Below are 1,153,433 nucleotides of genomic sequence, written 5' to 3'. Positions count from 1 at the left end.
GGCGAGAAGTTTTGTAGCGTTGGTTAGTTTCTTGTCTTTTCTAGTCTAGTATGGGGATTCCATGTCAACCGTTTGTCTAGGTGCAGTCCAAGGTAGCGTACTTTGTCCACAATTGGTATAGGAGTCTGGTTCAAGATGATGGTAGGTAGCATTTTCCGTTAATATTAGAGTTAATTTCCTGTTATTTTTCAGAGACAATATTTCCATCCATTGTTGCAGTATTTTTAACTTACTATGCAGAGGAGATAAAATGACTTATTACAATTGGAACATCATAATAAAGAAAGGAGATTGCCTCCGATAGAATGCGTTGCGGAGGCCAAATACAGAACTACTGAGTTAAAATAACGAAATCAAAAAATCTTTTTTTCTGCAACCATGTAGGGAAGTTCTCATTACTCAATTAAAATCAGCTGTATAATGCCCAACTTCCCACACTAGTGGGGAAAAATTCCCATTAGTGTCACTTTCCTCACTAGTGAGTGGAATAACTTTATTGTGCTTCCTTGATATAAGAAGTTTTGTTATTAACATAAATATTTTTTATAAAACTTTAATAAGCTTATTTAACGTAATTAAATAATTAAAAAACGAATATTAAAAAATAAAATAAAAATTGAAAGGAATTTAGAAATAAAAATAATATTTTAATAAATAATTAGATATTTTTAATTATAACAGTTAAAAAGGTTATAGTGTTACCTTATAGAAATTTAAAATGGATTCTAGTGATTCCTGTTTAGAAAACACTCCTCCATCAATAAAAGAAACAGCAGAAAATGTAATAAGTAATGTAAATACGTAAGTAATGTAAATAATTGTAATATAACAATAAATGTTTATAATAAATAAATTACTTTTTGTAGACTGTAAAAATGGAATTTTTAATTTTTTTAGTTAATAAATCTAATGGTTGCAGAAAAAATATAATATTTAACTCGAGTGTCAAGTATTTTCCTCACACTCGGCAATTTGCACTTGCACTCGCCTCGCTTCGCTCGCTCGTGCGTACAAACCCTGCCTCGCGTGAGGAAAAGTACTACTTTCCACACTTGTTAAATAAATAACTATTTTTTCACATAAATGTTACCAATTGGTAATTACTTCTTAACATGTAAGTACAGAATTCCCTTTTTAGAAAGAATGGGGCTTTTGGTTTGCGGATAAACTCGAGTCTTGACATCCTCATGCTATTCTATGCTGACGATCTTGTCGTTTTTGGAGATAGCCACTGCGATTTAAGGAAGAAATTAAAACTGTTGGAAATGTATTGCCTAGAAAATTGTTTAGAGGTAAATCTCGAAAAAACCAATATTGTTAAGTTTTATAAAGGAAGACCCAAAAAAGAAAGACACTTTTTATATAATGGCCGTCCTCTAGAAGTTAAACCAGAATATAATTATTTGGTGGTAAGATTTTCTTCCTCTGGGAGTTTCCATAAAGCGCTTGAGCAAGCTTTATCAAGAGGTAATGCAACTACGGGTGCAGTTTTAAGTACTTGCTCCAAAGCGAGGCTCATGGACTGGAACTCGAGAGAGAAATTATATCAAGCAGTCGTTATACCATCTATTCTATACGGAGCCCAGATTTGGGGACTTGCTCACATAGAAGCTTTAGAAAAATGTCACTTGAACTATTATTGAAAAGCCTTCTGCGTCTGCACACAAATACCTCGAATTATATTGTTCGTCTCGAGACCGGCTCAGTCCACATTAGTTGGTACGTGTTAAAGTATAGTTTACTATGGTACCTCAAATTACTTAATACTAGTAGCAATAGATACCCTAGAGCATGCCTAGATAAAATGTTGTCCTGCACGCAGGGAAGTGAAAATATTTGTTCCCGAAAGTCTGCTAAGTACAATTGGGTTGTACGATTGAAGGATTTATTAGATCAGTTTGATGAGTCTAGCCTGCTGGGAATATCTGACCCTGAAGTTTTCTCACGAATGATTTCTCCAACTTTGGAAAAATATAGACACTTTCTTGTGAATCAGGATTTGGATAGACTACATAGCTCCACTTGTAGTATTTTATACCCTCAAGTATTCAACCATAGCTCGATCCCGCAACAATATCTCCTTACTCAATTACCTATTTCATACACACGTTTATTTGCTCAACTTAGGACAATTAATAAATACACATTTTCATTAAAATTAAAAAATAGCGCTTACAGGATAGATTCAAACAGTAATTGCCTTTTATGTGGTAATGTTCTAAAAGAGGATTTGTACCACATTTTCATGGTTTGCCCAGCATATTTTAGTATCCGTGAAAAGTATCAGGACAGAGCTTCTTTCAGTTTACCTTTTGTGTTAACTCAATGCAGTAGAGATGTAATGAAAACTGTATTTTGTTATCTGTGTGAATGTTTCTCTTTAAGAGAGGAGTTAATAAGTTGAAAAATTGATTTATGTTTTTTACTTTATTTCTTTTTTAATTACTTTGGCTTTATTTATCTTTTTACTTATTTCCAAGGTCTTAAAAAATACCATGAAATACCACAAAGGAGCTACTCCTTAGACCTATTTCAATGACATATTCAAAGTGTTTCTTTCATTTTTTATTGTCCTTATGTTTGTATATATTTATATTAATTTATGCTGTACCCAACTGTTTTTGAGACAGGACGTGAGTCCTATAAATCAAATAAATAAATATTACTAATATTACATGTAAGTACAGCAGGTTTTTCAATGTACGAGTAAATACAAGTTTTTAGTTACCCCAAGTGTTTTTAGAATTGATCTTTCTGTGTTGAACGATCAACTTTACATTTTAAGGGAGTACATAACCCAATAACATCTGGGAAGATGTTTGGTGTTAGTGAAAGGAAGTGGGTACTCCAATAAGAAATAGAACCAGATGTTTCATTCACTTTTCAAAAATAAAATCTAAAGTATTGTCGTATATAGATTAAAATCCCAGATATGCCATATTGTTTTATTAGATTTTATAATGCGATAATATTTGCGGACAAAAACTATTCACTTTACCATTTCTGCACACAGAATAAAAAACCTTTCCAATTAAAGTCATTCCCCTTGTAAAACAATGCTTCTTGTTTCGTCATATTCCCATGTGGTTAAAATAAAAAACCCTTTTTTCCAATTACCTTCCAGTAAGTTCTTCTTAATAATGAAGTACTTAAAAGTACAAAGTAAAGTTAACTAACAAAGTAAAAACGAATTTACACGCTTGTCAGAACAAATACAAACTACAACGTTAAAGACATAAGAGGATATTGAAAGAATGGTTGTGAGGTAGTTTTGCGATTGGTGAGGCGACTAGCTGTACTTACAAAACCAACTTATGTACTTTTCAGGGACTTTAAAAAGCTTTCAGCTAATTGTAGGTGTACTTTCTTAGGAATACTGGGTATTATACGGCGAGGAGTGATAGATTTGTGTCTAGTCATGTTACTGAAATTTTTGCCTCTATTATTGTGGCATCTTACTTTATTTATTATAGTAAAGATATATTCTTAATAATGGCGAGTAGATATGCAAGAATGTAATACGAGGTGTGGCTATTAAATAACGAGACTATTGCTGTAATACATTTTATTTTAAATTTATACATATTTAGTTATCATCAACTTCAATATACACCCCTCCTCTATCCATACAACGCTCGTTGCGAATTTACCATTGTTCGAAACCGTGCTGGAAGTCTTTTTCTATGAGATCCTGCATGACGCGTGCCGCTTTTTCTTTCACAGCTTCAACGGACTGAAATCGTGTTCCTTTTAATGCAGATTTGACTTTGGGGGGACAGATAAAAGTCACGTGGGGCCAGGTCAGGCGAATAAGGCGGATGGCCAAAAACTGGGATGTTGTACTTGGCCAGAAACGTCGTCTTGACAGACAATGCAGTGTGAGCTGGCGCGTTGTCTTGATGGAGAACCCATGATTTGTTCTTCCACAAATCGAGTCGTTTTTTCCTTACTCTTTCACGGAGTTGAGCAAGCACGAATTATAATCGATATCATCTCCGACGTCTTCTCGGCCATCTTGGAAATCGGCTTGAACCACTCAAAAACTCGCGTACGTGATTAGTATTCATCGCCATAAACTTCTTTTAATAAAAGATAAGTTTCAGTAGCGGTTTCACCAAGTTTTGATGTGAAATTTCACGAAAATTCGTTGCTCTACTACATGTGTAGTATCATGTTTTCGGCAAAACGAAACTAACACCTCTTACACAAACGGTTTCGGTCAGACAGATTTCTCTACAAACACGTGAGACCGCTGCAATCGAAAGAGAAGGCTTTACGCTGCACAGCTGTCGGTCGTTACGATTTGGAGCATGCACAGTTCTTCTGTAGCAGCATCAGTCTCGTTATTTAATAGCCACACCTCGTATGAACAGTTCACTGGCAGCATTGCATTTGCCATTTTAACAAGGCTCTTCTCAGTAAGTTCAGGCTTTCAGCATTACAAAATTAGATATCCTTCCCATTAAATTTCAGCTACAAACAGTCGCAACAGTCGGAGCTAAAGTTTTATAATTTGTTTAAGGTAATCACAGCTATTGGTGTAAATAAGGAAAACAGATTTAGGGTGCACACCGCCACAAAACAAAGCAACCTGTCTAGGTTTTTTTTTTATTAGAAACACACATTCTTGTGGCATAAGATAGCACACAAAATAGTAAGTAAAGAATGCAATTCCAACATGTCAGATTATAATGTACAGCTTTCACTTGGTGCAAAACAGTTTCTTACCACGCGCGTGCTTCTCTCTGCTTCCAGGTGTGGAACTGGGTACCAGAAGATGAAATTCTTTTATATATCACCCGTTTGGTTGACAAGAGGTTAAACAAAATGCACTTGGAGAATTGCGGTATTTCTTCAGTTTTATTATACTAGTGACCACAGATTCTTTACAATAACATTGAAAAGTGTTGTTTATTTCACATTGTAAACAATATTTTACGTTTCTTACATTTTCTTTTATTGAAAGATAAAATTAAAGGGTACATTAAAAGCCAAAAAATGTTATTTATTTCACTGTTCTGTTCTCTAACTTTATTTATTTTCTAAAAATAAGCCTTTTGCCCTTTATTTTGTCAAGTCCACGAATGAAAAAACCCTAGTTAAAGGTAAGCGCATCAGAAGTAAGTACGAGGGTCGTTTGAAAAGTCCGTGCAAAGTCAGAGAGATAGCACTACTGGCGCGTATCGAGGTTATGTTTAGTTAGTAGCATCTCTTGGAAGAACACACACCAAGTTTCAGACAGATCGGTCTATTTCTTTGTGTTTGGCATTCGTTTGAATCGAGGAAGTCGAGTGATTTTCAAAAAATGGACGAAAAAGAATTTCGTGTGTTGATTAAACACTACTTTATGAAAGGCAAAACGCCTCAGGAGACTAAAGAGAAGCTTGATAAACATTATGGTGACTCTGCACCTTCGATTAGAACAGTTTATAAGTGGTTTCAAAATTTTCGGAGTCGCCATATGGGCACAAGTGACGCTGAACGTTCTGGACGCCCTGTTGAGGTTACTACTCCAGAAATCATTGATAAAATCCATGATATGGTGATGGATGACAGAAGAGTGAAGGTGCGTGAGATTGCTAGTGCTGTGGGCATCTCGAATGAACGGGTACATAATATTTTGCATCAACATTTAGACATGACAAAGCTATCCGCAAGATGGGTGCCGCGATTGCTCACGCTTGACCAAAAACGAAATCGTGTGAAGTGTTGCAAGGACGGTTTGCAGCTGTTCCAGAAGAATCCGCAGGACTTTAAGCGTCGTTTCGTCACTGTGGATGAAACATGGATACATCACTACCGAGCTGCAAGAAAAACGCCCACGATTGGCCCACAAAAAAGTCCTTTCCCATCACGACAACGCACCAGCTCACACCTCAGCAGTTGTGGTCGCAAAATTAATGGAAATAGGGTTCCAACTCGTTTCACATCCCCCCAATTCTCCAGACTTGGCTCCCTCGGACTACTATTTGTTCCCCAATATGAAGAAATGGCTGGCGGGAAAAAGATTTTATTCAAACGAGGAGGTAATTGCAGAAACGAATGGCTATTTTTCAGACTTGGACGAATCCTATTATTCGGAAGGGATCAACAAACTAGAGCAGCGTTGGACGAAGTGTATAAGCCTAAAAGGAGACTATGTTGAAAAATAAAAAAGGTTTACCCCCAAAAATTAAGTAGTTTTTATTTTTGCACGGACTTTTCAAACGACCCTCATATTTCCGTCAAATACAACTTTTTATGTGGAATTTTATGACTTTTTAAAGCGTGAACCGGCGCTATTTAAAAGAAATTAATTCCACTGAAAAGTATCAAAATTAATGTTATTTAAATTTTCAACTATGAGTAGAGGAGAAGGTGGTAATATGGGACAGTCTTTTTTTTACCTTGCATATTTTGAACATTACTGAATTTAAAATCTACTCTGAAGTAAAATCATAGACATAAGTTTATTTGTCTTTGTAAATTTGAAGTCCTGAGTGGATTACAGCAAGGAGTCTGGAGTTACACTGAAAAAGTCTGTGGTGGTGCCATATTGGGTTTTCAGAAAGTGTGGTCGTAATATGGAACACACATAATAATTATAGTTAGTGTTCTCGTTTCTCCATGAATTGTAAAAATAAGCCTTAAATATGCCACAAAACTATATTTTACACAATTTTCGTACATTAAGGATAAAAATTAGGGTGTAATCAGTTTTCTTAGAGAAATGTCAAGAAATCTTTGAAATGAAATTAGGCCCTTTGTAGTAGTACCCCGTAGAAAAAAAATAAAAAAATTATAAGAATCTAGTTTCGTCCTCAGTGCCACTTTTCACACAATTCGGCAGACGATTAACGAGGTTGTTATATACGAGGGTCGTTTGAAAAGTCCGTGCCAAGTCAGAGAGATAGCACTACTGGCGCGTATCGAGGTTATGTTTAGTTAGTAGCATCTCAGATTAGAACAGTTTATAAGTGGTTTGAAAATTTTCGGAGTGGCCATATGGGCACAAGTGACGCTGAACGTTCTGGACGCCCTGTTGAGGTTACTACTCCAGAAATCATTGATAAAATCCATGATATGGTGATGGATGACAGAAGAGTGAAGGTGCGTGAGATTGCTAGTGCTGTGGGCATCTCGAATGAACGGGTACATAATATTTTGCATCAACATTTGGACATGACAAAGCTATACGCAAGATGGGTGCCGCGATTGCTCACGCTTGACCAAAAACGAAATCGTGTGAAGTGTTGCAAGGACGGTTTGCAGCTGTTCCAGAACCAAAAGCAGAGGAAAATCAACCTTAAGAAAACTTTTTAGCATTGACAAAATCAACACGGTCCTCTCTTGGACAAAGCTGCCACTCGATTGACGGCGCTGCCTTCTGCAGCAGACAAAGCCTATCCCAAAGAGTAGTAAGGCACCAAAAACTAAGTAGATAGCACTAGTGGTTTCACAAAAACAGGGGTGTCCCAAATTCCAACCCCGTCCTGTATGTGCAATATCATTTTCTCCTGTATGTCATCTCCTGTATGTGCAATAATTAAGATTGTTAAAAATGTTAATGTATGCATTGTTGTATTGCACTATTTTCGTATAGTGAATATTATAAACTTGTGAATTTTATAAGGTAATTTTATATTTTCTTCGATATGTCCTTTAGTTTCCCCCAAAAAATATGGTCACCATATGCAGCTGATTGTCTGGTGATGGCCAGTGCCATCAGTATCTGGAGAACTTGTCTGTAGTGACAATGAGCTCAATTTTTGGCCCACCTTAATGTAGAAAAAAGTAAATATCGAACTTAAAAAGGGAGTAAAAAAATATACTTATGTAAATAAAAAGATACAACTTGTTTAACTGGATCAAGTAGATCTGTTAAAAACATATGTAAAAAAATTTTTAACACATGACTAAAATTTTACTCCATTTTTATAATTTAGAACTGGAACAGCGCTTTTCATGTTGTATATCACTCCAAGTTGGCATCAGCAAGCTTTACGCTAGACGAAGCTCGCCTACACAACTGTAGTTGACACTTGTAACTTCTTGGTACTGTCAACATTCTGTACCATATCGTCACCATAATTTACTGCTCATGCACATTGTTCATGTTGAGTGTCAGCCAGAATTCTCTTACTTGAATATTAGGAGATAATAATTAAATCTTAATTGTTTATGTATTATATATTTACATTGTGAAATGCTATCATTTTTGTCAGTGATTGACTACCATTAATTTTAGAACTTAGTTTTCAAAGGATAAATTTCTAGTTTTTACTTAACAATTTAAATGCTGTAAATTTAAAATAAGTTTGAAGAGAAGATTGTCCAATTAACAGGTTCTAGAATTATTGGATACATTCTGCAGCAATTACTACCCCTAGTAACTCTAGCCTAAAAAACCAGTTTTAATATTCAGGAACTATCCAAGTATAATAAATGACGCTTATCTGAACTTGAATGAATACTGAAAATGCTATAACATCTTTACAAAATGTAGGGGCTCCCTTTTTATTGGCGGGCATGTCAATAATTCGTTATTATTGTTTAGGCTTGGCTAGAGATTTTTTCTGCCCTACAAAAAGGCCTTTGTAGGCAACAAAAATTCCGTACATGCTCAATTCTTAAAGTTTTAATCAAAAGCAAATACGTTCTTAGAACATTCCATAGATCAGTGATGGTGAACCTATGACCCGCGAGTCATACACTGACCCGCGCAAGCTTTTTCACTGACCCACAATGGCTAGGCAACCATTTGTTTTTTTAATTTTTTATAACTCATATTTTGTTTATTAAAAAAAAAATCGACAACCCAAAGCAAATAACCATATTTAGATTTTTCTTTAGATAAAACAAACTTTTGTAAGGTTTTGTTCAGTTATGTTTGTAAAAAGAGACTTCCATAGCAACTTGTATCGTCCCGTTTTACCCGTTAAGTCAACTGAATTTTAAAGATGTTTAGTTTTGAAAATATTCAGATTAAAATTTTTAAACTTAACTCTAGTGCAAATGGGCATTAGTGACCCAAGAGCTAGTACTGAAAAAAAAAATGAACAAAATTTGACCCACGTCTCAAAAAGGTTCGCCATCCCTGCCGTAGATGAACCCTCCTAGCCATAAAGATGTAATTCTTTTGAGCAAATAAAGTGATTGTTTGATTGATTGATACTGAATGAAACTAAGATCGAATGGTTCGATTTAATAGAATATGAAATAGAGTTAAGCTTAGATGAAAGTTATCTGGATTTTACAGAAATAATTCAGACCAGGTTCTGTAGATCTTTAATGCTAACAGAAGTCTAAAAATTGTGACTCGGTTTCAGCAATCTCTTTTAATCTTTTACCCACTGTTGTGACCAGCACGGAACTCCATCATTGTTTTTGCACTGCATCTTTTCTCGTGATCCCACCGAAGAATTTCTTTCTCTAAGTTATTCCTCCTGAAAATTTCCAATCATTGCTTGGAAAAAAAAGAGTCTACTCTAGTATACTTATCCCAGAAAGTGAGCAGAATTCATTAGAGAAGTGGTTTCTGATGGCAGAGCGTTTACACGCGAATGTTATTTATTTATCTAGAAGCTCCTGGTTATTTTCAAAAGGATTCTTTTCAATGAAACAATAAATTCTTAAGTAAACAACAATTTGAATCATCCAATTTGCATACCAGTTTAGCGCTCCATCGTTTAATAAAAATTTACGTAATATGTATTATAAAATTTTATAAAAGCCGTATATAAATAGTAGTTCTAGTTTACTGTAAATAACTGTTTAAAAGTACAATGATAAACACTGAGATAAAATGTTATAAGCGCTCCATTTCGGCTGGCATTGTATAAGCCCCGAACACTACAGAAAGTAACGCCACTACATTATAGTACACCAAGTGGCCCTTCTAAGGAAATTACGGTATTACATAAGGACTTTGCTTTACTTTTAGTACTTAATACTGTTCGCATCCTAGGTAAATGGTCTGCCTATAATATTTCACCATCCAAACATTACATTAAGTGGGGCTTGCATACACTCTTGTTTTCCATAGAATATAACCTAACTTCCTGACCAGCTCCAGTTCTGCCACCACACTACCTAAACATTTCATTTTATTAATTAATTCCTTAACGTAATTAGTACGGTTAAGGTAACTTAATTATCTCTTTACCTTTGTGAACGTGGCAGCCTGAAGTTTAAAGGTTTTAATTTTTTAATGGGCTTCCCCGTCTCCTATAATTCCCATCAACTTAGAATAACGTATTTCTCTTTATCAAGTAGAAAGAAAAATGGACGAATAAGATAATTAATGAAATTAAGTACATTAAAATTGAAATAGTAATAAACAAGAAAAAGCCTTTACCACATACTTTTTTACCATTTTATTGATCTTCGCTGTGGGTTAGCTTTTGTTAGAAAGTTAAGACGCTGATCTTCCACTGCAATATCCAATATAGTGAGATAGTTTCAACTTTGGGGCTATAAGGATAATTGAAGGCCTACTAACCGGGCCACTGCAGGCTCAGAAAACGCATGCATCCCGTGGGCCTGGCAAATGATAGCCTTTGTAGGTTCTGTCAGGAAGAGGAGGACACGGCACTGCACGTGTTGTGTCAGTGTGAGGGGCTTATCTGGCTAAGGATGTTACTTCTCGGGGAGGAAAAACCAAGGCCTTGTGAGCTTTACCCAAGAGTCGCTCTCCAGAATTATCTGATTAAACGGACAGGTCTGGAGGGCGAGCTCTAAAGTTAGGGAGCCACAATAGATCCAAAGGGGTCGCAGTGGCGTAGGCCTTAAGGGCCGCCCTATTAAAATCTTATCTTATTTTAGTTTCAACATTTTTTCTTTGATAATATAACAATTTGTAATTCTGTGTGTATTTCACCTCACGATTAAAAAATGACACCTCATTCCTCGAAATGAGGTTCATCATATTCAATAACTTAAACCCAAATCTGGACATACTGAACTTTAAGGATCATCCAATGCTTCCAATATCTACAAATTCCAATCTTTTCAATCAAAAAATATTCCGTCGAATCGCTTTGCACCAAGATCTTCTTGTTTCTCTGTGTTTCTGAAGCTGCTGAATCCAGCCACGCTAAGTTCCTAGCCTCAGTTTCCTCACATCCTAACTTTCCAATGGAACTACAGCGTTAGAGAAAATATTCAGGGTAAGCTAACAAGAAATTGGCAAAAATTATAGCAGAATTTCAGTGAAATGTAGCAATCAGGACTAAGAAATGTAGGAAACCGTTTATTCCAGAATGGTTTACAAATTGATAAAAGACCAGGGACGTTGAAGAAGAGCAAGGATTACTTGAACGGAAGGTAAGGCGCCACGATAGCCGAGCGATTAGACGCGAGGCTCGCAAAGTACAAGAAATATTATGGTACTGGGTTCGATTCCCGGTCTAGGCCTTAGATTTTATTTACTGGTTAATTTACAGTAAAGTATGTTTGCTAGTCCCCTCCGTCCACGACACCTAATTTGTTAGTTTTAAAGTCCGCCAGAAAAATATAAGCATTACTCTACTTTTACTAGAGTAGAAGATCTGATTCGCAAAATATTTCGCAAGAATGACAAGAACTGGCATTAGTTAAACTAATCGCTGCTAGAATTAAATTGTTTCTGACGTTTTAAAATTTTCGTGGAAATTTCATTTTTTTCTTTAAACTTAACTGCACCACGTGTTAACTGCATAATCCTATCTCTATCATATGAAATATTACACCGAAATTGTTATTTCACCCTTACAGGTAACTAACTACCTGCTAATTATTTATTTGCTTCACAAATTAATCAAATGTAAATCTCTAAAAATAATTTACTATCACACTGAAGTTTCTTTAAATTAATCAGTAAATTTAACGTTTAGCTATATTATGAATTACCTTTATTCTGCTTCGTTTGTAATTAATTTGAAAATCATTGTATAATACAATATTAATCATTAATAATATTATTCAATAATTATTTCATTATTTCTAACATTATTTATATTCAGAAAATACTTTTAATTTAGTTAATTGCTACACCAGGTTTAATAAAGTATCTTGTTTCATTTATTTGAACAAAGTTTAAGATGCATTAAGACAAGAATAACTAAACTAATAAAACATAATATTCAAATTTAAAAAATTCAAATATGTACGAGGGTCGTTTGAAAAGTCCGTGCAAAGTCAGAGAGATAGCACTACTGGCGCGTATCGAGGTTATGTTTAGTTAGTGGCATCTCTTGGAAGAACACACACCAAGTTTCAGCCAGATCGGTCTATTTCTTTGTGTTTGGCATTCGTTTGAATCGAGGAAGTCGAGTGATTTTCAAAAAATGGACGAAAAAGAATTTCGTGTGTTGATTAAACACTACTTTATGAAAGGCAAAACGCCTCAGGAGACTAAAGAGAAGCTTGATAAACATTATGGTGACTCTGCACCTTCGATTAGAACAGTTTATAAGTGGTTTCAAAATTTTCGGAGTGGCCATATGGGCACAAGTGACGCTGAACGTTCTGGACGTCCTGTTGAGGTTACTACTCCAGAAATCATTGATAAAATCCATGATATGGTGATGGATGACAGAAGAGTGAAGGTGCGTGAGATTGCTAGTGCTGTGGGCATCTCGAATGAACGGGTACATAATATTTTGCATCAACATTTGGACAGGACAAAGCTATCCGCAAGATGGGTGCCGCGATTGCCCACGCTTGACCAAAAACGAAATCGTGTGAAGTGTTGCAAGGACGGTTTGCAGCTGTTCCAGAAGAATCCAGGACTTTAAGCGTCGTTTCGTCACTGTGGATGAAACATGGATACATCACTACACTCCTGAGACCAAAGAACAATCTAAACAATGGGTTACCAAGGGGGAATCTGCGCCAAAAAAGGCGAAGACCGTTCCTTCGGCCGGAAAGATTATGGCGACTGTCTTTTGGGATTCGCAAAGGAATAATCCTCATTGACTATCTGGAAAAGGGTAAAACTATTACAGGTGCATATTATTCATCGTTATTAGACCGTTTGAAAACCGAGCTGCAAGAAAAACGCCTACGATTGGCCCACAAAAAAGTCCTTTTCCATCACGACAACGCACCAGCTCACACCTCAGCAGTTGTGGTCGCAAAATTAATGGAAATAGGGTTTCAACTCGTTTCGCATCCCCCCTATTCTCCAGACTTGGCTCCCTCGGACTACTATTTGTTCCCCAATATGAAGAAATGGCTGGCGGGAAAAAGATTTTATTCAAACGAGGAGGTGATTGCAGAAACGAATGGCTATTTTTCAGACTTGGACAAATCCTATTATTCGGAAGGGATCAACAAACTAGAGCAGCGTTGGACGAAGTGTATAAGCCTAAAAGGAGACTATGTTGAAAAATAAAAAAGGTTTACCCCAAAAAATTAAGTAGTTTTTATTTTTGCACGGACTTTTTAAACGACCCTCGTATTTATTTGTTAATAGAAGCAATGTTTTAATGAATAAATACAAAATAACAAAACCTTTTTTCTAGCTTACAGTTTGAAGTAATCAATTGGTAAGACTGTATTATAAATGTTGAATTGTAAAAGGTTTATAGTAATTGTTGAATTGAGGGCTCACAGTAATTAACATTGTTTAAAACATTCATTAATGTTTTCCGATTCAAAATATAATTAAGAAAGTAACTCTTGAAATCATGCTGTCTCAACGAAGACAAAACAATTACTAATTGGATTATTAAAGTTCAAAAGTTTACCAAACTCACTTTATTCTGCCCTAGTTTCGCTCATTGCCGCAAGAGGAAGGGTTTTATCACGGCTTTATTTTAACTCCTCCATCTTTGTATTAAATTCTGTTCGTTGCAGAATAAAATACGCCAAGAAAATAAATGAATTTCTTAGGGATATTACCACACAGTCAACTTAAACGACAAGAAATGAGCGTACAATGCAGATAGCTGAAGTGGCTGTTAGATAATAAAGTACGACTATAACTTGCAGAACAAACGGCAATTTTATAATAGTTTATTTAGACCAGGGGTGAGCAACCTTTTTAATCAATGGGCCAATTTAAATTTAAATTTTTTTTGGCGGGCCGCACATAGATTAACTCTTATTAATAATTTACGAAACTTCGTAAGAAACGCATCGCGTCCGTATTGCATGTTTGAACAAGTCACCGACAAGTGTGTATCTCGTCACAAAAAAAATCGCGCAGACGCGGCGCGTTCGTATTGCATGTTTAAAAACCTCGTCGACAAGTAACCCGCCATAAAAAAAATATTTCGGTTTAGTATGTACTACCATTTTATTATAATTTATTTTATAACAATATATTGATGGGAGAAAGTCGATAAAATAAATTCAATTTCAGAAATGCTTGGTGGGCCGCGTGTTGCTCATCCTTGATTTAGACTATTATCGAGCTCAAGCATCGAACTATAGGATTCTGCTAAGCGGCGTAAGCTCCTAAGAATTCCAAAGCTTACATTCGAAAATTCTCCGCACAATTGTCAATGCTTCCTTTTTTGTATCCAACCTAAGCTCAAAGATGGTCTAAATATTCCTTTCCTGACGAAGAGCTTGTTGGTTTAGTGCAGTGATGGTGAACCTATGACCCGCGGGTCAGATACTGACCCGCGCAAGCTTTTTCACTGACCCACAATTGCTAGGCAACCAATTGTTTTGTTTGTTTACGCTGGTTGATTTAGATTTTCTAATTGTGTGGATAATTTATATTCTATCTGTATTTTTTCTATCACTCATTGACACTAAAGCAATTTAAATGATATCTATAACCTTTAGTTTGATCATTACAGTTCTAAAACGCAAATGACGACAAATGCTTTTGCAGTATTTGAAATAAAGCAAAAGTGTTAAAATCAAATAAAATGTATAATTTTACTCATATTTTGTTTGTTCAAAAAAATCGACAACCCAAAGCAAATAACCATATTTAGATTTTTCTTCAGATAAAACAAACTTTTGTAAGGTTTTGTTCTGTTATGTTTGTAAAAAAAAGAGACTTCCATAGCACTTGTTTCGTCCCGTTTTACCCGTTAAGCCAACTGAATTTTAAAGATGTTTAGTTTTGAAAATATTCAGTTTAAAATTTTTAAACTTAACTCTTGTGCAAATGGGCATTAGTGACCCAAGAGTTAGTACCAAAAAAAAAATGAACAAAATTTGACCAACCTCTCAAAAAGGTTCGCCATCCCTGGTCTATTGGTTATGAAACGTAGCAGTGGTAGATCCCTAGTTCGAATCCTCCAATAACCTACTTTTTATTTGTTAGAAAAAATTGTTTACAGTAAAGTTTGAGATTCCGCCCCATTCACGATTCCTAATTGGTGGAAGTTAAGCCTCGCCTGAAAAAATGATAGACGATTACTTTACTTTTACTTTATTATATTCCTGATCGACATAACCTCAATCAGCTGTTAAAAAAAAAATCCACAACACCTTGCCTGCACATCCGAATCTTCTAGTCTGTCGTCTCTCTTCCTGAGTAACTCCTGACGATCCTCTTAGACGTCTTAAGTGCGAATTGGCCTCCTGATTTGCTCGAATAAATATATGGGACTAAAGCTATCAAATCTCTTAAGCAGGGAACTAACTGGGATTAATTATTTACTGCTGTATTACGTATGGCAAACTTTTGCAGTTGTTTTAATCAAATAAATTTGTTTAAAAAAAAACGCAATGTAGAGGAGAAGGTGGTAATTTGGGACGTGGTTGGAATTTGCTAAAACGTTTTCTTAAGGTTGATTTTCCTCTGCTTTTGGTTAATACCGAGGAAAGTTAGAATAGTTTCCCTTAGACATTAAAATTGTAGAAAGTAGAGAGTTTTAATTGCCAGTATTATGGATTTCAAATATGAATGTATATTGGAAAAAATCTGAGGTTACATTGTACGCGGTGTATGGTAGTATTATGGAACAGCCTTGTCCCATATAACAACCTCGTTAATCGTCTGCCAAAGGAGTGTGAAAAGTGGCACTGAGGACGAAACTAGTGTCTTATAATTTTTTTTTTTTTACAGGGTACTATAAAGGGCCTAAAAAGATATGCCTAGAACAAAATTAGGACCATCGCTGAAAGGCAAACGTAAAAATTGGGATGAAAAGGACATGGTTGATGCTAGAAAACTGTAAAGGAGAAAAAACTTGGTATTCGAGAAGCTGCACTTCAATTCAGGGTCCCAAAGTCAAAATTGAATCGCCTATTATCAAAACAAACAGATTCTGAAGACGATTCTGATGTTTCAGTTTCACCAGATGAATCGGATTTGTCCACTCCACCCCAAAATTCCACACCAGATAATGAAGATGCGGATTGCATTTTTTTTGCGGAGAAAACGTTCAGGAACTCAAAACCCGGAGAAATGTGGATTGAGTGAATTGTTTGTTCTCGTTGAGCTCATATGGAATGCACTGTCCACCTATCATATCTTGACCTTTCTCTAAGAAAACTGATTACCCCCTAATTTTTATCCTTTATGTACGATAATTGTGTAAAATATAGTTTTGTGGCCATATTTAAGGCTTATTTTTACAATTCATGGAGAAACAAGAACATTAACTATAATTATTATGTGTGTCCCCATATTACGACCACACTTTCTGAAAACCCAATATGGCACCACGACAGACTTTTTCAGTGTAACTCCAGACTCCATGCTGTGATCCACTCAGGACTTCAAATTTACAAAGACAAATAAACGTATGTCTATGATTTTACTTCAGAGTAGATTTTAAATTCAGTAGTGTTGAAAATATGCTAGGTAAAACAAGACTGTCCCATATTACCACCTTCTCCTCTACGTGGATACGTAATGGCTGAACAGAAATAAGTGTATCTATTATTCTAATTTAAAACGCTTCAAATTTAAAACAAAAAAATATATGAAACAAGCGGAATAAATTCAATATACAACTTGATTCGAGTTTTAATGAAAAATTTTCTTTCTTAAATGAATAACACTAACAATGTCGCTTCACTATCCAGCTTGACGAAATTGCTAGAAGATTAAACACGAAATCTTGTTAGAAAATCCGTACATGAAACTTCAATTAATGCTTTAATAGTATAAAGCGTTTACAATCAAATCACATGAAAATAGGGCAGATGTAACATATATAGGTTTGTCTATTGATCCAGCAGGCTGGGGCCAATAAAATGAGCTTGGTAAAGGGGAACAGACGCGCCATAGAATATTTGAAAATTGTCACATGTTTTCCATTCTTCAATTAACAAAATAAAAAACAGAAGCTAAACAATCAATCATTATCATTCAACTTTTTTGGCCATTGGATTTCAAATATTCTGCTTCGGTTTGGTCATTTAGGTCAGATTGAAAGTGGCAATGTGGCGTTATTCTTTCTGGCAATAATAATTAAAACTAATCCAGCTTATCAACTGATTTTTCATTCAATCATTATTATTTTTTTTCCAAATAACTTACTTTTCTTTGGCTAGAGAATAACTGGAAACATTTTTAGTTTAAATCTTTGAACTTTCACTGTTTATTCACTTTATGATTTGCTACAGATTTTGTTATATTTACGAGGGTCGTTTGAAAAGTCCGTGCAAAGTCAGAGAGATAGCACTACTGGCGCGTATCGAGGTTATGTTTAGTTAGTAGCATCTCTTGGAAGAACACACACCAAGTTTCAGACAGATCGGTCTATTTCTTTGTGTTTGGCATTCGTTTGAATCGAGGAAGTCGAGTGATTTTCAAAAAATGGACGAAAAAGAATTTCGTGTGTTGATTAAACACTACTTTATGAAAGGCAAAACGCCTCAGGAGACTAAAGAGAAGCTTGATAAACATTATGGTGACTCTGCACCTTCGATTAGAACAGTTTATAAGTGGTTTCAAAATTTTCGGAGTCGCCATATGGGCACAAGTGACGCTGAACGTTCTGGACGCCCTGTTGAGGTTACTACTCCAGAAATCATTGATAAAATCCATGATATGGTGATGGATGACAGAAGAGTGAAGGTGCGTGAGATTGCTAGTGCTGTGGGCATCTCGAATGAACGGGTACATAATATTTTGCATCAACATTTGGACATGACAAAGCTATCCGCAAGATGGGTGCCGCGATTGCTCACGCTTGACCAAAAACGAAATCGTGTGAAGTGTTGCAAGAACGGTTTGCAGCTGTTCCAGAAGAATCCGCAGGACTTTAAGCGTCGTTTCGTCACTGTGGATGAAACATGGATACATCACTACACTCCTGAGACCAAAGAACAATCTAAACAATGGGTTACCAAGGGGGAATCTGCGCCAGAAAAGGCGAAGACCGTTCCTTCGGCCGGAAAGATTATGGCGACTGTCTTTTGGGATTCGCAAGGAATAATCCTCATCGACTATCTGGAAAAGGGTAAAACTATTACAGGTGCATATTATTCATCGTTATTGGACCGTTTGAAAACCGAGCTGCAAGAAAAACGCCCACGATTGGCCCACAAAAAAGTCCTTTTCCATCACGACAACGCACCAGCTCACACCTCAGCAGTTGTGGTCGCAAAATTAATGGAAATAGAGTTCCAACTCGTTTCACATCCCCCCTATTCTCCAGACTTGGCTCCCTCGGACTACTATTTGTTCCCCAATATGAAGAAATGGCTGGCGGAAAAAAGATTTTATTCAAACGAGGAGGTGATTGCAGAAACGAATGGCTATTTTTCAGACTTGGACAAATCCTATTATTCGGAAGGGATCAACAAACTAGAGCAGTGTTGGACAAAGTTTATAAGCCTAAAAGGAGACTATGTTGAAAAATAAAAAAGGTTTACCCCAAAAAGTTAAGTAGTTTTTATTTTTGCACGGACTTTTCAAACGACCCTCGTATACTGATAATAAACAGCTGCTTTTGCCCTAATATTCCCTTTATTTACATGTTTGTTTTCACATAGAGCAGGGGGTCGGCAACCCGTAGCTCGCGAGCCGCATGCGGCACTTTTATCCAAATTTTGTGGCTCTTCAGCCCGTCCAATATAAATTGTATATTTCAATTTTATTGAAACAAATGAAAATTTCATTTATTAAAGTAAATATTTTTTTTTTCAAAAAGAATTTTAAATGTGATAGGTTTGAAATTGAATAGAATTATATTAAAACAAAGTACGTAATTATAAAATACTGCCACCATTTTCATTCATATATAGGTTTAGTTATTATTTATTCGTTAATTTACTTTGAATATGTGAAAATAAATATATAAATTTGTCAAAGCTGACGATCAACCTTTTACCACTGTCCTACCGAACAGTTTTAAAACATTTAAAAGTTATTGAATATCATAAAATAATAATTTGCGAGTACAAATGATCTACAGAGTTGTTTACACTATCATCCTTGCGGCCCTTGGTAAGATTTATTAAAATTATTTAAGGAAATATGGCTCTCTTAGCGAAAAATCCATTGACTGCGGAACAGGGAACAAAAATAAACCCGAAATTATAACTTTTTACAATGCTACCAAAAGAGGAGTAGACACTAATGACCAACTTTGTGCAAATTATTCTGTAGGAAGAAAAACAAATAGATGGCCCCTGGCCATTTTTTACCACTTACTTAATGTGTCAGCCATTAATAGCGTATATCACATGTAAAAATAATGCTCAACGTAAAAATATAAATCTCAAAATGGACCGACGCACCTTCCTCAAAAGTTAGGGGCATCAATTATTGCGAAACGTCCATTATCAGAAGGTCGCTGAGCACCGTGATCCCACGGAATTTGAAGGTGAGGATCAATATTTATCAGCAAGAAGAAGGCGCTACAATTCTTCCGATTCCAATAAATGGAGAAGACATTCCTAACCCTAAAAGACGAAGAAGATGCTACATATGCCCTAGTACAAGGGACAATAAATATCCTACTTTTTGCAGTAACTGTAAAAATTACATTTGTAAGATACACTCAGAAACTATTTGCACTAACTGTAGAAATAATTGCAATTAATTAACTGTTTTAATTTTAATTTTAAACTGTAAATATTTTCTCTGTTTTTCATTACATGCTAAGCAGCACCTCATTTAGAAATTACATCTTTATATTATAGATTTTTTTTTAAATTTGTATTTCTGTTTTATTAAAGTATAAATAAATGTTTTGTCTTCGATTTCTATTCCCTATAACATGATATTAGTTAGTTTTTCCTTTTTATTTAATAGTTTTTAATGCTGGGTCAATATGACCCGAGGTGACGGATTATAGCACTTTACGAAAGGTGACGGCTTAAGGGTTAAAATAGGTTGCCGACCCCTGACTTAGAGGAATGAAGAAGTTGAGTATAATCAACAGTGTTTATAATTAAGTAGCAATTACATATTACAGCAGTTAAAATGTTACAGCTGATTTAATAAGATACCATTAGATTGTACTGAGCACTAGTTTTACAATTGTAAGTTTAAAATGAAAAGTGGTAACTCCCTTTTTTTTGTACAATGTTAAAGTGGAGAAAGTTATTAAAAGTAGGTTGGGGGCTGTTGAATGAGGCTTATGTGTGACTCACAAAGAAAAGTATGTAATGACTATAAGTCCACGTGAGTTCAGCAATAATGGCCATGCTGTTCGTCTAACGTACGTCGTCTTCTATTATCACCCTCAATCTCTTTCATAACAACACACCACTCTGTAGCCATTCACAGGAGCCGAAGGATGGCGGAGAGACAGAGATCAACAGACCCTGAGAGACCTTGTGACAATAAATTGGCCTACTGTTGGATTACAGAACACAACTAACACGGCGCTTATTTTTCAACTAAACTACACTCTTCTCATCTAGATTGTGCCCACCATTTAAAGTAAATAAAAAAAAAATAATAGAGAACTTTAAAAAAATGAAACATTTAAGTCTTCCCCTCTAATGTGAGGGTACTTACTCCTGTTTGAGGGCAAATGTGATCAAGTTTTGACGGATTACAACTGGGGAAGCGAAAAAAGAAACATTGGTTACTAACAAATGAAACACGAATGTTAATAAATAATTTGATGTCGATCTGTGTTCTTTCGCTCATGGCAGTTATATTTTTTGCTTTATTACAAAAATAAATGCCTTTTTATTCTATTGAATATTGAATTTTGGAGGTTACAATTTTGCAAATTTTCAGTGATCAATTTTTTGCAAAACTAAATAACAATTTCATGGCAAATCAAAATCCTTCGTCGTTCTTGTGAGCAGAATTAGACTATCACAAATACGAGGTGTGGCTATTAAATAACGAGACTATTGCTATAAAACATTTTATTTTAAATTTATACATATTTAGTTATTATCACCTTCAATATACACCCCTCCCCTATCCCTACAACGCTCCATGCGAATTTACCATTCTTCGAAACAGTGCTGGAAGTCTTTTTCTGTGAGCACCTGCATGACGAGTGCCGCTTTTTCATTCACAGCTTCATAGGACTGAAATCGTGTTCCTTTTAATGCAGATTTGACTTTAGGGAACAGATAAAAGTCACATGGGGCCAGGTCAGGTGAATAAGGCGGATGGCCTAAAACTGGGATATTGTACTTGGCTAGAAACGTCGTCTTGACAGACAATGCAATGTGAGTCGGCGCGTTGTCTTGATGGAGAACCCATGACTTGTTCTTCCACAAATCGGGTCGTTTTTTCCTTACTCTTTCACGGAGTTGAGCAAGCACCTCATGGTAGTGATTAATTATAATCGATATTTTCATCGGTTTTGCGCACGTGATAAACATTCATTGCCATAAACTTCTTTTAATAAAAGATAAGTTTCAGTAGCAGTTTTACCAAGTCTTGATGTGAAATTTCACGACTATTCGTTGCTCTACTACATGGGTAGTATCATGTTTTCGGCAAAACGGAACTAACACCTCTTACTCAAACGACGGTTCCGGTCAGACAGATTTCTCTACAAACACGTGAGACGCTGCAATCGAAAGTGAAGGCTTTACGCTGCACAGCTGTCGGTCGTTAGGATTTGGCTACATAGTTCTTCTGTAGCAGCATCAGTCTTGTTATTTAATGGCCACATCTCGTATTGTTTCTGTAAAACACTAAACTTGACTCTGAACAAGAAGCTGTGACTTTTTTCTTACACTAGAGGTTACCAAAAGCAATTAAAATTCTTGGTGGTCAATTCTCTTTCTAATCTAATAAGGAGATCTATTTTTTTTATTAATCAAGGGAAAGATGGAGTTAAAACATATCTATTTTTGGTAGCGACAAAGTGAATGCGAAGTTTGTTAAAAACTATTTATTTGTGTTAAAATTTAAATTAGAAAAATTATTTAAAAAAATAGTGACTACTCAGTAAAATGTTGCAACAGAAATTGAAACTAACTCAATTTAATTATTGAAATTTTTGTTCTATAAATTCGTAGCTTGCAAAGTTTTTACCATTTAATTTACTTAATTGTGTTTGAAATTGTGCAACTTGTTCTAGTTGCGAGATATATATTCAAATTTATAGAATGTAATAATTCTCTAGAGGTTGGAAAGTTAGCTAATAAGAGCAACAAGGAGTTGTTCTAATTAACTAGAGATATATCTTATGCAAACCATTTCCATAATATTAGAACTACCTCATATGATCTCTACATATATACATATATACCGCACACTAATTCTCAAAATAGAATTCTCTCCACTAAATACCGAAGTTTTTTCAGTGTTCAGTTTAATTTATTGCATCTATTGCAGGTCTCCATTAACCTTCGGAGAAATTCTTTCGGGTAAGAGCAAGATGCTGGATATTTAACCGCTGTCTAAGAAGAAAACATTTTTTAACAACTTCTCTCTTGGTATTTTAAGTAAAATTGAAAGCAAAGACCTAGACTTAAACCTACTATATCAATTGGGTAGTGTATGCTTTGGCAATTGACCAATTGCGTCTATGATAATCGAAAAGAGAAACATTGAATAATCACTAGAAATGCCTTTAAAGAAATTCTACCTCAATCTTAAAATGTTTTCTCAGTACAATAACCCTATCGTTGAAAAAAAAAAAAAATTAAGATTTTTTGGAGAAGTTAGTAGTTAGTGCACTGGATTCCAATGCAAGATACCGGCGTTTTAATTTTTCTCTTTCTAGGAGAACCTCTAACAACTCATCGTGTTAAACGTGTTGCCCTTAACAACGTTCAGAGGGTTTGCTGAAAAAGGTTCCAGACGCATCACATGTTAGCTAGCCTTGTATTATTATTATTTTTTTTTTTTAATGTTTAAGGCGCGTTAAGATCTAAGGTTATTGGCGCCCGGAGCTTTTTTCAGTGTTCGACTGCTTCCGTACAGTGTTCTCTCGTTACAGACAACACTGTCCATCACCGGACAGTGAGCTCTAAGAAGCTCCTAGGAAGAGAAAATCTAAGGGTCAGCAGCTGGATTCGAACCCAGGACCTCCTCGTGGGAATCCAATACGCTATCCCCATAGTTAATCCCTTCCCTATTATTATTATTATTATTATTATTATTATTATTATTATTATTATTTGGCGTTTATTTTTGCTACAATCAGCGCGTTGGCGCTATAAGTAACAGTGATAACAGAACTATGAATTACAGAGGTATACGAGTGGAGAAGTTACCCAGTGGTAACACTCCAAAACACTAAACTATTAGTCACTCTCTCCACTAGAGAGGAGATCACGAGGACACTGTCTTTAAAGGTATCTTGTTGGGTTATCAGGAAGAGTTCTTGAAGAAAGATTTTGAGCTAGAGGATTTATAAGAGATTGCAGGCTGAAGTGGAGTTTTCTGAATCGTGTTTTAGCAACTTCGGTGACAAAAGGAATGTTAAGGTCAGTGTGTATAATCAGGTTGGAGACATAAAATGGAGCGTTTACAATAGTTCGAAGTATTTTAGATTGTAGAGATTGAATCCTTTGGAGATTGGAACGTTTGGTTGAACCCCACAGCTCTATTCCATACGCCCAGATGGGTTTCAAAATAGAAGTATAAATCAGTATTTTGTTGTCCAGAGAGAGTTTTGATCTGTCGTCTAAGTCTTTTAAGTAGTTGATAGCTTCTGTTCAGTTCTGTTCTTTTAAGTCTTGTGTGAATATTAAAAAAATTAATAACAATAATAAACTCCCTTAGGGAATGGATTAGGTTAGCGTTTAGCACACTAGATACTCAAGCGGAGATCGCAGGTTCGAATCCAGCTGTCAGCCTTAATATTTTCTCTTCCTAAGAGCTACTTATAGCTCACTGTCCGGTGATGATCTGTACAACAATGGCAGTAAGACAAAGTCGAAGGTTTACTTTTGAAAACTGATAATTATTGGATAAACCTTAAATTTTATTAGACATAATATATTTTTAATATACATTCTATGAATCTATTAAAAATATGAATCGTAAACAATTTGCGTTTTCCCACATTTCTTTATTGATAGGAAAGCCAAGCAGACCCTACGGAAATTTACATGAAGAATTCTTAGAATGTCTTGCATTGAGGAAGATCCCTCAATAAGAAGGAGCAAACATGCAGATGACGTTCTAATTTTACAGCCACTTTCTTCCGTTATCTTCAAGTATGCTCAGGGCGTACTTCTTCAGCAGCTCCTCTTGTAAAAAAAAAAAAGAGAGTGAAAGACCAGCACCCTCTAGTTGAATTCTTCTTTTATTTTCCTACCAATAACAGTTTGTGTTTGATTCACTTCTACTCAGAGAAGCCCAGGGCTAAATGAATTAACTTCTGGGCAGACTATTTTTTTTTTTTTTTATTCTACTGCCCTTTGAAGTAATACTGAACTAATTGAACCTTCCTATTTTCAACTCTATTGGCTGGAATTTCCAATATGAAGAGTGTTGATTCACTTTTCTAAAAACATGCACGCATTGGTTTAAATTTATTTATACTTCCCTGTTTGTTGGTATATTTTGTTAGCTGGACTACAATATAAAGCAATTGGCTCACATAGTGTTTGATGTTTTAAATAAACAAGCATTGGCTATAGAACTAATGGAATGCCCAGTGATCGGACAAACGAATAAATTAAATTCCAAGTTTTACGCTGCACTGTTTTACGCAACGGAATCTTCATTCTAAAAAAAAAAACAGTGCATTTCTAAATTAAAAATTATCTAAATTACCAAACATGTAAACCATGATTGGCAGTCTGCAGCTCAATCCTTTCTTCTTTTAATTAGAATATGAAAATCTAGGTTTCGTGACCGCAAATTATTGAACTAAGGATTCAAGATTGGCGAGGAAGCGGTCCAAATAAAAACAACGACTCGTCTTTTTGCCAACGTTTCGATAAATATATTGCCTGCTTCAGGGCCTGAGTATTACAAATACAAAAATACAAACAATTTAGAGAATCAGTAACATTGAAAATAAGATATTGGGCAATTTCTTTTAATACAAAAACAATTACCAACTTGATTTATCCAACTTCTGTACATAATTATTGCTGTTTTTTTAAATTTGCTTCTAATCATTTGGTTCTTATGATATTTAGTTCATAAGGGTTTTGGGTTTTTCCAGCTTTTTGTATTAAAAGAAATTTCCCAATATCTATTTTATTTACTCTTTTGTCAAAATTGGACATTGTAATTAGTCTATTGTATCTGCCTAATTGCTATTTCCAAAATTCCCGTGTAAGTCCCGGTACATCTGTATATGTATACCTGCTTCTCCATTTCTGGCTCTTAGTTTCTGTAACTCAACCAACCCGCATAGCCACGTAAGTTTCAATAATTATAAAGAATTGATTGTATTTTATTTTATTTATTTTTATTTTTATATTACTGATTTTTTACCGATTTTCTATGTTACTGATTCTCTAAATTGTTTGTACTTTTGTATTTATAATATCCAGACCCTGAAGGAGACAGTATATTTGTCGAAACGTTGGCAAAAAGAAGAGTTGTTGTTTTTTATTTGACCGATTCCTCTTACTTACTTACTTACTGAAGGGCTATAACGGTCCATGAAGGACCCGAGCCTCAGCCACTACAGCTCTCCACCTCTCTCAATTTCTTGCCTACGTCCTCCATCTCTGCTGAACCAAGGGCTTCCAAATCTTCCTGCACGTCGGTCAACCATCCTAGTCGAGGCCTAACCCTCGGCGTTTTTCCACCATAGGGTGTCCATATAGAGCTTTCCTGGGACCACTCGTCTTCTCCATTCGGTGCAAATGTCCCAGCCATCGTAGTCTACCAGACTTTATAGTGGCTACTATATCAGGCTCACCGAACAGTTCAACGACTTCTCGATTCATCCTGTGCGTTCTTACAGGTCCGAAAATCCTTCTTAACACTTTTCTTTCCCACCTGCATATCCTTTGTTCGTCCGCTTTGGTTAATACCCATGCTTCCGAACCGTAGGTAACGATTGGACGCAGGGTAGTCTGGTATATTCATAACTTTATGGCTCGGGACAAGCAATTTCCTTTTGAAAACTGGCTGCAGCGCCCAGAGACATCTATTACCGGCTGCGATTCTCTCATTGTTATTAGGAGGTTAAAACTGCCCCCAAGTATTTAAATTCTTTAACCCCTTCAAAAGAATATTCCCCTATCCGTAGGTTCCGGAATAACCTGCCCATAGTTGCCGGCCAAGCACATTCTGACGAGCCGAATCAATTTCTTTGGGTTTGACCAATTTCTCGCCAATCTTAAATCCTTAGTTTAATTAGAATATTAACACTCCTACTTAATTATAATTATTTCTAATACATTCTTAAATTTATAAAGAATCAAAAAATTGTATCTAACACAACATTTACATATTGAAAGCATGTACTCTTGGGGGTCGACCAATTGATAATAGAAGATGGCTTTATTATTTAACTATAAAGTGTATAATATATCCTTTTAATTATATAATTATCTGTTCTGTATTTTTAAATAAAGGTAAATATCAACATTTAGGGCTAGAGAGAATAAGTTAAAAGGAACAATAATAATAATAAACAGTCAGAAGGGGATCTTCTTATTAAGATTATCTTATTATTTGGTTAGTGCCCTGGATTCCGATTCGGAATTCCCACTTCGAATCCGGTTTTCGGCCACTTAGACTTCCCCCTTCTGGTAACATTTTACAGCTCACTTTCCGGAAACGATTATTAAGACGATCTGGTTCGACAGTTGTATAAGGGTCTGTAATAAGAAGTAGAATATCTATCAAATACACGACTTTGCTCGATTAATCTTAGTTTCACAGCATTGGTGTTGAAGCAAAGATATCTTCTACTAAGCCGCTTGAAGAGATATTTCTTGGTTATCGGTTGCTTCAGTTATTTTATGAAATGAGCATTGTGCTTTAAGTCAGCTGCAACAAGTTCTGTATATTATTTGGACATAGGACATAGTATTAAGATTTAAATCCAAAATTAATTCTGTGAATTAATTTTTCAAAATTCATTAAGAACCATGAAAAAAAAAAATGTTTCTTTAGATAAAAAAGATTTATTTTTATTTTTTTGGCGCATCAACAGCTGAGGTTATTAGCGCCCGGAGCTTTTTCCAGTGCACTGCCGTCCTCCGGACAGTGTTCTCTCGTTACAGACAACACTGTCCATCACCGGACAGTGAGCTGTAAGAAGCTCCTAGGAAGAGAAAATCTATGGGTCAGCTGCTGGATTCGAACCTGGGACCTCCGCGTGGGGTGCCTTAAAAAATATTATTAAATTTATATTTGTAATTTGTCGTGGTGAGGGTCTAATGTAGTGTTAAGTAAACATATAACTGTAGTATAACTTTTTCTATGGTACATGGGTTGTATGCTAAAAGGTTTTATATTCTGAGGCGGCAACAGATGGTACAAATATAATTAGCCGACCAAATCCTCTCTCATTTAAAATACATGTTTTTACATATTTTCACTAAGTTATAGTTTAACTTTTGTCGAGTTTTAAACTGAAATTAAATTATAAAAATAATAATTTTCAGCGATATTCATTATTATTAATATTATTATTTAAACATAATTATCCAATAATTCCATTGGCAAAGTTGAGAAAGTTTACATGAAGAAGGACCTGTAATAAGAACTCCTAGTAGAAGAATCGAAAGAATTGATAATGCCATATTTTCAGTCTTTACTATGAGGAAGTGTGGTGTAAAAATGCTTGCATCATACTTCAGCTGAAGTACCAATAGTCTTTCTGAGAAAGATCATTCAGACCAGACCCCTTGGGGTAGGAAGACCTCCTGCCAGGTTCTCTCATAGAAAATATGACAATCATAACCAGAAATTGAAATAAAACTTTTTAGAATTAAGTGATTGATGATGTTATATGTATCGATTGTAACAGATGTATCTCGATCAGGGTAAAATGAACATAATAGTCGTTGTACGAGTCAGCTTAGCTGGTGTTCTAATATTGTCATACTGGTAGCAGCAAATACTATTTGTAAAATGTCTTTAGCAAATCAACTGTTGACAATTCTGACAGTATCATTTAACTTCGGGCCACCAAATTTATTTTGTGCAAAAACTTATTATCAGATAGTGTCCAGGCAATTGATCTAATCAAAGCTCTGCAGTATATAGTGGTGCTTAATATGAAGACATTTTCTAATCGAATGATTTGGAGTATCAAACTGTGAAAAATAAAAAAAAAATTCAATCGTTGGGAAATGAATTAGTACACTTGAATAAAATGCACTTAACTATAAGACATGCAGTTCATGCCCAGCAATCATAGAGAATACGCCTCATCTTATGAATCTTAGGGGTTCGGTTTTGTTTGATTGTCGTCCAAGGTGAAGAGATGAAAGCTCTATCTGCTGATGAGTGGATTCACTCATAAATTTTAGCAGTAATCAAAACCAACAAATTTAAAGTTAAGTTTAAACACAAATTGTGACTTAAGAATTGTATTAAATCTAGTAAGGCAAAGTCGCATAAGTGTAACCAGCTGTTACATCAAAACAAGAAAGGTTCTAGAACCTTTAATTATAGAACTAGAAGAGGAGATGAATTCTGTATTAGTTACTGACAGAGAGATCGTAGGCTAACAAGAAGAAGATAAAGCTGAAGATTAATAAACATTGGATAACATCCAGAATGCATTTCAATAAGGAGACTACCAATGATTGTTAAAGGCATTGATCCCTATACTCCAAAGCATATAACACTCATGTTAGCTACTCAAAAGAAGTGCCTCCTTAATCTATAATAAAAGGACAAGCAATATTAAAGAAGGTGGACTTTGATTACTATTTTAATATAGCCCAAAGTAACTTTGAAGTCGGTGAATCATTTTATGATCAATATACTAACAAGAATTCTTTAGGATTTTTAATTAACTTATAGTTGAGCTTATTTATCATTTATATTCGCCCTCTTGTTGTAATAAGATGAAGAATTTGCTTTGTTCTCTCTTGTATTATTACTTTTTATTAAGATTAATTTAAACTTTATTAGTTTCCTTGTTTAATCAGATTATTCTTCATTTTAGCGAGGCTTAATGAGCAAAAAAAAAATCAATTGCTCTTCAATTACTTTGTTTTTGCTCGTAGACCATCTTAAATTTAGACTAAATAATAACCAAGTCTGATTTGCCTAGATGAGGTATCACTTGAGAAGGTGTTAATAGATACAGTGTAAGCACTAAAAAATAAAAACTGCTAGAATGAGAAGTCTCATTCTAGCTGATCGTCTAAATATGAAGGAAGATGGTCTGATTCTTTATTTGAAAAAAACTTATTCATCAGATCCGGTTGCAGGAGAAACTGTACGAAGAGTGGAATGCAGCTTTTAAGCCTTCTTTTTTTAAAATAAATGAGATGTGCTCACTTAGAAGAATTGAATTACTGCAGTTTTACAATAAATAAAACTCCAAAACCTTGTTGTCAACTATTTAAAAACTGTATGTGACTAATTTTAATCAATAACCTAAAGGACAGTGATGAAAACTATTCTCAAGAATAACTACATATAGTTAGCTTAACGGATGGCTTAATCTAGCGTGTATTGTGTTAGTGGGTCCCTCTCTAAGGAAATGTGAATCGGAACAGGGATGTAGAGAATGGTTGCGACATAAAGGAGCAAAAGGACATTGCAGATTGCTTACCAAATTGTGGAGCGAGAGTCTGTCTAAATGTCTAGCCGAGTGCAAGTGGTGTGTGCATGCATTGTATGAAGTATTATGATGGCACGTGACTTTCACGTGACTCATGCAGTCATGGTTTTCCAAAACTCTTTTCTTTTGTCACTTGCACTCCATTTTACGTACACTTGACTTTTTCTTCCTTTAGATCGGAACTGTTGTGGGTGCAAATTTTTAATAATCCATTTCATTACTTTAAGTCAACTAGCTCAATTATGTTGTTAGATTTCAATATTCTTGGTGTTCAAACTTGATGAATATCATTGGTGAACATTAAATAAACACTTCTCAACAATAATTGCCCTTTTTGGTGGTATTATACTTTGAATACGAGGGTCGTTTGAAAAGTCCGTGCAAAAATAAAAACTACTTAATTTTTTGGGGTAAACCTTTTTTATTTTTCAACATAGTCTCCTTTTAGGCTTATACACTTCGTCCAACGCTGCTCTAGTTTGTTGATCCCTTCCGAATAATAGGATTTATCCAAGTCTGAAAAATAGCCATTCATTTCTGCAATCACCTCCTCGTTTGAATAAAATCTTTTTCCCGCCAGCCATTTCTTCATATTGGGGAGTCCCAGGAAGCCAAGTCTGGAGAATAGGGGGGATGTGAAACGAGTTGGAACCCTATTTCCATTAACTTTGCGACCACAACTGCTGAGGTGTGAGCTGGTGCGTTGTCGTGATGGAAAAGGACTTTTTTGTGGGCCAATCGTGGGCGTTTTTCTTGCAGCTCGGTTTTCAAACGGTCCAATAACGATGAATAACATGCACCTGTAATAGTTTTACCCTTTTCCAGATAGCCGATGAGGATTATTCCTTGCGAATCCCAAAAGACAGTCGCCATAATCTTTCCGGCTGAAGGAACGGTCTTCGCCTTTTTTGGCGCAGATTCCCCCTTGGTAACCCATTGTTTAGATTGTTCTTTGGTCTCAGGAGTGTAGTGATGTATCCATGTTTCATCCACAGTGACGAAACGACGCTTAAAGTCCTGCGGATTCTTCTGGAACAGCTGCAAACCGTCCTTGCAACACTTCACACGATTTCGTTTTTGGTCAAGCGTGAGCAATCGCGGCACCCATCTTGCGGATAGCTTTGTCATGTCCAAATGTTGATGCAAAATATTATGTACCCGTTCATTCGAGATGCCCACAGCAGTAGCAATCTCACGCACCTTCACTCTTCTGTCATCCATCACCATATCATGGATTTTATCAATGATTTCTGCAGTAGTAACTTCAACAGGGCGTCCAGAATGTTCAGCGTCACTTGTGCTCATATGGCCACTCCGAAAATTTTGAAACCACTTATAAACTGTTCTAATCGAAGGTGCAGAGTCACCATAATGTTTATCAAGCTTCTCTTTAGTCTCTTGAGGCGTTTTGCCTTTCATAAAGTAGTGTTTAATCAACACACGAAATTCTTTTTCGTCCATTTTTTGAAAATCACTCGACTTCCTCGATTCAAACGAATGCCAAACACAAAGAAATAGACCGATCTGGCTGAAACTTGGTGTGTGTTCTTCCAAGAGATGCTACTACCTAAACATAACCTCGATACGCGCCAGTGGTGCTATCTCTCTGACTTTGCACGGACTTTTCAAACGACCCTCGTATGTCCAGTACAGTAAAAAAATTCCTAAAGCTTAAAGCTGGGCTTTATTTGACTCTCTGACTTACAGAGGAATCGCCTTGCAGTCTCCTGTTGATTGTACTGAATCAAACTATTGAACAACAACCTCTTTTTTAAAATTTATTTGTCGTTTTCTGGGAAGGCTTTTACCCTCATCTATCAATCAATAAAATATAGCACGCTCTAGAATTATTAAAGTTTTTGAAACTTTTAGATCAGACTTAAATATATATCATCTTGTTAAGGATGCATCTGTGCTTGTAAATCTTTTGTATTCGTTCTAAATTAACACCATTATTAAATTTGTTACAATTTCTTTAACAAGATAGTTCTTTACTGATTAAAGAATGTGTTGTTGCTGCTTACACAGCATTCAGATCAATCTTTAAATATATTGTTTATATACAAACCTTAATATAATTGAGTAGCTCGCAAGCCAGGAGGTTATCAACTGCTCTCTGTATCTGAGGAAGGCACCTTTGAAGGCACAGTACATGCTGCATAAGCTGCGTAAAGTGCATTGTTTGATAAATTAAGGAATAAGTTTGATCCTTTACATGGAAACATATTGATCACTTAAATATGTGGCAGGAGGTTTCCACTTTTTTTGGTAATTAAACCCAACTTTCCCAAAATTACCAAATAATTATTAAACCTTCTTGTTTGTAACAGATGTAAAATTAATTTTTAGCCATTTTATGTACGCTTGAGAACATCTAAAGCTCTTAACATTTGATTTTTCTTAGAAAATCACTCGGAAAACTACTTATTTCCCGATATTACGAAAAATACTAGCTTTACGGCCTTGGCAATATTTTTAGTAGAAAGGGGATGAAAAAATACATAAATTTGTATTTTGTAGCAATGAGAATACATAATGCATATCAGGTATTTACATTCCTAATCACAAATGTAGCAAAATTATAGTTTTGAAATAGGCACCAAAATTATTTTTTGGTTTGGGGTCACCGCAACATGAGGAACTGTAGTACGGGGTCACGGCTTTAGTAAGGTTTAAAATCACTGGCCTAGCACCTTTAAATTAGAAGATATCGGACTGCAGTTTCCGGTTTCTTTCATAACTTTTTTATACTCTTTAAAACTGTGTATATGAAAATGGGGGTCATCTGCAAAACGCTTACTTTTGGACGCGCGTCAGCCGCGTATGTGGGCAGGAATCTAAAATCAAGTCACATATTCTGAAACTAGTGGTGACAGGCAACAAATTTTTCCTCTACCATTTTTCGCTCAGATCAACCGTTTAAGCATGAAATGCATTTGAACCGTCTTAAAATGTACACCCTGTACATAAAAATACAATAAATACATAAATACAATATGAAATAACACCTAAAATATTAAATAATCTTAAGCAGAAAGCCTAGCAATAAATTAGGGAAACAATTCTGTTAGTAGGAAATGATTATTTAAAATCTCAATAGAATTAGAAAAGTTGGTTTTGGTTCAGAGTGCTGGTTAATATCGTTGTTCTTTTTGTATATTTCTGCTTCGACAAATAATTAACTTGTCAGCCGAAGTATAGTGTCCCGAGAACGAAACCCCAAGTCGCGAACTGTACGCGTATCTATCTCGGAAACTTATACATTTTATGCGGATACACTGCTTTTCTTCGTCAGTTATTTTTAGCCCTATCTTTAGTCGTTGTTTTCATGGAAGGGATTACATTAGTCAATATCACTACATTAATAAGTTAAAATAATAAATTGCATTTTTCCATTAAGGTACTAAATAATATTTGATTTCAGCCTTCACAAAAGATGGATATTTCTCTGCTAGAATTTCCATTAAACAACCATTCTACTTCGAGTAGCCTTGCCTTGGGCTACCTACAACGAACGTCTGGATGTTTAAAGTGAATACCTAAGGAAGTAAAAACTTTCCAAGTGATTTATTATATTAAAAGGAAGGGGTTTTTAGTGGTAGAAGTCGGAAAGATTAGGAATTGTAACCACGTTTAGGTATTATGGACGGACTAAGTGGAGGAAGAAGGAACACTTTATTGGTTTTAGAGATCCTTTATTAAAGAATCTGATGCGGTACACGTTCCAGTTCGAAATGTCTGCACTGGCTAGAGGCTTTATATTGGTGTTTGTGTAGCTGACAGTCTCTCCATTAGACAAGCCTTCCTAATCACAGGTCCAGTTACTTAGTAAAATGGTTTATTTAGGGTTTACTCCCGCAAAATCATCATCTCCAGTTATTGTACATTTGTTCATTTGTTTTCACATATTTGTTCTTGTACTTAAATAAATGGAAGTCAAATTAAATAATTAATTGGTAGCATTTCTAACTGCGTCTAGGAAACTGAAATATCGAAGTTCATTATACAAAGTCAGATTTCTTTTATTTCAAAAAAAGGATAATTTAAAATAAAAAGTGCTAATGGTTACTTAGTGTAATTCTGGCGATGTTGAAACTAAGCTGAAGCGCTTCATGAAGTGCTTCATAAAATTTATTTTCAGCATTCCCCAGAGATGCTCGCATTTCGCGTTACTAGATGAGTTGAAGTGGCTTTTCCCCTGTCTACCGCAGCCAGTAATTTTTGGGCTTCATTCCTTTTCTAAGTTATGCAATCTCAAAGTCCATCTTATATTTTCCAAATCTTCAAGTTCAAATCCTCGATCCATTCTCGTAATACAAGATCTCGTTCCACTGATCTCTATATTTTCTCACTCCGTACTTCTTCCTTTGACAAATCTTTCTTAATTCGTGCTACCTCTCTCTGGAACTCCTTACCATCATCTGTCCGTCATGCTCTTACCCTTTCCATCTTTAAATCCCTTCCGTTTAATTATCTACTTTCTACCCAGCTTCCACCAAAATAATAATTCTTCTTCTTCTTTCAAGGAGTTTCCCTATCCAGGGTTTCTTGCGCCAAGCATCCACCTTTCCATATTCTGAGCGTCGCTTTCGCATAGACCTCGCGCTATCATTCATAGGCCTTCCTCTTTTTTGTCTGCCAGCCGGTTGCCAGTAGAGAGCCTTTTTTGGGGGGCGCGTATCGCTCATACGAAGGACATGTCCAAACCACGACAGCCAGAAGGCTCGCATTTCGCGAGTCTATACCGACGGCTTCCTCTATAACCATATTTTGGACTCTGTCGAAGATAGTTTTCCTTAAACATCTCCTCCAGAATCCCATTTCTGTCGAATTAAGGGTATTGCGCTCTTTAGTTGTCAGTGTCCATGCCTCGGATCCATACAGTATTAGGCTTTCTACGAGGGAAGTATAGATTTGGTGCATAGTGGGAATGCTCAAAGCACGGTTCCAGATTACGGAATGAAGCATCCGCGTCGCAGCTCTTCCCTTTATCACCTTATCCTTCACGTCCTCGAAACACCTACCATCTTTACTCAGAATGGATCCAAGTTACCTGACACTAGATCTACCCTTAATTTTCTCGCCTACGTCTAACGCCAAACTAGGTGTATGTGGGTGGCCTATCACAAGATATTCGCATGTATTTATATTTATTTCTAGGCCCCATTTTGGACATTCTTCTATAAGCTTGCTAGCCATATAAATGGCATCCTGCTCGTCTTGCGCGACTATGACCAAGTCATCCGCGTAGTTCAATGAATAGATCGTGGTTCCTTCATCTAACGGGACTCCCATCCTTTCACATTTCCTCGTCCAGTTTTCCAAAGCCACCTGCAAATAAACATTAAAGAGCTAATGGGATTTCCAATTGTACATGTATTTATTCTAAGGGGACAATAGACCCAGGATAATGTATTTATTTTCTTCTTCTTCTTAATGGAGTGCTTCTTTAATAAAAAAAAAAGAAAACCTTTAAGGTCTCATTTTGTTCAGTCGTACACAGTTTTTCTTGGCGGCCTTTTTAACTTTTCCGCCATGCTTTTTCCCGCGCTTCTGGTTCCCGCCAAACTTCTGTAGCCTCGCATCTCATAATCTTTGCTGTGTTCTCATTTCTTTTCTTTCCAGACTACAGTGCATCTCGTTCATCGGCAGAAGAAGAAGGAGCAACAACCGCCTTCGCCTGTATCTTTTACATATTCATCACTTCAGCATCAGTTTTTTTTCCATCTTCATCTGCATCGTCATCTTCCACTTGGTGTCCAACCTTGTCGAGGTGGTGGTGGGGCTTACGCACTAAGGGCAACTAGAGATTAACCCTCTCTAAAACTCTCGTGTTTTCCGCTTCTGGGTATAGGTATCTTCGGGGCCTACACATTTTGTTTTTATTTTAGAAAACAAGTATTTCACTGTTTCCACCGACTGGGGTGTTTCCTAGATCTACAATCAGTACTGTACTACCAAAAGACCATCATTATTCATAAATTCTTAAAAAAAATAAGTACAGTCACCTTTCTTTCAGTTTTTGTGTCACTTTTATTGATAAATAAAACGATTATTTTACTTGAATTAATAAACCTCCTGGATATTCACCAAAGTGGAGGTTCCCCTGCTACTTGACTCTAATTAGTCTAAATACATTTGGCTAATTATCATTCCCCTTTTGGTTTCCCCTGGTCTAAATGGCCAACCATCTTGTCATTGATTTTTGGTACTGAAACTTGATACAAGGAGTAGGTAAGCGGGGTGAAATGTTACCAAAGTTTGTAGGATCAAAGCAGAATGTGGTAGAAAATCAGCCTCTATTATTGGCTAACGACTACATTGGGGTTAACATGCTCTCGGATGGGGTATTAATTAGTAGAGGTAATTATATATTAACACTATTTACTAATTATTTTATTCAATAATATTTAACATTTTAATTAAAATTGTTCTTCACAGATAATAGTACTGTGTGTTTTAGTAATTTTGTTAGAAATTAAAAAGTAAAGCAGGTACAAGAACGGGCGCGCGTATCTTACAGATAAACTTTGGTATTTTCAATTTTTTCTATCAATAGAAGAAATGAAATTAATTAAATAACATCTGTAATTATTAATAATGAAATAACAAATAAAAAATGCTCAGAAAACGACAGAACTTTTTATTTTTTACAAGCCAATAAGTGTAATACGAGTAATTACATGTTCAGCCACGAGACTGTCTGAAAGCTTTCGCAGATATTTCCTTCTCGTATCTGAGATATACGAGGTGTGTTCAAAAAATAAGGTGAATTTTCATTTTTCTTAAAAAATATTTATTTATTCATCGATTTTTATTTTGTCTCCTTCAAAGTAGTCCCCCTCAGATATAATACATTTGTGCCAGCGTTTTTTCCAATCCTCGGAACAGTACTGATATGCACTTTTTGTCCTTGAGCTCTCTCAGCGATTCGGTTTTTATCTCCTCAATCGTCGCAAAATGCCGTCCTTTCATGGGTCTCTTCAATCATGGGAACAGGAAAAAGTCGCAGGGCGCCAAATCTGGTGAATACGGTGGCTGAGACATGATAATGTCATTTAACAATTCCTGAGCGATGCTCATGCGACGGTTTTTTTGATCAAAATTCAGCAATTTTGGAACGAACTTCGCTGCCACACGCTTCTTGCCCAAAATTTCCGAAAAAATTGCAGGACATGTGCCAACCGATATGCCGACAACCTCAGCAACTTCTCTAATTGTGATTCGACGATTCTTCTCAACATTTTCATCGGTTGTTGATGCGCTGGGGCGTCCAGGGCGAGCGTCGTCATTCACATCTTCTCGACCTTCTGTGAAAAGCTTGTATCACTTGTAAACATTTTTTTGACTCAGAGTACTCTCACCGTACGCCACTCTCAACATTTCGAGTGTTTTTGAGCACTTAATTCCATTTTTTACACAAAATTTGATGCAAATTCGTTGATCCATTTTTTCGACAGAAGAAAATCGCCGAACTCGCAAAACACTTGCCTTATTTATGCCTCTAACATACAAACTAAACATGCTATATAGCTACAACTTTGAAAATATGTTCGAGACAAGTGTACCAACATAAAAAAAAAAACAATCGAAATTCGAATGTACGTAGCCCGCGAAATTTGAAAATTCACCTTATTTTTTGAACATACCTCGTACAATGTCTTTTTCTGTCAGTAGAAAACAATACTCTTATAAACAATGTTGAAAATAGTTCAATTTGATGGACATTTAGAAGAAAAAATATAAATAATTGATAAGTATGGAAACTTACTCGAATGGTCACGAGTAAATGTCAGGCACGGATCGACAATTGCAAAGAAATGTACAACCCCCAAACAAGATGAGATTAGCACACTGAAGGAAACTAGCCGTGAGGAAACTAGCATTGCTTAAAGGACAGCACCATCCGCCGCTCCGTCACTAAACTGCGATTATTTTAGTCTTAGTCTGTATCTGTGAGATACTCGCGCCCGCTGGAAGGTTAAATCTCTCAAATTAATTGCAATTATTTTCATTGTTATCGATATAAATTAAAAAATACTGAAGTGTATTTGCACTTGGTCAACGATCTTAGTCCTTACAAGTCAAGGAGGGTTTCCTTTCCTGAAGTAAAACTAGAGTAATGCCTACTTCTTGAGGTCTCTATTAACATTACCAATATTTCATTATTATTTTAGCCTAATTGAAAAAAAAAAACAAGAAGAACTTAACAGAAACCCAAAAAACTTTTTTTTTTTTTTTTTTTAATAATTTATTTAGTTACAATCAACGCATTTTGCGTTATAAGCAACAATGATAACAATAAATAACAATAAAAGAGTGGAGAAGTTACCCAGCGGTAACACTCCAAAAACATTTTACTTTCTACTGACTCTCTTCATCAGAGAGGAGATCGCGAGGCCACTGTCTTTTAAGACGTCTGGAAGTGTTGTCTGGAAATGTTCTTGAAGATAGATGTTGTACAAGTGGATTGTGATGAGATTGAATGTTAAGATGGAAATTTCTGTATCGTGTTTTTGCAACTTGTGTGACGAAAGGAATGTTCAAGTCTGTGTGAATGGTTTGATTGGTGACGTAGAAAGGAGCGTTTACTATAGAGCGAAGGATTTTAGACTGCAAGGACTGGATCCTTTGCAGATTTGAGCGTTTGGTTGAACCCCACAGTTCGATACCGTAAGCCCAGACTGGCTTTAGTATACTTACATATATTAGTCTTTTGTTGTCCAGAGTGAGTTTTGATCTGTTGTCGAGTAGTCTTTTCAGTTGTCGGAAGCGTCTGTTAAGTTCTGTTCTCTTAAGTCGAGTATGAGGGTTCCATGTGAGTCTTCTGTCAAGGTAAAGCCCAAGGTAGCGGACTACGTTGACAGCAGGTAAAGGAATAAGATTGTAAAAGACAGGAGGAAGAGTGATGCGTCGAAGAGTGAAGGTGATATTTTGAGATTTAGTTTCGTTCAGTTTGATAGCCCATTTTTTGAACCAATTTTCTAAGGAGGTGAGGTGAGTCTGAAGGTTTCTATGAGCTATTATTGGGTCTTTGTCAGTAGATAAGATGGCAGTATCGTCAGCATAGGTGAGAAGAGTAGTTTGAGGATGAGTAGGTATGTCTGAGGAGTAGATTGTGTACAGAATGGGGCCTAGTATGCTGCCTTGCGGAACTCCAGCGTCAGCATGGCTGAATGGAGAAAGAATAGTTCCTACCCAAAAAACTAAAAAAAGAAAATGAGCGAAAATTCGGTCACATGTTGGTAGTATCAGTGCGTAAATAATTCAAAACAAAATAATCATCAAGAAATTGGAACGAGAAGATAGAATTGAATCGCTGATCGGTTCGAATGGTATACTAGGGAGCGATGGAACAATTGTGATTGGAAATGAAGTTGTAATTTTTTTATCTCTTGCCTTAAAGTAAATTTCCGGCGGATCTTTTATTCACTCAACAATAACGGCTTCCGGAATTGTTATCTTCTAATCATTTATTTCCTTTCTTTTTCTGATTAATGTATAAAACAATAAATAGTAATAAATATTAAGAATGATTTTTCTTCGTAAAAAATTCTGTGTACAAATAATAGTATTTTTTGTTACAATAGCTTGCTTAGTTATAACAATTAAAACTAATAAATACCTCGATTACGAGGTATGGCTATTGAATAACGAGACTGATGCTGCTACAGAAGAACTATGCATGCGCCAAATCCTAACGACTGACAACTGTGCAGCGTAAATCCTTTTCTTTCGATTGCAGCGCCTCACGTGTTTGTAGAGAAATCTGTCCGACCGGAACCGTCGTTTATGTAAGAGATGTTAGTTTTGCCGAAAACATAATACTACACAAGTAGTACAGCAACGAATTGTCGTGAAATTTCACATGAAACCTGGTGAAACCGCTACTGAAACTTATCTTTTATTAAAAGAAGTTTATGGCGATGAATGTTAATCACGTGCGCGAGTTTTTGAGTGGTTCAAGCGTTTCCAAGATGGCCGAGAAGACTTCGGAGATGATGACCACCTCGGTCGCCCTTCCACGTCCAAAACGGATGAAAATATCGATTATAATTAATCCAACATTACTACCGTGAGGTGCTTGCACAACTCCTGAGAAAGAATAAGGAAAAAAACGACCCGATTTGTGGAAGAATAAGTCATAGGTTCATCCATCAAGACAACGCGCCGGCTCACACTGCATTGTCTGTCACAAGACGTTTCTAGCCAAGTACAACATCCCAGTTTATAAGGCCATCCGCCTTATTCGCCTGACCTGATCCCATATGACTTTTATCTGTTCCCCAAAGTCAAAATCTGCATTAAAAGGAACACGATTTCAGTCCGTTGAAGATGTGAAAGAAAAAGCGGCACGCGGTCATGCAGGAGCTCACAGAAAAAGACTTCCAGCACTGTTTCGAACACCGGTAAATTCGCGTGGAGCGTTGTAGGGATAGAGGAGGGGTGTATATTGAAGGTGATAATAACTAAATATGTATAAATTTAAAACAAAATGTTTTACAGCAATAGTTTCGTTATTTAATAGCCCCACCTCGTATATCTGTTCAATCTCCATTTCTTTGGTTCAATTCTCTGCTAGTTTGATGGAAGATACATTGCTTGAAATTTTTCAAAAGATCCTCATTGAACCAAACCAACAATCAGAGCTTTGAGAGTCATTAACAACAAAATTCAAGCACTTTTAAGCTAACCCCTAAAGCTAGATCATCCTTTCTGTGTACACAGCCCATATTTACCGATAAATTATTTATTTTTGGTCCTGTCAATGTTTAAGGATACTCGGTTAAAGCCGTACAGGGGATCGGAAGTAGATATTCAAGTCCTACATTCTTTGTAATTCAGTCTCTGCTAACAAGAAATTATCACTAATTAATTGTTCCTAATTATGTTTTGATTTCAACAATCTCATAAAAAATGAGTATTTTAAATTGCGATATGTACTTCCAAATAGAACGAACATTGAGCTAATAACTAATTGTGCTATTAATTGCAGCTAGAGCTAGAATTACTGGAGAATAATTTAAATTCCTTTCTCCATTTTATCTGCCTTGATTGCATGGCCACTTTGACTAAGACTTAATTCTTTTTCTTTCTTTGTTTTCCTTTTAAATTCCCACAGTTTCGCTTTTATCTTAATAAAGAGTTTTATAGTTTTAAATTTTAGAATTTATATTCAGGAGATTTCTTTTTTATTAATTATTTATTCCCACTTTGCCTTTTTATTACAAAAAGAAAAAGAAGAATAAAAAAGAGAAACGAAGAGAAAGCTATTTTGAATGTTGTAGGGAGGTTATAAAAAGGAAATTAGTTTCAAGGGAAAATAGGTTACGAGAAGTAGACGAAGAGGGATTGAGGAAGGGAAGGAAACAGAGAGACTAGGCAGAGAAAGATGATTGGTCGGGCTTGGAGTGGTCCGGCCGAACGAGGAGGCTGTGTGGAAAATAATGAAGGAATATAATTAAGAGAATTATGAATTCAAAACGGCGTGGCCATCCCACTCTATCCACTTCATTAGTTTTTAAGGTGCCCCCCTCTCGTCTTGTTTCGCTACTTTATTATTCATTCCACTGACTTAATTACTTGTACTTTTCTTATAAATATTATTTACCAGACTTGTTTTCCGCCATTTGGTTTACAATTAATTTTTTTTTGTTTTTTTTGTTGTATTTCTGTTTTCAAAAAATTTGAAGTTATTTTACTTTTAATGTTACAACAACCTGACCATGGTTACTTATTAGATAACCTGCCTCGTATAATCCGGAAATTCCGATTTTGTTTGCTAAGGTCCGTGCTGAGGAATATTAATAAAGATCACAATGCACAATCTGCTCTAAACTCTTGGAAGGTAATAACCACCCAGAAACATATCTTGCAATCAGAAAAAGAAAACACTTTTAGTACTTTTAGCGAATCTCCTTGACAAAAACTTACAGTTTAAAAAGTTAAGTATAATGGTTGATTTAACGCCAAAAGGTACACAAATCAGCAAGTACCCAACATTTCATTCATACTTCTAGTGTAATATTTTTTAAATGTATTAGATGTCACAGACCCTTATGCTGGCCTTTTATCACCCTTAAATAATTTTCTGTTAGAATAATAAAAGATGAATCTCATCATCGTAGTCAGTATTAGAAAGGCACTACATTTTAACTCTGTTCCAAATTATTCTCGTGATTTATCTTTATTCTGAATAATCATCACATTCACTCGCACATTATAAAGGAAAAGGGAAAGTTAGAGTTGGTCTTTTACTGTTGTAATTTGAATTACGGAGTTGAAACGAAATTTTAGTCTTGAATTCGTCTTACTTGTGCACAAATTACATACATATTTAATGACAAATAAATGAAACTTGTAATTATAATTCATTCATTTTCAAACTAGTGTTTTGTTTTTGTGATAGTGTTTTGTTTTTCAGATTGTGTTTTGTTTTTCAGATAGTGGTTTGTTTTCGTGATGGTGTTTTGTTTTTCAGATAGCGTTTTGTTTTTCAGATTGTGTTTTGTTTTTCAGATAGTGTTTTGTTTTTGTGATAGTGTTTTGCTTTTGTGATAGTGTTTTGTTTTTGTGATAGTGTTTTGTTTTTCAGATAGTGTTTTGTTTTTGTGATAGTGTTTTGCTTTTGTGATAGTGTTTTGTTTTTGTGATAGTGTTTTGTTTTTCAGATAGTGTTTTGTTTTTGTGATAGTGTTTTGTTTTTCAGATATTGTTTTGTTTTTCAGATTGTGTTTTGTTTTTCAGATAGTGTTTTGTTTTTGTGATAGTGTTTTGTTTTTCAGACAGTGTTTTGTTTTTAAGATAGTGTTTTGTTTTTCAGATAGTTTTTTTTTTGTGTTTTTTATTTTTACTTCCTTCTGCTGCGCCAAACTTGCACTTAAATCAGATGTCAAAAACAAAAACAAAATAAAATCTGTATGTACGTTTGTAGATGCATTTTTAATTTTTAAGGTCAAAACAATTATATTTTTCATTATCTTTTTTTTTTTTTTTTTTTGTTTAAACCTGTGCATGAATTTTATCAAAATCGGGCCAAGGTTTACAGAGTTATTAGTAATAATAATTTTGGAGGAGGCCTCATATACATGAGGCTAACTCCTCTCCTATTTGATGTTCAACATTGAGACCCCCAAAAGGCACATCTACATAAAATTTCGAATCGAATGACATCTCATTCATGAAAATCGGTTCGCGCGTTTAGACGCTACGTTGTATACAAAAAAGCAACAACAAGTAACAAAGTAACAACAACAACAAAAACATTTTCTGAAAATGACCATTTTCAGCAACGTATTTCTCGAAATCTATTTAATCTATGTTGTTGCAAAATAAAATACAGTTATAAAGGAGGATTTGCGCTACATTTTAAAGAAAATTTGGCAATTTTATCTTTTATAGAAAAAGAGAAAAAAATTGTCAAAGTTGGGTGTTTTTCAACGTTACGCATTTTCGTGCAGTTTTTGACGATCAACCCTTATACAACTGTCCTACCGGACAGTTTGAATAAAAATTCAAGAAGTAAACTTAAATAAAATAAATTTGTCCGTCCTAAATATTATACATTTCCCAAATAAAGACAAATCGTGCAATGGCTAATAGTATAATTAAATAATTAGTTTCAATTATAAATCAAACGGGTTTAAATATTAATTAGATAGTGACGACATTCAAAGAAACAATGGAGCCAGTGATGACGTTGTTACTGCGCTGAATAACGACGCAATCTGTCTTTACATTCAGTAAACAGAATGCGGTGACGCCTGGACCATAGTAGATATGCCTACCTTGGCTAATTCTGACTGCCCACATCAATTGGCCCAACCAGAGCCCTTTCAATGTTCACCTAGATAATATAGTTAACTGTTCATTCAAGGGAATCCATTATTATTTCATCGCCATTATGTCCTATTAGAAGTTCACCTCTGGATTCATTGATTCTAGCACCAATTGTTAGCCCTTATTGTACACATTCACTTATCACGTCCACGCACAAGGTTATAAAAATAATTTTAGTGGGAATATTATAGAAATATTTTTAAATCATTTTTTTTTTTCTTAAAAAAACAAAAAATGTTTTTTGACAAGTGGTCAAAAGAATTAAACTGATAATCGTAGGAGACATAAAATTATATGAAATTTATCAGTTTTTTGATATTTTTTAGATAATATGTTCTCAAACGATTTTATTAAAGCTTCTTAAACTAACTAGAAACACAAAAAAACTATCACTAGTGTAGAAAAATGGGCCAGTTTTTGAGGGATTTGAAGCCATGGGAATTCGCAACTCCCTCTGAATTCTTAATATTCCTTTGCGTCGATTTTGAGTGGTTGTACTTTCATTTCCTTGAGTGCGACCTAATTATATATTCCTTGAATCTCAAATCGTTTAAATAAATAAACCTTTCATTCTTGCGGAGCAAACACAATGTTGACTTCTCAATTCTGCACTGTTAGCCGAATATTAGGCTTACTGCAAAAGGTCGGAACTTTCTTTGTGTAGAAAGCATTCGATTGCAGCCTTTCTTTCGTGGCATGTTCCTATGCAACAAGTTGAAACAAACCGCCATGTTGCTTTTTGTTTAATGTTTCAAGTTTAAACAGGTTAACTTCCTGCTGTTGGTTTGATGCTACATCCTGTTTTACCATATCTATTCGCTACATCATTTCCTTTTTATCTCACCAAAACTTGGCATCAAAGATGGTAGACAACTTCCGCAGCCCTTCAATGTCATCATTAATGATATTCTGATTTACAATGAATGTTATAATTAAGTGAAAATTGTAGTTTTTGAGTAGCTTTTTCCACTAAAGTTGTTTAAAATATGATGCATTGCCTTGATCTCAGTTTCGAACTCGGATATTTGACTTTCCAGGACTGCTGTTCTTCGAATTTTCCAAAATAATAATTATCCGAGATAAGCACGTTATGATTAGAGGGTCTGATTACCGAATTTTCGTTGCAACCATTTTGGGAGCAACATGCTTTTCCATTACATTAGTTCCCATAGCTAGATAGATGTACCTGGGCAAAAAAGTAGACACATTTACTTATCAATCAAATCCCAAAGTGTGAAGCGGATTAGCCTCTTCTTCATGCACCTTGGGATCTCGCTGGAATTCCAGCCTAAGAACACGTAATAACAAGATTCATAACGTACTTTTTAAATGCAGCTATTTGTATTTAACGAACCCAAAGGCGAACACAGTCTAACCAATGGTGGAAGCATCAGACTCTCACTGAATAAGTAGCTTTTCCTTAAAGTCACCTGGTGTTAGAGAAGGATATTCAGGGTCGGATTTTCCTATAGGCTATCTAGGCTTCAGCCTAGGGCCTCAAGATCAAGAGGGGCCTACATTCAAATTGTTAGCAAAATTAATATTACACTATTCTAAAAACAGTAAACACAAAGTGATGTTTCAATGTAGTGATGTATTTTATTATCTCTCATGTAATTTACAAACTTAAAAATGGAAGGTGAAAGGGCCCCTCATAAGTGGAATAGCCTAGGGCCTATTTTCATCTAAATCCGGCCCTGAGGATATGCCATTCTTAAGATTTAGAAGCACAAACAATTTGGAACCACGTCTGCAAAGAGGTAACATAATCACTTTTATTGCAAACATTTATCTTGTAGAAACAACAAAATTTAACATCTAAGCACATTTTACAACTTAAAATAAAATTCATTATTCGAAGGAAATTTAACATAATTAATCCTATACTTATCGGAATAGTAATAATCGCAATACCAAATTGCCTTCACGCCTGGTTATGCTTAAAAGTATAATTAGACGAAATTTAAATTACTGGCGGCCATTAAACTGTACAATTTGCGTCGTAATCCGATTACAATTGGTAAATATTTAGCTAAAAATTCTTACAGCAAAATTAGTGGGGCTTACAGGGAGTTTTTCCAGTCATTTGAATTAATTTAAATATATTTGTTTGTAAATGTATTCTAACATTACGTTACTTAATCTCGAGAATAAACATTTTTTTAATATAAAATAATGTAATCACTGCTGTTAATTTGTTAGCGCAGCTTATTGTAGGAGTCTAATTTAAAATCTGTGCAGCTTCTGCTATCGTTAATTAGTCTAACAAATACGTATATTTTTTTTAAATAATAACTAAATTAAAGTGAGGTAAACATTCACAAATTCACCATATTGGGGTCCCATTATCAGCAATTTGATCAAACTGTAAACCCTAAACTATAGTTCTACTTAAATTATAACACAGCCTCAATCGATAGAAACCACCCAGAAAAGATGCAAGCAGGAAACTACAGTTTTTGAAACAGTTTTACTCCCTGGTTAGCCGCCATTAAGTAAGATTTTTCCGTTCATGCCGGTCCGCTAAGTTTCTTTTCCAATGACTCTGCATAAGGTCATCTTCCACTTTCGGTTGCTACGTTTGCATTGTTGTTGGTTCACTTGGTAATCTTTATCTGGATTATCTTCACATCAGTTTCTGGGTGTGCTCTATCTTCTTGCACTTTATTGGTATTGGGTTGGCACTAATAGCACTTCTTCCTTTATACTTGTTACTCTGTATGCAATCCATTGTTCGGCAAATAATGGGTAGTTCTATTTATCGCTCTAATACCCTTCTTTACCAAGTAGTCAATCTTTAGTTATCTATCGTTGTGAACGATCAGGATTCGGAATTCTGTAGTAATTGAGACAATGAGCACGATCAAGAGTTACCTTGACCTGTTAATTAATTGTGAATTCACGACAATTTTACAATAGAAGTACAGCAATTCAAGCTAGATGTTTTTGCCAGGTGTGGACGAATTACAAATTTAAATAATGAAATAATAATAATAAAGCCATTTATTTGGTTTCAGAATAATACATTTTTTTATATACAATATATAATACATGTTATAATGAAACGAATAAAATAATAACTTTTCAAAAAAAGAATACTAAATATTGAGTTATTCTTGAAACCAGGCCCACTACTGAGCATAGGCCTCTCCCATTAAACTCCACAATCCTTGATCTTTCGCCTTCCTAGTCCATGATGGTCCAGCATGTTTTAAGATATCATCCGCCCATCTCTTCTTTTGTCTACCGACCCTTCTTTTCCTGAATCCCTTGGACCAGTTAGTAATTCGAGTAGTTCAACGACCATCTTTCACTCTCATCAGCTTTCCTGCCCATTTCCACTTTGCCATCTTCACCTTTCTTATAATATCCATCAAACCAGTTTGCTCTCTCATAAATGTGCTCTTGACTTTATCCTTCCGACTAACTCCTAGCATACACCTCTCCATAGCACTTTGTGTAGTCTGAAGCCTATTTAGATTTAGTTTTGAGCAAGACCATTTTTCAGCACCATACAGAAGGCAGGGCATTACGCATCGTTCTAAAACTTGACTTCTTTGTTTAATATTAATATTTCTATTTTTTGTTAAGTATTTCAATGACCAGTATTTTTTTCCAGGCAAACGTAATTCGTCTTTCTACTTCTTTGCTGGTCCTGTCATCAAAACTAATTAGCTGCCCCAAATAAACTGCTAAATAATGAAATAAGGAATTCCTTAAATAGCGGGGCAGGATCTGTGCCCCATGGCTTCGCAGCCACAAGAGGCTTATTATGCCTTCCGTTTGGATCTAGTAGACGAAACCACGCCTGCTAAAGAGGTTGAGGGCTTTCCCTGCTAGTTCTTTTTGCGCTACAATCTCCTTTGGTCTCAAAAAGCCAAAGGTTTCATAGCGCAATCACTCGATTGCAACTCGCAATCGAACAACAAGTGAGAGGTCATTTCCTCCTCTTCCTGACACAATCTGCACCACAATTCCGAGCTAGTAAGCCCAATCTTGTACCGATGCTTCCTGAACCTACCATGCCTGAATGAATAGGCTTGTGATCAGAGTAATCTCATTTCTACCCAAGCACAGAGTCACTTTAGCTCTTTGTTGACACAGCCAAGGCATCATAGTCTTGCTGTGTTTGACCCCAGAATACTTCACCAGGTACTTTTCATGTTTTCTCCAGATCCAGTCTGTGGGATCCCCAGGCAGTAGAGGCACTGCTAAGGACCCCCGTATAAATAATGGGACTAAAATTTAGCAATTTAATATTCGTAATAATTACTGATGAGAAATTTGTGAAAAAAATGTAAGTACGCCATATTGTTTTTTCACCATTAATTCTATAAAAACTAAATGGCGATAAAAAAAATACCAGTATTTAGTATTACAAAGTATTGTAGGTCAAGTAGATCTGACAGTTTGTTGAGTATCTTGTTGTCAAAGTCTTGCTTGTGGGGTATTCATTAGGAGTCCGAGCACGCACTAACGACCTGTCCACCAATCACACCCTCCTCATACCCTCCAAATAAAAGAAGCATCACCCAGTGAAGGGCGTCCCGTTTTACAACAGCTTCCACAGCTTGTCTCTCTCTCACTCTATGTCACTACTTCACAGTGCATAATTGAAAATCGGCGTCCCGTTTAAAATTACATCAAGACCCAACGACGCAGTCAACATTCACATCTTCACCCTCTTACATGTAAAAACACCCTGAAGCACAACACTGCGCACGCACAGGAAATCATCGGCCTAGTGACTCATCCAACACTTTGAATTTATGCATCGCTAATTGCTAAGGAATAGCCATTACTAATACTGCAGATTGGCGCTATATCCGGTTTGGCATTTGCTTCCATCTCTTAATCGGCATTTTATTAAACGATCGCTGTGTGTTTAGTTGAAAATAAATTCTATTTCCGGGCGAATATCGAAAATTATCTCGTATTTTACAAATAAATTACAGGAAAACAAATAACTCAGTCGATAATAACTCAGAGCTTCATACAAGTTTCATACTCAATAATAAAATAGAATCTTGGGCGAAGAATTAAGAAATTAAAATGAATCTACAAAAAAAGTTTACACAAAAACCCATGTTTACTCTACGGCAGTGATTCTAAATCTTTTTTGTCGCGGCTCACTTTTAACTATTTCAAAATTTGGCGGTACACTAACAATAAGATAAGTTTAAAAGTATTTTACTTATTAATAATACACTGTGTAAAATAGTTTGTTTATTTCAAATATAAAATAAAATATTATGTACTACAAAAACAACACTAAAAAAATAGAAGAAAATCACGAGTGGAGAAGGCAACCAGTGGTGCCACTCCAGTAACGTGCTTTGCTACACTGCTCTCACGATAAGAGTAGATCACGAGGCCATCTTCTCTTCAAGCTCCTTAGAGGATTACCTGGTAATGTGGAGGAAGATAGGTGTTCTATGAGAGGGGTTAGGATGAGCTCAGCTGTAGAGGAATGAAATTTGAGAAAACGAGTGTTAGCAAGATCTGTAAAGAAAGGGATTTTGAGGTCATTATGGATGGTGAGGTTAGATACATAGAATGGAGCGTTAAGAAGTTTTCGTAGTATTTTTGGACTGAAAATGCCTAGAGGCGTAGTGAGTTGGAACGGTTTAGTCAATCCCCACATACTTCGATGCCGTATGACCAAATAGGTCGCAGTAACAGTAGATATGAGTCTTTTGTTATGTTTATTAAGGGATTAATTACAAATTGATAATAAGAATACTTTTAATGAGAAATTAGAGCTTGAAGTTTTTTGATAATTTAGTTTATATTTGGTCGTATAAATGCTAATCTCATATCGTCTTCTACGTTTAACAGTCTAGATCTTTTTGAATGTTGGTTAATACTGGAAATCCGAATTCGCACAAATAAGATGTAGAAAATAGTAGGTAATAATATTTTTGAAGCTTTTTTGGCTATTATGGGATACTCGCATCGATTGTTAATCCAAAATGGATTAATTGACTCTTCAGAATATTTTGAATTTAAATTAAAAAAGAGGGTTGTAATTTTTATTGTATGCATTTCTGAAATTTGGCAGCACACTTCTAAACTTTCGCGGCATCACAGTGGTTGAGAATCACTGCTCCACGATGAAGCTGTATGTCATCCTGCCTTTTACTGACTAACCTAGGGCGCTAAAATTGGGAAACTTGAAGTTGTGAAAGTGGAAGGAATCCCGTTCGCAATCAAGCAAGACCTCACCAAGTAAATACTGGATTAGAATTACAGGAATAGTAGGTTAACCTTGTCCAGTTAGCGAAAAAAACAATCAGTATAATGAAAGAAAACGTCCAAATAAAAAGAATTAAAATATTAAACTAACAAAGAGAATTACAATTACGAGTAGAAAGAACAAAGTCTTTTATAAAGAACTAGCTAAAAAACAGAACAGAAACAAAAACAAAAAAATGGCTTTAAGCTTGCATGATTATTTAAGTAAAAAGTTAGTTGCGTGTCACTCAATTTCTGGCCAGACAATATAAATCATAAATACAATATAATACTTACGTGTTCGTGCATGTTTACCTATTTTTACAAACAAAGGATTTAATCAGAAAATGAAACTTTTTAACAACTTGTCAAATAAATAAAACATTTTTTATATTTGATTAGAATTTATATTTTTATTCACTTATTGCGAGTGAAATGTATAGAGATTGATTGGTGAACAATATGCAATTTTTTTGTATTTGATTTACAATTAGTTGGAAATAACGACAAAAGTTATAAATAGGAACAGGAGTTTATATTGGTGAATAGACTAATCATGATTAATGGCCAACAGTTGGCTGCAAACTACGGACTGATTGGGATTCAAAAGTTTCCAATACTAACTACGGAATGGGCTGAATTGAAAGAGACATATTTTTCTTTCATTTCCTTTTCGTAATGGATTCGCGTAAATACAATTGCACTTGAAAACTGTGTGTGAAAGCATGTCCGTGCTTATTCAAGGATTATACCTAGTTCGGTAAAAAAGTTACAGTATTCTTCTGCACCATGTCTTAGAGAATCAGCTGTTTCCATTAAAAATCAGTGAATAAATTAGAACTTAAAATTAGCACTCCAACCTCGGAAGATAAAGGTAATCCCATTAGTATTTACTTTACGTTCGCGAAATAATGATTAAAACTGTCCGGTAGGACAGTTGTATAAGGGTTGATCGTCAAAAACTGCACGAAAAAGCGTAACGTTGAAAAACACCCAACTTTGACAATTTTTTTCTCTTTTTCTATAAAAGATAAAATTCCCAAATTTTCTTTAAAATATAGGGCAAACCCTCCTTTATAGCTGTAATTTTTTTGCAACAACCCAGATCTAATAGGTTTTGAGAAAAAAGTTGCCGAAAATGAGCAAAAACAGCAATTTCAGAAATTGTTGTTGTTCTTCTTCTTCTTGTTGTTGTTGTTGTTGTTGTTGTTGTTGTTACCTTTTTTGTAAACAGCGTAGCGCCTAAACGCGTGAACCGATTTTCATGAATGAGGTGTCATTCGATTCAGAATTTTATGTAGATGTGCTTTTTGGGGGTCTCGACGCTGTACATCGAATAGGAGAGGAGTTAGCCCCCTTTATGTAAGGCCCCTTCCAAAATTATTATTACTAATTACTCTGTAAATCTTAGCCCGATTTAGAAATAATTTGGTAGGATGATCGAGTTAGGGCTCCTCTACGTAACATTAAAGCGGCGATCAGCTCTTACACTTGTTAAGGGAAAGTATAGCAATCGTTTCAAATTATCGACACGTGAACCGATTGTCATGAATGAAGTGTCATTCGAATCGAAATTTTGTACAGATTTGCACTTTAAAAGTCTGAACGCTGTGCCTCATAAGGAGGGGAGTTTGCCCCACCCAAGTAAGGCCCTTTCTAAAACTATTATTACCAATATTTCTATAACGCTTAGTCCGATTTTGATAAAATTCAGCTCGAAGAAGTTGTTAAAGCTCCTCTACTTGGCTGTGAAGGGCCATCAAGCTCTTGCACCTACTAAGAGGAAGTACTGCATCCGTTAAAATTATCAATGGGTGAACCTATTTACATTAATGAATTATAAATCTTTGCCTTTTAGGGAGAAGTACTGTAATCGCAGTTTATTTTTCTTACTCCTCTTAAGAGGAAGTACTGAAATCGCAGTTTAATTTTGCTTTTTACGTACAAATACCTTCCTATTTTATTCAAAACGCTTTCTCAAAAAAATTGTTATTGAGGATGGCAACTATAATCATTCTTTAAAAAGATCTCTCCAATGGTAGTTACAGTTCTGACTTAACACCTTATCAGGTTATAATGATAGAATTGCTTATTCTAAATTTTAAAAAAAATCTGTGAAACAGATAAGTAACTTTGTAAAATAGACAAAAATGAAAATCTATCCAAAAGGTACAAAAATCTCTTTAACAAAAACTTACAGTTTAAAATGTTAAGTATAAGGGTTGATTAAACGCCAAAAGGTACACAAATCAGCTAGTACCCAACATTTCATTCATGCTTAGCTGATATAATTTAAGTAATTTTGCTGCATTAACTTTTTCTTCACATTTTTTTTAGAAATTATTAGATGTCACAGACCCTTATGCTGGCTAGATCATTCATAATATTATTTTGTTATAATTATGATAAAATGTATATTATATCTTCGTTTTTAAATAGGTACTTTATTTTAACTCCATTTCAAATTATTCTTTGGATTTATCTTTAATATGCCCTTTATTTTTAGTAGTCACATATACATTCATGTTAAAGTAGAGAAAAACAAAGTTAGAGTCGGCTACTGTTTAAATTTGAATCACGGATTTAACAGAATATTTCAGTCTTGAATTCGTCTTACCGAAATATTCGTGAGGACAAATAACACACAGTTAATAACAAGTAGATTATTCAACAATTATTCATTTCTCAATAAATTGTAATTTAATTTAGTCTCCCTAATTTTACTTATAGTAAAATACTGGAATAATTAGCTGCCCTAAAAATATGCATATCTTATTTATTTTATATTACATATATTCAACATTGTGAGAAGAACAGCTACATTGAGAGTTTAATTGAAGAAAACTATATTATTTGCGATAAAGCCAGGTAATTATTACCTATTATTATAAACGTTTGACTACTACATAAAATAACAATTACTTTAATCGAAGAATGAACTTAAACCGACGATTTAAAAAAATAAAATAAAATAAACAAAATCATTGATGTATGTTGATATAAGCATTTTTTAAAAAAAGGTTTTGAATTTTTTAGCCTCATAATTTTTTTTTATTATTTATAACGTTTTTCTTTTTCACCTGTAATTAATAGTTTGATTATTATAAATAACTAGATATTACAGTCAATCTACAGTGCTACTTGAACAAATATTTTGTAGATGAAAATGGCCAGCATAAGGGTCTGTGACATCTAATAATTTCTAAAAAAAATGTGAAGAAAAAGTTAATGCAGCAAAATTACTTAAATTATATCAGCTAAGCATGAATGAAATGTTGGGTACTAGCTGATTTGTGTACCTTTTGGCGTTTAATCAACCCTTATACTTAACATTTTAAACTGTAAGTTTTTGTTAAAGAGATTTTTGTACCTTTTGGATAGATTTTCATTTTTGTCTATTTTACAAAGTTACTTATCTGTTTCACAGATTTTTTTTAAAATTTAGAATAAGCAATTCTATCATTATAACCTGATAAGGTGTTAAGTCAGAACTGTAACTACCATTGGAGAGATCTTTTTAAAGAATGATTATAGTTGCCATCCTCAATAACAATTTTTTTGAGAAAGCGTTTTGAATAAAATAGGAAGGTATTTGTACGTAAAAAGCAAAATTAAACTGCGATTTCAGTACTTCCTCTTAAGAGGAGTAAGAAAAATAAACTGCGATTACAGTACTTCTCCCTAAAAGGCAAAGATTTATAATTCAGCTGGGTTCGAATCCAGCTGCTGAACCTTAGATTTCCTCTTCCTAGGAGCTTCTTACAGCTCACTGTCCGGTGATGGACAGTGTTGTCTGTAACGAGAGAACACTGTCCGGAGGCCGGCAGTGCACTGAAAAAAGCTCCGGGCGCCAATAACCTTAGATGTTGACGCGCCTTAAATCATTAAAAAAAAAAATAATAATAGGCAATAATAATAGATAATAATATTAGGTAAAAATAATAATAGGTAATAATAATACGAGGGTCGTTTGAAAAGTCCGTGCAAAAATAAAAACTACTTAATTTTTGGGGGTAAACCTTTTTTATTTTTCAACATAGTCTCCTTTTAGGCTTATACACTTCGTCCAACGCTGCTCTAGTTTGTTGATCCCTTCCGAATAATAGGATTTGTCCAAGTCTGAAAAATAGCCATTCGTTTCTGCAATCACCTCCTCGTTTGAATAAAATCTTTTTCCCGCCAGCCATTTCTTCATATTGGGGAACAAATAGTAGTCCGAGGGAGCCAAGTCTGGAGAATAGGGGGGATGTGAAACGAGTTGGAACCCTATTTCCATTAATTTTGCGACCACAACTTTTGAGGTGTGAGCTGGTGCGTTGTCGTGATGGAAAAGGACTATTTTGTGGGCCAATAGTGGGCGTTTTTCTTGCAGCTCGGTTTTCAAACGGCCCAATAACGATGAATAATATGCACGTGTAATAGTTTTACCCTTTTCCAGATAGTCGATGAGGATTATTTCTTGCGAATCCCAAAAGACAGTCGCCATAATCTTTCCGGCCGAAGGAACGGTCTTCGCCTTTTTTGGCGCAGATTCCCCCTTGGCAACCCATTGTTTAGATTGTCCTTTGGTCTCAGGAGTGTAGTGATGTATCCATGTTTCATCCACAGTGACGAAACGACGCTTAAAGTCCTGCGGATTCTTCTGGAACAGCTGCAAACCGTCCTTGCAACACTTCACACGATTTCGTTTTTGGTCAAGCGTGAGCAATCGCGGCACCCATCTTGCGGATAGCTTTGTCATGTCCAAATGTTGATGCAAAATATTATGTACCCGTTCATTCGAGATGCCCACCAGCACTAGCAATCACACGCACCTTCACTCTTCTGTCATCCATCACCATATCATGGATTTTATCAATGATTTCTGGAGTAGTAACCTCAACAGGGCGTCCAGAACGTTCAGCGTCACTTGTGCCCATATGGCCACTCCGACAATTTTAAAACCACTTATAAACTGTTCTAATCGAAGGTGCAGAGTCACCATAATGTTTATCAAGTTTCTCTTTAGTCTCCTGAGGCGTTTTGCCTTTCATAAAGTAGTGTTTAATCAACACACGAAATTCTTTTTCGTCCATTTTTTGAAAATCACTCGACTTCCTCGATTCAAACGAATGCCAAACACAAAGAAATAGACCGATCTGGCTGAAACTTGGTGTGTGTTCTTCCAAGAGATGCTACTAACTAAACATAACCTCGATACGCGCCAGTGGTGCTATCTCTCTGACTTTGCACGGACTTTTCAAACGACCCTCGTAATAGGTAATAATAATGATAATAATAATGAAAGTTTTGTCACACGTGTTGGAAGGGTGTCAGGCACTGCGAACCCAGAGAGAAACAGCAGGCCTGCCACATGACAAGCGCGCAATTCTTCAAGAGGGTTCTCCTTACATCAGGAGGCTATTTACGTATTTAAAACAAATTAATTTATATTTTAAAATTTAGGTTAGTAATTAGGTTAGTTTATAGGTTAGTTCTTTTAAAGGGGAAAGGAATATCGAGTACTTTCCCCTAGTGTGAATGCTTAGGATGAGTGTATTATATTAAGGTGAGAATGTATTTATTGGTATGAATGTATTTATTGGCATGAATGTATTTATTGGCGTGAATGTATTTATTGGCACGAATGTATTTATTGGCGTGAATGTATTTATAGGCGTGAATGTATTTATTGGCGAGAAAGTCGTATGTATGTTTAGGTTAGGTTTTTTATCCTGGGGTTGAAAGAATTTTATACAAGTATTTCAACCCCATTATTAGGTTAATTTTATTTAGTTCTAGTTTATTTTAGGATGTGCAGGAAAATTAGTTCAAAGTACTGCACATCCAACTACTAGTAGAGTAAATAGCCTCCTCGGATTAAGTATAAAATAAAGCCAAGTAAGAAGTGAATGTAGAGGTTAATAAATTAACCCAGTAATAGTTTTGGTTTTGCTGAAAATGTAATTAATAGCATACAAGTTAAATTATTAATTCAGAAATAAATATTTATTATAAAAGTTAGTTTATTTACGGGATGACACAATCATATTCCACACTCCCCCTCGTCGACAACGTCGATGAAATAAGAGGGGATGTGTGGAGACAATTTTGCAGACCCAGGCTCCACCCTACCTTGTTAAGCAAGGTGTAGTGATTGGAAGCTGTGGGTCTGCACGTGTCATCCCAGCTCGAGTAGTATTTGGAAATAAGAAGAACTATGATAGTGGGCGCTAATGACCAAGATGTCGATGCGCCGAAAAAAAAAAAAAATAATAATAATAATAATGAAAGTTAAAGAATCATTTCATCAAAGCTCTTTTAAATTGAAAAATGTCCTTTTTCTATTATCAGTGAGTTACAGTTGGTCATTTCAAGGATATAGTTATTTATGATTTAGACCCATGGTATTCGTTTCCATACTATTTAACATAACGGGCGTTGACTCATGAAGCTTAAGATTTTATCAAATCCCTTTTAATAATTTTTAAAATTAAGACTTATTGTGTAGTTAATTTAATTTTAGTTCATTTGTGAGTCCTTAAGATTGTTTGCATTTAATGGCTATGCAGTTATCCGATGTTTATCAAGACTAGCGTGACTCGCAGCACGGATTTGTGTTCAAGCTCATATTGGATTTCCTAATAATATATACGCCACAATACTTTTTCAACAACCACTTCCTTTGGCCATTAACAGATCTTGTTGCTACTTTCAGTAATTTAATCACTTTATCGATGTGAGTGACTCTACCATTCTCTAGTGAGCACTGCCTCTTCAATGAGCCACTTTCATAGTTGTGGAACTTGTGCTGTTGCTTTCCAATAACCAAGTGCAGCTTTGGTCAAAACATTTAGCCACCTCGTTTTCTGTCTTCCAATTTGATCATCTAATAACCTACTTGGCGTTTCACTTTCTCCCATTTTGGTCATGTGACCAACCCGATTCGCTTAATTTCGCATTAAGAATAATATTCCATTCGCAAAAAAGTTCAGCAAACCAAAAGTGTGATTGACAATTGGACTCTCCGCATCATCTGCAGTCACACAATTGCCGCCTACCTCCTGACTTCAGTATACACGAGATCAGCAGATTGATGGTAGCCAAAAATCTTTTTTTTGACTTCCTGTGTTCATTACATGATGAGTTGACAAGAGGAGCTAAGTAGGTAATCTTCTTCATCTTCTGGAAATTAACAACTCAATCAAAAGTAATAATCAATACGTCAGATTGCAAATAAATTGTTGCAAAATAGCTAGCAGTTTCACAAAAGATGTTACATCGCACCGTCACTTAGATCTCCATCTGTCGAAGAACATTCGTTCTTAAAACGCTTAAAATAACTCATTGTGCCAGTTTGACTAATTCAAATAACAGCGAAGTCATGCCCACTGCTAACAATAAATGTCTCGAAGTTAATCTTTTTTGACTTGTGTTAAAGCCAATTTAGCAAAATTTCGAAGTGTTAAACAACAATTTAAGTGAGTATATTTTGCTGCAATTTGAAGCTGAAAAAGAAAAATGAAAAATACATTATTTTCTGATAAATTTTGAACATTATAGAATAGTAAATAATGATGAAATTGAATATATCAAAGCTAACAATGGAGTGAACTTATGGTACAATTTTGTTCTTAACTTTATCGATTGCTTTTGTCTCCATCGCAAGATATATTCAGCACCAACCTGTAATGCATATTGAGTATCATTAGGTGTAACTCCATTAATTTATCCAGATAGTCATATTGTTATCATTTATCTGATTAGCTAGCACACATTCAAAGTAGTGAGCTGTAAAACGTTCATTAATGGTTATAAGCCGGTATATAGTTTGCTCTCTCTACATAGGTACACTTGGTGCATCGTAACAGTCACGAATATAATAGAAATTATGAGCTACCCTAGATCTCTTAATGATCCTCAGTAAATTGCTTTTGAAACTGTTGTGAGAATATTATCTGAATACTGGTGCAAAATTTAGTTTGTGAGTTTAGTTGGAATAATGGTATGTAACAATGGTACTCATAACCAGTTACAAAATAATGGCATCACACTATTAGTTCTGCAAATATTAGGTTTAGACCAGCTCAAATTAGTGTGTCTAGTATTGGGTAACAAGAGGGGGAAAAAAACACTGTTTCAGATATTTGTGGATATTCCAGCCTAAGTACCCGCATATTTAAACCGACAATTTCGACACTAACGTAATTTAAGAGTGATTTATCTTCTTGCATATGACTTGAGACATCTTTGATCGTACGTCACCGGCTAAGAAGACGTTCTTAGTCAGAGGCATACGAACAACGTCCTCGATCCGTGTGTTAATATCAAATATGTTTGTGTTTGGCATTCGTTTGAATCGAGGAAGTCGAGTGATTTTCAAAAAATGGACGAAAAAGAATTTCGTGTGTTGATTAAACACTACTTTATGAAAGGCAAAACGCCTCAGGAGACTAAAGAGAAGCTTGATAAACATTATGGTGACTCTGCACCTTCGATTAGAACAGTTTATAAGTGGTTTCAAAATTTTCGGAGTGGCCATATGGGCACAAGTGACGCTGAACGTTCTGGACTCCCTGTTGAGGTTACTACTCCAGAAATCATTGATAAAATCCATGATATGGTGATGGATGACAGAAGAGTGAAGGTGCGTGAGATTGCTAGTGCTGTGGGCATCTCGAATGAACGGTTACATAATATTTTGCATCAACAATTAGACATGACAAAGCTATCCGCAAGATGGGTGCCGCGATTGCTCACGCTTGACCAAAAACGAAATCGTGTGAAGTGTTGCAAGGACGGTTTGCAGCTGTTCCAGAAGAATCCGCAGGACTTTAAGCGTCGTTTCGTCACTGTGGATGAAACATGGATACATCACTACACTCCTGAGACCAAAGAACAATCTAAACAATGGGTTACCAAGGGGGAATCTGCGCCAAAAAAGGCGAAGACCGTTCCTTCGGCCGGAAAGATTATGGCGACTGTCTTTTGGGATTCGCAAGGAATAATCCTCATCGACTATCTGGAAAAGGGTAAAACTATTACAGGTGCATATTATTCATCGTTATTGGACCGTTTGAAAACCGAGCTGCAAGAAAAACGCCCACGATTGGCCCACAAAAAAGTCCTTTTCCATCACGACAACGCACCAGCTCACACCTCAGCAGTTGTGGTCGCAAAATTAATGGAAATAAGGTCCCAACTCGTTTCACATCCCTCCCTATTCTCCAGACTTGGCTCCCTCGGACTACTATTTGTTCTCCAATATAAAGAAATGGCTGGCGGGAAAAAGATTTTATTCAAACGAGGAGGTGATTGCAGAAACGAATGGCTATTTTTCAGACTTGGACAAATCCTATTATTCGGAAGGGATCAACAAACTAGAGCAGCGTTGGACGAAGTGTATAAGCCTAAAAGGAGACTATGTTGAAAAATGAAAAAGGTTTACCCCAAAAAATTAAGTAGTTTTTATTTTTGCACGGACTTTTCAAACGACCCTCATAGTACCTGGTGAAGAAATTAACTTAAAATGGTAGATTAAGTAAAAAAAGGGCGTAATAAGTTAGATAATAACAATATGGAGACGATTAAATACTTTTAATCTTTCACAGTATTTGTTTTTACAGATATTATTAAGACAAGTTCAGATTTTTTTTAAAAATATACAGTATTTGCGTCATTTCCGTTTGAAACTAGTTTGATAACTAAATTTCTTTGCTAACAAAACTATCGCCAAATTTTTCAGTCATGTTCTTTCTTATACCCGTTCCAAATACCTCTCTGTTACTATTTTTAGTAAAATGTTTGTAGCAAAATAATATTATTCTAACACAACTTCGATCTTCATCAGATCTCTCCGAAAGATGCAGATATCAATAACTTTTCGTATTTCGTTTTCTGTTATTTTATTAACAGGCTTTTATTAGAGTTACTTCTTTTATTTATTTTAAGGAATTATTTTTTTCTTTTCTAAATTATATTCTCATATATTTTAGATAAATAATACAATTTGAGAAAGTTGGGCCAAATAATGGAACTGTTAGATGGTTGCCGTCAAATTCTTTATCCGCGTTTGGTTAGGTTACATTATTCTTGTGTCCATAAGATCAAGATTCTCTAATGAAAGGATTAGAAGTTTAAAGATGGTTGTTTTATGCTGCTAAATGATGGTCTGTAGTTAAAAAGATTAAATTGTTGTTACAATAGACAAAAGTTGGCTATCATAATTTAGTCCTGCAAAATAGTAATGCTTCTAAGTGAGCTTTACCTTGTGTTGTGTGAAAGTTTCATTGATCTTATAGAACAAGTCCCAATATTCAGCTAGAAATTAATAATAATAATAATATGATTTTAAAATTTAGGTTAGTTTATAGGTTAGTTCTTTTAAGGGGGAAAGGAATATCGAGTACTTTCCTCTAGTGTGAATGCTTAGGATGAAAGTATTATATGTAGTTGAGAATGTATTTATTAATATGAATGTACGAGGTGTGTTCAAAAAGTAACGGGAATTTTCGTTTTTTGAAAAAAATATTTATTTATTCATCTACATTAATATTGACGCCTTCAAAGTAGTCCCCTTCGCATACAATACACTTGTGCCAGCGCTTTTTCCAATCCTCGAAACACTTCTGAAACTCGATCTTTGTGATAGCTTTCAGCTCTTTCAGCGATTCGCTTTTAATGTCATCTATGCTTGTAAAACGACGGCTTTTTAATGTTCTCTTTATGTTTGGAAATAGAAAAAAGTCACATGGAGCCATGTCTGGCGAATATGGAGGCTGGGGCATCGTTAAAGTTTTGTTTTTGGCCAAAAATTCACGAACAAGCAATGAAGTGTGAGCAGGTGCATTATCGTGGTGCAAAATCCATGAATTGTTTTGCCACAAATCCGGGCGTTTTTTTCGGATTGCTTCACGCAAACGGCGTTGAACTTGTAGGTAGTACTCCTTATTGATTGTTTGACCTTGTGGCAAGAATTCATGATGCACTATGCCATTAAAATCGAAGAACACAGTGAGCATAACCTTCACATTCGACCGCACTTGTCGAGCCTTTTTCGGTCTTGGCGATCCAGAATGCCTCCACTGGGACGATTGAGCCTTAGTTTCGACATCATATCCGTAAACCCATGTTTCGTCACCTGTTATAACACGTTTCAGTAGATCCGCATCGTTGTCGACTTCATTGAGTGACTCTTGAGCAACTTCCATTCTCCGCTGTTTTTGTTCGAAATTCAACAATTTTGGAACAAATTTTGCTGCCACACGTTTCATACCCAAAACATCCGAAAAAATTTCATGGCATGAGCCAATTGATATGGCAACATCATCAGCGACTTCTCTGATTGTGATTCGGCGATCGTTCATAACCATTTCTTTCACTTTTTTCACGTTTTCATCGGTTGTTGATGTGCTTGGACGTCCAGGTCGTTCGTCATCTTCAACATTTTCGCGGCCATCTTGGAAACGCTTATACCACTCATAAATCCTTGTTTTACTCATAGCAGACTCACCATATGCCTTTATTAACATTTCACACACTTTATTTCATTTTTTACGCAAAATTTAATTTCAAATTCTTTGATCCATTTTTTTTAACAAACAAAAATCGCCAAGCTCGAAAAACACGTCTAACCTTAACGGCTGCCACTTAAGAAGTAAACAATGAATATTACTGAAAATTTTATCGTACTTCAGGGGCATGTGTACCAACATAATAAAAAAAAAAAAATTACAATCAGACTCTCCAAACCCGCGAAATTTAAAAATTCCCGTTACTTTTTGAACACACCTCGTATTTATTGGCACGAATGTATTTATTGGCGTGAATGTATTTATTGGCGTGAATGTATTTATAGGCGTGAATGTATTTATTGGCATGAACGTATTTATTGGCGAGAAAGTCGTATGTATGTTTAGGTTAGGTTTTTTATCCCGGGGTTGAAAGAAATTTTATACGAGTATTTCAACCCCATTAGGTTAATTAAATTTGGTTCTAGTTTATTTTAGGATGTACAGGAATATTAGTTCAAAGTACTGCACATCCAACTACTACTGGAGTAAATAGCCTCCTCGGATTTAGTATTCAGTTAAAGCCCAAGCAAACAGTAAACGTAGAAATTATAACACTTTTGGTTTTGCTTACAGTGCACAATAGAAAACAATTAAAATTATTAATCCAGATTTAGACATGCATTAAAAAAGTTAGTTGATTTAAGGGATGACACAATTATATTCCACACTCCCCCTCGTCGACAAGGTCGATGAAATAAGAGGGGATGTGTGGAGACAATCTTGCAGACCCAGGCTCCACCCTACCTTGTTAAGCAAGGTGTAGTGTATGGAAGCTATGGGTCTGCACACGTGTCATCCCAGCTCGTGTAGCACTAGGAATGAGGAAGAAACAAGATAGTGGGCGCTAATAACCTCAGATGTTGATGCGCCAAAAAAAAAATAATACTAATAATAATAATAATAGTGTTTATTCAATAAGTTACAAACATACCAAAACAAAATATTTATCCAACTAATAAGCAAAATAATCTAACATTTCTTTTAGTCAAAACAAAACACATTTCGAGCATGGACTTAGTCCGCCTGCCGTGTTGACTCTAATTTATTTATTAACCATACTAAATTTACAAATATCTGAATAAATATATAATAAAACATTTGCTAAACTTCGGAACTGAACATATTTCAATATTAAATATTAAAATGATCTATTAAAAATTGTCCATAACTCCAAGCGGATATTGTGTACTTATACAGCTTCCACCAATCAAGGCCATTCAAATAAAGAATAATCTCACTTTTCTTGAGTTTTCTATTTCCCAAGTGCTGTACCCTGAACTCCTGTAAAGTCGGACATTCCCCAATAAAATGGATGATATCTTCCACCGCTCCAAGATTGCAGAGAGAACAATAAAGGCCTATTTTCATCCCTGTTTACACTAAAATTTAAGTTAAACAGTGCGTCTCTCAGCTTCATAATTACATTAATAAATTTCACACTTGCTCAGGGGCATTCTTAGACGTAAGCCAGGCTTTCGACCGTGTTTGGCATCCTGGATTACTGTTCAAACTAAAAAAGCATCTTCCCTCAACATACTACCTCATTTTGCGCTCCTATCTTTCAGATAGGTTCTTTCAAATTAAGTACTGGCTCAGCAATCTCTTCTTTCTCCACAGTGAGGGCGGGAGTGCCGCAGGGGAGTATACTTGGCCCCGTTCTCTACACAGTATACACATCAGACATACCTGTACAACCCTCTACACTACTCTGTACATATGCAGACGATACAGCCATACTAGCTACAAGTACACATCCTACATCAGCTTCATACAAATTACAGACACACTTACATAAAATAGAATTCTGGGCCAAGAAGTGGCGGATTAAAATGAACTCACAGAAATGCCAGCACGCCACGTTTACTCTCCGGCGGGGCTCCTGTCCACCTGTTCTCTTCAACAGCAATCCTCTTCCTTATACAGATCTGGTGCGCTACCTTGGGCTCTACATAGACAAGCGACTCACGTGGAACCCACACACTAGACTTAAAAGACAAGCAATGACAAAACGTGCGAAACTACTTTACAGACTTCTTGGACGACGCTCCAAATTACCTATTGAACTCAAACGATTAATATACAGTACTATCATCAAACCAATGTGGACTTACGGACTGGAGCTGTGGGGTTCAGCCAAACCTACAAACATACGGACTGTACAGACATTTCAATCAAAACTACTTCGACAGATAGCTGACGCTCCTTTCTACGTAACTAACCTCACTCTACACAACGACCTCAACATACCTTTCGTACACCAATTAGCTAAGACTAAATATCAAAAATTCCATAGTGCTCTCTCCACTTGCTCCAATCCTCTAGTACAGTCTCTCGCCTCCTCTGACATTCCTAACAATCCTCCTCGCCGACTGAATCGCCAGTGGCCCCGCGACTTCCTCGCAGTCTGAAGGCCTAAAATTAATATCCTGTAGAAAGTGCTGCCGCTAGGCAGTTTCTTTCCTCCTGCCTTTCACGCCTCTATACTTCAATCTCCCTATTTACTTATTGTATAGTGTATTATACAGATTGTAAATAACAAAATAAATTTAAAAAAAAAAAAAAATTCACACTGTTTTTCTCATGAATATATCCGTTTTCCCCTAAATCCAACTCTAATTCTTTAAAAATTTAGCGCTGTTTGCTTTCCGTATCAGACTATCTCTAAATTCTGTTTTATTTTTAACATCAATTCATTATTAGACAATTTGATTTTATTTGCTGAAATGTAATTGATCTGGGCTATGCAATGTTTCTTTCACAAATCGAGATAATCTTTATACTAGAAATTAATAAAAGTTATATGAACTCAATTCTCCTATAATGATTATAATAAATTATTCAAAAATGATTTATATTGTTGTTATAGGAATATCACATTAGGATATATCGTACATTAACAGTTTAATTTTTGTGAAAAACCTCTTTGTTTGTATGAATTCAGAGGACTTCAAATCGTATAGTATTGGTGCAAACAATATCTTAACCTGATTGCAAACACTTCTACTAACCGAGAAGAAAAATATAACAGAAAGGTAGAACGTTTTGAAACAAAACGAGATGCCCAATTAGAGTTGATGATTGTATTCAATTTCATTGGCGATTGTGAGAAAAACAAGAAAATGGTTGACATTTATCTCATCAAATCACAGATATTAATGTTACACATTTTCTTGTGTTTATGGATAAAATATTGTGATTACATTAAGTACAAATTTTAAGTGGATAACATACTGTTGATAAATGTTGTTGGATGTAGCCTCTAGTAGGTGGTATGTTACAAGTAGGCAAATCCCGAGTGGTGTCTGGCGGCTAGACCAGGAACAGTTAAAACGATGGGTACACGAAAGGTTGGCTGTTAAAGAGACCGACGATCTCCATTAACGCATCACGTCACAGGCACACTCGATGCAAATTGCCTTTATTTATGGTCCTAGCTAACTGTAGTAGGGCATGGCTTTAACCTTCTCTACCATTTAACACAATCACACACGTACATTCCGTAGTAAATACCTTCAAACCATGTACTTACTATATGAGATGCTATGTGTTAGTGTAGTAAATAGGTAGGAAAACAGCGGAAGGGTGGATAACACCTTTGCAGAGGAAATAGATGCGGGAAATCAGAGCAAAAAACGATCTTTAAAGCGATAAATTCCAACCCTACTGCAAAGTATAAGAACAGACCTGGATGCATCGCAAGTAACGTCTAGACTATTCCAGTGTTTTGCTTCATATACATACGTATATATAAATAAGTATACACAATCTCTTAGCGATAAGATGTTCCACACCTTTGTCTGTTACAGAAATACTCTGCATTTTACTGTCCATTTCTTTGTCAGTCCCATAGTTATCACAAATAACAACTAGATAGAAATTTAGCGAACTACTAGTAAGTGCAATTTATTCACAGAATGATGAATATTAAAGATGCAGAAATTAGCTTTCGGGAACTACAATTTACGTTTCTTTATGTTCAGTTATCCGTAAACCTGTACTACAACATTTCCTCTTCATTGTGATGACGCAGGTTTTGTGACCAATCTACACACGTACACTTAATGCAATCGGCGACGAGTATTTAAAAAACAGTGTGGAGGAAAATAGAATCTAAGCGAGACTGTTATCAAAGAAATAAAAAGACAAGGATTCGAATCAAGCTCTAAAATTAATAAAGCACTATTAATTAAGAGAGCTCAACAATATACGAGATGTGGCTATTAAATAACGAGATTGATGCTGCTACAGAAGAACTATGCATGCACCAAATCGTAACGACCGACAGCTGTGCAGCGTAAAGCCTTCGCTTTCGATTACAGCGTCTCACGTGCTTGTAGAGAAATCTGTCTGACCGGAACCGTCGCTTGTGTAAGAGGTGTTAGTTTCGTTTTGCCGAAAACATGATACTACACATGTAGTAGACCAAGGAATTGTTGTGGAATTTCACATGAAACTGGGTAAAACCGCTACTGAAACTTATCTTTTATTAAAAGAAGTTTATGGCGATGAATGTTAATCACGTGCGCGAGTGTTTGAGTGGTTCAAACGTTTCCAAGATGGCCGAGAAGACGTCGGTGATGATGACCGCCCGGGTCGCCCTTCCTCGCACAAAACGGATGAAAATATCGATAATAATTAATCAACATCACTACCGTGAGGTGCTTGCTCAACTCCGTGAAAGAGTAAGGAAAAAACGACCCGATTTGTGGAAGAACAAGTCATGGGTTCTCCATTAAGACAACGCGCCAGCTCACACTGCATTGTCTGTCAAGACGTTTCTAGCCAAGTACAACATCCCAGTTTTAGGCCATCCGCCTTATTCGCCTGACCTGGCCCCATGTGACTTTTATCTGTTCTCCAAAATCAAATCTGCATTAAAAGGAACACGATTTCAGTCCGTTTGAAGCTGTGAAAGCAAAAACGGCACGCGTCATGCAGGAGCTGACAGAAAAAAGACTTCCAGCACTGTTTCGAACAATGGTAAATTCGCATGGAGCGTTGTAGGGATAGGCGAGGGGTGTATATTGAAGGTGATAATAACTAAATATGTATAAATTTAAAATAAAATGTCGTGTCTAACAATTGAACCAAGTACCACAAGACATCTGCGGACTTTGAGCCAAATAAGTTTTACTTATGTTACTTAGATGTACTTGCCTAAAATTGCGAATGAATGATAATTAAAGTAGATTCTAAGATCTGTTCATTTCGCAAGATATCACTATTTCATCTTATTGTTTATGGTAGTCAGAAATTTTATTTTATCCAGAATTGCTTTTATTTGGATTTTTAGAAGCCATAATGGTATCATAATGTGAATCTAATTCCATCACCTTTAAATAATCAGTTTTGAATCACATAAGAAAGAATCGTATTGTACCAGAAAGAAATGAGATATTACTGCGGGTCCCTCATCAGTTCCTGTGGGTAGTTTTCAATGATTGTTATTGTACTAGAGCTACATATCTGTTCCTGTAGAAAGGCTAGAGGTAGTTTAAGAAGATAGTTTTCCCCTAGTAGTACTGTACTAACTATAAGGCAGTGGGGAGAATGATGACGTCAGTGGGTCAGGCGGACAGTGTGTAAGCAGGATATGGGCATGGATCATGTTTTTATCAGCGGGAGACCCTACAACAGATAAAGAGATGTCACCCTCACTTAAAATAAAAAAAAAATAAAGACATGATGAACATCCAAAGTTTGCCTCAGTGTGGCCTCCCCATTAATGGAGACAACCCTTGCGTAACTAACGAATAGTTTAAATACCATTCTCCCTTGGGCATCCTTTCGGATATCCTTGGTCCATTTTATATATACATACATATACGTTGCACGTGTTCTTCACGCATGAAATCTTATATATCGTAAAAAATGTACAATAAGTTAAAAGAAAAACTTGATAGAGCTCAGTTGAGAGCTATGATTGAGGAGGCCGTGGTCTTTTTAAGTCTGTGTCACACATTTTCAGAGCAAATGAATGAAATATAAGTTGTTTAAGTATCTTCCCTTTTTATGCAGAACATATGAGCTGTTACGTATTAAAACTCAACGACGATATTTATAGAACAGAAGATGTCTCATTTTACATAACTTTTATGTTCAATGAGAGGTGAATGTTTCCGCAGTTTCTAAAGCTGAAACTGGGCAATTCAGCAGTTAGTAAACAATGTTATTTTGCTTATCCCTTATTGGTTACTCTGTTAGTGTATCACTACTCGCTCACTTAGCCCCACCCACTTCCGCCATAAGGTAGTAGATACTCAGATCTCACAAATTATTCTATCCACAGTGCAAACATTCTCAATTCTTTATAACTTCCCAATAACTAAAAAACAATAATTGATGAATGAATCAGTCTTTATTCACCCTCTCAATATGTAGGTACATATATTTTTCCCAAAATTGTTGTACTGCTACATTCACCCTTCCATTGGGAATTATGTGAAAAAAAATCTATGCCCCAGATCATTAAAAGCGACCTCATTCGGGTTAAAAAAAAAACCCTATAGCATGAGTCAACGGTCTTCATTAAAGCTAATTGATTCCCTTATGGTTTCCAACACTGTTATTAAATACAGAAATAATGAAGCGTGTAGTATAAATATCAGTATGTACAAAGTATACTCGAAATGGTGCACTGATGTAAGCAGTAATCCTAATGATTTGAAACAAAATATTACCAACTACGCCAGCGATTCTTCTAAACAACAGTTAGGAAACTGTATTATTATAAATAAAATTTGTCTATAAATTTTGAGATTTTCTATAGAAACGGTTCTACGTAGCCATTCGTTTCTGCAATCACCTCCTCGTTAGAATAAATTTTTTTCCCGCCAGCCATTTCTTCATATTAGGGAACAAATAGTCCGAGGGAGCCAAGTCTGGTGAATAGGGGGGGATGTGAAACGAGTTGGAACCCTATTTCCATTAATTTTCCGACCACAACTGCTGAGGTGTGAGCTGGTGCGTTGTCGTGATGGAAAAGGACTTTTTTGTGGGCCAATCGTGGGCGTTTTTCTTGCAGCTCGGTTTTCAAACGGTCCAATAACGATGAATAATATGCACCTGTAATAGTTTTACCCTTTTCCAGATAGTCGATGAGGATTATTCCTTGCGAATCCCAAAAGACAGTCGCCATAATCTTTCCGGCCGAAGGAACGATCTTCGCCTTTTTTGGCGCAGATTCCCCCTTGGTCTCAGGAGTGTAGTGATGTATTCATGTTTCATCCACAGTGACGAAACGACGCTTAAAGTCCTGCGGATTCTTCTGGAACAGCTGCAAACCGTCCTTGCAACACTTCACACGATTTCGTTTTTGGTCAAGCGTGAGCAATCGCGGCACCCATCTTGCGGATAGCTTTGTCATGTCCAAATGTTGATGCAAAATATTATGTACCCGTTCATTCGAGATGCCCACAGCACTAGCAATCTCACGCACCTTCACTCTTCTGTCATCCATCACCATATCATGGATTTTATCAATGATTTCTGGAGTAGTAACCTCAACAGGGCGTCCAGAACGTTCAGCGTCACTTGTGCCCATATGGCCACTCCGAAAATTTTGAAACCACTTATAAACTGTTTTAATCGAAGGTGCAGAGTCACCATAATGTTTATCAAGCTTATCTTTAGTCTCCTGAGGCGTTTTGCCTTTCATAAAGTAATGTTTAATCAACACACGAAATTCTTTTTCGTCCATTTTTTGAAAATCACTCGACTTCCTCGATTCAAACGAATGCCAAACACAAAGAAATAGACCGATCTGGCTGAAACTTGGTGTGTGTTCTTCCAAGAGATGCTACTAACTAAACATAACCTCGATACGCGCCAGTGGTGCTATCTCTCTGACTTTGCACGGACTTTTCAAACGACCCTCGTATTTTTCAGACTTGGACAAATCCTATTTTTCGGAAGGGATCAACAAACTAGAGCAGCGTTGGACGAAGTGTATAAGCCTAAAAGGAGACTATGTTGAAAAATAAAAAAGTTTTACCCCAAAAAATTAAGTAGTTTTTATTTTTGCAAGGACATTTCAAACGACCCTCGTATAATTGACAGAGTTTCCCTTCGTTTTCATTGTTCGGTAAAGTCACAATTGAGGAGTGTTATATTTTGTAAGGTGGAAGTAAAATTTTTGTTACAGCAATGGAAGTGTATTGTGAAGATTGTAGTGGACAAGGTGTAAGTATTGTTAGTCCATATTACCTATTGGAATTCGTATTTTCAAACCTAGTATTTACAGAAGTCTATTTGCTGGCAAAACGTGTTGCATATTATATTAACTTTTATGGAAGGAGAGGTGGGTAGGACTCCGGTTTAACATCACAGTTAAAATGTGCCCTACCGACCTACAAGTTTTTTGCTTTTTTGTTTAATCGCAGAGAAGGGGAAAATGGTGCGAACCTACATTAAGACGCGCAACAAACCGAATATTTTGTTCATACTTCCTAAACCCATCACACTTCGGGTACAACATCCCGAACTGAGTCATTCTTGATTTTTGAACTAGATTTCAGTGGTTTAAAAGAGAAAGTAATGTAGTAGTGAGAGAAATAACTGATAGAAGGTAGATTCAGAGTAAAGTAATATCATTTCTTTCTATTTTATATTGTGTTCAAAGGTACCCCCACCAGTGGGGCAGATATTAACATTTGACACATTTTTAAATTAAAAAAAATATAGATATGTATGTAAAGTACCAACTGTTTATTGATATAGATCTGTTAAGAAGACTTGAAAGTTGTAGAAAACAAAATAAAAAGGTTCAATAATACGATTCTGTGCACTCTGTAACAGAAAATGGAAATTCTGTTCAAATGTGCCCCCCCTCTCCACTAGAACTGAAGGAAGAGTTGAATAAAATTTGTGGATTCCAACATTTGAAACTGCAATTACTGGATGCTTTTTGTCGAAATGCTGTAACTGTTACTACCTAACACTTGCCACATTAACTCTGGAAATAAGAAGACTAAGAGAAAAAATGTCCATATTCCCAGAAAGTCCTCCTAAACAAAACTTTGGTTAGAGCTGAATTGCAGGAAAATATGAAAAAGATATTGATTGAAAGAAAGTTTTCACTTTAGGCTTTAATTATTTATTATCTATTGGAATACATGGCTACCTGAATATAACCTTTTCTGGCTCATTTTCTGTTAGACTAACCATCTAGAACTTCTTATTTATCGAATGAATAGCTCCGTATTTTTCTAATTCCGCTCTAATCACCACTTCCTTCTTACAAAAATAATTGCATCCAGGAAGAGAAAATATGGTTCATATATGGTTTAAGCCTTTAAGGATATTTTATACGTTCAAGAGGAAATGAAATAAAGGTTGGATCAAGTTGTAGGAGAAAAAAGTTCTGAATTCAGGAAGGAAGATTATTAGAGAAGTATTATGGACTTCCTCTTTGATAAAAATGAGAATAATATAAAGACTCTTTACATCCTTATTATCAAATTAATGTGTGGAATGATTTCCAAATTTCTGGTTAAATTAAAGTTAAAATGAATGTTGATCATAGTTTCCTCCCAGATTTTTAGTATTGTTTTAGTGAGATAATTCGTTTTATAAGATGTTCATTTCATTTACATAACATTCTTTTTGGTGGTCGGCTATTTTAGCCCTGCTATGCCAATGCTCGAACTTAGTCAGTTATTGCCAATGTGGAGTCATATTGATTCCATAATTTATTTTTATCATTTTTTATGTTGATTTCAATTTTAATAATAAAATTTGCATTAAATGATGAGAAAGAATAGGAATTAAGAACGAAATAACAGAATTTTGTCCACAAATCGGCTTTAACATTTCACGCAGAAGGAATTAACTTCAACTTAGGAACGCAGTAGTTTCAGTAATTTCTAGAATCCTGATTGGCTGCCTTCTGAACAGGGACTTTTTCATTTTTTTTTAATTACATTCACTATTTTTTCAATTACTGGGCGCTATTGACACGAGTCGGAAATTACCCAATTCGCTGCAAGTTTTTGCTGCAATTCGGACAGAAAATCAATTCTAGAAAGAGGCTTTTTTTGTGCCTTGATACTTTCTATGAAAATTATGTAAATTTATCAAATAAGCATTTAGGCAATAATCTGGAGTCAAGTTAATAACAGAAAATCTACTTATATTACCAATCAGGAGTCGAAATTACTCCTACTATTCCTGTAAACTAATCTGCAAAAAGAAACTAAGAATTCCATGGTCTTCAGCTCGTGACTATCGAATGATGAGAGAGTGGGGATAGCATATCTAAGAGCATTTTGGGATAGCTATGAGATGTGGGGAAACAGAGACCATTCCTATTTTTTTGGAGTCAAATTGATTCCATATTGGCAATGCAGAGTTAATCAGAAGATAAAATAATCCCAATTCAATGGTATTGGCCGATAAATCAAAATAAGGTCATTTACACCTAGAATGTAAACAATAAATTGTCTTCTATTTCCAACTGTCCACCAAAATTAAGATTTCTTAAGTTTGTAAAAATTTCTCATTTCGTTATTTGGTCCAAAACTAACGATAAATAATGTTATTTGATTGTCACTTCTCTCGTAAACTGTTTAAGCATCTATAAGTGTTACGAGATGGCTGAGATTAATGTTGTTAATACGTGTTAAGGCCATGTGCTTGTTTGTGGTAGGTAGTAGTTTTGTCTGTGTTCATGAAATTTGAAGGTATCCAGTGTATTGTGGGTAACAATCATACATTATTCGACAAATAAGGTTTTTTTATATTTTATTTAGAAAAATATTAATGTAATAAATCGTTTAGAGAAGACACTGGGCTAATTGCTATTTTAACGGCTTTAAAATATATTTATTCGTTGTCGGAGAAAAAATATACCATTATTAGTGACAGCCAGAGTGCGTTGTGTAAATTATCACATATACACAACCAGTCTGCAGGAATGAATCATATTATCGCAGAGATTGGTAGAAATTATAGCCATTTTTAAAGAGAAGGGGGTCTGCATTAATTTTTTTGTGGGTAAGAGGTCATTGTGGTATAAAACAGAATGAAATTGTTGATAAACTTGCAAAGGAAGCCACCAATAGTGGGGAAATGGCTAACTATAAATTACCACACACCGATATCAAGTGTATACGAGTAATTGCAAAAGCAGCACTACAAAAATGGCAGACAGATTACAGTAATGGTAATAAAGGGAGATTCAATAAAACTATGGCAGATCAGTTACCTAGTCAACCATGGTTTAAGGGAACTGTCACTAATAAATGGGTTGTAACCACAATAAACAGGCTGAGAGCGAACCACGCGGTGTATGGATCGTATCTTTACAGGATCAACAAAACGTCCTCTCCTTTTTGTGTAGGATTGCAATGAGGAGTAGGATTTCAAACATATAATAATGATATGTCCACGTTATGTAGTAGAAAGGAAACGAATGTTTGACGACATTTACAGGTATTTAGACGGACCATTTCGCTATGAAGACATGATATTCTCCACCGACATCTGTGTGCTTAAATCTGTAGCAGAGCTAGCTAATGAAATATGAATGTATTTAAAAGTTATAGCCGATTAGAATTAATGCAAGAAAATGCTCAGAGAAGGATTACGTGATTTTAATTTCGGTTAAGCTATAAGGATGGCAGGAATATAGAGTACTGATCCATCCATTAGTTGTAGTATATGTAAATAGTTGAATATAGTAGAGGGATGAATGTGTGAAGCGAATGTATTTATAAGTAAGAATGGAGAGTAAGTGATATTCTAGTGATAAGCACCTAGACGATGCTGGCTGTCTGGCGGAAGCGAAAAAACAAACACCGGGCTGTATATCTGAGCGAAACAAAGAAGTTACAGTTGAACAGTTACTTAATATTGCATGCTGTGTTTTTTTGGTCAAAGAATATTATAGTTATTTTGAGTAAAAAATAATTGAGGTTATATGAGACTTGTATTACCTATCTTCAAGTTAAATAAACAGTTTATCTTATCTCCAATTGCTTATTTTTCAAGCAGCAATGATCGTTTGAGACAGAATCAAAATGGTGATTTCAAAACTCCTATCTCACAGTGAAGTTATGAAGATGACCGCCTGAAGGGACGACTAGAAGTTTGAATGAGAATAATGTGTCATTGAGAGGGTCAAACCAGACTCTCTTCACGAATCGCTGGACACCCTTTCGCTGGTCGATAAGGATAAAGGCCAATTATTGATGGATCCAGTGGAACAGTTGGAGGGAGGATATACCCACCTTTATGCTCGCATTTCACTTTGGATCCCTTATTGTTATGGTGATGCTGTGAAGATTGGCCTGATAAGTGTGCCATCCCTCCAAAAAAAAATCTAATCGATGTGGATCGTTCCCAAATGGTGTTTCAGTGCCACACCAATAGAACTAGTACTTTGCTTTTTTCCTTCTTTTAAACTCACCCTCAAAGTGACCCTTTTTTCGCCATTAAAAGGAATACTAAATTGAGTTACTTCAAACAGGAAGGGCTTGCAGTGATGACAGATTGGCTCTTTATAAATCGTACAGTTAGAGGTAACATAGTTTACTATCAACTAAGTAGATAATTCTCCTCTTTTAAAGGAACCATATGATACTCCTACTTTTATTGGAAAAATACAAGGTTGACCCAACAACCCAACTGTTGATAAATGGTTCAGAATGGGAGGAGGGAAATGGATTACATGTCAACAGCATGGACATTTTTTAATATGGATTTATCAGGATTACGTTCTGAAATAAGCATCCCAGAATACACCATCTTATCTCTGAAAGTTACTGTTTTAATGAGTGGCATGTAAGCCGAGCGGTTAGAGGCGAGACCTGCGAAGCTAATACGTATAGTGGTATTGGGTTCGATTCTCAGTCTTAGGCCTTGGATTTTTATTTAATGGTTAATAACAGAAATATGAAGGTGTTTAATGCCTGTATAATTACCCTGCCTTTTGAACGGGTCGCAGACTTGTTCTATGACTAGAAGAAATGAACAGCAGCTGAGAAGCACGCAGCGAGCTATGGAAAAAAGTGTTCTAAATATTTTTTTAAAAAAAGATAAAGTAAGGAACACAGAGATTCAAAGTAGAGCTGGCTTTCTACAAGCAGTGCAAACGGCAAAAAAAGCTCAATTGGAGACGTGTCTCGAGCTAGAAACACCTGGACAAGTAGTGTTACTGAATGTTGTCCATTGGATAAGAAGAGGAATAGAGGTAGGCAGTTCTTAAGATGGAGAGACGAGATCCAGAAATAACGTTGGATCTACCTGGAGTTTCAGGGCTAGAGACAAAGAGATATGGAGAGAACTGGGAGAGGCCTTTGCCCAGAAATGGGCCCAATTCTGAAAGCAGTTTATTTATTTATTTTTGTGTTATTTTATTCTTTGGTTTTATATTTTTGTTCTCTATTTATTTTTATTATTTTTTTCTATGTGATCAGAATTCAATTTAATTTCAGTAGGTATACAGGGTGACCAGAGTTATATGCTCCACCCACTTTTTTTTAAAACGGCGGGAAATTTCGAAAAAATAAAAAACACGTATTTAATCATTTTTAGTCTAGTTTATTTTCAGTGATTGACCCATTTTTTGAAACCCCTCTATCTCGAAATACAGCATCCAACTTTTGTTTTTCAGATGGAACGTTATATTTTTTTTTTGATATTTTTATAGCATTTGAGCTCCAAAAAAAAATAAAAAAAAAAATTTTGGAAATCGGTTAGGTTTTTCAAAAGTTATGGTAATTTAAAATATGAAAAACAAATTTCAGTTTACTGTCAAAATTACTTTATTTTTTTTAAAGAATCTGTTCAAACTGGGCACAATCAACGGATAGGCAAGCCAAAACTCTGGACTCCCACGCTCTGCTTGTAGCAGCACTTATGGTAGCGAAGTCAAGATATAGGCAGGCTAGAGTTATTCGACGTTTCAGATCATCGACTGAAGCCACGGGATTAAGGTTGCTGTACACTTCATTTTTTAGATATCCCCACAACAAATAGTCCATTGGGATTTAGTCCAGAGATCGAGGTGGCCATTGAATGGGACTATGAGTCCCTAAGCACTTTTCAAGGAAATTTCTGTCCAGGTAACCTCGAACAACTCTCGCATTATGTGCCGGGCAACCATCATAGTTGAAAATACATATCTAGCCGACGTTGTAGAAGAACATCTTCAAGAACAACTGGCAAAATGTCTCTTAAAAAAAGTATAAAGATACCTTACACCAGTTAAGTTCTCTCTGTAGGAGCATGGACCGATTAGTTGATTTCCTAAAACTCCACACCAAACGTTTGTTGAAAAAACAACCTGAACGTCGAATAACTCTAGTCTTCCTAGATCTTGACTTCGCCACCATAAGTGCTGCTACAAGCAAAGCGTGGGAGTCCACGCTTACCCTTGGCTTGCCTACCCGTTGATGGTGCCCAGTTTGAACAGATGCTTTAAAAAAACTAACGTAATTTTGGCAATAAACTGAAATTTGTTTTTCATATTTTAAATCACCATAACTTTTGAAAAACCTAACCGATTTCCAAAATTTTTTTTTTGTTTTTTTAGGAGCTTAAATACTATAAAAATATGCAAAAAAAAAGTATAACGTTCGATTTGAAAAAACAATGTTGGATACTGTATCTCGAGATACAGGGGTTTAAAAAAAAATGGGTCAATCACTGAAAATAAACTAGACTAAAAATGATTAAATACGTGTGGAAAGTAGTACTTTTCCTCACGCGAGGCAGGGTTTGCACTGCAAATTGCCGAGTGTGAGGAAAATACTTTACACTAGAGTTAAATATTATATTTTTTCTGCAACCATTTATTAACTAATAAAATTAAAAATTTCATTTTTACAGTCTACAAAAAGTAATTTATTTATTATAAACATTTATTGTTATATTACAATTATTTACATTACTTACGTATTTACATTACTTATTACATTTTCTGCTGTTTCTTTTATTGATGGAGGAGTGTTTTCTAAACAGGCATCACTAGAATCCATTTTAAATTTCTATAAGGTAACACTATAACCTTTTTAACTGTTATAATTAAAAATATCTAATTATTTATTAAAGTATTATTTTTATTTCTATATTCCTTTCAATTTTTATTTTATTTTTTAATATTCGTTTTTTAATTATTTAAATAAAATAAATTTAAATAAGCTTATTAGAGTTTTACAGAAAATATTTATGTAAATAACAAAACTTCTTATATCAAGGAAGCACAATAAAGTTTTTCCACTCACTTGTGCGGAAAGTGACACTAATGGGAATTTCCCCCCACTAGTGTGGGAAGTTGGGCATTACACAGCTGATTTTAATTGAGTAATGAGAACTTCCCTACATGGTTGCAGAAAAATGGTATTTTTATAAAGTATTTTTTATAATTTTTTATGGAATAAAGGCTTTATTTATTTATTATTATTATTAAAAGAAATTTACAATAAAGTATGTTTGTTAGTCGTCTCCGTCCAGAACATCTAATTGGGTAGTTGCTAGACGTAAAGCCCGCCTGAAAAAATAGGCATTATTTTACTTACTACGTCGTCGGCAAATAAATTTTGGCAGAATGTGAAATAAGGGTGACGCTTAAGAAAACAAATAACAGAATTTCGTTACTCCATAAAAGTCGTATTAGAGTTTTAGTAACGAAACAAACAAAGAAACTAACCAAAAAGAAGAACTCCAAAATAAAAAATGAAGTAGGTGAAAATAAGAGGAAATTAGATTCTTCAATTTCCGGAGAAAAGGTCGCAGGTTATAATGTGTGCCCGTATAAATAATAACCTTCATGCGCATGAAATGTTATACCTAAATGGAATTGGAAATTTACTTTAAATAAACAAAAAATCCACAATTTATTTATGCAGTTAGACATAAACAATTGTGGTAACTCTTATTGTTATTAGATAGATACCTACTTAAGTATAGCAGTATTTGTCGCACTATTAGAGTTGTTTCCATTAAATAAATCAAACTATAATTGTCTGTTAAATGTAGGGTTGCCAACTGCCCTTTTTTGGAAAGGACAGTCCTTTTTTTAACACCTGGTTGTCCTTGCCCTTTCTTAAATTAGGAAAGGACGCTTTTTGTCCTTTGTTCAGATATTGTTCACACAAATCTAATTTATTTTATTATATTTTTTATTTAAGTTCTGACTTCCGAGACTTCTTCATTTGGCGTGTTGTTTTTCTGTTCTAACTGAACTGAATAGGTCAACAGGTTATTGATGTAACGATGAACAAAATGCAAAAAAATGTTACTGGTTTTGATGATTCTGATCAATTATATTCTAAAGGTAGGAGAATTCCTTTCATAATGCCGACGCTGTTTTGGGGCCTACTTTTTTGAAATTAATCAGAGATTTCTGCATCAATTTTTTAAATAACCACTATTCATGATATATCTTTCGAAAGGTGTTTGTGTGTAGATGTTTTTCATGAGGAGTGGACGTTTTTAACATATATAATATTTTTGAGAAAAATGAAGTCGAAAGTTTTTGGAAAAAATGAGAAACTTGCTATTACTAATGTTTGGGCCACAAAGTGAAATACTTGATATATTATATTGAAAATATAAATTAGCTTATTTAAAAGGAAATTTAACCTTCTTTCTAATGAGCTTATTGAAATTGCTTTAGCTACAATAGTTTGAGAAATATAGACAAATGTTTGCTAAAAAATAGTAATAGCTTGAAAAAACATAAAATTAAAAATATCTATAAAATGGAGCCGAATCGTGTCATAGTTTATATGGAATTTTTTGTTGCAAATGATGCCCAGAATCGCCTCCCGAAGTAACAGTAGTCTTATGCTGAACACCCTGTATATTCCCGGGCCCCAAAATCCTGTCGACGGCCCTGAATGTACCTAATTTTTTAGGGTGTCCTTTTTTGGAACTTTATAGAGTTGGCAACCCTAGTTAAATATGACTTAATTTATCTATATATTATTATTTAATAAATGGTGCATTTTCTTGGAATACTGCAAATCTCCGAGCAACGTTCTCTCGTTACAGATTATATTAACCACCATACAATACATCTGAAGAGATTTTCAGGAAAAGCAAATTTAAGAACTGTCAGATAGTTTAAATTTTCATCAAATTATAATTGTTAATAAGGAACAGTGCATTTGACAACTGAAAGTATAGATCTAAGTATGACTGATAACAGACAGTTTTTTTTGTATTATAAGTATATCGTTCTGTTGCTGCCTACGATCATTTATCAATCGATATATGTAAGAAACAGATCACGTCAAGGGGTGCTAGACGCAGAGTTAGGGCAATGTATCACTTTCCTATCGCTTGGAGTTGAAATAAAAACACTAGAAATCACGTTCGAAGAGTCTGTTCCTTTCTTTAAAAATATAATAAAATAACTGATATAAATAAATTATTAAAAATGGGTACCTTCATGATAATCACTTTACCTTGTTGCTAGTATTTCATGTCAAATCATCTTTAAGTAATAGAATGTTACTAAACTTGCACGTAATTAGAGTCGAGTTCGCCATTCTTCCTCGAGTTTAAAATCTTACGTCTTTTTTTCATTCGATATAAACAATTAAAACTAAAAGTACTACTCTTAATCTGTATTGTAAAGCTAATATGCATTGTGGTACTGGGTTCGATTCCCGTTCTTAGGCCTTGGATTTTATTTAATGGTTAATAAAAGAAATTTACAGTAAAGTATGATTGCATTAAGTATAACAGTATTTGTCGCACTAATAGAGTTGTTTTCATTAAATAAAGCGAACTATAATTGTGTGTTAAATGTGACTTAATTAGTGCTGCACGAGAAACGAGACAAATCTCCGAGACCGAGACGAGACTTAAGCAACCGAGACCGAGACCGAGATCGAGACATGATATATATCTCGTCGAGAAATCTCGGTCTCGTCTCGGTTTTTCAAATATTAATTTTTAGCTACAAAATTATAAAATTGTGTTCTTTATTAATAAATAATCATTAATATTAAATTAATTATTAAAAGATACGATTTTATTATATATGTTCAATATTACTACTTCTATTTGACTTAGTACAAATGTACAAACAGAAAGCCAATTCGCCAAAACACTATGAATGACCAAATTAACCTATAACTCTGACACACTCTTTAAAGTCATTCCATAACACAAACACAGCTTAGTAGCAAACCTCAATCAAAACACTACAGTATAACGAACACAAAAGTGCGTGATCTGTACTAAGTAAAGTAAGCAAAGTAAAGTAATCGCCTATTTTTTCAGGCGGGGCTTTACGTCCAACTACCAGTTTGTGTCGCGGACGGAGGCGACTAGCAAACATACTTTACTGTAAATTTCTCATATTAACCATTAAATAAAATCCAAGGCCTAAGACCGGGAATCGAACCCAGTACCACTATACACATTAGCTTCGCAGGTCTCGCACCGCTCGGCTACCGTGGCGGCCCCCTTCGAATTACCTAATTTTTACATAAATTCACTAAATTTCACTATTCATATCATTCATTCATTCAATTTCATAAATTTCACTATTAATAATCTAATACTTTGAACTTTGATATTATTTGAATTATATTTTAGAATTTTGGAATTAGTGAAATTGAAAAAAAAGACTATGCACCTAAAAAATATTGCCACAAATTTTCGTTTTTAAGATACACTTTGCCCAAGCATTGATACATAAAAGAGCTTTTACTGAGTCAGAAGTTAGAGAAGATCTTCTATTGGTCATTATCATCGCAGCTTGCGAAAATAATCTTTCCGATGGCACTGAAGTTGCACAGATACTAAAAATATCTTTCGCCATTCTAGACAAATTTTTGAAGGAATTCTCAAGTGTTTACCACCATTCTAAAATGTCAACGTCTACTGGTGCTTGGTCTAATTTGGTGTAATTAATTATTTCTGTCTTCCATGCTTCGGTGATATTTGCTGATTTTTGAGCAAATGTTGCAAAAATATTGATGCAGTCGTCGTCGTCGTCAAAAGGTGAATCATCAGATTCTTTATCTTTGCCAACAGCCATAACTAATGGAGCGGGAAGTTTGTTGGGAGGTGTATTTTTTATTTCACGAATCGACTTATAGCAGGCAGATATGTTATTTGGGTCTTTCATTTGGCGCGTTTTCAACATCTTTTTGAAATTATATAAAGATATATAACAGTAATAGTAACATATGATGCATTGAAGAGTAAGTAGTTGTCTTCTTTTACACACATTTTCATTACCAATATATAAATTAAAATAATTATTAGAAAATAATAACATTTTTTGAAAAGATTATTAATAGCAAACCGCTTTTAATACTTAAACAAAAATTCAAAAAACCGAGACCGAGACCGAGACTTGAGCGACCGAGACCGAGACCGAGATCGAGACTGCATAAAGTCTCGCCTTGTCTCGGTCTCGTGCAGCACTAGACTTAATTTATCTATATATTATTACTTAATAAATCAATGGGTGAATGCAATGAATTCAAATGATTTTTAAAGTTGGAAATTTTTACGTCATTTCCAAAAGCAGATTCGCATGTACTTCGTCAAGAAATACAAAAATGTTATTCAGATTGTATAGATTTAGTCTTCTATTTTACCATTTTTACGAATTCTTCCAATATGATCCATCTTCCAATATATAATTTACGTCTTTTTTACTAGAACACAAATAACTTGGATATTGTAGAATATCTCTGATTGTAGAATACTCAAATAGAATAACAAGTCTACGTTACTCCCTTAAACCTTTGAAATTTATGAAGTATGGCATTCTAGGATGTCATCTCCAGAATCTTTGGGAAGATATTTGCACCGTGGAGATTGGACCATCGCTTTTTTCTTTAATCCTTTGTTTTCTTGAAAGAGTCTAGGTACTTACTAAGGTTATATCCTATGCAGAGGTATGATGAAGCAGTGATTTGGCTCCAGGTGAACTTCTAGATTCCTGTTCTTCCAGGAGGGGTTTTCTTAGAAAGCCCTGAGTAGTTATCAGGAGTTACAAGGGGTTTATCATTACCAAAATCATTCCAAATTTTTTAATTTGGGTGTCATCATTGGAATTTTGAAGGAGGGTAGATAGCATCTACTAATTCATTGAATTCGCTAGAGGAAAACCTTAGTGAGGTTTCATCACCTGCTGCTGAAGGTTTGAGTGGTCTCACCTGGTACTGTTGGGGGCAGTGAATAGATCTGTTGTGAAAATGTCACTCGAAATCAGTCCGTTTTGGCAGAGCGGAACTCTAATCTGTGTGCACATATAAATCCACTAAGACCATCATGCATTGCAACAATCACCCAGTAGGCACAAAGCCATACAACATCCTGTATGCTTACACTAAACTTATAAAGCATACGTACACATCCGGACCCTTGTTAACTAACCCCTGCATTCATTTCATTATTACTTGATATTGAGACTCTACAAGGATTTACTCCTGTTAAGCCTACTTAATGAACGCTATATTGCTTTCGATCTCCTCTATCTCTTTGCACGAACTAAGGTGATATAAATGGAGAGCGAGGCCTTATAACTGTTTCAGAATATTAACAAGCTATATTTAATACATAATACAGCGTCCATTTCTATGATTTATTTAGACTCTGCCTAATGTAACAATAATACGGTGTCCATTCATTACATTCAATTTGATAAATATTACCTTCCTTCTAAAAAATATACTGTATTCGGCATAATTTTGCCCATTTTTCACCTCTTCGTGCGTAGAATATAATTTTAAAAACTGAGAGTAATGCTTTATAATTTTACAGTTTAGAACAGGGTCTACCTATTAGGGGGCAATTCAATTGTTAAGAAGGGCAATTCGAAGATGGACTGGTCCAGAGTTTAAGTTAACCGTATGGCGACTCTCAGTCGCTACTAGTGCTGGATGATCGTCTAACTTCTGTCCATTATGTTCCAATCATGGTAACTAGATTGGAACTTGACTTAAAATCTCTTTGCTGGAAGAATCTCACTAAATTTAAATAATAAATGATTACTAATAAGTAAAATAATAGAAAAAAAATGTTTCATTAAAATCATTTTATACTTGGATTTCAGTTCTCCATTAATTTTTTTTGAAAATTGGCTTACTGTACTAAGGATTCAAGATTGGCCAAAAAATCGGTCAAATGAAAACAACTAGTCTTTTTGCCAACGTTTTGACAAATATATTGTCTTCTTCAGGGCGTGGCTATGCGGGTTGGTTGAGTTACAGGAAACTGAAGTTACAGTTGAGTTTCAGTTGGCAAAAAAGACGAGTTTGTTTTTTATTTGACCGATTCCTCGCCAATCATGAATCCTAAGTTTAATAATTTATGGTCACGAAACCAATATATTTATTGGCTTGCTGTGTTTGCTCAAGAATTTTCTGGTTATTTCTTCCTAAAACTTATCAATCAAGTTAGGCGCCACGGTAGCCGAGCGTTGAGAGGCGAGGCCTGTAAAGCTAATGTGTATTGTGGTACTGGGTTCGATTCCTGGTCTCTAGGCCTTGGATTTTATTTAATGATTAATAAAAGAAATTTACAGTTGAGTATGTTTGCTAGTCGCCTCCGTCCACCGACACCTAATTTGGTAGTTGGACGTAAAGCTCGCCTGAAAAAATAGGCAATTACTTTACTTTACTATTAATCAAGTTTCTTTAGTGATTATTTCAATTTTTGAATATTAAAATTTATGCATGTGCTAGGAGTGCATAAGAATTTTAGTAAGACTTTGGTGGGGCATACCACAATAATATAGGTAGGCGAAATACACTGGCCTAGAGCCTTTAATTGGGACTCCCAACCGTTTGTTGGCCGTGCTAAATCTTGAGGCAGCAACAAAATTGCAAAATTTATAATTTACTTTATTATAATTATTATAAGAGCAATGAGAAATCAAGCTTTGTATGTTTGGAATCAATGAAAGCCAAAACAAAATGTAGAGAAGCATTATTTTTTAACTTATTTCCTAAAGGCTTTAACAATGTCAACATTTAACCTAGTAAAAAAAAAATGCACAGAAGAATTACAAATTACACTTTTATGCATTCCAATAATGACAGTTCAGAAATCTGATTCATTACTTTCAACTTAGTATTCATATGAGTATATTCCCGGATCTAAACACGAATGATGCCTGACAATTATAGTTACATTAATAATGCATTATGAAGGCCTGAGTTAACAATGCCATTTACTCCATACAGCTTTACTGGACATACGTAGTATCTACATTAGCTGAATATTAATTTTCAAATAACGAATATTATTGATTTAGTAATAACTCTATTATTATCACCATTGTAATGTTACTTTTTTTTTGGAACTCACAACCACATAACCACGCCCTGAGGTAGACAATAAATTTGTAAAGACAGAGTTGTTTTTTTCATTTGACCGAATCCTCGCTAGTATAATCCTAAAAAGTAATGGGTAGTATTATAACCTAACTATGACCGTGAGGTTACTAGACAAGTGATGCAATATGGCAAATTATTCGATCTATCAATCAGTGTACCATTGAAATAGATTAAGCATGTTCTTAACTACCTAATATATTATGTATGCTAATTATATTGGAATCAATTACATTGATTGTGGCAGGGTGTAAATATATGTAGTTCTAGTCTTCTGTCACAAAACATTTGACATTACCCATCACTATAGTTAGTTATCACTTCTACTTCAGGTTGTAAGTTATGTAAGTATTTAGTTAATTTAATGTGAGATGTGTACGCGATAAGAGCGTTTATCTGTTTGAATCTTAAAATTTAATGTGTTCATTTATTCCTGATGATTCATAAAGAAAAGTAAAGTAAAGTAATCGCCTATTTTTTCAAGCGGGGCTTTACGTCCAACTACCAATTAGGTGTCGTGGACGGAGACAACTAGCAAACATACTTTACTGTAAATTTCTTTTATTAACCATTAAATAAAATCCAAGGCCTAAGACCGGGAATCGAACCCAGTACCACAATACATATTAGCTTCGCAGGTCTCGCGTTTAACCGCTCGGCTACCGTGGCACCTCATTTATTCCTGATGATTCATAGTCATTAAGCAGTATCAGTCTTTCTAAAAGGGCATCCCTTCTCAATAGGGTACTATAGAAAGAGGTGGAAACATGGAACCCTTTGTTTTTGACACTCTTATGCTAGACATTCCATAAAAATGTATTTTCTTTCCCTGGTAATTATTAACCTTATATATTAGTCTTGCACTATTGTTTTCAAATTTACTCTCCTCCAACCACCAGATGAGCAACCTTCAATTTTATGGAAAAAGTGAAAGTGGTGCCTCTGACTTGAGGTGCGGGTAATATGGAACACCTTTGCATTTTCATTGCAAGTCGCCGTAGAGGTTAGGTACAAAGATTATTTATGCAGCTTTTTTACAAAATCCCTTTGGACCAATATATAGTGCGGATAACTACCACTATTTTGATAACAAAACAAAAATAACAGTTCGAACTTACCTTCTTAAAGTTTTCAAGAATCGATTAATCAAAAAATAGAAAATTTCAAAATGAACATACAATAGCTAATCAACCAACCACCTGCTTTGCACACTACCGCTATCTAGTTACAGTTTGGAGCCAGATACTTGTTAACACAAGATCACTTGCTGCCAAAATATTATAGGGTACCATAATACCATCAGGGTTCCAGATTCATTTCCTCCACTGATTATTAGTGTTCCTCAGTTTGAAAACAACAAAAATGGGCTCCAGTTAATACCAATTTAGACTTTCTGTGATGTTGCCAAGCATTCGCATTGTTCTGGAAAAAAAGAAAAACGGCGAAGATGTTGGAAGAAAGGTTAAGAGAACTATCACAGATGTTCAAAAAGAAAATTATTTCTGTAGCAGAAAGAGTATTGTAATTCAATTAAACGCTATGTTGCTCTAATAGTACATGTGTTAAAATTAATGTATGAGTGGTAGGTATGATGTTGATCAGGTGTACTTGTTTAGTAAGGCTATGATGTGGTAAGTGTACTTTGTTAAAGTTAACTAAGTTCTCGTTAACGGGCGCGTGGGTGTTTGCGTAACGAGACTTGCCCAGTTGGCCAACTTAACTGTACAAGGATTTCCCAACTCTTAAGTACCAGACGGCCGTACTACCCTCACTTTGCCTCAATTCTCTCAACCGCAAAGTCTCCACTTCTTCCTCTTAATAACAGCATCAACAACTTGCCTCTATTTTTCCTTCTTCCAATATAGATTGAATACATTTTTCTTTTATTGTTCAACAAATATATCGATAAAAGTGTATCATTTCTGGTAAGAAAAAAAAGCTTTCGTCGCTAAGAAGGATGAATCATACAGCTAGAAAGAGAGAACATTTATTAAAATATAAGTAATAATTTTTCATTTTTGTTTTTATTGCACGCATTTTTGTTTTCTGTTTTAGGATAAATCGATTTGTACTTACTATGCCAAATTAATCCTATGAACAACACTATAAATCGGTTTTTATAATCGATTTCTATAATAACATATAATGTTATTACAAAACATGACTAACTTTCTACTCTAAATGCGTACAAGACGTATACTGCTTTATTAACCTCACTTTACCTTCCTTATAAGATGTAAACAATTCACAACAAAGCGCGCGCAAAGAAACAAATATGAAAAGGAGCACTTTACTTTTACATAATATAAATTACAATGATGGTGTCTAACTTGATTAAATTGTTGAAAACTAACTAGCGCACCGATCGATTGCAATTGATATTATATATCACAGCTTAGTGGTCATTAAAATACTAATCTACATAATTATATACTGGCAATCGTTCCCAAATCGCAGGAAATCCGCCCAAGAGAAATTAATTCTTTCAGTGAGGGTTCCTTTATCGCAAATTAAAAGTTAGCCTTCGGATTTTCCTTTTTTAGAGGGGAGACCTGGCAATTACTATTGATCCAATGAAAGTTTTTCAGACATTCCTTGTACGATGCAATTCCTTCTGTATCTTAAATTGGGCATCATAGACCTACTTAGTTTCTCACTGACAATGGGATATACTCCGAGACCACGAAACTACCTTTGGGCTTTAAACATTGCGAAGACCGTTCTAAAATAGATCTAAACATCTGTGGGTAACTACGCATATTAATGTTTCATCAAGAGTCGCAAGACAGCATTACCCAGATGGGGGATCTGAAGTAGACTTATCAACGGAAAAAAAAGTGGTTGACTATTTAACTTATGCTAGTATTTATTAGGGTGAACTTTGCTAGATTCTTATTTAACCCTCCATCGGGCGCGTTTAATCAGGGAGATGAAGAGGGCATTTTCTTATTGATCAGGTATTTCTTAGAATGAGCCATGGCCCTTAGTAGCTTCCTCTTTTACCTTCTTCTAACCAAACGGCCTGACGGTGTTATGTGGTCTTACTTAACGTTCGCGTAATCTGTCTGATTAGTTGCGCCCGATGGTCTTATTCTTTGGGTATTGAATTTTTTCAAGATTTCTTATCAAAAACTGTTACAAAATACATATTATCATTTAAAAGACAGTTTTCTACTTATTGACTATTTTTGCAACGAGTGTCTTTTGTTGAATAATATTGAATAGAAGAAAGAGAAGGGGATTCGGACACTAAACAAGCTTTTTTTTTTAATTTTTAGAAGATCATGATGCGGATGATTTTTCGAGTGAGGATGTACAGGATAAAGTAACCAAATTGTCGGATAAAAAACCTACTTCCAGTGTTAGGACGAGGGAGCCATAATATTTTATGGCGTTTGCCTGGTATAGTTGGTGACATCGTCAGACAGAAACGTTCGGAGATGGTTCATGGTCATTCTTTCGCTCTTCTGAACATAAGCGGGCATCAATGCGTAAACAATTTCTTGGATAATGCTAATAAACCATCTCACACATTCATTCATAAATGTGCACCTCCAAAATTAGGGATGACTGATTTTTCTATTCACATTAATGTTCTGTTCCACTTTACGAATTTTTTTTTTAAGAAAAACTTAAACTAAAATTTTTCATAAGTTTCCAAAACATTTTTGATGAAATTAACAGCTATTGGGTCATTAATCTCACAGATTAGTTGCGCCCTATGGTGTTACAAACCTATTGCGCTCGATAAAGGGTTAATTTACTCATGGAACTCCCATTAAACAGCAGGTTATCCTTAAAGAATCGTGTCTTCACTGCAGATCGAGACAATTTGTCCACTGCAATTGAGGGAAAGTGAAGCTTGAAGGTTTGTGTTTTTGTTCTTTATCACTCCATTTCAGAAATATGCCTATGCTTCTATTTTTTATTTTGTTTTGTTTTATTTTATTATTTTTAATTTCGAGGTTTCTGGATTGGATTTAAATGGACCAAACTCTCGTCAAGTATTATGGAAGCGATTAAGTAAAATACTTGATCCTCAATGATTGAACTAAAAGAGTATCTGTATTAAAAGAAGGTTTTTATACTGGTAACGTTTCTCTGGACCTTTTTTCTTTTTACTGGCTTTTGTCTTTCTATCTGCAAAAAGAAGGCTGACCCGAACCAGGTATTCCCTCTTAAATGATCACTTCAGAGGGCAGATTAGCAGGATATATTGCCGAATGATGTGGTGCTTTGATGAAAAATTGAGATAATTTCTATAAGGATGTAACAGACTTCCATTCGTCAATGAGTTCATGTTTAGAAATTTTGTTCTTTGGAGATTAAATAGTAAATATAAGATCTGGGTTGTTGCAAAATATTACAGTTATAAAGGAGAGTTTGCCATTTATTTTAAAGAAAATTTGGGAATTTTATCTTTTATAGAAAAAGAGAAAAAAATTGTCAAAGTTGGGTGTTTTTCAACGTTACGCTTTTTCGTGCAGTTTTTGACGATCAACCCTTATACAACTGTCCTACCGGACAGTTTTAATATGTTTCGTTAACACTAAACCTACCACGACCGGTCAATTGACTGTTTTTTGAATTTGATTTAAATTTTCTAATTACAGCGTCATCATACCGCCATTAAACTTCACGACTTTTCCTAAAATGTGTATACAATTGTTTTTATAATATTCACTTCTTTTCCTAATATTTGATTTTTGAGGAAAATTTGTAGTCCCTCTTAACTACCGCGACCGGTCATTTGACCGGCTGAATATATTCATTTTATTTACTTATTATTTAATATTTTATTTTATTTATTTATTTATTTTTGTAACAGAATTCTCTCAAAAACTCAATTTGATCATGCATTTATCGGATTATGGTTTGCATGTGGTGCATATGAGGCGAAAAATGTACGATTTTGCCCTTTTCACTGGAACAAAAATAGGGACGAGCATTCTTCTCAAACATTGTTAGCAGAAATGTATAGACGGAAATTTTTGAGGTTTATTCGAGTGGATCAAAGAAATAATCGTTTACAAACCGATAAATTTGCTTTTCTAAATTTTGGAACAAATTCGTTGAGGACAGTCAAAACTGTTCTAACCAAGAGCATATATCTCTTCCAAGGACATTTGTTCCCAACAAAGTCAAGATGCAGATTTACTCGGTACATGTCAAATAAACCGGATAAATTTGGTATCAAATCTTGGCTAGCGTTCGATGCAATAAAAGGCTTTCCATTTTTGGAAAAACGTGAAAGCAGAGAAACCTTCAGTTCCGCTTGGGGAGTTTGTCGCTCTGAAATTAGCAGAAATGAATACAGCTCGTGGAAGAAATATAACCGTAGAAAATTTCGGAGATGGCCTCAACAAATAGTTTTCAATATCCTAGACTTAGCCCCGGGATAAATGCATGGATTTTGTATCAAAAACTACCGGAAGTGAAATTTCAAGGCAAAATTTGTGTTACCATTGCAAAAGCATGACAAATACTAGTACAAGAACAAATGGTCGGAAAATAGCCAAATAAGATACTGCAAAGGCAATAAGACTAAAAAATGCTGTCTAAACTGTAAAAAGTAAGTATGCGGGAAATTTGCAATTGAGAAGCCTATAATTATAAAAAATGATGCAAAAAAGAGTAAAATCTACGAGATTTATTTTTAAACAAAAGAGACTGTGCTTTTTCATTGTTAACAAATTATTACCTTCATTCTATAATAAGAAATTTAAGTGATTTTAAAGTGCGGTCATTTGACCGGTCACGGTAGGAATAGTTATACATAAATGTCGGTAGGTTTAGTGTTAAAGATATAAAGGTAACTTAAAATAATAAATATTCATATAAAATAATCTAAACAAAGTAGCAGTCACGCTAGGACCGAAAACTTGCAAGAGCAATAGCTTTTATGAAATTTTGGCGTAACATTTTAGAAGATCCAGCAAAGAGAAAAGGGCTAATGAAGAAGTTAATGTTGATTGTTGTTGATACAGCATCTTGTATTACCGAACAGAGAGACTGTGCTTCCATCAAGCTGGAATTAAGCATTCAGTAGCAGCCGGCTAGCCGCTGGTTTGTTACATCTGGGGCCGCTTCATCTTACAACCTGACCACATCCATTATTACAGCCCACTTCTTCACGGGCAGTCCATTGGCCACAACATGGCGCTACCCTTCACAATGCTCTTCACGGTAGTGGCTATCTTTTACACGTCATATCCACCATGTTTTATATTTCTCATGTTACATACAAAAACACATAGCCATGAACCTTTAATTATCTACATAGCTTTTATCGCCTCCGCCTCTTCTTGTCACGCTATATTTCATATTGTCCGTACTCTAACTGAATTGTACAAAACGAAATCATTTTTATTCATTTCCAGATCATAAGGAAAAAGTAATCAAACTGAATCCTGCATTTTTGTATAAACACTTTTCACTCAGCAGTCATTTCATCTCTGACATGAACAGTCATACGACTGTCTCTTTCCACAATTATGAACTTTTCAGTTCAATCATTCAAAAAATATTTAACTAAAAGTGCATCTTTTATAACATACATCTAGTGCATTCCAATTTAGAGACAACCCGTAGTAGGCGTATTCGAAAAAAATCTTAGAATAATCAATCCTCCAATCAGTAAAGTAGCATTAAAACTGCCCAGTTGATCATCAAAAACTGCACGAAAAAACTTCTAATGTTGAAAAACATCTATTTTTGACAATTTTATTTCCATTTTTCTTAAAAATATTAAAATTCCCAAATTTTCTTATAACATAACGCATATCCTCGTTTAAAAACTTATTAATTTTTTTGGCGACAACACAGATCTTACAAATTTCGAGAAAAACTAACCTAAAAATGGGCACAAATGGCATTTTCAAAAATTGTTCTTGGAGCGACTTTAAATTAAAGTTCTTACTTCTTACAGATCTAAATTGTAGCAGACTAGGAGGTCGAAAAGGAAAATACTGAGTAAGATAACTCAGGCATCTGTAGTGTAGCTTTTTGTAAACAGAATTCTTATGGATACACCTTATGAAAGCAGGATTTGAACAAAGTGAAATCTTCTGGTAGAGAAACTACTGGATCTCAAGCTCAGGATCTCGAAGTAGCGGAGGAACGATAGAGATAGTTGTCCACTAATGGATAGTGAACACTATCATTGTATTTTTGCGTGGGATAACTAATAAAATGTAAATAGTGCAGTGAGAAGTGTGACTCATTGTATGAAGGGTTATTAATGTAAAGAATAAATTGCATAGTAATAAAATTAAATAAAAGAGCACCAGCCATTTTAGTGAGGATCTCCTACGCCCGAAAGCTATCCGGTAAAGTTACACTTTCATTTTAATGCTTAAAGTTTATTTAATCCGCAGGCTAACGAACAAAGAGAAATTCTTTTCGTTTCTTTCTCCACATGGGCAGAAGAACTCTTGGACTTGAAGTCACGTTTGGATTTAACTTTTAGTTAAACAACTGGGCTGTAAGTCTCAAATGAGAATTTCTTCTCTCCTCCAAACATATAATAAGAAACAAAAAAAGAAGTAAAATAAGTTAGGGTATCTTCTAGTAGGATAAAAGTACTGAAGATAATGCTTAATTCGCAGTAATCTAGAAGCGTTTAATTCAGCTCAGAATTCTAGAAGTTGCTAGTAGAAATCCGTAGAAGTCATTACTTAGTACAGCGCAAGATTAAAAAAGTCCTACAGTCTTTATTTCCCACTATAACGACTGTCAGCATTGACAGGAGCTGTTTTTTCTCTCTATTTGTGCTTTGTTTTAACAGATAGAAATCTTATCTGTCTAGGGCTTAGACAGGTCTTGTAAACAGTGAAGGAATAAAAATATATATATTTTTTTCATTTATTAACTATGAATGATATTAATTTAATTCGTTAGTGTTGGCAAAAAATTGTTTTAAAATAAGTTAAATCTTTGATTGCTCAGATTTGTTTTAACTTTTGTTTTTGTCAACATTACTGATGAATGCTAAATTTTATTAATTCTAAAGAGTTATTTGGAAAAGGAACGGCAGTTATCAAAAAATAATTGTAGCGTTGAAGAATAACTAGTGCTGAATGGACGGACGTAGATTTCAAAAATTGGCCATTGAAGACCAACTCAGAGATGTGGATTCTCTCAGTGAACCTGAGAAGGCTGAAACTAGCAATGGCAAGCATAAACTATCATCTGAATCCTAGCTGTCCCAACTCTTCACTGTAATTGCATCTTCTTAACACATAGCCGACCACTTGGGGAAATCTCCCCGTTTGACAATGCAATGCAATGGAGTACTGAATACATGGTTTTAAGTATATGCAGGCCTATGATATATAGCGACATTTATTCAAACTAATGAGAAAATATAGTTCCAACTGTCGCGACTAAGTTGTTTGAACATGAATAACAATTCATGACGATTTGTCGTCAAGAAATGTAGCTAGATTTACAGCACAAATGTTCTGCCTAAAACAGTGGATATATTTTTTATTTTCTTATTCTTCGTCATTTTAGGTTTTCGCAAGATACTGCAAAAGTAAATGTGCAAATGATCTACCAAATTATTTGAATAGTACATTCTGTTCAAATATCTGTACAAATATACATTTTTTTCGTCTGGAGTAACTGTTTACACCTTTTGCTCTTGGGGGATGATGTAAGGGTAGTGAAACCCCACCACTCATCCACTCTAGCCAGAGAGAAAGAGACAGCCCCCTCGGCACACAGAGAAGGGAGGCTCGGCGAATGTATATAAAAACGAGAGGAAAGTCAAAAAGGAGATTCTGTTCAAAGTCTTGCACTTTAATTGTACACATCGTTTTAGCCACGTCAGTCAGTCTGTTCTGTTCTTGTAGTGTAAAGTATACAGTCCTTGGCAGTCAGTCAAATACATATATAATATCTTATACCAATACAAGGTGTTATTTATCCATCAACATCTACAACCAACATCTCCTCAAACACCATTACATGCAACTATTTACAATTATAAAAGGATCAAAATCAGAGCATTAAATACAGGGAATACCCTAAGCATTGTAAGCTCACTTTGCAAGAGGGAGTTTCTCGCACTTCGATGACTATAATCAACTCCAATATTATGGTTCCCTTCAGTTACAATATATTCAGTTGCAACTCGTGCGGTCGGCAGTGTTTTAACATAGATAAAGAAAAAAAGAGAATTTAATTGCAGCAGAAACAGCTTCAGATACTGTGAAGTGTATCGAATCTACTGACTTAGTTAAATCAGTTTGCACTTCGCCAGAAGCTAAGTGAGCTAAAGTGTAAGCTCAGCCTATAAGAAGATGTGGTCAGATAAAAAAAAACGAAAAGTAGCTTTTGGTTCCTCGAGGAATTAGTATTAATGTTAATTTACCTCAGATGGCAAAACCATACTTTATAATGAATTATATCTTTGGGTCAAAATATCTGGTTGCAGGATACCAAAAGCAAATATTTTTCTAAAATAATACTGCTCCATCTCATACGACGAAATTGATCCACAAGAAAATGAAAGTATTTGGAAGGATTCAGGCGTTATTCACCCTGCAATTCAGCCCTTACTTTGCACATCATATAATTTTTTATTTAATTATTTTTTAGTTTTATTTATTTATTTTCTTATTCTGTTTCCATGAACGGCTCAGAATTTTTTGTCTCTTAATTCAGCAGTTTAGAAGAAGACAGTTACATTATTTTCTTCAGACACCATTACTACCAGCAATCAATCAAAGTACTTGTGCAAACTAGTTATTGTCTAGTAGGCAATTAAACGAATTAAGTAGCACATATATTTCATTTTTAGTGATAAGAGTTTTTAAATAAGTATAAATAAAAGATATTTATTGTTTCCATTATTAACATCAAATATAGTCAATGAATAGCAGTTTAAAGAGTGTTCATTATTTTTACGAACTAAGCAAGCTATTACAATAGATTCGTACGCCAAACAGAATTTCAAGAAACTGCAATACTTTTGAGCTGGATGAAGGCTTGCTTATCTTTAAAAGCAAACTGGATAATATTAATTCAGTTCAAGTTTTACACAGAAATCAGAAAACTTTTAACACAGGTGTGTCTACTTTACAAAATCTGAAAAACTTTTCTAAATCAAAGAAACAAAAAAAAAAAAAAAGTAAAGAAATGAAATTCCATAATATTCTTAAACATTAACAGTCGCCTCTCTGCTCAGATCTAGTTAAGTAAAAAACATAACAGTTCTTTAAAACTGGAAGTAAGAAAAGAAAAAAAACGTAGAAGAGAATTCCTAGTTGGAACATATTCCCTTTATTGGGGATGAAATGTGCAAGGCTGAAGAAAGCCTGGAAAGTACCAGGCAAGTAAAGGGCTCCAGGCTCACACATTATGTACCTCCAACGCCATCTAGCCAACAGGTTTAAAACTTTCCTTATTATCAAACTTTTTGTATTTCTTTAAATAAAAAAAAAACCCAAAAACTTTTGTTTAGACTGTTTCTTTTGTTTACAAGATTTTCTAAGCAGCTTCTTTATTCAAAAGAAAAGTAGGAAAATTTTTTAATTATTTAATTAAAAGTATAAAATAAACGAAGGCCTAAAAAGAAGCATTTTAATGCTTTAACAATATGAAGTATTGATTATAATATTTTCTATGAACTGTAGTACTATGTTATAAACAATACACATTTCATAGTATTGTTTAAATATTGTATTTAATATTTTTTGAAAGTTATGTTCTAAAGTTTCAGAACATAACTTTCATTCTTAAAATGCCTATGCTCAGATTATACAAACAGTCTGTACTTTTTTTCTATCCAACATTTTTTCTGAAACAAGAAAAGCATTTCTAATCCCAACATTTCTAATTTATGGTACAAGCATGATTAAGAAAAGCATGAATAAACTCAGAAAATAGCATTTATCAAATAATACAAACTAAAATAATATGTATTGAGAATAACTATTGATTTTATCATTTTAACAAAACGACAAGAAGATACGGCCAACCTGTGATGTTTTACTTTTTCCTTTCTTATTTAATCAAATTAATATAATCTAAAATCTTTTTGTAAAATTTTGTTCCACATCTTTGTAGATAACTACAGGTTGAAAGCTTGGCAAAAAATAAATAAATAAAATGTGACTGTATTTAGTAAAAATACTTCTACCTTTTATAAATTATTATATCAACGAATTTAAATACAATTGAAACAAAATTTACTCATTATTTCAAATTAGTTTTTTCAATTTTAAAAGTGTCTTTACTTTTATTTATGCCCAGTATCTTCACTCGATAAAGATCTTGTATCCTTATCTAAAAGTTCTTGAAACTGTTTATTTTTTAAAAAATTTGTGCATTAAATTGGGATGATCACTTTCGGCTGACAGCGTTCTTCTAAACAATACAGTGAGTCCCTGAGACTTTGCATGTAAGATAGCCCTTTCCAGATCTGAACAAAGAAGTTTAGGGCTACCTAGGAAAAGTAAACTATAGAAAGGAACGCAAAGGCACACAGAAAGGAAGGCCGTATTAATGGAATGGTTTTGATTTCTGTTCTTAAAATAAGTTAATTATTATCGTACAGTAGGGTTGCCAACTGCCCTTTTTTGGAAAGGACAGTACCTTTTTAACACTTGGTTGTCCTTGTCCTTTCTTAAATTAGGAAAGGACGCCTTTTGTCCTTTTTTCAGATATTATTCACACAAATCTAATTTATGTTATTGTATTTTTGATTTAAGTTCTGACTTCCGAGACTTCTACATTTCGCGTGTTGTTTTTCTGTTCTAACTGAACTAAATAGGTCAACAGGTTATTGATGTAACGATGAACAAAATGCAAAAAATGGTACTGGATTTGATGTTTCTGATCAATTATATTCTAAAGGTAGTTGAATTCCTTTCATAATGCCGACGCTGTTTTGAGGCCCACTTTTTTGCAGTTAATCAGAGATTTCTGCATCAAGTTTTAAAATAACCACTATTCATGGTATACCTTTCGAAAGGGGATTGTATGTAAATGTTTTTCATGAATAGTACACGTTTTAAACTTATATAATATTTTTAAGAAAATTAGAGTCAAAGTTTTTTTGGAAAAAATGAGAAACTTGCTATTTCTTATGTTTGGGCCACAAAGTAAAATAACTTGATATTATTTTTTATTTATTTTTTTAATGTTTAAGGCGCGTCAACATCTAAGGTTATTGGCGCCCGAAGCTTTTTTCAGTGCACTGCCGGCCTCCGGACAGTGTTCTCTTGTTACAGACAACTCTGTCCATCACCGGACAGTGAGCTTTTAAGAAGCACTGTCCGGAGGCCTAGGAAGAGAAAATCTAAGGGTCAGCAGCTGGATTCGAACCCGGGACCTCCGCGTGGGAGTCCAGTGCGCTAACCTCATAGCTAATCCCTTCCATACTTGATATTGTTATTTTGGGATATAAATTAGCTTATTTAAAAGGATATTTAACGTACTTTCTAATGAGCTTATTAAAATTGCTGTAGCTTTACTAGTTTAAGAAATATAGACAAATGTTTGCTAAAAATTAGTAACACCTCGAAAAAACATAAAATTAAAAATATCTATATAAAACGGAGCCGAATCGTGCCATAGTTAATATAGAATTTTTTGTTGTAAATTATGCCCAGAATCGCCTCCCGAAGTAAAGGTAGTCTTAATGCTGAACACTCTGTACATTCCCGGGCCCCAAAATCCTGTCGACGGCCCTGTATGTACCTAATTTTTTTAGGGTGTCTTTTTTTGTAACTTTATAGAGTTGGCAACCCTATCGTATAGTGAGATAACCATTTAAAGAAAGGAATAGAGAAAATATGATAAAGAAATTGCAATAGCAAACTTAAATATTTAGTTAAATCTCAGTTATAACAAAAAGTAAAATATCTGCTCAAAATGTTACGAGAAATTTTATTAAAGATGTGTAATAGAAAGAAGAGGCATTACTTTAGGAACGGATTAAGACTTGCGAGATGAAGCGTTTAAGAAACATAGCCAGCCTGTAATAAGCTAGAGTGGCACAGTAAATAAAGCACACAGTTGGCGTGCTTACTCTTACAGGAAATAGTTGAGCGTGTAGATAATCGGGCCTCTTAAATTCTCTCCATCTACGGAAAAAAAAGAGGAGAGCTACTTCTCTTTCTCTCATTTTTATTTTTACATTCTCTTCTCTTCTATGCTGCTTATATCCGTTCTAACGAGGCTGTAATGGCCCTGGATTTACGTCAGCAAGCAATATTTATTTTGTTTTTAATTAATAATTCTTTACTCATGTTCTAGTGACTCAATTATTGAACGCTTTTGATATAAACACGTTCATTATTTAATTATTAATACTTTTTTCTCACGGAGAGATTTCATTTTCAACTTTTGGAAAATTGTTACTTTACATTTTACTTCTCTTGGTAAAAAGTGTTAGATATAAATATGATTAGTTCATGTTCGGTTGCTTTACAGCCAGCATCGTCTAGGTGCTTATCACTAGAATATCACTCACTCTCCATTCTTACTTATAAATACATTCGCTTCACACATTCCTACCTCTACTTTAGACAACTATTTATATAAACATTACAACTAATGGATGGCTCAGTTCACTATATTCCTGCCATCATTATAGCTTAACCGAAATTAAAATTACGTAATCCTTCTCTAATCATTTTCTTGCATTAATTCTAATCGGCTATAACTTTTAAATACATTCATATTTCATTGCTAGCTCAGCTATAGATTTAAGCAAATAGATGTTGGTGGAGAATATTATGTCTTCGTAGCGAAATGGTGCATCTAAATACCTCGTATATGTCGTCAAACATTCGTTTCCTTTCTACTACATAACGTGGACATATCATTATTATATTGTTTGAAATCCTCCTCCTCATTGCAATCTACGCAAAGAGGAGAGGTCCTTTTGTAGGTAACTAATCTACCACCGTTTTATAGAATCTCCCTTTATTACCATAACTGTAATCTGTCTGCCATGTTCGATTGTTGAAAATATTATAGTCTACTTTATTGCGTAACTAATATACAAATTAGTGAACATTTTAAATGCCTTAATTGAAATTGTCCCTGCAATATGTAAAGCAGATGACTGGATGTGACACGAGAGGAGTTACCTCCCATCGGTGACTCTCAAATGAGTCAATTTTTGGGCTATTCCGCCGAATAAATCGCAAGTACAACGCCTTTTCAATCAAGGAAGATTAAAAGGAGAAAGCTGTTCAATGAGTGTGTTAGAATATACGGAAATAAAAGACTACTTGTATCTGGCGGAGATTAGGTCTTGAATGAAAGACACTTTCTAGATCAAAATGAAATAGTTTTGCCCCAAAGTGTCAGTGAGCTGTATGATGGTAAATTTTGTTAATTTTAGCAGGCTAGAAGACCCGAAAAGATGTCAAGAGCCTTGAATATGTGGCTAGCCTTGCTGCCATCAGTTGAAATACAATCAATCATGAACAAGAACTAATATATTATATTTTCGATTGAGACAAACTGACAATAATAAATTTAATCTACAATTTGCAGTTCAAATAAAGAAAAAAATCTTACTCATATTTTAACAATTTTTGTTGTTTTCAAATGAATTTTGTAACCAATTTATTGACAAAGAAAATTTAATTGGTACTTTAAAAATTTGAATAATGCAACTGAATAATCTAATGTTTGTTACCATGAGAGATAGTTAGACTAAGGTTTATCAATAAGATCTATTTAATATTATGCCAACATAAAGGTACAACATATAATCCTACGTAAATCATAAATAAACATGAGCCTTAGAAAAGTTATAAATAAATAATTCTTCAAAGAAATTAATAAGGAATCGTGGGCTTCCGTTGAATGCATAGTTGGCTTTGGTTATTGCCATATAAATGCAATGAAATCTTATTGGATTTCCTCTTTAGGCTATTTTAATATGCAAATCTGTATAGAGAAGAGAGAGCAGGCAGATAGATAACAAGATAGTTCCCTTCCTACTACAGTTACTTTTCTTATTTCTATTACATCCAAAACTTTATTGATTGAATGTTCCATTTCAGAGAATCTCTGGAAACAGGGAAATTGAAAAGATCTCTTTTTACTGATAGTTTGTTGGTTGAAGTTAGGATAAAGTGATGGAAATTCTGTGGAAGAGGAGGACAACCATCTGAGAACGCACATCAATCGACTAGTGGAGGAGATAAGTAATGGATCACAAGACTTTGCCATCTGGTATTATCTACACTAAGATCTACTCTGTTTTGCTGGTCAACTGGCGACCCCATATTACACTGTTAACCACCTACAGTTCTTTCTACTGCATTACACTTGCTTATTGTAAATAATCTATCAACCACTTCTTTAATTATTAACTGACAGTAATTACAGTAGCAGGATTTAAAAATTAAGTGGCGTGAAACCTTCATTTCTTTCATCAACCTCATTCAACTTAATTTAAATGGTTCGGAGGAATATAATTGGTACTCTCGAATCTCAAAACAGTTTTCTCTTATTGGAATCGATATTAGTACCCAAATTAAATGTGACACAGATCTGGTTAATTTTAGAAAAATTAAAAAATCATTTACTTATTGTTGTTCATTGTTTTTGGTGACTGATTTATAGTTTCAATAGGATGAAAAAATAAATGCCATTTCAGTCGAGTAAAATTTATTTTGCCGAGCTTTCGACCTAGGGACTAGGTCATTTTCAGGGCTAGTTTAGAAAGTAATACTATTACATTTCAGGGTGTCTTCTGTCTTGTCTGTTTATGGACTGAGTCTGTCCATGGAGAGTCCATGAACAGACAAGACAAAAGACACACCAACCCTGAAATGTAAAAGTATTACTTTCTAAACTAACCCTGAAAATGACCTAGTCCCTAGGTCGAAAGCTCGGCAAAATAAATTTTACTCGACTGAAATGGCATTTATTTTCTCATCCTATCATTGACTTAGTTTGAATATTGATAGGTGTTCTAATTCTTCTTTTAGCTCCGTTTTTCAGAAAAATTAGCACATTAGGTTTAGGTGAAAATTATATAACTTACAGAAGTTTAATTCCCAAAATTAGAACAATAGCACAGATCAGGTTAGCTGGCAATAATAATTTGTATATCTTTCATAAAGGAAATAAATATCATTTGGATTATTTAAATTTATGTACAATCTGTAATATGAAGAAAGAGGTAGATTTAAATCATTTCTATTTGTATTGTCCTATTTACAACGCACTCAGAAAACATTACATTGATAAATATGTACAGGTACCAATTGTGGTATTGCCGAGATTCTTACTACGGATAATTTGATGAAAGTATCTGTATTATTATACTACTGGAGCTTTTAAATTGAGTTCATTCATTATTAATGAATAGCTCACGTTATTACTTAATAAACAGATTGCTTTTAACTGTATTTATTGTATAAACGTGCTGAATATGTTTTGTAAAACAGCAATTACACATCTCTTAGCTCTTTTGGCCAGCAATATTTATTCAGTTATTTTATTGTCTTTATTTCAGTTATATTTATAAGTTTATTTCAATTTATTACTAGATTTGTTATCTCAGTAGTTTGGCTCTTTATTTTTATAATTTTTTAATGGTACTGCTAGTTATTTCTGTTTATTTCTTTTATCCTAAAGTTAAGAAAAAGAAGAAGAAAATAAATTTATTATCCTGGGACTATTGTCCTCTAAGAATAAGTACAAGTGCAGTTGGAGGCCCTATTTGTTTGGCCTAACTTTTAAATATTTATAAATAAAAATAAGTATTTACAAAAATGAAAAATTAAAATTAATAAAATAAAGGATACAATTATAATTTTGGAGAAAGCTGGTTGGAAAGGAGATAATTGAACAGAAGGGATTTAATGATGGGAAAGGGTAGGAGCATATTTAAGTTGATATTTAATTTACAACTATGCCTGTTTACAGAATTACGAGTATTTTCAAACGAAAACTCCTTGATAAAAAGGTCTTGCAGCTTTATAAGCAATAAATATATTTTATTGTTATTATAATTATTTTTAATGATTTAAGGCGCATCAACATCTCAGGTTATTGGCGCTCGGAACTTTTTTCAGTGCACTGTATTACTATTATTATTCTTAGGATGGATGATTTGCGAGGAATCGGCCAAATAAAACAACTCGTCTCTTTGCCAACGTTTCCACAAATATATTGTTCTTCAGGGCCTGGATATTACAAATACAAAACAATTTAAAGAGTCAGTAACATAGGAAAAAACAGTAAAAATCAGTAATACAAAAATAAACAGTAAAATACAATAAATTCTTTATAATTATTGAAACTTACGTGGTTATGCGGGTTGGTTGAGTTAGAGAAACTAAGAGCCAGAACTGGAGAAGCAGGTATATAAATAGAGATATAGCGGGACTTACACGGGAATTTTGGTACTGACAATTGAACAGATACAATAGACTAGTTACAACAAAAGAGTAAATACAATAAATATTGGGAAATTTCTTTAAACAACAAAAACCGTTAAACACAAAACACAGGAGTTTTCTAGCACCTAGAAGGAGGTACCCATGAGTGGTTCGGTTCGTGTGTGCCCAATTCTTAGCCTCGTCAATATTACTGATTCTCGCCGCGGGAGGTTCTCAGCTGGTATGCATCGTACTAGTGGTTTAATTTCTTTCAATTTTTCTAAAATGGCGTCCCACTGATGCTGCCATTTCATAATTAATCTTTCTTTAATGTGGCATCGCAGGTCAGTGGGGCGAATAGGTATACTATTATTATTATTATTTTTTTTTTTTTTTTTTTTTCGGCGCATCAACTGCAAGGTTATTAGCGCCTCACGCTCTTTTCTTTCCACTCGATCTAGAATGGCGCTTGCCCAAAGTACCCAGCATCCAAAACAACGCCTTTGGATGGTCAAAGGCGGAGGGAGCTAAGGAGGTATGGTATGATGGTCTTGACTTACTCTCTTTACCATCGCATCCGACGACGGGGAGAAGTCAGCCCAACATTTCGCGCCATTCTTTAGCTAATAGCAGGGGATTGCTTGCTAAATCAGTTTACCTAAGGACTAACTAAATAAATACTTTCACACCAGAAGATACATTCATACTAGAAAATACATTCTTATCAATAAATACATTTTTACTAATAAATACATTTATACCAGCAAGTACATTCATACCAATAAATACATTTATACCAGCAAGTACATTCATGCCAATAAATACATTTTTACTAATAAATACATTTATACCAGCAAGTACATTCATACCAATAAATACATTATTACTAATACATACACACTTTCTACATTCACTCTGGAGGAGTGTACTCGATATTCCACTCCTCGCTTAAGATATCCTAACCTAGCCTAACCTAACTGAACTAAATTTTACTATACAAATTACTACTCTTCAAAAAGTCAAACAGCTTTCCTATATAAGGGGAACCCTCTTTTAAAATTGCCTGTAAGTTACATGGTAGTCCTGTTCTTTGTCTCTTTCCTTTAAGTGCCTGACACTCTTCTAACATGTGGATCACGGTCAGTCTTTCTCTACATAGTGGGCATTTCGGCTTTCTTCCATTCACTAGCAGGTATCCGTGAGTGACTCTTGTATGCCCAATTCTAAGCCTGGTGAGCACTACCGACTCTCTACGCGGGTAGTTCTCTACTGTTTGATTGAACACTTGTGGCTTAATTTTCTTCAACTTCTCATTTAAGAGATCCCAATGTCCCTGCCACTTTCTAAACATGGAGTACTTCGCAAATGTTTTTAAGTCGGCAGGTCTGACAGGGATGGCTAGATCCGCATTTAAGCAGGCAGCCTGTTTGGCCGCTGCATCAGCTCTCTCGTTTCCAGCCACTCCTATATGACCTGGTACCCTTACAAAGATTACCTTTTTACCACATATATTCAGATTATGCAATATCTCATGGATACGGATAATAAATGGGTCGTCTGAGAATCTATCCTGAAGGGCCTTTATTGCGCTGAGAGAGTCTGTCAGCACCAGGGCTTTAGAGTACTTTCTTTCAGATATCGTTTTTAATGCTTGCCAGATGGCATACATTTCGGCTGTGTACTCTGTAGCATGCGAGTGTCCACGTGGCGGTAACTCCATGAGTGTAGATGGCACATCCTACACCGTTGTCTATCTTTGAGCCATCAGTGTAAATGGGCCGGTAATCCATATAGAAATTTAAAATTTCTAAGAGTTTCTGCCTATAGAGTACAGGAGTAGTTTCTTCCTTCTTATGTGCTGTCAGATCCAACCTAATTCGTGGAGAGTTCATTAACCAAGGAGGAAAAGAACTAAATCTCCAAGACTCCACTGGGCCAATTTCTAGCCTTTCCGCTTCTAGTACACTTTTAGCTCTGACGCCCAGAGGACGCGTCCGCGTTCTCTGTTGTTGAAATTGGTGGTCGTAAGGGCTCTCAAATAAAGTCGGATGGCACGGATGGGTTGGTTTCCCCCATATTCCAGCATAATACGTCAATGTCAGCTGCTCCCGCCTAATTTAAAGTGGGAGAACTCCCGCCTCTACATAAAGGCTTTGAAGGGGGCTAGTTCGGAAGGCACCAGTGTACAATCTAATGCCTTCGTTGTAAACTTTGTCCAATATCTTAAGCCGCGATTTGCGAGCGGAGCTATAAATTTGGGACCCATAATCTAATTTGGAGCGGGTGAGGCAAACAAATAAGCGCTTTAGAATTTCCCGTTCAGTTCCCCATTTATAGTTTCCTAGAAATTTTAAAATTTCTAGCGTTTTTTTGGCTTTGATATAAGTAGTCTCGAGATGTTCTTGCCAGTTTAATTTGGAATCGAATACGATGCCCAAATAACGAAAACTTTCTTTGTAATTTATCGGCATGTTGTTCAGATATAAGGTTGGTATTCTGTGTTCATGCCTTAGGCGACAGAAATGAAGACATACTGTTTTTTGTCTCGAGAACTTAAAACCGTTTCTGGAAGCTTCTATGGCTAGGCCGTTTATGGCTTGCTGGAGCGTAGCCCCAACATCTTCTAAGTTCTCACCAGATAGATATATAACAAGATCATCAACATATAGAGAGACTTGCAAGGGTTCTTCAACAATTTCAGCTAAACAATTAATTGCAATTAGGAACAAGGTGACACTTAAGACTGATCCCTGGGGGATCCCGTTTTCTAAACTATGAGGACTGGACAACACTGATCCTAAGCGCACACGAAACCTTCTTGATTTCAGAAATCCCTCTAGGAATCTGGGCAGTTTCCCTCTTAGGCCCCACCATTATTATTATTATTATTATTATTATTATTATTTAACATAATCTTAATTATAAAATTGTATTGATGACTCTTAGATTTGCTCTTCTAGGAGCTACAAGTAGTTTATTTTCCATTGATGGACAGCGATGTTGGGTAGACTATCTACGGAAATTGTAGATCGTCACCTTTTACAAGAAAGTATTTCAAGAAGATTGCATCATTACGCTCCAGCATTTCTAACATTTTTAATCCTAATTATGAAACTCCTAAACATAATTTTGTTCGGCTCTGTTTATATAAAAGCTAACTACATGAATTTAAATAATTTATCTGATGATTGTCGACAGCGGTTACTGTTTCCTCTATATTTTTTCTAAATCCTCCATCTTTATTTCATGCGTCATTTCAAACTCATCAATAATTCAGCTGCCAAAGAATTTGGAATATTTTATTTAATTAGCAAAGAAGGATTAATGTAATCAGAAAAGCATGTTTATCAATTACTATACTTATAAATTTAATTTAATTTAATTTTCATGGGAAACAAAATAAAAAATCAATTACGTACCCCGATTCAGTGTTGGCGAAGGGTAAGATGAATATAAAAGGTTGTCGACACAAAAGTAAAAATGTGAAGGTAGTATTTGCAGAGCTGGAAACGAAAAGAGAATGTTTGAAGGGGAGGCTGCGATCTAGCGCTGCTGAGAAGGAGACAATGTTTATAAAGGCGATATAAAGGTACTGCTGGTGGTAACATTGACGACCAGGAAAGACGAGCCTTAGGATCAAAGTACTCGCGAATAAATGGGCGACACCCATGGAATAAAGAAGGATAATGGTGAGGCCAGTAAATCTCTGGAGGACGATAAGGATGGTAGAGGATTGACAGTGCTACGTGTTTTGAATGATATCCTAGTTTATTCCCTGGTAGAAAGCCATCTCCTACAACCCCTGGGTCCGCTCATGTGTGCCAACTGTGGTCTGAGATGGTAGTGAAGTGTTAGCCTATCGTCCATTCTGTTAGAAACAGTTCTACCAATATAGCACCTGCACCATAGTAATAACCTAACTGTCCTAAATCCTTACAAAGTCCCTTATCTTCACACCAGCGCTCCTACATATCATACTTTACAACCCTTCTAATATTTTTTTTTTTTTTTCACCTTCCCAACCATTTAGAAACTTTCAAAAAAGAAAATTGGAATTTTGTGGTAATTCTAGATGGAATCTTTTTCTTTCACATATCATTTTCAATATTTCACGGAACCCGTTCGTATAAAATCTTGGTTAAGATATTCTGTTTGAAACGATCTGAAGAGGCTTGCAATGTAATATTGGAAACTGAGCGGCGTGTTTTATCAAATCCACATAGTTTGGTTTCTCGTGAAACTTATAAAAACAATTTAATACTTATTATGAGTCACTTACACCACCAGAAAAATCTAAATTCTAAATATAAATATTCTGTTCGGTTCTGTTTTTACTTCAAAATGCATCCATTGAAGAACGATTCAGAATAATGCACTTTTTTACATTTAGATTCTGGAAGGTGAACACCATTCACATCAACGTTTGCTTATCATCTCTGCATTTAAACACAAAAAAAACATTTAATTTTTGGATTTTAAAAATATTATTTAGACCACTGTTGAATGGTGCAATTAACGTTACTCGAGACTTGATATAAATGTCTAAAACAATAAATGATTTGGGAATTGGCACTGGATGAGCGGAAAGAGTATAATTTTGGTTGCCAACAACTAAAATCTGAGACAGGGCTGGATAGTAAAAACAGGGTCGCAAATAATTGATGATTTGAGAAAAATGATTAATGTTCAAAAACAAGAACACCTTGTAAATTATAAAAGAATGTGTAATTTCTGTCGTTGTCATGAATATGCACTGATAGATGGTACAAATGGAATGATAACTAACACAGTATCGAGTGCATCTCAACTAGCCCATTTATTTCAAAATTCATTTCCTTTCATGCGTGAAACCTACAACTTATTTGAACTCTACACAGTTATTTTTCTCAAATCATGTGACAAATATTTATTTTAACCAGTTAAGCACGTTTGATGTGTATGCACGTCAAACCAAATCTCTGTTACGGTGCGTTCGACGTGTTTACACGTGAAAAATATAAAATTGCCATTAACTATAAAAACTCGAAATTTTAATAAAATACAATAAGAATATTATTTGGTGGGATGTTTCCTTTATCTTCCCAATAGAACTGCCAAGTATTTTATGAGGATTGGGTGGTGGGAGTCAGCCAAATGATAAGTGGTTGGTACATGTTTGGTCTCCGCTTTAGAGATTGGGGAATTAGGCACACAAATAGAAGCTCTCAACCCTTGTGCAATACCGTTTTTACCTTAGGTAGAGATTCAGACCTCAGTACGAGCAAAGATTTCATTTTGCGCAGAATTCAAAGCTCTTTTCTTCCTTGTAAAAGCTCTTGCGTCCCCTAGTTAACTAGAAGCAATGCATACGTGAAGCGGTGCAAGATTTTTGAATGAGCACAGAATGCTCAGTAATCTCAAGCCCCTAGAGATTGCAGAAAAAGTCGCTTGCAGCGACTATTATGACGTTGTACAACTTTTAGTTGTTTTGCACTGTGTTCGACGGGTATACAAGTCATTGTCTGATTTTAATTCCGCACACTGTGAGGGGTTTTTTAAAAACTGAATTCCACGCTTAACTGGTTAAACATTTTTTTCACCTAAACACTTCGTTTTAAAAATACATTTTTTTTTAACTTAAGTTGCAAACGAAGTAAATAAATGAAATATTATTTATAAAACGAGGATAAAAAGGACAAAAAGAAAGTTTAGTATTCATCTGGGCAGCAATATGTTGGAAAAGAGGGGGTAGTATCAGAGGGAGAGAAAGATCTTGTACGACCCGGGTTAGGAACAGAGCACCCAGCAGTACAGCGGGATTAGAGCCCGAGTAAAGTATGAAAAACTGGGCTGTATCCTTTGAATTATTATATAAGACATATAGAGTGCGTACTCCAGCGACAAGGCTGTAACCATACCTTATAACCTTCTCTCTTATAACTCAACAACTTCATCCGGTCTCCCCATCGCCAAGATAACCCTGTTAGGGATTTTACTCCCCGTTTTTATTCTTTTATTTCTTCACTTTTAAATAAAATAACCGAGTCGACGTCTGTACTAATAAGCAAATACGTTACGCATATATCGATTCTGCACCAACAATTCGATTTGCATTGATAGCTCCTGTTTCCAAATCGGCCAACACTTAGCCCACTTCCTGAAAGTATTTCTATCGCTCTTGGACTGCTAGTCAAGAACTATAATACGCTAGCATCCGCTGATGTCCTTCTTTTACATCTATTTTACGGCCAAATATGTTTCATTCTGTCAGAACACTCTTCACTTATATTTGAACCTCAGATAGATTCTGCAATCTGATAGATTTATTTACTCACCCATTAGCAATTCTTCTTGGTCATGTCTGTTTGATTGACTTGGGAATCTGGTGTAGGGTTCCTGGGCGATATATGAGGGTCTTTTTTAAGTTTGAAGAACCCTTTGCAATAATACAATAGTGCAATGGCAAATACCTCTTCTTTCTGGCAAAATCTACGTGGGCTATTCCCTTGAGAATTAGGCTGGAAACATAGTGGAGCGGCGAGCAAAGCGGCGATGATAGCGAAGAGCAAAGCGGCGAAATCAAACACAAGTTAACCGTATGGGACCGCGCATACCGGGGAGCAAAGCGAAGATAGAGCAACGCTACCAAGAGAGAGAGTAGAGCAACGCGTTGTGACATGTTTGATTTCTTCGCTCTCATCGCGCTCAATTTTCAAAGGTTATGGATATTGCTGCATTTATTGGTGTAGTTTTTTTTAAATAAACCTCTGTGGGACCTAAAGGATCTTCTACATCACAACCGATTTGTGTTAGATAAGAAATGGGACAGGATTAATGGGGTTAACATTGAAATTCGTTCAATTCTTGATTAACATGCCTTCAACTCTGGTTAGTATGTAATCAAATGTTGAAACAGACATTCAAAAATACGCATGAAACTTGCCAGGATGCTCCCGAAGTTGTTGCTACAAGTGATAGAATTCACCAAGTTCATGTCTAGTCCTGTTTATTTCATGTACACTGCAGCCTCCTGCTACTAAGCTGCTGTAAATACCAAATTTTCAAGGAAGAATTTCTCATATAGAAAATAATTCCTCCATCATGTCTCGTCTAAACTCGTCACTATGTGCATGCGACTCTTTGCTCGCTGCTCGTCGATCTCTTTGATTTGAAGCAAATACGCATCGCCGCTTTGCTCGCCGCTCCACTATGTTTTCAGCCTTAAGTCAATAGCTTCTCAAAAGGCAAATCCTCTCTTGAAATGCAAATTTACATTAGCGCAAAGTTTAAACCAAACCGTTAGGGCTCTATCTTGATTTAGACGGTGTAGGACAGCTAAAAAGAAATATACTTCTTTTTTAGATTCAGAATTTTAGTATCAATTTTAATACTTCTTGAGTTTCCCCCAAAATATATGTCTAAATTGAACTATAAGCGATTTTTTGTTTTTAACATATGCTAGCCACGGTCAAACAGAATCAAGTGAGGAAACATAATATCTAAGAGCAATACCGGAATTAAATATTTCCGCATTTCTTATCCAACTTCTTCCAGAAAATATCAGCTCGTTGGCAAAGTGAGAAATTATTTCTCACAAGATTTATTACTGCTCATTTTTCTAGTTGTTAATGGTTGTAGATCGGAGTTAAAGGAGAAAAAGAAAATGAAGCTTTCCTTCCTAAGGAAAATAGAATAAAAGAACAAAACCATAAAAAAATACAAAACAGAAAGATGGGCCGAGGATAGAAAAGAACAAAGCTAAGTTTGCTAGCTGATATATTTGGTCTAAAAACTTTCCACAAAGCTATATATATATATATACTCGTATATAGTACAGAATGTATGAAGAACCGCCCCCTACATTGTATCAGTTGGGACGTGCTAAGAAGTGGAGGCTAACCATCTTTATTATGACATCAGATCTGGCCAAGTCTCTAAGATAAATGCTCAACTATCCCGTGGGACTTATGAACAGTTTAGCTGGGCTCCCTGTTCGAGGCTATCCTACAAGAGTTCCTCTTTTTTTTCATATCTCATATATATTATTATATACAGTTTTTATTTTTTGTAGGATTATATTCTAGTATCCTGGAGAATGTTTTGTTGGATGTTTAGCTGGCGCTTAACACTACAATCCTTAGTGTCATCCCGGATATAACAATTCGCAGTGCATAATTTTCATTCAAACATTTACTAGTTTAGTATTGCATCAATAAACATGGTTAGGTTATTTTACATAGGCAGGTTACAGCCTCAATTGTTTAAAAAAAAAAACTAACGAGTTTCTTAAAATCATCGTTTGACCCAAAAGATTTCAATTACTGCGACCTAATTTTTTATTTTATATTCTATATTCTATAATTTAAAATAAAAAAACATTATATTTTCTATTATTACAACATGATTGTGTATTTACTTAGTAAAAATTCCTGAATTAAAAAAAATAAGTTATTTAATTACAAATTAAAGTCAACTACGGGAAGTTACAAAGAGTCTAAAACAGATGCTTAAGACTAGTTCGGATCATATCCCCGGGTGGACACCCATAGACTACATACATGTAGCACTTGATGTTGCCAGCGTGTCTACATTTATCTATAGGGCCACGAAAAAATTTGTAACTACCCACAAAGTAAGAGGTATTGTGGACTACAACTTAAGTTCACTCAGTTATAAAAAATATAAGCATATCTTGCTTTAATTAACTGTATGTAGTAAGGTTTTTTTTGTCTTAGTATTAAGTTCAACTTATTAACCAATGTAAATATTAAAGTTGTGGAGATTATATAGGCACTGCAACCTGAAACCTCCTTTTGTATATATATTTGTACAACTGTTTTTAAATTGTAAATAAACTTTTCAATTTCAAAGTCAAATCTGCATTAAAAGGAACACGATTTCAGTCCGTTGAAGCTGTGAAAGAAAAAGCGGCACGCGTCATGCAGGAGTTCACAGAAATAGACTTCCAGCACTGTTTCGAACAATGGTAAATTCGCATGGAGCGTTGTAGGGATAGGGGAGGGGTGTATTGTATATTGAAGGAGATAATAACTAAATGTGTATATATTTAAAATAAAATGTTTTACAGCAATAGTCTCGTATTTAATAGCCACACCTCGTATTTTTGGAGTGAGCTCATTCTTAACTTATATATTCAAGGCCACTGAGTATAACTCCATCTAATATAATGTTGTCCTGTTGTATGTTGAATTTATGATATAAATATACAACGTTTCCTTTCACCAGTGATACGCTAAATTTATCATTAAACAGTTTGAGAGCTTCCACAATGTAAAACCTGCAGGAACTCCTAGATCAATAAAGTAGGATATTCACTTTCCCCACAAGAAGGTATCGGGTTTAGAACCAAGCTAGTGGAATTCTTTGGTTTGATATTTTATTTTTGACAACCAACAAGCTTTTTGTCACCAAAAGGCTGCCAGTGCAGATTTCTGGCTTTATTCAAGGTAGTAGAGTTAATACTGTTATTAGCCCCTTTAACGTAATCATCTCAGGAGCAATTTTGACTAAACAGGACAAATGTTCAGTCTAATACTAATTCCTATTGTAAATTATTTCAATTATTTTTTGGCAACTCTCAACCAATTTAACTAAAGATTTAAAAACACATAAAACAAGTAAAAAATTGATCATAATAGCCACTACCCATCAATAGAAGTCATAACTTCGAAAAGCAGCCGTCTACAGATTAGCAAGGCTTCAAGAGGATATCCTTTAATTAACCGAATTCCTTTGGGAATGCTTTAGTAACCATAGTAACAAACTAAACGTTAAACTCTTCACTATATCTTATTAAAACTGTCCGGTAGGACAGTTGTATAAGGGTTGATCGTCAAAAACTGCACGAAATAGCGTAACGTTAAAAAACACCCAACTTTGACAATTTTTTTCTCTTTTTCTATAAAAGATAAAATTCCCAAATTTTCTTTAAAATGTAGGGCAAACCCTCCTTTATGACTGTAATTTTTTGCAACAACCCAGATTTAGTAGATTTTGAGAAAAATGTTGCCGAAAATGAGCAAAAACAGCTTTTTCAGAAAATGTTCTTGTTCTTGTTCTTCTTGTTGTTGTTGTTACCTTTTTTGTAAACAACGTAGCGCCTAAACGCGTGAACCGATTTTCATGATTGAGGTGTCATTCGTTTCGAAATTTTATGTAGATGTGCCTTTTGGGGGTCTCGACGCTGTACATCAAATGGGGGAGGAGTTAGCCCCATATAAGTGTGGCCCCTTCTCAAAATTATTATTACTAATAACTCTGAAAATGTTGACCCGATTTTAATAAAATTTGGCAGGATGAAAGGTTTAGGGCACTCCTACGTAACATTTAAACGACGTTCTGCTCTTACCCTTATTAGGGGGAAGTATGGTAATCGTTTCAAATTATCGAAACGTGAACCGATTTTCATGAATGAAGTGTCATTCGAATCGAAATTTTGTACAGATTTGCACTTTAAAAGTCTCGTCGCTATGACTCATAAGGAGGGGAGTTTGCCCCACCCAAATAAGGCCTTTTCTAATACTATTATTACCAATATTTCTATTACGCTTAGTTCGATTTGGATAAAATTTACCACGAAGAAGTGGTTAAAGCTCCTCTACCTGGCTGTGAAGTGCCACCATGCTCTTACACCTACTAAGAGGAAGTACTGCAATCGTTAAAATTATCAATGAGTGAACCTATTTACATCAATGAATTCGATTCAAAATATTTGCCTTTTAGGGAGAAGTACTTTTCTTACTCCTCTTAAAAGGAAGTACTGGAATCGCTTTTTAATTTTGCTATTTACGTACAAATACCTTCCTATTTTATTCAAAACGCTTTCTCTAAAAAATTGTTATTGAGGATGGTTTGGGCACCGCAACTATAATCATTCTTTAAAAAGATCGCTCCACTGGTAGTTACGGTTCGGACTTAACACCTTTTTAGGTTATAATGGTAGAATTTATTATTCCAAATTTTAATAAAATCTGTAAAGCAGATATGTAACTTTGCAAAACAGATAAAAAGGAAAATCTATCCAAAAAGTACAAAAATCTCCTTAACAAAAACTTACAGTTTAAAATGTTAAGTATAAGGGTTGATTAAACGCCAAAAGGTACACAAATCAGCAGTACCCAACATTTCATTAATACTTCATTAATATTTAAGTAATTTTACTGCATCAAATTTCATTAATATTTTTTTGAATTTATTAGAGGTCACAGACCCTTATGCTGGCCAGTTCATTCATAATTTTTTTTTTTATTGATTTAAATCGCGTCAACATCTGAGGTTATTGGCGCCCGGAGTTTTTTTCAGTGCACTGCCGGCCTCCGGACAGTGTTCTCTCGTTACAGACAACACTGTCCATCACCGGCCAGTGAGCTGTAAGAAGCTCTTAGGAAGAGAAAATCTAAGGGTCAGCAGCTGGATTCGAACCCGGAACCTCCACGTGGGAATCCGATACGCTAACCGCATAGCTAATCCCTTCCCTTAGTTCATTCATAATATTTTATTTTTTGTTATAATTATGATAAAATGTATATTATATCTTCGTAATTAAATAGGTACTTTATTATAGCTTTATTCCAAATTATTCTTCTGATTTATCTTTATTAGGCCCTTTATTCTGAGTAGTCACCTATACATGCATGTTAAAATAGAAAAAGACAAAGTTAGAGTCGGCTACTGTTTAAATTTGAATCACGGATTTAAAACAATATTTCAGTCTAGAATTCTTCTTACCGAAATATTTGTGAGTACAAATAACGCATAGGTAATATCCAGTAAATTATTCAACAATAATTATTCATTTCTCAATTGTAATTTAATGTAGTCCCTCTAATTTTACTTATTAAAACTGTCCGGTAGGACAGTTGTATAAGGGTTGACCATCAAAAACTGCACGAAAAAGTGTAACGTTGAAAAACACCCAACTTTGACAATTTTTTTCTATTTTTCTATAAAAGATAAAATTCCCAAATTTTCTTTAAATCTTACTCCAAATTCTCCTTTATAACTATAATTTTTTTGCAACCACCCAGATCTAATAGGTTTCGAGAAAAAAGTTGCCGAAAATGAGCAAAAACGGCTTTTTCAAAAAATGTTCTTGTTCTTGTTCTTCTTCTTCTTGTTGTTCTTGTTGTTGTTCTTGTTACCTTTTTTGTAAACAACGTAGCGCCTAAACGCGTGAACCGATTTTCATGAATGAGGTGTCATTCGATTCGGAACTTTATGTAGATGTGCCTTTTGGGGGTCTCGGCCCTGTACATCGAATGGGAGAGGAGTTAGCCCCCTTTATGTAAGGCCCCCTCCAAAATTATTATTACTAATTACTCTGTAAATCTTGGCCCTATTTTGATAAAATTTGGTAGGATGATAGGGTTAGGGCTCCCCTACCTAACAATAAAGCGACGATCTGCTCTTACACTTATTAAGGGGAAGTATAGCAATCGTTTCAAATTATCGACACGTGAACCGATTTTCATGAATGAATCGAAATTTTGTACAGATTTGTACTTTAAAAGTCTCGACGCTATGCCTCATAAGGAGGGGAGTTTGCCCCACCCAAATAAGGCCCTTTCTAAAACTATTATTACCAATATTTCTACAAAGCTTAACCCGATTTTGATAAAATTTAGCACGAAGAAGTGATTAAAGCTCCTCTACGTGGCTGTGAAGTGCCATCATGCTCTTACACCTACTAAGAGGAAGTACTGCAATCGTTAAAATTATCAATGAGTGAACCGATTTACATCAATGAATTGTCGTTCGATTCAAAATCTTTGCCTTTTAGAAAGAAGTACTGTAATCGCAGTTTATTTTTCTTGCTCCTCTTAAAAGGAAGTACTGAAATCGCAGTTTAATTTTGCTATTTACGTACAAATACCTTCCTATTTTATATAAAAAGGCTTTCTCAAAAAAATTGTTATTGAGGATGGTTTGGGGACCGCAACTATAACCATTCTTTAAAAAGATCTCTCCAGTGGTAGTTACGGTTCCGATTTAACACCTTATCAGGTTATAATGATAGAATAGCTTATTCCAAATTTTAAAAAAATCCAATCTGTAAAGCAGATATGTAACTTTGCTAATAGACAAAAAGGAAAATCTGTCCAAAAGGTACAAAAATCTCCTTAACAAAAACTTACAGTTTAAAAAGTTAAGTATAAGGGTTGATTAAACGCCAAAAGGTACACAAATCAGCAAGTACCCAACATTTCATTAATACTTCATTGATATTATTTAAGTAATTTTACCGCATTAATTTTCATTAATATTTTTTAAGAATTTATTAGATGTCACATACCCTTATGCTGGCCAGTTCATTCATAATAGTTATAATTGTGATAAAATGTATATTATATCTTCGTATAAATAGGTACTTTATTTTAACTCTATTCCAAATTATTCTTCTGATTCTGAAGTTGTCACATATACATGCATGTTAAATTAGAAAAAGACAAATTTAGAGCCGGCTACTGTTTAAATTTGAATCACGGAGGATTTAAAGCAATATTTCAGTCTTGAATTCGTCTTACCGAAATATTCGTGAGGACAAATAACACACAGTTAATAACAAGTAGATTATTCAACAACAATTATTCATTTCTCAATTGTAATTTAATTTAGTTCCCCTAATTTTACTTATGGTAAAATACTGGAATAATTAGCTGTCCTAAAAATATGCATATCTTATTTCTTTTATATTACATATACACAACATTGTGGGAAGAACACCTAGATGGAGAATGTAATTGAAGAAAACTATATTATTTACGATAAAGCCAGATTGACTACTTCATAAAATAACAATTACTTTATCGAAGAATGAACTTAAACCGACGATTTTTATTTAAAAATAAAAATAAATAAAATCATTGATGTAAGTTGGTGTAAGCAATTTTTAAAAAAGTTTATGAATTTTTTAGCCTCATATTTTTTTATTTTTTATAACGTTTTCTTTTTCACCAGTGATTAATAGTTTGATTATTATAGATAAATAGATATTACAGTCAATCTAAGTTAAATGGTGTGCTACTTGAACAAATATTTTGTAGATGAAAATGGCCAGCATAAGGGTATGTGACATCTAATAAATTCTTAAAAAATATTAATGAAAATTAATGCGGTAAAATTACTTAAATAATATCAATGAAGTATTAATGAAATGTTGGGTACTTGCTGATTTGTGTACCTTTTGGCGTTTAATCAACCCTTATACTTAACTTTTTAAACTGTAAGTTTTTGTTAAGGATAGTAGGTAAAATACTGGTATAATTAGCTGTCATAAAAATATGCATATCTTATATTCCAAATATATAACACTGTGGTAAGAATACCTAGATTGAGAATTGAAGAAAACTATTATTTACTATAAAGCCAGATTAATTATTACCTATTATTAAAAAAGCTTGACTACTAAATAAAGTAACAATTGCTTTAATCGAATTACGAACTTAAACCGAAGATTTTTATTTAAAAATAAAAATAAATAAATAAAATAAACAAAATCATTGATGAATGTTGGTGCAAGCATTTTTGAAAAAAGTTTTTGAATTTTTTAGCCTCATATTTTTTTTTATAAAGTTTTTTTTTTTAACCTGTGATTAATAGTTTGTTGATTAGATATTACAGTCAATCTAAGAAATAGTGTTCTATTTGAACAAATATTTTGTAGATTAAAATGGCCAGCATAAGGGTCTGTGACCTCTAATAAATTCAAAAAAATATTAATGAAATTTAATGCAGTAAAATTACTTAAATATTAATGAAGTATTAATGAAATGTTGGGTACTGCTGATTTGTGTACCTTTTGGCGTTTAATCAACCCTTATACTTAACATTTTAAACTGTAAGTTTTTGTTAAGGTTTATTTATTTGGAATCATCACTGCTTCGCTTGAAGTAAAAGAATTAGGAAAACTGTGCTGGACAATTGGGTTTGTTAGAAATATCTCTAATGAAATATTAATGATTATGTCCTATTTTATGGGTAATCTTACTGGAACAGGATGCAAGTGTAGGATTTATAATTAATTGAGAAAAATTAACCCTTAATTTACGAAATTAGAGTTTCTTAGGCTTTTTTTTGTTAACATATATAAAACAAAAGGAAGTCTTATAATCAAATACCATAGGTAGAACACCTTAAGCGAACGTCTCTTTCTTCCCCATTTCCATATTAAAGAAGGAAGAATCTGGAAAAGGGGCGACACGCTCCAGGGAAAACAACCCTTGAGGGAAATTTCATGGTTGAGGCATTTCCTCGGCAAGCCTAGGCTAATCAAACATGCTGCATTCACACATTTGTCACCCTACAGCTGTTGGTGTTTTGAATGTTTAAGCTCTCATTTGAAATGTTCCTTCTTTTTTTTTCCACTTAAATGTCATTTCTTCTATTTCCTTCCTATCATTTTAAATGCACTTCCGGTGCCATCTTTGAAAATGCAGTTTAATGCAAGAGGAAATAGGTCTGTGCAGTAGTGGAGAGGGATGGCAGTTTTGAACGGAATTTACATTTTCTGTTACAGAGTGCACAGAATCGTATTATCGAACCTTTTTATTTAGTTTTCTACAACTTTCAAGTCTTCTTAACAGATCTATATCAATAAACAGTTGGTACTTTACATACATATCTACATTTTTTTAATTTAAATATTTTGTGTCAAATGTTAATATCTGCCCCACTGGTGGGGTTACCTTTGAACACAATATAAAATAGAAAGAAATGATATTACTTTACTCTGAATCTACCTTCTATCAGTTATTTCTCTCACTACTACATTACTTTCTCTTTTAAACCACTGAAATCCAGTTCAAAAATCAAGAATGACTCAGTTCGGGGTGTTGTACCCGAATTGTGATGGGTTTAGGAAGTTTGGACAAAATATTCGGTTTGTTGCGCTTATGTAGGTTCGAACCACTTTCCCCTTCTCTGCGCAAATTAAACCAAAAAAAAGTCACAAACTTGCAGGTCGGTAGTGCACATTTTAACTGAGATGTTGAAATGTGCCCCCTCTCCTTCCATAAAAGAAAATATAATATCCAACACTTTTTGCAAGCAAATAGACTTTTTGTAAATACTAGATTTAAAAATACGAATTCCATATGTTAATATGGACTAACAATACTTACACCTTGTCCACTGCAATCTTCACAATACACTCAGTCAATTATTCAACAGGTCTACCACAACATATGGAGAAAATTACCAATCATAAATGTTTTAAATATTTGGCGAGAAATTAAAACTGTTCAAAGGTGTTCCCTGTTCAAATGGGCCCCTATCTCCACTACAGGTTCATGTTTGCAAACAGCCTTGATAATAAAATCCATTGTCATTCTCTTACATGGAAATAGCTCATTCTAAATATAGTCTAAATTAGAAAATTAATTATAGAACAATAATGATGAACTTAGGTAGACCGGGATATATGTCCGTAGATGGAAAATAGAAAATTAGTGGTATTAAGAAACCAAATATTGAAGCGTACTCTTCAAGGAATTGCTTAATTGGAAATACGTAAGCTGTACACGTTGAGTTTCAGCAACATGGCTTTGCCAGTAATTGGAATTATAGACAGCATTAATTACGGAAAGATAAAGGCTAAAATTAAGGCGCATAACATGCGTACCCGTAGTTATTCTACTAATAATTTACCCATTCGTATAGTTGAATATTGAAATAGAACCATGGTATTTAAACTAAGTAAGAATAGTTAAGTAATAATGAGTTTTTCAGTAACTCAGGATTGTGTTTAGTAACAGAGGGTGATTAATTAAATGGATCCGTAGATCCTAAGTAAAGGTGGTTGTTTTGTGGCAAATGTCTATGAAAAGATCCTACTTCATGTTCCATGCAGAAGTGTGTTTTTTTTGTGAATGAATATGCTGTCGGTATGTCTCATCTTTTAATTACAAAGCTGAGTAGAAAAGAGAGATTGGAGGTCTGTGATGCGGTAGTGGAGTCTCCATTATGGAATACCCATTTATACACTCAGTGACACAGCCAGCACAGATAAACCTCAGAGGATCTCTTCATTTCCTGTATAGAGTAAAGAGATAACTAGCCCCCAAACACACTCCGGACACTCAGATAGCCTCAATATTTCGCTTGGCTACTTTGTATCCCATCCCATACTGGACATTAGCAGCTACTTCCGATGTTATCTTAGCTAAATGAACTCTTCCTAATAATTGATTAATCTGTAATAATTTACCCACCAAACACAGTGTTTAAACATAATATTCAATTTTACCTTAATGATATCCACAGTATTGTTTAAATAAATTCCAATCCTACGGCTAACGTCCACTGAGCCATTCAGTTACTTGTAATAAAAGCGATAACCTGGCCTTAGCTTTAGTTTTTGATTATAATATCACATCAACTCACGATATTCTTGATCAAAACACTAATCTGCGTCGAACTCGAAATATCAGCGAGAGGAATCCCAGTAATCTACACTTTGATCTAATCTCTTCCCAAATAATAAAATTTAAACCGCATTCTTGTTGCTGTTATGAATTAAAGAATATAAATTAATTATAATCTCCACCTCCCTTGAGAAGAAAGAGTGTTGTTCTGGGGTGTTCCTTGATCTGAAGCAGGCTTTCGATCGGGTGTGGCACACTGGACTTCTCTGGAAGCTCAAGACCATCCTTCCAGCCACCTATTTCCTCATCTTGAAATCGTACTTGACTGACAGAGATTTTAGAGTGAAGGTAGGTACTATTCTTTCTCCATTCAGCCATGCTGACGTTGGAGTTCCGCCAGGCAGCATACTAGGCCCCATTCTGTACACAATCTACTCCTCAGATATACCTACTCATCCTCAAACTACTCTTCTCACCTATGCTGACGATACTGTAATCTTATCTACTGACAAAGTTCCAATAATAGCTCATAGAAACTTTCTGCCAAACATCACCTCTATAGAAAAATGGTTCAAAAAATGGGCTATCAAACTGAACGAAACCAAATCTCAAAACTTTAACCTTCACTTTTCGACGCATCACTCTTCCTCCTGTCTTTTACAATCTTATTCCTTTACCAGCAGTTAACCTAGTCCGCTACCTTGGGCTTTCTCTCGATAGAAGACTTACCTGGAATCCTTACACTCGACTTAAGAGAACAGAACTCAACAGACGCTTCCGACAACTGAAAAGACTATTAGACAACAGATCAAAACTCACTCTGGACAACAAAAGACTTACTTATGTAAGTATATTAAAGCCAGTCTGAGCTTATGGCATCGAACTGTGGAGGTTCAACCAAACGCTCAAAACTGCAAAGGGATCCAGGCCTTACAGTCTAAAATTCTTCGCTCTATAGTTTGACGCTCCTTTCTACGTCACCAATCAAACCATTCACACAGACTTAAACATTCCTTTCGTTACCACAGGACACTTGCTGGAAGAAACACTTCTAGACGTCTTAAAAGATAGTGGCTTCGCGATCTCCTCTCTGTTGACGAGAGTCAGTAGAAAGTAAATGTTATTAGACTGTTATCGCTGGGTAACTTCTCAACTCTGAGTGTGATATGTTATTTATTGTTACCCTTGTTGCTTAAAACGCAATAAAATGTGTTGATTGTAACTAAATGAACGATAAAAAAAAAATTATACTGAAGCTCATTTTAGAACCTATATTTCTTTTACATGGAACAAGGATTACAAAATTAGAGTAATCCTTCGCCTTTATTTCACTTTCTTTCTTACCTCGTTGGCTAAATTCGTTAAAATTATGCATTTTCTTTGTCTTGGAAAGAAAACTCCAGGTTCTTACTAAGAAATAAACATTTACTTTTAAAGAAAAAGAAAAAATCAGAACATAAAGGGACAAAATAGTAAAAGTGGAAAATTTTGTTGTGCTAGGAGGGATATATGCACTGGATGTTCTCCACGGTGTAGTAAACGCTGGAGAAAAGAGGCTGGTTTAGAGTGTTTTGCATACGAGATGGGTAATATAGAAAGGAAGGGCGTAGGGTAGTATTAGGGAACCCCTTAATGACAACCTTTTTCTTATAAAGAGTGTATGGAAGTAGAAGATGAAGAAGCCACCCTTAGCAGCAGCCAGCAGCTACTAAAGGAGGATATCCCAAGTATGTAGAAGGTTGCACATGCTAGGGCATATGGTCTCCCTATAAGTGGCTGCTAGCTGTGGAGAACCCAAGCGTGCCCATAAGATCTGCATTACCGAACACACTCATCACATAACGGCTGACTTTGTCTCTTTTAGTTCTTCTTACTGCCATTTTACCACTCCTCCACCTCCAATACCTCCGATATTTTGGGGTTCTTAAAGAAAGTTTGCTTTCTTTGCAAAGTAAAAATTTTTTCCCACATCACTTAGAAATAAACAGGGTGAACCAGTAAGTAATGTCCATAGGCCTACTGTGTGTAGTACATCTAAAGTGGAGTTCAATGACTGTTGGCCAACTTCATATTTTCCACTGTTCTTGAGTGACATCATTTTAATTTAAAAAAAAAAAAAATCATTACTTCTTTCCAATAAAAATGTTATTACTCAGAAAGTTTTAGTCCGAATTCGATTCTGATGGTACGGTTAGAAAGACAGATAAATTTCCTAAAAATTGACACCATTTTGAAGCATAAGTTATTCTCCAAACAGCCTCAATCTTCCACCGGAACCTAGGAAAATAAAAGTAATCGAAATTTTTAAGAAAACTCATTAGGCTCTTATGTGATCATTATCAGACCTAGGTGTTGGCACTTTTTATAAAAGTTTCCTTGTTTAATGGGCTTTCAAAAGGTGTATCATTTTCCAGGATTCCTTTTATCTTCGTTTGTTTTACAAGAAAACGTGTTCCCGAGCACAAAACAGTGTTAGTTTATCAAGTTGTTTAAATCATTGAAAACTCTTTTAGATTGCTCAGTAATCAATTTTTAAAGTAGATTGTCTTAAAAGGGCTATAAATTGCCCTTTAAACATTTACTTCTGATTTCACTGAAATATTTGAGAAAATGTTAGGAAATATTTAAAACAAGTACTTAAACAAAAATTATATTATATTTCTGAGTAATAACATTGTTATTGCAAAAAAGTAATGTTTTAGAAAAAAAAAAAATTAAAGTGACGTCACTCAAGAACAGAGGAAAATATAAAGTTGGCCAATACGTCATTGAACTTCACTTTAGATGTACTACACACAGTAGGCCTATGTAGTCCATAAAACGGGTGAAGTCCCATCCAAAACACGGACAGAAAGAGGGAAGTCCTGCAGATGTGGATTTCTAAGCGTATTAATTTTTTTTGACTGCTTTTATGAAAGGTATATATTATAATTTACATAAGTTCATTCAAAATTAAAGCAGAAAATTTGTAAACAATATTATTAATTTCAGAAACTCAATTAGCCATGAACACCCTGTATGACAGACGACTAGACTCCACAGATGAATAGAATTTTGTCGTGGGAGTTGCATGGAGTTTTAGTGAAATTTGATCTCTATATTACACTATATTCTAATTTTCACAATCTGATTCGAGGGTTATACTAAGAAATTGGAAAATAGACATACAGACAAACAACCCCAATTTTTAAAAAATATTTGTTTGATACTTTTAAGGAATACTGAAGAATGGTCCATTCAATGCACTGTATAAATTAGAAAACCATATCTCAATAAACACTGAAACTGTGACGTTTCAAACTTTAAAGTTAGTTGCTCTCCTGAAAAATCTACAAATGTACTCAACCCTTTCTTCCCGTGTAGTCTTCAAATAGTTCAACTTACTAAACTAGTCACTTCAAAAATCTTAATTGCAAAAAAGATGTTCTATGCATAGTTTAAAGTATGTAAAATAAATGCTTCCAGATATTTTTGCCATTGTTTTAAAATCTACTTGTTTATTTATAACTGTTAAACAATACAGAGAAGATGACCAAAAGAGAATTATTAGCACACGAGTGATCAAAGAAAGAAAGTATAAAATCCCACGAGATGAAGTAAATAATAATAAAATAGAATACAATCAAATCCTTATCTCTTTGATAGTTGTTTTCAAGTAACTAAATGTAAGCTTAAATTTGTAAAAACAAACAAAGAGAAAGAACAATACTTCTTTACAGTGACATATTCACAAAATTATCCACGAAAAATGTGCTATTATTCAGTAACAAACTTTTTAAAAGAGTAACTGCCAGTCAATTAACTGAATAATAAGAGGGTCGTTTGAAAAGTCCGTGCAAAGTCAGAGAGAAAGCACCACTGGCGCGTATCGAGGTTATGTTTAGTTAGTAGCATCTCTTGGAAGAACACACACCAAGTTTCAGCCAGATCGGTCTATTTCTTCGTGTTTGGCATTCGTTTGAATCGAGGAAGTCGAGTGATTTTCAAAAAATGGACGAAAAAGAATTTCGTGTGCTGATTAAACACTACTTTATGAAAGGCAAAACGCCTCAGGAGACTAAAGAGAAGCTTGATAAACATTATGGTGACTCTGCACCTTCGATTAGAACAGTTTATAAGTGGTTTCAAAATTTTCGGAGTGGCCATATGGGCACAAGTGACGCTGAACGTTCTGGACGCCCTGTTGAGGTTACTACTCCAGAAATCATTGATAAAATCCATGATATGGTGATGGATGACAGAAGAGTGAAGGTGCGTGAGATTGCTAGTGTTGTGGGCATCTCGAATGAACGGGTACATAATATTTTGCATCAACATTTGGACATGACAAAGCTATCCGTAAGATGGGTGCCGCGATTGCTCACGCTTGACCAAAAACGAAATCGTGTGAAGTGTTGCAAGGACGGTTTGCAGCTGTTCCAGAAGAATCCGCAGGACTTTAAGCGTCGTTTCGTCACTGTGGATGAAACATGGATACATCACTACACTCCTGAGACCAAAGAACAATCTAAACAATGGGTTACCAAGGGGGAATCTGCGCCAAAAAAGGCGAAGACCGTTCCTTCGGCCGGAAAGATTATGGCGACTGTCTTTTGGGATTCGCAAGGAATAATCCTCATCGACTATCTGGAAAAGGGTAAAACTATTACAGGTGCATATTATTCATCGTTATTGGACCGTTTGAAAACCGAGCTGCAAGAAAAACGCCCACGATTGGCCCACAAAAAAGTCCTTTTCCATCACGACAACGCACCAGCTCACACCTCAGCAGTTGTGGTCGCAAAATTAATGGAAATATGGTTCCAACTCGTTTCACATCCCCCCTATTCTCCAGACTTGGCTCCCTCGGACTACTATTTGTTCCCCAATATGAAGAAATGGCTGGCGGGAAAAAGATTTTATTCAAACGAGGAGGTGATTGCAGAAACGAATGGCTATTTTTCAGACTTGGACAAATCCTATTATTCGGAAGGGATCAACAAACTAGAGCAGCGTTGGACGAAGTGTATAAGCCTAAAAGGAGACTATGTTGAAAAATAAAAAAGGTTTACCCCAAAAAATTAAGTAGTTTTTATTTTTGCACGGACTTTTCAAACGACCCTCGTATTTAATCCATTGTCGTTTCTTCTGATCATTTTTATACTTTATTAATTTTCTATTCTCCGCTCGCAAAAACTACTTTGTCAAATGCAATAAACAATCACAGCCTAAACCATCGCAAGTGCTGATTATTTTAAGGATTCTGTAAAAAGTAAAGCATTTTGTTTAAAATATTCAGCAAATATTTCATTCTTAGCAAATACAAATGGACAATCGATGAACAAATAAAAAATTATTTCTACTTTGTTACATAAAGGATACAATTCTACATTTTCTGTTTAGTTAGTTTTATTGTAATAGAGAAATCAATGTGTTTGTAAATTTTACTCTGTCAAATGGCAAATTTAAATTGAAATGTGATTGAACACCGCCTACAAAATAGATTTATTGGTACAAAGAATTGTGTAAAATGAATTTTCTGTATGAGTTATGCGAGAAAATTATTTTTGTATTTAGCTAATGGTATTAAACTCTCTCTCAAAAACCACTTATATTCTAATTCTATCATAATACCCTCCAGCTGTTTTGTATTCCTAATTATTACTATTTATTTACTGCCAAATAAATTCAACTTATTAAAAACCATTTCGTAGCAACCGATTGAAATACATTAACAATAATTTCAAGCCACTGGCGTAGTTATCGGCAAAAAGAAAATCTAATATTACTTCTTGCTCCTTTTGGAGGAGAATCAGAAAGCGGTATATTGCTCCGTTTACATTATATTAAGTAGTTCCTTAAAGGAGAAGTAGTTGTGTGTGCCAAGGTTGTTAGGCGAACTACTGAAAGCAAAAGATTAAGGGACTGAAGACGAGTAACTGTCATCCTCCACAAAATATCAGTATCTTTTAACCACCCTTAAACTCATTAACATTCCGGATTTGTGTTGGTCTCCAGACAGTCTTAAAGCAACTTAGTAAGTTTGTCCCAGGATTATGGAGAGGGAGGATGTAAATAAGGGCATGGGAAGGACCAAACCCATGGGTAACATGGGAAAATGAAGGGGACAGGCCTTCCTTTAGGCCATATTGGGCCGAGTATGTAACTTAAGGATTTGTAAAGCTTCCTTGTGGGCACTTTCTTAGTATAGGTTTGTGTGGTTACAGGCTGGATTTCCATGTATTGGTAAGCCGCCAGCACAGCAGCAAGTTGTGAAGGGTCACAGGTGCGTTTTAAAGGGGTACCACTGAAATATGAACGCCCTCTGCGGTCTTCGACTATCAACTACTCCAGCAGTAACTTTAGCCCTTTGTTAGCTAGTACACATATTGTTGTTAGAAATGATAGTTTGGTGCGATGAGGTTATTACTACTATTTAATTTACTAGATACTTATTCTCTTTTCTTCAACAAAATATGATTACAGTAGAACCTCGATTAACCGGGCTGACCTCCGGCTATACCCACCCCGGAAAGCTGAAATCCTGGTTAAACCGAATACACAGTATTACACAGTACACTTGTACCTATGAATGTACTTACGTATGTACGCGTAAGTGAAATAAAAATTCGACCAAAGGGCAAACGAAAGATGTTTTCTGTAGGACGAACTGATTAACACTGAAGACTAGCTTGAGATTAGGCTGCTCTCTGGGAAGATTAAAATAAATTTTCCATAAAAATATTACATACGTATAAGCGTGAAGTTGAAAATCAACCATTTACGACACTTAAATCATGGTAAATCCTAAGAAATTCAGAACTAATTGCACCATATTTTGGGTTTTTACATAAATACATAATGACCCTTCAAGAAAATCAGGTATAAAAGAGTTGCTGCCACGCCTACAATTATATTACATCGGAAGACAAAAAATTTTCCTGTCGCCACCGAAAATTAACTTTGGTTTCGGCGCCGATCCAGGTGTTCTTATGATGACTCAACATGATCCCGATTAATCCGAATCCCGGTTAACCGAGGACCGGTTAATTGAGATTGTACTGTACTTCAACTTGGAGCTTTAACCTTCCAGCGGGCGCGAGTATCTCACAGATACAGACTAAGACTAAAATAATCGCAGTTTAGTGACGGAGCGGCGGAGGGAGCTGTCCTTAAGCAATGCTACACGCTCATGACTAGTTTCCTTCAGTAAAAATCTTATCTTGTTTGGAGTTGTACATTTCTTTTCAATTGCCGATCCGTGCCTGACATATACTCGCGACCATTCGAGTAAGTTTCCTGACTTATTAATTATTTATATTTTTTCTTTTATACGTGTTCATAAAATTGAACTATTTTCAACATTGCTTATAAGAATATTGTTTTCTACTGACAGAAAAAGACATTGAATATCTCAGATACGAGAAGGAAATACCTGCGAACACTTTCAGACAGTCTAGTGGCTGAACATGGAGATGGTAAAATTACACTTATTGGATTATAAAAAATAAAAAGTACTGTCGTTTTCTGAGTCTTTTTTTATTTGTTATTTCATTATTAATAATCATAGATTTTATTTAATTAATTTCATTTCTTCTATTGATAGAAAAAATTAAAAATACCAAAGTTTATCTACGCGCCCCCGTTTTTGTAACTTTTTGGGCGCGCCCGCTGGAAGGTTAATAAGTCTTTAAATTTGGACATCAATCATGAAAGTGCTGCTTTTCCAAAACAGTATATGTCTCCTTTCATTATCCTCAGGTAAGGTCAGTTAAAAATAATTAAAGAGTTTCGCTATTTGTACAGGCACTATTTATACATTAGTAGAGAATTTTCGTATATCTTAATACATCATTCTTCAGGGAGTTCTTGAAGAGTTAAAGGCAAAAAAACAGATCCAAGATATTTCTAATTAAGAAATAATAATTCTTATATCAGATTTATCTAATTACATTTTCTATTATCCTGACCAACATCCAGTCGAAATGTGGAATAAGAGGGAATAGAAGCTCGCCGTCTGTTATATCAATCAATTGGAACAGATTGAAGTATTACCGGAGAACAATTCAATAATTCTTTGCTGTAGTTTTAGATGAAACGCTATTTCTGGGCTTGAATGGTTGATTGTAAACGCCAGGTTTACGAGGGTCGTTTGAAAAGTCCGTGCAAAAATAAAAACTACTTAATTTTTTGGGGTAAACCTTTTTTATTTTTCAACATAGTCTCCTTTTAGGCTTATACACTTCGTCCAACGCTGCTCTAGTTTGTTGATCCCTTCCGAATAATAGGAATTGTCCAAGTCTGAAAAATAGCCATTCGTTTCTGCAATCACCTCCTCGTTTGAATAAAATCTTTTTCCCGCCAGCCATTTCTTCATATTAGGGAACAAATAGTAGTCCGAGGGAGCCAAGTCTGGAGAATAGGGGGGATGTGAAACGAGTTGGAACCCTATTTCCATTAATTTTGCGACCACAACTGCTGAGGTGTGAGCTGGTGCGTTGTCGTGATGGAAAAGGACTTTTTTGTGGGCCAATCGTGGGCGTTTTTCTTGCAGCTCGGTTTTTAAACGGTCCAATAACGATGAATAATATGCACCTGTAATAGTTTTACCCTTTTCCAGATAGTCGATGAGGATTATTCCTTGCGAATCCCAAAAGACAGTCGCCATAATCTTTCCGGCCGAAGGAACGGTCTTCGCCTTTTTTGGCGCAGATTCCCCCTTGGTAACCCATTGTTTAGATTGTTCTTTGGTCTCAGGAGTGTAGTGATGTATCCATGTTTCATACACAGTGACGAAACGACGCTTAAAGTCGTGCGGATTCTTCTGGAACAGCTGCAAACCGTCCTTGCAACACTTCACACGATTTCGTTTTTGGTCAAGCGTGAGCAGTCGCGGCACCCATCTTGCGGATAGCTTTGTCATGTCCAAATGTTGATGCAAAATATTATGTACCCGTTCATTCGAGATGCCCACAGCACTAGCAATCTCACGCACCTTCACTCTTCTGTCATCCAACACCATATCATGGATTTTATCAATGATTTCTGGAGTAGTAACCTCAACAGGGCGTCCAGAACGTTCAGCGTCACTTGTGCCCATATGGCCAACCCGAAAATTTTGAAACCACTTATAAACTGTTCTAATCGAAGGTGCAGAGTCACCATAATGTTTATCAAGCTTCTCTTTAGTCTCCTCAGGCGTTTTGCCTTTCATAAAGTAGTGTTTAATCAACACACGAAATTCTTTTTCGTCCATTTTTTGAAAAATCACTCGACTTCCTCGATTCAAACGAATGCCAAACACAAAGAAATAGACCGATCTGGCTGAATCTTAGTGTGTGTTCTTCCAAGAGATGCTACTAACTAAACATAAGCTCGATACGCGCCAGTGGTGCTATGTCTCTGATTTTGCACGGACTTTTCAAACGACCCTCATATGTGATATATAGATCTGTTTCTAAGTCAAAATGTACTTGGATAGGCTAAAACATAATCCTACAAACAATAATAATTCAATAAAAATAAAGAATTGTTGTAAAACTTTTTTTCTGCACAGGAGGTGGAATAAAGAGAAATGATTGCTAAAGTGATGGTTTATATCGGGGAAAATCTAGTTGGCAGGAAGGAAAAGGGAATTTCCTGAATAGTGGTCAATTGACCCCAAACTGCTGCCTATTAAAGGAGAAAGTCCCTAACAGCGGGCAGATTGTTAGAAATAAATTGGATCATTTAAGAATCAAACTAATGCTCTCTTCACTATATACTTTTAAAAGTGTATTTATTGGGAAGGTTACCTTTCTTTTTCTTTTTTGGTAACAACTTTTCGAAATCGATTAATCGTTAGAGAAATAAGAGATTAATTAAAGTTTAGTTTATATCGATTATAACTGTTACTGGAAGTAAAAAAGATTTAATATAAAAGGAAAAGAGTTCACTTTATCGAATGGGATAATAAGAAGGAGTAGAATGAAGTTCACAGTATAAATTTACATGGAAATGTGAGACGGGAGTCTATGTGGCCTACATCACATGGTGTTCCTTGCACAAAGAGCAACATTCAAATAGACAATTATCATTGTTACTGTAGCCAAGATCAAACTGTCACTTTGTATTCAAATCTCACTCGATATAGAACACAATTCGATACAGTTCCAATAGTATCTTTTCCTCTTACTATAAACATCGATTTGTTATAGTTGGATTATTTTTTAAAACTTTTTCTTTTCTTATACTTACTAGGTGTGGCTATTAAATAACGAGACTATTGCTATACAACATTTTATTTTAAATTTATACATATTTAGTTATTATCACCTTCAATATACACCCCTCCCCTATCCCTACAACGCTCCATGCGAATTTACCATTGTTCGAAACAGTGCAGTAATTATAAATCCTACACTTGCATCCTGTTCCAGTAAGATTACCCATAAAATAGGACATAATCATTAATATTTCATTAGAGATATTTCTAACAAACCCAATTGTCCAGCACAGTTTTCCTAATTCTTTTACTTCAAGCGAAGCAGTGATGATTCCAAATAAATAAATAAGATATAGTGAAGAGTTTAACGTTTAGTTTGTTACTATGGTTACCAAAGCATTCCCAAAGGAATTCGGTTAATTAAAGGATATCCTCTTGAAGCCTTGCTAATCTAAAGACGGCTGCTTTTCGAAGTTATGACTTCTATTGATGGGTAGTGGCTTTACTCGTTTTATGTGTTTTTAAATCTTGAGTTAAATTGGTTGAGAGTTGCCAAAAATAATTGAAATAATTTACAACAGGAATTAGTATTAGACTAAACATTTGTCCTGTTTAGTCAAAATTGCTCCTGAGATGATTACGTTAAAGGGGCTAATAACAGTATTAACTCTACTACCTTGAATAAAGCCAAAAGTCTGCACTGGCAGCCTTTTGCGTATCACTGGTGAAAGGCAACGTTGTAAATATATCATACCGTCAACATGCAACAGGATAACATTAACATATATACAATATATTGGATGGAGATGTACACAGTGGCCTTGAAGATATAGTTAAGGATGAGCTCACTCCAAAAATATGAGGTGTGGCTATTAAATAACGAGACTATTGCTATAAAACATTTTATTTTAGATTTAAACATATTTAGTTATTATCACCTTCAATATACACCTCTCCCCTATCCCTACAACGCTCCATGCGAATTTACCATTGTTCGAAACAGTGCTGGAAGTCTTTTTCTGTCAGCTCCTGCATGACGCGTGCTGCTTTTTCTTTCACAGCTTCAACGGACTGGACAGGTCAGACGAATAAGGCGGATGGCCTTATAAGCTGGGATTTTGTACTTGGCTAGAAACGTCTTGACAGACAATGCAGTGTGAGCCCGGCGCGTTGTCTTGATGGAGAACCCCGTGATTTGTTCTTCCACAAATCGGGTCGGTTTTTTTCCTTACTTTTTCACGGAGTTGAGCAAGCACCTCACGGTAGTAATGTTGATTAAAATTATAATCGATATTTTCCTCCGTTTTGGACGTGGAAGGGCGACCCGGGTGGTCATCATCTCCGACGTCTTCTCGGCCATCTTGGAAACGCTTGAACCACTCAAAAAACTTGCGCACGTGATAAATATTTATCGCCATAAACATCTTTTAATAAAAGATAAGTTTCAGTAGCGGTTTTACCCAGTTTCATGAGAAATTTCACGACAATTCGTTACTCTACTACATGTGTAGAGTATCATGTTTTCGGCAAAACGAAACTAACACCACTTACACAAACGACGGTGCCGGTCAGGACAGATTTCTCTACAAACACGTGAGACGCTTCAATCGAAAGAGAAGGCTTTTGCGCTGCACAGCTGTCGGTCGTTAGGATTTGGCGCATGCATAGTTCTTCTGTAGCAGCATCAGTCTCGTTATTCAATAGCCATAACTCGTGACTGCAAAATTTCGTTCGAAGAATATCTATTCTTTAATGTTAAATAATATAAGCTGTACATTCAGCCTTATTCTAACTTGAAACTTCATTAATACAAGGTGACGAAGTAGTTCTGACGTTGCTGCTTGAAAGTTAAAGGTATTATTACAATCTTACATACTTAAGAAGAGTTTATAAATATGTCAAAATTAATAAAGCTAAACAGATAGCTCCTGTAGTAAAAAATCATGCAGAAAATTCGGCACCAGGATAATATACAGGTATAATATAACAATATTAAGATACCTACAAAATCATATAATGTTTGCCCTGAAACTATAGTTATTTTCCGAGCATTTCTATTTCACCAGATTTGTTGAAATTCTAAATACTATGCGTTGTAAATCGAAATTATCATCTTATGTTCATTTAAAATGATAATTAATATTAAAACGTCAAAATAATATTACTGAAAAGTATAGCATGGTACATTCTCCTTCTAGGAGCTTTTTACAACTCACTGACGTGAGTCTGTAACGAAAGAACGTCGTCCGTAAGCCAGCAGTGCGCTGAAAAAAAGGCTATCGATGACAATTACTTCAGATGCTAACGCTCCTTAAACAAAATGAAATAAATAGCGCCAGCTCAGTGCATTTCAAATATAATTAATTTAATTTTTGGAAAAGAAACATTTTTTCTGCAGTAAAAAAAAGGAAACAACAAAAACGTGACAATCTTATCTACACAAAAGTTGTTCGAATTATTAAAACTGTCCGGTAGGGCAGTTGTATAAGGGTTGATCGTCAAAAACTGCACGAAAAAGCGTAATGTTGAAAAACACCCAACTTTGGCAATTTTTTTTCTCTTTTTCTATAAAAGATAAAATTCCCAAATTTTCTTTATAATGTAGGGAAAATCCTCCTTTATAACTGTAATTTTTTCGTAATAACATAGATTATTTAGTTTTCGAGAAAAACGATGCGAAAAATGCATAAAACTACATTTTCAAAAATTGTTCTTGTTCTTCTTGTTGTTGTTACCTTTTTTGTAAACTGCGTAGCGCCTAAACGCACGAACCGATTTTCATGAATGAGATGTCATTCGATTCAGAATTTTATGTAGATGTGCTTTTTGGGGGTCTCGACGCTGTACATCGAATAGGAGAGGAGTTAGCCCCCTTTATGTAAGGCCCCTTCCAAAATTATTATTACTAATTACTCTGTAAATCTTAGCCCGATTTAGAAATAATTTGGTAGGATGATCGAGTTAGGGCTCCTCTACGTAACATTAAAGCGGCGATCAGCTCTTACACTTGTTAAGGGAAAGTATAGCAATCGTTTCAAATTATCGACACGAGAACCGATTGTCATGAATGAAGTGCCATTCGAATCGAAATTTTGTACAGATTTGCACTTTAAAAGTCTGAACGCTGTGCCTCATAAGGAGGGGAGTTCGCCCCACCCAAGTAAGGCCCTTTCTAAAACTATTATTACCAATATTTCTATAACTCTTAGTCCGATTTTGATAAAATTCAGCTCGAATAAGTTGTTAAAGCTCCTCTACTTGGCTGTGAAGGGCCATCAAGCTCTTGCACCTACTAAGAGGAAGTACTGCAATCGTTAAAATTATCAATGGGTTAAAATTATATCAGCTAAGCATGAATGAAATGTTGGGTGCTAGCTGATTTGTGTACCTTTTGGCGTTTAATCAACCCTTACACTTAACACTTTAAACTGTAAGTTTTTGTTAAAGAGTTATTATATCAACGGTAGCTTCCCTAAAAATGTATTGTGTCCACATTTAGAGTAAAATCTATCTACTCCTAGTCACTTTAATGATTCTTGTCCTCAATTACTTCAGATTACACTTGGATTCTCGGAGTAGGATTATTCGCAGCGAGAAATTCAATTAAAATTTGTTGATAAAGTAACTAAACAAGTGATATTGGTTTAAAGTATACAAAATGAAAACAGAAGCTTTCCCAAATATCTTAATATTAATTTAACCAATTACCTAAAGTGTCAGGACAGAAGACACAACAACCTTAGAAGTAAACATGTTAAAAACTATTATAATTATCAATAGCTAGTCCCTAGGTTGAAAGCTTGGTAAAAATAATGACTGAAATTGGCAAATTACATTTCTTCCCTTTGAATTAATGAATCAGTGACCAAAAACGATTAATATTACTACACGATACAATAGAACTTTAACTGTTATCAATTTATAATAACAATAATAAAGCAAAGGGAAGGGATTAGCTATGAGGTTAGCATACTGGACTCCCACGCGGAGGTCCCGGGTTCGAATCCAGCAGCTGACCCTTAGATTTTCTCTTCCTAGGAGCTTCTTACAGCTCACTGTCCGGTGATGGACAGTGTTGTCTGTAACGAGAGAACACTGTCCGGAGGCCGGCAGTGCACTGGAAAAAGCTCCGGGCGCTAATGACCTCAGCTGTTGATGCGCCAAAAAAAAAAAAAAAAAAAAAAAAAAAAAAAAAAAAAAAAAATAATAATAATAATAATAAAGCAATTTTTTTACTGGCTTTGGACAATAAAAGAACAAAAATAGGTATATGTAGAACGTTTATTTGAAATGAAATTTTAGTATTCAATACTATTAAGGGAAATATTTATAATAATCAGGAATTGTAGAAAATCATTAACCAGATTGGTTAGATGAGTATCCATTGAAAACGAGCAGAATACTATGGTTTTGGTTAAACGTTTACCTGTTTATTATGAATTATTTTGGTCGTTATAAATATCACTCATACACACACGAATATAGTATTAAATAACATGAATTAATAGGAATAACTTTGGGCGTAGTATTGCTGGGTTGTTATGCGCAGAAGAGAAGTATGTGGTGGTTATAGAAGGCCATTAGTTCAAGTGGTGTTCTGTTACACGCTGTTTGTTATTATTAACAGCACAAACTGTTATTATTAAACTTAACACTATATCTTTCGCCCACTATCTCTTTCTCTATATATATATTATATTATGCCTTGATTTAATACAAATTCATTACAAATAAATTAATATGCATCAAATATTCAAGAAAACAAAGAGTATTTTGTAAAGATCTACAAATACTCAATTCAATAAATCGCTTACAAATACGAAATAAAAACTCAAGAAATAAAAAAAGTAAAGTAAAGTAATCGCCTATTTTTTCAGGCGGGGCTTAACGTCCAACTACCAATTAGGTGTCGCGGACAGAGGCGAATAGCAAACGTACTTGACTATTTCTCATTTAATCATTAAATAAAATCCAAGGCTAAGGCCGGGAATCGAACCCAGTACCACAATACATATTAGCTTTGCAGGTCTCGCCTCTTAACCCGCTCGGCTACCGTGGCGCCTCAACTCAAGAAATATTAATCAGATAAAACTCCATGCTGCTCTCTCTGCTTGCTTTAATAGTTTCGAAATGTATCTCGCCTGACAGCTTATTAAGATTCTAATAGGGCGGCCCTTAAGGCCTACACCACCGCGACCCCTTTGGATCTATTGTAGCTCCCCAGCTTTAGAGTTTGCCCTCCAGACCCGTCCGTTTAATCAGACTCTTAATTGTGGAGAGCGACTCTTGGGTAAAGCTCACAAGGCCTTGGTTTTTCCTCCACGAGAAGAAACATCCTTAGCCCAGACCAGCCCCTCACACTAACACAATGCACGTGCAGTGCCGTTTCCTCCTCTTCCTGACAAAACCTACAAAGGCTATCATCTGCCAGGCCCTTGCGATGCATGGCCTACAATTATATCCTTAAAGCCCCACGGCCTTGACGGATTAAATCTGCAGTTAGCTTTGGCGAATAGCCCTTGAAATGAACTCCTTCGCCTGTCTCTGCCCTGTGGTGGTGGCAAGCCACCACTCCTGAGACCTAGTCTGCACCCATAGTTTAAAGACCGCAGAAGACACTTGGAGACCCCCAAAAAAGGGCTCCGGGCCAACGAAGTGCCCCACAAAGCCTTCCCTGGCCAATAAATCTGCCGCTTTCGTTTCCTTTATATCCTGAATGACCATACCCAAACCAAGAAAGACCTTATTGTGGTCACTGATTTCCTTCTGGGCACCCAGATCTTGAATCAGCCTTGAATTGACCTGGTAGGAACTAATAGCTCGTAGAGCAGCCTGACTGTCCGAGAAAATCACGACCTTAGAATTAATAATTCCTCGTCCAACAATCTCGGCAGCACAGAACCTGACAGCCTATTACGTCGATCAAATCGCCAGTGGCTCCTTAAGAAATCCTTCTAGCCAGTTCAACAGGCTGAATCCTCGCATTCTTTTGAACACTCCTGGAAGCCAGTGAGATTATTCTGAACCTGCTAGAATAACCTTCCAGTTTGCATCAGTTGCAATCCTATTTGATTTTGCATTTATATGAATGCAATCCGTGAAATGGGCATAGCTTTTTAGCTAGTTGAATGCACCATTATGCATTCAATACGAAGTGTTATTTCTGTAGTATGTTATTTATGTTATAACATAAGTCTATGATTATCTAATAGAAATCTTATTCAAACTGACTTCAAGTTAAAATTGACTCATTTCACATAAATCCTTCCCACTCAAAATCTCCCTTCTGATAGAAAGAAAGAAACTTCTACTGCCAAAGTAGAACTCGTTTTTTTTTGTTTTTTTTTTGTAAGAAAGGTTTGGTAAACTTTAGGCTTGGGGTGCAAAAGGTGGGTGAAGTTTTTTTAAGCAAAATTATTCCGCAAAAAAAGGTGGGAAGAATGGACTGAAACGGAAAAAGTAAAAGAAAAATAAATAAGTAAATAAAGAAAACTGTTTAAATTTAGTCAGCCCCTTGAAAGGTGCTATTCGTCTTCTAGGTCGGACTGACAACAGCTGATAATTGAATCAGATAAGAGCGTAGCTAGGAGTTTTTACAAGAGGACGATAGAACACCGGCGTCTGAGTTGGTTTTTTAGTTGGAACACAGTGGGGTTTGTGCTCGGCTATCCTTTATATTTCAGAGTGGCAGTCTTTGGAGTTAAAGGGTCATCTTGATTTAACTCAGAGACGGAGAGTTTGAAGGAGAAAGGCCTCGGAATTTCCGCACCCCCCCCATTTTAAACTGGGTCTGGGGGCTGTGTTCAGTGGGGCTACTTCTGATAACATTGGACTATCTGTTTAATTAGAAAGGCAAACCTTCGTCAGTTCTTGACCGACACTTACTGTCTGCATTAGCTACTTTCCCCTTGGCTGTGAAACAGGCTCTAATCTCACCCAGCTAAATATCTTGAGCAACAATTCATCAAACGATCAACCTCTTCTTATCTAGCGGTTCCACACTACATACGAGGGTCATTTGAAAAGTCCGTGCAAAGTCAGAGAGATAGCACCACTGACGCGTATCGAGGTTATGTTTAGTTAGTAGCATCTCTTGGAAGAACACACACCAAGTTTCAGCCAGATCGGTCTATTTCTTTGTGTTTGGCATTCGTTTGAATCGAGGAAGTCGAGTGATTTTCAAAAAATGGACGAAAAAAAATTTCGTGTGTTGATTAAACACTACTTTATGAAAGGCAAAACGCCTCAGGAGACTAAAGAGAAGCTTGATAAACATTATGGTGACTCTGCACCTTCGATTAGAACAGTTTATAAGTGGTTTCAAAATTTTCGGAGTGGCCATATGGGCACAAGTGACGCTGAACGTTCTGGACGCCCTGTTGAGGTTACTACTCCAGAAATCATTGATAAAATCCATGATATGGTGATGGATGACAGAAGAGTGAAGGTGCGTGAGATTGCTAGTGCTGTGGGCATCTCGAATGAACGGGTACATAATATTTTGCATCAACATTTGGACATGACAAAGCTATCCGCAAGATGGGTGCCGCGATTGCTCACGCTTGACCAAAAACGAAATCGTGTGAAGTGTTGCAAGGACGGTTTGCAGCTGTTCCAGAAGAATCCGCAGGACTTTAAGCGTCGTTTCGTCACTGTGGATGAAACATGGATACATCACTACACTCCTGAGACCAAAGAACAATCTAAACAATGGGTTACCAAGGGGGAATCTGCGCCAAAAAAGGCGAAGACCGTTCCTTCGGCCGGAAAGATTATGGCGACTGTCTTTTGGGATTCGCAAGGAATAATCCTCATCGACTATCTGGAAAAGGGTAAGGTGCATATTATTCATCGTTATTGGACCGTTTGAAAACCGAGCTGCAAGAAAAACGCCCACGATTGGCCCACAAAAAAGTCCTTTTCCATCACGACAACGCACCAGCTCACACCTCAGCAGTTGTGGTCGCAAATTAATGGAAATAGGGTTCCAACTCGTTTCACATCCCCCTATTCTCCAGACTTGGCTCCCTCGGACTACTATTTGTTCCCCAATATGAAGAAATGGCTGGCGGGAAAAAGATTTTATTCAAACGAGGAGGTGATTGCAGAAACGAATGGCTATTTTTCAGACTTGGACAAATCCTATTATTCGGAAGGGATCAACAAACTGGAGCAGCGTTGGACGAAGTGTATAAGCCTAAAAGGAGACTATGTTGAAAAATAAAAAAGGTTTACCCCAAAAAATTAAGTAGTTTTTATTTTTGCACGGACTTTTCAAACGACCCTCGTATATTGAAAGTTAAATCCATTTTAAAAGCCTAACGAAGATAATAAAAAACTTGAAATGGGTTTTTTTCGGCCAGCATTACCATCCAACTGAAATTTCAAGACGTCGCTATCTACATTCTTCATAATATGTTACTTTCGATTCCCTATAAAATAAAATCTAAGACCAAAACCGAAAATAGAACCCAATACCTCTTTAATTTAAAATAAACATTATACCTTTTTTGTTTTTTCTGCATTTTTACACAACTTTTAATAATTCAATAAAAAGTCAATGTCCACTTCTCCTCGCTTCCAGGCCGAGGTTTTTGCTATTAAAATATGTGCTGAGGAAAACCTGCGGATGGAACCTAGAAATAGGGAGATTCGTATATTTTCGGACAGCCAGGCTGCACTGAAAGGCTCTTGTATCCTTCAGAATGACCTCTTCCCTGGTCTGGGGAATGCAGGAAGGCCCTAGAACTACTGACGCGGCACAACAAAGTTCGGTTGGAATGGATGCCGGGTCATGTGGGTATTAAAGGGAATGAAAAAGCTGATCATCTGGCCAGGAATGGAGCTAACACTCCTTTTATCGGTCCGGAGCCTGTCCTGGGGATCACCAGGGGTTTGGTTCGTGCTGCTCTCAGTGATTGGATCTGGAGGGGAGCACGAAAAGAACTGGGTGACGTCTCCTGGGGTTAAACACAGCAACACCATGATGCCTTGGCTGTGTAAGCAAAGAACCAAAGAGATCCTGTGTTTGGATAGAAATCAGATTACTCTGATTACAAGTCTATTCACGGGGCACGGCAGGTTCAGGAAGCATCTGCACAAAGTGGGGCTTATTAGCTCGGAACCATTGTGCAGATTATGTCAGGAAGAGGAGGAAACGGCCTCTCACCTGCTGTTCGATTGCGTTGCAATCGAGCGTTTGCGCTATGAAACCTTTATTCTGGAATCTCTTCACTTAAAGGTGAATATTTCATTTTACAAAATATGAAAATATAAATTAAATTTTGATATACTCTATATTAGAAATTGCGTCTCTCAAAAGTTCATCAAACAAATTATGGCTGCAAATAGATGGTGAAACAGACTATGTCTAGACAGATTAAGTTTATGAATAGCAACTTGATCTTCAAGGAAGCCCTTAAACCAATACTATACTTGGTATTCTAAAGCCTGACGAAACAAAACTTTTTTAAATTCAAAAGAATTATTCTCTGAAAATTCCTGGGTCCAGCGAAAATGGAGAAAGAGAGCAAGATGTGAATTACTGGGCACAACTAGAACCAAACTCAGGTGGCTGGATCGGGATTTCCAACGACGTGAGACATCTTCTACGTACACGCAATTGGTGAGCAGTTGCAACTGTTTGGGGAAAACTTCTCTTTGAGAAGGCAAAGATTTACCAATAGTTGCAGATAGATTTTAGGAATTCTTTTTATTAGTTACCTAGTTAATAAAATATTTCTTAAGTAACTTATGGTTCGATTCCCTAACTAAAAATAATGGGGCAATGATCCTCTCATATAGTATATATAAGAAGGTTCAACTAACTTAAGCTCTCTTAAGACAATAATCCAATTCAATTACTAATAGAAAAGAAGCTAAGAATAATCTAGATTGGATTTCTGAACTGTCAAGCATTACTGGAAACTTACATTGATCTGGTTTCTGCTTTTTGCAGAGTTTATTAATTTTTAGGAGCTATAAACTTTAGGCTGGGCCAAAACTTCTCAAGAGTTCACTTCGTTAACCCTGACAGTATTCACTAAAGAATTTATCAATAAATATTATTCTGAATAACCCTCCTCGTATTCTGACTTTGAAAGCGCCATTTTGTTTTTTTTCCCGGCGCATCGACTTCTACGGTTATTAGCGCCCAATATCAAGGTACATCCTCATTTTCTTGTACCACTTGAGCTGGGATGACACGTATGCAGTTCCATAGCTTCCAATCACTACACCTTGCTTAACAAGGTAGGGTGGAGTCTGGGTCTGCAAGAGTGTCTCCACACATCCCCTCTTATTCCATCGACCTTATCGACGAGGGGTAGTGTGGAATATGATTGTGTCATCCCTTAAATCAACTAACTTTTATAATACATATCTAAATCTGAATTAATAATTTAATTGTTTTCTATTATACTCATTATAGGCAAAAACAAAAAGTGTTACTGGGTCCTTATAATTTCTACGTTTACTGTTTGCTTGGGCTTTATTTTTTACTTAATCCGAGGAGGCTATTTACTCTACCCAGTAGTTTCAATGCGCAGTACTTTGAACTGCAATATTCCTGCACATCCTAAAATAAACTAGAAGTTTAACTAGAAATTAATGGGGTTGAAATACTCGTATAAAAATTCTTTTAACCCCAGGATAAAAAACCTAATCTAAACATACGAGTACATACGACTTTCTCGCCAATAAATACATTCACGCTAATAAATACAATCATGCCAATAAATATATTCACGCTAATAAATACAATCATGCCAATAAATACATTCACGCCAATAAATACAATCATGCTAATAAATACATTCACGCTAATAAATACAATCATGCCAATAAATACATTCACGCTAATAAATACAATCATGCCAATAAATACATTCACGCTAATAAATACAATCATGCCAATAAATACATTCACGCCAATAAATACAATCATGCTAATAAATACATTCTCACCTGTGTATAATACCTTCATCCTAAGCAAAGCGCCATTTTTGTTTTCGATTCTCTTTACTGGAGTGAAAAAAATCATCAGTATTTAAAATTGCTGTTGAGCGATCCGTTTCTAACTACTTTTTAAGCTCTTCTGACTTGAGTTAAACTTTTTTTTAAAAAAAAAATATTACAGACTGGTGTCCATAAAATCCATTTATTCTAAAGAAATCCTGAGAGACATGATCATTTAATCAATCACGTTACGCAATATAAACAATTTTTAATCACTCGGATGGTTTACTTATCAAGCTGTATTCAGGGAGCTAAGAAATAAGTATGGTCTTTTAAACTTCACTTCAAGATGGATCCCCCGGGATTTGTGATTATTTAGGAACGTAATTTTTTTTAAAATCATTTATTTAGTTACAATCAACGCATTGCGTTTTAAGCAACAAGGGTAACAATAAGCAACATTCACACATTACCCAGCGGTAACACTCCAATATACATTCTAAATTCTACTGACTCTCTTCTTCAGAGAGGACATCGCGAGGCCACTGTCTTTTAAGACGTCTGGAAGTGTTATCTGGAAATGTTCTGGAAGATAGAAGTTGTACAAGTGGATTGTGATGTGTTTGAATGTTAAGATGGAATTTTCTGTAACGTGTTTTCAACAACTTGTGTGACGAAAGGAATGTTTAAGTCTGTGTGAATGGTTTGATTGGTGACGTAGAAAGGAGCATCAACTTTAGAGCGAAGAATTTTAGACTGCAAGGGGCTGGATCCTTTGCAGATTTGAGCGTTTGGTTGAACCCCACAGTTCGATGCCATAAGCCCAGACTGGCTTTAGTATACTTAAATATATAAGTCTTTTATTGTCCAGAGTGAGTTTTGATCTGTTGTCGAGTAGTTTTTTCAGTAGTCGGAAGCATCTGTAGAGTTCTGTTCTCTTAAGTCGAGTATGAGGGTTGGAACGTAATGTAAAAATTAAATTTAAGGAAAATATCTTTCCACTTTCGCTTAACTCAAAAAGAAAATTGAAGAATAACTCTCTGATTTTCGCTGCCAAGTTTTCCGGAGAGTTTCCATGAAAGTTTTTAAAGAGTATTTGATGAAATGAAACTCATCTTTCTGAAAACATAGATTGATTGTTGACTTATCTGAAGGTATTTTACCAAATGATACATTACATTGAATATATTTTTGATTAAATTTGTACATGATTTTTTTCTCAACAATTTAGAATGTTTCATTGCCACACGTTTTACTTTTTAGTTGTGTAATGGATCCACAAATTCTGTATTTTTTTTATTTAGAGTGAGCTGTGGTAGGTTTTATTAGCATTATCTAGAGACCAATACAAAAAATTCATTTAAAACACTTAATGCAATAACAAATCAATGTGTCTATGGGGTCTCTATTTAGGGAACTTTGAAATAAATGCCAGAGTAAATGCTTTAACAGAACCAGATGACCCACCGGAGCTTACTGTTGACAAATTCATCCCACCGGACCCAAGAATTTGTATGGATTTCTCCGTAACGGAAGGCATTTTTACAGCCACGTCGATTTACGAGCTCCCACTTGTGGAAGGGTAAGTAACAGTTATTGATACGGGTATCTGTGAGTTTATGCGAGGGCCTGTAGGCGTGATGAGGAGGCAGGAGAAGTGAAACGGACTTATAACAATACAGCACATACGACGGGGGCGTTAAATGTAAGAATGGCCCCCAGATGGTGCCTCTAATAGTGAACTTACACCTTGCCAACATACAATCTCACTCACTGAGCGTGCACTCCCTTAACGACAGTTTGACTACCGTCTATACCTCATGCCCACTATGAGTTCTAGGCTTGTAAAAGCCGTATATCCAAACTTTGCCGATTATTTATCCAAAAGAACAGTGGGTGGGGGCGAACAACGGCAGCCAAACGTAGCACGAAGTTGGTATTCTTTATAGGATATAGCTGGTTCATATTGCCATAATGTACCTCCTAATTGGAAGTAAACTGTAAGAATCAAAGTGAGATCCATATTGAAGGTGTTCTGGTACCAGATGTCTACAAGTAGGTACCTTGATAACAAATGTTCATGCAGTTGCAGGAATTCTTAATTCACCCTCAGTATATTGGGATTTGGGAATATGAAAAATCAAAGCAATAAATTTTTATTAGTTCAAGAATAATCTCACTTCCACATTTTGCTTTCTTTTCCTGCTTAAAACCGGAAGTATAGTGATGCTGTTGAAAGTTCAAAATGGAGTTTACGTAGGTTAATAAAAAGTGATGCATTTCTTAATATTTTGAGCAGAAGTAGTAGTTTTTAAACTTGAAATCACAGTCAGTTTTCTAGCGCAAATGATTGTGTAATTTTAAATGTGTACTCGTTAGACTTATCATTAAAACTGTACTATTAGACAGCTTACAGTCGATACAATTTAAGGTCAATCGTCAAAAACTGAACGAAAAAGCATGTCATGTCGAAAAACATCCAATTTTAAAAATATTTCACTTTTATGTTAAAATTCCATTATTTCCTTTTAAAATAAAAGTATTTCATTGTAGTTATATTTTTTTTTAAAGTAAATTGTTATACATGGAGAATGTAGCACTATACGTAGACTTAGAGTACATAGTCATGAAATTGCTCGGAGCAATGTTCGCGCTGCCAGCAGAATGGTGGGGGCCTGGAGAGCGGTGTGTGTGTGTAAGTGTGTGTCCATGTGGAGCTGTGTGAGATGTGGTATGAGAGAAAAGAGAAGAGAACGCTAGAAAAGTGTGTGACCGAAAAAAGTGGCTGGTGCTGATTGTGAAGAACCCTGACGGAGACTACCAAGATTTTGGCGAGGAATGGTCGAGCTGCAGGTGTTGGCGGCGGATAAGCCAAATCAGTCAATGGTCTTTGGGGTTACCGCTCTCTGGTCCCGGTAGGCAGGGTGACAGGCGGCTAGGAGCCTGGGAGGACTTTTATTTTAGTAGTTATTTTCATGATTATTAGTTAAGGGTTTGGTATGATTATCGATAGAGGTGGTATTTTCATTATTCTTTAGTTAATGGTGTATACGATTATCCATAGAAGAAGTTAATTGCATTATTATTTAGTTTAGGGATTATATGATTACCTAATAAAGTGTTCAAGTGTCGACCAGGTTTTTTCTTTTTAAATTGAAACCCCTAAAGTCTTGGAGGGCGAAGCATTTTTTATTTATTTTTTAATTTTTGCAAATTCGCAAATTTAAAGCAATATTAATTTTTGTTTCTCCAGGTATCGATTTGGCTACATCGAAAGACGTAACAAACCTTCCTGAAAAAGCTGTAATCCTTCATACCTCTGTACACAATTCTGTACTCCGAACCACCTACTTTTCTCTTTAGTGGATATTCTCGTTAATAAAATGATTCTTAAATCTAATCAATCCCGCCATCTTAAAATAACCAATTGCCCAATTAGTCTTCTTGCTCTAATGGGCCAAATTCTATAGAAACTACTTCTTAAACGACACTACCCTATTTTCCGATATTCGAAACAACTTATCTCACCATCAATTTGGATTTCGTAACTTTCCTTCTACAATTTATTAGTGTCACCGCTTAGTTCAGTGATGGCGAACCTATGACCCGCGGGTCAGACACTGGCCCACAATTGCTAGGCAACCATTTGTGTGTTTACGCGGGTTGATTTAGATTTTCTAATTGTGTGGATAATTTATATTCTATCTGTATTTTTTTTCAATCAAGCATTGACACAAAAGCAATTTCAATGCTATCTATAACCTTTAGTTTGATCATTACAGTTCTAAAACGCAAATGACGACAAATGCTTTTGTTGTATTTGAAATAAAGCAAAAAGTGTTTACAAAATATCAAATAAAATGTATAATTTTTACTCATATTTTGTTTGTTAAAAATATCGACAACCCAAAGCAAATAACCATATTTAGATTTTTCCTTCAGATAAAACACTCTTTTGTAAGGGTTTGTTCAGTTATGTTTGTAAAAAGAGACTTCCATAGCACTTGTTTCGTCCCGTTTTACCCGTTAAGCCAACTGAATATTAAAGATGTTTAGTTTTGAAAATATTCAGTTTAAAATTTTTAAACTTAACTATTGTGCAAATGGGCATTAGTGACCCACAAGCTAGTACTAAAAAAAAAAAAAAAATGAATAAAATTTGACCCACGTCTCAAAAAGGTACGCCATCCCTGGCTTAGTTGATATCATCGCCTCTTCTCTTGAACGGAAACAGTATTAGTCGAAGACCTTTCTCGACGTGGCGCAAGATTATTGGCATCCAAGCGTTCCGTGGATACTCAAAACTATTTTTTCTATGTCTTACCTTTTAACAGATACTTCTGGAACAAAGTCATAGAACAAAGAAATTCTTCATTTTACCCTAAAGGCCGACGTTCCTCAAGGAACCATTCTTGGACCCGTCTATTCATTTAATTCATTTCAGCCCATCCAATCCATTCACACATCATCATCATCATCATCTTCACTTATGCAGAAAACACAGCCATCCTCTCTTCTATTCAGGTCTTGTTCAATCGACTCGCTTCTTACAATAACGTTCAAATTCTCTAGAAGATTGGTTTAAAAAGTGGAAAATGCAATTAAAAGTACTTCCTTCGTCTGACACAGTATGTTTACCTCAGACTATATGAAGACAAACATTTGACTTAGAATCCACGCACACGACTTAAAAGACAAACAAAAACGCTACTACACACTCGACTTCTTGACTGACGATCAAATTTGTCACTTAACAACAAATAACTAATACATAACGCTCTACTGCAATTGATTTCGACTTATAGACTAAAACTATGGGGTTCAGCCAAACATCTACCGGCTCCAAACACTACAATCGAAAATTCTGCTCCGCATTACAAATGCTTCTTGGTTAGGGTTACCATACGTCCCGGTTTTGCCGGGACTGTCCCGATTTTAAGCACTTGATTTTTTACGATATACGTTTAGTTTTGTGACACTCAATAATATTAATAATTGGTAATAACAAAATATTCATAAAAGTGTAAGTTATACTTTATTAACAATGAAAAAATCTAACAAATTAAGCTATTTATTTATTTTGACCTGACTGTCCCGGTTTGGCGTAAGAAATATATGGTAACCCTATTCTTGGTTAGTTCGTCTCTAAATAGAATCATTCAGCCGATCTAAAAGTACCTTCTATTCAAGACCTAATCTCCGCCCGTTACCTTTCCGTACATCCTGAGCCTCTCATTCAACAGTTCTCTTGACAATCCCAACAGTCGATTCAAACGACACTGAACCAGCGATTTACTTGGCGATGCTGCCCAATAATTGATTCATTGAAGAGCCATCGATTGGTAATAATTCCTATCATCTCATATCCAGTCATCTGCTTTCAATCCACAATTCTTCCTGCTGTTGTAAATTTTAATAAAGTTATTTGCTTATTTATTTAACTTTTTCTTTATTGAAGGAAGTCGAAGGGAAGGAAATAACATAATTTATAATAACTATGTTTCAAGGAGAGGGGGACATTTTTTTCAAGATTTGTAACATATTGGTTTACTATCGAACTGTGTATGTGGCCCTCTCTCTACAGCAATATGTTCAGAGTGAAAGAGCAATGAAGATGGTTGTTAGTGATTTAGAGTACATCCGTGGAAGAATCCCGGCTCACGTAGGTTACAGAAACACCTCCTGGTACCCTGGGTTCGTACTCTGCTGCGAACTAACGCTGCCAATATCTCTTAGCAAAATGTCACATACAACCTGCCCCTACGTGATTCTATATATATGTATAGTTATACTTCTTTTTATAAGATTTACTACCCTACAGAGTTAAAAGTAATCTATATATATGTATATTTATATAAGTATTAGCATATTTTCTGCGACCTTTGGTTTTTGATTTAAGGTGGATACTTACATTTGCAGAGTTCAATTCGTAAAAACCCTTTTTCGGATTCTTTTAAACGAATATTCAAGTAAAAACTTAAAATCTAAAATTGGAAAGAAAACAATTTTAAAAAACGACAAATAAAACTGACAGTTCCATAAAAGTAAACGAAGAAGTGGTTTAACAAGTGATTTTAAATTAATAATTAATTTCAGATAAATATTCTGATCTTGTAAACTGCCTGCATAAAACAGGAAATGCATTTAATTTTCACCATCGTAACTTTCTGTTTTACTGGAGTTGGCATGGTTTATCTTCCAATTTTTTTTTTTTTTTAATTTGTTTATTTATTTTGCAACTGCATCTAGTACAACAGGCAAAAGTGATGAGAGATAAGGGATGGCGCAAATACACATGCACGCATCTATATGTGTATATACATACATACACGCGCACATGCATGTGCGCCAAGGGCGTGAGTGGAATGAACGTCGACCATCCAGTGATGGAAACCGTTAGTTCGCCAGATTGGCAAGCTTAAGCAGCAACCATCCTAGGAGATCGGCGTTATATGTTGAGATGATCGCCTTGGCCACCGCCGCTTCAGTATGCGCTGTGGATTTGAAGGAAGTGTTTGTAGTAGACATGTTGTAGATCCAGAGGGTTGTAGTGACTGTCTAGATTTGTGGTGGAGTTTTGTGTATCGAGATTGGGGCTATTTCAGAGACGAGAGGAATATTTAAATCAGAGTGTATTGTGTTGATTGGAGACGTAGAAGGGAGCGTTAACTATTGTTCTTAGAATTTTTGATTGTAAGGTTTGAAGTCGGTTGATGTTCCACTTTTTAGCGCTTTCGTAGAGTTGTATTCCGTACGTCCATATTGGGGCAAGTAGAGCGCTATATTTTATAGTGTTCGTTTGTTTGTCAGGGTCAGTTTTGAACGTTTGTCGAGTAGTCTTTTCAACATTTACAAATTTGAAATTCAAATCAATATTCGCTTCACTACAGTTTATAGACTGCATATTACAAAGGGAGTGGACTTTAAGATCTAAATGTGACTGCTAAAAGTATAATGCAGGAGCATAGAATGTGATGATCAGATTGCCGGTGGGTTAGCTAAACCCAGATAGTTGTAAAATATAACTAGCAGGCCCCAAAAAAAACCTTGACGTGAATGTTTTAGGGTGCCATTGTTATTATTGTTAGGCTGGGATACCTAACATTCCGTTTTCAAATCTGAAATGTTACATTCTTATTTTATCTTAAATTTTAAACTGGGAAACACAATATTTTTCCTTGACAATACTGTAAAATAACATCGAAATTTAACCGCTTAATATTCAAGGTAAACACCTTTAAGACATGGCATTTTTTTGAAAAATAACTGAATTTAACTTATTCCCAATAACAATCGTTCAAAATTAGCATGTTGTGATGGAAATTAGATGTGAAATAGAAGGTGACATTTAGTTGCAGGATCCGAGCACCTTTTTGGTGTGTATCGGTGAGTCAAAAAAGATAAACCAACTTTGGTGTACATTTCCAATGTACAGAAAAACAAGAGTGATTTGCGAAGATATTTATCAGTTTAAAAAAATAATTAAGTTCACAAATAACTGCAGAAAATAACTACCACTTCTCATGCACTTTTTTATCTCTTTGTACACCTGTTTGGGGTACTCAATTTTTGATATCAAAATCTAGTTTACATAAATCTTCTTGGACCCTGATTTTTCTTCTGTAAGGTGGAATAGTTTTAGTTCCTGATGACGCCCATGGTAAAGAACGTTTAAAGACTGAGTCCTCAAAGCAATTCTAATCCAATTACTAGGTTTGACTCCCGGTCTAGGCCTTAGATTTTATTTAATGTGTTCATCTTCAAAAACTTAAATTATGTTTGTTATCCACCTCCTTTCACAACACCGGAACTGTATGGCCTTCCAGGGAAAAAGAAATTGTCGTTATTTTCTAATTAAAGTATCACATTATAAAATAAGTAGAGAAAAATATCCTAGTATTAAAGTAAATCTAAGAAACACAGGTAAAAACAGTGGTATTTAATAAATATGGAACCGCATTGCGTAATGAGTTTGTAAATAAAATATCAGAGGGTCTTTTGCCTTTGTACGTACAACATTTTCTTCACCAATTCCTAGAAGGGACCTCATTTAGTACACTATTTAATATTTTAATACAAAGCTGGTCTGCAGGACTCTAATTCTAAACTCACCTTAACATTTTCTAAATTTATATTCATGATATTGTGTATATTATATATATTGTGTATATATTAATTCTTAAATATAGTTAAAACAATTTGATTAATAAAACCATAAATTTTCGTGACAAAGAAAACATAAAGATGCAACATAATTACCAGATACATTAATGATACAAGAAATGATTTTTTATGTCCTTTATTATATTTAGAAAGATATCAAATAGGATTTGATTTGTCGCATTAGTTATTTAAGATGAGCCTGATGTTCATGGTGAATTTTTGAATGAGAAATTTTATAGTTGAGAGTATTTCAAAGGAGTCTGGGAATGTAAATTAAGATGTAAACTAAAAATTACATCAAATCGTTGTCCTCTGAAAGAAAATTTAGAACTCCTTAGTCGACTAAATTAAAATAATTATAGTTTATGTATATTTTATTCTATTTCTATCTTTGAAATATTTCTTCAGTGTAAAATAAAAACTAATAGAGGAACCATTGTTTAATATAATATTTAGGCAACCTAAATTTTTCTGTTAATATAGCGAAATAAAAAAAGAGTATACTGTTGTAATTAATTAGCCCGTGATTATTAAATACCACTTTATAAAACTGCGAAAATGATAATGTCAGAGTCGAACCTATGCTAATATAAAATTAAAAAAAGTTGTAGAGTATTGGTCATTGTTTTTGGTAACTGATTCATTAATTCAAAAGGAATATTGCGAATTTCAGTCATAATAAAAGTAATGCCTGTTTTTTCAGGCGCTGGCTTTTCGTTTATTTAGCGATTGGATGTCATAGTCGGAGGCGATTAGCAAACATATTATAATTTACTACAAAGTTCTCATATTAAACATTAAATAAAATCCAAGCTCTAGTTACAGTGGTTCTTAACCGGTGTTCCGTGGAACACTGGTGTTCCGCGAATACGAGGGGGTACCCAAAAATAACCGGAATTGCGTTGCCGCGCATGGAGCTTATGTAGTACGCATTTCTGCCGCTAGACGTGTATAGCGCAATTCCTTGCCAGTTCAGTCCTGCCTGGCTTGTTCTGTTCATCTGCAGTGATTGTTTTTACCAGCGCTGTTTTGTTCTTTTTTCGTTTTTTATGATGGCAAGTTTAAGTGAACAACGTGCAGCTCTGAAATTTTGTTTTCTACTCGGCAAAAATGCTGCTGAAAGTGTTTTAATGTTGAAAACAGCTTACAAAGATGACGCTATGGGAAAAACTCAAGTATACGAGTGGTTTACTCGGTTTAAAAATGGCGACATGTCGATTGATGACAAACCTCGTTCTGGACGTCCATCAACTGCCCGAATCGACGAAAATGTTGAAAAAATTCGAAAGCTGGTGTTCACAGACCGTCGACAGACAATTGATCAACTGTCAGAGAGTAGTGGGTTATCTTGGAGCTCGGTTCAGCGAATTTTAACGGAAGATTTGGGGATGAAAAGGGTTGCTGCCAAGTTTGTTCCTCGAGTTCTGACTGACAATCAAAAAGAACATCGAGTTGAAACATGTCGTGCTTTGAAACAACAGCTTGAAACTGATCCAGACATTCTGTCAAAGGTCATTACTGGTGATGAGTCATGGTGCTACGGTTATGACCCAGAAACAAAGCAACAGTCGAGCCAATGGAAGACGTCATCTTCACCCCGACCAAAAAAATGTCGTCAAGTCAAACATCAAAACAATGCTGATTTGCTTTTTTGATGCCAAAGGCGTAGTCCATTCAGAGTTTGTCTCGCCAGGTCAGACCGTCAAGCAAACCTTGTATTTGGAAGTTTTGAAAAGATTGCGCAATAGTGTTCGCCAAAAAAGACCCGATTTGTGGCAAACAGGAGACTGGTTCTTCCACCACGACAATGCACCTGCACACACAGCCATCTCTGTTACACAGTTTTTGGCTAAAAATGGCATGGTTCCGCTGCCCCACGCACCTTATTCGCCTGACCTGGCTCCGTGCGACTTTTTCTTATTTCCACGCATGAAAAAGGGCATGAAAGGTCACCGATTTGACAACATTGTAGAGGTCAAGAAAAAAACGAAGAAGGAGCTGTCAGCCATTTCTAAAGATGACTACAAAAAATGTTTCGAACAGTGGAAGCACCGGTAGGACAAATGTATTAGTTGTAATGGAGAGTATTTTGAAGGGGATAAGGTTGTTCTGTAAAAAATTTGTAAATAAATAGCTTTTAAAAAATAATTCCGGTTTTTTTTGGGTACCCCCTCGTATGGTCTAAGTGATCCGCGAAATTTCAATTTTAAATGTATTGAAAATTAGAAACTTAAGAAAGATAGGAAAACAAAAAAATCGTTCCTTATTTTTAAATTTGAATTTCCTAGTACCAAAGCTGGCCTATCTTTTTAAGTCATAGTCTTTTACATTTGTTATTTGTAGCAAGTACTTTTATGTTCATTATTTGATTAATTTCATTTTCAGAATTTATTTTTTAAAACTATGTAATGTTAGTGTTCCGCGAGAAAAATACATATGTACATACGAGGGTCGTTTGAAAAGTCCGTGCAAAGTCAGAGAGATAGCACCACTGGCGCGTATCGAGGTTATGTTTAGTTAGTAGCATCTCTTGGAAGAACACACACCAAGTTTCAGCCAGATCGGTCTATTTCTTTTGTGTTTGGCAATCGTTTGAATCGAGGAAGTCGAGTGATTTTCAAAAAATGGACGAAAAAGAATTTCGTGTGTTGATTAAACACTACTTTATGAAAGGCAAAACGCCTCAGGAGACTAAAGAGAAGCTTGATAAACATTATGGTGACTCTGCACCTTCGATTAGAACAGTTTATTAGTGGTTTCAAAATTTTCGGAGTGGTCATATGGGCACAAGTGACGCTAAACGTTCTGGACGCCCTGTGGAGGTTACTACTCCAGAAATCATTGATAAAATCCATGATATGGTGATGGATGACAGAAGAGTGGAGGTGCGTGAGATTGCTAGTGCTGTGGGCATCTCGAATGAACGGGTACATAATATTTTGCATCAACATTTGGACATGACAAAGCTATCCGCAAGATGGGTGCCGCGATTGCTCACGCTTGACCAAAAACGAAATCGTGTGAAGTGTTGCAAGGACGGTTTGCAGCAGTTGTGGTCGCAAAATTAATGGAAATAGGGTTCCAACTCGTTTCACATCCCCCCTATTCTCCAGACTTGGCTCCCTCGGACTACTATTTGTTCCCCAATATGAAGAAATGGCTTGCGGGAAAAAGATTTTATTCAAACGAGGAGGTGATTGCAGAAACGAATGGCTATTTTTCAGACTTGGACAAATCCTATTATTCGGAAGGGATCAACAAACTAGAGCAGCGTTGGACGAAGTGTATAAGCCTAAAAGGAGACTATGTTGAAAAATAAAAAAGGTTTACCCCAAAAAATTAAGTAGTTTTTATTTTTGCACGGACTTTTCAAACGACCCTCGTAATTGTGTTCCGCGTCTTTGAAAAGTTTAAGAACCACTGCTCTAGACCGAGGGAATCGAACCTACTAAACCAACAGTACATCTAAGCTTTGCAGGTCTCGCCTTTAACCGTTCAACTGATTCAGTCATAATAAATTATGTTCCAATATACTTTCTTCAGTTTAAAAGAATTTGGATACTTGAGAAATGTGGCAAGTTTGTGAACAGAAGTATGAAAATTCACGAAGCAATTTTCAATTTCATCTTTTCTCAGCGGTGAATTGACCAGTAAATATAAATCCTTTGATAAATAGAAAATATATTTGGTTTCAAACAAAATGACGAATTGAACGTTTAACTATTCATTAAACAAATCAACTTTGTAGACTTTCTTTTTCTTTTCATTCATTAGGAAGGTATCTCTCTCTTATTTGAGGTGGTCTAATTCACAAGTTTGCCACTCCAAAGAGCTGAAAAGAATAAAAATTTAGTTTCTACTATACATGCAGGCTGGGAGTGTAATTTAAAGTTGGTAACACTGGATTCGTTCACTTCTCACGTATTCCTGCTTAAATCTTTAGAGTTTTACTAAGTACAGACTACTGGCCAAAGTCTTAGTTTTTATCCAGAAACTCTTCTAACATAGAAGATGTAACCATACCACAATCCTTGAATTCAAAACCATCTCGCTCGCAGTTAGATCTTCCCTACTGCCATATAACTTCTTAGCCTTAATCCTACCACGTTCATCGAACCAAACCCTTCAAATCAAATATCTTTTCCATGCTCATTTCTTACTTTCACAAACTTCTGTTAAGAAGATAAGTTAAGCAGTAAATTGTAAGTTATATAGACAGAAAATTGCTTTATATTAGACCATTTCGTTAATATATTTTCAATTGTGATACAGGTACAACATATTTTTCATGTTTAGAATTAGAAATGGAAATGCTTTCTTTCTGAGAACGGTACGATGTTCATTTATATAAAAGAATAAAAAGAGATTCTATAATTACGAGGTTAAAGGTCAAAATAAACTTTGATAAACAAATATTTTCTTGTGACACAAATAATAATAATAAAGAGTCATGCACAAATAGATCTTCTAGAACAGTATTAAAATGCTAAAGCAAATGTAAATTTCTACTTCTTTTAGATTAGCTTTACAAACTATACTCATTAGAGCTAACAAAAACAGTCATTGAAATCTCATGAAGTTCAGCTAATTTGATTTGTAAAATCGAACATATTTTTCGTAATTGTCATTGTTAGATATTGTTTACCATTATTCAGACAACAGAAATGGCTGAACCAAGGAAGAATCATCGTTTCAATGACAATTCTTAAGTTGTTCTTAGTAGATTTCTTAGTTATACTTTTGGGGAACGAAATCTAGTGGTAATGAACGTGGCTTTGCATGTAGGAGATCCCTAGTTTAAATCTCACCTATAGCTACTTTTTGTTTCTTAGATAAAAATTGTTTATAGTAAAGTATGTACTTCCGCCAGTGTCCACGATTCCTAATTGATAGTTGGTCTTTATTGTTCTGCCTGAAAAAATAGGCGATTACATTACTCTAAATACGTATTATTTGAATGCGGACGAGATATATTGGAATTGGTAATAATAGTGTGGTATATTCCGATCATGTTTATAATATATTTAAGTTTTATTTAAAGTGTAATGCACTTTATTTAAGTTTGAATTATTCATCAATATTATTGTTTAATTGTATCTGACCTAGAACAAAGCACTAATTAGTAGGTGAGAGATGCCAATAAATATCTAATCGGAGATATAAACTTAGCTACAGGCACTTTCCTTGATGTGGTGGCTCTCGATTCACATTCGTGAATTGTCCCCGTTAAATGAAAAATCTTTTCAAAATTAAAAAACTACAGTCAGATTTAAAAATAATCGATATAGAAATGAATAATTATTAGTTTACTTGAATCATAAGAGTTATTTTGACTCCAGATTGGCATTACACGCAAATATATCGGAGTCATTTCGACTCCTGATTGGCAATATAAGTAGATTTTCTGTAATTAACTTGATTCCAGATTATTGCCTAAATGCTTATTTGAAAAATTTACATAATTTTCATAGAAAGTATCAAGGCACAAAAAACCCTCTTTATGTCCGAATTGCAGCAAAAACTTGTAGCGAATTGGGTTAATTTCCTGATCCGTGTCAACAGCGCACAGTAATTGAAAAAATAGTGAATGTAATTTAAAAAAATGAAAAAGCCCCTGATCAGAAGGCAGCCAATCAGGGTTCTAGAAAATACTGAAACTACTGCGATCCTAAGTTGAAGTTAATTCCATCTGCGTGAAATATAAAAGCTGATTTGTGAACAAAATTCTGTTTTTTCGTTCTTAATTCCTATTCTTTCTCATCCTTTAATGCAAATTTTATTATTAAAATTGAAATCAATACAAAAAAAAAGATAAAAATAAATTATGGAGTCAATATGACTCCACATTGGCAATAACTGACTAAGTTCGAGCATTGGCAATGCAGTGTTAACTAAAGTTGCAAGTAATCACAATGAACTGAATCGCTTCAAAAATCAGATATCTTTAACTTTTTATTAAGTAAACTTGTTATAGAAATCACCGGATAGTTAGCTGCTATTGGTTCTTCCAATATTTCTTTGTCTGGAACTGAGTTAGAGATAACTCTTACCTTTGTCCACGGTTAGTACAGTATTTTGTGTGTATCGTCATAGAGTTTAGTCAATTTACTGAAGTCTTCTGAGTTTTTTGGCAATTACTTTTTATTTATTTCTGAACAACTGGAGTCCTAATCTGTCGATTGTCTTTTTAATTTCCTCCATTACTGTCTGATAGTTATTTTGTACCCATTCTACAAAAAAAATGGCCACTTGAGCAGCATTGAATTCATTAATAATTTATAGCTCATGAACGTAGTCGAATTTGCATTTAAAGACCAATTTGACACAAATTATGCGCCCGACATTGGACATCATTACTACTAATTCGAGTACGAGCCTGTTGAAGAGAATAACCGTAACAATTCAAGCCTAAATTATTTTGATCGATTGAATTTTATGTCTTTATAATTCTAAAACAGGTAACGAACGAATTTAGAAGCAGAAAATACGTAACGAGAGACAGAAGTTCTGTTTGGGGATACGTCAGGCTTCAGAATTTATAGGTTGCAATCACTGCCACCCCCCCATATCCGGTGGGCAAAACAAAAAAAAGAAGAGCAATGGTAAAAATTTAAATTCAGAGCTGGTTGTGTGTTTATTTATGTTTAGGGTATTAATCTTATGTTTGATGAATGGCAGCCATATTATATACAAGGTACGGCGCGCGTTTGTTAGGTCCATGTCAGCTCACCCTATAACCTGTGGGTTCGGTCAAGTTGGGGTGACTACAATCCTCCTAACCTGTCGATATGTGTTTTACTTCATTGCTTCTAACTTCAACTTTCTGGTGGAATGATTTTTACGCATAAAATATGACGAATAAAAACAAAACATAAAATAACCTGTCAACCATTATTGATAACCTGAGTTCATAGATTTTTAGTTCATTTATCATTATACTAAGAGTATATTAATTTCACATTAGTTCTAATAATAATTTATTTAAAATGAATATTTAATTTCAGAAATGATCAAATTTTTTTAACCTGTTAAATGTGTTTGACATTGTATACATGCTTTCGACGTGTATTACTCGTTGTGAAAAATATAAAATTATTATTAACTATAAAAACTCGAAATTTTAATAAAAAGCAATAAGAATACTTTTTGGTGGGATGTTTCCTTTATCTTACCAATAGAACTGCGGTGGGAGTCAGCCAAATAATAAGTAGTTGGTACATGTTTGGTCTCCGCATTAGAGATTAGGAATTACGCACACAAATAGAAGCTCTCAACCCTTGTGCAATGCCGTTTTTACCTTTTAGATAGAGGTTCAGACCTCAGTATGAGCAATGATTTCATTTTGCACAGAATTCAAAGCTCTTTTATTCCTTAAATTAATTAATTATTAAATTACACGTTGCAAAAAATCGTACTGGATTTGATGATTCTGATCAGTTATATTCTTATGGTAGGTGAATTGCTTTCTTAATGCCGACGCTGTTTTGAGGCCTACTTTTTTGCAATTAATAACAGATTTCTGCGTCAATTTTTAACATAACCCCAATTATTGTATATCGTTCGAAAGGTGATTGTATGTAGATGTTTTTCCTGAATAGTGCTCGGTTTTTTCATATGAAATGTTTTTGAGAAAAATGAAGTTAAAGTTTTTGAAAAAAAAAATAGAAACTTGCTATTTCTTATGTTTGGGCCACAAAGTAAAATACTTAATATTATTATTTTGGAATACAAATTAGCTTACTTAAAAGGAAATTTAACCTTCTTTCTAATGAGCTTATTAAAATAGCTGTAGCTTTAATAGTTTGAGAAATATAGACATCTTTTTGCTAAAAAGTAGTAACACCTTGAAAAAACATAAAATTAAAAATATCTATAAAACGGAGCCGAATCGAGCCATAGTTTATATAGAATTTTTTGTTGCAAATGATGCCCAGAATCGCCTCCCGAAGTTACCGTAGTCTTATGCTGAACACCCTGTATATAAATAAACAAAAATAAATAATCGTATTCTTTATTTTACGTATTGTAACTTTAAATTAACAGCAAAACAATCTGAATATAATGTGTCTTGTAAAGAACATATACATATGATATGTTCCTATTAAAAAAATCATTTATGAATAGGTGAACATTTCAAACCAATAACTATTGCGGGGGTCGTAAATTGAAACAGCAAAGCGTTAATAAAGGAGAAGTAAATTATATGCGGGCCATGTGTAATATTAGTCAAAACTAAAGCAGCATTTTGTCGCAATTTTTACATTTTCAAGAAATCATTTAATAATTTTTGATATACAAATATATTTACTTTAAAAAAATACTGCAGTATCGAATGTGTACTTAAATTCTTGTCAATTTATACGTTATTCAGTTTTATTATAATAATTTTGTAATTAAGTTGTAGGAATCATTTATTATATAATTTTTTTCTCATTAATAATATAAGTAAAGTAATCGCCTATTTTTTCAGGCGGGGCTTAACGTCCAACTACCAATTAGGTATCGTGGACGGAGGCGACTAGCAAACATACTTTACTGTAAATTTCTTTTATTAACCATTAAATAAAATCCAAAGCCTAAGACCGGGAATCGAACCCAGTACCACAATACATATTAGCGTCGCAGGTCTCGCCTCTAACCCGCTCGGCTACCGTGGCGCCTCATAATTAATAATAATATATCTGTATAATTTTTATATCTTCCGTCATAATAACTTTTTTTTTGCGTACCCCCAAACAATCTTTCGCGTACCCCAGGTTGGGAACCGCTGTTCTAATCAAAAAATGTGGAATATACTAAAATTTTCAACATTGAGAAATACATTGTTTGAATTAAGTTAGCTTAAATAATTAAAATAAATTTCGTTTGAATTATTATTATGAAATGATTTAAGGCACGTCAACATCTGAGGTTATTGGCACCCGAAGCTTTTTTTTTTTTAGTGCACGGCCGGCCTCCGGACAGGGTTATCTCATTACAGACAACGCTTTTCGTCACCGGACAGTGAGCCGTAAGAAGCTTCTGGGAAGAGAAAATCTAAGGGTCAGCATCTGGATTCGAACCTGAGACCTCCGCGTTGGAATACAATACGCTAAGCGCATAGCTAATCGCTTCCCTTTGAGTTATTATTGTTTATTTGAAGTTCACAATTCTCAAAAATAAAATGCAATCAGTGAATTTGATGTAAGAAGTCTTCATGACTGGATCAACTATAGTAGAGAACCTGGCAACACTCTCGCTGGATGATCACGAGGCCAACAACGTTTTAATGTGCTTGGAGCATGATCTGGAATCGCTGTGGAGTCAGGATTTTGAAAGGAAGACAGTCAAAGAATTTTCTATATTTAGATTTTGATTCTACAGTTACGAAAGAGAACTTGAGGTCGTTATTTCTGGAGGGTAGAGTTAAAGACATAAAATGGAGAATCAAATGATAAAAGTATTTTTGGATTGAAAGGTTAGGATTTTATGTGAATTTGAGTGTTTGGTTGCATCCTACAGATCTAAGTCCATAAATCCCCATCGGTTTGATTACGCTGTTGTATATTAAGCTGTTAGTGTTCTAGTGGACGCCAGAAAAATTTGTTCTATCGTTCAGAATTATTAAAATATTTATGGTTTAATTAGGAAACCATGGTTTATGCTTTCATTCAAGAAGTTTACGCCACTGTTATAGGACCGTTTTGGGCTTTTAGTTTTTATTCTACAACCTTTTTATAAATGGTTTAGGAATCTGACAGAAACAAAATGAACATCACATCTTAATTTGAAACTAATGTATACATATATGACTGAATGGTGTGGGTAAAGCAGTGTATGAGTGCAAGTATACGGTGTGGTGTGTATAGTTGTACCATTGTGGTGGTAGCTGAATGTAGGAGGAGGTTATGAAAGGGTATTCATTAATTAGTGAACTAATTGACAATTTTATAGCAGGAGAAAGAGCGAATGGACGAGTGATGGCCCGTTATTACAGAAATTAGTGCCGCTATTGGCTGGCTGGCTGGCGTTCACAGACTACCCCGTGGTAACTCCCCGGGTGGACGGACGGCCGTTCACACAGAGTCCCGGGGACCTCCGCCGCCGTTCCAGAGGATTGCGTGTTTGTATTGCGCTGCACTCTCACTCTGTATCCTTCACTTCACTAGCCAGTGCATTGTATTTGTGCAAGTCTATGTGCATGTGGTAAATCAAGACTGTTTCCCCCCCCCCTGTGCCTACTGATATACAAACATGAGCCCACACATGTACGAACTGGACTGGGCAACCTCCTGCCTGCTGTATATCATCATTCACTTTAATTATTCTGCCCACCACACGTGTATATCAGTTATACACTACGTATATGTTCCTACGACTATATTGGCCCCGAGCAAAACCCTCTAAAAAACTCTGATAATCTAGTAAATCAACTGAATTTTAAAAAAAGTAATTTTTAATTTAAATATTCTCTGAGTAAACGTCAAATATATTTACCCATTATTTTGTTATTATTAACATCAAGAAGGTAAAATCCCCGGTAACACAGACGCTGACCTAGCTGCCAATGAGGCCGCTCATATGGCGGTAACCATGGAAAGAACCATGCCAGTAGACGTGGCGAAGCAGATTAAAAGACACATGTATGAATCCTGGCAGAATGATTGGTCCTTGGTGATGTAAATAAAAACTTGTAAAATGTATATTATAACTGTATATAATTAAATTGTATATAGGTATGGATGTAATATATAGTGTGAATGAATCAGCTTTAAAAATGGGGTTCCGTAAGTGTGGTTTTGTTAGTAAAAGGTTGTGTATGAAGATGGCAAATGCACTGCCACAGAACTGCAAAAAGCATGATAACCACTAGGTTCAAAAAAAAAGAAGTAAAATGAAGGATCTAATGATTAATGTTGAGTAAAATGATTTCTCCAACTATTGATGTCTTGGAACTGCAGATGAAGGCAATTAGAGGGCAATCACTTGTTGTGGGTATTCAAGAAACAAAGGACGAATTAGTATCAGAAAGGGAAGAAATTTTGGAAGTAAATGTAGAAGGTGTAAATAAATGGTTGCATTCTAATATTTATGCACCAGGAAGATGCAGGATATGTGCGAAGTCGTCAGACTCAATTATTTATCTATTTAATTAGCTTATTTTGAAAATTATAATGTAAGAGTGCTCTTTAAATTTTGCTTTTTAATTATATTTTATTCCCAACTTTGGAACTTCTAAAGGTTGGGCAGAATGAATTTTCTCCTTATATAGAACAGATATACCTCAGCATCCAAATACCATCCTTTCCACCTTTGCTGATGATACTGCAATCTGGTTCTCTTACCGCTACAAGGGCCCTTACAACGCACTTAATCACTTACCGGATTGGCCTAATAAATGGCGAATCTAAACTAACGTTACGAAATCAAAATGTATAGAATTTACTCTAAGACGAAAAATTCTACCCCCCCCCCCCCCATCATCTTGAACCAAACTTCGATACAAACTGTGGACAAAGTACGCTACCTTGGACTGTACCTAGTCCATAGGTTGACACGGAATCCCCCAGAATAGACTGAAAGGACAAGAAACTAACCAACGCTACAAACTTCTCGCTAGACTACTTACAAACGTTCGAAACTTAACCTACAAAACAAAAGACTTTTATACCTTCTGCACCTATTTGGTCATACGACATCTAAGTATGGGAATCGACTAACCGTTCCAACGATCTGCGCATCCAGACATTACAGTCAAAAATACTTCGAAAACTACTTAACACTCCATTCTATATTTCTAACCTGACCATCCATAATGATCTCAAAATCCCTTTCGTCAAAGATCTGGCGAAAACTCGTATTCTCAAATTTCATTCCTCTAAAGCAACCCATCTTCTTCTTCCGCAATACCAGGTGATCCGCCAAAATGATTGAAGAGAAGATGGCCCTCCGTTTCTACTCTAATCGTGAGAGTAGTAAATTATATTTTCACAATAATGGTGTGACACCACTCGGTGCCTTCACAGATCCATATTCCTGATATTGTTTTATCTTACACCAATTTGCTTTTTGCAACAGTTGTTGCAGTTGTAAAATTTCAATAAAGATTTTTAAAAAACTGAAAATTCTATAATAAAAGTAAATATTTAATCAATGATAGATATTACTCATATCAGATGAGTATATATTTATAAAAAAAATGTTCATTTTAAATAAACATGTGCACTATGATAAGTAAAATGTGAGTATAATTAATTTAATTTATTTTTAATTAACGAAATTTCCAGTGCAGCAACTACAAGAAACAAAAATGGCAAACACTGTCTCTACGTGGTAGGTAATTTAATAATATTTATGACTTATTGCTAGCTAGACAGTTAAGAGACCATCAAGTTTGATGGTTTTTATTAAAATGTTTATTTAATAAAGCCCTAATAATAGCGATATTAAATTTTATAATGTGAGTTCAAAATTGGTAGCTTTCAAATCTCTTCCTACCAAAAATGAGCCCCAGTCTGAACCTCTGTACTCTCAATATGATTTAAAAAATTAAATAAAATAGACAAGAAATTACAGTGATAAAGGTAAATCTACTTTGAAGCACTTGAGCTCTTATACAACTTGTTTTGAAGCCAAAATTCATGTTATCTTGAACAATACGAAAAAAAATATATACATATTATATAATTTCAAACTTGTCTTATTGACTCTTAATAGATTTTTATTTAAATTGTTGATATACCGATTTATAAAGAACCTCTATTACCAATATCATTTATTTTCTATACTTAAAAAAAAGAAGGTTGTAGTACTGTTATAGAATTCTCCAAAGGATTTTGGATTGTAAACTTTGGATTAGGTTAAGTTTTCAATACTTAGCGGAACCTTACATCTCTAGTTAACATTTTTAATTAAAAAATTCGATCTCTGCTGTTAATTACCAAAAACAAGGTATTTTCTTTTCAAGTTATAAGCATTTCTTTTCAATATTTTTTATTTATTAAATAATTCATATTGATTTCTACCCACAGGTGTTCTGTTTTGTTTCTTATTTTTCATCGTCAAATTTCTGACTCATTAGAAACATATACTTTTCCCATCATCTTATCTAAAAACATGCATTTTCATGAGGAAAATACTCTTTGCTTTACTATTTCACTGAATCTACCTCTCAAATTCGCTTTCCGCAATTCAATTGTCGCTTCTGAAAGAATATCACGTTTTTAAGGTTTTTAATTTTGTAAAATTCGTTAATCACTTACAATTAGAAAAACATTTGAAATATTTTCGAATCCAGGGACATCAAAACATATCGTTTTGATTAAAATTTGGTTTCAAGTAACTGCGACTATTGAAAAAGAAAATTACATATCCTTTTTCCTTAAAGCAAAAAGTGTTTTTCTTGCAATACTAATTTATTGAAAATTAATTTTCGTTTACATTCAAAACAACCGATAAATTGATCAAATTTTCTAGTGAAAATCAAAAAAATGTGATTGGAAATATTGCTGTGGCTACATGCAGAATATGTTATGACGAAGTGTCCGAACAAGATTTAATAAAACCATGTAAATGTACTGGTTCTATAGCCAATGTGCATAAAGAATGTTTAGATATGTGGATTGATAGGAAATGTATACCCACTTGTGAAATCTGTCATGCCAGTTATCCGCCAACTGTAAATTACAAGTAAATAAACAAATTTCAGAATGTGTGTTGTTTTGTGTAGACATTTTTTTTAGCACAAATTGTTGTTAACTAACCTGTTGAAATTGTTTACAGATGGTGGAAAGTTTGGAATCATCCATGGATTACTTTTGCTACAACCAAAGAATCATTATATTTATATTTGTCAGCTTTTATAAATCTGGCTAGGGCAGGAATCATTTTGGGCAGTGATGTAAGTGTTATTCGAATTTTGTAGATTATTATTTTTTTGTTTTTTATTTTAAATAACATTCACCTTACTTTAACTATTAACTTACTTTAATTATTGCTTTATTTTGCCCACCATTTTCCTTACGGTCAGCATTTTGTACAAAACCTATTACACATTAATAAACCCTTTGAAGGAATAGACTCAGTTACTTCTCTGCTGAAGTCATGTCACACCAGCGGTGTGAATCCTAGACTGTCAAGACGAACTATCATTTCAGATATCTCTATCCTTCTCAATAAAAAATGGGGAACCATTTTCATTTCCCATGCCAAAGAATTGTTGATGGAATGGTGTATACTTAATAACTATTGCCGTAGAATGATTCAAGGAGATAACCTATATAAACCAAGAGGAAATCTTTGAGTTCTAGACTAGGAAAGGCTAGTGAAAATTAAGATAGATTTGAATATAATATTGAATTATACCAGTCACTTAACTGTCAAAAACCGAGATAATTATAATATGAGGGATTAACTATAATTTAACCAGTTAAGCGTGGAATTTAGGTTAAAAAAAAAAAACAGTTTGCGGAATTAAAACCACGACAATGACGTGGTGTACACTTCGAACGCAGGGCAAAACAACTAAAAGTTTAAAACGTCATAATAGTCACTGCAAGCGACTTTTTCTGCAATCTCTGGGGCTTGAGATTACAGAGCATTCTGTGCATTTAAAAATCTTGCACCGCTTCATGTATGCATTGCTCTAAGGGACGCAAGAGCTTTTACAAGGAAGAAAAGAGTTTTGAATTCTGTGCAAAATGAAATCATGCTCGTACTGAGGTCTGAATCTCTATCTAAGGTAAAAACGGCAATGCACAAGGGTTGAAAGTTTGGGTTCCGCCGTTTAAACTTCACAATTCATCTGTGTCAGTCAATGAGGCTCATTCTCCTATATATTCATGAGGAAACAGGGGGTTCCACAGAACAGTATTCATGGGTTGATACTCCAAATCACATACATTGTCGGTATGGCAAGTATAAGTGGCCTTCAGTCTTTGCTGCAAAGATCCCTCGTCAAACCAGCAATTCTTCATACTTCGCATTCAATAAAACCATTTTCATAATTACATATACGTACCATTCATCAAATACCTCATTTCAGCTCGTTACTAAAAACAAAAAATTCATCCTCATCTCTTGATCATCTAAATCCTCTAATTTGCCCCAAAGACTCTTCTTTAACCCTTAGGAATGACCCTATTCTCCCGGTTGAAGCGGTACCCATTTATCCTCTGCATAAAGAGTCATTAAATAAAGCCAACAATTGGACCATTGGGTAAGGTTTTCTCCCGTCTCTTTTGTTCAAACAACTTACTTAAGCAGAAGATTTGCTCTTGAAGATTTAAATTTCAAATAAATCAATAAATATGAGTGGCAAGGGTTGTAACGCTAGTTTTCAAGCTTAAAGTTGACCCGAATAAGTCTACATTATTTTCCTTCTTCCTTTAACACCACCAATTCTTCTAACCTTAATTTAAAGTTAAACTTAGCTTTTCAAGTTCTTCAGCAACTTCAAAAACATTTCTTATAAAAATAAAAAAATATTGTTTATTATTGAAAGAATTTTTATGAACGCAATTGACGAGCCCAAGTTTCAGAGAAACTTTTGAAGATTCTGAATTACTCAGTAGCCTACTTTGTAATGCTTTACTTCAACCGATTCCCTTCCAGCACTCTATTCTTAAGCAACTCATGTATTCGTAATAACTCAGCCTAGAATTTTGAGTAGCTAAGGTTTTGATTTATTAAGAACGCTTTCAATGCTCTTACATTCAGATTATATCTAGACCATGTTTATGCTTCTGATACCATAAAACGTAACGCCTTCCTTTAAATACTTGTCAGGATATTTGGGTTAGGCTTAACATTCTTTTAACCCATTTTGTTAGTTATGGTGGGTGCTTCAAGAAGTGTGGTCACTGGCACTTGGACAGTGAACATCAATGGGCAATTGGAAACATAAATCAGTAAAGACTAACTAAACTAGACTCGAACCTAGACCTCTGTGTACTAGCCCAACGGGCTGCCATGTGCTATTCACACTTATTTTCAATTATAAAATAATTAAATATGATAAAAATGAATAAGAATTTTAAACAATGTTTACAGGTTTGGATAATGATCTTGATGACTGCAATGTTTATGGTTATACTGATTAGTACAATGATGTTAATAATTTTAATCATAAATTTCAATCGTTTCATTGCTTGGAAACTGAGTCACCTTAATTCATTTAGAATAGGCCGTTTTCAAAACTACTGCAATTTAAATAAAAATTCATCCACACTAACAACCTGAATTTAATCCAGACAATCTGAAAATAAAATGAAATCAATCAATCAATAATACAAACTTAATTCCGATGAATAAATTTTTTTTCGTTAAAAGAAATTGAGTTTAATTTTATAAGAATGATTTTATAGACAATATGTTTAAGAATTTGCAAATGAATCTGATTTTGTTAAGATGGGAACTGATTATAATTAAATAGGGCTTTAATAAGTAATATTTTTCTTAAAGTATTAACAGGTGACATGTAAGAAACATTCATCGTTCTAGTCTAAATGTGTTGATCGCTTTTGAAATGTGGTGATAGAAGCAAAAATGATTTAAATTAAAGGATTAAACATTATTTAAGAAATGTTTGTTTTTGAAGCGGTACCGCTTCATATCCTCGGCATAAAGAGTCATTAAATAAAGCCTACAATTGGATCATTGGGTAAGGTTTTCTCTCGTCTCTTTTTCAAGTTTTCTTATTTATATTAATATTTACTCTAATAACACAGTTATTTTAGAAAACTACAAGGATTTACATTCGCCATTCTTCTGGATTTTCACAGTACTTCAATCAATTCCAGGTTACCAATTTTGCATCCTCTTGAAGTTTCATCAAATTCATATTGCATTTTTATGTTTAACACATGTATCATCATTTGAGAAATTCTGCTCCATTAAATTTTCATTATTATTTTTTAGAATTTCTTAGATGACACAGTCTCTCACGATGTCATTTTTGATTCATGACATACTTTTTAAAGAATAGAATTTTAATAAATGATAATCAATACTTACTTTACTTTAACTCTGTTTCAAATTATTCTACTATTATTATTATACAAACAAGCACATTTAATTTTTAAAAAAGAGAAGGAATTGTTCTACTACAGTTGTAATTTGAATTACGGAGTCAAAAACGAATTCTATCTTGAATTCGTCTTACAGGAATACGAGAACAAAATTACACACAGATAAAACAAATAAATAATTATTTGTAGCAATAAATTGATTCCTTAATTTGAGATACCAATTTCAGCTTAAAACTTTTTCTAATGTTACATGAAATTCATCTATAAAACCTGAATAATACAAACTGTACAAGAATGAGATGATGCTGGGGATAGAGTGCAAGTAATTTAGAGGGATACGAGTCAGTTGTATGATTCTGGCACGACTCGCCTTGCACATTCCTTCATCAGGACGTAACTTGTGGCGAAAACCCTCGCCATAGTATTTAATAACACATGAACGCCACATTGCCACAAAAATCTTATGCTTACATGCTTCGATAATTCTGAACAACCGTTCTACCATTTAGGTTGATTCGGTTAAAAAAAAATATATAAATCTAACAAATTAAAACCTAGTCATGTTCCTGACATCATGTGACTTCTGTATTTTATATAATATTATACATGGTTGGCTATACTAACACGAAAAAAATTGTATATACAATTAGTTACTAACTGAAATTTTAAACTTTTAATGGAGCCTGAATTTGTTGACATTTAGTAAACCTTCTGTGTATTTAACACTGGATTGCCAATGCTCGATCTTACGTCAGTTACTGCCAATGTGGAGTCCCATAATTTATTTTTATCTTTTTTTTATATTGATTTCAATTTTAATACTAAAATGTGCATTAAAGGATGAGAAAGAATAGGAATTATGAAAGAAAAAACAAATTTTGTCCATAAATCGGCTTTAACATTTCACGCAGATGGAATTAACTTCAACTTAGGATCGCAGTAATTTCAGAATTTTCTAGAACCCTGATTGGCTGCCTTCTGATCAGGGACATTTTCATTTTTTTAATTACATTCACTATTTTTTCAATTACTGGTCGCTGTTGACACGGATCGAAAATTACCCAATTTGCTGCAAGTTTTTGCTGCAATTCGGACATGAAGAGGCTTCTTTTTTTTGTGCCTTGATACTTTCTATGAAAATAGGCAATAACCTGGAGTCAAGTTAACAACAGAAAATCTACTTATATTTCCAATCATGGGGTCGAAATGACTCCGATATATTTTACGTGTAATGCCAATCTGGAGTCAAAAATGACTCTTATGATTCAAGTAAACTAATTTGCAAAAAGAAACTAAGAATTCCACGGTCTTCAGCTCGAGACTATCAAATGGTGAGAGAGTGGGGGATAGCATATCTAAGAGCATTTCGGGATAGCTACATATTTGATGTGGGGAAACAGAGACCATTCCTATTTTTTTTCGAATCAAATTGACTCCGGATTGGCAATGCAGTGTTAATTACTAGTTTTTATCTTTTTCAGAACCAATTTCGTAAAACATTGGATGAAAAAATAAAAGCAATTAAAATTGTGTTTATGTGGGTAAATTGTACTAGGAACTTTAAGTGCACAGTAAGAGTTTTTATCTTGAAAATTCTAAAGAATTTAATTTTCTGTTCTTTAATTTGAAGAGAAGATTAACCATCTTAATGTGGCGCCCTCTTAATAAAAGTACTTTTTTGGAAGGGAAAATTATTTCAAATAACCGGAAAAACATTATGATTTATTTCTATGAGTAGAGTATTAGTATTACTACAGAAATAAGAAAAACAAACTAATTTTTCTTTACACATAATTCTAGCTACATAATTTCTGTAGTACTTTTATTTATAATTATGATAAAGCGTCTGCCATATTTAGATTATATTCATAATAAAAACAGAAATTTTCCTACTTAATTAAATAGGTTTTTCCAGTCTTTCTTCAGGTCCAGGATACAGCTTCCACTTACAAGTAATCACTTTCCATTTTTCATTTTCACAAGTACATTCTCTTAAATTTGTGCTTGTGATAATTTATCGCTACATTATGGAATTTCTACCTTAAATAATATTCAAAACTAAGTACGTCTAGATTTATAAATGAGATGTTTTTAAGTTCATGGAGGAATAAGATTTATCTTACAGTTGACGCCCACCACTGTTTACTTATCTTTCGATACAGTTTATTCCGATATCTGATAAGTAAGGAACGGATTTTTATTTATTTAAAAATGCCAAATATTTAATTAAAATATGCATTTATTTTCGTCAATTATGTGGAAAATATGTGATTTTCTTAAAATATTTTCTGGAATATTTAAGTAAAATGGACATTTTTTTTATGAAAATGGAATTTTTTTGGGGGGGGGCAAGTTATAATTATTTATACAAGAAAAGAACATTTTTACAATTTATAATAATTTATTAGGAACAAAATACATTACAAGTTATAACGATTTATACAACAAAGAACATTTTTACTATAAAAAGATGTGTTAAATTTTCAATTTTGAAAACTTCACTCTTCGAAATTGTTTGCAACCACATGAAATTTCAAATGTTGGAACGTAAAGTGACGACGATCTGGGCGTAAGATGGACTTGTAACGACTAAAAGATCGTTCAACATCTACAGATGTTATAGGTGCCTTGCTGAAAGAAGTTATCTCGTTGGTTGTAAAGGGTACACGATGTTCTGAGGTGACTTCTGTTCCACTGATAATATCAGAAATCTGGCAGATGGTCTCCCACCCTATGTTCTTGCTCAGTACTTCTACCAGTTTTGATCTGATCAGATCTCCCTTACTCCCAGGTATTCCATTCCTTCCACCTTTTCGATGACTTTTTTAACGTTGGACACGTTTTCTGTCAGTCGAACATTTTGGGACTCAAGTTGGGTAATGGCTTGTGCAAGAAATACGCAATTGTCAGAAATGAATGCTAGGTCGTTCCTTAAATTAGGTTTCTCGAATAAAGACTTGGCTGTATTTATCGCTACTGCTTCGTCTTCGAGATGTGAAAGGACTTTCTTGATTTTATTGTAGTTTTCATAGTAATACTGAGCTGTTTACTGTTAATACTGTAATGCTGAGCAGTTGTTTGTTTGAGGCCGATGTTCGTGGCATTTCACCCAAAAAAGAATACACTAAGTGACCGAACGAAATGAATTGGACACTTCAACGAACGAGCTGAAAGAACAGACAACGTCAGACAACTTCAAAGAACTAACAAGTGCCCGTCAATGTTTAGCAGCATTCTGTGTAAATTACAATAACCATTGTACCCACTGTGATTCACAGCCCTACAGTTTCAATTTTGAAAACTTCACTCTTCGAAAATGTTTGCAACCACATGAAATTTCAAATGTTGGAACGTAAAGTGACGACGATCTGGGCGTAAGATGGACTTGTAACGACTAAAAGATCGTTCAACATCTACAGATGTTATAGGTGCCTGTCAACCACCTCCCAATTATGAAAATATGCCCAAAATGAAAAATATGAAAAAATATGTACATATTTTGATTAAATATGTAGAAATATTTATGTATTTTAATCAAATATGTATAAATATGCGATAACATCCAAATATGTGGAAATATGTGAAATAAAAGTAGACTCAAACGGCTTAAAAAGTGTCAGTATGAATACTTCTAGTTGAAAAACGTCTGTAAATTGCCTAGAAAAAAATATGTAAATACATACGAATCCGTTCCCTACTGATAAGTAACATTATGTATTTTATTATTTTCTAACATAGACTGACTGGCCATCTGTACTGAATCTAATCTAAACTTTCCTCAGTTTTTAGAATAAAGAATAATGTTTGGAATACTTGCAAAAAATGGATGCAGGTTTTCTTTGCAGATGTAGGAGAGTTGACCCATTTAATAATTTCTTATATCCGTAATTTCTTAAATATTGTGTACAGTCTACGTTACATTTCCTTCTTTTATCGTTATTATCGGAAACTTATATTGTTCCTTGTAATTTCGGGATCCCTATCCTCGGCGCACCTATGCCTAACGACCTAATTCTGAACTGGCAAAAAATTAGAGGAACAATGTCGCTTCACTTGTGGTTTCCATTAAAAAATAAAAATAAAAGACCAAAACGTAATATTTTGGGAAACATGAATGATTAAATTGAAGGACAGTGTTGAAGATAGAAGTGAAGAAGGTTATACTATTATTCCCCTTTCGAAGGTTGACCCCTCACGAAGATACATTCACCAACTCAGTTCTCCTTAACAATAAGGTTTATATTAAATTTGTAACAAATGACATTAATTATCTTGAAGATAAGAAAATATAAATGACCTGTAGAGAGACAGAATGGGATAGAGAGAGATAGAGACCATTGGGTGAATTTCTGGAGGGCGGCCGCACCCTGAAATAGTAAAGTGAAGGAAGTATAATGAAAAAGTGAAGAAGTACACCCTACTGGGTCCGGGCGTATGCCCGTCTGTATGATTAGTGGGCGAGTACATCCCTCGCCGATATTGGATATCCCAATCCCTCTCTTTACTGTAAGGAAACTATCCACCTCCTCGGATGGAAGAGATCACCCTCTGACTTCTCCACACTCACACACATAAAGATAACTTCCTTTCCCGTATTATGATCCACCCGCCGCTGCCATACCTATAATCGAGATATAATTCCATAGAAAAGCTACTAGAAATCCCCCTTCCTTTTACAGTAACCTTGAAGAACAATTCACCTTATATATTGCTTTGATTTAGCAATAAATAGTTTGCAAGATATTTGTTGTTGCGAAGGTAATACTAGGTACTAAAGCTTTGAAAGAAGCAATTACTGATTTTATAGCTTATCTGAAGAGAATAACAGCTGATACAGTTAGAACTACTTCTCTTGAAGCTAAAAAAAAGTCCCATTATTTCTCTGATAATCATTGTAGGAAGTTGTGTGGTCGAACAGAGTTTTTCAATAAAAGTTTTTTTTTAAATGCCTGACAGGAAAGAAATACTTTATTGCCGTAAAAAGGTTGTAGTGTGCTCGTTGTTTTATGACACGTGGTATACTCCAATAATTCAAGAAGTCCAATTTTCTAGAAAAGCAAACTCGTTCAAGTTTGGCTTCTGGAAAGTGCAACTTCTGTTTAATGGTAGCTTTAATTCCAAGCGCAAGATGTGCGTTGATGCCGCAAATCTACAATGTAAACATCAACCATTGACGTTAGAATGACTTACCAATCTGCACTATACATTTGTAATCACAGATATTTAGATACTTTTTGATGAAATCATTTAAAAAGCCTTAGATAATAGTATAGTTTACTAAGGCGCCTAGGTAGCCGAGCGGTTAGAGGCGAGACCTGTAAAGCTAATATGTATTGTGGTACTGGGTTCGATTCCCCGGTCTTAGGCCTTGGATTTTATTTAATGGTTAATAAAAGAAATTTACAGTAAAGCATTTTTGCTAGTCGCCTCCGTCCAAGACGCCTAATTGGTAATTGGACGTAAAGCCCGCCACAAAAGAATAGGCATTACTTCACTTTACTTACTTTTAGTATAGTAGCATTTGACTGTACTGAGCTTGCAAAATAAGATTTGTTGTTATAAACAGAATTCAAACCTATTACCAATTTTTAGTTGGCTATGCCGATAAAATCCAAGCTAGTTTGAAACTGATATGTGATCGGTCACAGCAGAAACAAGCCAAGTGCTAACAGTTCGGGCATGCCCAGTTAGGATTCACTTGCCTGCTGTTGGAAGGTTACAAAAATAAGTTTTTAAAATGTTCAATTAAAGCGTTTCTAGCAGTACTCAAATTCTAATCATATTCAAAGGGATCGCTCACTAAATTATCACTTACTAATATGCAACATAACACTAAGTGCCTGATGGAACAAACCTGTATGATAAAATACGATTCAATGAAGCTATAAGAATATTGAAGAGAATTATTTATCAAATTTTTGGATCCTCTCAACATTATTGTTGAGAAAGAAAATAGTATCAATAATTGTAAATAACAATCGTGACACTGAAAGGCCCATTGTTTGATGCTGACTAGTACGATAATTTCTAATGTGCAACATCATGAAAGTAAGACTATAGGCAATAAGTTTAGTTATGGTGGAAATGATGTTCCACAGTGAGCATGTTCTGGATTGGCTGGAAAAAGGAGAGGAAGGTTGGTAGTTAGATAAAGGTATATAGTAAAAGTGGTGCTCACGCAAGTAGTATCTGGAGACGAGGGAATAGTGGTGCTGTTGTACTAGAAGGAGTAGAAGAAGCACACAATAAGCTCCGGTGATACCCACAAGTAGGGCAATAAAGCTGCAGAAGCACGGGAAGCGGTGGTCGGCCATTCATGGCTTCTCCACCTAATAGCCTCCATGAATATCTGGATTTGGTGTCTTCTTCTCTTTTGCTTTCCACCAGAACAGACTTAGACCGCACTTATTGTGTTCTACCCATCCGGACTATTTATTTTAGTTATTGCTATACTGATCATACATCATTGCTTGCTCACTCACGTGAATATATAAAATATAAAATATTCATTATTTTACCTATAATTTAGCATCTCGATTTTATTTTTAAATGTATTTATCTGTTATGCGTAAAAAGAAAACACACTTACTGGCGTGTTGAAACAGAAAATTATTATTTTCGAAAAAAAAAAAGTGGTTCATTTCAACATCTGATCAATCAGAAAATCATTTGAACTAATAAAATGCATTTACCACCCTTGGCATAATTAAAAATTTACATACACTGTTGAGGTTTTGGTGGTACATACATCCTGTTTGGAGCTACCACCAATATTTTGATTAAGTGTAGCACAATTATTAAAACTATCGTCTATTTCAGAAAACGTACTCGTATAGAAGCACATTAAGGTGTACGGAAACATATCGGATCCTCCACAATTATTAAAAGTTACTAGAGTAGCCAAAAACGTAAATGTTTATTTATTTAAAAGCACAAAAAATACATTAATTTTATAAAAACACATATAATCAGGTCCAGAACGTTCGGCGCTGAAGCGGGGAAACTGTACAGTAACTAAGAAGGTTGATGTATGGTTATAAACCTGTAGCCACAAGGTATTTAAAGCTCCCGATTTGGGAGAACCATGCACCAACCATTAGAATCCAAAGTATTTTTTAATCAATTTACAAAGAACAATTTAAAAATAAACGAATCAAATTTGTATAAAGGTGAAAAACGCAAGACTATAATTCACGCTAGTATTTTTATTAAAATTTGAGTTTTTGAATCAAATATTTTTTAGTAACATTTGATTCTCCCTTCTACTCTGCAGATGGACTCTGCCCATGCCAATGTGTATTTTTCTTAATTTCCTCTTGATTCTTATTGCATATTTTTGTTCAAAATAATCAATATATTATTATTAATTCTCCTTGAATTGAATATTACGAGATTTTCTTCAATAATTTGATGTGTGTTAAATTCAACAGATATTAATTTATGTTTATCTTTAATTAAAAATATAAAGGATAATTGAGATTTTTCCGTTGATAAACTGGATAATCGACATTTGAGCAAGGTATGACATTTGAAACAGGCAGCCAGATATCTAATGTTTTGCTATGGAATACAAACAACCACAGCAAATAGGCAGATTTGTATACCCAGAAATAATGAGTGAAATTCCTGTCCCAAACATTCCTACCAATTTGTACTGAATTAATGACCAGCAATGCCTGTCAAATACCAGCCATTTCTAATAAACAGGAGAAATATGATACATCGCCTTCATAATTTTAGCTTGATTTACACTATATCATGTTTCTTTTTTCTTTTTCTGAACAAGAAGAACAAAATGTACTCGTACTTTCATCATTATTGATTTGATTACATCATGTATTGTAATCAAAATATTTCAGTAAATTAATACGAAAAATCTGATTCTTAAAATGTCAGCTTTTGACTCATGATTGATTAAAAAAAAAATATTGGTAATAATGATGAAAATTAACGTCTTGTCGTAATTAAACAGATTTAACTTGTAGTTATTTAATTCCAAAGAAATATTAGTTTTAGAAATGGGAGGTATTCCACCCTAAGAAGTTTACAATGTGTAGCGGTAAGGTTGTAGTTGGTGAAGCCATCTTGCTGCACGATAATAGCAATTTATAGCGCATAAAAGTGTCATCTTTATATCAGAATATAACATGATAAAAATGGATCTGAAATTGGTATTTGTGGAAAAACTTAAATGTTTAACAAGATTGCAATGACTTCAATTTCAGTGTTGTCAAATATCTCTGGATTTTTAGGAGGGGAACTTCTGAGAAAATATACAACTTTCTCGAGGCAAACTACCAACACTTGCTTGTTTATTTTCATCTTGTGAGTTGTTGACTGTCTGTTGAAAGTAATAGATACAATCATTCGAAGTATAATAAGGTAATACTAATGTTATTTATCTACTCATACACAGGGGTTAGTATAATAAAATGATTTATCAAAAATAAATAGTAATATTATGGTATTCAGTACCTACAAAACTTCTTGTTTATTGAACAACTCATTTACAGAATTATAAATTTTGTAATAAGTTATCTCATTGCGTTGAAATTAAGAATAATATTTTGAAAACTGCATTTACCTCAAAATCCTTTCCATTCTTATCAAAGAGGGTAACCTTTTGCCATTCTTTTGACATGGTCCAGCCCTCTAATAAACCATATTTGAGGACGGTTTCTAATCAATTCATGGCTTCAAACAGAATACGTCTCCGAGGATGCATTTGAAGGGAGAAATAGCGTCGATATGCTGCAAAAAACTGTCAAGATTTAGTCTCTGATCTGAATCTTCTATCTGACATTGCCACCGTATTGTGAGGTAGGCCCTATCTAGAAAGATTAACCACTCCTCTATAGATCAGAGCGTCCCTGCTGGTATCCTAGTCAAATAACATCACTTACATAGCCATCTCAACACTCAAACAGTACACTAGATAGTCTGCTGAGGTATGTACGCCGATAGTTGGTTTAAGTAAAGCCATAAAAAAACGCCAACTCAATATTTTGGACAATTGGAACACTTAGCAGACATTGGGCAAGTTCTCTCGTTGCAGGACAAACTTCTAGGAAAATGGACTTAAAAGTTAGAAGAAAACATTTTAAGACACGAGCAAACAGTGACAATCTTGCACTACTAAGTTTTAACTCTTCGTATACTAATGTATTAGTTCGATTTTAATAGCGAGAAAGAACAAGTTATAATTTTTCTAAAAATGAATAAAATTTTAATGAAAATTTCCAATAAATGCCCAGAAATCGAATGGCGAATACTTCAAGGTGTAGGAATTAAGGAACACTTCGTGCTATCTAGCGGTGAACGTCTAAACTAAGTCAATTTTCTTCAACTTTTTATAATAAACCTTTATCTTGAATAAACTCCAGTAGTATGCGGGACTTAAATTAAAATAAACCTTATCGTATGAAGAAATTTGTCAAGTATGATTAGAATTGCTTTTTAATTGCTTGCTAGGATTGCAATTTAGGTAAATGAAGGACTATTTGTTCATTTACAGTTTTCAATTCAGCTAAAATTGGTTTTCAATATTACACCAAGAGAATGTCTCTTAAATTTACTCCAATTTAAGGAGAAATCATTCAAACTACAGGAAAATGAATTACAATTTTGCTTAAATGAGGAAATTTCGAAAAGTTGAATTAATTTCTAATTTCAAGTGTGGATAACTATTACAAATTCCTTTACTCAAAACAAGCACATTTCAATTTACATTCATTTCACCCTAATGAAATAATAATAGTACTAATTGAAACTGAAATAATATATATTAAGGTAATATTTTTGGGTAGAACAGTAAGAATAAATACTTAACTGATTTATCTCTACACTGGTTTCTGCAAATTAAATTTACTTTCCAATTTATTTAATGTTCTAATTTTGCTGTGCAACTGCAATGGAAGAGGGAATTATACGTTTATATCTTCGTAGAAGTGAAAACTTTGTTGTCCTCTTTTAGTTGGATTTTAGGCAGAGAAACCAGGAAATTGTGTACGTCCCTTGGGTCTACTTTACTAGCAGAGGTGATAACCAAACTACTGTACAATTTTAGAGGCAATTCAAACACTTCAACTAGTGTATAGCAGAGTCGTAGAAACAACTACATTGAAGCCATGAAAGTCTGACTGTCTCACTTATTGTTGTGGGTGTGTATTTTATATGAGTTTACATTTATACTTAAAAATTATTTTAATGCTTGGCTGTCAAATACATATACGTTTCATACAAATTATACTGGAATATTTTGGCGAAAACAAAAAGAGTCAAACTGATGCAATGTAAGGTTATCTCGCCGTGTATTTAACAACTACCTATCAACGGAATTTATAAAATATTATCATTACAAGAAGATATTAATTTATTCTTGAGGTGTACCAAAAATAAAGAAATAAGATATAAAAACTAGTGACTTTTAAACAATCAGTACAATCTATAACAATGAAAGATCTAAAAAAAAATTATCAATCACAACAAATGTTAAATAACTAACTACAAAGGAAGGTTTAATAAACTATCGTACATAAACATGAAGCAGGTATGGAAATCAATTGCTGCCGGTCAAACTTGAACAACACCGACACCCCGGTCGATCGTTCCCCCGTGCCCATTTATTAATATGTTTTCAGTTCTTAATAATTTTGATTGCATTTCAAATAAGAAAAACACAAATTAAGCGAAAAGCAAAACGAAAATGAGCCTCTTCCTTTTCTGCGTCCCGGTTTGGCTCTTCGTAATTATGGTAAGCCAAACTAAGCACGATGAGAACAGGTTCTTGACAAGAACATGGCTGCATATTCGATTCAGTTAGTTATCTACAATAATTAACCCAAGATTTTAACTACTAGAACAGGTTTCTTTGGGACTAATTGAGTAAAAGTATACAACGATTGAGCTTTATTCGATTTAAAGCGTGATATTCGCTTGTAACAGTCATTACTGATCATCATGAGCTGCAAGAGGAGACATTAAAGAGAGCGTTAAGTATTGTTCATAGAATTTTACGCTTTTATATTTTTTCAGTATATGATTTTCGTTTTTGTTAAGGACAAAAATATTTTACTACTTAGGGTTACAATTAAGTAAAATTTGAAAAAACAAAATAACCAAATTTGTTCTAAAATATTCTATTAGACTGCAGCACTCGCAAATAAACCTTGAACACAACTTATTCTCAGCATAGATAGATGGCGACAAAGTGTAATAAATCTCTGAATATTTTTCGCATTTTACTACAATTGATAGTTATAAACTATTAAAAAATATCTCCTTAACAAAAACTTACAGTTTAAAATGTTAAGTATAAGGGTTGATTAAACGCCAAAAGGTACACAAATCAGCTAGTACCCAACATTTCATTGATATTATTTTAAGTAATTTTACTACATTAATTTTCATTAATATTTTTTTGAATTTATTAGATGTTTCACAGACCCTTATGCTGGCCATTTTAATCTACAAAATATTTGTTCAAGTAGAACACCATTTAACTTAGATTGACTGTAATAAGATAAATAAGATATGCATATTTTTATGACAGCTAACATAATTATTCCAGTATTTTACTATAAGTAAAATTAGAGGGACTACATTAAATTACAATTGAGAAATGAATAATTATTGTTGAATAATTTACTTGATATTACCTACGCGTTATTTGTGCTCACAAATACTTCGGAAAGACGAATTCTAGACTGAAATATTGTTTTAAATCCGTGATTCAAATTTAAATAGTAGCCGACTCTGCCTTTGTCTTTTTTTACTTTAACGTGCATGTACATACATACGATATATGTGACTATTCAGAATAAAGAGCATAAATCAGAAGAATAATTTGGAATAAAGCTAAAATAAAGTACCTATTTAATTACGAAAATATAATATACATTTTATCATAATTATAACAAAAAAATAAAATATTATGAATGAACAAAGGGAAGGGATTAGCTATGCGGTTAGCATATTGGATTCTCACGTGGAGGTTCCGGGTTCGAATCCAGCTGCTGACCCTTAGATTTTCTCTTTCTAAGAGCTTCTTACAGCTCACTGTCCGGGTGATGGACAGAGTTGTCTGTAACGAGAGAACACTGTCCGGAGGCCGGCAGTGCACTGAAAAAAGCTCCGGGCGCCAATAACCTTGATGTTGACGCGACTTAAATCATAAAAGAAAATGAATGAACTGGCCAGCATAAGGGTCTGTGAAACATCTAATAAATTCAAAAAAATATTAATGAAAATTAATGTAGTAAAATTACTTAAAATAATATCAATGAAATGTTGGGTACTAGCTGATTTGTGTACCTTTTGGCGTTTAATCAACCCTTATACTTAACATTTTAAACTGTAAGTTTTTGTTAAGGAGATTTTTGTACCTTTTGGATAGATTTTCTTTTTTGTCTATCTTGCAAAGTTACATATCTGCTTTTCAGATTTTATTAAAATTGGGAATAATAAATTTAATTTTATCATTATAACCTGAAAAGGTGTTAAGTCGGAGTTACTACCACTGGACAGATCTTTTTAAAGAATGATTATAGTTGCGGTCCCCAAACCATCCTCAATAACAATTTTTTTGAGAAAGCGTTTTGAATAAAATAGGAAGGTAATTTGTACGTAAATAGCAAAATTAAACTGCGATTTCAGTACTTCCCTTTAAGAGGAGTAAGAAAAATAAACTGCGATTACAGTACTTCTCCCTAAAAGGCAAAGAGGCAAAGATTTTGAATCGAACTACAATTCATTGATGAAAATCGGTTCACTCATTGAAAATTTTAACGATTGCAATACTTCCTCTTAGTAGGTGTAAGAGCATGATGGCACTTCACAGCCACGTAGAGGAGCTTTAACCACTTCTTCTTACTAAATTTTATCAAAATCGGACTAAGCGTTATAGAAATATTGGTAATAATAGTTTTAGAAAGGGCCTTACTTGGGTGGGGCAAACTCCCCTCCTTTTGAGGCACATCGTCGAGACTTTTAAAGTGCAAATCTGTACAAAATTTCGATTCGAATGACACTTTATTCATGAAAATCGGTTTACGTTTCGATAATTTGAAACGATTGCTATACTTCCCCTTAACAAGTGTAAGAGCAGATCGTCGCTTTAATGTTACGTAGGGGAGCCCTAACCCTGTCATCCTACCAAATTTTATCAAAATCGGGCTAAGATTTACAGAGTAATTAATGATAATAATTTTGGAGGGGGCCTCACATAAAAGGGGCTAACTCCTCTCCCATTCCATGTACAGCGTCGCGACCCCCAAAAGGCACATCTACATAAAATTCCGAATCGAATGACATCTCATTCATGAAAATCGGTTCACGCGTTTAGGCGCTACGTTGTTTACAAAAAAGGTAACAACAACAAGAAGAACAAGAAGAACAAGAACAAGAACATTTTTTGAAAATGCCGTTTTTGCTCATTTTGAGCATCTTTTTTCTCAATATCTATCAAATCTAGGTTGTTGCAAAAAAATTACAGTCATAAAGGAGGATTTGCCCTATATTTTAAAGAAAATTTGGGAATTTTATCTTTTATAGAAAAAGAGAAAAAAATTGTCAAAGTTGGGTGTTTTTAAACCTAACGCTTTTTCGTGCAGTTTTTGATGATCAACCCTTATACAACTGTCCTACCGGACAGTTTTAATAAATCGTTAACTTTGTCAGAAATAAAAAATGATCATATTTTTAATATCTTTCAAGCTTGCTTGGCAAATTGGATTCATTGGATAGTGCTGGTCTCAAGTGAGACATAACTAAACTTACATCTAGAGGACTGAATTGGTAGCACATTCTGAAAGCAATATATTTATAAAAGTTACAGTAACAAACTAAAATTGTTTTCAACTTAATTTTGAATTACTGTAGCTTTATTTTCTCCTAATAGAATTTTTAATGTGAATATTCTAATTACTAATTAATTGAACTTTTTCCTCTTCACTATTTCTAAGTTCTTATTGACAAAAAACAAAGCAATCTTTTCCACCACTTCAGTTAGGTGATGTACATGCTTCAAATCCAAGGGAACGAAACTAGGTTCTATGATAATGTGAAACTTGTTATAAAATAGAATGCTTCTTTCACGAAGGTTCTTTGAAGGATTGGTAGAACTTTGAATAAGTTGAACACAGTCAGCATTGTAGTCCATTTATAAGTAGTCCATGATTTAAAACTATACTGAGCTACATAATTAAGGGGCCATTCACATTGGTGTTTGATTCCTACATAAAATAGACAGAAATATGAGCCACCTTTAACTTAACGATACCATCCACATTTAAAAGCAAAATTGAAAACTTTTCGAAGGATTCGAATAACGAATAAATTTGTATTCTCTGAATATTAATCCGTACTTTAATCAAAATCGAATGTTATCCGCAGTACCACGACTGCAATTATTTTTATTTCGTTATAATGAAAATGGATAATAGAAAACAAATACAAATTTGTTAGGTAGGTATGCGTTTGTCCAATTACCATTAATTACTAAACTATTTATTAATTCCTTTTAAAAACATTTTTGGAATTTCATTTTACCTCTTGGGAACGTACTAGAAAGGATCCAATATTCCATTTAAATATTTCTGTAAAATTAATTAAATATTAATTTCTGTAATAATTAAAGCAATATTGTGAATTTAATATTGTTTAGTGTCCTTTCATTTAGGTCTTGAAAATTCATTATTATTATTTTTTTAGTGAAATGTAAAAATTTGATGACAATTTATTGTTATTAAATCAAAGTGATCCTTAAAGTTTAGTAACTATTATTTTAATTACATAACATGTAAAATAAGCATAAATGTCTAAGATTACACTAACATATTAGTAAGTTCTTTTAATCTACAAATTGGTTGTCTAGATTTGTAGTCAGCATCAATTATGAGCTGTTCATGAATCTCAGTACTACTTTTCTAATGCTTAGAAGTAAAACAAATGTTTCAGATTCTTTTAAAGATACAATAATGTCTCAAAAACAATGTGAAGATTACATAAATGCATGTAGAATGGAAAATTTAGAAGCAGCTGTAGATAAAATTTCAAACTTAATGCTTGAACCCATGATACTGTATTGAATAGAATAAAACAAGTTGAAGCTCTTCTACATTAATACATTGTAATAATATTTTTAAGCGAACAATTCCCTTGAACAAATTCCTATTCAAGCAATATTTTGAACATTTGACTCCCTTTAATACTTTTTTTTTTTTAGACTATACGAGGAAGTAAATGACAATTCTTTGTTTCTGGAAAGGCCTAAGCCCCTGGCGTACTTAGCACTAAGCAAAAAAACGAAACGAAACTAAAGAACCTAAAGTCTAAATGCCCTGGAGGAAACTTCTTTTAACTATTCTTTAATTTCCTATTTCTTTTTACCCAAAACATTTCAGTTGTAATCTCCCTAAAATAAGTTTTTTGTACAGATGAATGGAGAATGAGGAAGGCCAAAATTTAAAAAGCGGGTTTATGTATTATGTACATTAATATAAATATAAATGGAGTTGGAACAGGTACAAGTTACCTTTCTGAGAATCTTTTATCCAATTTTTCATACTACATCAGAGCCTTTGATTCTTTCTGTAGAGTGTATTTTAGGATGTATAAAAAATGTATTGTTACTTGACGAAGTAATGTTGAAAGTGACAGCAATGATAAACTTAAAACATTGCTATTTATATCATACTAAAGGCTTTTTATTATCGAGAACATTTCTATTATCTCAATAAGAATTAACAATTCATCATATATGATGAATTAATTTTGAATTTTAATTTTTATTTAATACAAAATTAAGTAAAGCCTACTTTTTTCAGGCAGGCTTTACGTCCAACTACCAAATTAGGTGTCATAGTCGGAGGCGTCTAGCAAACATACTTTACGCAAATTCTTTTTATTAACCATAAAATAAAATCCAAGGCCTAGACCGGGAATCGAACCCAGAACCACAATACTTCTTAACTTTGCATCCTACCTTTAACGCCTCTCTCCCTATATAATAAACAAATAACTGTCAGAAAAAATCTATTGTAGTTCGGTAATAAAGGCCTTGAACTCCAGTAACAAGAACTCAGGTTTTTTTTACCCAACTAACTGTTCTTTCTAGAATCCTTTTACAGTTTTAAATAGACAGTGTTGCCTGTAACGAGAGAATACTGTCCGAAAATCGGCCAGTAACGCTGATAAAGACAATGGTTTCTGTTGTGGTGTGGCCCTTCATTAATCTTTATGATCAATCTTCTCAGACAATAAAAGATTGAGCATCACTACTGTATGAATTAATAAGAAAAAAGCAAACTTAAATTAAAAGCTGTTCCTCAATATTTTTAATTAAAATATTTTTATCATCATCACAGACAAAGCCCTTCAATAGATGGAAAAAAAGAGTAGGTTATCAGGACTTTTTTTTCTTTTTAAAGAAAAACATTCAGAATGGTAATATATATAAGTGCCTCACTTGAGAAATATAAAAATGGTTACCTCTATTTTTTTCATTTAACATTTCAGCGACCAGATCTTATTATGGTGGCATAGAATTTACGTTGGGATACCAAGTTGAAAAGAGAAAATATATAAGATTTTTTTTTTTTTATTTTACTAAAACCCAGTTTGATAAACCAACTCTTGAGCTTTTGAACTTTAATTCTCTCCCCGCACCGCTTCTGGCTTTCCTTTTTTTCAACTTAATGGCATTATTTATGCCAGAGAGCCTCAGCTGCCCTTCTAGACACCCGCTTTTATGGATCAAAGGAATTACATAAGTATATATCGTATCACGACATTGCTTTAAAGACTGTTCAGAGCTCAGAGTAGATAATAAGTGATTGATATAAGTTACAAATAAAATAAATCCATCTATGAATAAGCATTACTAATTCCCAAGTCTTTTCCAAACAATGACTTTTTATCAAAGGCTATTGAAATAAAATATCTTTTAAAGAAAGCTTCTTCACCTTGAACCACACTTTAAGATCAATTTGCTTTTAAAGAATTTGAACGAAATCTAGAGGTCTTTATCTGAGTAGATTGTATACGAATGCAAAAATGAAATCACATCATTCAGGACAAACGATTTCTTTCTGGATTTTAGCAACTTAATTTAATGATAACATAAGTCCGTACAATGCAGTGGAATAGCATTTTAGATGCAATTTTACGGCAATCTTCCCCGAAGCTAAGGTAAGAAAACAAGATGCACAGATTAAACAACTTTTTAGTTAACCCTGTAACTACAGGGGGTAAATGTACTCAGGGCTGGATTTAGATGAAAAGAGGCCCTAGGCTATTCTACTTGTGAGGCCCTTTCACCTCCCATTTTTAAGTTTGTAAATTACATGAGAGATAATAAAATATATCACTACTGTGATATATATATCAATATGTTAAATGTTAATGTATAATATGTTATGTTTTTAGAATAGTGTTATTTTAATTTTGCTAGCAATTTGAATGTAAGCCCCTCTTGATCTTGAGGCTGAAGCCTAGTTAGCCTATAGGAAAATCCGGCCCTGAATGTACTAAAACTTATTTTTTTGTTTTGTTTTATGAAGCTGATGGAGGTTATAGATTGTTATAGGCCTTTATATTTTTGAGAGTGATAATGTAGTTGTTTAAAGAAGAAATGACTGAAGCTATTGGTTGGTAATAACGTCAAGAAAGTCTTCAATATTTCATGCAATTCTTTCAGAATTGTTGAGATTTATGTGTGACTTTATGACATTAAGTTGAAAGAAGAGATCTCCTTAACTTGTCACTCAAATTTAATAAGAAAAGGGTAAAAACATTTTTGATTTTATTATTGTGAATTACCCCAATACAATTTTTCCCTCTCTAAACTATTGTACACTTTTAAAATGAATTAAATTTAAACAAGTGTAAATTAATTTTCTACAGTCACCACATGAGAACATTTTGTAAGTAATTCTTGAACAATTTATTTATAAAATGAGGTAAGTGTTGTATGTACATATGAAAGGAATATGTGAGTTAGTTTACACTCTCACGCGAACCTCAATTACTGATGAAGCATCTCCCAGGTAGAACCTTCACAATACTGTATGCAATATATACCAGAAGCTTCTCTAACTTGAGTACTCTTCTCTCTCGCCAAAACGAATGAAACATTTATAAGATGGTACATGTTTCATTCGAGCCTAGCCTCTCTATCTAGCGAAAAATAAGTACTCTATTCCATACCATGTTATCTAGGATTTAATGAAATAATTAAAATTGTAAAAGTGGATTGTCTTTAATGAAAATTAAAATAAAATAAACAACTAATGTTCAAGATAATTAAGTAGTTATTTATTTATCCTATTTAATTCTAAAATGGAACACTAACACGATTTGGTCCCAAAATAAACAAAATGCGAAAATTTCATGATCAAATATTGAGCGTTTCTCGTTAAAAGTCTATTAAGATCAAACTTAGAATTCACTAGTTCAAGTTAGGGGTCTTCTTGCTGATCCACCCACATTTGCACTTTGGAAAAAACTAGTTCCTCAAAATACATTGCTTTCAAAAAAAAAAAGGTAGTAAAGATATTTTAATAAATTGATTATTATTTATGACATTTTATATATTCTCTTAGACATTTCTGAATTTATATTAAGTTCCATATTCCAGGATTTATACTCAAGGAAAAAGTATTTATTTATGTATCAAGACATTAAGAAATTTTAAATTTCACTGCCTTAAAAAACTTGTTTTTTTCTCCGTCTTTATCTACAGACTAACGTTGCATTTAAAAGAAAAATATGTTTTAGTGACCCGCAAACTTGTTTTGTGGTTAGCTTTCCTGTCTCAGATGAACGAAGTGATGACGTTTCGATTACCGAGTAAGTTTCTTGGTATCTAGAACATTTATTCCGAAAGGCCCACTTTCTAATTAAATGCGTTTTCCTTGGCCATCTCCAACTAAGTTGTGTAACGAGAGACCTGATATCATTAATTGTCCAACGAATTATTTGCTCGATCTTTAATATTATATATAAAAAAAAAAAAATCTTTTTAACTGTGCTCACAAAATGGAGTAACAAGCCAAATTAATCTCTGGTCAGATTTAATTCGGGTATAGTTAGTCCAGGGGGCCAGTGTTATATCCTCGTGGAGATAAACTTTCCTAAATCAAACGTATATTCCGTGGATCTAAAATAGCTTAGGGCAGATTACTCTCCTATAGACCAAAATTTACCCTTTTAATGTAGCAGTCAATTTGAAACAATATCTCGTTAATTAATGTAAATTACTAAAATAGTGAACTGCAACATAAAGTTATCAGTACATTATCAAATTTTCCAGGTCGTATTTTTTATAATTTACATATTTTTACTATTTATACTTTTACGTAACACTAAAAAAAGTTTCACTTAATAGTTTTGATATTTTATGAAAATGATTTATTGTAAAATTATTCAACTTTGACCAGTTGTAAAATAATTTAACGTAGACTGTCTTGCATTTTATCAGATACGAGGGTCGTTTGAAAAGTCCGTGCAAAAATAAAAACTACTTAATTTTTTGGGGTAAACCTTTTTTATTTTTCAACGTAGTCTCCTTTTAGGCTTATACACTTCGTCCAACGCTGCTCTAGTTTGTTGATCCCTTCCGAATAATAGGATTTGTCCAAGTCTGAAAAATAGCCATTCGTTTCTGCAATCACCTCCTCGTTTGAATAAAATCTTTTTCCCGCCAGCCATTTCTTCATATTGGGGAACAAATAGTAGTCCGAGGGAGCCAAGTCTGGAGAATAGGGGAGATGTGAAACGAGTTGGAACCCTATTTCCATTAATTTTACGACCACAACTTCTGAGGTGTGAGCTGGTGCGTTGTCGTGATGGAAAAGGACTATTTTGTGGGCCAATCGTGGGCGTTTTTCTTGCAGCTCGGTTTTCAAACGGCCCAATAACGATGAATAATATGCACCTGTAATAGTTTTACCCTTTTCCAGATAGTCGATGAGGATTATTCCTTTGCGAATCCCAAAAGACAGTCGCCATAATCTTTCCGGCCGAAGGAACGGTCTTCGCCTTTTTTGGCGCAGATTCCCCCTTGGTAACCCATTGTTTAGATTGTTCTTTGGTCTCAGGAGTGTAGTGATGTATCCATGTTTCATCCACAATGACGAAACGACGCTTAAAGTCCTGCGGATTCTTCAGGAACAGCTGCAAACCGTCCTTGCAACACTTCACACGATTTCGTTTTTGGTCAAGCGTGAGCGATCGCGGCACCCATCTTGCGGATAGCTTTGTCATTTCCAAATGTTGATGCAAAATATTATGTACCCGTTCATTCGTGATGCCCACAGCACTAGCAATCTCACGCACCTTCACTCTTCTGTCATCCATCACCATATCATGGATTTTATCAATGATTTCTGGAGTAGTAACCTCAACAGGGGCGTCCAGAACGTTCAGCGTCACTTGTGCCCATATGGCCACTCCGAAAATTTTGAAACCACTTATAAACTGTTCTAATCGAAGGTGCAGAGTCACCATAATGTTTATCAAGCTTCTCTTTAGTCTCCTGAGGCGTTTTGCCTTTCATAAAGTAGTGTTTAATCAACACACGAAATTCTTTTTCGTCCATTTTTTGAAAATCACTCGACTTCCTCGATTCAAACGAATGCCAAACACAAAGAAATAGACCGATCTGGCTGAAACTTGGTGGGTGTTCTTCCGAGAGATGCTACTAACTAAACATAACCTCGATACGCGCCAGTGGTGCTATCTCTCTGACTTTGCACGGACTTTTCAAACGACCCTTGTATTTAGTCTCACAGCTACTTTTTCTTAACCTCAGATATAAAACTTTTAGTTTGGATTTATCTATGAGAAGTAATCTATGGAACTCAATCATCTCCTTTTAACTGAACAATTCAGGCTACTTGCTACGTCTCAGTGACAAAGTTTCCTCTTCTGTCTATACTTGCTTGACAACAACAACAATAACAATACAATACTACTTGAAACAAAATTTGAACGATTTTCTGAACACTTTTGTAATATCTTACAAATCGGAGCAACTGATGCAAAGTTCTGCTCAATCTACAGTAAATCTGTAGATTTCAATATTGTGGCCTTCATTTAGACTACTTATCATTCTACTTATCTACTTCATTCTTCAATTTACAGAAAACACCAGAAACATTAGTTTACCTTAAAAGCAAGCATGATCATTTTTAAAGCTGTTTCAGTGTTTTGCTGTGAACATTTCAGTGACGATAACTTACTAGACTCATGAGTTAAAATTTCAGAACATTATGAAGTTTTTATAACCATATTATAGACAAACGTTATTTTTAACAATTGGATTAATGTATAAGCTTTTATTTCAATCTAATAAAAACCATTGCGAATTTTGTACATTGTGAACATCTAATATTTTTATTAATTAAAGTTTTTCTAGTTAAAGTACCAAAAGTCGAAGTGTTTATAGTTTTAAGATATTAGTTTGTTAGCTTTCTCATTTAATCACCAGACAAAGACGAACATAGAATCTTGAAAAGTCACGTTGCTTTTTGCATATCACTTAACAACAACCTCAACCAATAATGTTTATAATTCTGCCCCAATTCCCTACATATTCTGAAGTATAAACTAGTTCTTAATATACTCTAGCCTAGAACCCTTTAAACCCCAGGAACAGTCAGAAAACGGAGTCGATTACATGAGATCTTTTTCTTTTTGGCTCTGTTATCCTTCATTCAGTATTTTGTATTTTCCGCATTAACGCCTGATGAAGACATTATTAGCTGTTTAAATTGAAAATAATTTTTATATGACTTTGACCTGTGGGAAAAAAAACACACACAGAATTACTAGCGTAAAAGGGTTGATCGTCTAGAACCACGAAAAAGCGTAATAATGAAAAACTAAAGAGTACTCTGCTATGGGCGCCGCTGTGCGCTCAACTAGAAATGTCGATTCCTTTCCAATCACTATTTTAGAGTTCTTTGAAGCATCCTGAATTTAATATGAGACTCTTAGCTAATCGATAAGTCCCGTTGACCTTACTTGGAGTCATTGACATAATTAAATTTCATTTAGGGCAATTGGGAGTATAAAAACATTCAAAAAATTATTTTTTTTAGCGTCACTTAAAATACTAAGTTGAATTTATTCAATACTACAAAATGAAACAAGCTTCAACACAATTTAGAAGAAAATTAAAGCCTATATCAAGATCTATAGCGTTCAAACAATCAATTCTTTAGACGTCTTTGGGTCTCTAATCTTTTCTTGCGCCACTACTAACTAATCGTATCGACCTGAAGTAAATTCACACAGTTTACATGGGAGCTGCATCCCAAAACTCGTTTTGAAGAACAAGTGAAGGATACCAACTTTCATAAAATTAAGTTGTCATTTTACTAAAGAAATGTTATCAAAATAAATCAATAAATTCACTTTGCATTTTTATCCCACACTCTGATCTAAATATAAAAACGAAGCCCTGCTAAAGATGATTCCTATTGGTTTTTCAGTGTGAATTGCAGTTAACAGTTTGACGATATAACGACCCAAAATACAATGCCTAATTACATTGTACATTATGAGCAAAGCAGCAGTTTGTTTGAAATAACTATCGAAACTAATTAGGGCGCTTCAATCAGCCAATAATTAGATTTTAATTTAAATACATTGTTCTGCTGCATTCAAAGTCTTCAATAGTTACCGCTAACAAATAGCCAATATTTAGACATTGTTCTACCTGTGTAATTAGTTCCAAAAATATACTTCTAAAAGATATTTGTTTGTAAAATGTCTACACCAATTCCATTTTGTTTACAGTCGCTCTTTGTTTTTCTTTGACAGACAAGTCATTATTTAACTATGGCATCGTAACATCACCTGTCAATATGTCAATAATCAAATATGTTCAATAATTTCGATAACAAGTCATATACATACATTTCGGTTTGATATGTTCTGTAATTGCCAGTACACAATTATTAAACATAACTGAGTTGACAATTGAATAAAAATTCAGATATGAAACCTTTTCAAAATTATTTTTGTTTTTTTTATTATTACTGAGTGAAAGAGTAAAGTAATCGCCTTTCTTTTAAGACGGAGCTGAATGACTAACTACTAAATTAACGATAAATAATAAGAAATAATATTATGTGGCCCATTAAACCAAGCAATAAATGTCTAACAATTAGTCATTGAAGGGTATGATGTGTTAAGTTAGAAAAAAAAAAATCATTTATTTTTCACATACTTCAAGTTCTCTCCATTCCAAATAAGATCACATGCCATGGATCACGTTTATAGAACCTTCAACCTGTTGCAAATGGGCATTTTAGATTTCTTTGTGGCATTATGTGAAGGTTTTTTTGTGTTTGTAACACAGAAAAATCGCTTCCCATATATGTGCTATATTGCAGCTGCGATGTGTTTTATCCACTGTAACTACTAGATGAAGTAAAGTAACAAACAATTTAATCGAAAAATGAATAAATAAATTAAAAACAAATGAATAAATAAAATATAATCATTGATGAATGTTGGAGTTATTTTTAGGCTCAACGCTTTTTTGATTTTTTTTTAATAACGTTTTTCTTTTTAACCTGTGATTAATAGTTTTAATTATTATAGATTAAAACCCTTATACAACTGTTCAGTTTTAATAGATATTACAATCAATGTACATAATGTTAAATGGTGTGCTACTTGAACAAATATTTAGTAGATGAAAATGGCGAGCATAAGAGTCTGTGACATCTAATAAATTGTAAAAAAAAAAATATAAATGAAAAGTTAACGCAGTAAAATTACTTACAATGAAGTATTAATGAAATATTGGGTACTTGCTGATTTGTACATCTTTTTGCATTTAATCAAACCTTATACTTAACTTTTTAAAATGTAAGTTTTTGTTAAGGAGATTTTTGTACCTTTCGGATAGATTTTTGTCGTTGTCTATTCTGTAAAGTTACATATCTGCTTTACAAATTTTCTTAACATTTGAAATAAGCTATTCTTTCATTATAACCTGATATGGTGTTAAGTAACCACTGTAGAGATCTTTTTAAAAGAGTGCTTACAGTTGCGGTCCTCAAAAAATCCTTAAAAACAATTTTGCTTGGGAAAACGTTTTGTTTTGTGCTAAATTTTATCAAAATTGGACAAAGAGTTATAGAAATATTAGTTTTAGATAGGGCCTTACTTCCGTAGGGCAACTTTCCTTCTTAAGAGGCCGTTTTTATTATCGTTTCCTAAATCTAAAATTTAAAAAAAGGTTAGAATACTTGTTTTTTTAAATCTTAAAGTAAACGTTTAAGGAAATTTTCATTGAAAAATTGCCCATTTGCACAAAATAGAAAAATTAATTAATTAAAGGTTTTCACAACGATCCTTGTGCAAAGATAGTTGGTATTACCAAAGAATTTAAATTGATAAGAAAGTTATTGATCAACCACCAAACACTGATAAGCTTCGCAAAACTATTTACCGATATATTAATTTAGGACATCGTTGTTTATTCAAAAACAAGAAGACACAAAGAAGTCACAAAGTGATATCACAATTTATAGTGGTTAACCAGAGTACCCTAGTTCACATATTATCTTAATAAAATCCTTTAAGGCCACAATATCCGCTAGAAATCTAGTTTAAATAGACGGCAGGTAACAGAAGCTAATCAGTCTTCTAGTTTACGGTCGTCAACTTATTTGTAAGTAAATTATTTATTGATTTTTTTAAGCTTATTTACTGACATCTGCACATTGTATGACATCTAATTTATTCTATGGTTCTTTTAGCCTGGTTAATAATTCCTTACTTGGTTTTGGTGCTTATATAGTCAGGCCTTTCTTGCAAAATTCCCAAAATAGCCAATATCTGAGGTAATATTCATGGAGGTACATGAATCGCCTCCTCAGCTTTTCCTTGTCGGTCTATATCTTATTTAATTTCGATTTTCACTCTATTCCCTTCAAATAGCTACTTGCCAATTTCGTTTTTTTCAAACCTCCACTTCCTGAACGTTTATGCTACAAACAAATGAGAGCAAATGCAGTGAACGCTCATGAAGTGCGGCGGAAAGAGCCGATAATTTAATAAATTATTATTAAATTACAATTTTAACTTAGTTTAATAAAATCCTCACTTATCATAAAGTTTTGATTGTCGCGATAAAACTTGATTTAATAATGTAAGATGAAAATTGACCTGAGAGACTACGAAATAACCCAGATTTCATCATTTTCCTTCGCAAAAACCATGCAAACGATTGTTATCTACTCACTGCCAAAGATCAAAGTACTTCTATAGTAAATAACTTATTTGAAATCTCCTTTAGAACGTTTTGATTGCTTTGTAGTCCTATACTTGACCTAGAATAAACCAGGCAGTTTTATCTACCTTTTTATCTTTAATTTTTATTCTATCCTGAATTTTCTTGAAGAGTATAATACCTATCAATAAAATTTTTTTCCAAAAATTATGAACAAGTTCAAACTTTAAAAGAGAAGTCAATTTTTAATTATTGAAAATTATTTAAATTCAATGAGAAATGATTACAAAATAACAATCTCGAAAACTATTTTTAATTTGCGTTTTTGTATAAATAAATAAAATAAAAAAATAACAATTATAAAGGTCCCTTTTCTAATTCTATCCTATACGTTAAAGAAGATTTGGTAATTTTAATTTATTTAGGAAAAGAAGATAAAAATATCAAAGTTTTTCATTATTACGCTTTTTCGTGGTTTTTGACGATAAACCCTTTCACGCTAGTAATTCTGTGTGTTTTTTTCCTACAGGTCAAAGTCATATAAAAATTATTTTCTATTTCAACAGCTGATAATGTCTTCACCAGGCGTTAATGCGGCAAACCTTCTTCATCTTTATGACAGACCAACAGAACCTGTCTTTATGCCAAAAGGCACTAATAACGCTATATTTGAAGTGCCTGAAGATTATTTAGTAAGAAGAATATTCTTTAAAATTGTTCATGTTGTCAGTTAATTTATTTATTAATTCTGACTAAATTTATAAATGCATAACAGGTGGACAGATACAAGTCTCTTGGCGCTAGCGATTTGTTTAATCGTTTTGGAGGCGATGGAGAGAGGATTTCAGTAAAAAGGATTGATTTACCAGATCTGAGTATACCTTTGCAATTGGCTAGACGAGACAATTTCACTTTATTCTTGCCACAGCACAGAAGATGTGCATCTAGACTCATCGAAATTTTTATGGGTAAAGTACTGATTAATATGGCATTGGTATGATGAATAAGTTTAAGTTCTTTGTTGACAGTAAGATAGACAAACCAAACTATAACTAAGTCATACTTGCAAATACTGTACTTGAAACAAAAGTTATTGGTTTTACTAGGCTCGATTCCCAGTCTGGGCAAGTGCTAAGACTTACCATTGTAATACTATTTTGTCTGTTAGATTTTTTATTTTGTATTCTAGGGGCTTCAGGAATATCTTATTTCGAATAAGCGAGTATAGAACTAAATTTTTAAAAAAATTTCGCATGTATTACATTCTAATTACAGGTATGCGCAATCTGGAAGATTTCATATCAGCAACTGTTTACTGCCGTGACCGTCTGAATCCATATCTTTTCATTTATGCCTTATCTGTGGCCATTCTACACCGACCTGATACCAGAAACTTACAAATACCATCACTATGTGAAGTATTTCCAGAAAAATATATGGACGGTGCTGTTTTCTCGCAGGCCAGAGAGGAAGCCAATATTGTTCCTGATGGTCAAAGGGTATAATTTAAATTATTATATTTTAAGATAAACATTATTATTTCTTTGCCTTCACGATCTTACCTATGCTAATAGCTAACTACTCGTACATTCCATCAACTTTAAATGATCCGCAACCTATCCTGGGTTCATTAAACCCAGCCGTCGCTGTCCCTTATTCGAGGATCTTGTTTCAATAAAAACTTCTGTTCGAAGCCTTATTAGATGTTGCATTTATTAAGTGCATAACCTTCCTTTTGTGGAAGTTCAAGAGATCATACCTTTTCCTTAGCTTCTGGTCTTCCAAGAAGATTACTCTTGGTCTCAAACCATTTATATTCGTTAAGCTCCTTATCCCAGGCAAAATACTGTCTCATAACTGACATAACTTTGCTTCTGCAGATCAGTAAACCCACACATGTGATTCATCAATCAATGAAAGGGAATGGTGAAAATTAAAAATTCTTATAATTTCTTGAATTGCATTTGACCCAACTTTGTACCAACCTTACTACTTCTACGCTTAATGCTTAAGTAATACTTAATATTTGGCATTTACATTCGTAGTAGCCTAAGCCCCTAGTCAAGCATGCAAATTCCAGACGTTCCAAAATAAATGAAAATATTCGTAAGACGTGCCCTTCTTGCCAAATACTGAATAAAAAAAAAACCTCTCTATCCAACAGTAAGAAATGTTCACTTTTATTTCATGTATTTTAGAGACACTCTTGCCTTTAATTGTCTGGTTTCACAGCATATTACAGATAAATAAACCATGTAGTTTCTTACAATACGTGTTAGCTACATTAACCTAGAAATATTTAATAACATTAGTATCCATTTTTAAAGATTAGACACTTAAAAACGAAGATTGATTCAATTTTTGGCTACTTAAATTGAAATCTGCTTATTTATTCACTTTTGTTTTTATATGTGGAAGTGACACTTACGAAAGTCCTAACTAGTATTTGCTAGTACAAGTTATAGAGTATAGGGTGGGGCAAACTCCCCTCCTTATGAGGCACAGCGTCGAGGCTTTTAAAGTGCAAATCTGTACAAAATTTCGATTCGAATGACACTAGATTCATGAAAATCGGTTCACGTGTCGATAATTTGAAACGATTGCTATACTTTCCCTTAACAAGTGTAAGAGCTGATCGCCGCTTTAATGTTACGTAGGGGAGCCCTAACTCTATCATCCTACCAAATTTTATCAAAATCGGGCTAAGATTTACAGAGTAATTAGTAATAATAATTTTGGAGGGGGCTTTACATAAAGGGGGTTAACTCCTCCCCCATTCGATGTACAGCGTCGAGACCCCCAAAAGGCACATCTACATAAAATTCCAAATCGAATGACACCTCATTCATGAAAATCGGTTCGCGCGTTTAGGCGCTACGTTGTTTACAAAAAAGGTAACAAGAAGAACAACAAGAACAAGAACAACAACATTTTCTGAAAATGTTGTTTTTTCCAGTTTTTGCTAACTTTTTTCTAAAAATCTATCAGATCTATGTAATTAGGAAAAAATTACTGATATAAAGGAGGATTTGCCCTATATTATAAAGAAAATTTGGGAATTTTATCTTTTATAGAAAAAGAGAAAAAAAATGTCAAATTTGGGTGTTTTTCAACGTTACGCTTTTTCGTGCAGTTTTTGACGACCAACCCTTATACAACTGTCCTACCGGACAGTTTTAATGAAGTATCTGTTAAAATTTAGCAGCAATCCAATCTAAACTAGCATTTCATTTAATTATGATTTACTGAATTCTTCCGCAGATCTTACTACTTTCAATCAATCCAATAATCCGACACGATCCATTTATGTAAGTTGCAAATAATCCTAATTATCGATGTTATTGCTAATTGCTTTGCTTGTCCCCCAAGAGAATAAGTCAAGACACCGTGCATTTTATTTTGTTTTTTTCTTTCCTGTTAAATTTGGTTGTCTTCTAGTACCTTATAAGGTTCCTCTTAAAGGCACTGTCATTGCAGCAAAGGCTTTTTGGATCAATTGTTTGATGTTTTGTATCGTGCTCACTTCAAAATTATATGTAAATAGCAGTAGCCTGCCCATTTACTCTTTGCATTTCAGAATTACTTGTAATATTGGCCACTTTTATGCACATTTTTGTCCCTAGTCTATTACTTTTTACTTTAGCTTTTTTCAGGCTTTACCCATTGGTTGCCTTAGCAACAACCCCAAAGTATTTCCAGCAAAAGGAAGAACTAGGGAAGTTTCTGATTTACTGTTATCTTCAATGATATCAGTAGCACCATCCTTAATATGAGAGGCAGACCGGTTGAAAGCCATTTTTGTGAAGGCAGGCTCTCTATTTTTAATTTTTTGGCCCGTTCCAGTTATTTTATTATTTTGGTACCAAAAAATATGGAAAAAGAAAACTAGACTATTTATTTGTTACTCTAATACTCCAGCAATTACATGTTCCTAAATAAATAATAGTGGAAACAAAACAAGATAATGATGAAATAGTAATAAAAAATAATTCAAACTTACAGACACCAATAGAAATTCCTCGAGATTATACTGCGTCAGATCTTGATATTGAACATAGAGTAGCATATTTCCGAGAAGATTTAGGCATAAATCTACACCATTGGCACTGGCATTTGGTGTATCCTTTCGATGGACCAGAAAATATTGTCAGAAAGGATAGAAGAGGTGAACTGTTTTATTATATGCATCAACAGATCATGGCAAGGTAAAAACAAAATCTAATTATAGATTTCTTAAAAATAATAGAATATATTATCATTTATTATTAATTGAATCTAAAATTTAATCAAATTCTCAAGGTATAACTTTGAAAGACTCTGCAACAGTTTGGCTCGTACAAAAAGATTTTTAAATTGGCATGAACCTATTGAAGAAGCATATTTTCCAAAATTGGACAATTTGGTTGCAAGCAGAATTTGGCCACCTAGATTTGCCAACACCAAACTTAGTGTAAGATTAATGTATATTCTGTTCATATTTTTTTATATTATCAAGTATTAAAAAAGTGAAAATTAACTTATTTTTGTGAAATTTTCTTATTAAATAGGATATTAATCGCGAAATGGATCAGATAAGATATGATATACAAGATTTACAACGTTGGAGGGACAGATTATATGCAGCAATTCATAGTGGAATCATCATGAATGTAAGAGATATTTTATTGATTTATTAAAAATGTTTCTTTAATCGCCTAAAATTTAAGTTAGTTAATTTTATAATAGGACCAAGGACAATCTGTTGAACTATCAGAAACTCGTGGAATTGATATTCTAGGCAATATGGTAGAAGCGAGTATTATTTCACCAAATAGAAATCTTTATGGAGATATACATAATCTTGGTCATTTTGCCATTTCACTTTGTCATGATCCTGATGGAAGAAATTTGGTAAGTAATAATTTATTTAATTATTAATGATGAGTAATTAATATTTTTATTAATAACTGTTTACTGATTGGTATAGAAAGCATGTTTCTACAACAACCTTTAGGAAGGGTTTACATTTGTTATAATGTTTTTGGCCAAATGATTTGTGGCACCCTTTTAATGGATAACTTTATTACGAGGGTCGTTTGAAAAGTCCGTGCAAAAATAAAAACTACTTAATTTTTTGGGGTAAACCTTTTTTATTTTTTAACATAGTCTCCTTTTAGGCTTATACACTTCGTCCAACGCTGCTCTAGTTTGTTGATCCCTTCCGAATAATAGGATTTGTCCAAGTCTGAAAAATAGCCATTCGTTTCTGCAATCACCTCCTCGTTTGAATAAAATCTTTTTCCCGCCAGCCATTTCTTCATATTGGGGAACAAATAGTAGTCCGAGGGAGCCAAGTCTGGAGAATAGGGGGGGATGTGAAACGAGTTGGAACCCTATTTCCATTAATTTTGCGACCACAACTGCTGAGGTGTGAGCTGGTGCGTTGTCGTGATGGAAAAGGACTTTTTTTGTGGGCCAATCGTGGGCGTTTACCTTGCAGCTCGGTTTTCAAACGGTCCAATAACGATGAATAATATGCACCTGTAATAGTTTTACCCTTTTCCAGATAGTCGATGAGGATTATTCCTTGCGAATCCCAAAAGACAGTCGCCATAACCTTTTCGGCCGAAGGAACGGTCTTCGCCTTTTTTGGCGCAGATTCCCCCTTGGTAACCCATTGTTTAGATTGTTCTTTGGTCTCAGGAGTGTAGTGATGTATCCATGTTTCATCCACAGTGACGAAACGACGCTTAAAGTACTGCGGATTCTTCTGGAACAGCTGCAAACCGTCCTTGCAACACTTCACACGATTTCGTTTTTGGTCAAGCGTGAGCAATCGCGGCACCCATCTTGCGGATAGCTTTGTCATGTCCAAATGTTGATGCAAAATATTATGTACCCGTTCATTCGAGATGCCCACAGCACTAGCAATCTCACGCACCTTCACTCTTCTGTCATCCATCACCATATCATGGATTTTATCAATGATTTCTGGAGTAGTAACCTCAACAGGGCGTCCAGAACGTTCAGCGTCACTTGTGCCCATATGGCCACTCCGAAAATTTTGAAACCACTTTATAAACTGTTCTAATCGAAGGTGCAGAGTCACCATAATGTTTATCAAGCTTCTCTTTAGTCTCCTGAGGCGTTTTGCCTTTCATAAAGTAGTGTTTAATCAACACACGAAATTCTTTTTCATCCATTTTTTGAAAATCACTCGACTTCCTCGATTCAAACGAATGCCAAACACAAAGAAATAGACCGATCTGGCTGAAACTTGGTGTGTGTTCTTCCAAGAGATGCTACTAACTAAACATAACCTCGATACGCGCCAGTGGTGCTATCTCTCTGACTTTGCACGGACTTTTCAAACGACCCTCGTACTTTATATATGCGTACAATTCCAGAAATGTTTCTTCCTAAATATTTAAAAAAAAACAAATTATATTTGAATCGATGCAGAATCTCTAAATAATTATCATTGCTGTTACAAATTAAATAAAACTTTTTCTCAATATAAATAGAAGCATTTAAGGCTTTAGGGCTAAACTTTTATTTTATTTAAAACTTTTATTTCATGGTACCAATCCTTCTGAAAAATTTAGAAGCTTTTAAACAACTTTACGGAAAAATAAGATAAGTTCTGTTTTTCTTCTTTTTTTAAAAACTTTAGTAAATAATTTCTTAGAAGGGTTATTTTTTTTTTTGAAAATTTTCCTTTTTAAATGAAAGAGAAGGAAATAACTAAGGGAGTGCTACGAATTAAGGTTGTGGTATTATAAACAGTGTACTGAAAATATCTAAACAAGTATGAAAAATCTAATTTAATTAAGTGTGAGTTTTGCAAAATTATTTGCTAATAAAAGTTTCAGACTGTGTTTATGAGGAAAATAGTCGAAAAAGAAAAAATAGAGTAAGGTATCATGAAAAAGATCTCTAAAATAATTGTGAAGAATTTTTTTAATTTAATTGAAATTCTTTTTCTTTTTTGTTTTTTACATTTCTACACAAAGACTTAAACCAAATTATCAATTACTTAATATTAAACAACCTTGTCAAATATAACAAAAATAATTATTAAATTCTAATTAATTAAAACCAGGAAAGTTTCGGAGTTATGGGTGACCCTACAACAGCTATGAGAGACCCAATTTTCTATAGATGGCACGCTTTTGTTGATGATTTATTTCAAGAACACAAGAATACTTTACCAAGATACACAACCCAGCAGGTAAAAAAAAATAACAATATTAGAATATGTTTGCATAAATTATATTTTCTTAGTGAGAAAATATTTTGATAATCTTTATTTATTTATTTCAAGCTTGATTATCCGGGTGTTCGTATTACTTCTGTGGAAGTGACTACACAAGGACAACCGAAGAATCGTCTGTCAACATTTTGGCAACAAAGTGATGTTGATTTTTCTCGTGGCCTTGATTTCTCACCAAGGGGTTCTGTACTAGCTAGATTTACACATCTTCAGCATGCTCCATTTGCTTACAAGATTCAAGTAAACTATACTAAAATGATGTATAAAAAACATTTCATTATTATCATTTGACATTAATTTAGTAATCCTCCTTGTTTATGTTGATTAGGTGGAAAATACTGGAGGTAACAAAATGGGTACGGTGAGAATCTTTATAGCTCCTAAATTCGATGAACGTGGCTCGCCTTGGCTTCTCCGTGATCAGAAACATCTTTTCGTTGAATTGGATAAATTTGTTGTGAACTGTAAGTGGATTTATTATTATTATTATTTTGTTTATATAAATAGCGGTTATTGAATCAATGAAACAATACACTTTGTCCAAATCAGATTTACTATAAAAAAAGAAAGAATTATTGGTTACAAATAAAGGATGTTAGTAATGTTTAAACTATGTACAATAAACGTGCCTTAAATAAAATATATTTATAAGAGTGAAAGAAGAATTCTGTAAATTCACAGAATCTGGAGTTACACCTAAATACTAAAGAGATGCGAATCTTCTGTATTCATTAAATTCTGTGCTTCTAGTAAAAGGAAGGAACAATACCATTGACAGACTTTCAACCCAATCATCCGTTACTATTCCATTTGAACGGACTTTCCGCAGCTTGGAAAATCGACCAGCTGATAATACACCTGGGTCGGAACCGTTTAATTTCTGCGGCTGTGGTTGGCCAGATCATATGCTGATTGCCAAAGGAACACCTGATGGATTCCCTTGTACTTTGTTCGTCATGATCTCCAATTTTGATGATGACAAGGTAATGTAAATCTGTGGGAATGATGAATAATATTTAATATTTAAGATAACAATTTCTGAACCACAAAATGAACGCCAACTTCAAACAGTTTTAGGTTCTTGGGTATTCTTCACTTCACTGAGCAACTGGATCATCATACTGACAATACAACTAAATGGTAGAAAAACGATATTGTTAATCTGCTATCTTTTGAGAACGGTTTCTGTACAAAATTGTTTTGTTACTTCACATAAAAGTTCTTTAGCTTGAATCTGAGTACAAGCTTTCTGCAGCAGTTTGTTTTAATTTGACCAATTCTTTTGTGAATAGAACTGTTTCCAAGACGAAGTAATGTTCTTGTCAAAACTGATGGCTATTCACGGTGAAGGCCAATCACTCGGTCTTCTTCCAACATACCGTGAATATTTTGCTTTACTTCGATGAAGCTAGTTTTAGTTATTACTTTTTTCCGGCTGTTATAGGTCTTCTAGTGTAGTATTTTTTTATTTATGAGATTGATTTTGATTAATTTATGAGGAAAATAATTAAATGATTTGTTATTTGTACAAAAAAAAAAAGATTTTTATTTGTATATATAGTAAAATAGTGTTGTTTATCTTAAATATGAAATATATTAAACAGGTTGATCAACCTGGCGGAGCCGGACAACCAGGATGTACTGATGCAGCATCCTATTGCGGACTGAGGGATAGTTTGTTTCCAGACAGACGTTCCATGGGCTTTCCCTTTGACAGGCAACCAAGAAGTGGAGTTGATACATTGCAACAGTTTCTTACACCAAATATGTTTGTAAAAGATGTTGCAATACAATTTTCCAACAGAACTGTTAGACCGCAACAATCTGGTACGGGAACATCATCACAAGGAAATAGACCATCTGCTGGAAATCGCCCTGGCAGTGGACAAAGCAATAGACCTGGTGGAAGAAATTAATTTTAATATCTTTTACGATTTTTGGCTAATTGGAACGGATAATTAATCAAGAATGACCATTTATAACTTAGAAAATTATAATAAAAGCAATTGAATTAAAATGACATATTTGATTTTACCTTAACCTTCACCTACAACATTGAATAACGGTCAAATCATTCATTACCAAAATATGTCATCACATATTTTATAAAAAATAATTTAGAGTGGTTTTAACATTAAAAACAAGAAAGAGAGATAGATATCCATTCCAGAAATATAAATTGCCTCAAACTTATCAAAAGTAATTAAACAGAACGAATTCTGTTGGATGTTTGCCAACCAAGATATTATATACCGCTGTTGTTTAATTTAACTGTACAACATCAACTAGTCCAATGGAAAAAGAAAAACAAGATTTTCAGCAGTCATGCCTAATTGTTTACATTTCTGTATAAAAAAAAAAAAAAAGTAAAAGAAAAAACAAAGATAGAATTTGCTCTCAGACTGAGCTGAGAGCTAATTGAAGAAAATTAAAGCGGTTTTTATAATTTTTAAGAATTGAATAATGTAACAATTTAAATAATTTTTTCCACATTAGTTTATGAGTTTGTTAGGTAAAACTTCTAAAAAAATAAAATCAATTCCTTGATAGTCGGTTTAAAGAATGAGGTATATCATTTCTAAAAATTCCTTTCAACAAACCATAAAACAGTTAGATCCCCTTTATTAGAATTACAAATAAAGGTCTAAAATAAAGAGACGGACAAAGGAGATTTCTTGAATTACATTAATAATAAGCCACTAACAAGATAATAACTAATTAACTAACTATTAACTAATAAGATAATAATGAATAAATGAATGAAGATAATAATTAATTTCTTAATTTAAAACTTTCGCTATAAAATAGGTACGCATCCTTTATTTTCTCTTTAGATGTATTAATAGAAAAACTTAATAATGAAATAAATTTATCATAGTCTGACCTCACAGCCAAAAATAGAGATGTGACATTGAAGTTCACTTTAATCACGACTTTGGGATAGATTTTATACCGTCTCAGTTGGTCAACTATTCTGCGGGCCACCACGAAGAGGTAGAGACCGGGATTCTGCAATTAACAAAATACTAATTGACTGAAAACCTTCATAAAGGGAGTCAAACTAGTTTTATTGCTCTTAAAAGTATTATAAAATTGATACTATTCTTGATAATAAAAATGTTGGGGTAGACAAATAAGAAAAACTGTTCTCCAATTTCTCAAGAAATCGTTTTAAAATAAAAGAAAGAGGTTCTGCAATAACTAAACAGTTTATTAAATGTAAATGAACAGTTTGAGCCCGTTACGAAAACAAAAAAGAAGTGATAATCTAAAAATCTTTTCTGTAAAGTTGCATTTCTAATTAACCTATTTTTTTTTCTTTATTTACCAGCATTTAATTCTTATTAAAAATAGTTTGGTATAACAAGACAGTGTACATATTTACTTGAAAAAATTCAGAGCCAAGACATACTCGTAGTCAACGCGTTTCAGCTGAAATATTGAAAGAGGTCACATCGCAATATTTATTAAAACAGTAAGTGACAAAACTAAAATCTTATGCCCCTATTCGAACACAATAGATATAATATCAATTAAGCTTTAAATTTCAGGCGTAGCAGAAATTTCTGTTAAAGTAAATGAATTTTCTGGCAACTCACCTGAATCCTAAAAGATTGGATAGATTACTTCTTCATGGATAAAGCCTAGCCATGAACTCTAAAAGAAATCATTTCCATCTGTCTCTCTCAACAGCCTCGAGCACTATCACTGTGTGATTCACAGATTCTTTTAATCCAGTTATCAGTCAAGGTCTGCTTCTTTTATTTTTCTTCTTCTTGTTTCAACTGGATTAAAATTCCCAATATTACTAGAAACCTAAATATCTTTCATTATCAGCATTAAGCAGCTAATTGGGGAATCACTGATTCAGTGGTTCTCGATTATGGATTTTTCACCAAACGTCATTTACTTTTACAGCTACGTAACTTCTTCATGTGATTTTCCTTTCAAATATGCAATTTTTCCACCTGTCCTTTTTTTTCGGTATTATTCTACATTCAGAACCCTGAATAGAATCGGTCAAAGCAGGAATTCATTTAATGTCACTTTCTTACCTTTGCTGATTTCCTTAGATTTAAAATCAAGTCCTAATAACTTCCATTAGCTGTTATTATCCTTTTTCATTATCTCTTCAGAGAAGTTATTTATATCAGCATCTTAAAGGATCAGAGATATGTGAATTCCTGTACTTTTCAAATTTTTAGTTACTAATTAGGGGAAATAAAAGATAACGGTATCAACACCAACCTACTTCATACTTCTTCATAGATTTAGTGACTTAAAAGGTGTTGTGATTAAATATTTTTGGCAACTTGAGTTTACTTTCACGGATCACCCAAACCTCAACATATCACACATCACTGCCGTTTAGTTCATACCCTGAGTGTGTTCTGCAGGAATATTAGACAGGTCAGGCAATAAGAGAAGTGGAATCAAATTCTAAAGAAATCCACAACTTTCTTTTATGTGTCATAAGAACTTCGTTGCTTAGAAAGTTCTTAGTTAGATCACGTTAGAGTTTGAGAGGTTTTTTCCCTAAATTATTATTGATGGAACACCAACTTTACTTGTTTCGTTCAACCATGATATTTAGGTAATTATGTATAAATTTGTTCTTTATTTGCAATTTAATAAAAAAGAAATAAAAGCAAAGCCACCCAAGAAAAGGTATTTCTTAAAACCAGTAACGCCATGGCCATAGCATCAAAATAGGTAACAACGTTGAGGAGTCAGTCCAAGCGCCGCATGTGAACCATCATATATAGTAAATAAATATTACCAATAGTAATATTACTAAATACCAATAGTAATATTTATTATATAATACACAAAGTGAAGGAATTAAATCAGAGCATAACTGCTACTGGATTCCTAAATTGGAGTTCCAGCTGCCGAGTCTTAGATATTCTCACAGCTCACTGACTGGTTAAAAAAGTTATTAATAATAGCGTAAATGTTTATCAGTTTAAAAAGCATGCTATGACAAATGAAGTCACTATTCACATACAGCAATATTCAACCTTCAAAAAATTGTTTAAGACTATTCATGAAGTGAAACTCTGGCATGAACAAAACTTATCAGTTTTATGGCATTCAGTCTTCTAATTAAATGTTTTTAAGAGATAATTATATGACTGGATCTTTAAATAAAGTTTTAGTGGCGTCTAACGTGTAAGTTGTAAACGGTTCTTTCTCGTAATGCTTAAGAAATGTTACAAGTTCTAACAAGAATAAAAATAGAAGTGTAATTTTAATATTATAATGCAAAAAGGTAAAACACAATATTGTTGCTTTTCCGTTCGAAATTCCAATTGGGAACAGAAGGTTTTTTGCTATAAATTCTGTAATCATTCTTATCTTTTCTGTTAAGTTTTATTAAATAACTTTTAAGACTTTTTATTTTAGTTTAATTAACTTTTATTAACTGTATTAATTATAATAACTTGAACCACGAGTTGTTTTGATAGGCGCCAACCATGGACTGACCAACTGACTAGTGATGGGCTATTTGAGCGGACTCGTTCCATTGGAACGAGTCCGATGGTGGAACGAGTTGATTCAAATCCCTATTTTAAAAAAAAGTGATTCCGCCCCGCCCCAAAAAAATTAAAATGAAAATGAGACAGCAGAGGTTTTGGAACGATTAAACATAAGAACAAATGTCACGTAATTTATTAAAATATATCATTAACAGTTAGCTTTTCCAGTTAATAACAAAACTATATTTCTTTTACACACATTAAGTACTATCCCTAATTTCCAGTTGCTCTGATAAATATAAAATTAACAACGTAACACAAATATTAACCCAAAAATAGGCTAGTCAATTATAAATTAAAGCAATTTTGTCATTATCTAGCTTGACCACTGGAAGACTGGAGTTAACTTGCTTCAAGAGGATTCAATAGAGAAACGGAAATGGGTAGGAAAGTATTCCATAAAAATTCTAACCCTTCAAACAAAATTATAATTACTCACAATATTTATCTAATAAGAATTGAATATCAAGCTTTTAAAATATTATCTTATTGTTTTACAAAAAGAAAAAGCTGTGTGCTTAATCTTTAACTAAGCGCTGGACACTCTTACTCTTATCTTCATTGGCGTAAGTTTAAACGTGTACATGTCCGCATGACGGTCAAAGTAAAACTGAGCCAAAATGTAGTATTACCTAATTGGTTTACTTACTGTAGTATCCCTCCCACTCTATCACCTATTTCACAAACATTCATCAATTGGAAATATTTTGTAGTTAAATATTCGTTTCATTTGAATACAAAAAACATAATAACGCTTTCTTAAGATGATTTTAATTTTTAAATTTTGTTTTTGTCCATTACTCTTATAAAATACGAAGAATTTCAAATAAAATATAATACACAAACACAAAATGATCTAGTATGCAGGTGGAGTCAGTCGTGGTTGCCATGGTAATGGAACCGTTAAACGACTCCGGCCCAACTCTAGCATTTTCATTGGTTAAATCCACTGGAGTTGGTGGAGTCGAATCCGGAGTGATTTAAATCCTTTTGAAACCGGACTCGTTCCACTTTTTCGTTCACTGATTCTAGCCAATAGAAATTGCTGGAGCTGGAACCGGAGTCGTTTAACGGTTCCGTTACCATGGTAACGACGACTGACTCCACCTGCATACTAAATCATTCTGTGTTTGTATATTATATTTTATTTGAAATTCTTCGTATTTTATAAGAGTAATAAACAAAAATAAATTTTAAAAATTAAAATCATCTTAAGAATCTGCTTAGAATAAATAGAATAATATTTTGCTAAAAAATATTTCCAATCGCCGAATGTTTGTGAAATAGGTAATAAGAGTGGGAGGGAGTCTGTAGTAAGTACGCTCTTTAGGTAATATAATTTTTTTGTCTCTAGATATGTAGCTATAGCAATAAGGGCCATTTCAATTTCATCTTTCGTGCTGATAACAATATTTCATGTGTGTCTGTCTTCTGATGATAAGCAGATAAGGGTGTTTTCCAGTGGTAAATCTTAATTAAGTTGAAGAGCATGTGCTTTGTTGATTTCTAAAATATTTTCAAAGACTAATATTTTCCTAAATTAAATAATTATTTCATTTTTATCTTTTGTTTTTCTTTATTGAATATTTGAAAATATTTTAAAAGCAAAATATTTAATAAATTAGTTTAATTTTTTTACTTTTTTATTTATTTTATTTTATTTATTTATTTATTTTTGCCCATCAACTACGGGGTTATTATCGCCTTTTTTACTATTGTTTCTTATTTTTTAAATTTAATATTTTATTAATTTTTAGTAAATTAATTTCAGACAAATGCCAAAACGCAGTGAAATTTGGAATCACTTTAATTCTATTGATTCTGTCAAAGCTAAATGCCGGTATTGCCACGAAATCGTTAGCTTTACAAGTGGCTCTACTAGTAATTTGTTCAGACATATGAAGAGAAAACATCCTATATCATTCAATAAAAGAAAGAATACAGAGCAAAGCACTGAAGAGATCCCTGTTAAGAAATCTCATTTAACTTCTATAGACACTCAAAATTTAAGCTCGCTTCCCTCTACTAGTTTAGCTTCCATCCATTCAGAAGTTGCAGATGTCGCTCCTCTCTCTTCATCTGCCCATAAGGCTCCGGTAATTCAAAAATCCTTGACTGACTTTGTAGAAGTAATCAAACCTTTGCACCCCAGTAAGTCCAAGGAAATTGATGAACAATTGCTCAAAATGATAGTAAAAGAATATCATCCTTTTAGTATTGTTGAAGATCAAGAGTTCAGAAAATTAATTAAATTGCTTTGCCCCAGTTATAATGTACCTTCACGAAAGTATATATCCAACAGTTTACTCCCAATGATTTATAAGCGGGAAGAATCAAAATTAAAAAGTAGATTCAACGAAGTAAATGCCGTTTGTTTAACAACTGATTGTTGGACATCGGTGAATAATGAAAGCTTTATTGCTATAACTGCCCACTACATAGACCAAAACACAAATTTACAAACACATTTATTGAAGTGTACTAGTTACTCTGAACGACATACAGCGAATAACTTGGCCTCACACCTGCAATCCACGGTCCAAGAATGGGAACTCACCAATAAAGTAACTGCCGTTGTTACTGATAATGGTGCAAATATTGTTTCGGCAGTAAAGCAGTGCAATTGGAGGCATATTTCTTGTTTTGCCCATTCAATGAATTTAGTTGTCCATTCGGGAATCGCAGAAATTCGCGTAACGACCGACAAAATTAAAGCTTTAGTAGAATATTTTAAAAGAAGTTCTCATTCTCTGACCAAGCTACATAATACACAAACACAGATGGGTTTCCCAAAATTAAAATTAAAACAAGACGTCCCCACTCGTTGGAACTCCACATTTATAATGTTTGATCGCGTTTTAAAAACCAAACAGCCATTGATCGCGACCATAGCTTTATTAAATCTACAGGGTGAACATAATATAACAACAATCGATTGGGAAATATTAGAGAGCGCGGTTCAGTTATTGCAGATATTTAATGAAATTACGGACGAAGTAAGTTCGGAAAATTATATAACAATTTCTAAAATTATTATATTCTCGCGCTTTATGACCGATCACGTTTCAAAATTTTTGCACACAAATTACAGACCTGAAATACAATCAATGGCTCGAGTAATTTGCGCTAATATTTCAAATCGGTTTTCCAATTTAGAATCGGTAGAAATTATAGGTCAATCGATGATTTTAGATCCGCGATTTAAAAACGAAGGTTTTTCGAGCGACATTAAATTCCGGAAAATGTACCATTCTCTTGCCACTAAATTATCATTTATTCAAATTCCGAAAGCTTCGTTATCTACCGATGTTCCATCATCCACAACTTCTACTTCTAGTCTTTGGCGGGAATTCGATGCAAAAATTAAAACGTTAAACGCGAAACAGACCCCAGTATCTGCCAGTATAATTGAATTAGACAAATATTTGGCAGAACCTTTTTTAAATAGAGAAGCCAATCCGTTAGATTGGTGGAGAGAGAGGAAAGACTTATATCCCAGATTGTATGACGTTGTTTTGAAAAGATTATGCATTCCAGCCACTTCAGTTCCTTGCGAAAGGATTTTCTCTAAAGCTGGACAAATATTAGTTGACAGACGCAATAGATTAAAGTCGAGCAATGTTTCTATGATATTATTTCTGAATAAAAATTTACATTAATTAATTTCTTAAGTTCTAAGTAGCTTTAAACTTTAATCCTTCTCTAGTCTGTGATAATGCTGTGATAAAAATTATTCATTTTGTTTTGTATTGGGATATATATATATATATAGACGGCTTAGTTTTATTCATTATTAAATATTTAGTAATATAATTTCATTTCGTTAATCTTTCTTAGTTTATGTTCATTGTTATATTTTAATTTGTTTGCATGTACATATTTTAAGGTCCAACTAACATCATTGATACCTTTAACAACCTTATTTCCTTCCCATTTCATTTCCCCTCCTGGCAGGGTAACTTCAACCTCCCAGTGGTCCTGCTGGATATTAACAAAACTGCTTTGTTTTAAATCTTGTTCTTGTGTAAAGCTAATTTTATTTGATGTTGTCAATAACAATTAGATATTATATATCTTTTAAAACTGTTGCAAATTACATGTAGTTTTGTTATTAACTGATGAAGTTAAGTACTAATAAAATATTTAATAAATTGCATGATATTTGCACGAAAGCATAGGATAGGTACGGCAACTGGAATCGATGAACGAGTTTTTGGAATCGATTCCGACCCTGGAGTTGATTCAAATCCAATGATTCCACAGGCGGACTCGTATAGCCCATCACTACAACTGACTAGTTCTCACAGCTGTTACTAACTACTCCTATTTTCATGAATGTAGATGGCGACACTATCGTGACATTTTCTAATTAATTATTATTAATTTTAGCATCTTCTTATCGTGTTTTTTTTTTTAACTTCAAAAATTGAGCTCAAATTCATTAAAATTTTGTGAAATATTTTGTGAAGTACTAACCAGTTTTGAAAGCAAATCAAAATCTGGGCGCCTTTTGATTCTGAAGTTCTAATTCTAAACCGTAGTAAAAACCTGAAAGGGGTTCAACATAAATTTATTGCTACTACAAAGATGGTTACTTAATTATAAGAAATAAAAAAAAGCCAGTCTGTAAATAAGCTTTTATTTTGTAATGAGTTGAATAATAAATTTAAATATTTTAATTTTATAGCAATAAACTTCGCAAATGAATGCCTGATAATTTAAAAATGCCCATCAATATCCGTTTCATCAATTTCTTCCACCAGGCCTTGACTGCTGTGGAGGTCTTGACTGCAATCCACCAGGATTTCCTGAAGACGTTGGCCTGTTCTGTGCAGGTGGTGCTGGCGGAGTTACCGTACGATTAGTATGCTGAATAGCTACATCCTGAATGATCATGTTTGGAGTTAGGAACTGTTGAATTGTATCCACACCAGTTCTTGGTGGTCTATCAAATGGAAATCCCATAGGACGTTTATCAGGGAATAGGCTATCCTTTAGTCCACAATAGGATACCGCATCAGCACATGCTGTACCAGTAGTACCAGAAGGTTGTGTTACCTGTAAATTAATACCAAAATTATATTATTATTTCTGGGCTAGTTTAACATTTATTCGATCTGATTTGTTACCTTAAAATTATTTAAACTGAACTGAAATCTCGAATATACTTAATTATATAACTTTACCTTGTCATCAGTGAAGTTTGTTATCATAACAAACAGTGTACAAGGAAATCCTGCTTCTGTACCTCTTGGAATTAGCATATGATCCGGCCAACCACAACCACAATAGTTAAATTCTTCCAAATCTGGTGAACCTTCTGCAGGGCGATTTTCCAAAGAGCGAAATGTTCGTTCAAAAGGTACGGCCACGGATGACAGCGATGAATTACGTTCCACGGTGTTATTCCCTCCTTTCACTATAATTATTTTATAAAATAATTATTTTAAAAAAATTGTAATTGGAAAATTAGATGGTAAAGGAAGAAAATATTTTATTTAACTTACGATTAACGACAAATTTATCCAATTCAATGAATAGATTTCTTTGATCCCGGTAAAGCCATGGTACACCACGTTCATCCACTTTGGGAGCCAAGAAAATCCTAACAGTGCCAGTTTTATTCTTACCAGTATTGGAAATCTAATACAAGAAAACGTATCTTATCAGCCAAAAACTTTGCTTGAATTTAATGGAAAATAAGGTTTTAAATAAATAAAGGATTCAAGCAAGTAAAGTGGGAAAGCAAAGCACAAGTTTTCCTTGCAGCCATTTTACTTAAAGCTCACATCATTAATGGACACAAAAGATTCCTCTTCATCTTTTATTGCAACTTTTCAACTCCAATAACCAACGGTTATGGTTTGTACCACCAGAATTCGAATTCGTTTTTGATCATGAACATTCTATAAACATTTAAACAAGAAAATGCCAGGAACAAACTAACTGGCCTTGAATACTAAAAACTCAATGTTTTTTCAATACCGAAAGCTTAGTAGACTTTCTAAAACTTGAAGAAGAACATTTTGCCATTATTAAGTAATAGATTCTCTAGAAAGAAAGAATAGGTAGATTTTTGTTTTAATTTTTTATAACCTCGTAGAAATAACTTAAAAACTGCACTTGGACGTGTGTTTTATAGTTATATTCGTCTCTAACAATGACGTTGGAAAACAACTCCACGAGAGAGTGAATTACTCCACAAGGTTTTAGAAAAGTATTAGTTTTAGTGTACGGAATTCGCCTGTAAGAAGAGGCTTGATTTTTAAAGGATCTTTATAATCAGAATCAAAGGATAGGAGACTTCGTAGTTCATAAGAGGAATAAGTATAGGAGGCCAGCAAGCTGATAAGCAACCAAAGAGAATTATTCAACAAGAATGAAGGAAAGAAATAATATGGAAATCTCCTTAACAAAAACTTACAGTTTAAAATGTTAAGTATAAGGGTTGATTAAACGCCAAAAGGTACACAAATCAGCAAGTACCCAACATTTCATTAATACTTCATTAATATTTAAGTAATTCTACTGCATTAATTTTCATTAATAAGTTATTTTTTAGAATTTATTAGATGTCACAGACCCTTATGCTGGCCATTTTCGTCTACAAAATATATGTTCAAGTAGCACTGTAGATTGACTGTAATATCTAGTTATCTATAATAATGAAACTATTAATTACAGGTTAAAAAGAAAAACGTTAAAAAAATTAAAAAAAATTATGAGGCTAAAAAATTCAAAACTTTTTTTTAAAAGAAACTTCACCAACATACATCAATGATTTTCAAAAATCGTCGGTTTAAGTTCATTCTTCGATTAAAGTAATTGTTATTTTATGAAGTAGTCAAACGTTTATAATAATTATCTGGCTTTATCGCAAGTAACATAGTTTTCTTCAATTACATTCTCAATGTAGGTATTCATCCCACAATGTTGTATATATGTAATATAAAATAAATAAGATATGCATATTTTTAGGACAGCTAATTATTCCAGTATTTTACTATAAGTAAAATTAGGAGGTCTAAATTAAATTACAATCGAGAAATCAATAATTGTTGTTGAATAATCTACTTGTTATAACTGTGTGTTATTTGTGCTCTCGAATATTTCAGTAAGACGAATTCAAGACAGTAGCCTACTCTAACTTTGTCTATTTCTACTTTAACATGCATGTACATATATGTGATTTATCATAATTATAACAAAAAAATATTATAAATGAAGTGGCCAGCATAAGGGTCTGTGACATCTAATAAATTCTAAAAAATAACTTATTAATGAAAATTAATGCAGTAGAATTACTTAAATATTAATGAAGTATTAATGAAATGTTGGGTACTTGCTGATTTGTGTACCTTTTGGCGTTTAATCAACCCTTATACTTAACATTTTAAACTGTAAGTTTTTGTTAAGGAGATTTTTGTACCTTTTGGATAGATTTTCCTTTTTGCCTATTTTACAAAGTTACATATCTGCTTTACAGATTTTTTTAAAATTTGGAATAAGCAATTCTATAATTATAACCTGATAAGGTGTTAAGTCGGAACCGTAACTACCACTGGAGAAATCTTTTTAAACAATGATTATAGTTGCGGTCCCCCAAACCATCCCCAATAACAATGTTTTTGAAAAAGCGTTTTGAATAACATAGGAAGGTATTTGTACGTAAATAGCAAAATTAAACTGCGATTTCAGTACTTCCTTTTAAGAGGAGTAAGAAAAATAAACTACGATTGCAGTACTTCTCCCTAAAAGGCAAAGAGGCAAAGATTTTTTAATCGAACGACAATTCATTGATTTAAATCGGTTCACTCATTGATAATTTAAACGATTGCAGTACTTCCTCTTGGTAGGTGCAAGAGCATCAGCAACGTAGAGGAGCTTTAACCACTTATTCGAGCTTCATTTTATCAAGATCGTACTAAGCGTTATAGAAATATTGGTAATAATAGTTTTAGAAAGGGCCTTATTTGGGTGGGGCGAACTCCCCTCCTTATGAGGCACGGCATCGAGACTTTTAAAGTGCAAATCTGTACAAAATTTCGATTCGAATGACACTTCGGTCGGTTCACGTGTCGATAATTTGAAACGATTGCTATACTTCCCCTTAACAAGTGTAAGAGCTGATCGCCGCTTTAATGTTACGTAGAGGAGCCCTAACCCTATCATCCTACCAAATTTTATCAAAATCGGGCCAAGATTTACAGAGTAATTAGTAATAATAATTTTGGAGGGGGCCTTGCATAAAGGGGGCTAACTCCTCTCCCATTCCATGTATAGGATCGAGACCCCCAAAAGGCACATCTACATAAAATTCCGAATCGAATGACACCTCATTCATGAAAATCGGTTCACGCGTTTAGGCGCTACGTTGTTTACAAAAAAGGTAACAAGAAGAAGAAGAAGAACAAGAACAACAACAAGAAGAAGAACAAGAACAAGAACATTTTTTGAAAAAGCCGTTTTTGCTCATTTTCGGCAACTTTTTTCTCGAAACCTATTAAATCTGGGTCGTTACAAAACAAATACAGTGATAAAGGAGGGTTTGCCCTATAATTTAAAGAAAATTTGGGAATTTTATCTTTTATAGAAAAAGAGAAAAAAATTGTCAAAGTTGGGTGTTTTTCAACGTTACGCTTTTTCGTGCAGTTTTTGACGATCAACCCTTATACAACTGTCCTACCGGACAGTTTTAATTATTCCCATCAGTGCAATAATTCATCTAGTCGAATCAATTACAGTATTCACTTACTTGTATTTTATAATTAAATGGTGCATGTTGAAGATGGGTAAATCTAGCGTAAACAGGTCCACGAGGAGCAAAATCCAGACCTCGTGAAAAGTCCACATCACTTTGTTGCCAAAAAGTTGATAAACGATTCTTCGGTTGTCCTTGTGTAATTATCTCAGCAGATGTGATTCTTACACCTGGAAAATCAAGCTAAAAAAAAAAAAATTTAGAATAATGCTGCACAAATTGTTAAAACTTTATCTTTAAAAGTAAAAACAACAAAATATCCTCACTTGTTCTGTAGTATATCTTGGTAAAGTAGTTTTATGTTCTTGACAAATATCATCAACAAATGCATGCCATCTATAGAAAACTGGATCTCTCATAGTAGTTGTTGGATCAGCCATTACTCCGTAATTTTCCTTTAAATTAAAAAAAAAAAAAACAAATCACATGAATAAAATAATATTTAAACAAAATAATAATATTAGATTAAAAACTCACCAAATTTCGCCCATCTGGATCATGGCAAAGTCCAATAATGAAATGACCAAGATTATGTAAATCTCCGTAAAGATTTTTATTAAGCGATAATATACTGGATTCAATAATGTTACCAAGATGATCGATACCTTCTCTTTCGGTTAATTCAACAGTTTGTCCACTACTCTGAAAACACAAAACTCTAAATCGTTAGTTTAAATGTTACTTAACAATAAACTGTAGTTAATGTTACGTTCTATCATTTTTGTCTACACAAAAAGTGTAATTTGTGTAAACTACTCGAAGAATTTGAAAATTGTGATTATTGTAATATAACAAACAGCAATGTTTTTTGAATATTTTTATTATTTATTTATTTATTTTTATTTGTTTTGTAATTTACAATCTGTATAAATACGAGGTATGTTCAAAAAATAAGGTGAATTTTCAAATTTCGCGGGCTACGTACATTCGAATTTCGATTGTCTTTTTTTTTTATGTTGGTACACTTGTCTCGAACATATTTTCAAAGTTGTAGCTATATAGCATGTTTAGTTTGTATGTTAGAGGCATAAATAAGACAAGTGTTTTGCGAGTTCGGCGATTTTCTTCTGTCGAAAAAATGGATCAACGAATTTGAATCAAATTTTGTGTAAAAAATGGAATTAAGTGCTCAAAAACACTTGAAATGTTGAGAGTGGCGTACGGTGAGAGTACTCTGTGTCAAAAAAATGTTTACAAGTGGTACAAGCTTTTCACAGAAGGTCGAGAAGATGTGAATGACGACGCTCGCCCTGGACGCCCCAGCACATCAACAACCGATGAAAATGTTGAGAAGAATCGTCGAATCACAATTAGAGAAGTTGCTGAGGTTGTCGGCATATCGGTTGGCACATGTCCTGCAATTTTTTCGAAAATTTTGGGCATGAAGCGTGTAGTAGCGAAGTTCGTTCCAAAATTGCTGAATTTTGATCAAAAAAACCGTCGCATGAGCATCGCTCAGGAATTGTTGAATGACATTATCATGTCTCAGCCACCGTATTCACCAGATTTGGCGCCCTGCGACTTTTTCCTGTTCCCATGATTGAAGAGACCCATGAAAGGACGGAGATTTGCGACGATTGAGGAGATAAAAACCGAATCGCTGAGAGAGCTCAAGGACATACCAAAAAGTGCATATCAGAACTGTTCCGAGTATTGGAAAAAACGCTGGCACAAATGTATTATATCTGAGGGGGACTACTTTGAAGGAGACAAAATAAAAATCGATGAATAAATAAATATTTTTTAAGAAAAATGAAAATTCACCTTATTTTTTGAACACACCTCGTATATACAATAAGTAAATAGGAAGTGAATGAGATGAACTGGTGTGGGAAGAGCAGGAAGAGAGGAGCTACCCAGTGGTAGCATTCTCTATAGGAGATAGAGGAATGTGAAGAGGAGAATGTGAGGAGGAGAGAGGAGAGATTTAGTTCTTCAGACTGTAAGGAAGTCGCGGGGCCACTGGCGATTCAGTCGGCTTGGAGTATTAGGGATGTCAGAGGAGGCGAGAGACTGTACAAGAGGATTTGAGCAAGTAGAGAGAGCAGTATGGAATTTTTGATATTTAGTCTTGGCGAGTTGGTCTATGAAGGGAATGTTGAGGTCGTTGTGAAGAGTGAGGTTAGTCACCGTAGAAAGGAGCGTCAGCTATCTGTCGGCAGGAGTTTTGATTGAAATGTTTGTACAGTCCGTATGTTTGTATGTTTGGCTGAACCACACAGCTCTAGTCAGTAAGTCCACATAGGTTTGAGAATAGTGTTGTATATTAAGCGTTTGAGTTCTATGGGCAATTTAGAGCGTCGTCCAAGTAGTCTGTAAAGTAGTTTCGCACGTTTCGTCATTGCTTGTCTTTTAAGTCTAGTGTGTGGGTTCCACGTGTTTTTTTTTTTTTTTTTTTAATTTTATCTAAAGGTATCTGGCGCCAGGAGCTCTTTTCCAGCCATCAGACAGTGAGCTGTAAAAAACTGCAAAGAAAAAGAAACAGTTGACAGCTGGATTTAAACCCGGGATTTCTAAGTGGTAATCTACGAGAACGCTAACTACTAAGCTAATATTTTTGTTTTTCTGAATGAATTGGAATTTACAAAACCATGTTGGTTCACAGAACCTCTGCATTATAAGTACCTATATAATAACAAGCAAACATACATCAAGCACTGCACCGCTATGGATTGCTGCATAAATTCTGTCCCTCCATCTTTCCAAGTCCTGAATATCGAACCTAATTTGGTCCATTTCTCTATTGATATCCTATAAAAAAAAAGTGAACTATAATTAATCATTTATAAGATTTGTTTGATAAAATTAAAAACATAATTAGGAACACACATTACGCTATTCATGCTTTGGGAAAAACAAAAAGGGAATTGAGAAGAAAATTGGAAAAATGTTTACCATCTTGGGCGTTGTGGAACTTACTGAAAAAAAAGAATCGGAACTCATTGTATGCAGTTCATAAATTTGATAGATGCCATGTCCGAAAATAGCCCTGAACGTAGAAATATGTGATACACGACAAAGAATGCTACGCTGCCTAAATAAACCAAAATAATTAAGGTACGTACTAAGTAGATTTAAGTTTTTATGAAACTTCAAACGTTTGTTATAATCGAAAAATTACGAACCAAGAATTAAGTAATGACAACAACGCCTGGAAGTAGTTGAATAAAAAAAAAAAACATAACCTTTTAAATAAAAGACTAGAACGATTCAAAGAGGAATTTGCTATCACCTAACATAATTACGTCAAGAATATCTTACACTAAGTTTGGTATTAGCGAATCTTGGTGGCCATACTCTACTTGAAACCAAACTATCCAATTTTGGAAAATATGCTTCTTCAATTGGTTCCCTCCAATTGACCAATCTTTTTGTACGTGCCAAATTGTTGCAGAGTCTTTCAAAATTGTACCTGAAAAAAAATTTTGCAAATAATATCATATTTCATTTTAAATTTTTTCTCTTCCTATATTAAACCTTATGTTTTTAAATTAATTTGCTAACCTTGCCATAATTTGTTGGTGCATATAAAAGTTTATTTCACCTCTTCTATCCTTTCTGACAATGTTTTCTGGTCCATCGAAAGGATACACCAAATGCCAGTGCCAATGGTGTAGATTTATACCTAAATCTTCTCGGAAATATGCAATCCTATGTTCAATGTCAAGATCTGAAGCAGTATAATCTCGAGGAATTTCTATTGGTTGCTATAAAAATAAGTAAAAATTTTTGAAATGATTTACCTTAAATGAAATTACCTAAAAAAAGGTATTATTCAGAAAAATAAAATACCCTTTGCCCTTCCGGAACAATATTAGATTCTTCTCTAGCCTTAGAAAAGACACCACCGTCCATAAACTTCTCTGGAAATACTTCACATAATGATGGTATCTGCAAATGTTTTGTGTCCGGTCGGTGAAGGATTGCCACTGATAAGGCGTAAATGAAAAGATATGGATTTAGCCTATCCCGGCAATAGACGGATGCTGATATGAAATCTTCCAAACTACGCATACCTGGCAAATAAAATTAAAGAGAACATTAATTAATTATCTATAATTTTATGGAAGGAAATTTTTTTTTTTAATTTTTAGCTAATTAAGAAAACAATATTAGGACCCCTTCAGAGGGCAAGTATTGTGGGAGATAACCAGCTTCTATTGAGTTATCTAGCGACTGAATACTTTTAGAAGAAATAAATGGTGGTCCAACCAAGAGCGAATTTCAAAAATACATTAAAGGTAATTTGGTATGCTTAGAGCAATACAATGTCCATTGAATAGAAGTCGATTAGGTAGTACTTTAATGTTAAGGAGTTTAATAATTTATCTTAAGTATACGTGATAAGAACACCCATGAATGAATATCTTCCCCAAAATATGACAATGTTTTTAAAAAAAAATGAAAATTACAAAAAGTGTTCGAAATTAATGGAAAGAAAATATCTAAAATAAATTGTTTGTACTTTTCAAGTTACTTATAACATGAATAAGTGCATTTTGTAATAATCCTAAAAAGTAACTGCATGTTTTTTTTAGCTTGAATATTTGGTTTAAATACGATTATAATTAACCAGTTAAGCGTGTTTGACGTGTATACACGTCAAACCAAATATTTATTACAGTGCATTCGACGTGTATACTCGTCGTGAAAAATATAAAATTGCCATTAACTATAAAAACTCGAAATTTTAATAAAATACAATAAGGATATTATTTGGTGGGATGTTTCCCTTTATCTTACCAATAGAACTGCGGTGGGAGTCAGCCAAATAATAAGTGCTTGGTACATGTTTGGTCTCCGCATTAGAGATTGGGAATTACGCGCACAAATAGGAGCTCTCAACCCTTGTGCAATGCCGTTTTTTTACCTTAGATAGAGGTTCAGACCTCAGTACGAGCATGATTTTATTTTGCACAGAATTCAAAGCTCTTTTCTTCCTTGTAAAAAGCTCTTGCGTCCCTAGTTAAAACTAGACAATGCATACGTAATCTGGTGCAAGATTTTTGAATGAGCACAGAATGCTCAGTAATCTCAAGCCCCTAGAGATTGCAGAAAAAGTGCTTGCAGTGATTATTATGACGCTGTAAACTTTTGGTTGTTTTGCTCTGCGTTCGACGTGTACACACGTCATTGTCTGATTTTAATTCCTCACACTGTGGTGGGGTTTTTTAAAACTAAATTCCACGGTTAAATGGTTAAGATCAATATATTTCTTTAAAAACGAAAATTATTAGCCCATCCTTTTAAACTTTGAGGGTCCTTTTTTTTTGAATAAGCTAAATAACAATAAAACAAATTACATATAATTTAAATATCAATACTTACCCATAAATATTTCAATAAGTCTACCAGCACATCTCCTGTGTAATGGCAAGAACAAAGTGAAATGGGCTCGTCTCTCGACTTGTAAAGGTATACTCAAGTCTGGTAAAGTAATTCTTTTCACACGAATTCTATCTCCACTTCCGCCAAGTCGATTGAATAAATCATTTGTACCAAGGGGCTTATATCTGTCTACCTGTGTTAGTTAATGAATTTGTATTATCTTTTTAGTGATCATAAACTATTAATATCTAGGATTGAACTAGTGAGGATTTGGTCAAAATAAGTTATTTTCTGTAACTCAATCAGATAACCAAGTCCTAAGGAAGAAAATTTTGACTAAACAGAGTTGTTTTTTATTCTGACCGAAACCTCACTAACAAAAGTGCGTTAAGGGGTTATAGGCAGTCAGAAATTTGAAAAAATAGATTTTTATATATATTAAAGTATAGTACCTCGGGAATGTTGTCCTAAAATTTCAAGTCGATCCGAGCAAAATTATAAGAGTGAAAGTGTTTACAAGCCCCGACCGAGTTTACAACCTGAGCAAAAAGCGCAACTCGCTAAGCGGAAGGCAAGAATCCTACACAGACAGCAGAAATCGGAAAACTTGGACATTTTAGAAGACATGGAGGACTTATTTTATGGGCCTGGAATCGATGACACTGTGTAAGTTGGAAAAAAAAAATTATCCAGGTTTTATTCGCAAACCTTTAACCGCTGAAAACTTTAAACGCGTTTTTCTAAAAACTACGTCTTCAAAGTCGGTGGACACGATATCTCAAAATCTACTGCACCGATCTATTTGAAATTTTACGTATTTCTTTTACACATATTAAAGTCGTACTTGGACGAAGGATTTTTTTTTTTTCAATGAATAGAACTTGTTTTACAAACATAAAATGGTCAATTTTTTTTTAAGAGAAAATCGTGACTCAAACTTTAAAGTTGTCCCAAAAATTAAAAATTCAATTTTTTTCTAAATCCTTCGGTCAAGTACGAGATAAAGTCATCTACTAAAGAAATCTTTCCGAAATTTTGATTTCAGATGATCCAGTCTCAAGATATCATGTCCAGGAGAGGGTTGCATTTTTTTGACGTGTTGCATTAAAATATTCGCCATTAGTACAATTATTATCAATTTGTAACGAAAAAATTGCTATAAGTTCTTTAAACATGGACTGATATGACGCTAAAGTTCCCGAATAAAAAAGTAAACACGTTTTTCCCCCAAAAAAATTTGAAAAAATGACTTTTTTGGCGCCTCTGACTGCCTATAACCCCTTAATTGGTTTAGCACTGGTAGTTATAAGGTTTGAATATTAACTTTTTTATTATTAATTACTCACTAAATAATCTTCTGGAATCTCAAAAATATCAAGGTTAGAACCTTTTGGCATAAAGACAGGTTCTAATGGCCTTTCAAATAGATGAATCAAGTTTTCAGCAGTAGCAGTAGTTGATGACATGTTGAAGTTTGTTTCAGCTAAAAACAGAATAAAACCAAGATAAATTTTTCTTTTTCTTTCCATTTAAAAAAAAAGTTCATTTCGATTCCCTATGGTTTTCTGATACACAGAAGTTATGAACGTTTTTGATTCCATCTTGGTAACCTATAAAGGAGGAGGAAAATAATTGAAGGACCTAACGTGTTGCAATTCTCCTATGCAACAGATAAATTACTTAACCCTTGAGCCGTCACCTTATGTGAAGTGCCATAAGCCGTCACCTCGGGTCATATTGACCCAGCATTAAAAACTATTAAATAAAAAGGAAAAGCCAACTAATATCATGTTATAGGGAATAGAAATCAAAGACAAAACATTTATTCATACTTTAATAAAACAGAAATACAAATTTGAAAAAAAATCAGTAACATAAAGATGTAATTTCTAAATGAGGTGCTGCTTAGCATGTAATGAAAAACAGAGAAAATATTTACAGTTTACAATTAAAATTAAAACAGTTAATTAATAACAATTATTTCTACAGTTAGTGCAACTAGTTACTGAGTGTATCTTACATATGTAATTTCTTACAGTTACTGCAAAAAGTAGGATATTTATTGTCTTTTGTACTAGGGCATATGTGGCATCTTCTTCGTTTTTTTAGGGTTAGGAATGTCTTCTCCATTTGTTGTAATCGGAAGAATTGTAGCGCCTTCTTCTTGCAGATACATATTGATCCTCACCATCAAATTCCGTGGGATCACGGTGCTCAGCGACCTTCTGATAATGACGTTTCGCAATAATTGATGCCCCAAACTTTTGAGGAAGGTGCGTCGGTCCATTTTGAAGTTTATATTTTTACGTTGAGCATTATTTTTGCATGTGATATACGCATTAATGCCTGACACATTAAGTAAGTGGTAAAAAATGGCCATGGGCCATCTATTTGTTTTTCTTCCTACAGAACAATTTGCACAAAGTTGGTACCTCTCCTTTGGTAGTATTGTAAAAAGTTATAATTTCGGGTTTATTTTTGTTCCCTGTTCCGCTGTCAATGGATCTATCGTTGTGCATTGTAGATAACAAAATTACTGCTCTTGATTTTTTGGGTGCATAAGACACCATAGATAGGACTTCGGTCACTCAACTCCCAGAACAATCTCCACGGACAATACCTACATTCCCCTCGGCGGCAAAGCAACTTTGATACTTGTACAATATTATTAGTAGCAATAACAATTAAAAAAATCCTTTTATTGAATGAAAATTAAAGAATTACTTGCTTCGGAAACAGTTTTATTGGAGGAGAAAAATGTTACTCAAGGAATCACCTCGGGTCAAAACACTAAGAAATGAATGACACAAGCCGTCACCTCGGGTCAAAATTGCTGGTTCGAGCCCGTACAGCAGGCGGCGGGAAAAAATCCTATGCCATCTCAATCTAAATACATCAAAAAGAGATAAATAAAAATTTCGCGAGCCCAGCCCTTATAGATATTAAAATAGAAGTCTTGAAAGTATGAGTCGGGTCAATATGACCCGACGTGACGGCTGAAGGGTTAAGGAGTATAATTAAGGTTGTAATCTGTACATTGTTGTTGCAGCTTTTTCTGGAAATTAAAGGAATAATATTTGACTCCGTAAATAAAAAAAAATAAAAAAATAAAAAAAACGAGAAAATAAATCAAATTATTCAAGTCGCATTTGAATAATTAGTTTTTAAACAATGTAAAACAAAGATTAAGTATTATACTTTACATTAATTATAAATACTCGTATATTCTATTTGTTAGAAAGTTAAGATGGCCTACAATTATGAATTGTGACACTGCTGCATCTGAAAATAGCAGAACTAAAAACCTTATTGCAAAAAAACAAAGTGATAAAATTTACTTCAAACTTCTTCATAAAACTTAAATCCATCTTTTTCTCGCTGGACAGAATTTTATCTATTGAAAACAAAATAATTTCTTAAGAGCGATCGATTGTAGAGTACTTATCGATGGACGAATTTTTTACATCAGCATAATCAAAGATCATGATAATTATTTTCATAAAATTTAGGGAAATTAGAAAATATTTTCTCTATGTTTTAAACTAAGTATCACCGAAGCTACATATTTTAAAGAGTTTTCGTTCAGTAAAAGTAAGTTTAGAACTGTAAAGAGTTATCTTCTTATATTTTAGTAAAAGTGATGGTAAAGTGGCGACCAAAACCTTTCCAATTTAACTGAACATTTAGTCAAAATTAGTTTGAAAAAAAATTGTTAAAAAGATAGAAGAAATATTGTACTAGGCCAGGGGTCGGCAACCTATTTTAAGTAGAGAGCCATTTCTCCTAAAATAATTTTAATAAATCTTACCAAGAGCCCCAAGGGTGATAGTGTAAACAATCTCTGTAGATCATTTGTATTCACAAATTATTATTTTATGATATTCAACAACATTTAAACGTTTTATATATTTATTTTCACATATTGCAAAGTAAATAAACAAATAAATAATAACTAAACCTGTGTTTGAATGAAAATGGCGGCAGTCCTATATATTACGTACTGTATTTTAATATAATTCTATTCAATTTCAAACCTATCGCATTTAAAATTCTTTTTGAAAAAATATCTTTACTTTAATTAATGAAACTTCCATTTGTTTCAATAAAATTGAAATATACAATTAATTTTGGACAGGCTGAAGAGCCACAAAATTTGGATAAAAGAGCCGCATGCGGCTCGCGAGCCGCGGGTTGCCGACCCCTGACACTAGGCTGTCATGTTAAGATTTCTAAGGTTTTAAAAAAGAAAATGATTCTATTTAAATTCTAACATCAGGCAAAATGAATTTAAAATAAATTTCTTTGATGTTCTAGACCAGGGGTCGGCAACCTACGGCTCGCGAGCCGCATGCGGCTCTTTGGATGTGAAGCTGCGGCTCTTTAGTTCCATACGCAAATATTATTTATTTTATAAAAAAAAATAAACATTAAAAAATCGTTCTGAATCGATTAACGAAGATTAGGCACCGATTCTATCTCTCAGCCACTTGAACTCGCTTATTACCGCACCCCTCCCCCGTGACACGCGTCGTTACTGTAGTCAGTCCGTCGGAAGCTCTCGATTGGCGCCGTCGTCGGAAGTTTCTATGTACGTTTTAATTCGCTTTCGACGCAAGACAATTTGGCGTCTTCACCAGTGTTTTGGCTGTGACGTATAGTTTGTTGTTTCAGTAAAAGAGTTAGAAGAGAATTATCTTCTCAAAGTTATGTATGTACATACACATATACAGGGTGATCCAATTAAAACGCACCAATCGCTAATAACTATTTAAGAAAGCGGAATTTCGTAAAAACCCACTAACTAAACTATATGTTTTTTTTGGTCTAGTTTTCAAATTTTTTACCCCCGATGCTGTATCTTCATTTTTGGCGGAGTTATGGCCAAAAATCTGATTGGGGTTTCATAAGGACCATTGGTTTTGACAATGATTATGAAAACTGCATAAAAAACTGTGAAAAATGACGTTAATCCCGTTTTAATATCCCTAATATTTGTTGAGATATTTAAGATCAAATTCACAATTTTTTCTATTCGTGATCGGTTTTCGATATTAATTTTCCACCAGAAATACACGTTTTGGGAGGTCCTCTGACTGCAAAAAATGTTAACTGTGACGCAAACAACAAAAATAATAATAATTAAAAATTTTAAAGAATGCAGTGTAAAGTAATGGTTGTGAGTGAATCAGGATAAATTTGTTTTATCATCAAATAAACGTAACCATCACATCATTTTAATGTACCCAGTATGCAAGACTTCTTGACCTATGATTACGGTAAGAATATCTTGCCAGAGTGTTGGTCTAGTGGTCAAGAGCGTGGCTTTGTAAGTGGGAGATCCCCAGTTCGAATCCAGCGAATGCAGTCATTCTTATTACTTAAATAGTCATAATACTTTTTTAAATAAAGTCTAGTCATACGCGGGATTCGAACTAGATATCTTCCACGTACAAAGCCGCCACGCTCAAGACCACTAGACCAATACCCGCCCATCCCTGGCAAGACATTCTTACCGTAATCATAATTGAGCCATTTGGAATTGATACTGGATCACTAGAAAGGCAATTGATCGATTTAAAAAGCAAGTTGAAAGAGTTGGAAGTCCAGAAATGTATGTACGTAACGCAACAAAAGTGGACAGCTTTAAAAGAAATGCCACGAGTTGAGGCACTTATATTCGACGCATGGAAGAGTCTTTCAAATTGCTACAGTTAGGTGAAGAAGTTGGCATTTGGAGTGCTGACTATCTTCGGATCGACATATTCGTGCGAGCAAGCGTTCTTTTACATGAATATAATTAAAAGTAAAGTAAGAAGCCAACTAACAAATGAAAATTTAGAATCGTGTTTGAAACTTAAAACAACAAGTTAAGAGCCAAATTTATTCGAATTTTCTAAAACCATGCAAAGCCATCGCTCCCATTGAATTTGTTTGCTCAGTTGTTTGTTATTGAAGTGCAAGTTAGTGTTGTAAGGAAATGTTTAATTGTTTTAATTTTTTACTTAAATAATAAGTAATTATCTAATAATGTCATACGTATATTATCTAATTTATTGTGAAAAACACTACTTATATAATATGAATAAATAGATATTTTTTCTTATGAATAAATAGATAATTTTTTTTCTTTTTCTTATCAAATAACTTTATTTATGCAAGTACTATTTATTGTTAGCAAGAAAATTTTTTGTGGCTCTTTAAAAACTTTGAAATTTTGTATATTGTAATTTTGGCTCTTCCGACTCAAAAGGTTGCCGGCCCCTGTTCTAGGCGAAAAACAAATGATTTTTTATTAAAGCTTTAGCTTCAGATGTAACTTTTATATTAAAAAAAAATTAACTTTCACCAAAACACATAAACTCAGTGTGCGATAAAGCGGTAGGAATTATGTGCAGTCTCTTTCCTCTTTTGAACCGCAACTCTAACTTAGATTTTCTAAATAAAAAACTTATCTACTATCTTTATATCCGCTCCATACTACTATATGCAGCCCCTGTATGGTCCAATACTTGTTGCACCAATTACGGGAAGTTACAAAGAGTACAAAACAAATGCTTAAGGCTAGTTGGGTCATATCCCCGGTGGACACCCATAGATTACAAGCATGCAGCACTTGATGTTGCCAGCGTGTCCACATTTATCTACAACGCTACGGAAAACTTTGTAACTTCCTGTACACATAGTCCCTACCCGCATATAAAAAGTATTATGGACTATAACTTAAGTTCTCTTAATTATAGAAAATACAAGCACAAAAGGCTAAAGCATATCTTGCTTTAATTAACTCTATGTAGTAAGGTTTTTTTTTAAAAAAAATTTTTGCCTTAGCATTAAGTTCGACTTGTATCCAGTGTAAATGTTGATATGTTGTGGAGAGGATATAGGCATGCAGCCTGAAACCTCCTTTTAAATATATTTGTATAAAAAGTTTTAAATTGTAAATAAACATTTTGAAATTCAAATTACATTCAAAATTAAAATTAAACTTTATAGAAAACTGTTCCAGTGTTTAAATCATAAAGTAAATACAAAATAATTTATATGAGCAATTAGTACATCAATACGCCAAAGTACACTCAAAATATAAATATAAAGAAATTAATTAATATTTTCTGCTTACCTTTTCCGTAGACTATGATCTGAGAGAATGCAAAGTAAAACAAATTGGCCCAGTATTTAAACATATTTTACCGGATATTGTGGGTAATAATGCGGTGAATAGTTTTTGATAAAAGTGCACGTATTAAAGTAGGCCAATATCTTGTATTGGTCATTAAATGGGTTATCTATCAGATTGCTTTTTTTGCGATAATATAAAATATTTGTTTCTTCTTGATGATCAGGCTAAAAGTTGGACATTTACTTATTACTGAAGCATTTTCAGGAGAATCGACCTGTAAAAGAAAAAAAGAAGAGTAGTTGGTATGTTTATAACTTAGTTTGCTTGTAATCTTACCTAATGGTAACTGTAAATTTGTAGTTCTTAAATAAATCCTTCCAGTCTTTAATAAGAAGCAAAACGAAAACAAGTGAAATATTCTGGATTTAAACTTTGTTTCGGAGATCCTAGGAAGTAAATAATGGTTTACATTCGAAATTATAGCTATTCTTTTCTTGGTCGCATTCATTCGTAGTCAAGTTGAAAATAAAGGACAATATCCAAATAGCTGCTTGATGTTTATTATATTATTTAATTAAATAAGATATTGTAGTCTGGCATTAAAAAATACAAGCTTTGAATGAAATAAAATATGTGGCAGAGCTTGGAAGAGATGTAGAAGGTTGAAGCCCCTAAAAAGAGTTTTTTCTGTTATCTTTGTTCAAGGATGAGAGAAAACTAGGCAGGAGTTATTCAAACTTTACCCAAAGAAATGGCTAAAAGCAGTGTCACTGAGATTAGAATATGAGAAAGAAAGAAATTTAAATTTTACTTTTCTTCCTAGTATTCATTTTATTATTCAGTTAAAAAAGTTCAATTATTTTTTATTTTAAAGCGCGATAACAGGTAATTGGCACCGGAGCTATCTCAGTATAACATTGGCTTTTTGGTCAGTGTTCTATGCTAACTGATGACTTTTCTATCAAAATTGTGTAGAGGAAGAGGTTCTTAGAAAGAGAAAAGCCTGAGTCTGGTGTACTCTCGAACCCGGTTCTAGTGCATCATAAATCTAGAGCAAATACAGCTGAACTTTTTTTTCTCAAATTAAAAAAATATATATTTCATCCTACTGCTGTTAATTTTGACTTCTTAATTATTTAATAACAACCAGTTAGCAGAGGAAGTAGTTTATAAAACCTGGAAGTTAATTTTGTTAAATTCCAAAGAAATAACGCTGTCAATAAAATAAAGATTGTACTTTTTAACATGCAATAAAATGAGATCACAATGTTTTCATTTTTAATGGCTGAACTAACTTACTTTACAGGCGTTAACGGTTGCCGAACCAGTTAGAGGTTGAGGTCTACAAAGCTAAGAGGTAATTTTTGTAGTTCTGGGTTCAATTCCCGGTCTAGGACTTTTATTTAATGATTAATAAAATGAATTTATAGTTAAGTATGTTTGCTAGTCGCCTCATAATTCACGACATCTAATTTTGTAGTTGGATGTGAAGCACGCCTTAAAAATAAATAAAAATAAAGCATTAATATTATTTTTATTTAACTTACTTAATTGAAGAAGCAGCATAAAGGGGAAACTCATATTTTGTCAACGTTGTCTGCAACCATGTAGGAATGTTCTCATTACTCAATTAAAATCAGCTGGGTAATGCCCAACTTCCCTCACTAGTGGGGATAAATTCCCATTAGTGTCACCTTCCTCACTGAGTAAAAAAACTTTATCGTGCTTCCTTGATATAAGAAGTTTTTTTATTAAATATTTTCTGTAAAACCTTAATAAGCTTATTTAAATTTATTTTATTTAAATAATTAAAAAACGAATATTAAAAAATAAAATAAAAATTGAAAGGAATATAGAAATAAAAATAATGCTTTAATAAATAATTAGATATTTTTAATTATAACAGTTAAAAAGGTTATAGTGTTACCTTATAGAAATTTAAAATGGATTCTAGTGATTCCTGTTTAGAAAACACTCCTCCATCAATAAAAGAAACAGCAGAAAATGTAATAAGTAATTTATTACCAAAAAAAATCGAAAGATCGTTATACAATTCGTTACAATAATTTTAAGAAATGGTGCACTGACAAAAAAGTTAAAAACACATCAGAAAATATACTTATAGCTTTCTTTGATGAAATTTCTGAATCTTATAATTCATCTATATTGTGGTCTGTATAATCCATGTTAAAAACTACCTTAAAAATTAATGATAATTGGTCTGGTGTTATTGTTACCTAGAGTTCACTTCATGTCTTTTGTGTCCGAATGAATTTTATCAGTTTGGTGGTTTTGTAGCTCTCTGATTTGGATAAATTTTGGCTCAATTGGAGTTAATAGTGTATGTATTATTACTATAAAGTTTGAACAATTTCCATCGAGAGATTTCGGAGGAAATAATTAAAACACTTTTTATTATTAGCTGCGAGTTCGTGCATGTTCAGTTCTGTTCGCCGACGATTTTTATGTAGCAGTTGGACAGAGGGGATTTCGGTGTTGCATCACTGTGATGTCAGGTTCTTATCTTAGCTGATTTTTTTTTTTTTTTTTTGAAACTTTTATTTCAATTTATTTTAATAAATACATGCTGGTATACAACATTTAACATCAATAATCAAATAACAATTTAGAGTAGTATAGTAATAGTTGATAATACTAACAAAATAGTAATATTAAATTAAATGATATAAGAAGATAATACTTAATGATAATAAAATAAAGAATATTAAAATCATAATAATCAAAATAGAGAAAAGAAAGATAAATAATGAAATTAGAAAACGGCACTTAAAATAATCAAATGATAAAAGTAGCTAAATTAAATTGAAATAATGTAAAAATATAAGAAACTTGAAACAATTACAGAGTAACCGAAATAGAATTGAAATTAATATAATTAAATTAGTAAAATTAATTAAATAATAAAATGAAAATGTTAATTCACTTTTGGGTCGATTGACTTAATTTACAATTTATCAAAATTGATGTTATTTACAAATTTTACAAATAACGGTAGAATTTCGGTGTGCAGCAGTGACAAATGATTCAATTCCAAGTTATTTAACAGCATAGCCCGAATTAAATGGAGGCGAAAATTTTCAAGCAGCCTGCAATCAAAAATAATATGGGTGACCGTCTGACTCAATAAATCTCCCCACTGGCAGCTGGGGTCCACTAATAATGCGGAAGCGATGAAGGTATTGCCGGAACTTGCCATGGCCACTCAGCACCTGGGTTAACTTAAAGCCGGGCGGAAGCTGGCTCACTTTCAGTCGGTCATAGATGGTAGGGAAGAAGAGTTTAGTGTGCTTCCCATCTTAGATGACTGATATCTGTTGAAGTACGTTATTTTTGTTTTTGTTTACTTCTGTATTTATCTCTGTTGCTGGCCTTTAAATTAACTCGGACGTACTTAATTTTATTATTTTTGTTTTTTTCATTTGCTTTCTTACTGAATAGATATTTTTGAATATTTCCCATTTTCTTGGCTTCAAAAATTTGAAATAATGATGGCTCAACAAATTCAAGAATTATTAAACAAATTTAATGAGCTTCAAACTGATTTAAAAAAAGAGATGGAAAACCAGCGTAATCTTACTGTTTCAGAAATAAAAGATTCGCTGTGTTCAATTAGTGGTCGTGTAGAAAAGATGGACATAAAAATTAATCAATTAAAGAAAGATGCAAAAAGACGTAATGTAATTTTATTTGGCGTCGCCGAAGAATTCCGCAATTATTGGGATATGGAGAATTTTGTATGCACTTTTCTTAAAGAAAGGCTGGAATTACCTCTGAATGAGACTCATATTGATTTTGTGAGGCGCCTTGGCAAGTCTGAAAGTAATAAAGCTCGGCCAATACTGATTGCCTTCACACAGTTGCGATCGAAGTTGCTTGTTCTTAAGAACAGTCCTAAATTAAAAGGCCCCACAATGAATATTTCTGAGAATTTCCCACGATATGTGGTTGAAATAAGAAAACAATTATTGCCTAAGTTTTGGGAGGCTCGAAAAGCAGGAAAATTTGCCATACTCAGGTATGACAAACTGATCATAAAAGATAAAAACTCTTCTACTGAACTAGATAATTCCATACAATTCAAAAAACGTTTATTGTCTGTTTCGCCTCCAACGAATGTTGCCTCTGGTGAGAAAGGAAACAAAGAGCAGCGTTTGAAGAAAACTGAACCGTATCAGCACCAAATACTCTCCACATCCGATCTTCAGAAAATAAATCCTATTCAGTCAGCTAACTTGGAGGATAGACTTGATGGAGGAGCCTCAACGCATCTGACATTCCCACAGGTCAAATAGCAGCAAATATCAACTGAGACTTTAAATATCTTGGCTTATAACATCAGAGGTTTGAGGAATAAAAAAGATTATAAAGATTTTATTGCATACATAAAGAGTTTCAATATTTTCCTTTTATTTGAAACTTTCGTCGAGCAAGATGGTATATCAGAATTTGATGGCATTTTCTCAGGGTTTGAGCTTTTGTGGATTTCGGAGACAAGAACAGCAAAATTTGGCAGAGAATCTGGTGGGCGTCTCTACGGTAACAAATCTCATGGTTCCACTCATAGGATTTTGGTTTTTATCGACAATCTAATCCGAACTAGTAAACATATTTCAGTTTTCTATTATTGATTTTAGAGATCAATAAATTTCTGTGATAATAATCGAAAAAAAAACCTAAAAAGATTAACAATAATTTGCAGTACATAATTAGCAAAGCGTTGAATCTCAATAAATTCACTAATTACGCGTTAAAGGCCCAAAACTACCAAATTCCAAATGGCTTTATAGATCTCATTATTATTAGTTATAGGCCTTTATACCTACATACTCGCACTATCCTGACAAACATTCCAATTCACCAGTTTGTAATTAATGCAATAACTAAACGCTTACATTCAGGTTATGTAAACTGATCAACTAACTAAAATAGAATTATCCAATAAAATGAAGTGAAACATACTGCAGTTCATTATGCAATAAATGATTTTTTTTTTACTAAAAAGTTTGAGCAGTAAAATTTTAAAAGAGCCATCAACTGGAAATAAAAAGTAAATATAATATATATTTTAAGTTAATTTAACAATCGAACTTGTTTGGCCAAACTCAATAAATTGATGGCACAAATGTTAAAGGAATAGTTTAGTCATCAAAATTGATCTTTCCACACTCTCTCAACGTTTGTGGTACAACCTTACACTAAATTTCCATACAAATCACTAACTTGTTTGTTAAACACCTATCCATGGAGTTAGTCCAAACATTTCTGATTTCAACATTACAATTCAACATGTTGGATTAGCATTTAGATGCTGAAACTCAAGATTGAATACATATGTTCCTCAAGAGAGAGCTCTACTATACGCCAGATATCCTTCTAGATATATATAGATATATATCTCAGTTTCAACTGATATGCTAACCATGAGCTGTATAACTTCAACCAGAAATATCTACCAGTCCAAATATTATTAGCCTCTTGGGAGTAATATGGTATCTAAAGTCTTCCTTCTGGGATTATAAAACACAACCATGTCCACTCGTTGCATGCATATATTTTCAGGTAAGTGTGCCGTTTATCTTTATTTTTATTTCACTTCTATTTTTTATTTCTTTTACTTTCCTTCACTCATGGCCAGAGAAAAAAAATTGCGATCCTATCTAAGTTTTGAAATTGAAATTTTGGCTGAACAGCATTTACTTTTCTTTTTTTTTTCTGGAAATAGCTAATATTTTTTGGTGAAAGATCTAAAAATATGGGCCGTTCATTGTACAAATCGATGAACTCCACTTTTTGAATTACCCTTAAACGACCAAAAGTTTTTGGGGCATTGAATAATAAAATAATTTATTTTAGCAGGCATTTTGATTAACTCCGTATTCTAATGTAAAAATCATTGCAATAATACAACTCAAATTCAATAGCAGGAGCTGAATGTTGATGGTAAATCTATTTGAATTTATATTTATAAGCAGGAATTTTAAAATAACAATGTACATTATTTCATCGCAATTCTCCACGATTTGTTTTATGGAGGTAATCGAGTTGTGCAGTGAATATAATAACAACGGTTCATTTAATAAACTGTGGGATCACCAATTGGAGAACTTCATTTCAATGTTTATTATCAATCCAACGAATCCAATTCTTTAAACCATAATTCTAAAACCGAGGTTGTGGAAAACTGCTAAACTACTTAAAGAAGTATTAAGGAATGCACTAGGGATATTTTAACTAAGCTTTTTTTTTTAAAGAATCAAAGAGCATTTATTTCTTTTGGTTTTTACAACAACCAGAAGATTAGATTTCCATGTTTCGTTTGCGATGCACAATAATAAATTTATAGTGATCTTTCTATCAAGACAATGAAATCCAAGAATTTGATGCTTCATAAGTTTTTAAATTTGTTCAAAAAAACGTTTCTTTATAAAAATTTGCAGGTCAGTGGGAGAAATATATACCAATAATAATAATATTTTATTTGTTTACAAAACTTCACATATGAACACAAAAATGAAAGCATACAGATATGTAAATATGTTCCCTTTTAATCTATGCTAAAAATAATTTGATGAGCTTGAAACCACAATTTTGTGTACATATCTAAAGTTTTGTAAATAAATATTATTATTATTATTAAGAATACAGAAATTATTATTACGATATTTTATTATTAAAACTGTCCGGTAGGGTTGACCATCAAAAACTGCACGAAAAAGCGTAACGTTGAAAAACACCCAACATTGACAATTTTTTTCTCTTTTCTTATAAAAAAATAAATTATATCTTTTATGTTGAGAAAGTTACTAAAACAAAAATATATGAAGGTCCACTTTTTCCTTAAATCATCTCTAAAATATATTTTCGCATGAATAACTTACAAATGAAACTTATATCTAAAGTAACTCACGTATTAAAATTTTTATATTAACAGCTGAAAAACTAAAAACATTAGGAAGGCATTTTTACTTTGTGCCTATTTACAACATTTAGCACAATAATGCAAAACTTACTTTAGTAAACTGTAATAGTTTCAGACTATATACCACTAAGAAATTAAAGAATGTTTGCTAATCTACCAAGGATGTTTGTTATTCCAAAAGTGGCTAGCTTCCCCAAATCGATGAGCCATCTGAAACATAAAGTTTTGTATTTGTAAAGACCAAGTTGTGATGGTGTTGCAGACAGTTAGAGAGGTAACCCTTTACAAACTATATCTTTGTGTAGATCGTTAACTAGCAGATTGTTGCGGTTGTTTGTTCTTCTGAGTGAGTTTGGTTGGTTATTTTCTTATTCTTTTTTTGTTTTTCCTTTTTATTTTTTTAAGAAGAAAATAAAGTGTAGAAAAAAGAAGATCTACTAATAAAACGCAAATTCACTTTAAAGGTGCAGAATAACAATAAGGGTAACTAAAGATATTTCTGGATTCAAAATATGCAATTTTAGACTTCTTCTTTTTAATGTTTTATAAGGTCATCATCATCATGTATTGCGGTCGGTCAGAGCTTTCCTTGCTCATAAGCAAGACAAGAGATAAGACTCACCAAATTTAGAATAACAATGTAAAAATATTATGTTGTCAATAAACCCCGAAGATGACCTATTCCCTAGGTCGAAAGCTCGGAAAAATAAGGACTGAAATTGGCATTTTTTGTTTTCCTTCTGGATAAATGAATGAGTCACCAAAAACAATGTACAATACTTATCGAAATAATAATAATCATTAATTAATTACAATTATTAATTTAATGGGACTGTAAAATGTAATATCATTATACTGGGGATTCTAATTTGAATAATAAATCATTATTATTATTATTATTGACCGTCATTTTCCTAATTGAAATACAGCATTTGGGTAGAAACGAGTGTAGCATCTATGCCCTTGGCGCTCTGCTATAGTGGAAGCCGCAAAGAAAAAACAAAATTTTTGTATTTAATGATTTCATTTTGGGCCAGAAAAGGTTCAAAAGGTCACTATAACTTGTTGGAACAAGCACACTTCTCTAAAGTAATTATGCAAGAGTGAATTAATGTTAGTTAAAGTGAAATAAAAAAGCTCGTGGATATTCTGAAAACTAATAGATGCAACAAAAGGGGCTCTGATTGTATTGTGTGAAATAGTGACTGCAAAATTTAGGTAAACAAGTGTATTTATTATATTTTATTTTTTATTTAAATTTAAAACAATAAATTTCTTGAGTAAAGATTCAATTAAAAAATATTTTTTGATGTTAGTCTTAAAATTTTCATGTTTTTCGGTGACAAAGAATAAATAGAAGCAAAATTATAATTTTGAATGTCAGCAAAAAGTTGGTTGTCAGGATTCTCAACTAGAACGATCCTAATTACTGAACGATTAAATGACAATTATTAATTTAATGGGACTGTAAAATGTAATATCATTATACTGGGGGATTCTAATTTGAGAAGTGATAATTTCTTAGCCTTTGCAAGTGATGATTCATTTAAATGGAATTATTATATGAGAAATTCTATACATTATATGGGGTTAAATACTGATGGGACACACACTAATTTAATGATATAACTGTGCATTCATGTTTTGCTTCTTTGTAATAAATCGTTTGCTTGTATCTGTTTTAATAAGATTACTAAATTTAATTATGTGTTTCTCCTAAATTAATATTATGTAAATTATTATTTCTTTTATTTATAATATTTTATTCTTTTCTCACATTCGCATTATTATTGGTGTTATTAAGCCCTACGAACATTCGATATAAACTCTTCCAGCAATGCAATATTTTCTTCCATTTGAATTTCAGATTCACATAATTGTAACAACATCTTTCATTACCAGATATCCAGTTTCTTTTACTATCAGTAACCAAGGCGAAAACAAATGCATTACACTATTTAATGACTAAATCTTTTGGGAAAAAACAACAATTTCTGTCGCGACGAACACAGTCTGTAAGGTTCTTTTTATAATTTTTTCCTTTTACACGTGAGTTACTTAATATATAAGTTTCGTTATTCATGCGAAAATATATTTTAGAGATGATTTAAGGAAAAAATGGACCTTCATAATTTTTTTTTGTTTTAGTAACTTCCCCAACATAAGATTAGAAAATTTCAAACACAAATAAAATCAAAGCTTCTAACTCTGATAATAACTTACCGCTGAAATAGTGCATGAATTGATTTCCTCTATCTTTTAATTACAATAAAATATGTTATTCTACTTAATAACAGAATAGGTTATACTGATAAGAAATTTAATTCATTTTTAATTTCAGTCAAATCACTTAATGACCACCTTGGTACTTAATTAAGTGGAGACTTTTTTCTCAATTAGGTAGTACCTTAAAAGTGGTTATTTAGTCTAGGTATCTGGAGCCGTATTTGCTCTCTAGTCATTTAACCCAGGAGAACTGTTGTTAAAGTAAGGTAAAAGTAATCGCCTAATATTTTTACAAATCTTTTGAATTAAATCTTAACACAAACCGCATCGACACTGCTACAATTGATGGATATTTATTTTAGAAGAATCAGGTAAGGCTTTTTGAAGCAATCTTTTTATCCAATATACTTCTAAAGTTTATCTCACATGAATAATCATGTGCTTGAGGCTAGGCGAACATCAGCCTTTAGTCACAGTCTGCGAACATTCTGGTTTAATTAATTCTCAAAAGATCATAATGCAATTTTATTTTTTTAAATTATTAGTCGTTTTTATTACAACCAATTTCAATTTAATGTATTTATAGTTATATTATTGCCTTTCTCTGAGCACTTCTCTTTCTTTGAGAACAAAATTTCATTGAACAGTAGATTTCCCACTGTTTTTCTTTTATTTACATTCTATCTACAATCCTCTTTCCATCCCTCTCGTATGGATTATATATGCGGGTTTGCTAGTGAGTAGGTACAGAATGGCCTTTCTTAGATAAACAAGTTTGCTCAGGTGTTGACTTATGCAGATCAACTACAATATTATTCTGGTAAGCTAGCTTGACCACTAAGGAAGTTCGCTTGTTTCATATATTGTGGTTTATATTAACAGTGTATAAAACTATGGGTTTATTAAAGTAGTGTATTAAATGTAATTAAACAAATATTTTTCAATTAAAAAACAATTTATTTGACTCGCAACGATTTCACATTTCTTGTTCAGAATATTTACTGTTGTCCTCATCTATAAATTAAATCCTTTCTTGTTTTTACATACCATTCTCTGTTCCTGCTGCTTTACTTCTTCCTCTGATTCCTCTTCTTTACAACTTCTTATCACTATTTCAATAACTACATCTCCAACGTACAAATTTGAATCAGCAGATTTATTCAAATCTTGCCCAGATTAAAAAAATCTACCTTAATATGTGAGTTTTACGAATAAATTGAATTAGAGATGAAATGAAGGATTGAAAAAGACCCAAGCAGATTAATAATGTTTTCAAAGAGAATCAAAATTGTTTACTCTCGTTCTTGTTTATTTACTTTTATTTTTATTGATTTATTTTATTTTATGCGACTGAGATCTAGCCCCTTACAAAAGAGTCAAAACCTCAAATTAACTAATAAACATTAAGAAAAAAATTGCAGAGCAAATAAGCCTAAATAATCTCGTTCATATTTATTTATTTATTTTATTTATCAAATGAATATTCTCATAAAAAGCAGTTTAACTCAGAGTTTGCCTCTTCAATGGAAAAGAAAAGACATTTTCATCTTCATACAGGGCCCACTTATACTCCCTAGTCCAGTTAAGCAGAGGCAAGGCTGGAGTCGCGGTGACGAAGATTATCTACCCAACTCTAACAGAATATAATTTAATCCTGACTTCATTGTTCTTATAAGCCAGAGTGAAATTGAATTTATTTTATTTATCCTTTTGCGGTTGCGAATAAAAGGTGTTAAAATTATTTTCAACGTTCATAAATGTTTGCTGTAATCTTAGGTACCACTCAATAACTTCATTTTATCTTCTTTGTGAATGTGATATCTTATATACTAAGAATTTTTAGCCTCCGTTCTTGAAGCTAAGCTAAAGTAGATAAATTCCCAGGGCTAATCTATTCACTCTAAGGATCAGATTTAAATGAATGAAAAGTCAACTTCAGTGGCTCCAAAACTAAGTACCCAACAAACACAGAGTATCGAGTCAGAATTAACAATGAAAATGAGTTCTGTAAGAGAGGTTTTCAGATTACCCACAATTCCTGTTTAAGATTTAAAATTTAATTATTTGTTTTTTTCGTGTGATAGTAACTTCTATTTTGTGAAGGTTAAAAAAAAAAAAGATGAAATTTTGCAGTGAAAATGCAGCAAAAAGTAAATTCACGAAAACATTAAAGATAAGAGTTGACTTTTCTGTTAAATGAGCCTTGCATTAAGTGAATTGTGATGATTATGGAGGCGGATAGAAGGTAGAACACTTAGCTCTTGAATCCATGAAAGTTTCATGCTGTACAAATTTTCTAGTAACCATTTTGTTTGCTGACCTTTTCCTGACTAGTTAACCCTCTCACAATGTTCTTAACGGCCGCTAGTTTGTACACTCTATACCTTTATCTGTACAAATGGATGCAATTAAGCAAATTTATTTAGTTTTCTTTTGTCTTCTCAATTTAGAGTTTCGAAAGTACTTGATCTCTTAATCATATAGTTTTAGTCAAATGTTTAACAAAATCTATTGTTTCCGTTCTATATAACTATATCAAATTTGCATTTTATTACCTAACGAGTTGTGTTTTGGCTTTGTTACTGTGCACATCTTGTGCTGTTTTAGTTGATTTCTAAATGGTTTCTAGACTGATTTAATTCACGATTTTTGGCAGACGTATTTATTAGAGGATATATTCTGTGCACTTATGAAATTTAGTGAAATTCTGACGAACAGTTTTCTAGATATTAATTAAAATTAATTTTCATATTAATAATATAATCCAGGGGTGGGCAACCTTTTTCTGTAGAGGGCCTCATGAGGTTATTGGTTTATTACCGAGGGCCGCAGTATATATATTTCTCTTTTTAATGAATTAATTTATATTTATTTCTGGTTCTTTTTTATTAATTATTTTTATTTATTCATAATACAAATTATTAATTAATTATAATGAAATTTATTAACAAATCAACATAAAAACTGCATTAGTGACTTCTATGAAATTGCCTCATATCTTCCTTCATCATTTTTCCTATTAAAACTTAAAAAGCCGGACGAAATAAAAATAATTCGATAGCATTTACAGTTATACATCAACTGTTTGTTGCACCATAAAATAAACAACTAGAGAAGAAGCGAAAATCCGTAGCTTCGACGGCTAGAACACGCTTTGTCTGGTGTAAAAGTGGCGTACTAAAAGTAATGTGAAACTAATTATTATGCTGAGACAGTAATTGGTGCTATCGAAAATTACCAAACTCTAATAACATCAAATTTGACATATTTTATTACTTAATTTTTTATTATTTGCTGTTTTGTGTCGTGGGCCGCAGGAAAAGTTTAGAAGGGCCGCATGTTGCCTACCTCTGATATAATCAGTGGACTGTAGGAACTTGATGATGAGGAGGCAGTGGCAGTGTTTATTTGACTCTGCCAAACCCAACCAGCTAGGATACCTTGCTCCACTTTCTTTTTCATTGTGCACGTCTATCTACCCTCAGATCGAAATATATTTCCAAGTATATAAAACATGCAACTGGGATAGAAAATTAAATAAATCTGGTATCCTCTGTTTGTCTGGATGAAATCAATATTATGTTATACATCTTTTTGTTGTGAACAGCCTAAAATGTAAATTATACAGTAGTAAATGACTTTATATTTTGAAGTTTTTGATATGTATTTTATTCTGTAATATATTACTTATTTTATTATTGATATAAATTCATATATGTGTATTTATTTTTATGTGGATGAATTCATTATTATTTGATGTTTATGTAAAATGTTTTTTTCTTTCATTTTGTTATTATGTTTATTGAGGGTACTTATGTATTTTATTTTATTTATTTATTTTCCTTTTTACTGATTTTAGGTAGAAGCTTTATATTCTTTTAATCATTATAATTTTCAATATATTAATTTTCTTTGATACGTATTTATGAATTATTGGTTATTTTTAGTTTTGTATTCTTGTATTAATTGTAAACTTTTAAAAGCAATAAACATTATTATTATTAGTATTATTATTATTTTATTACCTAACTTGATTTATAGCTTACGATAAAATCGACTGGCTGACCCAGAGCTCGATTTAGAAGGATCAAACTTCTTGCATCTTTTTTTTGTGGGTTACGGGTAATCAACATTTTCTAGACATAATTTTTAATTACTTTTTACATGAATTGTTTACTGTTATTAGGGGGTCCTTAAACAATAGATCCTATTCATGTTCCCGCTAAGGTTCAAAAAGTACTTCTTCATCTGCTACGGTCTCTAGCGTCCACTTTCTCACATCTTGTCGAAATATCCTTTGCTTACGAAAAATCACTCCTGAAACTCCATTTACATTAAAATTTATTTTGTAAAGCAAAAAAAAAAAACAAAACAAAACAAATAGGGTTATTTATTTATATTAAATTTAATGACGCATCGACAGCTTCGGCCATTAGCGCCAAATAAGTAATGAATATTACCACTCTGTAAATGAAATTCCTAATTCGAAGCAATTAGATTAATTGGAAAGTAACTTAACAAAATATTGTTGGGGTTTTCCTGGACATTTCGCACAAATTCTAAATTAAATTTTTACGAATTTCATTATGTCAATTGCGATAAATGAAAGTCCAGATTTTTAATCAAGTGTTTTAAATAATATTATTGATTAAAGAATATAAATAGATTTTTTTTAAAAATAAAGTGAACAATTGAATTATTTATTTTTTTTAAAGGCAGTAAAATGGCAAGGATTAAATAAAATCCCCAAAACAAAATGAAATGTTTATCTACTCTCTGGAGGAATGCGGATCAAGTTGGACCTTTTTTTTTTTGTGCGTTGGGTTGAGGTGGTGAACCATGCTTTTCCACAACAGGCCACTGACAGTTTTGGTTCCATTTGTTCTAGTCTAGAAAGCTGGACTTTGACTCTGGGGATTTTGGTCTGTGAAACTCTTGCAGCTCAAGCTGTATTATTATTATTTTGTTTTAAATTTGAATAATTGCACACATCAATTGAACACCTAATATATTCTTTGTTCTCAATAACATTTATTGAAGTTATAAAATAAAAATTTTTTTAATTAATTTTTTTTTTGCGTTTATTGTGCTACAATCAGCGCGTTAGCGCTATAAGTAACAATGATACAATAGAGTAATAAACGATAAGGTAACGGGTGGAGAAGTTACCCAGTGGTAACACTCCAAAACATTATATGGTTAGCCACTCCCTTCACTTGAGAGGAAGAGTGCTAGAAGAAAGATTTTGAAGCTAGAGGATTTATATGAGATTGCAGGCTAAAGTGGAGTTTTCTGTATCGTGTTTTAGCAACTTGGGTGACAAAAGGAATGTTAAGGTCATTGTGTATAGTCAAGTTGGAGACATAAAAAGGAGCGTTTACAATAGTTCGAGGTATTTTAGATTGTAGCGATTGAATCCTTTGGAGATTGGAGCGTTTGGTTAGAACCCCACAGCTCTATTCCGTACGCCCAGATGGGTTTCAAAAGAGAAGTATAAATCAGTCTTTTGTTGTCCAGAGAGAGTTTTGATCTATCGTCTAAGAGTCTTTTAAGTAGTCGATAGCGTCTGTTTAGTTCTGTTCTTTTAAGTCTAGTGTGAGTTAATTAAATTAAAAATAATAAAGAACAACACAAGGGAAGGGATTAGCTATGAGGTTAGCATACTGAACTCCCACGCGGAGGTCCCGGGTTCGAATCCAGCAGCTGACCCTTAGATTTTCTCTTCCTAGGAGCTTCTTACAGCTCACTGTCCGGTGATGGACAGTGTTGTCTGTAACGAGAGAACACTGTCCGGAGGCCGGCAGTGCACTGGAAAAAGCTCCGAGCGCTAATGACCTCAGCTGTTGATGCGCAAAAAAAAAAAAAAATAAAAATAAAAAAAATAAAGAACAACAAGAAGTATCCTTTGCTAATACATATACACAGGATGTTCATTTTAAGACAGCTCAAATGTAAAGCTAGTATTTTCCTTAATATAGGGAAATCAGTAGTTTTCTGAGTGATTTTCTAAGAAAAATCAAATATTGAGAGCTTTAGATGTTCTCAACCAAACACAAAATGGCTAAAAAATAATCTTACATCTGTTTCAAACAAGAAGGTTTAATAATTTTTTGGTAATTTTGGGAAATTACCAAAAAAAAAATGGAAACCACCTGCCACATATTTAAGTGATCAATATCTTTCATATAAAGGATCAAACTTATTCCTTAATTTATCAAATAATGCGCTTTACGCACCTTGTGCAGCAAGTACTTTGCCTTGAAAGGTGCATCCTCTGGCTCGCAAGCTAGGTTAGCCAGGAGGTTATCATCTGCTATCTGTACCTGAGGGGCACCTTTGAAGGCTGTATATTTCAGAGAGATCTGCAACACTCGCGACAAGTATCTTTTTGCAAAACTATTCACCGCTTTCTGTCTTAAATAACATGATTTTTGTCTAAATTAAGGAGTGGCTGTACTTAATACGTGTTTCTGTACTTAATACGTGTTTTCGTACTTAATACTGTACTTAATAAGTGCTTAATACACTGTTTCTAAGAATACTGGCAGTTTGACGATTATTTAATATGTTTTGAAAAGCTTTAATAGGACTAAAAAGTTAAAAGTTTAATAACAAGTAAGAAATTTCTGAATTATGTCTAAACAAATTCCCAGCTTATTAGTGACTTTTTAATTAAATAATTCTGCTTCAAAAAAAGTATATTACGTAATTTTGTAGCAAGAAAAAATGATGTGGGTGAGATCGCCGATGATTTTTAATCTAATGACTGGTTCACACTTTATGTATGCAGCGCTATAATAATGAATACAAAATATTTATAAAGCAAACTGGAAGTTCATTTTAAATTTAGATTTTAATTATATTCTATTAAATTTTAACAAATATCAAGGCCAAAAAAAGAAAGAGAAGCCGAAAATTAGGCCACCACTTTGCAATATAATTAGCTAGCTACCCATCTCTCTTTTGACGTCTAAAACTAAAATTAGATACCAGTTAATTACTGTGCTCTCTAGGTAGACTGATAATTAGGGGTTCAATAATAAAATTTACCTTTGTTCAATAATTGTAATTTTAAAATAAAGAAGTCATTAAAATTCAAATAACGAGGCTATTGACAGGTGTCATTATACATAAATTTGCATTATTTATAAAGAACTTTTGTTGTTATAATTAAAAGGCAATGGGCTTATTTTATTTTTTATTAATTAAGTTTAAAAACTGTTGCCAGAATGGAGCAAACAATGAATCTTTATTCAATTCAATTTAATTTATTTTGACGTGAATACGTCTTTAAATTTGCTATCATATGGAGGCAATCCAAAAAACCCAATGATAACAAAATCGGGTGATACAGTTTGGCATTATAGTTTCGAATCTATCGTCTACATCCAAAATTAAATTAGACCACTGGATAGCTAAAGGAACAAAGAATTCATTACGATAAGCGAGGACTGTGACGCATCGCGCGCGGTGGAGGAGGAAGTGCCACCATTTTGAGATCATTTTGCTGCGTTTCGAAATTTGCAATTAGTATAACTTTTGACTCGGAGAAGCTACGATGTTCGTTTAGGTTTTAATCGTCAGCTGTCGTCACAATCTATCGATTGTATGTAGAACATTAATGTAAAATAGTGACAGTGAATATAATAAGGTGTTAGAATAAAAAAATATCAAAAATATATAATGTCGGCCTATACGCGTCGAAAAGCCAAAACCAAATACAGAGATCGTGTACAGTTGGAAAGGGCTTCTCAAGAACAATCGAATGGTAATAATAAAACACCATATGACGAGTCAAGCTGTGCCGGTAACGTAAAAGAATGAATGCGGCCGAGTGGATCAACGACGGTGACAGCTGGGGTGGTTGAAATTATGCAAGAGGATGATGAAATCGCTTCTACATCGACAACGGACTGTATAGGCATAGATTGTGTTCGATCGTCGATTATGAAGACACATTGGGCAGCAACTAGTGCACATTTTACTACGACGTTTGTCAACAATCCATTCGGACATAAGTGTGATGTGTGTGATCGTCTATGGTTTCTGTGCTCATTGAAGCTAACAAAAGAAAAACACTTACCGCTCCTTAAATAATGATTTCCCTGAAGAGCCAGTAGCGGACTTTAAACTGTACGGTACGTGTAAAAAATCACTGGATTCGGAGAAAGTGCCCACGTTGTCACGTTCGATCGGATTTGTGTATCCACCTTAGCAACACGGGTTGTCCGCATTAGATCCTATCAGTGCACGTCTAGTATCACCGCGACTGCCATTCACGCTGATACGTGGGTTGCGTTACGACGGCAGCTATGGTATCATCGGACAAGTCATTAATGTACCCGTGGATGTAATTATTTGTTTCCTTGATTTCATCCTAAATACATAATTAACAATATTTTACATATATAAAAAATATAACCCGTTATGTAAACGTATTCACGTACAACACACGGCCTTGTCCATGACACAGCCACAGTTTTAATTTAATTTTTTTATTTTTAAAGGTTTAATCTCACACTTACAGATAAATAATTGGTTATGTTTTTTGAAAGTTATGAGATCGAGTCAAAATTATCGATATCGGATAGATCGATAACCTCCAGAGTCCAAAAAAAGTTTTCTTTTTTGGGAAGGGGGAATGTCCTCTTTGTATTTACTCTACCTTAAAACAAACAAAAAATGAGATTGTTCAAAACTTAATATTCCCTATGGGAATATTCCCATCTGTAATGTACGTAGCAGTCAAAATCTCTTACCATAACAACACTTTAGAATGGGGAATAACCTACTTTTTTTTGAGAATATCACGGAAAATACCTCTTACAATTTTCTTAGAACTATTTACATCCTTTACCCTCGCGAAGATCTAAGTTTATTTGAAATCATTTCCAGGGAAATTTGTTTAAGGGCACTTTTCTTGAGTTTCTCGTTTAAGGGCGCTTCAAGTGTTTAAGTATGTTGGTACCACTTATCACTTAATACATGCAACTGAAGGATTGTGTATGTTTTACTGAAAGTGGTAAACTTACATATCTGCTTTTCTTAACTCTACCTGTTCCATATTAACAAGAGATTGTTTAGAAATTTATACATATACCTCCTGATTTTTTAATACTTGTAAGATTTTTTAAAGTGAGTATCCCATCTTTATTCTAAATACTATTACTCGCTATTACTAACTATTACTATTATGATTTTTTCACATTGATTAAGTGAAAAGTGGAGAAAGTTTCCCTCTAACGTGTCATGTAAGAGTCCTGTTACCTTTATTAATACTAATAAATAAATACCAAGTTTTTAAGGAAATCCCGTTGAGTGGTAAGTGCCACTTACGGTATTTAGTATAAATACTACTACTTCGTTTGGAATTTGGTCTTGCCCATATTAAGTTAAAAATTCTAAAATTAACTCTTAAATGGTTAGTAAAGCTTATTGAAATGGAGGATCATAGACTTCCCAAAATATGTCTGTTGAAATTAAGAGATTTATATTTCGAAAACAAATAATATAATAAAGCCATAAATGACAAATACAATTGGTTTGCTCATTTGGCTAATGTGGTTATTAAAATTGAAATGGTTGCTATTTTAAATCTATAAACATCCAAGGAATTAGTAAATAATATTTCTTCTGTTTTAAATAATTGTCAGTGTTATCTAAGAAACACGGACTTAAACCAATTGTTTACTTATAACTACAAAACTATATTACTTGGATTTTTTTGAAACTGATTGTAATGTTCAAAGCTATTTAACTTCTGATTTACAATTTTTATTCAAGCGCTTTATTGCACAGATTAGATTATCTGGGAAATATATATCTAAATTTACCGATCAAAGCACCTCATTAATTTTAAAGCATTTTGAAGAATGTGTGTATTGTAGGAATAACGAACTAATGGACTGTTTTCATTTTTATGTTAAATGCCCCCTTTTTGCCTCACAAAGAACACTTTTGTACCCGAGTTAGTAAATGTAAATTCCTTATTACGATTTGTTAATACAATGAAAACACTCTTAAGCAGTAAGCGTGGTAATTTGTTTTTATTTACAATTAATTCATTGAAATTTAGGAATTTTTTATTTAATTGATAACCACAGTATTAATTAAACAGATCACTAGATCAAATCTAAATCAAAATTTCTTTTAAAAATATATAATTTATAATATTTAGTTTTTTAAGATTCAATTATTAGTTCTTTATATTTTATTTACAAGTCTATTGTTAACATTAAATTAATTTTTAATTTAATTTTTGATTATGAGAACTGTTTTTAGTTAATTTTAATTTTATACTATTATTTGGAACTCTAATAATTATGTTTGCAATTGTAAATATGGGTGAATCCCACTGTCATATACATATTTGTATCAGTGTTAAATAATAAATAAAAATAGTGTCACAGAATAAATTTTAAATTATTTATTCGCACAAATTGTTTGCAGCAAGTTCCATTGAATAAAATGCGTTAGGGCATTTGATTGCTGGTAAATATTTTTTATTTTTTTTTAATCTGTAGTTTTAATTAAATTTGAGATTCTTAAGTCGCATTAACATTTTTACTTCTAATTAATAACGATAATATAAATTGATTAAATTAGTTTACATAAACACTTGTACATGTACCATTGAATAAAGTGTACAGCATGGTATTTATGGTTACAGATTCTTGTAACTGATTGCGCACAAATGCTAACGAGGGAAATTTAATTTCCCGTCAATTGCTTTCCAAGGTGCAGAACTGGTCTGTGTTTGTTTAAAAGTAAAACCTACACTTCTTGGCACACATACAGATAGTGGGGATGTATTTCTAGGTTAGTTTGGGAGGACAGTGTTGGTTGTCTAGAGATGTGAAGCTAGTTTCTAACTACAAGTTCGAGATTTGCCTGAACTCACTAAACTACCAATTCGCGCACACTCGATCTGTACAGAATAAACAGCTAAGAGTCGTCTCACATGTGTGCAGATTTGGTCTCTCGTTACGGGGAGAGGTAAGCGCTTTGATTGGGCCACCCTCTACACATCTGTTACTATTGATTTCATTTAAATTTAACATTCTCCTCCTGTACGCTCCTGCTGTTCCCATTTTATATGGCGGTGAAGAGGCACAGACTAATTAGAAGATGCGTGGCACCTGAAACCTAACCATAATTCCCATATTAATTAGTTTTAATTTTACTTCGGTCGATAATGTAGTTCTTGTTAATGTGCTTAGTCACTTATAATATTTTTCATCATTTAGATGTGATATGTAAAAACAATTTTCAGTGCTCTACAATAAGCTGGTGCACCCCTTACTATTATCCATGTATTTCCTATTTTCTATTTTATTATTAAGTTATTTACGAGGTGTGGCTATTAAATAACGAGACTATTGCTGAAAAACATTTTATTTTAAATTTATACATATTTAGTTATTATCACCTTCAATATACACCCCTCCCCTATCCCTACAACCCTCCATGCGAATTCCATTGTACGAAACAGTGCTGGAAGTCTTTTACTGTGAACTCCTGAATGACGCGTGCCGCTTTTTCTTTCACAGCTTCAACGGACTGAAATCGTGCACCTTTTAATGCAGATTTGCCTTTGGGGAACAGATAAAAGTCAAATGGGGCCAGGTCAGGCGAATAAGGCGGATGGCCTAAAACTGGGATGTTGTACTTGCCTAGAAACGTCGTCTTGACAGACAATGCAGTGTGAGCCTTGCGCATTGTCTTGATGGAGAGAACCTATGACTTGTTCTTCCACAAATCGGGTCGTTTTTTTCCTTACTCTTTCACGGGGTTGAGCAAGCAGCTCACGGTAGTAATGTTGATTAATTATAATCGATATTTTCATCCGTTTTGGACGTGGAAGGGCGACCCGGGCGGAATATCATCTACGACGTCTTCTCGGCCATCTTGGAAACGCTTGAACCACACAAAAACTAGCGCACGTGATAAACATTCATCGCCATAAACTTCTTTTAATAAAAGATAAGTTTTAGTAGCGGTTTCACCAAATTTCATGTGAAATTTCACGACAATTCATTGCTCTACTACATGTGTAGTATCATGTTTTCGGCAAAACGAAACTAACACCTCTTACACAAACGACGGTTCTGGTCAGACAGATTTCTCTACAAACAGGTGAGACGCTGCAATCGAAAGAGAAGGGTGCACAGCTGTGGGTCCTTAGGATTTAGCACATGCATAGTTCTTCGGTAGCAGCATCAGTCTCGTTATTTAATAGCTACACCTCGTACTTGCTGCTGACTCAGCTTTCAATTGATGGAACTTCATCAAGTTCAGGGATAATGACTAATCCATCAATGACTAATGGATAATGTTATTCAGCACTGTGGACCTAACAACATTTTTAAATACTTAGCAACTTAAATAGATCAGGAAGAATAAAAACCAAACGATCTTAAAAAAAGTACCATCGAAGGTAAAGGTCGCAGATTATGATTCTGTTTTCCTCCCGATTCCGAACTACTCAAGTGAGTCTCGGACTCACTAAAAAGTCATCTCTAGGCAATGAATATGAAGAATTTGTGAAAAAAAAGGTTGTTGATAAAACTAGAAGAGATACGATTATTACGCTGGCCATTCGTCCTTTATTATTCAAGAGGACAGTCATTTATTTTCACTGCTCTGCCCGCTAACTTTATTTATTTTCCTAAAATAGGCATTTTGCCCTTTATTTTGTAAAGTCGTTGTAAAGTTAAAAAAAAAAAAAAAATCAATAATATATTAAACAAGTTTAGTATCGTGTACGTCATCACGATCAGTGTTGTCTACACCTCGTATTAATTATTCTCCCTAAGTGAAATCTATAAAGAGAATTCACATACCTGTAAAGTTGATCAGACTGTTAAGATGTATTAAACCCAGCAGGTTTTAAGAAGGTAGAAAGTATTTCCGTGAAATCTGGACCAAAATATATTTTATACGTAGATAGAGGGTTGTTTTGTTAATAAATGAAAATTAGTTAATTCTACAACAAGCTCAATTATTTATTTTCAAACAGATAGACTTCAGAACACAAAACCTTTGAACCAGTCTAAAGTTCATAATCTTTTGGGAAGTTTTTTTTTTGTTATTCCATCAGGACGGGCACATTTGAATAAGAAATAAGACCAAATGTCGCAAGAAAAAATATTTTGGACGCTAGGGGAAAAAAGAAAAACAGGAAAATCATTTTCACCATCTTCAGAAGACGCTATGGCCATAAAAGTTATATTCAATCTGACAAGTTTTGCACTTTTGTCCATGTTATTCAATATCCGATAGTAATGTTTTTTACTTATCTTTTTTTTTTTAACTTTTTATAGCTTCAAGGTTGTTTGATGGTACTTTGAGAAAAGTTAACTACATAACAATCCCGAATAAATTTATGACGTATAAAAAGAGAAATGAACATGTCAGTGAAGTAAAGGTTAGTGAAGTCATCATGAAGTGAAGGTTTTCAAAAGCTCTATGTTTATTTTTATTTCGTAATTGTAGTATCGTTAATAACTTAATAAATTATGCTGTGAGAAAATAAATTTTTAAGTTGAAGTATACAAAAATTAGTGTTAAAATAAATACAAAATTGCTTGAGAAATGATTCTAGAGTTCTTTTCTACGATATTAGTGGAATTATTACAATCATTTACAAATGATACAGATAGGATCAGCGGTTCCCAAACTGGGGTACGTGAAAGATTGTTTAGGGGTACGCAAAAAAAAAAGTTATTATGGCGGAAAATGTAAAAATTCGAAAAAATGTTGCTTTAGTTTGACTAATATTACACATGGCCTGCATATAATTTACTACTCCTTTATTAACGCTTTGCTGTTTCAATTTACGACCCCTGAAATTGTTATTGGTTTGAAATGTTTACCTATTCATAAATGATTTTTTTTAATAGGAACATATCACACGTATATGTTCTTTACAAGACACATTATATTCAGATTGTTTTGCTGTTAATTTAAAGTTACTGTTAATATATATATTTTAGGGGTACACACTAAGGAAACAATCAGGTAAAGGGGTACACTAATGAAAAAAGATTGGGAAGGTAATGGAAATATCTAAATCAGAAAATCAACTAATGATAGATGATCTTGATTTGTCAAAATCTACATATGTTAATTGGTACATCTGTAAACGATATGTGTAGCACTAAATATTAACAGTAGCTCTAATCATCAAATGTAACTTGCACATCTAATTTCTTTGAACAAGGTATAATTTTTTTTATTTGGTGCCGAACCTCACAAATAATTTTAATATAATTATTATTGACCGCAGTTATTGATAAAAGATCTAATAGTAGAAGCTGAACTAAAGTGTATGCACAAATTTAGTCCTGACAAAAATAAAATAAAGTGAGACATAGAAAGTTCTTTCATTATGAGACTATGAAGTGTGTGAAAATTAAGTCAAAAAATCTCATACAGTTTTAGGTTCTCTTAAGACTTGAGTTTTTTTTTTTTTTTTGTTTCAAGGTTATCCAAGCTGTTCTGCAAAAAGTTCTTGAGCATTAATGCTTCCTGATTCCTTCTAAGTTCTGATGATAGCCTGCATATAGATCGTGAAAATTTTTAATCGAAGACAGACATTGCAACTACAGAAGGATGGATATATGGTAAGAAGCTTGCAATATTTATCAGAGAATCAGATATTGGTTCTTCTACAAGGAGAATTCTTTACCAAATCTTTGTGCACTAATGTTTTCGATTAAGGTTTAACATTGCTCCTCTAATTGTCTTCAAGAGTAAATAATTTGGATTTCAGTTTTATTATTTTTTCTAGGATGTTTTCTTTACATAATAAATCGACTTTCATTTTGCCTTTCTTAATTCTTTAATTCCCTAAGACTGCTTTAATGGGTGTATTAATTTTTTGGATCTAAACTTACATTCATGTGACTTATATAAATAATAAAGTTGAGAAAAAAAAATCTTAAAAAATAGAACTTGTAACAGTAGACTGCAATAGGTCAGTTAACAAGCTCTTCTTGTACTTTCTTGAAATTTTTGCTTTTCTTATTGATTTTAAGCAATAATAAATAGATGTTGCTCATTAATGAATCAAACGAGATGGGCTAATCCAATTTTAAAGGGAATAGAATTATCACTTTTTGCGTGATAATTCTCCTAAAATTAATAATAATAATAGAACAAAATATTAAATCTTCCTTATGAAATTATACTTTTTAATACGGTATTAATTTTGTATACACATATAAATGTATATATTCCTAAATATTACACTTTACATACATGTGAAGGGAGGCAGTAAATTAAATTAACTACACATGTCAGGGTATGAAATACGATACAAATCTTCACCTCCATAACAGACCACTGTACACGAGTGCCTAATATTACTATTGTAGGCCCGGTTTTATGCATTGTGTTTAAATTAATTAAATTAACAACAAATTCCATTCTAACTTCTCATTAAGTTAGGTCACTAACTAATCAGCTAAGAACTGTTACTTCTGCTGGAATTATGTATTAATGACGACAATATATTTTATTTATTTCCATTTTTAGTTAACCTTTGAGTGCTGTATTATTTATTACTGTTATAAGCTAACCATTGTTGACTGCAGTGTGTATGTGATGAATAAGTTTATTATTTCGAATATTTTCAAAACTTAGAAAGAGGCAAAATCCTCGCCAAAACTGTTAGTTTGTATGCAATTGTTTATGCAATAAAAACTGTTAGTTTTTTGTTTTTCTTTAGTAACTTTCTTCAATGCACTGCCGGCCTCCGGACAGTTTTCTTCTGTCCATGGACAGCACTGTCCATCGCCACACAGTGAGCTGCAAGAAGCTCCTAGAAAGAGAAAACCTAAGAGCCAGCGGCTGGATTCCAGTGTACGTTCAACCACTGAACTAATCCTTTAGTAATTAATAATAATTGTTTAAACTGTAACGATAAATATTTTTTAAATTAATTTCTAAATTCTTTCATTATCCTGAGTTGGCTGAAGTCGTGAGATGTTAAAGAGGACATTACTTCTTGTTTCTTCTACATCAACAAGGCCTCTGCTGTGAATTATAAGATTGTAGATTGTATTAGAAGGGCGGTTCCACCAAAAAGGGGAAGAAACGCAGGCAATCCAAAATGGTTCCCATTGTTCCCCGCCCACCCTTCATCTCATGAGAGATACCGCGGGGCTTCAAGGCCAATAAATCCGTCTAAGAGTTTCCGGATAGCAGTACAATGAATGTAGAAAAGACCAAAGCTATTGTTATTGGCTCCAACCCACTCCTTAAATCATTGGTTCCTCTTCCTAATCTTTTCCTTTACAATACCCCAATAAAATATTGTTCTTCTGTGAAAAACCTTGGTATCACTTTCGATCAAAACCTATCCTGGAAAAACCATGTTTCCCAAATCTCTCGTCGTTCCATCCATATCCTTAAGCAGTTTAATAGTTCCCGTCACCTTTTTCCAATTAAGACCCGGCAACTCCTAGTTTCCTCTCTTATATTCCCCCATTTCGACTATGGTTGTTTAGTGTATGGCGGTCTTTCTGGTGATATTGAAGCTAAGCTTAAGCGCCTCATGAACTGCTTCATAAGATTTATTTTCAGCATTTCCAGAGACTCTCGCATTTCGCACTGCTACGATGAGTTGAAGTGGCTTTTTCCTGTCTAACGCCGCCAATATTTTTTGGCTTCTTTCCTTTTTCAAGTCATCCAGTCTCAAAGGCCTTCCTGTATTTTTCAACTCCTTAAGTTTAAATCCTGCATCCATTCCCGTAACACTAGATCTCGCTCATCTGATCTCTATATTCCCTCTCACCGTACCTCATCCTTTGACAAGTCCTTCCTAATACGTGCTACCTCTCTCTGGAACTCCTTGCCTTCATCTGTCCGCCATGCTCCTACCCTATCCATCTTTAAATCCCGTCTATTTAGTTATCTACTTTCTATTCAGCTTCCTCCGAAATTCTAATTGTTTTAATTTATTTCCTTAATTTCTGCTGTTATTTTTATTTTCACTTTTTGTAAATACTTATTTATTTATTTATTTTCTGTATAATCACAGGCCAAACTGTTAAGGCCTCTATTTGTTCCTGTATTTATTCTTAGGGGAAAATTGTCCCAGAATAATAAATTTCTTTTCTATTCTATTCTACAATAAACTAATAAAGTAGTGACAGGACATAGGGAGCATGGCAACTCAATTGCCACAGTGCGCTGAATAAAACTAGAAAGTTCGTAAAGATTACCAGATGCCACAATCTCCGGTAGGGAAACATTTACCCTACCGAAGACGAGAAATCTAGTTTTAGATTAAATTGGACACACCTCTACAAAGTGCCGCACAGTCTCATTGGACTCACCACAGCCAGCACAATTTGGCGACTGGGTAAGGCCGCATTTGAAAAGATGGTACGCTAAATTCGCAAGTCCACTCAAGACCTGAACCAATTGGCGGATCCGGGACTTGCTAAAATCAGCCATATCCGTTTTTGACAAACCAAGAATTTCCTTAGCCTGACCTGCTTTCAGCTCGGAATCTCCACCGTTTCCGATGTTCCTTCAAAATCCACTGCTCTGTTCTACAACGTCGATGGGATACAGGGATAATGGGCTGGAGGAGTCATTGTTACACTTTCGCAGCTCCTTTCTTTGCTGTTTCATCAGCAAGTTCTTCACCCGGAATCCCGGAGTGACCAGGGAGACCAAGCAACCGAAACAGTATTCAAAGCTCCTGTGAATTATAAGAATCAAATGCATTTAGAGTTCAGTTGCTCCTATGTCGGTTTTTGAGTCTCATGTCTTAAGATCAAGTGCCACATTTCTTTTTAAATTTGTTTTAGAGCAACTTTAGGGGAAACATTGGCTAACATGCCTTATCCATGTAATTTACAATCATACTAATGTATAGATGTTGCTAAGTATTAAGTACATAAGTTGATGTAGCTTGATATTGCTTTTAAGAAACTATTCAGCTGGACTTTCAGACGAGTATGCAAGAAAATATTTGTATGTTCACACAGTTATTTTGATTTCTGTTCAGGAGGAATGAAACTATAATAAATAGTCGTAGTTTCCATGTTTTGTGTTATTAAGGTTAATTACTTATTGTTACTTTCAACTAACTCTGCTTATTTATTAACCCACAAGGTCAATTTAAGAAAATGGGAAATTTTTGCTTCCATTTTTCGACAAAGAAGGTCCTTTTCAATTAAAACTTGCTAATTAATAAACTGTGATTAGTAATTTTGTAAGAAGTAACTTTAGAGAAATTTAGAAAGGGGGGAAAAAAATAGAACTGCGCAAGGGATATGGTCTGAATTAATAGAAAAAAAAACGTAATAACACGAAGGAATTTAATTGACACAAATATTCAGCTTTTAATAGATTTGCTTATTTTTTTTTAATTATTATACATAAATATTTACAACTTTTGTTTTTATTTATTTTTTTTTACAATTAATTGTAATTTTTTTTAAAAAACATTAACATTAAGGGCAAGAAAACAATTAAATTATACAAATTTTTACATCAAAAGTTACACATTTAAACTACAAATATAATATTTACACAATAACTTACAATTATAACAAATTCATTTTTTAACTGTTATTAGTATTTTTTTTTTAATTTTCTTTGAGCGATTGTAAAACTCTTAACAATGTTTCTTAATTATTCCCTCTGATACTTGCACATTTAATTATCTTTATGTTTAATTAAACAAATGGTTTAGTTGATTTCACTTTTGTATTTTTTTTTTTTAATTCTAAAACATTAAATAACATTTATTTTTGTACTGTGGCTTTTTAAACAGTTATAATATTATTTTACATGAATCCTTTTTATTTTGTTTTGTTTTGTTTATTATTATATTAATTAAAATTTGAGAAAGTCATCGTAATCAACTTTGATGGAATCAAATGAAAAATAATTTATAAAACAGTAAATAAATGTAGCTATCTTGTCACGTAACTAACCAGTAACAATGAGATGAATAGAACATATGTCAGCGATGGTTTTCCACAGCTCGAGTCAAAATCTGGAACAGAAATTTTAAATAAACATTTATTAGTTAATATCAGTGGAAACCCAAGAGTGCTCACAGTTCACCAAAACATAAATTATAAAATTCTATTTAAAAAGAATTTGAAAAGGGGAAAAATGGGACCAAATGGAATAAATATGTTTTAGGATATCCATAAATTTGGGTAAAATATTGAAAACATTTCCATTCACTGTAGCAAATACCTTATAAGGTTATGTAACCTATCCCGTTATGGCTGGCCTAAATAAGAAAATGTAAAATTTCAGCGCATAAACGTAGAGTTCTAGCTGGCCCTTATTGTGACTTAGATAAAATGAAAACTCGTGGACAAAGAATTAGGTTATTTCCTAGTTCTTTTCAGATGGAAAATCCACGCCATCGGAAGATTAAAGTTTAACTTCACCAGGGGCTATGGCTCTCCCCAAAAAGCAGGCTGCTATCCAAGTTGAACTTCTGGTGTTATCAGCTTGAAAGATGGTCTGGAAATGCTTTAGCAAATTCAGTGACCAGGGAAGAGATAATACAGTTACACTATTTTGGGGCCTATGTATGCCGACATGAAGAGAATACTCGTATGATGAACCCCTGCTTTAGGGTAAGGCAAGGTGCTAAAATTCCTTTCAAAAGGCAAGAACCTTTTTGGGTGGTAGGTGATGGTTTTTACCGGGAGGAGTTAAAGCTGTAGAAAGATGTCTGCAGAGGCACGGTCTGAGTCAGGCTATGATGATCTGGGCTATTTTATTGGTTTTTGTTTTATTTAAGGCGCATAAACATCAGAGATTATTGGCACCCGGAGCTCAGTACAGGGAGATGTAAGAACTTCCTAGGAAGGGAACAACTCTAAGAGCCAACAGCTGGATTCGAAACCGTGATCTTCGCATTGGAATCCAGTATTCGCTAACCACTCAGCTAATCCATTCCCAATCTGGGCAGTTATAACCAAAACCATTCATTTTGAGTAAGAATAAAAATTAAAAACAAGATCAACTAGTTATGCAGGTTATGAAAGTGTTTAAAATTAACGCCATCATTTTCAACAATAACAAAACGATGATATTGATAGATAACCTCATCACAACAACAAAGATGAGAAAAGCTGTTGCAGGCATCACTCTTTGGATAGAATTATATTTTATATAATTATATTTATATATATAAATATATATATATATATATAATTATATTTATATATATAAATATATATATATTTTATATATATATATATATAAAAAAGTGCAAAAATATACGCATTATTTAAAACTGTTTATAAAATGTTATGCTAATTTATATTCGACAAAATAATACCCCATTTTTATTGAAGGGAAGAAGAGATGTGAATGTCAAGAATAGACATTACACTGATCCGTCTAATTTTGCCCTCTGCTTTGTTTTCACTTTATGAATTATTCATGAACAAGAAATTTGAAAGGGAATCGAGTTTTATTTAAAACAATGGACTGGAATTTAATTCGACCACATGTTTATGTGTTCTAAAAGTATATGTAGTGGTCTTTTTCTTTTTTATTTTAATCAATTACAGTTTGAACGTTTATGAATTTCGATAGCCTTATTGAAAAAATGGAATAATACCTTTTAGACTTAAGTTTGGCTCAGTTCAGACATTCAGTGGAAATTAGTAGTTTCATGGTGGACAATTTTTTTGAACACTTGAATGTTTTTGAATGAATCATTCTAAACGTTTATTTTTAATAGAATATTTCATTGTCCGGTTAAAACAATTCAATAAGATAACTCAAGATACATTGTTTGTAGTATTATTTAGGACAAATATTGTTTTGTAAAATTTGACTAATTCTTCACAAACCTTTCTCACAAAGCCAAAAAAAAAATTAATCTCTTCATCGAGTTACGTCATTATTCCAACGGAATGTAATATAAGCAATTATAGGGAATTTAAATGTACGTGGTTCATTTTATTCGTACATATTTGCATTGTTTATGTTTTCTTGAATCACAATCCTAAAAAATATTTTCATACTGTGTTGTTGACGCTTCATTATTTTGACTCCAGTCCTTACTATCCACAGCGATCTTAAAATTTTCAACCACAAGCGTCAGTAGTCTCATTTAAGTAAATGACAAGGAGAAAGTGCTGTCACTGGGTAGTTCCTCCATTACTTACAGGTAATATATAATTAAGTTTTATTTAAAAATCAAGCGCGACACTCTTTTCGAATCAATAAAATTTCAATACGATAATTAATGGTTCGGCGTGTCGTCTGTAAACAAGTGAGCTTAAATTTTTTAATGTTGTAGCTAAAAAAAAGAGGATAATAACCTGCCATATTCTAAAACAGTGGTTCCTAACCTGTGGTCCGCAAGAACTAAAATATGGTACGCGAAATACTTAACATTTTTAAAAATATAATATTATATTTGACATGCGGTTGCGTGTGCGGCGACGGCGCGGTGAATGGGACGTCGGGCGCCTAAAAACAAGTCCAGGAATCGACTAAAAAAAGCAAATGATGATGTGCGTGTCGCTTTGAGCAATCTCAATCCCAGGATTACCCATCTTGTTAAGAAAATGCAAGCTCAAAAAGCACATTAATATTACTGAAAACATAATCACAAAGTTAATTGAAGTTTATTTTTAAAAATCTAAAAGTAGTTTATTGTGATATTGAACCTTGTGTCTCTGCTAGAGAAACAATTCGTTGCAAGAACAACAAACGGTGCTGCCTAACTCCGTGAGGTTGCTAAAACACAGCTTACATATCAATCCACCAGATAATCTTGCATCTCGTTTTGCGGGTAACTTTTAATTTAAAAGAGTCAACTTGTAGTGCATTAAATAAATAACAATAAAATCACTATTTACATGTAGATAAAATTTACTAAATATACAACTAAAATATAAATAAATAAATAAATAAATATATATAAAAACAACGAGGGGAATGCCCAGTCAATATAAAAGACAAACATATTGACCTCGTCACTAATCCATAATTACACAGTCACCTTAGGATTTAAGCACCGTAGATATGGTGATGCAGAATTCCCAAGGAGTCCAAAATAATTGACTCAGCAAGATTGTGGAGGCCGGTAGAGTAAAAACCCATCTCTCTCGCAAAATCAACCGTAAGCCTTGGCAGGGTTCCCCGGGCTCCGAACCAAAGGCCCATTACCCTATACTCCCTCTCACCGAACTCCTCGCGGAACTTTTCTTTGAAGAAGGGAATACACTTTTCATAAATTCCCTTCTTTTCAATATCCACCTTTTCCGCTTGGTTTGGGTCGTTTGTTTCATATCTTACCGTTGGGTCTATTACGAGCGCTTTTTTGTCCTTCTTAGAAAAAGCCAAAATATCGGCGAACCTTGTCGACCCATCGGCATCGATAGAGAAAACCTCCTCAAGGCAGTCATAATCCCGCTCCCTCAGCTTCTCGGAGATCCAGTGCTTCACATTGTGATGGCGGCGGGTGATTAGAAGCATGTTGTAAGGACATTTGCCCAAAACATGGGCTACAGTTTCAGTCTCTCGGCCGCATCTGCGGAAGAGGGTCCCAACATTTCCCGTCACATTACCACCAACACCTGGTACTCCTCGCAGAGGGGCGTAGTTTATATTAAGCTTGAGGGCATTTGACCATTCAGAGCCAGTGAGCAGTTGCTTATCGTTGATGAATTTATTGGCTTTCGGCTCCTCTTTAAAATGGCGGACACCAATACCTTGCCACTTACATGCCGCCCAATCCTCAAAAGCTTTTTCACGAAGAGACATTCTTAACTTTTTGACGCTGGATAACTCTCCTGTAGGATACTTTTCTAGATTAAGCCTCTGGGCGCACTCGTCTACTTCTGCAGCATAATCGAATATTCCCTGGAACATAGCGTCATCTACCATGGCCAAGCGTTGCGCAATTGAAAGATGTTGTAGGGGAGCCTCCCACTGGCACCGTAGTAGTCCCAGGCCACGAAATCGTCGAGGGGCATAGAACATGGCAGTGTTAGAGTTAGCTGGGAGACCTAACATAGCCTTAACACTCCTTCGAATTACAGTGTCAATGCCTTCCAAGAGTGTTGCTGGCAATTTAATAAGAGGTGCACACTGAAAAGGGTAGGTTAGAGCCGGAAAGATGTACTGATTTATAACATTTAATTTCTGCTCCGGCTTCAACAGATTTGAAACAGTCAGTTTATTCAAATTCTCATTGAGTCTAGATACAGCATCCTCGTTGCAAGTTAATTGTTCCTTGAAGCTGCAACCGAGGTATTTGACTGTTTCTCCTTCACTGATCGATTCTATTACCTCCCCATTGTCTAGAACTAGACTTGTTCCATGCAGCATTCCTTTACTGATAGCTATGGAGGTGCTCTTATTTGGATTAATTGCTAAACCAATTTCTCTGAAAATCCTGTTGATGCACATGATGACCCTCTCAGCTGCTTTAGCACTGCAAGCTGTCACCGCTTGATCATCAGCAAAACCAGTCAATATTACGCTTTCCTGACTGGAGCTCAATTTGTAACCATATTGAATAGAAAAAGCAGGGTCACATATTTCATGATAAACGTGATCAATAGATAGATTAAAGAGGGTGGATGAGAGCGGACCGCCCTGAGGAACTCCCCTCCTCACGGAAATTGGTTCGGTATTTTGCAGGCCAACAGAAATGGTTATTTTATTATTGCCTAAAAGTGAAGAAATCAATTTCATCAGGTCGAAAGAAACGCCCCTAGCCTCCAAACACTTATCGATGTGCGCGTGTCCCACATTGTCGAAGGCTCCGGTGACATCGAGGAACGCCACCACACCATCACGCTTCTCCCTCTTGGCATCCTTGAGCACTGCATCGATGATTCTGGAGTTTACGTGACACCCCGGAATACCTTTTACAAACCCTCTCTGACTGGGATGAAAATTAATTTGGCGCCTCAACTCCTGATCCAAGACTTTTTCTATAAGTCGGCGTATGATGGAGTAAACAGTGATGGGTCTCCAGGCGGAAATATTGCTGGCTGCTCCTTTACCCTTGTGAATGAGTATGGTGCGTCCTCTGCGAAGGGGTTCAGGAACATACGAGGACACAAGCATAATCTGTGTAATATCCCTAATAATAGGCGCAATTAAATATTAAAATGTCGGTATAAATATAAACGTATCACTTTTCTAGAAAAAAAAGTGCAAATTTCACAATGGAGATAATGCTAAATGATTAAATTTTTGGTCTTCTTGCGTATTAATTTACAATTTTCGTACAACTCAAAATGTTCCGCTTTTCTTGGAGTAAATTGTGATTTGTTGTAGTAATACTTTTTCTACTAAAAGCAAACAAATTTTTATACCGTATTATCGTGAACACTTGCAATTTTTCAGTTATGTCACTTTTCAGATTTTATTTAGAAATGAAACATTTTTAAAAAAATAATTTATATTAATGGTGCGCTGAAGATGAACTTATTGTCAAAGCTCTAAAGTGCATTCCTGTATGTTACAAAGGTGCTATCTCAGCAGGAGATTAGTTCAGCGAGTCTCCTTTTCACTTAATCTTCCTGCGCTCTCCTGGTCCTTAGCCTTTTTAGTCCATCTTCTTTCTTTCTCATATACACATCCTCCTACAAAAGACACAACAAACTTTACACCCAGGGAGGTCTTGTTGAATTCTCGTTTTCATTTTCTCACTAACTCCAGCAGCGATGTACGCTACTGGTGAAAAGAGAGTGCTGACAGAAAAAGGTCAATGGAATTTTTCTTTTGTTCGTTTATTTTCTCCTATCTCATCACTTTTGGTACCATTGAATAGGATTCAGCAGCATGAAGAACCTTTTAATAGAAGATATTGCAACAGCTGAAGCAATCTATGTTATTCGTAAAGATATTATATGTAAATGCCTCATTTTTGTTACAGAATGAATCAATAATCTCTTTGTTGGGTTCACTTAGGCAGATTGTCCAACACTGTCTCCTCTGTAAGATCGTCTTCTTATCAGAGCAGCTTAAAACGCTTTACTCGATTCGTTAGAAACATGATCAAAAATATACAACTTATGGAAATACATTCATTATTTTCAATTAAATTGGGATGTATTTTTCGTTTTAACTCAAATAAAATCTGTAATCTTTATCCGTAACAACACATCACATTAATAAATTAAATTGGTGCAAGAAAAACCGAAATTATTAGTATGAAACGTTTAAATGCACTTATAAAATTCGTGCACACTTTTATAAATTGAAGTTTAACTATGTCTAGAAATACTTAGCAGAAAATTTTGAATGAAATTCAGGAAAGACTTAGTTTCTTTTTGTTTCATGGAATCTGTTTTCCTTATTCTAAAATTTATTTCTTGAATTGAAACACGAGTATTTTCACGCCTTTAGAGATACGTAGAACGGTGTTCAACCATTTGTTTGCCAGAAGTCTTCGATGAAATAAGGAAAACAAACAAGCGCCGTCGGATCATTCTTCATCAAGACAATGCCAGCTGTCACACATCTCGTCTAACAACCGACTATTTGAGCACTCAAAAAATCTAATTAATGGGTCATCCGCCGTACAGTCCTGATTTGGCACCAAATGACTTCTTTTTGTTTTCGAACGTCAAGAATAAATTACGTGGACAACGATTTTCGTCGGCAGAAGAAGCCGATGTTGATGCATTCAAAAACCATGTTCTGGAGGTGTCTCAAGCGGAATGGAAAAAATGCTTTGACAAGTGGCTAGAACGCATGCAGTAGTGTATAGATCATAAAGGAGAATATTTTGAAAAACAATAAAGTCATTTTCAATGACAAATTACTGTTTTTTTTTATTATTAGGCTCAAAATATAAATAGTGCCCCTCGTGCATAAGTCACTTATTTGCTTAAAACGTAGCACAGAAAATGAACGTGGTAAAAGATTAAGGTTTTTTAGAACTAATAAAAGATTAGGCAAAACAAAAATAGAAAATATTATTCCGATATCATTATAACCTTATCTTCTTCACAGTATACCGCATCATCAGTTTGTTATCAGTACATTTTTTGTTATTAATTACAGTATTTCCAAATAATCACACTACCTTTCCAACCACAAGTATGTCAATGCATTATTTAGGCCATCCTTATTGCATGATTCAAGCGGATATTATGACCATCGCTGATAATTTTTGCATTCTTTTAGTGTCATAAAGAGGTTACTTTGCATGTTCATTAAAAATGTATTAAAAATGCTTCCTTCAGATGACCATAGAATTATTTCCCTATGAACGTTATCGTGTACGATATACAACAAGTTAATGATAATTTAAACAATTATGTTTAGATTTTGATACAAAATTTACTCGGCTTTCACGTTTCGTGCAACAATAGAAGTCAATAATTGTAGTTGTGCATAAAATAGTATTCACCACTTCAAAGTAGTGATCTAATTGAAGGGGCAGCTGGAAAAACTATTTTAATGGGTCTTCATGTAATATATACGCTAACCCTAGAATGGTTGTAAAACTAATTTACAATACCTTTTAATGTCTGTTATGACGGATGTATGTTCGTAAAATCTGACAAGGTTTACAAAGCAATTGGATTAAAACAAAAAAAAAAAATGGGGGAAATGTTGAACGTTATTAAAAACGAAGAGAAACTACGCGAAATATGCGTTCTTTGCGCATAGAGCCGCGACAAACTCCGCGATTTAATTTTATTAAAACTCATTGCATTGTGTACAGCATTCTCTGATATTATTGTTCTCTTTTTTTTCAGCACAATGCGCTGTTACAAACTCTTTGCTAACGAATTTTTTCTAGTTTTGCCTTCTGTAATCTTATTTTCCATTTATTGTTACCAATTCTTTTTTCACTTCTGTTCGTTTGTTTGTTCAATTTCAAGTAAAGTGTTTTAGCTAAAAATAAAGTTGAAAATTTAATTTTTCCGACAGTTCAAAGTTTAGAAAATTGAAATCCAGTTGGAAGTAGTAATGATACGAGCTCAAAATGCAATGGGTCCCGGATATTGTAACTTATGAAAACCAGTTTTGTGTACAGGTCTAAGAAAACTAAGTAACTTCAGATTAAAAATATATTAGTTACAAGATGCGTATTGCTTAGTTTAGATCAGAAGGGAAGGTAATAAATAAAATAAACTTTCAAGTATTCACTCAATCATCAGAGTGTCCTAACACTAAACCTACCACGACCGGTCAATTGACCGTTTTTTAAATTTGGTTTAAATTTTCTAATTACAGCGATATCATACCGCCATTAAACTTCACGACTTTTCCTAGAATATGTATACAATTGTTTTTTTTAAATATTTACTTCTTTTCCTAATATTTGATTTTTGAGGAAAATATGTAGTCCGTCTTAACTACCGGCAATCGGTCATTTGACCGGCTGAATATTTTTATTTTTTTGTAACAGAATTCTCTCGAAAACTCAATTTGATAATGCATTTATCTGATAATTGTTTGCTTGTGGTGCATATGAGGCGAAAAATGTAGGATATTTCCCTTTTATATGGAACAAAAAATAGGGACGAGCATTCTTCTCAAACACTGTGAGCAGAAATTTATAGACGGAAATTGAGAAGTTTATTCGAGTGGATCAAAGAAATCGCTTACAAACGGATAAATTTGCTTTGATTTCTAAATTTTGGAACAAATTCGTAGAGAAGAGTCAAAACTGTTATAACCAAGAGAATTTGTTCCCAACAAAGCCAAGATGCAGATTTACTTACATGCCAATTAAACCGGACAAATTTGGTATCAAATCTTGGCTAGCGTTCGATGCAATAAAAGGCTTTCCATTTTTGGGAAAACGTGAAAGCAGAGAAACTTCAGTTCTGCTTGGGGAGTTGGTCGCTCTGAAATTAGCAGAAATGTATACAGCTCGTGGAAGAAATATAACCGTGGAAAATCTCGGGGATGGCCTCAACAAATAGTTTTCAATATCCTAGTCTTAGCCCCGGGATAAATGCATGGATTTTGTATAAAAAACTACCGGAAGTGAAATTTCAAGGCAAAACTTTGTATTACCATTGCAATAGCATGACAAATACTGTTACACGAACAAGTGGTCGGAAAATAGCCAAATAAGATTCTGCAAAGCCAATAAGACCAAAAAATGCTGTCTAAACTGTAAAAAAATACGCATGCGGGAAATTTGCAATTGAGAAGTCTATAATTATAAAAAAGGATGCAATAAACAGTAAAATCTACGAGATTTATTTTTAAACAAAAGAAATCATGCTTTTTCATTGATTAATAATTATTATCTTCATTCAAAATAAGAAATTTAAGTAATTTTAAAGTCCGGTCATTTGACCGGTGACGATAGGAACAGTTATGCATAAATGGCGGTAGGTTTATTGTTAATACACAATTTTTCGTGTTAGACTGACTTTCTAGATAAAAAAATTTTTGTCAAACGCCAGGAAAGTGGCCATTAAAGAAAACAAAATGTAGTTTAAACCAGAAGAAAAAAAGAAAAGTAATATAAATGACCCAAGATGAACATAAAAACACCCTTTTAATCATAAAACTACAAATAGCCCTTTAAAAAAAAGGGCAAAGAATACATGTAAAACACTAACAGTGCTGAAAACTACAGAACTTTAAATAATTAGCAGTTATTTATACCGCATACAAAACTATGATATTGAAACCTAATCTAGGCCAACTTTATAAAGCTGCAGTGCGCTTTTACAGCCATTTTGAGTTTGTGCAGTAGAGGGAAAATAGCGGTTTTGGCGCACCTAAATTGTGCCAGATCCAAGCACCTTCAAATCAGAGCGGGTAATCATCGAGTTCCACGAAGCTGTAAGCCATACGATCAGCACCATTCTACCCCCACCTATCATCGAATTTGACGAGGCTGAAATTCCACCAACACAAAAAAAGAGGAATCGTTTTAAAAGATCTAAAGATTTAAAAGATTGAAATCGGTATAGATATACTCAGATCTCAGAACTGTTAAATAATAATTTAATTCAGAATAATGTTTGAAATAAATAGGTTTATGACAGAGAAGTTTAAAATAAACAACAGACTTTTCTTCTTTTTTAAGCGTATGCTTATTTTTTCGAAAAATAAGTTTAAAAAAAGCACTCACACAAAACAAATAGAATGGAGAGACCGGTAATTTAGAGCTTAAGAAAAAATTCGAAATTCGTTTAGAATATCTTCCGTTATTTTGGCTCCAGGTGTTGGTTAGTACAATTGTGCCGCTCCATTAGATTGTATTATGTACTCAGTAAATTCGATTTTTATGTCAACCAAAAGTTATTACTTTTTTAAAGTAATTCAATGACCCGGTGATTGACATGGGGTGGGACCAGTGATTATGACCAGGAATTATGAGGTCCCCATTTCACAGCAAAACCGTGACCCAAAAAAATTTCAACTCTCAATATCTTCTGAACTAATGGACCTGTACACAAGAAAACTGTAGCATACTACTCGGTAAAACAGAGTGTGTAAGAGCACGAGATTTCATACGAATAATCTGTAGTTTACTCTGCGAGTTATAAGGGCCCCATTTCACAGCAAAACCATGACCCAAAAAAATTTCAACTCTCAATATCTTCTGAACTAATGGACCTGCACACAAGAAAACTTTAGCATACTACTCGGTAAAACAGAGTGTGTAAGAGCACGAGATTTCATACGAATAATCTGTAGTTTACTCTGGGAGTTATAAGGGCCCCATTTCACAGCAAAACCATAACCCAAAAAAATTTCAACTCTCAATATCTTCTGAACTAATGGACCTGTACTCAAGAAAACTATAGCATATTACTCAGTAAAACGGATTGTGTAAGAGTACAAGATTTCATACGAATAATCTGCAGTTTACTGTGGGAGTTATAAGGGCCCCATTTCGCAGCAAAACCATGACCCAAAAAAATTTCAACTCTCAATATCTTCTGAACTAATGGACCTGTACTCAAGAAAACTATAGCATATTACTCAGTAAAACGGAGTGTGTAAGAGTACAAGATTTCATACGAATAATCTGCAGTTTACTGTGGGAGTTATAAGGGCCCCATTTCACAGCAAATCCATGACCTAAAAAAATTTCAACTCTCAATATCTTCTGAACTATTGGACCTGTACTCAAGAAAACTATAGCATATTACTCAGTAAATCGGAGTGTGTAAGAGTACAAGATTTCATACCAATAATCTGCAGTTTACTGTGGGAGTTATAAGGGCCCCATTTCGCAGCAAAACCATGACCCAAAAAAATTTCAACTCTCAATATCTTCTGAACTAATGGACCTGTACTCAAGAAAACTATAGCATATTACTCAGTAAAACGGAGTGTGTAAGAGTACAAGATTTCATACGAATAATCTGCAGTTTACTGTGGGAGTTATAAGGGCCCCATTTCACAGCAAATCCATGACCCAAAAAAATTTCAACTCTCAATATCTTCTGAACTAATGGACCTGTACTCAAGAAAACTATAGCATATTACTCAGTAAAACGGAGTGTGTAAGAGTACAAGATTTCATACGAATAATCTGCAGTTTACTGTGGGAGTTATAAGGGCCCCATTTCACAGCAAATCCATGACCCAAAAAAATTTCAACTCTCAATATCTTCTGAACTATTGGACCTGTACTCAAGAAAACTATAGCATATTACTCAGTAAATCGGAGTGTGTAAGAGTACAAGATTTCATACCAATAATCTGCAGTTTACTGTGGGAGTTATAAGGGCCCCATTTCACAGCAAAACCATGACCCAAAAAAATTTCAACTCTCAATATCTTCTGAACTAATGGACCTGTACTCAAGAAAACTATAGCATATTACTCAGTAAAACGGAGTGTGTAAGAGTACAAGATTTCATACGAATAATCTGCAGTTTACTGTGGGAGTTATAAGGGCCCCATTTCACAGCAAAACCATGACCCAAAAAAATTTCAACTCTCAATATCTTCTGAACTATTGGACCTGTACTCAAGAAAACTATAGCATATTACTCAGTAAATCGGAGTGTGTAAGAGTACAAGATTTCATACCAATAATCTGCAGTTTACTGTGGGAGTTATAAAGGCCCCATTTCGCAGCAAAACCATGACCCAAAAAAATTTCAACTCTCAATATCTTCTGAACTAATGGACCTGTACTCAAGAAAACTATAGCATATTACTCAGTAAAACGGAGTGTGTAAGAGTACAAGATTTCATACGAATAATCTGCAGTTTACTGTGAGAGTTATAAGGGCCCCATTTCACAGCAAATCCATGACCCAAAAAAATTTCAACTCTCAATATCTTCTGAACTAATGGACCTGTACTCAAGAAAACTATAGCATATTACTCAGTAAAACGGAGTGTGTAAGAGTACAAGATTTCATACGAATAATCTGCAGTTTACTGTGGGAGTTATAAGGGCCCCATTTCACAGCAAATCCATGACCCAAAAAAACTTCAACTCTCAATATCTTCTGAACTATTGGACCTGTACTCAAGAAAACTATAGCATATTACTCAGTAAATCGGAGTGTGTAAGAGTACAAGATTTCATACCAATAATCTGCAGTTTACTGTGGGAGTTATAAGGGCCCCATTTCACAGCAAAACCATGACCCAAAAAAATTTCAACTCTCAATATCTTCTGAACTAATGGACCTGTACTCAAGAAAACTATAGCATATTACTCAGTAAAACGGAGTGTGTAAGAGTACAAGATTTCATACGAATAATCTGCAGTTTACTGTGGGAGTTATAAGGGCCCCATTTCACAGCAAATCCATGACCCAAAAAAACTTCAACTCTCAATATCTTCTGAACTATTGGACCTGTACTCAAGAAAACTATAGCATATTACTCAGTAAATCGGAGTGTGTAAGAGTACAAGATTTCATACCAATAATCTGCAGTTTACTGTGGGAGTTATAAGGGCCCCATTTCACAGCAAAACCATGACCCAAAAAAATTTCAACTCTCAATATCTTCTGAACTAATGGACCTGTACTCAAGAAAACTATAGCATATTACTCAGTAAAACGGAGTGTGTAAGAGTACAAGATTTCATACGAATAATCTGCAGTTTACTGTGGGAGTTATAAGGGCCCCATTTCACAGCAAAACCATGACCCAAAAAAATTTCAACTCTCAATATCTTCTGAACTAATGGACCTGTACTCAAGAAAACTATAGCATGTTACTCAGTAAAACGGAGTGTGTAAGAGTACAAGAATTCATACGAATAATCTGCAGTTTACTGTGGGAGTTATAAGGGCCCCATTTCACAGCAAAACCATGACCCAAAAAAATTTCAACTCTCAATATCTTCTGAACTAATGGACCTGTACTCAAGAAAACTATAGCATATTACTCAGTAAAACGGAGTGTGTAAGAGTACAAGATTTCATACGAATAATCTGCAGTTTACTGTGGGAGTTATAAGGGCCCCATTTCACAGCAAAACCATGACCCAAAAAAATTTCAACTCTCAATATCTTCTGAACTAATGGACCTGTACTCAAGAAAACTATAGCATATTACTCAGTAAAACGGAGTGTGTAAGAGTACAAGATTTCATACGAATAATCTGCAGTCTACTGTGGGAGTTATAAGGGCCCCATTTCACAGCAAAACCATGACCCAAAAAAATTTCAACTCTCAATATCTTCTGAACTAATGGACCTGTACTCAAGAAAACTATAGCATATTACTCAGTAAAACGGAGTGTGTAAGAGTACAAGATTTCATACGAATAATCTGCAGTTTACTGTGGGAGTTATAAGGGCCCCATTTCACAGCAAAACCGTGACTCAAAAAAATTTCAACTCTCAATATCTTCAGAACTAATCGACCAGTACTCAAGAAAACTATAGCATACTACTCAGTAAATCGGAGTGTATAAGAGTACAAGATTTCATACGAATAATCTGCAGTTTACTGTGGGAGTTATATGGGCCCCATTTCACAGCAAAACCATGACCCAAAAAAATTTCAACTCTCAATATCTTCTGAACTAATGGACCTTTACTCAAGAAAACTATAGCATATTACTCAGTAAAACGGAGTGTGCAAGAGCACAAGATTTCATACGAATAATCTGTAGTTTACTGTGGGAGCTATAAGGGCCCCATTTCACAGCAAAACCATGACCCAAAAAAATTTCAACTCTCAATATCTTCTGAACTAATGGACCTGTACCCAAGAAAATTATAGCATACTACTCAGTAAAACGGAGTGAGTAAGAGCACAAGATTTCATAGGAATAATCTGTAGTTTACTGTGGGAGTTATAAGGGCCCCATTTCACAGCAAAACCATGACCCAAAAAAATTTGTACTCTCAATATCTTCTGAACTAATGGACCTGTACACAAGAAAACTATAGCATACTACTCAGTAAAACAGAGTGTCTAAGAGCACAAGATTTCATACGAATAATCTGTAGTTTACTGTGGGAGTTATAAGGGACCCATTTCACAGCAAAACTATGACCCAAAAAAATTTCAACTCTCAATATCTTCTGAACTAATGGACCCTTACTCAAGAAAACTATAGCATATTACTCAGTAAAACGGAGTGTGTAAGAGCACAAGATTTCATAAGAATAATCTGTAGTATACTTTGGGAGTTATAAGGGCCCCATTTCACAGCAAAACCATGACCCAAAAAAATTTCAACTCTCAATGTCTTCTGAACTAATGGACCTGTACTCAAGAAAACTATAGCATACTACTCAGTAAAACAGAGTGTGTAAGAGCACAAGATTTCATACGAATAATCTGTAGTTTACTGTGGGAGTTATAAGGGCCCCATTTCACAGCAAAACCGTGACTCAAAAAAATTTCAACTCTCAATATCTTCAGAACTAATCGACCAGTACTCAAGAAAACTATAGCATACTACTCAGTAAAACGGAGTGTGTAAGAGTACAAGATTTCATACGAATAATCTGCAGTTTACTGTGGGAGTTATATGGGCCCCATTTCACAGCAAAACCATGACCCAAAAAAATTTCAACTCTCAATATCTTCTGAACTAATGGACCTTTACTCAAGAAAACTATAGCATATTACTCAGTAAAACGGAGTGTGCAAGAGCACAAGATTTCATACGAATAATCTGTAGTTTACTGTGGGAGCTATAAGGGCCCCATTTCACAGCAAAACCATGACCCAAAAAAATTTCAACTCTCAATATCTTCTGAACTAATGGACCTGTACCCATGAAAATTATAGCATACTACTCAGTAAAACGGAGTGAGTAAGAGCACAAGATTTCATACGAATAATCTGTAGTTTACTGTGGGAGTTATAAGGGCCCCATTTCACAGCAAAACCATGACCCAAAAAAATTTGTACTCTCAATATCTTCTGAACTAATGGACCTGTACACAAGAAAACTATAGCATACTACTCAGTAAAACAGAGTGTCTAAGAGCACAAGATTTCATACGAATAATCTGTAGTTTACTGTGGGAGTTATAAGGGACCCATTTCACAGCAAAACTATGACCCAAAAAAATTTCAAGTCTCAATATCTTCTGAACTAATGGACCTTTACTCAAGAAAACTATAGCATATTACTCAGTAAAACGGAGTGTGTAAGAGCACAAGATTTCATAAGAATAACCTGTAGTATACTTTGGGAGTTATAAGGGCCCCATTTCACAGCAAAACCATGACCCAAAAAAATTTCAACTCTCAATGTCTTCTGAACTAATGGACCTGTACTCAAGAAAACTATAGCATACTACTCAGTAAAACAGAGTGTGTAAGAGCACAAGATTTTATACGAATAATCTGTAGTTTACTGTGTGAGTTATAAGGGCCCCATTTCACAGCAAAACCATGACCCAAAAAAATTTCAACTCTCAATATCTTCTGAAATAATGGACCTTTACTCAAGAAAACTGTAGCATATTACTCAGTAAAACAGAGTGTGTAAGAGCACGAGATTTCATACGAATAATCTGTAGTTTACTCTGCGAGTTATAAGGGCCCCATTTCACAGCAAAACCATGACCCAAAAAAATTTCAACTCTCAATATCTTCTGAACTAATGGACCTGCACACAAGAAAACTTTAGCATACTACTCGGTAAAACAGAGTGTGTAAGAGCACGAGATTTCATACGAATAATCTGTAGTTTACTCTGGGAGTTATAAGGGCCCCATTTCACAGCAAAACCATGACCCAAAAAAATTTCAACTCTCAATATCTTCTGAACTAATGGACCTGTACTCAAGAAAACTATAGCATATTACTCAGTAAAACGGAGTGTGTAAGAGTACAAGATTTCATACAAATAATCTGCAGTTTACTGTGGGAGTTATAAGGGCCCGATTTCGCAGCAAAACCATAACCCAAAAAAATTTCAACTCTCAATATCTTCTGAACTAATGGACCTGTACTCAAGAAAAGTATAGCATATTACTCAGTAAATCGGAGTGTGTAAGAGTACAAGATTTCATACCAATAATCTGCAGTTTACTGTGGGAGTTATAAGGGCCCCATTTCACAGCAAAACCATGACCCAAAAAAATTTCAACTCTCAATATCTTCTGAACTAATGGACCTGTACCCATGAAAATTATAGCATACTACTCAGTAAAACGGAGTGAGTAAGAGCACAAGATTTCATACGAATAATCTGTAGTTTACTGTGGGAGTTATAAGGGCCCCATTTCACAGCAAAACCATGACCCAAAAAAATTTGTACTCTCAATATCTTCTGAACTAATGGACCTGTACACAAGAAAACTATAGCATACTACTCAGTAAAACAGAGTGTCTAAGAGCACAAGATTTCATACGAATAATCTGTAGTTTACTGTGGGAGTTATAAGGGACCCATTTCACAGCAAAACTATGACCCAAAAAAATTTCAACTCTCAATATCTTCTGAACTAATGGACCTTTACTCAAGAAAACTATAGCATATTACTCAGTAAAACGGAGTGTGTAAGAGCACAAGATTTCATAAGAATAACCTGTAGTATACTTTGGGAGTTATAAGGGCCCCATTTCACAGCAAAACCATGACCCAAAAAAATTTCAACTCTCAATGTCTTCTGAACTAATGGACCTGTACTCAAGAAAACTATAGCATACTACTCAGTAAAACAGAGTGTGTAAGAGCACAAGATTTTATACGAATAATCTGTAGTTTACTGTGTGAGTTATAAGGGCCCCATTTCACAGCAAAACCATGACCCAAAAAAATTTCAACTCTCAATATCTTCTGAAATAATGGACCTTTACTCAAGAAAACTGTAGCATATTACTCAGTAAAACGGAGTGTGTAAGAGCACAAGATTTCATACGAATAATCTGCAGTTTACTGTGGGAGTTATAAGGGCCCCATTTCACAGCAAAACCATGACCCAAAAAAATTTCAACTCTCAATATCTTCTGAACTAATGGACCTGTACACAAGAAGACTGTAGCATACTACTCGGTAAAACAGAGTGTGTAAGAGCACGAGATTTCATACGAATAATCTGTAGTTTACTCTGCGAGTTATAAGGGCCCCATTTCACAGCAAAACCATGACCCAAAAAAATTTCAACTCTCAATATCTTCTGAACTAATGGACCTGCACACAAGAAAACTTTAGCATACTACTCGGTAAAACAGAGTGTGTAAGAGCACGAGATTTCATACGAATAATCTGTAGTTTACTCTGGGAGTTATAAGGGCCCCATTTCACAGCAAAACCATGACCCAAAAAAATTTCAACTCTCAATATCTTCTGAACTAATGGACCTGTACTCAAGAAAACTATAGCATATTACTCAGTAAAACGGAGTGTGTAAGAGTACAAGATTTCATACGAATAATCTGCAGTTTACTGTGGGAGTTATAAGGGCCCCATTTCACAGCAAAACCGTGACTCAAAAAAATTTCAACTCTCAATATCTTCAGAACTAATCGACCAGTACTCAAGAAAACTATAGCATACTACTCAGTAAATCGGAGTGTATAAGAGTACAAGATTTCATACGAATAATCTGCAGTTTACTGTGGGAGTTATATGGGCCCCATTTCACAGCAAAACCATGACCCAAAAAAATTTCAACTCTCAATATCTTCTGAACTAATGGACCTGTACTCAAGAAAACTATAGCATGTTACTCAGTAAAACGGAGTGTGTAAGAGTACAAGATTTCATACGAATAATCTGCAGTTTACTGTGGGAGTTATAAGGGCCCCATTTCACAGCAAAACCATGACCCAAAAAAATTTCAACTCTCAATATCTTCTGAACTAATGGACCTGTACTCAAGAAAACTATAGCATATTACTCAGTAAAACGGAGTGTGTAAGAGTACAAGATTTCATACGAATAATCTGCAGTCTACTGTGGGAGTTATAAGGGCCCCATTTCACAGCAAAACCATGACCCAAAAAAATTTCAACTCTCAATATCTTCTGAACTAATGGACCTGTACTCAAGAAAACTATAGCATATTACTCAGTAAAACGGAGTGTGTAAGAGTACAAGATTTCATACGAATAATCTGCAGTTTACTGTGGGAGTTATAAGGGCCCCATTTCACAGCAAAACCATGACCCAAAAAAATTTCAACTCTCAATATCTTCTGAACTAATGGACCTGTACTCAAGAAAACTATAGCATATTACTCAGTAAAACGGAGTGTGTAAGAGTACAAGATTTCATACGAATAATCTGCAGTTTACTGTGGGAGTTATAAGGGCCCCATTTCACAGCAAAACCATGACCCAAAAAAATTTCAACTCTCAATGTCTTCTGAACTAATGGACCTGTACTCAAGAAAACTATAGCATATTACTCAGTAAAACGGAGTGTGTAGGAGTACAAGATTTCATACGAATAATCTGCAGTTTACTGTGGGAGTTATAAGGGCCCCATTTCACAGCAAAACCATGACCCAATAAAATTTCAACTCTCAATATCTTCTCAACTAATGGACCTGTACTCAAGAAAACTATAGCATATTACTCAGTAAAATAGAGTGTGTAAGAGCACGAGATTTCATACCAATAATCTGCAGTTTACTGTGGGAGTTATAAGGGCCCCATTTCACAGCAAAACCATGACCCAAAAAAATTTCAACTCTCAATATCTTCTGAACTAATGGACCTGTACTCAAGAAAACTATAGCATATTACTCAGTAAAACGGAGTGTGTAAGAGTACAAGATTTCATACGAATAATCTGCAGTTTACTGTGGGAGTTATAAGGGCCCCATTTCACAGCAAAACCGTGACTCAAAAAAATTTCAACTCTCAATATCTTCAGAACTAATCGACCAGTACTCAAGAAAACTATAGCATACTACTCAGTAAATCGGAGTGTATAAGAGTACAAGATTTCATACGAATAATCTGCAGTTTACTGTGGGAGTTATATGGGCCCCATTTCACAGCAAAACCATGACCCAAAAAAATTTCAACTCTCAATATCTTCTGAACTAATGGACCTTTACTCAAGAAAACTATAGCATATTACTCAGTAAAACGGAGTGTGCAAGAGCACAAGATTTCATACGAATAATCTGTAGTTTACTGTGGGAGCTATAAGGGCCCCATTTCACAGCAAAACCATGACCCAAAAAAATTTCAACTCTCAATATCTTCTGAACTAATGGACCTGTACCCAAGAAAATTATAGCATACTACTCAGTAAAACGGAGTGAGTAAGAGCACAAGATTTCATAGGAATAATCTGTAGTTTACTGTGGGAGTTATAAGGGCCCCATTTCACAGCAAAACCATGACCCAAAAAAATTTGTACTCTCAATATCTTCTGAACTAATGGACCTGTACACAAGAAAACTATAGCATACTACTCAGTAAAACAGAGTGTCTAAGAGCACAAGATTTCATACGAATAATCTGTAGTTTACTGTGGGAGTTATAAGGGACCCATTTCACAGCAAAACTATGACCCAAAAAAATTTCAACTCTCAATATCTTCTGAACTAATGGACCCTTACTCAAGAAAACTATAGCATATTACTCAGTAAAACGGAGTGTGTAAGAGCACAAGATTTCATAAGAATAATCTGTAGTATACTTTGGGAGTTATAAGGGCCCCATTTCACAGCAAAACCATGACCCAAAAAAATTTCAACTCTCAATGTCTTCTGAACTAATGGACCTGTACTCAAGAAAACTATAGCATACTACTCAGTAAAACAGAGTGTGTAAGAGCACAAGATTTCATACGAATAATCTGTAGTTTACTGTGGGAGTTATAAGGGCCCCATTTCACAGCAAAACCGTGACTCAAAAAAATTTCAACTCTCAATATCTTCAGAACTAATCGACCAGTACTCAAGAAAACTATAGCATACTACTCAGTAAAACGGAGTGTGTAAGAGTACAAGATTTCATACGAATAATCTGCAGTTTACTGTGGGAGTTATATGGGCCCCATTTCACAGCAAAACCATGACCCAAAAAAATTTCAACTCTCAATATCTTCTGAACTAATGGACCTTTACTCAAGAAAACTATTGCATATTACTCAGTAAAACGGAGTGTGCAAGAGCACAAGATTTCATACGAATAATCTGTAGTTTACTGTGGGAGCTATAAGGGCCCCATTTCACAGCAAAACCATGACCCAAAAAAATTTCAACTCTCAATATCTTCTGAACTAATGGACCTGTACCCATGAAAATTATAGCATACTACTCAGTAAAACGGAGTGAGTAAGAGCACAAGATTTCATACGAATAATCTGTAGTTTACTGTGGGAGTTATAAGGGCCCCATTTCACAGCAAAACCATGACCCAAAAAAATTTGTACTCTCAATATCTTCTGAACTAATGGACCTGTACACAAGAAAACTATAGCATACTACTCAGTAAAACAGAGTGTCTAAGAGCACAAGATTTCATACGAATAATCTGTAGTTTACTGTGGGAGTTATAAGGGACCCATTTCACAGCAAAACTATGACCCAAAAAAATTTCAACTCTCAATATCTTCTGAACTAATGGACCTTTACTCAAGAAAACTATAGCATATTACTCAGTAAAACGGAGTGTGTAAGAGCACAAGATTTCATAAGAATAACCTGTAGTATACTTTGGGAGTTATAAGGGCCCCATTTCACAGCAAAACCATGACCCAAAAAAATTTCAACTCTCAATGTCTTCTGAACTAATGGACCTGTACTCAAGAAAACTATAGCATACTACTCAGTAAAACAGAGTGTGTAAGAGCACAAGATTTTATACGAATAATCTGTAGTTTACTGTGTGAGTTATAAGGGCCCCATTTCACAGCAAAACCATGACCCAAAAAAATTTCAACTCTCAATATCTTCTGAAATAATGGACCTTTACTCAAGAAAACTGTAGCATATTACTCAGTAAAACGGAGTGTGTAAGAGCACAAGATTTCATACGAATAATCTGCAGTTTACTGTGGGAGTTATAAGGGCCCCATTTCACAGCAAAACCATGACCCAAAAAAATTTCAACTCTCAATATCTTCTGAACTAATGGACCTGTACACAAGAAGACTGTAGCATACTACTCGGTAAAACAGAGTGTGTAAGAGCACGAGATTTCATACGAATAATCTGTAGTTTACTCTGCGAGTTATAAGGGCCCCATTTCACAGCAAAACCATGACCCAAAAAAATTTCAACTCTCAATATCTTCTGAACTAATGGACCTGCACACAAGAAAACTTTAGCATACTACTCGGTAAAACAGAGTGTGTAAGAGCACGAGATTTCATACGAATAATCTGTAGTTTACTCTGGGAGTTATAAGGGCCCCATTTCACAGCAAAACCATGACCCAAAAAAATTTCAACTCTCAATATCTTCTGAACTAATGGACCTGTACTCAAGAAAACTATAGCATATTACTCAGTAAAACGGAGTGTGTAAGAGTACAAGATTTCATACAAATAATCTGCAGTTTACTGTGGGAGTTATAAGGGCCCGATTTCGCAGCAAAACCATAACCCAAAAAAATTTCAACTCTCAATATCTTCTGAACTAATGGACCTGTACTCAAGAAAAGTATAGCATATTACTCAGTAAATCGGAGTGTGTAAGAGTACAAGATTTCATACCAATAATCTGCAGTTTACTGTGGGAGTTATAAGGGCCCCATTTCACAGCAAAACCATGACCCAAAAAAATTTCAACTCTCAATATCTTCTGAACTAATGGACCTGTACTCAAGAAAACTATAGCATATTACTCAGTAAAACGGAGTGTGTAAGAGTACAAGATTTCATACGAATAATCTGCAGTTTACTGTGGGAGTTATAATGGCCCCATTTCACAGCAAATCCATGACCCAAAAAAATTTCAACTCTCAATATCTTCTGAACTATTGGACCTGTACTCAAGAAAACTATAGCATATTACTTAGTAAATCGGAGTGTGTAAGAGTACAAGATTTCATACCAATAATCTGCAGTTTACTGTGGGAGTTATAAGGGCCCCATTTCACAGCAAAACCATGACCGAAAAAAATTTCAACGCTCAATATCTTCTGAACTAATGGACCTGTACTCAAGAAAACTATAGCATATTACTCAGTAAAACGGAGTGTGTAAGAGTACAAGATTTCATACGAATAATCTGCAGTTTACTGTGGGAGTTATAAGGGCCCCATTTCACAGCAAAACCATGACCCAAAAAAATTTCAACTCTCAATATCTTCTGAACTAATGGACCTGTACTCAAGAAAACTATAGCATATTACTCAGTAAAACGGAGTGTGTAAGAGTACAAGATTTCATAGGAATAATCTGCAGTTTACTGTGGGAGTTATAAGGGCCCCATTTCACAGCAAAACCATGACCCAAAAAAATTTCAACTCTCAATATCTTCTGAACTAATGGACCTGTACTCAAGAAAACTATAGCATATTACTCAGTAAAACGGAGTGTGTAAGAGTACAAGATTTCATACCAATAATCTGCAGTTTACTGTGGGAGTTATAAGGGCCCCATTTCACAGCAAAACCATGACCCAAAAAAATTTCAACGCTCAATATCTTCTGAACTAATGGACCTGTACTCAAGAAAACTATAGCATATTACTCAGTAAAACGGAGTGTGTAAGAGTACAAGATTTCATACGAATAATCTGCAGTTTAGTGTGGGAGTTATAAGGGCCCCATTTCACAGCAAAACCATGACCCAAAAAAATTTCAACTCTCAATATCTTCTGAACTAATGGACCTGTACTCAAGAAAACTATAGCATATTACTCAGTAAAACGGAGTGTGTAAGAGTACAAGATTTCATACGAATAATCTGCAGTTTACTGTGGGAGTTATAAGGGCCCCATTTCACAGCAAAACCATGACCCAAAAAAATTTCAACTCTCAATATCTTCTCAACCAATGGACCTGTACTCAAGAAAACTATAGCATATTACTCAGTAAAATAGAGTGTGTAAGAGCACGAGATTTCATACCAATAATCTGCAGTTTACTCTGCGAGTTATAAGGGCCCCATTTCACAGCAAAACCATGACCCAAAAAAATTTCAACTCTCAATATCTTCTGAACTAATGGACCTGTACTCAAGAAAACTATAGCATATTACTCAGTAAAACAGAGTGTGTAAGAGCACGAGATTTCATACCAATAAACTGTAGTTTACTGTGGGAGTTATAAGGGCCCCATTTCACAGCAAAACCATGACCCAAAAAAATTTCAACTCTCAATATCTTCTGAACTAATGGACCTGTACTCAAGAAAACTATAGCATATTACTCAGTAAAACGGAGTGTGTAAGAGTACAAGATTTCATACGAATAATCTGCAGTTTACTGTGGGAGTTATAAGGGCCCCATTTCACAGCAAAACCATGACCCAAAAAAATTTCAACTCTCAATATCTTCTCAACCAATGGACCTGTACTCAAGAAAACTATAGCATATTACTCAGTAAAATAGAGTGTGTAAGAGCACGAGATTTCATACGAATAATCTGTAGTTTACTGTGGGAGTTATAAGGGCCCCATTTCACAGCAAAACCATGACCCAAAAAAATTTCAACTCTCAATATCTTCTGAACTAATGGACCTGTACTTAAGAAAACTATAGTATACTACTCAGTAAAACGGAGTGTGTAAGAGCTCAAGATATCATTCGAATAATCCGTAGTTTACTGTGGGAGTTATAAGGGCCCCAATTCACAGTAAAACCGTGACCCAAAATAATTTCAACTCTCAATATCTTCTGAACTAATGGACCTGTACTAGAAAACTATAGCATACTACTCAGTAAAACAGAGTCTGTAAGAGCACAAGATTTCATACGAATAATCTGTAGTTTACTGTGGGAGTTATAAGGGCCCCATTTCACAGCAAAACCGTGACCCAAAAAAATTTCAACTCTTAATATCTTCTGAACTAATGGACCTGTACTCAAGAAAACTATAGCATATTACTCAGTAAAACGGAGTGTGTAAGAGTACAAGATTTCATACGAATAATCTGCAGTTTACTGTGGGAGTTATAAGGGCCCCATTTCACAGCAAAACCATGACCCAAAAAAATTTCAACTCTCAATGTCTTCTGAACTAATGGACCTGTACTCAAGAAAACTATAGCATATTACTCAGTAAAACGGAGTGTGTAGGAGCACAAGATTTCATACGAATAATCTGCAGTTTACTGTGGGAGTTATAAGGGCCCCATTTCACAGCAAAACCATGACCCAATAAAATTTCAACTCTCAATATCTTCTCAACTAATGGACCTGTACTCAAGAAAACTATAGCATATTACTCAGTAAAATAGAGTGTGTAAGAGCACGAGATTTCATACCAATAATCTGCAGTTTACTGTGGGAGTTATAAGGGCCCCATTTCACAGCAAAACCATGACCCAAAAAAATTTCAACTCTCAATATCTTCTGAACTAATGGACCTGTACTCAAGAAAACTATAGCATATTACTCAGTAAAACGGAGTGTGTAAGAGTACAAGATTTCATACGAATAATCTGCAGTTTACTGTGGGAGTTATAAGGGCCCCATTTCACAGCAAAACCGTGACTCAAAAAAATTTCAACTCTCAATATCTTCAGAACTAATCGACCAGTACTCAAGAAAACTATAGCATACTACTCAGTAAATCGGAGTGTATAAGAGTACAAGATTTCATACGAATAATCTGCAGTTTACTGTGGGAGTTATATGGGCCCCATTTCACAGCAAAACCATGACCCAAAAAAATTTCAACTCTCAATATCTTCTGAACTAATGGACCTGTACTCAAGAAAACTATAGCATGTTACTCAGTAAAACGGAGTGTGTAAGAGTACAAGATTTCATACGAATAATCTGCAGTTTACTGTGGGAGTTATAAGGGCCCCATTTCACAGCAAAACCATGACCCAAAAAAATTTCAACTCTCAATATCTTCTGAACTAATGGACCTGTACTCAAGAAAACTATAGCATATTACTCAGTAAAACGGAGTGTGTAAGAGTACAAGATTTCATACGAATAATCTGCAGTCTACTGTGGGAGTTATAAGGGCCCCATTTCACAGCAAAACCATGACCCAAAAAAATTTCAACTCTCAATATCTTCTGAACTAATGGACCTGTACTCAAGAAAACTATAGCATATTACTCAGTAAAACGGAGTGTGTAAGAGTACAAGATTTCATACGAATAATCTGCAGTTTACTGTGGGAGTTATAAGGGCCCCATTTCACAGCAAAACCATGACCCAAAAAAATTTCAACTCTCAATATCTTCTGAACTAATGGACCTGTACTCAAGAAAACTATAGCATATTACTCAGTAAAACGGAGTGTGTAAGAGTACAAGATTTCATACGAATAATCTGCAGTTTACTGTGGGAGTTATAAGGGCCCCATTTCACAGCAAAACCATGACCCAAAAAAATTTCAACTCTCAATGTCTTCTGAACTAATGGACCTGTACTCAAGAAAAATATAGCATATTACTCAGTAAAACGGAGTGTGTAGGAGTACAAGATTTCATACGAATAATCTGCAGTTTACTGTGGGAGTTATAAGGGCCCCATTTCACAGCAAAACCATGACCCAATAAAATTTCAACTCTCAATATCTTCTCAACTAATGGACCTGTACTCAAGAAAACTATAGCATATTACTCAGTAAAATAGAGTGTGTAAGAGCACGAGATTTCATACCAATAATCTGCAGTTTACTGTGGGAGTTATAAGGGCCCCATTTCACAGCAAAACCATGACCCAAAAAAATTTCAACTCTCAATATCTTCTGAACTAATGGACCTGTACTCAAGAAAACTATAGCATATTACTCAGTAAAACGGAGTGTGTAAGAGTACAAGATTTCATACGAATAATCTGCAGTTTACTGTGGGAGTTATAAGGGCCCCATTTCACAGCAAAACCGTGACTCAAAAAAATTTCAACTCTCAATATCTTCAGAACTAATCGACCAGTACTCAAGAAAACTATAGCATACTACTCAGTAAATCGGAGTGTATAAGAGTACAAGATTTCATACGAATAATCTGCAGTTTACTGTGGGAGTTATATGGGCCCCATTTCACAGCAAAACCATGACCCAAAAAAATTTCAACTCTCAATATCTTCTGAACTAATGGACCTTTACTCAAGAAAACTATAGCATATTACTCAGTAAAACGGAGTGTGCAAGAGCACAAGATTTCATACGAATAATCTGTAGTTTACTGTGGGAGCTATAAGGGCCCCATTTCACAGCAAAACCATGACCCAAAAAAATTTCAACTCTCAATATCTTCTGAACTAATGGACCTGTACCCAAGAAAATTATAGCATACTACTCAGTAAAACGGAGTGAGTAAGAGCACAAGATTTCATAGGAATAATCTGTAGTTTACTGTGGGAGTTATAAGGGCCCCATTTCACAGCAAAACCATGACCCAAAAAAATTTGTACTCTCAATATCTTCTGAACTAATGGACCTGTACACAAGAAAACTATAGCATACTACTCAGTAAAACAGAGTGTCTAAGAGCACAAGATTTCATACGAATAATCTGTAGTTTACTGTGGGAGTTATAAGGGACCCATTTCACAGCAAAACTATGACCCAAAAAAATTTCAACTCTCAATATCTTCTGAACTAATGGACCCTTACTCAAGAAAACTATAGCATATTACTCAGTAAAACGGAGTGTGTAAGAGCACAAGATTTCATAAGAATAATCTGTAGTATACTTTGGGAGTTATAAGGGCCCCATTTCACAGCAAAACCATGACCCAAAAAAATTTCAACTCTCAATGTCTTCTGAACTAATGGACCTGTACTCAAGAAAACTATAGCATACTACTCAGTAAAACAGAGTGTGTAAGAGCACAAGATTTCATACGAATAATCTGTAGTTTACTGTGGGAGTTATAAGGGCCCCATTTCACAGCAAAACCGTGACTCAAAAAAATTTCAACTCTCAATATCTTCAGAACTAATCGACCAGTACTCAAGAAAACTATAGCATACTACTCAGTAAAACGGAGTGTGTAAGAGTACAAGATTTCATACGAATAATCTGCAGTTTACTGTGGGAGTTATATGGGCCCCATTTCACAGCAAAACCATGACCCAAAAAAATTTCAACTCTCAATATCTTCTGAACTAATGGACCTTTACTCAAGAAAACTATAGCATATTACTCAGTAAAACGGAGTGTGCAAGAGCACAAGATTTCATACGAATAATCTGTAGTTTACTGTGGGAGCTATAAGGGCCCCATTTCACAGCAAAACCATGACCCAAAAAAATTTCAACTCTCAATATCTTCTGAACTAATGGACCTGTACCCATGAAAATTATAGCATACTACTCAGTAAAACGGAGTGAGTAAGAGCACAAGATTTCATACGAATAATCTGTAGTTTACTGTGGGAGTTATAAGGGCCCCATTTCACAGCAAAACCATGACCCAAAAAAATTTGTACTCTCAATATCTTCTGAACTAATGGACCTGTACACAAGAAAACTATAGCATACTACTCAGTAAAACAGAGTGTCTAAGAGCACAAGATTTCATACGAATAATCTGTAGTTTACTGTGGGAGTTATAAGGGACCCATTTCACAGCAAAACTATGACCCAAAAAAATTTCAACTCTCAATATCTTCTGAACTAATGGACCTTTACTCAAGAAAACTATAGCATATTACTCAGTAAAACGGAGTGTGTAAGAGCACAAGATTTCATAAGAATAACCTGTAGTATACTTTGGGAGTTATAAGGGCCCCATTTCACAGCAAAACCATGACCCAAAAAAATTTCAACTCTCAATGTCTTCTGAACTAATGGACCTGTACTCAAGAAAACTATAGCATACTACTCAGTAAAACAGAGTGTGTAAGAGCACAAGATTTTATACGAATAATCTGTAGTTTACTGTGTGAGTTATAAGGGCCCCATTTCACAGCAAAACCATGACCCAAAAAAATTTCAACTCTCAATATCTTCTGAAATAATGGACCTTTACTCAAGAAAACTGTAGCATATTACTCAGTAAAACGGAGTGTGTAAGAGCACAAGATTTCATACGAATAATCTGCAGTTTACTGTGGGAGTTATAAGGGCCCCATTTCACAGCAAAACCATGACCCAAAAAAATTTCAACTCTCAATATCTTCTGAACTAATGGACCTGTACTCAAGAAAACTATAGCATACTACTCAGTAAAACAGAGTGTGTAAGAGCACAAGATTTCATACGAATAATCTGTAGTTTACTGTGGGAGTTATAAGGGCCCCATTTCACAGCAAAACCGTGACTCAAAAAAATTTCAACTCTCAATATCTTCAGAACTAATCGACCAGTACTCAAGAAAACTATAGCATACTACTCAGTAAAACGGAGTGTGTAAGAGTACAAGATTTCATACGAATAATCTGCAGTTTACTGTGGGAGTTATATGGGCCCCATTTCACAGCAAAACCATGACCCAAAAAAATTTCAACTCTCAATATCTTCTGAACTAATGGACCTTTACTCAAGAAAACTATAGCATATTACTCAGTAAAACGGAGTGTGCAAGAGCACAAGATTTCATACGAATAATCTGTAGTTTACTGTGGGAGCTATAAGGGCCCCATTTCACAGCAAAACCATGACCCAAAAAAATTTCAACTCTCAATATCTTCTGAACTAATGGACCTGTACCCATGAAAATTATAGCATACTACTCAGTAAAACGGAGTGAGTAAGAGCACAAGATTTCATACGAATAATCTGTAGTTTACTGTGGGAGTTATAAGGGCCCCATTTCACAGCAAAACCATGACCCAAAAAAATTTGTACTCTCAATATCTTCTGAACTAATGGACCTGTACACAAGAAAACTATAGCATACTACTCAGTAAAACAGAGTGTCTAAGAGCACAAGATTTCATACGAATAATCTGTAGTTTACTGTGGGAGTTATAAGGGACCCATTTCACAGCAAAACTATGACCCAAAAAAATTTCAACTCTCAATATCTTCTGAACTAATGGACCTTTACTCAAGAAAACTATAGCATATTACTCAGTAAAACGGAGTGTGTAAGAGCACAAGATTTCATAAGAATAACCTGTAGTATACTTTGGGAGTTATAAGGGCCCCATTTCACAGCAAAACCATGACCCAAAAAAATTTCAACTCTCAATGTCTTCTGAACTAATGGACCTGTACTCAAGAAAACTATAGCATACTACTCAGTAAAACAGAGTGTGTAAGAGCACAAGATTTTATACGAATAATCTGTAGTTTACTGTGTGAGTTATAAGGGCCCCATTTCACAGCAAAACCATGACCCAAAAAAATTTCAACTCTCAATATCTTCTGAAATAATGGACCTTTACTCAAGAAAACTGTAGCATATTACTCAGTAAAACGGAGTGTGTAAGAGCACAAGATTTCATACGAATAATCTGCAGTTTACTGTGGGAGTTATAAGGGCCCCATTTCACAGCAAAACCATGACCCAAAAAAATTTCAACTCTCAATATCTTCTGAACTAATGGACCTGTACACAAGAAGACTATAGCATACTACTCGGTAAAACAGAGTGTGTAAGAGCACGAGATTTCATACGAATAATCTGTAGTTTACTCTGCGAGTTATAAGGGCCCCATTTCACAGCAAAACCATGACCCAAAAAAATTTCAACTCTCAATATCTTCTGAACTAATGGACCTGTACTCAAGAAAACTATAGCATATTACTCAGTAAAACGGAGTGTGTAAGAGTACAAGATTTCATACAAATAATCTGCAGTTTACTGTGGGAGTTATAAGGGCCCGATTTCGCAGCAAAACCATAACCCAAAAAAATTTCAACTCTCAATATCTTCTGAACTAATGGACCTGTACTCAAGAAAAGTATAGCATATTACTCAGTAAATCGGAGTGTGTAAGAGTACAAGATTTCATACCAATAATCTGCAGTTTACTGTGGGAGTTATAAGGGCCCCATTTCACAGCAAAACCATGACCCAAAAAAATTTCAACTCTCAATATCTTCTGAACTAATGGACCTGTACTCAAGAAAACTATAGCATATTACTCAGTAAAACGGAGTGTGTAAGAGTACAAGATTTCATACGAATAATCTGCAGTTTACTGTGGGAGTTATAATGGCCCCATTTCACAGCAAATCCATGACCCAAAAAAATTTCAACTCTCAATATCTTCTGAACTATTGGACCTGTACTCAAGAAAACTATAGCATATTACTTAGTAAATCGGAGTGTGTAAGAGTACAAGATTTCATACCAATAATCTGCAGTTTACTGTGGGAGTTATAAGGGCCCCATTTCACAGCAAAACCATGACCGAAAAAAATTTCAACGCTCAATATCTTCTGAACTAATGGACCTGTACTCAAGAAAACTATAGCATATTACTCAGTAAAACGGAGTGTGTAAGAGTACAAGATTTCATACGAATAATCTGCAGTTTACTGTGGGAGTTATAAGGGCCCCATTTCACAGCAAAACCATGACCCAAAAAAATTTCAACTCTCAATATCTTCTGAACTAATGGACCTGTACTCAAGAAAACTATAGCATATTACTCAGTAAAACGGAGTGTGTAAGAGTACAAGATTTCATACGAATAATCTGCAGTTTACTGTGGGAGTTATAAGGGCCCCATTTCACAGCAAAACCATGACCCAAAAAAATTTCAACTCTCAATATCTTCTGAACTAATGGACCTGTACTCAAGAAAACTATAGCATATTACTCAGTAAAACGGAGTGTGTAAGAGTACAAGATTTCATACCAATAATCTGCAGTTTACTGTGGGAGTTATAAGGGCCCCATTTCACAGCAAAACCATGACCCAAAAAAATTTCAACGCTCAATATCTTCTGAACTAATGGACCTGTACTCAAGAAAACTATAGCATATTACTCAGTAAAACGGAGTGTGTAAGAGTACAAGATTTCATACGAATAATCTGCAGTTTAGTGTGGGAGTTATAAGGGCCCCATTTCACAGCAAAACCATGACCCAAAAAAATTTCAACTCTCAATATCTTCTGAACTAATGGACCTGTACTCAAGAAAACTATAGCATATTACTCAGTAAAACGGAGTGTGTAAGAGTACAAGATTTCATACGAATAATCTGCAGTTTACTGTGGGAGTTATAAGGGCCCCATTTCACAGCAAAACCATGACCCAAAAAAATTTCAACTCTCAATATCTTCTCAACCAATGGACCTGTACTCAAGAAAACTATAGCATATTACTCAGTAAAATAGAGTGTGTAAGAGCACGAGATTTCATACCAATAATCTGCAGTTTACTCTGCGAGTTATAAGGGCCCCATTTCACAGCAAAACCATGACCCAAAAAAATTTCAACTCTCAATATCTTCTGAACTAATGGACCTGTACTCAAGAAAACTATAGCATATTACTCAGTAAAACAGAGTGTGTAAGAGCACGAGATTTCATACCAATAATCTGTAGTTTACTGTGGGAGTTATAAGGGCCCCATTTCACAGCAAAACCATGACCCAAAAAAATTTCAACTCTCAATATCTTCTGAACTAATGGACCTGTACTCAAGAAAACTATAGCATATTACTCAGTAAAACGGAGTGTGTAAGAGTACAAGATTTCATACGAATAATCTGCAGTTTACTGTGGGAGTTATAAGGGCCCCATTTCACAGCAAAACCATGACCCAAAAAAATTTCAACTCTCAATATCTTCTCAACCAATGGACCTGTACTCAAGAAAACTATAGCATATTACTCAGTAAAATAGAGTGTGTAAGAGCACGAGATTTCATACGAATAATCTGTAGTTTACTGTGGGAGTTATAAGGGCCCCATTTCACAGCAAAACCATGACCCAAAAAAATTTCAACTCTCAATATCTTCTGAACTAATGGACCTGTACTTAAGAAAACTATAGTATACTACTCAGTAAAACGGAGTGTGTAAGAGCTGAAGATATCATTCGAATAATCCGTAGTTTACTGTGGGAGTTATAAGGGCCCCAATTCACAGTAAAACCGTGACCCAAAATAATTTCAACTCTCAATATCTTCTGAACTAATGGACCTGTACTAGAAAACTATAGCATACTACTCAGTAAAACAGAGTCTGTAAGAGCACAAGATTTCATACGAATAATCTGTAGTTTACTGTGGGAGTTATAAGGGCCCCATTTCACAGCAAAACCGTGACCCAAAAAAATTTCAACTCTTAATATCTTCTGAACTAATGGACCTGTACTCAAGAAAACTATAGCATATTACTCAGTAAAACGGAGTGTGTAAGAGTACAAGATTTCATACGAATAATCTGCAGTTTACTGTGGGAGTTATAAGGGCCCCATTTCACAGCAAAACCATGACCCAAAAAAATTTCAACTCTCAATGTCTTCTGAACTAATGGACCTGTACTCAAGAAAACTATAGCATATTACTCAGTAAAACGGAGTGTGTAGGAGTACAAGATTTCATACGAATAATCTGCAGTTTACTGTGGGAGTTATAAGGGCCCCATTTCACAGCAAAACCATGACCCAATAAAATTTCAACTCTCAATATCTTCTCAACTAATGGACCTGTACTCAAGAAAACTATAGCATATTACTCAGTAAAATAGAGTGTGTAAGAGCACGAGATTTCATACCAATAATCTGCAGTTTACTGTGGGAGTTATAAGGGCCCCATTTCACAGCAAAACCATTACCCAAAAAAATTTCAACTCTCAATATCTTCTGAACTAATGGACCTGTACTCAAGAAAACTATAGCATATTACTCAGTAAAACGGAGTGTGTAAGAGTACAAGATTTCATACGAATAATCTGCAGTTTACTGTGGGAGTTATAAGGGCCCCATTTCACAGCAAAACCGTGACTCAAAAAAATTTCAACTCTCAATATCTTCAGAACTAATCGACCAGTACTCAAGAAAACTATAGCATACTACTCAGTAAATCGGAGTGTATAAGAGTACAAGATTTCATACGAATAATCTGCAGTTTACTGTGGGAGTTATATGGGCCCCATTTCACAGCAAAACCAAGACCCAAAAAAATTTCAACTCTCAATATCTTCTGAACTAATGGACCTGTACTCAAGAAAACTATAGCATGTTACTCAGTAAAACGGAGTGTGTAAGAGTACAAGATTTCATACGAATAATCTGCAGTTTACTGTGGGAGTTATAAGGGCCCCATTTCACAGCAAAACCATGACCCAAAAAAATTTCAACTCTCAATATCTTCTGAACTAATGGACCTGTACTCAAGAAAACTATAGCATATTACTCAGTAAAACGGAGTGTGTAAGAGTACAAGATTTCATACGAATAATCTGCAGTCTACTGTGGGAGTTATAAGGGCCCCATTTCACAGCAAAACCATGACCCAAAAAAATTTCAACTCTCAATATCTTCTGAACTAATGGACCTGTACTCAAGAAAACTATAGCATATTACTCAGTAAAACGGAGTGTGTAAGAGTACAAGATTTCATACGAATAATCTGCAGTTTACTGTGGGAGTTATAAGGGCCCCATTTCACAGCAAAACCATGACCCAAAAAAATTTCAACTCTCAATATCTTCTGAACTAATGGACCTGTACTCAAGAAAACTATAGCATATTACTCAGTAAAACGGAGTGTGTAAGAGTACAAGATTTCATACGAATAATCTGCAGTTTACTGTGGGAGTTATAAGGGCCCCATTTCACAGCAAAACCATGACCCAAAAAAATTTCAACTCTCAATGTCTTCTGAACTAATGGACCTGTACTCAAGAAAACTATAGCATATTACTCAGTAAAACGGAGTGTGTAGGAGTACAAGATTTCATACGAATAATCTGCAGTTTACTGTGGGAGTTATAAGGGCCCCATTTCACAGCAAAACCATGACCCAATAAAATTTCAACTCTCAATATCTTCTCAACTAATGGACCTGTACTCAAGAAAACTATAGCATATTACTCAGTAAAATAGAGTGTGTAAGAGCACGAGATTTCATACCAATAATCTGCAGTTTACTGTGGGAGTTATAAGGGCCCCATTTCACAGCAAAACCATGACCCAAAAAAATTTCAACTCTCAATATCTTCTGAACTAATGGACCTGTACTCAAGAAAACTATAGCATATTACTCAGTAAAACGGAGTGTGTAAGAGTACAAGATTTCATACGAATAATCTGCAGTTTACTGTGGGAGTTATAAGGGCCCCATTTCACAGCAAAACCGTGACTCAAAAAAATTTCAACTCTCAATATCTTCAGAACTAATCGACCAGTACTCAAGAAAACTATAGCATACTACTCAGTAAATCGGAGTGTATAAGAGTACAAGATTTCATACGAATAATCTGCAGTTTACTGTGGGAGTTATATGGGCCCCATTTCACAGCAAAACCATGACCCAAAAAAATTTCAACTCTCAATATCTTCTGAACTAATGGACCTTTACTCAAGAAAACTATAGCATATTACTCAGTAAAACGGAGTGTGCAAGAGCACAAGATTTCATACGAATAATCTGTAGTTTACTGTGGGAGCTATAAGGGCCCCATTTCACAGCAAAACCATGACCCAAAAAAATTTCAACTCTCAATATCTTCTGAACTAATGGACCTGTACCCAAGAAAATTATAGCATACTACTCAGTAAAACGGAGTGAGTAAGAGCACAAGATTTCATAGGAATAATCTGTAGTTTACTGTGGGAGTTATAAGGGCCCCATTTCACAGCAAAACCATGACCCAAAAAAATTTGTACTCTCAATATCTTCTGAACTAATGGACCTGTACACAAGAAAACTATAGCATACTACTCAGTAAAACAGAGTGTCTAAGAGCACAAGATTTCATACGAATAATCTGTAGTTTACTGTGGGAGTTATAAGGGACCCATTTCACAGCAAAACTATGACCCAAAAAAATTTCAACTCTCAATATCTTCTGAACTAATGGACCCTTACTCAAGAAAACTATAGCATATTACTCAGTAAAACGGAGTGTGTAAGAGCACAAGATTTCATAAGAATAATCTGTAGTATACTTTGGGAGTTATAAGGGCCCCATTTCACAGCAAAACCATGACCCAAAAAAATTTCAACTCTCAATGTCTTCTGAACTAATGGACCTGTACTCAAGAAAACTATAGCATACTACTCAGTAAAACAGAGTGTGTAAGAGCACAAGATTTCATACGAATAATCTGTAGTTTACTGTGGGAGTTATAAGGGCCCCATTTCACAGCAAAACCGTGACTCAAAAAAATTTCAACTCTCAATATCTTCAGAACTAATCGACCAGTACTCAAGAAAACTATAGCATACTACTCAGTAAAACGGAGTGTGTAAGAGTACAAGATTTCATACGAATAATCTGCAGTTTACTGTGGGAGTTATATGGGCCCCATTTCACAGCAAAACCATGACCCAAAAAAATTTCAACTCTCAATATCTTCTGAACTAATGGACCTTTACTCAAGAAAACTATAGCATATTACTCAGTAAAACGGAGTGTGCAAGAGCACAAGATTTCATACGAATAATCTGTAGTTTACTGTGGGAGCTATAAGGGCCCCATTTCACAGCAAAACCATGACCCAAAAAAATTTCAACTCTCAATATCTTCTGAACTAATGGACCTGTACCCATGAAAATTATAGCATACTACTCAGTAAAACGGAGTGAGTAAGAGCACAAGATTTCATACGAATAATCTGTAGTTTACTGTGGGAGTTATAAGGGCCCCATTTCACAGCAAAACCATGACCCAAAAAAATTTGTACTCTCAATATCTTCTGAACTAATGGACCTGTACACAAGAAAACTATAGCATACTACTCAGTAAAACAGAGTGTCTAAGAGCACAAGATTTCATACGAATAATCTGTAGTTTACTGTGGGAGTTATAAGGGACCCATTTCACAGCAAAACTATGACCCAAAAAAATTTCAACTCTCAATATCTTCTGAACTAATGGACCTTTACTCAAGAAAACTATAGCATATTACTCAGTAAAACGGAGTGTGTAAGAGCACAAGATTTCATAAGAATAACCTGTAGTATACTTTGGGAGTTATAAGGGCCCCATTTCACAGCAAAACCATGACCCAAAAAAATTTCAACTCTCAATGTCTTCTGAACTAATGGACCTGTACTCAAGAAAACTATAGCATACTACTCAGTAAAACAGAGTGTGTAAGAGCACAAGATTTTATACGAATAATCTGTAGTTTACTGTGTGAGTTATAAGGGCCCCATTTCACAGCAAAACCATGACCCAAAAAAATTTCAACTCTCAATATCTTCTGAAATAATGGACCTTTACTCAAGAAAACTGTAGCATATTACTCAGTAAAACGGAGTGTGTAAGAGCACAAGATTTCATACGAATAATCTGCAGTTTACTGTGGGAGTTATAAGGGCACCATTTCACAGCAAAACCATGACCCAAAAAAATTTCAACTCTCAATATCTTCTGAACTAATGGACCTGTACACAAGAAGACTGTAGCATACTACTCGGTAAAACAGAGTGTGTAAGAGCACGAGATTTCATACGAATAATCTGTAGTTTACTCTGCGAGTTATAAGGGCCCCATTTCACAGCAAAACCATGACCCAAAAAAATTTCAACTCTCAATATCTTCTGAACTAATGGACCTGCACACAAGAAAACTTTAGCATACTACTCGGTAAAACAGAGTGTGTAAGAGCACGAGATTTCATACGAATAATCTGTAGTTTACTCTGGGAGTTATAAGGGCCCCATTTCACAGCAAAACCATGACCCAAAAAAATTTCAACTCTCAATATCTTCTGAACTAATGGACCTGTACTCAAGAAAACTATAGCATATTACTCAGTAAAACGGAGTGTGTAAGAGTACAAGATTTCATACAAATAATCTGCAGTTTACTGTGGGAGTTATAAGGGCCCGATTTCGCAGCAAAACCATAACCCAAAAAAATTTCAACTCTCAATATCTTCTGAACTAATGGACCTGTACTCAAGAAAAGTATAGCATATTACTCAGTAAATCGGAGTGTGTAAGAGTACAAGATTTCATACCAATAATCTGCAGTTTACTGTGGGAGTTATAAGGGCCCCATTTCACAGCAAAACCATGACCCAAAAAAATTTCAACTCTCAATATCTTCTGAACTAATGGACCTGTACTCAAGAAAACTATATTATATTACTCAGTAAAACGGAGTGTGTAAGAGTACAAGATTTCATACGAATAATCTGCAGTTTACTGTGGGAGTTATAATGGCCCCATTTCACAGCAAATCCATGACCCAAAAAAATTTCAACTCTCAATATCTTCTGAACTATTGGACCTGTACTCAAGAAAACTATAGCATATTACTTAGTAAATCGGAGTGTGTAAGAGTACAAGATTTCATACCAATAATCTGCAGTTTACTGTGGGAGTTATAAGGGCCCCATTTCACAGCAAAACCATGACCCAAAAAAATTTCAACGCTCAATATCTTCTGAACTAATGGACCTGTACTCAAGAAAACTATAGCATATTACTCAGTAAAACGGAGTGTGTAAGAGTACAAGATTTCATACGAATAATCTGCAGTTTACTGTGGGAGTTATAAGGGCCCCATTTCACAGCAAAACCATGACCCAAAAAAATTTCAACTCTCAATATCTTCTGAACTAATGGACCTGTACTCAAGAAAACTATAGCATATTACTCAGTAAAACGGAGTGTGTAAGAGTACAAGATTTCATACGAATAATCTGCAGTTTACTGTGGGAGTTATAAGGGCCCCATTTCACAGCAAAACCATGACCCAAAAAAATTTCAACTCTCAATATCTTCTGAACTAATGGACCTGTACTCAAGAAAACTATAGCATATTACTCAGTAAAACGGAGTGTGTAAGAGTACAAGATTTCATACCAATAATCTGCAGTTTACTGTGGGAGTTATAAGGGCCCCATTTCACAGCAAAACCATGACCCAAAAAAATTTCAACGCTCAATATCTTCTGAACTAATGGACCTGTACTCAAGAAAACTATAGCATATTACTCAGTAAAACGGAGTGTGTAAGAGTACAAGATTTCATACGAATAATCTGCAGTTTAGTGTGGGAGTTATAAGGGCCCCATTTCACAGCAAAACCATGACCCAAAAAAATTTCAACTCTCAATATCTTCTGAACTAATGGACCTGTACTCAAGAAAACTATAGCATATTACTCAGTAAAACGGAGTGTGTAAGAGTACAAGATTTCATACGAATAATCTGCAGTTTACTGTGGTAGTTATAAGGGCCCCATTTCACAGCAAAACCATGACCCAAAAAAATTTCAACTCTCAATATCTTCTCAACCAATGGACCTGTACTCAAGAAAACTATAGCATATTACTCAGTAAAATAGAGTGTGTAAGAGCACGAGATTTCATACCAATAATCTGCAGTTTACTCTGCGAGTTATAAGGGCCCCATTTCACAGCAAAACCATGACCCAAAAAAATTTCAACTCTCAATATCTTCTGAACTAATGGACCTGTACTCAAGAAAACTATAGCATATTACTCAGTAAAACAGAGTGTGTAAGAGCACGAGATTTCATACCAATAATCTGTAGTTTACTGTGGGAGTTATAAGGGCCCCATTTCACAGCAAAACCATGACCCAAAAAAATTTCAACTCTCAATATCTTCTGAACTAATGGACCTGTACTCAAGAAAACTATAGCATATTACTCAGTAAAACGGAGTGTGTAAGAGTACAAGATTTCATACGAATAATCTGCAGTTTACTGTGGGAGTTATAAGGGCCCCATTTCACAGCAAAACCATGACCCAAAAAAATTTCAACTCTCAATATCTTCTCAACCAATGGACCTGTACTCAAGAAAACTATAGCATATTACTCAGTAAAATAGAGTGTGTAAGAGCACGAGATTTCATACGAATAATCTGTAGTTTACTGTGGGAGTTATAAGGGCCCCATTTCACAGCAAAACCATGACCCAAAAAAATTTCAACTCTCAATATCTTCTGAACTAATGGACCTGTACTTAAGAAAACTATAGTATACTACTCAGTAAAACGGAGTGTGTAAGAGCTCAAGATATCATTCGAATAATCCGTAGTTTACTGTGGGAGTTATAAGGGCCCCAATTCACAGTAAAACCGTGACCCAAAATAATTTCAACTCTCAATATCTTCTGAACTAATGGACCTGTACTAGAAAACTATAGCATACTACTCAGTAAAACAGAGTCTGTAAGAGCACAAGATTTCATACGAATAATCTGTAGTTTACTGTGGGAGTTATAAGGGCCCCATTTCACAGCAAAACCGTGACCCAAAAAAATTTCAACTCTTAATATCTTCTGAACTAATGGACCTGTACTCAAGAAAACTATAGCATATTACTCAGTAAAACGGAGTGTGTAAGAGTACAAGATTTCATACGAATAATCTGCAGTTTACTGTGGGAGTTATAAGGGCCCCATTTCACAGCAAAACCATGACCCAAAAAAATTTCAACTCTCAATGTCTTCTGAACTAATGGACCTGTACTCAAGAAAACTATAGCATATTACTCAGTAAAACGGAGTGTGTAGGAGTACAAGATTTCATACGAATAATCTGCAGTTTACTGTGGGAGTTATAAGGGCCCCATTTCACAGCAAAACCATGACCCAATAAAATTTCAACTCTCAATATCTTCTCAACTAATGGACCTGTACTCAAGAAAACTATAGCATATTACTCAGTAAAATAGAGTGTGTAAGAGCACGAGATTTCATACCAATAATCTGCAGTTTACTGTGGGAGTTATAAGGGCCCCATTTCACAGCAAAACCATTACCCAAAAAAATTTCAACTCTCAATATCTTCTGAACTAATGGACCTGTACTCAAGAAAACTATAGCATATTACTCAGTAAAACGGAGTGTGTAAGAGTACAAGATTTCATACGAATAATCTGCAGTTTACTGTGGGAGTTATAAGGGCCCCATTTCACAGCAAAACCGTGACTCAAAAAAATTTCAACTCTCAATATCTTCAGAACTAATCGACCAGTACTCAAGAAAACTATAGCATACTACTCAGTAAATCGGAGTGTATAAGAGTACAAGATTTCATACGAATAATCTGCAGTTTACTGTGGGAGTTATATGGGCCCCATTTCACAGCAAAACCATGACCCAAAAAAATTTCAACTCTCAATATCTTCTGAACTAATGGACCTGTACTCAAGAAAACTATAGCATGTTACTCAGTAAAACGGAGTGTGTAAGAGTACAAGATTTCATACGAATAATCTGCAGTTTACTGTGGGAGTTATAAGGGCCCCATTTCACAGCAAAACCATGACCCAAAAAAATTTCAACTCTCAATATCTTCTGAACTAATGGACCTGTACTCAAGAAAACTATAGCATATTACTCAGTAAAACGGAGTGTGTAAGAGTACAAGATTTCATACGAATAATCTGCAGTCTACTGTGGGAGTTATAAGGGCCCCATTTCACAGCAAAACCATGACCCAAAAAAATTTCAACTCTAAATATCTTCTGAACTAATGGACCTGTACTCAAGAAAACTATAGCATATTACTCAGTAAAACGGAGTGTGTAAGAGTACAAGATTTCATACGAATAATCTGCAGTTTACTGTGGGAGTTATAAGGGCCCCATTTCACAGCAAAACCATGACCCAAAAAAATTTCAACTCTCAATATCTTCTGAACTAATGGACCTGTACTCAAGAAAACTATAGCATATTACTCAGTAAAACGGAGTGTGTAAGAGTACAAGATTTCATACGAATAATCTGCAGTTTACTGTGGGAGTTATAAGGGCCCCATTTCACAGCAAAACCATGACCCAAAAAAATTTCAACTCTCAATGTCTTCTGAACTAATGGACCTGTACTCAAGAAAACTATAGCATATTACTCAGTAAAACGGAGTGTGTAGGAGTACAAGATTTCATACGAATAATCTGCAGTTTACTGTGGGAGTTATAAGGGCCCCATTTCACAGCAAAACCATGACCCAATAAAATTTCAACTCTCAATATCTTCTCAACTAATGGACCTGTACTCAAGAAAACTATAGCATATTACTCAGTAAAATAGAGTGTGTAAGAGCACGAGATTTCATACCAATAATCTGCAGTTTACTGTGGGAGTTATAAGGGCCCCATTTCACAGCAAAACCATGACCCAAAAAAATTTCAACTCTCAATATCTTCTGAACTAATGGACCTGTACTCAAGAAAACTATAGCATATTACTCAGTAAAACGGAGTGTGTAAGAGTACAAGATTTCATACGAATAATCTGCAGTTTACTGTGGGAGTTATAAGGGCCCCATTTCACAGCAAAACCGTGACTCAAAAAAATTTCAACTCTCAATATCTTCAGAACTAATCGACCAGTACTCAAGAAAACTATAGCATACTACTCAGTAAATCGGAGTGTATAAGAGTACAAGATTTCATACGAATAATCTGCAGTTTACTGTGGGAGTTATATGGGCCCCATTTCACAGCAAAACCATGACCCAAAAAAATTTCAACTCTCAATATCTTCTGAACTAATGGACCTTTACTCAAGAAAACTATAGCATATTACTCAGTAAAACGGAGTGTGCAAGAGCACAAGATTTCATACGAATAATCTGTAGTTTACTGTGGGAGCTATAAGGGCCCCATTTCACAGCAAAACCATGACCCAAAAAAATTTCAACTCTCAATATCTTCTGAACTAATGGACCTGTACCCAAGAAAATTATAGCATACTACTCAGTAAAACGGAGTGAGTAAGAGCACAAGATTTCATAGGAATAATCTGTAGTTTACTGTGGGAGTTATAAGGGCCCCATTTCACAGCAAAACCATGACCCAAAAAAATTTGTACTCTCAATATCTTCTGAACTAATGGACCTGTACACAAGAAAACTATAGCATACTACTCAGTAAAACAGAGTGTCTAAGAGCACAAGATTTCATACGAATAATCTGTAGTTTACTGTGGGAGTTATAAGGGACCCATTTCACAGCAAAACTATGACCCAAAAAAATTTCAACTCTCAATATCTTCTGAACTAATGGACCCTTACTCAAGAAAACTATAGCATATTACTCAGTAAAACGGAGTGTGTAAGAGCACAAGATTTCATAAGAATAATCTGTAGTATACTTTGGGAGTTATAAGGGCCCCATTTCACAGCAAAACCATGACCCAAAAAAATTTCAACTCTCAATGTCTTCTGAACTAATGGACCTGTACTCAAGAAAACTATAGCATACTACTCAGTAAAACAGAGTGTGTAAGAGCACAAGATTTCATACGAATAATCTGTAGTTTACTGTGGGAGTTATAAGGGCCCCATTTCACAGCAAAACCGTGACTCAAAAAAATTTCAACTCTCAATATCTTCAGAACTAATCGACCAGTACTCAAGAAAACTATAGCATACTACTCAGTAAAACGGAGTGTGTAAGAGTACAAGATTTCATACGAATAATCTGCAGTTTACTGTGGGAGTTATATGGGCCCCATTTCACAGCAAAACCATGACCCAAAAAAATTTCAACTCTCAATATCTTCTGAACTAATGGACCTTTACTCAAGAAAACTATAGCATATTACTCAGTAAAACGGAGTGTGCAAGAGCACAAGATTTCATACGAATAATCTGTAGTTTACTGTGGGAGCTATAAGGGCCCCATTTCACAGCAAAACCATGACCCAAAAAAATTTCAACTCTCAATATCTTCTGAACTAATGGACCTGTACCCATGAAAATTATAGCATACTACTCAGTAAAACGGAGTGAGTAAGAGCACAAGATTTCATACGAATAATCTGTAGTTTACTGTGGGAGTTATAAGGGCCCCATTTCACAGCAAAACCATGACCCAAAAAAATTTGTACTCTCAATATCTTCTGAACTAATGGACCTGTACACAAGAAAACTATAGCATACTACTCAGTAAAACAGAGTGTCTAAGAGCACAAGATTTCATACGAATAATCTGTAGTTTACTGTGGGAGTTATAAGGGACCCATTTCACAGCAAAACTATGACCCAAAAAAATTTCAACTCTCAATATCTTCTGAACTAATGGACCTTTACTCAAGAAAACTATAGCATATTACTCAGTAAAACGGAGTGTGTAAGAGCACAAGATTTCATAAGAATAACCTGTAGTATACTTTGGGAGTTATAAGGGCCCCATTTCACAGCAAAACCATGACCCAAAAAAATTTCAACTCTCAATGTCTTCTGAACTAATGGACCTGTACTCAAGAAAACTATAGCATACTACTCAGTAAAACAGAGTGTGTAAGAGCACAAGATTTTATACGAATAATCTGTAGTTTACTGTGTGAGTTATAAGGGCCCCATTTCACAGCAAAACCATGACCCAAAAAAATTTCAACTCTCAATATCTTCTGAAATAATGGACCTTTACTCAAGAAAACTGTAGCATATTACTCAGTAAAACGGAGTGTGTAAGAGCACAAGATTTCATACGAATAATCTGCAGTTTACTGTGGGAGTTATAAGGGCCCCATTTCACAGCAAAACCATGACCCAAAAAAATTTCAACTCTCAATATCTTCTGAACTAATGGACCTGTACACAAGAAGACTATAGCATACTACTCGGTAAAACAGAGTGTGTAAGAGCACGAGATTTCATACGAATAATCTGTAGTTTACTCTGCGAGTTATAAGGGCCCCATTTCACAGCAAAACCATGACCCAAAAAAATTTCAACTCTCAATATCTTCTGAACTAATGGACCTGTACTCAAGAAAACTATAGCATATTACTCAGTAAAACGGAGTGTGTAAGAGTACAAGATTTCATACAAATAATCTGCAGTTTACTGTGGGAGTTATAAGGGCCCGATTTCGCAGCAAAACCATAACCCAAAAAAATTTCAACTCTCAATATCTTCTGAACTAATGGACCTGTACTCAAGAAAAGTATAGCATATTACTCAGTAAATCGGAGTGTGTAAGAGTACAAGATTTCATACCAATAATCTGCAGTTTACTGTGGGAGTTATAAGGGCCCCATTTCACAGCAAAACCATGACCCAAAAAAATTTCAACTCTCAATATCTTCTGAACTAATGGACCTGTACTCAAGAAAACTATAGCATATTACTCAGTAAAACGGAGTGTGTAAGAGTACAAGATTTCATACGAATAATCTGCAGTTTACTGTGGGAGTTATAATGGCCCCATTTCACAGCAAATCCATGACCCAAAAAAATTTCAACTCTCAATATCTTCTGAACTATTGGACCTGTACTCAAGAAAACTATAGCATATTACTTAGTAAATCGGAGTGTGTAAGAGTACAAGATTTCATACCAATAATCTGCAGTTTACTGTGGGAGTTATAAGGGCCCCATTTCACAGCAAAACCATGACCGAAAAAAATTTCAACGCTCAATATCTTCTGAACTAATGGACCTGTACTCAAGAAAACTATAGCATATTACTCAGTAAAACGGAGTGTGTAAGAGTACAAGATTTCATACGAATAATCTGCAGTTTACTGTGGGAGTTATAAGGGCCCCATTTCACAGCAAAACCATGACCCAAAAAAATTTCAACTCTCAATATCTTCTGAACTAATGGACCTGTACTCAAGAAAACTATAGCATATTACTCAGTAAAACGGAGTGTGTAAGAGTACAAGATTTCATACGAATAATCTGCAGTTTACTGTGGGAGTTATAAGGGCCCCATTTCACAGCAAAACCATGACCCAAAAAAATTTCAACTCTCAATATCTTCTGAACTAATGGACCTGTACTCAAGAAAACTATAGCATATTACTCAGTAAAACGGAGTGTGTAAGAGTACAAGATTTCATACCAATAATCTGCAGTTTACTGTGGGAGTTATAAGGGCCCCATTTCACAGCAAAACCATGACCCAAAAAAATTTCAACGCTCAATATCTTCTGAACTAATGGACCTGTACTCAAGAAAACTATAGCATATTACTCAGTAAAACGGAGTGTGTAAGAGTACAAGATTTCATACGAATAATCTGCAGTTTAGTGTGGGAGTTATAAGGGCCCCATTTCACAGCAAAACCATGACCCAAAAAAATTTCAACTCTCAATATCTTCTGAACTAATGGACCTGTACTCAAGAAAACTATAGCATATTACTCAGTAAAACGGAGTGTGTAAGAGTACAAGATTTCATACGAATAATCTGCAGTTTACTGTGGGAGTTATAAGGGCCCCATTTCACAGCAAAACCATGACCCAAAAAAATTTCAACTCTCAATATCTTCTCAACCAATGGACCTGTACTCAAGAAAACTATAGCATATTACTCAGTAAAATAGAGTGTGTAAGAGCACGAGATTTCATACCAATAATCTGCAGTTTACTCTGCGAGTTATAAGGGCCCCATTTCACAGCAAAACCATGACCCAAAAAAATTTCAACTCTCAATATCTTCTGAACTAATGGACCTGTACTCAAGAAAACTATAGCATATTACTCAGTAAAACAGAGTGTGTAAGAGCACGAGATTTCATACCAATAATCTGTAGTTTACTGTGGGAGTTATAAGGGCCCCATTTCACAGCAAAACCATGACCCAAAAAAATTTCAACTCTCAATATCTTCTGAACTAATGGACCTGTACTCAAGAAAACTATAGCATATTACTCAGTAAAACGGAGTGTGTAAGAGTACAAGATTTCATACGAATAATCTGCAGTTTACTGTGGGAGTTATAAGGGCCCCATTTCACAGCAAAACCATGACCCAAAAAAATTTCAACTCTCAATATCTTCTCAACCAATGGACCTGTACTCAAGAAAACTATAGCATATTACTCAGTAAAATAGAGTGTGTAAGAGCACGAGATTTCATACGAATAATCTGTAGTTTACTGTGGGAGTTATAAGGGCCCCATTTCACAGCAAAACCATGACCCAAAAAAATTTCAACTCTCAATATCTTCTGAACTAATGGACCTGTACTTAAGAAAACTATAGTATACTACTCAGTAAAACGGAGTGTGTAAGAGCTGAAGATATCATTCGAATAATCCGTAGTTTACTGTGGGAGTTATAAGGGCCCCAATTCACAGTAAAACCGTGACCCAAAATAATTTCAACTCTCAATATCTTCTGAACTAATGGACCTGTACTAGAAAACTATAGCATACTACTCAGTAAAACAGAGTCTGTAAGAGCACAAGATTTCATACGAATAATCTGTAGTTTACTGTGGGAGTTATAAGGGCCCCATTTCACAGCAAAACCGTGACCCAAAAAAATTTCAACTCTTAATATCTTCTGAACTAATGGACCTGTACTCAAGAAAACTATAGCATATTACTCAGTAAAACGGAGTGTGTAAGAGTACAAGATTTCATACGAATAATCTGCAGTTTACTGTGGGAGTTATAAGGGCCCCATTTCACAGCAAAACCATGACCCAAAAAAATTTCAACTCTCAATGTCTTCTGAACTAATGGACCTGTACTCAAGAAAACTATAGCATATTACTCAGTAAAACGGAGTGTGTAGGAGTACAAGATTTCATACGAATAATCTGCAGTTTACTGTGGGAGTTATAAGGGCCCCATTTCACAGCAAAACCATGACCCAATAAAATTTCAACTCTCAATATCTTCTCAACTAATGGACCTGTACTCAAGAAAACTATAGCATATTACTCAGTAAAATAGAGTGTGTAAGAGCACGAGATTTCATACCAATAATCTGCAGTTTACTGTGGGAGTTATAAGGGCCCCATTTCACAGCAAAACCATTACCCAAAAAAATTTCAACTCTCAATATCTTCTGAACTAATGGACCTGTACTCAAGAAAACTATAGCATATTACTCAGTAAAACGGAGTGTGTAAGAGTACAAGATTTCATACGAATAATCTGCAGTTTACTGTGGGAGTTATAAGGGCCCCATTTCACAGCAAAACCGTGACTCAAAAAAATTTCAACTCTCAATATCTTCAGAACTAATCGACCAGTACTCAAGAAAACTATAGCATACTACTCAGTAAATCGGAGTGTATAAGAGTACAAGATTTCATACGAATAATCTGCAGTTTACTGTGGGAGTTATATGGGCCCCATTTCACAGCAAAACCAAGACCCAAAAAAATTTCAACTCTCAATATCTTCTGAACTAATGGACCTGTACTCAAGAAAACTATAGCATGTTACTCAGTAAAACGGAGTGTGTAAGAGTACAAGATTTCATACGAATAATCTGCAGTTTACTGTGGGAGTTATAAGGGCCCCATTTCACAGCAAAACCATGACCCAAAAAAATTTCAACTCTCAATATCTTCTGAACTAATGGACCTGTACTCAAGAAAACTATAGCATATTACTCAGTAAAACGGAGTGTGTAAGAGTACAAGATTTCATACGAATAATCTGCAGTCTACTGTGGGAGTTATAAGGGCCCCATTTCACAGCAAAACCATGACCCAAAAAAATTTCAACTCTCAATATCTTCTGAACTAATGGACCTGTACTCAAGAAAACTATAGCATATTACTCAGTAAAACGGAGTGTGTAAGAGTACAAGATTTCATACGAATAATCTGCAGTTTACTGTGGGAGTTATAAGGGCCCCATTTCACAGCAAAACCATGACCCAAAAAAATTTCAACTCTCAATATCTTCTGAACTAATGGACCTGTACTCAAGAAAACTATAGCATATTACTCAGTAAAACGGAGTGTGTAAGAGTACAAGATTTCATACGAATAATCTGCAGTTTACTGTGGGAGTTATAAGGGCCCCATTTCACAGCAAAACCATGACCCAAAAAAATTTCAACTCTCAATGTCTTCTGAACTAATGGACCTGTACTCAAGAAAACTATAGCATATTACTCAGTAAAACGGAGTGTGTAGGAGTACAAGATTTCATACGAATAATCTGCAGTTTACTGTGGGAGTTATAAGGGCCCCATTTCACAGCAAAACCATGACCCAATAAAATTTCAACTCTCAATATCTTCTCAACTAATGGACCTGTACTCAAGAAAACTATAGCATATTACTCAGTAAAATAGAGTGTGTAAGAGCACGAGATTTCATACCAATAATCTGCAGTTTACTGTGGGAGTTATAAGGGCCCCATTTCACAGCAAAACCATGACCCAAAAAAATTTCAACTCTCAATATCTTCTGAACTAATGGACCTGTACTCAAGAAAACTATAGCATATTACTCAGTAAAACGGAGTGTGTAAGAGTACAAGATTTCATACGAATAATCTGCAGTTTACTGTGGGAGTTATAAGGGCCCCATTTCACAGCAAAACCGTGACTCAAAAAAATTTCAACTCTCAATATCTTCAGAACTAATCGACCAGTACTCAAGAAAACTATAGCATACTACTCAGTAAATCGGAGTGTATAAGAGTACAAGATTTCATACGAATAATCTGCAGTTTACTGTGGGAGTTATATGGGCCCCATTTCACAGCAAAACCATGACCCAAAAAAATTTCAACTCTCAATATCTTCTGAACTAATGGACCTTTACTCAAGAAAACTATAGCATATTACTCAGTAAAACGGAGTGTGCAAGAGCACAAGATTTCATACGAATAATCTGTAGTTTACTGTGGGAGCTATAAGGGCCCCATTTCACAGCAAAACCATGACCCAAAAAAATTTCAACTCTCAATATCTTCTGAACTAATGGACCTGTACCCAAGAAAATTATAGCATACTACTCAGTAAAACGGAGTGAGTAAGAGCACAAGATTTCATAGGAATAATCTGTAGTTTACTGTGGGAGTTATAAGGGACCCATTTCACAGCAAAACTATGACCCAAAAAAATTTCAACTCTCAATATCTTCTGAACTAATGGACCCTTACTCAAGAAAACTATAGCATATTACTCAGTAAAACGGAGTGTGTAAGAGCACAAGATTTCATAAGAATAATCTGTAGTATACTTTGGGAGTTATAAGGGCCCCATTTCACAGCAAAACCATGACCCAAAAAAATTTCAACTCTCAATGTCTTCTGAACTAATGGACCTGTACTCAAGAAAACTATAGCATACTACTCAGTAAAACAGAGTGTGTAAGAGCACAAGATTTCATACGAATAATCTGTAGTTTACTGTGGGAGTTATAAGGGCCCCATTTCTCAGCAAAACCGTGACTCAAAAAAATTTCAACTCTCAATATCTTCAGAACTAATCGACCAGTACTCAAGAAAACTATAGCATACTACTCAGTAAAACGGAGTGTGTAAGAGTACAAGATTTCATACGAATAATCTGCAGTTTACTGTGGGAGTTATATGGGCCCCATTTCACAGCAAAACCATGACCCAAAAAAATTTCAACTCTCAATATCTTCTGAACTAATGGACCTTTACTCAAGAAAACTATAGCATATTACTCAGTAAAACGGAGTGTGCAAGAGCACAAGATTTCATACGAATAATCTGTAGTTTACTGTGGGAGCTATAAGGGCCCCATTTCACAGCAAAACCATGACCCAAAAAAATTTCAACTCTCAATATCTTCTGAACTAATGGACCTGTACCCATGAAAATTATAGCATACTACTCAGTAAAACGGAGTGAGTAAGAGCACAAGATTTCATACGAATAATCTGTAGTTTACTGTGGGAGTTATAAGGGCCCCATTTCACAGCAAAACCATGACCCAAAAAAATTTGTACTCTCAATATCTTCTGAACTAATGGACCTGTACACAAGAAAACTATAGCATACTACTCAGTAAAACAGAGTGTCTAAGAGCACAAGATTTCATACGAATAATCTGTAGTTTACTGTGGGAGTTATAAGGGACCCATTTCACAGCAAAACTATGACCCAAAAAAATTTCAACTCTCAATATCTTCTGAACTAATGGACCTTTACTCAAGAAAACTATAGCATATTACTCAGTAAAACGGAGTGTGTAAGAGCACAAGATTTCATAAGAATAACCTGTAGTATACTTTGGGAGTTATAAGGGCCCCATTTCACAGCAAAACCATGACCCAAAAAAATTTCAACTCTCAATGTCTTCTGAACTAATGGACCTGTACTCAAGAAAACTATAGCATACTACTCAGTAAAACAGAGTGTGTAAGAGCACAAGATTTTATACGAATAATCTGTAGTTTACTGTGTGAGTTATAAGGGCCCCATTTCACAGCAAAACCATGACCCAAAAAAATTTCAACTCTCAATATCTTCTGAAATAATGGACCTTTACTCAAGAAAACTGTAGCATATTACTCAGTAAAACGGAGTGTGTAAGAGCACAAGATTTCATACGAATAATCTGCAGTTTACTGTGGGAGTTATAAGGGCCCCATTTCACAGCAAAACCATGACCCAAAAAAATTTCAACTCTCAATATCTTCTGAACTAATGGACCTGTACACAAGAAGACTGTAGCATACTACTCGGTAAAACAGAGTGTGTAAGAGCACGAGATTTCATACGAATAATCTGTAGTTTACTCTGCGAGTTATAAGGGCCCCATTTCACAGCAAAACCATGACCCAAAAAAATTTCAACTCTCAATATCTTCTGAACTAATGGACCTGCACACAAGAAAACTTTAGCATACTACTCGGTAAAACAGAGTGTGTAAGAGCACGAGATTTCATACGAATAATCTGTAGTTTACTCTGGGAGTTATAAGGGCCCCATTTCACAGCAAAACCATGACCCAAAAAAATTTCAACTCTCAATATCTTCTGAACTAATGGACCTGTACTCAAGAAAACTATAGCATATTACTCAGTAAAACGGAGTGTGTAAGAGTACAAGATTTCATACAAATAATCTGCAGTTTACTGTGGGAGTTATAAGGGCCCGATTTCGCAGCAAAACCATAACCCAAAAAAATTTCAACTCTCAATATCTTCTGAACTAATGGACCTGTACTCAAGAAAAGTATAGCATATTACTCAGTAAATCGGAGTGTGTAAGAGTACAAGATTTCATACCAATAATCTGCAGTTTACTGTGGGAGTTATAAGGGCCCCATTTCACAGCAAAACCATGACCCAAAAAAATTTCAACTCTCAATATCTTCTGAACTAATGGACCTGTACTCAAGAAAACTATATTATATTACTCAGTAAAACGGAGTGTGTAAGAGTACAAGATTTCATACGAATAATCTGCAGTTTACTGTGGGAGTTATAATGGCCCCATTTCACAGCAAATCCATGACCCAAAAAAATTTCAACTCTCAATATCTTCTGAACTATTGGACCTGTACTCAAGAAAACTATAGCATATTACTTAGTAAATCGGAGTGTGTAAGAGTACAAGATTTCATACCAATAATCTGCAGTTTACTGTGGGAGTTATAAGGGCCCCATTTCACAGCAAAACCATGACCCAAAAAAATTTCAACGCTCAATATCTTCTGAACTAATGGACCTGTACTCAAGAAAACTATAGCATATTACTCAGTAAAACGGAGTGTGTAAGAGTACAAGATTTCATACGAATAATCTGCAGTTTACTGTGGGAGTTATAAGGGCCCCATTTCACAGCAAAACCATGACCCAAAAAAATTTCAACTCTCAATATCTTCTGAACTAATGGACCTGTACTCAAGAAAACTATAGCATATTACTCAGTAAAACGGAGTGTGTAAGAGTACAAGATTTCATACGAATAATCTGCAGTTTACTGTGGGAGTTATAAGGGCCCCATTTCACAGCAAAACCATGACCCAAAAAAATTTCAACTCTCAATATCTTCTGAACTAATGGACCTGTACTCAAGAAAACTATAGCATATTACTCAGTAAAACGGAGTGTGTAAGAGTACAAGATTTCATACCAATAATCTGCAGTTTACTGTGGGAGTTATAAGGGCCCCATTTCACAGCAAAACCATGACCCAAAAAAATTTCAACGCTCAATATCTTCTGAACTAATGGACCTGTACTCAAGAAAACTATAGCATATTACTCAGTAAAACGGAGTGTGTAAGAGTACAAGATTTCATACGAATAATCTGCAGTTTAGTGTGGGAGTTATAAGGGCCCCATTTCACAGCAAAACCATGACCCAAAAAAATTTCAACTCTCAATATCTTCTGAACTAATGGACCTGTACTCAAGAAAACTATAGCATATTACTCAGTAAAACGGAGTGTGTAAGAGTACAAGATTTCATACGAATAATCTGCAGTTTACTGTGGTAGTTATAAGGGCCCCATTTCACAGCAAAACCATGACCCAAAAAAATTTCAACTCTCAATATCTTCTCAACCAATGGACCTGTACTCAAGAAAACTATAGCATATTACTCAGTAAAATAGAGTGTGTAAGAGCACGAGATTTCATACCAATAATCTGCAGTTTACTCTGCGAGTTATAAGGGCCCCATTTCACAGCAAAACCATGACCCAAAAAAATTTCAACTCTCAATATCTTCTGAACTAATGGACCTGTACTCAAGAAAACTATAGCATATTACTCAGTAAAACAGAGTGTGTAAGAGCACGAGATTTCATACCAATAATCTGTAGTTTACTGTGGGAGTTATAAGGGCCCCATTTCACAGCAAAACCATGACCCAAAAAAATTTCAACTCTCAATATCTTCTGAACTAATGGACCTGTACTCAAGAAAACTATAGCATATTACTCAGTAAAACGGAGTGTGTAAGAGTACAAGATTTCATACGAATAATCTGCAGTTTACTGTGGGAGTTATAAGGGCCCCATTTCACAGCAAAACCATGACCCAAAAAAATTTCAACTCTCAATATCTTCTCAACCAATGGACCTGTACTCAAGAAAACTATAGCATATTACTCAGTAAAATAGAGTGTGTAAGAGCACGAGATTTCATACGAATAATCTGTAGTTTACTGTGGGAGTTATAAGGGCCCCATTTCACAGCAAAACCATGACCCAAAAAAATTTCAACTCTCAATATCTTCTGAACTAATGGACCTGTACTTAAGAAAACTATAGTATACTACTCAGTAAAACGGAGTGTGTAAGAGCTCAAGATATCATTCGAATAATCCGTAGTTTACTGTGGGAGTTATAAGGGCCCCATTTCACAGCAAAACCATGACCCAAAAAAATTTCAACTCTCAATATCTTCTCAACCAATGGACCTGTACTCAAGAAAACTATAGCATATTACTCAGTAAAATAGAGTGTGTAAGAGCACGAGATTTCATACGAATAATCTGTAGTTTACTCTGCGAGTTATAAGGGCCCCATTTCACAGCAAAACCATGACCCAAAAAAATTTCAACTCTCAATATCTTCTGAACTAATGGACCTGCACACAAGAAAACTTTAGCATACTACTCGGTAAAACAGAGTGTGTAAGAGCACGAGATTTCATACGAATAATCTGTAGTTTACTCTGGGAGTTATAAGGGCCCCATTTCACAGCAAAACCATGACCCAAAAAAATTTCAACTCTCAATGTCTTCTGAACTAATGGACCTGTACTCAAGAAAACTATAGCATATTACTCAGTAAAACGGAGTGTGTAGGAGTACAAGATTTCATACGAATAATCTGCAGTTTACTGTGGGAGTTATAAGGGCCCCACTTCACAGCAAAACCATGACCCAATAAAATTTCAACTCTCAATATCTTCTCAACTAATGGACCTGTACTCAAGAAAACTATAGCATATTACTCAGTAAAATAGAGTGTGTAAGAGCACGAGATTTCATACCAATAATCTGCAGTTTACTGTGGGAGTTATAAGGGCCCCATTTCACAGCAAAACCATTACCCAAAAAAATTTCAACTCTCAATATCTTCTGAACTAATGGACCTGTACTCAAGAAAACTATAGCATATTACTCAGTAAAACGGAGTGTGTAAGAGTACAAGATTTCATACGAATAATCTGCAGTTTACTGTGGGAGTTATAAGGGCCCCATTTCACAGCAAAACCGTGACTCAAAAAAATTTCAACTCTCAATATCTTCAGAACTAATCGACCAGTACTCAAGAAAACTATAGCATACTACTCAGTAAATCGGAGTGTATAAGAGTACAAGATTTCATACGAATAATCTGCAGTTTACTGTGGGAGTTATATGGGCCCCATTTCACAGCAAAACCATGACCCAAAAAAATTTCAACTCTCAATATCTTCTGAACTAATGGACCTGTACTCAAGAAAACTATAGCATGTTACTCAGTAAAACGGAGTGTGTAAGAGTACAAGATTTCATACGAATAATCTGCAGTTTACTGTGGGAGTTATAAGGGCCCCATTTCACAGCAAAACCATGACCCAAAAAAATTTCAACTCTCAATATCTTCTGAACTAATGGACCTGTACTCAAGAAAACTATAGCATATTACTCAGTAAAACGGAGTGTGTAAGAGTACAAGATTTCATACGAATAATCTGCAGTCTACTGTGGGAGTTATAAGGGCCCCATTTCACAGCAAAACCATGACCCAAAAAAATTTCAACTCTAAATATCTTCTGAACTAATGGACCTGTACTCAAGAAAACTATAGCATATTACTCAGTAAAACGGAGTGTGTAAGAGTACAAGATTTCATACGAATAATCTGCAGTTTACTGTGGGAGTTATAAGGGCCCCATTTCACAGCAAAACCATGACCCAAAAAAATTTCAACTCTCAATATCTTCTGAACTAATGGACCTGTACTCAAGAAAACTATAGCATATTACTCAGTAAAACGGAGTGTGTAAGAGTACAAGATTTCATACGAATAATCTGCAGTTTACTGTGGGAGTTATAAGGGCCCCATTTCACAGCAAAACCATGACCCAAAAAAATTTCAACTCTCAATGTCTTCTGAACTAATGGACCTGTACTCAAGAAAACTATAGCATATTACTCAGTAAAACGGAGTGTGTAGGAGTACAAGATTTCATACGAATAATCTGCAGTTTACTGTGGGAGTTATAAGGGCCCCATTTCACAGCAAAACCATGACCCAATAAAATTTCAACTCTCAATATCTTCTCAACTAATGGACCTGTACTCAAGAAAACTATAGCATATTACTCAGTAAAATAGAGTGTGTAAGAGCACGAGATTTCATACCAATAATCTGCAGTTTACTGTGGGAGTTATAAGGGCCCCATTTCACAGCAAAACCATGACCCAAAAAAATTTCAACTCTCAATATCTTCTGAACTAATGGACCTGTACTCAAGAAAACTATAGCATATTACTCAGTAAAACGGAGTGTGTAAGAGTACAAGATTTCATACGAATAATCTGCAGTTTACTGTGGGAGTTATAAGGGCCCCATTTCACAGCAAAACCGTGACTCAAAAAAATTTCAACTCTCAATATCTTCAGAACTAATCGACCAGTACTCAAGAAAACTATAGCATACTACTCAGTAAATCGGAGTGTATAAGAGTACAAGATTTCATACGAATAATCTGCAGTTTACTGTGGGAGTTATATGGGCCCCATTTCACAGCAAAACCATGACCCAAAAAAATTTCAACTCTCAATATCTTCTGAACTAATGGACCTTTACTCAAGAAAACTATAGCATATTACTCAGTAAAACGGAGTGTGCAAGAGCACAAGATTTCATACGAATAATCTGTAGTTTACTGTGGGAGCTATAAGGGCCCCATTTCACAGCAAAACCATGACCCAAAAAAATTTCAACTCTCAATATCTTCTGAACTAATGGACCTGTACCCAAGAAAATTATAGCATACTACTCAGTAAAACGGAGTGAGTAAGAGCACAAGATTTCATAGGAATAATCTGTAGTTTACTGTGGGAGTTATAAGGGCCCCATTTCACAGCAAAACCATGACCCAAAAAAATTTGTACTCTCAATATCTTCTGAACTAATGGACCTGTACACAAGAAAACTATAGCATACTACTCAGTAAAACAGAGTGTCTAAGAGCACAAGATTTCATACGAATAATCTGTAGTTTACTGTGGGAGTTATAAGGGACCCATTTCACAGCAAAACTATGACCCAAAAAAATTTCAACTCTCAATATCTTCTGAACTAATGGACCCTTACTCAAGAAAACTATAGCATATTACTCAGTAAAACGGAGTGTGTAAGAGCACAAGATTTCATAAGAATAATCTGTAGTATACTTTGGGAGTTATAAGGGCCCCATTTCACAGCAAAACCATGACCCAAAAAAATTTCAACTCTCAATGTCTTCTGAACTAATGGACCTGTACTCAAGAAAACTATAGCATACTACTCAGTAAAACAGAGTGTGTAAGAGCACAAGATTTCATACGAATAATCTGTAGTTTACTGTGGGAGTTATAAGGGCCCCATTTCACAGCAAAACCGTGACTCAAAAAAATTTCAACTCTCAATATCTTCAGAACTAATCGACCAGTACTCAAGAAAACTATAGCATACTACTCAGTAAAACGGAGTGTGTAAGAGTACAAGATTTCATACGAATAATCTGCAGTTTACTGTGGGAGTTATATGGGCCCCATTTCACAGCAAAACCATGACCCAAAAAAATTTCAACTCTCAATATCTTCTGAACTAATGGACCTTTACTCAAGAAAACTATAGCATATTACTCAGTAAAACGGAGTGTGCAAGAGCACAAGATTTCATACGAATAATCTGTAGTTTACTGTGGGAGCTATAAGGGCCCCATTTCACAGCAAAACCATGACCCAAAAAAATTTCAACTCTCAATATCTTCTGAACTAATGGACCTGTACCCATGAAAATTATAGCATACTACTCAGTAAAACGGAGTGAGTAAGAGCACAAGATTTCATACGAATAATCTGTAGTTTACTGTGGGAGTTATAAGAGCCCCATTTCACAGCAAAACCATGACCCAAAAAAATTTGTACTCTCAATATCTTCTGAACTAATGGACCTGTACACAAGAAAACTATAGCATACTACTCAGTAAAACAGAGTGTCTAAGAGCACAAGATTTCATACGAATAATCTGTAGTTTACTGTGGGAGTTATAAGGGACCCATTTCACAGCAAAACTATGACCCAAAAAAATTTCAACTCTCAATATCTTCTGAACTAATGGACCTTTACTCAAGAAAACTATAGCATATTACTCAGTAAAACGGAGTGTGTAAGAGCACAAGATTTCATAAGAATAACCTGTAGTATACTTTGGGAGTTATAAGGGCCCCATTTCACAGCAAAACCATGACCCAAAAAAATTTCAACTCTCAATGTCTTCTGAACTAATGGACCTGTACTCAAGAAAACTATAGCATACTACTCAGTAAAACAGAGTGTGTAAGAGCACAAGATTTTATACGAATAATCTGTAGTTTACTGTGTGAGTTATAAGGGCCCCATTTCACAGCAAAACCATGACCCAAAAAAATTTCAACTCTCAATATCTTCTGAAATAATGGACCTTTACTCAAGAAAACTGTAGCATATTACTCAGTAAAACGGAGTGTGTAAGAGCACAAGATTTCATACGAATAATCTGCAGTTTACTGTGGGAGTTATAAGGGCCCCATTTCACAGCAAAACCATGACCCAAAAAAATTTCAACTCTCAATATCTTCTGAACTAATGGACCTGTACACAAGAAGACTGTAGCATACTACTCGGTAAAACAGAGTGTGTAAGAGCACGAGATTTCATACGAATAATCTGTAGTTTACTCTGCGAGTTATAAGGGCCCCATTTCACAGCAAAACCATGACCCAAAAAAATTTCAACTCTCAATATCTTCTGAACTAATGGACCTGCACACAAGAAAACTTTAGCATACTACTCGGTAAAACAGAGTGTGTAAGAGCACGAGATTTCATACGAATAATCTGTAGTTTACTCTGGGAGTTATAAGGGCCCCATTTCACAGCAAAACCATGACCCAAAAAAATTTCAACTCTCAATATCTTCTGAACTAATGGACCTGTACTCAAGAAAACTATAGCATATTACTCAGTAAAACGGAGTGTGTAAGAGTACAAGATTTCATACGAATAATCTGCAGTTTACTGTGGGAGTTATAAGGGCCCGATTTCGCAGCAAAACCGTGACTCAAAAAAATTTCAACTCTCAATATCTTCAGAACTAATCGACCAGTACTCAAGAAAACTATAGCATACTACTCAGTAAATCGGAGTGTATAAGAGTACAAGATTTCATACGAATAATCTGCAGTTTACTGTGGGAGTTATATGGGCCCCATTTCACAGCAAAACCATGACCCAAAAAAATTTCAACTCTCAATATCTTCAGAACTAATCGACCAGTACTCAAGAAAACTATAGCATACTACTCAGTAAATCGGAGTGTATAAGAGTACAAGATTTCATACGAATAATCTGCAGTTTACTGTGGGAGTTATAAGGGCCCCATTTCACAGCAAAACCATGACCCAAAAAAATTTCAACTCTCAATATCTTCTGAACTAATGGACCTGTACTCAAGAAAACTATAGCATATTACTCAGTAAAACGGAGTGTGTAAGAGTACAAGATTTCATACGAATAATCTGCAGTTTACTGTGGGAGTTATAAGGGCCCCATTTCACAGCAAAACCATGACCCAAAAAAATTTCAACTCTCAATGTCTTCTGAACTAATGGACCTGTACTCAAGAAAACTATAGCATATTACTCAGTAAAACGGAGTGTGTAGGAGTACAAGATTTCATACGAATAATCTGCAGTTTACTGTGGGAGTTATAAGGGCCCCATTTCACAGCAAAACCATGACCCAATAAAATTTCAACTCTCAATATCTTCTCAACTAATGGACCTGTACTCAAGAAAACTATAGCATATTACTCAGTAAAATAGAGTGTGTAAGAGCACGAGATTTCATACCAATAATCTGCAGTTTACTGTGGGAGTTATAAGGGCCCCATTTCACAGCAAAACCATGACCCAAAAAAAGTTCAACTCTCAATATCTTCTGAACTAATGGACCTGTACTCAAGAAAACTATAGCATATTACTCAGTAAAACGGAGTGTGTAAGAGTACAAGATTTCATACGAATAATCTGCAGTTTACTGTGGGAGTTATAAGGGCCCCATTTCACAGCAAAACCGTGACTCAAAAAAATTTCAACTCTCAATATCTTCAGAACTAATCGACCAGTACTCAAGAAAACTATAGCATACTACTCAGTAAATCGGAGTGTATAAGAGTACAAGATTTCATACGAATAATCTGCAGTTTACTGTGGGAGTTATATGGGCCCCATTTCACAGCAAAACCATGACCCAAAAAAATTTCAACTCTCAATATCTTCTGAACTAATGGACCTTTACTCAAGAAAACTATAGCATATTACTCAGTAAAACGGAGTGTGCAAGAGCACAAGATTTCATACGAATAATCTGTAGTTTACTGTGGGAGCTATAAGGGCCCCATTTCACAGCAAAACCATGACCCAAAAAAATTTCAACTCTCAATATCTTCTGAACTAATGGACCTGTACCCAAGAAAATTATAGCATACTACTCAGTAAAACGGAGTGAGTAAGAGCACAAGATTTCATAGGAATAATCTGTAGTTTACTGTGGGAGTTATAAGGGCCCCATTTCACAGCAAAACCATGACCCAAAAAAATTTGTACTCTCAATATCTTCTGAACTAATGGACCTGTACACAAGAAAACTATAGCATACTACTCAGTAAAACAGAGTGTCTAAGAGCACAAGATTTCATACGAATAATCTGTAGTTTACTGTGGGAGTTATAAGGGACCCATTTCACAGCAAAACTATGACCCAAAAAAATTTCAACTCTCAATATCTTCTGAACTAATGGACCCTTACTCAAGAAAACTATAGCATATTACTCAGTAAAACGGAGTGTGTAAGAGCACAAGATTTCATAAGAATAATCTGTAGTATACTTTGGGAGTTATAAGGGCCCCATTTCACAGCAAAACCATGACCCAAAAAAATTTCAACTCTCAATGTCTTCTGAACTAATGGACCTGTACTCAAGAAAACTATAGCATACTACTCAGTAAAACAGAGTGTGTAAGAGCACAAGATTTCATACGAATAATCTGTAGTTTACTGTGGGAGTTATAAGGGCCCCATTTCACAGCAAAACCGTGACTCAAAAAAATTTCAACTCTCAATATCTTCAGAACTAATCGACCAGTACTCAAGAAAACTATAGCATACTACTCAGTAAAACGGAGTGTGTAAGAGTACAAGATTTCATACGAATAATCTGCAGTTTACTGTGGGAGTTATATGGGCCCCATTTCACAGCAAAACCATGACCCAAAAAAATTTCAACTCTCAATATCTTCTGAACTAATGGACCTTTACTCAAGAAAACTATAGCATTTTACTCAGTAAAACGGAGTGTGCAAGAGCACAAGATTTCATACGAATAATCTGTAGTTTACTGTGGGAGCTATAAGGGCCCCATTTCACAGCAAAACCATGACCCAAAAAAATTTCAACTCTCAATATCTTCTGAACTAATGGACATTTACTCAAGAAAACTATAGCATATTACTCAGTAAAACGGAGTGTGCAAGAGCACAAGATTTCATACGAATAATCTGTAGTTTACTGTGGGAGTTATAAGGGCCCCATTTCACAGCAAAACCATGACCCAAAAAAATTTGTACTCTCAATATCTTCTGAACTAATGGACCTGTACACAAGAAAACTATAGCATACTACTCAGTAAAACAGAGTGTCTAAGAGCACAAGATTTCATACGAATAATCTGTAGTTTACTGTGGGAGTTATAAGGGACCCATTTCACAGCAAAACTATGACCCAAAAAAATTTCAACTCTCAATATCTTCTGAACTAATGGACCTTTACTCAAGAAAACTATAGCATACTACTCAGTAAAACAGAGTGTGTAAGAGCACAAGATTTCATAAGAATAACCTGTAGTATACTTTGGGAGTTATAAGGGCCCCATTTCACAGCAAAACCATGACCCAAAAAAATTTCAACTCTCAATATCTTCTGAACTAATGGACCTGTACTCAAGAAAACTGTAGCATATTACTCAGTAAAACGGAGTGTGTAAGAGCACAAGATTTCATACGAATAATCTGCAGTTTACTGTGGGAGTTATAAGGGCCCCATTTCACAGCAAAACCATGACCCAAAAAAATTTCAACTCTCAATATCTTCTGAACTAATGGACCTGTACACAAGAAGACTGTAGCATACTACTCGGTAAAACAGAGTGTGTAAGAGCACGAGATTTCATACGAATAATCTGTAGTTTACTCTGCGAGTTATAAGGGCCCCATTTCACAGCAAAACCATGACCCAAAAAAATTTCAACTCTCAATATCTTCTGAACTAATGGACCTGCACACAAGAAAACTTTAGCATACTACTCGGTAAAACAGAGTGTGTAAGAGCACGAGATTTCATACGAATAATCTGTAGTTTACTCTGGGAGTTATAAGGGCCCCATTTCACAGCAAAACCATGACCCAAAAAAATTTCAACTCTCAATATCTTCTGAACTAATGGACCTGTACTCAAGAAAACTATAGCATATTACTCAGTAAAACGGAGTGTGTAAGAGTACAAGATTTCATACAAATAATCTGCAGTTTACTGTGGGAGTTATAAGGGCCCGATTTCGCAGCAAAACCATAACCCAAAAAAATTTCAACTCTCAATATCTTCTGAACTAATGGACCTGTACTCAAGAAAAGTATAGCATATTACTCAGTAAATCGGAGTGTGTAAGAGTACAAGATTTCATACCAATAATCTGCAGTTTACTGTGGGAGTTATAAGTGCCCCATTTCACAGCAAAACCATGACCCAAAAAAATTTCAACTCTCAATATCTTCTGAACTAATGGACCTGTACTCAAGAAAACTATAGCATATTACTCAGTAAAACGGAGTGTGTAAGAGTACAAGATTTCATACGAATAATCTGCAGTTTACTGTGGGAGTTATAATGGCCCCATTTCACAGCAAATCCATGACCCAAAAAAATTTCAACTCTCAATATCTTCTGAACTATTGGACCTGTACTCAAGAAAACTATAGCATATTACTTAGTAAATCGGAGTGTGTAAGAGTACAAGATTTCATACCAATAATCTGCAGTTTACTGTGGGAGTTATAAGGGCCCCATTTCACAGCAAAACCATGACCGAAAAAAATTTCAACGCTCAATATCTTCTGAACTAATGGACCTGTACTCAAGAAAACTATAGCATATTACTCAGTAAAACGGAGTGTGTAAGAGTACAAGATTTCATACGAATAATCTGCAGTTTACTGTGGGAGTTATAAGGGCCCCATTTCACAGCAAAACCATGACCCAAAAAAATTTCAACTCTCAATATCTTCTGAACTAATGGACCTGTACTCAAGAAAACTATAGCATATTACTCAGTAAAACGGAGTGTGTAAGAGTACAAGATTTCATACGAATAATCTGCAGTTTACTGTGGGAGTTATAAGGGCCCCATTTCACAGCAAAACCATGACCCAAAAAAATTTCAACTCTCAATATCTTCTGAACTAATGGACCTGTACTCAAGAAAACTATAGCATATTACTCAGTAAAACGGAGTGTGTAAGAGTACAAGATTTCATACGAATAATCTGCAGTTTACTGTGGGAGTTATAATGGCCCCATTTCACAACAAATCCATGACCCATAAAAATTTCAACTCTCAATATCTTCTGAACTATTGGACCTGTACTCAAGAAAACTATAGCATATTACTCAGTAAATCGGAGTGTGTAAGAGTACAAGATTTCATACCAATAATCTGCAGTTTACTGTGGGAGTTATAAGGGCCCCATTTCACAGCAAAACCATGACACAAAAAAATTTCAACGCTCAATATCTTCTGAACTAATGGACCTGTACTCAAGAAAACTATAGCATATTACTCAGTAAAACGGAGTGTGTAAGAGTACAAGATTTCATACGAATAATCTGCAGTTTAGTGTGGGAGTTATAAGGGCCCCATTTCACAGCAAAACCATGACCCAAAAAAATTTCAACTCTCAATATCTTCTGAACTAATGGACCTGTACTCAAGAAAACTATAGCATATTACTCAGTAAAACGGAGTGTGTAAGAGTACAAGATTTCATACGAATAATCTGCAGTTTACTGTGGGAGTTATAAGTGCCCCATTTCACAGCAAAACCATGACCCAAAAAAATTTCAACTCTCAATATCTTCTCAACCAATGGACCTGTACTCAAGAAAACTATAGCATATTACTCAGTAAAATAGAGTGTGTAAGAGCACGAGATTTCATACCAATAATCTGCAGTTTACTCTGCGAGTTATAAGGGCCCCATTTCACAGCAAAACCATGACCCAAAAAAATTTCAACTCTCAATATCTTCTGAACTAATGGACCTGTACTCAAGAAAACTATAGCATATTACTCAGTAAAACAGAGTGTGTAAGAGCACGAGATTTCATACCAATAATCTGTAGTTTACTGTGGGAGTTATAAGGGCCCCATTTCACAGCAAAACCATGACCCAAAAAAATTTCAACTCTCAATATCTTCTGAACTAATGGACCTGTACTCAAGAAAACTATAGCATATTACTCAGTAAAACGGAGTGTGTAAGAGTACAAGATTTCATACGAATAATCTGCAGTTTACTGTGGGAGTTATAAGGGCCCCATTTCACAGCAAAACCATGACCCAAAAAAATTTCAACTCTCAATATCTTCTCAACCAATGGACCTGTACTCAAGAAAACTATAGCATATTACTCAGTAAAATAGAGTGTGTAAGAGCACGAGATTTCATACGAATAATCTGTAGTTTACTGTGGGAGTTATAAGGGCCCCATTTCACAGCAAAACCATGACCCAAAAAAATTTCAACTCTCAATATCTTCTGAACTAATGGACCTGTACTTAAGAAAACTATAGTATACTACTCAGTAAAACGGAGTGTGTAAGAGCTCAAGATATCATTCGAATAATCCGTAGTTTACTGTGGGAGTTATAAGGGCCCCAATTCACAGTAAAACCGTGACCCAAAATAATTTCAACTCTCAATATCTTCTGAACTAATGGACCTGTACTAGAAAACTATAGCATACTACTCAGTAAAACAGAGTCTGTAAGAGCACAAGATTTCATACGAATAATCTGTAGTTTATTGTGGGAGTTATAAGGGCCCCATTTCACAGCAAAACCGTGACCCAAAAAAATTTCAACTCTTAATATCTTCTGAACTAATGGACCTGTACTTAAGAAAACTATAGCATACTACTCAGTAAAACGGAGTGTGTAAGAGCACAAGATATCATTCGAATAATCTGTAGTTTACTGTGGGAGTTATAAGGGCCCCATTTCACAGCAAAACCGTGACCCAAAATAATTTCAACTCTCAATATCTTCTGAACTACCATTAGGTCCATACCTGTACTCAAGAAAACTATAGCATACTACTTAGTAAAACGGAGTGTGTAAGAGCCCAAGATATCATTCGAATAATCCGTAGTTTACTGTGGGAGTTATAAAAAAACCTTAGCTCTTATCAATTTCAACCATATTATCCTTCCTTAACATTTACAAATTTGTTACGTTGGGCTTTGTCTCGGCAAATGAATCACTTTGAATCTTCATACTCAACTAAAACGAAATGAGTTAAATAACAGATATTAACATTTAAAAACTATTAGACAATCGTTTGAAACTGATATTAAATTACAAAAGACATCTGTACTACTCTCTACTAGCACCTAAATAGACAAATAGGGCAGCCAAACACTCGAAGCTTTATCATATTTAATCTCTTCAATCCACAATCTAAGGCACCCTTGTCAACGCTGCACTATAGATCTCTAACCACACTGTTCACAATGACCTTAAAATTCCCTTTGATTTGGTCATCCCCAAATCCCTTTACCTAAAAATTCTATTCCTAACTATCCCCTCACATGAATCGTTTAGACCAGGGGTGGGCAACATGCGGCCCTTCTAACCTTTTCCTGCGGCCCGCGGCACAAAACAGCAAATAATACAAATTTAATTAATAAAATATGTCAAATTTGATGTTATTAAAGTTTGGTAAATTTCGATAGCACAATTACTGTCTCAGCATAACAATTAGTATCACATTACTTTTAGTATGCTTTTATTTGATGATAAAACAAATTTATCCTGATTTACTCACAACCATTACATTGGAATACATTTTTTAAAATCTTCAATTATTATTATTATTGTTCTTTGCGTCACAAATAACATTTTTTGCAGTCAGAGGACCTCCCAAAACGTGTATTTCTGGTGGAAAATTAATATCGAAAACCGTTCACGAATAGAAAAAATTGTAACTTTGATCTTAAATATCTCAACTAATATTAGGGATATTGAAACGGGGTTAACGTCATTTTTCACAGTTTTTTTATGTAGCTTTCATAATCATTGTCAAAACCAGTGGCCCTTATGAAACCCCAATCGGGTTTTTGGCCGTAACTCCGCCAAAAATGAAGATACAGCATCGGGGGTAGAAAATTTGAAAACTAAATAAAAAAAAAAAACATATAGTTTACTTCGAGGGTTTTTTCGAAATTCTGCTTTCCTAAGAAGTAATTAGCGATTGGTGCGTTTTAAATGGATCACCCTGTAATATAAGTATATATTGCGGCCCTCGGTAATAAACCAATAACCTTTTGCGGCCCTCGGTAATAAACCAATACCCTTATGTGGCCCTTTACAGAAAAAGATTGCCGACCCCTGCTTTAGACCAAGCCCATTCAACCACCGCCCTCCCAACTATTCTTGTACTTCTTTGCAAAATGACGTAATACGACTACCATATCTGGATGGCCATAGTTCACGCCAATCATGTTAGGGATGTGCGCTTGTTGGCCTTCAGCCGATCAGTGCACTCACATATGGACCTGTTTTACTTGTTGCATTTCATTTGTAATTAACCATGACACACGAGAGATTGTTGTTTGGGAACTTTACAATTGGAATGGTTACTAAAGTTGATTTTCCTCGTGTGGAATTGCCACGACTAAAGGAATTGAGCTCCGAAGTTATTTACTTTTGTGATTGTTGTTCCAATTGGAATGATCTATTTTAAAATCTCCATTTTAGAAGACTTTAAGCTGAGGCGATATATTAAAACGCGGAGCTTAAAACAAGTGATTGCTGCGGGATGTCTAAGTTGTACTGAAATCGAAAACCAATTCGAAACTACGGTAAAATTCCTATGAAAAGTAACTTCTTTGCTCACAATTGCTCTTAAAATGTCCAACAATTTATTTTTATCTTTTTTTTACATTTATTTCAATTTTAATAATAAAATTCGCATTAAAGGATAAGAAAGAATAGGAATTAAGAACGAAAAAACAAATTTTGTCCACAAATCGGCTTTAACATTTCACGCAGAAGGAATTAACTTCAACTTAGGATCGCAGTAATTTCAGTATTTTCTAGAATCCTGATTAACTGCCTTCTGATCAAGGACTTTTTCATTTTTTTAATACATTCACTATTTTTTCAATTACTGTGCGCTGTTGACACGGATCGGAAATTACCCAATTTGCTCCAAGTTTTTGCTGCAATTCGGACAGAAAATCAATTCTAGAAAGAGGCTTTTTTGTGCCTTAATACTTTCTATGAAAATTATGTAAATTGATCAAATAAGCATTTAGGCAATAATCTGGAGTCAAGTTAATAACAGAAAATCTACTTATATTACCAATCAGGAGTCGAAATGACCCCTGATATATTTACGTGTAATGCCAATCTGGAGTCAAAATGACTCTCTTATGATTCGAGTAAACTAATCTGCAAAAAGAAACCAAGAATTCCATGGTCTTCAGCTTGTGACTATCGATTGGTGAGAGAGTGGGGATAGCATATCTAAGAGCATTTCGGGATAACTTTGAGATGTGGGGAAACAGAGACCATTTCTATTTTTTTGGAGTCAAATTGACTCCTATTTGGCAATGCAATGTTAAGGAATCTTAAGGAGCCAATCCAGTTTAGAAAATTGAAACACGCAGGAACATTTTTGTAGGTTTATCCTTTCGCGTTTTTTGTTTTAGTTTAATTTATTTTAGCAACTGCAGTTTAATAGTGGAAGTCAGCATGCATTGCCTAGAATAGCGTGAATTTCTCCATTGCTAAATTCTCAGCCTAAACAAAGAGCACAATCCAATCTTTTTTGGAGAAGCATGGACAAAATGAAATGTTTACAATGGTAATACGCTTATCTTTTCAGCATTCGTGCATAAATGCACTGCCTGACGTAATTTGATTGGGAATTTAAGGAATTAATTCAAACCTGAATCTGTTTAGTTTAGAAAATGTTTATCTCGTACAGTATTCATTGTTTTGTATACATAAACATTTCGAAGTGTCTTGGTGACTTGAATTTATCTCTAATAATTAATATTTTGAATAAACGACCTGGCAATTCATATACATGATACGTATAAGTTATTATTGTAACTTCTTGTCTGTATGTACCTAATAATTTACAGCTTACTGTGACATACATTCACTTTTACCTGAAGACTCCCTCTGGTGTTCTGCTATAATCAACGTACATCACAATTACAAGAAGTCAAAAGAGATTTCATCGTAGATGAACTTAAAATTCAGCAAAAAATATCTTTTTTCTGCAACCATGTAGGAATGTTCTCATTACTCAATTAAAATCAGCTGTGTAATGCCCAACTTCCCTCACTAGTGGGAAAAAATTCCCATTAGTGTCACTCACTAGTGAGTGAGTGGAAAAACTTTATTGTGCTTCCTTGATATAAGAAGTTTTGTTATTAAATATTTTCTGTAAAACTTTAATAAGCTTATTTAACGTAACTAAATAATTAAAAAACGAATATTAAAAAAATAAAATAAAAATTGAAAGGAATATAGAAATAAAAATAATATTTTAATAAATAATTAGATATTTTTAATTATAACAGTAAAAAGGTTATAGTGTTACCTTATAGAAATTTAAAATGGATTCTAGTGATTCCTGTTTAGAAAGCACTCCTCCATCAATAAAAGAAACAGCAGAAAATGTAATAAGTAATGTAAATAATTGTAATATAACAATAAATGTTTATAATAAATAAATTACTTTTAGTAGGCTGTAAAAATGAAATTTTTAATTTTATTAGTTAATAAATGGTTGCAGAAAAAATATAATATTTAACTCTAGTGTAAAGTATTTTCCTCACACTCGGCAATTTGCACTTGCACTCGCCTTTTTAGGCGTACTAAAGTACTACTTTCCACACTTGTTAAATAAATAACTATTCATTAAATTAATTAAATCTTGCCGCAACAATCCATTACAGTGCCATCTCAATATAGGATCTTTAAAAGTGTTCACTTGAGTACAATCATTCATTTGAAACAAAAACGAAAAAAAAAAAATCTCTAATCAAGACTAAAATGGGGAAATGTGTTCTGGACAACCAGCAAAAAATGTACCCTTTTAAAAGGGTTGTAAGAAAGAATTAAAAAAAATTAAACAATAAGACATCCTTGCTGAAATCGAAAAAATTTGAACTGATAAAAAAAAAGGAAGTGTAACAGTAAGAGGGAAACAAGCAAAAAAAATGCCCATCGTTAGCGAAAAATAATGCCCCGAGGTCGCATTATTATTTCCACTTGTCTAAACTTAAATAATACCCAGTTTCTATTTAGTAAATATATATATATATATATATATTTATTGTTATTTTAACAAGCAGTATTATACAAAAAAAAAAGCATTTTTATAGAATGAGAGATATTGCTGACAGAATTTTTCGTTGTCTTTTTAAAACCTTTCATACCGAATTTAAACTGCAGCCCACTCTCGTAATTAACTAATTGTGAATTTAATAATGAAAATTATTTATTATTTTCCCAGAACTGGTGTTTTCAAAGGAATTCGTTTAAAAAAAAAAAATCATTCGTTTCACAGGTGTGTAACAATTATTGTAGCTTCTGAAAATCGTAAATGATTTTAGACTGATGAAATTATTGATATAGCAGAAAATACGAGGGTCGTTTGAAAAGTCCGTGCAAAGTCAGAGAGATAGCTCTACTGGCGCGTATCGAGGTTATGTTTAGTTAGTAGCATCTCTTGGAAAAACACACACCAAGTTTCAGCCAGATCGGTCTATTTCTTTGTGTTTCGCATTCGTTTGAATTGAGGAAGTCGAGTGATTTTCAAAAAATGGACGAAAAAGAATTTCGTGTGTTGATTAAACACTACTTTATGAAAGGCAAAACGCCTCAGGAGACTAAAGACAAGCTTGATAAACATTATGGTGACTCTGCACCTTCGATTAGAACAGTTTATAAGTGGTTTCAAAATTTTCGGAGTGGCCATATGGGCACAAGTGACGCTGAACGTTCTGGACGCCCTGTTGAGGTTACTACTCCAGAAATCATTGATAAAATCCATGATTTGGTGATGGATGACAGAAGAGTGAAGGTGCGTGAGATTGCTAGTGCTGTGGGCATCTCGAATGAAGGTCCACAAGGTCGTTGGGACTCCGGTTGAAAGCTTTATGCGATTCCGGAGTTTAGGCGGCAAGTCAACCCTCACTTCCTCGTTAGTGTGGACTGGTAACGTGGTGTTTTTGATGCTGCGGCCAACGGGGCTCTGACGGGTCGGTGTGTCTCCCCCACCGGCTCCCTTTCACCCTTTCCTTGTTTCCCTTCTTTTCTCTCCCTTTCCCGCCTTAGTCTGGTCCTCGCTTGCGCAGTGCTCGTCTCCGGCGTTGCTGTTGTCGGGGTGCCGTCTGGGTGGATGGATCGGGTCTGGCTCCATTTATTGGCTCCATTTATTGGATCTAGATTAGGCCTCCTCTGGTTGGTGCTTGGTTGGGTCGCTAGGGTCTGTGGGGCCTGCCTTGTGCGGTTTCCTTTCCCTCTTGGCCTGCCATGGTTGCGGCTTCGTCTGATTCAGGGTTTCTTCGTGAGTAGGCGGAACGGGAAGGCGTGCTGGGCTCACTGGATAGCGGTTTTTCTCCTTGGAGGATCCGCTCCTGGTGATTCTGGCCGTCCGGATCGGTTTGTGAGGACTGGCAGGGAATTCCTGGGTGGCAGCGACTCTCGTGAAATCGGCACATCTCTCGGGCCCCCGTCCTACCTTCTGCCAGAGGGTACCGAAGATAAAACTGGGGGGCGCCCTGGGCTGCATGGAAGGAAGGGGCCCGTTGCTACGTAACCAGGTAGTGATGGCTGCCCTGCTCAACGTGCGAAAATCCCTCATTTCGAGTAGTTCCAGGTGGTGCCTGGGTGGGGTCCTGCTCGTTGTGGAGGGGGCTCTTCTGAGGCCACTGGCGGGGGAGGTTTCGGGCTCAGGGTCCGGTGTATGTCCCCGGTGGAACGGGGTGCTGCTATTTGGAGTTCCTTTATTTTGTCTTATCCCTTCCATGATCTTTTCTTTTTTAAAAAACATAATGGATGACATCGGTAATAATGATATTGTTTCAAACGCATTAAATCCCTATGAAGCGGCTGTGTCCGCTAATGTAAACCATCCTTCCGGATCGGAAGGAAATAGTAAACGGCGTAATAAACGCTTTCGGCGACGGGAGCGCCAAAGAATTGCTAAAACTTTGGGTGCGCTGGATATCAGTGGGGATAACCCCTCTGACGGACCTGCGGTCGGCGTAAGCCCTCAGCAGCGAGTGGTCAGTGGGAAACGGCCCAGGTCGGAGGGTAGTTCCCCATTGGTTGCGGTTAAAAAACCGAAGGAGGCTGCTGTCTCTATGGCAGGCCCATCTAATACACGTCCATCTTATGGGCAGGTTGCGGCGTCAGACTCCATTGTTCGGGTCCTTTGTAAGGATACCGGCTTGGAGTTGACCAAGGGAGATCTCGATTACTTAGTTAATGCGGTTGATCTCGCTATTCTTAAAACGGATGGCTCGGTTTTTCCGAGAATCCGTTCTAATATATTGAGGCATGGGTGTGTCCGGTTTGCATGTGCGGACAAGGAGACACTTGATTGGCTCAAACCTGTTTTGAAGGGGATTGGTCCACGGGTGGAGGGTCACCCTGGTTATTGTGTGATCGGACCTGGGGATCAGCCCCCTTTAAAGAAATTCTATATCTGGCTACCGCAGGAGGTCAATCCAAATACGGTGCTGGAATTAGTTGCCAAATGTAACCGGGGTATGGAGCGAAGAAAATTTCACATTCGCTCTGTTATTCCCGGCAAGAATGGCAAAACAGTTCTCGTTGGAGTGGAGCCCGATATGGTGGAGTTACTCCAGCGGGAAAATTTCAAACCTTTTGCTGGATCTGGAAAACAGATCCACTTTAAGGAAAAAAGTTCGCGGCCGGTTGTTGGTGAAGGGGGGAATGCGGCTGGGGGTTCGGATGATCAGCAGCCCCCAGTTGCGCCTATTCCTGATTCCACTCCGGCAGCAACTGTTCCTGACCTTACCTTAGCCCCATCACTTCCCATACCCATTTCTCCATCCTGTCCTTCTACCCCGGTATTTATTCCACCATTCCTTGATCAACTCTCCGCGCAGGCGTCTGGTGAGGCCCAAGCAGTTGGTGAAACATCCAGTGCTGCTCGGGTTCCCAGTGCTTCCATGGAGTTTATTTGTGACGAGAGTCTTGACCTTCGGGCGGACCCTCGAGTTTCTGCTGAAATGGGAACATGCCTCGGGATAGGGCCAGATAAATCTGGCAGCGGTCCTGGGGATGTTTATCCAGCAGAATAAGGAAAAAAAAAAAAAAAAAAAATGTTGAATTTTTACCAGCTGAATCTGCACCGTTCGAGGGCTGCGTCATATAACCTGGCGGCGATCCTGGGTGGTGCGGATCCTTTTATTGCCATGTTGCAGGAGCCCTGGACTAGAGAGGAGAAGGTGTTAGGTAAACCAGCCGGTACCAGGGTTTTTGCGCAGCATGGTGCTGGTATACGACCTCGCGCGGCAATTATTGTGTCGCGCGGTTTGCATATTTGGCGCCTGGCTGAGTTTTCTTCGGAGGATTCAACTGCGGTTTTGGTAAGTAATTTACATAGTTTCTCTTCATCTAGTTTTAATGTTGTTGTAGCGTCTGTGTATTTTCCCCATGATGATGAGTCTCCTCCCTTAGTGGTTAGAAGACTTATAGATTACTGTAGTGAACGTAGGTTGCCCCTTGTCATCGGTTGTGATGCGAATGCGCATCACACAGCGTGGGGTAGCTCTGACGTTAACTCTAGAGGTGAAGCTCTGTTAGAGTACCTCATGAGCACCAACTTGGTTTGGTGCAATCGTGGTCATAAGCCCACTTTTGTTACCAGAAGTAGACGGGAGGTCCTGGATCTGACTTTAGTCTCTTCTGATATTGTTGACTTGGTCTCTGGGTGGGATGTCTCAGATATTCCCTCATTGTCAGACCATTGTTTAATAAAATTTTCCCTACGTGGGGAGGTTGAATTACCTGAGGTGAGGCCCATCAAACAGACCAATTGGGAAAGTTTTAGATTGAGTCTTGCCTCTACTATTGGAAACCTGAAGGTGGAGGTGGGCACTGAGGTCCGAACCGATAGGATTGACTCGGACTGTCAGCGTATCACTGAAGCCTTAATTACTGCATTTCATAATGCCTGTCCTTTAAGGGCTGGATTTAGTACTAAGCGTACTTGTGCTTGGTGGTCGCCTCGGCTAGCCCAATTGCGTAGTCAAGCAAGGCGGGCGCAGAGTCGTGCTATGCGTACTCAGTCTTTGACTGCCTGGGATACGTATAGAAATGCTCAAAGCCTATTTAAATCTGAGATCAGAAGAGCTAAGCAGCTCTCCTGGAAAAATTTTTGCAGTTCGTTGGATGGCATTCAGCCTTTGGCTAAGCTTCAGCGGATTTTAAAAAAGGACTCGTGTTCCTCTTTGGGACCGATTGAAATAACCCCTGGTCGGTTTACCTCTACACCGGCGGAGACACTTGAAGCCATGCTTAATAGCATGGTGTCTGAAGAGGACTCATCCTCGGCGTTCTTTTCGTGCGATCTTTCGGTTGACCGCTCGGCTGCGGTTGATTTAGCGGAACGAGTGTTTGATCGGGGTCGCGCGGGTCATGCGCTGAGTATGTTTAAACCATATAAGTCCCCTGGGGCGGATGGGATATATCCCATCATGCTTCAGCAGGGACGGGAACTTTTGATTGAACCACTTCTTGGAGTGTTCAAGAATTCCTTCGTGCAGGGTCATATCCCTATTCTTTGGCGCAAGGTGAAGGGCGTTTTTATCCCTAAACCTGCTAAAGATACTTATCAGAAACCTAGCTCTTATAGGATGATTTCTTTAACCTCTTTTCAACTTAAGTTGATGGAGAGGTTAGTGCTGTGGTATCTTTTGGAGCTGCCTGCGCCTGATGGTTGCCTTCTACCCAACCAGTTTGGTTTTAGGGTCGGGGGCTCAACGGAAGCGGCGCTGCACCAGTTGGTTACCAGGCTGGAAAAGACTATTATCAATGGTGAATATGCAATGGGACTCTTCTTGGATATAGAGGGTGCATTTGATAATGTATCTTTGGTGTCCATCAGAGATGCTCTGCTAAATTTTGGCGCTGCTGCTGCGGCAGTGAATTGGATATGTCATATGGCGTTCGGTAGGTTATTGTCTGTCGAGTGCCTTGGTGTGGTCCGAGAACGAAGGTTGTTCAGGGGATGTCCTCAAGGTGGGATCTTATCCCCCTTTTTATGGAACCTGGTGATGGACGGCCTTCTTAACGGTCTTGCCGATCGTCCGGGATATGCTCAGGCGTATGCGGATGATCTGGTGGTACTTCATGTGGGGAAGGATCTCGGTACGCTTCTCGATCTTTCGCAGCAGAGCCTTTGCTTTGTGGCGCGATGGGCTGAGGGAAATGGGCTGAGATTCAGTGTTTCTAAAACCCAGGTAGTATTATTCACCTGGAACCGAAGGCGTCCGCAGCGTGGTCTTACGCTTTACGGAGAGGAAATCCAGTTTTGCTCAACAGTGAAATATCTTGGAGTGATCCTGGATTCTAGATTATCTTGGACTCCGCATGTCAAGGAACGTGCGAATAAGGCCACCTCTGCACTTATGCAATGTCGCAGGGTGGTTGGTAAGAGATGGGGAATTTCCCCTAAGCTCATGTATTGGATGTATACGGCCGTAGTGCGTCCCATTTTAGCCTATGGCTGTATTGTTTGGTTGAATGCTACTCGTCAGAAGACGCTTTGTAATGTTTTGCAACGCGTCCAGCGGCTAGCATGTTTATTGATTACCGGAGCAATGCAGAGTACTCCTACTGCCGCTTTGGAATTTATGTTACGGCTTCCTCCCTTGGATATTTTTCTTAGAGGGGAGGCTTTGATGGCCGCTCGTAGACTTGAGAGTGTCGGTACGTGGGCATCTATGAACCTTCTCGGTCGGAAAGGCAGGCTTATTAGTCATGCTGATCTGGTTCGAGAGGATAAAAAGCATATTGCAGTGCTCTCCATGCCGGGGGACTTCATCCCTGCGACTCTGGACTTCAGTAGGAATTATGGGGTTCAGATACTTGCGAGGGAGGAGGCTTGTGCTTCGGCTGTCGAGTTATCAACAAACGCCATTTCTGTTTTTACGGATGGTTCATTGATGGATAGGGCAGGTGCTGGTCTCTGCATCTGGGGACCCCAGTTTGGGATCCGATGGGAACGCACCTGCCTTGATCTTGGTAATTATGCATCTGTTTTTCAGGCGGAGTTGGCTGCCATTGAGATGGCGGCTACTTTACTCCGCTGGAAGGGATTTGCCGACACTGATGTTAGGTTCTTCACGGATAGCCAGGCTGCAATTAAAGCTCTGGCCTCTCCTAATAGGAACCAAATCTCGGTCAATTCGTGTCATGCTGCTCTCAATTTGTTAGGAGCTTTGAATACTGTATCTGTTGCTTGGTCCCCTGGTCATTCTGGGATTCCGGGTAACGAACTTGCTGATGAAACAGCAAAGGAAGGAGCTGCGTTGATAACAATGACTCCTCAGCCCATTATCCCTGTATCCTATCGACGTTGTAGAACAGAGGTGGAACAGTGGATTTTGAAAGAACATCGGAAACGGTGGAGATCCCGAACTGACTGCCGCCAAGCTAAGGAAATCCTTGGCCTGTCAAGAACGGATATGGTTGGTTTTAGCAGGTCCCGGATCCGCCAGTTGGTTCAGGTGTTGAGTGGACATGCGAATTTAGCATATCATCTTTTTAAATGTGGCCTAATCCAGTCGCCAAGTTGTGCTGGCTGTGGTGAGTCCGATGAAACTGTGAGGCACTTTGTTGAGGTGTGCCCAGTTTATTCTAAAACTAGATTTCTCGTCTTCGGAGGGTCAAATGTCTCCCTACCGGAGATTGTAGCATCTGGTAAACTTAATGAACTTTCTAGGTTTATTCAGTGCACTGGGAGATTGAGTCGTCAAGCTCCCTAGTGTCCTGTTGCTACTCTGTTAGGTTATAATATTAGCATCTGGTAATTTTTAGCCGGATTTGTTTTTAAACCCCGGTATCTCTCATGAGATGAGGGGTGGGCGGGGAACAATGGGCATCAGGATTGCCTGCGTTCCTTCCCCTTGTTTGGTGGAACCGCCCGTCTTAAACAATCTAATCTAATCTAATCTCGAATGAACGGGTACATAATATTTTGCATCAACATTTGGACATGACAAAGCTATCCGCAAGATGGGTGCCGCGATTGCTCACGCTTGACCAAAAACGAAATCGTGTGAAGTGTTGCAAGGACGGTTTGCAGCTGTTCCAGAAGAATCCGCAGCACTTTAAGCGTCGTTTCGTCACTGTGGATGAAACATGGATACATCACTACACTCCTGAGACCAAAGAACAATCTAAACAATGTGTTACCAAGGGGGAATCTGCGCCAAAAAAGGCGAAGACCGTTCCTTCGGCCGGAAAGATTATGGCGACTGTCTTTTGGGATTCGCAAGGAATAATCCTCATCGACTATCTGGAAAAGGGTAAGGTGCATATTATTCATCGTTATTGGACCGTTTGAAAACCGAGCTGCAAGAAAAACGCCCACGATTGGCCCACAAAAAAGTCCTTTTCCATCACGACAACGCACCAGCTCTCACCTCAGCAGTTGTGGTCGCAAAATTAATGGAAATAGGGTTCCAACTCGTTTCACATCCCCCCCTATTCTCCAGACTTGGCTCCCTCGGACTACTATTTGTTCCCCAATATGAAGAAATGGCTGGCGGGAAAAAGATTTTATTCAAACGAGGAGGTGATTGCAGAAACGAATGGCTATTTTTCAGCCTTGGACAAATCCTATTATTCGGAAGGGATGAACAAACTAGAGCAGCGTTGGACGAAGTGTATAAGCCTAAAAGGAGACTATGTTGAAAAATAAAAAAGGTTTACCCCAAAAAATTAAGTAGTTTTTATTTTTGCACGGACTTTTCAAACGACCCTCGTACCATCTGAACTTAGAATGGTTTAGAGCTTGCATGCGTATTGAGAGATTCATACTTGTCAGAGTTCAAAACCATTACTAATTTTTAGTTTCCAGTTTAATTAAAAAAAAAAAAACCTGATTGGTTATCACATCACATATAAGGTAAGTTTCAAAAAGTTGCTTAAAATTTTTTGGGCTAGCGCTCGGTAAATAAAATGTTCCATTAGAATCAAAATTCAAATCGAATTCAAACTAATAAATAGATAACAAATGAGCACTAAATAATTATAATCACAAATTTATTGATGGAACAGATCAATGAACCTCCTTGAGGTCAGAAGACCATCACCATCATAATCGGTTTCCTGTAGAGAGTGCTACCGCTGGGTAGTTTCTCTCCTCCTGCCTTTCACGCATCCATTCATCTTATATATTCCTTTTTACTTATTATACAGGGTGACCAAAGTTATATGCTCCACCCACTTTTTTTTTAACGGCGGGAAATTTCGAAAAAATAAAAAACACGTATTTAATCATTTTTAGTGTAGTTTATTTTTAGTGATAGGCCCACTTTTTTAAACCCCTGTATCTCGAGATGCAGCATCCAACTTTTGTTTTTCAAATGGAACGTTATATTTTTTGTTGCATATTTTTGTAGTATTTGAGCTCCTAAAAACAACAAAAAAATTTTTTTTGAAATCGGTTTGGTTTTTCAAAAGTTATGGGTATTTAAAATATGAAAAAAAAATTTCAGTTTACTGTCAAAATTACGTTATTTTTTTTAAAGAATCTGTTCAAACTGGGCACAATCAACGGATAGGCAAGCCAAAACTCTAGACTTCCACGCTCTGCTTGTAGCAGCACTTATGGTGGCGAAGTCAAGATCTACGCAGGCTAGAGTTATTTGACGTTTCAGATCATCGACTGAAGACACGGGATTAAGGATACTTTACACTTTATTTTTTAGGTATCTCCACCAAAAATAGTCCATTTGGGTTAAGTCCAGAGATCGAGTTGGCCATTGGATGGGACAATGAGTCCCTAAGCATTTTTCATGGAAATTTCTGTCCAGGTAACCTCGAACAACACTCGCATTATGTGCCGGACAACCATATTGCTGAAAATACATATCTAGCCGACGTTGTAGATGAACATCTTCAAGCAGAACTGGCACAACGTCTCTTTACAAAAAGTTAGATACCTTACACCAGTTAAGTTCTCTCTGTAGAAGTATGCGCCGATTAGTTGATTTCCTAAACTCCACACCAAACGTTTGTAGAAAAAACAACCTGAACGTCGAATAACTCTAGCCTGCCTAGATCTTGACTTCGCCAACATAAGTGCTGCTACAAGCAAAGCGTGGGAGTCCAGAGTTTTGGCTTGCCTATCCCTTGATTGTGCCCAGTTTGAACAGATTCTTTAAAAAAAAAAAAAATTACGTAATTTTGACAGTAAACTGAAATTTGTTTTTCATATTTTAAATACCCATAACTTTTGAAAAACCAAACCGATTTCAAAAACTTTTTTTTTGTTGTTTTTAGGAGCTCAAATACTATAAAAATATGCAAAAAAAAATATAACGTTCCATTTGAAAAACAAAAGTTGGATGCTGTATCTCGAGATACAGGGGTTTAAAAAAGTGGGTCGATCACTGAAAATAAACTAGACTAAAAATGATTAAATAGGTGTTTTTTATTTTTTCGAAATTTCCCGCCGTTAAAAATAAAAGTGGGTGGAGCATATAACTCTGGTCACCCTGTATACATATACCTTAGCAAAAACTTATACTTAACATATACTTAACAAAAACAGTTTAAAATGTTAAGTATAAGGGTTGATTAAACGCCAAAAGGTACCGGACAGTTTTAATACAGATTGTATATAACTAAATAAATTAAAAAAATTAAAATAAACTAATTTGATAAATATGTAAAAGAAATTTTCTAATTAAGGTACAAACGAAATGAATACTTTTTCAATTGTTTAAATAAGAAGACCCACTGGACAGCAGAGAACTTTTTAAATTAGTATAAATCACAAATTACATTTTTTCTTTTTACAAAAACAAAAAAACCTGATGCAACGTGATTTTATTTTGTGACTCCAAAAAGAAAAAGTGGCCCTTTTTATAAAAGATCCTTTAATAAAAATCTAAAAAAATTGGCCAAAAGATCCTTCTAAAACCTTAGTATTTTTTTCCGGGCCCATTGGATGTAACACAGGTATATATTTTTTGAATATAAAATGAACGAACAAAAAAAAAAAGAAATTTGTTGAAACCAGTGACCCAAAACGGTCGAGGAACTTATTGTGAAGGACCATTTAGATAACAGAGCAGAAGTAAGGTGCTTATAATACTTTCCATCAGATGTTAAAAGAAGTAGCAAACCAAAGATAATCTATTCATCGATTAATTACCACTATACGCTCTGTAAGGGTAGTGAAACCCCACCACTCATCCACTCTAGCGTAGGGGTAGTGAAACCCCACCACTCACCCACTCTAGCCAGAGAGAAAGAGACAGCCCCCTCGGCACACAGAGAAGGGAGGCTCGGCGAATGTATATAAAAACGAGAGGAAAGTCAAAAAGGAGATTCTGTTCAAAGTCTTACACTTTAATTGTACACATCGTTTTAGCCACGTCAGTCAGTCTGTTCTGTTCTTGTAGTGTAAAGTATACAGTCCTTGGCAGTCAGTCAAATACATATATAATATCTTATACCAATACAAGGTGTTATTTATCCATCAACATCTACAACCAACATCTCCTCAAACGATGTAAGGGTAGTGAAACCCCACCACTCATCCACTCTAGCGTAGGGGTAGTGAAACCCCACCACTCACCCACTCTAGCCAGAGAGAAAGAGACAGCCCCCTCGGCACACAGAGAAGGGAGGCTCGGCGAATGTATATAAAAACGAGAGGAAAGTCAAAAAGGAGATTCTGTTCAAAGTCTTACACTTTAATTGTACACATCGTTTTAGCCACGTCAGTCAGTCTGTTCTGTTCTTGTAGTGTAAAGTATACAGTCCTTGGCAGTCAGTCAAATACATATATAATATCTTATACCAATACAAGGTGTTATTTATCCATCAACATCTACAACCAACATCTCCTCAAACGATGTAAGGGTAGTGAAACCCCACCACTCATCCACTCTAGCGTAGGGGTAGTGAAACCCCACCACTCACCCACTCTAGCCAGAGAGAAAGAGACAGCCCCCTCGGCACACAGAGAAGGGAGGCTCGGCGAATGTATATCTGTACCTCGGAGGAAAAAGGCACCATGTCACAAAAAGTAAATTTTACAGGGGAGCCAAATAAAGATATTTTTCCAAATTCATTTTTTGTTCCACTTTTCCGGTTGTACTCTTTCCTGTACTTCTCATCGTAATTATTATAGTTGGTATGGCCACTTAACCTTCCATATTTTAAAATATTTTATTTTGATCTCCATTGTGAAAAAAATTTATACCCATGTAGTGCCTTTTACCCTTAAGTAATGAAGTATCATGGTGCTTTTTAAAAACACATAAATTGCTTAATAGTAAACATAGGACATAGTGCTTTACACCTGTAGAAAGAGCAACAAAAAATTCGTAAAATGATGCCAAAATCTGAAAATCGAAAAAAATGGACATGGTACCTTTTCCCTCCGAGGTACAGATATAAAAACGAGAGGAAAGTCAAAAAGGAGATTCTGTTCAAAGTCTTACACTTTAATTGTACACATCGTTTTAGCCACGTCAGTCAGTCTGTTCTGTTCTTGTAGTGTAGAGTATACAGTCCTTGGCAGTCAGTCAAATACATATATAATATCTTATACCAATACAAGGTGTTATTTATCCATCAACATCTACAACCAACATCTCCTCAAACACTAGTTGATAATTAAAAGAAACATTGTTTTGAATTAGTAGCGAGCGTACACAAAAAAAGGCTCGTCTCAGCAATCTCAATTTTCAGAGTTATGCTTGAGATACGGTTTTTTGGAAATTCAAAAATATTATTAAAAATCACGAATATGCCTAATAAGTCAGTCAAGAAGGTGGTGAACATGACTGGAAAACATAAAGGGACGGAGAGCGGATTGGTCTCTACCAGTAGAAGCATGTTGGGCGAACCGGATATGAAGGTGCTACGAAACTGACGGAGGTAAGCTCCAACCAAGAAGGAAGCAAGGTAAGTGATGAACAAATTTACACAAATGTGCCGAACAAGAGTACAAATGCGTACCATATAAATATGGAATACCAAAGTGCGGATTTGGGACCCTTTTTACGTTCTTGTGGAAAGCACTAATAAGGACAAAAAGAGGAATTTCGAGGGTGAACCCAATGTCTGTTGGGAAATTACTACACGAAAAACACGTAGACATTGCCAAAAACATCAACAGAATTAAAAAGCTTGGCATAAACAGGTTGAGAGTAGATATGAACAATGGTGTGTGTCTGCCAACAGATTATTGAGCTCCGTAATTCTAAAGGAAAAGGGTTTCAAAGTCTACATACCCAGGGGTGTAGATACGGATCTGGCAGAAGAGGAGATAAAGGAGGTTATGAGAGGTCCATTAGGGGTTGAATACCAGATAATAGAAATCAGACGATTAAAGCGAAAAGTTATAGACAGGGATACAAAAGAGACGAAATTCGTTCCCACTCAGTCGGTTTTGTTCTCGGTTCAAAAATAAATATATGCATAAGTGTTTTGAATTGCAGTTAGTTTGGAAATATATTCAAGTTATAGTAACAAACCGAAGTCTAATTGTCTTTCTGGAAACGTAACTATAAATTTAAAAAATTATAATCCTGTGAATGGCATTAAAAAAAAATATATATATATTTTTGAGAAAAACAAAAATTAATGTAACATTTTAGATATTTTTTAGTGAAGCAAGTTCTTTAGTGTTTTACGCCTATTGATATTACCTCCAGGTAAGATCAGATAGACAGCGGTCTTGTTGGCGTCGTGTTGAAGAGGGTTACGGAGACCTCTAGTTGACACAGAGATCAATATATTGGAGGACCCTTCGCCGCTCTCTTTGGTGAGATGCTGTCTGCATTTTATTCTTCTTTCCTATATCTTTTTTTGTTTTTCTTCTGCTTCTTCTATTTTATTTATTTATTTCACTAGAAGAAATGGACGGTCCATTTTTTATGATTTCAAACATCTAACTATCGACTACAGGAAAAGATTGTTCTTTAACTGTATCGATACTTCATACAAAAAGTGAGCTACCTTTTTACAAAACAAAACTAACAAGTAGTACTGGCCAATCAGTTCACAAGGATACAATTCAAAATAAAAGTCTATCATAAAGGCAGTTTTGACAGAAGCATATGATTGTTATTTATTGGCAGTATTCTGCAACCTTTTTTTAACCTGCATCATACCAAATTGTGTATTTCATACCATCCGGTAAGCCCAAAAAGTTTTCCGTTTATTACAGAACATTCTTTTGCATTTGCCATGGAAATCTACTCTTCTTTACAAAATCAGAAATATTGTAGTCCATGGTTCAGCAACCAATTGTTTTTTGGTTGAAGAGGTTTACGGACACGCATCATCCTGCCCAAAATAATGAAATAACTCATCCAGATTCCCTTAAGAAGATTTAGGGCAGGGATGGCTAACCTTTTTGAGACGTAGGTCAAATTTTGTTCATTTTTTTTTTTTTTTAGTACTAGCTCTTGGGTCACTAATGCCCATTTGCACAAGAGTTAAGTTTAAAAAGTTTTAAACTGAATATTTTCAAAACTAAACCTCTTTAAAATTCAGTTGGCTTAACGGGTAAAACAGGACGAAACAAGTGCTATGGAAGTCTCTTTTTTTACAAACATAACTGAACAAAACCTTACAAAAGTGTGTTTTATCTGAAGAAAAATCTAAATATGGTTATTTGCTTTGGGTTGTCGATTTTTTTTAACAAACAAAATATGAGTAAAATTATACATTTTATTTGATATTTTGTAAACACTTTTTGCTTTAATTCAAATACTACAAAATCATTTGTCGTCATTTGCGTTTTAGAACTGTAATGATCAAACTAAAGGTTATTATAGATAGCATTTAAATTGCTTTTGTGTCAATGCGTGATTGAAAAAAATACAGATAGAATATAAATTATCCACACAATTAGAAAATCTAAATCAACCCGCGTAAACAAACTAATGGTTGCCTAGCAATTGTGGGTCAGTGAAAAAGCTTGCGCGGGACAGTGTCTGACCCGCGGGTCGTAGATTCGCCATCACTGATCTAGGAAATGCATAGTGGAAGCCTAATCAGGCATCACCACTAATTAGGCAACCATAGTTTCTACTATCTCCTTTAACGCCTTCTAACATATTCTGAAGAACACTTTCCAAAACAAAAGAAACTAGAAGATTGATAGATAACGTTGTATCTATTGCCCAAGGAACCAGATGGAGACAGGGAGACAGTTAGATAGAGACAACCACTCTGTGACGTCGGCACACCACCATCCACCAACTCCTTTAGATGTCCTGAGAACAGCCACACCAAATGAAGAAAGCTGGCAGTCAAGAATCAACTCTCAATGTGCTAAAACTAAGGATGCTAAAATCAAATTCAGTTTCGTATGAGTATACGACTTTCTGATGACAAAAGAGGATATTTCCTCCTCTATCAATGGCTATAAAGTCTAACCTAGTCAATTCGAAAAGGTTCAAAGAATCGAAAATCATTCTAAATTCTGAAATTTCTGTCCTCAGCGATTTCATTTCATTTACAGTAAATTTTAATTAAAAAAAATAAATACCTAATGCAGCTTAATTTTCATCAAGACTGGTCGTGGAACTCTGTTCATAGAAATGGTAGGGTGAAATCGCTACTTATAGACACCGTTAGAATCGCCAAAGATGAGTATGATTTATGCTCGCTCATAAAGTAAAAGAATTGAAAACAAAAATATTCCTATAATTTTAACGACCGAATAGCAATCTCATCAAGTATTGAACAGGATAATTGTTCAATCATCAATCATTGCAACCATCTTAGTCAATCTGCCGTCACACAAGGCAATGGGACTGTTCAAGATCCAACTTGAAACTTCCTTTGTAATGGATCATTTCTTGAAAAATGAATTGCTTTCCAGAAAGGAAATCCATCAGCTAACTTACTAATTTTCAGGCTAATTTACTTATTATTGCATTTATTTTATTTTGTATAAAACTCCTCTAAATTCTTTGTGGGCTGATTTCGAAAGGTTTTTCAAATGTTATGGTAATTTAAAATATGAAAAACAAATTTCAGTTTACTGTCAAAATTACTTCATTTTTTTTTTAAAGAATCTATTCAAACTGGGCACCATCAGCGGATAGGCAAACCAAAACTCTGGACTCCCACGCTTTGTTTGTAGCAGCACTTACGGTGGCGAAGTCAAGATCTAGGCAGGCTAGAGTTATTCGACGTTCAGGTTGTTTTTTCTACAAAACGTTCGGTGTGGAGTTTTAGGAAATCAACCAATCGGCCCATACTTCTACAGGGAGAACTTAACTGGTGCAAGGTATCAAACTATTTTTAAGAGACATTTTGCCAGTTCTGCTTGAAGATGTTCCTCTACATCGTCGGCTAGATATGTATTTTCAACAAGATAGTTGCCCGGCACATAATGCGAGAGTTGTTCGAGGTTACCTGGACAGAAATTTCCATGAAAAAAAGTGCTTAAGGACCATTGTCCCATCCAATGGCCACCTCGATCTCCGGACTTAACTCAAATGGACTATTTTTTGTGGAGATACCTAAAAAAATAAAGTGTAAAGTAGCCTTAATCCCGTGGCTTCATTCGATGATCTGAAACGTCGCATAACTCTAGTCTGCCTAGATCTTGACTTCGCCATCATAAGTGCTACTACAAGCAAAGCGTGGGAGTCCAGAGTTTTGGCTTGCCTATCCGCTGATTGTGCCCAGTATGAACAGATTATTTAAAAAAAAAATTACGTAATTTTGACAGTAAACTGAAATTTGTTTTTCATATTTTAAATTACCTACCATAACTTTTAAAAAACCTAACCCGATTTCAAAATTTTTTGTTTTGGTTCCATTTAAAAAACAAAAGTTGGATGCTGTATCTCGAGATACAGGGGTTTAAAAAAGTGGGTCAATCACTGAAAATAAACTAGACTAAAAATGATTAAATACGTGTTTTTTTATTTTTTCGAAATTTCCCGCCGTTAAAAAAAAAGTGGGTGGAGCATATAACTCTGGTCACCCGGTATATATTCAAATTTAAATTATATTATTTTCTTTGTTTGAGTTTAAGTTAATCATTAATTAAGAGTAATTAATAGTTGATATAGTTTACTAGAGAGAATAATTGTTTCAGTATTTAGGAAGTATTACATAAATACTAACAAATATATTTGGGCGTAGTGAAATATAAAATCCTGAAATAAATACCAACTGTAATTTTTTTCTTCTTTTTTTTTTAAATATTCTTTTAAAAAAATACAAGCAATCTCATAAATTTTGTCACAGTAAATTCGTGATTTATTGGTTAGCTGCTTAACGCAAAAAAGTAGTAGAAGATTTCTTTCCTATTTCAAAGGCAATGGGGCGCTTCACTTTTATACCTTTACGTGACTGGTACGCCTAAACCAAAATGTGAGATCTAACCAACGAAAGGAAATACTAACTGGGAATAAACGAAAGAAAAATACGGATAAGGTGATAAGGATACGTAAAATATATTTCATGCTACGAGGGTCGTTTGAAAAGTCCGTGCAAAAATAAAAACTACTTAATTTTTTGGGGTAAACCTTTTTTATTTTTCAACATAGTCTCCTTTTAGGCTTATACACTACGTCCAACGCTGCTCTAGTTTGTTGATCCCTTCCGAATAATAGGATTTGTCCAAGTCTGAAAAATAGCCATTCGTTTCTGCAATCACCTCCTCGTTTGAATAAAATCTTTTTCCCGCCAGCCATTTCTTCATATTGGGGAACAAATAGTAGTCTGAGGGAGCCAAGTCTGGAGAATAGGGGGGATGTGAAACGAGTTGGAACCCTATTTCCATTAATTTTGCGACCACAACTGCTGAGGTGTGATCTGGTGCGTTGTCGTGATGGAAAAGGACTTTTTTGTGGGCCAATCGTGGGCGTTTACCTTGCAGCTCGGTTTTCAAACGGTCCAATAACGATGAATAATATGCACCTGTAATAGTTTTACCCTTTTCCAGATAGTCGATGAGGATTATTCCTTGCGAATCCCAAAAGACAGTCGCCATAATCTTTCCGGCCGAAGGAACGGTCTTCGCCTTTTTAGGCGCAGATTCCCCCTTGGTAGCCCATTGTTTAGATTGTTCTTTGGTCTCAGGAGTGTAGTGATGTATCCATGTTTCATCCACAGTGACGAAACGACGCTTAAAGTCCTGTGGATTCTACTGGAACAGTTGCAAACCGTCCTTGCAACACTTCACACGATTTCGTTTTTGGTCAAGCGTGAGCAATCGCGGCACCCATCTTGCGGATAGCTTTGTCATGTCCAAATGTTGATGCAAAATATTATGTACCCGTTCATTCGAGATGCCCACAGCACTAGCAATCTCACGCACCTTCACTCTTCTGTCATCCATCACCATATAATGGATTTTATCAATGATTTCTGGAGTAGTAACCTCAACAGGGCGTCCAGAACGTTCAGCGTCACTTGTGCCCATATGGCCACTCCGAAAATTTTGAAACAACTTATAAACTGTTCTAATCGAACGTGCAGAGTCACCATAATGTTTATCAAGCTTCTCTTTAGTCTCCTGAGGCGTTTTGCCTTTCATAAAGTAGTGTTTAATCAACACACGAAATTCTTTTTCGTCCATTTTTTGAAAATCACTCGACTTCCTCGATTCAAACGATAGCCAAACACAAAGAAATAGACCGATCTGGCTGAAACTTGGTGTGTGTTCTTCCAAGAGATGCTACTAACTAAACATAACCTCGATACGCGCCAGTGGTGCTATCTCTTCGACTTTGCACGGACTTTTCAAACGACCCTCGTAAAAATATCGTAATTTCAAATATACTTTAAAATTAATTCTAGAAAACTGGCACTTATTAAATATAATTTCATTGGACAAAAACATATTCCTGACGTATTACTAATTAGTAGTATCGCCAAAAATGCCTACTTTAACAAAAAAAAAAAAAATCAAGAAATTCTTTATTTTAATGCCCCATTATTGATGTCAAGAAGTGCCTTGATCATCTTGTCAAATTGTAAATCCGTAACTAAAAGAAAGTGATTAAAAGCCCCTCTAAATGAGATTAAAGTTACAAAAACTAAACAGTCAATAAAGAAGAACAAAAGCTATGACATATTTTACTAATTTAGTGAACAGTTACTAGTCAAGTGACTAACAGTGTGTTTAATGCGCCTGCTGGCTTTGCAAGGACCGTGAAAGTGTTCCAATTTGAGCGGTAGGCTCGTTTTGTTTAGAAACTAATGGTACTTCTGCATCATTTTATGTTTTATTTCATTATAGGAATATGAGTTTAAACTATTTTAACTTAAAATTAATTTTAATGCAACGCCATTATAATTTTATTTATTTTTTTATTTTTTTGCCACGGCACACTTCTACCGTTATAAGTTGGGAACACTGGCTTACATCAAAATTTCTCCAAAAATAAGGATTTATTATAAGTTTATAATAATTTATTAATAATAATTCTAAGTACTGAGTAACTAGATTGGTAGCGATATCATGATGGGAGCAGTGAATATTGTAAATTAACATTCTGGGCAAATTATTCAGTAAGAAAAGGGCAAGGTTCTAAATGTTTATAAATATTATTATGTTCACCTTAAACATATTACATTAAATATGTTAATCATTTGGTACAGTTATACAAAATTCACAAGCAAACCGAATGAACTACATTGAGACATGAAATAAAGAATTTAAAGAATGAATAATATCTTTAACAAAGAATATTGCTGCATAAAAATTATATATCCAAACAATGAGCTAAGAATTTAATCAGAAGACTCTGATTAAGAAAAATCTCAGGAGAGTTTGAAGATAATTTTGGTCCTTAGTACTTAATTTTAGGTAACTGAGGAGTATATACTCTTTCTGTGCAAGAATCAGTATCTTCTTACATGGTAGGATTGGTGAGAAGTTACGCTGTAGAAGCTAAAGAATCGTTGAAATAAATGCCACAAGAAATATTTGCCATTCGAGGAGATATTCAAATCTTCACTTTAAATGTCAACTTCATTTTCTATTGCAGTTTCTACAAGATTTGAGAGTTTCTTCAAGATGTTTATTGAGCGACGATATTCACTGATAGAAGTGTACTCCACCTCTAAATTTGGCAGAGCCCAACCTTGAGTATGAACAAGTGCTTTAGACGTACGAGGTGTTGCTATTAAATAACGAGACTGATGCTGATACAGAAGAACTATCCATGCGCCAAATCCTAACGACCCCACAGCTGTGCAGCGTAAAGCCTTCTCTTTCGATTGCAGCGTCTCACGTGTTCGTAGAGAAATCTGTCTGAACGGAACCGTCGTTTGTGTAAGAGGTGTTAGTTTCGTTTTGCCGAAAACATGATACTACACATGTAGTAGAGCAACGAATTGTCGTGAAATTTCACATGATACTTGGTAAAACTGCTACTGAAACTTAAACTTTTATTAAAAGAAGTTTATGGTGATGAATGTTAATCACGTGCGCTAGTTTTTGAGTGGTTTAAGCGTTTCCAAGATGGCCGAGAAGACGTCGGAGATGATGACCGCCCGGGTCGCCCTTCCACATCCAAAACGGATGAAAATATCGATTATAATTAATCAACATTACTACCGTGAGGGTGCTTGCTCAACTCCGTGAAAGAGTAAGGAAAAAAACGACCCGATTTGTGGAAGAACAAGTCACGGGGTTCTCCATCAAGACAACGCGCCAGCTCACACTGCATTGTCTGTCAAGACGTTTCTAGCCAAGTACAACATTCCAGTTTTAGGCCATCCGCCTTATTTGCCTGACCTGGCCCCATGTGACTTTTATCTGTTCCCCAAAGTCAGATCTACATTAAAAGGAACACGATTTCAGTCCGTTGAAGTTGTGAAAGAAAAAGCGGCACGCGTCATGCAGGAGCTGACAGAAAAATACTTCCAGCACTGTTTCGAACAATGGTAAATTCGCATGGAGCGTTGTAGGGATAGGGGAGAGGTGTATATTGAAGGTGATAATAACTAAATATGTATAAATTTAAAATAAAATGTTTTATAGCAATAGGCTCGTTATTTAATAGCCACACCTCGTACTGTAAAAAAAAAAGAAAAAGTTATTAAAAATAATAATCATTACTTTCAACAGTTTTGAGATTATCCAATCCCAAAAATTAACTAAAACAGAAACGTTGAACTTTGTGTTACAACTAATCGTCTATAATGTTAACCAAAAATTCTAAAATAAGTTACTAACATCAAAGGATGGATTCCTGTGTTAAACATGAGTGAATATTTATAGCCTTTGTTTAACTGGTGTAAAATCATTAGAAGCTCAAAATTAAACATTATAAAAATAAACATTATCTTCGAAAATTAGATTTAATTTACTCAATTTTCACCATTAACTTTTATTGAACTGAAAATTTTATAAAACTAAAGGAATTGTCTTCGTTTTCTCTAATAATACAACTTCGTCTTAAAATTAAGTATTAATATACAATTTTAATATTAAGTTGATTAGCTAGTTTTAATATTTAATATTATTCATTATTAAAAAATATAATGCAATTAAGCCGTGATTAAGGCAGAGATTACTTTAAATGATAATCAAAACTGCCTTAAAAAAGGAAGAAGAAGAAAATATGTATTTGGATTCAAAATACAAGAATATTGTCCAGGAAAGTAACAAAGTAGAAGGATTGTGTCAGCTTAGATCATAGAATGATTCAATAACTTGCAACACTTCTTCACGCGTTTGTGCGTGATCAACTCCTAAGTTCATCTATTCCCAACTTGTTGCAAGTGGATCGATTTATCGATGAACATCGTTACACGTAACCCAACTGTCATCGATTTGTCTAGACTTGATTTTGAAAAGTTTAACTTGATGTGAAGGATTTAACTTTTATCAATTATTTATGTTGTCTAGTTGTTCAGGTCATTTGGTAACATTTTCACCTGACAGTTATAGTAAAAACTTTCAGTTATTTGCGCAACTCAGCACAATATACTGCACTTAAATATTAGATATTTTGGTCTAAGAAACATTTTTTCTATCAGACTATCAATAAAAACAATATCGTGGAACATTTCTTTTCTTATATAAATATATAATATATATACATATTGTAACGAAGTTGACCTGGGCGGAGAAGAAAGGCCCAGATTGTTCTAGAGGTTGAACGACCAAAGTCAGTAACAGGCCGCCACTGCATTAACAAAAGGGCGGTATCTACCTGTGGCAGAGAAGAAAGGCCTAGATTGTTCTAGGGGTTAAGCGACCAAAGTCGGTATCAGGCCACCACTGTGTAGACAAAAGGGCCGGTCTCTACTTGAACTAGAAAGGAAAGGGCTAGATTGTTCAAGGAGTTAGTGACCTGTGTAAAAGCCAGCTAAGAGAAAGGCCTCAGTTGGGGTGGTGGCATATGTGTTTTCCCAGCCAGTGATTGACAGGTAGGAGCGAGACAGTGAGTAGGAGGAGGGCGGCCCCAGCTGAGGTGGTGGCAGTATGTTTTCTCCAGCCAATGAACGTCAGGAGGGCGTGGAAACTTATGCTCAGAGAGTTGGAGGAGGGCAGTCCCAGTTGGAGGGGCACACGCAGTTAAAAGGAGTTCTTAACGAGTTGTTAGTCAGTTTTTAATCGAGTTCTAAGAGTTTTACAGTCTTGTAGTTTCTAGTCAGTCAATGAGTTTTGGAGTTAGTCTTAGAGAGTTCAGTTAGTCTTGAGAGAATCAGTGTTGCGGAGTGCTTCAGTGGTAGCTAGTTGGGCAAGTAGTCAGTTATTGAGTAGAGCTTTGTTTGTGTAGCAGAGACTAGTGCAATTCGGTGCAGTGCGGACCAGTGGTCAGTCGGGGAACAGTTTTGAGGCGTTACGTAGTGAGTAAGTAACAGTAAACTGTTGTGACTGTTGTAAATGGTGACTGTAATGAATAGCGTTAGTTGCTAGTAAATGTTAATGTGAGTACAGGTAATGTGTTAATAAATCAGGTTATTACTTACAACTTTAGCGAGATTTATTATTTAATCAAACCCACATATTATTTAATATAACTAGTGGCAGGCATTAGTTGTGTAAGTAAAGTTCTTTCTTAGTAAAAGGACAAGAAAAATTTACAATATATAAGCATATAAATATGAAATTAAAATATATTTTCAATTTTACAGTTTTCAAAACATTTAGTTCATTCAATATTCTATAATCAAGGCTAATCTCTAGTGGGTAGCATTTTCGTCTAAGGGCATTTATTTACTTTTATTTTTAACCCTTTACTGAAATTTACAGCTGCAACGATTGTTGCAACAAGCAAATGTGTTGCATGATAGCACAATGTCAGGAATATTGAGCGGAGATTTAGTGGAGTCACTCCATTATCGGTGGACATACTGCTCTCACTGTAAGAGTAGATCGCGGGGGGGCCATCTTCACTTCAATCTCCTTGGAGGATTACCTAGTATTGCGGAAGAAGATAGGGGGTTCGCTTAGAGGGTTATGATGAGCTGCTTGTAGTGGAATGAAAATTCGAGTGTAAACGAGTTTTTTGCCAGATCTTTGACGAAAGGGATTTTGAGGTCATTATGGCTGGCAGAGGTTAGATAAAAAAAAATAATTAAAATATTTTTCGTAGTATTTTTGGGCTGCAATGACTTGACGGGCAGATAGTTAGAATGTTTAGTATACTTCGATGCCTTGTGAACAATATAGGTAGCACTAACAAAAGGTATGAAAGTCTTTTGCTATGTAGGTTAAGTTTCGATCGTTAGTCAAATAGTCTTGCGAGAAGTTAGCAGCGTTGGTTAGTTTCTTGATTTCTCAGACTTCGTCTAAGGCAGAGGTTCCCAATCTTTTTCGGTTTGCGGTACCCTAAATAATCGGATTTTTTTCTGCGGCGCCATAAATACAGAAGATTTTTTTCTAAATTTTTGACTTTCTTGAAAAATTGGAAAACTTTTCTTTTCAAAAGCGATTACCCAGCGAAAAATTAAAATCAGATACTATTTTCCTTGGGATAATATAAAATATCTAATTTCAACTGTTTCGGTAATATCCACAACCACCATGTGGTTAGGTTAGTTGGAAAATAAATTAAACACGAATTTTAAATTCACAAACAATTTACTGAACATCCATTGATGATTAACATTATTAAAATTATCAATGGGATGGAAGGGCTTGATGTTCACTACACAACTTCTCAAATCTCGGAATAAAATTGGATATGGCTACCCTCATTTCTTGTCCACCGTTAATTTTCGAGCGATATTTACTTTTCATTAACGCGACCGCCGAAAACCCAGCTTCGCACAAATAGGATGTTGTAAATGAAATTAATATTCGTAGAGCTTTACCACTAACCAGTGGATATTCCTTTTTTTACTGTTATCCAAAAATCAGAAAGTTCCATGCTACCAAATTTTAACTTTAAAGTATTATCCCAAGACAAGTCAATAAGAGATTCTTCTTCTGAAGAAGTAAATTCTGTTGGAGCCTTGGCTCTAAATGGTTCTTGAATCCATGTAAATTTATCATTATCTGCTTCAAAGTATTGTAAAGTTTTTCTTGTCCTTTTACTAAGAAAGAACTTAGCTTACACAACTAATGCCTGCCACTAGTTACGTTAAATATGTGGGTTTGATTAAATAATAAAACTCGCTAAAGTTGTAAGTAATAACCTGATTTATTACACATTAACATTAACTAACATGAACATTTACTAGCAACTAACGCTATTCATTACAGTCACCATTTACAACAGTCACAACAGTTTACTGTTACTTACTCACTATGTAACGCCACAAAACTGTTCCACGACTGAACCCTGGTCCGCACTGCACCGAATTGCACTAGTCTCTGCTACACAAACAAAGCTCTACTCACTAACTAACTAACCGCCTGACTAGCTACCACTGAAGCACTCCACAACACTGACTCTCTCAAACTGTCACTTCCAAAGTGTCTCTCCAAACTAACGTCTCTCCAAGACTCACTCAAAACTAACTGATTAACAACTCATTAAGAACTCCTTAAAAACTGACTTCTCCAGCTGTGTCTGCCTCCTTTTAATTGAGTGCTTCCCTCCAACTGGGACTGCCCTCCTACAACTCTCTGAGCATAAGTTTCCACGCCCTCCTGACGTTCATTGGCTGGAGAAAACATACTGCCACCACCTCAGCTGTGAGCCGCCTCCTCCCATTCTCTGTCTCTCTCCAACTCCGTCTGTCTCACTCTCACCTGTCAATCACTGGCTGGGAAACACATATGCCACCACCCCAACTGAGGCCTTTCTCTTAGCTGGCATTTACACAGGTCACTAACTCCTTGGACAATCTAGCCCTTTCCTTTCTAGTTCAGGTAGAGACCGGCCCTTTTGTCTACACAGTGGTGGTCTGATACCGACTTTGGTCGCTTAACCCCTAGAACAATCTAGGCCTTTCTTCTCTGCCACAGGTAGATACCGCCCTTTTGTTTATGCAGTGGCGGCCTGTTAATGACTTTGATCGCTCAACCCCCTAGAACAATCTAGGCCTTTCTTCTCTGCCTAGGTCAACTTCGTTACAGTATTTTTCGAACATTCAGCAAACACGATTGTTGGCGCAAAAATTCGAGAATTGGAAATTCCAAGAAAATTGCCGAATATTGTTTAATTGAATATTTCGCGGCGCTCTTATGACGGCACCGCGGCGCTCCGGAGAGCCGTGGCGCACACTTTGGGAATCACTGGTCTAAGGTTAGAGTATATCTTCTGAATCATTGAAACGATTACTAAAAACAAATGATTAAAATGAAATATTTTCTCTGTCTCTCGTGCAGAAACCAAATCGCTAAACTCGTAGAAGTAAAACCTGAATTCACGAGATGCAAACTCTTGATTGTCCACAGTAGTGCAGCAATTAATATCAATTTTATTAATGTGCATGTTCTATTAATGGTACTTAACTCTTGCAGTTTATTTTTACAAAACACTTATGGAAAAAAGTTGTACTAGTATTTGCACTATTTAATTCTGCCGTGTTTTTAGTTTAACAGTTTTAAAAGTTCTTTTTAATTTCATGGTGTGTCTTAAAGATTTATCCATGCTTGTAAAAATTAAATATATTTTTCCCCAGGTCGCAAAAGAAAATATTTTCTGCAGAATGGTGTAGAAAAGATTTGTGTAGGCAGTTAAATATAAACACTTTTGCCCACTTGAATTTTCTAACCAGAACTCCAACACCATTATATCTCCATTTAATACATAAATAATCCATTATTACGAACAGGTTTATTATATACTTTGTATAAATAAGTTGAAACCTTCTTGTACTAGCGAGACCTTAGAAATGGTGTATTCTCTTTTTTGTCCGCACAAGGAATGCTAATTAATGTTAATAACCATTCTCTTAGAGCTTTACAAGTGTCCTTGGCTTTCTAGAACCACATTTCACTTAACCAACCTAACGTTCTTAGCTCAGAATGTACTTCGGCTGTAGTGCAGACTCTTTCTTCTTGTCTCAGGTACAGTAATCATCAAATTTTATACTTCCTTCCGCTTTTTTTAACTCACTAAAATAGCGATTCTGCTAAATTTACTGAAACGGTAAATAATTATTGTTTTTATAAATTTTCTGATTATCTTATTTTCTACATTATATTTTTAAAAAGTTTCAGACAGTGGCGTCAGTTCTAAATGGGAATCGTGACTTCCACACTACCGCAGACTGTGGACTACCTGTGTTTTTAAATTACAAAAATATGTAGGGGTAAAGTGTCCTAATTTCGTCCCCCTAATTAAAACAATCGCCAAGTATTGCACACTAATGGCAATTTTAAGAAAGCTACATTGAGGCAGCAGTAATCGGTTGGAAACGTCAACCCGGGGTACGGGTTCATGTCCAGCCGAGTTTTGAAGTGTTATATTTTTTAATCATAATAAGTTGTTATATTTGATAGTGTTTCAAAACGTATTCCAGTCTTTTAAAGGTTCGTTAAAATATTGATGTTGCTTAGGGCATGTCACATACTGTCTTTATTTTGAAATTCTTCAACGAAACGCCAGTTCATTCATGTGTTGTTTCTATAGTGGTAGCCATCTTTAAAAATGTAATTGTTCCTAATTCCGTCCCCTTGACGAAATTTAGAACATTATTTTTATTTCATATTTGAAAAAGTTATGGGAAACAGTTGATTATTTGCTTTCGATTTAGACGGCAAAACGTAAGCAATGGAATCCTAAGGCAACGGTAGAAGCAGTGAAGGCGGTGAGAAAAAAAAGAAATGGGATACAAAACGGCAGCAAAGACATTCCAAGTTCCAAGAGCAACGCTGAAGGATTATGTCCAATCCTCATTAGAACCAGAGGATGTGGTTAATAGAAATATTGGCCGACCAACAGTTCTGCCCAAAGTCAACAGAGCAAATGCTTGCAGAATACTGCCTGACAATAGAAAGTACTTCTACGGGTTAACTGTCGGAGCCTTGCCTCGTATGTCGTTTCAGTTAGCTAAGAAGAACAATTTGCCTCACCTTTTTTCTGCAACAAATCAAAAAGCGGGTTGAAAATGAGTTCGGCTATTTCTCAAACAAAAGACATGCCAGTTTTTTCACAATCAAAATTTGTTTGTGTTTGTTCAAAGTTTTGTCTTTTCATCTTATTTGAGATTTGTGTATCAATATATAGTATTATTATAAAAACACAATATTCTTTATTACCCAATATTTTTTTTTTTTTACTTGAGGCCGAGGGGACGAAATTAAGATCACTTTTTTAAACAACTAAAAGTGTACTTTTATTTTAATTATATTTTTTGCGTTTCTTGTGTGAATTCCTTTAAACAATATTATTGCAAAAATCAATAACTGAATCTCCAAGGTAACAACATAAATTTTGACGAAGTTATTATTTTTTATTTTACAATAAAATTCAATATACTTAAGGGGGACGAAATTTGGGCACTTTACACTATCCCTTAACAGTCTTTAAGGTAATGAGATTTATTTATATTTTCGATAGGTGCTAATTACAACTTTAATAATGCTCCGGAATAATATTATAGTAAATCTGATGTCTTCTCAATGATTCTTCTTGGAATAGTTACAGCAATTAATGTCAACGACAATTAAAAATAGTTTGTTAAATTTCAATTTGTAAAAAAGAACATTAAAATAAAAATAAAAAATCATTAATAGAAAATATATAGAAATTAGATGCCAGAATACATGGAGGGTAACAGTAGTTGAGGTAAAAGCTGGCATTACTCCCAAAAAACGAACCCACCAAACACAATTTGAGAGTATTTTATCTCGAACAGATCTTTGGTAACGAATTGAAATCTTTGCTACCCTCATTTCCTCATCTACTTCTCTTTCTCTTGGCAATACCATTGCTATCGATGACCCGTAACTTGATTATAATACTCCGAAGAGGAAAACTAGGAAATGCTACAAGAATTCTGAATGTAGATTATCATCTACAAATTTACATCAATAATTTTTTATTGAATAGGGGGGATGTGAAACGAGTTGGAACCCTATTTCCATTAATTTTGCGACCACAACTGCTGAAGTGTGAGCTGGTGCGTTGTCGTGATGGAAAAGGACTTTTCTGCGGGCCAATCGTGGGCGTTTTTCTTGCAGCTCGGTTTTCAAACGGTCCAATAACGATGAATAATATGCACCTGTAATAGTTTTACCATTTTCCAGATAGTCGAAGAGGATTATTCCTTGCGAATCCCAAATGACAGTCGCCATAATCTTTCCGGCCGAAGGAACGGTCTTCGCCTTTTTTGGCGCAGATTCCCCCTTGGTAACACATTGTTTAGATTGTTCTTTGGTCTCAGGAGTGTAGTGATGTATCCATGTTTCATCCACAGTGACGAAACGACGCTTAAAGTGCTGCGGATTCTTCTGGAACAGCTGCAAACCGTCCTTGCAACACTTCACACGATTTCGTTTTTGGTCAAGCGTGAGCAATCGCGGCACCCATCTTGCGGATAGGTTTGTCGTGTCCAAATGTTGATGCAAAATATTATGTACTTGTTCATTCGAGATGCCCACAGCACTAGCAATCTCACGCACCTTCACTCTTCTGTCATCGATCGCCATATCATGGATTTTATCAATGATTTCTGGAGTAGTAACCTCAACAGGGCGTCCAGAACGTTCAGCGTCACTTGTGCCCATATGGCCACTCCGAAAATTTTGAAACAACTTATAAACTGTTCTAATCGAAGGTGCAGAGTCACCATAATGTTTATCAAGCTTCTCTTTAGTCTCCTGAGGCGTTTTGCCTTTCATAAAGTAGTGTTTAATCAACACACGAAATTCTTTTTCGTCCATTTTTTGAAAATCACTCGACTTCCTCGATTCAAACGAATGCCAAACACAAAGAAATGGACCGATCTGGCTGAAACTTGGTGTGTGTTCTTCCAAGAGATGCTACTAACTAAACATTACCTCGATACGCACCAGTGGTGCTATCTCTCTGACTTTGCACGGACTTTTCAAACGACCCTCGTAAAATAAATTCACTATGCAATAAAAAACTAGATCTATTACACATAAAGTAAATTACAATCTATTTAATCCATTTTATGGCCTCTACTACTGTCACAATTAAACAAAATATTGTACGAGTACAACTAGAAATACTATTGTATACAGTAGACTACTGATTAAAAATATCTGTACTAAGAATCGAAATATGACTTTAAATTTAGTTAAATTTAAAGTAATATTAAACGCAATTAAAATATTAAATTCTTATTTTATAAACAATAAAAAACAAACAAGTTAAAATACATCTATAGGTTAATGGGGTGTTTTATTGTAGATTAAGTATATGGAACGTTTCAATCGATTTCTGTGGCCAAGTAAAGCCAGATTATCGGCAATTATTTGTAAATTGTTCGATTATTAGAACAACAAATATGAAATCAGGGTTTTTCTCGTCTGGTCTTTTAAGATGTGAAGTCTAATCAGAGATGGACTGCCGCTCATAAACTTTTCACATTTCTTATTCGGATGTGATTCTCCGCAGAAATTGATTTTTTTATCCTATGCAATTTATAAGATTTCCACGACTATTTTATATTCTACAAAATAAATCCAAGGAATTCTAGAGACTTGTTTGCAATAATATAAACGATAGTTTTAGGATAAAATGTACAGTTTCGCTGTAGTAATTAATTATTGATGTATTCTGTAGTAATGGATCTTTTACATTAAATTTCATTTGTAATTTTTGAACCAAACTATTTAGAATACTCGTTGGTGATTAATATTTTTCTCAAGACGATTCGTAACAAATAATCTTACGAATTCCCTATGATTAAATTTTACTCAATCCCAATTTTCATTCAAATAGATTTACCGACTTATAGCAAAAGTCCAGATATTTTATTCTGTAGATCACTTATAAAAAAGTTGTAGGAAATAAGTTATATTTTAAAGTCAATAATTTCAACTGTATATTAAATTTAAATTGTCCACTTACTTAGATTGATGATCACTAGAGTTTTAATATTTTTATGTTTTTTTTTTTAAATTTTCAAGTAAAATAAAAATAATGAAGGTAGGATTTAGATAATAAAAAATGGCTTCAGCAAAGTAGCATGATGGAAATAAATATAATGCCTAAAAAAATGAAAAGCGACGCTGCAATTAATGATGTAACATTCATCTCTGAAGCCTAAAAAACCACTGATTTAACGAGGGAAATCCATCCATCTCTCGCATTTACATATGAGAAATAAGTATACTTATAAAAGCTTAATATTTATACTACGTACTACTGAAAATGAATTTAATTTACGACGAAGTACTTGTGAAAAACTTGCTGAGATTATGATGGCAGTGCTAATCGTCTCTGTTTTTATTACCACGATTTCAATTTTCACTTTTCTTATTTTTCTAAAGCGACAAATTAGAAAAGCAAATATCTTTTAATTAATTTTTTTTTTTAAAGATAAAAACGGGATTTCTTTGTGCTTTCCGCTTGCCTGCTTTATTAACAATTTCTCTCTAAAGCTAAACCTATATTAACCGAAGATTAGATCAACCTTTCTGTGAAAGAAAATGATTAGATGAAGCAGGCTAAGTAGGAAAGGGAATTCAGCTTGTTGAAGAAGTTGCTTTCAATTTAATAAGTTTCTAAATCCAGTATGGTAAAGAAAAAGAATATTTCACTGCCTTTTTTAAATATAATTTCTGTAAATATCGAGGTGACCTTTTTACCTAACAGATTCCGGTCTAAAAATACTTTGTGAGGTATTTCTCCCGGAAGATGTGCCCTAATCGTTAGATCTAGATAACTGCTAGACAATTAAAGACATCTTTTTTTGCTGTGGGGAATTAACAATGCTGGAAAAAGCAAGATCCGATCACTATATCCTCGGAGTCCATCGAGAAACATTCAACCTTACACTCCTTCTGGTATAAAGGAGGGTTAAAAGAGTAATTCCAGAACATCTGGAGAAGATGTTTGGAGAGAATGAAGGCAGCAAAATGGCACTGGAGAGGAATATATTCCAGAGAATTATGTCCCACTATTTCCAACCCAGAGGTCGGCAACCTATTTTAAGTAGAGAGCCATTTCTTCTTAAATAATTTTAATAAATCTTAACCAAGAGCCGCAAGGATTTGTATTTATACTGTAGTATATTTATATTATATTGTACGCCCTGTTAATGGTTTTGTTCTTATTTAAAAGACGACACCCTCAGACGGCCAACGGCCATGAGTACGTCTTTAAATGTATTAATAATGTAATCATTCTATGTATACACTGTGCTAAATAAAAAAGATTAATATTATTATTATTAAGAGCCGCAAGGATGATGGTGTAAACAAACTCTGTAGATCATTTGTATTCAAAATTTATTATTTTATGATATTCAATAACATTTATATGTTTTATATATTTATTTTCACATATTGCAAAGTAAATAAACAAATAAATAAAAACTAAACCTGTGTTTGAATGAAAATGGCGGCAGTCCTATATATTACGAACTGTATTTTAATATAATTCTATTCAATTTCTAACCTATCACATTTAAAATTCTTTTTGAAAAAATATCTTTACTTTAATAAATGAAATTTTCATTTATTTCAATAAAATTGAAATGTAAAGTTTATTTTGGACAGGCTGAAGAGCCACAAAATTTGGATATAAGAGCCACGGATTGCCGACCCCTGCTCTAGCCTAATCCAAGGCATCATGCGACCTGCACTGAATGGATAGCCTGGAGGTGAACAGTGTGGAAAATGGAGCTTTCAATGTGCACGCTTTTTTTAAAGTTTGGGTGGTGCAAGGATTACTAGCATTTTTAGGGAGTGTTCTAATCCTAACTTTATCTTTATAAGGATTTCCCAGCGATTTTGGGTAGACACTAGATATAGGGGGTCTCAAAGTATCCGTTTTGTAGTTAAAAGATAATAAGGTAGGGAGGTCAGCCTACCGCAAGAAAGTAAAAACTTAATTTTTTTAAAAAGCAGCAGTCTTGGCGATCCTAGAATGTAGCTTCTGGAAATTACCTAGAGAATAACAGATAGCGAAGTAGGGATTTTCTCAGGCTGCTTTGATAGTACATTGAAAACCAGAGAATCCATCAAAGATGGTGAAGAAATATGAGGATGACTCGATGAATTATGACAGAAGAAAAACAATGAGAAATCCAGCGTAACCAAAAGGTTGATTGGCTAGCGAAGAAGGGTTTTTCTCAACCTTTCGTAGGTACAGAGACCAGCTATTGGGCTGCCAGAAACGAAGAGTGGGATGGAGCTAACATAATTCTTGTGCCCAATCGAAGAGATTTATACAGAAAGATTTCTACAGATTCTTTACGGAATTCTACTATTTCCTTTAAGATTAATAAATGGCTCACGGAGGATCTAAGGAATATAGTTGCGCTGAGCACCGGATATTCAGCAGAAGCTCGTCAATTGTTCAACAAGAAGTTAATTCAGTAGCCACCATCTCGTAAGAGGGCACATAGTCGGTGTGGCAGAAGTTTCGCGAGGAATGCCGCGATGCGTTCTGCAATGTAGATTGAATGTGTTTGGATTGCAGGTAGTACAGAGAGACAAGTTGTCTCTGACAGATTTGAGAAGCTACTATAACGAAATTGGTAGGTTTAGAAGCATCTAGTGCGAAGTGATGGTTTTCTTTCGGATAGGACAATGGCCAACTAGTGGCCTAGATCTATGCTTGAAGGCACCCCGTCACGAAGAATTAATAGAGTTTAATTTTTCGCAGATTAAAATAATTTTACATGAATTACTAATATTTTGAAAAATCTAAAGTGGCTCTTAATGATTTGGCCAATCAAATTATTCCTTTCAGAAATATTCTGAGCAAATGAATTTCCCAATATTTATATCTAATGAATAAACTTGCAAATGGTTGAAGAATTATACCAAAAATATTTCACTTTATGTTAATTATTTACGTAATATTTTTTTATTATTATTTGCAAAAACCAAAAATAGCTAAAAATTGAACAAAATTCTGGTTTATTTATTGCTGTTAATGACTTTTTTTTATAGCAACACAACCACTTCAATAAACCACTTCAATAAAAAGAAATGGTTTGGATTACTGGTAAGGACGCAAAGAAAAATAATGATTTACTGTTATCTTTCTCCTCTTCCTTAAGATTTAAGAAAAACATTAAAGTTAAAGATAATGGTTCAGAACCCTAATCTTAGCTCACAGTAAACAGCCTTATGAAATACCGTTATTCTTTTTAAAGTATAAAATATGAACCAAACAAAAATATACATCCACATTATTTATTCCTAAATTTATTATATATTTTGATTTATAAACCAAAAAAAAGGCATAAAAACTAATTGAGTTTAGGAATAAAGGCATTTATTTAAATGTCGAAAGATAAAAAGTTCTTTGTTCTTCAGATGCAGAAGATGTCACTTAAGATGCAAAGATTGTAAACTAGGTAAGAAAGTAAAATTATGGTAAGTCCAGAAGTAATTCAAATATTTGAGGGTTCGTGAACTTTTAAGAAATAAGTCACAAGTAACCACCAACACAGAGTGCTTTTGCAATAAATATGACCACTTTATTGTGTGTTGTACGTGAATACGTTTACGTAACGGGTTATATTTTTTATATAAAATATTTTTATTTATGTATTTAGGATGAAATCAAGGAAACAAATCGACGATCGAACACAATCTATGCCTATACAGTCCGTTGTCGATGTACGTAGAAGCGATTTCATCATCCACTTGCATAATTTCAACCGCCCCAGCTGCAGATATACTGACACCGTCGTTGATCCGCTCGGCCGTATTCATTCTTTTACGTTCCCCGGCACAGCTTGACTCGGCCATATGGTGTTTTATTATTACCATTCGATTGTTCTTGAGAAGCCTTTTCCAACCGTATCCGATCTCTGTATTTGGTTTTGGCTTTTCGACGCGTGTAGGGCGACATTATATATTTTTGATAATATTTTTTTATTCTAACACCTGATTATATTCACTGCTACTATTTTACACTAATGTTTTATATACAATCGATAGATTGTGACGAGAGCTGACGATTAAAACTTAAACGAACATCGTTGCTTCTCCAAGTCAAAAGTTATACTAATTGCAAATCTCTATACGCAGGAAAATGATCTCAAAATGGCGGCGCTTCCCCTTCAACCGCGCGTCACAATCCTCGCTTATCGTAATGAATTCTTTGATCCCTTAGATATCCAGTGGTCTAAATTAATTTTGGATGTAGATGATAGATTCGAAACTATAATGCCAAATTGTATCCCCCGATTTTGTTATAATTAGGCTTTTTGGATTGCCTCCATATGATAGCAAATTTAAAGACGTATTCACGTCAAAAAAAAAGTCAGATTGGCGAATCTGGGTGGCCATATGAAAAGTACATGCTTTGGTGTATCTGAAATGAACTCCTTTTTTCTTCCAAACGGTCTTCAAAATGTGTCTGGGAGTGGACAAAGAATTTTTTGATTTAATCATCATTTCGATTGAAGAGAGTCAACCACGATTATATTCAATTTTTTCCTATATTTTCAAAAAAAAGATACATTTGCTTCCATCGAGAGATGGTGTATTAATAATATATGAAGTAAAACTGAATGAAATGAACAAAGAATTAAGATTAATATAATTTTTCTCATTGATTTTTAAATGAAACTGAATAAACCTAACCTAACCTAACCTAATCTAACCTAACCTAACCCCTACGAGTACTAATAAGCTTTGAGCCTAAAACCAAACTTTTGGACAGGCGCTGAATTTTGTATTTTTACATTTTTATTTTAAAAAATTATATGGAAAGACAATACAAGTTTTGGCGAGTAAAAATACAGAGAGGAATTGCGAGACTCCATGGAATTAGTTGTACATTGGATTTAGATTGGATTTCCATGTTCTGAATAACAAATAAGAGAAGAACATGCTGGGCACATATTCCTGGAAACAGTGAATACTCACCGTACATGGCAAAAAGTAAAACTAGCTTATCTAAAAGTAAAACTATTTATCTAACATATCTATTTTCCTTAAGTAAGATTGTGGAGTAACGCTTTCCTTGTTGACTGAACCTACTTTAGATTAGGTTACTCAGTCGGTAACCACTATTTCCACTGTTTCTTCTAGATCCAGTAACTTTCATTACTAGTAGCCTACACTCGCAAACATGCATACAAAGTATGCAAACTAAAGTTGTACTTATCAAATTTTCCTATTAAAGTAAGTAGTAGTAAAGTAATCGCCTATTTTTTTAGGCGGGGCTTAACGTCCAACTACCAATTAGGTGTCGTGGACGGAGGCGACTAGCAAACATACTTTACTGTAAATTTCTTTTATTAACCTTTAATTAAAATCCAAGGCCTAAAGACCGGGAATCGAACCCAGTACCACAATACATATTAGCTTCGCTGGTCTCGCCTCTAACCGCTCGGCTACCGTGGCGCCTAAATTTTCCTATTAAAATGATGAACATTCATGTCTGACTGCAGTGAGTTTATTTTGGTCTGCGTCAAAGCGTTATTAATTAACTCAGAGAATAAAAACATTATCGCCTCAACAAAAAATTTTATGATAGTTGCATACTGCGTGCTGCAGCGAATGTATGTGTCGAAATTTTAGTGTTGCTTTCTACGTATTAGGAAAGTACAGTATACATTAATGAATCCTAACTTCTAAAACTGTCAAAAAGTACGCGTTGGGTTATGTTTATCATGATGGACATCTCTCTCTAGCATTCGGGACAGATGGCCATCAAACAGTAGGGATAGATGGCCAATTATTTTTACTTTTTTTCTGTTATAGTTTGGCTCAGTTTCCAATTCACTGCAGAAAAATGCCGAGTCAGCATAAAAGACAGAACACTATCCGCGGAAATTATACTGAAGAAAATTTGAGATCGTATTAACCCTACACCCAAACTGTCTGCAAGAAAACGAGCCAAGTCTGTTGCCACTTTATTAACTTCTCCCGAGCACATTGCTATTGTGAAAAACAGAGTTGCAAAGAAATCCAAACCAACCAGAAATACCATCCCCAAAGAGACAATTCTGAAAGAAAGGATTGTCCGAAAAAGAAAAAGCTCACCTTCCCCATGTTCCGATGAAGAGGACGAAACAGGAATCGAATTTGAAGAGGAAAGTGATGCCATTTTAGAAATCGATGAAACTGAATGTACAGGATATGGGGAAAGCTACAACAAGACCAGAAAAAAAAGATTGGTTGGAATGCACAATATGCCGGAAGTCGTTTCACGAAAATTGCTCTTCTTTTGCATACGCTTGCCAAAATTGTAGTAAAAGCGCATTTAAAAAGAAGAATAATAAGTAAATATTAAGTAACCATGCATTTTTGTCTGTTATTTTTACGTTTTACTAGTGCAATTTCATTTACAATATGTGGCCATCTCTCCCAAGTTACATTGGCCAACTCACCCAACCCAGTGGGGATAGATGGCCAATTGCTACTTTTTTGTTGTAAGAATAAAAAAATGTTTCCCTTAGCATTTTTTCCTTATCTTATGTTTGTGATAAAAAATAATAATAAAGTAAGCCTAGCCCTTACCAAACATTTGCAGGCACCCTCCAAGTAAAATGGTGGCCATCTCAACTGACTTTACCCTACTTAAAACATGCAGGCATTAATAATTTTTTCACTCATAAATTGTGAAACAAGAATTATTAACCCAGGGCACTCAGACAATCGCGTGAATCGATTGGAATTCGATAATAACTTGGTCAACACTAAAATGATTTTCAATCTTATAGAGACAACATTTATCTTCGTTCTATTCGCTTTTTGTTTTTGTTTTTACAAGCAAGCTCTATATAAGTTTATGAAACATTCGCTACCCATCAAGCACTACACGTAGTTTATAAGTTAAACCAACTTTTGACATTTACTTTTAGTTGGATAAGAATGTAAATCTATAGCGTTGCAAGCAGTAGTTATATATTCACTGTCAAAAACTACGGTCTCCAATAGGAAGTTACAGAGAAATACTATCTCCTTTACTGTTCTCCATTTTGTATACAATATTAGAAAAATTTCAAAAACAGCTAACTGCGTCAATGCCCATACTAATTGACACTCTACAGGGTGTTCATTTTAAGACGGCTCAAATGCATTTCATGCTTAAACGGTTGATCTGAGTAAAAAATGGTAGAGGAAAAATTTGTTGCCCGTCACCTCTAGTTTCAGAATATGAGACTTGATTTTAGATTCCTGCCTGCATACGCGGCTAACGCGTGACCTAAAGTGAGGGTTCGCAGTTGACCCCCATTTTCATATACACAGTTTTAAAGAGAACAAAAAGTTATGAAAGAAACCGGAAACCGCAATTCGATATCTTTAAAATTAAAGGTGCTAGGCCATTTCAAAATCTGGTATTTATTAATCATAATTCGATTTTTTAACTTGTTATCAAAAGAAAGAAGAGCACGCGATAGGTCATTTTTATGTATTTTTTCATCCCCTTTCTACTAAAAATATTGCCAAGGCAGTAAAGCTAGTATTTTTCTTAATATCGGGAAATAAGTAGTTTTCCGAGTGATTTTTCTAAGAAAAATCAAATGTTAAGGAGCTTTAGATGTTCTCAAGCATACACAAAATGGCTAAAAATTAATTTTACATTTGTTACAAATAAGATGGTTTAATAATTATTTGGCAATTTTGGGAGAGTTGCGTTTAATTACCAAAAAAATTGGAAACCTCCTGCCACATATTTAAGTGATCAATATCTTTCATGTAAAGGATCAAACTTATTCCTTAATTTATCTAATAATGCACTTTACTCAACTTGTAAAGCATGTACTGTGCCTTCAAAGGTGCCTCCTCAGAAATAGAGATAACCTCCTAGCTGACCTGGCTTGCGTGCCAGAGGAGGCACCTTTGAAGGTACAGTACATGCTTTACAAGTTGAGTAAAGTGCATTATTTGATTAATTGAAGAATAAGTTTGACGTCAACCGCGTATGTGGGGAGGAATCTAAAATCAAGTCACATATTCTGAAACTAGAGATGACGGGCAACCAATTTTTCCTCTACCATTTTTTGCTCAGATTAACCGTTTAAGCATAAAACGAACACCCTGTATATAGTATTTGATGATAAGCCACGAGATCTACAAAATTAACTATTAGTCTAACCAAATATTTAAAAGATTTGCACTTGATTTCAATTAATATCCATTTCTGTTTATTTTAATTACGCGGAATCTTTTGCAGAATATGTTATTTGGAAGGGCACTGGAGTAGAAGGATATGTTGGTACATCGAGTGGGCATCCCTGATTGTTAACTTCCAACTAATTTAAGTGAGTTTCTCTTCTGGGGTTGCTACACAGCACGGGTGATACCATGAGTGAAGGAGTTGTAGTTTATATCAAAGGTAGAGTGCCACGCCTTTGTTTTAGTAAAACAGAATGGTTATTCCATGACAACTATAAATAAATGGCAATTATGTTCAAAAAATATGTCCCCCCAAATTTTAGAAAATACATCATTCTGTAATGCATTTTAGTGCAGTAGACTGAATGAAATAAAGAAATTAATATGTCAAGGGTGGAACATTGCTATACAGTGTGAAGCAATAAGTATTGTTCATAGGCCTACTGTGTGTAGTACATCTAATGTGGAGTTCAATGACGTATTGGCCAACTTCATATTGTCCACTGTTCTTGAGTGATGTCACTTAATTTTTTTTTCCAAAAATCATTACTTTTTTCCAATAAAAATGTTATTACTCAGAAAGTTTTAGTTCGAATTCGATTCTGATGACACGGTTAGAAAGACAGATAAATTTTCTAAAAATTGATACCATTTCGAAGCATAAGTTATTCTCCAAACAGCCTCAATCTTCCTCCTGGAAACTGGAAAAATAAAAGTAATCGAAATTTTTAAGAAAACTCATTAGGCCCTTACGTGATCATTATCAGACCTAGGTGCTGGCACTTTTTATAAAAATATTTCCTAACATTTTCTTAAATATTCCAGAGAGATCAGAAGTAAATGTTTAAAGTGTAATTTGTAACCTTTGACTTCCTTATTTTAAGACAATCTACTTTAAAAATTGACTACTGGTCCATCTAAAAGAGTTTTCAATGAATTAAACAACTTGATAACTAACGCTGTTGAGTGCTCGTGGACACGTTTTCTTGTAAAACAAACGTAATTTCTCATACGAACATAAAAGGAAGGCATTCGGAGGTAGATTGAGGCTGTTTGGGGAATAACATATGCTTCAAAATGGTATCAATTTTTAGAAAATTTATCTGTCTTTCTAACCGTGTCATCAGAATCGAATTCGGACTAAAACTTTCTGAGTAATAACATTTTTATTTGGAAAAAGTAATGATTTTTAGAAAAAAAAAATTAAAGTGACGTCACTCAAGAACAGGGGAAAATATGAAGTTGGCCAATACGTCATTGAACTCCACTTTAGATGTACTACACACAGTAGGCCTATGGACAATACTTACTGGTTCACCCTGTATACTTGAAACTGAAATAGCAATTTGCTGGTGTAAACTGCTAAAGCGTTAAATTACTGCTAAAATCTTTTTGCCATCGAATTCGATAAGCAATTATTTCGAATGACTTGTTTAAAGAATTCTAATGATGAATTACTCTTGCGAGTGAATTGCATTGCTCTAAAACATTTTTAGTGCAATAATTTACTAGAAAGATTAGTTTTTAAGGCAGTATCGGAAGAGCATTGAGTGAATGCACTCCTCTAAAGAGTGATGTCAGTTATTTATAGTTTTAAAAACTTCATAATTTACTATAATAATGTCGAAATTTGCTTCATTTCAAAAAAGGTGAGACTGAATCCGAACTTAAAACCATAAAAGTAATTAAAATGGAATATATTGCTGAAATCAAATGAATATCTAAATATTACCAGCCTTACAGATTTCATTATTTACAAACATATTTAAGTCAAAATTTTCCATATTTTCTAATTTATGCACATAATTTTGTGATAAAGTTTCTGTTTTTCTATATTAAAAGTAACAGATTTCATAAACCAAAAAAAACTACATCTCTTGAAGCCATAAATGGGTTAATACTACAGAGGTCCATGGTTGGGAGGATGGTGTTGGTAGATAAAAGTAGACCAGCATATAACTAGCCACGTATCCCCATCAACTGCAAGGTTTACTGCACGCCGGCTTATATACCATATAAACCTTTAGCTTATATTAAAAACAACAACAAAAAACGGTATATACTTAAAATAATTGAGTTTTTTTTACCTTTTTTCTCGGTAAAAAGTTTTATAATAATTTTCTATTGTGGATATTAATGTTTTTCTCTTTTATACGAGAAGGGAATATTGATTTTCGCAATCTGGGAATTTTAATTTAGTTAATCTGTTCAATTTTCAGGATGGATATGTATGAAAACTTTTTGCAAATGATCTTGCTAAGCCGTTTGTTGGAAAAAATATTAGTTTGAAATACACTACGGTTCAACTGCAAATCTAGGACCGTGACTTGCTGCTAAAGATACTCACTATTAAAAGTCGAAAATTAACGTGTGGCTGTGTCATGGACACGGCCGTGTGTTGTACATGAATACGTTTACGTAACGGGTTATATTTTTAATATAAAATATTTTTATTTATGTATTTAGGATGAAATCAAGGAAACAAATCGACGATCGAACACAATCTATGCCTATACAGTCCGTTGTCGATTTAGAAGCGATTTCATCCATCCACTTGCATAATTTCAACCGCCCCAGCTCCAGATGTACTGACACGGTCGTTGATCCGTTCGGCCGCATTCATTCTTCTACGTTCTCGGCACAGCTTCACTCGGTCATATGGTGTTTTATTATTACCATTCGATTGTTCTTGAGAAGCCCTTTCCAACCGTATCCGATCTCTGTATTTGGTTTTGGCTTTTCGACGCGTATAGGCCGACATTATATATTTTTGATATTTTTTTATTCTAACACCTTATTATATTCACTGTCACTATTTTACACTAATGTTTTATATACAATCGATAGATTGTGACGACAGCTGGCGATTAAAACCTAAACGAACATCGTAGCTTCTCCGAGTCAAAAGTTATACTAATTGCAAATCTCGATACGCAGCAAAATGATCTCAAAATGGCAGCGCTTCCCCCTCCACCGCGCGCGATGCATCACAGTCCTTGCTTATCGTAATCAATTCTTTGATTCTTTAGCTATCCAGTGGTCTAATTTAATTTTGGATGTAGACGATAGATTCGAAACTATAATGCCAAATTGTATCCCCCGATTTTGTTATAATTAGGCTTTTTGGATTGCCACCATATGATAGCAAACTTTAAGACGTATTCACGTCAAAACATGTTTCTAGCGGTCAGTTTTCAGTGTTGTTCAAATTCAGAAAATTGATAAAGCATTTTATGTTTTTCAAAATATTCTGGAGTAGGCACTGTTTTTTCTTCCACCTAGCTATCTTAGTAGACCTGCCAATTGGGATAAGAACCTCCAGGTATCGAACGCTTTTACCATATATTCTATCGTAGACCATCAGAACGAGTCGACAAGCAGGATTTTGGGTATCTGGGTGGTACCATCTCTCTTATATCAACCATCATGTTGGAGCAAAGTTACGGTTGCGGGTTTCGCTATGGTAATTTCTTTTTTAAATTTTTATTTTAGTGTTATTTTTTAATGATTTAAGGCGCGTCAACATCTATGGTTATTGGCGCCTGGAGCTTTTGCCAGTGCACTGCCGGACTCCGGACAGTGTCCTCTCGTTACAGACAACACTGACCATCACCGGACAGTAAGCTGTAGGAAGAAAAAATCTAAGGGTCAGCAGCTGGATTAGAAACCCGGGACCTCCGCGTGGGAGTCCAGTACGCTAACCGCATAGCTAATAATATTAGTATTATTAATATTATTTCCATCAGTGCTCTCAATTCTGAACTAGAACAAAGAATCTGAGACCATGATTCTGAACCTTAATTCTCAACGGAGGGTTTTTCTCTTAGTAGTTATATCTCGTTAGATACAACAGTGAGGCTCTTTGCGATCGGGCGGTACACCTTATATTGGTCCTTCCATGAGAATATACCTATACAAACATCGCTTGACTTGGATTGCAACGATGTTCCCTAGGTTCATAGAAAATGACTTTCTTTGAACCCATGGATGCCTGCTCTATGTTGTCGCTAACCAATGGATAATGGATAACTTTTGGATGCTATCTATGAAATGCCTTAGTTCTCCAAACGATGTCTGAGTCAAGATGTTCCTCCATAGTATAGTTATTATTTAGTTACTCTGAATTTAATAATAATAATAATAGTATTTTTTTGTATTTTTGAGGGGATGAAATGCCCGTTACACACTGAGAACCGGACTCCCACTAAGCGGCCTAATACGCCTTCTCCCTCTCCACCGAGCTAGCCCGGATTCGCTTGTACAGCATTACATCAGGCTAGACTCCTGTTCCTTACCCACTAGGGGTTAGCCTCCTCCCCATCCGGATCTCTCCTTTTGAGGGTTCCCTTGTAAAAATCGCCACAGCATTCAGAGGGCATTATGCTTTGGAAGCGCTCTGGAACCCATTGGCCCACTCTTCCGTCCAAATCCCTTCTGGCACGAGCCCATCTTTCGCACTCAATAAATGTATGATGGGCGTCGTCTCTCATATTCCTACGCAGTGGGGGAAATTTCCCTCTGACCGCTTCCCCATCTTGCGGAGAAATTCCCGGAAGTAACCGTGTCCGCTATAACAATTTTTTTTTAAAGAGGAGGAAAATGTATTATGCATCAACGTGGGGAACCTCCACGGTATGTAGGACCCTCACCCTCTAAAAAACCCACCTCTCCTAGAGGCACAGAAACCCACCTTGGAACCACTTACGCATTACTTCAAGGTGGTGCCTCACAATAGCTCATACGAGCTCCCACCGGTCTTCAATCTCCTCTCCGGAACAATCGGAGCAGACGGAAATCCAGCTCCTGTTTCTTTCTTTTTAATATTACCTTGGCAAAGGTAACCACCCGGTCCCAGCAGTCTCTGTGAGAGAGCTTAATCCCTACTATGTTCTCGGGCATGATTCTCCCGATCTCTTCCTCCAAGCTCTCCCTCTCCGGCACCCATCTAACACACAAAAAGAATGTGTGTTGGGCGTTATCGAGGTCAGAGTCTCCGAAGACACATGACGGGTCTCTAACTTTCCCCATCTTATACAGGCACGAGGTGAAAACCCGTAACCTGTAAGAAACTGGGTGAGGTAGTAGTCGATCTCGCCATGCTTTCTTCCGGCCCACTCAGAAGGATTGCCAATGAGCCGTGCAGTCCAACTGCCTCGGGTGTCCGTCCGCCACCTCTCATGCCAGGACCGAATTGAGTGATCCCTGGCCACCACTTTCGCCTCCGATCTTCCGAGGACTTCCTTTAGATCGTAAACCATCTTACGTTCCCTGGGCCAACAAATCGATGGGGATCACTCCAGCCACCACCAGTGTCGTAGGCTCCGAGACCGTTCTATAAGAAGAGGCGATCCTGAACGCACCCCTTCTTTGTACCGAAGCCATCTGCTTTCGGCACTTTCCCTTTTTAAGAGCGTCAGCCCAAACTTCATACCCATTAAGAAGTATGGCGTTCGTTACCGACATCAGAAGTCGCCGTTTACTTGACGTCGGTCCCCTAACGTTTGACATAAGCCGATTCAGAGCTGATGTCACCTTCGCGGCTTTCTCCGAAGAGTGCCTGATCTGCTCCCAATAATAATAATAATAATAATAATAATATGACTAATCTGCGCGAACAGGCCAGAAAATAATAATAATATTAGTAATAATAACAATAATCTCAGAGGTTGACCTTACTCAATAACCTCATTTACCTCAGATGTTGACGCGCCATAATATAAACAGAATAATAATAATAATAATAATACAAGGGAAGGGATTAATTAATTGGTTAGCGTTCTGCACTTCCACCCGGAGATCTGTCATTCCAATCTAACTATCTCCCAACAGAGTTTCTCTTCCTAGCAGCTTCTTATAACTCCGGCGACGGAGATTGTGTTCTATAGCGAGAGAAAACGGTCCTGAGACCGGCAGTGCGCTGAAAAAAGCGCCTTTAATTTTAAAAAACTACATACCAATTTGCTAGCAAATTACAAGTACTTTAGTGATTGCTTCAAGTCTGAAATACTGAAATAGATCATTTGAACGTTTACTTCATGTAAATTCAGTGAATGAGTTTAAAGACAAATGCCATTATGATTTTAAAAATTAATATGTTAATAAAGAGGAAAAAATAAAATAAATAGTTCCAATTACAATTAGCCTACCCTACGAGTTGAAAAGCAGTAAAAAAAGAATTGTACAGATTTGTTTACATTTTTGTTGCCATCTGTTTTACAAAAGATGGTGAACTGTTCCATAATACCATTTGTTTAAGAAAAAAAGAAAAAGCAGACTACAGTAAAAGTGTACAAAGAAAAAAAGATGAAGACGATCCATTGTGCGGCGCTAGTCTTGGCAACCAGAGGCGGAGAAATGCAAACATAAAGTTCCCCTCCACAGCCTAATGATCAAAATGTAAACCCGAGCCCTATTTTCTGGCGGCACCATTTTTTTTTTTACATTTGTACGCGAGATTGTATTATTGATATACCGTCTCTTTTCATTCACTTTGTAATGAATACAAACATTAATTCCAAATTGAAGTACGAGTAATTGTTAAAAAAAAAAAAATACCAATTCTAATAATTATTATATATTATTGATTTTGGTGAATATCGAGGTGCGGTCTTGAATAAAAACAACTTTTTTGCTTTATACCAACGTTTCGGTAATCTTTACTACCTTCTTCAGGGTCTGTACAAAAGGAATATTACACTAATATAGATAAAATTGAACAAAAACAAAAAATCAAAAATACATAAATAAAATTATTTTTAAAACATAAAATTAAATAGATAAATATAATAAATATAATTTGGGATGACTTACATAATAAAAAAGTTTGTAAAGTTGACTGTATAGCTACGAGTATATCATCATAACTGTTAAGGATTTACGGAAAAGTGGGTTTATATAGAGGTAAGGGAGGGGTGAAAACAATAGGGCTGGAAAAACCTAAGGTATGCGGTGAGTAATTTGTTAAGTTAATGTTTGAAGAATGTTATTATAAAAATTTGAAAGATTGTTCGTGTCAGTCCTAAAGTTGATAGATTTTTGTTGTTTTTTAATGTGTATCATTTCTAATATGTTCCGTTTGTTTCTGTTGGTGTTAGTTGCAAGTATGGAAGTGTTGTCAAAGTCAAATTCGTGTTTAGGTCCTAAATTTTCTGTCCCCTGTATAACTAAAAAACTGCCTATGTCCAATTTGATTTGTGATATAGAATATGGCATAGGCCAAATAGAAGATATTTCTCAAGATAATTACAACACGAATTTGACTTTGACAACACTTCCATACTTGCAACCAACACTAACAAAAACAAACGGAACATATTAGAAATGATACACATTAAAAGACAACAAAAATCTATCAACTTTAGGACAGACACGAACAATCTTTCAAATTTTTACAATAACATTCTTCAAACAGTAACTTAACAAATTACTCACCGCATACCTTAGGTTTTTCCAGCCCTATTGTTTTCACCCCTCCCTTACCTCTATATAAACCCACTTTTCCGTAAATCCTTAACAGTTATGATGATATACTCGTAGCTATTCAGTCAACTTTACAAACTTTTTTATAATGTAAGTCATCCCAAATTATATTTATCTATTTAATTTTATGTTTTAAAAATAATTTTATTTATGTATTTTTGATTTTTTGTTTTTGTTCAATTTTATCTATATTAGTGTAATATTCCTTTTGTACAGACCCTGAAGAAGGTAGTAAAAATTACCGAAACGTTGGTATAAAGCAAAACAGTTGTTTTTATTTAAGACCGCACCTCGATATTCACCAAAATCATCTACAGCAACGGTCGAAAAAAACCCAAAAACCATCATTATATATTATTATTATTTATTTATTTGCACTGAAGAATAATCTTCATGGCAAAGGAGTTGGAACATTGGCAATAATAACGTACAATGCGTCATAAAATACAGATTACAAGAAGTAAATTTAGTAAAGACAATAGAGAAAAACTGAGTTAACAATCAGAAAAATTCATAATACTAGTTTTACAATATATAAACAGGAAATGATTTTTATTTATTTATTTTTTTAATTTAATGGCATTAAGAAAAAATAGAAATATGTCTTTGATTTGGCTTGAAGGATTAGTGGCTAACAGGTTTGTTAAATTATCAAGTGCAGAATCATCATGTGATTTTAAATACTTATTGATAAATTTTAATCTGTGGGTCCTCAACTCGGGGCATATAAATAAAAAGTGATACAAATCGTTTTGACCAAAGTTACAGAAGTCGCACAATTCATTTGGAAAAAACTGTAATCTCACATCACGAACTAAAATTCTAGGATGTTTTTTAGAGATCATGCGCAACTGCGCTAAAATCCTTATCTTTTCAATATTTCCCTCTATCTGAAGATAAGACATTTCATTAGAGCCAATAGGACTGACAAATCTATAGTGATCATTAAATCTGGAATTTATAACAAATTCAACGTCTTTGCTCAACAGGTGATTTTTAAATGCGATTAACATATCACTTTTACAGGCTGAAATCTCACTAATGTTCTGGTTAATTAACCGTTCATAACCAATAATAGTCAAATAGTGTTTAAGATGAGTGTGCCAGTTGGAAGGAGACTTTACATTATTATTGTCTAATTGAGCTAATCTAGAGTAACACATCTTTGGTAATCTATTATTATCCATTTTTAATAGTGCAATCCACCAGCTAAGCATTCTACTTAAGATTTTTAATTGAATATGAATTCGTCCTGTCTCTACTCTAACAAAGGCACTCGGTGTCTGAATGGGTAGAGTCTTAAAATTGATTTAAAAAAAAGAAACTTGGCCTTTCTCACATTGGTCATAATGAAGAGGGGCCCAGATTTCGGATAGATAGAGAAGTACACTCTCAGATATGGACTCATATAACACACATTTCGTTTCCCAGTATTCAGATTTGACATTTCTCAGTAAAGTAAGCACAGATGAGTTGGCGGCGGCAAATCTAGCCAGAAAATATTTAGGGGCAGAACTAAAGGTATTTGAAGAAGAAAATGGAACACCGAGATAAATGTGATTGTTAACGATATTGATAGTGGAGCCGTTATACACAATATTTTTATATTTGGGGAGACGACCACCTTTGTGAAAAGGAAGTAAGAATGTTTTGGAAGTATTTACGGTCAGGGAGTTCTCCGTGCAATAATCAGATAGAATATTAAGACTAAGTTGTGCACCGGATACTGAGGAAGATAACAAAACTGTATCATCCGCATACAAGATCATGTTCAGTTCCCTTTTAGAATCTATACTGATACCTTGAGCACCCCTGTTGGTGAAATAGTTCACTATACCGGAAGTAAACAAGGCAAATAAGAGGGGACTCAAGATTTCACCTTGAAGGACACCCTCGGAGATTGCAATTTCATTTGAGCAGATGGCACCTTGCGAGATGACCATTGTAGCGATGCTATAAAGGTTCATCAGTATTCTGAGGGTTTTGCCGCAGATACCCAAATTATACAACTTCCGCCACAATTTGGGATGAGAAACCGAATCAAAGGCTTTTTTGAAATCGATAAAAAGCGCAAAAACCTTACTTCTCTTTATCCTAAGCTGAATATTAATAGCGGAAGCCAGTGTGAAAACGGCGTCCCGGCAGCCTCGACCTTTACGGAATCCCATTTGCTCCTCGGGTAATAATTCTGACAATTCCACCCAATCGGTCAGCCTTTTATAAATGATAAAGGTGAAAATTTTCAAGATAGAGTTAAAAATAGCAATGCCTCTATAATTATCCGGATTATTAGTATCCCCTTTTTTATGAAGCAACACCAACTTTACTTTGTACCAGCTCTTAGGCAACTGTTCGTCATGCCAAATCTTATTAAATCCAATTCTAATAATTGATAAATATAGAATAACTAAGTTTTACTAACCATGATTTGAAGATGAGCCCAAAACATGAGCCAATTGTGGCGTATCTTCTTGCAGCCATACGTCAGCACCTTGCCGGTATAAATGGTACTGTGTAGCGATACACCTAAGTCTCAATCTCCCGTCATGGAACAGTCCTGGCACTGCTATTGTTTCCAGTTCCATTAGTGACGATTCTAATCCAGCTTTTTCACTTTTTACATACCAAGCTAGCCTGCTCAAATCGTTATTGTGTAACTGGAACATTAGAAAAAAAGAAAAATCATCTTTCTTTGTGTATTGTATCTTAAAATACTTAAACCAAAAATCTTTAAGGAAAAAATTTATACCAGAATACTTCTGAGCAGATAATTTTGGTTTTACGATTTAGAGACTGTTAACAAGCCCACCTCTTGCTGGTTCTCTGTTAACACTAAACCTACCGCGACCGGTCAATTGACTGTTTTTTAAATTTGATTTAAATTTTCTAATTACAGCGTCATCATACCGCCATTAAACTTCACGACTTTTCCTAAAATATGTATACAATTGTTTTTTTAATATTCACTTCTTTTCCTAATATTTGATTTTTGAGAAAAATTTGTAGTCCGTCTTAACTACCGCGACCGGTCATTTGACCGGCTGAATATTTTCATTTTATTACTTATTTTAATATTTTATTTTATTTATTTATTTTTGTAACAGAATTCTCTCGAAAACTCAATTTGATAATGCATTTATCGGATTATTGTTTGCATGTGGTGCATATGAGGCGAAAAATGTACGATTTTGCCCTTTTCACTGGAACAAAAATAGGGACGAGCATTCTTCTCAAACATTGTGAGCAGAAATGTATAGACGGAAATTTTCAAGGTTTACGAGTATTCGAGTGGATCAAAGAAATAATCGTTTACAAACCGATAAATTTGCTTTGATTTCTAAATTTTGGAACAAATTCGTTGAGAACAGTCAAAACTGTTCTAACCAAGAGCATATATCTCTTCCAAGGACATTTGTTCCCAACAAAGTCAAGATGCAGATTTACTCGGTACATGCCAAATAAACCGGATAAATTTGGTATCTAATCTTGGCTAGCGTTCGATGCAATAAAAGGCTTTCCATTTTTGGAAAAACGTGAAAGCAGAGAAACCTTCAGTTCCGCTTGAGGAGTTTGTCGCTCTGAAATTAGCAGAAATGTATGCAGCTCGTGGAAGAAATATAACCGTGGAAAATTTCGGAGATGGCCTCAACAAATAGTTTTCAATATCCTAGACTTAGCCCCTTGTATGGCTAAGGATGTTACTTCTCGGGGAGAAAAAACCAAGGCCTAAGAGTTTTATCCAGGAGTCGCTCTCCAGAATTAAGAGTCTGATTAAGCGGACGGGTATGGAGGATGAGCTCTAAAATCGGGGAGGCACAATAGATCCATAGGGGTCGCGGTGGCGTAGGCCTTGAAGCAGCCCTAATTTAATCTAATCTATATGCTTTAATTTTACACTATAAATAAATAAATAAATACCCCGAAGGTAAACAACTCTAAGTCTATTTTTTCAAAATTTATTTTTTTAATGTTTCTAATACAATATTTCTATTTTTATTACTCAACCATCACTCATGGTGCATCTATGTTACTTATTACCGACCAAAGATTTAAGCAAAATAACTCCCGTGGGCTTATAAGTAAGAGAAAACCGCGAAAAAACTCTTTCATTTGCTCTCTTGTAAAAAATTTAAAATTGGACATAGTATTGCGTACCTTCGGGATACTAGTATTATATAATAGTTTGGACGCAGTATAATTTCAAGGAAATATGGCCGCGTAGGGCAATAAAAAGTTTGAGAAATGCTAATATGGACTGTCAAGGAAATTTCAACTGTAGAACAAAATTAAATTAGCTTAATTCTCCTACATCTGTATGGAAAGAAACAAGAATCTATCTAAAATGTAGCATTACATTCTAAACAAAGTTCAATAATCTAAAAATAGCATGTAAATTATTTTGACTAGATTATTTTAGGATCAACCTAGGCCACCGCGAGTTTTTAAGAGTTTGAAGAGGCAATATTTGGTAAAGCTTGAAGGAACAAGTTTTCTTTCACCAACAAGCTGAAGTCTTAGTTACATAAGACTTTCAACACTGTCAGAAAGTTCTTAATACGTGCAGTTAACTATTCTTTTTGAGGTAGGTAAACGTTGATTCAGTCAACTGCAGTAGACTGTCAAATGTCGGCGGGCCTAGTTGGGGAAATATAATGTAGGTAAAAGTAAGCGAGTAATTAATAATGAATCTGTATTTAACTAGTGCTTTACCATCATTGCTAGAACATTTGTGTATACCAGCATTGTTGGCTGCTATTCTTCAGCATTCTGTTTGTAACTGGTTATTTTGAAAGCATTTTACAAACTCTTTAGGGTCAGAGACAAAGCGGCCGTCTAGTTATGGTCCAAGACAATATGGTCCACAAAAATGTCCGTCCAGACAGAGACCCACACTGTCTTGAATCTAATTGAAAGCCAGGTTAAGCCGTCTGGGTGTTCAGGGGAAAATTAGGATTTGTAGAATTGTTTATCCTTTACTTCCACAATCTCTGCAAGAAGGTATTTCAACTTTAAACTGTGGCCAGGCTTACCAGATATTATATTTCCGTCTAGAGCCGCATTTTCTTAATGAGGGGCCGTCCTAGAACCTCATAGTAAAACCATAAGCATAAAGTAATAAGTTAATTATTACTGTAAATAAATTATAATTCATATTACAATATACGAGGGTCATTCAATAAGTAACGAGACAAATTATTATTGCTCAAAAACGGTTTATTGAATCAGTACAAAACTTTGGTTACTTTTCAACATAGTCCCCAGCAACACTTATACACTTGTCCCATCTTTCTGCTAATTTGTAAATGCCCTTGGCATAAAATTCTTTGGGTTGATCTCGAAGCCACTTTTTTACCTCTTCATTGGATCGAAAATGTATCCCTCGTAGACCATCTTTAAGGGGTCCAAACAGATGGAAGTCTGATGGGGCGAGGTCGGGGCTGTAGGGGGGATGTGGAAGGATCTCCCATCCCAGTTTCTGAAGTTTTTCTTTCGTCAGCTGTGCCGTATGTGGACGGGCGTTGTCATGAAGCAAAATCACGCCTTCAGTCAAGAGCCCACGGCGTTTCGTTCGAATTGCAGGTCTTATCTTGTTTTCCAGCATGTCATTGTAGTACTGGCTGTTGATTGTTCTTTGACCTTCAAGAAAATCACAATAAATTGGCCCCTGAAAATCCCAGAATACTGTAAGCCTGACTTTACCGGCAGATGGCTGGGTCCTGAATTTTTTCCGAATGGAAGAAGTCGTATGCTTCCACTCAAGGCTCTGTCGTTTTGACTCTGGCTCATAGTGGTGGTGGAACACGTTGCAATTCTTTTGAAAAAACCTTATCCTTCAGTCGAATATCGATTTTTCAACTGTTGACTGATTTGAAGCCGGGTTTCTTTGTGAGCGTCCGTGAGTTGTCTGGGCACCCATCTCGCACAGGTTTTCTTGTACTGCAGCTCGTTGTGAATAATGTTATGGACAGTTCCAACACTCGCGTTTACTTTTTCACTTATCAGTTCAACGGTGATACGCCTATTGTCCCGAATTAACGCGTCAATCCGAGATTCGAGAGAGGAAGTCCCAACTTCGATCGGTCGTCCACTGCGTTGCTCGTCAGAAACTTTTGTACGGCCACTTTGAAACTGTTCTACCCATTTGTAAACGTTCGAACGATTCAAACAATTGTCTCCGTACACTTTTAACATTCTTTTGTGGATTTTACTACCTTTCTCACCTTCCGCGACTAAAAATCTGATCACGGCACGTTGTTCTTCCACGGTGCAATTCTCGAGCGGACTCGCCATCGTTAACTGAGTAAATTTGAGGTTATGTTTACAAAATATAATTGAACAGCTGATCAGATGTCATCGCAAGGTTGCCAACTTTATGTCCTGAAAGTTTTATACGGATCAATTTAGCTGTTTTTGAGCAGTAGTAATTTGTCTCGTTACTTATTGAATGACCCTCGTATTTAAGATTATGTTTCATAAATTTATTTTGTAAACATTTTCTTATAAAATATCTCATTACGAAAGAGATTCTATTGATATACACTAAAAGAAAATAGAACTATATCAGAATGTTATAAACTTTGCTATCTTCTAATCCACAACTAAAACACTAGACTCTGGTAATTAGTTGCCACATTACAATTCATCCGCATAAATAATGTGTGGTTACTCATTAAAGCAAAAAATGCAAACTTATAATTCTATGTTGGAGAGTAAAGTATGAGAAAAGAATTATGAAAAGTTTAAATGGAGCTTAAAACAGAGGGATTCGAAATCTTTTCGTCTCCAATCAAAGGAAGACAAAGCGAAGCAATTAGAACGAAAAACAAAAAAACCTGACAGTTCTCACAGATTTGAAATTATTCTTGCCGCTAAAGTTTGGAATGTTCAAGTAGAGCCAGAATTGGCTCTCTAGAGATAAAAGCGGTATGCCTTTTTTTTTTTTACTTTCATTTTCCATTCCTCCTGCTCCGAGTTTCACTCATTCCGGCTCTTTCTTCTTTAGCGTGCCACTTGAATACCTAATCTCTTGAAATCGCCTCATCACATCTTCTCCTCCATTCTGTGGTACTGACTTTCGCCTTTTGTTCTTATAAATTCTTCTTTTGAAGTTGAAAAATTAAATAATTTTGTACTTCTTATATTTTCCACCGAGTGTTTTCCTTTTATCTGCTGCTATCAAAGGTTAATTAGGTTATAATTAAAAATACTGAAACAGCCATTGTTACTACAGATAATTGTTTAATTTCTGGGGATGTGGGTATAAAAAGAAATAATAAGTATACTTGCACGTGCTGTATCTTAGTAAAATACAATAATTAAAGAAGGCGTAGTTGATAGAACATCGCTTTATTTTTAAAACTTTATTTAGAGCGCAAGAAAAGGAGAATAAGTACAGTACAGAGCTTTTCAAGAGGATGTAGAATTGAAAAGTTTCTTTGGACAACGCTGGAAAACACAAAAGATTGCTCAAAATAACTGCTATTCTCTAAAAAGGCTCTGAAGAGATATTCCAAAATGTTATCTAGATTAGCTTAGTTTGTCTAAGCAAGTAACGTCTAGTTTATCAGCTGGGCATTACGTCTAATTAGGGATCGAGAACGGAGGTGTTCAACAACGTACTTAAGTAACGAAGCAAGCATAATACTCAGGAAAATCTATTCGGATTACTTTTCTATCAATGACTTTAACTGCATATCATTTCAAACTTAATCAAAAATATTTTACACATTCATTTTATACAATTAAGTACAAGGAACCCCCACACTAGACTTAAAAGAACAGAACTGAACAGACGCTATCGACTACTTAAAAGACTACTTATGGTGCGTTCCACCAAGCGACCACAACGATCAAAACATACCTTCAGGCGTTCCACTTGGCGACCGCAGTCGTTGTGGTCGTGGCGAAAACGTCACTATTTTCGCTCACGCGAAGCTCACAACGCCCCACTTTAACAGCTGGGTCGAAGTGGGCGTTCAGAGTTGGCGCAATTTTTAAAACAAAATATGGCGACCGAAAAAATTATCTCATGTAAATGAAAGAATTATTTCATGTAAATAATAGAATGTGTTTCTCGAAAGTCTACAATAAATAAATAAATAATTACTTATCCCTTTACATACTAAATCACTGAATAACGACCAATTACACTCTGATAGCTAATAATACGTGGCCTAGGTTTTCGCTTTTTATCATTGCGATTTTGTAAAATTGCATTCCACTCTAATCGGAACTAGATAAAGAACTTTCTAAAGCATTATTAATAAATATCCAACTGTTGCCACAAAAGACATTTTAATTTTATTTAAACGTAAATTTTATAAATACTCCACTAAAATGTAATATAAAAAGTTGAATTATATTGTATATTCTTTTAATATAAGTCAACTTTACCAATAATTAATAAAGTTTATTATAACTGCTTATAAACGGGGTTAAAATTAAAAAACAACCTCTTCAAGCTTCTAACTTATTTTCGAGGCCGCCATATGTAATGTTTACATGAACGGTTAAAACGCCCACAGTCCATTCCACTTGGGTTTTCGATCGCAACACTCGCAAGCAAGTGGAACGGGCAAAATTGCGGTCGTGAGCGTGGTCGTTGTGGCCGCTTAATGGAACGCACCCTTAGAAGACAGATCAAAACTCTCTCTGGACAACAAAAGACTAATTTGTACTTCTATTTTGAAACCCATCAGGGCTATGAGGTTCAACCAAACGCTCTAATCTCCAAAGGATTCAATCTCTACAATCTAAAATAATTCGAACTATCGTAAACGTTCCATTTTATGTCTCCAACCTGGACTATACACACTGACCTTAACATTCCTTTTGTCACACAAGTTGCTAAAACAAGATACAGCAAACTCCACTTCAGCCTGCAATCTCATATAAATCCTCTAGCTCAAAATCTTTCTTCTAGAACTCTTCCTGACAACCCGGACAAGATGCCTTAAAAGACAGTGGCCTCGTGATCTCCTCTCCAGTGAAGAGAGTGACTAACCATCCAATATTTGGGAGTGTTACCACTGGGTAACTTCTCCACTCGTTACTTATTATTTGTTACTCGGTTATCACTGTTACTTATAGCGTTAACGCGCTGATTGTAGCACAATAAACGCATCAAAAAAAAAAAAAAAAAAAAGTACAAGGTTTAGTTTAATCCTAGGAGGAAGGTTATAACCTTTCAACTTATCTGTTCAGGTAGATTAATAATAAGAGAAGGTACCTTGGAGAAGCGATTATCAACAAATGAACTGACAGGAGCGGATAGAGGCAAAGATGATGAATAATAAATAGATCCCCGTAGGGGGAAGTGGACTAGCCACTTCTTCAGGGAGCTTGGCGTCCCTGCGGGTATCCCAGTCTAACAATACTTCAACACTCACACTGACACCCCTTAACACTCACACACTACACTTAGGACCTGCAGAGGTAGTTGCTGTGTGCAGCTACTTGGGTTTAGCGAACCTACAGGTAAAAGAGGATCCTGGGCATTGAGGGAGACGTTGACCTGCGGGCTTCTTATCCCAACACATGTCTTTGGCCTCGGCTTCACCCGAGAGCTCCACCTGGAGGATACCCCTACTTCAGGAAATCGGCTAGGGAACCCTGTCTCAGACAGGTTCCTAGGGGTAGGAAGGGGGTCACGGGGGCACGGGTCGGTACCTGGTACCGGAACGTTGTCTTCCGTGGCACCGGTCTATGTCGGGGTGTGATGGTCTATCCGGAAAGTAACCGGATCCATCTGAGCGTCCGTGGAGGCGGGACCACGTGCCCCGATGAATCCCATTTGATTAGCATGGATAATCAAATCAACCCATTAGGGCCTAGCCCACCTATTCTCCCTACCCAAATCCCCAATCCCTTACCTCTTCCAAATAATCTTCTCCCTATACCTCTCTCAGCTCCAAACCAGCCACTTCCTAATCATACCTTCCCCATCTCCCATCCTCATAATCTCCCAATAACGACCGGTACAACAAGGCAACGACAAGGCGAGGACATGGACATTTCGACAGGAAAAACGGAATCGGGTTTGCAGTTTACCTTGCAACCATTCGGCCCTTCTTCCCCGCCAAGGAAGAAAGCCAAGGGCGGCAACAAGAGTCAGGTAAGTAATAAATTTATAGATTTTGAAGAGGACAACTGGGGAAGATTCTTTGTAGTTAAAAAGAAGGAGGGTACATTCTTAAACGAGTGTTCCTTTAAATTGCATAAATTTATTAAGAGCATAGTTGGCAAGACCAAAAGTGTTAAAAAACTCAACGATGGTTCTATTTGTATAGAAGCGGAGAACCGTATGCAAGCAGCAGCAATCTTAAATTTGCAAAAATACATGGATGCTGAACTTGAGGCTGGTCCCCATAAGCGACTAAATAGTTCGCAGGGGGTAATTACTTGTAGGGATTTCTTAAATAGCACGGTTGAAGATATAAAAGAGGGTTTGGCAGATCAAGGAGTAGTAGAGGTGAGGAGGATTAAGAGAAGGCAAGATGGGTCCTTAGTGGACACCGCTTCTCTTGTACTCACCTTCAATCGACCGAAACCGCCACAGGCAATAGATGCAGCGTTTTATAAACTAAAGGTGCGCCCGTACATACCATCTCCAATGAGATGTTATAAGTGTCAAAGATTCGGGCACACCTCAACGCGTTGCAAGGCTCTAGAAGCGGTGTGCACATGTGGAAAGCCAACGCATGATGGTGAATGCACACCTCCAATAACCTGTGTAAACTGTGGCGGGGAGCACTCTGCCAGATCCTCTGGGTGTCCTACATTAGTAAAAGAAAAGGAAATTCAAAAAGTTAAGACATTGCAGCAGTTGCCCTACCATGAGGCTAGGGCAATAGTAGAAAGTGCTGCGTACGCTTCGAGTGCAATAACTTTTGCAGAAAAATTGAGGGCACCCATACCAGTGGCACACTTAACAAGCTCCGCCCAAATTCAAGGGCACTTAATAAAAGGCCCCTCCCCTGCCTTAAAGGGGACAATTGTAAAAGTGGGTGAAATCCCACCATTAACCACCTCCCCTATTTTAAGGGGAGTAGTTCCGAAGGTGGGCTCGACCCCACCATCAAAACTAAGCTCCCCTCACAGGGAGCCAGTAGCCTCAAGGCTACAATCAACTGCTCCCACTACTAGTGGGAGCGACATAAAGGTGGGGTTAAACCCGCCTAAAAATGCAACCGCCTCTAAAGGGGAGTGGAAGGTGGTCAGTCCACCTAAACGCTCCCTGAGGCGGAAAGTAAAGCCGGTTCTGTCTCCCCCCTACCCTACTAGGACTAGGGGGAAAAAATCTCTAACGGAAGGACAAACGTCCTCAAAATCCAGTGTTCGTTCCCCCAGGAAGCAGTGGCTTCTTTTGGGGACGGACATTGAAGCCTCAGAATCGGAGGGTGGAAATACATCCGACAACCCTCCTAGACGTAGGAAAAAGGGTTGGCCTAAAGGCAAACCCAAGGATAAGTGTGCCACTGAGTAAATGCATTGTAATGTTAAACCAAATCACAGCATCCATGTATTTTAGCAGCTATTTCCATACTTTGAATTTATTTTATAACATAATGAATAGTAGGTTACATTTATTAAATATTTTAAATGCAATAGATATTAAAAAGATCCTGCCAGGTTTTATGATTGGGAAAAATCAAGATGTTTGAGTCCATTATACAATGGAACATGCGGGGCTATACTAGTAATAAAGAAGGACTACGCCGAATGGTGGCGGAATATCGTCCTTTTGGGTTGTGCCTCCAGGAAACGAAGATACGCCCAGGTCATATCATTCACATACCTGGGTACAAAATATACAGTCACGAGGTACAACCTGCCCCAGGTGGGAGGGCGCACGGTGGTGTAGTCGTCTGTGTACGGGATAATATCCCTAGCAGGCGGCTCAACCTACAAACTAATATACAAGCTGTTGCCGTGCGTCTAACTACACCACTACAGATCACGTTAGCTAGCGTATATCTGCCAGACATCTATTGGCGTAGAAGTGATTTGGAGAATCTGCTCTCGCAGCTCCCTGCCCCGGTGTTGTTGATGGGAGATTTCAACTGTCACAACACCTGGTGGGGTTCAGCTGGGACTGATGCTCGAGGCAGAGCTCTTGAGGAGATTATAGATAATAGCAACCTGATGCTCCTCAATAGTGGTGAAGCAACACATTTCAATGCACACTCGGGAGGCTTTAGTGCGATTGACCTGAGTGTTGCAACTCCCACCATAGCAGTACGTCTAGAATGGACCACACTAGACCATTTATATAATAGTGACCACTTCCCAATCCTAGTATCGAGCTCCATCTCCAGATCCGACTTTCTAATTCCACGGAGATACGACATCAACAAGGCGAATTGGCCTGCTTATGCCGCCAGAGTGGCTATACCACCTCCTACAGGAAATACCACTCTGGATAGCGAGCTGTTTGTCAAGGCCCTGGAGGAGGCATCTGGTGGTTCTATTCCGAGAGTTGGCGGGAGAGTCCCACGAACCCCCGTCCCATGGTGGACCCCAGAATGTAAAAGCGCCATAGCAGCTACAAAGCAGGCCTTGAATAGATTCAAGAGGTATCCGACGGATGAAAATCTAATAAACTTTAAAAGACTGAGAGCCAGAGAGAGGCGTATAATTAATGAATCAAAAAGGGCAAGTCTCACCTCCTACGTGTCGAAGATTTCCACTTCAACGACCTTGAAGGAGGTGTGGAGCAAAATAAAGACTCTCTCTGGCGGACGCAAAACCCCGTCGATACCAATATTAAAAATCAATGATGTCGTCGTTACCGAGCCGCGAGAGGTAGCTGAGTCCTTGGCTGGTTACTTTGCACAAGTTTCCAGTTCACAAAATTACTCGGCAGAATTCCTCCGGCGAAAAGGTAACGAGGAGCAGCAGCCACTCGACTTTGAAACCGCTATCAATGAAACTTATAATGAACCGCTAACCATACATGAATTAGAAAATACCTTACAGAAATGTAGAGATTCTGCCCCAGGTGTGGACGGAATCCCATATGCTATGATTCGAAATTTGAATGCAATTGCGAAAGAAGGCCTTCTCCAGTTATATAATACCATATGGGAGACCGGCCAATATCCTGATGGTTGGCGGGAAGCAATTGTCATACCGATCCCTAAAGAAGGAAAAGACCCTAGCGATCCCTCCAGTTACAGACCCATTTCGTTGACCACTTGCTTGAGTAAAGTCCTCGAATCTATAATCAATTATAGATTAGCCTATGTATTAGAAACTAGAGGACTTTATAGCCAGCATCAAGCGGGATTTCGCAGACATCGTTCCACGTTGGATCAAGTGAGCCACCTAGAGGTCTATGTGCAAAACGCATTTATGCGTAGAGAGCACGTGCTGGCCGTGTTTTTTGACCTCGAGAAGGCTTATGATACAACGTGGAGGTATGCGATTCTGCGGAAGTGTCACGAATGGGGTCTAAGAGGGAAATTACCAAAATTCCTTCGCGGATTTTTGGAGTCACGAAGGTTTCGAGTGCGTCTGGGGTCAGTACTCTCAGACCAGTACCATCTGGAAAATGGAATACCACAGGGATCGGTTCTAAGTGTCACACTCTTCACGATAGCGGTCAACTGTTTAGCCGAAGTTGTAGGAGATCCCCTAAAAGTATCATTGTATGTTGATGACCTTGCCATTTATTTAGCAGGCCAGGACTTACACGAGGTTAATGTACTCCTACAACAGGCGATAGTCAGAGTGGCTGATGAGGCCAAAAGGAACGGGTTTAAGTTCTCTAGAACCAAAACGGTGTGCCTACACTTTTGTCGCTTAAGACATGAACATAATGCTCCAACGTTATACTTGGAAGGCACACCCATTCAGTACAAACCCAACGTTCGTTTCCTGGGCCTCATTTTCGATACTAAGTTATCCTGGCAGGATCACATTGACTACGCTAGCAAAAAATCAAGGAGAACCCTCGACATAATAAAATTTTTAGTAAGCTATAAGTGGGGGATGGAGCGGGAAATTTTAAAACGTATTTTCATTACGCTCACCCGTTCAAAACTAGAATATGGAGCCCCGGTTTATAGCTCTGCGCGCAAGTCACGCCTGAAACTACTAGATAGAATTTATAATGAAGGAATTAGATTATTTACAGGCGCCTTCCGAACCAGTCCACTGCAAAGCCTCTACGTAGAGTCAGGGATGTTGCCACCCCAGCTCAGGAGAGAACAACTCACCCTGGCCTACGCAGCCGGAATATGGGGGAAACGGACTCATACCTTGTACCCCGCCATATTTGAGAGCCCACATGAAATGGAATTTCGACACCAACGCACGCGGACGAGGCCCCTCGGGGTCCGGACAAAGGAAATTTTAGCAGCGGAGGGCATCGAGTTAGGAGAGGTTATGAATTGGGGTTTTGCTCCTGACCCTCCCTGGCTATCGCTCTCTGCAAATGTCCGCATGGACCTGGCAATCCACAAAAAAGAAGAAACTCCCCCCGTTGTCTATAGACAAAAGTTATTAGAAATTATGAATTTTTACTTTGACTCCCGACCTGTCTTTACGGACGGGTCGAAGATGGGCAACGGTGTGGGTAGCGCTGTGTACACAGAGGGAGTTACCCTTAGTTGGACACTCCCTCATTATGCATCGGTGTACACGGCCGAGTTGTATGCTATATGCCAGGCCCTAAAGCTAATAATGGACAAAAATCACAATAAAGCGTTGGTATTAACTGACTCACTAAGTGCAGTCATGGCTCTCCGGGATAAGTTCTCGACGGACCCGTTGGTCTCCAAAATATTTTATTATTTATCTGAATTACGTTCACGTGGTCAAAGGGTGACGTTCGCTTGGGTCCCGGGCCACATTGGTGTGTCCGGTAATGAACGAGCGGACGAGGCGGCCAAACGCGCCGCCTCTACAACTACTGATGAAGTCATCCCTGTGCGTCCCACTGACCTAAAAGTATATATGAAACTTATAATGAGAAGTAAATGGCAAGGGCAGTGGGACCGCACAAACGAAAAACTGAAAGAAATCAAACCACGTGTTCTGAATGCTACAGTCGAGAACTACCCGCGGCACGAATCTGTGATTTTGACAAGGCTAAGGATTGGACATACACGTGTGACACATGGGTACCTCCTAATCGCCGAAAGAAGGCCGAGGTGCCCCCGATGCCGAGAAAGGCTGACAGTGTCGCACGTACTGGAAGGGTGTCAGGCACTGCGTAGCCAAAGAGAAAGAGCAGGCCTGCCACATGACAAGCGCGCGATTCTTGAAGAGGGTTCTCCTTACATAAGGAGGCTATTTACATATTTAAAACATATTAATTTATATTGTAAAATCTAGGTTAAGAATTAGGTTAGTTTATAGTTTAGTTCTCTTAAAGGGGAAAGGAATATCGAGTACTTTCCCCTTGTGTGAAATGTGGTGTGAGTGTATTTATTAGCGTGAATGTATTTATTAGCGTGAATGTATTTATTAGCGTGAATGTATTTATTAGCGTGAATGTATTTATTAGCGTGAATGTATTTATTGGCGTGAATGTATTTATTGGCATGAATGTATTTATTAGCTTGAATGTATTTATTAGCAAGAAAGTTGTATGAATGTTTAGGATAGATCACAGTCCGGGGTTGAAAGAAATTTTATAAAAGTATTTCAACCCCTCTAGGTTAATTTTTAGACTAAGTTTATTTTAGAATGTGCAGGAAAATTTGTTAAAAGTACTGCACATTACCATAGTTCTAAGGAAAATAGCCTCCTTATGGTAGAGTAGGTTTAGTAATTAGTTATATTAATAATAACACTTTTGGTCTTACTTTGTTATCTTAAGTTGATGTAGATACGGGAAGGCACAAATATATTCCACTCTCCCCCTCGTCGACTGGATCGATGGATAAGAGGGGATGAGTGGGATATATTCTCCAACATACCTGGGCTCCACCCTACCTTGCTATGCAAGGTGCAGTATGTGGAAGCCCACAGCAAACGCGTGCCGACCCAGCTCGAGTGGATAAAGGAAGAGAAAAGCTTACAACGATTAGGGGCGCTAATGACCTCAGCAGTCGATGCGCCCAAAAAAAAAAAAAAAAAAAAAAAAAAAAAAAAAAAAAAAAAAAAAAAAAAAAAATAGATATTCTTTTAAATTCCAAGGCTAATTTGTTTGTCAAGAATCAGTGATTTTCGGCAGGTTAGACTTTAGGCTTTTAAAGCTCGCAGAAATTCTGAATTTGGTTTATATGACAATCCTTCCAGAGTATGAAATGCCAATGGCCTAGAGACCACATGAAGGAAGCATTAATTAACCTTTTCTGTCAAACCAGTTCAGGTTAATCGTGTAACTCAACAAATTTACTTATTACATCAGTTTGCAGATAGTAAATAAATGTGAGAAATCTAAATATCTAATTCGTTTTCTTTATCAAGGCTTAATGTATTACACAAATTAATCTTATCACCACTAATTTTGTTTCAGAATGAATATTTATCTTCCTCCATGATTTTGTATTTATTTAGTTTAGTTCATATTTATTAATCAACATTGTTTACATTTGAAATTTCTATTAGTTAGATGATTAATTAGATTTCCTTGTATTTTCATTTGTTAATGAGTTTCAACAGATTTTCTCTAAAGGCAGAAACTTTGAGAAATATAATATTTCATTTTATTACAGCTATTATTCATTTTGTGTTCATCCAGTCTCATGAATAAGATGTTTCAAGCAGAAATGATGGTTATTATTTGTTTACGTCAAAGAGAAAGGTCTTTGGTAATGAAGATGCCTTAAGGAGGAATTTTTATTATGGGATAACATGAAAATTATGAAACAACTAATTTTTTTTTCGCAATAATTAATTGAAATAAATATCATTTGACAGGCTTTAGCCCAAGGAGTGAAACATTTTGATTGATTTGCTGACTTCGAGTTTCCCTGCCAGTTCTCGAACAGTTGTTCTAGGATTTTCTTCCACCAAAGCTCGGAGAACATTATCATCAAGGACAGAACTTCTTCCACGGCCTTCTTTGTCTTCAAGTCTCCTACTCGAAATCTCTGGAACCACCGTTGAACAGTGCACTCACTTATACTTCCTTCGCCCCAGACATCTTTGATATTTCTGGCCGTTTGGGCCCCCATTACGGCCGAGTTTGAATTCATAAAACAAAAATTATGCGAAAATCACGCTTTGACATCTTAGTAAAGACTGAATTATTATATTTCCAAGTAGCAAAAAAGGTACAGAGGTAAACAAACATTTTTGTTTGAAAGAGGATTAATAAGTGTTTACATTTATAAAAGTCAAAAGTCCAACAAAAATAAACAGTTTACTATTTGGAGGGGTATTTTAAAGAAATCAAAATCCTGCATTATTTTCCGGACTGCCCAATACTTACCTCTTAATTTCGTATTTACTCCTGTACTCTATTCCTAATCTCCCCAAAATGGAATAGATTTAGTAAGCATAGGATCCTATTTTTTCTTTTTTACTCTACAGGCCAGAACAGGTCCCTCGCCTCCAGACAACCACTACTCCATTCCTGAAAGTAGGAGATGCTCTACTCACCCAGATTCCTCTCGGGTCCCATTCTACTTCATTAATTCAATTTTTCTTCTACCCACCTCTTTTTTTTTCGAGATTAAGCCAACTCTTTAATACATACTACTTTTAAGTAAATTTCCAAATGGTTATGCCAGCGAGTATTTTTGTTTAAATAAACTTTGTAGAATTTTCTTTGTAGTTCAGTAGTTCATATTGTTCAAAATTTGACCAAGGCTATCCAGAAAATATTTTAGACTCCCTTTAATCATATAATTATGTATTGTCCAATAATTTAGTCAACTAATTAACAACACTTGAACTTTTATTCCGCTGAGCACGGCTCTTCTTCTTAGTTCTATCTGAATGTTTCCGCACATTATAGTTGACCTCCAAGGCCATAGAAATTGATACTAATGTTCACAATTTTCCGAACCATATTATAAACTAACCGAGAAATGTATTACTAAGATAACATTCTGTACTAATGAGGTGTTGAACATACAAAATCATTATTGATGTATTTTGAAAAACACCAAAGTAAATAAACAGTGATTAATTGTAAATAAATAATAAAAATGTTTACTATTGTAAACATACAGAGCGCAGGAGGTGGGCTTCTTAATTACATTAACATTAATCACTGTTTATTTACCTTGGTGTTTTTTAGGTAAATAAACAGTGATTAATTGTAAATAAGTAATAAAAATGTTTACTATGTAAACATACAGAGCAAAGGAGGAGGGCTTCTTAATTACATTAACATTAATCACTGTTTATTTACCTTGGGGTTTTCAGATAAATAAACAGTGATTAATTGTAAATAAATAATACAAATGTTTACTGTTGTAAACATACAGAGCAAAGGAGGTGGGCTTCTTAATTACATTAACATTAATCACTGTTTATTTACCTTGGTGTTTTTTAGGTAAATAAACTGTGATTAATTGTAAATAAGTAATAAAAATGTTTACTGTTGTAAACATACAGAGCAAAGGAGGTGGGCTTCTTAATTACATTAACATTAATCACTGTTTATTTTCCTTGGGGTTTTCAGGTAAATAAACAGTGATTAATTGTAAATAAGTAATAAAAATGTTTACTATGTAAACATACAGAGCAAAGGAGGTGGGCTTCTTACAAGTTCTCCACGGTATGAACAATATTTAAATATTCAAGAAATGAAAACATAAGTTAAAATCCTAATTAAAAAAAAAAAAAAATGAAATTAGAAAACAAAATAAAAGCAGTGTGAGATACTTACTGGCACACCATTTGCATAAAAAGTAAGATTCGCTGCAGGGTACGAAGATCTGGATGTACAATTGGCACGAATCTTTTCACCTACAGAATATTTTGTTTTTTCAACTTGAATTTCAGGTAATGTAATAGGTTTGGCTGAAAGAAAAATAAAATTAAAAATTCAATTAGAATACAAATAAATTTCTATACAAGGTACATTCATAAAATTCATTTAAATGGGAAAATGTATTAACATAATTTCATTGGCTAGCAAACATTGAAATAATTGTTTTTCATAATTGTTTTCTCTCAGGCTGGTTGGGATAGAGTCAAATTTGCTAAAATTAGTTTCACTAAAAATACAAAGTTTTAAAATATTCTGATTGTACAAAAAAATAAAACAACACAAATTTATTGTGAAACCCATATGCACGACGAAGGGTTTATTAGTATGCAGGACATCAGCTTCTTAGAATGAACAACATTCTACAGCTATCTTCAGCAGTTTACAATCCCACAGTGACTGCAGTTTTAAAGTCATCCCAAAAACTCTTGCAATGTTTGCAGCACAGCTGCAACGATTCATTTTTAACATGGTCACGTGCTATACACTCTCACACACATGCACCCAAGAGCTTAATTAAGGTTCGAATGAGATCAATAGCAAGTAAATGAAAGCTGCATCTTATCTTGGTGGAAAGAATATGGTACATAGAAACATCACAATTATCTGACAGCTGTCGATAACATTCAAATAGCACATTAAAATAGGTTACGCTTCCGACGGACACTATGTAATGGAGGGTAGCTGTGTCAATTAGCCAACGTCCTAGGATGCTTGGGTGGGAGATTTAGGCCAGAAAGCGGTCTGTCGCGGCGGACAACAATCTCCGACGGCGGTCAGGCAATCTAGTTGTATTACACAATGTTGTATCATCTCTGTCAAACAGAACGCGGTCTAGTATTTGTCGCGACGATAAGCGATCTGGTAGTACAAAATTACTGATTTCAACGTGACCGCCTTGCCACCTAGTAATACGAAATAAAGATTCCAATTTTAAGAAACTTTTGCACTCATTTTTTATTTCATTCTCGCGACATACGAAAATACTAGAAGAACCTATCTCCATGTGACTCCAGTTCAATACATAAGCGGTGGTATTCCCCTAATTGTTCTCTCTTCTTGCACCCAACTTCGTCTTTTCTTCTTTTTGCTTTACAAAGCTAATAGCAGAAGGAGTTGTTCTTCGTCCGACCTCATACTCAATATTAAAGTAAAGAACAAGAAAACGCACTATTACTTCTCAAAAAGAAAGCTTCCAAACTGGACCGCTCTAACAAAAGAATCGCGTCCTGTGTGACGTCCCCATATCGCAGAACGCCCGCAACTGACCGTTTTCTGTGTGCCCAAGGCCTTAAACATAATCATCTTCCCGTTTAGCCAATATGACCGCGGCTCGGCAACCTGCTTTAGACGAGAGGTTATACTAGTTTGTTGTGCTCGTTTTGTTTTTGTCTTTCTTCAAAAAATTTTATTCACTCTCAAGGTTTTTATAATTTTTTTGTGACAATTATTAAATTAAATTAATTGATAAGAGTTTGCTAATGCATTAAAATTAACGATTAAATTGTCACGCTAGTTCTACTTTAACTTTTTTTATTTCTGTTACAGGCTGTAGGTGGGTCTGTACCTAAATTGTAGCCTTGAGACGTGACCACTTATGAAGTGAAAAACTGGTCACGTCTGTACTCAGTCTAAAATTCAAGCCTCTCAGACAAGAAATATGATAAAATATAGCCCTTCTAGGCACCGTTAAAGGAACCTTTAATATCTCGCCTATACACTTGAGTACCATGAAAAGGTAAACAACTAAGTGCTTTTTATAATCATATAATTAAATAAAAATGGTTAATAAATTGCAATTAAAAGTTGCGCAAGATTTGAAAGTTTCATTAGCGAGCCAGGAAAGTAGCATTTTCTCCCAGAAATAAAAATTTATTTATAGCTTATTGTGAATTAAATTATGGTGTTCCTTCCTTTCTCATCTCACTGAATTAATTAACTAACCTTTCCTTGAATTAAATAAATAAATCAGTGTAAATCTCTGGGGAGAGAACTTTACTATTTACAGTTTATTGTCTTTTCTCAATCTACGTAGAGAAAGAGAATCAGCAACAGATATTTCAAAACTAACAACTATGAGCAGAGTAGAATAATTAAATTTCAGAAAAGAGAAACACACATAAATTAATGTAATAAAAATAGGTCAAGAAGGCATCAAATGCTAATAATAATGTCTTTTATCGCCCATTTTCAGAAGCTTCTGATGAAAGGCACCAATGGTACCCAAAAGTAGTGGTATTCAAATAATAAAGAAACTGGAAACGAAAAAAGTCTTTCTCCGTCCTTATTCATTAAAAAAAATCTTCTCATCATAATTTAAGAAGTGACGATTCATTAAGGCCAGCTTTTTTGCATTAAAAATTATTATTCTTTTAGAAAACTTTTAAAAACTTGGCCATTACTCCTTATTTTTTGAAATATTACAACTTCTTTGGATGAAAAACAAATAAAAAAGGGTTCTTTAATAATAATAATAAAACCTATTTAAAGCATACCTACAAACATGCACAGTTTATTTACAGTTTCAAATAGACATTCAAACCTCAGTTCATTATTCTTAAAAATAAATACGCTTCTTTTTGTATCCTCTGAAATATTTACATTTTATCTACAGAAAAGTCAACACTGAGTTAGAAAAAGAAATTATGTTACCATTCTAAAGTTTCAAGTGAAATGTCACCCACTTTAGGCCCTTTGGACCAGGAAGCATTTTAACTAGAACAGAATAAAAGGCGCTCGTATGCACGAAAGGCTGAAGCTTGTGTAATCCTGAACAGTACATCAAGTTTCTTTACTCAGCTATTCCTGTACTTGTAAAGAAAGAACATTTTTTTGAATGTTTACTGTAGCCCTTTCTAAAGAGCATTACTGGTTTGTTGGTATTAGGCTCTTCATTAGTGACCAAGTTATATTAATTATATATAACTTGGTCTTAATTTATTTTTCACATCGAACAATATTTTAAAATTTGTTAAAAAGAACAAAACAAAAAAGATCCCGTATAAAAATAAAAATGAATTAGAGAAAGAGGAAAGCATATAACAGAAAATATTATTTCTGTGAGCTATTATTGGATCTTTGTCAGTAGATAAGATGGCAGTATCGTCAGCATAGGTGAGAAGAGTAGTTTGAGGACGAGTAGGTATGTCTGAGGAGTAGATTGTGTACAGAATGGGGCCTAGTATGCTGCCTTGTGGAACTCCAGCGTCAGCATGGCTGAATGGAGAAAGAATAGTACCTACTTTCACTCTAAAATGTCTCGTCAGTCAAGTAAGATTTCAAAATGAGGAAATAGGTGGCTGGAAGGATGGTCTTGAGCTTCCAGAGAAGTCCAGTGTGCCACACTCGATCGAAAGCCTGCTTCAAATCCAGGAACACCCCAAAACAACACTCCTTCTTCTCAAGGGAGGTGGAGATTACATCTACAACTCGATGGCACTGCTGTATGGTAGAGTGCTGTCGCGTGAATCCAAATTGGTGATCCGGGAGAATACCAGAAGATTCAATTATTTGTAAGAATACGTTTTAGCAGGAGTTTTTCAAGAATCTTTCCTAGCCCTGACAGTATGCTAATGGGACGATGTGACGTCGGGAGTTGTGGAGGTTCATTTGGCTTAGGTATCGGAAGTGTAATGGAAAATTTCCAAAGTAGCGGAAAGTAGGTGGTGCGGAGGGTGGCGTTGTAGATTGAGGTGAGTAAAACTAGAGCTTTTTTAGCAAGTTTTCGAAGGATGGTTGGAGTAACAAGATCAAATCCGGGTGCTTTTTTTTAAAGGAAGGTATCTAATAATATGTTTAACTTCTGAAGGGGTGAATGGCTTTGGAGGAAGCGAGAGAGGAAGAGGAGTATCAAGATATTTTAAGAGCGATTCTTGGAACTGAGGATTGACTAATTCAGAGTGAGGAGTAAAGACGGAAGTTAGATAAGATGCAAATAGGGAAGCTTTATCTTCGTCAGAGGAGGCCCACTAGCCGTCATCACGACGAAGTGGAGATGCTACTGACTTGTATGAAAGGATCCTTTTTGTGGCTGTCCATAGAGACTTGTCTTCAGTCGATAGAGATGAAGTGTATTCTTCAAAGCGTTCTTCTCTTAGTTGTCTAAGTAGATGAGTTAGTCTGTTGAATTCTCGTTTGTCAGATGGATAGCGGGTGCGTTGCCACTTCGCTCTCGCACGCCTCCGAATCCGTGATGAGTGTCCGAATGTATATTGGTATGTTAGTCATGTGAGTTCGTTGTGCTACAGAATGAGTCGAGGATTCCCAGATAGAAGTCTGTATAGAAGTGGTTAAATGTTCTACTGCATTGTCCAACTTTTCAGTCGTTTTAAGAGATATCCGTAAGCTCAACTACTTTTGCATTTTAATTAGTAAATTTACGTTAATTATAGACATGATTATAGTTAATTACAGACTTTTCAAAAATGCCGAAATTAAACTCCAAAAGCTAATTTTTACTTTTAAGCAAAACCCTTATATTATATTTTTTCTGAGGAGTCTGTATTTCTTTTTAAAAATTCCTAAATTAAGTCTAGACTGGTTGTTAAGTGGTTCATTATAATCTAATTAAAAAAATATAACCCAACAAAGGTTTCGTTCCAGGTTTCTACTCAATCATCAGTTCAGTCGATCTTCAATTTCAGGGCTCAGATTAAAGAATTTGCTCCACGTCTCGGTTTTTAGAAACAAAGTAAGAAAACCACCCAATACAAATAAAATCAGGTAAACCCAAAATTAAATCTCAAAAATATTAAAATATTAATGGTAACAGTTGCAAAACATAACAATACAAGTTTACTGTACCACTATCTCAGAGATGGATAATCAAGTAGGGAAGATACTAATATTATCTGAACACTAATCAGATTTAACACGTTGATTTGATACAATCTGATGTAAACCAACTAAGAACTAAGTAATTGGTTTTGAAATTCTTCCCTCTTACGAATTTTCCCTCAATAATTCTGAATGTCTGACATTTTTTTAGGGATCAAACTAAAGAAGCATGTTGTACATTATTGTTTTTTAATATCCGATGACATGCGTGTTTTTTTGCTCATAACATTTGTTACCTGGTAGATAATGACTTTTTCTTCCTGCCTACTTGGACAATACATATTTATATTATAGTAAATTCTTAGACAGGAGAACAATAGATATTTTAATAATGAATCTAGTGTTAACTGCGACAACCATCTTAAAGACTCAGGTAAAGTTGGGGCTGTTCTTACTTCAAAAACAGAATTGAAAAAAATGGATTAAAATTTATTTTTTCTGGGATAATTTTGATAAAGGCTAAAAATATTATTTCTTTTAATTTAAAAATTAATATCTTCTTGAGTCGCATTCAGATAATGCATCCAGTGTGGTAAATTTTAGAAGAAGCATTAGAGATGAATTGCGGTCATTGATTTTAAATGTTTAAATCCAGTCAAACAAATAACTGCCTTCAACTTACTATTGTTGTTTCCTAGGCTTATTGCAAAATTGAGAATGATATCCGAGAACTGTTGTCCTAGCCAGCTTCTAAAATAACCCTTAAGGGTGCCTAAGGCTGGGAACATAGTGGAGCGGCGAGCAAAGCGGCGATGATAGCGAAGAGCAAAGCGGCGAAATCAAACACAAGTAAACAAATGGGACCGCGCATAGTGGCGAGCAAAGCGAAGATAGAGCAACGCTATCTATAGAGAGGAGAGCAAAGCGTTATGACATGTTTGATTTCTTCGCTCTCATCGCGCTCAATTTGTAAAGGTTATTTTTCAAAGGTTATGGATATTGATACATTTATTGGTTTAGTTTGTTTAAAGAAACCTCTGTGGGACCATAATATCTGCGAAGCTACAACAGTTTTTAACAATTAATAATTAATCGTTAAAATTAATTAACAATTAATAGTTAATGGAGAACTCAGGTAATTTTTGCTACATTTAATTGGTTCTCAATTCCTTAATGCTAACTTTCATCTAAGTACTAGGCAAAATTAAATTAAATTTTCACGTCCTACTACTTCTGATCAGAACGAATTCTCCAATCCTTCTGTAGCGTCGTACTACTCCAGTTTTTCAGATGAATAACATTAATTTACGACTGATTAATTAATTATTAGTAATAATAAAGTGATTTAATAAAATTATTGTTTTTTTTTAATTGACTAATTTCTTTTTATCTGCATATATTTCTATTTTGTTTTTATTTATTCTATTCTAACCTTAAAGTAACTGCTAGGATTAATGGGGTTACACAGATTTGATTAGTTAATTTTTCTATATTGTGCCTAACTCATGTTATGAGTTGTATTACTCAAAAACAATAAAATTTGATTTTGATTAATGGGGTTACACTGGGCTAGTATATAATCAAATGTTGATACAGACATTCGAAAATACGCATGAAACTTGCCAGGATGCTCCCGAAGTTGTTGGTACAAGTGATGGAATTCACCAAGTTCATTTCTAGACTTATTTATGTCATGTACACTGCAGCTCCTACTACTAAGCTGCTGCAAATACCAAAGTTTAACGAGGAATTTTCATATAAAAATAGTTCCTCCATCTTGTTTCGTCGAAAGGAGAACGCGACTAAACTCGTCACTATGTGCATGCGACTCTTTGCTCGCTGTTCGTCGCTCTCTTTGATTTGAAGCAGCTAATATCATCGCCGCTTTGCTCGCCGCTCCACTATGTTTCCAGCCTAAGATGGGATGACTGTACAGTGATTGAAGTATAAGAAAATGGCAGTTTAAGTTGAAATAAAATATAGCCAACTAGTACAGCCTATGCCATCTAGCGAAAATTTTTGTTACTATTTGTAATGAAATTATCAATAAATAATTTAAAAAAATAAAACCAGATCTAGATAAGAAAAGATAAGATGTCACTGGAGATAAAATAAGAGGGAAATTAGGACAATATGATACTTTTGATATTTTCATAATGCTCAACATCGAAACTACAAACGTATTAAGAAAGACTTGCATAATTACCTATAACAAGTACATGTGAAGATTTGATCTCTGTATGAAAAAGTGGAGCATCAGCTGATACTTCACATTTATAAGTTCCAGTCATTTCTTTTTTGACATTGTTCAACGTAACAACGGTACTATTCGACTGGTACACCTGTGAACAGAAAGTTATAAGCCACATTTAGTTTAATAATGCTATTGAGAGAAAGTATAAGGGCATAATAATAAATAAGAAAAGGGTTAATAATAAATCGAAAATGTAGAACGAGGTATGCTGGTGATAAGTAAAAGATATTGTGAAATTAAGAACTAAAATTTTCCAAGCAAGGTTATAGGCTAAAAGACAATTAAATAAATCCTTATATTGCAAGGGAAACTTTTACATAGTATGGACGACGAAGGTTTTAAAATTTGGTCGCTTCTAACTTTACTTTAGTGTTTGTTTAGAAAAATTCGAAAGTAATAAAATAAATGAAAACTAGAAAATAAATAGTAGTATGTCTTGGGGCTTTTAGTTTAATTCTAAATAGACTGATCTAGGGACCATTGTAAAGTTAATGCTCTTCTCAAGTGGTTCCATTGTCTCCTGCCATTCTCCAAAGCTAGCCCATCCGCATTATCATCTTGCCTACCCCACACCATTCGCTTTCTCTTCACCACTTGTGTATTATTGGAATACCAATAAGTGCAGCGAATTGGAACCAGTGCTACTGGAGAAAAGCCAAATGTCCGGTTCATGTCCAAGTTAGATTTAAACGTTAATTCTAAAACAGCTTTGTTGTCTTTTATCCAGAGTGCATCTTGACTAATTTTTTTTTATCTTTCTTTTAAGCTTTAAAGGTACACGCTTCTTCCCATAAATCTCTATGTGCTTCTGAAGGTTCTTGATTTGGCATTGTTCTTGGTTCAAACTAGCTTAAATGAAAGTTTGATAATCTTTTTAATTTTTCTTATTAGTGTAATAAGTCCAGAGGATACCAACACAGAAACGACTGCGGAAATAATTCCAATAAAGACAACACAAATGTACTTATCAAACATTATTACAAAAATACCTGACTTCAACTTCACTGACACAAAATTATTAACCTTTCTGAAAATAACAACTAACAAAATAGAAATTCAAATCATATAATATATAGATAAATTTTGATAAGTTTATTTTATAAATCTCCTTAACAAAAACTTACAGTTTAAAAAGTTAAGTATAAGGGTTGATTAAACGCCAAAAGGTACACAAATCAGCAAGTACCCAACATTTCATTAATACTTCATTGATATTATTTAAGTAATTTTGCTGCATTAACTTTTCCTTCACATTTTTTAGAATTTATTATCGTAGATGTCACAGACCCTTATGCTGGCCAGTTCGTTCATAATATTATTTGGTTATAATTATGATAAAATGTATATTATATCTTCGTTTTTAAATAGGTACTTTATTGTAACTCTATTCCAAATTATTCTTCTGATTTATCTTTAATATGCCCTTTATTCTGAAGTTGCCACATCTTATACATGCATGTTAAAGTAGAAAAAGACAAAGTTAGTGTCGGCTACTGTTTAAATTTGAATCACGGAGGATTTAAAACAATATTTCAGTCTTGAATTCGTCTTACCGAAATATTCGTGAGCACAAATAACACACAGTTAATAACAAGTAGATTATTCAACAACAATTATTCATTTCTCAATTGTAATTTAATTTAGTCCCCCTAATTTTACTTATAGTAAAATACTGGAATAATTAGCTGTCCTAAAAATATGCATATCTTATTCATTTTACATTACATGTATACAACATTGTGGGATGAATACCTAGATTGAGAATGTAATTGAAGAAAACTATATTATTCGCGATAAAGCCAGATAATTATTACCTATTATTATAAACGTTTGACTACTACATAAAATGACAATTACTTTAATCGAAGAATAAACTTAAACAGACGATTTTTATTAAAAATAAAATAATCGAAATCATTGATGTATGTTGGTGTAAGCATTTTTTTTAAAAAGTTTTTAAATTTTGTAGCCTCGTAATTTTTTTAATTTTTTATACCGTTTTCTTTTTAACATGTAATTAATAGTTTGATTATTATAGATTAATAGATATTAAAGTCAATCTACAGTGCTACTTGAACAAATATTTTGTAGATGAAAATGGCCAGCATAAGGGTCTGTGACATCTACGATAATAAATTCTAAAAAATGTGAAGGAAAAGTTAATGCAGCAAAATTACTTAAATTATATCAACTAAGCTTGAATGAAATGTTGGGTACTCGCTGATTTGTGTACCTTTTGGCGTTTAATCAACCCTTATACTTAACTTTTTAAACTGTAAGTTTTTGTTAAGGAGATTTTTGTACCTTTTGGATAGATTTTCATTTTTGTCTATTTTGCTAAGTTACATATCTGCTTTACTGTTTTTTTTTAAATTTGGAATAAGCAATTCTATCATTATAACCTGATAAGGTGTTAAGTAGGAACCGTAACTACCACTGGAGAGATCTTTTTAAAGAATGATTATAGTTGCGGTCCCCAAACCATCCTCAATAACAATTTTTTTGAGAAAGCCTTTTTATATAAAATAGGAAGGTATTTGTACGTAAAAAGCAAATTTAAACTGCGATTTCAGACCTTCCTTTACGAGGAGTAAGAAAAATAAACGGGCGATTACAGTACTTCTCCCTAAAAGGCAAAGATTTTGAATCGAACAACAATTCATTAATGTAAATAGGTTCACCCATTGATAATTTTAACGATTGCAGTACTTCCTCTTAGTAGGTGTAAGAGCATGATGGCACTTCACAGCCATGTAGAGGAGCTTTAATCACTTCTTCGTGCTAAATTTTATCAAAATCGGACAAAGCGTTATAGAAATATTGGTAATAATAGTTTTAGAAACGGCCTTACTTGGGTGGGGCAAACTCCCCTCCATATGAGGCATAGCAACGAGACTTTTAAAGTGCAAATCTGTACAAAATTTCGATTCGAATGACACTTCATTCATGAAAATCAGTTCACGTGTCGATAATTTGAAACGATTGCTATACTTCCCCTTAACTAGTGTAAGAGCAGATCGTCGCTTTAATGTTACATAGGGGAGCCCTAACCCCATCATCCTACCAAATTTTACCAAAATCGGGCTAAGATTTACAGAGTAATTAGTAATAATAATTTTGAAGGGGGCCTTACATAAAGGGGGCTAACTCCTCTCCCATTCGGTGTACAGCGTCGAGACCCCCAAAAGGCACATCTACATAAAATTCCGAATCGAATGACACCTCATTCATGAAAATCGGTTCGCGCGTTTAGGCGCTACGCAGTTTACAAAAAAGGTAACAACAACAACAAGAAGAAGAAGAAGAACAACAACAATTTCTGAAAAAGCCGTTTTTGCTCATTTTCAGCTACTTTTTTCTCGAAATCTATAAGATCTGGGTTGTTGCAAAAAAATTACAGTTATAAAGGAGGGTTTGCCCTTTATTTTAAAGAAAATTTGGGAATTTTATCTTTTATAGAAAAAGAGAAAAAATTGTCAAAGTTGGGTGTTTTTCAACGTTACGCTTTTTCGTGCAGTTTTTGACGATCAACCCTTATACAACTGTCCTACCGGGCAGTTTTAATAACAAATAAATACACCGCCACTCTGTCAACTCAAAACATGGCCTTTTAAAAACCTTTCCTCAAAATCCCTCGTTATGTTTTTAAACTGAAAAAAGTTTAAATCTCCATTCTGTGCCTCGTAAGGTTTCATTTATTAATGTCACAATTTATTATTTTTTTTTTTTTTTGGCGCATCGACAGCTGAGGTTATTAGCGCCCGGAGCTTTTTCCAGTGCACTGCCGGCTTCCGTACAGTGTTCTCTCGTTACAGACAACACTGTCCATCACCGGACGGTGAGCTGTAAGAAGCTCCTAGGAAGAGAAAATCTAAGGGTCAGCAGCTGGATTCGAACCCGGGACCTCCGCGTGGGAGTCCAGTATGCTAACCTTTTATTATTATTATTATTATTACTATTATTATTATTATTATTATTATTATTATTTTTTGGCGCATCAACAGCTGAGGTCATTAGCGCCCGGAGCTTTTTCCAGTGCACTGCCGGCCTCCATACAGTGTTCTCTCGTTACAGACAACACTGTCCATCACAGGACGGTGAGCTGTAAGAAGCTCCTAGGAAGAGAAAATCTAAGGGTCAGCAGCTGGATTCGAACCCGGGACCTCCGCGTGGGAGTCCAGTATGCTAATCTCATAGCTAATCCCTTCTCTATTAAATTTTATTATTATCATTAATTTATTTGTCTTTAAGGCCTAAGCCTTTTACAAACGGAGTATCAATAAACAAATTTCATACATAATTTAATAATTAAATTAAATGATCAACTTGATAATAAAAGTAAAATAAAAAACAATATCATTAATGAAATTAAAATAAACAAAAAAGCAATAAAAATAATAAAATAATATTTATGGATGCTGTCTAAAGGAAACAAAAAAAATATAAAACCTTTTTAATAACACAAAAACAAAACTTTAACAACTGAAATTATTCATTTAGTAAAGAAGACCTTAACTTTAATATATTAAACGCGTAATTATAAACAATAAGTAATTTAACTTTTTCGCTACTACACATTAATTCTAATTTCTTTGTACATCAGAAGGCACATTACTATTGAAATAATGAATCCTTATTGAGGCATATAGAGGACAAACAACAAATAGATGCAAGAAATCCTCCTCAACGCGCATATCACAAACTGTACTATGAAATGTTAACCATAAAAATACGATCGTTTTTCAGATTTTCTGTATGAAGAATTTTACTAGAACACAAGGAGAAAAAGTAAAATCTTTTATTATAACACTCGCTACTAACAACTAAGAATAGATTACATAAACTTACATAAAAACAAATATGGTATTGAGAATAAATTTTTAATAAATATAATATTTGTTTATTTTTTTGCTTACTAAGTTTAATATAGAAAATTCGACTAGCAAGTTTTTATCGATTTGTTGCTTTGCAATTCTGACAGCAGCTCTAAAATAAAGCCCCTAGTTTTATACAATATTGCTACTGGCACACCTGCTCCGCTTTCCATTACAGATTTTACACCTGACCATTTGATGTATTTTGGAACAATCTAATTTATACTTAATAAATTCACTTAAAATAAAACAGAGAAATTATATTATAGATAATAAACAAAAGTAATTGTTCTTTTTTTTTCAAGCAAAATAAATAATATTAAACAGTACAAATAGTAGAGATACGTGCTCAGAGCTTAAAGCAACTTCCATCTTGTGTATTTTTAAAATCACGCATGTTTTTTTACCAAGAATAAACCTTATGAATTGTTATTCCTGTAGATGTATTGTAACAAAGTTGACCTGAGCAGAGAAGAAAGGCCTAGATTGTTCTGGGAGTTGGCTGACCGAAGTCTATAACGGTCCACCACTGTGTAATCAAAAGGCCAGACTTTACCTGAGCCGGAGAAGAAAGTGGCTGGATTGTTCAGGGAGTTTAGTGACCGTAGCCTATAACGGTCCACCACTGTTTAAAAGCAAGCTAAGGTAGCGGCCTCAGTTGGAGTGGGGGCAGTGTGTGTTTTCCCAGTCAGTGAGTGGCAGGTGGGAGTAAGACAGTCGGAGTTGGAGTGGGGCAGTCGCTGTTGGAGTGAGGCAGACACAGTTGTAGTCAGTCAGTTTGCGAGAGTCAGTGTTGCGGAGTGCTTCAGAGTTAAGCCAATTGGGCAGTTAGCCAGTTAGTGAGTAGAGCTTTGTTAGTGCAGCTGAGACTAGAGCAATTCTGTGCAGTGCGGACCAGTAGTCAGTCGTGGAACAGTTTTCGTGGTGTATTTACGTAGTGAGTAAGTAACAGTAAACTGTTGGGGCTGTTGTAAATGGTAACTGTAATGAATAGCGTTAGTTGCTAGTAAATGTTAATGTTAGAAATGTTACTGTGTTAATAAATCAAATCACTACTTATAAGTTTAGCGAGTTTTATTATTTATCGAACCCACACTGGTGGCAAATTAACTAGTGGCAGTCACTAGTTGTAGTTTTAAGTTTTTAGTAAAAGGACAAAAACTTTACAGTATTTAACAAAAACGATATATAGAAACCATAAAATTTCAATTTCTGTTAAATGTTTTCAATTAAATTAAATAACACGAACAAATTGGCCGTGGAGAATGTGACGAGACTTGTCGGCTAGTTGAAGCTTTAGTCGTATATCTTGGCTCCAATCAAGTAATGTGAGGGAGGCCAGTTTCTTGAGCAACTGAACCGTTAAATTGTTTGGCTACCCAAGGGTCTATACTTTGCGGCTGTACCCTGATTTACGATTTGTTCACTAAAGCTGCAAACACACCAGGTTTTTGGCCTGGCCACTATTTGGGCATACCAAACTATACTATACTGGTGACAGTTTGGGTCTTGCCAGTGTAGTAAGGGGCTGAGTGGTGTGGAGTCGGGACACCCATTTGGACCTCTATATACTGGGACTCTCTCTCAGCCAGTAACAGTTCCTACTGACTACCATTCTCCCTGTATTTAACCAGGGTGCGCCAGTATTCTAACGACAATTTCCTGTACTAAGTTTCTGCCCACTTGTTACCACTCTCATACCAAACAGCTATAAAATAAACCTTCCTTTTCCCCATTGAAGCTATTATAACCATTCCAGAAATATTAACACTCTATTGCCTTCATAAACTTCGGTTTAAGATACGAATTATTGTCCATTTAGTTGATAATATTCCTACTTTTACTAATTTCATAGCAAAATTACTGTTTGCCTAATTTTGTTTTCATTATAACGTAGGGCAGCGTTTCCCAACCTGTGGTACGCGAGTTGCTGGTTGGTTGTACGCGGAAATTAGAAAAATAACTAATAATGGCGGACAAAAAAAGAATTAAATCATAATAATATCATAGAAATGTTGTTTCCTCTTCATTCATAAAAATTATTTTAATTAATAATACTATACAGTAAAGTTGTTAATATGTACAGTAATAAGGTTGGTCTGTCTCAAGATATACGAGAAAATATAATAGCACTTTTAACAGGATTAAAATTGTCTTTCATGGAGTATTTTCCAAAACTCAAAAACACAAATGATAACTGTATTTTAAACTCCTTCTATAAAGGAAATTTCGGAAAAGCTATATCATTATCAATAAAAGAAAAATGACTATGTAAAAATCTGCTTAAAGAGACTTGATTGTAATGAGTAAGCTCTATCCAAGCAACATTAAATTCAATTGGTACTTACAGGTAGTTGAATGCTTAAAATAAATTAATTTAGAAGATTTGGGCACAAATATAATAATCCTAAAGATGAACTTTGTAAATTAATTAATAATTTTGAAGAAAAAGAATATGTACGCAATTTTTAATTATTTAAAAAATGTTTTAAAACTAAGATCTTACAGTTTATAAAGTGAACATGAACTTGGAACTCGGTACATTGTATCTCTATACAAATAAAGATAATAATAATAAAATAACACACTAGGGTATAACAAATTTCACGAAATAAAAACATTTTTACGAAGTGGTACAATTTAGCATGATGTACTACCAAGTTGTAGTAGCGAGCCAAAAAAAGGTTGGGAAACGCTGACGTAGGGAATCAATAAATTCATTGCTTCCTTTCCGATATAATTAGTTTTCGCTATCAATCACTTTAATTGATTCATCTACATACCATAAGCATCTGGGTTCACTTTATAAAAAAGCAGTTGTGATAAAAGTCGCAGTAAGTTATGTGTAAAAAAAACTGATCATGATTACATAAAAGGGCTATGGTAATTCAAATCGAGTTGCATGCTTGAAGAACTGGAAATGTAGGAATACAGGTAGGAAAGGTAGCAACTTCCTATCTCTGACCAATTGCTTAAAGTAGACTACACATTCATCTGCCGAAACAAATTATAACTAAAAGCACTGACGAACGATATCTGCACACAAGCTCCAAACGTGAAGAACTGACGAAAAGTTCCTTAATCGCAAGACTAACTGAAGTAAAACTAACTTCAGCAATTAAACTATGGATATAAATAAATAAAATAAAATAAAATAAAAATAAGCCTTTATTCTTTTCCTAGATTTACATCCTTGGTACAAAAAAAATAAAAAAAAATTTATATTTTCTATTACTTCAATGAAAAATAAAATGTACATTATATTACCAATCCTTTACAAATAATTAAATAAAAATTTAAAAAAAAAGTCAATTCTTTGTATAAATAAAATAAACTTGTTATCTTTTGTATTCCATAAACAATTCTTGGAATCAGGCCCATTTCTGGGCAAAGGCCTCTCCCATTTTATTCCAGTCTTCGCGACATCTTGCTATTTTGGCATAATTACTTCCTGTTACTTGGGTTATCTCGTCCCTCCATCTGCGAAACTGTCTTCCTTTCTTCCTCTTCCGGTTCGCCGGGCACCACTCAGTACAGACTTTGGTCCACCTGTCACCTTCTAACCTAGAAATATGACCTGCCCAGTTCCACTTGAGTTTCTTAGCTGCTACTACCAGATCCGTAAGCAGAGTCTTCTTTCTGATTTCTGTGGCTTGAATCCTGTCTTTCTTCTTTATACCCAACATACTCCTCTCCATCGCTCTTTGAGTGGTACGCAACCGTTCCTCATTCTTTTTAGTCAGCGACCAAGTCTGGGCTCCATAAAGGAGACACGGAAGTACACATGCATCAAATACCCACTTTTTAATACTGACATTTAATGGAGCTTTAAAAATATGCTTTAGGGACCAGTACTTCTTCCAACCAATGGAGATTCTTCTGTTTATTTCTTGCGTGGTCCTATTTTTGGATGATATGGTTTGCCCCAAATACACTGCTTCCGTTACCCACTCAATTTTTTCATCATTCAATGTAATAATACTTTCAGCACCATTGGTCATAAGTTTGGTCTTTTTAACATTTATATTCAGCCCAGCTTCAGAGGAATGGATCATTAGGTCTTGTATCATACCTGACAGTTCTTCTACAGATGTGGCAAACAAAATAACGTCGTCAGCAAACCTTAAATTATTTAATTTTTTTCCATTTACCGTTATACCTCTATCTTCCCAGTTCAAACTCCTGAACACCTGTTCCAGCAGTGCGTTAAAAATATTAGGCGACAGGGGATCCCCCTGTCTTACCCCTCTCTCCATATTGAATCCTGCTCCAGTTCTATCCATCTTCACTTGTAACTGCACATGGGAATATATATACTTCAATAGTCTAATATACTTAGAATGCACTCCTTGCTTAGACAGAACATTATACATATAGTCATGGTTTACCTTGTCAAATGCTTTTTCAAAATCTATCAGTGCTAAGTATATATAGAAATCATGGAAGAGGAAGTACTGCTAGGCATTAAAAAATTAAAAAAGGATAAAACTCCAGGCGAGGACAATCTAACGAATGAGGTAATCAAAGCAGCGGCTTCTTGTATCGTCAAACCTCTAACTATCTTATTTAATAAGATATTAGAAGAAGAAATAACTCCAGAACAGTGGAATAAAACCAATATAATCCTAATCCCGAAGAAAAAAGGCGCACAAGACCTAAACAGTTTTAGACCTATTAGTCTACTATCCAACTTGTATAAATTGTTCATGATGGTCTTGAAAAATCGGCTAAATAGGACATTAAATGAAAACCAACCAACAGAACAAGCGGGTTTCTGTAACGGATTTTCCACAATCGACCATCTGCAAGCAATAAATCAGATGTTAGAAAAAGTCAGGGAATATGGGGTCACTATATACTTAGCACTATGGATATATATTACTCCAACTAGTGTTACAGTTCTGCACTTCCTTCCTGACTCGAATTATAGATCGGCCGAGGTTTTCAATATTTAACGTTACCAATTTCAGTCCAAAATTCTTCTCCGATCAACCAGTGCTCTCAAATAATCCATGCCTACTTAACATTCACCTAATAGGTATCAATAAAACCACGCTGCCCAAAAAACTTCTTTGTATACTTTATTTCTTTCGATGGTTCTTCGGTTCGAAGTACCTTCACATTCTCCAGCAAGTAAAAAGTAAAGTAAAGAAATTGCCTATTTTTTCAGGCGGGGCTTAACGTCCAACTACCAATTAGGTGTCGTGGACGGAGACGACTAGCAGATATACTTTAATGTAAATTTAAAATCCAAGGCCTAAGACCGGGAATCGAACCCAGTACCACAATACATATTAGCTTCGCAGGTCTCGCCTCTAACCGCTCGGCTACCGTGGCGCCTTCCTCCAGCAAGTATAACCAACGTTTATTATTTGTCTGATCACACAAAATGGGGAGATTTGCATTTTTTGCGGACAGTCAAGCGGCACTGAAGGCCCTCTCTTCCTCCAGAACTACCTCTTCCCTGGTCTGGGAATGCAAAAAGGCCCTACATCAGCTGGCTCAGCACAATAAAGTCCGATTGGAGTGGGTGCCAGGCCATACGGTGATTAAGGGGAATGAAATAGCTGATCAGTTGGCCAGGAATGGAGCTAGTTCGCCTTTCATTGGCCCGGAACCAGTCCTGGGGATCACTAGGGGTGCAGTTCGTGAGACTGTCACAGATTGGTTCTGGAGAGAACATGAAAAGTACTGGGTGATGCTTCCTGGGGTCAAACACAGCAAGAGGGTAATGCCCTTGTTGGGCAAACAAAGAACTAAAGTGACTCTAAGTTTGGGCAGGAATCAGATCACTCTGATTACAGGCCTATTCACAGGGCAAGGAAGGTTCAGAAAGCACCTGCACAAGATTGGGCTTAATAGCTCGGAACCGATGTGCAGTTTGTGCCAGGAAGAGGAAGAAATGGCCTCTCACCTGTTATTCGATTGCGTTGCAATCTAGCGGCTGCGCTACCGATATCTTTGGTATCTTGAGACCAGAGGAGATTATAGCGCAGAAGGAACTGGTAGGGAAAGCCCTCAACCTTCTTAGAAGGGGGAGGTTTCACCTACTAGACTTAAGGGAAGGCACAATAAGGCTCTTGGTGGCTGTGGTGCCGTGGGGCATGGGTCCCGTCCCGCCGTGCAAATCTAATCTAATCTGATCACACAGCTTTGAAAACAGTTCCCTGTTTTCTATGATTACAGTTTAAATGTTTTTTCCAAATTTTTGAAACATACCTTTGCTATTTACTTTAAGCAAACATAGTATGTCCAGGATTATTTGAAAGCTAACAAATAATCAACCTGGTACAATTGGAAATAAATATTATCATTTAATTCAGATTTGTGCGCGTAGTCCGACTTAATAAGTTAATTGTAAAGCGCTATGGAGTATAATTCATATGGTAATGTGAATGAATGCATTGTTATAGGAAACAAATATATATTCACCATTCAGGAAATCTAAACGCGCCTGTCAGACGGATGAAATCTAAACTTCTGTTCGCTTGCTGAATGTTACATTCTCTATCTCTTTGCAGCAGATCATTTATCATCATTTAACTTGAATAATGTAATCCTTCAATTCTTCGTACTTTAGATTTCCATTCCGTTTGTGTAACATCCATTAAAGCTGTATAGTTCATTGAATTTCCTGATAATATATATATTGTACTTTTTAGAAATGATGGGAGCAATCAGTTAGTATATTTCCAAGCTTCAGTATAGATACAACTAGTCCTGAAACAATTATACAATTTGTGGTGAGTATGAAAGAGTATTATCTAAACATTGCTATAGAATTCAAGGGGAGGATATACAAATCTGCAAATGTGATTACTGGTAGTAACTTGCAACAATAAAATTCGCAACGGATGCAAATAATAGAACAGAAATCATTGTCCATAACTATTGTTTTTATTTCTGGTTTAATGCACTTAGAGCTGTTATGCAATTCGATTCAAATCATCGATCTTTGGAGTTTAAAATCCAAGGGCTCTTTAGACACCTTAAGTTTCTGAATATTCGTTTTTGAATGGTCAATGTGGAAAATCTGCCCGAAAGCAGATACTAGGAACGGTGATCAAAATTATGAAATTACTCTGTAGAGTAATGCAGTAATGCAAGTAAACGTTTTTAGCTAACCTTATCACCTCATCGTTTCTAACCTTCTCGTAGCAGACTTACCGCTTCAGACATGGATACCTTCGCTGACAACCAGTTATTCTCTTCATTACGTCCTCTTCACCCTCTGCAACAATGGCGCGCACCAAAATTAACAACGACAATCAAAATACACTCATGTTTACCCTCAATTTACAAACAAATGCACCAGTCTTCTAGCATCGCAGACCTACTCCACCTGCTGACAATGTGTATCTTTCGTCTATATATAAGCAAAAGACTTGGGAACCATTCCATACCAGACTTGAACGCATTGAACTCAACAAGAAATACAAACTCTTGCTACAGTACTCGACAAACAATCTAAACAAATATGACAGAACAAACTATTGTTGTTCTGATTTTCCTTATACCGACATACGTTGATTCGAACTATGCAGTAAAGCTAAAAAGATCCTTCGTCAAATCGTCAACGCTAATTTTTGTACTAAGGGTTCAAGATTGGCGAGGAATCGGTCAAATAAAAAGCAAACTCGTCTTCTTGCCAACGTTTCGACAAATATATTGTCTTCTTCAGGGCCTGGATATTACAAATACACAAATACAAACAATTTAGAGATTCAGTAACACAGAAAATCAGTAAAAAAAAAAACAGTAATATAATAATAAAATACAATAAATTCTTTATAATTATTGAAAACTTACGTGGCTATGAGGAATGGAATCCCATCGTCATTACCAAAATTCCCGTGTAAGTCCCGCTATATCTGTATATACAGGGTGACCAAAGTTATATGCTCCACCCACTTTTTTTTTTAACGGCGGGAAATTTCGAAAAAATAAAAAACACGTATTTAATCATTTTTAGTCTAGTTTATTTTCAGTGATTGACCCATTTTTTTAAACCCTTGTATCTCGAGATACAGCATCCAACTTTTGTTTTTCAAATGGAACGTTATATTTTTTGTTGCATATTTTTATAGTATTTGAGCTCCTAAAAAAAACAAAAAAAAATTTTTTGAAATCGGTTGAGTTTTTCAAAAGTTATGGTAATTTAAAATATGAAAAACAAATTTCAGTTTATTGTCAAAATTACGTTATTTTTTTTAAAAGAATCTGTTCAAACTGGGCACAACCAACGGATAGGCAAGCCAAAACTCTGGACTCCCACGGGATTGAAGCCACGGGATTAAGGTTACTGTACACTTTATTTTTTAGATATCCCCACAAAAAATAGTCCATTAGGGTTAAGTCCAGAGATCGAGGTGGCCATTGGATGGGACAATGAGTTCCCAAGCACTTTTCATGGAAATTTGTGTCCAGGTAACGTCGAACAACTCTCGCATTATGTGCCGGGCAACCATCTTGCTGAAAATACATATCTAGCCGACGTTGTAGAGAAACATCTTCAAGCAGAACTGGCAAAATGTCTCTTAAAAAAAGTTAGATACCTTGCACCAGTTAAGTTCTCTCTGAAGAAGTATGGGCCCGATTAGTTGATTTCCTAAAACTCCACACCAAACGTTTGTAGAAAAAACAACCTGAACGTCGAATAACTCTAGCCTGCCTAGATCTTTTATTTGACCGATTCCTCGCCAATCTTCAATCCTTAGTTTAATAATTTACGGTCACGAAGCCTATATATTCATATTTGGAACACTGAGGTATGTCTACATCAATTATTAGTGCTAATTTTTATGCCAGTATCCACTATTCTCACAGGGCTAACGTAATTCTATTTACAAGAAGTTTTCCTTAACCTATTAAACCCATCATTACAACATGTTCTCAAATCTCAATATTCTTAAAGCAAATCTAAACCCTATCACACATACATCTAACCATCGAATTCGGCTGGGGCTCCGTTAGCTTCTTATCCAACTGGTCCACTAATCATCACAGAATTACCATCATTCACGCTTTTTGAGTCATTCTCCTACAATCTCACATTTATTTGCACGTTATCGCATTTGTCAGTAGTTGATAAATATTTGAATATAAAAAAATGAAAGAACCTTTGGAAAAGTTTGTAATTTACCCCCCATTTCATGTTCCATTTCCCTCAAGTTTGTAATCAGTTGTTAGCTGAGTGAATATGAAAGAAATAAACAAACAGTTTGGTACAAAACAGATCCAGATCAAGAAACAAGATTGTTTTAGTGATTCCACATAAAACCAACCCTTCTGGTTAAGTGAGATTGGGCTCCTATGAGAATAGGTCCAACTATATTGGCACAATCAATATTTTATTACGCCCAGCCATCGGTTAGACTCTTGGTTGTTGCTGATTTCTAATCCCTGGTCTTGTTACATTTACAGAGATAAATTTCGTTTGCACATAAGTGAGTGTTCTTGGGATTTCATGACAATTCCAAAATTGATTGAGCCGTGCAAATCGTCATGTTCTTTTAGAATCGCAAGATATATTTTCTTAAAGTGAACTAAAAGAGCGCTTTCTTTAAAAATAAATAGGAGTCTCATTTATTTTTAACTCAACCCATTATTTTTATTTTAAAAGGTAAAACCCTATACAAAAGAGGTTTAGATAAATACATACAGGGTGATCCATTTAAAACGCACCAATCGCTAATAACTTTTTAGGAAAGCGGAATTTCGAAAAAACCCATGAAGTAAACTTATGTTTTTTTCGGTCTAGTTTTCAAATTTTCCACCCCCGATGCTGTATCTTTATTTTTGGCGTAGTTACGGCCAAAATCCCGATTGGGTTTTTATAAGAACCACTAGTTTTGACAATTACTATGATAACTACATAAAAAACTGTGAAAAATGACGTTAACCCCGTTTCGATATCCCTGATATTAGTTGAGATATTTAAGATCAAAGTTACAATTTTATCTATTCGTGAACGGTTTTCAATATTAATTTTCCACCAGAAATACACGTTTTGGGAGGTCCTCTGGCTGCATAAAATGTTATTTTTGACGCAAAGAACAAAAATAATAATAATTGAAGATTTTAAAGAATGTAGAGAATGTAATGGTTATGGGTGAGTCAGGATAAATTTGTTTTATCATCAAATAAAAGTAATCATCACATCATTTTAATGTACCCCGTACGCAAGTCTTCTTGACCTATGATTAGGGAAAGAATTTCTTGCCACGGTATAGGTCTAGTGAACAAGAGCGTGGCTTTGTAAGTGGGAGGTCCATAGTTCGAATCCCACTTATGACTATATTTTATTTAAAAAAGTGTTATGATGTATTAAGTATTGTGAATGACTGCACCCGCGGGATTCGAATTGGGGATCTCCCACTAACAAAACCACGCTCATGACCACTAGAGCAACACCCGCCCCTCCCTGGGAAGATATTCTTACCAAAATCATAGGTCAAGAAGTCTTGCATACTGGGTACATTAAAATGATGTGCTGGTTGCTTTTATTTGATGATAAAACAAATTTATCCTGATTCATCCCACAACCATTACATTACACTACATGTTTTAAAATCTTCAGTTATTATTATTATTGTTATTATTTGAGTCACAAATAACATTTTTTGCAGTCAGAGGACCTCCCAAAACTTGTATTTGTGGTGGAAAATTAATATTGAAAACCGATCACGAATAGATAAAATTGTAACTTTGATCTTAAATATCTCAACTAATAATAGGGATATCGAAACGGGATTAACGTCATTTTTCACAGTTTTTTATGTAGCTTTCATAATCATTGTCAAAACTAGTGGCCCTTATGAAACCCCAATCGGGTTTTTAGCCGTAACTCCGCCAAAAATAAAGATACAGCATCGGGGGTGGAAAATTTGAAAACTAGACCGAAAAAAACATATAGCTTACTTCGTGGGTTTTTTCGAAATTCCGCTTTCCTAAAAAGTTATTAGCGATTGGTGCGTTTTAAATGGATCACCCTGTATATCTAATTTTGTATATATTATAAACAGTATTATAAATATTTGTATATATTATATAAAAGTAACAAACAGTGTTATAAATACAATTCAAATTAAGCATTAAGTATTCTAGAAGTACCAATAACAGCAATCCCTTTAAAGTTTTTTCAGACAAATTGAACGTAATTTTAGCATAATGAAACCTAAGTCGTGTAAAAGTTTACATTATTCGATAGGCACAGGGTTTAAAAATGATTTAGGCCAATTTGGGTAACTAAAAGCTGTATTGGCCAAGTAGGTTACACCTTACAGAGGCACAAATTGGCCATATAAACAGCATAGGGAGGAGCAAATCATTTTTGCTTCTTTGTTTTTTCAAACCCATTATATTTATATTTAGCTTTCAAAAGAAAAGCCCCAGCATTGCTGTAATTTGTAATTTTACTTGCTTTAACAAACACTGTTCTACTTAGGAGTGAAATCCAATATTTTTCACTTTGTCTGGCCTTGCTACAATTTCTTATTATTTTCACCGACTTCTGCTGCTAGACCCCAACACATGGTATTGAATTTATGGGCGTAATGAATGTGATATTTCTATTGTTAAACAATTATTGTAAACAATCGCTTAGAATAAGGAGTTTTGTTTTGGGAGAATAGTTTATTTTGGTTTATGTTGATTTATCTGATCATAATTAAGTTTATACAGTCGACTCTCGATAATTCGAAACTCGATAATTCGAACTCTACAGCTGCTAACTTCGGTAAATCGAAAAAATTCAGTGTATTTAGATACGCTCGATAATTCGAAATCCTTTTCCCTTAACAACAGGGAGAGAGAAGGCTCTATAATTCGAAGGAGGCCGCTTCCGCTCTTTATAATTCGAATTTTCCCTAGTAATGTTTACTTCTCATTTTCCGCTTATTGCCCATTTCCTGTGAAATGTTTCCCTCCTTTCAGCCCAGTTTAACTTCCCAATTCTCTTTCTTAGTTTGTCACGATGGAAAGTACGTCTCCCTTACTGTGTCCGACAAAGAAAAAATTATCGCGGCCGTGGAAAGTGGTTCGAAAAAAAGAAGATATCGCCAAAACTCTCAATATTCCACCATCAAAGCTTTCTACAATTCTAAGTCACTTGACTAAGTCAAGCCACATTGAAACAAAAAACTGCTCTTCATTTTTTAAATTAGGTACATATGTATATTACTATTTATTGAAATGTTAATTCATATGTAATTTTTTTGTTCTTTTTTGTCGTTTTCATTATTTTTACTTTTACTTGAGGCTATATATGTCTAAAACTTAGGTAAGCTCATACGTATTTTCAATATACGTATGTACATACATATATACATAATAAAAACTCTTAATAATTCGAATTTTTTCCCCCTTCTTGATAATTCAAACTTCTTGATAATTCGAACTCTCGATAATTCGAATTTTTCTTGTAGTCCCTTGGATTTCGATTTATCGAGAGTCGACTGTATTTTGAACTTTTTATATTTTATTTGCAAGCATGTCTGTTTTGGTTCTCTTATTTCAAGATATAATTATTTTTTACAAAGTATTACTCTTATTTTATTTTTTACTTTTGTATCTCTTACTTTATTTTATTTTTATATTTTGTCTTTAATATTATTATAATTACTTCTATACTTTTATGGCTGATTCACTAGCTCAAAAGTGTATGTAAGCTTAATAACAATAAATAAATACGGGGAATGTGACGTTTCCATTGTTAAAGGCTTACAATGTTGCTTTTTATATCCTTCATAATGGCACTGTAGATAATGTGGAACAATCCAATTTGATATTTGATCATTATGTTCACAATGTTTTTGGAGGAGCCGACTTTTCATGAAGTATTGTAAATAGTTATTTATTTAACAAGTGTGGAAAGTAGTGCCGAGTGTGAGGAAAATACTTTACACTCGAGTTAAATATTATATTTTTTCTGCAATCATTAGGGTTATTAACTAAAAAAAAAAAAAAACTAAACAGGAATCACTAGAATCCATTTTAAATTTCTATAAGGTAACACTATAACCTTTTTAACTGTTATAATTAAAAATATCTAATTATTTATTAAAGTATTATTTTTATTTCTATATTCCTTTCAATTTTTATTTTATTTTTTTAATATTCGTTTTTTAATTATTTAGATAAAATAAATTTAAATAAGCTTATTAAAGTTTTACAGAAAATATTTAATAACAAAACTTCTTATATCAAGGAAGCACAATAAAGTTTTTTCACTCACTAGTGAGGAAAGTGACACTAATGGGAATTTGGGGGAAGTTGGGCATTACACAGCTGATTTTAATTGAGTAATAAGAACATTCCTACATGGTTGCAGAAAAATAATATTTTAATAAATAATTAGATATTTTTAATTATAACAGTTAAAAAGGTTATAGTGTTACCTTATAGAAATTTAAAATGGATTCTAGTGTTTCCTGTTTAGTTTTTTTTTTTTAGTTAATAACCCTAATGGTTGCAGAAAAAATATAATATTTAACTCGAGTGTAAAGTATTTTCCTCACACTCGGCAATTTGCACTAGCATTCGCCTCGATTCGCTCGCTCGTGCGTGTAAACCCTGCCTCGTGTGAGGAAAAGTACTACTTTACGACTTGTTAAATAAATAACTATTACTATAACTCAGTACAACGTACACAAAATAAATTAGCTAAGTATGCGCTGGACAACTGATTTGTTTAACTAACACCAACGTCTTCGTCTTTAGTGTATGCAATACAAGATAGATACGGTCTCCAAAACATTTACACTCCGTATAGGTTTATGATAGGTTACGATTTGTTCGAGGAACAACTAACAAGACAGAAATAGACGTCTTATTTACCTTGTTTGGCGAATGTTAAAGGACATCCCATACAAATAACAAAATTAATGTGAACCCGTGGCTTAAACATGAAAAGGCATATTTCAATAGCCGAGGGCAGTTTATTTAAGGGAAATAAAGGAATGGACTTTGGATCAATAATACATAGATAAAGATTGCATCAAGAATTCTTTTGATAGTGAAGGGAAGGTAATAACTATATTGATATGTACATCTTTTGTTGGAGATCATTCTATTTTACGTGGGGCGTGTGGATATGGTTGTAATGTAAGTGTTGTAGGATAAAAACGTGAAAAGTGAGCCAGAAAAGGCTACTACATACCTAATACACACCTCTGGCTTCACCCAGGGCCGCCTCAATATTCCCGCATGTAGCAATATCCTCTTTATATAAGAAATCCTTTATGAAGCTTCATCCAGCATAGAAGAAACCGCCTTGAAGGTTGAAGGACTCTCAAAGGAATTCCACCACCAACACACGATGATTTCTCTAAGGGATCTTCCTTTTCCTTCTTTCACATTCTCTCTACTTAGCTTATCTTTATCTTATATACTGTTTCTAAACGTGCATTACAAAATATACTAACCGAGAATGCACAGTAAAACTTGGAATTATTCACTTGATTGTAGTGATAAATTGGATTTTCATTTTGTATGCACCACTTTTAATTAACGGTAAACTTTTTATTTCTACTTATTCATCATTCATAAAAAGCATTCAAAGTGAATAAATAGTAAAAATTAAAATTCGTAAATTGTACTTAACTAACAGACTTAGATTTACAGATGTTGTGGTATTAGTTATGGCTGTTGGTGAAGATAAAGAATCTGATGATTCACCTTTTGACGACGACGACGACGACTGCATCAATATTTTTGCACCATTTGCTCAAAAATCAGCAAATATCGCCGAAGCATGGAAGACAGAAATAATTAATTACACCAAATTAGACCAAGCACCAGTAAACGTTGACATTTTAGAATGGTGGAAAACACTTGAGAATTCCTTCAAAAATTTTTCTAGAATGTCGTAAGATATTTTTAGTATCTGTGCAACTTCAGTGCAATCTGATTATTTGACAAAGATTATTTTCGTAAGCTGCGTTGATAATGACCAATAGAAGATCTTCACTAACTTCCTGACTCAGTAAAAGCTCTTTTATGTATCAATGCTTGGGCAAAGAGTATCTTAAAAACGAAAATTTGTGGCAATACTTTTTTAGATGCATAGATAGTCTTTTTTTCAAATTCACAAATTCTAAAATTCTAAATATAATTCAAATAATATCTAAATTCAAAGTATTAGATTATTAATAGTGAAATTTATGAAATTGAATGAATGAATGATATGAATAGTGAATTTATGTAAAAATTAGGTAATTCGAAGGGGGCGCCGAGCGGTTGGTTCGATTCCCGGTCTTAGACCTTGGATTTGATTTAATGGTTAATAAAAGAAATTTACAGTAAAGTATGTTTGCTAGTCGCCTCCGTCCGCGACACCTAATTGGTAGTTGGACGTAAAGCCCCGCCTGAAAAAATAGGCGATTACTTTACTTTGCTTACTTTACTTATGTAATTCGAAGTCAAATACGACTCGTAGATGTAGTAATATTGAACATATATAATAAAATCGTATCTTTTAATAATTAATTCAATACCCGTAATGATTATTTATTAATAAAGGAACACAATTTTATAATTTTGTAGCTAAAAATTAATATTTGAAAAACCGAGACGAGACCAAGATGTCTCGATTCTCGTGCAGCACTGGTAAGAACTTAGTCAACCTACAATATTAGTCTTGGACAACAGTTCCAATTATTGTCAAAAATTTAGAGCGATTCATCTATCCCTTTGTTGTGAGTGGTCACAATAATTTCATAAAACCGGGTTGGCTCAGGCAAGTACCAGGTTACTGACTAAAGTTAGTTTTCTGCGTTTTGTTGACAACACATTGGTAACTAATTGGTTACATTATTTAAAAATAATAATTAACTCAAATCCTAATGGGGTAATAAATTTGAGCTTACATACTATACTTTTCGTATTAGAGTTTGCTTTTTTTGAATTCTTCTACCAATATTTTCACAGAATCTTCAAAATAAAGTAATCATTTTTTTAATAATTGAAATGCGTTCTCAGCGAAATTTTAATTTCGTTAATTTGGGTTATTTTCAAATGATGAAAATGTTTATTTAAACAGAAGAATACTCTAAATTAATTTTGCAAAACAATATTAATTAATTAATAACCATAAAATTAAATAATTCATCCATTTCTACACATTCAGACGGTGTGAGGTTTAATGGAATTGAGAAATTAATAATTTTAACCTGTTAAGCTAAAACAAGCAACATAACAAAATGGTCTGGTAGGTAGGTAAAAATTAGGCTAAAAGCTTGAAGTGGTATATGATCACATTTGTTGTAATTTAATTTATATCAGTAATTAAAAAGTATGCATACATTGTACAAATAATGTACACACAAAAAAGTGCATTAATGTACACTGCAAAGGGGTTGAAGAGGATGAATTATGTATGTATATAATTAAAAAGTAATGAATTACATTTAAATTACCTACATGTTAATTAAGTAATGTAATTAAATTAATTTATTTAAGGTAAAAAAAAAAACACGTAACATCCCTGATCATTAATAGTGCTCAACTCCGCTGAGCAAGGTAAATCTGATTTCTTGAAAAAGCCGATGTAAATTTATTGCAAGCCCCAATGGAAATTGGAGTTTGTAAAGTCTTATGCCAGAATAGGGAACCCTTATATTGCTGAATAAAATTTGGTTTAAGCTTACTTTACCTAACTACTTATTTTCCGAAGAATAAGCGTTAATAAATGGGTTACTTACGGATATAAAGTTTTCCAGTATCTGAATCTTGAAGGTGATGATCTTCATGAGGTTTTATTGATGAGTTTATGCGTAAAATGAATAACGTTTTTAGTGTTGGTTCAGTTTTCTGGGTTGTTTATGTGAATAAAGTAACAAAAAAAAAGATAAGTAAAATGTCGCATTTAAAATTAAGTATATTCTGTAAAAAACACTACTAACTGCAAACCACTACACACTATTTCTGCCCACCAAAGGTCTTTTTTCAATCCTACCCTTCAGAAAAGGGTGTCAAGAAATGACACACATGAAGTAGGTATAGTCAGCTGGTCTAACCTAGTAACATGTGTTTAGACCTGAGGGCCCTGAACTAATATCTCTATTAGACTACACAGTACCTACTTTTGTCATATTTTATTAATTTAAAAATATTTTTTTCTTCTTCTATCTGATTCCTTAAATTCTACATTTGAATTTGTATTGTCACGCAAATAAAAACACTTGTAAGTACAATTACTTTATTCAACCTTATTGCGCAACATGTATAACTCACTTACTCTGTATCACAACCTCCCCACTGTTACCTCCAAGCTGCCAACTATCTAATCCTAACACTACAGAACTAATTTTGTCTTTAGGGTCGCAACTTCAGTTATGACAACTTTTTCCTCTTGCAGTTAACATAGTTTTCTAATCTGAATCTTTAGCAAACCTTCAGATGTTCAATTCAGATTATGGTAAGTGAGATAATAAAATAGATTGTTCTTCCAATTCTTCGCACAGTTTACTCTCCTCTAATCTGAGATTCTAATCAAAGATTTGTTTTTCTTTTATTTTTTCAAACCGGGGCTTAAGTGGTTATTAATGAAGTGAAATTAATTATTCAGCGTAGGAGTATGCATGCTAACCAGTTTCTCTTTCAAGTCAAGTGTTCCAGGTCAAGTGGGAAGCTGTTGAGAAACAACCTGCATAATAAGCTAACCACTCGTGAAGTCCAACGCTAGTTTTTTTTTCTTTCTTTTTTTTTTATAATTAAGCGCATTTATTGTAGGTGTACTGAAATTTATTGTTATTAAATAAAAAAAAACGATCATGTTTTGTAATCACCCCTCCGCTTCCAATGCTATTCTTGTAAAAAAAATAATCACATCTAGATTTCCAATGGTTAAATATCATTGTTGACCATTGACGCCTGAAGTTTTTTCAGTCGGCCTCCGGATAGTGTTCTCTCGTTGCAGACAACACGGTCCAATAGGGTAAAGTAGGGTGAGATGGCCACCATTTTATTTGGAGGGTGCCGGCAAATTTTTGGTAAAGGCTAGGCTTACTTTATTATTATTTTTGGAAACTTCATACGCTCACAAACATAAGATAAGGAAAAAATGCTAAGGGAAACATTTTTTTATTCTTACAAAGAAAAAGTAGCAATTGGCCATCTATCCCCACTGGGTTGGGTGAGTTGGCCAATGTAACTTGGGAGAGATGGCCACATATTGTAAATGAAACTGCACTAGTACAACGTAAAAATAACAGAAAGCAATAAATGGTTACTTAATATTTACTTTTTTTAATATTTTCAATAATATATACTACTCCTTAACAAAAACTTACAGTTTAAAAAGTTAAGTATAAGGGTTGATTAAACGCCAATAATATAGTAAAATAATCTGGCTTTATCGCAAATAATATAGTTTTCTTCAATTACATTCTCAATCAAGGTGTTCTTCCCACCTAACCATCTAGGCGGTCCCCAAACCATCCTCAATAACAATTTTTTTTAGAGAGCGTTTTGAATAACATAGGAAGGTATTTGTACGTAAATAGCAAAATTAAACTGCGATTTCAGTACTTCCTTTTAAGAGGAGTAAGAAAAATAAACTATGATTGCAGTACTTCTCCCTAAGAGGCAAAGATTTTTTAATCGAACGACAATTCATTGATTTAAATCGGTTCACCCATTGATAATTTAAACGATTGCAGTACTTCCTCTTAGTACGTGCAAGAGCATCAGCAACGTAGAGGAGATTGAACCACTTATTCGAGCAGAACTATATCAAAATCGGACTAAGCGTTATAGAAATATTGGTAATAATAGTTTTAGAAAGGGCCTTATTTGGGTGGGGGCAAACTCCCCTCTTTACGAGGCAAAGCGTCGAGACTTTTAAAGTGCAAATCTATACAAAATTTCGATTCGAATGACACTTCATTCATGAAAATCGGTTCACTTGTCGATAATTTGAAACGATTGCTATACTTCCCCTTAACAAGTGTAAGAGCAGATCGTCGCTTTATTGTTACGTAGGGGAGCCCTAACCCTATCATCTTACCAAATTCTATCAAAATCGGGCCAAGATTTACAGAGTTATTAGTAATAATAATTTTGGAGGGGGCCTTACATAAAGGGGGCTAACTCCTCTCTCATTCGATGTACAGCGTCGAGACCCCCAAAAGGCACATCTACATAAAATTCCGAATCGAATGACACCTCATTATGAAAATCGGTTCGCGCGTTTAGGCGCTACGTTGTTTACAAAAAAGGTAACAACAAGAAGAACAACAAGAACAAGAACAAGAACATTTTTTGAAAAAGCCGTTTTTGCTCATTTTCGGCAACTTTTTTCTCAAAACCTATAAGATCTAGGTTGTTGAAAAAATTTACAGTTATATAAAGGAGGAATTGCCTTATATTTTAAAGAAAATTTGGGAATTTTATCTTTTATAGAAAAAGAGAAAAAAATTGTCAAAGTTGGGTGTTTTTCAACGTTACGCTTTTTCGTGCAGTTTTTGATGATCAACCCTTATACAACTGTCCTACCGGACAGTTTTAATACATTTTTTTTATTTTTTTTATTAATTTTTTTCGGTATTTCGGTAATGACTATAAAGAGATGGGACAGATACAATAGACTAATTGCAATGTTAAACTTTGACAAAAGAGTAAATACAGTAGATACTGGGAAATTTCTTTTAATACAAAAACGTTAAACACAAAACATCGGAAAAACCAAAAACCCTTACGAAACAGATACAGAATTAGTATTCAACATAACTGCCCAAAAAATGGAACACTATAAAACAATACACACAAATACCGCTACATAAGTTTGATTTTTCCGATGTTTTGTGTTTAACGTTGTTGTTAATTGTTAATTTTGTTAACTGATTTTCTATATTACTCATTCTCTAAATTGTTTGTATTTTTGTATTTGTAATATCCATGTCCTGAAGAAGGCAATATATTTGTCGAAACGTTGGCAAAAAAGACGAGTTCTTGTTTTTATTTGACCGATTCCTCGCCAATTCTAAATCCTTAATTTAGTAATTTACGGTCACGAAACCAATATATTCAAAAAAATAAAAATAATTGGCCATCTATCCCTACTGTTTGATGGCCATCTGTCCCGAATGCTAGAGCTAGATGGCCAACATGATAAAACATAACTCAACGCATACTATTTGACAGTTATAGAGGTTAGGATCCATTAATGTATACTGTACTTTCCTAATATGTAAAAAGCAACACTAAAATTTCGACAAATACATTCGCTGCAGCACGCAGTATGCAACTATCATAAAATTTTTTGTTGAGACGATAATGTTTCTATTCTCTGAGTAAATTAACGTTTTGACGCAGACCAAAATGAACTCACTGTAGTCAGACATGAAGGTTCATCACTGGAGAGGTCAGAGGCAGCGCCGTCGGACGACATTTCGGTTAAATTTCTGCTGTTGGCTATCTCACCCGACTTTACCCAACCAGACAGTGAAGTAAGAAGCTGCAAAGAAAAGAAAATATAAGGGCAAAGGCAGGATATAAAACCGGGTTTCCCGCATGTGAATCCAGTACGCTATCCACTCACATGCTCTTTCTTTCTCTCTCTCATAGTCATAGTTATTATTATTTTGATCTAGCAGAAGCGGAAGAAACCAAAAGAAGGATTGATCACCAAGTTGAAGTAATTATCTAAGGAAATGGAGTCACGTATCCTTTCTGATAGAGATTTCAGGTCGGCGAAACCAAGAGAAATACCTACGCGTAAAGAAAAGAAGAATATAAATGCAAAAAGATACCAAAAGCAAATTCTCGCTGAGCATTATAATTTTGCAGTTAACACCCAGGGAAATCAAAAAATACGGTTTCCATATCGATTAGATGAACAGTACATCACGGGACTAGCCCACAAATTCTACAGTATAAATAAAAGACTACCATTGACACAATTGACATTGACACATTGCGGTTGGATAACGTTTTCAGCTGACCATTAGTAAAGAACCGTTTATTGAAGTGCACTGGTGGTATTCGAAACGTAGAGAAATAATGAAGAGTTAAAATCTTTCTCTTGTTTTATTGCTGGAGAAAATATAAACTTCTGGCCAATGCGAAATAGTGTATAAGAAGCCTGAGAATAAGTAAACAATGAATATACATTTCAATTAAAATAAAAAGGTGGCAATTTGTAAAAAGAACAAATTTATGTGTTATAATAAGTGGGACATTTTGTTTAATAAAAGGGTAGAATGAAGTGATGATTTGTGAGAAAGGACGAGATGTGTAGTGTAGTGGAAGGTTACGAAAGAAGTTGAGGTAGATGTATGCAAATTGGGGGACTCCCTCTGTCTTTGTCTGAGTTGAATATGTGAACACCAGGGTGCGACCTAATTTCTAACAAGGACAGCTACTGTATTTGACAATCTGAGGTACTATCTTCTCTGCGTACCAGCCCGAACTCTTGCACATCATTTCACCTATTAATAACCAACACTTTCTGATATGAGCACTATGCCTGATGTTCTTTTTTGCTCACGTTTCTGTCAGGCAATAAGGCTTATTTCATAATTTATCTGTCTTGATTTTATTTTTTTTTTAACTTTATCTAAAAACATGATGCTAAAGCAATCAGTGAAAATATTGGGGAAGATAAACGCAGAGTTTCTGTAATGTGTTCCCACCGTCTATTTGTAAACTTCTGTAAAGAGTAAAGGTGTAACCTTCGTTTGCTTTCTATCCTTTTAGCTCTTTAGTTCCTGAAGAGCCTTGACTTTTCCCCTTGAAGAATTATCTGTGAGTTTTTTTATAATTTGCTTTTCTATTTCATAAGAATGAATGTACTTCTTTTTCAGATCGTTTTCCACAACCTACAGCCATCTGAAATTGAATCTTCTTTCAGACATAATTAAATTCCAAATTCATTTCTCAATAAATCCATGTTTATAGTAAAAATAATTATAGGAGGTAATGAAAGCAATTAAGGGCTGGCCACTTTGTTTACCCTTCAATCAAACAATAAAAACATTGGTTTGACGATAATTTTAAATTAAGTCCTGTATTATCTGAATTCAGAGTAAGATGGCTAGGAAAGAAAGTGTTTACTGAATCAGAATGTATTGAATATTTAGATGGCCACGGCTGGGATAAATTATATAATTATCATCTTAGAGTATGGAAATACAGAAGGTTTCTCATACAAGAATATAACACTTAGGATTATAGAACTTATAGTAGTGATTATGTGTGTATAACCGTAATTTTCCTTATGTACTGGCTACTATTGTTAATAATTTAAATAGAGTTCGAATTGGACAAGCAGATTTACTGTCGTCCATGCTTTGTGTACATATGATTTACTGGTTATAATATTATTTATAAATATCTTAAGAATAAGATCTTTCTTTACCTATTGGCCAGAAATGAATCATTCACTGTATCCAGTAGTGGACGAGTCTTGGAGAATGATTTTTGTGATTCCTAGTCACATTTTGCCTTAACCTTACTTCATATGCACTATTCAAAGTGCTGAAGCAATGTGGACTATTTGAAATCTTAACCTATTCAGTGTTTAGGTAGGTATCACTCTCTGTTTTCTTTCATCATAAACTTAAGTACTTCATTTATTTGTTACATCTTATTTCTTTTGGAATTATAAAGGACCACCCACATTCTATTTGAATAATGGGTTTAACAAAAGGGGAGAATGCAAGTGAAGCAGAGCGATGAATAGTTTCCTATCCTCTCTCCCAACAAACAAACTTCTCTTTAACTATTTTTTCATTTCTTTTTCTATCTCTAGAGTGTACATTGGCAAAAGACTTACTTTATTTAATCAAGAAATAACACTTCTACCAACTCAAAATGAAACACGATGAAATTTCTTTTAAAGGGCACCCTTAATACTAGAAGTACGAGTATCTATCTTGTTCGAATTTATTTCAGACATCCAAGAAATCATTAACAATTATTTACAAAATATAATTAATTACATCTAATAATAATAATAAAACTAGGAAGTAGACGGAGAAAATCTAATCTCTATTTAATATCAGAATGGACAACTAATCGCTCAAAAGTTGCCATCTTTTTCGAAAAATGATAAAGACTAGCCTTCAAGTAAGATCGTCGCTGTACGCTTCTCTAACAGTTCATTTCACTGAGTGGTGAATAGCACACTACCAAGAGTCTGAAATTTGATTTAGCCTTTCGCTGGTAAGGAGCGTAATAGCGAACTATACCAATGCATTACACAGTTACACAACTCAACCATAAAATATACACTCTATTTTATTTGCAATTGTTCAAGAAAAGTATTTTTGTCGCTTTACACAGGGTCGGATTTAGATGAACCTAGGCCAGGGGTCGGCAACCTATTTCAAGTAGAGAGCCATTTCTCCTTAAATAATTTTAATAAATCTTACCAAGGGCCGCAAGGATGATAGTGGAAAAAACTCTGTAGATCATTTGAATTTACAAATTATTATTTTATGATATTCAATAACATTTAAATATTTTATATATTTAATTTCACTTATTACAAAGTAAATAAACAAATAAATAATAACTAAACCTCTGTTTGAATAAAGATGGCGGCAGTCTCATATAATTACGTACTGTATTTTAATATAATTCTATTCAATTTCAAACCTATAACATTTAAAATTCTTTTTGAAAAAATATCTTTACTTTAATAAATGAAATTTTCATTTGTTTCTATAAAATTGAAATATACAATTTATTTTGGACAGACTGAAGAGCCACAAAATTTGGATAAAAGAGCCGCATGCGGTTCGCGAGCCGCGGGTTGCCGACCCCTGACCTAGGCTATTTCACTTATGAGGCCCTCATACAAACGAACAGACCCAAGAACGCGTTGATCTTAGCCACTACAATTTTATGTTTGTTTATTAGTCATATGCGTAGAAATTCTTATTTTCGGTTCAGTGTTTTAGTGTACACTGTTTTTTTAGAATAGTGTAATTTTAATTTTGCTAACAATTTGAATTTCCATCTTGGGGCCCCAGGCTGAAGCCTAGTTAGCCTATAGGAAAATCCGGCCCTGGCTTTAAGTTTCGTGGGGGCGTTACTCCCCAAGCGTCTGCAAGCAACAGACATCCCTTGCCGACCAAATAAAAAGCAGGTACACGCAGGATTTTATTATAGCCGATCCAAAAATAATTAATAATTTCTGCATTGATGTTTTTTGAAATGGCACTAATTGGATGTACCAATCAATAAAAAGTAGAGTAAAGCCTTGCATTATCTAAATTCAGAGAAAGATGGCTAGGAAAGAAAGTGTTGACTGAATCAGAATGTATTGAATATTTAGATGGCCACGGCTGGGGTAAATTACGAGGGTCGTTTGAAAAGTCCGTGCAAAAATAAAAACTACTTAATTTTTTGGGGTAAACTTTTTTTATTTTTCAACATAGTCTCCTTTTAGGCTTATACACTTCGTCCAACGCTGCTCTAGTTTGTTGATCCCTTCCGAATAATAGGATTTGTCCAAGTCTGAAAAATAGCCATTCGTTTCTGCAATCACCTCCTCGTTTGAATAAAATCTTTTTCCCGCCAGCCATTTCTTCATATTGGGGAACAAACAGTAGTCCGAGGGAGCCAAGTTTGGAGAATAGGGGGGATGTGAAACGAGTTGGAACCCTATTTCCATTAATTTTGCGACCACAACTGCTGAGGTGTGAGCTGGTGCGTTGTCGTGATGGAAAAGGACTTTTTTTGTGGGCCAATCGTGGGCGTTTTTCTTGCAGCTCGGTTTTTAAACGGTCCAATAACAATGAATAATATGCACCTTACCCTTTTCCAGATAGTCGATGAGGATTATTCCTTGCGAATCCCAAAAGACAGTCGCCATAATCTTTCCGGCCGAAGGAACGGTCATCGCCTTTTTTGGCGCAGATTCCCCCTTGGTAACCCATTGTTTAGATTGTTCTTTGGTCTCAGGAGTGTAGTGATGTATCCATGTTTCATCCACAGTGACGAAACGACGCTTAAAGTCCTGCGGATTCTTCTGGAACAGCTGCAAACCGTCCTTGCAACACTTCACACGATTTCGTTTTTGGTCAAGCGTGAGCAATCGCGGCACCCATCTTGCGGATAGCTTTGTCATGTCCAAATGTTGATGCAAAATATTATGTACCCGTTCATTCGAGATGCCCACAGCACTAGCAATCTCACGCACCTTCACTCTTCTGTCATCCATCACCATATCATGGATTTTATCAATGATTTCTGGAGTATTAACCTCAACAGGGCGTTCAGAACGTTCAGCGTCACTTGTGCCTATATGGCCACTCCGAAAATTTTGAAACCACTTATAAACTGTTCTAATCGAAGGTGCAGAGTCACCATAATGTTTATCAAGCTTCTCTTTAGTCTCCTGAGGCGTTTTGCCTTTCATAAAGTAGTGTTTAATCAACACACGAAATTCTTTTTCGTCCATTTTTTGAAAATCACTCGACTTCCTCGATTCAAACGAATGCCAAACACAAAGAAATAGACCGATCTGGCTGAAACTTGGTGTGTGTTCTTCCAAGAGATGCTACTAACTAAACATAACCTCGATACGCGCCAGTAGTGCTATCTCTCTGACTTTGCACGGACTTTTCAAACGACCCTCGTATATAATTATCATATTAGAGATTGGAAATACAGAAGTTTTCTAATACAAGAACATAACTTATAATAGTGATTATAATGTGGCTTGGTGCAAGAAGTGCCAATGTCAAAAAAAGGATTACGAGTGTACGTCCTCTTTGGTTTATCTGGTGGGGGGGGGGGAATATTGATGCTAAATTTTGACATTGGCACTAGTAAGTTTTAGTAACTCAGTTACGACTTTGAAATTGACTTCGGCACTCCTTGCAAGAAAAATTTGGATGGTTAATATATCAAAACAGATTTTACCAAAATCTGACGGCACTTCTTGCACCAAGCTTTATGTACGAGTATAACTGAAATTTACCATAAGGTCTGGAAAAAAATTGTAAATTTATTAAATAGAATACGAATTAGTCAACCAGATGGTGATACTGGTTGTAATATTATATATAAATTAATTTATTTTTTTTAATTTTTGAAAGGGGGAGATTATGGATAAGATACACAAATTATGGTCTGTGAGGGGAGAATTATTGATTACTGTAAAATCATGGATAAAATGAGCAGAACCAATATTGGACCAAACCAGATCCAGAACACTACAGCCTTGCATGCTGAGATAAGTGAATTCTCCCAATGCATCCCCTCCTATACGGCCGTTGCAAACAAAAAAAACCATATTCTTCCATAAGCTCAACCAGAAGAGAGCCCCTTTTGTTCAAAAGACAGTCTTGAGAATTTCTAGTTCCATTAAAGCAGGTGTTTTCAAATACCACATTCTCCATACTGTTGAGCAAGCCTATACGAGAGTTAAAGTCGCCTCCTATAATTATCTGGGATTCAGAGTAATTTAACGTGATGCAATAAAGATCTTCAGAAAAGGAATTAATGATATCGGTATCAGAAAGAGAAGGTTTCCAATAAACCAGGCCTACAATAAAACTAACGTCACCAAAAACCAAATTCAAGCACAAAAAATATTCTTTACAAATTACAATACTCACTTTACTAAAGGTATTTTTCCTTAAAAAAATAATCAGCCCTCCTGAAGCTCTGCCCTTTAAATGAGATTTTGCTGCACTAGAAAACCAAAACTCGTAATCATCTAAAAATTTGGGAGGAGCAAAATTATCGTTATAGAGCCAAGTCTCGCTGAAACACAATATTTCAAGATTTTTTAAAACTACAATTTCCTCACTCGATAAATTAAACAAACTACTAAAACCTCTAATGTTCCAAAAACCGAATTTGACAAAATTACAATCTACATAACAATTTGAAGTTGTTTCATTTGAAATTATTTTGGATTTTTGACTAAAAAATTGGCGATAGAACCAGCTGGCTGAAGTACTCGTGGAGCTCTCTTCCTCTTGGAGCCAGTAGACTGAAGTGAAGCATCGGACTCACTGATTTCCTGATCGTTTTCATCGGAAGTATAACCTGGTATCCCCGATTTTCCTGGTGGCCTCAAAAACAACAAGTCCTCTTTGCATCTAATTACCTTTGGTTTATCATTAATATTTCGTTTAACCAATATAATGCCATTTTTATGCCAAACTGAATCCAAAAGTCCTTGCCCCTTTAGCTCTCTCACTTGTTTAAATAATTTATAGGTGAATGGAGTAAGAAGTTCATTAACAAAAATTTGATGACCCATCTCAGTATTAATTTTTTCTTTATTCTTCCTTGAATTCACAATAAATCTATTTTTCACTGAAGAATACAAAAATTTAATAATAACGGAAGGAGGATTTTGTCGCCCAAATTTACGGCGATAAATATAATCCACCATATCTATTCTCATTTCAATATCTATTACCTTTGCAATTCTTTGAAGAATATCAAAAAGATCTTCATTTTCATTTAAAGGAATATTATCAATTTTGACAAAATTCTGAAATGAATTTTGGGAACATTGTAAAACCTCTCTGTTTAAATCGATAATTTGGCCTTTTAGAGATTCATTTTCCTTTATTAGCACTGTTATTTGGTTTTTGCACACCTTCAGCTCTTTTTCCAGTTTAGCAGATAGTTTTTTAAAATCTGTTTTAAAATGTTTCAAATCAGTTAACAAAGTATTCTGCTCCTTCCTGACAGCAGCGATATCTGAGGAGAGAGAGTCTAACTTAGCAATAATAAGACTGTTAATATCAGCTGCCCCACTCTCATTCAAGTTCTGGGCCCCACCACTACTACAAGCAGACTTCTTATCAGAAGGCATGGTACAAAGATCGCACAAACAAAGTACTACGAAACTCACAGCACGCTAAAAATAAATATAAAGTATTTACGTATTTTTCCTAATTTCTCCTTTTTCCACAATTTTCTTCGTATTACTGGATAATTATAGTTTCAACGAGACACAGTATTTTAAAATCATACCAAATTCAAATAGAAAATTGGAGACTAACACTTAGAAAAAACAAAAAAGTACAGAGCACCAACAAACACGTCCTCTCACTACGACTGCCCAAGGCCAACTCCAAAATTAAATAGCTCCAAAAATGTTATGGCTTCTTATTGCATTAAATGCGTAAAAAGAGACAGTGCCTCTCTAGAGAAGTTTAAATCTTTGTTAAGTGATTTTGATAGTTCGGAAATTAGTTTGGAAGACTTAAATATAAGCTATGAGTATTTTATAAATAATATGCATCAATTAATGCTGTCATCTGGAATTCTTTTCAATAAAAAATTAAATTCAAATAATATTAATAAGGGTATAAATCATAAGCCGTGGTTTAACGGCGAATGCCTCCTTGCTAAAAAAAGTGTAAAATCTCAGCTTCGCAATTGTAAAAGAAATAACTTTAGCGTGGAAACGTTGGTCGAATATAGTAGGCTTAAATTTGAATACAGAGTAATTATCAGTAATAATAAAAAAACATTTTTTGATAACTTAAGATTATGTTTACGTAATGTGAAAAGCCCTTATGAATTCTGGTCCGCTGTCAATAGATTCAGATTTAAACCCCAAGGACCCAATCAAATTGGCTGTCAGGAGTGGAAACAATTTTATAATTCAATTTTACCACCTAAATTATCTATTGATTTCAAATTCTTTGGCCCATTTGACCCAGTATTGGATGCGGACATCACTCTTGATGAACTATTATCAAGTATAAAAAAAAGCAAACTTAAGAAGGCAACTGGAGAGGATCTTATTCCAAATGAAGTTTTTAAATGCCTTAATCCTTCTTGGATTGATTTTTTATTACGGCTTTTTAATCGGGTATTTCGTAATGAATCTCTCCCAAAAGCATGGTCCGTGATTAGAATGAAGTTTATTCATAAAAAAGGTGATGCAGGTGATCCGTACAATTACAGGGGCATTGCAGTCTTTAATAATATCACTAAAATATTTACCAATATTCTCTATGACAGGCTATATAACTGGGTGGATTCAAGGAGTTTATTACCCGAGGAGCAAATGGGATTCCGAAAAGGTAGAGGGTGTCGCGATTGTGTATTCACCTTGTCTGGAGCTTTAAATATTCATCTTAGATTAAATAGAACCAAGGTTTTTGCCGTCTTCGTCGACTACCGAAGAGCTTTTGATTCTATCAACCACGATAAGTTATGGTATAAACTATACTCTTTAGGAGTTAGCCGAAAATTTTTACATGTGGTTGGGAATCTTTATGATAATGCAGCCATGATAATTTCCGACGGTGTTTCTTCTTCCGTTGAGATTCCTGTGACTGAGGGGGTTTTGCAGGGGGAAATTTTGAGCCCCCTTCTCTTTTCCCTATTCGTCTCGGACATTGTTAATTTTTTTATTAATCGTAACTTTAGCGGCCTTACAGTGACTAAAAACAAAGATCTACACTTGTTGCTCTACGCTGACGATATGGTGATGCTCTCACCCTCCTGGATAGGCGCCCAAAGAAGTTTAAACATTCTTGAGGAATATTGCACTCAAAACAGTCTTACTGTGAATATTAATAAAACATATGCTATGATTTTCGCTAAAGGCGGAAATTTCTCAAATGTCAAGCGACTGATGTATAGATCACAATATATTGATTACTGTAGTCAGTTTACTTATTTGGGCGTTCCATTCTTTTCTTCTGCTAAATTTCTTAAGACCAGCGAATATTTTCTTGCTAAGAATGCCTCTGCCACATCTGCTGTTTTGTCTCTACTAAAGTCATGTAAGAGTGATGATTGGAAAACTAAAGTCCATCTCTACGATTCTATCTCTGAGAGTGTGCTTCTTTATCTGTCGGAAATTTGGGGTTCGAGCTATACTCATATCCTAGAGAGAGGGCAATTAAGATTTATAAAGGTTTTGTTACACCTGCCCAAAAGTACGCCTGACTCATATGTCAGACTTGAAGCTGGCAGACGTCATGTTCAGTGTAAAATCTTTACGCGGATGTTAAACTGGTGGGAATCTTTGTTGGAGATGCCTGAATACCGACTACCTAAGTTGTGCTACTCCAGATTGTTGGAATTAAGTAGTTTCAGTATGCCATATAACTGGGTGACAGAATTGAGAAGGTATCTGATTTCCATCGGTGCAGAAGATATTTGGCAATCTCAGAATCTTGAGTCACTTAAAGAGAATCGACATAATATGTTGGATTCTTTTAGAAATAATCTATTTAGCCGTGATATCAATACAGTTTTAAACAGTCGCTACAATACTGTCTACAGAAATATCTGCAGCTTCTCTTTTTCTTGCGAATCTTATCTCAGACTTAATACTCACATCAATAAACTAAGATTGATAGCCCAAGTACGTTTAGCTTACAAAAAAAGTTCTAGTGTTTATCTGAATAAAAATAAATTTCAGTTCGATTCCAGCCACTCCTGTAAGCTGTGCAGTTTAAATGAACCTGATGATTTAGCTCATAGCATTTTAATTTGTCCAATTTTTACATCAATAAGAGAAAAATATTTATACAAATATATTTCAAATCACAATCGGGAGGAGCAATTAATAAATTTGCTGAGTTTCCTGGAGCCAGGACATTTAGACAAACTAAATGATATTTTCCTATTTTTTTTTTATCTTTTTAAAATAGGGAAATTGTTTATTTAGCGGTAATTGTTCAATTGTTCATTATAATTTGAATATTCCAAGTAGTCTATTTTATTTATTTTCTTGTTAATTAACCATTATTTCTATAAATATTTTTATTACTATTATTAAGAAGTTTTCATTCATCAATATTTTTTCACTTGCAGGAAGTATTTTTAGTTTGTTATTTTGTAAATATTCTTAGTTATAGACTCTTTGTTCTTTTCTGTACATTTCAAATTTAGTTAGCATTCTTTTATTTTTACTGCATTGAATTTGCAATTTTGTTTGTTTTTTGATTGATTTATTATTTGTTTTGTTCTTTTTATTCTGTATTTACATTCTTTTTGTTTTTTGTTTTGTTCTTTGTTATTCTATGAATTGTTTAATTAATAGGCCAACCCCCTCTGTATGTCTTGTTGACTAGAACAGAGGTAAATGTAAATAAATAAAAAAAAAAAAAAAAAAAAAAAAAAATATAAATTAATTTAAAATAAAACTATTATTATTAAGTAAAGTAATGCCAATTTTTTATGGCGGCCTTTACGACCAACTACCAAAATTATGTGTAGTGGACGGAGCCGACTAGCAAACATACTTTACTGCTAATTCTTTTTATTAACCATTAAATAAAATCCAAGGCCACAATACTTCTTAGCTTTGCAAACCTTGTCTCTAACCGCTAGGCTACCGTTGCGCCTAATAACCTTTAATATAACTACCTCTTATTAAATAATTAACTCGTAATATCAAGCATGCCGGGTTATTCCTTCAATTTTGACCACCTTGGTGAGAGGGGTTTTTAGGGATGACTGACTTGAGAAGAAGCTGGTCTAGTCAGTTCTTTTTCGAGCGCCTCTTTTGCATTCCAATAATGCCGCTTATTTTGCTAGGCTTTTTGAGTTTCATAAAGTATCAGCCTAAATGAATTTTGAATTATTCAACACTAAAGCTGGCCTACGATACTTTAACCCATATCATATTTCTTCATATTCTAGGTTTATTTATGCTGGGTTAAACCCCAAGTTATTTGTGTGAAAATCTCCTCCATTCTGCTTTCCTTTCTCGTTTTTCAGAAGTATTAATAAACATTTGTACAAATCAGTATTCTGGGTGCTATTAAAAACTTAACACCTGCCACTTACTTCATGCGATATTTATGTATTTATAGAAAAGTCCAATGAATTCATTCATTTTGTTTGGAACAAGACACAAACTGCGAGATACTTTAATGATATAACTTCTGTCACTTAATAAAAGTAAGTTTTAAAATGCACTGAGCGTACTAAACAAATTTAATTTTGTTGCTATGTATAACCATCTCAAAAACAACAAAAGTGGCCCAAAGCATAAAAATAACCTGAAACGGGAATTACACCAAACAATAACCCTCAAATTACCCAGCCAACTAGGCATGGTTTAAACTGCCAGGAGCTTAATAAACAATCATGATGATAAATAGCCTGAGGTCGAACCAAACTATGAGAAATATTTTTATACAAAACAATGTTAGACTTAACTCAAGCTTTTAAAATGTAATGTAAGGATAACGATTCTGTCATTTCTTTCTTATTTTTATGTGATATTTGAAAACAAATGTTTATACTTTGCAAGCGATCTCTCCATAATTCTTTTATTTGGAATAATTGTGCAAATAAAAGCACCTGCCTGCCATCTGTGAACTAATCAAACAATTAGTGCTGTTTTGGGTAATTTATATTGAAACATGTTACGAGGGATTGGATTTCTTTACTGGGCAAAACATGTTATTTGTGACGCAAAGAACAAAAATAATAATAATTGAAGATTTTAAAGAATGTAGAGTAATGTAATGGTTGTGGGTGAATCAGGATAAATTTGTTTTATCATCAAATAAAAGTAACCATCACATCATTTTAATGTATCCCTTATGCAGGACTTCTTGAATATCTTGCTAGGGAGGAGTGAGTATTGGTCTAGTGTTCATGAGCGTGGTTTTGTAAGTGGGAGGTCCCCAGTTCAAATCCCGAGGGTGAAGTCATTCACAATACTTAATGCATTATAACACTTATTTAAATAAAATGTAGTCATACTTGGGATTCGAACTGGGGACCTCCCCAGTTTTTTGGCAAGATATTCTTACCCTAATCATAGGTCAAGAAGTCTTGCATACGGGGTACGTTAAAATGATGTGATAAACAAATTTATACTGATTCACCCACAGGCATTACATAACACTACATTCTTTAAAATCTTCAATTATTATTTTTTTTTTTTGTTCTTTGCGCCCAAAATAACATTTTTCGCAGTCAGAGGACCTCCCAAAACGTGTATTTCTGGTGGAAAATTAATATCGAAAACCGTTCACGAATAGATAAAATTGTAACTTTGATCTTAAATATCTCAACTAATGTTAGGGATATCGAAACGGGGTTAACGTCATTTTTCACAGTTTTTTATGTAGTTTTCATAATCTTTGTCAAAACCAGTGGTCCTTATGAAACCCCAATCGGGTTTTTGCCCGTAACTCCGCCAAAAATGAAGATACAACATCGGGTTTTTTTTCGAAATTCCGCTTTCCTAAAACGTTATTAGCGATTGGTGCGTTTTAAATGGATCACCCTGAATATAATTTAGTGATTAACTTTTGAGTCATATTTTGGCTAATGTTATATTATTTATGCATTACATATAAGTTACATCCTTCTTCGATATTCGTCCTTCAATATCTGCAGAATAATCTTTTTTAGCTCTACTTAAATCAGATTTTATGATGTTTTGCAAGACATTTTTTTCTTTTTTTCTGAACCCATTAGAATGATAACTTTTTATGGTACTTTCCAGGCAGTGAATTCATTTCTGTAACACTAATTCAACGTTCTCAGTTACCATCGATAATTTATGTTAGCAGTTTTACAACCGACACAGGCGGCCTTATGCGTTGTTGACCCTTTACGGCTCTTCCCATTTGTCATGATTTGTTTACTTAGTTTTCCTAGCTCTCATTTACAGCAATGGCCGCTAATTTTTTTTTTTTTTTTTTTTGCTTTTTCACTCTTCTTTGCCTCTCTCTCCATTTTTTTTTTCCTTTTTGTTATTCTTTCTTTAATTATTGGAAAACTTTAAATATTTCTGTTTATTACAAAACTTTTTTTATTCTTATACTCGGCAAATTGAAATACTACTTCGAACAGAGTAGCTGTTAAAAATAGCAGAAAAGTTTTAACGAAATACTAGAATTAAACAAAAAAAAAGTCACTTTTTTCTGTTTTCCTTAAAATTTTCTTAATAGATCAACCTATTTACATATATTCAGTTTACTTAAGATAAATGAAATAGGGAAACAAGTGCTCAAGAAGTAGGGAAGTCAGTAGACCTAGTAGAAGATGGATATTGATGAAGTTGAGGAGGATATCTTAAAGCTGGGTATAACCAGATGGAGATACAGGATTAAAGAAAGAAATTAAGTGAGAATCACTTTGTCGCTGGCCACAAAGCTTTGTCCTTAGATTCTGCCTTTCTGACAGCAATGTTTTTAAGCAAAGCATGATAATCAGTGAATTATGTGAGTAACAATCATAATGAAACCATCATGTGTCCTCGAAACTACCGACTAATATCTCCCTTATTAGGACATGAACAAACATGTTTCAACATGTCTTCTTTTCATTGAATGAAGTCTTAAGGAAAAAAATGTAAGTTAAAATATTATAACAAGAAAATTTAAATCTATATGAAGGAATATTTTACTTTTATTTATTTATTACATAATGCTTTTGGGGCTTATCCCCTTTGCATGGAGTTTGACTTAGAATGTTGACAAATAATTAATACATATATGCCAGATATAAAAATACGCAAAATAATAAATTTAAATTTATGAAAACAAAATTATATAAACTTCCCAAGAGCTTTTCTTTTCGTTTCTGTCTTACGTCAGATCTTAGCTTTCTTAGCTTTTTTAAAAAATTACCACTCATCGAGTAAAAAACTTCTTATTTGTAAAGATAATTTGACATAATCACATATAGCATTGATTTGATTTACAGAGTTAATAGAAAATAGGTTTACATAGTTTTCTGAGTCTGGCAAAGCTGTTGCAATATAGTTGTTTAATTTAAGTGACCGGAAAGGCTTGAAGACCTGGCAGGAGAAAAGGAAGTGGAGCAAGGAGTCTGAAAGGTTATTTTTACATAGAGTGCATATATTGGAACTATCGAAGATATAAGTACAAGAGTTGAAATAGATTTTTGTTTTATTGAGGTTTGCTAATCTAAGCTGGGATATTAAGCGAATTTTTTTGATGGAAATAAGCCAAGATAGATGCTGTTCATTGCTGCTCAGACTACAAAATATTGTATTTACAACAAGTCAATTACATAGACGATATCCCTACTTAAACAGTCATTCCAAAGTTGTTTTTCTAAGTTTTTAATTTGGGATTTAAGAATAACGGGATCTCCCTGCATAAAATCTAAAGCACCTATGGAACTTAAAATTGATTTAAACTGGGTAACCCAGTTGTATATTGAACTTCATTAAACGGAAGAGTTTCCCTAGCGAGAAGAGCGCCAAAGCAGATGCGAGGCAATCGTGTTGGGGGGCATCCCAAGTATATTTACTGCAAAGGGTAACCATACTTTTAAATATTCTAACCTTTAAAGGGACAAGTCCATATTCCAGTCGCACAATACTATTTGGCGTAAATTTACTGGCATTATGAATTTGTTTAATATATTTCAGCTGTACTTTCTCAATTTCATCAAAGTAGTTAAATGCCCACAATTCTCCGGCATATAACAGAGTAAACCTAATTAAAGCGAGCAATATAATTTATCTCTAACTTTTGTGTCTGGAGTGCGAGATTTTATCAAAAGTTTGTGTAAACGGGTTATTGCCATGTTACCTTATATGAAGGAAATAATCGCACAATTTTCTACGGGAAATAATAAATATCAGACAAAATAGGTGTTTCTCTCTAAGTTCATTCTCGACTAAATCAGGATACTGAAAAATGGAGTTTACAGCCAAGTTTTTTTTTTCAAAAAGTAATTGCTTTGATTTTCGAAAATCTTATTGCTAGTTGTTAAGATTGCTGCTCGGATTTCAGGTGCGACAAGTGTGAGAAATGTTGACGCCCAACTAATTAAAGCTTATAAGGGAATTACCCATAGTGTTTGAACATTAATAACAAAAAATTTTCAATCTCAATTTGGCTGATAAAAGTTCAAACTTTATCAGTTCAGTTTGTATGCTAGTTGAACATTGAATGATCGTTCGAATATAAGCCATTCATGCAGTACAAATATGAATTGATATCGGAGATACCTGTCGGATGGAATAACTCCGACATTTCTCGTATTTTATCGCGTAAACTTTATTAGAGAGGAATCCAAACAAATCTTTCCATTTATTAACGTCTCCTATTAGTTTTTTTTTTACTTATTTTTGAGCAAAATACCGACCTCCACACAAGTACGCTACCTAGGACTGTATTTAGACAGTCGACTTACATGAAACCCGCACACTAGACTGAAAAGACAAGAACTCAATAGACGATACGGACAACTACGAAGACTGCTAGGGCGGATCATCAGCCATGAACGTACATAACAAACTGACTCTATACAAGACACTACTAAGACCCCTCTGGACCTACGGAGCTGAACTGTGGGGCTCTGCGAAACCTTCCAACATTCAAAGAATCCAATCCTTTCAATCTAAAGACCTTCGGCATATCGTCAACGCTCCTTATTATGTATCCAATTTAACCCTTCACACAGACCTCAATATCCCTTATGTCAATGACCTAATCCATTCTCGCTTCCTTAATTTCCATAATAGCCTAACCATACATCCTAATCCCACAGCACAAGCCTTATCCACAACAACCCATCCCGACAGTCCTCCACGACGCGACGCCTGAAACGTCGTTGGCCCCGTGACCTTTTACCTGTTTCCTAAACTTCCTTCCAACCCCTAGAGAGTTCCAGCATTGGCTGGCCCCTCTCACCATGCCTTCCCGATTGTGGCGCTGGATCCTCGGGTTCAGCCTACAATCTATGCCTAACAAATTGATGAACACATTTACTTGATGTATGTTATATGTATACAGGTTGTAAATAAATAAATATATACAATTAAAAAAAAAAAAAAAAAATTGAGCAAGGCGAATCCAAATTTGTGAGATGCTCGAAGCTCTGACATCCAGAACAAATGTTTTCTCGTTAAAAATAAAACTGTTTTGACTGTGCAGCATGTATAGGAGAGGGGGCCACATTTGAACAGAATTTACATTTTCTGTCACAGAGTGCACAGAATCGTATTATTGAACCTTTTTATTTTGTTTTCTACAACTTTCAAGTCTTCTGAACAGATCTATATCAATAAACAGTTGGTACTTTACATACATATCTATATTTTTTTAATTTAAAAATGTTGTGCCAAATGTTAATATCTGCCCCACTGGTGGGGTAGCTTTGAACACAATATAAAATAGAAAGAAATGATATTTCTTTACTCTGAATCTACCTTCTATCAGTTATTTCTCTCACTACTACATTACTTTCTCTTTTAAACCACTGAAATCTAGTTCAAAAATCAAGAATGACTCAGTTCGGGATGTTGTACCCGAAGTGATGATGGGTTTAGGAAGTTTGAACAAAATATTCGGTTTGTTGCGCTTCTTAATGTAGGTTCGGACCACTTTCCCCTTCTCTGCGATTAAACAAAAAAAGTCACAAACTTGCAGGTCGGTAGGGCACATTTTAACTGTGATGTTGAAATGGGGCCCCCTCTCCTTCCATAAAAGGAAATATAATATCCAACACTTTTTGCAAGCAAATAGACTTTTTGTAAATACTAGATTTAAAAATACGAGTTCCAAATGTTAATATGGACTATCAATACTTACATCTTGTCCACTACCTACAATCTTTACAATACACTTCCAAAGATGCAACAAAAATTTTACTTCCACCTTACAAAATACGTATAACATTCCTCAATTCTGACTACAAACAATGAAAACGAAGGGAAACTCTGTCAATTATTCAACAAGTCTACCACGAAATATGGAGAAAATTACCAATCATAAATGTTTTAAATATTTGGCCAGAAATTAAAACTGTTCAAAGGGGCCCCCCTCTCCCATACTATATTTTAATAAATCGATCTTTCATTGGTGTTTATTCGTAAATATTTTGTTCCTTAATTCATAATTTTATAAATAATGTTCAAGATAAGTGAAAATATAGTTTAATGCTACTAATCTTTGTTCAATAATGAAGCATCTGTTGCATGGACATATACAGAACTAGAAAAGGGGCTCTATAAATAGATGTTTTTGGTCGCGCATGGCGTTCTCTGTCAATGAATCAAAACTGAAGCAACATATTTTGCATCACTCACAAAAATTTGTCACCAGTAAAATACAAATTGTAAACTTCGCTACTGAACTAAAGTTAAGTTTTAATTTTTTTTTTTTTAATTTATTTATTTTCACAACTGCAGAATATTCTGCATCAAGTGAAGCTGATACAACATGATAATGGAATAGATACATGAATACATGAGGGGAGAATTCACCCATTGGTGAAACTCCCAAAGTGGTACAGTTCACTACTGTACATTGGCTCTTACTTCATTTAGAAGATCGCGTGGCCACCTGCGCTTCAACCGCCTGGGAGGATTTCCTGGTAGAGTGGTAAGTTGAGCTACTAGAGGATTGGGATGTGAGGTGATTGATGTGTGGAATTTAAAGTAACGGGATCTTACAGCTTCTGAAACATAAGGAACAAGGAAATCTTGGTGCAAGGTATGATTGGAAACAAAGTAAGGAGCATTAGCGATTCGACGGAGAGTTTTTGACTGGAAAGATTGGATTCTGTAAATATTGGAAGCTTTGGCTGAGCCCCAAAGTTCTATTCCGTAAGTCCAGGCAGGTTTCAGTATCATAGTGTAGATAAGTCGTTTATTCTGTAGAGAGAGTTTAGATCGCTTGTCGAGAAGTCTAGAGAGAAGTTTGTATCGTCTGTTCAGTTCTTTCCGTTTGAGTCTAGTATGTGGATTCCAGGTTAGGCGTTTGTCCATGAAGAGTCCTAGGTACTTAACACAATCTGTTGTGGGAAGAGGAGTGAGGTTTAGGTAAACGGGTGGAAGGATAGTTCGCCTTAGGGAGAATGTAATGTAATTACATTTATTTTCATTAATTTTAATTCTCCATTTCTTTAGCCAAGGCTCAAGAGATTCTATATGAGATTGGAGGAAGCGGTAGGCAAGGACCGGGTCTTTATGAGGAGAGAGGATGGCCGTATCATCGGCATAAGTAAAAAGGAAGGTACGAGGATTGGTAGGAATATCAGCAGTGTATATGGTGTAGAGTACAGGCCCTGGGGAACACCTGCTCGAACTGGGTAACAAGGAGAGTAGGAATTTCCACAGACGACACTAAATAAGCGTCCAGTAAGGTAAGATTGAAGGATGAGAAAATATGTAGTTGGTAGGATGCTCTTGAGTTTGGCAAGCAATCCCCGGTGCCAGACGCGAAGTTTTAATTTAAAAAAAAAAAAAAATTAAATAAGTAGAAAGACAAGAGATTCTTTACCTGTTTTTTAGTGAATGTAACAATGAAAAGAATTGAATTAAAGCTAAGTTTTAGTTTTATACAAACAGAAGGAAGACAAAGCTTTCAAAAAAAGAAAGAAATGGGATAAAAAACAAATAAAAAAAGGTCAACCCAAGAAAGTCTTAAGTTCAATTTCACTTTGATTTAAAGAGTTAAAATTGTGTGGTAAATGCTCTCCACGTAGAAGATAGAAGCTGTGAAAAATATATGGCAACATTACAAAGAAAAAAGTGGGTAAAAAAATAACCTCAGGTAAGTTTTCTTTTTCAAGAGTTCCACTTACTTTACTTTAGTAACAAATTTTTCGCTTACTATTAAGGAAGAAGCTTCTTTTAAACACAGATTATGCTATCCCATTTATTTACTTTTTATTTTCTTGTAAATAAAATGGGTTCATGGTCCCTCATACCCTATTTCCATTTCAGCATTAACGTTCCAAAATTTAATGAGATTTGTTGATGCATTTGTTTGGCTTAGCCTAGCACTGGGCACACTACAGCTCAACAAGACAATGTTTACTCTTTATGTTGTACTCCTTATCAATGACTACAAACAAAGTACCAAAAAAACTTCAAAGAAAAACCGAGCATATCTTTGAACAGAGTCACTTAGTATCCAACTAATGGAGCCACCTTAGCGACAAATACCAATTCATGCAAGAATATTGTGACTGAGTTTTAACTATAATATGTATTACAAATCCAAAGCTAAACAAAATAAAGTTACTAGATAGTCGTAAACGAGATTGAGATGGCGGAGAGGATGAAAAACTTCGAACATCTCCTCTTTAGATGTAACAGTTATAATAACAAGCTTTCAAAAGAATTGTCATCACATACGAGGTGTTGGCTATTAAATAACGAGACTGATGCTGCTACAGTAGAACTATGCTGCGCCAAATCCTAACCACCAAGAGCTGTGCAGCGTAAAGCCTTCTCTTTCGATTTGCAGCGTCTCACTTGTTTTTGTAGAGAAATCTGTCTGACCGGAACCGTCGTTTTTTGTAGGAGGTGTTAGTTCCGTAACTAACTTGGTAAAACCGCTACTGAAACTTGAAACTTTTATTAAAAGAAGTTTATGGCGATGAATGTTTATCACGTGCGCAAGTTTTTGAGTAGTTCAAGCGTTTCCAAGACGGCCGAGAAGATGGTCGGAGATGATGACTGCCCGTGCTCGCCCTTCCACGTCCACAACGGATGAAAATATCGATTATAATTAATCAATATTACTACCGTGAGGCGCTAGCTCAACTCCGTGAAAGAGTAAGGAAAAAAACGACCCGATTTGTGGAAGAACAAGTCACGGGGTTCTCCATCAAGACAACGCGCCAGCTCACACAGCATTGTCTGTCAAGACGTTTCTAGCCAAGTACAACATTCCAGTTTTAGGCCATCCGCCTTATTCGCCTGATCTGGCCTCATGTGACTTTTATCTGTTCCCCAAAGTCAGATCTACATTAAAAGGAACACGATTTCAGTCCGTTGAAGCTGTGAAAGAAAAAGCGGCACGCGTCATGCAGGAGCTGACAGAAAAAGACTTCCAGCACTGTTTCGAACAATGGTAAATTTGCATGGAGCGTTGTAGGGATAGGGGAGGGGTGTATATTGACGGTGATAATAACCAAATATGTATAAATTTAAAATAAAATGTTTTACAGCAATGGTCTCGTTATTTAATAGCCACGCCTCGTATACGATTTCTAATTAGCTCTGAAATTATTTTAGTTGTAATGAATCCAGATGCGCTACGTAGCATTTATAAATGCATAAGAGAGAATAAAATAAAGATTTAGGATTTAAGAAGCAGTGAGACCTCATAGTTTCTACATTCACTTCATACTCTGCAAACTATCTCTGACACTAAATGCAAGTCACATTCAGTTACCATTGCGTTACGTCTAGGAAGGAATAAAACTTGCATACAGTGCTCAAGATGTCTTAATCTAATGGAAAAAGGAAATTAGTGCAAAAGAGTCACTGTTACCTCGTGGCAGTCTTGGTGAAGAGAGAAGCGAAAGAGTCTGCGCTATTCCTCAAACCAAATCGAATATTGAAAATGATAAGGCTGGTTTTTATCCACCAATGTATTGGTAAATTGAGGCATTAGAAGCTAACAATAGCTGTAAATATGTTGCTATTTACCAGCCCTCAATAAAACAATATATGGATAATGTGTAAACAAGCCCAAAATCTTAATAAATAAGTCAGACAACACTGCATTTTGCTCGCTCTATCTGGATTCCTCCTAACTAGCAGTTTGAATCACATTACCTAAACACTGCGCTTTATTTGATCAATCTAGGTCCTAGTTGGTAGCACTGATAAACCCTTTTTTAACTTTGCATGTCTTTGATCAACAAGGAAAGCACAATGTACCTGTGTTTTGCTCCTCAACCACCGCAAGTTCAAAAATAAGATGACAATACTGGGTGTAAGAGACGTTAGTTTTAACTATGAATATATAGGCTTAGTGACCATAAATTATTAAACTAAGGATTCAAGATTGGCGGAGGAATCGGTCAAATAAAAACAACTAGTCTTTTTGCTAACGTTTCGACAAATGTACTGTCTTCTTAAGGGTGTAGCTATGCCGAACAGAAATACAGAAACAGTTTCTGTAAGTCAACCAACCCGCATAGCCACGCCCTGAAGAAGACAATATATTTGTCGAAACGTTGGCAAAAAGTCGAGTTGTTTTTATTTGGACCGATTCCAGCGCCAATCTTGAATCCTTAGTTAGTTTTAACCTTGAAAGGTTAATGATTAATTAGTTACTAACTGTATTCTACAAACTACGACAAATAAAAGCCAGAATTCATATGAATGAAAACCATCTCGTGTTATAACCTTTATCGCCCAATGAAGGGCATTTAATTTTTGTATTTCACTTAGATCAGAATATAAAGTTGACAAAACTAAAAGTTAACTCGTTTATAGTCAGTGATAACTATAATCTCTTCTGGAACTCTGTGACAAAGACAGGGTACCTACCACTTTACAGAGACATTAATCTTCTTACGTGCAACTGCCATAATTTTACATCTCATCAGATTTTATTAACTATGTACTTTAAAGTATAATAATTAGTTGATGACGTGCTCATTAAATTGTCGCCCCGTAAATGTTTTTGTTTTTTGTAAATAAATATAAGATAATATAATTATATTATGGTAATTTAGTGAAATATACCGGTTTAGTTTTTATTCTACTTTCTCGGTTGTGAAACTGTTATCTTTTAAATAGAGATAAAAGTCGTTAAAATACTAATTTTCTTAACTTTGATAAAAACTTTTCTTAAATATCCACCCTCACCCCCCCCCCCCCGCCACCCAAAAAATTAACTAACATAAAAAATATATACGTTTAAAAAAAAAGAAAAAAAAGTGCCTTTGGAAAATTGAAAATTACCAAAGTTTCAACTAACGAAAATTGATGGAAAAAGTTTAATTGTGTATAATAATGGGGGGGTTTTCATCGCCAGTTTTTTTTATGAAGAACCATTTTTTGTTTCAAACTCATTTTATCTCTCATCTTTATTTGCGTTGAACAGTTTTCTCAGCTTAAACATATTCTTATTTTTAAAATGTATAGTAGGTAATACATTATAGTAATTTAGTAAAATACTTTTAATAGAATATAAATATTTAATTAGAATGTAGATATTTAAATAGAATATAGATATTTAAATAGAATATAGACATTTAAATAGAATAAAGATATTTAAATAGAATATAAATATTTAAATAGAATATAGATATTTAAATAGAATAAAGATATTTAAATAGAATATAAATAGTTAATTAGAATATAAATATTTAATTAAAATGTAAATATTTAAATAGAAAATAGACATTTAATTAGAATATAAACATTTAATTAGAATATAAATATTTAAATAGAAAATAGACATTTAAATAGAATAAAGATATTTAAATAGAATATAAATATTTAATTAAAATATAAATATTTAAATAGAATATAAATATTTAAATAGAATACAGATATTTAAATAGGATAAAGATATTTAAATAGAATATAAATATTTAAATAGAATATAAATATTTAAATAGAATATAGATATTTAAATAGAATAAAGATATTTAAATAGAATATAAATAGTTAATTAGAATATAAATATTTAATTAAAATATAAATATTTAAATAGAAAATAGACATTTAATTAGAATATAAACATTTAATTAGAATATAAATATTTAAATAGAAAATAGACATTTAAATAGAATAAAGATATTTAAATAGAATATAAATATTTAAATAAAATATAGATATTTAAATAGAATATAAATATTTAAATAGAATACAGATATTTAAATAGAATAAAGATATTTAAATAGAATATAAATAGTTAATTAGAATATAAATATTTAATTAGAATATAAATATTTAATTAAAATATAAATGATTAAATAGAAAATATACATTTAATTAGAATATAAACATTTAATTAGAATATAAATATTTAAATAGAAAATAGACATTTAAATAGAATAAAGATATTTAAATAGAATATAAATATTTAAATAGAATATAGATATTTAAATAGAATAAAGATATTTGAATAGAATATAAACATTTAATTAGAATATAAATATTTAAATAGAAAATAGACATTTAAATAGAATAAAGATATTTAAATAGAATATAAATATTTAAATAGAATAAAGATATTTGAATAGAATATAAATATTTAATTAGAATATAAAGATTTAATTAGAATATAAATATTTAAATAGAATGTAGATATTTAAATAGAATATAGATATTTAAATAGAATATAGACATTTAAATAGAATAAAGATATTTAAATAGAATATAAATATTTAAATAGAATATAGATATTTAAATAGAATAAAGATATTTAAATAGAATATAAATAGTTAATTAGAATATAAATATTTAATCTAATATATAAAATTCTCGTGTCACGGTGTTCGAACTTGAACTCCTCCGAAACGGCTCGATCGATTTTTGTGATCCTTAGCGTGATTGTCGGCCAGGGTGGAGAATCGGCCAACATCTATTTTTCATCCCCCTAAATGTTAAGGGTAGTCCACCCCTAAATTTTTTTTTTTATTTTTTAGGCAAAATTTTTTGTTTTTATTTTTTTATGACACATCATACAAAAATACATACAACCCTAAATTTTTACCCCTCTACGATCAACCCTTATATTGTATTTGTTAATTAAAAACTTTAATTTTTTTTAGTAAAATTTTTTTTTCATTTTTTGATGACTTACAATAAAAAATCTCATATTACTCTCAACTTTTCACCCCTCTACGATCAACCCCTATTTTTTATTTGTTAATTATAAACTTTAATTTTTTGGCAAATTTTTTTTTTTATTTTTTGATGACTTACAATAAAAAATCTGGAAAATGGCGGACAATCTTTCATTAAAACTACCAACAACGCAGACATCGACATTGACAATCGTTGGGTGGTACCATATTCTCCTCTGCTGAGCAGAACCTTTAATGCTCATATAAATGTTGAGTCATGCAGTTCGGTGAAGAGTATCAAATATATTTGCAAGTATGTGAATAAAGGAAGTGATATGGCTGTATTTCGGATTGAAAATAATAATGTTCATTCTCCTCCGTTGAATCAAAATGATGAAATCACGAATTACCAAATTGGCCGGTATATCAGTTCCAATGAAGCTGTCTGGCGTATTTTCGGTTTCCCAATTCATGAACGGGATCCAGCAGTTATCCATTTAGCTGTCCATCTTGAAAACGGCCAGCGCGTATATTTCACGAACGATACAGCGCTTGATCATGCTATAAATCCACCGAAAACTACGCTCACCGAATTTTTTGAATTGTGCAATCGTGCGGATGCTTTTGGTGCCTTCGCACAAACACTGCTCTATTCTGAGGTTCCGCGGTATTTTACATGGGCTCAATCGAAAAAATGGATACCCCGCAAGCAAGGGATACCAGTTGATGCGTGCCCCGGTTTATTCAAATCAAATAGTTTGGGTCGTGTATATACCGTCAATCCAAGGCAGACTGAGTGCTTTTATCTGCGACTATTGTTGGTTAATGTCACCGGACCATTGTCATTTCAAGATATACGGAAGGTAGATGGACAACAGTATCCTACGTATAAAGATGCATGCCTTGCTCTAGGCTTGCTAGAAGACGACAATCATTGGGACAGCATGCTTGCTGAAGCAGCATTAAACTGCACAGGAACACAAATTCGTCTACTATTTGCTATAGTACTGACTACATGTTTCCCGGCCCGAGCACAAATGTTGTGGGATAATCACAAAGATTCAATGACTGATGATATATTGTATCGACATCGTACAAGGTGCAACGATCTAACAATATCATTCAGTGAAGCAATGTACAATGAAGCATTGATTGCTATCGAGGATCTTTGCATTGCTATTGCGAATTTACCAATCAGTCATTTCGGTATGGGCTCACCGAATCGAAGTGCATCTGATTTACTCAACACAGATATGAATCGTGAACTACATTACGATACTGTACAAATGGCGAGCATTGTTAGCCGCAATGTTCCACTACTTAATGATGAACAAAAAATTATCTACGACCGTATCATGCTGGCAGTTTCGGCAGGACAAGGAGGATTCTTTTTTTTAGATGCACCAGGTGGGACTGGCAAAACATTTCTTATTTCGCTACTTCTTGCCGAGATACGATCAAAAAATGGCATCGCATTGGCCGTTGCATCTTCTGGCATTGCAGCAACTTTATTAGATGGAGGCAGAACAGCTCATTCAGCATTTAAGCTGCCGTTAAACATTAAAAATAATCCAGATGCAGTGTGCAACATAAAAAAACAATCGTCTATGGCCACAGTGCTGAAACAATGTAAAATTATTATCTGGGATGAATGCACTATGGCACACAAACATTCGCTTGAGGCATTGGATAGGACATTAAAGGATATAAAAAACAACGATAAACTATTTGGCGGCACTTTGTTACTCCTTTCAGGTGATTTCAGACAAACACTTCCCGTTATTCCGCGTTCAACCTACGCTGATGAAATCAACGCGTGCTTAAAATCATCGCGACTATGGCGTAATGTTGAAAAAGTACAACTGACGGTGAACATGCGCGTTCAAATGCTTCAGGATCCATCCGCCGAAACTTTCTCTAAACAACTGTTAGATATTGGCGATGGGAAAGTTGCTGTACATGAAAATACTGGATGCATAAAATTACAGACGGACTTCTGCACAATCATCGACTCGCAAAATAGTCTCATCGATCACATATTTCCCGACGTACACACACAATATGCAAATCATAAGTGGCTGGCAGAAAGAGCGATCTTGGCAGCTAAAAATGTGGACGTCAATGGGTTAAATTTAAAGATACAACAGCTGTTGCCTGGGGACTTGGTGTCATATAAATCTATCGATGCAGTTTGCGATACCAACGAGACTGTGAATTATCCAATTGAGTTCTTAAATTCATTGGATTTGCCAGGCATGCCACCACATCATTTACAATTGAAGGTTGGATCTCCGATTATTCTACTTCGAAACTTAAACCCACCACGGCTATGTAATGGCACACGATTAGTCATTAAAAAATTAATGAAAAACGTTATTGAAGCCATCATCTTGAATGGCAAGTTTCAAGGCGAAAATGTGTTGCTGCCACGAATCCCTATGATTCCTACAGATGTGCCAATTGAATTCAAACGCACTCAATTCACAATTAGATTGGCATTCGCTATGACAATCAATAAGTCACAAGGACAAACATTGTCTGTATGTGGCTTAGATTTGGAAACACCGTGCTTCTCCCACGGACAACTATATGTGCGATGTTCTCGCGTGGGAAAACCATCCAGTTTGTTTGTGTTGGCTAAAGACGGACTAACCAAAAATATTGTACACTCTATTGCGCTAAGAGATTAATTTTTTTTTTTTTCAACTGCCATAATTGATAGTAAAAATATAAATATTTATTTTTGATGTTTAGATAGCTATCAAAGACTGTTGTTTAAAATATATTCGTTACTCTAACAAAGATTTATTTATTAACCTAAATAAAACATACTTTTATTCTTTATAATGCATTCGATTATAAATACTTCCCCGCACACTTATAGTAGATAATTATTTTTATTTAACTATAAAAATGTTTCCTAGAAATAACATACATGGCAAAACAACGTTTGCCGGGTCAGCTAGTTAAAATATAAATATTTAAATAGAAAATAGACATTTAATTAGAATATAAACATTTAATTAGAATATAAATATTTAAATAGAAAATAGACATTTAAATAGAATAAAGATATTTAAATAGAATATAAATAGTAAATTAGAATATAAATATTTAATTAAAATATAAATATTTAAATAGAAAATAGACATTTAATTAGAATATAAACATTTAATTAGAATATAAATATTTAAATAGAAAATAGACATTTAAATAGAATAAAGATATTTAAATAGAATATAAATATTTAAATAGAATATAGATATTTAAATAGAATATAAATATTTAAATAGAATATAGATATTTAAATAGAATAAAGATATTTAAATAGAATATAAATAGTTAATTAGAATATAAATATTTAATTAGAATATAAATATTTAATTAAAATATAAATGATTAAATAGAAAATATACATTTAATTAGAATATAAACATTTAATTAGAATATAAATATTTAAATAGAAAATAGACATTTAAATAGAATAAAGATATTTAAATAGAATATAAATATTTAAATAGAATATAGATATTTAAATAGAATAAAGATATTTGAATAGAATATAAACATTTAATTAGAATATAAATATTTAAATAGAAAATAGACATTTAAATAGAATAAAGATATTTAAATAGAATATAAATATTTAAATAGAATATAGATATTTAAATAGAATAAAGATATTTGAATAGAATATAAATATTTAATTAGAATATAAAGATTTAATTAGAATATAAATATTTAAATAGAATATAGATATTTAAATAGAATATAGATATTTAAATAGAATATAGATATTTAAATAGAATGTAGATATTTAATATTCTTGCTTACCCGTTTCTCTTTATCTATTACCTTTATGGCTTAATTGGTATTATAAGGAGAAATCGATCCAGATCGATTTTCGACGTAAGTTACTTTTGGAAACTTGGAGCTTAACGAGGTAATTCGATCTACGACTTCTTGATTTCGAGGAAAATCCATTTGAAATAGAAATCCGTCATGAAATTTTCTGCCTTAATCAATTTACAATAAGAAGCAAATACAAATTTCTCATTTCAGCAAATACATATTTAAATTGAACACTAACAAATCATTGCTGAATTTTACCTTTTCAGATTCGAGATCATTAGTAAACTTTCAATCCAAACTCACTAATGAACTCAAACCGCAGGAACGTGTGCTGTTATCCATATCATTCAACATCCCATGTGAGTTTAAACTCAAATGGGTTATCTTAAATAAGATCATTATATTAACACATGTAGGCATTACTTTACTCTACAGTGAGTTATCTTTCACGAATTTCTCTGAGTAAAATTTAAATTAACGTGGTTAAAATGTAAGCATTTCTTCAGATGAATTGGTGCGCATTGTTGGACAAAGTAAACGCTGTTGGTTACTCACGAGGTCTTCTCAACTTCGTGAAATGCATGAGTTGTTTACCACAATTGTTTGGATGTTTTTAAATCATTCCTTTCCAATCCTCGCTTCAACGACTGTTATCTCTTCACTAAATGCAGTTATAACTGGTTGGAAAAAACTACTGGCTATCTATTAGGCACAGGAATGAAAATACTCCACTTCTCGGTTAACTAAAATGTATTGAAGTAAATGGTGATTATATGGGAAAATAATGTAACGCTTACACTATAATCCCAAAATGTTTTATTAAAATATATGCATTTTTGTATTTTTACAAGTATGTAGCAACAATTCCGAGTTGGCTGTTAATCCGTAGACTTAAGGCCAATCCAGCCGGAAAAGTAGACCATACTCTTCTACAAGGATCTTGGCCACCTTGTGGGTATCCCTGCCTTGCAGCAGTTGATGTGTGAATGCACATAGGTTTACAAATCACATCATTGCCTCTTACAATTACCTACTCATTCTGTAAAAGAAATGCAGATTCTGAAAGGAGCCTTAATGTCTTTTTTCTTTAAATGACGATGGATTTGGCAGTCATTTCCTAACCTATGTACGAGGTACCGGGCGGTCATCATCTCCGACGTCTTCTCGGCCATCTTGGAAACGCTTGAACCACTCAAAATCTCGCGCACGTGATTAACATTCATCACCATAAACTTCTTTTAATAAAAGATAAGTTTCACTAGCGGTTTAACCAAGTTTTGATGTGAAATTACACAATTCGTTGCTCTACTACATGTGTAGTATCATGTTTTCGGCAAAACGTAACTAACACTTCTTACACAAACGGCGGTTCCGGCTAGGACAGATTTCTCTACAAGACGCTGCAATCAAAAGAGAAGGCTTTACGCTGCAAAGCTGTCGGTCGTTAATATTTGGCGCATGCATAGTTTTTCTGTAGCTTTAGTTGTTTTCTCGTAACGCATTTAGTTTTGAGATTTCTAAAACTGAATTCTTTAGAACTAAGTAAAAAAGAATTTCTCTTCTGCATGCATTTGCATAATACGTTTTATGTTGGCTAAACAATATTAAGTCCTCCATCAGATAACGTTAAGGGTTTTAAGGATTTTAGTTTAATGTTTTTTTTTTTATCTTTTGCCCAAATTGGAGCGAACTTTGATGAATGACAGAATTGCACTGACTTCAGCAAAGAAGGTGTTTTCTTGAAGTATTCTGACAATTTCGTAACGGCAATGAAGTATTCAAGATAGATAAGTTAATAATTATTTGGAATAATTCGAGTCATTTCTATTAAAAAAAAAAAAATATAAAAAAAAATAAATATAAAAATGAGTGGCAGGTGATTGTTTTAAATGGCACCAATAAAGCGTTATATTTATTTTATAGACGGCGTCAAAAGACAATAAACAATGAAATATGAAATCTAATAAAAATAAATATTGTGCCATTAAGTCAATTATTAAGGAAAAAAAGAAATGCAATAAAATTTATCATGTAATAAATATTAAAATAGAAAATAAATAAATGAACGTATTTCGACTAGAATAATTAATTCAGTTTTAACGGTTTATCGACTCATAATGCATAAATAATAATTTGTTAAACAAGCTGACTTTTTATTTATTACTTTGAGGCATTGGTGAAAAGATATTAATCATTCAACTTTCAACATAATCTATCTAGCTTACGAGGGTCGTTTGAAAAGTCCGTGCAAAAATAAAAACCACTTAATTTTTTGGGGTAAACCTTGTTTATTTTTCAACATAGTCTCCTTTTAGGCTTATACACTTCGTCCAACGCTGCTCTAGTTTGTTGATCCCTTCCGAATAATAGGATTTGTCCAAGTATGAAAAATAGCCATTCGTTTCTGCAATCACCTCCTCGTTTGAATAAAATCTTTTTCCCGCCAGCCATTTCTTCATATTGGGGAACAAATAGTAGTCCGAGGGAGCCAAGTCTGGAGAATAGGGGGGATGTGAAACAAGTTGGAACCCTATTTCCATTAATTTTGCGACCACAACTGCTGAGGTGTGAGCTGGTGCGTTGTCGTGATGGAAAAGGACTTTTTTTGTGGGCCAATCGTGGGCTTTTTTCTTGCAGCTCGGTTTTCAAACGGTCCAATAACGATGAATAATATGCACCTGTAATAGTTTTACCCTTTTCCAGATAGTCGATGAGGATTATTCCTTGCGAATCCCAAAAGACAGTCGCCATAATCTTTCCGGCCGAAGGAACGGTCTTCGCCTTTTTTGGCGCAGATTCCCCCTTGGTAACCCATTGTTTAGATTGTTCTTTGGTCTCAGGAGTGTAGTGATGTATCCATGTTTCATCCACAGTGACGAAACGACGCTTAAAGTCCTGCGGATTCTTCTGGAACAGCTGCAAACCGTCCTTGCAACACTTCACACGATTTCGTTTTTGGTCAAGCGTGAGCAATCGCGGCACCTATCTTGCGGATAGCTTTGTCATGTCCAAATGTTGATGCAAAATATTATGTACCCATTCATTCGAGATGCCCACAGCACTAGCAATCTCACGCATCTTCACTCTTCTGTCATCCATCACCATATCATGGATTTTATCAATGATTTCTGGAGTAGTAACCTCAACAGGGCGTCCAGAACGTTCAGCGTCACTTGTGCCCATATGGCCACTCCGAAATTTTTGAAACCACTTATAAACTGTTCTAATCGAAGGTGCAGAGTCACCATAATGTTTATCAAGCTTCTCTTTAGTCTCCTGAGGCGTTTTGCCTTTCATAAAGTAGTGTTTAATCAACACACGAAATTCTTTTTCGTCCATTTTTTGAAAATCACTCGACTTCCTCGATTCAAACGAATGCCAAACACAAAGAAATAGACCGATCTGGCTGTAACTTGTGTGTGTTCTTCCAAGAGATGCTACTAGATAAACATAACCTCGATACGCGCCAGTAGTGCTATCTCTCTGACTTTGCACGGACTTTTCAAACGACCCTCGTATAAGCAGGGTGGTTTTCAACAAAATTATTGTGCAAAAAACAACTATTTCCAAAAAAATAATGTTAAAATTTTTGGTTTTGAAACGATTCCCCTGTAAATTTATTTTATGAGGGTTACTATGAACCAGTTGAGGATCTAGAGCAGGGATCCCCAAACTACGGCCCGCAGGCCCACATGCGGCCCCCTGAGGACATTTATCCGGCTATCGCCGCACTTCCGGAAGGGGTATCTCTTTCATTGGTGGTCAGTGAGAAGAGCACTATATATGGCGGTGCCGCAAAGCGCTGCGTCGCTCATGTACAGTACTACTTCCGATGACGCGGGACGCACGCGTCACGGCTCCGAATAATAACAGCCAGAAGTAGGAAGAAAGGCAAAGTACTACAACTAAACCGGACCTTGACCATCTCATTAGCCAAAAGCAGGTCCATAGTTCCCACAGAAATACTGGGCAGTTTGGTGATTTAAATTTACTTGTTCTTTATTTGAAATATTCTATTTGTTTCTGTTTTTTTTTTTTTTTTTTTTTTTTACTTTAAAATAGTTTGTTTTATAGTCCGGCCCTCCAACGGTCTGAGGAACAGTGAACTGGCCTCCTGCGTAAAAAGTTTGGGGAGCCCTGATCTAAAGGGTTACAAAAATGTGATTTTGCAGCCCCAAAAAATGGGCAAAAAAATACTACTCTGACATTTGTATGCTTGTAAGTAAAAATCTAATATCGAAATTCTTGTAAATTATTTCAACAAAATGTTGCCCTCTAATTACATGAAGAAAGTCAAGCGTGTAAATTAATGGGTCCTGGATTTAAAAAAAAAAATATGATACCGCCTCATTCGCTGGTGATAGTTGCCATTTTTTATTTTTTGGGCACACATTGAACGCTTTAATAGTAGCGGTGTTTGAATTTAGAAGCATTCGGTACACAGATTAGTGATGTCGCAAAAGATGGTACTGGTACACAAGAAGAGAGGCACCTTGTAAATAAGACTTGAAACTAATTCCTATTTCAATTGATCTATTTTACGCTAAATAATAAATTGGCCAATCAATAAATATTTTCTAAAATTAATTCACTAAATAGATAATCAAGAATAAATGGAATTTGCTCGTCTAAACCACGGCCTGTTGTATCAAGAGTGCTTCGGGTATAATGTATTGTAAAGTTTTTTTTCCTTTTACTAAAAACGTTAACTACAACTAGTGACTGCCACTAGTTAATTTAATTTATGTGGGTTCGATAAACAATAAAACTCGCTAAACTTATTATAAGTAGTACCCGATTTATTAGCACAGTAACATTAAAACATTAACATTTACTAGCAACTAACGCTATTCATTACATTTACCATTTACAATATTCACAACAGTTTACTGTTACTCACTACGTAACGCCAGAAAACTGTTCCACGACTGACCACTGGTCCGCACTGCACTGAATTGCACTAGTCTCAACCGCACTAACAAAGCTCTACTCACTAACTAACTAACTAGCTAGCTAACTCTGAAGCACTCCGCAACACTGACTCTCTCAAACTGTAACTAACTAGCCGGCTCATCGATTAACCGGCTAACAGCCCAACTGGCTAACTCTGCCGAACTCCGACTCCCTGACTCTCTCCAACTCTGACTGACTGCAACTCTGTATTTTCTTCACTCCAACTGCGGCTGTCTCACTCCCACCTGCGACTGACTTACTGACTGGGAAAACACACACTGCCCCCACCCCAACTGGGGCCGCTCCCTTAGCTTGCTTTTACACAGTGGTGGACCGTTATAGGCTTTGGTCACTACACTCCCAGAACAATCTAGCCCTTTCTTCTCCGGCTCAGGTAAAGTCTGGCCTTTTGTTTACTCAGTGGTGGACCTTTATAGACTTCGGTCGCTCAACTCCCAGAACAATCTAGGCCTTACTTCTCTGGCTCAGGTAAAGTCTGGCCTTTTGTTTACACAGTGGTGGACCGTTATAGGCTTTGGTCACTAAACTCCCAGAACAATCTAGCCCTTTCTTCTCCGGCTCAGGTAAAGTCTGGCCTTTTGTTTACACAGTGGTAGACTGTTATAGGCTACGGTCACCAAACTCCTAGAACAATCTAGCCCCCTTTCTTCTCCGGCTCAGGTAAAGTCTGGCCTTTTGTTTACACAGTGTTGGACCGTTGAAGGCTTTGGTCACTAAACTCTCAGAACAATCTAGTTTCTTCTCCGGCTCAGGTAAAGTCTGGTCTTTTGTTTACGCAGTGGTGGACCGTTATAGACTTCGGTCGCTCAACTCCCAGAACAATCTAGGCCTTTCTTCTCTGGCTCAGGTCAACTTCGTTACAGTATCACAAAAGAAGAATACCGTAAACATTACAGACGCAAATTTTATAAATTTATATAGAGATAAAATGATACTAAAGGAACAAATTTGTACTTTTTTTTTTATGTAGAAAACAACTGCTAAATTTGAAAGACTAAACAAATTACAAAGAAAAAGTAAAAGAGTTCCAAGCTATGAAATACGAACTGACACTGGCTGTAAAAAGATCATCTTTAATGAAGTGAGAAGATAACCTTTTTTTAAATAAAAAAACAAAAAAATAAATAAAACGTAAAGGAAAACTGAGAAAACTAAGTCCCGAAATACAAGTAAACTAAGCTCCAATAATCTAAGTGTATTATGAAACAACAATTTCAACTAAGCTAGAGCTGCGTACAATTCTCTTCAGCGTAGAATTTTCATCTCAACGTAATGAGTTGGAAAATAGCTTTGCTTTACTCTTGGTAAGGCCCAATATTCTTTCTTTCTAACCTTAGTTTTGTTATTTTGTTTGAAATATGGTTGCATATCTATAGTTTTGCTTCCTAATATAATATCTCGTTTTAAAATGAGAGAATTTTGACGTTATAAATTTATTCTTGTAAAAATGAAAAAAAAAAAATGGGAGAAAGCAAAACTAAACACAAACAATATTAATTATATACTTAATACTTAAGGGTTGAAATTAAACATAAATATAGTTTATTCACTTGACATAAGGCATAACACACACAAAACATAACATACATAGTGAGGAATGTCACTTACTACCTGCAACCCTCTTGCCACCCCTAACGGTCATCCCTTCTCATACACCCTCTACAGGGTTGCCACTCAAATACTAAACATTTAAATTTACCTACATTCTAAAATTTACTAGGCTCTTAATCGAGTCAGGTCTTATAAATAGTCTTCGTATGACATTTATATAATCGCTTATCTCTCGTGTTAGTAATTAGTCAATAATCAACAATGTGTGATTTGTAGTAATTCTTAGTTTTACAGTCGCCTTGATAGTAAGGGGATGTCACATCCCTTTTAACACTCCATCGAGCGCAATATGTTTGTAACACCATAGGGGGCAACTAATCTGTGAGATTAATGACCCAATAGCAGTTAATTTCATCAAAAATGTTTTGGAAACGGATGAAAATTTTCAGTTTAAGTTTTTCGTTAAAAAAAAAAAAAAAAACTCGTAAAGTGGAACAGAACATTAAAGTGAATAGAAAAATCACAGTCATCCCTAATTTTGAGGTGCACATTTATGAATGAATGTGTGAGGTGGTTTATTAGCATTATCCAAGAAATTTTTTACGGCATTGATGCCCGCCTATGTTCAGAAGAGCGAAAAATGACCATGAACCATCTCCGAACGTTTCTGACGACGTTGTCCCCCCAACTATACCAGGCAAACGCCATTAAATATTATGGCTCCCTCGTCCTAACACTAGAAGTAGATTTTTCATCCGACAATTTGGTTACTTTATCCTGTACATACGCACCCAAAATCATCCGCATCATGATCTTCTAGAAATTAAAAAAAAAAAAACTTCTTTAGTGTCCGAATCCCCTTCTCTTTCTTCTATTCAATATTATTCAAGAAAAGACACTCGTTGCAAAAATAGTCAATAAGTAGAAAACTGTCTTTTAAATGATAATATATACTTTGTAACAGTTTTTGATAAGAAAACTTGAAAACTTTCAATACCCAAAGAATGAGACCATCGGGCGCAACTAATCTGACAGATTACGGTGGACGCTAAGTAACACCACATTAGTCGACAGGCCGTTCGGATAGAAGAAGGTAAAAGAGGCAGAAATATAGTTGCTCTCTGTCCTCTGATCAGTTGTAGACATGTTAAATAATTGTTCGTTTATAGCGATTCACTATCTCAAATTCTTAACTTGGTTATCTTCAAAGTTAAATTTTTTAGAAAGGCATTTTTTTTTCAATTTTCTCTCAACTTGCATCCCTCACTTTTACTAGCAGGTTTTGAAGAGCTCCTTTACCATGTTTTATAAGTAAAGAGTAAAGTAATCGCCTATTTTTGCAGGCGGGGCTTAACGTCCAACTACCAATTAGGAGTCGTGGACGAGGGCGGAGCCTCATTTTTTACTATAGACATTTTTTTTTTTTTCTAACAAATAAAAAGTAGTCATACTCGGGATTCGAACTGGTGATCTTCCACTCACAAAGCCCACGCTCTGGACCACTAGACCATCATGTAACTAATTGAATGCATAGTTAGAACCGTGTAATGTTTATAGAGTATTTGTTAAAATGAAGTTCGTATTGTAAAGAAGGAACTGCAAGTTCATATAAAGAAAGAGTTATTATAGAGCAAGTTCAGGTAAAGAATGTTCTTTTAAATTACATCGAATCGAATAAAAAAACTAAAATAAAATAACAGACTCTAGTCTGCGCTTGCTCATAAAGGATAATTATTGATTTATCGAAACGCCATTATTTACATCAACACCATGACTGTTTAAGGCCAAGGCGAATGAGAACTCTGACGTCCAGTTTGATTCCAGGTTTGATGGTAACATATCTTCAAGAACACGGCGAGTCCACTTACTTTGAACCCTGTAAGAACAAAACCTGACAATTGTACAAGGGAGAAAAATTCCTTTAATTACCGTCTTGGAAGCTAGAGGAGTAGAGCTAGTTAGGATCAGTTAGCAACGTGGAAGTAATACATACGACGTTGAAGTAAGTCTATCTCTAAATGGGAAAGGCAACCCCTATCTCTAATCTTGTCTTGTTTTTATCAGAGCTGAACTTTAGCTCAGTAGCCATGGATTTTATGCGTTTCTTAGATCAAGACGAAACGCTACCATTCCCAAATAGTATAATCTTCTCTGGTAAAGACAAGCATTAAGTAAAAACTTCAATGTAGAAGAAATGTTCATCAATTAACGTCACGAATTTGTTTCATTTTGCAAAGTAAATGAAATAATAATAATTAAAAAAAAATATTGTAAGTTAACCAAGTTAATTGGACCAGCAACATCTTCACCAACAGTACTATACATGTCTCAGTAAATCAAATTCAAGTTTAATTATTCTCGCCTACATATTATATAATAAGTTAACCTCGCTGAACTCTGGGCGAAGTAAAAGCGCTACAACCCCAGGGTTATAAGCTAAGATAAAGGAAGAAGCCGTACAGACCCTTCTCTAAATGCTAGGGCTTTATTAAATTTGCTATGTGAGCGAACATTTTAAGAAATTCGATCTATATTAAATTTCCATCTTTATTGTTGGAGATATTTAATTTAAACTTACATTTAGCTATAATTTTCTTGAAATAAATTATATTTTTTGTATTATTATCCACGAACGTACAACTAATGATTATTAGTTTAAATGTAGCTGCTTTTATGGAAAAACGAAACTGGTTAAACGATCATTGCCATCTCAATATCATGCCAATATCATCATTGTTGATGCCGGACGTCATCAGAGAGAGAGGCTGCATTGGAGCTAGAAAGGCCTTTCAACTATTTAAATGGAACTAAAAAGAAATAAGTTTGTTTTAACTTAGATTACTAGAAAGGAATTAATTATTTCTTATCACTTCTAAATGGAACTTCTCCACTGAACTTAATTCTTTAATTAAAAACTTTTTAGTTTATGTAAAAATGAGAGTAAACAAAACAAAAACAATTATGTACGTTGGATACTTAAGGGTTGAAATAAACACTAATCTAAGTAACATAAGTTTAGTTTATTCACTTAATACATAACATAACACAACAACATAAAATACCGAAGGAACGTTACTTACTACCTACTACTCTCTTGCCACCCCGAACTACGAACCCTCAACAGTGTTGCCACTCGTTTACAAATACAGGGTGGGGCCAAAGGTATGAACCGGTTTTAAAGGGATGTAAAACAAAAACAATTCAACTTACAGAAATTATGTTTATATTATTTAATTCAGTACAGAATCTAGTTTTTTACATTAAGTTTGAAAGATGATATCACGTAGGTGGCGGCCGTCAGCCGCGAAACACTCTTGAAGGCGAATTCTGAAGTTTTCAACCGCACTTCTGCACGTTTCGATGGGTATTGCCGTAACTTCCTCTCTGATTCTGTCCTTAAGTTCTTCCTGGGTATGTGGACGATGTTTAAAAACTTTTACCTTTATGTACCCCCAAAGAAAAAAAAATCACAAATGCTCAAATCTGGTGAGCGCAGGCCACTCCTCAGACGAGGCGCTGGGGGAACACTTGCCTCAATCTCGCCATTCAAATCCTAGCAGTGTGGAATGTAGCCCCGTCCTGTTGGAACCAGATATCTCCCAGATTAGTTGCTTCACTCAATTCTTCCAGCAAGTGTTCCCCCAGCGTCTCGTCTCTTTGAGGGGTGACGTGGAATGGCCTGCGCGCTCACCAGATTTGAGCATTTGTGATTTTTTTTTTTCTTTGGAGGCACATAAAGGAAAAAGTTTGTAAACATCGTCCACATACCCAGGAAGAACTTAAGGACAGAATCAGAGAGGAAGTTACGGCAATACCCATCGAAATGTGCAGAAGAGCGGTTGAAAACTTCAGAATTCGCCTTCAAGAGTGCACCTGAAAGATATCATCTTTCAAACTTAATGTAAAAAACTAGGATTCTGTACTGAATTAAATAATATAAACATAATTTCTGTAAGTTGAATTGTTTTTGTTTTACATCCCTTTAAAACCGGTTCATACCTTTTGCCCAACCCTGTATTTGTAAACGAGTGGCAACACTGTTGAGGGTTCGTAGTTCGAGGTGGCAAGAGATTAGTAGGTAGTAAGTAACGTTCCTTCGGTATGTTATGTTGTTGTGTTATGTTAAGTATTAAGTGAATAAACTAAACTTATGTTACTTAGATTAGTGTTTATTTCAACCCTTAAGTATTCAACGTACATAATTGTTTTTGTTTTGTTTTTTCTCTCATTTTTACATAAACTAAAAAGTTTTTAATTAAAGAATTAAGTTCAGTGGAGAAGTTTTATTTAGAAGTGATAAGAAGTAATTAATTCCTTTCTAGTAATCTAAGTTAAAACAAACTTATTTCTTTTTAGTTCATACCTTTTGCCCCACCCTGTACATTTAAATTTACCTACATTTATTAAATTTACAAACGTAAAATTTAAACTGTAAAATGATACAATGTTAACTACATTAATCGTGCGAATAGCTTCTTTTTTCTCGTTTCAATAAATTAAGGTTTGATAAAAACCCACGCTAGTGGCTAATAATGCACTTGATTGGTATTCTGAGGTTTTTTTTGTGCAGTAAATCCTTCCGAGTTTACTGTCTAGTAAAAAAAATAAGGAGATATCAGGGATATGGCAAAAGATAAAGAACTTTCTAGAGCTCAGACAAAGCTAGGAAGTAGTCCATTTAGCTAAAAATGGAGAAACCGGGCTTCCTAAGTAAGGAGTTAGAAGGTTAGGTTTACCAAAGAAGAAAGGCCTAAGTAAGACAGGATGTGGAATAGTGAGTGATGGCCAAATAGTTTGCAGATTAGCCGTAATTCGAAACAGTCTACAAACACTGAACAATATAACCTCTCGTTTCCATTATTATTAGATCTTTAAACTGGTGTTCAACTGTAAATGAATTTTACTTCATTTGACAAGAGGTTGTTTTCAACACTGCAATAAAAGAATGTGAAAGGAAAAGAAATTAATAACTGATAGACGCTTCCCTAATGAAACAACGCAATATTGAATGCTCACTGAAGACAATACAGGAACTTGCACAAAAAAAAAATAGACAAAAATGAAAAAAGTCCCATCACTGAATAATATAGAAAAGTTGATTGCAAATAATCCTTTAATAAAAGTTTAAACAAGAATGCAAACATCTGATGACAAAATATTTAATAATTTAATATCAACAGGAACATCGCTTCTCGGAAGCGAAAAGAGTATTTTCCAATTAAATTTAAATAAAACAACCCATTTGTGTTTGTAGAAACAAGACCCAATAAAAAATATATATATATATATACAAAACATTTTGCATGCAAATACTTCGTTCTGAAATATCAATAGCAAAGAAAAAAAGGATGTTTTGGAAAACCGAAACGTTCGCAAACTCAATTGAAACGAAAGGTTGAAATGTTTGGAGGATGTTTGTTATTTATTTTACCATGTTGTATCCAAGAGAACAACTATTTTGTTTTATTTACCTGTTATTATTATATGTATAATAATAAAACTGTAATTAAGGCTATTACTTACCTCTTTAAGAGGCCTCTACGGCTCGGAAAGCTTTTATATTCTTCACAATATTTAGATCATGATTATCTAAATAAATAGTAAATAATGCTAATTTTCTTTGAGAGCAACTATTTAACACAATCATCTCACAATGAGCAATAATGTTCTTAAAACTTGCATTTTAAACAACAAACTTTAATCTAATTAAATTCAATCTAAATCAATGCTGACTGCACATTACTTTGAAATTAAATATGGCATTCCCTATGTTTGAGTGAGATAGTATTCTTAGTTTAAAGGAAATAGTTGAACCCCCTCGAAAACAGTCCTAGAAACAGGGGGAAAAAACTCCTAGAAATGTGAATGATATGTTACCATCAGGTGGATACCCAAATCAAATATAGTGTGCTTTTCCTATAATGACTCGTTTTTGAGCAGGCGTGTTCATATACTATTTAAAAAATAAAAATAAAATGTCAAAAATGTGTTTATCTTTTAAATTTCTTCTCATCGAAATGAATGAACTGATTGCAAGAATCACCTTGATTGCATCATAACTGATAGCATAAGCAAGATAGTAAAAGAAACATTGCTATCTAACACGACCAAAACATGTCTCGTATTGTTATTATTATTTTAAAATTTAAGGCATTTCAACAACTGAGCGGACTGGCACCCACAGCTTTTTCCAATGCTCTCGCAGCCTTTGAACAGTGATTTGTTGAATAAACAGATAACTTTGTCTATCACCGAACAGTGAGCACCAAGGAAGAGGAAAATCTAAAGGTCAGTAACTGGATTCGAACCCAGTATTGGAAAACAGTATACCCTAACCGCTGAGCTATTGCCTTCCCTCTCAGATTACTGTTTTAAAATTTATTACCTTCTTATCTCTGCCAAAAATATGTTTCAGTTAATCAGTTCAATTTTCTTCAGTAATTACAATCATAATCTGGTGGTGATTGGTGAATATGATTCTTCATAGTATACAACTTTTAATACTTTTGTTACAGCACATTCTACTAAAACTAACTCTGGTCTGTTTTGCATTATTTATGGTTTACTGTTTACATTCTGCCACAGAATGGACAATCATAACCTTCCCACCACTTAAATTAGTATAACTAGTGTCGCTATCTTGGGACATAGGAATTATTTATTTAAAATAATTTATTAAAGTGTAATTTAAACAAAATTTAGTTTATAGTATGTTACTAAAAAGCATGGAAGAAAATAATAACATATTTTAGGAAAAACTTTTATGAAAATGAAAGCATAAATATTACATAAAACATTAGTGCGCTTGCTTTCCTATTTTTCAATTTCACTTAACAAAAATTTCAATTTTATATCTTCCTCTTAAGGTTTATTAAAAATGCAAGTAAGTACTCCATTATTTATTAGCAAAAAAAAAAAACTCAACTTCAAAAGAGGATGTTTCTTTTACAAATTGTGATCGTAGAAGCTGTATATATATAATTAAATTAAGAACTGACTTATCTTCAAAAACTTTGTATTTTTATTAAATTATTATACCCTGGAGCTACCACAGATAGGCCGACATAATGGTCGAAAAATGACTAATAAAGGATAAATCTTTTATAAAACCTACGCCCAACAAACCAGAATTCAATATTAAAAGGAATAATTTTAACGAACTTATCCTGTTTTCTTGGTGCATCCAATTCACTCAGTTTCTCCATTAGTCTAGGATAACCATTTTATTTTACAACCTACTTTTTGAAACCAATTAATCTTTCATTACTGATTTTGTAGCCTGAAAGATTAAACACTTATTTAGAATTTCAAATATAACAAGAAAATATCCTGTTTTTGAAGCAGCCATTTAAGTGAGAATACTGTCGAACCAAAAACGTTTTCAATCCAGCAAACTCATTAGTAAATAATGTTTTTGTTCTAAGGAATCTGGCACAAATTATCACCACAATACTCTGAATCAAATGTATAAATTTAATTGACTATGAATGGACCCACATTAGCTTGTGAAACATCTGTGTTATAGGCTCTTATTTAAATTGAATAGTCATTCCTAAGTTATTGTCAACTACAGAATGTTTATTTTCTTAATTCTCAAGATTCTGAATTTCATTATGTCTTCACAGTTTTTACTTAATTAGTTTGTTTACAAAATTTTACTTCCACTTTCAAAAGCTTTGTTTGGAAATTACTAAGATAGGTACAAGTTCTATTAATGTCTAACATACGAGCTGTGGCTATTAAATAACGAGACTGATACTGCTACAGAAGAACTACGTATGCATGCGCCAAATCTTAACGACCGACTGCTGTGCGGCGTAAAGCCTTCTCTTTCGATTGCAGCGTCTTACGTGTTTGTAGTGAAATCTGTCTGACCGGAACCGTTATTTGTGTAAGAGGTGTTAGTTTCGTTTTGCCGAAAACATGATACTACACATGTAGTAGAGCAACGAATTGTCGTGAAATTTCACCTGAAACTGGGTAAAACCGCTAGTGAAACTTATCTTTTATTAAAAGAAGTTTATGGCGATGAATTTTAATCACGTGCGCGAGTTTTTGAGTGGTTCAAGCGCTTCAAAGATGGCCGAGAAGACGTCGGAGATGATGACCGCCCGGGTTGCCCTACCACGTCCAAAACGGATGAAAATATCGATTATAATTAATCAACATTACTACCGTGAGGTGCTCGCTCAACTCCGTGAAAGAGTAAGGAAAAAACGACCCGATTTATGGAAGAACAAGTCACGGGGTTCTCCATCAAAACAACGCGCCGGCTCACACTGCATTGTCTGTCACAAGACGTTTCTAGCCAAGTACAACATCCCAGTTTATAAGGCCATCCGCCTTATTCGCCTGACCTGATCCCATATGACTTTTATCTGTTCCCCAAAGTCAAAATCTGCATTAAAAGGAACACGATTTCAGTCCGTTGAAGATGTGAAAGAAAAAGCGGCACGCGGTCATGCAGGAGCTCACAGAAAAAGACTTCCAGCACTGTTTCGAACACCGGTAAATTCGCATGGAGCGTTTTAGGGATTGGGGAGGGGTGTATATTGAAGGAGATAATAACTAAATATGTATAAATTTAAAATAAAATGTTTTATAGCAATAGTCTCGTTATTTAATAGCCACACCTCGTACTGATATTTCAAGATCACACAGTGAAAAATGTGTAAGTTAAATTTACACAAATAACTTATTGCTTTAAAAAAAGTTTTATTTTTACTTACGTTGATATGAAAAGTAAAATATATTCAATGATTAAATTATGTGAAATTTAAGTTTTTGATTTTTTAGAGAGCTGTTATTTTGAAAACTAACTCAAGAGCCTTAAGATAAGCAAAATCTTGGTCCCCACAATTTGAGATAAACACAACTAAATTTGTTTCATTACCTTTTACTATAAATCTTTGATGGGCTCATATCTACCCTTTTTTTAATGCCAAATTTTATCTCGAAACTAAAAAACGTTTACAAAACTTGGATTGTGTATGTTTTTTTAAAAAAATATTTAATAAAAACATTAATTTAGGTTTAAATATTAATTTAAGTTTAAACTTCGCTAGTGAAAAGAGATATTACATATTTTGTAATAATTTTACCGAACTAATTAAAACGTAGTGTTCAATAACTTGTTTAACTTTTAATAATCTAGATGAAAGTTCGTAAACAATTTTTATATTTATATAACTGAAATTTGTTATAAATATTATTGTTACGATACTATCATTAAAGTGTAGTTTTGTAATTTAGTTATAACTGTAATAGTTCAGCTGTGAATTGAAAGGAAATCAGTTTAAATGGAACAGATTGATTAGAGTTATAATTCGAACAGGATGGCCAACTTTCTTATTATAATTCACTGAAATTATTAACCGAATTTTCCAGTAGTAGAGAACTTAGGAAAAACTAAGTGAAGCAACAAAAGAAATATTTCCACGAAGATAAGATTGAATTTAAATAATGTTTTTATCTAAAAAGCAACAGTTTTATATTTTATGGCTTTGAGAGTGCTGTTGTCAGTGAGTGAACGTAGTTATTTTGGGGCTTTTTACAGATTTTTCTCTGAATAATAAAATTACATGGAAATTCATGTTTTATTTATGCGTTTTATTTATGTTTTATTTTATTTATTTATTTATGTCGTTTTATAGTATGCGAGTCGTGTTTATCTATTTAATTACCTCACGCATTCGTTTTTCTGGACACTGAGAATAGTTTGTTTACGGAGTGGCCGAAACTTCGGGAGGTGATTCAGTAGCTCAAATGCTACGAAACAATAAGTTGCACAAACAATTGTAGTCAACTACTGCGTTTTATTGCTACTTTATTTTTATTTCCGTTTTATTAAATAATGATTGTTAAATATTAAAATGGTTACTTTTCTTTTTGTTCCTTCTCTAAAAATTGACATTTGAGTAAATTATTAGTGAAAAGTCGGTTACGCAAAATCCCAGTTTTCTGCATTTACACCCCTCTGTTCGGGGTAGGGTTTTATTAAAAACCAATAAAATCCATATGATCTTGAAGCTCAATAAATGCGCAACTTTTTCTGAAATTATGTGATTCCTTGATTCATTAATCATTGAAAAAATGCAGTTGAAAATTTAAAAAAAAAATAATCGAGATTGAATTTTTTAGACATTGAAGTATAAACTTCATTGTTATAAGAAACATTTTGAGGCTCTGTATTAAGCACATTTATAGGAAATTTAATGCTCTTTCGTTTGGAATAAGCAGATTTGTTGTAGGATAAAGGAGAGAAAAGTTACGGCCGTTTTTATGGTGAAAAACGCGAACATAGAAGAAAAAGTTAAAAATACAAATATCTTGGACACTATTGAGAATCAGGCCAAAGTGAATAGAATATTTTTTGTTGCATTTGAACTGCTGAATCACCTCCCGAAGTTTCGACCACTCCACCGCATACACCCTGTATAATACATTAGCTCCATGAACTAATTACTAATATTAATCCACTCAATCTCAGGCATAGCCACAGGTTTTCTTGTGAAGATTCATTCACCACACCTGAAATTAGCTGTTCGTAAATAATTAAATAATCCAAAATAGGTTTTAGTTTTCTAGAAGTAAATCGAGAAAACATAGCTTGCTTCTAAATCTATATCCACACTCGTAGTTCAACGTAGTAAGGTGGACGCAAGCAAATTATGCTTCTTCAGGGTAGTTCTTGGTGTTGAGTTTTGAACTAAGAATGGCTCACAAAATGTGATCGAGTTGGTGTTTTAGGATGAAGTGAAATTTTTATTCCATTTAAGATCAGATTAGTGGTGTTTTCCATTTCTATTTGAATCTTCAGGGACAGGTTTCGACGAAGCGTGGTCTACGTATGAAATAACTGATTTATACATCATTTCTGCCTAAAAATTTCATGTTTTCGGTGAAAAACTAAGACACTACCACCTCCATGTTTTACAGACGGCCTTAAAAACTCATTAGGCTTTTATGTGATCAAAAGGAATCCTGGAAAATGATATACCGTTTGAAAGCCCATTAGACAAGGAAACTTTTGTAAAAAGTGCCAGCACCTAGGTCTGAAAATTATCACATAAGAGCCTAATCAGTTTTCTTAAAAATTTCGATTACTTTTATTTTCCTAGGTTCCGGTGGAAGATTAAGGCAGTTTGGAGAATAATTTATGCTTCAAAATGGTGTCAATTTTTAGGGAATTTATCTGTCTTTCTAACCATGTCGTCAGAATCGAATTTGGACTAAAACTTTCTGAGTAATAACATTTTTATTGGAAAAAAGTAATGATTTTAGAAAAAACTTTAAAGTGACGTCACTTAAGAACAGTGGAAAATATGAAATTGTCCAATACGTCATTGGACTCCACTTTAGATGTACTACACGCAGTAGGCCTATGGACAATACTTACTGGTTCACCCTGTATACAATACATAAATAAAAAAAGTGTGTCAATACTTTTTTGACTACCCAAAAATTATTTTTTGTTTACATTTTTGATGGATTATCTAAATTTTATTTGTTTCCCCCTCAATAATGTATTTTTATAACTCTTTTGGGAAATAAAAATATTTAACCAATAAATTTTGGATTTTTTCAATATGAAAACCCTAAAAAGTTCAGTGTGCCAATACTTTTTTGACCCACTGTACTTGTCAAACTTTGCCTTGTAAGCTTTATTAAGAAAAAATTTTAATTGAATAGTTGACTTGGAAAAAATCACAAACGTATACACCATAGTCAAATTATATTGAGAGCTTTTTACAGTATACGGTTGATGTCAAAACAATTTTAATGTTAAATACTTGTAATTTTTATACTTGTCTCCAAGTGGACCAAGTGATATACAAGGTATGATTCGAAGCAAAAATTATAAATAAAGAGAAGAAGATTTTTTTTTAGTTTGATTGTTCCAGTTTCAGAAATCAATCACATAATCCATTCAATCAGTTCAGCGAACCCACAACCCACAACATAGGTGCCATTAATTTTAAACTATTTTATCGAAATCTGACATAATACGTGAATTGTATTTACAAATATTCTTAACATATATGTATATATTTCTTCAAACATATTATATTATAAATCTAGGTATTTAAATTATATGCATTAAAATATGTACGCTATTCTGGTATGCAGGAGAAGGTAACGAACAGGCTCACTTACAATTCATGGTATGTAATTCTCTGTAATTATTCTTGCTTTCAACACTACGTTAGTAATATAACATTACATTTAAAGATGTATGTATGTACGCGTGGGATCAGCATTCTTTATTTTAAAAAATAATATATTTTAAATGCACAAATAAATTTTATATTCTTCTTTATTTTGCTTCCAGTAAAAAAAATAATTCAGTGTAATGTATTAAGGTAGAAAATACAACGTTGAAGACGGAGCCGACCAGCGACCATACACAAGGGAACAGAACTCAGTTAGCGATGGCTCAACTCACTAGAGGTTTGGGGGGAAAAAAAGGCATTAAGGGAGATGGTCAAAGAGCCATGGCCGTTTTAGGCAGGTTTCGAGAGGTTTTCTGGGGTTGAGTTGAAGAAGAGAGGTCCATGGTCTGTAGGATTGTGATGATGAGGCAGTTTAGAAGTAGAGGATGCGGGTGTATATCTGCCCTGTGAAGGGAAGGTTATTCCGAAGGATTGCATTGTTGACGTAGAAGGGAGCTTTTACAAGTCCAATTCTTTGGGAACGTGAAGATTTTCTATTTTAAGTTTACACTATAAGATTTAAAAATAAATTGTTCTTTTAGAAGAGTTTTGAATGTGTAAGCATAACCTAATAACGGGATTTAGAAACAGAAAGTACACATTTTATGTTTCGAAACAATACCACTATAGCTTATGGAGCTAATAAGCTTATGGAGAAATTCAGCCAACCATAAATGCTACATTACAGATTAAAGAAAGTTCTGGAAGTTAAGTTTAAGCTTTCCTCTTCTAAAGCATAGTTTGAGTAGAATTCATGTCTTCGTCGCATTTTTTTTTTTTTTAAATTAGATAGGAATCACAAACTGACTATTTACAAGACCCTGTTAAGACCGATATGGACATACGGAGCAGAAGTGTGGGGCTCAACCAAACCCTCTAACTCCAAACGCCTGCAGACACTACAGTCTAAAATCCTAAGGAAAATCCTGAATGCTCCATATTACATTTCTAACCTTTCCATACACACTGACCTACACATCCCTTTTGTCACTGACCTAATAAAGTCTAGCTACCGCAACTTTCACAGCCTCCTAGCTCTCCATCCTAACCCTCTTGTGCAACAACTCTCCTCTCCTCACCTTCCCGACAATCCTCCTCGTCGCTTGAAGCGAAAATGGCCTAGGGACCTATTGATAGTGTAATATCCACCGAAAAAGAGTTTCACCAGTGGGTGATTGCTCCAACCATGACATTACAAGAGAACTGAACCAGTAAGATCAAATTTACCTGATGCAACAATTGTTGCAGTTGTAAATATACAAATAAAGTGAATAAAAAAAAATTAAATAGGAATCCATATTCATAATTATGCAAGTAAAATTCAACTATCGGAAAATTTGAGGCACATTTTGAATAAAAATAATATTGAATTCTATCATCTGGAGTAAAGAAATAAGAATGTCCACAAAGCAGAAGATCTAACACGCTTTTGTAGAAAATGAAGTGACGTACGTGTCAAATGCGTGATGAACATCTGGAGAAGAAATTGTGGTTTATCTAGAAGGCAGCGTGTTCCCTTTTTTTCCTTGTTTTTTTTGGCCTCTTGTACTTAGCAAATCAGCCATTTAAATGTTGGGTATTGGAACAAATATCTGTAAGGGTTAATATATCCAAAATAAAATCAATTATTATGTTCTTATAAATGTTTACGCTGTTGTCTTATTTACATCCATTGTTTAAGTTACCTTGAGTTTTGGCTTTTTATTTCTTAGTTGTCTAGACCAGCGGTTCCCAACCTGGGGTACGCGAAAAAAAGTTATTAGGGCGGAAGATATAAAAATTATACAGATATATTATTAATGAGAAAAAAATTATATAATAAATGATTCCTACAACTTAATTACAAAATTATTATAATAAAACTGAATAACATATAAATTGTCAAGAATTAAGTACTCATTCGATACTGCAGTATTTTTTCAATACCAATATAATATCGAATGATTCGATACCGATATTCAGATTGTTTTGCTGTTAATTTTAAGTTACAATACGTAAAAGCAAGAGTACGATTATTTATATATTATTATATATATACTATATGTTAGGGGTACACACTAAGGAAACAATCAGGTAAAGGGATACACTAATGAAAAAAGATTGGGAACCGCTGGTCTAGACTATAAACCTTATACATGACGAGCGTGTTTAGTATTTTGATTAATTACAACACTATCCTGTTGTGTTTTATGAAATCAAAGAGTTCTGTGTAAATGTTGCCATCATCAGATGCAATAATAGAGTTTAGATTGGCAGGCTAGGGGACATCCAGTCGCTAGAACAGCTCTCCAAAATCGTTCTCTTCCTTTAGTGTTGTTAGCTATATCCTAGATCTGTGTTCAGAGATAAATTAGCCATTATTGATCTAAACGCCTAAAATTGTACGGCCATCTAATGAGGATTGACGAAGATCGCTGAGATTGGCGGAAGATGAGGAAGAATGTAAAGTCAATGTAATGGCCGCTAGAGGAAATTAAGAAAAAGATTGTCTGGACCAGAAATTATGGTTTTTGGGTGTCAGGGAAATGACCTAAAAGTTAAATACAAAAATTTAAAAAAAATAAATCTAAATCAAAATTTGAAGAAGATCATTTGTGCTAAAGAATCCTCAATAATGGGTAAATTTGGTAAAATTTTTTCCCCGGCTAAAAATTGTTTGCCAGTAATGTGTTTGCTGGGGGTCAGGATTTCTAATTTAATTACAATATTAAAAGTAAATTTAAACAAACATTTTTCAGTAACTTTAGTGAAATATAAAGAAGAATTTTTTTTACTTATAAGAATGAATTATTCAGCAACTTAAGATCTGACATTATAGAATTACGATATGAAAGAGGTTGGACAGTTCTGACCGTTACAGGATAGTAGAAGAAATAGAAGAGGCACTGGTGTACATACAAGAGATGTTTAAGATTTAGGTTATATATATAAATGTGTGTACATGTGAATCAGTGCGGGATGTTTGTTCACGGTGGTGAAGTATGGAATACGAGGTCTGAAGTCACATCTTCAACTACAGGGACTTCTCCGGGAGTGAAGACCAGTGTATACAAGTAGCACCCATACATTTGGAGCGAACTTTACCACAAAGATAGTAATATAATTTTATGTTACTATCCTCTTACTTCGCCGCTTGTCATATAAATTCCCACCAGTTCCTATATCAAATCTACAACTGGAAGTAATAATAAAAAGGAATATGTGGTACGAAAACACTTATGCCCGATTCTCGTTATAAAACGCTCAAAAATATAGGTCACTCAATCTCTCTCGATATTTCCATTAAAGAAATCCCAGTATTTATATAAAGAAAGTAAAATTAAAACCTTTCCTGTATATTGCTTTTATTTATTTTATTTATTATTCCAAAATTAGGATTTTTATGTTTGTTACATCTTAGAGAAAATAATGCCAGCAGAACAGATTTAATTTCTCCAGGGAAGATTATAAATAAATGTATTTTATTGTATTGCTACTAAGTGTAAGCAATAATTTCGGTAAAACACAAACAAAAACATCTTCTTCTTGTTCTTCTTCGTCTTCTTAATCATTCCTCGTTTACCTTTCAGTGTCGAGGTGCCTTCACTAAAACCTTCCAGCTATCGCTAACCTCAGTCAAATTTCTCCTTCTTCTCCAATCCAAGTTCCTCTTTCTGGAATCCTCTTTCACTATCCCTTCCCATGTTGTGCGCGGTCTGCCCCTGCGCCTCTTTGACCCTGCATATTAGCCTCATAACAAAGTCTTGCTTTACGGCTTGTGTCCATCCTCATCATGTGCCCAAACCATCTTAGCCTGTGCTCTCTCAGCAGCTCTTCCGCCGGCCTGACATCGAGATTAGACCTTATTGTAGAATTTCGTCCTACGCGGATGATGTTGTGATCACAGCAAGGAATAAAGCAGGATCCTTTCAGGAATTTGAAAGAGCAGCCAAAAGACTGGGACTTCGAATTAATTTCGAGAAAACTTTGTATATGAAGTCGTCTAGATCCCCATTTAATAGGGAGAATATCCAACTGGGAGATTATTCCTTCAGAGCAGCAACTCAGTCCCAATATTTGGGGACCATTTTGACTGAGAAAAATGAAATAGAACAAGATATAAAGGCTAGAATTGCTGCAGGAAATAGGTGTTATTTCTCCCTACGGAAAACCATCTTGTCCAAAATGATGTCACGAAGAGCTAAATTGCTAGTTTACAAGACCATTATCCGACCGGTAGTTACCTATGGCTGTGAAGCATGGGTATTGACCAAGGATAATGAGCGTCTTCTAAATATTTGGGAAAGAAAGATTTTAAGAAGAATATTTGGTCCCGTAAAAGTAAATAATATTTGGAAGATCAGGTCTAACAATATTGCTTCGTGACATATATGGCGAACCAGATCTGGTTTGTTTCATTAAAGCCGCCAGATTAAGATGGTTAGGGCACGTAGAAAGGATGCCCGAAACAAAAATGCCCAAAAAATTGTTATATGGTAATCCAGGTGGAAGAAGAAAAAGAGCACGTCCTCGCTTGAGATGGCTGGACGATGTCGAAACCGACATCAGAAGGCTGGGAGTCAGAAGATGGAGACTCCGTGCTTTGGACAGGGACGAGTGGGATGCTGTGCTGAAGGAGGCCAAGGTCCTTACAGGACCGTAGCGCCCTATAGTAAGTAAGTAAGTAGAATTTCTTATTCTATCTCTCCTCGTCTTTCCCTCTATTTTTCGGAGGAAACGCATTTCGGCTGCCTGTAGCTGACTGCTGGGTTTGGGAGTTAGAGCCCACGATTCGCTGCCGTAGGTTAAAATTAAGAGATAGGTATTTTTAAAAACCGTTATTTTCGTGCCCTTCGTTAGTAATAAATCCTTTCTTAAGGGCATTGAACATTCTACCTGCCGCAGCCACTCTGCCGTTAATTTCTCCCTGGATTCGGCCTGTTCACTAATATTTACTCACAAATATTTAAAATCAGCGACTTGCTCCAACTTAACATTCCCGATGTTAACATTTAGCGGTCCATCTCTGCGACGGCTAATCTCCACAGTTTTAGATTTATGGACGTTAATCTTCATGTGAATTTTCCTTAATTCTTCCTGCAATATATTCATATTGTATTGTAAGTCTATATCATTATTTGTAAACACGACAAACAAAAACATCAATAAATCAAATGGAAGGGATTAGCTATGCGGTTAGTGTTTTGAATTCCCATGCGCAGATCCCCGGGTTCGAATCAAGCTGCTGATCTTTAGTTTTTCTCTTTCTAGGAGCTTCTTACAGCTCACTGTCCATTACTGGTCAGTGTTGTCTGTATCGAAAGAACACTGTCCGGAGTGCACTGAGAAAAAAAGCACGGGTAGACAATAACCTCAGATGTTGACGAGACTTAAATTAATAATACAATAAAAATAAATAAAATAAAGTAAATCAAACCATTCGGTTTTTACAATTCTCTTTACTGCCCCGAACAGGAGTAATAAACTCTTGGTCCTTGCCATAATCAGCATCGCCTGAAGAAAAAGAGAAGAACTTCAACGCTCCCACAATGCCCACAGACTAGCTGTGGTTAATATCAACAATAAGGTTGGACGGAAGTTATTCAGGCTACTCAGGAGGTCACACTAAGCCTACGATTAAAGCCACTGAGTCACCATTTACCTCGTGACGACATCCTTAATCCTTAACATCATCGCTTGCTTTTAAAGCTAACATTGAAAATATATTAATTAATTTAACATTCTCTTTATAAGATAGTTCTTTCACTTCGAAAGTATTGTGATATCAATTACTATTGTAAAAATACATTTATTGTCACGTTTCATGAAATTTTCCCTATTTTATATGTTTCAGTTAATTCCTCCACCCTTTTTTTACTAAACTGTATTATAAACTGTACCTAATAACGGAGTAAGTACGAGGGTCGTTTGAAAAGTCCGTGCAAAGTCAGAGAGATAGCACTACTGGCGCGTATCGAGGTTATGTTTAGTTAGTAGCATCTCTTGGAAGAACACACACCAAGTTTCAGCCAGATCGGTCTATTTCTTTGTGTTTGGCATTCGTTTGAATCGAGGAAGTCGAGTGATTTTCAAAAAATGGACGAAAAAGAATTTCGTGTGTTGATTAAACACTACTTTATGAAAGGCAAAACGCCTCAGGAGACTAAAGAGAAGCTTGATAAACATTATGGTGACTCTGCACCTTCGATTAGAACAATTTATAAGTGGTTTCAAAATTTTCGGAGTGGCCATATGGGCACAAGTGACGCTGAACGTTCTGGACGCCCTGTTGAGGTTACTACTCCAGAAATCATTGATAAAATCCATGATATGGTGGTGGATGACAGAAGAGTGAAGGTGCGTGAGATTGCTAGTGCTGTGGGCATCTCGAATGAACGGGTACATAATATTTTGCATCAACATTTGGACATGACAAAGCTATCCGCAAGATGGGTGCCGCGATTGCTCACGCTTGACCAAAAACGAAATCGTGTGATGTGTTGCAAGGACGGTTTGCAGCTGTTCCAGAAGAATCCGCAGGACTTTAAGCGTCGTTTCGTCACTGTGGATGAAACATGGATACATCACTACACTCCTGAGACCAAAGAAAAATCTAAACAATGGGTTGCCAAGGGGGAATCTGCGCCAAAAAAGGCGAAGACCGTTCCTTCGGCCGGAAAGATTATGGCGACTGTCTTTCCCAAAGGATTCGCAAGGAATAATCCTCATCGACTATCTGGAAAAGGGTAAAACAATTACAGGTGCATATTATTCATCGTTATTGGACCGTTTGAAAACCGAGCTGCAAGAAAAACGCCCACGATTGTCCCACAAAAAAGTCCTTTTCCATCACGACAACGCACCAGCTCACACCTCAGCAGTTGTGGTCGCAAAATTAATAGAAATAGGGTTCCAACTCGTTTCACATCCCCCCTATTCTCCAGACTTGGCTCCCTCGGACTACTATTTGTTCCCCAATATGAAGAAATGGCTGGCGGGAAAAAGATTTTATTCAAACGAGGAGGTGATTGCAGAAACGAATGACTATTTTTCTGACTTGGACAAATCCTATTATTCGGAAGGGACCAACAAACTAGAGCAGCGTTGGACGAAGTGTATAAGCCTAAAAGGAGACTATGTTGAAAAATAAGAAAGGTTTACCCCACAAAATTAAGTAGTTTTTATTTTTGCACGGACTTTTCAAACGACCCTCGTATAGTGTCTAAGTGCCCAAAATTTCATACAAATATGTTCATTACAGAGGGGACGTTCTTTATTGGGGCTAGTATGACCCAAAAAAAAACTGACTGTGTCATGGACGCGGCCGTGTGTTGTACATGAATACGTACAACGTAACGGGTTATATTTTTTATATAAAATATTTTTATTTATGTATTTAGGATGAAACAAAGTGTCTTCATAATGGACGATCGAACACAATCTATGCTCACACAGTCCGTTGTCGATGTAAAAAAGCGATTTCATCATCCACTTGCATAATTTCAACCGGCCCCAGCTGCAGATGTACTGACACCGTCGTTGATCACGCGTTCATTCTTTTACGTTCCCCGGCACAGCTTGACTCGGTCATATGGTGTTTTTATTATTACCATTCAATTGTTCTTGAGAAGCCCTTTCCAACATTATACGATCTCTGTATTTGGTTTTGGCTTTTCGACGCGTGTAGGGCGACATTATATATTTTTGATAATATTTTTTCATTCTAACAGCTTATTATATTCACTGTCACTATTTTACACTAATGTTTTATATACAATCGATAGATTGTGACTACAGCTGACGATTAAAACTTAAACGAACTTCGTAGAAAGTTATACTAATTGCAAATCTCAATACGCAGCAAAATGATCTCAAAATGCCGGCGCTTCCCCCTTCACCGCGCGCGATGCGTCACAGTCCTCGCTTATCGTAATAAATTCTTTGATCCGTTAGCTATCCAGTGGTTTAATTTAATTTTGGATGTAGACGATAGATTCGAAACTATAATGCCAAACTGTATCACCCGATTTTGTTATCATTAGGTTTTTTTGGATTGCTTCCATGTGATAGCAAATTTAAAGACGTATTCACGAAAAAATATCAACTCTCAATATCTTCACAACTTGTGGATCCTTACACAAAAACGCTATTGATTATAACTTAGAAAGGTATAGTGTATAAGAGAACAAAATTTCATACTAATAAGTTCTTTACAGGGGGTGGAAATTTAGAACGTGTTATGACCCAAGAAAATTTCAACTCTCAATCGTTTTAACATATGATAAATATTTACTGACTCGCAACTAAATAAGACTAAGGAATCATTTATGACAGAATCATAAAAAAAAAGAAAAAAGAAAAAATACGTTTTAAAGATTTTTGTATTATGCGTTAAAGTAACTGAATCAAAATTAAGAAAATGTCTTTTATAGAGAGACATCATTTTTTTTCTTGGAATTATGATTCCTTATTCGCTTTTTCATTTGAGTATAATGGAATTTGCACCACAATAGGTGCAAGTCCTGTGTTAAGCAATATGCTGCACTGTACAAACTTCAGCCCGCTGACAACAGTTGAGGCATATTCTGATAATGAGAAAATAATGTTCACGTAAAGAAAACTTACAATAGGGTGTAGTAAAAAAGCTGGTTTGGATTTTCTTTTTTGGGGGGTACCCTGGAGGAGGTTTGTGTTTTTTTAAAGATTTTTTTTTGTTTTGTTTTTAAAGGCAATGGGGGATGCATTAAAACAGTGGAAGGAAAAATAGCAGCACACTGAGTAAAACTGAGGATGCTTAGGTAACTACTTGGCTATTTATATTATGTGCGGAATAACGACTAGAAAGACTCGCCGCTTTCAGACCAAATAAAGTGGAAAATTCTCCATTCTAAAAGTGAAACAGAAGGTTTCCCTAGATAAGACAAGGAATGGTATTTTTGCCTTCATTTTACACTTTGTATTTAGCATACTAACCTGTGTTTACAGTGAAGGGTGCAGTGGAGAAGATCATTCCTTTTTTTTAGCTAGCACGTTTTACAGTAAACATATGGGATGTCTAAAATAACTGGCAGCATTATACAACTAAAACTCGCGTTCATCTGTGGATATTTCGTACAAATCACGCACAATATTATTTTTACAACGTATCACCCTCTTTACAATAACTAACTCCCCCCGTATAGCAGCTATTGCAGTAAGACCATATCCTCTTTTGTTATTATAAAAACAAAACTTTGTAAAAACATTTGAACACAGTGAATTTATATTGTTTAGTGCAGACTGAAGTAGAACAGAACTGTGTAGACCCAAAAAGAGGAAAGCTCAAAACCACGTTTTAAACCACACACTCTCTCTTTAACCTTTTCTATCCGAAATGTAAATTTCATTCCCTTTTATTTTTCTCCGTGTCCATGTTCCTTTCTATTTTTAAACAGCCCTTCCACTACAGCCCTTTTGTTACTTTTTCTTCTTTAAAAACAAAAAATAATAATAAAAACAAAAAATAACCATACAGCTTTATTTTATTTTATTTTTTTTTTCGTGAATACATTGTTATTTCTTGCAGCATACGATGGTCTAGCCCAGAAGTAGAATATACATTTGCCGACGATAATACTCGTAGGATTATAAACATTGTGCATAGTTCCCTTCTTTTTTTGTAAGTAGTATATAAAAAACGCAAAATTCTACCGAAAGTCTGAGTGTTTTACAGAGTGAAAGAGAACGAGAGCTGTTGCATGCTGGGGAATTTCTTTTTTTTTGGTTTTGCCACCAGTGATAATGTTATTACAATAAAAATGTTATTACTCAGAAAGTTTTAGTCCGAATTCGTTTCTAATGATACGGTTAGAAAGACAGATAAATTTCCTAAAAATTGAAACCATTTCGAAGCATAAGTTATTCTCCAAACAGCCTCAATCTTCCTCCGGATAATGGAATAATAAAAGTAATCGACATTTTTAAGAAAACTCATTAGGCCCTTACGTGATCATAATCAGACCTAAGTGCTGGCACTTTTTTTAATAGTTTCTTTGCCCTAATGGGCTTTCAAACGGTATATCATTTTCCAGCATTTCTTTTATCTTCGTATGAGAAATTACGTTTGTTTTACAAGAAAACGTGTTTACGTGCACTCAAGTGTGTTAGTTTTTTCAAGTTGTTAAATTCATTGAAAACTCTTTTAGATGGGCCAGTAGTCAATTTTTAAAGTAGGCTGTCTTAAAATAAGGAAGTCAAAGGTTATAAACTGCACTTTAAACATTTACTTCTGATCTTACTGAAATATTTGAGAAAATGTTAGGAAATATTTTAGGAAGATAAAAGAAATCCTGGAAAATGATATACCGTTAGAAAGCCCATTAGACAAGGAAACTTTTATAAAAAGTGCAAGCACCTAGGTCTGATAATGATCACATAAGGGTCTAATGAGTTTTCTTAAAAATTTCGATTACTTCTATTTTTCCAGTATCCGGAGGAAGATTGAGGCTGTTTGGAGAATAGCTTATGCTTCGAAATGGTATCAATTTTTAGAAAATTTATCTGTCTTTCTAACCGAGTCATCAGATTCGAATTCGGACTGAAACTTTCTGAGTAATATCATTTTTATTGCAACTTCACTCAAGAACAGTGGAAAATATGAAGTTGGCCAATACGTCATTGGACTCCATTTTAGATGTACTTCACACAGTAGGCCTATGGACAATACTTACTGGTTCACCCAGTATTATACAGGATGTATATAGTGTTTTAATACTAATGTCATTGTTGCTGAGTTTTGCCCAAATTAATCTAAAGCAACATGAGAATACTCAAAGACATATTACCTCCAAGTTCAAGGCAGAAGAATGGGTAAACAACCACTATTGAGTTAGTTTCAATACATAAGATTCAAGCGACTACTGACTGTGTCAAGTCCTACGTAGTAAATTCAAGGCAGTAGTTGGATATTCTGTTAAGAATATGGTACATATTAAGAATACGGTAGGTTAAGCAGTTTTGAAGCAGAAATACTCTTTATCTTCAAGTTCTCCCAGGAGTCTGTCACTTGATTTAAATCAAACAAAACAGGAGTTGTGCTCCAACTAGATGGTAGTCTCCAACTAGTGGGTAATCCCTTGGGTAGCGGTGCGGTAGGCTGATTGCTTCATTCCCACAAAATCTAATCTAATTAATTCTTTTATCCAATTTTGAGCTTAGTTTAAATCATGTTTTTTTAAAATGCAGACCACGTATGTAATCAAGTTTTTATACATGTAGGGGAGTTAAGCCGGTAATTTTGGTATTAGTAACTGGATTTTCATAAATAATTTATAAATATAATATCATAATACATATTTATTTTTAATAGCATATTAGTACGAGGCGTGACTATTAAATAACGAGATTATTGCTATAAAACATTTTATTTTAAATTTATACATATTTAGTTATTATCACCTTCAATATACACCCCTCCCCTATCTCTACAACGCTCCATGCGAATTTACCATTGTTCGAAACCGTGCTGGAAGTCTTTTTCTGTGAGCTCCTGCATGACGCATGCCGCTTTTTCTTTCTCACTTTCAACGGACTGAAATCGTGTACCTTTTAATGCAGATTTGACTTTAGGGGAACAGATAAAAGTCACATGGGGCCAGGTCAGGCCCCATAAGGCGGATGGCCTAAAACTGGGATATTGCACTTGGCTAGAGAAACGTCTTGACAGACAATGCAGTGTGAGCCGGCGCGTTGTCCTTGATGGAGAACCCAAGACTGGTTCTTCCACAAATTGGGTCGTTTTTTGCCTTACTCTTTCACGGAGTTGAGCAAGCACCTCACGGTAGTAATGTTGATTAATTATAATCGATATTTTCATCCGTTTTGGACGTGGGAGGGCGACCTGGGCGGCCATCATCTCCGACGTCTTCTCGGCCATCTTGGAAACGCTTGAACCACTCAAAAACTTGCGCACGTGATTAAAATTCATAGCCATAAACTTCTTTTAATAAAAAATAAGTTTCAGTAGCGGTTTTATACCCAGTTTCATGTGAAATTTCATGACAATTCGTTGCTCTACTACATGCGTAGCATCATGTTTTCGGCAAAACGAAACTAACACCTCTCACACAAACGACGGTTTCGGTCAGACAGATTTTTCTACAAACACGTGAGACGCTGTAATCGAAAGAGAAGGCTTTACGGTGCACAGCTGTCGGTCGTTAAGATTTGGCGCATGTATAGTTTTTCTGTAGCAGCATCAGTCTCGTTATTTAATAGCCACACCTCGTATACGAATATTTTTTTTTAAGATTTCAAGCTCTGAAGTGCCCACAGTTTGCACTTCAACATGGATGTAGAAATGGATATAAATGTTCTCAAAATTCTAAACTTTAAGCTTCAACTTTATCAGAAAAGTAGTACCAAAATACAACGTCATTTATAATAATTTTCATGGTTATATTTTAATTTTTAATTCAAAACTTTTAACGCATTAATGTTTGGAAATTTTAATTACATCCTAGATATTTTAATTGATATATTTTTAAGTTCAATAATTTTTTGGTAATTTTGGGATGGTTGGGTTTAATTACCCAAAAAGTTGGAGACCCTCTGTTACATATTCAAGTGATCAATTATCTTTCATTTATAGGATCAAACTTATTCCTTAATTTATCAAATAATGCACTTTACGCAGCTTGTGCATCATGTACTGTGCCTTCAAAGGTGCCTCCTCAGATGCAGAGAGCAGTTGATAACCACCTGGCTAACCTGGCTTGCGAGCCAGAGGAGGCACCTTTGAAGGCATAGTACATGCTGCACAAGCTGCATAAAGTGCATTGTTTGATAAATTAAGGTTGTAAGCGCGTGAGGCTTACACCCAGATGCGGAGAGGGGAAGATGACGTAAACGTAATTTAAATCGATACGTGCTCGGGGGGGATAAATAAATACAAAGAAAATATTTAGTAATGAAAATGGTCAAGAAAACACTTACCTTTAGCGCACCGGAAGCGAGCGCACACAGCATCCGCCAGGCGGTGAAGGATCTCTAATTAAGCGGTAGAATGGAATAGGAACTATTAAGGAGCTTAGGTAAACAAGTGTGTAAAGATGTGTGTGTGTGTAATGTGTAGCTGAGCTCCTAGAAGCGTAAGAAATATTGGGGTTCAAGCCCAAAGAGGCGTATTAGAATTGGAAGTGATGTAAGCGGAAGAGGGAAGGGTAATAGTGCACCAAGTGCACTAGATGCGGATGAGGAAGAGGTAATAGTACAATCAATGCACCCGATGCGGATGAAGGAAGAGGTAATAGTACAATCAATGCACTAGATGCGGATGAAGCGAAGTGCTAGATATCAACGGAAGTGACTCGTAGCAGGCTGAGATGCAGTAAGAAGTACACCAGTGGGCAGACTCGAGTGACGTAGGGCCGGAAGCAGCCGATGATGAAGCGTTGCGGAAGTACGAAAAGCTGTACTTGAAGCGGTGGTCCAGCGGACGCGTACTATATCTGATGCAGAGCAGGGCCAGACGGTGACGTAGGGCCGGAAGCAGCCGATGATGAAGCGTTGCGGAAGTACGAAAAGCTGTACTTGAAGCGGTGGTCCAGCGGACGCGTACTATATCTGATGCAGAGCAGGGCCAGACGGTGACGTAGGGCCGGAAGCAGCCGATGATGAAGCGTTGCGGAAGTACGAAAAGCTGTACTTGAAGCGGTGGTCCAGCGGACGCGTACTATATCTGATGCAGAGCAGGGCCAGACGTCGACTCGTTATGAAGCGGTATAGAATTGAGGAACACAAACTTACTTGCACAGAGTTAGCGACGTACTGAACTACAGCAGACGGAAAAACCCCACGGGTAAGAGAGGATAGAGAAGGGGAAGGTTGAAACCATGGGAACTGAGAAATAAACAAAACTACAAAATAGCAGAAAAATAAGATATTGGCGGCGACAGCAAAGGAAAAGATTAACGAAAATTAACGCATACTACGAGAATTGGAATAAGGAGAGAGAGAGAGAAATAGAAAAAGGCGAGATGGAGAACTGACCGCCGAGAAAGGACGGTACGCGGCTTAACAAAGGTATCAGTTTGATCCTTTAAACGAAAGATATTGATCACTTAAATATGTGGCAGGAGGTTCCCAATATTTTTTGTAATTAAACGCAACTCTCCAAAAATTATTAAATAATTATAAAACCTTCTTGTTTGTAACAGATGTAAAATTAATTTTTAGCCATTTTGTGTACGCTTGAGAACATCTAAAGCTTTAAACATTTGATTTTTCTTAGAAAAATCACTAGGAAAACTACTTATTTCCCGATATTAAGAAAAATACTAGCTTTACTGCCTTGGCAATATTTTCAGTAGAATGGGGATGAAAAAAATTACATAAAAATGACCTATCGCGTGCTCTTCTTTCTTTTGATAACAAGTTTAAAAATTGCAATATGATTAATAAATATCCAGATTTTGAAATGGCCTAGCACCTTTAATTTTGAAGATATCGAATTGCGGTTTACGGTTTCTTTCATAATATTTTATACTCTTTAAAACTGTGTATATGAAAATGGGGGTCATCAGCGAATCCTTACTTTTAGTCGCACGTCAACCGCGTATGTGGGCAGGAATCTAAAATCAAGTCACATATTCTGAAACTAGAGATGACGTGCAATAAATTTTTCCTCTATCATTTTTTGCTCAGAACAACCCTTTTAAGCATGAAATTCATTTGAGCCGTCTTAAAATGATCACCCTGTAACTATATTCTGTTCGTTTATATTCTGGACATTTTTCTAGTTGCACTTCCCAAACAGGAGTGGATTACTATACTAATTAGGCGAATGTTTTTTTGGAAATTAAAATATATCAATCCAGCGAGATAAAGGAGCAATTTAGGTAGTTTCAAGTAGTGAATCGATTATCAGAAGTTAATTATCGTACTAAAATATGATTACAATGTTTTCTGAAACGGGTCAAATAATATATTTATTAAGAATGAAAATTTTACCAAATTGGTTTCATAATTTGTTCGTGCCAGTTGATTTTATATTCCTTTATTATAGCATATGCAGCTTGTCTGGGGAATGGTAGAGGATCTAGTTGATCATCGCAGCCTCCTAAACCAGACTAATTGAATATTCCATCAATTATATTGCTACTCATCTGCTCCTCAGATGAGTTAACTACATCATATTAGCATGCTTTATTAAATTCCATCCTCTCTAGTTAGAACATGTCAGGGGAATATCTTTGTACAATTTTGTAACTTAAAACAAATTCTGTAGTAAAGTGCTTGGAATATTAAACATTTAAACTTCTAATATGCTCTAATTTGAACAAAGAGGTAGTTCAACATCTAACTAGTATTTCACTTTGCTAAATGTTCGTACGTACCTATCAAGGGTTCAAAATTTATGGGAGTTTCCTCCGGAGTATACATCAATACAAAACCCTTGTTCCATTCCCAAATAGTAATCAAACCTGCCTTATTGAAACCTTAAATAACAATAGAATACCATAAGGTCTACTTCTTAACATTGCATTGCTAATCCGAAGTCAATTTGACTCAAAAAAAAAAAAATAGAAATGGTCTCTGTCTCTCAAATCTCATAGCTATCCCATAATGCTCCTAGATATGCTATCCCCACTCTCTCATCATTTGATAGTCACGAACTGAAGACCGTGGAATGCTTAGTTTCTTTTTGTATAATAGTTTACTTGAATCATAAGAGAAATTTTGATTCCAGATTGGCATTACGCGTAAATGTATCGGAGTCATTTCGACTCCTGATTGGCAATATAAGTAGATTTTCTGTTATTAACTTCTGTCCAGATGATTGCCTAAATGCTTATTTGATAAATTTACATAATTTTCATAAAAAGTATCAATCTGGTTTGCTAGCTTGGGCTCAACATAGACAAACGACTCACGTGGAACCCACACACTAGACTTAAAAGTCAAGCAATGACAAAACGTGCGAAACTGCTTTACAGACTACTTGGACGACGCTCCAAATTACCCATAGAACTCAAACGATTAATATACAGTACTATCCTCAAACCTATGTGGACTTACGGACTAGAACTGTGGGGTTCACCCAAACATACAAACATACGGACAGTACAAGACATTACAGTAAAAACTACTCCGACAGATAGCTGACGCTCCTTTGTATGGTGACTAACCTATAACTCTTCACAACGACCTCAACATTCTCTTCATAGACCAACTCGCCAAGACTAAATATAAAAAATTCCTTACTGCTCTCTCTTCTAGCTCAAATCGTCTTGTACAGTCTCTCTACTTGCCTCAAACCTATGTAGACTTACGGACTAAAGCTGTGGGGTTCAGCCAAACCAACAAACGTTCGGACGGTACAAACATTTCAATCAAAACTCCTCTGACAGATAGCTGATAGCACCTTCCTACGTGGCTAACCTCACCCTTCAAACCGACCTCAACATTCCCTTCATAGACCAAAACGCCAAGACTAAATATCAAAAATTCCATACTGCTCTCTCTACTTGCTCAAATCCTCTTGTACTATCTCTCGCCACCTCTGACATCCCTAACAATACTCCTCGTCGACTGAATCGCCAGTAGCCCCGCGACTTCCTTACAGTCTGAAGAACTAAATCTCTCCTCTCTCCTACTCATATTCTCCTCTTCACATTCCCCTCTCTCCTATAGAGAGTGCTACCGCTGGGTAGCTTCTCTCCTCCTGCTCTCCTCCCGCACCAGTTCATTTCATTCACCTCCTATTTACTTATTGTATATAGTTTTACAGATTGTAAATTACAAAATAAATTTAAAAAAAGAAAAGAAAATATCAAGGCACAAAAAAGCCTCTATCTAGAATGATTTTCTGTCCGAATTGCAGCAAAAACTTGCAGCGAATTGGGTAATTTCCGATCCGTGTCAACAGCGCACAGTAATTGAAAAAATAGTGAATGTAATTAAAAAAATAAAAAAGTCCCTGATCAGAAGGCAGCCAATCAGGGTTCTAGAAAATACTGAAATTACTGCGATCCTAAGGTGAAGTTAATTCCATCTGCGTGAAATGTAAAAGCTGATTTGTGAACAAAATTCTGTTATTTCGTTCTTAATTCCTATTCTTTCTCATCCTTTAATGCAAATTTTATTATTAAAATTGAAATCAATACCAAAAAAAAAGATAAAAATAAATTATGGAGTCAATATGATTCCACATTGGCAATAACTGCCTAAGTTCGAGCACTGGCAATGCGGTATAAAATTTGAAACTCTGCAAAAATAAAAACAAAGAAATGAAAGTTTGCGGATAATGTACTATCCTAATTCTTATAATAGTATTACAATAAAAATCGGCTTTAAAAGTTAATAAGGTAAAAGAAAAAGCTTTGTATAAGTACAAATTAAATTAGCATAATGTTTGAAAAGGTTTTACTCGTTAATTCCCGAGGCCAATTGTAATTCACACCAAAGTCGATGTTTTTTTAAAAGAAATTACTTACTTTCTTGGCGACCTAAAACCTTTGGAATACATTACTTTCCTAAGCCCAAGTTCTTTAGAATGAACGACTTCTTTAATTGCATCCAACCAATTAGGAATTAACTTTATTCAATTTTTGGTTTGTTTTTATGGTTTTCTTTCAGAAAAAAAGACCATTTAGATTACAATTTTTTAGTTCAACTATTGGTGCTATAAGAAATTGTTATTGGACATTTGCTTCTAACCTTTTTTCTTTTTTTGTCTCAATTTCATTTTAGGAAATCAGACAGATTTTTTAGGTTAGTTTCAGAAATGGTCTTTACTTTTTAAGGTGAATGAATGCTCAACACTTAGAAGCAATTCTATGAAATTAGACACTATTTTAGGCATACGACCGCCAGAAATTGAAACTCATTAAGAAATAAATTTTTAATGAATATCTGTTGCACAGAACTGCAACCCCGAAACCAACGCCACAGTAAAAAGGCATATGTTACATTTTAAAAGGAATTTTCATGGTTTTTGTTTTTTAATGTAGGATCTCTTCTAAATACTGACGATTTTCTCATTCTAGAGAGCCTTGAGCGATGTGAGAAATAATTCTAAGGAAGGGTATGATAATCGTGAAATAGAGTGGACAATAGTAAATAGATTGCTGTCTCACCCATAACAATGGTTATGGGCAATGTAATAACTAAGGAACGGATTTTTATGTATTTAAAAATGCCAAATATTTAATTAAAATATGCATTTATTTTCGTCAATTATGTGGAAAATATGTGATTTTCTTAAAATATTTTCTGGAATATTTAAGTAAAATGGACCTTTTTTTTTTTATAAAAATCGTGAAATGGTGGAATGATTGCATTTTTCGAGAACCTCACAGTTCAAAAGGAATGGCTTTGAATCCACATCAGCATCACTGTCAAGTTTTCCAATAACTGCATTGGCAATATACCTGCCCTCAACGTCAGTGGTTTCATCAATTGACACCCAAATCGGTCCATCTTTGATATATTCTCGAATTTTGGTTAGTGTATCTTTATAGATATCTTCCAGGTAGTTTTTCCGCAGAGTGCTCTCGTCAGGCATTTTTTTCCCAATATAGGTCTCTAAGAATCCTTTGAAATGAGGATTTTTAAGTTTGTGGAAAGGGATATCTGCTCTAACCAAAGCCCGACACAGATCTGTACTCAGAGTAGACTTACTTGATGATGGAGATGTAAGGAAGGCTTGATAGGACGTCCTCTCTTTCTTTCTGTTTTTATTCTCTATGTGCGATCCGGTGGCAATATGTTGGGTGACTTGGGAACGTTGAGAGCAAGAAACGCGCTTGTCACAAGCTGTACAGTACAAAATGTCTCCATCACTTCGAAAAAGTTCTGCTGGAAACTCGCAAAGATATTTAGCAACCAGTTGTTTGTTTGAGGCCGATGTTCGTGGCATTTCACCCAAAAAAGAATACACTAAGTGACCGAACGAAATGAATTGGACACTTCAACGAACGAGCTGAAAGAACAGACAACGTCAGACAACTTCAAAGAACTAACAAGTGCCCGTCACTGTTTAGCAGCATTCTGTGTAAATTACAATAACCATTGTACCCACTGTGATTCACAGCCCTACAGTCTGTGGTTCACAGTTCCTGTCAACCACCTCCCAATTATGAAAATATGCCCAAAATGAAAAATATGAAAAAATATGTACATATTTTGATTAAATTTGTAGAAATATTTATTTATTTTAATCAAATATGTATAAATATGCGATAACATCCAAATATGTGGAAATATGTGAAATAAAAGTAGTCTCAAACGGCTTAAAAAGTGTCAGTATGAATACTTCTAGTTGAAAAACGTCTGTAAATTGCCTAGAAAAAAATATGTAAATACATACGATTCCGTTCCCTAGTAATAACATTAAACTACATTTTTAAAATCTTCAATTATTATTATTTTTGTTCTTTGCGTCACCAATAACATTTTTCGCAGTCAGAGGACCTCCCAAAACGTGTATTTCTGGTGGAAAATTAATATCGAAAACCGTTCACGAATAGATAAAATAGTAACTTTGATCTTAAATATCTCAACTAATATTAGAGATATCGAAACGGGGTCAACTTCATTTTTCACAATTTTTTATGCAGTTTTCATAATCATTGTCCAAACCAGTGGTCTTATGAAACTCCAATTGGGTTTTTAGCCATAACTCCTCCAAAAATAAAGATACAGCATCGGAAGTGAAAAATTTGAAAACTAAATAAAAAAACATATAGTTTACTTCGTGGGTTTTTTTCGAAATTCCGCTTTCCTAAAAAGTTATTAGCGATTGGTGCGTTTTAAATGGATCACCCTGTATATTAAGCCATTTTGATAAACAATGAAGAAACAAACTGAATGGTCAGTGCAGTGAACTCGAATTTGAGTTTAGACTTCTCCTTTCAGTTTATTGTACATTTTGTATGAAGTTTGGTGTATGAGGATAAGTGGGTTATCAGCTGCGAGACTCTATTTAAAGCTAGGGATCAAGTATAAATTTCTTATACTTGATGAAACATCGTTCCTAATAGAAGATCAGCAAGGAGTCAGCAGTGCTGTTTATTTAAACAGAAAAATGGCCAATGTAGAATCTGCGAAGATGACTGGTTTGTTAGAAGATATTCTTGAGTCTTCTACCGGTATATTAAAATATAATTTGGCTTTATTCATTCATTTCAAGGTAATACTCTTTAACAAAAACTTACAGTTTAAAATGTTAAGTATAAGGGTTGATTAAACGCCAAAAGGTACACAAATCAGCAAGTACCCATCATTTCATTTATACTTCATTGATATTATTTTAAGTAATTTTACTACATTAATTTTCATTAATATTTTTTTGAATTTATTAGATGTTTCACAGACCCTTATGCTGGCCATTTTGATCTACAAAATATTTGTTCAAGTAGAACACCATTTAACTTAGATTGACTGTAATATCTAATCAACAAACTATTAATCACAGGTTAAAAAGAAAAACTTTATTAAAAAAAAAAAAAATATGAGGCTAGAAAATTCAAAAACTTTTAAAAAAAAATGCTTACACCAACATTCATCAATGATTTCATTTATTTATTTTTATTTTTAAATAAAAATCGTCGGTTTAAGTTCATTCTTCGATTAAAGTAATTGTTACTTTATGTAGTAGTCAAAAGTTTATAATAATAGGTAATAATTATCTGGCTTTATAGAAAATAATATAGTTTTCTTCAATTACATTCTCAATCTAGGTATTCTTCCCACAGTATTATATGTTTGGAATATAAGATAAATAAGATATGCATATTTTTATGACAGCTAACATAATTATTCCAGTATTTTACTATAAGTAAAATTAGAGGGACTACATTAAATTACAATTGAGAAATGAATAATTATTGTTGAATAATTTACTTGATATTACCTACGCGTTATTTGTGCTCACAAATACTTCGGAAAGACGAATTCTAGACTGAAATATTGTTTTAAATCCGTGATTCAAATTTAAATAGTAGCCGACTCTACCTTAGTCTTTTTCTACTTTAACGTGCATGAACATACTCGTACATACATGTGACTACTCAGAATAAAAAGCATAATAAAGATAAATCAGAAGAATAATTTGGAATAAAGCTAAAATAAAGTACCTATTTAATTATGAAGATATAATATACATATTATCATAATTATAACAAAAAAATAAAATATTATGAATGAACAAAGGGAAGGGATTAGCTATAAGGTTAGCGTATTGGATTCCCACGTGGAGGTTCCGGGTTCGAATCCAGCTGCAGACCCTTAGATTTTCTCTTTCTAAGAGCTTCTTACAGCTCACAGAGTTGTCTGTAACTGGAGGCCGGCAGTGCACTGAAAAAAGCTCCGGGCGCCAATAACCTTAGATGTTGACGCGACTTAAATCATAAAAAAAAAAGAAAAAGAAAATGAATGAACTGGCCAGCATAAGGGTCTGTGAAACATCTAATAAATTCAAAAAAATATTAATGAAAATTAATGTAGTAAAATTACTTAAAATAATATCAATGAAGTATAAATGAAATGATGGGTACTTGCTGATTTGTGTACCTTTTGGCGTTTAATCAACCCTTATACTTAACATTTTAAACTGTAAGTTTTTGTTAAAGAGATTTTTGTACCTTTTGGATAGATTTTCCTTTTGTATGTTTTGCAAAGTTACATATCTTCTTTACAGATTTTTTTAAAATTGGGAATAATAAATTTTAATTTTATCATTATAACCTGAAAAGATGTTAAGTCGGAGTTACTACCACTGGAGAGATCTTTTTAAAGAATGATTACAGTTGCGGTCCCCCAAACCATCCTCAATAACAATTTTTTTGAGAAAGCATTTTGAATAAAATAAAAAGGTAATTTGTACGTAAATAGCAAAATTAAACTGCTTCCTCAGTACTTCCCTTTAAGAGGAGTAAGAGAAATAAACTGCGATTACAGTACTTCTCCCTAAAAGGCGAAGAGGCAAAAATTTTGAATCGAACGACAATTCATTGATGTAAATCGGTTCACTCATTGATCATTTTAACGATTCCAGTACTTCCTCTTAGTAGGTGTAAGAGCATGATGGCACTTCACAGCCACGTAGAGGAGCTTTAACACTTCTTCTTGCTAAATTTTATCAAAATCGGACTAAGCGTTATAGAAATATTGGTAATAATAGTTTTAGAAAGGGCCTAACTTGGGTGGGGCAAACTCCCCTCCTTATGAGGCACAGCGTCGAGACTTTAAAAGTGCAAATCTGTACAAAATTTCGATTCGAATGACACTTCATTCATGAAAATCGGTTCACGTTTCGATAATTTGAAACGATTGCTATACTTCCCCTTAACAAGTGTAAGAGCAGATCGTCGCTTTAATGTTACGTAGGGGAGCCCTAACCCTGTCATCCTACCAAATTTTATCAAAATCGGGCTAAGATTTACAGAGTAATTAATGATAATAATTTTGGAGGGGGCCTTACATAAAGGGGGCTAACTCCTCTCCCTTTCCATGTACAGCGTCGAGACCCCCAAAAGGCACATCTACATAACATTCCGACTCGAATGATACCTCATTCATGAAAATTGGTTCTCGCGTTTAGGCGCTACGTTGTTTACAAAAAAGGTAACAACAACAACAACAACAACAAGAAGAACAAGAACAATTTTTGAAAATGCCGTTTTTGCACATTTTCGGCAACTTTTTTCTCAAAATCTATTAGATCTGGGTTGTTGCAAAAAAAATTACAGTCATAAAGGAGGATTTGCCCTACATTATAAAGAAAATTTGGGAATTTTATCTTTTATAGAAAAAGAGAAAAAAATTGTCAAAGTTGGGAGTTTTTCAACGTTACGCTTTTTTGTGCAGTTTTTGATGATCAACCCTTATACAACTGTCCTACCGTACAGTTTTAATAATAATGCAATTATACAGGATGTACACGAAGGAGAGGGACGAAACTTCGGGAGGTGATTCAGAGTCGGTTACGCAACTTTCCAGTTTTCTGCATTTACACCCCTCTGTTCGGGGTAGGGTTTTGTTAAAAACAAAAAAATCCATATAATCTTGAAGCTCAATAAATGCACAACTTTTTCCGTAATTGTGGGACTTCTTGATTCACATTAATCATTGAAAAATTACAGTTGAAAATTTTAACAAAAATCATGGAGAACGAATTTTTTAGACATTAAAGTTACAATTTCATTGTTTATAGGAGACGTTTTGAGGCACTTGGTTAAGCAAATTTATGGGAGATTTAATGCTCTTTCCTTTGGTATAAGCAGATTTGTTGTTGGATAAAGGATAGAAAAGATACGGCCGTTTTTATGGTGAAAAAACGCGAATATCGGCGGAAAAGTTAAAAATACAAATATCTTGGACACTATTGAGAATCGGGCCATAGTGAATAGAAAATTTTTTGTTGCATTTGAACTGCTGAATCACCTCCCAAAATTTCGACCTCTCCTCCGTGTACACCCTGTCCTCGAACGAAGAAGTTGGCAAAGCACTCCAGGCTAGCAACAGAATCAATAATTTTCTCAATCTACACCTTCTTCAATATTTTAATAATGCATACTTGTATAGTTGATTTGTGCAACAAGTCAAGCCTAATTAATCCATTGCACACTATCCTTCCGGATATCAGAAGCAGTGACTTACATCTACAAAGATAATGACTGATACTTGAAAGAAGTATTTGTTTTGATGATATTTAAGTATAAAATCGCTAAGGTAAAATGAAGTAGAGAGCTATAAGAATAACGAAACTATATTTTGTCAAATGAATTAAAGAACATAAAGCTAAATATTAAATGGATTTAACTCTTTTAATTCAGAAATCCATTCGGAAAAGGATCTCTTTATAGCCTCTGACGGCGCATTTAACCTTAATTTTAATTAATTTAATTAGAAATGTTTGGAAGTTCTACTACGGTTTGACAGTTAGACAGGGCTCCCGATTTAATCAACACTCTGTGACGAGCCTTACCAATTCTTGTTTCTAAATTCCTCCTCCTCTCTTTGAGTCTCTGCACTGCACACATAATTAGCTAATTGAAATGCAATTAGGAAATAGGAAATCGTTCTTCGCATGACATTCAAACTAATTAGGCTGCTTAGAAGAATTTTAATAAATGGCATACACAGAACACTTTTTTTTTTTTTTTTTTTAATTTATTAAGTTATCTACAATCTGTATATACATAAATATATATAATAAATAAATCAGGAAGTACTAAGATTAATTGGTACTTGAAGAGCAGGAGGAGAGAAACTACCCGATGGGATAGAATGATATTTAGGCCTTGAGACTGCGAGGAAGTCTCGGGGCCACTGGCGATTCAGTCGGCGAGGTGGATTGTCAGAGGAGGAGAGAGACTGTACAAGAGGATTGGAACAAGTGAAGAGAGCAGTTTGGAACTTTAGGTATTTAGTCTTGGCGAGTTGGTGTATGAATAGGATGTTGAGGTCGTTGTGAAGGTTAGTCACCGTAGAAAGGAGCGTCAGCTATCTGTCGGAGGAGTTTTGACTGAAATGTCTGTACAGTCCGTTTGGCTGAACCCCACAGCTATAGTCCGTAAGTCCACATAGGTTTGAGAATAGTATTGTATATTAAGCGTTTGAGTTCAATGGGCAATTTGAAGCGTCGTCCAACTAGTCTGTAAAGCAGCTTCGCACGTTTTGTCATTGCTTGTCTTTTAAGTCTAGTGTGTGGGTTCCACGTGAGTCGTTTGTCTATGGAGAGCCCAAGGTAGCGCACCAGATCTGTACAAGGAAGAGGATTGCTGTTGAAGAGGCAGGTGGACAGGAGCCCCGCCGGAGAGTAAACGTGGCATGCTGGCATTTCTGTGGGTTCATTTTAATCTTCCACTTCTTTACCAGGATTCTATTTCATGTAAGTGTGTCTGTAACTTGTATGAAGCTGATGAAGGATGTGTACTTGTGGCTAATATGACTGTGTCGGCAACACAGAACACTAAATACGTTTTCTTACACCAAGATTATTTATTTCTCTTCAACTGTACAAGACTCAGGTTCATTTTCGCGCATGAATTTTTTAGGAAGGATTCTTAGCGAACTGATAGATTCGTAAGGATCGTCTAATGTAGGACGTCAGTATTTTGAACAGATTTTACACCGACTATAGTAATTAATATTTCAAAGACTCTATTGTTAGGTTTTCTTAATTATTTTTTTGTAAAATCTGCTACTTTATTGATTGATTGGGTTACATCCATTTAAAAATAATCAACCATTATATTTGAAGCTTTTCTTTTGCTAAAAATAGGTTTTGTGGCGATTTAAATTAATAAATCGTATTTTCCAGAATTAGTGGTGGTTCTACTTGTGACGTCCATTATCCTAACGAGTGATTTTGTGGTGATTCACTCCATCTAATTAGTTAAACACAAATAACAAATTTTTCATTTATAATTAATTTATTGATTATGATGTGTCATAAGAGTGTTAGCCAATTTTGGTTCTGGATCTTCTTGATTGTTAAAGGTTAGAAGGAAACTCTTACAATGTTAATGAAGAAGGTTAATTTATTGTTTTTATGTCTTAACATTTTTTAACTTTCACATAATGGACGAGTAGCATGTTTAAGACTACTAGTTTATTTCAGCCCAATTAGCAGAAAAGAAACGGTTAACTGTGTTACCTTTGAGATAAAAGCCTTTTCACCAGTTAATTGGAATGTTTTCTCAGAATAGAGTACAAAAGATGCGAAAAAAGGATCTTCTAGAAGAATTTTATTTTAGTTACAGCACAAAGCTAATGTTATAACAAAAAATATAGAGGAAAATATTATTAATAAATTTGGGAAGATATTTTTTCATGGGAACTCTCTTACTAAGTTATTTATCAAGTCTCTAAACATCGTGGGAAGAAGTATTTGCTTTTAGGCTTATTTTCGAGTTTTTTGGTTCTATCAGAAACGTTCTCCGAGTAAGAAAAAATGATTTTTTAAAATTTCTCTGAGAGAAAAGGAGAATAATTCCATCTTTTTCTGTAACACTTCTTGCGCCAAAAATGTTTAGATGCCTTGCAGTAGTCCTACTCGAAACCAGCCCTCTAATCCCTTAAGTGTTCCTGAACTTCTTCTTTCCTCTTTAGCATCGTTAACATCCAGTTATCTAGTCATTACATAACTCTGAGTCTTTTCTTTACAATTGAGGGCTGGCTGTACGCCTAGTATTCTTCTTGTAGTCACATATCTATTCCTAACCACTCCTTTCCGCAAATCCATAGCTTGGATTTGGCTTTTATTTAATTGCGTCGTTAAAGCCGAAGGCTTACTTTCCAAGGTAACTGTTCCTGATCGCAATGCTTCTCCTCACCTATTGTTTCCTTTTTGTCTTCTTTATTCAGAGGAGCATTCAGGTTTTTCTTGAAACTATTCTCCTGCTTTAAGATCTTTCCATTGATATAAACACTCCGTCGAATCGCTAATGCTCCTTACTTTGTGTCAAACTCTACCTTGCACCGAGATTTCCTTGTTCCTAATGTTTCAGAAGCTACAAGAACCCGTTATATTAAATTCTACGCTTCCATCACCTCACATCCTAATCCATTAGTATCCCAACTTACTGCATTGCCTGGAAATATTCCCAAGACGGTTGAAGCATCTACTACTCTATGAAGTAAGTGCCAGTGGACGATAGTGAACTGTTTTTAGCTGAACTGAATAACTGCCTTAGAAAGTTTGATCCCATTTAATCAGATAATTTTTAGAAGCTTACGGATAAACAAAGGCTAGGATTAAAGTTAGAACTGCTTGGTAGAGTAAAGTAATTAAGGGAGCGATGACGTTCAAAGTAACCTTCTAAAGGAACTAATTTGCATCCAAAAATCGAATTAATTAGTATTCGAATACAAAAAAAACAACGTAAAGAAGTTGTAAAGTAAACAAACAAACTTTGCTGGAAGTTATTTAGAAATACAATACAGGAAAATTATAAGAGCAATAAATACCTTCTTTTAGTGCGGTCTGCGATGAGGTTCTCCTCAATAGTTATTTTTGAATATTTTACTAAACAGTAACCTACAACATACAACCCTAGAATAAATCAAATTTATGGCTAACATTCCAAGATAAAAGAATTGATCTGGCCAAAATTGGAACTTTCACTTCTATAACTTAAAGCAGTTAGATCTGTGGTACTAGTGGTTCACAAAGTCATCCAAAGAACGCTTTATTATAAGTAGTGAATGTAAACAATTTTTGCCATGCTGCTCTCAATTAGTTGGGAGCTTTGAATACTGTTTCGGTTGCTTGGTCCCCTGGTCAATCTGGGATTCCGGGTAACGAACTTGATGATGAAACTGCAAAGGAAGGAGCTGCGATGATAACAATGACTCCTAAGCCCATTATCCCTATATCCTATCGACGTTGTAGAACAGAGGTGGAGCAGTGGATTTTGAAAGAACATCGGAAACGGTGGAAATCCCGAGCTGACTGACTGCGAGGCTAAGGAAATTCTTTAGCCTGTCAAAAACGGCTATGGTTGGTTTTAGCAGATCCCGAATCCGCCAGTTGGTTCAGGTAGACATGCGAATTTAGCGTACCATCTTGCCAAATGCGGCCTTATCTAGTCGCCAATTTGCGCTGGCTGTGATGAGTCCAATGAGACTGTGCGGCACTTTGTAGAGGTGTGTCCAGTTTATTCTAAAGCTAGATTTCTCGTCTTCGGAAGGTCAAATGTCTCCCTACCGGAGATTTTGGCGTCTGGTAATCTTAACGAACTTTCTAGGTTTATTCAGTGCACTGAGGCGATTGAGTCGCCATGCTCCCTAGTGTCCTGTTACTACTTTATTAGTTTATTATATTAGCATCTAGTAACCTTTAGCCGAATTTGTTTTTAAACCCCGGTATCACTGATGAGATGAGCGGTGGGCGGGGAACAATGTACATTTGGATTGCCTGCGTTCCTTCCCCTTTCTGGTGGAACCGCCCTTCTAATACAATCTACAATCTACAAACAATTTTTAAGCCAACTACTTAAAACTTTGTGAACAAAAAAGAAAAAAAAAAACTACTTGCATGATGAGTTCTTACAAATGGTAAACATTCATTTACACAATAACCTAAGGGAAAAAGAACAAAATTTACGAGGGTCGTTTGAAAAGTGCGTGCAAAAATAAAAACTACTTAATTTTTTGGGGTAAACCTTTTTTATTTTTCAACATAGTCTCCTTTTAGGCTTATACACTTCGTCCAACGCTGCTCTACTTTGTTGATCCCTTCCGAATAATACGATTTGTCCAAGTCTGAAAAAGTAGCCATTCGTTTCTGCAATCACCTCCTCGTTTGAATAAAATCTTTTTCCCGCCAGCCATTTCTTCATATTGGGGAACAAATAGTTGTCCGAGGGAGCCAAGTCTGGAGAATAGGGGGGATGTGAAACGAGTTGGAACCCTATTTCCATTAATTTTGCGACCACAACTGCTGAGGTGTGAGCTGGTGCGTTGTCGTGATGGAAAAGGACTTTTTTGTGGGCCAATCGTGGGCGTTTTTCTTGCAGCTCGGTTTTCAAACGGTCCAATAACGATGAATAATATGCACCTTTAATAGTTTTACCCTTTTCCAGATAGTCGATGAGGATTATTCCTTGCGAATCCCAAAAGACAGTCGCCATAATCTTTCCGGCCGAAGGAACGGTCTTCGCTTTTTTGGCGCAGATTCCCCCTTGGCAACCCATTGTTTAGATTTTTCTTTGGTCTCAGGAGTGTAGTGATGTATCCATGTTTCATCCACAGTGACGAAACGACGCTTAAAGTCCTGCGGATTCTTCTGGAACAGCTGCAAACCGTCCTTGCAACACTTCACACGATTTCGTTTTTGGTCAAGCGTGAGCAATCGCAGCACCCATCTTGCGGATAGCTTTGTCATGTCCAAATGTTGATGCAAAATATTATGTACACGTTCATTCGAGATGCCCACAGCACTAGCAATCTCACGCACCTTCACTCTTCTGTCATCCATCACCATATCATGGATTTTATCAATGATTTCTGGAGTAGTAACCTCAACAGGGCGTCCAGAACGTTCAGCGTCACTTGTGCCCATATGGCCACTCCGAAAATTTTGAAACCACTTAATCGAAGGTGCAGAGTCACCATAATGTTTATCAAGCTTCTCTTTAGTCTCCTGAGGCGTTTTGCCTTTCATAAAGTAGTGTTTAATCAACACACGAAATTCTTTTTCGTCCATTTTTTGAAAATCACTCGACTTCCTCGATTCAAACGAATGCCAAACACAAAGAAATAGACCGATCTGCTGAAACTTGGTGTGTGTTCTTCCAAGAGATGCTACTAACTAAACATAACCTCGATACGCGCCAGTGGTGCTATCTCTCTGACTTTGCACGGACTTTTCAAACGACCCTCGTAGAAGAAATAAATGTATAATCAAATAGTAAAAAAATAATAACTGTTGTTAGTGAAATGTTTAAAAGTGAATAAAACAGGATAGTGCACAATAATGCACTCAACTTTCTGCAGTAAATTATCTTTGTTATGGCTTTCAGTGACAGGTGTTTAGTATAAGTGTTTAACCGAAGGCAAAGAAGTATTAAGTATGCTATAAAAGCATGAACAACTGGTGGGAGGTCTAGTCTGTAAAACTATTGTACGATAAACTACACTACTTATGCAGTGGGTAACTTAGTATTTTCCTTTTATTTGGAGCTGCTTATAAAATGAAAGTTATTTTAAGTTTGAAGAGACAATAATCTACTTCTTCTTTTTTTATATATAGAGGGAAGAGTCTAAATTTAAGGGGATTGCAACTAAAGAGGATGAAAGTTACTCTTGCTTTACAAGAGACGAGGATCACAACTACCACGGAAGAACTCTTGAAGGAAGGAAAAGCCGTTAAGGCGTTTTGTGGTTGACAGGGGATACAGGCAGTAAAACATTTTTCTCCACCCCGCTTCGTTCTGTCATCAGCGCACAACCAATTTCTACCTTAATTTTATGGTAAAACATTTTAAGCAGAACACTTCTCAATACGAATTTCGTACACAATCATTTATACATCGCATCAATATGTTTCGGCCCAAGTAAATATGCAAAATTTATATTTGCTGAGTGATTTTAATCAATGATGTAGAACAGCGTTTACCAACCTTTTTTTGCTCGCGTACCACTTCGTATTGCATCATGCTAAATTGTATCACTTCGTAAAATTTGTTATTCCGAGTGTGTAATTTTATTATTATTGTCTTTATTTGTATAGAGATACAATGTATCTGTTGCAAAGGAGTAAACTTTATGAACTGTAAGATCTTAGTTTTAACACTTTTTTAAAACAATTAAAAATTGCGTTCATATTTTTTTCTTCAAGATTATTAATTAATTTACAAAGTTCTTATTTAGAATTATTATATTTGTGCCAAAATCTAAATTAGTTTCTTTTAAGCTTTCAACTACCTGTAAGTATCGATTAAATTTAATGTAGCTTGGATAGAGCTTACTCATTACAATCAGTCTCTTTAAGCAGATCTTTACATAATTATCATTTAATCTCTTGAGACCTGCAAAGCTAATATGCATTGTGGTGTTGGGTTCGATTCCCGGTTTTGTCCTTGGATTTTATTTAATGGTTAAATAGTAATAAAATAAATTTAAGTACGTTCGCTAGTCGCTTCCGTCCACGACATCTAGTAAATGGTAGTTGGACGTTAATCTCCGCCTGAAAAAATAGGCGATTACTTTACTTTACTTACTTTAAGCTCTGTCACATGATAATTCTATTAAATTTTCTTTATCTTTTATCGATAATGATGTAGTTTTTCCTAAATTTTCTTTATAGAGAGGGTTTAAAATCCAATTTGTGTTTTCGGTTTTGCAAAATACTCCATGAAAGACAATTTTAATCCAGTTAAATGTGCTATTATATTTTCTCGTATATCTTGAGACAGACCTACCTTATTACTGTACATATTAACAACTTTACTGCATAATATTATTAATTAAAATAATTTTCATGTATTATAGGAAAAAACGTCCATATTTTTATGATTTAATTTTTTTATAAATGTTTTATGTCCGCCATTATACGAGTATTTTTCGCGTACCACCAACCAGCAACTAGCGTATCACCAGTGGTACGCGTACCACAAGTTGGGAAACGCTGATCTAGAACATTAATATTCACTTATTTTTATTATTATTATTATTTTATTTTATCATTTTTTCTATACTGACGATTCAAACTATTCTCTAGACTTCTCGACAAAAGATCTCAGCTTTCATTAAACAACAAACGACTTATCCACACCTTGATACACAAACCTGCCTGGACTTACGGAATGGAACTTTAGGGCTCAGCCAAAGCTTCCAATATCTACAGAATCCAATCCTTCCAGTCAAAAACACTCCATGGAATCGCTAATGCTCCTCACTATGTCTCTAACTCTATCTTGCTCCGAGATTTCCCTTGTTCCTTATGTTTCAGAAGCTGCAAGATCCCATTACATTGAATTCCACGCTTCAAACACCTCATATCCTAATCCACTAGTATCCCAACTTACTGCATTGCCTGGAAATACCACAAGACGGCTGAAGCGCAGGTGGCCACGCGATCTTCTCAATGAATTAAGTGCCAGTGGAAGATAGTGAACTATTTTTCTTTGGGAATTTCCACCAATGGGTGAATTCTTCCCTCACGTTATTTATGTTTATGCTTGTGTCATTTTGTATCAGCTTCACTTATTGCGGAATATGGTACAGTTGTGACAATAAAATAAAAAATCTTAGGAAAGTACGTCTGGACTCGAACCCAGAACCTTCGATTTATGATTTAAGCAACAATAACATCAATTACCGTACATCGTTATAAAGCAGTCAAACGCTGACTAACTTTGCCGTTCAACTATGACAGACAACACCATCTCAGAAGCCCTTAGTACCTTCCTCGGAAGTAGATCGTTAACCAGGATAGATGATTATCTCCGACTATCCGCATTCGTCTCTTCCTAAAACTTCTCTGGGTAAGCCTGATTCCCATAATTTCATCTGTAGAAATTTGGGGCAGGCTTGGATCGCAAGAGGAGAACCATAACTGACGACTCCTTGTTCTACTTAGGCTACATTGGAATTGTTTGGCTAAGAATCTCACTCCTTCGGGTGGAAAAACCAAGGCCTGAGAGCTTTTTCCAGGAGCTGCTCTCCAGAATTAAGCGTCGGATTAAACGGACGGGTCTGGTGGACGAGCTCTAAAGTAGTGGGAGCCACAATGGATCCATTGGTTCGCGGTGTGTAGGCCTTTAAGGTCGCCCTACTAGAATCTAATCAGGCTACACTGGCAAATCTGACTATTTACAAGATGTTCTTCTTCTGTGATACACCGTCTTCTAAGGGCGTTGGACTGTTGAACCACTCATTCATCTCTCACAAAGCAATGTTACACCTTCTTCCCACGACCAAGCTTCATTTGGTTGCACTTCTTGCCGTCATCCACTCCTTCTTGCCCTCCAGGTTGATCTTAAAAACAACAGATTCCTTCATTCCTACAATCTCCAACCACTTAACCGCTTTCCTCTCATCCAATCCACCAAATCCCGCTGCTAGGCAATTTCCTTTTTTCCCAAAGTTTTGTTGTTGTTTTTGAAGGACCTTTCTCTTCTAAACCTTTCGCATTCATTCTTCTCTTGTAAGCATCCACCCAAGTCTTGTTAACTTATTTTACAGTTAGAATCGGTTACCAGGGTTTGAATCGATTGTATTACGCTTTAAATCCTCTTCTCCTGGGGGGGGGGGATAGCACAGGAAATGACCATCCCTAATGGCCTCGGCTTCTCTCTTTGTAGAATATCCGAAAAGAACTTGGTGACCTAGCAACAGTAGAAGGGCATTAGAAATATTTGGTTGAAGTGCAGGACATCGCGTTATTTAATAGAAAAAGAGAAGAAACAGAAGAGTATAACGTCTCTTCCAAAGAATGAAATGCAAATAGCGAATTCTCTGAGTGAGACGAACTCCGGAAGTCACGTGAAAAGTGTTTTTCTTCTACTCTAATTTCCTCTTTCTGTTCGTGTGTTTCTCCTACCCTAATTTTCTGTTTCCTTGTTCCATCAACAGCTCTTATATCCGCTGAGAGTTTTTTAAACATTAATAACAGAAAGTTAATAGTTCTCTTCTATTTCAGAGCAATAAGCAGAGAGTTTGTCAAATGAAAGATTATGTAGTCGGAGTTGTTACAGTTCCCTAGATTGCAACTGTCCATTATTCCAAAATTACATACCATACAAGTTTTTACGTGGATACGTCTTTAAATTTGCTATCATATGGAGGCAATCCAAAAAACCTAATGATAACAAAACCGGGGGATACAGTTTGGCATTATAGTTTCGAATCTATCGTCTACATCCAAAATTAAATTAGACTACTGGATAGCTAAAGGATCAAGGAATTCATTACGATAAGCGAGGACTGTGACGCATCGCGTGCGGTGGAGGGGGAAGCGCCGCCATTTTGAGATCATTTTGCTGTGTATAGAGATTTGCAAATGGTATAACTTTTGACTCGAAGAAGCTACGATGTTCGTTTAAGTTTTAATCGTCAGCTGTCGTCACAATCTATCGATAAAACATTAGTGTAAAATAGTGTCAGTGAATATAATCAGGTGTTAGAATAAAAAAATATTATCAAAAATATATAATGTCGGCCTATACGCGTCGAAAAGCCAAAACCAAATACAGAGATCGTATACGGTTGGAAAGGGCTTCTCAAGAACGATCGAATGGTAATAATAAAAACACCATATGACCGAGTCAAGCTGTGCCGCGAACGTAAAAGTATGAATGCGGCCGAGCGGATCAACGACGGTGTCAGTACATCTGCAGCTGGGGTGGTTGAAATTGTGCAAGTGAATGATGAAATCGCTTCTACATCGACAACGGACTGTAAAGGCATAGATGTTTGTCAACAATCCATTCGGACATAAGTGTGACGTGTGTGATCGTCTATGGTTTCTGTGCTCATTGAAGCTAACAAAAGAAAAACACTTATCGCTGCTTAGTAAAATATTTTTTTTTTTTTTTTTTTGGCGCATCAACAGCTGAGGTCATTAGCGCCCGGAGCTTTTTCCAGTGCACTGCCGGCCTCCGGACAGTGTTCTCTCGTTACAGACAACACTGTCCATCACCGGACAGTGTGCTGTAAGAAGCTCCTAGGAAGAGAAAATCTAAGGGTCAGCTGCTGGATTCGAACCCGGGACCTCCGCGTGGGAGTCCAGTATGCTAACCTCATAGCTAATCCCTTCCCTTATTATTATTATTATTATATAATAAAAAATATAACCCGTTACGTAAACGTATTCACGTACAACACACGGCCGTGTCCATGACACAGCCACAGTTTTTTTTCTTTATTTTATTAATTTTCTTTATTTTTACACTTTATTGATGAATCAGACGAGCAAGCAAAATTTTGATGTTCGGCTGAAACCAGTTGTAACCAAGAAAATAAAAAAGAGAATCGGGAAAAGTACATGGTTATATGGAATTTGAGTGGAGAATGGATATTTGGTGTAGATTTTTGAGCTATTAAATTGAATAAATTAGTAGGTTCAGATGCCTAACTGACACTGGAGAAAGATCTGTATAATTAGCCATGATGCATTAGTTCGCCATACCTAAGTAAAGTCACGAAATAATTTCAATTTCAGGCATTATTATTATTAATCAGATAGATAGATAGATAGATAAACTTCTGTATTTGATGTTATTAACATATTACAGGGGTTCTGAAAAGTACAATAATTTTAAATAACCACTATTATATAGTAATAAAATAATTAAACAAAATTAAACTTTTCTTTGTAAACAAAAAATAAAAAATAATAATAATCATACTGATATAACATTTTTAGCTGCAATAAATTCTATTTCTATTTCTTTATTCATCCTTCACAAATGATCTTAGCTTTAAAGACTCTATTACATAATAGTAGATCTGATTTAGGCGGTCATATGTGTTTATTTTTAGTATGTTTATTAGCTGGGACTCTTTTTGAAGAAACTCTCCCAGGTAGTGTCTTCTCATCGGTGAATACAGCGGACAGACTAGGAGAAAGTGCTCCAGGGTTTCATTTCTATTTAAATTGCACATTGTACAGATTAATTCAATTTCAGGCATTATTATTATTAATCAGATTTTTTTAACACTTTTTGATGTATGGATTTGAGAGCACGAAATTTCAATTCATATTTAGTTATGTTGACATTTTCTCCTGTACAGAATATTAAAACAACTTTAAAAACCTAGTACTTCTTTCTTTGTATGAACGAACTAGTTCAGTACCCTTCAGGTACCAAATATTCTAGTGGACCAAGTGCTTGTTTAGATAACTTGGTGTCCATGTGGTATCCTATATTGTAACAAAGACACAAAACAATACTTACACTAACTATCCTTAACGTTTACAAATTACACAAAGTGCTTGCCAAGAGGTAATTGAGTGTAGTCAACTATTCTATGTTTGGTGTGTAACCTCTTCAGGTAAACAGTAGCTCACTCAAAACATTGTACACTTTGTTTATATACTCTTATGTACAAACACTGCGACCAAAGTCCTAATAAAGCTTTTAGGTCTCCTAGGTATGGTTTGATAGCCACAAAAGCTCTACGAGCTAGACCAAGATAGCCCATCATAACTTATACAAGTAGTAGAGTTGGTAGTTTTCTGATAGATACTGATTTTAAGTGAGATATTTGATCGAAAAGGCTCAATTTCACTGATTTTTTCTTTGTTTGCTTTCATATATTAATATGAAATATATTATATATTAATATATGAAATATATTAAAGTACATACATTATTATTAATGGCTGATTGATAGGTATATTATATTTTAGAACAAATGATATAAATCAAACAAAAGACTCCTGCTTGGTCGATTGACCGTCAGAGGTGTCGTCATGCAGCACCAATGCAAATAAAGAAAAAAAAATATATTCTTCTAAATTAAGGAGTTTCTGATAGTTTGGAAAATCTTAATAATAATGTAATTATTATTGAGTACATAAATTGTTAATTAATGCTAAAGAGCTAACTACAAAAATAATAACAGAAAAGTGCAGCAAAAATCAATAATTTACTAAAAATATAAACAAAATATGTTTCAGAGTAAATAAAAAATTGCATTAAGCTGTAATTTTTTTGCCCTAAACCTAAACATTTTACAGGAAAAACTAGTCTTTACCTTTTAAATAAGCTATCATCTCTTCCCATGGTAATTGCTCATTCGTGAGCCATTTCGCTATTAAACTAGACAATCTTGGTTTAGATAGCGCTAAAATGATAAGTTCTATCATCTAAATCCTTAAATAATAACTACAAAAATAACAATAATCGCTGTCCACATTATGGTTAAAAAGGTGAATCTCTAATATTGATCACACCTGTTCGAGGCCTCATAATCTACGTCTGTAGTTCTAGAGTATAGTTACCCGATTTTTTACCTGCAATCCGGGGACACCTGGCAGCTCCATGTATTCAGATGATTGTATCGTTACTGGTGTCGACCACTGATAAGAGTTAAGTTTCTCTAAGTAAATTCAATACTACTATTATTATACACTATAAATATACGAGGGTCGTTTGAAAAGTCCGTGCAAAGTCAGAGAGATAGCACCACTGGCGCGTATCGAGGTTATGTTTAGTTAGTAGCATCTCTAACTAAAGATGTTCTTGGAAGAACACACACCAAGTTTCAGCCAGATCGGTCTATTTCTTTGTGTTTGGCATTCGTTTGAATCGAGGAAGTCGAGTGATTTTCAAAAAATGGACGAAAAAGAATTTCGTGTGTTGATTAAACACTACTTTATGAAAGGCAAAACGCCTCAGGAGACTAAAGAGAAGCTTGATAAACATTATGGTGACTCTGCACCTTCGATTAGAACAGTTTATAAGTGGTTTCAAAATTTTCGGAGTGGCCATATGGGCACAAGTGACGCTGAACGTTCTGGACGCCCTGTTGAGGTTACTACTCCAGAAATCATTGATAAAATCCATGATTTGGTGATGGATGACAGAAGAGTGAAGGTGCGTGAGACTGCTAGTGCTGTGGACATCTCGAATGAACGGGTACATAATATTTTGCATCAACATTTGGACATGACAAAGCTATCCGCAAGATGGGTGCCGCGATTGCTCACGCTTGACCAAAAACGAAATCGTGTGAAGTGTTGCAAGGACGGTTTGCAGCTGTTCCAGAAGAATCCGCAGGACTTTAAGCGTCGTTTCGTCACTGTGGATGAAACATGGATACATCACTACACTCCTGAGACAAAGGGGGAATCTGCGCCAAAAAAGGCGAAGACCGTTCCTTCGGCCGGAAAGATTATGGCGACTGTCTTTTGGGATTCGCAAGAAATAATCCTCATCGACTATCTGGAAAAGGGTAAAACTATTACAGGTGCATATTATTCATCGTTATTGGACCGTTTGAAAACCGAGCTGCAAGAAAAACGCCCACGATTGGCCCACAAAAAAAGTCCTTTTCCATCACGACAACGCACCAGCTCACACCTCAGCAGTTGTGGTCGCAAAATTAATGGAAATAGGGTTCCAACTCGTTTCACATCCCCCCTATTCTCCAGACTTGGCTCCCTCGGACTACTATTTGTTCCCCAATATGAAGAAATGGCTGGCGGGAAAAAGATTTTATTCAAACGAGGAGGTGATTGCAGAAACGAATGGCTATTTTTCAGACTTGGACAAATCCTATTATTCGGAAGGGATCAACAAACTAGAGCAGCGTTGGACGAAGTGTATAAGCCTAAAAGGAGACTATGTTGAAAAATAAAAAAGGTTTACCCCAAAAAATTAAGTAGTTTTTATTTTTGCACGGACTTTTCAAACGACCCTCGTAATTATTAATTCTTAATAAAACATATTATTCTTGTTCTGACACATTTAAAGTCACAAGTATATTTTTGGTGAATGTATTTTTTGTAATATAACATCTCTTGAACTAAGTTTTGAAGCAAATTCTTGACAAGACATAAGAAAGTTAGCAATGACAGCTAACGGGGACATTTTGGGGACACTTTTGGTTCGGGGACAGAAGTACGAATTCGAGGACGGTCCTCGGGAAACGGAGACGTCTGGTAACCTTATTCTAGAGGTATAGTATTGTAATCTCTCTATTTATAGCTCATTCTCCTCAACGCCTGCTCTAAATTTATTTTCAAATTTGGGCTCGAACAGTTTCACGAATTAGGTGGAAAACGCTACTCCATTCATTGAGATTACTCAAGCTTAACTACACTTGCAACTCACATACACTGAGTAATTGCTTTCAATCTGCGTACCAGCTTACATTTTTGGAGATTACATGTGAGGCGACAATTTTGTGTGTGTGGTAAGCCTGACTCAAAATTGATAACTGTGAAAAGTATCAAATGTAACCTTCCAACATGTCTATACCATGGATCTGCTTTTTTTTGTAAACACAATCTGACTGGTGGAAGTGCCATTTCACTGAAAAGATGTCTAATTTTTTGGATATTTCCACGAAATTGGCCGCCAAACATGGAATAATTATCGCACATTTTTACCCTTTACCCTTTCTTCAGCAAGTTCTGCGGAACAGATTTATTTTGCTCTTCTTTGCGCGTTGTCATCATTTAAAGGGAATGTGCAGCCTCATTATCAGTGAAAGTGGAACTTTTATACAATTAAATGTGTTATTTTAAAACAATTTGATCGGCCAAAAGTCAAATACAAAACCACAATCTTAACATAAATTATGTTAAAGGGAAAATTGGTTTGTGGTCACAACAAACTGTTTTGTAAAGCAACAATATTGATAGTTCTTCAGTTTCTCTTTTGATCATGCGGCACTCATCTCTGGCTAAATTCTTATCCTTTTATTCTTTGAACGAGTTTCAAATCAGGTTCAAGTTAGGAAGATGATAAGAATAGTATGCAAAGTATGGAAACCCAAAAATATTTGTTTCCTAAAAAACAGTATTCTTTAGAGGGCAAAGTATAGAAATTTCAGGGGAGACTGAATACCTCAAAAGGGCAGAAAGGAGTATATTTTTAGCGCTAAGTTTTAGTCCACGAGAAGGTTGTAGTGTATGAAGAAGTAGCCTATTCATACGAAGAAATCGAGTTCATCTTTTCAGATATAATATTGAGTAAAGCACTTGTTTCTTCAACAAAACATTTAAATGAAATGATGGAAAGATGTAAATAGAATGCTGAAGATAGGTTCAACAACCGTTCAGGGTGCTTATATTGTGTGTTTGAGATATTGGAATAAAGGACTTCCATAGTCTTTTCCATTTTAGTCTCTGAAACTGCTGGAATCCAAAGTGAACAGGATGCTTTTCAGTTGATCTAGAAGCTTCTAATTCCAACCCTTATTTGATCAAGAAAGTCTGCTAGAATGTTGAATGATTACTGTTAAGCTAGACGAACAAAATATTGAATATCCACATATATAAGTAAATTATAACAGTAATTATTTAGATAATCATCTCCAACGACCTCAGTTTGATATTTAACTAAAATACACAAATAAATTAACAGCAGTCAACTGTTTTCCAAAATACGACAGCACCCAGAGTTTGCTGTCATGTGTGTGGTTTAGAAAAGGCAGTCTGTTATCACAATGGCAACGCAGAGCGACTTTGCGGTTTCCAAAATGTTTCACTGATAGAAGTAATTCAAATTATAACCTTATATAAACAGGGGAGAGTTATTATTATATATGTATAATTAATTAGTAGGTAACTAAATAGAGTTTTATATAGAATGCTACTTGTTAGATAATGTAAAGTTTATAACAAAATATTTACAAATGATAAATTTACGGTTATATCATTATTAAATTATTGTTAGAATTACGTTTTATTTTACTGATTCAGATCATTTAAGACAAAGTGCTGGACTTTTTCTTCTTTTCTTGGCATTTGGAAAGCAACATTACGTAATATTGGGATATATTAATTTCTTTTACTGCTAATACGAGAATACTCGTAGAACAGAATTTTGGGATCATGCGATTTGTTTTTTAATTTTCAAAATACTGCTCTGATAATGAAAACTTCGTGTGTTTTTTTAAATAGAAAAGAAGCAAATGATTTGAAATTTAAATTACCGAGTAAAAGGAACTTGTACAATGTAAGTAAAAGGAGGGTCTATAAGAGAGGCCTTGGATAGTGTGATTTCACTTTGTGCTAGATTGTTCGCAAAGCTTGATATATGTGCGATAAGATTAAATTGTAACGACGTAAACTAATTGATGACGTAAATTGTAATACATGTAAGAAAGCTACCGCCGAAAATATCGCATCACTTGAGCCAGAAAAAGTGTTTAATGTTTTCTAAATTGGTAGGATTAGATGTTTATCATAAATTAAAAACCGAAAATGACAGAAAACTTCGCATTTAATTATTTCTCAGCATGCCTTCAAAAAGCACTTTAATGAACTTTTGGATAAAAATCAACTTATCTGTATCGATTTTTCTGCACTATTGTTTGGGGAGAATTTTATCAAAATATGCCTATACCATTTTTCTATAACCTATGCACTAAGGTGTTTCAAAACATGATGACTTTTAAATTTTAAAGAGCGCCGGGCGGAAAATCAAAGTTCATTTAAAAACAAAAAGTTTCGTCCGTATTAGAGCGAAATCGATTAATAATTAGAGGTCCCTACCATTGATCAAAAAATTGTACAAAGTTTATTTAAATATAATTTGCTATAAAGACAATGCAGTTGGAATCATTTTGATGGCCTTTTTATTTTTAAAGTTATGAATAATTAAAGAAGCTGTATTTTTGAAAAAAAAAAATATTAAGAAAAATATACATTTTTGAAAAATTTCGATTAATTAACGTTAAAATCACTTCATTTTTTATGTGTTCCATACAGAATTTAAAATACAAATAATTTTGGTTACTGAAACGTCTAAATTAGGGAATATTTTGCATTTATTGTTATAATTTGAAATTGATTTACTATTAATCAATCAATTTCAAATTTTAAAGATACTAAAAATTTGAAAAGATACAAAACATTTAATAAGGATTTTTTATAAAAAAAAAAAAAAAAAGCAAAACAAAAATCTTTTGAACGATGGTAGCGACCTCTAAATATTAATCGATTTCGCTCTACTACGGACGAAACTTTTTGTTTTTAAATGAACTTTGATTTTCCCCGGCGCTCTTTAAAATTTAAAAGTCATCATTTTTTGAAACACTACTATGCACACTTATTTCATACAGATTTAGGACTTTTACTGTTTTGTTTTTGGTAAATGTTTTTCAAGACAATTCTGTGACAGTGATGAGATTATGCATTTTTATAAAGTACCATTCAGGAATCATTTACAGCCTCATAAACTTTATAATACAAATAAGCATTCAATAATTAAGAAAAGATTTGAAATATAGAAGGAAAAGCTTATTTTTTATTTTTGTATACCTCAAAAAATTATTTCTGTTTTAACAGTTGAATTACGTCTTATAGCTGTCAATAAGACCAATGTGAAAAATATTGTCCAAATTTTTAATCATGGACAAAGCTTCCTCTGTTATTTTGAAATTTATATCGAAGCAGACCAAGACCATTACAGACACTTCTGTAGAATATTTAATCAATCACCACTGCAGTTGATCCTTCATTATTTTTATTATTTTTTAAAATATATGAGCCGTTTATTTTGAAAGTGGCCTAACTCCATTTGTCAATTTTTTCCGGTTGCCATGGTTACATGTACAACTTCCTGTTATTTATCAGTAAAGCATTTCAGGTTGCTCATATTCCGAGCAAATACGATAAATTCTTGACACATAAGTTTTTAGAGTTAGTTCAATAATTGAACCATGTAGTTTGAAAGTGGCCTAACTCCATTTATACTTAATATCAAGATAATAATATTGTAAAGTTTTTCTTGTCCTTTTACTAAGAAAGAACTTTACTTACACAACTAATGCCTGCCACTAGTTATTGAATAATATGTGGGTTCGATAAATAATAAAACTCGCTAAAGTTGTAAGTAATAACCTGATTTATTAACACATTACCTTTACTCACATTAACATTTACTAGCAACTAACGCTATTCATTACAGTTACCATTTACAACAGTCACAACAGTTTTCTGTTACTTACTCACTACGTAACGCCATAAAACTGTTCCCCGACTGACCACTGGTCCGCACTGCACCGAATTGCAATAGTCTCTGCTACACAAACAAAGCTCTACTAACTAACTGACTAACCGCCTGACTAGCTACCACTGACTCTCTCAAACTGTCACTTCCAAAGTGTCTCTCCAAACTAACGTCTCTCCAAGACTCATTCAAAACTAACTGATTAACAACTCATTAAGAACTCCTTAAAAACTGACTTCTCCAGCTGTGTCTGCCTCCTTTTAACTGCGTGCCTCCCTCCAACTGGGACTGCCCTCCTCCAACTCTCTGAGCATAAGTTTCCACGCCCTCCTGACGTTCATTAGCTGGAGAAAACATACTGCCACCACCTCAGCTGGGGCCGCCCTCCTCCTACTCTCTGTCTCGCTCCTACCTGTCAATCACTGGCTGGGAAAACACATATGCCACCACCCCAACTGAGGCCTTTCTCTTAGCTGGCTTTTACACAGGTCACTAACTCCTTGGACAATCTAGCCCTTTCCTTTCTAGTTCAGGTAGAGACCGGCCCTTTTGTCTACACAGTGGTGGCCTGTTACCGACTTTGGTCGCTCAACCCCTAGAACAATCTAGGCCTTTCTTCTCTGCCCAGGTCAACTTCGTTACAATATATTATTGATAATGTCTGAAGGCAGTATTTTTTTATTAATTAGTATTTAACAAGTTAACCTCAGTTTTTGGACAATTGCGTTAGTTGAATAACCAGTACGTTTAATTAATATGAAACTTAAAATTTAATATTAAATTTTAGAATTTATTTCACCCATGGGGAAGAACAGAACAAGACCATTTAGTTCAGATAGTGAAGAAGAAATCGTTTTTAAAGATATGTAAAATAAATTAAGTATGGTTTTTTTCAATTTGAAGCATCTTAAATTATGTTGAATGGACTTGGGCACCTTCAAATTTTATAATGAATCTGGATGTTAATTTTGAAAGTGGCCTAACTCCATTCTTGATGAGAAAACGCATAATATTCACTTAATAATTGCCACTATTTTAATAGGAACTATAAATTTAACACCCTTAAGCAGTATGACTCATTAGTATCCTATAGGTATATTTTTAAATTCATTGAAACGCAAACCCTTAAATATCTCGATTTGAAGATAAATGGATTTAGGCCACTTTCAAAATAAACGGCTCATATTATCCGTCAACGCTTTACCAAATGATTGTTTAAACTGGCCGAGAAGTAGGTAGAAAATAAATTAGTTTATAGAATAAATAAACAATTCTCGTCTTTTGATAAATAATTGGTGAAAAAAAAACAATAAGCAACAGAAGAAGTGGAATAAAGTTAAAAATCTATTAGAGAAGCTTTTAAAGCTTTCTTACATGAATTACAATTTACGTCATCAATTAGTTTACGTCGTTACAATTTAATCTTATCGCACATATATCAAGCTTTGCAAACAATCTAGCACAAAGTGAAATCACACCATCCAAGGTCTCTCTTATAGACCCTCCTTTTACATACATTGTACAAGTTCCTTTTACTCGGTAATTTAAATTTCAAATCATTTGCTTCTTTTCTCTTTAAAAAAAATGCACGAAGTATTCATTATAATGATCAGAGCAGTATTTTGAATGTAGTACTGTGAGCCCGAACTCCACTGTCTGGTAGATAAAATGCAAATACGAACTCTCTGCTCTGCCCTACCTAAATGCAGTGTCCCGCTAGAAAAATGTAACTGTTTCTTTTTTCTTTCTTTTTTTTAAATAAAAGGGTTTTATCTTTGTGTTATTGTTGAAGTGAATCTTGGTTGACTTTAGCGCAATTTTTAGTTTAATGTAGCTGTTTATCCATTGGGCGTCTAAATTAGATTAAATCCAATGAGGACATTAACAAAAACTTAACAGTTTTAAAAGTTAAGTATAAGGGTTGATTGAACGACAAAAGGTACACAAATCAGCAAGTACCCAACATTTCATTCATACTTCTAGTATCAAATTTATTTATTTATTTACTCACAATACGGGCAATCACCCAGTTACAAAGAGATATAATTTAAAGTAACATTTAATAATAACTCAATATACAGGGTGAACCAGTAAGTATTGTCAATAGGCCTACTGCGTGTAGTACCTCTAAAGTGGAGTTCAATGACGTATTGGCCAACTTCATATTTTCCTCTGTTCTTGAGTGACGTCACTTTAAAGTTTTTTTCCAAAATCATTACTTTTTTCCAATAAAAATGTTATTACTCAGAAAGTATTAGTTCGAATTCGATTCTGATGACACGGTTAGAGGGACAGATAAATTTCCTATAAATTTGACACCATTTTGAAGCATAAATTATTCTCCAAACTGCCTTAATCTTCCACCGGAACCTAGGAAAATAAAAGTAATCGAAATTTTTAAGAAAACTCATTAGGCTCTTATGTGATCATTTTCAGACCGAGGTGCTGGCACTTTTTACAAAAGTTTCCTTGTCGAATGGGCTTTCAAACGGTATATCATTTTCCAGGATTCCTTTTATCTTCGTATGAGAAATTACGTTCACGAGCATGCAGCAGTGATATTGTATTGTGTTGTTTAATTCATTAAACTCTTGTGGATGGAGCTGTAGTCAATTTTTAAAGTAGATTGTCTTAAAATAAGGTAGTCTAAGGTTACTTATTGCACATTAAAAAATCTAAACAGAAATATTTGACAAATGTTAGAAAATATTTTAAACAAGTGCTATTTTTATAATCGAAGGCTAATTTGCTTAGTTTCAAAATCTAACATTTTGTCAAATATTTCAGTTTAGATTTTTTTTTTTTTTTTTCTTCATACGAAGATAAAAGGAATCATGGAAAATGATATACCGTTTGAAAGCCCATTAAACAAGGAAACTTTTATAAAAAGTGCCAGCACCTTGGTCTAAAAATGATCACATAAGAGCCTAATGAGTTTTCTTAAAAATTTCGATTACTTTTATTTTCCTAGGTTCCGGTAGAAGATTAAGGCAGTTTGGAGAATAATTTATGCTTCAAAATGGTGTCAATTTTTAGGAAATTTATCTGTCTTTCTAACTATGTCATCAGAATCGAATTCGGACTAAAACGTTTTGAGAAATAACATTTTTATTGGAAAAAAGTAATGATTTAAAAAAAAAAAACTTTAAAGTGACGTCACTCAAGAACAGAGGAAAATATGAAGTTGGCCAATACGTCATTGAACTCCACTTTAGATGTACTATACGCAGTAGGCCTATTTTTTTTTTTTTTTTTTTTTTTTTGCGCATCAACAGCTGAGGTTATTAGCGCCCGGAGCATTTTCCAGTGCACTGCCGGCCTCCGGACAGTGTTCTCTCGTTACAGACAACACTGTCCATCACCGGAGAGTGAGCTGTAAGAAGCTCCTAGGAAGAGAAAATCTAAGGGTCAGCTGCTGGATTCGAACCCGGGACCTCCGCGTGGGAGTCCAGTATGCTAACCTCATAGCTAATCCCTTCCCTTAGTAGGCCTATTGACAATACTTACTGGTTCACCCTGTATAATAATTATAGAATATACATATATCATACATTTATAAATATATATATCGTAGAATAGAAATAAAAATAAAATAGAAATAATATATACACATAATTTACTTAATAGATGAAAAATACTTCAAAATATGTACTATAAAATATACTTTAAAAATAGAAACTTTACTCAATTAATAAATCTTAATATCACAAATGACCGGTAAGTTTTCCCTAGTACCAATCACCGCAAAATCAGCTATTTAACAAATGTTTCAACTCGATCGTGTTGGTGTTGAATATATCAAAATCAGCGGGTAGATGATTAACTTGATCCGCAACTCTTGGAAAATAACTGAATTTTAGAATCTATTAGATGTCACAGACCCTTGCCCTGGGCCTTTTATCACCCATAAATATTTTTCTGTTAGAATAATAAAAAGATGTATCTCATCATCATAGTATTAAAAAGGCACTTCATTTAACTCTGTTCCAAATTATTCTCATGATTTATCTTTATTCTAAATAATCATCACATTCACTCGCATATTATAAAGAAAAAGGGAAAGTTGAAGTTGATCTTTTACTGTTGGTAATTTGAATTACGGAGTTAAAACTAAATTTCAGTCTTGAATTCGTCCTACGTGAGCACAAATAAATAATACTTGAAATTATAATTCATTCATTTTCAAACTTTAATTTAATATAGCCCTTTAATTCAGTACTTGTAAAGAAGTTTTATAACTAACTAAAAATATGAATATCTATTTTATATTACGTATATAACATTGTGGGGAGAACACCCAGATTAACAATGTAATTGATAAAAACTACATTAACATTCAACACTAACAAACTAGATTAATTATTAAATACATATTATTATTAATGCTTAACTACTGCACTCCTTAACAAAAACATACAGTTTAAAAAGTTAAGTATAAGGGTTGATTAAACGCCAAAAGGTACACGAATCAGCAAGTACCCATCATTTCATTTATACTTCATTGATATGATTTAAGTAATTTTACTGCATTAACTTTTCCTTCACATTTTTAGAATTTATTAGATGTCACAGACCCTTATGCTGGCCATTTTCATCTACAAAATATTTGTTCTAGACTGTAGATTGTAATATCTATTTATCTATAATAATCAAACTATTAATTACAGGTTAAAAAGAAAAAAAAATTAGGCTAAAGATTTCAAAAACTTTTTTTTAAAAAATGCTTACACCAACATACATCAATGATTTCATTTTATTTATTTTTATTTTTAAATAAAAATCGTCGGTTTTATAGCGTTTTGAATAAAATAGGAAGGTATTTGTACGTAAATAGCAAAATTAAACTGCGATTTCAGTACTTCCTTTTAAGAGGAGCAAGAAAAATAAACTGCGATTACTGTACTTCTCCCTAAAAGGCAAAGATTTTGAATCGAACGACAATTCATTGATGTAAATCGGTTCACTCATTGATAATTTTAACGATTGCAGTACTTCCTGTTGGTAGGCGTAAGAGCATAATGGCACTTCACAGCCACGTAGAGGAGCTTTAATCACTTCTTCGTGCTAAATTTTATCAAAATCGGACTAAGCTTTATAGAAATATTGGTAATAATAGTTTTAGAAAGGGCCTTATTTGGGTAGGGCAAACTCCCCTCCTTATGAGGCATGGCGTCGAGACTTTTAAAGTACAAATCTGTACAAAATTTTGATTCGAATGACACTTTATTCAAGAAAATCGGTTCACGTCTCGATAATTTGAAAGATTGTTATACTTCCTCTTAACAAGTGTAAGAGCAGATCGTCGCTTTAATGGTACATAGGGAAGCCCTAACCCTATCATCCTACCAAATTTTATCAAAATCGGGCCAAGATTTACAGAGAAATTATTAGAAATAATAATTTTGGAGGGGGCCTTATTACATAAAGGGGGCTAACTCCTCTCCCATTCGATGTACAGCGTCGAGACCCCCAAAAGGCACATCTACAAAAAATTCCGAATCGAATGACACCTCATTCATGAAAATCGGTTCACGCGTTTAGGCGGTACGCGGTTTACAAAAAATGTAACAACAACAAGAAGAAGAAGAACAACAATTTCTGAAAATGCCGTTTTTGCTCATTTTCGGCAACTTTTTTCTCGAAACCTATTACATCTATGTTGTTGCAAAAAAAATTCAGTTATAAAGGAGGGTTTGTCCTATAATTTAAAGAAAATTTGGGAATTTTATCTTTTATAGAAAAAGAGAAAAAAATTGTCAAAGTTGGGTGTTTTTCAACGTTACACTTTTTCGTGCAGTTTTTGACGATCAACCCTTATACAACTGTCCTACCGGACAGTTTTAATAAAGTAAACTACCAATCAGTTTAATTGAACAATGAAATGAACTTAAACCAACGATTTTTACTTCTTTCTGCTGTGCTAAACTTCCACTTAAATCAGATGTCAAAAACAAAAACAATATAAAATTAAAAGGGAAGGGATTAGCTATGCGGTTAGCATACTGGACTCCCACGCGGAGGTCCCGGGTTCGAATCCAGCAGCTGACCCTTAGATTTTCTCTTCCTAGGAGCTTCTTACAGCTCACTGTCCGGTGATGGACAGTGTTGTCTGTAACGAGAGAACACTGTCCGGAGGCCGGCAGTGCACTGGAAAAAGCTCCGGGCGCTAATAACCTCAGCTGTTGATGCGCAAAAAAAAAAAAAAAAAAAAAAAAAAAAAATATATATATATATAAAATTAAATCCTATGATCCGCCAGGCAGCATACTAGGCCCCATTCTGTACGCAATCTACTCCTCAGACATACCTACTCATCCTCAAACTACTCTTCTCACCTATGCTGACGATACTGCCATCTTATCTACTGACAAAGACCCAATAATAGCTCATAGAAACCTTCAATCTCACCTCACCTCCTTAGAAAATTGGTTCAAACAAATGGGCTATTAAACTGAACGAAACTAAATCTCAAAACATTACCTTCACTCTTCGACGGATCACTCTTCCTCCTGTCTTTTACAATCTTATTCCTTTACCAATAGTCAACGTAGTCCGCTACCTTGGGCTTTACCTTGACAGAAGACTTACTTAGAATCCTTATACACGACTTAAGAGAACAGAACTCAACAGATGCTTCCGACAAGTAAAAAGACTACTCGACAACAGATCAAAACTCACTCTGGACAATAAAAGACTTACATATGTAAGTATATTAAAGCCAGTCTGGGTATGGCATCGAACTGTGGGGTTCAACCAAACGCTCATATCTCTCCAAAGGATCCCAAGTCCTTGTTGTCTAAAATTCTTCGCTCTAGAGTTGGACACTCCTTTCTACGTCACCAATCAAACCATTCACACAGATTTGAACATTCCTTTCGTCACACAAGTAGCAAAAACACGTTACAGAAAATTCCATCTTAACATTCAAACACATTACAATCCACTTGTACAACATTTCCAGAACATTTCCAGTCAAACACTTCTAGACGTCTTAAAAGACAGTGTGGCCTCGCGATCTCCTCTCTGATGAAGATAGTCAGTAGAATTTAGAATGTTTTTGGAGTGTTACCGCTGGGTAACTTCTCCACTCTGATTTATGTGTATGTTATTTATTGTTATCATTGTTGCTTATAACGCAAAATGCGTTGATTGTAACTAAATAAATGATTTAAAAAAATCCTATAAGGATAAGTCAGATAACTTAGCCCTAAAAGCCACCATTACTCAGAGGATCTACTGAACTTCTTCACTAGAGACTAAATGGTGGCAACGTTGCGTATTATCCGGTATTTCAATGGAGATAGGATTTTGGAGGCGATGTTTCAGAAAAGGTAGTTTTTGATAGAGTTCTAATTGTTGACAAAAGGGAAGTGGCCGACGTGGAAAACACTATTATAGATAGAATTAATGAAGGGAGACCATTATGAATGAATGATTTGTGTCTCTCACCTCCAAAAAGCCTAAACTCGCGACCAAAAAGTAAGGCAAAAAAAGAGGAATAGCAGGCACCTTTAGGATTATGTGAAAATGACGCCAAGGAGAGAAGTGTCATGGGTATTTGGCACAAAGAACTCAGTTTAGGCAAACATCTTAGTAAAAGTTTTTTAATTAAAGTATTGTTTGACCCACTAAAACTTTTAATTATCGATTATAATAAATATTGAATTAGCAACAAATCTTCTCTAGCAAACCAGATTAACCTATCCCATATAGCCATATTATTACCTCCGTAGAAAAGAAATTGAACGATAGATGATAAATAAATGAAAGAAAATATTGGGAGTAACTATTGGAATGAAGTGGGGACCGTCTAACGGGAGCACAGAGGAACAATGTGACAGAAACATAAATCATTTTGTGAGTTATTTACTAAACTAGCCGTTTGTTGAGAACAACAAGGAGGTTCTCGTAAATTTAATAAAAAAATTGAATTCCCCACTTGCTTGCTCCCTTTCTGACAGGATATTAAATTAGGTACTATTTCCAGGTTTATTATGTCCACCAGTTGTATCCTGTCTTTGTACCTTTTCCATTTCACATTGTTATTCAGTATTGATTCAGATTTATTTAATGCAGACAAGTTTAGTACATTTCAGAGTAAACTCTCCATTTCATAGCAGACTCTACGAAAGAGGAAGAAAATAAAGAAGAAAGATGAAAGCCGGAAATGGAAACCCAACAAAGTATACATATGTCTTTATTTATACATGCGGAAAGTGGAATCGATCTCAGAAGAGAGTTCCACGTACACTCACTGAATCCAGGCTTTTATATCGCTTCTATAACCCAATGAAATTTCTAAGTAGAATGTACTTTCGTCAAAAATCATATCGGGATATAACAATTTCAAGTTTTCTAAATCAGTGTTTCCCAACCTGTGGTACGCGAGTTGCTGGTTGGTGGTAAGTAAAAAAATAATCAATAATGGCGGACATAAAAAATTAAATCATAAAAATATTATAGATACGTTTTTGCCTATTTCATAAAAATTATTTTAATTAATAATATTATACAGTAAAGTTGTTAATATGTACAGTAATAAGGTTAGTCTGTCTCAAGATATACGAGAAAATACAATAGCACGTTTAACAGGTTTAAAATTGTCTTTCATGGAGTATTTTCCCAAAACCTTGAAAACACAAATAATAATTGGATTTCAAATCCCTTCTATAAAGAAAATTTAGGAAAAGCAACATCATTATTGATAAAAGATAAAGAAAATTTAACAGAATTATCATGTGACAGAACTTAAATGATAACTATGTAAAGATCTGCTTAAAGAGACTGATTGTAATGAGTAAGCTCTATCCAAGCAACATTAAATTAAATTTAAAAAAAGGTTTTAAAACTAAGATCTTACACTTCACAAAGTTTATAAAGAGAACATGAACTTGAACTCCTTTGTACCAGATACATTGCACTCTATATAAATAAAGATAATAATAGTAAAATAACACACTCGGAATAACAAATTTCACGAAATACAATCATTTTTACGAAGTGGTACAATTTAGCATGATGTACTACCAAGTGGTACGCAAACCAAAAAAGGTTGGAAAACGCTGTTCTAGATGATTTGCTGAACGAGTTGAAATACACCAATGAAGTTGTAAATTTTGAGCTGCACAAGAATTGTCAGGGGAACATTACTAAAATCTGTAAATCTAACTTAATATCTATCTTTTAAATAGATTGTACAGCTTGCTAGCTAATTTTGGTTTTGAAAATATAGTTCAATTCCTAATAAAATCAAATTTAGAGTGAAGAGATCTCCACGGGAAGAAAATGCACGTTTGAATTGTAGCAACTACGAGTATGTCCAGCCAGAGTTAACTTGCATCGGCCCAATTACATTCAAGATCACCAGAGCAGTTGCTAGAACTTCTTCCAGAGAAGAATTATGATCGATATCAACTTGCAGGCTGAACCTTTAGGAATCGAATGTAATCTTAATTTTTTCTAAAGAAAGTGATGTGTAAATTCGCTCGGTGCTTTTCTACAAATATAATCAAGACGAGTAACTTAAAGCCATTAACCAGCGGTTTCCTAACCTACCCAATAGAAAACCCTAACATATTCATCCTCCTTATGATTTATCTTAAACCTATCAGTCTCGTTGAGATACTCTCTCAAATCGGTCATAGATCGCTGTATAAACTTGTCTGTTACTGATTAACTGCACTCCAAATGTCATGTTCCTACATTTCAGTTAGTACGGGCATTTACCGAGGCAGTGCGCCACCGTCTCTTTGCACTTTTCAATTCCACACTGTTGACAATGAGCCTTTATCTTTATCTTGAACTGTAATGACCAGTAATCTGGGCAACAATATTCCTTAGATCTGTTCTGCTACATTTGATGGCCATAAAAGAATCTCACGTCCATTTCTTGTAAATCTCACTCTGGCAGCCTGATTCTGGTTGCCCAGCAGATGCCAAAAATTGGCAACACAGATTTCGTTTACCAGCTTTGATAAACACTAATTTATCCAAGTATTTATCCAGCATGACCGTCTGTAAATTCTTTCTCCGCTAACTGTTTTCTCTAGTTACCTCCAGCAAGCCATTATCTCTACCTCAAAAGCGTCTGACGTCACAACTGGTATCCACATCCATTACTTTAAACCATATATGGTTCCTGGGAGACCAGTGCTTTTTTGCCTTGAACTGTCTGTGTAATGGATTAAGTTTTCTGACTCAGCATCTGTTACATTCTCAAATTCTGATTCGCTCAGTAACTCAAGTCTTAGCTGATGAGTTTTACTCACCAAGTGACTTATATATTATCATCACATACCAACAGTACTGAGAATACCGTAAGTGCATTAACTCTTAATCTCTTTCCTGTTTGATTTATTTATAATTTAATTTTTAAGAAATAGTTTTCAACAACCAACATAAATTGAGATGTGAAAATAGGTACCACATTAAAAGAAAAAACTGAAAATTTGAAACACAAGTTCTCACTTTGAAACACCCTCAACAGATTCTTTTTTAAATGTTTATTGTTTCACATTGTCTTTAATTCCATTACTAGCAATGTAGGCAATGGAAATTCTGATTAAATATTTAGATTACTTCTTAATGCAAATTAAAAGGTTGTAGACTTTAAATTAAAATGCCTTTTAATTTGGAGAATTTTTGATTAATAAAACTGTTCAGCTATATTCTTATCATGGCAAAGCAGAGAAATATTTTAAACAGTGTAATTAAATTCCTAATTATACTAAATTATTAGAGCTGTTAAATTCCTTTTATCTCAGCGCTCTTGTTAGTAAAAACTTTCTTTTGTTTTTAAACTGCGTAAACTATAATTTATTAGTGAAGGATTTTTGTCTAGAGGATTTTAGAGTTCTGCTTTCTATTTTTAGATTAGTGGATTGTGTTAAGGATTTACACCACTGATCTATTCATGTTGATATCGATAGAATAGAAGTAAGAGACGGTTGTGATATGTTTTATTCCAGATTTATACCAAATGATTTAAAGATATACAATTGAAAGGCCTTCAGCAACAATTGCATGTAGCTCCTAAACAGCTGATTATTTATTTATTTATTATTATTATTATTCATTCATGTCAATAATTTGTTTGGATTCTTTCTCTTTTCAAATATCTTAAAAAGTAATTTTTGTTTTTGTTTATTTGTTTTTTCTCTTTCTATTTATAACTTTGAAGATTTATCGAATATTATGTATTTAATATTTTATTTTATAATCTTAAGAGACATCTTTTGTAGATGTCTCTGTTGTAAAATTGCTACATTTTCTTTTTAGTATTATCATTAATTAATAAACAGATTGGATGGTATTTCATTTCATTTCATTATTCTGATTATATAGCTGTACATCTTAACTCTTCGTATGGGTTATGTAACTTAAACAAATCAACTATCATTATCACTTCATTCGTTCATTATTATTCATCTTAAAACAATTAAATAAAACGACTTCAACGCGTGCCTAACTCTTAAAACAAAAATAATAATAAAAAATAAAATAAGGGAAAAGCCGAAAATCTTTTGTGCAAACGTAAAAGAAAAGGAATTTTCCCATACATCTATAAAACGAAAGTAAGGCTACAAATCTATTGGGATCAAATGGGATAACCATTTAAAGTAGAGGAACAGTCGATGCAGTCTATCTACTTATAAGCACTGGATTTATGAACATCTGTACAAGGAAATTTTTAGTAAATGTCGATTTTTAAAAGTACATTTGTTAAATTGTTCATCAAAGACAAAGTGTTAAAGTAGTATTAAATTTAAGAAAAAAGAACAAATTAATCAATTCATTTTAAATATGTCATTTTTGAGTTTAGGCCAACAGAATTGATTATTTCTGATTACTTATTTAATTTTAATTATTTCTTTTTTTATTTATGCTAATTTCAATCTTACTTTACTGCCTGATAATTATTTATTACCTTAATAAACTATTATTTTAATATTTAATCCTTTTTAAGTGCTTGAATAGTTTTATATGTGTATACGAGGGTCGTTTGAAAAGTCCGTGCAAAGTCAGAGAGATAGCACTACTGGCGCGTATCTAGGTTATGTTTAGTTAGTAGCATCTCTTGGAAGAACACACACCAAGTTTCAGCCAGATCGGTCTATTTCTTTGTGTTTGGCATTCGTTTAAATCGAGGAAGTCGAGTGATTTTCAAAAAATGGACGAAAAAGAATTTCGTGTGTTGATTAAACACTACTTTATGAAAGGCAAAACGCCTCAGGAGACTAAAGAGAAACTTGATAAACATTATGGTGACTCTGCACCTTCGATTAGAACAGTTTATAAGTGGTTTCAAAATTTTCGGATTGGCCATATGGGCACAAGTGACGCTGAACGTTCTGGACGCCCTGTTGAGGTTACTACTCCAGAAATCATTGATAAAATCCATGATATGGTGATGGATGACAGAAGAGTGAAGGTGCGTGAGATTGCTAGTGCTGTGGGCATCTCGAATGAACGGGTACATAATATTTTGCATCAACATTTGGACATGACAAAGCTATCCACAAGATGGGTGCCGCGATTGCTCACGCTTGACCAAAAACGAAATCGTGTGAAGTGTTGCAAGGACGGTTTGCAGCTGTTCCAGAAGAATCCGCAGGACTTTAAGCGTCGTTTCGTCACTGTGGATGAAACATGGATACATCACTACACTCCTGAGACCAAGGGGGAATCTGCGCCAAAAAAGGCGAAGACCGTTCCTTCGGCCGGAAAGATTATGGCGACTGTCTTTTGGGATTCGCAAGGAATAATCCTCATCGACTATCTGGAAAAGGGTAAAACTATTACAGGTGCATATTATTCATCGTTATTGGACCGTTTGAAAACCGAGCTGCAAGAAAAACGCCCACGATTGGCCCACAAAAAAGTCCTTTTCCATCACGACAATGCACCAGCTCACACCTCAGCAGTTGTGGTCGCAAAATTAATGGAAATAGGGTTCCAACTCGTTTCACACCCCCCCTATTCTCCAGACTTGGCTCCCTCGGACTACTATTTGTTCCCCAATATGAAGAAATGGCTGGCGGGAAAAAGATTTTATTCAAACGAGGAGGTGATTGCAGAAACGAATGGCTATTTTTCAGACTTGGACCAATCCTATTATTCGGAAGGGATCAACAAACTAGAGCAGCGTTGGACGAAGTGTATAAGCCTAAAAGGAGACTATGTTGAAAAATAAAAAAGGTTTACCCCAAAAAATTAAGTAGTTTTTATTTTTGCACGGACTTATCAAACTTATCTTACTTCCATTTTAATTTTAACATTTTTAAAGCAACCAATTAGCTAACTCATAATCCAGGCCAAATGAAAATATATTTGTAACGCTTATAAGCAAAAGTGACAATAATACACAAGAATATAGATGACCAAAAAAGTTGTATTTTTGTTAGTGGCTTTTTGTTTTTCTTTGAGAACAAACCTTTTCTACAGTTTCAATCGCTGTATTACATGGCTCAATGTACCATCTAGCAATACACATACTGTATAAAAGACTGTGCACAAATCTATCGGGATAAAATAGGATATTTGTTGATCAGAGAAAGAATTCCCTTATGTTAGAGTTGCCATTCAATTTTATACATCCAAGGAGACCTATATTAAACTGAAATGTAGGTTTAGGGGCTTCTGGATATTATTATTTTATTTATTTTTTCCCCCGGGCGCATCAATTACTAAGAATATTAGCGCCCTTTGTTCTTTTAACTTCTTTAAATCTGGAATGGCGTTTGTCTTACAATTGCCCGCTCTCCGAATCAACGCCAAATTCTTTATTATAATAAAAATTGTATTTTGCGTTACTCTCGTAGCTGAGAAAATTATTTTCATCTTTTCATTGATTCATTTTTATTTATTTAAAGGCCTTCATAAAATCCCTTATTATTTATCTTTTAAGTTTCATATAATTGGGCTACACTAGCAACATCTAGCGCTGAATGCATGTAGTTGTAGGTCTTCACTTAGGAAAGGATTGAATTTACATGAGACCATTTTATTGCTCTCTTTTATTTTAAGTATTTAGTAGAGCAAGAATTGTGGCCGCTTATAATATCGGGTTGGCAAATAAGTTCGTTCGATTCTTATTTTGGTACAGATTCATTCCGTTTTTCTTTTTTTATTCTCGGCGCAAGCAATTTGAAAGATTATGTTAAGCTTAACCTTTCTATGGATTTCGGTTTAACAAACATTACTATTGTGCTTGCTGCGTAGCTGTAAAGATGGAAGAAAATAAAGCGCATTTTCTCCATATTTTGCTCTATTATTTTAAAAAAGGCAAACGAGCTGCAGAGGCTCAGATATGTTGTGTTTGTGGTGATGATGCCCTAACAGAACGCGTATGCCAAAAGTGGTTTGTCAATTTCTGTTCTGGAGATTTTGACATTAATGATGCGCCCCGCTCCGGTCACCCGACCGGATTAATTCAGATGATGACAAGGGGGGGGGGTAATCGATAAAGATCCATGCAAGTCGGTGAGAGAGATAGCAAGTGCACTTAACATATCATATACGAGCTCCAAAAATCATTAGCGCCTGCTGGGATACGTTTCTCGGCTCAATTTTTGGGAACTGCATCAATTAACCGACGCCAACTTAGCCACTCGCGTATCCATTTGCGATTCGTTTCGGAAACGTCAAAAAAATACCCATTTTTAAAGTGGATGGTAAAGGGAGATGAAAAATGGATCGTCTACGATAATGTAGTGCGTAAAAGATCATGGAAGCACTGCAGTGAGCCGCCGCAAACTCAAGCTTGAAGGCGGAATTGCATCCGAAGAAGATTATGCTCTCCGTATGGTGGGATTATAAAGGTATCATCTATTACGAGCTGTTACCGTCAGGCAAAACAATTGATTCAACTGCATAATGCTAGCAGTTAACCAAACTGGACCATGCAATCCGCACGAAACGTCCAGAATTGGCAAATCGCAAAGGTGTCGTCTCCCACCACGACGACGCCAGACCGCATACGTCATTGACCACTCGGAATAAACTGCTGGGATGTTTTGCCTCATCCTCTGTATTCACCGGATCTGGCACCTTTTGATTGGTTTTTCGACGATAAGCCACAAACTCCTACGATCTTGGTATAATGAAGTTGGTGGAAAGATGGCAAGAAGTCATCAATAAGAATGGTCCAATATATAATTGATTAAAATTTATTCTGTGTATCAAAAAAATTGTTATTTATTCCATCCTCAAAAACCGAACGAACTTATTTGCCAACCGATAGATCAGTTCTTTATCTAGGAAATGGAAATTAGAATTTCGTTTCAAAAGAGGGGAAAAAATTGCACGTTATTTGTCACATATTGTGATGTTTGATGAATGTCAGAAGTCTAAATACCAAACCTAGGTATTCAATATAAAACTTGTGATATACTTCTAATTACGTTACAAAGATAATTGTCAATCAATTAAATTCATACTTATTATAAATATATAGAAAATAGACTGTAGCCAGGCACTTCAAAATCGACAAATTAAAAACAATGGCTCATATTTAAATCCAGTAATGCTGCAATACTGAAGTATGCAATGAAATAATTGAATATTCTGCTATATTTAATAAATAAATGTAACAAATTATTTAACAGTAAGAGTTTACGCTACTTCTCCTTTCTTTGTTGAAAAATAGCAGATAAAATCTTTAAGTATTCTCTGTAAAGATTTTTTTTTTTATTGAAGTTTAAAAACTTTTTTTTCCCTTTTGTTCGTAGGGTTAAAAAAATAAAATAAAAAAAAAATCAGCTATTTTATTTAATTGCAAACTGTAGTCGATGTAAAATGGGTCAGTGTTGCGGTTTTTGAATAATGGACAGCCTCTCAGAAACTTTTCTCTCTTCTGAGTTAAAATTTCAAACGATTATTGATTTACTCTGGGCTAGATATTGTTGGTTGTTAAGTGTAAAATGTTTAAAACAAAAGCTTTTTATTACTTTAAGAGAAGGAAGTGGGTGTTACTTTAATTTATTTTTCAATTATTATAGGAGAAAAGAGGTTTCTAAAGAGTGATTTGCGGTTATAGAATTTTGTGATAGATATTAATACTAAAATTTCTTGAGACCCTTTTTATGAAAAATTATTTTTCTTGATTTAGATTTTGAGGTTCAAAATGAGCAGAGTTTCTGTACCTATGGGTGGAAAGGCAAATAATTTTAAAAAGTAAAAACACGCTATCCTATTAGTGTTACAAGTGTTAACACGATTTGGTAATGTTGTTAGTTGACGCCAACAAATATAGCCTCGGTCATGTCAATCCATGAGGCTTAGGAGCGGAATTATTAACAGCTTGAAGAAGGCACTAGTTCACGCCACACACTCACCCGAAATGTGTAGCACTTGTGCCCATATGGCCACTCCGAAAATTTTGAAACCACTTATAAACTGTTCTAATCGAAGGTGCAGAGTCACCATAATGTTTATCCAGCTTCTCTTTAGTCTCCTGAGGCGTTTTGCCTTTCATAAAGTAGTGTTTAATCAACACACGAAATTCTTTTTCGTCCATTTTTTGAAAATCACTCGACTTCCTCGATTCAAACGAATGCCAAACACAAAGAAATAGACCGATCTGGCTGAAATTTGGTGTGTGTTCTTCCAAGAGATGCTACTAACTAAACATAACCTCGATACGCGCCAGTGGTGCTATCTCTCTGACTTTGCACGGACTTTTCAAACGACCCTCGAACAACTTTTTTGCTTTAAACCAACGTTTCGGTAATGTTTACTACCTTCTTCAGGGTATTATAAAAAAGTTTGTGAAATTTAATGTAGAGCCATATCATCGTAACTGTTTTGTTATAAGTAATAAGTAATCTTTTTTAAATAAATAAATAATTAATTATAAATTTTGTAACAAATGATAATTCTGAAAGCTTAAAGAAAACTGGAGCATTTAATTTACTTCATCAAAATCCCAGAACCATTTATTCATTCAACAATGGCAAACAATAAGTAGCTGGTCGATAAATTGAAAATCACTCGACCAGATTTTTTTTCATTACGAAAGAAACAAACAAAAGACAACGCCTAGCCCACGATTAGGCTAATGTGCCTACTGAAAGTGTTTTTATTCTAAAACTTTTGTTGGTCATTTTTAAATAAAGTTTAAAAGTACTTTTATAAAAGTACGGCTCTTCGCAGTTTCTACTTTTTGCTAATTTAAACAGAAATATGCTTTTACGATTTTAAAGATAAGCTCTTTTTTGGTGTTAATAAAAAAAAAAGAAAAAAGCGAGCTTAAAAAAGGCTTTAGCAAAAATTAAGTATTTTAATTTTAAGTATTTTATAACTTCAATCTTATCTCCTCATTCCGATCCTCTTATCGCTTCACGAAATCTTCAAACGCACATCATCCATTTACAGGACTGGCTTATCAAATGGCGAATCAAAACTAAAGTTACGAAATCAAAATATATGTATAGTATTTACTACTAAGACGAAAAATCCTACCTCCCATCATCTTGAACCAAACTCCTATACCAACTGTGGACAAAGTACGCTACCTTGAGCTGCACCTAGAACAAACGGTTGATATGGAATCCCCCAGACTAGACTGAAAAGACAAGAAACTAACCAACGCTACAAAACTTCTCGCCAGACTACTTCACAAACGTTCCAAACTTAACCTACATAACAAAATACTCTTATATCTGTTGTTACTGCGACCCATTTGGTCATACGGCATCGAAGTATGGGGATTCGACTAAGCGTTCCAACTCACTACGCCTCCAGACATTACAGTCAATAATACTTCGAAAACTTCTTAACGCTCCATTCTATATTTCTAACCTCACCATTCATAATTACCTCAAAATCCCTTTCATTAACGACCTTACTAAAACTCGTTTCTTAAAATTTAATTCCTTTACAGCAGCTCATCCTAATCCTTTAATTGAACACTTATTTTCTTCCACATTACCAGGTAATCCTCCAAGGAGATTGAAGAGAAGATGGCCCCGCTACCTACTCTCCTCATAACAGTATAGTGATCTGATCACGTTAATGGAGTGTCGTCACTGAGTGCCTTCTCCAATCTTCATTCAAGACACTAAATTACATCGCATTTGGTTGTTGCAACAACTGTTGCAGTCGCAAATTTCAATAAAAGTTAAAAAAAAAAATTATAATTTCTTAAGGGTAGGATTAGCTATAAGTTTATTGTATTGGAGTCCAACGCGGAGATCCCTGGGTTCCAATCCAGCTGCTGGCCCTTAGAATTTCTCTTCCTAGGGCTGCTCACTTTAGGTTATGTTAGGTTATGTTAGGTTAGGTTAGGTTAGGTTAGGTTAGGTTAAGGTAGGTTAGGTTAGGTTAGGATATAGGTGATAGACAGTATTATCTGTAACGAGAGAACACTGTCCAGAGACCAGCAGAGCATTGAAAAAAGCTGTGGGCGCCAATAACCTCAGATGCATTGTCGCGCCTTAAATCATTTAATAAAATAAATAAATTCATATTTTAGTATTTACTATCTTAGAATAAGACAATCTTTTTCTTTTTCTATGCACTGCCGATCACCGAACATAGGTTTTATAGACGAACTCAGTTCATCACCGGACAATGAACTGAAAAGCTTTTATGAAGAACGAAAACCAAGAGTATAATCAATTCTTATTTCCATGTATTTTGTTTATTTCATAGTACATTACTCGCAGGTAGAGATCTTATTGCAGGATAAAGCTCCATCATAACATGTAGATAAGGGTAGAAGGATCAATAAACCCCGATTATTGCTGTCTCGAAAATCGGGATTAGAGGAAACATTTTGGAATAACTCTATAAAAGTTGGAGCATTATACAGAATTTATATTATAGGTTTGTACTTATTTCAACAACAATCATGCCCACGAAAGCGAACTCTTTTCATTGAAAGATAAACTAAACCTGCAGTGCCTAATTTTATTTAAATTACTTTAAATTAAATGTAATTTTATAGGTTTACTGGCCGCCAGAATAAACAATGACTTAATCTTGTAACAATACCATATTGTAATTGTTGTAAAACTATATATGTAGAGATGTGTTGATGCGGACAAAGCGGACTGTGAGAATTTCTTGCCCCGGGTATAACAACAGATAATATTGCTGTGTTATTCCCTCTGGAGTTTGTGTGGAACGATTATACTCCCGGCACGATCCACGGCTACTAAGCTTCACCATAAATATTTCATATCTGACCCTTGATTAATGGGCTACCCTTAATTAAGCAAACTGAGAATTACTTCATACTTTTATAAAAGTAATGTTTATTTTTATACGCAATATATATATTTCTTTCTTTGGTATTATTGCCTTTATATTTATCTCCATTTTGTTCAAATATTGAATTAACCCTTATTTTATAAATGGAGTATAATAATAGCTCTACTTGATGTTCAATTTTTATTTTTATTCTATTGATCAGCTGGGTCAATTTGAGAATAATCTTATCACTGCTACAGGGCAAACTTACAATTAATAATAGAGGAGAAGGTGGTAATATGGGACAGGGCTGGAATTTGGGACACCCCTGTTTTTGTGAAACCAGTAGTGCTATCTGTTAGTTTTTGGTGCCTTACTACTCTTTGGGGTAGGCTTTGTCTGCTGCAGAAGGCAGCGCCGTCAATCGAGTGGCAGCTTTGTTCAAGAGAGGACCGTGTTGATTTTGGTCAATGCTAAAAAGTTTTCTTAAGGTTGATTTTCCTCTGCTTTTCTCGTTTTCTTGTTAATACTGAGGAAAGTTAGAATAATTTCCCTTAGACATTAAAAATGTAGAAAGTAGAGAGTTTTAATTGCCAGTATTATGGATTTCAAATATGAATGTATATTGGGAAAAAATGAGGTTATATTGTACGTGGTGTATGGTGGTATAATGGGGACAGCGTTGTCCCATATAACAACCTCGTTAATCGTCTGCCGAACAAGTGTGAAAAGTGGCACTGAGGACGAAACTAGTGTCTTATAATTTATTTATTTTTTACAGGGTACTATAAAGGGCCTAAAAAGATCATTTCAAAGATTTCTTGACATTTCTCTAAGAAAACTGATTACACCCTAATTTTTATCTTTAATGTTCGATAATTGTGTAAAATATAGTTTTATGGCATATTTAAGGCTTATTTTTACAATTCATGGAGAAACGAGAACATTAACTATAATTATTATGTGTATCCCATATTACGACCACACTTTCCGAAAACCCAATATGGCACCACCACTGACTTTTTCAGTGTAACTCCAGACTACTTGCTGTAATCCACTCAGGACTCCAAATTTACAAAGACAAGACAAATAATAATGTATGTCTATGATTTTACTTCAGAGTAGATTTTTAATTCAGTAGTGTTCAAAATATGCAAGGTAAAAAAAGACTGTCCCATATTACCACCTTCTCATCTAATAATAATAATAATAATTGGTTTATCGAAGAAAATAAATTTTCAATTTACATAAATTGTAAATAAAATATTTCAAATATTTACTCGTGGTCTCGAAAACCGTCCGAGGAGTTCTCATAAATCAAATTCAAATACACTATTAAATAGATGTATACATTAATTAAAAAACAAAACGGAACAAGAACAAAAATTCTTGCAGATGAAACTAAAGACAATTATAAATTATGATATGAGCAATATTGACTAGTAAGAATGACAAGACTAGTATTAATAATCTAAAATAGAAACCAAAAAAACTAATAAAAACTAAATACAAACAGTAGCATAACATATATCAATACAATACAATGCAATTTATATCTCAATCAAGTTCAATGCTCTGACATAATCAGGTAGATATAATTAAATTCTTTTATCAGCTCATACAAACTTACAATTTACTTGGTGGATTTTGTTCAGCTCTCTAGCAATTTTTTTTTTTTAAATATTCTGTACGCATACGAAACAATCGCTCTTAGACATTTTATTGAATAGCTTTCGGATAATTTCAAAAAAATATATTTATATTCTTGTCTTACTTCGAGTAACTATATAAAGCAATCTGTTGGCTGGTCGTTTTATATGAAGAAATTGTTAATTCCGGCGCACAAAGACATAAGTAAAAGAGAAAAGTATTGAGATCAGGTTTTCTTCTCAACTTAGAAAAGAGTAAGTCCAATACAAAGCTGAATGGCTAAAAAAGTACTTGAGGAGGCTATGGCAACCTGGATCAGGTAAGATTATGAGTACAGGACGCATCACTAAGGCACTACACGATATCATTTCTTTGGTCAAAATCCATCGACAAAACCTACATAACAAAGTCAACCACTTAATTAGAGCTTAAATCGATTTAAATCGATTTTCTTTCTGCCCCATTCGTCTAAACTGCCTACCTAAACGTCTTATCACTTCCCTTTGAAACATCTAGAAAACAAAAATAATAAATTTTGCGGGAGTCAAGGAAAAATTATGATGATTTTCGCTTCTGTTCATACGAATTTTATTTAACCAGAAAAACTTAGCAACAAATTCTTGAGTTTTTTTCTCTTTTGCTAAACGATTTTCCTGGGTCAAAAGACTTTGAAATTGGTATTCAATTAAAATTAAATCACAATTTCAACAATTTGACATTATTGTAATTTTTCTCCCACAATTAATAATGTTAAAGAATAAAAATTGAAGATATTTAGTTGGCAGCGGCAGCACTGCAATGTATGCGAGAGTGGGGAACCAATGACAATGAGAGGGTGACACGGTGGCGTGCCTTAGCTTTGGCTTCCATTAGTGAAACGTGTCTGAGTGTTGTGAACTAATATTGTGGTTTTTTTTGGTGTTTGAGACAGAGTTTTCCTTTTATATAAAACTATTTGAGTATTGTTTAATTATTCTGTGTTTATATTGTAGTTGCCTTATTTTCTTTTCTATTGAGTTTAGAATCAGACGAATTGTCTCTGAGTGTACCTGGAGATATATGTATTCAATTAAGTTCTTTCGTGTTTATAATAAAACTGAGGGTTAATCTTTACAATAGCCCACGGAGGTGTGGCCTATTTATTTCAAGCGCATGCGCAGTACAACACAGTTACCGTTGACTTTTTAAACTACTTCCCGCCAATGTTCAAAATATTCTTTTTAAATTTTTCAACTTCCCGCTAATGTGCTGTAGATACTTTTTTTAAATTTTTTACCCATTAAATGTTTAGCGCGCATGCGCAGTACACTTACTACAAAGTGACTGCTTCCTTTTTAACGTATAATCAGTTCCCGCCAGTGTCCCGTGTGTAACTTTAGGTGCGTTTTTTTGAAAGTTTATAAAACATGAACGTTTAAAATCTACAGTTTTTCTTTTATTTATAGCATGAATGTAGTCTGAGTGAGGATGGAGATAAAAGTTTCAAAATTTTGAATGGGTGTTGGTTTCATTAGTAATAGATATGTAGGTCCGAAGTGTGATAAGTATGAAAAGGAGTCATTCTTCCATGGGCGATCAAATGAGAGCATTATTTAAGGGAGTGAATAAAGTGTAGAAACAGAAGGATAGGGATTGCATTGAATAAGGTAGGCTTCTTTTCTTTTGTTTTTCATGTGTCTGAATTACAAATTAGAGTTGTGTGTGGATTAGTTGGGTAGTGAGGGGGTGTGGGGGCAAAGCCCCCCATAAAAATAAAAAATAGATCAGGGGGCGTGGGGGCTTTGCCCCCACGAATTTTTTTAAAATAAAATTATCAATCTTGAATTAATAATTCGAAGTGATTCTGATTCGCCATTACCATATAACCCGCCAAATTTAAATGTAAATATAAAATAAAGAAATATTTTTATATTTACATTTGAATTTGGCGGGTTATATGGTAGCAGCGAATCAGAATCACTTCGATATTAGGCCACACCTCCGTGGGGTATTGTAATTTTTTTTTTTTTTTTTTTTAGTTTTTTTTTTTTTTTTTTTTTTTGGCGCATCAACAGCTGAGGTCATTAGCGCCCGGAGCTTTTTCCAGTGCACTGCCGGCCTCCGGACAGTGTTCTCTCGTTACAGACAACACTGTCCATCACCGGACAGTGAGCTGTAAGAAGCTCCTAGGAAGAGAAAATCTAAGGGTCAGCTGCTGGATTCGAACCCGGGACCTCCGCGTGGGAGTCCAGTATGCTAACCTCATAGCTAATCCCTTCCCTGTAAAGATTTACCAAACTGAGTTTTAATCTGACTTTTTTGAGTATTATTCTTCTTGTGTATATATATTTTTTTCAGAGGTTAACTTTATCCAGAGTGGGATCAAATTGTAAGTTAACAATAAGAACAAGTAATGAATTTGAAAAAATAGTAAAAAGATTTATGTCAAAATGAATGTCTAATTTAATATAGAAATTTTAATCTACCCAAAAATATGATATTAATTGCATTGAAAAAAGTTTTAAATGAGAATTAATAACATCGTACAACATCTGGAAAAGCTATAAAGAAATATTGCGCCTGTTATTCAAAAACTTTATCAAAACAAAGCAAAACATACTTAATTTTTGGGGTAACTCGTATATTTTCTGTATTGTTTATTTTGCAGAAATTAACTACCAACAAAATGAAGCCATTTTTCCTTCGCTAACTAATTTTAAAGTTTTAATTGGTATACTTATTTTGAATGGCAATATTGTGCAATGTGTTCGCAGATTCTTATTCATTCATAAACAATTATAAAATAAATGTTATAATTTAATTAAAAACTTTAGCTCTTTGATTGGTATTAAAAATGTAACTTATTTTTTAATTGCCATGGTTTTAATTTACAAATATATTTAAAAGGAAGAATATTTTAAAATACCATGTACGTAACCAATACGCTCTGCAAATTAAATAGATATAAATGGGACGACGTTATCAAAATGATTTAAAAATTATCGTATTCAAACTGCACTATTTGCATTCAAGAGCCTGGGGAATTCAGGGGAACTGTTTGATATTTATTTACCTCTCCTACAATTATTAAACTCACATTTGTATTCCTTTAATTTTGTTAATCAAATTCCAATTACTTTCTCAGACTTTCTCTTTTTTCTAGCTATTGTTTTCTGAGCCAGTTTTTTCCAACACCAGGTGTTAGCATTCTAGTTATATACTTACATAATTCAGGGACGTAAGGAATTAGGCGAGAGCAAAAAAACTAGCACCAAACATTTGCCAAAATTTTCATGTTCTATGTTCTGCCTTATTTACTATGATGTTTCATTACCATGATGAAGGGTTGCCCTAACCTCCGTCCTTGAAACGCATCTGGCCTGACTTAAATAATTTTTGTGCAGAATTCCCAACTTTCTAGGTGTATTTTTGGAGATATAAGGTGATACATTTTAGATGGTTTACATTTCCTTCATACTTCGAATGGCTGTATCTCCTGTTCTATTGGTTTAATATCAGCGAAAATATGATAAATTCAAGTACTCACTTACTACTACAATTGTGCAGAATTGCAGCTTTCTAACTGTATTTTTGAAAGAGATATAAGGTGATAAAGTTAGGGTTCTTTACTTTTCCTTCGAATTGCTGTATCTCCTGTTCTATTGGTGAAATCCCATCGTAAATATAGTAGATTATAGTACTCATTTACTACTACAACTGTGCAGAATTGCAGCTTTCTAGCTGTAATTTTGAAGGAGATATAAGGTGATAAAGGTTTTTTACTTTTCCTTTAAATTTCGAATTGCTGTATCCCCTGTTCTATTGGTGAAATCCCATCGTAAATATAGTAGATTGTAGTGCTCATTTACTACTACAATTGTGCAGAATCGCAGCTTTCTAGCTGTATTATTGAAGGAGATATAAGGTGATAAAGTTAGGGTTCTTTACTTTTCCTTCTACAATTGTGCAGAATTGCAGCTTTCTAGCTGTATTTTTGAGAGAGATATAAGGTGATAAAGTTAGGGTTCTTTACTTTTCCTTCAAATTTTGAATTGCTGTATCTCCTGTTCTATTGGTGAAATCCCAGCGTAAATATAGTAGATTGTAGTACTGATTTACTACTACAATTGTGCAGAATTGCAGCTTTCTAGCTGTATTTTTGAAGGAGATATAAGGTGATAAAGTTAGGGTTCTTTACTTTTCCTTCAAATTTCGAATTGCTGTATCTCCTGTTCTATTGGTTTAATATCAGCGAAAATATGGTAAATTGTAGTACTTATTTACTACTGAAATTGTGCAGAATTGCAGCTTTCTAGCTATATTTTTGAAGGAGATATATGGTGATAAATTTAGGGTTCTTTACTTTTCCTTCAAAATTCGAATTGCTGTATCTCCTGTTCTATTGGTGTAATATCAGCGAAAATATGATAAATTCAAGTACTCATTTACTACTACAATTGTGCGGATTTCCCGCTTTCTAGCTGTATTTATAAAGGAGATGTAAGGTGATAAACTTAGGGTTCTTTACTTTTCCTTCAAATTTCGAATAGCTGTATCTCCTGTTCTATTGGAGAAATCCCAGCGTAAATATGGTAGATTGTAGTACTCATTTACTACCAATTGTGATGAACTGCAGCTTTCTAGCTGTATTTTTGATGGAGATATAAGGTTATAAAGTAAGTGTTCTTTACTTTTTCTTCAAATTTCGAATTGCTGTATCTCCTGTTCTATTGGTGTAATGTCAGCGAAAATATGATAAATTGTAGTACTTATTTACTACTACAATGTGCGAAGTTCCCGCTTTCTTGCTGTATTTATAAAGTAGATATAAGGTGATGAAGTTTGGATGGTTTCCTTCATATTTCGAATGGCTGTATCTCGCTGTAACCCGCTGGATTATAGTGAATTTCCAAATTGACCCACAAGATTACCAGGGTTGGCCACCGCCTCTGCACAACTAACATTAAAAGTTATGTGAAGAAGTCAGGAAACCTGTAGGGCCAGACGTAATCTCTGTTTTGGTTAAATAAAAACCGTGTACACACTGCTCAAACCTACTTACTATATAATTACTATTAATTGCTTGTTATACATTGTAAAGGTTATATATAAAGGTTCTTGTACTTACTATAATGAAACGGTTCTTTGTGGCTTGTAAACAATAACATGAAAGTCTAAAGCACTTTATATCTGAAAAATTAAAATATCCCACCGCTCACACGCCGTATTATCGACGTCATTTGATTATAAACTGTTCGGAAATCCGGCAGACGACATAGAAACAGAGATGGTAGATCGAAAAGATTAGATTGAAATTATTGTTTTTATTTATGAAATAAAATGGTTTTCAAAGAAAATTTCTTTAAGCGAGAAGAAGATTTACATTAAGTTGTGAAATAAATGTGAATACATTTTTTGTGAATATTTTTTATTTAGGAAATAAATGTCATATTTTCAAATGAAAATTGGAATGGTTTCAGTGTGACAGCTAAAGGAATATCTAACCTCGTGTTTTTCCATTTTATTTCTACTTTACATGCAAAAATTCTGCCAATAATGTATATACTTCGTTTTCATTTTTATTTTTTCTTACAGCTGTAAAAAGAAATATCGTTTCCATATCTTTCGAAATTGAATTTTCATGAGAAATGCTTATTATAGAGCCGTCGAAGTGGGGGGATTTACTTGTTCGATATTGGTAGACTTTTGTCTTTTTCGAGAAGGAGTTAGTGAGGAAATACTTTAACGGATAACGCTTCTTGTTAATCTTACAAATCTCTGGCATTTTATGATAGTTTCTGTTGTTTAGTTTGAATAGTTATTTGAATTGCCTGCAATTCCAAGTTGCATAAAAGTAAGAATGGAAGTTTGCAAAACTATTTTGAACTGCAGAGCCACAATGTCTTTAACTTTGTAATCTGGCCTGAAGGAGATCGGAAAAAGTAAATCTATTTTTAATGGAAAAAAGGTTTTCAACCAATTACAGTCAGGTACTAACTAAAACTTACACAGTTGATTCATTTGCAGGTACAAATAATGGAGCAGTATCAGTGGCATTGTACTCATTCATGAAAATCGGTTCACGCGTTTAGACGCTATGTTGTTTACAAAAAAAGGTAACAACAAGAAGAAAAAGAACAACAACAAGGACATTTTTTGAAAATGCCGTTTCTGACAACTTTTTTTTCTTAAAATCTACGTAGTTGGAAAAAATTACTCACGTTAAAGAGGATTAGTCCTATATTTTAAAGAAAATTTGGGAATTTTATCTTTTATAGAAATAGAACAAAAAATTGACAAAGTTGGGTGTTTTTCAAAATTACGCTTTTTCGTGCAGTTTTTGACGATCAACCCTTGTACGAGGTGTGACTATTAAATAACGAGACTATTGCTGTAAAACATTTTATTTTAAATTTATACATATTTAGTTATTATCACCTTCAATATACACCTACCTCCTATCCCTACAACGCTCCATGCGAATTTACCATTGTTCGAAACTGTGCTGGACGTCTTTTTCTGTGAGCTCCTGCATGACGCGTGCCGCTTTTTCTCTCAGAGCCTCAAAGGACTGAAATCGTGTTCCTTTTAATGCAGATTTGACTTTGGGGAACAGATGAAAGTCACATGGGGCCAGATCAGGCGAATAAGGCGGATGGCCTAAAACTGGGATGTTGTACTTGGCTAGAAACATCTTGACAGAGAATGCAGTGTGAGCTGGCACGTTGTCTTGATGGAGAACCTATGGCTTGTTCTTCCACAAATCGGGTCGTTTTTTTCCTTACTCTTTCACGGTGTGGAGCAAGCATCTAACAGTAGTAGTGTTGATTAATTATAATCGATATTTTCATCCGTTTTGGACATGGAAGGGCGATCCGGATGGTCATCATATCCGCAGTCTTCTCGGCCATCTTGGAAACGCTTGAACCACTCAAAAACTTGCGCACTTCTCTACAAACACGTAAGACGCTGCAATCGAAAGTGCTTTACGCTGCACAGCTGTCGGTCGTTAGGATCTCGCGCATGCATAGTTCTTCTGTAGCAGCATCAGTCTCGTTATTTAATAGCCACACCTCGTACAATTGTCCAACCAAACAGTTTTAATGCTTGAAATCATAGTATATCGCCTTATATTCTTCAGTTCATAATTCAACCACTGCCAATGCATGCCATGTTAATATTACTTGACTTCAGTACAAGTGTAAGGAGGATTGTTTGTTTATTAGTAGTTACAAAGAACGCCACGATCGCCTTTCCTTTAAGGGAAGTCTAAGGATAGATTATTAAAGCTTTAAAAAGAAGAAAACAAAAAAATACTTGAAGAAGAATTATCAGCGTTACAGCTGTTTAGAATTGTACTTGTTTATTTCTAAGAGCATGAGATCCTATAGAACATGAATTATACAGTAAAGTCTGTAATCAGATCCAACTTGGAGCCATGAAAAGCAGCATTTATTTTCAGCTTTATTCAAACAGCCAATAAATAAGCATATTTCGCTTCCAAACGGTTATAAAGTTTTTATCTATAAGTATAGGGTCAATGTAGGGCAATCGTAAACATTTTGCTTTAAAAGAAGTTGTCTTTTTTTATCCCTAACTTACTTTAAGATTGTGATTTAGACCAGTTTTGTGCAATTTGAGAATATTGTTGAGAATAGTAACAGAAGTATTAGAAATATTGCCAAAAAAATATTATTTTAAATTTTAGAAACAGGTGCCAAATACCTTTCTTTTTCTGCATGAAATTTGTAATTAAATAGTAAATATTAATGATGGCATCAATACAGATTCACTAGAAAACGATTTTAAGAGGAATATTATGCAAAAAATAAAAACAGACTGTTCTGTTTGTGATTGCCTCGAATGGTGCTTGTAAATTCAAGAAGTACGTAGATATAACAGTTCATGTTAACCAAATTTACAAATGCCCTAGGTCTCACCAATGCACAGGCTATTTTAAATCACCAATATTTAGTCATGTTAATTGGAGTAAATAAACAAAAAAAAAAAAACATTTTTAAAATGACAAACAGTACACGGATTTTCTAGACATTAATACTGAAACCTCCACTTAAATAAATAACCTTCCCAGGGCATCAAACACAAGAGGGCCAAAAACTGGTGCTCGTAGTTCCATAGCTTCGAACAGACAGAAAAATATTTGTAGGCTGAGAGAAAACAATGTTTCCAATAACGCCTTGTTTACAATTACCCACATTGATCCTAAGTGTAGTAAAGGGCCCCCCTCAAACCTTGGAAGTCTGCCAGATGTGATCACTATCTAGCCAGTTCTAAGCTCCAGTGAAAGGCGCCTAATTGAATCAGTACACAATACTTCCTCATTACATGAGAGATTACTTGTCTTAGGGTCTCCCCAATAGAACAGCATCCATTCGTTAAAGGAGAGAAACTGGCTTTCTTGACCTCCCAGTAAAACTAATTTTTTTTTTTTAAAAAAAAAAAAGTCAGTTTACTATCACCAAAACTCTTTCAATTCAGAGTTTTGAAACAACTAATCCTAATGTAGCAAAGAAAAGTAGTGAACTCAATTTAAAAAAAGTCGATTCATCTAGAAGAAATAACAACAGATTCAGATATTTTTCAGTTTTAGAATTTCTTTTCAATTTAAAACTCTCAGTAATTACCAAATTAATTTACATAACTAAAAAAGAGTACTACAAAAGTGTCTCGATAAAATTAAAGCTACTTACATATACAAAACAATTTGTGAGTTTAGAAAAGGGTTTGTCTTTTTAAAAATTTAAACAAGAAATGAATAAAAAGTTCATGGCCAACAGAGTTCTATTTAAAGGCACAATGGTATCATTTCAGATGTCTGTACAGAAAGATTCCTACTTCATTAAGTTTAAGAATATAAATATATATGAAGTCTAAAAAATGTTAGAGGAATTCAAATAACTTTTGCACTAATACTTTGAATGTTCAGTTCAGATTTTCAAAAATATAACTCACTCTATGTTGATTGACTAAAAGCATTGCTAAGATAGCGTTAAATGTTTTGTTTTTAATTCTCTAACAATCTTTTAAAAATTGTGCGTTGCAGTAATTTAAATTAGATTATTTTAAAATAAATACAATAATTTCCATACCTCCAGAATCTCTGAAATCGCCATTTCGGAATGTGATAAGCATGTCCATCCGAAACTAGCCACTAGTAATTTTTTTTATTTACTCTCTTTCATTGATTCTAGCTTGTTTGATATTTTAGTTATTTAATGGATCTAGATTCTTCATGTAAAGATTAATCGATTGATGCAAAAAGGAAGGGAGTGATTAAGAAATAGGTTGCAAAAAATACCTTTGAAATTGATACCTTTGATTATTTGTAAAAGTCTTAATGTTTTAATAAATACCTGTCCAAAAAACCTGAAACACTGATAGCAAAGTGTTGCGAATAGTCCAGCACATTATTAATAGGTAGAAATTAAGCAATCGAATATAGACATTACAATATAAAGTGCTTTATGCAGTAATGGATTACATTGCCAAAATGTTGGTTATATTAAGGTTAGTGTTTACATTCTGAGAACAGGATAAGTTTGTCTAGTGATGCAATAAAGCGGTCCAGCATTGTACATAAAATGGGAAAACGACTTTATCCCAACAAAACAACGATCCATCACCATCCTAGACAAGGATTGATTGCTAGGATAAAGATATTGCGACAACCTTTCAAATACAGTCAGCTAGGAGTTCAGTTGAGCTCCATTAATGAATAATTCCTGTTAAGAAATATAAATAAAACAAGAAATTGCCTAAATTGTAAATATTTAAATATTGTGTTAATTTTTTTGTTTAAATAACTTTTATGCTGTAAATGCAATTGCTCCTGAAGTGTGATTCTTTGTCGTGAAAGGAGTTATGTACAGTAAATCATGGATTCAATCGACAAAGGGTTGTCTGTAATAGTTAAAGAAGGTGTGCAATGCGCATATAGACGAGGATAAAATTTCTCGTATCATAAGTGATTGAATCTTGAATGAAAGCAAGTTTAGATCATTGAGAATAGTACTGCTAGCGATACTCTATGGAATGGTCTGTTCATTTTGTGGCTGAATCCCACAGATCGAGTCCGTAATAAAAGATCATCAACAGCGTGAATACTTTTTTTTGGTTAACTTTAGTTTAGAATGTCCGTCAAGCAATTTTGCAAGAAGGTAGTAAGTTCTTGTCGTTTTAGGCAAGCATATGGATTTCGTTTGTCCATAAACTATCCGAGTTATCTTACCGAGCCATTGACAGGACTTTGCAGCATGGTTGAAAAATGGAAGACAGATTTCACGTCTAAGAACAAATTTGGACGTTTGCAGCTTGTGTGTTATGTTACTGCTAAGCGAACGGACTCTTAAATGATTTAATTTTTAATAAATACATCAATGCGCTAAATACACCCGTTGCTCGTTTATTTTTCCTAAATCCATTAAGCTTTCACTATATAGCATAAAAAGCAACACAATACCTACTATTGCTTTGTAGTAAAGAATTGCTTGTTTAACCTAAAAAGTTGCCCTATCCAAGCTGTCTTAAGCAGGCTATGATTAAACAATTTTCCAACATAGCACAAAAATTTTCTTATTAAAACTTAATTAGATTGAGGAAAATGGAATTTCGAGTAGAGTGTGCAACTTTTTAATTGACTATAAATTACAATGTAACCTATTTAGCTCTCAGGCCGTTAATTTACATTTAGGTAAACATAAAGTTTTTTAAACTCTACAGCCTCTTTTTTCTTTTAAAAAAACTTCTTCTTTTTTTAATGTTTGATCAATTTTTAATGATAAAAGTAAAATTGTAGAATAATTGAATTCTTGGAGTACCCCACAAACAATTGATAGTATTCTTTTAATACTCAACAAAAAGAGTTAGTTTAAAAAAAAAAAAAATCAAGCACCTAATTGAATGTTTCCTCTAGAATGAAACTTCAGATGGTTATTGAACATTATTCTCAAATATTTCTGAGAGAGTAGTAGGTAAGTTTGTCACTAATAAAATATTTCAGAATCAGGTCTTGTGTGTATGCATATCACGTTTTGAAGGTTTTTCTCGAAAAAATGACTTCCATCATATTCTCTGTATTTCATAATTTACTTTAATACCAACCTTTTGAATAATTTTTTTGGGAGAGAATTTGTTTTGAGCAACTCTAGGATGATTTCACTCTAAACTACCACTTCATTGTGCACGTACGATCTTACAAAACGTATTGTGTAAGAGTTGTGTTATCAATTTATAATACTTTCCAGTCATTATCGAAATTCACCATGTAAGTCTCGTTTTATTTGTACATATATACCTGTTCTCCATTCTATGGTTCTCAGTTTTTTCTGTAACTCTACCAACTCAAATAACAAAGTAATTTCTAACGTACGAGGGTCGTTTGAAAAGTCCGTGCAAAGTCAGAGAGATAGCACCACTGGCGCGTATCGAGGTTATGTTTAGTTAGTAGCATCTCTTGGAAGAACACACACCAAGTTTCAGCCAGATCGGTCTATTTCTTTGTGTTTGGCATTCGTTTGAATCGAGGAAGTCGAGTGATTTTCAAAAAATGGACGAAAAAGAATTTCGTGTGTTGATTAAACACTACTTTACGAAAGGCAAAACGCCTCAGGAGACTAAAGAGAAGCTTGATAAATATTATGGTGACTCTGCACCTTCGATTAGAACAGTTTATAAGTGGTTTCAAAATTTTCGGAGTGGCCATATGGGCACAAGTGACGCTGAACGTTCTGGACGCCCTGTTGAGGTTACTACTCCAGAAATCATTGATAAAATCCATGATATGGTGATGGATGACAGAAGAGTGAAGGTGCGTGAGATTGCTAATGCTGTGGGCACCTCGAATGAACGGGTACATAATATTTTGCATCAACATTTGGACATGACAAAGCTATCCGCAAGATGGGTGCCGCGATTGCTCACGCTTGACCAAAAACGAAATCGTGTGAAGTGTTCCAGAAGAATCCGCAGGACTTTAAGCGTCGTTTCGTCACTGTGGATGAAACATGGATACATCACTACACTCCTGAGACCAAAGAACAATCTAAACAATGGGTTACCAAGGGGGAATCTGCGCCAAAAAAGGCGAAGACCGTTCCTTCGGCCGGAAAGATTATGGCGACTGTCTTTTGGGATTCGCAAGGAATAATCCTCATCGACTATCTGGAAAAGGGTAAAACTATTACAGGTGCATATTATTCATCGTTATAGGACCGTTTGAAAACCGAGCTGCAAGAAAAACGCCCACGATTGGCCCACAAAAAAGTCCTTTTCCATCACGACAACGCACCAGCTCACACCTCAGCAGTTGTGGTCGCAAAATCAATGGAAATAGGGTTCCAACTCGTTTCACATCGCCCCTATTCTCCAGACTTGGCTCCCTCGGACTACTATTTGTTCCCCAATATGAAGAAATGGCTGGCGGGAAAAAGATTTTATTCAAACGAGGAGGTGATTGCAGAAACGAAGGGCTATTTTTCAGACTTGGACAAATCCTATTATTCGGAAGGGATCAACAAACTAGAGCAGCATTGGACGAAGTGTATAAGCCTAAAAGGAGACTATGTTGAAAAATAAAAAAGGTTTACCCCAAAAAATTAAGTAGTTTTTATTTTTGCACGGACTTTTCAAACGACCCTCGTATATCATTTATTATAGTTTTTTTTAATAAGATGTTTTGTATTTTCATTCATGTGTTTCAATAGTCTAAATGTTGTGTTATTTATTTGTAATATCCAGCCTCTGAAGAAGACAATAACATTTATGGAAACGTTGGCGATAAGACAGAGATGTTTTTTAATTTTGACTGAATCCTCCCTATTTCAATCTTAAGTAAAAGTTAAATCTATTTTAAAGAACAATATGGATACAATAGAATTTTTCAATATTTTGAAATTTCATTGAGTTATGGGCATATAACAATACTTTAATTGTAACTGTAATGAACAGAGAATAGTACGTTTTATTAACTAACTATGTACTAAAGTTTGGTTTGAAGCTAACAGACTATTAATATTTTGTATAACTTAGGTATGAATCCTAATTGCATGGCTGTCTCATACAAATGTTTCATTATTTCTTTACAATCAAAGAGAATTTCCTCTTTACCTCATTAAACATTATTTCACATAAGTTTACTTCGAATTTCTATTAATATCACATTCTCGCTTAGTTATACTTGAAGTTATTATTATTGTTCACCGAGAGAGTAGTACCAATTTTTCCCACTTAAAAAATTGTTGAGGACTGAAAAGTGAATTATTATTCTTTAAGACAGAATTACTATAACCTATCAATGGCCAGAGAAAAATGTTTTCAAAAATATTAATTGTTGATCTTTGTTTGAAAACTGTTATTGAAGTTATTCTGTAACCTACTAAGCAAGGCTCAGATCTTCTCAAGACCTAGTTTAACAAACAGATAATTTTTTACAAGAAGAAGCCCACAGGACCTTTTTGTTTTTTTAATTTGAGGGGAAAAACTCAAACAAACATCATTAAAATTTTAAAATTCTACTGGTAAATAAAGAAAAGTAAGTCCATCTAAACAACAGAATATTTTTTGGTTCATTAAAGATTATCACAGTACTTATAAAAATTATTTCAAAGTTTGGATTACAGAAATAGGTTGTAATTCTATTTCTGGTGTTTTATTTTTGTTTAATTAATTATAATTTGTTTTGTTCATTTTTAGTGAGGGATCCAGTCAGTAAAATGATATGAACAATGAAGATAATTTACAAGATTAATAAATCACAATTAACTGACTAAAAAAATGGTGGTAAAAATGCTTGTATCGAATGTTCTTCGCCAATTATTTATCACTTAGTAACGCATTTTTATTCTAATGATTCCTAGACTATATTGTATTGTTTATTTCTGAACTTCCATTAGCAAATTGGAACGCATGGATGACCTCTCTAAGCTCAGCCATTAAATGTACATAAAGCTTGGAGTGTGATTATGAAAGCTTTAAAAAAAGTGCATTACGTATTATTTTAATATTTTTGTTTTTATCTTTAAAAACAAAATAGGAATTATTAACTTAACTTTCTATAAGTTTGTTTCCACAACGAGATTTCATGTTGTCTTCAAGTAATGTTGGAATATTTCAGAGATAATCCGGGAGGAAAACATCTTTATGCACAGTGTTCCTTCTATATCCTTGCGTAGAAGAGAAACACGTAGGACCCTCTAGAGAAAATAACTTTAGATAGTATATCCATTACCGGATAAGAAGAAAATGAATATCCGATCATGTTTTGAAAAATAATATTTTCTATATCATCAATGAGTAAAAATATCTCTAAACCTCGTTTGTAACTTTCTCTCAAATCTTCGTGCATATTTTATATTTTCAGTTTTCTCTCTCTCTCTCTAAAAAAAAAAAGATCCATTTTAGGTAATGTGAGTTCGCAAAAATGGTATTTTGCTAACTGTTGTGCTTTTTTTTATATATACAATATAACCACCATTATTCTAATAGTGAATGTTTGTAATTTTCCTGATAATAAGTTACAAAATCAACATGGTTGAAAGTAAACATACTCTAAAATGAGTGACTTGTTTTGAATAAATCAACACTTCATGCTTCATACCAGGAGGAGAAGAAGTATAACCGAACAGCTCCGTTGAAGTTCATTATTGATTTAGGTTTGATAAATTATTGCAGTAAGAGATGGAGCGTTATTTCGAAAATATCTTAGCGCAAATTATCATAAATATATTTTGCTTTATTAAGTTGTTTTTGAGGCACCAGTGTGAATTTAATTTCAATTGGATAAACAACCAGAGGTGACGTAAACCAAGTAAATTACTTTCCTTGTTAAAACACTGTTAACTCGCACTGAAAACTCGAATTCCTGCTATTCTCTATTACAAAATTTTCCAATGTATTTCTGTGGTGATTTTATCCCTCTTAAAAATTGGCCAAAAAATAAAGGATGATATATGATGAGTTCTTGAAAACAAAAAAACCTTCTATGAATTAATAAAAAACTATTTCATAACATTTCAGAATTGTTAGCTGTTTATTCTAATCATTTAATAACTCTTTTTAAAACAACACCTGTAGGTTTATTTGAGAAAGTCAAACAATTATACTTTCTCAGTCTAAGATATTTAACTTGACTTTTGTCATTTGAAAAGAAGAAGAAATTAAACAAAAAAGGAAAAGACAATAGGTAAAAGTAAAAAATACAAAATATAATAACATTTTTATTAAGGTAACGCAATTAAAGGTCCTTAATGTGTTAAATATTTAAGGTAAATATTTAATAGGATTCCTTATCTTACAATGTGTCCTCATTGTACAGGTTTGTTTTTGCTCGTTTACTAGGTTATTTAAAGTGAAGTCTTTTTTTTACAATTAACACAGGTTGTTAAAAAAGAGAAACTGAATTGTAAAAATTAAAAGTAAAAAAAAAATAAGTAAATAAATTATAAAATAAAAACTTATCTTTAACTGTGGCGTTCAAGATAATTAAACTAACCAACACCTGCATCTTTTTTGCTTGGAGAGAAACATAAAATACTTGTGAGTGCGATGTAAGGCCAGTGTAAAGAAGTAAAGAGATAAAAGGAGAGGAAAATGACAATGAAGATTATAAGTACAAAAAATAAAAATAAAATAAGCACAGAAAAGTTACACGGAGAAAGTAATGCCTTGTATTCTCGCAAATAAAATTAATATCATATACTAAATCTAGACTTTATAGGCATTATAATGTATCCAGACTACATTATAACGACTGTACATCGTACAGGGCATTAAACAAAGGGCCTACGATCCTCCAGTCCACTTTGTATAGTGTTAATTTTTCTTTGTTATTGTTTTTTTAGTCTAAATAACATCACATTGAAAAGAATGTAACAAAAAAATATACCCTCTAAGAAAGAGAACATTAACCTCGTTTTCGATAAATCCTTTTATTAAATTCTTTATGAACTTTATTTTTTTTTGAGTAGACAAGATACTCCTCGCTCCTTCACCTTTTGCCTTCCACTAAGTACCAAGTACTTTATAAAACTTTGGATTACTTAAAACAGGAAAATTTAAAAGTTCTGAGAGGATAACGAAATTATTTCCATTTTCAGTCCTTTTTTAAGTATTTCTATCAAACATTTGACCTAGAAGCTAGGTCATCTTCAGGGCTGCGAAAAAGTAGCCAGACATTTATAAAAATTAGGTTTAAATTATTTAAAATGGCAGATATAGTTTAGCAGATTAGTTTAGAAATATTATTTTATTGTTATATTAATACTAATTGAATATTCTAATTCATTAAAAGTGCTTATTATGTAATAAAACTTAGCTAATATAAACAAAAAGCTAGGATTCCCTCTACGTTAAATTTGTCACCAAAAAAAAGAATCTACATCATAGTTTTAAAAGTAATGGATACAATCTTTAGCATAGAGGGAAATATTCTGATTTAAGTTTATTTATAGTCTTAAATAGTAAAAGTTCTCGTCAAAGTAAAATAATGAGTTGTAAACAAAAATAGTTCTTCTGTAATTTGAAAAATAAAATTTTTGTATAACTTTTCATGATTTTATTACTTTTATGGATGTCTAAAATGCAATTCGTTATGATTCACATTATAAGCTTTTTTTCTGAATTAATTCTTATGGCCTGTTGGGTCTTCTGCTGATATCCTTCCTCAAATTCCTGAACTCCAACTTGAGGGAAGTTTTGACATATTTTCTTATGATAATTTAACGCTTAGTCTGGGTTAAATTTCTCAATTTAAAAAAAAAAAATGCATTTTGAGGAAAAGTGCTGATGTGTTTCAATCTATGATCTAAATTTGTTAATGCGATTGGTATGAAGGGCTTTCCCTCAAATAATTTAAATCTAGAATATAACAAATCATAGTGGCCTTAATTACCCAGAGTGGTGCTTCAATTGGTTTGGGGTTAGTTCAGGTCAAAACACTTGTCACGCCAGAACATATGTCAATACGTCATGCAAGTGTCATCGCCTACTGCCCAATATTTGGTGGGTGAAATGGAAAAAGTCCTCTAGAAAAGGCAGTGATGGTTAGGAACCATTATTTGTGAATTGGGCCTACTCAATCACTTGTTTATTTTTAAATTTCTTATTTCATTCACAAATTTATAGTTTAGAATTAATTAACATTAATAATTCTAAACTATCGCGGTTAACCATAGAAATATTTTAAGTACTAGCCTGTACCTTAATTTCAAATTTCCACAAAATAAAAGTGTAACAATAAATGGGAACAATTGTGTAACAATACATTACAAGCCAAGTAGGTTTAATAATTTATTTTGAGGCCTGTTTAAATTTTAAAAAATTCTTTTACCTGTATACCCTGATTGTGCCAGTCTTTCCCACTTGACATTCTTTCAGATTTTTACCGAGAGTCTAAAATATTTTGACCTCTAGTAATAATAAATGAGAAAGTTTTTTGAAGACCTGTAGCAGTGGCCAAAGGTTATCCATTGTTAAATGTATTCTATGTGGTTGACTATAAAGCTTAGAATCCCCAGAAAGTCCTTCGGGAATGAATTTTTGATGAATTACTCTATAGCTCAAAAGAACTCATATTACCGACGTTTTCTCAAATTGCCATCTTGCTTGAAATGGAAACATTTGTTGACCGCAAAACCACCCATTTACTACTCATAAGTTCTTTTGGATTTTTTAAGTGGCATTGGCGAATATTTATTCACTCTATAAACCTCACTTTATTATTCACTCCATTATTACTTTTTGTAATGTAGAGATGACGGCTTACATATAAGGATTACTTGACTCTACAATAAGTGTACGAATCTTTGGGTTGGTTTTAACTTGTACACAAGTGATTGCTTAAAAAAACCCTCATAACATTAAGGAAGATTTAAAGGAGAAATAATATGCTACAGAAACTCTAGAATAATCTAAAGGAGTGTCTTAATATCATATTTACAAAGACAAATGTCTGTGAAGGCCTTGTAATTGAATATAATTATTTCAGATGTTTCTGTAGGGTCCTGTACACTCTCGCAGTATGTCTGCAAGGAAAAAAATTATTTATGGATTAGTTAAGAAAAACATTGCTTCCTTAGGAAAAATTTACATGGTATCGGTCTTCTAGAGGATTCACTTCGAAGAAAATTTGTCAAGGAAAGTTACCAATTTTAACATAATTATGAGTATGTACTTAAATTTTGCTTTGTCGGTGAACGACAACAGTGAACTCAAATAAATGTTTCAAAGTATCTATGTCCTTATTTCTTGACCTCCAAAAATATTTGGTAGTGTTGTAAGCTAAAACGAAGGTGCACAATTCCCACAGCTTTAGTGAAAGTGCAATCAACTTGATGAATACCAGAGAAAACACTATAATTGAATAAAATAAACACTAGATTACTAGTGTTGGCCGCTTAACTTTGCTGAAGAGCGCAAAAACACATCTTTCATTTGCAAGACATTGGAATATTCAAATCTGACTAGGTCAGTTCAATGGATTAATCCAAGCATATTATATGTCTACTGAGCATACCAACAAGGCGTGGTCAGTGATACAAATATAGCCATTAAATTAACGGTTCACATACGTGGTTATGTTGTATTGGCAAGAGAATCAATACTGACAGACATAGCTGTAACCGTTAAATAAATAAATTACTCTCCAATTACAAATTACAGTTAATATAATTATAAACTGTGTGTTGAACAGTCATTTATTGCAAAAAACTGAGAGTTAATCGTTTGATAAATAAATAAATTCTTACTTCCCAATTACAAATTACAGTTAGTATTATAAACTGTGTGTTCAATTCATACATTTATTACATAAAACGGAGAGTTACCCATTTGATAAATAAATAAATGCTAACTCTATAATTACAAATTACAGTTAGTATGATTATAAACTGTGGGTTCAATCAATAAATTATGTTAATTGTAAAAACGGAGAGTCGCCCGTTAGATAAATAAATAAATTCTTAATCTCCAATTACAAATTACAGTTAGAATGATTATAAAATTCGAACGTTATAGAAAAAAATTTAAAGAGAATTTTATTGTAAAACTTATGCTGGAATAAACTTTGTTTTTAAGTGGGTGTGGAAAATATTGTTATAAATTTGAGAACTCTGTAATGAATAACCATCTCATTGACTTAACCTAAAAAGCACAGTTCTTTCAGCTATCTAAAATGAAAATCTCTCATCCAATTTTGTAACAAATTTATTGATAACAATTTTAAGAACTGCTGGAAAAGAAAGCGCCATGCTTCACTCACCTTTATGTGTACTTAATAGAAAAGAATATAGAATTGCAATAAATAATCTACGAAGAAGCAAAAAATAATAAAATTTAATGCGACAATATATCCACTCACGAAAAATCCATATTTTCCATATCCATATAAACAAAATATATATTTATATTATTGTATTTGTACTTTTATTTACTTTAATATTCTATTGCCTGTTTGAATACATTTATTACATTGATCCTGTTTCAATGACACTGACTACCCACGTTTCTCATGCTTCTTCGAATCTAAATCTAACATTACACTGCCTCATAGTACCTTTGACCTAGAAAACTTACAGTGACTTCGGTTTTCAAAATTACTAGGTGCATGATGAGGTCTTCAAGAGAGACCCAATGGTAACAGACTTGCGGCAATATCAGGTAATAATATTGGTCACTGAGGAATTTATTAAGCCAACTAGGAATAAATAATAGTGGAAGCGAGGAATTTTTGTTTTAATGTATTAGAACAGAGAGGAAACAGAATTGTAGAATTTTTGATAATAGAATTCAGCTGAAATATAGAAAATAATGGGGTATTATATTTTATGTTATAGATTTGGTTATAATAAAAAGGGTGCGTACGAATATATCTTACTTTATACTTCTTTGACCCTTTATTACTAAGACTTTAGGGGATTTGGGTATATTTCTGAAATGTCTTCTCTATGATAGAGGTAAAATCTAATTACTTTTCTTTCTTTCATTGACTATCTGTAAGTGCTAACTGCTTCTTGCTCTTATTTATCTGGTTCCATAGTAAACAAATATTTTATTGGATTCTTTAAAATATCAGTAATGGTACTTGTCACGCATCATCAATATTTAATCTATTTTTGATAAATCGAAATCCGATAAGTAACACCTGCGGTTTATCTAACTACATTCAACAATGCTTGGCACTCTTTCTTGCTGCGGTATTCCAGGACCAAGTATTACCCAACATGTATTTAGGCCTCTACAATTTTCATGTATGTATTGAGTCTTCTATGGACTTAAAAGTGTCGCTAGAAAATTTGTGAAGTAAAAGTGTCCTTCGGTAACAAGTAATGATATTGTTTTTAGTTTGTCAAGATCTTGGCTTATTACTTTGAGGTCTCTTATTAACAGTCTCAGTTTTATAATTATTTTCCTTAGAGTGCTCATTATAACTGAACAATTCTAGATTCTGATATGAGCCAGTCTTTTTTTTAAAAATAAAGATAAATAATAATAAAAGAATAGAATGAATTTCGTTAGTTCACCACTCAATCTAACGATTCGCACCTGATTTTTAACTTATTAGTAAGCCTGCTTGCAACATCTTAATTTCATTTAATCTAGCTGCTAAACCCATTTATTGCCACTTTACCATCCAATTATAGAATGTTAGGTTTTCTAGCTACAATCAAAAAACATGTTTAAAACTAAAATACTCTTAAATTACTCAATGGCACGAGATCTTCTGATACTTGGTTACTGACTCCAGTGTAAGTAAAGTTCTTTTATAAAGTACATATTATTCGAGCGCACGGATTGCAGCATATATTTCAGAGAAGAGATAAATTTTATTTGAGAATAAATGATGGTTTAAATGTTTCTCTGATGAGATCAAACATGAGCTAAATCTGTCCACTTGGCAAGTATTATTTATTGTAATCTTATAGTATTTTATTATTATTTATATTATTCACAGTATGATTGATGGATTATTCAATTCTATTAAGTTTAATCAATTTCTATATTGTACTCTGGCAGATTAAAAAAATCTTTTCACTTAGAAAGTGTTTAGTGCCATCAACAACAGAATGCACCACTAATCAGATCTATGGAAAGTTAACTGGTTACATTAATAATAAGCTTCGACTTTAGCTAACTTAAAAACTGAAGCAATAGAGAAATTGATATTCGAAGTAGTTCTAGGTGTAGAATATGTATCAACTGAAACGTATTCAATTATGATGCATTAATTAGTTTTTGTTGTTTAAATTAATTTTAGAGTAAATACGAGTATATCTGAAATTAAATTTGATTTTATCCACCTGTTCTATACTTGTTTCTATAAGTTTTGTTCTTACAGTAATTGGGATTTTGATCCATAATAAATAAATAAAATAATGTCAGCTTGCTAGTTCTTGCCTACATCATCGTTCCTGATAAATTTATCTCTTTCAGATGTTATCTTACATCCAATATATCCAGCAAATGATTATTTCTATTAAAAACGGTTGGAATGGCTAGAACGCTATACTATAAATTTCTTACAACAAATGAAATTTGTAGGCCAAGTCCTAGTATTAGAATCTGAAGCCAATTGTCGGCGATTCATGTCTTAATTCGACATCTATCTGGATAGATTTTTATGTTTTATTGAAGTATATTTTCATTAAAGGGGCACTTTTCAAAAGTTGGGAGAAAGTTTAAAGTTGACGGACACCAGTTCTAAATTGAAGGAAAATGAAAGGCAAAATCCCTGGATTAGACCAAGTTGATCTAAATTTGTTTACTATTAAAGCAAAGTGAGGTTGTTTTGTTAGAAGTTATATTCCTTTGTTTGTTTTGTTGTTTACTTTTGTATATATGTATGTGGATAAGCTATTATTGATTTTGTATATAATTTTTTTAAAAATATGTAACTTTAAACAGAGTATTCTTTTTGTTAAAACAACTCTGCAGACGGACACATGTCCATGTAGATGTGTTTCTAATATAATGTGAATTTGTAAATATTTATTATTATTATTATTTAAGAGAGTTTAGTGTTAAAAAAAATGGTAGTTGTTCAGACTTTTAGAAAACCCGAAACATCAGCAGGCAAATTCAAAATTAAAAGTTAGATTCTTGAAAAATGTCAATATGAAATGTAATCTAGTTAAGAAAGAAATTATTATATTAAAATATTAACTTTAACATAGTTAAATGCTTCATTAAATGATAAATTTATTATAATTAATAAATAATGATCCGTATGGCTAAGGTATAGTTAAGCATATCAAGGATTGGATTGTATGAGAAATTCGAAGCACGTATTTGCACCTGTGTGAATGACAGAGATAATACAGCAAACACGTAGCACCCCTGGCAGACAATCCCTTACACTTGTACTGCCGTTATTTCATTCCAAAGGAGCTTCTTGTGAGCCCAGACTACTACAGGTACGGCTTTCTGCTTCTACATTCTCCGTTTACTCTTCTTCTTTTTTTTGGGGGTACGGTATAACCGTGTAGCATTGTCTGGAAGCGCCATACTCACTGGCATTCTTCATAAATCACTTTATTCAACAACCTTTCTTTCCATCTTCTCTCAGTCCTCTTTGGACCTTTGTTCTGCTTTACCCATTTATTATTTCTGCTCCATAAAACTATAATTTCTTCTTTTGTAATCATACATTTTAGAAGAATGAGTACTATATGGCGCCTATCAATAAAAAGAAAATACCGATCTGTTGTGAAAATTTTTCACTGAAAACTTTCATGATTTTTCTGTCAGCAAAAATTATCAGTTTAATTGATTCAGTTTATTCGCTCGGATTGTTTACCTCAAGGAATTAAAAGAAAAGAGATCTAAAGCTTTAAATGCATAAAGTTATTATACCCATCTCCTTATCAAAAACTTACAGTTTTAAAAGTTAACTATAAGGGTTGATTAAGCACCAAAAGGTACACAAATCAGCAAGTACCCAATATTTCATTCATACTTCTAGTATCACATTTTTTAGAATGTATTAGATGTCACAGACCCTTGTGCTGGTCTTTTATCACCCATAAATATTTTTCTGTTAGAATAATAAAAGAAGTATCTCATCATCGTAGTTAGTATTAGAAAGGCACTACACTTTAACTCTATTCCAAATTATTCTTGTGATTTCTCTTTATTCTGAATAATCATCACATTCCCTCGCACATTAAAAAGAAAAAGGAAAAGTTGGTGTACATTGGTAGGCAAGCTAACATTCAATGAAACTCAAATTATCTATTCTGAAACACAGTCTAATAAGTAGTAAACATAAAAAAACTTTTCAAAATCAACTAAACTTAAAATAAAACCACTTTAGTAACAATCTTTATCGCAACATACATACGAGGTGTGGCTATTAAATAACGAGACTACTGCTATAAAACATTTTATTTTAAATTTATACATAATTAGTTATTATCACCTTCAATATACACCCCTCCCCTATCCCTACAACGCTCCATGCGAATTTACCATTGTTCAGAAACCGTGTTGAAAGTCTTTTTCTGTGAGCTCCTGCATGACGCGTGCCGCTTTTTCTTTCACATCTTCAAAGGACTGAATTCGTGTTCCTTTTAATGCAGATTTGACTTTGGGGGAACAGATAACAAGTCACATGGGGGTCAGGTCAGGCGAATAAGGCGGATGGCCTTATAAACTGGGATGTTGTACTTGGCTAGAAACGTCTTCTTGACAGACAATGCAGTGTGAGCCGGCGCGTTTTCTTGATGGAGAACCCCGTAAATTGTTCTTCCACAAATCGGGTCGTTTTTTTCCTTACTCTTTCACGGAGTTGAGCAAGCATCTCACGGTAGTAATGTTGATTAATTATAATCGATATTTTCATCCGTTTTAGACATGGAAGGGCGATCCGGATGGTCATCATGTCCGCAGTCTTCTCGGCCATCTTGGAAACGCTTGAACCACTCAAAAACTCGCGCACGTGATAAACATTCATCGCCATAAACTTCTTTTAATAACAGATAAATTTCAGTAGCGGTTTTACCAAGTTTCATGTGAAATTCCACGACAATTCGTTGCTCTACTACATGTGTAGAATCATGTAAAACGAAACGACGGTTTTCCCTACAAACACGTGAGACGCTGCAATCGAAAGAGAAGGCTTTGCGCTGCACTGCTGTCGTTGGTTAGGATTTGGCGCATGCATGTTCTTCTGTAGCAGCATCAGTCTCGTTATTTAATAGCCACACCTCGTACGTCATAATTCTTACAACTCCCTCTTTTGGTTTCTCCTTTTATACCTTCTACCTTCTTTGTAACTGATATTGTGTGTATTGGTTTATTGTAATAGAGTTTGGCTTTGTGTACGGTGTTCTTCAAAAGGAATGGGAGGACCGCAGATAAGGCAGTCTCCAAGGAGTTCGGAGTAAACTGGTAAGGATTACATTACTAGTTTTGTGCTTGGGTAGGTAGGTTAGAGTTTCAGGTTTTTAAGAGAAGTTGGTCCCGCCTGTACAAACCCTGACATGGGCAAGGGATTGTGAATGACTATCAGATGGACGAATTGTGCCCCTGTTTAATTCTACTTGGTAGAACTTGTGCTGGCAAGTGCGCTTACAGGACCAGAAATCGATAAATGTTAATCACGTGCGCGAGTTTTTGAGTGGTTCAAGCGTGTCCAAGATGGCTGAGAAGACGTCGGAGATGATGACTGCCCAGGTCGCCCTTCTACGTCCAAAACGGATGAAAATATCGATTATAATTAATCAACATTACTACCGTGAGGTGCTTGCTGAACTCCGTGAAAGAGTAAGGAAAAAACGACCCGATTTGTGGAAAAAAAGTCATGGGTTCTCCATCAAGACAACGCGCCAGCTCACACTGCATTGTCACTACATCAATATTAGCCATCTAATCTTCCACAGCATGTTAGGATCTCCTGATGTGGTAATCTAGCGCAATCATTTCTTAAAACATTGGAATCTTTGATTTAATTTTGTATTATGCGTTTAATTATTCATTACTAATGAACAAATATTGTACGAACTGGTTTTATTACGAGAACAATATGAAATTAGAGCTTAATTATTAGTTAGTTTGGAACAATAGAAAAATATGGAAGATGTTTTTATTTAATAAAAGAAGTGCTCAAAATACTTTTGTAATTTTTTAACTTTTTACAAAGTTTGTTTAAGAAAGTAGTTTATAAAATAACTATATCCTGTTATTTAAAAGTAGATGGAATATTCTTTGTCTTTTTGCTGGAGGCGATTAGAGTTTTAACTTGGCTAAGGTAACTAAACTCCAAGGAAGTTAGAAAGAAACTTTACTGTTGTCTTTTAAGATGCAGTTTATACACACAAACACACACAAATCCATTTTATTTATACACTGAGATTAAGAATCTCTATGGGATTAAAATGATATCATTAAGAAACTCTTGCTTTCAATCTTTATTTTATTATTATATTAATTTATAATTAAATCTGCTACACAGAGTTAGTTGAAAATATAAGTAACTTTAAAATACTTTACGAGATTTAATAATCTCCGTTTCAATACTTTTTGTCACACATTATAATCTCTTACTTTAAAGGAATATTTTCCTTTTATTCCTAGATTAAGTATTTAATAAACTCAAAGGTTGATGACATCCCATATTTGAATTTCTTAGTCTCAATAATGAAAGTTTATTTTTATTTCTTCATTCTTTCAAATGAAACGTTTTGACATTGCCGTTCTCAGTAAATATTACAGGTTCCAATTTTTGAATTTGTTCACATTTCACATATAATTAAATTAAAACTATGTACTTCCTTCTGCGTAATTACGTATACAGTCGAACCTCTCAATAACGGTCACTGGCGGGGGAAAGCAAAGTGGCCGCTGTTTGGAGGTGGTCGTTAGAAGGAGGCAAGTTTCTTAATGAAAAAATATGGGTTTTTTCCAAACATCTATTTAAAAACTGTTTATTATTAATAGATTTAGAAACGTACATAATTGCATAATTATTTAGCTATATGATATTCATCAAATTTTTCTTAATTATCCAAAAAATTTATCAAAGAACTACATATTATTGACTTATTTAATAATTTTTATAGTAATCATCACATTTATTCATAGCAATAATAATTTATGGTAAAGTTATCATCATACTATCATCTATTATTAGAAAAATAGAACAAACCTTTCGGCAAGTTGACGATGGCTCGATTTGTTTTTTGCAAAATCTTCCAACACATTTATTTTCTCTTCTAGAGTTAACCACTTTCGTTTGAGAGACATATCGGAAAAAATAATATTGTTCATCCAAAGTTATATTGAAAAATTATTAAAAAGGTACAAGATGTATGGAGCTTATATAGGAAACTTTAGGAAAAACCAGAAAAAAAACAAAAACTTGAGAGGGGATAATTATTTTTATCACCGCGTCAAACGAACTTTTAAGAATAAGGTGGTCGTTGGTGGGAGGTGAAACATATAATCCGTTCCCCAAAATCAATGTCCGCGGTCGTTATGTAGAGTGACCGCTAGACGGAGGTTCTTTTATATAGAAAGTGTATATAGGGGTAAAAACGGGGAAATCCAAAAACTGTCCGTAAATGTAGGTGGCCGCTAGTGAGAGTGTCCTTTATGGGAGGCTCCGACAGTATTTTATTTTGATTGAACTACAAACAAGTCGTTTTATGTTTAAAAATCATATCATTCACATCCTTCACAAAATATAAAACTATTTTGAAAGATGCATGTTCTCATAACATTAGTTCAAAACAATAAACTCTTAATTTGAAAAAAATGTTTTTAACGAATATTTGTTACTTCAAGAAATGTCAGACTTTTTCAGGAACGTGGAAGATCACTTTTTATCTGACCTCTGTCTACTTCAACATTGAAACAGAAGTTATGTTAACTTGGAGCGGCGACTATGTCCGTAAAGTCTACAAAAATAGGTACCTTCTTTTCATGCTCAAATTCCTCTCTACATTTCAAGAATGGTATGACAGCTAGACACATGTCTTAGATTTGGTGTGAGTTAGGACAGCAACTTGAAGGATGGCCGTTTATAGACAGGATATAAAATAAAGGATTTAGGTTGCAGAAAAGTGTTTCAAGATCTTTAACAAAAAGTGGTGCCAAGAACACCAAAAAGATGTTGGAAGGCATTCTCATCCATCTTTAAAACAGATGAAATTGTCTCTTAACCCTTGGAAGAACATAATAGATACATACGTAAAACCACGTATAACCTAGGTATTGCTATAAACAGAGGTTTCACTCTTTCCAGAACCTCAAAGGAAGGTACCACAATAAGCTTCTGTTTGCTGTAATCATCCTGAGAAATAGTACCGCCTCACATTCTAATATAATGTTTCAAACAATTTTGCAAGGACTGGTCAGTTTTAGAATTAAAAACTGCGTAGGAGCTGATCAGACAGTATCGATACTTTAATTTCAAACTATTAACCTAACAATCTATTTATGTATATCATTTAGTTATTAAGTACTATTAAAGGTATCTGAAATATTTGATAAAGGCATTTTATCAAGTAGTTAAAGCCGATATCTAATATTAAATTCAAGCAACAAAATACCTAAAGTAACAAACAATCCTGTCTAGAGGAATTCCACAACTTGCTTTGATTAAAATAAAGCTTTAACGAGCTTTAAGCTTTCTAAGAAATTGGAAAAAATAAATAACATTTTACACTTAGTAAAAGTTACAAAAAGATTTAAAAGCTTTATAAATTAAAACAATGAAGTTGAAAGATACAAATTCAGCTTAAGCCTAAGGTTGCACGCAGCATTTTAAGTTTGTATACCTCCTTTCTGAAGATTTATGACGCCATAACTGGGGAACCACTTCGCTCGATAAACCTTTAGAAATGTTTGTCACAAGGAGAATGGGAAATATGGTTACATTTTAGTGTAAAAAGTTTTATGAATAGAGACAAAATATCTTTTTACTAAGAAAAGTATTCATTACAACTAATATTATTAATGTACTAAAATTCTGTCGATATCCTAATATAAAATATTCTTAGCCAACAAATATGCATGTTTGTGTATTGCTCCGATTTCCATCTTTTTAGGGTCATAGTAAATACAGTGGTACCTCGGTTCTCGACCACAATTCGTTCCGGAATTGCGGTCGAGAACCGAAACAATTTATCCCAAGAGAAATAATGTAAACTATGTAGTTTATTTCGTTTCTAAGCCCCAGAAAAATGCCGTTTTACTGGCCTAATTTTTATATTTTGTGTAAAAACATGAATCTAAATAAGATCTGAAAGTGTAAATATAAAAACAACTCGGCTCATCTCGGTGGTGTTCGAGTTCCAAATGTTTGTTCGGATTTCAGGACAATATTTTCTCGAATTTCTTGGTCGAATACCGATTTGTTCGAAAGTCAAGTCGTTCGAAAACCGAGGTACCACTGTATTCTTTTAGGCTGGTAATAAAACCCCTTCTTCTAAACGTTAATACATTCTTTTTCCTTCAAAAATTCTGAACCTGAGTATCTGAATTGTGTTTCCGTTTAAATGAAATAACAAATATAAACTTTCTGCGTTTGATCGTTATTGAGTTCTGATCTTATAAGTGACACATAGGGTAAAGTCGGGTGAGATGGCCAATCGGGAGAGATGGCCAACAGCCGAAATTTAACCGACGGCGCTGCGTGACCTCTCCAGTGATGAACCTTCATGTCTGACTACAGTGAGTATATTTTGGTCTGCGTCAAAGCGTTATTAATTAACTCAGAGAATAAAAACATTATCGCCTGAACAAAAATTTTTATGATAGTTGCATATTGCGTGCTGCAGCGAATGTATGCGTCGAAATTTTAGTGTTGTTTTCTATATATTAGGAAAGTACTGTATACATTAATGAATCATAACTTCTAAAACTGTCAAAAAGTACGCGTTGAGTTATGTTTATCATGTTGGCCATCTCTCTCTAGCATTCGGGACAGATGGCCATCAAACAGTTGGGATAGATGGCCAATTATTTTTACTTTTTTTCTGTTATAGTTTGACTCAGTTTCCAATTCACTGCAGAAAAATGCCAACTCAGCATAAAAGACAGAACACTAACCGCGGAAATTATACTGAAGAAAATTTGAGATCGTATTAACCCCATACCAAAACTGTCGTCTCTGCAAGAAAACGAGCCAAGTCCGTTGTCACTTTATTAAATTCTCTCGAGCACATTGCTGTTGTGAAAAACAGAGTTGCAAAGAAATCCAAACCAACAAGAAATACCATACCCAAAGAGACAATTCTGAAAGAAAGGATTGTACGAAAAAGAAAACGCTCATCTTCCCCAAGTTCCGATGAAGAGGACGAAACAGGAATCGAATTTGAAGAGGAAAGTGATGCCATTTTAGAAATCGATGAAACTGAATGTACAGGATATGGGGAAAGCTACAACAAGACCAGAAAAAAAAGATTGGTTGGATTGCATAATATGCCGGAAGTGGTTCCACGAAAATTGCTCTTCTTTTGCATACGCTTGCCAAAATTGTAGTAAAAGCGCATTTAAAAAGAAGAATAATAAGTAAATATTAAGTAACCATTCATTTTTTTCTGTTATTTTTACGTTTTACTAGCACAATTTCATTGACAATATGTGGCCATCTCTCCCAAGTTACATTGGCCAACTCACCCAACCCAGTGGGGATAGATGGCCAATTGCTATTTTTTTTTTGTAAGAATAAAAAAATGTTTCCCTTAGCATTTTTTTCTGAAATTTTTTCCTTATCTTATGTTTGTGAGCGTATGAGGTTTCCAAAAATAATAATAAAGTAAGCCTAGCCCTTACCAAAAATTTGCAGGCACCCTCCAAATAAAATGGTGGCCATCTAACCCTACTTTACCCTACACAAAGAAATTTATTTGAAAAGCAAAGATTTATGCAACAAGTATGTTTGCTAGTTGTGCCTCTCATGAATGATATTTGGTAGTTGGATGTAAAGCCTGCCTGGAAAAATTGGCAATTACTTACACAAAAAACTTATATAAAACATTTATTAGTAAATGGGTAATTACTAATTGATTCTAATTGTAGTTTTTATAAAGTTTGGATTTATAAGTGAGTTCACCAGTTCGAATCCCGCGTTTAGCTCCTCTTTATTTCTTAAAAACAAAATGTTAGTAAAGTAAAGTGCTTCTACTTCGGCCACGATACCAAATTGGATGCTAAGCCTCCTCTGAAAAAATAGGCGAATACTTACTATTGCAGTATTTACTTCCTAAGGTAAGAGAATGAAAAAAATTGAAAATGATTGCTTTAGGTGATCGTTATAGAAATGGAAACAGTTAGTTGGTGAACTACTTGGAACTAAGTAAGAAGGAAGAACATGTGTCTAGCACAGAGCCGAGGGAAGCGGTGGTTGTAAGAAACTTTCTGCCTTGCCTACACCATTCACCTGTACACGAACACTGAGCTCAGTGTGTTGTATTTTCTTGAGTATATAACCTTTCGTCCAGTGAACCATTACGTTCCGCCCTTCTTCCACAACATGTTGTAAAACACACTCCTACAAGTGAACTTAAAGCGTAACTCTCTAAATCGTTTCCCAACCCATAATTGAAACATAATAGCTTTTTCTTTACATTTAAGAAAGCCAACTTGAATTTTTCTTATACTTGAAAGGTTATTGGATTCATAATGTTGGATAATAACGTTAAATTTCTTTTGTTAAAGTACTTTTTTTAAAAAAGAGATTATGCAGGGTGATCCAAAAACAATTACTGAAATATGAAAGCTGATTTCTAAGGTGTAATACAACATCAATAGATGAAATTCGTAAAAATATCTAACTCCTCGCGAACTTAAGATTCTCATAAGTGCTGCTCCTAACATTAGTATTTTCTAACTTAGAATAGAATATAGAAAACAAATTTATTATACGAGGACTATTGTCTCCTAAGAATACAAACATGTACAATTGGAGGCCCTATTAGTTTGGCCTGTATTCTAGATGTTTATATACAAAAAATAAGTAAGTATTTACAAAAATAAGAATTAAAATTAAGTAAATGAATTGAATTATAATTTCGGAGGTAGCTGAGTAGAAAGGAGATAATTGAACAGAAAGGGTTCTGGAAAAGAAAGGGTAGGAGCATGGCGGACAGATGATGGTAAGGAGTTCCAGAAAGAGGTAGCGTGTATTAGGAAGGATTTGTCGAAGGATGAAGTACGGTTTGAGGGAATATAGAGATCAGATGAACGAGATCTAGTATTACGAGAATGGATCGTGGATTTGAACTTGAAGAGTTGGAAAATATAAGATGGTCTTTGAGATTGGAAAACTTGGAAAAAGAGCAAAGCCAAAAACCACTACCAGCGGTTGTTAGGAAAAAGCCACTTCAACTCATTGTAGTAGTGCGAAATGTAGAGTCTGTGGAAATGTTGAAAATAAATCTTAAGAAGCAATTCATAAGTGGTTCAGCTGAGAAGATGAATGAAGAGTTTTGGAAATTCTTCAGTTTAGCTAAACGGAATCGAAAGTGTAGAAATTAGTAATCTCTTTTTTAAAAACAAAATAAAAGTCCTACTAGAATCAATTTTTTATGAACAGGCTTTAATTTGAGGAGAAAATTTGATGCATCCGTGCATTTCACTGGCAAACTTAAAAAGGAACCTTTCAGTGATGATATGGTGATGGATGACAGAAAAGTGAAGGTGCGTGAGATTGCTAGTGCTGTGGGCATCTCGAATGAACGGGTACATAATATTTTGCATCAACATTTGGACATGACAAAGCTATCCGCAAGATGGGTGCCGCGATTGCTCACGCTTGACCAAAAACGAAATCGTGTGAAGTGTTGCAAGGACGGTTTGCAGCTGTTCCAGAAGAATCCGCAGGACTTTAAGCGTCGTTTCGTCACTGTGGATGAAACATGGATACATCACTACACTCCTGAGACCAAAGAACAATCTACTCGTAAACAATGGGTTACCAAGGGGGAATCTGCGCCAAAAAAGGCGAAGACCGTTCCTTCGGCCGGAAAGATTATGGCGACTGTCTTTTGGGATTCGCAAGGAATAATCCTCATCGACTATCTGGAAAAGGGTAAAACTATTACAGGTGCATATTATTCATCGTTATTGGACCGTTTGAAAACCGAGCTGCAAGAAAAACGCCCACGATTGGCCCACAAAAAAGTCCTTTTCCATCACGACAACGCACCAGCTCACACCTCAGCAGTTGTGGTCGCAAAATTAATGGAAATAGGGTTCCAACTCGTTTCACATCCCCCCTACTCTCCAGACTTGGCTCCCTCGGACTACTATTTGTTCCCCAATATGAAGAAATGGCTGGCGGGAAAAAGATTTTTTTCAAACGAGGAGGTGATTGCAGAAACGAATGGCTATTTTTCAGACTTGGACAAATCCTATTATTCGGAAGGGATCAACAAACTAGAGCAGCGTTGGACGAAGTGTATAAGCCTAAAAGGAGACTATGTTGAAAAATAAAAAAGGTTTGCCCCAAAAAATTAAGTAGTTTTTATTTTTGCACGGACTTTTCAAACGACCCTCGTAACCATCTTCTGACCACCTGAATTTAGAAAATTCTTGAGGGATACTTGGGCTTCCCAAGTTGCTAGTCGGAAGCGTCTAGGTTTTTTATTTTTTTGACTTTTGAGCCAACAATTGAATGCTTAATGTGGGTAATTGTGACAACAAAATTAATTTGATCAGCTTTTAATGGAAATAACAACTCTGCTGAAATTGCATACTGAGTAATTATCAAATGTGATTCAAGCTTTAAACTCCTACGTTTAAAACTTCTTCCCACGGTGCTACAGTCCTATAGTAGGACCTGGACCTCATTCAAGAGAGAGTGCCACTCTTCCCTAACCTCGGCTTTTAGGCGCCATCTTATAACACCCACCTTTCGCAGATCTCTTTCTGCGTCATCCAACCATCTTATCCTGGGACGGAACTCTACGTCTTGCGCCCCCCGGGTGTCCATATAGTACTTTTCTAGAAACTCGATGATGGGGCATCCGTTCATAGCCGAGCCACCTCAGCCTGCCCTTTTTTTGATACAAGAAACTATGTCGGGTTCTCCGTATAGTTTCTTAAGTTCTTCATTCTTTCAGAGCCTCTATTCACCGTCAATGAACCATCGGGCCGTAGATTTTTCGCAATATTTTTCGCCTTTTTCACTCTTAAATAAAAGTTTACAGGAATACACAACGTCTTATATAAAATACGAATTTGGGTCTAAATAAGAATGGAAAAAAATAATACTCGAGCTGCCCAGACCATATTTCGTAGCTACGAGGTCTGTAATGAGACTGATTTTTTAAAAATGTTTACTCAAAAAGAATTACAATTCTATATTGCCACTTTCAAAATAACTTCCTTCTGAAGCCACACAGCGCTGGAGACGTTTCTTCCACTCCTCATAGTAGTGCTTGAACTCCGATACTGGAATAGCCTTCAGCTGGTCGGTTACAGCCGTTTTCGAATGTCCCAAAATGAGTTCCCTTGAGGATTAATCCCATTTTCTGGACGTGTCATTACTGGTGACGAGCCTTGGGTGTTTGAGTACGACCCAGAAACCAAGCGCCACAGCATGGAGTCGGTGGCACACTTCAACCTCTCCAAGGCCCACAAAAGCAAGGATGGCGAAGTCGAAGATCTAATGTATGCTGATTTGTTTTATTGATATCCACGGAATCGTCCACAAAGAGTTTCTACCTCAAAGGTCAAACGGTCAATCAACCGACAGGTTCTTGAAAAACTTCGAAAAAGGGGTCATTCGTGTGAGACCAAATATCAAGAACAAGTGGGTGTTGCAGCACGATAATGTTCCTTGTCACACAGCAATTTCAATAAACCAGAGTTTTTGGCCAGTAAAAACATTCCTGTGGCTCCTCAGCCTCCTTATTCGCCTGACTTGAGTCCTTGTGACTTTTTTCTCTTCCCGAAGTTGAGAAAATCACCTCAAGGGAACTCATTTTGGGACAATCGAAAACATTCAAACGGCTGTAACCGACCAGCTGAAGGCTATTCCAGTATCGGAGTTCGAGCACTGCTATGAGGAGTGGAAGAAACGTCTCCAGCGCTGTGTGGCTTCAGAAGGAAGTTATTTTGAAGGTGACAATATACAATAGAATTGTAATTCTTTTTGAATAAAAAAAAATTAAAAAAATCAGTCTCATTATTTAATTTACAGACCTCGTAAATTCACTCTGGATGAGTCCAGCCTTGTACTAGAAACGGCCTGCGGAACAAAATTAACCACAAAAGTTTTTCTTGTTAATTACAAATGATTAACTGTGTCTCATTAAAATAAATGTATCATCAAATTATTTATTTTATAATATATTTGTTGTTATTTATTCTATAGAATTGTGCATGAATGGATTTCTTTATTCCTAGAAATAATTTTGGTTGCATGGATGGATATCGGGTTTACAATATAGTGTGGAACCCAGTGCGCCAGATATGAGAAGTTGGCGATGTGAAAGACCATTTCTCACTTGGACTCCAACATTCATGCCATACCACTTTCACATATATATAGCGTCCTTCCTCAATTCGATATCCCCCATCTCAATACATAACACCCAATGCTCCAAGAATAACTCTTGTACTGGGCCAATAATCCCGGCAGCGAGCTGTGCTGGCCATTTGACCAAATACTCCTTCCTCCATTATATACTTCCTTCCGTTAAAATCGATATCATTTCTACTTATAGATATATATCTAGATAGATATATATTTAAACGTTTGCTATCAATATTTCTATGCACGTATTCTACAAGATAAATATCAGATTTATAAACAAAACAAATATTAACATTGAGAATAACATATTTTTCTGTGGGTCTGTTTACAATAAAAATATATATTTCACTCTTAAAATTAGCTCTTGTGTCGTTGTCAAGGGAACCGTTCATACAAAGATGTCAATCATTTCGTTGAATTGGCCTGTAAAAGTTGTGTACAGTCATTGCAGCGGATAACTAGGTCTTTCAGATATAGGAATGCCGATTATTAGACAAAATGAGCATCAATAAATAATAATAATAATAATAATAATAATAGGGAAGGGATTAGCTATACGGTTAGCGTACAGGACTCCCTTGCGGAGGTCCCGGGTTCGAAACCAGCTGCTGACCCTTAGATTTTTCTCTTCCTAGGAGCTTCTTACAGATCACTGCCCGGTGATGGTCAGTGTTGTCTGTAACGAGAGGCCGGCAGTGCACTGAAAAAAGCTCCAGGCGCCAATCACCCTAGATGTTGATGCGCCTTAAATCATAAAAAAAAAAATAATGTGTGTAAAAATAATAATAATGTGTTTATTAAATAACGATACAAAATAATATAAAAAATAATAATGAATAGAATACTAAGAAAAACAACACAATGCATGGACATTATGTCCGTCTGCAGCAAAACGAGCATCATTGCCTATGGACCGTCCACTAAAAAAATAGGCCTTCTGGTAGACTCATATTGGCATACAGGCAGACCTTCAAATCCAAATAGTCGTGCCAAATTTCAGAATGGAGACGCAGCTTTGGTTAACTTCAGGGCCACGATATTAAAATCAGCTTCACCCTAACGGACATCTGTCTCTTGTGCTCGGAAAGGTGGGCAACGAGTACCTTAACATAATGCACCTTCCTAGACGGAGAAAGAGAAAAAGAGAAGATTTTTTGGCGCCTCAAAGACGAACAGACTTTGGGCTACCCTGCACGAAACGGAAATGATCCCTCGAAAGGCCGTTGGATAAAAAAAAATAAATAAATAATTTTATTAAATAAAAAAGGCTGATAAGAACGTCCTAACGGGATTCCTGATTTCCATTTTAGATTAAAACCAGTCTTATCACTAAATGCAAAATTTACTAATCAACATTGAAATTGGTTGCTCTTAGATGTACGTAAAAGAAGATAAATCTAAGGAAACAGAAGTTAAATTAAAGGCTCAAATATCAATTGCGAAGAATTTTTAACGCCTTCTCAGAACAGAAAATACAGTATTATTAAAATTAAAAATAAAAACAAGTTTATTAAAGCCAATTAATTGTATAAATTCATGGAAATATCGCATTTAATAAAATATGGTTTTAACATGGTGCAATATAATGTCTGCCAGATGTTACTGTTTTGTTTATTTCTTTGTTATTTAATATTATTAAATATTTAATCTTAATAATTCTACATTAAATTTCTTAGATAAAATGAAAACAATAGAATAAACCAACATTTCCTTATTTAAAGTAAGAATTTATACATTCTAGTCTTTTATTAATAATTTCATTTAATAATTTCCGCCTTTCCACATAACTCTACTTAGTTTGTCTCAATTCTGCCTATTTCATATTTCTATCGCTTCTTCTTAATTAAGCTGTTCACTTTTGTTAAGCACTTCCTTGAAATTCTTTAGGATGGGACATTCTGCTAGGAAATGATGCGTGTACTTTTTATTTTCTTTAAAAAGTAAAGGGCTCATTTGTATTTATATTTTATATTTTTAAAGTTTAAGAATTCTGCATTTCATGACCGTGCTTGTTAACCTCAACTTCATTTCATAATTTAGATTCTTTTAACACTGGATATAAATTATGATGTTTACCTCATTCGACTCTATCCATTTATACTCGGTATGAATTTCTTTTTGTGAATTTTTACAGTAAAACTACAGAAGTTTAAAATGCAATAATAGAAAACATTTGCTGTTCTTCATAAAAAGCAAAAACCTTTAGTAATAACATCCGATGATGATGTTTATAAACATCAGGCATCAATAATGATAACAAAATGGGTTAGGGGAAGTGTTATAAATAAAATTTCATAACGGAAATGTAAAAAATGGTTTCACATAAAGCTCTCTTCAGAATAAATTGAGTACATATTGCTGGAAAATGTCGTTTTCATATATTTCCAGTTTAACCTGCGTCACAGGGTTTCTATTTATGGTCGTACCCGGTTATATACGTTACAAAAATAAACAACTGGCCATATCAAATAATAAATAGTTATAAGTGGAGAGAGAAAGGAAAAAAAAAATCACAGTTTTATAGAGATACATCTAAGTGTGTAAGTATGGTGAATAACTCAAATGAGAACCACTGTTCATTTATATAGATCGCTTTTTACAAATAAATGGGACTGCCTAAATTTGCCTACGTACACAAAAGGGTCTCTTGGTGGTGGGTGGCCCATAATTCTTAAAAAGGGTAGCGAAAGCCAGCGAGTCTGGAAGGATTTGTGTTTATACAATGAACAATGTTTTGTTAATTAATGTTGAGATGAAGTACAGTCTGAAGCATAAATATCGCCTACAATGTAATATTATAATGGAGCGGGTCAAAAAAAGAAAAAAAACGGATTGTAGCTTTTCAGCTCTTGTAATCCTTACTGACTTCTGGGTCCTGTTCATTTACTAAAACTTGGTTTTGAATAGAATTATTGAATTTTCTATTTTTTTAAGTTTTATTTTGACAATGTATTCTGCACTGCAAATTTTATTTACATCACTTCGTGCCTTCCACTCGTTCCACGCGCCAATTATACGAGGGTCGTTTGAAAAGTCCGTGCAAAAATAAAAACTACTTAATTTTTTGGGGTAAACCTTTTTTATTTTTCAACATAGTCTCCTTTTAGGTGTATACACTTCGTCCAACGCTGCTCTAGTTTGTTGATCCCTTCCGAATAATAGGATTTGTCCAAGTCTGAAAAATAGCCATTCGTTTCTGCAATCACCTCCTCGTTTGAATAAAATCTTTTTCCCGCCAGCCATTTCTTCATATTGGGGAACAAATAGTAGTCCGAGGGAGCCAAGTCTGGAGAATAGGGGGGATGTGAAACGAGTTGGAACCCTATTTCCATTAATTTTGCGACCACAACTGCTGAGGTGTGAGCTGGTGCATTGTCGTGATGGAAAAGGACTTTTTTTGTGGGCGTTTTTCTTGCAGCTCGGTTTTCAAACGGTCCAATAACGATGAATAATATGCACCTGTAATAGTTTTACCCTTTCCAAATAGTCAATGAGGATTATTCCTTGCGAATCCCAAAAGACAGTCGCCATAATCTTTCCGGCCGAAGGAACGGTTTTCGCCTTTTTTGGCGCAGATTCCCCCTTGGTAACCCATTGTTTAGATTGTTCTTTGGTCTCAGGAGTGTAGTGATGTATCCATGTTTCATCCACAGTGACGAAACGACGCTTAAAGTCCTGCGGATTCTTCTGGAACAGCTGCAAACCGTCCTTGCAACACTTCACACGATTTCGTTTTTCGTCAAGCGTGAGCAATCGCGGCACCCATCTTGCGGATAGCTTTGTCATGTCCAAATGTTGATGCGAAATATTATGTACCCGTTCATTCGAGATGCCCACAGCACTAGCAATCTCACGCACCTTCACTCTTCTGTCATCCATCACCATATCATGGATTTTATCAATGATTTCTGGAGTAGTAACCTCAACAGGGCGTCCAGAACGTTCAGCGTCACTTGTGCCCATATGGCCACTCCGAAAATTTTGAAACCACTTATAAACTGTTCTAATCGAAGGTGCAGAGTCACCATAATGTTTATCAAGCTTCTCTTTAGTCTCCTGAGGCGTTTTGCCTTTCATAAAGTGGTGTTTAATCAACACATGAAATTCTTTTTCGTCCATTTTTTGAAAATCACCCGACTTCCTCGATTCAAACGAATGCCAAACACAAAGAAATAGACCGATCTAACTGAAACTTGGTGTGTGTTCTTCCAAGAGATGCTACTAACTAAACATAACCTCGATACGCGCCAGTGGTGCTATCTCTCTGACTTTGCACGGACTTTTCAAACGACCCTCGTATAGCATCCCCCTGATGAAAAACCCAGATCTTGTACAGAAGTTTGAAAACAAGAATTAGGAGCAAATTTTTTTCCATTACCTCCCCTAAATATTCTGAAAAAACCTTCCCTAAGAGAGTTTTAGGTAGTATTAATTCTACTCTAACATCTAGTGAATATCTAGGCATTCCAGAATCTAATTCCTCGCTGCAGCAAGACGGAGAGGAATGTTTTAATAAAAACAAAATCCTGGCTAAGAATTAAATCTTCGTACTATCACTTTAGGCCTTCTCCTAGAAGCAGAGTTCTTCAGCGATTCCCAAGAGTAGAAAGTGGCCGAATTTTGCTTCACAAATAGTCGGTCATTGACAAAATATTCTTTAAACTTAATGTAAATACAAATTGCTCTTTCTTCCTTTCTTTTAGGACATTCAACGAGACAAAGAACAAGTTAAGAGATCCCCCAACACTGCATATAGAACTTATAAAGCCAAAACTACTAGGAATATTTGAAAGGTTGACATAATACAGGGTGTTCATTTTAAGACGGTTCAAATTCCTTTGCATGATTAAAAGGTTAATCTGAGCAAAAAATGGTAGAGGAAAAATTTGTTGCCCGTCACCTCTAGTTTCAGAATATGTGACTTGATGTTAGATTCCTACCCGCATACGCGGCTGACACGCGTCCAAAAGTAGCAGTTGACCTTCAAAGGTGCTTCCTGTGGCTCGCAAGCCAGGTTACCCAGGAGGTTATCAATTGCTCTCTGTATCTGAGGAGGCACCTTTGAAGACCACGGTACATGCTGCACAAGCTGCGTAAAGTGCATTTTTTGATTAATTAAGGAATAAATTTGATCCTTTAAATGAAAGATATTGATCACTTAAATATGTGGCAGGAGGTTCCCAATTTTTTTTGGTAATTAAACGCAACTCTCCTAGAATTACCAAAAAATTATTAAACCTTCTTGTTTGTAACAGATGTAAAATTATTTTTTAACCATTTTGTGTATGCTTGAGAAAAATCTAAAGCTCTTAACATTTGATTTTTCTTAGAAAATCACTCGGAAAACAACATATTTCCCGATATTAAGAAAAATACTAGCTGTACTGCCTGGGCAATATATTCAGTAGAAAGGGGATGAAAAAAATACATAAAAATGACCTATCGCATGCTCTTCTTTCTCTTTGATAACAAGTTAAAACATCGAAATATGATTAATAAATACCAGATTTTGCAATGGCTAGCACCTTTAATTTTGAAGATATCAAATTGCGGTTTACGGTTTCTTTCATAACATTTTATACTCTTTAAAACTGTGTATGTGAAAATGGGGGTCAACTGCGAACCCTCAATTTTGGTCGCGCGTCTGCCGCGTATGCGGGCAGGAATCTAAAATCAAGTCACATATTCTGAAACTAGAGATGACAGGCAACAAATTTTTCCTCTACCATTTTTTTGCTCAGATAAACTGTTTAAGCATGAAAGGCATTTGAGCCGTCTTAAAATGAACACTGAATACTCGCGGCTCTCTGGTGTAAGATAAGGTGAGGTAAAATATATCAAACTGATGAGTCATACTTAACTAAGAAATTCGTACGGACCAGTGGGAAGTTACATTTGTAAACAAAAAAAGGGGTTTACTTAATGTAAGGTTACAAAGCAGTAACTACCATCTTTAGATTTATTTTTGAGAAGACTTTTTTTGCTCGCAGAACCACTGGATATTTTTGTTTTTTAAAAAAACGTTCCAGCGTTTGAATTCTTGTCTTCTTCAGCTAGTGTGCGACAAATGAAATGATTATTTATGCGACCATTACATTGGATTTAGGATTAAATATTTTGTAATTTATCCTCCAGAACTTTAATGACGTCACAGAAATTGGCTACTTAATAAGATTGCTCGCTTTAAGAGTCTTGTAAGTAATTGTATTTTTCTAAGCTTAAACGTATTCGTTTCCCTTAACATTAAATCAGCTTAAAATATAAATAAACAATCCGTCCAGTTCAAATTACCATTTAATACAGTATTAGTATTGGCAGATTAGTTGTTATGTCAATACGATCGTAGAATAGTGCTAAGCTCTGATAACGGTCTATTTGCAGAGTTACTGTATTAGTGTTTCTGCAACTAGGTTAATCTCGCTTTCCCCGGGGCGTGCATTGATAGTAATTCAGTTTATTAAACTGTAATACATATATTTTCTTGTCACTAAAATAATATGCGTGTAATCGTAGTGATATATTTTAATGGCTGTTACAATGAGTTGTTATCTAAACTAAAACGTATGTCCGGGTAAATGGCGTGAACTATATTATGTTTTAAATTAGTTTTCCAGAATATTTGCGTCTAAAAGCTGATTATCATTTGTGTAGCCTGTGATTATTATTTATAAATTTGAAAAGTTTAACATATTAGGACTGCAGTTGAGATTGGAGCCTTTTGTATTGCACTTCTGACCTTGAAATAGTGTTCTTTAATTAATGCTACACTCTTTATTTATTACAAGACTTTGTTATATTGAATAAATAATACGTCCTTTCAGTTATGTAACGAAAAAATTGTAGATCAGAACGAAAAGTTAAGGGGCTTAATGAACAACTCTTCTTCATTTCTAAATCTATATGGACAATTGTATGTTAGTGAACTATTGGCCAGGTAAAGAGTTAATCAAAAGGTGTCATTTATTCCGTATTTAGTTGCAAAGCTTAGGAAAAACGATGAGCTTCTGCAATATGGTTGTTAGAGAAATGACGGAAGGTGTGTAAGAGATTCTAATCTAGAAGTAAGATGGGTTAAAGATATAAGAGGAACTATAAGAAAGTAAAGCAATTACCTATTTTTTCAAGCGGACCTTACGTCCGACCACGAATTAGGTGTCGAGGACGGAGGCAACTAGCAAATACGAGGTGTGGCTATTAAATAACGAGATTGATGCTGCTACAGAAAAACTATGCATGCGCCAAATCTTGACGACCGACAGCTGTGCAGCGTAAAGCCTTCTCTTTCGATTGCAGCGTCTCACGTGTTTTTAGAGAAATCTGTCTGACCGAAACCGTCGTTTGTATAAGAGGTGTTAGTTTCGTTTTGCCGAAAATATGATACTACACATGTGGTAGAGCAACAAATTGTCGTGAAATTTCTCATGATACTGGGTAAAACCGCTACTGAAACTTATCTTTTATAAAAAGAAGTTTATGGCGATGAATGTTTATCACGTGCGCGAGTTTTTGAGTGGTTCAAGCGTTTCCAAGATGGCCGAGAAGATGTCGGAGATGATGACCACCTGAGTCGCCCTTCCACGTCCAAAACGGATGAAAATATCGATTATAATTAATCAACATTACTACCGTGAGGTGCTTGCTCAACTCCGAAGTCACGGGGTTCTCCATCAAGACAACGCGCCAGCTCACACTGCATTGTCAGTCAAGACGTTTCTCTAGCCAAATACAACATCCCAGTTTTAGGCCATCCTTATTCGCCTGACCTGGCCCCATGTGACTTTTATCTGTTGCCCAAAGTCAAATCTGCATTAAAAGGAACACGATTTCAGTCCGTTGAAGCTGTGAAAGAAAAAGCGGCACGCGTCATGCAGAAGCTCACAGAAAAAGACTTCCAGCACTGTTTCGAACAATGGTAAATTCGCATGGAGCGTTGTAGGGATAGGGGAGTGGTGTATATTGAAGGTGATAATAACTAAATATGCATAAGTTTAAAATAAAATGTTTTACAGCAATAGTCTCGTTATTTAATAGCCACACCTCGTATAATTTACTGTAATTTTTTTAAATTAACCATTAAATAAAATCCAAGGCCTAAGACCAGGAATCGAACCCAGTACTATTAGCTTTACAGGTCTCGTCTCTAACCGCTCGGCTATCGTGGCACCTAGAAACTATAATGAAAATTATATATTAATTAAGGCTTTACGTATACATAATGAGCAAGAAAAGAATGATTTTACCCAGGTAGCCTGGTTGTCTTGTTCTTGTAACACTCAAGCATTGAAATTGATTTGATATGCGCACGATAGAGTCTTCAAAAGAGTGGTTTCAAATGAGTTACAACTCATGCGACCACGTAGAATGGTGATTGATCAATGTGAGTAACTAACTTCTTAATTAACTAACCTGGAAACCTGCTATGAGTCCGCTCATTCAGAAACTTAGTCAAGTTTTACTACATAAATAAAAAATACAAATAAAATATGGTTTAATAAAGAATTTTGCTTGATAGGAAAGAATCTGGGTTTTCTTAAAGTTAGAACTTAGGAAAATCTTTACTTTGCTACTTTAATAAATAAAATGCAAAATATCCTATAGGAGGGAGTGGACATGGTGGTGTCAGTTCTTCAACTATCTTGGAGGCCGTGCTAGTACCCCCGGTCTGTCAACATATTTGATTTATGCATCTATTTGCAACTATTTTGGTTAAGCCAACTCATAGACAAACTGAGCTCATTACAACATCAAGACTTTGACGAATGTAACATTTGACAGGCTTCTACCTTTGTGCAAAATTAAGGAGCAGTGGTTTTGGCCATTCAGAAACTAAAATCCATAAAATAAAATTAAGTATAAAACTACACAGTATACACATCAGACATACCTGTACAACCCTCTACACTTCTCTAGAGTACATATGCAGACGTCACAGCCATACTAGCTACAAGTACACATCCTTTATCAGCTTCATACAAGTTACAGACACACTTACATAAAATAGAATCCTGGGCCAAGAAGTGGCGGGTTAAATTGATCCCATAGAAATGCCAGCTTGCCACGTTTACTCTCCTGCGAGGCTCCTGTCCACCTGTCCTCTTCAACAGCAATCCTCTTCCTTGTATAGATCTTGGGCGCTTCTTTGGGCTCTACATAGAAACGCGACTCACGTGGAACCCACACACTAGACTTAAAAGACAAGCAATGACAAAACGTGCGAAACTGCTTTACAGACTTCTTGGACGACGCTCTAAATTGCCCTGTATATATACTGTACTATCCTCAAACCTATGTGGACTTACGGACTAGAGCTGTGAGGTTCAGCCAAACCTACAAACATACGGACAGTACAGGACATTTCAGTCAAAACTCGTGCCGACAGATAGCTGACGCACCTTTCTACGGTGACTAACCTCACTCTTCACAACGACCTCAACATTCCCTTTATAGACCAACTCGCTAAGACTAAATACCAAAAATTCCATACTGCTCTCTCTTCTTGCTCCAATCCTCTTGTACAGTCTCTCGCTTCCTCTGACTTCCCTAATACTCCTCGCCTACTGAATCGCCAGTAGCCCCGCGACTTCCTTGTAGGCTGAAGACCTAAATTATTACTCTCCTCCTCACATCCTCTCCTCACATTCTCCTCTCTCCTATAGAGAGTGCTACCGCTGGGTATCTTCTCTCCTCCTGCTCTTTTCCCGCACCAGTTCATCACTCCCTACGTATTCACTTATTGTATACTGTATACAGATTGTAAATAACAAAATAAATTAAAAAAAAAAAAACTATAAAAGTTGTAACAGGTGCTGTGGTTTTTCCTCCGGGAAACAATATTTGGATGCAGTGCTATCCAGAATGGTCATTTAGGCTGGATTAGAAATCCATTTGAAAGAGAATGAATGGATACTTTTTTCCTTATAAGAACTGCCTCAAGAGTCGTCATCTCATCAAAGAGAAGACGATGCAGATTTACTTGAAAGCATTCTCTTAGTAGCTATCCCGGGCGATTTGTCTTCTGCAATAAGTATTATTGTGTATTCATGAAAGCATGTCGCAAGAAAGTGATTCCTCTACCTGTCTACCAAGTTCCAGCTAGTTTGTTGGAAGACTGTGGTGTCTTTCGCTGGAGCGTTTGCCACTTATCTTTCACAAGGTGTACCTTTCTATAATGAATATTTGTAAGGTAGTGTTTCTACTTCTGCTATCTAAACTAGGTGAGTGATACGTTGAATAAGAATTAAGGTGAGATAATTTATTGGCAGATGACATACCCGGCGCATTAACAATGTATGTGGCAAATACATTCTTTTCCCATGGAAAACAGAATTCGTTTTGTTCATATAATATATAAAACTTGCTGAATATTCTAATGCTTGATTTTTAGTCTCGAAGTCTTGCTATACGTCAGCATTGTGAAATTAAGTTTATAATAATTTTTTGTTTATTTTGGGGGGTATATGAATAAATCAGTTAAAAATAAAAATTAATAAAATATTATTTAGTATTTAGCAAGTCTCGGTTGGTACCATTGGAAGAGTGGGGCAGAGGGAGTAGTTGTTGAGCGCTTCATGTACATATCTGTCTGTCTGGTGTTACATTCTGTGCTGAATGTACATGCCCTTTTGGTTTAATTAAATGTTTAAAATGTGTTCACTTTGTTTATGATTATAATATAACATTTATAGTTTACTGTGTCGTTTGTTGTATATAATTTTATTATATCCCCCTTTAACCCTAACAAAATGAATAGATTGAATAATATTCAATGAATTTATTTACATTTAACTGTTTTATTTATTGAATTATTCTTTACTATGATTTTTGGTGAATATCGAGGTGCGGTCTTAAATAAATAGTTATTTATTTAACAAGTGTGGAAAGTAGTACTTTTCCTCACGCGAGGCAGGGTTTGTACGCACGAGCGAGTGCAAATTGCCGAGTGTGAGGAAAATACTTTACACTCGAGTTAAATATTATATTTTTTCTGCAACCATTAGATTTATTAACTAAAAAAATTAAAAATTTCATTTTTACAGTCTACAAAAAGTAATTTATTTATTATAAACATTTATTGTTATATTACAATTATTTACATTACTTACGTATTTACATTACTTATTACATTTTCTGCTGTTTCTTTTATTGATGGAGGACTGTTTTCTAAACCGGAATCACTAGAATCCATTTTAAATTTCTATAAGGTAACACTATAACCTTTTTAACTGTTATAATTAAAAATAATTATTTATTAAAGTATTATTTTTATTTCTATATTCCTTTCAATTTTTTTTTTTATTTTTTAATATTCGTTTTTTAATTATTTAGTTACGTTAAATAAGCTTATTAAAGTTTTACAGAAAATATTTATGTTAATAACAAAACTTCTTATATCAAGGAAGCACAATAAAGTTTTTCCACTCACTAGTGAGGAAAGTGACACTAATGGGAATTTTTCCCCACTGGTGAGGTAAAGTTGGGCATTACACAGCTGATTTTAATTGAGTAATGAGAACTTCCCTACATGGTTGCAGAAAAAACAACTTTTTTGCTTTATACCAACGTTTCGGTAATTTTTACTACTTTCTTCAGGGTATTATAAAAGAAAAGTTTGTGAAGTTTAACAGTTATGATGATATACTCGTAGCTCTACATTAAACTTCACAAACTTTTTTTTATAATACCCTGAAGAAGGTAGTAAAAATTACCGAAACGTTGGTATAAAGCAAAAAAGTTGTTAATTAATTTAAGACCGCACCTCGATATTCACCAAAAATCATCCATCAACAATGGTCGAAAAAACCATAACCATCATTCTTTACTATTTCAAACATTTTTTAACAACACACCAAAGTCCACAATAAAATATACGAGGAACGTTTAATACCTTGCGCTATTATTTCTTTCATGTTTAGTACCTTTTATCTGAAGCGTTTTGCGTAAGTTTTTAAATGCAATCAATTAGACAAAGCTTGCATGTTGATTTTGTGCGTGTTGACTTAGTTCAAGACTTGATTCATAGATCAATATCACTACAATTCGTACAACACAGTTTCGTATGTTCTTAAATGTTTAGTTACTTATTAAATTAAAGAGAAGGAGCGTTTTTTTAAAAATTAAAATTAACAGAACTCAAGTATAAAACGGAGGAATTTAATTTTTACTTATAATCTGTAATGTACGTTCTAAAAATCTGACAGATTCTTTTGTGCTTTCCAAAAATTAATGGAGGCTAAATAAATAATCACAAAACCCCTCAAACTTAAGCGAATCTTGGATGCTAACCTTTAATACCATCATTTTACACCATCATACCAGCTTATCAGCTACCTGCTGATAAGTACTAATAATTTACTGTTACTAAGAAACTAAGGCAGGCAAACACAAGAGACTGAATCTAATTTAAAAACAAAATTTAAAGAAAAAAAGATGGTTTGGCCTCCTTAGTAAAGTGGATGGTCAAAGAATAGCAAGGAAAATCTTCAGTAAGATGGATCGTGATGGGAAACGACAGTCCAAAGATTTTTTTAGCAGTTGGATGAGATGCATCACCACATCGCCTCCGACAGATGGAAAGGAAATGCTTAAAGATGGAGTACTTATCTCTTGTTCTTCTGACCGTTTAAGTTTAACCTACCTCTTGAGAAGCATCTGGAATCCTCAGCCTTTTTTGGCTAACTTACCCATAATTCTTTTGGGCAAACCATTGTTTTTCTCCATTTGTTTATAATTAAAATTACCATACGACCAGCACTGACCTATTTTGAAGGCATAGTTCTGGCGTCCACAGCAGGTGTACTGTTTTGCCCCTGTTATTTCTTAAAATTATAATAATAGAATTATCTTCCTTTGCACCCATTGAAGAATAATGAACAACAACTTATGTCTGAAGAAAGAGGCAGAATGGCTAATACAACAGTAAAAGATTTATCACGCTGAAAACTCAACTGAGATTCAAGTTGAATTTTTCCAGGCAATTAAAAATAAACTTCTTTCCCGAAATAAATATCAAAAACTTTTCATTATAACAGCATGTTTATCCAGATAAGAGTAACTTTTATTTATTTATTTATATTTTTTTTTAAGAATATTCCTTTTAATTTTGCTTCATAAAAAATATTGCGTAATGCAAACCACAAAGTATACACTTAAAATTATCACTCGCTCTTTGTTGAGTTTAGAGTAGTTTAGGTTTTAACCATTGCCAGTCAGTTTTTCTCTCCGAGTCGGTGTTGTTATCTAGCTTTTCGAGTCCTAAATTCTCTAAAATTATAATGTGTTGCACTCACTGTCCATAAAGTATTGTAACGAAGTTGACCTGGCCAGGAAAGAAAGGCCTAGATTGTTCTAGGGGTTGAGCGACCAAAGTCGGTAACATGCCACCACTGTGTAAACAAAAGGGCCGGTCTCTACCTGAGGAGAAAAGAAAGGCCTAGATTGTTCTAGAGGTTAAGCGACCAAAGTCGGTAACAGGCCGACACTGTGTAAACAAAAGGCCGGTCTCTACCTGAGCCAGAGGAGAAAGTAAAGGGCTGGTTTGTTCAGGGAGTTTAGTGACCGTAGCCTGTAACGGACCACCGCTGTGTAAAAGCCAGCTAAGAGAGAGGCCGCAGTTGGGGTGGTGGCATAGGTGTTTTCCTCAGCCAGTGACCAGCCGGTGGGCGTGACACAGACGGAGTGGGGCAGACGCAGTTAAAAGGAGGCAGACACAGCTGGAGAAGTCAGTTCTTAACGAGTTTTAATCAAGTTTTTAGACAGAGTTTTTAGTCAAGAGTTTTCGAGTGAGTTTTGAGTTAGTCGTGGGAGTGAGTCTTTGAGAGACAGTTTGGAGAGACACTTTGAAAGTGATAGTTTTTGAGAGAGTCAGTGTTACGGAGTGCTTCAGTGGTAGCTAGTTGGGCAATTAGTCAGTTGATGAGTAGAGCTTTGTTAGTGCAGCTGAGACTAGTGCAATTCGGTGCAGTGCGGACCAGTGGTCAGTCGTGGAACAGTTTTGTGGCGTTACGTAGTGAGTAAGTAACAGTAAACTGTTGTGACTGTAATGAATAGCGTTAGTTGCTAGTAAATGTTCATGTTAGTTAATGTTAATGTGTAATAAATCAGGTTATTACTTACAACTTTAGCGAGTTTTATTATTTATCAAACCCACATACTATTAAATTAACTAGTGGCAGGCATTAGTTATAGTTGTGAAGTTTTTAGTAAAAAGATAGAAAAACTTTACAGTATTTTATTGTACGCTCTCTGTGGCTTTGTATGAAGCACGGTGTTGCCTGCAATTGGTGGTAAGCAGAACTTTTGATTTGGGAAAAAACTTGCATAATAATTAATTATTTGTTGAAGTCTTTGTGGCGCCTGCGCAAATGGTAACTTCTGTACCCATAGAAGTCTAATGGACATATAAAAGAATCTAAAGTAGTGATTCTCAATCACTGTGACGCGAAAGTTTTGAAGTGTGCCGCCAAATTTTAGAAATGCATTCAATAAAAATTATATATTAAATGTAGAAGACGATATGAGAGTAGCATTATCATTTATACGACCAAATATAAACGAAATTATCAAAAAAACATCAAGCTCAAATTTCTCATTAAAAGTATTCTTATTATTAACTTGTAATTAATTCCTTAATAAATATATTATTTTATATTGAAAATAAACATAAACAATTTTACACAGTGTATTGTGGATAAGTAAAATACTTTTAAACTTATCTTATTGTTAGTGTACCGCCATATTTTGAAAATGTTAAAAGTGTGCCGCGACCAAAAAAAGGTTGAGAATCACTGGTCTAAAGTATTAAGATTTCAGTGGTGTCCTTTCAAAGTATAGCTTCTAATTACAATATTAGCAGTCCTACCGTACAGTTTTAATACAAAGAAAGTAAATAAGTATACACCCACATTTAAATCTCTAATTTTTATGAGAAATCTAAACATGAATCTGTTTTATAAAAATTTTACTGTGGTGGGACCAAATGTTGTTACGGCTGACGGAGGGGCCCCCCTGATGAAACCACGTTTCCTACAACTGCAGCTTTTTATTTAATGTTGGAAATCTTGTTCCATTGTTGGTTACATGATGTCCACTACGCGAAAAACAAGTGTAGAGTTATATTTTTCTTTCTGCCCTAGGTTATTACAGTAAAAATTATTACTACATCCAGCCTGACACAACACAAATTCAGATGATTAAAGATAATGTAAAGAAAACAATGTAGCTGAAATTTATAGCAATGTATATCATTCAGCTTTTTTATATTTGAATTTAGTTTTTTTTTTACTTTATATATTTTGTTTTTTTTGTGCTGTTGGCTGTGAGTACTGTTGTAATTGTACTTTGTCTTTACCAGAAAGTTATCTCAAAAGAAATGTAGCCTAAAGTTGTTCCACTGTAAACAAGTCAAGATCTTACGATCTATCGTATAGCATTATTCGATAAGATGGAGGATAATCGCATCTTATGTATTATTGAAATATCTTGAAATTTGGAAGCGTGTTTTTGGACGTTTCTTCAGTAAGTGTTCATGTTTTTTGTTTTCCTACTTCTGATAAATAAATAAATTATTCTTTAAATTTGAAATAATTAATTTTTTTAAATTTAAGTTTTTCATTCAACTGATTTACAACTGTAGGGTTCAACAAAACGCTCCAATCTTCAACGATTTCTATCTCCTTATCCGAAAATTCTCCGCACTATCGTTAACGCTCCATTTTACGTTTCAAATCCAACATTCTCACAGAATTTCCATTTGTAAATCAAGTTGTGCTCGAACTCGCTACAGAAACTTTCATCAGAACCTTTATCAGTCTCATTTCAATCCTCTGGTCTGCCATTTATCATCTCATTACTTTCCAAATCATCCTCCTGAGCGATTAAAACGCCAGTGGGCTCGTGATTTTCTCTCATCTGAAGAGAATAGTTAATTCTAGAGATTACTTAGGGACTGTTCATGATTACTTAGACACTGGATAACTTCTTCCCTCAGTAAGTGAGTTCGTAGTGGTGTCAGTTTTGTCATTGTTACTAATTGTGTATCTTAACAATAGTTATTTATTTAACAAGTGTGGAAAGTAGTACTTTTCCTCACGCGAGGCAGGGTTTGTACGCACGAGCGAGCGAAGCGATGCGAGTGCAAGTGCAAATTGCCGAGTGTGAGGAAAATACTTTACACTAGAGTTAAATATTACATTTTTTCTGCAACCATTTATTAACTAATAAAATTAAAAATTTCATTTTTACAGTCTACAAAAAGTAATTTATTTATTATAAACATTTATTGTTATATTACAATTATTTACATTACTTATTACATTTTCTGCTGTTTCTTTTATTGATGGAGGAGTGTTTTCTAAACAGGCATCACTAGAATCCATTTTAAATTTCTATAAGGTAACACTATAACCTTTTAAACTGTTATAATTAAAAATATCTAATTATTTATTAAAGTATTATTTTTATTTCTATATTCCTTTCAATTTTTATTTTATTTTTTAATATTCGTTTTTTAATTATTTAAATAAAATAAATTTAAATAAGCTTATTAGAGTTTTACAGAAAATATTTATGTTAATAACAAAACTTCTTATATCAAGGAAGCACAATAAAGTTTTTCCACTCACTTGTGCGGAAAGTGACACTAATGGGAATTTCCCCCCACTAGTGTGGGAAGTTGGGCATTACACAGCTGATTTTAATTGAGTAATGAGAACTTCCCTACATGGTTGCAGAAAAATAAATTTTTAAAACCTTTCTCATAATGATGTGAATTTTTGCGTAAATTAAAATATATTAAAATACATCTAAAAACTTATTATTTTTATTTTAGCGCCTCTAGAACCATTTATAGTGACAATTCATTTTCAGGTTTCGAGACTATAGAATGATAACTAGTCCGAAGAAGATTCCAGCAAAATAAAAATGGGATGCCAAATACAAAATGAAATTAAGTTGCCTTCCTTCGGTTCTGTCGCACCGTACAGTTGCTTCATCATAGTCGTTTGCCAGGACTCTCGGAGATTAGTAAAAGATTTCCAGAGACGGTTTATGCTTTGGACGTAAAGCAAAGTTAGTGTTTGGCTACATCTTAATATTATCAAAACAATAATACCCTGTGTCTTTGGCGACACTAATGACATTCAATCTGCCCCTTTTGATTCGTTTGTCAAATTTCTCATTCCTCAGTGTATGTCCTAGATATTATTTTTACCCACACCTGATGGTGTTAATAAGTTTTTCTATTAGTGGTTCTTCTTCATATTAGAAGCACGAAACATCCCAAGCAATTTTAACAGATGTCTGAGAAACTGTTAGAAGGGTACTCCAATTTTAATGTACTCTGTTGATCAACGGATAGAGGCAGTTAGGAAAAGCTGATGGAGTAGTGCAAACTAGATCTTAATTTCTTTGAATGAATCTATTTCTTGCTTTAACACTTATTTACCTAAGAATATTTAAGTTGGAGACATTGTGATAAATTTCAAATAACTACATTTTCGGTCAATAGTAAATTGTTAACCACTTACATCAACTTGAATACCAGGTAATGGGAAGACTCTAGTTGGAGGCGCCTCTTTTGGTACATATCTGTAGAATTCTTCATCACCTTGATAGAATTTGATTGAATATAATGAATCTCCTTGCAGATCGTAGTGGCAAGCCAGTTGCATTGTTGTACCTGCTCTGACTAGTGCTGGTACCTTCATTACAACGTCCTTCAAACAGATAACACCTGCAACAGAAAAAAGGTAACCATATTTTTTTGGGAATAATCACTCAGTAAAAATTGAATATATTTTTTGAGTTTACAATATATCTAATTTCTCATCCTAGCGAAATTGTCTAAAAAATAAAAAGCATTATTGATAAATTTGGATACAAAGAGATACTAACGGTGAGCGGAGCTGTTAATCGTCTCAATTCATTTTGCTTTTTACAGCCTTAAAGAGAGCCTTACCTCTAAATTTGAGAATCCATTAAATGGCAGAAAATGGTTGCTTTACACTGTTCTCCGGCTCAATGTGATGATAAAACAGTGAAATAGTGATCATTCAGCCCACAACAGAGCTACGCAAAGATGCCCGATGTGTGCCTGATCTGGTGGTGTAAGTAAAATCTGTTTATAGGAAGGAAGGCAGCACTGAGAAGAGAAGAAGTGGAAGCAGCGATTAGACAAGTCCAAATCCTCGAATTGTCTATAGATTACCACCTTCAGATTGGAATGGTTACCCGATCTGCTTTGTATCCGTAACAAATTACGAAAGATCAAATGTTAATGCCCGGACTCTTGTGGCAGATGATTTCTCAAAAGACTCTATTTTGATGGTAAAGGCGAAATGGGCTACACGAGCATAATTGACATATGAGGCATATTAATATTAATTTGGTAACTGTAGAAAAAATAATTTTTTTTTTGTGCGTTTATTTGTGCTACAATCAGCGCATTGGCACTATAAGTAACAATGGTAATACTGTACAGTAGAAGTGAACTATTGGAGAAGTTGTCGGGTTGTAAGGAAGAGTTCTGGAAGAATGATTTACGTGTGATTGCAGGTTAAAGTGAAGTTTTCTGTATCGTGTTTTAGCGACTTCGGTGATAAAAGGAATGTTAAGGTCAGTGTGTATAGTCCAGGTTGGAGACATAAAAAGGAGCTTGTACAATAGTTCGAAGTATTTTAGATTGTAGCGATTGAACCCTTTGGAGACTGGAGCGTTTGGTTGAACCCCAAAGCTCTATTCCATACACCCAAGTGGGTTTCAAAATAGAAGTATAAATCAGTCTTTTGTTGTCCAGAGAGAGTTTTGATCTGTCGTCTAAGAGTCTTTTAAGTAGTCGATAGCATCTGTTTAGTTCTGTTCTTTTAAGTCTAGTGTGGGGTTAAAAAAAAGATTGAATTCTATTAGGTAAAAATTGAAAGCGTTTTATGCTAAAAATGATAATAGTCTTACAGGAAAAACACTAGGGAGATTATTTTTCCTTACAGGATTACTCAGATTTCTAATTCTTTTCTGAATGATCCTACAGAAGGTTGCAATAGATATCTTTTAGTTCTACCCTACAGAGTATTCTGAAACCTCTAAGTTTTTTATGGCTCAGTCTAATTGTTCTTCAAAAATCTCTGATTCCACGATCGTGGAGATGATCTAATCGCTTCGACGTAAGGGGCTTTAGACCGCAAACCTGGAATGTGTTTGGTAATATTTATTTCTCGCTTTTGAACTCTGGACTCTGGACAAAATTTGTTGCTGCCGTCCTCGACATCAGATTGGTAGTTTCGATCTTACGTAAAACCTTTCAGAAAATGTAAGGCATTAATTAACTATTTTCTGGTGACAGTTATGAGCCTTTTTAGGTTGTAACTGACTAGGCAACAGCCAGGATGGCGCTACGAAGCTATCTTAGCTATTAATGGGAAGACTGAAACCCTAATCTGAAACCTAAAGAAGCAGTGAGTATTTCTACTGTTCATCTTGTTAGCTGTTCCTCCGCTTCACTACAGACACCATCTTGCTTTGGTAACCAATCAAATCGATCCATTACGTTAGTTCAACTAGACGAAATAATAGATTAACATGAGGCCTAGTGAAACATAATAAACCTTTATTTCTTTAAAAAATAAATAATTAAAAAGAAAAAATTAAATCCAATTACGATTACAACAAAAATCTCAAAGTTTAGTTAATAATCCGTTGTGATATTTAAGAGGTGTTACGGATTTTTTTTTTTTCTTCAAAACCAAACTTAAAACACGACGAACTTTTCATTTTTTTTTCGGAGCCCAAGTACTGGAAACAGTAAGCTGGAGTTGGTATCATCCAACTTTACTTCATAAAGTAAACCTTTATGCAAAAGAGGTGAGTTTAGTTGGAGATATTGGGGAAGAGAAATAAGAAAAATCTAAAGAGGCGGCCATGCTGAGAAAAGTTTTTACACAAGATTCTATCTCTTTCATCTTTAATACCTTTATTTATTACGAATTTAAAGAACAGAGACTAACCCAACCAGATGGTGTTTAATAGATAAATTGGATTATAAATTTTCAGGATATTAATTTGGATTTTTTTTTAGAAAAAAAGAAAATTAATTTGAAAATTAACGCATGTTTCCGTTTGTAAACCATTTTGTTGTAAGAATTACTTTATTTTTATATTAAAATGCTCATTTATAAATATAGAATCCCGTCCAATACCCTGTCTTAACCCTTCAGCCGTCACGTCGGGTCATATTGTCCCAGCTCATACTTTCAAGTCTTCTATTTTAATATCTATAAGGGCTGGGCTCGCGAAATTTTTATTTATCTCTTTTTGACGTATTTTGATTGAGATGGCATAGGATTTTTTCCCGCCGCCTGCTGTACGGGCGCGAACCAGTCATTTTGATCCGAGGTGACAGTTTGTGCCGTTCATTTCTTAGTCTTAGTTCATTTCTCAAACTTTGTTGGGACTCTTAGGAAAAATAGGCAAGAAATCCCCAATGCATTTCTGTTACACAAGTCAAGGGAAGCGAACAGCTACCTTTTTTGGGTTCACAAAGAAAATTTCTATGGTGTCTTATGTACCAAAAAAATCAAGAGCAGTAATTTTGTTATCTACAATCAGGGCTGGATTTACCTATAGGCTAACTGGGCTTCAGCCTAGGGCCTCAAGATCATGAGGGGGCCTACATTCAAATTGTTAGCAAAATTTACACTATTCTAAAAACAGTTAACACTAAAACACTGAACCGAAAATAAGGAGAAATTCTACGCATATGACTAATAAACAAACATAAAAATGTAATTTACCAACTTAAAAATTGGAGGTGAAAGGACCTCATAAGTGGAATAGCCTAGGGCCTCTCTTCATCTAAATCCGGCCCTGTCAACAACTTTAACAAAAACTTACAGTTTAAAATGTTAAGTATAAGGGTTGATTAAACGCCAAAAGGTACACAAATCAGCAAGCACCCAACATTTCATTAATTCTTCATTAATATTTAAGTAATTTTACTGCATTAATATTCATTAATATTTTTTAGAATTTATTAGATGTCACAGACCCTTATGCTGGCCATTTTCGTCTACAAAATATTTGTTCAAGTAGCACTGTAGATTGACTGTAATATCTAGTTATTTATAATAATCAAACTATTAAATACAGGTTAAAAAGAAAAACGTTATAAAAAATAAAAAAAAATTATGAGGCTAAAAAATTCAAAACTTTTTTTTATAAAAAAAAATGTAATATGTAATATAAAGTAAATAAGATATGTATATTTTTAGGACAGCTAATTATTCCAGCATTTTACTATAAGTAAAATTAGGGGAACTAAATTAAATTACAATTGAGAAATTAATAATTGTTGTTGAATAATCTACTTGTTATTAACTGTGTGTTATTTGTGCTCACGAATATTTCGGTAAGACGAATTCAAGACAGTAGCCTATTCTAACTTTGTCTTTTTCTACTTTAACATGCATGTACATATGTGTGATTTATCATAATTATAACAAAAAAATATTATAAATGAAGTGGCCAGCATAAGGGTCTGTGACATCTAATAAATTCTAAAAAATATTAATGAATATTAATGCAGTAAAATTACTTAAATATTAATGAAGAATTAATGAAATGTTGGGTGCTTGCTGATTTGTGTACCTTTTGGCGTTTAATCAACCCTTATACTTAACATTTTAAACTGTAAGTTTTTGTTAAAGAGATTTTTGTACCTTTTGGATAGATTTTCCTTTTTGTCTATTTTACAAAGTTACATATCTGCTTTACAGATTTTTTTAAATTTGGAATAAGCTATTCTATCATTATAACCTGATAAGATGGTAAGTCGGAACCGTAACTACCACTAGAGAGATCTTTTTAAAGAATGATTATCGTTAAGGTCCCCCAAACCATCCTCAGTAACAACTTTTTTGAAAAAGCGTTTTGAATAACATAGGAAGGTATTTGTGCGTAAATAGCAAAATTAAACTGCGATTTCATTACTTCCTTTTAAGAGGAGTAAGAAAAATAAACTGCGATTGCAGTACTTCTAGGCAAAGAGGCAAAGATTTTTTAATCGAACGACAATTCATTGATTTAAATCGGTTCACTCATTGATAATTTAAACGATTGCAGTACTTCCTCTTAGTAGGTGCAAGAGCATCAGCAATGTAGAGGAGCTTTAACCACTTATACGAGCTGAAGTTTATCAAAATCGGACAAAGCGTTATAGAAATATTGGTAATAATAGTTTTAGAAAGGGCCTTTTTTGGGTTGGGCAAACTCCCCTCCTTATGAGGCAAGGCGTCGAGACTTTTAAAGTGCAAATCTGTACAAAATTTCGATTCGAATGACACTTCATTCATGAAAATCGGTTCACGTGTCGATAATTTGAAACGATTCCTATACTTCCCCTTAACAAGTGTAAGAGCTGATCGCCGCTTTAATGTTACGTAGGGGAGCCCTAACCCTATCATCCTACCAAATTTTATCAAAATCGGGCCAAGATTTACAGAGTAATTAGTAATAATAATTTTGGAGGGGGCCTTACATAAAGGGGGCTAACTCCTCTCCCATTCGATGTACAGGGTCGAGACCCCCAAAAGGCACATCTACATAAAATTCCGAATCGAATGACACCTCATTCATGAAAATCGGTTCGCGCGTTTAGGCTGTACGTTGTTTACAAAAAAGGTAACAAGAACAACAACAACAACAACAACAACAACAACAACAACAACAACAACAACAACAACAACAACAACAAGAAGAACAAGAACAAGAACATTTTTTGAAAAAGCCGTTTTTGCTCATTTTCGGCAACTTTTTTCTCGAAACCTATTAGATCTGGGTTGTTGCAAAAAAATTACAGATATAAAGGAGGGTTTGCCCTTTAATTTAAAGAAAATTTGGGAATTTTATCTTTTGTAGAAAAAGAGAAAAAAATTGTCAAAGTTGGGTGTTTTTCAACGTTACGCTTTTTCGTGCACTTTTTGACGATCAACCCTTATACAACTGTCCTACCGGACAGTTTTAATGCATAGCGATAAATCCATTGACAGCGGAACAGGGAACAAAAATAAACCCGAAATTATAACTTTCTACAATGCTACCAAAGGAGGAGTAGACACTAATGACCAACTTTGTGCAAATTATTCTGTAGGAAGAAAAACAAGTAGATTGCCCATGGCCATTTTTTACCACTTAATGTGTCAGGCATTAATGCGTTCGAGTATATCACACAAAAAATAATATAAATCTCAAAATGGACCGACGCACCTTCCTCAAAAGTTTGGGGCATCAATTATTGTGAAACGTCATTATCAGAAGGTCGCTGAGCACCGTGATCCCACGGAATTTGAAGGTGAGGATCAATATTTATCTGCAAGAAGAAGGCGCTACAATTCTTCCGATTGCAACAAATGGAGAAGACATTCCTAACCCTAAAAAACGAAGAAGATGCCTCATATGCCCTAGTACAAGGGACAATAAATATCATACTTTTTGCAGTAACTGTAAGAAATTACATATGTAAGATACACTCAGTAACTATTTGCACTAACTGTAGAAATAATTGTAATTAATTAACTGTTTTAATTTTAATTGTAAACTGTAAATATTTTCTCTGGTTTTCAATACATGCTAAGCAGCACCTCATTTAGAAATTACATCTTTATGTTATTGATTTTTTTTTTAATTTGATTTCTGTTTTATTAAAGTATAAATAAATGTTTTGTCTTCGATTTCTATTCCCTATAACGTGATATTAGTTAGTTTTTCCTTTTTATTTAATAGTTTTTAATGCTGGGTCAATATGACCCGAGGTGACGGATCATAGCACTTTACGAAAGGTGACGGCTTAAGGGTTAAATTACTAACTACACCTTCATATTAAAATCACTTTGACTCGCTTTATAAATGGGAGCCCGATTTATTTACCATTGAATCAATTTCTAAAGACGAATAAATGATCCGAAACTAGACAGAAGGAAGGAAAAAGCTTACTGTCACTGATGAATCAATCGTGGTATTCAATTTAAATGAAATATCAAAATGTAAATAATACATGAGGCCTTGTATAACACGGTACCTTTACTAAGCGTTTTCACTCCCACGCGGTCAGGAAAAACGGAGAAATTTTCTTACAACTGGTTAAGGAAATGTGTAGCTTTATTATTGGAAAATGGACAGTGAGGAAAATGTTGTTGAGCCTATTCAGCGTGAATATAATAACATAGTAAGCCTTGCACGTCATATAATGACGTCATTAACGCCTCACTTGTTAGAATACAATTAATATCGGCGAACAGCTACCCACGGCTAACTCAATTAGTGTCGCGACACAGGGAATCAAGTTAGAACAAGCCGAGAAACCGAGCGACTTGTTTTGCAAACGTTATGTCTCTAAATCGCGTCCTCCCTTCATAATGTCAGTGTGTAGAAGGCGGTGGATTCACTGAAATCACTGTTGATGTTACTCTAGACTTATTTACACAAAATGAAATGATCGAAAGCAGTTTTGGTGGCACTTATATCAGAAAAATTACCGACTAAAGATAATTTTGAAGATCTTTTCAATGAAGAAATCAGAAACTTCACTCTGAAAACGTACAGAACAATGTTCGATCATGGCGGAAACAAATGTAATTTCACTTTTTAGAGAACGATCCTCTACTGCACAGAGCGGAAATAGATGGAAATCTTCAAGATTGCTCATCTGCCTATCAAAAAGTTTATAGAGAACTGCAAAGCAAGAGTAAACAATCTCTAATGACAGATCTTTTTAAAACCTAAACCTACCGGAATTGCAGTTGCAATTGAAGAGCTTGGTGCAAAAAGGAGTTATCTACATTTTCTTTTTTCAGAAAATGTGTTTAGTGGCGCCCCCTATTGTATGTTCAATTCTACATCTTTTGGTGCATAAACGAGTCTTTATGCAGCAGACTCGTTTATTATTACTTATTCTCTAACCTAGGTTAGATTTGGAGCAAAATTGATTTTCTACTGCAGATAACTTTCTTTTGCTCTAAACAGAAAAGATGACGCAATCAATCAAACAAAAATTTTTTTATTAGGTTTATTTAATGTTTTTATATTAGGTAGATATTATTTTTATTTTTTATTTTTTTGGCGCATCAACAGCTGAGGTCATTAGCGCCCGGAGCTTTTTCCAGTGCACTGCCGGCCTCCGGACAGTGTTCTCTCGTTACAGACAACACTGTCCATCACCGGACAGTGAGCTGTAAGAAGCTCCTAGGAAGAGAAAATCTAAGGGTCAGCTGCTGGATTCGAACCCGGGACCTCCGCGTGGGAGTCCAGTATGCTAACCTCATAGCTAATCCCTTCCCTGGTAGATATTATTATTTTTCTTTTTGACAGGCATAATAATATATCTAACATTCGCTTCGACAAGACACAAAATGCCACTTAAAAGCTCAAAAACAAGAAATCTGTTGGACTAAAGTACTTAATATGTACTCAAGTTTTACTGAAAATTAGGATTTTGGTACAAAAAAAAGAGTTAGCTGCAAAATAACTTTTGCTTATAGCAAGCTTAGAAAGTTCAAATTGAGCCCAAAATGACCCCATCACAATATATTAACTAATCCTGACAGTAGACACAACATAAGGAATACATATTAAAGCATAAGATGTTTTTTGTCCCTACTAAAAATTAAAAAAAAAAAAAAAAAACTGTAAATAACTCCTTTTTGCACCAAGCTCTTCAATTGTCGATGAAACAAGGTCAGATCTTGAAATAAAGGCCTTTCAAACGTTCTCGAATAACTTTTTTTTTTTATAAGCGACGATGAGGAATTGAAGTTGTGAGCTTAACATTATGTTTCTTTATTGACTTGAAATCATAACCTTTTTAGTTTTTATATGAAGTTGAATTTTATTTAAGTTTTTTATGTACAACCTTCCAGCGGGCGCGAGTATCTCACAGATACAGGCTAAGACTAAAATAATCGCAGTTTAGTGACAGAGCGGCGGAGGGTGCCTTTAAGCAATGCTAACACTCTTACGACTAGTTTCCTTCATTGCTAATCTAATCTTGTTTGGGGTTGTACATTTCTTTGCAATTGTCGATCCATGCCTGACATATACTCGCGACCAATCGAGTAAGTTAACAGATTTACCAATTATCTATATTTTTTCTTTTATACATGTCCACCAAATTGAACTATTTTCAACATTGTTTAGAAGAATATCTTTTTCTACTGATAGAAAAAGACATTGTATATCTCAGATACGAGAAGGAAATATCTGCGAAAGCTTTCAGATAGTCTAGTGGCTGAACATGCTGATTGTAATTATTACACTTATTGGCTTGAAAAAAATAAGAAGTACTGTCGTTTTCTGAGCATTTTTTAATTTGTTATTTCAATTATTAATAATTACAGATGTTATTTAATTAATTGGTACAAAAAAAAGAGTTAGCTGCAAAATAACTTTTGCTTGTAGCAAGCTTAGAAAGTTCAAATTGAGCCCAAAATGACCCCATCACAATATATTAACTAATCCTGACAGTAGACACAACATAAGGAATACATATTAAAGCATAAGATGTTTTTTGTCCCTACTAAAAATTAAAAAAAAAACAAAAAAAAAACTGTAAATAACTCCTTTTTGCACCAAGCTCTTCAATTGTCGATGAAACAAGGTCAGATCTTGAAATAAAGGCCTTTCAAACGTTCTCGAATAACTTCTTTTTTTTTATAAGCGACGATGAGGAATTGAAGTTGTGAGCTTAACATTATGTTTCTTTATTGACTTGAAATCATAACCTTCTATTGATAGAAAAAATTAAAAATACCAAAGTTTATCTGTAAGATACGCGCGCCCTTTTTTGTAACTTTTTGGGCGCGCCCGCTGGAAGGTTAATTGAAAAAATAATGAAAATGTTGCACCATAAATAGCAGTATTTCTCTTTTTAGAACCGAATCCCAGTTTTTGTATTAAGTTGAAGCTCTCGGAGAAACCTTAAGATCTACGCTAATTGTATACCAAACAAGTGGAAAATTTAAGTAATTTTTCTCCGATAAAATTCCGATAATATGTATTAGTCTGGATAAGAAGTATTGATGTAATAATACCTTTACAATACTTCCGTAAAGCTCGACTTGATTGAAATTTTTAATTTCCTGTTCTGTGTAAAATGACTATAGTCTATTAGATTCCATTTCAATAGAACAATTAGAAAAGTACTAATACAGAAATCAATTTTATCATTTCCTGAGTAATGAATTGCACCGACCGATTATTATCAACGTTCTTTGGTATGAGGTAACAACAATGAGGAATAAGGAGCTGCTCACCCCTAGTCGACTTCCATTTCTAGAAAACCATTACACAGATCTACTGTTTCATCACTTTAACACTTCTCAAACCTTTATCCAGTATATTGTGTTGTCCAAGAACAGGCCCCCATCCCCGCCCAAACCACTGTATATTTTCTCTGCCACAAGAAAATCTTGGCATTATTCCAATCTTTGGGAATTAATGCCTTCTTGCTGTGGAAGATATTTTCGTTCATGCCGACATGGTGGTTACTGGGCGGGAATTTGTAAGGAGGAACTGGTGTAGTGGAGCTTTACTCGCTAATTTTTGGCCAAGAAAATTGTTTAAAGGGAAAGAGGAATTTTACAATTCGCTTGCAGAGAGTGGAGCGGTGGAGGAGAGATCTTAAAAGTGTGAAATGCAGATTGGCCTCACTTATCTAACTTTATTATTAGGTTAAAGGTTTTTATTTGGCCTTAGGCTAAGTAATTAACTCGAAAGCTGAATCAGTGAAAAATATAATTAAAAAAGATAAAGGTTAGTAACAAAAAATATAGTTTTAAACACTGATTGCTTTTAACCAGATTTGAAATTAATGTTGTAGTAGTATAAACAACTAGATGCAGAGTGCCGATAATTGTATTTGCCTTTTTACTGCTACCACGGCCTTCTTATTTTCTTTGATTACGTCAGGTTTTCGTTATTCTTTTTCAGAGTTTGATTCCTGTAGATTTAGAACAAAAGAAATCCTAACAATATTAAGTATTCATTATAAGTAAAAGTCGTACCATTCTATTAACCATTTCTCCAACAACTCGAACAATGCAGATCCCGTAAATATAAAATATATCTTCGAATTCGTTTTGCAAATTAAGAATAAAGGTAAATAAAAACCAATCCTAACTTGATAAACTTTACCCTCGATGGTAAATTACTCTAGCCTGCCTAGATCTTGACTTCGCCACCATAAGTGATGCTACAAGCAAAGCGTGGGAGTCCAGAGTTTTGGCTTGCCTATCCCTTGATTGTGCCCAGTTTGAACAGATTCTTTAAAAAAAAAAATGTCGTAATTTTGACAATAAACTGAAATTTGTTTTTCATATTTTAAATTACCATAACTTTTGAAAAACCTAACCGATTTCAAAAAATTTTTTTTTGTTTTTTTTTAGGAGCTCTAATACTATAAAAATATGCAAAAAAAAATATAACGTTCCATTTGAAAAAACAAAGTTGGATGCTGTATCTCGAGATACAGGGGTTTAAAAAAAAATGGGCCAATCACTGAAAATAAACTAGACTAAAAATGATTAAATACGTGTTTTTTATTTTTTCGAAATTTCCCGCCGTTAAAAAAAAAAGTGGGTGGAGCATATAACTCTGGTGCTTATGAGCAAAAAATGTACGATATTACCCTTTTCTATGGAACTAAATAGGGACGAGCATTCTTCTCAAACACTGTGAGCAGAAATGTATAGACGGAAATTGTGAGGTTTATTCGAGTGGATCAAAGAAATCATCGCTTACAAACCGATAAATTTGCTTTGGTTTCTAAATTTTGGAACTCGTAGAGAACAGTCAAAACTGTTCTAACCAAGAGCATATACGATCTCTTCGAAGGACAATTGTTCCCAACAAAGTCAAGAAGCAGATTTACTCAGTAGATGCCAAATAAACCGGACAAATTTGGTATCAAATCTTGGCTAGCGTTCGATATAATAAAAGGCTTTCCATATTTAGGAAAACTTGAAAGCAGAGAACCTTCAGTTCCGCTTGGAGAGTTTGTCGCTCTGAAATTAGTAGAAATGTATACAGCTCGTGGAAGAAATATAACCGTTGATAGTCTCGGAGATGGCCTCAAGAAATAGTTTTCAATATCCTAGACTTAGCCCCGGGATAAATGCATGGATTTTGTATAAAAAACTACCGGAAGTGAAATTTCAAGGCAAAACTTTGTATTACCATTGCAATAGCATGACAAATACTGTTACACAAACAAGTGGTCGGGAAATAGCCAAATAAGATACTGCCCAAAAAATGCTGTCTAAACTGTAAAAAATACGCACGCGGGAAATGTGCAATTAAGAAGCCTATAATTACAAAAAATGATGCAATAAAGAGTAAAAGCTACGAGATTTATTTTTAAACAAAAGAAACTACGTTTTTTCATTGTTAAATAAATATAATCTTCATTCTATAATAAGAAATTTAAGTAATTTTAAAGTCACGATAGGAATAGTTATGCATAAATGTCGGTAGGTTTAGTGTTAAAGTTTAAGTAACCAACATGAAACAATAACAATAAAACTAGGAGATTTCTAGCAGTTAACCTGGCATTTTCAAGTTTATTCTTCGAGAACAATTGATACCGTGGCTAGTTACTAAATTTTGAAAAGGATATCTATCCACAAATTGAAAAAGATACAAAATATTAGAATCTTACCTTGGTCAGATTGAGTTAGAAATGAAGTTAGGTTATGGTTTGGCAGGTTATTTGGGAACTGGTAAGTGTAAACAATTATTTTAGACAAATGTAAATACTATAAGAAATAGTTCCATTGTATTGAACTCAATAGCTCAAAGAATGTTTGATAAAATAGTCAAAAGTAAAAAATAATAATAATGTTATAATAAAATATATTAGATAAGATTGCTAACCAAAGTAATTGGTTTACTTTCCATTAACGAGAACATTACATTAGTGATTGTCCACTTATTAATCGGCCCATTTTTCGTTTTATAAATTTTCCATTAAAATGTTTTTAGGTAACTACTTTCATTTATTTATATATTTTTTAATTACTTGCAAAGCGTACCATCCAATTAAATTGGATAATCTATATTTCACTAAAAATCAGTAGCGTGTTCCTCATTCCTCTGTTTCCTGTGGTACATGCTCTTCCTATTTCAGTGTCGTGTTACTTTTTTTTTAATTAATTACCTCACAATGTAGATTTACTATCTCTCTCACGCCTGGCCCAAATATCTTTTTTCTTTTTTTTTTTTTAATCAGGACATATTTGTGTTAAAGTTTGGACATACACTGAACCCATTATTTTTCAAGTTATTTAATTATTAAAAAATGTTTGAAATTTGGGAAGTAGATTATAACAGAACCATTCCTTCATTAATTATTTAATCTTTTTTTTTTTAATAATTTATCTATCATGCATTACGGATGTGTTGAATAAGTGTATGCAAAATTTATTGATCTTAATTGAATGTTATCGCTTAAAATTATTACGTTCTCTTATGATGAGAGCTGCACTTAAATCAGAAACTGCGAATTTAAGGAACTTCACACTACCCTTCCTAAATGTACGAGGGTCGTTTGAAAAGTCCGTGCAAAGTCGCGTATCGAGGTTATGTTTAGTTAGTAGCATTTCTTGGAAGAACACACACCAAGTTTCAGCCAGATCGGTCTGTTTCTTTGTGTATGGCATTCGTTTGAATCGAGGAAGTCGAGTGATTTTCAAAGAATTTCGTGTGTTGTTTAAACACTACTTTATGAAAGGCAAAACGCCTCAGGAGACTAAAGAGAAGCTTGATAAACATTATGGTGGCTCTGCACCTTCGATTAGAACAGTTTATAAGTGGTTTCAAAATTTTCGGAGTGGCCATATGGGCACAAGTGACGCTGAACCTTCTGGACGCCCTGTTGAGGTTACTACTCCAGAAATCATTGATAAAATCCATGATATGGTGATGGATGACAGAAGAGTGAAGGTGCGTGAGATTGCTAGTGCTGTGGGCATCTCGAATGAACGGGTACATAATATTTTGCATCAACATTTGGACATGACAAAGCTATCCGCAAGATGGGTGCCGCGATTGCTCACGCTTGACCAAAAAAGAAATCGTGTGAAGTGTTGCAAGGACGGTTTGCAGCTGTTCCAGAAGAATCCGCAGGACTTTAAGCGTCGTTTCGTCACTGTGGATGAAACATGGATACATCACTGCACTCCTGAGACCAAAGAACAATCTAAACAATGGGTTACCAAGGGAGGAATCTGCGCCAAAAAAAGGCGAAGACCGTTCCTTCGGCCGGAAAGATTATGGCGACTGTCTTTTGGGATTCGCAAGGAATAATCCTCATTGACTATCTGGAAAGGGTAAAACTATTACAGGGGCATATTATTCATCGTTATTGGAGCTGCAAGAAAAACGCCCACGATTGGCCCACAAAAAAGTCCTTTTCCATCACGACAACGCACCAGCTCACACCTCAGCAGTTGTGGTCGCAAAATTAATGGAAATAGGGTTCCAACTCGTTTCACATCCCCCCTATTCTCCAGACTTGGCTCCCTCGGACTACTATTTGTACCCCAATATGAAGAAATAGCTGGCGGGAAAAAGATTTTATTCAAAGGAGGAGGTGATTGCAGAAACGAATGGCTATTTTTCAGACTTGGACAAATCCTATTATTCGGAAGGGATCAACAAACTAGAGCAGCGTTGGACGAAGTGTATAAGCCTAAAAGGAGACTATGTTGAAAAATGAAAAAGGTTTACCCCAAAAACTTAAGTAGTTTTTATTTTTGCACGGACTTTTCAAACGACCCTCGTAAATGATATTGTATTTAGAAGGCTGTAGCTTCATTTTTAAGAGCAAGATACTGCGACATAAATTTGAAAAAATAGATGCAACAAACGTAACTAAATGACAAAAATGCCATTATGATAGTAGAAAATTAATTAAGCCGTTCTAATGTACAACTCGATTAACTCCATAAAACAAAAACGTGGAGAAACTCGATGAAATAATGTACATTGTTTGTTAAAATTCCTGTCTAGAAATTATATGAATTCAAATAAATTTACCGTTAACATTCAGCGGCTGCTATCGAATTTAAATTGAATTATTGCATCGATTTACTTTAGAGAACGGAGATAATGGTATTAATCTTTATTATTTGGGAAATTTATTATCAATTTAAAAAGCAATAAAAAAAGATCCAAGTGATACTTATTTATTTACCCGTGTATGCAGTCATTTTTATTACTTAAAAAAGCCATAATACTTTTTTTTAATACAGTTTAGTCACACGCGGGATTCGAACTGGGGATCTCCCACTTACAAAGCCACGCTCTTGACCACTAGACCAATACCCTGGCAAGATATTCTTACCGTAATCATAGGTCAAGAAGTCTTGCATACAGGGTACATTAGAATGATGTGATGATTGCTTTTATTTGATGATTGATTCACCCACAACTATTACATTGCACATTTTTTAAAATTTTTAATGTTTATTATTATTTTTTTGTTCTTTGCTTCACAAATAACATTTTTTGCAGTCGGAGGACCACCCAAAACGTGTATTTCTGGTGGAAAATTAATATTGAAAACCGTTCACGAATAGATAAAATTGTAACTTTGATCTTATATATCTCGACTAATATAAGGGATATCGAAACGGGGTTAACGGCAATTTTCACAATTTTTTATGTAGTTTTCATAATCATTGTCAAAATTAGTGGTCCTTATGAAACCTCAATTAGGTTTTTGCCCGTAACTCCGCCAAAAATGAAGATACAGCATCGGGGTTAAAAAATTTGAAAACTAGATAAAAAACATTTAGTTTACTTAATGGTTTTTTTCGGAATTCCGCTTTCCTAAAAAGTTATTAGCGATTGGTGCGTTTTAAATGGATCACCCTGTATAATAAAATTAGAGACTCAAGCAAAATACAGCTTACTAGATGTAAATTTAGGTGTACCTTCGTATGAAATAGTTTTGAAATAAAGTAGAGTTAACAACTAGATAAAAACTATAATACGTTCAGAAAAATTATAAAAAGTAATCAAATTTAGGGCCACAGATATATGTTGTTCCCAGAAAGATTAGACGTCTATGAAGTGAGTACAATATATAAACATAAATATACACCAGGCAAATTGTTAATAGTACAAGTAAGGTATAGGATGCAAAAACTGCCCGGCAAAGCCGACCACACCACCGCAACCGTAAGGACGCAGGAAGAGAGAAATCAGCCAGTGCTGACACTCTCGGGAATTCTAGTTGTGGAAAGGTCTAGGTTAGGAGATCACAAGGCCAACGTCGTTATAGAAGTCGTGGGGGATTATCAGGATGGGATGATGAGGAAAAAGTTTGAGCTGTTGGATTGGGGTGACAGGATAGGCTTTTGTGGAAATTGAGGAATCGTGAATGGATTGTTTCAGTGACAAAAGGAATATTTAGGTCTTTGTAAAGGATGAGTTTAGTGACATAATAGGGAGCATTTACAATACGGCGGAGGACTTGGATGCGGGAGATATTGGAAGGTTTAGTTGAGCCCCACAGCTCTGATCCGTAAGTCCCAGATGGGTTTAAGTAACGTCTTGTAGAGAGTTAGTTTGTTAGGTGTGGTTAGTTTAGATTTAGGTACCATCATGCGTCTTAGTTGTCCGTACCTTTGGTTTAGTTGTAATCGTTGAGTCTCGTGTGTGGATTCCACGTGAGCCTGCTGTCCAAGTAGAAACCCAGGTAGCGCACTACGTTCGAGGTAGGGATGGGATTGTTGAGTATGAAGACACTGGGGCACGTTTGACGCCTGAACATTTTTTCGTTAATTCGTTAAGTAGGTGTTAAATATGATTAATATTAGGAGACTGTTATTCTGGCATCTCCTCACGGACACCAACAACTGTGGGGTAGCCAGAAATGAAAACATGAAAATTAAGAGAAATATTCAACTTCTTCATTATTATTATTATTTTTTTTTTATTGCTAACCTAATGTATGGATAATGTTCTGCTAGTATGGGCTTCGATTTGCACCTTAATTGCCTCACAATTGATTCCTTCCTCCTCTAAAATAATTATTATATAATTTAATTTTAATAACAATGTTTGAATATAAAAGGGAAGAAATAGAAATTATTATAGAATATAATGACTTACTAAATACGTTTTCTTGTGATTTCCGCACTCTCAAAACTCGCTCTATTGCCGAGGTTCCCTTATAGTAAGTTCTACCGAGGCGTATAATAGATATTAGGGAGTCATTATACAGGCACAAATTACGTAACTAAAGGCAATTTCGTTTCAGAATCAAGTGTTCTAGAGGTTTGCAACGATGGGGGATTGGCTGAGAAGTGGAAGAGCTTCGCCGCCTTCGTTCCGCCTCCAAGCCATCTTGCCCTCTTACTCGCACACAATGTGGCTCACTATCTCTCTGTCCCTCTCACTTTATTCAGGGGGCCTTGAGTTTCTAGGGTTAGTGAGTAGGGCGGAGGACTGGCAACACCAACTTTAGCGAATCCTCCATCCTTGGTTACTACACCATCGTGCCCTTCGAACTGTAACAGTAAGAGAGAGGAGGACACTCTCTTCGCCACTTACTTCGCCTTCATCTACTGCCTTCTCCCCCTGCGGAACTTCGCCCACACTTTAGGTCCTACTAACGTCTCCCACACTCCATTTCACCAGAGAGCACACTCCTATCGCTAACAGCTACTTTTACATTTCCCCTCCCCCAAACCTCCCATCCTACCAACTTATAATCATTAATAAATTGTAAAATTTGTAGTATCACTTGGATATCACAGACCGCCATTTTGCTTCGCCCTAAATTTCTGGTTTACTTTATTAAAGTAAATATCATTACAAAAGCAGGCTAGCACATCTGCAACTACATTTCGTTCAAACCACATAATCGTCATTAGAGGGGCTAACTTGAAAATAGTATCGACTGAGACACTTACTTTATCTTGCTGCAATCCTAATCGATATGACAAACTTTTTCTTACTATTTATGCAATCCTCTTCCTTGTACAGATCTGGTGCGCTACCTTGGGCTCTACATAGACAAAACGACTCATGGTGGAACCCGCACAAAAGACAAGCAATGACAAAAAAACGTGCGAAACTGCAATACAGACTACTTGGACGACGCTCCAAATTACCCATTGATCTCAAACGCTTAATATACAGTACTATCCTCATACCTATGTGGACTTACGGACTAGAGCTGTGGGGTTCAGCCAAACCTACAAACATAAGGACAGTACAAGACATTTCAGTCAAAACTACTCCGACAGATAGCTGACGCTCCTTTCTACGGTGACTAACCTCACTCTTCACAACGACCTCAACATTCTCTCCATAGACCAACTCGCCAAGACTAAATATTAAAAGTTCCATACTGCTCTCTCTATTTGCTCTAATCCTCTAGTACAGTCTCTCGCTTCCTCTGACATCCCTAATACTCTTCGCCGACTGAATCGCCAGTGGCCCCGCGAATTCATTGAGGTCTGAAGGCCTAAACGCCATTATTCTCCTATCTCTCCTCTCTCCTCCTCGTATTCTCCTCCTCACATTCTCCTCTCTCCTACAGAGAGTGCTACCGCTGGGTAGTTTCTCTCCTCCTGCTCTCCTCCCGCACTAGTTCATCTCTCTCTCCTCCTCACATTCTCTTCTCTCCTACAGAGAGTGCTACCGCTGGGTAGTTTCTCTCCTCCTGCTCTCCTCCCGCACCAGTTCATCTCTCTCTCCTCCTCACATTCTCCTCTCTCCTACAGAGAGTGCTACCGCTGGGTAGTTTCTCTCCTCCTGCTCTCCTCCCGCACCAGTTCATCTCTCTCTCCTCCTCACATTCTCCTCTCTCCTACAGAGAGTGCTACCGCTGGGTAGTTTCTCTCCTGCTGCTCTCCTCCCGCACCAGTTCATCTCTCTCTCCTCCTCACATTCTCCTCTCTCCTACAGAGAGTGCTACCGCTGGGTAGTTTCTCTCCTCCTGCTCTCCTCCCGCACCAGTTCATCACTCTCTCCATATTTACTTAATGTATACAATGTATACAGATTGTAAATTACAAAATAAATAAATAAAATAAAAAAACAAACTACTATTGTGCAAACTTGTCATTTTAGACAAATAATGATCAATAATTTAAAATGATAAAAGAATTCAGGAGGCATTGGTAGAAGGTCTGGAGTTCTACGATGCGGAGTGTGAGCCATAGTAAAAAGAATGAAGTATTAGTACATTAGAGATGGAGAGGGCCTGCAATGTACGAATAGTTGCTTAAAAACCAAACATCTAAGTGTCTGAAACGACGACAATAAACGATAGCTAACGACTTTAGGTAAATAGAGGACACAACTTTACATGTAAGACTTATTGGTGGTGTGAGGGGTTGAGAAAGATGGCCGAAGAATGCGTTGTACGAATAATGAATGAACGCCAGATAAAGAACATGCACCAGCAGAACCAGGTTTAGACTAGAGAATAAAAAGAATAAATATTTCCTAAAATGTACTAATTTGCCGACCAAGAAATCTTCCTAAAATCATTTTTCATGGGGAAAAAAGTTACAAGCAGAAAATGATGTCCTTGAATAAGCGTATGGTGAAGCAGTTTTCTGGTTTTCTTGGTAATCATGGATAACGCAGAATACTGTTGAGGAAATTTGCACTACTAGCCACACCGCTTATTACAGTGTCAATAACATTTTAAACTAGTTAATGTTACACAAGCAATGGATTTCAATTATACAAGTTTTCAGAAAACGATTGGGTCACTGCGCTTGGAAAAAATTTAGTAACAAAAAATACGTTCGTCACGAAAATACTTGTGACTTTGTGTCAGAACAAGAATATTATGTTTTATCAGGTAATAATAATTATATTTATATTGTAAAATAATAGTAGTATTGAATTTGCTTTGAGAAACTTAACTCTTATCAGTGGACGGAACCAGTAACGATGCGATCATCTGTATACATGGAGTTGCCACGTGTCCCCGGATTGCAGGTAAAAAATCTGGTAACCTTAATTTATAAGATAACCTCAACGTTGTTAAATAAATATTTTTGCTATGGAAATCGATTTGATTTAATAATTTTATATTTGTAACAAATTATAAATAAACGAGGATATTTTATTTAAAACATATTCTTTAGATAAAGTAAATCTATCCTATAGAACTTTCTCAGACAAGATAGCAATTACAGGCACTTTGTAGTCTGACCATTAGGGTAATTCTCTGGTCAGCTACAGCATGATATCTTAATGGAGTATGAGAAGCTCCAATGGCTTCTGGCTTCTCTCTGTCAACCACCGTTCCCGAGATAAATGTTTAGATATTATCAGAGTTAGCTTTGGCTTACCTACTCTTTCAAAACAATCAAAGTAAAGATTTACTATACAAACATTAAATATTGTCTTTTAGCTCCCACTTCTGTAATTTCTATTTTTAATTTACCTTTTATTAAAGCCAGCTTTAAAAAAAACAAAACTGGAGTGCTGTTTCGAGATCACTTGATGATAAAAAAATAAAATATGTGAACAATTTACGCAGTAAGAAAATTAACAACAAACCAAAGTGATATTTTTAAACGAAGAATATATTGACGTAAATGTCAATCAACAAATCAGATAAAAATCTTACGATTATGAGAAAGAAGTGTCTTTGAATTTGGTTCTTTATTTTAGCAAGGGGAACCGATATTACAACCTATTGATGTTCTATTTGAAATTCTAAAAGAACAAGAAGTTTAAAATGACTATACGAGTAAACCTCTTTGAAATGACACCATGGAAAATGAAACTTTGGTCATGAACACAAACCTCAGGTAAATCTAGAACTATGATTAAGAATTCTCAGGTGAGTCTGAACCTAGAAGAACAAGACGCTTAGGCTTTAAGATGATGTACGAGTAAACATTGGCCTAAACTGAAACTTTGGCCAAGAACACCAAACCCAGGTATGCAAAACTGTCACTCGAATGGCCTTCGTTTAATCAGACATCTAACAGAATTTCACTTCAATGGAAGTCTGTCTTAATCAGAAAATTATCTCTGCCCATTCTCTTCGAAAACTTTAAGGATGTGCTAAGAGAGATATTAAGCCTCAAGCGGCTCATATATGTCACCATAAGTCGTACAACTTCACTCTGAACGATTAACAAATCAAGAGTTGTTCAATTTGCAGTATGACGCGTCCATGTCATTAAACTATTTAATCTATTATTATTTCTATTAGCATGTTCTCACATTCAATCCTAGTGAATTATCTGCTCGTTTTATAAGTAAAGCTGCTTTGTGAATTCTGTCAGCTAATTATTTTTCAGTCCAGTCTAGAACCTCTAAAATACCTATTATTTGTTGTCTTTCGATATGTAATTTTTAGTGAATTAAAAACATTTTATTGTTTAAAAATCTTCTCATTTTTATTTTGGCTCCTTACAACCATTTTTAATGACTGATATTGCGAACGCTATCAAATTGCGATACTTCCAATTTAGCTTAAACTGTAAACTCTGCTTGATAAGTGGGATAAGGAGCAAAGCAAAGTTGAGATGCCTGTTTAATAACTGGCTAGGGTGGAAAAGTGGTTCGCAGATCGAATATTTTGAATGTTAATCTAGAAAAGAAAATATAATCTAATCAAATCAAAACTGTTCAATACAACAGTTGTATAAGAGTTGATCGTCAAAAACTGCAAGAAACATTGAAAAACACCCATATTTGACAATTTTTTCCTCTTTTTCTATAAAAGATGTATTTCCCAAATTTTCTTTCAAATATAGGCCATATCATTTTTTCTAAGTGTAATTTTTAGCAACCTACATATTATTGATTTAATTAATAATTTTTATAATAATCATCACATTTATTCATAACAATAATAATTTATGGTAAAATTATCATCATACTATCATCTATTATTAGAAAAATAGAACAAACCTTTCGGCAAGTTGACGATGGCTCGATTTGGTTTTTGCCAAATCTTCCAACACATTTATTTTTTCTTCTAGTGTTAACCACTTTCGTTTGAGAGACATATCGGAAAAATTAATATCGTTCGTCCAAAGTTATATAGAAAAATTATTAAAATGGTACAAGATGTATGGGGCTTATATAGGAAACTTTAGGAAAAACCAGAAAAAAAAACAAAAACATGAGAGGGGATAATTATTTTTATCACCGCGTCAAACGAACTTTGCTTGTTCAAGGTGGCCGTTGGTGGGAGGTGAAACATATAATCCGTACCCCAAAATCAATGTCCGCGGTCGCTATGTAGAGTGTCCGTTAGGCGGAGGTTCTTTTATATAGAAAGTGTATAGGGGTAAAACGGGGAAATCCAAAAACTGTCCGTAAATGGAGGTGGTCACTAGTGAGAGTGTCCTTTATGGGAGGCTCGACTGTATCTCTACAAATTAACATAATTTATCAAAGCCTTAGTTACTGATGATAATAAATTTGATATCAATTACTCATTAAGCTGAATTGGTTCCGTGCTTTTAATTGAGAGTATAACCAAATGAAATTAATGGAAAATGCCAATAAGAGAAGCCTTGTTTAGAATGAATTCTCTCCAATCATGAAGATCTTGAATTAAAACTAGTTTTTCAGTAATCAGCGCTATCTTTGGATTTACTACAGTACTACATACACAAACTGCAAGTTACAAAGCAATTTAGATTTATGCATTTGCAGTACAAATTTTCCACTTTAAGGCCTGTCTAGCAATAGCATTTTATCGTTTTAAAAAATAACTAGTTTCAAGAATTACATTAAATAAAATAATAAAAGGAAGCCAGTTACAAATGGATTTTGAGAAAACTTAAAGAAATCATTTCATTTAATAGAAAACCTCCAACAGTTGATGTTTTTTATTTTATTTTTTCTGAAAAATTAACACTCGGGAAAAGAAAGTGTTTGAAGATCTTGAATAGATTTAAAATAGATTTCTCGTTGGAAGATTAGGTGTTTTTAGGGAGGAACAAGAAAAGCGAGCGACTGCCAGAACGATTTGTCGTATGGACTGATCGTACAAAACATTCTGCGTGGGTCGCTTTAAGAGATAGATTCTCTCTTCCAATATCTAAATCAAGCGAACCCATTCCTTTACCTGTTAAATCTTTATTTCTCATACAAACATATTATCCTGCTGTTTTCTATCGTCTACTTTCTCCAAATGTTTATTTTCCTTTCTAGCATGTTCAATATTATTCTTTTCAATGTTAAAAAAGGAAATAAGGTATTTATTTTTAATCCAAAGAGCTCTGGAATTGAAAGGAGAAATTATTCTACAAATGTTTTTTTCTTGTTTGTTTCATTAATTTGTTTCAGAGAAGCATCTTTAGTTTCAGAAGTATACAGAGTTCTCTTTAGCTAACTATTTCTTTTGTTTGTACCAGTGAAACAGGTTTATTGCAACTATTGCAACAACTTCATTCCACTTCACAATCTTGGAGGGTCTTCTTTCTTTTTCTACTTGGTGTCGGTTCTTACTTCGGTTTGATGGAAGCGTTTACTGCTTTTTTAGAACACTTCAATTTCCAAACGGTAATAGCTCTTTCTTAGATTCTACTGAAGTTTATTTTTATATAAATACAGGGTGTCCCAAGCTATATGGATAACAACTTTTTCTCGGAAACTAAGATAGCTAGCAAAAAAACTAAAAAATACGTGTCCCTTTAGATTTTTGTTAGAAATTCAAATTTAATTAGTAAATATTTTTCTTTGATTCCAGTAGCGAGATACCTCTATTTTTATTAAAGAAAAATTTACTTGAACGGTTTTTTTCTGTGAGCGATATTTTAGAAGTTATGAATGAAAACATGATTCTTATAAGAAATGTCAAAATGATAATATTATAACGGTTTTTTGATAGAATAAGAAGAAAAGTACTATTTTATTATAAATTTTACTCCTCATTAATATTACAGATCATGCTCGAAATGGCCTCCACCATTAGAGGAGCATAGACATACGCTTTCCCGCCAATGGGGGAAAATTAGTAAAAAAAAATTTAAGTAGTATTTTTCCTAGAAAAAATTACCAAAAAAGATTGGCTAATCTCATTGGCGAACGGGATGTGTGAAGTAGGCGGGCCTTGACTGATGACGTAGTGACACCGTAAGCCACTCCCTAACCAATAAAAGCACAGTTATCCAGAACATAAAATGATGCTCTTTCCCTTTCATTTTTTTGATTCTGCATTACACTAAAAGTATGAAACCGGAAAAATAATGTTCAAAACATATTTATTTTGGACATTTTTAAGATATCAATTTTTGTTACATTATTCGACAATTTATCAAATACCTATGGTGGAAAAATTAGTAAAAAAAAATTTAAATAGTATTTTTCCTAGAAATAATTACCAAAAACGATTGGCTAATCTCATTGGCGAACGGGTTGTGTGAAGTAGGCGGGCCTTAGCTGATGACGTAGTGACACCGTAAGCCACTCCCTCACCAATAAAAGCACAGTTATCCAGTACATAAAATGGTGCTCTTTCACTTTCATTCAATGATCTAGATTTTACTTCCTTTTACTTAAGGAAAATATTTCGTTAAATTTTTTGATTCTGCATTACACTAAAAGTATGAAACCGGAAAAATAATGATCAAAACATGTTTATTTTGGACATTTTTAAGATATCAATTTTTGTTACATTATTCGACAATTTATCAAATACCTATGGGAGAAAAATTAGTAAAAAAAAATTAAATAGTATTTTTCCTAGAAATAATTACCAAAAACGATTGGCTAATCTCATTGGCGAACGGGATGTGTGAAGTAGGCTGATGACGTAGTGACACCGTAAGCCACTCCCTCACCAATAAAAGCACAGTTATCCAGTACATAAAATGGTGCTCTTTCCCTTTCATTCAATGATCTAGATTTTACTTTCTTTTACTTAAGGAAAATATTTCGTTAAATTTTTTGATTCTGCATTACACTAAAAGTATGAAACCGGAAAAATAATGATCAAAACATATTTATTTTGGACATTTTTAAGATATCAATTTTTGTTACAATATTCGATAATTTATCAAATACCTATGGTGGAAAAATTAGTAAAAAAAAATTTAAATAGTATTTTTCCTAGAAATAATTACCAAAAACGATTGGCTAATCTCATTGGCGAACGGGTTGTGTGAAGTAGGCGGGCCTTAGCTGATGACGTAGTGACACCGTAAGCCACTCCCTCACCAATAAAAGCACAGTTATCCAGTACATAAAATGGTGCTCTTTCACTTTCATTCAATGATCTAGATTTTACTTCCTTTTACTTAAGGAAAATATTTCGTTAACTTTTTTGATTCTGCATTACACTAAAAGTATGAAACCGGAAAAATAATGATCAAAACATATTTATTTTGGACATTTTTAAGATATCAATTTTTGTTACAATATTCGATAATTTATCAAATACCTATGGTGGAAAAATTAGTAAAAAAAAATTTAAATAGTATTTTTCCTAGAAATAATTACCAAAAACGATTGGCTAATCTCATTGGCGAACGGGTTGTGTGAAGTAGGCGGGCCTTAGCTGATGACGTAGTGACACCGTAAGCCACTCCCTCACCAATAAAAGCACAGTTATCCAGTACATAAAATGGTGCTCTTTCACTTTCATTCAATGATCTAGATTTTACTTTCTTTTACTTAAGGAAAAATTTCGTTAAATTTTTTGATTCTGCATTACACTAAAAGTATGAAACCGGAAAAATAATGATCAAAACATATTTATTTTGGACATTTTTAAGATATCAATTTTTGTTACAATATTCGATAATTTATCAAATACCTATGGTGGAAAAATTAGTAAAAAAAAATTTAAATAGTATTTTTCCTAGAAATAATTACCAAAAACGATTGGCTAATCTCATTGGCGAACGGGTTGTGTGAAGTAGGCGGGCCTTAGCTGATGACGTAGTGACACCGTAAGCCACTCCCTCACCAATAAAAGCACAGTTATCCAGTACATAAAATGGTGCTCTTTCACTTTCATTCAATGATCTAGATTTTACTTCCTTTTACTTAAGGAAAATATTTCGTTAACTTTTTTGATTCTGCATTACACTAAAAGTATGAAACCGGAAAAATAATGATCAAAACATATTTATTTTGGACATTTTTAAGATATCAATTTTTGTTACAATATTCGATAATTTATCAAATACCTATGGTGGAAAAATTAGTAAAAAAAAATTTTAATAGTATTTTTCCTAGAAATAATTACCAAAAACGATTGGCTAATCTCATTGGCGAACGGGTTGTGTGAAGTAGGCGGGCCTTAGCTGATGACGTAGTGACACCGTAAGCCACTCCCTCACCAATAAAAGCACAGTTATCCAGTACATAAAATGGTGCTCTTTCACTTTCATTCAATGATCTAGATTTTACTTCCTTTTACTTAAGGAAAATATTTCGTTAACTTTTTTGATTCTGCACTACACTAGAAGTATGAAACCGGAAAAGCTATTTCTTTGGCAGTAAGGGTCAATTGGCAGGAAAGAGCATGTCTATGCACCTGTAATGGTGGAGGCTATTTCGAGCATGGTCTGTAATATTAATAAGGAGTAAAATTTATAATAAAATAGTTCTTTTCTTCTTATTCAATCAAAAACCGTTATAATATCATTTTGAAATTTCCTATTAGAATCATATTTTTATTCATAACTTATAAAATATCGCTCAATGAAAAATTCCGTTCGAGAAAATTTTTCTTAAAAAAAAATAGAGGAATCTATTTCTCAAATAAAAACCACCCCTTCCTATTTGAAAAAATGAAGTTGGTGCCTGTATCTCGCTTCTGGAAGCACCGAAAAAAAATTAACAAAGTAAATTTGGATTTCTAACAAAAAACTAAGGGAACACGTATTTTTTAGTTCTTTTTCTAGCTACCTTAGTTTCCGAGAAAAAGTCGTTATCCATATAGCTTGGGACACCCTGTATGTTGAAATATTGATCTACGGCTCGTCTCTGGTTCTTCTTGGACATTTTCTTTTTTTTTTATAGCGATAATTACTCCAATCAATCGGGGCGGATGTTGTTCTAATGGTCAAGAGCGTGGCTGTGTAAGAGGAAGATCTCCAGTTTCGCGTATGACTACTTTTTATTTGTTAGAAAAAATTGTTTTTAGTAAAGTATGAGCTTCCGCCCCCCGTCCACGACAACTAATTGGTAGTTGGACTTTAAGCCCCGCCTGAAAAAAAATAGGCGATTACTTTACTCTTTACTCCAATCAATCAATTATTATAATTGAAGTATTATTGAAACTTTTCAGTTAAAGTTACTGTGATATTTTTTCCTCTGATTATTTTCATTAGATGTTCAGACAATCTCAGCCATTAATATTTATAACAGAGCTGCAGTTGATTTCCAATGTTTCGTCTCTTAATTTTGGTTTTATTAACTTAAAAGATGAAAGGGAATGCTATAATTTTCGTATTTTATAGTAATTTTGAATAGAACAAAAATAAAAGAGCAATTTAGTAGAGTAATTTCAAACCTTATTATAATGGTTAATATTTCTTCTTGTCTTCTTCTTCTTTCCCGACTCTACAACCCAGAGTTGTGGGTCTTGGTCTCCTCAAGATGTTTCCGCCAGTAGTTCCTATACCTTTGTAACGACCGTCTATTGATGCCGAATGATCGACTTCCGAAAATTTGTTATAATAAAATGTTGAAACTCCAAGACAATAGAAAGATCCTCCTTTAATTGGTGTCATGAACTTAGGTCCATATTTACTAGAAATAGGAGCTGATAATGTCTGGAAATCTCAAGATCCCAACCTCCTATCCTGTTCTCTACCCAGCCTATTGGAATCTTTTTTTAAAAAAAATAACCTAATCTGTAAAGATGTAAGTAAGGCGGTCACATCATCCCTATAATCCAGTCTTTAGAAATGTATAAGTTCTTTAGGACTCGGAGAATCTTATTTCTTTTTCTCAGTGTCACATAAACAATTTAAGGGTAGCCAGTCAATTGCGGTTATTTGGAAGCAAGTACTGTAGAATCTTCCTTAATAAGGTTTCATATAGATTAACAATGTACCTTATGTGCATTTGAAAGCGATAATCTGGGACACTTATCATGCCCTATGTTGAATTGTTTTAGGCAAATGTATCTTTTAAACTATATTTTATACCCCATGGGCGAGGATACACTGTCAAATTTACTGACAATTGACACTTATTGTAAATTGAATAACATCTTTCTATACTTTCAGAAATCTTTAAAGTTAAAAAACTTTATGGAAAGTTAGCAGTCCAATCTGATTTATTTTATATCACTTTTTCTCGCCATTTTGTTTTGTTTTGAGATAAATGATTGTGTTTAGAGATTATTACTACCATTTATTCCTATCTATTACTATTACTACTATTTATCTATTTTCTGTATTATATCAGAGTAAGTTTATTTTATAATTATTTGATATTATTATTATTATTATTAATTTCGTCTTTTTATAATTACTGTTATTATCTTGTAAATTGACTCAACCCTTGTTGCAAGATATTATCTTAAAAACAATAAATTTCATTCATTCATTCATATCTAGCGGCCACCGTCCAGCTATGCAGTCTCCGAGGATATTTCTCCCATTTTCGGTAGCAATCTGGAGTCACCCAATCTTCCGTTTACTAACTGTAGTTTCGCGCAGCAATTTGGAGGGAATTTCGTTGGCAGTCAGCCATTTGCCATATGGCCAGCCCATCTCAGTTGGTTTAACTTAATCGAAGATATTTATTGGAGGGTTTATTTGTTAAGAGCATTCAGCTCACTATACTTTGTACGTCAGTGTTCGTCCACGTTTCTGTGATGCACAGTCTGGATCTACTTCTTGTAGAATTGGGAAGACAATTGAAAGGAATTTTTTTCTTTTAGAATATAAATAAAAGAGCTACTTTTTTAGAATTGCTCTGCTTCTCTATGGAAATTTACTGCTGCCTTGATTTTTATTTTATTAATATACTAATTTATTTGTAGCCCAAGATATTTTAGATATAGCTGGCTGTGTATATATTATATGAAATTTCTAAGCTATCTTTTGTCCCATCCAGATGATTTCCCAATACAAGAAATAATATCAAAATTGATCACGTAGAACGACTGATGTTGCGCACTATGATCTCCAGTTACTAATTTCCAAGTGCATTGTTTTCCACTTAATAGATATTAATATTCAAGTGCCAGATATTTCGCAATTACAGTAAATTCATTTCAAAACTAAATAAATCAATATACTGTAGTCTTTAGCCAACATGTTTTTTTTGAATTTGAACATATTAAAAAAAAAAAAACTTAATATTAACTTTCAATGGTTGCAGGGTTATTGGAAATGATTCATCTGTTCTGGAGCCAAAGAGATAAGCGGGGTTGAATCATCTCGAATTACTACAGTTCACTTACTTTTTCAAGAGAATACACTACCTGTCTCCTGTACTGTGTAAGAAAGAAGTGCACAAAATTGCAGTTAGATTAATTTAAAAACTCCTGTACACATCTTAATTATTAAAGTTAATTAATAACTTTCGAATGTTGAAGCCGATGTCCTTAACACTTAGCCATCTACCCCCGTAATTAGGTTCACACTTCTTGGAGGTTCAAATGTTAGGCAACTTGCGTTTTTCTGTGCAGTTTTAGAACAGGAAGGTCTCTTTTTGTTTTGTTAATGCGCTACGTTAAGAATAACAACCCGTAGAATGATAACTACAAATCTGTGATAGGATTGGGGAATAAAAGCAGTTTGATGTCGCAAAATGAAGAGCCAGTAGTAGAACAGTTCTAGAAAAGTGCAAAGGTTAAAAACTCTGAAAGGTTAATCTGGTTGTATGTGACAAAGAGTAATAGATCGAAGCTGACAGAAGCAGCAATAGATTTACACGTACTGACAGGAAAGATGTTTCTTGATTTGATGTTAGCAAAGTAGCGCACCTCGATCTTTTATTGAAAATAGCTAAATGTGATGTTGTCACACAGTTGAAGCCCTGGAAAGTCAAGGCCAGCCAGCCAAGGGCACGATTCGATTAAATTCGAACAGAAAAGAAATTTTGTTCGTTGGAACTGTACAAAGTTTGGCAGACAAGATGGTACAATATACAAAATTACTTTTTCCTTTTTCGTGGGAGTCACGTAAGATATTAAAGTGTAACAGTCTCTAAACCTTCATGTATATATGTATTTTATTTTAGTGTTGGGCCTTTTATTAAAAATAATAAATAAAAAATCTGGGTGGACAGCGCTTTTATTTGATAGGATCTAGCGTAGAATATATTTGCTTCAAACTTCATTTTCTTACTTCGTTCATCTCTACAGTAGAATAGTAATTCAAGGCAAGCTCCAAAAAATGTACCGCTCAGCAAAATTAATTTCTATTAAAACTATTTCAACCAAAAGCCATAGTTAACTATAAAAATTAAATAAAAATCCTCGCTAATATCATATGGTGGTGAAACTTTAGTTTTAATTATTTATCTTTCTTGGAACCCCCACACTAGACTAAAAAAGAACAGAAATAAACAGACGTTATTGACTACTTAAAAGACTATTAGACGATAGATCAAAACTCTCTCTGGACAACAAAAGACTTATTTATACTACTATTTTGAAACCCATCTGGGCGTATGGAATAGGGCTATGGGGTTCAACCAAACTCTCCAACCTCCAAAGGATTCAATCGCTACAATCTAAAATACTTCGAACTATTGTACACGCTCCATTTTATGTCTCCAATCTGGACTATTCAAACTGACCTTAACATTCCTGTTGTCACCCAAGTTGCTAAAAACACGATACAGAAAACTCCACTTCAGCCTGCAATCTCATATAAATCCTCTAGCTCCAAAATCTTTCATCTAGAACTCTTCTTGACAACTCGACAAGTTGTCTTAAAAGACAGTGACCTCGTGATCTCCTCTCAAGTGATGAGAGTGACCGTCTAATGGGTTACCACTGGGTAACTTCTCCACTCGTTACCTTATCATTTGTTACTCTGATATTACTGTTACTTTAAGCGCTAACGCGCTGACTGTAGCAGAAATAAACGCAAAAAAATATATATATATATTTATAATTCTGTTAAATGGCTCACTAGAGGTAAATCCAAAGTATCTCCTACTCTGGAATCCTCAAAAAATAATTTTTTCTCTCAAATAAATCTTATAGATTTTACACAATTAAACGATATACCAAGTTTAACGAAATTAGAGAAATAGGAGCTATTTCCTTGAAAATTTTCAAAAAATGGAAATATTGTCTCAACAAAGCGTTACCAAATTAATGGAATTAACCCGAAACGTTATTATCGACCTTCTGCGAGGCATCTAAACGAAATTTCAATTAATTTAACTTTAATTTCTAATTGGAACTTATTAGATTTTCCGTTTCTATATAAAATTCTGATATTTTTACTTAAAATATAGATTAGAGAAAGTAAACATTAATACAAATGAATTATGGCAGAACATGATATAGGAACGAGAAATTCAGCTCTTTGTACAGATTGTAATGTACAAGAACATCGTAACGATATGAACACGGTAAGGGAACAAACGGAATGGAGTTCTTTTACAATTATATTATATTACTTGGCAAGTTCACTTCTGGTACGAAGATATACTTTTCTTAAATATTTACTTAAAGGCTAAATTTTAGTATTAAGAAAAATGTATACATATATCTCAATGTATATATTATATGTTAAATAAATAAATTATGAAATGGCCAAAACGAACGCCAACAAAACACATTACCTAAAAAAAAAGAGACAGGTTATTACAGTAATAATTTCTCTTGAAAACATTTTTCAAACAGCTGGCGTGTTTCATGTATAATTTTACAAATGGAGGAATCTCTTAAGTTTGACCAGCTGGAGAATCAATTTAAATGATCCAACAATGTAGTCCCTGGTTAGCATAGAATTGTTTCATAGTTCCATAGACATCTTCTATTTGTAAACGATATCTTCAATTGTATAACTGCGCAAATGAAATTCTTTCATTGTCAATTCAATGTGTCTTGCTTCTGACCTCAATTTGGTTTAATTCTATGTTTTGAGATCTATTTTGCAGGCTACAGAATATAAGCTAACTGGGAAAAATCAAATCAATGTTACTTGAAATTTGTATAAATTTGTGAAGCTCTTATTCATTTTTTAAACATAATGAAATAACCGAGAAGGTTGTGCGGTTATCGATCTCTGTAACGTCATATTCAATCGAGTTACGTCGGAGGACTCTTCCATAATTTTGTGATCATTAAATAATTAAACAAGAATTACATATGTCGTTGACACATTAACATGGGATTGATGCAGCTTTCTGAAATTGTATATTCGTCATAACTTAGTTACGTTTTATTTCTGAATTTTACATAATTTCTTTCCTCGTCAGAATCTGGTTCATCAAAACTCTTGAAGTTATAATTGCCATTTCAGTCGAGTAAAATTTATTTTGCCGAGCTTTCGACCTAGGGACTAGGTCATCTTCAGGGTTAGTTTAGAAAGTAATAAATACTTTTACATTTCAGGGTTGGTGTGTCTTCTATCTTGTCTATTCATGGACTGAGTGTGTTTTTTTTGTTGATTCGATTGGCTTTCGTCTTGTAATTGTTGTTCATTCTTTTTGGTGACTGATTCATAGTTTCAATAGGATGAAAAAATAATTGCTATTTCAGTCGAGTAAACGCTCAGTCCATGAACAGACAAGACAGAAGACACACAAAACCTGAAATGTAAAAGTATTACTTTCTAAACTAGCCCTGAAGATGACCTAGGTCGAAAGCTCGGCAAAATAAATTTTACTCGACTGAAATGGCAATTATTTTTTCATCCTATTGAAACTATGAATCAGCCACCAAAAAGAATGAACAACAATTCTTGAAATTACCTAACCTTCTCGTATTTCGTTCTGTTTATCTAAATATTCATTTAAATACAATAGATCAGGCGTTATATTATTACTCAATACTTCTTAGACAAAAATTTCTCTCTTAACATCCTTCATAAGATCTTAATTTCCCTTCAAGACAGTGGAAAATGATTAGATTATCATTTAAGAAGAGAGGAGGCACTAGAAATATAATTGGTTATGCACTGAGTAAAAATTCTTAAGGAATTGCCACAACCGACGCTACCAGAAACGACCTGTATAAAAGGAGTGGATTAAAAAAATTAAGATTTTAATATATAATAATAATATTTATTAAGAAGTTTTATATTAAAACTCCTGGACATGGATTTGTGTTCCAAAAAATCGAATTAAAAAATTGAGAAGTCTAGGCAATCAGTTTTATGGAGGTCAAGATTAAGAATGTGATTGGAATGAAATTATCTAAGAAGTTTGAAATAAAGTCTTATTTTATTAGAAGAAGAAGAAAAAAGAAAAACCTCATTTTCTTTCTAATTTCAGTGAAAATATAATCAACCATTGTGTGGTTATATATTCTGCTCAGCTTCTGGGTAACATGAAATCGTTTTTCTACAATACAGCGTGCTTGGAAAGCTTATTTTAAGTTAATTAAGTCTTATTTAAAGACTAATAGTCTTAGAACATAATCATCTTGTTGATTTAAAAAAAAAAAATTGTCAGTAATTCAAATATTTTCACCACAAATGTATTAGAGAATGCAGTAAGATTTTTCCATCCCAAATAATCGCATGTTATTTTTACGGGTGTGCCTTTAACTTTCCAAAGAAGCCCAACTAATCCACCTCACATTCTTTCATATTAATAATCACATTATCATTGAGTAATAATCTTAGTGCAGTAGCGAGCTGCACATAAGTACATAACAATGCAGCCTTTAATGTGGTTCATGTTCATTAGGATTTTGTCCATTAGTGGAGCGTATAATTCAAAATTGTCTAACGTAAAAAGCTGCAGTTATTTTCTAGAAAATAATTATGAAAAACTAATCAAGTTAATTGTGTATTTGTTAAGAAAATATTTTGGTTAGGTCTAGCCTTGGAGCTGAATATAAAATATTTCATCCAAATTGAGAATAAATTAGACTGCTAACAAAATTTAATTTTAAATAATCGAATATTGCTCGTATTGTTTGAAATTTCAATATAATTATTTTCAAAAAAAAAACAAAAAAAAATCATGTGCAATCATGAAAATGCACTTTCCTAATCAATTGTATCAAACGCAATAACATATAAAAACACTTTTCATTTATTCCCATCAACTGTACTTTTTTTTTATCGATTTATTTATTTGCCATCGGCAAAAAAAGCAATCACTATAATAAATTACTGTCTACGATAAAACTGTTATAACTAATTAAACAAAAAAGAACAAAAATAAGTCAGAAAAATGTACAATAAAGTTATTTTCAGAAAAAACTAAACTTTATTTTAATAAAAAGAGGTATCAATATGCATAAATTATGAATACTTGCGCTATTCTAAAGCAGAATGAACTTCATGTGTTAATTTCTTTTGAATTGTAATAAATTTCCCTAAATTCTAAGTTAATTCTACATAACATGCTAGTCCAAGTAATAAAACTGTTTAGTGATGCACTCTGGTAGTAATCATACAAAACACCTTCAATGAAAACAGATTTTTTCTATCTTACAGAGCAGATTGAAACATGAAAATTAATTTAACTTAATAAATATAAACAATTTATAATACTGTGAATACTTTTGTACAATACTAAAAAAATTACAGTAACTTCTCGATCGCAAAAGAAGGCAGATTTAACTCATAACTGAGCTCATTGAGAGGAATGTGCTATCATTTATTGCAAGATAAAATTTACCTCTTCTCTGAAAAATATGCTGCTAAGTATGTAAACGTGAGGACTCCATATCGGAGAACATTTCTCAAATATATGACGAATTATCATAAAATAATTTAAGTCTGTGAGAGACCATCATTATATGATTCTGAAAAATGAATTTATTTTGTTATTTTAATTAAAAACGAAACTAAAATCGTGTTTTTTTTTTCCTTTTTTTTGTGGCATTGGCTTTCGCCATACACCAGCATCGTCTAGGTGCTTATCACTAGAATATCACTCACTCTCCATTCTTACTTATAAGTACACTCGCTTCACACATTCATCCCTCTACTATACACATCTATTTACATACAACTAATGGATGGATCAGTACTCTATATTCCTGTCATCCTTATAGCTTAACCGAAATTAAAATAACGTAATCATTCTCTAATCATTTTCTTGCATTCATTCTAATCGGCTATAACTTTTAAATACATTCACATTTCTTTGCTAGCTCTGCTACAGATTTAAGCACATAGATGTTGGTGTAGAATATTATGTCTTCGTAGCGTCATGGTGCATCTAAATACCTCTGTATAAGTCGTCCAACATTCGTTTCCTTTCTACCACATAACGTGGACATACGCATTATTATATGTTTCAAATCCTCCTCCTCATTGTAATCTACGCAAAGAGGAGAGGACCTTTTGTTGATCCTGTGAAGATACGATCCGCACACCGCGTGATTCGCTCTCAGCCTGCTTATTATCGTAACAACCCATTTATTAGTGACTGTTCCCCTTAAACCATGGTTGTCTAGGTAACTGATCTGCCATAGTTTTATAGAATCTCCCTTTATTTAAAATTATAACTTGAAAATCGTGTTTCCTTTAAACAAAAATAGTTTTTAGTGTATTGATTTTCTTTTTGTTAAAGAGAAGAAGTAAAAAACTTATCGAGCTGTTAGTTAATTGTAGTCCAGATAAAGACATAAAAGATTTTTTTTTTTTTTTTTATGCGCTTGATTGAAAGTAGAGAAGCTGGCGAAAGAATGGTCATGTCCAAGACAGTCCTTGTGAAATATATAGTGGTAACAAGTTTGGCCTATTTCTTTGTAGCCACTGCTTTACTCTTCTACACTCTCCCCTTTATGTTTTTGTCGCACACAGTTGAAACCCTCAAGATCCTGTAAACACACACACACACACACACACACACACACACACACACACACACACACACGTGCACCCTTATTCTACGTCAGAGAGAGAGCACCACGAAAATATACATTCAGCCATACCACTTTTATGATAGGTCGGATGTCGGCCACATCAATAACATTTTGATTCACAACCACAATCTTTTGGAGTTTGTTACACTTCAACGAGGTCTTTCCCCCCCCCCCCTCTCAAACTCCAAACGAACCGAGCTTTTACATTACTTACATTGGCCCGGCATTAACTTTCAAAACTAGAACATTCTACTGAATGAAAACATGTTACAAATTACACGGTACGTTTGTCAAGGATTGTCGGCTTGCAGAAATAGTCGGATCAGGAAGGGTGAACTTTGTAGGGATACAAAAAAATAACAAAAGAAATTGCTTGAAAAATAAGAAATGACCAACAAACTGCATACAATTTAATATTCTGAAAAAGAAAATAATGTTTATTACTTGAGCAGTTAGAGTTCCAACTTGTAAACAATCAATTGAACCTTTTTAGAATTAAAAAAAAAACTCAGAGACTTTTAAATGTTCTTTAATGTTGTGCACTAAAAGAATCATAAAAATTCCGCCTGGTACTTCAGTGGGCGACGCCCATTTTTAGACCCAAAGCGCTTACTTTAAATTAAATTGCAACTAGAGAAATTTAGAATTACTGGGGATGGAGCGGAACATATCCTTCCAGGAACTGCTACCGAATGCTCCCAACTTTGGAGCCATGCTTGGCACAACTAGGGACAAGTGTTTGTTGGGTGGGAAGTCTAGACATTAGAATGTGGTTCACCCCTTAACTGTCGTCGGCTTTGTTCTTCTCACTGATTTCCACTGAGAGCTGACGGTGGTTACCCAGTTGTGGCAATGGGATCCTGGGGAAGAGTGGTAACAGGTCAAACCTGATTTCTCTGCTCTCCTCATTTCTAGAATTTTCCTTCTAGATCCTGAACGGTTAGGAGGTATTAGATTTAACCTCTCTAGGTTGGTGAGGTTTATAGACACCAGGTTATCGCTATGTGTCGGCTGCCATCATTTCTCTCAGAGATTCCCTTGCTTGAGTTTTCAGATTTCAGAAGTTTTTAGGAAATCTATAGTATTCTTGACGATTTTGGAGGTGAGTATTGGTACTAGAAATAAGATATCATCACTTCTGGCTCCACTTTCTTCCAGGAACCTGAATGTTTCTGAATGTTTCGCTTTCTGGTACCCTCCAAGTGTTTTTTTTTTTTAATTTTATTTTAGGAAGTCTTCTTCTGAATACCTTGGGAAGTGTTGTGTTGAGACAGGAATTGATGGTACCCGTCGGCTCCCTATCTTTTCTAGAACTTCCCTATAGAACGTGAGTAAAGTTTCATATCCTAAAGGGTATAATGTTCCCTATCATAGGCTCAATCTGTCCGTAAGTAGATCTATTTTACTGCTACTTTATTGCTTCCATCTATCGTAAAATAAAAATCATTTGACCAATAAAAAAACCCTTCATAATAAAGAACTATATCCAGGGTGCGTTTCAAAAGTAATGTAACTGAATTTTCCGCGCCGCTCCTATCGGTCGGAGTGGGACGGAAGCACTTGGAGTAGGTCGGAGCGACGCTAAGCTTTGCCGCGAATCCGGTCTCAGTGCTCTCCAAACTGTGGAAGCGACAGGACGACAGTTATTGTAAACCTCTTCGCGCTGACCGTGTCACGAAAAACCAACCAAGCGGAAATTTCAAGTGAACTTTAGCAACGTATTGAAATTGAACCTGATTATTTGGACAATGTCATCACTGGTGATGAAACCTGAGTTTTTTAAAACGACCCAGAAAGTGTCTGAGTGACACACTGACCAGTCTCCCAAGCCCAAAAAGGCAAGAATGAGCAAATCAAAAGTGAAAACAATGCTCATTGTCTTTTTCGACAGTAAAGGAATGGGTGTATAAGGAGTTTGTTCCTCAAGGACAGACAGTTAACGTTGCCTACTACGTGTATGTACTAGAAAGACTCCAAAAAAGGGTCATCAGGAAGAGAAAAGACATCTCCGGCTACCTGGCAACTCCATCACTACAAGTTGCTAAGAGACCGCGAGACCGTGAGTTTGTGAGTTCAAACACCAGGTGCCGATGATGGCCTCTCCCCTATATTCCTTCGGATTAAGGCAGCCCTAAAAGGAAACCCGTTTTTCGTTGCAAGAGGTCCCCGAAGACGCCTTCCAGGGCGCGTACTGGTCATGGCAGAGTCGCTGGGAAAAATGTGTAGAGAGGCCCAAGGACAGTACTTTGAAGAATTTTAAGTGTTTGTGGAAATCTGTACACTAAATTGCTTTTTTAAAAAAATGATTGCATTACTTTTGGAACGCACCCTGTAAGCTAAGTGAATATAATCTAATAAAAGTAGAAAACTTCATCCGTTATCATTATCAGATCACCTTCTGATTGGTAGCAGACAGAAGAATGAAAAACGCAACTTCTCGTAGTGTTAATTTGAGACGATTACAGTATGTATAATATTTGGCTGAGTTACAAACGCTAGAAGTAACCAGTAAGTCAAAAAACATTTCCATCTGGTCTTACAGAATAAAATAAATGTCACAAACATTGCTTAGTAAAAGTTTCTCATAGCTTAGTAACATTTCAAAAACATTTACTCTTGAATTAAAATAATCTTCACATGCTTACATCACTCATATCTTCTTGCTCTTCTTCTCCTTCTTGCTCTTATTTTACTTGAGTAAATCACAATTTCAAGAGTAGCTAGTCATTTTAGCGAGAAAATAAGTTACACTAGCAAGTTTTCAACTTTTGAAAGAAAGTTTTTAAATATTGCTGGCGGGCTGGAGCCATGTATTTTATTTGAGAGAGTTATGTGATATAATAACTATTCAAAGGTGAATTCGAGGAAATATATTCAAGTTTTACAAACATATCACATTGTTATGTGGAAAATATTGGAATTACTCTTTGAATTCAAATCATTATAGATGTACCTAAACATCACAGATGTACTTTTCAAATACCATTAGTTGAATACATTTTTTCACACTAAGAATTTACATACAAATTCCACTTCAAATCAAATTCTGTTCTTATTTCTTTCAAGTATGGATGTAAGAAAAGAAACTGTTTTTAAGAGCAACCAAATAGTGTTATTTTAAAAAGAAAGGCCAGATTTTGTTAAAGATTTTGGAGGCAGAAATATTTGGAAATACTAGCTTTTGTAATTATAAATCTAGTTGTAATAGTCTGCTTTTTCTCTCCCTTTCTCTTAACCCTTATCCGTAATTATTCTGCAGTTTTCACCTACGAGGGTCGTTTGAAAAGTCCGTGCAAAGTCAGAGAGATAACACAACTGGCGCTTATCGAGGTTATGTTTAGTTAGTAGCATCTCTTGGAAGAACACACACCAAGTTTCAGCCAGATCGGTCTATTTCTTTGTGTTTGGCATTCGTTTGAATCGAGGAAGTCGAGTGATTTTCAAAAAATGGACGAAAAAGAATTTCGTGTGTTGATTAAACACTACTTTATGAAAGGCAAAACGCCTGAGGAGACTATAGAGAAGCTTGATAAACATTATGGTGACTCTGCACCTTCGATTAGAACAGTTTATAAGTGGTTTCAAAATTTTCGGAGTGGCCATATGGGCACAAGTGACGCTGAACGTTCTGGACGCCCTGTTGAGGTTACTACTCCAGAAATCATTGATAAAATCCAAGATATGGTGATGAATGACAGAAGAGTGAAGGTGCGTGAGATTGCTAGTGCTGTGGGCATCTCGAATGAACGGGTACATAATATTTTGCATCAACATTTGGACATGACAAAGCTATCCGCAAGATGGGTGCCGCGATTGCTCACGCTTGACCAAAAACGAAATAGTGTGAAGTGTTGCATGGACGGTTTGCAGCTGTTCCAGAAGAATCCGCAGGACTTTAAGCGTCGTATCGTCACTGTGGATGAAACATGGATACATCACTACACTCCTGAGACCAAAGAACAATCTAAACAATGTGTTACCAAGGGGGAATCTGCGCCAAAAAAGGCGAAGACCGTTCCTTCGGCCGGAAAGATTATGGCGACTGTCTTTTGGGATTCGCAAGGAATAATCCTCATCGACTATCTGGAAAAGGGTAAGGTGCATATTATTCATCGTTATTGGACCGTTTGAAAACCGAGCTGCAAGAAAAACGCCCACGATTGGCCCACAAAAAAGTCCTTTTCCATCACGACAACGCACCAGCTCACACCTCAGCAGTTGTGGTTGCAAAATTAATGGAAATAGGGTTCCAACTCGTTTCACATCCCCCCTATTCTCCAGACTTGGCTCCCTCGGACTACTATTTGTTCCCCAATATGAAGAAATAGCTGGCGGGAAAAAGATTTTATTCAAACGAGGAGGTGATTGCAGAAACGAATGGCTATTTTTCAGACTTGGACAAATCCTATTATTCGGAAGGGATCAACAAACTAGAGCAGCGTTGGACGAAGGGAGAATTGGCGGGCCCTGTGCAACATGAATAATGAAGAAAAATGCATCTCACAGGGATGATTAGATGACAGAATACTAAATGATGCTAAGAGAACAGAGTTAGAGAAGTTTCTACTGAAAAGTCTGCACAGATTTTAATTTTAAATTATAACGAAATTTTTTAATGTACGAGAAAAAAATGTCAACAATAACGAAAACGCTTTATCTTTGTAGATTAAATATTGCGAAATAACGATAGGGTATTGTTGAAGTTCGTGTATCTTAACCCTTGAGCCGTCACCTTATGTGAAGTGCCATAAGCCGTCACCTCGGGTCATATTGACCCAGCATTAAAAACTATTAAATAAAAAGGAAAACTAACTAATATCATGTTATAGGGAATAGAAATCGAAGACAAAACTTTTATTTATACTTTAATAAAACAGAAATCAAATTTTAAAAAAAATCAATAACATAAAGATGTAATTTCTAAATGAGGTGCTGCTTAGCATGTAATGCAAAACAGAGAAAATATTTACAGTTTACAATTAAAATTAAAACAGTTAATTAATTACAATTATTTCTACAGTTAGTGCAAATAGTTACTGAGTGTATCTTGCAAATGTAATTTTTACAGTTACTGCAAAAAGTAGGATATTTATTGTCTCTTGTACTAGGGCATATGTAGCATCTTCTTCGTTTTTTAGGGTTAGAAATGTCTTCTCCATTTGTTGTAATCGGAAGAATTGTAGCGCCTTCTTCTTGCAGATAAATATTGATCCTCACCTTCAAATTCCATGGGATCACGGTGCTCAGCTACCCTCTGATAATGACGTTTCGCAATAATTGATGCCCCAAACTTTTGAGGAAGGTGCGTCGGTCCAGTTTGAAGTTTATATTTTTACGTTGAGCATTATTTTTACATGTGATATACGCATTGATGCCTGACACATTAAGTAAGTGGTAAAAAATGGCCATGGGCCGTCTATTTGTTTTTCTTCCTACAGAATAATTTGCAGAAAGTTGGTCATTAGTGTCTACTCCTCCTTTGGTAGCATTGTAGAAAGTTATAATTTCGGGTTTATTTTTGTTCCCTGTTCCGCTGTCAATGGATTTATCGCTATGCATTGTTGACAGGGCCGGATTTAGATGAAGAGAGGCCCTAGGCTATTCCACTTATGAGGCCCTTTCACCTCCAATTTTTAAGTTGGTAAATTACATTTTTATGTTTGTTTATTAGTCATATGCGTAGAATTTCTCCTTATTTTCGGTTCAGTGTTTTAGTGTTCACTGTTTTTTTAGAATAGTGTAATCTTAATTTTGCTAACAATTTGAATGTAGGCCCTTCTTGATCTTGAGGCCCTAGGCTGAAGCCCAGTTAGTCTATAGGTAAATCCAGCCCTGATTGTAGATAACAAAATTACTGCTCTTGATTTTTTGGGTACATAAGACACCATAGAAATTTTCTTTGTGAACCCAAAAAAGGTAGCTGTTCGCTTCCCTTGATTTGTGTGGCAGAAATGCAGTAGGGATTTCTGGCTTCTTTTTCCTAAGAGTCCCTACAAAGGTTGAGAAATGAACTAAGACTAAGAAATGAATGACACAAGCCGTCACCTCGGGTCAAAATGGCTGGTTCGCGCCCGTACAGCAGGCGGCGGGAAAAACTCCTATGCCATCTCAATCAAAATACGTCACAAAGAGATAAATAAAAATGTCGCGAGCCCAGCCCTTATAGATATTAAAATAGAAGACTTGAGAGTATGAGCTGGGTCAATATGACCCGACGTGACGGCTGAAGGGTTAAAAAGAGGATTATTTGAGAAAATATGCCACAAAATCCTGATGGTTTAAACACTTAGTTTAAGATAAGTGATTAATCTGTTGAAATACAATATTTGCTATTGCATGATATTTTGTATCAAAGAGAAAATAATTAATTTAGAATATTGGGTAAAGATAAATGATGAAAGAATTTAATTAGTTGTTTTTCTATGTTGGTAAACATTGATTGGAATATTTTACACTCATTCTAAATTATATTTATTTATATTCAAAACATTTATTGTTGTTAAGCATCACCCAAAATTGGTTTGAATTTTAATTGTTTAGTTAAAATGAAATAAATATTTCTTAGGATGAAAAAATAATTGCCATTTCAGTCGAGTAAAATTTATTTTGCCGAGCTTTCGACCTAGGGACTAGGTTATCTTCAGGGCTAGTTTAGAAAGTAATATTTTTACATTACAAAGTTGGTGTGTCTTCTGTCTTGTCTGTTCATGGACCAAAAAGAAGGAACAACAATAAATATTTTTTGTAATCTTAGGGAATTTTTTAGTTCATATTTCAACTACGTACGAGTATATTCATACATTTCTCATTTGATTTGGTAATTAAAATTTTTGTATTTCTATTACTGAATTTCCATATAATATTATTTCAACAATAAACCCTCACATTAAATCAAAAAGAAAGGCTCGACAAGCTAAAGATTGGGGTAATTAAAATCATAATTATAATAAAGAAAACAAATTAACATACAGTCGAACCTCGCTTAACGAGCATAATTCGTTCCAGAACCTTACTCGTTAAGCGAAACAATTTTTTTCATTTAAATTAAAATAAAAGGGGATAATTGGTTCCATGCAAAAAAAATATTGATAAAATTTTTTTTTATAACATTTATTTCGAAAAAATTATATACATATGTACATATGATGTAATATAATATAAATTACATATATTAATTGAGATAAATATGTACATTCATAATTAATCCTTTTTAATTATAAATTTGTCCAATGTTCCTTGTTTCTGCCGTCGCTTCAAAATGTCTTCAAAATGTGACACAGCATTATCATTAAATAAATTTATAGATCGCATAGCCAAAGCCTTATTCGGGTGATAGTTTTCTACGTGTGTTGCAACAGTTTCCCATGCTTTCAACATTTCTCTTATTGCGCTGGAAGATTGTTGTTCCTCTGATATTTTCTCCTCTTTGTCTAATAAATTCTCTTCCACCAATTCTTGTTGTGAAATGTGTTGCAACTCAACAAGTTCCTCTGTGGATAGCTCTTGACTATGATCTGCTACAAGCTCATCAATATCATCTTTATCAACTGTCAATTCGTCAAGAAGATCATTTTGTAGACTTGGAGGATGAGCGGGAGCATTGTCCAGTACAAACAACGCATGGAGCGGCAGATTCATCTCCAATAAATATTTTTTCACAGAAGGACCAAACACTTCATTTATCCATTCAACAAAAATGTCACGTGTCACCCAAGCCTTGTTATTGGCTTTCCACATTACATTTAGTTTGTTCTTGTGGATGTTGCATTTCTTAAAGGCTCGTGGAGTTTCCGAATGATACACCAGCAATGGTTTAATTTTCAAGTCACCGCTTGCATTAGCACAAAACAGCAACGTGAGGCGATCTTTCATGGGCTTGTGGCCTGGTAATGCTTTTTCTTCTTCTGTTATGTAGGTTCGCTTGGGCATTTTCTTCCAAAAGAGACCAGTCTCGTCACAGTTAAAAATTTGTTCGGAAATCAAAAACTGCGCAGTCAGCGAAATGTCATTAGAAAACTATCGTTATGCGAAACATCGCTCGCTATAAGAATCAATTTGTTTTACTCGTTATGCGAATTACTCGTTAAGCGAGGTGCTCGTTATGCGAGGTTCCACTGTATTTAACAACGTGTACTAAAAGTTGCTGATAAGATTTTCTTTTCTACATTTCGTTTATGATTGCCAAAGTTTATCAATTATTTTCTACTTTTTCACATTATCTATTAAATATTTCACGACTTTTTCGGCTGCTGAACATGATTAAAGCCTTTTATTTACATATTTAACACTGCATTGCCAATTCGAAGTCAATTTGACCCCAAAAAAATAGGAATGGTCTCTGTTTCCCCACATCTCATAGCTATCCCTAAATGCTCTTAGATATGCTATCCCCACTCTCTCACCATTTGATAGTCACGAGCTGAAGACCATGGAATTCTTAGTTTTCTTTTTGCAGATTATTTTACTTGAATCATAAGAGTCATTTTGACTCCAGATTGGTATTAGTACACGTAAATATATCATATCGACTCCTGGTAATATAAGTAGATTTTCTGTCATTAACTTGACTCCAGATTATCAATTTGGTTTGCCCATACACGGAAATTTACTTCTACATCAAACCCTCTGCTGCCTTCCTCGCGAAGAATTCTGATATTTTCCTCTTGATATTTTTGAGTGCCATAAAATTTAATATTTCCATAGATTATGAAAATCGAAAGCAAGATTCATTCATGGTTATTCTTTTTTGAGCCAAATGTTACAGCGGTATCGTACAAAGGGAAGCTCAATAAACTGGGTTGCTACACTCATCTTTACATAATGATTCAGTGAATCGAAATTTGTGTGCTAATCGTAAAACTTGAAGGCAGTCATTGTGTTTCTTTTCTAATATGATCAACATTTATTGCCTAAATGCTTATTTGATAAATTTACTTAGTTTTCATAGAAAGTATCAAGGCACAAAAGAAAGCCTCTTTCTAGAATTGATTTTCTGTCCGAATTGCAGCTAAAACTTGCAGCGAATTGGGTAATTTCCGATCCGTGTCAACAGCGCACAGTAATTGAAAAAAATAGTGAATGTAATTAAAAAAATGAAAAAGTCCCTGATCAGAAGGCAGCCAATCAGAATTCTAGAAAATACTGAAATTACTGCGATCCTAAGTTGAAGTTAATTCCTTCTGCGTGAAATGTTAAAGCCGATTTGTGGACAAAATTTGGTTTTTCATTCTTAATTCCTATTCTTTCTCATCCTTTAATGCGAATTTTATTATTAAAATTGAAATCAATATAAAAAAAAGATAAAAATAAATTATGGAGTCAATATGACTCCACATTGGCAATAACTGACTAAGTTCGAGCATTGGCAATGCAGTATTAAAGAATATCTACAGGTTTGATCAGGATGCTGCGTAAATAATATATAGTGGGTGCAGTCACACTTTAGTTAATAATAAGTGTTTTCTATTTCTAAAATCTGTTCTCGGATAAATGTCAATTATCATAGACAAAAATTTTTAGCTGCCTGTTAACAGCTCTTTTTTTTTAAACAATATTCCACTTTAAATGCACGCTTCCGGTTTCAGGCCTGACCAAAAAGTATTTTGTAATCATAGATCCACCATAACTGATTTCTTGTCACCAATCACAAATATCTATACTAAATAATCGCACCATGCAGTAAGTTTTATCCATTAAGCAAGCCTTCAAAATGCAACAGATTCAGCATCAACCTTATAGGCTGGTTGATCTTTTTTCCGCGCTCCAAAATAATTTATGAAAAACAAATATCAGGAAAAATAACTAATTTCTGTTAGTTTTTTGATTAAGTATAAAATTAATTTACTGTTGTAGCTGAAAGAGTTTATTGTGAAAAAAGGAAAAGATATGAAGAGCCAGCGGCTAGAGATGGATCTTTACCACGAGCAGCCACAATTTCCCATTTTGTAATGGAAGCTACTTTAATTGTATGGCTTTTAGGTTATATTTCATAATAAATTACTATTCGGTTTTATAGCACATTCAACTCGAATATAAAATTACGTTATTATATAATTTACATGAATTGAATTTAATAACAAAGAACAACAAAATGGCTTCAGGAAACCCTCTCAGTTTAAATTAGTTCTTAAAGCTGGATACTTGCTCTATTTTAGTTAATTTTGTTTTCACTCGATTGAAAAACTCGGAAAATTTGATGCGAACATTCACGTAACTTTTTCTTAATAAATAAAAGAAATTTTAAACAATACTGCTTTTTATATTCTGAAATTTAAAACTTGTGCGCGTGTTAATGATTTTTGGAAATGTTTGTAACGGGAAAAGACTAAATCTTTGATGTAGGGAATAGGAAATAAGAAGGGATTTAATTTAATTTTGGAGCATTTCAGACAATTAGATCAGATTCTTTGGGAATTGGATTGCTTGGTGGCTCGCCGCTTAATTCCATAAATCCAGATTGGTCATATTACGGAAGAACGTGATAATAACGTACTTATACGAGGTGTGGCTATTAAATAACGAGACTGATGCTGTTACAGAAGAACTGCATGCGCCAAATCTTGACGACCTTCAGCTGTGCAGCGTAAAGCCTTCTCTTTCGATTGCACCGTCTCACGTGTTTGTAGAGAAATCTGTCTGACCGGAACCGTCGTTTGTGTCGAGGTGTTAGTTTCGTTTTGCCGAAAACATGATACTACACATGTAGTAGAGCAACGAATTGTCGTGAAATTTCACATGAAACTTGGTAAAACCACTACTGAAACTTATCTTTTATTAAAAGAAGTTTATGGCGATGAATACTAATCACGTGCGCGAGTTATTGAGTGGTTCAAGCGTTTCCAAGATGGCCGAGAAGACGTCGGAGATGATGACCGCCCGGGTCGCCCTTCCACATCCAAAACGGATGAAAATATCGATTATAATTAATCAACATTACTACCGTGAGGGTGCTTGCTCAACTCTGTGAAAGAGTAAGGAAAAAACGACCCGATTTGTGAAAGAACAAGTCATGGGTTCTCCATCAAGACAACGCGCCGGCTCACACTGCATTGTCTATCAAGACGTTTACTAGCCAAGTACACATCCCAGTTTTAGGCTATTCGCCTTATTCGCCTGACCTGGCCCCAAGGAAGGGGTGTACATTGAAGGTGATAATAACTAAATATGTATAAATTTAAAATAAAATGTTTTACAGCAATAGTCTCGTTAATTAATAGCCACACCTCGTAAACAAGAGTTTATCTGTAATTTGTCGCTTGGATAGACCTTACAGTAATCTTAAGAGAAGTTTATATCGTCTATTGGTTTCTTATCTTTTCAGTCTAGCTTGGGGATTCCAGAGGCCTTAGTTGAGCCCCTGTGCGCAATTCCATTAGCCCAGATAGGTCATATTATATTCGTTCCTGTAATTACTTGTATATCGGTATTGGTACTATTAATGTCATTGAATTAACAATTCCCTGGCACAGATAAATAAATAACGGAATTATTTATGTTTTAATTTAAAAAAAAAAACGCTTAACTGGAGATAAAATCCAACTTTTTAGCTTGTTGGAATTTACTTGGGGGTGTGCTGTGTTTTTTAGACGTCTTAAGTTCTTATTTGAATCTAAATTAATTTCTATCTTCTAATTATGAACAACATTGCCATTCATCAAAGTATTCTCAAGCTTGCATATTGGCGAAAGATTGCTACATAATTAATTAGAATTAAAAATCAATTGAAAGGTTATCTTGCCAAGGTAACTTAATATATTAGTACATAAGTAGTTTAATACTTGCCGTTACCTTTTCCCAGTTAAGACCTGGCAACTCCTAGTTTCCTCACTTATTTTCCCCCATTTCCACTATGGTTGCTTAGTGTATGGCCGGTCTTTCTGGAGGTATTGAAGCTAAGCTCAAACGCCTCATGAACTGCTTCATAAGATTTATTTTCAGCATTTCCAAAGACTCTCGCATTTCGCGATGCTACGATGAGTTGAAGTGGTTTTTCTCCTGTCTACCGCCGCCACTATTTTTTGGGCTTCATTCCTTTTCCAAGTCATCTAATCTCAAAGACCAAATCTTCAAGTTCAAATCCTCGATCCATTCTCGTAATATCTCGATCTCCAACCTCAGATCTCTATATTCCCTCACACCGTACTCCATCCTTTGACAAATCCTTCCTAATACGCGCAACCTCTTTCTGGAACTCCTTTATCTGTCCGCCTTGCTCCTACCCTTTCCATCTTTAAATCCCTTCTGTTCAGTTATCTCCTTTCTACTCAGCTTCCTCCGAAATAATAATCGAATTGATTTATTCCCTTAATTTTAATTCTTATTTTTGTAAATACTTACTTATTTTTTGTATATAAATATCTACAATACAGGCCAAACCAAATAGGGCCTCCATTCTACATGATGTATTTATTCTTAGGGGACAATAGTCCCAGGATAATAAATTTATTTACTTCTTCTTCTTCTTCTTCAAAGAAATAAACTATATTGTTACAGTAATGTGTACAAAGAATCTATATTTTGTCATAATTGTAAACCTTTAAATTTTAAACCTAATTGGATGATGTCAGAAACAAATTTTATCTGTTCAGTGTAATGAATGGAGTGTTAGTTGGAGAACAGTTATTATTGAAATGTAAATTAGCGGTTAAAGCTAATTTTCGAAGCTTAAGGAAGCGTAATGTTGCTCTGCTACAATATAAATGTGGAGTTTAATACTCCAGAGAGCTATGTTTTACTCCATACAGTCAGCGTATATAGGATGGTGCAAGTTTCATTGTAAGGTATTATATATAGTTATAGTTAAGCCTACAATCGGGTTGGAATATTCACGGCTCCTTAGTTTTGAAGGTGGCCATGGAAATGAAATTCAGGTGTAATGAATAATGTTAGAGAGTTCTCAATAGTTTGATCGGAGAGTATTAATTCTAGCTGGCTGATTCCTAGTTCGTCTAAACTTTTCTTTGAGCTTTTCAAACAAGTATCTTAGAGCTTGAAGATCCTATCATTAGCTCTTATCTACCCTGTTCTTTCGGTTGTTAATAAGTAGTTAATTCATCGTCTCACTAAATATAAAACACCTTTCTTCTATGGTAGATTGCATTCAGAATCGCATAAATGTCCTAAACTTGTTTGTTTAATGGGACTCAGCTTTATTTGAGGACAGAGGGGGGCACATTTGAACAGAATTTTCATTTTCTGTTGCAGAGTGCACAGAATCGTATTATTGAACTGTTTTATTTTGTTTTCTACAATTTTCTAGTCTTCTTAACAGATCTATATCAATAAACAGTTGGTACTTTACGTACATATCTGTATTTTTTTAATTTAACAATTTTGGGTCAAATGTTAATATCTGCCCCACTGGTTGGGGTAGCTTTGAACACAATATAAAATAGTAAGAAATGATATTACTTTACTCTGAATCTACCTTCTATCAGTTATTTCTCTCACTACTACATTACTTTCTCTTTTAAAACCACTGAAATCTAGTTCAAAAATCAAGAATGACTCATTTCGGGATGTTGTACCCGAAGTGGTGATGGGTTTAGGAAGTTTGAACAAAATATTCGGTTTGTAGCGCTTCTTAATATAGGTTCGGACCACTTTCCCCTTCTCTGCGATTAAACAAAAAAAAAGGTCACAAACTTGCAGGTCGGTAGGGCACATTTTAACTGTGATGTTGAAATGTGCCACCTCTCCTTCCATAAAAGAAAATATCCAACTCTTTTTGCAAGCAAATAGACTTTTGTAAATACTAGATTTAAAAATACGAATTCCAAATGTTAATATGGACTAACAATACTTACACCTTGTCCACTATAATCTTTACAATACACTTCCAAAGCTGCAACAAAAATTTTACTTCCATCTTACAAAATAAAACATTCCTCAATTCTGGACTTTACAAACTATGAAAAATGAAGGGAAACAATTATACAACAGGTCTACAACAAAATATGGAGAAAATTACCAATCATAAATGTTTTAAATATTTGGCGAAAAATTAAAACTGTTCAAAGGTGCACGCCCTCTCCCTTACATAGCTTTGTTTACCCTAATTAAGCTAAATTTCTTTTCATTCTTTGACATTATATTTGCTTTATAAAACTATCTTGAATGGTATTTTAGGGAACGTTCCAAATCTGCGGTTGTTTTGAATATCAGGACATAGAAACATTCAAGAACAAGAAAAAGCAAAATTGTCAAAGAGCGAGGGTATTTAAAAAACTGCTTGAGAGATTACGAGTATTAGGCTATGGCTAGCAGCAGCTAGATATAGGGCGAAGCCGAAATGTAGATTTTCGGTTAGTCTAGGAAAATTAGCTACAGTTTTTCAGGCTAAGCTAGCTGCAATTAGGTAGTATTAGGCTATGGCTAGCACCAGCTAGGTATAGGGCGAAGCCGAAATGTAGATTTTCGGTTAGTCTAGGAAAATTAGCTACAGTTTTTCAGGCTAAGCTAGCTGCAATTAGGTTCTGTGCTACCGAGATTAAGGGGCGAGGAATTATTAATTCTAAGGTCGTAATTTTCTCGGATAGTCAGGCTGCTCTAAGAGCTATTAGTTCCTACCAGGTCAACTCAAGGCTGGTTTAGGACTGTCTGAGTGCCCTGAAGGAAATTAATGACCAAAATAAGGTTTTTCTGGTTTGGGTACCTAGGCATTCAGGATATAAGGGAAACGAAGTGGCAGAATTATTGGCCCGGGAAGACTCTGCGGGACACTTCGTTGGCCCGGAGCCCTGTTTTGGGGTTTCGAAGTGTGTTAAGACTGCCACCACTGGACAGAGACAGGCGAAGGAGTTCATTAGAGGCTATTCGCCTAGGCTGACTGCAGAATTAATCCGTCAAGGTCGTGGGGCTATAAGGATAATTGTAGGCTTATTAACTGGACACTGCAGGCTCAGAAAACACATGCATCGCATGGGCCTGGCAGATGACAGCCTTTGTAGGTTCTGTCAGGAAGAAGAGGAAACGGCACTGCACATGTTGTGTCATTGTGAGGGGCTTGTCTGGCTAAGGACGTTACTTCTCGGGGAGGAAAAACCAAGGCCCGTGAGCTTTACCCAGGAGTCATTCTCCAGAATTAAGAGCCTGATTAAACAGACGGGTCTGGAGGGCGAGCTCTAAAGTCGGGGAGCCACAATAGATCCAAAGGGGTCGCAGTGGCGTAGGCCTTGAGGCCGCCCTAATTTAATCTATTCTATCTATGGCTATCACCAAACATCCTACATTGAAAGCATACCTGTACCCAGTTCCGAGAAAAAAATTTTTTCTAGAGGCACATTGTATTTCTAGAAAAATGCTGGATTTACTGTAACAGTAGAGTTAAATGCAGTAACGGTGCATTATTTTTTCTTCAGTCGGACTTTACGTTCAACTGCAAATTAGCTGTGGCCTAGGTGTGATAGAATAAAGATTTTCATCCTTTGGTGTTCGTGTTATTTTAAACGAATAATCTATTTGTTATTTTAGTAGGTAATGTTGATCTTTATGTTACCGATTTACAGGTTATCTCGTAAATTCAGCAAAAGTAATCCCAGTTTAAGAATAACAAAAAACTCGTTGGCACTGGTCTCAGTTATTATTTGTTAGTTTCCAAATATTTCGGTCAACCAGGGCTATCTCCAGGAAAACAAAAAAAAAGGTTATATACAGGGTGAACCAGTAAGTATTGTCCATAGGCCTACTGTGTTTAGTACATCTAAAGTGGAGTTCAATGACGTATTGGCCAACTTCATATTTTCCACTGGTCTTGAGTGACAGTGACGGCACTTTTAATTTCGTCGACGTCTTAAAAATTTCGATTACTTTTATTTTTCCAGCATCCGGAGGAAGATTGAGGCTGTTTGGAGAATAACATATGCTTCAAAATGGTATCAATTTTTAGAAAATTTATCTGTCTTTCTAATCGTGTCATCAGAATCGAATTCGGACTAAAACTTTCTGAGTAATAACATTTTTATTGGAAAAAAGTAATGATTTTAGAAAAAAAATTAAAAGTGACGTCACTCTAGAACAGTGGAAAATATGAAGTTGGCCAATACGTCATTGAACTCCACTTTAGATGTACGAGTACTACACACAGTGGGCCTATGGACAATACTTACTGGTTCACCCTGTATATAGAGTAAGTAATTGATATTAGTAATTACGTGGTTATTACTCATACTCAAGCAAACTTGTTCAATTATTGTTATTACTTTCAAAGTTTTACGAATTGTTGCTTTACCGAGTATTAATAAAACGAGATCGTGCTAAGTGTACGTATGTTCATTAGAGTATGGGAAAATGCTATAACGGCTCATACTAGTCCACTTACAAAATGCTAACAACCCAATAGTTAAAACTGATAAATTATAATGCTAATGTTAAAACTCGTTTCTGGTGCTAGTTTGTAACATATATATATATAAGTTAAGTTAAACTATAGTTTACTGGTTATGTACGTAGTTATGTATGCAGGTGTGTTATTTAAAGCTAATTGCAAATTTTACAACCAAATGTGTAATCTAATTTAAAAATTAATTACATTTATATTATAGGATTAGTAACTTTAAATTAAATTTTACTTCCAATAAATTCATCATCAGGTAAATTACTTTATTTGCATTTATTGTTTCTAAAAAACAATTTGGGTCTAACCAAAACGAGTGTTACAGAAATTCAGTAAATCTGTTTTAGCTGTACGAACAAACACTGCGATGGAGTCTAAGTTTTGAAATATTGAGTATTTTCGTGAAAAAAAAATAAGGAAACAAATATTAGGAGGCCAGAATATTTGTATTTGTAGTTCTCATCGATTTCAAAATAGTTAAGTTATCAGAATCCTTATTTGGATTCAAAGGAGCGAAGAAGCAATTCATTGTTACCCTAACTACGCATGATGTAATTGACAAGGATAATAGGACAACTTGATAACTGACTTGTGATTGGCGGAGAAGAGGCATACAAGTGGATTGATTGGCAGAATAGATTTAAGTGGAATTCTGTTGAATGGAATCTGACCACTTACAGGTCAAACTGGCTCATAAGATCTGTGAATGGTTTGATTTAAAACGTCAATCAAGCATTAGATATTCAGAAAAAAAAAAAATAGGCTTACGTTTGGATAATTTGAATTCTGGACGTTTAACTGAACCCAATGGTTTTGCTTAACAGAACTCTTGTTGTTCATGTTTACGAAGCTGTTATTTTGTAGTCATAGCAACAGTTTGTAACTTCTATTCACTTCTGATATTTTAAGTGTTGTAAAAGCAAATTTTTAGTTTACTTGTGAAGAATTAATAAATTAACAGCCACAGAAGTACAACTCTAAAGTTATTTATTATTTTTTTTAAACAAAATGCAGATGGCTGGGGCGAAAAAACTAGCTTGAAAATATAAAAAATAAACTTAAAAATTGATAAACATTTAGTGTCAGTAGCAAAAACAAACAGAAAATTATATCTAGCTTTTGACAAACTCGTGTTGTCAGTTAATAGCACACTTTGTAACGAATAACAACGCTATGAGAGCAACATTATCTACCTGTGGTTCTACTTTCAACTATCGTCCTCCAGGAACTTGCTACATTACTAGAATTTGCTCTATTTAGTGCAATCTGTGTGAATATTCAGTCTCTCTTACTTACAGGGCTAGGAATAATGCGAAAAATGCGTAGTTTTTCAAGATAATGCAAGTCTAGATTTCTTTCTCGTTCTGTAAGTAAATTCTTCAGCTCCATCTTCAATGATTATAATAAATGGTAGCCCAACAGTGATGCCAACTATGTTTTGGAAGATTGCATAATGTCTGCTTTATGTCATCCGAATGTATTCCTTTGTAGAGAGGCTCCTTAGAAAATTATATAATAGACACACGTGACCACTAAAAATAGATCAAAGTATTTCATTTTGGGAATAAATATCAACGATTATACAACCAAACACGCCTTTACTTGATGCACTAATTGAGCCGTTCACTGCGCAACTTGATTTACTCCTTAAAACAAAAAATGGCGTAATGCGATGAAATAATTTACATTGTTCTCTTAAAATTCCTGCTTTTAAATATAAATTCAAATAAATTTACCGCTATCATTTCAGCGCCTGCTACTGAATTTGAGTTGAATTATTGCAACGTTTTACATCAGAGCACTCACTGAGTTTATCAAAATGGCTTCTGAAATAAATTATTTATTACTGAAATTTTTTCGTCATTTAATGGTGTTAATATCTATTTTTTAATAAATTTATTATATTTTAAAAAGCTATGACTTAACAAAGTGCTTTAACACTTAAATTTAAGATCTCTCAAAAAATTGTGTTAATCTATTTGTCCAGCAAAAATTTAATTTAGCTTAACCTTGTACGTAGTGGCGCTGATTACAGCAAATGAACAGGGCCAAACTTGTTCAACATCAAGATAATTCGACAAACACTGTGTGGAATTGAAAATTGAACTGATTCCATGGTGCACTACCATTGTAGAATGTCCGCGCTTAAATTTATGAAAATACAGAATGAAGGTATTTGGTTGGGAGTAGACTATTCAGAGCCACTAGTTTATAGATTTACAATCTGACAGATTTGAGAAGGTTTTGTAACAAGACTGGTAGGTTTAACCCCTCCATCGGACGCATTTAATCTGTGAGATGAAGAGAGCATTTTCTTATTGATCAGGTATATCTTTGAATGAGCCATTGCCCTCAGTAGCTTCCTCTTTTACCTTCTTCTAACTGAACGGCCTGTCGGTGTTTTACTCTGAGTTATGTGGTGTTACTTAGCGTCCACCCTAATCTGTCAGATTAGTTGCGCCTGATGGTCTCATTCTTTGGGTATTGAATTTTTTCAAGTTTTCTTATCAAAAACTGTTACAAAATACATATTATCATTTAAAAGACAGTTTTCTACTTATTGACTATTTTTGCAACGAGTGTCTTTTTTTGAATAATATTGAATAGAAGAAAGAGAAGGCGATTCGGACACTAAACAAGCTTTTTTTTTAATTTTTAGAAGATCATGATGCGGATGATTTTTCGAGTGCGGATGTACAGGATGAAGTAACCAAATTATCGGATAAAAAACCTACATACTTCTAGTGTTAGGACGAGGGAGCCATAATATTTTATGGCGTTTGCCTGGTATAGTTGGGTGACAACGTCGACAGAAACGTTCGGAGATAGTTCATGGTCATTCATTCGCTCATCTGAACATAGGCGGGCAACAATGCGTAAACAATTTCTTGGATAATGCTAATAAACCATCTCGCACATTCATTCATAAATGTGCTCCTCAAAATTAGGGATGACTGTGATTTCTCTATTCACATTAATGTTCTGTTCCACTTTACGAGTTTTTTTCTTTAAAGAAAAACTTAAACTAAAATTTTCCACACGTTTCCAAAACATTTTTGATGAAATTAGCAGCTATCTCACAGATTAGATGCACCCTACGGTTTTACGAACATATTGCGCCCGATGAAGGGTTAAGAGCAACGAGTCTGAGGTTTAAATGTGAGTGTTCACTAAAACTGGCTCAAAATGGATTTAGAAAATTTGAAGTGATTGCAATACTTTAATCTTTTGGTGAAAACTTAAGTTGAAGAATCAAACACAATCCTCACAAATGTCCTCTTACAGGAGAGCAGTCATAGAATCGCAAAAAAGTAAAATACAAAATTAACAAATTATTAAATAATTCCTAAAAAGAATTTGGTTTGCAACAAACTAAATAATCCCTAACTTTAAATATTATAAGATAACAGATATGTAAATTAAAATAATGAATGGCGATATTAAGAGTAAAATATAACCGTATTAAATCTTCTCTTCAAATATTTTATGCTGCTTTTTCCCCTCGTTTCTATCGCCATATTTCCCGTTTTGCCATTATTAGAATGTCACCTTCATTCCTATTAGGCTCTAGTTGAAATATAACTTCGTATTTTGCTGCTCTTGTAATGTAATACATTCAGATTTTTTTTGTTATCTAAAGCTTTTTTTTAAAAAAAAGAAACATTGTTATTTTACTTAGTAATGTTATAACATTGGATTTGTTGCTTTTTTTCTCTGTAATATGTACCTTAATTTTGTTTCCATTACAGTAATTCTCTCCTCAGTGGAAACATGTTCTTAGCGATTCAAACGTTTAATAAGAATCGCTAGAAAAAAACACTCAAATGTCTTATTCTCTAAAACTTTTATTCTAATAAATTACAATGTGAAAATTTTTTTGGTACAGCGATTCAATTTTGTGGAATAAGTATGGAAGATGTTTGAGAGAGTTTGGATTCATAAATGCAATATTGTACACCATTAACCCAAAAGTCCATTTCACTTTTTTTCACTTTACTTGTATATTTACAACTGCATCAAGTAAATTTGATCTTACTGGTTCAGTTCACTTGTAATGTCATGGTTAGAGCAATCACCCATTGTTGGAATTCTTTCTCAGTGGATATTACACTCACATCAGTAGTTCCTTAGGCCACTTCCGCTTCAAGCGACGAGGAGGATTGTCTGGAAGGTGAGGAGAGGAGAGTTGTTGCAAAGAGGATTAGGATGGAGAGCTAGGAGGCTGTGAAAGTTGCGGTAGCGAGACTTTATTAGATCGGTGACAAAAGGGATGTGAAGGTCAGTATGAATGGTAAGGTTAGAAATGTAGTATGGAGCATTCAGGATTTTAGACTGTAGTGTCTGCAGGCGTTTGGAGTTAGAAGGTTTGGTTGAGCCCCACACTTGTGCTCCGTATGTCCATATGGATCTTAACAGTGTCTTGTAAATTGCCAGTTTGTGATTCAAGTCGAGTTTAGACAAAAGTCCATTTAAAATTAATTTCAAGATGATAATGTAACTAGCGTATTAAAGCAGCCTCGAGAAATTATTTTCCTTGTAACAGTATTTCAAATAAAGATAAGTAAATAGCAAAAGAAGTTATAAGAATATCGTTCATAAATCAAATCCTACAAACAAAATTGCGATGGAAAAAATTTATTGGATTCCTTTTAATATGTTACTAAAAAGCCCCAATAGACAGAATTATATTCTTCATGTCAAATGCAAAAGCAATATATTAGAATTTATTCTACACTGAGAGAGGCGAGAATAGATACGATGTTGATGTTTTCTATGATTTAATAAATACCTCAAAATAAGTCCATATTTTACACTTGTTTAGAATTTTTTTTTGCAGCTTTTACCACACCGCATATTCCTTATTCTGTAATATCCTTTAATTAGTTAACATTGCATTGCCAATCCGAAGTCAATTTGACTCCAAAAAAAATAGGAATAAATAGGTCTCTGTTTCCCCACATCTCATAGCTATCCCAAAATGCTCTTAGATATGCTATCCCCACTCTTTTGCCATTCGATAGTCACGAGCTGAATTCTTAGTTTCCTTTTTGCAGATTAGTTTACTTGAATCATAAGAGCCATTTTGACTCTAGATTGGTGTTACACGTAAATATATCGGAGTCATTTCGACCCCATGATTGGTAATATAAGTAGATTTTCTGTCATTAAATTGACTCCTGATGATTGCCTAAATGCTTATTTGCTAAATTTACAAAATTTTCATAGAAAGTATCAAGGCACAAAAAAGCCTCTATCTAGAATTGATTTTCTAGCAGCGAATTTGGTCATTTCCGTGTCAACAGCGCACAGTAATTGAACAAATAGTGAATATAATTTAAAAAAATAAAAAAGTCCTTGATCAGAAGGCAGCCAATCAGGATTCTAGAAAATACTGAAATTACTGCGATCCTGTTCCGTAAAGTTCTGAGTCTGTAAGTCCATATTGGTGTGAGAAGAGCTGTATAGAGTCGTCGTTTGTTCTGTAGTGAGAGTTTTTAGCGTTTGTCGATTAGTCTGGCTAGAAGTTTGTATCGTTTTTTTAGTTCGGTACGTTTAAGGTAAGTCTCTTGTCTAGGTACATTCCAAGGTACCGCACATGGTCGGCTGGTGGGATAGGTGTATGATGTAAGAAGACAGGTGGAGGAGTTTGTCGTTTGAGTGAGAAGACTATGTACGAGGTGAGTTCAAAAAGTAACGGGAATTTTTAAATTTCGCGGGTTTGGAGAGTCTGATTGTAAAATTTTTTTTTTTATTATGTTGGTACACATGCCCCTGAAGTAAGATAAAATTTTCAGTAATATTCATTGTTTACTTCTTAAGTGGCAGCCGTTAAGGTTAGACGTGTTTTACGAGCTTGGCGATTTTTGTTTGTTAAAAAAAATGGATCAAAGAATTTGTATTAAATTTTGCGTAAAAAATGAAATAAAGTGTAATAAAGTGTGTGAAATGTTAATAAAGGCATATGGTGAGTCTGCTATGAGTAAAACAAGGATTTACGAGTGGTATAAGCGTTTCCAAGATGGCCGCGAAAACGTTGAAGATGACGAACGACCTGGACGTCCAAGCACATCAACAAACGATGAAAACGTGAAAAAAGTGAAAGAAATGGTTATGAACGATCGCCGAATCACAATCAGAGAAGTCGCTGATGATGTTGCCATATCAATTGGCTCATGCCATGAAATTTTTTCGGATGTTTTGGGTATGAAACGTGTGGCAGCAAAATTTGTTCCAAAATTGTTGAATTTCGAACAAAAACAGCGGAGAATGGAAGTTGCTCAAGAGTCACTCAATGAAGTCGACAACGATGCGGATCTACTGAAACGTGTTATAACAGGTGACGAAACATGGGTTTACGGATATGATGTCGAAACTAAGGCTCAATCGTCCCAGTGGAGGCATTCTGGATCGCCAAGACCGAAAAAGGCTCGACAAGTGCGGTCGAATGTGAAGGTTATGCTCACTGTGTTCTTCGATTTTAATGGCATAGTGCATCATGAATTCTTGCCACAAGGTCAAACAATCAATAAGGAGTACTACCTACAAGTTCAACGCCGTTTGCGTGAAGCAATCCGAAAAAAACGCCCGGATTTGTGGCAAAACAATTCATGGATTTTGCACCACGATAATGCACCTGCTCACACTTCATTGCTTGTTCGTGAATTTTTGGCCAAAAACAAAACTTTAACGATGCTCCAGCCTCCATATTCGCCAGACATGGCTCCATGTGACTTTTTTCTATTTCCAAACATAAAGAGAACATTAAAAGGCCGTCGTTTTACAAGCATAGATGACATTAAAAGCGAATCGCTGAAAGAGCTGAAAGCTATCACAAAGATCGAGTTTCAGAAGTGTTTCGAGGATTGGAATAAGCGCTGGCACAAGTGTATTGTATGCGAAGGGGACTACTTTGAAGGCGCCAATATTAATGTAGATGAATAAATAAATATTTTTTTCAAAAAACGAAAATTCCCGTTACTTTTTGAACACACCTCGTATTTAGACTTTAGTTGAGTTAATTTTTATACGCCAGTATTCTAACCAAGGTTCTATTGAGTGGAGGTGGGACTGTAGTGAGCGTACTGCGAGGATAGGGTCAGGGTTTGTGGAGAGAATGGCAGTGTCGTCAGCGAAGGTGTAATACTACGCTGGAGTATTCCTCGATGTATCTCAAGCCTTTGACCGAGTCTGGCACGAAGGTCTACTATTTGGAAACTCAAACGCATCCTTCTCAGACGCACTTATTACCTCATTCTCAGCTCTTATCTCTCTGACAGATTCTTTCAAGTTCTTCAAGGCACTACTCACTCTTCCATCTATCCCGTCCTTGCTGGTGTGCCACAGGGAAGTGTCTTAGCTCCTCTTCTTTACACAATCTACACTGCCGACTTACCTTCTTACCTTAATACCTCTATTTACACCATATATAAATTTAAAATAATATTATCACAAATTATTTTGTCTTCCAGAATTTACAGAGTTTAAACGGTAGGCCTTTGTCCTCGTCCTCTGCCACATTTAGCGAAATATTAATTTTTGTAAAAAAAAGAAAAAAAGAAGTAATAATTATGCAATTGGAAGTCAAAAGTGATGAGAATAAATAAAATATTCAAGGACAAACCTGATAACAGCCTGGGAAGGTAATAAGCGGTCTCACACGTCAGAGGTGGTGTCGATCAAGGGTTTCCATTTATTCTTAGTATAAACACAAACCGGATTCTGTGGGATGATGCGGTTATTCAGCAATGCTATTCTACAGGAAATAAAACAGTACTGTAACCTCCTACACATTCCTACAAAGGTTCTTTACGTGCATTTCTAGTTATTTTCATTGTTATTCAGTACGGTTACCCTAAGGAATGAAACCTAGGCCATGAATGGGCCCCCATTTTTTTTTACATTATTTAAATAAAAATCCCTAGGGAATAAAAAATGCTTTCAATATTTTTTACTATTTTTTGTTTTTGTTTTAGACTTCGAAAGTATTGCATTCTAAGCTTCCACCGGAACCATGCATTTTGAGGAACCCTGAAAAAGTGGGCCTTCTCGACCGGAAAGAAGCTTTCAACTTAGAGGAACTTTTTTTTATTTTATGTTCAGATTTTCTTAAAAATAGAATGAAATATTTTCTTTTTACTTTGAATACGAATAGCTTTATTTTTTTAGAATTATATATAACTTTTATTTGAACCCATTTACAAATTTCCCTACAGACCACCCCAAAAACAAAACAGAAAGAAGAATAAAACAGATCCTCCTCTAACTTTCTCCACTAGCTACAGGTTTTTTTCCTTCCTTTTTCCCATTCTGTATCGAATGCTGTATCTTAAGCTCTTCACATACCACTGTTATGAAGGTTATAATGTATTGTTCATTGGCACTTCGTAATTTTACTTATTGTACATATTTATAAGAAAGATTTATTATCTATCTATCAACCATTTACAAATAAAGTACAGACTTCTAGGAGAAGAGGTTTGATTTCGCTATAATTAGAACAATTTAATTACAAATAAAAAAATTGCTGTAAATTCTGAATTGAAAGAAAAATCTAAATTTCCAGAAGGGTTTACCACTTTTCCGCGATGATCTTTTGAAAATCAATCCAGATTAGATTAGATTGGATTGCTTTAGACGGGCGGTTCTACTAGAAAAGGGAAGAAACGCAGGCAATCCAAAATGCCCATTGTTCCCCGCCCACCCATCATCTCATCAGAGATACCGGGGTTTAAAAACAAATCCGGCTAAAAGTTGCCAGATACTAATATAATAAACTAATAAAGTAGTAACAGGACACTAGGGAGCATGGCGACTCAATCGCCTCAGTGCACTGAATATACCTAGAGAGTTCGTTAAGATTACCAGATGCTACAATCTCCGGTAGGGAAGCCTTTACCCTACCGAAGACGAGGAATCTAGTTTTAGAATAAACGGGGCATACCTCTACAAAGTGCCGCACAGTCTCATTGGACTCATCTCAGCCAGCGCAAATCGGCGACTGGGTAAGGCCGCATTTGGCAAGATGGTACGCTAAATTCGCATGTCCACTCAACACCTGAACCAACTGGCGGATCTGGGACCTGCTAAAACCAACTATAGCCGTTTTTGATAGGCCAAGGATTTCCTTAGCCTGACCTGCATTCAGCTCGGTATCTCCACCGTTTCCGATGTTCTTTCAAAATCCACTGCTCCACCTCTGTTCTACATCGTCGATAAGATACAGGGATAATGGGCTAAGGAGTCATTTGTTATCAACGCAGTTCCTTCTTTTGCTGTTTCATCAGCAAGTTCGTTACCCAGAATCCCAGAATGACCAGGGGACCAAGCAATCGAAACAGTATTCAGAGCTACCAACTAATTGAGAGCAGCATGACAAGAATTGACCGAGATTTGGTTCTTACTAGGAGAGGTCAGAGCTTTAATTGCAGCCTGGCTATCCATGAAGAACCTAATACTCAGTATCGGTAACTCCCTTCCAGCGGAGTAAAGTAGCTTCCATCTCAATGGATGTTGCCTGAAAAACTGATGCATAATTACCAAGGTCAAGGCAGGTGCTTTCCCATCTGAGCCCAAACTGGGGTCCCCATATGCAGAGGCCCATTGTTCCCCGCCCACCCCTCATCTCATCAGAGATACCGGGGTTTAAAAACAAATCCGGCTAAAAGTTGCCAGATACTAATATAATAAACTAATAAAGTAGTAACAGGACACTAGGGAGCATGGCGACTCAATCGCCTCAGTGCACTGAATATACCTATTGAGTTGGGTCAATATGTGAACAGGCTTAGTGTTAGGCGAATTCCTTTTGATGTGACCACGGTATTCAGTACCACATTATGTACTGTCCAACTTCTAGTTCTGGTGGTCGACGATTACCAGATGCTACAATCTCCGGTAGGGAAGCCTTTACCCTACCGAAGACGAGGAATCTAGTTTTAGAATAAACGGGGCACACCTCTACAAAGTGCCGTACAGTCTCATTGGACTCATCACATCAATGAACCATCCGTAAAAATAGAGATGGCGTTTATTGGCAACTCGACAGCCGAAGCACAAACCTCCTCCCTTGCGAGTATCTGAACCCCGTAATTCCTATGGAAGTCCAGAGTCACAGGGAGGAAGTCCCCAGGAATGGAGAGCACTGCAATTTGCTTTTTATCCTCTCGGACCAGATCAGCATGACTAGTAAGCCTGTCTTTCCGACCGAGAAAGTTCGTAGATGCCCACGTGCCGACACTCTCAAGTCTACTCGCGGCCATCAAAGCCTCTCCCCTCTAAGAAAAATATCCAAGGGAGGAAGCCATAATTCCAGATTAAGTCTTTCATCTTTTCAAAGTTTACACTTAATTTTCAAATCAAGTTATCATTACTTAATTATTTTATTTAAGTAATTACTTATCGTTCAAATTGAAGGCTATAAGTTTAGTTTGAAACTCAGTTTTACGTTGAAAATGTGGGAAAGGCAGATGCCCTCATTTTCTAAAAGTTCATTTAAAACTGTGTGATGGTTAGAATGGCTGTTTCAACAAAGAATTTTGAGATCATCTAAGATCAGTGAGCAAAGCTTTGTTACAAACCCAAGTAAATTGAGTTGGGTCAATATGTGAACAGGCTTAGTGTTAGGCGAATTCCTTTTGATGTGACCACGGTATTCAGTACCACATTATGTACTGTCCAACTTCTAGTTCTGGTGGTCGACGACAGCTTTATTCTCACCCTATCTCTATTCTGCAAATTAAGCGCCCACTTTTAATATTGATGAGTTCTGATTTATATTATTTACTTGTGAGTGGTGCCGCTTTGGAACGATATTTATTTTTTATTAGTGCAGTAATTTTCGTGAAACTTTTTGATTGATTTGTTTGTGAATCAATCAATCAATCAATCTTTCAGTTTTGTTGATTTATCTCAAAAATTGCTCCATTTCTTTAATATGTTAAGTTTTAGTTGCTTTTAATTCTACTTTAATCGCCTTTAAAAGCGTTGTTAGTAACCAAATATTGGGTCACATTTGAGTTCGCCGCTTCTGTTTAAAATTCTTTTAATGAAAATTGGTTTTATAGAGAGGAGCTTCTGGAACGTATAATTCCTCATCAACATTACAGAAAATCTTGCTTGAAACTGAAGACTGAAAGCTGGAAGTGGAATAAAATTTAAGGACTGTTGCAAGAGAATTTCGCCACCGGTATCAACAAAAATAAATGTAACTTTATAAATTATATCGGGCGCCACGGTAGCCGAGCGGGTTAGAGGCGAGACCTGCGAAGCTAGGAGGTCTATAAATTAAATAATGAAACTGACTTTTTTAAAAAATTTTATTCAAAAAGAATTACAATTCTATATTGTCACCTTCAAAATAACTTCCTTCTGAAGCCACACAGCGCTGGAGACGTTTCTTCCACTTCTCATAGCAGTGCTCGAACTCCGATACTGGAACAGCCTTCAGCTGGTCGGTTACAGCCGTTTGAATGTTTTCGACGGTCCCAAAATGAGTTCTCTTGAGGTGATTTTTCAACTTCAGGAAGAGAAAAAAGTCACAAGGACTCAAGTCAGGCGAATAAGGAGGCTGAGGAGCGACAGGAATGTTTTTACATTCCGTTTGAATGAGTTCCCTTGAGGTGATTTTTGGATTCAATTGAAAAATGACCCCCATTTTTATTACTGGTGACGAGTCTTGGGTGTTTGAGTACGACCCAGAAACCAAGCGCCAAGAGCATGGAGTGGCATACTTCAACCTCTCCAAGGCCCAAAAGAGCAAGAATGGTGAAGTTGAAGATCAAATTGCATGCTGATTTGTTTTTTCGATATCCACGGAATCGTCCACAAAGAGTTTCTACCTCAAGGTCAAACAGTCAATCAACACTTTTACCGAGAGGTTCTGGAAAAAACTTCGAAAAAGGGTCATTCGTGTGTGAGACCAAACATCAAGAACAAGTGGGTGTTGCATCATGATAATATACAGCAATTTCAATAAACGAGTTTTTGGCCAGAAAAAAATTCCTGTCGCTCCTCAACCTCCTTATTCGCCTGAGTCCTTGTGACTTTTTTCTCTTCCTGAAGTTGAAAAATCACCTCAAGGGAACTCATTTTGGGACCGTCGAAAACATTCAAACGGCTGTAACCGACCAGCTGAAGGCTATTCCAGTATCGGAGTTTGAGCACTGCTATGAGGAGTGGAAGAAACGTCTCCAGCGCTGTGTGGCTTCAGAAGGAAGTTATTTTAAAGGTGACAATATAGAATTGTAATTCTTTTTGAATAATTTTTTTTAAAAAAATCAGTCTCATTACTTAATTTACAGACCTCGTAATATGCATTGTGGTACTGGGTTCGATTCCCGGTCTTAGGCCTTGGATTTTATTTGATGGTTAATAAAAGGAATTTACAGTAAAGTATGTTTGCTAGTCGCATCCGTGCATGACACCTAATTGGTAGTTGGATGTTAAGCCCGCCTGAATAAATAGGCGATTACTTTATTTTTTTAAAAATTATGTCGTAGCTCATAATTTGAAAAACACGGATTCGAAAGAATTTTTAACATTTTATTTACTTATTTCGATTTTTTGTTAGTTTCAATTAATTTCTTTTTGAATTTCCGAATTTTGGTTGTAAAATGAATTCAATCACTGATAATAAAAGTTCCAAAAAACTGGAAAATAATTATGGAACACTTTTTTACTCAAAAAAGCATCCCAGCCATATTGTTCGCAGTATCGATAGCAACCGACGTAATAAGATAGAAAACAGTATTTATAGAAAAAGTATTTTTCATTCCATTATTTACTGGGCTGTAAATACTCCAGTTGTTCGTGTAAAAGATGTTGAACAGAGTTGTTAAGTAAGACAATAGAGTTTTCGATTGGATATCGTCGTTACTAATTGTTAAAAACTAGTGTTTGGAACAATAGAAGAGGCGCTAGTGATCTTTTGAGTAATCGATGAGCAACAAAAAAGGTACGATACTCTACCTCATTCGAGAGTAAATAAGTGGATTAGGCCGCTGGACTGTTTCTACCATTAAATCCACCATTAATCATTGTTTTTGTCTGCAGAAAAAGAAAAAAAAAAAAAAATTAACAGGAAAAATAACAATGAAAGTTGAATGTGGCAAAATGTTAGTTCCTTATCTTCATCAATCTTCACTGTTTGGCTTAACTAAACCTTTTGAAAGTTGACTTCATTGTTTTAGTCTAACGTGATGGAATCGTTAAGAGAAACAACGTTTAGAAATAGTCTACTTAAACTAACTTTGAAGATAGATGAAGATCGAATCGAGAGCAACTTGCTTATTACTTGCTTCAAGATCTAACTTAAGCTTTCTTTTTTTTCGTTTTGTGGATTCCACTTTTCAGTAAAGTTATTAAGAGAAGAAGAAGCTGGGCAGAAAGTTAATGTGACCATCCTCAAGGTGGGCAAAGCCAAGCTCTTTTCACGCATTGGACAAGTTTTAACAATGGAACTTTCTGTTTAAGAGTTATCCAATTACAGAGGACTTCTTCTAACTATGCTGGAATAGAATATCAGAATATCATGAGGGAATATTGTTCTACAAATAAGTTGTATGGTCAATTAGTAATATTCAACAAAGAAGTTAAGTTCTCGTTTGGAACCATTTGTGTATTAGAATTAGTATTTTAATCAATTCTATTTGTCTAACTAAAGAAATAAGATTTTTCAATTATAACAAGTATACCAACATAATCTCATGACCGCACAAATTATCTCGCATTGTGTTTGAACGCCTTCAAGTAAATGCTTCTAGACATGAAAACGTTCACTTATTTCCTTCCATACGACTGTGGAGAATCGTTCAGTCACTGTCTTTATCAAGTACAAAAATATTATTTATTTTTTAGAAAAATCCACTAAAGTAACTGCTTAAGCTTGAGAATTTCTACCTAAAATGCAAGTCTTGAGATAGTAATCTCCAAAAAAAAAGAAGTTTTTTTGACAAAAGCTCATTTATTTCTTATAACAAATCATCACAATCGGGCTAAGATTTCTAGAGTTATTAGCAATAATAATTTTGAAGGGGGCCTTACATATACGGGGCTAACTCCTCTCCCTTTCAATGTTCAGCGTTGAGACCCCCAAAAAGGCACATCTTCATAAAATTCCGAATCGAATGACACCTCATTCATGACAATCGGTTCACGCGTTTATGCGCAACGTTGTTTACAAAAGAAGGTAATAAGAAGAACAAGAAAATTTTTTGAAAACGCAGTTTTTGCTCATTTTTGGCAAACTTTTTCAAAACACTCTTGTAAACGAAGATTTTCCCTTTATTTTAAAGAAAATTTGGGAATTTTATCTTTTATAGAAAAAGAGAAAAAAAATGTCAAAATTGGGTGTTTTTCAACGTTACGCTTTTTTGCGCAGTTTTTGATTATCTGCCCTTATACAACTGTCCTACCGGGTAGAATCAATACGCAAACAGTTCATCTTGAGATTCACCATAGATATCAGCAAAGAATGAAGGCCGAATCAGCAAAACTTTTAAATGAATGTCAATAAAACAGTCCAATACCTTTCAGAAAGATATACGGTATATTTTAGTAGAACATTTTCGTTAATTTTTATCACATGTTTTTCCAACCGCAAAATTAGAATGTAATGCATCAATTTCATCATTTATTCATTTTAAATGCGGAAAAATACTTTCATATCCACATTTTCGTAATGTAAGCCAATTAAATAAATGAAACATTGTAATTTAACTAATTTTTTGAATCCGTACAACGAATTACTGGGTTATGTAAATATTGTTACGATTTTAAACCTGTTAAAAAAGATTAACAGAAAGTTTAAATATAAAATATAAAAAGTGAATGTACGAAATATTATTTTGTAGATATAGAAATAGACATTTAAGGTAGACTTTCAAGTATAGAGAGGTAGATAGTGACGTCAAAAAAGGGTCTTGTGTTTTACGACCCTAGCTGCTAGCTTGCTGCAGACTTCTTGGCGTAAAAGATATTTAAAGACGTACCCTAGAATAGGGTTAGTTTACCCTAGTTCGTCGTGCTGTCAAGTTGTGTACCAGTAACTAAATATGAGAAGACTTTTTGTAAAATAAATACCCATGTGTTAAATGGTAACCATAAACAAACGTGAAAACGAATTTTACAGCAATGATTGGACTGCTGTTTAAACCAAAAAAAAATCCAATTAAATTTGTTCTGATTTGTTAGTTGGATGATATGAGAGTACAAGAATACATACTTCCGGCCGATGTCATCCTCCCTACCAATGACGTCAGGCTCACTGGCGTATCTGCCAATATAGACTACGGTGAAGGTCCATTACTACATGCCAGAAAAAACAGCAATTAAAGCTAAACGATTGACTGAATGGGTTGAATACTTCTGCAAAAAAAGGTGTCCGTCTCATTTACCGTCGAAGAACGCAATCTGTATTTTTTTTAAATAAAAATTTATTATTTGCAACTGTACAAAATATACATCTAGAACAAAGAAACATTTGATTGTGTCACAGAGCTGCTCAGTGCCACAACCAGGATGACGGGATGAGAGAAACCAGCCAGCGCTGGAGCTTTCTAGGAACTTGTTGGGGTTTAGAAAGCAATTTCGCCATTTTAGTTTAGGAAGCCATTTTAAGCGACGTGGAGGATTGTCAGGATCGGGACGATGTGGATAGTGATTGAGCCAGAGGATTTGGGGGTGATCAGAGAGTTTGCTGTGCAAATTTCAGGAATCAGGTGTGGATTAACTCATTTACGTAGGGAATATTGAGATCATGATGGAGGGTGCGGTTAGAGACATAAAATGGTGCGTTAATGATTCGGCGGAGGACTTTAGACTGGAAAGATTGGATAGGTTGGATGTTGGATGGTTTTAGCGGAGCCCCACAATTCTGCTCCATATGTCCATATTGGTCGTAATAGTGTTTTTTGTAAAGTGTAAGTTTGTTTTGTACGTTCATGGAGGATTTCGATCCAAGGAGTCTCCTTAGTAGTCCGTAACGTCTGTTCAGTTCTTGTCCTTTTAAGTCTTGTGTGAGGGTTCCAGGTTAGACGGCTGTCTAGATAAAGCCCTAGATAACGAACCTATGTGGAAGTCGGTAGGTCAGTATTGTTAATACTGGAGGGTAGGTCTGTCTTCGTAATTTAATAAAAATAGGATCCTTTTTATTGATTACCTTGAAAATAACAAAATAATAACTCGAAAATCATGCTGCACAGATGGGATGGCAAAATATCATAGGATGTGGTCCGTATTTTTATCTTTAAGGATAACAATTTAGCTGTTCAGAAAGATGGTTCCCAAATTCTGACTTCAATCCCTAATCCCAGATTTACAGACATTTTAAAGCAAATTTTAGAGTTAATGGCAGCCGTGGATCTTTTTGTTTTTAGAATCTCACTTCAGGGATGAAATCTATTCGTTGGAAAAACTTTGATTTCATCCGATATACTGCGCTAATGTTTTTTGTATTCCTGATAGGTTTTGAACTCACATCCATTAACAAAACTAGTTTAATCAGTTTGGTTTACAGAATTTGACTTCACTTTTGATTTCGTCTCACTCTACACGACTACCGAGATGGAACTCTTTAATCTAGTTGTCCGGTACAGTCAGGTATACAATAAATCTTACTTGGCCATACAGACCACGTAAAAAAGTGGAAAAAAACCTCATTTCTTGCTTGAACCGAGAACATTTTACTTTGTCCTTTTATTTAACATTTCAAGAACTTAAATTAATTTAGCAAAGTGATTTAAGCCTTTAATATAGCTTCTTTAGCTTTTGATTTAGAGTTTAAGTAATATTAACCGCTCTAAAATGTGTAACAAACATAAAATGTAATTATTATAATGTTACGGAACCAATCACGTACATACAGTAAATATTTCTAATATTGTAATCAAGATAAATTGAAGGAATTCTAGACAAAGGATGTAAAATATTATTAAATCTTGTTGGTACTAACGGAGATTAAAGCCATTTATGTAATTGGTAAATTAAATGTGATAATTTGATGTCTTTGAACAGAGGCCTTATAGATAACCTATTCTGATGACTACTCAGAAGGGTTTCATGGCCGCAATATAGACTAATTAAAAGACTAAGTAGAAATTTTATAGTTTGTTGTTTTAGAACAAGTTTCCCATTAATTAATCATTGATTTCGCATTTAGTTACAAAGTTTTATTATTTTAGAAGTTTGGCTAAAGATGTTTGAAGTTAAAAAGTCACATTAGTGAAGTTTTTGTAAAAGGCTAATGGACCCGCTAGAAAAGTAATCGAAATAACTTCTCTGGTTACTGCCTGTTCTTTCTGTCACTCAAACAATCAAAACGTTTTTATATTCTACTACTAGGTGGGATATTTGAGCGCAAAATTTACACTAAATAATTGTTTAATAGGGTTTTTGGAAATCTGTTTAAATAATGTTAGCAATGACAAAGCTTATTTTTTTTTCAGTTTACCAACATAATAGAATACAAAATTATACACGTACAACAAAGGATATGTTTATTGAAGCAAAGATTTGAAACGCGATAAGCAAAATGAGTTAACTTTAGTAAAGATAATTAACAAATACATTGGAAATGTATTTACTGATGGAATTCAAATCCAGATCAGTAAGTATGCTCTATATTTAGATAAACTTAGCTACAGTTAAATCTACTGATTTCTATGTTGTTTGCTGTTTTGCAGGTACCGTGTTATTGTAAATACATCTGAATATTATATCACGATCCATGCCTAAATTATAATGCCCCAAACAAAACAATCACTACTGTAATCAAAAGGACCAAGTCTATCCTGTGTTCAGTTGGTCGAACAAGTTGAAAGTAATGTATTAAATTAATAAATAATTTAATTATTCTACGTTGACATTTCACAGTTGAAGATGCTATATTTAGAGAAAAGGGATTTCTATAATTCTGTATAGAAATGAATTAAATTCTATTAAAATTATAAACCAAAATCTCGGGCGATCCTCTTAAGATATGATGAATTTTCTGTGAGTCTGTTGGGTTGGAGGTTTTATTTTAGATTTAAACTGGACTGAACTCATTTTCTCGATTTTAGAATCAGTTGAGTTCCATGATTGTGTGATGGAGATATAGTGATCATTATATTCATCCTAGTTAAGCATGTAAAAGAAAGTAAAGTAATGTCTATTTTTTCAGGCGTGCTTTACGTCCAACTGCCAAATTAGGTATCATGGACGGAGGCTGCTAACAAACATAATAATAATTTAATGTAATAATAATAATAATAATAATAATAATTCGGGTTCGAACCCAGCTGCTGACCCTTAGATTTTCTCTTCCTAGGAGCTTCTTACAGCTCACTGTCCGGTGATGGATAGTGTTGTCTGTAACGAGAGAACACTGTCCGGAGGCCGGCAGTGCACTGAAAAAAGCTCCGGGTGCCAATAACCTTAGATTTTGACGTGCCTTCAAATGATTAAAAAAATAATAATAATAATATCAGCGTCGGATGGGTGAGAAGAACATCCGCCATCCCAAGTAGTGGAGTAATATGTTCGAGAAAGAACAGATATTAGAGGCGCTAATAACCTCAGCTGTTGATGCGCCAAAATAATAATAATAATAATAATAAAAGGTTAGCATACTGGACTCCCACGCGGAGGTCCCGGGTTCGAATCCAGCAGCTGACCCTTAGATTTTCTCTTCCTAGGAGCTTCTTACAGCTCACTGTCCGGTGATGGACAGTGTTGTCTGTAACGAGAGAACACTGTCCGGAGGCCGGCAGTGCACTGAAAAAAGCTCCGAGCGCTAATAACCTCAGCTGTTGATGTGCCAAAAAAAAAAAAAAAAAAAAAAAAAAAAAAAAAAAAAAAAAAAAAAAAAAAAAAAAAATAATAATAATAATGCTTTATTACTCTAAGTAAAAGAATACAAATGATGATAATTAGCAAACATACTTTCATACATAGGAAATATAGACTAGTACCGCAATACACCTTAGCTTTGCAGGTCTAGCCTATAACCGCTCAGCTACAGGGCGCCCTGTTAGTTAAGCCACTTGTAGAAAGGATTATCCTCTATGTCAATGGTTCACCATCCTACAGCTCATTCGATAACATATCTGATACGATTTTGTAGCGTTCGATTTGGCAATATGAGAGATTAATTACAATAAGAAGTGACATGAGAACAGTTGAAATGGATTTTTTTTTTTTAAAGATGTGTTCAAAATTTATTCAGGAGAATAAACAGAATTTAGAATGAAGGAGTTCAGAATAAAATGGAAGTACTCGAGAACGAAGTAAAGAGATTCATCAATAAAAAGCAGAGAGCCAATCAGGAAAAAATTTTGGAGACCAGGGCGTCTTAGGAATGCGTAATGGAGAAAACTGACAGAGATCTGAGGAGCTGTTACAACGGATCGCTTATTGGACAGAATTGATTTGACGTTAAACTAGTGGTGGAAGAAGCTGAGCCTTAAAAAAAATGGCCACTCCATATCCAGTACCACATTGATGGACGAGTTTCTTTATATTTCCTAGTTCTGTGACGTTTACTTCAGAGCAGAGTTAACAGAAACCTGGAAACTTATCGAATAATCTAGCAGAATAGTAGGAAAATATATTTTCTTTAAAACTTTACTACAATGTCCTACAAGAAATAAATTGTTTTGGAAAAGACGATGTAGAATGGCAGCAGAAGATAAGGAGTTGAATTACTTTAATCAAAGCACGCTCCGTCTCTTGAAAGTAGGAAAAGTTTGGAATTATTTTTTCAGAATTGTATTGAAAACTCAATGTTTGAAAAAAAATAATAACTGTTCAGCTGTGGGATTATTTTCTCCTTATGATAAAATAAAGAATTAGTAACTCAAAACAAAAAATAGTTGAAAACTCACTTCTAAAAATTAAGATGCCTTTTAAATTCAAGTTGCGACTACTTATTTTAATGAAAAAGCTAAACAATACAGTTATTGTAAGTAAAGTAATCGAAATGTATTGGTAAGAATGAGAACAAGGTGTAGAAAGTGAATTAACTTTAGTTTCTATGGCCATTAACATTGGTAGATTGTCGATGAACAAAATGAGTAGAAGGGGTCGGCCTTTTAAATAAGATTGAGATAAAGGCTAAAGGTGTTGCAGCGCGTAGTGTATAACCTTTAAGGGTGATAATGGAGGCAAAGGGGCAGTGGCGAACTCGTGTTCTGAATAACATTGTCCATAATAGAAGTTAGAAAGAAGGTAATTCACAAAATACAAGCTGCTCTTCTAGTTCTAGCACATTCAGCACTGCCCAAGATTCAGCATGTCCAATAAATGAGCTTTCTCACAGTTCTACCTAATAATAGTAATAATTATTCAAAAAACTTCTCATATTATTTAGTTGCAACTGAAATCTGTATTATTTTTTTAATTCAGCATTAAAATATCTAAAAATATATTTGATGTAAGTGGTATAACTATTTATATGACTTTTCCAGGCCGACGTCTTTGCCATCAAAACTTGCCCCGAGGAAAAAGCTGCGAATGGATCTTAGAAGTAGGGAAATTTGCATCTTTTCGGACAGCCAGGCTGCACTGAAGGCTCTTGTATCCTTCCGAATGACCTCTTCCCTGGTTTGGGAATGCAGGAAGGCCCTGGAACTACTGGCACGGCACAACAAAGTTCGGCTGGAATGGGTGCCGGGTCATGTGGGGATTGAAGGGTATGAGATGGCTGATCATCTGGCCAGGAATGGAGCTAGTACTCCTTTCATTGGCCTGGAACCTGTCCTGGGGATCACCAAGAGTGCAGTTCTCAGAGATTGGATCTAGAGAGAGCATGAAAAGAACTGGGTGATGTGTCCTGGGGTCAAACATGGCAAGACTATGATACCTTGGCTGTATAAACAAAGAGCCAAATGACTTAGTGCTTGGGCAAAAAATCAGATTACTCTTATCAAAGGCCTATTCACAGGGGCACGGTAGGTTCTGCAAGCATCTGTAAGAGGTGGGGTTTATCAGTACGGGACCATTGTGCAGGTTGTGTCAGGAAGAGGAGGAAACGGCCACTCACTAGCTGTTCGATTGTGTTGTAATCGAGCGGTTACGCTATGATATCTTTGGAATTTTGAGACCAAAAGGGATGGTAGCGCAAAAAGAACTAGTAGGGAAAGTCTTCAACCTCTTTAGTAGGGGAGGTTTCGTCTACTAGATCCAAAAGGGGATGGTACAATAAACCTCTTTTGGCTGCGGTGCCACGGGGCATAGGTCCCGTCCCGCTTTTATCTATTCTATTTACAAGACTTTTTTCAAACACCGAGTTTTGAAACATGCACTTAATTCCTTACTGTCACTGCCTAGATCGAAAAACTGCACATTGCACTGACTCTTTGCTCTTTAGAAAGTTATAAAAATTAATTTTGCTGAAATAAATATAAAATAAAAGTAAAGTAAATGTTTTTTAATTCTCTTTCGATTCTGTGTTTTTACTTGATATCTTTTTGAGGGCCCCAGATTCATAAAAGTGGGTTTTTACAGATTGGTTTTATAATAGTTTGATATCATCCTGGATTTCCTTTTTTTCCCCCAATTACTGAAAATTACATCGTACACATATAAATACGAGGGTCGTTTGAAAAGTCCGTGCAAAAATAAAAACTACTTAATTTTTTGGGGTAAACCTTTTTTATTTTTCAACATAGTCTCCTTTTAGGCTTATACACTTCGTCCAACGCTGCTCTAGTTTGTTGATCCCTTCCGAATAATAGAATTTGTCCAAGTCTGAAAAATAGCCATTCGTTTCTGCAATCACCTCCTCGTTTGAATAAAATCTTTTTCCCGCCAGCCATTTCTTCATATTGAGGAACAAATAGTAGTCCGAGGGAGCCAAGTCTGGAGAATAGGGGGGATGTGAAACGAGTTGGAACCCTATTTCCATTAATTTTGCGACCACAACTGCTGAGGTGTGAGCTGGTGCGTTGTCTTGATGGAAAAGGACTTTTTTGTGGGCCAATCGTGGGCGTTTTTCTTGCAGCTCGGTTTTCAAGCGGTCCAATAACGATGAATAATATGCACCTGTAATAGTTTTACCCTTTTCCAGATAGTCGATGAGGATTATTCCTTGCGAATCCCAAAAGACAGTCGCCATAATCTTTCCGGCCGAAGGAACGGTCTTCGCCTTTTTTGGCGCAGATTCCCCCTTGGTAACCCATTGTTTAGATTGTTCTTTGGTCTCAGGAGTGTAATGATGTATCCATGTTTCATCCACAGTGACGAAACGACGCTTAAAGTCCTGTGGATTCTTCTGGAACAGCTGCAAACCGTCCTTGCAACACTTCACACGATTTCGTTTTTGGTCAAGCGTGAGCAATCGCGGTACCCATCTTGCGGATAGCTTTGTCATGTCCAAATGTTGATGCAAAATATTATGTACCCGTTCATTCGAGATGCCCACAGCACTAGCAATCTCACGCACCTTCACTCTTCTGTCATCCATCACCATATCATGGATTTTATCAATGATTTCTGGAGTAGTAACCTCAACAGGGCGTTCAGAACGTTCAGCGTCACTTGTGCCCATATGGCCACTCCGAAAATTTTGAAACCACTTATAAACTGTTCTAATCGAAGGTGCAGAGTCACCATAATGTTTATCAAGCTTCTCTTTAGTCTCCTGAGGCGTTTTGCCTTTCATAAAGTAGTGTTTAATCAACACACGAAATTCTTTTTCGTCCATTTTTTGAAAATCACTCGACTTCCTCGATTCAAACGAATGCCAAACACAAAGAAATAGACCGATCTGGCTGAAACTTGGTGTGTGTTCTTCCAAGAGATGCTACTAACTAAACATAACCTCGATACGCGCCAGTGGTGCTATCTCTCTGACTTTGCACGGACTTTTCAAACGACCCTCGTATAATGATTTTAATAAATTCTTATCAATAACTCTTTTAAAAACTCCCGGAACCTCAAGGAGTGGAGGGCCATTCCCACATAATGGTGTAACAGCAACAGATTTAGAGATTCTTAAGTGGAAATATTTTTGTACTTATTCAGTTTTTAATTTTACTTCATATCTTTACCTTTCCCATCTACATTCGCAATAATCACTAAAAATTAAAAAAAAACACACATTTAAATTGTATGAACAGACAGAAATAGGAATGAAATTGGGGTTAACGTATTGTGAGGGAATCCGGGTAAGGTCAATGGACAGTTGCTCCTTTAGTCGCCTCTTACGTCAAGCGGAAGACTCTGTGGCCCAATTCTGCAACTCCCGGAACCTCAAGGAGTGGAGGGCCATTCCCACATAATGGTGTAACAGCAACAGATTTAGAGATTCTTAAGTGGAAATATTTTAAGTAGAACATCATCCCATTAAACCAATTTTTTGAGACTAAATTACACTAGAAATATTGACGCAAAGTAATTGTACTTCAAGTCTTGAATTAAATTTAGCTTTTCTTTTAAAACAAAGAGAGAATTTGTTTCTTCATTTTTTGATTAATATTATTAATTTCGACGAAGTGTATTGCTAAATCTATGGTAATGCTCGCTTCATGGTCATAATAAATTCTCATGAATGTGATTTAGATGTTGGTAGCTCATTATACGTTATTATCTATTCATTTGATAAATGGAGACATCAGTATATATATTATTTAGACGTTGCTACGCAGACCATGTGGAAATTACGTTCGCATTTCTGCCTCGTGTAATCCTTTGTTGTTAATATGTTTATCTAATTTCGTGAATTTATGTTTTAGCCTATCCTTATCTTTCCAAACCTTTCCAAAATATTATAGCTATAAATATTTGTGACTTTGATCTTTTAAGCCGGGCTTCGGAAACGAAGCCATTCAGTCTTTACTGGAAAAAAAGTGTGTTTCCATTATTTTTAGATAATACAAAATATTTGAACAAATTTTTTTGTAAATAAATTAATACATTCTTATAAAATAATATTTTGTTTATGTATACAATAATTTGTATAACTAAGGGCAAGGTTTGTCCATTGATCGTTCAAAAGTTCTGTTATAGTGTTTACCATGAAATTGAAACTGGTAGAATTTCGTTAGCTATACTGAACGACAATGCTTGGAGTTGGAGTAGAGGGTTACAATAGATTGGGATTGTAATAAATAATAAAAATTGAATTGGTGCCCTTATGAGCAAACTTCCGTAAAAGCACAGTAAATTTTCTGGTATTGCAGGAGGATCACCTGGAGAATAAGAACAAAGGTTATTGGACAGGATCAACAAGAGGATTAAGTAGAAAAGAATGCTCGATTCCTGGGTGACTCATGGTACATACAATATCTTGCAGTGGGTATAACGCAAGAGCATGTTTTAACGAGGGCGATTGTCTTAGAAGTGCTTTCTGGTTTTGATATTCACTTAATTTATGGACTAGGCAATTAAGAGTCGTCTCAAGAACTAACAGAGAATAATGGTTTTTCGTTAATAACAATAATGCCCGTCACCGGACAAGTGAAAACCTTCTAGGAAGAGAAAATCTGAGTGCCAACAGGTGGACTCGAACACAGCTTTAGTTTTCTATTCTCTTCCATTAAAAAAGTTATTAATATTATATTTCAACAACTTAGTTCTATTATCACTGGTAAGAATTTTAATAAATGAATTTAAAATTATAATAGAAAAATCAATTCTGACAATTCCAATGATGTATTGATTTTAACCAAAACTAAGTTTTAGTGTACCCTGCTGGCATCTATTATCAATATTAACAAGCTTGAAACTACTTATTACAGCATTTATAGCAAATTACCAAAAACAAACGCACTACCCAACACAGCAACTTGTAACAATTAAAAAAATAAATAAATAATACACTCATTTGAAAAATCTGCTCGATTACAATGCTTTCTTTTATGGTAGGAAAGTGAACGTAAAAAAAGTTAATTTATGTTTAACTAAAACACAAATTTGATCAATAAAAATAAAATTGAGGCAGCTTTTTCTTCAATAGTACAACTTGGCATTGCTTTTCTAATAATTCTAGACAGCTTTTATTGAAGGTATATTTTGTAACATTATTATTTTTAGTTGTTTCTTTGGCAACATTATACTTTTTTCGTCTCCCACTGATCCTTTATCTTTTACTTGAATTATTATTTACTTAGCTTATTTAAACATGTTCCAGTCAAGTTGAAGCTTATCTCCAACGGAGATTAACTTAATGTTTCATCTTTCCAAATAGCAAATTAATGTAATAGTTCAATGAGATGTATGTCAAATGGAATCGGATAGCAGAATAAGAGTAAAAAGAATTCTCCATAATTGGGATGTTTGCTACAAAAAAAAGACCATTCATTACTCAAGAGAAAATAATTTTGCAACAATGCAAAATAAAAAAATAAAAAAAAATGAATAATTAAATAGAGGGAAGAACAGAAACAACTTTAGGATGAAATATTTTTTTAAAAAAACAGCAATGGAAGGAAGAGGAGAAATGAAGTTAAAGTTTGGGAGTTTGAAAAATGAGAACAGGAACTATGAGGAAGCCAATGTATACATAGTTAGAGATCTATGTTCGGACAAATAGAGAGATATACCAAGCACTAAAATACAACCATTATATTATGTACAAGTCTGAAATAGGAAACCAATCTATCCTCTCTTCAACCCAAACATTGTTTAGTCAAAACACAATCTTAGTAAATGTTTAAATTACGATTACAATTCAATATTGGCCGACAGATCACTTCCTTTTATTAGAATTGTGAATATATTTCTTTTTCGCTTTTATTTTATTGCATCAAGTATGCAACATCGGAAATCGTTGTATATCCAGCCAATAAAATGAAATATTTATGTGGATAGTTTGTTTTATAAGGACCCAGAATATTGAGTTTCGAAGTATTTATTATAACTATTCAAACATGCAACTACGTAATGCATAGATACCATGTTTTAGGTAATGCCATAAGCTTGTTTCCATACTCCACTAAATTATGTTTGCTTCATAAAACAGTTACTGGTGAAATCGTAGAAGCCAGTACAGTGAATTTTAACGCTATCTCCAATATTCCGAAGATTCTTTGCCAGTTTATCCAATTAGTTATTTATTAATTAATAATTAACGCTTGATTATGTGAAAATAATTTATTTTTACATTATTTAATTCTCTATTGGTAGTGTAGGTTGTTTTGAACTTGCTTTTATCAATTGCTTTAGCAACAACATCTTCACTAGTTTCATAATTGTGTGAAGGTGAGTTTCTGTTTATGTTAGGTAAAATATTTTAATTTTGAAGTGTTTTAAAAGTGGGCCTATCTCAAAATCAAAGTTTTAATCTTGGTTAGTAGAACATGGAAGCTTGTTACATCAGCAAGAGAGAGTCAATAATGTTGTGGGAATTGTTGTATCTGATCCTTGGGTTTTCAAAGGGTAAAAAATAAACTAAGAAAACCTTTATTTTCTTACCAAACCTAACCGTTTGAGGCGATCTTAGAGCTAGCACTACCGAAACTTGTGTGACTTTGTAACATGTAACAGAATATCTTTGTTGTTTTCAGCGTTGATGTTGAGGTGTCTTAATATACATCAAAAATTGTCATAAAGAAGAAAAAGAGAAAGGAAAAAAACTATAAGTTAAGTTACATTATGTGGAAAATTTAGGATTATGTTTGGATTAAATTTAGGACTAGTAATATGATGAGTCCATTTCCAAAATGAACCATTTCCAAACCCAAACCATCTAATTATTGGTAAATTAGAAGAACTATGTAATCATTATTTTGATATTGTTTTGTTTTAAAAAAGATTTCAGTTATTAATAGAATTCTTATTAATATTAAGGAATATTTTGAAGAAACTTCAGTTCCTTTACAGTATAAAATTAACGAAAAAGTGAATCTTTTAACTTTGATAAGGATTTTTTTGGATCTGCACGGTGGACTAAAGACAAGAGATGTGGATCGTTTTTAGCATGAATATGTTAGAGAACTGGAGCAAATATGGTCGGCCATGTTCAGTTTCAGTAAAAAGGGCATGGTACGTTATCTTCAAAAGCTTTTTTAATGGGATCAGGGTTTTATGTTTTTGGTCCTGTAAAATCTTGTCTTTTTGAGTAGAGAAAAGGATATTCTTGAACCAATTGTTACAACTAAGTAAATCAATTTTGAAAGCGTTAAGAAGTGTTTTCAAAAAATAGATCTTCAACTTTTCTAGAACAGTCTATAGAAGTAAGAGGTGTGGCTATTAAATAACGAGACTATTGCTGTAAAACATTTTATTTTAAATTTATACATATTTAGTTATTATCACCTTCAATATACACCCCTCCCCTATCCGCTCCATGCGAATTTACCATTGTTCGAAACAGGGCTGCAAGTCTTTTTCTGTCAGCTCCTGCATGACGCGTGCCGCTTTTTCTTTCACAGCTTCAAAGGACAGAAATCGTGTTCTTTTTAATGCAGATTTGACTTTGGGAAACAGATAAAAGTCACATGGGGCCAGGTCACAGGATGGCCTAAAACTGGGATGTTGTACTTTTGGCTAGAAACGTCTTGAAAGACAATGCAGTGTGAGCCGGCGCGTTGTCTTGATGGAGAACCCATGACTTGTTCTTCCACAAATCGGATCGTTTTTTCCTTACTCTTTCACAGAGTTGAGCAAGCACCTCACGGTAGTAATGTTGATTAATTATAATCGATATTTTCATCCGTTTTGGACGTGGCAGGGCGACCCGGGGGGGTCATCATCTCCGACGTCTTCTCGGCCATCTTGGAAACGCTTGAACCACTCAAAAAATTAACATTCATCACCATAAACTTCTTTTAATAAAAGATAAGTTTCATTAGCGGTTTTATCAAGTTTTGATGTGAAATTTCACTACAATTCGTCGCTCTACTGCATCTGTAGTATCATGTTTTCGGCAAAACGAAACTAACACCTCTTACACAAACGACGGTTCCAATAGCCACACCTCGTACGGAGCAGATCAATAAATTTCAACGGTTATTTAATCGTTCTATTCGCTGAATATAAAGTGAGTAATGAATAGTAAGTCGTAGTTTTTACCTTAATTTCAGTGTCAATTAATCACCAAATGATGGCAATACTTTGAGCAGAAAATCAAGAATAATCAACTGCAAAATTTGAAAACAAATTGAAATATTAGTTTCAGTTTCTTATAAATTTGGTTTTGCTCAATAATTTTGGAATTGAGAAGAGATAAAGGGATTTAGATATTGTAAGATGGGTGTGAGGACATGTTAGCAGTATCTTGGGCAACTACGTACTTCTAGTGAGTGAATGTGCATTCTTCAATGGTTATATATTTTACAACTTTTTCCTTTTTCTTCTTCTTTCTTTCGTTCCTCTCTTTTGTCTTACGGTCACAGCTTGAAGGAGAAGAAGAACTTGAAGGACTAAAAGTAGAGTTTAGGATTAATGCACAAAAGGAAGAAGCAAAGTACTTAAAGCTAAACTTTAGGTTTTTCACATAAAGAAAAGAGCAAGCTTTTTCGGGAAGTAAACTTTGCCTTACTCTTCAGAAAAGACGGGTTTTAGATGCGGGTTATATATATATATATATATTTCTGCACACGAAGGATGGTAAAGCAAGGGGTATTTTATTTAAATTGGAAGGAAAGTCATGGCTAGAATAGGTAGGCTGTTACATAATTATTCAATTTTTCTTTTTTCAATATTTTTTAAAGATCTTTTTACATCGTAAGATTCTAAAGGTTTCTTTACCTTGATACTAAATTAAGAAAATGGAAAGCTCTTTTCAAAGCAAGAGTTATGCTATGATGGGGTAGCTTTCTCAATCATACAACAGTATGAAATGTTCTACACCAAATAATCATTTGAAATAAGTTAATTCATAAAAAGCTGCTGCCTTATTTTTAACTTTAAGCTAATCAAGTTCAATTTCGCATTCGTTTTGTTATCGTAACTACAATTTTAATAAATCTTACTTTAATTAAAACCCGGATCCTGTGAACACAGATTCATGACATCTGTATACTCCACTGTTGATGTACTGTGTCCTGACCAATATTTGTTGTAGTAGCAACAACAAGAAACTCCAGGACAACACAGAACATCGCGACTGACTCTCCTCGACTCTCACCATGAGACTGCATCCATTATCCCCTGGTACACTCCTATATCCAAAATCGTCTGCTGAAACTCATTTCCATCCTAGACTGTCATCCTAATCCACTCTGCCGCAACATATCCTCCTACAAATCCTTCTATTCCCTACAGAAACAAAATAATTAAACACATCCTTCCCTAACTTTCTACACTTGCTGCAGGTTTTTCCTCTTTTTCCCTGCATTTTTATCCTTCAAATCTTAAGCTTTCCACATACCATTGTTATGAAGGTTATTGCAGGTTTTCCTTCCATTTTCCCTGCATTCTTATCCTACATCTTAACCTTTCTTGTTATCCTCACTTGTTATGAAGGTTACAATGTTTTGTTCATTGAGATTTCGCATATTTATTTTATTTTCACATATTTATTGTAATAAAGATTTATTCTATTCTATTCCTGACTAATATTTATAACCCAGACAAGGTTGACTACAAGTTTTACGTCACATATTTGGACTCATTTTACGCTACATATTCAGACTTTCAAATCACAAGAATCAGGACCCCAAAAGAATTTCTGTACATTTGCAGATTCTTTCAAATCTTAGAACTCAGGAGATTATCTTCCGTGAAAGTTATTTGTTATGGGCCATTTTTATGCGAATCAAAATCTTGTTCTTAGATCTTAATCTTATTCTTACGTTAGTAAACCTTTTGTATTACCAGGGTATCTCCCTAAGTGGAAGAAGACTAGTATTTTCATCACGGATCTTAGCGTCTAAACGAACATCATAGTCTAAGAACTCTCAATTCTAACAACCCAAATAGTTCACATTGGGGCCTGCAATTATAGTTGAAATTTGCCGCTATTTAGGATTTAGCAAACCTATACGCAAACTCTAGATTTTCAAATATACAAATACTAATTATATTTTACATACGCCTACATTATAAGCACCAACATTACAGTTTAGGGAGCCATAGTAAATTTTTTAGCCACTCCATTTTTAATCTATGTTACCTTCGTAATTTATTGAAGCTTCACTTATTCTTTAAAATATGTTGTATTTATTTAAACCGAAAATGGATAGATGATCTTAATAAATCAAAAAGTAAATATAAACCAGAAACAGAGAGCACCAAATACAAAGAAACAAGCAGTGACGTCAAGCAATGCAGAAGTCAATGATTTATGTGACTCACCTTTATAAATGGTAAATGGTAGAGGATATTATAAATATCTGCCAGGAAGAATACGAGATGTTCTGCAATGTGGCAGTCTCAATAAATAATCATATGACTTCAAAGGTCAAATACTAGCCATCTAATTTTGTTTTGGTTTGAAATGGCGAATATCATGAGCGCATCAAATGGTGTACATTTAATGAGATCTCTTCTAGTAATTCATTAAACTTTACTGATGCTTACGATGGATTTGTCCTAGAAAATTTTAGAACAATGAGCATTTGTCGCATTGTGATTCCTATGGTAGTTCATATTCGTATTGCACTGGTGCAAATTTATTGTGCAATACAGAGCATTTACTGCAATTCTTCTCTCCTCTACACTGATGGCGGAATATCCGTCCTTATTAGAAGCCATTTAAACATTTAAACTGTCGGAATATATGCTCTGTTAGATTAGATTAGATTAAATTTGGGTGGCCTCAGGGCCTACGCCACTGCGACCCCTTTGGGTCTATTGTGGCTCCCCTAACTTTAAAGCTCACCCTCCAGACCTATCCTTTTAATTAGACTCTTAATGCTGGAGAGCGACTCTTGGGTAAAGCTCACAGGCCTTGGTTTTTCCTCCCCGAGAAGTAACATCCTTAGCCAAACAAGCCCCTCACACTGGCACAACACGTGCAGTGCTGTTTCCTCCTCTTCCTGACAGAACCTACAAAGGCTATCATCTGCCAGGCCCATGCGATGCATGTGTTTTCTGAGTCTGCAGTGGCCAGTTAATAGACCTACAATCATCCTGATAGCCCCACGGCCTTGGCGGATTAATTCTGCAGTCAGCCTCGGCGAATAGCCTTTAATAAACTCCTTCGCCTGTCTCTGTCCAGTGGTGGCAGACCACCACTCCTGAGACCTACTCTGCACCCATAAGTTAATGGTTGCAGTCTTAATACACTTCGGAACCCCAAAACAGGGCTCCGGGACAACGAAGTATCTCGCAGAGCCTTCCCGGGCCAATAAATCTGCCGCTTCGTTACCCTTATGTCCTGAATGACCAGGTACCCAGACCAGAAAGACCTTATTTTGGTCACTAATTTCCTTCAGGGCACCCAGACAGTCCCAAACCAGTTTTGAGTTAACCTGATAGGAACTAATTGCCCGTAGAGCAGCCTGACTATCCGAGAAATATTACGACTTTAGAATTAATAATTCCTCGCCCTTCAATCTCGGTAGCACAGAACCTAATTGCAGCCAGCTCAGCCTGAAAAACTGTAGCTAGCTTCCCTAGGCTAACCGAAAAGCTACATTTCGGCTTCACCCCGTACACTCCCGCTCCCACTCCCTCCTCCATCTTGGAGCCATCAGTGTACCACATTGAATCTCCCACCACTGGGGGTCCACGTCTCCAAGCCTCCCGGTCTCCAATACAGACTTTGAACGGCTTGTCGAAGTTATATTTGGGAGTCATAGAATCCGAAGGCAGGCCCAAAATAGAATCGGCCTCCAGCTCCTCATATAACTCTTGATATGCTCTGTTAAAATTAGCATGAGTAGGTTCCCACTTTTAATGGGATAGGACAAAGCGAACAATCAATCTTCACAAGTTAGACCAAAGCAAACTTCTTTTTCTTTTTTTTTGTGGTAACAGCATACTGAAATTGGAAAGACATGATGAGAGGAAAACTAGACAGCGCTGGCGCATAATAGATTACAAGAAGAAGTCAATCTCTAGGTTGGGAAGCGAGGAGATCACGTAATATGATTTGAGTGTAGGATTGATGGAATTAAAAATGGAGGAAAATAATAGCGTTTCTTGGAAGCTGACGAGAAGTTGATGGAGGTAATGAGATCATGTCCGGACGATTCCCTCTCAGGCGAATTTTCAATAATAAATTTAATCTCAGAAGAGTGCACGGATTTTGATAGGAGTTCTAGAGGAGATGGAGATTGTCAAACATGATTCTTGTGGAGGGATTCAAAATCATCCAAGTGTGTGAGTGATGGTTGTCTCTACGAGTAGATGTATGGCAAAAGCAGAAGCATCCACCTTGTCACTCCTGACCTAGATAACATCGGGTAGGCAAATTATTTACTGAATAGATTATTTACTTCTTTTAGATTTTTCTTAAAATATCCTTATTTATTTATTTATATATTTTTTTTAATATTTCTATTTTCTTTGCAATAATATTGGTTTACAATTTGTTTGTGATAAATTTTGTTAAATAGAGCTATTCTTCCCTCTAAAGTGTTGTTTCAGTATAATGTACGAATCCGAGTGTTTTAATGTGATAAAAGACGGTTTTAGGAATCCCAAAACTACCTCAAGTACCACTCAAAAAAATTTTTTACGTTTCTGAAATTTTTTCAAAAAATTTCTTCTAAGTTTTCTTTAAATATAATATTTATATAAAAAAATTTTGGTTTTGATAATTTTTCTGAGCGAATTCGTTTAGAGATATCATCAAACTTAAAATGTCCCTTCTAGTCAACTGGAGAGTTGAAGAAAAGAGAAGGACATGAGGTTCGCTCAGATTTTTTTAAAATATTTTTTATCTAAAGGATATCGGGAAGTGCTGACCCAATATTTTGGAAGTCAACAGAAGACGGATATGGGTAGGTATACTAGGGAAGAGGTTATATACTCGGTGTACTGGTGAGTAGAATAGGATTGTTGGGTTGCATGTTGAATGGTTTCAGTGAAGAGCTGGAACAGCTTCTTCTATCTCACTGGCAAATTTTTAGGTAAAAAATTAAACTTAAGGAATCATTTAGGAATTGTTGGAATAGGACCCAATATCTGGAATAGTCAAAGTTTTTAAAAACTTTAAAAGAATATTTGTTTTATTTTTAATAATCATTAAACCTAAATTTTAAAATAAAAAATTAAATCTTTTAAATAAATAAATAAAAAATCATTCTTTAGTTTCTGTAAATTAATTTACGAGGGTCGTTTGAAAAGTCCGTGCAAAAATAAAAACTACATAATTTTTTGGGGTAAACCTTTTTTATTTTTCAACATAGTCTCCTTTTAGGCTTATACACTTCGTCCAACGCTGCTCTAGTTTGTTGATCCCTTCCGAATAATAGGATTTGTCCAAGTCTGAAAAATAGCTATTCGTTTCTGCAATCACCTCCTCGTTTGAATAAAATCTTTTTCCCGCCAGCCATTTCTTCATATTGGGGAACAAATAGTAGTCCGAAGGAGCCAAGTCTGGAGAATAGGGGGTGATGTGAAACGAGTTGGAACCCTATTTCCATTAATTTTGCGACCACAACTGCTGAGGTGTGAGCTGGTGCGTTGTCGTGATGGAAAAGGACTTTTTTGTGGGCCAATCGTGGGCGTTTTTCTTGCAGCTCGGTTTTCAAACGGTCCAATAACGATGAATAATATGCACCTGTAAAAGTTTTACCCTTTTCCAGATAGTCGATGAGGATTATTCCTTGCGAATCCCAAAAGACAGTCGCCATAATCTTTCCGGCCGAAGGAACGGTCTTCGCCTTTTTTGGCGCAGATTCCCCCTTGGTAACCCATTGTTTAGATTGTTCTTTGGTCTCAGCAGTGTAGTGATGTATCCATGTTTCATCCACAGTGACGAAACGACGCTTAAAGTCCTGCGGATTCTTCTGGAACAGCTGCAAACCGTCCTTGCAACACTTCACACGATTTCGTTTTTGGTCAAGCGTGAGCAATCGCGGCACCCATCTTGCGGATAGCTTTGTCACGACCAAATGTTGATGCAAAATATTATGTACCCGTTCATTCGAGATGCCCACAGCACTAGCAATCTCACGCACCTTCACTCTTCTGTCATCCATCACCATATCATGGATTTTATCAATGATTTCTGGAGTAGTAACCTCAACAGGGCGTCCAGAACGTTCAGCATCACTTGTGCCCATATGGCCACTCCGAAAATTTTGAAACCACTTATAAACTGTTCTAATCGAAGGTGCAGAGTCACCATAATGTTTATCAAGCTTCTCTTTAGTCTCCTGAGGCGTTTTGCCTTTCATAAAGTAGTGTTTAATCAACACACGAAATTCTTTTTCGTCCATTTTTTGAAAATCACTCGACTTCCTCGATTCAAACGAATGCCAAACACAAAGAAATAGACCGATCTGGCTGAAACTTGGTGTGTGTTCTTCCAAGAGATGCTACTAACTAAACATAACCTCGATACGCGCCAGTGCTGCTATCTCTCTGACTTTGCACGGACTTTTCAAACGACCCTCGTATGTTTTTCAATAGTCTGTTTCTTTTTTTTAAGACGCTTTCTATAATTATAATTATTATTAAAACTTATTTCACCGTCTTCTCGAACTTTCTGTTGTATTCTTTGGGATATCCAAATGTGATTTAATACAGAAAACATCTTTCTCTGATGGTGCTTTGGATGCTTGGATCTTTAAAAAAATAAATTGTTTTAACATGGTGGTAGATCTCTTTTCACTGAAGTATGCCTTTAAAGAATTAAATAACTGCCACGATCATTTCTTTGACTGGTTTAAGATTTAACTGGATATATCCCAATAATTTATGACATACCTACATCATCAATGGTTACTCATAAAAGTAAACTCTTTTTGTAAATAATAATTTATTCCAATTCTCTTTATTTAGCCATGAGGACAACTAATCAAATAACACTTTTATAAATATACTGAAAATTAATAAAAACTTATTTAAATTAATCACTCTAACATTGAGGCTTGTACTACTTGACAGCGCGGCCAATCGGAAAAAATAGAAAGCTATATTTTACCCAACTACAGGAATCGTTTGAATTTCCTAATTCAGAAATTTATATTAATGCAAATTTTCATTAAATTAAAAATTTAATAAATTCAAATATAGTACGTTTGTACTTTAAATAATTGTACATACAGCGCCCTGAAATACGGTTCAAATGAGCACCATAGTGATGTTCCCGAGTTGGTTCCTTCAACTATATCTTACATACGATATATATCATTGATTAACGTGTATTTTTATTTTTTAAGAGAAAGTATTACGATATTATCAAATTTTAGATTCTGAATTTTCACTGGCAATTTATGTTTTCAAATGCCCTGAGTACAAATAAATGTTTTTGGGTGTTATGTATGTGTGATTGAAAGTCTTGGATTATTTTTTTGTTAATTTTCTCAATAATGGTTCTCCCATTACAATTTTGTTTTCTTTGATGAAGCCAACACTTTTTAAAAAAAATGAATTTACTGGATATGCTTATAAATACAGGATATTATGCATCAGCAAGACAAGAGAGAGAAAAAAATAGAGTGTTGAGTGTTAAATCTTGTTGCATGTGAAAGTAGATTTGAAGTGGAGGAATCCCAATTGAGTTGTGCATATCACATATTAGGGACGGATGCACATCTATTGAAAGGAGCTAGATAACAATTTCAGTAGCTCTAGTGTGTGCATTGAATGAAAATGGAGCCGTTTGATCTTAGTCGGTCCCCATTGATACAGGACCTACACTCTCAACATCAAAGAAAACAATTCCAACGCTTACCCCCTTCCATATATTAGCGCTGAAATGACACTTAGAACTTTGATCTGGCATTTCTAAGTACTGTGAAGTAAATTCCTAAATTCTAAAGGGTAGAAAGCAATGGAGAAGTTCCATATTAGACTATAAAGTTATATAGCTTATTATAGACCCCTAATATTTTTTTAGAAAAAAAAGAAAACTACCTTTAAGTAATCTTAACTTTTTCAGCATTCAAATTTAGATTTGTTAAATCATTTAATAATAATAATAATGATAATAATAATAATAATAGTATTTATTCAAGAAGTTACAAACAAACAAAAACAAAATATTTATCCAACTAATAAGCAAAATAATCTAACATTTCTTTAATTCAAAACAAAACACACTACGAGCAAGGACTTAGTCCGTCTCTACTTAGACTCTAATTTACATTACCATAAAGTTCGGAACTAAACATATTTTAATTTTAAAAATTGAAATGATTTATTAAAAATTGTCTATAACTCCAAGCGGATATTGTGTACTTATACAGCTTGCACCAATCAAGGCCATTCAAATAAAGAATAATTTCACTTCTCTGGAGTTTTCTATTTCCCAAGTGCTGTACCCTGAACTCCTGTAAAGTCGGACATTCCCCAATAAAATGGATGATATCTTCCACCGCTCCAAGATTACAAAGAGAACAATAAAGGCCTATTTTCATCCCTGTTTACACTAAAATTTAAGTTAAACAGTCCGTCTCTCAGCTTCATTATTACATTAATAAATTTCACACTGTTTTTTTCATGAATATATCCGTTTTCCCCTAAATACAACTCTAATTCTTTAAAAATTTAGCGCTGTTTGCTTTCCGTATCAGACTATCTCTAAATTCTGATTTTATTTTTAACATCAATTCCAAATACCCAATCACCAAATAAACCAAGAGCAATTCCACCGATTCTTTCAATCCTTAGGACCTCGATTTCTTTCTGGCGGCGATTACAACGCGAAGCATCCTCAATGGGGAAGCAGAGTGAGAAATCCTCGAGGTATGACGCTCTCTAATACTATATCTTCCAATAGACTCAGAACTCTTTCACCCAACCAACCGACTTACTGGCCAACATCTCTCAGAAAACTTCCCGACCTGCTTGACTTTTTTGTCTGTTCCTCACTCACAAACATCCACACAGAAATACAAGGAATTAACGATCTCTCATCTGACCATAGTCCTGTCTTACTTACTCTAGACGTACGACCTATACCCATTCCACGTAGACCCACTCTGATTAACGGACCAATTGACTGGGCCCTCTTTCGTTCCAACTTAGAAGAAAAACTTGACTTACATACTTCACTGAAAACACCACAACAACTGGACGACAAAGTAAATGACTTCTCAGTGGCAATACAGCAGAGCATTTGGAATTCTACAATCTACATACGACCTTCTACAACTACTCTACCAACCCACAATCTACCACTTCACATCCGCACGCTAATCACAGCCAAAAGACGAGCTAGAAACCAATGGCAAAATCAAAGGTACCCATCAAACAAACGAACTTTGAACAGACTAACCAGACAACTAAAACTAGAGTTACAGAAATATTACAATGACAGGTACGCAGACTTCACTGAACAACTAACAACTGAAAATAAATCTCTATGGACTGTTACTAGAAGAATATTGAAGTATAAGCAGATATCATCTCCACTTCGCCAGGATAATGGCTCTTGGACCAAGTCCGATGAAGAGAAAACCAACTTATTTGCAACCCACCTTACAAATATATTCTTGCCACATATCGACATACTAGACCAGCGACATGCCGCAGACGTTAACAACAGACTGGACATCCCCCTCCAACTCAGCCTACCACCAAAACCTTTTACACCTGCAGACGTAATGAACGAAATTCGCCGACTACCTAAAAAATCACCTGGCTACGATCTCATAACCTCAACCATCTTAAACGAACTTCCAAAAAAAGCCATACTATTCCTCACACTGCTTTACAACTCTGTCCTCAGAACGACGCACTTTCCTACTCTGTGGAAATTCTCAATCATCAAAATGATACCAAAACCGACGAAACCCATCACTAGTATTACTTCCTACCGACCAATCTGCTTACTACCACTTCTTTCCAAAATCCTCGAAAAGCTACTTCTTAAAAGACTTTATCCTTTAGTGTCAGAACAAAATATGATTCCGGATCATCAATTCGGATTTCGGAGACATCACTCAACTTCTCACCAGGTGCTTCGCGTTGTAGACACTATTGCTACCTCCCTCGAGCGAAAGCAGTATTGCCCGAGTGTTTTCCTTGACGTCGCTCAGGCGTTCGACAGGGTGTGGCACGAGGGACTACTGTTTAAGCTGAGGGAGATTCTTCCTCATACTTACTACCTCATCCTCAAATCTTACCTAAAAGATCGATATTTCAGAGTCAACTGTGGAGCAGCAGACTCTGATATCCGTTTAGCTCGAGCTGGTGTTCCTCAGGGCAGTGTCCTAGGTCCTATTCTTTACTCCTTGTATACAGCAGACATACCTCAACATCCAAATACTATCCTCTCCACCTTTGCTGACGATACTGCTATCTTATCTCCACATTCCGATCCTCTTATCGCTACACGAACTCTACAAACACACATCAACCACTTACAGGACTGGCTTTTCAAATGGAGAATCAAAACCAACGTTACGAAGTCTAAGTTTATAGTATTTACTCTCAGACGGAAAATCCTACCTCCTGTCATCTTGAACCAAACTCCTATACCAGCTGTGGACAAAGTACGTTACCTTGGACTGCACCTAGACAAACGGTTGACATGGAATCCCCATACTAGACTGAAAAGACAAGAAGCTAACCAACGCTACAAACTTCTCGCCAGACTACTTGACAAACGTTCGAAACTTAACCTACATAACAAAAGACTCTTATATCTAATGTTACTGCGACCCATTTGGTCATACGGCATCGAAGTATGGGGATCGACTAAGCGTTCCAACTCACTACGCCTCCAGACATTACAGTCAAAAATACTTCGAAAACTTCTTAACGCTCCGTTCTATGTATCTAACCTCACTATCCATAATGACCTCAAAATTCCTTTCATTACAGATCTTGCTAACACTCGTTTCTTCAAATTTCATTCCTCTACAGCAGCTCATCCTAACCCTCTCATAGATCACCTATCTTCCTCCACATTACCAGGTAATCCTCTAAGGAGATTGAAGAGAAGATGGCCTCGTGATCTTCTCTTATCTTAAGCACGTTACTGGAGTGGCACCACTGGGTGCCTTCTCCAATCATGATTTCCCGTTATTTCTTTTCCCTTTCACCGTATTTGCTTGTTGCAACAACTGTTGCAGTGGTAAATTGCAATAAAAGATTAAAAAAAAAAAAAAAAAAAACATCAATTCATTATTAGACAATTTGATTTTATTTGCTGAAATGTAATTGATCTGGGCTATGCCATGTTTCTTTCACAGATCGAGATAATCTTTATTCCAAAACAATTTCTTTTTTATCACTTCCTTCGCTAAGATACGAGGGTCGTTTGAAAAGTCCGTGCAAAGTCAGAGATAGCAGTACTGGCGCGTATCGAGGTTATGTTTAGTTAGTAGCATCTCTTGGAAGAACACACACCAAGTTTCAGCCAGATCGGTCTATTTCTTTGTGTTTGGCATTCGTTTGAATCGAGGAAGTCGAGTGATTTTCAAAAAATGGACGAAAAAGAATTTCGTGTGTTGATTAAACACTACTTTATGAAAGGCAAAACGCCTCAGGAGACTAAAGAGAAGCTTGATAAACATTATGGTGACTCTGCACCTTCGATTAGAACAGTTTATAAGTGGTTTCAAAATTTTCGGAGTGGCCATATGGGCACAAGTGCCGCTGAACGTTCTGGACGCCCTGTTGAGGTTACTACTCCAGAAATCATTGATAAAATCCATGATATGGTGATGGATGACAGAAGAGTGAAGGTGCGTGAGATTGCTAGTGCTGTGGGCATCTCGAATGAACGGGTACATAATATTTTGCATCAACATTTGGACATGACAAAGCTATCCGCAAGATGGGTGCCGCGATTGCTCACGCTTGACCAAAAACGAAATCGTGTGAAGTGTTGCAAGGACGGTTTGCAGCTGTTCCAGAAGAATCCGCAGGACTTTAAGCGTCGTTTCGTCACTGTGGATGAAACATGGATACATCACTACACTGCTGAGACCAAAGAACAATCTAAACAATGGGTTACCAAGGGGGAATCTGCGCCAAAAAAGGCGAAGACCGTTCCTTCGGCCGGAAAGATTATGGCGACTGTCTTTTGGGATTCGCAAGGAATAATCCTCATCGACTATCTGGAAAAGGGTAAAACTATTACAGGTGCATATTATTCATCGTTATTGGACCGTTTGAAAACCGAACTGCTAGAAAAACGCCCACAATTGGCCCACAAAAAAGTCCTTTTCCATCACGACAACGCACCAGCTCACACCTCAGCAGTTGTGGTCGCAAAATTAATAGAAATAGGGTTCCAACTCGTTTCACATCCCCCCTATTCTCCAGACTTGGCTCCCTCGGACTACTATTTGTTCCCCAATATGAAGAAATGGCTGGCGGGAAAAAGATTTTATTCAAACGAGGAGGTGATTGCAGGAACGAATGGCTATTTTTCAGACTTGGACAAATCCTATTATTCGGAAGGGATCAACAAACTAGAGCAGCGTTGGACGAAGTGTATAAGCCTAAAAGGAGACTATGTTGAAAAATAAAAAAGGTTTACTCCAAAAAATTAAGTAGTTTTTATTTTTGCACGGACTTTTCAAACGACCCTCGTATAGGGGAGCCGTGAATTAGGCAACGGTAATACTTTTTGTACTTAATTATAGTGTAAATTGAACATAAAACAGAAGAGCGGGCCACTGTTGGTCTTTAAGTGGAATTGTTAAATCATTTTGAATTATATGTAGCAAAAATAAATTAAAGCTAAACGTTTAAAGAAGTTTAAGACGGCTTTTTGCTACCTCCTTCATTTATACAGCTCAAGATTCCTTTATTGATTACTTCTTTATAGTCTTGAAGGTCCGAAGACTTCTATCGGCTACTTACTGATCTCCTCGGAAAGGCTAAACGTATCCTTTATTTTTTGACTGAAAAGCCTTAATAAATAACCTGCTAATGTCCACATCTAATCAGAAAATTCGTTCTAGACAAGCGAAACACTGTTTTCTTCCTATATTTTGATGCAGTTTAATAGAAAATGGAAAAGTTATTATTGAATTATTGAACAATATTGTGGGTCACTTTAGTGATATCTCCGCCTTTTAGATTAGATTAGGGAGGCCTCAAGGCCTACACCACCGCGAGCCCTTCGGATCTATTGTGGCTCTCCAACTTTAGAGCTCACCCTCCAGACCCGTCCGTTTAATCAGACTCTTAATTCTGGGAGAGCGACTCCTGGGTAAAGCTCAAAGATCTTGGTTTTTCCTCCCCGAGAAGTAACATCCTTAGCCCAAACAAACCCCTCACACTGACAAAACACGTGCAGTGCCGTTTCCTGCTCTTCCTGACAGAACTTACAAAGGCTAGCCATCTGGCCAGGCCCATGCGATGCACGCGTGTTTTCTGAGCCTGCAGTGGCCGGTTAATAGGCCTACAATTATCCTTATAGCCCCACGGTCTTGACGGCTTCTTATACTTAACTAAAAGAATTAAAAACTTGAAGATCTGATCTTAATCTCCCTCTTAAAGAAAGCGTACTGCAAATTTACGCGTCATTTCCAAAAAAACAGTTTCGTATTTCTGCTTCAAAAATTATGAATGAATTGGGTTTCTCTGGTAAATTGAAATATTAAGTAGAGTTCCACTACATTAAGGATTCATCCTGCAAGTTCTTATGTCCTGTGTGTTACATCCACGATTCAGATAAGTCGGTTATTCGGATGAGTTCTTTAGGAGAAGTTTTATTAGTATGAAATTAAAGAAGACCCACTGAACTCAGATAAATTAACCTCGCTGCAATACTGATGGAAAATGTTAAAAAGGACAAAAAAACTTTGTTCACAAACGATATTAATAAGTCAAATGATCAATAATATTTACGTAATATTATTCAAATACAATTCAAATATTTTGAAAATGGCAAATTCAGTTATTAATTATGGTTCATTGCTCTAACTTCCAATCCCTTTAAAAGATATAAATACTTATATGTCATTAATTTTGTTAATATCAGTTTTATACAGTGAAGTCTCCATAGACACATATTCTCCCCGAGCTATAGGAGAGGTATAATTTATTTAGCCAAATATTTTTCCCTAATTTTATTAAAATTGCAACAATAAAAAAGAAAGTGGTAGATATTATCTTTATGATTTAACGAACAAAGAGAACATACTCTGTCTGGAAAAAATTTATAATTTTTAAAGTTAAGGTATAGAGAGGGATATTTTTTATTGAACAATCTTAGTTGAGCAACAATTCTTAATATTGCATCTATTAATATGACATCTATTAGTTAATAAATACTCCTCTCCAAAAGTTAACGAACTGCAGAACTGCAGTTAAAAGAAAGATAATGTTTTTTAATTTGTTATGGAGTCTAATTATGACTAGAACTATTATTTTCTGATAAGTTTATATTTCAGTTTTATTTATATATTCTGTTTGAGAACTTTCTGTTCAGTTTCAATATTTTATGTTTCTGTTTTTTGAACTGTAATGTTTACTGTAATCACACCAACCCTTTGTATAAGTTAAATCTTAAAACAAATAAATATATCATTATTATCATAATATTATTCAAATAAACATGTTAACAGATTTATTTTAAACTTTTATTGGTCTCCAATGCAGATTATTGTTTTCTGTGACTTTACAACAATAATTGTCTCTAAAAATAGGAAATAATACATAAATTTAGTAGAACCTATCCGCCCTATAATTAATCACATTTCACCGCCCTCATACTAAATTAAACCACAAGCAAATGTTTTGATCCCCTTTTCTCTTCACAATAAATTCTGTCGACTTATCTTCTGACCTCAACTACTTACTTCGCTCACTTACACACCGGATTCTGTATTCTCTATCCGTTCACTCCAGCTTCATCTCCACCTACTAGAATGTTGGTTACTTTAATTATCCACTATCCATTTACATTACTTTACAAACATTTGCAGTAAACTTTTCACAATTTACTTTTAATTGTTAGTGCAAAACGTGGAATTTAAGTACTAGCCATTATGGACCTTTTCTTACTTACTTATTTAAAACCCTCTTCCATTTCACAGTGCAAAAGATCTGCAAAAGAAAATGCCACTTTTCTCTGTCTGCTGCCATTATCTTGGCCTAAGTCACTGTCAGGATTAAAGAGAGAGATTATCTGCCCAAGTCATGCGACTCCTTCCACGTGGTATTTTCACTTCAAATGCTCTTTTTGGATGTATTTCTCTGTTAATTCCAAACTGCGCTTTTTTGACATGTGATACTAGGGGCTGAATCAAACTGATGAATTAACCACTGATGTCTTAAAAATTCTAAAACTAATAATATTTAAGGAAAACTGGTTGCAATGTCAGTTAAATTGTTATTTATTAAATTTAAGAAACATATTCAAATTCATAAAGTACGAGGTGCGGCTATTAAATAACGAGACTGATGCTGTAAAACATTTTATTTTAAATTTATACATATTTAGTTATTATCACCTTCAATATACCCTCCTCTATCCCTACAACGCTCCATGCGAATTTATTATTGTTCGAAACCGTGCGGGAAGTCTTATTCTGTCAGCTCCTGCATGACGCATGCCGCTTTTTCTTTCACAGCTTCAACGGACTGAAATCGTGTTCTTTTTAATGCAGATTTGACTTTGGGGAATAGATAAAAGTCACATGAGGCTAGGTCAGGCGAATAAGGCGGATGGTCTAAAACTGGAATGTTGTACTTGACTAGAAACGTCTTGGACAGACAATGCAGTGTGAGCCGGCGCGTTGTCCTGACCATGACTTGTTCTTCCACAAATTGGGTCGTTTTTTCTTACACTTTCACGGAGTTGAGCAAGCACCTCACGGTAGTAATGTTGATTAATTATAATCGATATTTTTTTTTACCAAATCGGGATTTTTACCAAATCGGGGAGAGACACATTGGAGTGTCTCATGAGAACTCATTTTCCCGATTCGAAGGTAACTGAGTCAGGACAGCATGGTGAGGATACTCTGGGACCCGATAGGTGTCGGGGGACCAGGGAAACCTGGGCCGTGGCTAAATACTGCATTACCTACAATAAGGTGGCCTGGGCTGTAAATTATTTTAAGCCCTATAAATCCCCGGGTCCTGATGGCATTTTCCCTGCCCTTTTGCAGCAGGGGAAAGATTTAATTACTCCTATTTTATGCAGGATAATGAGGGCATGCTTGGCACTCAACCATGTCCCTAGGGCATGGAGGCCTGTAAAAATTATCTTTATTCCAAAGCCTGGGAAGAGAACTCATACCCAGGCGAAGGAATTTAGACCAATTAGTCTAACATCGTTCATGTTGAAGGTGCTAGAAAAACTGATTGACATGTATATTAAGGAGGTGGCTTTAAAGCAACGGCCTCTGCATGCCAATCAGCATGCCTACCAAACAGGCAAATCTTGCGAGACAGCCCTCCATTGTCTGGTTAAGGAGTTGGAGGCTTCGGTATTTTGCAAGGAGACAGCTGTGGGCGTGTTTCTGGATATTGAGGGTGCCTTCAGTAACACTACCTACAGTTCAATTGCCTTGGCGATGGATAGACATGGCGTAGAGTCCACTGTTTCAAGATGGATCTGTAACATGCTATCGTCAAGGAGAATCACAGCGACCCTTTTTGGGGAATCGCTGGAGTTAACGACAGTTAGGGGGTGCCCTCAGGGGGGGGTTCTATCCCCGCTCCTTTGGTGTATGGTCGTAGATGAGTTACTTGAGGTGCTAGACCTTCGTGGGTTCTCGGTCCTTGGCTATGCAGATGATATTTCTGTAGTGGTCAGGGGTAGACATGAGACAATCGTGGCTGAACTCATGCAGGAAGCTCTCAAGGTTATAGAAAATTGGTGTAGAAGGGTAGAGCTTTCAGTGAACCCTTCTAAAACTTCTCTGGTCCCCTTTACAAGGAGAAGGGATAAGGAGAGCTACAAAAACCTTCGATTTTTTGGTAAAACTCTGGATGTGTCGGGTGAGGTCAAGTATTTGGGCATTGTCCTGGATACCAGACTCACTTGGAAGGCGCAGATTGAGAGAGTTACATTAAGGGCTAAACAGGCCCTTTGTGGAATAACTAGAACCTGTGGGAAGACATGGGGTCTTAGCCCAAAGATGACCCACTGGCTCTATACACGTACAGTCATACCTATCATCACCTACGGTTCAGTGGTGTGGTGGAGGAAGACTGAACAACAGACGGCAATTAAGGCTCTAGCAAGGGTGCAGAGACTGGCCTGTCTGATGATCACGGGGGCCTTTAGTAGCACCCCTACTGCGGCGCTGGAGGTACTTCTGGGGTTGGCTCCGCTTCAATATGTTATTCAGGCGGAGGCAAGGGCCAGTGCGTACAGAATGGCGAGCAATGGGCAATGGAGGCGTATAAGTTCCTGCATTGGCCATATGATTATTTCAGATAAGGTCGACCCTGGGCCGGTTATTGACATGGCTGGGGACAGTATCTGTCCTAAATACAGTTTCGAGACTCCTTTTCAGGTGTGTATTAAACCGAGGACTGAATGGAGGGTAAACTGGACGGATCAGTACCGGAAGGGAGGCATTTGGTTTACCGATGGCTCCAAGATGGACTGTGGGACTGGGTCTGGAGTGTATGGGGTTAAACCCGAGGTACTCATTGAGAGATCTCTTGGGAGATACGCCACAGTCTTCCAGGCCGAGGTTTTTGCTATTAAAATATGTGCTGAGGAAAACCTGCGGATGGAACCTAGAAATAGGGAGATTCGCATCTTTTCGGACAGCCAGGCTGCACTGAAGGCTCTCGTATCCTTCAGAATCACCTCTTCCCTGGTCTGGGAATGCAGGAAGGCCCTAGAACTACTGGCGCGGCACAACAAAGTTCGGTTGGAATGGGTGCCGGGTCATGTGGGTATTGAAGGGAATGAAAAAGCTGATTATCTGGCCAGGAATGGGGCTAACACTCCTTTCATCGGTCCAGAGCCTGTCCTGGGGATCACCAGGGGTTCGGTTCGCGCGGCTCTCAGAGATTGGATCTGGAGGGAGCACGAAAAGAACTGGGTGATGTGTCCTGGGGTTAAACACAGCAAGACTTTGATGCCTTGGCTGTGTAAGCAAAGATCCAAAGAGACCCTGTGTTTGGGCAGAAATCAGATTACTCTGATTACAGGCCTATTCACGGGGCACGGTAGGTTCAAGAAGCATCTGCGCAAGGTGGGGCTTATCAGCTCGGAGCCGTTGTGCAGATTATGTCAGGAAGAGGAGGAAACGGCCTCTCACCTGTTGTTCGATTGCGTTGCAATCGAAAGTTTGCGCTATGAAACCTTTGGAACGTTGAGGCCGAAGGAGATAGTAGCGCAAAAACAACTAGTAGGGAAAGTCCTTGACCTCTTTAGGAGGGGAGGGTTCGCCTACTAGAACTAAGAAGGGACTGGCACAATAAGTCTTCTGTGGCTGCGGTGCCTTGGGGTATAGGTCCCGTCCCATCTACCATCTATCTATCTATAATCGATATTTTCATCCGTTTTGGACATGGCAGGGCGACCTGGGCGGTCATCATCTCCGACGTCTTCTCGGCCATCTTGGAAACGCTTGAACCACTCAAAAACTCGCGTAAGTGATTAACATTCATCGCCATAAACTTCTTTTAATAAAAGATAAGTTTCAGTAGCGGTTTTATCAAGTTTTGATGTGAAATTTCACTACAATTCGTTGCTCTACTACATGTGTAGTATAATGTTTACGGCAAAACGAAACTAACACCTCTTACACAAACGACGGTTCCGGTCAGACAGATTTCTCTACAAACACGTGAGGCGCTGCAATCGAAAGAGAAGGCTTTAAGCTGCACAGCTGTAGGTCGTTAAGATTTGGCGCATGCATAGTTCTTCTGTAGCAGCATCAGTCTCGTTATTTAATAACCACACCTCGTAGTTCGAAAAAGTTCTTATTAGTAATTTTTTACATTATTTATTGTTTTATAATGCACAGAACTTTAAACAAAGAATTGGTCTGATTACACTTTGGGTAAAATATAATAATAATGTCATTTTTATATAATAGAAAAAAAAGAGTCTTCTACTTGTGCTTAAGTTTAAATAATTTTCAAATACTAAGACTTCCTAGTAATTTAATCAGAGTCAGTCAAAAATAAAACTGCAGTGGATTGTGGGAAATAAATATTATTAGCACAATTACAGTTAAAAAAACATATTTGTACTTTGGTAGGAAAAAGGGCAAAATGATGTGCGTGCCCTTTTAAATAAAAAAACCTTCAACCTAGTTTGATGCTATTTTCACCATAACGCTAACCACTTATCTCCATCAAGTTTTCCGCAACAAATGATCTATTTTTATTTGACTATTCAATTTAGGTAATAATTTTATTTATTTTGGTAGTTTGATGTAACCAGGCCAACCGTGATGAGAAGCTGTTCAGGTGAAGCTTAAATTTGAACTAAATTCTTCATATTGCAGTTTGCAGCTCAAAAACTAAAACGGATTGCATGAAAATTGCATAAAATGTAAATTCTGTGCACTAAACAGTTATTTGAGTTTTTTTGTTTACTTTTAAACCATCCAATTTTCTGCGGACACCTGTTTGTTATTTTTTTCAATTTGATAAGTGGCTGCAAGTTTCTGCAGCATGGAGTCGTAGAGTTATGAAAAGTCAATGCAACTTAAAGTATGGCCAATAATCATTTTATTAGTTATACAGCAACTTAAAATTGTACTTTATATATAAGTAAAGTAAAGTAATCGCCTATTTTTTCAGGCGGGGCTTAACGTCCAACTACCAATTTAGGTGTCGTTGACGGAGGCGACTAGCAAACATACTGTAAAGTTTTTCCAAAAACTTTACTTACACAACTAATGCCTGCCACTAGTTATTAAATATGTGGGTTTGATTAAATAATAAAACTCGCTAAAGTTGTAAGTAATAACCTGATTTATTCACACATTAACATTAACTAACATGAACATTTACTAGCAACTAACGCTATTCATTACAGTCACCATTTACAACAGTCACAACAGTTTACTGTTACTTACTCACTTCGTAACGCCACAAAACTGTTCCCCGACTGACCACTGGTCCGCACTGCACCGAATTGCACTAGTCTCAGCTGCACTAAAACAGCTCTACTCATCAACTGACTAATTTCCCAACTAGCTACCACTGAAGCACTCCACAACACTGACTCTTTCTAACTATGTCTCAACACTGACTCTCCAAGACTAACTCCAAAACTAACTGATTAACAACTCGTTAAGAACTCCTTAAAACTTGATTAAAAACTGACTTCTCCAGCTGTGTCTGCCTCCTTTTAACTGCGTGCCTCCCTCCAACTGGGACTGCCCTCCTCCAACTCTCTGAGCATAAGTTTCCACGCCCTCCTGACGTTCATTGGCTGGAGAAAACATACTGCCACCACCTCAGCTGTGAGCCGCCTCCTCCCATTCTCTGTCTCTCTCCAACTCCGTCTGTCTCACTCTCACCTGTCAATCACTGGCTGGGAAACACATATGCCACCACCCCAACTGAGGCCTTTCTCTTAGCTGGCTTTTACACAGGTCACTAACTCCTCGAACAATCTAGCCCCTTTCCTTTCTAGTTCAGGTATAGACCGGCCCTTTTGTCTACACAGTGGTGGTCTGATACCGACTTTGGTCGCTTAACCCCTAGAACAATCTAGGCCTTTCTTCTTTGCCACAGGTAGATACCGCCCTTTTGTTTATGCAGTGGCGGCCTGTTACTGACTTTGATCGCTCAACCCCTAGAACAATCTAGGCCTTTCTTCTCCGCCCAGGTCAACTTCGTTACAATACTTTACTGTAAATTTCTTTTATTAACCATTAAATAGAATCCAAGGCCTAAGACCGGGAATCGAAATTTGCCCTTTTTTAACATAATTTCTTATCTCTCTTAAATCTCTCTTAATCTGTCTTAAAATTATTTTTTATAGTACTTGCATAGAATAATATTTCTCAACGTTCAATTTGTGCTAATTTCCTTTCAGCTTGATTAGCTGATTGGTTGCAGGGGTGTATCAAAAATAGAGTCTATACAAGACCGGAAAAGGATGAATTCCAGACTTTTACGACGAACCTCTACCGAAAAGTTAGAGGTTGGTCCTCAGTAGCTGCTTTAGAGGAAAAATCCTGCTTTGTAGTAGTACTTTGAATTGTAGGATGCAGGATTAGAGTAAATAATAGTTCTTAAAGTACTGCAACACAAACAGAGTTCGTTATTATCAAAACAATCAATAAAAATAATTAACACGAATATACACTCTGCATCTAATTAGAGCAACACTGTTTACCAGTTAGTTGAGATAGAATGGACAAAAAAAAAGAAGACAGCTAATTTGTCAAGGCAAACAGTAAACAGCGTAGAAACCGAGTAATAATGTAATCAATACTGGGTATGCTTGATTAGTTTGAATATTTACTCGGCTTAGTCAACGTAACTCACAGCCTAGGCTGTACAGGGAGGCAAACGCCAGTTTTGTAGGCAATACCAAGCGCTTGTATCGTTACTAGCTGACTGTGATAGATGCATTAAAAGGGCTTAATTTGTAAACTACAAGCAGACACGCGCACGGTGCGTGACAACCAGTCCTGATAATGGGAGATACCGACTTAGACAATAAAGCGCAGCATTTGTTCTCATTTTATTTAACAATTTTAGCTCATTTATACTGTTCCACTTTTGCCGTCTTTTTTATTCAATTTTTGTTTTGTATCATTCGTTTTCTGCGTAAAATGCAGCAGCATTCATTTGATTAAAAATATAAAAAAGGTTTTTAGCTCGCATAAAAAGAATTTTTCCCTATTATAAGTTTAAAATGTACAATATTACCCAATGATATTTATTCCATTATTCAGAATTACTCTATGAATGTTCAGCCATTATTATCTTCAGGATGCTGTGATGGAAACTGCAAGGGACATCAAACGATACATTCATATTCATGAAATTATTAAAAATATTATGTGAAATATATCTAGGGAAGGGATTAGCTTTGTGGTTAGCATACTGGATTCCCATGTGGAAATCCCGAGTTCGAATTTAGCTGCTGACCCTTATAGTTTTCTTACAGAGAGCTTCTTTCTAGAAAATGTTGTCTGTTATGAGAGAACACTGTCCAGAGGCTGGCTGTGAATTGATAAAAAGCTCCAGGCGCCTATAACTTCAGATGATGCCGCGCCTTAAATTAAAAAAAGAAAAAGAAAGATATTTAATGCAAATAACCTAGATTATGTTAATAAAGACTGTTTATAACATATTGTATCTTATATTGTATATTATAACATTATATTAGCATGGATATTAATGTTTTCCTAAAACAATCAAACAAAGCTAGGTTTATTATTGTAGTGAAAGGATTTACTTTGATAGACGAGGTAAATGTTTTGTTTATAGCTACTATTTATGTACATATTTAAACCAGAGTTATATGCTCCACCCACTTTTTTTTAAAAAACGGCGGAAAATTTCGAAAAAATAAAAAACACGTATTTAATCATTTATAGTCTAGTTTATTTTCGGTGATGGCCTATTTTTTTAAACCCCAATATCTCGAGATACAGTATCTGACTTTTGTTTCAAATGGAGCGTTTTATTTTTTGTTGCATATTTTTATAGTATTTGAGCTCCTAAAAAAAAAAAAAAAAGTTATAGTAATTTAAAATATCAAAAAAACAATTTTCAGTATAATGCCAAAATTACCTTATTTTTTTTTCTAAAGAAGCTGTTCAAACTGAGCATCATCAACGGATAGGCAAGCCAAAGTTCTGGTCTTCCACGCTTTGCTTGTAGCAGCACTTATGGTGGCGAAGTCAAAATCGAGGCGGGCTAGAGTGATTCGACATTTCAGATCATCTACTGAAGCCACGGGATTAAGGATACTGTACACGTTATATTTTAGATATTCCCACACAAAATAGTCCATTGGGGTTAAGTCCGGAGATCGAGGTGACCACTGGATGAGACAATGAGTCCCTAAGCACTTTTCATCGAAATTTATGTCCAGGTAACCTCGAACAACTCTCGCATTATGTGCCGAGCAACCAACTTGTTGAAAATACATATCTAGCCGACGTTTTAGAGAAACATCTTCAAGCAGAACTGGTAAAATGTCTCTTAAAAACAAAGTTAAATTCCTTGCACCAGTTAAGTTCTCTCTGTAGAAGTATGGGCCGATTAGTTGATTTCCTAAAACTCCACACCAAACGTTTGTAGAAAAAACAACCTGAACGTCGAATAACTCTAGCCTGCCTATATCTTGACTTTGCCTTTGACTTTTGGTTAATGGAAAAGGAGGTAATTACTATAATTTTATAACTTTTCAAAGGGAGGTTCTAATTTCAAACTATAAAATTAAAAATTTATTGATATTTTCTTTTACTGGAATTTACGTAATAAAAATCAAGTTTCAGCTTTCAGAAATTGTTATTTAATGAGATATTTTGTTCACAAGCTCAGAGCATTTTCTGAAAACCAGTTTTTCAGACTTAGTGTCGACATTGAAAATTTGACATGATAGTGATACTTTATCTATTGAAAGGAAAAAAATAAATAACAAAATCTATCTGAATGGAATAAATAAAGGAAAGATTTCGGTTTGAGTATACTATTTTCCAGTACATTTACAATTTAAATGGATAACCTGTAGATAGAGTTGACTGTTAAATAATGCACGGATTTCTTTTTACTAATCTTCTTGGAAATGTAATATACCCTGTAAATTCTACTAACGCTCAATCTGACAAGAGATTTTTAAAGATTTATCTTTTTTGTTCAAATAGATCTACTTAAATCTTCTACTTTATCTGCTTCTCTATTATATCTTAAATGTGATTAAGGCAACGTTCAAAATAGTTTGTAAAATGTTTTGATTCAATATTACTAGGCCATTACAGATTCATTCTTTTTTAAAATATCTATAGATACATTTTTTTTTAATCATTTATTTAGTTACAATCAACGCATTTTGCGTTATAAGCAACAAGGGTTAACAATAAACAACATATCACACTCAGAGTGGAGAAGTTACCCAGCGGTAACACTCCAATAACATTCTACATTCTACTGACTCTCTTCATCAGAGAGGAGATCGCGAGGCCACTCTGTCTTTTAAGACGTCTGGAAGTGTTTGACTGGAAATGTTCTTGAAGATAGATGTTGTACAAGTGGGATTGTGATGAGATTGAATATTAAGATGAAATTTTCTGTATCGTGTTTTTGCAACTTGTGTGACGAAAGGAATGTTCAAGTCTGTGTGAATGGTTTGATTGGTGACGTAGAAAGGAGCATTTACTATAGAGCGAAGAATTTTAGATTGCAAGGACTGCATCCTTTGCAGATTTGAGCGTAGATACATAATTTTTTTTTTTGCGTTTATTTTTGCTACAATCAGCGCGTTGGCGCTATAAGTAACAGTGATAACAGTAACAACAAATAACAGAAGAATACGAGTGAAGAAGTTACCCAGCGGTAACACTCCAAAATAGGCTATTAGTCGCTCTCTTCACTTGAGAGGAGATCACGAGGCCCTGTCTCTTAAGGCGTCTTGTCCGGGTTGTCAGGAAGAGTTCTAGAAGAAAGATTTTTAGCTAGAGGATTTATATGAGATTGCAGGTTGAAGTGGAGTTTTCTGTATCTTGTTTTAGCAACTTGTGTGACAAAAGGAATGTCAGTGTGTATAGTCCAGGTTGGAGACATAAAAAGGAGCGTGTACAATAGTTCGAAGAATTTTAGAATGAAGAGATTGAATCCTTTGAAGATTGGAGCGTTTGGTTGAACCCCACAGCTCTATTCCATACGCCCAGATGGGTTTTAAAATAGATGTATAAATTAGTCTTTTGTTGTCCAGAGAGAGTTTTGATCTGTCGTCTAAGTCTTTTAAGTAGTCAATAACGTCTGTTCAGTTCTGTTCTTTTAAGTATAGTGTGGGGATACATAAATTTAAAATATTTTAATGCAATTTTTTTTTATTTTTTTTACTTAATTAGTACATTTACAACTGCAACAAATGTTGCATCAAGTAAATTTGATGAAAGTGGTTAAGTTCTCATGAATGTCATGTAAGAGCAACCATCCATTGATGGAACTCTTTCTCGGTGGATATTACACTCACAGCAGTAGGTCCCTAGGCCACTTCCGCTTCAAGCGACGAGGAGGATTGTCTGGAAGGTGTGGCGAGGAGAGTTGTTGCACAAGAGGATTAGGATGGAGAGAGCTAGGAGGCTGTGAAAGTTGCGGTAGCGAGACTTTTGTTAGATCGGTTACTAAAGTGATGTGAAAGTCAGTATGAATGGTAAGGTTAGAAATGTAGTATGGAGCATTCAGTATTTTCCTTAGGATTTTAGACTGTAGTGTCTGCAGGCGTTTGGAGTTAGAGGGTTTGGTTGAGCCCCCATACTTCTGCTCCGTATGTCCATATTTAATGAAAGTATATCCAATTTTTGGCTATAAAGTGGTGCCCACTGAGAAATATAGTAAAACAGATGTTTACCAACACTTTCAAAAATATTTTCCAGACAAATATTGACAGAATGCCATTATGATGCGCAGATATTTGGGACAGCAGGAATCATATGGTTGAGGCCATAATTAAAAAAAGAAAGAAAAGACGACATAATTATTAAAAAAGTTGAAATGATAAGAAAAAGGGTACCCAGGTGTTAGTTGCCAATGAGATGCAGACCTATGACTACGATTTTAATTCTGTAACTTTTTCCCCCGATTCATTCTTTCTTCTGACTTTTTTTTAGCCAGTATTTTGTGGCGACAGTGATGAGAAGTAAATTAAGTCAATTTTCTGAACTGGCAATATCTCCAAACACTCGCATAATCGGCTTAAGCTTGAGAATAGAGGGAATTCTTATTATACATTGTACTACAGCGCTCGTCACAGAGGTTGCCAATATGTCTTTTTTGCTCTCTATCAGTCAATTTTCTGACTATATTTCTGTAAATTCCATTTCCAACTCAGCTTAACTCCATACTAGAATATAATTTCTCTTTTATGCATGACACCCCTTAGCTGAGTAATAAGTTCTTCTATTTCTTCTGTCACCTTAATCTCCTTCGTTTTCATCTTCAGCTAATTTAATTCAACCAGCTCATCTTTCCAGTTGGTTTTTCATGATCTCAATAGGTAGCCGTGACTTATTGAACAAATTAACTATCCTCATGTTAACAAGAAGAAAGGTACAAATTAAATTATACTTATCACAGGATTTCGAAAACTAAGAAGATAGATGAAAGCGTTCCCTCTCTAAAATAACATTCGAATTCATATCATTTATATTTTTTCAGACTCAAGGAATCTTAAAAGAGTTATTTCAGATGAAAATTTGATCTATTGTATTTGCATTGAGAAATCTTATTTTCTTTAGTCTGAATAGTTAATCAGAATCGGGCTATGATTGACAGCGGTAATAATAATTTTTTAAGGGGATCCAACATACATATGTGGAGCAAACATTATGCATGTACCGCTTCAACACCTAAAAGACAAATGTATTCAGACAACTTCAAATCAAATAATGAACATTCAATTTCTAAAAATCGGTAATTCCTGGTGGAGCTGCTAATTCCTTTCCTGTGGAATGTTTAGCGTCGAAACCTCTAAATCAAATATCTTCATAGGTGTAAGAGCATGGGATGTCACAAAGACAAGCTTTATCCATCCCTACGAGCTAAATTTGATCAAAATCTGTTTAAAATATTAATTTTTCTACTAATTATTAATCTAATTGCTTCTCTATTAAGAGTTATTAGCAATAATTGTTTAGCAGGAGGTCTTACTCGAGTGGAGGCGAACTACCCGCCTAAAAATGCGCAGCGTCGAGACCTCAAAAAATAAAAATCTACATAAAATTTGAATAAAATGACGCTTCATTCACGAAAAACGGCTGACACGACGATAATTTGAAATGAATGCAACACTTCCCCTTAGTAAGTGTAAGAGCAGAACGTCGCTTAATTGTTACGTACGGGAGTCCTAACCCTTTCATCCTGCAAAATTTCATCATAATCGGGACTAAGATTTCTAGAGTTATTAGCAATAATAATTTTGAAGATGGCCTTACATACATGGGGCTAACTCCTCTCCCTTTCAATGTACAGCGTTGAGATCCCCAAAAGGCACATCTACATAAAATTCTGAATCGAATGACACCTGATTCATGACAATCGGTTGGCGCGTTTATGCGCTACGTTGTTTATAAAAAAGGTAACAAGAACAAGAACATTTTTTGAAAATGCAGTTTTTGCTCATTTTTGGCAACTTTTTTCTCGTAATCTGTTTTAACTACGTATTTGCAAAAAAATACTCTTGTAAACGAAGATTTGCCTTATATTTTAAAGAAAATTTGGGAATTTTATCTTTTATAGAAAGAGAAATTTTTTTTTCAAAGTTGGGTGTTTTTCAACGTTACGCTTTTATCGTGCAGTTTTTGATGATCAACCCTTATACAACCGTCCTACCGGACAGTTTTAATAATATACATTGTTATTCCAATATTGAAGAAAACTGTACAAAAAGACCATTTTACTTTTCTTTCTTTTTTTTTAAAAGTAGCAGTCTTTAGAGAAATTCTTCTCCCAAAATATCATTCCATAAAATTGCTTGTAATAGAACGTCATATTAGTATTAACACTAGATTAGTTTGCTTTAAAAGCCAAAATAAATATTAAATGAACGTCTGATTTGTTTGTATTGATTCAATAAACACGTTGTATGCAACAGGCTTTTAAATAATCGTTTCCTACCACGCGGACCTGTGGCTTGCCGCTATTATTATCGATGATAAAACGATAGTCAATTGCAAAACATTATGTTAATCAAGATATCGTAGAATTGTAAATATCTGTTTTAATGTTAAATAAACGATTAATTTAACGTTGTTATTATGTTCATGCTTGGGGACAAGTTTTATTCTTTAAGTCAATTCTATTAAATCATTAAAATTATTATCATAAAATTGGTAAGAAAGATGGTGGTTTTAAGAAAATTAATTAATACAAATCTTTCGATGATCGAATTTCTTTGAAACGCAATTAGCTGGTGACCTTATCGATAAATATCAATCATGGCTATCCGTTTTTAAGTTTGATGATGGATAATCACGGACTCGTTGAACAATTCTTTTAAAAAAACTCTAATTTCTATCATATCGCACCTTTAAAAAAAAAATAACGTGTGCTGTGTCATGGACACGGCCGTGTGTTGTACGTGAATACGTTTATGTAACGGGTTATATTTTTTATATAAAATATTTTTATTTAAGTATTTAGGATGAAATCAAATAAACAAATCGACGATCGAACACAATCTATGCCTATGCTGTCCGTTGTCGATGTAGAAACGATCTCATCATGCACTTGCATAATTTCAACCGGCCCCAGCTGCAGATGTACTGACACCGTCGTTGATCCGCTCGGCCGCATTGATTCATTTAAGTTCCCGGCACAGCTTGACTCGGTCATATGGTGTTTTATTATTACCATTCGATTGTTCTTGAGAAGCCCTTTCTAACAGTATACGATCTCTGTATTTGGTTTTGGCTTTTCGACGCGTATGGGCCGACATTGTATATTTTTGATATTTTTTTATTCTAACACCTTATTTTATTCACTGTCACTATTTTACACTAATGTTTTATATACAATCGATAGATTGTGTCGACGGCTGACGATTAAAACGAACATCATAGCTTCTCCAAGTCAAAAGTTATACTAATTGCAAATGTCGATACGCAGCAAAATGATCTCAAAATGGCGGCGCTTTCCCCTCCAGCGCGCGCGATGCGTCACTGTCCTCGCTTATCGTAATGAATTCTTTGATCCTTTAGCTATCCAGTGGTCTAATTTAATTTTGGATGTAGACGATAGATTCGAAACTATAATGCCTAACTGTATCCGCCGATTTTGTTATCATTAGGTTTTTTGGATTGCCTCCATATGATAGCAAATTCAAAGACGTATTCATCACAAAACAAATAAACAATACAAAAAACAGAATCGGGATAACAAAAATCGAATTAGCTTTTCGATTTTTTGGAATCTTCAAATCTAGAAATTCGATATTGACCAGAAGCAAATAGCCACTTTGAACGACACCATTATAAAACCAAATTAATAAAAACAAACTATAAAAAATATTATAAAACTAAACTAATAAAGTAAACAGGTTAAAACAAATAGATAACCATCATAATTATTATAATACTCTTGTGGCATAGCTTTAAATATGCCTAAATTCATAAAAATATGATAATGAATTTGAAGTTACCTTTAAAAAACTTTAAAGTTGGTAAGAGAAGTCGAATTGATTAGACAAAAAAGTTAATGGCTATTTTGTATTTTAAGCATTCAACTGTTTGTTTAATTATCAAATTAGAAACAATAATTGTTACTGCTAATGGTCGTGAAATAGTTAGATAATACAAGAGTCATTTTGTAACTGAAATAGCTTTAATCTCTCAGTGATATTACAATTAGAGAAAGTTTTAGAATAAACTGCTAACCTAAAACTTTGTCTCATTATTAAAACCACGTTTAGCGGTGATAAAGTTAAAATAAGGAGATAATTGCGTGTTGTTGATTAGCTCAACAAAAGGGCATGATTATCATTGCATGCGGGTGGCCAGCTAGAGGATCTCTGGGCTAAATAGAGTTTTTGCAAAAGGATTCTAAAATCTCTAAACAGGATAACAAAGCATTGTAATTATGGACAATGTGAACCCTCATAAGGTCATTGACCTCGGTACTTAACATTAATTAGACTTTGAGTATCGTTATTCGAATATCAATCTTTTCTTTTGTAACAAGGATAAGGTTAATTCTATATTTTCTACCAGGTTAAACTAGAGTCTCATGAGACAAGTTATTCAGACTATAACCGATAATTTAACTCTCAAAATTCTTATTTTCAATTTTTGCCGTTCTTGCAACTTACAGCTGGTAGGTTACAGCCGTTTGAATGTTTTCGACTGTCCCAAAATGAGTTCCCTTGAGATGATTTTTCAACTTCGGGAAGAGAAAAATAGTCACAAGGACTCAGGTCAGGCGAATAAGGAGGCTGAGGAGCCACAGGAATGTTTTTACTGGCCAAAAACTCGTTTATTGAAATTACTGTGTGACAAGGAGCATTATCGTGATGCAACACCCACTTGTTCTTGATGTTTGGTCTCACACGAATGACCCTTTTTCGACGTTTTTTTCAAGAACCTCTCGGTCATCAAATTTTGACCAATGAATTGGGGATGAGAAAAATCTGCGCAAAAATGGTTCCACAAAAAACCTTTCGCAGGACCAGAAGAACATCAGGAAGGAAAAGTGCCTTGACTTTTTGGATTCAATTGAAAATGACCCCCATTTTCTGGAACGTGACGAGTCTTGGGTGGCTCCTCAGCCTCCTTATTCGCCTGACTTGAGTCCTTGTGACTTTTTTTCTCTCTTCCCGAAGTTGAAAAATCACCTCAAGGGAACTCATTTTGGGACAGTCGGAAAACATTCAAACGGCTGTAACCGACCAGCTGAAGGCTATTCCAGTATCGGAGTTCTGACTGCACCAAATGTTATTGGTGACACAAAGTAAAAAAATAATAATAATTTAAGATTTTAAAACATGTAGTGTAATGTAATGGTTGTGGGTTGGTCAGAATAAATTTGTTTTATCATCAAATAAAAGCAATCATCACATCATTTTAAAGCACCCAGTATGTAAGACTTCTTGACCTATAATTACTGTAAGAATATCTTGCCAGGGTGTTGGTCTAGTGGTCAAGAGCGTGGCTTTGTAAGTGGGAGATCCCCAGTTCGAATCCCGCATATGCAGTCATTCTTATTACTTAAAGAATCATAATACTTTTTTTAATAAAGTGTAGTCATATGCGGGATTCGAACTGGGGATCTCCCACTTACAAAGCCACGCTCTTGACCACTAGACGAACACCCGCCCATCACTGTCAAGATATTCTTACCGTAATCATAGGTCAAGAAGTCTTGCATATGGGGTGCATTAAAATGATGTGATGATTGCTTTTATTTGATGATAAAAACCAATTTATCCGGATTCACCCACAACCATCACATTACACTTCATATTTTAAAATCTTAAAATTATTATTTTTTCACTTTGTAACAGCAATAACATTTTTGCAGTCAGAGAACCTCCCAAAACGTGTATTTTGGTGGAAAATTAATATCGAAAACCGTTCACTAATAGATAAAATTGTAACTTTGATCTTAAATATCTCAACTAATATTAGGGATATCGAAACGGGATTAACGTCACTTTTCACAGTTTTTTATGTAGTTTTCATAATTATTGTCAAAACTAGTGGTACTTAGGAAATCCCAATCGGTTTTTTTGCCGTAACTCCGCCAAAAATGAAGGTACACCATCGGGGGTAAAAAATTTGGATCTAGACCCAAAAAAACATATAGTTTACTTCGTACGTTTTTTCGAAATTCCGCTTTCCTAAAACGTTATTAGCGATTGGTGCGTTTTAAATGGATCACCCTGTATATTACAATTTATAAGTTTTTTTATGTAAATTTACTTTCTGTATTTAATCAAATGTGTGTGTTAAATTATCTAAACATTATGACTGATCGTTATGACATTATTAATAGTTACTTTCTTCTTTCACAGATATACGTACAAGCATATTTGTGTTAGACTGAAAATAAATTGTTAGAGATACAAAACATCTCATATCTAAAATATATATCTGAAACATTTGTCTCTTGAGATTGTTTTTTGAATTTTTAATAACCTGACTTTCTAGAATTTCCCACAGGTCTTAGTGTGACCTAGGAAACAATTCCCTGTCGCCAGTCTCTTATTTTTCAAAACAGCTGAAACTGAGTTATGAATAATTTGTTTTATGTTAAACTGTTGAGTAAACATTGTCCAACGGCATAAGGGAATCCTCTTCAAATAAAGATTTCTCACTTGCCATTCCAAAAAAAAAAAGATGTTACTCAGAATTAAATAACTAAGTATACTGAGTTTATCTTGTCAGGATTTTCACCGAGAACCTTTGTGCCTAAATATAAATGAGGCGTCCCGAACTTCTAAATTCCACTGTAACCCAGAAAATTTTATCCAAGAAATAAGAAACATTTATCAAATTAGTGAATTTCAACAAGTATTCTGGTTTTAACACTGCATTGCCAATCCGAAGTCAATTTGACTCCCAAAAAAAAAAAAAAAAAAATAGGAATGGTCTCTGATTCTCCACATCTCTTAGCTATCCCGAAATGCTCTTAGATATGCTATCCCCAATCTCTCACCATTTGATAGACACGAGCTGAAGATCGTGGAATTATTAGTTACTTTTTTGCAGATAAGTTTACTTGTATCATAAGAGTCATATTAGGGAAGGGATTAGCTATGAGGTTAGCATACTGGACTCCCACGCGGAGGTCCCGGGTTCGAATCCAGCTGCTGACCCTTAGATTTTTTCTTCCGGTGATGGACAGTGTTGTCTGTAAAGAGAGAACACTGTCCGGAGGCCGGTAGTGCACTGGAAAAAGCTCCGGGCGCCAATAACCAAAGATGTTGACGCGCCTTAAATCATTAAAAAAAAAAAAAAAAAATGGAGTCATCTTGACTCCAGATTACCAATTTGGTCTGCCCATCCAGGGAAATTTACTTCTACTTCAAACCCTTCTGCTGCCTTCCTCGCGAAGAATTCTGAGATTTTTCTCTTGAGTGTCATAAAATTTATATTTCCATAGATTATGAAATCGAAAGCAACATTCATTCATGTTTATTCTTTTTTGAGCTAAATGCTACAGCGGTATCGAACAAAGGGAAGCTCAATAAACTGGGTTGCTACACTCTTCTTTACGTAATGATTCAGTGAATCGAAATTTGTGTGCTAATCGTAAAACTTGAAGGTAGTCATTGTGTTTCTTTTCTAATATGATCAACATTTATTGCCTAAATGTTTATGTGTTAAATTTACATAATTTTCATAGAAAATATCAAGGCACAAAAAAGCCTCTATCTAGAATTGATTTTCTGTCCGAATTGCAGTAAAAACTTGCAGCGAATTGGGTTATTTCCGATCCGTGTCAATAGCGCACAGTAATTGAAAAAACAGTGAATATAATTAAAAAAAGGAAAAAGTCCCTGATCAGAAGGCAGTCCAATCAGGGTTCTAGAAAATACTGAAATTACTGCGATCCTAAGTTGAAGTTAATTCCTTCTGCGTGAAATGTTAAAGCCGATTTGTGGACAAAATTCTGTTTTTTCGTTCTTAATTCCTATTCTTTCTCATCATTTAATGCAAATTTTATTATTAAAATTGCAATCAATATAAAAAAAAGATAAAAATAAATTATGGAATCAATATGTCTCCACAATGGCAATAACTGACTAAGTTCGAGCACTGGCAATGCAGTTTTAAGCTACCGGATACACCAACTCATCAAGGTTATCCTAAATGTACTCTTCGCCCCTGTAGATTTAGCTAATGTCATTGAGTTAATGAAGTTTTCTTCATGATTTTGTTGCCGAAGATTACAATGAAAAATGCTAATTATTTCATAAAGGATGGTTTTTGTCACTTATTCGATAAGGGCATCCCAATATATTCAAATTATTCCTTTCATTACCAAATATACAAGTTGGGTCACAAAAAGAAAATCACTCTAAGAAACAATTAGTTTCGTAAAAAATAAATTCAGTCCAAGAGAGCACTTAATTTCTATTTCAGTGATAACAAATTAAAAAACAAAAATAGCAAATCATTAATTGTATTCACATAAATTTGAAACCATTAAAATAACTCTCTAGTTATAACTTTCCGTATTTTAACTCTACCACGGATATTGTAAAATTCTTTTTGTTTCAAAAATAGAGTTTGTTTCTCTTTTTTAAGGTAATCCCTCCAATAAACTGAACCGAAAAGATACTTTGATACGATAACAGTTTATCAAAGTATATAACAGGTTAAACTGCTAAGTTCTATCTTATATACCACCTTAACTTTTTAAATCCTCACCATGGTTTTGTTTTATAAATTCTATACATACGAAAATTGTTATAAATCTTGTCATCAAGGGGATATTTTATTTCCTGTAATATTTACTGAGAACAATCCATTATTCTATTAGATTTAAATTGTCACTTCATCTTCTTACTTTGTAAAGAGGAAATATGCGATCGGATCTAATTTTCAATGTTGGGTAATAAGCGGAAATTCATGTAAAATAAAAATGTCTCTCGCTGGGTGAATTCTTAGTAAAAAAAGGATAATAATATCTTGAATTCAGAAAATTGCAGAGAGCTTTAACTTTGGGTTTCGTTTGGGAATCTGTTGCCGTTTCCGAAGTTAAGGGGATCACTTAAAATCAGAAGTGAACAATTTACCGTTCTACCATATGTCCAAAAGGGACTTAAAATTAAACCAGGAATTACAAGATGGCGGAAAGTCTATTTATTACACAAAATTAAAACTTTTTTTGAACAGATTTGTAAGTACTTTTAAAATGTTCCAGAAATCAGCTTTAAAAAATCCTTTAAATGGACTTTTAAAAGGTTTATTATTATTATTATTACACCATTAAAATCCACTTGGGCATTGGAAGGATCAACAACAAGGAATGAACTAAGAATCCTTTTAAATGGAGAGGATAGTTAAGTAACGAGCAAAGACTCGCCTACTTAATCCACGCCTACTTTTTGCTATTTATAGATGAAATAAAGTATTTTTTTGGGGGGGGGCAATGAACCAATGGGTTATTATGCCCTCAAATTAAGTATTAAAATATCGCTAACGAAAAACCAGTCCAGTGATATGAAAATCAAATTAAAGAACAACTTATTTATTTATTTACAGTAAGGGCAATCTCGCAGTTGCAATGAGTAACATATAATTTATAATATAATTATAAGTAACATAGAATTTATAGAATATAGAAATAAAATATATTAATAATATAACAGTAGTAAAAATAAGAAAAACAATTGATTTTAGATTGATTGAAAAACAATTGATTCTATTCGTCGAAATTTCAGAATAAGCAGATGGAGTATAATCAGAGAATAATCTCCAACATGCTTAGTTTTAAAATGGTTTACGGATGGCTCCAAGATTACCTGTGGGACCGGAGCTGGAGTGTATGGGGCTAAACCTAAGATACTCATTGAGAGTGCTCTTGGGAGATATGCCACCGTCTTTCAGGCCGAGAGTCTTTGCCATTAGAGCCTGCGCTGGGGAAAATCTGCGAATGGATCTTAGAAATAGGGAGATTTGCATTTTTTCGGACAGTCAAGCGGCACTGAAGGCCCTCTCTTCCTTCAGAACTACCTCTTCCCTGGTCTGGGAATGTAAAAAGGCCCTAGATCAACTGGCTCGGCACAACAAAGTTTGGCTGGAATGGGTGCCGGGCCATGTGGGGATTAAGGGGAATGAAATAGCTGATCAGTTGGCCAGGAATGGAGCTAGTACTCCTTTCATTGGCCCAGAACCAGTCCTGGGGATCACTATAGGTGCAGTTCGTGAGGCTCTCAGAGATTGGATCTAGAGAGAACATGAAAAGTACTGGGTGATGCTTCCTGGGGTTAAACACATCAAGAGGGTTATGCCCTTTTTGTGCAAACAAAGAACCAAAGTGACTCTAGGTTAGGGGAAGGAATCAGATCACTCTGATTACAGGCCTACTCACAGGGCACGGAAGGTTCAGGTAGCACCTGTACAAGGTAGGGCTTATTAGCTCGGAACCGTTGTGCAGATTGTGCCAGGAGGTGGAGGAAACGGCCTCTCACCTGTTATTCGAATTGCGTTGCAATCGAGCGGTTGCGCTACCGATATCTTTGGAACTTTGAGGCCAAAGGAGATAATAACGCAGAAGGAACTAGTAGGGAAAGCTCTCGACCTTCTTGGAAGGGGAGGTTTCACCTATTAGACTTAAGGGGAAGGCACAATAAGCCTCTTGGTGGCTGTGGTGCCGTGGGGCGTGGGTCCTGTCCCGTCATTTCAAATCTAAATCTAAAAATCTAGTTGTAAAATGGTGAAAACCAGCAGTGGACTTTATCTAATCATTTGGAAATATTAAAACATAAATCGTTACAAAACGAGCAATAGAACATGAAAAATCAAACGATATTTATTATCTGTTCAGCAGTGGTAGTGTTACGATTATTTATTTTTATTTTTATTTACCTCTTTGGATTCACTTTCATCCATTTTCCTTTCGACTATAGAGTTACCAGGTCTTCTCCCTCCCCATAAATGGCAACAACTTTCAAACAAGGACAATGAACTTAAACCCTCCAGGAGTTCTAGACTAAGAGCAAAACTGGTAGTCTGCAGCATTGAATACCCATAGAACAGGGTAGATCCCTAGGGATGTTATTATTTCTATTTTGAAATGGTTTCTATCCCTTTATTCTGCATGAACAAGAGGTGGTCGATAGAGAATGGGTGGTAAGGGTTGTTGTAGTTATAAATCAGAAGGATCTAAACCAGCTTTTAATGAATTATGAGAAAAGCCATGATAAATTACTTGCAAGTGGAAAAATAATTGTAAGTACGTAACAAATACATATCTTCACTAAAAATAATATTCGTATAGAAAGATAGCAATCATGAAAACAACTACTTAAATTTTAAAGTTAATGCAAAAATACTGCCGTCAGATTTTTCTTTATAGAAGCGGTTTAGATTAGATCCCAGATTGTAACAGAAAGCAGATGCACTAGATTTCAGAGAGACTATTGTGGCACCACTATTTACCTCTTCCAATCTTATCTGTATTAATTATACTAAAGAATGGTTAGCATTGCCAGACACGTTTTGTATAAAGAGGGAACACTGTCCGGCGGCTGGCAGTGCACTACAAAAGGCTCATTAACTAACAAGCACTACTTTCAATCATTTCTCTCTTATTAATTTGTTATCTGAGTACTAATGTTAGCTGAAGCACTGATTATTCTGTAATTTATGCTACTATTATCGATCAATCGATTATTCTGGCTTATCGACTTTATTAGAAACATATCACAACTATAACCAACTCTTTATGCATTAAAATGAAACAATTTAGCACATTATTGGTTAATTAAGTGCATAAGTAACGAAAGAAAGATTGCAGAAACATAATTCATTTAAAAAGCAAAACCCACTGCATCACCACTGTTTGTGCACTTCCATTAGCTGTGCTAAGTTAAGATTTTACTGCCAGAATATTTCTAGATTATCACAGAACTAATTTTATCGGTTGTGGACATGAAATGTTTGTGCAGAGTGGCAGAGAAACGTATTGTAAAGTTTTTCTTGTCCTTTTACTAAGAAAGAACTTTACTTACACAACTAATGCCTGCCACTAGTTATTAAACAATATGTGGGTTTGATAAAATAATAAAACTCGCTAAAGTTGTAAGTAATAACCTGATTTATTCATACATTAACATTACTAACATTAACATTTACTAGCAACTAACGCTATTCATTACAGTCACCATTTACAACAGTCACAACAGTTTACTGTTACTTACTCACTACGTAACGCCACAAAACTGTCCCCGACTGACCACTGGTCCGCACTGCACCGAATTGCACTAGTCTCTGCTAAACAAACAAAGCTCTACTCACTAACTGACTAACCGCCTGACTAGCTATCACTGAAAGCACTCCACAACACTGACTCTCTCAAACTGTCACTTCCAAAGTGTCTCTCCAAACTAACGTCTCTCCAAGACTCACTCAAAACTAACTGATTAAAACTCATTAACAACTCACTAAGAACTCCTTAAAAACTGCGTGTGCCCCTCCAACTGGGACTGCCCTCCTCCAACTCTCTGAGCATAAGTTTTCACGCCCTCCTGACGTTCATTGGCTGGAGAAAACATACTGCCAACACCTCAGCTGGGGCCGCCCTCCTCCTAACTCTCTGTCTCGCTCCTACCTGTCAATCACTGGCTGGGAAAACACTTATGCCACCACCCCAACTGAGGCCTTTCTCTTAGCTGGCTTTTACACAGGTCACTAACTCCTTGAACAATCTAGCCCTTTCCTTTCTAGTTCAGGTAAAGACCGGCCCTTTTGTCTACACAGTGGTGGCCTGATACCGACTTTGGTCACTTAACCCCTAGAACAATCTAGGCCTTTCTTCTCTGCCACAGGTAGATACCGCCCTTTTGTTTATGCAGTGGCGGCCTGTTACTGACTTTGATCGCTCAACCCCTAGAACAATCTAGGCCTTTCTTCTCGCCCAGGTCAACTTCGTTACAGTATCGAAAAAAAGATATTTCTAGTGGTACAAGAATGACTGCATCACGATCATTCAATGGACATTCGATCTTCAGGAATAAGTTGAACGGACTAGAGTACGCTGGTTCGAAATTAGAAAAAAGAAAGAAGAAGAAAAATTGTAAAAGATAAAGGGCTCGTGTCAGGAATTACATTAAAAAGAAAGTGTTAGCTTTTGCCAAGACTTGTAAAAAAACTCGCCTAACTTGTTGGTTTTTCAGTTAGCACTTGTTTTCTTGCAGTTGAAAAGTAAAATGAATAATATAGGAAGCAGAATTTACAACAGTATCTGCAGCTTCTTTTTTTTTTTTTATAAGAACATCTATCTGCAAACAGTTCAGGGTGTTTTAAATATAAAATGTTTTGTTCTCTTTACGAGTATAATAATACTCGTAAAGAGAACAAAACATTTATAACAAAACTTGTAATATGCAAATACTATGCACCATAGGTAAAAAAAAAGGTGTACAAAACCAAACTGAAAATGGAAAACGGAAAAAAGGAAAAATACAAATTTCCCAGCCTAATAAAGTCTGTCTAATCCGACACACTGTCTGCACCTACAATAATTTATTGTAATAGTTTTTAATGTTAATACGAGTCTTAGCCAAGGTAAGTTACTTAGTTTTTATAATTGAAAGTAACGAGAAGATTAACAAAATCTTTTTTTTTGTTTGCGTTTATTTATGCTACAATCATCGCGTTAGCGCTATAAGTAACAGTGATAACCGAGTAACAAATGATAAGGTAACGAGTGGAGAAGTTACCCAGTGGTAACACTCCAAAATATTGGATGGTTAGTCCACTCTCTTCACTGGAGAGGAGATCACGAGTGGTGCGTTCCACTTGGCGACCACAACGACCAAAACATACTTTCAGGCGTTCCACTTGGCGACCGCGGTCGTTGTGGTCGTGGCGAAAACGTCACTAATGACGTCACTATTTTCGCTCACACAACGACCACAACGCCCCACCTTAGAAGTTGGGTCGAAGTGGGCTTTCAGAATTGGCGCAATTTTTAAAACAAAATATGGCGACGGAAAAAATTATCTCATGTAAATGAAAGTATTATTTCATGTAAATAATAGAATGTGTTTCTCGAAAGTCTACAAAAAATAAATAAATAAATAATTACTTAACCCTTTACAAACTAAATCACTGAATAACACAAAATCATTTACCTGAAATAACTTTTAAATTCTTCATCTGAATAAAGATCAATTACTCTGATAGCTAATAATACGTGGCCTAAGTTAAGTTTTCGCTTTTTATCATTGCGATTTTGTAAAATTGCATTCCACTCTAATCGGAACTAGATAAAGAACTTTCTAAAGCATTATTAATAAATATCCAACTGTTGCCACAAAAGACATTTTAATTTTATTTAAACGTAAATTTTATAAATACTCCAAAATGCAATATAAAAAATTGAATTATATATATTCTTTTAATATAAGTCAGCTTTACCAATAATTAATAAAGTTTATTATAAATTTGCTTATAAATGGGGTTTAAATTAAAAAATAACCTCTTCAAGCCGCCTCTTATTTTCAAGGCCGCCATATGTAATGTTTACATGAACGGTTAAAACGCCCACAGTCCGTTCCACTTGGGTTTTCGATCGCAACGCTCACAAGCAAGTGGAACGGCCAAAATCGCGGTCGTGGTCGTGGTCGTTGTGGTCGCCAAGTGGAACGCACCCGAGGTCACTGTCTTTTAAGGCGTCTTGTCCGGGTTGTCCAAGTTATAGAAGAAATATTTTTAGCTAAAGGATTTATATGAAATTGCAGGTTGAAGTGGAGTTTTCTGTATCTTGCTTTAGCAACTTGTGTGACAAAAGGAATGTTAAGGTCAGTGTGTACAGTCCAGGTTGGAGACATAAAATGGAACGTTTACGATAGTTTGAAGTATTTTAGATTGTAGAGATTGAATCCTTTGGAGATTGCAGCGTTTGGTTGAACCACACAGCTCTATTCCATACGCCCAGATGGGTTTCAAAATAGAAGTATAAATCAGTCTTTTGTTGTCCAGAGAGAGATTTTGATCTATCGTCTAAGAGTTTTTTAAGTAGTCGATAGCGTCTGTTTAGTTCTGTTCTTTTAAGTCTAGTGTGGAGGTTCCAAGAAAGTCTTCTAAGTAAAGCCCAAGGTAGCGGGCAACGTTCACTACTGGTAGAGGTGTTAGGTTATAGAAGACTGGAGGAAGAGTAATGCGACGAAGAGTGAAGGTGATGTTTCGAGACTTGGTTTCATTAAGTTTAATAGCCCATCTCTTGAACCACTGTTCTAATGAGGAGAGATGGGACTGAACTAAATCTTAAAATAGAAATACAATAATTTAACGTGTTATGAAAGCAAATAAAGTTATAAAGCAGGTCAGTATATGACGCAACTATTTTCTTACTAGATGGTGACGTGACTTGAATCTCATTAATGAGAAACCGCCGCATAATCCAGCTGCTCTTGTAAGTAAACTAGAGCTTTTAATCAAAAAAATTAAATTCAATAATCGAATTTTTAGGAGGCTGATTAACACTGTATTGCCAATCTGGAGTCAATTTGACTCCAAAAAAAAGTAGGAATGGTCTCTGTTTCCCCACATCTCAAAGCTATCCCGAAATGCTCTTAGATATACTATCCCCACTCTCTCATCATTTGATAGGCACGAGCTGAAGACCTTGGAATTCTTAGTTTCTTTTTGCAGATTAGTTTACTTGAATCATAAGAGTCATTTCGACTCCTGATTGACAATATAAGTAGATTTTCTGTTATTAACTTAACTCCAGATTATTGCCTAAATGCTTACGTGATAAATTTACATAATTTCCATAGAAAGTATCAAGGCACCAAAAAAAAAAAGCCTCTTTCTAGAATTGATTTTCTGTCCGAATTGCAGTAAAAACTTGCAGCGAATTGGGTAATTTCCGATCCGTGTCAACAGCGCACAGTAGTTGAAAAAATAGTGAATGTAATTAAAAAAATGAAAAAGTCCCTGATCAGAAGCCAGCCAATCAGGGTTCTAGAAAATACTGAAATTACTGCGATCCTAAGTTGAAGTTAATTCCTTCTGCGTGAAATGTAAAAGCCGATTTGTGGTGTTTTCATTCTTAATTCCTATTCTTTCTCATCCTGTAATGCAAATTTTATTATTAAAATTGAAATCAATACAAAAAAAAAGAAGATAAAAATAAATTATGGAGTCAATATGACTCCACGTTGGCAATAACTGACTAAGTTCGAGCACATGCAGTGTTAATCTCCAAATGTCTTTATAATTTGACATTTGATTTCGGAAGCTTTAAATTTTCTTTGAAAGAACAAATGAAAATTAATGGATTCTAGCCAGGATGAAAGCTACCAAGTCTGCTTTTACGAGGGTCGTTTGAAAAGTCCGTGCAAAGTCAGAGAGATAGCACCACTGGCGCGTATCGAGGTTATGTTTAGTTAGTAGCATCTCTTGGAAGAACACACACCAAGTTTCAGCCAGATCGGTCTATTTCTTTGTGTTTGGCATTCGTTTGAATCGAGGAAGTCGAGTGATTTTCAAAAAATGGACGAAAAAGAATTTCGTGTGTTGATTAAGCACTACTTTATGAAAAGCAAAACGCCTCAGCAGACTAAAGAGAAGCTTGATAAACATTATGGTGATTCTGCACCTTCGATTAGAACAGTTTATAAGTGGTTTCAAAATTTTCGGAGTGGCCATATGGGCACAAGTGACGCTGAACGTTCTGGACGCCCTGTTGAGGTTACTACTCCAGAAATCATTGATAAAATCCATGATATGGTGATGGATGACAGAAGAGTGAAGGTGCGTGAGATTGCTAGTGCTGTGGGCATCTCGAATGAACGGGTACATAATATTTTGCATCAACATTTGGACATGACAAAGCTATCCGCAAGATGGGTGCCGCGATTGCTCACGCTTGACCAAAAACGAAATCGTGTGAAGTGTTGCAAGGACGGTTTGCAGCTGTTCCAGAAGAATCCGCAGGACTTTAAGCGTCGTTTCGTCACTGTGGATGAAACATGGATACATCACTACACTCCTGAGACCAAAGAACAATCTAAACAATGGGTTACCAAGGGGGAATCTGCGCCAAAAAAAAGGCGAAGACCGTTCCTTCGGCCGGAAAGATTATGGCGACTGTCTTTTGGGATTCGCAAGGAATAATCCTCATCGACTATCTGGAAAAGGGTAAAACTATTATAGGTGCATATTATTCATCGTTATTGGACCGTTTGAAAACCGAGCGTCAAGAAAAACGCCCACGATTGGCCCACAAAAAAGTCCTTTTCCATCACGACAACGCACCAGCTCACACCTCAGCAGTTGTGGTCGCAAAATTAATGGAAATAGGGTTCCAACTCGTTTCACATTCCCCCTATTCTCCAGACTTGGCTCCCTCGGACTACTATTTGTTCCCCAATATGAAGAAATGGCTGGCGGGAAAAAGATTTCATTCAAACGAGGAGGTGATTGCAGAAACGAATGGCTATTTTTCAGACTTGGACAAATCCTATTATTCGGAAGGGATCAACAAACTAGAGCAGCGTTGGACGAAGTGTATAAGCCTAAAAGGAGACTATGTTGAAAAATAAAAAAGGTTTACCCCAAAAAATTAAGTAGTTTTTTTTTTTGCACGGACTTTTCAAACGACCCTCGTATACTACTAATACGTACACACTACTCGGTAACGAGATTGCACATTACCTACTTGGTACTTACAGAACAGTACTAAAACGCATGGCAAAATAAAACAGGAAAAAACACAAAATGGCTTATTAAAAAAATAACATCAAAGAATGCAAATAAATAAATGATAATTAAACCACCAAAATAACTTTATCGTGGGTTTTAGTAGCTTTTCATTTTATTGATGTAATGAATAATCATCACAGCACTAAGTTTATTATTTATTTTTATTGATTGATTTATTTTTGTTTTTAATTAATTTTCAACAGTACGGAGTAAAAGCACCACATTTTTTTAATGAAATGTTAAAAAAAATAAAAGGGCAATTTTACACTCACAGAAATTCAATTTAAAAATTTAAACAATCTAATAGAGATTCTTGTTTTACTTTTAATCGAAAAAAGAAAGTTTCGTGACTTAATACAGTGCAAAAAAATTCTTTAAATAACTTTTACATTATTTGCAATCGACCACTTACTGCAGAAATGATCCTGTAGAAGTAAGGTCTTCTACCATCCTTCCAGCCACCTATTTCCTCATTTTGAAATTTTACTTGACTGACAGACATTTTAGAGTGAAGGTAGGAACTATTCTTTCTCCATTCAGCCATGCTGACGCTGGAGTTCCGCAAGGCAGCATACTAGGCCCCATTCTGTACACAATCTACTCCTCAGACATACCTACTCATCCTCAAACTACTCTTCTCACCTATGCTGACGATACTGCCATCTTATCTACTGACAAAGACCCAATAATAGCTCATAGAAACCTTCAGACTCACCTCACCTCCTTAGAAAATTGGTTCAAAAAATGGGCTATCAAACTGAACGAAACTAAATCTCAAAATATCACCTTCACTCTTCCTCCTGTCTTTTACAATCTTATTCCTTTACCTGCTGTCAACGTAGTCCGCTACTTTGGGCTTTACCTTGACAGAAGACTCACATGGAACCCTCATACTCGACTTAAGAGAACAGAACTTAACAGACGCTTCCGACAACTGAAAAGACTACTCGACAACAGATCAAAACTCACTCTGGACAACAAAAGACTAATATATGTAAGTATACTAAAGCCAGTCTGGGCTTACGGCATCGAACTGTGGGGTTCAACCAAACGCTCAAATCTGCAAAGGATCCAGTCCTTGCAATCTAAAATTCTTCGCTCTATAGTAAACGCTCCTTTCTACGTCACCAATCAAACCATTCACACAGACTTGAACATTCCTTTCGTCACACAAGTTGCAAAAACACGATACAGAAATTTCCATCTTAACATTCAAACACATCACAACCCACTAGTACAACATCTATCTTCCAGAACATTTCCAGTCAAACACTTCTAGACGTCTTAAAAGACAGTGGCCACGCGATCTCCTCTCTGATGAAGAGAGTCAGTAGAAAGTAAAATGTTTTTGGAGTGTTACCGCTGGGTAACTTCTCCGCTCTGTTATTCTGTTATTTATTGTTATCATTGTTGCTTATAACGCAAAATGCGTTGATTGTAACTAAATAAATGATTAAAAAAAAAAAATAACTTTTATCTATTTAAATAATTTAATTAAAAGAAAAAATTCTACAATCTACTAATTGAATCCCTCGCTTCTCTTGCTGGAAATTCAATCAGAATACGTAACTCTAATACTTCGAAATGCGGAGGGATTTGATGTTTTCTGCTAATTACCTTAAATTAGAAAATTCAATCTTATTGTGGGGTAGATCCTTAGCTGGATTTTCTTTAAAGCAATTAGAAAATGAAATATTCTTGTAAACAGGATTTTATTTTATTTAATTTTATTTATTTATTTATTTATTTGTAACTGTACAAAATATTCATCTAGCAAATGTGTATTTACAGAAAAACATTTGATTGTGCCACAGAGCTGGCTCAGTGCCACAACCAGGATGACGGGATGAGAGAAACCAGCCAGCGCTGGAACTCTCTAGGAACTTATTGGGGTCTAGGAGGCAATGAGGTCACGTGGCCAACGCCGTTTTAAGCGACGTGGAGGATTGTCAGGATCGGGACGATGTGGATAGTGATAGAGCCAGAGGATTTGGGTGATCGGTGAGTTTGCTGTGGAAATTTCAGGAATCACGTGTGGATTAATTCATTTACATTCGGAATATTGAGATCATGATGGAGGGTGCGGTTGGAGACACATAGAATGGTGCGTTAACGATTCGGCGGAGGGCTTTAGACTGAGAAAGATTGGATAGGTTGGATGTTGGATGGTTTGGCGAAGCCCCACAATTCTGCTCCATATGTCCTTATTGGTCGTAATAGTGTTTTTTGTAAAGTGTAAGTTTGTTCGTTCATGGAGGATTTCGGTCCAAGGAGTCTCCTTAGTAGTCCGTAACGTCTGTTCAGTTCTTGACCTTTTAAGTCTTGTGTGAGGGTTCCAGGTTAGACGGCTGTCTAGGTAGAGCCCTAGATAACGAACCTGTGTGGAAGTCGGTAGGTCAGTATTGTTAATAGTGAGTGGAGGGCAGGTCTGTCTTCGTAATGTGAATGTCATCTGTATACATTTGGTAGTGTTAAGCTTAATCCTCCATGTTCGGCACCAAGCTTCTAAGAGCTCAAGGTGTTCTTGGACAATGTTAGAGACTTGAAGAGGATCAGGATGGGAAGATAGTATGGCGGCGTAGGTTGTGATTAGGGTTTGGGGATGGGTAGGGATGTCAGCAGTATAGATGGTGTATAGGATTGGTCCAAATATGCTGCCCTGTGGGCCAGGGGCGGCTCTAGCTCGTGTAGCGCCCGTGTGCAATGAAACCCTGGCGCCCCCTAGGCCTGACCCCCCCCCCGGCTATAACTATTAACTTTGCCGTCGTAACAAGAAAGTTTTTTCATATTCCAACAAGCTATTTTATAAGTAGGTATAGCTTACAGTATGGTATTAGTTACGGCCTTTCTTCTTATGACGGCAGAATAACACTCATTGTTTTTATGCCTGTAGCACATCTATGGTCCAAGACAATGCTCTTAGCTGACTCTGAGACGGCGGCGCCCGTGTGCATTGCACACCCTGCACTATAGGTTAAGCCGCCCCTGCCTGTGGCACGCCAGCGTGTATTGCATGAAGATCAGAGGCCTCTCCACCGCATCTCACTCTGAAACAGCGATCGGTAAGGTAGGATTGCAGAGGAGTAGGTAAAAGGGAGTGGGGAGGAATTTTTTAAGTTTAAATAGTAGTCCTGGGTGCCAAACTCTGTCGCCAAGCCTGGGCCACGTCGTGGAAGACACCCAGGCAGTACTTCTTGTGTTCTAGAGCCGAGGAAATATTTAACAGGAATTAAATAAAATTAAAAATTAAAGAAATACTGACTTTGTTCGCAGGAAACATTGTGCAACGTAAAAATATAAAAATTCTATAAAATAAGCAATTTCTGGAAAGAGAAAATTTTATAGCGCCGATAAAATGAAGTATCTTTAAAGACAAAATATATATTTTGTGCAAACAATAAATAAATTACAAACATTTTCAGTGCCTTTGTTATCGTTAAGCTCACACAAAAGGCAATAAGGGATTGGTAAGACGGGGAGTGGGGTTGCCTAAGTCTATAAAACTTTGTAGGCTTAGCCCCCACCCCCTCAGTCTGTCTTAAAATTTATTATTTATTAAATTACTTTATTTCTGCCTATTATTATTAGCCAAATTTATTCTCGCAATGCGAATTTGCTGAATGGCAGTTATTTGGTTGCTACAAGCAGCCATAATGGTCTGTCTTGCCATAAATTGGTAGAGGAGTTTTGCTGCCATTTCTCTGCTTATTATTATCATCTCTCAGAGAAGAAGAATTTGAAAAGGGTTCAATTCCATCTCTAAATTCTCCTGCAGAGAGGAGATTGAGATTGAGTCTTTAAATTAGGAAATTATTAGCTAAAGCAGCGTTTCCCAACCTGTGGTATGCGAGTTGCTGGTTGGTAGAACGCGAAAAATAATCAATAATGGCGGACATAAAAAATTAAATCATAAAAATATCATAGAAACGTTTTTTCTAATAATGTCTCAAGATATACGAGAAAATTTAATAGCACATTTAACAGGAATAATAGTCTTTCATGGAGTATTTTCCAAAACCCGAAAACACAAATGTTAATTGGATTTCAAACGCTGAGCTAAAGAATGGAGTTTATCAAAAAGTAGTGCAGGCAGCGATGTTTAGTTTTTGTTGCAGTTGTAAGTTCCTGCCAAAAAGCTGCAAGTAAATTGTAAATGTTTAAGGTTTTGTAACTCCGATTTTGGACAGAAAAGCCGATGATATGTGGATACAGAATTTGTTTACACTGAATTCACAATCGGATGTTCGTTTTTTTCCCCTCTAAACACGTTTAATTTTGAGTTGTACTCAAAAGTTGTCCTTTTTTTATGTTTTTAGCTAATTTCACTGCGTAATACAGACTACAAAAATGATAATTGAAACAGAAATCGTAAGTTACAGCCCTAAATTTTATTCTAGAGCTCATTTGCCTCTAAATAACCCAATGTTAACCAGTTAAACGTGGAATTTAGTTTAAAAAAAAAACACACAGTGGGCGGAATTAAAATCAGACAATGACGTATAAACGTCGAACGCAGGGTAAAACAACCAAAAGTTTACAACGTCACGTAATAGTAACTGCAAGCACTTTTTCTGCAATTTCTGGGGCTTGAGATTACCAGAGCATTTCAAAATCTTGCACTAGATCACGTATGAATTGCCTAGTTTTAACTAGGGATGCAAGAGCTTTTTACAAGGAAGAAAAGAGCTTTGAATTCTGTGCAAAATGAAATCATGCTCGTACTGACGTCTGAACCACTATCTAAGGTAAAAACGGCATTGCACAAGGTTTGAGAGCTTCTATTTGTGTGCGTAATTCCCCAATCTCTAATGCGGAGACCAAACATGTACCAACCACTTATCATTTGGCTGACTCCCACCGCAGTTCTATTGGTAAGATAAAGGAAACATCCCACCAAATAATATTCTTATTGCATTTTATTAACATTTCGAGTTTTACACTTAATGGCAATTTTATATTTTTCGAGTATACAAGTCGAACGCACCGAAATAGAGATTTGGTTTGACATGTTATACACGTCAAACACGCTTAACTGGTTTTAAATGAACTTCAAATGCTTTAAGTTTAGTTTTTTTTTACATTTTCTAAAGCAGCCGGCCAAATAGAGAAGAAAAAGGGTAGATAATGATTTACACACTTCATCATGTTTTATTCACGATAATTTAATGATTTTTGTTAGGGAACAATAATTGAAAATGAGGTTAATTGGAACCCAAACAGATTTATAATGGGCAAAACATGCAAAGATTTAATAAAAATCAGAAATGGTTCAATTCTGTAGAACGTTCGACATTCATTTGAATTTATCACTCATCAGCACCTAATTTCCTGTGATGTGGAAAAAACGACTTCACCTTATAAAAAAAATGCAATTTGATTAACCTATCACTTCTTCTATTGTACGGAGAGAAAATATTTTTTGGTTGTTTTATAATTATTAAATCATTTAAAACCTTTTCTAATTTATTAGTTTCAAACTGTAACATCTGCTGCTACAGAAAAGAGCAAGCCCACTGCAAAACAGTAAATTAGAAATTAAATTATTCCGAAGCGGCAATTTATACTGGATGCATTATAAAACGCATAATAATGTGTGCACTAATTACCTATCTCTATTACTTTAATTATCTCCAGTACGTTACTTAATTATTTAAATGTAACGTTATATTCACTAGATGAATAAGTAAGCCATGGCGCTGTCACAGCTCAGAATTCATAGAAAACTCCGCAATAATGTAAACCATTTATTGATTATGTCAAGGAAAGGATTTCTTATTGAATTTCTTAAAACATTTAATGGGCATAATTATTTATTGTAACTAAATAACCAATAATTACCTTGGAATCAATTTAGACGAACGGAAACGTCAAAGAGGGAAGACATACTGGGATTATCCAAATAAAAACCTTCAATCTTTCAGGTTGAAATTGTTTTAAAAGAACTTCAATCTACGCCATTCAAAGTTTACTTCAGACCATCTAGATACTATAAAGGTTCTGTAACTCTAGATAGATAGATTAAATTAGGGCGGCCTCAAGGCCTACGCCTCCGCGACCCCTACGGATCTATTGTGGCTCCCCTCACTCTAAAGCTCGCCCTCTAGACCCGTCCGTTTAATCAGACTCTTAATTCTGGTGAGCGGCTCCTGAGTAAAGCTCATAGGCCTTGGTTTTTCCTCCCCGAGAAGTAACATCTTTAACCAGCAGACAAGCCCCTCACACTGACACAACACGTGCAGTGCCGTTTCCTCTTCTTCCTGACAGAACCTACAAAGGCTAGCAATCTGTTAGGCCCTTGCGATGCATGTGTTTTCTGAGCGTGCAGTGGCCAGTTAATAGGCCTACAATTATCCTTATAGCCCCACGCGGCCTTGACGGATTAATTCTGCGGTCAGCCTCGGCGAATAGCCTCTAATAAACTCCTTCGCCTGTCTCTGCCCAGTGGCCAGCAAGCCACCACTCCTGAGACCTACTCTGCACCCATAAGTCAATGGCCGCAGGCCTAACACATTTCGAAACCCCAAAACAGGGCTTCGGGCCAACGAAGTGTCTGCAACTGTAATAGCACGAGTTAATTGTGTACGTGCGAGCTGAAATATGACCAATAAATTTTATTTGCTGAACCTAAATAGGTTTTACTCATCAATTAGCTCAGCAAAAACCTTGAAGAACAATATCATGAATTTTGCTGTACTAGAAACAAAAATCTGCCTAGTTTTTAATAATTTAGCAATAGGGATTTTCAAATTCTGTTTTTTAGAGACTCGCAATTGTCCCCTTTGGAGTATTTAAATCAGGAGTCCCCAAACTACGGCCAGCGGGCCACAAGGCCACTTATCCGGCCTTCATCACACTTCCGGAAGGGTACCTTTTTCATTGGTGGTATGTGGCGGCGTCACTCACGTTCAGTACTACTTCCGGTGACGCGGGACGAACGCGTCACGGCTCTGAAAGCAGTGTAAAATAACAGCAGAAGTAGGAAGACAGGCAAAGCACTATAACTAAACCGGACATTGGACCATCTCATTAGCCAAAAGCAGGTCCATAATTCCCACAGAAATACTGGGCAGTTTGTTGATTTAAATTTATTTGTTCTTTATTTGAAATATTCTATTTGTTCCCATTTTGTTATTTTACTTTAAAATAAGATATGTGCAGTGTGCGTAGGGATTAGTTCATAGTTTCTTTTAAAGTTCGGCCCTCCAACGTTCTTCTGAGGGACAGCGAACTGTGTAAAACTTTAGGGACCCCTGATTTAAATGAATAACTACATCAGCATTCTCCAATTTTCCTAATATCTTTTGCTTCTCTAAGAACCTTTTAATATTTCAAAGAATAATTCTCTTGCAGTTTCTATTTTCTTTTTGAGCATATTTCTTGTCGCAACTTTTGACTTTAAATTCTTAACTGTTTTAGAAAATTTTACTTCCTTTAGTTTCTTTCCATTCGAAATTTTAGTTGTCCTCTTTTGTAAACTACAATTTTAGACCACTTCTTTTAAGAGCCACTTTTAAATTCAACATTTTATTTTAATAAATGCTAAGAACTCTACAAATTGTAGAATAACTACCCATAATTCACTACTCCATTAAAATAATTTCAAATAGTTTTCTCTTTTTATATTTCTACTACTTTATTACAGCTAATATTTCTGCTTCATTATTAAAACAGAGGTGTTTCAGAAATTAATATACATTTATTTATTACAGATGCACGAAAGAACAATTTATTTTTATTTTTTCCCCATTATTCTTAAATTCGCAACTGCGTAACGCGTAAACGCAACAAGCAAATATGATAGCTATAGTATAGTACATCATGAATGTGAAATATAGAGCAAAAAAATAAAGTAATATATAAAGTAAAAGCAAAATAAAATAATAAATAAATAAGTAAATAAGATAAAATCACAGGAATGGCTTGAATGAGGGCCATCCAACGATGACCATCATAAGTCGGCTTGATTGAATTCGAAGGATGACCATTTTATCGTTCGACCAGGTGATATCGAGAGGCCATCGGCGCCTCAGTCTGCGAGGAGGATTTAACGGGAGGTTAGTGCAGGCCAGGTTGCTGATTAAGGGATTATGATGTTGGTAAAGTTTGGAGTAGAATTTGATGTAGCGGGGACTGGGCAAGGTTAGAAACAAGATGGGATTCGCAGGTCTGTGTGGATGGTATGGTTGTTCACGTGGAAGGGTGCACCAGTGATGTTTCCAAGGATTTTTGGACTGGAGGGTTTGGATTCTGTGTGAACAATTTTAATTCTCAAAAAACCAGTGTCCAGTTTAAGTGGACATCCGTAAAGTGCAAGCTTCTGAAAATATAAGGAAAGTTAGCCGTGTGTACAATAAATCTAAATATTAGTATTGTAAAGTTTTTTTCCTTTTACTAAAAACTTTAACTACAACTAGTGACTGCCACTAGTTAATTTAATTTATGTGGGTTCGATAAATAATAAAACTCGCTAAACTTATAAGTAGTAATTTGATTTATTAACACACGGCTACATTTACTAGCAACTAACGCTATTCATTACAGTTACTATTTACAACAGTCACAACAGTTTACTGTTACTTACTCACTACGTAACGCCACAAAACTGTTCCACGACTGACCACTGGTCCGCAATGCTCTGAATTGCACTAGTCTCAGCTGCACTAACAAAGCTCTACTCACTGACTAACTGTCACTAACTAACCGGCTCATCGACTAACCGGCTAACAGCCCAACTGGCTAACTGTGCAGAACTCCGACTCAATGGCACTCTCCAACTATGACTTACTCCAACTGTCCTGTCTCACTCCAACTGCGGCTGCCCCACTCCAACTCCGACTGTCTCACTCCCACCTGCCACTCGCTGACTGGGAAAACACATACTGCCCCCACCCCAACTGGGGCCGCTCCCTTGGCTTTTACACAGTGGTGGACCGTTATAGGCTTCGGTCACTAAACTCCGGCTCTTTCTTCTCCGGCTCAGGTGAAGTCTGGTCTTTCATCTACACAGTGGTGAACCGTTATAGACTTTGGTCACTCAACTCCCAGAACAATTTAGGCCTTTCTACTCTGGCTCAGGTCAACAGTACTCTGGTCTGGTTACAGTATTAATGTTCTTCACGATGTTGGTACCAAAATTTAAAATGGTTCGAACTGTTTGCGAGTAAATTATTTAAAATAGAAACAGTCCTTAAATTTACAGCATAGGTTAGACGTTCTACGACTACCAGTCTTCTTGACGGATATGGAGTTTAAGCTGGTTACAGAAACCATCATTTTAAGAATAAAATAAATTTCTATGCGATAAAATTTTATGATAATGACGGTGTATATAAATAGTGGGCTAATAAGTATTAATAGTGGAAGAGATAAGTAAAGCACGGGGGAAATGGAGGCTGTATGTTGTTAGAAGTAGGTTTGTTTGCTGTTCCAGTGTAAGTCTGCTGGCGAGAAAGTGAATGAGAAAAAGCTGCGTTATCTAATCCAAACAGAATATCAAGTGGACGCTGAGTAGAGGATTTATGCGCACTCTTCCCACTAACTAGAGCTTCTCACACTAACAGTAACTCGAAGAGGAGAGAATGAAGAAAAGCATGTGTCTGAGAGAGATAGAGTGATACCATGAGGAGGAGGAGTTCACCCAAAAGTTTGATCACAATTCTACTTGTCCAAGCGCTCAATTAATATTCAAAGCTAGCGAGAAAGAGGTCACCTATCTAGTCGGGAGCCCTTGCGTTCCGACCAACAGAGCAGTTTTCCTGAAGGTACGTGAGAGACGAGGTAGTGAAAAGTCTCCATGCTTTTCCTCTCGTCCAGGACATCCTTTCCTTCCAAAGAAATGTTTCTTCCTACTTTTCTACAGGAAAAGGAAATGATTTGAACTAAGGAAAAATATTTTAATTTGTGACATTAGAAAGTTATAACAGTCTACAACCTTCTTGATTAGGTGATTTTTTTAATGATATTTTTATTGAAAAATATACGAAAATTTTATTTACATTAAATGAATATAATTAACCCTTCATCTGGCGCAATAGTTTTGTAACTCCATGGGGCGCAACTAATCTGTGACATTATTGACCAAATATCTGTTAATTTCATCAAAAATGTTTTGAAAACGTATGAAAAATGTCAGTTTATTTCAATTTTTCTTTAAAAAAATAAAAAAAAAACTTGTAAAGTAGAATGGAACAATAACGTGAATAGAAAAAAATCACAGAAATCCCTAATTTGGAGGTGCACATATTTTAAAAAATATGCGATAGTTTATTAGCATTATTATCCAAGAAATTCTGTACGTATTGGTGTCCGCTTTGTTCAGAAGAGCGAAAAAATGACCATGAGCCATCTGCGAACGTTTCTGTACACTCTGTACATTCCTATTCTCACCAACTACACCTGGCAAACACAATAAAATAATATGGTTTCCTCTTCTAACTCTGGAAGTAGGTTTACTTAACCGACAATTTGGTTACTTTATCCTGTACATACCCACTCTAATTCGTTCGCATCGTCTAAAAAACAAAGCTTCTTGTTCAGAGTCTGAATCTCTTTCTTATTCTTCTATTCAATGTTATTTTACAAAAACACTCATTGCAGAAATAATCAATGAATGGGAAACTGTCTTATAAATGATAGTACTTACTTTGTAAGAGTTTTTGATGAGAAAACCTGAAAAAAATTGTCTCCCCATCGGACGCAACAGATTACGCGGAGGCTAAGTAAGACCATGTAACACCACCGACAGGACGTTTGGTTAGAAGAAGGTAATAGAGGAAGCTACTGAGGGCCATGGCTCATTCAAAGAAATACCTGAGTTGCTATCAACAAGAAAATGCCCTCTTCATCGCGCCCGATGGAGGGTTAATAAGCGCGGTAGACGATCAGAGAATATATTTAATTGCATGCTTCTCTAACTAAAGTATGGTAGACTTTAATATTTTTGTCTGATTACTTGACTTCCTTTCATAGACAAAAATTGGAATGTTATTATTTTCATGATTATTGCTCCATCTAGTAACTGTCCTTCTAACCTATGAAGATGACACAACTATACATTCTCCTCACATTGAACCAGTAATTGTACACAGTAACCTCCAAACCCAACACTTTTCTCTTGAGGAATGGTTTAAAAAATGGAAGAATCGAATTAAGTGAAACTAAATCTCAAAACATTACTTTCCTCTCCTTAGCATCGCTCTTCCTCCGATCTACTATGACTCAGTTCCTATTCCTACTGCCAGTTTTATGTCCGTTATCTTGGGCTGTATTTAGAACAAAAGAATGACTTGGAACCATGACTTAAACGAACTGAAGTTAACATGCGTTATCGAATATTTAAAAGACTACGAGACGAACGATCTGATCATTCACTTAATAACAAACGACTGATTTACACTTCTATACTAAAACCCACCTGGATGTACTGGTATTGAACTATAGGGTTCAAAGAAACGCTCTAATCTTCAAAGAATTCAATCTTTTCAGTCGAAAATTCTCCGCACTATCGTTAACGGCTCCATTTTATGTTTCAAATCTTTACCATCCTTTCAGACTTTCCTAATTCCCTTATTAAATCAAGTTGTGCTTGTACTCGCTACAGAAACATTCATCAGAACTTGCAGTCCCATTCCAAATCCTCTTGTCCGCCATTTATCATCTTCCCAGGCGATTAAAATGCCAGTGGCCTTGCGATTTTCTCTCTTTTGAAAAAAGATACGAGTTAACATAGGGATTGTTTGGTACATTCTCTCCTCAGTTAGTGCGTTTTTAGTTGTGTCAATTATTGTCATTGTTACAAATAATGCAACTGGTGATAATTAATGGGCTGGTGTAAATTTCAAAATATTTTTAAAAAGATGGTTATTATTGTTATTTATGATTTTTTTCATCGACGACCTCTTTTGTGGCTTTTTTCCCTAAGACTTAAGTATAAGATTTCTAGGCTTATTCGTGAGACCCTTTTTACTTGAAACCACCAGCTAGTTTCAGAACCATATGTATTTCATTCCTTAAGCCTCGAATCCTATGTACTCAATAAGGCAAGCATTGCCTTCGTTACCCCTAATAGTGTACGTCATGGTACAAAATAGAATTGAAACTATTTTCAGAAGCAATTTCCTGAATGACCTAAAATAATTAACTCGTTTAAATTGTTTCAAAACACATCCTTTGTAAATAAATACACTTAAGGAAAAAGTATAGCCGAATTATGTTTCTCATTTCCTGTAGGGATGACGATTTCCTCTACAAACAATAATTTCATTTTTGAACTGTTCTACACAGAAAATGACTTTTTATATACGTTAGTGCCTACATATGCACCTACATCATTGTTCTACTGATATTTAAAGACAGAGTTTTTACTTTAAAAAGCACACCATTAACTTTCATCAATTTACAGAGCACTTTAAAAAATAGTGTATTCTTTCCCTAACTTAAACGAGTGCATTTTAAATCGGTTAGCTCAGTCACTTTAATTATGTTGTTAAATTTACCTTCACCTCTACCCAAGATCTAATAAGTTGGTGTTCGCTTCTACAATATTGTTCCAGCAAAGGTAAGCTTTCTAATAGCCTTTTCATAACGATTTCATAACAGTGCTTTAGAGCTTAACTTGTAACTTGTGTTAACAACACATTTTCATTTAAGTATGTATATTTCAACCGATTAAGTCTAAAGACGTAATATTGTATTTCTAGACTAGTTTAAACCTTACTAACTAACTTAATTGTTACTCTTGGCAACACGTTTACTGTCTAAAATAATAACAATAAACTAAAAACATTAATTAGCATTAATAAAAATCAAAAGTAATGCTTTTTGGAGCGGAAATATCTTTTTTATTGTTATTATTTCCGGTAGTTTTACCAAATTTTAAGTCACAAACAATTCCGTACAAATTCATTATTTAAATAATGGTGAGAATCATTGCCTCTCCTTCTTCCAGTCCCTCGGATCTAGCTTCTAATCAGGAGGTGACTATAAATGCTAAGCATCCACAATGGGACTGTAGAGTGTCCATTCCTCGAAGCTGTTTACTGAACAATGTCCTATCCCAAACTAATTACTCCTTCCTATCTCTACCCAAACCAACTTATTGGCCAACTTCGTTCTTTAAACTACCAGATTTTTTTAAATTTTTCTGTTTGTACTTCTAACTCTTTACAGCATCCCGACGCTGAAACCTTAGATGGAACTCTCTTCTGATCACAGTCCTGTATTACTTACCTTATGCAATAAACCTGTACTCAAAATATCTTACAAGACTCTTGAACATGCAGTAGCAAACTTTACCTATTCATGCAACTCATGTATTTATGTGTATCATGTTGCATCAGCTTCACTTATTGCAAAAATTTACTGCGTTTGTGAAAATAAATAAAATATATAAATAAATTAAATAAATATTAATAAAAATATCATTATTAATAATAATAATAAGAATAATAATATAGTAATAATAATAATTTAATAATAATAATAAGGTGAAGGGACGGGTCATTGAGCTAGCATGCCTAAATACTTTACTTAATACTTTAACTAAATACTAAAAGTTAAAAATTTGCATTAATTTTTGTAGTATAAATTTTTATTGCATAAATTGATTCTTTATGAAATACCTACGGAGGAAAAAATAGTAAAAAAATTCTAAACTATTGTTTTAATAGAGATAAATAGCAGTAAAAATCCGAATGGCGGATTTGACAAGAGTCTAGTGGGCGTGTATATGTACTAGCCAATAGAACCGTAGGGAGGTAGGAGTAAACCACGCCCACATACCGCTTATAACTTTCACCATTAAAACTTTTAAGGCTGATTTTCCTCATCAAAAATGTACTCTAGCATTTGTTCACTACTGTTTCCTATTTTAATAAATAATAAAATTATGCAAAAACAAAAATAAATTATTTTGAAGATTTATATTATGGTGCACCATCAACTACGGTTTATGAATGATTGCAGAATATTTTATATTTTAATTATGATGTGCCTAATTTTGATTCAGTTGAAGAATTTTGTCGAAATGAAACAGTTAATAATAATAATTATAATACCGACCCAGCTCGAGTAGCCAAAAGATGAGAGGAGCACAAAATGAGTAGGGGCGCTAATGACCTCAGCAGTCAATGCGCCAAAAATAATAATAATAATAATAATAATAATAATAATAATAATAATAATAATAAATAGTAATAATAATGAACGGAAAATACTTGTGACAAATATTTTCCTTACTACATCCTCTTGCTTTACATAGCCAAATTTTCGATTTACTTACCGGCTACCAGAATTGAATTATGTTCTTTTTTCTGCAACCATGTAGGGAAGTTCTCATTACTCAATTAAAATCAGCTGTGTAATGCCCAACTTCCCATACTAGTGGGGGGAAATTCCCATTAGTGTCACTTTCCGCACAAGTGAGTGGAAAAACTTTATTGTGCTTCCTTGATATAAGAAGTTTTGTTATTAACATAAATATTTTCTGTAAAACTTTAATAAGCTTATTTAACGTAACTAAAAAATTAAAAAACGAATATTAAAAAATAAAATAAAAATTGAAAGGAATATAGAAATAAAAATAATATTTTAATAAATAATTAGATATTTTTAATTATAACAGTTAAAAAGGTTATATTGTTACCTTATAGAAATTTAAAATGGATTCTAGTGATGCCTGTTTAGAAAACACTCCTCCATCAATAAAAGAAACAGCAGAAAATGTAATAGGAAATGTAAATAATTGTAATATAACAATAAATGTTTATAATAAATAAATTACTTTTTGTAGACTGTAAAAATGAAATTTTTAATTTTATTAGTTAATAAATGGTTGCAGAAAAAATATAATATTTAACTCTAGTGTAAAGTATTTTCCTCACACTCGGCAATTTGCACTTGCACTCGCATCGCTTCGCTCGCTCGTGCGTGCAAACCCTGCCTCGCGAGAGAAAAGTACTACTTTCCACACTTGTTAAATAAATAACTATTTACTTAAACAAAATTATGACATTCTTTCCTTTGATTTTATTTACTTAAATGTGTAATATTTTTATTTTACAATTACGTTTGATTTTTAATTTTTTTAAAAGTAATATTTGAACTGGATCATGGGATATTTTTTTTAACATATTGTATACTGGCCACTGCAGACTCAGAAAACACATGCATCGCATGGGCCTGGCAGATGATAGCCTTTGTAGGTTCTGTCAGGAAGAGGAGGAAACGGCACTACACGTGTTGTGTCAGTGTGAGGGGCTCGTGTGGCTAAGGATGTTACTTCAACGAGGAAGAAAAACCAAGGCCTGTGAGTTTTACCCAAAAGTCACTCTCCAGCATTAAGAGTCTAATTAAAAGGACGGGTATGGAGGGTGAGCTTTAAAGTTAGGGGAGCCACAATAGACCCAAAGGGGTCGCAGTGGCGTAGGCCCTGAGGCCGCCCTAGTCTAATCTAATCTAATCTAACTTATACGAGGGTCGTTTGAAAAGTCCGTGCAAAGTCAGAGAGATAGCACCACTGGCGCGTATCGAGGTTATGTTTAGTTAGTAGCATCTCTTGGAAGAACACACACCAAGTTTCAGCCAGATCGGTCTATTTCTTTGTGTTTGGCATTCGTTTGAATCGAGGAAGTCGAGTGATTTTCAAAAAATGGACGAAAAAGAATTTCGTGTGTTGATTAAACACTACTTTATGAAAGGCAAAACGCCTCAGGAGACTAAAGAGAAGCTTGATAAACATTATGGTGACTCTGCACCTTCGATTAGAACAGTTTATAAGTGGTTTCAAAATTTTCGGAGTGGCCATATGGGCACAAGTGACGCTGAACGTTCTGGACGCCCTGTTGAGGTTACTACTCCAGAAATCATTGATAAAATCCATGATATGGTGATGGATGACAGAAGAGTGAAGGTGCGTGAGATTGCTAGTGCTGTAGGCATCTCGAATGAACGGGTACATAATATTTTGCATCAACATTTGGACATGACAAAGCTATCCGCAAGATGGGTGCCGCGATTGCTCACGCTTGACCAAAAACGAAATCGTGTAAGGACGGTTTGCAGCTATTCCAGAAGAATCCGCAAGGACTTTAAGCGTCGTTTCGTCACTGTGGATGAAACATGGATACATCACTACACTTCTGAGACCTAAGAACAATTTAAACCATGGGTTACCAAGGGGGGAATCTGCGCCAAAAAAGGCGAAGACCGTTCCTTCGGCCGGAAAGATTATGGCGACTGTCTTTTGGGATTCGCAAGGAATAATCCTCATCGACTATCTGGAAAAGGGTAAAACTATTACAGGTGCATATTATTCATCGTTATTGGACCGTTTGAAAACCGAGCTGCAAGAAAAACGCCCACGATTGGCCCACAAAAAAGTCCTTTTCCATCCCGACAACGCACCAGCTCACACCTCAGCAGTTGTGGTCGCAAAATTAATGGAAATAGGGTTCCAACTCGTTTCACATCACCCCCTATTCTCCAGACTTGGCTCCCTCGGACTACTATTTGTTCCCCAATATGAAGAAATGGCTGGCGGGAAAAAGATTTTATTCAAACGAGCAGGTGATTGCAGAAACGAATGGCTATTTTTCAGACTTGGACAAATCCTATTATTCGGAAGGGATCAACAAACTAGAGCAGCGTTGGACGAAGTGTATAAGCCTAAAAGGAGACTATGTTGAAAAATAAAAAAGGTTTACCCCAAAAAATTAAGTAGTTTTTATTTTTGCACGGACTTTTCAAACGACCCTCGTAGTATTATTTGCTCACATAATTGTTTATATTTATATCCATTTCATTTTATGTTGTATTTCCACACGCAACAACACAATAAGGAAAAAGGTCAGGTCAGGTCATTTCTGAAAACAAAATAAATGTTTTTATTCATTTAAACAAACTTTTTCCAGCATCTTGTTTTCAATTAAAAACTTTTATGGAGTATTGCTAATGTAGATATTTTTTAAAAAATTTTTTAATCGCAGAAATGGACTCTGAAGGATGAATAGCTTTAGTTAGAATACTGACTAGCATGCTGGGAACCTAAATATATAAACAATAAACTGTAGGCGTGACATGATAATCCTTTTAGGCAGTCTAAGGTTATTAAAGATGACGTATACCAAAAATCGGAAAAATTGAAGTTGTGTTTTTTAGATTTTTTTCGCAAATGCAATTTTTTTCATACTAACGACAGACATGATGGTTCTAAAAGTCCTATCAATCATTTCCGCTCGAATTGAAGTTTTTGAAGGCCTCGGAGGAGAGCATCAATTTTGTAAATATTCAGAAAAGAATATTCGTGTAAGAAAGAATGTATTCGTGTTCTAATAGGTATGATAGTGATTTTATTGATCCGGATAGAAAATGGAGGGTGATGGCATTGCCCTGGACATGAGGAATACACTTGGACACCCTAACTGGATGGCGGCCGCTAGAGACAAAACATATTGAGGAGGCCACAAGACCTGCAACATACTTTGAGTTGATGAGGTAGAAAAGAACAACGGAAATGACTTTATTAAGAATAAAGAAGGCTGTGGAGAAGGACGAAGCCCTTTTTTCTTGCGTTTAGTAAGTTTTATACTGCAGCCATTTTATTTAAAACGTTGGCGCTCTGCTCTGTATTACAGTGGTAATCTAGCTTATCGGTTCGGGCAAGTGTTGAGAATGACCAATACTGGGGAAAAAAAGCTGAGGTAAGACATCAATGTGGACTAAGAGGAGAGAATAAGGAGCGGACTTCCGTTAAAAGAAAAACACCGGTTTGCACGCAAATGTCAAGCATTGAAAATGTTTTTTTTTTATGAATCATGAGACAATAAAGAAATAATACTTGAAGAAAAAAATGCTACCTTTATAGCTTTCATTCGCCTTCCATTACGATGGCCCCATATTCAGCTCCTGCAACGCCTCCAAGTCCTCCAGTATGATGGTTTTGTAAGTTGTTAATCACTAATTGAGACCGGTCTTAAAAATTTTCAGTTAAAAATAACATTATGTTTCCCAACTGCTCGTACATCAACAGTATCATGTCGTTACATTACGTCGCCTTTTTTTTTTAACCTAAATTATCCTCCCAAAAAGTATTTTCATTGTTAAAAAATACATAAAAAACTGGAACTAGAGCATAAGATTGAACTAAATTGGTGGAAGCTAAAATCCACTTTTGAAGACTCTTCGAAACTTATAAAATAGCTGAAATTTAAGATTTCATTAGTTGGGCCAGAAAAAAAGGAATTGTTTTATTTGCTAAAGTTAGGTGGTTTATTTATTTCTAAAAGTGATTTCTCACATGGAACTCTCATACTCGACTTAAGAGAACAGAACTCAACAGACAACTCAACAAGAATTTAAATTTAACAAACTTTATTTATCCTAACCCATATGGTGTCGCATATCACAGGAAAGGGCATTATATATGCTATAAAATGACACCAATCCCAAGTCTGTGGCTCAATTAGGAAAACTTCCACAGTAATTCAAAAACACGGGGTTCCCTGTTTTTCAGCCCATTTTTGGCAACTTTACAGCCCTGTAACTCATAAACCAGTTGGCATATCACAGTAAAATTTCATATTTTTCCAAGTCTATACCAATAGTAGACATGTGCCAAATTTCAAGAAAATCCAAGATGGTGAGGTTCAGACCCCGTGTTGATTTGACATGGAATGACCCTTCCGACAACTGAAAAGACTACTCGACAACAGATCAAAACTCACTCTGGACTTATATACTCGTATGTAAGTATATTAAAGCCAGTCTGGGCTTATGGCATCGAACTGTGGGGTTCAACCTTAACGCTCAAATCTGCAAAGGATCCCAGTCCTTGTAATCTAAAATTCTTCGCTCTATAGTAAACGCTCCTTTCTACATCACCAATCAAACCATTCACACAGACTTGAACATTACTTTCGTTGCAAAAACACGTTACAGAAATTTCAATCTTAACATTCAAACACATCACAATCCACTGGTACAACATCTATCTTCCAGAACATTTCCAGATAACACTTCCAGACGTCTTAAAAGACAGTGGCCTCGCGATCTCCTCTCTGATGAAGAGAGTCAGTAGAAAGTAAAATGTTTTTGGAGTGTTACCGCTGGGTAACTTCTCCGCTCTGTTATTCTGTTATTTATTGTTATCATTGTTGCTTATAACGCAAAATGCGTTGATTGTAACTAAATAAATGATTAAAAAAAAAAGAAAAAAAGTGATTTAACTCAAAATCTTGAAGTAAAACCAGTTAAAGTATCGTCGGATCAGCTTTGACCCGAAACTTTAAATGCGCATTACTTTCAAAAGGTCATCGATATAATTAAAGTCGATTTAGTTTTTCTTAGAAAATTTAATTAGCAAACGAAAATGATAATATTTTGTTAAATTTGTTTCATAAGATTGAGAAACACAAAAAAAAAAACAGTTAAAAATTACAAAAGTTGCATTTTTTTAAAAATTTATTTATAAGTTACATAAAAAAGAAGAACAAAAAATAATATTTAATGAAAAACGTTATTTTCTTGAAGTTAGATGTTCATTCCAAGAAAAGTTCTAAAGAAAAACAAAATTTGTTTTTCCATAATTCCGCAAGTACCGAATTATCATGATGCGAGTATAACATACTTGTTTTGTTTTGGTACAAAAAACCACCGTTTTGTCGCCAGTAAAAACAAACAATGAAGTTCCGACGGTAGTTTTTCTTTATTTGGAATTATATAAGAGGGGTTTTCTTTTTTATTTTTTTCGTAATGTCCCCGAGTAAGACAAATTTAGCTTTCCTAGTTCATGGACCAGCTTAACTGAACAGAACCAGAGAATCAGCAATAATATTAAATATTGTGTAATGTTTGCTATATAATATTTAATATTATAGAATAATATCAGGAAATAGAACAGAAAACAAACTCCAAAACATAAAAAATAAAAAATATTAAGAAAAAAGTTATAACGTAAATGGTATTGTCGGGTCAAATTTGACCCAAAACCTATATTTTATTGACTTGCACTGCTCAAGAACGACAGATTTGTCTGGTCGATTGTAGGTGAGGATGAAAGAGGAGAATGCAGAGAAGAGGAGATGTTTATAGTTAATTCCTACAAAATGTCCCACAAAAGAAAAACGCGCGGGTCAAATTTGACCCGACGATACCAGTTGAGGGTAATTAATAAAATAAATGAAATTTTTCGCCCCAATAAAAAGAAATAAATGATAAAAATATGGTAAATATCTAATCTAGTTTACTGGATTCAGAATATAAGAATAAATTGAACATCACAATGAGTACTAGATCTCGATGCATAATAGAGATAAATATAATCCGTAGTCAGTTTAGTGGATCCTTGAAAGTTTGTTTGCTCTTTTCGGAAACAAATATCTTTACAGCCATTAATTCTCTTGCTATTTTCTAAGAGCCAAAATAGATTAAAGTGCGTCATTTCCTCTAAATCTCTCTATAGCCAACGCCCAACGAATTCTTTTTTATGTAGTAATGACTTTATTTTGAAAAACTTTTTCAATATCCGGTTTAACTTGAGTAAAGTTACTGCTTTCGATCTTTTAGGAAGATTATCTCAATGAAATTAGTACTATAATTGATTAAATGAATTAAAATTCTTTTGCCAACATCCTGATAACTCTATTACCATTATTAGTAAAAACATTACGTTAATATCTTCGAATATGTACGCAGGATCTCCATCTACAACAATGCATTCTGTGTATTAATCAGTCAATGTAACCTTGCAGTTCTATTTGGTTTTCTTTTGCAATCCAGGATAATTTTCAAAACATTTTTGCCATCCAGTCAATGTTCTACCTTTTGCAAGAAAATTAAAGATAAAAATTTCTTTTATTTTCCACTAAACATTGACCATAACTTTTCTAAGAGATGAAATTAATGTAGCGTTCATTTGTGTGGCTCTCGCTCATTGCGTTGATAGCTGACTTGTTTCTAGCGTACTTCAAGTAAATAAAAAAAAGAATTCCTAGTAAACTAGCAATGATTATACACTTTTCCCCTTTTTTCTGAACGTCTACTTCCAAAGTAAGCCTACCCAATGTGTATGATCAAGCCCTGGCATGAGAATAGTGCTCTGGAAGTAGAATTAGAGGAATTCCTAGTAAAACTAGCGATGATTATACACTTTTCCCCTTTTTTCTGAACGTCTACTTCCAAAGTAAGCCTACCCAATGTGTATGATCAAGCCCTGGCATGAGAATAGTGCTCTGGAAGTAGAATTAGAGGAATTCCTAGTAAAACTAGCGATGATTATACACTTTTCCCCTTTTTTCTGAACGTCTACTTCCAAAGTAAGCCGACCCAATGTGTATGATCAAGCCCTGGCAAGAGAATAGTGCTCTGGAAGTAGAATTAGAGGAATTCCTAGTAAAACTAGCGATGATTATACACTTTTCCCCTTTTTTCTGAACGTCTACTTCCAAAGTAAGCCGACCCAATGTGTATGATCAAGCCCTGGCAAGAGAATAGAGCTCTGGAAGTAGAATTAGAGGAATTCCTAGTAAAACTAGCAATGATTATACACTTTTCCCCTTTTTTCTGAACGTCTACTTCCAAAGTAAGCCTACCCAATGTGTATGATCAAGCCCTGGCATGAGAATAGTGCTCTGGAAGTAGAATTAGAGGAATTCCTAGTAAAACTAGCGATGATTATACACTTTTTCCCTTTATTCAGAAATTCTGCTTCCAAAGTAAGCCTACCCAATGTGTATGATCAAGCCCTGGCATGAGAATAGTGCTCTGGAAGTAGAATTAGAGGAATTCCTAGTAAAACTAGCGATGATTATACACTTTTTCCCTTTATTCAGAAATTCTGCTTCCAAAGTAAGCCGACCCAATGTGTATGATCGACTCTTGGCTTGAAAATTGGACTCTGGAAGTTAAATATATGAAAATTCTAGTAAAACTAGCGATGATTTTCCATTTTTGCCTTTTTTTATTAAGTGTTACGTTCAAAATAAATCGACATAAAGCGTATGATCCAATTCTGGCATGAAATTCGAACTTAAGAAGTTTAAATAAAGAATATCTATAAAACTATCAAGAATTTCCATTTTATCACATTTTTCTGAACTTCTACTTCCAAAACTAGCAGACCTAAGTATAAGATCAACCCTTGGAACACAAAACCAACTTAGGAAGACTGGAGAAGATACAAATAAGGGAATATTTTTCCATTTTTTTCCTTTTTTGTTAACTGCTACTTTGAAAACAAGTCGACCTATTGTGTATGATCAAGCCCCGACATAAAAAAAAGAATTTTAGAACGAGAAATAAGAAAATTATAGTTGTAGTTTCCTAATTCTTTAGTTTTTATGCCCCTCTACATCTAAACGAGCACACCTAAGAAGTATTATCCAATATGGGCACATAAATAGATTGTTAGAAGGAGTAACTGGGGAATGTTTTTCTACATCTTTCATTTTTTCAGACCTTCTACTACCAAAACTAGCTAACCTAATGTGTAAGATCAACCTCTGGCTTGAAAATTGAACTGTGGAAGTTAAATATACGGAAATTCTAGTAAAACAATCCAAAATTTTCCATTTCCTTCCTATTTTCTATGACTTGCTACTTCCAGTACTAACAGACCAAATGTATACGATCAAATCCTGACCTGAAATTAGAACAACAGATTGAGAAAATAGAGAGATTCCAGTAAATCTAGCGAAGGACTCATATCTCATTCACTGTTATCAATCTGCGAGAAAACTTAGAAATAGACCATAGCTAGATCCAGTTCTTTAATTTTGTCACTTTAAAATATGTTCCACAGCCCTGAAGTTGTCCTAGTCCCCACTATTGGTAGCAGAACATTGTAATTGATTGGAAGATGCAGTTAGAATTCCCATAATTGGATTTAACCCTCCATCGGGCGCATTTAATCTGTGAGATGAAGAGGGCATTTTCTTATTGATAGAAACTCAGGTATTTTTTAGAATGAGCCATGGCCTTCAGTAGCTTCCTCTTTTACCTTCTTCTAACCGAACGGCCTGTCGGTGTTTTACTCTGAGTTATGTGGTCTTACTTAGCGTCCGCGTAATCTGTTGCGCCCGACGGGTACAAAATTTGTTCAGGTTTTCTTATTAAAAACTCTTACAAAGTATGTTCTATCATTTATGAGACCTTTTGCCATTCATTGATTATTTCTGCAATGAGTGTTTTTGTAGAATAACATTGAATAGAAGAATAAGAAGGAGATTCAGACTCTGAACAAGAAGCTTTGTTTTTAGAGGAACATGATGTTAGAGTGGGCATGTACAGGATAAAGTAACCAAATTGTCGGTTAAGTAAACCTACTTCTAGAGTTAGACGAGGAAACCATAATATTTTATTGTGTTTGCCAGACGTAGTTGGTGACAATAGGAATGTACAGAGTGTACAGAAACGTTCGCAGATGGCTCATGGTCATTTTTTTGCTCTTCTGAACAAAGCGGACACCAATACGTACAGAATTTCTTGGATAATAATGCTAATAAACTATCGCATATTTTTCAAAATATGTGCACCTCCAAATTAGGGATTTCTGTGATTTTTTCTATTCACGTTAATGTTCTATTCTACTTTACAAGTTTTTTGAAATTTTTTTAAAGAAAAATTGAAATAAACTGACATTTTTCATACGTTTTCAAAACATTTTTGATGAAATTAACAGATATTTGGTCATTAATGTCACAGATTAGTTGTTATAAATAAATATTGCGCCAGATGAAGGGTTAATTAAATGCAGTTGTAAATAGTCAAAAATTTAACTCTGAGTAATGCGCTTTTTGTACTATTCTAAATTCTTATAATGAACTTCCATCTTTTAGTATCAATACATGAAATTTATCGTTCATTTGGGTGAAATATTTTAGAATAATCATGATTCAATTAAGAAAGAGTTTTGATTTTTTCTTAAAAAGCCTAAAGTAAAAATAACACCACAACCCTAAGAGCTTAGTCCTCGCTACTAAACAACTTCCTTTTTCAAGTCATTAAGCGGAAAAGAAAGTTTAGTTTGGAAATTGGCAAGATGAAGGGTATAAAGAAATGTTGAGAAGTGTTGCACGCGAGGAAAACAAGATTAAATGGAGGGTGGCATGTTTTTCATTCTTTTCTTTGCCTTTTCCATCTTCCATTTTTGTTCCTGTTATATCCTTTGATAGCACCCTTCAATTATCTGTTCGACTTCTCCTTCCTACCCGAGTTAAATTGTGAAAAAAATTTCCTCACTTATCAATCAAATGGAAAAACTTTTTCTTCGTTCGATCCTGTGAAAATATAACATCTGTTCAAGTGTAAATATTTATTTCTTTTTCTAGTTCATTAGAGTGATCTAGTTATTTATTATTAGTTTAAGTTACTGGCTGGTGACCATTGCCTCCGAATCCTTCGACAGAAGGAAACATCATTACTGGCATGGATTTTTCTAGTTCATAATAAATATATATTTCGATTTTCATGAAACTGTTACAATTTATCTTTTTTCAATCTTCGTAACAAGTGTCACACATCTAGTTCTAACAACCGTTTCTTCTACACTCCTCAAGTTAGTTTATTTCTTAGGATGATTCCAATAAAGAGTTGACTTCAATCTAAATTTAAAGTGTCACCACATTATGCAACCTAAAGGTTCGACTTTTTCCTTCGTAATTTTGATAAGAAACTGTTCTTCATTTTTCTATAAGTAGAACCATCTTGGAAGGGTCCCGTTTTTCTACACCCTCTCTTCTATCCGAGTTCAGGGTTCCACGTCCTCCGGCAAAAGCAGCTGTCGTCAACCTATTTCTTCCCAGTACGGCCAATGAACATTCTCTTTTGCATTCCAAATTCTCCAGGTGACCCCCAACACCTCAACATCCCACTTTTTTTACTTCTCCTACTAAATCTTGTTCACCACAAAATTCTTTTAATTCTTTTAACCCTCATTGTCTCTTCTCCTCTTACCGGGTAAATGCCTCTTTCTTAAAAGTTTTCTGAAAGCTTTTCGCAGTCAAAAACTTGCTTAATGAAATGTTGTGCTTAAGCAGAGGACCAACTTAAACGATGACGCTTTCAAAAAAAAAACTCTAGATGAAGAGTTCCCAAATCAGATTCAAGGCTATTTTAGCAGTTAGTGGATGTAAGACAGGGGTCCCCAAACTACGGCCCCCTGAGGACATTTATCCGGCCCACGCCGCACTACCGGAAGGGGCATCTCTTTTATTGGTGGTCAGTAAGAGGAGCACTGTATGTGGCATTGCCGCAAAGCGCTGCATCGCTCATGTACAGTACTACTTCAAAGCACTATAACTAAACCGGACATTGACCATCTCATTAGCCAAAAGCAGGTCCATAATTCCCACAGAAATACTGGGCAGTTTGTTGATTTAAATTTATTTGTTCTTTATTTGAAATATTCTACTTGTTCCCGTTTTGTTTTTGTTTTTTTTTTTACTTTAAAATAGTTTGTTTTATAATCCGGCCCTCCAAAGGTTTGAGGGAAAGTGAACTGAAACCCTGTCTAAAAAGTTTGGGGACCCCTGATGTAAGACAATACAATTCAACTTTAATAATGGCTGACCAATTTTTAGAGAAATACCCTTTAATGGCGGAGTTAGCTCCGTCCACTTTTTTCATAACCCTCGACAGCTAACAATATTACCAACTCTGAATAGCCTAGAACAACAAATTGATTCCCACGCTACAGTTGAAATAATGGTTTACGCTCAGAACGCGACCAGATCTACTTCGTAGTGCCAACTAAGGTAGAAAACTGCATCATGTTATAATAAATATGGGAAACTCGTATCAGTTGGCCAACTAGCGTCAAAACGATGGCAGCCTTGTAGTTGCAAAGAGCAGAGCTAGGATCTTTAAAGTTAACTATAACCCAACAGATTCTTTTATTAGGACCAGTCGTATTTCTCAGGAAGAGCTTCAAGCCTTCCTACGTTAGCTGAAATTGTGTTCAAAATTAAAAGTGAGAAAATATTTGCTTATTTTATAAAAAAAAATAGTTATTTATTTAACAAGTGTGGAAAGTAGTACTTTTCCTCACGCGAGGCAGGGTTTGCACGCACGAGCGAGCGAAGCGATGCGAGTGCAAGTGCAAATTGCCGAGTGTGAGGAAAATACTTTACACTAGAGTTAAATATTATATTCTTTCTGCAACCATTTATTAACTAATAAAATTAAAAATTTCATTTTTACAGTCTACAAAAAGTAATTTATTTATTATAAACATTTATTGTTATATTACAATTATTTACATTACTTACGTATTTACATTACTTATTTCATTTTCTGCTGTTTCTTTTATTGATGGAGGAGTGTTTTCTAAACAGGCATCACTAGAATCCATTTTAAATTTCTATAAGGTAACACTATAACCTTTTTAACTGTTATAATTAAAAATATCTAATTATTTATTAAAGTATTATTTTTATTTCTATATTCCTTTCAATTTTTATTTTATTTTTTAATATTCGTTTTTTAATTATTTAAATAAAATAAATTTAAATAAGCTTATTAGAGTTTTACAAAAAATATTTATGTTAATAACAAAACTTCTTATATCAAGGAAGCACAATAAAGTTTTTCCACTCACTTGTGCGGAAAGTGACACTAATGGGAATTTTTCCCCACTAGTGTGGGAAGTTGGGCATTACACAGCTGATTTTAATTGAGTAATGAGAACTTCCCTACATGGTTGCAGAAAAAATATTATTTTTTTACCTAAAATCTCATTGTACAATATTTTCGTAGTACGGAAATGTAAAATACTTTTCTTTTTTATGGAAGAACATTCCTACAGATGTATAAATCAAATACATTCAAAGTAGTGGATTAGATTTCTTGAAGGGTTGGCTAGAAGTTACTACGTAGCTAGGTAGCTCAATGTTAAAAATTATTAGTTAGAGTTCTAAAAAATAATGTTTTACTCGAGGCAAAACTAAAGTACAATAGAAAGAAACTTCTCTATGAAGTTCGAACCATTTTTACAGCAATAGTTTTTACTTCAAATCCAATGTCTTAATCACTCTCAGAAGTATTGACGTAAATGGTTACCGTGTAAGTTTTTGTGTGAAGCAGTTGCAAAACTTTCCTAGTGGCTAAAGTAATACTAGAAGTAACTTCTTCAGAGTAAGTTATTAAAAAAAAACAATATTTTAGGAAAGTAAATTTTAAAAAAATACCATCAAACTTACTCTAGTAAAATTGCTCCTCCCTGACACCGTAATCATTGGTCAAGAAGTCTTGCATACTGGGTGCATTCAAATGATGTGATGATTGCTTTTAAATGATGATAAAACAAATTTATTCTGACTCACCCATAACCATTAAATTGAACTACATGTTTTAAAATCTTCAATTTTTATTACTTTTGTTTTTTGCGTCGCAAATAACTTTTTGCAGTCAGAGGACCTCTCAAAACGTGTATTTCTGGTGGAAAATTAATATTGAAAACCAATCGCGAATAGATAAAATTGTAACTTTGATCTTAAGTATCTCAACTAATATTAGGGATATCGAAACGGGGTTAACGTCATTTATCACAGTTTTTTATATAGTTTTCATAATCATTGTCAAAAACAGTGGTCCTTATGAAACCCTATTCGGGTTTTTGACCGTAACTCCGCCAAAAATGAAGATACAGCATCGGGGGTGGAAAATTTGAAAACTAAACCAACAAAAACATATAGTTTACTTCGTGGGTTTTGTCGAAATTCCGCTTTCCTAAAAAGTTATTAGCGATTGGTGCGTTTTAAATGGATCACCCTGTACAGTAAACAGTTGTGTAAATTTTAACATAAATTAGAAAAACTCTCTTAATTGTTGACTGTAATTTGAAGAAAAGTCGTGATGGAGATATTTCATAGCAAATACCAGAATATGGCCACAGCATCAAATAACATTACAATTTAAGCACCATATCGAATATGCTATTCATGCAATGTCAATTATTTAAGAGTCTAAAATAACCTCGATCATATTACCCACTTATAGAGTAGCAAACGTCTACTACAAGCATCATCCTGAGTTTTGGTGATTCTGTACTGTGAATAGGTCAGAGATCCCCTGCTGTTCTCGACCATTTAAATCCTTTGGGGATCACAAAAACCGCACCCTATTCTATCCCAGCTAGCAAACATCCTGTCCCCCCAAACGGCCGTACTAATTAGTAAAATCAATTTCCTCAACTGGTTGGTTATCCAGTCTACATATCTCTGCTGGTATCTGCCTAAAGTGCATTTATTTCAAACCGTACAAGATTGACCTATTTTTTTTCTTTTGTTGCACTTTTTAATTAGATTTTCTTAAGTTAGTTAACAAGATTGAAAACATTTTATAAAATATATTAGTGTATTTTCTTTTGTGTAGCACATATTAATTTATTTATTTATTTTTGTCACTTTATTAGCCACATTTACAACTACAACAAATGTTGCATCAAGTAAATTTGATCATACAGGTTAAATTCACATGAAAGTCGTGATACGAGTGATCACCCATTGGTGAAACTCTTTCTCGATGGATATTACACTCACAGTAGGTCCCTAGGCCACTTCCGCTTCAAGCGACGAGGAGGATTGTCTGGAAGGTGTGGAGAGGAGAGTTGTTGTACAAGAGGATTAGGATGGAAAGCTAGGAGGCTGTGAAAGTTGCGATAGCGAGACTTTATTAGGTCAGTGACAAAAGGGATGTGAAGGTCAATGTGAATGGTAAGGTTAGAAATGTAGTATGGAGCATTCAGGATTTTCCGTAGGATTTTAGACTGTAGTGTCTGCAGGCGTTTGGAGTTCGGAGGGTTTGGTTGAGCCTCACACTTCAGCTCGTATGTCCATACTGTCTTAACAGTGTCTTGTAGATTGTCAGTTTGTGATTCAAGTCAAATTTGGATTTGCGGTCAAGTAGTCTAGTAAGTAGCTTGTAGGGTCTGTTCACGTCTTGTCGTTTCAGTCGAGTATGTGGGGTTCCACGTGAGTCTCCAGTCAATGTACAGTCCTAAGTATCGTACTACGTCAGCTGGAGGAATCGTTACACCGTTCAGTTGAACTAGTGGACTCGCAGATTTTCGTAATGTAAAAGTAATGTGCACTGATTTTTTGTTCATTAATTTTTATTTTCCATTTTTGGGACCAGGTTTCCGGAAGATTTAAGTGAGTTTGAATATTCTGACTGGCTTGTACCGGATCGGAGTGGGATGAAAGTATAGCAGTATATCGTCAGCGAATGTTGAAACTATTGTATTTTGAGATAGGGGTAAGTCAGCAGTGTTTATTAGAAAAAGGATAGGTCTTAGAATGTTAAAAATAGATTTGAAAACAGAAAACTGAGCTGAAGTAGGCTCCGCCATTACAATGTACAAAAATAATAATAATAACTGTAAGGGAAGGGATTAGCTATGAGGTTAGCATACTGGACTCCCACGCGGAGTTCCCGGGTTCGAATCCAGCAGCTGACCCTTAGATTTTCTCTTCCTAGGAGCTTCTTACAGCTCACTGTCCGGTGTTGGACAGTGTTGTCTGTAACGAGAGAACACTGTCCGGAGGCCGGCAGTGCACTGGAAAAAGCTCCGGGCGCTAATGACCTCAGCTATTGATGCGCCAAAAAATAATAATAATAATAATAATAATAATTCAGCTTAATTAAATCCAAAATATAAAACCTCCGTGGTATCACTTTTCCAACGACTTATTTCAATTTAACCCTCAACTGTCATCCACTACCTTGGGTTGTTCAAAAAAAATTCTAAAGTGGAACCATTTAAAGAGAATTCAACTCAACAGAAGCTACCGATTAATGAATAGTACGTATATTTGAAAACGATCCATTCTCTCATTAAACATACAATTAAAACTTAGCTAGAAGTTCAGAAATCAACCAAACGATCCAATCACCAGAGATTTTAATCGAATCTATTCAATCGTAATTTCTCCATACAATCAATTAATGCTCCCTTCTACGTCTCCAATTTAATCAACCACAGACAACTGGAATTTCGTCAATCTAAAAATCAATCCGTACAGTTTCACTATCAGACTTCTAAAATTGCGAGATTTTCTTTAGATTAATTGTGATGGCCGCGCTTAACAAATTTGTGTCAAGATGTACGTTAAGATAGACGAATTCCCGCAAAATTAACTTAGGCTGAAAACATAGTGGAGCGGCGAGCAAAGCGGCGATGATAGCTGCTTCAAACTTAAAGAGAGCGACGAGCAGCGAGCAAAGATTCGCATGCACATAGTGAGGAGTTTAGTCGCGTTCTCCTTTTGACAAAACAAGATGGAGGAACTATTTTTATATGAAAATTCTTCGTTGAAACTTTGGTATTTGCAGCAGCTTAGTAGTAGGAGCTGCAGTGTACATGACATAAATAAGTCTAGAAATGAACTTGGTGAATTTCATCACTTGTACCATCAACTTCGGGAGCATCCTGGCAAGTTTCATGCGTATTTTCGAATGTCTTATCAACATTTGATTACATACTAGCCCAGTGTAACCCCTTTAATCAAAATCAAGTTTTATTGTTTTTGAGTAATACAGCTCATAACATGAGTTAGGCACAATATAGAAAAATTAACTATGTAGGTTATTTACTAAATACAAATCTGTGTAACCCCATTAATCCTAGCAGTTACTTTAAGATAAGAAAATAAAAATAAATAAAAATAAAATAGAAATATATGCAGATAAAAAGAAATTAGTCAATTAAAAAAACACAATAATTTTATTAAATCACTACACCATGATTTGTCGTAAATTAATGTTGTTCATCTGAAAAACTGTAGTAGTACGACGCTACAGAAGAAGGATTGGAGAATTCGTCCTGATCAGAAGTAGTAGGACGTGAAAATGTAATTTAATTTTGCCTAGTATTTAGATGAAAGTTAGCATTAAGGGATTGAGAACCAAATTAAATGTAGCAAAAATTACCTGAGTTCTCCATTAACTACTAATTGTTAATTAATTTAAACTATTAATTATTAAAAACTATTGTAGCTTCACAAATACTATGGCCCCACAGAGGTTTCTTTAAACAAACTAAACCAATAATGTATCAATATCCATAACCTTTGAAAAATAACCTTTACAAATTGAGCGCGATGAGAGCGAAGAAATCAAACATGTCATAACGCTTCGCTCTACTCTCTATAGATAGCGTTGCTCTATCTTCGCTTTGCTCGCCACTATGCGCGGTCCCATATGTTTAATTGTGTTTGATTTCGCCGCTTTGCTCGCCGCTCCACTATGTTTCCAGCCTTAGGGAGAAACTTTTTTATACTTTTAATATAAATATTATTATTATAAACCGAACCTGGATGATACCCGTTTGCTAGATAGATGAAATAAACTCATCAAAAATATCTCAGGTTACTAGAATATTTAAAACAAATAGGTTTCAAAACTATCAATTTTTTTAATGCACGACTTGTTTGAATAACTATTCAATTTAATCAAACTGTACAGCTCGAACTTGCTGTTAAAATATTCAACAGGTCGTATTTATCCTTTTTTATTTATTATTAGATTTAGATGGTGCATGCGATCACAGGGGATGAAACGTGTTTTTCCAATAACTCGCTGTTTCCCAACACGAAAAAGTATTTTATAAATTTAAACAAATTATGAATGAACAATAAAATATTTGTATACACTCTCTTCCGTATTTTGCAATTTTGTTTATTATAATAATCTTGGTAAATACATATACCATCAGCCCTTAAGCGACTCCTGCCGGACAATGTTAATATATATAATTTTTGTACATGCTTTTTAAATTACTGTATGTGCTAAAATTGCAAACTTAGAATTTTATTATAATATCAAAATATCAGTAGGTTAATTTGCTTAGCTAATTCTGGAATAATTTCTAAATTATTGGTAGCAATAATGTATTGAATGTTTGGCTGTAGTGTTCAATCAATACGTTAAACTATATTTGGACCTATTTATTGAATTCTTACTTTTAAAGTTCAAATTAGAACGCAACAGCTCCTAATAAATGTGATTGCTCTAGTTAATAATAATAATAATAATAATTATTATAATAATTTCTTAGGGAAGGGATTAGCTATGAGGTTAGCATACTGGACTCCCACGCGGAGGTCCCGGGTTCGAATCCAGCAGCTAGCCCTTAGATTTTTTCTTCCTAGGAGCTTCTTACAGCTCACTGTCCGGTGATGGACAGTGTTGTCTGTAACGAGAGAACACTGTCCGGTGGCCGGCAGTGCATTGGAAAAAGCTCCGGGCGCTAATAACCTCAGCTGTTGATGCGCCAAAAAAAAAAAAAAATAATAATAATTTATTTATTAAAAAGTTTTACATAATTATAAAACTTTAAATACAAAAGCATTGAGACAAACATATTCATGAACCTTAGATCGTCTGAAGTGTCGTCATACACGAAGAAATTGATAATTCGTAAAACGCTTTTTTTTGAACAAAGTTAATTAATAATACTTCAAAACTAATCAATTTTTGGAGAAGGAACAAAAAAGAAAATAACCATTTTATTTTTTAATTATTATTAATTAACTTTGTTCAAAAAAACCTCCATTATATCATTGAAGTAAGTTGCACAAACAATTGTAGTCAACTACTTTATTTTTACTTCCGTTTTATTAAATAATAATTGTTAAAAACTAAAATGGTTTCTTTTCTTTTTGTTCGTTCTCCAAAAATTGACATTTGAGTAAATTAGTAGTGAAAAGTCGGTTACGCAAAATCTCAGTTTTCTGCATTTAAACCCCTCTGTACGGGGTAGGGTTTTATTAAAAACCAAAGTAATCCAAATGGTCTTGAAGCTCAATAAATGCGCAACTTATTCTGAAATTATGTGACTCCTTGATTCATTAATCATTGAAAAAATACAGTTGAAAATTTTAACAAAAATCATCGAGAACAAATTTTTTAGACATTAAAGTAAAAATTTCATTGTTATAAGAAACGATTAGAGGCTCTGTATTGAGCATATTTATAGGAAATTTAATGCTCTTTCGTTTGGAATGAGCAGATTTGTTGTAGGATAAAGGATAAAAAAGTTAGGGCCGTTTTTATGGTGAAAAACGCGAATATCGACGGAAAAGTTAAAAATGGACACTATTGAGAATCGGGCAAAAGTGAATAGAATACTTTTTGTTGCAATTGAGCTGCTGAATCACCTCCCGAAGTTTCGACCAATCCTCCGCATACACCATGTATAATTAAATAAGAAATTAGCACTTCTTGTTAAGGAGGAAAAAGCTATTAAAAAAAAACACAACAAAAGAAAGAGTGACAATGAAGCATGTTAAAACTGTCCGGTAGGACTAAATAATGTAAAAGACAATAATAACAAAGAAGGGATTAGCTGTGAGGTTAGCATACTGGACTCCCACGCGGAGGTCCCGGGTTCGAATCCAGCAGCTAGCCCTTAGATTTTTTCTTCCTAGGAGCTTCTTACAGCTCACTGTCCGGTGATGGACAGTGTTGTCTGTAACGAGAGAACACTGTCCGGAGGCCGGCAGTGCACTGAAAAAAGCTCCGGGCGCCAATGACCTTAGATGTTGACGCGCCTTAAATCATAAAAAAAAAAAAAATAACAAAGAGGTGAGAAATAAATATAAATTGTAAACTTATAAAAGGACGCCCATAAATAAAATAAATGAAAAACAAATAAAATCATGAGGCTAATACTTTAACCAACATTAAGTACGAGGGTCGTTTGAAAAGTCCGTGCAAAGTCAGAGAGATAGCACTACTGGCGCGTATCGAGGTTATGTTTAGTTAGTAGCATCTCTTGGAAGAACACACACCAAGTTTCAGCCAGATCTGTCTATTTCTTTGTGTTTGGCATTCGTTTGAATCGAGGAAGTCGAGTGATTTTCAAAAAATGGACGAAAAAGAATTTCGTGTGTTGATTAAACACTACTTTATGAAAGGCAAAACGCCTGAGGAGACTAAAGAGAAGCTTGATAAACATTATGGTGACTCTGCACCTTCGATTAGAACAGTTTATAGATGGTTTCAAAATTTTCGGAGTGGCCATATGGGCACAAGTGACGCTGAACGTTCTGGACGCCCTGTTGAGGTTACTACTCCAGAAATCATTGATAAAATCCATGATATGGTGATGGATGACAGAAGAGTGAAGGTGCGTGAGATTGCTAGTGCTGTGGGCATCTCGAACGAACGGGTACATAATATTTTGCATCAACATTTGGACATGAAAAAGCTATCCGCAAGATGGGTGCCGCGATTGCTCACGCTTGACCAAAAACGAAATCGTGTGAAGAGTTGCAAGGACGGTTTGCAGCTGTTTCAGAAGAATCCGCAGGACTTTAAGCGTCGTTTCGTCACTGTGGATGAAACATGGATACATCACTACACTCCTGAGACCAAAGAACAATCTAAACAATGGGTTACCAAAAAAAGGCGAAGACCGTTCCTTCGGCCGGAAAGATTATGGCGACTGTCTTTTGGGATTCGCAAGGAATAATCCTCATCGACTATCTGGAAAAGGGTAAAACTATTACAGGTGCATATTATTCATCGTTATTGGACCGTTTGAAAACCGAGCTGCAAGAAAAACGCCCACGATTGGCCCACAAAAAAGTCCTTTTCCATCACGACAACGCACCAGCTCACACCTCAGCAGTTGTGGTCGCAAAATTAATGGAAATAGGGTTCCAACTCGTTTCACATCCCCCCTATTCTCCAGACTTGGCTCCCTCGGACTACTATTTGTTCCCCAATATGAAGAAATGGCTGGCGGGAAAAAGATTTTATTCAAACGAGGAGGTGATTGCAGAAACGAATTGCTATTTTTCAGACTTGGGCAAATCCTATTATTCTGAAGGGATCAACAAACTAGAGCAGCGTTGGATGAAGTGTATAAGCCTAAAAGGAGACTATGTTGAAAAATAAAAAAGGTTTACCCCAAAAAATTATGTAGTTTTTATTTTTGCACGGACTTTTCAAACGACCCTCGTATTTTAAATATAATAATAATCATAGCAAATTTGTCCATCATAATGTTAAAAAACAATCATATTATAACGGAAGGTAGAACAAAATATGAATATACTTTACACATGCAAGCAAACTATGTGAATAGATAGAAGTTATTTGCTTTTTATCGAGATCAATTTTTCGTATAGAGGTATCAAAATATGTAAATGATATTTGCATGTACCAGGAGCTCAGCAACATTCTTTTTTGGATATATTTGAAGATATGTAATATTTCGTGACTTAAAATCGTGGTACTGCACGGTTACAGAATTTTCTTTCATTTGAGAAGTAAGAGTAAAAGAATTATTTATTTGAGAAGTAGATAATTAAGTGTTCTAGAAACTGATTAAACTATGGCTAAAAGAAATTAAAATCCGGTCTAAAACAGCTGATTCGTTGTACAAATTAGGTTTTTTCATTTATTTTGAAAATAACACCAACTTTAGATGCTCTATTAGTAACTGTGACAATAACTGACACTACTATAAACTCACCAATTGAGGGGAGAAGTTACCCAGCGGTAACACTCTCCTAGAATTAACTACTCTCTTCAAAACAGAGAAAATCATGAGGCCACTGGCGTTTTAATCGCCTAGAAAGATTATCTGGAATGTGGTGAGATGAAAACCATATTTCCCAAATCTCTCGTCGTTCCATCCACATCCTAAAGCAGTTTAATAGTTCCCGTCACCTTTTTCCAATTAAGACCCGGCAACTCCTAGTTTCCTCTCTTATATTCCCCCATTTCGACTATGGTTGTTTAGTGTATGGCGGTCTTTCTGGTGATATTGAAGCTAAGCTTAAGCGCCTCATGAACTGCTTCATAAGATTTATTTTCAGCATTTCCAGAGACTCTCGCATTTCGCACTGCTACGATGAGTTGAAGTGGCTTTTTCCTGTCTAACGCCGCCAATATTTTTTGGCTTCTTTCCTTTTTCAAGTCATCCAGTCTCAAAGGCCTTCCTGTATTTTTCAACTCCTTAAGTTTAAATCCTGCATCCATTCCCGTAACACTAGATCTCGCTCATCTGATGTCTATATTCCCTCTCACCGTACCTCATCCTTTGACAAGTCCTTCCTAATACGTGCTACCTCTCTCTGGAACTCCTTGCCTTCATCTGTCCGCCATGCTCCTACCCTATCCATCTTTCAATCCCGTCTATTTAGTTATCTACTTTCTATTCAGCTTCCTCCGAAATTCTAATTGTTTTAATTTATTTCCTTAATTTCTGCTGTTATTTTTATTTTCACTTTTTGTAAATACTTATTTATTTATTTATTTTCTGTATAATCACAGGCAAAACTATTAAGGCCTCTAATTGTATCTGTATTTATTCTTAGGGGACAATTGGTACAGAATAATAAATTTATTTTCTATTCTATACTAAAATGGAGCGTTAACGATAGTGCGGAGAATTTTAGACTGAAGAGATTGAATTCGTTGAAGATTGGAGCGTTTCGTTGAATCCCACCGTTCAATACCAGTACGTCCAGGCGGGTTTTAGTATAGAATTGTAAATCAGTCGTTTGTTATTAAGTGAAAGATTTGATCGTCGGTCTAGCAGTCTTTTAAGTAGTCGATAACACCTGTTAACTTCAGTTCGTTTAAGTCGTATGTGCGGATCCAAGTCAGTCTTTTGTCTAAATGAAGCCCTAGATAACGGACAAAACTGGATTATCCATTTTTTTTAAACCATTCCTCAAGAGAAAAGAGTTGGTTTTGAAGGTTTCTGCGTACAATTACTGGATCAATATGAGGAGAAGTGTAGCTGTATCATCTGTATTGGTTTGGACAGTTTCTGGATGGTAGAATAGACTGATGTGAAATTATATTACGCAGAATTATTTTGCCAAAAAAACAAAACAAATAACATCCATTTAATCCAGATAATGAGTAGACACGCTGACCGAGAGATAATCCATCCAAGCGAGTATATAAACCAATAACAAAAAGCACCTGACCAGATATTGGGGTATAAAACCATTTTTCCTGTTCATTCTATGATAGATTGGACGATTTAAAGGCAAAAAAATATAAAAAGTTGGCAAGGCAACATTGTACTGCACTATGGCTGATATGTATCTGTGTTTTCAATACTGTCAAAGGTATTTACTCGACGCTATTCAAACTGGTAATGGTTCCTGTAGAATCCTTTTTCATTTTATGTTTGAGGGTATTCAGGATGTGTTGCTTGAATAAATACATCAAATCCTTTTTTCAATATTTATTTTACAAAAATAAATGTAAATAGAAGTTTTATATATATATATATATTTTGTAACAGTATCTTGTTGTGAAATTGCAATAAATTGTACAGGAGTTTGGTTTACTACAAGAACTTAATTAGCAGTTTAATAAGTAGGCTTAAAAAAAAGTGCATTTAGTTGTTTCTGAATTACATACTGTTTTTGACGTGAATACGTCTTTAAATTTGCTATCACATGGAAGCAATCCAAAAAACCTAATGATAACAAAATCGGGGGATACAGTTTGGCATTATAGTTTTGAATCTATCGTCTACATCCAAAATTAAATTAGACCACTGGATAGCTAAAGGATCAAAGAATTCATTACGATAAGCGAGGACTGTGACGCATCGCGCGCGCTGGAAAGTGAAGCGCCACCATTTTGAGATCATTTTGCTGCGTATCGAGATTTGCAATTAGTATAACTTTTGACTCGGAGAAACTAAGATGTTCGTTTAAGTTTTAATCGTCAGCTGTCGTCACAATCTATCGATTGTATATAAAACATTAGTGTAAAATAGTGAATATAATAAGGTGTTAAAATAAAAAATATATCAAAAATATATAATGTCGGCCTATACGCGTCGAAAAGCCAAAACCAAATACAGAGATCGTATACGGTTGGAAATAGCTTCTCAAGAACAATTGAATGGTAATAATAAAATACCATATGACCGAGTCAAGCTGTGCCGGGAACGTAAAAGAATGAATGCGGCCGAGCGGATCAACGACGGTGTCAGTACATCTGCAGCTGGGGCGGTTGAAATTATGCAAGTGGATGATGAAATCGCTTCTACGTACATCGACAACGGACTGTATAGGCATAGATTGTGTTCGATCGTCGATTTGTTTCCTTGATTTCATCCTAAATACATAAATAAAAATATTTTACATAAAAAGTATTCACGTACAACACACGGCCGTGTACATGACAGAGCCACATTTTTTTTTTTTAGTAAAGTAATTGGTGGCCCAAAATGTCACCCATCTAGTTCAAAGTATTGCCTAGTTTTTAATGCGGATTTTACTTCCTTTCAAATAGCCTGGATTATCATATTACAGCAAATCTGAATAATAATTCAGTGCTACAGCTCCACCAACAAAGGTCTTTTCACTCCACCTCAGTCCTGGGGTTCAGCAGTCTAATTTTAGAAGGCCTTCTGTTTGAAATCCTATCCTCTCAAAGAAAGAAAGATTTAATAAAGCGTTTAGTAGAATACAATAATAAGTTATTCAATTAAATAAAGTGAAAAGAAGCTGCAGTAGCCAGTGTGAATAATGCGTAGATAATTGTATCGTTCTATAAATTGAATCATCCTTGTTTAACTGAATAATCAAAATGACAGAATTGACAAATTGAGCTTTTGTTCTTTGAGAAGTATTTTCAATTATTAGGATTTTTATCAAAATAAGTCCTGAAAAGCAATCTTCTTTTAATACATTTATAATGGGATCTGATTGGTGCTAAAATTTATGGATTAAATGATTAATTGGTATAATAATACCGTTGAGGAGTCGTCACTTTTAATAATATTAAACTGGAAGAATTGTTTAAAATTAATGAAGCGTTCCCAGGTAGTTTATTTACTGGACAAACGATGTTTGCTTGTGACGTCAACAATTCTCGAATTCCATCATCACCAAAAGAAGTTACCAAACAAATATTATTTAAAACTTTATTCGTGTGTTAAGTTTCCAGAAAATAAGACAAAGAAGAATCAGATGGAGCAAGCGTTGGTCGATAAACTAATGGATGTGAATAAAGTAAATTGACGGTTTTTTGAAAAAAAAATTTTTTTTTTGCTATCATTCTTCCTGTTTCAAATAAACAACACCTGCAAATTCAAGTACAGTATTGTCATTGAATTCTCTTCCGCAAGGAAAGCAAATTATTAGGTTTGTAAAAACTAGAAATAGGCTCCGTTATCGTGGGCTGTATTTTGTTTTAATTTGTTTATTTATTTTGCAACTGCATCTAGTGCAATAAGCAAAAGAGATGAGTGATAGGGGATGGTGCAAATACACATGCACGCATATCTATGTGTGTACATGCATGTACGCCAAGGGCCGTGAGTGGAGTGAACGACGACCATCCAGTGATGGAAGCCATTAGTTCGCCTATGTTGGCAAGTTTACACAGCAACCATCTTAGGAGATCAGCGTTATATGTTGTGATGATCGCACCCGCGCTGTGGATTTGAAGGAAGTGTTGTAGTAGACATGTTGTGGATCAGAGAGTTGTAATGAATATATAGATTTGAATGGAGTTCTCTGTATCGATACTGGGCTATTTTAGAGACGACAGGAATATTTAGATCAGAGTTTATTGTATTGATTGGAGACGTTGAAGGGAGCGTTAACTATTGTTCTTAGAATTTTTGATTGTAAGGTCTGAAGTCGGTTGATTGTGCTGTACTTAGAGAAAAAAATATATATGGCTTTGAACTGTGAAGTTCACTGGCGCTATCAAAAGACCAGCGATCTAATCTTTCATTTAATAACAAATCATAACAAACAATAGATTTACACTTCTATACTAAAAATCCACCTGGACGAACGTTATTGAACTGTGGGATTCAACGAAACACTCCAATCTTTCAACGAATTCAATCTCTTCAGTCGAACATTATGTTCAACTTGTTCATTAGTGTGTGGTTTTCTGTTACCATGCTGAAACGAAACCTGTTCGAGCGCAATCATTTATTTAAGATAATTCTATTTATGTCAATTACAGAAGATTTCCCACTAATGTCAGTTTAGCACAACTAAGAATTGAATATGCTTTGAAAATTGTGGTAACAGAATGATGGTAAGACCAGTGAAATAAAAAAAACCCGTGTGAATCTCTCTGGTCTACCAGAATTTTACCTTTCCCATTATGTGGCTAAGTCGGATTAACTTGCCTGTATTCATTGGCAGTACTGAAGCCAAGGCACAAGTGCTCTTGTTTGGATTTGACTCGAACTACAAACAAGACATTCAATCGACTCTTTTTTTTCTACGGTAATAAGAGGATTAGGGGTAGGAAATAAAAATTGGTTTTCCAAAAATATTTTAGAAAATTAGTTTTAATGATTTACTAAAAAAAAAAACCTAATGATTTTTGGCATTTTTAGCATAAAAATTTGGCTAAATATTTTTTTGTTTTAGGGAGTTAATCGAGTTCTGCAGTGAAATCACGCAAATGAAGTTAATCGTGAAACGGTGCAGTGAGGTAAAAAAAATATATATTAATTTTTAAAAATTAGTTCCTACTGAAAATGTCCATAGCAGATATTTCATTTCTGTATTAACTACTTCATTTTTACTGTTTGCTATTTGAATGTAAGTTTTGAGATATCAGTAGAGATCTTAGATTAATAACAAAACTCAAAGGAACATTTAGGGCAGAGAAATAATTCAAATGATAGTAAGAAATGGTTTACAATATAAATGTTACCTAAATTAATATGCTATGAGAATGAAATTAATGTGTCACTTACCAGGAACATGTCCAACTGTAGTAATAAACCCACAAATATATTCCATGTTGGAAATTAGCATTCTAATGGAATTGATTAATCACTTCGTCATTAATTATCTTATTATAATAATTATTTAAACTACTCAATTTAAACAACAAGCGGAGAAAACCTTACTGTAAAGAAGATATAAAAATCTCAAGGGTTGAGAAATTAAAATACTTGGGTTCTGTCTTCATTAAGGATGCTTCACAGGTAATTTAAATTCAAAAAGAGCAATCGGCGTACTGAATACCGTCAATATTCTGAATACTAGTACTAAAAAGACAATATAGTAGCTTGGTACGAAGTATATATGTTACGGTAAAAGTAGATATTGCGGCAAATGTACACATTTTCCGGTAAATGTGCACATTTTCCTCCTCGTTTGGGTAATGTGCATTCAACTAACATTTACAATTTCAAAGAAGGGAAATGTACATTGAATTAACAATGGACATGTCGTTTTGGTAAATGTGAGCATACAAAATATTTTGTTATACTCCCGATAAATATTTGCACAGTTATAATAAAGAAAAGTATGTTATTATTATTATTTGTTTGATTCCCATCGTATTGGTCCTGAAAAACTAGGACGAAAATTGTATTTATGAATACTGGGATCATAACCTACGACATATTATATAATATGCAAAGAAAAGTATGTTTTGTTTGTCATTTACATTTTTTAATTAAAATAATTTTCGTTATTAAAGCCTTTTGTATTATGTTTATTTAAATAAATATTTTTTTAATGCAACATTTTTAATTTATTTGTATTCCAACTTTTCTTAAAACATGAAGGTAAGAGTATACATTTACCAAAACGTGAAGGCAAGAGTACACATTTGCCGGGAAATGTACATATACATTATATTCAGTTCACATATACCTAACTTTTTAGGAAATGTACACATTTTACGGTAAAAGTGTACATTTCCCAAGAGTGTACATTTACCGTAACATATATACTGAGACTTGATAAGGCTGTAAGGAAAAAGCTTCAGGCCAATGAGATGGATTACTGGAGAAAGGTAGCACAAATATCAAGACTTGATAGAGTAAGAGACGAAGAAATAAAAAAAGAAAATGAACGTTTCAGACAAAAAAGTCTACAGAAGGTTGAGGGGGAAAAAAAACTTAACATGGTACGGCCAAATAAAAAGAATGGAAGACAGACGAATGGCTAAAGAAATCCTAGTCTGGGAAGTCGAAGAAAGAAGTAGAAAGTAAACAGCCAAGGAAATTTAATGGCGTCCTAGAATTACTAAAAAATTGGATAGAATAATCGAACCGCTAAATAATGGTTTAACCCTAACCTACCGATTTGAGGAAAAAAAAGCATTTAATTCCTTGGGAAGAACATATAAGTACGAGAAGAACAGATTAAGGTTTAAGTATATTAGACCCAAGTTATGCTGCCCGAAGATAGGCAAAGTTAGTTACTGTAAAGGGTGTTAGGGCTACCCGAAATGAGATCAAATTTAAGTATTGTGGAGTAGTATATTAAAGCTTCTAAGTGAGTTAAATGCTGTGAGAATGTTACTCTTCGAACTAACAAGATTCCTATCTCTTCAGCTACTAAAATAATTTGTAAACATTTTTATTTTATATGATAACATATTTAGTATTACTAAATATTCTTTTTTAATTATTTCACCATTTTCCAATGAGAAGTTGCAGAGACTTGGAGAAATGCCCAGTAATGCAATTATTTATAAATATAAATTATTAAAACTGTCCGGTAGGACAGTTGTATAAGGGTTGATCGTCAAAAAGTGCACGAAAAAGCGTAACGTTGAAAAACACCCAACTTTGACAATTTTTTTCTCTTTTTCTACTTAAGATAAAATTCCCAAATTTTCTTTAAAATATGGGGCAAATCCTCCTTTATAGCTGTAATTTTTTTGCAACAACCCAGATCTAATAGGTTTCGAGAAAAAAGTTGCCGAAAATGAGCAAAAACGGCTTTTTCAAAAAATGTTCTTGTTCTTGTTGTTGTTGTTGTTGTTGTTGTTGTTGTTGTTGTTGTTGTTGTTGTTGTTGTTGTTGTTGTTGTTGTTGTTGTTACCTTTTTTGTAAACAACGTACAGCCTAAACGCGCGAACCGATTTTCATGAATGAGGTGTCATTCGATTCGGAATTTTATGTAGATGTGCCTTTTGGGGGTCTCGACCCTGTACATCGAATGGGAGAGGAGTTAGCCCCCTTTATGTAAGGCCCCCTCCAAAATTATTATTACTAATTACTCTGTAAATCTTGGCCCGATTTTGATAAAATTTGGTAGGATGATAGGGTTAGGGCTCCCCTACGTAACATTAAAGCGGCGATCAGCTCTTACACTTGTTAAGGGGAAGTATAGGAATCGTTTCAAATTATCGACACGTGAACCGATTTTCATGAATGAAATGTCATTCGAATCGAAATTTTGTACAGATTTGCACTTTAAAAGTCTCGACGCCGTGCCTCATAAGGAGGGGAGTTTGCCCCACCCAAATAAGGCCCTTTCTAAAACTATTATTACCAATATTTCTATAACGCTTAGTCCGATTTTGATAAAATTCAGCTCGAATAAGTGGTTAAAGCTCCTCTACATTGCTGATGCTCTTGCACCTACTAAGAGGAAGTACTGCAATCGTTTAAATTATCAATGAGTGAACCGATTTAAATCAATGAATTGTCGTTCGATTAAAAGATCTTTGCCTCTTTGCCTTTTAGGAAGAAGTACTGCAATAGTAGTTTATTTTCCTTACTCCTCTTAAAAGGAAGTACTGAAATCGCAGTTTAATTTTGCTATTTACGTACAAATACCTTCCTATGTCATTCAAAACGCTTTTTCAAAAAAATTGTTATTGAGGATGGTTTGGGGGAACGCAACTATAATCATTCTTTAAAAAGATCTCTCCATTGGTAGTTACGGTTCCGACTTAACACCTTATCAGGTTATAATGATAGAATTGTTTATTCCAAATTTTAAAAAAATCTGTAAAGAAGATATGTAACTTTGTAAAATAAACAAAAAGGAAAATCTATCCAAAAGGTACAAAAATCTCTTTAACAAAAACTTACAGTTTAAAATGTTAAGTATAAGGGTTGATTAAACGCCAAAAGGTACACAAATCAGCGAGTACCCAACATTTCATTAATACTTCATTAATAGTCAAGTAATTCTACTGCATTAATTTTCATTAATAAGTTATTTTTTAGAATTTATTAGATGTCACAGACCCTTATGCTGGCCACTTCATTTATAATATTTTTTTGTTATAATTATGATAAATCACACATATGTACATGCATGTTAAAGTAGAAAAAGACAAAGTTAGAGTAGGCTACTGTCTTGAATTCGTCTTACCGAAATATTCGAGAGCACAAATAACACACAGTTATAACAAGTAGGTTATTCAACAACAATTATTGATTTCTCTATTGTAATTTAATTTTACTTATAGTAAAATACTGGAATAATTAGCTGTCCTAAAAATATACATATCTTATTTACTTTATATTACATATTACATTTTTTTTTATAAAAAGAAGTTTTGAATTTTTTATTTTAATATGTGAAGGAGCACTTCCCATAATGTTGCATTACACTAATAATATTATTATTAACTAATATCATTAACTAATAATATTATAACAATGTGAGGGAATATTATTAACTATGCGGTTATCGTACTGGACTCCCATGCGAAGGTCCCGGGTTCGAATCCAGCTGCTGACCCTTAGATTTTCTCTTCCTAGGAGCTTCTTACAGTTACACTGTCCGGTTGATGGACAGTGCACTGAAAAAAGCTCCGGGCGCCAATAACCTTAGATGTTTCAAATTATTCATACTGATACTCAATAAGGCACTAGAAATTGGTTCACCCATCTGCGCCAATGGTTTTTGTATTGTAGGTGAATGCGATTTAATTTATTGCAATGATTTATATTGTGTCAAAAGTGCAGTGCCAAACATATTGGAAAAATTGACCAACCATGTACTTAGTTTGGATGTTCAGCGAGCAATCAATTCCAGCTATAGTTATATTTATAAAGATATAAGTGGGTTGGGAGTATCAGCGGAATATCTAAAATATAATTGTGTTATTGACAAACTACGAGTAATTAGCCAATTAAGAGTGTCTAGCCATAAGGTAATTAAAATATGGTTTAGAAAAGGTGGATATCATGCAATAAACATCGACTCCGTCTGTTCATTGTGTAACCTGTATAGATCAGAAAGTATGGAACATATCTTGATCCAGTGCCCTATTTATGATCCAATCAGGAAACATTATTTACCTCAAGTAATAAACAACAAAAATAAAATGAATTTATACCAAAAACTGTTAATAATTGAGTCTCTTGACCATCTAAATAAATTGTATTATTTCATTATTGAAGCCCTCAAAATACGATCATTTATTCTAAATGAATAGTAGCTCTAAAAATTATCCATTTGGAATAAACTATTTAGAAACTACCTATATGTAGAAAACACTATTTGGTTATTTCTTATTATTATTATGTTTTAATATTATTTTCTATTTATTATTATTATTTTTCTTTGATACTAGAATCAGAATTGTTATTTTGGTTATTATGTCAGTTGCAAATTTATTTGAGTTTACGAGGGTCGTTTGAAAAGTCCGTGCAAAAATAAAAACTACTTAATTTTTTGGGGTAAACCTTTTTTATTTTTCAACATAGTCTCCTTTTAGGCTTATACACTTCGTCCAACGCTGCTCTAGTTTGTTGATCCCTTCCGAATAATAGGATTTGTCCAAGTCTGAAAAATAGCCATTCGTTTCTGCAATCACCTCCTCGTTTGAATAAAATCTTTTTCCCGCCAGCTATTTCTTCATATTGGGGAACAAATAGTAGTCCGAGGGAGCCAAGTCTGGAGAATAGGGGGGATGTGAAACGAGTTGGAACCCTATTTCCATTAATTTTGCGACCACAACTGCTGAGGTGTGAGCTGGTGCGTTGTCGTGATGGAAAAGGACTTTTTTGTGGGCCAATCGTGGGCGTTTTGCTTGCAGCTCGATTTTCAAACGGTCCAATAACGATGAATAATATGCACCTGTAATAGTTTTACCCTTTTCCAGATAGTCGATGAGGATTATTCCTTGCGGATCCCAAAAGACAGTCGCCATAATATTTCCGGCCGAAGGAACGGTCTTCGCCTTTTTTTGGCGCAGATTCCCCCTTGGTAACCCATTGTTTAGATTGTTCTTTGGTCTCAGAAGTGTAGTGATGTATCCATGTTTCATCCACAGTGACGAAACGACGCTTAAAGTCCTGCGGATTCTTCTGGAACAGCTGCAAACCGTCCTTGCAACACTTCACACGATTTCTTTTTTGGTCAAGCGTGAGCAATCGCGGCACCCATCTTGCGGATAGCTTTGTCATGTCCAAATGTTGATGCAAAATATTATGTACCAGTTCATTCGAGATGCCCACAGCACTAGCAATCTCACGCACCTTCACTCTTCTGTCATCCATCACCATATCATGGATTTTATCAATGATTTCTGGAGTAGTAACCTCAACAGGGCGTCCAGAACGTTCAGCGTCACTTGTGCCCATATGGCCACTCCGAAAATTTTGAAACCACTTATAAACTGTTCTAATCGAAGGTGCAGAGTCACCATAATGTTTATCAAGCTTCTCTTTAGTCTCCTGAGGCGTTTTGCCTTTCATAAAGTAGTGTTTAATCAACACACGAAATTCTTTTTCGTCCATTTTTTTGAAAATCACTCGACTTCCTCGATTCAAACGAATGCCAAACACAAAGAAATAGACCGATCTGGCTGAAACTTGGTGTGTGTTCTTCCAAGAGATGCTACTAACTAAACATAACCTCGATACGCGCCAGTGGTGTTATCTCTCTGACTTTGCACGGACTTTTCAAACGACCCTCGTATGTATTTTATTTACTTTTTAGTATTGACATTATTATTAATTTCAAGATTATCTAAATGTCATTAGCACAGAACCCCTGTAATGTGTTAATACACGAAATACAGAATTTTTCTATTCTATTCTACTCAATAAGGATAACCAACTTTGATTTCCTTAATCTAAAAGGATACAACTAAGATACTTAGTTGAAAAGAAACTAAGAAGCTTTGGTACAAATTTTATGAAGTAGGATTGGCATTATTAATTATCAACTGGAATTTCTATTTGTTCACAACCACCCAGCAAACGAACTGAAACCTGAATATATTTTTGTTTCCACCAAAAAAAGATCCGACTACTTCTTGCACTCAGGAAGTAAAACATTAGCTCTATGTTCTCTTTTGGATACACAATTTGCCAGCCCGACAAATGGCTTCTCGACCCGGGAACAGTAACTCTAATAAAGTAAAACATGCTGTCATTCAACAGATATAGTCTTATGGCATTCGCTAGTTTAGTTTACAGAGAGTGGATACTGCAGTGTCATCCAGTTTTGACAATAAGTTGCATCAATTGCATCAATATTAATTACTGAAGAAATGCCCAGTAATGCACTTATTATAAATACAAATTATTTTAATATATGAAAGAGCACTTCCCATACTCTTGCTCACACTGAGAGGCAAAAAATGTGGCCACCCTTCAGAATGTGTACTTATTTCCAATCAATTTCACATTCTTTTAGAATAAATAACAGGCCACTTGTAACATAGTTAGGAATATTAAAGGTGAATAATAACAGGTGGTATTTTAAAAAAAAAAAAAACTATTAAGTAATTTGAAATTATCAAAATGTTAATTTTTCAATAAATAAGGTATGTTTCTGCCTCTTGCATTTATTAGGGCTTGCATTCGACGGGGCATTGACCTAATAGGATTTTGAATAATTTCCTGAGGGATATTTTCATATTCTTCCTTTCATATTCCCTTAACTCCTGAAGCGAATCCGCTAATGTTGGACGTCTCTTATAATTCGTCTTGACAACTCATTCCTTAGATTTTCTATAGGCTTTAGATCTGGACTACATGCTGGCCACTCTAAACCATGTAACCACCAGCTGTTAGAGAACCCTCTATAAAAATTAATTCAGTCCAAGCTTCAAATTAATCCTGGCCCAAACCACATCACTGTGAATTTTAAGGATTAGAGATCTAAGTTTACTAAAACAAACGGTGCACTAGTGATTTGTTTGTGTTTTTTTTTGTCTTGTTTTTACCATATTTCTTTATTTCCCTATTTTGAATTTCCTTATCATTTCTTTAAGCTACCATACGTTTATCAATATGCATGCTAAAAATATTTTATTTTTGCAATAACAAATGGTTAAATACATTTTTTTAAGGATGGCCACTTTTTTTGCTGCTCAGTATGTTATAATTCCGTAAATTTTTACAACAATCGCACCAATTGTTTTCAAAATATTCTTATACTATATCAAATATTTGTGTACAATTTTTTGGCCAGTAATAGCCATAATAACAATACGTCACAGATTCCACCTATTTTGTAGGTTTCTACAGATGTTATATGTTAATATTAATCGATATTTTTTCTTCATTCTTCATTAATTTGTTGACAGATTTTCAGTAAACTAGTATTATTACTTTTATTACAATATTAGATTTCTGTTCTTATGATATATTATGTGAAATTAAGTCCATCTAATCCGAGATATGTCAGATGTAAACATATACTGTCAGATAGGCAGACGGTCACAAAGCAAATTGAAGCAAAGCTGACTGATGCATAAGCCGGCACAAGGTGTTTTGATATAATCCCTATGTGATATACACATTATAGCTAATTAGAAATTGTAACATTTTGAATAATTAAGGTAAATATTATATAGCAACAAATTCATGTTCTAAATCCTTAAGAGGTTTATCTCGTAAGTAATCCTTATTGATTATATTTGTTTATAAATCGTTTCTCCAAAATTGTAATACAAGGATCGTTTGAAAAGTCCGTGCAAAAATAAAAACTACTTAATTTTTTGGGGTAAACCTTTTTTATTTTTCAACATAGTCTCCTTTTAGGCTTATACACTTCGTCCAACGCTGCTCTAGTTTGTTGATCCCTCCCGAATAATAGGATTTGTCCATGTCTGAAAAATAGCCATTCGTTTCTGCAATCACCACCTCGTTTGAATAAACTCTTTTTCCCGCCAGCCATTTCTTCATATTGGGGAACAAATAGCAGTCCAAGGAGCCAAGTCTGGAGAATAGGGGGGATGTGAAACGAGTTGGAACCCTATTTCCATTAATTTTGCGACCACAACTGCTGAGGTGTGAGCTGGTGCGTTGTCGTGATGGAAAAGGACTTTTTTGTGGACCAATCGTGGGCGTTTTTCTCGCAGCTCGGTTTTCAAACGGTCCAATAACGATGAATAATATGCACCTGTAATAGTTTTACCCTTTTCCAGATAGTCGATGAGGATTATTCCTTGCGAATCCCAAAAGACAGTCGCCATAATCTTTCCGGCCGAAGGAACGGTCTTCGCCTTTTTTGGCGCAGATTCCCCCTTGGTAACCCATCGTTTAGATTTTTCTTTGGTCTCAGGAGTGTAGTGATGTATCCATGTTTCATTCACAGTGACGAAACGACGCTTAAAGTCCTGCGGATTCTTCTGGAACAGCTGCAAACCGTCCTTGCAACACTTCACACGATTTCGTTTTTGGTCAAGCGTGAGAAAATCACTCGACTTCCTCGATTCAAACGAATGCCAAACACAAAGAAATAGACCGATCTGGCTGAAACTTGGTGTGAGTTCTTCCAAGAGATGCTACTAACTAAACATAACCTCGATACGCGCCAGTGGTGCTATCTCTCTGACTTTGCACGGACTTTTCAAACGACCCTCGTAGCTGTAACCAATTTCTGTTATTTATTTTAACATAATAAGAGAATTCTGTTGCAGGTATTCAAATCATTCTCATTGTAAAATATTTACAATGCTAACTCGTGCTAGAGCAGATTTAGTGAAGATGTTATCAGTGAGGAAACAAATGTGAATGTATTTTAAAATTCGAGCTCCAATCTGGTTCTATATAATTGTAGGACTTTAAGCAAAAATAGGTAATTTGTACCATTTCAATAATCAGTATTTTCAAATTCTCTTCAACTACAGAACTTCAGCTGAACATTTTCTTCCAATACCTAGTACGAAGAGTTTGAGAGTGAAAAGCTTGTATTTGCAACTTCATTAATTCTATTAATTAATTCATTAATAAAAAAAAAGTCTATGACACCGTTCCATAGACCAATCAATCGCTAATCTTCTTATTGTCTGCTTATATCACACACTTTTTAGATGGGAAACACGAGAAATGTACAGTTAACTATATTAGTTATCCCCTTCCGAGCTCAAATTGTGAAATAAGACGTAAAACTCTTCGGAAACAATGGCATTACTTTACTTTCATTGTTTATTTACGACAACGATGCGCTGTAAAAAAATTGACCGATTTCAACTACACTTATTTATTATTATATATTTTTGTTGTTTTGTAATATAGGAAATTGTTAGAACCGTGTTCTGGAGTTCCAATGTGCCGCCTGGATCAGGACAAACAATATTGCCTTGCCATTGCACAATATTGAGCTATACGTATTTTGGCTGTTATTTTTATCAGCACTTTTCTTCAATATAAAATAATCACGTACTGCATCAGTTTCATGATTCCCGTATTCTGAACTAAAAGTGTTGATGTGAGAGAAAAATTACGAAATATGTGTATTTCGGTCTTAAGTTATGGTTAGAAAGAAGGGTTAATAATTTATGTCAAATTTCGGATACAAATAAAGGTATATTTTTCCGTCAATGAGTGCTTACGTTTTGAAAATAAGTTTCCAAAGACTTTAGTATCTTCTTATAAAGGATATCCTGCGTTCTAAAAATTATCTTTTTATGAGGATTTCCTGAGTTCTAAAGAAGATAAAAAAAAAGAAAAAAAAGAAGATGTTTACGTCGAAGAAATGGAAGAGGATGGGGAAAAAACATAAATCTAGAATATGTAGAGAGGTATGAAATGTGGGTAGAGGAGAGAGTCTACTTCTTCTTCCACTAGGAACGCTCCTCGTAAACATGTTTCTATCGCGTATCTTATCCCAAGCTCTGCCTTGTAAAGACTTGTAACTTTTCTAATGTTATAAAGGTGGAAAAGTGGTGGTGTTTGCAGTATGGAAAGATATTGTAGTCTGTGCATAATTTCAGTATGTGAATATTAATCTAGAAATTACTTTGTAAGTTTTAGATTAGGATGGAGTAGAAAGTTATAATCTATTTTTAGCAAACATAATCTTTAATAATTGTGATGACTTAAAACATCAATTTTTTTTTGTAGCTAACCTTAACGTTAATAACTAAACTTTTGTGGTGATCATCACCACGTCAAACAAGTCTTCCTTCTGATTACTCTATCCTTCCTTTTCATTCCAAGGATGCTCCTCTCCATGGCACGTTGTCTCGTTGAGCACCTTATAGATGACTAGGGGTTATGCAAGTATTGAATATTTGCTCAATTATTTCCATACTTCGTAAGGCTTGGAAGGCTTGTTTTGAGGGATCAGTATTGTGTTTTAAAAAGCCTATTTTTAATAGCGATTTCATTTCAACTTTTATTAATTTATACCACAATATACCACTGCCATAATTTTGCTAATAACGTTTAAATTTAGAATAAACTGTAAATGTTAGACTGGAAACAGGACGAACGCATGTGAAGTGTAGGATTTTCAAAAGAATGCTGAGGTTGGTGGAGTAGGTTATTGGCAATGGCTGATGATGAACTCCCCCAGATTATGTTTTGAAAAGCTTTGCAGATTGATGGACATCAAATCTATCCCGTATAATTGGGTATATGATATGAGAGAATTACTAATACAAATTGGTCAAAACTACATATGGGAAAATCAAAAATTTAACTATAATTAAGAGTAATACTAATCATTTAGTAGAAACTATGACAAACCACTGTTTAAGTTTAGATGTGGGAGTCCGCTATTAATTCCTCATTTAATTGTTTTTATAGAAATGTTAGCACATTTGGTCTAGGTGAGGAATACACCAGATTTTAATATTCATTTCAACAAGATCAAAGTTATAGCCCAAATCAGGTTAGCCAGTTCCAAATTCCCGACAAGAATTTATTTAAATAAGGTGAAATACATATTTGATGTTAATAAATTTTGTATCTGATGTAATGTGCGACAACCAACAGTTCTGAGGAAAGAATTAGTTGTTTACTAACTATTGATAATGTTCAAAAGGTTGACGATATTTATTTATCTGTACTTAAATCATTAAAATTAGGAGATTTTCTTACAAATTATGGCAAAGTTATGTTATTGTCTTATTATTATTATTTTATTAATTTTTTCTTGAAGTTTCATGTATCTCTTTTATTTGTATTTTTTTCTTATCCTTTATGTAAAATGTCTTTTGTGTAAAATGAATACTCTTAACTCTTTGCTATGATGTATTTCTAAAAGCAATTAATATACATACAAATTTAGAATAAACTAAAAAGAAATTTCACTTCTTGTGGCTGAAAGTAGTTAAAAATGAACTTCAGATGTTTGAACGAAGCATTAAGTAAATTTAAGCTTGAATGTTTTTTTTTTTTGTATCAGGAGCAGGGCAGTTTTGAACTCTTTGTAAGCGAAAATTTTATCATCTCTGATAGAGTTACAATGATAGGTTTTACTGAAGATCTAAACCGTTGATTTTTCGTAGGATTTTGAACTGTAAAGATTGGATTCAGTAAAAGTTACAATGCGAAGTGTAACCTCACACCTCTATTCCGTAGCCTAGGCTCCTTAAGTTGCAACAAAGTTTTGTACAAAGTAAGTTTGTTTTGTAGTCTATAGATTGTTTATCAAGAAGTCTTGAAAGCATGTGAAATTTCTGGTTTGGTTTCCATTCTTTTCAGACTGGTGTGAAGGTTTTCAAGTTAGTGGTTTTGTTCAAGTGTTATCCAGGCTAGTGTTCTCTGTGATTCTAGTATAACAATACTTTTAATTTTATACTACACGTTAAATCGAATGCAATAATATATATATAAAGATTCTGGTAGAAAGCAGGGTTGCACAATAGCAGCTAAACTTATATTTTTGTTTTGTTTCTGTTTTAGACTCGTTAATATCAAGAGATTATTTGGCGCCAGGAGCTTTTTTCAGTGCACTGCCGTCCACTCGTTACAGACAACCGCACAGTAAGCTGTAAGAAGCTCCCATAAAAAGCAAATCCATGGATCGGAAACTGGATTAGAACCCCAAGAACTACAGCCGCTAGCTACTGAGGTAAATCTCTTCCCCGAATCGCAATTTATTACTGACTTTTCATTGTAACAGAATATGATTTGCGTGAATTTGAATCCACTGATGTGATTCACAGAAATGAATGTTGGAGTATAGTATTTAAACTAACTGAAAGGACAAGAATATTGTTGCAAATAGAAACGGTTTAAGATATAAATCGATGCACTTTAAATAATTAAATTACCCAAAGACAGAATTTATTATAACAGTTTTTATTATAATAATTATTTACAAAAAAAAAAGGGCTCTTTGGAACCGAAGATTTTTTTTAAATTATTATTATTTATTAAACATTTAATAGGCGCTACAATAAGATTACGAATTAAATAACTTAACCTTGTCTAGAAACTGACTTATAAATTAGCTTTTAAAATCTGTTTGTTTACAAAACGAATTTGTTTTTACTGTTTTTATTTTCTTTTAAGTTGGGAGATTCACCATTACTCGCTTAACAACAACTTTTTTTATTTATTGTTTAGCAACAGAATGTGTATATCGCTAGTGGCAAAAATTCGTTGAAATGAATAGCTCATTATTCAAATCTTGATCTTAAAACGTGACTCGTTGGAAATTCCATATAGGTAACGTTGTATATATATTGTAATATTCTAGGCACGTAGTATTCAATTTTTGGGGGATATCATTTCACATCTAATAGATGATTTTCTTCAAACCTGTGATCTCTCTCTCTGCACGTTTAGTTGCGAAGAATGTGCTTACTTTAGGTATGTGCATCAATAGTAAGCTTTTTTTAGTGACTTTCACTGAGCAAACTAAATTTAAAGTGAATGGTTTTTAGATAGACTTCTTGAATAATCAGCATTTTCGATATCATCAACCTATTCGAGTCCAAGTTCACGTCTTCGGTTACAAATAATGAAGCGAATAAAATTGTTGGCTGCTTGCATATAATGAGGTGGTATTTTTTATTTTTTACTTTGTACTTTGAACTGTTGCAATTCTTTTATAAATAATAATAATAATAATAAGTTTATTGCTTTTAAAAGTTTACGATTTGTAAGCAAGGAGTTGTGTTTAAATGCACACATAAAAAAAATACAAAGCATTCAAAACTAAAATTAATCAATAATTCATAAATAAGTATCAAAGAAAATTAATAGAGTGAAAATTATAATGATTAAAAGAATATAAAGCTTTAACCTAAAATCAGTGAAAAGGAAAAAATAAATAAATAAAATAAAATAAATACTCTCAATAAACATAGTAACAAAAAAGAAGAAAACATTTTACGTAAACATCAAGTAATAATGAATAATGATCAAGTAACAATGATTTAAATATAAAAATAAATACACATTTACTATAAAAAATCATTTACTATTGTATAATTTACATTTTAGGCTGTTCACAACAAAAAGATTATTAATTTCATCCAGGCTAACAGAGGATACCAGATTTACTAAATTTTCTGTGTCAGTTGCATGTATTATATCTTACAAATATAGTTCGATCTAAGGGTAGATAGACGTGCACAATTGAAAAGAAAGTGGAGCAAGGTATCTGGGCTGGTGGGTTTAGCAGAGTTGCAAGATTTCTCTACACAAAAATGTGTAACACATTTCACCAATTATGTGCCAGGTAAAAAACAAAACAATATGAAATTTTACTCTTTATATTAACGCATTAGAAATAGTTAATTTGTTTAATTAGAAATTCAGTTAATTATTCAATCTGAAAATTTCATTAACCTTGTGCTGTTGCAGTTTCTAAAAGGAAAAGCCGTGGTAGCAGGAGCTGAAAATAATTTAATAAAGGTCTTGGGCGAATATTATGAAACTGGGACAAAATTATTAGGATTTATGCTCGAAAGTAGTAAGTATTAAAAGAAATAATGTAAGTAGTATTAATTTTAAACTTGAAATTATGCTGATCAGCCACAGTTGTGTAAACAAATTTACTCTGTAAACAACCTGAACAGTATTACTTGCGAAATATGTACCTACTTACTGGATTTTATTTCTTTTAAATCGAGTAAGCTGTATTTAAGTCAATACTTTCTCTTTTAATTAAAATTTTAACTATGCCACGTTGCCCTCGAATCTACTATAGTCTAGGCAAGTACAACTGCTGATATGATATTCACTGGGGCTTCAATATAAAACGTTGTTTATCGCTACTCAATTTATTATAGAACTTTATATTCGCAAGATGTTGCAGTCTTTAAAAACATTTTACAATGTTTATAATGTGAAACGTATCGTCAGCATAAATAAAATGGAACTTTTGTAGTTCTTCCATTATTTTATTTTTATTTTTGGATTTAGAGTGTTTCAGTATAAACATTTATAGACCCAAGGAATCTTAAATTCCATTACCTTGTGAAATTCCTCTTTCAGGTATAACGTAATCCTGCAGATGATAACCTAATAAGGTGCTTTAACATTTAATACATATGGTTTGCTTTTACAACAAACTACCTGAAAGTGATTAAAATTGTTTACATGGCTAATTGAAAGTTCTACAAAAAGAACATACTAACTTCTATTAGAGTTACGGTGCAAGGTAGACAAAATGTATCCAGCTAGAAATACATTTCTCATTATCTTCAAACGAGTTATTTACTGAAAGAGAACTTTAACTTTTGAACCTGATGGTTTATTTTTAAAACATAATTGTGTAATAATTCAATAGTTGCGCTTTAATCTTCATTCCTGTTTAATGACTTCCCTGTTTATTACCACTAAAAATGTGGGAAATGTAAATCAGTGGATCTTATTACATTTGTCACAATCTCCTTCTAAACATGCACTTTTTTTTTGTTAAAAGAATATTTATAGTAAAGTAATCAATATTTTATATCAAGTTAAGATACCACTGGAAAGCAAAACGATTGGTCTTTAACGCAGAGTTCTAAACTAGCCGGCACTTTTTGCTTACAACACTCTGAATAGTGGCAAAAATAAATTAGAAAGTTTCAGCACAAAAACTTTTTAAGTGGAAGACAAATTCCTCTACACAAACTTGATGAACCAAACTCTTAGGATGGATGAGAGTTTCAGAAAACCATCCTCTGACAGGGGAAAATCAATGTTTAATACCCTATGGGTTATCAAGAATATAAGTTTTTCGTTATTTTTTAGTTTCCTACAAAAACACAGCAATCTAAATTGACTTTTTAGGGATAAAAAAAATCATCAAACAGACATGAAAAAAGGCGAGCTTTTATTTTTGCAGTAATAATAATTATAAAATAATATATCTTCTTTAAACAATAACATATTTCAAAGAAGTGTTTTTTACAAAATAGTCTGAGTAAGTGGGTGTATTGTTCATCGTTGGTGGTGACTTAATTTATTAATCTAAAAAGAAGATAGAATATTGCCAATTTTAGTAATTATTTTTTTATTTTTTGCCAAGTTTTCGACTTAACACATTTTTCAAGGCTTATTACATTGTTAAATCTAAGATTGTTGTGACTTTTGTCCTGACTAGTTAGTGCGCTGGGCAGAACACTGTGCTATTGTACTTATGCTTGATAAATTTAGATTTAAATGTTATGAAATTGTCGCTTACGTGACTCAATTTTTAGACTAGTTAAACCTATTCTTCCCAATGAAACAATATAGTTTTTGTTCCAAATTCGGATGTTCCTAAATATATTCAATGTCACCATATTTCAGCTCATATTCTATGCTATGATCACTTTCATTAAAATATTCGTCGCTTTCACCATCTGAATCTTACATAGTACATCTACCATCACAAAATAACCTCTGCATCTTCGGGAATTATTCGCATTATTTCGTCTCTCCACTCTCCTCAGCTTGGACCATTTTATTACTTTTAATATGATTAATAATAATAATAATAATAATATAGGGGAGGGATTAGCTATGTGGTTAGCGTACTCGATTCCCACGCGGAGGTCCCGGGTTCGAATCCAGCTGCTAACCCTTAGATTTTCTCTTCCTAGGAGCTTCTTACAGCTCACTGTCCGGTGATGGACGGTGTTGTCTGTAACGAGAGAACACTGTCCGGAGGCCGGCAGTGCACTGAAAAAAGCTCCGAGCGCTAATAACCTGAGCTGTTGGTGCGCTAAAAAATAATAATAATAATAATAATAATAAAACACAATTATTTTTATTATTATTAATAATTTTTGGCCCATCGACAACTGTGGTCGTAGTGCCATTTTTACATTATTATTATTATTATTATTATTACTGTTATTGTTATTATTAATATAAGTTATAGAAAGGAGATGAATCTCTGCTGAAAGATGAATACATCAAGCGGTTAATTGTCCTTGAACTTAATTCAATTATTATACGGCTAAAATTGTTAGAATATTTTGCAGAAAATAATTCAACTGTGTATTAGTTCTAGAGGAACCAGGCCTCGCCCACAGCTTGTGTTAGGTGACCCTAACCTTGGTCACTGATACTGATTATGATTACTTAGCCATCTTGAATAGCCTGGTGATACAATGCGAGGTCTATTCTTCTCCTTCTCAGCCACACTGTGAAGACCATATCGGAAAGTTGCTAGCAAGCAGTCTTCCATCATTCTCTCCACATGACGTAACCAACAGAGCTCAGCTTTCTTTACACGAGTTACAATGTTGTCTTATTATTTTACGTGGACCAAAAATGTTTTTCACTCTCTTTGGACATTATCCCTGTCTCATTAGAGTAGGGGGTCTTATTATGGTTTTGTAAATGATTACCTCGGCATCACGTAACAAAATCCTAAAACGAACAGCCTTCCCTAAAACGAATAAATCTAGAGGGATATTTTTATAGCGCGCTAGAATATTTTCTCATCAAGTGTTGAAACAGTTTTGGCCAAACGGAGCGCACAAAAAATGGTATTGAACCAAAAAGAAAAAAAAGAACCGAAATAAACTGGGAATGGATGAATAAAATCTAGATCAGTTTTATATTATCCATTTTTCTGTATAAAATATTTAAGATGAAGGGAGGAAGTATGCGGCCATAGTTATATAGAGACTGCCTGAAGGTAGGTCTGTAGGTAATAGGGTGTTGGGATATTATCAAATCAACAGATGGTAAGGAACTTTCAGCTACATAAAGAGGAACTATGGCTAAACACTCCTTTTACATCTCTTTTTGGCTTTTATGTCCTTAGCTATATTCTTCCGGAATTTCATTCTATAAACCATAATTTTGCCGCCAGCTATATCATTTCCTTAACTTTTTTTCCTTTTTTCAAATAAATCCTTAACTCTATTCCAACTTATTTCTTGCAGTGGATTCTAATTCTTATATAAAATTTTATTTACTTTCGCTTGCCGATCTCTCCTATTATTATCAATGCTAAGATTAAACAAAAAAAATGGATGTTAAAAACTGGCACGAATTTATTTCACAGCAAGTAATACAACTCTGAAAGAAACATTTTTAGTTTGTTCTAATAATCTAAAAATGTAGAATAGGTCTTAAAATGGAGCTGCATGTATTTCGCATTTCATCAAAGCATCATTTCTCACCTTTAGCTCAAAATTAATAACGAAACTATAAATTTTATCTGGTCAGTGTTCTCTCGTTAAAGAAAACATTGTCTTGCATTGGACAGTGAGCTGTAAGAACCTCCCAGGAAGTGCTTATTAACATTTAGAAAATGTCGTGCAGAATAAAAAGTTTTAATTCAATTTTATTAATTTTTGCAGTTGTAAATTTTTTAATAAATATAAAACAAATTATTATTATTTTAATATTTATTTGAAGATGTATGTATTCTAAGGATTTTTTTTTCACTTTATTAGTCATATTTACAACTGCAACATTTAATGTTGCATCAAGTAAATTTGATGAAACTGGTTAAATTCACGTGAAGGTCTTGTAAGAGCAATCACCCATTGATGGAACTCTTTCTCGGTGGATATTACACTCACATCAATAGGTCCCTAGGCCACTTCCGCTTCAAGCGACGAGAAGGATTGTCTGGAAGGTGAGGAGAGGAGAGCTAGTTGTACAAGAGGATTAGGATGGAGAGCTAGGAGGCTGTGAAAGTTGCGGTAGCGAGACTTTATTAGATCGGTGTTCAAAAAGGATGTGAAGGTCAGTGTGAATGGTAAGGTTAGAAATGTAGTATCGAGCATTCAGGATTTTAGACTGTAGTGTCTGCAGGCGTTTGGAGTTAGAAGGTTTGGTTGAGCCCCACACTTCTGCTCTGTATGTCCATATGGGTCTTAGCAGTGTCTTGTAAATTGTCAGTTTGTGATTCAAGTCAAAGAATTTGTGGGTCAAGTAGTCTAGCAAGTAGCTTATAACGTCTTGCAGTTTCCGTCGAGTATGTGGGGTTCCACGTGAGTCTCTTGTCAATGTACAATCCCTAAGTATCGTACTACGTCAGCTGGAGGAATCGTTACACCGTTCAGTCAAACTGGTGGACTCGCAGATTTTCGAAAAAGCAAACGTAATGTGCACTGATTTTTACTCATTAATTTTTATTTTCCATTTTCGGAACCAGATTTCGAGAAAATTTAAATGGATTTGCATGTTCTGACTGGCTTGCACCGGATCGGAGTGAGATGAAAGAACAGCAGTATCATCAGCGAATGTTGAAACTATTGTATTTTGGGATAGAGGCAAGTCAACAGTGTTTTACTAGAAAAAGGTAATGGCCTAGAATTCTAAAGAATAAAAATATTTTTTCATTCTGTGGTCAATGGATTCTCCGCTCTGCTGAAAACTGTATTTTTGTGAATTTATTGTTTAATCTCACCCAATCTAATATTTTTCCTTTCCGCAAAGAAAGTAACAAAATAAAGCTAATAAAAACGGTCTATGTGGTTGAAGAAATAGAAGATTCTCTGTCCATCTATTTGTAATATGGCTGTTGAAGGTGACTGAAGCCGGCCGGCTATTTGATTGCTTTTTTAGAATCTTCAAACGAACTGTGCTACCAAAACCAGACCAGATCTACGAGATCTAATCCAAAGCTTATTTTTATTTATTTATTCATTTATTGTATGAATATCGATTTTGTTGAAAATCTGGAATACTAAAATAAAACTTTGATATCCTTAATGGATTTTTGTTTTAAATATTAATATAATATAAATAAATATTTTTTTTTTTTTTTTTTTTTTTTTTTTTTTTTTTTTATTAGAATTTTACAACTGCACAAATATATATGCAACAAGTAAATGTGCTAAATAAGTATAGACATGGCGTGATTGTCGTGAATGACAGTCACCCAGTGGTGACCATCGTTAGCTCCTCAGGTGATCTCGGGGCCAGCGACGCCTGAGCCGTCGTACGGGGTTTCCGGGAAGTGATTGGGATGAAAGGAGTTGTGCGAGTGGGTTGGGATGGGATCTGAGGAGTTTATGGAATTTAGTGTAGCGGGATTTAGCGAGGTTGGTTACAAATGGAATATTGAGGTCGGTATGAAGGGTGAGGTTTGACACATAGAAAGGAGCGTTCGTAATACGGCGGAGGATTTTAGACTGAAGGATTTGTATGCGGTTAAGGTTGGATTTTTTGGCAGCGCCATAGAGTTCCAGTCCGTAAGTCCATATTGGCATGAGGAGAGAGATGTATAGTCTTCTTTTGTTTCGTAAAGTAATTTTCGATCGTTTGTCAAGTAGTCTGGCGAGAAGTCGATATCTGGTGTTGAGGTCTTTTCTTTTTAGTCGAGTATGAGGATTCCAAGTAAGTCTTTTGTCGAGGAATAGTCCGAGGTATCTCACGTGATCTGCAGGTGGTATAGGGGTGTTATACATATAAACAGGAGGAGGGATTTTGCGGTTAAGTGTGAAGACTATGTTTTTGGATTTAGAGGGATTTATTTTAATTCTCCAGTCGGTTAACCATGTTTCTATGGAATTGAGATGGGTTTGAAGTGTACGGGTAGTGAAGACAGGATCAGTACCAGAGGATAGAATTGCCGTATCATCGGCAAAGGTGTACAAGGAAGTAGAAGGATGAGTTGGTAGGTCAGCCGTGTAAATGGTGTAGAGGAATGGGGCGAGGATGCTTCCTTGTGGAACACCAGCAAGGATAGGATAAATAGAGGAATTGTGGGTTCCATAGGATACTTGGAAGTGTCTATCAGTTAGGTAGGATTTAAGGACTAGGAAGTATGTTGAAGGTAGGATGTTCTTTAGTTTCCAGAGGACGCCCTCGTGCCAGACTCTATCGAATGCCTGAGCTATGTCTAAGAAGACACCCACACAATATTCTTTCTTTTCGAGGGAAACAGCGATGGCGTCTACAACGCGATGAGCTTGTTGTATAGTGGAATGGAACTGTCGGAATCCAAATTGATGATCAGGAATATGTTGAAGGGGTATAACTATAGCTTGAAGGCGGGGTAAGAGGAGTTTTTCGAGGATTTTACCCAGGATAGGAAGGAGGCTTATTGGCCGATAGGAAGAAGGACATTGAGGATTCTTATTAGGCTTGGGGATCATTTTAATGGTGGAAAACTTCCATAGGAAGGGGAAATACGTTGTGCGGAGGACGGCGTTATAGATTGTCGTGAGGAGGATAACTGCTTTTTTGGGGAGTTGCAGAAGGATATTGGAGGTAATAAGGTCGTAACCAGGACTCTTCTTTCTCGGGAGATTGAGGATTACCTGCTTGACTTCTGAAGGAGTAAAGGATTTCGGAGGAGGGAAATAAATATTAAATATAAAAAATAAAAAATATTTTTAGCTGCATATGAGAGCATCAATAATGGATAATCATCTATTACTCTAAATAATTACTGTCTAAGAAAAAAATAAAAAAATCACAGATACTTTAAAGAAATTAGAAAAAGAAATATACCCTAAATTTAAACTGTAAAAACTGTCTATAAATTGTAAACCTCTATATAACAGCCAACTGTACAGTTCCAATTAGCCAACTTGTACAAAGGAAAGCTTCACAATCTCAAATCATTTCCGCCATGCTCTCTTTAATGTAGGGCACCAGGAAATGCGATGAAACAAATCCTCAATCTGGTGAAGATTACAAGGAGAACGGAGAAGGAAGACATCTTAAATGGTCTGTAATTAAGTTAAATTAAACCACCTCTCAATTAGGTAATTACACCATCTTGTATGTTATATTGAATTAATGGTAGAAAAATAATTATTTATCTTTCAAGATTAAATCCTTAAACATTGATAAAAGTCTATGATATTGGCTTTCTAGTTTTGTGCAGTTCTCTTAGCTTAGCACCAACGAATTCTGTATAGATTCATTCCGCACGTCCTTAAGGAGCCGTCATCCCATTCTAACCTGAAGGAGGTCTTCTTTTAAGTCATCCAACCGTCTAAGTTCTAAACGCCCTCAAGTTCTTGCGCTTCCTGGTCTACCATTGAATAATTTTTGAGGTAATCACCCCCGTAGGCTTCCTCTCTGCATATCCCAAAGATCTCAATCTCCCTTTCTTGGTTTGGGCGACTATACGTTGCTCTCCAGGCAATTCCATCAAATATTTTGGGCCAAATATCATTTTGAATACTTTTCTTTATCAAACCCAGAGAATTTTTTCTTTTTTGTCCCCAACATCATTTCCATTTTTACATCATTCTCCTCCGTCACTAAAGATGTCAGGTAGTTGAAACCCTTGCAGCATGAAAAATTATGCTCGGTAAATCTGCACCATAGTTTTCCAACTTCCTTGAGTTCTCGAGTAATTCCGTTCTCTTACCAATTATATTCCAGCCAGTATTTGTCGCCACTGTTTCAAAACTCTCCTAAGGCTCCGGGATAGGATGGGAAAATTATGTGCTATCAGAACTACGTCGTCAGCATACGAGGAGTGGCTATTAAATAACGAGACAATTGCTATAAAACATTTTACTTTTTTTATACATATTTAATTATCACCTTCAATATAAACCTGAATTTACCATTGTTCGAAACAGTGCTGGAAGTCTTTTTCTGTCAGCTACTGCATGACGCGTGCCGCTTTTTCTTTCACAGCTTCAACGGACTGAAATCGTGTTCCTTTTAATGCAGATTTGACTTTGGGGAATAGATAAAAGTCACATGCGGCCAGGTCAGGCGAATAAGGCGGATGGCCTAAAACTGGGATGTTGTACTTGGCTAGAAAGACAATGCAGTGTGGCCGGCGCGTTGTCTTGATGGAGAACCCATGATTTGTTCTTCTACAGATCGGGTCGTTTTTTCCTTAATCTTTCACGGAGTTGAGCAAGCACCTCACGGTAGTAATGTTGATTAATTATAATCGATATTTTCATCCGTTTTGGACGTGGAAGGGCGACCCGGGCGGTCATTATCTCCGTCTTCTCGGCCATCTTGGAAACGCTTGAACCACTCAAAAACTCGCGCACGTGATAAACATTCATCGCCATAAACTACTTTTATTAAAAGATAAGTTTCAGTAGCGGTTTTACCCAGTTTCATGTGAAATTTCACGACAATTTGTTGCTCTACTACATGTGTAGTATCATGTTTTCGGCAAAACGAAACTAACACCTCTTACACAAACGACGGTTCCGGTCAGACAGATTTCTCTACAAGCACGTGAGACACTGCAATCGAAAGAGAAAGCTTTACGCTGCACAGCTGTCGGTCTTCAGGATTTGGCGCATGCATAGTTCTTCTGTAGCAGCATCAGTCTCGTTATTTAATAGCCATACCTCTTACCCCATATTCTGGATCCATCTATTGTGGTTTGATTCCCCCCGTCTTGGTTCAGACGGCTCTAATTGCTCTTTCGAGAGCTAGGCTAAATTTTCGCGCTAAACGGGAAGGGAAATTTTACCACAAAATAATCACTGATTACTGAAGATATAAGAGAAATATAAATTATTGCAACTTACAGGATATTTTCATACTATAACAGGGCGTTCGGAAGCACGCATTTCAGGAGCGTCTACATATAGATTTTCTTAAGCAATCATTTGTAGAATTCATTGTAGAATGTGGTCAATGAAAACCAAATAAAGAAGACTATCAAGGAAAAGTCTTTTATGTAAGGCAATAACGAACATAATACTAAAATAATGAGAGTGCATTCATATAATAATATTAGAAAATATAGAGCAAATTGGACGCAATATGAGATATAGTGCGTTGCCAAGAAATATTCAACGCACGATCTTAATGAAATTCCTTAAATAATGCGAATAAATCCTTCCAAGAATGAATATTATTTGCTAGAATAAAATTAATATATATGAAAGAAAATATGAAGTTCATTTAACTGAAGAAATAAGATTTTGTTTCGCCTTTTTATAAATAATAGAGTAATAGTGCTTTCATGAAAAGTAAACAATGCTTCTTGCGTCCATTTGAAGATAAGGCCTCCTTTGTGTATACTCCTTACACAAACACTTGTATGCTATATACATCGTGGGGAAATAGAATCATCGGTCAAAAATATTGCCCTCCTCTAGGGTGAAATATGAATTACTCTTCTAGTGAACTATTTATTTTTACGACTTTATTTTCTATTTTTCCCTTTTATTATTCTGGATAATATCAAACGCTGGTTCTTGTTGAACATCTTGTTACCCAGCAGGCCTCACGTGCAGTTTAGATCTGTTAAAGTCACTATGTCATTCGATTAAAAGAAACTTCATTTTTTCTCTCCTAATTGGCAAGCAGAAATACGAGGGTCGTTTGAAAAGTCCGTGCAAAGTCAGAGAGATAGCACCATTGGCGCGTATCGAGGTTATGTTTAGTTAGTAGCATCTCTTGGAAGAACACCCACCAAGTTTCAGCCAGATCGGTCTATTTCTTTGTGTTTGGCATTCGTTTGAATCGAGGAAGTCGAGTGATTTTCAAAAAATGGACGAAAAAAATTTCGTGTGTTGATTAAACACTACTTTATGAAAGGCAAAACGCCTCAGGAGACTAAAGAGAAGCTTGATAAACATTATGGTGACTCTGCACCTTCGATTAGAACAGTTTATAGATGGTTTCAAAATTTTCGGAGTGGCCATATGGGCACAAGTGACGCTGAACGTTCTGGACGCCCTGTTGAGGTTACTACTCCAGAAATCAATGATAAAATCCATGATATGGTGATGGATGACAGAAGAGTGAAGGTGCGTGAGATTGCTAGTGCTGTGGGCATTTCGAATGAACGAGTACATAATATTTTGCGTCAACATTTGGACATGACAAAGCTATCCGCAAGATGGGTGCCGCGATTGCTCATGCTTGACCAAAAACGAAATCGTTTTGCAGCTGTTCCAGAAGAATCCGCAGGACTTTAAGCGTCGTTTCGTCACTGTGGATGAAACATGGATACATCACTACACTCCTGAGACCAAAGAACAATCTAAACAATGGGTTACCAAGTGGGAATCTGCGCCAAAAAAGGCGAAGACCGTTCCTTCGGCCGGAAAGATTATGGCGACTGTCTTTTGGGATTCGCAAGGAATAATCCTCACCGACTATCTGGAAAAGGGTAAAACTATTACAGGTGCATATCATTCATCGTTATTGGACCGTTTGAAAACCGATTGGCCCACAAAAAAGTCCTTTTCCATCACGACAACGCACCAGCTCACACCTCAGCAGTTGTGGTCGCAAAATTAATGGAAATAGGGTTCCAACTCGTTTCTCATCGTCCCTATTCTCCAGACTTGGCTCCCTCGGACTACTATTTGTTCCCCAATATGAAGAAATGGCTGGCGGGAAAAAGATTTTATTCAAACGAGGAGGTGATTGCAGAAACGAATGGCTATTTTTCAGACTTGGACAAATCCTATTAGTAAGTAGTAAAGTAAAGTAAAGTAATCGCCTATTTTTTCAGGCGGGGCTTAACGTCCAACTACCAATTAGTTGTCGTGGACGGAGGCGACTAGCAAACATACTTTACTGTAAATTTCTTTTATTAACCATTAAATAAAATCCAAGGCATAAAGACCGGGAATCAAACCCAGTACCACAATACATATTAGCTTCGCAGGTCTCGCCTCTAACCGCTCGGCTACCGTGGCGCCTGACAAATCCTATTATTCTGAAGGGATCAACAAACTAGAGCAGCGTTGGACGAAGTGTATAAGCCTAAAAGGAGACTATGTTGAAAAATAAAAAAGGTTTACCCCAAAAAATTAAGTAGTTTTTATTTTTGCTCGGACTTTACAAACGACCCTCGTATAGAAGATCCTTGCGGAATTTTTGAAATTATCAATATTTTCACCATAAATTTTTGCTTTGATGTTCTTTGGGACAAAAATAATTTATCCTTTTGTTCATTCTCTCGCTTCCACCATTATTCCTGACAATCTAACTATCGAATTGAATCGCCAATTGCCCCAAGAATTTCTTGCAACCAGAACACTGGTACCCCGAAAAGTTTGCTACCGCAAGATAGTGAGATTAACGGAATAAATATTAGTTTACTGATTATATTTATTTTAAATTTTTGTTTTTTCTTTTTATGGTGCGTCAATATCTGTGGTCATCGGCGCTCGCAGCTGCTTTTTTTCAGTGCACTACCGGCCATTGGACTGTGTTCTCTCGTTACAGACAACACTGACTCACTACCGGTATGTGAGCTGAAAGAAGCTTCTAAGAAGAGAAAATCTAAGCGCTAGCAGCTGGATTCGATCCAGGGATCTCCGCGTTGGAATCCATTAAACGCTAACCACTCAGCTAATCAATTCCTTCCAACCATTATTATTATTTTCTTTGTTAAAATACAATAAATTCAAATTCAAATGCAAAATAAACTTTGATTCGAGTTAAACTTATTATTGCAGTTATTGTAGTTTATATTTATCACTTGCTTAAAACGTTTTAATATGAGTAAAAAATGTCGCATCACAAGAAAATCCAAATGACACAACTAACATAGGGGCTATGAAAAAAGAATAATAATAATAATAATTAACCAATTAAGCGTGGAATCTAGTTTTAAAAAACCCAACAGTATGCGGAATTAAAATCAGACAATGACGTGTATACAAGTCGAACGCAGGGCAAAAAACAACCAAAAGTTTACAACGTCGTAATAGTCACTGCAAGCGACTTTTTCTGCAATCTCTAGGGGCTTACAGATTACCAGAGCATTCTGTGCTCATTCAAAAATCTTGCACCGCCTTCACGTATGCATTGCCCATAGTTAACTAGGGACGCAAGAGCTTTTACAAGGAAGAAAAGAGCTTTGAATTCTTTGTGCAAAATGAAATCATGCACGTAATGAGGTCTGAACCTCTAACTATGGTAAAAACGGCATTATACAAGGGTTGAGAGCTTCTATTCGTGTGCCTAATTCCGAATCTCTTATGCGGAAACCAAACATGTACCAACCACTTATCATTTGGCTGACTCGCACCGTAGTTCTATTGGTGAGATAAAGGTAACATCCCACCAAATAATATTCTTATTGTATTTTATTGTAATTTCGAGTTTTTATAGTTAACGGCAATTTTATATTTTTCACGAGTATAAACGTCGAACGCACCGTAACAGAGATTTGGTTTGACGTATATACACGTCAAAGGCCCTTAATTAGTTAAACAAAGTAATTTAGAAAATAGAGTGGGAGAAGAAGAAATAGAATAAGTAATATCAACTGTAATTTCATATATTGGTGTAATTAATAATACCAACAAATATGTTTTATTTTCTTTTTTCAGTAAAAAAATAAAATAAAATGTCCACTCCCTTGTCCAAATAACCAATTACTTTTTAAGGTTTGCGAGTATTAAAAGTACTGTTTAGGTACTTACAGGGCTTAAAATTGTTTTGCTATGCTTCAAGTGCTAGGGCTTACAATACCGAAGTAAAATCTGAATGCCGGTATTTGATATTTGAAATTTGAAATATCGGGATACCGGTATTAAAACCGGTATTATTAATAAAAAATTTACTAGTTATATTTTTACTTACATCAGATATTATATTGACTTGTTAACAAATAATTGCTGAAATCTAATAAATATTGTTCTGAAATGAGTAGATATTATTAATTTTATTACATAGAGAGTAGGAATAGATAGGTAAAAAAATCGTGCAAATAAAAAAAGTACATATTAAATTCTATGTTATATTTTACATATAATAGGCTCGTATGGCATTATGTTATTAAAGAAGCGAAAAATATAATTAATTGAAAGTATTTATGAAACAATATTAATAACTTGCGTTTTGTTTATTAAAGTATGCTCTTAAAAAACATAAACAATCAATCGTTTCATCTTCAAGCGAGGACCGAATTTTCGTACAAATATAACCAGCCGCTGAAAAAGCTCTTTCTGATTCTACACTTGTCGGCACTATTGTCATTAAGAAATCATACACATTTTGTAAATACGTTCCTTTGGTTCCTGTTTTTTCAAAAAAAGTAATTTCATCTTTTATTTTTTGTTCCAGACTTGGATTTTTTTTAAACGTAGGCACCGGTGAAGTATTTAGTGTTTCGTCTATTGCTGCCTGTAGTTTTCTCTTTAATGCGTTTACGTTTACCTTGTCAGATTCTAATATTGTTTCGTTACTAATTTGAAAAGATATTGGAAGGGATGTTTCTTGCACAACTTCCATATCTTCTGTATCTTCTAGATTTTCATGTGTGAGCCGTTTTGTTAAGCTTACAATTTTTTTAATGATTGTAAATTTGGATATGCGTTTAAATACTTCTACAACATCTTTTGAACCTTTTTGCAGATACTGAAGTATTTGTGATAATTCAGTTCGTCGCAGTAAAATTCGAGATTTTAATGCTTCCAATAATTCTAATGCAATTGTAGATTTTTGCTGGGAAAGAGTATTTAACATAAATGTCAAAGAAGCGTCAGCCGTCAAAAGATTTGCATCTTTTCGGCATAATGCATCTACTGTTAATTTTACAGGAGTAAGACCAGCAATAATTGAAGATAATAAATTAAATTCTTTATCTGAAAAATGATAAATTGTGTATAAATTCAATTTTTATCAACCAATGTAATACAAAAATACCGGTATTTTAACATAAATACCGGTTTTTAATTACGGACAAAAATCGTCCGGGATTCCGGTATTCGGGATCCCGAGATCCTGGTATTGTAAGGCCTATCAAGTGCTAAAGAAACATGAGTATTACTGTAACAGCTCCTGGATTAAAGTCCAAAAAATCTCCACTTACCTGTAAGGAACAAATATCTATATTATAAATATGTAGGTAAGAGATGCAATCCACTATCTCAAAATGTATTTACTAAACTTATATTTGGAAATGAATTACAAATAACAAAAAAATTATCTATTTTTCCCTTGAATTGAATTGTAAGGTTGTTCCATAAAATATGGCGGAAAAGTACCTTAAAGTTTACGAATACTGGAGAGAACTTTTTGGTTTATAAATCTTGGAATAAGTTTAAAGATTTCACATGAGCATCCAGTTTGATATTGTTTACCTAAAATGAAACTTTCTGCATTAAATTTTAAGAAGTGTTACTGGCTTTGATGCTTTTTCAGCAACTTTCTGTACTGATTTTTAGCTATTTTAATAATACATAAAATTTTATATTTCATCAATGTTGCCAAATCCCTGTAGAAGTTTATTTACACTCCCTTGTTTTACTGTAACACTAGGCAAATATCAATGAAGTAAAGTGTAGTTTAGCCTACTTTATCAGGCTTAAATTCTAATGTCTCTCCACCGTGGGAGACTGTAACCGAGATTGGTATACTCACGAATAGAATAAGAAAGTATGTTTTATAGTTGGAATCACAATTTTGATTTTTTTGTATTTTTACGCAAGCAAAAGTAAACAAAACAATTAACAGCATCAAATAAAGAATTGCAAAAATGGTTCTGCATCTTTCATCCCCAAAATGTTCTGAGAATAATTTTTTTGTAAAAGTAATCATTGTTTCTTATAAAAGTGATTATTACTTCAAAAAAAAAAATAGCAAGCCATAAAAACATAATTAAAACTATGAAGCGAAACGTTTTCAATTACTCAATTATCTAGCAATTTTGAATTTCTAGTCACGACATTATGTAATAATGTATTGTTGTGAAGTGAATTGTTTTGAAGTGCATTCTTCTATAGAAGCACTTCGCTGTAGTAAGAACAAGAATGCAATTTTATTGGAATTTTGAACGGTAATTGAATCTAGTGAATGCTTAATTATTTTTAGCTGTTTTAGAGGTAGAATTGCTTCAACGAACTAATAATACTTCATTCATAATTAAAAAAATATATGTTTTTGGGTTTAATTCAACCTTTAGGTCATATCTCCAATGCCCAAAACCTATAGTTACCAGTCCAGCAAATCTGCTTCTCTGAGTTCTAGCAGCCATGCTTGATTCAACATATTCGATCCAGAGTTTTCTAGGCTTCCTCCGTTTGCGTCTTCCTTTTGAGAGGTAATTTTAAACTCTTTTTGTTTGGCCCATGAACTCCGTCCATCGTTAAGTGATGGCCAAACTATTTTAGGCGTTTAGATTCTATAATATAGTTCTCTAAAGATGCCTCTGAGTTAGGGATACACTGCCTTCTAGATTAACCAAAACTTCTCCACCAGAAGTACACCTTACTAGACAATTTCCCAAACGTTTGGTCATTGTACAGGTTTCTGACGTGTATGTAACTATATTTACTATAGATCTTCTGAGGGTAAATTCAAGATATTAATCATTATGTCTCCTTCAGATTTTCCCCTATTAGATAACCAGCATCCAATGTATTTGAACTCTTCGCTGGTATTCGTCTTCCAGTTTCCTATTGAGAGCTGTTCGGTTGTTATGGAACTAAATCCCATCTGGAGTCCTATAATAATAATATACTCCATACATTAAAGTATAATTTAAATTATATTGAACTTAATTAATTATGAGAATAATTCCATGGAATATTAATATGAAATGAAGTTGTCTGACAGTCTGGAATGAGCCAACGTTGGATGAATTATAAAGAGGGCTAAGAGTTTGGCGTTGACGAACAGTTCTAGTTATATGTTGATAGGTTCGATGTAGTTGACAGTTGATGAAGGTTGATTGCCGCCCTGAATGTGCTTGTCTCTCCTACCTCAGTCATACCCTCTCGTTTCCTCACTTTAATGTAGTTTTACGTAGAATTGCGAGTAATTTTCTTAAAATATGAACAATAAAAGATTAAATAAGAACTTGATGACTAAAAACGAGATATTATTATAAAGGCCGTGAAGGTACAACTCACATTTGCTATGAATATTATTTGTCCCAGTATTCGTGACGGACACTGTTCAATCTTGAATGAAACCTTCCATAAAAGCAGTGCTACCACATTACAGACCTTTTATCTCTAGTTTAAGTGTGCTTTTACTATCTCAGTTTTACAGCGATGCAGTGGTATAGATGTGTTTAAGTGATAACCTTGGCCATGAAACTAATGCTGTCTGGATGTCATTTTTGAAAGATTATGTCATCTAACAACATCACTGGTAACAAATATTGAATTCCATAAAAGCTGTTTTTTCAATCAATATTTTATTATTATTATTATTTTTTTTTAATGATTTAAGGCGCGTCAACATCTAAGGTTATTGGCGCCCGGAGCTCTATTCAGTGCACTGCCGGCCTCCGGACAGTGTTCTCTCGTTACAAACAACACTGTCCATCACCGGACAGTGAGCTGTAAGAAGCTCCTAGGAAGAGAAAATCTAAGGGTCAGCTGCTGGATTCGAACCCGGGACCTCCGCGTGGGAGTCCAGTATGCTAACCTCATAGCTAATCCCTTCCCTAATATTTTATTATTATTTTTAATATGGTGCATATTCATCATTCTAATATATACTACACTTCCTTCGACTTCGACTTGATAAAGGTACCGGAAAAGATGAGAACCGCGGCCTTCGAAGATTACATTTCTTCCCATTATCCGGGCTCATATCGTTTATTTACAGATGGGTCCAAAATCAATAATAAAGTCGGAAGTGCTGTGTATGATCCGGTTCGGAACTATTTTACAATAATTAAATTAGAAGATGAGGCGTCCATCGATACAGCGGAGCTAATTGCTATTTTAACGGCTTTAAAATATATTTATTCGTTGTCGGAGAAAAAATATACCATTATTAGTGACAGCCAGAGTGCGTTGTGTAAATTATCACATATACACAACCAGTCTACAGGAATGAATCACATTATCGCAGAGATTGTAGAAACTATTGCCATTTTTAAAGAGAAGGGAGTCTGCATTAATTTTTTGTGGGTAAAGGGTCATTGTGGTATAAAAGAGAATGAAATTGTTGATACACTTGCAAAGGAAGCCACCAATAGTGGGGAAATGGCTAATTATAAATTACCACACACCGATATCAAGGGTATAATTGCAAAAGCAGAATACAAAAAGGGCAGACAGATTACAATAATGGTGATAAAGGTAGATTCTATAAAACTATGGCAGATCAGTTACCTAGACAACCATGGTTTAAGGGAACTGTCACTAATAAATGGGTTGTTACGACAATAAGCAGGCTGAGAGCGAACCTCGCGGTGTGCGGATCGTATCTACACAGGATCAACAAAAGGTCCTCTCCTCTTTGCGTAGATTGCAATGAGGAGGAGGATTTCAAACATGTATATCTTTTAATTCAGTATCTCTTAATACTAAACCTAAATTTCGTGATTGGTGGGGCGATTGTGTTTCTACAAGATTTCTTTAAGATTAAAACTGTCCGGTAGGACAGTTGTATAAGGGTTGACCATCAAAAACTGCACGAAAAAGCGTAACGTTGAAAAACACCCAACTTTGAAATTTTTTTTCTCTTTTTCTATAAAAGATAAAATTCCCAAATTTTCTTTAAATCTTACTCCAAACCATCCTTTATAACTGTATTTTTTTTGCAACCACCCAGATCTAATAGGTTTCGAGAAAAAAGTTGCCGAAAATGAGCAAAAACGGCTTTTTCAAAAAATGTTCTTGTTCTTGTTCTTCTTGTTGTTGTTGTTGTTGTTGTTGTTGTTCTTGTTGTTACCTTTTTTGTAAACAACGTAGCGCCTAAACGCGTGAACCGATTTTCATGAATGAGGTGTCATTCGATTCGGAATTTTATGTAGATGTGCCTTTTGGGGGTCTCGGCCCTGTACATCGAATGGGAGAGGAGTTAGCCCCCTTTATGTAAGGCCCCCTCCAAAATTATTATTACTAATTACTCTGTAAATCTTGGCCCGATTTTGATAAAATTTGGTAGGATGATAGGGTTAGGGCTCCCCTACCTAACAATAAAGCGACGATCTGCTCTTACACTTGTTAAGGGGAAGTATAGCAATCGTTTCAAATTATCGACACGTGAACCGATTTTCATGAATGAAGTGTCATTCGAATCGAAATTTTGTACAGATTTGTACTTTAAAAGTCTCGACGCTATGCCTCATAAGGAGGGGAGTTCGCCCCACCCAAATAAGGCCCTTTCTAAAACTATTATTACCAATATTTCTACAAAGCTTAGTCCGATTTTGATAAAATTTAGCTCAAATAAGTGGTTAAAGCTCCTCTACGTGGCTGTGAAGTGCCATCATGCTCTTACACCTACTAAGAGGAAGTACTGCAATCGTTAAAATTATCAATGAGTGAACCTATTTACATCAATGAATTGTCGTTCGATTCAAAATCTTTGCCTTTTAGGGAGAAGTACTGTAATCGCAGTTTATTTTTCTTGCTCCTCTTAAAAGGAAGTACTGAAATCGCAGTTTAATTTTGATATTTACGTACAAATACCTTCCTATTTTATTCAAAACGCTTTCTCAAAAAAATGGTTATTGAGGATGGTTTGGGGACCGCAACTATAATCATTCTTTAAAAAGATCTCTCCAGTGGTAGTTACGGTTCCGATTTAACACCTTATCAGGTTATAATGATAGAATAGCTTATTCCAAATTTTAAAAAATCTGTAAAGCAGACGTAACTTTGCAAATAGACAAAAAGGAAAATCTATCCAAAAGGTACAAAAATCTCCTTAACAAAAACTTACAGTTTTAAAAGTTAAGTATAAGGGTTGATTAAACGCCAAAAGGTACACAAATCAGCAGTTCCCAACATTTCATTAATACTTCATTGATATAATTTAAGTAATTTTACTGCATTAACTTTTCCTTCACATTTTTTAGAATTTATTAGATGTCACAGACCCTTATGCTGGCCAGTTCATTCATAATATTTTTTTATTATAATTATGATAAAATGAGTGATGAATTATTCTGAGTAGTCACATATACATGCATGTTAAAGTAGAAAAAAACAAAGTTAGAGTCGGCCACTTTTTAAATTTCAATCACGGAGGATTCAAAACAATATTTCAGTCTTAAATTCGTCTTACCGAAATATTCGTGAGCACAAATAACATACATTTAATAACAAGTAGATTATTCAACAATATTTACTCATTTCTCAATTGTAATTTAATTTAGTCCCCCTAATTTTACTTATGGTAAAATACTGGAATAATTAGCTGTCCTAAAAATATGCATATCTTTATTTTCTTTATTTTATATTACATATATATAACATTGTGGGAAGAACACCTAGATTGAGAATGTAATTGAAGAAAACTATATTATTTGCGATAAAGCCAGATTATTTATTACTTATTATTACAAACGTTTGACTACAACATAAAATAACAATTACTTTAATCGAAGAATGAACTTAAACCAATGATTTTTATTTAAAAATAAAAATAAATGCATAAAATCATTGATGTAAAAAAAGTTTATGAATTTTTTAGCCTCTTATTTTTTTTATATTTTTTATAACGTTTTCTTTTTCACCTGTGATTAATAGTTTGATTATTATAGATAAATAGATATTACAGTCAATCTAAGTTAAATGGTGTGCTACTTGAGTAAATATTTTGTAGACGAAAATGGCCAGCATAAGGGTCTGTGACATCTAATAAATTCTAAAAAATGTGAAGGAAAAGTTAATGCAGTAAAATTACTTAAATTATATCAATGAAGTATTAATGAAATGTTGGGAACTGCTGATTTGTGTACCTTTTGGCGTTTAATCAACCCTTATACTTAACTTTTAAAACTGTAAGTTTTTGTTAAGGAGATTTATATTATAGTCAAAACAGTAGTTAGCAGCCTTGGCACAAGATCAACTTCGTCCAATAAATCGTCTTTTAAAGCAATCAAATTTGATGTAACTTTTTCTAGAATTAACCTAAAATAATTATTTTAGAAATGCTACATGTTTTAACTGTGCAGATATTTGTATAATTAGAGCAGGGTGTAAAAATGCAGCGCGAACTGTAAGATCTGATGCCAGGCTAGCCAATACAGCACCCAACTCCATGCACAGATATCTACGAAATCTAGAAATCATTGAATTCCGAAGTTGCATGGAGGATTTGATGTTCTAGAAGTTTCCTGATTGAATCTTACTTGGATGAATGCAATGTAGTCAGTCAGGGTTATGGATTGTTTAACAACGGACGGCACCCTTAAGGAAAGGAATGCTAGCAGATATTGTCCATTGTTCGTCGGCCACTCGTTACTCAAAACGGGCACCGGAGAGTTAGTTGGAAGTCCATCCAACGAAGAGAAGCTGTATAGAGACTTAACGATTCAGTCTTTCCTTGCTTTCAATAAACTTCGGGAAGAGACACTTTTACTTCCCATAAGATTAAAAAATCTAGTTTCGCTTAAACGCAAATATCCACAAAATGGTGTGTACTTCCATTTCTCACCCGTAGTACAGGTTGGTGAATTAGTCCGCTATTCAATATTTTATTTAATACGTCAAAGTAGCGCATCCAACCCAACACCTGGCGGATCCGATACCTGCTAAAGTTATGCAGTACACCGTTTAAGTCAAACCAACAGCCTCCCTGGCTTGTCAACTATCAGCATGAGATCTCCACCATTTCCGGTGCTCTTTTAAAATCCAACTCCGTTCTTCCAACGCCACAAGGATAAAGGGATAACCGTTTGAGGAATCAATGTAACAACGAAGTCTCCAACCGCATCGTCTCATCAGCATACTCGTTTCCTAGAATCTCGAAATAAGGTAGTATTTAGGTGACGTTTCAGATCTCTCAAGGATCCCTAAAGAAAATGCAATTTATCTGGGAACAATTTAAGTGCAAGTACTCGCTTTCATTACTTGAGAAACTGATAAACGTTACCAGTTAAGCGCATTTGACGTGCATACTCGTTGTGAAAAATATAAAATTGCCATTAACTATAAAAACTCGAAATTTTAATAAAATACAATAAGAATACTTTTTGGTGGGATGTTTCCTTTATCTTACCAACAGAACTGCGGTGGGAGTCAGCCAAATGATAAGTGGTTGGTACATGTTTGGTCTCCACATTAGAGATTGGGAATTACGCACACAAATAGAAGCTCTCAACCCTTGTGCAATACCCGTTTTTACCTTAGATAATGGTTCAAACCTCAGTACGAGCAAAGATTTCATTTTGCACAGAATTCAAAGCTCTTTTCTTCATTGTAAAAGCTCTTGCGTCCCCTACTTAACTAGAGCAATGCATACGTGAAGCGGTGCAAGATTTTTGAATGAGCACAGAATGCTCTGTAATCTCTAGCTCCAGAGAGATTGCAGAAAAAGTCGCTTGCAGTGACTATTACGACGTATTTGTTTTCATTTTGAAGCGCCAAAACGAATATCAGAAATATAAACACTCTCACAGGGGGTTCTAAATACACAAATTCTTGCTTACAACAAGCTTGAAATCATTTTTATCTTTTCTTATAAATTGACTGAATAAAAAAAAAAAAAAAAAAAATCAGAGTTAAAAAAAGAAGTAGAAAACAGAATCAATGCAAATCATTTGGTTGATTACGTACTCGGTTATTTTAAACTGATTTTGTTCGAGTTAAAAGGGTTTTTAAAGCACTTAAGTACACAAGATTACAAAGGGGAAAATTGTTTTTAAATGTAACATTAACTGCTTGACTTAAAAATAGATTAAAAAAAAGAAATACAGAAATAGCTGATAAGTTGATTCAGCCCTAGTTATTTCTAGTTTAAGTGCATGTATATTTTTGTGTAATTAACTTTTCTTTTTTTTTAAGAAAAAATTGTAAGCATTGTTTATTTACTTACTTAAACCTCCATTTTTCTTTGTAGTACTCACATCTACCTGCTGTGCACAGACTTTAGCTCCCAAACATTATCATCCTTATATCTCCTCCAAAAATACTGCTAGAGAGCTCTAATTGTGTACAGTTGTAGTAGTAAATGAGTATTATAATCGTCTCTATTTACGCAGAGATTACACCAATAGGCCAAGAGATACAGCATTTCGAAATATGAAGGAAATGTAAAGCTCCAAAACTTTATCACCCTTGTATCTCCTTCATAAATACAGTTAGAAAGCGGGCATTCTGCACAATTGTAGTAGTAAATGAGTACTATAATCGTATCTATTTACGCAGAGATTACACCAATAGGGCAAGAGATACAGCAATTCGAAATATGAAGGAAATGTAAAGCTCCAAAACTTTATCACCCTTGTATCTCCTTCATAAATACAGTTAGAAAGCGGGCATTCTGCACAATTGTAGTAGTAAATGAGTACTATAATCGTATCTATTTACGCAGAGATTACACCAATAGGGCAAGAGATACAGCAATTCGAAATATGAAGGAAATGTAAAGCTCCGAAACTTTATCACCCTTGTATCTCCTTCATAAATACAGTTAGAAAGCGGGCATTCTGCACAATTGTAGTAGTAAATGAGTGCTATAATCGTATCTATTTACGCAGAGATTACACCAATAGAACAGGAGATACAGCAATTCGAAATATGAAGGAAATGTAAAGTTCCAAAACTTTATCACCTTGTATCTCCTTCATAAATACAGTTAAAAAGCGGGCATTCTGCACAATTGTAGTAGTAAATGAGTACTACTATTTGTCATATTTTCGCAGAGATTTCGCCAGTAGCACATGAGATGCAGCAATTCGAAATATGAAGGAAATGTAAAGCTACCAAACTTTGTTACCTTGTATCTCCTTCATAAATACAGTTAAAAAGCGGGAATTCCGCACAATTGTAGTAGTAAATGAGTACTACAATTTACCATATTTTTGTCGAAATTACACTAATAGGGCAGGAGATACAGTAATTCGATATATGAAGGAAATGTTGAAGCTTTCAAACTATGTCTAAAAATATGTCTACATATCATTAAAATTTTCCTAGACTCTAACGAGATGGTTTAAAACTGTCTGTAGGAAAATTAGTCCTTCTTACTGTTTGTTTTACAATATGAAACACATATACATCTAAAGAGCGAAAGATAGTTTAAGTAATGTAATCTCGAGAGGATTTTAAGTCGCTGTAATGATGGGAGAAACAAGAGAGACAGTAGCTACTGCCTGCTTAATCTTAACTTTAGAACCCTTATAAATAAATAATTTTCCAAGAGATAAGTCACAGACTCGAAAAATTAGCATGCGAAATTATCGTTAGCCTTTTTTTAGTAACAACCTATTCTGTTTTATCTTAGTATTTCGAAACTTTGACGCTCTATCAGTAAAAGAGCTCTTACAACTTCCCGTAAGTGAAAAATTAACTTAACCATTTAACATTATTATTGGTATTATCAATTATCCATTCTTTAACTTTGAACCAAGAGGAGTAATAATTTATTTTTTATCTACGTCACAAATACTAGACCTTGCCACCTTATCAAACAATGGGCTATTGTTTTATACCTTCCTGTGGTCAGGGCGGCCGTTCCCTTTATTAACTCTGCAAAGGGTAATTTTTCCTTTTCAACTGCATCTCTCTAAAACACTTTGCTCCTTTGAATCGCCCACTTCTAATCCGATTAATAATTAACTTTAGTAATTTTATTTCTTGATATTTTTAACCTTCTTCATTCAAAGTTTTAATTGAATTTAATTTGGGTTTATCCTTCTCATTTAATCTTAATCAAATTTTAATTATTCTTTCATCAATTGACTTTCTGTTTAATTTAGGAGAATCTATAATATTAACTAAAAAGAAAATTATAGCAGTAAGATAGATTCTGGCCAAGATAGTACAAAAAAAGCTATCCTTTACGAGTATTTCATGATGGTTCCAGGTATAGTCTAGGACAGGGATGGCGAAACTTTGTGAGACGTGGGTCAAATTTTGTTCATTTTTTTAAGTACCAGCTCTTGGGTCACTAATGCCCATTTGCACAAGAGTTAAGTTTAAAAATTTTAAATTGAATATTTTCAAAACTAAACATCTTTAAAATTCAGTTGGCTTAACGGGTAAAACGGGACGAAACAAGTGCTATAGTTTTTTACAAACATAACTGAACAAAACCTTACAAAAGTGTGTTTTATCTGAAGAAAAATCTAAATATGGGTTATATGCTTTGGGTTGTCGATTTTTTTTAACAAACAAAATATGAGTAAAATTATACATTTTATTTGATATTTTGTAAACACTTTTGCTTTATTTCAAATACTACAAAAGCATTTGTCGTCATTATTGTGTTTTAGCATTGTAATGATCAAGCTAAAGGTTATAGATAGCATTTAAATTGCTTTTGTGTCAATGCGTGATTAAAAAAAATACAGATAGAATATAAATTATCCACACAATTAGAAAATCTAAATCTACCCGCGTAAACAAACAAATGGTTGCCTAGTAATTGTGGGTCAGTAAAAAAGCTTGCGCGGGCCATAGGTTCGCCATCACTGGTCTAGGATATCTACAGATGTATTACGGATTTATGAAACAGAAAATTACTGCTCCGGTGGCTAGAACTCCACATTAGCACCAAGGGATTGGAAATACTGTTATCCATTGTTAGGTTGAGCTGGTGGTAGTTAGTTTTAAGTTTAAATTTTTGTAAAATGTTTACAAAAATCCACGCGCCAGACCAAATAGAAAATCAGGCCGCAATTCTTCTTTACTTTGCGGTCCGCATCTCTCGAAATTCATCCATTTCGTCGTCTAAAAAAGTAACCAAACGTACACAAAGACGGTCTGATAAGAAAAGAGTTTAATTTTTTCTTGTCACCATTATTTTTGTTTACGTAAGCAATTCCTAACATATATTTCAGCGAATTTACAATGCACATTGATAACATACTAACTGAAGAATAAGCATAGACATAGGCACGGACCGGGGTATGGAAATGCATTAAAAGAAAGGCTCCTGGCAGATTTGGAAATCTTTTGACTTTGTGAACAAAAAGAAAGATTACTATAATTATTTAATTTACAACTGCCTATCGACAACAACTTGAGAGTTGAATGAACGCTATCCAATGATGACCATCATAAAGTAGGCTGACACAGGATGCCGAAGAATATTATCAAAGGAAGCCCTTTTCTATCTGGCGATCAGGCAATTGCAAGGGAAATCGGCGCATTATAGCCTTCGGGAAGGTTTCGAGGAAAGGAAAGACATTCATTTGTTTGCTTTTCAAGGAACCGACTTGGCTACACTATATTTATTTTAAGGGTTACATTTTAAGTTTACTGTTAACCTACTTCACGATTAGCCTTGATAAATTTTGGATAAATAAACATGCTCGTACATATATACAATATATATAATATATATACATAATACAGGCTGGTATAGCAATAAAAGAAACGTTGAAAACACCTGGTTTGAAGTTTGTATAGTGGTAATAGAAGTGGGACTTTCATTATGTGGAAGGAAGGTTATAGAAGTAGTCCGGGTTCTCATTAAACGGCTGGGTTACCTCGCACAGTCCCGTCACATTCTTGGTGTTTTCCTTCACCAAGTCTGATATCTTCCCAACTTGGTTTCTATCTCTTTCTATCTTCCATTTCCTTTTGTACCATTCTTCTTATTCATTCCTATAATTTTATTATTATTATTATTATTAAAAACAGCTCGTTCTGTTAATGAAGTGCTTCAAACGTAAGTTTTTGCAAGGATTTGTGCGGATGAATGTGATTTTGGAATGATGAGAATTTTTTCTATCAGTTCTTTGTTGGTTCATAGCAAACTAATCGCCTATTTTATTTTATGCGGGGCTTACCATCCATCTACCAATTAGATGTTGTGGACTGGGACAGAAGCACATAATTATTTAAGTATTAACATTTCTTTTATCTAATAAAAAGTAGCTACACGGCGGATTCGAACTTGGGTTCTTCCACTAGATAACCAGTATACTGTAAAGTTTTTCTTGTCCTTTTACTAAGAAAGAACTTTACTTACACAACTAATGCCTGCCACTAGTTACGTTAAATATATGGGTTTGATTAATAATAAAACTCGCTAAATTTGTAAGTAATAACCTGATTTATTCACACATTAACATTAACTAACAGGAACATTTACTAGCAACTAACGCTATTCATTACAGGCACCATTTACAACAGTCACAACAGTTTACTGTTACTTACTCACTACGTAACGCCACAAAACTGTTCCACGACTGACCCCTGGTCCGCACTGCACCGAATTGCACTAGTCTCAGCTGCACTAACACAGCTCTACTCATCAACTGACTAATTGCCCAACTAGCTACCACTGAAGCACTCCACAACACTGACTCTCTCTAACTATGTCTCAACACTGACTCTCCAAGACTAACTCCAAGACTCACTGACTGACTAGAAACTACAAGACTGTAAAACTCTTAGAACTCGATTAAAACTGACTTCTCCAGCTGTGTCTGCCTCCTTTTAACTGCGTGCCTCCCTCCAACTGGGACTGCCCTCTTCCAACTCTCTGAGCATAAGTTTCCACGCCCTCCTGACGTTCATTGGCTGGAGAAAACATACTGCCACCACCTCAGCTGGGGCCGCCCTCCTCCTTCTCTCTGTCTCGCTCCTACCTGTCAATCACTGGCTGGGAAAACACATATGCCACCACCCCAACTGAGGCCTTTCTCTTAGCTGGCTTTTACACAGGTCACTAACTCTTTGAACAATCTAGCCCTTTCCTTTCTAGTTCAGGTAGAGACCAGCCCTTTTGTCTACACAGTGGTGGCCTGATACCGACTTTGGTCGCTTAACCCCTAGAACAATCTAGGCCTTTCTTCTCTGTCACAGGTAGATACCGCCCTTTTGTTTATGCAGTGGCGGCCTGTTACTGACTTTGATCGCTCAACCCCTAGAACAATCTAGGCCTTTCTTCTATGCCCAGGTCAACTTCATTACAATACTAACCTCACGGCTCATACATTGGAATGCTTAGTTTTTTCTAAGCTCGACGTAATGACAAAACTAAAAAAACGCAAAACATATAAAATGCAAATTAAAGTAACTTATGGGTACTATTTTGCTGCTTAAACGAGTAAGCTAAGGTTTTGCCTTTCCTGATTTTTGACAAGTGTTTTAGGTCTTGTGATAAGACTGGATGAGACATAAGGGGTTTTTAGACAGCATCACTGCCATGCCAAACATTTTGCTACGTTCTTTCTATAACAAACTTCAAAGTGAACTTTACACTGGAGTCTGAGTGACATAGTTAGAAGCATCATGGTTGGAAGATATTGATTTGCTCAATAGTTTCGAACGAGAATAAAACATTTTAAGTTTTACATTTCAGCATACTTGTATTCGTCCCTAAAAATTTTAAATAGCAAAATTATAATAATCACTTTTAACAACCTTTATCTTAGACCAAGTACTCACTTTAGTTTTAAGATATTGTCAAATTTTTTGTTGGTTAAAAATTAATTTTGATCAAGAAACCCCTTGTTTATGGTAAATATAACCAAGCAAATATTTTAGAGCCGTAACATTATCCACAACTAACGAACAAACTGGATTATTATCTGAGAAGCTGCATTATCATCTTGCATATTGGTAATTGTGTCTTAGGTTTCATAACATTCAAGAAATTCAGTATTCATCCATCTATGAACTAGAAACAACGCTCGTGTTCAAAATATATAAACAAAAAGAAATCAGATTCGGCGAATGTTGCAGAATTAATTTAAATTATCATATTTAAACAGTGATTACTAGGATATTACATTTTTTTAATACAGTACAATTTTATTTTTAATCATTTATTTAGTTACATCCAACGCATTGCGTTATATGCAACAAGGGTAAAAATAAGCAACATATCACACATATCAGAGTGGAGAAGTTACCCAACGGTTAACACTCCAATAACATTCTACTTACTCTCTTCATCAGAGAGGAGATCGCGAGGCCACTGTCTTTTAAGACGTCTGGAAGTGTTGTCTGGAAATGTTCTTGAAGATAGATGTTGTACCAGTGGATTGTGATGAGATTGAATGTTAAGATGGAATTTTCTGTATCGTGTTTTCAGCAACTTGTGTGACGAAAGGAATGTTCAAGTCTGTGTGAATGGTTTGATTAGTGACGTAGAAAGGAGCGTCCAACTAAAGAGCGAAGAATTTTAGACTGCAAGGACTGGGATCCTTTGCAGATTTGAACGTTTGGTTGAATCCCACAGACAATACAATTTAATACAAAGATTATATAATTTCTTGAACGTTTCTGATATTCTATTTTCTAAATCTCTTCAAGATTTTTAAAAAGCAGTGAATTGGAGCGTCGCATTGTAAACACAAGGACAAGCAACTGGAAATCAAATGTATGTACTCTTATGTTTATACAAGAACTACTTACAGTAATTTAGTAACGAACTAATACGTTAAACGTACATTCTCATGTACAATTCGTTCGAGGCCAGAAATGGCAGAGCAATAGATTATTTGTGAGCTGTAGTACATAATCAAATTTAATTGATTTATTTATTTATTTATTTATTTATTTATTTATTTATTTTTTTTTTTTTGCGCATCAACAGCTGAGGTCATCATCAACAGCGCCCGGAGCTTTTTCCAGTGCACTGCCGGCCTCCGGACAGTGTTCTCTCGTTATAGACAACACTGTCCATCACCGGACAGTGAGCTGTAAGAAGCTCCTAGGAAGAGAAAATCTAAGGGTCAGCTGCTGGATTCGAACCCGGGACCTCCGCGTGGGAGTCCAGTATGCTAACCTCATAGCTAATCCCTTCCCTTAATTGATTTATTATTATTATTATTAGTATTTTTATGATTTAAGGCGCGACAACATCTAAGATTATTGGCGCCCGGAGCTTTTTTTCAGTGCACTGCCGGCCTCCGGACAGTATCCACTCGTAACAGACAACACTGTCCATCTCCGGGCAGTGAGCCGTAAGAAGCTCCTAGGAAGAGAAAATCTAAGGGTCAGCAGCTGGATTCGAACCCGGGACTTCCGCGTGGGAGTCCAGTATGCTAACCTTTATTATTATTGTTTTGTAAAATTTGCTGTATAACAATGTTAGAAAAACGACAATCCTTAATAACTCGCTCAAATTTGCTGAGTTAAAAATAGCTGCAAAATTTCGTCATCAAGTTATGAAACAAAAACAATGGAAACTTTTGAATAAATAGGCCGAGTTTTCTGTGGTTTTCTGCCTATTTGAGATATACGATTTAAAAAAAAAAAAAATTCAGTCTTACAAGACCTGGAAACGAATATTTCTAACTTTACAATCAACTATCAATTTACTTCTAAATAAAAAAGGGCAAATTATGATAATTTTCCGAACATAATAGTAATAAAAAAAAAGATGGAGGATATCTGTCGACAATAGTTGGGTATAGTTAAATCTATTTATTGATTATTTTAACTTATAGAAGCTTATATTGAATACGTCAAATAATTTGATGAATAAAGCGCTTCATAGTTCAGCATTGCAGTTGAAGTTTAGAAGTGGAATCAAGCTGACGTCAGCACAACTGTTCTCTAAAACATTGGAGTATTTGTTTAATTGATTTTTTTATTAAAAAAAACACCTTCAATTCTTCTTAATTAATTATAGATACTGCTGTTAAAATTTTAATTTAATTTATGGGGAATTCCAAATTTTCTAAACTTTTAACAGTCAAATTTAAAGAGAGAGAAAATTGGATTGATATTGCGTGGTTGAAGTACAAATTCATTAATTTAAAAGAAAATTATTTATTCCGTTTTCCAGAAATTTAATGGAAAATGTAAAGAAAATATCATGAAAAGTAATTTTCTACGACCTCTCTAAAAGCAATTCAGCTTTAACCTTTTTTAATTTTTTTTTTTTTTTCTGTTTTACGATTCTTCAAAAACCAGTATTTTGATGGAAACCCACTTTAACTTATAAAAATGTCAAATGAATGAAAAGTAATTCTTCTTACCAGTGCTGAAAGCGAAGAATAAAGAACTCTAACAAAATAATTTTCAAAGAGGATCAAAAGGAATGTCAATAAAAATTAGGGTAGAGACGCGCCAAATTCTAAGAAGCCTATTTAAGGCGCTGGAAAATTGTTTTGGCGGCCTTAATCTTAAACAAGGCTCAGAGAAAATGGAAACAGACTCTTCAAGAAGTCTTAAATTAATGGAATTTATACAATTAATTTAATATACAGATTATTGGATGAGAATGACTTTGATGAAAGCATTGGTGCATGGAGGAACATGAATGAATTGTAATATTGCAATTAATTGCTTTGCACACTTATAAACAATGGAATAAAAGAGCCTAAACTTTAGGGATTCCATGATCATTTACTTAACGATTTACACCACATAGAAGCTTTTTTTTTTCAAGCTGAATATATGCTGCCAAATTATGCACTGACAGAAATCATATCTAAAAGCAACTTCTAGTAAATCTTGGCTTAACTTGCGAGTAATCCCTACTGACCGAAGCGTCCATTTATCTCGCCATTTACAGAATTGTAATTTTGTGTATCGTTTAAATAAAAACTTCTGAAGCCTCAGCGAAAATGCGTTGCACCAGGTGCTTCAAAAATAAGTCAACGTGATGAAGGCTTTAGATTTCAAAGATATGAGGTGTGGCTATTAAATAACGAGACTATTGCTGTAAAACATTTTATTTTAAATTGATACATATTTAGTTATTATCACCTTCAATATACACCACTCCCCTATCCATAAAACGCTCCATGCGAATTTACCATTGTTCGAAACAGTGCTGGAAGTCTTTTTCTGTAAGGTCCTGCATGACACGTGCCGCTTTTTCTTTCACAGCTTCAACGGACTGAAATCATGTTCCTTTTAATGCAGATTTGACTTTGGGGAACAGATAAAAGTCATAAGGGGGTCAGGTCAGGCGAATAAGGCGGTTGGCCTAAAACTGGTATGTTGTACTTTGGCTAGAAACGTCTTGACAGACAATTCAGTGTGAGCCGGCGCGTTGTCTTGATGGAGAACCCCGTGACTTGTTCTTCCACAAATCGGGTCGTTTTTTTACTTACTCTTTCACGGAGTTGAGCAAGCACCCTCACGGTAGTAATGTTGATTAATTATAATCGATATTTTCATCCGTTTTGGACGTGGAAGGGCGACCCGGGCGGTCATTATCTCCGTCTTCTCGGCCATCTTGGAAACGCTTGAACCACTCAAAAACTCGCACACGTGATTAACTACATGTGTAGTATCATGTTTTCGGCAAAACGAAACTAACACCTCTTACACAAATAACGGTTCCGGTCAGACAGATTTTTCTACAAACACGTGAGACGCTGCAATCGAAAGAGAAGGCTTTATGCTGCACAGCTGTCGGTGGTTAGGATTTGGCGCATGCACAGTTCTTCTGTAGCAGCATCAGTCTCGTTATTTAATAGCCACACCACGTAATAGCTTTGGAACCGTACCGTAATTGATTCATATATTATTGTAAAGCAAACATTTAATATTATTACTTATATTCAAACAAAATTAATTACTTCTATTATTAAAATTAATTATTTATCTCATCTTTGCTTTGCTTTGCTTTGTCCGAAGTCAAACTTTAAATGGTTGGATTAATCTGCCTCATTAATCCCAGGCTACATGTATTTAGAGACAAAATAAAGTATAATCTTCAGATATTTTTAAAATAAATTAGATTTTTTCTCTCTCTCTTTCATCTGCCTACGCATCTTTTGTCTTTTAATGCATAACTGAACGCTAAAGCCGCCTTAATATGTTAACAATATAACCTGATAACTCGTACATATCCACACATACACACTTCTGTGTAAGCAGGGCATTGTTTTTTTTACCATAAGAGTGTTTCTATCACGTTATGAATACATAATAAGCAAATAATTGGCCCAGAATTCAATTTAAAACATTTTTCTGCATCCCTGTAAATTGTAAAGTAAATTATTGGAAGCTTTCAAAATGATTCTGAAAAAGGAAAAGCTGGTGAGATGCTCAAACACATGCTATTACACTAATGCTCGAGATACTAACTTATACGCTTTATTACACTCCGAATTTTGAATGATTACCGTCATTATCTAGACCAGAAGTGGCCAACTTTTCTGTATATAAGATCTACTTTTTATCTTAAAAGTGTGTTGCGATCGACTTGTTGACATAGGCGTAGTCTAAGGGGTGAAGAAGGAATGTGAAATGCATACTGTTTATACACTATGTTTCAGTATAAGGTGCATTCCAGCGAGGTATGGCTAGATAAGTAAAATATATTATTTTTTAAATCACTTATTAAGTTTTCGAGATATAGGCTCATGAAGAAAATAAATTTCCAGACCCAACTTTTGATAGCAGCATTCCGTACATGCGGTACCAAAAAATACGATTTTCCGACACTTTTTCAAGATAGATTTTTACCAACTTAAAATGCAATTTAATTTTGTATCAACTGCAATGTATAAGTTGTTGTACTATTTGTTTGTAAATATGAACAAGTTGTTATAAAAATGCACAATATGGCTGATAATTTGATTTCAATATTTCATTTTCGCGTTTTTTTTAGGGCCAGGAAGATTTGTCATGACTTACTTTTAGCTAATCTATCAAATAGCTCGCTGAGTACACCTCGTACTGAAATATAGATGTACCGGCTTATCTACCTACGTAAAAAACAACAACAATAATTATTTAAAGGGCCAAAAAACTCACATCCAGGGGAATTAAAAGAACATGGATAATTATTAACAATATTTATTAATTCAAAGTAGCTACAGATAAAGACAGATTTAGAATTTACTTTGTTGCCTTAACATTAATGGGAAGACTGAGTTAGCATGTCCTCTAACCAAGGAATCATAATTAGGTGTATATCCTGACAAAGATAATAATAATGAGTCTTCATTATGGGAATCAGTCAGGACAAAACGTTGTTTAGTCTTCGTTAGCTTCAAGTATGAAAATGCCGATTCGCATAGGTATGTAGATCCGAAACAAGAACTTTATATTAGCAAAATTTGGTGTTACTGGGATATTTTTCTCGGTTGACATATTTCCAAAAATCTTCTTCAAATTTTCTGGCTTGTAAGATTTAAGTCAGTTTGTAAAATTATAATTTCATTTTTGCTTCAAAGTCCATGATACACGGAATTCCACCCCAGACATTGCAAGCGATGGCCGATCGACCAAAACTGGCCTCCCAGTTCGACTTGTTGGCCACCCCTGATCTAGGACCATATAAACTGAAAATCACAAGGTGATTACATTTTAATATGAAGCTACACCCATGTCGTCAACATACCCTAAAAACCCTAAAAAGTGTTTTGTTAGAATAATTAAACAAAAAACAAAAAAAAAGAAACGTTATTGATGTACGTACAATATATGTTCGAGCCTAGACAGACAATCGTAGTCGATATTTTCGTAAAGGGTACTGTTGGAAGTAACGCGAAGACAGACACAGCTTCACTAGAACCTCGCTAAAAATCAATCAGTACTCGTTGAATAATAAACAAATATAAATAACTAAATAATAATAAAAATATAATTAAATTCTAAATAAATAAAGCAAAAAGGCCTAATGGAACTTTATAAAAACAATTTAGCGACTGGCTGTAAAAAAAAATTACAGCAAACTTGGACAAGCTGTGCTACACCTTAACAGTTAATACTCATGAGTTAGGCGCCACGGTAGCCGAGCGGTTAGAGACGAGACCTGTAAAGCTAAAGACCTGTAAAGCTATTGTGTATTGTGTGGTACTGGGTTCGATTCCCGGTCTTAGGCCTTGGGTTTTATTTAATGTTTAATAAGAGAACATACTTTGAAGAAAAATGTGTTTACTAATCCGTCCATGATACCTAATTTGGTAGTTGCACGTAAAGCACGCCTGAAAAAGACAGGCGAATACTTTATACTTTCTGACATTCTTGAGTTACTCCTAATCACATTATTTCTTCTTTCCACAGCTCTCCGGACAAAAATGGACCCTGATCTCCGAGGATGGAGCGAAAATTGCTGAGAATCTAGATTTTCTGCTCATCTTCGCGACCATTCTGCTCCCAGTCAGCTCTAAATCATCTTCCAGATCCTGCAACCTGGTTCACTCTTGTAGCCAACTGTTACTCGAGTCTACTTAGCCATCCTCGAGCTCCTTTTCGCTTGAAAGTTACATCGATGTTTTTTAGTTTATTATTATTTTTTTGTATTTATTTTTGTTTTATTCCAGGCGCGTCAAAATTTTTTGGTCATCAGCGCCAGGAGCTTTTACACTGACGGCTTCCGGCCTAATAATTCTCTACAACACTCTCTTCTCTCCCTACTATCTTCTGCGGATGTGAAAAGCCACGCTACACTGATTTGTTTTTTGTGGACTTTAGCGTTTTTTAGTAAAATCCTTATCCAAGAAAGAGAAAAATGAATTTCGAAACTCTAACATCATCGCAGTACTGCCTCTTCCCAACCTGTAACATCGCCCTATTTAGTTCACTAATCTTTGAAAGTAGAAAGTTTACATTATAGTTATACAGTTGATAAATTAGATAAATGTTAGCACCCTTCAAGTTTGCAGATTATTAATGGTAGGTAGGTATTAGCTAGTTAGTTAAATTATTTAGGATATCTTGTCTTCGTCAGACCTCCTAGAAACACCGTAATATGCGGATAAACTGGTGTTTACCGAACAACTTCTCTATCCATAATCAATAATAGATTTTATTTATTAATCTAACCAAACATATCCATCCTAACTGGCAAACTCAGTGCTACCTAAAGTAGCGTCAAAATACTGAATTAACTTTATTTCATCTAAATATCTAAAAATTCTCTGACGCCCTTTCAGAAAATGTCCATGTAATGATTATACAGGGTGTTCATTTTAAGACGGCTCAAATGCATGTCATGCTTAAACGGTTGATCTGAGCAAAAAATGGGAGAGGAAAAATTTGTTGCCCGACACCATCAGAGCAGGTATCTTGATATACAGTACATGCTGTACAAGCTTCGTAAAGCTTCATTATTTGATAAATTAAGGAATAAGTTTGATCCTTTAAATGAATCTATAATTTTTTTGGTAATTAAACGTAACTCTCCCAAAATCACCAAATAATTATTAAACCTTCTTGTTTCTAACAGATGTAAAATTAATTTTTAGCCATTTTGTGTATGCTTGAGAACATCTAAAGCTCTTAACATTTGATTTTTCTTAGAAATATCTAAAACATTATTTTAGAGACGATATGAATCCGGAAACATATCTAAACAAAAAAAACGTAGTTGTATTAATATTTTGTGAATGGGTTGTGTAGATAGCAGGCTGGATCCAGTTACGTTATATAGTTACGTCACGTTAGTTACGTTATTTGAACTGAAGGAACATGTAGTTTAGTCAGACAACTTTTCGGATAACTTTATTCAAATCGTTATTATAATTATTTAAAATAAGTATCCATGGCGGGAGAAATAAAATAGTATCCAGCATGGCGGACCCGACACATTTTCAACACATTAAAATAAATATACAATATGCATTTATAAAAATTAATTAAACTATCTATTTATCTAAATTTTTGCGCAAATGATTGATTTCTTTAGTGGCTGATATGGCTCCAGAGGCACGCTAACTGGGATACTGTAAATCTAAGCGGACATTACACTCTGTTGTATTAGTCAGGTGACTGTGGCAACTGCCTTCTGGTTTTAGATATCTTTATGTGTATATATACATATGTTAGATTCTTAAGTTAGTTTCTGTTCCTTGATTAATCGATTGTGTTTTAAGTATGTTGAGTATTGTGGTATATGGAATGGTTTATAAAATATTTTCCTTTTAGTTATCTCTGTATCATTCTTGTTTTGTTTCATTCGTTTCTCCAAATGCTGCGGAAGTTGGTCCAGTATACATGGTTGCAGACGTTAATCTTCTATATTAAGTTAGTATTGTTTTTTACCTACATATACGTACAGGGTGTTCATTTTAAGACGGCTCAAATGCATTTCACGCTTAAACGGTTAATCTGAGCAAAAAATGGTAGAGGAAAAATTTGTTGCTCGTCACCTCTAGTTTCAGAATATGTTACTTGATTTTGGATTCCTGCTCGCATACGCCGCTAACGCGCGACCAAAACTGAGGGTTCACAGTTGACCCCCATTTTCATATACACACTTTTAAAGAGTATAAAAAGTTATGAAAGAAACCGGAAACCGCTATTCGATATCTTCAAAATTAAAGGTGCTAGGCTATTTCAAAATCTGGTATTCATTAAACATATTTCAATTTTTTAACTTGTTATCAAAGAGAAAGAAGAGCACGCGATAGGTCATTTTTATGTATTTTTTCATCCCCTTTCTACTAAAAATATTGCCAAGGCCGTAAAGCTAGTATTTTTCTTAATATCGGGAAATAAGACGTTTTCCGAGTGATTTTTCTAAGAAAAATTAAATGTTAAGAGCATTAGATGTTCTCAAGCATACACAAAATGGCTAAAAATTAATTTTACATCTGTTAGAAACAAGAAGGTTTAATAATTATTTAGTAATTTTGGGAGAGTTGCGTTTAATTACCAAAAAAAAATTATAGATTCATTTAAAGGATCAAACTTATTCCTTAATTTATCAAATAATGCACTTTACGAAGCTTGTACAGCATGTACTGTATATCAAGATATCTGCTCTGATGGTGTCGGGCAACAAATTTTTCTTCTACCATTTTTTGCTCAGATCAACCGTTTAAGCATGACATGCATTTGAGCCGTCTTAAAATGAACAACCTGTATAATCATTACATAGACATTTTCTGAAAGGACTAAGAGAATTTTAGTTTCAAAGTACGTCTTATCATTTTGTGGAAATATAGATAATTTTCGAAAGCAATGAGAATGGAAACGAGGAAGTAATTTCGAGTTGAAGAAGGACAAGCTAGTAGAAAACGGAGCGGTATATCCTGATAAAAAATTTTAAAAAACTCGATCAATTTGTATTTTGGAGGAACTCTCCGAAAGCAGTTTCTAGATTCTCATTTAGCTTTTCACAAAGGATAATTTTAATAAAACAATAATTTGAAACTTAAGTTTTCTTTGACAATTGGTGGAAGGAAGTTTAGTGTTGTTGACAAATTAGCTGCGAAAGGATTAGAAAGTGCTGTGATAAGTTTTGATAGTATTTAGGAAGATTTAGCAAGTTCTGTGATGAGAGGAATTTTGATACTTTACGCATTAGTTTAGGTTAAAGAAGTTCGGTGGAAAGTTTGGCGTTGGAATTATTCGGATTGGCGAATTTGTAATCTGTTGATATAAGTGGAGTTATGTAAAGTTTATTTCCTTAAGTCGATAGAAATATTTGGAAAAAAATCTTTCTTCTCCTTCCCTTGGTGCTACACTCCTGTAGTAGGACCTAGAACTCATTCAAGAGAGAGTGCCTCTCTTCCCTGGTCTTCGGCTTTTAGGCGCCATCTTCTAACACCCACCTTTCGCAGATCACTTTCTGCGTCATCCAACCATCTTATCCTGGGTCGACCTCTACGTCTTGCGCCCCCCGGGTGTCCATATAATACTTTTCTTGGAACTCGATGATGGGGTATCCGTTCAACATGGCCGAGCCACCTCTATCTATCTATCTATCTATCTAATTGGCGTTACAACCCTTGGTGGGTCCTAGCCTCCCCAATGAGTCTATTCCAATTTCTCACCTTTAGCAGGTTTCTTGCGTCACTGATGACACCATCCTCCCATCTCAACTTTGGTCTACCTACTCCTCTCTTTCCGCCTCCATCTCCATCTCGAGCGACCTTCTGGAAATCGATCCGCCATCCATTCTCGTAGCATGCCCTGCCCAGCTCAGTCTTCCCAACCTTATCACACGTACCACATCCACCTCTCCGAACAGTTGATATAGCTCCCTATTTCGTCTCCTTCTCCACACATCTCCCTCCTTCACAGGACCGAAAATCCTTCGAAGGATTTTTCTTTCAAAGAACAGGAGGCTGTCCTCATCGACTCTGGGAATTGTCCATGTCTGAGAGGCTTACGTCAAAACTGGGCGAATCAGTGTTTTATATAGCCTCACTTTCTGTTCCTAGAGAACAGGCTACTCTTCATATACCGGATCAGACCGAAATAGCATCTGTTAGCTATCGTTATTCTTTTGCCGATCTCCTGCGAAATGATATTGGAGGTATTGACTTGGGAGCCAAGGTACACGAACTCTTCAACTTTAGCAAAAAAAGAAGGAGTCTATTTGAATACCGACTCCAGGAGGCCCATTGCCACGTCCGACATACATGTATTTTGTTTTACTTTCGTTGATCGTGAGACCCATAGGTAGCGCCGCCTTCTGAAGTGCACAGAAAGCATTTTTTAGCGCTGAGAGGGATCTTGCAACGATATCTACGTCATCTGCGTATGCCAGTATTTGGACGGAACCGAGCCACCTCAGCCTGCCTTTTTTGATACAAGAAACTATGTCGGGTTCTCCGTATAGTTTCTTGAGTTCTTCGTTCTTTCAGAGCCTCCATTCACCGTCAATGAACACCGAGTCGTAGATTTTTCGCTCCCGTATCCTAACCATATTCTCACATTCTTGTGTCATTGCCCAGGTCTCGCTACCATACATCACTACTGGTCTTATTATTGTTTTATAAATAATAATTTTCGCCGGACGTGACAAATTCATAAACCGCAAAACCTTTTGTATCGCATACAATCACCTGTTTCCTGCAGTTACTCTTCCTTTTATTCAGCGGTCATGTCACTATTTGCTGTCAGTACTGAGCCAAGGTATTTGAATTTGTCGCATGTGGAGAAGGTATAATTGAGAATCTGAACTTGCTCTTCTCGTTGACTCTGGAGCCTTGAGGTGCGCATATGCTTTGTCTTCTCTTGGATTATCTCCAGGCCTTGTTTTTTTGCCGCTTGTTCAAATTCTTCAAATGCTCCTCCTAATGCTGCCCTTGACCTAGCAACAATTAACACATCATCCGCATATGCCAAGTGTTGGGTCATCCTATTTGTATACGGTGCCCCCCCTGGTTCGTCCTTATGGCTCTTATGGCCATTTCCAGGCATATGTTGAATATCAAGGGTGAAAGCGGGTCGCCTTGTCTCAATCCTCTTTCATAGAGGAAAAAAGTCTTTACAGCGTCTTTTACTGTACCAGCGTTCGCCGGGTAATTTTGTCCAACATGAAAGTTGTTTGGAGGATTATTTGTTTGGGTGAATATCATTCTTAATTCTTGCAAAAATCGGCTCAGTCGTACCCATTTGGGTGAGTCATTTTCAACTACTGATTTATGAGATTTCACTTTGGGTCTATGCATTGATAGCTTTGATTTCTGTGGCGATCCTACAGAATTATTCCCATTCATTTTGCTTTTTTGAATTTTATATAATTTCTTGAATTATTTTTTTGGTACGAAAGAAAAATAAGGAAAAAAAAAAGCTGTGGCTGTGTCATGGACAGGGCCGTGTGTTGTACGTGAATACGTTTACGTAACGGGTTATATTTTTTATATAAAATATTTTTATTTATGTATTTAGGATGAAATCAAGGAAACAAATCGACGATCGAACACGATCTATGCCTATACAGTCCATTGTCGATGTAGAAGCGATTTCATCATCCACTTGCATAATTTCAACCGTCCCAGCTCCAGATGTACTGACACGGTCGTTGATCCGTTCGGCCGCATTCATTCTTCCACGTTCTCGGCACAGCTTCACTCGGTCATATGGTGTTTTATTATTACCATTCGATTGTTCTTGAGAAGCACTTTCCAACCGTATACGATCTCTGTATTTGGTTTTGGCTTTTCGACGCGTTTAGGCCGACATTATATATTTTTGATATTTTTTTATTCTAACACCTTATTATATTCACTGTCACTATTTTACACTAATGTTTTATATACAACCGATAGATTGTGATGACAGCTGACGATTAAAACTTAAACGAACATCGTAGAAAGTTATACTAATTGCAAATCTCGATACGCAGCAAAATGATCTCAAAATGGCGGCGCTTCCTTCTCCACCGCGCGCGATGCGTCACAGTCCTTGCTTATCGTAATGAATTCTTTGATCCTTTAGCTATCCAGTGGTCTAATTTAATTTTGGATGTAGACGATAGATTCGAAACTATAATGCCAAACTGTATCCCCCGATTTTGTTATCATTAGGTTTTTTGGATTGCCTCCACATGATAGCAAATTTAAAGATGTATTCACGTCAAAAAAGGTGTCTGATCTGTGTTAAGGGAAATATTATTTGCAAACTATTCTCTAAGAACTAAATATCATGATATTTATGGATCAATTTAACAAGATTTTCTTTAAATCGTAGCAAATATAACCTGCTCTACTTGTGGAGGTTATGGACTGTAAAGCTGCTTGATTATTACTTTATTTTATTTTTTTTCTACTTTAGTGAGGTTTGGAATAAATGGATAGTGAAGAAGGACCCACAAAGCGATGAGGAGGATGGTTGTAAACGAATTGATGGGCTCAAAGCCTGTTAGAGTATTCCTCCATCATCAGCCCTTTGATCTCAACTCTCCAAATAGATAAAAGGACCCCCCCCTCAAAAAAAAAGAGTAAAAATTGGTGGAAGGTGTTGTTAGATTGAAAGGGTTTAGTAGTCCTTTGGGAACAATCAAAAGATCCCTTCCCGGCCACCTGTTAATGGTTTTTTTTTAAATGAAAGTCACATGAGTCCCCCAAATTTACTTAATTGCGACTGTTGTTAGTTATTAATGATTGAAAAATTGTTAGCCATTCTAAACTAATTGATTGAAAAATCCAATAATTGGTACTTTTTGTTTAGGATCTCCTATAGATCTCCCAATATCTGCAGCATGAGAACACTAACCTGAGGCCAGCTTTTACTGAAAGAAAGTTCCAGGTGCCAACAACTCCAGACATACATTTATGTAGGTCTATCACTTTTATTATTATTATTTTGTTTCTGAAGGAAAAGTCATTGGAGGGAGTGTTGGCATATCATGATTTCTAATTGAATACCGATTTCGAATTGTGATTCAATAAAGTATTAGAGTAAAAATGACTTTTTAATAAAACTTCGATTTTATGAGAATAATAATTCGAGTCAAGTTACCTGGTTCTGTGTTGTCTATAATGAGACATACTATCCGTAGGCCGGCATTGCAAGCAAAACAAAAAAGTTTCGGGCGTCAATGATCGGAGATGTCGTCACCTCTTAAATTAAAATAATAATAAATCATTATAATTAATTTTTGTTATTTATTAATTAATTATTATTACTTATCCTAGAACTCAGTCAGCCACTCGAAGCCCTGCAGTCCAATATGTCAGGTAGCTTTAAATGTCATGTGGAAGTGTGATGTGGACTTACGGACTAGAGCTGTGGGGTTCAGCCACACTTATTGTACAAACGTACGGACTGTACAGACATTTCGGTCAATACTCCTCCGACAATACTTCTACGGTGACTAACCTCACTCTTCACAACGACCTCAACATTCTCTTCATAGACCAACTCGCCAAGATGAAATACCAAAAATTCCATACTGCTCTCTCTACTTGCTCAAATCCTATCGTACAGTCTCTCGCCACCTCTGACAACCCCACAAGGCAGATGAATCGTCAATGGCCCAAAGACCTTCTTGAGGACTGAAGACCATCACCATCATAATCGGTTTCCTACTGGGTAGTTTCTCTCCTCCTGCTCTTCATGCACCAATATATCTCATCCACCTTCTAATTTACTTGTTATCCGAGGTCTGTAAATTAAGTAATGAGACTGATTTTTTAAAATTTTTTTTACTCAAAAAGAATTACAATTCTATATTGTCACCTTCAAAATAACTTCCTTCTGAAGCCACACAGCGCTGGAGACATTTCTTCCACTCCTCGTAGCAGTGCTCGAACTTCGATACTGGAATAGCCTTCAGCTGGTCGGTTACAGCCGTTTGAATGTTTTCGACTGTCCTAAAATGAGTTCCCTTGAGGTGATTTTTCAACTTCGGGAAGAGAAAAAAGTCACAAGGACTCAAGTGGCACACTTCAACCTCTCCAATGCCCAAAAAAGCAAGGATGGCAAATTCGAAGATCAAATGCATGCTGATTTGTTTTTTCGATATCCCCCCGGAATCGTCCACAAAGAGTTTCTACCTCAAGGTCAAACGGTCAATCAACACCTGAGAGGTTCTTGAAAAACTTCGAAAAAGGGTCATTCGTGTGAGACCAAACATCAAGAACAAGTGGGTGTTGCATCACGATAATGCTTCTTGTCACACAGCAATTTCAATAAACGAGTTTTTGGACAGTAAAAACATGAAGAATCCGCCAGATTTTCCTATTCCTCTCAAGTTATCAGCCGATATTATAAATACCAAAATGGAGGCAAGAATTAAGATTCAGCAAAAGTTATGAGCAAGGAGGAGGGGAGACAAAAGTTACTAAGCCCTAAAACAATTGCAGGCAAAATCCCACGCGGATTAGATAGGAGCAATACGGTGTCCCTCTTAAATTTAGTTAACGACCACGGCCATCACCGATAGAACCTCTTTAATCCTGGAGAGGTGTCGCGCTCTGTGAGCACTTCACTCAATTGTGACTTACCGTCATTTTTAAGTTTTTATTTAATTTTAATTTTTTGTTTTTAGTATAAACATTATAGAATATATATTTTAGTCATATTTCGGTCTGATATTTTACTTTTCCCTTAAAATAAACCAACGCTATTTATTTTAACTTAAAACATCGTCCTCTCTTCTCTCGTTAAAATTGTAGCACGAGACTGCATCCATTATCCCCGTACACTCCCATATCCAAAATCGACTGCTCAAACTCCTTTCCATCCTAGACTGCCATCCCAATCCACTCTGCCGCGACATAGCCTCCTATATCCTTCTACAACATACAGACACAAAAGACTAAAACATATCCTACTGCAACTCTTTACACTAGCTGCAGGTTTTTCCGCTCCTTTTTTCCCTGCATTCCAATCCTCCACGCATAACTTTTCTCTTACTTCACTAGATTAGAAGGTTGAAATGTATAATACATTTTCACTTCTGTATTTATTTAATGTATTGCCCATAGGCCTACTGTGTGTAGTACATCTAAAGTGGAGTTCAATGACGTATTGGCAATAACTTCATATTTTCCACTGTTCTTGAGTGACGTCACTTTAATTTTTTTTTTTCTAAAATCATTACTTTTTTCCAATAAATATGTTATCACTCAGAAAGTTTTAGTCCGAATTTGATTCTGATGACACGGTTAGAAAGACAGGTAAATTTTCTGAAAATTGATACCATTTTGAAGCATAAGTTATTCTCCAAACAGCCTCAATCTTCCTCCGGATGCTGGAAAAATAAAAGTTATCGAAATTTTTAAGAAAACTCATTAGGCCCTTACGTGATCATTATCAGACCTAGGTGCTGGCACTTTTTAAAGAAGTTTCCTTGTTTAATGGACTTTCAAACGGTATATCATTTTCCAGGATTCCTTTCATCTTCGTATGAGAAATTACGTTTGTTTTACAAGAAAACGTGTTCACGAACACTCCTCAGTGTTAGTTTATCAAGATGTTTAATTCATTGAAAACTCTTTTAGATGGACCAGTAGTCAATTTTAAAGTAGGCTGTCTTAAAATAAGGAAGTCAAAGGTTACAAAATTGCACTAAAAAAATGTTAGGAAATATCTTAAACAAGTACTAGAAAGTAAGCCTACTGGATCCCGAGTTCAAATCCAGCTGTCTGCCCTAAACTTTTCTCTTCTTAGAAGCTTCTTACAGCTCTCCAACCAGTGAAGGATGATGTTATCTTGTCAGGAAGCCGGTAGTGCCCTAAAAAAAAAGGCTCCGGGCGCCAATGAACTCAGATGTTAACGCGCCTTTACACAAAAAATTGCACGTGTAAAGGTCGCAGCGAAGGAAACCCCACTGTTTAGACATCCTCGATTCACTGATACAATGAGGGTTCATCCCGTGTGTGAACAAACATTTCTCATTCTATCTTTTCACTGAAAATATAAAAAAATATCTGAAGTCCCGCCAGAAAATAGCACGGAAATAAAATATTAAGTTGTATTAAAATTAGTAACAAATTTAAATCTGTGTGAAGTAAATGCTAACGGGGACACCAGCTCCCAGGTGTATATATAACTGGTATTCACAGTGTGCCTCCAGGGAGTGCTCGGCCAAAATACCTGGGCAGCAAGGCATGAATGGCTTCTACACTCTCTTCGGGTGAAGATAAAAGAGGTTTTTTTTATCCTGATTTTATTATTAACTAACATTTTCTTATCAAATAATGTTAGAAATGGCGTTTTGTTTGTAGCCACCATTTTCTTCCTGCTTGATTAATAGTTGGAATTCATTAAGAATAATTAAAGTCAATAGAGAAAATAAAGCTAATCTCTTCGCATATTGTTTAATTTTAGTAAATCAAAGAACGTATATGCGTGAATATGGTTTCACAGTGTGTTCGTATTGTTTTGGATTAGTATTAGTAGAATGAAACTCCAACAGAAGGCTGTAGTGTGTGTGATTTAATCTCAGCAACACTGTGCGCCACCATCAATCACAGACCAATTTCGCTGTTCACAATGTGTGTGCCTGTGATTGTGTACTTCACAATCTCTTACACTTTGCACAAAAAAAAACCCTCATACACAACTGTTCTTCTCTTGTGAACCTATTTTTTTTAAGGTTGAATTTTTCTTCCTTATATTTTCATTTTGCTTTTATTTATTGACTCCCAACTTTTATTTTTGTCAAGTTACCATTCATCCGTCATTCTTCCAGTTTGTTTATTACAAAACAGACATTGTCACCTGCTGGACTTTTATTGAACGTCCTCTCATAAAATTTCTCGCAAATTTAAAATCTCAAGTCAGCCGTACAATTCAAAAGTAGCAATACGAGGTATGTTCAAAAAATAAGGTGAATTTTTAAATTTCGCGGTCTACGTACATTCGAATTTCGATTGTCTTTTTTTTTATGTTGGTACACTTGTCTCGAACATATTTTCAAAGTTGTAGCTATATAGCATGTTTAGTTTGTATGTTAGAGGCATAAATAAGACAAGTGTTTTGCGAGTTCGGCGATTTTCTTCTGTCGAAAAAAATGGATCAACGAATTTGCATCAAATTTTGTGTAAAAAATGGAATTAAGTGTTAAAAAACACTTGAAATGTTGACAGTGGCGTACGGTGAGAGTACTCTGTGTCAAAAAAATGTTTACAAGTGGTACAAGCTTTTCACAGAAGGTCGAGAAGATGTGAATGACGACGCTCGCCCTGGACGCCCCAGCACATCAACAACCGATGAAAATGTTGAGAAGAATCGTCGAATCACAATTAGAGAAGTTGCTGAGGTTGTCGGCATATCGGTTGGCACATGTCCTGCAATTTTTTTCGGAAATTTTGGGCATGAAGCGTGTAGTAGCGAAGTTCGTTCCAAAATTGCTGAATTTTGATCAAAAAAACCGTCGCATGAGCATCGCTCAGGAATTGTTGAATGACATTATCATGTCTCAGCCACCGTATTCACCAGATTTGGCGCCCTGCGACTTTTTCCTGTTCCCATGATTGAAGAGACCCATGAAAGGACGGCGATTTGCGACGATTGAGGAGATAAAAACCGAATCGCTGAGAGAGCTCAAGGACATACCAAAAAGTGCATATCAGAACTGTTCCGAGGATTGGAAAAAACGCTGGCACATATGTATTATATCTGAGGGGGACTACTTTGAAGGAGACAAAATAAAAATCGATGAATAAATAAATATTTTTTAAGAAAAATGAAAATTCACCTTATTTTTTGAACACACCTCGTATAACGGTTGTACCGAAATTTATAAAGCCTTAGTACTCCAAACGAGTTCTATTCTTATTGGCAGGCTATTTAGTTTTTATTACGCAATATTGTGTTTATATTTCCTACCCATACTGGCGTTCTTATTCACCTATTCTATCTGGAGTACATCCTAACTCACCCTACAGGATCCTGCACTTCTAGCAGATGATACCTTGTCTCATAGCTCCAAACATACAGCGGTCCTAGCATCTCGCGTTCTTTAAACCCAGAGAGATTTCTAACAAATTTGACCTATAACATGAAAAATCATTCCCCATCAAAGGTGATTGCTTCATTTTTCACTGTATCCCTATCCTTTTCCAAACGACCATAATTCCTATCCTCTAACTCAGTGATTCTCAACCTTTTTGTTTTTTTTTGTCTCGGCACACTTTTAACGATTTCAAAATTTGGCGGTACACTAACAATAAGCTTGAAAGTATTTTACTTATCCATAACACACTGTGTGAAATAGTTTATGTTTATTTTCAATATAAAATAAAATAATATGTACTAGAAAAACAACAGTATATATTTAAGTAAGGAATTAATTACAAGTTAATAATAAGAATACTTTTAATGAGAAATTTGAGCTTGATGTTTTTTTGATAATTTCGTTTATATTTGGTCGTATAAATGATACTCTTATATCGTCTTCTTACATTTAATATATAATTTTTATTGTATGCATTTCCAAAATTTGGCGGCACACTTCAAAACTTTTGCGGCAAGTAAAAGTGCCGCGGCACAGTGGTTGAGAATCACTGCTCAAACAGCTTAGTTCTAAACACTCCAACTAGACATACGACAACTTTATTATATTAAAGATAAGGCTAAATAGAATAACTTCTTTCCATTCTTCTTTACCGACGTTTCAACCTCTCAGCAGAAAACAAAAGACTACATATAACGTAGTCCAAAGTTCTTAAAGCAAATCTTATGTATTGGACAAAAAGGTCTTCTTCAGAATTTTGGTGAAGATGATTGAGAAGAGGGTAAGGAACCCAGTGCTAGAGAACAATATATCCCATAATGCTGCTCTATTTTGTCAAAGTGCAGGGTGGTAAATGGGAGACTACATAAAAATAAAAAAACAGAGCCTTCGAGGAACCTGGAAACTTCTTGGAATAACGCTGGCCTCAGAGGGCCTCCTACAGTAACTATTGGTGGTGGACGAGAAACCTCTTTTGAAGGATGTAGTGTTTAAGGTGGTTGCTATTTCTCTCTACCGGCTTCTGTCTCTTTCAGGAGTTCTCAGGAAGGTTCTGGCCGCTAGAAAGTGGAACACAATCAGTGGCTCTCCGTACCCTAAGATTTCTTCTAAAATCTAGGGTGATTACCAGAGTCGAAGGTGTGTTTTACCCTCTTTAGAACGCTTCCAACCTTTATTTTGGGGGTCAATTTTGGAAATATGGGAAGAGCTTTTAGACATCAATCATTACAAATATTATACTCATACTTCACTGCCAGCTTTATCTCTCCTTTTAGAACTTCACTGGTATGCTTGGTTGCCATTAAATCTGGAAGAGCTTCAAGAAATGGCTTGAAACCCCATACTTTCTAGAGAATCCGGTGTTAGAGAGTAATCATGTTGCATGCAACCACCTTAGGGAGCTCTCTTCCTTGTATTTAGAGAGAGCAATGAGTTAACTTCCTGGCTTTCGGCTCCGAATACTCTTCGTTGAACTTCCCCTTGAAGAACATGGATGAAGAGTCCCATTCTGCACACCCTATCAGATACAATCCTCCCTGAAGCCTTGAAACGCCGCCGTTCCCGAGATTTTCCTTCACTTCCGACTAATCCGAAACACACCAATTAAATTAAATTAAGAAAAAGGGTAACCCTCTTTTTCATAACCTAATTCCATTATCTCATCACATTCTATTGCGTTTCACGTTGCATGTTTGCGATTTTTTTAATTTTTATTATTATTATTGTACTGTATTCGTTCATTGGCGTTAGCGAAATAATAGTTAAGCGACGGTTAATATTCTAAAGTGTTGATCAAAATTGAAAATAATCATTACAACAACCCAACAACTATTAGAAACTAGTAAAGTAGGTGTTTAGTCGGATAAAGTTACGTGACTTTGGTCTAACTTAGCATCTCTTACTTCACGGAGATATTAAGCCAGACTGAGATAGCAGATATATGCAGCTACTCAGGCATAACTGCGTACATGGCTATAATCTTTTACACATACTCGCTTACCAAAAACAAATGTACACTCTTATTTATCTCATTTTCATCTGTAAATTGCTACAATTTATAATGATTACAATATATTGTTGAACTTGAAACTGACATAAAAGCTGGCTACACAAATTATTTTTTTCTGCAACCATGTAGGGAAGTTCTCATTACTCAATTAAAATCAGCTGTGTAATGCCCAACTTCCCACACTAGTGGGGGGAAATTCCCATTAGTGTCACTTTCCGCACTTCCTTGATATAAGAAGTTTTGTTATTAACATAAATATTTTCTGTAAAACTCTAATAAGCTTATTTAAATTTATTTTATTTAAATAATTAAAAAACGAATATTAAAAAATAAAATAAAAATTGAAAGGAATATAGAAATAAAATTAATACTTTAATAAATAATTAGATATTTTTAATTATAACAGTTAAAAAGGTTATAGTGTTACCTTATAGAAATTTAAAATGGATTCTAGTGATGCCTGTTTAGAAAACACTCCTCCATCAATAAAAGAAACAGCAGAAAATGTAATAAGTAATGTAAATACGTAAGTAATGTAAATAATTGTAATATAACAATAAAGGGAAGGGATTAGCTATGAGGTTAGCATACTGGACTCCCACGCGGAGGTCCCGGGTTCGAATCCAGCAGCTGACCCTTAGATTTTCTCTTCCTAGGAGCTTCTTACAGCTCACTGTCCGGTGATGGACAGTGTTGTCTGTAACGAGAGAACACTGTCCGGAGGCCGGCAGTGCACTGGAAAAAGCTCTGGGCGCTAATGACCTCAGCTGTTGATGCGCCAAAAAAAAAAAAAAAAAAAAAAAAAAAAATATATATAACAATAAATGTTTATAATAAATAAATTACTTTTTGTAGACTGTAAAAATGAAATTTTTAATTTTATTAGTTAATAAATGGTTGCAGAAAAAATATAATATTTAACTCTAGTGTAAAGTATTTTCCTCACACTCGGCAATTTGCACTTGCACTCGCATCGCTTCGCTCGCTCGTGCGTGCAAACCCTGCCTCGCGTGAGGAAAAGTACTACTTTCCACGCTTGTTAAATAAATAACTATTATCATTCCATCCGAACTGTTTGAATGTTCTTTCACTGTTATTAGAGAATTATTTATACTTTTACTCTGCAAAAAATAGACAAATTTGTTTCTACTTTTGTTCAGTAGTTTTAGTCTGAATGCCTTAAATCATCCATTTCTTTTCCTGAAGAAAAGTAGGGAGATATCTTTTACTTTTTTAAAAAAAGAATCTTCTCTTGAGGAGATACACTTTGCATATTTCATTGTTTGATCAAACTCTTGCCTTCAATGTAAAGCATTTCTTTTATGCATGTAGGACGCTATAAAGGTGAACTTCTGCTTGCAAACAAACCCAGCGCATTACAATACCCTCCATAACTTTGAGATTCCTTATAAACCACAATAAAATTAAATTTATGTAACAAAAATATAGAAACAAACAAAAAATATTGTTAGATAAACTAAGTTTAGAATGTAACATTGTTTGTGTTATAAATCATTGTTAGGAAAGTATGAATATTGTTCTTTCCACACAACCAATTACCTTATTTTACGTAAAAAAGAGCATTGCGAGTTTTGACCTAAGGCAAAGTACTCTACTTAAGCTCCAATTTTATTAATTAGGTTTGTGGCTTATGATGACGAATTTAACTTTCAACTCAATTAAGGGAAAATGGAAATGAAAGAGAAAACTTTCGTATTAACCTTTTTTTGTGTTAACTTTAGAGAAGCATTTTTTTTGTTTTATTTTGTTTCATTTGTTTGATTATTACAAAGGCAAAAGTTTACCATAATTAATACAGCTGTTGTGAACAATTAATAATTACTAATGAAGGGAGAAACTATTCAGTGATAGCATTCTGCTTAAGAAATTTGAAAGCTTTATTTCTTAAGACGGATTCGAGAATCGACAGAATACGAGGTGTGGCTATTAAATAACGAGACTGATGCTGCTACAGAAGAACTACGCATGCGCCAAATCCTAACGACCGACAGCTGTGCAGCGTAAAGCCTTCTCTTTCGATTGCAGCGTCTCTCTCATGTTTGTAGAGAAATCTGTCTGTGTAAGAGGTGTTAGTTTCGCCGAAAACATGATACTACACATGTAGTAGAGCAACGATTTGTCGTGTAATTTCACATCAAAACTTGATAAAACCGCTACTTAAACTTATCTTTTATTAAAAGAAGTTTATGGTGATGAATGTTAATCATATGCGCAAGTTTTTGAGTGGTTCAAGCGTTTCCAAGATGGCCGAGAAGACGTCAGAGATGATGACCTTCCACGTCCAAAACGGATGAAAATATTGATTATAATTAATCAACATTACTACCATGAGGTGCTTGCTCAACTCCGTGAAAGAGTAAGGGAAAAAAACGACCCGATTTGTGGAAGAACAAGGCATGGGTTCTCCATCAAGAAAAACGCGCCGGCTCACACTGTATTGTCTTTCTAGCCAAGTACAACATCCCAGTTTTAGGCCATCCGCCTTATTCGCCTGACCTGGCCCCATGTGTCTTTTTATCTGTTCCCCAAAGTAAAATCTGCATTCAAAGGAACACGATTTCCGTCCAGTTGAAGCTGTGAAAGGAAAAGCGGCACGCGCCATGCAGGAGCTCACAGAAAAAAGACTTCCAGCACTGTTTCGAAATGGTAATTTCGCATGGAGCGTTGTTGGGTTAGGGTAGTGGTGTATATTGAAGGTGATAATAACTAAATATGTGTAAATTTAAAATAAAATGTTTTACAGCAATAGTCTCGTTATTTAATAGCCACACCTCGTAAATGATCCGGATGTAAAGGTAAGGAGTTGTAGAATTTGATTCAGTGGATTAAGGTTATTTTGGACAAGAATGCAATATTGGGATCATTATGGTTTGGTTGGATACGTAGAAGGGAGCATTGACAAGTGTCCGGAGGATTTGCAAGGTTCCGAATTCTTAAGAGGTTACACCGCTTGGCAGAACCCCCATAGTTCGATACCATAGGTCCAAATTGATTTAAGTGAACTGTTGTACAAGATACGTTTGTTTTTTTAGCGATAATCGTGATCTGTAATATACGAGGGTCGTTTGAAAAGTCCGTGCAAAAATTAAAACTACTTAATTTTTTGGGGTAAACCTTTTTTATTTTCAACATAGTCTCCTTTTGGGCTTATACACTTCGTCCAACGCTGCTCTAGTTTGTTGATCCCTTCCGAATAATAGGATTTGTCCAAGTCTGAAAAATAGCCATTCGTTTCTGCAATCACCTCCTCGTTTGAATAAAATCTTTTTCCCGCCAGCCAGTTCTTCATATTGGGGAACAAATAGTAGTCCGAGGGAGCCAAGTCTGGAGAATAGGGGGGATGTGAAACGAGTTGGAACCCTATTTCCATTAATTTTGCGACCACAACTGCTGAGGTGTGAGCTGGTGCGTTGTCTTGATGGAAAAGGACTTTTTTGTGGGCCAATCGTGGGCGTTTTTCTTGCAGCTCGGTTTTCAAACGGTCCAATAACGATGAATAATATGCACCTGTAATAGTTTTACCCTTTTCCAGATAGTCGATGAGGATTATTCCTTGCGAATCCCAAAAGACAGTCGCCATAATCTTTCCGGCCGAAGGAACGGTCTTCGCCTTTTTTTGGCGCAGATTCCCCCTTGGTAACCCATTGTTTAGATTGTTCTTTGGTCTCAGGAGTGTAGTGATGTATCCATGTTTCATCCACAGTGACGAAACGACGCTTAAAGTCCTGCGGATTCTTCTGGAACAGCTGCAAACCGTCCTTGCAACACTTCACACGATTTCGTTTTTGGTAAAGCGTGAGCAATCGCGGCACCGATCTTGCGGATAGCTTTGTCATGTCCAAATGTTGATGCAAAATATTATATACCCGTTCATTCGAGATGCCCACAGCACTAGCAATCTCACGCACCTTCACTCTTCTGTCATCCATCACCATATCAATGATTTCTGGAGTAGTAACCTCAACAGGGCGTCCAGAACGTTCAGCGTCACTTGTGCCCATATGGCCACTCCGAAAATTTTGAAACCACTTATAAACTGTTCTAATCGAAGGTGCAGAGTCACCATAATGTTTATCAAGCTTCTCTTTAGTCTCCTGAGGCGTTTTGCCTTTCATAAAGTAGTGTTTAATCAACACACGAAATCTTTTTCGTCCATTTTTTGAAAATCACTCGACTTCCTCGATTCAAACGAATGCCAAACACAAAGAAATAGACCGATCTGGCTGAAACTTGGTGTGTGATCTTCCAAGAGATGCTTCTAACTAAACATAACCTCGATACGCGCCAGTAGTGCTATCTCTCTGACTTTGCACGGACTTTTCAAACGACCCTCGTAAAATAGTCTTTTGAGCTGCCTGAAACTGGTCTGAAACATTGGAAATGTAATATTTCTTAATTTTTGCTATTTTAATTTTAAGGATAGATAACATTTTGAACTGTTTTTGTCGTTTTTTTGTTGAACATTTTACAGTTTCATTTAATGGGCATTCTTTTAAAATCTTTTTAAAGATAACAGTTCATGAATCCTTACAGTAGATTTTAAAACAAGCTAATTGCTATGTTTCTTTAATTAGAAGATTTTTTCCATGTATAAGTGCAGAAAATGAATAACTTTTACTAGATACTTGTGCCAATCTGGTGCCTAAAAGAAAATGAAGCAAATACTAAAACTGGAAATATTCTTTAGAAAAGAGAAATTTTATGTAATTCAGGCCTCATAATATTGTAAAGATGTTGGGTAAACACTTGACACTTTACCGTCAATTATTCTCATTGAGCGCGATATTAAGTTAAAGGTTAAAACCTTAAAAAGATTTTTTTTTAAAATAAGAAAAACAAGAATTAAAAGAAACTTAGCCACTTGTAATTAAATTCTTCGCCTGTTAATTTATTTTTGCCTTTTTTTCACTTTGTTAGATTTAATTCCCAACTAAGACTTAATTACACACTTTAGTTTCCTGCTGTTTCTTATTTTCAGTTAAAACTTGCATCTTTATTAATTTCTTTGGTGAGACTTCCCTTTTCAGCTTTTCCTGTGCTTACATTTTCTCTTAATTTTTCTTATTTTTCAATCTTCTTTTAAAATTAATTTGCACATCATTTTAGAAATGAAACTGTATGCCAAAATTTATTTTACCCTAAAATGAAGAATGTAAACATTTATTTTTATTTTTCTTAAATTTCAGGCGCCTCAGAATTGGTGACCGTAGCTTTTTTCATTGTACTGCCAGCCTCCGTAACAGTACGAGGTGCGGCTATTAAATAACGAGACTATAGCTATAAAACATTTTATTTTAAATTTAAACATATTTAGTTATTATCACCTTCAATATAAACCCCTCCCCTATCCCTACAACGCTCCATGCGAATTTACCATTGTTCGAAACAGTGCTGGAAGACTTTTTCTGTGAGCTCCTGCATGACGCGTGCCGCTTTTTCTTTCACACCTTCAACGGACGGAAATCGTGTTCCTTTTAATGCAGATTTGACTTTGGGGGAACAGATAAAAGTCACATGGGGCCAGGTCAGGCGAATAAGGAGGATGGCCTAAAACTTGGCTAGAAAGACAATGCAGTGTGAGCCGGCGCGTTGTCTTGATGGAGAACCCGTGACTTGTTCTTCCACAAATCGGGTCGTTTTTTTCCTAACTCTTTCTTGGAGTTGAACAAGCACCTGACTGGTAGTAATGTTGATTAATTATAATCGATATTTTCATCCGTTTTGGACGTGGAAGGGCGACCCGGGCGGTCATCATCTTCGACGTCTTCTCGGCCATCTTGGAAACGCTTGAACCACTCAACTCGCGCACGTGATTAACATTCATCGCCATAAACTTCTTTTAATAAAAGATAAGTTTCAGAAGCGGTTTTATCAAGTTTTGATGTGAAATTTCACGACAATTCGTTGCTCTACTACATGTGTAAGAAGCTTCCAGAATAAGATAATCTAAGGATCAGCAGCTGGATTCGAATCCGAGATCTCCTTGTTGGTATCCAGTACACGCTAACTACTCGTACTACACTAAACATTGGTTTTGTATTAAAGAAAATTACACTTTCTTATTTGGTTGATCTGAGTTCCAGTTTTGGAAAGCACCAAACAAAAATTGTTTGAAATATAGTCATCCTCCTCGATAACATGATCCATTGAAAACAAATATCTATCCTTTTTTCCTAACTTGAGAATAACTCATTGCTCCATTAGATTTTCATTTAACGTGTTCTAAGACCACTTCTAGAACCTACATCATCGTTAACCTAGTCAACACCAATTGGAATCTCCGGAATCCGTTATTTTCCAATATTACTACATCTCCATTTTTGCTTACTTATTCATCGCCATGTTAATCACTAATTTACACATTCCTCTTAATAAACACTCATTTCCAATTTCTTCATATCTGCTTAATTCGGCTAGAACTATTTCAAGTCGGCTTTCAAGCCGTAAAGAGAAAAACAAGAAGAGAGACTGTGATTACGGATACTTCTGGATAGTGTAGAACATTGTGCTGGACAGGATCCTCGAGTGTGACGTACTGAGTACTCGAATCTTCCCAAAGTTCTTCGCGATTTTAAAGTTTGATTAAGATATTGTTCTGGAGGAACAGCCTACAATCTTTCCGCGTTGGATTATTCTTCCACTTTTCCCCTAGGCCTGTTAGATTAGATTAGATTAGATTAGGGCTAACTCAAGGCCTACGCCACCGCGACCCCTTTGGATCTATTGTGGTTCCCCGACTTTAGAGCTCACCCTCCAGACCCGTCCGCTTAATCAGACTCTTAATTCTGGAGAGTGGCTCCTGGGTAAAGCTCTCAGGCCATGGTTTTTCCTCCCCGAGAAGTAACATCCTTAGCCATACGAGCCCCTCGCACTGACACAACACGTGCAGTGCCCCTAGGCCAGTTACAAACACTTACGTATATCGTTTATACTTATGACCTGGATACGGAAAGTTATTCACAAAATCTTTGCGATTTGTCAAAAATTTCTGTAGGGAATTTGTTAACCTTTAAAATATAATTTCATTAAAAGGCAGTAATTTGCTGTAAATAACTATTTCTTCAATGAACTTTTAGTGTAATTCTCGTACGTTTAACAGTGATGTATTCATTTTTAATTTAAAATTAGACTTCTAGTTTCAATTTCTGTTTTATTATTCATTACAATTATTGATTGTATTGCAGCTAGAAGTTTATTTTACTTTAGTATTGCCGAAATAATTTTCTATCTGGGTTACAGGAAGAGCTTGAATTTGTACCTGTGCCCAAATTGTCTTGACTGTTGCTAAAGCTTCAGACATAATTTGCATAAACTTACATTTGCCAACTGTGCCAGGCTTTATCTCTGAATGTTCACTGAAAGAAGGCCCCAGAGCCAAAGTAATCGCAGTAAGTTCTTGAATATTTAGAAGACTCTTCAATATTTATTTATTTATTTTTATTATTTCCAACGGTTTGGACAGTTTTTTTACTATTATTTAACTAAGTTAAATCAAATTTGTACGCAATTTTCTATTAACTAATTTTGTGCTTAGTAGTTGTTTATTAGCTGTAGCTGTTGTTTATGATTACAGCCATAAATAGGAAATTTAAATAGCTATAAATTTATAGGCTGGCGCGGATAATTAGATTTGACTTTAAAAGGCTGAAGAACTAAATAGAATAAAAGGTAACATTACTGACTAAGAGTTAATTGGCTAACATTAACATTGAGCTTAGAACTATACCTAACTAGGGTAACCTAAAATATGCTAGGATTACTAAATGAATGGCTTAAATTGAATGGATGAATAGAGTAACGTCATGTAGAGTGAATTTTCCAGTGGGTAAATGCAATGCCTGAATGCAATTGAGTTGACGCAAGCGATGGTTTGGCGTCCTTATTTACGTTGATTCTTGGACCAGCTTCTATTCTGAGCCTCTTTAAATCTTTCACAGCTATTTTTGTTTTCAAACTTATAGACTTCCTAATTCTGTAATACTTTACGTATGAATAGGAAAGTTGAAATCATCCGTAACTGTTTTAGCCAGTCTCTTTAAGATTATTCCTTTGAAAGTATTTAACAGAACATTATTTTACAATTTATCTTCTTTTTCTTTTTCTCTTATGCCTTTCAGCGTCGAGCCTTACTTAGGCCTTTAACCAGCGGATGTACTCTTCCCTGTTTGCCAGTTTTCGGACAGAAGACCTAGTCTGACCTCGCTTTTGTGCCAATCGCCCGATGTAATCCAAATAGCCCAATCTTGGTCTGCCTTTTGGTCTACGGCCTTCAGATTTGGCCTCCATCAAGCACCTAATCTTCTCCTCTCCTCTTCTCCTGCAGACATGGCCAGACCTCCCCCAACTGCCGATTCCTCCAACTTGGTTACGTAGGATTGAAACTCTAAGCTGCTCCTTATTGTTTCATTTCTAATTTTATGATTTCCCTTCGATCTCAATTCGGCAGCTGTAACCCGGCTGCATGCTTATCCAGCATAGTCCACGATTCTGCCCCTTACTGAAGAAAAGGTAAGTAAAAAAACGGTCTTGAATACGGTCATTTTTCACTTTTTTGCTGACCTATCTTTTACCGACCACAGTATTCCTGATCAGACCTTAGGCTTTATTGGCCACACCCACACGATTCAGCACCTCTTTATCAATTCCGGCTATCCCGGCTAAACAAGACTCCAAGGTACCTTAACTTCTCTACTTGTTCAATGAATGCCCCTTCACACTTCACCAGGATTGATTCTTGTGTCCTTCCAACGTGCATTACCTAGCTTATACTCACGTTCAGCGCCATTCCTTTCCATTTGAGCCCTTCATTCCATTCAGCTACTGAATGCTGCAGATGCTCTTTGGAACTCGCTAACAGTACTACATCGTCCTCATAGAGAAACGATTGAGCATATATCGGCCTCATTCTCCAGTTACCTACCTTTATTTGGGGTGTTCTTCTTTTACACACTTTAGTATCTCTTTTATATTGTATTTTATAAAAAATTTAAAAGTGGCAAGTAGTATAAAGCTGGTCTCTTTTTTTTCAGAAAATTGAAGAAAGTTTTAACTTTTAAGCCTCTGGCATTAGATTATAATTATTTAAGCTTTGACAAAGATTAAAAAACTTGGCGATGGGGACTTGACAGATTCATGTTGATAAAAACTTAATAATGGTAAAGTATTACAAAAATATAAATATTTTGTCTGACCGCCATTCAAAAAATAAAAAATTAAATAAACAAAATCCATATCACCAAAATCTCTAAAAGTGCATCACGATTAAGTTAATGATTACCCTGAATGGGGCACAGTATACTCTCATTTAATTTTCGAGTTGAATTTTCAGAATACAAAAATAAACTGCTAAATTATCCAAAGTAGTTATACAAACATAGATTTTCACTTTATTTAGACGTTTAATTTCTGTATACCTACATATATTTGTAATTTATGTGAGTGCAAAAATTCAATCTGGTGTCTTATAATTTGAGAATGTACTTAATTATTTTGTCCGAGCCTTTTTTAAAGCTACTTTTTATTTTTTTTTGTATTATTCTTTATTTTTTTATTTTTGAGGTACGATAACTTACATCCTCACAGATATACTTCTTTGAATTCTGAAAAACTTGACACTATTTATAAACTTCTTGTCATTCGGAGCGAGTGAAAGAAATAAATACATTAAAATCTAAACAATCATTAAATTGTATTTTGGGATAGATATTTATTTCGTCATTAGATGAAGGAGAAGTGAGAGAGTACATGAATTAGATTAGGGATAAAAGTAGTCATTAGAACAATATGTTCTCAGCAATACAGTTGTCGACAATTAGTTTATAATTACAAATACTAGAGGCTCCAAAATTAAATTTAATATATAGGTAAATGTAATTAGTATTGAAATTTAAGGGAGATATAAATTTCAAAAATATTGAGGAAAATTGTTTTATAATAAATGATAGGAGTATATTTTAGTGTTGTGTGTAACGAGAGAACATCGTCTGGAGTCCGGTAGTGCTATGTAAAAGGCTTCAAGCGCCAGTTACCTCTGATGCTGTATTTAAAAAAAAAAGAAGTAAATATATATATATTTTTTTGAAAATGAATTATAATTGAAATACGAGTATTTAACACCTCACTTCCTTATCGTGGTCAGACTCCCATTTGGGCATCCCGCTATTATGCTATCTGGCAGAGATGCATAGGATTGGACAAAGTGGTAGGAAGGAATCCCAATCATTTCCTGCTCTTTCAATCATTCACACTCTCTGATCGCAATCATATCCGTGCCGAAATTTTTTTTTATTTTTATTTGTCACTTTATTAGCCATAGTTACAACTACAACAAATGTTGCATCAAGTAAATTTGATCATACAGGTTAAATTCACATGAAAGTCGTGGTAAGAGTAATCACCCATTGGTGAAACTCTTTCTCGGTGGATATTACACTCACATCAGTAGGTCCCTTGGCCACTTCCGCATCAAACGTCGAGGAGGATTGTTTAGGAAGGTGTGGAGAGGAGAGTTGTTGCACAACACGATTAGGATGGAGATCAAGGAGGCTGTGCAATTTTTGCGGTAGCGAGACTTTATTAGATCGGTGACAAAAGGGGATGTGAAGGTCAGTATAGAATGGTAAGGTTAGAAATGTAGTATGGAGCATTCAGGATTGAGGTTGAGGTGAAAAGTTTGAGCCCCACACTTCTGCTCCTGATGTCCATATGGGTCTTAACAGTGTCTTGTAAATTGTCAGTTTGTGGTTCAAGTCGAGTTTGGATCTGCGGTCAATTTTTATTTAAAATCAAAAGAATTATTTACCTCCAACTTTAACTAATACAGGTTATTTTATACAATAAATTGTTTACAGATTAAGGTATAGACAACATTTGTGATTGGTTGGGTCCGCAATAGTTGATAATATGATTTGATTTTATCTCTCTCTTAGCACGCGTTATCTTTGTATATCTCTGATCTTTCTCGGATTTTCATTTATTCGGATTTAATCAAAGGATGATTCGTCACTTTAGAATAGATAATTTGATCTCAACTAGTATGTTTCATAGATTTTTTTTTTTTTTAATCATTAAATTTCAAGTTTTATTTTCTTTGTTGTTCAATGGCTGTTTCTTGTTCTTTGTTGTTCAATGGCTGTTTCTTGTTCTTTGTTGTTCAATGGCTGTTTCTTGAACTTTGTCGTTCAATGGCTGTTTCTTGTTCTTTGTTCTTCAATGGCTGTTTTTTGTTCTTTGTTGTTCAATGGCTGTTTCTTGTTCTTTGTTCATCAATGGCTGTTTCTTGTTCTTTGTTCTTCAATGGCTGTTTCTTGTTCTTTGTTCTTCAATGGCTGTTTCTTGTTCTTTGTTCTTCAATGGCTGTTTCTTGTTCTTTGTTCTTCAATGGCTGTTTCTTGTTCTTTGTTCGATAGAATCCTATATCCACATTCATGCATTCATGTAACATAAAAATTACAATTCTATTATTAACTAATCATTAATATTATGTAATGACTTAACGTAATAATATAAACTATCTAGGGAATGATTTTGTTGTTTCATCCGAACACACGTAATACGTTATTAGAGAACCAAATGATGTTCACATCCCCGTATCAAATATCCCCGAAATATTACTGATTCAATTTCTCGTTTACCTAATCTGGCTATAGTTGGATACTAGTAGCTGGGTGTTCTGTATCAATTATAGTTACATACGGATCTCTCTCTTCGCTATATATCTACAGTTAGTTGAAAATTATTGTAGCTGTGGCAGTTTGTATTAGGTTTCGTTTTAGTATAGATGAGAACTACCTGTGGAGATACTTCTCCTCTGTTCAGATTGATTATTCAATTATATTAATCTGATTTGAAACAATCACTGGGTTTATCACTGTTCAAGATTCCTTTTTTTTTAAGTAGATATTTTGATTTTCACTTATTCTCGTTTAAAAAAAAAGTATTTCCGTGTTTGTATTGCTTGACTACATTGTATTTATTGTTATTATTATAGCGCGTCTCGGCAGCGAGGATGTTTAGAAAAGTTATCTACCCTTAGACTACACTATCGAGAAGATGCTCAGGAGAGAAAGGACTAAGTAAGCAGGCTTTGCATACTTTGTACTCTTCGCCAAGAAAGGGAACCTGAATCGACTTCATTTACCCAGGAAAGAGAAGAGCCTAGTGAAGACCTAGCCTTAAGTAATGTGATAGTAATGAAAGTAATGTTATAATGGATTTGTTTAAAAAAAAAAATATCAATGCTTCAAGTTTTTAATTTTACTTTGTTTATGTACTCGACTTGAATCACAAACTGACAATTTACAAGACACTGTTAAGACCTATATGGACATACGGAGCTGAAGTGTGGGGCTCAACCTTTTCACCTCAACCTCAATCCTGAATGCTCCATACTACATTTCTAACCTTACCATTCTACACTGACCTTCACATCCCTTTTGTCACTGACCTAATAAAGTCTCGCTACCGCAACTTTCACAGCCTCCTAGCTCTCTCCATCCTAATCCTTTTGTACAACAACTCTCCTCTCCACACCTTCCAGACAATCCTCCTCGTTGTTTGAAGCTGAAGTGGCCTAGAGACCTACTAATGTGAGTGCAATATCCACCGAGAAAGAGTTTCACCAATGGGTGATTGATTACTCTTAACACTACTTTCATGTGAATTTAACCTGTTACATCAAATTTACGATGTACTAATAAAGTGAAAAAAACAAAAACTTCGTTTATGTTTGCTAGAAAAACTACGAGGAGTTCGTACGCCCTAAAAGAGGAAGGTAAAGGAGTAATGATAGGGTCTTCACGGTCCTGCGATGGAAGAAGGACACGTCTGGGGAATATTGTTCCAGCTTATCTATCCTTACTCTAATCTAATAGTACACTAATCGGTGGCTGGCAGTGTATTAAGAAGGCTCTGATCGCCAGTGACTAAATTTTGGCTCGTCTTAAATTAAAAATAACTGATGCGGTTGAAAGTTGTGTGAGTGTACACAGTAAATTTATGTAAATATATATATAAAATAGTTTGATAAGGTGGGGGAAATCGTATAAAATTCTAGTTGAAGTAAGTTAGCCGTTGTGAATTTGACGATTAATATAAGTTCATTAAATATCAAATAATTTCTTTATTCAACACCAGCATGATCGAATTGAAACGTATTTTAAATAACTGATTTTGCAATGATTGGTACCGTTATTTACCATTTATTTGTGATATCAAGATTTATTAATTAAGTAAAGTATGTACATATATCTATTTTTCAAGTATATTTTATAGTATATATTTTAAAGCATATCTACTAAGTAAAGTATGTCTATATTTTATTTCTATTTCAATATATTATGTACATTCTATGACTATACGATATATGTATATATGTATGATACGTGTATGTATATTCTATAAATTATTATAAGTTACGTTATTATTAAATGTTACTTTAAATTATATTTCTTTGTAACTGGGTGATTGCCCGTCTTGTAAATAAATAAATAAATAAATAAACGAATAATTGTAGGTTTTACACGATATCTGAAAACTGCCATATTATAAGTGCAATTGGTCAGTAAACCGTTCTTTGTAAATTTATAATTTCAATTTAAATTTGTTATTATTGTGATCACGGATGGCATTATTCTGAACACGGCTCAGTACATCATTGTAACATGGTTGGCTCTTCTAGGATCCAAAAGCTTATTTTAAACAGTAAAAAAAACCTGTAAAAGACTTACGAACTGACATTGTAATTCACTAGGCTGTTAAAACACAACAAAACAGTAGAATTCTCATTAACATAACTAATTTAAAGTTCATCTCTATTTCTCCCACTCAACTCGCTCCAAATGATTGTTTTTTAGCTTCTTGAACTAGAGTTGTGTGCCAACTTTATTTATCCAACAAAATTATGTCCCAAATTCAATATTAATATGGCTTTGTTAACAGTTCATTTTATGAATTTCCATGTTTATATAATTACTAATTTCCACTCATTTTATGAAAGGTTTACTCTTGTTATACATTAAAATTAACTTCAGAGTAAATTTTCATTATTATTATTTTTTAATAATTCTAAAACAATATTTACTCTGCTAAATTTTATGTCCATAAATATGTTTTTTAAGTAATTTGAAAATTCATTATTACTTTTATTGAAACATTGGCTTTACCCTGAAGCACATACTGTAGCCAAAGTGGCTCATTAAACTAGCCTCTTTTTATAAGGTCCTGGGGTTACCCATTAGCCTTTTTGCGACACGAACTGCTCTTATCTGGTCTCAATGTGCGAATGATAAGCGGCAGGATGAGGAAGGCCATTACCTCCTCCTTCTGTCAGTTCTGTACATGAACTATAGGTTAATTAACCTGACTTTGTGTTGAAAAGAAACCTATTGTAACGGATTCCTTCTATAGTTTTAGTTCGATTGGAATGGGTGCCAGGTCGTGTGGGGATTGAAGGGAATGAGATGGCTGATCATCTGGCCAGGAATGGATCTAACACTCCTTTCATCGGCCCGGAGCCTGTCCTGGGTGAGGCTCTCAGAGATTAGATCTGGAGGGAGCACGAAAAAAAAACTAGGTGATGTGTCCTGGGGTTAAACACAGCAAGACTATGATGCCTTGGCTGTGTAAGCAAAGAGCCCAAAGAGACTCTGTGCTTGGGCAGGAATCAGATTACTCCGATCAATGGCGTATTCATGGGGGACGGTTGGTTCAGGAAGCATCTGCCCAAGGTGGGGCTTATTAGCTCGGAACTGTCCAGATTGTGCAGCTTGTGTCAGGAAGAGGAGGAGAAGGCCTCTCACTTGGTGTTCAATTGCGAAGTGGTTGCGCTGTGAAACCTTTGGAACGCTGATACCAAAGAAGATAGTAGCGCAAAATGAACTAGTAGGGAAAGTCCTCCACCTCTTTAGCAGAGGAGAAATCGCGTACTAGACCTAAGAAGGGGCACAATAAGCCTTTTTGTGGCTGCGGTGCCATGGGGCGTAGCTCCCGTCCCATCTACTATTCTATTCTACTTAGTGAGTAAATTAACTTCGCTTTTTATAAATTCTAGGGTTTCCATACAGTCGTTTCCGCGTATTTTTTTCTCTGGTCTCCAAGTAACAGATGGCTCATAACTTAAAATAGTAATTGCAGTACGACGGGAAACAAGAGAAGTACCCAGGCCTTCTATCATAGTCTCCACAGAAGCTTGACCAATCCACGGTGAAACACTCAAATGAGATGTTTTATAACTTATTGGAGCCTTATAAGGAGCCATGAGAACAGATTAAGTCGACATAGGCACCCGGTCTTTTTTCAAGTACCCAAACAGTTACCGTGTGTGTTAGCTTGGAGACTGTCATTTATCTTGTCCAGTAGTTTGTTGCCAAAAAAGAAAACAATTAAGAGCCACAGGTGGAAAGGTTCTCGTTTTTCGCTACAAGGGTTATGTCACCTCACCCAATGAAGTCTAATCTCTCAAAATACTCGTCGCGTCAGCCTAAATTTAGGTAGACAATCAAACGAGGAATTTTAGCAATATATTGAACCCGCCATTGTAGTTCAAAAAATATACGACTGTACATTTCACATAAATGGCACGTTAGAGGAAAATCTTATCATCTCGTACAAAGATATGCCCTTAATCAGGTTATGAGCTGGTTTTCCTATGAGATACTGTTGACCGATTATATCTAAAACTTCATTCAGTTCCCTCTGATGGCCATTAAACGAATTATCAAATTACAATTTGTTTAATAATTTGCGGCGATTTTTCATTTTTGAGATACAGTTGATGCATGTGACCAAACTTGGGACCATTCTAACAAGTGAGTGTTTATAGCATGACAGAAAAAGAAGCCAGCTGATAAGAAAGACAAATAATTGGACTCAATTTTCCACAGAAACAAGAACAGTTATCTCGAGATTTAATTGATGAATTTGTCCGTTTGTAAATTCTCAATTTTTTTAATTATCGAGCTACAAACTGATTAGTGCACCGCAAATAACCCATTTTTGCGAGTATTGCGTGTACAGTGGTATAAGGTGCATCGTATGAAAATTGTGCATTTAAATAGTAATTTAGCATTTTAATAAACTTTTGGAACTATTAATTTATATTAACATGTTATTTTTTTTTTGGCGTTTATTTGTGCTACAATCAGCACGTTAGCGCTATAAGTAACAATGATAACAGTGAACATGTCGAAGTAAATGAGTGGAGAAGTTACCCAGTGGTAACACTCCAAAACATTATATGGTTAGTCACTCTCTTCACTTGAGAGGAGATCACGAGGCCACTGTCGTTTAAGACGTCTTGTCCGGGTTGTCAGAAAGAGTTCTAGAAGAAAGATTTTGAAGCTAGAGGATTTATATGAGATTGCAGGCAGAAGTGGAGTTTTCTGTATCGTGTTTTCAGCATCTTGGGTGACAAATGGAATGTTAAGGTCAGTGGGTATAGTCCAGGTTGGAGAGATAAAATGGAACGTTTACGATAGTTCGCATTTTAAGTATTTTAGATTGTAGCGATTAAATCCTTTGGAGATTGGAGCGTTTGGTTGAACCCCACAGCTCTATTCCATACGCCCAGATGGGTTTCAAAATAGAAGTATAAATCAGTCTTTTGTTGTCCAGAGAAAGTTTTGATCTATCGTCTAAGAGTCTTTTAAGTAGTCGATAGCGTCTGTATAGTTCTGTTCTTTTAAGTCTAGTGTGGGAGTAACATATATTTAAGTAAAATTATTTAAATTGTTAAATACTCAAGTAAAGTATTATTATAAGTAAACACATATATTTTGTAAGATCAATTTGTTATACAAAAAAAAAAATTTCGGATTCAAAATTCAGGAACTCAAAACGATATTTCCGGTGAAAATTCAAAATTGAATTTCTGTACGATTACACTACTTCCTCTAAAAAAGTTGAGAAGTTGAAAGTTATGATTAACAACTCCGTACCTGTCCAGACATGTTCATTCGAACATCATGTCCATTCCAATACAATAAAGAGCAGAACGACAGTTACTAAATAAGAAATTTGTAATTGTATTGCCAGCAATAGCCGAAATTTTCTGCCTTATATGTAAACATGTGACTTTGATCAAAAAATTAAAACTCAAAATTTAAGTGATCCAAGCGAAAAAATGGCAGCATTCTGTTGAGTGTTGAATAACATAAATGAGTGAACCAAAAATGACTCACTGCATTGAAAACATCCTCCTGAATTGAATTTACCTAATTTTGATTAGCAATGCAGTAATCTCATAACTTGCTCACATCATAACATCCCAAAAACTGAGGAATCTGTGGTGGCGATTTAAGATCAGTTGATCCACAGTTTTAATCACTACATTTTATATATACGAGGTCTGTAAATTGACTGATGAGTAATGAAACTGATTTTTTAAAATTTTTTTATTCAAAAAGAATTACAATTCTATATTGTGACCTTCAAAATAACTTCCTTCTGAAGCCACACAGCGCTGGAGAGACTCCTCATAGCAGTGCTCGAACTTCGATACTGGAATAGCCTTCAGCTGGTCGGTTACAGCCGTTTGAATGTTTTCGGAAAGGACTCAAGTCAGGCGAATAAGGTGGCTGAGGAGCCACAGGAATGTTTTTACTGGCCAAAAACTCGTTTATTGAAATTGCTGTGTGACAAGGAGCATTATCGTGATGCAACACCCACTTGTTCTTGATGTTTGGTCTCACACGAATGACCCTTTTTCGAAGTTTTTCAAGAACCTCTCGGTAAAAGTGTTGATTGACCGTTTGACCTTGATGTAGAAACTCTTTGTGGACGATTCCGTGGATATCGAAAAAACAAATCATCATGCTCCTTGTCACACAGCAATTTCAATAAACCAGAGTTTTTGGCCAGTAAAAACATTCCTGTGGCTTCTCAGCCTCCTTATTCGCCTGACTTGATTCCTTTTGACTTTTCTCTCTTCCTGAAGTTGAAAAATCACCTCAAGGGAACTCATTTTAGGACAGTCGAAAACATTCAAACGGATGTAACCGACCAGCTGAAGGCTATTCTAGTATCAGAGTTCGAGCACTGCTATGAGGAGTGGAAGAAACGTCTCCAGCGCTGTGTGCCTTCAGAAGAAAGTTATTTTAAAGGTGACAATATAGAATTGTAATTCTTTTTTAATAAAAAAACTTTAAAAAATCAGTCTCATTACTTAATTTACAGACCTCGTATATATATTTCCTTACTTTTGTTTCCATAATGGGTGATTAAATGATGGAAATGATATCTAGCCATCTCCAAGTTAAGAGAACATCGGGAGTAATTTTCTGTTTGCTCACCTGCTTCAGTTGGAATATCGCATGGAAGGACATGTCCAAGCCCCATTAATAACCAATAGTCTGCACTATTGTCGGGTTCCACTTTAAATTTTAAATATATTCATAAAGTCTTCTCTCATTTGAATTTTATTGCAGGAAATTTGAATAACTTAAGCTATAATAAGGAATGTGTTAGTTTCTGAAGAAAAGTATTTGAAATAAAATTGAGAAATACTGTCGTCTTCTGCATATTAAACAGAAATAAATCTTAAGTGTTACGGCTAAGGAAGTGTCTTTGATTAATAATGAGTAAAGAGTCTTATCTCTTTGAATTGTAGTCTTCTTCAGGTCGATTGTTATTTGCAATTTTAATCAATACTGGCGACATAATAGTTGGTTGGGTAAGGCAAGAGGTGGAGGTTTATGTTAACTCTCTTTTGTAAGTGCTGGAGTCCTGGTAATAGGGTCCTTCTAATTACCCCCCTTCCAACGCTCCATTACACCTGACTGAAATACCTCCTATTTTTAATTAGGTCAGAATTATGTTGTCCTGTTGTAGAGAGTCAGTTTTGTTTAGGGCGCGTTAATTTGTTTTTCCCGTTATTTCTATTTTTGCTAGTACCTCTCTAAGGAGGGAAACGAGTTCTGCTGAGACGGATTTCACAGTAAATTTGGGTCTTTTGACATTTTAGTTATCCTTGGTGATTAGTTATAAATCTATTAAACGAACTATCTATGTTACAGGTGTATTATACTACTGATAAAATGTAAATTATATCGTCATAAATAAATAAGCGCTGTACTTTAATTATTTATTGATTGATCTCTATTGTGCCATTTATTCTGTGTAATCGCATACACATGTCCATTTAAATAGAAAAAGACAAAGTTAGAGTTGGTTAATATTTAAAACAGTATTCGGATTTAAAACAAAATTTGAATCTTCAATTCGTCAAAATAAGCATTTAAACAGTATAAAAGAGCACAGATAACACACAGTTAATAACAAAAACCTAGCAATTTATATCAGTTTTAGAGCTAACTTTTCTCTACTATTTGGTAACGAATTCAATAAAATCTAAACAATGCGAAAAGAGATATAAAGGTTTTAAATTTGAACGAATTTGAAGACCACCAAACTTTAACCTTCTATATCTCAATAACTATTATTATTAAAACCTAGCAATTTATATCAGTTATAGAGCTAACTTTTCTCAACAATTCGATAAAGAATTTATTGAAATCTGATGAGTACGAAGAGAGATATAAAAGTTTGAAATTTGAACGAATTTGAAGACCACCAAACATTAACCTTCTATATCTCATTTACTATTATCACTAAAACCTAGCAATTTATATCAGTTATAGAGCTAACTTTTCTCTACATTTCGGTAAAGAATTCATTGAAATCTGTTCAGTACGAAGAGAGGTATAAAGGTTTGAAATTTGAACGAATTTGAAGATCACCAAACTTTAACCTTCTATATCTCATTAATTATTGTCACTAAAACCTAGCAATTTATATCAGTTATAGAGCTAACTTTTCTCTACATTTCGGTAAAGAATTCATTGAAATCTGTTCAGTACGAAGAGAGGTATAAAGGTTTGAAATTTGAACGAATTTGAAGATCACCAAACTTTAACCTTCTATATCTCATTAACTATAATCACTAAAATCTAGCAATTTACATCAGTTTTCTCTACAATTTGGTAAAGAATTCATTAAAATCTAAACAATAGAAAGTGTGATGTTTGAAATTTGAACGAATAAGTAATACGTTTTGTTTTTTCAGGCGTAACTTTGTCATTTATAAAGATGTAATATCTTTTTATTTTTCTTAAAATACCTAAATAACTGGTGACTTTTCCTCCCAACCTTAGAAGTTAGTAGACGAGACAAGCTTAACTGAGGATATTCCATGCTCTAAGGAGATTTGTTTTTTGCGTTACAGGAATTGGAAGGCTTATTGGAAGGGATTTATTGACGATAACTGTTCTTTCTAGAAAGTTCTGTCATGTAAAAGATTATGAAAGATAAATGGCAGAACATTTTGATCTGTTAGATTAAGGGTTAAAAAAAACATTGATTTTAATTCAAAAATTTTAAATTGTCATCCAATCATATCAACCAGATTTTTCTATTGATAAGTAATTTTTGTAAGTATTAATATTTTTAAGTACTTCGACACTTTAAATGAACATTACGAGGGTCGTTTGAAAAGTCCGTGCAAAAATAAAAACTACTTAATTTTTTGGGGTAAACCTTTTTTATTTTTCAACATAGTCTCCTTTTAGGCTTATACACTTCGTCCAACGCTGCTCTAGTTTGTTGATCCCTTCCGAATAATAGGATTTGTCCAAGTCTGAAAAATAGCCATTCGTTTCTGCAATCACTTCCTCGTTTGAATAAAATCTTTTTCCCGCCAGCCATTTCTTCATATTAAGGAACAAATAGTAGTCCGAGGGAGCCAAGTCTGGAGAATAGGGAGGATGTGAAACGAGTTGGAACCCTATTTCCATTAATTTTGCGACCACAACTGCTGAGGTGTGAGCTGGTGCGTTGTCGTGATGGAAAAGGACTTTTTTTGTGGGCCAATCGTGGGCGTTTTTCTTGCAGCTCGGTTTTCAAACGGTCCAATAACGATGAATAATATGCACCTGTAATAGTTTTACCCTTTTCCAGATAGTCGATCCTTGCGAATCCCAAAAGACAGTCGCCATAATCTTTCCGGCCGAAGGAACGGTCTTCGCCTTTTTTTGGCGCAGATTCCCCCTTGGTAACCCATTGTTTAGATTGTTCTTTGGTCTCAGGAGTGTAGTGATGTATCCATGTTTCATCCACAGTGACGAAACGACGCTTAAAGTCCTGCGGATTCTTCTGGAACAGCTGCAAACCGTCCTTGCAACACTTCACACGATTTCGTTTTTGGTCAAGCGTGAGCAATCGCGGCACCGATCTTGCGGATAGCTTTGTCATGTCCAAATGTTGATGCAAAATATTATGTACCCGTTCATTCGAGATGCCCACAGCACTAGCAATCTCACGCACCTTCACTCTTCTGTCATCCATCACCATATCAATGATTTCTGGAGTAGTAACCTCAACAGGACGTCCAGAACGTTCAGCGTCACTTGTGCCCATATGGCCACTCCGAAAATTTTGAAACCACTTATAAACTGTTCTAATCGAAGGTGCAGAGTCACCATAATGTTTATCAAGCTTCTCTTTAGTCTCCTGAGGCGTTTTGCCTTTCATAAAGTAGTGTTTAATCAACACACGAAATTCTTTTTCGTCCATTTTTTGAAAATCACTCGACTTCCTCGATTCAAACGAATGCCAAACACAAAGAAATAGACCTGGCTGAAACTTGGTGTGTGTTCTTCCAAGAGATGCTACTAACAAAACATAACCTCGATACGCGCCAGTGGTGCTATCTCTCTGACTTTGCACGGATTTTTCAAACGACCCTCGTACATCCGTCCATAAATCATGCAAATTGTCTCAGAAATATCTAATTTGGAGATATCTAATAGTGAATGGAGTTCAGTAGCTGGATCACGCTTTATAACTATGTTTTTTTTTCTTTAACCTAGTAAAAGGAAGTCTTGCAATCGTTTCAATTTAACGAATTTAAGATTTCTTAAAAATTCTATGTTTTAAGGACGATTTGAAGTTACCTAAAAACAAATGTTTTTAGCTTTGCAGTGATTGGTGTATTTAAAAGCACAAAATTTGTAATTCATTTAAAATTTTGGAATACGATTTTATGCTCGTTAAGATAACATAATACATCACTAGGCTGTAAGAAGCTTGTTGATAAAGCCATTGAAATAATCTCTTTACAGTTAGGACTTTTGAGGACTGAAGAAATTTAATATTTTAGCTCAGGCTTTGAATAAATAATATCTTTTGAAAAAGGAAATGACAAACTAAAGTTCATATTTCAATTTTAATAAATGAAAATATATTTTATGATACTTTTTCGATGTTTTTATTGTTATGCAACGTTGTAATGATTACATAATATTGTTTGTGTAAACTTTTACATTGAATTATCATTTTATCCAAAAGTTCATTACTAAAAAATGCATAAAATGTAACTTCAGAATCTATCTCTCTCTCTAAATGCAATTTAATTCAGATTTTTTCTGAACAAGCTAGAATGGAGTATTGATTTATAACGCGTGCCATTTTCAGAGTTAGTATTTATTCTGTTCTTGATTTATTTGATAAAATTCCTAAATATATGAATTAACAGGATCTTTTAAGCTTCTAAATGTTTCGAAACTCTGAATCACAAGTTAAAGAAACCTACTGATATCGTTTTAAAGGAAATCAGAGGATATTGACAAAAATGTTCTTGTTTGTCTCAGATTTCATATATTATTAAATACTTAGAATACCTTTCTCATGTGAATGCTACGTACATTAGCCCCAGTTAAAATCATCTGTTCTTTCTGTCCTCTATATCTAATTTAATAGTGCTTAACAAAATTGCCATGACTTTAAATAACAAAAAAGATACTTAATTCCATCCCAAAAAAAAGTCCTGTAATATAAATTTTCTTATGAAAGAAGTTTTAAACAATGCGAGTAGATTTGAATGAGTTTGGGTGAACCATAAATTTAATGATAACTGAAGAGATGAATTTCGCGAAATCCGGAAGACTTAACAAAATAACATTTAGTGATCTGGCTAACAATTTTGACAATAACATTATTTACTAACACTGTGCGAAAAAATGCTAACATAAATTTTCTTAACCATTTCATTTTTAGAATGTAAATTACGACTTTTTTAATTATTTATTTATTACAATAATTAAAAATAAAATGGTTGCGTGCTACATTTTGCCACATATTTAGTTTTTATATTATTAAGATTGATTACATCCATTGAACTGTTCAATTATAAATCTAAACTTTTTTATATAAGCCAGAAAATAAGACAATATTTTTTATTCCTTCTAAACTGAAAATCAAAATCTTTATTTCAAATTAAAGAGATGCTACTTTTGTTTACAAATTGTGAAATACATATATACTATATTTTTGAAACCTTAATTCTGTTACAAATAACTTGGAAACTTGTATAAATTCCCTGTATTTATTAGAAGCACGCTATGTTGTGATTATTATCAAGATTATGTAGTTGTATGGCTTTCGTGCTTAAATATAATGTATTACTTAAACACATTGTACGAATTTCCACTATACCATTGGGCCTATTAATATTTTTCATTTCATCTATACATTGTGTTCGCAGATGGTGAAGCTGGGAAGATGGCAGGCGCTTCTTTGTTAATTTCGTCTTGCTCAGAAAGAATAAAAATAGTTATCTCTTTAAGGGTACGTTCTCCGGTGCTTTTAGTATAACTTAGTACAACGTTAACAGATTGCCTTTTTCAAATGCTATCTAGCACGTAACAGTGAACCTTGAAACTTTCAAGAACGAATTTCTAACAGGTGCTTGTAAGAAAAAGGAAACGGATGTGTAAGATTAAGGAAAGATTAATATTAAGAAATATTATAGGGGAAAGCAGTGCTCCTAAAACTCACTGAATAAATTATGCTAGAAAGTGATGAGTGAGTTTTTAGTTGAGGCTAACCCCTGAGATGGACTGAAAGTCGAATTAGTTGAAGATGAATCATCATATTTGTTTACAAGAAGTCTAATCAGATACGTTTTAAAGGTATAAAGAGATAAAAATGCAGCATACAATGATCTCGATGTATAAAATGTCAAGATTTTGAGGAAACCTTGATGAAACAAAGTTTCTTAAAATTTGAGTGTGACTCCGATGAAGGATGTTTGAAATATTTGTTTGATAAGATTGTTTTTTGAATTGTTATTATTGTTACTGTCTTATTCGTTGTAGTTTTAGAGAAAAGTAATTGTATCACTCCTACGTATTTTGAATTGTTCTCCTGCTGTCTAGCCTTAATGAGAACTGCTGTCTACGCTAAGGCAATGCCTGTAGGTTGAATTAATGGAAGCTGGGAGCCCAATGGCTCTGGACTGAAGCAGAGAATTAGTGAAGCATTGTTTTCTTTTGCAGTAGTAAGTTCTCCTTACCATTCGAGGTTTGTAGAAGTATCACCATATGGTGGTATCTACCATATCCGGAGAAGGTGCTGGCAAAGTTTAATCTGTAAAGGTATACTGCTCTTATTGTTGGAAGATTCGGCAGTGATTTTTGCTGTGTGATTATTGTAGGAAATCTGAAATTGAGATTTTTTTTTTTCTCGAAATTGTAAACTTTGAGACTGTCTGGATGTCTTCTCCTTGATTGTTAACTACTTCATTGAAGGCTGTGATCTGTAGGGCATTGTCCTTGGCTTCTCATGTCATTAACAGTTTTATAAGACAAACATGTAGCTCTTCCTCGTTATAGATTGTAAAAATAGCATTTTATCGACGTAATCGTCGTAAAATCCTTTTGCCCTGTTTATCTTTGTCAATTCTATTTATTCGACTAAGATTTGTAGCAACTGCTGAAGAACGAAATCCTTTTTCTAAAGTTCATCTGGCTGAGAAGAAAATCTTTATTTGATTATCTTTAGTTTTGATTCTTAATGGTAGCAGTTAAAAACCTAAGCCCAAAATGTCCCTCACCTCATCTTTAATAAAAGAGAATTTTGTGAAACATAAACATTTTAAAACTGGATAAAAATATTGCTAACCTAGAAAATTATAAGAGTGTACGTTGTAACGAATTGTTAATTCGTAATTGTATTAACAAACATCACATGTTTGCCACCATTTGTCTTTGAACATCAAAGAACTAAACTGAATATCATATTTCTGTTCCCTGACCAATGTTGACCAATGTAAAAAAATAGAGAGAACATATGAGAAACAAATAATTTTATGCTTGGTTTATTTGGGTTTCCTTTTGAATATTATTTGTCATTTCAATTGCTTTGCCTATATAACTATGTGAAGAACCCTGAAGTAGGTCCTATTTTTTTTTATTTTTTTGCAGGTCCACCCTTACGACAGCTATACATGGAGAAAAATATATAACTGATTCTAGATCAATAAAAGCTTGAAGTTCAGCAGGATGGGATGTGTTTGCAAAAACAGGCAAATATTGAGGTCGCTTCGCCCATTTATTCTTTCTTTTGGAAACATTTGCTGTTTCCTGTGGCAATAACATCTATATAACCTTTTAATCGAGTATTTCCTACGTTTTAGATTATTAGTTCCTGATCAGTAGGTAAACAATATGAAATGAATTTACCTATTATTTATTTTTTTTATTAAGAAAAACTGTGCATACTTATTGTTTGACCCAAAACACATAAATAAAAGCACACATCGAATAATGAATACGAGTTAAAGTGATTTTATAAAGTAATCTCTCGTTTACGAAGTTAACTTTTCGTAACGCAGGATTGGATTTACTCGTCTTTACTTTTGTTGAATGCCTTAGTTGTTATATGAATTAACCCATTTCACTCAATATCAAAATATAATCAAAATAAGACCAATTAATGTAAATATTAGATTAGATTAAACTAGGGAGGCCTCAAAGCCTACGCCATTGCGACCTCTTTGGATCTATTGTGGCTCCCCTCAATCTAAAGCTCACCCTCCAGACCTGTCCTTTTAATCAGACTCTTGATGCTGGAAAGCAACTCTTCGGTAAAGCTCACAGGCCTTGGTTTTTCCTCCAAGTAACATCCTTAGCCATGCGAGCCCCTCGCACTGACACAACACGTGCAGTGCCGTTTCCTCCGCTTCCTGACAGAATCTGCAAAGGCTATCATCTGCCAAGCCCATGAGATGCATGTGTTTCCTGAGCCTGCAGTGGCCAGTTAATAGGCCTACAATCATCCTTATAGCCCCACGGCCTTGACGGATTAATTCCGGTTAAATACATACATAAGGCATAATTTTTCGGTCATTTTTCGAATTTAATCGCCAGGTGATAGTGCATTACTTCCAGGAAGTAAGAGATGCATAATCATTCTAGCGTAAAAGCGATAGTGCAACAACGCTGTATTAAATCACCCTGAACGGGATGAACCCATCTGCTGTTACTAATATGAGAGAGATTAAAACAGTATAGAATCAAAGTCGCACATCTTCAACAGACTTTTCAAAATTGAATATTTATGTGTTGGTTTTTTGTTTAATTTCAGAAGGTTTAAAAATTTATGTCGGTCAATTTATATATATATATATACACGAAGCGTGGCTATTAAATAACGAGACGGTAAAACATTTTATTTTAAATTTATACATATTTAGTTATTATCACCTTCAATATACTCCACTCCCCTAACCCTACAACGCTCCATGCGAAATTACCATTTCGAAACAGTGCTGGAAGTATTTTTCTGTCAGCTCCTGCATGACGCGTGCCGCTTTTTCTTTCACGGCTTTAACGGACTGAAATCGTGTTCCTTTTAATGCAGATTTGACTTTGGGGAACAGATAAAAGTCACATGGGGCCAGGTCGGGCGAATAAGGCGGTTGGCCTAAAACTGGGATGTTGTACTTGGCTAGAAACGTCTTGACAGTGTGAGCCGGCGCGTTGTCTTGATGGAGAACTCATGACTTGTTCTTCCACAAATCGGGCCGTTTTTTCCTTACTCTTTCACGGAATTGAGGAAGCACCTCATGGTAGTAATGTTGATTAATTATAATCGATATTTTCATCCGTTTTGGACGTGAAAGAGCGACCCGGGCGGTCATCATCTCCGACGTCTTCTTGGAAACGCTTGAACCACTCAAAAACTCTCGCACGTGATTAACATTCATCACCATAAACTTCTTTTAATAAAAGATAAGTTTCAGTAGCGGTTTTACCTAGTTTCATGAGAAATTTCACGACAATTCGTTGCTGTACTACATTTGTAGTATCATGTTTTCGGCAAAACGAAACTAACACCTCTCACACAAACGACGGTACTGGTCAGACAGATTTCTCTACAAACACATGAGACGCTGCAATCAAAAGAGAAGGCTTTACGCTGCACAGCTGTCGGTTGTTAGGATTTGGCGCATGCATAGTTCTTCTGTAGCAGCATCAGTCTCATTATTTAATAACCACACCTCGTATTATTCTAATGTATATATTCTTTGCTGCGTTTTGGGGGCCGTGCGGGCGGGAATATTGTGTCTTTGGTGCTGGGTGCTAGGCCGGTTCCTTTTCCTTTCTTGTTTCTCTTTCTTTCCTTTCCCTTTCCTTTTTCATTCTATTTTCTTTTTCTTTTTTCTTTCTGTCGGAGTTTAAAGATAGGTGAGGGTTTCAAAAAAATTTAAATGAAAAGTTCAAATAATAAAACGTGTTTGAAAGCGCAAGAAATTGTTTGTGGGGGTTCCCTACCCCAGAGGAAGGTGCAGAAGTGTGTAGGAGGAGCAGGAGGTGTAGGAGGAGTGTCTGAGGCAGCGTGTTCGTCGGCTGCTGACACCAGCCCATTTCAGAGGAGTGCGAAGTTAAAAAGGACTCCGCCGGTTACTACGCCATCTAAAACTGGAGCGGTAGTTGAGGAGAAGGGAGTTGAATTGGTGGAACCTCCGATTAGCCCGCAAGCAAAAAGTCCAATTACCCACCAAGCCCCAACGTATGACACTCCGATTATATTGGGAGTGCTTGCGGGGGGCCCGGTAGGGTCGCCCGAACACAAAGACATGGAAGATGCATGCAAGCGAGTGGATGAAGAATTGGACAGAATGCGGGATGTCATCAGGAAAATGAAACTCGCTACAAGCAGACAGAGAAACATCAGCATGGACATCAAGGATGGTATGCTTGAAATTGAAGAATCAATAGAAGTGGTGCAAGCTCTGCGTGGTTTCTGGGGTGTTGCTCTACAACGACTGGTTCGACTACAGGAGAGGACGTCGGCTGAGGCGAAGAAGAGACAAGTTCTGTCGGCAACTACGCAGACCCCTTTGGTGGCCGAGGAAACCGGCCGGTATGCTTTGAGGAGGAAGAGTAGGGAAGGGAAAGCAGATGAGATAGCAGCGGAAATTGGAAGGGATGGTTCCACTTCAACTGGTTGGACGGAGATACGCCCCAAACGAATCCATGAGCTGCAGAAGGAAGGAGAGAGGAGGGAGGCTGGGCCGGCGAATGAGAAGGAGCCAACGCCGAGGAGGAGTAAGAAGAAAAAGAACAGGAAAAAGAAAAAGAATAGGCCCCAGAGAGTCCGTCCAGATGCTGTGCTGATAAAGCCGGCTGAGGGGAAATCCTATGCGGAAGTGCTAAGGGAAATTCGAGAGCGGGTCAAGCCAGAAGACACCGGAACAGAGGTTAGTTGTATTAGGCAGACGAGAGCCGGTGGTATATTAGTAGAGCTAGGTAGTAACACCAAGGATAAAGCCGCCTTTGGGGCTGCGTTAAACGCGGTTCTCCAGGACAAAGCGAGTGTTACAAATTTAGAGCCCAAAATGTCAATTGAGATACGGGACTTGGATTCACTGGCGGATGAAGAGGAAATTCGGCATGCGATTGAGCAACGACTAGGAGATTTTGGAAGCGATGTGAATATCCACCTCACAAAGACTAATGCCAGAGGCCTTAAGGCTGCGATAGTGCGACTTGGCGTAAGTGGGGCTGGCCAATTATTGCAAGACGGCTTCCTTAGAGTTGGTTGGGTGCGTTGCCGGTTAAGGCAAAGGGTTGCAGTTATGAGATGCTTCAGATGTCTGGCATATGGGCACGTTTCAGTGGCGTGTAAAGGCCCGGACCGCAGCGAACTCTGTTATAGGTGTGGAGGACCAGGCCACCTTGCTGCGGCTTGCTCCGCAGAAGGATGCTGTATGCTATGCTTAGATAGGAAACTATCTGTAGAGGCGTGCAGGCATTTGCCGGGATCAGGAGAATGTGCTGTGTTCCGGGAGGCGCTGGAGCAGAGCAGGAGGAAATTAAATGTAAACTTTCGATGAAGATCCTACAGGGGAATCTTCATAGAAGTAAGCTAGCAGACTCTCTACTGGATCAGCTTGTAAGTGAAAAGAGTCCAGACTTGTTGCTACTTTGTGAGCAATACCGCGCCCGGGATTCCGGATGGTTTGTGGACTCACTAGGGACTGCGGCTATCTGGATCCCTGATGTGGGAAAGGTCTCGGTGGAGGCATGTGAGAGAAAAGCTGGGTATGTTTGGATAGAGAGCAGAGGTACGGCATACTTCAGCTGTTACTTTACTCCAAACGAGAGCATCCATGAATTTAGGCGAAAGCTCAATTCCCTAGAAGATGATATCCGGGGGAGAGGCGGTAGGATTTTGGTTGTGGGGGATTTAAATGCAAAGGCGGTGGAATGGGGAATGCCCGTTACGGATATGAGAGGCAGGCTCATCGTGGAAATGGCAGCTAGAACGGAGCTCGTTGTGTTGAATGAAGGAAGCACCTCCACTTTCAGGCGACCGGGGTATACGGAGACTATACCAGATATCTCCCTGGCATCTGAGGGACTTGCGGCACGTGTTCGTGGGTGGCGGGTGATCGAGGATTTCACTGGTAGTGATCATCAGTACATCACATTCAACATAGGTTTTGAAAGAAATTCTGATTATCTGGGAGCTAGAACTGCGCCTGCAGCGTGGAATCTCGCTAGGCTGAATGAGGAAGTCTTCCAAGCTGTCCTCACCGATGGAAAGCCCCAGGTAGAATTAGTTCAATCTGAAGAAGATGTAGGAGCGGAAGTTGTGGTAGCCACTACTATGGAGCTTATCTCGGAGGCATGTAGGCAATCTATGCCTAAGAAGGCCCCCTGGCGAGGTAGACGGCCAGTATACTGGTGGACTACTCATATTGCGGATTTGCGTAAAATCTGCATAAAGAAAAGAAGAAGAGCCCAGCGGGCACGGCAACGGCCAGAGGCGCTTAGTCGCTCTCTGGAATACAAATTGGCCAAGAAGGAACTGCGAAGGGCAATAGCCAGAAGCAAGAATCGCTGCTGGGATGCCTTAAAAGATGAGGTGGACGCTGATCCCTGGGGTAGGGGGTATAAGATTGTCATGGAGAAGCTAACGGGTTTTATGAAGCAGCCAGTTTTGGATGCTCGGACCGTTGATGAGATTGTGAGAACGCTGTTTCCCTCCCATCCGCCAAGGCCAGCTAGGCTTTGGGGCGAAATAGAGACCCCCGTTCTGTTTACGGAGGAAGAGTTGGAGGGTGCAGTACGTACCCTAAAAACCAGAAAGGCCCCTGGCCCGGATGGCATTGCCAACGAGATATTGAAGAAAGTTGCTCAGCAGCATCCTGACTTAGTATTGGGAATGTTTAACGCATGCCTAAAAGCTGGAATTTTTTGTGACAGATGGAAAGTGGCGCGGCTAGTATTGATCGATAAAGGGAAAGGGGGATCACTCCCCACATCCTTCCGCCCACTTTGCATGCTTGATACTGCTGGGAAGCTGTACGAAAAGCTCCTTAGAGGAAGACTCATTGAATATGTGCAAGCGGCAGGAGATCTGTCACCGAGGCAGTATGGCTTCAGGGCTGGCCGATCGACCCTAGACGCGATAAAGGAAGTTGTGAGAGCCGTGGAAAGAGCGGAGGATCACTCCCAGTGGCTGCAAAGGATAGTGCTGCTAGTCACACTTGATGTTAAAAATGCGTTCAATTCGCTGAGATGGGTAGATGCGATGCGCGCGTTGGAAGAGGACTTCCCTACATATCTGCAGCGGATCTTAGGTGATTATTTCAGTAACCGAGTTGTAGTATATCAGACGGAGGAAGGGGTTAGATCCATGAATGTTACGGCCGGAGTAGCGCAAGGCTCGATTCTAGGACCTGACCTCTGGAACATAACGTACGACGGGTTACTTCGGCTAATATTACCGGAGGAAACGCTGTTGATAGGATACGCGGATGATGTAGCAGCTCTAATTTCGGCGCGGGACCTCAATGTAGCCCAGCTGAAGTTAAACCAGGTTATGCGCAGGGTAAATTGGTGGATGGCGGCACACGGATTGTCATTGGCACTGGCGAAGACAGAGGTCGTAATGCTCACCAGGAGACGGATTGAGACGGGCCTCCCATTCAAGGTGGGTACAGAGACGATTGTCTCACAGGACGCTGTCCAGTATCTAGGAGTAACCTTAGATGCCAAGTTAACTTTCGGCAAGCAATTACAGAAGGCCGCCGATAAGGCATCAAAATATGTCGGAAAGTTAAGTAGGTTACTGACTAACGTAGGGGGCCCTAGGGCTCATACCCGTATGGTGCTAATGGGAGTAGCGCACTCCTTACTGCTATACGGGGCTGAGATCTGGGCGGACGCGCTCCAGAAGGAGGTATACAGAAAGAGACTGGCGCGGGTACAGAGGGTTGGTGCGTTACGGATTGCCTCCGCTTACAGAACAGTTTCTGAACCGGCCATTTTGGTGATCGCGGGAGTTATTCCCGTGGCGCTACTGGCCGGTGAGAGGAAACGGCTCTTTGAAAGAAGGTGGGAGGCCGATAGAGCAGCAGCCTACAGAGAAGAGCGGGAACGCACAATGGCTGCGTGGCAAGATGCGTGGACTGGGGAAACTCGTGGCAGATGGACGGCAGTTCTGCTCCCAGATGTCAGAGGTTGGGTTGGTAGAGGTTTTGGTGAGGTAGATTACTACCTCACCCAGCTCCTCAGTGGCCATGGTTACTTCCGGGAGTTTCTCCGGAAGATAGGGAAGCGGTCGGTGGGAAATTGCCCCCACTGTTCAGGAATAAGAGACGACGCCCATCACACATTCTTTGAGTGCGAAAGATGGGGTCGTATCAGAAGAGATCTGGAAGAAAGAGTGGGTCAATGGGTTCCTGAGCGCTTTCAAAGCATAATGCTCTCTGGCAGGGCGCAGTGGAATGCTGTGGCGATGTTTACAAGGGCAGTTCTAACCCTTAAAAGAAGAGACATGGATGGAGAGGAGGATAACCCCTAGTGGGTAAGGAACAGGAGCCTAGCCTGAAGTAGTGCTGCACAAGCGAATCCAGGCTAGGCCTGGTAGTAGGGGGGTGTTTTAGCCGGTAGGCCGCGAGGGAGTCCGGCACAATGTGCGTAAGATGCATTTCACCCCTCTTTAAAAAAAAAAAAAAAAAAAAAAAAAAAAAATGTATATATTCTTGAATATAAATATATTTAATTTGAAAGTGTTTTCACTTTAAAATTACATCTTTTGAAATAAATATTTTCAAAAATGAACGAGTTATGTTACAAATTTCTGTATTATTATGCCACAAATACGATATTATTGGTTAACAAAATCTACTCGCTTTTACTTTAATATTTCGGCGTTTTGGGAGCAATTTTAGGCCAACGTTTTTTTCCCATAATGCATTAGTATTTCTTGCACAAAGTAATACTTTCCAGATGATTGTGGCGCTCAAAATATTCTAAATAATAATAATAACTTTTGAAATTGTCCCTGAGGATTGGTATTAAAAATCACAAAAAAAAAAAAATCGATCTCATAGAGAAAGTAATGCGAGTGATTCACAAAATATGTTTTAGGAAACGCTTGAATTATAGCGAGTTAGTTTACTTCAATTTGTTTTTTTAATGTGAAGTTAACGCTGCTTCAGAGTATCAGATCTATTGGAAAGAAGTTTGTTTCTTAGAGGCAGAAGAGTTTAATGGAAAGTTTAAACGATTCTGTTGGTATTGATCGATCATTATGTGATAAATGTTTGATCAATTCTTACACTCAAAACTCCATTTATATCCATAACACGGTCTCTGGTGTGCCTTTACAAAGTTACTAAAGTTACAAGTGCGGTTAAGTAATCTGAAGGGTAATTTGCCATTGCGGTTATTTTCCAGACATTAGAGTTTGACAGCAAGTTTTGTTATGTTCAACACTTAAATCTACTTGACTTGATATTGAATTTATTTCACATTATTGGTTGAATTGTTTGAGATACAAGAGAACAAATATATATTGTTTCCTTGTTTATTAGACATTTGTAACTACTATTTTGGTTTTATCAATAGAATCTTCATTGATTTCCCCGGGGATGTGATGATCTTAAGAACTCGAGGCCAGCGGCCTTTTTAATCTTCTGGGAGGATAGTTGCGGATGGTGAAAGAGGACGGTCTATGAAGTTCCTGTCTCTTTAGTCTAGTGTTCGGATTGTAGGTGAGTCACTTATCTAGGTAAATTCCATCACAGGGTTGGATTGGATGCAATGATAGTATCGTCTGAGTAACATTGAATGGGTTGGTATATCTACTGTATAGAATAACTATAGAAAACTTTCTTGAGAAATTCCGGCTCGGATTGCGTACACGTTAATAAGAAGAGCCTAGGTGGACCCAGAAGGAGCGGCTGTTCAAAAAATTTACTTGGATAAGATAATAAATTGATGGGAAGGATTCCGTTGAGCTTCTTCTGCTAGTCAAAATACCATAACTCATCGACTAATGTCTAGAAATACACCCCTCCAATACCGTATTCTACTAAAGGTAGAAGAGATTATGTTAACAACACAGTGACATTGGTGAATTGTGGAATGACATGCACGAAATCCGAACTGATGTTCGGGCAGGAATTTTTCATTGTAAGGAGAGAGATACATTTATTGAAAATGATGCCTTCTAGTAACATCCCTATAAGGCTATTTGGGTGGTAGAATGAATCAGAATGGTAGACATCTAGATTTTGTACCAGAGCTTTTTATTTTGGGCAGTGTTAGTTGAATCGTAAGGTGATTTACTTCATATACAGGGTGTACATGGAGGTCGTAACTTCGGGAGGTGAATCAGCAGCTCAAATGCAACAAAAAATATCCTCTTCACTTTGGCCCGATTCTCAATAGAGTCCAAGATATTTGCATTTTTAACTTTTCCGTCGATATTCGCGTTTTTCACCATAAAAACGGCCGTAACTTTTCTATCCTTTATCCTACAACAAATCTGCTTATTCCAAACGAAAGAGTATTAAATTTTCTATAAATCTCCTTAACCCAAAGCCTCAAAACGTTTCTTATTAATAATGAAATTTTCACTTTAATGTCTAAAAAAAATTCGTTTTCGATGATTTCTGTTAAAATTTTTAACTGTATTTTTTCAGTGATTAATGAATCAAGGAGTCACCCCTATTACAGAAAAAGTTGTGCATTTATTGAGCTTCAAGACGATATGGATATGTTTTTGTTTTTAATAAAACCCTATCCCGAACAGAGGGGGTGTAAAAGCAGAAAACTGGGGAAGTTGCGTAACCGGTTTTTCACTGATATCAAATTATTAATTTACTGGTTTGTCAATTTTGTGGTGAAGGAACAAAAAGAAAATTAACCATTTGAGCTGCTAAATCATTTCCCAAAGTTTCGACCTCTCCTACGTGTACACCGTGTATAGAGCAGTCTCTTTCGAATCTCCAGCCTTGGTATGCAAACTTGGGCGTTTGGCAGGGCCGGATTTTCCTATAGGCTAACTAGGCTTCAGCCTAGGGCCTCAAGATCAAGAAGGGCCTACATTCAAATTGTTAGCAAAATTAAGATTACACTATTCTAAAAGCAGTGAACATTAAAACACTGAACCGAATATAAGGAGAAATTCTACGCCTTTGACTAATAAACAAACATAAAAATGTATTGGTTAAGATCAACGCGTTCGGCTCATTGGATCTGTTCGTTTGAATGAGGGCTTCATAAGTGGAATAGCCAAGGGTCTCTTTTCATCTAAATCCGGCCTTGGCATTTGGTAATTCAGTACATACATGTTAACATTTTATTCACAGAGATTGCAAGACTATTCAATACTATTATAAGAAATATTAATAGTCGTATTCTTGTTATTTATGTTTTAGAACCATTGCGACTTTTATACATAGATTACTACAGTTATGCGAAGTTACTAAATTGCATTGAGGGAAATGTTAATGTCCAATTGAAATTGAAAGCGTGTATTTTATCCAGCGGTTCTCTCACAGCCAGTTTGAAGCTTGTGTGGCGATGATAACTCTAGACAATGGTAGTTGTCATTTAACTCGTCCATTACAGGGGGCGACTGTTTGAAATAAAAGCTGCTAGTTACTTTAATTCCCACAATTATTGGTAATATAGTTTGTGGGTTATAATATTGAAAGGGATGGTGTTAAATTAATATGTAAATCGCTATTAAGTTGATAAATATTAAAATGGCGAAAATTAACATTCTATAACTTTTTAGCCCGTTGATATTGACTTTTTATTTATCTATTTAAAATGTTAGTTTTAAAATTAACGAATCGTTTTTTTCAAATACTTACACTTAATTCAATTTTCCCGTTGGTTGGTTCGCTTGCCCCATTAAAGTTGGGGCGTTAGAGGAGCAGAGCATCCCCTCTTGTTTCCCAACCAGAAATTAAGGCTACAGTACCTTCAGGTCATTACCGTAACGTCGGTTATCGGCCCATCCAACCACTACTTTATCAGCTTGCCTGGTCACTACCAGAAGTATACTCTCCTTTCGCAGAGATTTTTTTTTAGTTTTTAACCCTTCAATAACCTATTAACTAAGGGAGTTAATAAAATTTCACTTGAATTTTTCCACCTACTAATTTTAAAGAGAATGAATAAGTATATTTCATATGAAGTAAAAGTTTCTGGTTTGTCTCAACAACCACCAAAGTCGTATTATGTAATTATGAAATTTACCTAATTTTACAATAAGATTAATTTTTTTTTTTTTATTTAACCTTTTAATGAGATTTACACCTGTACCTACAGGGTACAATAGGTAAATGTAATAGGTATAAATCAATAGCGTGTCAGACGTGAATGACGGTCATCCAGTGATGGCCGCCATTAGTCACCCAGTTGGTCACGGGGCCAACGGCGCCTCAGCCGTCTTCGAGGATTGGAGGGTAGCGTAATTGAAGATAAGTTAGCAGCTAAAGGGTTGTGATGAAGTGAGAGTTTTTGGTGAAAATTTTTATATCGAATTTTGGCAAGTTCGGAGATGAGTGGATGAATTGTGTGGTTGCTAACATAGAATGGAGCGTCTACTATGCGGTGGAGTATTTTAGATTGGAGAGTTTGCAGTCAATTGATGTTGGATTTTTTAGCTGTTCCGTAAAGTTCGAGTCCGTAAGTCCATATTGGTGTGAGAAGAGCTGTATAGAGTCGTCGTTTGTTCTGTAGTGAGAGTTTTGAGCGTTTGTCGAGTAGTCTGGCTAGAAGTTTGTATCGTTTGTTTAGTTCGGTACGTTTAAGTCTCGTATGGGGGTTCCAGGTAAGTCTCTTGTCTAGGTACATTCCAAGGTGCCGCACATGGTCGGCTGGTGGGATAGGTGCATGATGTAAGAAGACAGATTAATTAAGAATATTTTAATGTATTTCTAATAGATTAATTTTTAGAGAAAGAAAACTGTGGCTGTGTCATGGTCACGGCCGTGTGTTGTACGTGAATACGTTTACGTAACGGGTTATATTTTTTATATAAAATAGTTTTAAAATCCGCTACTGGCTCTTCAGGGAAATCATTATTAAGCAGCGGTAAGTGTTTTTCTTTTGTTAGCTTCAATGAGCGCAGAAACCATAGACGATCACTCACATCACACTTATGTCCGAATGGATTGTTGACAAACGTCGTAGTGAAACGTGCACTAGCTGCTGCCTAATGTGTCTTCATAATCGACGATCGAACACAATCTATGCCTATATAGACCGTTGTCGATGTAGAAGCGATTTCATCATCCACTTGCATAATTTCAACCGCCCCAGCTGCAGATATACTGACACCGTCGTTGATACGCTCGGCCGCATTCATTCTTTTACGTTCCCCGGCACAGCTTGACTCGGTCATATGGTGTTTTTATTATTACCATTCGATTGTTCTTGAGAAGCCCTTTCCAACCGTATACGATCTCTGTATTTGGTTTTGACTTTTCGTCGCGGATAGGCCGACATTATATATTTTTGATAATATTTTTTTATTCTAACACCTTATTATATTCACTGTCACTATTTTACACTAATGTTTTATATACAATCGATAGATTGTGACGACAGCTGACGATTAAAACTTAAACGACCATCGTAGCTCCTCCGAGTCAAAAGTTATACTAATTGCTAATCTCGATACGCAGCAAAATGATCTCAAAATGGCGTCACAGTCCTCGCTTATCGTAATGAATTCTTTGATCCTTTAGCTATCCAGTGGTCTAATTTAATTTTGGGTGTAGACAATAGATTCGAAACTATAATGCCAAACTGTTTCCCCCGATTTTGTTACCATTAGGTTTTTTGGATTGCCTCCATATGATAGCAAATTTAAAGGCGTGTTCACGTCAAAAGTTATTATTTTTAGAATTAATTACAAAACTTTTAGCAACATTCTCTAGTTTAGTTGAATTACGAGTTGTACTCTTAATTTTTTTTTTTTCTCGTCATTACGTTGCAACTTAATTAATTTTTTCTATTTTCTTTCTGTTCAAGTTCCTGAAGGCGCAGGTTATGCGAATGCTTTTCTATTGGCTCAAGATCTATTAATCACAGTTTTTACTGAGCATATTGCAATGTGATTTTCATCTCAAGATATTAAGAAAATGGGTGTAAAAATACAAGTGAAATTCTATATTTTAAGGAAATCTGTACAGTGGAACTTCCATTATTCTAAAAAATTTACTGGTTTTCCAGCGAATTTTCGTAGCTAATAAGTTTTAACCTAAGACGTATTTCAAGTTTTTCACGCCACACACTGGCTTCTGTCCAACTGTCCTCTTCAACAGCATTCCTCTTCCTTGTACAGATCTGGTACGCTACCTTGGGCTCTATATAGACAAACGACTCACGTGGAACCCACACACTAGACTTAAAAGACAAGCAATGACGAAACGTGCGAAACTGCTCTACAGACTACTTGGACGACGCCCCAAATTGCCCATTGAACTCGAACGCTTAACATACAACACTATCCTCAAACCTAAGTGGACTTATGGACTAGAGCTGTGGGGTTCAGCCAAACCTACAAACATACGGACAGTACAAACATTTCTGTCAAAACTCTTCCGACAGATAGTTGATGCTCCTTTCTACGTGACTAATCTCACTGTTCACAACGACCTCAACATTCCCTTCATAGACCAACTCGCCAAGACTAAATACCAAAAATTCCATACTACTCTCGCGACTAGCTCTAATCCTCTTGTACTGTCTCTTGTCTCCTCTGACATTCCTAATACTCCTCGACGACTGAATCGCCAGCGGCCCCGCGACTTCCTTACAGTCTGAAGAACTAAACGTCATTATTCTCCTATCTCTCCTCTCTCCTCCTAACATTCTCCTCTCTCCTATAGAGAGTGCTACCGCCAGCTAGTGGGTAGCTTCTCTCCTCCTGCTCTTCCCGCACCAGTTCATCTCATTCACCTCCTATTTACTTATTGTATATATTTATACAGATTGTAAATTACAAAATAAATAATAATAATATTAATGAAAAAATGTTATTCTTAATAATCAAATAAAATTAAAAAACTATTCAATACCAATCAATTTCTCTTTATTGTCTAAGTATTTATAAAACTGGATAATAAAGTATTAACACAAGTTGAATTGAATGTCAATAGGTTGTGGCTTGGTAATATAAATATTTAATTCTGTATGTCCACCATTGATTGAGGCCAGTCAGTTCACTATAGTAGTTGCTACATGGTAATTTTAGGTAATTCCAAAAACAGCTACATTGTCCGAGCATGGCCTTCAATTATTCGCATACAGCGTTTTCACATATTCCATTGTCTACATTACTGTCTAAATTCTATTCATCCGTGGTAATTTTACAATATGTGTGTACGTTTTCTGCATTGGGGTAAATAATGCGATGATATTAGATGTGTTTGTATTTGCATGCAAGTTCAATTTCATCTTTTAGGTCTTCATATTGCAATTCATAATTCTATCATAATTATTGATAAAGTAATTTACTTAGTACCTTCCAAATAAATGTCCTTTTTGTTTTTTATTATAATTATGAAAGGAATTTATAAATAATAAAAGGTAACACTGGCATACGAGGTGTGGCTATTAAATAACGAGAATGATGCTGCTACAAAAGAACAATGCATGCGCCAAATCTTAACGACCGACAACTGTGCAGCGTAAAGCCTGCTCTTTCGATTGCAGCGTCTCACGTGTTTGTGGAGAAATCTGTCTGCCCAGAACCGTCGTTTGTGTGAGAGGTGTTAGTTTCGTTTTGCCGAAAACATGATACTACAAATGTAGTACAGCAACGAATTGTCGTGAAATTTCTCATGAAACTAGGTAAAACCGCTACTGAAACTTATCTTTTATTAAAAGAAGTTTATGTGGCGATGAATGTTTATCACGTGCGCAAGTTTTTGAGTGGTTCAAGCGTTTTCAAGATGGTCGAGAAGACGTCGGAGATGATGACCACCCGGGTCGCTCTTCCACGTCCAAAACGGATGAAAATATCGATTATAATTAATCAACATTACTACCGTAAGGTGCTTGCTCAACTCCGTGAAAGAGTAAGGAAAAAACGACCCGATTTGTGGAAGAACAAGTCATGGGTTCTCTATCAAGACAACGCGCCGGCTCACACTGCATTGTCTGTCAAGTTTATAGCCAAGTACAACATCCCAGTTTTAGGCCATCCGCCTTATTCGCCTGACCTGGCCCCATGTGACTTTTATCTGTTCCTCAAAGTCAAATCTGCATTAAAAGGAACACGATTTCAGTCCGTTGAAACTGTGAAAGAAAAAACGGCACGCGTCATGCAGGAGCTCACAGAAAAAGACTTCCAGCACTGTTTCGAACAATGGTAAATTCGCATGGAGCGTTGTAGGGAGGGGGGAGGGGTGTATATTGAAGGTGATAATAACTAAATATGTATAAATTTAAAATAAAATGTTTTACAGCAATAGTCTCGTTATTTAATAGCCACGCCTCGTATACAGTTCATATTATCCAACAAAACATGACAGAAGTTGTAATCACGGAAAAGAGAATTGAAGTGGAAGAATTAGTTTAAAAATAAGAATTCAATTAATTTCCCAATTAACCTATTGACTAGTTTACAGTGATGTATTTGTGTACAAATAAATAGCGGAGCCGAGCCATTACAAGAACAGAAGATTTTAAACAGAAATTAGATTTCCATTTAGCGATCATGATTAAGATTGTAGTCGTTGTGGAAGTTCATGGAACAAACCTGTAATTATTAGGTTCTAGCGACTGATTGGCACAGTAGTGGTAAAGGTTGTCTAGAAGTGGAATCTCATTAGCCGCTCGAAGCACAATAATTATCTGTCCTGGTATAATCTAGTCTTAAGCAACAAGAGGAATTGGATTTAGAGATAGCTTAGATGAGATTAAAGTTGCCATCTTGGAGGTAAAATGATAAAGAAACAGGTTAACCGTTAGATACTATTGTAGTCTATGTTGGTAAAGGTGGTTATAGTCTCGAATCTGTTCCTATTAAACACAGTAAACTGCACTTGCGTTGCCCAGTCTTAATGTACGTTTGCTATATAGTTTGACGTCGGGGTATCGCAGATTGTTAGCAACGATGCAATTCATTTCTTGAAGCAGTTAGCGAGCGCCTCAATATTTTTTGAATCTAAAAGGAGAGCTGACCTACTTGCTAAGAGCATTTTCTTACTGTTTTAGCATAAGTTCTTACTTACTTACTTACTGAAGGGCTATGACGGTCCATGAAGGATCCGAACCTCAGCCACTATAACTCTCCACCAATCTCTGACCAAGGGCTTCCAAATCTTCCTGCACGTCGGTCAACCATCCTAGTCGAGGCCTTTTTCCACCAGGGTGTCCATATAGAGCTTTCCTGGGACCTCTCGTCTCCTCCATTCGGTGTAAATGTCCCAGCCATCGTAGTCTACCCAGACTTTATAGTGGCTACTATATCAGGCTCACCGAACAGTTCAACGACTTCTCAATTCGTCCTGACAGGCATAAGTTCTACCCTTACAAAATTCTCTTGGCAAAGGCACTGTTATGCAACACAAAGTAGGATACAGTCTCTTCATGTAAAAAAACATTTATCAACTTCTATAAATGAATTTGCAATAAACTCTTGAAATTCATTTTCTGTTTAGATAGTCGATGGTACCTTTAAAATTAGGATAAAAATAGAAGTGAAAATAAATTTCACACTTGAAATTTTAAAAAATCATAATTTACAAGGAGATTTATTGAGCAATTATGCCAATTAGTTTATAGTTATTAATTTTAGCGTTAAAAAGTTCCATAATTTGAACGTAATATTATCAGAGAAATATATATACCATCTGGCATCTGCCGTTGTATTCAGTTTAGCATTGAGTGCGGTTAGTTCGGTAATGGTTTTGGTGTACCGCGAACATTAATGAATCTAACAGCAAAATTGAACTGTAATTCTCTGTTTTCCTACACTGTTAAACAATAAATCTAAAAATAATAATGAAATAAATACTTATTATTAATATCAGTAAAATAAACAAAATTTAGCCGTATGTGAGATGTAATCAGGAAACGAATTTTGGAAGTCCTACAGAAAAATTAAAAATAATGTGTTTTATATTTTATTATTTTATATTGTTCTTTTCTGTTGCTCATGGGGCGTTACAGCCGAACCACATCCACGGAGGCTTTGCAGGTGCTCACAGGATGCTTGCCATTGAACATGGAGGTGGTTAGGGCCGCGGTGAGATATGGGTTGCGAAGGGGCATAGAGGTGCGTGTCCCCATGTTAAGAGCCTTACGATTGTCGGTGGCTGATATGACCGAAGATTACCGGTTATGGTTTAGGGAAAGAATGTATGGCGAAGTGGAAGAGGAATTGAATCGGGAATGGAGGAATAGGTGGCGAGCGTCAACTAAGGGAAGAATAACCTTTAGTTTCGTCCCCGACGCTGCCGGAGGTAGGCGGCTGGTTTCCACTGAGATGCCATATGCAGTTGCACGATTGGTCACGGGACACGGTATGTTGCGCGCCAAAATGTTCGAAATGGGCTTAGCAACGGACCCATATTGCGCTTGTGGAGACCCAGAGACAGCGGAGCACATTATTATGGAATGTGATCTTTATGATGATTTGCGCTGTATTATGTGGCGGAGAGTGGGATTTCCGTTCTGCTTGGCTGGAGACGTTTTCCCCTTGTTACTGGAGAACGCGTCTGCGTATGTGGCTTTCCGCGAATTCGCGCAGGCGGCCTTTGAGAGGCGGATGACCTCGGTGGTTGGTAGATGAAGTAGATCTGGTTGGTTGGTTGGAGGGTGTTGTTGGGAGTTTGATTTGGTGCGTGTTTTTCGAGTTTGTGTTGGGTGTGTGCGAGTGTGTGTATGATTTTATTTGTTTTATTTAATTGTAATTGTGTGATTGTTGTTGATGATTTGTTGTTGTTGATGATTTGTTGTTGTTGTTGTTGTTGTTGTTGTTGTGTTGTTATTGTTGTTGTTGTGATTGTCTGTGCCTGTTGGCTTTGTTGCTTTGTTGGCCGGGACTTGTGAGTGTTGAGAGCTCATTTTGTGGTCGTTTGGTTGAACGGAGTGTATACGTGGAGCGGGTATGAGCTAGCGCTCGGGGACCGCCCCTAATAAAAAAAAAAAAAAAAAAAAAAAAATTTGTTCTTTTCTATTCATGACCCCTCATTCTTTACGTACCATTATAAATAGTAATCCATTATTTTTTTCACACGATAACTATTAAATAATCTAGAGTTTTAGAACAAAATCTGGTGTAGGGAAAGGCTTAGTAGCTGAGTGGTTAGCGAATACTAGATTTCAACACAAAGGTCACAGGTTCGAATCCAGGCTGCTGGCTCTTAGATTTTCTTTTTCTAGGAGCTTCTTAGAGCTCACTGTTCGGTGTTGGATGTCTGTAACCACTGAGAACACTCTGCGGAGGCCGGTCTCGCTCTGAAAAATCTTCTTAAGAGCAGAGGTGGCCAACTTTTCTGCATATAAGATCTACTTTTTATCTTGAAAAGTGTGTCGCGATCGACTTGTTGTCCTAGGCGTTGTAATGGGTTCAGATGAGAGAGAGAGAGATGTTGGTTGTGGATGCTGATGGATAAATAAATTTTAGTATCGGTATAAGACTTTATGTATTTATATGACTGACTGCCAAGGACTCTATACTTTACACTACAAGAACAGAACAGACTGACTGACGTGGCTAAACGATGTGTACAACTGAAGTGTAAGACTTTGAACAGAATTACAGAATCTCCGAATCTCCGAACTGAATATATATCTCACTGAATTGAATATATAATTGAATCTGAATATGATTTTCCTCTTGTTCTTATATACCTTCGCCGAGCCTCCCTTCTCTGTGTCCAAGGGGGCTGTTCCTTTCTCTCTGGCTAGAGTGGGTGAGTGGTGGGGTTTCACTACCCCTACGCTAGAGTGGATGAGTTGTGGGGGTTCACTACCCCTACAGCGTAGTCTAAGGGGTGAAGAAGGGGTGTGAAATGCATACTATGTTTATACACTGTGTTTCAGTATAAGGTGCATTCCAGCGAGGTATGGGTAGATAAGTAAAATATATTATTTTTTTAAATCACTTATTAAGTTTTCGAGATATAGGCTCATGAAGAAAATAAATTTCCAGACCCAACTTTTGATAGCAGCATTCCGTACATGCGGTACCTAAAAAATTCTATTTTCCGACACTTTTTCAAGATAGATGTTTACTAACTTAAAATGCAATTTAATTTTTTTATCAACTGCAATGTATGTATCAAGTTGTTGCACTATTAGTTCGTAAATATGAAAAAGTTGTTATAAAAATGCACAGTATGGCTGATAATTTGATTTCATTATTTCACTTTCGCGTTTTTTTGGGGGCTAGGAAAATTTATCATGAAAGAATAATATGACTTACTTTTTGCTAATCTATCTAGCTCGCTGAGTACACCTCGTACTGAAATATAGATATACGGCTTATCTACCTACGTAAAAAACAACAACAATAATTATTTAAAGGGCCAAAAAACTCACATCCAGGGGAATTAAAAGAACATGGATAATTATTAACAATATTTATTAATTCAAAGTAGCTACAGATAAAGACAGATTTAGAATTTACTTTGTTGCCCTAACATTAATGGGAAGACTGAGTTTGCACGTCTCTAACCAAGGAATCATAATTAGGTGTATATCCTGACAAAGATAATAATAATGAGTCTTCAGTATGGGAATCAGTCAGGACAGAACGTTGTTTAGTCTTCGTTAGCTTCAAGAATGAAAATGCCGATTCGCATAGGTATGTAGATCCGAAACAAAAGTAGATATATTCGCTACATTTGGTGATACTGGGATGAGTTTGCATGTCTCTAACCAGGGAATCATAATTATTGCTAGAAAGTTTTGTCTTCTAAAATCGCTTCAAAGTCCATGGTACATGGAATTCCACCCCAGACATTGCGTGCGATCGACAATCGACTAAAACTAGCCTCGCGATCTACTTGTTGGCCACCCCTGCTCTAGAGGTACAAAAGATAGTGGCATAATAGTTTATTTTTGGTTACAATTCCTGGATAACAAGACCAGCTCCTTGTTTCAATCTATTTGTGTCGGTGATGTAGAGGTTAGAACTTCTCACGATTTGTCTTCATTGAACTACGCATTGTTCACTTGCAAAAGGGTCACTTCAAAAGGTGCTTTTCCTGTGAGGATTCCATTTTGAAAATCTGAAGCTATTGTCTACTGCCAGCACTAGTAAAAGAGAATAAACATGTCGCTTCGGTGGATCTAGGTAGCTGTGGAGCGTGGTGATAAATATAGCTAGTAACTAAGCTATGCAGTAAGTATTCAACCAACTTCGTTTTCAAATGCGGCAGACAAAAAAAAAAAAAAAAAGAGCTGTACTGGCTAAGCTTACAAGGGAAACTCTTGGCGGCATGAACTTAGCCATGGGAAAGGGCTCACCTTCCGCCCTTCAGCCCCCAAGTTCCCTAGAGTCTGGAGGAGATGCGGCCACCACGGCTCCACCATAGTTCTTCCCCTCTAGGTTAGTCTCACTCTTCTGCGGCTCTCCGTTTTATGTTCTATTTCTACCTGGACTTTAGATAAATGGTGAGACGGGTGGGTTTAACGAACAATTATATTCTCTGCTGTGGTGCAAACAGTGTGGAAAAAATTAATGTTCTTTAACAACATGAAACTTACAGCCCTATTTTACAGCTAGCGGTTAGAATTATATTTTATCAACACTACATTATATATTTCTAGCTCAGTTAATTATAGTTAATTAGTTTTTTATTAAATAAAACGTAAAATATGAGTACCAAAAACATCTATGAATTATTTAATGTTTACACCAAAACTTGTTCATTTTCAAATAAATTTTATTTTAACTACTCGTAGAATAAATATTTTAAATTGAAAAAAAAGGATATCGCACAATAACGGAAAGAGCGTTACCAAAAATCGTTTTAGGTATCCTGAAATCAGATTCAGAGTGGTTTTTTTTTTATTTGTTTATTTATTTTGCAACTGTAATACGAGGGTCGTTTGAAAAGTCCGTGCAAAAATAAAAACCACTTAATTTTTTGGGGTAAACCTTTTTTATTTTTCAACATAGTCTCCTTTTAGGCTTATACACTTCGTCCAACGCTGCTCTAGTTTGTTGATCCCTTCCGAATAATAGGATTTGTCCAAGTCTGAAAAATAGCCATTCGTTTCTGCAATCACCTCCTCGTTTGAATAAAATCTTTTGCCCGCCAGCCATTTCTTCATATTGGGGAACAAATAGTAGTCCGAGGGAGCCAAGTTTGGAGAATAAGGGGGGATGTGAAACGAGTTGGAACCCTATTTCCATTAATTTTCCGACCACAACTGCTGAGGTGTGAGCTGGTGCGTTGTCGTGATGGACTTTTTTGTGGGCCAATCGTGGGCGTTTTTCTTGCAGCTCGGTTTTCAAACGGTCCAATAACGATGAATAATATGCACCTGTAATAGTTTTACCCTTTTCCAGATAGTCGATGAGGATTATTCCTTGCGAATCCCAAAAGACAGTCGCCATAATCTTTCCGGCCGAAGGAACGGTCTTCGCCTTTTTTGGCGCAGATTCCCCCTTGGTAACCCATTGTTTAGATTGTTCTTTGGTCTCAGGAGTGTAGTGATGTATCCATGTTTCATCCACAGTGACGAAACGACGCTTAAAGTCCTGCGGATTCTTCTGGAACAGCTGCAAACCGTCCTTGTAACACTTCACACGATTTCGTTTTTGGTCAAGCGTGAGCAATCGCGGCACCCATCTTGCGGATAGCTTTGTCATGTCCAAATGTTGATGCAAAATATTATGTACCCGTTCATTCGAGATGCCCACAGCACTAGCAATCTCACGCACCTTCACTCTTCTGTCATCCATCACCATATGATTTTATCAATGATTTCTGAAGTAGTAACCTCAACAGGGCGTCCAGAACGTTCAGCGTCACTTGTGCCCATATGGCCACTCCGAAAATTTTGAAACCATTTTGTAAACTGTTCTAATCGAAGGTGCAGAGTCACCATAATGTTTACCAAGCTTCTCTTTAGTCTCCTCAGGCGTTTTGCCTTTCATAAAGTAGTGTTTAATCAACACACGAAATTCTTTTTCGTCCATTTTTTGAAAATCACTCGACTTCCTCGATTCAAACGAATGCCAAACACAAAGAAATAGACCGATCTGGCTGAAACTTGGTGTGTGTTCTTCCAAGAGACGCTACTAACTAAACATAACCTCGATACGCGCCAGTGGTGCTATCTCTCTGACTTTGCACGGACTTTTCAAACGACCCTCGTAGATACAACAAGCAAAAGGGATGAGAGTAAGGAAATGGTGCAAATACACGTGCATGCACATATATGCACTTACATACACGTGCGCGCACATGTAGGAGTGAACGACGACCATCCAGTGATGGAAGCCGTTAGTTCGCCACGTTGGCGAACTTACACAGCAACCATCCTAGGAGGTCGGCGTTGTATCGAGATGGTCGCATGGCCACCGTCGCTTTAGTCTGCGCTGTGGATTTGAAGGAAGTGTTGTTGTAGACATGTTCTGGATCAGAGCGTTGTAATGATTGTGTAGATTTGAGTGAAGTTTTGTGTACCGAGATTGGGGTTATTTCAGAGACGAGAGGAATATTTAGATCAGAGTGTATTGTATGATTGGAGACGTAGAAGGGAGCGTTAACTATTGTTCTTAGAATTTTAGACTGTAAGGTCTGGTTGATGTTCGATTTTTTTGGCGCTTCCGTAGAGTTGTATTCCGTACGTCCATATTGGGGCAAGTAGAGCGGTATATAGTGTTCGTTTGTTCGTCAGGGTCAGTTTTGATCGTTTGTCGAGTAGCCTTTTCAACATTTTATACCTCAGATTGAGGTCAATTCGTTTGAATCTTTTGATTTAAAATATATTTTGAACGAAAATTCGATTAAATGAAGTCCTGTGAGAAGCGGGTAAGTTACATACTATCCAGTGTCTTATATACGTATTAGCAATAGTTTGGACTTTCAAAAAAAATAAATCTTCCACCGGAATAGCCAATTAGATGGGAAAAAAATTAATTTCGTGATTCACTTTAGATTCAACTTTAGAATATAGTTTACATCTATAACCTGGGCCGAATTTTCCTATAGGCTAACTAGGCTTCAGCCTAGGGCCTCAAGATCGAGAGTTACATTCAAATTATTAGCAAACTTAAAATTACACTATACTAGAAACAGTGAACATTAAAACACTGAACCGAATATAAGGAGAAATTCTACGCATATGACTAATGAACAAACATAATAAATGTATTGGTTAAGATCAAAGCGTTCAGCTCATTGGGTCTGTTCGTTTGTATGAGGGCCTCATAAGTGGAATAGCCTACGGCAGTGATGGCGAACCTATGACAAGCGTGTCAATGCTGACACGCGAGCTCATTTTTGGTGACACGCATCTTCAAAGATAAAAAATTTCATAATTCAAATAATATTAAGACAAACAAACGGAATCGGATAACAGATGAAGGTCAGTGGCGCTTGCTTGGCTTTGAAATGTACCCAAGTATAAACTCGAAATAGTAGATTTACCAGACAAGCTTCGGCACCAAAAAAGTCACTAATTTTTCATATAAATTTTATATTGTTTTTCTGTTTTTGTTCAATTATATATATTGTATATATTACTTGATTTTCTATGCTAAGTGTCAATGAAATATGTAAAACAAGTCTCTAAATGTAAACCATTGGTTTCATAATTTTGGTTTTTGTATTTTAATTGGCATTAAACAAATAATTAACAAAATAAATTATAAATATTTCAATTTTTTTTAGCCTTTACTTTTGTGATGTGTGGACACGCCACGAAAATTATCTTTCGATTTTCCAAAATTTTGACACATCGAGCTCAAAAGGTTCGCTATTACTGGCCTAGAGCCTCTTTTCATCTAAATCCGGCCCTGACTATAATTTTAATATGCAGTTTAAGAAGCAACTTTTTAAGAAGGGATATCGCCCTCTGAAGTTTAAAATTAGCAATTTTAGTTTAACAAAACTAGATAAAGTTAGTCGCAATTCAATTAGTTATTAAAATTTGTAGTCAGAGAAAATGTTTAAGTTAGAATCTCCAGAATTTTAGTCGAAGAAAAAGTAGTTGTTCACGCCACATATTTTGAAATATTTTTCTATAATCTTTTTTTCTTTTTTTTTATGAAAATGGTTGCTATGATTTTGTTAATTTTTTTTATGTCCATTACATTGACGTAATCTATAACTTTTGTTGGGAATTTTTTTTGTTTTATTTAAGAAGGGTTGGTTGCCCTGCAAAGTGTTATTGAAATATTGATGTAAATTTTAAAGTAGCACAAAAAACAACGGACAGCAGTGACATTTATTAATATTTGCGTACATTCCCTATTCCCTTTTTTCTGTGTTGAATATTATTTAAAGTGGATCTGATATTTGTATAGAGGTTATAAAGAGTGGATTTACAAAAGAGAGATCCCAAAGTTAATCCCGACACCATGATCCTAGCCTCACCTAGAAAAAAAGGCGATTACTTTAATTTTTAATTTCTTATTTTAAAAAGAATATCCAACCATATAGTTCTAGTAAGTGGTAATTATTTGGCTTAAAATTTAAATAAACAAACAAAAAAATCTGTTAATATTTAAAACATGCCGGACCAATTGTAACACTGATTCTCATGAATATTGATTGAGAAAGAAAAAATCCGTAATTCAACATTTTTAAAACAAGATATGAAACAGAAATAGCTGTTACATGATACTGTTTTGATTGGTATGAATAACATTGGGTATCTGTTTGTTATCCCATAAATATATCCACACACACATGACCGGTAGAAGGCCCAGTAAAGGCTAAAAAAAGAAGAAATAGCCTGTCATTCGATTCGCCCAGTGCCTTCTATATACATGTGTGTTATGACAGTTGTTTACAAGGCGACTCACAACAAATATCTCTCTGGACATCTATTTAACTAAAACATGTAAAGCTAACAAATATGATGCAAATAATCGCAAAAGATTCTCCTGTTTCAAATATTATTACGTCAAATAATTTTTTTTTTTTTTTCATTTATTTTGTATCTGTAGTTAATTACATTAAGAAAAAAGAAGGGAATAGCTATGCGGTTAGCGTATTGCATTCCCACGCGGAGGACCTGGGTTCTGCTGACTCTTAGATTTTTTCTTACAACTCACTGTCCGGTAAAGGTCAGTGTTGTCTGTAATGAAAGAACACTGTCCGGAGGCCGGAAGTGCACTGAAAAAGCTCAGATGTTGACGCGCCTTAAATCAATACGAGGGTCGTTTGAAAAGTCCGTGCAAAGTCAGAGAGATAGCACTACTGGCGCGTATCGAGGTTATGTTTAGTTAGTAGCATCTCTTGGAAGAACACACACCAAGTTTCAGCCAGATCGGTCTATTTCTTTGTGTTTGGCATTCGTTTGAATCGAGGAAGTCGAGTGATTTTCAAAAAATGGACGAAAAAGAATTTCGTGTGTTGATTAAACACTACTTTATGACAGGCAAAACGCCTCAGGAGACTAAAGAGAAGCTTGATAAACATTATGGTGACTCTGCGCCTTCGATTAGAACAGATTATAAGTGGTTTCAAAATTTTCGGAGTGGCCATATGGGCACAAGTGACGCTGAACGTTCTGGACGCCCTGTTGAGGTTACTACTCCAGAAATCATTGATAAAATCCATGATATGGTGATTGATGACAGAAGAGTGAAGGTGCGTGAGATTGCTAGTGCTGTGGGCATCTCGAATGAACGGGTACATAATATTTTGTATCAACATTTGGACATGACAAAGCTATCCGCAAGATGGGTGCCGCGATTGCTTACGCTTGACCAAAAAATAAATCGTGTGAAGTGTTGCAAGGACGGTTTGCAGCTGTTCCAGAAGAATCCGCAGGACTTTAAGCGTCGTTTCGTCACTGTGGATGAAACATGGATACATCACTACACTCCTGAGACCAAAGAACAATCTAAACAATGGGTTACCAAGGGGGAATCTGCGCCAAAAAAGGCGAAGACCGTTCCTTCGGCCGGAAAGATTATGGCGACTGTCTTTTGGGATTCGCAAGGAATAATCCTCATCGACTATCTGGAAAAGGGTAAAACTATTACAGGTGCATATTATTCATCGTTATTGGACCGTTTGAAAACCGAGCTGCAAGAAAAACGCCCACGATTGGCCCACAAAAAAGTCTTTTTCCATCACGACAACGCACCAGCTCACACCTCAGCAGTTGTGGTCGCAAAATTAATGGAAATAGGGTTCCAACTCGTTTCACATCCCCCCTATTCTCCAGACTTGGCTCCCTCGGACTACTATTTGTTCCCCAATATGAAGAAATGGCTGGCGGGAAAAAGATTTTATTCAAACGAGGAGGTGATTGCAGAAACGAATGGCTATTTTTCAGACTTGGACAAATCCTATTATTCGGAAGGGATCAACAAACTAGAGCAGCGTTGGACGAAGTGTATAATCTTAAAAGGAGACTATGTTGAAAAATAAAAAAGGTTTACCCCAAAAAATTAAGTAGTTTTTATTTTTGCACGGACTTTTCAAGCGACCCTCGTAAGCAAAAGAGATGAAAGTAAGGAAATGGTGCAAATACATATACACCAACATATATGTATATGCATACATGCACATGCATGTGCGCCAAGAGTGGAGTAAACTACGACCATCCAGTGATGGAAGCCGTTAGTTCGCCAGGCTGGCAAGCTTACACAGCAACCATCCTAGGACAGGGGTCGGCAACCCGCGGCTCGCGAGCCGCATGCGGCTCTTTTATCCAAATTTTGTGGCTCTTCAGCCTGTACAAAATATATTGTATATTTCAATTTTATTGAAACAAATGAAAATTTCATGTATTAAAGTAAAGATATTTTCTCAATAAGAATTTTAAATGTGATAGGTTTGAAATTGAATAGAATTATATTATAAAATACAGTACGTAATATATAGGACTGCCGTCATTTTCATTCCAATACTGGTTTAGTTATTATTTATTCGTTTATTTACTTTACAATATGTGAAAATAAATATATAAAACATTGAAATGTTATTGAATATCATAAAATAATAATTTATGAATACAAACGATCTACAGAGTTTGTTTACACTATCATCCTTGCGGCTCTTGGTAAGATTTATTAAAATTATTTAAGGAGAAATGGCTCTCTACTTGAAATAGGTTGCCGACCCCTGTCCAAGGAGATCGGCGTTATATGTTGATATGATCGCTTGGCCACCGCCGCTTTAGTCTGTGATGTGAGGATTTGAAGGAAGTGTTTTAGTAGACATGTTGTGGATCAGAGGGTTGTAATGACTGTGTAGATTTGAGTGGAGTTTTGTGTATCGAGATTGTGCTATTTCAGAGACGAGAGGAATATTTAGATCAGAGTGAATTGAATGTTTGGAGACGTAGAAGGGAGCGTTAACTATTGTTCTTAGAATTTTAGACTGCAAGGTTTGAAGTCAGTTGATGTTCGATTTTTTGGCCGGGATGAGGTCCTGGTTTCTTACCCTCTACTCGTTTTGCGACAAGATTTCGTCCGTCCTCAAACTGCCACAGAGATCACATACCCTAACCTAACAAATGCATCGCCAGCAACAGTTTCCACATCTTTCAAGCAGAGTCTATTCATGGACAGTGGGCTAATCAACTATGGGGAGAAAAAAAAACTTGGTATTTCTTTTAGATAAAACCTTTCTTTAAACCAAGATCTTCTGAGTTGCTTATCAGTCGTTTTTGGGGGTTGTCTCCTTTGGTCTCTGAATACCAGATTCAAGCAATCTGATAGGGTTTAAAAGATGATTTCTCTCCTCCTATCATGGTCATCGTAGGGGCTGATCCGATCTATAAACGGAATGTGGACATGTTTCTTAACCTATCGTGTCTATAAGGCCAAATGAAATCGACAAAGATATTCAGTCAGATTATTTATGGAGGTGCGCCATATGGCTTGACCATCAAAAGCTAGAGAGATAAACTTGTAAGATCATGTGTGGTGGCCATACAGGATGACTCTCTACTAATATATTTAGTTTTATAAAAGCCTAAAAAAAAATTTGTATACGCTTAAATGGGGGATGTCTCTGAGAAGGTTATGGATGAATATCTTTGATTAATGGATTTTGTTAGGGCTTTTGAGGCCAAAAATGGTTAATATGATTATTTACATGGCAGGAAGCATGTATTATGGATTGAAGAAGGAATTAGAATCTCTGACAATTGGAACTTGTGGTTCTTAAATCCAGTTTAGCCTAACAAATAATAGTCTTCTGTTCGTTAAAGAGCGTGTAGAACTGTGGTAAGCAGTTGGTTTTGAGCCTTTTGTCGTGTTTAAGAGAAGATTTTGCAGTCAAAAGAGACATTTAACTAATTGTACTTACTTCCTTACAAATATAAACATAAACTCAAATTTAACATTTGGATGTAAAGCCCGCCTGTAAAAATAGACATTACTTTACCATAAATTGTAAATCGTAAATTATCGTAACAGTTTTTCTTAATTTCTACTTTTATTATTGAAAACACAAGTTTCTTATTTTAAAGTTTCGAAAACTTAATTCTAATTTTATTGAAATATTTTTAATTAATTACTTATTAGTGAAGTTAAGAAGTTAAAAGATAAATTTAACTAAAGTTCTACACTTTGTAACGGTACAACTTCGAGTGAATAACTTGAATAAGTTTTAAGAAACGAAGTAGCACGTTATCTGAGTTAAAATATCTCTAGATTCCAGTCTGTAAAGTAGGTGGTACTACATACTTGCAAGCTTAGAACAATGTTCATTAATATCTTTTGCTTCTAGCTTATTTGTTCTTTAATATATTTTATCAGCTGTTGGGTACTTGAACCGTTTATTAATTTTCAAGAGCAAGATAGGCTGTGATTGGTCCCTTATCATTTTGTCTTGCTTGCAGTAGCCAATTAGCTCAAAGAAAAAACAAAACTGCTCTTAAAAACTTTTATCACCTTTTAATGTATGCCAAATAAGCACAAATCTCTTTCACAGTTGAAGTATCTGGTATGCCATTGTAAAAAGCTGTTTGAAACAAAGCATAGATCTAATAAGTTTACATGTGTATAGGACAAAGGACATCCTGTCTGATCAATCTAAGCTTTCTTTCTTACATTCAACTTTTTGCAAAAAAAATTTAACGATAACAAAAAATCTCAGTACATTTCGTTGGCACTAAGTGTCAGGCAAACCCGAACCAGCTTAGCTGGTCGATTATATATACGGTGACCATTATTTTTGTATCAAAAAACAGGACAAGGAGCAAAAAAAAACTATAAAAATTATTAATACGTTTATTAACACGAGATCGGTTATTACAAAACAATGGCCCATATTCAGCCGAAACTGAGCGACTACTTGAACTATACACTTGTTAATTAGTAACAAAATGTAAATAGTAACTCTTGTAAATAGAAAAAATAGTCAGTCTTTTAAAATTACGACAAATTTTGTTTTAATGTCACTTTCTTTAAAACTATACTAACGACAAGTAAAATACAAATATATCTAATTTTCACAATATCAAGGTCAGATCTTAACAAAATCATATACACTGGGCCAAAAAAGTCTGTGAACACTAACCTAAATTTTATTACTTTTATTGTTATCTTATTAGAAACTTCTTTTATTTTCAAATGAAATATACTATTCGATAGAGAGAAACCAGAATTTTTCATTTTATATTCAATCTTTTATTTTTGTTCAGCAGGAATATCACAATTAAATGTTTAACAAAACAACACCCCAAACGAATGCAAAAAAAGTCTGTGAACACTTTGCAGAAATAAATCATTCTTACACATTGTACGTGAATTATAAATTTTAAAAACTTGTAGGACCTCCTATGTTCCTAATCACTTCCAACAAGCGAGCTTTCATCGATCCTAATAATTTTGTGGTCGTCAATGTTGGAATTTTATCCCACTCTTCTAAAATAGCGTTTTTTAGTTGTTCACGGTTTCTTATTCCTCGTTTATTTATTTGGCGGCTGATTTCATCCCACAAATGTTCTATTGGGTTAAGGTCTGGCAATTGTGGAGGGGTGTTTAGGCGCCAGAGTGTATTATTTAAAAGCCATTCCCGAGTTTTTAGTGCGGTATGTTTCGGGTCATTGTCTTGTTGGAAGACAAACGTTCCCTCCAACCCTAATTTTTTTGAATTTTCTTTTAAATTGCGTCTTAATATATCCACATACACATATTGGTCCATCATACCATTAATTAGATCTAACTTGCCCACTCCTTTAGCACTCATGCACCCCACACCAGAATGTTGCCTCCCCCATGCTTAAAAGTAGGCTTCATATTTTTCATTTTCATAGCTTCATTTCTTTTTCGCCACACTTTTTGTCGTCAATCAGACCCACATACATTGAATTTCGACTCATCTGAAAAGATTACGGTTTCCCAGAAACTAGAAGGCTTAGAAACATATTCTTTCGCGAAATCCAATCGGCGGTTACTATTTATTTTATTGATTAAAGGTTTTTTCCTCGGGACTCGACCGCAATAATCGTATTCATGTAATTTATTTCTAATTGTCTGCGGTGTTACGCTTACACATAACCACTTGATAATTCTTGACTGATTTTTTGAGCGCTTGTCCTGGGTTCTTCTCGAACAGACTTCAGAATTTGCCGTTTATGAAAGGAATTAAGTTTTGGTGGCCGTCCACTGCGTGGCCTACTAATCACATTTCCGTACTTTTTAATTATATTATGCACCGTTGAAGGGTTTTTTTGAACTATCTTCCCTATTTCTCGAATACTTTTTCTTTCATTTCGCAACGTCACAATAAGTTCTCGAATTGGTCTGGGAACTTCCATATTAGTGGTTAAATATGTACTAATTAGATTATTTATTCACAAAACTGACTGTAGTGGTTTCTACAATACAATAGAGAACTTTGAAACTTTATTCAATCGTTTTTCTGTTTGTTATCTTAATGTTTTTACATAGTTATACAGCTGTTCACAGACTTTTTTTGCATTCGTTTGGGGTGTTGTTTTGTTAAACATTTAATTGTGATATTCCTGCTGAACAAAAATAAAAGATTGAATATAAAATGAAAAACTCTGGTTTCTCTCTATCGAATAGTATATTTCATTTGAAAATAAAAGAAGTTTCTAATAAGATAATAATAAAAGTAATAAAATTTAGGTTAGTGTTCACAGACTTTTTTGGCCCAGTGTATAAATCTTCGAAAAAATATTCATATTTTCACTAATTTCATTGAGTAAAATTTAAATTTCATTGAAAAACAGGACAAATGAATAAAAAACAGGACATTTATGCTTAAAAAAAAAAAGAAGGACAGCGTCTTAAAAAACAGTACTGTCCTGCCAAAAACAGTACGAATAGTCACCGTAATAATAGAGGTAATTCTGCCAAAAGTGAATAATACACAAAAATGGTGCGTGATAGGTTATGAACTTTAGGTTACAAGTTGATAATAATCCTTAGTTAGCTTGGTAAAACCAAGAAGAATAATTGAGATGGCCATGTTTTCCTTACTTTTTGACTGGTTTGTGCTATGAAGCATCCGGTGCTTAAATAATTTTTATAAAACACTCTATGTAAGATAAAATAATAATACTTCAACTTTTTATAATTCTGGGATTTTTCTTTATGAGAAGCGCTAGAACGAATTTCAATTTTGCGATCGGTTAAACGATTCTTATCTGAATCAAGAAGCGTCTTATATCCAGATAATCCTGTAGGAACATGATTACAAAATATCCAAAATGTTTAAGACTTACAGTATCCTTAATACAATGGAGTAAACAAAGGCAAATTTCAATCTTAAAACACACGCTGCCTCCATATATTTAGGATATTATCTGTGTAGAGTAAAGAGACACACCTTGAAAGAATCTATTAGAGCAACTTCAACTTATATAGTCGAGCCTTCTTATAAAACTCTATAGGTAACACCGCTACAACCTTCTTCAGTGACAAGGATTTGGACAGGATGTGGGACAACAATAGAAAATATTTTACTCCTTTAGAACTCAATTCACTCTTATACGTCAATAATATATTCTTTACTGTCCTCAACCTTTCTGAATATAACATATTTATATATAATATATACAGGGTGTCCCAAGCTATATGGATAACGACTTTTTCTCGGAAACTAAGATAGCTAGAAAAAAACTAAAAAATACGTGTTCCCTTAGTTTTTTGTTAGGAATCCAAATTTAATTTGTAAATTTTTTTCGGTGCTTCCAGAAGCGAGATACAGGCACCAACTTCATTTTTCAAATGGGAAGGTGCGGTTTTTATTTCAGAAATAGATTCCTCTATTTTTTTAAAGAAAAATTTACTTGAACTGTTTTTTTCTGTGAGCGATATTTTAGAAGTTATGAATGAAAACATGATTCTTATAATAAACGTCAAAATGATAATATTTTAACGGTTTTTTGATTAAATAAGAAGAAAAGTACTATTTTATTATAAATTTCACTCCTCATTAATATTACAGATCATGCCCGAAATGGCGTCCACCATTAGAGATGCATAGACATGCACTTTCCTGCCAATTGCCCCTTACTGCCAAAGAAATAGTTTCGGTTTTAACCGAGTTACAGGTATCTATTATTCTCTGCTTTAGTTCATCTACAGATGCAATCCCGGCTTGATTCTGATGCACCTAGATTTAGAAATGCTTTTCGATAAGCAGAAATAAGGAAAGAAAGAAAAACGTTATGAATAATCAACTTGTTTTTCAGGTATCCCCAAAGGAAATAGTCCATAGGTGTCAAATCCGGTGAGAGAGGTGGCCACTGAATAGCCTCCGTGATGGATATAACACCATCAGGCATGTAAAGAGATATCTCGATAGGAAATTTGATGGGCTATCAAAAAGCATTTCTAAATCTAGGTGCATCAGAATCAAGCCGGGATTGCATCTGTAGATGAACTAAAGCAGAGAATAATAGATACCTGTAACTCGGTTAAAGCCGAATCTATTTCTTTGGCAGTAAGGGACAATTGGCAGGAAAGTGCATGTCTATGCATCTCTAATGGTGGACGCCATTTCGGGCATGATCTGTAATATTAATGAGGAGTGAAATTTATAATAAAATAGTACTTTTCTTCTTATTTAATCAAAAAACCGTTAAAATATTATCATTTTGACGTTTATTATAAGAATCATGTTTTCATTCATAACTTGTAAAATATCGCTCACAGAAAAAAATCGTTCATGTAAATTTTTCTTTAAAAAAATAGAGGAATCTATTTCTGAAATAAAAACCGCACCTTCCCATTTGAAAAAATGAAGTTGGTGCCTGTATCTCGCTTCTGGCAGCACCAAAAAAAATTTACAAAGTAAATTTGGATTCCTAACAAAAAACTAAGGGAACACGTATTTTTTAGTTTTTTTCTAGCAATCTTAGTTTCCGAGAAAAAGTCGTTATCCATATAGCTTGGGACACCCTGTATACATTTATACTTTGTATGCATCTATACAAAAGTAAGAAAATGAACGTGTTTCTTACTTTTGGCTTAATCTTGCAAGAAAGAATACTTAACAGGAAATAATTACGGGTTCTCTGTTCCCAAGCAACTGAAATTTGAAAAAACTTCATCGCTATTATCAAGTTAATCAGTTAAGCGTAGAATTTAGTTTTTTTAAAAAAAAACCACATTGTGCGGAATTAAAATCACGACAATGACGTGTATACAAGTCGAACGCAGGGCTAAACAACCAAAAATTTACAAAGTCGTAATAGTCACTGCAAGCAATTTTTCCTGCAATCTCTAGGGGCTTGAGATTACCAGAGCATTCTGTGCTCATTTAAAAATTCTTGCACCGCTTCACGTATGCATTGCTCTAGTTAACTAGGGGACGCAAGAGATTTTACAAGGAAGAAAAGAGCTTTTTGAATTCTGTGCAAAATGAAATCTTTGCTCGTATTGATGTCTGAACTTCTAACTAAGGTAAAAACGGCATTGCACAAGGGTTGAGAGCTTCTATTTGTGTGCCTAGTTCCCCAATCTCTAATGCGGAGACCAAATATGTACCAACCACTTATCATTTGGCTGGCTCCCACCACCCTCTCCGTATAAAATACTTGGCAGTTCTATTGCTAAGATAAAGGAAACATCCCATCAAATAATATTCTTATTGTATTTTATTAAAATTTCGAGTTTTTATAGTTAATGGCAATTTTATATTTTTCACAACGTGTATACAAGTCGTACGCACCGTAATAGAGATTTGGTTTGACGTGTATACACCTCAAAAACGCTTAACTGGTTAATTTACGATCCTCTTTTAATTTTTGGAATGTTTGTTCGTTTTTTTGATATCTCTTGCAAGTTTGTGAATGTCCAATATTACGTTGAACTCTAAAAATTACAAATATTTTCTAATCTAAGCATGCATTTCTATTTATAATTAGAAACTCATTAGTATTTCTCTCTCAGCAAAATAAATAAGTTCATAGATTATGTTCAAAAATTACATAAGTTATCATCAGCTTATTTCCTTGTTCCCAATGTTCTGTTCCTTTTTTGTATTCTCTATTGTTTTTAAAACTACGTGTTCTTAGATTCCTAGGTAGAGGATAGATCTGCATGAGCGTACATATTCTTAAGTTGTTCTCCTTTTTATAAACTAGAAGTTTCTTTTTCATATTTTTTTTTGAGTGAAGACACATGCATAAAAGCTATCTTTATCGTCACTACAAATTCTGTGCAAAATATTCCAGCGAAATTGCACTTTCCTTCAGCCCAGAAATTCTAGTAATGCTCTCTTCATATTACATTTTTCAGTAACTTGAACTGAAAGAATTTTTTAGGACATTACATCATTCCAGTATTCTGAGAATACACTAAAAGAAAACTGTTGCTTGGAAACAGTTTTTCCTCGAAGTAGTAATGGTTAAATTGTAATTAAGATTTATTTTTAATTAATGCAATTTTCACTAGTGACTTTCAGGAAATTGCATATTACTGAAAAGTATATTCCGTAATGTAATTTGAAGAATTGCGTATAAAACCTTAGTAACGTAAGCGAATGTTAAGATTTTTCAATCCATTAAAACTTAAAGGATAATTCTTGACTTGACGACAAACACTTGCACGGAGCACAATGCAGTCCTGTTTCTATAGAATCGAAGTATGAACATTGTGGATAAAATAGAAAAGGAGATATAGCATGATAGAGTTTTCTAATCTTTAACAACAAGTAAAGTTTGAATCTAGATATCTTGATTCTTACAATTTACAAAAGAGAGATAGTTGTTACAGACTCTGTTTGTTTTTTTTACTCTGCCATAGACTGACCGAAGAAAGTGACGTTTAATTTTATAAAATCCAATTCTACTGCAGTGCTACTATTACTTCATAATAAATGCTTAAGAACTCGAAAAATAATTGGAATTCCAACAACTGTGTTTAATATAAAAAGTTAAAATTATTTAAATGCGTGGTTATTTGGTTTGATTTTCTAGAACGGGTTTCATCATTGCTGAGTACCATCAGGAGTTATAAGGTCACAAAGAGACCACGCTGTAATAGTTCTTGTGGATTGCCCAAGTGGGTCTTTTTTATTTAGTAATCTTTAGTATTTATTATTATTATTATTTATTTATTTATTTACAACCTGTACTTAAACACAGCCAGACTAATATGCCTAGGCTGTGTAAGCAAACAGCCAAAGAGTTTGGGTAGAAATCAGATTACACTGATTACAGGCCTATTGACGGGACATGGTAGGTTCAGGAAGCATCTGTACAAGGTGGGGAGCTCGGAACCGTTGTGCAGATTGTGTCAGGAAGAGGAGGAACTGCTTCTCACCTGTTGTTCGATTGTGTTTCAATCGAGCGGTTGCGCTATGAAACCTTTTGGAACCTTGAGACCAAAGGAGATAGTAGCGCAAAAAGAACAAGTAGGGAAAGTCCTCAACCTCTTTAGGAGGGGAGGGTTCGCTTACTAGAACTAAGAAGGGGCTGGCACAATAAGTCTTTTGTGGCTGCGGTGCCGTGGGGCTGAGGTCCCGTCCCGTTTCTAATTCTGTTTCTACAACCTGTACATATCTGCAACATGTAAATATGGTCCATATCGAGTTAAGCCCAGATTTTTTGCTGTATTCTGGTGGATCCAGCGCCACAATCGAGGAGGCATGTTGATAAAAGGGGCCAGCCAATGCTGAAACTTTCTGGAGGTTGTAAGGAAGGTTAGGAATGTGATAAAAGGTTGCGGGATCAACGTCGTTTCAAGCATCGTGGAGAACTGTCGGGATGGGTTTTTTGTAAATGGTTTTGTAGATTTTTGTTGACTCCCTACTAAGTCCAATTTGGGCTTACGGAGCTGAGCTGTGGGGCTCTGCGAAAACCATCCAACATCCAAAGAATCCAATCCTTTCAATCTAAAGTCTTTCGGCATACTAGCCAACGCTCCTTATTATGTATCCAATTCAGCCCTCCATACAGACCTCAATATCTTTAGTATTAAATTAGTAAAATTAATAGCAATTTTTGCGTGCTAACTACACTTCCCTGGGCTAACTCTGCAGCTCTGGTAGTAGAAGCTTTTTTGTGGTTTGATTATACCGCCAAGAAAGAGCCAATAAGGGGCCCAATATTTCCTCTGTTATTGGCTTTGTATTATTTCTTACTACACATTCCAGGACGTTATTAGAGCCTTTCGTACGAAAATATTCTCTTACTCAGGGTCTTTATGTCCATTATTCTTAATAATTATTAACTGATCTAATATCTTTCAAAAAGTAGAATTTAGTAACGCTTTGTCTGCAATGCTACTGATAAAGTGCTGGTACTAAATGTATATTGCTCTTGTGACTAGACCAAATATTTGATATTATTCGCTATGGAATACAAAATAACGTATTCTGTGAGAATATGGCTGTGAGAATAGATTTTATTGTACTTTTATTGTTATTGTTAGAATTGAAGATGTAATATGAGTGTTTAAACATTGAAAATAGGCTTGCCGCATTGCATTAGCGGATTTATTTAATTTAGAAACATAATTAGAATAATAAAAAAAAACTAGAAACAATCAGGAAATAGAATCTGACACTAAATTAAAATCAAAACCTTTTGCAACGCATACAAACACCTGCTTCCTGCAGTTACTCTTCTTTTTATTTCAGTGGTTATGTCACAATTTGCTGTCAGTAGGGAGCCAAGGTATTTGAATTTGTCGCATGTGGAGAAAATATAATTAACAATTGTTCTCTATTACATTCCGAAGTAAAAGTTTTAGAAGTGAAATGAGTAATTAAAAAAAATAAAATGCAACAAATTGCATTAATGCAAGCAAATCTCTTACGCAAATAATTCCACTAAAACAGGAATACCCTGTGTAGCTTTGCCGAGGTTATCAGGTCACAAACCGATCTCTGGTCTGATATCTGGTGGCCAGTTTTCCTAAATTAATGGTGTTTTTTTTTTGGGCGCATCATCTGTTAGGGACATTAGCGCCTCTAATCATTTTTTGCTGTCCGTTCATACAGCTTCTAAAGTTGAAATAGCACGAGCTAATCTGTTGATAACTTCTACGCACGCACAACATCTTGCTCAGCAAAGCATGCTGTGGAGCCCTATTCTATTAATTGCTTCTGCCATCTATCTTCTTTCTATTATTTAAAGCGCGTCAACGTTCTAAGGTAGCGTTTCCCAACCTGTGGTACGCGTACTACTAGTGGTTCGAGAGTTGCTGGTTAGTGGTACGCGAAAAATAATCCATAATGGCGGACATAAAAAATTAAAAAAAAAAAAATTAAAGCATAAAAATATCATAGAAACGTTTTTTCCAATAATACATAAAAATTATGTTAATTAATATTATTATACAGTGAAGTTGTTAATATGCACAGTAGGGAACGGATTCGTATGTATTTACATATTTTTTTCTAGGCAATTTACAGACGTTTTTCAACTAGAAGTATTCATACTGACACTTTTTAAGCCGTTTGAGTCTACTTTTATTTCACATATTTCCACATATTTGGATGTTATCGCATATTTCTACATATTTGATTAAAATAAATAAATATTTCTACATATTTAATCAAAATATGTACATATTTTTCATTTTGGGCATATTTTCATAATTGGGAGGTGGTTGACAGGAACTGTGAACCACAGACTGTGAATCACAGTGGTTAAAAAAGTGTTCTTAAAAGCACCAAGTCGCATTAAAATGCTAAAAGATCTCTATCCAGACTTGTGCCTTCCACCAGAACCAATATTGACAAGATGGGGTACTTGGCTGAAAGCAGCTCAGTATTACTATGAAAACTACAATAAAATCAAGAATGTCCTTTCACATCTCGAAGACGAAGCAGTAGCGATAAATACAGCCAAGTCTTTATTCGAGAAACCTAATTTAAGGAACGACCTTGCATTCATTTCTGACAATTGCGTATTTCTTGCACAAGCCATTACCCAACTTGAGTCCCAAAATGTTCGACTGACAGAAAACGTGTCCAACGTTAAAAAAGTCATCGAAAAGGTGGAAGGAATACCAGGGAGTAAGGGAGATCTGATCAGATCAAAACTGGTAGAAGTACTGAGCAAGAACAAAGGGTGGGAGACCATCTGACAGATTTCTGATATTATCAGTGGAACAGAAGTCACCTCAGAACATCGTGTACCCTTTACAGCCAACGAGATAACTTCTTTCAGCAAGGCACCTATAACATCTGTAGATGTTGAACGATCTTTTAGTCGTTACAAGTCCATCTTACGCCCAGATCGTCGTCACTTTACGTTCCAACATTTGAAATTTCATGTGGTTGCAAACAATTTCGAAGAGTGAAGTTTTCAAAATTGAAAATTTAACACATCTTTTTATAAATAGTAAAAATGTTCTTTGTTGTATAAATCATTATAACTTGTAAAAACAAATCATTTTGTTCCTAATAAATTATTATAAATTGTAAAAATATTCTTTTCTTGTATAAATAATTATAACTTGCCCCCCCCCAAAAAAAAATCCATTTTCATAAAAAAAAAATGTCCATTTTACTTAAATATTCCAGAAAATATTTTAAGAAAATCACATATTTTCCACATAATTGACGAAAATAAATGCATATTTTAATTAAATATTTGGCATTTTTAAATACATAAAAATCCGTTCCTTAGTAATAAGGTTGGTCTGTCTCAAGATATACGATAAAATATAATAGCACATTTAACAGGGTTAAAATTGTCTTTCAAGGAGTATATCCCAAAACTCGAAAACACAAATAATAATTGGATTTTAAACCCCTTCTATAAAGAAAATTTAATAGAATTATCATGTGACTGAACTTAAATGATAACTATGTAAAGATCTGCTTAAAGAGACTGATTGTAATGAGTAAGCTCTATCCAAGCAACATTAAATCTAATTGGTACTTACAGGTAGTTGAATGCTTCAAAGAAATTAATTTAGAAGATTTGGGCTCAAATCCTAAAGATGAACTTTGTAAATTAATTAATAATTTTGAAGAGAAAATATGTACGCATTTTTTAATTGTTTAGAAAAATGTTAAAGCTAAGATCTTACACTTTACAAAGTTTATAAAGTGAACATGAACTTGAACTGCTTTGCAACAGTTACATTGTATCTCTATTCAAATAAAGATAATAATAATAAAATAACACACCCGGAATAACAAATTTCATAAAATACAATCATTTTTTCGAAGTGGTACAATTTAGCATGATGTGATACGCAAACCAATAAAAGGTTGGGAAACGCTGTTCTAAGGTAAACGGCGCCCGAAGCTTTTTACAGTATACTGCTGGCCTCCGGACAGTGTTCTCTCGTTACAGGCAACACTGACCTTTACCGGAGAGTGAGCTGACAAAGAAGCTGCTAGTAAGAGAAAAATCTAAGGATAGGCAGCTGGATTCAAACCCGGATCCTCCGCGTGGGAGTCCAATATGCTAACCGCATAGCTAATCCCTTCCTAAATAAATTTTTGATATTTCGTATCTATTCTAACTTACATTCCTCTTAAACCATAGAAAGCGATAGGCTATTGGCCAAAAAGGATAACTAGATGGGCAGTACTTTTAATAAATATTCTTGCAAAGCTCTTAAATGAATGAATCCAACTTTAAACCTGATAGAGTTGACGTGCTTTTTAAAAAAAAAAAAATATATTTTTTTAAAAGGTATTACGTTTCACTTTTAATCTTTTTTCTTGGATGGTTCATTAAAAAATGTCACTAGAAAAATCTCTGATAAGACTAATAATCTCTTCAGATTCTATTCGGGTGTAATTTTTTTTTTTAACGAACGTGCTTAAAAGAAGGTATTTTCTTCCTTAAAAGGGAACAAAAAGAGTGCAAATTCATTTCAGTAAAATTCTGTTTTTCCTGCTAATAACGAGAAATAACGAGCTACTACACACAGTTTTTTTTCAAAGTAATTTTTATTAATTTTAGTGCCGACACATGTATAAATGGATCCTTAACTTTATGCTTAAAAGATTCCCTTTCTAAAGAAGATTTTAAATTTTCACAAAAGACAAGACAAAAAACAAATCAATTAAAAATTACTATAAAACATTTTCTTTTTATTTAATTTACCCCAAAGAAAAAGCTGATAAATTTAGAGTAGAAGTGTGTTGATAACAAAAACCGGCCGGCTATAACCAGAGTTAGCAATTAGCTGTAACATTGTAACACGACCAACAGAATACTTATCTGCAATTTATATGCACAACTGGGTTTAGCTAGAGCAAACTAGACGCTCTAGATTTCAGATTGCTAGAAAGTTTGATTCAAATTTATTTTGAATAATTGAGCCGACATTTTCTTTTTTGTTTTTATCACCCCCTCCCTCCACCTTTTTCTTTTTCACTTTTTTCTGTTTCTCGTTTTTTATAGAAAACCTTTCAAATGTTATGAATGAGTAGAGATAAAATCCAGTGTAATACATTCGTTTTTTTAAAAAAAATACTAAAAATTGTCTCTTACTGTATGTTTTTTTTTAATTGAGAAAAATAGCTGAAAACTAAAAGTCAAAGTACCACTTTCGATCAATCGATATTTTAAAAAATAATTAGATGGCAATGCCTAAAAAAGATTTTAAAAAATCGTTAAAGCCGAAATTGTTTTTTTTTATCTCAATTTAGTTAACCTCAAAATGGATGTCTGCATGATTAAAATTACCTTTTTTTTATCGTAGAATGTGAGAAAATATGAATAAGTAGGATATTTTTAAAAATAGATTTCGTTTTCGACTGTTATTATTAGATTATTCTAGGAAAATTATTATTTTTGTAAACAAATTTCTATTTTCACACAGACGTTTCGGTAAATTTATTACCTTCTTCAATATAATAGCAATAATACATTAATGTTATATACAATCTCCTTAACAAAAACTTACAGTTTAAAATGTTAAGTATAAGGGTTGATTGAACGCCAAAAGGTACACAAATCAGCAAGTACCCAACATTTCATTAATACTTCATTGATAGTCAAGTAATTCTATTGCATTAATTTTCATTCATATTTTTTAGAATTTATTAGATGTCACAGACCCTTATGCTGGCCATTTTCGTCTACAAAATATATGTTCAAGTAGCACTGTAGATTGACTGTAATATCTATTTATCTATAATAATCAAACTATTAATCACAGGTTAAAAAGAAAACGTTATAAAAAATAAAAAAAAAATATGAGGCTAAAAAATTCAAAAACTTTATTTAAAAAATGCTTACAGCAACACACATCAATGATTTTGTTTGTTTTATTTATTTATTTTTATTTTTAAATAAAAATCGTCGGTTTAAGTTCATTCTTCGATTAAACTAATTGTTACTTTATGTAATAGTCAAACGTTGATAATTATAGATAATAATTAATCTGACTTTATCATAAATAATATAGTTTTCTTCAATTACATTTTCAATCTAGGTTTTCTTCCCACAATGTTGTACATAAGTAATATAAAATAAATAAGATTTGCATATTTTTAGGACAGCTAATTATTCCAGTATTTTACTATAAGTAAAATTAGAGAGACTAAATTAAATTACAAATGAGAAATGAATTTGTTGTTGAATAATCTACTTGTTATTACTGTGTGTTATTTGTGCTCACGAATATTTAGGTGAGACGAATTCTAGACTGAAATATTGTTTTAAATCAGTGATTCAATTTTAAACAGTATCCCACTCTAACTAACTTTTCTTTTTCTACCTTAACATGCATAAATACGTATGTGACAACTTCAGAATAAAGGGCATATTAAAGATAAATCAGAAGAATAATTTGGAATAGAGTTAAAATAAAGTACCTATTTAATAAGGAATGTATATTATACATTTTATCGTCATTATAACAAAAAAATATTATGAATGAACTGGCCAGCATAAGGGTCTGTGACATCTAATAAATTCTAAAAAATATGAATGAAAATTAATGCAGTAGAATTACTTAAATATTAATGAAGTATTAATGAAATGTTGGGAACTGCTGATTTGTGTACCTTTTGGCGTTCAATCAACCCTTATACTTAACATTTTAAACTGTAAGTTTTTGTTAAGGAGATTTTTGTACCTTATGGAGAGATTTTCCTTTTTGTCTATTTTACAAAGTTAAATATCTGCTTTACAGATTTATTTTAAATTTGGAATAAGCAATTCTATCATTATAACCTAATAAGGTGTTAAGTCGGAACCGTAACTTCCACTGGACAGATCTTTTTAAAGAATGATTATAGTTGCGGTGCCCAAACCACCCTCTATAAGAATTTTTTTTTTGAGAAAGCGTTTTGAATAAAATAGGAAGGTATTTGTACGTATGTAACAAAATTAAACTGCGATTTCAGTACTTCCTTTTAAGAGGAGTAAGAAAAATAAACCGAATTACAGTACTGCTCCCTAAAAGGCAAAGAGGCAAAGATTTTGAATCGAACGACAATTTATTGATGAAAATCGGTTCACTCATTGATAATATTAACGATTGCAATACTTTCTCTTAGTAGTGTAAGATCATGATGGCACTTCACAGCCACGAAGAGGAGCTTTAACCACTTCTTCGTGCTAAATTTTATCAAAATCGGACTAAGCGTTTAAGAAATATTGGTAATAATAGTTTTAGAAAGGGCCTTACTTGGGAGGGGGAAACTCCCCTCCTTATGAGGCATAGCGTCGAGACTTTAAAAGTGCAAATCTGAACAAAATTTCGATTCGAATGACACTTCATTCATGAAAATTGGTCATGAAAGTCGATAATTTAAAACGATTGCTGTACTTCCCCTTAAAAAGTGTAAGAGCTGAACGTCGCTCTGATGTTACGCAGGGGAGCCCTAACCCTATCATCTTACCAAATTTTATCACAATCGGGCCAAGATTTACAGAGTAATTAGTAATTAATAATAATTTTGGAGGGGGCCTTACATAAAGGGGGTTAACTCCTCTCCCATTCGATGTGCAGCGTCAAGACCCCCAAAAGGCATATCTACATAAAATTCCGAATCGAATGACACCTCATTCATGAAAATCGGTTCGCGCGTTTAGGCGCTACGTTGTTTACAAAAAAGGTAACAAGAAGAAGAACAACAAGAACAAGAACAAGACCAATTTTTGAAAATGCCGTTTTTGCTCATTTTCAGCAACTTTTTTCTCATAATATATTAAATCTGGGTTTTGCCAAAAAAAAATTACAGTTATAAAGGAGGGTTTGCCCTAATTTTTAAAAGAAATTTGAGAATTTTATCTTTTATAGAAAAAGAGAAAAAAATTGTCAAAGTTGGGTGTTTTTCAACGTTACGCTTTTTCGTGCAGTTTTTGATGATCAACCCTTATACAACTGTCCTACCGGACAGTTTTAATACAAAAATTTATACAAATTTTTCTTTATTCTAAAATTTTTTATATATTTTTCTCCCCTCTTAATATGTAAATATGTTCCCTTTTAATCTGTATTAATATTTATCTGATGAGTGTAAATAGGCGCTTAACTTGAAACCTCAATGTCTTCTTCATGTATTCTTTCATTTTTGTATACGTACATATGTTATGTATGTAAAGTTTTGTAAATAAATAAATTATTATTATTATATATTTTTTTATTTACTCAGTTTGAATTTACATTAATATATTATTCCTTTTGTACAGCTTTTATTATTTATTTATTTATTTGCAACCGGGGCCTTGCCCCATACGAGTTTGGGTACAATAATACAAAAGTATAAAACAATAATAGCTTTACAATATGAAATTTGAAACTGTTATTAGATTAATAAATATTACAAAAAGAAATAAAAGATTACAAAAGAAATGATTTTAGTTTGAAACAAAATGTATACGATATAGAGACTATGGGTAGAATTTTAGAGAGCGTATGAAAAGACAGAGCCAAAACTTGAGATAGGTAAAAGAGCAAAAAAATGGTATGAATTACGGAACATGTTATAGACTGGACAAATACAATAACAATGATAAAGACTTTCTTCAATTTTTTTTACAAAATGGGCATAAATTTAGTGGATACAAATAATAGGTATTACTAGCCTTACCAGAAAATTTAAAAATATGCTTGCCTGAGAGTCTAACTTGAAACATAAAGCGTTTTAAATAAAAGTTGATTTTAATATTGTGACAGGCTTCACGATCAGAAAACAAGTAGTCTCTATATTTAGTGTATTTATCTATTTCTATTTATATCTACATATCTCTATTTATATTCAGAAACACGCAACTTTTCAAGATCGTAATTATAAAGGTAAAGCTGATAGGAGGACAAAAACCGCCGTAAACCATCCTTAAATATTCGAGGATCAGAATTGCTCAAAATGTTCTCTTCATTAATTTCTCTCAAAACCAAAACGACTTGAGAAACCCAGTTATATCTGGAGCCGCTTCCTAGATCAGCCGAAGAGAAAGACAATAGTCTTTCGAAGCACAATCTAGGAAAGCGGTCCTCACTCATTGACAGCATCCTCAAAACCCAATTCAAGGCTAGTTTTAGCATTAACAGTTTAACATGTGGAATATCACACTCCAGCCTTATCATATTAGGTGGAAGCATCTTTTTAAAAACTGTAAATGTGCACTCTCGATTATGTCGGAGCACCTGAGTGCCCAGATGTGGACTGCATGACACATGGAAGATAAAATAATGGCTTCATTTAATTTTTGAATTGTTTCCAAAGAAAATGGCTTAGCTTTGGTTCGTATGCATAGGACTGTTCCTTGGGCAATATTACCTTTAGATATAGCAGCTTTTACAGCGTTTGGATATAATTCCACCCAAATAATTTAGTTCACTTACTATTTCTATTTTTGTCTTATTGAAATAAAGGTTTGAAACAGCTTTTGTTATATTAATGCATTATTCATTTATACCTGAAGAAGGTAATAATGTACCGAAACGTCAGAGGGAAAAAATAAATTTGTTTACAATATTCAGTGCGGTCAGCACCTCAATAACTTCCCTAGGACAGCATATTCAAAGTTATTTTTTGACTAGATGTATTATACATTATTAAAACTGTCCGGTAGGACAGTTGTATAAGGGTTGATCGTCAAAAAGTGCACGAAAAAGCGTAACGTTTTGACTATAAAACTAAACCATCCCTCAAATCAGTCATCTACTTCAGGCTTAAAAAGAAAGTTGCTACTGAAAATGGGGCTACTTTTTTGAGTTATACTGCTCACGTAAGCGCAAAGACACAAAATAATTTTTTTTAAACCCATTTTTTTTGGATTCAGAAATCTTCAAAACGGATATTTTTCATTGAAATCTTGACGAGCACTTTTTTTCTTTACTAGTGCTTACAACAGATCACCTTCTGTGTCCTTATAAGAATACGTATAATCCCTTACTTGTAGAGCAAGAAAAAGTAAACATTTCAAGTTTTACATTTTAAAATAGATTATATCTCAGAATATTAGGTTAGCAATAAAAGAAATGGGGCACTAGTTAAGCATTAAGAAGATTATGCAGCCCACGTGATCTGTTCTTGAATGAAAAATGACCAGAGATATAAACGAGTTTTCCAGCCGTAGAACAATATTTTATAACACCTTATTTCTTATCGACACTTTTAATCTTATATTTGTTCTTTTCCAGTTATAAGAAGTTCTGATAACTTGGCTAGTTCATATTTCTGTTCTGTTCCTATATTCAGAAATACTATTTCTATTTCTTGTTCTTGAACAAAAAATTAAAGGTACAAGCTGGTGAAAAATGATAAATTATCACGAATGCGAACAAGAAAATATATATATAAATTTTCAACCTGTATGAAGGGCATTAGTTTTGAAAGAAAAAATGAACTAAATCATTGTTTAAGAGTTATATATTGGGAAAATAGAGTTGATTTAACCACAAATTGGATGTAAATCGAAAACACATTTAACGGCCATTCAACAAACTTCATTAGCCAACAACATAGGTCGAGAAAAACGAGTTTGTTTTTTTTTAAATAGCTTTTGTTTTAAGTAGTCCGAAACTGTTTTGTACCATTTACATGCTAAATTTTTCTTTCTCACTTCATTTTTGGTCTGCCAGTACAGCACATTATCCGGAGACAGAGTTTGCAACGAGAGATCTCTGATAGAAAGCCAAGTAATGAAACTCTACGCGCCAGTGAAGTCAAATGAAAACTATTTATTATTTATGGAGGTTAAAACTTGTTTTCTAAACAATCTATGATTTATTAATTCTTCTGACATGGATTGATATTAAGTTAGTTTCTGCTTAATTCAATAAATTATTCACTCTACTCAGGGTGAACCAGTAAGTAATGTCCAATAGGCCTACTGTAAACGTAGTACATCTAAAGTGGAGTTCAATGACGTATTGGCCAACTTCATATTCCCTTTGTTCTTGAGTGACGTCACTTTAAATTATTTTCTAAAATCATTACTTTTTTCCAATAAAAATGTTATTACTCAGAAAGTTTTAGTCCAAATTCGATTCTGATGACACGGTTAGAAAGACAGATAAATTTCCTAAAAATTGACACCATTTTGAAGCATAAATTATTCTGCAAACTGCCTTAATCTTCCACCGGAACCTAGGAAAATAAAAGTAATCGAAATTTTTAAGAAAACTCATTAGGCTCTTATGTGATCATTTTCAGACCTGGGTGCTGGCACTTTTTACAAAAGTTTCCTTGTCTAATGGGCTTTCAAACGGTATATCATTTTCCAGGATTCCTGTTATCTTCGTATGAGAAATTACGTTTGTTTTACAAGAAAACGTGTTCACGAACACTCCTCAGTATTAGTTTATCAAGATGTTTAATTCATTGAAAACTCTTTTAGATGGACCAGTAGTCAATTTTAAAGTAGGCTGTCTTTAAATAAGGAATTCAAAGGTTACAAATTGCACTTTAAAACTTTTTCAACAGTGTAGTTGTGTGTGAAATTGTGATTTGGAGTAAATACAAACTATATGAATTTTTGTTTATAAAAATAGTACTTGTTTAAAATATTTCCTAACATTTTCTCAAATATTTCGGAGAGATAAGAAGAAAATTTGTTAAGTGCATTTTGTAACCTTTGACTTCCTTATTTTAAGACAATCTACTTTAAAAATTGTCTAACGGTCTATCTAAAAGAATTTTCAATGAATTAAACAACTTGAAAAACTAACACTGTTATGTGCTCCTGAACTTACTGGTTCACCCTGTACGAGGGTCGTTTGAAAAGTCCGTGCAAAAATAAAAACTACTTAATTTTTTGGGGTAAACCTTTTTTATTTTTCAACATAGTCTCCTTTTAGGCTTATACACTTCGTCCAACGCTGCTCTAGTTTGTTGATCCCTTCCGAATAATAGGATTTGTCCAAGTCTGAAAAATAGCCATTCGTTTCTGCAATCACCTCCTCGTTTGAATAAAATCTTTTTCCCGCCAGCCATTTCTTCATATTGGGGAACAAATAGTAGTCCGAGGGAGCCAAGTCTTGAGAATAGGGGGGATGTGAAACGAGTTGGAACCCTATTTCCATTAATTTTGCGACCACAACTGCGTTGTCATGATGGAAAAGGACTTTTTTGTGGGCCAATCGTGGGCGTTTTTCTTGCAGCTCGGTTTTCAAACGGTCCAATAACGATGAATAATATGCACCTGTAATAGTTTTGCCCTTTTCCAGATAGTCGATGAGGATTATTCCTTGCGAATCCCAAAAGACAGTCGCCATAATCTTTCCGGCCGAAGGAACGGTCTTCGCCTTTTTTGGCGCAGATTCCCCCTTGGTAACCCATTGTTTAGATTGTTCTTTGGTCTCAAGAGTGTAGTGATGTATCCATGTTTCATCCACAGTGACGAAACGACGCTTAAAGTCCTGCGGATTCTTCTGGAACAGCTGTAAACCGTCCTTGCAACACTTCACACGATTTCGTTTTTGGTCAAGCGTGAGCAATCGCGGCACCCATCTTGCGGATAGCTTTGTCATGTCCAAATGTTGATGCAAAATATCATGTACCCGTTCATTCGAGATGTCCACAGCACTAGCAATCTCACGCACCTTCACTCTTCTGTCATCCATCACCATATCATGGATTTTATCAATGATTTCTGGAGTACTAACCTCAACAGGGCGTCCAGAACGTTCAGCGTCACTTGTGCCCATATGGCCACTCCGAAAATTTTGAAACCACTTATAAACTGTTCTAATCGAAGGTGCAGAGTCACCATAATGTTTATCAAGCTTTTCTTTAGTCTCCTGAGGCGTTTTGCCTTTCATAAAGTAGTGTTTAATCAACACACGAAATTCTTTTTCGTCCATTTTTTGAAAATCACTCGACTTCCTCGATTCAAACGAATGCCAAACACAAAGAAATAGACCGATCTGGCTGAAACTTGGTGTGTGTTCTTCCAAGAGATGCTACTAACTAAACATAACCTCGATACGCGCCAGTGGTGCTATCTCTCTGACTTTGCACGGACTTTTCAAACGACCCTCGTATATCATATAGAAATTCTGCCCTTTATGCATTGATATCATAAGTGATTATTTTTAAAAAAAATGTTCTTGTTTGCATAAATAAAGAACTACTTCTTGTTAGTTCTCCTTACCACCAAAAAGAATTTGTTATTATTTAAAGGAAACATTTGGAATTAAAGAATTTAATACTAAAGTGTGCATGAAAAAGAAATTCTTTTACATATGTAAATATTTGTTGGACTTAGAATTAACTGCACGATTGTTAACAATTGTTAATAACTTCTAATAAACCACTGAAAATGTTTTGGTTTTTTTAAGAACAAAAACTCCAAAAAAAAAAAGATTAAATAGCACGTAACAACTTTTACTAATTCCTGTACAAGAATGGTTTTGTGGGCTCTATAATAATATTATATACTGTCAACTGTATAATAACATGGTAGCGTAAAATTTACTGCCTCCTATAATCATGTTTCCAAATTAGTTTTGATTTTCTTTACATACTTCAATAAGAACTGAGATGTGGATTCTGGCAGATCTGAAAGGTCTTAGATTTAGGCTAACACCAGTCTGATACAGGATTCGCTTAATCAAATGAGGATCTACTTAAAAAAGAAAGATAGGTAAAAAGAGAGAGAACATTTAGGTGTTATTTTATCTAAGAACAAAAACCGCTTTAAGAATCTAAACATGGCAAATAAAGTTGCAGTATGAACAGGCAAAATGCATGTAAGTGCAATAATGTTTTACAGAGATTAAGGGCGTGAAGCTTCCTCTTAGATTGTTAAAAAAAAAAATCTACAAAAACCTCTAACTAGGTCGCCATAAATTAGGTTATAATGGTTTTACAGTCATTACTTACAAAAATCTAATATATTCTAATCTAGAAGAAAATCTCGACAAACTACTTATAAGTTCTTATAGAAGTTTTAGTTATGATTTTTGCTGATATAAACTAAATATGGAAAATATTATAATTTCTATTGGAGCAAGATCAACTTCTAATCCTTATCTCAACAGCTATTTTTGCTGTTATTACCATGGCAGTATCAGTTAAACCAGAAACTGATAGTAGTGATCCATGGCGTCTAAAGAAAAAACAGAGCTTCAAATTTCAGGCAAAATGACCACTATGCCGAAGGAGAAAACCTAGAAAATTATAATAATTGGATTTTGATGGTTGTTGTCCGAGTTCTTCCATATAAATTACTTAGTACTATCGACAACCGATGATACAATTTTATTTCGTGTTTATATACTACAACTTGGGCAGTGATTATATCGATTTAACCTTTATACTTTTGAAGTTGAACAGATTTCTATCTGCCTGGTACTATAATTGACAAAATGAGAGCTTATACTTTTTTATTCACAATGTTAATTGTTTTCATTTTTAAGGTAATTTATTTCTAGAACAGAATGTTTGTTTGCAATTTAGATACTAATGGTGTACTTGACATATAAAATTGCTTTGATTGTAGCACGCATGTTTGTATCCTTGACCGGTTTTGGGATCTACCATCAAAAGTAGATTATCTAATAAGTTTGATGTAGAGATTCCTAATTCTCTCCTCTTATCTTTACATTAGCCAGCAGGAGTAAGTGAAGTCGAAATCTCTATACTAAACTGATTAATCTACATCTGATCTTAATTAACCAATAATCATTAATCTCAATAATCTACATCTGATCAAATCAATAGAAAAGAGGATTTGTATCAATACTTACAATTGAATAAATTTACAATCAAGAATGTTATTGTTCATTCTCCTGAACAAACATCTTTGAACGGAATCACTCTAACAGAAGAGTTTCATTGTTATTATTATTATTTCTCTTTGCTCAAAGTATTGAGTTAAATAAGTTAGAGGTAAAAGGTTTTTGTAAAGGAGTAAAATGAATATATGTTATTCAGATAATGGTAGTGACATTCAGTTAGAACTATTTTCGAAAAAGTATAGAAATAAAGAAGAAAAATTGTAATTACCAAAGCAATTACTAGAGATTTAGAATGATAAAATACCATAGCTATTAGAGGTTGAAATAGAATCTTACAAAATATATATACACCAATCGATCCAGCCATTCTTGGTTGAGATTTAGTAGAGCCATTTGTTGATAATGCTAGAAAATGTCTATAGGTTTGTGTGCAAAAGTATTTTCAGTGATTTGAGTCATCAAATTTTATTCATTGATTTTACTTATTCCATCCGAAAAAACAGTTCAGCTTTTCTGAGGCGCAATGTTTTTACATGAATTTACAAACTGTTATCGACTTTTTTATATTTACTTTTTGATAAGACTTTTAGGCGATTTCAAAAGTAGGTTTTCAAATCTAGATTTTCTCTAGTAGTTATTTGTTTAAGGGGCATTTAACTATTAATAATGTATCAGTGCCAGCTTAATCTATCAAATAAGATGAAACACACTAAGTAGAAAATCGGATAACAAGCTGGCTGATTAGAGAACATTAAGGATTGATACATTTTTAATTATTATTCCATCTCTCTCGAAAAGATTAGTTGCAGTGATTACCAACGTATCGCTTGTCACAAGAAGCTCACAAAATAATGAGAGCTCAAGAAGCTCTCAATAGTAATTATTTAACACATTTGTCAACATAAAAAAAAAGAATAGCGAAACTGTTTTAATGATGACATTAACTTATAATTCTCATCAAACTATATTTATCTTTTAATTTTTTATTTTATATTGCTTCCTTCATTTTCAGTTATTTAATGCAAGTATAAATCGAAGATAATAGAAGCATGGAAACTCAGTAACAAGCAAAATCATAATTTTTATAATCTACTAAATAAATTAATAACAGAAATTATCGTTTGAGATTTAAGAAATAGGAGTAGAAGGAAACAATGGCGAAAGAAACAGTCTTTATTGCAATAATTTGAATTATTTAATTGAAATAATTAAAATGAATTCTAACACCATATGGTGAGACCAACTGTGATATTTGGTAAGTGTTCTTTAGGTCTACGAAAGGTTAATGATTTAAGTCGTCTTAAATACAAACTAAAAATGTGAGGAACAAATTGTGCTTTTCAGAGTGAAATGCAGTGTTTATCATCGTTTTTAAAAGAACGGTTGTTTATCATTTTTTTAGTAACAGAAATGAATGTTCGCTAAATAAAAGAATGTATCATCCGAAATAATTAATAAAGCATTCGATAAATTTTGATTTTTCAAAAAAGAATATGATTGTTGAATGTTTTGAATTAATTACACCTACATAATATATTATACATAAATGTATGCTTTTAATCAATTTTGAAGTTATTAAAACAATGGCCGATGAAGGTAAGTCACAGTGCAGAACACATAATATGTATTTCTGATATTGTTATAGCAAGTCAGAAAGACTCTCCATTCAGCACAGCCAAATGTTTAGCAGGAATATTAAAAAACTAGTGTGATAGTCTACGAGGGTCGTTTGAAAAGTCCGTGCAAAGTCAGAGAGATAGCACTACTGGCGCGTATCGAGGTTGTGTTTAGTTAGTAGCATCTCTTGGAAGAACACACACCAAGTTTCAGCCAGATCGGTCTATTTCTTTGTGTTTGGCATTCGTTTGAATCGAGGAAGTCGAGTGATTTTCAAAAAATGGACGAAAAAGAATTTCGTGTGTTGATTAAACACTACTTTATGAAAGGCAAAACGCCTCAGGAGACTAAAGAGAAGCTTGATAAACATTATGGTGACTCTGCACCTTCGATTAGAACAGTTTATAAGTGGTTTCAAAATTTTCGGAGTGGCCATATGGGCACAAGTGACGCTGAACGTTCTGGACGCCCTGTTGAGGTTACTACTCCAGAAATCATTGATAAAATCCATGATATGGTGATGGATGACAGAAGAGTGAAGGTGCGTGAGATTGCTAGTGCTGTGGGCATCTCGAATGAACGGGTACATAATATTTTGCATCAACATTTGGACATGACAAAGCTATCCGCAAGATGGGTGCCGCGATTGCTCACGCTTGACCAAAAACGAAATCGTGTGAAGTGTTGCAAGGACGGTTTGCAGCTGTTCCAGAAGAATCCGCAGGACTTTAAGCGTCGTTTCGTCACTGTGGATGAAACATGGATACATCACTACACTCCTGAGACCAAAGAACAATCTAAACAATGGGTTACCAAGGGGGAATCTGCGCCAAAAAAGGCGAAGACCGTTCCTTCGGCCGGAAAGATTATGGCGACTGTCTTTTGGGATTTGCAAGGAATAATCCTCATCGACTATCTGGAAAAGGGCAAAACTATTACAGGTGCATATTATTCATCGTTATTGGACCGTTTGAAAACCGAGCTGCAAGAAAAACGCCCACGATTGGCCCACAAAAAAGTCCTTTTCCATCACGACAACGCACCAGCTCACACCTCAGCAGTTGTGGTCGCAAAATTAATGGAAATAGGGTTCCAACTCGTTTCACATCCCCCCTATTCTCCAGACTTGGCTCCCTCGGACTACTATTTGTTCCCCAATATGAAGAAATGGCTGGCGGGAAAAAGATTTTATTCAAACGAGGAGGTGATTGCAGAAACGAATGGCTATTTTTCAGACTTGGACAAATCCTATTATTCGGAAGGGACCAACAAACTAGAGCAGCGTTGGACGAAGTTTATAAGCCTAAAAGGAGACTATGTTGAAAAATAAAAAAGGTTTACCCCAAAAAATTAAGTAGTTTTTATTTTTGCACGGACTTTTCAAACGACCCTCGTATATCATAATCACAAGATAGGCAACCAATTTACTTCTACTCCGATGAGAAAATTTCAAATTAGAGTCAAACTTCAAAAAAGTAACATCCGAGAATGATTACAAAACAGTGTTTTGGAGCTGTAATCTCCAGAAAAGGGATTGTAATACACAGTTGACTCTGATTGACAGTGGAGTCTAGTTAAGATGGAGGATATCATAGTGAGAGAGAATTGTTAGAAATTATGATATGATTGTGATACCATTAATTTATGATCATATGTTTCAAAGATTATGATTGTTTATTATTGTGAATTAATTAATATGATATATAAATTTTGGCTTAGGATCTATTTGCCTAATTTTTTAATAAATAACAACAGAACATTTTTAACAAAAATCAACTAATTCATGAGGCACATTCATGGCTAAACATTGCAAAACTTCGCCGAATAAATTAGTACCATTTTAGAGGTTAAAAAAAAATGTGAAATATCATTTAGAAATGAATTCAAAACAAACACTTCAAACTGAATAATGTAGAAAAGAACCAAAATTCCAAATCACATACCAAATATTGCCTGCAAACCTCTAAGCCAACCTTGAACATATAAATGGTTTGAAAGAGAGATAAAAAAAAAGGACCAATATGTTAAGAACGTTTTATCAGACATGTCTACCATAAATAAAAAATCCTTGTTAGAAAATAGAAATATCTTAGCCTATTACATTCTCATTAAAATAGTTAAATCAATAAAATACATATGTCTGTGGCCAATCCATTGTCCAGAATCTATTAATGTAAACTATTTGAAATATCTATTATGTATCTTAGGAATATATCATGTATAAATTGAAGGGAAATTTGGAATCAAATTTATGCGCAATGACCATCCAATTTATTTGATAAACATCACATGTTCAAATACTAATTATTTATTGTAGAGTTTTGTTAATTGTTTTTTGGTGACTGATTCTCATTAATCCAAAATGAATAAAAAATAATGAATGAAATTGGCAATATATTCTTTCTTCCATCTGTGTTAATTATTTATTGAATTAAACATTCCGTCAATGGGTTAGCCTATTTAATTAAATATTTGTAGGATTTTTAAAATAACTACACTTTTTTTTATACCTATTTTTGATGTAAATTAATTAACGTTGTGTGGTCTATATTTCAGTATAGACTAATATAATTTTTTTAAAGATTAATTTGTATAATACTTATTTAATGAGCTTAATTACATATATTTATTTAAAATGTTAAATTTAATTATGTACATTACCAGGAATGAAAAGTTGGCACAGTAGTACAGCTAGTTTGAACATGACGGTTTAAAGAAAAACAAAAAAAAAATTAAGTATACATGATTAATTTACACGGATTTCGCTAATTATTATTATAATATTTTAATTAGGAAGGGCTTAAAAAAGAAAGAAAAAGAAATCCAAATAAAAAAAATAACGCTTTTTTTAAAAAAAAAATTTAAAACACGACAATTTGATTTTAAGTTAACGGAATATTCTTTATAATAAAATTTTAAATTATATGCCAATTTTAGAAACAATGTTTACACAGCGCAGGGCGGACACAAACTGACTAACCGAGCGCCTTTTAACTCTAACGCCGGTGGTCTTGCGCCCTTCACAATCCTCAACTCGATCCCTCTCACTGTTGCTTTTCTTTTCAACTTTACTTTTTTTTCCAATTTTTTATCCACTTAATTAATTATTTAGTTTTTAAGAATTATTTTTGTAAACAGAAAATTTAGTTTCCCGCCCTCCCAAAGAGGTATTTTCTCTTTATGTGATTTTTTTTTCTTTTTAATTCTTCGGGCGCATCGACTGCTGCGGTCATTAGCGCCTCTAATCATGTTTTTCCTTTCTCTTTCCGTTGCCGCTTGTGCTGTGACTTCACATGCAACGTTCTGGCGTCCATGCACAACACCTGGCCTAAGCAAGACAATGTGGAGCCTCGTGCTTGCATGGTTTCTTTACGTATTCCCGCCTTATCACGTCAATCTAGTCGATTAAAGTGGGATTGTGGAATCTTTTTTTTTTTTCTTTTTTTTTAACTCTCTTTATTTAATTTACAACTGCCTATTGGCAACAAGTAAATCAGATTACAATATATAAATAAAAATAGCATGAAAGATTTGAATGAGGGCCATCCAACGATAACCATCATGAGTCGGCTAACACAAGATACCGTTGAAGTGAACTCGAAGGATGCCCTTTTATAATGCGATCAGGTGATCGCGAGGCCATCGACGCTCAGACTTCGGCGAGGATTCGAGGGAAGAGTAGTTTGGGATAGATTGTTTATGAGCGGGTTGAAGTGTTGGGAAAGTTTCGAATGAAATTTGGTGTAACGGAATTTGGCTAGATCCCGGACAAAAGGGATTTTTAAGTCAGTGTGGATGGTGTGATTGCTTACGTAGAAAGGAACGTTAAGGATTGTGCGTAAGATTTTCGATTGAAGGAATTGGAGGCGGTTGAGATTGGAACGCTTTGCAGAACCGTACAAGTCCGTATGTCCAGATTGTGGCTAGTAGAGCTGTGTAGATTTTCTTTTTGTTGGCGAGAGACAATTTGGAGCGTCTGTCGAGGAGTCTTTTGGTCATTCGGTAACGTAAGTAAAGTTCCTGTCGCTTGAGTCGAGTATGGGGGTTCCAAGTAAGGCGCTTGTCGAGTAAAAGTCCAAGATAACGCACCTTATCTGCCGGAGGAATAGGTACATGGTTCAGGTAGATTGGTGGGAGTACCTTGTGATTGAGAGTAAAGGTTATGTAATGAGATTTAGACTCGTTGACCTTTATTCTCCATTTGCGAAACCATGGTTCGAGGATATGAAGATGAGACTGGATGGATCGGATTGCGCTCACTGGATCTGAATTATGGGATAGGATGGCCGTATCATCGGCATACGAATAAATTGTAGTGTTCGGATGGAGCGAAAGATCAGCGGTATACAGGGTATAAAGAAGTGGAGCAAGAATACTTCCTTGAGTTCTTCCAGTTCCTTTGAGGAACATGAAAACTATGCTTTCCACTTCACTTAGGGCAAGCAAGATGGGATACATGATAAACTTCAAGCAGGGAAAATGATAGGATACCTATGTCTCTCCTGCGATCGGTTGGTTTTCCGTACACTGGAATGTAACTGGCTAAGACTTGCTGCAGTAGCACCAGCGCTTTGCACACAAGAAGGCAGTACGGCATTCTCTGCTCCGAACTAAGAGATATTGTATACCCAAAAAAATTGCAATTCTAGAGTGAATGGTCATTCATATTGGTTAGAAGAAAAATAGCCAAATTAGTGGTGTTTAGACATGCCCTGATGCTTCGAGAAAAACATATATTTCTCTTTGGAAAGTTCATTCTTCTTTTAAAGGGAATTAGTCTGTAAGTTACGGTAAGAAAAGCCTGTTTGCACTCCATTATCTATTTATTGATTACAGTTACTACAGAACATTTTTTTGTGTTTTTTACTCTTAATAAATTAAATATGTTATTAATTTTATATATTTATGTTTTTCATCTTTCATTTTATAGCGTTCAGAATTTTCAGAAGAATTCCTGCAGTCATGGCTACCACCACCATTATGTTAGCACTAAAATGCTTCACCCAATCTCTTAAATGTTTCATGCAATTTTATATCTTGCACAACTGCGTTCGGCAGCGCCATCTATTTCTTTCTTCTCCTTTCTCCCAAAAAGATAAGATACTCTTGTACGTTGCAAAATTCTCTTTGGCTACATTTTTAGTTAATATTCTTTCTTTGCTTTGTGTCTTTTTTTTCTGAAACATTATCTTTTGGCCATTGAATGGACTTTTTGTCAAGATTTATTAACTGATTTTTTTTCAGCAAGTGCCACTTGCTTATGTGTGCTTATGTCTTTAAAGTTTTGTGGTCATAAAAGCTTTATCTTTTGCTTCCCTTGTTCATGAAAGTCCATTTCATATGATAGCGCCTCTATTTTAATGATAGCTAGATGTTTATAAAGTTGTACATTGCGAAAGATCATTGAAATCTACTTTGCCATTTCTGACGCAATACAAGTAGAAGAGATCTGTATTGAAATCTTCTCCATCACCTCAATCACATTTAGCGGAGTTCACTATTTGGTTTCGTAAGTCTGTAGCTCAACCTAAGTCTGTTTTCATTGTGTGACGAAGCCTGCTTAGAAATAAAAAATAAGCAAGCATTATTATACGAGCTCTGTTCAAAAAGTATCGCGAATTTTGAATTTCCGCGGGTCACGTATATTCGATTTTCGATTTTTTTTTTTGTGTGGCGATATGTTGGTACACATGTCTCTCACTTATGCCGACAAGTTCGGCCATTTTGAATGTTCAGTTAATTTTTGACAGCTGCTTTGCTTGCCAAAGCTCGTCTTCGATTTTTTGCCTATTCCAAAAAAATGGATCAAAGAATCTGTATCAAATTTTGTGTGCGGACGCATTCCGAATGTTGACTGTGACATATGGTTGAAGGTACCTTGGACCGAAGCAATGTTTATCGGTAGTACAAAACGTTCTCAGAGAGCCGAGAAGATGTGAACGACGAAGAGCGTGCCGAACACATCAACAACAGACGAAAACATTGATGACTTCATCAATGATGCCGCAGCCACCGGATTCCCCAGATCCAAGCCCCCTGTGACTTTTTCTTGTTCCTGAAACTGAAGAGGCCCCATGAAAGGACGACGCTACGCTACGATTGAGGAGATAAAGACGGCATCGAAGGAGGAGCTGAACAACATCACAAAAAATGATTTTTTGAAGTGCTTCGAGGATTGGAAAAAACGTTGGCACAAGTGTATACCTAATATCTGATAGGGATTACTTTGAAGGGGACAAAATAGATATTCATGAATAAATAAATCATTTTTGAAAAAAAAAAACAAAATTCGCGTTACTTTTTGAACACACCTCTTATATATTTAGCTAAAAGTTATTCATAAATTAAATATTAAAATGTTTAAACACAAATAAAAGCGGAAAATGAATGAAGTTTTTAATGTCAGTTGTATGCTGAAAGCTGAAAACTTATTCCCCAAGAAAGTAACAATGGGAAGAGACTGAAGTTAACTTTGTTTGTGAGCTGGTGACGTTACTTCATTGAAACTGTACTTATTAGGCATGTCTGGTTTGTTCAGTTGTATGTATATACTTTTCATCAAAAACTTAATATTAATTTAAATCTTTTTTTTTTAGAAAACTATGACAACAAAATGTTAACAGATTTATAGTTTCCTGTAGACAGTTTTGTCTTCTTTAAAATTGTTTCGGGTTATCGCCCTTGTAAAAGCTATAACGTGTGAATTATTGGGCTATTTCCGATTAGATTTTCCAACGCTCGATCTAATTGGCAACACTGGAAAAGGTCATAGTTTTTTTTTGGCAATTAAAGAGGTCTAGATTTTAGTTGAAGTATTTCAACACAACGCTAAAAGATCCTCTTAAAACTTAATGATTCTATGGATAAAGAGTAAACATGGAATAACTCGGATTTCTGAATAAAGCGAATCCTCAAACATTCTAGAACGCTCTATCGGAAATTTTATCGACGCTTTTTGTTTTCCGCTATTGATGAAACAAAAAGTGCAGTTGGTAAGGTTCCTGGATAAATTTAAACGTAAAAGACCAAAAATGTGATTAATAATTTTGACCTTACAAAACAAATCCACACTTATTGATTTATTAACTAAACGATTTCGATACAAACAAGGTTATGTTTAAAAATGGACGAAACTTTGGGCCATGAATCTTTGATTTAAATTTCACCTTACCATTTAAATACAGTAAAAGCTCCTTATTCGCGCTTCCTTCATTCGCGTTTTCACTATTCGCGGATTAAAAAAATGCGACCCAATTCCTATATTCGCGGAAGTACACTATGATAATAAAAGGATTCCAATAGGTATTCAACCCAATATCCTTTGTAAATGCCGTCAAATGGACTAATAAAAAAAGTGAAATAGATCATATTACAACTTTGCCTAAAGTATGTTGTTAAATGATATCGCCGAGGACTTTGACATAAGCCGTCCTTCGCCGCGATCGGTGTTTTTGAGAATGTAAACGCACAGAATGAAATCAATTGTTCGTGTTCCAGCAATAGAAAAAATGGAAGTGGCGTTGTCATTATGGATGGAAGACCGCATCCAAAAAAAGGGTGCCCCTGAGTGGTCCAATGGTCCGGGAGAAGGCAAAGTATCTTTACGCTCATTTTAAAGAACCGGATGGTAGTTGTAGTGGCAAGTTCAAACTCTGACTGCAAACAAAAGCTTTTAAAAACTGCCAAGCAAGGGAAAATTACAATATTCTTTAAACCATTGCCTAAGCCTTAAGATAATTAATCAAAATGTTCAAAAACTTCAATTAAATTGATTTTTTTATATATTTGTTTTTTTTTTTATTTTGTCACCTAGGAACGTATCCCCTATAATTCCATATAAATTACCATTCCGTATTCACGGTTTCTGTATTCGCGGCATATTTATGGAACATATACCCCGCGAATAAAGAGCTTTTACTGTATTTAAATCAGAAAATTAGCTACCTGTCTGCTGATGTCAACTCTCCATTCCATCTTGTTTCCTTTTGCATGAACTACTTTGTAAGATATTCTATTTAACGAAATTGTTTTAAAAAAGTAAGCCCTTTTTCAATATTTTGTTCAATACATTTAACGTATTTTTACTCAGAATTTTAAATAGCTTATCTACTCTACATTCTCCTAACTCTGTCTTCTTCTCGCGAACCTTCCATCTCTGGTATAATGGTACTAGATTCTGTATTTATTCTGTATGGTACTGTTCTGTATTTAATAAAATGTATTCGGCAATCACCAGGTTTGAATACTAATTTAATTTTTATTTAATGACCTTCAAAGAATCACTATTTGAAGAGAAATACTGTCGAGCGTAAATAATATTGCTGACAAAAACCTTTTAATCGGCTAATAATTATTTTATAAACATCAATCACATTCTCTGCACAAAATACCTAAAGAAAGATGGTGTACATTGAAACGAAGAATCAATAAGCGACCAAGTTAATACAATGGAAAGATGACATAATGGCAGCATTTGAAAAAAAAAGGAGAGAGTTGTGGATAACAGAAAACAAAATTCACTTTAGTACAACGCTCAACAGTACGATCAACATCAGCAACCCTAGGGTTAGGGACAAAAAGAATAACATAACAAAAGAAGTATGATAGTCATGATACCCAGTCAGTAAAGTTGTATGTAACATAGTGGTCACGAACATGGATTTTGTAAGTGGGAGATAACCAGTTCAAATCCCGCGAATCGCTACTTTTTATTTAGTACAAAAAAATATAAAACGTAAAGTATGTGCTGGACGCTTAAGACCCATCTGAAAAAATAGGCAATTACTTTACTTGAGCGATCCTGTCGAAGATCTTAACTTGATTAATTATAAAACTGACTTAGGGTACGTTTACAACGGAGCTGTGAGTATAGATGATAGCAGAGATGATAACTGATAGAGTAAAATATAATCGCTGATTAGTGTGCACAACGGAGCTGTGATACATGCAACATGTCGAGTAGTGAAGAAGAGTTTTTATGTTCACCAGCAACGAAATGGTATATTTAAAAAAAAAAAGATGTAGAAAATATCATGTACATACCATAAATAAAAAAACGAAGTACTTTGGGCGAATTTCACTATTTATATAAGGAACTTAGAAATTATCCGGATCGTTTTTTTGAATATGTGAGGATGGGTCCAACCACATTTGACTAAATTTTAGAAAAAAATAAGGTCAAAATTAAGAAAACGTAGGAAAAATTGTCATGGAAATCCTATAACTATAGAAGAAAAACTAGTGATAACTCTGAGGTAAGGTTATATTGAGGAAAAACAAATAAATACACATAAAAATAAATGTAAGCACGATTTAAAAAACAAAATATTGTTTAAAAGTAAATAATAAAATAATGACCAAAAATAATGAGTAAAGACAGCACTAATTAATTTTTCGACGTCCATTTTGAAGCTCCGATACTGGAGTTCAGATAGCAGAAAAATGAAAAATTCAATTCTATCATCTATTCTATAAGGGTACGTTCACAACGGAGCTGTGAGCATTGATGATAGCGGAGATGATAGCAGTGATGCATCAGCGCTTATAGAATAACCTAGTACATTCTTATGTGAGCGTGCACAACGAAGCTTCGACTAGTGACTCATACTCGCTGCTATAAACGAGCTTAGATGATAGAATTGAATTTTTCATTTTTCTGCTAGCTGAACTCCAGTATCGGAGCTTCAAAATGGACGTAGAAAAATTATTTAGTGCTGTCTTTACTCATTATTTTTGGTTATTATTTTATTATTTACTTTTAAACAATATTTTGTTTTTTAAATCGTGCTTACATTTATTTTTATGTGTATTTATTTGTTTTTTCTCAAAACCAGAATAATCACTAGTTTTTCTTCTGTGGTTATAGGATTTCCACGACAATTTTTCCAACGTTTACTTAATTTTGACCTTATTTTTTCTAAAATATCGTCGAATGTGGGTGGACCCATCCTCACATGTTCAAAAAAACGATCCGGATAATTTCTAAGTTCCTCATATAAATAGTGAAATTCGCCCAAAGTACTTCGTTTTTTATTTATGGGATGTACATGATATTTTCTAAAGCGTTTTTTCTTTAAAATATACCATTTTGTTGCTGCTGAACATAAAAACTCTTCTTCACTACTCGACATGTTGCAAGTATCACAGCTCCGTTGTGCACACTAATCAGCGATTATATTTTACTCTATCAGCTATCATCTCTGCTATCATCTATACTCACAGCTCCGTTGTAAACGTACCCTAAAAGTAACTTAAACCAATGTAAGCAAACATCATCAAAGAAGCGACAGCAACATAAGACATGCTTTTATTATATCCAACATCCTGAAATATTAGTGCCACTAAAAGATTCTTTGAGACGATCCAAAAATTAATGTGAGTACAAAACGTAAAATTAAGTTCTTTACATTATAATACAGTTGTTATGTGATTTATTCAATTTCTACATATTTCTTAGACGAGATATATGACAGACCAAAGTTTGTTCCCAGTACATTCTACAGCTTTACATCACAATGGTTTGACGAGTTGACAACTCATGTCAGTAGATGTGTGGCGTCCCTCACTGGTTTCTTGATGCGTAAAAAAAGGAATATATTTGAAAGTTTGTAAAGAATAAGATCTGTACATCCTGGAATATTTACAGAGGATATTTATTTAAACTTAAATTTAGATTGGTTTTTATTTATTTGGAATACAAATGTAATACCGAAGCTTATTATTATGCACATTGGCTTCTGCTCTTTTGGTGTTAGCTCCAGATTTTTCTAGCTATCGATTGCTTGTTCATGCATTCAATCGATTTCTTCGTGGTAAATTTGTAAATTCTGTTAAATTTTATAGTTAACTGCATTAACCAGTTAAGCGTGGAACTTAGTTTAAAAAAAACAAAAAAAACCCACAGTGTGCGGAATTAAAATCAGACAATGACGTCGTAAACACGTCAAACGCAGGGCAAAACAACCAAAAGTTTACAACGTCATAATAGTCACTGCAAGCACCTCTTTTACTGCAATTTCTGGGGTATAAGATTACAGAGCATTCTGTGCTCATTCAAAAATCTTGCACCGCTTCACGTATGCATTGCCTAGTTAACTAGGGGACGCAAGAGCTTTGAATTCTGTGCAAAATGAAATCTTTGCTCGTACTGAGGCCTGAACCTCCAACTAAGGTAAAAACAGCATTGCACAAGGGTTGAGAGCTTCTATTTGTGTGCATAATTCCCCAATCTCTAATGCGGAGACCAAACATGTACCAACCACTTATCATTTGGCTAACTCCATCCATCCCTCCGTATAAAATACTTGGCAGTTCTATTGGTAAGATAAAGGAAACATCCCACCAAATAATATTCTTATTGTATTTTATTAAAATTTCGAGTTTTTATAGTTAATGGCAATTTTATATCTTTCACAACGAGTATACCCGTCGAACGCACCGTAACAGAGATTTCGTTTGACGTGTGTACACATGAAACGCGCTTAACTGCATTAAAGGGTAAAAAAACGATGCAAAAATAATTGATGGGACAGAAACAGACGCTGTTTAAAATTGCTAATGAAACAACTTAATTTCAAAAAGTTTAAAAGTAATTTCTACTCCGCTATAAAGAAAAGAAAAATACAAGGAGTATATCCCAGTTTCCAAAATCATTATTTATAGCCTTTAAACTCTGGGCGGTTGTTGGTCTAGTAGCCAAGAGCGTGGCTTTGTAAGTGGAAGATCCCCAATTCGAATCCAGCGTTTGACTACATTTTATTTGTCAGAAAAATAAAAAATTGTTTAAAATAAAGTATGAGCTTCTGCCCCCGTCCACGACATCTATAATTGGTAGTTGGACGTTAAGCCCCGCCTGAAGAAATAGGCGATTACTTTACTTACTTTTAGTATTTAAACTTAAATGAGATGGTTGCCAGCTCCAAGTGGTGCGCAACCATCGTTGTCTCAGATATCAAATGAGAAAAAGAAGAGGCAAAAATGAATTTAAAGTAATAAATAAGTGATTTTGGGTGTAAAGTGTTTTGGACTTATGATTGGAGGACTTCTATGACGCAAGAAAGAATGGTGGACACTCCATTTAATAAGTCCAAATCGGTTTCAAAGTTAGTTTGTTTTCAGTTTTCATATTTTGATTTTGATTATAGTACGCCGTCCCATCAATTTGGTTTCCGCGCTCATCACTCTACAGTCCAACAATGTCATCGTGTTGTGGATGTAATCTCAACCTCTCTTGAGAATGGACAGTATTGTCCGGGAGTTTTTCTCGACGTTGCTCAAGCTTTCGATCGCGTCTGGCACCGGGGATTGCTTGCCAAACTCAAGAGCATCCTACCAACTACATATTTTCTCATCCTTCAATCTTACCTTACTGGACGCCTATTTAGTGTCGTCTGTGGAAATTCCTACTCTCCTTGTTACCCAGTTCGAGCAGGTGTTCCCCAGGGAAGTGTCCTTGGGCCTGTACTCTACACCATATACACTGCTGATATTCCTACCAATCCTCGTACCTTCCTTTTTACTTATGCCGATGATACGGCCATCCTCTCTCCTCATAAAGACCCGGTCCTTGCCTACCGCTTCCTCCAATCCCATATAGAATCTCTTGAGCCTTGGCTAAAGAAATGGAGAATTAAAATTAATGAAAATAAATGTAATTACATTACATTCTCCCTAAGGCGAACTATCCTTCCACCCGTTTACCTAAACCTCACTCCTCTTCCCACAACAGATTGTGTTAAGTATCTAGGACTCTTCATGGACAAACGCCTAACCTGGAATCCACATACTAGACTCAAACGGAAAGATCTGAACAGACGATACAAACTTCTCTCTAGACTTCTTGACAAGCGATCTAAACTCTCTCTACAGAATAAACGACTTATCTACACTATGATACTGAAACCTGCCTGGACTTACGGAATAGAACTTTGGTGCTCAGCCAAAGCTTCCAATATCTACAGAATCCAATCCTTCCAGTCAAAAACTCTCCGTAGAATCGCTAATGCTCCTTACTTTGTTTCCAATCATACCTTGCACCGAGATTTCCTTGTTCCCTATGTTTCTGAAGCTGTAAGATCCCGTTACTTTAAATTCCACACATCAATCACCTCACATCCTAATCCTCTAGTAGCTCAACTTACCACTCTACCAGGAAATCCTCCCAGGCGGTTGAAGCGCAGGTGGCCACTCGATCTTCTAAATGAAGTAAGAGCCAATGTACAATAGTGAACTGTACCACTTTGGGAGTTTCACCAATGGGTGAATTCTCCCCTCATGTATTCATGTATCTATTCCATTATCATGTTGTATCAGCTTCACTTGATGCAGAATTATTCTGCAGTTGTGAAAATAAATAAATTAAAAAAAAAAAAAAAAAAAGATTATAGTACGTGTAAGTGATCAGTAGTAGTTGAGAAGGGCGATCTTCCTTGCAACCCATGGTGAATACGCTAGTAAATCAGTTTATGTTCTTGACTAGTCTTGCCTGTAAGTAGGAGAATTTTTATTTTTTTAAATGAGAGGCTTTATAATTAGTCAAGAAGGAAATTTCAATTGTTTCAAAAAAGAAATTAATATTTAACATTAATTTTTCGATAGGATGCAAAAATAACTGCCAATTTCAGTCATATTTTTTATTGTGCCGAGCTTTCAATCTAGAGTCTAGGTCATATTCAGGGCTCACTGACAAAGTAAGTTGTCCTTTAATGATGTAAAATATTAATCACCAAAAATGAACAGTAATTAATTTTTCGTAGAAATTGTTTTCAAAGAAAAATTGATTAATTTTGTTTAATTAATAAGGTTTATTTAATTGGTAATTATTAGCCAGGTTAAACAACCTGAAAACTGGTAAAACTTAACTAAATTAATGCCAATGTTAACAAAGCAAACAACGTCAGTTGACGGAACTGTAGATCGATGAAGGATATCCTCAGACTGCTAATACTAACAACGTTAATTACTAATTGCTATCAACTAATCGTAATTATTACTGTCAGGATCTTCTGCACTCAACTTTATACCCAGAACTTGTTTTAATAATAATTATTGGTAATCTTTTCTGACTGCATTTATTAAATAAAGTATAAAATAAATTTAATGTAAGATTTACCGAAATGGCATGCCATTTTAATATTGTTTTTTGATGTTTTTTGTGTTCGTCACAAATTTGTGAAAGAGTCAGTATTGTATTTGTGTAATTTTCAAATTTTGCGTAGTTTGAAAAACTTCAAAAGTTGATTGTTGACATAGATGTTTTCTCTGGACAATAATGTTTTGGACAAAATGTTCAATCTGAAGTGATATTTCATAGAGTAAATTTGTCAATTTATTGATAACGTTCAGACTATAGATTAGACTATAGATTCAGACTATAGATTTATAAGCCAAAAATCCACTGAGGCCTAAACATTCTTCTGTGGCTTACTAAACAAGTTTTTTTGTTATAATATTGTTAAATCTGTGAATGTAGTGATGAGCTCAAAAATTTGCCTATGGATTCGCTAAACTCAGTTAGTACTATACATATTAACTATCTTTGCAGGCACTGTGAGAACGTGCTGACTGAATCAGTGAAAATGATAAACGTTTGGAACATTTACAATTGTTACTGCTACTCTATCGTTAGTGAAGGTTGTTTAAAATTAAAACCCGATGTTTTCCCTATATCAGGCTCTACAATAACAACCTGTCACAATACAATATCTACTAGCTCTTTATTGTCAGTATATGTGGCAAGGCTACTGTTTGTATATCAGTTTTCAACATTTATTTTAGGAAATATTCCATCAAAGCAAAGGGGCAATTCGGCAGCCAATCATGATGATCTCTCGCCACCTTACTCTCTCTTATTACAGTGTCTTCCAAGAGGTGCTCAATATAGTTAAAAGAAGGTTGTAAGTCGTAGGTTAAGAAGTCTTGCATACTGGGTGCATTAAAATGATGTGATGGTTGCTTTTATTTGATGATAAAACAAATTTATCCTGATTCACCCACAGCCATTACGTTACACTACATCTTTTTAAATCTTCAATTATTATTATTTTTTCACTTTGCGTCACCAATAACATTTTTTGCAGTCAGAGGACCTCCCAAAACGTGTACTTCTGGTGGAAAATTAATATTGAAAACCAATCACGAATAGATAAAATTGTAACTTTGACCTTAAATATCTCGACTGCTATTAGGGATATCGAAACGGGGTTAACGTCATTTTTCACAGTTTTTTATGTAGTTTTCATAATCATTGTCAAAACCAGTGGTCCTTATGAAACCCTAATTAGGTTTTTGCTCGTACCTCCGCCGAAAATAAGGATACAGCATCGGGGTGGAAAATTTGAAACTAGACTAAAAATCATATAGTTTACTTCGTGGGTTTTTTTTTCAAAATTCCGCTTCCCTAAAACGTTATTAGCGATTGGTGCGTTTTAAATGGATCACCCTGTATACAGGGTGAACCAGTAAGTATTGTCAATAGGCCTACTGCGTGTAGTACATCTAAAGTGGAGTTCAATGACGTATTGGCCAACTTCATATTTTCCTCTGTTCTGGAGTGACAAAAAGTTTTTTTCTAAAATCATTACTTTTTTCCAATAAAAATGTTATTACTCAGAAAGTTTTAGTCCAAATTCGATTCTGATGACACGGTTAGAAAGACAGATAAATTTCCTAAAAATTGACACCATTTTGAAGCATAAATTATTCTCCAAACTGCCTTAATCTTCCACCGGAACCTAGGAAAATAAAAGTAATCGAAATTTTTAAGAAAATTCATTAGGCTCTTATGTGATCATTATCAGACCTAGATGCTGGTGGCACTTTTTACAAAAGTTTCCTTGTCTAATGGGCTTTCAAACGGTATATCATTTTCCAGGATTCCTTTTATCTTCGTATGAGAAATTGCGTTTGTTTTGCAAGAAAACGTGTTCACGAGCATACAGCAGTGATATTGTATTGTGTTGTTTAATTCATTAAACTCTTGTGGATGGAGCTGTAGTCAATTTTTAAAGTAGATTGTCTTAAAATAAGGAAGTCTAAAGTTACTTATTGCACATAAAAAAAAAAAAAAAAAAAAAATCTAAACTGAAATATTTGACAAAATGTTAGATTTTGGAACTAAGCAAATTAGCCTTCGATTATAAAAATAGCACTTGTTTAAAATATTTTCTAACATTTTGTCAAATATTTCAGTTTAGATTTTTATTATTATTATTATTATTATTTTATTTTATTTTTTTTATGTGCAATAAGTAACCTTAGACTACCTTATTTTAAGACAATCTACTTTAAAAATTGACTACAGCTCCATCCACAAGAGTTTAATGAATTAAACAACACAATACAATATCACTGCTGTATGCTCGTGAACACGTTTTCTTGCAAAACAAACGCAATTTCTCATACGAAGATAAAAGGAATCCTGGAAAATGATATACCGTTTGAAAGCCCATTAGACAAGGAAACTTTTGTAAAAAGTGCCAGCACCTAGGTCTGAAAATGATCACATAAGAGCCTAATGAGTTTTCTTAAAAATTTCGATTACTTTTATTTTCCTAGGTTCCGGTGGAAGATTAAGGCAGTTTGGAGAATAATTTATGCTTCAAAATGGTGTCAATTTTTAGGAAATTTATCTGCCTTTCTAACCGTGTCATCAGAATCAAATTTGGACTAAAACTTTCTGAGTAATAACATTTTTATTGGAAAAAAGTAATGATTTTAGAAAAAAAACTTTTTGTCACTCCAGAACAGAGGAAAATATGAAGTTGGCCAATACGTCATTGAACTCCACTTTAGATGTACTACACGCAGTAGGCCTATTGACAATACTTACTGGTTCACCCTGTATATTGTTTGTTAAAAATTATTCCATTTACTAAAAATAAATAATCTTTCCAATTTTATTGGACGTTTTCCATCTTCACTTTTGAGAAATCGATCTTTTGCCCATTTTAAATAATTTTATTGAAGTTTCCAGTAATAAAACTTGATTTAATTTTTAAGAGACATTAAAACTAGTGATTGTCTAGTGCAATATTTTGTAATAAATTAAGAAATAGGAAGATTACGTGTTTATAGCGAAGAATGCAGCTGAAAAAGTCAAACTTATCTTAAGTCTAGTGAGCCAATCAAGTAAAAAGTATTTAACCTGTTGGCCGACGGTAAAGTTTTGTTGAAAACGAGTTAGTTATTGCCGGGCCAGTTTCGGTTTATATTTGCTCTCATTAATCTTTGGTAACTCTTTATAATCTGCGATATAGATGGCTACTTTTTTTTCCTCACTTTTTACCCGTCTTGTTAAAATAAAAACTATCGCATGAAATGTTTTTTTTTTTTTTTTTATTTTTATTTTTTGGCATTGGCTTTCGCCATACAGCCAGCATCGTCTAGGTGCTTATCACTAGAATATCACTTACTCTCCATTCTTACCTACAAATACATTCGCTTCACACATTCATCATTCTACTATATACCGCTATTTACATAAACTACTGCTAATGGATGGAGCAGCACTCTGTGCTCCTACCATACTTCTGCGAGCTTAACCAAAATTAAAATCACGTAATCCTTCTCTAAGCATTTTCTTCCATTCATACTAATTCGGCTATCGCTTTTAAATACATTCATATTTCATTGCTAGCTCTGCTATCGACTTAAGCACATAAATGTTGGTGGAGAATATAATGTCTTCGTAGCGAAATGGTGCATCTAAATACCTGTATATATCGTCAAACATGCGTTTCCTTTCTACCACATAACGTGGACATATCATTATTACATGTTTGAAATCCTCCTCCTCATTGCAATCTACGCAAAGAGGAGAGGACCTTTTGTTGATCCTGTGTAGATACGATCCGCACACCGCGTGGTTCGCTCTCAGCCTGCTTATTGTCGTAACAACCCATTTATTAGTGACAGTTCCCTTAAACCATGGGTGTCTAGGTAACTGATCTGCCATAGTTTTATAGAATCTACCTTTATCACCATTATTGTAATCTGTCTGCCATTTTTGTAGTGCTGCTTTTGCAATTATACCCTTGTTATCGGTGTGTGGTAATTTATAATTAGCCATTTCCCCACTATTGGTGGCTTCCTTTGCAAGTGTATCAACAATTTCATTCTCTTTTATACCACAATGACCCCTTACCCACAAAAAATTAATGCAGACTCCCTTCTCTTTAAAAATGGAAATAGTTTCTACAATCTCTGCGATAATGTGATTCATTCCTGCAGACTGGTTGTGTATATGTGATAATTTACACAACGCACTCTGGCTGTCACTAATAATGGTATATTTTTTCTCCGACAACGAATAAATATATTTTAAAGCCGTTAAAATAGCAATTAGCTCCGCTGTATAGATGGATGCCTCATCTTCTAATTTAATTATCGTAAAATAGTTCCGAACCGGATCATACACAGCACTTCCGACTTTATTATTGATTTTGGACCCATCTGTAAATAAACGATATGAGCCCGGATAATGGGAAGAAATGTAATCTTCGAAGGCCGCGGTTCTCCTCTTTTCCGGTACCTTTATCAAGTCGAAGGAAGTGTTAACACTTAATTCGCTCAATAAATGTTCGTATTTTAAGTTGTACACTTCTAACTTATTATTAGAATATACCTTATCTCTAAAGGTAGAGATTCTAATAAAACTTTCTGTGTAAATGGGGCCTTTCTTTTTTGTCCAATATTTGTGAGTGAGGACTTCGGTATTTAATTGGCTTATTTCATTATAAATTATCCGGTTCGTGGCTAATTTTTTTAAGACATATCGATCGGACAGTAATTCTATTCTATAAGCGAGCGGTAATTCGCCAGCCTCTGCGTACATTACGTCCACAGGTGTGCTGTTCAAGAATCCGAGACACAATCTGATACATTTATTTTGTAGTACGTGAAGGGGTCGCATAACATACTTGCAGGCCTGACCATACAGAAAACACCCGTAATCCAGTACCGCTCTTATTGTGGCCCTGTAGAACATTAGGGACACCTCCGGGTCCGCCCCCCACTTCCTATGGGAAAAGGCTCGTAATGTGTTAAAGTACTTTTCTATTTTTAGTTCCACGGTTTCGATGTGTTTTTTCCAATTAAGTACTTTGTCCATTGTCAACCCTAAGAATTTTGCGGACAGGATGAAATGTTCACCATTTTTTTATATCGGTTAAAATGTTTATTGTTAATAAAAAATGAATTGTTAGCCTAAAGTTTGTATTGTGCCACATTTATCTCTCTCTCCAAATTATAACATTTTGTGGTTTTTGTTTTAGAATGTTATTTCTACTTTAAAGGAAACGGAAATTCTTACTGAATTTTTTTAACTCCTGTACTTTATTAATGTTACTAAACATAATGAAAAGATTTCTACCGCTTAAAAACAAAATAATTGTTAAAAACAATTTTAAATGGTGAATGAAATTTAAGTTTAGAAAAGAATCAAGAAGCGTGACGCCGTAGTAGCTCTTCTACTGGAGTATTCAGCATTGTTTCATTTATGGAAGACATATTTACATTGTTTGAAGACATTTTGTTTGAAAATAACTTTTAAAGCCAGGAGCAAAAGTTCCTTGATATTTGCTAGGAAATTTACACTGGTTTCAAGGCTTTTATACACAGCTCGAAGAAGATTTTTAAGAAGGCTGAGATGCTACTATACAAAGAAGTAATTAGCAAAACAAAAAAATTATTACCATTATTCGTTCATTGTCAGTGTCAAACTATCCTAAGAATTTTGCCTCGTTCTAACCTTGCTTCCCCATAGATTTTCCCTAATCCATTAAGCGAAGCAACTTTTTGTTTCATTCATAAAACTCTCCTCTTTTATACAATCTTCCGAACCAATCATTTACTTTAATTATCTTGATGTCAAAATGTCAAAATGCCGTCTTGCTCAGTTCTCCAAATTTTCACTCTACCCTAGAACAGTATACGAGGGTCGTTTGAAAAGTCCGTGCAAAGTCAGAGCGATAGCACTACTGGCGCGTATCGAGGTTATGTTTAGTTAGTAGCATCTCTTGGAAGAACACACTCCAAGTTTCAGCCAGATCGGTCTATTTCTTTGTGTTTGGCATTCGTTTGAATCGAGGAAGTCGAGTGATTTTCAAAAAATGGACGAAAAAGAATTTCGTGTGTTGATTAAACACTACTTTATGAAAGGCAAAACGCCTGAGGAGACTAAAGAGAAGCTTGATAAACATTATGGTGACTCTGCACCTTCGATTAGAACAGTTTATAAGTGGTTTCAAAATTTTCGGAGTGGCCATATGGGCGCAAGTGATGCTGAACGTTCTGGACGCCCTATTGAGGTTACTACTCCAGAAATCATTGATAAAATCCATGATATGGTGATGGATGACAGAAGAGTGAAGGTGCGTGAGATTGCTAGTGCTGTGGGCATCTCGAATGAACGGGTACATAATATTTTGCATGAACATTTGGACATGACAATGCTATCCGCAAGATGGGTGCCGCGATTGCTCACGCTTGACCAAAAACGAAATCGTGTGAAGTGTTGCAAGGACGGTTTGCAGCTCTTCCAGAAGAATCCGCAGGACTTTAAGCGTCGTTTCGTCACTGTGGATGAAACATGGATACATCACTACACTCCTGAGACCAAAGAACAATCTAAACAATGGGTTACCAAGGGGGAATCTGTGCCAAAAAAGGCGAAGACCGTTCCTTCGGCCGGAAAGATTATGGCGACTGTCTTTTGGGATTCGCAAGGAATAATCCTCATCGACTATCTGGAAAAGGGTAAAACTATTACAGGTGCATATTATTCATCGTTATTGGACCGTTTGAAAACCGAGCTGCAAGAAAAACGCCCACGATTGGCCCACAAAAAAGTCCTTTTCCATCACGACAACGCACCAACTCACACCTCAGCAGTTGTGGTCGCAAAATTAATGGAAATAGGGTTCCAACTCGTTTCACATCCCCCCCTATTCTCCAGACTTGGCTCCCTCGGACTACTATTTGTTCCCCAATATGACGAAATGGCTGGCGGGAAAAAGATTTTATTCAAACGAGGAGGTGATTGCCGAAACGAATGGCTATTTTTCAGACTTGGACAAATCCTATAATTCGGAAGGGATCAACAAACTAGAGCAGCGTTGGACGAAGTGTATAAGCCTAAAAGGAGACTATGTTGAAAAATAAAAAAGGTTTACCCCCAAAAATTAAGTAGTTTTTATTTTTGCACGGACTTTTCAAACGACCCTCGTATCTCCTCCAGTCCCTAGGCTATTCTACTTATGAGGAGGCCCTTTCACCTCCCATTTTTGAGTTTGTAAATTACATGAGAGATAATAAAATACATCACTACATTGATACATCACTAAAAACAGTGTTTTAGTGTTCACTGTTTTTAGAATAGTGTAATTTTAATTTTGCTAACAATTTGAATGAAGGCCCCTCTTGATCTTGAGGCCTAGTTAGCCTGAAGGAAAATCTGGTCCTGCCTCCAGTGCTTCACTCGAAAAATACTCATCAACCAACTCTTCTCACTTTTTAATTATTTATGACTGATCAATTCATTCCATCGTCCACATTTCCTTTGAGACTTCTTGTAAGAAATTTCCAAATACTCTGATACATCCTTCAAACCTTATTGTTTAGATACCCTCTCTTAGCTCACCATTTGATAGATTTCTCCCTCATCCATCCGATATTCCTTACCCGGGAATCTGGTAATAAGAAACTAAATCATATCCTTCCTCATATCGACGGTTCCTGTACCTCCTAGAAGCCTTTCAGCGAGTAAAGCCACCAGCCAAGAAGTCATCTATCTCTGTTTCTTGTCATTGCCTTCATTTGAACCCCTAATGAATTACTTTTCTTGACCGATTTTTATTATGTAGCTTGACTCTTATATTCTGGAAAATTTTCATTTATCCTTGACTTTCCAATGAATCATATTCGTTTTTCCCCCTGCAATAAGTTAAACGTACACATCACAGAATAGGGGTATTTTGCTTGTGTTGGAGGTCATTGTGTATGAGTTGATACGATAGACTAGCGTAAAATCAATAAAATACTTGCGAGAGGAGATAAGTAATGTAGACCTGTTCTCCAATCATTGTTATTGCTTAAAATTATACGCTTGCAGATTAAGTTTTAAAGCAATATGAAATGTACACTTGAAGTCAGTGTATGGATTTGCTTTTTGAGATCACTTATGAGGATTCTGTATAGCGAAAATTTAACTCAGATTCAAGTGAGCTCAAAATGAATCCCTTTATTTTATTGTCAAAGAGTGTATCTATGATGCTTGAACTAAGATAAAGAAAATTTATTGAGAAATTATTTGAATTATTGTTGAAATAACAAATACCAATAAATGTGGGCAGATTTTAATTGGATTAGTATGTAGACTAATAATTATATAGATTGATGTCATTAAGGTCAATAAAGAAGTAGCCAATGGTTAACCATAAAATTGAATAGCCCAGTAAGAGATGTGTAACAAAGGTTTAGGAGGATATGGAAGTTTCTCTACCAATCCCCCTTATCCTTCGATATACCAATGGCAGGGATAAACGGAAGCAGATTATTTGGTATGGTCTGTTGATAACAAGGGTCTGCCAACTACCACCAGCCCTTAAGACCTTAGTAAGCATTAATAGCGTAGTCTGACTCTAAACTAGTTTACGACTAGGAAAACCACCACTTAAATAAATAATGTTCGCTGATATCGGATACAGGAAACTGATAGATTTAATCAGTTCAGCTTTATAAAATATAAATTAGCTAATCCGGAAATGGTACTTAAGTAAAATAATAATAACTTAAAATAAATGTGTAAATAAAAAGTTATAGCAGCTTATAAAGTTATCTTTCTGTTAAACTTAAGGAGTCTATTCAAAAATAAATTGATTTATAATCAATGGATTCATTTATAAATAAATTCCAAAATACTTTTTTGTTCCCATTAAAAAAGGGGGAGCGTGAGTTTGTGTTACTATATTATATACATTTATATATGTATAATATAGTGGCGGACGTTACAAGACTATTGATGTACAGAAACGTGTTGCTATTATAAGTGCAAATGTTCCCAAGCAATCAAACGTGACTAGAGATTCTACCAATCGTAATTCTGATTGATTTACTTCACTTTACGTTTCAATATTTAGTAGATAATTTGATTTTCTTTTTTTTTTTTAATCTCTTCTTTTTTCTTTAATGAAACGTGTTTTATTGTTTCTTGTCTGTTAAACTATTTCTTTGTAGCTTACATTCACAGTCTACTCAAATGCAGGATCTCGTGTTTGTTTGACATTCTTTATTTTAAGAAGTTCTGAAATTTCAAACTTCTCTCCAATGTACTTTTACTTGAATTTCTAATGAAACTAAATTAACACACTAGACTTAAAAGACAAGCAATGACAAAACGTGCGAAACTGCTTTACAGACTTCTTGGACGATGCTCCAAATTACCCTATCCTCACAACAATATCCTCAAACGTATGTGGACTTACGGACTAGAGCTGTGGAGTTCAGCCAAACCTACAAACATACGGACAGTGCAAACATTTCAATCAAAACTACTCCGACAGATAGCTGATGCTCCTTTCTACGTGACTAATCTCACTATTCACACCAACCTCAACATTCCCTTCATAGACCAATTCGCCAAGACTAAATACCAAAAGTTCCATACTACTCCCTCGACTAGCTCTAATCCTCTTGTACTGTATCTCGCTTCCTCTAACATCCCTAATACTCCTCGACGATTGAATTGCCAGTGGCCCCGCGACTTCCTTGTAGTCTTGAAGACCTAAACCCATTATCTCCTATCTCTCCTCTCTCCTCCACGTATTCTCCTCCTCACATATTCCTTTCTCCTACAGAGAGTGCTACCATGGGTAATTTCTCTCCTCCCGCATCATCATACTCTTCTCATACATGTATACAGATTGTAAATTACAAATAAATTTTTTAAAAAAATAGTACGGCATGTCTCCATACTCGTATAACAGGACTCATCAGTCTCTTATATCTCATTAAGTCCGCTTTTGGAACAAATATTAATCACCAAATTATGTTTAACTATTTTTTGCATTATTTTATTAAAGCCAAAAAAAATAAAAATACACCTGAAAGAACAGAAATATAGTAAATTTCAATTATAAATGTATTGAAATTTAGAAATTTAAAAAAGATACGAAAACAAAAAATTGTTCCATTTTTTAATTTGAATATAATTTTAAGTTCTTGCCGAATACCGATATTTCAAATTACTTAATTTTAGTGTTCCGCGAGAAAAATATATACATATAATTGTGTTCCGCGTATATGAAAAGGTTAAGAACCACTGATATAAAGGGTTGAAAATTTTTTGGGGCATGAAATTCTGTAAAATTATGGCCGTTCTATATCTCTCACTGTGAAGCAAGTATTGATATGGAATTTTGTTCTCTTATACACTTTGTTTTTCTCAATTATTAACTATAGTTGTTTTGTGCACAGATCTATAAATGTAGAAGATATAAAGGGTTGAAAATTTTTTGGGTCATGAAATTCTGTAAATTATGGCCGTTCTATATCTCCCACTGTGAACCACGTATTGATATGGAATTTTGTTCTCTTATACACTTTGTTTTTCTCAATTATAAACTATAGTTATTTTGTGCACAGATCTATAAATGTAGAAGATATAAAGGGTTGAAAATTTTTTGGGTCATGAAATTCTGTAAAATTATGGCCGTTCTATATCTCCCACTGTGAACCACGTCTTCGTATGAAATTTTATTCTATTGTACACTTTGTTTTTCTCAATTATAAACTATAGTTATTTTGTGCACAGATCTATAAATGTAGAAGATACAAAGGGTTGAAAATTTTTTGGGTCATGAAATTCTGTAAAATTATGGCCGTTCTATAACTCCCACTGTGAACCACGTATTCGTATGAAATTATATTCTCTTGTACACTTTGTTTTTCTCAATTATAAACTATAGTTATTTTGTGCACAGATTTATAAATGTAGAAGATATAAAGGGTTGAAAATTATTTGGGTAATGAAATTCTGTAAAATTATGGCCGTTCTATATCTCCCACTGTGAACCACGTATTCGTATGAAATTTTATTCTCTTGTACACTTTGTTTTTCTCAATTATAAACTATAGTTATTTTGTGCACAGATCTATAAATGTAGAAGATACAAAGGGTTGAAAATTTTTTGGGTCATGAAATTCTGTAAAATTATGGCCGTACTATAACTCCCACTGTGAACCACGTATTCGTATGAAATTATATTCTCTTGTACACTTTGTTTTTCTCAATTATAAACTATAGTTATTTTGTGCACAGATCTATAAATGTAGAAGATATAAAGTGTTGAAAATTTTTTGGGTCATGAAATTCTGTAAAATTATGGCCGTTCTATATCTCCCACTGTGAACCACGTATTCGTATGAAATTTTATTCTCTTGTACACTTTGTTTTTCTCAATTATAAACTATAGTTATTTTGTGCACAGATCTATAAATGTAGAAGATATAAAGGGTTGAAAATTTTTTGGGTCATGAAATTCTGTAAAATTATGGCCGTTCTATATCTCCCACTGTGAACCACGTCTTCGTATGAAATTTTATTCTATTGTACACTTTGTTTTTCTCAATTATAAACTATAGTTATTTTGTGCACAGATCTATAAATGTAGAAGATACAAAGGGTTGAAAATTTTTTGGGTCATGAAATTCTGTAAAATTATGGCCGTTCTATAACTCCCACTGTGAACCACGTATTCGTATGAAATTATATTCTCTTGTACACTTTGTTTTTCTCAATTATAAACTATAGTTATTTTGTGCACAGATTTATAAATGTAGAAGATATAAAGGGTTGAAAATTATTTGGGTAATGAAATTCTGTAAAATTATGGCCGTTCTATATCTCCCACTGTGAACCACGTATTCGTATGAAATTTTATTCTCTTGTACACTTTGTTTTTCTCAATTATAAACTATAGTTATTTTGTGCACAGATCTATAAATGTAGAAGATACAAAGGGTTGAAAATTTTTTGGGTCATGAAATTCTGTAAAATTATGGCCGTACTATAACTCCCACTGTGAACCACGTATTCGTATGAAATTATATTCTCTTGTACACTTTGTTTTTCTCAATTATAAACTATAGTTATTTTGTGCACAGATCTATAAATGTAGAAGATATAAAGTGTTGAAAATTTTTTGGGTCATGAAATTCTGTAAAATTATGGCCGTTCTATATCTCCAACTGTGAACCACGTATTCGTATGAAATTATATTCTCTTGTACACTTTGTTTTTCTCAATTATAAACTATAGTTATTTTGTGCACAGATCTATAAATGTAGAAGATATAAAGTGTTGAAAATTTTTTGGGTCATGAAATTCTGTAAAATTATGGCCGTTCTATATCTCCCACTGTGAACCACGTATTCGTATGAAATTTTATTCTCTTGTACACTTTGTTTTTCTCAATTATAAACTATAGTTATTTTGTGCACAGATCTATAAATGTAGAAGATACAAAGGGTTGAAAATTTTTTGGGTCATGAAATTCTGTAAAATTATGGCCGTTCTATAACTCCCACTGTGAACCACGTATTCGTATGAAATTATATTCTCTTGTACACTTTGTTTTTCTCAATTATAAACTATAGTTATTTTGTGCACAGATCTATAAATGTAGAAGATATAAAGTGTTGAAAATTTTTTGGGTCATGAAATTCTGTAAAATTATGGCCGTTCTATATCTCCAACTGTGAACCACGTATTCGTATGAAATTATATTCTCTTGTACACTTTGTTTTTCTCAATTATAAACTATAGTTATTTTGTGCACAGATCTATAAATGTAGAAGATATAAAGTGTTGAAAATTTTTTGGGTCATGAAATTCTGTAAAATTATGGCCGTTCTATATCTCCAACTGTGAACCACGTATTCGTATGAAATTTTGTTCACTTGTACACTTTGTTTTTCTAAATTATAAACTATAGTTATTTTGTGCACAGATCTATAAATGTAGAAGATATAAAGGGTTGAAAATTTTTTGGGTCAGGAAATTCTGTAAAATTATGGCCGTCCTATATCTCCCACTGTGAACCACGTATTCGTATGAAATTTTATTCTCTTGTACACTTTGTTTTTCTCAATTATAAACTATAGTTATTTTGTGCACAGATTTATAAATGTAGAAGATATAAAGGGTTGAAAATTATTTGGGTCATGAAATTCTGTAAAATTATGGCCGTTCTATATCTCCCACTGTGAACCACGTATTCGTATGAAATTTTATTCTCTTGTACACTTTGTTTTTCTCAATTATAAACTATAGTTATTTTGTGCACAGATCTATAAATGTAGAAGATACAAAGGGTTGAAAATTTTTTGGGTCATGAAATTCTGTAAAATTATGGCCGTTCTATAACTCCCACTGTGAACCACGTATTCGTATGAAATTATATTCTCTTGTACACTTTGTTTTTCTCAATTATAAACTATAGTTATTTTGTGCACAGATCTATAAATGTAGAAGATATAAAGTGTTGAAAATTTTTTGGGTCATGAAATTCTGTAAAATTATGGCCGTTCTATATCTCCAACTGTAAACCACGTATTCGTATGAAATTTTGTTCACTTGTACACTTTGTTTTTCTAAATTATAAACTATAGTTATTTTGTGCACAGATCTATAAATGTAGAAGATACAAAGGGTTGAAAGTTTTTTGGGTCATGAAATTCTGTAAAATTATGGCCGTTCTATAACTCCCACTGTGAACCACGTATTCGTATGAAATTATATTCTCTTGTACACTTTGTTTTTCTCAATTATAAACTATAGTTATTTTGTGCACAGATTTATAAATGTAGAAGATATAAAGGGTTGAAAATTATTTGGGTAATGAAATTCTGTAAAATTATGGCCGTTCTATATCTCCCACTGTGAACCACGTATTCGTATAAAATTTTATTCTCTTGTACACTTTGTTTTTCTCAATTATAAACTATAGTTATTTTGTGCACAGATCTATAAATGTAGAAGATATAAAGTGTTGAAAATTTTTTGGGTCATGAAATTCTGTAAAATTATGGCCGTTCTATATCTCCAACTGTGAACCACGTCTTCGTATGAAATTTTATTCTATTGTACACTTTGTTTTTCTCAATTATAAACTATAGTTATTTTGTGCACAGATCTATAAATGTAGAAGATACAAAGGGTTGAAAATTTTTTGGGTCATGAAATTCTGTAAAATTATGGCCGTTCTATATCTCCCACTGTGAACCACGTATTCGTATGAAATTATATTCTCTTGTACACTTTGTTTTTCTCAATTATAAACTATAGTTATTTTGTGCACAGATCTATAAATGTAGAAGATATAAAGGGTTGAAAATTTTTTGGGTCATGAAATTCTGTAAATTATGGCCGTTCTATATCTCCCACTGTGAACCACGTATTGATATGGAATTTTGTTCTCTTATACACTTTGTTTTTCTCAATTATAAACTATAGTTATTTTGTGCACAGATCTATAAATGTAGAAGATATAAAGGGTTGAAAATTTTTTGGGTCATGAAATTCTGTAAAATTATGGCCGTTCTATATCTCCCACTGTGAACCACGTCTTCGTATGAAATTTTATTCTATTGTACACTTTGTTTTTCTCAATTATAAACTATAGTTATTTTGTGCACAGATCTATAAATGTAGAAGATACAAAGGGTTGAAAATTTTTTGGGTCATGAAATTCTGTAAAATTATGGACGTTCTATAACTCCCACTGTGAACCACGTATTCGTATGAAATTATATTCTCTTGTACACTTTGTTTTTCTCAATTATAAACTATAGTTATTTTGTGCACAGATTTATAAATGTAGAAGATATAAAGGGTTGAAAATTATTTGGGTAATGAAATTCTGTAAAATTATGGCCGTTCTATATCTCCCACTGTGAACCACGTATTCGTATGAAATTTTATTCTCTTGTACACTTTGTTTTTCTCAATTATAAACTATAGTTATTTTGTGCACAGATCTATAAATGTAGAAGATACAAAGGGTTGAAAATTTTTTGGGTCATGAAATTCTGTAAAATTATGGCCGTACTATAACTCCCACTGTGAACCACGTATTCGTATGAAATTATATTCTCTTGTACACTTTGTTTTTCTCAATTATAAACTATAGTTATTTTGTGCACAGATCTATAAATGTAGAAGATATAAAGTGTTGAAAATTTTTTGGGTCATGAAATTCTGTAAAATTATGGCCGTTCTATATCTCCAACTGTGAACCACGTATTCGTATGAAATTATATTCTCTTGTACACTTTGTTTTTCTCAATTATAAACTATAGTTATTTTGTGCACAGATCTATAAATGTAGAAGATATAAAGTGTTGAAAATTTTTTGGGTCATGAAATTCTGTAAAATTATGGCCGTTCTATATCTCCCACTGTGAACCACGTATTCGTATGAAATTTTATTCTCTTGTACACTTTGTTTTTCTCAATTATAAACTATAGTTATTTTGTGCACAGATCTATAAATGTAGAAGATACAAAGGGTTGAAAATTTTTTGGGTCATGAAATTCTGTAAAATTATGGCCGTTCTATAACTCCCACTGTGAACCACGTATTCGTATGAAATTATATTCTCTTGTACACTTTGTTTTTCTCAATTATAAACTATAGTTATTTTGTGCACAGATCTATAAATGTAGAAGATATAAAGTGTTGAAAATTTTTTGGGTCATGAAATTCTGTAAAATTATGGCCGTTCTATATCTCCAACTGTGAACCACGTATTCGTATGAAATTATATTCTCTTGTACACTTTGTTTTTCTCAATTATAAACTATAGTTATTTTGTGCACAGATCTATAAATGTAGAAGATATAAAGTGTTGAAAATTTTTTGGGTCATGAAATTCTGTAAAATTATGGCCGTTCTATATCTCCAACTGTGAACCACGTATTCGTATGAAATTTTGTTCACTTGTACACTTTGTTTTTCTAAATTATAAACTATAGTTATTTTGTGCACAGATCTATAAATGTAAAAGATATAAAGGGTTGAAAATTTTTTGGGTCAGGAAATTCTGTAAAATTATGGCCGTCCTATATCTCCCACTGTGAACCACGTATTCGTATGAAATTTTATTCTCTTGTACACTTTGTTTTTCTCAATTATAAACTATAGTTATTTTGTGCACAGATTTATAAATGTAGAAGATATAAAGGGTTGAAAATTATTTGGGTCATGAAATTCTGTAAAATTATGGCCGTTCTATATCTCCCACTGTGAACCACGTATTCGTATGAAATTTTATTCTCTTGTACACTTTGTTTTTCTCAATTATAAACTATAGTTATTTTGTGCACAGATCTATAAATGTAGAAGATACAAAGGGTTGAAAATTTTTTGGGTCATGAAATTCTGTAAAATTATGGCCGTTCTATAACTCCCACTGTGAACCACGTATTCGTATGAAATTATATTCTCTTGTACACTTTGTTTTTCTCAATTATAAACTATAGTTATTTTGTGCACAGATCTATAAATGTAGAAGATATAAAGTGTTGAAAATTTTTTGGGTCATGAAATTCTGTAAAATTATGGCCGTTCTATATCTCCAACTGTGAACCACGTATTCGTATGAAATTTTGTTCACTTGTACACTTTGTTTTTCTAAATTATAAACTATAGTTATTTTGTGCACAGATCTATAAATGTAGAAGATACAAAGGGTTGAAAGTTTTTTGGGTCATGAAATTCTGTAAAATTATGGCCGTTCTATAACTCCCACTGTGAACCACGTATTCGTATGAAATTATATTCTCTTGTACACTTTGTTTTTCTCAATTATAAACTATAGTTATTTTGTGCACAGATTTATAAATGTAGAAGATATAAAGGGTTGAAAATTATTTGGGTAATGAAATTCTGTAAAATTATGGCCGTTCTATATCTCCCACTGTGAACCACGTATTCGTATAAAATTTTATTCTCTTGTACACTTTGTTTTTCTCAATTATAAACTATAGTTATTTTGTGCACAGATCTATAAACGTAGAAGATACAAAGGGTTGAAAATTTTTTGGGTCATGAAATTCTGTAAAATTATGGCCGTTCTATAACTCCCACTGTGAACCACGTATTCGTATGAAATTTTATTCTCTTGTACACTTTGTTTTTCTCAATTATAAACTATAGTTATTTTGTGCACAGATCTATAAATGTAGAAGATACAAAGGGTTGAAAATTTTTTGGGTCATGAAATTCTGTAAAATTATGGCCGTTTTATAACTCCCACTGTGAACCACGTATTCGTATGAAATTATATTCTCTTGTACACTTTGTTTTCCTCAATTATAAACTATAGTTATTTTGTGCACAGATCTATAAATGTAGAAGATATAAAGTGTTGAAAATTTTTTGGGTCATGAAATTCTGTAAAATTATGGCCGTTCTATATCTCCCACTGTGAACCACGTATTCGTATGAAATTTTATTCTCTTGTACACTTTGTTTTTCTCAATAATAAACTATAGTTATTTTGTGCACAGATCTATAAATGTAGAAGATACAAAGGGTTGAAAATTTTTTGGGTCATGAAATTCTGTAAAATTATGGCCGTTCTATAACTCCCACTGTGAACCACGTATTCGTATGAAATTATATTCTCTTGTACACTTTGTTTTTCTCAATTATAAACTATAGTTATTTTGTGCACAGATCTATAAATGTAGAAGATACAAAGGGTTGAAAGTTTTTTGGGTCATGAAATTCTGTAAAATTATGGCCGTTCTATAACTCCCACTGTGAACCACGTATTCGTATGAAATTATATTCTCTTGTACACTTTGTTTTTCTCAATTATAAACTATAGTTATTTTGTGCACAGATCTATAAATGTAGAAGATATAAAGGGTTGAAAATTATTTGGGTAATGAAATTCTGTAAAATTATGGCCGTTCTATATCTCCCACTGTGAACCACGTATTCGTATAAAATTTTATTCTCTTGTACACTTTGTTTTTCTCAATTATAAACTATAGTTATTTTGTGCACAGATCTATAAACGTAGAAGATACAAAGGGTTGAAAATTTTTTGGGTCATGAAATTCTGTAAAATTATGGCCGTTCTATAACTCCCACTGTGAACCACGTATTCGTATGAAATTATATTCTCTTGTACACTTTGTTTTTCTCAATTATAAACTATAGTTATTTTGTGCACAGATCTATAAATGTAGAAGATATAAAGTGTTGAAAATTTTTTGGGTCATGAAATTCTGTAAAATTATGGCCATTCTATATCTCCAACTGTGAACCACGTATTCGTATGAAATTTTGTTCACTTGTACACTTTGTTTTTCTAAATTATAAACTATAGTTATTTTGTGCACAGATCTATAAATGTAAAAGATATAAAGCGTTGAAAATTTTTTGGGTCATGAAATTCTGTAAAATAATGGCCGTTCTATATCTCCCACTGTGAACCACGTATTCGTATGAAATTTTATTCTCTTGTACACTTTGTTTTTCTCAATTATAAACTATAGTTATTTTGTGCACAGATCTATAAATGTAGAAGATACAAAGGGTTGAAAATTTTTTGGGTCATGAAATTCTGTAAAATTATGGCCGTTCTATAACTCCCACTGTGAACCACGTATTCGTATGAAATTATATTCTCTTGTACACTTTGTTTTTCTAAATTATAAACTATAGTTATTTTGTGCACAGATCTATAAATGTAGAAGATATAAAGTGTTGAAAATTTTTTGGGTCATGAAATTCTGTAAAATTATGGCCGTTCTATATCTCCAACTGTGAACCACGTATTCGTATGAAATTTTGTTCACTTGTACACTTTGTTTTTCTAAATTATAAACTATAGTTATTTTGTGCACAGATCTATAAATGTAGAAGATACAAAGGGTTGAAAGTTTTTTGGGTCATGAAATTCTGTAAAATTATGGCCGTTCTATAACTCCCACTGTGAACCATGTATTCGTATGAAATTATATTCTCTTGTACACTTTGTTTTTCTCAATTATAAACTATTGTTATTTTGTGCACAGATCTATAAATGTAGAAGATATAAAGGGTTGAAAATTTTTTGGGTCAGGAAATTCTGTAAAATTATGGCCGTCCTATATCTCCCACTGTGAACCACGTATTCGTATGAAATTTTATTCTCTTGTACACTTTGTTTTTCTCAATTATAAACTATAGTTATTTTGTGCACAGATTTATAAATGTAGAAGATACAAAGGGTTGAAAATTTTTTGGGTCATGAAATTCTGTAAAATTATGGCCGTTCTATATCTCCCACTGTGAACCACGTATTCGTATGAAATTTTATTCTCTTGTACACTTTGTTTTTCTCAATTATAAACTATAGTTATTTTGTGCACAGATCTATAAATGTAGAAGATACAAAGGGTTGAAAATTTTTTGGGTCATGAAATTCTGTAAAATTATGGCCGTTTTATAACTCCCACTGTGAACCACGTATTCGTATGAAATTATATTCTCTTGTACACTTTGTTTTCCTCAATTATAAACTATAGTTATTTTGTGCACAGATCTATAAATGTAGAAGATATAAAGTGTTGAAAATTTTTTGGGTCATGAAATTCTGTAAAATTATGGCCGTTCTATATCTCCAACTGTGAACCACGTATTCGTATGAAATTATATTCTCTTGTACGTTTTGTTTTTCTCAATTATAAACTATAGTTATTTTGTGCACAGATTTATAAATGTAGAAGATATAAAGGGTTGAAAATTATTTGGGTCATGAAATTCTGTAAAATTATGGCCGTTCTATATCTCCAACTGTGAACCACGTATTCGTATGAAATTATATTCTCTTGTACACTTTGTTTTTCTCAATTATAAACTATAGTTATTTTGTGCACAGATCTATAAATGTAGAAGATATAAAGTGTTGAAAATTTTTTGGGTCATGAAATTCTGTAAAATTATGGCCGTTCTATATCTCCAACTGTGAACCACGTATTCGTATGAAATTTTGTTCACTTGTACACTTTGTTTTTCTAAATTATAAACTATAGTTATTTTGTGCACAGATCTATAAATGTAGAAGATATAAAGGGTTGAAAATTTTTTGGGTCAGGAAATTCTGTAAAATTATGGCCGTCCTATATCTCCCACTGTGAACCACGTATTCGTATGAAATTTTATTCTCTTGTACACTTTGTTTTTCTCAATTATAAACTATAGTTATTTTGTGCACAGATTTATAAATGTAGAAGATATAAAGGGTTGAAAATTATTTGGGTCATGAAATTCTGTAAAATTATGGCCGTTCTATATCTCCCACTGTGAACCACGTATTCGTATGAAATTTTATTCTCTTGTACACTTTGTTTTTCTCAATTATAAACTATAGTTATTTTGTGCACAGATCTATAAATGTAGAAGATACAAAGGGTTGAAAATTTTTTGGGTCATGAAATTCTGTAAAATTATGGCCGTTTTATAACTCCCACTGTGAACCACGTATTCGTATGAAATTATATTCTCTTGTACACTTTGTTTTCCTCAATTATAAACTATAGTTATTTTGTGCACAGATCTATAAATGTAGAAGATATAAAGTGTTGAAAATTTTTTGGGTCATGAAATTCTGTAAAATTATGGCCGTTCTATATCTCCAACTGTGAACCACGTATTCGTATGAAATTTTGTTCACTTGTACACTTTGTTTTTCTAAATTATAAACTATAGTTATTTTGTGCACAGATCTATAAATGTAGAAGATACAAAGGGTTGAAAGTTTTTTGTGTCATGAAATTCTGTAAAATTATGGCCGTTCTATAACTCCCACTGTGAACCACGTATTCGTATGAAATTATATTCTCTTGTACACTTTGTTTTTCTCAATTATAAACTATAGTTATTTTGTGCACAGATTTATAAATGTAGAAGATATAAAGGGTTGAAAATTATTTGGGTAATGAAATTCTGTAAAATTATGGCCGTTCTATATCTCCCACTGTGAACCACGTATTCGTATAAAATTTTATTCTCTTGTACACTTTGTTTTTCTCAATTATAAACTATAGTTATTTTGTGCACAGATCTATAAACGTAGAAGATACAAAGGGTTGAAAATTTTTTGGGTCATGAAATTCTGTAAAATTATGGCCGTTCTATAACTCCCACTGTGAACCACGTATTCGTATGAAATTATATTCTCTTGTACACTTTGTTTTTCTCAATTATAAACTATAGTTATTTTGTGCACAGATCTATAAATGTAGAAGATATAAAGTGTTGAAAATTTTTTGGGTCATGAAATTCTGTAAAATTATGGCCATTCTATATCTCCAACTGTGAACCACGTATTCGTATGAAATTATATTCTCTTGTACACTTTGTTTTTCTCAATTATAAACTATAGTTATTTTGTGCACAGATCTATAAATGTAGAAGATATAAAGTGTTGAAAATTTTTTGGGTCATGAAATTCTGTAAAATTATGGCCGTTCTATATCTCCAACTGTGAACCATGTATTCGTATGAAATTTTGTTCATTTGTACACTTTGTTTTTCTAAATTATAAACTATAGTTATTTTGTGCACAGATCTATAAATGTAGAAGATACAAAGGGTTGAAAGTTTTTTGGGTCATGAAATTCTGTAAAATTATGGCCGTTCTATAACTCCCACTGTGAACCACGTATTCGTATGAAATTATATTCTCTTGTACACTTTGTTTTTCTCAATTATAAACTATAGTTATTTTGTGCACAGATTTATAAATGTAGAAGATATAAAGGGTTGAAAATTATTTGGGTAATGAAATTCTGTAAAATTATGGCCGTTCTATATCTCCCACTGTGAACCACGTATTCGTATAAAATTTTATTCTCTTGTACACTTTGTTTTTCTCAATTATAAACTATAGTTATTTTGTGCACAGATCTATAAACGTAGAAGATACAAAGGGTTGAAAATTTTTTGGGTCATGAAATTCTGTAAAATTATGGCCGTTCTATAACTCCCACTGTGAACCACGTATTCGTATGAAATTATATTCTCTTGTACACTTTGTTTTTCTCAATTATAAACTATAGTTATTTTGTGCATAGATCTATAAATGTAGAAGATATAAAGTGTTGAAAATTTTTTGGGTCATGAAATTCTGTAAAATTATGGCCATTCTATATCTCCAACTGTGAACCACGTATTCGTATGAAATTTTGTTCACTTGTACACTTTGTTTTTCTAAATTATAAACTATAGTTATTTTGTGCACAGATCTATAAATGTAGAAGATATAAAGGGTTGAAAATTTTTTGGGTCAGGAAATTCTGTAAAATTATGGCCGTCCTATATCTCCCACTGTGAACCACGTATTCGTATGAAATTTTATTCTATTGTACACTTTGTTTTTCTCAATTATAAACTATAGTTATTTTGTGCACAGATCTATAAATGTAGAAGATATAAAGCGTTGAAAATTTTTTGGGTCATGAAATTCTGTAAAATAATGGCCGTTCTATATCTCCCACTGTGAACCACGTATTCGTATGAAATTTTATTCTCTTGTACACTTTGTTTTTCTCAATTATAAACTATAGTTATTTTGTGCACAGATTTATAAATGTAGAAGATATAAAGGGTTGAAAATTATTTGGGTCATGAAATTCTGTAAAATTATGGCCGTTCTATAACTCCCACTGTGAACCACGTATTCGTATGAAATTATATTCTCTTGTACGTTTTGTTTTTCTCAATTATAAACTATAGTTATTTTGTGCACAGATTTATAAATGTAGAAGATATAAAGGGTTGAAAATTATTTGGGTCATGAAATTCTGTAAAATTATGGCCGTTCTATATCTCCCACTGTGAACCACGTATTTGTATGAAATTTTAATCTCTTGTACACTTTGTTTTTCTCAATTATAAACTATAGTTATTTTGTGCACAGATCTATAAATGTAGAAGATACAAAGGGTTGAAAATTTTTTGGGTCATGAAATTCTGTAAAATTATGGCCGTTCTATAACTCCCACTGTGAACCACGTATTCGTATGAAATTATATTCTCTTGTACACTTTGTTTTTCTCAATTATAAACTATAGTTATTTTGTGCACAGATCTATAAATGTAGAAGATATAAAGTGTTGAAAATTTTTTGGGTCATGAAATTCTGTAAAATTATGGCCGTTCTATATCTCCCACTGTGAACCACGTATTCGTATGAAATTTTGTTCACTTGTACACTTTGTTTTCTCAATTATAAACTATAGTTATTTTGTGCACAGATCTATAAACGTAGAAGATACAAAGTGTTGAAAATTTTTTGGGTCATGAAATTCTGTAAAATTATGGCCGTTCTATAACTCCCACTGTGAACCACGTATTCGTATGAAATTATATTCTCTTGTACACTTTGTTTTTCTCAATTATAAACTATAGTTATTTTGTGCACAGATCTATAAATGTAGAAGATATAAAGTGTTGAAAATTTTTTGGGTCATGAAATTCTGTAAAATTATGGCCATTCTATATCTCCAACTGTGAACCACGTATTCGTATGAAATTATATTCTCTTGTACACTTTGTTTTTCTCAATTATAAACTATAGTTATTTTGTGCACAGATCTATAAATGTAGAAGATATAAAGTGTTGAAAATTTTTTGGGTCATGAAATTCTGTAAAATTATGGCCGTTCTATATCTCCAACTGTGAACCATGTATTCGTATGAAATTTTGTTCACTTGTACACTTTGTTTTTCTAAATTATAAACTATAGTTATTTTGTGCACAGATCTATAAATGTAGAAGATACAAAGGGTTGAAAGTTTTTTGGGTCATGAAATTCTGTAAAATTATGGCCGTTCTATAACTCCCACTGTGAACCACGTATTCGTATGAAATTATATTCTCTTGTACACTTTGTTTTTCTCAATTATAAACTATAGTTATTTTGTGCACAGATTTATAAATGTAGAAGATATAAAGGGTTGAAAATTATTTGGGTAATGAAATTCTGTAAAATTATGGCCGTTCTATATCTCCCACTGTGAACCACGTACTCGTATAAAATTTTATTCTCTTGTACACTTTGTTTTTCTCAATTATAAACTATAGTTATTTTGTGCACAGATCTATAAACGTAGAAGATACAAAGGGTTGAAAATTTTTTGGGTCATGAAATTCTGTAAAATTATGGCCGTTCTATAACTCCCACTGTGAACCACGTATTCGTATGAAATTATATTCTCTTGTACACTTTGTTTTTCTCAATTATAAACTATAGTTATTTTGTGCATAGATCTATAAATGTAGAAGATATAAAGTGTTGAAAATTTTTTGGGTCATGAAATTCTGTAAAATTATGGCCATTCTATATCTCCAACTGTGAACCACGTATTCGTATGAAATTTTGTTCACTTGTACACTTTGTTTTTCTAAATTATAAACTATAGTTATTTTGTGCACAGATCTATAAATGTAGAAGATATAAAGGGTTGAAAATTTTTTGGGTCAGGAAATTCTGTAAAATTATGGCCGTCCTATATCTCCCACTGTGAACCACGTATTCGTATGAAATTTTATTCTATTGTACACTTTGTTTTTCTCAATTATAAACTATAGTTATTTTGTGCACAGATCTATAAATGTAGAAGATATAAAGCGTTGAAAATTTTTTGGGTCATGAAATTCTGTAAAATAATGGCCGTTCTATATCTCCCACTGTGAACCACGTATTCGTATGAAATTTTATTCTCTTGTACACTTTGTTTTTCTCAATTATAAACTATAGTTATTTTGTGCACAGATTTATAAATGTAGAAGATATAAAGGGTTGAAAATTATTTGGGTCATGAAATTCTGTAAAATTATGGCCGTTCTATAACTCCCACTGTGAACCACGTATTCGTATGAAATTATATTCTCTTGTACGTTTTGTTTTTCTCAATTATAAACTATAGTTATTTTGTGCACAGATTTATAAATGTAGAAGATATAAAGGGTTGAAAATTATTTGGGTCATGAAATTCTGTAAAATTATGGCCGTTCTATATCTCCCACTGTGAACCACGTATTTGTATGAAATTTTAATCTCTTGTACACTTTGTTTTTCTCAATTATAAACTATAGTTATTTTGTGCACAGATCTATAAATGTAGAAGATACAAAGGGTTGAAAATTTTTTGGGTCATGAAATTCTGTAAAATTATGGCCGTTCTATAACTCCCACTGTGAACCACGTATTCGTATGAAATTATATTCTCTTGTACACTTTGTTTTTCTCAATTATAAACTATAGTTATTTTGTGCACAGATCTATAAATGTAGAAGATATAAAGTGTTGAAAATTTTTTGGGTCATGAAATTCTGTAAAATTATGGCCGTTCTATATCTCCCACTGTGAACCACGTATTCGTATGAAATTTTGTTCACTTGTACACTTTGTTTTCTAAATTATAAACTATAGTTATTTTGTGCACAGATCTATAAATGTAGAAGATATAAAGGGTTGAAAATTTTTTAGGTCATGAAATTCTGTAAAATTATTGCCGTTCTATATCTCCCTCTGTGAACCACGTATTCCTACGAAATTTTATTCTCTTGTACACTTTGTTTTTCTCAATTATAAACTATAGTTATTTTATGCACAGATCTATAATTTTAGAAGATATAAAGGGTTGAAATTTTTTGGGTCATGAAATTCTGTAAAATTATGGCCGTCCTATATCTCCCACTGTGAACCACGTATTCGTATGAAATTTTGTTCACTTGTACACTTGTTTTTTCTCAATTATAAACTATAGTTATTTTGTGCACAGATCTATAAATGTAGAAGATATAAAGGGTTGAAAATTTTTTGGGTCATGAAATTCTGTAAAATTATGGCCGTTCTATATCTACAACTGTGAACCACGTATTCGTATGAAATTTTATTCTCTTGTACACTATGTTTTTCTCAATTATAAACTATAGTTATTTTGTGCACAGATCTATAAATGTAGAAGATACAAAGGGTTGAAAATTTTTTGGGTCATGAAATTCTGTAAAATTATGGCCGTTCTATAACTCCCACTGTGAACCACGTATTCGTATGAAATTATATTCTCTTGTACACTTTGTTTTTCTCAATTATAAACTATAGTTATTTTGTGCACAGATCTATAAATGTAGAAGATATAAAGTGTTGAAAATTTTTTGGGTCATGAAATTCTGTAAAATTATGGCCGTTCTATATCTCCAACTGTGAACCACGTATTCGTATGAAATTTTGTTCACTTGTACACTTTGTTTTTCTAAATTATAAACTATAGTTATTTTGTGCACAGATCTATAAATGTAGATGATATAAAGGGTTGAAAATTTTTTGGGTCATGAAATTCTGTAAAATTATGGCCGTCTTATATCTCCCACTGTGAACCACGTATTGATAAATGAATTTTGTTCTCTTGTACACTTTGTTTTTCTCAATTATAATCTATAGTTATTTTGTGCACAGATCTATAATTTTAGAAGATATAAAGGGTTGAAAATTTTTTGGGTCATGAAATTCTGTATAATTATGACCATTCTATATCTCCCACTGTGAACCACGTATTCGTATGAAATTTTGTTCACTTGTACACTTGTTTTTTCTCAATTATAAACTATAGTTATTTTGTGCACAGATCTATAAATGTAGAAGATATAAAGGGTTGAAAATTTTTTGGGTCATGAAATTCTGTAAAATTATGGCCGTTCTATATCTCCAACTGTGAACCACGTATTCGTATGAAATTTTATTCTCTTGTACACTATGTTTTTCTCAATTATAAACTATAGTTATTTTGTGCACAGATCTATAAATGTAGAAGATACAAAGGGTTGAAAATTTTTTGGGTCATGAAATTCTGTAAAATTATGGCCGTTCTATAACTCCCACTGTGAACCACGTATTCGTATGAAATTATATTCTCTTGTACACTTTGTTTTTCTCAATTATAAACTATAGTTATTTTGTGCACAGATCTATAAATGTAGAAGATATAAAGTGTTGAAAATTTTTTGGGTCATGAAATTCTGTAAAATTATGGCCGTTCTATATCTCCAACTGTGAACCACGTATTCGTATGAAATTTTGTTCACTTGTACACTTTGTTTTTCTAAATTATAAACTATAGTTATTTTGTGCACAGATCTATAAATGTAGATGATATAAAGGGTTGAAAATTTTTTGGGTCATGAAATTCTGTAAAATTATGGCCGTCTTATATCTCCCACTGTGAACCACGTATTGATAAATGAATTTTGTTCTCTTGTACACTTTGTTTTTCTCAATTATAATCTATAGTTATTTTGTGCACAGATCTATAATTTTAGAAGATATAAAGGGTTGAAAATTTTTTGGGTCATGAAATTCTGTATAATTATGACCATTCTATATCTCCCACTTTGAACCACGTATTGGTATGAAATTTTGTCCACTTGTACACTTTGTTTTTCTCAATTATAAGCTATAGTTATTTTGTGCTCAGATCTATAAATGCAGAAGATATAAAGGGTTGAAAATTTTTTGGGTCATGAAATTCTGTAAAATTATGGCCGTTCTATATTTCTTACTGTGAACCACGTATTCGTATGAAATTTTATTCTCTTGTACACTTTGTTTTTCTCAATTTTAAACTATAGTTATTTTGTGCACAGATCTATAAATGTAGAAGATATAAAGGGTTGAAAATTTTTTGGGTCATGAAATTCTGTAAAATTATGGCCGTTCTATATCTCCCACTGTTAACCACGTATTCGTATGAAATTTTATTCTCTTGTACACTTTGTTTTTCTCAATTATAAACTATAGTTATTTTGTGCACAGATCTATAATTTTAGAAGATATAAAACAGTGGTTCTTAACCGGTGTTCCGCTAATATGGTCCAAGTGTTCCGCGAAATTTCAATTTTAAATGTATTGAAATTTAGAAACTTAGGAAAGATACGAAAACAAAAAATTGTTCCTTTTTTTTTTAATTTGAATTTAATTTTAAGTTCTTGCTAAATACCGAATTTCAAATTATATAATGTTAGTTTTCCGCGAGAAAAATATATACATGTAATTGTGTTCCGCGTCTATGAAAAGGTTAAGAACCACTGTCCTAGGACAAAGATGAGCTGCTATGAAAGTATACGATTTATTATGCTCATATTGGGAAAAATAGTATTTCGTGTTTATATTTTAATAATAAAATTTTCACAGAAGAAAACCTAACTGGTTTTATGATAAGTTTACCGGTCCTAAATACAAAAATAGGCTATTTTAATGGCGTTAAAAATAGTCATATGATTTCCTTAGAGATGCCTTTTCTTTTTACAATCAATTTTCTATATAAGTAAAAATAGATTATTTTTTTGCTGTTCGTGAATATATAATTTATTTTTTCCCTGATAAAAATCTGTTACCCAGAGTAGTATGTACCAATATTTTTATGAGAAAAATACTACAAAAGTTTGGTGTATACAATTCTTGTACATAAATCTTAGTATTTATATATCACTCTGTATAGATGATGGATGTATACGTGTATATAAATCAACATACAGAAATAGCGATGTTTATACATAACACTTGGCTGTCAAGCACACACTAAACGGAAATACATGCTATTCCTTAATGGATGTTACATTCACACCATCCTTTAACTAACATATATTTTATATTTATTCTACTACAAATACTAAATATATTTACTTAATCTTCGTTGCAATATTAAATAAAATTGTATGAGTTTAAAGTGGAGAATAAATATAAATAAACAGTGTACATTAAGTTGATATACTATAAAGTAATGAGATAAAGAAAAAATAATAGTTATATGCAGTTCCAATCACTTGAAGAAAATAGAGACTTTACCATTGAGCAACTCTTTCAAGTTTTAGGATTATTTTCTTTGCAGGATGAAAAATGTGTACACGTTATGAAACTTCTTTATAATGACTTTATAGACTATTTTATCATTTTTGGAATTGTATTATATACATTCTCTTCCCTACTGGTTAAATCTTTATATTATTTGTAAAGAGGTTTCGGTCTACCTCTAGCCAATCATCATTATATTTAAAGCTTTTCATTTATAATCATATTTTCAATAAGTCGTTCAAGCGAATTTTTCAAAGTATTTTCTATCATAAAACCGACCATTTCCTATTATTTATTTTAAATAATTGTTTCCCAAGCCTTATGATACTTGGGACTTTACTTGTTTTCTTTTTAATTTAATCACATATTTTTAGTCAACATTTTCTTTAAACAAGAAAAGTAGAGGTTGTTTTTGATTATGAAAAAGTAATATAAGAATTTGGGCTAAAAAAAGGGCTCTAATATAAATCCAAAAATCATAATAAAAATTTAAGTTACGTTCTTAGGGAGTCCAGCTAGATGTGTAGGTAATGTAGAACTGGCAAACTAATTACCAAAGCTTCAATTCTACTATTCAATCGACAAATTCAACTTCTTAATAAAAATCGGCTTCGAAATACCTAGTTTATATTCTTTTATACGTAATATATCTAGTGGAGTTTTCGTTGTAAGAACCAATACAATATGTTTGTTAATAATTCTCAAAATTAAAATAAACAATTTACATTGCAATTAATACAATTAATAGTTCCATATCGGAAACAATATTATCCAAATTTATATTAATAATTACAATAATAATTAGGGCAATTACGGGCTAATTATTAATATAATTGGTTCTCTCATACAGTTTGAGTGATACACAATCCTCAGTATCAATATCTAGCTCGCAAATCATTCGAAGATATTTAGGTGCCTGATGAATTCTCAACTAAGTAGAAATACAAAATAATTTAATTGATATTTATAAGTTCAAACTTTTTTAAGAACATCGTGTACTTTACTATTTACGTTGTGAGAGAAATAAAATTACTTTTAATAAAATTAACTCCTTAATAAGTTTGAAAATCTGTTTTAAAAATGTCTGCCTTTATGGAACAAATACGTACTGCTACTGCTGGTTATTATGTTATGAGCCTAATGAAATTTAAACTAGCAGTTTCTGAATCTAATTTATAGCAGCAATTTCTGAGTCAATTAATAACTGCAGTTTCTAAATTGAAGGTAATTCAGAAAACTGAGCAGTATGTTGTTGTTGCCACTCATTTAGTCTTGTGTTACCGTTCAAATTTCTATCCTTTTGGTAACCTCTCAAATTGCGAGAGATTCTTCGCAATCGAAATCTTTTTTTTTTTTTTTGTCATCTAGCCCATGAGGCCACCTATGATGGTTAAACAACTAATTTCCTTCTTTAGTTTAATTGCTTACTGGGGAGGAGAAAAATAGATGATCCTGATCAAGTAAGGATACAACAATTAGGGATCAGCACTTAAAACTAGAATGCTCCCTGGGAACCAACTACAATGAAGTACTTTCTTTCACTTCTAAGTATATCCAGTCACGTAAGTGTAAATTTGCTCTTAAACTTATTTTTATTTTTATTATTTTGAATTTTCCTGAAGTAATTTTTTTTACTGCACTTAGAAAACCACAAATTCAAATCAATAACCAACCTTTGTTTTTTTAACTTAGAGGACCTTCTAGTATTTCAGGAAAAAAATTCAATTTGTTTAAATAATACATCGCTTTAACAAAAATTGGACGATCCAAATCATCTTCTTTCAACCTTGCTTTAACACTGCATTGCCAATGTGGAGTTATATTGACTTCATAATTTATTTTTATATCGATTTCAATTTTAATAATAAAATTTGCATTAAAGGATGAGAAAGAATAGGAATTAAGAACGAAAAAACAAATTTTGTCCACAAATCGGCTTTAACATTTCACGCAGAAGGAATTAAGTTCAACTTAGGATCGCAGTAATTTCAGTATTTTCTAGAACCCTGATTGACTGCCTTCTGATCAGGGACTTTTTCATTTTTTTAATTACATTCACTATTTTTTTCAATTACTGTGCGCTGTTGACACGAATCGGAAATTACCCAATTCGCTACAAGTTTTAGCTGCAATTCGGACAGAAAATCAATTCTAGATAGAGGCTTTTTTGTGCCTTGATATTTTCTATGAAAATTATGTAAATTTATCACGTAAGCTATTTAGGCAATAAATGTTGATCGTATTAAAATAGAAACACAATGAGTACCTTCAAGTTTTACGATTAGCACACAATTGCTAAATTAATGCACAATTAAAATAAATGAATTAAAAATAAAGTAAAAAAAATAGAAAATAAGGAAGTGAAAATAATGAACAAATCAAGTACCTTAAAATAATTAAATAAGTTATGGGACCTGTTTTTAAAAGTGAAAATAGCTGTACATTTCCTGATTAATAATGGTAGGAAATTACAGAATTTACAGCCAGCTACTAAAAAGAATCTTAAAATACATAGTTCTGCGAGTCGGAATAGTTAAATCAGTTCTAGTTAATCGTTTTATAGTGGACTTGTGAGTCGGTTAACTAGCAGGAACGTCAGCATTAAGAAGTGAGAAGTACTTTATGTCTAAGAAATGTTTTCTTCTATTTTCGCAGTTCAACGAATGAAGATAGTTAAGGTATGGAGTAAGATGTTGGTTAAAAGAAAAATTGATGTATATCAATCTTAGCAAGAATTTATGCAGTTTAGTGTACTGTCCAACAGTGAGGTCATACACAAGTACAGCAGAAGTCAATATGAGGTAGTTCGAGATTAGTAACTTGTGGAGAATTATTTACAGGGTATTTGTTTATTTTAGCTAAAATACATTTTTTTTTCTTTTTTTCTTTTTATTCTATTTGAATCTTACTTTATTTGTTTAGTTCAAGAGAGTGTATTAGTGAGTGTAATGTCTAGATATCTTGAGATAGAGAGAAACATCTGCATAAAAAGAAGGTAATGTTTGGAAGAAGGTTACGTTATTTGAGTTGACGAAGAACAGAAGGCAAGCCAGTCGATCTACTCAAATCAACTTGCCTGCGGCACAGCTTCGTCTTCATGTCTAACATACTTGGTTTTCAAACAGAACTTGTCTCTTCCAAATAAAAGTAATGCTGCGTTTGCAGAAATGTAGAACTCTTTTTTCTCAGGCAGAAATCTCGAGTAGCAGTATAAAAAAGAAAAGGAAGGAACCTAATTTTGTCTAATATTTCCCACTTGAAAACAAAACAAAAAATTCTTATAGAAGTCCATGTTTTTTTAAAAAAATAATCAGGATGTCCGTTTAGCCCTATGTTGAAATTATGTAAACCAAACAGAGGTAAATTTTTTATTGCCAATCCAACTTTTTGAAATAACATTTATTTATTTTATAAGTGTGGGAACTGGGAAGTTAATAATTTAAATTCACCGATTCCAGGTGTTGCCCATATGAGCTATGTGCAATACAAAATATTTTTTTGTTATCTTTTCAGTAATTTAGGTGATAAACTCTAAAGTTAGAATAGATAGTTACAATACCAGGATCTCGATAATTTTCTACAAAAAAATTATTATACTACTTGTATTTATAAAATGAATGCCTGACTGTTAAAAACCTTCTGGGGCCGTTAGTGTCTATGCGTTGTAGCTCGTCGATGGAGTAGCATAATTTTTCGCTGAGAAGTCCCTCTTTATAGTTCCTGACATGAATTTAGGAGCTTATTATTTGGACACTTTCCCAGCACATTTTCTGGAGTTTCTGGCTCTCTCCTACATTGAGGTCTAGCATCAGGAACTCCACGAAAAGAATTATCATTGGTGCATTTTCTAGGGGAATGAGACAGCTGATCAACTGGCCAGGAATGGAGCTAACACTCCTTTCATTGGCCCGGAGCCTGTCCTGGGGATCGCCAAGGGTTCGGCTCGTGCGGCTCTTAGAGATTGGATTTGGAGGGAGCACGAGAAGAGCTGGGTGATGTGTCCTGGGGTTAAACACAGTAAGACTATATTATGCCTTGGCTGTGCAAGCAAAGTGTCAAAGAGACCCTGTGTTTGGGTAGGAATCAGATTACTCTGATCACTGGCCTATTCACAGTAGGCCTTACAATACCAGGATCTCGGGATCCCGAATACCGGAATCCCGGACGATTTTTGTCCGTAATTAAAAACCGGTATTTATGTAAAAATACCGGTATTTTTGTATTACATTGGTTGATAAAAATTGAATTTACACACAATTTATCATTTTTCAGATAAAGAATTTAATTTATTATCTTCAATTATTGCTGCTCTTACTCCTGTAAAATTAACAGTAGATGCATTATGCCGAAAAGATGCAAATCTTTTGACGGCTGACGCTTCTTTGACATTTATGTTAAATACTCTTTCCCAGCAAAAATCTACAATTGCATTAGAATTATTGGAAGCATTAAAATCTCGAATTTTACTGCGACAAACTGAATTATCACAAATACTTCAGTATCAGCAAAAAGGCTCAAAAGATGTTGTAGAAGTATTTAAACGCATATCCAAATTTACAATCATTAAAAAAATTGTAAGCTTAACAAAACGGCTCACACATGAAAATCTAGAAGATACAGAAGATATGGAAGTTGTGCAAGAAACATCCCTTCCAATATCTTTTCAAATTAGTAACGAAACAATATTAGAATCTGACAAGGTAAACGTAAACGCATTAAAGAGAAAACTACAGGCAGCAATAGACGAAACACTAAATACTTCACCCGTGCCTGCGTTTAAAAAAAATCCAAGTCTGGAACAAAAAATAAAAGATGAAATTACTTTTTTTGAAAAAACAGGAACCAAAGGAACGTATTTACAAAATGTGTATGATTTCTTAATGTCAATAGTGCCGACAAGTGTAGAATCAGAAAGAGCTTTTTCAGCGGCTGGTTATATTTGTACGAAAATTCGGTCCTCGCTTGATGATGAAACGATTGATTGTTTATGTTTTTTAAGAGCATACTTTAATAAACAAAACGCAAGTTATTTATATTGTTTCATAAATACTTTCAATTAATTATATTTTTCGCTTCTTTAATTACATAATGCCATGCGAGCCTATTATATGTAAAATATAACATAAAATTTAATATGTACTTTTTTTATTTGCACGATTTTTTTATCTATCTATTCCTACTCTCTATGTAATAAAATTAATAATATCTACTCATTTCAGAACAATATTTATTAGATTTCAGCTTATTTGTTAACAAGTCAATATAATATCTGATGTAAGTAAAAATATAACTAGTAAATTTTTTATTAATAATACCGGTTTTAATACCGGCATCCCGATATTTCAAATTTCAAATATCAAATTCCGGCATTCAGATTTTACTTCGGTATTGTAAGCCCTAATTCACAGGGCACGGTAGGTTCAGGAAGCATCTGCACAAGGTGGGGCTTATTAGCTCGGAACCGCTGTGCAGACTGTTTCAGGAAGAGGAGGAGACGGCCTCTCACCTGTTGTTCGATTGCGAGTTGCGCTATGAAATCTTTGGAACGTTGAGACCAAAGGATATTGGTAGCGCAAAAAGAACTAGTAGGGAAAGTCCTCCACCACTTTAGCAGGGGAGGTTTCGTCCACTAGATCCAGAAGTGGATGGCACAATAAGCCTCTTGTGGCTGCGGTGCCGTGGGGCGTAGGTCCCGTCCCGTTTACAATCTTATCTTAGTGCATTTATCTATTCCAGACCTATTAATGTATTGTAAAGATACTGATGGTTTTCGGCAGGTCTTTGAAACGTAGAATGTCAGCATCCTGGCATTTTTTCCTTAGTCCATTCTCGCAGAGACGATCTTCCTCCCTTTACATCATATGATGCATTTACTAAAATCAAACATTTCCATTCTTTACACGTTTAAAAAAAAAAAGTTGGCTTATATCTGAAAATAGCCTTAACTGAATTATTTGGAAACCGGATTTTCCTTCAGCTTAAGAGGTAGAGTAATCCGAACTGTGTAAAAATTTCGATACTTACCTTCTGTTTAAAAATTCCATTTGTTCATTCTATTACTGTAACTGTTGGTCCAAATAACAGTGCGCTAAAAATAGGAGTAAGTTGTTGGATCACTTGTCAAATCAATAGCTTAGGAGCACGTTATTTACTCAAGCGACAACAAGTACCGATTAAAAGCTATACATTATTCATTCAATATTGATCTAGAAATGTCTTTTAATAAACAAGCTTTGGTATTTTATGTTTTTTAAAGTGCTGAAATTTAACTTTTATTTATTTTGCTGTCTAAAAGTTGAAAATATTGTTTTATTATATTTTAATAGTCTTTATGATTATAAAAATAAGTAGCTGTCCCCTTAGCGCTGTTGTGGCTCAGTCCGCAGTGAAGTAGCAGCAGATTGATTCGGTTGATGGCATTCTCAATTGATTGAGAACTTTGTTCGCGATTTCTAAGCACAAATTTCCAATCATTTATCAATGCTTCGTTGTTGATTTCTGCTGTGAAATCCATGTTCATATTTCAAATTTTCCTTGCGTATTCAACAGAAAATATCTTCAGCCATATGCGATCTATGTTTCTCCCATAACTCTGTTGAAGATGAAGGAGAGCAAGCGGTCAATATGATTGCAAACAAGGCCCTAATTTGATTTGGATGTGACGTGTTGCACTTGTCATTAATGCATACATCCCCAGCGTCCAAAAGTAACCAACTTAATATGCTCTTCCTAAAAATACAATGTTTGAAACAGAAATTAAGGAAATTCAAGCCGCCAAACTAATGAAGATTTTGTACTTTTTTCCTATTTTCATAACTACTATACCCAAAACTAGCCGACCTAATTAGCATAATGTACGTTTGCCTTAAAAATACAATGCTATAAACTGAAAAGAGAGAAAGTCCAGCAAAACTAAGGAAGATTTTGTATTTTTCTCTCTTGACTAAATTTCTACTTCCAAAACTAGCCGATCTACCTAATGTGTATGTTATAATATACGCTCGGTATTGAAGTATAATGTTAGAAACAGAAATTATGGGAATTCCAGTGAAAGGAAGGAAGATTTTGTATTTTTCCCTTTTTTCTGAACTACTGGATCCAAAAATAGACGACCTAATGTGTATAATATACGCTCGTCATAAAAACAGGACGTTCGAAACCGAAATTAAGGAAATCCTATTTATATTATAGTTGATTATGTACTTTCTTTTTTTACTAAATCTCTACTTGCGAGACTAGCCGGCCTACTTTGAATTCATTGACCTAGTTAATGCCTGTTTCTAACATTGTATTATTTTATTATAATAACGTTTGTCCAAATTCTCAATTGCTGGAAGACATTTGACCGGGCACATTTACCAACAGCATGCGAAGGAAGAAGCATTCATCTTGATTGGGATGCACCGGTGTACAGTCTGCCTATCGTAGTTTCTTTAAATATCCCAGGTAGTCCGTCGACTCGATCTCCTTGCTTGCGTCGTTCTAATGATTTTCTACTCGCGTTCGATGTATTACACGTTGGCACTTCCGAATTCAGCAGTTTCTGCGCAAATGCGTCATTATGACATAACTTGAAGAAAGCAGTTAACGTAGTAATCGGTGGATTCAGGACTATTTGTTGCACATTGAAATCTAAGAGCATTCGAATTAACAGTGGAAACATTGAAATGCAGTCGTAAAATATTTAATGCAATGTGACCTGCATGTTTTTACCTGTCACAGGGATGAATCTATATAATAGGTACATAAAACACCCCGTATCCGAACGCAACATTATATCCAAATTTTAAAGCAATTTAAGATTTTGAAAAAAGGACTTATAGATATGAGTCTCAAATATAAGATTTTTTGAATCTTCTCCAGTTTTTACGCAATTATGATAGTGATGTCAGTTACCTACAAATAGTGACGGCTGTTTTGGCAAAACGACTGACCCTGGTGGATGAGAGTCAACAGCTTTGGGTAAGAGACGAGGTAAAACCATACTCTGTTAAAACGTCAACTTTCCATACACCCTTCTAAATCAGTTATTTACATTGAATGGTGTCTCAAGAGCAATTATTTGCTGCATTTATTAAATAGACAGTGTTCGTATGTATTTGTAAATAAAATAAGCAACAAATTTCTAATTCGATAGTTCTTTAACTAAAACGTTTTAATAACGATTATTAATTCTGTTAAATTAAATTGGATAGAAGTGTTCACACATCTGTCCCCTTTTTAACATTATTTATATTCGTTCTTTACAATAGCACCATCAAAAATAAATCCATAAAGTACCTATAATAATAAAATATGATGTGCACACCTCGTTGGTACAGCCCTTATTGGATTGGAAAGGTGCCAGATCACTGTCATCACAGCGTTCATGAATAATGTGCTGATATTTTTCTTTTACTGATAAGTAACTAGGACATAGTATGTGGCGAGGTGCACAGCTTAAACGTTTTGTAACCCACACTGTATGTAATATTTATTCATTTGTGAAGGACATAAATAAATGGTCAATGCAATCAATCTTTAAATTAAATCTTTACGCTTTCCACTTTAATCTATTACTGCTTCATGCTTTTATAAACCTGAAGTGTGTAATTTGATAAACGTTTTTTATATTACACCTGATTACTTAACAAATTAAATATAAAATATATGTAAATATTTTAATACAACTCGGCTACACTAGAGAGCAATGCTTTTAAAGTGTCTTGCTAGTTTCGTGGTTGCACACTTGTAGCGCTAGCTAGTGGATACAAGTTTATCACATTTTTGGCTTGAATTAAAAAAAAAAAATTCAAGAATCTACCATCTCATCAACATAATTTGTATTTAAGAAAATAAATTTCCTTTTCATCTGTTTTTTGTTTTTATTTTTTATTTTTTAACGAGTCCAAATCTAAAAATCATCTGTCTAGTATAAAGCTTATTTCAAGAGAGAATTATGTTTGTAAAAGTGGCTTGATGAATCAATTATTTTTCTTAAAATATTTAATTTGCTTGTTAGCCAGCATTAATTGTTCAAAAGGTATTTTTTAGTTTTTAGCGGTTAAAGATGGAATAGCTAGGTGCAATTGTATCTTCCTCCATTTGAGGAGTCCTTTAAGTTATCAAAATATAAGTTTTTCAAGTTTGGTAGTTAATTTTTAACGGAGTAGAATCAATTTTTTCAGGAAGCAAGGCAGTTTAAAAATTCTGACGCTTGAACTGACCGCAAATTGAGTATTAAACGAAATTTAATGCAATTTTTATTTAAATTTCCTATTAGTTACCATGAGGTTTGAAATCAATGAAATTGATATTAAACTCTATTAATAGTTGAAATAATACTGTTGAAACCTGCTCTGTAGAAGTGTACAAAGTATGTGACCTCGTTTCCACGTGTATCTCAGTTTATAAAGTTTTGTGACCTCCCAGGCAGTTGTTAAGATTCGACGAAACTATGTATTTAATAATATAAACTAATTTATATTTACAAATTCAAACAAACACAAATAACTAAAAATAATTTATCTATATCACGGTTCGCCTAGAACGATTTTAATTGAAAAGTTCACCAACATTAAAAAATTTTTTTTTCCTCCTTATTATTTGGGTCAAAACTAACCAAAATCCACCGAAAACCAAATCGGTTTACGTTGCGGATTTTTTTTTTTTAATTTTTTAGGTCAAAAAACGGCTTTTTTTGCATTGTTAAGCTTAATATGGAAAACAATACAGTTTTTTGCAAAACCAATGCATGCATTTTGAAGCTGAGGGAATTTCCGACAGATTGATGTATTTTATAAATGATAAAAGTGAAATTTCGACATTCAAAATCAATAAAAAAGAAATTTTTGAGCAAAATAAGGCAAAAACAAGGTGTTTCTCGCATTTCAAAGCTTACTTAACAAATAAATCATCGTTTTTTTGTGGAAGGGAATGGGACTTTTCAAAAATGAGAAAAATTCCTGCAAAATACAATATTTATACACTGGGAAAAGTGAAATTTTCCAATTCAAATTCATTTAATAAAACTTTTTGAATTAAAAGAGCCCAAATAATTTTTTATCGCATTGCAGGGCTTAGTAACAAAAAAAATTAAAGTTTTTGCTATTGGAGATATTGTGATTGACATCAGAGGTTGTAAAGAACTTACTCAATTATTTTTAAGTTTTTTTAGTCAACATTTTTTACTTTATTTGAATAAAGATAGATATTCATAGAAATTAAATTTTCACAAAAAAGACATTTATGTACATGTACATAAATATAAAAATTTAAAGTAATTATAAACTTAAAGTAATTTAAATTTTATTTTTATCAAAAATCTCAATAATTTTATCGTGAACAACGATAGTACAATACTTTGATGTCATATATTATGATATAAATTATTTTGTCAACAAAAGAAATTACAAATGATTACAATTGTAAACAACAATAGAACGAAGAAGTCTTTCACCATACTTTGGATTTTCCATGCCGTATGGTACTTGTACTTTCCTATGAGTTTAATAAAGTATTAAAAAAAAAAAAAAAAAAATTGTAATCAGTTGTCTTTTAATTCAAAAAGTTTCATTAAATGAATTTGAATTGGAAAATTTCACTTTTTCCAGTGTATAAATATTGTATTTTGCAGGAATTTTTCTCATTTTTGAAAAGTCCCTTTCCCTTCCACAAAAAAACGATGATTTATTTGTTAAGTAAGCTTTGAAATGCGAGAAACACCTTGTTTTTGCCTTATTTTGCTCAAAAATTTCTTTTTTATTGATTTTGAATGTCGAAATTTCATTTTTATCATTTATAAAATACATCAATCTGTCGGAAATTCCCTCAGCTTCAAAATGCATGCATTGGTTTTGCAAAAAACTGTATTGTTTTTCCTTATTAAGCTTAACAATGCAAAAAAAAAGCCGTTTTTTGACCTAAAAATTAAAAAAAAAAAAATCCGCAACGTAAACCGATTTGGTTTTCGGTGGATTTTGGTTAGTTTTGACCCAAATAATAAGGAGGAAAAAAAAAATTTTTAATGTTGGTGAACTTTTCAATTAAAATCGTTCTAGGCGAACCGTAATATAGATAAATTATTTTTAGTTATTTGTGTTTGTTTGAATTTGTAAATATATAATTAGTTTATATTATTAAATACATAGTTTCGTCGGATCTTAACAACTGCCTGGGAGGTCACAAAACTTTATAAACTGAGATACACGTGGAAACGAGGTCACATACTTTGTACACTTCTACAGAGCAGGTTTAAACAGTATTATTTCAACTATTAATAGAGTTTAATATCAATTTCATTGATTTCAAACCTCATGGTAACTAATAGGAAATTTAAATAAAAATTGCATTAAATTTCGTTTAATACTCAATTTGCGGTCAGTTCAAGCGTCAGAATTTTTAAACTGCCTTGCTTCCTCAAAAAATTGATTCTACTCCATTAAAAATTAACTACCGAACTTGAAAAACTTATATTTTGATAACTTAAAGTACTCCTCAAATGGAGGAAGATACAATTGCACCTAGCTATTCCATCTTTAACCGCACAGGTCACTACACTGTATGCATAATATGCATTGGTAATTTGACTATTAGCATGGTTAATTGGTATGATAATATCATTAATGATTTGATAATTAGTTGTAAGTAAAAGCAATTCACTTTTTAACTGTTTGTATACGGAGTATTATGGAGATGGTTTCCCTTTTTTCAGTACTGAAATTACTTTTCACAAGTTGAACTCAAGGAAATTAAGTAAATCATTTTGTTCAGTTATATAAAATTAACCTACTCGAAAGGTTAATAATTTATCGACTAGAAATTTAACTGTCCTGCATATTTGTTTGTTTCTTATTTAGCATTGTAATTACCCATAATGCAGCCTCTCCATCTCAACACACTCATGTTTATTAAAATTGAATTCCGAGGGCATTTAATTATGATATATTTTTTCGAGAAAGTCGGGTAATTTAGACTTAAGATCTAGCCCAAACCAAAAGTGACATCATTTCATATCTATTGTATTAGATCAGTTTCCCTCCATTCTCAAAGACTTCGTTCTAACTTTGTATCCTATCTGATAGAGGTACTTTCTTCCTCTTCTATTTGTTCGTTTTAGGTTGACGCTAAATGAGGAAAATTCTACCAATGCTTTTGCATCTTTGGCTAGCTTACCATTAATATCTTAAGTTTTCCATTCTTCGTTGCCACATTAAAGTGGTTAAAGCAAATTTGATAGGAGGGTGAATATATAAGAATAATAATCCCGGTCCAATTAACAAATGGCAGATCACATTTAATAAATTAAATTATAATTAGTATTTTAATTTTTAAGTTAACGAACAAATTCAAATCTTCTGTTTGAAATCAATTAATTAAATGAAGCAATACTTCGTACAGAAAACCTCGCAGTGAAATGAATAATTCTTGGATCTTCTACAGAAAGTGTATTTTTTTATATTGGCAACCCCAATTGCGAGAGGGATACAAATAATCCTGACACACTTCTTTAACTATTACCACCACTGCCTATTCAATATCTGATTTGATTCTCACAATATTACCTTCTTCATCTTACAACTTATCAGCTGATAAATGTGTATGTAAAAGTAGAGTAATGCCTATTTTTATTTAACAAAAACTTACAGTTTAAAATGTTAAGTATAAGGGTTGATTAAACGCCAAAAGGTACACAAATCAGCAAGCACTCAAAATTTCATTAATTCTTCATTAATATTTAAGTAATTTTACTGCATTAATATTCATTAATATTTTTTAGAATTTATTAGATGTCACAGACCCTTATGCTGGCCATTTTCGTCTACAAAATATTTGTTCAAGTAGCACTGTAGATTGACTGTAATATCTAGTTATTTATAATAATCAAACTATTAAATACAGGTTAAAAAGAAAAACGTTATAAAAAATAAAAAAAAATTATGAGGCTAAAAAATTCAAAACTTTTTTTTATAAAAAAAAAATGTAATATGTAAAATAAAGTAAATAAGATATGTATATTTTTAGGACAGCTAATTATTCCAGTATTTTACTATAAGTAAAATTAAATTAAAATAGAGAAATCAATAATTGTTGTTGAATAATCTACTTGTTATAACTGTGTGTTATTTGTGCTCTCGAATATTTCGGTAAGACGAATTCAAGACAGTAGCCTACTCTAACTTTGTCTTTTTCTACTTTAACATGCATGTACATGTGTGATTTATCATAATTATAACAAAAAAATATTATAAATGAAGTGGCCAGCATAAGGGTCTGTGACATCTAATAAATTCTAAAAAATATTAATGAATATTAATGCAGTAAAATTACTTAAATATTAATGAAGAATTAATGAAATTTTGAGTGCTTGCTGATTTGTGTACCTTTTGGCGTTTAATCAACCCTTATACTTAACATTTTAAACTGTAAGTTTTTGTTAAAGAGATTTTTGTACCTTTTGGATAGATTTTCCTTTTTGTCTATTTTACAAAGTTACATATCTGCTTTACAGATTTTTTAAATTTGGAATAAGCAATTCTATCATTATAACCTGATAAGATGGTAAGTCGGAACCGTAACTACCACTAGAGAGATCTTTTTAAAGAATGATTATCGTTAAGGTCCCCCAAACCATCCTCAGTAACAACTTTTCTTGAAAAAGCGTTTTGAATAACATAGGAAGGTATTTGTGCGTGAATAGCAAAATTAAACTGCGATTTCATTACTTCCTTTTAAGAGGAGTAAGAAAAATAAACTGCGATTGCAGAACTTCTAGGCAAAGAGGCAAAGATTTTTTAATCGAACGACAATTCATTGATTTAAATCGGTTCACTCATTGATAATTTAAACGATTGCAGTACTTCCTCTTAGTAGGTGCAAGAGCATCAGCAATGTAGAGGAGCTTTAACCACTTATTCGAGCTGAATTTTATCAAAATCGGACTAAGCGTTATAGAAATATTGGTAATAATAGTTTTAGAAAGGGCCTTATTTGGGTGGGGCAAACTCCCCTCCTTATGAGGCACGGCGTCGAGACTTTTAAAGTGCAAATCTGTACAAAATTTCGATTCGAATGACATTTCATTCATGAAAATCGGTTCACGTGTCGATAATTTGAAACGATTCCTATACTTCCCCTTAACAAGTGTAAGAGCTGATCGCCGCTTTAATGTTACGTAGGGGAGCCCTAACCCTATCATCCTACCAAATTTTATCAAAATCGGGCCAAGATTTACAGAGTAATTAGTAATAATAATTTTGGAGGGGGCCTTACATAAAGGGGGCTAACTCCTCTCCCATACGATGTACAGGGTCGAGACCCCCAAAAGGCACATCTACATAAAATTCCGAATCGAATGACACCTCATTCATGAAAATCGGTTCACGCGTTTAGGCGCTACGTTGTTTACAAAAAAGGTAACAACAAGAACAACAAGAACAAGAAGAAGAAGAACAAGAACAAGAACATTTTTTGAAAAAGCGGTTTTTGCTCATTTTCGGCAACTTTTTTCTCGAAACCTATTAGATCTGGGTGGTTGCAAAAAAATTACAGTTATGAAGGAGGGTTTGGAGTAAGATTTAAAGAAAATTTGGGAATTTTATCTTTTATAGAAAAAGAGAAAAAAATTGTCAAAGTTGGGTGTTTTTCAACGTTACGCTTTTTCGTGCAGTTTTTGATGGTCAACCCTTGTACAACTGTCCTACCGGACAGTTTTAATAGGTGGGCTTTACGTCCAACTACCAAATTAGGTGTTGTGGACGGAGGCGACTTAAGCATACTTTACAATTAAATACTCATATTAACCATTAAATAAAATCCAAGGACCAGACCGGGAATCGAACCTTGTACAACATTACTTCATAGCTTTGCGGGTTTCGCCTCTAACTGCTCGGCTTCCGTGGCGCCTTACATATTCATTTATTCATCATATTTTTTTTTATTTTTTTCTGTTAAGGCTGGGAACCAGCATGGCTGATTAATCCTTCAGCCAAAGTAGGAACAACCACCATACCGAAAGAAGTTAACGAAGTCAATGATTTTCCAAACATTACTTCAGACGTTATAAATAAATTCATTCCTGTCAATAATATTGATCAAAGAGAAAATGAACAAAACTATAATGAACAAGAAATTAACGATTTGGCTCTGCTGATAGCACAAAATTATTTTAAAATACCACTTCAATTATTCAATTTAGAGCTTTCTACACAACAATTAGTAAATCAAAAAGGTTTGTTCATAAATGTTTCTACTTATCATTTTATTTAAACTAGATGCATACCATAATAATTTCTGCTCAAATTTTTAGGTGATCAAAATAATGTGTCGATCTTACGACATTAACACTAATTTGACAGAACTCTACAGATAATTAAATAACAGTTTTAAGTTTATAGAACAACTGTCTATAATGGACCTGCATTGTTTCGCCCAGCGAGAAGGAAAGGTAATATTCCAATTGATATAATAATGAAATTGTTTAAAATATATATAAAGTTTATTAATATTATGAGTTTAAATAAAATTAGATGAAAATAATCACTACTGTAAGATATTTATACAGTTAAAAACTCCTAGGTGTGCCTTCAGCTCTAATACATCTCAAGCTGGTTGTTCGGGGGCCCTCTTACAAAAAAAAAAAAGCAAAGATCAAGATAACTGGTTTCTGCATATGTTGCGGCATTTCATTTGAAATTTTTTGGCCAACCCCAATATAATATTTTAGTAAATAAACAGCCAAGACAGAAGAACACACTAACCTTACATCTAGCAATGTAAAAAAAAAATATATATATTATAATTGTCAATAGTATAATCCTTGAAGATGTCCTAGTCCCTAAGTCAAAAGCTTGACAAAAAATAATAAATAATTGACTGAAACTGGTAATATTCTTTCTTCCTTTTGCTTTAATGAATCAGTCACCAAAAACAATGAATAATATTTTAGGTGTCACTTGTTAATCAGAGAATTTTTTTTTGTACTTTGTTTTATTTACTTCCAATTACTCTAAATGAAATTTAGTGAAAATAGATAGGATCTTCTGTTCGGCAAAGTGACCAAAATAGGAAATTAAGCATACTTTAAACAACACTCGGTACTTTGAAGTAAGTAAAAAGGAAATCCATCTGCAAACTATTTTGGTTGTATGGCTTTCGTATAGATAGAAATATTTTGGATATTATCTTAACCTTGTAAGACAGATCTGAAACAGAGATAGATCTATTACCAATTTCCCTGTTCTAAAAATAAACAGGACTACATGGTATTTATGATAGAACTGAAGAGAAGTTACAGGAATGAGCTACCGAAGAGGAACATGATTATTAACAACGTTCAAACGAAATGTCGATGCTATTAAAGATAGTGAAAATAATTTATTTTAAAATAAAACGATCCTCCACAAATTCTCGTGTTGTTGGGTTCACAATATGTGAATAAAAAAACAATCAACAACAAACAAAGAAAACCTTTTTGACCATAAAATTAAATAGTGAGAGCAAAAAAATAATTACAAGATGCATTAAAACTTGAAAAAATATATATTTAATTGCTAATTTACTAATAAATATCTGTAGGCGATAAACGGGAGAATGAGAACAATTACCTGAGTCGCATCTTTATTTAACTTATCCCGTTTTAGTGATGTACCTGTTTGATTTTTGGTAAGCTTTAATTCCAAAACTTGGTTACAACGGTTTAACTTCCTGTAACGGTAATAAAATTCTTTTTCTTGCTGCCATAAAAACAATTCTCTTTAAATTCGTCGTTAAGTTGTCTCTTATTGCAGCACAATCATTTATAGTCAAATTTTAATCCATATTCTGCATTTTGAAGATGGATAGGAGAAACCGAGAGAATTGTAGCTCAATATCAATAATAAGCTTGCAATATTTGATTAATCTTTAAAATTGGAAGATAAAACTTGTAAAAGGGTTCCACTAAGCGACCACAACGACCAAAACATACCTTCAGACGTTCCTCTTGGCGACCGCGGTCATTGTGGTCGTGGCGAAAACGTCACTAATGACGTCACTATTTTCGCTCACGCGAAGCCCACAACGCCCCATCTATAGAGCTGGGTCGAAGTGGGCGTTCAGAAATATGGCGCAATTTTTAAAACAAAATATGGCGACCGAAAAAATTATCTCATGTAAATGAAAGTATTATCTCATGCCAAATAATAGAATGTGTTTCTCGAAAGTCTACAAAAAATAAATAAATAAATAATTACTTATCCCTTTAGATACTAAATCACTGAATAACACAAAATCATTTACCTGAAATAACTTTTAAATTCTTCATCTGAATAAAGATCAATCACACTGATAGCTAATAATACGTGGCCTAAGTTTTCGCTTTTCATCATTGCGATTTTGTAAAATTGCATTCCACTCTTCATCGGAACTAGATGAAGAACTTTCTAAAGCATTATTACGTTGCAATAATAAATATCCTACTGTTGCCACAAAAGACATTTTAATTTTATGTAAACGTAAATTTTATAAATACTCCACTAAAATGTAATATAAAAAATTGAATTATATATATTCTTTTAATATAAGTCAACTTTACCAATAATTAATAAAGTTTATTATAACTGCTTATAAACGGGGTTAAAATTAAAAAATAACCTCTCCCAGCTTCTAACTTATTTTCGAAGCCGCCATATGTAATGTTTACATGAACGGTTAAAACGCCCACAGTCCGTTCCACTTGGGTTTTCGATCGCAACGCTCGCGAGCAAGTGGAACGGGCAAAATCACGGTCGTGAGCGTGGTCGTTGTGGTCGTTTAGTGGAACGTTTATTAATTAAAATGTACACATACCCTTCTTGATAGTTGACTATAAATGTCTGGCTACAACAAATTGTCATTATTTTATACATAGACATAAACCAACAGAATGTGTAACGCAATTAATTTCGAAATTTAATATTAAACATGTAGGTAATTAGTTACAAACAGTTTGAATGACCTTCACAGTATTTGTTGGCTCTTCAGATTTAAACTCCTGACCTTTATCGTTTTTTTCTTTTCTATATTGATATATCTAATGGATTAAATAAACATCTTTTTAAGAAGTGAAAAAAATATATATGTATTTGAAATACAATTAGGTCATGAACAAATAATTGTATTTAAATAAAACTCTTTATTGATTTTGATTCCAGTAATTAATTTTTGACAAACATGCAGGTGACATACATTTATACACTTATATAAGCCATTCAGTATAAGAGTATAATTATGTTTGCTAATGTTGGCCTTGATGATTCAAGCATTGATGCTAAGGTCGAGTGGTGTACATTATTACTAAGCTCCTACAATACTTTAATAAAAAAAAGGAATTGTAAACATGCTGTTTTTTTCAATTTTGCTGATACCTCAAGTTATAGATAAAAAGTGTTTACACATATGCTCTATCCATGTACTGTTAATTAGAATCTGGACGGGTGTAGTGTAGTAGTCACGAACGAGGTTTGTAAATAGGAGATTCCCAGTTCAAATCCCAATACTTTTTATTTGCTAGAAAAAATAGAATAAAATTGTAGTGATATATGTACCTACGTCCCCATTGACGACACTCAATCGGTAGTTGGACATTAAGCCACTCCTGAAAAAATAGGCGATCACTATACTTTTACTCTTTTAATTTTAATGAGAATCAAAAATGGAAATAAATTTCCAAATTTAAAAAAAAATATATATATCAGCCGACCAAAAGTGCCATTTTAATGAATAGATTGCCCAGTATTTTGCGACTTTTTTTAGAAAAAAGACTCCTCTATTTTTATTGAAACTCCGCTTGGTGATTACAAACATATAAATACGCAACTTTTATTTGAATCAATGTCCGCGGAAAATTCTATTAAGGGTTAGAAAGGAGATGATGGATAGCTTCTTGTATCATTTTTGTGAATAATATTCAGTAATATTATTATTTTTACTTGTATATTACTAGAAAAAGGTTAAATGTTTTTTTTAAAGAACGACTGTGAAGAAAATTCTTTAACCGTCTTACATAACGGGTAGATTACTTTTGAAATCTAAAAGTATTTGTTTCAGAGCAGTTCCTGAGAAGGATATTGTGAATTTAAGAGTAATGTAAGGTTTTACTGTTAGACTGTTTAATGTAAGGTTAAACTGTCTATTTGATGGTAATAAATTGTTACTCTAAGATTCAAAATGTGAAAAAAAAATCTGTAAGTTACAATTTAGAGAACAGAGTAAAAGAAAGTCGAGTTTGTGTTCACGCCATATTTTAAATATTTGCCCATGCATTATAAATGAAAACTCACAAAAAATAAATACTCAATAAAACAATAAAATTAACATCTTATCACATCAATTAAGATATAAAAGATTTTTAAGTCAATAAATTGTACACAGTGCTGTTTGGCATCGATACTTACTTATGTTTGTTTGTTTTTGTTTTTGTTTTTTTGAGAACCAAGACGATACCTGTTTGGTAGAAATTGGCGGCTTCGTTTGAGTAGAGAAGTCCATTAAATAACACTGAGGTGTCGAGTTCAATAATTTAGGTACTCGTGATAATTAAATATTAGGTTTCAGTAATAAGGCTTTTTAGATTTTCCCCTTCAAAGAGCCTTTTTCAACAAAGTGGCCGCTGATAATTTAGTAAGTCTTTTTGTAAAGAAACTGTTCAGAAGCCATTAATGCATTAAGAAGTTAACCATGTCATTAAAGTATCTTCAGATTATCTTTTTATAATATAAATCACTAGTGTTTATGTTTTTGTAATGTTAAAATAATTTTTAGGATCTATCATTTAGTTTCTTCTATTATTCAAAATGGTAACTGTAAAAGAGTAAACATTTTCTCCGCTAAACTTCTTCTGATAATATCTTAGTATATAAAACAAGAAATGTTTCAGAAGCCACAATTGTTGCCCAATAAGTTTTACATTGCTGTCGTAATCTGACCATTTTTCTTTTCATTATCTTCTTCTGTAGGAGTATTCCATGATTGTAGGTCTGTACTACCAAATATTAAATATATGATATTTCCAACGTATCCTACACAAGCCGTTATGAAGAACACCTTTCTCCACTGTTCAACCGATTTCTGCAATAAAACGTGTTTTATTACTTTATTGGGGAGAAAAAAATTAATCAATAAATAGTAAAATACATCACAACTTTCTCAATGACCGCATGTATATAGAGTACAAAAACTGTAATCCTTAAAATTCTAATCAATAAACTGTTTTCTAACTAGAAGTAGTTACTAAATTTTACTATTTTCTTAATGTAACTAATTATTCGATAGTTTGGAGCGATAAAAGAGAACAAAATGGAACACAAAAAAAGAGACTTATCAGATAATGTTTTATTTCTCTTTCATCGCACGGTTTGATCATAAGAAATCTACATTCTACTAGCACAGTGGTTTTTAACCTTTTCAAAGACGCGGAACACAATTATGTATATATTTTTCTCGCGGAACACTAACATTAAAAAATTTGAAATTCGGTATTTAGCAAGAACTTAAAATTAATGAATAATAAAAAATCGAATATAATTTTCAAAAAAGATATAGGTGTATTAATTAAAATTAAAAAGGATAAATTATTACATAGTTTTAAAAAATACATTCTGAAAATGAAATTAATCAAATAATGAATATAAAAGTACGTTGCTACACATAACAAATGCTGTAAAAGACGATGACTTAAAAAGATAGGCCAGCTTTGGTAGTAGGAAATTCAAATTTAAAAAAAAAGGAACGATTTTTTGTTTTCGTATCTTTCCTAAGTTTCTGAATTTCAATACATTTAAAATTGAAATTTCGCGGAACACTTGGACCATATTCGCGGAACACCGGTTAAGAACCACTGTAACTAGCATGTCAGCAAGTTTAAATTTGTTGGTGAGTTATGTGGACAGATCAGCTAACAATACAGTAGGTTCGTTTGTTTTTTTAAGGAGCTGATGTCACCAAGCGTTATTATTTCTCAGAGAATATTGACACCACTTTTTTTAACGGATCTCCGATGGCTACGTAAACTGAGGGTGGTCATCATTTACATTATATAAAAGTCCTACATCCGTAGTTAATACCTAATACATTTAAAAAAAAAATTATTAATTTTTTTTCTTTACTTACCGAATCTTCAACAATAAAACCCACAGACAGAGGAGCTAATATCATGGTTATATTCTCTAAACCATTTGCTATACCAACTAGTACACCAGCAAAATTCGGTGCTAAATCTAGATGATTCATTATAAATCCGCTAAAAATGAACGCACCACATGTAATACATAGGGTAAGCATAATCATTACAGCTGTGGTACTTTCGCCGATGTAACCAAGAGATATTAGAGCTGTACCACTTCCACTTAAATCTGAAATTTAAAGAGAATTATTTTTAGTGAATTATTTACTAATATAATATTAAAATACTCATAAAATTTAAAGGTATACAAAAAAAACATACACATTGTAGTCCACAATTTTCTTCCAACTTTTACACTTATAATCATTTTCTTTTGTAGATAATCCGCTAACCAACAAACAGGGAATGTGCACAGCCATAATGAATAAAATGGAATCGAAGATAAAATTCCATTCTGAAAATATTTAATAAAATTATTTTAATATCTACAGGATTGTGTTCTCTTTTTTTTTCAAAGGCTGACAAGACTAAAAATGGCAGCCAGTATGCATTGACCAACGAGGAAGAAAGTACATTGTACTAATTCCTATTTTACCAACTATGATCTTCACCTAGAAACCTTCCAGGTCTATATCTATGCCCATAACTACTCTTCAAAATCAACCCGCATCTACCTTTAAAAATCAACGATTAAACTGTTCAATTATATATTTTATATTTATTTTTATTTTAAGTAAGGTACGTCAATTTCTAAGGTCTTTACATGCAGTTAAGGGCTGTAACTGAGCTCAAGCTTATTTCGTACAATAACTACGTGATACTAAGACAGAAAGGCTGATATATCTTAAAATATCTTGAGGGAAAAGCGAATATACAAAATTAAGTTCAAAGGCGCTCAGAGCATTCACTGACATTGCACCTCAATACTATCCCTTCATATCTAAAAGAAGGCAGATAGACTTAAATCTTTAGCGTTTACATCTTGAATCCAGAGCACTTGCCCTGAGCCACGGTCAATTTGTTCTTTTTTCATTAATCGATTCAATGAAATTAATTCAATGATCTAGCGAGACTGCTCATGAGATGAACGGACTTATTATGTACCAATACTCTGTACTGCCTTTTATCTCTGACTCTATTCTACAATAGAAATGGCACGCGAATTGTAAACATTATACCGCAGTAAGAGCTTCAGTAGAGTGGAGGAAGCCTGTAACCGTTTTTAACTAGTAAATCTCGAACTTAAGTTAACAATCGAACCCAATCCAATTCATGAATTGCGATTTTGAATTAATATATAAAAAAAAAAAATGAATAAACATAAATAATACGTACTTACAATTCCCACGTTATATTTCAATACAGAATTTATGAAAGATGGTGTTTCAGTCATTACAATGGATAATCCCCAGCCAGCACTTAAATGAGTGACTATCAGGGCCCAAAATGGTACAGAAGAAAATATTTTTTTCCATGGAGTCTTGTAAAACTGAAAAATTAAAAATTCATTTAAATTAAAGTAATCAGTAAAGTAACGGAACTCTTACTGCATTTCCAAAGCTACAAATTATCTTTCACTTGAAGATTCTCTATTATTTGACTTAGAGTACTTGGAATAATAAATTTTGAAGTCAAGTAGCAGTTTTTAAAAGAAGAATTTATTGTTACTTCTTCGGATAAACTCGGAGTAAATTAATTATTTACTGAAAAATGTGTTAATAATCTAATTTCACCAGAAAATTAGTACAGTCCCCAAAAATTAGATAAACATTAATTGACACAACATTAAATGGTGGACTTCGGCTGACAGTAGCATAACTTTATGATAAACGGAATCCCTTATTAGCTTTTTATGCGATTTTTAATATACCTTCACTTTAAGGCTGATTTATGGTAGAAATATTTTTGTTCAGCTTACAATCCGCTACAATTGACTCAGCACACAATCAAGCAATAACAATGGAATTGTGAGATTTACACCAAACAGCAAGCTCAACTTTGGCTTTAAAAATTCAAGTAGTAAATGATAATGCAAAATTATATTTTTAAATAATCACAGTATAAAACTGTACTTAAATTACTAAAAATAAATAATAAATACATTGCTGGACAGACTTTAGTGAGATTCAGAGCATTTCCAAGTGAACTGGGAGGAAAATAGGAATTTAAATATATATGGACGTTCAGTGTTTTCCTCTATTACCTTCCCCAAAGTTAAAAGTGCAATTTATTTAGTTTAACCCAATTTTCGGATGGCCTTGCTTTAAAGATAATCATGACTGCCCAGCTTTTGAGAGAGAAAACCTGAAAAAGAATATCTTTTAGGAAATTCAACCGTCAGGTCATTATTACAATTACCTCAGATACAGAACGTTTGTTTTTATTTAACATTCAATCCTATATTATATCATTTAGGTGAATAGGGCTGTAAAGAAAACTAAAATGGTGCCTTTAGAGAAATACACCCCCACAAAGGCTATTTGATTTATTTTTACTCGTTTCATTGTTAACTCTTTTTTGGAGGCTCTCATGATTCCGAAACCCGCCAGGACCGTAAGCGCTGCATCACTATTCACTTTACATTCCTGAGTTTCTTCAAAAAGTGTATTATCATTTCAAAAATTCTGTAATTATTTTATATTCTTCGATTCGGATATTTTAAAAACATCTACCTTTTCTTCGTTATATTTTAAAGATTTTTCAATTTCTTCTTTTTCCTTTGATGAAATAGAAGAGTGCGTGCCAGGACTATCCGCTCCAAGCCAAGCCCACAGTAAAGTCCAGATCAGACCTAAGACTGCTGATGTATAAAATATTGATGGCCAGCCGCCAGAACTTTGAGCCAGAAGACCACATAATGGTAATGCACTTGCTGCACCTAAAGTTGCACCTGACAAGCGTGTAAAAAATATTTAGCTAAATCCTACTTAGTTTTATCATTTTTTTTTGTTTTTTTAAAGAAGGTTTTGCACCTACCATTCAAAGAAAAACCAACAAAACGGTTTCTTTCATGAATTGGAGCCCACTTGGATGCTAGTTTATAAGTCATTGGTAACCCAAATCCCTAAAACATTGGTTGATTTCCATTATAGTAGAGAACTTAAGTCTTCACTGTATGTGGTGAGATTTGAGATAAGACTTTACAGGCATTTACAAAAAAAAAAGAAATATTGTAAATAATTTAGCGAAGCAGTAACAGCCTGGACTGCAATTACTGTTAAAAACAAAGAATTATCCATAAAACTGATTAAGTAAACAAACAAATGATAGAAATGAAAATAAATCACCTGACATAAACCTTGTACAGTCCTAACGGCACAGACTAATTTCCAGCCTCCAAAAAATGCGGCTGTTGGGGTTAAAGCAGCCATTAAAGCTGACAATACATTTGTAATTATTAATAATAATTTTGGGCTGAAATATTGTCCTAATTGCCCAGCAGGTGCTTGTATAACTAAATAACCCCAAAAAAATGAACTCAATACAGCACTTTTCTCTTTTTCAGTCCATTCAAATTCCTGCAAAGAAAAACACATTTATACAAAACACAAATGATACAAATATAGGTATATTTTTCAAGAACAAGGAAAGTTTTAGGTTTTATTTATTTTCACATTAACTTTCTGTTATCTAGGTATTAATTGTTTAATGTGAAAAAAAGAGGCAATGAACTTTTTAAATTATGTAAGCGAATGTTTCTAAAGCGATAGTTTGTTTTTAATTGATCGGTACAAATGTACGCTATGTTTTATGTTGACAATAGACAATGATCATGATTAGCCAATTTCAGATTCCAGAAAAGTTGTTGCAAAAGCATGTGGATTAATAATTTGAACCAATAGTATAGAAGTAGAATAGTATGATTCGTGCTGAGAATCTCCCATTTACAAATCTGCGCTTCAAATAACAACACCGTCAATAAACTTGTGACCACAGTTTTAGCAAATCATTAAAGTTTTAGATTAATTATAAAATTATCTTCTTAAACCTTGACTCCTAGATTGTATAAAATTTGTTCGGTATACAACGTATGTCTGTAATAAAGATGCATGAGAAAAGATCAACCACCTACATATAATAATAATAATAATAATAATAATAATAATAATAATAATAATAATAATAATAATAATAATAATAATAATAATAATAATAATAATAATAATAATAATAATTTATTGTTCCATATAAAGATACAAGATCTCATTGGAGAGAGTTCACTGTTTACAGCAAATACAAAAACAAAACATTTTTACTGTTTAAAATAAAAAGAAATCTACAAAAATAAAAATAAAATTACATCTCAAAAATTGGTACAGAACTTTAAATTTACTTATTCAGAATTACTTAAAACCCTTGAATTCTCCACTTTTTTTTATATTTATTTTTATACATTTTTTTTTTAAATATTTTATTCTTCCCTGCAAAACGCTCTTAACTTGCATACATCACGGACATATTTAAAAATGGTTTTTAATTCGGGTTCAGATGTCATACTAAGCATTCTAAGTACATCCTCATTTTGAGGCTCATTATGGATATTAAGTTCATTATAAAGGTGTTTCCTTAAAGGGGCATAAATTGGACATCTAATAAATATATGATAAATATCTTCCATTTCTAATAGGTTGCAGATTGAACACACTTCCTCAGTTTTAATTATATGCATTACATTTTTTATGACAATTTTCAGTATTAATTTATTACCAGTTCTCAACTGTGCCAGTACTTTAGTAATATGGTGTGGAATTTTAAGCGATAAATAAGATTGTGGATTTTCATAATTACAATTAATGTTTAAACACTTATAGATTGGACAGAAACTACTCTTAGCCAAACTTGCTTTATCTAATTCGAGTAAATAATCTTTGTATTTCTTTAAAATTTCTGCTAACTTTTTTTTTTAAATATTCAAAATTGAAATTAACTGAATCTAAATTATATCCACAATTTTGCAATAAATTCTTTAGTTGCGTCCACCAATTAAACTTTACACATTTTATAACCACCTACATATATGCCCTAGACCAGGAGTCGGCAACCCGCGGCTCTTTTATCCAAATTTTGTGGCTCTTCAGCCTGTCCAAAATAAATTGTATATTTTAATTTTATTGAAATAAATAAAAAATTCATTTATTAAAGTAAAGATATTTTTTTAAAAAGAATTTTAAATGTGATAGGTTTGAAATTGAATAGAATTATATTAAAATACAGTATGTAATGTATAGGATATTTTCATTCAAACACAGGTTTAGTTATTATTCATTTGTTTATTTACTTTGCAATATGTGAAAATAAATATATAAAACATTTAATTGTTATTGAATATAATAAAAAAATAAATTATGAATACAAATGTTCTACAGACACTATCATCCTTGCGGCTCTTGGTAAGATTTATTAAAATTATTTAAGAAGAAATGGCTCTCTACTTAAAATAAGTTGCCAACCCCTGCCCTAGGACCTTTACCCCAGACCATACAGCAGCCTCTCAACAGGGATAGCTCCAGTAGTTCTAGTTCCCAAGAAGAACGGCGAAACGCTATTATATGGTAACTTCGGGAAATTGAATATTGTTACTGTCTAGGTAAATAGCTGTTACCTCGAATTGAAGAAATATCCTTGTTACTAAGGGGACAAAATACAAGACAAAAATCTTTCAACTACTAAGAGCAATTTTCGCTTAGGCACCACGATAGCCGAGAGGTTAGAGATTCAATTCCCAGCCTAACTCTTTCGCAATAATGCAAACTTTAACTTACACTCAAAGCTGGCCATAGTAATTGTCGAATTACATCAAAAAAAAAAAAAATAAGGTGTACTTAAGTTCAACTTACTTCAAAATTTGGGTTAGAACTATTTTTATCCGTCATAGAGACAATAGCGACTGATAAGTTTATCCTAGTAATAAATAATGTAAAATAATATAAAAATAATATCCCAATTTGAATGTGTCTCTGGTAAACCTGTAAAATGGAAAAAAATAATCAGACAAAAATAATAAAAACTAAAGATTACCTGCAAATTAAAATTTTTAACTTCTTCAGATCAATTAAAATGAAAAAAAGTTTCTAAAATCAGAATTTTCCCCAAATATTATTCAAGTTAGAATCAAATGTATTCCTACATATTTTTAAATATACTAGTGTTTTGAAGGTGAGCTTAAAAATTTCTGGAAAAACAACTTAACTCATATAATTAAGAATAATTTTTGTTTACTTCGAATACTATCTACAGTACACCATGTGAGGCTCGTTTAGGAGCATAAGGACTCCCTGAGAAATAATTGAAAAAAAGAATTATGCATTTTCATACTTATTACAGATCAAAATTAAATTTTTAAGGAAAACTTATTTAAAAAAATATTGCAATACAAGTAAAAGTACAAAAAAAGTAACTTAAAAGTTTTCAGGTTTATTTGTACAATTATTCCATAAATAGGAACAAAGAAGGAACAGATCAATGATCTTTGCAATCAAAACACTAATTAGTCATTGTGAACAATTTGTACTAAGAGAGAAAATTTGCTTCATTATTACTTAATTATTGATTTATAAATCCAGCACTCACACTTTCCAAAATAATATTCTCATAGTGAAAATGAACTGTAAATAGCCGACTCTATAACTCAATTTTAAAGAAAAGTCACAGTTATTCAGCTACATTTTTCCTGGAACCAACTTCCAATACAAAATCTATTTGTTAGTTTTGGGTAAAACAAGTAAATACCTGGTGAACATTTTAACGTTCTTGGCTTAAAGATTTATCCTTGGATGTAATTTCATTTCCTTTGTTTGCACAATATATTTCATGTTATTTTGTTCTCTTAAATTGGCCAAATAATATCTGGTTTTTATATTGAGAATTGGCTAGTTTAAGCAAATAACCGTTCATTAAACAAAATTAGTAATAATTACTTGTAATTACATTTGAATCCTCCTTCAATTTCCTGCAAGGACACGGTTTCTCCCAGTTCTTGCTTTGATTCGCTTACTTCCATTTTTATCTATTTACGTTCCTTAAAACAAAAAAAAATATGAATAAATAGAGAGTAATAGATATATTTTTAAGAATATTTTGTTTTTGAGAAAATTGTAGCGCGCGGGGTTTTCCCAACCGATTAAAGAAGAATTTGCTCTAAAATTTAAAACACCTCTAAAAATCTATACTATATACAAATTCGTATGCAATCAGAAATTGCATAATAAATAGAATTCGTTTGTTCTACCGGTAAACATGAACTGCACAATTTGACTTTGTAACAGTTTCTACTTTTAAATATGTGCACGTGTATTTTTTAAATGAACAGAAAAATGAATAACATGATTAACCTAGAGATTAGAACGGAACTTATGCGAATTCCGTAAAATTATTTAATTTTTTATTCTTTTCAAACAATTATTTTTTTTTAAAAATATACATTTTATTAAAGGAATTTTCAAGAGACATTTTTAATTAGCTTATTTTATTCATCTTTCATTGGCTCTCGAAGTCTTCTAAGTGCAAAGCCAGCTTACAGATAATGTTCTTTCTTTACAACACTAACCTTTAAAAAAGAGTGAACAACAGCGGCTCCTAAAGTGAGCAAATCTAAGGGGATCTAATACTTAGCATCAAAATCTAAGCACGCAATGTATTCAATATTTGCTCATGATTTTTTGGTGGTTATTTTAAGTTTTGTATTATATCGTAACAGAGCTTTTGTAATTTAGGAAAAATTGAGTACAATACCTAGTGTAGAATACTATATTTACTTTTTTATCTCCCAAATAAAGCCTAAAGAGGAATGACTTGAATGTCATTGAATCGAACATAGCTAGCAGTATATCAACTTAAATTAGTTGTACATTAAGAAGAATATACTTCAGTCTATCTTTACAATGCTTACTTGGAACAAGTTTCTTTACAAGATGTACATCTTTAGGTCTGTGGTAATTACATTTTCTAATAGAATTGATGAAGCCTTTCTGAGGAGATTTTGGAGTGCTGATCAGCTATTAAAAAACAAAAATTAATAATAATAATAAATAGACCTCGTTTGCCGATTTCGGGCATGCATTCGTTTTAAATCATCCAGAGATATTTAGTGTAAGCAAGACTTAAATTTAAATTTTGAATTATCGATCATTTATTGTTGAAGTAAAACTAGAAATAATTATTAGAACCATTACTTAAACAAGTATAATTTAAAATAAGATCAGTACAATTTAATGTGACATTATGCAAGTACTATAGTATTACAAGGGCACTCTACGAACTTTCAAATGTGTTACAATATTACTTAATACTCTAGAAGTCAACAAACCGTAAGAAAAATTTCTACATCTCCTGATCATAATTGGAGTATAAAATAAGTATTATTTTTTTACATTACATCTGTTTTTGTATTGGGGGTAAAGGTTGAGATGAAAAGAATGTTTTAGATTCAAGCAAAGCACACAAGTTTTTCACAAAAGATCTACGCATTCTTCAGTAAATTAATAAATTGTAATACTTAAGAAAGTCTCGTTTTTTTAATAGAGCAGTCAGCTAACTTAAAAATCTTTTCTTTTTTTTTCATAAGGCACTTCAACTTTTAAGGTCATTGTCACCCAGAACTTCTTTCGTGCACGGCCGGCCTTCGAACAGTTTTTCTCTCGTTACAGGCAACACTGACCATCACCTTACAATGAGCTGAAGTTCCTAAAAAAAGAAAATTCATGGGCAAGCAGCAAGATTCTAGTCCCTTTCATTTTTAAAATTAATTTTTTAATGAAACTGAATGTCCCTATTATCTGTTCAGTCGGAAATTATGAATTATTTCAAATAAATGAATCTGAAGGGTAAGTAAAGTAAGATCTGTTTTTAAAATTCACTCACTGACTCTAGAAATTATAAATATGTCCCAATTTTTTTGAATAATGTGAATAATTCACACTATACATAAAGGAATTGTCAGGGAAGCTAAAGTATAATTTGGACTGTGAAGCCAGCTATGTAATTCTGTAGCCAAAGATATAACAATTCTAGTATTTCAGACTGCATTGATTTTTATAATTTAAGGTAAAATCATAATAATAATAAAAAATAAACAAACTGGATTATTGGGTGAAGGACAAAAATGCTAGCTGCAGCATTGGCCTAGAAAGTTAACAGCTGTGAAGCTACCCAACAACAGTTACTTGCCCTATCCATACTGACAGTGTTGTTTTGTATTTTAAGAAATGAATGCTCTTTTTTTCTTATATTTAATCGAAAAACTTTTTTTCCGGACCAACATAGGAATGTTTTTCTTAATTGCTGTAAAAGGAGGTATTGCAGTCATAACATATTTTCCAAATTAAGTCTTGCAATAAATATGGTTGAATTATTATTATTGTTTGCAATGATAAAATGGTTATAGAGAACATAACTTATCAAATAGTCCATAAATATTTCAACTATTTAACATATTGTAATTTATTACGTCTGTTTATCTTTTTTATTTTATGTTTCTGCTTATGTTTACATATTGTTTTTATTATTTATTTCTCAATTAAGAGATGTTATTGTATTTGTACAGATGTTCAATTTCCAATATCAATTCCAAAACTATCCTTTCGAATTTGTCCTGAGTAAAAAAATAAAATAGTTTTCACAACTTGTATATATGTATATTTTTACATATCTACAATAATAAAAGTAATAGTGAAATTTGAAGAAGATAGATTGTTTTATTTAACCATCTAAAGGCGCTATGATAGTCAGAAGGAGGGATTATTTCCGGAAAATGCTATTCAGAAGTAAGTTGAGGCATTAATTATGGAAGAAGTTTGAAGATGTGGTGGAAGGTAACGTGCTGAAAATGGTATTGGTTCGAAAGTGCTGAAGTACAGTGAAGAATGGGTAACGAAGTGATAGTATGCGTGGATTACTGAACAAATGCTATTTTTGGGGAAGAGCCTTGGTCGGTACCCATTTACAAAAAAATAAAAAATAAAAGAGTAGAACGATAGTGGCAATTTCAATAAAATTTATTTTCAGTTTTATATACCGAAGCAAATTCCGCATATTTGAATTTCTTGTTTATTTGCTATTTTATCAATACATTTTAACCATGATAATTTTAAACTACATATTTTCTTTCCTAACTTATTTCGTTCTAACTCGTGCTTATAATTATTTTAATATAATTTACTATAACATATTGCATGATAAATCAGCTGAGTATCTAAATCTAGCAACCTGATGCAGTTTGGTAGCATCTTCTTTATTTTTTTTTGTAATAATATACAATAAAGTTGTTTCTCTCTTTACGAAGCGCAAAATATTTAAACCTTACAGTAGGAAATATGAGGTAAAAAAATTGGCGTTTTTTACACCTTTGAAAGTTAAATACCGGAATCAAGGTAATAACATATTTTACAAAGGTGCATGATTGGATATCAAGATCTGGATCTCTGATAAGCACAAAACAAGAATCAAGAACAACAGATTAGTGTGGACGAACCTGAAAAGTAAAACGGCTTCAGCGCAGACATATCAGGAGTTTGTAAGAATAATGGTGAGAAACAGGATCTTCTTTTGCTAATTCTCTCCCATGTGGTATGTATATATTTATTAAGTATACGTTTTTATGTATATAAGCGCAACAAATTGCGTGGTACAGTGCCTAAATTAAAAGGAACTTACTGTTTCAGAGCAGAATATGGAGAAGAACAGAATATGAGTTGGATCAGACAATGTGGTCAGCACTCACAACAACACAAAGACAAAGAGAAAAGGAAAATTTGGAGATTTAAATATGAGGAACTCATTTGGTAAAATGTTCTTTGGACATAATTCAAGTTATGATTGCTCTGCTTTTTTTTGCTTTTTAATATGACTATGGATTAAAAAACGTTTAGTGATTTCAAGTTTGTTCAGATTGACGAGTGGTACAGGTAGCCGAGCGATTAGAGGCGAGACCTGTAAAGCTAATCTCCTTAACAAAAACTTACAGTTTAAAATGTTAAGTATAAGGGTTGATTAAACGCCAAAAGGTACACAGATCAGCAAGTACCCATCATTTCATTCATACTTCATTGATATTATTTAAGTAATTTTACTGCATTAACTTTTTATTAAATTTTTTAGAATTTATTAGATGTCACAGACCCTTATGCTGGCCATTTCATTCATTATAAGTTTTTTGATATAATAATAAAAGGTGAGTAATATCAACATAATTAGTTATAAAAATTTAAGTAATTTTACTGCATTAACTTTTCCTTCACATTTTTAGAATTTATTAGATGTCACAGATTAAAACTGTCCGGTAGGAAAACTGGAATGAACTGGCCAGCATAAGGGTCTGTGACATCTAATAAATTCTAAAAAATTTAATAAAAAGTTAATGCAGTAAAATTACTTAAATAATATCAATGAAGTATGAATGAAATGTTGGTTACCTGCTGATTTGTGTGCATTTTGGCGTTTAATCAACCCTTATACTTAACATTTTAAACTGTAAGTTTTTGTTAAGGAGATTTTTGTACCTTTTGGATAGATTTTTCTTTTTGTCTATTATTTGGGTGGGGCAAACTCCCCTCCTTATGAGGCATAGCGTCGATACTTTTAAAGTACAAGTCTGAACAAAATTTCGATTCGAATGACACTTCATTCATGAAAATCGGTTCACGTCTCGATAATTTGAAACGATTGCTATACTTCCTCTTAACAAGTGTAAGAGCAGAATGTCGTTTTAATGTTACGTAGGGAAGCCATAACCCTATGATCCTACCAAATTTTATCAAAATCGGGCCAAGATTTACAGAGAAATTAGAAATAATAATTTTGGAGGGGGCCTTACATAAAGGGGGCTAACTCCTCTCCCATTCGATGTACAGCGTCGAGACCCCCAAAAGGCACATCTACATAAAATTCCGAATCGAATGACACCTCATTCATGAAAATCGGTTCAAGCGTTTAGGCGCTACGCAGTTTACAAAAAAGGTAACAACAACAACAAGAACAACAACCTTTTTTTGAAAATGCCGTTTTTCTCTGTAAACTTTTTTCTCGAAATCTATTATATCTATGTTGTTGCAAAAAAATTACAGTTGTAAAGGAGGATTTGAAAATCATCAATTCTTTAAAATCTACATTTTAAAGAAAATTTGGGAATTTTATCTTTTATAGAAAAAGAGAAAAAAATTGTCAATGTTGGGAGTTTTTCAACGTTACGCTTTTTCGTGCAGTTTTTGATGATCAACCCTTATACAACTGTCCTACCGGACAGTTTTAATATGTATTGTGGTACTGGGTTCGATTCCCGGTCTTAGGCCTTGGATTTTATTTAATGGTTAATAAAAGAAATTTACAGAAAAGTAAGCTAGTCGCTTCCGTCCACCGACACCTAATTGGTAGTTGGACGTAAAGCCCGCCTGAAAAAATATAGGCAATTACTTTATTTTACTTACTTATATTCACAATTTAAAGGTATGTCGTCATTAAACACTTATAAAAAGATCTGTTAAAGGGAAAAAAATGACTCTAAAGGGGAAGAAATTGTTGCTTAAATAGTTTTGTACCCTTTGCACTCGATTAGGAAAATCTTACTCGCTACCGAATATAAATAATAACAGTAATAAATTCTAGCAAAAATTATTTGCTTCCTTTATGATTTATCAACATAAATATGTTGCTAGTCCAATACCAGTAAGTAAATGTGTCCTAATTCTAGACAAGTATGACTTTGTTTTAAGCGTTCAATAAGATTCTACGAGGGTCGTTTGAAAAGTCCGTGCAAAGTCAGAGAGATAGCACCACTGGCGCGTATCGAGGTTATGTTTAGTTAGTAGCATCTCTTGGAAGAACACACACCAACTTTCAGCCAGATCGGTCTATTTCATTGTGTTTGGCATTCGTTTGAATCGAGGAAGTCGAGTGATTTTCAAAAAATGGACGAAAAAGAATTTCGTATGTTGATTAAACACTACTTTATGAAAGGCAAAACGCCTCAGGAGACTAAAGAGAAGCTTGATAAACATTATGGTGACTCTGCACCTTCGATTAGAACAGTTTATAAGTGGTTTCAAAATTTTCGGAGTGGCCATATGGGCACAAGTGACGCTGAACGTTCTGGACGCCCTGTTGAGGTTACTACTCCAGAAACCATTGATAAAATCCATGATATGGTGATGGATGACAGAAGAGTGAAGGTGCGTGAGATTGCTAGTGCTGTGGGCATCTCGAATGACCGGGTACATAATATTTTACATCAACATTTGGACATGACAAAGCTATCCGCAAGATGGGTGCCGCGATTGCTCACGCTTGACCAAAAACGAAATCGTGTAAGGACGGTTTGCAGCTGTTCCAGAAGAATCCGCAGGACTTTAAGCGTCGTTTCGTCACTGTGGATGAAACATGGATACATCACTACACTCCTGAGACCAAAGAACAATCTGAACAATGGGTTACCAAGGGGGAATCTGCGCCAAAAAAGGCGAAGACCGTTCCTTCGGCCGGAAAGATTATGGCGACTGTCTTTTGGGATTCGCAAGGAATAATCCTCATCGACTATCTGGAAAAAGGGTAAAACTATTACAGGTGCGTATTATTCATCGTTATTGGACCGTTTGAAAACCGAGCTGCAAGAGAAACGCCCACGATTGGCCCACAAAAAAGTCCTTTTCCATCACGAGAACGCACCAGCTCACACCTCAGCAGTTATGGTCGCAAAATTAATGGAAATTGGGTTCCAACTCGTTTCACATCCCCCCTATTCTCCAGACTTGGCTCCCTCGGACTACTATTTCTTCCCCAATATGAAGAAATGGCTGGCGGGAAAAAGATTTTATTCAAACGAGGAGGTGATTGCAGAAACGAATGGCTATTTTTCAGACTTGGACCAATCCTATTATTCGGAAGGGATCAACAAACTAGAGCAGCATTGGACGAAGTGTATAAGCCTAAAAGGAGACTATGTTGAAAAATAAAAAAGGTTTACCCCAAAAAATTAAGTAGTTTTTATTTTTGCACGGACTTTTCAAACGACCCTCGTAAGAAACTCGGCGTATTGCTAGTTTTCTATGTACCAAAAAAAAGATCCTTGTGCAGTGGGTTAATTATTGAAATATAAAAATTATCGAAAATATACCAAGTGAGTTCAATTGAATTATGCAAATTAGAAATAAAAAATTGCTGGAGACAGAAAAAGGTTTGTGGCTCATTAAAGCAAAAACAAAACTTTTTCCATCGCAATGTGAGTGGTTAAGAGGCTTGTCTACAGATTATTGATGAATAGATCCCAGCTAAATACAGAGCCGTTCAAAAACTTATGGCCCGAATAGTTTTGCAGCATTGCAGCCAACGTTTACGATAGAAGCCATTTCTTCCAGAGTTGGCCTGATAGCGGCAATAATGTCACGTCAGATTGTGGTAAATGGAACATCTTTACAGAATGATTTAAGAGCATGTGACCAAGCATATGAGGTTTAACAGCGTAATTGAGTGAATCTGACAGTGGAAGACGAAGACAACTGACTGTGAAGAGTGGATTAGAAGACTAAGGATATTCATGGAACTTAACATCAGAGCTTAATCAAGTTAGAAATCTGTCAGCTGGAAGAACCATTTTATAGGATGATCTTCAGTACTAGATTCCCATTCTCCAAATAATTAAGTTATTTTTCTGTTTGAATTTCTCTTCAAATTATGGTCAAATCTGCTGAATTAGAATAAGTTCCTAGTTTGCTTTAATATGCTTCAAAAAAGTTTCGAAGTTTTTCTTAAATTTTTGTTTTATTTTGCCCATAAAAGTCTCTCAGTTTCATAATATTAACTTCTTTAAGAAAAAACAAAAAATTATCTCCACGTAAAGTTATTGCCTTTCTCGCAAGAATGTTGCCAACATATTGCAAAATTAACCAGTGTGCTTATTACAATCCAGTGTTAAGACATACTTTAATAAAACGTATTTCTTAATTTTACTTCAGAATAAATTTTGCAATTTTCATTAGCAGTTTTTAAATTTGAGTTAATATTTTTCTATAAAAACAAAAAAAAAAATATTCTAAAATTTGAACACAAATAAAGATCTAGCTTCGTGACGATAACCTCATTTAACTATTAACATTTCAATGTACCAAGGCCTAGAACGAGGAATCTACAGAGCTGAATTCCCTCTCCTCTTACCCAAGTTAACCCTGACAGATAACTGTACATCAGATCTTTGTATAATGAAATTTCTAGAGTTCAATAACTAGTTAATCTTCTCATCGGATATTAGAATCGAATTTACACATTTTATTCATGACTCTAACTGATATTTATTGATGAAAATCTAATTTTTATAATTTCTACCAACTTCCAAATTTAAGTATTGTTCATTGTTTTTGGTGACTGTTATATTAATCTAGTATTAAGAAAAGAATAATGCCAGTTTTTGTTATTATATATATTTTAAAATTTACACAATTATTGTAAATTTACTGTAAAATATGCTCCCTAGCCCTGAAGATGACCTAGTCCAGGAGTCGGCAACCTATTTTAAGTAGAGAGCCATTTCTTCTTAAATAATTTTAATAAATCTTACCAAGAGCCGCAAGGATGGTAGGGTTAACAAACTCTGTAGATCATTTGTAATCATAAATGATAATTTAATGATATTCAATAACATTTAAATGTTTTATGCATTTGTTTTCACATATTGCAAAGTAAATAAACAAATAAATAATAACTAAACCTGTGTTTGAATGAAAATGGCGCCAGTCTTTTATAATTACGTACTGTATTTTAATATAATTCTATTCAATTTCAAACCTATCACATTTAAACATTATTTTTGAAAAAATATCTTTTGATAAAATTGAAATATACTTAAAATTTACTTTGGACAGGCTGAAGAGCCACAAAATTTGGATATAAGAGCCACGGGTTGCCGTCCCCTGACATAGTCCATAAGTCGAAAGCTCGGCAAAATAATAACTGATATTGGCAGTCTTCTTTTCTTTCAGCTTTAATAAATGAAATGAAACTATACTGTGAAAAAGGGGTGAGGAAAATAGCCCTTGGGTGCTAAATACCTTAGATGTAGACAATCCTCAACATCTTAAAGGCTTAGGATTAGATGTCCTAATTTTTAAAAATAATGTTATTAGAGAAAGAAGGAAAAGATTAGCTCAAATGGTTAATAAATTGCTATTCCCACAGTCAACCCTTAGATTTTAGAATCCTCTAGGAGCTTCTCACAGATACTATAATGGGCAGAGTTGACTATATTGAAAGAACACTGTCCAGAGGACGACAGGGCATTGAAAATAAATAAATAAATGTACTGTAAAAAAAATAATAATAATAATACATTTTACACAGCAGTGATCTAAAAAAGGTTTCGAATGCAAATTTTCTCAGATCGCTCCTTTAATTAAAAAAAAATTGTTAATGCAATAAAGAATTCGCTTTGCAAAGTAAATTGGTTCATTAATAGATGAATATAGTCCAAATGGTACAATTTGTGGTTAGAATGGTTGGTTTAAGGATTCGCTAGAGCAGAGATTTACAACTGAGAACGTTTTGGACAAGACACTTAGATGTAAAGTGGCCGATTCCTTCTGTTTAATATAACAAAGGTTCTCAGTGTAATTTCCGTCACCTGTGATTTGGGGTATCTCCAGCCCCATGAAGGGCCTAGTCCCAAATCTGTTTGCTATCACGACGACTATCCGCTTTAGAATATTCGAACTCTTGTTAAAATTTACAGATTTATTTAACAATAATTATTTACTTTTTGTTCTCTCGTTACAGACAAAACTATCCATCACCAGTCAGTTATAAGAAGCTCCTAGGAAAAGAAAGAAACTAAGGGCCAGAGTTATATAAGTAATAATAGTTTTACAGGGGCTCCTCACATACGTTAGGCTAACTCCTCTCCCGTTAAATGCATAGAGCCTAGAGACTCCCAAAAGGTAAATCTACAAGAATTTATGAATCGAATGGCCCTTTATGAAAATCGGCCCTCGCGTTTAGGTGCTACGTTGTTTACAAAAAACCAAGGTAGCAACAACCACAAAAAAGAAGTAGAATTTTTGGAAAAGCCTTTTTTGCTCATTTTTGGCAACTATTTTGTTTTCTCAAAATCCATTAAATCCATTTAGTTGCAAAAAAATAATTACTCTTGTAAACAAGGATATGCTCAACATATTAAAGAAAATTTGGTAATTATACATTTTATAGGAAAAAAAAGAAAAATATTGTCAAAGTTGTATATTATTAACAACTAACAATTGTCCTGCCGGCTTTAATTATACCTCTAACTAAACGTAATGTATGATCATAAGACTCTAGTTCATTAAAACAAAAAATCCATCAGTTAGAAAAACAATTATCAGTAAAACAATTAAGAGGGTTATAATTAGAATTGTTTTAAACAAGAATTTTCGGCTTAAAATCAATATGGAATGTTAAGTTGTAACTTTTGCTCTCATAACAGAAAGAGGAGAAGTAAAAGTTATGAAGAGTTCATCTTTATTCAGAGTTTAAACAATCTATTAAGGAGAATTTAATTACCAAAAATGAAGGCAATATAAAATTTTATAATCTAATAAACTTGCAACAATAAGAAAAGTGAAATTTTTAAAATTATGTTTTAATTGATGTGTTTCTATCCAATTCTACATAAAAACTAAATAATAATGGGAATAAATACTTACTCAGATTAAATAAACATATTCTTGAAAAGATTCAATTTAGTTTAAAAAAAAAAATGAAATAAAAAATTAATGCACAATAAAAAACTGAGAGTAGCGCGACGACAAGACAAGCAAATTGCTATGATCAGGCGCTCGTATGAAGCCAGCACTACAAACACACTACCAGCAAATATAATACTTCACTTGGTTTCACCATCACACTAACTTTACCCACTACTAAACAGATTTTGAAGATAACAAACTGGCGGGGGAACCAATTTCACTTATTGGTTATGAGTAAAAGATAAATACTTTTTTTTTTATTTAAAAATGTTTACGAATAAATTAAGAATGTTGTTGGTTTAAGATTTTTTAACGATCATTGCTTGCATAAAAACTTTTTGAAAAAACCATTATTGTTCTACTTTATTGCCAATATTTTAAAAAATTTCAAGTTTTATGAGTCTTTTATAACTTTCTGAATTTATTTTACTCAACCAATACATTGAAGAGGTTATCTATGGGTAAACTTTGAATATTTACAATTCCCATTAACGAATTTTTCACAAAATCAAAAAAATACTTGAATTACACATTGATATTAATGGGCAGTGTGGATTATAGTTGTATAAATATACAACAGAGAACAAAAAAAAACAATAAAAAATTGACTAGGAAAATAGTCACTAAATGAAAGAACTGAATGTCTGGGTCACTCTTTTTAATATTTAATACTTAACTTAAATTCCAAATATGAAAAATCGGTGAAAACTAAATTCCATATTATCGTACAAAGTTTGTAGTTGCTGGCCTATTTTGGCGTTCAATTACCAAGAAACTATGTAAATCTTCTTTTCTTTTTCTGTATCTATTTTTTACTGAACCATTACAATTCTTTATCTTGTTTTTTTGTGTATGTTTTATTATCGATCTTGCCTCTTTATGATCCGAATTGAGTTTGCGTTGTTTGCAAGTGTATATTTTCGTTCATTATCAGAACAATTTTTAAAATTTTTAGATTGAAAAATTATAAAATTAAAAACTAAGAATAGTTTTTTAAATTTGATAAAACTCAAACAAAAGCCAATGATTCTATTATATAATAAAAACTACTTCCAATGCAATATGCCTTGGACAAAATTGTGCTTTAAAAAGAGACGGTTTTTTAGTGATAATCAAGTCTTACTTTCATATAGCATCTCCATTACATATAAAAGCTTTTTATTAAGATATTGGCTAGTTAAATAGCAGAAAAAAAAAATATAATGTTCAAAAGTTCCAGATGTTACTTAAAATAATTACTTTTGTTTAGAAAAAAGTGACAACGTTCAGGCAAGGAACTTCCAAATTAGGTGTCGTGAAAGCAGATGAGTAGCAAACGAGTTTACTTTACTTTACTATAAATTACTTATTAACGAGTACATAAAATCCATGATCTAGACCAGGAATCAAACTATACATCTTAACGTTGTGGTCCTAGCATGTAACAAACCATGAGCTAACAATATAGGAATGTTTATTTTGAATTGACAAGTGTAAAAAAAGAAAGGAATGAATCGTGTTTTGACGCAGTTACTGTACCATTCATTACTCCATTAACAAATAATTCAAATAACTAAAAAATTCAAATATTCTAGATAACGCAAACAATAAAGCTTACCCAAAATTTTAAAAAATTGACAATTTTTGTACACAAATATTAACAAGGTCGTAAATAATTTGCGTAAAATTTTTATTGAAGTCAGTGATTAGAAGCAACACAATTTGAGAATTTTCTATTTCAAATAAAATTTAAAAATATGCTAAGCTAAAGGAATTACTTTTTATCATGTTAGTTTGCAAATTTTTAACAATATTAATCTCAGCCATTACACAAAACTTCTATTATTATTTTATTTATTTATTTTTAGTAGTTAGAATTAAAAATAATTTTTAATATTAGTTCTACACATCAACCACTTACAGGACTGGCTTTTCAAATGGAGAATCAAAACCAACGTTACGAAGTCTAAGTTTATAGTATTTACTCTCAGACGGAAAATCCTACCTCCTGTCATCTTGAACCAAACTCCTATACCAACTGTGGGCAAAGTACGCTACCTTGGACTGCACCTAGACAAACGGTTGACATGGAATCCCCATACTAGACTGAAAAGACAAGAAACTAACCAACGCTACAAACTTCTCGCCAGACTACTTGACAAACGTTCGAAACTTAACCTACATAACAAAAGACTCTTATATCTAATGTTACTCCGACCCATTTGGTCATACGGCATCGAAGTATGGGGATCGACTAAGCGTTCCAACTCACTACGCCTCCAGACATTACAGTCAAAAATACTTCGAAAATTTTCATGTACGTTATTACTGTATTAATTTATTTCATGTCATAATCAAAAGTTATGAACTATGTATTCAATTGTACATATTCTTATTCAGGAATTTAAATGGACAGAAAAGTTTGATTCTGAGTTCCTTCTTCTGAGGCTATCTATTTGGTCAATATTTCCATTTTTTACTACTAGACATGAATCCTAAATTATTACTAGTTATCCCAAATGTTTATTACGGTAATCTTTGCTGCACTTATATGTGCTGCATCATTTTACGAAGGTTGCAATTATTGTTTGTAATTAATTAAAGTTGGTCAAGGATTCTGCCACATAATGTAGTTATAAAATTACTGAATAGTATTAATTCAATAATTAATAAGATCGATTTCAATGTGTTCAATATTTTATTAACCGTGAATTATTTTAACCTCGTTTTGTAAAGTCTGCAACACTTTTAAGTTACGTATAATCCTTTATCTACAAGAAGTACTTTATTTTAAAAAGAGCTCAAGAACATACTCTTAAATATAACATAACATTGTGACAAAATATTTTTCTCAAAATTATGCCGAAGCACTTATTTTGTAGGTCTTACTGAAGTTTTGGGTGGTTACTTTTATCTTTTTCTAAAATGATTTATACACTTTTTCCCCCAGCCATAACTTAATAAGCTTCGCAAAACCTATTGGAGTTATTTAAATTTTTATCTCTGTATCTAATAATCCATCACTGACCACCAATCGTTTGAGGCTGACGAATGGTTTTTTTTTTTTGGAAGCACGAATTAAAACTGTAAAGCCAATCTTAGATGACGGGTTACTTGTAGAAAACAAGATAGTCAGGGCCAACTGAATAATACAATTGGACCTTAGTTAAGGGATAAGATTTATTTTTATAGAATATATTTATAGATATATTTAAGATATATTTTATAGAATGAGAAATTTCTATTTTCGTTGGTTTTAGTTTTTTTTTTATAAATACATTAAAGATAGGCTACCATTAATAACCTGCCATTATCTTTTTCTTTTTTTGAATGGAAAGCTCTTTTTGCTTAAAAATTAGATCTATTAAAATATAGGGGAGGCGATTTCTGATTCACTGAATTTAATTTACATTCCAGAACAATTTATTGATACTCCAAATCAATTTGATAAAAATTAATAAATCATAATTTTTAATTTAAGGGGAAATTTGCTTAACAAAAATTGCACTCTCAATGATAAAAAATCATTTTAACATTTTAACGCCTAAAGTTAAGTTTACAAATCGTATGGAAAAACACAGTTGTTATGCGGGTTGCATAAATCATTTCCTCTCTAGTATTTTTTTAAATAAATTTTGTTGGGCCCAAGCTGCACATCATTAACAATCAGCTATGCTGCCCAAATTATTTTTTGCAATTTTTTATACGTTTAGCTGCTCATATTAGTAACTGGTGCTATTCTTTATACTTTATTATTAACTGGGAATATTTTTGTTTTTGTTTTTAAGATGGTCCTTGTGTAAAGTATGGCTGCTAAAAAAAACAAACGTTGCAATAGTTTCATCTTTTCGGCCAAACTTAAATTTACATTCTGAATTTTTGCAACACATTTAATCACGTACACATGCTGAATTGGAACTGATTCTGGACTTTGAGCTGGACCGAAGATGGTCCGATTCCTCACTTCTGAAGCATACCAGTACTCCACTCGCTTGGGATGAACAGTTTGAGAAGTTCCGAGCTACGAGTCATCAACTACCATGATGAGGCGCGTTTCAAGAATATAAGACGGTAATTTTGAAAACAAAAAAGTACCTTGAAATTATTTTATTATAAATATTATATGTGCCGTTTATTTTGAAAGTGGGGCAAGTCCATTTTTTGTTATTTCGAGATATTTAAGGTTTTGCGTTTCAATAAATTTAAAAATATTGGTAAATATTAATAGACATATTTTTTGTATTTTGTGGTGTTAGATAATGTAAGTTTATAATCCAATAGTGTTTATAGTGCTGGCTAAGAAAAATTAAGGTTTTATTATAACTAAATGGACTTGCCTCACTTTCAAAATTAATGAATTATTGTAATCGTTGATTTAAATGGATAATATTTCAGTCGTATCGATCTTTTTTTAACAATAAAAACAAAATACTAATCGATAGTTCAACTATTCTTCTTCTCTTTTTGAATCATTTTGGTCCGAATTGCCTTCGTATTCAGATTCTGATTCCAAGATTCTTCTTTTATTACCGATTGTCATGGGACTTATTTCTAAAAACATAATAAAATTACTTGCAAATGAGGATTTTATTGAAAAATGGCATTATTACCCAGAAAAGTATTTCTATTTTATTTTTTTTACCTACCAAATTCACTCTCAGATGCATCAGAGTTATGATTACCGTTGTAATCGGTTTCAGCCATTTTTTCTTTTTATAAAATAAACCACAATCCAATTTTCAAATAATGAAACTTTTTTCGTACACCGAGCACAAAACAACATAACTTACTTGATAGCCGATAATATAAGTCGAATGTTATACAATTTACAGTTTTTCAGAGCCAACAGTACTAAAATTTCCCGATGTTGGTGTTATTATTGAAACACAAAATTAAGATGTTCTTATTATTATTAAATAATAATAAATTTTATGAAATATTGTACAATCACCGATTACCAATATCAAAGATAGATAGATAAGACATGATGTTAAACCATCACATTTGCTTCACCATACAGCAACTGGAGTTAAATTTTGCTGTACTGTTAAATAATTTCAACCTAAGATGGACTTGCACCATTTTCAAATTAAACATATTTACAATATTGTTAAGAGCTAAAACTTCCATCTCCCAAATATTAGGAACTCTAAATTGTTTACAGATAAAAAGATCATACTAAGTTTTATCTATAATTACCATTATCTTCATTTCTTTTCAAAAATTGGACTTGCCCCACTTTCAAAATAAACGGCTCATTTATTGTCAGTAAGTACGATTCAATTACGGTCACAAATCGTTGCTTTCTAGTTGAGTTATTTATTATTTATTTATTTATTGTTGTAGTGGTCTTGTTTGCACATTAACCAATTACTTTATATGAGGGCTGGAAAAAACCAACATATTGGTATGAACAATTACAGTTGGCTCCTAACGCCTCAATTTACCAATATGTTGGTGGAAAAACCAGCCCTATCTTTTCCCAATATTCAATTTGAGGAATAGCGCAGCCTCTTTCACTTCTTTCTTCGTCATGCCAGCCACTCTTCTACTACATTCTGCTTCGTGGCTTCCATGAGATAAGGATATCTTGAGCGCTGCGTACTGACATTCCTTCCTAGAACAACACAATGGTCTCTGAATGTGACTTCGTTATTTGATGTGAGCTTAGAGTGGTGTAATTAGTAGTGTAGTTATGATAGTACTTGTGTGAGTAATTAAGAACTAAAATCGCAACTATGGAGTTTAGCTGCATCCTATATTTTTTATTTTATTCTCTCTAATGAATTTGTAAATAATTCGTAGCGCATCAGGATTCATTATAGCTAAAATACTTTTAGCGCTACAGGGAAATCGTACATGTGTTGCCAATTCCTTTAGGAACTTGTCTCTATTTCTATTATATCTGCTGCATCTGAAGAGGAGGTGATCGATGTCCCCATCCTCCCCGCTATTGCAATCACATTTGGGACTATCTGATAACTTAATTTTATGCAGATGCGGATTTGTGAGATTATGGTTGAACCTCAGTCGCATTATTGTGTAAAATTGCCTTTCCCCCTCCAGTACTTCTACAAACCATGGCTTGTTGGGAATCCTAGGCTGTAAATCAGCGTAATATTTACCCTTAATTTCTTTTTCCAGATAGTAGAGCTTTTGCCATGCGTCATAACAACGCTTTCTTAAAGCACCTTCGAAATCCGCTAAATTGAGCACTGGAGTATGTTCCCCTAACAAAATCGCTTTTTTTGCTAGCACGTCGACTTTCTCGTTATCAACTATCCCAGCATGCCCTTTCAGCCAAACCAGATGCAACCTACCCATTGCTTTAATCAAATGACTTACAATTTCTATAATTATGGGATCAAAAACATCGCCCGGACGTTTTATTTTTTGGAGTGCACTTTTAGGATCACTATTATGTCATTACTTTGTATTTGTTCCGCCAGGATTACCGCATTCCAAATCGCTACGATTTCTGCGGTAAATATTGAGGCATTATTAGGGAGCTTGTATAGGCGAAAACTTCCCGTTTGCGGGTCAAGTACAGCACAACCTACTCCCTGCTCCGATTTTGATCCGTCCGTAAATAGTAAATAAGGGCTAGTTGAGTTAGTAATATGCTTTTACTTGGGCCTTAGTTTCCCTCAAAAGTCGAAATATCGCTAAAAAATATCCTTACTGTAAAGTGTTACTACTACTAAAGCAGCTGTTTTTTCACCAAAATGTTATTTCTTGAAGGTGCACCTATAAGAGCTAATTAACGGTGAAAATCCAAATTAGAAACGTCGACTACAATATTTTCCCTGAAAAATAAATAAAATAAAAACAGTAAGAGAAAGGATATAACATTTTCAATAAAAAGATTCAATGGTTGTACCAATGATGTACATCTAGAGAGTGACAGAACTGGCAGTCTAAGATTTTTTGACGAAGCTCACATTAACATCACTGCAAAAAGAAAGAGTAATAATAAACAAATATATCTCATTTTGAAATTTTATTTTAATTTTTTAGTACAAACAAATTATTTGAGTTTATTCTGGCGAATTCCAATCTTGTACATCAGTGCTTCCAAAAATTAAATATATAACATTTCCGGTGACTGACAAGCAAGTCATTATTAAGAAAACTGTCCACCATTGGTCCATGGAGTTCTAGCGAAAACAGAAAGTCATTCATTTGTAGCAATTTATTCGATATAAATATTAGAAAATTCAAATCCAAACTGCCATGTGTGTTTTATAATAGATATTACAGGGTAGGTTCCTTAAAAAATTAATAATAAATATGAAGCTTTAGCTTGAAACGTACCGGGTTGTGAACAGTCCATCCAGTGACAATCGATGCCAATGTTCCAGCAAGATTATCTGCAGCAATTGTTAAAGCATATAAAATTCCAGCAAAATTGGGAGCTAATTCCAATGGTGTTATAATATATGAACTATATAAGAATGCGTGAAAAGCAATCGCTAATATCAATATGACCATAAAAGGTATTATGTCATTTGCAAAAAAGCCAACAAGCAGCATTATTAGGCAACTAGCGCTCATAGCTAAAAATAAAATAAATAAATACATGAATTTTAGACAATATTAAGGTCAAAACAAAATTACAAACTTGAATATTAAATTGTGACATATAGAAAACGTACAAAGTGTTGTCGATAACTTTCTAACAACTGATTTCGATAGGATTCTGTTTTTTTGAAGATAATCTGCCAACCAACAAGTAGGAAACACCAGCAGCCACATAATGTAATATGGAGCCTCGCTTAAGAAACCATTCTGTAAAGAGAAGCATCCTTCTATTAGGGAATGAGTATGAATAAAGTATTATTATACAGGGTGTTTCAGGGTTAAGTGTTCTAACTGAAAATATGAATTTAGGACCTCAAAACAAGAAAAAAATTTCCTATGAAGGTATGCCCGAAAACGCTTTGTTCCTGAGATATTCACGTCTAAAGATTTCCATTTTATGAATTATTATTAGGTAGGTTATAATAACAAAAAAATTAATAGTGTCTTCCAACTACTTTATTAACAGAAAATAATGAAAATAGTAAATAAATAAATAATAAAGAAAATGAGGAATCGGTATCTTTCTTCCACAGCAGCAATAGCCGAACGGCACTGGTTTGCTGTTATTGATTCAATTACGCTTCTTCTTAAAGAATGAAGATCATTGACCGGCATTTCATAGACTTTTTTTTTAATGGCACCCCAAGCAAAAACAATCCATTGGTGTCAGAACTTAAGAGTAAGCAGGCTAAGCCACCGATCCTGCACGGCCAATCCATCGATTGAGATAATGTTGATTTAGCCACTGTGGTGGACCTCTGCCGCAATATGCTGGACAACCATCTAATTGAAACCATGAGTTCCTTCTGAGTTGAGGCGGAACAACTTCAATCAAGATGTAATAATCATTACTAAGAAACTGCAGAAATGTGTCCGCATTGAGCCTAGGTGGTAAGAAATGCGGATAAGATTGTCTAATATTCCTAACTAAACATTGCACAGAAACTCATGCTGAAAACTGCTGCTCGCGAATTGCATGAGGATTTTCGAGCATCCAGAGATGATAATTCTTTTGGTTGAACATTTCTTGTGAATAAGTCATATTCATCGGTCCAGAGAATATGACGTGAAAATTATGGTTTAAGATCAACTTGATTTAAACTAATCGGAAAAATTTCTTTGGCAAAATTCTTGAGGTAATAAATGTCGTATTATAAATATTGTGCTTCCGCAAATCTAACGATACCTAATTGATATTTGGACGTCAAACCCCGCCTGACAAAAGTAGGCGATTATTTTACTGTACTTCAAGATACTTACTGCAGTTATTTTAACTTTAAAAATGCCATTAATTAAAGAAGGAATTTCATTTACAAGCAAATTCCGACAAAATCCATCACACATGCCAGTGAAGATTAAAGCCCAAAATGGAACACTGGTGAACATTTTCATCCAAGGCGTTTTCATTTTCTGTAAAAAAAATAAATAGGTAAATAATTAAATAGAAAATATATAAGTATATTTATTTTGTTGTCTTTCATAAAAAAAACGAAAGGTTCAGCTAGAATATATACTTTAATGTAATAATATAATCAAAGATATTAACACTACGATATCTAAAAAGAAAAAACACATGGTGGAAGTGCACACCGTTCATACAAATTCAAATTAATTCTAATACTCCCCCTTAATTTGAACCTGTTAAAAGTTTTCTTGTTAATGTTTTTAATTGCGAGGTTTCTGCTGCAGCTGCTACGAATAAACAACACTTATATGTTTTATAGTTTTTATTTTAATTGTACTTTATTACACAAGGTACTATATACACTTGACGCTAACTCCCAGTACACATCAACAACAACAACAACAACTACAATAACGCTGTACAGACGCTACAAGCCGCATTACTGACGCCACAATGCCGCCAACCCACAAAGACAAAATTACCAATGTATTAATTAAACATTATTTAACACACCCCCTAATTTTATCTTTATCTATAACAGGTATGCATTTACTTATGAAACAATTAAGTCTTTAAATTTATTGAATTTTACTCCACCTAAAGGTTTTGTGAATATGTCTGCGACTTGATCATTCGTACTACAATGTTTTACATTAATTTCACAATTGTCATATTTTTCTTTTATATAATGGTATCTCACATCTATGTGTTTTGATCTTTTATTTATGTTACCATTTTTTATTATATCAATAGCACTTTTATTATCTATAAATAATGTACAATTCAAATTTTTACCAGTTAGTTCATTTATGAGTTCTTTTATAAAAATTAACTCTTTACAACATTCGGCACTACTAATATATTCACTTTCCGCACTTGATAATGCCACTATATTTTGCTTTCGCGAGCACCAGCTAACCGGCCCGCCTCCATAGTATATCACGAATCCAGTTGTTGAGCGACGAGTCTCAGGGTCTCCCGCATAGTCGGCGTCTGAGTAAGCTATTTATTTTTATACCTTACTCGCGGATTTCTCACTTCTTTCTTTCTTTTAGGTGTTAATCCTTTAATTTTGGGCATTTGGTAGGTTGTAGCACTTTTTTCATCTCCTACTGTATCTTCTTCTTCTTCTTTGACTTCTCTGTCACTGGTTTCACTCAGCTGTTCTAGCTCTTTGGCATAAGTTTCTAAAGGCATGTTTTCTGTTTCATCAGCAAGTCTTAATTTCTTCTCCTTTTTCTCTACATTTCTCTCCGATTTTTCCGTCTCAGCAAGTAATTTGGTACAGTTATTATATCACTCTGGATTTTATCCTCACTAACTTGATTATACTGTAATTCACTTTGAATTTTTTTAAGTTTACATTCGAGATTTCTTTTTTCTTCATTCAATTCTAAAATATGATTTTCTAATGGTTTAACATCCGTTTTTAATTCACCTTTTCCTTTCATGTACTTATTAGTTATCAAAGATTCTTCTTCAATCTTTTTTAGCAATTTATCTTTAGACGCTCGTAATTCTACGTACTGTTGTTTTACTTCATCTTCTAAAGAAATTATTTTATTTAAATTAGCTTGCATACCTGTCTCGCAGTCGAACTGAGATCTTTCATTTTTTAAATTCAATCCATCCACCATTCCACTGAGTTTATTAATACACTCCTGACTTTTATGTCCCAAACGTCTGTGCCATGTTCTGGGATTCAAATTCTCTGCAAAGTTCGCTTCTACTCTTTCCTTAATATCCAGATCTACCGAGTATAGGCCACTGGAATTCCGTTTTCCTTGTAACACTATTTCATCATCTTTGAAAACTTCTACACTCTCTTTCTTAAATACTACCACTCCCCCGTTCTGCGTAATTTTATTAACTGATATTAGATTTTCTAGATTAGGTACATAAATAACATTTTTTAGCTCACAAGAAACGGAATTCACATTCCCTTCCTTCACACCTTTTAGTCTTGAATCCTTGTCTGCTAACTGTATCTCCTTTTCTGTCTTCCTCGCGTTTTGTAATATGTTTTCATCATTTGTCATGTGACTCGAGGATCCCGAATCCAATATCCACTTGGAGTTTGATGTTTCATTAGCCAGAAAAGATATGTCGTGTTTTTCAGGGTGTTTATTTTTTCTAAAATAGCAGTTCTTTTCATCATGGTTATTCTTTTTGCATATTTTACAGAATTTACTTTGCCTTCTATTGGAGCAAAACTTAGATATGTGTCCTGGTTTCGAACAATTAAAACATTTTACCGGTGTTGAATAAGAACGATTTGTTTTATTGTTAATCACGCTTTTGAATGCTACTGCAACATCCTCTGAGCATGAAAAACGTTTCTCCTCATTTGCTAGTCTTGTGATTAAATTTGACAGTGTTTTTTCCTCGTTGGGGGTACTCTCCCAGGCACTCCAAAAATGTCTATATTTACTGTCAAGACTAGTTAAAATTTTTGACATAACCATGCTGTCGTTTATTTCATTATTCAGGGCTTTTAACCGAAAAACCAGGTTTTCTAAAATGCTAATATTAGTTGATATATCAACGCTATTATTAAACTTGAAGTTAAAAAATTCTTGCATTAAATCGAATTTTTGTTGCGTTGAATCACGCTCATACACTTCTTTTAGTTTTTTGAACATTTCTTTAGAGTTATTGCAAGTCATAACATGTGTCAGTGGTATTTTGTCTATTGAGAGGATAATAAGTTTTTGCGCTTTTGCGTCCCTCTGAACAAACAAATTATAGTCCTTATGGTCTTGTGGAGGTGACGCTTCCTCCCCAGACACAATGCCATATAACCCATTGGCCTTCAATAAAATTGTTATTTTAAATTTCCAACATTGGAAGTCCTCGGGTTTCTTCAATTTGTCTATTTCTATCACTTCGTTTAATAGATTCATTTTTACGGGTTTTAATGTAGCAACGTGCAACTAACCTTTATATTCCTTTAGTAGTTTTTAAGATGGACAACGGCCTGGGCCCATAACCTGTTAAAAGTTTTCTTGTTAATGTTTTTAATTGCGAGGTTTCTGCTGCAGCTGCTACGAATAAACAACACTTATATGTTTTATAGTTTTTATTTTAATTGTACTTTATTACACAAGGTACTATATACACTTGACGCTAACTCCCAGTACACATCAACAACAACAACAACAACTACAATAACGCTGTACAGACGCTACAAGCCGCATTACTGACGCCACAATGCCGCCAACCCACAAAGACAAAATTACCAATGTATTAATTAAACATTATTTAACAGAACCCCCCCCCCTTAAAGTCCAATTTTTAAGGTTGATAAAACAGCGCCCTTAGAAATTAGTCCCAAACTCTCCCTCATGCTCTCGAAGCGTGGTCTTGATAGTTCTTTCGTAAAGATATCTGCAATCTGGTATTCACTAGGTACATATTGCACCTGTAGGCCACCCTCCTGGTACTTTTCTCTGACGAACTTGTATCGTACGTCAATATGTTTAGTGCGACTATGGAACTCCGGGTTCTTGATCAGTCGAATAGCACTCTGATTATCAATCATTAGCGCAGGAACATCAGCTGAGCCAACCAAAGAGGCATACAAACGGGACAGCCAAATAGCTTCCTTTGCTCCTTGACTGGCAGCAATAAATTCGGCTTCTATGGTGGAAAATGCTATAACTTCTGCTTGCTACTCCTCCAGCTAACAGCTCCTCCACAATAGCGGGAAAATAATCCTGTAGTTGATCTTCTATCACCTGAATCACCTGCATAGTCAGCATCGGTATAACCTTCCGATTTCCTGTTTGAGTCCTTCTGATAGTGTATTCCAAAATCTTGCGTCCCCTAAAATGTAACGCAGCAAACGTTTAGCCATATTCCAATGTTTGAGTTTGGGTTTGTCCAATACCTGTGACAGCACACCTACAACATACGAAATATCAGGTCTGGTGACAATGGATAAATATATTAAGCTACCTACCAGCTCGAGGTAAGGATAGGACTTATCTAGATTTTCAGTGCAAACTTCGGCGAGATGGCTGGGATCAACAGGTGTCAGTACAGGGTTCGCCTCAACCATGCCAAACTCACTAATAACCTTCTTCACATACGTCTGTTGGCTTATGAAGATAGAGCCATCCTGTAGCTGACTTAGTTCCATATCTTGAACTTGGTTCACACTGTAAATCACAGTTGCTTTAAATTCCTTCTGCAGTTTCAAAAAGTAAACATCCAAAACTTCTCGTTTGTTGACAGCCACAAGTCCATCATCGACATACAAAATCAAGACCAAGGAGTGATCTGAGGAAATAAACAAGCAAGTATCTTCGTCACTACAAACTAGGCCACAGTTCTCCAAAAAATCGACAAACCTTTGGTTCCACTTCCTAGATGCCTGCTTAAGGCCGTATAAACTTTTCTTTAACAAGCAAACACGCTCCGAGCCATCACTAAAACCTTAAAGTTGCCTCATATAAATTTCTTCATCTATATTCGCATTAAGAAGAGCCGTTTTAATGTCAAATTGACTCAAAATTTCTAGATTTAACTACGCTTAAAAAAAGCCCTAACAGGGTCCCATCTTACTACTGGTGAAAACGTTTCTCCATAATCAACCCCAAGCTTCTGGGTGAAACCCCTCACAACTAATCTGGCTTTATGTCTTATAGTTCCATCAGAATTGTACTTTCTCCTGAAAACCCATCGATTGTCTATTGCCATCCTTCCTTCAGGCAAATCAACAACCACGTTTGATTTTATCCAGCGATGCAAGTTCTTCTTTGATGGCTTCTCTCCAGCTCGGCTCCTCCTCGGATTCCAGTGCCTCTTCCAGTGTTAGCGGCTCCTCACACGCAGCTAACATAGCATAATCTTCCAGGTGAATGGGTTTTCTCAGCGCAGTTCTGTCTCTCAGTCTTTTGGGGCTCGACATTTCTTCAACCATCTCATCATCAACTGTGGAAACTTGTTCCACATTGCCATTCGTAGGAACAGAATATACACATGATCAGGACCAGTCTCTTCTTCCAGGCGCTCTTCTAGTATCTTACTTTCTGCAGAACATAAACTTGCTTCTTAATTTTTAAACACCAAGTCGCGACTGGTAATTACATCATTTCTCTGGGGAATCCAAACTTTAAAACCGTCTTTGTCATGACAATATCCAACGAGGTACCCCTTTTTACTTTTCTTATCCCATTTCTTTCTCTGCTGCTTTGGGACATGCACAAAACATTCGGTGCCAAAAACTTTCAGATGACTAATAGCAGCTTTCCTACCGAACCATAACTCGTAGGGAGACTTGTTATCCACTGGTGTAAGCCCCGTCCTGTTAATCACGTATGTGGCAGTATTAACAGCTTCAGCCCACAGACTCTCCGGTAACCCTTTGGCATGTATCATACTTCGTGCAGCTTCAACTATTGTGCGATTTTCTCTCTCTGCGCCACCGCACTGTTCCGGCGAGTAGGGCATCGTCACCCGATGAGACAAGCCCGCTTTCTCAATGATTTCCTTAACATCACCATTGTTTTAACAGTACCCCCATCTGTCAGCACCTCCTTCAATGCGTGTACGAACTTCGGCTAAAAATATTTTCAATTTGTCTGATACTTCAGACTTTCGTTTAAGGAAATAGACACTCCTATACTTACTGTAGTCTTCTTTGAGTATTAAATAATATTGTGATCCACCCAAGGATGCGACTGGCACAGGGCCACATACATCCTCATGCACAAGTTCGCCAGGTTTCATGGGTTTCACGGTTCGTTGCCCATAACTAATGCGGCTCTGTTTGCCGTAAAGCCAAGCCTCATAAAAGAAATCATCATCGACAAAATTCACGCCATTTTCATTTAAAAACTTGCCTACGTACTTCTTGTTTTGATGACTCAAACGCTCATGCCATACTTGGAGGCTGTTCAGCTTATTAGCCAAATTTGCTTGAGGAGATGTTATTAGTGGTGTCTCAGGCAGAACTACCCTCATATCCACTTTGAAGATACCGTGACTTCTAGTTGCCGTGGCAGCTACAGTGTTCTTTCTCATAATAGTACAGCCTCTTGAGTCAAAAACCGCCTTTAATCCTTTACTAACAACAGAAGAAATAGAAAAAAGGTTCTTACTCAAATCAGGAACCAGCCAAACATCGTACAAAGTACCCTTCTTCCAACCTTAATTGACTTGCATTTCAACTTTAACGTTTCCTTTACCAAGAGCCATCATGTGCTGTCCATTCCCAATAAGTACGGGTTACAAAGCTGGAAAAAGTTGGTAATTAAACAAAAAAAATTTATTCATAGTCATGTGATGAGTTGCACCAGAATCCGCAAACCATACATCACTCCCAGAAGTGTTGGCCTCAAAGGCTCCAAAAAAAAAGCAGAATCTCGCGCACCTTGGTCAGATTTGGCGTTCTTTCCATGTTTATTTGGACAATATTTGACGACATGTCCGAATTCGCTGCAGAAATAACAGCGAGGCCCCCTTCTGGACGTTCTATAATCTTTGGAGACATTCTTTTCTTTTGATACTACCAATGCCACGGAGTCTTTCTGTACATTACCCGAGCACACACTGGACCTCTCATTGAACCGCAATTCAACCGTGCATAATCGCTCCCTCAATAAGTCAATAATACGGTCCTTCTTGGACACGGACTCCCAGGCATTAATAAATTCAAATTATTGACCAGGCAAGGTGTTTAGCACTCTATTTAAAAATAGGGGATCTGGAAGTTTTACCTTATCTTCCTTCCACGTCCCGTCCTTCAACTCCTCCCACAAATTTTCGAGCCTGGCTATATACCCCACAATATTATCAGATGTATCCTTTTCTCTTATACCAAAAAATTCATTAAACAAACGATCCTGACGCTGCTCATAAATGCTGTGTAGCTTATCCCACATGTGATTTGATGTAGAACACATATGTATTAATAAGTTTCCACATCTTTAGATCTAGCTTTAAGTGGCAGTTGTGTCGGCTTTAAAAGTGTGCCATCTATAGCCTGCATTGCATCGTTACACTGTAATTGGATCCTTATCTGGAACTTCCAGTCTTTCCAATTTGACTGGACAATTTGTCAATAACAATAATTCCTCGCGAATCCATTGCCAATATACCAAAACAAAAAAACGATCCGAAATTACACAGTGCAAAGCAAAACTTAAACACAAACACTCCGATTAATTGTCTTTCTATTCTAATTGTCCTGGGCCCATAACCTGTTGGATTTCATAAAAAAAAACGAAGGTTAAGCTAGAATTTATACCTTAATGTAATAATATAATCAAAGATATTAACACTACATATGTAAAAAGAAAAAAAACACAGTGGAAGTGCACACAGATCATACTAATTCAAATTAATTCTAATAATTTTGAACTTAATACTACTACTTAACAGTGCCACTCCAATGCAAGCAAATTATATTTGCAGTTGCATTGAAGTTTTTGATTAAGCTGAATGGATCCAAAATTTTCAAATTCATTGCGAATGTTTTTTATCTATTTTTGTCTTTAGATTTAATTATTTTTAAGAGCAGCTTGATTATACAGTGACGTTTGGTCTTCATCTTAAACGATTATTCATGAATGTTTCATATTGTTTCAAACCTTCCAAAACTGGAATAATTTACAATCATATTTTTGAGATAACTTACTTTATCAAAATCTACGCAGTTCTTTAAAGATGTTTCTATGTAATTTTTTTCTTCAGAAGAGATAGTTTTGTGAGTAGCTGGACTGTCTGCAGCTAACCATGCCCAAGAGATGGTCCACAATAGAGTTAATAGCGCACTTACATAAAATATCGATGGCCAGCCACCTGCACTCTGAGCCAGCGCACCAAATAAAGATAAAATCACTGTAGAAGCTGCAGCACCTACATAATTTTAGACAATAAATTATTAATTCAAATTACTAGTAAGTTCCATTAATATCTTAAATTATAAACTGAAATAGCCATTAAAAGCAGTAAGTTGATAAGTAATTTAAGTTAGATTCTCTTTCTTTACTTACCGCTGAGAGCAAAACCAAGTAATCTGCTTCTTTCGCAAGGAGGGTACCAATTGGATGCCATTATAAATATTAACGGAGGAAAAAATCCCTAAAACAATATAAACTTGACAAATACCAAATGCTTTGCTATTATCTCAGGAGTTGAAGTAGTCTGAAATCTATAAACCTATATATTTAACAATGGTTTTTAACTTAATTTTTAATTTTTAATGACCGTGATCAATGATTACTGAGAAACATAATTTCATACTGTCCTTATTTGGGATTTTCAAATAAGGAGCCCTAAAAGTCAATGAGTTTTGATCTTGTAATAATCCGTTGTAAGTATACATGCTCGTAGAAACCTATCATCTCATTTATGCTTGACATTTTAATCTGTAGACACCAAATGAACCATGATTTCAATCGGTGATATATGATACTTCAAATAGTTAAAAAGCCAAATAAAAATTGAATTAAATCACTATAATTGCAGAGCCACTGTTTTAAAATTAAAATCAAATTATAACATATGACGCCTAACTGAGGCCACCATCAACTTAAGGTTGGAAATTACAGCGGCACTAAGAAACTTGTAGAGAGTTAAATTAGTGGCTATGATCAAGCTGAACTATAAAATAACTTATGTCAAGAATGAAGCCTCAATTAAACTTCGGTGATAGACACTTGTCTCACTCAAATTATTTCTTTTACCTTGAAATTCAAATAATGCAAATAAAACCTCGTTAGATTACTTTCATTTCCATTTGTATTTTTTTAATAAATACTTTTCTAGGTAGCTGAGTGGTTAGAGACGAGTCCCGCATATGTAAAAACGTATTGTAATTCTGGGTTCGATTACCGGTCTAGGCCTTGGATTTTATTAAATGTTTTATATGAGAAGTTTGTAGTAAAGTATGCTTGCTAATCGTCTCCGCCCACGACTCCTAATTTGTAGTTGGACGTTAAGCCAACCAGAAAACAGGAATTACTTTTAGATACTTTACTCAAAGGCGTCCTCTTAATCTGCAGGCACACTAAATCATCGGGTTTTTTTTTTTTTTTTTTTTAATAAAACCAACAAATACAAAATTTGTATGGTAAATATTATGAAAAGATAAAAAGCATTTATAGTCTGTGGAGTTCAGGTTGTTCGTCTTCTATCAGCTTTCCCCACATATATAAATATATGAGATTTCCTTTATTACCTGGCATAACCCATCAGTTATTTTGATAGCAATAAGAAGCTGCCAGCCACCAATGTAAGACGCTAAAGGTGAGACAGCTGCTAATAAAGCTGAAATTGAGGTGGTAATTGTCAACAATAATTTAGGACTTATGGACTGTGCTATTTGGCATGCCACTACCAGGGAAAGCACGTATCCCCCGTTGAATGAACTTAACAATGCGCCTTTTTCTTGTTCGTTCCAATTAAATTCCTTCAAACATAGCAGAATGAAAAAGTAAATTTTAATGGAAAATTCAAAATGATAATTCCAATAAAAATAAAACAAACAAATATCATTAAAAACTTACATAAAAATTTTCATTGGAACTTTTTTTATCCGTCATAGAAACAATAGCCAATGATAAATTTTGTCTATTTATATGAACTACGGCATAACCTATGGTCACCATTACTGAATGGATATATCTCTTTTTGAAAATAATATCTGAAATTATGTTTACTTATTAAATATTATGAAAAAAAAATTATTTTAAGGGGCAGAAAAAGTGGCAGACGGCCGCCAACAGTTTGATATATTTCAAGTTGAAAACTGCCTTAATAATAGAAGATTAAAACATTCAGTTTATTTACTCTTTCTGCAAAAAACCAAAAGCGAAAAACTCAGCAATTAGATGAATTGTTAATAGTTTCAATATTGCACTGAATTAGTTTTTTAAATAAAATGACTAAATTCAATAATTTATTGAATTAAGTATTGTGTAGATTGAATTATGAATCTCTCTTCTGCTTACGCAAGATGGGAAAATTCTATGAAATTTAATTTACAATTTATTTTGCCATATTCTATAGCACCAAGGCATACGACTGGAAGATTAACACCAAGATATCGAATGCACTGGATAAATGAGCTTTTTCTGTATAAAAACCTGTCAAAAATTATTTAACAGTTTGGGAGAAGACTGATTGAACTGCATGGCTTATTATTTAATTAATGATCCTTTATTTACATAAAATAAAAAGCACAAAGTACAAAATTTATAATAATAGGAAATTGCATGGCTTTCTGCAGGAGTTGGCTTTAGAAAAAGAAAGAAGATGAGGATTGAAGTTCAATGAAGAATCAAAGAAGAGCAACAAACTAGACTCTAAAACTTTTACAAAAGAACAAAATAAATCATGAAACTCACCGAAGTTAAAAATAAAAGATAGATAAATCTATCTGAAAAAGATAGATAAAAGTTCTCTGTTTGTAATTTTATGTCTTAAATTCCGGCCACTCCTGGCAAAAGTATTCAGTGGATGATAGTTCGAGATGGACAGCAAATTAACAAAATAATGGCCAAAAAAGACTAGAACTACCCATGATTCAGAGTCGGAGCTCACCTAAAGTAGGGCTTAACATGATACCACCTGCAGCTCTTAGGAGAACAGCAAACACATAGTATCATCACCTAGGCGCTCAAACCAAGAGAGACTATTTAACCTTAGCAGCTCAGCTCGAATTTAAAAAGCCATCCAAGGGCCTGAAGTTTAATTTGGCGTTGGCAAAAAAGGCTAAAATGAGAATTACAACCAACTATGTCCTGTAAAGGAGGAAAAGCTCTGCCTTTCTGGTACTTCTTACAGGCACTTAATATGTTTCTATAGAAAATGGGAATATCATTGTACAAATTATGATATTAACAATTCTGATCTCAGTAATAAACTTGTAAGAGTAGACTATTAGCAAATGAAAATTAAAAATAAATTTTGAAGAGATGGCTGCATCGAGTGGAGGACATTGTCTGAATAGAAGTTTGAAACCAATCAGTAACATGTACAGTAAGATAATTATTTTTTTAATTATTTACCACTCGCTCAGAGGGTCTCAAGACCAAGAGTTACCCTGTCAGCATAAGTATGTTTTTTTTTTGTTTATAATGAAAAATTTAAAAATATTTATTACTTATATTTTCCTTTGTACTTGATTTTAATAAAGGGTTTATTATTATTTTTATGGCCATTAAAATGGAGCTCTACACAGAAAACCTTTTTGAAGCATTCAGGTAACTTGAAATATTTTGCTTCATTATTAAATTACATGTTGTTGGTAAAGTCAACTCATTAAAAATCTAATAAAGAAACCTTTAAAAAAAACGTCATTTTTTTCATGCTTGGGTCTAAGAGGGTCCCAAAATTTTAGCTAGGTGCCTCCAACCATCAATCCGTCTCTCATTCACATTACATTCTTATCATTTACGACGTGAAGTTGTTGTAGCTTACCAAATCTTGATTGAGGTTTTTGAATGAAAGTAGAATCTGTTTGTTCGAAATTTAAACTTGTCGAATCCATTTTTTTTTCTCCCAAATCTGGAATTCAACTGGGTAAAATTAATTCTGGTGTTTGCAATAAAGTGTTTGCCATAAATATGTAAAAATCTCTGAAACAGAAAAATATTTTTCGTGAATATAGTATGTATTATTTCATTACTATCCTAAAGATAGACTTACTGTGTGTAGTACATCAAGCGTGGTCATCTGATCACTACTAAATGTTACAATCGACATAAATATCTGAAAATGTTTCTAACTAGTACAGATTTAAGTAACCCTAGTTAGGATGCTCAATTCAAAGAAATCTTGTAAAGATTTTTTCCGAGAAATTTTAAATACTATGAAAACTCAAAACTTCTGTTCACTTCTATAATTCAGAAATTTCATGTTGAACTTCGCCTGTTTTCCAAAACATTTAATTATTTTCTAGTATTACTTAGGTGTAGAATAATATTAGGAGATGACATTTTGGAGTCGTTGTCTAAAACCTCACGTGTCCCAAAGCTCTGGTAAAATGAATTTTTCGAAAAAAAGAGTTTTAAAAAAGTGGCTGGGCTCAATGAAGCTGCCAATTGACGTAAATCGCTAAATTTTAATATACAGTTGATCTATTTATTCAAAAATACATATACAAAAATAAGTTACTTTTTATTTGTTTAAAAAAAAAATATATAATAGCAAAGTAATTGCTTTCCAAATTGGTAGCTTGACGTCAAGCCTCGCATGAAAAAAATAGGCGATTACTTACTTTACTTTATACAGATGTACTTTTCCTCTGGAATTTCAGTTCACCCTCTAATCAAACTACTTACAATTACAGAAGGATGAAAACCAGACATTAAGGGACAAATCTTTTGACAAAGACCATAAGCATTTTAAGCTCAATTTATTTGAGAACATTTATCAACCCCGAACATTGTAGTCCCCAATTTATAACATATACAAAGAGGTCACTACCAAGATTGGTGAAGGTAAAAAAACACTACCCGTTCTACAAGAATCGTGAAAATCTTCATTATCGCGGCGAGTTCGTTGCCACCCTTTGAAACTTGTTTTGCATTATCTGCAGGCCATCAAGATTAGGGCAAGCAAACTATACTGTAAAAAGGAGTGAGGAAAATAGGCCTTGGGTGCTAAATAACTTCGAGGTTGACAATCCTCAACATCTCAAAGATTTAGGATTAGATGTCCTAATCTTTAAAATAATGTTATTAGAGAAAGAAGGAAAAGATTAGCTCAAATGGTTAATAAATTCCTATTCCCACAGATAACACTTAGATTTTAGAATCATCTAGGAGCTTCTCACAGATACTGAAATGGGCAGTGTTGACTATATTGAAAGAACACTGTCCAGAGGACGACAGGGCATTGAAAGTAAATAAATAAATGTACAGTAAAAAATAATAATAATAATACATTTTATACAGCAGTGCTCTAAAAAAGGTTTCGAGTGCCAATTTTCTCAGATCGCTCCTTTAATTAAAGAAAATTGTTAATGCAATAAAGAATTCGCTTTGCAAAGTAAATTGGTTCATTAATAGATGAATATAGTCCAAATGGTACAATTTGTGGTTAGAATGGTTGGTTTAAGGATTCGCTAGAGCAGAGATTTACAACTGAGAACGTTTTGGACACGACACTTAGATGTTAAGTGGCCGATTCCTCCTGTTTAATATAACAAAGTTTCTCAGTGTAATTTCCGTCACCTGTAATTTGGGGTATCTCCAGCCCCATGAAGGGACTAGTCCCAAATCTGTTTGCTATTACGACGACTATCCGCTTTAGAATATTCGAACTAGGGTTAAGATTTACAGAGTTATTTAACAATCATTATTTACTTTTTGTTCTCTCGTTACAGACAAAAAAGAAAGAAAATAAGGGCCAGAATTATAATTAATAATAGTTTTACAGGGGCTCCTCACATACGTTAGGCTAACTCCTCTCCCGTTAAAAGCATAGAGCCTAGAGACTCCCAAAAGGTACAAGAATTTATGAATCGAATGGCCCTTTATAAAAATCGGCCCTCGCGTTTAGGTGCTACGTTGTTTACAAAAAACCAAGGTAGCAACAACCACAAAAAAACATTAAATCCATTTAGTTGCAAAAAAATTAATTACTCGTGTAAACAATGATATGCTCAACATTTTAAAGAAAATTTGGTAATCATACATTTTATAGGAAAAAAAGAAAAATATTGTCAAAGCTGGATTATTTTCAACAACTTACAACTGTCCTGCCGCTTTTAATTATACCTCTAACTAAACGTAATGTATGATCATAAGACTCTAGTTCATTTAAACAAAAAATCCATCAGTTAGAAAAAAACAAATATCAGTAAAACAATTAAGAGGAGATTATAATTAGAATTGTTTTAAACAAGAATTTTCGGCTTAAAATCAATAAGGAATGTTAAGTTGTAACTTTTGCTCTCATAACAGAAAGAGGAGAAGTAAAAGTTATGAAGAATTCATCTTTATTCAGTTTAAACAATCTATTGAAGAGAATTACAAACTTAATTACCAAAAATGAAGGCAATATAAAATTTTATAATCTAATAAACTTGCAACAATAAGAAAAGTGAAATTTTTAAAATTATGTTTTAATTGATGTGTTTCTATCCAATTCTACATAAAAACTAAATAATAATGGGAATAAATACTTACTCAGATTAAATAAACATATTCTTGAAATGATTAAATTTAGTTTAAAAAAAATGAAATAAAAATTAATGCACAATAAAAAACTGAGAGTAGCGCGACGACAAGACAAGCAAATTGCTTTGATCAGGCGCTCGTATGAAGCCAGCACTATAATACTTTACTTGGTTTCACCATCACTTTAACTTTATCCACTAATAAACAGATTTTAAAGATAACTAACTGGCGGGGGAACCAATTTCACTTATTGGTTATGAGTAAAGGATAAATACTTTTTTTTATTTAAAAAAATTGAATGTATAAATTAAGAATGATGTCAGTTTAAGATTTTTTAACGATCATAGAATAATATTGCTTCTTTAAAAACTTTTTGAAAAAACCATTATTGTTTCTAATTTATTGTCAATATTTCAAAAAATGTCAAGTTTTATGAGTCTTTTATAACTTTCTGATTTTATTTTACTTGACCAAACATTGAAGAGGTTATCTATGGGTAAACTTTGAATATTTACAATTCCCACTGATGAATTTTTCTCAAAATCAAAATAATACTCGAATTACACATTGATATTAATTGGCAGTGTGGATTAAAATTTCAATTATACAACATGGAACAAAAAATCAATAAAAAATTGACTAGGAAAATAGTCACCAAATGAAAGAACTGAATGTCTGGGTCATTCTCTTTATTGTTTAATACTAAGATCGACTTCAATTAATTAATTGATTTTGTAAAGTCTGCAACACTTTTAAGTTACGTATAATCCTTTATCTACAAGAAGTACTTTATTTTAAAAAGAGCTCAAGAACACACTCATAAATATAACATAACATTGTGACAAAATATTTTTCTCAAAATTATGCTGAAGCACTTATGTTGTAGGTCTTGCCGAAGCTTTGGGTGGTTACTTTATCTTTTTCTAAAATGATTTATACACTTTTTCCCAGCCATAACTTAATAAGCTTCGCAAAACCTATTGGAGTTATTTTTATTTATTTTTTTATTTATTTATTTATTTCATACTGCTTTTGGGGCTTATCCCCTTAGCATGGAGTTTGACATTGATACATAAATACAATAAATTGATATAATGATACATAAATGGTAGATATAAATACGCAAAAAAATAAATTTAAATTCGTAAAAACAAAATTATATGAACATCCCAAGAGCTTTTCTTTTTCTTTCTGTCTTAAATCAGACCTTAACTTTCAATAGCTTTCTTAGCTTTTTAAGAAGTTACCACTCATTAAGTAAAAAGCTTCTTATTTGTAAAGATAATTTAACGTAATCACATATAGCATTGATTTGATTTACAGAGTTAATGGAAAATAGGTTTACATAGTTTTCTGGTTCAGGTAAAGCTGTTGCAATATAGTTATTTAATTTATGTGTTCGGAAAGACTGAAAGACCTGGCAGGAGAAAAGGAAGTGGAGCAAGGTGTCTGAAACGTTATTTTTACATAGAGTGCATATATTGGAGCTATCAAAGACATAAGTACAAGAGTTGTAATAGATTTTTGTTTTATTGAGGTTAGCTAATCTAAGCTGGGATAATAAGCGAATTTTTTTGATGGAAATAAGCCAAGATAGATGCAGTTCATTGCTGCCCAGACTACTTATGTGACGGTACAAAATATTATACTTACACCGGTCAATTACATAGGCGATATCTCTACTTAAACAGTCATTCCAAAGTTGTTTTTCTAAATTTTTAATTTGAGATTTAAGAATAACGGGATCTCCCTGCATGAAATCTAAAGCCCCTATGGAACTTAAAATTGATTTAAACTGGGTGACCCAGTTGTATTGAATTTTATTAAACGGAAGAGTTTCCCTAGCGAGAAGAGCGTCAAAGCAGATACGAGGCAATCGTGTTAGGGGCATCCCAAGTATATTTACTGCAAGGGTAACCATACTTTTAAATATTCTAACTTTTAAAGGCACAAGTCCATATTCCAGACGCACAATACTATTTGGCGTAAATTTACTGACATTATAAATTTGTTTAATAAATTTCAGCTGTACTTTCTCAATTTCATCAAAGTAGTTAAATGCCCACAATTCTCCGGCATATAACAAAGTAGACCTAATTAAAGCGTGCAATAATTTATCTCTAACTTTTGTGTCTGGGGTACGGGATTTTATCAAAAGTTTGTGTACACGGGTTATTATTGGAGTTATTTAAATTTTTATCTCTGTATCTAATAATAATCAATCATTAACCATCAATCGTTTGAGACTGTCGAATGATTTATTTTGGCAGCACCCATGAATTAAAACTGTAACTCCAATCTTAGACGACAGATTACTTTTTTGTAGAAAACAAGAAAGTCAGGGCCAACTGAATAATTCAATTGGACCTTAGTTAAGCAGGGATAAGATTTATTTTTATAGAATGAGAAATATCTGTGTTTTTATATATATATATATATATATATATATATATATATATATATATATATATATATATATATATATAAATACTTTAAAGATAGAGCACCGTTAATAACCCGCCATTATCATTCTTTTTTTAAATGGAAAGTTTTTTTTTCTTAAAATTAGATCTATCAAAATATAGGAGAGGCGATTTCTGATTCACTGAATTTAATTTACATTTCAGAACAATTTCTTGATACTCCAAATCAATTTGATAAAAACATGTACATAAACTTTTTTTTAAGGCTAAAAAATCAGAATTTTTAATTTAAGGGAAAATTTGCTTAACAAAAATTGCATTCCCAATTATACAAAATCTTTTTCTTTTTTTCACTTTATTAGTAGGTACATTAAATATTACAACTGCAACAAATGTTGCATCAAGTAAATTTATACAAAATCATTTTGACATTTTAACGCCTAAAGTTAAGTTTACAAATCGTATGGAAAAACACAGTTGTTATGCGGGTTGCATAAATAATTTTCTCTCTAGTATTTTTTAAAATAAATTTTGTTGGGTCCATGCTGCACATCATTAACAATCAGCTATGCTGCCCAAATTATTTTTTGCAATTTTTTATACGTTTAGCTGCTCATATTAGTAACTGGTGCTATTCTTTATACTTTATTATTAACTGGTAATATTTTTCTTTTGTTTTTAAGATGGTCCTTGTGTAAAGTATGGCTGCTAAAAAAACAAACGTTACAATAGTTTCATATTTTCGGCCAAACTTAAATTTACATTCTGAATTTTTGCAACACATTTAATCACGTTCACTTGCTGAAATGGCATTTTAGAAGCTCATCCCTAATTCTGGACCAGAACTGGTCCGACGGTTGTCCGATTCCTCACTTGTGAATGATAGCAGTATACCATTCGCGTAGGATGAACGGTTTCGGAACGGTAACAGAGCAACGAGAGAGTGTCGTCAACTACAACCTTCGAGAATTTAACACGGTAATTTTGAAAACAAAAAATACCTTGCAATTATTTTATTATATATTTTTCTAGTCAGTAAGTGCGATTCAATTACGTTCACAAATCGTTGCTTTCTAGTTGAATTAGTAATATGCTTTTACTTGGGCCTTAGCTTCCCTCACAAGTTGCCAGGGTCTTTCGCTCTAATTTGTCATGAGCCTCGTTCCCCAATCATACACAACGTCCTAGAACTCTTCTTATATCCCGAAAGACCCATGTAAAGAGTAGGTTTCTCGAACACTATGCTTCTTTTTTAATGGTCATATCTAAGTACGAAGTTTAAATGATTCTATTCGAGGTTTTCTAGGAATTATCGCTAAAAATATCTTTTCTGTAAAGTGTTACTGCTACCAAATCAGTTGTTTTTTTCCCAAAATGTTATTTCTTATAAGGTGCACCTATCTGAGCTTATTAACGGTGAAAATTCATATTAGAAATGTCAATTACAATATTTTCGCTTAAAAATAATAATAAAAAGTAAGAGAAAGGAAAATTTTAGGGAAATAACATTTTCAATAAAAAGATTTAATGGTACATCATCTAGAGAGTGACAGGTCTGGCAGTCTAAGATTTGTAACAAAGATCTTATTAACATCACTGCAAAAAGAAAGAGTAATAATAAACAAATATATCTCATTTTGAAATTTTATTTTATTTTTTTAGTACACAAAAAATTATTTGAGTTTATTCTGGCGAATTCCAATCTTGTACATCAGTGCTTCCAAAAATTAAATATATAACATTTCCAGTGACTGACAAGCAAGTCATTATTAAGAAAACTGTCCACCATTGGTCCATGGAGTTCTAGCGAAAACAGAAAGTCATTCATTTGTAGCAATTTATTCGATATAAATATTAGAAAATTCAAATCCAAACTGCCATGTGTGTTTTATAATAGATATTACAGGGTAGGTTCCGCAAAAAATTAATAATAAATATGAAACTTTAGCTTAAAACGTACCGGGTTATCAACAGTCATTCCAGTAACAATTGGTGCCAATGCTGCAGAAAGATTATCTGCAGTATTTGTTAAAGCATATATAATTCCAGCAAAATTGGAAGCTAATTCCAGTGGCGTTATAAGATATGAACTAAATAAGAATGCGTGAAAAGCAATCGCTATTATCAATATGACCATAAAAGGTATTATGTCATTTGCAAAAAAGCCAACAAGCAGCATTATTAGGCAACTAGCGCTCATAGCTAAAAATAAAATAAATAAATGAATGAATTTTGGTTAATATTAAGGTCAAAACAAAATTATAAACTTGAATATTAAATTGTGATGTATAGAAAACCTACATAGGGTTGTCCATAACTTTCTAACTGCAGATTTCGATAGGATTCTATTCTTTAGAAGATAATCTGCCAACCAACAAGCAGGAAACACCAGCAGCCACATAACGTAATAAGGAGCCTCGCTTAAGAAACCATTCTGTAAAGAGATGCATCCTTCTATTATGGATTGACAATCACACAAATTATGATGAATAAAGTATTATTATATAATAATATTATGTATTACTTTTAAGAGAATTCAAAGAAGTTTGAGGTAAAAGAGTAAATAGACCAAGATTTATTAAACTAAGAATACCGTTGTGCAGATTGTGCCAGGAAGAGGAAGAAACGGCCTCTCACCTGTTATTTGAGTGCGTTGCAATCGAGAGATTGCGCTACGATATCTTTGGTACCTTGAGACCGGAGGAAATTGCAGCGCAGAAGGAACTGGTAGAGAAAGCCCTCAACCTTCTTAGAAGGGGAGATTTCATCTACTAGACTTAAAGGAAGGCACAATAAGCCTCTGGTGGCTGTGGTGTCGTGGAGCGTGGGTGCCGTCCCGCCGTTCAAAATCTAAAAAATCTAACCTAAGAATATCTATTCATAATATTCAGCCTTATCAGAGGATAGCCTTGTGGTGATTTTTAGGAGGAATTAATAAGGTTTATTTTTCAGCATTATTCTTAGCATTCAATTACAGTATTTCTACTATCTACTGTTCCGTTCTCAAACAATATTTCTACGTAATTATGTAAGTTAAAGTAGAGTTATCAGCGTGGTTTTGTAAGTTGGAGATCTTCAGATTGAATCCCACATGTAGCTACTTTGTATTTGTTAGAAAAAAAATGGTAATAGTAATGTTTGTGCAAACCAAATTGATATTTGGAATAGAAACCCCGCCTAAAAATAGGCAATTATTTTACTGTACTTCAAGATACTTACTGCAGTTATTTTAACTTTAAAAATGCCATTAATTAAAGAAGGAATTTCACTTAAAAGCAATGTCCGACAAAATCCATCACACATGCCAGTGAAGATTAAAGCCCAAAATGGAATACTGGTGAAAATTTTCATCCAAGGCGTTTTCATTTTCTGTAAAAAAATTAATTAATTAATCAAAAATACGTATATTATATAAGTATATATATTTATTTTGAACTTAACACTACTACTTAACAGTGCCACTCTAATGCAAGCAAATTATATTTGCAGTTGCATTGAAGTTTTTGATTAAGCCAAACTAAAATTTTCAAATTCATTGCGAATGTTTTTTATCTATTTTTGTCTTTAGATTTAATTATTTTTAAGAGCAGCTTGATTATACAGTGACGTTTGGTCTTCATCTTAAACGATTATTCATGAATGTTTCATATTGTTTCAAACCTTCCAAAACTGGAATAATTTACGATCATATTTTTGAGATAACTTACTTTATCAAAATCTACGCAGTTCTTTAAAGATGTTTCTATGTAATTTTTTTCTTCAGAAGAGATAGTTTTATGAGTAGCTGGACTGTCTGCAGCTGACCATGCCCAAGAGATGGTCCACAATAGAGTTAATAGCGCACATACATAAAATATCGATGGCCAGCCACCTGCACTCTGAGCCAGCGCACCAAATAAAGATAAAATCCCTGTAGAAGCTGCAGCACCTACATAATTTTAGACAATAAATTATTAATTTGATTACTGGTAAGTTCCATTAATATCTTAAATTCGAAACAGAAATAGCCATTAAAAGCAGTAAGTTGATAAGTAATTTAAGTTAGATTCTCTTTCTTTACTTACCGCTGAGAGCAAAACCAAGTAATCTGCTTCTTTCGCAAGGAGGGTACCAATTGGATGCCATTTTAAATATTAACGGAGGAAAAAATCCCTAAAACAATATAAACTTGACAAATACCAAATGCTTTGCTAATAGTCTGAAATCTATGAGCCTTAATATTTAACAACTGTTTTCAACTTAATTTTTAATCTTTAATGGCCGTGATCAATGATTTCTGAGAAACATAATTTCATACTCTCCTAATTTGGGATTTTCAAATGTTTGATAGCCCTATGAGTGAATGAGTTTTGACCTTGTATACATGCTCGTAGAAACCCATCATGTCATTTATGCTTAAAATTTTAATCTGTGGACACCAAATGGATCATGGTTTCACATATCAGCCACATCAGAATTGAATTAAAACACTGTAATTGCAGAGCCACTGTTTTAAAATTAAAATCAAACTGTAATATTTGATGCCCAACTGAGGCCACCATCAACATATGGTTGGAAGAAACAGCGGCACTGAGAAACTTGTAGAGAGTTAAATTAGTGCCTATGATCAAGTTGGTAGCCATCTCTCTGAACTATAAAATAACTTATGTCAAGAATGAAGCCTCAATCAAACTTCGGTGACACTTGCCTACTTCGCTTCGCCCACTCAAATTATTTCTTTTTACTTTAAAATTCAAATAATGTAAATAAAACCTTGATAGATTACTTTCATTTCTATTTGTATTTTTTTAATAAATACTTTTCTAGGAAGCCGAGTGGTTAGAGGGGAGTCCCGAATAGGTAAAAAAAGTATTGTGGTACTGGGTTCGATTCCCTGTCTAGGCCTTGGATTTTATTAAATGTTTTTTTTTCAGAACTAGTATGTAGTAAAGTATGCTTGCTAATCGTCTCCGCTCACGACTCCTAATTTGAGTTGGACGTTAAGCCCACCAGAAAACACAGGAATTACTTTACTTTTAGATACTTTACTCAAAGGCGTCCTCTTAATCTATATCATCGGTTTTTTAAAAAATATATACAACAAATACAAAATTTTAATGGTAAAAATATATAAATGCCAACCAGGTTAAGTTATGTTCACTGTGTAATAGAAACGAGGAAGAGGATATATTCCATTTTATAGCCATATGCCCTATTTTAAAAGAATTTCGGTTGAAATATATTAAAAAAAGGCATATTGACTTACAGTGAATTTAAGGACTTATTAAATGGTAAGGATTGGGACAGTCTGATGAAGTTTGCTAAGTCAACATGGAAGTGTAGATATTCTCTGGTGCAGGAATTGAATTATTGAATTATAAATATAAGTATTATTTTCTTTTTGGTTTTTTGTTTCTTTCTTTTGTTGAAAAAAAGTCATGGGTAGATAAAGTGTAGTATTGTAAGTAGACATCTCACTCCGATGATCATGGACCAGTGAGGTAAGTCTACAAGAATGTATTTTGTTTTTCATTTATTATTTATTTTATTTCTGAATAAAGACGGATAATAATCCGTCTTAATAATAATATTACTAATAATAATTATTACTAATTGTGAAAAGATAAAAAGCAGTCACAGTCACAGTCTGTGGACTACCACAGACTAGCAACTTCATTGTTCAGATTGTTCGTCTACTAACAACAGCTTTTCCCAGATATAAATATATGAGATTTCCTTTATTACCTGACATAACCCATCAGTTATTCTAATAGCAATAAGAAGCTGCCAGCCACCAATGTAAGACGCTAAAGGTGAGACAGCTGCTAATAAAGCTGAAATTGAGGTGGTAATTGTCAACAATAATTTAGGACTTATGGACTGTGCTATTTGGCCAGCCGCTACCTGTGAAAGCACGTATCCCCAGAAGAATGAACTTAACAATGCGCCTTTTTCTCGTTCGTTCCAATTAAATTCCTTCAAACATAGCAGAATGAAAAAGTAAATGTTAATGGAAAATTAAAAATGATAATTCCAATAAAAATAAAACAAATATCATTAAAAACTTACATGAAAATTTTCATTGGAACTTTTTTTATCCGTCATAGAAACAATAGCCAATGATAAATTGTATCTATTTATATGAACTACGGCATAACCTATGGCCACCATTGCTGAATGGATGTATCTCTTTTTGAAAATAATATCTGAAATTATACTTACTTATTAAATTTTATAAACAAAATTTTATTTTAAGGGGCAGAAAAAGTGACAGACGGCCGCCAACAGTTCGATATATTTCAAGTTGAAAACTGCCTTAATAATAGAAGATTGAAACATTCAATTTATTTACTCTTTCTGCAAAAAACCAAAATCGAAAACTCAACAATTAGATGAATCGTGAATTGTTTCAATATTGCACTGAATTAGTTTTTAAATAAAATGACTAAATTCAATAATTTATTGAATTTAGTATTGTGTAGATTGAATTATGAATCTCTCTTCTGCTTATGGCATAAATTTACAATTTATTTTTTCACACTCTATAGCACCCAGACTGGAAGATGAACACCAAGATGTCGAATCCACTTGGTAAATAAGCTTTTTCTGTATTAAAACCTGATAAAAATTATTTAACAGTTAGGGAGAAGACTGATTGAACTGTATTGCTTATTATTTAATTAATGATCCTTTATTTACATAAAATAAAAAGCACAAAGTACAAAATTTATAATAATAGGAAATTGCATGGCTTTCTGCAGGAGTTGGCTTTAGAAAAAGAAAGAAGATGAGGGTTGAAGTTCAATGAAGAATCAAAGAAGAGCAACAAACTAAACTCTAAAACTTTTACAAAAGAATAAAATAAATCATGAAACTCACCGAAGTTAAAAATAAAAGATAGATAAATTTTAAGTTCTCTGTAATTTTATGTCTTAAATTCCGGGCACTCCTGGTAAAAGTATTCAGTGGATGATAATCCGAGGTGGACAGCAAATCGACAATATAATGGCCAAAAAAGACTAGAACTACCCATGATTCAGAGTCGGAGCTCACCTAAAGTAGGGCTTAACATGATAGAGATCCACCTGCAGCTCTTAGGAGAACAGCGAACACATACGAGTAGTATCATCACCTAGGCGCTCAAACCAAGAGACACTATTTAACCTTAGTAGCTCAGCTCAAATTTTAAAAGCCATCCAAGGGCCTGAAGTTTAATTTGGCGTTGGCAAAAAAGGCTAAAATGAGAATTACAACCAACTATGTCCTGTAAAGGAGAAAAAGCTCTGCCTTTCTGGTCCTTCTTACAGGCACTTAATATGTTTCTATAGAAAATGGGAACATCATTGTTTAAATTATGATATCAACATTTCTGATCTCAGTAATAAACTTGTAAAAATAGAATATTTGCAAAGTAAAATTAAAAATAAATTATGAAGAGATGGCTGCATCGATTGGAGGACATTGTCTGAATAGAAGTTTGAAACCAATCAGTAACATGTAGCTACAGTAAGATAATTTTTTTAATTCGTTACCACTCGTTCAGAGGGTCTCAAGACCAAGAGTTACCCTGTCAGCATAAGTATGTTTTTTTTTCTTGGTTTATCATGAAATATTTATTACTTATATTTTCCTGTGTACTTGATTTTAATAAAGGGTTTATAATTATTTTTATGGCCATTAAAATGGAGCTTTACACAGAAAACCGTTTTGAAGCATTCAGGTAACTTGAAATATTTTGCTTCATTATTAAATAACATGTTGTTGGTAAAGTCAACTCTTTAAAAAACTAATAAAGAAACCTTTAAAAAAAAAAATCATTTTTTTATGCTTCGGTCTAAAAAGGTCCCAAATTTTTAGCTAGGTGCCTCCAATTATCAATCCGTCTCTCATTCACATTACATTCTTATCATTTACGACTTGAAGTTGTTGTAGCTTACCAAATCTTGATTGAGGTTTTTGTATGAAAGTAGAATCTGTTAGTTCGAAATTTAAACTTGTCGACTCCATTTTTTTTTCTTTCAAATCTGGAATTCAACTGGGTAAAATTAATTCAAGTGCTTGTAATAAAATGTTTGCCATAAATACATTACAAATCGAGAGATAAACATCAATTCAAAATCTCTGAAACAGAAAAATAATTTTCGTGAATATAGTATGTATTCTTTTACCACTTTCCTAAAGTAAAATCTATGTGTAGTGATCTGTCTACCACTAAACGTCACAATCGACATAAATATCTGAAAATGTTTCTAACTAGTACATATTTAAGTAAGCCTAGTTAGAATGCTAATTTCAAAGAAATCTTTTAAAGATTTTTTCCGAGAAATCTTAAATACTATAAATCTTAAATCTCAAAACTTCTGTTCACTTCTATAATTCAGAAATTTCATGTTGAACTTCGCTTGTTTTCCAAAACATTTAATTGTTTTCTAGTATTACTTAGGTGTAGAATTATATTGGGAGATGACATTTTGGTGTCGTTGTCTAAAACATCACGTGTCCCAAAGCTCTGGTAAAATGAATTTATCGAAAAAAAGAGTTTGAAAAAAGTGGCTGGGCTCAATGAAGGTAGCAAGCTTCTAGAGGGTCACCAATTGACGTAAATCGCTAAATTTTAATATACAGTTGATCGTTTTGTTCAAAAATACATATACAAAAATAATAAGTTACTTTTTATTTGTTAAAAAAAAAATATATAATAGCAAAGTAAGTGCTTTCCAAATTGGTAGCTTGACGTCAAGCCTCGCATGAAAAAAATAGGCGATTACTTACTTTATACTAATGTCAATTGACGGATAAAAAAAGTTCCAATGAAAATTTTTATACTAATTTCAGTTCACTCTCTAATCAAAACTACTTACAATTATAGAAGGATGAAAAGCAGACATTAAGGGGCAAATCTTTTGACAAAAACCATAAGCATTTTAAGCTCAATTTATTTGAGAACATTTATCAACCCCGAACATTGTAGTCCCCAATTTATAACATATACAAAGAGGTTACTACCAAGACTGGTGAAGGTAAAAAACCACTACCCGTTCTACAAGAATCGTGAAAATCTTCATTATCGCGGCGAGTTCGTTGCCACCCTTTGAAACTCGTTTTGCATTATCTGCAGGCCATCAAGATTAGGGCAAGCAAACTATACTGTAAAAAGGAGAGAGGAAAATAGGCCTTGGGTGCTAAATACCTTAGAGGTTGACAATCCTCAACATCTCAAAGATTTAGGATTAGATGTCCTAATCTTTAAAATAATGTTATTAGAGAACGAAGGAAAAGATTAGCTCAAATGGTTAATAAATGGCAATTCCCACAGTCAACCCTTAGATTTTAGAATCCTCTAGGACAGCGGTTCCCAATCGTTTGCATTAGTGTACCCCTTTACCTGATTGATTGAATATTGCGGCGAGTTCGTTGCCACCCTTTGAAACTTGTTTTGCATTATCTGCAGGCCATCAGTATTAGGGCAGGTAAACAGTAAACATTGGGTTTGACCACGACCTTATATATCAGCAACTAGTTACTTGTGATCAATTTAGACTCTCCGCAGAGTAGCGGGAATCTCTGCCTAGCCTTTGTAAATTCAATTCTTTACGTGAGTAGTAAAGGTTTGTTTTCAGTCGTGAGTGACACCTAGATTTAGGTCAGAACTTGACCATTGCACTAACTACACTCGGTAGCTCTTTCCAAAGCATGGGTCTTCGTTGAGAAAATAAGATGGTATTAGTTTTGCTGCTATTAATTTTAGTGTTCAATTTTTCCACTAATGTAGTCAATATAAGGCAAAGTCTGGGTCTGGCAGCATGTTGAAGTAGACCAGATATAGCATTTGACTAATGATTGAAATTGTTATACAGTTTATTACACAGTATCTTCTTTCTTTTTTTTAAATATGAATGAATAATTTGGGTGATATAGTGAGGGAAGACCAGAAATCAGATTGTATCAAAAGCCTTCTAAATATCCATGATCACCAAACCTGTATATTTTCCGTGATGGAAAGTGGCAGTAATATTGATCAAAGTAAATAACTTTCCAATACTAAAGGCCAATCACAAGTGACTTTTCTAGGAGAGATTTACACGGTGCAACTACATTTAGTAAAACATAGTAATTTAAAGAAAACAATGTGAAAAGAGTTAGTTCTTTGTATTCACCACAGATTCTTAGTGCAGGTGTAAAGTTTTATCTGCATCAAAATGCAAGGATTTTCAAAGAAATAACCACATATTACCTTTACCACAATTCTTAAAATGCATAGTTTAGTATCAATTTAGAAATTACAATTATTGGTCAACCATTAAAAATAGAAACATTATAAAGACAGTTTGAATAAAAATTCGAAATTTTAAAAAACTTACTTGCCGTTACATCCAGTTTCTTCAGCTTAAGTTTTCTGATTCGCCTTGACAATATTTCATTCACAATACTACACGTCCATGCCCTTGCTAGTTATGAAACTATTTAATTGTTATTACATACCTATCAAACAAGTAAATATTACGTAGTTCAAAGTCATTTAAGATTACCATACTTTTTTTTTGTAATTACATAAACACAACTTTTCTAAGCGATAAGCTCAAAAATAATTTCAAGGTAACTTCTTTTTTCTCTGTCTTTGTCTTTGGAACCCATATGAGTGCTCTCACATTTCCGAAAATTCATCATTCCTCCAGCGGCTAAGAGATTCGCTGGAAACAAGATGTTTTTATAGTTTTTAATTTCTTTCTCACTTTAACTTATGGCAATAGGCGCGTACAAGAAAAGTTTTGGAAGTTGAACTCCCTCGCAGCTCGAAAATTTACGTGCAAATAAAATTATTTCACTTGAATTGTAATTAATTAATTAAATTAAGCCTCTGGTAATGGCCAAAAATTAAAGACATTGAATATCCTCTCAGAACAGAAATACAAAAGGTTAATATATTTTACCTGTCCATATTTCCTTTACTGTTGCATCTACAATCCTTATATTTCTATTAATTGTGGAGATAATTAGAGTCTATAATTAAGCCAAAATATATGGAATTCCGTACAATAGAAACCGAGATATTAGGATATTAGGCAAAACGAAAGAAAGCTAGATTTTACCTGTACATATTTCTTTTACTATTGTTTCTACAATTATCATAATTCTCTCATTTCTAGAGATAGTTAAAATGTCTATAATTGTGCCAAAATATATAGAATTCTGTACAATAGGAATCCAGATATTGGGAATACAAAGTTTAGGCATAGCGCAGTACATCTTGATTTCCCGAAGATTCTGTCTTATAGCCGCCCAAGAACCTCACAAAATCATCAGATTTAATATTAATTATTAATGACATAAAGAGATGTTAGCTTAATTAGCTGTTAAACTTGTCTGTCTCAATCTTTTGAAATCTCTATGGGAGTTAAACAGGGAGCTCTATTGGAGTCCTCTCCTGTTTTCTCTCTTTATTAGATGAATATTTGGAAGTAGGTGTAAACGTTGGTAAAACGAACATTAAACTCTTAGCGTATACTGATGATATTGTCTTGTTGGCCTCTACGCCGATCTCATTACAAAGAATGATAAAGCCCTTTATGAAAACTGTATGAAATGGAACTTGGTAATTAATCTGGAAAAGTCAAACATTATGGTTTTTAGAAACGGAGGTAAAATAAGTAAGACAAACAAATGGTGATATGGAATCCAACAAATAAATGTAGTTAACAATACCTAGGAATAAATATAACACCCTCCTTGAGTTTACAAAGTTATTTCCCTAATAAATTAAAACAGGCTAAATTATGTTTAAATTCAATCTGAAGCAAATTTATTTCAAAACGCTGATATAGGTTTTCAAACTAAAGTAAAAATATTTAATTCAGTAACTCGGGCAAGTATCTGTTAAGTATGGGGTGGTACAAGATGTAATGAGGTTGAGAAACTGTTATTATTTTTTATTAAAAAAGTCTTTAAGCTTCCGGTAAATACGCCAAATTATGTTTTTTACCTCAAGACTAAATTGTTTCCTATCTTCCTTTACACTTTAAAATTACATCAGAATTATATATCAAAAGTCTTGAATATGCCCAATTGTAGGTACCCTAAAATTCTTCTGAATAAAGTAGTTAAAAATGAAATATTTTGGTTTAAAGAACAGAGAGAATTGTGTAAAAGTCATGGTTTAGAAACTGATATAAATGCAAATTTAGAAGATACTTTTAAAAACCTAAGAAATGCATTACATGCAAAATTTAGGGAAAAACGTATACTCTCTGCATGTATACTTCAAACACTTCTGTGATTTACAAAAACTTTAATTATGATATAAATTACTTAGATCAAAAGTTTAAAATAACAGATATAAGTTGGATTTTAAGGGCTAGGGGAGAGCTGCTAAATTTAAATTACAAACGCTATTCCAGCGGTTCTGCAATTTGTTCACTATGCAATAGATCTAAGCTGGAGGATATACTTCACTTTCTGGCGATCTGTCCCATCCTGAGTAAAATAAGGTTCAAATTTTTTAAACAAACCAGCCTTTCTAAAGAACAGCTTATAAAGTACTTAAATGGCACTAATTTTTATTTATTAATTCAATATTGTAAATTGGCTTGGTCATAAAGATATAATTCAATTTTTAATTTTATACTATTTTTATTGTGCATTTCTATTGCTTTTAGTGTAAAGCCTCCTTTTTATTTTTATTAATTTATTTTTTTCTATCTCGTTTTGTTTTTTGATTCAACTCCTCTGATGGTGTTTAACACCAGAGAGTATTGTCTTTTATTTATTTGTATTCTATTTTGTGTAATTTAAATTCATTATAATAAAATATATTATTATTATTATTATTATTAGCTGCTAAACTTTATTGTCTTAAAGAGATATTGTTGACTAAATCATTTTGTAAACATATTCTCAGTAACAATCTCATTAAGAAAGTCATTGTGTTGTATCCTAAATTAAATGTAGTTTTTACTTGGAGAATACAATGAACTTGTTTCTCAATCTTCCCAAAAAAATGTAAATAGTAACATGATTACTCAGTTACAAGGATTCTATTACTCCAATTGAAAAATTCTTGCTTTGACCATGAATGTAAATTCTTAAGAGAGTAGATGATGGTAAATACAACTTCTCATTGTTCTGCTCCAGATTTTTCTGGATGAGATTTCATTGACTAATAGAGTCATGGCATTTAAGCTGTTTCAAATAGAAAAACTAAATATAAACTTTTTGTCATTTCCTTTTTCTTCTTGAATTAAATTCTTCCCACGACTTCACACTCAGCATAGAGGAGGTGAATAAAACAATTAAGGAATGTCAAATGAATAAGAAAATTTTTGATATAAAATTACCAAATAAGTATAAAATTTATTTAAATAATTATTCTGGAGAATTCCATTCTTGAACATCAGTACTTCCAAAAATTACAAATATAACATTTCCAATGACAGACAAGCAAGTCATTATTATGAAAACAGCCCACCATTGATCCTTGGAATTCTGATGAAAAAAAATAAAATAATTTGTTAGATTTTCTTACATTTAAAAAATAAAAAACATGGATGGAGTGTAATGAACTAACAATGATATTTATTATTTTATTCATTTAAGGCACATTTACATCTGAGATCTACAGCATTTTTTTCAATACTCTGCTGGCCTTCGGACAATGTTTTCTCGTTAAAACTAATACTGTCCGGCTGTGCACTGCAAGAGACTCCTTCAACAAGAGAAAATCTAAAGGCAACCACCTGGACTCGGCGTCTCCAGTGCAATGATTGGTGTTCTAATGATTACTTTATTTTATACTCACCATCTCTAAGCAATCATTGCTTTATAAATTATTCTATTTATTTACTTTTTATTTATTTTATTTTTTTTAATAATGTTGGCCACTTAACATAACTGACTGATCTAAAAAACTTACCTGAAATGTTTATGATATCAAGCTGAATGTAAGAAATAAATCTATGAAACTGAAAAGAGATATAATTTTCACACTTACTGGGTTATCAACGACCAATCCGACGACAATCGGAGCAAATAATCCTGCTAAACTTTCAGCTGTATTTATAATACTATGTAATACTCCAGCAAAATTTGGCGTCATATCGAGTGGAGTTATAAGGAATGAACTAAATATGAATGCATGTAAAATAAACGCTACAACTAATAGGATTATTGCAAGTATAGAATTGTCTACACAAAAGCCAATGAACAGGATTAGTAGACAACTGGCGGACATGGCTGAAAAAAAACAAATCAACTTGGTAAATTAAGTAATGATAACAAGATAATGTTTTTTTTTTGATAATTTGATACAAACATAGTGTTGTCCATAATTTTCTAACTGCAGATTTCGATAGAATTCCACTCTTTATTAAATAATCTGCTAACCAACATGTAGGAAATACAAAGAGCCATGAAATGTAATATGGACATCCGCTTAAGAAACCATTCTGCGAACATTAAATCACATAAAATCGTTCCCATAAAAGAAAAAGAAAACTAACGTTTTGGTTGGTAACGTTTTCAAGATGTGGTACAAAATAACAGAATCGGCTAAAGTTTTAATAAGATTTTTTTCAAGAAGCAATATTTCTAGCTGATTAGCAAGTACCTATGTACATATTTAAACAAAAAGAGCAGAACATTCATTTTTACTAATTCTTCTAAATAATTTAAATATATTGTCCAGTAAATTAAATTACAACAAATATCTAAATATTTTATTATGACAGGATTGCAGTAAGACAGTAAAAAAATATAAAGATATTGCACTGCTAATCTCCTTTGTTATTCAAACCATGAATCAACCGTCTAAATCAACAAACGTGCATCTAAATGAACTTCACAAGTGAAACTATTAGTGGCTTTTGCTAAGAAGAAGAATAAAACCTGAAATTTGTATTTCTGGGAAAGGAAAACCAAATGGCACAAAAATTATAAAAATTTAAATTTAAATGTCAATTACTTACTGCAGCTATTCCAACTTTCAATATTCCATCTATAAAAGAAGGTAATTCATTTAAAAGTAAATTCCTACCAAATCCTTCGCACATCTGAGTTAGTAGTAAAGACCAAAATGGTATACTGGTAAAAATTTTAACCCATGGAGTTTTCATTTTCTGTAAAAGGTTTTTTAAATTCAATTAACTAGAGAATAATTAATTAATACAAAAATATCTTGCTAAAAAAAAAAAATATCGTATGTTTCAGAGAAATGTATAAAATAATCTGTGAATAGAAACAGAAAATAAGTTTTTCAAATAATATTAGGTGGTATATAATCAACAAATATTCTGTTTCCAAAACTAGCTGTCGAGTTGTTTTTTATCAAGCACTTAAGTGCATAAGAATATTATTTTGGAAGTAGAAAAAGAATTTTTTTTAAAAACTGACTAAAATTATAGACTTTTTCATTATTTTCTGAAATTTGGCTCCCAAAACTAGCCGACCTAAAGTGTATAATATACGTTTGGCATAAAAGTACTGTATTAGAAACAGAAAATAAGGATATTCCAGTAAATCTACGAAAGTGTTTGGATTTTTTCCCTTTTTTCTGAAGCTCTACATCCAAAACTAGCCGACCTAATGTGTATAATATAAGCTTGGCATAAAAATACAATGTTAGAAACAGAAAATAAGGAAATATTTATTATTATTATACATCTACATTAAATGCAGAAGTATCAAAACATTTTTTTGAAATTCATACCTTAATTTAAAAAAAAAAACTGTCATTAACTGTTGAATATCACTTCACAGAAAATACTAGAAAAGTTTGTTTAAAATAAAACTCACTCTGCCAAAATCTTTACAGTTTAATAAAGATGTCTCTACGTATATTTTTTCTTCGGATGATATCGTTTTATGTGTGGTAGGGCTGTCTGCACCAATCCATGCCCAATTTATGGTCCATAATAGATTTAATATGGCAGTGAAATAAAATATCGCTGGCCAGCCTCCTGCACTGTGAGCCAACGAGCCAAATATTGGTAAAGCCATTGGAGCTGCGATAGCCCCTTTATTGCAACAGTTTAACAAGTACAATGTTAAATTAATTAAAACTAAATTAATTTTATGGAAATACATATAAATTTTAATTTAATCATTTTTAACAATTAGAGAATTTCAATTACTAAGGTCAACCTTACAATTATACAGATTATATTCTTTCCAATAACCTACTTACCGCTTAAAGAAAAACCAAGTAATCTGCTCCTTTCAGAAGGTGGACACCAATTAGATGCCATTTTAAACATTAAAGAAGGTATAAAACCCTGAAACGTACACTCATAAGTAAAACTGAAAATTTTGGAATGTGTTCTTGGATAATTCCAGTTAGACATTTTCCACTACCTGGCAGACACCTTCGGCAACCCTTATTCCAGTGAGAAGTTGCCAGCCACCAAAGTAAGATGCGGCGGGTGTTAGTGCTGCCAATATAGTTGAAATTAAGTTTGTTATTCCTAACAATAACTTGGGGCTAATGAACTGTGCAATCTGGCCTGCTGGTATTTGGGTGATCACATATCCCCAGAAAAAGGAGCTCAACAATATGCCTTTTTCTCGTTCATTCCAATCAAACTCCTTCAAAAAGCAATAAAATAAAAAATACAAATATATTCCGTTAAAAAATATTATATTATTATTAAAAAACTTACATAAAAATTTTCATTAGAACTCTTTTTATCCGTCATAGAAACAATAGCCACAGACAAATTTATCCTATTTAAGTAAGCTACAACTAAACAAAGTGCCATCATTGCTGAATGGATGTATCTCTTTTTAAAAATAATATCTGAAATTAAGGGAAAAAGGTTAGTGATGAAATTCGGATTGAATCGTCGAGTTTTTCTTTAGATTTTCTCTTCCTAGGAAGCCACTTTAGCTCACTGGCCGGTGATACAGAGACCAGCAGTTTAACCAAAAAAAGGTTCAAAGACTTCAGATATTATTAAATGTAAGTTTTTATATTATGTATTTGTATTTTTAAATCAACTGAATGCATTTTAATTTTATTTTGGCCCGTAGACATATTAGGCTTATTATTTGATTTAACACATAATGATAAAGTAGGCTCACCAACTCTTGATGGTTGTTTTTCTCTAGAGAGTGATCCAAAGAGATCAAGCTTTGAACTTGTGGATTCCATGATTTCGTAAATATATTTTGAAACTTTTGCAGTAAATTAACTTGACCCTTGCTGCTTTTAAGATTAAAACAGAAATAAAGTTTATCTTACTTAAAGTTAAAATAGTTGTTTTCAAGCACCACTACATCACTAAAATTAAACCAATATTCTGCATTACATTTTCTTTTTGCCCTCTCAAAAGAGAAGGAAATGCAATCGAGCAGATTTTCGAAGTTTTCCCCATTTTAAAGTCCTCTGAGAACAATGCAGATAATATAAATTCTAGATTTGATTTCAGTGCCACCATGAGTCTTGACAATAAGCTTTTTTGGCAATTGATTTGTCTATATTCTCGGAAATGGCTTCAATAATTTATTAATGAAATCTTTTGAACTTCGTAAATTACATAATCAGCCTCTTCATACTAATAACTAGCACGGACTGGTGTTCCTCATGGTAGTATCCTCGGACCGCTTCTCTAAACTGTGTACACATCTGACCTACCATCTTACTCAAACACTCGGCTCTTACGCTGACGATACTGCAATTTGCTCTCATACCTCGGACGTCACAACGGTTTCCTCTCATCTGTATATTCACTTAAATAAACTCTTAATTAATGACTTCAATTCCTCTTTCACCTGCTAACTTAAATGCTACTTGGGATGTACAAACGACTAAAGGTGAAACCCGCACATTAGACTAAAAAGACTTGCACTTAACTGATGGAACAAATTACTGTTGCAAATAACTGGCAGCCAATCAAAGCTAATTACTGGAACAAACAAACGACTCATCCCAAACGAGTCCCAAAAACAAACCAGTATTATTCGGTGAACGGAATCGATCAAGCTAAGATATTCGACGATTAGAATGAGCCGATAATAAACTGTATAACTATACAGTTCAAAATTACAAACATAAAGCATCACTTGAAGTAACTGGAATTGAATTGCAGCCGTAAAATTATATGTGATACTGAGAAACAGTGCAATAGAGATTTTTAAAAAAAACTATTAATTAAAAAGTCACCTGAACGTGCATATCGAACTGCTCATTAGTAAAATTAAACATAATTATATAAGCTAAACATAAATGAAAACTAAACTAAAATCAAACTTATTCAATTTTATTACCCTCATGATAAGAAGATTAATGCAGTTTATGCGAATGTGAAGTAGTCATTATAGTTTCACAGTTACATTAATAATCACCTTATACGTTAATATTAACAAAACAAAATTTAAAGTATAACGTTAGAAGCAATATTTTATCAATTAGCACGAGGTCAACTGAATTAAACTTCTCCCTAAATTAAAATGTATTTTAGTCTTATCGCACATTTTCGTGCTTAATATTGTCTACCTTGACTTGGAAATTATCAACTTCTGAAATGCTTGATGAGTGATGGAAGAAAACACAATTCTTATGTGGGTAATGTGTAATTTTTTTTTTATAAAACAACTTATTATTGCATAATTAACTTTATATAATATTAATATATATATATAATATTATTCAATCAACTTTATAAAATTATTGTATGATCAAAAGAAAAAGTGTTGCATAGTTCTTACAGGATTTATCTTTAGATGATTAGAAATAATGTAATAATGAGGAAATAAAAATAAAATATACATATTAAATTTATTATTTATTTAAGTTAACTTTGTTAATGTTTGCATTAAATTTTTAATGAGAATTTATCATAATTATGGTCCTTTATTTTCAGTGTATGAAATTCTTTGTTTTTCATTATCTTCAGTAGGAAAATTCCAAAGTTGGATTTTAGCACTTCCAAATAAGACAAATATAATGCTGCCAAAGATAGTTACAAATCCTGTTATCAAAAAGACCAATCGCCACTCTTCAAGTGATTCCTAAAAAAAAAAAAAATAATAATAACACAATCGATCATTCATAATTATCATAATATTTAGATCTTAACAAAAATAAATACTTATTAATTAAGGAAAAAATAATCAACGATTAGCTCCCTAAGACTGAACACATTCTTTAGATTTTTATGGATTATTATTTATTTATCTTTTTTTTTGCTATAACTTTCACGTTTTTAGCTCACTTAAGATTATTTAGTGCAAAACTTCGCCCAAACAAAACAAATTAAAAAATACTTCCTTTCTTTTTATAGCTTCAAAAAATAATAATAATAAAATTTTGTAAATAAAATACCACTTTCATTGTTGAAACTCACCTGATTTTTTACAAATAAACCAACAGTTAAAGGGGCGATTATAGCAGAAATATTTTCCAATCCATTTGCTATTCCCATTAATGTTCCAACAAACTTAGGAGATAAATCTAAATGATTTATATGAAACCCACTAAACATGAATGCTGATGCGGTAACAGCCATTGTCAACGTAACTATAGCTGCGGTAGTATTGTAGCTAATATATCCAAGTAGAATCAACGCAAAACCTCTTCCTCCTTGAGCTGAAAACAAAACAAAAAAGTTGAGAAAGCGAAAGTTAAAAATATCTCTGTGAATATCTAATGAATAGAAGAATTAGAAAAAAGAGAACCATTATTTTCTCTTCGAGAACGTCAATCGTTAAATATTGTAAATTTATAATAGGAAGATTCGTTCAAAACAATTTCGCTTCATTGTTTGAATCTTCGCGAAAATAAATCCACAATATTTAATACAAGGAAGAATAGTTTTTTACTAACAAATTGTAGTCCAGAATTTTCTAACAAAATTATTTGAAGCAATTTTATTCTTCAGTAGGTAATCCGCTACCCAACATGCTGGAAATGCTACTATCCACATACTTAAGTACGGTAGAGCTGATAAGAATCCATTCTGTCGCAAAGAAAAAGATAAATAAACACCATAAATAACGTATATTTAAAATAAAGAATAAATAAATTGTAACATTGTTGATACTTACAGCTCCAATATCAAAATTTAAAATTGAATTAATAAATGATGGTGTCTCTGTTATTAGAATAGAGAAACTCCAACCATTCCCTAAATGTGTAGCGATTAATGCCCAAAACGGTACGGATGTAAATATTTTTCTCCACGGAGTTTTGTAGAGCTAAATGGTAAAAAATATTGATTGATACCTGTTATAATACTAACATGATAGCATTAAAATGGTTGATGGCAAATCTTACTTTGTTTGATGTTGTATTTGCTAATGAACGTTCTATGAATTCTTTTTCATCGCGTGATATAGAACTATGTTCAGCTGGACTATCAGCTCCTATCCGTGCCCACAACAGTGACCAAGCTGCACCCAAAGAAGCTGATACATAGAATACTGAAGGCCATCCTCCCGAACTTTGAGCTAACAAACCACAAAGTGGCATGGCTAGGGTGATACCTAGAGGCGCTCCTTGGCATAATAAAAATAGTGAGTGTTAACTAAAATAAAATAAAATTTAAATATTCACTCTTCTTAAACACTAAATTTTCTTTTTTTACTAATTGAAAATCAAAATTTACTTCCTACAAAATAAACATAAAATATAAATAAACATAGAATAATGGGAAAATGTTGGTTAATTTTCATATTAGAACAGAAGAGTCAGGAGTGATTTGATGTACAGATCTATCAGCCATTGGCCGCTCCAAAAACATTCAATTAATTCACAGATTCTAAATAACAATATTCTTCTTTAAAAATAACTCTTCGAGTGTGGATTCCTCTATAATTTAGAACTACAGCAATGTTTTCAATATTACTTAATATTATGTAGTTGGTTTAGTAACTTTCTTGAAGGGGGATGTTGGAGAGAAGTTTAGCATAGCAATTCTCAGAGTAACTCTAAAATGTACCTGGAATTTTTTTTTTTTTTTTTTTAAATGTTGGGTTGGAATCATTACAAGAAAACTGCGAAATAATAAAGGAAGCAATTCTAATACATTGCCTCGAATTCAAAGATCCGTTTAAGCTTTTTTTTACACTTTTCATGTTTGGAATAAAAAGAAACTCTCTGATCATGTACTAAGAAAAGTTTTCAAATTCAGAAGACCTCAAAATATAAATTAAAAAAGTTTTAGCTGTACTTATTAAGAGTTAGAGAATAAAATATATTGTAGTTACCATTCATTGCAAGGCCAACAAATCTGTTCCTTTCTTCCAGTGGAGCCCATTTTGAGGCCAAAATGTATATAACAGGAAACACGAATCCCTAAACAATAAACAAAACACAACATTTAACCAACAGCTAAATTTTTTTTAAAAAAAATGTTCATACTTAACATTTAAAATGTACTTTAAAAAAAAACTAACCTCAATTTACCTGACATAAACCTTGACCAACTCTAATTGCACATAATAATTTCCATCCACCGTAATAAGCTGCAGTTGGTGTCAGACCTGCCAAGACTGCTGAGGCAGTATTAGTAATCAGTAATAATAACTTGGGGCTGAAATGCTGCCCTAACTGTCCTGCAGGCACTTGTATTACCAGATAACCCCAGAAAAATGAACTTAAAATGGCGCTTTTCTCTTTTTCATTCCAATTAAATTCCTATATGAACAGAAAAAAAATTCGCTTCAATTTCATGGGATTTGTAAGAAATTGTAAATTATAAATTGATGGACACATAGTTTAAATCTTAGCCTTACACTTCTGCGATACTTCAGCCATTCAATATCTGTGAGACAAATACAATTTTTTTTTAACTATTTCGTGAAATAGTTACCCCCATTAGACCCTCACGATATATAGACAAATGTTGGTTCTTAGTATCCACATCACCTTACAGTAAAGGTTACATAAACTGATTTTCAAGACACCGATTCTGTGCTGATGCTTTCGGAGGTAGTGATGATAACAAATTTAAGGCAATTTGAGGAAACAAAATAGTTTTTACAGAATTATAGCATCCAATTGACCCACTTATATATTGGCAATTTAGGAAGTGGTCAACGTTATTAATTCAAAATTGTTTTTAAAAATAATAATTATAGGCAGAGTCTAGAAAATTTTTTAAAAGTTATTGGAACTCAGAGCGGTTTTTAGAGGTTAAAGTCCCCCAAAAACTGACTTAATCCTTTATGTCTAAGGGACATAAATTCATTTCTGTAAGCATTCTAATTGTAATTATTTTTAGTTCTTGTTTCGCTAACAACGAATTGACACACCAAAGCGTTTGCACTCAATCAATCTTAAGGAAATGCCTAAATTATTTTATATATATATTTTTTTTGCGGAAAAATTGTGACAATATTCAAAGAAATATGAGATCTTTGTAGTTCTACCCTAGTTAACTCCCAGTTACATTTCATATATCTTCCCCTAAGACAATATAGTTTACCCCGAGCATTATTTATAAGGATTTTCAGACAATTTTATAAAAACTGAATCCAAAAAATAAGTCTAAAATAAAAAGAAATATTTACTTGCTTTAAAATTGATGTTAGAACTGTTTTTATCAGTCATTGATACAATAGCTACTGACATATTGACCCTTAGAAAGAATACAGACAGTACACACAAAAACAACACCACTGCTTGGATATGCCTCTTCGCTAAACCTTCACCTAAAACATTACCAATTAAGATAGATTCGACATTCATCAAATTAGATTTTTTTTTTTTTAATGATCTAAGTACATTATAAATGCAGACTGGCAGCTTAAATAGATAGGCCACTATCTATTTAAGCAGAGCCTTAACTTTTTATTGTTAACAACTCTTTCATTAGGACTGATGGAATATACAGATATCAGCCCACTATGCTTTTACTTACATTATTTTATTGTTTCAAATGATCATGAATATTTTCTCAACTATTTTTAAGAAAAATAATTTTAAACACAAATACCTTTAACGTTGCACATCACTTTTTTCAAATTGGAATGATCGATGGTTGAGAAGTAATTGAAAGCCTAAACAAGATTAAATTGTTTCAATTTGAATAGTTTTTTTTTTCTTTCTTTTTTTATATTAAAATATTATCAGGGCTACGTCATTTTTCACTCACTAGTAATGGCCATCCTTGACATTAAATAGTTGTAAATATATCTGTTGCAAATGCTGCCGAGTTTACATTTTCACCACTTAAATTGTAATTCTTATCTTAAGTTTTTTGATTTAATAAAGTTGATTTATTATTTTTTTTAAATAATTTGAGTTTCTGTAAATAATTATACCATTATATCTAAACAATTCATTATCTAAAGGATTAAAAATAAATAAATCCTTAGAAATATTAACTAAAAAAAATCGTCAGTAATAAATTATTGTTGATTATAGTAAATTATGGATTACTAGGATAGGAATTAATTGGTATTACTTTTGGTAGCAAATAGTTTATTTCTTACTTCTATCTCCAGTCACTTGAAATTCACTGTAACAGAGTAAAATTGTGTTATTTATTTATTTATTTCAGTAAATTAATCACATAAAGAAGGAAAATTTGAAGTATTGTATATTAAAGAGATGAATAAATTAATATATGTGTGTATTAAGAGAAAAATAATAGAATTAAAAAAAATCTTCAAGTTAATTAAATACTTGCAAGCATCTGAAATTGTTAAATATTGTACAGTTTTAGTATAAAATTCGTTGAAATGGGAAGTGAAATATATAGTGGAATATATTTCCCTTACTTGTAATGTAAAATTTTTTTTTTTAATTTAAGGCGAGTCAACAACTCACTCGCCACGTTTAGAGGCTAGAACTGTAAAGCTAATATGTATTGTTGTACTGGGTTCGATTCCTGGCCTTAGGCCTTGGATTTTATTTAATGGTTAATAAGAGAAATTTACCGTAAAGTATGTTTGCTAGTCGCCTCCGTCCACGACACCTATTTGGTAGTTGGACGTTAAGCCCCGCCTGAAAAAATAGGCGATTACTTTACTTTTTTTTTACTTTTATATTTTTCTTTAATAGTTGTGAATAATTGTGAGTTATTTATTCATCAATTTTAAATTTTTTAATTTTCAACTGTACACTTAGAGTCTATTCCTGGAATTTAATAAAAATGGCCATAACTTAATAAATTCAAATTTTATTTATTTTTAACAAAACAAAAATATGTATAAAAAGAGGCACTTTTTTTTTAATAAACGTAAAAAACAAATGTTTTCATTTATGTACAATAATATACAAAGCGTAACATAAAAATAAATTATTAAATTAATTTTCCATAAAAAAAATATATATATATTTTTGGTTTTTAACAAAGTGATATATTTCTATGATATACATTATACTTTGCAATTATCTTTCAATTTATCTTCTTCTGGTATATTCCATGGTTGTACTTTGGTACTGCCAAATATGATAAATATTATATTCCCTGTAATTGCAACGCAGGCAGTTAGAAGAAATACTGATCGCCATTGCTCTAGTGACTCCTGTAAAATTTTAATTTATAAGGAAATTTTATTCAACAGTAAAGTTATAAAGTAAAGATTTTTATCATAACAATTGTACTATTGAGGTACAATTTTAAGCCTATAATCCCCTAAAATAATTAATAAATTTAAAAAAAAGGAAAAAGCATTTAAAAACTAGTTTATCATTGCCAGCTCCAAATCCCCACTTACAACAAACAGTTATAAAACACTGATACTCACCAGATTGTTAACAAATAATCCGACAGTAAGTGGAGCGATTATTGTGCTAACATTTTCCAAGCCATTCGCTATTCCCATCAATACACCAACAAAATTTGGTGACAAATCTAAATGATTAATATTGAACCCACTAAATAGAAAGGAAGATACGGAAACCGCTACTGTCAATGTGATCATTGCTGCAACTGGATCGTTGCCAATAAATCCGAGTACAATTAGTGCAATAGCACTTCCACCTTGTGCTGAAACATAAATAATTAATGCAATTATAGTAAACAAAGAAACAAAAACAAATATGGTGTGGAAATTCCCATGACTATCTCTTAATTAAATTTTCATGAAACATGCAATTTCTACTAAAAAGTATTTGACTTCAACTGACTCGGATCATTTTTGAAAAAAAATCACTATTAACCAAAACAATCTTTTTAGTGAAATAGCGTTTCTGGACAGCCAATTTATTTTAAATTAAAAAATGATAAGTCGATATTTACACAATTCAGGCATCGAGAAAAACCCAAACACAAACCTCAATAAGAACTACTCATAATCGAATTTTCCCGAGAATATGTTACAAAGAAAAGTTTAGAACTACTTATACGCAGTAAATAAACAAAGTTAAAAGAAAATCGCAGGATCGATTTCGAAAAAATATCAAGTAAGTATCGGAGTCCGATTGTGGAACCTAACCAGACTCCTATCTCAGTAAAAAATAGAGAATCAATTATTTTATAGTGCACTATGAAGTTTAAACGCAAGAACTATTCTGTTGTACAACAAAAATCTATAACAAAAAATAATAATTAAAATAAATTTGTATTATAAATATTAATGCCCAAGAAAATTTAAACTAGCTTTGGCTTTTTAAAAATCCGGTTTTGCCAAAATTTCAAACAAATCAGCATTACATTTGGCTAAAACGCTACTGCTCAACATATATATTATACTTAACAATTATAACTTTATTAACAATTATTGACTTATATTAACAATTTATATTTAGCCATACTAAATTCTGCATTTCAAGAAATGGCATTAGCCAGAAGAGGAAGGAATAACCTGCCCAAGAAAGGGATTGGCGTGATCTTCAATCATAATACTCTTTAAACACATTTAAAATTGTAACATGAATAAGGGAGTTTCATTAAATAAATTAACTAGAATAATTGGTTACTTACAAACAGTTGTCCAAACTTTTCTGACAACATTATTAGTAACAATGTTATTCTCCTGCAGATAATCGGCTAGCCAGCATACAGGAAAAGCAAGCAACCACATACACAAATATGGAAGAGCTGACAAGAAACCATTCTGAAATATTGACCATTTATAAACATTTCTATATTTACCAGCGCTTTAAGTTAATCATATTAAAATAAAATATTTACCGCGCCAATATTGAAATCCAAAACTGAATTAATGAATGTTGGTGTTTCTGTTATAAGAATTGAAAAACCCCAACCGTTTCCTAAATGGGCAGCAATTAATGCCCAAAATGGTACAGATGTGAGAATTTTTGTCCATGGTGTTTTGTAAACCTGTATTGATAAAAAAATAACATGAGTACAATTATTTTCTGCAAATTTATGCGAGGACAAATACTCTTTTGCGTACTCAAATAAATAATAATAAAATAATGTCGTCTACTTCTGTATTTGGAATTTTATAATTAAAAAGGTTTCAATCGTCTTGCAGAATGAGAAAACTCAGCCTAATTGAAGGCTATAAATTTGCTGAAAATTTATTAAAAAGAAATTTCGGTAAAAAAAAAAAATTTGTCTACAAAATTTTTGACCGCTCCTCAATATTCCCAAGGATAATCTAATATCAACGGTCGTTAACCAAACCATCATTTTAGTTAAAAATAATAAGCATATGATTAAATTTTATGTTTCAAGGGTTTTTCTTGTTTACGCTAAAACAGATCCTTTTTTGTTCATTCAATTAAAGAAATAAAACGAACCAAGGATAATATTAAATTTGAACCTTACTTTTTGAGAAGTAGTATTAGCCAAAGAGCATTCTATGTATTCCCTTTCTTTCAACGATATAGTACTGTGAGCTGCTGGACTATCTGCTCCGAGATATGCCCATAACAGTGTCCAAAGTAAACCTAAAGATGCAGATGCGTAGAACACTGACGGCCATCCACCAGAGCTCTGAGCTAACAATCCACAAAATGGCATAGCCATCGTAGCTCCCAGTGTACCTCCTATTGACAACAATTATTTTTATAAACTAAAAATAAAGAATGAAATGATCTTTGTAAAATTTAAGATAAGTTTAGTTGGAATGAATATTTAAACCAAAGCAAAATAACCTCACTTCAAGTTTTTTACAAATACATATGACCATAGTCTAAAATCGATATTTTCTGCCTAATAATACTTCAAATATGCGATTCCAATAAAAACACAATTTCTTATCTCTATTATTTCTCCTCTTGCAACGAGGAGTTTAAAAAAGTATTTCATGTAAATCACAATTACAATAGTGTACAGATAATAATAATTTAATTTACCATTCATTGAGAGTCCTACAAATCTATTTCTTTCTCTTAGAGGTGCCCATTTTGATGCCAAATTATATAATAATGGGACTACAAAACCCTGCAAACAAATAAATCAGTAAAAATGGCAAAACTCTATATTTAAAAAAGCGTTAACTAAATAAACTTTGATTAACCTGACACAATCCTTGTCCAGCTCTTATTGCACACAATAATTTCCAACCACCATAGTAGGATGCAGTTGGAGTGAGTGTAGCTAATAAAGCTGATATTAGATTAGTTATTAGTAATAATAATTTAGGGCTAAAATATTGTCCTAATTGCCCAGCAGGTGCTTGTATCACTAAATAACCCCAAAAAAATGAACTCAATACTGCACTTTTCTCTTTTTCAGACCATTTAAATTCCTGAAATTAAACAAAATATGTTAACTATAAAATTAAACAAAATTAAAAATAAAATTAGTATAATTATAAATAGGAGTATGTTTGTACCTTGACTGATTCATTTCAAATTTATATTAAATTGAAAGAAATGTTTTATGGATTTTGACATAAGTGATTTTCAGAGTGTTTATGATTAAAAATAATAGGAATTACTTATACTTAACTTAATACTTAAGAATTCAATACTAAACGGAACTGAATAAAAATCCAAATTAGAAGGTAATGTTGATCGGAATAGCCACTACAGTAAATGATTACATTTTGTGATCTTTACGCACAAATTATTCCTGGATATTTTCATAAAATTTGCTCATGTTGTAGGATGGGTAGGCTACCACTGTACATAATATTTTATTCTTTTGTTACAACTGGCTCACTATTTCTTTTTTTAGAATTAACCAAACCACTAATACTAGAGGTGAAGAAGAAATTAGTTGCATGTTAATCCACAAAAAGCACAACTTGCTTCTTGTTGAGGCCTTTATAAAAACTATTGACTTTTTGGGGCTTGATAGATTTATTTTTAATGATTATAATGCAAATTCATAATAAATTTATGATTGACTATTTATTTCTAAGCCATAACTTTCGATTAATCAGATCGTTTAGCCCAAAAATCAGATTTCAATGAGTGATCATTGCAATAGCATATTGTGGTTATAGAGCTAAAGGTATTTCCATTTTCTGACAAGATAAGTAGACCGCGGTTCCGTTGAAGGGAGTGTGACACTTTGCTACTTAATGTCGCCTAGTTCCCATAAAAGATTGTTGCTTTCTATTTTTTGGTATATGTTGTTCATTATTTTTGTGTTTTAAATTGTTATCTAATTCCAGGTGAATTAGAATAAATTTAAAAACGTACAATGAATTCATTATAAATTAATATTTTTGAAATATGATTTTCCTAACTTAATTCACAAATAAAATATAATAGTGCATCATGTTTTATGTTCTATACATGTTGCAGAACAAATGATTTAATTGGTTAAGTCTATTCTTATTTGTAATTTTATGTTAAAAAAAAAAAATTGTTTTTTTTTTCTACTTACATGGAAATCAATATTCGAACTATTCTTATCAGTCATGGATACAATGGCGACTGACATATTAACTCTTAAAAAGAATGCAGTAAATAGACATAAGAATAACATTCCAGCTTGGATGTACCTCTTTCCTAAAGTTCCGCCTGAAAAATATGAGAAAAAAAATTATGTAGATATGCGGCAAAAATAATAATAATAATAATAATAATAATAATAATAATAATAATAATAGGTGCCAATAACCTTAGATGTTGATGCGCCTTAAATCATAAATAATAATAATATAACAGTGGGCATTTCATTACCAAATTCCTCTTTCCAAAACTTACAAAATTATGTCCTTTGTCCCTATTTTTACAGTTTCACAAATAGTCGCTCAATCACGGACTCATAATAAAGCTGAGGAAGAAGAAGGGAGGAGGAAATCGTTGAGCAGATGACGGGACAAGGTCTGAGAGAAGCTGCAAGAGAAAGTTTTGAGGACAGGAGGTTTCCATTAGACACCTACAGAAGGAAAATCCGGATTAAGTAAGTTAATTTATATCTAATTTTCTAATGATAAAATCCTAATCAAATGCATCAAAAATACAAAAAAGTAATCCCATAAAATATTCATTACATTTTTGAAAGAAGATAAATTAATTATTTATCTTGAAAGTAACGCTAATAAAAATAAATCAAACTACCTCAAAAAATATAACTTTCTGACTACCTTGTTAACAAAACAAGAGAGCATTCTTCATTCTAGAACTGGAGCAAGAACAAACTGTTAATAAGAACAAAACAGATTAAAAACTTGCATATTGAGTTTGAAAATCTTCTAAGTGTGACATTTGCTGTTTAAACAGATTCAGAAATGAACCAATAATTTATCTTAAACGAACTGGCGAAAGTGTTGATGAGAAAGAAGCTACAGTAATGTTGAGCGATTAATGGATTTAAAAGAAGAGTTCATGGGAAAATTAAGGACGGTTTGAATCTTACCAAGCTGAATAGAGCTGACCATGTAGAGAGACTCGAGGAAGATGGATGTCTTAATTTGAATGATCGAATATTTGGATAATATTAATAATAATATATAATAATATTAATATTTGGATAATATTAATAATAATATTAATAATAACAATAGAAGGCAAGACTACATTGACTTGCAGACGCTATTTACTGTTGGAAGTCAGCAACAATGATTAGAGATAAATGGCGAACATTTTAGATACAGAACAAGACTTAGCTTTTGGGTCGTAGCCCACTTAATAATAATAATAATAATAATGAAGGAAGGAATCAGTGGTTAGTGGCCTGGATTTTTTTGCAGAGTTCCAACTGCCTGCCTTCAGATTTTCTCTTCCAGGTAAAAGGCTCCGGGCGTCATGGCCTCAAATCTTGACGCGTTTTAATTTGACTACATTAAAATGAATACGATACATGATATTTAAATAACAATTTTATTTATTAATTTAACATCGATATTAAATTAAAAGATAAAGTATACCGAGGTCGGGGAAGAAATTACGAGATTACGGAGGGCAGGAGGAGTCAAATTGGTCTGTCTCGTAATTCCTATGACTCATCCCCAAAGGACTACATAATGGAGGATCAAGCTTCTCAATTTTCATCCCAAATTGTATTTAATAAAAATAGCTCGCCCTGGATGGGTATCCCATTCTCTTGTAACCACAAACACTGTTCAGTTCACCTAAAATGTATTTTAAAAAAATAATTGGTATCAAAATTCTGTAACTTAATGGTAACAAAACCAAGAAATACGGGCGGTGTTTCACGAAAGTGAATTTTTTTTACCACATCAATTCTTTAAATTGCCAATTTGCAAAAAGCCTTGGACTTTGGCTGTTGCGCCAGAAATAAAAATAATAAAATTGAACGTTCACCTTGAGTTTTTTTATTTTTCGACTGAAACTTTCAAATCACTTCACATGAATTGGAGAGGAATTGTTTTAGATCAGAGAAAGGTTCATCAAGCTAGAGAAAGAAACTGTAAGTTCCCAGTAGGAATCTCTTTGTAGGTCTTCCAAGAAGTGCACTTAATCGAATTTTTTTGGGGGAAAAAATATCAAGTAATAAAATTATAGACTTAAAATTGTAGATAAATGTGAGTACAAAACGTTAAAAATTTTCTGAAAAAACAAATAATTGAGTTTTTTTTTAAAGAAAATTTCAAAAAAAGAAGATGAAAAAATCCATTCATTAAAATGGATTCAACTTCTGGATGAGGGATTTTGACAATAAATTACAGCAATCGACTTCCATGTTAGAACCCACCATTCAAATATAAATAATCAACTTGGCGTGATTTTCAGTTTACGGTATATTTTATTCATACACCCATACAATCACGAAGACCACGTTTTTTTTTAAAAAAAAACTACTTTTTCCAGCAAAATATCGAAAATTCGGTCGTAATCGCAACACTTAATAGTAATTTAGTGAAAAAGTTACAATCAACAAAAAAACATCATATCATTATCGTATTTAAATTATTTCATACTATTTCAAACAATATTTTGTAATTAAAGAGAATATCAACTCTTAAAATCTCTGTTTAAAATAAAATCAGCATTTAACAGGTCAATTTTGTGTTAGTAATTATTTAATAATAATATCAGCAATTATGACGCGTAAAATTATACGTTCTTCTCAATTAGACATTAATAAAATATCTCCCAGACTTTTTTAATTACGATTAAGGTCATTTTATTATGTTTTAAATAGCTATTTATCTTAGATTCTATCATATTATCTAATCATAAGAAATTTCATTTTATTTTAAATATTTACTAAGATCAACAGTCTAAAGGTCAATTCGTAATATCATCAGTTTTTAGAAAATGCAGATTTGATCAGATAATATTGCCTGTTAATAATTTAACTTCTTCTGCAGCTGAGAGGTGCGAGTAAGTACTGCCAAAAAGTTAAATTTTCCCAAATTGTTATTTAAGTTAATACATATAATATTTTCCTAAGCTCAAATTTTCGTGTACTCATACTGAGTTGAGTAGAGCAAATAAAAAATCGCTAAGTAAAATATCTTTCTGACAAAACTATGGAAGCTCTGATTCCAGTGGATCATTCACGCGATTCTCTTTCATCGTAATGTATGAAATTAAGTTTTCTTGTAACAGAATTTCCACTAAAAAAAAAAAGTTGGTTGACTCGAAACATTGTGCTTGAGCCACTGTAAATAAAAGAATATTTTCTAAGGTAGCGTAACATCACAGCTCTTCCACATTCTTGTAGGAGGAAAATTCAATGAGAAATAAATAAGGTTAGGCATAACTTCGCTATGTTTAAGTTCAAATGGAACATTCAGGCAGAAAATTATTAAAAACATTTAAAAAGAAATTAGTATGGTAGGAGGCTATGAAAGCAATACTGCCCTGAGGCGAACTCTTTAGGAAAAACGCCGAAAATTTAAATACATACGCTGATATTCCTGAATGATATTCCAATTTTATAAAAACGGCGAACAGATGCCGTGATCCTGTATTATGAAAACAACAATATGGTTTATACAAAAAGTTAATTAGAAAGGAAGATGATTAATGAACTTCAATATTTAATACTCTCTCTCTCTAAAAAAAAAAAGCCATGATCAACAGGCTATCTACTACACATTATTATTATCAACATCAAAGGCATATCACTTTAATTACTTTGATAGTATCACTTGATCAGTGTGCACACAAAAGTAAATAGAAATGATAAAATAAAGTAAGATTTATTTTTAAAAAAAGTAAATCATGTCCCCCAACTTTTTTTTACATTTTTTCGTCATTTTCTCTTGGGTTGATGATAATTTTATCAAAAAATCAACTACAGTCATCACCTGGTGAATTATTTAGTTGCTAAGATTATTCTTAGTTCAAATACAGTTTGAGCTTGAAATCATTAAATTTTCAAAATTATTCTATGCATTTTTTTTTTTTTTTTTTTTTTTTGTATCAAGTAAGCAAAACTCTCTTTATAGGGTAGAGTAACTTTTAAAAAGATAATTTCTTTTTTGAAATTTCTCTCTAAGAAATTTAGATGGTTATTCTATATTATAAAGAGAGAATAGAAGATGAAAGAGATCCTAGACGGGGAAGGCGAATGTAGAAGAAGAAAGAGCAGACCCAAGGAAAAGTGGATAGACGACGTCCAAGAAAGCCTCTACGATCACGAAGAGGATATCCGGGATAAATCCAGATGGGGGCTGAAGTTAAAAGAGATATTTAATAGTGGAAAACCTCAGTATTAAGGTTCCTCTTCCATGTACACCCACGTAAATTTTTTTTCCCATTTTTCTCTATATAGGGAAATGTCAAAACAAATATTTCCGTAAAAACTAATTTTTTAAACAATATGATCTCCAGCGCTGGCTTTACAACTAATATAACTGCATGATTATATTTATGGATGTTTGTAAAAATTTCCAACTTTGGTCAAAAAGGGATCCAAAGTATCCAAATCTTAAGATATATTTCTTGGTTATAACATTTTTGGGACGATAATAATTAAACTAAGTAAGAGCTAAATGACTCAATATCCTAATCACGGAAGTAATTATTATTATTTATTTATTGCCGAGTTGGTCTCGGTTACCAATTACTATATATATATATACAACACACAATAGAATGATACATACAATTTTATAATATATTAGCTAATAATTGTACACAATTAAATAACTATGAGAGAGAGTATACAAATAAAAAGAAAGAAAAAGTAAACAAATCTGCGTTTAAAAAACAAACAAATAAGAAATATCAACCCACAAGTATAGCTCTTAGCCTTAATGCATTATAAACATAAAAATATATACTTTTTAATTTACTCAAGTTATCTACAAAAAGGAGATCATCGACTTGGTCTTGAAACTTTACATTCGATCGCACATAACTTCTTAAATAAGTGTCCCTAAAGAAAGATAATACAGCACACTCTAACAAAAAATGTGTAAATTCATCTTTAGAACATTTACATAAAGAACAAACATTGTCAGGATTGAAGCTATGAACAGTTCCATTTAGATAAATTCTAGGTTTGATTTTGCTCATTAGGCGGATTTGTGACAAAGTCCGAATAAATTTAGGATCACATCTGAAGTAGATGTATGGTTCAGGCAAACCAAGAAGGCTTATGCTTCTAAAATAGTTATTAAAGGAAGCATGAGTCACAGAAAGTATATCCTTACTCAACAAATTATTATTAAAACTTTCTATCAAGGAGTTTTTCCTTTTTCTTAATTCCTCCGAACTTTGCGCTAGCCACACATCGTCGCCACCTATAGAAAATAAGAGTCTTCTAAATTCCATTACCCAGTTATAAGGCAATTGAATAGTATCTGACTGTTCAAACAAACCATTATAGCAGACTCTTGGTAGACTATCATGAGGTAGATTTAAGATTTTTGACCAGAATCCCAACATTCGTTTAAAAATTAGAGCTTTAATATGCAGCCGATTACTTTCCAAACGGACAAAAGCGTCAGGCGTATTGCGAGAAAGATGCAGTAACGATTTTAGGAATTTTAAATGCACTCTTTCCAGAAGGTCGAAATAATTAGGGCTCCAAATTTCCGAAGCATAGAGTAAAACACTCGAAACCATACTGTCAAAGATGTACATCTTATCCCTCCAAGAGTTGCCACGGAAGTAATTAACACGTTGAAGATTTGCAAATATCTAAAGACGTAATATCTAAACCAAATGAGATATTAAAGGCCAGAATGTTATCTTAGTTGACAGAATAATGCTAGCAATGGAAAAGATAAAGAAAACATAAGAAAACAGTGGAATGTTGATTTCTTAGTACTATCTAACAGATAAACACCTGTTACAAGGGATGTTGATGGTTTCCGGGACTTCTGATAGTAAAGTGGAATTAGGCATTAAGTGAAGTAAGATCCAGTATAAATTTTTTGGCTAACGTAGGCATCTTCTGTTGTGGTAACAAAAAGGTGAAAATAAGAAAAGTCCTCTACTCATTGTGACCTGTGAGTAACCGCAGCGGGGAGAACAAGTAAGATGATTCCCTTCTGAAGAGAAGCCATGGGTTGAGAAAAAGAAGCTTATAAGGCACAACTGTTTGAAGGGACGACATGCATATCATTTCATCATTAATGAACAGACTTCCCGAAAAATACATAAATTTCAAAAAATTGTAAACTTTCGTTACTGTACAGTATATTATTATTAAAAAATGTATCACTTACATTTTCCACTAAAATTTAACGAAATATCTTCAGTTGAAGGTTGTGGTTTTGTTAATTCTAATTTTGAAGAATCAAACTCCATAGTTTTTGTTAACTAATATTTCTGTAAAAAAATAATCAATTTTAAACAATTGTTAAAAATATGTAAATATGTAATGTAGATTAGGTTTTGTATTGGTTTATCACAAAGTAATTTATGTTTAGCATTATTCACTTAGATTACACATAGGTTTAAAGGCAAGTGTTACGTTTTAAGTAAAAAAAACTAAACTTCAAACTTTAAAAAAGCAGAGAATATTCTTATTGATAGGCTTGTAATAAGTTATGTTAAAAGTTCCCGTATAACAATGTTTTCAACATTGTGTTAAGTGGGAAACGTTGATTAAATATTAGATGTGCAGAAAATGAATTGAGGAACTGCAGTGCGACGATGACTATGACAATGCAGTTGTAACTTGGTCATAAGCAATGAAAGTGCACATATACCTATGAACCGGTTTTCGCCTATCAATTATTAACATTCTTTTTATCTAGCTAAAGCTCAATCACTTCTCAGTTTTTTTTTTATTACTATTATTTACGGTTATTAATTTTATTACATTCGATTTAATTGAAATTAGATACCCATATTTTTATGTGAAGAGGCTTTCTTTTTTATTATTATTTCTTGTAAGTAATATGGGAGAAATTTTTCTATATTAAGTACCTAGATATACCCCTAAATTCTGGCTAGTTTGTTTACAATAAATTCAACACGAAGTCACAATAACAAAAACAATAACATTAATCAACTTAAAAAATGATAATTTTTTTTGTTTTCTGTTTGAAATAATATCAATCACATCTGAAACGCTGATTAGAATTCTATTTTTTTAAATGTGTTTACAATTAATTCAACCACAATATACAATAACAAATTTAACAATAAAATTAATCTGCATATAAAATATCGAAGTGGTTTTATTTTCAGTTTGAAATATTATCTAACATATCTGAACTGCTGATAATAATTTCATTTTGCAAAAGAGTTTTCTTGGAAGCAAAACAGAACTCATTCATTCATATCCATTCAAACGAATTTTTCGCTCGCTAAGTAGATTTCCCTGAGTACTTAGCAATCTAAAAATTAGAGAAAGTAATTATAATTATAGGGAGTTTAAGTTTTGATTAAATCATTTTATAACCACAAAAAGAAATAGTTCTTTGTCTATAAATTGGCAACATAAAACTTCTCAAGCATATGTTCTTTTTAAAATAAATAAATAAAAATTGTGATTCTAATTTCAAAAGATATATTTTTTGTATCTTATTAAGTACAACTAAAGAATCTACTAACCAAAAGATTAGTAAGCCCAAATAAGAATTAAAGCTTTGGTTTCTTCTACGCGCTAAATAATAAGTTCTTAATCTTGTTTTGTACGGGTAAAGGAGCTTTAGTAGACAACGTCCTGTACCTAAGATCTGCTACGCAAATAATGTAATCTTCAATTCTTGTGCAGCCTGCGTATTGTACCTGTAAAAACATTAATTTCAGTTATTGCCTTGTTTAAATAGTAACTAATTGAATATTACTAGGAACTAATTGTAAGTTTATCAATAGCAAGTTAGGTTAGTTATATTGGTTTCACATATTTGGTAACCATATATGCACCAAATTTCTAATAAATGGAAAAAAAACTTTTGTTTTTGTCTGTTTGTAATCTTTGAAACCAGCTGCCTGTCCTTAAATTCTCTTTTCCAAGAAGCTAGTTATACAGCTCCCAGTCCGCCGGAGGGACAGTGTACTGAAAAAGACAACGGGCGCTGATGATCTCAGATGATGATGCGCAAAAAAGGAAAAATTAATTTACTATCTGTCACTTATTTTATTTATTTTTCCTTCTTGTTATGATAACAAAACTCAAATGTCTTTTAGACTTTGAAAAAAATATATTATTATATTTTGTTGAAATATTGATTATTATAAATTATGTTAAAACAAAAAATTATATGCCCGAAGCTCGGCAATATTTTTGAACAAGTAAAAAAACAATTGTCCCTTCAATAAGTAACCATTAATGGTAACTTCTGTTAGGAAACGTAAGTACCAGTAAATTTTATGAGTTACAGGAAACCCTGTCTTAGAGTAAATATTGTTCACTTAAATTGAAAGAAATAAAAGAATCCTTCAAACTTTTTTTTGGGAACGGTACAGAATTTTGGAACATAAAATAAAAATCTCTCTGCCTAATTACAATATGTTGATGCCTATTTAGCAAGTGAAAGAGCATTAATTGACATCAATGTGGCTGACTTTACATAAAGACCATAGAAAAGTTGGACAAGGAACTAATGAAAAATCGGGATGTCGAAATATTCAATTAAATTTTGAATTAGGATTAATGGATTATTGACTTGTTTATGGTTTCATTCCATTCGCTATTTCATTCCGTACAATGCACCACTTTTTGACGAATGGATGTATTATCCGTGATCTATTCCTCATCACAAAAGTACTAACCAAAATTAGAACCAAGACATTCCAAAAAATACTTTTCATATTCAGTTAAACCAAAAACATTTTGGTATTATAAGATGTAGATTATTATTTAGCCACAAACCTAGTTAAGATTTAACGTCAAAGAAGCGAATATGGGTGAACAACAAAAGAATGTTAGCGACCAAGCCCCTACTCTTCCAGAGTTTTCACATTCCAGGAGCCTCTATAGTTCCATATTCGTCGTACATTGCTCTCTGTATAAGAAACTACTTCTGCCTAGAAGCTGGCATAGCACTCAGAAACAAAGTAAGTCAGTGAAATGATGATTTAATTCTGTCAAAATGATTTTTATTTTGTTACCAGAGGCTAAATCTTGTCCTAGACGAAGTACAACTAAACTTGAATTACACAAATGGTAAATTGATCACCATTACATATTGGAAAATAAGTCATAACTTATGCAATTTTGCAATCAACATCCTTGATCAATGCATTTATACAATTGCACGCAGAAAATTTAATTTTATTATTTTAAGAAAGTAATAATTCAAATACTTTGATTATTTTAATTGATATACATGTATATATACATATATAAGGGTGTTCATTTTAAGACGGCTCAAATATATTTCATGCTTAAACGGTTAATCTGAGCAAAAAATGGTAGAGGAAAAATTCGTTGCCTCTAGTTTCAGAATATGTGACTTGATTTTAGATTCCTGCCCGCATACGCTGACGCGCGACCAAAAGTGAGGGTTCGCAGTTGACCCCCATTTTCATATACACCCTTTTTAAGAGCATAAAAAGTTATGAAAGAAACCGGATACCGCAATTCGATATCTTCAAAATTAAAGGTGCTAGGGTATTTCAAAATCTGGTATTTATTAATCATATTTCAATTTTTTAACTTGTTATCAAAGAGAAAGAAGAGCACGCGATAGGCCATTTTTATGTATTTTTTCCTCCCCTTTCTACTGAAAATATTGCCAAGGCAGTAAAGCTAGTATTTTTCTTAATATCGGGAAATAAGTCGTTTTCCGAGAGATTTTTCTAAGAAAAATCAAATGTTAAGAGCTTTAGATGTTCTCAAGCAGGCTCAAAATGGCTAAAAATTAATTTTACATCTGTTTCAAACAAGAAGGTTTAATAATTATTTGGTAATTTTGGGAGAGTTGCGTTTAATTACCAAAAGTATTGGAAACCTCCTGCCACATATTTAAGTGATCAATATCTTTCATGTAAAGGATCAAACTTATTCCTTAATTTATCAAAATATGCACTTTACTCAACTTGTGAAGCATGTACTGTTCCTTCAAAGATGCCTCCTCAAGTACAGAGAGCAGTTGATAACCTCCTGGCTTGCCAGCCAGAAGCGGCACCTTTGAAGGCACAGTACATGCTTCACAAGTTGAGTAAGGTGCATTATTTCATAAATTAAGGAATAAGTTTGGTCAACTGCGAACCCTCACTTTTGGTCGCGCGTCAGCGCGTATGCGGGCAGGAATCTAAAATCAAGTCACATATTCTGAAACTAGAGGTGACTGGCAACAAATGTTTCCTCTACCATTTTTCGCTCAGATTAACCGTTTAAGCATGAAATGCATTTGAGCCGTCTTAAAATGAACATCCTGTATATATGTGCAAGTCTCCTTATGTATAAATCAGAATACAGTATTCTAAACATTCGTCGATTTAAATGGACAAGAAGTTAATTAATTAAATAATCTGTCCAGATTAAATAGTGTAATTTTGTCATCTACTTGTTTTCTTTTTTTTAATTGTTTTTTATATTAATGATCTCACTTTTTAATTTTTTGAAATAGATCTAGGAATTTTCGTTTGTATAAAACTTATTGAATTTGGTAACACAAATATTTTTGTACAAAATAGAATTCGGATTCTTTACTTTTTCGCACTCTCTGTATAAGAGTTAAAAGAAAAAATACATATTATTATTATCTTTAATTTCAATAGTTTCAGTGACTATCAAGTAATAATTAAGTGCCACAAAATATTTTCATAATTGACAGCAACCATAGTTATAATCTCATCTTCGACATGTTAACGAAGCCAATTGAAAGGAGACCTAAATCCGACAACCACTCTCTGCAAAAAAAAACAATAACAATCATAATTAAACCCTTTTCATAATCTCAAAATCTCATTAATATAGCCAAGTGAAATGTGCCCTAATCCCACGACTACATTTTGTTAGTATATAAAGTATCTTTAGACAGAATCTGTCTGATATCTGATATCTTTCTAAAGTTTGTAAATTTAAAATCCTTAAAGTTTAATGTTACGGAAGTTTTAAATTTCAGGGGTAGAAAAATCTGCCTAAATATTTTTTAAGTTTTTGTAAAAGCCAACAAACAAATTTATAAAATGGAAAATTTACAAAATGTAGTCGGAAAATAAAACAACTACTTTTTAACATTTGATTATGGTTTTAATATTATTTACTGGCTAGCAAATGCCTAGAACATGTACTTTGACCTTGCAACGACTGGGCTACCAGCTGCCATCATCCGGGAACCCAACCTTACGGCAGGTGGACAATTTTTATAGAGGCACTGGTGTTCAGAAGGACTTCTAATCTTTCGTCAATTGTTTTTAGGAATTGTTCGCTACTCAATTACTTAAATTAACTACTCATTAGAACATAAATACTTGGACAGTATTTTAGGTATGAACGCAAAATATAGTGAGCTTTTAAATTACAATTTTGTTTGTTCTACGCTCTGTTTTCTAAATTTATTTTTTCTCAAAAAGAAAAAAGTGATTTTAGAGATATTGAGGAAAACTTGTATAGTATTTAAGAAATGCTTACCGTCAATCTATCTTTTACATTTACTGAACATATTAGATCAGTAGCAGTTCAATAATAATTTTTACAAATACTGCTTTGACAGTATTTCAAAGAAATGCGCAAAACGTAAAATAAAACTGGAACCCTAATTTTAATGAAGCCAGCCAGCTCTTTTTGATTGTCACCGATATCCTTGGACTTTTATCTTATTCTTTATAAGAAATGGATGAGGCTCTAAAGTAGTATTTGAAATGTTCTAACTCCTCTAATCACCCTGACAGTTTCATTTGAGGTTAGTGTTACATACGTTAATAATTATTAATAATTGATTATAATCAACAGTAATCTGTAACCACTAATAATAACTGAATGACCAAAACAAAGAATTGAATAATTAGAAATCTTAATTTGTTTTAATACACTTCAGAATTGTTTTATACATTTAAATTAATTAAAAATAAGATTAACATAAACAAAATATAATTAATTTAGCTTAACAAGGACAAAAGATAAAATTTAAAAACTTAAGCGAACAAAAACGATTTTTTTTCTCAGACGCACATCGTTAAGGTTCTAGTCTCTCATTACTTTCTCTTGTTTTTTTATTTTTATTGTTTTAAATTTATAATACATTTTATTTTTTAAGACTCTTCATTTTTTTTTTGTTACAAATTCTTTAACTTTCCAATTGGCTTTGACCATTTTCAAGAGGTAGTAATCATTCATTGAAATTGTTTTAAAATTATTTAATTATGCTAAAGAAAACATTTGATTAAATTTCTTAGACAGTCTAGGCCTGACGAAATTTTGACAAGGAAAAAAGGAGAGGAACTACAAAATAAAGAAATAAATAAAAATAGACAATTTGTAGAAGAAAAAGAAGATTTAAATGAAAAAATCTTGGACAAAATTACCGTTTTTTTCAGCCATATTTGAACAAGCATTTACGAAAAATGAATTTCGAATAATAGTCGTCCGCGTAGTATGTGAAATTTGAAACGAACAGAGCTTGTGAAATTTATAACGAACGGATTTTTCGTATTCAAAAACTATTTCCCATATTAAGTATTATACATTCCTCTGTAGATAGATACAAATTATGGCTTGCATTTTGATTCAGCTTTAATTTGGAACACTAATTCATTTTCTTAAAAGGCTCCTCCAAATTTTTTGAAAAAAAAAAATAAGTGTAACTCTAGTCAATTTTGATTTAGATTAGAATTTGGAAGGAATCCTGATCCCAGAAACTGCATTCAAAAAATGCTTTCTGTTCTGAGCTCTTGTATTTCTCGTTTTTACAAATTCCAGGGATTTCCCGGCAGTCTTTTTAGTGGAATACCTTCTCTGTCCTTAGGGTCTTCGATTGTGACCCGAAGACTCACATTTCAAACAGTCCATTAAAGACCACTCTCTCCCTATCAACACTAATGATTATTTTAGAGAAAATATTTTTACTTTTTTTTTAATATAAAAATTATAGAAAGCAATTTTTACTACTTCTCTGAGCGCCCCACTTCCTAATTAAAGGCTCCATAAAGGCCCATATTTACGAGGGTCGTTTGAAAAGTCCGTGCAAAAATAAAAACTACTTAATTTTTTGGGGTAAACCTTTTTTATTTTTCAACATAGTCTCCTTTTAGGCTTATACACTTCGTCCAACGCTGCTCTAGTTTGTTGATCCCTTCCGAATAATAGGATTTGTCCAAGTCTGAAAAATAGCCATTCGTTTCTGCAATCACTTCCTCGTTTGAATAAAATATTTTTCCCGCCAGCCATTTCTTCATATTGGGGAACAAATAGTAGTCCGAGGGAGCCAAGTCTGGAGAATAGGGAGGATGTGAAACGAGTTGGAACCCTATTTCCATTAATTTTGCGACCACAACTGCTGAGGTGTGAGCTGGTGCGTTGTCGTGATGGAAAAGGACTTTTTTGTGGGCCAATCGGTTTTCAAACGGTCCAATAACGATGAATAATATGCCCTGTAATAGTTTTACCCTTTTCCAGATAGTCGATGAGGATTATTCCTTGCGAATCCCAAAAGACAGTCGCCATAATCTTTCCGGCCGAAGGAACGGTCTTCGCCTTTTTGGCGCAGATTCCCCCTTGGTAACCCATTCTTTAGATTGTTCTTTGGTCTCAGGAGTGTAGTGATGTATCCATGTTTCATTCACAGTGACGAAACGACGCTTAAAGTCCTGCGGATTCTTCTGGAACAGCTGCAAACCGTCCTTGCAACACTTCACACGATTTCGTTTTTGGTCAAGCGTAAGCAATCGCAGCACCCATCTTGCGGCGGATAGCTTTGTCATGTCCAAATTTTGATGCAAAATATTATGTACCCGTTCATTTGAGATGCCCACAGCACTAGCAATCTCACGCACCTTCACTCTTCTGTCATCCATCACCATATCATAGATTTTATCAATGATTTCTGGAGTAGTAACCTCAACAGGACGTCCAGAACGTTCAGCGTCACTTGTGCCCATATGGCCACTCCGAAAATTTTGAAACCACTTATAAACTGTCCTAATCGAAGGTGCAGAGTCACCATAATGTTTATCAAGCTTCTCTTTAGTCTCCTGAGGCGTTTTGCCTTTCATAAAGTAGTGTTTAATCAACACACGAAATTCTTTTTCGTCCATTTTTTGAAAATCACTCGACTTCCTCGATTCAAACGAATGCCAAACACAAAGAAATATACCGATCTGGCTGAAACTTGGTGTGTGTTCTTCCAAGAGATGCTACTAACAAAACATAACCTCGATACGCGCCAGTGGTGCTATCTCTCTGACTTTGCACGGATTTTTCAAACGACCCTCGTAAGTATCATGCATTCTGCAGTAGAATACTAGCTCCAAAAAGTAGTTGCTGCTTCTTCTTCTGACATCACCGCAGTCAGAAGGAATTGAAGGAATAGAGAATCTTGTTAATAGCTACAACCCGCCGGCATAGGAATTTTTACTTTTTTAAGGAATATTTGTATTTAAAGGATTTATTTTAAGGAAAAGTATTTTTAATATCCATTGTTTTAAGAGAAAAAAAACTTTTCTTCTCAATATTTTCGATAGTGAAAAGAACAGTTGCAATTAAGTACATTTATTATAATATTTATACACACTTGACTTCTTGCCTTCTATATTTACTAGATAGAAGCGTGAAGTTGGATGTATTATTGGCTTTGGACTTTATATAATGATAAACTTTAAAAACTTTATACAATGAACTTAAGAAATTTATGTTTGCTAACCCATGCGTCGTGTTACCTAATCACAGTTGGACGTGTAAACAATAAACACTTCTATATTTTCTTACTGCCTTTTATGTATTATACGGAATTTATTTGATAGTTATTATCGATTAATGTTACGAATTTATTTTTAGAAACTAATAAAAGAAACCATATGATTTCATTGTTATTTTTAATGAAGAAGAAGCTACAAAACTCTATAAAATTGAATACTGCGTAATAAAGCTTTTAGAAGGCCTGCAGTTGATACTTTTAATGTTTCTGATAACTATTGAAAGAGAAGGAATTAGAGCATTGTTAAACGTATAATCGTTTCCAATTCTGAGATCCTGATTTCGATTCCAGTCGCTGGCCCTTAGATTTTCCCAGCCTATAAGCTTCTCACAGCTAACTATCCGGTGATGGACTGAGTTGTCTGTAAAAAGAGAACAGTATCCAGAGCACTGATAAAAATCTCCGGGCGCCAATGACCTCAGATGTTGACGCGCCTTAAATTTAATAAAAAATAAATAAATAAAACAATAATTGAATTTATCCCAAAATTTTGGGGTAGAAAAAAACAAAATCACTTGGCCGAAAACATTAATTTTTTAAAAGATTTTTTTCAGTTTTCTGGAATTTTGGCAGACTTCCGATTATTAATATAAAACTGAACCTGATAATACGAGCCTCCCACTTGGTTTAAGCAGCTTAAGGTTAGCGTGGTGCGTAATGTAAGATAAACAATATCAGCTAAATTATTTAACTATTCTCCAATCTTCGTTTTGATATCTATCTCCATTTGCGCAAGCCTATTACTACTAAACTATTACACGAAACTAGGAGAAAATAACAACTATATTGTTTGGAAGATCTATACATTTTTAAATAATTTCCTAAGCTTCTAATATTTGCAGAATAGTTTTTTTAGCGAACTACCCTCTTAGAATAGTTTGTCTTTACGGTCTGCGTTAGCACTAACCCTCACAACAGAATATCAACATAACAAGAGGACCTGTTCAATCCTTTTTTACTTTTATGGTCAAACGAATTTTCTTTTTCTCGTCATTAACATCTTCAACATTTCATTTATTGGAACTAACAACCTCATTCTTCTCCAAAAACTCATTTGCATTAGTACAGATTCTCTTCAAATCCCCCAAAAAATATCACGTATTTCACAAAAATAAAACTATAGAAAAAGTAAAGTAATAAAAAAATATTCTATCTGTAGTTAAAAAAGTAGAAAAATATATAAATGAATTTAGCGCTTTTTATTTCGAATTCAATTGAACAATTTCAAATTTATTCACAGTTTTGTCCAGAGTTCATTTGCGCATAAAGTAAATATTTATTGTAGTCATAATTGTTGCTGCAAAAAGTGTAGGAACAAAATTGTTGAAGTACTAATATATTTTTTATTTATATAAATAAAATTATTGTATTTTTTTGTATAGCTCAATAAATGGCTTATTTATATAGTGAATGAATAAATTTACACAGAAGCCATACAAATGTGTGCAATTAAATAAATAATGACTAATCTTAAGCAAAACCCTTTGCTTCTAAAATGATCTCTTAAATAAGAATGTTGGATTTAAATCCAAAGATAGAATCTTCGAATGATTAGAACCAATAAGTTTTCTCTATTCCTGCCTGTTGGATGCAATATTAAAAATTAAGCTTTTATTTTTTAAGCCAAAACACAGATGTCAAGGTTTTACTGAACAAAATTATTTCAACTTCTTCAGAACATTATGAAAACATTGATTTAGTATTTCATGAAATATGTTTGTCTAAAATTAAACTAATTTATTTTAATTAACTAACCATCTTTTATCTGTATTTATTTTAGTTCTTGATCAATTAAACTGGTATCTTTACAAAGTAATTTTTCAAATGATTTGAACAAATAAATCACAAAATTGTAGATAAACTACATTAAAATATTAATTTAATTTTGAATACAAATAAATACTTATATTTGTGGAACTGCTTTATAAGTAAATGTAATTCTATAAACAAAAAATAATAATAATATTAAACTATAGAAATAAAAAAATTTACCTGGACGTGTCTGTAAGCTCGCAGTGCCCGTACACCTTGGTGTTCTATGCTGTTTGTTGGAGGTCACACTTACAATCCTTTCTAGACAATAAACATTCCCGGTTTTCGCCACTCTATCTGAGTCGTTCACCAGCGCACTCTTACATTTTCACTTCATATTAACTCTCCTTTATTAGCGTCTATTGAACTTTCAATTGACTTCTTTTATTATTAAATACGAGAACAGTAAAATTGAATATAATAAAATTTAAAGAAAAAAAAAATTATGTACGTAGTGAAAAGATGATGCAATAATAAACCAGTATTAGCCTAGTAATAACCAGTGTTAAGCTTTTAAAGCAAAAAAATCCTATAATAAAAACACAAATTAGTAATAATAAATACATTTTAATCAAATTAACAGAAAATAAACTTAATTGTGTAAAACAAATGTTTTACATTTGTAAAGTAAAAAAGTGGGCTAAATACTCTTACAACTTTTACTTACTGAAATTCTAATTGGCAAATTTCTTCTACACTGCAACCAACGGAACATGATTAGTTATCCTTAACGAATTGTTGGGGTTGCCAGCGATCGTGCTCCCTCAACTTCAGACATTTTCCCATTTTTATGTCAATTCTTTGCTTCCAAAATGTTCTAAAAGAATTGTTCTATTAATTTTTTTTTCAAATAAAAGTGATGTTTTTGATACTGAAAGTCTCAATTCTTCGAAATTGCAATGCCAGCAATCTTTTAATGATATTTAATGTGAACATATGGGATACATATAGTACTTTTCACTAAACTGGCTCTTTAAAAAAGAGGCTAAACACGTAAAGCTGTGTTAGACTGCAGGTTTAGACTTGGATTTTACTTAATGGTTCATGAGAAATTGATAGTATTTTTTCTGATCGCCTCCGTCCATGTTATCTAGTAGTTGGACGTAAAGCCCACCTGAAAAAAAATAGGCATTACATTAAACCAGCCACTGGTCTACCAGTTCCAAAATTGAAATTACTGAACTTAAACGTTTTACAGAGCAGCGAAAGTGGTTTCTCTTTGAGGTAATATCTGTCTTAAGTTCGGTGTTCTGGGGATATTAAAGAATAAGATGAGGGACTTTTGTTTGGATTCTCGTTTGGGTGAGCTTGGTTCTCCTCATAAATGGTAGCAGCTGGTGTGAGTTGTTAGTGTGAACTGCAGCAGTGGATCCCTCACTTAAAATTAAAAAATAAAAAATAAATTAAAAAGAGAAAGAGAAGCTGTAGGTATGATCTTGAAAGGATCAAAGATTGTATGACCGAGGATGTCACCCTCAGGTCCTGCTTGGTCCTCATATGGAACGCAGTCTATTAATTTGGTTCCTTTCGAGTAGTGAAGGTAGGCAGAATTTGAAAAACTTGGAATGGTAAGTCAGAACTTATGTCTCCTCACGTGTTACAACGAAAAGTCCAGGAACTGAATGATACCTCAGCAATTTTCAGAGAAAAGAGGGAAATTTTTCCCTTTTCTTTCCAGGCGACACTGAGAGAGAGAGATCCGGAAAGAGTTTTTTAGATTTAAAATATAAAAAATTAAGTTCTAATTGGGAGGTTTTAGGAAAATACACGAAAAAGTGGGGAATTAGCTGATCTCTCCAGCGAGGACATTAGATAAACGGGTGGCCTCACCAGTAGAGAAGTCTCACACAGTATAAAGGTTATGTTTATTTATATTTCTCAATGTAATGAAAATAAAAATCGGAAGGTGGTTACAAGATAAATAATATCCTTTAAGAAGCCATTTATACCAAACAAATTATAGATTACAGATTGAACTCCATCCTTGGTAATGTAATGGCATTTAAGTTTTTAATGTAAGAGTAAAAAAAGAATAGAGATGGTATAAAGATGGTTGATGGTGATAAAGATGGTATAGAATAGTTTTTATTAGTTTATAGGGTATTCCCCCTTTAAAATTAGAATATTAATTGAAGAACAAAAAATTAAACATTAAATGAAAAAAAGGAACAATTTGTTAGCGATATTACATTGTGAATTAAAAAACAAATTCTGAACAAACATGAATTGAAAAACATACGACACTATTTTATCTTTCTACGCTTTAAGAAAAAATAAAATATCTTATTTTCATGGAAGATGTTGCGTAATAGCATTGATTCAATTTAGGAATGCTATTAATAATCAACAAATTTTTGTAAATTCTCATCGTTGTTTATGATTAATATTAATGCATTCACTGAAATATTTTTGTCTTGAAAGAATTTTAAATAACCGGAACCTACCAACTGAAGATAATGAATGCATCTGGAGCGCAAAAACTATAGCAAGTATATTAGAAACTGAATGTTTACTATTATTAAAAAATTATGCGACAATTATCTACGCCTTGTGGCAGAGATCTAACTTGCTTCTTTAGATATCTACATGCGACTAACACTACCCCTCTGGGGAAAACCTGGGTAAAATAGTAAAATAAAAACATATTAGAAAAACACTGAATAGAAAAAATTAATTTTTTTTCATTTGTTTTAATTATGTATAGCTATAATGTAAAAGAGTAAGGAACTATTTCAATTAGAACAAAATTTTCCTAAATTTTTTGGCGTTGTAGCTGTAACTAAATTAAGAAGTAGCATCAATTAACTAAATTGTGCTGAATGAATATTTAAATTAAGAAGTTCATATCCTCTGAATACATCTAATTAAAACATTTTTCCCTGTTTTTTATTTTTAGGAATAAAGCAGCAAAATTCATACACTTTTTACTTACAATATGTCTGAATGAATTTTCTCACGTGATATAAACTAAAATAAAATTGCTTTTAATTTGTTCTTCACTTTCTCATAAAACTATGAAAAAACTATATACACTATTTGTTTTTATATCTCTCAGAATTGCGGAAAGTTTATTTTTTTAATTGACTCGCGTTAAAGAAACGTATTTTTGTTTTTGTAACTGCAAGTATGGTGTTTTACGTTCTCAATTTCGAAAAAGTTCAGATGCTCTGAATGTATCTAACTTAAACATTAAACATCAAAAATGCTTCTTTGAGGGCCATGAATTAATTTAAAAAATTGAAGGGCCCACAAAGATGTATTGTGCGTTGGATTCGATTCCCTATCTTCGTCTTCATTTAATGTGAATATGAGAAATATATGTTAAGTACAGTTGAAGCCAACCGCTAACAGTTCGGTAGCTGGACGTAAAGACCACCGTCAAAATTAGGCATTTCTTTACTAACTAATATTTTACAGTTTACTTCTCCTTTTCTCTTGGTGGTCATTAGCGCTAGGGGTCTTTTTTTTTTAGTGTTTTCATCGAGAAATAGGCAGAAAAAGGTAAAATCTAGTGCACTATCACCGAGCAAATTACTTCCTCATTAGTGTTTAATTATTTTCTGACTATTTCTCATTCTTAAATTCAGCCTGATTTCTTTTTCTAAAAATGTTTGTTACTTAGTTTTGCTTAAAAATATATTATGTCCAGTAAATATGTTTCACGGTGGTCTAGAAACACATTTTAGTAGTACTTTCAATAAATGTTTATTAATTTGTATTCTAGATATCCTTAAATTCAAGTTTAACAGATTTCAATCATTAGTTAATGCAAGAGTAGAATCCTCCAGTACTAATGTAACTAAGAAAAGCTGCATAATTACAATGCATTATGGAATTGGTTTTAGAATGCACATTTTATGTAATTCACATGTTCAAAAGGTCCGGTAAGGTATCTTCGGTTCCTTACTATTGAACCTGTGACTATTATTATTCTGATCCACGGACTTGGTTAACATGTCCTATTAAAACTGTTTATTTCAAATGAAATTAGAAAAAAGACACTTTACTAGACTGCTAAACTATCTGGTTAAAAGGTTTAAAAGCCACGGTAGAGTTTATGGTTATAGATATTAGAATGGTTTAGATTTTAGAAACCCAAGTCGTACTGATATTGTGTTATTGAGGCAAGTTATAGTAACCCAGGTTTTACTGAATGCTAAAGAATGGGTTGCTCTCTCTCTCTAGACGCAGCTCTTTTTAATTAAAAGCTCCCAACTACTAAAAGGCATTATTTAGATAGTATTCGTATTTTTCCTTCCAAGGTTACAGAGCACTAGATCCTTCACTATACACCTTGCTTGTTTTGAAAATTCTTTAACCAAACATGTGTAAGATGAACAACATTAAGAAGAATAAATTAAAAAATAAAATAAAGGAGAGGATCTAAAAGCATGATTTATTCATACATAATTTTTACTTCTCAATAATTCTTATCCCTCAATAATAACTTTACAATCTATGTACATTTTTATTTTTAATATATATTTTTTTAAAAAGGAAGTCAGTTCGTATTAAATAAGCGTAAATACAAGATTAATCAAGATTATAAATACCTTAAACTTATTAAAAGGTCTTTAGGCCTTCATTAAAAAATAAATAAAAATATTCATAAAGAAAATTTACAATTAAAAACACTATCACAAAAATCAAACATTGAATCAAATTTCTACATTGCATAAAATAATACTAAATAATCTTTAAAAAGAATTACTGTAAATAAAGATTGAACATTGTTTTGTATATTTAAAAGTAATAAGATATTAATGATTGTGGTCCTTAAAAGTTAAAATTTTAAAAAATAAACTTCATAAATTTATTTCATTTCTTCAACAAATATTTAACATTATTCTTTTATCAATGATATTGCCATTTGTTAATTTAATTTCATTTTGAATACTTTGTTAAAATATATGGCAGTTTTATTTATTATTACTTTTATTTTAATTAATGATAAAATTTTCTGCTAACATTAATTTTATTATCTTATATATTTGTATTCATTATATTTCACAATTAATATGAAGGCACCTAATGACGGTTTTAATAGATAGACGTTTAAAAGATACACAGAAACCTTTTATTATCCTAAATTTTTGAAACTTTTGCTAAACCATTCATTTTCTATATTTTGCAAATTTTAACAACGATTACAAACACAATGATTTATTTAAGTCAGGCGATACTAAAATTGTTAATACAATCTGAAATTCTAGATGGTATCTACGAAGAAAAGTTGTTAGTTCTCAAGAGACTCGTGAATAGATAATATTATCTGCAGTGCTGTCCCGAAAGATTATTTCTGGTAAATCGTCAACCCTGTTGATGAACTAGCCTTGCACCTGGCAAAATGAGCAGCACCACTTCTAAGTAAACGACCTATCTTCACATAGACGATATCTCCCAGTTATATTTGTTTTGTTTTTTTATATATATATTTACGAAGAGACATTTTGGATGATTATTGATTGTAAGAGTTGGATGAGAGGCAGGGTTTTCTAACAAGAAAAATAGGTGCCCTACCCTATCTTTGAGTTCTATACCCTAGGGCACCCGACACGAATAATATTTCAAGTTTTTAAAAACAAACTGAACTTTTAACTATACCTTAAACAGTTATTAAGAAATTAAGTACGCTAAGAGTAATTACTCAAGTTTGCAGAACATAAATTTCTGCAGCTTTTTCAAGATTAAACAAAAAATCTCCTTAACCAGATAAGTTAAATCACAAATAACCTATTGATTCACAAGTAATTCAATGTAATAATAATATTAATAAGTCTACCTGTTTTTAGATTTTACTTTTTTATGAGTTTATAACAGCTCACTGCACGGAAGCTGGCAGTGCTCTAATAAAATGCTGCGAGCACCAATAACCTCAGATGTTGACGCGCGTTAAATATTAATAATGCAGTTTACATGATGTAAAGTATTACATCAAAGTTAATTAAAGTTTCAAAAGTAATTAAAGTGATAAATAATAATTTATCAGAGGAAAACAGACTTTTCTCGTAAATTGACATCTAAAATTACATTCACCTCGTCCACCTTTACTTAAATAACCCTTACAGTATTATTTGATAATCAGAGAATATAATTAGATAATCAGTGAAACAAAAAAAAGAAGTAAATTAGAAATGCACAAATTTCATTAAAAATAAATAAATAAAAATAATTATGGATATGGAAGACAAAAAATTATCTTTTTGAGTCGTTCATTTTATGCGGGGGGAAAAAATACTCCCAGAAAATAAAAATAGATTAAAAAATGTACCATTTGTTGAACTGTAAAAAATAATAAATAGAAAAATATAATTTATAAGAATTTTAAATCTGTTAATTTTTCCTCTACCTTGTTATCATTACTTTTAATGGTTTATAATACCTTAATTTTAAACATTTATTTCATATTTTTTTAATTATGGCACAAATGCTGAATATTAAAAGAAAAAACTAAATATGAAACTTAAAAAAAATTAAGACAAATATCGTAGTATCTTGTCTTTGTGATGCATCAAAGAATCTATAAAAACTAATATATGTAATTAAAAAACACTTTCATGTAAAAAATATTTGAAATCTCACAGCCAGAACAATTTCATTTTTTCTTGACTTCAAATTTAGATCGTTTAAATTTTTTAATCAATAATTCAATTTAATCCTGTTAAGTAGATGGAATACGAATGGTGGCATTTTCCTAAAATTATTTCTTCAGAAAAATTACGATAATAACAAGTAATAGAGTTATTGTGTGTAATTATCATAAGACATTAGAATTCCTTAAATACGAGGGGCAAGTAGTCAATTTCTTACTCTTAAAACAATTATGTAATTTTCAACTGAAAATGTTGCGTTTATAAAGTAGATGACATTTTCTTATTTTTTGACTAGATCTAATTTATTCCAAACCAATCGTTTCTAATTCCTTCACGTTTTAAATCTTTTACAAAACAATAATATTAAACTTAAGATCAATAATCCTGTAATAATTGCAGGCGCAATAGCAGCAGTGGATAATGAAATGGCTTATAGCAAAAATACATTGATTTTTATACAAAACTAGATTAATTCGAAGAATGATTTATCTGCAATAGATTTAAACTGTTCAAAAAATTGTAAATTTTTCACTCAATTAGTTTTAAGCGTAACACATCCATATTTATAGGTGTAAGTAGCTGATGTCGAACTACCGATCTGACAATATCAACCTACAATAATAGAGTTAACTAGCAATGTATTGTAATGTGTTTTTCATGATCGTTCTGAATAATTTAACCTTCGTTTTAGTAAATTCAAATTTTTGTTGTTTTTTAAAAACAAATTTAGTTGATAAGATTGACAACCATTTTAAAACGTAATAATTAAAAAATCTTTAAGAAAATGTTAACAATAATTATCTAGTTTGCTGATTGATAAATCATAAAAATATTATTTTTCATCATCCTCCGCCTATTGTATGTGTTAGTTTTTGTTTTTTTGCAAAAGCCTGTGGCAAAAATAGTTCTTTTTTAGAGAAAGTATTCTCTTTTTTAAAAATGTGGTACCTCATAATTTACCAACCTATCTCTTTATTTGTCTCTATTAGCCCAGCGTTACTGTAAGGTCCCGTTGAAATGAGTGATGGAGAGGTTACTTTTAGTAGGCCGTTTACATCTATAAATTCCAAAATATTATTTGGCAATTTGTAAAATAGTAGGTAGTATATCATTTTTTTTTTATTTTTTTTTATACTATTTTACACATATTTAACTTTACGATTAGATGTTATGTTCCATTTAATAGAGTCACCAACGAAAATTTATTAATGATATTGTGTTATTATAATTTATCATTTCTGAAAGATTAGATGAATACTGAAATTGTTACTGTAGAAAACAAAGATCATCTTTCTTTTGCGATTTTCTAACTTGCAGAGATGATCCAACTGAAATGTCAATCTAGAGCAATAAATAAAATAATTTGACTGGCAATAATTTAAAATCTAAGAAAATGCCAAATCCAATAGCCCATTCCGTTATATTACCGAAATGTAAAAACCAATTTAACCTAGATTTATTTTGAATTTAACAATAATTGTGCCTTTTTATTTTTTATTAAAGTTTATAATTTGTTAATGTATATTTATATTTCAACTGCTATAAACCTAAAACGAATTTAATGGTATTCTATTTTTATATTTATTCAATCAATTTAAACATATAATAATAATAATAATAATAATTAATAATGTAATATGACACAATAAAGTCTTATTTACGGAATTTTGGTTTGCTAAATTATAATTATAATGGAAATTCAAATTGTATTTTAAAAATAATTCACTGATAATTCCTATTTACAATAAACTTAATAATAATTCCTTTCTCTAAACCTTGTTGCTCATGCTGTACCATTTACAGTAGTTCGTGTAGGAATAGAATCATTCGCATTCATATCTGGTTGTGATGTTGATATTGGCAAGGTGGTAGCTGCATGAAAATTTGTTTCTTCTAATTCTCTCTGCACTTTGCCCAGTACTGCATTTTGTTGTACATCATCTTGGATTGTTTGAAGCATCTAATATAAAATAACCAAGCTTTTCAGTAAATAACATCCTTAATAGTTCTTTTGGAATACTTACTTTTTTTTTAAAGCAATATTTAGCTTTTTCTTAAGTAAGCACACAATGAAAAAACAAATTTTGTAACACTTCATCTCCTTGCCCAATATTTATTAAATACTCGTTTTTGCTACTAAAACTAACCCAATAGCTTATAAATACCAAATTTTTTGTAAATTAAGTGCCTTACTATTATCTAAAGTAAAATTTTCCAATTATCTAGTATTTTAATAGCAATCCTTAAACCACTTTTTTTGAGGGTATTTATGAGTTTCCCTTCATTTTTACATTCAAGATCATTAATAGGCTTACGCTAACAATTCTTGAATAGCTAACAGCTGAAAGAACAAGTCGTTCCAAAAAGAACGGAGAGACAGAGGGGAATATAGAGTGTAATTTTACAAAAACGAATGTCAACATTTTATAGGACTTACGTTATTTTTCCAACAACAAAATAAAGAATTAAAAATTACCTCAAGAGCTGAATCTATAGAATCATACTGCCTTCGAACCTCAGCCATAGCTTTGTGCCAATTATTAGTGAGTAGTTCTTGAGTTAATTCAAACTTTTTCTCTATTTCCTCCAATTTTCTTTCTTTTTCTTTGATCATCTTTTGCAGCGTTTCAACCTAAAAATGGTAAACAAAAGTCACTTAACAATCATTATATAGTTAATTCGGTGGTTAGAAATGTATAAAAATTATACATCATTAGTAAGTGATTAAATAAATTTAATTGACATTAATCTTGAAGCAATATTTTTTAATTTACACAACCTGAATAGCTGACTTTTCAGTACAATGCAATTTTTCTTTTAGTTGTTTAATTTCATCCTGAAGAGTAACAACAACCTGATCTGTTGTCAGTTTATTCTCTTCAAAATCTTCCTCCCTGAAAAAAAAAAACTTTTTAATTAATATTTGATCAAATAATATTTTCTCCTAAAAATAGATAAAAATAACAAAATAAACCAATTTATATATCTAGGACGATACATATTAAAAAAAAAAAAAAAAATGTCCTAAATTTAATGGTTTTAAACTTAAGATTAATATTATTTCTAAAATATGCAAAAAAAAAAGTTATTCAAATATGAGAAAATAATAAAAGATTTAGAAAACTAAGTGAAAGGTATTGAAGCACCATTAATACTACTTATTTTTTCACCATTGCAATTCCACTCTGGTAGAACCAGGTTTTATAGGACGTTCCTGAATTAGAAAGATCTCACGTAAGGCTATATTACTCAGCTAATTTGTGAGTAATTGTTTTATTCTTCTGTATAAATTACAGTAATTCTCATTTTATGTTACATTGAACCAACCTTTGGAATGATATATAAAGTAGGTGAATAACCTTCCTTTTCATATTACCTTCTTTAAACCTGGAATCGAACGCAGAACCACAATACTTCTTAGCTTTGCGGGCCTCGTCCCTAACCGCTCGGCTACATATACGTGTATATTGTATATCAGTACCCTAGAGGTACACAACACTATGTCTAATTTTAAATTTTTTACAGGAGAACAAATGAAAAAGTTTTTTTCTTATTTCTAAGCCCAAGAGAGTTATTTTGCTTAAATCTATGGTCGATAATAAGTAACATAGATGCACCATAAGTGATGGTTAGTAATAAAAGAAAAAATATTGTATTAGAAACATTAAAAAAATAAATTTTGAACAAATGGACTTAGTATTGTGTACCTCCGGGGTACTGATATATATATGTGTGTGTGTGTGTGTGTATCATATACTTCCAGGTGCAAGCTCTAACGATCTAGAGAGCACAAATTGCATATACCATGGCTCATAGTCTTGCAGAATAATTTATCTTTAATTGCCAATATATCAACAAAGTTTTGAAATTTAGACTTATTTCTATAAACGCAAAAAAAAAAAATTAATCAATAAGAATAACAAACCTTTCTTTTCCTTTTGAATTTTGTGTTATACGCAGCACCTTCAATAGTTTTGTAACCAAATTATCAATTTCGATAACCTGATCCACAATACCAGAAGGTGGTGGCTGTCGAACAATCATCTCTTTAGCAACCTGTTCTTCTTCTTTTTGTCTTCTTAGTATAGCATCAGATAAGTTTTGCAATGATTCACTATTTGCTATTGCACCTTCGGAAGTTACTGCATGCTCATCTGAAAAATAGATCAAGTTATAAAACTTATTAGAATAAATCCTCATATTATAGTAGTAATACTTTTATTTCACAGAATATGAAATTCCCAATTGAAAACAGTGAGCGAAAATCTTCATTATAAGCGATTAAGTTTTTTTAAAATTCGAATATTAAATAAATGTTAAAATACCGTTAATAAAATGAAATAATAAAGTGTACAAAACTGGCAGTAAGAGAAGTCAACAATGAAAGGGATTAGCTGAGAGGTTAGCAAATACTCTGGATACCAATGCGGAGATCATTGGTTCGAATACAGCTGATGGCCCTTAGATTTTCTCTGTCTAGGAGCTTCTTACTGCTTACTGTCCGGTGAACTGTAAGAAGTTCGAAAGAAGAGAAAATATAATAACCAACAGATGGATTGGAACCCGGGATCTCCGCATTAATCACTTAGCAAAGTATGCCTTCTACGCACCTTAAATTGAAAGTAAGTTTAAAACCACAATCTTTTGATTCCGATTTTGACCCAGTGACTATCAATTCTTTTTTATTCCAAAAGAACTACAACGTACCTAATACTTTCTGCAAAAAATGCTAATAGTTATACTTCAGGCATCAGGGCTCTGACAAACATTTTTATTTTAGTTTTAGAAATCATTCTGTTACAAGTTGCAAGAGAAGGTAAAACTAAACTCTTAATAAAATGATCATTGTAAACTAATTAGAGGTTTAAAATGGGAGTAGTTTTCACTCACCTAATAATTCCAAATCATCACTGGTAGAAATTGACGCTCTATGACTATACTTGGTAGGAGATATGTCGGACAAAGAAGGTAAAGAAGCTATGGAATGTCTTTTGCCAGTACCAGGAGATGAATTAGAAGTAACTTCTCCTAGGAAGGCAGAAGGTTCTGGTTCAGCCGACAGAAGATCAGCATCAGAAAAGGTTTCTAAAATAAAAATTTAACAGCAATTTTTTTATTATTATTATTTAATTATTTTTAAACAAACATTTTAAACATTTAGCAGCTAAGATTTAAAGTATTTTTGGCTTTTTTTCTTTAAGTGTTTCTTTTGAAATTCCTTATTCGATTGGAGATGCCATTTAATAAACTTCTTTCTTCCCAACTTGTTAGAAACTTATTTGAAACTAAGGCAGTTGCAAATGCAAATGTAATGTGAACATAATACCAATCATTATTTTACGTTAGAATGTTTAAGCTAACATTCTAACTGCTAACATTTACTTAAACAAAATTCCTTATTTAATATTTAGTTTAATAATTTCAACAGGCTCTAATGGACCGTTCCCAGTCGATGCGCCAAAAAATAAAATAACATAATGATAATAATTTCAACCAATTTCGCAAGTAGTAAACCAATTTCAAGAAATAAAGACCTATAAAGAATTCACAAGAATTATTTCTTCCTAAGAAAAGAAACATAATTATAGTAAATATGAACACCTACCAGGCGTAGTTCTGTGTGTGGCCGCCCTAATGGCGTTCATTATAGCAGAAATGAAACCTTGAGATGCTTGCTTCTTGGGCTGCAACGGGCTATTTTCACCACTAGTAGAACTATCGCTAGCACTCTGGCAATAAGCTTCGTTGTGGAATATTACATCCTGAAATGCAAGTAAAAAATAATAAGTTATGAATGAAGCAAAAAAAAAAAGTAGCGTTCATTTATCTTACTGAATAAAACAGGTCTGAACTATCAATCTACATGACACTCTTAATTCAATTCTCAAAATGGCCAATTTTATTCGATTTGTTTTATAACAAATAGACACACTTAGAAGATAGTCAAAGTATCCTTCATTGCCGAAAATCCATTTTAAATAAATTTTCTTGAAACAAAGTTTTTAACATTACTGATACGTTTTTCTTGAACCTTAAGTCACGAACACCAATTACCAACCCCTTGAATTTATCGAAACCCTTAAGTGAAACCAAACCCAACTTGTTTATATTGCAGACTCTGTCTTCTATGAATAAACACTGAAACTTAAAAGGGTCTCTACACAAGATTTTTTGTTTTGTTTTTTGTTTTCCCTGTACCATTTATAATATAACTGATTTTCTTCGAACATGATATTGAATCTTCGTACCAAAATGTTACACAGGTAACAAAACCTTTTATTGTTCTAATTGATTATTTAAAAGTATGCATCCCCAAGATATATCAAAAAATTCATTTTCGTAGGGTTTTTTTTTTAAAAAAAAAAGGGATACCCGTAAATGCACTTAGTGCACATAAGCAAACGGGAAACCTTGTAAGCAATCAATATCTTGTAATCCAAGAACCAGATTTGGACGATAGAAGGAATTACGAATCTGCTTAGAATAAAACAGAAAGGAACAAATAAGGAAGCACAGCATTGTTGTATATGTAGCCTAGCACAGCCAATCACTTATTCAACAACTATCTGTGACTTTAAACTTTTCAGAACAAGAACATTAAAATATTTTGAATGCTATTTCATGATGGAGGAATGCCTGGATGATTTAAAAAAAAAAAATTGGTTGCTTACGGATAGAGAGGCTGCGCTCAAATCTTTGAGCAAGAATTGTAAATTAATGGAGATAAGATTAAACAGACTTATACCGAAGAGTTAGACAACAAGTCACTTTAAGAGTAGGCCAGGGGTGAGTCTTCGTCACCATTCTGTGGTTTCAAGGAATGGAGAAATTTTTGTCAGCAAAATTAAGAAAATCAGCAGAATAAGAGAATTAGGGAAGCATTGGAAGGACATATGAAAAAGTTTTAGACTTTAAAAAAGAAATCAGGCAAGGCAATACATAATTTCATTTCTCTCTTTCTCCCTGCGAAGATCAAAATTAATAGTTTCGTGGTTAACGGTATTGTTAGCCCTTGAAGTGGGGAAATGTTGGAAACAGGAAAGAGGTATGAACAATGAACATATACTTGGAATTCCGTTTCTGACGATAACTTAATTTTGCTAATCTGAATTAAACAAAAAATAGAATTGAATATCGATAATTGCTGAAGCTAATCATTTAACATGATGAACTAAAACAAAATTATGAAGGATTTACTAATTAGATTTATCTAATCCACTTGTAAAACAGAAAATATAAGAAGTTAACAAGAAAACATGCCATTACTTATTTTAATTTGTTATCTATTTTTATCTTATAGAAAGCTACCTCACTAGACAAATTGACAAGCCAAGCAATAATATGTATGCATAACTGACAAGAATACAAATTTATTTTCCTCTTGATGAATTGTGAAATGTAATATTAAAAAAAAAGAAAAGAAACATGTAAACATGTATGAACATGCAAAGATACATGTATATAGAGATAGCAAAGAAAAGAAAGCCTTTATCTTTGATAGACTTCCCATGAAGTGCACGAATAAAATTTAACTTACCTAAGTAAGACCTTCGAAGGCCAGCATGAGAGTATAATTTCGATATAAATATTAATAATTAAAAAAAAATAAAAGAAAAGAAAAAAAAGCCATTATTTGGAAATTTTATAAATTAAAGAGCTTGGCTTATCAATGTTATTTTATTGGACTGAAGAACATTTTGGTTAAATGTTACGAAGTGTCCAAACAGTGATCTCAACAACGTACAAAAATAAACATTAAACGTCAAATCTAACAAAAGCTTCAGATGTAAAATTGAAGCTAAATAATAAATAAGGTTTTCCATGCTCTAATATTTATTCAAAAATTGTTTACATAAGTAATAACAATGTCGAACTTTTCTATAATTTCCTATTACCTATTTATTACATTCATGCCAGTAACGATCATAATACTATAGTTATTTAACGTGCAATTTATTTATTTTCTGTAGACATGTCAACGTTATATAACTGTTAGAAAACTTGACTTTTAGTACACCTTAATTATTTTGTTAAAAGAACAGTACTTCAAAAAGAATGGACCTCTTTAATGTCATTATTAAATAGCCCACCTGAGTAATTTTTAATTTATCAGGAAAACTCAATTAATGTGAAGTGTTGAAGCGTTAAGGTTACCGTTTTGGAATAAATTGTTGAAAGGAAGAAATCCGGTTTTTATAGATCAGTCTGTCAGCTTTGGGAAATAATATCTTTAATGAACATTAGTACCACTGTTGTTTCGTTTTGAAATACACTGAATATTCCAAATTAAACATAATTTTAATATCTCTATGCATCCTTAGAAACTCAAAAGAGAGTTTTTGAGCAAACTTATAATTTTAAAATTCCACTGTTATTTTTACTAAAGTAAAAGAAAGTGAAAATGTAACAAGCAACTAATTGAGGCTTTCAGAAGGTTCAGTTAACTTGAAACCAAAATAATAGAAAACTGGATTATTGAAAAAACTTCCATTTGTGTTTAATAAAAGACGCAGGATATTGATGATGAAAATATATGCTTACATCAATAGTGTTATTGCTGTAAAGTGTGATTGTTGCGCTAATAACAGGACAATTGAATTAGGATCAGCAATCTACCTGGGTGGCTGTTAAGGGGCTTAAAAGTTATGAATTCAGTCATCTTAATTATTTAAATAATCTTTTAAATTCAAAGTTGAATTGTTGGCAGAAAGCTAATTTTATTTACAAACCATAATCTCTCGAAATAAATCATTTTTTTGGAAGAAATCGAAAATCAAAGAGAACCTTGTCAAGTCAACAGACTATTCTAAAAAAAATTATTCAAGTCAGCAGAATTGTTCTGAAGAAGTAGAACTGTATTTAGTCAGATAAAATTTACTTCTAATCTCGACATGTTTAAAAATGGGAATATGAACGTCTTAAGTTGTCATGTCTAAATCAAATAACTTTAAATTACTGTTACATTATAAAAATAAGAACATTTAATAAGGATTTAAAAAATGTATTATATCTGCAAAACTAAATCTAAATACGTACCTCTAAATCGGATTGTGATATGTGATACGAAGTGACTAGGGCATCAACAAGCACTTCTAGTCTATTGCCAAGACCAGAGAGAGCTACAGCTGCACCAGAAACAGCAGCTCCATGTAGCAACATTGACTCTTTGCTGCAAGCTTCAATAACACGTAAACGAGTTTCAAGAGACATATTCTCTTGCCTGTAATACAGAATAATATTTTCAGTACATAAACAGGGCAGGATAGAAGATACATCAACCTTAGATGTAACAATGTAAAAATATATATATATATACAATTTTCAGTAGCATAAGCCTTGAAAATGACCTGGTCGCTAGGACGAAGGCTTGGCCAAAAATAAAGAAATTATGACTGAAATTGGCAATACTCTTTCTTTCTTTCAAATTAATGGAACAGCCACCACAAACTATGAACAATACTCTATAATCCATTAATACTGAAGATTTAGATAAAGACTTCTTAAGGATACTTGATGTGGGACTTCAGAATAGATGATATCGTACGATAGATCAGCTGAAGCCAAAAGCCTTCTAAGACTTCTACGGAGATATATAGAAGAACTTGAGGAGAAATTGAAACCATAGGAATGTTAGGCCAAATTCGGTTAATGGGGGAGTGAGTGGTGGCAAAATACTGAGGAGACCTGGTTCTTCCAAGACCGTAAAAACAATGGAAGACGAAGAATTTTCCAAGTTTAAATCTTTGAAAACTCCAGAATCGTAACTATTGTCAAACTTCAATGCTTTTTATTTTTTCAAATCCGAAGGCCAGATCCTGTATTGTTGTTTAGTAAAGGTTAAAATAAATAAAAACTTCTTTTTATATATATATTGTTATTTTGCAGAGATAAGTATCAAAGTTCATTCGCTCCCTGTGTCATTTTCAGTGGGCACCAGCCTCTATTACAGACAACACTATGGCTGCAAGATGCTCCTAGAATGAGAAAATCTAAGAACAGGTTATTGGACTAAGATCTGGGATCTCCGCGTGGAATTTTAGGTCATTAACCGCTTAGCTAATCCCTTCCTTTTTTTTTAAATTATTATAATCAGTCACATTGCTAAAAATTACGAAGCTTAATATTTTCATTTTTCAATGATTTCATAGTTTCATTGTTTAGGAAAATTACATTTAAATTTTTTATTTAAATTACTTGAAATGGGCCTAGTATTTAAGTTTGGTGACACAAATTTTTCACAAATTAAGAAATATAAAATTCCTAATTTTGGATCATAATAGATGGAATGAATTTAGTATTGTATACATATATGTATAAAAAAAAAGTATTAGTAATACCGGAATCAGGTTTTGCATGCAATAAAGTTTACCTAAAAACAAAAACAAAATTAGAATGGGTGTTGCTATATGAATCATCACTGTATGTTGATATCTGACAAAATGGAATGTCGATCATAACCTGGCTCCAGGCAAACTTCCATTTTATTCACCTGAGGTTCACCTTAAATTATTATTTTGCTGCTTAAGAAGATAGTTAGAAAAAGTGATTAATTCAGTACTAATCTACACAAAACAATTAACATTTTATATCTATATTTAATAGAAAAAAAGTTCTAGTGGAAATATAATTACAATTAGCATCTTTCTTCAAAGTATGTGTAATGTATAATTTACAAATATGTATTGAAATATAATCTAAAATTATGTCTCGATTACTGGATAAGACAACTAATAATTGGTCTAATTTAAAATAAGAAATTTACCTTCTCTGTTCACAAATTCTAACAAGGTGAGTGCATTCTTCTTTTTGTTTATTAAGCTCAGAAGTTGTACTATCCAACAGTTTCTTATTTTCTGCTAACTATGTAGAGGTACGTCAGGAAAACGAAAGAAAATGTTACAATTAGTTATCAAAAACATTATCTTACAGAGTTAACGTATAAAAAAAAAAAACAGTACAAACCTCATTTTCTAATTCCTTCAAAGTATCAGCTAAAGTAGATTTTTCTGCCTGCAAGAATTCTTGCATTTCTAATGATTCAGCTTCTGATTCTTGCTGTTGTTCAATAATTTTTCTTTGGTTATGAAGACTTTTATCCAATTCCTAAAATAAAAGTAGGTCATTCATTTGAAACAATAGTAACATAAATAAATCTTTTATAATATTAAAAAAATACAAATACAAAGAAACAAATCTAAATGTTATACCTTCTTCAAATTACAACATAGTCCTTGTAAATTATTGATTTCAATTTGTTGCTTTTTACATATATCATTGATAAATTTTTTTTCTTTTTCTATACATGTTATAATATCTCCATCACCTGAAAAGTAACAATAATTATATTAGCTTCTTTGGAGGTACGATGAAAAAGATACCTACAAATTTATAACTCTTCCAGCCACCTAGTCTGGAGAGTTTATTGTCACCCATAATTTTAGTGGTCGGTGAACAGGGCCCAAACCCATGGCTAAACAGAGAATCTCTGGCTTATTCAAGCTTCTCCTGAGACACACATCAACTATAATGCAGGCACATTGGGAATTGTATGACTGACTGGTGATCTCTGAATGTTTTTTAAATTTGAAATACTACTATCATTACTTCAAACCTAATTCCGTTAAGTAAAATTCAATTTGTTCTGGATGCACTTAACATAACGCATACAGGTGATGACTAATTTTCTTAATTAAGTTCAGCAAATCACGGTTAAAAAAAATGAAGTCGGTTAAGAAGTATTTAGTCAACTTCATCCTCACGAATTTTGCGTGCAACGTGTGAATTAAGTTTTAAGTTTAGTTCAGTTCTGAATAAGTGGCAACCCTGATAAACCTAAAAAGTAATTAATTTGGTGTCAGGTTGGTAGATCGATATGTTACCCCAAGATTGAGGATTCCAACCCACTTGCCGCAAAGACATGCCGAAAGATTGATGCTTTGGCCAGCTCTGATAAATAAGAGCCCAAAACCAAATCAAAACGAAGCTAGTGTTTATTTGCTTTTTACGCACTGTGAAAATTGAAATAATAGCCTCAATGCTAAGCTCACTTAAAATAGAATGTAGCGTCTCAGCAATATAAAAAATAATATGTAAATTACATTTCACACTGAGCAGTTGTTTAAGTCGTTCTTCTTGCTGACGTCTTAATTCTCGTTCAGAATTTAATTCTTTTTCGACATTTTCCAGAACTTCTTTTTCTTCTGTTATCTTTTTAAATTTCGTTTGTAATTCCTTCATTTCAGCTTCCAATTTTTCTATAATCTCCATTCTTAGGTCTGCCTAAAAAATAGAAAAACACAAAAAAATATTATTCATTTTATTTTGAGAGCAATTGTATGGTGGGAAAATATTTCAGCATTTTAACAGAAAAGTTTTTTTTAGACATTTAAACTCAACTTAAAAGCAGAATCACTTGATTTTGTTGAATGTTTTATAGATTTATGTCTAGAGATTTTTTAATTGTTTAAAGACATGTCAACGTCAATAGTAACAAACGGCATTTTCAAAGCAAGTCGGCGTTAGGGCTCTTGTAAAAGAAATACTATCTACCACCTGACAGGACGTCTAGAAACTTTAAGATTAAACGATGTAAGAGTAAACTGTGTGCAATAACAACAGCACGGATTTCTGCATTCCAGTCCATTATACTGATATGAGGTAATTCTTGCCTTTCTTTTAACAAGCTCCATGAGGTAAGAATAAATACAAATCAATCTTAGAAGCTACTTCAAGATCAGTATAGAAAGCATGCAGTCATCTCCAGACATCCAGATATAACATAACGATATCTCCATTCCACAAACACCATATTCCAATTCATACATTGTAAATAACAAATTATGTTAATGAAAATAAAATAGGGTTATTTCTATTTTAAATATTTTAAGAGGAAGAAGACAAATTTAATTAAATAAAAGAAATACAAGTTTATTTAATGGAATTATTTATTTCAAAAATTACCAAAACCATTATTAATAAGCATGCTCAAGAAACTAAACAATAAAACAACCTAAACTTTGACAAGAATACTTTTTATTGTTTTATTTAGTAACATTACATTTTAACACCTTAGACAGTTAAGTACTAAACCCATTGCGCACTGTCGATCGATTGATTTCCAATGTCAACTCGAAGCTCTGCACGTGAGAAAACTTAGTCGCATGTCCAGAGTATTGTTGTGGCAATCACTGAACGTATCCGTTACATGGTATATTGCAAGTAACATAGATGGAAGTCAGGTAATCATGAGATGTGATTTAAAGATAAAGGAATTCAAATGTTTGAACCGCTTATTATAACAAAAAAAAAATGTCTCCAAATCTGGCTCATATAAATATTTATTTTGATTTTTTGTTTGTTTTTATCGTTCAGTACTTTTATGAGTAATATACGTTACTAGTCTTCGTTCACCAATTTACATGCTTAGTCGACAGTGCGTAAGGGTATATTAGATTTTCTACAAACTATTTTACTTACATAATGTCAATAATTATTATTTGTAACAAAACAAGAGTTCTTGATTAAACATTATTACTGAACAGTACACCCACATCTTACTACACAACAAAAAAAAAAAAAAAAGATATAGTAAATGAGAATTTAGGTAAGTCTTTTCTGTTTAATTTTCATTTCAAAATCCGCTACATGTCAATAATGTTGTACTTCTTTCTGACTTTAAAAGAAAAAAAAATGGATCTTGGTGAAGTTACTACTACGTTCTAGTATAACTGAATGAATGTTCAGGACTATCTGGATGGATTTTAATAATAGCAAATTACAAGTAGAATCAACATTTCAATGATCTATTAAAAAAATATATATTTGGTATCATTTACATGCACACAATGCAGGCAAAAAATAAATGATGTTCCCCAGCAGGCATGTCAAGAGGATACTGCACAAAATCCACACCATTCGTGAGATATTCATGCAAAATTGAATAATAAATATTGAGATCTTGTAGATGGGTTTAGCGCAAAACAAAAAAATAAAAAAAACCTTCAAAAAGGCTTTCTCAGTGTGGATATTGATTTGAGTTTTATACAATAATGGCTGAAATTGCTGTGATTGGTTGGAAAAGTGTACCTAACCTACCAATCCTTTCACAAAAGAACTTAATTCCCTTACCTTGAAGTCATGACTTTTTTTACAATTGCGAATGCAATTAATTTTGAGAATTCAAAATAGTTGCCAAAATAAATACTAACGAATGACTGTACAGGCAAGATAATGTAAAAAAATACATATTGATCGTGTCTAAAAATAAAAGAACCTGTATGAACAGTTTTTATCGTGAATTAAGCAAGTAGAAAGCTGAATGAACCCTAATACAGGGTGGGGCAAAAGGTATGAACCGGTTTTAAAGGGATGTAAAACAAAAACAATTCAACTTACTGAAATTACGTTTATATTGTTTAATTCAGTACAGAATCTAGTTTTTTACATTAAGTTTGAAAGATGATATCACGTAGGTGGCAGCCGCCAGCCGCGATGCACTCTTGAAGGCGAATTCTGAAGTTTTCAACCGCTCTTCTGCACATTTCGATGGGTATTGCCGTAAATTCCTCTCTGATTCTATCCTTAAGTTCTTCCTGGGTATGTGGACGATGTTTAAAAACTTTTTCCTTTATGTACCCCCAAAGAAAAAAAAATCACAAATGCTCAAATCTGGTGAGCGCGCTGGCCATTCCACGTCACCCCTCAAAGAGACGGAGGCGCTGGGGGAACACTTGCCTCAATCTCGCCATTGAAATCCTAGCAGTGTGGGATGTAGCCCCGTTCTGTTGGAACCAGATGTCTCCCAGATTAGTTGCTTCACTCAATTCTTCCAGCTCAGGTTCAAAAAAACACTTCCAACATTGTCACATAACGCTCAGCGGTGACAGTGACGGTTCGCCCATTATCCTCGAAAAAGTAAGGACCAATAATCCCAAATTGGGATACTGCACACCATACAGTCACTTTAGGGGCCATTTTCAAAAGAGGAAGTTACGGCAATACCCATCGAAATGTGCAGAAGAGCGATTGAAAACTTCAGAATTCGCCTTCAAGAGTGCATCGCGACTGACGGCCGCCACCTACGTGATATCATCTTTCAAACTTAATGTAAAAAAACTAGATTCTGTACTGAATTAAACAATATAAACATAATTTCTGTAAGTTGAATTGTTTTTGTTTTACATCCCTTTAAAACCGGTTCATACCTTTTGCTCCACCCTGTACATGGTATAGAAACAGGAGAGGGCGGAAAGCCGGTTGTTTCAATAATATGTTAAATTGTCTAAAAGATGCATTTAAGGAATTATTAAGGAGGAAATATTTGTAATAGTTTTGGCTCAGGCAAATGTTTACCCAATGTAGAAACATATTTGTAAAGAACATATGTGAATCCAAAGAAGTTAATATTAAAAGAAGACTCCTAAAAAAAAAAGTAGAAAATAAGTAACAGGGAATATTCCACCACTACTACAAAGGAACTCCAAAAATTTTGACATGCACATAAAGTAAATGGAAAAATTACATGAACATATTAGAGAACACTCGTTTCTTAAATTAATATTACATCGTATTTAGCACTTGATTAAAAAAAAAATGAAAAAAAGTCTACAGCAACCAAATAAACGCATTCAAAACTTAATAAACCAAAAATGAATCAATACCTGAACAGAAGTGGATTTAGTGTCAATTCTGGTATGAATATCCGGCGGAGGTATACCCACTAATGCTGATTCTACGTCATTACCAGTCAATGACGTTTGTATACCAACTTCATGGTAGATTTTTGTTTTCGCTCGTTGTTTTTTCGGATATGGTGGAATAGTTTTAGTTGTACTGGTTATACTTTTTTCATGATTCTCTTGTAATTGTTTCTTTCTTAAACTAGCCGCCCTATTTAAACTAGGCGATCGGCTAGTTCTACATTCAGTTGGTGATAAAAGATTTTCAGCAGATTTCCTACGTCTTCTAGGAAGCGTTGCGTATTTATCAAAAGCATTACTTTTTGTTTCAACTGGTCCCATTGAGGAGGTCATAGTAGTTAATTTTTTTTCATTTTTTATTTTACTAGCCGAAGATGGCCTATTTACTGACGAAGGCCAGCGGCCATCATCTGGTGAATTTATCTGAGGTGTACGTGCCTTAATAGCTGTACTTTTAGGCGTGATATTCTTCTGATCACCTGGTGTACGTACTGACTGTGATCTGACTAAAGACGATGGAGTAACCTTAGTTGAATTAGTTTTACCTAACATTGGTGACACTCTGGATGTTGGAGTACGAGATAATGAGCGCTCTTTAACCGTCGATCTAGATCTTGGCGTTGTACATTGATTCACACGTGACAGTCGAGAATCGGTTACAGCTTTCCTACGGGTAACCGCACAACTTCTTGTATTCGTACTAGTTACCGAACTACTCTCACTACCACCCTCGCTGGTTCCATCACAACCCTCCCGTTCATCGTGAGCTAATTGTACAGTCTGATTGATTAATTCTTCAGAAGAACAACAGTAACTGATTAAACTGGAATCACAAGAAGCGATTGGTGTTATTTCATTCATCATACAACCATTTACTTCAACACCACTATCACTGCCTTCTTGACACTTGCTATTGTTCACCACTTCAACGCTACTTCCGCCCAGGCGACATTCCAGTTCTTCCAGACTCATATTCTCATTCTTTTGGCACGTATCTTCATCACCGCCAGCATTTCCATCCATTTTTCAAACTTCTTAGTGCATCACTGAAAATTAAAATCAATATTAATTTAAATGTTCTAATAAAAATGTTCTTTAAAAAATAAAAATATACTTTAAATAGGTAGAAACAAAATAAGTGCAAAAAAAAAATCTTTAGGAACGACCATTGAATACAAGCCTCTTTTCCGAAAGAATACTTATCGGCCATCTTGTATTTTTTTTATTATTCTTTTTGTTCAAGCGAAAAATCAATTGGATCTTAGGGTTAAAGAAATATACTTAATAAAATTTAGGGATTATTTAAATAAATTTTAAGCTTAATTACATCTGATATTGGGATGCAGAGCTTTTTTCTAATGCAATGTCGGTAACCGAATAGGTTCTGGCTGAATAACAGCACTGCCCAAGAAAAGAAGGAAATCTGTGGATAGGCGACTGGTTCAGGAAGGCGTAATTATGTCGTGGAAGTCTAGTGCACAAACAAAGAGCCTTACATCTTCTTAAACATCAAAACAGAAAAAAAAGAAAAATGTGCGCACATCTCAGGAAGTTAACTATGCTCCACAAAAAAAGTGGCGCACTTTAAAAATGCGTTATTTTTCATCAATGTAACTTTTTTGTTCTACATTTCATTTTAGTTAGCAAATATAAGAAGTATAAAGTTACGGGAAGGCTATAATAAAATAAAAAATGATCTAAAAGTAATGAAAACCTTTAATTTAACAAAAAAGTACTTCTCAGCAAAAAATGAGTTTGGAAAAAAAATGTATTTCTTCCGATTAAAAAAAGAGAAAAAGAATTTTAGTAACGTGTATTGCTCGCATTACTGCATCCTATCTCCTCGGCATACTCCTTATTAAATCTCTCACGAAATCTTGTGTTAATTCCTGCCATATCTCCACCAGAGCACCTCGCAAATTCTAAGCTCCTGGGAGGATTATTTCTCCATCTTAATCGCCTACCCAGCTCATCCCAAAGATGTTCAATAGAGTTTAAATCCGGGCTGCGTGCTGGTCATCTCAGAACATGAAAGCCAGTATCGTGGAGATACTGAACAACACAGGCGGCAGTGGGTGGTCGGGCATTATCTTGCATAAAAATAAAATTCTCCCCAATAAATGGTGATAGGGTATCACATATTGCTGCAAAATTTCCCTCACATACAAATCTGCATTCAAGATTGCCCTGTTGAACACGTGGAGCTCAGTCTAAGCCCCCATAGAAATCCCAGCCCACACCATCTCTGAACCACCTCCGAATGTTAGTCTACCAGAAATATAGCACGGAGCGTAGCGCTCCCCAGGCCTTCGGTAAACTGGGTAAACCCATAAGATGCATAGAGAGTAAAACGGGACTCGTCTGAAAAGAGAACGTTTCTCCAATCGTCCTCAGACCAGTTGCGGTGTTTCCTAGCGAACTCTAGACGGGCTCTCCGAGGATCTACGGTGAGCAATGGTCCTGTGGCTTGCTTCCTAGAGCGTAAATTCATTTCAGCGAACCTTCTTCGTACGGTTTCGGCACTGACTGAAATTCCACGAACAATAAGCAGTGTTTGAGCTGTTTCAGAAGCAGTTGATGTACGATTTCTTAGAGTGTGAATTCTAATAAATCGGTCATCAAGTGCTTCTGTGGCTCTTGGTCGACCCGAACCTTGCCTGCGAGTGCAGAGGCCAGTCTCCCAGTAACGATGGATGGCTCTACGGGCGGTGGTCTCAGGCAACCTTAACGTTCGTGCTGCGTACCGCTGACTCCGTCCATCCTCAACTAATGCAATAATACGGGCCACTTGCTCTGCTGTAATTGAGAGTTTGCAATGCTTTCAGCTTGAAAAAAGTAGAAACGCAACTGTAGAGGTCAATAAATTTATTTACTGTTGAGGTGAAGTTCATGTTGTTGTTTACACAAAGACCGAAGGGGATTAAACGAGCAATTTCTTCTCTATTTACAAGAAACTTTGGACCTTGATTCGATTAATTGTTCCCTGACAGGTTATGAAAATAATTAAAACTAATAATCTTTCCCCAAAATGTGATAAAACAAAAAATTAACTCTTTTTTCAAAGTGCGCCACTTTTTTTGTGGAGCAGTTTATTTATCACACAATTTAGAAACAAACCCTTAGCAAGAGAGTGTTATTTCTAACATTTACCAATTACCGATACATACCTGAATTATTTTAAGACTATGGGCGACAAATCACTTACTTATTTTATAACTACCTGACGGCGATCTGATTCATAAAGCATTTTGAAATGAGATTTGAAAAATAAAATTAACATTTTGACTTTAACACAATTTAGACATTCAGTTCTTCAAAACTTGTTTACATTGTCTTTTTTCTGTATTCTTCATTCAACAGAATCCTACTGGCTTTCACAATCTTTTGGATCGATCTATTTTTTCGGGATGTGTCGGATGGAATAAGAGTTCTTAACTTCATTTAAAATAACTAGCGACGAGCAAGTTTTCACTTATCGTTTGCTCACTCATTTAGTGAGTTTTGGTATTAATCAATTTTTTACTAAATTCTATTTTTTAATTAATTTCTTTCAGGAAAGCTTCACGTAAAATTCTTCACAATTAACTTTCCAAATTAATTTTAATAGAGAGTAAAATGATAGATTGATTGATTGATTTTTTTAATAGCGTGGACATTCGATTTATAAAAAGTTATCTTGTAAATCTAGTTTCTTTGTGGAGTAGTCACACAGCATACCAAGTTTGGCCATTTACATCTTTTCGTTTTTTAAATATGGTTCTCCTAATTAAGTTGAAATTATTTTTGTTAAAGTATTTTATATATTAAAATACCTTCTCATGTTTTAATTAACTCTTGAGTTTACTAATAATAATAAAACAAAAATTGATAAGCAATTTATAAGCATTGTTAGGTAGGTGACGATGTAAGAGATAAATACTCGTACAATGGTAGAATAATTCCATCAGACATCAAATGACATTATTAATAAAAGAAGAATGCAGTCTTCCGTTTAAGATTTTAGCATTAACACTGCATTGCCAATCCGGCGTCAATTTGACTCCAAAAAAAATAGGAATGGTCTCTGTTTCCCCAAATCTCATAGCTATCCCGAAATGCCCTTAGATATGCTATCCCCACTCTCTCACCATTCGATAGTCACGAGCTGAAGACCGTGGAATTCTTAGTTTCCTTTTTGCAGAATTAGTTTACTTGAATCATAAGAGTCATTTTGACTCCAGATTGGCATTACACGTAAAATATATCGGAGTCATTTCGACTCCTGATTGGCAATATAAGTAGATTTTCTGTTATTAACTTGACTCCAGATCATTTCCTAAATGCTTATTTGATAAATTTACATAATTTTCATAGAAAGTATCAAGGCACAAAAAAAAAGCGCCTCTTTCTAGAATTGATTTTCTGTCCGAATTGCAGCAAAAACTTGGAGCAAATTGGGTAATTTCCGATCCGCGTCAACAGCGCACAGTAATTGAAAAAAGAGTGAATGTAATTTAAAAAAATGAAAAAGTCACTGATCAGAAGGCAGTCAATCAGGGTTCTAGGAAGTACTGAAATTACTGCGATCCTAAGTTGAAGTTAATTCCTTCTGCGTGAAATGTTAAAGCCGATTTGTGGACAAAATTTTGTTTTTTTCGATCTTAATTCCTATTCTTTCTCATCCTTTAATGCAAATTTTAGTATTAAAATTGAAATCAATATAAAAAAAATATGGAGTCAATATAACTCCACATTGGCAATAACTGACTAAGTTGGAGCATTGGCAATGCAGTGTTAAAAGACTTTACTGATCCATAATAGATTGTGTATTTGATGATCGAAATTCGAAGAAAAACCAACATTTCTCTAGATATTTTTTTCAACAAAAGAGTTTTGGCAATTTAAATAAGTTTCTGGCCATTTCCAAAAACATGAATCCAACTTTCTATACAAGTAAGTTGTTAGCCTGTTTTGTAAATACCACCCAAAAAACCAGAGTTGTTTTTTTGAGGACCGATTTTCTAAAAAAAGATGAATACAACACTTCTTTGTTCTCTCCAAAATCATTAATCAAACTCTCGCCACTTTCTATTATGTAATTAATAATAAATTAATATAATTAAAAGTTATAAAACTGCATTAATTTCATTAAAACTACCTATATATTAGTTTTAAAAAACCAAACTTTCATGTTACAGTCAATACAAACACTAGAGTTGGATTCGTTCATTTTGAGTTGTACGTCAGCGTTCACTATCATCTCTAAAAATTGAAATTTGGTTACACTTTACAGCAATCGTACACGAGAGAACCTCGCCAGAAGTTCCCTAAACATTATAGAATTGTAAAGAATATCCGGAACATCGACTTAATCCCAGTTTTTTAAAAAAAAAACCAGTTCAGTTAAAAGCTAAAACTTTCAGCATATTTAATAAGAATGAATAAAACTGTTTTCAGTAATAGCGTTATTAATAAGGAACGGATTTTTATGTATTTAAAAATGCCAAATATTTAATTAAAATATGCATTTATTTTCGTCAATTATGTGGAAAATATGTGATTTTCTTAAAATATTTTCTGGAATATTTAAGTAAAATGGACATTTTTTTTTATGAAAATGGATTTTTTTGGGGGGGGGGCAAGTTATAATTATTTATACAAGAAAAGAACATTTTTACAATTATAAATAAGTTTGTGGAAAGGGATATCTGCTCTAACCAACGCCCGACAGAGATCTGTACTCAGAGTAGACTTATTTGATGATGGAGATGTAAGGAAGGCTTGATAGGACGTCCTATCTTTCTTTCTGTTTTTATTCTCTATGTGCGATCCGGTGGCAATATGTTGGGTGACTTGGGAACGTTGAGAGCAAGAAACGCGCTTGTCACAAGCTGTGCAGTACAAAATGTCTCCACCACTTCGAAAACGTTCTGCTGGAAACTCGCGAAGATATTTAGCAACCAGTTGTTTGTTTGAGGCCGATGTTCGTGGCATTTCACCCAAAAAAGAATACACTAAGTGACCGAACGAAATGAATTGGACACTTCAACGAACGAGCTGAAAGAACAGACAACGTCAGACAACTTCAAAGAACTAACAAGTGCCCGTCACTGTTTAGCAGCATTCTGTGTAAATTACAATAACCATTGTACCCACTGTGATTCACAGCCCTACAGTCTGTGGTTCACAGTTCCTGTCAACCACCTCCCAATTATGAAAATATGCCCAAAATGAAAAATATGAAAAAATATGTACATATTTTGATTAAATATGTAGAAATATTTATTTATTTTAATCAAATATGTATAAATATGCGATAACATCCAAATATGTGGAAATATGTGAAATAAAAGTAGACTCAAACGGCTTAAAAAGTGTCAGTATGAATACTTCTAGTTGAAAAACGTCTGTAAATTGCCTAGAAAAAAATATGTAAATACATACGAATCCGTTCCCTAGTCATTAATATCATCTTAACATAATAAAACTATTTAACTTTAGTAAAAAGCTAATTACCTCATTTTGTTTAGATAATTTTGAAAAGTATTTTAAATAAATAAACATTCCACATAAAAGATGTTGCTCCTTTAAAAGTAAGAATTTACTAAATTTAGACGTTGAGCAGAATGAGATACTCTGTTTTAAGGGTAACTTCAGCTACCGCTACTGTACATGGAGGAGTTGACATGGAAACTCTCCCCCCAAGTTCACTTATGGCTTAGAGCCACCCTTCGGCTGAAACATCGATCTTTTCAAATATCCTTTTACAAGTTGGGAGCAAAAACATTTCTAGATAAAATCTAAAAAATGCTAAGCTACCGGTAACAATTTTAACTCAATAAATCGTAAATAAAATAAAAAAAAGAAATACGTATAATATTTAAGTCTGAATGAAATCTAGAATCCTTGGATTAGATTATACTCTCCTCTATTGGAACAGTAGAAACGAACATTTTATGGCAAAAATTACGTAAAATACATAAGGCTTCTCAGTTTAATTTTGGTCTAACACAACTTACTGATCTATCTAAATAAATGGCGTTATAATTAAGAAGTTTTTATCATTATTTTAGGATACATTGATCCATGGCACTTCTGGAATTGAGGAGTGGATAGGTTACCTCAAACAGCTTAATAGCTATTTATTTTAAGTCTTGTCACCATTGCAATATTAATAAAACTCAAGTAAAACTAGATTTGTTTCCGTTTTTTTTTACAGATTTTCTAGCAAACGGCTCTTACGATATTATCTAAACTTCGTATAATGTTCGTCTAGGTGCTTATCACTAGAATATCACTCACTCTCCATTCTTACCTACAAATACATTCGCTCCACACATTCATCATTCTACTATATACTGCTATTTACATAAACTACTGCTAATGGATGGAGCAGCACTCTGTGCTCCTGCCATCCTTATAGCTTAACCAAAATTAAAATCACGTAATCCTTCTCTAAGCATTTTCTTCCATTCATTCTAATTCGGCTATAGCTTTTAAATACATTCATATTTCATTGCTAGCTCTGCTATCGACTTAAGCACATAAATGTTGGTGGAGAATATAATGTCTTCGTAGTGAAATGGTGCATCTAAATACCTGTATATGTCGTCAAACATTCGTTTCCTTTCTACCACATAACGTGGACATATCATTATTATATGTTTGAAATCCTCCTCCTCATTGCAATCTACGCAAAGAGGAGAGGACCTTTTGTTGATCCTGTGAAGATACGATCCGCACACCGCGTGGTTCGCTCTCAGCCTGCTTATTGTCGTAACAACCCATTTATTAGTGACAGTTCCCTTAAACCATGGTTGTCTAGGTAACTGATCTGCCATAGTTTTATAGAATCTACCTTTATCACCATTATTGTAATCTGTCTGCCATTTTTGTAGTGCTGCTTTTGCAATTATACCCTTGATATCGGTGTGTGGTAATTTATAATTAGCCATTTCCCCACTATTGGTGGCTTCCTTTGCAAGTGTATCAACAATTTCATTCTCTTTTATACCACAATGATCCCTTACCCACAAAAAATTAATGCAGACTCCCTTCTCTTTAAAAATGGCAATAGTTTCTACAATCTCTGCGATAATGTGATTCATTCCTGCAGACTGGTTGTGTATATGTGATAATTTACACAACGCACTCTGGCTGTCACTAATAATGGTATATTTTTTCTCCGACAACGAATAAATATATTTTAAAGCCGTTAAAATAGCAATTAGCTCCGCTGTATAGATGGACGCCTCATCTTCTAATTTAATTATCGTAAAATAGTTCCGAACCGGATCATACACAGCACTTCCGACTTTATTATTGATTTTGGACCCATCTGTAAATAAACGATATGAGCCCGGATAATGGGAAGAAATGTAATCTTCGAAGGCCGCGGTTCTCATCTTTTCCGGTACCTTTATCAAGTCGAAGGAAGTGTTAACACTTAATTCGCTCAATAAATGTTCGTATTTTAAGTTGTACACATCTAACTTATTATTCGAATATACCTTATCTCTAAAGGTAGAGATTCTAATAAAACTTTCTGTGTAAATGGGGCCTTTCTTTTTTGTCCAATATTTGTGAGTGAGTCGTATAATGTTAAGAAACAAATATTTCTACATTTATTACAAACATTTTTCTCCCAAAATTCTATTAATGATACTTCTGAAAGAGAGGTGGATAGATTCCTTTTAAACTGTTAAAGGGATTTGAATTAAAGATAAACTAGACGTTCGGAGTTGAAGAAATTTTTTGAGTCATAACTTTTAAGACAAAATAGTTTCAATTTTTTAAATTTAATTTAATTATTATTTCCTTAACAAAAAGAATAAAATCACAATAATTTTCTGTATTAAGTAAGCTATTTATTATTCATGGATAATAACTAGTTGCAATTTTAATATACGAGGGTCGTTTGAAAAGTCCGTGCAAAGTCAGAGAGATAGCACTACTGGCGCGTATCGAGGTTACGTTTAGTTAGTAGCATCTCTTGGAAGAACACACACCAAGTTTCAGCCAGATCGGTCTATTTCTTTGTGTTTGGCATTCGTTTGAATCGAGGAAGTCGAGTGATTTTCAAAAAATGGACGAAAAAGAATTTCGTGTGTTGATTAAACACTACTTTATGAAAGGCAAAACGCCTCAGGAGACTAAAGAGAAGCTTGATAAACATTATGGTGACTCTGCACCTTCGATTAGAACAGTTTATAAGTGGTTTCAAAATTTTCGGAGTGGCCATATGGGCACAAGTGACGCTGAACGTTCTGGACGCCCTGTTGAGGTTACTACTCCAGAAATCATTGATAAAATATGGTGATGGATGACAGAAGAGTGAAGGTGCGTGAGATTGCTAGTGCTGTGGGCATCTCGAATGAACGGGTACATAATATTTTGCATCAACATTTGGACATGACAAAGCTATCCGCAAGATGGGTGCCGCGATTGCTCACGCTTGACCAAAAACGAAATCGTGTGAAGTGTTGCAAGAACGGTTTGCAGCTGTTCCAGAAGAATCCGCAGGACTTTAAGCGTCGTTTCGTCACTGTGGATGAAACATGGATACATCACTACACTCCTGAGACCAAAGAACAATCTAAACAATGGTTTACCAAGGGGGAATCTGCGCCAAAAAAGGCGAAGACCGTTCCTTCGGCCGGAAAGATTATGGCGACTGTCTTTTGGGATTCGCAAGGAATAATCCTCATCGACTATCTGGAAAAGGGTAAAACTATTACAGGTGCATATTATTCATCGTTATTGGACCGTTTGAAAACCGAGCTGCAAGAAAAACGCCCACGATTGGCGCACAAAAAAGTCCTTTTCCATCACGACAACGCACCAGCTCACACCTCAGCAGTTGTGGTCGCAAAATTAATGGAAATAGGGTTCCAACTCGTTTCACATCCCCCCTATTCTCCAGACTTGGCTCCCTCGGACTACTATTTGTTCCCCAATATGAAGAAATGGCTGGCGGGAAAAGGACGAAGTGTATAAGCCTAAAAGGAGACTATGTTGAAAAATAAAAAAGGTTTACCCCAAAAAATTAAGTAGTTTTTATTTTTGCACGGACTTTTCAAACGACCATCGTATTAACAGATAAAACGTAATTTACGAAATACATTTCTAACTAATGAATATAAAAACGTGAATTTCCTATCACAATACAATTGGCATTAAAGATTTTCCTATAAAACGATAACATCATGGAGACTAGGAATTTGACTTTTCTCTCAATGCTTGCAATTTTGGATCAAATTTATTACAATTACCAAATATTTTTTGCATCTGGGTTAAATTTAGTTTGTAATAGTGTGGAATGAATCAATTTATGTAAGAAGATAAGAGTTTATATTTACACTCTAAATTCTTCATTAATGAGTTGATATTGTTTTTATCCAAGGTTTTATTTTGTTTTGTTTTTACTTTTTTGTTTCTTTCAAAGAATTATTTAATGTATTTCTCCGCTAATACATTAACACCGTGTTGCTACAAAATATACAAAGTAATTACAAAGTTACGAAAGCAACAATATTTTATTTGTAACAGGCTGCCAATAGTAATCAATAGTAAATTCGGGAACGTTATTCTCTGAAAGACTTGGGGGGGGGGGCTTCGAAGCCCAAGGATTATCGTAAGATCCTGAGGATCAGAATAGCAGGATGCTTCTGTCTTGAAGGCTCTAAGGATCATTTTGGATTGGGGAAAGCCATTTTTGGTAAAGCTCTAATAAAACATCTTTCTAATTATCGCCGTATTATCAAATACCTACACATGAAACAAAAGCAATGAATATAACTGCAGTAGGGATCCTGAACACAGAACAGCTGCATGTTGAAATTAAAAAACAAACTTTAAATTAAAAAAATCAGATAAAAATAATGGGATACCCTCTTTCACAATGTCACTAAATCTCTGATATAATACTCGTAAAATAACAAGGCGTTTAAACTAAGAATCTATAATTAGTAAAGAACTATTTAAAAAGGTCCGCATTAGTATAGTATACATTATAGCGTACCATTTATAGCTTAATAAAAATACTTTTGATTAGGCTATAAATGGTAAGCCTAACCGATGATAAGGTCGGCGTTATTTCTACAGCTAATCGTAGTATAATCGTAGCCAAGTAATGTTATGCCGACAGATTGTCATGGCCATAGTTCAACAATGTAAGCAGGAAGTTAGTGTATGCATTGTTGCATACTTTTAAGCTTGTTTATAGATTCGATGAGTCTTGTTCTGTAAACTCTATGATGTTATAAAAAAAAATGCCAGCTTTAATCAATAAAAAGCCAGTTGCATATTTAAAAATATGACCAGTCCAATCTTATCTTTGTGATAAGAATATTGTTGTCTCACTTTGATAAAAATAAATCAAAACTATAAATAATTTTAGAACCAATTCTGTTGCCCACAACTGGTAAAGTATATAAATAAAATTTGCACATTTTTGCATTATTCCTATTTAAAAAATGAACGATAAGAAATCTTTATAATATGAAGATGCCGTTTATGGAACTGACATTTAATCAAACAGTAAAAGTAAGCCTGAAGTTTTTCATTCAAAACATTTTAAGGGAAGTGTTAATGGAATTCGATCGACCATTTTGTTTGAGATTCCGTAACTGTGGATATCTACATAAGAAGGTAGTTCTTGAAATATTCCCCTAAGTGGTGAAGTCAATACTGCGTTATCCATAGGGGAGCTAAGAGCAGGAGGTTCATCCTTAAACACATGTCACGGTGAAACAGGTGGCCCTACATAAATTACCACATATGTTCCACTGTCGTAACATTCATCATTTGTAATAGATCGGAGTATTTAAAATATCTACCTGTTTCTATTTTAGTTTTACGTACATGAAATTCACAATTACTATTTTAAAAAACTCCTCCATCTTTTCAAAATGGCCTTCGAAATTGTAAATAGCGAAAACGCAAAATACTTTAGTAATCCTTTTAATGATTGAACTAATCCCTTATCATCATATGAAAATCGTCACTACCGGTTAGGAAAAACAATATCAAGAAAAATGAAAATACAGAGAGTTGTACAAAATACTGAACAAAAAAAGAATAAAATTATTTATTTGATAGCAAATTTCACAATATATTATGAGGGATTCTTCCTCATACTTACTACCCCATCCTCACATCCTACCTAAAAGATCGATATTTCAGAGTCAACTGTGGAGCAGCAGACTCTGATATCCATCAAGCTCCAGCTGGTGTTCCTCAGGGCAGTGTCCTAGGTCCTCTTCTTTACTCTTTATATACAACAGATATACCTCAACATCCTAATAACATTCTTTCCACCTTCGCTGACGATACTACAATCTTATCTCCTCATTCCGATCCTCTTATCGCAACACGAGCTCTACAAACACACATCAACCACTTACAGGACTGGCTTTTCAAATGGCGAACTCTTAGAGACGGAAAATCCTACCTCCCATCTTCATGAACCAAACTCCTAAACCAACTGTGGACAAAGTACGCTACCTTGGACTGCACCTAGAACAAACGGTTGACATGGAATCCCCCAGACTAGACTGAAAAGACAAGAAACTAACCAACGCTACAAAACTTCTCGCCAGACTACTTGACAAACTTTCGAAACTTAACCTACAAAACAAAAGACTCTTATACCTGCTGTTACTGGGACCTATTTGGTCATACGGCATCGAAGTATGGGGATCGACTAAGCGTTCCAACTCACTACGCCTCCAGGCATTACAGTAAAAAATACTTCGAAAACTTCTTAACGCTCCGTTCTATGTTCAAAATCTCTTTCATTATACATCTTGCTAACACTCGTTTTCTCAAATTTCATTCCTCTACAGCAGCTCATCCTAACCCTCTCATAGAACACCTATCTTCCTCCAGATTACCAGGTAATCCTTTAAGGAGATTGAAGAGGAGATGGCCTCATGATCTACTCTTATCGTGAGAGCAGTATAGCACGTTACTGGTGTGACACCACTGGGTGCCTTCTCCACTCGTGATTTTCACGTATTTTTTTATCAGGTACCATATTTGCTTGTTGCAACAACCGTTGCAGTGGTAAATTCCAATAAAAGCTTTAAAAAAAAATACTGATAAGTTTATGTCCACGTAATTTACTATTTCACTTTTCTGTAATTAATAGGTGAACACTAACGATTCGACTCTTTACAGTTGTCTTCTTCAGTTTAATATTTATAGTTTTAGAGTTCAATTGAAAAGTTTTATTTAAATTATTATTAATGTTAAATTTAAACACACTTAGTAAAACAATAATAAATCATGGCCAAATTCACCCTAGTAAACAATACACTCTAATTGAGAGTCAAAAACTGACTCTTAAACTGACTGGAGTGACTTAATCGTTCTTGATTTGGAGTACAGCACTCTTCACGTAAATTCCAAATCATATTTCATTGTGCTGAAATTAGAAGTATAAAAATTGAGAGTCCACTAATAAAATATTTCTTGTTCAGAACGAGAAAAGGGAAAGTGTTAACAGAGTGTACCGCCCTTTCATTGATTCAACTAAATATCGATTAGATTTTGGGAAATTTCCTTACCTACCAAACTCGGTTAACGCCTTGTGACTATAATTCGATGACCTTAGGTCATTAGGATGGTTACCAATGTAAACTCTGCTTTTATAAATGGAAGTGCCTCATTTATTTGATTTATGTAAAGCCTTTATTCTATTCTAACCTAAAAAAACATATAAATAATGATCTACCCCCAGCTATATTTGACGAAAGTAATTTGATTATTGATTTATCAAACCCGTAGATTTTGAACTGGAATAGATAAATGTAAACATTGCTTGCTTTAAATGGCCATATTTTCCATCGATCTTCGACTCTATCGTTAAAGCAGATCTAAAGCAGTTTCATTGTCGTCGAAGTGCAATCATTGATTCGTATTTTTCCCCAATAATACTTTTTTTTTATTTTCAGAACCACTACAGTAACTGTTTAATTAAAGTACCACGATCAATACATTTCAATAAATAAAGATACTAATGAAACTCTAGATAAACACTGAAAGAGATAAAAATATTTATTAAAAATAGATATACACCGTGTATAAAATGGAGCTCATGTTCATATTGAGTAGGTAACTTGGTAGAGATAAAATCATTTAAGGAACTAGTCAGAACTTTTTTCTGTTGTTAATGGACATGCGGTTCTCAACTTCATCAGACTCCTTCGTTTGAATCAGGTGATTTATTTCTGGTTATTACAGAGCGTACGTTAAACATTGTTTAAAAAAAATAAATCCATTAAAAACGTTTATCAAGTTAATAATTAAGTCAGTCTGGATTAATTAATGTTAAGAGATAAATTCACTTTCTTTTACCGCTCGCTATTTCTTCTTTATTCACGATCCTTAACCTCAAATAGTTTAGAACAAGTATTACATGATGAAATTGCTTTTCACAGGATCGCTCGATGAGTAGAAGTCCCCCAGGTGAACTATTTTATCCATTTGCATTTAATTGTATGAATCCAACTTTAATTTTAACTTAATCTTAGTTTATTCAATATATTTCTTCATTCTATAACATTCTCTTTCATTTCAAATGGCCACTTTTCTTTTTGTAAATTTAAATAACGTCCTGAAGTGGTAAAATACAATCTTATGGTAAACAAAACATCTTCAACATTGTTTAAAAGCTAAGCAGAAAGGTCAAACGATAATCAAATCTGTTGATCTTTGTATTTCTTTTTATATAACAGTTACCATTGTCGTGAGCTTTCACTCGCGTTCTTTTTTTTAGAAAATTTACAATCAAATATTTAGAAAGTAAAATCACTGAATTAATGAATATTATATTATGTTTTATAGTAAATGTTATAATTTTTAACGAGACACGTCGATTGCTTTTAGTCTCTGGCGACTATTTAGCCACTTTTGATCTTATGCAATGCCGTACAATAGGAAGAAAGTAACAGAATATTTCCCATAAGGTTATTGTATCAATATGGCCGTGTTGTTTCTATTTTAGCCTCTGTAAGAACAGTATAGTTAAATGCTGTTCACCACAAAACGCTTTGTAGACTTATTCAACTTGTCAAGTGGTTAGGTGCTTATCGAGGGAGTTGCAGAGGATTTCTACCGCTGCATTGGACTTCCTCTTTTAGAAATTTTCCTGAAGGCGAAGGCTCTTTAGGCAATGTGAATGCTTGAGACTGCTGGTTGTTGGACACCACAAAACTTCCTTGGATGGAAAGGCCAGCTTATTATCGATTAGATTAATAAGATAGCTGCCTCCAAATTCAATAATTTTTCTCTGTAATTCTGGACTTTCGCAGAATTAGAGGGGTAAGACCGGGGTTTCGGTTGGTGAATTACTATTTCAGTTTTTATGGAAGGTTTACAGGGGGGGGACTGGAGTTAATTTGTGTTTCTGGGATTCTTAGTTTTTGGATTCTTATGGGAACGTGCCAGCTCTGACCTTATTGATCATAATCTGTCTTTCAAGAGGAGCTAACAACCTCCTACCACCTCAAACCAACTTACAATTAGAAGGCTGAACACAAGCCAACTTAAGTCGCCTATCCTTGAAATTGGACAGGAAGAACAAGCCCCAGGCGCAATTGAACAATCAATGGTACCAACTTCAAACTTGGAAGTAGAGGGTGCGAGTGGACTAAGCCTAACTCCCGGTCCAAGCAGGGGTATTAGAAGACCCCTATCCTCTTCTTCATCTACCTCCTCCAAAATATCTTATAACACCAAAAACACAAGGTCTACGAATGCTCAAGATAATGGGATCAAAACTCACAAAACTAACCCACCAAAAAGAGGGGGGAAAAGATAACAGCTCATACCCTAGATACTGGGTCCTTAACAAATAAAGAAATAACATGAGTATCATCCAGTGGAATATGAATGGATACCCAACACATAAAGAGGAATTGAGAAGACTAATTAGTGAAAAAACCCCAATAATAGTATGTCTACAAGAAACCCATCTTAAACCGACCGACAGATTGGTTGTACCCTACTATAACTGCTACAGAACTGATTATCTACAAGGGCAACGAGCTTGTGGGGGAGTAGCAATATTAGTGCGCGAAGATGTGGTCTGTCAAGAGGTAACTGTAAATTCTGGATATCAGGTCATTATGGTAAAAGTCAGCCTCCCTGCTCAACTGACAATCTGCTGTATCTATATCCCTCCTTCGCAGCGATTACTTCCCAATAATTTTAATTCCTTTTTACAACAAATCCATGGTGCTACCTTGCTGGTGGGGGACTTCAACGCTCACCACTCAGCTTGGGGATCAGACGTTAATGATGCTAGGGGTACAGTAATCATGGATGCCCTTGAAGAACATGACCTTATCCTTCTGAATGATGGTAATAAGACCTTTCTCTCATCTTCGTTTGGATCAATGTCGGCAATAGATTTGACTGCAACAAGTGCATCTCTGGCCACAAGATTTTATTGGAACGTCCTAACAGACAACTATGGAAGCGACCACTTCCCTATATGTATCAGTATACCAAACAGAATCCAACAACAGGTAAGGTCTAGCAGATGGTTGATTAAAAAGGCTGACTGGACGCTTTACGCCGAACAGACATGTATACAAGAAGATGAATTGATCGGAAATACGGACCAGAAGATGGAAGCATTTGGCAGAAGAATTTTAGCAGCAGCCCAAGAGAGTATACCAAGGTCAAAAGAACTGGCACATAGAATAACAGTTCCGTGGTGGTCAGAAGAATGCCGTGAAGCAGTAAAAAAACGTCGAAGGGCAATAAGGCAATTTAAGCGACACGGAACGAGAGAAAACTATTTACAGTATAAAAGGGCAAATGCCGAAGCAAGAAGAACAATAAAATTGAGTAAAAAGAAATCTTGGCAAAATTATGTATCCTCGCTGAATATGAATTCGTCTCTTAGTGATGTCTGGAATAAGATTAATAGAATAAGTGGGCGCGGTAGAATTAACTTAATATCAGGCCTAAAGAAGGATGGACATCTCTATATAGAACAATTGGAAATTGCTGAATGCCTGGCGTCACACATAGCAGAGTATACTTCAGACGATTCGTACGAACCTAGTTTCCGCAATATGAAAATTAGAGAAGAAAGGGAAGAGATAGGATTGCGACTCGATCTAGGAGAATCTTCCTTCTTAAACGTCCCTCTGACGATGGCAGAGCTAGAACTAGTTTTAGGGAGCTGCAAGAACTCAGCTCCAGGTCCAGATAATATACCGTATATATTTCTCACAAAACTGAGTATTCTCTCAAAACGCACTCTGTTATCGTTGTATAACCATATATTTTTAACCCATTCATTTCCTGCATCTTGGAGAATAGCTACTGTCATTCCAATTTATAAAGAAGGGAAAGACAAACTTTCACCAAAAAGTTATCGGCCTATTGCACTCACTAGCTGCATCTGCAAAGTAATGGAACGAATAATAAGCAATAGGTTAAATTATTTTGTCGAGTCCCGAAACCTGTTATCACCAAATCAGTTTGGTTTTAGGCAAGGGCGCTCTACTGCAGACCCTCTAATAATATTAGAACGTGAAATACAGGACGCGTTTATAATGAAAAAACAAGTGATGGCTATTTTCTTTGATATAAGGAATGCCTATGACATGGTCTGGAGACGTAAAGTCCTGCAAATACTGAACACTTGGGGAATAAACGAAAATGTTTTCATGTTTATAAAAAATTTTTTGCTAGAACGGAAATTCCGTGTTAGGGTCGGAACGAAGTACTCCAGGCTTCACACTCAACAAAATGGCCTCCCGCAGGGAAGTATATTGAGTGTATTATTATTTAAAATAGCTATTGATAGTATCTCCCGGTGTATACTATCCCCTGTAAAGTCGGTACTATTCGCGGATGATTTCGCGATCTTCGTTACCGTGGATAATATCTCAGAGGGGCAGTACATATTACAACGTACACTTGAAAGTCTATCTCAATGGTCTCTAGACAATGGACTTACATTTTCACCAGAGAAAACTAAATGTGTGGTTTTCTCCCGACTCCGGCGCGCACAACCAATCCCAACCTTACAACTGAATGGGATCCTGATAAATGTGACCAACTCTATTCGATATCTAGGCTTATTATTCGATAAATCACTCTCTTGGGTTCCGCATATCCGAGATCTGCGTGAAAGATGTCGAAAATCTATTAATCTGTTGAAAATATTAGCAGGCACTAAATGGGGTGCCGACAGGCAGGTAATGCTCAAGGTTTACCGTGCAATAGTTAGGTCCAAGATAGATTACGGCTGTTTTATATATGCATCTGCTAAGAAGAGCACGCTAAAACAATTAGATGTTCTACACAATCAGGGCATCAGGATATCATTGGGAGCATTCAAAAGCAGCCCTGTACTAAGTTTATATGTAGATTCAGGTGAACCTCCGCTTTCGTACAGACGCCGTTATTTGGCGACAACATTTTATGTTCAGCTGCTGGGGAAAATGTTGAACCCAAGCTCCAGAACAGTTAAGCATATACCCCTCGAACAAAAATATAACAGAGCTGTACGGGCAACTAAACCGTTCGGGCTAAGGTGTAAAAATCTTTTGTCAGAATATGGATTTGTGATCCCACAGTTATTCAAGTACCAGTTACAAGCGACCGCCCCCTGGTTAACTCCGCCTATATTCTTAGACCTGACTTTACTAAAATATTCGAAAAGTTTGATACCGGATACTGCCTTAAGGCTACACCTTTTAGAAATAATTACTAGGCTGAACCCCGAAAAAATACTATATACAGATGGATCGAAAGACCAACAGGGATGTGGTGCCGCAGTAATAATTGAAAATCGAAAATATAGGTTTGGTCTACCTGCCGGAAGTAGTATATATGTTGCGGAGCTCTATGCAATTTACATGGCCCTAAGTGCAGTAGAGGGGACTACTCAGGGTAGAGTTGCCATATGCTCCGACTCAATCAGCGCCCTCCAGTCTCTCAGACATATATACGACAAACACCCAATTATCCAGGACATCCACACAGTGTTGTATAGAATGGAAAGAGAAGGAGCAACAGTTGCATTTGTCTGGGTACCCGGTCACTCGGGAATTCAAGGTAATATAGATGCTGACCTGGCAGCCAGAGAGGCCGCACACATGGAGGTAACCATGGGAAGGTCCTTGCCAGCAGACGTGGCGAAGCAGATTAGAAGCTACATTTATGAATCCTGGCAGAATGAGTGGTCCCAGGTGACGAATAATAAGCTTAGGATGATTAAAACTGTCGTCCAAGCCTGGGACTCCTCATCGCGGGACAACCGCAGAGAAGAGGTAGTGGTTTCTCGCCTGAGGATCGGCCATACCCGGTTGACCCATGGTTACCTCATGTGTCAGGATAGCCCTCCTACATGCGGTTCATGTAATGAACCCTTAACTGTGCAACATGTTCTGGTGGAATGTTCCGAGTATGAGCAATATAGACAGCGCCACGGTGTTCCGCACTCACTGGAGGAAGCCTTAGCAGATGACCAGAAAAGAATAGACAATGTAATAAAGTTTTTGAAGGAAATTAAATTAATTAACAGTGTATAGGAAAATAAATTAATATATAGAATCATGTATATACAAAAATTTTAAAAATGTATATATTGTATTTAATTGTATATAGGTATGAATGTGATTTATAGTGTGAATGAGTTAACTTTAAGTACAGTGTGTATAGCTTTAAGAATGGAGTTCCGTAAGTGGCTGTCCTAGCAAAACGTTGGGTATAAAGTTGGCATATGAACTGCCACAGAGAGGTGAAGGGCATAATAACCACTCAGGTTCATTGCCTTGAAAAAAAAAAAAAAAAAAAAAAAAAGAGGAGCTAACTGCCATTTCATCGACATCTACAGTACTTCAATTGACGAAATTTTACTCAGACTGATATTTGGTTCTTCACAAGTGGCCAGATAATCAATCATCAAGACCCTGACGTCCCCTAGGAAGAAACTAGTCAATATCAAACTACCAGTTCTACTTCTTTCAATTTTGTGCTGGATTTTAGGACGCAATGAAAACTGATACAGTTTCTTGGGTCCATAGGATAGTCTAGAATCCTAGAGAACGAGTATGCTGATGAAGCGGAGTGGAATTTCATTAAATATAATGACTCCTCACTCTGTTATCACTTCAACCAAACGGTGTAGTAGAATTAAGGAAATATTCAACATTTATGTGGAGTAAAATAAAAATATATAGAATAGATGATTAACCATTAACCAGTTAAGTGTGTTTAACTCGTATATACGTCAAACCAAATCTCTATTACGGTGCATTCAACGTGCATTCGTTGTGAAAAATATAAAATTGCAATTAACTATAAAAACTCGAAATTTTAATAAAATACAATAAGAATATTATTTGGTGGGATGTTTCCCTTTTATCTTACCAATAGAACTGCGGTGGGAGTCAGCCAAATGATAAGTGGTTGGTACATGTTTGGTCACCGCATTAGAGATTGGGGAATTACGCACACAAATAGAAGCTCTCAACCCTTGTGCAATGGCCGTTTTTACCTTAGATAGATGTTCAGACCTCAGTACAAGCATAATTTCATTTTGCACAGAATTCAAAGCTCTTTTCTTCCTTGTAAAAGCTCTTGCGTTCCCTAGTTAACTAGAGCAATGCAAATGTGAAGCGGTGCAAGATTTTTGAATGAGCATTCTAATCTCAAACCCCAGAAATTGCCGAAAAAGTCGCTTGCAGTGACTATTACGACTATTGTAAACTTTTGGTTGTTTTGCCGTGCGTTCGACGTGTACTCAACGTCATTGTCTTGATTTTAATTCCGCACACTGTGGGAGGGTTTTTTAAAAAACTAAATTCCACGCTTAACTGGTTAAGCCAGCCAAAAAAACAAAATAAAAAAAACTCCTTAAAAATTATTTAAACCTTTAAAAACACGTTCCAAAAATTGAAGAGAGTTGTCCGACCAGATCAAAACCATTTTTAACAATCAATGCATAAAACGCATCAACAAAAAGGGTAATTTTTACATTACACAACATTTGGAAAGTCCAAAAAACATAAATGAAAATCAAAATGGTGAAATTACACTTAATTATCGAATTTAAATGCAAAATTTATATTCAACCTTAACTTTATAGAATTTAAATACCATTAAAAAAAAGAGAAATCCTAAAAAAAAGATTTTGTAAAAAGAGTATTATTACCAAAGTATCAAAATTGATTTCATTAAACTGAAGTCTGAATATTTTTTTCTTTTTATAAAGTTTTTAAAAATATATTCTTATAGTTTTATGACTAAAATTGAAGTTCAATAACGTTAAAATTGTATGTTAATGAAGATTTTTATAAACTTTTGTCTAACTTGAGAGTATTGATTGTTCTCCGGATTTCAGTCCAATTTGAATCCATTTTTGTCTATTAATTGTGGCGGCAAATTTAATTTGTAATAGTTTTGTTTTGCCACTAAGAGAAGGTTCAACAAGTGAGAGCAAATTCATTCCCAATGAAAAGTCTTGGTTAAGTGAAAATGAGGGTTTAAAATTCAAAGTGCGCGTAGTAATATTAATAGAAGGGAAATGAATGCGAAGATGCAACTCATCCAGTATGTTATTACTTATTTCCGGATTGTTAGAACTCTTTTTTTTAAACAGGATGCAATCAATCACACATTTGTCTGAGGTAACAACTTCACCTGCTATTATCTCTCTATTGCAATCGTTATAACCAACTAGTAATAAATTACCCAGCGTAATAGACAATGTAAGCAATAAAGTTTAACGAAAACAAAGCAGGATTCCTGACTTTTTAACAAGGCCAAAATTATCAAATCACGGGGAAAAAAAGTCACAGAAAGAATGAATGGTACACTTCAACAATGGCAGTATCCTCCAAACACTGCATAAACACTCTTAAATTGTAAAAAATATTATCAGTATATTTTCAGCTTTAGATAAGATATTCGAAAGTAGTTGAAACATTGTGGAAAAAAAAGCCGTTTTGGTTTACCGAAATTATTAAGTTTATTAAATAAATATCAATTAATTGTAGAAATTGATCTCATAATTTTGTCATCAGGGAATTATGTTTCAGTCCGAATAGTTCTGAGGCTCATGGTTGATGTTTACTAACTTATTCGGCTATTTCACATCTAAGGATTGTCGTTCAGATAAATGCTTCTCTCCTAAACTGCTGATCTTGGCAGTTTGCTTGCCTCAGACCGCTGACAGCCATCTCCTTCACCCTTTTCTCTACATCCACATTCTTTGGCGGTCTTCTTCTTCTTTTGTTCCATAAAAAGATCCTTCCTCTCACTATCTCTGACCATCTATTCGGGGGGTATTCTCTTCTAAGAACATCTATACAGCTCCTTTTCCCAGGTCTCTCCTCCACCTTTCGTATTCTTCTATTTCCGGATTAACATCTCTATTTCTTAATCTATCTTTTTGCACTTTTGGAATGCACCTCTACATTAACCTACTATTCTGTTCTTTAAGAGTCACTGAGGCTCATAGTTCAAATCTACGTGATATAAGGCTAAAATACCATCGACAGGGTTATTATTATAACTTCATTGAAAGACTAGCATTCAGTAAAATAGGGGCTAACTTCTATTCTACAGGTTGATCAGCGTCTAGACTCCCAAAAAGCCCATCTATATCAAATTTCCAATCGAATGACACTTTATTCTAAAAAACAGTACATTAAAAGTGATTAAAACTAAAGTAACAACAAGAAAAAGGATAGACAACAACCTCTCCCCAAAATTTATCTCCAGATCTATTTATTGGGTCTGCGTTGGTGCCAAAAAGTTCATTTATAAAGGAGGTTATCCCCTTTATTTTGAAGAAAATTTGGGAATGTTATTTTTTATTTTTATGAAAGGTGGAAAAAATGGTTAAAGTTGGGTGTTTTTCAATATTACGCATTTTTGTGTACTTTTTGATGATCAATCCTCGTACAACTGCCCTGCCGAACTGTTTTACTGTTTAGTTTGTATTTAATAAAACCTTAATAAAAATAAACAAAATTATAAACAGTTGAAAATGTCTAATCCTATGTAGAAAACCAAAATTGCATCTCTAAAATTAATATTTATAAGCTATTCTTTTTTCTCTCTTAGCACCATTTTGAATACCATAGCCCAATTAAGAGTAAATGAAGTAAACGCTTTTTCTAACATATTTACACCTGGAATACAAGAAAACAGCGAACCTAAATCTTACATAAGATGAAAGGAGTTTAGGAGGTTAAAGTCCGATTAGAGCCGGTGCAGGTTGTACAATAGAAAAGTGAGAGGCAGAAGACGCTTAGTAAATCAAGACACGGGTCTCACACGCCCAACTATAATGTACATGGCTTCAGATAAAGGACCACACGGAATAGAACACTACTGCAATAAAGATGCGCTTCACGTTCTTTACCCACCTTTTACTCTAGGCATTTGCTACTTGTTACTAGAAACCTCCAAATTTTAAATAATTGCGATGAAATATACATACTTTTAAGACATTTTAACCCCAAAGATACCTTTAGAACATCAATACGACGGGAATACGAAATTTGATGGAAATGTAAAGCTCCAAAACTTTATTTCCTTACATCATCGCCAATAAATGAGCTAAAACAAAGAAATTCAGCCCAAATGTAGAAGTAAATCAGTACTATAATTTACCATATTTTTGCTGATATTACACCTATAAAAATGGAAATACAGCAATTTGAAATTTGAAGGAAATGGAACTACCCAAACTTTATCACCTTATATCTCCTCCAAAAATTGAGCTATAACACAGAAATTCTGCACGATTGTAGCAGTAAATGAGTACTATAATTTACCACATTTTCGCTGATATTACACCTATAAGACAGGAGATACAGCGATTTGAAATTTGAAGGAAATGTAAACCACTCAAACTTTATCACCTTGTATCTCCTCTAAAAATTGAGCTAAAACACAGGAATTCTGCATGATTGTAGCAGTAAATGAGTACTATAATTTACCACATTTTCGCTGATATTACACCTATAAGACAGGAGATACAGCAATTTGAAATTTGAAGGAAATTTAAAAGACGCAAACTTTATCACCTTGTATCTCCTCTAAAAATTGTGCTAAAACAGAGGAATTCTGCACAATTGTAGCAGTAAATGAGTACTACAATTTACCACATTTTCGCTGATATTACACCTATAAGACAGGAGATACAGCAATTTGAAATTTGAAGGAAATGTAAACCACGCAAACTTTATCACCTTGTATCTCCTCCAAAAATTGAGCTAAAAAACAGAAATTCTGCACGATTGTAGCAGTAAATGAGTACTACAATTTACCACATTTTCGCTGATATTACACCTATAAGACAGGAGATACAGCAATTTGAAATTTGAAGGAAATGTAAACCACGCAAACTTTATCACCTTGTATATCCTCTAAAAATTGTGCTAAAACAGAGGAATTCTGCACAATTGTAGCAGTAAATGAGTACTACAATTTACCACATTTTCGCTGATATTACACCTATAAGACAGGAGATACAGCAATTTGAAATTTGAAGGAAATGTAAACCACGCAAACTTTATCACCTTGTATCTCCTCTAAAAATTGTGCTAAAACAGAGGAATTCTGCACAATTGTAGCAGTAAATGAGTACTACAATTTACCACATTTTCGCTGATATTACACCTATAAGACAGGAGATACAGCAATTTGAAATTTGAAGGAAATGTAAACCACGCAAACTTTATCACCTTGTATCTCCTCTAAAAATTGTGCTAAAACAGAGGAATTCTGCACAATTGTAGAAGTAAATGAGTACTACAATTTACCATATTTTCGCTGATATTACACCTATAAGACAGGAGATACAGCAATTTGAAATTTGAAGGAAATGTAAACCACCCAAACTTTATCACCTTATATCTCCTCCAAAAATTGAGCTATAACACAGACATTCTGCATGATTGTAGCAGTAAATGAGTACTACAATTTACCATATTTTCGCTGATATTACACCTATGAGACAGGAGATACAGCAATTTGAAATTTGAAGGAAATGTTAAGCTTTAAAACTATGTCTACATATCATTAAAATGTGTTCTTAGTTCATTATTACACTGTAAGTTAATCAGTTCTATTGGATATTACTACCTTTAAATCAGGTTATAATTGTAATGCACATTACTAACATTAACTTACAACATTAATCAGCAATTTCACCGAAACGCCATCCTGCCATTAAACTACCAAAATTTCTCTACAACAAGTATAAATTTTGTTGTTTCACATTTTGGAACTTTAAACGAAAATGCTGTCTACGATTCAATCTTAATGTATTATGCGTTACATAAATGAAGATAAATAACTTTATTTTTAATAAATTTTCCAGCTAAATTCAATTTAGTATAATAAATTTGGTATAATTCTTTCTGTTGAGAAATTGTTGACAGTTTAATTGCAGGAAAGTACCCCTGGTCAGTTCAAATCTGAATTTAAAGGATTCACATTCCTGCTTTTACTTCTAAGATTAATCTGGTACATTAATCTTCTTAACTGTGCATAACAGGTTACTTTCAAAATTACTTATGTAAATTCATAGACATGGAATTGGTTACACTGCAAGTGCATCTAAGCAATCACTTTTAGAAATAATGTTTTAAAAAGTGCGCAGACAATGGTTTGAAGTTATTTATTATACACATACACTGCAATACGCTAAAACAAATTAGAGGTTATCAAAGTACTATTTTATTGCATGCAATATACATATATATTCTAAGAAATACACAGTTTCTTGAACCCCTGCCTGTCATGTAGAACTATTCGAAACTATGGGAGTATTCCCTACAAGAATCAACCAATTAGAAAATACAGTGTCCTGGCAAATAATAACAATAGTAACAAAACTATTACCACACTGTACAGGATTGTACATTAGTTTTTCTCCAAACGTTTCTTGCTTTAATACATATGGGCGAACATTGAGCAAAATTGCAATATTTAAAAATAGAAACTTCCTAATTTTAAAGACAGAATTTCTTCGAGGGTTACTGAGAGAATACTGTGAGAATATAGAGAGGTTCTTTCTCCTCATGGTTGGTAGAACCCAAAAAGGATACCATGAGAACTGTCGTCTATCTGTAAATGCAGTAATCTAGACCGCTTACTTTAAAAGAAAAATCCTCTATTTGCTAATAAAATATTTAACAGAAAAGTCTTAAGAAATAAACACGGGCAATTATCACAATTCAAGTTAAATGAAATTGGTGCACCCATTTTGGAAATAATACAAAATAATAACTGTTGTTACATAAGAGATTATTTTTGCAAATGCATTATTTTTGCATGTTTTCTTTAAAAAACATAAATCAATCTTTTAAATTTAATTACAGAAGATATTTTTTAGCATATCAGCATTTGTTTGCTGAAATTTGGGGTACTATAAAATACTAATATAAGAAATTATTCTTTATTTACTTAAATATTTTGGGTACATCAGGCTGATTTGAAGTTACGCTAATGGAAGTACGTAAATTCAAGTAAAAAAGTGAATCGCATAGATTGAAATAGTTGTATGATGGAATTGAAGCAGTCAGAATTATACAAAACATGAACTATACGAGAGTATACAAAGGGAACGTTAGAGAGTTCAGATATTTTGAGGAAGTGTACGATGTTACTAAAAGTGTGACACGGTGCGCTAACCTCTGACGCTAATATGATGAAGGCAGCGGGTGGGACTTGGGCCAATATAACACGTGTCCCTCCTTAGTTGCACTCTCATGCATTAGGACACACATGGCTGTAATACTGTTCCACAAGTTCGTGCCAAACTGACATTCCTTCTCACACAGGGCGGCTATACAGCTCTCTTAACATATCTATATGTACTTCTAACCCAGTCATTCTTCCATCATTAACAATGCAAATATGTTACTTTACATTTCTATAACTGGTAAATACGAGTATGCTGCATATTGCTCTTATAGCAAACATATAGAAAGCTTATGTTAAAGTTCTTGTAATAAACGAGACTAATACGGGATAAGCATTAATAATCAAACGAGAAGCCTCGAAAAATTAATTGAAAAAATACATTTTGCCTTCAATCGGGTGTGGCACCCGGGTTTGCTCTGGAAACTCAAGGGCACACTTCCGTTCACTCACTTCCTCATCTTGAAGTCGTATTTGTCAGATCGTTATTTTCAAATTCAAATCGGAACATCGTATTCAGCTGAACATCGTATTGAAGCGGGTGTTCCTCAAGGAAGCATCTTAGGACCTATCCTTATATGTTATATACACAGCAGACATACCAATCCATCCTGAAACTGTCCTCCTAACTTATGCAGATGAAACCGCTATACTTTCTCCTCACATTGGTCCAGTAACTTCACACAGAAACCTTCAAACTCATCTCTTTTCTCTTGAGGAATGGTTTAAAAAATGGAAAAATCAAGTTAAATGAAACCAAATCTCAAAATATTACTTTTACTCTACGCCGCATCACTCTTCCTCCGATCTACTATTCCACCTGCCAATGTTGTCCGTTATCTTGGGCTTTATTTAGACAAAAGACTGACTTGGAACCCGCACTTAAACGACTTAAACGAATTGAAGTTAACAGACGTTATCGACTACTTCAAAGACTGCTAGACCAAAGATCAAATCTTTCACTTAATAACAAAAGACTGATTTACAATTCTATTCTAAAACCCGCCTGGGCGTACGGTATTGAACTGTGGGGTTCAACGAAACGCTCAAATCTTCAACGAATTCAATCTATTCAGTCTAAAATTCTCCGCACTATCGTTAAAGGCTCCATTTTTGCGTTTCAAATCTAACTATCCACACAGATCTGGAAATTCCGTTTGTAGGTCAGGTTGTACGAACTCGCTATAAAAGTTTTCATCAGAACTTACACTCTCATTCCAATTCTCTTGTCCGCCATTTATCACCTCAACACCATCCAGATCATCCTCCCAGACGATTAAAACGTCAGTAGCCTCGCGATTTTCTCTCTTCTGAAGAGAGTAGCTAATCCTGGGAGACGACTTAGGGAGTGTTATTACTGGGTAACTTCTCCCCTCAATTAGTGAGTTTGTAGTGTTGTCAGTTAATGTCATTGTTACTTATGGCGTATCTAGTGCTGGTGTAACTTAACTAATAAATTTTTAAAAAAATACATTTTAAAAGTGCCCAGTAGGACAGCTGTAAATTCATCGTCAAAAACTGTACGAAAAAGCGTAATTTTTTAAAAAAAAACACAATAAACTTGGCCAATTTTTACTCTCTTTTCCCAAAATCCATTTCTTATTAGGATAATTATACTTAAAATCACAGATTAAATAGGTTTCGAGAAAACTATGCAATAAATGGGCAAATGGACGACATTTTCATAAATTGCTTTTTCTTTTGCTGTAGTTGGATTTTAGGAGAAAGTGCCAAGTTTCAGCAAACCTTTGTGGCCCTTATCAGTGCCTCTGAAATGAAAGTTTGATCACGTTTTTAAGTTACTGAATTGTAATACAATCAAATGATTGCAAGTACGACCTGTTTAAATATAAATATGTCTTCTTAATTCACATTTGATTATGTGAATTTGTTATTTATTTATTATAAAGATATGTTCTCTTATAATTATTAGAAGAATTAAATTCACTCGATTGAAATAATAATTTTGTCAATTTCATATTAATTAAGTTTTAAGATCAACTTTGTAAATTGTCGTAAGGTATAAGTAATTATGAGAGAAGTTTATTAAAACAGTGGCGTAATAATTAGCTAATGGACTGAAATAACTATTTCCAACCATAATCGAGTATTGTTCCAGTTATTTTGTTCAAATAAAACAATATATAAAAAAAGAAAAGAATGTAATTAATAATATATAAGAAAAGACTTACAAAACAATAAGAAAAGGGAAAGTATAGTTATTTATAAGATCAAATTAATCAATACTAGTATGGGAGTTATTACACAATCTTCTTCCGAACAAACTAGAAAAAGTAATGCAATCACACATGAGTTATTTATAAAAGGTTAATCGCAATTTTAATTCATTTTATTATAGAAAATCTATTAATTTTATGATTTTTTTTTTAAGAATATGATTTTTTATTTTAGTGAATTTCACTAACAAACATGGCAACCAATCAATTCGCAACTATTCAATGATTTCGATTAATCAACTGCAATAATTACAACGATTATAATAGATCAAAGTGGATTGCTCGTGCCTTGTTTCAATTAAACTACTCATAATTGTAACAAGGCATGTTAAATCTACACTAAACAATATTAGGTACCCGTGGTATTACCATTGAATTTCTTAAAGAAGTCACACAAAAAATCACAGAATACAGAGAATAATATTTATATCTACTGCTGCTATATATAGATAGAATTGCAAACAGATAACCATATTGGTTAAAAATTACGTAACTAACTGGAGAAATCGATTGTTAACGGATTTTTCATGTCCTACAATGAATAACTGCAGCAGTTCATTGAATTGTAAACTGTGTCATTTTCAAATTGTATTTATTTATTATAGTAAAGGCCTAAACTATCGGTAGTACAGTCTCAGAGTTTGTAATTAGATTTCCATCTTTTAAATTGACTATTGAAAGCAGATTTATTCTATTCATATCTCTACCATTCAACCTTATTACCAGTCCTAAGTTGCATTGAGCACGAATTTAGCTACAAAATATTGTTGTTAACAGCTCTCTCTGGCTGAACATAACACGATACTAATTTACAAAAAACATTATTGAAACTTACAATTTGTTACTAAAAAGAAGGTTGACTTCAATGTTATTCAAGTTCAATGTAATAAAATACTGTTAAAAACAAGTTATTCCAATTTAAATGAACCGTTTGTCGATGCCCCTCGAACAAAAACCACATAATTAATGGCTATAATTGCAAGATAAAATATTTTGTCATTAATATAAATGACTGTAAAAAAATATTTAAATATACTAACAATATTAAGACTAATAAAACAATAAGACAATTGATTAATAATAAACAATAGTGGTTCCATCCAACCTTCTCAGTAGGAGAGCTGCAAAAGATGCAGTACAACTTTAGCAGACATGCTAATTCTAGACTAAAATAGATTAAGCAACAAGATGACAGTTTAATTGAACGACTAATTTACTAAGCTGAACAGATGGTATAATTACAATGTTTTATAATTGATTTCTTTCTTTTAATCATTCCAGTTTATCATTAATTAATATTTCATTGATATTAATCGCCACTTAAATAAATATACGGCCATTAATAGCTGCGTAAAATTCTAATTTGTTACATAATTCAAGATTTAAAATTTTAGTATTATATGTAAATTAGCCCAAAAAAGACTTCGAAACTCTAATTTTCGAAACTCTAATTTTTTTTAATTACCATATTTTTAAAATTTTCATTCATATGTTTATAAAAAATATTTATGGAGCACAGTGGGAATCAATCAGATAAAAATAAAATTAATATAGATCAACGAACAAAGGCCTCGCAATAACGGGATCCATAATTCAAATGTGTGGGAAGTAATTAAATATGTACACGAAATACAGATGAAATGTACGTACATTTATAATTATTTCTAACATTTTTTGACCATTCCATTCGCAATATATTAGGGATAATAATATAAAAATATGGCGGAAAACTCTTCTTGCATTCATGCAATTGAAATTGATAAAATGAAATATTTTTAAAGATAAAATTTAATTAATTTGAGTTGCGTTTGTATAAGCTGATATGGAAAGTGGACAAAAATCTTAATTTCAAACAATATCAACAGTTTAGAAAATGTAGTTTGAAAGAAATATTATTGAGCCATTTTTGAGAAAATTGAAAAAGAATTACGACTGATTTTGAGAAAACAATCGAAATGAATGCGAATGAAATTTCGATTTTTTTTGTTTTTAAAGTACTTTACAATAGACACCTCCTCTATTCAGTGGTTACGAGCCCTGCCGAGTTATTAAATGTTCTGGATTCGAAGCAGTTTGGTTTGGATTTTAACAATGGGTTATTTATTTTTATTTTTTAATTTAATCCATCAACAAGTTTATTGCCAGCCATTGGACAGTGTTCTCTCACTGCAGACATTGCTGTTGACCTTAACCACAATTGCAAGATACAATGAATCGTTAATATAAAGGACTATAAAGAATGTTAAATATCTGACAATACTTGAAACAATAAGGAATTGATAAATAATAAATCCTTAAATGCTATGGTGGCTTATTTAGTTCTTATTGAATTTTTAGTACAATTTGTGTTTGAAAGAGATCTTGGCTTTATTTGAAAATCAGAATTTTGTGAGTATTTTAATATTTAATAGATTCTCAGTCTCTCTTCACTTCTTAACAAATACTGTAAACTAAAAGATCTACTCGTAATCTCTATGTTACTTAAGAATCTTGGTAGGGAATTTCAAAGTCATTCGCAAAATAGTTTCAAAAGTATTTATTTCCGAAAATTGATTTTTTTTTTTTTGTTAATTACCAGCTAAATTAAAATTTAAATCCCAATTGTTAGTCTAAACGTTCACGAATATGTACAGGAATAAACGTTACAATGCAGATTTGCATTTGTACAATAAGCGATAATTAAAAAACTAGATAAAGAAGAAGTACTAATTAACTTGAAAAAAAAACAATAATTGAATGTAATTTTTTTGGATTAATAAGTAAATAAACTTTAAACTTTAAAAACAAAAAATAGAAATAAAATATTAATAAAAGGCTGAAGTGCATTAGAATTAAAGTACTAAAAAACCCTTGAACGTAATCCAGAAATTTCTGAACTATAAAATTAAATCTAGATACAGGGTGTCCCAAGCTATATGGATAACGACTTTTTCTCGGAAACTAAGATAGCTAGAAAAAAACTAAAAAATACGTGTTCCCTTAGTTTTTTGTTAGGAATCCAAATTTAATTTGTAAATTTTTTTCGGTGCTTCCAGAAGCGAGATATAGGCACCAACTTCATTTTTTCAAAAGGGAAGGTGCGGTTTTTATTTAAGAAATAGATTCCTCTATTTTTTTTAAAGAAAAATTTACTTGAACGGTTTTTTTCTGTGAGCGATATTTTACAAGTTATGAATGAAAACATGATTCTTATAAGAAATTTCAAAATGACAATATTATAACGGTTTTATGATTGAATAAGAAGAAAAGTACTATTTTATTATAAATCTTACTTCTCATTAACATAACAGATCATGCTCGAAATGGCCTCCACCATTAGAGATGCATAGACATGCTCTTTCCAGCCAATCGCCCCTTACTGCCAAAGAAATAGATTCGAATTTAAGCGAGTTACAGGTATCTATTTTTCTTTGCTTTAGTTCATCTACAGATGCAATCCCGGCTTGATTCTGATGCACCTAGATTTAGAAATGCTTTTCGATAAGCAGAAATAAGGAAAGAAAGAAAAAAGTTATGGATAATCACCTTGTTTTTGAGGTAACACCAAAGGAAATAGGTCCATAGGTGTCAAGTCCGGTGAGAGAGGTGTCACTGAATCGCCCCCTGTGTCGATATAATACGCCCATCAAATTGCCTATCGAGATATATCTTTACATGCCTGATGGTGTTATATATGGTGGATAACTTGGTTAAAGCCGAATCTATTTCTTTGGCAGTAAGGGACAATTGGCAGGAAAGAGTATGTCTTTCCAAATTAAATTTGGATGTCTAACAAAAAACTAAGGGGACACGTATTTTTTAGTTTTTTTCTAGCTGTCTTAGTTTCCGAGAAAAAGTCGTTATCCATATAGCTTGGGACACCCTGTATATACTTATATTGTTTATGCAGTTTCACTAAATTACAGTTTGATATTACAAATTCATTTAAAAATAAAATTACTATCCAAAGAGTTGAAACACAATTTTGCTAATTTCTGAATATGATTAGCATTTACACATTATACGAGTATGTAAGATATCCCCTTTATCAGGATTACAAACTTTATAGACAGACTGACCATCAAATTTAACTGTAGTTTTCCCAACAATAAGGTTTAAAAAAATATTTATTGGCTAATCTCATCTGAGATAACAATTTAATATATTTGAAAGGAACATTCAAGATATAAAAATAAGCCAGGCATAACTGTTCATTAGGTAATAATAGAAGTATATAAACGTTCGTAAACATTAAAACAATAGACTTAAATAATCATACCAAGAAGAAAATCAAAACATTCTGCCCAGAACACCACATAAAGAATGTCGTCTATCGTGGACTTTGGGCTTCAGAGTTAGCTCGGGAAGCTTAATTCTAATAAAAGGATACTGTGCCTAAAACCGGAGCCCGAAGTGATCTAATCATTCAGCTAATTCTTTCCTTTACTAAGATGAATAACATTTTTAAACTTAATGAATTGGATTCACTCTACAAATGACATTTTATTTAAATTATACTACTTATTACGATATTATGTATAAAGTAAAAATGAAGAATTTCTGTTTTAAATTTAAAAAATAAATGAGAACTCATAACTATGCAAATGAAGGCTCTTTTAAGTTTGGACAATGAAAAATTAATTCTAAAAAACCTTGATGCAATATAGTGGCCAAACGACATCAGTGTTAATATCTGGCCGTTTCTAAATATACAATATACAACAAGTACACCTTCTCAAATCGCCTACAGCCTGTGGCTGTCAACTTGCTAGCAATTTATCATGGCGTTTATTTATTTATATTCTTTGTGTCGGAGTCAGTGCATTAAATTTTCAAAACATTCTACCCATACTGCATGAAAGAAAGGCACAAATCAGTGGTAACAAGATTTATTTGCAATTTGCTTTTATTTAGCGGTGATAAATATTAAAAACTGTGATTTCAATGCAATTGTCTAACCATTAAAGTTCAAGTATAACCTATTCAAAATTCAATCTCTATTTGCGATAAAACGCAGTTTTTATTATTTTATAAAATCACAGATTTTGTAGGCTTTTTTTTATTAAATAAAAGGCAGGAGCTGGTAGTTTAAATAAGAACCTAAATTTAAAAGTAAATGGTAATTTCAGTAGATCATTTTTTTTAAAAAAAAGCCTGATTGTAGCATTCTCTGTTGGCATCAAACCGAAATATCAAATTTGAACTTACTGCGACGTTTCGTTTGTAATGCGAACATACAAACAGGGTTATTTCCGGTAAAGACCCATGACCGAAAATCTGCACGATTACAATACCTTCTTTAACTCAAGCAGGGTAATAGAAGGTAGTAAGCAATGTGTGAGATGAGGAAAAAAAATCGTGAATAGAGGATCATAACAGCAGTGAAATTCCCTTAGTTAAAGGTTGGCATTGTCTTTTCCTGCCCATTGTCAAGGATTTCAATTCACTGGCGGCTTCCGAACAAGATTGTCTCGTTACAGAAATAATGTCCATCACCGGACGATGAAATGTAAGAGGTTTCTAGACAAAAAATCTAAGAACTAAGAATGGTCTGGATTCGAACCCTAAATCAACTCTTGCACTAATCACTAACCTAATCTCTTCCCTTCCTAATTCAACTTTTTAAATTTCAGGATTCTTTGGATTAAATGAGTGCAAATTCAATATAAGTTCTTACTGGCAATTATAATAATTATAATTTAGCCTATTATAGGCAATCAATTTCAGGTACCATTCTAATCACTTCTAAAGATGAAGAGCTGAATTAGGTAAAAATATAGAATCTATTATTTTGTAACGTTTTATTTAAAATATGTAAAGAATCAGCCGATTGCTTTAGCTAAACAAAGAACAGCAAAACTATTCTAAATCCTACAAAGGGAGAAAGTGAATTGATTTTCGGGCATCTTGCCAATCCTGCTTTCTAGACAAGCAATTCCAAGCATATATTCACAAAAGATTTCTTTCTTTAATTGTGACACAAGGAATTTTATTACAGAAGTTTTGTCATTTAAGCCTGAAATAACAAGATTATAAAAACCTTGTTCTAAAAAGCAAATTGTTATATGAAAAAGTTTGGGAATCATTTAACATTTATAGTAACAAATAATTTCTTGGACATAAACTAACTTAGCGAGTAACTTCGAACTTTGTGTAACTACGAGGGTCGTTTGAAAAGTCCGTGCAAAAATAAAAACTACTTAATTTTTTGAGGTAAACCTTTTTTATTTTTCAACATAGTCTCCTTTTAGGCTTATACACTTCGTCCAACGCTGCTCTAGTTTGTTGATCCCTTCCGAATAATAGGATTTGTCCAAGTCTGAAAAATAGCCATTCGTTTCTGCAATCACCTCCTCGTTTGAATAAAATCTTTTTCCCGCCAGCCATTTCTTCATATTGGGGGACAAAACAAGTGAGCTGGTGCGTTGTTGTGATGGAAAAGGACTTTTTTGTGGGCCAATCGTGGGCGTTTTTCTTGCAGCTCGGTTTTCAAACGGTCCAATAACGATGAATAATATGCACCTGTAATAGTTTTACCCTTTTCCAGATAGTCGATGTGGATTATTCCTTGCGAATCCCAAAAGACAGTCGCCATAATCTTTCCGGCCGAAGGAACGGTCTTCGCCTTTTTTGGCGCAGATTCCCCCTTGGTAACCCATTGTTTAGATTGTTCTTTGGTCTCAGGAGTGTAGTGATGTATCCATGTTTCATCCACAGTGACGAAACGACGCTTAAAGTCCTGCGGATTCTTCTGGAACAGCTGCAAACCGTCCTTGCAACACTTCACACGATTTCGTTTTTGGTCAAGCGTGAGCAATCGCGGCACCCATCTTGTGGATAGCTTTGTCATGTCCAAATGTTGATGCAAATTATTATGTACCCGTTCATTCGAGATGCCCACAGCACTAGCAATCTCACGCACCTTCACTCTTCTGTCATCCATTACCATATCAATGATTTCTGGAGTAGTAACCTCAACAGGGCGTCTAGAACGTTCAGCGTCACTTGTGCCCATATGGCCACTCCGAAAATTTTGAAACCACTTATAAACTGTTCTAATCGATGGTGTAGAGTCACCATAATGTTTATCAAACTTCTCTTTAGACTCCTGAGGCGTTTTGCCTTTCATAAAGTAGTGTTTAATCAACACACGAAATTCTTTTTCGTCCATTTTTTGAAAATCACTCGACTTCCTCGATTCAAACGAATGCCAAACACAAAGAAATAGACCGATCTGGCTGAAACTTGGTGTATGTTCTTCCAAGAGATGCTACTAACTAAACATAACCTCGATACGCGCCAGTAGTGCTATCTCTCTGACTTTGCACGAACTTTTCAAACGACCCTCGTATAAATGTATCTCAATTATTACAGAAAAAAATTCTCGAAACTTGGTGAGACATCGCAACATTTTACAGAAATACATTTTTTTCATAAATGAAGATGTTGAGAATCTGTTACTCTTTAAGAATTCCAGAATATATAAATGATTCATCTAGTTTCTAGTTTCGGACACAAATCTCTCGTTTACAATTACAACTTTTCAGTAAAATGAAGGCAAATTAACATAAAACTTAATATAGCCAAAATCTATTTAAAGGATTTTCAAACTAAAGATGGATCTGCGATGGACCAGAAACTCATTAAAAAAAATAAATGAGGGATTTTGAGACAGAAATTATGGTTATTTATTCTAATTGAGTACAGTTGCATTCTAATTATTTAAAAAAAATATATATTTTTGGCCGTTTCCAATTAAATAATAAATAACTTGGAAATCTATTCGTTACAAGGGCACACTTCTAGCTTTATCAGAACGTTTTAAAAATCAATTTTCAGGTAAGTTCAAAATAATGCAGTTTATTACGCATAATATGTATGCATTTAGAGAAGAAGTGAATGCATTTTTTCTCTCAAAAACATCTAGAAAAAGACTGAAAACATTCCTATTCATAAAGTCTCACTTCTTTTTGAAGATTTTTGAAAGAAAGACATAGAGTTATCGCTACTTTAGGCTTTAATCTTCTTTTAGAGGATTTCCAAAATTGGAAAAACGCTTGCTTCATTATGAAAAGTACTACACTTTTGAAAGATCCGGAAGAATAACGTTTAATTAGCTGGGCGAACTATAGGCTGCCAAAAAAATTTAAAAAAAAAACAAATAGTCTGCATAAAAGTAAATTAATAAAAATTAACCTCCGTCAGTAAAAATGAAATACGAGGGACAAAATACTGATGATAAAATGAAAAGTCAGTTCCTCCAAGGATAGCCGCAGATTCAATCCGAAAGCTGGAGAATAAAAAACATTGATCACCCGCATTTCTCCGTCCAACCTTCAGGATAGAAATGCTTGTCTGAGCAGCGCCATAATCCTTCTATCATTGCTGGAATGGCAACCAATGAAAAACTTCATGAACTCAGTATTAAACACTGAATTGTCACGCGATATTCCATTTCATTCCACTATTCTTTCCCAACTGGTCCAATATCTAATCTAATAGTTCTACTTCTTAACGCTCTGAGAGATATTCAATAATGCAGCATTTTATTATATAATAACATGTGAATAAATATTTATGGTAATATGTACTGCATTGACTCTAAATAAACTAGTTAAACTTCTGCATTTTATTATATCTGACTTGTCAGTTTTACTTACATAAAAGCAATGAATAATAGGTATGCAATTACTTTTATTTGCTTAATGTTGGTACTTTTTATACTATGAATTCTAAAAAAACTAGTTTGGATGAAAAATAATTATGAAAATGTAAACTTAATTTTGTAAACCTACAACAATGATAAAGAAAATAAGTTAGAAATAAAGATATTGGATTGGCCAATGATAAGGTTTGTATTCCTAACACTTATATTTCTTGAATAAACATATAATTCTAAAACTAAAAGTTACTTTTTAATCTAAGGATTCAAGATTGGCGAGGAATCGGTCAAATAAAAACAACATCTCGTCTTTTTGCCAACATTTCGACAAATATATTGTCTTCTTCAGGGCGTGGCTATGCGGTTTGGATGAGAAACTAAAGTTTCAGTAACTCAACCAACCCGCATAGCCACGCCCTGAAGAAGACTATATACGAGGGTCGTTTGAAAAGTCCGTGCAAAGTCAGAGAGATAGCACCACTGGCGCGTATCGAGGTTATGTTTAGTTAGTAGCATCTCTTGGAAGAACACACACCAAGTTTCAGCCAGATCGGTCTATTTCTTTGTGTTTGGCATTCGTTTGAATCGAGGAAGTCGAGTGATTTTCAAAAAATGGACGAAAAAGAATTTCGTGTGTTGATTAAACACTACTTTATGAAAGGCAAAACGCCTCAGGAGACTAAAGAGAAGCTTGATAAACATTATGGTGACTCTGCACCTTCGATTAGAACAGTTTATAAGTGGTTTCAAAATTTTCGGAGTGGCCATATGGGCCCAAGTGACGCTGAACGTTCTGGACGCCCTGTTGAGGTTACTACTCCAGAAATCACTGATAAAATCCATGATATGGTGATTGAAGGTGCGTGAGATTGCTAGTGCTGTGGGCATCTCGAATGAACGGGTACATAATATTTTGCATCAACATTTGGACATGAAAAAGCTATCCGCAAGATGGGTGCCGCGATTGCTCACGCTTGGCCAAAAACGAAATCGTGTGAAGTGTTGCAAGGACGGTTTGCAGCTGTTCCAGAAGAATCCGCAGGATTTTAAGCGTCGTTTCGTCACTGTGGATGAAACATGGATACATCACTACACTCCTGAGACCAAAGAACAATCTAAACAATGGGTTACCAAGGGGGAATCTGCGCCAAAAAAGGCGAAGACCGTTCCTTCGGCCGGAAAGATTATGGCGACTGTCTTTTGGGATTCGCAAGGAATAATCCTCATCGACTATCTGGAAAAGGGTAAAACTATTACAGGTGCATATTATTCATCGTTATTGGACCATTTGAAAACCGAGCTGCAAGAAAAACGTCCACGATTGGCCCACAAAAAAGTCCTTTTCCATCACGACAACGCACCAACTCACACCTCAGCAGTTGTGGTCGCGAAATTAATGGAAATAGGGTTCCAACTCGTTTCACATCCCCCCTATTTTCCAGACTTGGCTCCCTCGGACTACTATTTGTTCCATTTCAATGAAGAAATGGCTGGCGGGAAGAAGATTTTATTTAAACGAGGAGGTGATTGCAGAAACGAATGGCTATTTTTCAGTCTTGGACAAATCATATTATTCGGAAGGGATCAACAAACTAGAGCAGCGTTGGACGAAGTGTATAAGCCTAAAAGGAGACTATGTTGAAAAATAAAAAAGGTTTACTCCAAAAAATTAAGTAGTTTTTATTTTTGCACGGACTTTTCAAACGACCCTCGTATTTGTCGAAACGTTAACAAAAAGACGAAATGTTGTTTTTATTTGGACCGATTCCTTGCCAATCTTGAATCCTTAGTTTAACAATTTACGGTCACGAAACAATTTATATATTCATGTTAGTTTTTAATATTTGAAGCTTTTAACCATTTATTTCTTATTAAACGAAAGCGCTAAAATTATATTAAAGTTGCTCTTATTGGGCTGCGAAAAGATTAATTCTTATTTAGTGAAATAAAAACTTCCACCATTTTTTAGTCCATAAAGCTAAATATTAAATATTGATTATTAAGCTTCCAATTTTTCTATTCAGTAGAATAATGGCACGTTAAGAAAAATCCAACTGATCCTCTATCAAACTTTCAACTAAAGAAGAAGCTAAATTAAGGATATTTTTGCCAAAAAAGTTTTGAATACGTCATTTCTTAAGGCTGTATGATTGGATGAAATAGCGTAAGCAACAAAAAACAGATGTCTTAATTAAAAGAGCCTAAAAACAGGTAATAGAAACAGATTCATAAAAGTTACAAAAGCTACTATTTACTGGGTATCAAAATTATAATTTTATTATATTTAACATCAAAATTTTCAGCAAAAACATTCAGGAATTTCTAAAATGAAGCAGTAATAAAAGAAATACGTTTAGGAGGCAAGAATGAACAAGGAAGCGGAAAGAATAAATGTTTCTGTTCAAGAAATGTTGATGAATATTTTCTCTAATGATTGTAAGGGACAATAAGAGAAATTAATATAAAACCAGAAGCCTACAAAGTATGATTATTTCTAGTTTCCAACTGAATTTTATACATTCTATTAATTGAAGTAACTTTAAATGTAATTGGTGCATATTTTAATTGCAATTATCTAGTGCTGGTAAATAAATCAAATTAAAATAAAGAGAGCACGGGAACTTCCTTTTTTAAAAGAGTTTAATTAATTCAAAAAAATGGCACTTACATGTTCTCGTTATAGTCTTGAAAAAAGAAAACAACATAAAACTGGATTTACAACAGATACTATTTCCTTACTTGATAGAGTTGTAATTACAGTAAAAGCTAAACGTGCAGTATACAAACACAATCATTTCACCAGCGCATAAAACTGTACTTATAATGGAACTTATGCGCTATCTGTAGGAAGGTTGTTGACATCTAGGAGTTGTCAATTCGTGCTCTGAACATTATGTGACAAATCTGCTGTTAGCAGACTGAACATTATTGGCAAGAAAAACCTGAGTAATTTTTTCTATTTGGAAAAAGTGGAAGTGGGCTGAGACGGACATGGTTGGTCATCTGTGCCAATAAGAACCAAGTACTTAGGGGACCTTGGATTCACTATATTCGCACTTGTGAGGCCAAGAGACCGGCTGTTTAGTTTGTATTTGAACCTGTAGGCGTCCTCGACGCCTACGCTAAGTGTACAGTTATTGCAAATAGTGGCTGCAATAAGTTATTAATCTTACTTTTAACAAGACACTTTCGCCATTCACCTCAAAATCAATCTTATCTTTTTTACATTGAACACACAGAAATGCTACGTTTACTGATCGGCAAGGCTTCTGTAATCCAGTCTTCTTTAATAACAATCCTCTTCCTTGTGATGCTCTACCTTGGGCTATTCATTAGATAAACGCCTTACTTGGCACCCACGTACTAGACTTAAAAGATAAGCAATGCCAGAACGTGCGAAACTTCTCTACTTACTGCTTTGGATGTCCGCCTACAGAACTCGAAACGATTAATATTCAATACTATCCTCAAACCTATGTGGACTGACGGACTAGGGCTGTGGGGTTCAGTCAAACCTACAAACTATACAGACTTTTCAATCAAAAACTACTCCGACAGATAGCTGACGCTCCTATCTACGTGGCGAACCTTACTCTTCAATCCGCAGCAGTAATGGTGAACTTACAATGGTAGACTACGGCCAAAATCTTAATGACGAGAGAGAAGAATGGTACAAAACAAAACAAAAAAGATACCAAGTTTTTGAGCTGTCTTCCACTTTTAATTCTTGAGATATTCTATCAAAACCACTGGTAAACACGAGTACGTTCTCTTAAAATAAAATTTTGTTAAATTCTCTTCATTGTTTTAAGACCTGACTGCAGTACATTACTCTGAAATGCCATTTATGTAGGAAATCTGGGATTTTTAATAATAATAATAATAATAATAAACTTTATTGCTTATAAGGGAATTCCTTGTAGCAAGGAGTAGGGTACAATTTCAAATAACATATAACATAATTTGTTTAAAACAAAATACAAAATTAATTGAACTCAAAATTAGTTATACAAAGCCAATTTAAATATTACCAGACGAAACTAGATTGAACATAATTTTAATATTTTAAATAATAATACAAATACTTTAATTAAATAATATTTAAATCAAATATTTCAATTTTTTAAATTTAGTAGCAATTCAATAAACCCAACATAACCTGTAGTCAATTAAGAGGTACAGTGAAAAATAGTCTGCCTCAGTCAACCCCCAAACGGAAAATCTAGCCAGAGGGCAGCTCCCAAAGTCAAAAGACACTCCACAACAGCGGCGCCAAGAAAGCAAGATCGTTCGCACCCAACGAATAACCAAAAATTAAAAAATATAGAACATAAAAATAACTTCATTCGTCGAGCGCGAAGGACCTCAGCCTCACGACGCTCGCAATGTAACAGAAGATGTCATTCAACTTCCGAAGACTGTCCACCTGCAAAACATCAATTAGTGTATTACAATCAACTTCGCCTTGGATGTATTTGGATAGGTAATGGCTCCTGACAGGTGCATAAATAGGGCATTTCAAGAGGATGTGTTCTAACGTCTCCAGCTCATGGTTACAGACAGTGCACAATAATGTGGCATCGATGAAGTAAGAATGACCATTTATATAAAAATGTATTCTCTCAGTCCCGCTTAGTCGTAACTGCAAGATCACCCTAATTTTTTGAATGGGGCCATTTAATTTAAGATAATATTCCCCGGCACCCAGGTTACTAACGTGTCTGAAGACCGGATTAAAATTGGAATTGCACACTTTCTCAATGTCACTTGAGATGCTATTCGCAGCCCATCGCTCTACCAAAGCCTCCGACTCGGCATGAGATACTTTCTGTCTCTCCCAGACATCATCCGCTCCTATTCTACTAAACATGAAGTGTAATTGTGTAACCCAATTAAAGTCCACCTTATTATCTTTTAACGACTCCATATCTTTCAGTTTTAGGTACAAATCTGGGATTTTTACTTCCCTAAGAATCTCAAAAATCCATTTTCGAAGAAAAATATTACTCTCAAGACGTTTGAAATTTTTTTTAAAAAACCTCAAAAGGAATTTTTGAGATAATTGCAACAAATACAATGAGAAGTTAAGTTGCTTTTTCACCAGTAGAGGTGGTAAATTGAAAATTAAGTATCAGATGATAAAAACACTAATTTTTTGGTTATTACAAAGAACTCAATTCAATGTAAAACAAATTTTGCCAGAATAAGTGATCTACTAGCTAGAGCACCAGTATAACAACAGAAAGAGACACCAATCTGTTCGGAGTGTTCACGAAGACAGATTGCCGATTAGTAGAAGCATAAAAAGAAGTACCTTACTTAGATGTTTATAAAATAGAAAGTCTACAGGGGACGTCCGTTAGCCAAGTGAGTCACCCGACTGGCCAGGCAAAACAAGTCTTGTCAGTTGAAAAGACAATGTCCTTGTCTGAACACAACATTATTGTGTGCCCACGCTACTTACACATAGCTAAATTTTATATATACATGATCCACGTATGATTATATTTACTAAAATAGATAACGGATTCCCAATTCTGGTAACATGTAATCAATCACGTGTATTATAATAACACAAATTATCATATGTTTTTTTTAAAAAAAAGGGCAGGTTATAGTTTTATCGTGACACTGCATAATTAATTAGTAGACTGCATTTAGGTGAGGAGAAACCAAATCTTAAAACTAGCTTTCTTTTATGGTAGAGTGAGATTTTTAGGTACTTTGATACCTAAATTCCTTATTCCAGAAATTTTCTATTTATTAAAACGTTTCGAGCGTCCATTTTAAATTCTAAAAGATGAAAAAGCAGAGATTACAAAGGTTTTTAATGGTTATTCGAGTAATCCTCATCTAATATGGGTTAAATCATGCCTGCACACCAATATCAAGGAATTAATTGTCATTATTTTAATTGAATCAATATTATAATTTATATAATCAAAACATAATCTGTAGAAAGGTTTTCAATTTTAAACTTACAGGCAAAAGGAATAACCTTAATTTTAATTAAAAAAGAATTACCTAAATTCTATTCTCATTCATCTGTTTTAGAATTTAAAAACTTATACTGATATACTTGTAGAAAAATTATTATTGTAGATCTGGGCGCCACGGTAGCCGAGCGGTTAGAGGCGAGACCTGCGAAGCTAATACGTATTGTGGTACTGGGTTCGATTCTCGGTCTTACGCCTTGGATTTTATTTAATGATTAATAAAAGGAATTTACAGTAAAGTATGTTTGCTAGTTGCCTCCGTCCACGACACCTAATTGGTAGTTAGACGTTAAGCCCTGTCAGAAAAAATAGGCGATTACTTTACTTTACTTCAACAATTGAAGTAAATTCAAGTGCAATTCCTTCAACTTTCTTAACAGCGGAAAATTGTTAGTGATTTTTCTCGACGTCTCTTTCACTGACTTTCATCGTTCCTTTAGAACAGAAAATTGGGAGATGTGTTAAGGGAATTACTTTTAAAATTACTATAGGGAAGGAAATCCAGGGGTGAAGCACTGCCCAACTTGATTTCTCCCTTAACCCTTAAAGTTGAAGAATAGTTGTAAACATTTATAATCCTTACTTAAAGCTATAAACTTCGTCCTCGCAGAGTAACAATGTCTTCAGTGTGTTCTCTCTGTACAAACATGAATAACCTTCCCTACCTTTTTTTCCTCCTGTTGTGGACATTGAATGGATTCGTAATTGAATCTTTCTTAGTGTCCATGGAATACATAAATAAAAAATGAAATAGACAATAAACTTAGGGAGTTACATCAACATCTGTTAATAAAACGGACACTGCACGGATTTATAATTCATACACTATTCTCCTCTTTCTGTATTTGCTTTACCAAACCAGAACAAATAGACAACTACCTTCCTTTTTTGTCTTATTCCGTGTACAAAAAATTTAGGGATGCTCTTAGTTGGATCGACAGGAATTAATTCATGCAATACTAAGTATAGATTAATAACCTTTAATTAATATAACACTAACTCTCAGTGAAGCTGGCAGCTTGTACGTATAACTATGCTATAATTCTTTATCTTTGAATGTTTTAACATCCGCAGTCCGGCGAAAGTGGGAGAAAAACATTCCGTGTTCCAGCTTCGGTCAGAAACAAAAACTAATGTTATAAAGAATGTTATTTATTAAATCTTATATTTGTAAAGCTACAACTATTTTTTACTGAGACAACTGCTTTTAACTAAATAAATTTTATATATGTACGTGATTAGAGCGTTTTTTCTGATAGATTAAGCGTTGAATATTATCAAATCGATTTCTTCGTTTGCATTTTTATTTCAGCTGATTTAGAAATAGAAAAATATACAAACTACCGACAATTTGATAAGCTGCAACTCAAATATTGGATAACATTTTTTTTAAACCGCATTGAAACGAGAACAACCGTTTTTTTCGACCGCTAGGTAGCCCGTAAGCAATTTTTTATTTGGACACACATAAGCCAGTTTGGTGACTTTTGACATTGAGCGTGAGCTACACTGTCTACGGGTACGTTCACAACGGAGCTGTGAGCATAGATGATAGCGGAGATGATAGCAGTGATGCATCAGCGCTTATAGAATAACCTAGTACATTCTTATGTGAGCGAAGCTTCGACTAGTGACACATACGCGCTGCTATAAACGAGCATAGATGATAGAATTGAATTTTTCATTTTTCTGCTAGCTGAACTCCAGTATCGGAGCTTCAAAATGGAGGTAGAAAAATTAATTAGTGCTGTCTTTACTCATTATTTTTGGTTATTATTTTATTATTTACTTTTAAACAATATTTTGTTTTTTAAATCGTGCTTACATTTATTTTTATGTGTATTTATTTGTTTTTCCTCAATATAACCTTACCTCAGAGTTATCACTAATTTTTCTTCTATGGTTATAGGATTTCCATGACAATTTTTCCTACGTTTTCTTAATTTTGACCTTATTTTTTCTAAAATTTAGTCAAATGTGGTTGGACCCATCCTCACATATTCAAAAAAACGATCCGGATAATTTCTAAGTTCCTTATATAAATAGTGAAATTCGCCGAAAGTACTTCGTTTTTTTATTTATGGGATGTACATGATATTTTCTAAAGCGTTTTTTCTTTAAAATATACCATTTCGTTGCTGGTGAACATAAAAACTCTTCTTCACTACTCGACATGTTGCAAGTATCACAGCTCCGTTGTGCACACTAATCAGCGATTATATTTTACTCTATCAGTTATCATCTCTGCTATCATCTATACTCACAGCTCCGTTGTAAACGTACCCTAAGACGGTCTCTAGTAGCGCTGATCTCTATCCTCGTAGCAAAAGCAGGCTCCAGTATACTCAGGAGCAAGTTTTCGCGGCCGGGCTACTAATTCTTGTTAGCTGGTTGGAGATGACAACTATAATTTGTAACTTCACTTAAAGTTATTTCATATGAAGAAAGAGACGATCTCCCAGAACAAAAAATACCTAACTAATTACAAAAATCTTTAGATTTTATTCGAGCGGCAGAAATATCGTGTAAAATATTTCAAGGTACACACCAAAATGTTAGTAATTAATGTGAAAATAAAATTTTTTTGTACATTTGTCAGCCAAGGAGACCAAGTACATTATTAACTTCTATTAAATCTAATTTATTACACAAAATAATATACCTACATGTGTAATAATCAAAACCACTTGACACAGATCTAAAAATGTACAATTAAAAAAAAATAAAGTACATAATTTAATTTTAAATAAGAGATAATCAGATGCCTCGGAAATGAATTGTTCGAAAAACAACAAGCAGTGAATTGTAGCAAATTAAAGATAACAAGATTTTTAAAGCTGAAAATTTTTGTTTATCGCAGTAAAACAAGCATATAAAAGCTCTGCTTATTAAAAGATTTTACATCTATAAGTTACAAAAAAACGCAAGTTTTGCATAAACCTTTCTTTAACTACTCAAGTGCGAACAAAAGCGCATATTGTACGATCACAAAAGAATAGATATACTTGGACATCTGGAGAAATAAAACTGTATTTCATCTAAAGAGTTGCTTGTTTTTGTTTTTGTTGCTTGTGTTTGTTAGGTTTTAACAATCTAACTTCTAATCTAATCTGGAATCAGAATCCATAGCAAAAACACTAATCCGAAGTCTATAGAAAAGACTATAATTATCGGAAGTGTAGAAAAAAAACAATCGTTAGGGATTTCAGCTGGAAATTATGGCCCCATCTACGGACTTCCTCTGTAAAAAGACCAAGAGAAAGTAAAAAATTTCAGCAGAATGGATGTACAGGTGAATAGACAAAATATCAGTGAGGTGTTTAATAATTCATACACGAAGTAAGCAATATCTTCTGTCCTTCCTTGTGCGTTGGTATATCCTGCTGTCATAGACAATCCGACCTCGTGAGTCTTGTACAAGACCTATCTGTCACAAGGTTATTAATCTATCAATCTATATACTTCATACAATCTTTTCCATATTGATTCCACAAAAGGCGACTCATGCTTAAGGATGGAGCCTTATTTTAGTTCAGTAATTAATATTCTCCAATAAATTAAGCATAAACAATATTTTTAAATTAATAGGTATTGTAAAATCAATTATAGAATATAACAAAAATTTAAGCATGTTACCTAATTTTGCATAAGAATGTGAATTCAGAAGTTGCTCTTCACTTCTAATAGCTCTGTAACAGATAAGACAAGAATGGATAAGTATTAATTAACTCGAAATTAACACCAATAATTGAATGGAGAGATTTACTCGTTACAATATTTTATTTTCTTATATGTACTCGTATTTCCACTCACGAAATGAAAATTCTCTATTAAATTTTTGAAAAGGGATTGAAAACAAAAGATAAAAAGATCCGATCTGTTAATGAAAGACATTCGTGAAAAAAAGAGAGTGCATTCTAGGAAGGACAAGCTAGAAAATTAGTGAGAATCTTGCATTAAATCTTCGGAATAGTACGCTCGTTACAAAATTTTGAAAAAAATGTGTCTGAAAATTGTAGAAGCCATTGTTTTCTTTCAGTAGTTGCTGGAAAATATTTATGGAATTCGACGTTGATCATTTCCACTCGTTCTTAGATCTGAAGGAGGAAGCTTCAGACATTGTTGCTTGAGGCTTCCAGTTCTTTTGACGAAGCAGAAAGCTGCTTGGCTTAGTCAACGTGACGCAAAGGGCTCACGGTGTAGAGATGCAAGATATTATATTTGAAGAGTTCAAAGTAGATTAGATTAGATTCTAACTAGGCACCCGTATGGATCTATTGTGGCTCTTAATTCTTGAGAGCGGCTCCTGGGTGTAGCTCAAAGGCCTTGGTTTTTCCTCCCCGAGGAGTAACATCCCTATCCAGACAAGCCCCCTCGCACTGATACAACACGTGCAGTGCCGTTTCCTCTTCTTCCTTCACCTGACAGAACCTACAAAGGCTATCATCTGCCAGGCCCATGCGATGCATGTGTTTTCTGTGCCTGCAAATGACCAGTTAATAGGCCTACAATTATTCTGATAACCACACGGCTTTGACGGAGAGTTCAAAGTAAAGTGTGGCTTGAGGTAAGAGCATATCTTACGCATCAATCTTGTTCAACTTGGGGCTTGGCGTGTGCAGTAAGAAGTGCCATGAGGTCAAATACTGGTGGAACAATTTTTTTAAAAAAGCAGATCGGTAGCTAATTGGAAACTGCTACCTCCAAATTTACTTTGTTACTGAAAGATGATAGTAACTTGGGTATCATTTTGCAGGAGTAAATATGGAGTCTTGGACGTAAACAAAACATTTAATTAGTGACTCCACAGACTCCAGTACTTCTTCAATAAAGAGATGTACCTTTTTTTTTTTTTTTGAAACGGATGACGCACACAAATCTTAGAATTAGAAAATTTTTGACTAAAATAAACAAGATGTAGGTCGTAAATAGAAGAAACGGAGAAGCTAATTGGTTAATTACAGAGTAGACCAAACAGTTGCCGAGTCAAAGAAAAACATTAAAATAAAAATATGGTGAGTGTAAATTGCCTGTATGGATGATTATTATGTCTGCCATCATCATATAGACCAAAGTAATTATCTCTTTGAGATCAAAATGATGATAGTAGGAACCCATTTTATCCACCTATTCAGAGGAAAATAAAACAAAATTTGAAAAACTATATTACTGTAACTGCGCTGCCAACTACTATAGTGTACGTGGGAGATCCATCTATACCTTGACATTTGACCCAAAAAGAATATTAACGTTATTAATAGACCTTACAATGAGCGATCTCCTCTATTAGACAGGCTAGTATTACTGTGACAGTATGATAATCAAAATACCTACTCTTTAATTAACATTCGTCCATTTATAGTTCATTTCAAATAAATATGTAAAAGGCCCTTTAATTTAGAAAGTTGACTTCACAAAATTTTGTGAAAAATATTATTTTTTTTACAAAATAGAGCAATCTATTAAAAAATCTATAGCGAACATTCCATTCGACTGTTACAAGCGCTGTACCTAGACCTCTGGGCTAAGTTTTTATGAAAAAACAGAACCTATTTGGATTTTTCCAACAAATTTAGTAGTTCTAGATATCACAGAATGGTTGCGCTAGGGTGTTTTTGTAAATATATCGATAACTACTCATTTCTGGAAGCTCTAATATTATATTCGATTTATTATGACAGCATCATTGGAGAAAACAAATCAAAAGTTAATATATATTTTTTCTTTGCAGTTTTAGCTGATGATTTTCTGAAACTTTTTCTACTTTATTACATAAAACAGTAATCATTGAACCTTTTATAAACCATCTTTCCAGTTAGATTAGCATTTTAAAAGAGGATTTTAAATTTAAAAATACCTAGTTCTACACTCAACCTACATAACAAAAGACTCCTGTACCTACTGTTACTGCGACCTATTTGGTCATACGGCATCGAAGTGTGGGGATCGACTAAGCGATCCAACTCTCTACGCCTCCAGAAATTACAGTCAAAAATACTTCGAAAACTAAAGGGTCAAGTAAGACCATTTTATGCAGCAAAAACAGATTAATTTATATATAGTAGATAAAAACAAAGAGTTTTAATGGAAATATAAAGTGATTCCTCTATGTCTGTATAGTGAAACTATGAACACACGTAGCTCTAAAAAAAAATGACGGCTAACGAAGACTTATTAACGAAGATTGGGAACGTGTTGGACAATAAATTAGAGATGCGATTAGTTAATGTACGAGGGTCGTTTGAAAAGTCCGTGCAAAAATAAAAACTACTTAATTTTTTGGGGTAAACCTTTTTTATTTTTCAACATAGTCTCCTTTTAGGCTTATACACTTCGTCCAACGCTGCTCTAGTTTGTTGATCCCTTCAGAATAATAGGATTTGCCCAAGTCTGAAAAATAGCAATTCGTTTCTGCAATCACCTGCTCGTTTGAATAAAATCTTTTTCCCGCCAGCCATTTCTTCATATTGGGGAACAAATAGTAGTCCGAGGGAGCCAAGTCAGGAGAATAGGGGGGGATGTGAAACGAGTTGGAACCCTATTTCCATTAATTTTGCGACCACAACTGCTGGGGTGTGAGCTGGCGGGTTGTCGTGATGGAAAAGGACTTTTTTGTGGGCCAATCGTGGGCGTTTTTCTTGCAGCTCGGTTTTCAAACGGTCCAATAACGATGAATAATATACGCCTGTAATAGTTTTACCCTTTTCCAGATAGTCGATGAGGATTATTCCTTGCGAATCCCAAAAGACAGTCGCCATAATCTTTCCGGCCGAAGGAACGGTCTTCGCCTTTTTTGGCGCAGATTCCCCCTTGGTAACCCATTGTTTAGATTGTTCTTTGTCTCAGGAGTGTAGTGATGTATCCATGTTTCATCCACAGTGACGAAACGACGCTTAAAGTCCTGCGGATTCTTCTGGAACAGCTGCAAACCGTCCTTGCAACACTTCAAACGATTTCGTTTTTGGTCAAGGGTGAGCAATCGCGGCACCCATCTTGCGGATAACTTTGTCATGTCCAAATGTTGATGCAAAATATTATGTACCCGTTCATTCGAGATGCCCACAGCACTAGCAATCTCACGCACCTTCACTCTTCTGTCATCCATCACCATATCATGGATTTTATCAATGATTTCTGGAGTAGTAACCTCAACAGGGCGTCCAGAACGTTCAGCGTCACTTGTGCCCATATGGCCACTCCGAAAATTTTGAAACCACTTATAAACTGTTCTAATCGAAGGTGCAGAGTCACCTTAATGTTTATCAAGCTTTTCTTTAGTCTCCTGAGGCGTTTTGCCTTTCATAAAGTAGTGTTTAATCAACACACGAAATTTTTTTTCGACCATTTTTTGAAAATCACTCGACTCCCTCGATTCAAACGAATGCCAAACACAAAGAAATAGACCGATCTGGCTGAAACTTGGTGTGTGTTCTTCCAAGAGATGCTACTAACTAAACATAACCTCGATACGCGCCAGTGGTGCTATCTCTCTGACTTTGCACGGACTTTTCAAACGACCCTCGTATGTACAAAGAGTGATATAGAGAGGATTGAGAATAACATGAGTGTATTTATTACAGTAATAAAATCATTAAAAAACCAAGTACAAAGCTTAAAAGAAGAGAATTGTAATTTACGTGAAAGAATTGATAATATGGAAATGTTAAATAGAAAAAATAACCTGATTTTCAAGGGAATTCCAAATACAGAAGAAACAAGTCCACAAAAGATGGTTGAAGAAATTTGTCAGAAAGTATAAGAAGTGGAAGAACCAGTTATGATTAGCAATGCGTTTATAATTGGAAATCAAGCTTCAAAAAGGAATATCATAAAGGCCGAATTTGCCCTTCAGACGAATGTTCTAACAAATTTTTAGAAACGTTAAAAAGCTCAAAGGAAGTGGTATCTCTATTCAAAATGATTTACCTTTGGTAATCAGATTGAGAAGAAATAAACTTCTTAACCATCAGAAGAGAGATGATACTTCGAAAACTTATTAACACTCCGTTCTATGTATCTAACCTCACTACCCATAATAACCACAAAATCCCTTTCATTAAAGATCTTGCTAAAACTCGTTTTCTTAAATTTCATTCCTCTACAGCAGCTAATCCTAACCCTCTAATCGAAAAACTATCTTCTTCTGCAATAGCAGGTGATCCTCCAAGAAGATTGAAGATGGCCACGCGATCTTACTCTGTCATAAGAGCATGAACATGTCCAAGATAATGGAGTGACACTGCTGGTTGTCTTTTCCACTCGAATATTTTCACGTGTTATTTTTTTAATCATGTACCACATTTGCTTGTTGCAACAATCGTTGCAGTTGTAAATTCAATAAAAGATTTTTTTGAAATACAAATTTTCCAAAATAATTTAATTCTAATTTGGATACCTAAACAGTTGACTAATATACATATTTAGTTTAACTTGTTCCGCTTGCTTACCTATCAGATATTCAAGAGTGAATGAACTTTTGGTTAATATCCAAATCTGGAATAAGTTATTTTTTCTCCGCCTTACTCCTTAAAAACCACTTTTTGTGGGTCTGACATTTATAAGTAGAGAATTCAAATAATATTTAAAGGAATTTTTCAATAATTAAAAGCCTATTTGAGTAATTATTATTGTTTATTTTCTTTTTAATTCAACGTCTTAAGTTATTAAGGCCTTTTCCATTCCCTGCCGGTGACTTCTCTTTCTCTAGTTACAGTCAATGGCCTATAATACGAGAGTCGTTTGAAAAGTCCGTGCAAAGTCAGAGAGATAGCACCACTGGCGCGTATCGAGGTTATGTTTAGTTAGTAGCATCTCTTGGAAGAACACACACCAAGTTTCAGCCAGATCGGTCTATTTCTTTGTGTTTGGCATTCGTTTGAATCGAGGAAGTCGAGTGATTTTCAAAAAATGGACGAAAAATAATTTCGTGTGTTGATTAAACACTACTTTATGAAAGGCAAAACGCCTCAGGAGACTAAAGAGAAGCTTGATAAACATTATGGTGACTCTGCACCTTCGATTAGAACAGTTTATAAGTGGTTTCAAAATTTTCGGAGTGGCCATATGGGCAAAAGTGACGCTGAACGTTCTGGACACCCTGTTGAGGTTATTACTCCAGAAATCATTGATAAAATCCATGATATGGTGATGGATTGCAGAAGAGTGAAGGTGCGTGAGATTGCTAGTGCTGTGGGCATCTCGAATGAACGGGTACATAATATTTTGCATCAACATTTGGACATGACAAAGCTATCCGCAAGATGGGTGCCGCGATTGCTCACGCTTGACCAAAAACGAAATCGTGTGAAGTGTTGTAAGGACGGTTTGCAGCTGTTCCAGAAGAATCCGCAGGACTTTAAGCGTCGTTTCGTCACTGTGGATGAAACATGGATACATCACTACACTTCTGAGACCAAAGAACAATCTAAACAATGGGTTACCAAGGGGGAATCTGCGCCAAAAAAGGCGAAGACCGTTCCTTCGGCCGGAAAGATTATGGCGACTGTCTTTTGGGATTCGCAAGGAATAATCCTCATCGACTATCTGGAAAAGGGTAAAACTATTATAGGTGCATATTATTCATCGTTATTGGACCGTTTGAAAACCGAGCTGCAAGAAAAACGCCCACGATTGGCCCACAAAACAGTCCTTTTCCATCACGACAACGCACCAGCTCACACTTCAGCAGTTGTGGTCGCAAAATTAATGGAAATAGGGTTCCAAATCGTTTCACATCCCCCCTATTCTCCAGACTTGGCTCCCTCGGACTACTATTTGTTCCCCAATATGAGGAAATGACTGGCGGGAAAAAGATTTTATTCAAACGAGGAGGTGATTGCAGAAACGAATGGCTATTTTTTAGACTTGGACAAATCCTATTATTCGGAAGGGATCAACAAATTAGAGCAGCGTTGGACGAAGTGTATAAGCCTAAAAGGAGACTATGTTGAAAAATAAAAAAGGTTTACCCCAAAAAATTAAGTAGTTTTTATTTTTGCACGGACTTTTCAAACGACCCTCGTAGGTCATATGAAGAATATTTATTATTATGGAAAGGCTGAACGGCATGAGACCAGAACCTAGTAGGCCCTGTTATCGACCCCCAGCCACAGATCTACCAACAGAACGAACCCCTTAAGAGGCCTCTAGTCTAGAAGTGGTTCACTGACATCCCACAATATGTCTCTTGAGTTCATCAGCAGTCCCATAAAAGTACACCTCTCTCAAATAAAATTAATCTTATTCCGCAGATACCCGCTAACTGATTAACTCAGTTATTCTTGGAGTTAAGCTGGCTGTTCCCTCAGTTTTTAGCTAATATTCCCTCAGGATCTTGCTATTTCACACTATTAACACTCCTGCCAAAAAAAAAAACCATTCTTATATCCTTATCGAATCTCCAATTTTAATCTTCATACAAAGGATACAATCTCTACAATCTAAAATACTTCGAACTACTGTACACGCTCCTTTTTATGTCTCCAACCTGACTATACACACTGACCTTAACATTCCTTTTGTCACACAAGTTGATAAAACAAGATACAAAAAACTCCACTTCAACCTGCAATCTCATATAAATCCTCTAGCTAAAAATCTTTCTTCTAGAACTCTTCCTGATAGCCCGGACAAGACACCTTAAGAGACAGTGGCCTCTTGATCTCCTCTCAAGTGAAGAGAGCGACTAATAGCCTAATATTTTGGAGTGTTACCACTGGATAACTTCTCCACTCGTATACCTCTGTAATTCATAGTTCTGTTATCACTGTTACTTATAGCGCCAACGCGCTGATTGTAGCAAAAATAAACGCAAAAAGCTCTTCATACCCACCATATTCTCATCCTTCTAACTTTTATATTCTTTCCCACAGGAACAGCAACCTCATCCAAGCCACCTTTGGAACTTCTTATAGGAACAGGATTGGTCACATCACTTCACTGCCCACCTCTTCCAACTCCAGCTAACGTTGTTCTAGTTCCTCTTGAATTCTTTTACGTATATCTATACCAAAATAATGATTCATTTTGGGAAGACAGGTTAAGGCATTATTTCTTGTACTAGTAATTACTCGTAGGTGATGCCTAACTCTGAAATAATGTTTTCATTCATTCTCTCTTTAATCTGGAGGAACTCTAAATTGATTTCAAACACTTCAATGAAGGAAGACAAAAGATTTCAATTCAAAGACAGTGATAGTAAAGAAATATAAATCTAATCGTCCCAAATTTTAGTTAATTATTTTCAAAAGATATGATTTATTAGCCGAATTATGCAGGAATTAGGAGCTCCATTCATATGCAAATTACATATTTAAATAAGTAGTATTAATTAAATATTCAAAACACTTGTTATACATATTTCAGAACGCTGTTACATTTTCTATTTATACTTTAGTTAATTGCAATGTTAATTACAATGATCAATCAACAGTTAAAGAAATTAATCAAGAACTTCCAATTTAATTTCAAATAAATCAAAGAAAAAGAAACAATTATTTGCATATTTTATTGTTGTTGAAACAGATATTTCTGTTCAGTGATTATATTAACGAGTGGAATTTATTACAAATAAATAATGCACATACCGGACCCAGTATTATGTCTTCTACGTTGCCTGTATCCTTATTTTAGTTAAGTAATATAGTTCGCATAAGAACCACATAACAAAATATCATTAATTTGTAAGTAGAGTATGATAATTATCTATACAAATTTGCAGGAATATTAGAATGAATTAAAAATTACAAATTGCATTGTAATCATTCATGAGTGTACTCTTTAAATTGTAAATGAATATTAGAACTTTAGACAAATTGTAAAAGAGGAATTCCTAATTCGATTTCGGATGGCTCTTATAGATGTATCTAACAAAATAGTAACGCTCGTGATGTACATCGTGCTTTAAGTGTCGACTGTAATCTCTCTGAATAAACGTACTGGATAAACCATTTTGTTCTTCAAAATGGTTTATTTTCATTATTTGGAATTGTTTTTCTTCCAATTCACATAGATTGGGTACTTCATAAGGTTTCTCCAAAGAATTTGTCTTGAAAGCTTCATTTAATTCACTATATTCAATGGATGGCAGAAACTTTGTTCAAGTTGGAAGTCACATTAGCTTTCTAGAACTTAATGACTCTAACGATGTACAAAAATCTGAAACCAGATTCATTTTAAAGGAAAATAGTTATTAAACCTCAATAGAAAACTGTGGATGAACTGTTTGCAAAAATAAATTTACTCCTTACACAAATTAAGATTTGAGATACGAACATTAGGGTGTTTCAAAAAAAATGATGTCTTTTAATTTTTAAAGAGCGCCGGGCGTAAAATCAAAGTACATTTAAAAACAAAATTGTTTCGTCCGTAGTAGACCAAAATCGATTAATATTTAGAGGTCGCTACCATTGATCAATTGTCATTGACCTCTAAATATTAATCGATTTTGCTCTACTACGGACGAAACTTTTTGTTTTTAAATGAACTTTGATTTTCTACCAGGCGCTCTTTAAAATTTAGAAGTCATCATTTTTTTGAAACATCCTAACGAACATGTATGAAAGATAACATAAAAATCGTCGCTAGAGATATGAAAATACATAAAAGTAACAATAATCCGAAGATCAGGGCGCATGTATTTTTAAGAACTTATAGGTTATATATTGTCAAATGAAAGTGTTAAATATGTGGATCACGATTTGAAAGGAACTCATGAAAGTTTGCATTTTGAATTATGGCAACAATAAAGAGAAAATCCACGCCCTGGAATAGCCATTTCAAACTATCTTATTTAATCTTTACATAATATCCATTGCGCTCATGTGGATCAACAACTTTTATTCAAAAGAACCATTTTAGCATCATATACGTTTGTTTTTTTTAAATAATTTTGGACTTACCGGAGTATGGCACCAACAATATGATTGAACTTTGATTGAAATGAAAAGAACTAATCTTTCAGTAGAAGTTGAGGGTACTCTAATTAAAGCATAATTGATTAAAGACAGAAATAAATACTAAGTACGTACAAAAGACAGAAGTAAGTACAAAAAAGTAGCAACAAAGAGTTTCTGTAATTTGCACTGCAGGCTTTATAAAATGTTGTAAATGTTATGCCTTAAAAAAATTGACAAAATAAATTATAAATACTTACAGATTAATTTTATTCCGAAGATATTTTATTAAAAGCTTATTTTAAATATTAAGAGATTATAAAATAGGAATTAAACAATGTAGAGGAGTGGACAGCTTTGCACAATCGTAAATATTTTTAACCAAACTTCTCTGTAGCTCACAATGAACGGATGCCCATCACCTTCTATCACAACAAATTACTTTTGCTCATCTTGGCCAATGAAATTGGTGCTAATTTTCTGGTAATCTTTCTATCATTGTCTCCGTTAGGAACATTTCCTTAATACGGTCATGTGATCATGAAAGTGCCTACCTTCATTGTTTTACTGGACCTTGTATACAATAGGAATCTTTGTAATTGGTAGTTCATTCATTCAGAATGGCCAATTACAATTAAGGAGGCTTTTTTTAAACAACTAACCAAGCGGTTCTTTCAACTTGAAAATAAATCTGATGTAAATAAAAAAACAAAACGAGTATACCCCACTTCCTCCAGTGCTAGTTAATAATTCTCACGGTTTTAATTGGTAAATTTTATTCTAAGTTACGGGTTTTCGTTAAGTATGATTGTCCTAAAGATTATATTAAACTCAGACTGTAAGATGAAACATTCAACTATTCGCAAACTTCTAACGGATGTAACGATTAGTTATCTCCAGAACTAAAGCACAGAAACGAAATTCATCTTCTGGAATTTTGACTGCACTAATTTATGTTCTGGTTTTCGCGATATACTCGCAAATTGTGCCAATAGTTTTCACACTGACCACCACTTTCAGTTCTGTCAGTCAGCTTCTTTAGACTTAGAAGTTACTTTTAGGTTCTATGGGAGTGCGCAAGCAAATTTCTGAAAATGAGCTTCCAACGAGTTTTGATTTTTGAGCAGGGATGTTCACACGGCTTTTTTTTTTTAAAAAAAACAACTTTTTTTTGGTAATCACCACAAAATGGAAATTTAAGAAGAAAACTTGATATTGAAAATTAAACACGATCAAGAAACTTCTTCCTCATACATTAAGAGAATGTACAGTTATCAATAAAGTTTTGTTAAATGTAAAACAGAACATGAATATTTACATATGAAAGAAATCTTTAACAAGAAGAAATGGATAAAGTTGGATAAGAAGTATGAATATCAAGGCGTTAGGGGAGACCACGAATCCTTTGAGAGAAAAGGATGAGGACGGTTCTTTTTCCACATGAATTATTCATATTTTCCTCGCCCTGTAAAACCTGCTAGATAGAAAAGCCAACTTACATTCATTCCTAACAACGCATTCATATTTTCCAATTACATGTGAAAAGTATTCCTTTGTCCTTTTTTCTTTTGCTCAGAATTGGCATTGTTTAAAATTTATCTGTTCCGAAGATGATGTAGAAATGTACAAGTTTTCTCTACTGCAAAGAGTAATTAATGCTTTTATTTAGGAATAAGAATGCACCTTGCAGTTAAGTTTATTTAAGGACAGTCAAATGACCAACATTAGCAACTAAAACTATTCACAATAAAGTAGTCGACAATGATAAAACTAAGAGAAATATTATTGGTAACCAAAGATTATACAATAAAAACCACTTGAGCTCGGATCTCTCGCCAACTTCCTGAGCGGAACGACCTGTAATCAAGAGGAGACGTTACTACTTCCCGGTAGAGCTCTTTATAGAAGCTAGACACGTCCTGAGTTAGCCTGCACCGCCGACGGTAAACCTCCTCGCCGCTTTAGCTAGCTACACTCCACTAACTTAAACCAATGTCATAATTCACCAGTTCACCCTGGCAAGTGACCTCTTTCTATTCCTGGCTAGTTCAACGTTTTTATGTCTATTTAAGTGACTGATGAAGAAAATTTAAATTTAACCCTCACTTTAACAAGGTAACAGTCTTTAACCTCTCAAGTAAGTCGTATTTTCTCCTGAAATGGATAGATTTCTGATTACTGGCATCTTTCCTGTAAAGGTAATACAAGTAATAATTCCTTTATTTGTATAAGAACTGTGGACTACACTCATGGCATTGTATTTTACAACTCGCGACTTGTGATAGATGCAGTCAGTGCATCGGATAAGAAATACTATCACATTCAAACTGAAACCTTTAATTCTCTCCAGCTAAATGTGTATATCAGAAATTGTGCCGCTTTCTAAAACGGTTACTTTTTACAGACTACAACTGGTTTCCCGGGCACCGTATTTCTTGCAATTACAAACCCAAAAATAAAGAATCTAAAGTATTGTTTTACCCTCCAGACTTAGGCTTACCGCTATTAGAAATTTTTTCAAAGAATATTGTTTTTTTAAGAGTTCTGGAATTAAGTAACTTTGAAGAGTACTAGCGTGTAAAAAGTTAAGCTCTAAGTTCCTTCTAAAACTATAAGCTGTGAGCTTCAGCATCTAAATAATGTTAAACGGAAATCGAAATACAATTTTAGGAAAATGGCATACCCAATCTTGCTTAATTAGTCATTGTGATGGCCGTGGTTTTTCTATTAATATTCCAATTATTTTTCTTTTAATGTTTCTCGACTTTATTATCTGGATGCATGGGTGGATGAATGTGAAAACATTTATAGAAACCATATCTGAAAATTGATGTTGACTGGACAAAAAAGTTTCATGCAGTTACCGCAGCGAATCTTTTTATAATATAAAGTTTAACTAATCATTTAAGAAATATTTGAAATCTTCACTATTCACTTTATAAAAACTATTGATTGATTGATTGATTCCATTACAGAAAGAATATTGGAATTGTCAGCGAGAATCCAAAATAAATTCAAAATCCCTAAAAATTTGTAACCAGGACAAGGGGATGCGATGTTTCGCTCACATTTCCCATAACCAACAACTCATCCCCAATCTTACGAGCTATTTTATATGGATGAGTTACTACATGGATCAATATTAAAAGAAATCAATACGAATTAATGAAACAATTTTGCTGTCACAAATATCAAAACTTTAAAATACATAAAACCAAGCAAAAAAATGTTACGTTTAAAAGACATGAAGGTTGCATAATTGGAAAGTGTAGCAAATTCAATGGAATCAACGGTCGGTAACGAATTGCAATCAACTCCCGTATAACACGATATTGCGTATCTAAAAACAATCTTGCATCGCGAATCCATGTTATTCGAGTCGAAGTTTGTTGTATTAGGTTCAAAATTATTAAAATTACGAGGGTCGTTTGAAAAGTCCGTGCAAAAATAAAAACTACTTAATTTATTGGGGTAAACCTTTTTTATTTTTCAACATAGTCTCCTTTTAGGCTTATACACTTCGTCCAACGCTGCTCTAGTTTGTTGATCCCTTCCGAATAATAGGATTTGTCCAAGTCTGAAAAATAGCCATTCGTTTCTGCAATCACCTCCTCGTTTGAATAAAATCTTTTTCCCGCCAGCCATTTCTTCATATTGGGGAACAAATAGTAGTCCGAGGGAGCCAAGTCTGGAGAATAGGGGGATAGAGTTGGAACCCTATTTCCATTAATTTTGCGACCACAACTGCTGAGGTGTGAGCTGGTGCGTTGTCGTGATGGAAAAGGACTTTTTTGTGGGCCAATCGTGGGCGTTTTTCTTGCAGCTCGGTTTTCAAACGGTCCAATAACGATGAATAATATGCACCTGTAATAGTTTTACCCTTTTCCAGATAGTCGATGAGGATTATTCCTTGCGAATCCCAAAAGACAGTCGCCATAATCTTTCCGGCCGAAGGAACGTTCTTCGCCTTTTTTGGCGCAGATTCCCCCTTGGTAACCCATTGTTTAGATTGTTCTTTGGTCTCAGGAGTGTAGTGATGTATCCATGTTTCATCCACAGTGACGAAACGACGCTTAAAGTCCTGCGGATTCTTCTGGAACAGCTGCAAACCGTCCTTGCAACACTTCACACGATTTCGTTTTTGGTCAAGCGTGAGCAATCGCGGCACCCATCTTGCGGATAGCTTTTTCATGTCCAAATGTTGATGCAAAATATTATGTACCCGTTCATTCGAGATGCCCTCAGCACTAGCAATCTCACGCACCTTCACTCTTCTGTCATCCATCACCATATCATGGATTTTATCAATGATTTCTGGAGTAGTAACCTCAACAGGGCGTCCAGAACGTTCAGCGTCACTTGTGCCCATATGGCCACTCCGAAAATTTTGAAACCACTTATAAACTGTTCTAATCGAAGGTGCAGAGTCACCATAATGTTTATCAAGCTTCTGTTTAGTCTCCTCAGGCGTTTTGCCTTTCATAAAGTAGTGTTTAATCAACACACGAAATTCTTTTTCGTCCATTTTTTGAAAATCACTCGACTTCCTCGATTCAAACGAATGCCAAACACAAAGAAATAGACCGATCTGGCTGAAACTTGGTGTGTGTTCTTCCAAGAGATGCTACTAACTAAACATAACCTCGATACGCGCCAGTGGTGCTATCTCTCTGACTTTTCACGGACTTTTCAAACGACCCTCGTAGTTCACATTTTTGTAATTAAAAATTTTATTATTAAAATAATTAATTAAAAAATATAAAAACATCTGTTATATACATCTAGTTTTCCTCATAACTATTAACTAAAGCTTTGAATGCAACTGTATAGATTCACTATAATGAATGCCTGATATTCAAAGCAATTCAAACAAAAGCGATAAGCTTTTATCGAAGGAGACAGTATGCAAAAGCTAAGAAAAATTGTTACCGTGATAATAAAGATAGAAAAAAACCTGTAAATTCAACAATTTTTTCCAGATCGGTCCTTGTAAGATCAAAAGAATTAATCATGTTGATTGTTCGTTAAGTGAATCATTATATTTTGTTATCAAAGGATGCATTTGACTCGTTACTTGATTTGCTCGTATAATTAAGTACTTTTTGGTTATTAGATTCCTTAAATGTTGCAATAATAATAATAATAATAATTGGTGTAATCCCAGTGCATAACAATCTAATGAAGCTCTTCAATTATCTTGGATTTCCATAACCTTACTTATCTTTAAATTTATTTTCTCAGGGGTCAGATCCAAAACTCCAAAAAATTTTCATTTCTCCAGCCTTCTTTTACTACTCCATCCGGTACAAAAAGAGCAGGAACTTGGGCTGTATTCTTATAGTTCAACTAATTTCGCAGAGAACTACTATGAACGTGCACCGCTAGTTCGTAGTGCTGGTACAACCTATTCACAGCTAACCTGAGACCAATGTCTTTTTGATTTCCTCTTTTTTGATTCTGTCGATTACTGAATCTATTAAGAAACTACCAAAGACAATATCTCTGCTTAGAATGTCTGTCATAAAAAGTTCTGCAACGACTACCGCTAGTTCGGGGACCTCAGAAGGTGCGTGGATGATCCCATCTTAACCAGCACATCCGCTTTCTCATTGCCTTCCATTTAGGCAAGACTAGAAACCCAGGACAAATACGGTGGACACATTGTAGGATTTATAAGGGTGTTATAATTTTTTTTTATCCCAGCAGGAATTTATTGATTAAACACTTCTAGGGGCTCCTAGAGTTGCTGCGAGTAACCTAACCTATTGACTTTGACGCCCATAATTTGTTCACAACTAACGGCCCGCAGCAACAGTTCGCATTCGTACTTCTACAACAAACTCTTGCTCCTCATCATCATCATCACACACTGAACAATTTTACAGATTGTCTACACTTTAGGAACAAACCTGTCATGAAAGAGAAATCAACAAGAAATCTCCGGTCCTTGGCTGCAAATCTAGGATTTCCTAAGTAGATGTGGATATTTATCCTCTCAAATAAAATTTGGTATCTTCATCCCAATACTTTCTGTGTTTATAGTTCACAAAACATAGTATTTAATTACAGGAATATAAATTAGAACTACTATATAAGACATATAATATTCCAAGGTCATCAAATTCCCAAGGTACCATCTTACTCCTGAAGGACAATGCAGTAATCGCGTAATCGTAGAAATACAGAAACGGAAAAAAAAGAAGATTACAAAAATAAAATAAAGAAAGACTTGTTAGTTGAAGGTTGAAGTTAATTTCGTCTGAAAGACTTTCATTAGAGAATAATTTAAAAGTACACTAATTTAAATAAAACCAAGGACCGTGGTCTCATAAAAATAAGTTTTAGACTAACACGATTAGTTAACAAATTTTGCTCAATCAAGTTAAAAAATGTCCTCTTTTTTTTTAACTGATGTTAAAAAGAGTCAAAAGTCAAAATCGTCCCCAGTTCAGGTCACACACCCTTTAACCCCCATAGACCATGTGGGTCCAGCCAGCGTTACATGAGCTAGTTAACTGTCTATTATCAAGATTTCCTGAAGACAGTCGGACGCCCAAAACCGTTCGATAGCCATTTACTAGAACATCCAATACTTTTCACTAGGTTTTCATCCATTCTAGTCTTCTTAGAGAAGCTAATTAGACAGTTAATTGGTAATTTAGTGAAATTATTTTATTATTTTAGCAATAATAATTTATTTATTTACAAAACTTTACATACGTACACAAATGAAAAAACCCAGAAATTGTGGTTTCAAGCTTAGCTCCTATATACACTCAACAGATAAATATTAGTGCAGATTAAAAGGGACCATATTTACATATTAAGGGAAAAAATAACAATAAACCTTAGCTAGATTCCGGTAGTTACGACAAAATATGCTTAAAGCGCTTAATATTTTTTATGGTCAAAAGAACTTACGTATAATTTACAATGGCTACTATATTAGGGTACGGATTACTGTAACAGGTAATGGACAAATTTTGCAATAAATATTGGCAAAAACTACCTCTTTCTTCTTTTATACCAATAGTTGTCGTAATTTTTGGAACTATTTTATGCGTAAATGTCACTGAAACCAACAAATTGTACAGTGACCTTCTATAAAACCAATTATCTTTAAAGAAAATTGAAATTTTACGAGGTCTGGCTATTAAATAACGAGACTATTGCTGTAAAACATTTTATTTTAAATTTATACATATTTAGTTACTATCACCCTCAATATACACCCCTCCCCTATCCCTACAACGCTCCATGCGAATTTACCATTGTTCGAAATAGTGCTGGAAGTCTTTCTCTGTGAGCTCCTGCATGACGCGTGCCGCTTTTTCTTTCGCAGCTTCAACGGACTGAAATCATGTTCCTTTTAATGCAGATTTGACTTTGGGGAACAGATAAAAGTCATATGGGGCCAGGTCAGGCGAATAAGGTGGTTGGCCTAAAACTGGGATGTTGTACTTGGCTAGTAACGTCTTGACAGGCAATGCAGTGTCTTGATGGGGAACCCATGACTTGTTCTTCCACAAATCGGGCCGTTTTTTCCCTTACTCTTTCACGGAGTTGAGCAAGCACCTCACGGTAGTGATGTTGATTAATTATAATCGATATTTTCATCCGTTTTGGACGTGGAAGGGCGACCCTCCGGGCGGTCATCATCTCCGACGTCTTCTCGGCCATCTTGGAAACGCTTGAACCACTCAAAAACTTGCACCATAAACATTCATCGCCATAAACTTCTTTTAATAAAAGATAAGTTTCAGTAGCGGTTTTACCCAGTTTCATGTGAATTTTCACGACAATTCTTTGCTCTACTACATGTGTAGAGTATCATGTTTTCGGCAAAACGAAACTAACACCTCTTACACAAACGACGGTTTCGGTCAGACAGATTTCTCTAAAAACACGTGAGACGCTGCAATCGAAAGAGAAGACTTTACGCTGCACAGCTGTCTGTCGTTAGGGTTTGGCGCATGCATAGTTCTTCTGTAGCAGTATCAGTGTCGTTATTTAATAGCCACACCTCGTATATATTTTTTACTCGTATTACAAAAGCCAAAGTTTAATAAGTATTTTGTCCGGGAAAAGCAAAGAAAACTCAAACTCGTTAAAGCAGTTTTCAAGAAAATTCTATAAAACTGAAGAATCGATACTACTAATCGAGCAGGATCATTACTAGCTTTTCCAAAAGCTTATTAACATATAATAATTATTAATATTAACACCACAGTTATGTTGCTCTTTCTCAAAAATCTAGAAAATGTTTATTCTTTCTCTTACTACAGAATAAGAGAAATCTTACATCTGAGAAATCTGATTATTTAAGTTCTGTTTTTATTCTTAAATTCAAGTGAATTTTTAAAAGAATACCTAACAAATAATTGCACAGAAACTAGAATAATAAACAACAGAACTGCATAAAAAAACGAGAGTGTAATATTTAGGTTATCAGCCATAACATGCTAGTAAAGATGCTGTATTTGTTCAATGAAGATGCTAGTTGAAGGTTCGCGTTCAATTCATACATCCGGTCAATTAAACTTCAAAAAATTCTCTCTTTTATGCAGTCTTAGAAAAGAAAATAACCTGCGCAAAATGGCGCATGCTCTGTATAATTATATAATCTATATAAATACAAAGATGATTGTAAACCAGTTTGCTGCTATAGTGAAATGCGCAATATTCCTAAATGTTATAAATGCCCTAAAGAAGAAAGTTCCTTTATAAGCTTTTAAAAGAGGAAGTCACTGCTTAAATAATTATACTGATTAAGTCAAAATTGAAATTTTATAACAAATTCCGGATTCTTTGGATTTTATTTTCACCCATTATTTGGTATTTAATTGCAGATAGATTTCACTTTTTTTAAAAAAACAGTTTGAATCACTGAACTGGATATACTCGTAATTAACTTTTTATATGTTTCAATTTAATAATTCTGTTTTTCTCTACTACAATTTTCGTTTTATTGCAGACCTTAAAACTTTTTTTGACAAATCAAGACAATGCTAGGCTGCTGCATTTTCCAACTGCTCATCAACTTACCTTATGCAGCTGTCATTGCTAAGGTAGGCTTTCCTTCCCAACAATCGCATAATGAGATTTATTGGCAAAAAAGTTTATTATACCAAGCTTGTTACGGCTTCCTCCCTTGGATATTTTTCTTAGAGGGGAGGCTTTGATGGCCGCTCATAGACTTGAGAGTGTCGGCACGTGGGCATCTATGAACCTTCTCGGTCGGAAAGGCAGGCTTATTAGTCATGCTGATCTGGTTCGAGAGGATAAAAAGCAGATTGCAGTGCTCTCCATGCCGGGGGACTTCATCCCTGCGACTCTGGACTTCAGTAGGAATTATGGAGTTCAGATACTTGCGAGGGAGGAGGCTTGTGCTATCAACAAACGCCATTTCTGTTTTTACAGATGGGTCATTGATGGATAGGGCAGGTGCTGCCCTCTGCATCTGGGGACCCCAGTTTGGGCTCCGATGGGAACGCACCTGCCTTGACCTTGGTAATTATGCATCTGTTTTTCAGGCGGAGTTGGCTGCCATTGAGATGGCAGCTACTTTACTCCGCTGGAAGGGATTTGCCGATACTGATATTAGGTTCTTCACGGATAGCCAGGCTGCAATTAAAGCTCTGGCCTCTCCTAGTAAGAATCAAATCTCGGTCGATTCCTGTCACGTTGCTCTCAATTTGATAGGAGTTCTGAATACTGTTTCGGTTGCATGGTCCCCTGGTCATTCTGGGATTCCGGGTAACGAACTTGCTGATGAAACGGCAAAAGAAGGAGCTGCGTTGGTAACAATGACTCCTCAGCCCATTATCCCTGTATCCTATCGACGTTGTAGGTGGAGCAGTGGATTTTGAAAGAACATCGGAAACGGTGGAGATCCCGAACTGACTGCCGCCAGGCTAAGGAAATCCTTGGCCTGTCAAGAACGGATATGGTTGGTTTTAGCAGGTCCCGGATCCGCCAGTTGGTTCAGGTGTTGAGTGGACATGCGAATTTAGCATATCATCTTTTTAAATGTGGCCTTATCCAGTCGCCAGATTGTGCTGGCTGTGGTGAGTCCGATGAAACTGTGAGGCACTTTGTTGAGGTGCGCCCAGTTTATTCTAAAACTAGATTCCTCGTCTTCGGAAGGTCAAATGTCTCCCTACCGGAGATTGTAGCATCTGGTAAACTTAATGAACTTTCTAGGTTTATTCAGTGCACTGGGCGATTGAGTCGTCAAGCTCCCTAGTGTCCTGTTGCTACTTTGTTAGGTTATTATATTAGCATCTGGCAACTTTTGGCCGGATTTGTTTTTAAACCCCGGTATCTCTTATGAGATGAGGGGTGGGCGGGGAACAATGGGCATTAGGATTGCCTGCGTCCCTTCCCCTTTTTTTTGGTGGAACCGCCCGTCTTAAACAATCTAATCTAATCTATACCAAGCTAGTTATTACTTTGCCACAGATTTAGCGATTACAGTAATTCAATGCATTACCGCTAGCAAAAATAGATGCAATTGACCAAATTGATTGCTACCAAGGTAAAAAACAATTTTTCTGAAGATTTTTAGTATTATTACACTCACTTTACTCTATGAAGAGTCCCAAATTGGTCCAGTCGCATAGCAATAATAAATGCAAAGAACACGTCAAAGAACTAGGGTTGATCCAAAATAAACAAATGCTAATCGTTAGATCACTAACAAAAATTGACACGCTCCAGATATTGTGATTATTGGAATTCTAGCCTACTTTGTGATGAACCAGTTTGGCTGAAGTAGAGGATCTCTTTCTAGCCAATAAGCGGAGATAGCTGTATTAATTTATTGGAAACAACTGGGCAAAGATAAGGGTAAATATAACAAAACAGAAACCACCAATTAAATCAGATGTTTAAAATAAGTTATTGCACAATATTTATCAGAAATAATACTTCCAAAAAGTAATAGGCGATTATAAATCTATCGTCAAATGTACGAGGGTCGTTTGAAAAGTCCGTGCAAAAATAAAAACTACTTAATTTTTTGGGGTAAACCTATTTTATTTTTCAACATAGTCTCCTTTTAGGCTTATACACTTCGTCCAACGCTGCTCTAGTTTGTTGATCCCTTCCGAATAATAGGATTTGTCCAAGTCTGAAAAATAGCCATTCGTTTCTGCAATCACCTCCTCGTTTGAATAAAATCTTTTTCCCGCCAGCCATTTCTTCATATTGGGGAACAAATAGTAGTCCGAGGGAGCCAAGTCTGGAGAATAGGGGGGATGTGAAACGAGTTGGAACCCTATTTCCATTAATTTTGCGACCACAACTGCTGAGGTGTGAGCTGGTGCGTTGTCGTGATGAAAAAGGACTTTTTTGTGGGCCAATCGTGGGCGTTTTTCTTGCAGCTCGGTTTTCAAACGGTCCAATTACGATGAATAATATGCACCTGTAATAGTTTTACCCTTTTCCAGATAGTCGATGAGGATTATTCCTTGCGAATCCCAAAAGACAGTCGCCATAATCTTTCCGGCCGAAGGAACGGTCTTCGCCTTTTTTAGCGCAGATTCCCCCTTGGTAACCCATTGTTTAGATTGTTCTTTGGTCTCAGGAGTGTAGTGATGTATCCATGTTTCATCCACAGTGACGAAACGACGCTTAAAGTCCTGCGGATTCTTCTGGAACAGCTGCAAACCGTCCTTGCAACACTTCACACGATTTGGTTTTTGGTCAAGCGTGAGCAATCGCGGCACCCATCTTGCGGATAGCTTTGTCATGTCCAAATGTTGATGCAAAATATTATGTACCCGTTCATTGGAGATGCCCACAGCACTAGCAATCTCACGCACCTTCACTCTTCTGTCATCCATCACCATATCATGGATTTTATCAATGATTTCTGGAGTAGTAACCTCAACAGGGCGTCCAGAACGTTCAGCGTCACTTGGGCCCATATGGCCACTCCGAAAATTTTGAAACCACTTATAAACTGTTCTAATCGAAGGTGCAGAGTCACCATAATGTTTATCAAGCTTCTCTTTAGTCTCCTGAGGCGTTTTGCCTTTCATAAAGTAGTGTTTAATCAACACACGAAATTCTTTTTCGTCCATTTTTTGAAAATCACTCGACTTCCTCGATTCAAACGAATGCCAAACACAAAGAAATAGACCGATCTGGCTGAAACTTGGTGTGTGTTCTTCCAAGAGATGCTACTAACTAAACATAACCTCGATACGCGCCTCTCTCTGCTATCTCTCTGACTTTGCACGGACTTTTCAAACGACCCTCGTATATACAGACAAAAAGGTCTTAAATAATACAAGTATAATAGAAGAATATCAAATTAAAGCTGCCCGGTATGACGGTTGTATGAAGGTTGATTGTCAAAAAACTGCATGAAAATGCGTAATGTTGAAAAACACTAATCTTTAACCCTTTTTCTCCTATACAAGATAAAACATCTAAATTCCCTTTAAAATATGGGACATATCCTCTTTTGTAATTCTAAAATCTAAATCAGACCCTTTTTTTAAGTAGTTCTTTTAATCTCCTCTAACTGCTGGCGAAAAATATCAAGGTGAAATGAATTCGTTGTCTGTATCTCTCTCTAAAAAAAGCCAGCTTGTTCAAAATAATTATTTTTTCCAAAAAAATTTAGTAAGAAAAATGAGAAGTTGAAGAGTGAAGTAATAAAATATTTAATAATAATAATTTAAGGTAGTTTCATTTATTGTGAATGTGATTGATTATAGATATAAATTACATCAAACTGTTCCTATTTACAACGATCCCAACTTAAATTTGAGAAGTTTTTGTTGAATTTAATAATTTTTTAAAAAAAGTTCTGCTACATGTATAGAGATCAAATACAAGAACCATATGCGAACAGGCTTCAAACCTATAAGTAAAATAGAGAATTTCAGTTGATCAATGTTGGTATTAAGTCTTTAGTAATAAGTTATGAATCCATGCGCTTCTTCGCAAATTAAAGCAACATGATCAGAAAATGTTTGCCTGCCATTATTCACAACTCTTTCAACTAATGGTTAAATATGAACCAAGTCACTAACGGTAGAAGAAGAGGCATAAAGTTGGATCTAGAAAAGGAGATCTGAAAACATTTATTCAAGTATTTTACAGATATTTAAGATAAATAATAATTACAGTATTTATGGTATATTTCGTCAGATAAATACCTGATAATACAATAATCAAGTACAGTATTAACCAGTTAAGAGTGTTTGAAGTGTATACACGTCAAACCAAATCTCTGTGCGTTCGACGGGTATACTCGTTGTGAAAAATATAAAATTGCCATTAATGATAAAAGCTCGAAATTTCAATAAAATACAATAAGAATATTATTTGGTGGGATGTTTCCTTTATCTGACCAATAGAACTGCCAAGTATTTTATACGGAGGTGAGACTGGGATAAGTGGTTGGTACATGTTTGGTCTCCGCATTAGAGATTGGTAATTACCTCGCACAAATAGAAGCTCTCAACCCTTGTGCAATGCCGTTTACACTTTAGATAGAGGTTCAGACCTTAGTACGAGCAAAGATTTCATTTTGCACAGAATTCAAAGCTCTTTTCTTCCTTGTAAAAGCTCTTGCGTTCCCTAGTTAATTAGAGCAATGCATAACGTGAAGCGGTGTAAGATTTTTGAATGAGCACCAGAATGCTTTGTAGTCTCAAGCCCCAGAGAGATTGCAGAAAAAGTCGCTTGCAGTGACTATTACGACGTTGTAAACTTTTGGTTCTTTTGCCCTGCGTTCGACGTGTATTCACGCACACTGTGAGGGTTTTTTTTTAAAACTAAATTCCACGCTTAACTGGTTAAAGTAATGTCAACTAATTTAGCTTTAACCTAACCTTAATGAACTTAGTAATACCAGAATTTTCAATTTACAAAGAGATATACTAAAGATAAAGGCGACACGGTAGCCGAGCGGGTTAAGAGGCGAGACCTGCAAAGCTAATATGCATTGTGGTACTAGGTTCGATTCCCGGTCTTGGCCTTGGATTTTATTTAATGGTTAAATGAGAAATAGTAAAGTACGTTTGCTATTCGCCTCCGTCCGCGACATCTAGTAAATGGTAGTTGGACGTTAAGCCCCGCCTGAAAAAAATAGGCGATTACTTTACTATACTTTACTAAAGATAATTTTTACAAAAAACTTCACTTATAATTTTTATAGTGAAGTTAAAACTATAATTAAAAAATATAAACAGTTACTACATACTAACAGCTGTAATTAGTTGTATGTGGCCCCTTTACAGCAAATAAAAAAATAAAAAAGGCAATAAACTGGGATAAAACGACACGTCATCTTTTGTTTCTAAATCTTTCTCGCAAAAATCAAGTATTTCTAAATGTGTAGCTTAAGGAGACACGAACTTATAAGGTGAAACGATGGAGAACTAGTTTTTTCTGTTTATGTGAGATTCTAAGAGGCTCACAACCGCCTCTCTTGTTTTCAAAAAGTTGCTCCAAGAACAACTCTTTCTTTTTAAAATTCCCACATATATATAAATATATTATTATTTTGGTTCTAAATTAACTGTAAATGTTCGTTACTAACAACTCTTTATTATTTAAATTAGTTCTTACAATCTGATCATGTAAAAATAAAGATTATATAAACCATTTTTTTTAAAGGTAGTAAACAGTTAACAGGATTTTAAAAATGGCGAGAGTGTGATAAGTCAAGTGAAAGTATACATTGGGTAAATGAAATCACAAATATTATAAAGAGACGAGTCCCTTTATATTTCCGCGATTAGCAAAATCCATGATGGTTTTAGCCATCAGCTAAATCTTTAGCATATCTATGTTTTATGGTTTTTACAATGCCTAAGCCTTACCAATCGCTGGGTAGTTCCTAATCTCGAGTGTAAAAGCAGTAAAAAAAAAAAAAATCCACGAGCTTCATGGAATTACAAAAATGCCAACATAAAAAAACAAAAATGAGTGGCCAACAAACGTGGACGCTTTTAAAAGAAAGAGTAATAAAAAAATTCAAGGTGTGGAAGACGAATGCAGTTGAGTTGGATGATTACACTAGACGGTGATGATTAGATATCTAATGCAAATAAATTTGACGTTTTCTTATCATTTACTGAATTATAACACCACTATTCTGAAGATTTATTTGCTACAGCTCGGTTGGAGTCACTGCCGATAAAACTGAAGAATGGTGATGCCGCAAGAACTACTATATACAAAAAAAATGGTCCGCTAGCCAGCGAAAGGAGTTCATAGCGCCAAGTCACGAAACGGATTGGTAATTTTACATTTGTACTACTAAAGATGTTTTTATTGAACATTTTGGTTGTTAGCTATATTTCATTACACCTTATTTAATTCCTAGCATTTCCTAAAGATTATAGTTTCCTTATTAATGTAATGGAGAAGAATAATAGTAATGGGTTAAAATAAAACATTATAAATAAAAATAGCCAGGAACATAAATCGGCATTACTATACATCTGAACGAAATAAATATAACACTTTCAAAACTCACATAAATATTAATAATAATATTAATGAAGTGTAACTAGACTAGACAGCAGTAGGTGGCAAAAAACTGTGCGTGATTTAGCAGAAGAAATGAAAATGCGAAGGTTGCAAGTAATACGTGGGGGTTTGTGTGACTCATAGGACTGAGGTAGACCAGCTGCACTGCGGACGATGATCTCGAAACTTTAAAAGAGACCGATGCATTTGTTTTTAGTTGTTCTATTCATTTTGCTGCGCCTACCATAAAAATAAGTTTCATCTGATTTATCCAACATTCTGGGCAGAGATAGAATTAACGAATGGGCACCAAATTAACCTAGAACTGTTGAGAAATGTTGAATGACAATTAAGCTGGCGATTCGCTTACTCGTTGGACGTTTCTTTTCCTTCATTACGCATCGATCACAGGTTTTTAGATACAGGCCAACCTTCTTTCTCTATTTGCCAAAAAAAAAACACGTAATTTACATGTATTCAAAAGACATATTCAGTAACACAGCCTTTGAAAAAGGCACACATCCGGTTGAAACGTTGGCTAAAGGGAGGAAGATAAGTTATAAAGGCCTTCAACCCAGTAAAGCAGAGTTCAGATTTACAACACTATGAACAAAAAACTATTACAAGATGGTTGATGGTTTTTACTTTAATTTTATTTAATAAAATGGTGGCAATTTAATCAATTCAGATTTGTAATATTTCATCCAAATCGTGAAGAGAAGTTCCTGTATTTAATCAAGCCAACGTTAGTCTGTAACTATAAATATTCAATAATTAAAATCAGAAGTGATATCTGATACTGAGACCTTAAAAAAAAAATATATATATATATATTTTATTGTAAACGAAACGTTTGAATTTTTACAGAGATAGATTGAAGATAAAACATATCTGAAAGATGTGGATGAGATCGTAAAAAATCTGTTTAAATTGGGAGACAAATTCATTAAATAATCTTTAGGATTATTAGAAATCTAGAAAGAAGGAAGATTATTGCCTTTTTCAATTATACTTATTATCTTTTGTCGAGCTTTCAACCAAGGTACTAGGTCATCTTCAGGGCTTATGTTATTGACAATTATAATTTTTTTAACATTCTTATGAAAGGTTATATTACAATGTAACATAACTTATTATTTTATTTATATGTAAGGTTGGTGTTTTGCCTTCTGCTCTGTCTGCTTTTGAACCTAATTTTTAAACTGTTTATTTGAGAAAATTAGGGTAATCGCATGAATTTTTTGTTTTGTTTAACTTTATTTTCATAACTGCAGAATATTTTTGCAACAAGTGAAGCTGATACAACATGATGCATGGTATAAACATGAGAGAGAAGTACCCAATGGTGAAGCTCCCAGAGAAGAACAGTTCATTATTATTCACTGGCACTTACTTCATTAAGAATCTATCTTGGATTCAACAGTCTTAGAGGATTTCCAGGTTATGTAGTAAATTGGGAAACTAAAGGATTAGGAAGTGAAGAAATTGAGGCGTAGAACTGGAGCGTAACGGGATCATGCAGCTTCAGAAACTCAGGGAAACACAGGAAATCTTGGTGCAAGGTAGAGTTTAGATACAAAGTAAGGAGCATCAGCAATTCGACGGAGTGTTTTTGATTGGAAAGATTGGATTCTATAGATATTGGAAGCTTCGGCTGAGCCCCAAAGTTCCATCCCGTATGTCCAAACAGATTTGAGAATCATAGTGTAAATACGAGGGTCGTTTGAAAAGTCCGTGCAAAGTCGGAGAGATAGCACTACTGGCGCGTATCGAGGTTATGTTTAGTTAGTAGCATCTCTTGGAAGAACACACACCAAGTTTCAGCCAGATCGGTCTATTTCTTTGTGTTTGGCATTCGTTTGAATCGAGGAAGTCGAGTGATTTTCAAAAAATGGACGAAAAAGAATTTCGTGTGTTGATTAAACACTACTTTATGAAAGGCAAAACGCCTGAGGAGACTAAAGAGAAGCTTGATAAACATTATGGTGACTCTGCACCTTCGATTAGAACAGTTTATAAGTGGTTTCAAAATTTTCGGAGTGGCCATATGGGCACAAGTGACGCTGAACGTTCTGGACGCCCTGTTGAGGTTACTACTCCAGAAATCATTGATAAAATCCATGATATGGTGATGGATGACAGAAGAGTGAAGGTGCGTGAGTTTGCTAGTGATGTGGGCATCTCGAATGAACGGATACATAATATTTTGCATCAACATTTGGACATGACAAAGCTATCCGCAAGATGGGTGCCGCGATTGCTCACGCTTGACCAAAAACGAAATCGTGTGAAGTGTTGCAAGGACGGTTTGCAGCTGTTCCAGAAGAATCCGCAGGACTTTAAGCGTCGTTTCGTCACTGTGGATGAAACATGGATACATCACTACACTCCTGAGACCAAAGAACAATCTAAACCATGGGTTACCAAGGGGAAATCTGCGCCAAAAAAGGCGAAGACCGTTCCTTCGGCCGGAAAGATTATGGCGACTGTCTTTTGGGATTCGCAAGGAATAATCCTCATCGACTATCTGGAAAAGGGTAAAACTATTACAGGTGCATATTATTCATCGTTATTGGACCGTTTGAAAACCGAGCTGCAAGAAAAACGCCCACGATTGGCCCACAAAAAAGTCCTTTTCCATCACGACAACGCACCAGCTCACACCTCAGCAGCTGTGGTAGCAAAATTAATGGAAATAGGGTTCCAACTCGTTTCACATTCCCCCTATTCTCCAGAATTGGCTCCCTCGGACTACTATTTGTTCCCCAATATGAAGAAATGGCTTGCGGGAAAAAGATTTTATTCAAACAAGGAGGTGATTGCAGAAACGAATGGCTATTTTTCAGACTTGGACAAATCCTATTATTCGGAAGGGATCAACAAACTAGAGCAACGTTGGACGAAGTGTATAAGCCTAAAAGGAGACTATGTTGAAAAATAAAAAAGGTTTACCTCAAAAAATTAAGTAGTTTTTGTTTTTGCACGGACTTTTCAAACGACCCTCGTAAGTTGTTTGTTGTTTAGTGAAAGATGCAATCGTTTATCGACAAGTCTAGACAGAAGTTTGAATCGTCTGTTTAGTTCTTTCCCGTTTAAGTCTAGCGTTTGAAGTCAAGGTTAGGTTGCATAATAAACTAAACAATTTCCTTAAAAAGATAATCGAAAGTATTCCGCACATCAAAACACCATAGAATCAGAGACCATATTAACATCTTGGTATAATATTAAGTCCATCACAAAATATAAATGACCACTTTATATGAACCAGTTATCCACTTGGTCAAGTGTTTGATAAATAAATTACAGCGAAGTGAGACTTGTTCAAGGACCAACGGAAGTTTTGATTGCATTCATTACGCAATTCTATGTTCATTAAGTTATTTTTAGAACAGAGGAAATATGTAAAAAAAATAAAGAAACCTAACTTAAAATCTATTTATTTAAAACAGAAAAAACCGTATTTCATAATCTGAAAACAATACTAGACAAAACCATAGACTAAACAGTGTGAAATAGGCAGTAGTTCTAATATAGCTTTCTGTTATTTTTAAAATATGGTCTCCAATTTTACTACCTTTACAAAGAGGACGTCATTTTTCTTGGTACAGAAATAATAAAACGTCATTATTCGAAGAGCTTTGTTAGGTCTTAATTTAAGAAAATTATCGGAACTTTCTCAAAAACTTTCCAAATTTTGTTACTTTTTCTCACTAGGCAAGAGAAAGTATAAGGATTGAGAAAAGTTTTTCAAATTTAGCTTTAACCAGAAATATCCGCTTTTAAGCCATTTGAATTCTTCCAACACAAAAGTAAAAGTAGATTTTAAATTGATTTAAATTGTGGTGTATCTGTTCCTCACCGGAAAATACCAAAATTTATTGTCGAGCTTTTTCACTTTATTTCAGTTATTAACAAAAATGGGTGCTACGATTTTTCTCTACACTTCTTATTTACAATTCAGGCACATGGATTATACAGCTTTTTATGTAAATAATTGTTCTGGAATTCAATTCGGGGCAGTTTGGGGAGCGATATGGGAAGATTTCCCAAATAAGAGTACCTAAAATTTCCAAATAATGAGAGTATAGTATTTTTACAAGACATTCAATATTGTAAAGTGAATTGCATTTCCTAGAGTCTAACAGATAAGTTTACCTCTAAACTGGTTACTACAAAAGATAAGTGCTAACTAGTAAGCTGTTATTTTTCAATTTTTATCAAACTTTTGGCATATATAATTATGTGGGGTTTCCATACTAATCGAGTAATTGGAGTAGTAGTTAAATATGTTTAGAAATACTAAATATAGATAAAATTTATGGTTGTAACTTTGGGCATTCTCGATGAGAGAAGGTCGTGAAAAATAGTTCAAACCAGATGTTTTATAATTTCTTTTTTTAATTTATTTTGTAATTTACAATCTGTATACATGTATAAAATCAGTAAATATGATGAATATGATGGACTGGTGCGTGAGGAGAGCAGGAGGAGAGGAACTACCCAGCGGTAGCACTCTCTGACGTTTAGGTTTTCAAACTGCGAGGAAGTCGCGGGGCCACTGGCGATTCAGTCTGCGAGGAGAATTAGGGATGTCAGACGAAGCGAGAGACAGTACAAGAGGATTAGAGCTAGTCGAGAGAGTAGTATGGAATCTTTGGTATTTAGTCTTGGCGAGTTGGTCTATGAAGGGGGATGTAGAAAGGAGCGTCAACTATTTGTCGGCAGGAGTTTTGATTGAAATGCCTGTACAGTCTGTATGTTTGTAGTTTGGCTGAACCCCACAGCTCTAGTCCGTAAGTCCACATGGGTTTGAGAATAGTGTTGTATATTTAGCGTTTGAGTTCAATGGGTAATTTGGAGCGTCGTCCAAGAAGTCTGTAAAGTAGTTTCGCACGTTTTGTCAATGCTTGTCTTTTGAGTCTAGTGTGTGGGTTCCACGTGGGTCGCTTGTCTATGCAAAGCCCAAAGTAGCGCACCAGATCTGAACGAGGAAGAGGATTGCTGTTGAAGAGGACCAGGTGGACAGGAGTCCCGCCGGAGAGTAAACGTGGCATGCTGGCATTTCTGTGGGTTCATTTTAATCCGCCACTTCTTTGCCCAGGATTCTATTTTATGTAAGTGTGTCTGTAACTTGTATGAAGCTGATGTAGGATGTGTACTTGTGGCTAGTATGGCTGTGTCGTCTGCATATGTACAGAGTAGTGTAGAGGGTTGTACAGGTATGTCTGATGTGTATACTGTGTAGAGAACGGGGCCAAGTACACTCCCCTGAGGCACTCCCGTCACCACTGTGGAGAAAGAAGAGATTGCGGAGCCAGTACTGACTTGAAAGAATCGATCTGAAAGATAGGAGCGCAAAATGAGGTAGTACGTTGAGGGAAGATTCTTTTTTAGTTTGAAGAGTAATCCAGGATGCCAAACAAGATCGAAGGCCTGGCTTACGTCTAAGAAGTCCTCTGAGCAATACTGTTTTAAAATTTCTAATTTTTTAACTACTAAGTTTTCTGCATAATTTATAAACCAATCAGCAATGTGCTTCTAAAAAGTTACATTCTGTCCCTCTCATCGCAGATGTACAGTAAATTAATTTACATCGTTTTAAGATTAGTCTATTTGTATGCAGGTACATTTTACAGGATTTAGAGTAGAGTACGGGTTAGCTTATTTTTTTCAGTAGATAACTTACTTAAGTGGTTACTTGTATAAATTATTTAAATACATTGAACCCCCATTGGTTTCGCTTACTTTCACCAGTCAATTTTAAGAAGATGGTACCCGGAATATTGATTCTGTAATCTCGTTCATCGACCAGAAAGAAGGGTTGTGGGTGTGTTTTTGCGAGGATAGTTAGGGCTTGGGTTCTTAACCAGAGTTCCGTACAACGATTTACAGTTTAAGAAGCAATTGCGTACGTAATGAATTTAAGTAAATAACAACTAATAATCTTTAAATTAAAATGCTCTTCTAAGGGCAATAGCAATGATAAATATATAATCTGCTAGATTCAAAACAACAACAAAAATCTAAGGTCCCTTATAAAATCCCAAAAGTATACAAAAACTATGTCGTGAATAAAATGGAACTCAGAAGCCATGATGTTCTTTATGAAACTAACAAAAAGATTTTTACACAAAATAAAAATAAATCCTGGTAAACTCTAGAAAATTGTGAAGTTTTTCTTTCATTATTTCCCCGTAACTCAGTTAAATGAAAATATTAAGATTTTTTTTTGTAAATTAGACCTTCGAACATAATTTGAGGCAAACGGTAACAATTAGCCGTTTCGCTTTCTTCCCCTATTTTTGTCTTTTTTTCCACTATTTCCTCTGCAACAACTGCGAACTGTAAGAGAATCAAAAGGAATACCAAAATATGGAAGTAACATTGAAAAAAGATGTTTTTATCTGCTGTTCAGTAATTTTGAAACACATAAATTTAATAATTGTTCTAATATAAGGAATTTCCATGTAAACTATTCTTCAATCAATATTTTCTTATATAAAAATTCTTGACAACAAAATAATTATACTTTACACGATATAGAATCAAGAAAGTCCAATGATGCATTGGCACATAAAATTATATACAGAATGAAAGAATATTTTACATCTTAACACGATATGATTTCAGTAAATACAAATAATTCAGTAATCACCAATAATATACGAGGTTAGTTTAGTGGTTAGAGCACTGCACAATAGGGAGTCTCAAAAAATGTTGACTTTTAAATTTTAAAGAGCGCCGGGCGGAAAATCAAAGTTCATTTAAAAACAAAAAGTTTCGTCCGTAGTAGAGCGATTAATATTAAATAAAATCGATTAATCGATTAATATTTAGAGGTCGCTACCATCGATTTTTTTTTTTTTATAAAAAATCCTTATTAAATGTTTTGTATCTTTCCAAATTATTAGCAAAACATGTAATTGTACAAAGTTTATTTAAATATAATTTGCTATAAAGACAATGCAGTTGGAATCATTTTGATGGCCTTTTTATTTTCAAAGTTATGAATAATTAAAGAAGCTGTATTTTTTTATTAAAAAATATTAAGAAAAATATACATTTTTGAAAGATTTCGATTAATTAACGTTAAAATCACTTCATTTTTTATGTGTTTCGTACAGAATTTAAAAAAACAAATAATTTTAGTTACTGAAACGTCTAAATAAGGGAATATTTGGCATTTATTGTTATAATTTGAAATTAACTTACTATCAATCAATCAATGGACTGTCCAGCGATAGAACAATGCCTGGAAGTCGGCAGTGTACTGTAAAAGGCTCCGGGCGACAATTACCTCAGGTATTGCTTGGACACGCCTTAAATTAATATACATATAATCATAGAAATCATTGAATTTTTAATGACGTCGTCCTTCGAGGTTTGTTTTTTTTTTTTTTTTTTTTTTTTTATAGTTCTCGATTCCCTTGAAAGTATCACGCAATTCTAAAATTATTAATCTGACAGAACATTTTTTTGAAAGTTGCAAATAACTTAAGGCCGCAAGTGTTTAGTTAGCGAGATTCTTAAGAGAATGAATAGTATCTACTAAGAAAAGGCTAAACGAAACAGCCAAAAGAAGTGTACATTACAAATATTGCACTACCTGTAAACGAATTTGATCCATACCGCGTTAATTACTTGCCAACACCTGGTAGAAATATCTAATTCAATTTCGAATTGAAGTTTTTGTGACATTTTATAATACGAGATATTATATCTTGTAATACCAGATATATCTCAATAGAATTATTTCCGGTTTAAAACCTAAAAGGATACAGTATCAATCCAAAGTTCAAAGACAAATTTGAGGAGTGTAGGACGGCGAAAAGAGTGAGTCCCATATAAAGAAACTCAAAATTCTCTTGAAAACCTTAACCAAAATTGTTAATTTTTCAGTTGGTTGTTTGTTATTGTTCTTTCTCCCTCTGGCACCCAAATTCAAATTATTAAGCAGTTTAAAACGTTCAACTTTGCACATGGTATATTACTACAATAATATTATTTAAAAATAAAAATCTATTTAGCAAAATAAATTGACTTTTAGTAAATACGCATTCCGAGCACAAGGTTGAATGAAATATTTTATTTTATATATACATAATTTAAATTTATAAATCTGTATATATATATTATTTGCATAAAGTAATATAACATATGTCCAATAAACTACAAGGAAAAACACTTTATATAAAGGACAACTATGAAATAATGTTGGCAATCATTAAAATGCAAGTTTTACAGGTTTAAAGATTAATAAACTATATGCAATCAATTCTGCCAACCTACTTGTGCACAACAAAAATAACTCGTGAGAATTGGTGGACAATTGATATGAACCATAGATAACATTTATAAAGTTTTATTGTATTTAAAAAGGTGTAAATTCAAGTAAACCGAAAGCGAAGTTGAGCTATTTTCAAAGTATTTGGGCAACTTAATTTTGTACATATATAGGAAGAATGAATTAAATAAAATAAGTATCACATAAGGTTATGGGAGACTCGATGTGGTACACGGATGGCTCCAAGATGGGAGAGGGTGTAGGGGCAGGAGTGTACGGGGTGAAGCCGAAATGTAGCTTTTCGGTTAGCCTAGGAAAGCTAGCTACAGTTTTTCAAGCTGAGCTAGCTGCAATTAGGTTCTGCACTACCGAGATTAAAGGGCGAGGAATTATTAATTCCAAGGTCGTAATTTTCTCGGATAGTCAGGCTGCTCTACGGGCAATTAGTTCCTACCAGGTCAACTCAAGGCTGGTCTGGGACTGTCTGGGTGCCCTGAAGGAAATTAGTGACCAAAATAAGGTCTTTCTGGTTTGGGTACCTGGTCATTCAGGATATAAAGGAAACGAAGTGGCAGATTTATTGGCCAGGGAAGGCTCTGCGGGACACTTCGTTGGCCCGGAGCCCTGTTTTGGGGTTTCGAAGTGTGTCAAGACTGCGGCCATTAATTTGTGGGTGCAGAGTAGGTCTCAGGAGTGGTGGCTCGCTACCACTGGACAGAGACAGGCGAAGGAGTTTATTAAAGGCTATTCGCCGAGGCTGACTGCAGAATTAATCCGTCAAGGCCGTGGGGCTATCAGGATGATTGTAGGCCTATTAACTGGCCACTGCAGACTCAGAAAACACATGCATCGCATGGGCCTGGCAGATGACAGCCTTTGTAGGTTCTGCCAGGAAGAAGAGGAAACTGCACTGCACGTGTTGTGTCAGTGTGAGGGGCTTGTATGGCTAAGGATTTTACTTCTCGGGGAGGAAAAACCAAGGCCTGAGAGCTTTACCCAGGAGTCACTCTCCAGAATTAAGAGTCTAATTAAACGGACGGGTCTGGAGGGTGAGCTCTAAAAGTCGGGGAGCCACAATAGATCCAAAGGGGTCGCAGTGGCGTAGGCCTTGTGGCCGCCCTTATTTAATCTTATCTTATCACATAAGGTTATGTAAGAAAATTATTTGGTACTTAAAAGAGTCGTTAGTTTAACAGATAACATCTCAAAAACGTGTAGAGTTAAAGACCAGGAATCTAAATATAGTGCGCCTTATTTAAAAAAATAAATAAATAAATAATCAACACCAATAACATAACAGTCAGCTAAACTGAAATATAAACAGGAGCGGAACAAATTGAGAGCTAAGAAAGGAATAAGGACAAGACGTCTCAGGATGAGGTAATATTCCTTCCTCTCTTCAGACTAGAAGACTAGAACAGGCACAGTTAGTGTGTCAGTCTGACAACCCGGTGCAACAACACACATTTCGTTCACTTTAACTTAGAATTAGGCCAGAAAAATGAGGAAAACGGGGTTACAAAATATTTGGTATTTGTACATGACATAATAATAGACGGTAGAAATGGAGGTCTTCTCTATTTTTAGGGGAATCTTTTTATAAAGATGTTCATGGTGATTATATTATCATTTAGTTACATCGTTTTGTTTTATACATCGTATGAATCCATACGTAGTAAGTACTGAAGTTCATAAAGAAAACACAATAGGAAATTCGTTAATACAAAGAAAACTTAACGCGTTATTGGGCATTGTGTCGATTTTGTGATCGATTCACAATAAAAACAATATCGTGTCTTTGATCGATTCTTCTTCTTCTTCAATGGCATGCAGCCCTTTAAGGACTGCAGCCTCCTTGACTACTCGCCATCCTTTCCACTCTTTCCTAGGCCATCCTTCTCCAAGGTTCATCCCCAATACTCCGAGGTCCTACAAAACATAATCCAGCCATCGAAGCTGGCGTACTTTTCTTTTCTTTTTTCTGCTCGCTTCCGGAAAGAACAGATTGTTCCTTACATTCTTGATTCCTCCATCTTCAACTTTAAAAAATACTCTGATTTACCAGCCCTTACAATATCAAGATCATTATACGGTTGTTATATTTGAATCCCATCTACATCGTCAAATACCTTCTTCAATTTTTTTCTTTTCCAGGTAAACAGTAGCAGACCTTAAAAAATCTTTCTTTATAAAAATACGAGGGTCGTTTGAAAAGTCCGTGCAAAGTCAGAGAGATAGCACTACTGGCGCGTATCTAGGTTATGTTTAGTTAGTAGCATCTCTTGGAAGAACACACACCAAGTTTCAGCCAGATCGGTCTATTTCTTTGTGTTTGGCATTCGTTTGAATCGAGGAAGTCGAGTGATTTTCAAAAAATGGACGAAAAAGAATTTCGTGTGTTGATTAAACACTACTATATGAAAAGCAAAACGCCTGAGGAGACTAAAGAGAAGCTTGATAAACATTATGGTGACTCTGCACCTTCGATTAGAACAGTTTATAAGTTGTTTCAAAATTTTCGGATTGGCCATATGGGCACAAGTGTCGCTGAACGTTCTGGACGCCCTGTTGAGGTTACTACTCCAGAAATCATTGATAAAATCCATGATATGGTGATGGATGACAGAAGAGTGAAGGTGCGTGAAATTGCTAGTGCTGTGGGCATCTCGAATGAACGGGTACATAATATTTTGCATCAACATTTGGACATGAAAAAGCTATCCGCAAGATGGGTGCCGCGATTGCTCACCCTTGACCAGAAACGAAATCGTGTGAAGTGTTGCAAGGACGGTTTGCAGCTGTTCCAGAAGGATTCGCAGGACTTTAAGCGTCGTTTCGTCACTGTGGATGAAACATGGATACATCACTACACTCCTGAGACCAAAGAACAATCTAAACAATGGGTTACCAAGGGGGAATCTGCGCCAAAAAAGGCGAAGACCGTTCCTTCGGCCGGAAAGATTATGGCGACTGTCTTTTGGGATTCGCAAGGAATAATCCTCATCGACTATCTGGAAAAGGGTAAAACTATTACAGGTGCATATTATTCATCGTTATTGGACCGTTTGAAAACCGAGCTGCAAGAAAAACGCCCACGATTGGCCCACAAAAAAGTCCTTTTCCATCACGACAACGCACCAGCTCACACCTCAGCAGTTGTGGTCGCAAAATTAATGGAAATAGGGTTCCAACTCGTTTCACATCCCCCCTATTCTCCAGACTTGGCTCCCTCGGACTACTATTTGTTCCCCAATATGAAGAAATGGCTGGCGGGAAAAATATTTTATTCAAACGAGGAGGTGATTACAGAAACGAATGGCTGTTTTTCAGACTTGGACAAATCCTATTATTCGGAAGGGATCAACAAACTAGAGCAGCGTTGGACGAAGTGTATAAGCCTAAAAGGAGACTATGTTGAAAAATAAAAAAGGTTTACCCCAAAAGATTAAGTAGTTTTTATTTTTGCACGGACTTTTCAAACGACCCTCGTACTACTGTTAATTATCAAACAGACAACCCACTGACGCGCAAAACTTACTGAAATGCCCACAAGGATATATTACTACACGGGCGAACAAGACTAGACCATTTCTTTTAGAGATCTGTACGTCTCCTAACTAACGGCCACTACCGAACCTCTAACACAATACACCTAGGACTGCAGAAGTTAGTGCAACTGCTTTGGTTTAGCGAACCCAAACCCAGGTAAGCGTCTAGCCACTACCTCATTCATCTTCTAGCAAACAGAAGTCCACATGGAATCCTACAGGAAGAAATACGAATCTTCTAGGTTACTGTGGATTTAGTTTTGTACAGCAATCTTCACAACAAAATCTATATTTTAAGAGCATTTTTTACTTCTCAACCTTCACCATTCACAAAATTCGTTGGCAGAAGTAAACAAATAATAGAAATAAGCTCAAATAGATTAGTTTCGAAATGCGTAGATTTGACCAAGAATATTGCTGGCAACCAATCGCCATTTCGTTTGCTGCCCAGTTTACACAATAAAGTACACAAGTTACCGAAAAACTGAGCTTTCTATTTAAGTAAAACACATTTTCCTTTTCCACTAATTTGGCTAATTCTGATTAATGTGGAGTTTGTTTAAGTAACACTAGAAAAACTATTAAAGCTAAAAGCAAGTGTAAATTGAAGAAAACCAAAGAACTTTTTGATAATATACAATATCTTAAATTCAATCATACTTTCACGAAATCGATCAATGGCAAAAATACAGGTACCAACCAGATTTATAAAATGGATACCGTTAGTAGTTAAAAAATAAAAAACAACTTTATAGACAGATCCATACTATCACGTGCTAAACAAGTTTATTCTAAAGAATGAGCTAGATATAGCGTGATTTTTCGGCAATGCGCTAACTTATATTAGGAAAATCAATGAAATACACTTATTCGAAAAATAAAAACACTAACTTCGTTGAAAAAAAAAGTTGAAATCACTATTTAGGATAGTAGACACCAATTTTTAATATAAAACAAATTACAATTATAAGCCCTGAAGATCTAGTAAGTCAACAGCTTAGTAGCTAAAGAAATACAGAAATATGATTGAATTTAGCAATTATACAATAATTATCTTTCTTTATTTTGTATTTTTGAATTAAAACATGGACAATAGACTTCTAGATTCGCTGGAAATAAATTTCACAGAAATTAATCAATTGGTTTTCCAAAAAAGGAAGTTGCGAAGTACTTTTTTGGGTTCACCAAAGGTAAGGTTAGCCATATTTAAAATAAAATAAACTGAATGTGACTTTTTGATTAAAAAAGTACCGATTGAATACAAAATTACGATACTTTTACGAATCAGAGTCAAGAATCTAATTAATTAATTCGAATTCCGCCCAAAAAAAATCAAGAATTTTACAGAACACGTGTTTCTGATGACATTTTTGTTTTACTTGTTAGATATCTAGAAGATTTTATTTGATAAAAATAAATAGGACGAAGAAAAATCTAATAAAAGAAAAAGTAGGTCGATACTGCATTGTATCTTCCTCTTAGGTTATATCATCTTCCTAAAAAGATTTGTATCTTCTTTTAAAGAATAGAATCTTTGGAATTCAAAAGCTTCCGTTACTTTCGGAAATTGAAATTATATAACCAAAATACCCAATTTGTTTATTTATTTATTTTTTGTTTAATAGAAAATTTGGGCGTTATTTTAAATAAGTTTTACGAGGGTCGTTTGAAAAGTCCGTGCAAAAATAAAAACTACTTAATTTTTGGGGGTAAACCTTTTTTATTTTTCAACAAAGTCTCCTTTTAGGCTTATACACTTCGTCCAACGCTGCTCTAGTTTGTTGATCCCTTCCGAATAATAGGATTTGTCCAAGTCTGAAAAATACCCTTTTCCAGATAGTCGATGAGGATTATTCCTTGGGAATCCCAAAAGACAGTCGCCATAATCTTTCCGGCCGAAGGAACGGTCTTCGCCTTTTTTGGCGCAGATTCCCCCTTGGTAACCCATTGTTTAGATTGTTCTTTGGTCTCAGGAGTGTAGTGATGTATCCATGTTTCATCCACAGTGACGAAACGACGCTTAAAGTCCTGCGGATTCTTCTGGAACTGCTGCAAACCGTCCTTGCAACACTTCACACGATTTCGTTTTTGGTCAAGCGTGAGCAATCGCGGCACCCATCTTGCGGATAGCTTTGTCATGTCCAAATGTTGATGCAAAATATTATGTACCCGTTCATTCGAGATGCCCACAGCACTAGCAATCTCACGCACCTTCACTCTTCTGTCATCCATCACCATATCATGGATTTTATCAATGATTTCTGGAGTAGTAACCTCAACAGGGCGTCCAGAACGTTCAGCGTCACTTTTGCCCATATGGCCACTCCGAAAATTTTGAAACCACTTATAAACTGTTCTAATCGAAGGTGCAGAGTCACCATAATGTTTATCAAGCTTCTCTTTAGTCTCCTGAGGCGTTTTGCCTTTCATAAAGTAGTGTTTAATCAACACACGAAATTCTTTTTCGTCCATTTTTTGAAAATCACTCGTCTTCCTCGATTCAAACGAATGCCAAACACAAATAGAAATAGACCGATCTGGCTGAAACTTGGTGTGTGTTCTTCCAAGAGATGCTACTAACTAAACATAACCTCGATATGCGCCAGTGGTGCTATCTCTCTGACTTTGTAGGACTTTTCAAACGACCCTCGTATGCTATTAAGTTTTTATTTAAAGAATTCAATCCACTTATTGGTATTTTATAAGTTTTAGTAAGACAATATTATAAGCAGAACTTCTGAAATAGTAAACTAGTATTAGTGCGTAGAAATTCCCTCCAATCACCCATTGCAGACAAACCTGGGCTGACACGTATACATCGTATCTTTGGGCACGCTATTTTTTTTCAAAAGCTATAATTTAGTTTTATTAATATTATAATCTTCTAACTGCTTTTTGATTTATTATTATTTTTAAAAAAATTAAAAACTAATCAAAGCTCGTAATTTTACTACAGAAAAACCAATGATTGGTTAAATTCTAGAAATATATTTGGAATAAAAGTGTTACCTTTGATGATGCACTTAGTAGCTTTGTAAGTTTTAAATTGTTCAGCTGCACTAGAACCTCTAATAATAGGTTAGTTTATATGATTTTAAGAAAAAATGCTGATGAGAAATGTGAACGGTATTTTTACTTCTTACCACGCCATATTCTTCGAAATCGAAACTTTAGAAACCTAATTAAAGTTTGTTGAAATTGTACAGGTACAGGACCAGGAATCTGTACCCATAGCTATATTTTCGTGCAGTGTTGCCAATTGTTTTGTTTTTTTTTTTTTTGCATTGACTCTCCTCAAAATTACAACTCAATTTTGTGTATAGAAGTAACTAGTTTCATTGAAAAACATTTCTCAGCATAACGATTAATTTACAAATTTTCATTTACGAACATGTTTAAAAATGAGATCTTTACTGAGTTATTTGCCATTACATAAGTTTCAATATTTATTCAAATATACTTAATGCTTCTTATCGCTTTTTTTTCTATTATCCTCGAAATATTCACCACAACAACACAAAATTTATCAATAATTTAATATTTTAACCATTTTTGAGCTCATAAACCACATTATCTACGTCAAATCTTACAAAAACTTTTATGGAATTCAATTTCACTCTGTGACGAACATTTTAAAATAGTAACCAACAAATAACGATGAAGTGGCACATTAGAAGCTAGTATGATGGGTTTGAAATCTAAAAATACCATATATTACTTACAAGGGTGTGCTTCAAAAATGGATATTGTATCCTAGGTCGATCTCCAAGGTGACCCATAAAAGTTTACGTAATAAGGGTGAGAGAAGGTTATAAACTAGAAGGTTTTGGTCTGATGGAAGCGAATCAATGAATGGTTATTTTATCTGAAAAAAATGTAAAGCCTTATAACAATGCTGCCAAAGTTTGGCTTTGGATGCAGATATCTCTCGCGCGTCCAGAAGACGTGTTGAGAACAAAAGTTCATTATAATTTCTACACTTATATTGTCAAAACACCAATCACATAACTTTCCTTAATATTTACGAGGAATAAAATAAATGAGGATTCTTACAAGTTCAACAAAAAGCAAGGACTCCAAACAAGAAAATTAAGTTCCTACCTTCAATAGAAGACAGGCTGTGTATATCGTCGTATATCCAAGCTAAGCAAAACTGATGACATCATCACTTGAAGTTAGGAGCTCCCCAATTATCAGGAGTTAATAAGTAATCCTTTTAATATAAGAATTATACTGCTTCCTTTTGCAACTTCTGACTTTGTGAAACTTCGGATTTTCACCTATCAGGAGGTGATCTGGTCCAAGAAGATGCTACGAATAAATCTCTATCGCAAGATAAACTGAGTGACGCCAAAAAAAAGTAATAATCTGTTATATTGGTGAAGATTTAGTCTGCGAATAATTTTGTTTGTTTTTTTCTTACTTTTTATACTTCTCACATTATCTTTTTATGAATATCCTCTAGTTTAAACTAACTCCCAACATTAGTTACTGCTATTAAACACTATTATTTAAGACTTCTGCTGTAATAATTATTTTAATTACCAATCAAAATAATTACGTACTATCTGAAATATGACAAGAAATAGGTCATTTCAAGGACATATTTATCTAGGCAGTTCGAATACTTTCGTGATACCATACTTACTTAGACCAGTTTGCAGATTTTGACAGCTGAAGAGAGCTACGACGGTAAAAATAGTTTGGAGATTCCTGTAGATTGAAACCTGCTACTTGTATCTTCAAGTAGCAACGATACTTTTATTAAATAATGAAAATTATTGAAGGAAACAGGAATTAAATAGATTAAAACCGCAATTAAATTGTTAACCAAAAAGGTTAAAAAACCTTTTAAAAAAATGCAATTCGTGGATTTTTTTCTCCATTTGTTTTAAGAAATCAAAACACGAATAAAACGAGAAACCTTAATACTAAACCTACCGCCATTTATGGATAACTACTCCTACCATGACCGGTCAAATGACCGGACTTTAAAATCACTTAAATTTCTTATTTTAGAATGAAGATAATAATTATTTAACAATGAAAAAGCACAATCTCTTTTGTTTAAAAATAAATCTCGTAGATTTTACTCTTATTTGGCCGACCATTTGTTCGTGTACTAATATTTGTCATGCTTTTGCAATGGTAACACAAATTTTGCCTTGAAATTTCACTTGCGGTAGATTTTGATACAAAATCCATGCATTTATCCCGGGGCTAAGTCTAGGATATTGTAAACTATTTGTTGAGGCCATCTCCGAGATTTTCTACGGTTATATTTCTTCCACGAGCTGTACGAGTATGCATTTCTGCTAATTTCAGAACGACCAACTCCCCATGCGGAACTATAGGTTCTCTGCTTTCAAGTTTTCCCAAAAATGGAAAGCCTTTTATTGCATCGAACACTAGCCAAGATTAGATACCAAATTTGTCCGGTTTATTTGGCATGTACTGAGTAAATCTGCATCTTGACTTTGTTGGGAACAATTGTCCTTCGAAGAGATATATGCTCTTGGTTAGAACAGTTTTGACTGTTCTCTACGAATTTGTTCCAAAATTTAGAGATCAAAGCCAATTTATCGGTTTGTAAGCGATGATTTCTTTGTTCCACTCGAATAAACCTCTAAACTTCCGTCTATACATTTCTGTTCATACTAATTGAGAAGAATGCTCGTCCCTATTTTTTGTTCCATAAAAAAGGGCAATATCGTACATTTTTGGCCTGATATGCACCACATGCAAACAATAATCCGATAAATGCATTATCAAATTGAGTTTTCGAGAGAATTCTGTTACAAAAAAAAAATAATAATAATAATAAAATAAAATATTAAAATAAGTAAATAAAATTTAAATATTCAGCCGGTCAAATGACCGGTCGCGGTAGTTAAGACGGACTACAAATTTTTCTCAAAAATCAAATATTAGGAAAATAAGTGAATATTAAAAAAACAATTGTATACACATTTTAGGAAAAGTCGTGAAGTTTAATGGCGGTATGATGACGCTGTAATTAGAAAATTTAAACCAAATTTAAAAAACGGTCAATTGACCGGTCGTGGTAGGTTTAGTGTTAACATTATTAGAAGCAAAACGTAAAACGAAACTTTCCTTTTTAGATGTGTACAACTTAAAATACGAAAATTTATTGATCGAATTAAGTGTAAACACTTCCTTCGACTTGAATAAGGTACCAGAAAAGATGAGAACCGCGGCCTTCGAAGATTACATTTCTTCCCATTATCCGGGCTCATATCGTTTATTTACAGATGGGTCCAAAATCAACAGTAAAGTCGGAAGTGCTGTGTATGATCCGGTTCGGAACTATTTTACGATTATCAAATTAGAAGATGAGGCGTCCATCTATACAGCGGAGCTAATTCCTATTTTAACGGCTATAAAATATATTTATTCGTTGTCGGAGAAAAAATATACCATTATTAGTGACAGCCAGAGTGCGTTGTGTAAATTATCACATATACACAACCAGTCTGCAGGAATGAATCACATTATCGCAGAGATTGTAGAAACTATTGCCATTTTTAAAGAGAAGGGAGTCTGCATTAATTTTTTGTGGGTAAGGGATCATTGTGGTATAAAACAGAATGAAATTGTTGATAAACTTGTAAAGGAAGCCACCAATAGTGGGGTAATGGCTAATTATAAATTACCACACACCGATATCAAATGCATAATTGCAAAAGTACAACCACAAAAATGGCAGACAGATTACAGTAATGGTAATAAAGGGAGATTCTATAAAACTATGGCAGATCAGTTACCTAGACAACCATGGTTTAAGAAGAGAACTGTCAGTAATAAATGGGTTGTTACGACAATAAGCAGGCTGAGAGCGAACCACGCGGTGTGCGGATCGTATCTACACAGGATCAACAAAAGGTCCTCTCCTCTTTGCGTAGATTGCAATGAGGAGGAGGATTTCAAACATATAATAATGATATGTCCACGTAATGTGGTAGAAAGGAAACGAATGTTTGACGACATATACAGGTATTTAGATGCACCATTTCGCTACGAAGACATAATATACTCCACCAACATCTGTGTGCTTAAATCTGTAGCAGAGCTAGCAAAGAAATATGAATGTATTTAAAAGTTATAGCCGAATTAGAATGAATGCAAGAAAATGATTAGAGGAGGATTACGGTGATTTTAATTTCGGTTAAGCTATAAGGATGGCAGGAATATAGAGTACTGATCCATCCATTAGCTGTAGTATATGTAAATAGTTGTATATAGTAGAGGGATGAATGTGTGAAGCGAATGTATTTATAAGTAAGAATGGAGAGTGAGTGATATTCTAGTGATAAGCACCTAGACGATGCTGGCTGTATGGCGAAAGCCAATGCCAAAAAAAAAGGCAAAAAAAAACGTTCCTTTGTGAAGAAATATTTAAACGCAATCTTCTCGCTATTTAAAAGACTAATGGCGTCGTCTTAAACCGAAAAAGAAAATTAAAAATAAATCATTAAACCAAATAATCAGATATGGAAATTAAATAATTTATAATTAAATATTTTTACTGATATAGAAAGCTTCCGCCTGGGAAATTGCCGGAAGAACAATAAAAAAATAATATATAAAAAACACTTAAATGAAAGTGCCACATGAAGCATGGATTACGTGTTCAGTTTAATAAAAACGAAATTAATACTAAAAAACTACTCCGCCATGATGTTCTTCTGTTGCAGTTATTCATAACTTTTGAATTTAACTAAACAACATTATTGTTTTTATGCCACTAATATCTGTATTTTAAATTCATACTTAGGTTAACACTTATTTTTGGAATTGGGAATTGTGGTAAACATTCTTCTTTTTATCAACATATTAGAGGTCTTAGGCGTTCAGAGCTTCTTTTTAGTGCACTGCAGGCTTCCGTTTCAATGAACACGGTCCATTACAGGACATTAAGGTGTCCATTAAGCTTCTAGGGAAGAGAAAATGTAAGGGTCTGTAAGGGAATCTTTTGAATAGTCACCTTCTAATAAATTTTAGAGGTCGCGCAAACTGTGTCTGAATGCAATGCTATTTTGTACTGTTCAAAATATGGTTATGTTCACAAGTGTTGGATTATTATCTTTGATTTTTTTTATCTATCGCATAGCACGCATTGTTTGTTGGAGTACCTGATTGGTTTCGAACTTTCAAACTAATTTATCAGTTTGATGTAGAGATTTCGACTTCACTTATTATGTCGCTCATTTCTCGCAATGACTTAGCAAGAATATTACGAGACGGTAAAGTAATTGGATTCGAAATCTCTATACCAAACTGATTAATCTACCTCTCTCGATGAATAAAAAGTTCGAAACCGGTCAGGGATACAATAAACATGCTTACTACGACGAACTTATGCAGTTTTGTCAAATGTTCTAGAATAAATGAATACTGACACCAAAATTCTTATATTACCGCTAAATAAACGAAGGTTGCCCCAATCAATTCATTTCTTCTGACATTTTTTTTTCTCTTTTCCAGTAACATTGGAGCCATATTCGAGGGAAAAGAAATCCCCAGGGGTTTGGTGAAGTCCAAGTTCTATCTAAGTTCAAGGTAAAACTAACCACTAACAATTCCTGAACTCAGAACAGAAATGGAACGCGTTATTGCTGAAAAAGAGCTAACAGTCTAGAGCAAGGATGTTCTAATTAAACTCGATTAAACCACGGGCCACTCGGTGCTACAGGCAAGATTCACGCGGGCCACAAAATATTTGCAAAATTGTTTCTAGTTTTCCAATATCTGGAGTCAGAGACTGAGAACAGACAATCTTCATTAAGGCAGATAGATGTTTATCCAGTTAATCTTGATCTGTACGCCGTTTTATTTAATTTCATAGACGGAAATAGTTGCTCACACAAGGACATACTCAAAAAATAATAAAATTTGTACAGCAAACATTTTTGGATATTTCTCACCAAAATTAAGAATATATTTTGGGAATCCCTACTTCATCTTTTAAAACCGAACCATTCTGGAATTCCACACTGAAAGTGGCAGGACATATGGCTTCCAAACGTCTCTGTAACTAAGTCATCGCGTTTATACTAAGCCCACAGGCCCCCCAGAAAAGGCCCTGGGGCCACGAGTGTACTCGTCTTCAATAGTTAAACGGAAACTGGGAATTGTGTGTACGATATTTTGCCTCGATCCTCCCCTAAGCGCTCTATTTCCTTAGGACGCCAGTTTGACACCCCTGGTCTAGGGAGAGGTAATTGAAAATTGGATTAAAAGGGCATGCCACCAAGGCGGCCATTTTGCACAATAGATATTTCAATAATTAATCTCAACATGTCTAATTTATAAATCAATAATCCTTTGCCCAAATAAAAATAATAATTTACTGCGCTTAATTGAAAACAGAAAAGCTGTATCCAAAAAATAATAATAATAATCGATAGGATTTGAAATGTGCATCAACTCCAACCGCACAGGGGAAGAAGATACGAGGCCACATTCTCTATAAAATACTCTAAACTGTTCGTTATAAACACGCTAACGTCCAAAACTCCTAAAGAAATTTCTCCCCCTTCTTAATTCAACTAGGGGGACCTTTATAAGTGAGCGCGTACACAAGAGGAGAACAGATGTTGGACAACAACTACAATAAACCACCGGCGATACTATCAAACCAAATAAACTGACTTATATATAAAAACTTCCTTCTATATATACAAGAATAAACATGCACAAATTAAAAATTAACTGTTATATATTATAAACTATTTTTAAAAAATGACAAATTAGACGCTACATTCACTGAAAATATCACAAAAAAGTGAACAACCCACTGAGAAAGACATACATTCGGTTCAGGAATAACCTTTAAACTGGAAATTTGAGTTTTAAATTGAACCCTCTTTAACTGCGCACTAAAGGTAGTAAGTAGGACCGTATATTACACCAAAAATGGCACGTTACAGGAAATCTACCTATATCCATTCTCAGAATCGAATTTATCGGGAAAAATGTTTTAAATTTCACAATTGCACATTTATTTGTTTATAAACACTATAAGTTGTTTCAATAAAATTGGAGAAGTCGTATTTAAAATCTCAAAATATTGGTAAATATAATCATTAAAGAGACCGGTCAATTAATTTTTCTTTATATTAAAATAATTTTTTTTTTTTTGTTATTTGAAAGGTGCACAACATCTAAGGTCCTTCGCACCTGTTTTCTTATTTCTGATGGACACTATACTGATTATGTTAAACTACTAGTTACCTAACGAAGAAAACCTAACGACAACTGACCTAACATATAAATAAATCGCACCTATATTGTTTCTATATCTACTTGGGGTGGAGAACTTGATATTCCTCGCACCCCTCACGGATCATAGCCTAAGGCATTAAAATAATTAGTTCTACATTTAATTCTAGTGTAAATCATTTTGGTGGTAAAACGGTACAATTACCAGTAATAGTAGGAGGGGGAAAAAAACTAGGAAATGGATTCAGTTAAGTGGTACTGCAGTAGAGAAGTAGATAAACAAATCTTGTATCAATTAAAGTAAAGGTCTTATCAAAATATCGACTCCTACTAATTAAACTTATAAACAAATAAAAAAATTTTATATAAAAACAATCTGAAAGCAAAAACTGTTTAACAAATGGCTGCAATAAAGAATTGCCATTTATAAAGCAATTTTTCCTTAACAAAGTGACAATTGAAATCCCATATAAAGGACAATAAACCTTTAAACCTTTAAATTAGTTCAAAAACTGCGCCATTGTTTCGATTATAATTTAATAAATCTTAAAGTTGGGGAACCAGAAACAACTATTTCCTTAAATACTCTCTGATCCTAGAAGTCTCATTAAGCAGTGTAGGGCAATGCCGTCTGTAGCGAGAAAGCATAACTCGGAAGCTATAAAAGTTTCGAAAAAATGTTATTTTATATTATTTGCGCTTAAAAATTTATGAAAATCAGACAACTGAGCATAATTTATTATGTTTATTTATCTTTATTTCTTGATTTTGAAGTTTTAAATCAGTATAAAAGATATAACAGATAAATGAGATGTAAGCAGAGTAAGGCGTGAAGAATAGGTGGCGTGAAACACGATTGCAGAACTCTCAGAAAGTGTAAGAGTGACTAAGGTTAGTCCAGAAGATCTAGGGGCTACTGGCGGTTCAGCGGCTATATGGTAAAGAATGTTGAGGTTACGAAGGGTAAGGTTTAGGGAGATGTAATTAAAAATGTCAGCTATCAGTTGGAATAACTTGGCTTGAAATGACTGAATAGTTCGAACGTTTATCGATTTGGCTGAATCTCACAATTCCAGTTAGTAAGGCCACATTGTTTTTGGTAGTTTCAATGTTGATTAGTCTCTTTAGTTCCGAAGATAATTCAGCATATCTTACAAGAAGTCGGCAAAGGACAACCCCTTGTATTGGAGTAGCGAACGAATATGTCCTATATTTCGTCAATACACCAAGAGCACACAAAATTTCTTTTAAAACGAAGAAGTGATGTAAAATAATATAAAATTATTAGGATCATTATAAATACTTTATGAATGAGTAATATAAATTTACATTAAACAAAAAAAAACATCGTTCTTAAACATAATCAAAAAATGAAACCGGTAAATAGACAACGACCTTGCCATCAGGTGAGGCATGTCCCACAAGGTCATTCATATTAGATTTAAACAAAAAAGTAAACTTTATCTAGTAAATATAATCTCTCCAGCTGGTATTAATAACATAGTTTGGCCAACATCTTCAAACACAAATACTCGGAGACAATTAAATGAAAATAAGTACTTAAATAAAGCATTATTCCCTAACAAGCAGGTGGGATGTCAATCAAAATTTTAAAAAAAAAAGTTATGGAAACACGTGTTTAAAAAAATTTCAATTGTCCAAGCATCTATTTATTTATTCGATTATAAATCACATTACATTATTATTATTATGCAAAAGTCTGCCAAATTTGTACCTCATTCGTGTAGTTAAGCAAAAATTAAAAACAAGTGTTCTCCGTTAATATTATTCTTATTTGTACTAACTTATTTGCGAACCTAAAGACCATACTACAAAGCCCATGAATTTTATCAATAAATGGTATTTCTGAACCAATTCGAAAACTTTTGTAAAGAAAACTGATATTTAGTTAATAAGTAGTAACAAAATACAATTCCTGCATATATTTTAAAAGAATGGTCTAATAAAATTTCTTAATTTAAAAAAATAACGGTTAATAAAAGCAGTATTGGAACATAGTATTAAAGATTATTTTTTCTCAACCTAACCGGCATATTTGAAATTCCATCACCTTTTGTATTTAACTAAAAACAAAAAAACTGAAAAAAATCATTATTCAAGTTAACCACTTAGAAATTAGCATTGTTGCCGGTTTATAGTAGAGGCTGCTTTGAACAGCAACATCTGCTTCGTACTAATCAATATATTAAAAACAATTTAAAACTTACCAAAAAAATGTTTAATGTAAAATTCTATGAAGAAGGTCTGAAGAGATAACCTCTTTATTTTGCTTTTTGATATGTTAAAATAATTCTATAAGTTACATCAATACACATGAGTATTAGGTAAACAAAAAAAAAATGCTTAAAACCGACAACCATACGTGCTATACCACCAACGTTCAAATTGACACTGCAAGAGAGCGGGAGCGGGGCCAAGCTCTTTCCCGCAGCACAAGGCAGGCTTGTGACAGGGAGACTTTAAACAGTGCTACCAACTAATAAATATAAAAATTCCTGCCTACTCGAACTTCTAGATTGTTCTAATATTTCTAATAAATTTCTAATTTCTTTTATTTATACTTTAAGAAATTAACCTTTAAGAAACATCTAATTATGTAGTGAATTAGTAAATGTTAGACTCCCATCTTTGGCGGGGCAGCAAACAAGATTAGCTCTAGTT

The 1,153,433-nt window shown here is 34.4% G+C and overlaps 14 protein-coding genes and 6 long non-coding RNA genes across 44 annotated transcripts; 10 read left to right on the top strand and 10 right to left on the bottom strand.

The window, feature by feature from the left end:
* Positions 1 to 102,261: 102,261 nt before the first annotated feature.
* Positions 102,262 to 102,999, bottom strand: LOC141454469 (uncharacterized). Its single transcript, XM_074128713.1, has one exon. It carries the CDS (start codon positions 102,997 to 102,999, stop codon positions 102,262 to 102,264), a length of 738 nt encoding a protein of 245 aa, XP_073984814.1.
* A 57,096-nt stretch (positions 103,000 to 160,095) lies between these two features.
* On the top strand, positions 160,096 to 164,252 carry LOC141454327 (uncharacterized). Its single transcript, XM_074128437.1, has 4 exons — positions 160,096 to 160,253; positions 161,397 to 161,609; positions 161,703 to 161,820; positions 163,971 to 164,252. Exons 1-4 carry the CDS (start codon positions 160,231 to 160,233, stop codon positions 164,157 to 164,159), a joined length of 543 nt encoding a protein of 180 aa, XP_073984538.1. The 5' UTR covers positions 160,096 to 160,230; the 3' UTR covers positions 164,160 to 164,252.
* Positions 164,253 to 189,566: 25,314 nt separating this feature from the next.
* On the top strand, positions 189,567 to 199,465 carry LOC141453973 (phenoloxidase 1-like). Of its 2 annotated transcripts, none has more exons than XM_074127664.1 (13): positions 189,567 to 189,635; positions 190,726 to 190,888; positions 190,972 to 191,164; positions 191,472 to 191,695; positions 194,199 to 194,401; positions 194,496 to 194,646; positions 194,744 to 194,845; positions 194,922 to 195,086; positions 197,278 to 197,406; positions 197,500 to 197,688; positions 197,777 to 197,912; positions 198,199 to 198,431; positions 199,053 to 199,465. In XM_074127664.1, the coding sequence occupies exons 2-13, from the start codon at positions 190,769 to 190,771 to the stop codon at positions 199,362 to 199,364; spliced, it is 2,157 nt and encodes a 718-aa protein (XP_073983765.1). In that variant the 5' UTR covers positions 189,567 to 189,635; positions 190,726 to 190,768; the 3' UTR covers positions 199,365 to 199,465. The 2 variants fall into 2 exon arrangements, with proteins under 2 accessions (XP_073983765.1, XP_073983766.1); XM_074127665.1 differs by having other exon boundaries at positions 189,613 to 189,635; positions 190,763 to 190,888.
* An 8,146-nt stretch (positions 199,466 to 207,611) lies between these two features.
* Positions 207,612 to 225,875, bottom strand: LOC141454811 (phenoloxidase 1-like). Its single transcript, XM_074129440.1, has 14 exons — positions 225,745 to 225,875; positions 224,198 to 224,471; positions 218,424 to 218,560; positions 217,078 to 217,270; positions 215,542 to 215,765; positions 215,254 to 215,456; positions 215,011 to 215,161; positions 214,399 to 214,500; positions 212,227 to 212,391; positions 212,016 to 212,144; positions 211,744 to 211,932; positions 208,496 to 208,631; positions 208,175 to 208,407; positions 207,612 to 208,046 (listed from the first exon to the last, which is right to left on the bottom strand). Exons 2-14 carry the CDS (start codon positions 224,259 to 224,261, stop codon positions 207,735 to 207,737), a joined length of 2,238 nt encoding a protein of 745 aa, XP_073985541.1. The 5' UTR covers positions 224,262 to 224,471; positions 225,745 to 225,875; the 3' UTR covers positions 207,612 to 207,734.
* A 1,897-nt stretch (positions 225,876 to 227,772) lies between these two features.
* LOC141454468 (uncharacterized) lies at positions 227,773 to 228,510 on the top strand. The gene has a single exon (XM_074128712.1). It carries the CDS (start codon positions 227,773 to 227,775, stop codon positions 228,508 to 228,510), a length of 738 nt encoding a protein of 245 aa, XP_073984813.1.
* A 15,543-nt stretch (positions 228,511 to 244,053) lies between these two features.
* On the top strand, positions 244,054 to 250,415 carry LOC141454736 (uncharacterized). Of its 3 annotated transcripts, XR_012458921.1 has the most exons (4): positions 244,054 to 244,358; positions 246,686 to 246,789; positions 247,848 to 247,987; positions 249,094 to 250,415. It is a non-coding gene; the product is annotated as an uncharacterized lncRNA (long non-coding RNA). The 3 variants fall into 3 exon arrangements; XR_012458922.1 differs by lacking the exons at positions 244,054 to 244,358; positions 246,686 to 246,789 and adding an exon at positions 247,378 to 247,584; XR_012458923.1 differs by lacking the exons at positions 244,054 to 244,358; positions 246,686 to 246,789 and adding an exon at positions 247,591 to 247,727.
* Positions 250,416 to 251,472: 1,057 nt separating this feature from the next.
* LOC141454735 (uncharacterized) lies at positions 251,473 to 884,908 on the bottom strand. Its single transcript, XM_074129302.1, has 6 exons — positions 884,590 to 884,908; positions 579,198 to 579,403; positions 392,313 to 392,448; positions 385,229 to 385,362; positions 368,858 to 369,092; positions 251,473 to 252,381 (listed from the first exon to the last, which is right to left on the bottom strand). Exons 1-6 carry the CDS (start codon positions 884,630 to 884,632, stop codon positions 252,299 to 252,301), a joined length of 837 nt encoding a protein of 278 aa, XP_073985403.1. The 5' UTR covers positions 884,633 to 884,908; the 3' UTR covers positions 251,473 to 252,298.
* On the bottom strand, positions 346,547 to 348,866 carry LOC141454321 (uncharacterized). Its single transcript, XR_012458624.1, has 2 exons — positions 347,803 to 348,866; positions 346,547 to 346,868 (listed from the first exon to the last, which is right to left on the bottom strand). It is a non-coding gene; the product is annotated as an uncharacterized lncRNA (long non-coding RNA).
* On the top strand, positions 442,960 to 444,631 carry LOC141454733 (ATP-dependent DNA helicase PIF1-like). Its single transcript, XM_074129301.1, has one exon. The coding sequence runs from the start codon at positions 443,026 to 443,028 to the stop codon at positions 444,358 to 444,360; it is 1,335 nt and encodes a 444-aa protein (XP_073985402.1). The 5' UTR covers positions 442,960 to 443,025; the 3' UTR covers positions 444,361 to 444,631.
* On the top strand, positions 792,179 to 812,394 carry LOC141454768 (uncharacterized). The gene is made up of 3 exons (XR_012458964.1): positions 792,179 to 792,868; positions 797,750 to 797,855; positions 812,254 to 812,394. It is a non-coding gene; the product is annotated as an uncharacterized lncRNA (long non-coding RNA).
* Positions 884,909 to 933,704: 48,796 nt separating the features above from the next.
* Positions 933,705 to 946,655, top strand: LOC141454534 (uncharacterized). Of its 3 annotated transcripts, none has more exons than XM_074128873.1 (4): positions 933,705 to 933,863; positions 939,774 to 940,049; positions 940,128 to 940,265; positions 946,339 to 946,655. In XM_074128873.1, exons 1-3 carry the CDS (start codon positions 933,800 to 933,802, stop codon positions 940,160 to 940,162), a joined length of 375 nt encoding a protein of 124 aa, XP_073984974.1. In that variant the 5' UTR covers positions 933,705 to 933,799; the 3' UTR covers positions 940,163 to 940,265; positions 946,339 to 946,655. The 3 variants fall into 3 exon arrangements, with proteins under 3 accessions (XP_073984974.1, XP_073984975.1, XP_073984973.1); XM_074128874.1 differs by lacking the exon at positions 946,339 to 946,655 and adding an exon at positions 940,383 to 941,143; XM_074128872.1 differs by lacking the exon at positions 946,339 to 946,655 and adding an exon at positions 940,397 to 941,131.
* On the bottom strand, positions 942,952 to 987,026 carry LOC141454530 (putative inorganic phosphate cotransporter). Of its 9 annotated transcripts, XM_074128859.1 has the most exons (12): positions 986,765 to 986,946; positions 954,454 to 954,641; positions 953,848 to 953,953; positions 952,887 to 952,977; positions 951,797 to 951,925; positions 949,247 to 949,477; positions 948,936 to 949,023; positions 948,632 to 948,849; positions 947,299 to 947,448; positions 946,281 to 946,413; positions 945,947 to 946,188; positions 942,952 to 944,905 (listed from the first exon to the last, which is right to left on the bottom strand). In XM_074128859.1, exons 5-12 carry the CDS (start codon positions 951,830 to 951,832, stop codon positions 944,741 to 944,743), a joined length of 1,263 nt encoding a protein of 420 aa, XP_073984960.1. In that variant the 5' UTR covers positions 951,833 to 951,925; positions 952,887 to 952,977; positions 953,848 to 953,953; positions 954,454 to 954,641; positions 986,765 to 986,946; the 3' UTR covers positions 942,952 to 944,740. The 9 variants fall into 9 exon arrangements, with proteins under 9 accessions (XP_073984960.1, XP_073984962.1, XP_073984961.1 ...); XM_074128861.1 differs by lacking the exon at positions 954,454 to 954,641; XM_074128860.1 differs by lacking the exons at positions 954,454 to 954,641; positions 986,765 to 986,946 and adding an exon at positions 963,614 to 963,821.
* LOC141454535 (uncharacterized) lies at positions 954,996 to 990,979 on the top strand. 7 transcript variants are annotated; one of them, XR_012458777.1, is made up of 6 exons: positions 954,996 to 955,250; positions 955,501 to 956,274; positions 956,348 to 956,522; positions 956,618 to 956,737; positions 967,423 to 967,705; positions 980,319 to 980,456. It is a non-coding gene; the product is annotated as an uncharacterized lncRNA (long non-coding RNA). The 7 variants fall into 7 exon arrangements; XR_012458778.1 differs by adding an exon at positions 962,709 to 962,869 and having other exon boundaries at positions 954,998 to 956,274; XR_012458776.1 differs by lacking the exon at positions 980,319 to 980,456 and adding an exon at positions 990,841 to 990,979 and having other exon boundaries at positions 955,003 to 956,274.
* On the bottom strand, positions 990,809 to 1,000,020 carry LOC141454529 (sialin-like). 2 transcript variants are annotated; one of them, XM_074128855.1, is made up of 10 exons: positions 999,519 to 1,000,020; positions 997,095 to 997,278; positions 995,227 to 995,363; positions 994,903 to 995,133; positions 993,243 to 993,330; positions 992,886 to 993,106; positions 992,398 to 992,547; positions 991,480 to 991,612; positions 991,139 to 991,380; positions 990,809 to 990,981 (listed from the first exon to the last, which is right to left on the bottom strand). In XM_074128855.1, the coding sequence occupies exons 2-10, from the start codon at positions 997,162 to 997,164 to the stop codon at positions 990,862 to 990,864; spliced, it is 1,392 nt and encodes a 463-aa protein (XP_073984956.1). In that variant the 5' UTR covers positions 997,165 to 997,278; positions 999,519 to 1,000,020; the 3' UTR covers positions 990,809 to 990,861. The 2 variants fall into 2 exon arrangements, with proteins under 2 accessions (XP_073984956.1, XP_073984957.1); XM_074128856.1 differs by lacking the exon at positions 997,095 to 997,278 and having other exon boundaries at positions 999,519 to 1,000,017.
* Positions 1,000,021 to 1,002,492: 2,472 nt separating this feature from the next.
* On the bottom strand, positions 1,002,493 to 1,007,791 carry LOC141454531 (sialin-like). Of its 4 annotated transcripts, none has more exons than XM_074128867.1 (10): positions 1,007,410 to 1,007,791; positions 1,006,225 to 1,006,348; positions 1,005,804 to 1,005,940; positions 1,005,499 to 1,005,729; positions 1,005,332 to 1,005,419; positions 1,004,941 to 1,005,161; positions 1,004,115 to 1,004,264; positions 1,003,463 to 1,003,595; positions 1,003,142 to 1,003,383; positions 1,002,493 to 1,002,636 (listed from the first exon to the last, which is right to left on the bottom strand). In XM_074128867.1, exons 2-10 carry the CDS (start codon positions 1,006,292 to 1,006,294, stop codon positions 1,002,517 to 1,002,519), a joined length of 1,392 nt encoding a protein of 463 aa, XP_073984968.1. In that variant the 5' UTR covers positions 1,006,295 to 1,006,348; positions 1,007,410 to 1,007,791; the 3' UTR covers positions 1,002,493 to 1,002,516. The 4 variants fall into 4 exon arrangements, with proteins under 4 accessions (XP_073984968.1, XP_073984967.1, XP_073984970.1 ...); XM_074128866.1 differs by having other exon boundaries at positions 1,006,225 to 1,006,345; XM_074128868.1 differs by lacking the exon at positions 1,002,493 to 1,002,636 and adding an exon at positions 1,002,650 to 1,003,063 and having other exon boundaries at positions 1,006,225 to 1,006,345.
* A 120-nt stretch (positions 1,007,792 to 1,007,911) lies between these two features.
* Positions 1,007,912 to 1,012,257, bottom strand: LOC141454533 (putative inorganic phosphate cotransporter). The gene is made up of 10 exons (XM_074128870.1): positions 1,012,239 to 1,012,257; positions 1,012,080 to 1,012,143; positions 1,011,659 to 1,011,795; positions 1,010,549 to 1,010,779; positions 1,010,350 to 1,010,437; positions 1,009,418 to 1,009,638; positions 1,009,189 to 1,009,338; positions 1,008,968 to 1,009,100; positions 1,008,489 to 1,008,730; positions 1,007,912 to 1,008,153 (listed from the first exon to the last, which is right to left on the bottom strand). Exons 2-10 carry the CDS (start codon positions 1,012,093 to 1,012,095, stop codon positions 1,007,986 to 1,007,988), a joined length of 1,386 nt encoding a protein of 461 aa, XP_073984971.1. The 5' UTR covers positions 1,012,096 to 1,012,143; positions 1,012,239 to 1,012,257; the 3' UTR covers positions 1,007,912 to 1,007,985.
* Positions 1,012,258 to 1,013,251: 994 nt separating this feature from the next.
* On the bottom strand, positions 1,013,252 to 1,034,794 carry LOC141454528 (putative inorganic phosphate cotransporter). The gene is made up of 11 exons (XM_074128854.1): positions 1,034,635 to 1,034,794; positions 1,025,390 to 1,025,566; positions 1,024,054 to 1,024,156; positions 1,017,843 to 1,017,979; positions 1,016,524 to 1,016,754; positions 1,016,360 to 1,016,447; positions 1,015,830 to 1,016,050; positions 1,015,227 to 1,015,376; positions 1,015,017 to 1,015,149; positions 1,013,839 to 1,014,080; positions 1,013,252 to 1,013,616 (listed from the first exon to the last, which is right to left on the bottom strand). The coding sequence occupies exons 3-11, from the start codon at positions 1,024,133 to 1,024,135 to the stop codon at positions 1,013,467 to 1,013,469; spliced, it is 1,434 nt and encodes a 477-aa protein (XP_073984955.1). The 5' UTR covers positions 1,024,136 to 1,024,156; positions 1,025,390 to 1,025,566; positions 1,034,635 to 1,034,794; the 3' UTR covers positions 1,013,252 to 1,013,466.
* On the top strand, positions 1,020,671 to 1,024,157 carry LOC141454536 (uncharacterized). Its single transcript, XR_012458779.1, has 2 exons — positions 1,020,671 to 1,020,751; positions 1,023,799 to 1,024,157. It is a non-coding gene; the product is annotated as an uncharacterized lncRNA (long non-coding RNA).
* A 4,037-nt stretch (positions 1,034,795 to 1,038,831) lies between the features above and the next one.
* Positions 1,038,832 to 1,153,199, bottom strand: corn (microtubule-binding protein cornetto). 2 transcript variants are annotated; one of them, XM_074128852.1, is made up of 14 exons: positions 1,152,980 to 1,153,199; positions 1,103,926 to 1,103,978; positions 1,056,707 to 1,057,791; positions 1,053,146 to 1,053,326; positions 1,052,255 to 1,052,370; positions 1,052,010 to 1,052,150; positions 1,051,810 to 1,051,907; positions 1,050,084 to 1,050,267; positions 1,046,653 to 1,046,809; positions 1,045,938 to 1,046,132; positions 1,044,973 to 1,045,201; positions 1,043,827 to 1,043,941; positions 1,043,524 to 1,043,679; positions 1,038,832 to 1,043,007 (listed from the first exon to the last, which is right to left on the bottom strand). In XM_074128852.1, exons 3-14 carry the CDS (start codon positions 1,057,766 to 1,057,768, stop codon positions 1,042,831 to 1,042,833), a joined length of 2,811 nt encoding a protein of 936 aa, XP_073984953.1. In that variant the 5' UTR covers positions 1,057,769 to 1,057,791; positions 1,103,926 to 1,103,978; positions 1,152,980 to 1,153,199; the 3' UTR covers positions 1,038,832 to 1,042,830. The 2 variants fall into 2 exon arrangements, with proteins under 2 accessions (XP_073984953.1, XP_073984954.1); XM_074128853.1 differs by lacking the exon at positions 1,103,926 to 1,103,978.
* LOC141454233 (uncharacterized) lies at positions 1,096,275 to 1,097,494 on the top strand. Its single transcript, XR_012458586.1, has 2 exons — positions 1,096,275 to 1,096,504; positions 1,096,597 to 1,097,494. It is a non-coding gene; the product is annotated as an uncharacterized lncRNA (long non-coding RNA).
* Positions 1,153,200 to 1,153,433: the final 234 nt, after the last annotated feature.

The sequence above is a fragment of the Rhodnius prolixus genome, unplaced genomic scaffold (assembly GCF_049639745.1).
Source record: "Rhodnius prolixus isolate KJV_2025 unplaced genomic scaffold, Rpr scaffold_9, whole genome shotgun sequence".
NCBI lineage: Eukaryota > Metazoa > Arthropoda > Insecta > Hemiptera > Reduviidae > Rhodnius > Rhodnius prolixus.
Note: the sequence above shows the minus strand (reverse complement) of the source record. Positions and strands in the feature narration are given on the sequence as shown.

What these genes read in the sequence shown, in the direction of transcription:
- LOC141454811 (XM_074129440.1), bottom strand. Translation starts at nt 224,261, where the DNA reads ATGTTTAAATACTGGGCCAATTTGTTTTACTTTGCATTCTCTCAGATC. An exon ending in TCGCTAATACCAAACTTAGT is followed by an intron (nt 214,501 to 215,010) that starts GTAAGATATTCT and finishes TTTTTTTTATAG; the next exon opens with GATATCAATAGAGAAATGGA. An exon ending in CATTTAATTATAAAATACAA is followed by an intron (nt 208,632 to 211,743) that starts GTAAGTGAATAC and finishes TTCTTGTATTAG; the next exon opens with ATTTCCAATACTGGTAAGAA.
- LOC141454533 (XM_074128870.1), bottom strand. An exon ending in TTGGTCAAGGTTTATGTCAG is followed by an intron (nt 1,010,438 to 1,010,548) that starts GTAAATTGAGGT and finishes TTTATTGTTTAG; the next exon opens with GGATTCGTGTTTCCTGTTAT. An exon ending in CAAATACAACATCAAACAAA is followed by an intron (nt 1,009,339 to 1,009,417) that starts GTAAGATTTGCC and finishes TTTACCATTTAG; the next exon opens with CTCTACAAAACTCCGTGGAG.
- LOC141454531 (XM_074128867.1), bottom strand. Translation starts at nt 1,006,294, where the DNA reads ATGGAATCCACAAGTTCAAAGCTTGATCTCTTTGGATCACTCTCTAGA. An exon ending in GTTCTAATGAAAATTTTTAT is followed by an intron (nt 1,005,730 to 1,005,803) that starts GTAAGTTTTTTA and finishes TGCTTTTTGAAG; the next exon opens with GAGTTTGATTGGAATGAACG. An exon ending in TTGCCGAAGGTGTCTGCCAG is followed by an intron (nt 1,005,420 to 1,005,498) that starts GTAGTGGAAAAT and finishes TGTACGTTTCAG; the next exon opens with GGTTTTATACCTTCTTTAAT.
- LOC141454469 (XM_074128713.1), bottom strand. Translation starts at nt 102,999, where the DNA reads ATGGAGTTACCGCCACGTGGACACTCGCATGCTACAGAGTACACAGCC.
- LOC141454530 (XM_074128857.1), bottom strand. Translation starts at nt 984,120, where the DNA reads ATGGATTCGACAAGTTTAAATTTCGAACAAACAGATTCTACTTTCATT. An exon ending in AAAACCTCAATCAAGATTTG is followed by an intron (nt 982,273 to 984,050) that starts GTAAGCTACAAC and finishes ACATAATTTCAG; the next exon opens with ATATTATTTTCAAAAAGAGA. An exon ending in GTTCCAATGAAAATTTTTAT is followed by an intron (nt 982,039 to 982,135) that starts GTAAGTTTTTAA and finishes CTATGTTTGAAG; the next exon opens with GAATTTAATTGGAACGAACA.
- LOC141454733 (XM_074129301.1), top strand. Translation starts at nt 443,026, where the DNA reads ATGCTGGCAGTTTCGGCAGGACAAGGAGGATTCTTTTTTTTAGATGCA.
- LOC141453973 (XM_074127664.1), top strand. Translation starts at nt 190,769, where the DNA reads ATGTCTTCACCAGGCGTTAATGCGGCAAACCTTCTTCATCTTTATGAC. An exon ending in AAGTGCCTGAAGATTATTTA is followed by an intron (nt 190,889 to 190,971) that starts GTAAGAAGAATA and finishes AATGCATAACAG; the next exon opens with GTGGACAGATACAAGTCTCT. An exon ending in CCAATTTTGATGATGACAAG is followed by an intron (nt 198,432 to 199,052) that starts GTAATGTAAATC and finishes TATATTAAACAG; the next exon opens with GTTGATCAACCTGGCGGAGC.
- LOC141454468 (XM_074128712.1), top strand. Translation starts at nt 227,773, where the DNA reads ATGGAAAACCAGCGTAATCTTACTGTTTCAGAAATAAAAGATTCGCTG.
- corn (XM_074128852.1), bottom strand. Translation starts at nt 1,057,768, where the DNA reads ATGGATGGAAATGCTGGCGGTGATGAAGATACGTGCCAAAAGAATGAG. An exon ending in AGAATTTGTGAACAGAGAAG is followed by an intron (nt 1,050,268 to 1,051,809) that starts GTAAATTTCTTA and finishes TCTGTATTACAG; the next exon opens with GCAAGAGAATATGTCTCTTG. An exon ending in CTATAGATTCAGCTCTTGAG is followed by an intron (nt 1,043,008 to 1,043,523) that starts GTAATTTTTAAT and finishes ATTTTATATTAG; the next exon opens with ATGCTTCAAACAATCCAAGA.
- LOC141454735 (XM_074129302.1), bottom strand. Translation starts at nt 884,632, where the DNA reads ATGTTCAAACTAGCTGTACTACTGTGCCAACTTTTCATTCCTG. An exon ending in GTGCCAACTTTTCATTCCTG is followed by an intron (nt 579,404 to 884,589) that starts GTAATGTACATA and finishes TTTCTGTTGCAG; the next exon opens with GTGTTATCTGTTTGAAGGAC. An exon ending in TACCTGGTATTCAAGTTGAT is followed by an intron (nt 392,449 to 579,197) that starts GTAAGTGGTTAA and finishes TTCTGTTCACAG; the next exon opens with GTGTACCAGTCGAATAGTAC.
- LOC141454529 (XM_074128855.1), bottom strand. Translation starts at nt 997,164, where the DNA reads ATGGAGTCGACAAGTTTAAATTTCGAACTAACAGATTCTACTTTCATA. An exon ending in AAAACCTCAATCAAGATTTG is followed by an intron (nt 995,364 to 997,094) that starts GTAAGCTACAAC and finishes GTATAATTTCAG; the next exon opens with ATATTATTTTCAAAAAGAGA. An exon ending in TTAAAGTTAAAATAACTGCA is followed by an intron (nt 991,613 to 992,397) that starts GTAAGTATCTTG and finishes ATCTCTTTACAG; the next exon opens with AATGGTTTCTTAAGCGAGGC.
- LOC141454528 (XM_074128854.1), bottom strand. Translation starts at nt 1,024,135, where the DNA reads ATGGAGTTTGATTCTTCAAAATTAGAATTAACAAAACCACAACCTTCA. An exon ending in GTTAAATTTTAGTGGAAAAT is followed by an intron (nt 1,017,980 to 1,024,053) that starts GTAAGTGATACA and finishes CATATTTTTCAG; the next exon opens with GCGGAACTTTAGGAAAGAGG. An exon ending in CTGGACAAGGATTGTGTCAG is followed by an intron (nt 1,016,448 to 1,016,523) that starts GTTAATCAAAGT and finishes ATTTGTTTGCAG; the next exon opens with GGTTTTGTAGTCCCATTATT.
- LOC141454327 (XM_074128437.1), top strand. Translation starts at nt 160,231, where the DNA reads ATGGCAAACACTGTCTCTACGTG. An exon ending in GCAAACACTGTCTCTACGTG is followed by an intron (nt 160,254 to 161,396) that starts GTAGGTAATTTA and finishes CAAATTTTCTAG; the next exon opens with TGAAAATCAAAAAAATGTGA. An exon ending in CCGCCAACTGTAAATTACAA is followed by an intron (nt 161,610 to 161,702) that starts GTAAATAAACAA and finishes AATTGTTTACAG; the next exon opens with ATGGTGGAAAGTTTGGAATC.
- LOC141454534 (XM_074128873.1), top strand. Translation starts at nt 933,800, where the DNA reads ATGAATCAATTATTTTTCTTAAAATATTTAATTTGCTTGTTAGCCAGC. An exon ending in CAGCATTAATTGTTCAAAAG is followed by an intron (nt 933,864 to 939,773) that starts GTATTTTTTAGT and finishes TTTTCTGTTAAG; the next exon opens with GCTGGGAACCAGCATGGCTG. An exon ending in ACAATTAGTAAATCAAAAAG is followed by an intron (nt 940,050 to 940,127) that starts GTTTGTTCATAA and finishes TCAAATTTTTAG; the next exon opens with GTGATCAAAATAATGTGTCG.